Below are 1,153,433 nucleotides of genomic sequence, written 5' to 3'. Positions count from 1 at the left end.
TACCACCATGCTGAGATTCAAGATGTCAAGCCAAGGTAAGGACTTCTAAACGGAGTATTCATGCATATACAATGATCAACTACGTGGCAATCAAACAAAGTCCAACTTGCTTCTGATCTGTTTGCTAGTCAATGCTTAGTGTTGCCAGCTAATGCTGTTTTACCTGTTGATGGTCAGATTAATTAAATCCATTTCTGGTTTTGTTGTATTAAATTCATTTTTGCCTTGACATTAATGGTTAGCTGAATGTCCTTTGGCAATATATTCTCATAAGTTAGCTGCTGTTGTTACCTCGATATGTTACCTCCCTGGCTATCTACAACAGTCATAAATTAAGGGATTTTGGCTGGTAAAAGCTTGTATAGATGGATTAAAAAGCTAAAATATACAAAAATGTTCATGCTTATTATTTCCATACTGTTGATCACCTACTCCTGTAAACCTTTCAATCATAAGACTAAATTGTTCATTTAAATGGCCTGGAAATTAATCAGTGTTATTGCATGATTATTGAATTATATTCACATGATGTTCTTTTGCATTCTGTTTAAAAATAGGCTAATGACAGCATGCAAATGACAGAGGGGAAGGTTGCATGTGCAATGATACGTGATAATTTATAGGCATTCATGTACTTTCAAATTAATTCAAAGTATGATTAAACTGTTTCATAGCCAGCACAGATAGAGAAATGATAGTCATAATCCTTATTAATGTAGTACCATTGCCCTGATTCATATTTAAATAGGGGATTAAAAAGAAATCAGGTCTTCTGACTCTTTGAGCCACGCCACGCTGTAGTCCTCCAATTTAAAGCTCACCTAATCACGGGACAGCTTGTAATGACGAATTAACCTACCAATGGGTGCATCTTTGGAATGTGGGACGAAACTGGAGCACTCAGAGGAAACCCACACAGTTACAGGAAGAACGTACGGTAAAGCTTTGTGCTAACCACTACACTACCATGGGAATAAGTCACTGGTGGGTGGACAACAGTCTAACGCAAAAATTTATCAAATGACATATGCTGTATCAGGAATTCCTACTCTGTGGTGATATACCTTTATTTAAGTTAAATAGTTACAACAACTGACAGGTTAATGGTCAATATCTTCTCTCACTAAGGACTCATTATGTTCTTAACCCTCTGCAACCACTGCCATTTTGATGGTCAGTGCTCTGACATCACTTCTCCTCATCTGCCCATTACCACCCTCTGGTGCCCTTCCTCCATCCTTTACTCCCACGGTTCACTTTCCTCTCCTACCCTTCTTCTTCCGCCCTTTACTTTTTCCACCTATCACCTCCCAGCATCACACTTCATTCTTCCTCACCCATTCGTCTAGCTTCCCCCACACTGGTTTTCACCTATTACCTGCCAGCTTGTACTCCTTCCCCTCTCCCCCCAGTCTTCTTATTCTCATCTTTATCCCCTTTCCAGTCCTGATGAAGGGTCTCAGTCTGAAATATTAACTCTTTACTCCCTTCCGTAGGTGCTGCCTGACCTGTTGCGTGTTGCTCAAGATTTCCAGAATTGGCAGAATCTCTTGTGTTTATGATTAGTAAGTGAGTAATGTCCACCTTCAGGTGACTTGTTGGATGACTTTTCCTGACTGCAAACTCTGCCTTAGTGATTAATCTGCAAGTCTTCTAGTGACTGACCAGGTTCCCCTTTCCTGACTGCAGTGTCTTTTTAGCTCAGAGGCAATTCTTTTGAGGCCAAACTCTGCGGACCATTGTCTGTTGTCTCCACAGTGTCTCTTTGTCGTTCACTCTTATTTCTACGTACCAGTAGTTGAAGTTTTTGCTACACACTCTAAACCACATCTTCTCAATCACAGCTATTTACTTGTTGTTCCTGCTGTCAGGCTGAGACTACCAAGGAGGAATACAAGGTGTTGTTCTCTAACTCATGGTACTATCTCCCCTTTGTCCTTTTCCCCTGTTTCTTTCCTCCTGATCCAACCGGTCCTCATCGTACTATCTCTTTCCCCTCCCACCCTCTCCATCTGTCCACTATCCACATATTCCTCCCTTTGGCTCCCATCCCCATCTCCTTCCTCTGTCCTCTCCAATCAGACTGCATCTTCAATCTTTTTTCATATCCTCCTATCACATCCCAGTTTCTTACATCATTCCGTCTCACCCTTCAGTCATTACCTTCCTACCAATCACCCACCAGTTATTGCTCCATCCCTCCTCCCCACAATTTTATACTGACTATCTCCCTCTCTTTCCACTCCAGATGAAAGTGTACAATGAGAAATATTGAATATCCACTTCACTCCACAGATGTTGCCCGACCCACTGAATTCCTTCATTTCTTTGTGTGTTGCTTAAGCAATCAGTAGCTTTGTTTTCTGGCTGCTTTCATGCTAGAATGACAGTTGAAGTAAAAAAATTCACAGCAATATAACTTACACTAGACACAAACCCTTATAATTTTTCACAAGACCAAGGAATATAACCCATATCATGTTCCGTTGACTAGCTTGTTTATATTATGAAGCTGATTTAGTGTGACGAGTTGGCATATAGGAGGGATATTGAAAATCTGGCTGAGCAGTGCCACAATAACAACCTCTCACTCAAGATCAGCAAAACCAAAGAGCTTATTATTGACGAGAGAAGGAAGAAATTGGGGGTCCATGAACCAGCCCTTATGCGGGTATCAGAAGTGGAGAGTGTCAGTACCTTCAAATTTTGGGATCTGTTCTGGGAACAGCAAGTAAATGCCATTTCAAAGAAATTACAGCAGCACCTCGACTTTATATAAGTTTGTATGGATTTAGCTTGAAACTTCTAAGATGCAGAGTGGAAAGTATCCTGATTGGTGGCATCATGGCCTGGTATGGAACCACCAGTGCCCTAGAATGGTAAAGAATGGCAAAACCCTCTCCACCATCGAGCACATCTAAAAAGAGTGCTGGCACACAAACTCAACGTCTTTCAGCAAGGACCCGCACCATTCAGGCCATGATCCTCTCTCTGCTACCAGCAGGAACTTCAGGTCCATAGCACCAGCTCCAGGAAGAGTTATTACCCTTCAACCATCAGGATCCTGAAGCAGCATGGACATTTTCAGTCATGGTAGCTGACCGCTACAGCTGGAGACAGACCATTAAGGCAGGTGTAAAGAGAAGCTAGCAGAAGAGAAAGAGCAGTGGAAATCAGAGGGAGAACTAAGGTAAGCATCAACATCAGCACCTGACACAACATTCACTTGCAGAAACTGCAGAAAGGCCTGCTGCTCCAAAATTGGACTGTACAGCCATAGCAGGTGTTGCAACTCTACAATGGACGGACCCATAGAGCAACCTCCATTATCCTTCAAGACAGACGGATGCCATCATCATTATCATAGCACTAAACTGATCATTGGACACAACCTTTGGATACACTTTCAAGGACCCTACAATTCATGTTCTCAGTATTCATTCATATTATTATTTGTTTCTTTTTTTCTGCTTGCACAGTTTGCCTTTTTTTGCACGTTGGTTGCTTGTCAGTTTTTCAGAGATTCTATTGTACCTCCTTGTTCTATTGTGAATGCCTGCAAAGAAATGAAGCTCGGGGTAGTATTTGGCAACACATGGTATACGTACTTAGAAAATAAATCTACTTTGAACTTCGAACTTTGAGATATAATGTGGGGATGATCATCTGAGGAATTATTATTCTTGTAGTTCTGTTAGGTAATCACAGTATAGCTGCACCTTTTTATTTTATATGAAGATATAGTGCACAACAGGCCCTTCTGGTCCAATGTGCTGCACTGACAAGCAACCCACCTATTTAACCCAGGACAATTTACAATGACCAATTAACCTACTAACCAGTACACCTTTTGACTGTGGGAGGAAACGGGAGCACCCAGAGGAAACCCATGTGGTTCACAGGGAGAAAGGAACTCCTTACAGACTGCATCGGAACTGAACTCCAAACTCCAACGCCCCGAGCATTAATGGCGTTGCACCCACTGCTATGCTATCGAGGCACACATCTAAGAACTGAGAGAAACACAATTCCATTCTGCAGTTTGAGAAGAACGTATCTGTAAAACTGTACCAGGATATCGAATATCCTAGTGGAAATATAGATCTATGAGTTAGATATAGCTCAGTTAATATCTCTGAATCATGATGGAGGGATCAATTCACACTTGAAAGACATGAGGTCAAGAATCTAGGCTGTTGCTTTTTCCATTAAGAAGCCGGAGGATATCTTCACCTCTGGAATATTGCCTTTCTGATTAAATTTATAGTCTATACACTCAGGTGGATATTATAAGGCACAAGGCATATTTTGAAAAATACTAATTTATTCCTCAACATTTATCCAATATTTATTATGTGCCCCAAATTGATTATCTGGTCATTCGTGCTTTATGGGAGCATTCAATGCTCAACTAACTCATATTAATGTAGTTACTACATTTCCTGGAGTCATGTCTCTTCAAGAAAAGTTACAAAATACTTTAGCACATCAAAGGCTGCAAAAGTGCTTCATAAATGACTTCATAAATTCCTTTCATGTTATACTATCATTTTCAAATATTTCACATTTCATAAAATATTACCACTTATTACCAAAAAAAAGTATTTGGATTAGGAATGCACTTGAAATATTTGTGATAGTGATTTTTTATTTGCATATCAAAATGTTTAATGCTACCTACAAGTATAATTAAATGCTTCATCGATAATTTCCAACTGTGACAATGCTATTTCCTGAATAATGTGACTGTGTGCTTGAAACAAAATATTATATGCAGTTATTAAGCAGTGAATATATTTTAGTACTCATTATCCTAAATGGTATAAAACACTTCAGGAAACACAATAGGGAAGACAGGTCATAAAACAGAGAGTAAATGAACGACCAGCAACGCTTAATGAACTGTTTCCCTGATCAATCAGCCTTGAACCAACTGTCCTTTTTCAACAGCTAGTGCGAGGATTTCAATGTGAAACGTTCTATCTGTCTGTAAGATTGAGATTACCTTTATTTGTCACATGTACATTGAAATATTGAAAAATACAGTGAAATGTGCCATGTTGTGTCAAAACAAATCAGTGAGGATTATATAGGGCAGCTCACCAGTGTCAGCACTGATATTTCATATGCACAACTCACTAACTCTAACCATATGTCTTTGGAATGTGGGAGGAAACCGAAGCAAATGGAATAAAACCCGTGGGGTTATGGGGAGAACACAGAAACTCCCGACAGCCAGTGGTGGGAATTGAAACCTGCTCAGTGATCGTTGGCTCTGTAAGGCGAGGTGCGAACCCCTGCGCTAGCACACCCAAACCGTGTAAGAAATAAAATGCTACTTAATTCAATTCACATTTGTTTTAGTAATGTACTTGCCTGTAGATCCTCGCATGGAAAATAACTATCATGGTTAATTGTAATAAAAATAGTGCCTTAATATTCAGCCCACCTATTAAAGATTGAGTATGCGTTCTATAAAGCATGATCTGGTAGTGCTTGACCTGTCAGCCTAGTTCCTGCACATCATAAATTATTCACAGTCTGGACTAACTGAGTTCAGAACATCCTGTAGGACAACAGAACAATCTATTTATTTGTTCCTAAATGGCATCATGTGAATACAAATCTTACATCAGCATCTCCAAGCAGAGAATAATCAGGCAACTGGTGTCTTCAAGGGGACCCTCAACAATGAACAATACAGTACCAGCAAGAGTGGGCTTAAGATAAAGTGCAGTGCAAGAGAACAATAGGGTGCAAGATCAAAACAAAGTAGATTGTAGACCGTGAGGTCAAGGATCCATCTAAACATACCAGGGAACCATTTCATAGTATTATAAGAATTCTCACAGAACTCTGAGTTATTAGAGTCAAAATCTTCAAACTTAGTTTTGCTGGTAACAGTAACTTATCAGGCCTCCAAGAGGACCATAACCTTGTCGTATTGGTTACATACTGGTTGTTACTTGTCCCGTGAGTATCTCGTGAATATGATGTAATTGCCTTGTGATAGTGAGGTGATGTGATGGCATGTTCTAACTGGTATATAAGAATGAGATAGAAGCTATCCTTGAGCCTAGTGGCTTTCAGGCTTTAGTATCTTCTGCTTAGTGGAAGAGGGAAATAGACAGAATGTCCGAGATGGGTGGGGCATTTAATTTTGTTGGCTGCTTTACTAAGGCAGTGAGAAGTGTAGATAGAGACCATGGAGGGGAGGATGATTTCTGTGTGCATGCATGAACAAGTGCTGTGGAAAAATTACTTGCAGCAGCACCACAGGCACATGGCAACAGAGACACATCATTCACAAGTATAAACTTTGCAAAATTATATAGAAAGAATACAGTTAGAACAAAACAAAACAAAGACCATTGTAGTACAAAGAGGTCAAAGTGGTCATAGTGTTGCTATACCGAGGTAGTGATTAGGGTTGTTCGGGTGCTTCAAGAACTGACCAGTTGAAGGGAAGTAGCTGGCCTTGAACCTGGCAGTGTGGAACTTCAGGTTTCTACAGCCCCTGCAAACAGGTGTCATGGCCCAGATGGTGCAGATCTTTGATGACAGATGTTGCCCTCTTGAGGCAGCGCCTCATGAAGATACCTCAGATGGCGCGGAAGGATTTACCAGTGGCATATTGAGCTGGGGGCACTACTCTCTGCAGCCTCTCGCATTGCTGCACAATCATATTGATGCATCAGGTCGCAATACTACTCCCTTCCTTACAAATGCACAATCTACCAAGAGGTGGGCAATTGTCTCATCTTCATCGTAGCAGTCTTGAGTGCACCGTGTGTTGGGAGTGAGAACGAAACCGTACAGAAAGGGTCCGATGGAGGGCCTCTCTGACTGCCAGCCAGACAACGTCTTGGTGCTTGTTCGTGATTTATGATGATCAGACTTCATGACAAATGGTGTTGACAGTCTGCTCACGATACCATCTCACAGGTTCCTTCTTGTACTTTCTACAGAAACCATCTGAACCTTTCCTGGTCTGCCTCTTAATCTGCACCACGTCCCATTCACCATTCACATCTTTACTTAATTGTGTGTGCATTGTTACACTTCAGTACTAAAACATTCATTTTCAGATTCAGCATCTTAGACAGATACAAAATCAGGTGGTTAAATCTGTTTATTCTCACTTTCATTTAGCACTCCTTACCAACTATCCCTGTTTCTTTTTTATTCATAGATTGTCATCAGTGACTTCACTGAGCCAGATTAACAAAAAAAAGCCAATTAAGTTAGCATCAATTTGCTCTTTCACTTGCAACGCACATTTACCATATTATTGGAAACAGCTCATTAGCTCCTCCAGTAACACAATGAAAATATCTATAAATAACAGTGAACAACTCTTAGCACACTGACATGCATTTTTCTACATAATCAAAAGCTGCTACTCTGACTTAGGTAGCTTTTATTCATAAGAAAGAGTGCCTATCTCAACATGTGTACAAGAAACCAAGGGGCTGAAATAGGTTCTTGTCGCATATAAAACAGGGACAATCTCCTGATTCACAAGAACCTTTGCAGATTGCCTGATCCTAAAATGTGCAGGCTGTTTAACAGCTGCTAAATCAGCCGCACAAGCAAGCATTAGGCCACATTATGTTAAGGAGAAAGTAAGGTCCCTATTTAGGACTCAAAACGGTTTCCTACACTGAGTGCAGCGGATATCAAGTTGGCACATTGAATCCATCTGCATTATTTATTGCTTCCACTGCTCCTGGTGCAGCCTCCTCTAAAAAAAATCTGTCTGCTGTAACAGCCGGGAACTCCCAGTGGCTGACCATTTTAATTCCGCTTCCCATTCCCATAACAACATATCCGTAGTTGGCCCCTTCTACTGCCAAATTGAGTCCAGACGCTGATTAGAGGAACAGTTCCCCATGTTGGTAATCTCCAATCTAACTTCTGTGTATCAGATTGAGCTATAGCATTCTGATTTTGGAGACCTATATGTGACCTACCTATTGGTCGCTGCTGAAAAGATGAAGTCTCAACTGCAGTTTAAAATTAATGTGGAATCACACAATATGAGCAGCCCATTATCTCACTGTGATCTTTCCCTTCCCTTCACACACACCACCACATGGTCTTTTCATACTTTCCTATGGACTGCTGTGTTGCTTATTTAGTATTTCAGTAATATTTGAGTAATCTTGTAAATACATTACTTGATAAAGCATCACACATCAAAGTTGCTGGTGAACGCAGCAGGCCAGGCAGCATCTCTAGGAAGAGGTGCAGTCGACGTTTCAGGCCGAGACCCTTCGTCAGGACTAGCATCTGCAGAATTCCTGTTGTTTGCGTTGATAAAGCATTGTTTGTTTATATCATTTATTATGGTTATATGCAAAAATACATGAATTCCATATCTTATGGTCTTACTGTCATCACACTACCACGTGATATGTGGCGCCTGGCTTAAAGCAGATTCGAAGCTAGACTAACATTTCAGAGTCCCATCTCTTTGTTTTAATTAATTTAATGTTTTGGAGTTACAGCGGTGGCGAGGTATTTTTAAAACAAGCCGGAATTGACTACCTACCTGTGGAAGTGCAGTGAGATGTTCAAGACTTAAAAAAAAGCAGCACAGCATTTTTTTTAGATTATGAGGACTCGTCCTCTTTTATTGTCATTTAGTAATGCATGCTTTAAGAAATGATACAATATTCCTCCAGTGTGATATCACAAAAACACAGGACAGACGAGACTGAAAAACTAACAAAACCACATAATTATAACATATAGTTACAACAGTGCAACAATACCATAACTTGATGAAGAACAGGCCATGGTACAGTAAAAAAAGTTCAAAGTTTCTCGAAAGTCCCACATCTCACACAGACGGGAGAAGGAAGAAAACTCTCCCTGCCATGCCCGACCACAGACCGACTCTGAGTCGTCCGAAAACTTCGAGCTCTGATCAGCCCTCTGACACCGATTACTGAGCACCATCTCTATCCGAGCGTTTCAACCTCAGCCTCGGTCGCCAGCAGCAGGCAAAGCCAGGGATTTTGGGGCCTACCCTTTGGAGATTCTCGATCGCACAGTAACAACAGCAGCGAACCAGGCATTTCAGAAATTTCTCCAGATGTTCCTCTGCTTCTCACGTCTGTCTCCATCAAATCAGAATTGTCCACGGCCCCTATTTAACAGATATGATATCATTTCACAGAAGAGCTGCGCGCACTGCATCGTGCTGCCATCTTCTCCTCCCACCTTCCAGCATGGAAGGAAAGTCACGATAGAGATTAAAAAAGAAGGCAGAAACCAAAAAAATTTGTGGGTTCATAAACAGTGGGTACTGGGTGATGATAATCATAAGAAAAGAGCAGAAATAGCTGTCTACATCAGAAAGACTAGCATGTTCTATTACACAACAGGTAGCTTGACTTTGTATACAGAATGGATGGAGCAGTATTTTAAAGGAAATGGAATAGCCAATGAGAAATAAGTACCAATTTTGTTGAGTGCATTGGGTTTAAAGGCATACAGTTTGCTTTGAAGTTTAACTGCTTCAAACAAACCAGCCAAAATTAGCTTTGCTGATATCTTGAAAGTAATGCAAGAACATTTAGAACCAAAACTTTTGGGGAAGGTATGACTTGTACAAAAAAGATGGATTACACCTGAACTCAAAAGGTACTAATATCCTAGCGGGATTGTTTAATATAGCTGTTAGGGAGGGTTTAAACAAAGTTGGCAAGGGGAAGGAAACCAAGGTGTTAGGATCGAGGAAGAGGAAAATAGAAATAAGTCAAAAATACTGTGCAGCAAAAATGGTAAGGAGGACAGGCCGGTGAATATACAGGATAATTTGCTGCAAAATATAGCACAAGTGGCAACAGGTACCGATCTAAATGTACTGTACTTAAATGCACGCAACATTAGAAATAAAGTGGATGACCTTGCTGTACAGCTGCAGGTTAAAAGGTATGACATTGTGGCCATCACCGAGTCATGGCTAAATGATGGATATGATTGGGAGCTGAATATCCCAGGATACACAGTGTACAGGAAGGATAGGAAGGTAGGTAAAGGGGGTGGCGTGGCCCTGATGGTAAGTAACGATATCAAATCAATAGAAAGAAGGGACATAGGATCAGAAGAGGTAGAATCCTTATGGGTAGAATTAGGAAATAGCAAGGGTAAAAAGACACTAATAGCAGTTACATACGGGCCTCCAAACAGCAGCCGGGATGTGGACTACAAGTTGCAGCTGGAAATAGAAAAAGCGTGTCAGAAGGACAATGTCAAGATAATTATGGGGGATTTTAATATGAAGGTGGATTGGGAAAGTCGGGAAGGTAATGGATCTCAGGAGAGGAGTTTGTACAATGCCTACAGGATGGCTTTTTGGAGCAACTTGTCCAGAAGCCCACCAGGGGACCGGCTGTTTTGGATTGGGTGCTGTGTACTGAACCTGAGGCGATTAGGGAGCTGGAAGTAAAGGAATCTCTTGGAAGTAGTGATCATAATATGATTGAGTTCAGTTTCAAATTTGAAAAGGAGAAGCTGGTATCAGGTGTATCGATATTTCAGTGGAACAGGGGAAATTACAGTGGTATGAGAGAGGAACTGGCCCAAGTCAATTGGAAAAGTAAACTAAATGGAGGGACGGCAGAGCAGAATTGGATGAAATTCCTACAAGAAATAAGGAAAATGCAGGAAAAATATATTCCAAGAAAAAAGAAAATCATGAATGGAAAAATGGCACAAATGTGGCTAACGAGAGAGGTTAAGGCAGAAATAAAAGCAAAAGAAACGGCGTACAAGGAAGCAAAAATTAGTGGGAAAAATGAGGACTGGAAGACCTTTAAAAACTTACAGAAAGAAACTAAGAAAGTTATTAGGAAAGAAAAGATGAATTATGAAAGGAAGTTGGCGATTAACATAAAAAAGGATACTAAGAGTTTTTTAAATATATGAAGAGTAAAAGAGTGACAAGGGTAGATATGGGACCGATTGAAAATGATGCTGGAGTAATTATAATGGATAACAAAGAGATGGCGGAGGAACTGAATGAGTATTTTGCATCAGTCTTCACAGTGGAAGACATGAGCAATATACCTGATAGCCAGAGGTATCAGGGAATAGAATTAGGTACAGTCAAGATAACTAGAGAGAAAGTGCTTGGGAAGCTAAGTGGACTAAGAATAGATAAGTCTCCCGGCCCGGATGAGGTGCACCCAAGGGTTCTGAAGGAGGTGGCTTTGGAGATTGTGGAAGCATTGGAAATGATCTTCCAGGAATCAATAGACTCCGGCATGGTTCCGGAGGACTGGAAGGTCGCAAATGTAGTTCCGCTATTTAAGAAAGGAAGGAGGCAGCAAAAAGAAAATTACAGACCTATTAGCCTGACATTGGTGGTTGGAAAGATATTGGAGTCAATCCTCAAGGACAAGGTTATGAAATACCTCGAGGTGCATGACAAGATAGGCCGAAGCCAGCATGGTTTCATGAAGGGAAGATCCTGCCTTACCAACTTATTGGAATTTTTTGAGGTAATCTCGAATAAGATTGACAAGGGAGAGGCTGTGGATGTTGTGTATTTGGATTTTCAAAAGGTCTTCGATAAGGTGCCGCATATGAGGCTGCTTAATAAGATGAGAGCCCATGGAATTATAGGAAAGGTATTGAAATGGGTGGAGCATTGGCTGATAGGCAGAAAGTAAAGGGTGGGAATAAAGGGATCCTATTCTGATTGGTTGCCGGTTACTAGTGGTGTTCCGCAGGGGTCGGTGTTGGGGCCGCTGCTTTTTACGATGTATATCGATGATTTGGATTATGGATTAAATGGTTTTGTGGCCAAGTTTGCGGATGACACCAAGATAGGTGGAGGAGCAGGAAATGTTGAAGAACCGGAAAGGTTGCAGAGAGACTCAGTCAGTTTAGGAGAGTGGGCAAAGAAATGGCAGATGAGATACAACGTTGACAAATGTACGGTTGTACATTTTGGAAGAAGAAATAATCGGGCAGATTATTATTTAGATGGGGAGAAAATTCAAAAATCGGAAGTGCAAAGGGACTTGGGGGTCCTCATGCAGGGTACCCTAAAGGTTAACCACCAAGCTGGATTGGCGGTAAGGAAAGCAAATGCTATGTTGGCATTCATTTCACCAAGGAATAGTGTATAAGAGTAAGGAGGTGTTGATGAGGCTCTATGGGGCATTAGTGAGACCTCATTTGGAATACTGTGTGCAGTTTTGGGCCCCCTATCTTAGAAAGGATATACTGATGTTGGAGAGAGTTCAGAGAAGATTTACGAGGATGATTCCTGGAATGCAGGGGCTAACATATGAGGAGCGTCTGTCGGCTCTTGGATTGTATTCATTAGAGAATAGAAGAATGAGAGGGGATCTCATAGAAACGTTTCGAATGTTGAAAGGGTTGGACAGAGTAGATGTGGAAAGGTTGTTCCCCTTGGTGGGTGAGTCCAGGACAAGAGGCCATAGTCTTAGAATTAGAGGGTACCCAGTTAAAACAGAGATGAGGAGAAATTTTTTTAGCCAGAGGGTCGTGGATTTGTGGAATTCGTTTCCACATATGGCTGTGGAGGCCCGATCATTGAGGGTGTTTAAGGAGGAGATTGACAGGTATCTAATTAATCAGGGTATCAAGGGATATGGGGAAAAAGCCAGAAATTGGAACTAGATGGGTGAATAGTTTAGCTCATGGGGGAGCTGCAGAGCAGACTCGATGGGCCGAATGGCCTACTTCTGCTCCTTTGTCTTGTGATCTTGTGAAAACTTATGTTGATTTCAGAACACTTTAGGCTTCATAAGCAGAATCAAAAAGAAGGGAATTCTTTTCAGCATACATGGCTGAGTTAAAGAGATTAAGCATTCTCAGTTCAATGATGGACATAATGATGCACTGAGAGATCATTTAGTTTGTGGAATCTTACAAGAAAGCATTCAAAAATGACTCCCAACTGAAACAGAACTCACATTTAAAAGAGGAGTTGAAATGGCTGTATTAATGGAAACAGCAGACAGAAACTCAGCTGAGTTGCAGTCAGTAATGAAATTGAGTGTGAACAAAATCGCAATGTGTAAATAAAACCGGCATGGCTGAAACAAATTGTGTAACAGAGTCAACTGAATATAAATTTAAAAAGGTACTGGATGATGCCACAACTGTCTCTATGATGTACACCATGAACCGTTGCCCAACAGAGGGCAAACTAATGTTGGTGTCAACCTCTGTGCCACTGGTTGAAAAGCATATTGGACCAAAGAAGGACCATGCTGCTCAGAGGAATTGTGAGCGATGAAAGCAGTGGTCCAGCTACAACAGCTTTTGTTAGCAACATATCTGAAAAAGCTTCTGCTATGTTAACTAGGCAGTTAGTTGTGAAACGTGGCGTGATTCTAAGTTGGAAAAAAGTTCAAGTAGCTTTAGAAAAGTTGCAAGCATTCAGCTTTTCTGAGTATAAAGAACCAGAATGTACGCAGCATGCATTAAGGTTATTGTGTGAACTTCAAGTGGGAGACAAAACGCTGCTTGTAAAAGTAGACACAAAGACCAAACCCAGCTGGATGAATGGAAGGCCAAGAAGAAAGGAGTCAATGGAGATATGAAAACAGAGAATTCGTCAGATGATGTTGTGAATGAGGAAACCAAGAGGACAGATCAGATTGTAAAGTGAACAATAGAAGGATTAATAAGAGAATACTCCAGTGAACTAAATGGTCCTTCCCACGATCAAGATGCACATCCTGGAAAGAAGATAAAGGAAAAGAAAGAGGAGGATAGCATAAGTTCTATAGAAATGGAAGAGGATAAAAGAGACCTAATTTCTCAAGAAATTAGCAAATTCAGAAATGTTCACAAGAAACTAGCAGAAGAAAAAGAAAGGCCAGGAAAAGAAAGACAGGAAGTTAAAAAGGAGAGAAGCTAGATCCAGAGTGAGAAAAGCCGAGAAAAGTGGAAGAAAGATGTCCAGAGCTATTGGAACCACTTCCTACAGTCTCAGAGTCAACTCTGATGACTACCAGCACCCAGGACATGCCCTTTTCTCACTGTTACCATCAAGTAGGAGGTACAGACCCCGAAAGCATACACTCGGTGTTTCAGGAACAGCTTCCTCCCCTCTGCTGTCTGACTCCTAAATGGACACTGAACCCGTGAACACTACCTTACTTTTTAAATATATATAATTTCTGTTTTTGCACAATTTTTAATCTATTCAATATGTATACTGTAATTGATTAATTAATTTATTATTCTTCTTATTATTTTCTTCTTCTATATTATGTATTGCATTGAACTGCTGCTGCTGTTAACAAATTTCATGACACTTGACATGGTGATAATAAACCTGATTTTGATTCTGATACCATGAGGGAGACCCCAGAACCTGAGATAGTTTCAGAGACACAAGTCTCACCTGCAAAGCAGAATGATCCCCCTTGTCAGGAAAGACATTATCCTGCAAGAGTAAGAAATCCTCCACAGTGACTAAATTTTTAGTCCTAAATGAGACAATTTAAAATTTACTATACTGTGGATGTCTGTATAGTAGTCGTATTATTTAGTATATTGTATATATGTATACTATACTTTGAGATGCATTCTATATTGGGATGGTGTTTATACCTAAGCATGGAGGAGTATTGTGCATTTAATATTTTAGTAATGTTTGTGTATATTGTATATATGTTGTTTGATTAATCATTCTTTGTTGTTTATTTATTCATTATGGTTATATGTAAAAATATGTGAAATACATAAATCATCACGCCACCATGTGATACGGGTCGCTTAAAGTAAACATGATGTTAGACTTGCATTCCCAGCTCCTTGTTTCTTTGAGTTGGTTAGTACTTTGAAGTTACAAAACATATCAGCAGCCAGTAGAAACAGGCTTTGGCTCCCTGTTTCTGGAATCCCGAAGTCTTCATCCTTTATTGCAAAAATAAGAAGAGCAAGAATGAAAAAGACAGAATTTTAATTTACCATGTGCCATTCACGTCATCCCACAGTGCCCAATATCCAATGCCAGAGATATTGAAATATAATCACTATTGCACTGTTGGAAATGCAGCGATCAAATTGTCACTGACTGCAATGTGCTACTGAACAGATAAATGACTGTGGTGATGGCTGAGCAATTGCTATAAACCAGAAATGAGGGCTAATTCGCCTTTTCTACTCAGAATCAGAATCAGAATCAGGTTTATTATCACCGGCATGTGATGTGAAATTTGTTAACTTAGCAGCAGCTGTTCAATGCAATGCATAGTCTAGCAGAAAGAGAAAAAAAATAATAAATAAAATAAACATAATAATAAATAAACAAATGAATCAATTACATATATTGAATAGATTTAAGTGAATCTATTCAATATAAATCTATTATTCAATAGATTTAAATGAATCGAATAGCAGAGGGGAAGAAGCTGTTCCTGAATCACTGAGTTTGTGCCTTCAAGCTTCAGTACCTCCTACCTGATGGTAACAGTGAGAAAAGTGCATGCCCTGGGCGCTGGGGGTCCTTAATAATGGATGCTGCCTTTCTGCGACACCGCTCCCTAAAGATGTCCTGGGTACTTTGTAGGCTAGTACCCAAGATGGAGCTGACTAGATTTACAACCCTCTGCAGCATCTTTTGGTCCTGTGCAGTAGCCCCTCCATACCAGACAGTGATGCAGCCTGTCAGAATGCTCTCCACGATACAACTACAGAAGTTTTTGAGTGTATTTGTTGACATGCCAAATTGCTTCAAATTCCTAATAAAGTATAGCCGCTGTCTTGCCTTCTTTATAACTACATCGATATGTTGGGACCAGGTTAGATCCTCAGAGATCTTGACACCGAGGAACTTGAAGCTGCTCACTCTCTCCACTTCTGATACCTCTATGAGGATTGGTATGTGTTCCTTCATCTTACTCTTCCTGAAGTCCACAATCAGTTCTTTTGTCTTACTAATGTTGAGTGCCAGGTTGTTGCTGCGGCACCATTCCACTAGTTGGCATATCTCACTCCTGTATGCCCTCTCGTCACCACCTGAGATTCTACCAACAATGGTTGTATCGTCAGCAAATTTGTAGATGGTATTTGAGCTATGCCTAGCCACACAGTCATTTGTATACGGGGAGTAGAGCAGTGGGCTAAGCACACACCCCTGAGGTGCGCCAGTGTTGATAGTCAGTGCAGAGGATGTGTTATCACCAATCCGCACAGATTGTGGTCTTCCGGTTAGGAAGTTGAGGATCCAATTGCAGAGGGAGCTACAGAGGTCCAGGTTCTGCAACTTCTCAATCAGGATTGTGGGAGTGATGGTATTAAATACTGAGCTATAGTCGATGAACAGCATCCTGACGTATGTGTTTGTATTGTCTATGTGGTCTAAAGCCATGTGGAGAGCCATTGAGATTACGTCTGCCGTTGACCTATTGTAGCGGTAGGCAAATTGCAATCGGTCCAGGTCTTTGCTGAGGCAGGAGTTCATTCTTGTAATAACCAACCTCTCAAAGCATTACCAAGTACTACCAAGGAATCTTTCACCCTCTCCTGAAAGGACAATGTCAGGAACAGCAGGCTCAGCTTTGATCCCATCCTCTGGTCACGAGACTGAGAATTAACCCTAAACCTATGACTAAGAATGATAACTAAAAACTAATTTGAAAGACTTCCAGGTTCAAGAGTGGATGAAATTCAACGTCAAAGCTGAAGATGCTCAGAAGAGCAAAGTTGTTCGGGAGCTGTCATTATCTTGTAATTTAGTGATAAATGAAATAAACTTAGGTTTTCAAACACAATTTTTGGGCTAACTGTTGGTAGCTACTCACGGAAGTAGACTCAATGCTTCTTTGATGTATGTGTTAACACACACTGTGTTACTGAGTACTTATAATGCTACTAAGGACTAGGTTAATGAAAGCCTGAAATGTGTTTCTTTGATAGCTCGTTGGTAGATTTGATTAAACTAAGTGAGTTTAAGCATTGTTTAAAACATGTACATGCTTTAACCTGTAGGAAGGTGAAACCATTTTTGGAGAGTGGCCTAGTCAATCAACATGATTTATTATTTCGTAATTATAAACATGAGGAATACACAACGTTACCCTTGGTCTGGTGAGTTATATGTCAGTTATGATATGTATATTTTTAGTTCAGTATCCATGTTTATTTTTTCTTTGCTGGACCCTGTCTTTGCAACTTCCCTGCAAACTTTACTATCTCCATGCTAGACAATAATAAACGAGATGAACACCAGCAACTCTGACTGAAGCATCTGTGGTTTGTTTTATATGTCTATGCTCTGCACATCAGTTAACTGTACAAGTGATCTCTAAGGAAGGAGATGATACCAGAAACATTTGAGTTTGCGGGTAACTTCAGTGTCACAACCCCTTCTGTTTTTATAATCAATAGGTTTCAATAGGTACTTTAAATGTCAGAGAAATGTATACAATATACATCCTGAAATTCTTTTTCTTCGCAAACATCCATGACAACAGAGCAGCGCCCAAAGAATGAATGACAGTTAAATGTTAGAACCCTAAAGCCCCCTCCAACTCCCCCCTCCCATGCATAAGCAACAACAAAACAATGACCCCACCGCCCTCCCCCACCAGCAGAAAAGCATCGGCACCCCCAACCGAGCACTCAAACATGCAGCAAAGCATCAACGAAGACACAGACTTGCAGTACCCCAAAGTCTACTCGTTCACCCAGTATTCGACATACCACAGGCTCTCCCTCTCCCTAATAAGGGAAAAAGAGGTGTCCCTGTTTCACAGCGAAAGCGGAGACATAACAAATCAACTCGCTGATTTATGGTATTAAAAGTCTGTTGCATTGCTTTTTCCGAGCCCCGTGTCCAAAGAAGTTGGGTCCCTGGGCACGCAGCCAGCAGCCAGCTTGTTGCTTTCGATCTTCTGTGTACTCCCACAACACACCAGGCGGCAGAGCCGGCCTCGAATCAGCACATCCTCAGAGCCACGAAAATCCGGCACCCTGAAAGCATGCTAGTCTTCCAGGCCACATCTTTGGCAAATCAAAAAGCGGCCGGTCCCATGAGAGTGAGTCCCATTTCCGCAAAGAACTGAAGCCAATGTGTAACTCCAGGTCAGGGTTTTCAGAAGAACCTTGAAAGGGAAAAAAGAGATATCAAAGATAGAAAAGATGTTTCTGAAGATGCCAGCAAAGGAGTCACTGTTAGGCACCATTATCCTCCTAAGCTCTAACCATGCTAATGCACATTGGGTTAGGTTTGTCTGTTTCTCTATTGAAAAGCCAACATAGAGTGGGGGTGAAGAGATTTTTTCCAATAGGGAGAGAGTTCAGGATTAGAGGTCACAGCCTAAGGATGTCCCTTTAGAACGAAAGATAGCAAATTCATTGTCATAGACGGCTGTGGAATCCAAGTAATTGGGTATATTTAAAATAGAGGTTGATACGTAATTCATTATTAAAGGCATCAAAAGTTATGGTGAGAAGGCAGAAGAATGGGGTTGAGAGGGAAAGTAAATCTGCCATGGTTAAAAGGCAAAGCAGACCTAGTGGACCAATTGGCCTAAACTGCACCAATGTCTGTTTTATGGTCTTATTGTTTTTGATAGAGCAAAACCACAATCCACCAAAGGGAAATCAACTTTATCTAAAGATACTCCTTAGGTTCTTTATCACATAGAATGTAGAACACAGAACGTAGAAATCTACAGCACATTACAGGCCCTTCAGCCTACAATGTTGTGCTGACCACGTACCTACTCTAGAAGCTGCCTACAATTTCCCTAGCGCATAGCCCTCTATTTTTCTAAGCTCCAGGTACCTATCTAAGAGGCTCTTGAAAGACCCTATTGTATCCATTTCCACCACCGCCGCTGGCATGTAGCCACCACTCTATGTGTGAAAAACCTATCCCTGACTTCCCCTCAGTACCTATTTCCAAGCACCTTAAAACTATGCCCCTTCTTGTTAGCTACTTCAGCCCTGGGAAAAATCCTCTGGCTATCCACATGATCAATGCCCTTCATCTATCAGTCTCCTCTCATCCTCCATCGCTCCAAGGAGAAAAGGCTAAGTTCACTCAACCCATTCTTATAAAACATGCCCTCTAATCCAGACAACATCCTTGTAAATCTCCTCTGTACTCTGTCTTTAGTAGCCACATCCTTCCTGTAGTGAGGTGACCAAAACTGAACACAGTACTCTGTGAAGTCTGACCAAGATCTATATAGTTGTAACATTACCTCATGGTTCTTAATCTCAATCCATGATTCATAAATGCCAACACACCATACACCTTCTTAACAACACAGTTAATCTGCACAGCAGCTTTGTGTGTCCTATGGACACGGACCACAAGATCTCTCAGATCCTCCACACTGCCAGGTGTCTTACCATTAATATTATATTCTGTCTTCAAATTGACCTACCAAAATGAACCACTTCACATTTATCTAGATTGGTGTCCATCTGCCACTTCTCAGCCCAGTTCTGCATCCTAACGATGACCCACTGTAATCTCTGACAACCCTCCAGACTATCCACAACACCTCCAACTTCTGTGTCATCAGCAAACTTACTGATCCACCCTTTTACTTCTTCATCCAGGTCATTTATAAAAATCACAAAGGGGAGGAAACCCAGAACAGATCCCTGTGGACCACCACCGGTCACCAACCTTCATATAGAATATGACCCATCTACATCCACCCTTTGCCTTCTGTGGGCAAGCCAATTCTGGATCCACAAAGCAAGGTCTCCTTGGATTGTATGCCTCCTTACTTTCTGAAGGAGCCTGGCATGGGGAACCTTATCAAATGCCTTACTGAAATTTAAGTACACTACATCCATTGCTCTACCTTCATCAATGCGTTTTGTTACATCCTCAAAGAATTCAATCAGGCTTATAAGGAACGACCTACCCTTGACAAGGCCATGCTGACTATCCCTAATCAGAATCTGTCTCTCCAAATGCTCATAAATCCTGCCTCTCAGGATCTCCTCCAACATCTTGCCCACCACTGAATTCAGACTCACTGGTCTATAATTTCCTGGGTTAACTCCACTCCCTTTCTTGAACAAGGGAACAACATTTGCAACCCTCCAATCTTCCGGTACTTCTGCCGCCCCTATTGCTGACACAAAGATCATCACAAGAGTCCCAGCATTCTCCTCCCTCACTTCCCACAGTAGCCTGGAGTATATCTCATCCAGTCCCGGTGACTTACCTAGCTTAATGTTTTTCAGAAGATCCAGCACATCCTCTTTCTTAATGTCTATAAGCTCAAACTTTTCAGTCCCCTGTAGGTCATCCCCACAATTTCCAAGGCCTTTTTCCCTGGTGAATACTGAATCAAAGTATTCATTAAGTACCTCCGCTACCTCCTCCAACTCCATGCACACATTTCCACTATTGTACGTGATTGGTCCTATTTTCACATGGCTCATCGTCTTGCTCTTCACATACTTGTAGAATGCCTTGGGGTTTTCCTTAATCCTGCTCACCAAGGCCTTCTCATGTCCCCTTCTTGTTCTCCTAATTCCATTCTTAAGCTCCTTCCTAGCAACCTTGTAATTTTCTAGAGCTCTAACAGTACCTAGTTTCTTGAACCTTTTGTAAGCTTTTCTTTTCTTATCAACTAGATTTTCTACATCCTTTGCACACCATCGTTCTTTAACCCTACCATCCTTTCCCTGTCTCAGTGGAATATACCTATGCAGATCTCCATACAAGTACTCCCTGAACATTTGCCGCATTTCTGCCGTGCATTTCCATGAGAACATCTGCTCCCGATTTATGCTTCAATGTTCCTGCCTAATAGCATCATATTTCCCCTTACCCCAATTAAATGCTTTCCCAAATTGTCTGCTCCTATCCCTCTCCAGCACTATGGAAAAGGAGATAGAGTTGTAGTCCATACCTCCAAAATGCTCTCCCTCCGAGAGATCTGACAGCTGACCAGGTTCATTTCCCAATACCAGATCAAGTACAGCCTCTCCTCTAGTTGGCTTAACTACATATTGTGTCAGGAAACCTTCCTGAACGCACCTAACAAACTCCACCCCATCTAAACCTCTTGCGCTAAGGAGATGCCAGTAAATATTAGGAAAGTTAAAATCTCCCCTCTCAACAACCTTACTTTTATTGGTCCATTCCAGAATCTGCCTCCCTATCTGCTCCTTGATATTCCTGTTGCTATTGAGGGTCTATAAAAACACCCAATAGAGTTATTGGCCCTTTCCTGTTTCTGACTTCCACCCACACTGACCCAGTAGACCATCCCTCCACAACTTCCTCCTTTTCTGCAGCCGTGATATTATCCCTAACTGGCAATGACACTCCCCCACCTCTTTTGCTTCCCTCTTTGATCTGATAAAGACAATAATGCCAGTTAAAGAGATAGAAAAAAGGAACAACCATGATTGAATGGCAGAGCAGACTCATTGGGCCAGATGGCCTAATTCTGCTCTTATGTTTTATGGTCTTATGGTCTTTTTGAAACATCTAAAGCCTGGCACATTCAGCAGCCATTCCTGCTCCTGAGACATCCAAGCCTCTGTAATGGCCACAATGTCATGGTTCCAGGTATTGATCCACGCTCTACGTCCATCCACCTTGTTTATGATACTTTTTGCATTGAAATAGACACATCTCAAACCATCAGGCTGAGTGCATCTTTTCTCTAACACCTGCCTATCCTTCCTCCAAAACTCCCTACAAGCTATCTCTACTTGTGTGCCAACCTCCCCATTCTCTGTTTCTTCACCGGTTCCCACTCCCCTGAAAATTTAGTTTAAACTCTCCCCAATAGCATTTGCAAACCTCCCCACCAGGATATTGGTCCCCCTAGGATTGAAGTACTACCTGTCCTTTTGGTACAGGTCACATCTGCCCCAGAAGAGGTCCCAATGATCCAGAAATCTGCATCCCTGCCCTCTGCCGCAATCTCTCAGCCATGCATTTATCCTCCACCTCATTCTATTCCTATACTCACTGTCGCGTGGCACAGGCAATAATCCCGAGATTACTACCTTTGAGGTCTTGCTTCTCAGCTTTCTTCCTAGCTCCCTGTAGTCTGCTTTCAGGACCTCCACCCTTTTTGTATCTGTGTCATTGGTACCAATATGTATCATGACCTCTGGCTGCTCACCCTCCCATTTCAGGATATTGTGGGCGCACTGAGAAACTTCACAAACCCTGGCACCTGGGAGGCAAGCGACCATCCTTGTTTCTTTTCACGCCCACAGAATCGCCTATCTGTCCCCCTAACTGTAGACTCCCAGCAATTATTACATTGCTGATAATATCAGAAAATAACATGAGTAATTGATTTCCGAAAAGTCAAATTGTCAGTTTTATGATACATTAAAAAAATAGCATTCAGCATTATTTTATAGCTACTCTTGTCAAAGTAGTTATGGGGAAAGGCCAAAACTAAACACTTATAAATGATAATTCTTCCCCCTAAGGCACTGTACATTTTATGTTAAATATTAAATGTACATTTGGACAGTTATGGCCATGAAAAATTACATGCATAGCTCATCAAGGAAAATTAGTCTACTGGTACAACTAAACAATTATTAACTTTTGATAAAGACAATAATGCCAGTTAAAGAGGGATAGTTTGACTGACATGCTTAAATGCAACAATATCAGATACTAAATATGTTTTCACAACTTTATTGTAATATTGAAAATGAGATCATAACTGGTTTTATGCTTGCTTTTGTTGATGGATTTTATGATATATCACATTTCAGAAATATGAAGGTGATATTTAGGGTCTTGTCTTGAAATTAATTTATTAGGTTATTGATGAGTCAACGTAATGACTCAGTGCAGATGGTTAGATAACAGCTGAAAATTTAAATGCATCTAATGGTTTGTCAAAATGATCAACAATCCCATTAGGATTTCTTTGCTTCCCTTCAACTGTAGTATCTAACTTTTTAGAAATATAAGTGCAATTCAGTGACCAAATTGATTGTAGACTTCAGAAAGGGTAAGTCGAGGGAACACACACCATTCCCCATTGAGGGATCAGCAGTGGAAAAGGTGAGCAGTTTCATGTTCCCAGGTGTCAACGCCTTTGAAGATCTATCCTGGGCCCAACATATTGATGCAGTTACAAAGAAGGCATGACATAGGCCTTATTTTATTAGGAATTTGAGGGGAGTTTGTATGTCAGCAAAAACACTCGCAAATTTCTGCAGGTGTACCATGGAGAGCATTTAAACTGGATGCATCACCATCTGGTATGGAAAGGCCATTGTACGGGATCAGAAAAAACTGCAGAAATTAGTAAACTCAGCCAGCTCCATCAGGGGTACCTTCAAAAGGTGATGTCTTAAAAAAGTAGCATGCATCATTATGGACCCCCATCACCCAGGACATGCCCTTTTCTCATTGCTATCATCAAGGGTGAGATACAGGAGCCTGAAGGCACATGCTGAACATTTCAGGAACAGCTTCTTCCCATTCTCCATCAGACTTCCAAATGGACAATGAAGCCACGAACACTACTTCACTGCGTTTTTCTTCTCTTTTTGCACTACTTCTTTAATTTAATTTACATATATACTTCCTATTTTAATTTGCAGCTTTATTATTTTTATGTTTTGCAATGTATTGTTGCTGCAAAGCAACAAATTTCACAACATATGTCAGTGATGTTAAACCTGATTCTGATTCTGATTCTGAGAACCTCTGATTCCACCTTGATCATATGCAACCTAACCAAAAATAAGCCTAAATTTTGCATATCAGTGTAGGTATCATGCTAGTTTCACTACAATATTACCAATAACTAATCCCTAGTTTATATATACTTCATGCTGTAAAAGTCACAACTTTTACAAGACTTTTGGATAGGTACATGGAGCTTAGGAAAATAGAGGGCAATGGGTAAACTTAGTAATTTCTAAGGTAGGGACATGTTTGGCAGAACTTTGTGGGCTGAAGGGCCTGTATTGTGTTGTAGGTTTTCTACGTTTTCTATGATTATAGTTACTAATTTTGGAACTTCTCTAACACCATCAGTTTCCATTATCTTTGCTTTTGGAATTCCCTCTTGAAGGCCATTACAGAGCCTTTCTCCACCATACTTGCTGGCAGTGTATTCCAGTTTCTACCCAAGCTCCCTCTCAAATTTCTCTCCAAAGAAAGCAGCCCTTGCCTTTCTAGTCTATCATTTCAACTGTAGTCCTTCTACGGGATTGAAGAACAAACTTCAACCCTAATCCTAATACAAAAACTGTCCTGCCTTAGTCGAAATGCAGAATTTTGTTCAGGTCAAGGTTCAGCATAGGGTTTAAGATATTTCACATATTAGTATTGTTTCCCACCTGGGATCAAAGATGATATGAGCGTAATATAGTCCTCTGCTGTCATGCACCACAACAGTGCTCTGCCAAATAGGAGCCAAGGCTTCATTGACACCTAAGGCTCAATGGATGAAATTTATACTCAGGCATTGAACGTTTTGCCTATCTCCTGTTTTAGACCACTTACATTATAATATTAGGATCATATATTCTTTCTAAGATCCCATTTTCAGCTTCCTAATGCAAACAGAAATTTAGTCTTGAGAGTGACTGCTAGTAAATGCTCTCAAGAGCTCCTGAAATATTTTGGGGAGAATTTTTGCAGAGAAAGGAGTAGCCAGTAACAACTAATGGGCTTTGCTCCATTTTCCCAATGCCTCCATTAGCCCACCCATTCGCCAGCCTTGTTCTGAGCTGCTTCATTCCCCACCTCCTTACAGCTTACCTGTAGCACTCAAACAAGGCTCATAGTGAAAAGTCACTGAATGTCATCCATATCAAAATCAGAACACGGTTATCAGCTTTAATATCAAATTGTAATAATTAATATTTCATATGTCATGAAATTTATTGTCCTTGCGGCAGCAGTACAATGCAATACAAAATAATAGAAAAATGTGAATTATAGTCAGTATGTATGTACAGTACATATACAGTATATACTGTATACTAAATAGCTAAATTAAATAAGTAGTGCAAAAATAAAAATTAAGAAGTAGTGAGGTAGATTTCGTGGGTTCAATGTCCATTCAGATATCGGATGGCAGAGGGGAAAAAGCTGTTCCTGAATTGTTGAGTGTGTGCCTTCAGGCCTCTGTACCTCCTTCCAACTTTGCACTTACTTCCTGCATGAATTAGATCTCCCCAGTGTTTGTTTTTATTTTCCAACAGAAAGGATCATGCAAAGTAAAACGAGGTCAGCAGTGAACATAATTAATCTTCAGCCTAACCAGGCATGTGCAGCAATTGATTTCAACAAAAAGGCCTTCTCAGTATCGTTTATAAACCTACGGATTCCTTTGGCTATCGTGACAATACCTCTTCCCTCCCTCTCTATTCTCTATTCCCTTTTCATAGTTCTTTTGTCTCTATCACATCTGTTTCCAGGATATCAAAGCCATTCTCCTTCTTCAAAGAAAGGGGTTTCCCTTCCTCCACCATTGATGCTGCCCTCAGCTGCATCTCCTCCATTTCCTGGACACCTGCACTCACCCAATGTTCCAGGAGACTTAACAGTGATAGGGTTCCTATCATCTTCACCTACCACCCCACGAGCCTCCGCACCAAACACATCACTCTCCACAACTTCCGCCAGCTTCAATGGGATCCTACCACCAAACACATCTTTACCTCCCCACCCTCTGCTTTCCACTGGGATTATTCACTCCGCAATTCCTTTGTCCACTTATCCCTCCCCACTTATCTTCCTCCTGGCACATATCCTTGCAAGTGATAGAAATACTACAAACACGAGGAAATCTGCAGATGCTGGAAATTCAAGCAACTCACACAAAATGCTGGTGGAACGCAGCAGGCCAGGCAGCATCTATAGGAAGAGGTACAGTCGACGTTTTGGGCTGAGACCCTTCGTCAGGACTAACTGAAAGAAGAGATAGTAAGAGATTTGAAAGTGGGAGGGGGAGGGGGAGATCCAAAATGGTAGGAGAAGACAGGAGGGGGAGGGATGGAGCCAAGAGCTGGACAGGTGATTGGCAAAAGGGATACAAGGCTGGAGAAGGGAGAGGATCATGGGGCGGGAGGCCTAGGGAGAGAGAAAGTGGGAGGGTAGCACCAGAGGAAGATATAGTGAGAGGGACAGAGGGAGAAAAAAAGAGAGAGAAAGAAAGGGGAAAATAAATAAATAGATAGATAGATAGATAAGGGATGGGGTAAGAAGGGGAGGAGGGGCATTAACGAAAGTTAGAGAAGTCAAAGTTCATGCCATCAGGTTGGAGACTACTCAGTCCAGCCAATTCACCTCCTCCCTCATCTCCAGTCAGGGTCCCAAGCAGACCTTCCAGGTGAGGCAATATTTCATATACCAATTTGTTGGAGTTGTCTATTATATCCAGTACCCCAATATAGCCTCCTCTACATTGGTGAGATCCAATATAAATTGTGTGACCGCTTTGTCGACCACCTCTGCTCCATCTGACAAAAGCGGAACTTCCCTGTGATGAACAATTTTAATTTCTATCTCCATTCCCATTCTGACATATTGGTCCACGGTCTCCTCTTTTCCCACGGTGAAGTCACTCTCAGTTTGGAGGAGCAACACCTCATATTCCATCTGGGTAGCCTCCAACCTGATGGCATGAACATCAATTTCCCCAGCTGGTATTTTTTCCATCCTCCTTCCTTCTTCTATTCTCCATTCTGGCATCTTACCTCTTCTCCTCACCTGACTATCACCTCTCCCTAGTGCCCCTCCTTCATCCCTTTCTCCCATGGTCCACACTCCTCTCCAGTCAGATTTTTTCTTCTCCAGCTTTTATCTTTCTCACCCACTTGGCTTCACCTATCACCTTCTAGCTAGTCGTCCTTCCTCTCCCTCCACCTTTTTTATTCTGGTGTCTTCTCCCTTCATAGAAACATAGAAACCCTACAGCACAATACAGGCCCTTTGGACCACAATGCTGTGCCAAACATGTCCTTACCTTAGAAATTACCTAGGGTTACATATAGCTCTCTATTTTTCTAAGCTCCATGTATCTATCCAGGAGTCTCTTAAAAGACCCTATCGTTTCTGCCTCCACCACTGCCACTGGCAGCCCATTCCACACTTTCACCACTCTCTGTGTAAAAAACTTACACCTGACATCTCCTCTGTACCTACTTCCGAGCACCTTTAAACTGTACCGTCTGGTGCTAGCCATTTCAGCCCTGGGAAAAAGCCTCTGACTATCCACACGATCCAGTGGTGAAGAAAGGTCTCAGCCTGAATACTGCCCGACCTGCTGAGTTCCTCCAGCATTTTGTGAGTGTTGCTGTTTGCAGATGTGTTTTACTTTATTCCACACAGTCATTGTGTGGTCCCGTCAATATGAGACTAATAATATCTGTAGTAGCACCTGCAAAAGGCAGTCAAACAGAAGTAGTCTCTTCTGCTCTTTTCCTCTTCCATCTTCCATCTTGTTGCAAATGTTAAACGGCTGGAAATGTTACCTTTTCTTCAAACACTATTACAGAATTTTGATTATGCATTTTGGATTGGTGAAAGAAATTGCATTTAGACTTCAGTTTGCATCTGAGTAACTTGCATTACTTAAACTGAATGGTATGCTGAATACTCACACCACACATTCCGTTGTCTGTGATGACTGAACATTTTGTATGATGATGAAAGAAATTGTGCTGAACTTTAAGTAGCCAGACTAGGTAATTCCACAGTTATGACTATCAGAGTTTTATTATCTTTTTCTAATCACCACTCCATAAGAACACAAGAGAACAGGAGCAGGAATAGATCATTCCCCATCCAGCCTGCCTTGCCATTCAATAATGTCATGGCGGAACTACCCCAAGTGCCGGCCTGTGGCATTGTGGCATCCATACTGGACTTCACGGAGAGTGCTTCGAGTTCAGATCCAGCCAGCTCATTGCACACTTTCCATCCGTGCTGGGTTGAGCGTCAAGCTAGCAACTCGCCTCGTAAAAAACAGTTAAATGCTAAAGAAACAGCAAGGTTACTGCCCGATGCGCCACAAGGCGCAGAGAGGAACAAAAAACTCTACCCCACCCCTCATTTCTTCTGTTTCAGCTCCCTATAGCCCTTGGTTCCCTCCTCTTTCAAAAAACATGCTGGCTTCCTGTGCATGTACTGTTTGCCCTCCATGTTCCAGGCTCCACGATCCTTCAGAGACACTGTGATCACAATTGTCAGAACACGGTTCAATTTCATTCAAATCAGTGCCGTTAAAAGCAGATGAATGGAAGGCATAAATTAACTTTCTGAATTCTTCATTCATCCCCGTTAGATCTGGTGGACTGCCAGAAGGGAAATGAATTAGTCAGAATACGGTTTAGTGGAAAGGTGATTAACAAATGGAATGCAGAGGACAGAGAATATTTCAAAGAACTGTTACCATCAGCTCATTCCACCAACGCAACCTAACTCAATTCATCTTTTTTTGATCTCTATTTTTAATATAATGTAGGTTATAATACTCCAGAGATATATTGACCATTTATGTTGGGCAAGTTCTATTGCCAAAGTGTTAGTCAACGTGATCAGTCTTTCTGTGGTGATATATTTATGCTGGCAAGGTTTAACCTGCTGTTAACATTTTAGGGCTCAGTGACTGCCTTACTGTAATAACTATTGATAATGGCTAACAGCCTTACGTTATCCACTGTACTACTAATTCAGTCAATCTTGGGAAGAAATAAATGTTTCTATTCCTTTTCTGCTCCTCCTTCTCCTCTCAGCCAGTGTCTCAATAATAACAATATTGCCGAGAGTCATTGCCATCTCCTGCTTTAGCCTTGGCAGCACAAACAGTCCCAAGCCCAGCTGCAAAAGGAGGGTTGGGCATAGAATTAAGTACTCAATCCCGTAAAAACCCTGTGCTACAGAAACGCCAACAGAAGCTCCAAAGATCCTGGGAGAAGAAGGATCTTTGAAGATGTCTGCGCCTGGGGGCAACTTGAACAACTGGCCCAGGATAGGGGATTCCAGTAAGCTACTGTTAGCAGCTAATGCTCCACAAGGGGTGATAGGCTTAAGAAATAGAAGAAGAAGAAGACATTTATCCTTTGCTAACACGAGAAAATCTGCAGATGCTGGAAATTCAAGCAACACACACAAAATGCTGGTAGAACACAGCAGGCCAGGCAGCATCTACAGGAAGAAGTACAGTCGTGAAAACTAAACTCAGGCGTTTGGTACAGTGGTCCTGCCAGCTGCATTGGTGTTGGTGTGGTCAACCTTCTGCCTAAAGTCCTCTTGCTGTTTAACTGAATAAGACAAACATTTGCCTCTCAGGTGATCTCTGCTCTTCTATCCTAGATCACCTCCATAATGATTGGCATTTTCTATTTTTGCTCACCTGAATTGCTTTAGCATGCTTAAAATAAAAAAGTGTATTTCATGAATAGCATAATACTTCATTTTGATTGGCACCTTTTAGTGAGACTATTGCATTCACATTCAACAGCATCTGTCAGTAATGCGGTGAAGTGGTGACTGATTCTTTGGCAGGCATTTTAATGAGGTAGCCACATATCTGAGGAACCAGCATCAAAATAGGTTTCTTTCAACCATGCCATGCCACTCATTCACACGTGAAGGTGTCAGCAGTAACGCTGTCGAGGAAAGCTAGCTATGAACCATGATTCAAAATCGCTGAATTATATTTTAATTCATTTTAATTAATGAAGGCCTTTTTAATTCAGAAGCACCATATTTCTATGTTATCTCCTGATCAAATATTGCTTTGTGTTGTCATTTATCCAGAATATATTGATTTAATGTTAATTTTCCTTCACATTATATTGAATGTTTAAATACTAAAAGGAAAATTGGAATCGGTGTACTCCAATTAAATCGGAGGTGTTGAGAGAATAAAGCAAAACATAATATTGATAACAATCGCTCTGAGCTGAAGAACTTGGGAGTTAGGATTAAAAATGTTTCAATCATTTCTCAAATTACATACATGGGTCTCCATTTGATTGATATAAAGCAGAACAATCTGAAATTGAACCATTCAGACCAGGATAGCCCTCCCACTGGCCTCAGAGATAAGCCTGGTTTATACTTCTGCGTTAACTGGACGCCGTAACCTACGCAAGTGGCCTACGCGCGTTGTGAGCATTTACACTTGTGCGTTGGTGTGTCTGCGTCGCTTGGCAATTCGCACACGTCACGCATGCGCACTCACCTGCCCACGCAAGGTTTCATGGTCATGGTAGTCTTTGGGTAAACAAGACGCGAGCGTCTTTTTTCGTGCGAAATGTGTCCTCCATAATTTCGGAGGTCTGTAAAGCTTTATGGAAAGCATTGCAGCTAGAGTTCCTTCCCTGCCCTTCAGTCGCCCAATGGGAAGCTATTGCAGTGTAGAATAACATGCGATGCTACCAAGCGGATAAATCACAGTTGTTGCATCCTGCATTGCCGCGACACGTGGTTACATTTTGAGAGAGGTGCGCATCGCAGCAACTCAAGCTCTCGCGTAGGGTTCCGTGTCGGCTTTGTGTAGGGTTTGGGGCAACGCATTGACGCAGAGGTATAAACCAGGCTATAGGCCCAGCTAAATGTCTAATTGACAGGGACTTTAAAAATGTCCACCTTTCAAGCTGGACTGAGGTATGATATGTGCTAAATCTCCAAATTGTAATTAATCTGAGGTGAGAAGTGCGGATATTAGCAGCATGAAGTTTTGCGATGATACTCCTTTTAATAGAATGCCCCTTGACCCGGATGACACTCAAATGTTTGTGTCAGCTAACGGATCTGGGGAATGTGGGATGAATGGGAGCTTCTGCTGGTTCCTGCAACTATTGAAAATTGGAGCTATCGCAACAGTCGAAAATATTTGAGTCATTTCCAATAAACTTTTTAATTAAAATGCTGTGGATGTCTAGAAGTATTCAAAAGCAAATTGAGGCTGTCTAGAGTTATGTAGAATGATGTAGAAGCACACAACAGTGGACCAGGTCCCTCCTAAAGCATTTATCCTCTACACTAGCATCCTTCACTGTTCACACCCATCCTCCTTTCCTCCTGATGATCTTAGCAAATTTAAATTTTAAAGTATTGAATTGATTACCTCATCCACTCCTCGTTGGTAGAGAATTCAACAGACTCATAATTCCTTGGATAAAAAAGTAGCTCCTAAGTTTGCACAGAATATAGAAGAGTCTAACTTCTACAGTATTTATGACAGCACAACGGTGTCCTAATATTGTTCTACTCATTTTCTTCTAGAACCTTGGAAAACAAGGAGATTGGTCCTTATGTTATCATGTCAGTTCATGCCGCAGAGTTTCAGAGCCCTGCTGAGTCTTTATGGCATGAACACTTGACAACCTATCAGTTCAGGCCATAACATATTTGTATTTCTCTTAGTCTACACAGAAAGGAACAGGGTACATACCTCGTTCAGTCTTTACTGTATCGAATCCAAAGCTCAGGCCCACTGCCTGAATTACTACAAAGAAAAAAATATAAGCACTGTTCTGGAAGTGATGTGCAGTGCCAGTACAGGTCTGTTCAAAGTTCAAAGTAAATTTATCAAAGTATATAAACATTACCATATACAACCCTGAGATTCATTTTCTCACAGCCATTTACAGTAAATGCATAGAAACAGAATAGTCAATGAAAGACCGCACAAAACAGGACAAACAAACAACAGACAACAATAGGCAGAGAGAATCGGAGGAGCAAATCTGTAGAGAGATAGCAGACCGATGTAAGAAACAGAAAGTTGTAATAGTAGAGGATTTTAACTTTCCATATGATGACTGGGACTCCCACACTGTGAAAGGGCTGGATGGCTTGGAGTTTGTCAAATGTGTTCAGGAAAGTGTTTTAAATCAATATATAGAGGTACCAACGAGAGAGGATGCAATACTTGATCTCCTATTAGGAACCAGACAAGTCAGATGACAGAAGTATGTGTAGGCGAACATTCTGGGCCCAGGGACCATAATGTCATTAGTTTCAAGTTAATTATGGATAAGGATAGGTCTGGTCTTTGAGCTGAGATTCTAAATTGGAGAAGAGCCAATTTTGTGGATTGGGATAAGTTGTTTTCTGGCAAGGATATGTTCAGTAGGTGGAAGGGCTTCAAGGGCGAAATTTTGAGAGTGCAGAGTTTGCATATTTCTGCCAGGATTAAAGGCAAAGTCAACAGGCATAGGGAACTTTGGTTTTCAAGGGATATTGGCGATCTGGTTAAGAAAAAGAGAGCAGTGTAGGCAGGTATAGACAACAAGGAACAAATGAGGTATTGAAGAGTATAGAAAATGTAAGAAAATCATAGTCATAGTCATACTTTATTGATCCCTAAAGAAATAAATCAGGAAGGCAAAAAGAAGACATGAGGTTGCTTTGGTAGATAATGTGAAGGTAAACCCAAAGGGTTTCTACAAGTATATTAAGAGTAAAAGGATAGTAAGGGACAAAGTTGGTCCCCTAGAAGATCAGAGTGGTCGTCTATGTGTGGAGCCTCATGAGATGGGGGAGATCTTAAACAGTTTTTTTGCATCAGTATTTACTCAGGAAGCTGGCATAGCGTATATCGAAGGAAGGGAAACAAGCAGTAGTGTCATGGAACATATAGAGATTAAGGAGGAGGAGATGCTTGCTGCCTTACAGTGAATAAAGGTAGGTAAATCCCCCGGCCCTAACATGATATTTCCTCGGACCATGAGAGAGACTAGTATAGAAATTGCAGGAGCCCTGGCAGAAATATTTAAAGCGTCCTTAGCCACAGGTGCGGTGCCAGAGGATTGGAGGGTAGCTCATGTTGTTCCGTTGTTTAAAAAAGGCTCCAAAAGTAAACCAGGTAATTACAGGCCGGTAAGCCTGACATCAGTAGTAGGTAAACCATTGGAAGGTGTTCTGAGAGATCGGATATACAAGTATTTGGACAGCCAAGTGGTATACAAGAATAGTCAGCATGACTTTGTGCATGGTAGATTGTGTTTAACAAAACTTGTAGAGTTTTTTGAGGAGGTTACCAAGAAAGTAGATGAAGGAAAGGCTGTGGATGTTGTCTACATGTACTTTAGTAAGGCCTTTGACAAGGTCCCACATGAGAGGTTAGTTCAGAAGGTTCAGACACTAGGTATCCATGGAGAGGGTGTAAACTGGATTTGAAATTGGCTGTATGGGAGAAGACAGAGAGTGGTAGTGGATGATTGCTTCTCAGATTGGAGGCCTGTGACTAGTGGTGTGCCTCAGGGATCTGTGCTGGGACCATTATTGTTTGTTGTCTATATCAATGATCTAAATGGTAATGTGGTAAATTGGATCAGCAAGTTTGCTGATGATAGTAAGATTGGAGGTGTTGTGGACAGTGAGGAAGGCTTTCAAAGCTTGCAAAGAGATCTGGACCAACTGGAAAAATGGGCCAGAAAATGGCAGATGGAATTTAATGCATTAAGGTGTTGCATTTTGGAAGGACAAATCAAGGTAGGACATACACAGTAAATGGTAGGGCACTGAGGAGTGTGGAGGAACAAAGGGATCTGGGAGTTCAGATACATAATTCCCTGAAAGTGGTGTCACAGGTAGTCAGGGCTGTAAAGAAGGCTTTTGGCATCCTGGCATTCATAAATCAAAGTACTGAGTATAGGAGTTGGGATCTTACGGTGAGGTTGTATAAGACATTGGTGAGGCCAAATTTGGAGTATTGTGTGCAGTTCTGGTCACCTAACTATAGGAAGGATATCAGTAAGATTGAAAGAGTGCAGAGAAGATTTACTAGGATGTTGCCGGGTCTTCAGGAGTTGAGTTACAGGGAAAGGTTGAACAGGTTAGGACTTTATTCCTTGGAGAGTAGAAGAATGAGGGGAGATTTGATAGAGGTTTACAAAATTATGAGGGGTATAGACAGAATAAATGTGAAAAGGCTCTTTTCACTTAGATTAGGGGAGATAAATATGAGAGGAAATAGCTTTAGGGTGAAAGGGGAAAGGTTTAGGGAGAATATTAGGTGGAACTTCTTCACTCAGAGAGTGGTGGGAGTGTGGAACGAGCTGCCATCTGACATGGTAAACGTGGGCTCACTCTTAAGTTTTAAGAATAAATTTGATAGATACATGGATGGGAGCGGTCTGGAGGGTTATGGACTGGATGCAGGTCAATGGGACTAGCATAATAAAGTTTCAGCACAGATTAGAAGGGCTGAATGGCCTGTTTTCTGTGCTGTAGTGTTCATGGTTCTATGGTTCTAAATATCAAGAACATCAGACAAAGAGTCCTTGATAGTGAGTCCATAGTTTGTGGGAACATTTCTGTGTTAGGGTGAGTGAAGTTGGATGGAATTCGTAGCACAGTTGCAGATTGGCATATATAATATTGTGGGCATCACTAAATCATTGCTGGAAAGAGATTATATCTGGGAGCTTAACGTCCAAGGATATACTTTGTGTTGAAATGACAGGCAGGTAGACAGAGGGGCTGGTGTGACTCTATTGGTAAAAAATGAAATCAAATCATTAGAAAGAGGTGATATAGGATTGAAAGCATTATGGTTAGAGCTAAGGAACTGCTAGGGTAAAAAGAACCTTATTGGGGCTATATACATGTACGGGGTCTTTCTTTTGTTACATTTAAAATGGCGATTTTGTTATGTTAATCTGGGGAATGCGGCTTTGTTGTGTTTTAATGCTGCAGAGAGTTTGCGCTAACAGTTTGTTTTACTTTAAAATGAGATACAAAGGTTCTATTAGCCAATGGGTCGTTTGAAGAATGTATCGTTTTGTTTTCGGATGCCATGCTGTATGATATGACTGTGGACTGAGTTTTGGCGGGGAGTCGGAGGAGAGACGAGGAGGACGGCGGACGTGCGGAGAGGCTCCGGTCGATCACTCAGGGTAGTCCCAAGCCGTGAGTCAACGGAATTCGGGTGGTCGTCTGACGTCGAATTGAGCTCCAACGGTAGCGCGCGAAGAACTTGGACTTTGATAAGTGGTGGCGCCTTTTTTTTCCATTGCTTTCCTCTCTGTATCAAATGCATATTAATGTCATAGAATTAGTAATATCTATAAAGTGTATGTGTTAAAATTTACCGGGTGTGCTGGCTGATGATTGATGTTTCTGATTGATTTGGGTGGCGACTGACCCTGAGGGGAGTGTTGAAGCAGGTGCTGGGCGGGATTTCCCCTAGACATACACGAGCCAATATAACGGAACGTTACATACAGATTGCCAGATAGTGGCAAGGATGAGGTCTCATTTTGGTGGGTCAAATATGATGGCAAAAATTAGTATTAATGGTAAGACTCTTGGCAGTGTGGAGGATCAGAGGGATCTTGGGGTCTGAGTCCATAGGATGCTCAAAGCAGCTGCGCAGGTTGACTCTGTGGTTAAGAAGGCATACGGTGTATTGGCCTTCATGAATCGTGGAATTGAATTTAGGAGCTGAGAGGTAATGTTGCAGCTATATAGGACCCTGGTCAGACCCCACTTGGAGTACTGTGCTCAGTTCTGATCGCCTCACTACAGGAAGGATGTGGGAACCATAGAAAGGGTGCAGAGGAGATTTACAAGGATGTTGCCTGGATTGGGGAGCATGCATTGTGAAAACAGATTGAGTGAACTCGGTCTTTTCTCCTTGGAGTGACGAAGCATTAGAGGTGACCTGACAGAGGTATATAAGAGATGAGAGGCATTGATCGTGTGGATAGTCAGAGGCTTTTTCCCAGGGCTGATGGCTAGCACGAGAGGGCCACAGGTTTAAGGTGCTTGGGAGTAGGTACAGAGAAGATGTCAGGGGTAAGTTTTTTATGCAAAGAGTGGTGAATGCGTGGAATGGGCTGCCGGCAACAGTGGTTGAGACAAATATGATAGGGTCTTTTGAGAGACTTTTGGATAGATACATGGAGCTTGGAAAAATAGAGGGCTATGGGTAGCCCTAGTAATTTCTAAGGTAGGGACATGTTCGGCACAACTTTGTGGGCCAAAGGGCCTGTATTGTGCTGTAGGTTTTCTATGTTTCTATGTTTCTATGGTCTACAAATTTCAAAGAGAGATAGAAAATGCATGCCAAGAGGGTAATGTTACCCTAGTCATGGGTGATTTCAATATGTAGGTAGATTGGGAATATCAGGTTGGTGCTGGATCCCAAGAAGAGGAACTTCTAGAATGCCTATGAGATGGCTTTTTATAGCAGTTTGTAGTTGAGCCAACTTGGGTCAGCTATTCTAGATTGGGTGCTGTGCAATGAACCAAAATTGACTGGAAAGCTTAAGGGAAAAGAACCCTTAGGGTCAAGTGATCATAACATGATCGAATTCACTGTGAAATTTGAGAGGGAGGAGGGGGTTACAGAAACATGAGAGAGAAGTTGATCAAAATGGTTTGGAAAAGAACACTGGCAAGGATGACGGCAGAGCAGCAATGTCTGCAATTTCTGGAAGCAATTCAGAAGGCACAGGATATATACATCCCAAAAAGCAATAAGTATTCTAAATGCAAGATGACACAACTGTGGCTAACAAGAGAAGTCAAAGCCAACATAAAAGCCAAAGAGAGGGCATATAATAGAGCAAAAGATTAGTGGGAAGTTAGAGGATTGGCAAGCTTTTAAAAACCAACAGAAGGTAACAAAAATAGACATTAAGAAGGAAAAGATGGAATACAAAAGTAAGATAATCGGTAACATTAAAAAGGATACCAAAAGTTTGTTCAGATACATAAAATGTAAAAGAAAGGCGAGAGTGGATATCAGATAACTGGAAAATGATGCTGGAGAGGTAGTAATATGGGACAAGGAAATATGAGATGAACTGAATAAGTATTTTGCATCATTCTCTCCCTATGGAAGACACGAGCAGTATGCCAGAAGTTCAGGGTCAGAAGTATAAGAAGTGGCTATTACTAGGGAGAAGATTTTTGGGAAACTGAAAGTTCTGAAGGTAGATAAGTCACCTGGACCAGATGATAAACATGCCAGGGTTCTGAAAGAGGTGGCTGAGAAGATTGTGTAAGCACTAGTAATGAGCTTTCAAGAATCACTAGATTCTGCAATCATTCCTGAAAACTGGAAAATTGCAAATGTCACTCCACTCTTCAAAAAGGGAGAGAGGCAGAAGAAGGGAAACTATAGGCCAGTCAGTCTGACCTCAGTGGTTGTGAAAACTTTGGAGTCGATTGTTAAGGATGTGGATTTGGTGTACTTGGAGGCACGTGATAAAATAGGCTGTAGTGAGCATGTTTTGCTCAAGGGATAATCGATCTACCACACATCTATAGCAGTTATTCTTCTGTTTTTATATGTAAGTAGAATAGTCTCACCAATTTAATATCCAATACAGTATGTAAAGGAGGGGAATATAAGCTAAATGTCCTAGAGGTGGGGAAGTTTTGAGTGTTGGCACATGGTTCATTGACAGCTAATGCAGGGAATCAGAGAAATACCACAGGCGCTATAATGCATGGCTAGAACTGTGGAAGATGTGAGAGAGATTGAAAATCTGGCTGAGTGGAGCCACACAACACTTCTCAACTCAATGTCAGCAAGACCAAGGAGCTGATTATTGACTTCAGGAGGAGAAAACCAGAGGTCTACGAGCCAGTCCTCATCGGGGGATCAGAGGTGGAGAGGATCAGCAACTTTAAATTCCTCAGTGCTAACATTATAGATGTTCTAATACTTCATCAGGCTACTACAGATGTGTGGTGGAGAGTATATTGACTGGTTGCATCCCGGCCTGGTGTGGAAACACCAATGTTTGTGAATGCAAAATCTGACAAAAAGTAGTGGACACAGGCCAGTCCATCACAGGTAACTCTTTCTCCATCTTTGAGCACATCTAGACAGAGTGCTGTCTCAGGAAAGCAGCACCCCCGCCAGCTAGGCCATGCTCTCTTCTCAATGCCTCCATCAGGAAGAAGGATTCATCTCTACCAAAGGAGATGTAAGTCACTCCTCCCCCTTGCTAGCCGGCAGGTCACCCTTCGGCACAGTGTAGTACCTGCTTAGCCCCCATTCAGGGTCACACGAAGCCATGGGGGCAGGTGGTGGATGGTCATATGAGCAGCTGGTGCATATCACATGTCCTGGTTATGTGACCACTGATGCCAGGCAGACGATCTCTGAAGGGTATTGATAATGGGGTCACCCGTCTTATAAAGACCATGATCACCCATGTCACACGGCCCGGCACATAATGAATGAATGAAGTTGTATCACAGAAGTGGCTGCAGCTTTTCTTGACGGGCTAAAATAAGTTCACCCAATTCCCAATCCTCAACACCGCTACTGAGCTCCCCCAGCTTCAGATACTTATGGTATTCCGTGTAACCGTTCGGATCCCTTTGATTTTCGCAGTAACTTAAAATGAGCTTGCAGAGTTAGGTCTAGATATTCACCATGACCTGACTGGAAATTTTCAGGAGATTGACCATGCTTGAATTGGGGCACACAGCAGAGTGACTTGGCTGAATTCACTGCTGACCTGTGGGCTCTATCCAGTGAAGCACAGCATCAACTCCTTCAGCCGACTTCAAAAGCTCAGTCTACAGGTACTGTTCTTGCTCAAAGAAACAAAACATGGAATAGAAATTATTTTCAAGCATAATTACCTTTGTGGTCTGCACCCGTTCAAATCTATAGTTTTGCTTCTGCTCGGGGAGAAACTTTTAAGTTACAATGCCACGAAGCAGACTGTTGGGTTTTCTGCCCTACGGCTCCCGTGCATTGATCAAATGTTGAGGCCTGAAACTGAAATTGCCCTGTGAAATGGACACTGGCAATTATAGTCCCTTAGCCAATTTCACTGAGAAATTAAACATTTGTGACGGTATTCACAACATTCTTTGGATGCAATGTGCTTACTGATCACAGGTTTTGAAGCTACGTTAATATTATTGGTAATAGAGGCAGAGAAAATAACTTGCATCTTTCATCCTCAGTAGTGATTATGCAGTCACATTCTAATTATTATAACAGTGTCAATTCAAGTAAATACTTGAGTGTATAAAATACCTGGAGATAAAAATTGCAATTTTAAAACTGGTGCAACCAGCATTCTTTCTTGCTGGGGTTTATCTTACTTACTGGGGCTATTGCATGACTGTCCGAATAGTAAAAATTTTGTCTCAGTAGCAATGCAGAGTTACTGTAATCAGCTTCTTATCATTCTATCTTGGTGCAATGCAGAGAAGAGGTTATCTTCCATGTTACCGAGATAATTACTATGAAAAGCTCAAAATTAGCTAAGTTATTAGGTTAATTACAGTGATGGCTTTTCATCCAGATCAATTCCTCTTCAGACCTATTCATCTGCCGAGTGCCTGAAGAGTGTGCTTTGTTCCAGAAATGTCATCACATCACATTTGAGGATTAGACAGCCAGCTTTGAGCAAATCTAAATTATATAATGATGATGACTGTGGGCATTAATCACTTCTATCTGTTGATCTCTCACAGAATATTCAAATAATTCTAAATTTAGTGAGTCAGAAAGGAAGCTCATTAAATTATTCAAGAACAATAGGATATAGAATTTACCGCTACCCACACATTCCACCCATGTTCATCTGAAATCTGGAGCTATTATTGAGAATTTCCAGACTATACATTCCTGCATATATGTGTGGGCACATGGCCAAGTGGTTAAATCATTGGACCAGCGATCTGAAGATCGTGAGTTCGATCCCCTGCCGAGGCAGCGTGTTGTGTCTTTGAGCAAGGCACTTAACCACACAGTGCTCTGCGACAACACTGGTGCCAAGCTGTATCGGCCCTTGCCCTACCCTTGGACAACATCAGTGTCGTGGCGAGAGGAAACTTGCAGCACGGTCAACTGCCGGTCTTCCATACAACCTTGCCCAGGCCTGCGCCCTGGAGAGTGAAGACTTTCCAGATGCAGATCCATGGTCTCGCAAGACTAGTGGATGCCTATTAAATATCCATGCAAAGTGCCAGACAGATCAACAGTACTGAAACCCCTTACCCCAATAGGCCTTTCTAGAACAAGAACAAGCTCCACAGATGAAAAGGTGGGGGAAAAAAGTGATAGCTAGCTAACCCAGCCTTCCTACTTCACCGACTGCCAAACCCGTCAAAAGCATTGAACATGAATGATATTGGCATTCAGTAGCATTCAAAAAATTACAAAATTTAATCAAGAAATTAATGAAATAAAATTACCACAAACTGAAATACCATCCCAAGAGAAACATCTAAAAGTGCTGAAGAGCACACAAGCAATTAAAAATGTTTCACTACACCCAATTATTTCCAAAGTGTGTAAAGTAATAAAAACCTACAACACACAACTGTTCTTTTCCATTCACGATATTGCTTAGGTGCTAGGTTTTCTGGGCAGGTTCCCCAACAAAAGCTCAAGAGGAGTCCAAAGTCAGAACACAGCTGGGAAAAGCAGGCATGCAGCTACCACCCAATTCAAATGCCCATCCTTTACCCCGCTCCCCAAAAAGTTTCAATGTGTTTTCTGGAATGCATGAGACAAACACATGCAAAGTTAGTTAGTTAGTTACTGCCTGTAACACCGCTGGCATTCATGGCAGCAATTTTTTCTATTGCTGGTTCTGGAACAATTTTTTTTGACCAATCAGTCAGGGTTTGACCCGAGCTGAACCCCTGAACCTGGAGGATCAGAAGACTGTCCTTAGACTGGCCTCTACTCTTTGACCTGTTTGGCAAGGGTGACCCTACTAGGAGTCAAAGGTCCGACTCCAGCCAACATAGCTCTGTGGGTCATTGAGGCACGCAAGCCTCCAAACCCTAAGACAAGATTGTGGTCCTCTTGGAGGAATCATGTGCAAAGTTTCCTGCAAAAATATGAAAAAAGATCATTGATTGAGCTTAAGGATTTAAGAGTCACTTGAGTGGATAGAAAATGTTTAGAATGTTATGGGCCAAATGCCTAGTTATAGAACTAGCTTGAATGGCACCTTGCTTGGCATGGACAAGTTAGGCCAGAAGAGCCTGTTTTCCTGATATATAAATCTAGGATTTTAACACCGTATGATTGAAGCACCTTCGTATGTGGAGTTCTGTAATATTTCCAGTACCACTGGGGCAACAATTGAGAATGTACACAGAAGCCTGGCCAAATGGGGCATTGTGGGTGAGTAGGCATCAGAGAGGACTGAATGGTAATCAAGTGAGGGTCAGAACTTGGTGGGGTTCAGTAGTTGTTCAGCTATTGAGCAGTTCTCTAATATTGGTGGAGATGGTAGTCAATAAGAATGGAGGGGTTTGTCATCGCTAGGGAAACATGAGGCAGTAAATGATTGAGGAAGGATGCAACATTGTGAGAGAGTTCGGTTATCCCATGGACTGATCAGGAATGATAGGATCTGATTTCGGTCTGAAAGAAAGATAGGTTGAAGGGCTGAGGTGAAGCACTTTAAACCAGAGATGGGTGAGGTGGGTTGTGCCATATTTAAGATTTTTGTTTTGTTTTCAATCCTACCTGCTCCAAATGATTAATTTTATGGAAAGGATAAAATTTCCATTAGGCATTTACACATTTGAATCAGACTTCAAAGTTGTTGCTGTTTAATTCAACCTTTCCCGATATTGTAATTCTTGCTCTTATCTTGCTACTCCTTTCATTTTGTGTCAGGCTATTCATTTGATTTTATGAATCAGTAGGTCGCACTGACAATTCTGCATTCACGCTCCTATCAGTTGACAGACAAATACTGGGGGTTGCTATTCCCATTTAGTACCTCTGACATGGAGCCTACCTGTCACTCACACACTGCACCTATACTCACTTGTGATGCATAGCTTCCTGAGCGTTGATCTGAATGGCATTAAATTCAAATACGCCTGTAGTTCCAAAATGCCTTGCCATAAGTGAAGCTTCATGCTGCGGATTTGAAGGTGGAAGGTTTGTCTCTTAGGGACTAAGATGCTGAGTGAATCCAGACATGAATATCAGAAGAGGATATAAAATCTTCAAACAGAGTGATCTGTGCATGGGTAGATACAGGTCAAGTCACAGAATTTATTCAGCAAGTGTAGAACGTATGAAAACTGGGAGAGAGGATACAAAATCTGTAGTGTGCCCTTTGCTAATATTGCAGATCCCTCAACATTGTTGTTCAAATATAGAAGTTCAGTAATTTCATCAAAAAAGATTTATCAGCTTTATCAGCTGGGTGCAACGAAAGCATAGTGGGTTGTGCAATGCTATTACAGTTCAGGGTGTTTCAGAGTTCAGAGTTTAATTCCAGTGCCGTTCTGTTAGGAATCTCTGTACAACCACCCATGGAATGCCTGGGTTTTCTCCGGGTCTCTGGTTCCCTCCCACAGTCCAAAAACACACTGGCTAGGTTAATAAGTCATTGTAAATTGTCCCGTGATTAGCTTAGGGTTAATTGCGGTTTGGGGGTTGCTGGGGCAACGTGGCTCGAAGGGCCAGAAGGGCCTACTCCATGCTGTATTACTAAAAAAAAAGTAAAGATAATCTATGATATCTTATTGGAAGGAATACCAAAATTTCCCTGTTTCAAAATTACTATGCTTTCCATGTAAAACATAGTGCAAGAAAATTAATTTGAACATTTTTATATTCCGGATATTTTCCCACACAAGTGCTGGCAGTTTCACTATTTCTAAGCACCTGAGTTAATGCACAAGATGTGAACTTGTTGGCAGTGACAAGCTGATATCAAACCTCATCACTGAACTCTTCATGAACATACTTTGGAAAATTTGCTGATTGAAGCAGTGCCAGGTTAAGCTTGACATAACGACAATAGACCCTGCCATCTGAAGTAAAAACGGGGACTGATGGGAATACTCAGCAGGTCAGGCAGTATCTGTGGAGAGAGAAAAAGAGCTAACATACCTGGGCAATGACCTTTCATCAGAACCAGAGATTTAGAAGTGAAACTTGTTCTAAATTGCAGAGATTGACAACTCTTTACACCTCACGTTCTCAGTATTTTTTATTCACAGTTTAAGCTTTGTTCACTTATGAATAGTTTTTCATAAATTTGCTAAAGATGGCGCCAGGAGAGAGAGAGGAAGAGAGGGAGGGGGGAGAAAGATAAAAAAACACTGTAATTGCAGGAAATCTGAAATAAAAGAGAATGCTAGAAATAACAAATCAGACAGCAACAATTGTGTGAGAAAACAGAGTTAATTGCACAGGGTGACAACATTCCAACAGAACTGGCCAGTTTACACTTCCCATGTGGATTCCAACTGAAATTCCCACCTTCACAATTCAGACCCTTCTTGTTCAAACAACCTTGTGTTTCTCGAGATGGTGTTCTCAACACATCCTTTAAGTCTAAAATTAATGACATCCTGATCTCTCTTTGCAACAACACTTTCTCAAAGCTACAGTTCCACTTTATTGTTCTCCACATTCAGTGCCAAAACAAAGACCTTTTCCCTCCAATATTAAAAAAAAATGCTGGGAATACTCAGCAGGTCAAACTACATTTGTAAGAAAATTACTGAGTTCATGTTCTAGGTCAAAGACATTTTGCTAAATTATTTTAGATTTCCACAGATTTTTGTTTCTTTTTTTTTATTTTCCTTCTTTCAGATGTCAAAGATCTCAAGAACCAATTGGCCTTGAATTCCATTATTCCAGATCTTACTTTCACCTGGCCACGTCTCCCCACCAGTACAACCCCCTATGTTTTCACTATCCTTTCTGACCTTCTCTTCTCTGATCCGAAATCATTAGCCCTCAACTTCATCCCCAAATTGCCTCAGAATATGAAATCTGAGCTCTACATGTTGTTGACCCCTTCAGCTACCATGTCTGTCTCTATGCCCATTTGTTGGGCCAGGACTCCTTGCCCTCGACTGAAAACCCTTTATCCTATCTCTATCCTTCTCAATGGAGCTGAGCCTCTCTCTCTGGGCTCTGACTTTCTCTCACTGTCAATTGGATATTGGCCGCCCAGATTTTTCTACTGCCCTTTTCTCAGCACACTTCTGAACTCGCAACATCCTGTTCAGTAAGAACCAATTCTGACATTGTCATCAAACCTGGCAATGAGGGGAGCACTGTTGTAGTCTGGTGTATAGACCTCAGTCTCACAGGGTCTAAGGTCTTCCCTTCACAAAGTCCAGCTTCGCATAACCCACTTCTACCTCCCACTCAGATTAATGATCAGGAATACCTTGGCAGACCCATTATTTCATCCTATTTTCACTCCATTCTTTCTGTGCTGGTCCAGTTCCTTCCTACGTACATCCTCAACACTTTAGAAGCCCTCTGCTGCATTGAGACTTTTTTCAGTTGCCTCATAACAATCAGCTCATCTTCACCAGGAAAGTCCAAACCGTCTACACTCCGTCACACAACAGAATATTCAAAGGGCCCACCAATTCTTCCTTCACTAACGTATTCAGTTGCCTTGTTGAACTTATTCTCCATGTGAACTACTTCTTCATCAACTCAATCACGTTCTCCAGACCAAAGACGGGTGCTGCAATGGAACTATGTCTGTCACTTTGTGGAACACAAGGAGAAGCCTCTGTTTCGGTCATACTCAGCACCACACCCCCAATTCCTTTTCTCATTACATTGATGACTGAATTTTGGTACTTCCTAAATTCACACCGAACTCAGAAGTTACATCACTTTTTCAGCTCATTTCCAAACTCTCACTTTCACAGTGTCCATCTCCAACTTCACCCTTCCATTTCTCTACTGCTCTCTTGACTACTCTTCATCCTATTCTGCTGCTGTCTTCATTTCTCCACCTGTAGCTGTCATATTTGCTTCAGCAATATGACTTTCCACACAGGCACCTCTGAAATGCCTTCCTTCTTCATTAACCATGGGTTCTCCTCCACCATTATTAACACATTGTCTCTTCTTTCAGTGTTTTGAAGGGACCATTCCCTTTCTGAATCTTTCTTCCACTTTTCCATTTCCACCAAATGTTTCCTGGTCTATGGCACTTTTCCACGCAGCTGCATGAGATACTATGCCTGTCCTTTCACCTTTTCCATTTCCCATCCCAGGAAATCAATCAGTCTTTCCAGGTGAGGCAGCAATTTACTTTCACTCCTTTCTATCTAGTCCATTACATTTAGTGTTCACAATGCAATCACCTCGATATTAGGGAATTCAAATACAGGTTGGGCAATGGCTTTGTAAAGCACTTGATTTGATCCAATGGAATGATCTTGAGATTTGCATATGCATTTTAATTTTCCATGCTCCTCTCTACAAGCTCTTGCTCTGTAAACTCCTGTGTTGTTATATTGAGACCCAACGTTGGCTTGAGGAACAGAAGGTCATCTTCCAACTGGGCATTATGCAGCCTTCTAAACTCGGGTAACTTTCCTTTCCTGTTGAGTCTTCCATCTGTGATAATGCCTCAGATTTTACCCTCCTCTCCACTGGGGCAGTCTGACCTACTGGACATGTCCTGAATTCTCTGTTTAGATTTCATTTTTTAAGACTCTGTACTTCTTTGATTCTCATTTATAGTACCATACCTATTCAGAAGATGAAATGCCACTGCTCAACCTTACACTTGTGTTTGTTAGATTAACATAGGAAAGAATGAACTGAGAAATCATAGCAGGATTGAGCTGAGGCAATATAGATTCTTTATGAAGATCGGTGTGGGAGCTTAAAGTAATGGTGAACTGTGGCAAGATCAAACACCCTGCACCCTGCACAAAGCTGGATCCAGTTGGGCAATTCTCTTTCATTGGTTTCAGTAGAAGACAGCAGATATAAAGGATGAAGGGAAGTGTTAATATTTTATCGTCTTAATAATTTAGCTGTTTTTATTATTTATACATTTTATTTTAAAAGTTTTTACTAACAACTTTAATGGTTTGATTAACTTCTGATGGTTCCTGAATGGCTGAGCTTCAGCAACTTTCAATGTTTTATTTCTCTCCGCAGTTGTGGCTTTTCTGAGCCCTTCCTCATCCCACACACCAGATTTACAAGCAGAACCCCATGCCACTGAGGATAGACCAAGCAATTGCCTTGGGAGGTCCAAAGAGGAAAAGTCAATCATTTTCTGTGGAAGCCTGAGGTAAGAGTGAACTCTACCTCATTATGGTAAGGTATCAATGTAAGAAAGCACCAGCATTCGATTTCTGTAAAGTTCATTGATCTTTGTAATATTGGGCCAGTCATTCCACTGCATGAACTGTTAATTACCTAGAGTCTCCATCTACAGGAGGTCTGAGATACTGGTACAAGTATTGAAATCACAAACTTGCATCACAAACTTGCAATTCCTAATTGCACTTCAGCACTGGACTCAACAAGAAAAATATTTCTGTAGAACAGACCATGAAATATAATTATGCATTTTAACAGAAACATGAAAATGTGAAAACAGATGTATTGAAACTATAAATTCAATATCAAATGCAACGTGGAATATATCAATGCATTTTGCTATGTTATAATTCAGAAACCACGTCCTACTTCACTATGCAAAAAAACACACACACGTGGGTTTGAATTGTTCAGTCTCCTGTGCCTTCTGTCTAGATTTTCTATGTTTTATTATTTTCAAGCAGAAAATACGAAGCCAGTTATTAAAATATTAGAATCTTAGTATTACGATCAGGACAGATTATAATATAGATTAATTTAGCTAAGAGTAATACAAAGAAAGTGTTTTAAGAGAAAACTAGAATTGTAAGTGGCAGAGAATGTGGGAAAATTAGAATAATAAGGTGGTCTAAATTGAAGTTTATTTTTAATTTTGCACTATAGGTATTTAAACCTGTAGCTTAGGCAAGCATTATTTTGTGTGGTGTTAGCATCAGCACCATGCACAAGAATTTCCTTTGTTTTTATCTTCCAACATTCAAAGGGTCAATTGCATCATCTGTTGAAGGGTCAGGGCATCTTCCACTCCCAGTCAATCTAATTACTTTAAGGTGCTGATCCAAGCAGCCTCCTGATTGAAGTATGACATTCCTTGCCAAATTACTTCTGCACTTAACAAAATTTAATAGACTATATTTCTTTTTAAAGTTGGAAATATTTTGATTTTTTTTGAGGCATGCATTAAATAGCCTTTCTCCTGGCAATTTTCTTATACGAATCCTGGGTTCTCATTATTAGCTGGCAGCATTTAAGCATACAGGTGCAAAATGACTCATTAATAAACATCTACCAAGTCATAGTTTGCAATTCAGCAAAAAAAAGGTTGCTTGCTAGATACTTGGTTATGAGAAGTGAAAATGAAGGAAAGGTGTGCAGCTGCATAGTATATTTTAAACCTGAAGGGACATCAAAGCTCTTTACAGCTAAACAAGTACTTATCAAGTATAGATGTATCATTATATATAGACAATGTTGAACATAACAGTCCCACATATACTACTGAAATGAATCAGCAGGTGATAAAATGTTTTAGAAATACTAAGCAGAAGATGTAAGATTTTAACGGGGTGTAACCACGGTTGCAGCTCCCTTGAAAGGGAGAGGGGAAAAAACGTATTACCCCATTCCCACTGTGATCCTCAGGATGAAATCTTTAGAATGAAACTTCAATCAGTTTAGTCATCAGATTCACCTTATAGGTGTGATCCAGCAGAAGAAGAGTCACAAAGGTAAGTTTTAAATTATAACCAGAGTTCCTCAAATGACACCATCTCCCTGGCATTCTGCAATCCATACTAACACCTCCACCAAGACCTACTGTGGGCTGCTCAATGCTTCTTCAGCTTTGAGTCACTCTGCTGCAGTGAGAATAGATTTACTGCCTACAGCTCATCCGTTTCCCAGGCTTTCAAAACAAACTAGTTCCTGATTAGCTTGTGGCTGAATCTTGTCTTCCGGCAAATGACCGGCTCTGAAACAGTGCTTATTGTTTGATTCCCAACAGCTGCAGGTACAGGCTCCTCCATATTATGAACTGTTGACTTGTGTTCTGCCTGTACATGTGAGTGGGTGTTTCAGAGACTGGGGGACAGATTTGTCAGTGGCTTCAGGGCATCTTCTGACACGTGAGAACTCAATTCACAGCAATATCATTGCAGCTTGCAGAGAAATCAGAATGGTTCAGTTAAACACCCTGGTTTAACAATACATTGACCTTAGATGGCCACATTTCTGTCTTGCAAGACGTTGGATTACAGAATCAGAATCAGGATCAGGTTTATTGTCACTGTCTTATATGATACAGAATTTGTTGTTTATGCAGCAGCAGTACAGTGCAAAGATATAAAATTAGTACAAAATAAATAAATAGTAACAAAAAGGAATAACAAGGTAAAGTTTCTGGATGTGTGGACTATTCAGAAGCCTGATGGTGGGGAAGAAGATGCTGTTTCTGAATTGTTGAGTACTTCCTCCTCAATGGTAGTAATGAGAAGAGGGCATGTCCTGGATGGTGAGAATCCTTTGTGAGGCACTACCTCTTGAAGATCTCCTTCCTGGTGGGGAGGGTTATATAGAACATCATCATACAAGTAAGGCCCTTTGGTCTACAACGTGCCAACCTTTTAATCTCCTCTAAGATCAATCTAACCCCTCCTTCCTACATAACCCTTCATTTTTTTTTATTATCAATGTTCCTATCTAAGAGTTTCTTAAATGCTTCTATCACCACCCCAACAGGGTGTTCCACGCACCCACCATTCTCGGTGTAAAAAACTTACTTCTGACATCCCCCCCCCCATACTTTTCTCCAATCACCTTAAAATTAGGCCCCTTGTATTAGCCATATCCACCCTGGGATAAAAGTCTCCGGCTATCCACTCGTTCTATGCCTCCTTTTATCTTGTACACCTCTGTCATCACCTTTCATCCTCCTTCACGCCAAAGAGAAAAGCCCGAGCTCACTCAACTCTTCTTCGTATGACATGCCTTCTAGTCCAAGCAGCGTCCTGGTAAATCTCCTCTGCACCCTCTCTAAAGCTTCCACATTCTTCTAATAATGAGGAGACCAGAACTGACCACAACACTCAAAGTGTGGTCAAACCAACCAGGGTTACACCATTACCTTATGGCCGTGCCAGTGATGGAGCTGAGTCTGCAAACCTCCGCATTGTCGTGTAATACTATACAGTGGAGCCCCTGTACCAGGCCGCGATGCAATTAGTCAGAATATTCATCATCTTACATCAATATAAACTTGCAAGAGTGTCCGGTGACTTAGTAAATCTCATCAAACTTTTAACAGATAGTTCTGAGGAACTGACCCCTGTCATAACCTGAGGAGTATGTGGAATATGGAACATATGAAGAATACATCACAGGAACAAGAGCTTTGGCCATTGACCTGCTAAATTAATTAAACTAATACTTTATACTTATACTTTATTGTCGCCAAACAATTGATACTGGAACGTACAATCATCACAGCGATATTTGATTCTGCACTTCCCGCTCCCTGGAGTACAAATCGATAGTAAATATTAAAAAATTAAATTATAAATCATAAATATAAAATAGAAAATGGAAAGTAAGGTCGTGCAAAAAAAACGATTACACTAATGATGCCTGTTTACACTAACTCCTTCTGCCTGCACATGGCCCATACCCTCCATTCTCTGTATATTCGTCTAACAATCCTAGAGCCTCTTAAATATCTCTGTTGTACTGACCTTCACTGCCACCCATTGCAGTGCATCTGAGCACTTTCCAGTCTCTGTGTAATTAAACTTGTCCTACACACCTGCTTTGAACTTCTTCCCTCTCACCTTATGTGTATTCCCTCTATATGAGACATGACAACTCTGGGAAAATTATAACTGCTGCCCACTCTATCTATGCGTTTATAAAGTCATATAAACTTCTATCAGATCTCCCCCAACCTCCACCATTCCAGAGAAAACAACTCAGTTTATCTAACCTCTACAGGTAGCATCCTGTTAAAACTCTTCTGGACCCTCTCGATAGCTTCTCATCCTTCCTATAATGCAGAACCAGAATTGAATGCAATAATTCAGACGCAACCGACACAGTTTTATAAAACTGCAACTTTTCTCCTTGAGTCTTAAAATACAGTACCTTGACTAATAGAGACTGTCATGTCATATGCATTCTTTGCCTCTATATCAGTGTGTGCAGCCTCTTTTAAGGAGCTATGGACTTGGAACCAAGATCCCATTTGCACATTAGTATGTTAAAAGGTCCTGCGTATTTTTCCTTTACATTTGATCTCCCAAGTGCAACATCTTACAATTGCCTAGAATGAATTCCATCTGCCATTTCTCCAACCATTTCTGCAACTGATCTGTATCCCACTGTATCCTTTAGCAGTTTTCTAAGCTTCCAGATGAGCCTATCATAAGGGTCTTGTAGAGTGGCTTTGAACTGCTTGTTCATTGAGAAGGGCTATGTATTCAGAGCTTCACCTTACGGTGTTTACCTCATGTCTTCTTCTGCGTCAAGTATCACAAAAATGTAAATTGAATTATCAAATTTCCGGTCAATTTTTGCACCATTACAGGTGGCTGACTGAGAAAATCTTACATGTTACAGTGTCCAAACTATTTGATTCTTGGAGCTTCTGAAGAGTTCTATTTTTAAGAGTATTATAAATAAAGTGGATGAGCTTAGAGTGTGGATTGGCACCTGGAGCTATGATGTTGTGGCCATTACAGAGACTTGGATGGTGCAGGGGCAGGAATGGTTACTTCAAGTGCCAGGCTTTAGATGTTTCAGAAAGGACAAGGAGGGAGGCAAAAGAGGTGGGGGCGTGGCACTGTTGATCAGAGATAGTGTCACGGCTGCAGAAAAGGAAGAAGTCATGGAGGGGATGTCTACGGAGTCTCTGTGAGTGGAAGTGAGGAGTAGGAAGGGGTCAATAACTCTACTGGGTGTTTTATATAGACCACCCAATAGTAACAGGGACATCGAGGAGCAGATAGGGAGACAGATTCTGGAAAGGAGTAATAATAACAGGGTTGTCATGGTGGAAGATCTTAATTTCCCAAATATTGATTGGCATCTCCATGGAGATTTACTAGAATGTTACCTGGGTTTTATCTCCTAAGTTACAGAGAAAGGTTGAACAAGTTGGGTCTTTATTCTTTGGAGTGTAGAAGGTTGAGGGGGGACTTGATAGAGGTATTTAAAATTATGAGGGGGATAGACAGAGTTGACGTGGATAGGATTTTTCCATTGAGAGTGGGGGAGATTCAAACAAGAGGACATGAGTTGCCAGTTAAAGGGCAAAAGTTTAGGGGTAACATGAGGGGGAACTTCTTTACTCAGAGAGTGGTAGCTGTGTGGAATGAGCTTCCAGCAGAAGTGGTTGAGGCAGGTTCGATGTTGTCATTTAAAGTTAAATTGGATAGCTATATGGACAGGAAAGGAATGGAGGGTTATGAGTTGAGTGCAGGTCGATGGGACTAGGTGAGAGTAAGAGTTTGGCACGGTCTAGAAGTGCCGAGGTGGCCTGTTTCCATGCTGTAATTGTTATATGGTTATAGAGTGAGGGGTTTCGATGGAGTAGAGTTTGTTAGGTGTGTTCAGGAACGTTTCTTGACACAATATGTAGATAAGCCTACAAGAGCAAAGGCTGTACTTGATCTGGCATTGGGAATTGAACCTGGTTAGGTGTCAAGTCTCTCAGTGGGAGAGCATTTTGGAGGTAGTGATGACAATTCTATCTCCTTTACCAAAGCATTGGAGAGGGGTAGGAACAGACAAGTTAGGGAAACGTTTAATTGGAGTAAGGGGAAATATGAGGCTATCAGGCAAGAACTTGGAAAAATAAATTGGAAATAGATGATTCTCAGGGAAATGTATGGAAGAAATGTGGCAAATATTCAGGGGATATTCGCATGGGGTTCTGCGTAGATACGTTCCAATGAGACAGGGAAAGGAACTGTGGTGTACAAAGGTGTTGTAAATCTAGTCAAAAAGAAGAGATTACAGAAGGTTCAAAAAACTAGGTAATGATAGAGATCTAGAAGATTATAAGGCGAGCAAGAAGGAACTTAAGAATGAAATTAGGAGAGCCAGAAGGGGCCATGAGAAGGTCTTGGCAGACAGGATTAAGGAAAACCCAAGGCATTCTACAAGTATGTAAAGAGCAAGAGGATAAGATGTGAGAGAATAGGACCAATCAAGTGTGACAGTGGAAAAGTGTGTATGGAACCGGAGGAGATAGCAGAGGTATTTTGCTTCAGTATTCACTATGGAAAAGGACCCTGGTGATTGTAGGGATGACTTGCAGTGGACTGAAAAGCTTGAGCATGTAGATATTAAGGAAGATATGCTGGAAGTTTTGGAAAGTATGAAGTTGGGTAAGTCACTGGGACCGGATGGGATATACCCAGGCTACTGTGGGAAGCGAGGGAGGAGATTGCTGAGCCTCTGGCGATGACAATTGCACCATCAATGAGGACGGGAGAGATTCTGGAGGATTGGAGGGTTGCAGATGTTGTTCCCTTATTCAAGAAAGGGAGTAGGGATAGCCCAGGAAATTATAAACCAGTGAGTCTTACTTCAGTGATTGGTAAGCTGATGGAGAAGATCCTGAGAGGAATGATTTATGAACATTTGGAGAGGCATAATATGATTAGGAATAGTCAGCATGGCTTAGTGAAATGCAGGTCGTGCCTTACGAGCCTGATTGAAGTTTTTGAGGATGTGACTAAATACATTGATGAAGGTAAAGCCGTAGATGTAGTGTATATGGATTTTATCAAGGCTTTTGATAAGGTACCCCATGCAAGGTTTATTGAGAAAGTAAGGAGGCATGGGATCCAAGAGGACATAGCTTTGTGGATCCAGAACTGGCTTGCCCACAGAAAGCAAAGACTGGTCATATTCTGCATGGAGGCCGGTGACCAGTGGTATGCCTCAGGGATCTGTTCTGGGACCGCTACTCTTTGTGATTTTTATAAATGAACTGGATGAGGAAGTTAAGGGTGGGTTAGTAAATTTGTTGATGACACAAAAATTGGAGATATTGTGGATAGTGTGGAGGGCTGTCAGAGGTTACAGTGAGACATTGATAGGATGCAAAACTGGGCTGAGAAGTGGCAGATGGAGTTCAACCCAATTAAGTGTGAGGTGGTTCATTTTGGTAGGTCAAATATGAGGGCAGAATATAGCATTAATGGTAAGACTCTTGGCAGTGTGGAGGATCAGAGGGATCTTGGGGTCTGATTCCATAAGACACTCAAATCTGCTACGCAAGTTGACTGTGTGGTTTAGAAGGCATACGGTACATTGGCCTTCATCAATCGTGGGATTGAGTTCAAGAGCCGAGAGGTAATGTCGCAGCTATATAGGATCCTGGTCAGACCCCACTTGGAGTACTGTGCTTAATTCTGGTTGCCTCACTACAGGAAGGACATGGAAACCATAGAAGGGGTGCAGAGGAGATTTACAAGGATGTTGCCTGGATTGGGGAGCATGCCTTATGAGAATAGGTTGAGTGAACTCTGCCTTTTCTCCTTGGAGCAACGGAGGATGAGAGGTGACCTGATAGAGGTGTTTAAGATAATGAGAGGCATTGATTGTGTGGATAGTCAGAGGCTTTTTCCCAGGGCTGAAATTGCTAGCACAAGAGGGCATAGTTTTAAGGTGCTTGGAAGCAGGTACAGAGGAGATGTCAGGGGTAAGTTTTTTACGCAGAGAGTGGTGAGTGCGTGGAATGGGCTGCCGGTGGTGGTGGTGAAGGTGGAAACTATAGGGTCTTTTAAGATACTCCTGGATGGGTACATGGAGCTTTGAAAAATAGAGGGCTATTGGTAAGCCTAGATAGTTCTAAGGTAAGGATATGTTTGGCACAGCTTTGTGGGCCTAAGGGTCTGTATTGTGCTGTCGGTTTTCTATGTTTCTATGTTAAGGTCCATGTCATGCTACATCCAGACACCTTGTATGCTTGACTCCTAAATTGTCTCTATTTATAATGCCACTTCTCATTGCAATCTTCCCAATTTTGTGAGAAACTAAACATAAAGCTAGTCTCCTGCTGACCGAGCACTTCTTATAGACTGGTTGCTGATCATTTCCTCTGACCGCCAAAGTTTTCAATTTATTTGTTGTTGTTGAACTTTTCCAGTTACAAGTACATAAATGAAACTTGTTGCACCTAACATTTTGTTTAATAAAATGTAATTGCATTTATATGTAATATCTAGCTGAACATGATATTTGTGAAATCAACACTTATATTTTACCACTATAGGTGATTTTTGGCTTGGTATTGTAGCGGTGTTGAAGTAGTTGCTGGTTAAATCAATAAATCTCTAAATAGAATCTTCATCCGCTGCTGCAGCAACCAGAAATTAATAGATTTCACCTTAAAGTTAATCCTGTTCATTCAACAGAGATATCAGGAAGCTTTTCTTCACAGAAAGAGTGATAGTGTTGTGGAATATTCTCCAATGAAAAGCAGTATATTCTGGGGCAATCGAAACTTTATTATCTTAGTTGAGCTTTTGTTAGCCAAGGGCAATAAGAGATATGAGTCCAGAGGAGGTTCATGAAAATGATTCTGGTTATGAAAGTGTTAAGGTATGAGGTGCATTTGTTGGTTCTGTGTCAGTACTCACCGGAGTTTAGAAGATTTAGTGGGGAGATCTCATTGAAACCTATCAAGGCCTTGATAGCATAGACGTAGAGAGGTTGTTTCCTATAGTGGGGCAGCTGAGGACCAGAGGGCACAGCATCCGAACACAAGGATGTCCCTTTAGAACAGAGATGAGGACAAATTTCTATAACCGGACAGTTGTAAATCTGTGGAATTCATTGCTACACACAGCTGTGGAGGCCAAGCCATTGGGTATGTTTAAAGTAGAGGTTGATAGGTTCTTGATTAGTAAGGATATTGAAGGTTACAGGGAGAAGGGTTGAGAGGGATAATAAATCAGCCATGATGGAATGGCAGAGGAAACTCAAGAGGCCGATTGGCCTAATTCTGCTCCGATGTCTTATGGTCGTACACGGAAGATGGTGTGAGATACAGTGCCAAGCAACCGTAATGTGACTGAATACAGAGCAGGCTTGAAAGGATAAATTGCCCACAGCTTTTCCTCACCTTGCTTTAGGAATACTGACTGATCCAATGTAAATCCCCAATGTATATTGTTCTAATCACCATTTTATTATTTGCAAGAATTCTTTTCCTTCTCTTATTATGCTGCATAGGTCAAAGATGAAACACCAATGAGAAGACAGCAAAAATAAAAGGACAAATACACGATGGAAAGATGGATAGTAGATTGGCTACAATATTACACTATGTCACAGGAAGTTACAGGTAGGAAAAATAGTAATAGCTTCACCAATTAACTGGATGAGGACACCTTGGGAGCATCTTCCAGTTTCATTGGAATTTTAATGATGCAATTCATCAAATTTAGCATGATTTAGTACTTAACAATCACAAGGGGAAGGAAAGTTGTTTACAGCTTTCTTTATTTTGTCCGTATTACTCAATCATCATTAGTAGTTCATCCAAATGCCTGCTTTGGGGCTTAAAGTTTGTTCCCCTTCTCTGCATACAAGTCAGGAGTTTAACGGTCAGTGAGCATAAAATAGCCCAAATCACTTTAATGACATTTAAAAAGAAGCAAAAGGCTTTGTGATTGGATGAGTAGGATGATACAGAGTAGTCTTTAAATAGCCTGTTCGGGCTGAGCACTGCAGCAACAGGATATGTAAACAGTGGGTGAGTGTCAGAGAGGCTCGCAGCTGTCAGCTCACTTAACTACATGTCTCACCACTTCTCCCGTGCCACTTTCAACAGCATCTAAAGCAGTGAGTGGCAGCTGGTGCACGCAGCCAGCAAGGCATCAAACATTGGCAGCCGCCAGTGTTCAGGCAGATTGACTAGCAAACATTCCTTGATGATTTGAGCTCAGTCATCCCAGGCTTCTGGATGTCAGTGACATCTGCAAAATGCCAGGATCGATATCCAAGCGAAATGGAAGGAGCTGGTCTCGCAAAAGTGCCACATCTCTCCCCAAGGATGGCAACCTGTCCTTCAAAGTAATCTGTGAGTTTACCAGTTCGAGAAGGAATCCTGACATGCTCCTTTTACTCTGTGAGAGGCCTGGATGCTAAAAAAATCACTATTGTGTGAGTGATGGACATTTTACATTTAATGCTGGTAAATAAAGTCACTAAATCAGGCAGCACGGTAGCAAAGCACAATTCCTGTACTCACTGGAATGCAAAAGAATGAGGAGTAATCTCATTGACACATATTGAATGTTGAAAGGCCTTGATATAGTGGATATGGAGAGGATGTTTCCCAAGGTGGGAGAGTTTAAGGCCAGATAACACAGCCTCAGAATAAGACCATAAGACATAAGAGCAGAATTAAGCCTTTCAGCCCATCGAGTCCTCTCCACACTTCAATCATGGCTGATCCTGGATCCCATTCAACCCCATACACCTAGCCGTTCACCATATTCTTCGATGCCCCACCCAATCAGGAATCTATCAACTTCCACTTTAAATATACCCATGGACTTGGCCTCTGCCACAGTCTGGGGCAGCCGCAATAGATGGGCATCCTTTTAGTACGGAGATGAGAAGGAATTTCCTTAACCAGAGAGTGGTGAATCTGTAGAATTTGCTGCCACAGGTGGCTGTGGAAGCCAAGTCATTGGGTATATTTAAGGCTGAGATTGATATATTCTTGGTGAGTCAGGGCATGAAGGGATAGGGGGAGAAGGCAAGAGATTGGGGCTGAGAGGAAAATTGGATCAGCCATGATGAAATGGCGGAGCAGACTCGAAGGGCCAAATGCCTAATTCTGCTCCTATATCTTATGGTCTTATGATTTTACAGTTCCAGCAATCATTAATCAGAGGTCATTCTCACTGCTGTCTATAAGCAGTTTGGATGTTCTCCTCGTGAACACATGGTTTCCTTCGGGTGCTCTGGTTTCCTCCCACGTTCCAAAGCGATATGGTTAGAGTTAGGGTTAATGAGTTGTGGGCACACTATGTTGGTACTGACAGTGTTATGGCATGTACAGGCTGCCCCAGCACAATTCTCCAACTGTTGGTCGATGCAAACGACACATTTCACCTTATGTTCCAATATACATGTGAAAAATAATAACAATTATACCTTTCTTTAAAATCCCTCAAAACAAGCATTTCCATTCACTTTTTCCACTAAATTTATTAATTCAACTCTTCTGTCTGATTTGTAAGATCCTCCTCAGCCATTCACCTTGTCCCCTTTCATTTATTCTTGTTACAAGAGAAATTGCCACATGAAACCTGTGAGAAGGGGCCACTAGATGGGAATCACAGGCTAAACACCTCATCATGAAATTGCATGGGGAGACATTTGGATCTCTTCATCTAAGTGAAAATATCAGGGACATTTCGCCAGCAATAAGTTGGTGAACATTAGTATTATCACTGTGGCATTCCAACAAAGCACCATCCGGGCATAAGAATCCATCCATTTCCTCTCCTTAATCCCAAATCCAACCCAATCTGTATGTTTACTCCTTTGGTGCACATGCTCTGCAGTAGAGGGACAGGAGAAGCAAGTTGCTAAGTACAATGAGAGAGAACAAAATCACTGCTACTTGAGTCATAATCATGAGGAGATTCACATGGAGGAAGCAGATGTGTTTGGACTTTCACAAACAAGAGAAAATCTGCAGATGCTGGAAATCTGAGCAACACACAAAATGCTGGAGGAACTCAGCAGGCCTTTCGGCAGGTTTTGTCTTTTCCCAGCCCCTGCTAGTTCATCCTTCCAGGTTGTTCCCTTCTAGGTGCTGCTCAGGTTCTGGAATTAGGCTCCTGTTGAGTATATGGCATTGGATGATTCAAAGCTCAAAGTAAATTTTATGTGGGCATACTCATTAAATCTGTCAGATAATAACCATAACAGAGTCAATGAAAGGTCACCCATCTAAGCAGAGAGAGAGGTTGTGGGAATGAGAAAATGAAAAGGCGGTAACATTTTCCTAGCACAAGCTGCAGAGCTGAAAGGTACTGACCTGAAGTAAAACGAAGCACTGTTGTTCTCTCAGTGTCTGGCCATTCATTATTGTTCCTGTGTACTTGCTCCACCGCAAGCTCAGATCCACCTGTGATGCCTTAGACATAGCCAAGCCTATCGCTTTCACTCACTCTGAATGAATCCTCTTCTCTGCTCCCTTGATTTGGATCAATATAGTAGTCAACCGATTTAAACATTCACCACGGAGATCTGGCTGGACCTTGAAGTATTTATTGAGTTCTTTCCATATTTTCAGTCAACAAAGAAGGACTCCACTATGAAAGTTCACTAAGCAGTCCCAGTTGATTCCTTCTGCAGTCAGCTCTCCTCACATCTGCTCACAATTCCAGGATAATCATAAAGTGCAAAAGTAATCCCCAGCTCTTCTCCACCTTTAAGGACCAGCTGACACTCAAAGGAACTATACATTAATCTGCCTCTCTCAGTCCTTGAGCCAAGGCCATTGCATTCAACAGTGGACATCTCAATTTCCCTCACTTGACAACCGTACTACTAGCTGAAGTTTGTCTTTGAGTCAAATGTTTTAATTTCCTTAATTTTTAAATATGAATAATCAAAGATAATTTATTTTATGTTGGTAAACAGCATCAAGAGAGATATGTTGATTAATTAATTTATGAATTCATAAAAGGTTTGTTATTAGTAACAAGGCTATCGTTGAATAAGGCAAGAGACAGGAAGATCAAAAGAAAATTACCGTGTGCCTTATTAGTGAATATACTACATTTCTCATTTCATTTCATTTTTGAATCTTTTTATTGATATATAATATTCTACAGCTATAAAATACAGAAATTCAACAAATTAGTATATAATTAATAAAGCTGAAGAAAAAAATACTTATATACACTAATGAAAATTTTTTTTTATATAAGAAGAAAAAAGGGTAAAAAGAGAACCCCAACTAACTAAAAAAACCCACTAACTACAAAACAAAAAAAAGAGAAAAAAAAGCTTTAGGAACCAACTCCCGGAGCAATACGTCTTACAATCTTTTATATATATATATATAAAAGAAGAAAAAGAAAACAACAACCGCCAAATCACATCTATATAATATAAAATTGGAAGGAAACCATGTAAATTAATTCATATTAAATGATAATATTTAGCAAAAGAGCCCTACCTTCTCTCAAAGTTAAATCGGGGATCAAAAGTTCTTCTTCTAATTTTTTCCAAACTAGGACATACCATTACTTGGGGAAACCATAGAATTAATGTAGGAGCAGAGGTATCTTTCCACTTCAATAAAATAGCTCTTCTTGCCAACAATGTAACGAATGCAATTACATGTTGGTTTGAAAATGAAATACCCTGAATATGATGCGGAACTATTCCAAATAGAACAGTCAATGTATTAGGTTGTAAATTTATCTTCAAAGCTTTAGAAATTGTAGAAAATAAGGATTTCCAAAAAGATTTTGATGAGAGACATGACCAGAACATATATGACAAAGTAGCTACTTCATTTTTGCACCTATCACAATAATTATCTATATTAGGAAATATTTTGGATAGCCTCTCCTTTGTTAAATAATAACGGTGAACAATTTTAAACTGAATTAAACAATGATTGGCACATATCGAAGAAGAATTAACCATTTTCAGAACTCACAACCAATCTTCATTAACAAAAGTCATATTAAGTTCTCTCTCCCAATCTTGTTTAACCTTTAGTGAGAGGTTATCTTTTTGTAGTAAAAATAGATTAAATTTCCTCAAATTACTGCTGAAGATCAACAGACCCTTGATGGTCCAATTGTTGAGCATGAAATTCAGAAAGCTATATGGTCAATGCAATCAGGTAAAGCTCCTGGACAGGATGGTTATTCGGTAGGATTTTGCAAAAAATTTGAAAAATTACTTTCTCCATACCTTTTGGAAATAATTCATGAATCTTTTGAGAAAGATAATTTACCACCTTCTTTTTATGAAGCTTCTGTTTCTTTAATCCCTAAGAAAGATGAAGATCGTTCTGAATGCTCATTTAAATATGGATGCTAAAATTCTTTCCAAGATAATGGCTAACCACTTGGAAAACATTTTATCTAAAATTATCTCTATGGATCAAATAGGCTTTAATAGAGCCATTACTTTTTTTCTAAAGTTCAGAGATTGATGAACGTTATATACTCACCATTATCCAAAACACCCCAATGTGTTACTTCTCTGGATGCAGAAAAGGCATTTGATAGAGTTGAATGGACATATTTGTTTAATGTATTAGAGAAATTTGGCTTTGGTAATAATTTTAATGTGGATTCAAATGATATACAAGAACCCTATCGCTACCGTTATTACTAACAATCTTAGGTCTCCCTTTTTTTCACTTTCGCAAGGTACTCACAGAGGAGCCTTTGGCTATAACAATTCGCAAAGCTAAAAATATTCATGGTATTTCTATAAATGGGACCATACATAAGATTCATCTGTATGCAGATGATCTTTTAGTTTATATCTCGAATCCTGAAGAATCTATTCCTAATCTTTTGGAATTATTAAATGATTTTGGAAAACTTTCAGGATATAAACTTACTTTAAGTAAAAGTGAATTGTTCCCTTTAAATGTTTCTGTTTTTATACATGAGAATATTCCATTTAGAATTGTGAATTCTTTTAAATATTTGGGTATTATCATTGCAAAAAAATATAAAGATCTTTATAAAGCTAATGTAGTTCCTTTATTAGACTCTATGAAACAATTATTTTCTAGATGGAATCCTTTTACACTTTCTTTAATAGGTCGTATTCATGCCGTGAAAATGATCATTTTACCTAGATTTTTATATAGTTTTCAAAATATACATATCTTTCTAACCAAAAAATGTTTTGATCAAATTGATTCTACTATTTCATCCTTTATTTGGAATAATAAAAAACCAGGAGTTAATAAGTTTCATTTACAAAAACCTAAAAAAGATGGTGGACTTGCGCTACCTAATTTAAGATTGTATTATTGGGCTGTTAATATTCGACAATTATGTTTTTGGTTATATTGGCTCGACAAGAACCAAAAACCAGCTTGGATTGATTTGGAATTTAAAGCTATTAATCAATTTTATTTAACTTCACTATTAGGAGCTCCATCACTTTTACAACTTGCTAAAATTTCCAATTTAAATTTCTACCCTGTTATTAAACAGTCCTTACGGATTTGGTTTCAGTTTCGCAACTCTTTTAATTTTAAACAATTTAAATTGTCTAGTCCTGTATTTTGAAATTTGCTATTTAAACCTTCAATTACTGATCCCATCTTTCTTTTCTGGAGAAATAAGGGGATTTGTTCTTTTGCAGATTTATTTAGTAATGGTCGATTGATCTCTTTTGAAGAGTTAATTAGCAAATATGCTCTCTCATACACACTTCTTGCAATATTTACAGGTTAGGCATTTATTACAAAAATATGTTTCTACATTTCCATATATGCAAGAATCTGACTTGTTGGATACTATTTTGAATATGAATCCTTTAGTGAGAGGTTCCATTAGTAGAATTTATAATTTATTTTTACTAAGTAATTACTGTGGGTGAGTTTTAAAGATTTTTGATGTTAGTGCGCTTTCTTATTAAGTAGATACAGAACATAGAAATCTACAGCACATTACAGGCCCTTCGGCCCACAATGCTGTGCTGACCTTGTCACCTGGTTTGGATATGGCCCATGTGCGGAGTGAGAGACACTGAAGTGGGTCGATATTTCACAGACATTAATGCGAACAGTGTTAAAGAGCAAAGAAAACAATAAATGCTAGGCCAAACAGGGCCGTTAGCCAAAACTCTCAAATGGTAGACAAAACCTACACTGCGGCTGAAAAGAACAACTAAGAATAAAACGAATACCGCTAGCCTTCAGAGTCAGTTGACCCAATAGTCCAGTTTCTCAGTCAAGGTGGAATGCAAGCAGGCAGCGAAGCGTTGTTGTATCCATGTCCAAGTCTCGACAAATACTATGACAGAATGAATGAAGTTAAATACTATCACAGTAAAATAATATTTAGTTGACACATGTATATTCACAAGTGCAATTGCCGTATCTGCTGTGCTGCCGAATCCGTGGTTGTGACAGGGCCCCCCTCTCTGGGCGCAGCCCCTGAGGCACCACAGACCTGTGTCTGCTGGAAGTCCTGAATGCGGGACTTGTCCAAAATGTCCTTCAGTGATGCTGGTAGGTAAGTGCCATGGTGTGCACTGTCAATATCGGAGCCAAAGACTCCCATGTAGAGACAGAAACAAGAGCTTATACAGAGGTAGCTCGACCAAGTGACACCGTGAGACAAATCATTCTCAAAATGGGGACCCTCCAACTGGAGCTAATTAGGCATCTGTTTCAAGAATAGAACTAACAGAGAATCTCTGAGCCTATCAAAATAAATTTAAATTTAAACACAAAGCACCAGGGAACCGCGTTATAAAGAGTGAGTCGCTCGAGAAAAACACAAGGGACTCTTAAACCATTAATAACTGTTGCTTAAGCAACAATTAACTAATTCAGGTGCTCTAAAATCCTCAGAGCCCAATGCACTGATACCCTGCTAAGGCCTGAAGAAGTCACTACAGGACCCCACTCCCTATAGCTGGCACCTGATGGCCCAGGAAGAGCCGAAAACTCGAGATCCAGGGATGTCTCGAGAGACCTGAGGAACTTCAGAGGAAGGCATGGGGAACTCAAGAGGGAGGGAGATTTGGGGATCCAGAGAGACAGAGAGACCAGAGAACCTCGAGTGAGATCAAGAATCCTCGAGCGGAGCTGAGAGGGAGACTTGGAAGTCCTCGAGATGGGCAGGACATTGAAAAACCCTAAACACATTGAATAAGCCTTGGAAACAATTGGAAAAAGAAAACCTTGGGAATATAGAGAAAAGTCCTTGGGAAACCATGAAACCTGAAACCTAGAAAAGGAACCTTTTCAAATCTTGCTCAGTTTTTTTTTTATCTTTCACAATTTTTCCAGAGGCAGTTAGGAGATTTTACAGATCAAGAGAGCATAGACAGGTTTATTTCATTGCTAACCTAGCTGGCTCTCTGTAGATCTGTTTAATTTTCCACATGGAAGTTCAATTTTCTCAGTCTATACCATGACCTTCATCAAGGGGTTAAAAATACTCTTGATAGGGTTACTTTACTTGTGTATTTGCACACTCCGGCCAGGGATCAGCTTTTGGAGTAGGGCGCTTCCAGAATTTACACTTGACTTGAATGATGATTTGTTGAATCAATTGATAAGCTTGCTTGAAGCGCTCATTTGTTATGCAGACCTGAGTCACGTGACTACAAAGCTGGGAATCTGGGTACTTGTGACTTGAAAAGCCTGGAATGGATACCGGGGAGACTCAACATAGATTAGAGGAGCTCGGCATGTAGACTCAGGACTCTCAGAACGTAGAGTCAGGACATGCACTGAGAATAGAAGGCACCCTCTCCTCAAGCCACCAATGTCAAAATGTCACTGTTCAAACTTTGCTACGTCCATTACTTGGCAAGATCCTTCTGTCACTATGGAGACAGAAACAAGTTCATACATAGGAATTCCAACGGAACACTGTTGCCTTGACGAATCACTCTGACCAATAAATCTCATGGCCAAGGTCAGCTGCTCTCTCTCTCTGCTGGGTCCATCTTTATGTGGTCAAGACTTGCTGCCGTCACCCAGTTCGGATATGGCCCACGTGCGGAGTGAGTGACACTGATGCGGGTCGGTATTTCACAGACTTCAATGCGAACAGTTTTAAAGGGAAAAGAAAACAATATATGCTAGACCAAACAGGGCTGTTAACTAAAACTCTCAAATAGTAAATGAAGCCTACGCTGCAGCTGAAAAGAACAACAAAGAATAAAACAAATACCGCTGGTCTTCAGAGTCCGTTGACTCGACAGTCCCAATTTCTCAGGCAGGCAGCGAAGCGTTGTTGTGTCCATGTCCAAGTCTCGACAAATACTATCACAGAATGAATGGAGTTAAATACTATCACAATAAAGTAATAACTAGCTGACACGTGAATATTCACGAGCACAATTGCTGTATCCACTGCGCTGCCAAATCCGTGGTTGTGACAAACCTACTCTAGAAAATGCCTAGAATTTCTCTACCACATAGCCCTCTACTTTTCTAAGCTCCATGAGTCTAAGAGTCTCTTAAAAGACCCTATTGCATTTGCCTCTACCACTGTCGGTGGCAGTGCATTCCACACACCCACCACCCTCTGTGTGAAAAACTTACCTCCGACATCCCCCTTGTACCTATTTCCAAGCACCTTAAAAATACGCCTCCTCATTTCAGCCCTGGGAAAAAGCCTCTGACTATCCACACAATCAATGCCTCTCATCATCTTATACACCTCTATCAGGCCACCTCTCATCCTCCGTCACTCCAAGGAGAAAAGGCCATGTTCACTCAACCTATTCTCATAAGGCATGCTCCCCAATCCAGGCAACATCCTTGTAAATCTCCTCTGCACTCTCTCTATAGTATCCACATCCTTCCTGTAGTGAGGTGACCAGAACTGAACACAGTACTCCAAGAGGGGTCTGATCAAGGTTTATATAACTTTAACATTACCTCACGGCTCTTGAACTCGATCCCATGGTTGATGAATGCCAACACACCATTGTGACAAGAATACACATAGATTAAGATGTTAGCTGTCCTGTGTGATCAGCAGTTGGTCTGCCACCTGTCTTCAGGAGAGAGAGAGATATGGAAAACAATGGCACAGCATTTGGAGATGTGTAATGAAGGGACGGGGGAGAGAGAGTAACAGAAGGCGGGAGCTGTCAAGAGCGGCTCCCCCTTTGAACACTGAACTGTTTGAAGTGATGGTCAGGCGATACCCCAGCAGGGGGATAAAAAGAGACAGGTTCGCTAAGGCAGGACACATACGACACCCGAGGTAACGAGACCCTGGAAGCGGTGCGCCTCTCACAAGTCGGTGGGAAGCTTTTGGACGGCTGATCGCGGGATCAAGCCATAGACGCTCAGGGTGGAAAGGCACGATCGGCGGGAACCTGGTGTGTGTCCACCCTTGCCTGGGTGCCAGGTTCACCGCAGGGAAATGATTCGTATCGGGAAACGGAGGGGTCACGGTCGGTGACCTCAGATGACATCACAAAGGGCTCGCACGAAAGCTGACTGCGAAGGTCTGTGTGTGGAAGCCGTTTGAATATTCATTCGTTTTGCCCTCTCTCTCCTTCCCCCCACTGTCTGCGAACTGAACTGAACTAAATTGAACTGAACTTTGCGTCACTTTGAAATTGGTCATTTACCCCTAGACAACGATAGAGCTTGATTGATCCTGTTATCTTAATTCTGTGTACATGTGTGTTTATCATTGCTGAACTGTTGCATTTATTATCCTTTTGATTAGAGTACTGTGTTGCTTGTTTCTTTAATAAAACTTTCTTAGTTCTAGTAATCCAGACTCCAACTGAGTGATCCATTTCTGCTGGTTTGGCAACCCAGTTACGGGATACGTAACACCATACACCTTCATAACAACACTGTCGACCTGTGCAGAAGTTTTGAATGTCCTTTCAATACAGATTCCAAGATCTCTCAGATCCTCCACACTGCCAAGAGTCCTACCATTAATGTTACATTCTCTCTTCAAATTTGACCTACCAAAATGAACCACTTCACACTTATCTGGGTTGAAGTCCATCTGCCACTTCTCAGCCTAATTCTGCATCCTATTGATGTCCCACTGTAAACTCTGACAAGCCTCCAGGCTATCCACAACACCCTCAACTCTAGTGTCATCAGCAAACTTACTAAACCACCCCTCTACTTCCTCATCCAGGTCATTTATATAAATCACCAAAGGAGGGGACCCAGAACAGATCCCTGTGGAACAGCACCAGTTACTGACCTCCATGCTCTAATATATAATATCTTTCTGGAGCTTTTTGCATTAACTTCTGTGATTGTGAGAAATTTCACAACTGTTACACAAATGTCTGCAAACATAAAGCGTAGAGCACAGGAACAGTCCACTCATTCCTCAATGGCTATGCCAGACATGGTGCCAGATTAAACTAATCCCTTCTGCCTGTATTCTCCACATGAATTAATACAAATTCAAGTGCTATTTAGAAGCCTTTTACATGCCACCATCATATCTGGCCAATTGAGCGACCTGGTGCTTTGCTGTATCTGGGAAGGCTCCGTAGGGCTTCGAGCGAAATGTGCAGCCTGGAAGCCAAGAAGCCCGGAGATGGAGTGTGAGTCTAGGATTGACTCCATTTCTCACCGGTCTTGCTGATTAAAGTGCCTAGGAACATTGAAATCATCGAGGTGAATATGGAAGGTGCGCAGACGTTCAGCGCTGTCTACCAGCCTCTTGCTCGCTGCTGCCAGAGGAAGGTGGCTGCACTAGACGGTTTCTTTCCATCTCACTTGCTGTTCCTGAGGGAAGCTCCCTGTGCTTGAATGATCTCGCTCTCCCTCAATGCTGTTGCTGTTGGAGGATGGTGCCAGAGTTCAGGGTCATGGGAAAGTTTAATTAACCCAGTTTGTGGATTGGACTCTCTAGTTCACATTATGATGTGTTTCTGGTTTCTGGTTGCTCCTTTTTTTTATTGCTATTTTGGGTGTTTTTGATTGGGGCAGCCTGCAAATAACTAATTGAGCTGAACTGAATACATCTGGACTCTTTCCAGTTTGTTTTATATTCTCTGTTTTCTCGCTCATTTTTTGTTGCCATTTGCGTGACTTGTTTCTTGTTAATGTGGGGGAGCGTTGATGTTTTTCTTTGAACTGGTTCCATGGTTTTCTTTGTTCTGTAGTTGTCAGTGGGAAGATGAATCTGAGGGTTGTATACTGCATGCATACTTTGAGAATAAATGTACTTTGAACATTTAAATCTGTTTCCAAAACCATCACTGGCAGCATATTCAAGGCACCTACTATTCTCTGTATAAAAAAAAGACTTGCATCATTCATTTCCTTTAAACCTTCCCCCCTCACCTTAAAACTATACCTTCTGCTATTTGACATTACTATAAGGCCAGTTATTATAAGATGAATTGCAAGCTTGGATTGAGAACTGACTTGCCACAGAAAGAGGGTGAAAGGCTATTATTCTCGCTGGAGGTCTGTTACCATTGGTGTTCCACAAGGATCAGTGTTGTTTGTGATATATATCAATGATTTGGATTAAGATGTAGGTTTGTCAATGACACAAAGATTGGTGACAGCATAAATGACTATTGATGAATATGTGCAATATACACTCAGTGGCCACTTTATTCGGTACACCGCTACACCTGCTCATTAATGCAGATATCTGATCAGCCAATCAACTCGATGCATAAAAGCATGCAGACATGGTCAAGAGGTTCAGACCAAATGTCAGATTGGGGAAGAATTGTGATCTAAGTGACTTTGACTGAGGTATGATTGTTGGTGCCATGAAGGGGTGGTTAGATTACCTCCGAAACGGCTGACCTCCTGAGATTTTCACACTCAACAGTCGCTAGCATTTACAGAAAATTTGGAAAAACAGCCAGTGAGCGGCAGTCTGTGAGCAAAAATGCCTTGTTAATGAGAGAGATCAAAGGAGAATGGCAAGACTGGTTCAAGCTGACAGGAAGGCAACAGTAACTCGAATAACCACATGCCCCAAGAGTGGTGTACAGAAGAACATCTCTGATTGCACAACACATCAAACTTTGAAATGGACGGGCTACAGCAGCAGAAGACCATGAACATACACTTCAGTGGCCACTTTATTAGATAGAGGAGGTCCCTCATAAAGTGGCCACTGTGTTAGATTAATTACAGATATTGCCAGAGAGATGGCAGATGTAGTTTAATCCAGGGAAATATGAGGCGTTACATCTTGAGAGGTCAAATGGAAGGAGGACAGTTAATACAGTTAATGGTAGGCCCTTTCGTAACATTGAGATACAGAGGGATCTTGGGGTCCACGTCCACAGTCCAGTGCAAGTGGCTACACAAGTGGATAGAGTGGTGAAGAAGATATTTGGAATGTTTACCTTCATTATAGGAGTGTTGAATATAAGAGTAAAAAAGTCATACTGGAGCTATATAAAACTTTAGTCAGACTGCACTTGGAGTATTGTGTCCAGTTCTGGTCACCTCATTACAGGAAGATGTAGAGATTGTGGGAAAGGTGCAGAAGGAGTTTACCAGGATTAGAGGATATGCCCTTTAAGGCCAGGTTGCTGTTCTCCCAAGACCATCAGAGGCTGAGGGGAGATCTGACAGAAGTTTTAAAAATTATGAATGGCATACATAGGGTGAACAGTCACAATCTGTTCTGCAGGGTAGAAATATCAGACACCAGAGGGTGAACCTTTAAGGTCGGGGGTGGGAGGGATGAGTTTAAGGGCGATGCAGGGGTCAAGTTTTTTATGCAGAGGGTGGTAGTTGCCTGGATTAGTTTATTGGGGGAGTTGTGGAATCAGGCAGTCTGTTGGAGTTAAAGAGGCTTTTAGACAGACATGAAAATATGAAGAGAAGAGAAGGATATGTTTGATACACAGGAGGAAAACATTTAGTATACATAAATCAGCATCAAGATCAGCATATTGTCTATCCAGTGCTATACTGTTCTATGTTCTATATTATATTAATTTTATAATTAATTTGATCATATTAATTTTAAATTATCAGTGTCAACCAGGTCAAATTTCAAATTATTTTATGCTCTAATGATCAGAGATTATGTATGTCCAAACTTCAAGGAGTTGGTTTGATACCCAATATTTCACTGGCTCTGAGAAAAGTGTTTTTATGAGTTGATTGCTATCTTTTCTTCTAGGTTTATGTTTGGTTTTACTTTGAGTTACCAATTAATGTATCTGCATTTTTCAAAGGAATTCATAGTGGTTTTATATTAGCTGTAGAATTTGTATGTTCTATTCAGTTCAAAAATATCAGAGAAAACTCTCAGATGTGCATCAAGTGTGAGATGATGTCTATTTTATACTCTGTTGTATTGAATGTAAGAGACCAAGATATATCTTTTTTCTGAAGAGTCAGGATATTATACAATTTTTTTTCATTTCCACTAGTAATTATAAAACTATTTAATCAGATCTTTCATTTTCAATTTGAGGACAGAATGGGAAATTGCTTGCTAATTCTAGCATTTAACATATCCCTAGTATGGAAATCAGAACCCATTTGTCACCTATTACTTAATTAGCCATAACTGTATGGCTCTGAATAGCACCATTAGGAGTATAGAAGATTTCCCTCAAGGCTGTGGGTGTGTTAAGTTTATCAGATTCTGGATGATGAATGTAACGAAAACATTTTTAAGCAGATTTGCAGCTCATCTATGTATGATCATCATGGCAAACACATTCAATTAGTTTTCAAATGGAAATTCGAAGGCATTTGAGAGAAAATAATTTGTATGGGTATGTTAAAAAAAGCAGGAGAAAAAATTGCTCCACAGGGAACTATCATGAACTCAATAAGCAGAATGGCCTCATTCTGTGAAATCTCAATTTGATGATTCCAAGCATAATGTTTTCACTTCCATTTTTTAGCATTACCTGCTTTCACTCACTGAATCTTTTGCATGCTAGTATTAGATTTCTGTATATTGTCAAAAACTGCCAGATTATTAAATGATTTCTTCTGACATTATTATGTTTTTCTAGTAATACAGTCAAATGTTAGAAATATCCCTCTAACATGATAAAGAGATATTTCTCTATCACGGATTATATGAACTTGATTTTGTTTTCATTGAGATGTTATGAGTTATATTGGCAGATTAGAGCCATAGAAAACTACAGCACAAAGAAATGTATCCCATTATACATTGGCCTGTCTACATCATCTGGGAAAATGGACCAAGAAATGACAATAGAATTTAACTTGGTCACGCGATGCCTGGGGAAGATAGCCAAGGCAGGACACACACAGTGAATGACAGGATCTTGGGAAGTATTGGAGAACAGTCATCTTGGGGTACAAGTATATAGCTCCCCAAAAGTGGCAAAACTGATAGGTAACCTGATGAAGGTGGAGTATGGCACACCTGCCTTCATTGGACAGAGCACTGAAAGCCAGTTTTGGGTTGTCATTTCTCTGTAGTATGAGCGGCACCTGATACTATGTGCAGTTCTGGTTATCATTCTGAACATTTAAGCTCGAGGGGGTGCAGTAGAGATTCACAAGGAACTGTAATAGTTTGAATGTCTCTGTGCTATAAATTTCTATGACGATAATCTGCCAACATAACAACTCAATGAAAATATTGGAGGTCTTGTTTGAGAAAGCAACCACATCATTTGTGTTACCTTGATTTCCTGTCCTCCCGCTTATTGTAGATACTTCCTCTGTTCTTTCCACCAGTCCCCGTATCTGCTATTTAAAACATGCTTGCCTTCATATGTCACTGGTTTTAAAGAAGGACGATCGACCTGAAACTGCGTTTCTCACTCCACGTATGCTGCTTGACCTGTTGAGCATTTTCTGTTTTTATCTCAAATTGTGAAATTACGGACTCACTTCCCAGTTTCCTATTCAAAGAATATGCTGTTTTTTTTGGTCTCAATTACACTTCTTTCTCTTCAGCAACCCCTGCAGATACTACCAGTGGTGGAGCGGGATGTACCCACAATGCACTGGGCAGAGACCACCACTCTCTGCAGCTTCTTACATCCCCGCACATACAAGCTGCTGTTCCAGATCAGCATGTACCAGTTGACAGCAGTCCACTTTCAGCTCTCCAGCTGAAGAAGTTGATCAGAGGGTTCAGTAATAAGCTGAACCGCCTCAGCTTCCCAAGAAAGTGAAGATGCTGGCATGCTTTCCTTATGGTTGCGTCTATGTCTGCCGAGACCAAGAAGTAGATTCAATGCTAAGAGATGTAAGGCACTGGGGAAGATCAAAACAACTCACAAAAAGCAGTGCAGTATATGTGACATAAAAGTATGGTGTCTGCATATGTGCCCAGTGCAGTTGGAGAGATGCAGCTGTTCAAGCAGCTTAATTTCTTTTCTCTTTGTTGCTTGTGATCAAAGGAAGGAAGGCATGCATTCTCACATGCATTAGAGTATGACAAGACCAAATGGGTGATTGTGGTTAATCAGCCCATTCCACATCTCTCCAGGTGTTGAGTTTCATTATCTTCACTGGAAATAGGAACATAAAATTGGCAATTTTACATTTCAATTGTTTAACTATCAAACTAATTCAAAAGCATGAAGTTCTGAAAATTGCAGTGCTTAAACTCCTTAATCACTCTAATCCTACACACTTTAAGGGTTTTATAGTTTGGTGTATATTTGTCTCCTTATTCGCAAAGTGAGTCATCGCCTACTTATCATCATTTAATTTAACCTGGAATTTATCAGTGAAGCTACGAGTCTCTCTCTGAGAGGAAAGAAAAAGCATTAATGTAATTCAATCACAAACAAGAGAAAATTTGCAGATGCTGGAAATCCAAGCACAAAATGCTGGAGGAACTCAGCAGGCCAGGCAGCACCCATGGAAAGAAGTAAACAGTCAACGCTTCAGGCCGAGACCCTTCCTCAGAACTGGAGAAAAAAAGATGAGAAGTCAGAGTAAGAAGGTGGGGGGAGGGGAGGAAGACATACAAGGTAGTAGGTGATAGGTGAAACCAGGAGAAGAGGTGGAGTGAAGTAAAGTGAAGGACTGTTTGGAGCCCTGAATGGAAATGATGGAGCAGAGGTAGGGGCAAAGCAAAACTCACAACACTCTGGAGGAACTCAGCAGGTCGGGCAGCATCAGTGGAAAAGATTGGTCGACGTTTCGGGCCGGAACCCTTCAGGCAGATGTAGCACTTGTTCCACTTGCAAGGATAAGTGCCAGGAAGGAGATCAGTGGGGAGGGATGAATGAACAAGGGAGTTGCAAAGGGAGTGATCACTGTGGAAAGTACAATGTGGGGGGGAGGAAAAGATGTGCTCGGTGCTGGGATCCCGTTGGACGGGTGAAAAGTTAGGGAGAATCCCGTTGGAGATGGTGGCCATCCATTTTAATTCTACATCCCACTTCCATTCCAACATATCAGTCCATGGCCTCCTCTACTGCAGTGATGAGACCACACTCAGGCTGGAGGAGTAACACCTTATATTCTGTTTGGGTGGTCTCCAACCTAATTGTGTGAACATCAATTTCTCAAACTTATGGTAATAGCCCCCACCCCTTCACCATTCCCCATTCCCCTCTCTCATCTTATCTCCTCAGCTACCCATCACTTCCTTCTGATGTTCCTCCCCTTCCCTTTCTTCCACTGTCTTCTGTCCTCTCCTATTAGATCCCCCCTTCTCCAGTCCTTTATCTCTTTCACCAATCGACTTCTCAGCTCTTTACCTCACCCCTCCCCCTCTCCCAGTTTTACCTATCACCAACTCGTACTTCTTCCTCCCCTCCTCCCACCTTCTTGCTCTGACTTTTAATTTTTTTCCCTCCAGTCCTGTTGAAGGGTCTCGGCCCGAAATGTCGACTGTTGACTCTTTTCCATAGATGCTGCCTGGCCTGCTGAGTTCCTCCTGCATTTTGTGTGTGTTGCATCCATGTAATGGTCTTCTGCCATTACCACAATGTCATTTTTAGCCAAGAGCAAGATATTTAATTTGAGAAGAGTGGTAGTCTAGATACTTGGAGAGTTATTCATGTTTCCCCAAACTAAACCTATCCAAAGACTAGTTTTCCTACTTCTTATCCCTCAATCAGAATCCAAGTCTGGTGCCTCATTTCCTCACCTCGATAAGGGCCACTCATTGATGTTTTTAGTTGGAAACCTAGAAACCACACCATTGCATTTCCTTTATTTACTTGTTCAAAGAACTCAGTTTAATTTGCTATTCAAAATTTGTATTTTACACATCTGTTCTGGTTGCCCTTAATTAACCTACATCCTTCCAAGTAGTTAATTGTCTTATTCTACTCCTGGATACCTTTCCACTACATTCATAAGATCTCTATGTATTCTTCCATTCACAAGGTAAAGCAATTTAGCACACATATATCAAACCATTCAGGAAAAAACTGATGTAATGCAGTTGTTTCTTCAATTGTTTTTATAACCATTGCTCTACCTGATAGCTCGAAGCTCTAATCACTCATTGTGAAACAAGCGAAAATCTGTAGATGCTGGAAACCCAATCAACACACGCAAAATGCTGGAGGATGTCAGCAGGCCAGGCAGCATCAGTGGAAAAGAGTACAGTCGACGTTTCGGGCTGAGACCCTTCATCAGGACTGGAGTTTTCTGACATCAGCACATAACTTACTTTTTTACTGTTTAATCATATTCAATCAGTGCATTCAAAGAAATAATTATTTATTTATCTACTTTATTTAGAGATACAGCATGGTAACAGAACCTTCTGGCCTAATGAGCCTGGGTCGCCCGATTACACCCATGTGACCAATTCCCCTACTAACCCGTGTGTCTTTGGGAGACAGGAGGAAAACTCATGTTTCTATTCATTTAACTAGTTCTATAAAATCACCTGCTTAATCTCTTTCAAACTCTAAAGAGCAAATGAATGTTTGTAAAGTCATTTGTTAAACATCAATGCTGCTTCTTTGATCATATTCTGGCAGCTGTGTGGTGTCTAAGCTATTTGGAGGAGGTTCTGAAGATCTTGGTGGTAATCTTGGTGATTTTGTTGATATAGAGTCTCATCCCAAAAAATCGACTAGTTATTTCCCTTAATAGATGCTGCCTTACCTGCTGAGTTCCTCCAGCATTTTGTGTCTGTTTCTCCAGCTGTTTGGATATCCAGGTCCAATCAATACTTGTCCATTAGACTGCAGGTGGAGGATGCTTTGCTGTAGCTTGTTCATTCTGGGATGATACAAAATCATCTGCCTTCCAGAGGTCAGGCCTGGGATGGCATATGAGGAGACAGTCCTCTGGGTGGCTACAACTAAACCAGTGGGCCAGAAGTCTTTTGGGAACTGTGCCTGCCATCTGTAGTTATCTCTCAGCCTCACAAGAAGTTACAATCTAAATAAAAATTCCAGCAATCACCTACCCCATTTTGACCACGAAAGCACGTAACAGCTTCAGCAAGAACTTAGCAGTGTCAATTTCAGATAACTGACCAAAATCTGCACCTCCTCAGGAGAGCTTACTCATTGAAAAGGATAACTTCTAACCTTCCATGGAAGGCAATCTGTAAGCACTCCCCTTGCACTAACCATCAGTCACCAGCCTTTCAGCAAATTATTTTGTAAAAGGTGTTTTTGCCGTTTAAATCGCACACTGTTCTCCTTTAGTGAGGACAATCAGACTATGAGAATGTCACATCACAAGTCCATTTTGTCCTCTGAGCCTGTTCTGTCTAGTGTGTTATTAAAGTTGGACCTTTGATCCTTTTCTAGAGGTAATTGAGAAGGATGAATAAATAACTGAAAAAGAAAATGTTAACAGACATGTCTGGAGAAAGAAACAAGGGAATGTGACAATGAAAAGCTCTTCAGAGAGCTGGTTCAGACAATGAGATGAATGGCTACTTCAATGTCATAAAATTACATGGTTCTATAAATAGCCAGCCATATTTTTCCTCCAGCAATATCTTACTGTGTGTTTTACCTTCATGCAGTGGTGTTTTAGATCAGTAACTAAATCAAAGTTCCAGTGTTCCTGGAAGCTCAGTGGGTTGGTGCTTTGCCTTGACTGATTTTTGAGCAAGAAAAGACTCAAAATTCATTCCTGCGGTGAACTTTAATTGTTTTTTCTCTCAGGGTAGAAATTTGTTTCTGCCTTTATTTGGGCAAGAGTTGGGTGGAAGAGCTAAGCACTCAGTGAAATCAGAATTCATCCTGACTTTTTAGGTAAACAAAAACTGCAGCACGTTCTGAAAAAGTGCTCTAAAGCCTGGAGAAGTGAAGCCCTAGCACCTGTTCCACAATCTGTCCATTGTGGGCAGAGTCCCAAAACCAGGAATTAAACCCTACACTTCCCCAGGTAAAGGAGCCGATATAATTGGCCACCATTGACTGGAACTCCTGACAAAAGATACAACCCCATATCATCATACATCAGATTTAGCACTTCATTCCCTCAAATTAGTGCTGAAGTTAATTTATTTTAATAACATTTGACATAAGTAGCCAACTCTACTTAATATTCAAGTGGGTTTGTTGGAAGCAATATTATATACCAGGGTGCAGGATGAAGCATTGTCTTTTTTTAAAATTCAGGTTCAACACTGTCTCTCATTCAGTTTCACATGTCCTTACCATAGAACCTTTCTCTATACTGAACAATCACAATGTCAGAAGCTGCCTGCCAGGCACAGCAACTGAATTTTTTTGCACAAACACACCACTGAAGTGGCCCCTCTGATGATTTTCTGTTTTTCTACTGAAATTCCCGAGATTTATTTAATTTCACCCCTGTGTATTACACTTGACATTGGTGGGGTGAGGAGCTATGAGTCAGACTGAGAGGGAGTTGATGACCCTGTTCCTATGTCTCTCCAAACAGTGATAGTGCAGCCAATCGGAAATAAACGTAAATAGCTTGGATGAATGCAGTACCTTTACCATCAGTATGTCTGCCTGATGCATTGTTGAATTTGGGAGTTATACATGCAATCTAATGCTTTAGCATTTTGCAGCAGTTTGCTTCACAGCAGTTTCATATATAACACTTACCCTCAAAGTTTGCCATTTCAATTTTACTTTCAATAAGTTTTAAGGTTCAAAGGTTCATTTTATTGTTAAGTATCTATGCAGAGTGCAACTCTAAGATTTGTCTTCTCCAGATAGCCATAAAATATAGAAAACCATAGAAGTAGTTGAAAGAAAGGCATCAATCCTCCCCCCACCCCACATGAAAAGAAAACTAAACACACACTCACAAACCCCAAACTCCCCGCCCGAACCCTTCTCTTGCACAAAACTAACAGATCACCCACTTGGAAAAATGATAGCAAGAACATCAAACCCCAAACCCCCAGCCCACCAATCGGCAACAGAATGGGCAAGAACATGAAAAAAACATAGAAATGTAGTGTCAATATAAGCATGATAAACATTCAGATTAGAAGTTACACCTTTGATACTAAAAGATATACACAGGGCTTCTTGATAACATAACAGTTTTTCATAGAAAACAAAAAAATCATTTAAATTATCTGGAAGAATTTATAGTCTGCAAGTTTCCAATGGTATGAGATGCTATGTACATCTTTATTCCATTCCATTGTCTTTGACCCCACACTGCAGCTCATAGTGATGTAACAGGAGCCAGTCAGACCCAGGCACCGCACAATATTTGAACAATAAGGTCACACAGGACAGGCTCACCAGGTGTTATCAGCAAAATGATTGAATGCTATGGGACTGTGGGACTGCAGGTTAGTGTTCCTTTAGACAAAATTACTGTCTGCCTTTTAGTTTCACAGACTTAAGGCACTGCATGACAGATTGCTGCATCCAGTCAATGCAGGCATCATTTCTTCATAGCTTGGTTTACCATTAAAATCTGCCAAATGTTTCTTAGAATGAAATTCTACAAAGCAGGCAAAGCCTTCAGAAAATTAGTTTTCAACATCCTTACATTATTTTTTTCTTTGGTTTAAGGTCACTTTTTTAATCTTGAAATGCTGCAGGAGAGTTCCTGTAGTGACTGTCTAAACTGAGCCCCATAGAAACCGTAACTGGGATATATAAAAGGCTTTATTAAGCACAGCAGCTCCTCTGGAGAGAATCTAGTATTACCTCCCGACACAATATTTTATACTTCTTAAGTAAGCAGATAACATAAACGAGATTGAATGACTATAATCACTAACTTTATCATTTGGAATATAGACAGGTAAATTTGCAGAATTACATACTTATAATGACAGCACGTCCCAACTAACAGAACGCCTTTGAATATTGCTCACTGGTATCCTGTCCAAAAGCTTCAGAACACAAATGCCAGAAACTTGAAGTGTACGTCTTTTGTTGCCACAAGAGAGGCTGCAGATGCTGGTTGTCTGGATCAACACACGCAAAATGCTGACAGCATCTATGTCATAGAGTCATAGGGAAGTACAGTCTTTGCCGAGCCATTTAAACTGCCTACTCCCATCAGCTTGCACCCAGATCGTAGCCCTCCATACCCCTACCATCCATGTAGACCCATAAGACCATTAGACATGGGAGCAGAATTAGGCCATTCAGCCCATCAAGTCTGCTCTGACATTCCATCATGGCTGACCCCAAATCCCACTCATCTCCATTCACCTGCCTTCTCGCCATATCCTTTGATGCCCTGACCGACCACGAAACAATCTATCAACTTCCAGCTTAAATATACCCACAGACTTGGCCCCCACTGCAGTCTGTGGCACAGCATTCCACAGATTTACTACTCTCTGGCTAAAAAAAATTCCTCCTGACCTCTCTGTTCTAAAAAGTCACCCCTCAATTCTGAGGCTGGGCCCTCTAGTTCTGGATACCACCACCATAGGAAACATCCTCTCCATATCTAGTCCTTTCAACTTTCGGTGGGCTTCAGTGAGATTCCCGCCCCCCCCATTCTTCTGTATTCTAGTGAATACAGGCCCAAGGCTGCCAAACACACCTCACATGCTAACCCTTTCATTCCCAGAATCATCCTCAATAACCTCCTCGAGACTGTATCCAATGACAATACATCCTTTCTGAGATATGGAGCCCAAAACCATTGACAAAACTCTAGGTGCGGCCTGACTAGTGTCTTAGAAATCTTCAGCATTATCTCCTTGCTTATATATTCTATTCCCCTGGAAATAAATGCCAATATTGCATTTGCCTTCTTTACCACAGTTTCAACCTATAAATTAACCTTCTGGGAGTCTTGAACAAAGACTCTTAAGTCCCTTTGCACCTCTGATGTTTGAACCTTCCCCCATTTAGATAATGGTCTAACTATTGTTACTTTTACCAAAATTCATTATCATACATCTTCCAACACTATGTTCTATCTGCCACTCCTTTGCCCATTCTTCCAATTTGTCTAAGTCCTGCTGCAATTGCATTGCTTCATCAGCACTATCTTCTGCTCCACCTATCTTCATATCATCTGGAAACTTTGCCACAAAGCCATCAATTCTATTATCTAAATCACTGACAAATTATGTGAAAAGTAGTGGTCCCAATTCTGACCCCTGAGGACACCACTAGTCACCAGCAGCCAACCAGAAAAGGTCCCTTTTACTCCCACTCGCTGCCTCCTGCCTGTCAGCCATTCCACTATTCATGCCAGTATTTTCCTGTAGCGCCAGAGGATTTTATCTTGTTAAGCAGCCTCATGTATGGCACCTTATCAAATGCCTTCTGAAAATCCAAATAAATGACATCCACTGCCTCTCCTTTGCCTACCCAGCTTGTTACTTCCTCAACGAATTCTAACAGGTTTGTCAGGCAAGATATCCCTTTACAGAAACCATGCTGACTTTGACTTATTTTATCATTAGTCTCCAAGTACCTCAAAACCTCATCCTTAATAATAGACTCCAACATCTTCCCAACCACTGAGGTCAGACTAACTGGCCTATAATTTCCTTTCTTCTGCCTCTCTCCCTTATTGAAGTGTGGAGAGACACTTGAAATTTTCCAACGTTCCAGAAACACTCCAAAATCATGTGATTCTTGAAAGATCATTACTAGTGCCTCCACAATCTCTTCAGTCACCTCTTTCAGAACCCTAGGGTGTACACCATCTGGTCCAGGAGATTTATCTACCTTCAAACTTTTCAGTTTCCCAATAACCTTCTATCTAATATTGATAACTTCACACACTTGAAGATCCCTGACACCTGGAACATCCAACATACTGCTTGTCTTCCACAGTGAAGACTGATGCTAAATACTTATTCAGTTCACCCGCTATTTTCTTGTTTCCCATTACTGTCTCTCCAGCATCATTTCCCAGCGATCCAATATCCACTCTTGCCTCTTTTTTACACATTAAGTATCTGAAGGAACTTTTGGTATCCTCCTTAATGCTATTGGCCAACTTACTTTCACATTCCACCTTTATCTTCTTAATGACTACTTAGCTGCCTTCTGCTGGTATTTAAAAGCTTCCCAATCCTCTGACCCCACTAATTGTATGCCCCCTCTTTGGCTTTTATGTTGGCTTCAACTTAGCCATAGTTGTGTCATTTTGCCTTTAGAATACTTCTTCCTCTTTGAGATGTATATATCCTGTGCCTTCCAAATTGCATCCAGAAATTCCAGCCATTGCTGCTCTGCCATCATCCCTGCCAGTGTTCTTTTCCAATCAATTTTGGCCATCTCCTCTCTCATGCCTTTGTAATTTCCTTTACTCCACTTTAATACTGATAAGTCTGACTTTAGCTTCTCCTTCTCTAATTTCAGGGTGAATTCGATCATATTATGATCACTTACCTCTAAGTGTTCTTTTACCTTAAGCTCTCTATTCAATTCCGATTCATTGCACAACATCCTACCCAGAATATTTGATCCTCTCATAGGTTCAACCATGATCTGCTCGAAAATGCCATCTGAATCAGAGTTGGAATCAGGTTTATTATCACCAACATGTGTTGTGAAATTTGTTAACTTAGCAGCAGCAGTTCAATACAATACACAATATAGAGAATAAGAAGAAAAAATAAATAAATCAGTTATAGTATACATATATTGAATAGATTAAAAATCATGCAAAAAAAATAGAAATAATATATATTTAAAAAGTGAGGTAGTATTCGTGGGTTCAATGTCCATTTAGGAATCGGGTGGCAGAGGGGAAGTAGCAGTTCCTGAATTGCTGAGTGTGTGCCTTCAGGCTTCTGTACCTCCTACCTGATGGTAATGGTGAGAAAAGTGCATACCCTGGGTGCTGGAGATCCTTAATAATGGACACTGCCTTTCTGAGACAGCGCTCCTTGAAGATGGCCTGGGTACTTTGTAGGCTAGTACTCAAGATGGAGCCGACTAAATTTACAACCCTCTGCAGCTTCTTTTGGTCCTGTGCAGTAGCCACACCGCCCCCCCCCCCCCCATACCAGACAGTGATGCAGCCTGTCAGAATGCTCTCCACAGTACATCTATAGAAGTATTTGAGTACATTTGTTAACATGCCAAATCTCTTCAAACTAATGAAGCATAGTTGCTGTCTTGCCTTCTTTATAACTGCATTGATAGGTTGATATTAGGTTAAGTCCTCAGAGATCTTGACACCCAGGAACTTGTAACTGCTCACTCTCTCCACTTCTGATCCCTCTTTGAGGATTGGTATGTGTTCCTTCGTCTTACCCTTCCTGAAGTCCACAATCAGCTCTTTCATCTTACTGATGTTCAGTGCCAGGTTGTTGCTGCAGCACCACTCCACTGGTTCGCATATCTCACTCCTGTATGCCCTCTGATCACCCCCTGAGATTCTACCAACAATGGTTGTATAATTAGCAAATTTATAGATGGTATTTGAGCTATGCCTAGCCTCACAATCATGGGTATAGAGAGAGTAGAGCAGTGGGCTAAGCACACACCTCTGAGGTGCACCAGTGTTGATCGTCAGTGAGGAGGTGGTATTATCATCAAACCGCACAGAATGTGGTCTTCCATTGAGGAAGTCAAAGATCCAATTGCAGAGAGAGGTACAGAGGCCCAGGTTCTGTAACTTCGCAATCATTTTGTGGGAACAATGATGTTAAATGCTGAGCTATAGTCAATGAACAGCATCCTGACATAGGTGCTTGCAACGTCCAGGTGGTGTAAGGCCATGTGAAGAGCCATTGAGATTGCATTTGCCGTTGTCCTATTGTGGCGATAGGCAAATTGCAATGGGTCCAGGTCCTTGCTGAAGAAGGAGTTCAGTCTAGTCATAACGAACCTCTCAAAGCATTTCATCACTGTAGATGTGAGTGCTACCAGGCGATAGTCATTAATGCAGCTTACATTATTCTTCTTAGGCACTGTTATAATTGTTGCATTTTTGAAGCAAGTTGGAACTTCAGCCCATAACAGTGAGAGGTTGAAAATGTCCTTGAATACTCCCACCTGTTGGTTGGCACAGGCTTTCAGAGCCTTACCAGGTACTCCATCTGGACGTTCCACCTTGGAAGAGTTCACTCTCTTTAAAGACAGCCTAACATCGACCTCTGAGACAGAGATCACAGAGTCACTAGGTGCAGCAGGGATCCTCACAGCTGTAGTTATATTCTCCCTTTCAAAGCGGGCATAGAAGGTGTTGAGTTCATCTGGTAGTGAAGCATCGCTGCCATTCATGCTATTGGGTTTTGCTTTGTACGAAGTAATGTCTTGCAAACCCTGTCAGAGTTGTTGTACATTCAATGTCGCCTCTAACCTCGATTGAAATAGTCTCTTTGCCCTTGAAGTAGTCCTCCACAAATTATCCCTGGCTTTCTGGTACAGACCTGGGTTGCCAGACTTGAATGCCACAGACTAGCCTTCGGCAGACAACGTAACTCCTGACGGTGTATAGTAAACCTGTCAATCTGAATCACTGCATCCAATACAGAAGGGTTTTTTTTTATACTTTATTTTCAAAATTTTCAAAAAAGAACAATGAAATCAACAAGAACATACCAGCTCAGACATGTATAAAAATGAAATAAGCAAAAAAAAGAAAGAGACATAACATTAGAGGGATGCCTATTGTACAAAGTGCTCAAAAATCCTAAACATTAAATCTCAAATGAGGGCCGTGAGAAATCAGCTGGGGGGAAATTGCTCATCCGCCCCCAGCCTCATCCAGGTGGGAAAGAAATGGATCCCAGATAGCCGAAAATTTTTAATTGAATTGGTTCTCAAGAACCTAAGTTTCTCCATCCGTATGACTGAGATCATATCAGCCATCCATCTCCGAAAGGAAGGGGCAGAAGGGGTTAACCAGTATTCTGTGAAACAAAGAACACACGAGGTCCTGATGTCCTGTCAATTCAGCACCCCAACTCTGAGATCATTGATTTTATTCACCAGAGACTGCACGTTTGCCAGCAAGATAGTTAGTATTGGGAGTTTAAAACCCCGTTTCCTTAAACGCATGTGTATCCCCAACCTATAGCCACGCTTCCTGCGTGGAATCCGGCGAGGAATCTGTCCACAATCAACATTGTTTCCATCAGTTTTAAGCAGCAATAGTTCATTTAAATGCATTAAGACATTTTTGTTGACTGTACTGACCTTGGAACCAGTTGTGTTTTTTAAACTGTATCAGGCTGAAACAAGAATATTTAATCGTATCCATTGAGAGTTCTGCTGCCACACGAGTCACCTCGAGGCATCCTGGACGTGGAAGTGGAGTCTCGTAGCCATTGTAGAAACTCCCCCTTTTGGAATCCAGCACCAACCTGATTTTCCCAATCCAGCTGAATATTGAAATCCCCCATGACTATTGTAACATTGCCCTTTTGGCACTAATTTCCCATCTCCTGTTGTAACTTGTACACCTCATCCTTTCTTCTGTTAGGGACCTGTATATAACTCCCATCAGGGTCCTTTTACCCATGTGGTTCCTTGGCTCTATCCATAATGATTCACACCTTCTGACTCTATGTTACCTCTTTTTAACGATTTAATTTCATTTTTCACCAACAGAGCTACACCAACCTTTTGCCTTTCTGCCTGCCCTTTTGATATAATACGTACCCTTGAATGTTAAGCTCCCAGCTCTAATCTTCCTTCAGCCACGATTCAGTGATGCCTACATCATCATACTTGCCAACATGTAACTGTGCTACTTCATTGACCTTATTCCGTATGTTGCGTGCATTCAGATATAACATCCTTAGTTCTTTATTCACCCTTTTTGATTTTGTCTGCCTTTTACATTTCAACTCATCCTGTTGACTGCAATTTTGCCCCATCATCAGCCTCTCCTTGTAGGAGTCTCGCTATACATTGCCTCTGTTTGTAACCCAACTACCTCATCTTCTGCACTATCACTCCAGTTCCCATTGCCCTGCCAAATTAGTTTAAACCCACCTGAACAGCTCTAGCTAACCTGCCGGCAAGGATATTGGACTCCCTCAGGTTCAGGTGTAGAGGTCATACCTTCCCCAGAAAGATCCCAATGATCCATAAATCTGAACTCCTATCCCCTGCACCAGTTCCTCAGTTCCTGCCAAATCATCCAATCCTTACTTTCACTGGCATGCGACACAGGTAGAAACCAGAGATTGCTACCTTGGAGGTCCTGTTTCTCAGCTTTCTATTTAGCTTCCTAAAATCTCTCTTCAGGACCTCCCCACCTTATCTATCTAAGTCATTCATGCCAATATGTACCAAGACTTCTGGCTGCTCACCCTCACTTTTGAGAATGCCATGGACATGATTCCAGATATCCCTGATCCTGGCACCAGGGAAGCAACATACCATCCCTGTATCTCTATTGTGCCCACAGAACCTTGTCTCTGTAACTCTAACCGAAGTATCTTTTATCAACACTGCAGTCCTCTTCAACTCTTTTCTCTTCTGAGGCACAGCACCAGGCTCAGAGCCAGAGAATCAATCACTGTGGCTTCCCCTGGTAGTTTGTTCTCCTTAATAGTATCCAAAGTTATATACTTACTATTGAGGGGAATAGCCACAGGTGTACTCTGCACTGGCTGTGCATTTCCCCCTCTTGCACCTGACAGTCACCCAGTTACCTGTCTCCTGCAACCTAGGGATGACCACCTCCTTGTAGCTCCTGTCCATCACGTCCTCATTCTTCTGAGTCAAAGGTCATCGAGCTGCAGCTCCAGTTCCTTAATACATTCTCTCAGGAACTGTAGCACAGTGCACTTAGTGCAGATGCATTTATCTGGGAGACCTCCAGTCTCCCAGACTTCCCACATCCCACACACAGTACAAAATACTGCCGCTGGAGCCACTTTCACTACACTATGCACTAATAGATTAGGGAGGGAGAGAGGGAGAGAGGGAGAGAGGGAGAGAGGGAGAGAGGGAGAGAGGGAGAGAGGGAGAGAGGGAGAGAGGGAGAGAGGGAGAGAGGGAGAGAGGGAGAAAAAAAAAGCCCGATGGGCAAAGCTATTCTAAAGACTGGCACACTCAAAAAGAATGGCCACCCAACAAATGGCTGCTCCACTTGCAAATAAATTATCCTTATTGGCTGTTTATAATGAATCCCTCTTGCTGATTGGTCGCTCCTCAAATCAGAAAAACTGCCACCAAACTCTGCTTTGGAAATCTCAGTCGCCACCCTGTTAAAAAGTAGCTCTTTTCACACACATCTGCTGTGGATTGTCCAACTCAGAGAAAACTGGATCAAAGTTCTGCTTTTTTAATCTTGAATGTGGACCTGACTGAAAGGTAACGCTTTTTACACACTGCTGCTTGCTGAGTGGTTGCCCCTCATAACCGAAAAACTGCCACGATCTCCGCTTTTGAAATCTCAGTCACTGCCCTAATCAAAAAGTAGATCTTTTCATGCATCCCTGGTGTGGACTGTCCATATCTATTCAAAATTGATGAAGGGTTTCAGCCTGAACCATTAACTGTTCATTTTCCTCCATAGCTGCTGCCTGACCAGTTGGGTTCCTCTAGTATGTTGTGTTCATGTTGTTACATTGTTTGTTAGACTGTTGAGGGATGCGTCTCTGAATACACAACTGACTAGAATGTTTGGTGACAAAGCGGGCCTGTCTTGAACTATGCACTAACTGGCAGGGACCCACCTTTCATGAGGCTTTTATACAGGAGATTACCACTAAATGCTTTCCCTGATCTCGTCCTGAGGTTTTCAATGACCACCAATTAATGTGAATATTTATCTATTGTCTTCACCTGCAAAAATTTCAGTGGGACAGAGTCAGAAAAGGCACAACACCCAATACTTAGTTTAAATAACCTAAAAGTATCAGTTGAAGCTGAATTGCAAACAGGTTTTATTTCCTGGAAATTGTTCTGCAGTCCTTCTGTGTCCTCATTTTAATTAAAATCCACTATCCATCATTTCCCAAGTCCAGAATAATCACTGACAATTCCCAGAGTGCCTGCTCACATGTAATATTTCCCATCAGTTGCACTGCCTGAGGCCAGGCCATACTTAGGTACAGACTGATGCTTTGGGCCAGTGTAGAGCAAGAGTATAGTTTAATATGATGCCTAATAGTTTAATATTTATGTCTTAAAGATCATCAGAAAAATATGCATTCTGGTCACTATCCTATTCTGGCTTGGTTGTAGTATTCTCAAATTCAGTCAGATGATTCAACGTACAAGTTGTAGTTTAGAGATTTAAGCTCATAATTCTAGTGCAGCACCATCATGGATACAGTCTTTCAGGTTTTACATCAAAGTTCTGTCTGCTCTCTTTGGTGAACATAAAGGTTTCTCTGGGACATTAAAGGCCTTTCGAAGCTGGAGATCTTCATCTGCAAGCTTTGGATTTGCTCTGTGCTTTTTCCCTCTCCCTTCTCCATCCCCTTTTCCTTTTCTTTCGTTTTCTCTCTCTGCCTCTATGACACTTCTTTCCTCAATCACCTCACCTTCCAGCAGGCTGTGCCTGGAATGTAAGCAGTGCTGTCAGGCGTGGTGTTGCCTCACTTCTTCAGCCTGCCCTGGGTGGCACTATACTTCTGCTACTGATTTGAGGATTGACGTGTGCTTTGCGCTGACATGGAAATGGAAACTTCATCTCAAAGTTTTAAGAAGGTTACTGACGTGTAGGAGTCAAGTGAACTGCAACAAACATCTTCATCATTACTTAAACTGACACAACCTGACTGATATAAGGCTCTGCTCAACAGATTTCAGCTGATTTTTTTCTGTTCTCATTCAACAATTCAGGAATAGTTTCCTTCCCTCCTTCATCAGATTTCTGGATGGTACGTGAACACTACCTCATTACCTTCAGGTCCTGAAGAAGGGTCTCAGCCTGAAATGTTGACTGTTTGTTCATTTCCATAGAAGCTGCCTGGGTTCCTCCAGCATTTTGTATGTGTTGCATTACTTCATTGTTCTTTTATTTTGCACTATTTGTTTATTTGTCCTTTTATAATAATTTTATAGTAAATATAGTACTTTTATACTAATTTTTTTGTCTTTGCACTGTATTGCTGTCATAAAACAACTTTCATGTCCTATAAGACAGTGATAATAAAACTGATTTGATACAGAGGGAATTAACTAGAGTCTGGTGAAAGAAGATTTGCTTAACCCGATAGGCAATTTCCAAGAAAAGGTGACAGACATGAAAGATTTTATCAGTGGTAGAGCAGAAGGAGAAACCAAATGAACACTGAGTACAATCAACCGACTGCTAGGGAAAATCGGCAGGTCAAGAGGCATCTTGATATAGTCAGACTCCTGCATTAGGACTGAGAGTATAGGAGGAGGTTGACAGTATATAGAAGTGAGATGGAAGGGCAAGACAGAAGATGGGAGGTGATGGGTGGAATGAGATGTGGTGGGGAAGAGGCAGGAGGAGGAGAGGTGACAGGTAAGTATACTGGTAGGTGATAGGTGGAACCAGATAAGAGACGAATGGTGGGCAGAGGAAACAAAATAGGAGATGGGATAGGAAATATTAACCAAGGGAGAAGAAGCCTAGTTAGATAGATATGTGGGTGATTTGCAAGTGGAACCAGATGAGGGAGGGTGATGAGACAAGGTAACAAGGTGGTGGTAGAGGTGGGTTAAATGGAAGAGGTGAAGAGAAAGAGAACTGTGTGGGCTGGTGGGAAGGGGAAGAGAGCACATGAAGTGTGGGTGACCTGAAATTGGAGAATTTAGTGTTCATACATTTGGACAATAGGCCACCTAGTTTGTGCTTGACCTCACCAGGGCAGTGGAGAAGGCCGAGTACAGACAAGAAAACGTGGAAATAGGAAGGGGCGTTGGAGTGGCATTCAAATGGAAGGTCAGAGTCGTCATTGCAGATAGAGTGGAGATTCTTCAAAATGGTTGCCTGTTCTGCATTTGGTCTCACTGATGTAGGGGAGGCCATTTTGTGAGCAGTACATGCAGTAGACCAGGTTGAAGATGTATGTGAATATCTACCCCAGCTAGAAAGACTGTTTAAATCCATGGATGGTGCATAGGGAGAGGGTATAAAAAAAACTCCGACAGTCACAGGGGAGAGTGCCTAAGGGTAGGGAGTCATGGTCCTTGCAGAAATCAGAAAGGGTGAGATGTGGAAGGTGTGGAATCTTATTAGAACTGTCAGAAGTGCTGGATAATGTGCTGGATGCAAAGGCTAATGAGGTGACAGCTGAGGATCAAAGGAACACTATTTCTGTTCTGTCCAAGGAGTTGGTGGTTGACAACAGATGTATGGGAAATGAAGTGAATGTTGTGAGGCCTCCACTAACGATGGCAGATGGGAATCCATGTTTTAGAATTCCTAGATTGGAAAGGCTCATTTTGAGAACAGGTTCAACAAAGATGGAGAATGTGAGAGAAGGAGATGATGTCCTTACAAGACAGAGGGTGGGATGAGGTGTAGTCAGAGTAGCTGTGGGAGTCCAGAGATTTATATTAGATATTGTTGGATAACTTGTCTACTGAAAAGGAGACAGGCAAATCAAGAAAAGTAATAGAGGTTTCAGAAATGGTAAAGTTGTTGACAAAATGACAGTTAGTACAAAAGGCAATAGACCCTGCTGCATAACACCACAAAATGTTGGAGGGACTCTGCGGGTCAGACGGCATCTATGAAGAGGGATGAAAAATAGATTTTTTATACCGACTCCCTTCATCAAGTCTGGAAAGAAAGGGGGAAGGAGCCAGAATGAGAAGGAGAAGGGGAGGTGTACAATCTGGAAGGTGATAGGTCAAGTCAAGTGAGGGGGAAGGTAGCTGGGGGTTGGGGTAGGGGCAAAAGAGAGAAGCTGGAAGGTGATAGGTGGAAAAGGTAAAGAGCTGAAGAAGAAGGAAATTGATAGGAGAGAAAGGTGCGGGGCCTATCTGCGGTGTCAATGGAGCTCTATGCAGAGGTGCTTCTCGCAGGTCGACGGTGATTATTTAAAAAGAGAGCTTTGTGGGCTCTTTGGTCCATTGTACGGGGCCTATCAGCGGTGTCAACAGAGCTCTGCAAACTAAATAAAAATACAAAAGGGATAAGCGGAGCAGCAATTGTCAGGAGTAGGCCTGTGACGAGAGTAGGAGCGACAGGCTTTGGCTCAAACCAAGCTTTGGCTCGGAAGAGGCATCGGTTCTGTGTAAAGCATCTGTTAAGGTTTCCTTTTTTTTCTCTCCCTCTTCCTGTACCATTTAAATGGCTGTAGTGTGTTGTTCATGCCAGATGTTGGAGTCCTGGGAGACCCAGAGTCTCCCGGGGAGCTACATCTGTGTGAAGTGCATCCGGCTGCAGCTCCTTGAAGACCGTGCTAGGGTTCTGGAGCAGCAACTGGATGACCTTCGGTTTGTACAGGAGAGTAAGGATATAATTGATCAAAGTTACTGGTAAGTAGTCACCCGCAGGAGACAAGTAGCTGGGTGACCGTCAGGAGAAATGGAAATAGGCAGTTAGAGCAGAGCACCCCTGTGGCCATTCCCCTCAAAAACAAGTATATCGCTTTGGATACTTTCGTGGAGGATGACGTCCCAGGAGAATGCCATGCCAACCCGGTTACAGGCACTGAGCATGGGTCCGTGGTGCAGAAGGGAAAGAGAGAGAAGAAAGAGAGAGAGAGTAGTGATAGGAGAATCAATAGTGAGGGGAACAGACAGGAAATTCTGTGGACACGAATAGGACACCCGGATGGTATGTTGCCTCTGAGGTGCCAGGGTCAGGGACGTCTCAGATCACGTCCACAACATCTTGGAGAAGGAAAGGGAGCAGTCAAATGTCTTGCTACATATTGGTACTAATGACATAGGAAGGAAAAACAAACAGGTCCTGAAAAGAGATTTTAGAGAGCTCGGCAGAAAGCAGGACCTCTCGGGTAGTAATTTCTGGATTGCTGCCTGTGGCACATGCCAGTGAGGGTAAAAACAGGATGATTTGGCAGATAAATGCGTGGCTGAGAAGCTGGCACAGGGGGCAGGGCTTCAGGTTCTTGGATCATGGGGATCTCTTCTGGGGGAGGCACGACCTGTTCAAAAGTGACGGGTTGCATCTGAACCCGAGGGGAACCAATAATCTCACGGGCAGGTTTGTTAGAGCTGTTGGGGAGGGTTTAAACTAACTTGGCAGCGGGGTGGGAACTGGAGTGAAGGGATTCAGGATAGGACAGATGGTAAAAAAGAAAAGATAGTGTGCAGTCAGACTGTCAGGAAGGGCAGGCAGGTGATGGGACATGGTCGCAGACAACAGGGTGAGTATCAGTATATTAGGGATGCAAAATCAGAAAGGGTAGCAAATACAGTACTCAAAGTATTTTATCTAAATGCCTGTAATATAAGAAATAAGGTGGATGATCTTGTTGCCATATTATAATAGGTAGGTATAATGTTGTAGTCATCACTGTATCGTGACTGAACGTTGGTTGTAATTGGGAGCTGAATGTCCAAGGTTGTACATTATATCGGAGGGATAGGAACATGTCGACAATACAACAGAGCAAAAATTAGTAGGAAAATACAGGATTGGGAATTTTTTAAAAATCTGCAGAGAGCAGCTAAAAAAAGTCATTAGAAGAGGAAAGGTGAAATATGAAAGCAAGCTAGCAAATAATATCAAAGTGGATAGTAAATGTTTTCAATTATGTTAAAAATACAACAGAAATGAGAGTAGATATTGGACCGCTAGAAAATGAAGTAGGAGAAATAATAACAAGGGACAAGGAGATGGCTGATGAACTAAATGAGTATCTTACACCATTCTTCACTGTGGAAGACACTAGCAATATCCCTGATGTTGTAATGTGTGAAGGAAGAGAAGTGGGTGCAGTAACTATTTCAAGAAAGTGCTCAAAAAGTTGAAAGACCTAAAGGTACATAAGTCACCTGGACCAGATGAACTGCACCCTCGGGTTCTGAAAGAGGTAGCGTTAGAGATTGTGGTGGCATTAGAAATGATTGGACTCTGGCATGGTGCAGAAAGGAGGAAGGCAGCAGAAAGGGAATTATAGACCAGTTAGCCTGACCTCAGTGGTTGGGAAGATGTTGGAGTCAATTGTTAAGGATGAGGTGATGGAGTACTTGGTGACACAGGACAAGATAGGACAAAACCAGCATGGTTTCCTTCAGGGAAAATCCTGTCTGGCAAACCTGTTGGAATTCTTTGAGGAGATTACAAGCAGGATAGATAAAGGGAATGCAGTAGATGTTGAATGGGGATGGGGTGTAGAATTAAAAGGGATGGCCACTGAGAAATTCTTCCTGTTGCAGGCAGAGCGAGGGTGCTCGACAAAGTGGTCCCCCAATCTACATCACGTCTCAAAGAGGAAGATGAGACCACACTGGGATCACCGTATACAGTAATTGACCATGAGAGTACTGCAGCTGGAGTGTTGTCTCATCTGAAAGGACTATTTGGGGTTTTGAATGGTGGTGAGGGAGGAAGTGCAAAGGCAGGTGCAGCACTTGTGCTGCTTACGGGGATAGGTACCAAGAGGGGGTTTGGTGGGGAGGGACGAGTGGACAAGGAAATCACAGAATGTGATCTCTGAAGAAAGCAGACAGGGAGAAGGAGGTAAAGGTGTGTTTGATGGTAAACTTAGCCTGAAATATCATCTCTTTCATCCTCTCAATATATGATGCCTGATCTGATGGGCTTTTCTAGCATTTTATGTGTGTTACTTTGGATTTCCAGCATCTGCAGAATCTCCTGTGTAGGAGTGACTCAAATGTTGTCATCAACATAAGACCATAAGATTCAGGAGCAGACTTAGGCCATTTAGTCCATCAAGTCAACTCTGCCATTTCATCAGATTCCTCCTCATCTCTGTTCCAAAAGGGCACCCCTCTATTCTGAGGCTGTGTCCTCTGGTCTTAGACTCTTCCATCATCAGAAACGTCCTATATAGTGGAGAAGGAGTTGGCGAATGTACTAGGCAACACACACAAAATGCTGGAGGTATTCAGCAGGCCCGGCAGCATCTATGGAAAAAAAGTACTGTCATCGTTTCGGGCTGAGACATCGACTATACTCTTTTCCATAGATGCTGCCTGGCCTGCTGAGTTCCTTCAGCATTCTGTGTGTGCTGCTTGGATTTCCAGCATCTGCAGATTCTCTCTTGTTGGCGAAAGAACCAGACTAGGTTTAGAACAAGGACTGTTCCACATTGTTGAGAAACAAACGTGTAGCTAGGGTTCATGTAAGTGGTGACACTTCTGTAGTAAGTGGGAGGAATCGAGAGAGAAGTTGTTGATGGACTTGTTAAAGAACATGTTCCACCAATAGGTGGGAGTGTTGGAGGAGTGACACTGGTTGGGTCCTTGTTCATGAAAAGTACAGAAGTCACTTTTCTGGCCTGAGGATAAGAACTAACCATTTGAAATCAGTTTCATAGCTCTTTTATCTCTTGAGGCATATTATATTAAATAATAGAATCCATTAAGGCTTCAATTAAATTGATGTTTGGTTCTGAGAAATGGTAGGATTCATTAGGTAGCAAATGCCATATTTTATCATTTTTAAAAATGTCTTCATGCATTATGTTTTTTTAATTAAAATATTTTTTATTCATCAAAATGTCATGGATTTTGACATTCTCACTGAGTGGAATACAAAGGAAAGCAGCTGAATTGAACTGTTATTCTGTTCCTACTGATCTCCAACAATAAAGCTGTTGGTTTTGGCCCTGGGTTTAAGTGGGAGCTTTATACTACAATAATTTTCAGTGTCCTGTCAGCAGGATGGCAAGAGCATGGAAGACTGCCATTGTTGGAAGTGACCAGCGTTAGAATGGTCAGGAACTGGCTCAACAGGGTTCAGTGAGAACAGGCAGAGGTTGTAGGTCACAAACACGAGGAATTCTGCAGATGCTGGAATTTCAAGCAACACACACAAAAATTGCTGGTGCACGCAGCAGGCCGGGCAGCGTCTCTAGGAAGAGGTACAGTCGACGTCAGGACGAAGGGTCTCGGCCTGAAACGTCGACTGTACCTCTTCCTAGAGATGTTGCCTGGCCTGCTGCGTTCACCAGCAATTTTTATGTGTGTTGCGAGAGGTTGTAGGTGCTGAGACTTTTGGAGTCATTTGGTTGATTGTAGAATGTAAGTTTAAGAAGTTAGGGACGGACAAGCATATTAAAATTAAAGTAGACGTTAAAGTGCAGGAAGGATGGTAGTTAAGGCAATGGAATGTTCCTTCTGTAAAATGTGGGATAACGATCTCCCTGATGACTACATTTACAGGAAGTGCACCCAACTTCAGCTCCTGACTGACAAGGTCAATGAAGTGGAGCTGGAGCTGGGTGTATGCAGGACCATCCAGAAGGCTGAAAGCCTCATAAATGAAGCTTTTACTGAGGGATCACACCGAGAGTACAGGTTTCATTTGGTATATGGGTGACCAGCAGGAGAAGTGAAGGAAGTAAGCTGTTAGTGCTGGGCTTCTCCTGTGCTCATTCTCCTCTGCAACAAGTATACACCCTTGTATACTGCTGGACGGGGGGAGGTGGTTCTGGCTGGCTCTGAGGTTCAGCAGGGAAGGGTAAAGACAAGTAGTGTGATAATGGCAGGAGATTCGATAGTCAGGGGGATGGACAGACATTTCTGTGGCCACTAAAAAGATGCCAGGATGGTGTCTTGCCTCCCAGGTGCTCGGGTCAAGTATGTCTCAGGGTGGCTGCAGCATATCCTGAAAAGGGAGGGTAAGCCAGTGGTTCTGGTGCATATTTGCATTGAGTATAGGGTGTTAGGGAAGAGGCTGAAGAGTGGGACTTCCAAGGTAGTAATCCCTCAATTACTACCAGTGCCACAAGCTAGTCAGGGCAGGAACAGAATGAAAGCACAGATGAATGAGTGGTTAGGATCTGGTGCAGGGGCCAGGATTTCAGATTTCTGGATCATAGAGATCGTTTCTGAGGAAGATATGACCTGTACAAAAAGGACAGGTTACATCTGAACCCGAAGGGGACTGTTACCCTTACGGGCAGGTTTGCTTGAGCTGTTGTTGGAGGATTAACCTAATTTGGCAGGGGAATGGGAGCCAGAGTGATAGTGGTGAGGATGGGGCACTCTGTGTACAAGCAGAAGCAGTGTGAGGAAGGACAGGCAGATGATGGGGCAAAATTACAGTCAGTGAGATGAATTGAAGTGCAATATAAGGGCAAAATCAAAAAGGGTGAATACAGGACCAGAAGTGTTATATTTGAATGCACGCAGAATACAGAATAAGGGAAATGATCTTGTAGATTGGCAGGTATGATGATGTAGGCATCACTGAGTTATGGCTGAAAGAAGATCATAGTTGGAAGCTTAACATCCAAGAATACGCATTGTATCAAAAGGACAGGCAGGTAGGCAGAGGAGGAAGGGGTTCCCGGAATGAAAGGGTTAAAGTATGAGGAGTGTTTTATGTCTCTGGGCCTGTACTCACTGGCTTTTAGAAGACTGAGGAGCATCTCACTGAAAACTATCGAATATTGAAAAGCAGATGGAGTGGATGTTTCCTATAGTGGGTGAGACTAGGACCAGAGGGCATAGACTCAGAATGGAGGGACATCCACTTAGAACAGAGATGAGGAGGAATTTCTTCAGCAGAGACTAATGAATCTGTGGAAGTCATTGCCATGGATGGCTGTGGAGGCCACGTCATTGAGCATATTTACAACGGAAGTTGATAGGTTCTTGATTATTCAGTGTCAAAGGTTATGGAGAGAAAGAAGGAGAGTGGGTTTGAGAGGGATAATAAGTCAGCCATGATTGAATGGCAGAGCAGACTCCATGGACCGAATAGCCTAATCCTGCTCCTTTGTCTTATGGCTTTATAACATTTCACTGGTCCCAGGGCAGAAACACTAGTGAGTGGGATGAAGCAGTTTGCCAGGTTAAGGGGACAGACAGAAGAGATGTTCTACTCCAGACCTCATAGAGAAATGTGTAACCTCCTCTGTCCTGAAGTTCTCCCCAGCATGAGAATCATGTCCTTCCCACTTTTCTGCAACAGGAGAATAGCAATGGCAATCTGACCTTTCTCAGCTGACACGTTCTGGTAAGAAAGGAACAAATAACATTTAAACATTATAACAATCAAGCCTGGCGACTTAGACCAGCGAAAACTATTTCACATCACTTATCTCTCTCAGCAGAGGCATGTGAGCATCTCACCAATTATCCTCTGACACATTCACAAATCATTAAAACCTATGAACTCCTATTGTAAACTGTTAGAAGTTTCAATAATCAAGTGGAATCTTTGAAATGAAACTATTTAGTCCCCCAAGAGTGATAGAATCACAGAGAAAATAAACTGGGCTAACTTTATAAATAAACATGCCTTAGAATCTTGGGGTGGCAAGGTGGTGTAGTGGTTAGCACAATGCTTTACAGTTTCAGTGACCTGGGTTCAAATCCTGCTGCTGTCTGTAAGGAGTTTGTACATTCTCCCCGTGACCATGTGGGTTTCCTCCGGGTGCTCCAGTTTCCTCCCACAGTCCAAAGACAGTTAGTAAGTTAATTGGTTACTGTAAGTTTTCCTCTGACTTAGGCTGGTGTTAAATAGGTGGGTTGATGGGCAGAACTGCTCAAAGGGCCAAAAGGGCCTATTCATAACTGTAGCTACCTCCACACTAGACCGGATAAATCTGTAACCGAAGCTTTTTCCCTTCGTTTTGACCCTCCGTCCACACTGAAATGGTGTTTTCCTCCCCCAAAAACGGAGCTTTTCTAAAACGCCCTCCAGAGTGTGTACATTTGAAAACGCCGATTGTGCAGAGCAGTGTGTACGGGGTAACCAGAGATTTCTAAAAACGCTGTCATGACGTGCCGGAACAGGTAGTGGCGGCAGCGCGGCATTTCATTGTTTTCTTGAACACAACTCCCCACACAACCTAATAATTTCAGAACAGACGGCAACGAGACTGAAGTCAGAAGAGTTAGAAATGTACTCACCAAATACTTTGACCCATAACTTACTGAATAAATAAGTATACTCACTCTGCCCTATTTTCTGTCCTTGCTTGTATGAAGGTGGTTTACCTATTTATGCAAGTACTTCTCTGACAATAGATGTGTAACAGACTGATGTAACATTGTATGGAAATACAAGATAACACTGATGCAGCCATGTTTTATACATTTAACAAGGTGCTTTACTAATGCAACAGAGTTAGTCAGTTTTTCAATGTTTGTCATCAGCCGGGTCATATTGTCATGAACTCCCTGTCAGTTGCCTCCATACGCTCCAATATTTGTTGTTTTTTAGTTTTAAGTCCTCCTGCGCGAGAGCCAACAGCTGTCCCTCATTTGGCAATTTCCTTTTAAGTTTTTCTAGCCGGTAACTGCACAAACGCGCACTTTCACAGCGAGATTCGACACCAAACATGTCGCTTGTTTTCTGTAGATGTGTCCTGTGCATTTGGGAGGAGATACGCCCAAATACCCGTTCTAATGTAGACGGAGGTATTTTCAAAAACACTTGGCGTGGACGCCTATCGTTTTTACGCAAAACCGGCGTTTTCAAAATTATCCGGTCTAGTGTGGACGTAGCCTGTATCTCAATAAAGAAAGAAAAAAAGAAAGAATCAATGAATTGAACAATACACAAGGAGGCCATCTGGCCCAACATGCCTGTGCTGTCCTTTGATAAAGATTTAAATTACCTATTACACATTTTATTGAACAAGATTACACATGCAACTCCACACTGAAGTAACTTCTTCTGCCAGGTTTTCCAGTTATCCCAGACGCTGCTTGGCGGTGCGTCCGTTACAGATGTCAATCATTACCATGCAAGTGAAGTGACTCTCTCTCTGTGGTCCTACATCATTTATCTCTTTTAATTATTCATCAAATTCTCTTCTTTCAGAATAATTTGAGATAGCGCATTGCAAATAATGATAACACATCACAAGAAAATATTACACACAAGATGCTGGAGGAACTCAGCAAGCCAGGCAGCATCTGTGGAAAAGAGCAGGCAGTCAATGTTTCGGGCCAAGACCCTTCATCAGGACTGGAAAAAAAAGAGATGAGAAGTCAAAGTAAAGATGGAAAAAAGAGGTGACTTCCTCCAGTATTTTATGTGTATTAAGCTATTGATCACTTTAAAGGTCTTCTATTCATTAGCAGGCATACTTGAAATGTCCTTTTGCTGTGCAAATTACACTCATTTAGCAGATTTTCTCTTGTTGGTGACACGAAAATATTCTCTTCATTTTATTAATGATTCTATTATCATTTATCTTGACTCTATACCCTCTGTTTACCAACTCATCTACACTGCATCCTCCTTTTCTTTATCAGAATCCTCATGATCTTGAACTCATTGATCAAAAAAGTACTTAGCCTTCCAAGCTCCAAAGAAATCACGCTTGTCTGGGGTTTTCTATAACATCCGGTTACTTTCCCATAAACCCTTTCTTAAACCTTATTATAGCTTTGACTTCCTACTAAAAGTAGAGTTTACACTGCAGGGCTCAGATAGTGGTTTGCATCATAGATTTTACCATTCTTGCACCTTCTTTTGAATGTAGTTTATATTTTCTCTCCTCATCCTTCTGACTGAATGCATCAATTCACACTTCTCTGTCTTAAATTTATTAGCCTATAACTATAAACTGCATTATACAGTTAAACATTCATTGAAAGCCTGGAAATGGAATGCTAATGAGTGCAATTTGCACAGCAAAAGGATATTTCAAGTATGCCTGCTAATAAATCAGAAGATCTTTAAAGTGACCAATATCTTAGTGCCATTATAATTAATTTATAGTTTGGGAAAGATTGCAAGGACAGAACTAATCTAATCCATCTCTTTTACCTTCTCATTAGCAGGCCACTAATTTTACATTTTCCCACTAATGACTTCTAAAATTGAGGTACACAAATGATCATGTTCTGCATAAATTAATGTAGGTTACACTAAGGCTACCTTATCTGAACATTTGCAATCAGTACGTTGATTTTGAATGTCAAAAGGCTTGAACCTTTTCTTTCTCTTTCTTTCATTAATTCATCTCATCAACTGTGTAGATTTAGTGCAAATTAATTAAAATTAATCTTCATTTGCGCAGAGATTCAAAGAAATCATATAGGACCATATTTCTGTCTTTTCCCGTAATGTCAAACTGATCACGAAAGTTTATAATGTCAGGAGGAATTGCTTACGGATTATTTGCCTAATAATGTCTGTCCTAAAGTCTCAGGCTGGGTTTTGGGTTTTAGTTAATGTCATTAGTGATTAACTGATATAACATTCAGCTGCAATGCAGTCAAATGGAAAGTCAATATACATATTATTCTCAGGCAGAATTTCAAATTAGTACATGCAAATGACATTTGCCTGGAGTCATGCTTAAATCTCTCTTTAAAATACCATTTTATAAAATGGAGAAACAAGATTACACATGCAACTCCACACTGAAGTAACTTCTGCCAGGTTTTCCAGTTATCCCAGATGCTGCTTGGCAATGCATCCATTACAGATGTCAATCATTACCATTGGAATGAAGTGGCCAATTTCAGAATTGGCCCAATACTCCAATTAAGTCTGATAAGTATTTAAGAGGTAACCAAAAAGTATACAAAGTCAGGACAGTGATTTAGTGGGAACTGTGACAAGGTCCCACATGGTAGATTGGCCAAGAAAGTTAGGTCCCAAGGAATCCATAGATAGCCATCTGGGTGAATTCCAAATTGCCTTAAGGGTAGAGAGCAGAATGTAGTGCTAGAAGGTTATTTCTTGGAATAGAGATTGATGACTAATGATGACTGGGTGTTGAGACCCCTGTTATTCATTATTAACATAAATGATTTGGATGAAAAAGCACAATGGGTCTGACTAATAGGTGATATCTCAGATTTTCCTGCTCCTGCACCCTCTCTGAAGTTGTACCACATTTCAACTTTGGTAAAATAATTCTTCTTAAATCCTCTCTAACCTTTCTTCCCTCTCTTTCTCTTAGGAGAGAAATCAGGAGGGCAAAGAGAGGGTATTTGGTGGATCTGGCAGGTAAGGTTGAAGAAGGTTGAGGAAATTACCAGTAGGCTAGACAAGGGAGATGCAGTGGATGCTGTATATTTGGATTTTCAGAAGGCCTTTGACAAGGTGCCGCACATGAGGCTGCTTAACAAGATAAGAGCCCATGGAATTACAGGAAAGTTACATACGTGGATAGAGCATTGGCTGATTGGCAGGAAACAGAGAGTGGGAATAAAGGGATCCTATTCTGGTTGGCTGCCGGTTACCAGTGGTGTTCCACAGGGATCAGTGTTGGGGCCGCTTCTTTTTACATTGTACATCAACGATTTGGATTATGGAATAGAGGGCTTTGTGGCTAAGTTTGCTGACGATACGAAGATAGGTGGAGGGGCCGGTAGTGCTGAGGAAACGGAGAGTCTGCAGAGAGACTTGGATAGATTGGAAGAATGGGCAGAGAAGTGGCAAATGAAGTACAATGTTGGAAAGTGTATGGTTATGCACTTTGGCAGAAAAAATAAACAGGCAGACTATTATTTAAATGGGGAAAGAATTCAAAGTTCTGAGATGCAACGGGACTTGGGAGTCCTCGTACAGGATTCCCTTAAAGTTAACCTCCAGGTTGAGTCGGTAGTGAAGAAGGCGAATGCAATGTTGGCATTCATTTCTAGAGGAATAGAGTATAGGAGCAGGGATGTGATGTTGAGGCTCTATAAGGCGCTGGTGAGACCTCACTTGGAGTACCGTGGGCAGTTTTGGTCTCCTTATTTAAGAAAGGATGTGCTGACGTTGGAGAGGGTACAGAGAAGATTCACTAGAATGATTCCGGGAATGAGAGGGTTAACATATGAGGAACATTTGTCCGCTCTTGGACTATATTCCTTGGAGTTTAGAAGAATGAGGGGGGACCTTATAGAAACATTTTGAATGTTAAAAGGCATGGACAGAGTGGATGTGGCAAAGTTGTTTCCCATGATGGGGGAGTCTAGTACAAGAGGGCATGACTTAAGGATTGGAGGGCGCCCTTTCAGAACAGAAATGCAAAGAAATTTTTTTAGTCAGAGGGTGGTGAATCTATGGAATTTGTTGCCACGGGCAGCAGTGGAGGCCAAGTCATTGGGTGTCTTTAAGGCAGAGATTGATAGGTATCTAAGTAGCCAGGGCATCAAAGGTTATGGTGAGAAGGCGGGGCAGTGGGACTAAATAGGATAAAATGGATCAGCTCATGATAAAATGGCGGAGCAGACTCGATGGGTCGAATGGCCTACTTCTGCTCCTTTGTCTTATGGTCTTATGGTCTAAGAATGGAAGGCAGCTAATGTTGTCTCACTGTTTAAGAAGGATAGCAAGGACAAGCCAGGAACTACAGACCTGATATCAATAGTCGGTAAATTACCTGAGGGATAGAATATACCAGCATTTGGATAGACAGAGTCTAAATAGGAGGAGACAGCATGGCTTTGTGAGTGGAAAATTGTGCTTAATGAATACTTCAAGATATTTTTGAAAAGGTAACCAAATAAGTGAATGAAAATGGGGCAGTGATGTTGTCTATTTGAACCTCAGCAAGACCTCAAATATGGTAAACTGGCCTGGAAAATTAGATCACATGAAATTAAAGGCAAGCTGGTTAGGTAACACTCACAACACGCCAGAGGAACTGAGCAGGTTGGGCAGCATCCATGGAAACGATGATTCAAAATTGGCTCAGGAGCAGTAAACAGAGGTGCTGGAAGGCTGTGGGTGCTGGGACCCTTGGTTATTTGTTATTTATAAAAATGATTTGGATGCAAATGCACAAGGCTTGATCAATAAGTTTGCGGATGACACTGTGTTAAGATGTGTTGGTAGTGAAGGTTATCATAGAATACAGGGGGATCTTAATCAGTTCGGGAAGTGGGCCAAGGAGTGATAATAAAAGGCATTTTGCATGCTGGCATTCATCTGTCAGGAGATTAAGTATAAGAGATTGGGAAGTGTTTGTGAGGACACACTGGAGTACTATGAACAGTTTGGTTGACTTTATTATAGGAAAGACATGGAAAAGCACAAACAAGAAAAAATCTGCAGTTGCTGGAAATGTGAGCAACACACACATTCCTGCCCGAAATGTTGAATGTACTTTTTTCCACAGATGCTGCCTGGCCTACTGAGTTCCTCCAGCATTCTGTGTGTGTTGCTCGGAGTGCAGATAAGGAGGTTGCCAGAACTAGATGGGCTGAGTTATAGGGAGAAGTTGGCCATACTAGGCCCTTATTCCTTGGAGCACAGGAAAATGAGGGATAACCAGTAGGACATTTATGAAGTCATGAGGGGCATAGATAATGTGGATGGTAGCAGTCTTCTCTCCATGGTAGGTGTGTCAACAACTAGAGGAGGGGCATGGATGTAGCATGAGAGGGGAAAGATTTAAAAGGGGATGGAGGGGCATGTTTTTCATGCAGAGTGTGGTGAATATATAGAACAAGCCATCAGGGAGTTGCTTGAAGCAGGTACAATGCTATCATTTAACAAAAACATGCATAGCTACATGTAAGGGTGGGGTAAGAGGGGGATATATTAAACACAGGAAATTGGGCACTAGATGGGTGGACACCGAGGTCAGCATGGACTTGATGGGTTGAAGGGCCTGTATCTGTGTTGTATTTCTCTAGATTCTATGACTCTAGAACCTTTTTGTCAATGAACAAATCTGGTTTCTGGCCTCTCTGTCTAAGCGATATAGGCCCTTACTGTTTACTCTATGTAGATATTTGTAACATCAGCTGCCACTAATCTCTCCTTAACGTTGCAAGGAAAACAATTGTATCTCGACAATTGCATCATCTCCTCAAAACTAATCAATAAGTTTCAAGACCTTGGCCTCAATACCTCCTTGAGCAATGTGATCTTCGATTTCCTCGCTTGCAGACTCCCATCAGTTCAGCTCAGCAATTGCATCTGCTCCACAATCTCCATCAGCACAGGTGCACCACAGGATTGTGTGCTTAGCTCCTGCCCTACTCACTTTACACTTGCGACTGTGTGGCTAAGCGCAGTTCTAATGCAATATTCAAATTCACTGTAGGCTGAGTCAAAGGTCGTGATGAATCAGCATATAGGAGGGAGATTGAAAATCCAGTTGAGTGGTGCCACACAACAGCCTCTCTCTCAATGTCAGCAAAACCTAGGAGTTGATTATTGACTTCAGGAGGAGCAAACATGAGCCAGTCCTCATTGGCAATCAGAGGTGGAGAGGGTCAGCAACCTTAAATTCCTCGGTGTTATCATTTTAGAAAACTATCCTGAGTTCAGCACATAAGTGCAATTACTAAGCACTCTTCATCTCATTTCTCGATATTTATTGCTTATATATTATTATATTTGTTTTGTATTTGTACAGCTTGTTCTCTTTTGGATATTGCATATTGGTTATTTGTCCACCCTGCAGAGTATGGTCTTTCATTGAATTTATTATGTTTCGTGGATTTACTGAGCATGCCTGCAAGAAAACGAATCTCAGGGCTGTATATGGTGACATATGTGCACATTGGTAATACATTTATTTAGAACTTTGATCTTTTGGACTTTGACTCACAGCAACATTATCCGAAATCTTCTCCACACACTTTATTACTAACAGATCCGTGCTGCCATGTGCTGACCAGAACTGCATTCTGTAGTTTTGCAAAGTTCAAATGACTTTGCTACACTTGTGCTCTGTGGTTCTTATATGCCGCCTTAATCTCCTTATCTAAGTCCAGTGGAAGTAAACATACGCACACAAATTGGGACAGGCAGCTAAGGCAGGCAGGCATGTTTATGACCGATGCTTTGGAGAGCCAGGTGAACTCAATGCACAGAAAATAAATGAAACTAAGTACGTACTAAGTGTAGCTGATTCCCCCGATGAATAGATGTTGAGGTGCTGAAGCAGATGTCACTGGGAATCAGTGCTGTTAACTCTAAATATGGGAAAGAGCAAACCGTTACTTAATCAGAACAACAAGAAATCAAATGGAGAGTCGGGAAACAGTAGAGGCAATGATTCTGCTGGATAATGTTCCTGAGCAATAGGGCATGTTTCATTTATAAGTCTGGTTTGGAATGTTTATTTTGGCATTGGTTTTAACTTGATGGCTGCCACATGTGAAAGAGGGACCTATTGGTGAATAGTGTTGTTTTGAGGTGTCTTTTTTATCTACACTCAAAAGGCATGGTCACGGACAATCAGCCTGGAAAGGTACTTGTTACTTAACTCCAACTCTCTTCTCTTTCCTCTTCCTCCTCCTGTCTAACCCCATCCTATGCCGTAGTGATCACTGTGATGCTACTGGCAAGGGTTATGCCCTTACATCTAAGATGTTATGCTGCATAGAACATACTGCCAAAGAGCTTGGATCTTCTTTTGCAAGTACTGCAGGATTCTCCAAAGGTGCCTTGAAAAATCATGGACCAAACGAATAATCTCTGTCAGGATGAATACATTTCCTGTCACAACTTCACTTGCAGCCTTCAAAAAGTTGAAAGTAAATTTATTATCAAAATACATACAGTATATTCACCACAGGTCACCTGAGATTCATTTTCTTGCAAGCATTCACAGAAAGTACAAAAGGATCAATGAAAACACGCACAATGAAAATGGAAAGGACAACAGAATTGAAATATGAAAAAGAGAAAAAATAATAAATAAATAAGCAATAAATATCGAGGACATGAGTTGTCCTTAAAAGTTAGTCCACGGCTGTGGAATCACTTCAGTGTTGGGGTGAGTGTAATTATCCCCTCTGGATCAAGAGTCTTATGATTGAGGGAAATTAATTGCTCCTTGATTCTGATGGGAGGACGTTTTCAAAAATCTCAGATTTATGGACTGTAGCTAGTAATGTTCTCCTTCAGTTTTCTGTGTTTTCTTTCTTATTGCCAATTGACAGGTTGGATTTCCGGGTGGGGGATCTGTTAGCTTTTGTGCGAGGGAGGGGTTGGGGATTTGGGGTTTGATGCTCTTCCTGTTTTTTTCTGTGTGGGAGATCTGTTAATTTTTGTGTGTGAGGGTGGGGGGGGGGTTGGTGTTTGATGTTAATGTCACTGTTCTTTATTGCAAGGGATGGGGTTGGGATTTGATGTTATTGTCACTCTTTCTTTGCAAGGGAGGGGGTTGGGGGTTTAGGGTTTCTGATGTTCAAGCTGCTGTTTTCCGGGTGGGTGATCTGTTAATTTTTGTGCAATGGAGGGATTCGGGAGTTCGGAATTTAATGTTCCAGCTGCTGGTTTTAGTGTAGACGATCTGTTAGTTTTTTGTGTGAGGGAGGGGCTGGGGGTTTGGGGTTTGTGAATTTTGTTTCTTTTTACTTTACATGCTGGTGGGGGGTGGTTGATGTCTTTTCTTTCAATTACCCCATGGTTTTTCCATATTTCATGGCTATCTGGAGAAGACGAATATCAGAGTTGTATTGTACATGAATACTTTGACAATAAAATGAACCTTTGAACCTTTGAGCCTGGTGGTGTGGAATTTGAGGCTCCAGTACCTTCTTTCTGATGGAAGCAGCGAGAAGACAGTATGACCTTGATGGTGAGGGTCCTTGATGATGGACGCTGCTTTCCTGCCACAGTGCTCTGTGTAGATGTGCTCAATGTTGGGGAAGGCTTCACCTGTGATGGACTTGACTGTACACACTACTTTTAGTAGGCTTTTCCATTCTTGGACCTTGCTGTTCCCATAGCAGTCCATAAAGCCTCCTCCATAGCAGGCCATAAAGCCTCCTCGCGCTGCCACTTCGGTGGTGATGCCTGTTATTTGTCAAGTAGGGTACCGTGCACAATTCTGATTTGATGGAGACAGACATGAGAGTACGGAGGAACATCTAGAGAAACTTCTGAAATGCCCGCTTCGTTGCTGCTGTTACTGTGTGGTAACCAGAATCTCCAGAGCAGAAGACCCCGAGTCCTCGGCTTTGCTTGTTACAGCGGCCGGGACGAGGTCGAAGGCGCTCGGCAGAGGATGGCACTTGGGAGGCTGTATTGGAGGGGCTGGTTGGAGGCTCGAATTTTTCGGACGGACGGTCTCAGTGTCGGCTGTGTTTGGGTGCTTCCAATGCATCGGCAGTTGTCGGTGCCTGGAGGTTTATGGCAGGGAGTTTCTCCCTTTGCCACCTGCTATCGGGGACTTGGGAGTCAATCAACTCGGGACTTTAAAACTTTTTTTTTACCATGCCCATGGTCTGTTCTTTATCAAATTATGGTATTGCTTTGCACTGCTGTAACTATATGTTATAATTATGTGGTTCTGTCAGTGTTAGTCTTTGGTTTGTCCTGTTCTTCTGTGATATCACTCTGGAGGAACATTGTATCATTTCTTAATGCATGCATGCATTTCTAAATGACAATAAAGAAGGACTGAGTGTTCTCATAATCTAAAAAACAGCAACCACTCAGTGTACTCCCCTCTGCACGTCTATAAAAGTTTGTCAAAGTTTTTGATGACATGCTGAATCTGTGCAAATTTCTAAGAAAGTAGAGGCCCTTGTTGCTGATCTGAGGGCATTGGATCTTTTTCATTTTCCAGTGAATGCAGTTCTGCATGAGGCACATTCTCTTGGTGAGATTGTTGGAATACATTTCACATCAAGATTCATCCAACTGACCTAAGCTAGATTTGACCGTGGAATGGGAATGCAGTGTGCCAACCAGTGATACCATCCAGCACCCACATTTGCTTTGATGTAATTGCTTTCACCTGTAATACTTATCCCTTCATTCCTTTGTCTCAGTTGACTGAACCCACCTGGAATTTTCACTCAATTGCCTCATCTCTCACCTACTGTGCAATCAATCATCTATTGCAAATTGAAGCTTCACGTAAAACAGATATCTGGGCTACACTGATGAAAGCACAACTTGATATCCATAAACCCATTAACTAATCCTTATTCAATAATTCCCTCATGTGAAGACTGGTGTTCTACCACACTGGCACCATTTCAATGCATAAAAATTAACCTGGAAACTAAATGTGACAGCAGTTTGTCAACTTTACCTGATGCCCTTCTCAGGGTCCTGTTGTCAGAGGTCAAATTCTGCTCAAAATATCACTGTCCAGCTGCCTCGTCGGCTCTTGCCTCTGAAATGGGATCCAGATACTGCATTGGATTTGAGTGGATTAAACAAGTATTAACACAGTGAAACTGAGCACTCAAAACAAAACAGATTCATCACCCTCTGGCTAAAGAAATTCCTTTTCATCTCTGTTTTAAAGGAAAATCCTTTTATTCAGAGGCTGTGCCCTCTGTTCCTAGATTCTCTCACTACTGGAAATATCCTCTCCATATCCACTCCATCCAGGCTAATCACAAGACAATTTACAATGACCAACTAACCTGCCAAACAGTATGTCTTTGGATTGTGGGAGGAAACCGGAGCACCCAGAGGAAACCCATGCAGTCACAGAGAGAACATACAAACTCTGTACAGGCAGTGGCGGGAATTAAACCAGTCATTCCAGATCTAAATTCAACATGTTGCATGGACTTTTTTCCATACGTTCCACTGGAGAGATTATGAGTTCAGATCATAGGCCAATGAGCATTGTTTGCAGGTGAGAGAGACTCTCACTGGAGTGGGGTACAGTAATGGAGTGGGTTATGATACTAGAGGAGGGTATGGTACTGGAAGTGGGTATGGTACTGGAGTATCAGATCAAAAACAAGGGTAATCAGGACTTAACCTCATGGTCAAACTGGGACTTGAGAATCACAAATCAGGAGGTTGAGAGCTTGCCAAAGTTGGCAAAATAATTTCAAAACCTTTCAGGGTCTAGCTGAAAATCAGACGTTGAAATAGCTTCACTACTATTTGCAGTTTCATCCAAAATGAAATCAACGTTTTCTAGAACTTTATGAATGCTTTTAAAACCTCTCACTTGGCAAAGTCAAAATAGATCAGCAAACATTTTCCAGACTCTTCACAGATTCACTTCCCTTCTCTGAACGGATTGTACCTTTAGGTAAATACATTAAACCATTTAATTTACAACTGCAGAGATGAGTGACGAGCTGCGCCAATACCTACTGGCTAGGGGAATTGCAACCAGTAGGACCACGAACTATAATCCCCGGGGAATGGACAGGTAGAGAAGGAGAATGGCACAGTGTGGAAAGCCACACTTTTAGCCCTCAGGTCAAAGGGACTGCCGGTCTCCCGCTGGCAGGAGGTCCTTCCCGAGGCACTCCACTCCATCCGCTCCCTGTTATGCACATCCACCAATGCCACCCCTCATGAGCGACTCTTTTCTTTTCCCAGAAAGTCGACCACCGGGACCACCCTACCAACTTGGCTGACAACCCCGGGGCCAGTGCTGCTCCGGAGGCATGCGAGGAGCAATAAATACTTCCCGATTGTCGAGAGGGTTCACTTCATGCGAACCCGCAGTATGCCTACATAGTTTTATCTGATGGGCGGGAGGACACAATCTCCATCCGCGACCTGCCACCCGCAGGAGCACCAGGCCCATACCCTGAACACTCCATGGTGACTATTAACCCCGTACCCACCGATATATGTACCCACCAGACACCGCACACTCCAAGCCCTGCACAGACACCACACGACACTCCCATACCGGGTGCAACGCACACGCACAAGGGATTAACAACGCCTAACGTGCTGGCACCTCAAGTCAGGCTGGAGCCAGCACAACCACCGTCGCCGGTGCAATCACCACCGGTGCTACATAGATCACAGCGACGGACTCGACCGCCTGATAGGCTTAACCTGTAAATATACTTGTTTTTAAATATTGTCTTCTGAGGTCGCCCATCGTGCCATCGTAGCTCGGCTGGTCTCTAATCATTGAGTAGACCCGTGGACTGACCCTGGAGAGGAGAACTCTGTGCTTCGCAGCAGACTCGGTCACTTCAATCTCCTCCAGGTATGACTCGAAGCAGGCTAGCCAGCATTCGAAAGCGTTTCCGGCTTCAGGTGTTTGCGGGTCGAGGTCTAACTTGTCGGGTCTCAGGACATGTTCCATGCCATAAAATTACTGTTAATGAAATTGATGCACTATCAATTATTCCAAAAGACTGGAAGTAGAGTAAGTACTGAAAGGCTTTTATTAACAGTAAAAGGATCCACGTCCACGCTGTATGTCTGTCCAGGACTGTGGGAGGAGCAGTGACACAATCGCCTTTATTCAGCAGTCTGTGGGAGGAGCCACAGGAGCAGTCAGCAGAGGGGCATGTCCAGGTATGTCCAGACAGGTAACCCAGTTACATGATTATATACATGGTATATACATGGTTTACCACACCCAGCCCTTATTTGTTTGTTTGTTTATTTATTTATTTCCCCTTTCTTTCTCTCTTTTTTTCTCCCTCTGTCCCTCTCACTATATCTTGCTCTGGTGCTCCCCTCCCCTTTTCCCTCTCCCTAGGCCTCCTGTCCCAAGATCCTCTCATATCCCTTTTGCCAATCAACTTTCCAGCTCTTGGCTCCATCCCTCTCCCTCCTGAATTCTCCTATCATTTCAGATCTCCCCCTCCCCCTCCCACTTTCAAATTTCTGACTACCTCTTCTTTCAGTTAGTCCTGACAAACGGTCTCGCCGGAAACGTCAGCTGTACCTCTTCCTAGAGATGCTGCCTGGCCTGCTGTGTTCCACCAGCACTTTGTGTGTGTTCCTATTCTCCAGATGCAATTTCCATTATGCAGTGTACCAAAGGGCTTTCTCTGAACAAAGTGATCATAAAAGTGTAAAGGCCTTTCACTGCCTTTATTGGTACAGAGGGTAAAGGTGTCACTCTGGTTCAATTTGTAGCAATCTCATCGCTGAGTCAGAGGTTAAGTTCCGCGGATGGGGTGTGTTCTCAGAGTTGTTAATCTGTCAGATGACAGTATAATTAAGGCCCTCACTGCTTGCACAGGTGGATGTAAATGATTTCATTCCAATACTTCAAGCATTATCACAGATTTCTTGCTCAATATTTATCTCTTAACCAACGGCACCGACAGACAGATTCTCTCAACATTATCCCCTTGTTGGCTGTAGGAGTTTGCTCTGCACAAATGACTGCACGTTGCTTATATTACTGCAACTACTATGCGTCAGGGGTTTTACTCCAACAGGAAGCTGCTTTAGGATATCCCGAAGCCACAAAGAGTATTCTGATACTGTAATGCAATTCTTCCGCCTTCATCAGAAAAAGGATATGGCAGCAGAATTCCCCATCTAGTTTGACAGAGGAGGACAGATTTTTACCTACTATGCTTTTTGAACTTAATCAGCAGGTAGAGAATTTTAATGTTAAAACATCAATACTTAGGCAGCATAATTTCCAGCTCGAGTATTCTAACTTTGTTTTTATGAGGGGATTTTATCACCCAGTTTTCGAAACCGCTTCTCATGTTTACTGCCTAACAATAAAGTCAAATACCTGAACTTTGAACTTAAATAACTCTAATTACATCTCATTACCAAATATTTCAGGCACCTAAATCTGGCTTGACGTTAAGCCAGTAATAAACTGTTCACTCCTTACGGGTTCCTACTGTAGGAAACACACACAAACTCAGAAGGCCAGGTAGCATCTGTGGAAGAGTAAACAGTGAGACTCTTCATCAGGACTGTATCCATTTACAACTATCTTCACTATGCACAACTCCACCAATTCAGAATTATTCGGCTCTAATTATCTGCACTGGAGTGTGCTGAGTGCCTAGAGTGAACTTCCAGCCTCCACACTAAACTTGTGAAGGAGCTGCTACCCAGCATTATCCTGCATCTTGAGAAGTCATCAGTCTATTTCTGATTTCTGTGCTTTGTCATCAAAGGAACATACATTGAGAATAAACAGGATAATGAGCTGCTTTCAGGTAAGTTCTATGGGCCCAGAGCTTCTGGAAGTAAAGAGAGTGAGATTGCATTCACTGTCCATACATAATAAAAATAAGAGCAATTTTGAGGTTTCACTCTGTTTTTACATGAAAATCCCAAAATTGCTGTTAGCGATGCCACGTACCATCACCATGTTTAGCCTTGCCCTTTACGTAAACACTGAAATTAATTCCAGATGTTCATGAACCACTGTAAAGCATCTTGTGAATCTCATCCATACTGAAATGACGTCCAGCTGAGTTTTAAGGCATGCTGAGCTAAAATTGCTGCAGCAAATTATTTGTCCTAAAAATTATGTTATGTATGATAACTTTTTATATAAATATTTTTAAACATTTCTTTATTTACAATACTTATTTGGGATTTTCCAGCCTTTAATATAACCATATGTGTTTGCCCCTTAATTTAGCAATCTCTATAACCTAAAGTGTAAAATTAAAAATCAAAAATTGGATATATATTTTGTCTGTGATGACACCACAAGTGCTGGGCTCCACACAGATCGCAAGAGCAAAGCGGTCTTTGAGATTTCAGGGTGTTATCATTTTTCCCAACAAATATCGATTGCTATGTTTAACTATTAAATATTTAATAAAGAAACATTTACCTGATAAAATGTTTATTAGAGTGGTTTGGAAGTTTAAACTTTCTTCAAAACAATTATTTATTTTGGCCAGCAATACTTCCAGTGGATCTTGGAGGAAACACGGTCCTTACTGGAATGTTACTCCTCGAGTCACTGAAGACCCTGGATTTGCAGTGTGTCCTGTGCAATTGTTGGTGCTAATTACTTGTGTGGAAACAGTTCAAGATCTTACTCTACTGCCAAATAAGACAAATTATGATCAGGATTTGTTTTTAACAATATTGCATTAAACTCAATACTCCAGAGATTCAAAGGAAAAATTAGAATGGCCATGCAATATTGCAGGCTCTTTTTAAAGAAGAGGTTACTTCTATTTTCTATTTTTCAAATTTATTGTTCTACAAATTTATTTTGGTTCAGAATCAAAGCAATAGACAGTGTAAAATGAACACCAATCTGACCTATTCTGTTTTATACTGGATGTATTAGACTTGGAAAACATTAGGTTAGGATGGGAAGGAAAAAAGATCAAAAAACTTAACATTGGCCACTTGATTGCCTAGTCTGCCCCTTGCTTATTTTTTCAAATCATCAGAATAATTAGACGGGCACTCTGTTTAGCCATTGGATGCAATTTTAAACAGTATCACACCCTAGCAACACTTGGAACTATAATGGTATATAACCAGGTCTATGGGAGTATGTCATCTAACTTGAAAGGTAATAATGTCAATGTGAACTAGCAATGGTTTGGATTTGCAGTGTGTTCTGTGCAATGCACTTCCCACATTCAACTTCATTGATGCAAATCTACAGGATGTGTATTCTCTGTATTAAGACCTTAAGACATAAGAGCAGAATTAGGCCATTCAGCCCATCGAGTCTGCTCTGCCATTCCATCATGGCTGATTCCGGATCCCACACAACCCCAAACACCTGCCTTCCTGCCATATCCTTTAATGCCCTGACTGATCAGGAAACCACCAACTTCTGCCTTAAATATACCCATGGATTTGGCCTCCACCGCAGTCTGTGGCAGAGCTTTCCACAGATTCATGCTCTGTGGCTAACAAAATTCCTTCTTACCTCTATTCTAAAGGGTTGCCCCTCAATTTTGAGGTTGTGCTCTCCAGTTTAGATTACCCCCACCATATGAAACATCCTTTCCATTTCCACCCTGTCTAGTCCTTTCAACACGGTAGCTTTCAATGAAATTCTCCCACCAACATTTTTCTAAATTCCAGTGAGAACAGGCCCAAAGCTGCCGAACGCTCCTCATACGTTAATTCCTTCATTCCTGGAATCATTCTCGTGAACCTATATCTCTTTAATGGGAACTGGAGGGCAGATGAGGCATTACTGAAGTCCAACACAACAAGCAGGGGCAGATTCAATTCCCTTATGGTGTTTTCTAAATTTTTCTGTAATAATGAGAGCTGGAAACTTGTAAAATCATTGAGAATTTAACAAAATGTGGACATATGATTGAACTGTCCAGACATTCACATCTGGAAGATTCGTCAGTGGTGACTGGCATATGCTTAATTGCTGGGAAGAAATGAATGGTTTATGACAGGGGTGGCCAACCTTTTACATTCTATGCGTCAATTTTTTCACTCACGAGTTCAGATGTGCCATACAACTCTTGTACCCCCATTCAATTCTTGCAAAAATATGTTAATATAGAACTCGTGTGAAAAAAATCACATCTAAAATCGTGCGTGAAAAAATTGATGCATTAAATGTAAAAGGTTGGCACCCCTGGTTTATGATGTTCACATGTACTGAACACAGTGAAAAGCTTTTATTTGCATAATCCAGACTGATCATTTCATCCATAAGTACATCGAGATGGTAAAAAGGAAAGCATAATGCGGAACATAGTGTTCCATTTACAGAGAAAGTGCAGTGCAAATAGACAAATACCGTGCAGTGGGAAATCAAGAGTTCACCTTTTACCCTATGAGAGATCCATTTCAGAGTCTGCTGGTAACAGCAGGACAGAAACTGTCCTTCAGCCCGGTGGTATGTACTGTCGTGTTTTTGATTCCTCTGCCCGATGGGAGGGGATGCAAAGAGAGAATAACTGTACTGAGAGGGGCCATTGATTATGTTAGCTGCTTTTCCGAGGCAATGACCGGAAAGCTTACTGATTTTATACTCAAACAGTTCTAAAACTAAATGCTGGCTTTATTTTAAATGCATACTTTCCACCTCGTAAGGGAACTATGCAATATAAAGATGATGAGCTCTGTTCCTTTCTCTGCCACTTGCAGGATGTGAAACCACTCTCCCCATCCAGAGAGGTCCAACACAATTACACAGAGTATAGACCAATCAGATTTAATTCAGATTGTCCAACTGTTGAAAAGGTGTGATGGAGAAATATTTCGGAAGGAGGACAGCACAGCTACAAACTATAAGCTATGAAGTTTCCATGCTAACTACCAGCATAAATTGTGTTATCCATGTGAAGATTCAAAGGCTAATATATATACACCTGACATACACACTGAGTAAACTTTATCAGTGTCCTTGTTTCCAGTGGATTTGTAATGGGTGTCAGAGATTGAGGTTCAGGAAATTATCTGAAGACTAGAGGACATCAAACTGGAAACTACTCAGAGAAATGAGGAGTGATTTTGGTCTCAAGGTGCTTCTATATTTTGTTAGAATCAGATAGAAACCATAGAAACTACAGCACAGAAACAGGCCCTTTGGCCCTTCTTGGCTGTGCCGAACCATTTTCTGCCTAGTCCCACTGACCTGCACACGGACTATATCCCTCTATACACCTCCCATCCATGTATCTGTCCAATTTATTCTTAAATGTTAAAAAAGAACCCGCATTTACCACCTCGTCTGGCAGCTCATTCCATACTCCCACCACTCTCTGTGTGAAGAAGCCCCCCTTAATGTTCCCTTTAAACTTTTCCCCCCTCACCCTTAACCCATGTCCTCTGGTTTTTTTCTCCCCTTGCCTCAGTGGAAAAAGCCTGCTTGCATTCACTCTATCTCTACCCATCATAATTTTATATACCTCTATCAAATCTCCCCTCATTCTTCTACGCTCCAGGGAATAAAGTCCTAACCTATTCAACCTTTCTCTGTAACTGAGTTTCTCAAGTCCCGGCAACATCCTTGTAAACCTTCTCTGCACTCTTTCAACCTTATTTATATCCTTCCTGTAATTTGGTGACCAAAACGGAACACAATACTCCAGATTCGGCCTCACCAATGCCTTATACAACCTCATCATAACCTTCCAGCTCTTATACTCAATACTTTGATTAATAAAGGCCAATGTATCAAAAGCTATCTTTACGACCCTATCTACCTGTGACGACACTTTTAGGGAATTTTGTATCTGTATTCCCAGATCCCTCTGTTCCACTGCACTCCTCAGTGCCTTACCATTAATCCTGTATGTTCTACGTTGGTTTGTCCTTCCAACGTGCAATACCTCATACTTGTCAGTATTAAACTCCATCTGCCATTTTTCAGCCCATTTTTCCAGCTGGTCCAAGTCCCTCTGCAGACTCTGAAAACCTTCCTCACTGTCTACTACACCTCCAATCTTCGTATCATCAGCAAACTTGCTGATCCAATTTACCACATTATCATCCAGATCATTGATATAGATGACAAATAACAATGGACCCAGCACTGATCCCTGTGGCACACCACTAGTCACAGGCTTCCACTCAGAGAAGCAATTCTCTACCACCACTCTCTGGCTTCTTCCATCGAGCCAATGTCTAATCCAATTTACCACCTCTCCATGTATACCCAGCGACTGAATTTTCCTAACTAACCTCCCATGCGGGACCTTGTCAAAGGCCTTACTGAAGTCCATGTAGACAATATCCACTGCCTTCCCTTCATCCACTTTCCTGGTAACCTCCTCGAAAAACTCCAACAGATTGGTCAAACATGACCTACCACGCACAAAGCCATGTTGACTCTCCCTAATAAGCCCCTGTCTATCCAAATGCTTGTAGATTCTGTCTCTTAGTACTCCCTCCAATAACTTACCTACTACTGACGTTAAACTCACTGGCCTATAATTTCCCGGATTACTTTTCGATCCTTTTTTAAACAACGGAACAACATGAGCCACTCTCCAATCCTCCGGCACTTCACCCGTAGACAGCAACATTTTAAATATTTCTGGCAGGGCCCCCGCAATTTCAACACTAGTCTCCTTCAAGGTCCGAGGGAACACCCTGTCAGGTCCCGGGGATTTATCCACTTTAATTTTCCTTAAGACAGCAAGCACCTCCTCCTTTTCAATCTGTACAGTTTTCATGGTCTCACTACTTGATTCCCTCAATTCCATAGATTTCATGCCAGTTTCCTTAGTAAATACAGACGCAAAAAACCTATTTAAGATCTCCCCCATTTCCTTTGGTTCCGCACAAAGCCGACCACTCTGATCTTCAAGAGGACCAATTTTATCCCTTACAATCCTTTTGCTCTTAATATGCTTGTAAAAGCTCTTTGGATTATCCTTCACTTTGACTGCCAAGGCAACCTCATGTCTTTTAGCCCTCCTGATTTCTTTCTTAAGTATTTTCCTGTACTTCTTATAATCCTCAAGCACCTGATTTACCCCCTGTTTCCTATACATTTCATACAACTCCCTCTTCTTCTTTATCAGAGCTGCAATATCCCTTGAGAACCAAGGTTCCTTATTCCTATTCAATTTGCCTTTAATCCTGACAGGAACATACAAACTCTGCACTCTCAAAATTTCCCCTTTGAAGGCTTCCCACCTACCAATCACATCTTTGCCAGAGAACGACCTGTCCCAATCCACGCTTTTTAGATCCTTTCTTATTTCTTCAAATTTGGCCTTCTTCCAGTTCAGAACCTCAACCCTAGGACCAGATCTATCCTTGTCCATGATCAAATTGAAACTAATGGTGTTATGATCACTGGAACCAAAGTGCTCCCCTACACAGACTTCCGTCACTTGCCCTAATTCGTTTCCTAACAGGAGATCCAATATTGCATCCCCTCTAGTTGGTTCCTCTATATACTGATTTAGAAAACTTTCCTGAACACATTTTACAAACTCTAAACCATCTAGACCCCTAACAGTATGGGAGTCCCAATCAATGTATGGAAAATTAAAATCCCCTACTACCACAACTTTATGTTTCCTGCAGTTGCCTGCAGATGCTGAAACATAAAATACAGGATTAGAGTCATAGAGCACTAAAGCACGGAAACAGGCCCTTCGGCCCATCTAGTCTGTGCTGAACTGCATAGACCCATTGACTGGCACCTGGGCCATGGCCCTGCATGCCCCTTGAATCCACGTACTTACCAACATCTTAAATTTTCAAATCGAACCCCCCCATCCACCATTTCCATTGGCAGCTCATTCCACACGCACACTCTGAGTGATGAACTTCCCCCTCAGATTCCCCTTAAATATTACACTGTTAGTAATTTTGGAATCAATAAGAGCAAAATTGCATATATTTAGCTTCTTTTACATCCATTTTGGATGCATCACTAAGTACTTTAAGACAACTCACGCGTTCTTACAAAATAATTGCTGGAATGTTATGATGAGGTTGTATAAGGCATTGGTGAGGCCAAATCTGGAGTATTGTGTTCAGTTTTGGTCACCAAGTTACAGGAAGGATATAAATAAGGTTGAAAGAGTGCAGAGAAGGTTTACAAGGATGTTGCCAGGACTTGAGAAACTCAGTTACAGAGAAAGGTTGAATAGGTTAGGACTTTACTCCCTGGAGCGTAGAAGAATGAGGGGAGATTTGATAGAGGTATATAAAATATGATGGGTATAGATAGAGTGAATGCAAGCAGGCTTTTTCCACTGAGGCAAGGGGAGAAAAAAACCAGAGGACATGGGTTAAGGGTGAGGGGGGAAAAGTTTAAAGGAAACATTAAGGGAGGCTTCTTCACACAGAGAGTGGTGGGAGTATGGAATGAGCTGAAGACGAGATGGTAAATGCGGGTTCTTTTTTAACATTTAAGAATAAATCGGACAGATATATGGATGGGAGGTGTATGGAGGGATATGGTCCGTGTGCAGGTCAGTGGGACTAGGCAGAAAATGGTTCGGCACAGCCAAGAAGGGCCAAAAGGCCTGTTTCTGTGCTGTAGTTTCTATGGTTCTATGGTTGTGATGATTGAAATATAGCCAACAACTGTGCAAACCTTTGGAGCAGTTTTATATGAAATCTATGAAACTATGACATCCTTGACATCCAAGCTGGAACTTCTGCTTCCCTATAATTCCCATTTCCGCTTTCTAGTTGGTCCAGATTTCTCCTATAATTTTGAGATTACAGCTCATTTCAATAGAGCATCAGATTTCTCTCCACAATAACTATGGGTAACCATTACTATCAACAAGTTCCCTGCTATGTTAAAAGGCTTGTCGATGAAACTCTTCAACTCTTTAACACTTTCCATTACTGTATCCACTCAACCCTATTGCTCAACTAATATGAAAATCAAAGCTCAAAGTAAAGTTATTACTAAAATACATATATGTCACCATATACATCTCTGAGATTCATTTTCTTGCAGTAATCACAGTAATTACAAAAAGCAAAATAGAATCAATGAAAGACCGCATCCAACAGGACAGGCAACAGCCCATGTGCAAAAAAACAAACTGTCCAAGTACAAAAATAAAGAGAAAGAAAGAAATAATAATGATTAATAAATATCGAGAACATGAGATGAAGAGTCCTTGAAAGTTAGTCCTGTTCAGTGGGAATAGTTTAGTGATAGGCAAGTGAAGTTGAGTGAAGTTATTCCCTCTGGTTCAAGAGACTGAATCATACTGGTGGCCAGTCAGATGTTCTGGACTTCTGTGACTGCACCTGTTGTCTCACGGTGCTCTGGGTCTCAGCAGTAGATCCAAAGAAAGCTCCATAGTACACCCTATTGAGGGCTGGACAAACTATGGAATAAAGTCCTGCAGCTTTATAAAAGCAAAGCAAGCACACCTAACACTGAATCAAATATTGCTGCAGAACTTCAATAATTCTGTCTATTTTTCTTTATTTCATTTATTTATGTTTTCAATTAGCATTTATGTTTTAAATATATTTATTCAGTTTTAAATAATTTTTGATTTCAATAATGTTATCTTCTTTAGAATTGTCTCTGAAATTGCCTTTGATTGGGCAAGCTCTCTAAGGACTAGGGTGGTACTGGGGGCAGGCCACTGGGATGAGACCTGGCCAGTACCTTTGGTGGTTTCTGCTCATGGAACAGCCACAGAACCAAGGCTCTTATGTCAGTGAAGCAACATGCTGTAAGCCATTAGTGTCGCGAAGGGGTGACCGTGAGTTGAGCTGAACTTAGATGACTCTAGTAGTCAGTACAGTTGGTTAATCAGTTGGTATATCCAATCAGCAGCGCTGATGGTTACCTGACAGCTCCATTACTGTAGAACAGCTGCAGAAGAGCCCAATGTGTTCCAGCAAAACTACATAATGGTTCGCAGAGCTTAAAGTAAGCTCAAAGCTTGCTGTGCAGGCTGTTCCAAAATAATGCACTCCATTATTATATGGTTCCTCTTTCCACAGATGCTGCTTGACTGGCTGAGTTCTTCCAGCATTTCCGTTCTTGTTGTCAGTGACTCCTGACCTTCTCAAATTAAAATTTGCTGCAATGGTCCAATATGTCTTCAGTGTCTCCTGACTGACTCTGTACAGTGAGTCTATCTTAAAGAGCAATGAGGGACACTGCCAAACAAGTTCAAGAGCTCCAGAGAGTAGGTGACAAAACAGTGTTTATTGAATTTATTACAAATGCTGACAAAGAAAAAGCTATTCAGTGTATGGGGAGAATAACCGAGGCTTCCTAAATAAGCAGTTTTTGAGCTAACACTCCTGGTTCTGAATTTTGCACAAAAAAGTAGCAACCCTGAAGGCAATTTGTATAATTCACAGCTCATTTGATTTGCTGTCAAATAACTTTGAGCAGATTATGAATGACCTGTGCAGTGAACCATCTGAAATTACTTGTATATTCATATTTCCAATCCATGCTTCTGTAACACTCCATGCTAGAAACATCAAATCATAAAATAAAGCCCTTGAAAATTACACATTTAAATTATGTCACAAGGGAAAAGGAATTTATATGTTTTGAAGCAAGAAAGGAAGAAATAAAAGTGGATCACCCTATTTCAACAAAATGTCACAGAGATTTTATTTAAACTGGATTACTACATCCAATTAATTTGTTCACATATTGATGGTGTACTTTTAGATTTCCATTACAGATCCTTTATTCTAATGGTGTCCATAGATTTGTCCTGTTGCCATGGACACTGACACCAAATAGCACAAAATGGAAATGGCTCAACCCCACATACCGAAGCCCTCTTCATTCATTGACTGAGATCTACATTCTACTTGTGATATTGTTGGGGACTCTGGCCTCACAACCAACCACCTTCTTTTGATGATCTCAACCCTCCTCGGAACATCTTCTTTACCAAACAGTTCCCCAACATCCTCTAATCCTCTCTCGGGCAAATCTTGCTGAAAATTTCACCAGTCCTTTCCTCACTGACCAGCACCTGACAATCTAACCAATCCAAAAAAAACCTCCTACTCCTTCTTTCCCAACCATACACTCTACCAAACTGTCATTACAGCTCCTTGCAGTTATCTCCCTAGTGCATTAATCAGCCACCTGTCTTCCGCATTCCAATGCCCTCTCGGACCATAGCCCTGACCAACTTCACTATATTCCTCTCACCCACATTACCACCCCTTCTGATTGTGTTACTGGCTAGATCCTCTTTCCTCCCCTCATAATTGTTTCTATCTCTGTCCCCAATCTACCCACACCATAAACCCATCTTCTTCTATTATTATATCCTCACACCTAAAATTACTCTCCCTACACACTTCTTCTTCAATCCCTACTCTCCTGATGGCAGAAGCACAAAGAGAAAGGGTTAACACATACTTTAGCTCCATTATATTTTCTTGGAAATGTGTCAGGGTGTATTCTGGAGTTGGGGTAGATAGCAAGTATTAATTTCACCAGCAACCGATCTTCAGATTTGAATTTGGATGGTAGGTTGAATTTAAAATGCAGCTCTGAACATAGGGTCTCCTTGGGGTTGCAGTTTGGGGTTGATTACAAACCAGGGAACACCCATTCACTTGATGTCTGCATATGCACGGATCCAGAAAGAGAGTCATGGGGATTAATATTCATTTTGGGCTGTCTGGAGTGTGGGTGTGAAGAAGGATATGCTTGAAAACTATATGTAATTCAAAAGAAGCATTGAAGGTATATTGTAACTATAGAATTGTCCTGCAGTTAACTTTGATCGTTAGCATATGAAAATATCATGTAAAATTGGATCAAGCAGGCCTCTTCAACCAACAGTGTCTCAATATAATGCCTGTTGCTTGTTTTTGCTGAATCAAACACTTCAAACACGGAGAGTCTGCAGAGAGACTTGGATAGATTGGAAGAATGGGCAGAGAAGTGGCAAATGAAGTACAATGTTGGAAAGTGTATGGTTATGCACTTTGGCAGAAAAAATAAACGGGCAGACTATTATTTAAATTGGGAAAGAATTCAAAGTTCTGAGATGCAACGGGACTTGGGAGTCCTCGTACAGGATACCCTTAAAGTTAACCTTCAGGTTGAGTCAGTAGTGAAGAAGGCGAATGCAATGTTGGCATTCATTTCTAGAGGAATAGAGTATAGGAGCAGGGATGTGATGTTGAGGCTCTATAAGGTGCTGGTGAAACCTCACTTGGAGTACTGTGTGCAGTTTTGGTCTCCTTATTTAAGAAAGGATGTGCTGACGTTGGAGAGGGTACAGAGAAGATTCACTAGAATGATTCCGGGAATGAGAGGGTTAACATATGAGGAACGTTTGTCCGCTCTTGGACTGTATTCCTTGGAGTTTAGAAGAATGAGGGGAGACCTCATAGAAACATTTCGAATGTTAAAAGACATGGACAGAGTGGATGTGGCAAAGTTGTTTTCCATGATGGGGGAGTCTAGTACGAGAGGGCATGACTGAAGGATTGAAGGGCGCCCTTTAAGAACAGAAATGTGAAGAAATTTTTTTAGTTAGAGGGTGGTGAATCTATGGAATTTGTTGCCACGGACAGCAGTGGAGGCCAAGTCATTGGGTGTATTTAAGGCAGAGATTGATAGGTATCTGAGTAGCCAGGGCATCAAAGGTTATGGTGAGAAGGCAGGGGAGTGGGACTAGATAGGAGAAAATGGATCAGCTCTTGATAAAATGGCCGAGCAGACTCGATGGGCCAAATGGCCTACTTCTGCTCCTTTGTCTTATGGTCTTATGGTCTTATATCCAGTAGCTTCAGAGTCTCTCCGGTGACTTCGTTCACATTAAAAAAAAACTGCATTAGACTATTGCATAGATTTGCCCAGTATAAGCTGTTAATTTGAAAAAAAAGAAACATTATTAAAATGATTTTTTCCTTAAGTTGAGCTATGTCTCAACTTATTAGAAAAATAATTACACATTATATTTAAGAATGTAATAACAAAGAGTGCTTCTCAGAATGATATTAGTAAATTGGAGAGCTAATTACAGAACTACAAGTCTCATTGGAATTTGTAACTGCTACACAATTGTAGTTTTAATCTCGTGTGATGTGAATTGAAGGTCTGAAGAGGTATATGAAATACCCAATAAAAGTTTATTACTGCTAAATATATATTTATCATATCATATATATTATTATTATGTTTTATACAAATTGTTGACAAATATTTTCATAATGATGACCTGATTGTATGGAACATCAAGGAGATTATCATTCCTGCCTGCTGTATGTATGCTTTACCTTTTCTAATCATATTATTAATAATTTATCTAGTAATATCCTTCATATTCTCCTTTCTTCAACACCTAACATTTCTCACTCTGGCAGACTGTTCTTTATTTTGAGAGTCATGGCAGCATGCAGGATGGAAACAGATCCTTAGGCCCAAATGGTCAACACTGACCAAAATGCCTATCTAAGCTAGTCCAATTTACCCAAGTTTGGCCCATATCCCTTTAACCCTTTCCACATTGCAGCGGCAATACAAAATCAAATGCAAAACAACGCAATTACTGCTCCCTGCGACCCTGTGGATATGTCACACTTGCATGATGTGCCCCCAGCTCCAATGATTCCTCCCAAAGTTGAATCCTTTATTAACAATGAGTAAACTTACAATCTTGAAGTGATGAAACTTAAGCATACTCAAGTGTAAGCTAAGCATCATTCAGTGTTATCTCAGTGGTTGGCAAAGGATACAGCTTCTGCCAGTCCCAAGCTACAAACTGCCATGGAATAAGCAAGAATATGCAACTTATTCCCTTTGCTTTTACCACACCCTAATTACCATGATTAACATAATAAACGCACAACATAGAATACAAAGCAGATAGAGAACAGGCATATGGCTCCTACACACATACATGTCCAAGATATTGTTAATGTACTCTGTGGGTGAAAAAGTTGACCTTCAGGTACCTATTAAATCATATCCCTTTCCTCTTTAAACTCTACCTCTAGTTCTCAATTCCCCAGCCCTGGAAAAAAACGATGTGCATTCACCCATCATGATTTCACACACCTCTCTATAAGATCACCCTTCATTCTCCAGTGATACAATGAATGAAGTCATAGCCTGCTCAACCTCTCTCTCTCGAGTTCTGTCTCTTGTGTCATGTCAACACCCCCATAAGTCTCCTCTGCACTCTTTCCAGCCTAATTGTGTCTTTTCTATAACAGTGAAAAAAAAATTGAATGCCATATTCAGAATACTGTCTCACGGACATCCTGTACAACTGCAAGATAAACTACTCAACTACTGTACTCCATGCCTTCACTGTCAGTTTGCCTAAAGCCTTCTTCACCACTCTGTCTACTTGTGATGCCACATTCAGGAAACCATTTACACTCAAAAGTCTCTGTTCTACAACACCACCCAGGCCCTTAGTATTCACTGTGAAGGTTCTACCCCAATTTGGCTTCCCAAAATGCAACACCACATATTTATATGAATTAAAATTCCATTTGCCATTCCTCAGCCCACTTACCCAACTAATCAACATCCCACTGTAACTTTTAATAATCTTCTTCACTGTCCTTGACATCTCTTATTTTAGCGTCAACTGCATACTTACTAACCATGCCTTGTGCATTCTCATCCAAATTCTTCATTCATCTGTCTCTGGCATTATCCGCCTGTGTCTCATTTTTAGTTCCTTTTTATTTCACCTCCTTTTTGCCAAGTATATTTGTTACATCTTCATACACCTATAGGTTGTTTCTCACTTTCTCTGTTCTGTTATCTTCTCTTTTTTTTGTTTTTTGTAACTTTCAGACCAAGGCATAAAAGCTGGACTAGGCCATTCAGCCCATTTATTCTGCTCCGCCATTCCATCACGGCTGATATATTCTACTGCCTTCTCCGTGTAGTTTTTGATGCCATTACTAATTATGAATCTGTCATCCACTGCTTTAAGTATACCCACTCACTTGGCAACCACAGCCGTCTGTGGCAATATATTCCACAAATTCACCACCCTCTGGCTAATGGAGTTCTTCATGATCTCTATTGCAAAGGGATGTCCTTCTATGCTGAAGCTGTTCCCTCTGGTCCTAGACTCCCCAACTATAGAAAGCAGTCTCTCCATATCCACTCTATCTAGGCCTTTCAATATTCGATAGGCTTCAATGAGATCACCCCCCCCCCCCCCACCGCCACCTTCCTTCTAAACTCCAGTGAGTACAGGTCCAGAGCCATCAAATGCTTGTCATATGTTAAACCTTTCATCCCTGGGATAATTCCTGTGAATCTCCTCTGGACTCTCTCCAATGCCGACACATCCTTTCTTTGATAAGGTGCCCAAAACTGCTCACAATACTCCAAGTGTGGTCTTACAAAATCTCAGCATTACATTCTTGCTTATATGTTCTTCCACATTTGAACTTTCTTCTTGACTCAACCTGGTAGACCAGTCAACGCTATTCCAATATTCATGGCAAGATGATTGCACAAGTATACCCATCAAATCTATGACCTTAACAATAAGGCATAGACTTTAACTTTCATTACTGTTAGAGACTAAACATAACAATTCAGCTGTCTATTCCATTAAAGTCAATGGGAAGTAAAATTCAGCAGGGCATACAAAGGACGGTTGAGCCATCAGCTCAAGGACTTCACTCAGAAGCATCAACTTGGCAGGAAAATCATCAAAATATTTTTACTTCTAATGTATATTTTGAAGTGAAACACACCTCAGTGTGGTATGGCAATTGTCCCGTATCGGACCGCAAAGCACTCCAGCCGGTGGTGAAAACTGCCCAGTGGATTATTGGCATCCAATTGCCCACCATTGAGAACATCTGCCATAAATGCTGCCTGGGCAGGGCGAAAAGCATTATCAAGGATGCATCTCCCCCTAAGCATAGACTTTTTACTCTCCTCCCATCCAGTAGGCACTACAGGAGCCTCCGCTCCCGCTCCAGCAGGCTCAGGAAGAGCTTCTTCCCTGAGGCTGTGACGCTGCTGAACCTCACATCACAGCGCTAAGCAGTATTGCACCCATATTGTACTGTCTCAGTACTTTCATATTTGTGTGCTGTAGCACTTACTTTTTATTCGCAGTTATTTTGTAAATTATACTACTCTTTTTTGCACTTCTGGTCAGATGCTAATTGTATTTCATTGGCTTTGTATCTGTACTCGGCACAATGACAATAAAGTTAAATCTAATCTAATCTAATCTAATTTACCAAAACAAGTTAATATCCTAAGGAAAGACCTTTTTCCCATCCCAAAGGAAACCTTTGAAACTTATAAATTATATCATATTTATTGATATTGTTTTATCTAGTTTTGTATACTTTAGGTTATAACCAACTAGATATTCAGCCTATTCCACACCAAGCACTAATTGCTGCAGTTAAGAATTGCATTCTACTTTCTGTTATTCCAGGAGAAGAAATTATAAAATCTATCGAAGGCTCATTCTGACTGTTTTGTGCACACAATCGAAATGAATCTGCCACAATGTCCCTGTCAGTATTGTAAATACCTGGATTATGCCTCTGTTTGTGTGAATAATTGAAGTGAATGGGTAAACGTTGGTAGGGCCAGACACTTTATGATATGGTGTCACTTCTGCATATCCCCATTCCTCCTCCCTTACCCACAGAGGAACAATGTAATCTCCTGACAGAGATAAACCACAAAGAAGTGTCATATAAGAACAACATAAGAAGGAGTAGTCTGTCGCCAGATCTGATTCTGCCGTTGGTTCCTGAACGTAATGATCTGGAGAGCCATACGAGTTTTAGTAAATGATGACCGTTGCATATTAAACATTTCAATGTGGTTTCACAATCTACAATATCCTATTCACACCTCATACCTTTGCAATTTTCCTTGTTAGATTGGAGACTTATTTTCATATTGAACCATACCTCTTTCTATCTTTGCATATCATTCCTTAATAATAACATTATTAATAGATTCTTTTTCCTTCCAATTACTAGTACAGAAAGCTATCCTATACACCCTACCAGTCTGTCCTCCACACTATTATTACTAATAGTCTTTGCCTGGTCACTACATAGATTTTTGTTTTACCTTTGTTGCAAAAAAATTCGTTTCGGCTTAGATGCAAATAAAAGCTTTTCTGCTTTATTCTACTTCCAAGATTTGTTCTAATTTAAGTGACTTAATCCACTTCTAATGCTTTTGGTCTTCTTTCAACAATTTATCCAAAACAAAAAGCAAAGACTACATCATTGCAAGAGGAGATGTGTAACTATAAAGAATGGTTTAAATTTAAAAAATAAACTACCACCATTACAAATTTTCTCTCTAGTTTTATTTCAATCTATGGAGCTCTAATGACTTCTCTAGAACTTCCTGAGAATAATCCATTGACAGGAGTTAGTGTTAAAAGCAGTAAATTATATTATTGTTGGATTGTATTTACATACATTTTCATCCAGCTATGTCGTAGATGGATCATTTTGCTGTGAACGTGAGTGACTAACACAGAGCTGTAGTTGTAAAAGTCTTAATTCAGCACAAGCAGGTATTCTGGAGGATCTGTCTCACTCTTATCCTCTTGGAGAAACTAAGGAAACTCAGGAGAATCTCTCTGAACTCAATGTATATTGTTTTTATATTCTTAAGACTAAAAGTAACCACAAGTGTTTGAATGCAATTTCAATACTTAAAATGGCATAGTTTGGTTCAGTATCTTAGATGCAAACAAATTATTTGGTTGAGTTACATATTTACATTGGAAGCACAACACAACTTAAAAGAAATCTCTGAGAATTCAAAACACCTTTATGGGACAAAATTATCTACAAAGTAATCCATCTATAAGCTTCTGAGGACAGAAGCACCTAACACCCAAAATTAGTGTTATAAAAGTAACTCCCTGGGCACACAAATATCTCAAATATTGACTGACAGACCACGTAGACCACTGATAGAGTTTGATGCGCTGAGGGACGAAATAATCATTCTAGTCTGGAGCCTTCCCTGATCTCTGTACCAATAATGCAAAATAACTTTAGTCGAAGATGTCTGATACCTGGTTTGATGTAAGCCAATTAACATAGCCCCATTACTTTGTGTTATATACAAGATTATCTCATGGTCATGTCAATTGACAAAGCATATCTCTCGAGTGAACTCATGCTGTCAGCTGGGAGTCTGTACTAAGTGAACAATACTGTTTGATTACATCCTTTTAATTTCAAAACTAATTGCTGCTTGAGGTTTTAATTTGAGCAGGTTTTCTTTTGAAGACTGAATATTGTTTGTATTACTGTCTGCTGTCCAGAGAATCCCTAAAGGGTATTCCATGTCTAATAATCCCTCATAATTTAATGCTTGCTTATGCTTCTTTTTGCTGTGCAATTTTCTTATCATTTAAGATGAAATTCCAAATTAATAAAGTGATCTTCTACTGCAAATATTGGTAACAATGATCTTTTGTGATTTAATACTTTGAAAATTATTTTTGACCAGTTACAAAACATTAGGGAATTTTTTACAAATAAAATGAAGATCACATAGAGAAAGAAGGAAAAAAAAACAACTGTAATTCTCAACCAGGCATACAGTTTGATTTTTTTTTAATATATTTTTTCTCTCGGTGCAGTAAGGTAGATTTTAAATTTGTGTAATAATATATATCTTTTGGAAAATCAGTGGCAAGTGTATGGCTCTCATGTCATCTCCATGATTATTTTAAATAATATTCTGAAATCTTGCTGCTTAAATTATTTTTTAAACTGTTTATATTTTGAAGATAATTTCCTGATTTTTAATTCTTATCATAAAGAGGACCAAGAAAGTTCCTCTTACTTGTCATATATGTTAATGATTTGGATGTGAGTGTAGGTGGCATGATTGGTAGGTTTGCAGATTACAGCAGGAATGGTGGTATAGTGGGCCATAAGGAAGGTGGTTTTAGACCACAAAAGAATATACATCAACCAGAGAAGTGGGTGGAGAAATGGAAAATGGAATTTAACTCTGACAAGTGCAAAGTTAAATCGAGGAAGGGCATCTGCTGTGAAATGACAGGGCCTTAGGGCGTGCTGCATAACATAGAGATCTTGGGCCACAAGCACATAGTTTCCTGAAAGCAGCCGCACTGATAAACCAGGTGGTGAAGACAGCATGTGACATGTGTGACTTCATTGTCCAGGCACCGAACTGGGACATCATGTTATTAAGTGATACTTGGAGTATTACTGTATGTGCAGTTTTGGCCCCACACTTTAGGAAACATGTTATTAAGCTAGAGAAGGTACAAAAGAACTTAATTTTGCTCAGATTGGGGGCTCAAGTTATATAGAGAGATTGGATAGGCTAGTTAATACAACAAAATGCTGGAGGAACTCAATAGGCCAAGCAGCATTCCCAGCATCCGCAGACTTTCTCTTGTTTGGATAGGCTGAAGCCAAGGAGTCTGAGAGTTGGCATGATAAGTTTAAGAGAGACATAGATAGGATAGAGAACCAAAGTGTGTTTCCCATGGCAGGGGTGTCTAAAACTAAGGGTTCAAAGTGAGAAGAAGTTGTTTAAAGGAGATATGAGGAGGTAAACTTTTCACATGAGGTGTAGCTGGTATCTGGAGTGAGGTGCCGGGGAGGTGGAAGGTGGCAGTGGCAGGAACAGGAGCAACATTTAAGATACCTTAGCAAAGGTTAGAGGATTATGGAATTAAATTCAGGAAGTGAGCTCAGTATAAAGAGACATAGATGCAGATTCTATGCTGTAAACTCGATGTCTATGACACTAAGATGTAATAGAATGGGTAATTTATTATTCACATCTATGAACTGTTGCTGATTTCAGAAAGGAAGACGAAAATATTGTTCACTGGGATTTCATGTGGATTGTCAGTAAGTAGTTTGAATTTCAAACAATTTTCCAAACAAGATTTTGTTGTCAGTATCATATATTCTCAGTACCAATTTTTCCAGGCTTATTGCAAGTACTTTCCTTAACACAATGGCAATGCTGTAAATGAAATCAATTCAATGAACATTAGATTCATTTTTTGGATATTCATTTGATATTTCTCTCACATAAAGGGATTTCACCCACATACTTCTAGCTTGATTAACTGCCTTCATAAATAGTTTAATATCTGATGCTGTAGTCCATGTTTACGTTTATGAGAGCTGTAGATGTTGTTGCATTTGAGGCAAAATGTAGCATGTTTATTTCAACTTATTTCTCGATATTTAATGATATCCTGTTGACGTGCAAGTACAAATGATTACAGAATATAAAGCACAAGAACAAGCTTTTCAGCCCAATAAATCAGTTCACATTCCATATTCTTTACCAGCTTTTGGTGAAAAAAGTTCTTTCTGTATTTTCCAATTGAGCATTTGACATTGATGATTTCATATTGATATTCCTTATGAAAGTGGAAGCATTTTTCTGTTTCAAGTCTATCAAAACATTTCAGAGTATTAAAGTTCTCTTTTACCTTCTCGTTCTCTTTTCAACTTAATTGAGGCCCAACCAATCCATTCTTTTCTAATAGATGCATTTCCACCACCATTCTTTTCAATCTTGCTGGTGGATCATATAACCATATAACCATATAACAATTACAGCATGGAAACAGGCCATCTTGGCCTTTCTGGTCCCTGCCCAACTCTTACTCTCACCTAGTCCCACCGACCTGCACTCAGCCCATAACCCTCCATTCCTTTCCTGTCCATATAACTATCCAATTTTACTTTAAATGACAATATCAAACCTGCCTCAACCACTTCTGCTGGAAGCTTGTTCTACACAGCTACCACTCTCTGAGTAAAGAAGTTCCCCCTCATGTTACCCCTAAACTTTTGCACCCTAACTCTCAACTCATGTCCTCTTGTTTGAATCTCTCCTACTCTCAATGGAAAAAGCCTATCCATGTCAACTCTATCTATCCCCCTCATAATTTTAAATACCTCTATTAAGTCCCCCCTCAACCTTCTACGCTCCAAAGAATAGAAACCCAACTTGTTCAACCTTTCTCTGTAACTTAGGTGCTGAAATCCAGGTAACATTCTAGTAAATGGGACTAGGCAGAAAGTGGTTCGGCGCAGCCAAGAAGGGCCAAGGGGCCTGTTTCTGTGCTGTAGTTTCTATGGTTCTATGGTTCTAAATCTTCTCTGTACTCTCTCTAATTTGTTGACATCTTTCCTATAATTAGTGACCAGAAGTGTACACAATACTCCAAATTTGGCCTTACCAATGCCTTGTACAATTTTAACATTACATCCCAACTCCTATACTCAATGCTCTGATTTATAAAGGCCAGCATACCAAATGCACTCTTCACCACGCTATCCACATGAGATTCCACCTTCAGGGAACTATGCACCATTATTCCTAGATCCCTCTGTTCTACTGCATTCTCCAATGCCCTACCATTTACCATGTATGTCCTATTTTGATTATTCCAACCAAAATGTAGCACCTCACATTTATCAGCATTAAACTCTATTTGCCATCTTTCAGCCCACTCTTCTAACTGGCCTAAATCTCTCTGCAAGCTTTGAAAACCTACTTCATTATCCACAGCACCATCTATCTTAGTATCATCTGCATACTTACTAATCCAATTTACCACCCCGTCATCCAGATCATTAATGTATATGACAAACAACATTGGACCCAGTACAGATCCCTGAGGCACACCATTAGTCACCAGCCTCCAATCTGACACACAGTTATCCACCACTACTCTCTGGCGTCTCCCATCCAGCCACTGCTGAATCCATTTTACTACTTCGATATTAATACCTAACAATTGAACCTTCCTAACTAATCTTCCATGCGGAACCTTGTCAAAGGCCTTACTGAAGTCCATATAGACAACATCCACCGCTTTACCCTCGTCAACTTTCCTAGTAACCTCTTCAAAAAGTTCGATAAGATTTGTCAAACATGACCTTCCACGCACAAATCCATGTTGACTGCTCCTAATCAGACCCTGTCTATCCAGATAATTATATATACCATCTCTAAGAATACTTTCCATCAATTTACCCACCACTGATGTCAAGCTCACAGGCCGATAATTGCTAGGTTTACTCTTAGAACCCTTTTTAAACAATGGAACAACATGAGCAATACGCCAATCCTCCGGCACCATCCCTGTTTCTAATGACATTTGAAATATTTCTGTCAGAACCCCTGCTATTTCTAGACTAACTTCCCTCAAGGTCCTAGGCAATATCCTGTCAGGACCCGGAGACTTATCCACTTTTATATTCCTTAAAAGTGCCAGTACTTCCTCTTCTTTAATCATCATAGTTTCCATAACTTCACTACCTGTTTCCCTTACCTTACACAATCCAATATCTTTCTCCTTAGTGAATGCCAAAGAAAAGAAATTGTTCAAAATCTCCCTCATCTCTTTTGGTTCCACACATAGCTGTCCACTCTGATTCTCTAAGGGATTGATTTTATCCCTCACTATCCTATTGCTATTAATATAACTGTAGAAACCCTTTGGATTTATTTTCACCTTACTTGCCAAAGCAACTTTGTATCTTCTTTTAGCTTTACTAATTTCTTTCTTAAGATTCTTTTTACATTCTTTATGTTCCTCGAGCACCTCATTTACTCCATGCTGCCTAAATTTATTGTAGATATCTCCCTTTTTCCAAACCAAGTTTCCAATATCCCTTGAAAACCATGGCTCTCTCAAACTTTTAACTTTTCCTTTCAATCTAACAGGAACATAAAGATTCTGTACCCTCAAAATTTCACCTTTAAATGACCTCCATTTCTCTATTACATCCTTCCCATAAAGCAACTTGTCACAATCCACTCCTTCTAAATCCTTTCGCATCTCCTCAAAGCTAGCCTTTCTCCAATCAAAAATCACAGCCCTGGGTCCAGACCTATCCTTCTCCATAATTATATTGAAACTAATGACATTGTGATCACTTGACCCGAAGTTCTCCCCAGCACATACCACCATCACCTTACCTATCTCATTCCCTAACAGGAGATCCAACACTGCCCCTTCTCTAGATGGCAGCTCTATGTATTGCTGCAAAAAACTATCCTGCACACATTTTACCAAGTCCAAACCATCTGGCCCTTTTACAGTGTGGGCTTCCCAGTCTATGTGTGGAAAATTTAAATCTCCCACAATCACAACCTTGTGCTTACTACAAATATCTGCTATCTCCTTACAAATTTGCTCCTCCAATTCTCGCTTACCATTAGGTGGTCTATAATACACCCCTATAAGTGTTACTACACCTTTCTCACTCCTCTATTCCACCCAAATAGCCTCCCTAGATGAGCCCTCTAATCAATCCTGCCAGACCACTGCTGTAATATTTTCTCTGACAAGCAATGCAACACCTCCCCCTCTTCTCCCTCTGATTCTATCATACCTGAAGCAACGAAATCCGGGAATACTTAGTTGCCAATCACGCCCCTCCTGCAACCATGTTTCACTAATAGCTACCACATCATACTTCCAGGTATCAATCCATGCTTTAAGCTCATCCACCTTCCTTATAATGCTCCTAGAATTAAAATAAATGCATTTAAGAAATTTTCCACCTCTTACTGTCTGTTTATCACTAATGGTGCAAACAACTTTATTATTTTCTTTTTCTTCCTTCTCCCCTACATCTGTTCCTACACTCTAGTTCCTCTCCGCCCCCCCCTTGTATCAAGTTTAAATCCACTGGAGCCTCTCTAGCAAACCTACCTTCAAGAATAATTTTCCCCCTCTGGTTCAGATGTAAACCGTCCTGCCGGAACAGGTCCCACCTTCCCTGGAAAACTGCCCAATTATCTATAAATCTGAAGCCCTCCCTCCTGCACCATGTCTTCAGCCATATGTTGATCTGCGCGATCTTACTATTTCTAAACCCGCCTGCACGTGGCATTGGTAGCAATCCTTCAGTGCAGTAACTTGAATTTTTACAAAAATTCCATGTGGTCTAACCAAAGTACAGTATAAGCTGAAGGTGCTTTCAGGCATAAATTGTAGTGCGTATTAGCTTTATTTAGGGGATTTGTTAATCTGTGTAGTTATTATCGGTGTCTCTGAAAGCATACTTATTCTACTATTGTTCTTAGGTTAATATTTTCCACATAGCTTTTAACCTCCTTACTTTTCTTACCATGACTTAAGAACTTCCCTTTGTCAAATTCATTTTCCAATTACTCTATATAACTATTTTGCAGTTTTATTTATATGTTATAATTTGTTACAGTTCTCAACTGCAGTTTTGGAACTACATTTTTGCTTTCAATATGTACATCATTGCTATAAATTGTGAATGATAACAACCCCAGCTTATCCTTATGTGATCACCCTTCCACTTCTTTCCACTCTATCAGTTGCCTGCACCCTCTGCTCTGTCTGACAGCCAACAAACTTTCTATTCCAATTTTTGTCCCCCAACTCTACTTTCTCACATTTTAGTCATTAATCCTTGTCGATATGTTTTTGAAAATTAGTTCTATTACATCAATTACCAGAACATTGTCTACTCTCTGTTCCACTTTCACAGATTTCATCGCTGTTTGTCAAGCAAGACTATCCTTTTGAAGTCCATTAATTGATCTATATTATTATTTCATGCTCTTATTTTTGATTCTAGGTTTTTTTTTATTTCTCTTTTCTTTTACTGAGATTGCTCTGGCATTTTGTGAGTGCATTCTCGTTATCATTTTCCAAAGTGAATCACCTTACATTTAAACCAATTAGCACCTATAGGATTAGAAATTATATAAAATAGCTTGATTATGTATTGCCATGGGTATTTATTTTCAAACTAAACTATTTCAAAATAAAAACAACTTTATGTCCGGGTGACACATAATAGAAGCACAGGCAGATAATGAAAAAAATGATGCTTGTCAACTCATTATGGAGGCATTTTATTTTCATTTATCAAGTTGAAAAGGGAGTCCTAGAGTCCAATAGTTAAAAGAATACCATAATGTATTTGTATTTTGTACTGTTGGGGTTTACATATGGTATCATAGCCATATTATGGAGTTCCCTTTCCTGCTTGCAGGCTCCATTTTTTGCTGGTCAGCCTGACTTCTGCATGAAAAACATGGACAAATTTATTCCTGTGGTAGCGTGGTCAACCCAGTTAATATGGCAAGGTACAAAACATATGCCAGCTGCATTACATTTAGTCATCCATTGCGATACATTCAGCCTTTCATTGTTCTAGCTCTTCAGTGTATGTTCTTCTTCCAAGATCAGAGATTTCTCTTGTACAAGATGGTAGTTATGCAGCTATGATTATTATACTTCTTGAATATGAATTTTGATCATTGCGGTCTTCAATGCTCTCAGAAATATACTTCTGCTGACTGAGTTCAGGAAGTTCTTCTGCCAGGCAGTCAGGGTGCTATAGAGGAGAGCTGACAGCTGGCATGAAAGATGTGGGTGACCTGGGGAATAAAGGTAGGGAAAAAAAGTAGGGAGGTATCGTCGTGCCGATCCCTCGAGGTTGAGGATGATGGTCTTCGTTCTGAAGAAGTGGCCCACAGAGTGAAGACGCCTGTGCGTGTACTTGTTTAATGTGTACTTGATGTTGCACTCCAAGAAGCACACAATCACAAATCAACCAACTGATTCCAGTGGCATGGAAACCACGACGATTGGAGCTGATGGATTTGTTGCAGCCTTCATCTGCTTTCACAGCCATTGAGTTTGAAGTAACTTCATCCGTCTGTTCCACTGTTGAGGTCTTGGTTGGATTGTTCTTTGTCAGGGACCTCACCCTCAACCTTACCGCCATGGATGACCCTACCAGGAGCATAGCTCCAGACGGCATTGCTCTCAGGATCACAGGACAACACAAGCTTCTCCACCACGACAAGGTGACAATCCACGGAGAAGTAGAGAGATACAGTGAAGTCATGAATGCAAAGGTTGGTTTAGCGGAAGCTGATGGAGTGTTTTGAGAAAGGAATTCTAAAGTCCAGGCATAGGAGGGCATCATGATTGTGTAGTGGTCAAGTGGCAGAACAACCAGAGGCTACACAATGTTCACAAGACATTTATCATCAACCCTGCTGCTGAGATAAGTGTGGTCCTCCAATTATTTTCTGCCAGAAAACCTACAAAAATTATTCAACAAGAACAAAGCAACAATGGGATCTATCTTCAATTCCAAGGTCAATTTTGTAACATGGCAACTGGACAAGGGATAGTCCTGAATAAAGGAAGATTCATTGGAAGTGAAGAAGTGTACTCAACTTCAGAGTTTGCTTGATAACAATGAATTTTACAGGGATCTATCACAACATTTTCTAACTTCATTAAAGATGAGACTACTACCTTTTAAATCAAGTATGACATCAAAATTAAAATTTCAAAACGATCTTCTCCTATCACCTCTCCTACACTGTCCAGCTAGGAAGGATTGTTCACACCTCATTTCATTGTTCAAGTCCAAGTTTAATTATCATTTAACCATACATGATTATAGCCAAACAAAGCAATGTTCCTCCGGGCCAATGTGCAAAACACATTACCTACAGCACACAACACAATGCACATAGCACATAGCACAAATAGCACCAACGGTTACAATTTCAGAATAAACACATACAGTCACAGAGAGAAAAAAAAAAATATAGCCCAATTCCCCATGTGGCAGGAGTAGGCTGATGGTAAATTGTCCTGGTCCAGCTTGTTCTTCCACCAAGCAAACACTGAAGGGATTATAGTCCCATGCATGACCACACGGACTCAGCTTAGGCCTTGCCATAAATGAGGCAATGAAGCTCCCCACCGTCATTCTCGCCAATGAACCAGTGAACCAGACTTGCAGTTTTCTACATTATCAATATCCAGCATGCTCTTGCAATCATGATAAAAACGTCTAAGTCAATCACTCGCACTGCGCACTTTCTCAGCATAACAGTACAGAACAAGTCCAGGTGACCACACGAAAATGGTATGCAATTAGACCAGCTCCATCGCTATCGAGCAACGCGTTGATGGGAATGTCCTGCAGTACTTGATCTTCTTCGTATCCAGCAGTGACTTGCGATCATGAAAAAGATGTACAAGGTGAACGAAAGCACCTTTGATTGGATCCAAAATGTCCGCTGCATCTGAGCGCAGCACCATCTTACTCCCTACCACTCAAAGCCACAGGATTTAAGACCATTTAAGGGGAGGGTTGGGATGATTAAAGGGGATTTGTAAAGCAAGACTGCCTGGGGAGGTGGTAGATATGATAACAACATTTAAGAGGCATTTAAGAAGATATGAGTGGCCAGGGACTGAGGGATACAGACCATGTGCAAGCAGATTATAAAACCATAAGACATAGGAGCAGAATTAGGTCATTTGGCCCATCGACTTTGCTCCACCATTCAATCATGGCTGATCCTTTATTGTTCTCTTCCTCAACCCTATTTCCCAGCTTTCTTCCCGAAACCTTTGATACCATGTCTAATCGAGAACCTATCAATCTCTGCCTTAAGTACCCCCAACAACCTGGCCTCCACAGCTGCCTGTGGCAACAAATTCCACAAATTCACCACCCTCTGACTAAAGAAATTTCTCCGCATCTCTGTCTTCAATGGACACCCCTCTATCCTGAGGCTGTGTCCTCTTCTCCTAGACTGCCTCACCGTGGGAAACATCCTTACAACATCTACTTGTCTAGGCCTTCAACATTTGAAAAGTTTCAATGATATCCGCCCCCCCATCCTTCTGAATTCCAGTGAGTACAGACCCAGAGCCATCAAACGTTCCTCATATGATAACCCTTTCATTCCCGGAATCATCCCTGTGAACCTCCTCTGGACCCTCTCCAATGCCAGCACATCTCTTCTAAGATAAGAAGCCCAAAACTGTTCACAACACTCAAGGTAAGGAATCGCTAGTCCCTTATAAAGCCTCAGCATCACATCCATGCTCTTGTAATCTAGACCTCTTGAAATGAATGCTAACATGGCATTTGCCTTCCTCACCACCGACTCTACCTGCAAGTTAACCTTCAGGATGTTCTGCACAAGTCCCTTTGCATCTCAGATTTTTCGATTTCCTTTCCATTTAGAAAATAGTCAGCACATTTATTTCTACTACCAAAGTGCAAGACCATGCACTTTCCAACATTATATTTCATTTGCCACTTTCTTGCCCATTCTCCTAATCTGTCTAAGTCCTTCTGCATCCTACCTGTTGCCTCAATACTACCTGTCCCTCCACCAAACTTCGAGTCATCTGCAAACTTGGCAACAAAGCCATTTATTTCATCATCTAAATCATTAATATACAGCATAAAAAGAAGAGGTCCCAACAACGACCCCTGCGGAACACTACTAGTGTTCCAACCAGACAAGAATCCTTTTATTCTCACTCTCTGTCTCTTTCCAATCAGCCAATGCTCTAACCATGTTAGTAACTTTCCTGTAATACCATGGGCTTTTAACTTGGTAAGCAGCCTCATGTATGGCACCTTGTCAAAAGCCTTATGAAAGTCCAAATATACAACATCCACTGCATCCCCTTTATCTTTATAATCTCCTCAAAGTGTTCCAACAGGTTCGTCAGGCAGGATTTTCCCTTAAGTCTGGGGTGGCCAACCTTTTACATTCCATGCGTCAATTTTTTCACTCATGAGTTCAGATGCGCCACACAACTCTTGTACCCCCATTCAATTCTTGTAAAAATATGTTAATATAGAACTCGTGCGTGAAAAAATTGACACACAGAATGTAAAAGGTTGGCCACCCCTGCCTTAAGGAAACTATGCTGACTTTGTCCTATCTCATCCTGTGTCACCAAGTAATCAGTTACCTCATCCTTAACAATTGACTCTAACATCTTCCCAACCACTGAGGTCAGGCTAACTGGTATATAATTTCCTTTCTACTTTCTTAAGGAGTGGAGTGACATTTGCAGTTTTCCAGTCCTATGGCACCATTGCCAGAGTCCAATGATTTTTGAAAGATTATTGCTAATGCCACCACAATCTCTAATGCTACCTCTTTCAGGACCCTAGGGTGCAGTTCATCTGGTCTTATGTACCTTTAGGTCTTTCAGTTTTTTGAGCACCTTCTCCCTTGTAATAGTAACTTCACCCACTTCTCTTCCTTCATACACTATAACATCTGGCACACTGCTAGTGTCTTCCACAGTGAAGACTGATGCAAAATACTCATTTAGTTTATCTGCCATCTCCTTGTTCCCTGTTATTATTTCTCCTGCCTCATTTTCTAGTGGTCCTATATCCACTCTCATCTCTCTTTTATTTTTAACATACTTGAAAAAGCTTTTACTATCCACTTTGATATTATTTGCTAGCTGCTGTCATATTTCATATTTTTCCTTCTAATGATTGCTCTCTGTAGGTTTTTTAAAAACTTCCCAATCCTCTACCTTCCCACTAATCTTTGTTTTGTTGTATGCCCTCTGTTTGTTTTTACATTAGTTTTGACTTCCCTTGTCAGCCACAATTGTACTATTTTACCATTTGGGTATTTCTTCATTTTTGGAATACACATGTCCTGCACCTTGCTCATTTTTCCCAGAAACGCATGCCATTACTGCTCTGCTGACATCCCTGCCAGCAGCTCCTTCCAATTTATTTTGGCCAAGTCGCACTCATACCACTGTAATTTCTCTTACTCCACTGAAATACTGCTACATCAGACGTTACTTTCTTCCATATCAAATTTCAAGTTGAACACAATCATATTGTGATCACTGGCTCCTAAGGGTTCTTTTACCTTAAGCTCCCTAATCGCCTCTGGTTCGTTAAACACACCCAATCCAACACAGATGATCCCCAAGTAGGCTCAATGACAAACTGCTCTAAAAAGCCATCTCTTAGGCATGTTCTGGTGGGGAAATCAGCAGCTGATATCCCAGCAATACACGTCAAAGTTGCTGGTGAACACAGCAGGGCAGGCAGCATCCCTAGGAAGAGGTACAGTCGACGTTTCGGGCCGAGACCCTTCGTCAGGACTAACTGAAGGAAGAGCTAGTAAGCGATTTGAAAGTGGGAGGGGGAGGGAGAGATCCAAAATGATAGGAGAAGACAGGAGGGGGAGGGATGGAGCCAAGAGCTGGACAGGTGATTGGCTAAAGGGATATGAGAGGATCATGGGACAGGAGGCCCAGGGAGAAGGAAAAGGGGGAGGGGAGGAAAACCCAGAGGATGGGCAAGGGGTATAGTGAGAGGGACAGAGGGAGAAAAAGGAGAGAGAGAGAAAGAACGTGTATATATAAGTAAAAAACGGATGGGGTAAGAGGGGGAGGTTGGGGCATTAGCAGAAGTTAGAGAAGTCAATGTTCATGCCATCAGGTTGGGGGATACCCAGACGGAATATAAGCTGATATCCCAATTTTTATTGCATCTTCCTGTGTAAAATGTACACAGTACTCCCCAGGGAAAATTCTACATATTCTCTGGGAAGGAGAGTGTGAGTGATAGGGGACCTTCAACACACACAGTGGGGAACCGTTGTTCGCTGTGAATATCTAAGTCAGTGCTGGTTGGAAGGGCAGCTTTCCAGCAGCAGGCACCAGCTTGGTTTTAGATTGTACCTATTTACCCGATGCCAAGCATGTTTCCTTACACCATCTGGGCGGACTGACCACTGAAAGGAAGAAGTGGGTCTATTTCTAGTGTAACTTTCACAGGACTGCATATTGAAAGATTCTGCAACCCAGATCTTTGCCCCATTATCTGTTGGATTTGTGGCAAGGAAGAAAGATGGTTATTTAAAGTTGTTGGTTTAAAAAAAACAAAGACTCTTCCCTCAAAAAAAATTGAAAACATCATTGATGAAGGTTTCCCTGAAACTAGAGTATGGCTGTGTAACAGAAACATAGAGAAAAAAAATGTTTCAAATAGAGAGAGACAGATTATATCCTAGAACTATGTAAATGTGCATAAAGTAGCTTGTTATTTCCATAGGAAGTGATCATTAATGTAAACCTATGTGATTTTAATCTCCCAGCCTGAAGGGATCACTGGATCATCCTGAATTAAAGATGAAAGTGCTACCAAAATTCTTCTGAAGGCGGTGCTCCTGTCTGCAAACAAGGCTTCAGGAAACGACAATGACATCACAGAAAGACAAGTCTGAGAGCATTTTCTCCAATAAATTATTGAATTGCTTCCTATTAATAACTTCAGTTCTTCTGTCTCAGGTCATGTGTTCCTTGCAGCCGTAAAATCTAAAAATGAAGAGAAAATGCACAGCAGTTTGATTGAGAATGAGATAACATATTGCAGTATTTCTCCAAATACATTAATGAAGAATCTCTCTCCAATGTGTAAAGGTGCAGCATTCCCAAGTTTAATTGGCAAGCAGAGGGTCTTATCAGATGAAAGTCTAGGAAACAGCAAAATATGACAGTTGCTGAAAACCTGCAACAAGATCTCAGATCCTGCAACATCACACAGTAGCACAACGCTTTACAGTACCAGCAATCCAGGGTCAATTCTCACCACTGTCTGTAGGGAGTTTGTGCATTCTCCCCATGACCGCGTGGGTTTCCTCTGGATGTTCCAGTTTCCTCCCACAGTCCAAAGACATAATGGTTGGTAGGTTAATTGGTCATTGTAAATTGTCATGGCTAGGGTTAAATCAGGGAACTGCTGGCTGGCGCGTCTTGAAAGGCCGGAATGGGCCTATTCCATGTTGTACCTCAATAAATAATATTTTTTAATTTGCAGAAAAAAAGTTTAGACTTCAAACTGATGATCCTTAATCACAAACGTTTCCTGTTGTACTGTATGCTTCCAAAACTTGTTTTAATTTTATGATCTTTATGTTGTCCGTGAATCTGTGGGGAACAGTGGGAAATCGTAAGTATATATTAAGTAATAAAGCAACTAATAAAGCTTGCCTTCTCTAAGGTTATTTATGGAGGAGGAACCCCTCTTGGACCCCACTGCACTTCCAAAGTAACATGCTCCAAACGCAATTGAGAAAACTACTGCAGATCTGAATGTAAACCAAAATATACTGAATATATGCCATTTATATTTGGAAGTAATGGTGGAATTTCTAATGCATATGTTTGATGGAAAGGCACTGTGAAAACCAGTTTACTAAGGTATCCCTAAAAGTCTGGATGGTTGATGAGATGCACTGATTCAGTCTCAATACATTTTAGACACAATAATATATGGTCACATGATCACAGAAACAACACTGGTCTGAAAGGATATCATTTTCCCATTATTTTTGTGCTACATATTTTTATTGCTTTTGAATTTTAGTTATAATTCTGACAGTATACTGATTGAGTAGAATTCAAAATGAGATTCAGCATCTTTACGGCTCACATCTACCGTATATGTGGAAGGCTAGAATTTCCTGCGGCACTGCTAATTTCACTTTAACTGTATCTAAGGTTAGAGCTCAAAAATTGATACAAGGGAGTGGACTGGGGTGGCATTGCATAACTGTGAGATTGGCAGGAACAGTCCTTGCTGCAAGCGGTTCTAAAGAAAGTAACTGAAATTAAGGAGGGTCATTGTTTAAAAACAAATCAGACCCGCGGCCCAATAAGATGTTGTGGATGGGAGGTTCTTTTAAACATCTATGGAACTGAACAGAATGGCAGTTGAAAGTTTGGGAATTTGGGAGAGTTAACCTCCCAAGATTCTGTAAATCTACTGCCACTACCATGGACACTGCTGTGGAATTGGGGCGCTCTCACAGGCGGGCAGCAGGAAGAGGTTGGGAATCACTCACGTGAGAATGCATATTCTGGCCAATTTGGGTTTCTTGGTAATTGTACTGAACTGTCTTCCTTTCATTTCAATCTTGTCAAGTCTTGATCAAAGCACAGATATGGCAACACTCCCTGCTTACCTCAGTCCGTGTTGTGGAAAATGAAGACTAATCCTTTTGGTAGACGTGGTAAAGGAGCTGTGCTAATTTAATATTAAGTTACTGCTTGCGAGCTGCAGAGGCAGCGTTAATTTTTAGTTTGAGACTTTTTAGTTAGCTAGCATTACTGGCTGGCCTATCATTTATTATTTTTTTGTTCTGTGCAGTTCTTATTAAAACTCAGTGAACTGTTCATTCCCCTTCTGTGTTTCCCTCTGCACTTGGGCCATCACCCAACCTGTGTTCGTAAGACTTGACCAATCAAAATGGACCCAGCAGAAAGACAAAAGCTGTAATTGGCCCTGAACTTTGTTGGTCAGGTAGGGGTAAAGCTAAAATCAGTGGGGGCTGGGCTGACAATAATGGCTCGTGAAGTACAACTACTCTCAGAGCAGCAAGCCCAGTCCAAGTTGAAAGTCCGCACTCCGCTCTCTCAAAAATGGTTTGGCGCCTCACGAATGTCAGTCAGAATCAGGTGGCAGCTATTACTGCTCTCACTGCCACTAATCAGCAGCTCTCTGCCTGTGCAGGCCCACTTCCAGCACTGGTACCTCTTCAAACCCCTCTATTGCAGTATCATCAGCCTCAGCCAATAATGCCTGAATTCCCTTGGTTGCTTCCGTACTTGAATCGAGCATTCCTCCATCAGGCAGATAGTCTGGTGACCCTGATGGCTGCAGAAACTTTATTACCCAATGTGACTGACGTTCCAAGCCCAACCAGGTCAGTTCAGCGTAGATGTACGTAAACTGGCTTACACGGTGAATCTCTTAAACAGACCCTGCTCCCCCCAATCAGCCTGATCAATGCTTTATGAGAACAAGGTTTCCCCGCAGTCCAGTCTTTCCAGCACTCTGTAGTCGAGTTCAAGATAGTGTTTGACCTTCCAGTATGGGGTCAGGAGGCTTTCCACTGACCTTTGGACCTGCACGAAGGGAGAAGGTCAGTGGGGGACTATGCAGTAAGGTTCCACACTCTTGCAGTTGAGATGAGGTGGATTGAGGAATCTGTCATTACTGCTTTCCAACATAGGCTGAGCACAGAGGTCCGCCATGAGACTGCAGAGCATGATGAGCAGAACAGCCTGGATGACCCGATAAATCTGGCCAATCGAACTGACAACCAGGCTGCTGAGTGGCACAAAGGGAGAAATGTCTCAAGTTTCCCACTCATCAGATTACCGCCAGCCTACACCTCTCCTCTCGTTACCCAGCACACGGTAGGAGAAGGAACCCATGCATATGAGGGGCTTGCACCCGTCTCTGGAGGAACATGATCAGCACAGAAGAACAGGTTGCTACCTCTACTGTGGCTCCCCGTGATACTTCTGGACATTATTTCCCAAGCATTCAGTAAAAGAGGAGATTCTCAGCAAGAAATGGAGTTCTGATGGGTCGATTTTCTCAGCAAGCATCTTTCCCTAACTGAGTAACCTGAATCAGAATCAGGTTTAATAACACCAGCATATGTTGTGAAATTTGTTGTTTTTGCAGCAACAGTACAATGCAATACATAATAATAGAGAAAAAATATAGATTACAGTAAATATGATGAATAAACTTTTCTCGGGCTTCCATGGAAATACAGGGAAGACAGGTGGTGGCTTTGGGTCCCTCCTCATTGTTAGATTTCCTGTTTTTTCTGTTGACCCTTTTAAGGATCTGATTGGTTTCCTTTTCCCTGTAGCCATTCCACAGGAATGTCATACGTAACCTTCTTATTTCCTCGTGGAGACTCTCTGGGTCCAAGATAGTTTTCACACAGCTAATCAAAGTAGACAGAATTGCTCTAGGTTGGGAGGCATGATGGTGGCTGTTATTGTTGAGGTGTAAGCCTGCTTGAGTGGGTTTCAGATAGACGCCATGTCTGAGACTACCATCTGGTTTCCGTCAAATTAGAATGACCAAGAACCGGAAGCAACAGGAGTGCTTCATCCCCATCATTTAGATATTAAATATGCTGTTCTGGTGGACATGGAAATGTTGGAGTAGCTGGAGTCAAACAACGAGGAGGAACCAGATTAATACCATCCATAAACCCACAAGGAACATAAAGATCTTGCTCTAAGTAAGAACTGAAATTCGATTATAAACAAGGTGGGAAAGTGGAAACCTGTGTAGCCGCCCCCGGCACACCTCAAGGTCACTCAACTCTCTGTCGTCTAGGGAAACAGCCCTCGGCCCCGCCAAACTGGGCAATTAAGATGTTGTGGATGCTGTGTGATGTACCCACCCCGCCCAGTAACAGACAATACACCATATTCGATTAAATGAATTACAGTTTATAGATATTACTGGAACTATATATTTAATAGAGATAAAATATAAAAGGAAAATAAAAGGCGCCACACTTATCAAAGTTCAATCTCTTCATGCACAACAGTTGGAGCTCAGGTAACGATCCTCTCTTCACCATTCAATCCCCTCTGACCAGCCGCTCCACAGGAGTCTGTCTCCGTCTCCTCTCCTCGCCGAACACCCTGGACCTCGGACTCCTGCTCAAGGTCCGACCCCGTTAACCGGTTCACAGCACCTTGTCCATTCTCTCACTCTCCATCGCGCCTTCTGCCTAAAAACCCGCGCATCACAATAACTTACAGACACACTAGAAAGAATGACATCTATCCAATTGGTTTATTCGCTCTCTTATTAATAACATAATCCAAACAAGCTGCTAACGGGAGACCTTTCTCAGCAGTTAACATAACAAAGAAGACACTTGAGTTAGCCTACACGGTAACATAAAAGAAGAAACTCCAACACCTGATTGGATGAGGACTAACCAATCAGGAGGGACGGACAATGGAGGTATAAATACCACCGGACTAAACCTGCCCAGGCATCATCCCTGAAGAAGGTAGCAGAGCTTGTCATTGAAACATCGGTTAAAATTGATACCTGTACCCTGCTGGAAGCCTGAGAAGAGTTTATTCATCATATACGCTGGGAAAGCACTAGAACTTTTTTTTACAATATATATATATTAAATCATTAGGGCAAAAATAAAAATTAAAAAATAGTGAGGTAGTCAAAAATTGAATGGCCGAGGGGAAGAAGCTGTTCCTGAATCACTGAGTGTGTGCCTTCAGACTCCTGTACCTCCATCCTGATGGTAGCAATGAGAAGAGGGCATGTCCTGGGTGGTGGGGTCCTTTACTGATGGACGCTGCCTTTTTGAGTCATCACTCCTTGAAATTGGCCTGGATACTACAGAGGCATGAAGAATCCATGAAGGAGCTGACTAATGCTCCCAGCTTCCCTATTGTAGGTGTCTCAGACCCATGAGCTTCTAGCATTTCTTCAGTCTGGGGCAGCCAGGAACCTCATGGATATCTTTCAGGCTCAAAGAAGTGGGGGTTCCCACCCAACAATTGAGAGAGAATTTTGATATCAAAACTCTAAGTGATCCATCTCTAGGCACCAGCAAGATCCACCTCTCCACAACACCCCTCCAACGTGTGATAGAGAGCAACCAGGGAAAACAGCTCTCCTTCTATCTTATTGATTTACATACCTGAATTGCCATCGGTGCTTAGCCTTCCCTGGCTCTCTCGACCCAACCCATGGATCAATTAGTTACTAAAGGCGCTCCAAAGTGGGGACCGGCATGCCTGCCTTCCTTTCTAGGTTCAGCTCAAGCTCCTGTCAGCTTATCCCCTTCAGAGCCAACTACTACTGTGAACCTGTCTGGTGTTCCATCAGAGGTCTTCAGTAGGCCACCTCACTGCCCCCACACTGGCCATATCACTGTGCTATTGATTTCAACAGCTTGTTCTCCATATCGTACTGCCTTGGCTTGCATACTACTTGCTTATCATGTATAGAGCTGGATCGCAGCAGCAGTGGTCAATCCCTACTAACGGAGGGCCCAATTGACTTCCTACTGGGTTTTAGATTTCCTCAGAGCAACCTCTTTTCCCTCTCTCATCCTGAAAGGGTGGCCATGGAGAATACATCAAGAAGGCATTGGCTTAGGATTTATCTGTCGATCTGCCCCACCAGCAGGGGTGAGCATCATTTTTGTGAGCAAGAAGGATGGCAAGATCCATCGCTGCATTGATTATTGGCCCCTCTTCAACACCATGGTGAAGAACCGCTCACCTGTTCCCCTGCTTGCTTTTGCATTTGAACATCTCCAAGGAGCAACTATATTCTCTAAGGTAGATCTGTGCAAAGCGTACAGCCTGGTTCGCATCTGAGAAGGCGATGGGTGAACGACAGCATTCAATACTTCCCATGGCCACTACGAGTACCTCATGATGCCATTTGGTCTGGCTAATGCCGTGCTCTTTATCAGACCCTGGGCAACGATGTGCTCCGGTACATGTAGAATAAGAAACGCAAACAGGAGGAAATCTGCAGATGCTGGAAATTCAAGCAACCCACACAAAAAATGCTGATGAACACAGCAGGCCAGGCAGCATCTCTAGGAAGAGGTACAGTCGACGTTTCGGGCTGAGACCCTGCGTCAGGACTAACTGAAAGAAGAGATAGGAAGAAATTTTTTGAAAGTGGGAGGGGGTCTCTTAGCTCTATCCTTCCCCCTCCTGTCTTCTCCTATCATTTCGGATCTCCCTTCCCCCTCCCACTTTCAACTTATTTAAATCCTTATGCATAGAACACTATTATGTGATGTAATTTTTTTTAGCAATTCTCAGGCAACTGGATGACCGCACAGTAACTGCAGATGAAGATTATAAAGCCTGCTGATACTGGAAATTTGAATGCAGGGAACACTACAGATCAGGTAGCAGTTGAGGAAAGAGAAATTATGTTTTAGGTCTCAGATCCTCTTTCAAAACGGGAAAGAAAAGGAAGTTAGTTTTTAGTTGCAGAGAAAGTAGATAGGGAATATCCAATTTGAGACTAATTAAGTTAATATGGCAGTTAGAAACAGATTGTGCTCTTTATCTGTGTCATGTGTTGCAAGTTCACAGCAGACCAGCCTATACTAATGGAGAAAGAAAAACTGAGTCAAAATCATAGATGGATGGCTGACAGAGCTAGTCATTTCTGATACACACAGAAAGAAAGACTGAGTTACCTAAAGTTTGAGAATTCAGTGCAGAACCCAGAAGGTTGCAACCTGCCAGGCAGAAGATAAGCTGTTGTTTCTCAAGCTTGCAATGGACTTTGTGATAACAATTGTAACAAATGCAATTAGTTATTTCAATTTCTTCTCGTTTCAGGAGTTTTGCTATTAAGTTTGAATTGAAGTTAGTAATATTGTTTTTATATTGAATAAATAAAGTCCAATATAATCCCATAAAATCCTCGTTGTAAGAATTCAGCCATTTCTAATCATTCAGGTGCCTATGAGAGTACCTGAGAAGTTAAGAAGCAATTTTTGCAATCATACATCCTCACAGGGAAAATATTCCTGCTTTGGTGAAGCAGGCTGGTGCAAGGCTCTTGAAAATAAATAAATTCCCTGTCACATATCAATGCTTATAGAGTGTCAACAATCTCCCCCACAGGTTAATCTGTGGAGTATTCAGAGGACAGATTTTATGACCAGCTGCAGTGGCCCTGTTTCTAAGGATGAAACATTCAGTACAGACGTAATTAAATGCTAAGCCTGCAAATAAGCTAAACCTTCAGTTCGAGACCGCAATGTTTTTTGTTATTAAACACCCAGTGTTTCAATGAATATGTGCGATGCAGTCCTGACTATGAAGATTTGGTGGAGCATGTTCAATCATTAATGAGATGCTGCTGTTCTGGGTCATGATAACTATGTTGCAAGAAGTACAAGCTTTCACAGAAAAGCATCTTCTGCCATCCAGTGTCTGGTATGAGGTTATATATTTTTGAAGTTAACCTTGTGAAAAATGTTGTGTATTTAATATTTCAGTAATATTTGAGTAATATTGTAAATATATTTTAGATTATGAAGACACGTAGTCCTCTTTTATTGTCATTTAGTAATGCATGCATTAAGAAATGATACAATATTTCCTCCGGTGTGATATCACAAAACACAGGACAGACCAAGACTGAAAAAAAACTGACAAAACCACATAATTATAACATATAGTTACAACCGTGCAACAATACCATAACTTGATGAAAAGGTCCATGAGCACAGTAAAAGTTCAAAGTCTCTCAAATGTCCCACATCTCACGCAGACGGGAGAAGGAAGAACTCTCCCTGCCATGCTGACCACAGTCCGACTCCGAGTCATCCGAAAACTTCGAGCTCTGATCAGCTCTCCGACACCCGGGTACTGAGCACCACCTCTGTCCGAATGATTTGACCTCAACCTCGGTCGCCAGCAGCAGGCAAAGCCGGGGATTTTGAGGCCTACCCTCTGGAAGATTCCCGACCGCGCAGTAATGACAGCAGCGAACGAGCGTTTCAGAAATTTCTCCAGATGTTCCTCTGTGCTTTCATGTCCATTCTCCATCAAATCAAGATTGTCCACGGCCCCTATTTAACAGATACAATATCATTTGATGAAACATTGTTGTTTGTTTACATGATTGATTTTGGGTTATATGTAAGAAGTACATGAATACCACATCATAAGTGCACGCCTCACGAAAGTAAAAGCAAAGTAGACAGGTTATCCCAGCTCCATGTTTTTCTTTTGATTTGTTTTATGTTTTGGAGTTACTAAACGTAACAGTGGAGAAGAGTAAATTTTAAAGCAAACCTGAGATGATTACATACCTGCTGAAGCTATTTCTTCACAAGAAGGAGAGAGAGAGATGATACAGTTTTAAAAAAGTACAGCACATTTTTTCCCTTTGGAAGCACAAAGAGATGTTTGAATTAAAAAATAGGGCTGGTAATGGAAGATTTAACAGATTTATAAACAATGAGTACCAGGTGAAAATAAATTTAAAAAGGGAGGAATGGCTGGCTATCTCGAAAAGATAAACATGTTTGATTGCACAAGAGATAACTAGATTTTACATACTGAATGAATTGAGCACTATTTTTAAGCAAGTGAAATAGCCAATGAGAAACACGTGCCAGTGACAAGGAACATCTTGACAACGAGGCATGTCACAGTTGTGGTCCTTTTTAGGATTTGTCAATAACTATAACAGGTTCCTGCCAAACAAGGCTACTGTACTCCACCCTTGATCTCATTATTACAGATCCTATGTCTAATGGTCTTATGTTCTCATTTAATCTGCCTCCATTTCAGACCCTGATCAATTGTTTATTAAAGAGTTTTTCTTTGTGACACTTTTGGTTCATTTGCAAATCACTTTCTAAGTCCCTAGCTCTTGAACACTTCACTTGAGCAGTTCCACTCCATCTGCTCTCCATGTACCATTCATGGTCTTATGTATCAGACACATTGTACATTTCTCTGTTCCAAGGAGAACTCTTCAATCTACTCACATAATTGAAGTCCCTTATCCCTGGACTCATCTTAGTAAATCTTTTCTGTACCCATTCTAAATCCTTCCTGTTTATCATGAACTGTGCAGTGCAGAGCTGGACAATATAGTTTAATGGTAGTCAAAGCAGTGAATTGTAAATGCTCATTACAATCTCCTCAGTCTTATACTCTATGCCTTTTTTCATTATACTCAATATCCCATATGCTTTATTTGAAACTTCCCTGGTACATTGAAGGACCCCTGGATGTACACTCCCTGATTTCACTATAACCGTTTCCCATTAACAGTTATGCCACTTGTGAACACTGCTTCTCTCATTCTTTGCATGTTTCTCAATCACATATCCCAGAATAGTCCTAGTTCCTTAATCTCTTTAACATAGTGGTTAGATCAATGCTTTCCTGCACCAGTTGTAAGATCGAGGTTCAATCCCCATCATTTTCTGCAAGTATGTCCTCCTCCTGACCATGTGGTTTCCTCCTGGTGTTCCGGTTCCTTCCCCATTCCAAAGACATACAGGTTGGGGTTATTGCGTTGTGGGTATGCAATGCTGGTGCCAGATGCTTGTCAATACTTGCAAGCTCCCCAGCACAATCCTCGCTGACTACTTAGTTTGAGGCAGCAATGCACTTGACTCTATGTTTCAATGCTCATATGACAAATGAAGCTAATTTTTACTGTCCTCTTTATGGTTCACAGCAGTTCCAATCCCTTATCAGAGGTTGGCGGGTAGATGATAGGAAAAGGGGACTGAAGAACACTGGAGGGAGATAGAAGTTCAACTGCAGGAGCTCATGGGGGGGTTATCAATAGTGGGAGGTGAAGGCTGAGGGCGACGGTGGAGGCAGAGGATGATGATAGAGTCGGGGATCACATGGTGGGAGATGGGGATCAGAGGATAGATGGTGGGGGTCACAGGTGGTGCGGAGTGGGTGAAAAAAGCCAGGAGCCAGAGGACATAGAATTAATGAGAACAGCAAAACATGAAAGCTGATGTCTTTTGCATCACAATGAGTTGTGTCTTGGAGTGTGCTGTCTCCATTCAGAGAAGGAACAAACTGATTGCCCTTACAGAACTTGGGTTCGCGGTGAAACAGCCAAAGACCCTCTTCCAGTACTGAAGCATTTCTGAGGTTAGGTTCTACTTAGATGCTTGATCCAATTTAGTAAGTGTGATGCAAGGAAGATATCAGACAATAATCAAATTCATTTAGTAGGAGGTCATTCATGAATAGTTAATACTTATAAAAGTAACAACACAAGTAAAAATGCTATTCACAATGACAGCAAATAATAAAAATAAAATAAGATTAATATTTTAAATAATGGATGTGTCCAGGAAGGTGTGCAGAAGGATGCACAAGCTCAACAGTCAAGTAGACTCAATTCCACTGGAGTACTGTGAGCAGTTTTGGGCCCTTTATCTAAGAAAAACTGTGCTAGCATTGGAGAGGGTTCAGATAAGGTTCACGAGAATGATCCCGGGAATGAAATGGTTAATGTATGAGAAGTGTTTGATGGCTCAGGGTCTATACTCAGTGAAGTTTAGATGAATGGGGGGGGAAGGCATCTCACTGAAACCCTTTGAATTTTTAAAGGCCTGGATAGAGTGCACATGGAGAGGTGTTTCCTATAGTGGGGGAGCCTCGGACCCGAGGACACAACCTCAAACCAGAGGGATGACCATTTGGATCACAGATGAAGAGGAATTTCTTTTGACCAATGGTGGTGAATCCATGGAATTTATTGCCACAGGAGGTTGTGGAAGCCAGATCATTGGTTATGTTTAAAGTGGAGGTCGTTCGATACTTCATTAGTAAGGGTGTCAAAGGTTAGGGGGAGAATCCAGGAAAATGGATTTGAGAGGGAAGTAAATCGGTCATGATTGAATGCTGGAACAAACTCAATGGGCCGAATAGCCTAATTCAGTTCTTATACCTTATGGTTCCATGGCATAAAAGAAGATTTACAACTCCAACAATTTCCATCTATATAGAGGCCTTCAATGCCAAAATGCTCTGAGACATTTTACAGGAGCGTTAAAAAGGGATGGAAATCTAAAACTGCATCTAATCTAATCTGAAATAAAAATAGAAAATGCTTCAGAGGCTCAGTAGGTCAGACAACTAGACTCCTGATTCATAAAAGTGCCAAAGGTTATGGGGAAAGGCAGGAGAGTTGGGTTTAGAGGGAATGCCAGAGCAGTCTCAACAGACTGAATGACCTAATTATGCTCTTATGTCTTATGGTCTATTCTTGTTGTCACCGGACATAGCAACTATTGTGTTTTAGCAGACCGCTGAAAATAGCTTCTGTTTCAGGGCATCCATGATCACCTTACAGGCCATGAAGTTGTATTTGAAGTATAATAACAGTGTTATGCAAGAAATGTGACAGTCAATCTGCGTATAGTAAGCTCCTCTCGACCACCAATGTTTCTTTAGTAATGATACTTGTGGTGTTAATATTAAATTGAGAATTCGGCTTAACTCTGAAATCAAAACAAGAAATATTGGAAATTCTCATCAGCTCAGTTCAATGAACGTTAGTAGAGAGAAATACAATAATTCATCTAAAATGTTAATTCTTTTCCTCACTTCACACGTGCATCCTAATGACACTGAGTATTTCCAGCATTTTCTGTTTTTTTTTACATTTCCACAACCCCATTTCATTTTTCCATATCTTTTACATCCACCTCTGTGTGCAGAGAGGGTTTTTACTTCCTGTTAAAGGCAGACCCTACCAACAATGCAGCTTCCCCAAATGCCCGTAAACAACACATATAAAAGATGCTAGTGAACACAGCAGGCCAGGCAGCATCTCTCGGAAGAGGTACAGTCGACGTTTCGGGCCGAGACCCTTCGTCAGGACTAACTGAAGGAAGAGTTAGTAAGAGATTTGAAAGTGGGAGGGGGAGGGGGAGATCCAAAATGATAGGAGAAGACAGGAGGGGGAGGGATGGAGCCAAGAACTGGACAGTTGATTGGCAAAAGGGATATGAGAGGATCATGGGACAGGAGGTCCGGGAGAAAGACAAGGAGGAGGGGGGGAAACCCAGAGGATGGGCAAAGGGTATAGTCAGAGGGACAGAGAGAGAAAAAGAATGTGTGTATATAAATAAATAATGGATGGGGTGTGAGGGGGAGGTGGGGCATTAGCGGAAGTTAGATAAGTCAATGTTCATGCCATCAGGTTGGAGGCTACCCAGGCGGAATATAAGGTGTTGTTCCTCCAACCTGAGTGTGGCTTCATCTTTACAGTAGAGGAGGCCGTGGATAGACATATCGGAATGGGAATGGGACGTGGAATTAAAATGTGTGGCCACTGGGAGATCATCCCTCCCCCTCCTGTCTTCTCCTATCATTTCAGATCTCCCCCTCCCCCTCCCACTTTCAAATCTCTTACTAGTTCTTCTTTCAGTTAGTCCTGACGAAGGATCTCGGCCTGAAACGTCGACTGTACCTCTTCCTAGAGATGCTGCCTGGCCTGCTGCGTTCACCAGCAACTTTTATGTGTGTTGCTTGAAATTCCAGCATCTGCAGATTTCCTCGTGTTTGCGCCCGTAAACAACTTAGATTTTAATTTTCAAGACACTGGAGAGGGTCCTGAGTCGAAGATGGTCTGATTCACAGGCGGGAATGTGACCATCTGAGCCACAGTTGAGAAGAGGTGACTGTTAGAAGCTCTAGAGTCGTGAGTTCTAAGGCAAAGTTAGGCAATCCACAGCTCTACAAATTGTAGGCAGAATGTCTGCAGTAGGATTGAAATTCATCATATTCTTAACCAAATCTAGTTTGCATTCTTTTCCACCCACTGGTATTGCCACAAAACTAAAGTTGATTCTCAGCAGCACAGCACCAAGTATTTTAATCATGATCTGAAACCAAAACCAAAGCTTGAATGGTTTCGCTTGAGAATGCAATTATAAAACATGATCTGATAAACAGGAAAATCTGGTTGTAACTTGCACTGCCTTCATTGTTTTTTGTTAGCATAACAAGTGGTTCAATGAAGCGTGCAGGAGAGCATGCCAAGAACAACACCAGGCCTCCCTCAATAGGAGGCGTCACCCTGGTGAAGCCACAATGTGGGACTACGTGCATGTCAACCACCATAAGCAGCAAGTAATAGACAGAGTTAAGTGGTCCCACAACCAGTGGTCCAATCTAAGCTCTGTAGTTCTGCCATATCCGGCCGTGGATGGTGGTGGACAATTAAGCAACTCACTGGAGGAGGAGACTCCACAAATATCCCCATTTTCAATGTTCGAGGAGCCCAGCAAACCTCTGAAAAAGATGAGGCTGAGGCACTTGCAACAATCTTCAGTCAGAAGTGCCGAGGAGATGATCCAGCTCGGCCTCCTCCAGAAGTCCCTAATATCCCAGATGTCAGTATGCAACCAATCCGATTCACTCCATGTGATATCAAGAAAAGGCTGAAAGCACTGGATACTGTGAAGGCTATGGGCCCAGACAAAATCCTGGCAACAGTCCTGAAGACTTGTGCTCCAGAACTTGCCACACCACTAACCAAGCTGTTCCAGTACAGATACAACACTGGCATCTACCTGACAATGTGGAACATTGGCCAGGTGTGTCCTGTACACAGGGAACAGGACACGTCCAACCTAGCTAATTACCACCCTATCAGCCTACTCTCAATCATCAGCAAAGTAAAGGAAGGGGTTATCAACAGTGCTATCATGCAGCACCTACTCGGGAATGTCCAGCTTATGGATGCCCAGTTTGGGTTCCATCAGGGCCACTCAGCTCCTGACCGCATCACCTCCTTGGTCCAAACATGGAGGAAAGAGCTAAATACCAGGGGTGAGGTGAGAGTGATAGCTCTCGACATCAAGTTAGCATTTGACGGAGTATGGCATCAAGGTGCCCTAGCTAAAGTAGTCAATGGGAATTAGGGGGAAAACCCTCCACTGGTTGGAATCATACCTGACACAAAGGAAGATGGTTGTGGTGGTTGGAAGTCAATCATCCCATCCTCAGGACATCACTGCACGAGTTCCGCAGGGAAGTGTCCTAGGACCAACCATCTTCAACTGGTTCATCAAAGACTGTCTTTCCGTCATAAGGTCAGAAGTGGGGATGCTTGAGGAAGTCTCTTTCCATTTGAGCAATTGTCAGCTGAGTATAGCTTACCAAAAACTCACTTTTTCGATATCTACAAATTAGAGACTTTCTGCGATCTCAATTATATACGTTTCCTAAAAGTCCCGATAAGAACTTATCAGATGAAATTTTTAATTTGAAACTTTTTCATAATAGTTCAATATCTAATATTTACAGTATGTTGCTGGGAATGAGAAATGCTCCTTTAGATAAAATTAAAAACCTTTGGGAACAAGATTTACAGTCTTCAATTTCTGAGGAAACTTGGAATGAAATTTTTAAATTGGATAACATTTTATCATTATGTGCCCGCCACTCCCTCTTACAATTTAAAGTGGTCATAGGGCCCACATGACCAAGGATAAATATCTTGTTTTTATTCGGATATATCTCCCTTTTGTGATAGATGTAGTAATGGAGAAGCTTCACTAATTCATATGTTTTGGACATGTCTGCGTCTCGGGAAATAGTGGAGGGAAGTATTTCAAACTTCCTTTGTACTTTTCAAAGTAAATTTTAAGCCTAACCCTTTGACTGCCTTATTCGGTATTGTTGGAGAAAAAGATATTATTCTGGAGACACCTGATTTGCACATTTTGGCGTTTATTTCTCTTATAGCCAGGAGGATGCTCTTGCTTAAATGGAAGGACGTCGTTCCACCTACTCACACTCAATGGTTACATGATGTTATGTCATGTTTAAATTTAGAAAAGATACGTTGTTCAATTTCTGAATTTAGCCAAGACTTTCACACATTATGGGGGCCTTTTTTGAACTATTTTCAAAATCTTTGATTTGTTGTTAAAGTACAGATGTTGGCTAGTAACATATTTCACTACATGATAAGGATTTTTTTCCTTCTTTCTTTTTTACCAAGCAGCTTCCATTTTGGTAGTGGGTTTAGATTTTTTTTTGTATAATAATAAAATTATCATATTTCAATATTATGATTTAATATAATTTACATGAATATAGAGTAATGAGGTTGCAGGTGTGATTCAAATATGTATTGGTATTTTATCTTTTTTACTTATAATATATACTTCTTGTACTCTATATTCCTTATGTAGAAATTAATAAAAATATTGAAAAAGCAAGAAGTGGGGATGTTTGCTGATGGCTGCACAATGTTCTGCACCAATCGTGACTCCTCAGATAGTAAAGCAGTTCAAACCCAAACACAGCAGGACCTGGACACTATCCAGGTTTGGGCTGACAAGTGGCAAGTAACATTTGAGCCACGTAAGTGCCAGGCAATGACCATCTCCAATAAGACAGGCTCTAACCATCATCCCTTGACATTCAGTGGCATCACCATCACTGAATCCCCTACTATCAGCATCCTGGGGGTTGCCATTGATAGGACACTGAACTGGTCTAGCCATATAGACACTGTGGCTACCAGAGCAGATCAAAGCTAGGAATCTTGCAGTGTGTAACTCACCTCCTGACTCCCAAACCTTGTCCACCATCTACAAGGCTCAGGTCAGGAGTGTAATGGAATACTTGCCACTCACCTGGATGAGTGCAGCTCCATCAACGCTCAAGAAGCTCAACACCATCCAGTACAAGGCAGCCCACTTGATTGGCACCCCTTCCACAAGCATCCAAACCCTCCACTATCGACAAACAGTTGTAGCAGTGTGTACTGTCTACAAACGTACAAGTGCACTGCAACAACACACCAAAGTTCCTTAGGCAGCACCTTCCAGACCCACGACCACTACCATCTAGAAGGACGGGAACAGCAGATACCTGGAAATCTCCCTGCAAGTCACTCACCATCCTGACTTGGAAACTTATCGTCGCTCCTTTATTGTCACTGGGTCAAAATCATGGAGTTCCCTCCCTAACAGCACAGTGGGTGTACCTGCACCTCAGGGACTGCAGCCGTTCAAGAAGGCAGCTCGTCACCACCTTCTCAAGGGCAACTAGGGATGGGCAATAAATGCTGACTTAGCTGGCGACATCCACATCCCGTAAATGAATAAATTTTTTAAAACTGTAACATCGGACGCTCCCAAGGCAATTTAGGGGGAATGAAAAATATAAAATGGCATGACAATTGTTATGATAGTGATTAGTTAGGCTAAATGTCAACTGGCACAAAGGTAGGTTTTGAGAAGGCTTACAAAACAAATTAAAGAATCAAAGAAAAATATGTCTTTGGGGAAGTTGCTTCAAGCAGTGAAGTCAAGAGCTCTGTTTCTGTTTGTGGTCTGGAAATCACAGAACAGAGGGATACAGGAATGCCCAGAGTTGGACAGCTAAAGGGGGCTGCAAAGGTTTTAAGGATAGAGAGCTGCTTTGACAGTAAGAACGTGCTTTCTGGAAAACTTTATTTCATTTGTATCCAACTAGCGACCGATTATAAACAACAATAAAGTTCATTGTTCAAGTGGATGAAATATTGACTGGACATGGTTTTATTTAGTTCTTGAAAATATCTGAGCTGAGAATGTTCACCCGGTATGATAGTTTCTTTTAATGGTTGTGGTAATCTCAGGCTAATACAAGTTATATATTTGTAATTCCAGCCACTACAATTTCCAACAGTCACATCAGCATTAAACTCAGCATCCCTACAGCTACAAGGAAGGAGAAGAAAACAAAAGTCCACAGAAAGTAATTTATAAAATGGCTGCTTAACATGTTGGTAAGCACTTGCTCCACACATAAGCAGATTGTTACCTAAATTATAAACATTGTACCAGAACAAGTTGCATAAGGAGATTATGGACCTTTGAAAGAAAAATTGACTATAACGAAAGCCCAAGGACTTAAAAGCAAAAACAGCAGGGAAAAACAAAATGTATAAGAAATCAGAAATGGGGTGTAATTGTGAAAGTTTCTTAAGTTGTACTGGAGGAAGGCTATAATTGTCGATGTAACTTGTCAAGTTATCTGCATTTATCTTCTTGATGAGTCTTAATGTTCCCTGAATTTATTTGCCCTGATTACATTGGCAATCTGAATTCAACTGCTAAGATGCTAAACTCTGGAATTGACCCCAGAACTCTCCAGCTCTCTTTTCTACTTTAAAATTCTTCTAAAAACTCTGACAAACATTTGGTAATTTATATTAACATGTCCATTTCTGGTTTATTGTTGAATTTCAGCTAGAATATAGATCATAAAACATTACTGGGCTTCAATTATCACAAGCAGTTTTGGGAAGGCAATGCAAGATTTAAAAAGCTCAGGACTTTTTGGTGGGCTTCGATCACCATGTTGGTGTTGCAGTTAGCGCAACGCTATTACAGTTCAGGGAATTCCAGAGATCAGAGTTCAACTCCAGCGCCATTCTGTAAGGAGTCTCTGCACGTCCTCCCTGCACGTCCTCCCTGTGGAATGCAGGGGTTTTCCCTGGGTGCCCTGGTTTCCTCCCACAGTCCAATGACGTACCAGATAGGGTGATTGGTCATTGTACATTGTCCCATGATTAGGTTAGGGCTAATCGAGGTTGTGAGATTGCGGGGTGGTGTGGCTCGAAGGCCCAGAAGAGCCTACTCCACGCAGTATCAATAAATGCATTTTATTGATTCATTGGGATCTCTTCTGGGGAAGGTACAACATGGACAAGAAGGACAGCTTCACCTGAACTCAAGTGGGACCGATATCCTTGTGAGCAAGTTTGCCAGAGCTGTAGGGGAGAGTTTAAACTGATTTGGAAGAAGGATGAGAACCAGGGTGACAAGGCAGAGGATGGGGCATTGGTATACAAGTAGACACAGTGTATAGTCAGACTGTGAGGAAGGATAGGCAGTTGGTAGGGCAGAATTGTTGTCAGTGGGATGGGTTGAAGTGTGCCTTTAACTTGAATAGTAGGTTCAACATTTCAACAGTTTTGAACAGTGAGGATAAAGTAAAAGGAAAGGGAAGTGCTGGAGAGATTATAAAAATCTCCAGAATAAATAATAAAACAGAAAGATTAGAATGGGATAAGAATATAACTTCCAGTAAAATCTAAGTAAACAACATCACTGAATCTCCTTTTTCTATCCTGCCTGTACTTCCTCAAAGAATTCCAACAGATTTACCACGAAAGATCTTACCTTAAGGAAACCATTTTATCATGTGACTCCAAGTACCCTGAAACCTCATCTTTAATGAAGGACTCCAACATCTTCCCAATCACTGAAGTCAGGCTAACCAGCTTTCTTCTGCCTCCCTCCCTTCTTAAAGAGTGGGGTGACATTTGCAATTTTCCAGTCCTCTGGAACCATCCCTGAATCTGGTGATTCTTTAAAGATCAATGCTACTGCCTCCACAATCTCCTCAGCTACCTCTTTCAGTATCAGGGGTATACATCACCTGGTGCAGGTGACTTATCTACCTTCGGACCATTCAGATTCCCAAGCACCTTCTCCTTAGCAAAAGCAACTATACTCACTTCTGTTCCCTGACTCTCTAGAATTTCTGGTACGTTGCTGGTTTCTTCCACAGTGAAGACTGACACAAAATGCACATTGAGCTCATCCACTATTTCTGTGGTCAACATTACTACTTCTCCAGCATCATTTTCCAGTGTTCCAATATCCACTCGTGTCTCTCTTTATATAGCTGAAAAAAATTTGGTATCCTGATTTATAATATTGACTAGCTGACCTTCATATTTCATCTTTTCTCTCATTGCTTTTTTATTTGCCTTCTGTTGGTTGCTTAAAGCTCTCCACTAACTTTTTCTATATTATATGTTCTCTCTTTTGCTTTGATGCTGTCTTTCACTTCCTTGTAATTGCCCCATCCTCCCTATAAATTGCTGCTGCTTCTTTGGGATGAACTGATCCTGCGAATCCTGAATTACTCCCAGACACTCCAGTCATTGTTGTTCCGACATCATCCCTGCTACAGTCCCCTTCCACTCAACTTTGGCCAGCTCCTCTCATGCCTTTGTAGTTACTTTTACTTAACTATGAGATTTATGCATCCGATTTTAGCTTCACCCTGTCAAACTGCAAGGTAAATTCTATCAAAATATGATCACTGACTCCTAAGGATTCCTTTACCTTAAACTCTCTAATTAGATCTGGTTCACTGCACAACATCCAATGCAGAATAGTTTTTTTTCTAGTGGCCTACACCAGAAGCTGCGCTACAACACCATCTCACAAGCATTTTACAAAATCCTTCTCTTGGGATCCAGCACCAACCTGATTTTCCCAATCTATCTGCATATTGAAATACCCCATGACTATCATAACATTGTCCTTTATACACGCTGTTGTTATCTCCCATTATAGTTTATACCCTACACCCTGACTGCTATTCAGACTCCTGCACATACCTCCCATCTAGGTATTTTTATTCTTGCAGATCCTTAAATCTAAGCATTGCTGCCACCTGTTTGTGTGATTGCAGATGCCAGTCACATGTATGGATTTATATACCATGGCTTCAAAGAAATGGCAAACAAAGAAGATCTGCCAGCTCTGGCAGGGAACTTAGCATAATATCATTTTCCAACTGAAGAGTCTGGGATAACTTTAAACTTGGTCATACAAGTGTTAACAATGTGAAACCGACTCAGGAGATAGTATTCTGTGATGTCACTCCCACCTTTTTTAACACTAGAGTGACCAAGTTAAAAATTTATTCCAGATTCTTCAATGCCCTACTGTTGCAATTGTGTTAATTTTCAAAAGGGACCTACACCTACACCATTTAACTATCGATGCTTTTACTAATTTATTTTACCAATACTCTAATTTCTAAAACACAGTCATACACTAGAGACAGAGGTGACTGAGAAGTCATGAATTTCACTTGCAACAGCCCAGTCTTTATAAAGATCTATGATTCTCAAGCACAAATGAGCAGAAAATAATATTAGTCTCCTTGAAGTGAAGCAGAAATAGATCAATTGGAGTGAATTATGTCTTTTTTTAAGAAAATGTTTACTATATCATGGAATTTTGTATTTATTTGAGGACAGGGGAACTGTGGTTTTGAGTGACTCAAAAATGTGTCTTTTATTCCTATCAGCCAACATGACAGTAGGAAATGCACTGCCCCTTGCCCAGTTATCCCAAACAGATCAGAGATGAAGCATCTCCGTCCTCTTTTCTTTAGTGAAAGGAAGACCTTTTCCTCTTGGAATGGTAGAAAGCCTTTACATTTCCTATAACCACAATCAAGCTCAGGGTAGGATATCTCCTGATTCAACCACACCACAAAATGTTGAATCAGGAATTTTAACTCTTATCTAGATGACATTTTGTTTTCTTGTATCTTTTCTACACCATGTGCTAATTTATTGAGAGGACAAAGGTATTGCTCGAAGGACCAGCATTTATTGCTCTTACCTAATTAATTGCTTTAGAATAGAATAGCTCTTCAGGGAGCAGTGAAAAGACAAGCATAGTAATGTGGGGCTAAAGTTTTTTTTTAATTGAGAGGCATTGATCAAGTGGACAGTCAGAGGCTTTTTCCCAGGGCTGAAATGGCTAGCACGAGAGGGTATAGCTTTAAGGTGCTTGGAAGTAGGTACAGAGGAGATATCAGGGGTAAGTTTTTTATGCAGAGAGTGGTGAGTGCGTGGAATGGGCTGCCAGTGGCGGTGGTGGAGGCGGAAATGATAGGGTCTTTTAAGAGACTCCTGGATGGATACATGGAGCTTCGAAAAATAGGATAGTTCTAAGGTAAGGACATGTTCGGCACAGCTTTGTGGGCCAAAGGGCCTGTACTGTGCTGTAGATTTTCTATATTTCTATGTTTGTATGTATTCATTCAAGGGCTGGGGGCTTTGCAGGCTGATCTGTTAAATCTGATTTAACTGTCTCATCCCCTTGTGCTGCTGCCGTGTGCATTCCTGTGCCTTGTCCTGGTCCATCATTGTGCTGCTGCCTGCGTTTCCCCTTTTTTAATTAGTTAACCTTGAAGATGGTGGTGGTGAACTGCTGCAATACTTGTCATGTGAGCACACACAAAACATTGTTAAGGAGATAGTTTCAGAATTTTGACTCAGTGATGGAGAAGAAACAGTAATCTATTTCCTAGTTAGGACAGCATGTGACTTGGAGGGTAACTTCAACGTGGTGGTGCTCTCATGCTTTTGTATAGATTGTGGGATTGGGAGATGCCGTCTCAGGAGTCGTGTTGATCTACTGAAATGCCTGCTGTACGTGGCACAAAGTGGTGTTGCATCGCATCAGTGGTGGAGTGGCTGAATGGTTGCTGATGGAGTGCCTGTCGCAGTGGGCTGCTAACTCTTGTAAGGTGTTGGGTTTCTTTAATATTGTTGTAGTTGCTCCCATTCACCCTGACTTGCGCGTTCTGGGCAGTGGATCAAGCTTTCGGGAGTTAGGAGGTGCAGGACCCCTAGCTCCTGAACTGATCTTGTATCCACATTAATTCTGGACAATTGAAGGACCCAGGATATTGATTGTGTGGGGACTTAGTGATGTTAATGCCATTGAATGTCAAAGGTGAAAATTGTTTGCTCAAAGTCACTGGTAAGGGGGCTGATTTTCCTCCCTCACAAGTGAACTAGATTTACTATTCTAGTCTAATGGTTACATGATCAACTTTACAAATTCTTGCTTTCATTCTAGCATTATTTTAAGTGCTTAAGGAGGTGGCTTTAGAAATCGTGGACGCATTGGTAATCATTTTCCAATGTTCCATAGTTTCAGGATCAGTTCCTGTGGATTGGAGGGTGGCTAATGTTGTCCCTTTCTTCAAGAAGGGAGGAAGAGAGAAAACAGGGAATTATAGACTGGTTCCCTGATGTCGGTGGGGGGAAAGATGCTGGAGTCAATCATAAAAGTTGAAATTACGACACACCTGGATAGCAGTAACAGGATTGGTCCCAGTCAGCATGGATTTACGAAGGGGAAATCGTGCTTGACTAATCTTCTGGAATTTTTTGAGGATGTAACTATGAAAATGGACAAGAGAGAGCCAGTGGATGTAGTGTACCTGGACTTTCAGAAAGCATTTGATAAAGTCCCACATAGGAGATTAGTGGGCAAAATTAGGGTGCATGGTATTGGGGGCAGAGTACTGACATGGATTGAAAATTGGCTGGCTGACAGAAAACAAAGAGTAGCAATTAACGGGTCCCTTTCGGAATGGCAGGTGGTGACCAGTGGGGTACTGCAGGGTTCAGTGCTGGGACCGCAGCTGTTTACAATATATATTAATGTTTTAGATGAGGTAATTAAAAGTAACATTAGCAAATTTGCCGATGACACAAAGCTGGGTGGCAGTGTGAAATGTGAGGAGGATGTTATGAGAATGCAGGGTGATTTGGACAGGCTGGGTGAGTGGGCAGATGCATGGCAGATGCAGTTTAATGTGGATAAATGTGAGGTTATCCACTTTGGTGGTAAGAACGGGAAGGCAGATTATTATCTAAATGGAGTCAAGTTAGGAAAAGGGGAAGCACAATGAGATCTTGGTGTTCTTGTACATCAGTCACTGAAAGCAAGCATGCAAGTACAGCAGGCAGTGAAGAAAGCTAATGGCATGCTGGCCTTCATAACAAGGGGAATTGAGTATAAGAGCAAGGAGGTCCTTCTGCAGCTGTGCAGGGCTCTGGTGAGACTACATCTGGCGTACTGTGTGCAGTTTTGGTCACCAAATTTGAGGAAGGACATTCTTGCTATTGAGGGAGTGCAGCGTAGGTTCACAAGGTTGATTCCGGGGATGGCGGGGCTGTCATATGTCAAAAGATTAGAGCAACTGGGCTTGTATACTCTGGAATTTAGAAGGCTGAGAGGGGATCTTATTGAAACATATAAGATTATTAAGGGATTGGACACGCTGCAGGCAGGAAGCATGTTCCTGCTGATGGGTGAGTCCAGAACCAGAGGCCACAGTTTAAGAACTAGGGGTAGGCCATTTAGAACGGAGTTGAGGAAAAACTTTTTCACCCAGAGAGTGGTGGATATATGGAATGCTCTGCCCCAGAAGGCTGTGGAGGCCAAGTCTCTGGATGCTTTCAAAAAAGAGATGGATAGAGCTCTTAAAGATAGCGGAATCAAAGGTTATGGGGATAAGGAAGGAACTGGATACTGATAGTGGATGATCAGCCATGATTACAGTGAATGGCGGTGCTGGCTCGAAGGGCCAAATGGCCTACTCCTGCACCTATTGTCTATTGTCTATTGTCTATTGTCTATTGTATAATTCATGTTAATTTCTCCATTTGCCACAGTGGGATGAGAATTCATGTCTCTGGACCAAGGACATGGGGCACAGGATAGGCTTACTTAAAGCCATGATACAGCAGCGTCCGTTTTCCTGGTGGGACAGTAAAGAGTCATCAGTCATGTACAAATGTATGAGTGGTCTTCCTTCATTTACTCTGATAGAACTTTCTGCTGAGCAGTGCGGGCATCCTGACTTAAGTTTGAGACTGGGTTATAGATGCTATTACATCCGTTAAGGATGAAAGGGGTGGTTTCAGTCATTGTAGATTAAAAGAAGAAAATGTTGATAAATCTGATGGAGCTTTCAAATATAGATGAGATTAATTCCACCCTGTATTATTTCAGATTTCTAGTGTTTACAGTTTTTTGCTGTTTACTCTTTTGAAAGGTTCAATAAACAAAACTATAAAATTGTTGCTTTCACAGCCAATGAAAAACCTTCAGTCCTGGTGGAGAAAGGCTTGCAGCCCAGGATCTAACAGGTGTCTCTCTCAGTTACTGTATTCACATTTCCTTGATGCCAGGTACAGACAATTTACTCTGAATTGTTGATTATGTGTGTGTTGACATTGGAATGGCGACTATTGTTGTTGTGCAACAGCCTGGCTTCCACCTTCTACATCAACATTCTCCTCATACACAAAGACAATCCATGAAGAAAATTCAAGTTTTCCCTTAAAGACACTGCTGTGAATTGCTTGCAAATTTCAGCAAATTCCTTTCAGTGCAGAATTTTTACATTTTATACCTTGTAGGTCATTTTCATTTTACTGAAAATTTTAAAACAGGATTGCTGTCTTTCTTGACTGTATTGATCTTGAAAGTCAATGTTCTGGAACAATGCTGTCCACCTTCATTGTTAATTCTGGCCAGTAAACACATTGATAGTATTTTGTCATTGCTGAGTCCCAAGTGTGGAACTCCTTGTCTAAAAACTAAGGGAACACTTTCATCAAGGGCATTTCAGCAGTACATGAAGGCTCTCTATTTCTCCTTGGAGTGTACTTAAGGAGGACAATTAATTACTATCCTTAAAGATGCCAACATCCTGTGAATGAATAAAAGGGAAATATTGTGGAGGATGCCCCACATCTCATCTCATCTAGATATTTCAGAATCGGCTACCTATGAGTAATTCAGGCTCTTCATAGTTGACCTCCATCTAGAAGAATCTATTTATTGCAAGCATTCTTCCTTGTACCAGCCATCAGACATTGATGCTCATTTTGATATAAGATTAGTGTTGCCAAAGAAAGGCACGACAAAACAAAGCACTGCTTTGGATTGTGAACTTGCACTGTAATCACCAGGGCCATCTTTATTAACACTGGCATACACGTGAAATATGTTGTTTTGTGGAAGTAAAACAATGCAAAACATTTTAAAAATCGCCAGTTACAATAAAAACTAAATAGTGCAAAAGAGGGAAGCAGTGTTCATGGGTTCGTGGACCATTCTAATGGGAAGAAGCAGCTCCTAAAACATTGTATGTAACTCTTCAATCTCCCGTTTCTCCTCTCTAATGAGAAGAGCACGCGTCCCAGTGGACAGGGTCCTTAATGATGGATGTCGTTTGAAATGTAGTAGAAGTTGCATTTCATGTTTTCCAGTATGTCAGCATTATAACTGAATATCAAGTCAGGAATACCCTACTCCACTGCCTCCTAATATTGCCGCACTCCTGGTTTCGTTGTCGTCGTGGCTATCCCTCGAGGTCGAGGATGATGGTCTTCATTCTGTTGATCTACGTATGGGCTCTCAAGTGGCTTATGATTCCAATCTTGGCTTTGAAAGTTCTTCTGCATTCCGGACAGGTAGTTCCAGATGGCAGATCAGCCTTTGGTTGTTGCTGCCTCTCTTTCTGTTTTCTTCCCTTTTCTTCTAATTCTACACATCTATTGGCTTGGAAAGTTGCTGTTCCTTCTTGGATGATGGCTTGCCAGAATTTCCTGTTCTTGGCATTAGTTTCCCAGTTGTTGATGTCGATGTTACATTTCTTCATGTTGGCTTTTAGGGCGTCTTTGAATCTCTTCTGTTGTCTGCCTCTTTTACATTTGCCTTCTTTAAGCTGGGAATAGAAGATTTGTTTCAGCAGACATTCGTCTTTCATGCAAACAACATGACCGCTCCGTCTTAGTTGGTTCTTGATGACGTAGGCTTCAATGCTTGCTGTTTTTGCTTCATTTAGCATGCTGATGTTGGTTCTTCTATCTTCCCAGCTGATATTTAAGATCGTTCGAAGATAGCATTGATGGGACTTTTCAAGTGCCTTCAGATGTTGTCAGTATGTTGTCCAGGTTTCTGATGCATACAGAAGCGTTGGGATTACCACTGCTTTGTACACTAACATTTTGGTGTCTGTTCGGATGTCACGATCATGAAAGACTCTTGTTCGGAGACGTCCAAAAGCTGTTCCAGCGCATTTAAGATGATGTTGGATCTCGTCATACGAGATGACGAATGACTCCTGGTTTACTGTGTTATTGATTAATGTACAAAGAGAATTTACGACATATGCCATATACCAGTGATATTAATCCTTATTCTGATTCTGATTCAGACTTTCAAGTTTAACTAAATGTATCAACAGATCTTTGTCTATTTGTCTGATTTTTTCCCCCTGCATTTGCTGACTCACTAGAACCGTAATTTTTTTATACTGATTCCTTTTGTGTTGGTTGCCGGCTCTACTTTTTGAATGGTAAGATTTAAGGAGTGTGTCAGTTATTTATGGATGCTCTTTATAGATACGTTTCAGGACCATAGATATAAATACACTGCTTTTCTTCAGTTGGCTGGAAACATGCTACAGACTTGGTCATATACAGCTTAAAACAGAATGGTCGTAGATATCCAATGTGGATGGAAGTCAATAGTTCAATAGTTCCATTTAATATCAGAGAAATGTATACAATATACAACCTGAAACTTTTGTTCTTCACAGGCATCCTTGAAAACAGAAGAGTTCAGCAAAGAGCGAGTGATAGTAAAAGCGTTAGAACTCCAAAGCCCCCTAATCTCCCTTCTCATGCACAAGCAGCAGTAAACTAATGACTCTCCCAGTCCTTCACTTACTTCAGCAAAAAGAGCACCCTCCACCCACCAAGCAAGCAATAGAAAAGTCCCCATACACCTCTCTCTCTCTCCCTCTCTCTCTCTCTCTCCCTCCCTCCCCCCCCCAATAAAGGGGTAGAGAGATGAGGGGAGGGGAGACATAACAAAACAACTCACTGATTTGCGATGATTAAGTCTGCCGGGTTGCTTTTTTCAAGTTAGCCAACTTGATAGTTGTCAACAGACTCTCCCCCACCAATGAGAAAGAGAGAGAGAGCATGTGATTTGCCGAGTACAGTACCCCTGACAGTCAATCTGCCATTCCCAGTGGTCTGTTTCCTCCCATGATGCTTCTGTCAGTGACACCAGCATTCAGTCAGCTTGTTTACAGGGCCACAAAGCCTCGGAACCCCGAAGGTGCACTCATCTTCTACGCTATGTCCTTGGGATATCGAAAAGTGGCTGGTTGTGAGCCCTAGGGAGCACAAAGAACTGGAGTCTGAGTGTAACTGTAGGTCAAGCTCTCCAACAGAACCCCATCCACCTTGAAAAGGAAAAAGAGAGACTTCAATAGTAGAAATTAAATTGTTTCTGCAGATGAGCTCAAAGGAGTCACTGTTAAGTTCCATCATTGCTCCACTGCATCACTTGGCATTATAGGAATCATTGATACAAGTAAATGTACACCAACATTTGGAGCAGGTACTTTGACCTCTGCTATGGTTTTATCTGAACATTATTTCAAAAAGAATTAGTAGTGTTGGAAGAAAAGTCAATATTTACCCTTCGATATGTGATTGCCTTCGGAGACAATGGAAGAAAAGATGTTATAGTGGAGGACCGATGTCATATAGCTTCTCTCTCCAAGAAAGGCATAACTCATGCAATTAATAGCAGTTGTTGTTCTTGAAGGGAAATACATTAAACTCAATATAAATTCTCTTTGTACATTAATTAATAATACTGTAAACTAGGAGTGTGGCAATATTAAGAGGCAGTGGAGTAGACTATTCTTGACTTGATATTCAGTTACAATGCTGCCATACTGGAAAATATGCAATGCAACAATACTACATGTCCAACGACATCCATCATTAAGGACCCCCTCCACTCCTTCTCATTATGACCATCAGGGGGAGAAACAGGAGACTGAAGACTAACACTCAACATTTTAGGAACTGTGTCTTCCCCTCTGCCATCAGATTTCTGCGCAGTTTTTGAACCCATGAACACTACCTCAGTATTCATCTTTTGCACTATTTATTTTTTATTGTAACTTACAGTAATATTTTTGTGTTCCACCTTGTATTACTGCTACAAAACAATATACTTCACACATATGACAGTGTTATTAAACCTGATTCTGATGATTAAAGTTCAAAGTATATTATCAAAGTACATATATGTCACCATATACAATACTGAGATTCATTTATTCATTTTCTTACAGGCATACCCAATATATCCATAATAGCATTGATGAAAGACCACACCAACTTGGGCATTCAACCAGTATGCAAAAGACAATAAACTGTGCAAATATAAAAGGAAAGAAATAATAATAATAAATTAAAAAAACAATAAATATTGAAGGATGAGCTGGAGTCCTTGAAAGTGAGTCCATAGGTTGTGGGTACATTTTAATGATGGGGCAAGTGAAGTTGAGTGAAGCTTGGTTCAAGGGCCTGATGGTTGAGGGGTAACAACTGATCTTGGTGGTGCGAGTCCTCAGGCTCCTGTACCTTCTTCCTGATGGCAACAGTGAGAACAGAGCATGACCTGGGTGGTGGAGCTCACTGATTATGGATGCTGTTTTCCTGCAACAAACGTTACATGTAGATGTGCTCAGTGATGTGGAGGGCTTTACCTGTGATGTAAAGGATCATATCCACTACTTTTTATAGGATTCTTCATTCAAGGGCATTGGTGTTTCTATATCAGGCTGTGATGCAGTCAGTCAATATACTCTACACTGCTCATCTATAGAAGTTCGTCGAAGTTTTAGATGTCATGCCAAATCTTCACAAACTCCTCAGGAAGTAGAGGTACTGCAGTACAAGGCATTCTACAAGTATGTGAAGAGCAAAAGGATAAGACATGAGAGAATAGGATCAATGAAGTGGAAGGGATAGCAGAGGTACTTAATGAGTACTTTGCTTCAGTATTCACTATGGAAAAGGATTTTGGTGATTGTAGGGATGACTTACAGCAGACTGAAAAGCTTGAACATGTAGACATTAAGAAAGAGGATGTGCTGGAACTTTTGGAAAGCATCAGGTTGGGTAGGTCATCAGGACCAGACAAGATGTACCCCAGGCTACTGTGGGAGGTGAGGGAGGAGATTGCTGAGCCTCTGGCGATGATCTTTGCATCATCAGTGGAGATGGGAAAGGTTCCGGAGGATTGAAGGGTTTTGGATGTTGTTCCCTTATTCAAGAAAGGGAGTAGGCCCAGGAAATTATAGACCAGTGAGTCTTACTGTAGTGATTGGTAAGATGATGGAGAAGATCCTGAGAGGCAGGATTTATGAACATTTGGAGAGGCATAATATGATTTGGAATAGTCAGCGTGAGGATGAGAGGTGACCTGATAGAGGTGTTTAAGCTGATGAGAGGCATTGATCATGTGGATAGTCAGAGGCTTTTTTCCAGGGCTGAAATGGCTAACATAAGAGGGCACAGTTTTAAGGTGCTTGGAAATAGGTACAGAAGATGTCAGGGGTAAGTTTTCTACGCAGAGTGGTGAGTGCATGGAATGGGCTGCCAGCGATGGTGGTGGGAGTAGATACAATAGGGTCTTTTAAGAGACTCCCGGACAGGTACATGGAGCTCAGAAAAATAGAGGGCTATGGGTAACACTGGGTAATTTCTAAGTTTCGGCACAGCTTTGTGGGCCAAAGGGCCTGTATTGTGCTGTAGGTTTTCCATGTTTCTATGCTTAGTACTTTCTTTGTAATTGCTCTTACACGCTGGGCTCAGGACAGGTCTTCTAAAGGGACAACACCGAGGAGTTTAAAGTTGCTGACCTTCTCCATCTCTGATCCTCTGATGAAGACTGGCTCATGGACTTTTGGTTTCCTCTTCCTGAAGTCAATGATTTGTTCCTTGGTCTTGCTGACATTGAGTGAGAGGTTGTTGCTGTGGCACCACTCAGCCGGATTTTCAATTCCCTCCTATATGCTGATTCATCACCACCTTTGATTTGGCATAAGACAGTGGGGTCATCAGCAAATTTGAATACGGCATTGGAGCTGCACTTAGCCACACAGTCATAAGTGTAAAGTGAATGGTGCATGGGGCTAAGCACACAACCTTGTGGTGCAACTGTGCTGATGGAGATTGTGGAGGAGATGTTGTTGCCAGTCCAAACTGCCCGGGGTCTATAAGTGAGGAAATCAAGGATCCAATTGGAAAGGAGATATTGAGGCCAAGGTCTTGTAGCTTGTTGATTTGTTTTGAGGGATTGATGGTATTAAGTGCAGAGCTGTCATCAATAAAGAACATTCTGATTTATGCATATTTGCTGTCCAGATGTTGCAGGGTTGAATGAAGACCCAATGAGATGGCATCCACTGTGGACCTGTTGCTCTAGTAGGCAAAATGGATCAGATCCAAGTCAGTTCTCAGGCAGGAGTTATTATGTTTCATCACCAACCCCTCAAAGCACTCTCCACTGTGGCTGATATTCATTGAGGCAGGTTACCATGTTTGTCTACTAGGCACCAGTACAATCGAAGCCTGCTCGAAGTAGGTGGGTATCTCAGACTGCTGAAGCAAGAGGTTAAAGATCTCAGTGAACACCCCAGCCAGTTGATCAGCACAGGTCTTTAGCACCTGGTCAGGTACCTCACCTGGGCCCGATGTTTCTTGTGGGTTCACCCACCCACGAAAGCTGCTTGCACTTTGACCTCATAGATTGAAATCACAATCACAAGGGGCTGTGAGAGTTTGTGATTGTTGCTCCATGTTTTGATGGTCAAAGTGAGCATACAAGTGTAGCCTGCTGGCCAGCCTCAGGGTCGCTCAGCTCGTTATCGTCTAGGGAAACCACCCTCGGCCCCGCCAAACTGGGTAATAGATTATGTGGATGCTGTGTGATGTACCCTGCCCCGCCCAAATAACAGACAATACACCAGATACAATTAAATGAGTTACAGTTTATAGATATTGCTGGAACTATATAATTATCTTTGCTGGAACTATATAATTAATAGATAATAAAATATAAAAGGGAAATAAAAGGCGCCACACTTATCAAAGTTCAATCTCTTCGTGCACAAACAGTTGGAGCTCAGGACCCTCCTTCTTCAACCTGCGTTTCCCCTCGGACCACCTCGATCCGCCGCCTGGGACCAACAACAGTGGTCGACCAGACTCTCCACATGAGTCCATCTCCATCACCTCTCCTCGCCGAACACCCTGGACTCCTGCGCGGGGACCGACCCTGTTAGCGGACTCACAGCACCTGGTCCATCCTCTGTCTCTCTCTCCCGCCTTCTGCCCAAAAACCCCCGCATCACACTAACTTACAGACACACAGAAAGAGTAACATCTATCCCGATTGGTTTGTTCATCCTCTTATCAATAACATGATTCAAACAAACTGCTAGCGGGAGGACTTTCTCAGCAGTTAACAAACCCCTTACACAAGGCATTGAACTCATCTGGAACAGAAGCTCTGTTGTTGCCTATGTCGCTTGATTTTCCTTTATAAGAGAAAATAACCCAGAGTAAGACAGTACCGTTGAAAACCATAACAGGCGAGACCATCAATGACAAAGACAAGCAGACAGAGAAATGGGTGGAGCATTACTCTGAACTCTTCTCCAGAGAAAACAGCATCTCAGACAGTGCGCTAGACATTGTGGAATGCCTGCCTGTCATGGAGGAACTGGATGCATTGCCGACTGCTGAAGAGCTGAGTAAAGTCATCGACAGCCTGCCCACTGGGAAGGCACCAGGATTGGATGACATTCCACCAGAGGCCATAAAATGCACAAAGGGTGTCCTGCTAAACCACCTGCACGAACTACAGTGCCAGTGCTGGATAGAGGGAGCAGAGCCACAGGATATGAGAGACTGCAACATTGTCACTATATATAAGAACAAAGGGGACAGAAGCGATTGTAACAACGACAGGGGAATCTCCTTGCTGAGCATCGTTGGGAAGGTCTTCACCCACGTGGTCCTGAACAGATGGCAGGAAATAGCCGAAAGGGTATATCCCGAGTCTCAGTGCGGTTTCAGGTCAGAACACTCCACAATCGACATGATCTTCTCCCTTTAACAGCTACAAGAGAAATGCAGAGAGCAAAGACAACCACTCTACGTTGCTTTCATTGACCTCACAAAGGCCTTCGACCTTGTGAGCAGAGACGGCCTGTTCAAAATCCTCGCCAGGATTGGTCGTCCCCCGAAGCTCCTCAGGATAGTTCAGTCATACCACACAGACATGAAGGGCGTCGTTCACACAAAATAACCTGCAGATGCTGGGGTCAAAGCAACACTCACAGCACACTGGAGGAAATCAACAGGTCGGGCAGCATCCGTGGAAAAGATCGGTCGACATTTTGGGCCGGAACCCTTCATCAGGACTCTAGAGGGAAGGGGCAGAGGCCCTATAAAGAAGGTGGGGGGAGGGTGGGAAGGAGAAGGCTGGTAGGTTCCAGGTGAAAAACCAGTAAGGGGAAAGATAAAGGGGTGGGGGAAGGGAAGCAGGGAGGTGCTAGGCAGGAAAGGTGAAGAAAGAATAGGGGAAAACACAATGGGTAGCAGAAGGAGGCTGAACCATTAGGTAGGTGATAGGCAGCTGGGGGAGGGGGCAGAGTGACATAGGGATAGGGGAAGGGAGGGGGAGGGAATTACCCGAAGTTGGAGAAGTCTATGTTCATACCAAGGGGCTGGAGACTACCTAGACGGTATATGAGGTGTTGCTCCTCCAACCTGAGTTTAGCCTCATCATGGCAGTAGAGGAGGCCATGTATGGACATATCTGAATGGGAGTGGGAAGCAGAGTTGAAGTGGGTGGCTACTGGGAGATCCTGCCTGTTATGGCAGACGGAGCCGAGGTGCTCGACAAAGTGGTCCCCCAATCTGCGTCAGGTTTCACTGATGTAGAGGAGGCCGCACCGGGAGCACCGGATGCAATAGATGACCCCAACAGACTCACAAGTGAAGTGTTGCCTCACTTGGAAGGACTGTTTGGGGCCCTGAATGGTGGCAAGAGAGGAGGTGTAGGGACAGGTGTAGCACTTTCGCTTACAGGGATAAGTGCTAGGTGGGAGATCTGTGGGGAGGGACGTGTGGACCAGGGAGTCGTGGAGGGACCAATCCCTGCGGAAAGCGGAGAGGGGTGGAGAGGGAAAGATGTGCTTAGTGGTGGGGTCCTGTTGAACGTGACGGAAGTTGCGGAGGATAATGTGCTAGATCCGGAGGCTGGTGTGGTGGTAGGTGAGGACAAGGGGAACTCTGTCCCTGTTGTGGTGGCAGGAGGATGGGGTGAGAGCCGAAGTGCGGGAAATGGAGGAGATACGGGTGAGGGCATCATTGATGACAGCAGAAGGGAAACCATGATCCTTAAAGAAAGAGGACATTTGAGATGTCCTGGAACAGAAAACCTCATGGCAGCCTCTATTCCAGACAAGAGTGGCATCTCAACACCTTCCACCTTCACAGCCTGAGACGCATCATGGACATCAAATGGATTGACGAAGTTACCAACAATGAGGTCCTGGCCCGCGCCCAGCTACCCAGTCTCTTCACCCTGCACCAACAACACCGTCTCCAGTGGCTGGGCCACGTACACCGCATGTCAGACGGGAGGATCCCGAAAGACCTGCTGTACAGGGAACTGGTCTCCGGCAAGATGGCACAAGGGCGGCCCCATCTTCATTTCAAAGATGTCTGCAAGAGAGACATGAGGTCACTGAACATGAACGTCAAGAGATGGGAGGACATTGCAAGCCATCGCTCTCACTGGAGGCTGGAACTACGCAGAGGTCTAAAAAGAGGAGAAGGGAAGCTGAGGCTTGCTGCTGAAGAAAAGCGCACTCGCCAATAAAACAGCACCAAGACAACACTGGAGGCCAGCGCCTTCAAGTGCAGTCGCTGCAGCCGAGACTGTCACTCCCGTGTGGGCCTCCACAGCCACAACAGACGCTGCTCTACCAACACAGACTGAAGCAAGACTTTCCAGGCACAGATCCATGGTCTCGCGAGACTAACAAATGCCATCAGAGCATTCCAACTCTGCCACAACTGTCGAGCATCCTTCATTTTTATCATGTTTTGTCCGGAATTACCACTTCGCCTGTGAGGTGGTTTTCCAGAGATCATACCTGGATCTCTCGTAACTTTCTTGGACATCGGACTTGAGTGACTCTGAACTGGCCCTCAGCAGATTGTGAATCTCATGGTTCATCCAGGGCTTCTGGTTGGGTGAGACTCCGAATGATTTTGTGGGACACGCTTGTCTACAACTGTTTTTATAAAATCCATGACAACTATGGTGTATTCGTTCAGCTCCACAGGTGAATCCTTGAACATGGCCCAGTCCACCGACTTGAAGTAATCCGGTAGCTGCGCCTCAGCCTCCTGCAACCATCTCTTTATTGTCCTAGTCTCTGGAGCTTTGCTCTTTAACCTCTGCCTGTAGGCAGGTAGGAGAACAGGTGATCATATTTACCAAAATGCAGTCAGTGTATGAAACGATAGGTATTCCTTATCTTAGTTTAACAGTGGTCTAATATGTTGGGAATACCCTAGGTAAATAGAACAGTAGGGATTTGACTGTTAGATGTACAAGGTCAGGAAAACACAGTGCAAGTGTACAATCCAAAGCAGTTCTTTGGTTGTGGTACATTTCATTGGCAATACTAGTCTTTTATCAAAATGAGCATCAACGCCTGATTGCTTGTACAAGGAAAAATACTCGCAATAAATAGATTCTTCTAGGTGAAGTTTAAACTATGAAAAGCCTGAATTAACCATATAACCATATAACAACTACAACACGGAAACAGGCCATCTCGGCCCTTCTAGTCCGTGCCGAACTCTTACTCTCACTTAGTCCCACCGACCTGCACTCAGCCCATAACCCTCCATTCCTTTCCTGTCCACATATCTATCCAGTTTAACTTTAAATGACAACATCAAACCTGCCATAGGCAGCCCATTCTGAAATATCTAGATGGGATGAGATGAGAGGCATCTACTACAGTATTTCCCTTTTATTCATTCACTGATTGTGAGCAAATGTAAGGATAGTATTTAAATGTCCTCCTTAAGCACCCTCCAAAGAGTAATAGAGAGCTTTCATGGACTGCTGAAATGCTTTTGATGGAAGTACTCCCACAGTTATTAGACAAGGAGTTCCAAACTTTTGAACCAGCAGTGAAAATTACTACGACAATATATTTACTGGCTAGAATTAGCAATGAAGGAGGACGACATTGCTCCAGAACATTCAGAACATTGTCCTTGGCTACTGAGTAGGCCAAAAGTACAGAAAGTGAGCAATCTTGTTATAAAATTCTGAGTAAAAGGAAAATGACCTGCAAGGTACAAAATTTTAAAATTCTGCATTAAAAGGAATTTGCTAAAATTTGCAAACAATTCACGGAAATGTCTTTAAGGGAAAACTTGAATTTTCTTCATGCATTGTCTTTGTGTATGAGGAGAATGTTGATGTAGAAGGTGGAAGCCAGGCTGTTGCACAACAACAATAGTCGACATTTCAATGTCAACACACACATAATCAACAAAATCAGAGTAAATTATCTGTACCTGGCATCAAGGAAATGTGGATACAGTAACTGTCAGAGACACCTGTTAGATGCTGGTCTGTAAGCCTCTTTCCACCAGGACTGAAGGTTTTTCATTTGCTTTGTTTTGTCGTGCCTTTCTTTAGCAACACTAATCTTTCATCAAAACAAACATCAAAGTTTGATGGCTGGTACAAGGAAAATTACTTGTAATAAATAGATTCTTCTAGGTGGAGGTTAACTATGAAGAGCCTGAATTACTCATAGGTAGCCGATTCCAAAATATCTAGATGAGATGAGATGAGGGGCATCCTCCACAATATTTCCCTTTCATTCATTCATAGGATGTTAGCATCTTTAAGGATAGTATTTAATTGTTCTCCTTAAGCACAGTCCAAAGAGAAATAAGGAGCCTTTATGTACTGCTGAAATGCTTTTACTGAAAGTGTTCCCTCAGTTATGAGACAAGGAGTTCCAAACTTTTGACCCAGTAATGACAAAATACTATCAATGCATTTACTGGCCAGAATTAACAATGAAGGTGGACAGCATTCTTCCAGAACATTGTCTTTCAAGACCAAAAAGGTCAAGAAAGACTGCAATATGGTTTTAAAATTCTGAGTAAAATGAAAGTGACCCGCAAGGTGTTAAAATTCAAAAATTCTGCATTGAAAGGAATTTGCTGAAAATTGTAAGCAATTCACAGAAGTGTTTTTAGGGGAAATATTGAATTTTCAGCAATAGTCGCCATTCCAATGCCAACACACACATAATCAACAATTCAGGGTAAACCCATCTGTACCTGGCATCAAGGAAATGTGGATACAGTAACTGAGAGAGACACCTGTTAGATGCTGGGCTGCAAGCCTCTCTCCACCAGGACTGAAGGTTTTTCATTGGCTGTGAAAGCAACAATTCTATAGTTTTGTTTATTGAACCTTTCAAGAGTGGACAGCAAAAAACTGTAAACAATAGAAATCTGAAATAATACAGGGTGGAATTAATCTCATCTATATTTGAAAGCTCCATCAGATTTATCAACATTTTATTCATTTAATCTACAATGACTGAAACCACCCCTTTCATCCTTAACAGATGTAATAGCATCTATGACTCAGTCTCAAACTTAAGTCAGGATACCCGCACTGCTCAGCAGAAAGTTCTATCAGAGTAAATGAAGGAAGACCACTCATACATTTGTACATGACTGATGACTCTTTACTGTTCCACCAGGAAAAGGGATGTTGCTGTATCATGGATTTATCTAAGCCTATCTTGTGGTCAATGACCTTTGTCCAGAGACATGAACTCTCATCCCACAGTGGCAAACGGAGAACTTAACATCAATTACTTAAAAAAATGCTAGAATGAAAAGCAAGTTTATGTACTTTGATAATACCATGAACTTTGAACTTTAATCATCAGAATCAGGTTTAATAACACTGTCATATGTGTGAAGTATGTTGTTTTGTAGCAGTAATACAAGGTGAAACATAAAAATATTACTGTAAGCTACAGTAAAAAATAAATAGTGCAAAAGATGAATACTGAGGTAGTGTTCATGGGTTCAAAAACTGCGCAGAAATCTGATGGCAGAGGGGAAGACACAGTTTCTAAAATGTTGAGTGTGAGTCTTCAGTCTCCTGTTTCTCCCCCTGATGGTCATAATGAGAAGGAGTGGAGAGGGTCCTTAATGATGGATGTCGTTGGACATGTAGTATTGTTGCATTGCATATTTTCCAGTATGGCAGCATTGTAACTGAATATCAAGTCAGGAATAGCCTACTCCACTGCCTCTTAATATTGCCACACTCCTAGTTTACAGTATTATTGATTAATGTACAAAGAGAATTTATATTGAGTTTAATGTATTTCCCTTCAAGAACAACAACTGCTATTACTTGCATGAGTTATCCCTTCCTTGGAGAGAGAAGTTATATGACATCTGTCCTCCACTATAACATCTTTTCTTCCATTGCCTCCGAAGGCAATCACATATCGAAGGGTAAATATTGACTTTCCTTCCAACACTACTAATTCTTTTTGAAATAATGTTCAGATAAAACCATAGCAGAGGTCAAAGTACCTGCTCCAAATGTTGGTGTACATTTACTTGTATCAATGATTCCTATAATGCCAAGTGATGCAGTGGAGCAATGATGGAACTTAACAGTGACTCCTTTGAGCTCATCTGCAGAAACAATTTAATTTCTACTATTGAAGTCTCTCTTTTTCCTTTTCAAGGTGGATGGGGTTCTGTTGGAGACCTTGACCTACAGTTACACTCAGACTCAGTTCTTTGTGCTCTCTAGGGCTCACAACCGGCCACTTTTCGATATCCCAAGGACGTAGCGTAGAAGATGAGTGCACCTTCGGGGTTCCGAGGCTTCGTGGCCCTGTGAACAAGCTAACTGAATGCTGGTGTCACCGACAGAAGCATCATGGGAGGAAACAGACCACTGGGAATGGCAGATTGACTGTCAGGGGTACTGTACTCGGCAAATCACGCACTCTCTCTCTCTTTCTCATTGGTGGGGGAGAGTCTGTTGACAACTATCAAGTTGGCTAACTTGAAAAATAGTAACCCAGCAGACTTTATCACCATAAATCAGTGAGTTGTTTTGTTATGTCTCCCCTCCCCTCCTGAGAGGGTGACACCTCTCTGCCCCTTTATTGGGGAGAGGGAGAGGGAGAGAGGTGGGGAGAGGGGGGAGAAGGGGGAGAGGGAGAGGGAGAGGGAGAGGGAGAGGGAGAAGGAAAGGGAGAAGGAGAGGGAGAGAGAGAGAGAGAGAGCACCTGTGGTATGTTGAATTCTTGGGTGAACAATTAGTTTTTGTTGTACAGCAGATTTGGGGACTTTTCTATTGCTTGCTTGGTGGGTGGAGGGTGCTTTTTTTGCTGAAGTAAGTGAGGGACTGGGAGAGTCATTAGTTTACTGCTGCTTGTGCATGAGAAGGGAGATTAGGGGGCTTTGGAATTCTAATGCTTTTACTATCACTCGCTCTTTGTGGAACTGTTCTGTTTTCAAGGATGCCTGTGAAAAACAAGAATTTCAGGTTGTATATTGTATACATTTCTCTGATATTAAATGGAGCTATTGAACTATTGACTTCCATCCACATTGGATATCTATGACCATTCTGTTTTAAGCTGTATATGACCAAGTCTGTAGCATGTTTCCAGCCAACTGAAGAAAAGCAGTGTATTTATATCTGTGGTCCTCAAACATATTTATAAAGAGCATCCATGGATAATTGGCACACTCTTTAAATTTTACCCTTCAAAAGGTAAGGCCAGCAACCAACACAAAAGGAATCAGTGTAAAAAGATAAAGGTTCTAGTGAGTCAGCAAATGCAGGGGGGAAAAAATCAGATAACTAGACAAAGATCTGTTGATACATTTAGTTAAACTTGAAAGTCAGTATCAGAATCAGAATAAGGATTAATATCACTGGTATATGGCATACGTCGTAAATTCTCTTTGTACATTAACCAGGAGTGTGGCAATATTAAGAGGCAGTGGAGTAGGGTATTCCTGACTTGATATTCAGTTATAATGCTGCATACTGGAAAACATGAAATGCAACTTCTACTACATTTCAAACGACATCCATCATTAAGGACCCTGTCCACTGGGACGTGTGCTCTTCTCATTAGAGAGGAGAAACAGGAGATTGAAGAGTCACATACAACGTTTTAGGAGCTGCTTCTTCCCATTAGAATGGTCCACGAACCCATGAGCACTGCTTCAATCTTTTGCACTATTTAGTTTTTATTGTAACTTGCAATTTTTTAAATGTTTTGCATTGTTTTACTTCCACAAAACAACATATTTCACGTGTATGTCAGTGTTAATAAAGATGGCCCTGGTGATTACAGTGCAAGTTTACAATCCAAAGCAGTGCTTTGTTTTGTCGTGCCTTTCTTCCGCAACACTAATCTTTCATCAAAATGAGCATCAATGTCTGATGGCTGGTACAAGGAAAGATACTTGCAATAAATAACACTCACAACACGCTGGAGGAACTCAGCAGAGCGGGCAGTATCCGTGGAAAAGATAGGTCGACATTTCGGGCCGGAACCCTTCGTCAGGACTGTAGAGGGAAGGGGCAGAGGCCCTATAAAGAAGGTGGGGGGAGGGTGGGAAGGAGAAGGCTGGTAGGTTCCAGGTGAAAAACCAGTAAGGGGAAAGATAAAGGGGTGGGGGAAGGGAGGCAGGGAGGTGATAGGCAGGAAAGGTGAAGAAAGAATACGGGAAAACACAATGAGTAGTAGAAGGAGGCGGAAGCAAGATGCAGGTGGTAGGCAGCTGGGAGAGGGGGCAGAATGACATAGGGATAGGGGAAGGGAGGGGGAGGGAATTACCAGAAGTTGGAGAATACTATGCTCATACCAAGGGGCTGGAGACTACCTAGACGGTATATGAGGTGTTGCTCCTCCAACCTGAGTTTAGCCTCATCATGGCAGTAGAGGAGGCCATGTATGGACATATCTGAATGGGAGTGGGAAGCAGAGTTGAAGTGAGTGGCTACTGGGAGAACCTACCAGCCTTCTCCTTCCCACCCTCCCCCCACCTTCTTTATAGGGCCTCTGCCCTTTCCCCCTACAGTCCTGACGAAGGGTTCCGGCCCGAAACGTCGACCGATCTTTTCCACGGATGCTGCCTGACCTGCTGAGTTCCTCCAGTGTGTTGTGAGTGTTGCTTTGACCCCAGCATCTGCAGAGTATTTTGTGTTTACTTGCAATAAATAGATTCTTCTAGGTGGAGGTTAACTATGAAGAGCCTGAATTGCTCATAGGTAGCTGATTCCAAAATATCTAGATGAGATGAGATTCCGGGCATCCTCCACAATATTTCCCTTTCATTCATTCACAGGATGTTGGCATCTTTAAGGATAGTACTTAATTGTCCTCCTTAAGCACACCCCAAGGAGAAATAGAAAGCCTTCCTGTACTGCTGAAATGCTTTTGATGAAAGTGTTCCCTCAGTTATGAGACAAGGAGTTCCAAACTTTTGACCCAGCAATGATGAAATACCATCAATGCATTTACTGGCCAGAATTAACAATGAAGGTGGACAGCATTGTTCCAGAACATTGTCTTTTGAGATCAACAAGGTCAAGAAAGACAGAAGTCCTGTCTTAAAATTTTGAGTGAAATGAAAATGACCAGCAAGGTGCTAAAATTCAAAAATTCTGCATTGAAACGAATTTGCTGAAATTTGTAAGCAGTTCACGGAAGTGTCTTTAAGGGAAATATTGAATTTTCTTCATGCATTGTCTTTGTGTATGAGGAGAATGTTGATGTAGAAGGTGGAAGCCAGGCTGTTGCACAACAACAATAGTCGCCATTCCAATGTCAACACACACATAATCAACAACTCAGAGTAAATTATCTGTACCTGGCATCAAGGAAATGTGAATACAGTAACTGAGAGAGACACCTGTTAGATGCTGGGCTGCAAGTCTCTCTCCACCAGGACTGAAGGTTTTTCATTGGCTGTGAAATCAATAATTCTAAAGTTTTGTTTATTGAACCTTTCAAAAGAGTGGACAGCAAAAAAACTGTAAACACTAGAAATCTGAAATAATACAGGGTGGAATTAATCTCATCTATATTTGAAAGCTCCATCAGATTTATCAACATTTTATTCATTTAATCTACAATGACTGAAACTACCCCTTTCATCCTTAACAGATGTAATAGCATCTATGACTGAGTCTCAAACTTAAGTCAGGATGCCCGCACTGCTCAGCAGAAAGTTCTATCAGAGTAAGTGAAGGAAGACCACTCATACATTTGTACATGACTGATGACTCTTTACTGTTCCACCAGGAAAAGGGACGCTGCTGTATCATGGCTTTAAGTAAGCCTATCCTGTACCCCATGTCCTTGGTCCAGAGACATGAATTCTCATCCCACTGTGGCAAATGGAGAAATTAATGCTGAGATGAAAAGCAAGAATTTGTAAGGTTGATCATGGCACCATTAGACTATTTGAAAAAAAATTATCTTGTTGACTTGTGACTTCGAGCAAACAATTTTCACCTTTGACATTCAATGGCACTACTATCACTAAATCCTCCCGCTATCAATATTCTGGGTGTTACAATTGTCCAGAATCAATGTGGATACAAGATCAGTTCAGAAGCTAGGAATCCTGCAGTGAGTAATTCACATCCTTACTCCCCAGAGCTTGATCTAATGTCTACAAGTCACGATGAATGGGTCACTATGTGCGCCAATAGACAACTGAAATCATGAGCTGGGGAACAGCAGATTCACAGGTAGAGATAGAAGCAAAAGATTATTCATAGGAATTCCTACCAAACATCAGAGTAGATGTAGATGAAGAGGAGCTGGCTATCCACTCTATCTATTCTTCCTATTATCTTGTACACCCCTATCATGTCTCCTCTCATCCTCCATCTCTTCAAAGAGTAAAGCCCTAGATCCCTTAATCTCTGATCATAATGCATAATCTATAACACTCCATAAGCTTTCTTAATACCCTATCTAACTGTGAGGCAACTTTCATGGATCTGTGGACATGTACCCCGAGATCCCTCTGCTCTTTCACACTACCAAGTATCCTGTGTTACGTACCCTGTAACTGGGTTGCCAAACTAGCAGAAATGGATCACTCAGTTGGAGTCTGGATTACTAGAACTAAGAAAGTTTTATTAAAGAAACAAGCAACACAGTAATCGAAAGGATAATAAATGCAACAGTTCAGCAATAACAAACACACATGTGCACAGAATTAAGATAACAGGATCAATCAAGCTCTATCGTTGTCTAGGGGTAAATGACCAATTTCAAAGTGACACAAAGTCCAGTTCAATTTAGTTCAGTTCGCAGTAATCGTTGCCATGGCGATGGACAACGTGGGGGGAGGGAGAGAGAGAACGAGAACGACTGATCATTCAGAACGGCTTCCACTCACAGACCTGCGATATTGCTCACAAGCAGCTTTCGGGCGAGTCCTTTGTGATGTCACCTGGGGTCACCGACTGTGACCCCTCCTCCAGATGCGGTCGATCCTCTGCAGTGAACCCGGCACCCAAGCGAGGGTGGACACACACCGGGTTCCCGCTGATCATACCTTTCCACCCTGTGCTTTTATGGCCCGGTACTTCCCACCAACTTGTGAGAGGCGCACCGCTTCCAGGGTCTCGTTACCTCCGGTGTCGTGTGTCCTGCCTTAGCAAACCTGTCCCTTTTTATTCCCCTGCTGGGGTATCGCCTGTCCATTACTTCAAACAGTTTAGGGTTCAAAGGGGGAGCCGATCTTGACAATACCCAGACTGATGGCTCCTTCATTAACATCTCCAAATGCTGTTTCATTGTGTTCCTTATCTCTCCTTCTCCTGAGGACAGGTGGCAGACCGACTGCTGATGCCACTGATGCTAGCCCAGGCCAGAAAACATCTTAATTTATGTGTATTCTCGTCACACCTGCTACTTACTTTGTACTGTGCCTTGGAGTTTGTCCTTCCAAAGTGTACCACCTCACACTTCTCCAGGTTGAACTCCATCTGCCACTTCTCAGCCCACTTCTGCATCCTATTAATGTCTGTCTGCAATCTTCGACAATCCTCTACACTATCTACAACACCACCAACCTTTGTGTCATTTGCAAACTTGCGAACCCACCCTTCTATCCCCACATCCAGGTCGTTAATAAAAATCACAAAAAGTAGAGGTCCCAGAACAGATCCTTGTGGGACACCACTAGTCACGATCCTCCAATCTGAATGTACTCCCTCCACCATGACCCTCTGCCTTCTGCAGGCAAGCCAATTCTGAATCCACCTAGCCAAACTTCCCTGGGTCCCATGCCTTCTGATTTTCTGAATAAGCCTACCGTGTGGAACCTTGTCAAATGCCTTACTAAAATCCATGTAGATCACATCCACTGCACTACCCTCATCTATATGCCTGGCCACCTCCTCAAGGAACTCTATTAGGCTTGTCAGACGCAATCTGCCCTTCACAAAGCCATGCTGACTGTCCCTGATCAGACCATGATTCTCTAATTGCCCAGAGATCCTATCTCTAAGAATCTTTTCCAACAGCTTTCCCACCACAGACGTAAGGCTCACTGGTCTATAATTACTTAGACTATCCCTACTACCTTTTTTGAACAAGGGGACAACGTTCGCCTCCCTCCAATCCTCTCGTACCATTCCTGTAGACAACGAGGACATAAAGATCCTACCCAGAGGCTCAGCAATCTCTTCCCTCGCCTCATGGAGCAGTCTGGGGAATATTCCGTCAGGCCCCGGGGACTTATCCATCCTTATGTATTTTAACAACTCCAACACCTCCTCTCCCTTGATATCAACATGCTCCAGAACATCAACCTCACTCATATTGTCCTCATCATCATCAAGTTCCCTCTCATTGGTGACTACTGAAAAGAAGTATTCATTGAGGACCTCGCTCACTTCCACAGCCTCCAGGTACATCTTCCCACCTTTATCTCTAATCGGTCCTACCTTCACTCCTGTCATCCTTTTGTTCTTCACATAATTGAAGAATGCCTTGGGGTTTTCCTTTACCCTACTCGCCAAGGCCTTCTCATGCCCCCTTCTTGCTCTTCTCAGCCCCTTCTTAAGCTCCTTTCTTGCTTCCCTATATTCCTCAATTGACCCTTCTGATCCTTGCTTCCTAAACCTCATGTATGCTGCCTTCTTCCACCTGACTAGATTTTCCATCTCACTTGTCACCCATGGTTCCTTCACCCTACCATTCTTTATCTTCCTCACCGGGACAAATTTATCCCTAACATTCTGCAAGAGATCGCTAAACATTGATCACGTGCCCATAGTACATTTCCCTGCAAAAACGTCATCCCAATTCACACCCAGAAGTTCTAGCCTTATAGCCTCATAATTTGCCCTTCCCCAATTAAAAATTTTCTTGTCCTCTCTGATTCTATCCTTTTCCATGATAATACTAAAGGCCAGGGAGTGATAGTCACTGTTCCGCAGATGTTCACCCACTGAGAGATCTGTGACCTGACCTGGTTCATTACCTGGTACTAGATCTAGTATGGCATTCCCCCTAGTCGGCCTGTCCACATACTGTGACAGGAATCTGTCCTGGACACACTTAACAAACTCTGCCCCATCTAAACCCTTGGAACTAATCAGGTGTCAATCAATATTAGGGAAGTTAAAGTCAGCCATGATAACAACACTGTTATTTTTGCACCTTTCCAAAATCTGCCTCCCAATCTGCTCCTCTGTATCTCTGCTGCTACCAAGGGGCCTATAGAATACCCCCAATAGAGTAACTGCTCCCTTCCTGTTCCTGACTTCCACCCATACTGACTCAAAAGAGATCCTGCTACATTACCCACCCTTTCTGTAGCTGTAATAGTATCCCTGACCAGTAATGTCAACCCTCCTCTCCTTCCCCCCGTCTCTATCCCTTTTAAAGCACTGAAATCCAGGAATATTGGGAATCTATTCCTGCCCTGGTGCCAGCCAAGACTCTGTAATGGCCACTACATCATAATTCCATGTATGTATCCAAGCTCTCAGTTCATCACCTTTGCTTCTTGCATTGAGGTACACACACTTCAGCCCTTCTGCCTTACTATCTTTACACCATTTATTCCGCTTCTCTTTCCTCAAAGCCTCTCTATATGTTAGATCTGGCTTTACTCCATGCACTTCTTTCACTGCTCTATCGGTCTGGGTCCCATCCCCCTTGCAAATTAGTTTAAACCCTCCCTAACCATGCTAGCAAACCTACCTGCAAGGATATTGCTCCCCCTCGGGTTCAGGTGCAACCCATCCAATCTGTACAGGTCCCACCTTCCCCAGAAGAGATCCCAGTGATCCAAAAATCTAAAACCCTGCCCCCTGCACCAACTCCTCAGCCACGCATTCAACCATCATCTCCTCCAGTTCTTACCATCACTGTCACGTAGCACTGGCAGCAATCCTGAGAACGCCACCCTTGAGGTCCTGTTCTTCAGCCTTCTGCCTAGTTCCCGAAACTTGCACTTCAGGACCTCATCCCTCTTCCTGCCTATGTCATTGATACAAACATGTATCATGACCTCTGGATGCTTTCCCTCTCATACCAGGACGTCGTGCACCCAGTGAGAGACATCCCGGACCCTGGCACCCGGGAGGCAATAAACCATGCGGGTGTCCTTCTCACGTCCACAAAATCTCCTGTCTACTCCCCTGACTATAGAGTCTCCAATGACGACAGCTCTTCTCTTCTCCGTCCCACCCTTCTTCACCACCGGGTCAGACTCAGTGCCAGAGGCCTTGCCACCGTGTCTCATACCTGGTCGGTCGTCCCTGCCAACAGTATCCAGGACAGTAAACTTATTATTCAGGGGAATGGCTACAGGGGTGCTCTGCACTACCTGTCTGCTCACCTTCGCTTTCCCCCCTCTGACTGTCACCCAACGACCTGCTTCTGCAGTCTAGGTGTGACTACCTCCCTGTAGATCTCACTACCTCCCTGTAGCTCTCTACCTCCCTTAAGGTTTGGCTTTCCTGGTACAAATTTATCTTTGTCCAGGAGGGCTGAGGAGGGACTGTTAGACCATATTTTGAGGTTAGCACATACAACAAATAACATCAGCAACTGACTTCAGCCACCAGTCTTCGGATGTGAATATGAACTGTGGATTAAATCTAAAATGCAGCTCTGAAGCATAGATTCCTAAGAACCATGAATCACAGTTAACTGGAGGACCAGACAATACTGCTTAAAATTCATTCAGATGTCAGTAATGTGGGTGCAAAGCAGGATGTGTGAAGTTTGTATGCAGTTCAAAGAAAGCATTCTGGATGTATTATAAATATGAAATTGTCCTTTGAAATATAGCACATAAAATATCGTGTAGCATAGGGTCAAGCAGACTTTTTGCCCAGAAAGGATCTCAGTATGATGCCTGCTGTATCTCAACTTGTACATTAAAAAGACTACTTCATGTCTACTACTACTTCTCCCTGGTGACTTTGTACATGCGGCAACTGGCTTTTGTTATAAATATTCAATTTTTTTGGAGAAAAAGGTTCATAATATCCTTATACAACTTGCTCTGGTACAATGTTTGTAATTTAGGTAACAACCTGCTTATGTCTGGAACAAGTGTTTCCCAACATGTTAAGGAACCATTTTATGATTTACTTTTGTAAACTTTTGTTTTCTTCTCCTTCCTTGTAACTGCAGGGATGCTGCGTTTAACGAGGGCGTGACTCCGTTAGAAATTGTAGTTGCTGGTATTACAAATAATTAACTTGTATAAGCCTGAGATTACCACAACCGCTAAAAGAAACTATCATACCAGGTGAACATTCTCAGCTTGTATATTTTTAAGAATTGAATAAAACCATGTCCATGAATATTTCATCCACTTGAACAATGAACTTTATCGTTGTTTATTATCAGTCGCTTGTTGGAAACAAATGACATTCAGTTTTCCGAAAAACACACACCTGTTGGAAAAGCGTTCTCCATCCTTAAAACTTTTTCAGCACCCTTTAGCTATCCAACTCCGGGCATTCCTGTATCCCTCTGCTCTGTGATTTCCACACCATAAACAGAGGCAGACCGTTTGACTTCACTGCCTGAAACAACTTCTCCAAAGACATATGTTTCTTTGATTCTTTAATTCATTTTGTAAGCCTTCTCAAAACCTACCTTTGTACCCGTTGACATTTAGTTGACATCACAATCATGACAATTGCCAGGCTATTTTATATTTTTCATTCTCTCTAAATTGCCTTGGGAATGCCTGATGTTACAGTTACGCTAACAAAAGACGTTGAAGGAAGTGCATGTCATCAACCAGGTTTTCTCGTTTATCAGATCATGTTTTATAATTGCATTCTTAGGCAAAACCATTCAAGTTTTGGTTTTGTTTTCAGATCATGATTAAAATATTTGGTGCTGTGCTGCTGGGAATCAACTTTAGCTTTGTGGCAATACCAGTAGGTGAAAAAGAATGCAAACTAGATTTGGGTAAGGATATGATGAATTTCAATCCCACTGCAGACATTCTGCCTACAATTTGTAGAGCTGTGGATGCACTAACTTTGCCTTAGAACTCACGACTCTAGAGCTTCTAACAGTCACCTCTTCTCAACTGTGGCTCAGATGGTCACATTCCCGCCTGTGAATCAGACCATCTTTGACTCAGGACCCTCTCCAGTGTCTTGAAAATAAAAATCCAAGTTGTTTATGGGGGTTTGGGGAAGCTGCATTGTTGGTAGTGTTCGCCTTTAACAGGAAGTAGGTACCCTCTCTGCTCACAGAGGTGGATTTAAAAGATATGATGGCATCATTTGGAAAAATAAGATGGGATTGTGGAAATCTGAAAAAAATAGAAAATGCTGGAAATACTCAGTGTCATTAGGATGCGCATGTGAAGTGAGGAAAAGAATTAACATTTTAGGTGAATGATTGTATTTCCCTCTACTAATGTTCACTGAGCTGAGCTGATGAGAATTTCCAATATTTCCTGTTTTGATTTTAGCATTAAGCCGAATTCTCAATTTAATATTAACACAAGTATCATTACTAAAGAAACATTGGGGGTCTATAGGAGCTTACTATACGCAAATTGACTACCACATTTCTTGCATAACACTGTGATTACACTTCAAATACAACTTCATGGCCCGTAAGGTGATCAGGGATGCCCTGAAATAGAAGCTATTTTCAGCGGTCTGCTAAAACACAATAGTGTCCAGTGACAACAGGAATAGACCATAAGACCATTATACATAGAAACAGAATTAGAGCATTCAGCTCAACACGACTCTTCCACCATTCCATCAAGGCTGATTTATTATCCCTCTTAATCCAATTCTCCTGCCTTCTCCCCATAAATTTTTCTAATCAAGAACCTAGTTGTCTGACCTGCTGAACATCTTAACCATCTTCTTATTTTTATTTCTAATTAGATTAGATGCAGTATTAGATCTTCATTCCTTTTTTAATGCCCCTGTAAAATGTCTCACAACATTTTGCTATTGAAGGCCTCTGTATAGATGAAAAATGCTGGAGTTGTAAATCTTCTTTTATACCATAAGACCATAAGGTATAAGAGCTGAATTAGGCTATTCAGCCCATTGAGTCTGTTCCACCATTCAATCATGACTGATTTACTTCCCTCTCAACTCCATTTTCCTGGCTTCTCCCCGTAACCGTTGATGCCCTTACTAATAAAGAACCTATTGACCTCCACTTTAAATATTCCCCATGACTTGGCCTCCATAGTCATGAATGGCAATGAATTCCATAGATTCGCAACCCTCTCCCTTAAGAAATTCCTTCTCATCTCTGTCCTAAATAGACACTTATTCTGAGGCTGTGCTGTCTGGTCCTGGACCCCCCCAATATAGGAAACATCTCCATGTCCACTCTATCTAGGCCTTTCAATATTTGATAGGTTTCAATGAGGTCATCCCCACATTCTTCTAAATTCAAGCAAGTGTAGACCCTGGTCATCAAATACTCATTGCTGTGGAACACCACTATCACTGGCAGCCAACAGGAATAAGCATCCTTTATTCTGTCTATTTGCCTCCTGTCAATCAGACAATCTTCCATCCATACTAGAATCTTTTGTATTATACTGTAGGCTCTTACCTTCCTAAAGATGGTTATGTGCAGTAACATGTCAAAGGCTTTTTGAAAATCCAAGTAAACAATATCCAATGACTCTAATGGCTATGCTGCCTGTTATTTCCTTAAAGCATTCCAACAGATTAGTCAAGCAAGATTTCCCCTTAAGGAAACCACGATGAATTTGGCCAATTTTATCATGTGCCTCCAAATACTCCAAAACCACATCCTTCATAATGGACTCCAATATCTTCCCAACCACTGAGGTCAGGCTAACTGGCCTATAATTTCCTTTCTTCTCCCTCCCTCTCTTCTGAAAGAATGGAGTGACATTTGCAATTTTCCAGTCCCGAGGAACCTTTCTGGATCTAGCGATTCTTGAGACCCACAATCTCTTCAGCTAACTCTTTTAGAATCCTAGTGCATAGTCCATCTGGTCCAGATGGCTTAACTACCTTCAGCCTTTCAGCTTCTCGAGCACTCTCTCCTTCGTAATCACAACTATTTTCCTGCCCCCTGACACTCTCAAGTTTCTGGCACTTTGCTGGTGTCTTCCACAGTGAAGACTGATGCAAGATACTTATTAAGTTCATGTGACATTTTTTGACCCCATTACTACCTCTCCAGCAACATTTTCCAATGGTCCAATATCCACCCTTGCCTTTTTTTTTTACTTTATATATCTGAAAAAAAATTGGTATCCTCTTTGATATTTTTTGGCTAGCTTATCTTCACATTTCATCTTTTCTCTCCTTATATTGTTTAGTTGCCTTCTGTTGGTTTTTAAAAGCTCCCCAATCCTCTAACATTCTAGTTCTTGCTATGTTATATGCCCTTTCTTTTGCTTTTATGCTGCCTTGGACTTCCCTTGTCACCCATCCTTCCTTTAGAACACTTCCTCATCTTTGGGCCTTCTGAATTGCCTCCAAAAACTCCAGCCATTGCTGCTCTGCCATCATCCTTGCTAGTGTCCACTTCAAATCAACTTCGGCCAGCAACTCTCTCATGCCTCTGTAATTCCCTTTACTTCACTGTAATAGCAATACATCTGACTTTAGCTTCTCCTTCTGATAATGCAGGGTGAATTTTATCATATTATGATCACTGCCTCCCAAGGGTTCCTTTATCTTAAGCTCTCTAATCAAATCTTGTTCATTACAGGGCACCCAATCCAGAATTGCCTTTCCCCCCAATGGGTTCAACCACAAGCTGCTCTAGAAAGCAATCTTATAGGCATTCTACAAATTCCCCCTCTTGGGATCCAGTACAAACCTGATTTTCCCAATCTATCTGCATATTGAAATACCGTCATGACAATTGTAACATTGCCCTTTTGACATGCCTTTTCTATTTCCTGTTGAAATTTATATCCCACATCATGGCCGATATTCAGGGGCCTGAAAATAACTCCCACCAGGATCTCTTTACCCTCGCAGTTAACTCTACTCACAAGGATTCTACATCTTCTGATCCTATGTCATCTTTTTCTAAGGATTTATTTTCCCAACAGAACTACCCACCTCCTCTACCTACATGCCTGTCCTTTCGGTACAATGTGTATCCTTGTATGTTAAGCTCTTTACTACGATCTTCTTTCAGCCATGTCTCAGCGATGCCCACATCACCATACCTGCCCATCTCTACCTGTGCTATAAAGTCATCAAATTGTCAAAAGGAATTTGGAAAAAATATTAAGTGAGGGCAGGAAGTGATTCCATCTGGATTACTCTTACTTTGAACCTACATGAACTCAATCAGACAAATGGGCTCTTTCTGTGCTGTAAACATTCTGTGATTCTGTGAAAACTCAACAATAAAGCAGTTTTTTTTTCCTGCATCAAAAAAAGAGACAGATTTCAATCTGGGTACGAGTAAGATAAACCAATATTCTTTAGCTTCTTTAATTGAGATGGTAACAATGTAAAATTAGTAAGACATAATTTTAGTGCAAACTGAGCTGGAACTACCTAGAACTGAGAAGAGATAAATAAAAAGTAGGACAAGTTACAACTTGTGATCTTTGCAACTTCACTCAGAGAATCGCAAACAGCTGTGCAAAACTTTCCATTGTGAGTCAGATGGGATTAATTCCATTGTACATCATGCACATAAAGAACACCTGATTGACCCTTTCTAGATTCATACTTTCTAATAGTTTCCTCTTTCATGTTCATTACTAGCAACAGCTCAGAAAATTATTCTCCATTATAATCAGCTTTGTTTTCCCTGTGATATTGTTTAAGCACAAAGAGCACTATGTCCAGGTAATATATTTTGTCACTCCCATCCATCTAAACAAGTGTGAATATTGCTGATATGTAACAAATTTTAATGCTGCCATTTGTCACAGATGTTTCCACGTGAACTGAGTACAAATGGATGCTAAATACAATTAGCACTAGTGTAGATATTTTAAAAGGAGAAGTATCAATATTTCATGATTGATCTCAAAGTCAGAAACTCCAAATTTTTTGGACAGGCACACCACATCTTCCAGGTAAGCTGAAAATGCAATGCAAGTGATTTTTAATAATTATCATGAATAGTTCATAAACTGAAATAGTAGTTGGAATATTACAATAAAAATATGAAATATGAAGGTAAGCTAGCAATAATATTAAAGAGGATACCAAACATTTTTGTTGATATATAAAGATAAAAGAGGTGAGTATGGATATCAGACCACTGGAAAATGATGCTGGAGAGGTAGTAATGAGGATAAGGAAATGATGGATGAATTAAGTAAGTTTTTCACATCCATCTTTATTGTGGAAGACACCAGCATTATGCCAGAAGTTCGAGAGTGTCAGGGGGCAGAAGAGAGTACAGTTGCTACTACGAGGGAGAAAGTGCTTGAGAAACTGGAAGATCTGTAAGTCACCTCCACCAGATGGACAACACCCAGGGTTCTGAAAGAGGTGGCAGAGGAGATTGTGGAGCGATTGGTAATCATCTTTCAAGACCTGACAGAGGAGGACCACAGTGAACGAGACTCTAGCATTCTGCCCAGTGCCAAAATCAAGAGAGCAAGAAGAAATGCGGTAGTTATAGGAGACTCCATTATAAGGGGGACGGACAAGAGATTCTGCGAGCCGGACAAGGATACCCGGATGGTGTGTTACCTCCCTGGTGCCAAGGTATGGGATGTCTCAGATTGAGTCCAGAGTATTCTGAGGAGAGAGGACAAGCAGCCGGAAGTCTTGGTACATGTTGGTACCAATGACATAGTCAGAAAAAGAGAGGAAGTCCTGAAAAAAGATTACTGGGAGCTAGGAAGAAAATTGAAAAGCCGGACCTCCAGAGTAATAATATCAGAATTGCTGCCTGAGCTGCATGCTAATGATGGTAAGAATAGCAAAATTAAGCGGATGAATGTGTGGCTAAGTAACTGGTGCAGGGGGCAGGGTTTCAAATTCTTGAATCATTGGGATCTATTTTGGAGAAGGTATGACTTGTACAAAAAAGATGGATTACACCTGAACTCAAAAGGTAATAATATCCTAGCGGGATTGCTTAATATAGCTGTTAGGGAGGGTTTAAACTAAGTTGGCAAGGGGAAGGAAACCAAGGTGTTAGGATCGAGGAAGAGGAATATAGAAATAAGTCAAAAATACTGTGCAGCAAAGATGGTAAGAAGGACAGGCCGGTGAATATACAGGATAATTTGCTGCAAAATATAGCACAAGTGGCAACAGGTACCGATCTAAATGTACTGTACTTAAATGCACGCAGCATTAGAAATAAAGTGGATGACCTTGCTGCACAGCTGCAGGTTAAAAGGTATGACATTGTGGCCATCACCGAGTCATGGCTAAATGATGGATGTGATTGGGAGCTGAATATCCCAGGATACACAGTGTACAGGAAGGATAGGAAGGTAGGTAAAGGGGGTGGCGTGGCCCTGATGGTAAGTAACGATATCAAATCAATAGAAAGAAGGGACATAGGATCAGAAGAGGTAGAATCCTTATGGGTAGAATTAAGAAATGGCAAGGGTAAAAAGACACTAGTAGCAGTTATATACAGGCCTCCAAACAGCAACCGGGATGTGGACTACAAGTTGCAGCTGGAAATAGAAAAAGCGTGTCAGAAGGAAAATGTCAAGATAATTATGGGAGATTTTAATATGAAAGTGGATTGGGAAAGTCAGGAAGGTAATGGATCTCAGGAGAGGGAGTTTGTAGAATGCCTACAGGATGGCTTTTTGGAGCAGCTTGTCCAGAAGCCCACCAGGGGATCGGCTGTTTTGGATTGGGTGCTGTGTAACGAACCTGAGGCGATTAGGGAGCTGGAGGTAAAGGAACCTCTTGGAAGTAGTGATCATAATATGATTGAGTTCAGTTTCAAGTTTGAAAAGGAGAAGCTGGTATCAGGTGTATCGATATTTCAGTGGAACAGGGGAAATTACAGTGGAATGAGAGAGGAACTGGCCCAAGTCGATTGGAAAAGTAAACTAAATGGAGGGACGGCAGAGCAGAATTGGATGAAATTCCTACAAGAAATAAGGAAAATGCAGGAAAAATATATTCCAAGATAAAAGAAAATCATGAATGGAAAAATGGCACAAATGTGGCTAACGAGAGAGGTTAAGGCAGAAATAAAAGCAAAAGAAACGGCGTACAAGGAAGCAAAAATTAGTGAGAAAAATGAGGACTGGAAGACCTTTAAAAACTTACTGAAAGAAACTAAGAAAGTCATTAGGAAAGAAAAGATGAATTATGAAAGGAAGTTGGCGATTAACATAAAAAAGGATACTAAGAGTTTTTTTTAAATATATGAAGAGTAAAAGAGTGACAAGGGTAGATATGGGACCGATTGAAAATGATGCTGGAGTAATTATAATGGATAACAAAGAGATGGCGGAGGAACTGAATGAGTATTTTGCATCAGTCTTCACAGTGGAAGACATGAGCAATATACCTGATAGCCAGAGGTATCAAGGAATAGAATTAGGTACAGTCAAGATAACTAGAGAGAAAGTGCTTGGGAAGCTAAGTGGACTAAGAATAGATAAGTCTCCCGGCCCAGATGAGGTGCACCCAAGGGTTCTGAAGGAGGTGGTTTTGGAGATTGTGGAAGCATTGGAAATGATCTTCCAAGAATCAATAGACTCTAGCATGGTTCCGAAGGACTGGAAGGTCACAAATGTAGTTCCACTATTTAAGAAAGGAAGGAGGCAGCAAAAAGAAAATTACAGATCTATTAGTCTGACATCAGTGGTTGGAAAGATATTGGAGTCAATCCTCAAGGACGAGGTTATGAAATACCTCGAGGTGCATGACAAGATAGGCCGAAGCCAGCATGGTTTCATGAAGGGAAGATCCTGCCTTACCAACTTATTGGAATTTTTTGAGGTAATCTCGAATAAGATTGACAAGGGAGAGGCTGTGGATGTTGTGTATTTGGAATTTCAAAAGGCCTTCGATAAGGCGCCACATATGAGGCTGCTTAATAAGATGAGAGCCCATGGAATTATAGGAAAGATATTGAAATGGGTGGAGCATTGGCTGATAGGCAGAAAGCAAGGGTGGGAATAAAGGGATCCTAGTCTGATTGGTTGCCGGTTACTAGTGGTGTTTCGCAGGGGTCGGTGTTGGGGCCGCTTCTTTTTACGATGTATATCGATGATTTGGATTATGGATTAAATGGTTTTGTGGCCAAGTTTGCGGATGACACCAAGATAGGTGGAGGAGCAGGAAATGTTGAAGAAACGGAAAGGTTGCAGAGAGACTTAGTCAGTTTAGGAGACTGGGCAAAGAAATGGCAGATGAGATACAACGTTGACAAATGTACGGTTGTACATTTCGGAAGAAGAAATAATCAGGCAGATTATTATTTAGATGGGGAGAAAATTCAAAAATCGGAAGTGCAAAGGGACTTGGGGGTCCTCATGCGGGGTACCCTAAAGGTTAACCACCAAGTTGGATTGGCGGTAAGGAAAGCAAATGCTATGTTGGCATTCATTTCACCAAGGAATAGTGTATAAGAGTAAGGAGGTGTTGATGAGGCTCTATGGGGCATTAGCGAGACCTCATTTGGAATACTGTGTGCAATTCTGGGCCCCCTATCTTAGAAAGGATATACTGATGTTGGAGAGAGTTCAGAGAAGATTTACAAGGATGATTCCTGGAATGCAGGGGCTAACATATGAGGAGCGTCTGTCGGCTCTTGAATTGTATTCATTAGAGAATAGAAGAATGAGAGGGGATCTCATAGAAACGTTTCGAATGTTGAAAGGGTTGGACAGAGTAGATGTGGAAAGGTTGTTCCCCTTGGTGGGTGAGTCCAGGACAAGAGGCCATAGTCTTAGAATTAGAGGGTACCCAGTTAAAACAGAGATGAGGAGAAATTTTTTTAGCCAGAGGGTCGTGGATTTGTGGAATTCGTTGCCACATATGGCTGTGGAGGCCCGATTATTGAGGGTGTTTAAGGAGGAGATTGACAGGTATCTAATTAGTCAGGGTATCAAGGGATATGAGGAAAAAGCCGGAAATTGGAACTAGATGGGTGAATAGTTTAGCTAATGGGGGAGCTGCGGAGCAGACTTGATGGGCCAAATGGCCTACTTCTGCTCCTTTGTCTTGTGGTCTTGTGAATCATTGGGTTCTGGCATGGTTCCAAAGGACTGGAAAATTTCAAATGTCACTCCACTTTTCAAGAAGGGAAGAAGGCAGGAGAAAGGAAATTAGTCTGACATTAGTGGTCGGGAAGATGTTGGAGTCGATGGTTAAGAATGAGGTCTCAGGGTGTTTGGAGGCACATGATAAAATATGCCAAAGTCAGCATGGTTCACTTATGGGAAAATCTTGCCTGACAAATCTGTCGTAAATCTTTGAGGAAATAACAAGCAGGATAGGCGAAGGAGAATCAGTGGATGCTGTATACTTGGATCTTTAAAAGGCCTTTGACAAAGTACATGAGGCTGCTTAACCAGATAAAAGCCCATGGTATTACAGGAGAAGTACTAGAGTGGATAGAGCAATGGTTGATTGGCAGGAGACAAAGAGTGGGAACAAAGGGAGCCTTTTCTGGTTGGCTGCCGGTGACTAGCAGTATTCTGCAGAGGTTAGTTTGTGACCACTTCATTTTCCATTATATATCAATGATTTGGATGACAGAATTGATTCCTCTGTAGTCAAGTTTACAGATGATACAAAGGTAGTTGGAGGGACAAGTAGCGTTGTGGAAGAAGGAAGGCTGCAGAAGGACTTAAGACAGAGTAGAAAAGTGGGGAAAGAAGTGGGAGATGGAATAGAGTGTCAGGAAGAGCATGGTCATGCATTTTGGTAGAAGAAATTAAAGTGTTGACTATTTTCTAAATGGAGAGAAAATACAAAAGTCTGAGGAACAAAAGGATTTTTGAAGTCCTTATGCAGGATTCCCTGAAGGTTAATTTGTAAGTTGAGTCTGTGGTGAGGAAGGCAAATGTGATGTTAAGAGGACGAGAATATAAAAGCAAGGAGGTAACGTTGAGACTTCATAAGGCACTGATGAAGCCTCACTTGGAGTATTGTGAGCAGTTTGGGGCCCCTTATTTCAGAACGGATGCGCTGACATTGGAGAGAGTTCAGAGGAGGCTCACAAGAATGAGCCCAGAAATGCAGGGGTTATTGTATGAGGAGTGTGTAATAGCTCTAGTCCACTACTCCCTGGAATTTAGAAGAATGAGGGGGATCTCATAGAAACTTATTGAATATTGAATGGCCTATATTAGAGTGGATGTGGGGAGGATGTTTCCGATAGTGGGGAGTCTAGGACCAGAGGGTACAACTTCAGAATGGAAGGATGTCCCTTTAGAACAGAGATGAGGAGGAATTTCTTTTGCCGGAGGGTGGTGAATCTGTGGAATTCATTGTTACAGATGGCCGTGAAGGGCAAGCTATATTTTAAGCCGAATTTAGTAGGTTCTTAATTAGTAAGAACATCAAAGGTTATGAGGAGAAGACAGAAGACAGGGGTTGAGAAGGATAAGCTATAATTGAATGGTGGAACAGACTCAATGGGCCAAATGGCCTAATTCTGTTCCTGTGTCTTATGTCATTATGACAAAAGTCCGCAATAAAACCCATGGAAAACATGTTCATTTCAAGGCAGCTCTCTGTCACTGAAGATAAACATTGGTATTTAATTTATCTTTGGCTGCCTGAGGATCAAGATCTCAATCTGACAACCAAGCCTATGGTCCATCAGACTGCAGTGATCCCTTGTGTTAGCTTCTCAGGAATAAACTACTGACAGCAAATATTTTGAGAACTGGAGGGGTTCAAAGGTTCTCCACAGGTTCTCCAACTCTACTGGCAGTATAAGCCAAATAACCTCAGGGACTGTCTTTCAGGCCAATATCTTTAACACCGATGCCCCTAATTGCCCTTGGCTCTGAAGAGCAAGCAAGTAAACCCACTATTGAGACCTCCATCACTGCCAGCAATTCTGTTTTGGAAATGTAGTTTTCAACCATATATGTATGTGTTGCAATGAGCGAATGAAGCGAACCCAAATGCAGGACACAGGCAGGGAGATTGAGTTAGGATGCTTATGCGGACGTGAATGTCGAGCAGCAAACAGGAAGGATCTTGACACGGAGCCATGACACAGAGAGACGGAGTTTCAAGTGTAAACCTTGAAATTTTATACTTCATACTTTGTCAGCAAACAATTGGTACTAGTATGTACAATCATCACAGCGATATTTAATTCTGCGCTTCACACTCCCTGGATTACAAATAGTTAAAATTAGTAAATATTAAAAATTTAAATTATAAATCATAAATAGAAAATAGAAAAATGGGAAGTAAGGTAGTGCAAAAAAAACAGAGAGGCAGGTCCAGATATTTGAAGGGTATGGCCCAGATCTGGGTCAGGATCCGTTCAGCAGTCTTATCACAGTTGGAAAGAAGCTGTTCCCAAATCTGGCTGTACGAGTCTTCAAGCTCCTGAACCTTCTCCTGGAGGGAAGAGGGATAAAAAGTGTGTTGGCTGGGTGGGTCGTGTCCTTGATTATCCTGGCAGCACTGCTCCGACAGCATACGGTGTAAAGTGAGCCCACGGACAGAAGATTGGTTTGTGTGATGTGCTGCGCCATGTTCACGATCTTCTGCAGCTTCTTTTGGCCTTGGACAGGACAACTTCCATACCAGGTTGTGATGCACCCTAGAAGAATGCTTTCTACGGTGCACCTATAAAAATTAGTGAGGGTTTTAGAGGACAGGCCAAATTTCTTTAGTTTTCTCAGGAAGTAAAGGCACTGGTGGACCTTCTTGTCAGTGAACTCTGCTTGGCTGGACCAAGTCAGGTCATTTGTGATATTGACTCCAAGGAACTTAAAGCTCTGGACCTGTTCCACTTGCGCCCCACCGATGTAAATTGGGTTGTGTGGTCCACTACTCCTTCTGAAGTCAACAACCAATTCCTTCGCCTTGCTGATGTTGAGGGATAGGTTATTGTCTTCGCACCATGGCACCAGGTTCTTAATTTCCTCTCTATACTCAAACTCATCATTTCTGGAGCAAGACTTAGAACACATGGTCCAAAGTGGCTGGGAAATGTTAATTACCACACAGGCAAAACCAATGATCTGGTGACTAGAAACATAGAAACATAGAAAATAGGTGCAGGAGTAGGCCGTTCGGCCTCTTGAGCCTGCACCGCCATTCAGTATGATCATGGCTGATCATCCAACTCAAAACCCTGTACCAGCCTTCCCTCCATACCCCCGATCCCTTTAGCCACAAGGGCCATATCTAACTCCCTCTTAAATATAGCCAATGAACTGGCCTCAACTGTTTCCTGTGGCAGAGAATTCCACAGATTCACCACTCTCTGTGTGAAGAAATTTTTCCTAATCTCGGTGCTAAAAGGCTTCCCCTTTATCCTCAAACTGTGACCCCTCGTTCTGGACTTACCCAACATCGGGAACAATCTTCCTGCATCTAGCCTGTCCAATCCCTTTAGGATTTTATACGTTTCAATCAGATCCCCCCTCAATCTTCTGAATTCCAACGAGTATAAGCCTAGTTCATCCAGTCTTTCATCATATGAAAGTCCTGCCATCCCAGGAATCAATCTGGTGAACCTTCTTTGTACTCCCTCTATGGCAAGGATGTCTTTTCCCAGATTAGGGGACCAAAACTACACACAATACTCCAGGTGTGGTCTCACCAAGGCCTTGTACAACTGCAGTAGTACCTCTCTGCTCCTGTACTCGAATCCTCTTGCTATGAATGCCAGCATACCATTTGCCTTTTTCACCGCCTGCTGTACCTGCATGCCCACTTTCAATGACTGGTGTATAATGACACCTAGGTCTCTTTGCACCTCCCCTTTTCCTAATCGGCCACCATTCAGATAATTATCTGTTTTCCTGTTTTTGCCACCAAAGTGGATAACTTCACATTTATCCACATTAAATTACATCTGCCATGAATTTGCCCACTCACCTAACCTATCCAAGTCACCCTGCATCCTCCTCACAGCTAACACTGCCGCCCAGCTTCATGTCATCCGCAAACTTGGAGATGCTGCATTTAATTCCCTCATCCAAGTCATTAATATATATTGTAAACAACTGGGGTCCCAGCACTGAGCCTTGCGGTACCCCACTAGTCACTTTCCGCCATTCTGAAAAGGTCCCGTTTATTCCCATTCTTTGCTTCCTGTCTGCCAACCAATTCCCTATCCACATCACTACCGTACCCCCAATACAGTGTGCTTTAAGTTTGCACACTAATCTCCTGTGTGGGACCTTGTCAAAAGCCTTTTGAAAATCCAAATATACCACATCCACTGGTTCTCCCCTATCCACTCTACTAGTTACATCCTCAAAAAATTCTATGAGATTCGTCAGACATGATTTTCCTTTCACAAATCCATGCTGACTTTGTCCGATCATTTCACCACTTTCCAAAGGTGCTGTTATTACATCTTTGATAACTGGCTCTAGCAGTTTCCCCACCACCGTCGTTAGGCTAACCGGTCTATAATTCCCCGGTTTCTCTCTCCCTCCTTTTTTAAAAAGTGGGGTTACATTAGCCACCCTCCAATCCTCAGGAACTAGTCCAGGATCTAAAGAGTTTTGAAAAATTATCACTAATGCCTCCACTATTTCTTGGGCTACTTTCTTAAGCACTCTGAGATGCAGACCATCTGGCCCTGGGGATTTATCTGCCTTCAATCCCTTCAATTTACCTAACACCACTTCCCTACTAACATATATTTCCCTCAGTTCCTCCATCTCACTGGACCCTCTGTCCCCTACTATTTCCGGAAGATTATTTATGTCCTCCTTAGTGAAGACAGAACCAAAGTAATTATTCAATTGGTCTGCCATGTCCTTGCTCCCCATAATCAATTCACCTGTTTCTGTCTGTAGGGGACCTACATTTGTCTTAACCAATCTTTTTCTTTTCACATATCTATAAAAGCTTTTACAGTCAGTTTTTATGTTCCCTGCCAGTTTTCTCTCATAATCTTTTTTCCCCTTCCTAATTAAGCCTTTTGTCCTCTGCTGGACTCTGAATTTCTCCCAGTCCTCAGGTGAGCCACTTTTTCTGGCTGATCTGTATGTTTCTTCTTTGGAATTGATACTATCCCTAATTTCCCTTGTCAGCCACGGGTGCACTACCTTCCTTGATTTATTCCTTTGCCAAACTGGGATGAACAATTGTTGTAGTTCATCCATGCAATCTTTAAATGCTTGCCATTGCTTATCCACCGTCAACCCAGTAATGCCAGTCTATTTTAGCTAATTCACATCTCATACTTTCAAAGTTACCCTTCTTTAAGTTCAGAACCTTTATTTCTGAATTAACTATGACACTCTCCATCTTAATGAAGAATTCCACCATATTATGGTCACTCTTACCCAAGGGGCCTCTCATGACAAGATTGCTAATTAACCCTTCCTCATTGCTCAATACCCAGTCTAGAATAACCTGCTCTCTAGTTGGTTCCTCGACATGTTGGTTCAAAAAACCATCCCGCATACATTCCAAGAAATCCTCTTCCTCAGCACTCTTACCAATTTGGTTCACCCAATCTACATGTAGATTGAAGTCACCCATCATAACTGCTGTTCCTTTATTGCACGCATTTCTAATTTCCTGTTTAATACCATCCCCAACCTCACTACTACTGTTAGGTGGCCTGTACACAACTCCCACCAGCGTTTTCTGCCCCTTACACAGCTCTACCCATATCGATTCCACATCCTCCGGGCTAATGTCCTTCCTTTCTATTGTGTTAATCTCCTCTCTAACCAGCAATGCCACCCCACCTCCTTTTCTTTCATGTCTATCCCTCCTGAATATTGAATAACCCTCAATGTTGAGCTCCCATCCTTGGTCACCCTGGAGCCATGTCTCTGTGATCCCAACTATATCATATTCATTAATAACAATCTGCACTTTTAATTCATCCACCTTGTTACGAATGCTCCTTGGTGTGTTACAACTAGTGGTTGTAATGCCGGGGTTCTTATGCTGCAGGTCTTGATGGAAACCAGGTGTGCCGTCTTCAAAGAGAATTAGACGCAAAAGGGAAATTAACGGGCAGAACCATGGCACAATCAAAGCAAATTAGGAGAAAGATAGGGAATTAACGATGGGGACCACGTATGGGGGGGGGGTGTATATTCCTATATACAGTATATAATAAACAGGAATATATATATATATATACACACACACACTAGATCAACCTTCTTGCTAAACAATTTCAAAACTGCGCATACACATGAGGCGGCGAATCTTAAAGCAGGAAGAACTAATTCACACAAGGTTTAACATATTTGCTACTCTGCTTCCTGGATTGACGTTGACGACTTTATGGGATTTAACATTCAATGAAAACGAAGTCGATCGGAGACAGTCATGGGCACAGCACTGTGTAAACATTACTGTGCTTTCTGCCCTTGCCGCTACTGTCGATCCAATTCTAATGACAGCAATGAAGAGACTTCAAAACGAACAGACAGTTTATTTTATACAAACCCAGATAATCCTCCGTCGCGTTATGTCACGCTCTACAATTACAAACCCCGCACTTCAGAGGACCTCCTCGTCAAAGAAGGGGAAAAGGTTGAAATTGTAAGCAAAGAAGGCGAGTGGACATTGGTCAAAAAAATAGAAGGTCAAGGTGTAGCGCAGCGAGTGAAGGAGGGTTACGTGCCTTCAAGCTTCGTCGCCGAAGTGGGGAGCCTGGCTGCTGCACGGTAAGACGACAGCTGCTGAATGATACCGCTCACCTCCTCGTCAGTTTCCGAAATCTGCGCGTTAAGGGTCTGCAGAAGCAAGGGTTCCCTCACACAGAGGTGGTGCCTGTATGTAACAAACTGCACGGGGGCATAGTTGAGGCAGGTATTGTATAGTTCGGCAATATAAAGCCGGATAAGAAAGATAGAGAGAGATACGGGTCAAATCAGACTAACTCAGCAAGGCAATTTGCTTTGCATGGGCGAGTTGGGCAGGAGAGTCTGCCTGCGCGAAGTTTTGCTCTTTTATGCTATTACATAGATAGTGACGGTCAGAAAATTGTGCTCCGTCTGCCTCTTTCCTTCCCTACTTTGTAAACTAACCAGTGTTGATAAATACATGGGAAGCAGTATAGAGAATGGCAGCCGACTGGCGTCTGGCAATAATTTGTGGTTTGACGGGGGAGGGGGGGGATGTCTGCAGAGCAGAGATGGCTTAAGTTTCTAGGAATAGTTCACAAGACACGGGATAGACGAGGGAAGTTAAGGACTGCATGGAAAAAAAAGGAAAGGGCATATAATAAGACCATAAAACAAAGGAGCAGAAGTCGGCCATTCGGCCCATCGAGTCTGCTCCGCCATTCTATCATGAGCTGACCCAATTTCCCATTTAGTCCCACTCCCCGGCCTTTTCACCATAACCTTTGATGCCCTGGCTACTCAGATACCTATCAATCTCTGCCTTAAATACACCCAATGACTTGACCTCCACTGCTGCCCATGGCAACAAATTCCATAGATTCACCACCCTCTGGCTAAAAAAATTTTTTCGCATTTCTGTTCTAAAAGGGCGCCCTTCAATCCTGAAGTCATGCCCTCTCATACTAGACTCCCCCATCATGGGAAACGACTTTGCCACATCCACTCTGTCCATGCCTTTCAACATTTGAAATGTTTCTATAAGGTCTCCCCTCATTCTTCTAAACTCCAAGGAATACAGCCCAAGAGCGGACAAACGTTCCTCACATGTTAACCCTCTCATTCCCGGAATCATTCTAGTGAATCTTCTCTGTACCCTCTCCAACGTCAGCACATCCTTTCTTAAATAAGGAGCCAAAAACTGCACACAGTACTCCAAGTGAGGTCTCACCAGCGCCTTATAGAGCCTCAACATCACATCCCTGCTTCTATACTCTATTCCTCTAGAAATGAATGCCAACATTGCATTCACCTTCCTCACCACCGACTCAACCTGGAGGTTAACTTTAAGGGTATCCTGTACAAGGACTCCCAAGTCCCATTGCATCTCAGAACTTGGAATTCTTTCCCCATTTAAATAATAGTCTGCCTGTTTATTACTTCTGCCAAAGTGCATAACCATACACTTTCCAACATTGTACTCATTTGCCACTTCTTTGCCCATTCTTCCAGTTTATCCAAGTCTCTCTGCAGACTCTCCGTTTCCTCAGCACTACCGGCCCCTCCACCTATCTGCGTATCATCAGCAAACAGCCACAAAGCCATCTATTTCATAATCCAAATCGTTGATGTACAATGTAAAAAGAAGTGGCCCCAACACGGTTTTAAAAACTTCCCAATCCACTGTCTTCCCACTAATTTTTGCTTCCTGGTATGCCCCCTCCTTTGCTTTAACTTTGGCTTTGACTTCTCTTGTCAACCACGGTTGCATCCTTTTTCCATTCGAAAATTTCTTCTTTTCTGGAATATACCTGTCTTGCACCTTCCTCACTTCTCGCATAAACTCCAGCCACTGCTGCTCTGCTGACTTTCCCGCCAGTGTCCCTTTCCAGTCAACAGTAATGTAGCAAAAGTGAGTGGGAAGTTGGATAACTGGGAAGCTTTTAAAATCCAAAAAAAGGCATGTTAGGTATCGACAGATGAGACACTTACTGCGATCTCAATTACATATGAGTCCTGATAAGTACTTAATAGATGTAATTTTTAACTTGAAACCTTTTCATAATGGCTCAATATCCAATATTTATGGCATTAGATTAGATTAAATTAGATGCTGTTGGGAATGAGAGAGGCTCCTTTAGACAAAATTAAAAAAAGCCTGGGAACAGGATTTACAGATTTCAATTTCTGAAGAGACCTGAAATGCAATTTTTAAATTGGTTAATACCTCATCACTATGTGCTCGTCACTCCCGTCTACAATTTAAAGTGGTCCACAGGGCTTACATGTCCAAAGACAAGCTATCTCGTTTTTATGCGGATATATCTCCCTGTTGTGACAGATGTGACAATGGAGAGGCTTCATTAATTCATATGTTTTGGACATGTCCAAGTCTTGAAAAATACTGGAAGGAAGTATTCCAAACTTTTTCTGTACTTTTTAAAGTAAATTTTAAGTGTAATCCTTTGACTGCCATGTTTGGTATTGTTGGAGAAAGAGGCATAACTTTGGAGACATCTGATTTGCCTGTATTGGCCTTTACTTCTTTCATGGCTAGGAGGGCAGTGTTGCTTAGATGGAAGGACATTGATTCACCTACTCACGCTCAATGGTTACGTGATGTTATGTCATGCTTAAATTTAGAGAAGATCCGTTGTTGAATTCCTGATTCTAACCAAGACTTTCAAACACTGTGGGGACCTTTACTGAAATATTTTCAAAACCTTTGATCTGGCGTAAAAGTACAGATGTTGGCTAATAACATAAATCACTATATGATAAGGATTTTTTTGTGTCTTTCTTTTCTTTACCAAACAGCTTTGATCTTGGTAGTGGGTTTAGATTTTTTTTAATAAAACTATTATAATTCAATTTAATTCATTTGTTTGATTATGAATATGGGGTACTGTGATTGCAATAGTATGATTTAAATATAGTTCATTCTGTACTATTCTATTTTTTGATTCATAATATGTATCGTCATGAATTCTGTACTCTTCTATATGAAATTTAATAAAAATATTGAAAGAGAAAATCCAACAAAAGGCAACTAAAAAAGCTATTGGAAGAAAAAAGATGAAATATGAACTAGCCAATAGTATAAAGCAGGATACCAAAAGTTTTTTTTTCAGTTATATAAAGAGTAATAGGAAGGAGACGGTTGATTCTGGACCACTGGAAAATGATGCTGGTGAGGTAGTAATCGGGGACAAAGAAATGGCCGATGAAGGTAATGGATACTTTGCATCTGTCTTCACTGTGGAAGAAAATAGCAGTGTGCCAGAGGTCCATGAGTGTCAGGGAGCAGGTGTGAGTACCATTGCTATTACAAAGGAAAAAGTGCTAGGCAAACTGAAAGGTCTTAATGTGGATAAGTCATCTGGACCAGATGGACTACACCCTAGAGTCCTGAGAGAGATAACGGATCATGGTCCTTCAAGAATCACTTGATTTTGGCATAGCCCCAGAGGACTGGAATATTGCAAATGTCACTCCACTCTTGAGGGAGGCAGGTAAAAGAAAAGAAATTAGCCTAGCCTCAGAGGTTGGACAAGTGTTGGAGTCTATTATTAGGGATGAGGTTTCTGGGTACTTGGAGACTAATGATAAAGTAAGTCAAAGTCAGCATGACTTCTGTAAAGGAACATCTTGCCTGACAAATCTGTTGGAGTTCTTCGAGGAAGTAACAAGCAGGGTGGACAAAGGAGAGGCAGTGAATGTCACTTACTTGAATTTTCAGAAGGTCTTTGATAAGGTGCCTCCAAGAATGCTTAACAAGGTAAAATCCTATGGCATCACAGGAAAGGTAATGTCATGGATAGTGGAATGGAATGGCTGAGGGGCAGGAGGCAGAAGTGGGAATAAATGGAGCCTTTTTTGGTTGGTTGCCAGTGACTAGTTGTGCTTCTCAGAGGTCAGTATGGGACTGCTAATTTTCATATTGTTTGTCATTGATTTGGATAATGGAATTGATGGCTTTGTGGCAAAGTTTGCGGATGATATGAGGATAGGTGGAGGGGTAGGTAGTGCTGAGGAAGCAATGTGATTGCAGCAGGACTTAGACAAATTGGAAGAATAGGCAAAAAAGTGGCAGATGGAATACAGTGTTGGAAAATGTATGATAATGCATTTTGGTAAAAGGAACAATAGTGTGGACTATTACCTAAATGGGGAGTTTCAAACACTGGAGGTGCAGAGGGTCTTAAGAGTTCTCGTACAAGACTCCCAGAAGTTTAATTTACAGACTGAGTCTATGGTAAAGAAGGCAAATGCAATGTTGGTATTTATTTTAAGGGGAATAGAATATAAAGGCAAGAGATAATGGTGGTGCCTTATAAGACACTAGTCAGGCCGCACCTGGACTATTGTCAACAGTTTTGGGCCCCATATCTCAAAAAGGATGTGATGTCATTGGAGGGAGTTTAGAGGAGGTTCACAAGGATGATTTCAGGAATGAAGGCAGTTAACCTATGAGGAGCATTTGGCAGCTTTGGGCCTGTACTCACTGGAAGTTAGAGGAATGCAGAGGGATCTGATTGAAACCTACCGAATGATGAAAGGACTAGATAGGGTGGATGTGGAGAGGATGTTTCCTATGGTGAGGATATCCAGAACTAGAGGGCATAGACTCAAAACAGAGGGCCAACCTTTTAGAACAGAGGTAAGGAGGACTTTTTTTTTAAGCTAGACAGTAGTGAATCTGTGGAATGCTCTGCCACAGACGGTCTATGGGTATATTTAAGCCGGAAGTTGATCCTTTCCTGATCGGTCAGGGCATCAAAGGTTATGGTGAGAAGGCAGGTGTATGGGGTTGTGTGGGATCTGGGATCAGCCATGATGGAGTGTCAGAGCAGACTTGATGGGCTGAATGGCCTAATTCTGCTCCTATGTCTTATGGCATTATGGTCTTATGGGCCATCTGTATTATGGGGATTAGAAGCAATGAAACATGCAGTCCCCCTGCACCAGTCGTGTTTAGGCTTTCCACACTTTGTCTGTGCAATACCATCTCCCACTGCAAGAACAGAGGATGCCAGAGTTCGAAATACAATCACTCAGTGGCCTCCTTGTTAGATACATCCTTTACCTAATATGTTAGTAGCCTTTTGTTACTGTATTCCAGTTAGTTCAAGGTTGGATATGCTATGCATTGAGATGCTCTTCTGCACACCACTGTTGCAACTCATGGTTAGTTGAGTTGCTGTCACCTTCCTGCCATCTCGAACCTATCTGCCATTCTCCTCTGATCTGTGTCATTAACAAGGCAATTTCACCCACAGAACGGCCACTCACTGGATTTTTTTTTTTGTTTTACACGTAATTTTCTGTAAACTCTAGAGACTGTTATGCATGAAAATCCCAGAAGATCAGCAGTTTCTGAGATACTCAAATCACCCTCAATCATTCCATAATCAAAGTAACAGATCACATTTCTACCCCATTCTGATGTTTAGTCTGAACAACTGGACCTCTTGACAATGTCTTTATGCTTTTACACATCGACATGATTGGCTTACTAGATATTTGCATTAATGAGCAGGTGTATAGGCCACTAAGTGTTGGTGATGAGAAAGTTTAGAGCCACTTTTCATGCAAGAAGAGGGAGCAAAAAAATGAATTTGGATCAGTCACTGATACTACCCTCTGGGAATAATAAGACCATAAGATCATAAAATATGGGAGCAGAATTGGGCCATTTTGCCCATTGAGTCTGCTCCACCATTTCTTCAAGGCTGATCCATTTTTCCTCTTAGTCGCAATTTCCTGCCTTCTCCCTGCATCCCTTCATGCCTCAACCAATTGTCAGAGAAAGGCTGGAAGCAACACTTGCATACACACATACAAATTAGGACCAGAGGTAGATCGCTGGTATCGCTGGTGCCTTTGAGCCTGCTGCTGTCGGGAATATATTGATTGGCTGTATCATAGCCTGGTATGGAAGCAGCAATGCCCTTGAATGGAATATCCTACAAAAATTAAGGGATATGGCCCAGTTCATCATGAGTAAAGCCCTCCAAACCATTGAGCACATCTATATGAAACACTGTCTCAGGAAATCAGCATCCATCATCAGGGATCCCCACCACCTAGATCATGTTCTCCTTTGACTGTTGCTCTCAGGACAAGGCACAAGAGCCACCAACACCACTAGGTTTAATAATAGTTACTACCCCTCAGCCATCAGATATAACTTCACTCACCTCACTGGCCCCATCACTGAAATGTTCCCACAACCTATGGACTCACTTTGAAGGACTCTTCACCTCATGTTCTTGATATTTGTTGCTTATTTATTTATTTATTATTATTGTTTCTTCTTTTGCATTTGCACAGTTTGCTGTCTTCGACAGTCTGGTCGAACGTCCTGGTTGGGTGGACTTTCATTGATTTGTTATAGTAATTATTCTATACATTTATTCAGTATGCACACAGGAAAATGATTCTCAGGGTTGTATATGGTGACATATATGTACTTCGGTAATAAAATTTACTTTGAGCTTTGGACTTGGAACCATTCCATACAATCACACCTGATATGATGTCAACCTCAATTTCACATTGCATCTAACCCTGGAAACATTTAAATTCCTGGCTTATCAAGTGCTTATCTACATTCAAGGTTTTAATTCCCCTGTACTTAGAGGAAGAAATTTCCAAAAACTCAGGCCCTCTCAGAGAAACATTGCAGTCTTAAACAATAGCTTCTCATTTTAGAAACACTAACAATGAAACACTGTCTTCACAACCCATATGCCAACCTCTTACTGTTCTTGTATGTTTCAATCAAGTCATCTCTCACTTTTCTGAACTTGAGTGAGTACAACCCCAGCCTGCCCAACCTGAACTCACTTGAGGTCGTGCGAGACCAATGGTCATTTGAAGAAAAGTAAACTATTGGTTGCCTTAGAAACTGGATGAGGAATCTTTGATGTTACTGTACTTAGAGCAACTTAAATTAATATGTTTGAAGTCATATAAACAGTTACTTGGAAGGCAGCTAATTTAGAAAGGTGAAGTAAAATTTTACTTGCTAAATAATTTGCTGGTTTAGGAAGAAAAGTATATATTAGTAATTAATTGCTAAAATTGCCAGCTAGGGAATAATTTCTGTAAAACTGAACAATTTCTCTATTGCTCTGTGAGAAGACAATGTACTAATATGCACAGTCATTTCCAAAGCAAGTGCTATAAAATGATGGCCCAGAACTTGCAGTCAGGGTTGGTGGTTTATACAGGTCCTGTAAAGAGTTCCCCACTGGGTTGGCCACCTTTCTAGTAGAATCTTTCCCAATGTCTGCTGAAGTCAATTTAACAGGGTTCCTGAAATTTAGCAGCTGCGAAGTCACCAAATTAGCTGATCTGCCAACTGGAGTTAAAAATGATTATAAGTAGCCCAGCACAAACAATTTTAGTTAAACGTTTAGGCATATATAAAGTTCTTTAAAAGCTGGGACATGCAGAAATGATTCTGATTAAAATATTCCAAATATCTTTAAAATTTTAAAAATGTTAAATATTGAAATAAGGATATTTTCAAGCAAAGGAATAATAATTTCCATATTAAAACTAGGAAAAGTCCCAAATGTAAAGTCACTTTAGGGTGAAATAGTAATGAGCAGTGATATTTTCATTATCATTCCCTCCACAGAACCTGGGCCTGTGGTACCTCAGTGTTTTATGAGTGGTTCCCAGACATCTCCCCACATTTTGTCAGCCTCCCCAACTAATAAAAAAATCTATTCAGTTACCTTTCATCAATATATTCATTTATTTGAAAGAACATTACATCTTCAAGCTTGTTTACTGTTGTGCAGTTTCATTTCAACCCGTTACCCTGTGCTGTTATCAGTAAAACTCAAATAATTCAGCACTCGGCATTTTACTTGTGCTGGGCTGACAGATAGGTCTACACTAATGGATATTACTCTTAATAATCCCATCATCAACCGAAACCCCTTCCCCCCACCACCAATTGTCTTTTCGTAAGATGTTATATTGTAGTTTACTAAATTCTCCAGTGAACCAGGAGACTCTGTTAGGAGCATGGGAGCTACTGTAGGTGAGGCAGCTGCCAAGCCATTCGGTTTCCCAGATTGTTAGAGTTTTACTGGATCAGCCATTCTTTGAATCCATTGCCAACCCTTTACTAATTACATAGACACGGGGTTCCTTGGGGTGGATATGCTTCTTTTGAGTCATACAATATATTTGCTCAAAAGTAGATGCTAAGCAAAAGTTAATGGGCTCAAATGGCACAGTCTCTGAGTCATGAAAAATGCAAAGCTATTTACTTAGAGAGCAATCAGTGGCTTGAACATACTGTAGTAGAGAAGAGTGGTTGAGGTCCAGGCACTGAATTAGAGGATAAAACAGATGGAAGGTGTTGCATCATTATGGTGGAAAGTCAATGAGATTTACAGGAAGGGAGTTGTTTCCTATTGGCATTGCTGCCTGCCACACCTCCAGCAGTGCCCTTAAGAGTGCTGAGAAATAGAGAGCTACTGTACCTTTTCAGATCCTTTTCATTCTTTGTTTTATGGAAGCATTCAAGTAAGCAGGCAAAAATAATCCCCATACTCTCTTTATCTTCACACCGAAGTTCCCCTCCACACAACCCTGAGGAATAGGATGGTATAAGTACAGACTGAACTTGGTACCAATGAGGCCTTCCTATTGACAACAACAGAACTGCATGCCCCAACAATTCACAATCAATGTGCGTGGCATGTTCCTCAGTTATGATGTTTCCGATAGGCGACAGCATTGAATGTAAGGAAGGATGTGGACTCCTGAATGGGTGGGGATATTTCCCTTTACACTGGTTCTGACTTTAGGATGCCCATCATCACATTTTTGTGTATTGCAACGATAGTGCTTCAAAACAGGAGTACCTGACACACAACTATCTTCAATTGCTTTGTCTAGTCTTTACTCTATTATAAGGGACAAGTTTGTATCTGGTGTATGCACAGAGTTTAGTTCAGTTCCATCTCATCAGATAATGAAACAGTGCTTTCAGCATAATCTGCAGAACATTTAGACATGGTCTGATGAGTGGCAAATAGCCCCTCTCACATGGGTGTACCATGTCAGGCTAAAGGCATCTTGGAAAAGGAAAGAAAGCTATAAACTTTCACTTCACATTATCTAGCAATTTTATATTTGGGTCTGTACTTGCTGGAATTCAGAAGGATGAGGGGAGATCTCACTGAAACCTTTCGAACATTGAAAGGCCTAGACAGAGCAGGTGTGGAAAGGTCATTTCCCATGGTGGAAGAGTCTAGGACAAGAGGGCACAGCCTCAGGATAGAGGAGCACCCTTTCAAAACAGATGCGGAGAAATTTCTTTAGGCAAAGGGTGGTGAATTTGTGGAATTTGTTAACATGCATCTGTGGAGGCCAGGTCATTGGGTGTATTTAAGGCAGAGATTGATAAGTTCTTGATTTGATGTGGCATCAAAGGTGGATAAAATAGAGTCTTTTAAGAGACTCTTAGATTGGTTCATGGAGCATAGAAAAATGGAGGGCTATGTAGTAGGATAATTATACACACAAAACACTGGAGGAACTCAGAAGCTCAGGCAGCATCCGTGGAAATGAACAGTCAATGTTTTGGGCTGAGACCTTTCATCAGGAATGAAAAGGGAGGGGGCAGGGGGCCCCCGTCCTCCCCCCACCTTCTTTATAGGGCCCCTGCCCCCTCCCTCTTCAGTACTGACGAAGGGTTCTGGCCCGAAATGTTGACTGTTCATTTCCACGGATGCTGCCCGACCTGCTGAGTTCCTCCAGCGTGTTGTGAGTGTTGCTTTGACCCTAGCATCTGCAGAATATTTCGTGAGTAGGGTAATTATAGACAGTTTCTAGAGTAGGCTACATGGTCAGCACGACATTTTGGGTTGAAGGGCCTGTAATGTGCTGTAGATTTCTATGTTCTATGTTACGGGAAGAAGGCTGGGAACTGGGGTTGAGTAGGAGAAAGAAAAAGGATCAGCCATGATTGAATGGCAGAGCAGACTCAATGAGCCAGATGGCCTAATTCTGCTCCTATGTCTTGTGGTCTTACGGTCTTCTACTGTTGTATTTACAGCCATCAGCAAAAAGGATCACCAATGAGCAGACATTTAGCTGGACCACCGCATGTTGTGGATCTATTGAGTCAGGTCAGGGGACTGATGCCTAGCAAAGGCTAGTTTCAATATAATGAGGTGGAAGGGGAAGTCAGTGAAGAGTTAAAGGTTAGCTGGTGAGAGGGTGTGGGGATAAGATCTGAAGGAGCTGGGTACGTGAATTAATTCAAGGCAAGCTACCCCCACTGGTGTCTCATGAAGATGCAAAATTCTCCATCAGGCCCCAGCTACTCCTTCCTTGCTCCCCATAGAATCTGGGATAGATTTCATTGGCTCTAGGTACTCATCAACCCTTAAGTTCCCTGTGCTATCTGACACCTCCTTCCTCTGCTCCAGATTATCCATGCAGCCCTCCCTGAGTTAGGCTATTGCAACAGCAGTTTTAAATTAGAGATTAAAAGTTTGCCAAGGGGACTGCTGGCTCACGAAGGATGTGTAATCTTCAGCTCTATCAGGAGCACACACGCCTCTAAATCAGATTGAGATTTTAGAAACTTAAGCAAAGTTTGAGATAAGACCCCAAATCAGTACCAAAGGATGGCATTGAACTAGGTAATTAGAGGTAATTAGAGCTGATTGTGGATGACAGGAAGAATGGAGACAGGCTAGCCCCTATTGACATCAATGGATCTGGGGTTGAGAGGTTGAACAGCTTTAAGTTCCTCGGCATAAACATAACTGAGGGTCTCATGTGGTCTGTAAATACCGGCTGTGTGATGAGAAAGGCACAACAGTATCTCTTTCACCTCAGACAGATGAAGAATTTGGTATGGGCCCTCAAATCCTAAGAAACTTTCTACAGGGACACAATTGAAAGCATCCTGACTGGCTGCATCACTGCCTGGTATGGGAATTGTACTTCCCTCAATTGCAGGACTCTGCAGAGAGTGGTGTGGACAGCCCAGCACATCTGTAGATGTGAACTTCCCACTATTCAGGACATTTACAAAGACAGGTGTGTAAAATGGGCCCGAAGGATCATTGGAGACCTGAGTCACCCCAACCACAAACTGTTCCAGCTGCTACAATTTGGGAAACCATGGAGATGCAGCTCGATGACTTTCATCTGGTCAGGGAGAGTGAGGTGGTGATAGAGAGGAGCTATAGACAAGTAGTCACACTGGGGCCTTGGGAGACAGATAAGTGGGTAACAGTTAGGAGAAGGAAGGACAAGAGTCAGATACTAGAGAGTACCCCTGTGACTGTCCCCCATAACAACAAGTACTCCTGTTTGAGTACTGTTGAGGGGGACGACCTACCTGGTGGAAGCAACAGTGGCTGTGCCTCTGGCACAGAGTCTGGCCCTGTGGCTCAGAAGGGTAGGGAAAGGAAGAGGATGGCAGCAGTGATAGGGGACTCGATACTTACAGGTCAAACAGGTGATTCTGTGGATGCAGGAAAGAAACACGGATGGTAGTTTGCCTTCCAGGTGCCAGGATCCAGAATGTTTCTGATTGTGTCCACGATATCCTGAAGTGGGAAGGTAACAGCCAGAGGTCATGGTACATATTGGTACCAACACATAGGAAGGAAAAGGGAGGAGGTCCTGAAAACACACTACAAGGAGTTAGGAAGGAAGTTGAGAAGCAGGATCTCAAAAGGTAGTAATCTCAGGGATTACTGCCTGTGCCACACGATAGTAAATAAAGGAACAGAGTGAGGTGGAGGATAAATGCTTGGCTGAGGGATTGCAGCAGGGGACAGAGAAGTTAGGAACAGGAAGGGGTCAATAACTCTACTGGGTGTTTTTTATAGACCACCCATTAGTAACAGGGACATCGAGGAGCAGATAGGGAGACAGATTCTGGAGAGGTGCTATAAATACAGGGTTGACATGGCGGGAGATTTTAATTTCCCCAATATTGATTGGCATCTCCCTAGCAAGGGGTTTAGATAGGGTGGAGTTTGTTAAGTATGTTCAGGAAGCATTCAGATCTCTCAGTGGGATAGCATTTTGGAGACAGTGATCACAATTTTATCTCCTTTACCATAGCAATAGAGAGGGATAGGAACAGACAAGTTAGGAAAGTATTTAATCGGAGTAAGGGAAAATATGAGGCTATCAGGCAGGAACTTGGAAGCATAAATTGGGAACAGATGTTCTCAGGGAAACGTACGGCAGAAATGTGGCAAATGTTCAGGGGATATTTGCGTGGTGTGCTGCATAGGTACGTTCCATGAGACAGGGAAAGGATGGTAGGGTACAGGAACCGTGGTGTACAAACGCTGTTGTAAATCTAGTCAAGCTGAAAAGAAGAGCTTACGAAAGGTTTAATAAACTAGGTAATGATAGAGATCTAGAAGATTATAAGGCTAGCAGGAAGGAGCTTAAGAAAGAAATCAGGAGAGCCAGAAGGGGCCATGAGAAGGACTTGGCAGACAGGATTAAAGAAAACCCCAAAGCATTCTACAAGTATGTGAAGAGCAAGAGGATAAGACATGAGAGAATAGAAACAGTCAAGTACGATAGTGGAAAAGTGTGTATGAAACCGGAGGAGATAGCAGAGTATTTTGCTTCAGTATTCACTACGTAAAAGGATCTTGTCGATTGTAGGGATGACATTCAGCAGACTGAAAAGCTTGAACATGTACAGGTAGATATTAAGAAAGAGGATGTGCTGGAGCTTTTGGAAAGCATCAAGCTGGATAAGTCACTGGGACCGGATGAGATGTACCCCAGGCTACTGTGGGAGGTGAGGGAGGAGATTGCTGAGCATCTGGTGATGATCTTTGCATCATCAGTGGAGATGGGAGAGTTTCTGGAGAATTGGATATCGATAGGATGCAAAACTGGGCTGAGAAGTGGCAGATAGAGTTCAACCCAGATAAGTGTGAGGTGGTTCATTTTGGTAGGTCAAATATGTTGACAGAATATAGGATTAATGGTAAGACTCTGGCAGTGTGGAGGATCAGAAGGATCTTGGTGTCCGAATCCATAGGACACTCAAAGCTGCTGCGCAGATTGACTCTGTGGTTAAGAAGGCATACGGTGCATTGGCCTTCATCAACCATGGGATTAAGTTCAAGGGCTGAGAGGTAATGTTACAGCTATATAGGACACTGGTCAGATCCCTATTGGTGTACTGTGCTCATTTCTGGTCACCTCACTACGGGAAGGATGTGGAAACTATAGAAAGGGTGCAGAGGAGATTTACAAGGATGTTGCCTGAATTGGGGAGCATGCCTTACGAGAATAGGTTGAGTGAACTTGGCCTTTTCTCCTTGGAGCAACAGAGGATGAGATGTGACCTAATAGATGTGTATAAGATGATGAGAGGCATTAATCATGTGGATAGTCAGAGGCTTTTTCCCAGGGCTGAAATGGCTTACACGAGAGGGCACAGGTTTAAGGTGCTTGGAAGTAGGGGGATGTCAGAGATAAGTTTTTTACGCAGAGAGTGGTGAGTGCGTGGAATGGGCTGCCGGCGACAGTGGTGGAGGCAGATACGATCTGGTCTTTTAAGAGAGTCCTGAATAGGTACTTAGGGCTTAGAAAAATAGAGGGTTATGGGTAATCCTAGGTAATTTCTAAAGTAAGTACATGTTTGGCAGAGCATTGTGGGCCGAAGGGCCTGTGTTGTGCTGTAGGTTTTCTGTTTCTATGAAAAGGTACCGCAGCATAAAAGCCAGGACCAACAGGCTCCGGGATAACTTCCTCCACCAGGCCATCGGACTGCATAACTCATGCTGACACAATTGTATTTCTATGTTTTATTGGCTATCCTTTTGTACATACTATTTATTATAAATTACTGTAAATTGCACATTGTACATTTAGATGGAGACATTACGTAAATATTTTTACTCCTTATGTATATGAAGGATGTAAATAATAAAGTCAATTCAATTCAATAATCGGGAAAGATCAAATGCAGTAATTTATTGAAATTCAAGAGAAAATTGATACTGAAGTTGTGTTTTTATAAAAACTGAGAGGAACAACAAATTGTCCAATAATATGTAACAAATGCTAAAACTCTTCCCCACCACAAATGGCAGGGATATATTGACACTGATAATAATCTGAACATTAAGCATTGTTATTGTACAGCAACAATATTGAAAATATTTCAAATGGATTTTACACATCTTCCCTAAAACGATATTACAATGCACAGACAATATTTTCATAATATTATTATATTAGGTGTGAGTTGCCTTTGTACAATGGGTATCAGGAACACATGCAGGGTATATGTTTTTCCTGGATATGAAAATACCCTGCTTCTGGACTGCTTGTCCAACTCCCATCAGGGAAGAGGCTACACAGCATCCGCACCAGACTCAAAAAAAAAAAAAAAAAAAGTAGCTGCTTCCCCCAAGTCGTCAGGCTGATCAACATCTCCACTCATTAACCCACCCCACCACCACTCTATGCATATCAGCTATTCCTCTTCACAGCCCCTCAACACCTTTCATTCCCCTGTGCACTGCTGCTTTGCACTTACACTCCACACTTCATACCCACATTGACACAGTCACAGACCTACTGTGTTTTGATATGACCTGCTGCCTCTTCTTGCCAAGAGTCATATTGTCATTTTATCATTTCCTGTCAGAATCACCTTCAAACACTTAGCGTCACTTTATGTACAGTACATACACATTCAACCAGTCTATGTATATAAGCTAATCTAATGTACATACAACCACACTCAATAGTTGCTTGTACATTGCGTTACTCAGGATTGCATTTATATTTATATTTGTTGTGCTTATCATGTTTTTATATTGTATTAGATCCAGAATCATTTTGTTCTCCTTTACACTTATATATTGAAGAATGACAATAAACAATGTTGAATCTTGAATACCAGGAGCAACATATCTCATGTCAAACGGTATGGAAAAATATCAAAGTTCCCTTCTCAAGACTCCTGTCATATTCTTTATCCATTAGTAAGAACTACAAAGGAGATTTCCTCTGTATTGTAATAATCCTGGTTGTAGAAGTCACTGAATAAAATTTTGTTCATCCTTCAGATGGTTCTTTGGCAGAATGACCCATGTAGATGTAAAGAGGTGTCTGCTGCGAGATGAAAACCAAAATGGTTCCTTCCTAGTTTGGCAGAATAAGGAAATGGATGACCTTTATTTCCTGTCAGGTATTTTGATAAAATTCATCACATATATTTTAAGATAATCAGCCTTCCATGATGAAAGGTTACTTCATCATTTCTTGATAAGGAGAGGATGAAATTTGGGAATTGGACCTGTGCCAGAGACAGTATTGGTGCTGTCAGAATAAAGACACATCCTTTGGGTCTCAACCTGGTGCATCTGTGCTACTGAGTCTCCCCAGCTTGCTTAAGAAGATAAAGAGTTCAGAAATATACTTTTGTCCTTAGTGTTCAGTTGCACTTCTTAATAGATCTATTAACAGATGATAATATCCATGATGAATAGATTACTGGGTATCACCCAATATTAGGAAGGAGTATGCACAACTTTCCTCAGATATCCATGTTAATCCCTTTTATACCTGGGATTTGGAAACGAATGTGGACCAGATTTATCGTTTTTTAATTCAGCACAATGCTTTACTGACTTAACTTTCCACTTTCACAGTAAAACCCTGGTAATTAAATTGTTTATTTGAAGCTTAAAACCAAACACCCGTTAGATTTCTGATATTGATATAAGCTTGAATCAACTTGTCTACACTCCTCCTGCAGTGCCCTCTGGTGTACTGGCCTGAAATAGTAGGTGTTATTTATTTCATTATTATTAAGCTCATCTCTGCTGATTCCATGTATTACCAGACTTAGTGAAAAGTTACAGTCACTGGTGTTATTGCCCATCTTTTCTTGACAAGAAGACTCCTGCAGCCCTGCCGACATATATTATATCTCCATCCACGTCTGGTTGCTCTTTGATTAATTACCACTGACCTAAGTTGTCTTCATCACTGATTTAACAATATAATCTACATCATGGAACACTAATTTCTTTTCTGACACCCAAAGGAGTGCATCATAGAAATACCCTGAAACAAGAGAAAATATGCAGATGCTGCAAATCCAAGCAAAACACACAAAATGCTGGAGGAACACACATCAAAGTTGCTGGTGAACGCAGCAGGCCAGGCAGCATCTGTAGGAAGAGGTGCAGTCGACGTTTCGTGAAGGGTCTCGGCCTGAAACATCGACTGCACCTCTTCCTACAGATGCTGCCTGGCCTGCTGCGTTCACCAGCAACTTTGATGTGTGTTGTTTGAATTTCCAGCATCTGCAGAATTCCTGTTAAAATGCTGGAGGAACTCAGCAGGCCAGACAGCATCTATAGAAAAGAGTACAGTCGACGTTTCAGGCTGAGACCCTTCAGCAGGACTGGAGGAAAAACGGATGAGGAGTAGATTTAAAAGGTGTGGGAGAGACACACAGTAATAAGTGAAACCGGGAGGGGGAGGAGAGAAGTAAAGAGCTGGGAAATTGATTGGTGAAAGAGATACAGGACTGGAGAAGGGGGGAGTCTGATAGAAGAGGTAAGAAGGCCGTGGAGGACAGAAAAGGGGGAGGAGCACCAGAGGGAGGTGATGGGCAGTCAAGGAGATAAGGTGAGAGGGAAAAGGGGATGGAGAATGGTATGGGGGGGGAGCATTATTGGAAGTTCAAGAAATTGATATCAATGCCATCAGGTTGGAGGCTAGCCAAATGGAATATAAGCTGTTGTTCCTCTAACCATAGTGTGGCCTCAACACGGCAGAGGAGGTGGCTATGGATTGACACAGCGGACTGGGAATGGGAAGTGGAATTAAAATGGGTAGTCACTGGGAGATCCCACTTTTTCTGGTCAGGAAAATGATCTTCCAATCTGCGTCGTGACACACTGATATATAGGAGGCCACACCGTGAACACTAGGCACAGTATATGACTCCAGTAGACTTACAGGTGAAGTATCACTTCGCCTGGAAGGACCGTTTGGGGCCCTGAGGGAGGAGGGGCCCATGTAGCACTTGTTCCACTTGGAAGGATAAGTACCAGGAGGGAGATCAATGGGGAGGGACAAATGGACAAGGGAATTGCATAGGGAGTGATCCCTGCAGAAAGCAGAAAGTGGAGGAGAGGGAAAGATGTGCTTAGTGGTGGGATCCCATTGGAGATGGCAGAAGTTTTGGAGAATTATGTGCTGGATGCAGAGGCTGGTGAGGTGGTAGGTAAGGACAAGAGGAACCCTATCCCTGGTAGGGTGGTGGGAGGATGAGGTGTGAGCAGACATGCGTGAAATGGAAGAGATGCATTTGAGGATGGTGTTGGTGGAGAAAAGGAAGCTCTTTGAAAAAGGAGGACATCTTCTTCATTCTGGAATGAAAAGTCTCATCCTGAGAACAGATGCGGTGGACACAGAGGAATTGAAAAAAGGGGATAGTGTTTTCACAACTAACAGGGTGGGAAGAGGTATAGTCCAGGTAGCTGTGAGAATCTGCGGAATTATAATAGACATCAGTAAATAAGCTGTCTCCAGAGACTGAGACAGTGAGATCAAAAAAGGGGAGGGAGGTGTTAGAAATGGACCAGGTAAATCTGAGGGCAGGGTGGAAGTTGGAGGAAAGGTGGATGAAGTTGATGAGTTCAGCATGGGTGCAGGAAGCAGCACCTATGCAGTCATCGATGTAGCATAGGAAAAGTGTGGAACAATCACTAGTGTAAGCTTGAAACATAGACTGTTCCATGTAGCTGACAAAAAGGCAGGCGTAGCTGGGACCCGTGTGAGTGCCCATGGCTACATATTTTGTTTGAAGGAAGTGGGAGGAGCCAGAGGAGAAATTATTAAGAATGAGGACAAGTTCTGCTAGATGGAGGAGAGTGGTGGTGGAGTGAAACTGTTGGGTCCAGTGTCCAGAAAGAAATGGAGAGCTTTGAGGCCTTCCTGGTGGAGGGTGGAGGTGTATAGGGACTGGACATCCATAGTGAAAATAAGGGCCAGGGAACTTGAAATCATTGTAAAGATCCAGAGTCTGTGAAGTGTCACGGATGTAGGTAGGAAGGGACTGAACTGGGGGATAAGACAGATATGAGTTCAGTGGGGCAGGAGCAAGCTGAAAGAAGGGTCTATCTGGACAAGCAGGTTTGTGGATCTTGTGTAGGAGATAGAAACAGGAGGTGCAGGGTGCAGGAACTATGAGTTTGGTGGCAGTGCATGGGAGATCCCCAGAGCTAATAAGGTCAGTGATGGTGAGGGGGTCAGTGGCCTGGTGCTCCCTAGTGGGGTCCTGTTTGAGCAGTAAGAGGAGGTGTCTGAGAGTTGTCACTGACCCTCAGCAAGGTAGAGGTCAGTATGCCAGACTACTACAGCACTCCCCACCCCCATTATCTGCGGTTTTGATGGTGAGGTTAGGATCAGTGCGGAGGGAGTGGAGAGCAGAACGTTCAGAAGGAGTGAGGATGGAATTGGAGAGAGGAGTGTTGAAGTTGAGATGGTTGATGTCTCATCGGCAGTTGCCAATGAAAAGATTCTGAGCAGGCAGACAACCAGAGTGGGGTGTTCAGGCAGAGGAGGAGGGTTGAAGATGGGAGAAGGTGCAGGGTGGAGAGTTCTTGCCAGCGAAGTAGGCTCAGAGACAGAGGCAGCAGAAGAAAAGCTCAGTGCGGAACTCACTAAGGTGTGAGCGCAGGAGGACAAAGGTGAGGCCTCTTACTGAGGACAGAATATTCTGCCTCAGAGAGGGGAAGGTTGGAGGGATTAGTGAAGACCTGGCATGGATAAGATCTAGGATCAGAAGGGGGAAATGGGTCGGAGATGTTTGAGGCGAAGGGTGGTTTGGGGTGTTCAGGGATGGTGGGGTGAGAGGAAGATGGAGTCTCCAAGGACCCAAGAGCTGGTGGTGGGACCAGAGAGAAATCTCCTGCCTTAGTTATCAATTTATTCCCCTACCCGAAATGGGATCACACTCATTCCACTTTATGTAGCCTCTAGTCATGCCTGTGGTTTGATCTTGTTTCCCCTTGCTTTATTTTATGCAACTCCAAAATGGCGCTTTCTTTGTGAAACAGCTATGATACCTTCCAAAAGTGCCAGGACCTCTCCAGGGCATGGGAACTTACAAAATAAAATTTCAATTAAAGTCGTTCAAACCTTCACAGTGGACAAGATACACATGCAAATACAGAAACATACAAGAAATATCTGGAGTGATATAAACTCAATTTCCTGACCAATGAAAACCAACACACTATATGCTTTCTTAACAACCCTATCAACTTGCATAGTAACTTTGCGGGATCTATGGACGTGGACCCCAAGGTCCCTCTGTTCTTCCACACTGCCAAAAATCTCGCCATTGACCAGGTATTCTGCCTTCAAATTCAATCTCCCAAAATGAATCACTTCACATTTTTCCAGGTTGAAATCCATCTGTCACTTCTCAGCCCAGCTCTGCATCCCATAAGTGTCAGATTGCAATCTACAACAACACTCCAGACAACCCACAACTCCATCAACCTTGATGCCATCTGCATTAGATATGCGGTAATTGCAAATATAACCTGCTGTACTTTAACTTAGAATTAACATTTATCCTGCAATGCTCTGGACATCTCCACTGTGCTTAGTTTGGCTTTCCTTTGCAGTGCGTTATGGTGACATAGTGAAACACTACAAAATCAATGAAGAGGCAGATTATCAGAACTTGTCCCGGCTAATCAATCAGTGCTCAGAAGAGGCAGGTTATTTGTGCACACGGTTAACTGAACCATGTGTGAAGGTATGTAAAGTCAAATCTCAGTTGCATTTTAATTCAACACATATTTTCTTTATAATTTCTAGGAGAAATTTAACAGATTTGCCTAGTAGTATTCTTTTATATTTTATCTACATAATTCATATTTTACTGAACTCTGTTCGGCTTGAAATAGATGGATTTTTAGCAGTTCATATAGCAGTCTGTATTATTTGATAATTCAGCAATAGAAACTCATACTCATCAACTGAGAATTTCTGGGTGACATTTGGTGTAGAAAATGTGCTCTGGGGTATCAAAGTTTGATGGCAGGATACTTGGTAGTGTGGAGGAGCAGAGGGATCTGGGGGTACATGTCCACAGATCCCTGAAAGTTGCTTCACAGATAGATAGGGTATTTAAGAAAGCTTATGGGGTGTTAGCTTTCATAAGTCGAGGGAGAGAGTTCAAGAGTCGCGGGATAATGATGCAGCTCGATAAAACTCTGGTTAGGCCACACTTGGAGTACCGTGTCCAGTTCTGGTCACCTCGCTATAGGAAGGATGTGGAAGCATTGGAAAGGTACAGAAGAGATTTACCAGGATGCTGCCTGCTTTAGAGAGTATGCATTATGATCAGAGATTAAGGGAGCTAGGGCTTTACTCTTTGGAGAGAAGGAGGATGAGAGGAGACATGATAGGGGTACACAAGATATCAAGAGGAATAGATAGAGTGGATAGCCGGCACCTCTTCCCCAGGGCACCACTGCTCAATACAAGAGGACATGGCTTTAAGGTAAGGGGTGGGAAGTTCAAGGGGGATATTAGAGGAAGGTTTTTTTACTCAGAGTGGTTGGTGTGTGGAATGCACTGCCTGAGTCAGTGGTGGAGGCAGATACACTAGAGGAATTTAAGGTGGGGGGTTATATGGCAGGTAGGCTTTGAGGGTTGGCACAACATTCTGGGCCAAAGGACCTGTACTGTGCTGTACTATTCTATGTTCTATGAGGGTGCAAGTTGGGGGTTATGGATAGGTTGGGGCTAGTGACTGCTTCTTGAGTATGACTAAGGTCCAGTAAATGAACAGGTAATAGTTAGCACAAACAAGAGAAAATCTGCAGATGCTGGAAATCCAAGCAACACCCACAAAGTCAGAAGACCTGCCATTTTGTTTATTCCTTTCTCTAGACGCTGCCTGACCAGCTGAGTTCCACCAGTATTTTTGCATGTCGCTCTAGATTTCCAGTAGCTGCAGAAACTATTTTGTGTATGCCCCCCGCCCCCGTAATCATCTGGTCCTACTCACAACTTTGCTCATTAACATCCAAAAGTTTAAGAGTTTAAATATCTCCTTGGACAAGAGTTCATGCCCTCTCACTGCTCCCCTTCTGTGACCTCTGCTGCTCTCGACTCTTTGCTTCTTTTCTTCTCCAGTAATAGTCATGGTCGTGTCCAAGCAAGATAAGGGCAGAAGTTGGAATTAGATGTTAATGAGCAAGGCTGGGAGTAGGAGCAGATGATTACGGGGGTGGGGGGCATAAACACAAGAGCTTCTGCAGATACTGGAAATCTAGAGCAACACACAAAAATCTCCCCGTGGCCACACATTTTAATTCCACATCCCATTCCCATTCTGACATGTCTATCCACGGCCTCCTCTACTGTAAAGATGAAGCCACACTCAGGTTGGAGGAACAACACCTTATATTCCGTCTGGGTAGCCTCCAACCTGATGGCATGAACATCGACTTCTCTAACTTCCGCTAATGCCCCACCTCTCCCTCGTACCCCATCTGTTATTTATTTTTATACACACATTCTTTCTCCCTCTCTCTCCTTTTTCTCCCTCTGTCCCTTGCCCATCCTCTGGGATCCCACCACCTTGTCTTTCTTCCCAGACCTCCTGTCCCATGATCCTCTCGTATCCCCCTTGCCAATCACCTGTCCAGCTCTTGGCTCTAACCCTCCCCCTCCTGTCTTCTCCTATCATTTTGGAACTCCCCGTCCCCCTCCCACTTTCAAATCTCTTACTAACTCTTCCTTCAGTTAGTCCTGACAAAGGGTCTCGGCCTGAAACGTCGACTGTGCCTCTTCCTAGAGATGCTGCCTGGCCTGCTGCGTTCACCAGCAACTTTGATGTGTTGCTTGAATTTCCAGCATCTGCAGAATTCCTGTTGTTTATGCAAAAATGCTGTAGGAACTCAGCAGGTCAGGCAGCACCTAGAGTGATTTATAATCAGTTGATACTTTGGGCCAAGACACTTCAGCAGAACTGGAAAGGAAGGGGAAAGAAGTCAAAATAAGAAGGTGGCAGGAGGGGAAGGAGTACAAGTCAGCAGGTGAATCAGAATCAGGTTTATTATCACTAGCATGTGACGTGAAATTTGTTAACTTAGCAGCAGCAGTTCAATGCAATACATAAGCTGGCAGAGAGAGAAAAAATAATAACTAAAATAAAACATAATAAATACACAAGCAAATCAATTACATATATTGAATAGATTATTAAAAATTGTGCAAAAGCAGAAATACTGTATATTTAAAAAAAGTGAGGTAGTATCCAAAGCTTCGAAGTCCATTTAGGAATCGGATGGCAGAGGGGAAGAAGCTGTTCCTGAATCGCTGAGTGTGTGCCTTCAGGCTTCTGTATCTCCAACCTGATGGTCACAGTGAGAAAAGGGCATGCCCTGGGTGCTGGGGGTCCCTAATAATGGATGCTGCCTTTCTGAGACACCGCTCCCTAAAGATGTCCTGGGTACTTTGTAGGCTAGTGCCCAAGATGGAGCTGACCAGATTTACAACCTTCTGCAGCTTCTTTCGGTCCTGTGCAGTAGCCCCTCCATACCAGATAGTGATGCAGCCTGTCAGAATGCTCTCCACGGTACAACTATAGAAGTTCTAGAGTGTATTTGTTGACATGCCAAATCTCTTCAAACTCCTAAAAAGTATAGCCGCTGTCCTGCCTTCTTTAAGACTACATCAATATGTTGGAACCAGGTTAGCTCCTCAGAGATTGTGACATCCAGAAACTTGAAGCTGCTCACTCTCTCCACTTCTGATCCCTCTATGAGGATTGGCATGTGTTCCTTCGTCTTACACAATCAGCTCTTTCGTCCTACTGACATTGAGTGCCAGCTTGTTGCTGTGGCACCATTCCACTAGGTGAGACTAGGTGACGGGGAAGTGGGGAAGGGGGTAAAGTGAGAATCTGGGAGGGGTTAGGAGGAAGAAGTAAAGGGCTGAAGAAGTCTGATAGAAGAGGACAGTGGACCATGGAAGAAAGAGAAGGAGGAGGGGCAGGAGAATAGAAGAGAAGGGATAAAGAGGGAAGCCAGAATGGGGAATGGAAAAAAAGACAAGGAGAAGGGTGAGGAGGATGTTAGCAAAAATGGAAGGAATTGGGGTCAGTTGACTATCTAGGATCAGGGTTCTATTGTGAACTGTGGAAGGTCTTGTGTGTCAGACAGTCAGGGAGATGGTGGACCTCAAGCAGTCAATGGGAGTAAACCAGTTGCCTGTCAAACGCCTCATCATTCTTGGGGCCTGTGGGACAAGTTGAAACCTATACCAGTTTACTGATCTACTCTAGGCCAAGTGTTACTAAGTTGTCCTAGTGTAGATGCTACAGAGAGGTGTCATTGGTACCTGGACAGCAAATGTGGCAAAAACCCCTATTTTTGTTCTGATTAAAATTAATGTATTTCAAAATTCGTCTGCAGCTTGATCGCCCATCCATTTGCACTCTAGCTCACATTGCTGAATGGGAAATCCAACACGACTCGCTTCAGAAAAAAAAGCTCATAGGGAGCGGTCACTTCGGAGAGGTGTGGGAAGGCACCTGGAATGGCACCACTGAGGTGGCGATCAAAGAACTGAATGGAGGTCAGTCTCAAGTCAATACTTTAAAGGTTATATGGGGATGAGCACAACAGGGATTTCATAGAACTCTTAATCTCCCACTCTACCTTGTTGTGGTCTTTGCACTTTGACAACCTTCAGTAGATGCATAATAGAGAGTATCCTAACTGGTTGCATCAGGGCCTGGTATGGAAATGCCAATGCCCAGAAAAAGGCTACAGAAGATAGTGGACACAGCGCAGTCCATCACAGGAAAAGCACTCCCCACCATTAAATGGAGCACTGCCACAAGACACCAGCATCCATCATCTAAGACCTCCACCATCTTGGCTATGCGTTCTTCTCTCTACTACCATTGGGTAGGTGGTACTGAAGCCTTAGGTCCCACACCATCAAGTTCAGGAATAGTTATTACCCTACAACCATCAGGCTCCTTAAAAGCAGCATTGATAACTGCATTCACCACTTCTGAATTGATTCTACAACCTTTAGACTCACTTTCAAGGATTCTTTGCATCTCATGTTCTCAGTATGATTTTTTTATTTGCACTATTTGTCTTCTTTTGCACATTGGTTACTTGTCAGTCTTTGTTTTTAATAAATTTTATTGCATTTCTTTTTCCCTGTAAATGTCTGCAGGCAAATGAATCTCATGGTATATATGGTAACATATACATGCTTTGATAATGTCTTTTTTGAACTTCAAACTTTTGAACTTTATTTATCTACTTTCACTACACCTTCTCTGAGACTGTAACATTGTATTCTGTGTTCTGTTTTACTTTTATACTACGTTAGTATGGAACAATCTGTCTGGATGGCACACAAACAAGAGTTTCACTTTATCTCGGTCCATGTGACATCAATAAACAAATTCCAATTCCATTTATATGTATTATTTAAAAAATATTTTAAGATAAGTTCTATATTCAGTTCTTGTGAAAATCTTAAATTGAATGCCATCGCAGATAATAAAATAACTAAAATAACTGGGCCCAGAACACAAGCACTCAAACATTCTTTGTATTTTACTTGTGCGCAAGGAGAACAGCATGGCCCCTGTCACCCACACTGTTCTGAAGTCTGAACAGAAAACTGATATTTTTGTACAAAATTAGTTTCTCAGTTATGGATAGTGACCATCTGGTAAATTGCATGTTTGAATTCCTACCCACAGGATCAATCAGCATTCACAATGTGGGTGTTAAAAGTCTACCGAAACTTTAAGCTGACAACTGACAATATTTTGAAGTTAGTAAAGCAATTGTCCCTTAGTTGCTGGGTGTGTTCCACATTCTTCTGTTATTCCTATCTCGTCTGTCTCCAGCAATTTCCTGTTGTGCAAAGGGATGCTATGTTTTAGGGAAATATTTCAAGAAAAGTCTCACTGCAGAGGTCTCACTTGAGTACATAGTGCTGCAGTTATCCCCACCCTCCTATCTCATCTGTAGTAAGCTGAGATGTCTCTGGCGGTCTCACTTGACCACAACTACCTCAGGTTATTCTTACCTGGACGTCGTCTTTAACCCTTGCCTCGCCACAACTTCCACATTACAAGCCCATCTTGGGAAAACAGCTGATGCCCTAACATTACAGAAGAACAAAATGAAAATACATATCCACATGCACCAGGAATTGCTTAAAGCTCCTCAAAGAAAGTAATTTGGTAAAGATATCTCTCTGTGAAAGGGTATGTGATGAGAAACAACAAAAATAAGAACATCACCCAAAACAGACCTATGAAATGTAAGCAACACACATCAAAGTTGCTGGTCTAATGAAGGGTCTCGGCCTGAAATGTCGACTGTACCTCTTCCTAAAGATGCTGCCTGGCCTGCTGCATTCACCAGCAACTTTGATGTGTGTTGCTTGAATTTCCAGCATCTGCAGAATTCCTGTTGTTTGCTCTATAAAATGTATTTTCATATTATCCAGTAGATGGTGCTAAACCCCCAGCAGACTGGCCAGCTGCAGCTTGTGGGTTGATGGTGACTTTCCTGCACTCCAGTTCAGTTATTTCAGATCCATGTATTAAAAGAGGCAATGTGGTGTCAACAAGTGGACTGGGGTGACGCACAAGTGAATTACTTGGTGAATTAGTCTATTCCTTCTGCAGCTAGTGAATAACCCCCACATGCTCCTGCATAGAGATCTCACACAATAAAAACCCCTCTCCATTCCTGGCAATCACAGGTCAAGTCAAGTCAATTCGCTTTTATTGTCATTTCAACCATAACTGCTGGTACAGTTCACGGTAAAAACAAAACAGTGTTCCTCCAGGACCATGGTGCTACATGAAACAACAGAAAACTACACTGAACTACGTAAAACAACACAAAACTGCACTAGACTATATGAAACAACACAAAACTACATTAGACTTCAGACCTACATGGGACTACATAAAGTGCACAAAACAGTGCAAGACGGTACAATAATTAATAAACAAGACAATAGGCACAGTATAGGACAAATTACAATATAATGACAAATTACAATGTTTCACAACAGGGGGATGGGAGCAAGGGCAGAGAGACAGAGGGGTGTAAAATGAGGGTAGAAGCAAAAAGTAGTAAGGTGAAAAGTAAAAGTGGCAGCCCGGCAAATCCAGGGCAAAAATCAAAAAGGGCCACTTTTCAACATAATTGTATAAGGGCCAAAAGTGTTGTAAAAGCAAGCCTGAAGGCTTTGTGTGTCATTGTAAGGAGCATTCGTAATAAGGTAGATGAATTAAAAGTGAAGATTGTTATTAATGAATATGATATAGTTGGGATCACAGAGACATGGCTCCAGGGTGACCAAGGATGGGAGCTCAACATTCAGGGATATTCAATATTCAGGAGGGATAGACATGAAAGAAAAGGAGGTGGGGTAGCATTGCTGGTTAGAGAAGAGACTAATGCAATAGAAAGGAAGGACATTAGCTGGGAGGATGTGGGATCGATATGCGTAGAGCTGCATAACACTAAGGGGCAGAAAATGCTGGTGGGAGTTGCATACAGGCCACCTAACAGTAGTAGTGAGGTTGGGGATGGCATTAAACAGGAAATTAGAAATGCATGCAATAAAGGAACAGCAGTTATAATGGGTGACTTCAACCTACATATAGATTGGGTGAACCAAATTGGTAAGGGTGCTGAAGAAGAGGATTTCTTGGAATGTATGCAGGATGGTTTTTTGAACCAACATGTCGAGGAACCAACTAGAGAGCAGCCCACTCTAGATTGGGTATCGAGCAAGGAGGAAGGGTTAGTTAGCAATCTTATCGTGAGAGGCCCCTTGGGTAAGAGTGACCATAATATGGTGGAATTCTTCATTAAGATGGAGAATGACATAGTTAATTCAGAAACAAAGGTTCTGAACTTAAAAAAGGGTAACTTTGAAGGTATGAGACGTGAATTAGCTAAGATAGACTGGCAAATGATACTTAAAGGGTTGATGGTGGATATGCAATGGCAAGCATTTAAAGATCGCATGGATGAACTACAACAATTGTTCATCCCAGTTTGGCAAAAGAATAAATCAGGGAAGGTAGTGCACCCTTGGCTGACAAGGGAAAGTAGAGATAGTATCAATTCCAAAGAAGGTGCATACAAATTAGCCAGAAAAAGCGGCTCACATGAGGACTGGGAGAAATTCAGAGTCCAGCAGAGGAGGACAAAGGGCTTAATTAGGAAAGGGAAAAGAGATTATGAGAGAAAACTGGCAGGGAACATAAAAACTGATTGTAAAAGCTTTTATAGACATGTGAAAAGAAAAAGATTGGTTAAGTCAAATGCAGGTCCCTTACAGACAGAAACAGGTGAATTGATTATGGGGAACAAGGACATGGCAGACCAATTGAATAACTACTTTGGCTCTGCCTTCACTAAGGAGGACATAAATAATCTTCCGGAAATAGTAGGGGACAGAAGGTCCAGTGAGATGGAGGAACTGAGGGAAATACATGTTAGTAGGGAAGTGGTGTTAGGTAAATTGAAGGGATTGAAGGCAGATAAATCCCCAGGGCCAGATGATCTGCATCCCAGAGTGCTTAAGGAAGTAGCCCAAGAAATAGTGGATGCATTAGTGATAATTTTTCAAAACTCTTTAGATTCTGGACTAGTTCCTGAGGATTGGAGGGTGGCTAATGTAACCCTGCTTTTTAAAAAAGGAGGGAGAGAGAAACCGGGGAATTATAGACCAGTTAGCCTAACATCAAGGGTGGGGAAAATGCTAGAGCCAGTTATCAAAGATGTGATAACAGCACATTTGGAAAGCGTTGAAATCATCGGACAAAGTCAGCATGGATTTGTGAAAGGAAAATCATGCTTGACGAACCTCATAGAATTTTTTGAGGATGTAACTAGCAGAGTGGATAGGGGAGAACCAGTGGATGTGGTATATTTGGATTTTCAAAAGGCTTTTGACAAGGTCCCACACAGGAGATTAGTGTGCAAATGTAAAGCACACGGTATTGGGGGTAAGGTATTGATGTGGTTAGAGAATTGGTTGGCAGACAGGAAGCAAAGAGTGGAAATAAACGGGACCTTTTCAGAATGGCAGGCAGTGACTAGTGGGTACCGCAAGGCTCAGTGCTGGGACCCCAGTTGTTTACAATATATATTAATGACTTAGACGAGGGAATTAAATGCAGCATCTCCAAGTTTGCGGATGACACGAAGCTGGGCAGCAGTGTTAGCTGTGAGGAGGATGCTAAGAGGATGCAGGGTGACTTGGATAGGTTAGGTGAGTGGGCAAATTCATGGCAGATACAACTTAATGTGGATAAATGTGAGGTTATCCACTTTAGTGGCAAGAACAGAAAAACAGATTATTATCTGAATGGTGGCTGATTAGGAAAAGGGGAGGTGCAACGAGACCTGGGTGTCATTGTACACCAGTCATTGAAAGTGGGCATGCAGGTACAGCAGGTGGTGAAAAAGGCAAATGGTATGCTGGCATTCATAGCAAGAGGATTCGAGTACAGGAGCAGGGAGGTACTACTGCGGTTGTACAAGGCCTTGGTGAGACCACACCTGGAGTATTGTGTGCAGTTTTGGTCCCCTAATGTGAGGAAAGACATTCTTGCCATAGAGGGAGTACAAAGAAGGTTCACCAGATTGATTCCTGGGATGGCAGGACTTTCACAGGATGAAAGACTAGATCGGCTAGGCTTATACTCGTTGGAATTTAGAAGATTGAGGGGGGATCTTATTGAAACGTATAAAATCCTAAAGGGATTGGACAAGCTATATGCAGGAAGATTGTTCCCGATGTTGGGGAAGTCCAGAACGAGGGTTCACAGTTTGAGGATAAAGGGGAAGCCTTTTAGCACCGAGATTAGGAATAACTTCTTCACACAGAGAGTGGTGAATCTGTGGAATTCTCTGCCACAGGAAACAGTTGAGGCCAGTTCATTGGCTATATTTAAGGGGGAGTTAGATATGGCCCTTGTGGCTAAAGGGATCAGGGGGTATGGAGAGAAGGCAGGTACAGGGTTCTGAGTTGGATGATCAGCCATGATCATACTGAATGGTGGTTCAGGCTTGAAGGGCCGAATGGCCTACTCCACCTATTTTCTATGTTTCTATGATGTAAATGTTAGCAATGTAAACAATATTTTACAGGAATTGAGAAAGAAATGAGCAAAAATTGCAAAGGGAGTGGAGTGTTGTTCAGTTGAGTGTGTGTGTGTGTGTGTGTGTAGGTTGGTGTCAAACTAGACTCTGAGTATTGAGGAGTCTGATGGCTTGGGGGAAGAAATTGTTACACAGTCTGGTTGTGAGAGCCCGAATGCTTCGGTACCTTTTGCCAGATGGCAGGAGGGAGACGAGTTTGTGTGAGGGGTGCGTAGGGCCCTTCATAATGCTGTTAGCTTTGCGGATGCAGCATGTGGTGTAAATGTCTGTAATGGCGGGAAAAGAGACCGCGATGATCCCTTCAGCTGACCTCACTATCTGCTGCAGGGTCTTGCAATCCGAGACGGTGAGACCTGCCATGAGTGCAGGGCGATACTTCATTAGTTCAATGAGATCTTGAGACGGAAGTGTTTCTCTGTCCTATTGGCAATTGTTGTGAGGGCAGAGGAGAGAGTTTATTTCATGGCAATACACACAAAATGCTGGAGGATCTCAGCAACTCAAGCAGCATCTATAGAGGGGAATAAACAGTCGACATTGTAGACTGAGACACTTGCTCCTGATGATCCTGATGAAGTATATTGGCCCAAAATGTTGATTGTTTATTCCCTTCCATAAACGCTTCCTGATTCATTGAGTTTCTCGAGCATGTTATGTGCATTGCTCAAGATTCCAGTGTCTGCAGAACCTCCTGTGTTTACCTTAGGGCTCTGGTATCTGGCATGTACTCACCCAGCAGAGTGGATTGAATATAACCAGAGATGTTGGTCTGAGAGAGGATGCAGACTTGGTTTATCTTGATCTGGAAGAGGGGACCAAGTGTAGTATATCTAAGTTTGCTGATGATACTAAATTGAGTGGAAAAGCAAATTGTGCAGAAGATATGGAGAGTCTGCAGAGAGATATAGATAGGTTAAGTGAGCGGGCACGGGTCTGGCAGATGGAATACAATGTTGGTAAATGTGAGGTCATCCACTTTGGAAGGAAAAATGAAAGGGCAGATTATTATTTAAATGGTAAAAAATTGCAGCATGCTGCTGTGCAGAGGGGCTTGGGAGTGCTTGTGCATGAATCACAAAAGGTTGGTTTGCAGGTGCAGCAGCCTATCAAGAAGGCCAATGCCTTCATTGATAGAGGGATTGAATTAAAGAGCAGGGAGGTTATGCTGCAACAGTACAGGGTACTGGTGAGGCTGCACGTGGAGTACTGCGTGCAGTTCTGGTCTCCTTACTTGAGGGAGGATATACTGGCTTTGGAGGCAGTGCAGAGGAGGTTCACCAGGTTGATTCCAGAGATGAGGGGATTAGACTATGAGGAGAGATTAATTCGCCTGGGACTGTATTCATTGGAATTCAGAAGGATGAAAGGAGATCTTATAGAAACATATAAAATTATGAAAGGGGTAGATAAAATAGAGGCTGGAAAGTTGTTTCCACTGGTCAGTGAGACTAGAACTAGGGGACATAGTCTCAAGATTCAGGGCAGTAAATTTAGGATGGAGATGAGGAGGAACTGCTTTTCCCAGAGAGTGGTGAATCTGTGGAATTCTCTGCCCAATGAAGCAGTGGAAACTACCTCAGTAAATATTTTTAAGACAAGGTTGGATCGATTTTTGAATAGTAAGGGAATTAAGGGTTAGGGGAAAAGACAAATAAGTGGAAAAGAGTCCATAGTCAGATCAGCCATGAACTTATCAAATGGCAGAGCAGGCTCGACGGGCCAGATGGCCTACTCCTGCTCCTATTTCTTATATTCTTATGTTTACCTATGCTGATAACAGTTTGCAGAGACAGATGGTGATGCAGCCAGTCGTAATACTCTCCATGGAACATCTGTAGAAATTTGCTAGAGTCTTTGGTGAGATACCAAATCTCCTAAATTCCTACTGAAATATAGTGTGCAATCTTTGTAATTGCATCAATATGTTAGACCTATGATAGATGTTCAGAGATGTATACAACCAGGAACTTGAAGCTTCTTACCTATTCCACTGCTGACCCCTGGATCAGGACTGGTGTGTGTTCTACCAAGCACCCCCCTCTTAATTCCACAATCCTGACACTCAATACGAGGTTGTTACTGTGACATCACTCACTCCTGAACTCCTTTCAGGCAAGCACAATCTGCCTACTGCAGTTCAGTGGCTGACGCTGTGGTGATTTTGGCTCTGAAGTAGATCTGACAGAAGTTGAGAGCTTCCTGCTTATCCTGCAGATTAACTCCTCTTTAAGTTGGAAGCCCGTTGAAGGCAAGGTGCCATGCTATAAGGCAGAAGACTGAGGAGGGCCAGAACAATGACTCAGCTTGGCTTTATCTCGGTTTACAATAGAATTGAATCTGTAACCAACCATCAGTCTTATCATCATCAGCAGGGAATTTGTCTGCTATAGAAGCCTTTTTGCATCTCAGATAGAATGCTGTGGGAAGGTCAATAAGAGTAGGTCAAATATAAGCACTTACTGTTTCTCTGTCCTTCTCTAGTCTTGGCTTCTAGCTGTTTAGAACCAGAGATGGTATTGACAGCGTTAAAGAATCCACAAATGCTTGGATGTTGGTGAGTTGCCAGATTATGGTATATTTTTTCCTCCCATCATCTGTTCTTCAGGTTAAAAGGTTTTGACTTTCAAATGCTTGTAGTACTGTTTATTTTCTCAAAGTGTGTTGAAGGATCAGAACACTGGAAGTTTTGAGAGGAGAGGATTTTAATCAGGTCCACTGCCTGAGTAGAAAAGGCAGCAGTGGATCGCTAGAGTGAAATAGAGCTTTGAGCAGTGACTAATCCAGACATCGGAAGTTTTGAGAGAAGGGGATTTCACTCAAGTCCACTGCCTGAGTAGAAAAGGCAACAGTGGGTCGCTAGAGTGAAATAGAGATTTGACCAGCGACCAATCGGCATTTGGGATTGATTAGCAAGAGCAAATTAAAGGAAAGCAGGGCCAGTCGTCATTTGAGTGGACAGAGTCAGAGTGGCGATCTTGAGGGTTTAGCTCTTCGAAGCTTCATCAAAGTGATCATAAATTGTGATTAGAGATTTGTCAGTATGACCTTGTGAACATCACTGAGTCGTGGCTGAAAGAAGGCTATAGTTGGTAGCTTAACATCAAAGGATATATTTTGTACTGAAAGGACAGGCAGGAAGGCATAGGAGGTGGTGTGGCTCTGTGATAGGAGATCTTGGTAAGGCTCTTTAGGAAGGGGAGAATGTTGAATCTTTGTGGGTGGAGCTAAGAAACTGCAAGGGTTAAAAAAACATTATGGAAGTCACGTATAGGCCTCCAAATAGTAGCCAAGATGTGGGCTTGAGATTGCAAAGGGATCTGGGAAAGGCATGTTTTGATAGGGTAATGACACAATTGTAATGGAGGACCTCAATATGCAAGGGGATTGAGAATATCAGGTTGGTGTTGGATCACAAGAGAGGGAATTTGTTGAATGCCTAAGGGATGGCTGTTTAGAGCAGATTGTGCTTGAGCTTACTCAGGGAAAGGCGATCTTAGATTGGGTGTTGTGTAATAACCCAGAGTTAATGTAAAGGAACCCTTAGGAGGCAGTGATCATAGTATGATTGGATTCATTCTGCAAGTTGAGAGGGAGAAGCATAACTCAAATGTGTTAGTACTGCAATGGAATAAAGGCAAATACAGAAGAACAAGAGAGGAGCTTGCCCAGGTGGATTGGAGGATGATACTGCCGAGAATGACAGCTGAGCAGAGATGGCTGAGGCTTCTGGGAATAGTTCACAAGGCGCAGAATAGATGTGTCCCACAGAGGAAGATGTTCCCAAATGGCAGGGCTAGAACCATGGCTGACAAAGAAAGGAAAGGACTGCATAAAGCCAAGGAAAGGACATATAAGGTAGCAAAAGTGAGTGGGAAGTTGGATGATTGGGAAGCTTTTAAAATCCAACAAAAGGCAACTAAAAAAGCTATAAAGGAAAAAGATAAAATATGAGGGCAAACTAGCCAATAATATAAAGCAGGTTACTAAAAGTTTTTTCAGTTATATAAAGAATAAAAGGCAGGTGAGAGTTGATATTGGACCACTGATAAATGATGCTGGTAAGGTAGTAATGAGGGACAAAGAAATGGCAGATGAACTTAATGGGTACTTTGCATTTGTCTTCACTGTGAAAAGCACTAGCAGTGTACCAGAGGTCCATGAGTGTCAGGGAGCAGGAGTGAGTGACATTTGAATTACAAAGGAAAAAGTGCAAGGCAAGCTCAAACGTCTTAAGGTGGATAAGTCACCTGGACCAGCTGAACGACATCCCAGAGTCCTGAGAGTGGTTACTAAAGAGATAACGGATGCATTGGTCATGATCTTCCAAGAATCACTTACGTCTGGCATCATCCAGAAGGACTGGAAGATCGCAAATGTCACTCCACTCTTTAAGGAGGGAGGAAGGCAAAGGAAATGCAATTAGTGGGCCGGCTGGTGGCGCAATGACATCAGCGCCGGACTCCAGAACGAAGGTTCCCAGGTTCGAAGGCATGAAAAAGACATCGCCCTGCCAACATCGCACACACACGCATGCACACGCCAAAAAAAAAAAAATGAAATTAGCCTAGCCTCAGTGGTTGGCCTAACCAGTTAGCCTAATCTCAGTGGTTGGGAAAGAGTTGGAGTCTATTATTAAGGATGAGGTTTCGGGGTACTTGGAGACTAATGATAAAATAAGTCAAAGTCAGCATGGCTTCTGTCAAGGGAAATCTTGCCTGACAAATATTTGAGTTCTTTGAGAAAGTAACAAGCAGGTGGACAAAGGAGAGGTATTGGATGTCATTTACTTGGATTTTCCGAAGGCGCCTGATAAGATGCCACTCATGAGTCTGCTTAACAAGATAAAATCCTATGGCGTTACAGAAAATATACTGGCACTGATAGAGAAGTGGCTGACAGGCAGGAGAAGCAAGTGTGAATTAAAAGGGCCTTTTCTGGTTGGCTGCCAGTGACTAGCGGTGTTCCTCAGGGGTCAGTATTGGGACCATGAGTTTTCACATTGTGTGTCAATGATTTGGATAATAGAACTGATGGCTTTGTGGCAGACTTTGCGGATGATAAGTAGATAGCTAGAAGGGTAGATAATGCTAAGGATGCAATGCAATTGCAGCAGACTTAGACGAGTTGGAAGAATTGGCAAAAAAAGTGGCAGATGGTATACAATATTGGGAAAAGTTTGATAATGCATTTTGGTAAAAGAAACAATAATGCAAATTATTATCTAAATGACGAGAAGGTTCGAACATCAGTGGTGCAGAGGGACTTAGGAATCCTCATGCCAGACTCCCGGAAGGATAGTTTACAGGTTGAGTCTATGGTAAAGAAGGAAAATGAAATGCTGGTATTTATTTCAAGGGAACTAGAATATAAAAGCAAAGAGATAAAAGCTGACTGTAAAAGCTTTTATAGATATGTAAAAAGGAAAAGACTGGTAAAGACAAATGTAGGTCCCCTACAGACAGAAACAGGTGAATTGATTATGGGGAGCAAGGACATGTCAGACCAATTGAATAATTACTTTGGTTCTGTCTTCACTAAGGAGGACATAAATAATCTTCCAGAAATAGTAGGGGACAGAGGGTCCAGTGAGATGGAGGAACTAAGCGAAATACATGTTAGTAGGGAAGTGGTGTTAGGTAAATTGAAGGGATTGAAGGCAGATAAATCCCCAGGGCCAGATGGTCTGCATCCTAGAGTGCTTAAGGAAGTAGCCCAAGAAATAGTGGATGCATTAGTGATAATTTTTCAAAACTCGTTAGATTCTGGACTAGTTCCTGAGGATTGGAGGGTGGCTAATGTAACTCCACTTTTTAAAAAAGGAGGGAGAGAGAAACCGGGGAATTATAGACCGGTTAGCCTGACGTCGGTGGTGGGGAAACTGCTGGAGTCAGTAATCAAAGATGTGATAACAGCACATTTGGAAAGCGGTGAAATCATCGGACAAAGTCAGCATGGATTTGTGAAAGGAAAATCATGTCTGACGAATCTCATAGAATTTTTTGAGGATGTAACTAGTAGAGTGGATAGGGGAGAACCAGTGGATGTGGTATATTTGGATTTTCAAAAGGCTTTTGACAAGGTCCCACACAGGAGATTAGTGTGCAAACTTAAAGCACACGGTATTGGGGGTAAGGTATTGATGTGGATGGAGAATTGGTTAGCAGACAGGAAGCAAAGAGTGGGAATAAACGAGACCTTTTCAGAATGGCAGGCGGTGACTAGTGGGGTACCGCAAGACTCAGTGCTGGGACCCCAGTTGTTTACAATATATATTAATGACTTGGATGAGGGAATTAAATGCAGCATCTCCAAGTTTGTGGATGACGTGAAGCTGGGTGGCAGTGTTAGCTGTGAGGAGGATGCTGAGAGGATGCAGAGTGACTTGGATAGGTTGGGTGAGTGGGCAAATTCATGGCAGATGCAATTTAATGTGGATAAATGTGAAGTTATCCACTTTGGTGGCAAAAATAGGAAAACAGATTATTATCTGAATGGTGGCCGATTAGGAAAAGGGGAGGTGCAACGAGACCTGGGTGTCATTATACACCAGTCATTGAAAGTGGGCATGCAGGTACAGCAGGCGGTGAAAAAGGTGAATGGTATGCTGGCATTTATAGCGAGAGGATTTGAGTACAGGAGCAGGGAGGTACTACTGCAGTTGTACAAGGCCTTGGTGAGACCACACCCGGAGTATTGTGTGCAGTTTTGGTCCCCTAATCTGAGGAAAGACATCCTTGCCATAGAGGGAGTACAAAGAAGGTTCACCAGATTGATTCCTGGGATGGCAGGACTTTCATATGAAGAAAGACTGGATGAACTGGGCTTGTACTCGTTGGAATTTAGAAGATTGAGGGGGGATCTGATTGAAACGTATAAAATCCTAAAGGGATTGGACAGGCTAGATGCAGGAAGATTGTTCCCAATGTTGGGGAAGTCCAGAACAAGGGGTCACAGTTTGAGGATAAAAGGGAAGCCTTTTAGGACCGAGGTTAGGAAAAACTTCTTCACACAGAGAGTGGTGAATCTGTGGAATTCTCTGCCACAGGAAACAGTTGAGGCCAGTTCATTGGCTATATTTAAGAGGGAGTTAGATATGGCCCTTATGGCTACGGGGATCAGGGGGTATGGAGGGAAGGCTGGGGCGGGGTTCTGAGTTGGATGATCAGCCATGATCATAATAAATGGCGGTGCAGGCTCGAAGGGCCGAATGGCCTACTCCTGCACCTATTTTCTATGTTTCTATGTTTCTATAATGCTGAGCCTTTATAAGAGACTTGTCAGGCTGTACTTGGAGTATCGTCAACAGTTTTGGGCCCCATATCACAGAAAAGATGTGGTGTCATTGGAGAGAGTTCAGAGGAGGTTCATGAGGATGTTTCCAGGAATGAAAGGGTTAACATGTGAGGAGCATTTGGCAGTTTTAGGCCTATGTTTGATGGAATTTAGAAGAATGCTTGGGGATCTCATTGAAACTTACCGAATGTTGAAAGGACTGGATAGGGTGGATGTGGAGAGGATCTTTTCACTAGTGGCGGTATTCAGAACTAGAGGGCACAACCTCAAAATTGAGAGGTGACCTTTAGTTCAGAATTAAGGAGGAATTTTTTTAGCCAGAGAGTAGTGAAACTGTGGAATGCTCTGCCGCAGACTGCGGTGGAGGACAAGTCCATGAGTATACTTAAGGCGGAATTTGATCATTTCCTGATCGGTCAGGGCATCAAAGGATATGGTGAGAAGGCATAATTGTATGGGGTTGAGTGGGATCTAGGATCAGCCATGATGGAATGGCAGAGCAGACTCGATGGGCTGAATGGCCTAATTCTGCTCCTATACCTTATAGTCTTATGTGATCGAATTCAACCTGAAATTTGAGAAAGAGAAGCTAAAGTCGGATGTATCAATATTACAGAGGCATGGGACAGGAGTTGGCCGGAATTGACTGAACAAGAACATTGGTAGGGATGACAGCCGAGCGGCAATGGCTGGAACTTCTGGAAGCAATTCAGAAGGCACAGGATATCCCAAAGAAGAAGAAGTATTTTAAAGGAAAGATGACACAACCATGGCTAACAAGAGAAGTCAAGGACAACATAAAAGCCAAAGAGAGGGAATCTATTAGAGGAAAAATTAGTGAGAAGTAGAGGATTGGGAAGCTTTAAAAAACCAACAGAAGGCAACTGAAAAAGTCATAAGGAGGCAAAGATGGAACATAAAAGTAAGCTAGCCAATAATATTAAAGAGAATACCAAAAGTTTCTTCAGATACATAAGTTGTAAAAGTGAGGCAAGAGTGACGCCGTTGGGAAGCAATGCTTGGAGTTGGTAATGGGAGACAAGGAAATGGCGGACGGACTGAATTTTGTATCAGTCTTCATTGTGGAAGATATTAGCAGTATGGTGGACATTCCTGCTGTCAGAGATCATGGTTGGTCTGAAGGTAGGTAAGTCACCTGGACCAGATGGTGTACACCTCAGGGTTCTGAAAGAGGTTGCTGAACAGATTGTGGCGACATTAGAATTAATCTTTCAAGAGTCACTAGATTCTGGAATGGTTCTGGATGACTGGAAACTTACAGATGTTGCTCTACTCTTCAAGAAGGCAGAGAGGCAGAAGAAAGGAAATTACAGGCCAGTTGGTCTGACCTCGGTGCCTGGAAGATGTTGGAGTTGATTGTAAAGGACGAGGTCTCAGGGTACTTGAAGCCAGATGATAAAATAGGATATAGCTGGCATGGTTTCCTCAAGGGAAAAATTTGCCTGACAAATCTGTTGGAATACTTTGAAGAAATAACAAGCAGGACAGACAAAGGAGAATTGGTTGATGTTGTGTACTTGGGTTTTCAGAAGGCCTCTGAGAAGCTGCCACAAATGAGGCTGCTTAACAAGCTATGACCCCATGGTATTACAGGAAAGATTCTAGCATGGATAAAGCAGTGGCTGATTTCAGGAGGCAAAGAGCGGTAATAAAGGGAGAATTTTCTGGTTGGCTGTCGGTGACTAGTGGTGTTCCACAGGGGTCTGTGTTGGGACTGATTCTTTTTATGTGATATAACAGTGATTTGGATGATGGAATTGATGGCTTTGTTGCAAAGTTTGCAAATGATATGAAGGTAAGTGGAGAGGCAGATATTTTTGAGGAAGTAGAGTGGCTACAGAATGACTTAGACAGATTAGGAGAATGACAAAGAAATGGCAGATGGAATACAGTGTTGGGAAGTGTTTGGTCGTGCACTTTGGTAGAAGAAATGAAAGGGTTGACTATTTTCTAAGTGGAGAGAAACCACAAAAAACTGTTGTGTGGGTCTTGGGAGTCCTTGTGCAGGATTCCCTAAAAGCTAATTCGCAGGTTGAGCCTTTGGTGAGGAAGGCAAATGCAATGTTAGCATTCATTTTAAGAGGACTAGAATATAAAGCAAGGATGTAATGTTTAGACTTCGTAACACACTGTTGAGGCCTCAAGTGGAGTATTGTCAGCAGTTTGAGTCCCTTATCATAGAAAGGATGTGCTGAAACTGGAGAGAGTTCAAAGGAAGTTCATGAAAATGATTCCAGGATTGAATGGCTCATCATATAAAGAGCACTTGATGGCTCATGGCCTGTATTCACTATAATTCTGAAGAATGAGGGGTGATCTCATTGAAACCTATCAAATGGTGAAAGACATTGATAGAGTGGATGTGGAGAGGACCTTCGCTGTGTTAAGAGTCTAAACCAGAGGACACAGCTTCAGAATAGAAAGCATCCTTTTAAAACGGAGATGAGGAGGAATTTCTTTAGCCAGAGAGTGGTAAATCTGTGGAATTCTTTGCCACAGGCAGCTGTGGAGACCAAGTCTATTTAAGGCAGAGGTTAATAGATTCTTGTTTGGTCAGGGCATGAATGAATACAGGAAGAAGGCACGAGATTGGGGCTGAGAGGAAAATTGGATCAGGCATGATGAAATAGCGGAGCAGACTCGATGGGCCAAATGGCTTAATGCTGCTCCTATATCTTATGGTCTATTGCCACCCTAAATTATGCCCTTTAACCATATGAGTCGCATGAGACCAACAAAACCACTAGGTAAAAACACATATCTTTGCGTTTGAGGGGGACCTTCTTTACTCAGAGAGTGGTAGCTGTGTGGAACGAGCTTCCAGCAGAAGTGGTTGAGGCAGGTTCGATGTTGTCATTTAAAGTTAAATTGGATAGCTATATGGACAGGAAAGGAATGGAGGGTAATGGGCTGAGTGCAGGTCAGTGGGACTAGGTGAGAGTAAGAGTTCGGCATGGACTAGAAGGGCCGAGATGGCCTGTTTCTGTGCTGTAATTGTTATATGGTTAAACATGGTTTTATATATGAGCAAGATATGAGGGGACAGCAGCCAAAAACAAAAGAAAGCATCATTTAACAATGGTCTTCCAGAGAAGATCTACAAGTAAACCCACTTGGTCTCAAAATATCGTCTCTATTGTTGCTGCTTCACCTTACTCCTTCTAGCTTAGTTGATCTATTACTAAGTGCCAGCACCATTATGTAATTAAACACATTGTATTCAATAAAAGTTGATTTCTTGTTTCTCCAAATTCCTACATGACACAAGTAGTCTGAAATCATGTTGGTGTTCAGATTCAAGTGGTCCATCGTAAACAAAAAAAAATTCTGAGGAAGCAACACTTTCAAATCAATTTGTTGTCCAGTGTAAATGCAACAACTTTTCTTCTAACTTACTTGGCATGAGGTTTTATCTGTTTGCTCTGTTCTAATGAATTATCTTTGCAGCTCAGAAGTAGGCAGATTTGAAGTAAGTTAATGTTCTCAGTCTCTTTACTCCATGTTCAAAGCTATCCGAACGTGCTGCAGTACAGTTCTCTGGTAAGAAAGTAGCTGACAAAATTAGTACTAATGGGTTATGACCATACTGATAAAAAAGTTACTTTCATATCCTGGCGACCACACGTCAATTGGAATGTGATAAATAGCCTGAGTCAGTGAGACCCATGCCTATTTATGATTTTGCCCCATTTTATGGGGAAGGATGCAGAAGGTAGAAACAGAATTAGGGTGCAGAGAATATCTAAAGCTGCTCTGGTAGTGTACTACCAGCTGGCGTGATACCCATCCCGACTCAACCCTATCAGGAGCAAGGCCCATTGTTACCTGTGCAGTACCTCTGTTGTAAAGCTTCTAGCTGAGCCCTTGCTCCCTGCAATCTATGACCACACCAGGGTGGAGTTTTTACTTTGACCATTCAGCACTGAAGTAGGAGCTGACTGGACTGGGAAACAGGGCTGAGCGGGATCTGTAATTTTCACTGTGAGGTGCAGATTTTGATGTACAGGTGAATTTGGGGAAGAAATTTGTTGCCTGACATCCAACATGTCATTTTACAAAAAAAAAGGTTATTAAGTACAAAATAGATCATAATAAGAAGAACAAATGGCTCATTATTCTCTTTCGTTCTGGCAGTGGGTGTACAGTTGAAGAAACTCTTGGAAGAAGTTGAGATCATGAAGCAATTACGGCATGAAAGGTTGATCAAACTTTTAGCTGTGTGCACAGAAAGGGAACCATTTTGTATAGTGACAGAGTTAATGACAAAAGGAAATCTCCACAATTACCTCAAGTGTAAGTAAATTACTGTCTTTTATCCTTTCTTTCCTTTATATGTAGCCATGACAATTGATGGGCCAATCCACAGTTATCACTAATCCTAATCACTGTATGAGCTGGATAAAACATGATTTACAGAAAAAAAAATGCTGTGAAAGTGTTAAAATGGATTTTACAGAACGGAAATCTGTGTCCGTAACCCCGAAGTTTAGCAATTTGTACTTTCAGCTCAGGTCAAGTTAGCATGCATCATGATTATACTTTAATTTTCTACATTTAAGCTACCAAAAGCAGTGCCCTTGTGGGGCTAGTTGCTTCATCATGAGCCACTGGTAATGTTCCTGAAGACTGGAAGGTGGTATTGTTCCTTTATTTAAGAAGGGTAGCAAAGACAAGCCAGGGAACTACAGGCTTGTCAGTCTGACATCTGTTGTGGTGAAATTACTGGAGGGAGTATTGAAGGATAGGATCCACCACTATCTGAATGGACAAAGTCTGATTAGGAGGAGCCAGCATGGAATCTCTAAGTGTTTTTTTTTTTTTGAAGAGGTAACCAAAAGGGAAGATGAGCATAGGAGTAGTGAACGTTGCCTGCTCGGACATTAGCATGGCTTGTGATAAGATCCCCCATGGCAGACTGGCCTAGAAGGTTAGGATCAGTGGAATCCAGGGAGAGCTGGTTCGGTGGATTCAAAATCGGCTCTGAGGTAGGAAGCAGAGGGTGGTAATTGAGGTTGCTTCTCGGAGTAGAGACCAGTGACTAGTTGTGTGCCACAGTGGGTGTTGTTGGAACCCTCGTTTTTTGAAATCCTATGGATGCAACAAAGATGGCACAAAATTAGGAGGTGTAGAAATTGAAGAAGGTTATTATAAATTGCAGGGGTCTTATCAGTTGGAGAAATGGACCATGGAGTGGCAAATGGATTTCAATACAGGTAAGTATGAGGTGATGCATTTTGTAAAGTCAGACCAGCGTAGGACATAGTGAATGGTAGGGTATTAGAGAATGAAGTGGAACAGAGACATCCAGGAGTACAAATACATACTTGGCTGAAATCTGCATAACAGGCAGACGGGTTGATGAGAAAGGCATTTTAGTGTGCTGGTCTTCATCACTCAAGGCATTGAGTTAGCAGCTCTACAAGTCATTGACACTCAGAGCACAGTGGGCTGCTGTGATCATCCTGTTATAGGCAAGATGTGGTTAAACTGGAAAAAGTGCAGAAGAAATTTACAAGAATATTACTAGGACTAGAGGGCATGAGAGACATAGACCAGGGCTAAGTTTTTATTTCTTGGATTGCAGGAGAGTTAGGGGCATCCTTATAGAAATACTTTAAATTATGAAGAACATCAATTATAAGGTTGATGGTAATAGTATTTCCCCAGAGTAGTGGGCACAGTACTTAGATGGATATGGGCTGAATGCAGGAAATTGGTACTAGATGGGACAGCACTGTAGCCAGCATGAAGAGCCTGTATTTGTGTCGTACCGCTCTGTCTCCATGCTATTCCTGATTTGAGACATTATGCTGATGATAGTTGGGAGGGATGATCCAGATTAGAGAACGTGTCTTACGAGGAAAGAATGCATGAGCTTCAGCTTTTCTCTTTGAATCAACTGAAGATAAGAGGCAACTTGATGGAGGTGTACAAGAGAGGAAAAAGGGGGACCTGGTTTCAGTTCACTGGTGTGATTTAAGCACAACTGAAGCACGAGTTTTTAGTCTGACATTTGGAGACGAAGTGATGTGTTTGGTGGAAGTGCTCCTCAGTTCAGGGGCAGTGTTCATGGACGGAGTTTGATTGGAGATACTGTTCCCTTCGGATTCCCAAGTTCTCATCCCTAGGCAGGCTTTGGGGAGGTTGCCTTGATATCCATTTGGCTCTACTGTGTCATAGCAAGGTTAGGCAGAGACATTAGGAAGAGAAGTAAAACCCAGCCTCTGTGATAGTTTGATTGTTCTGTAAGAAGGATCTGAGGGCATCGCAGTGCAAAGAGAGATTGGTTATCAATCATTCCAAGATGTTCAGGCAAGGTATTTTTACAGACACCATCAAGGAACATCTGTTACACCTCACAACACGCTGGAGGAACTCAGCAGGTCGGGCAGCATCCGTAGAAAAGATCGGTCGACGTTTTGGGCCCTAAAGGTTCCGGCCCGAAACGTCGACTGATCTTTTCCACGGATGCTGCCCGACCTGCTGAGTTCCTCCAGCATATTGTGAGTGTTGCTTTGACCCCAGCATCTGCAGATTATCTTGTGTTTATGATCTGTTACACCTGTTGTGGGCAGCGTATGAAACAGCAAGAATAAACAAGCCAGCTGCAAACTATCTGCAGCCTTGGACATACAGTATGGGTATACAGGTCTAGTGGCAGAGGAAAGTGGCAAGCTAAAGTGTGATGGAGCACCAGTACCCAGTAATCACTTGCTTTATGAGATACTTGCAAGTCCAGACAATTTAAACCTGTTTCTAATACGAAATCTCCTGATTCATTTTACAGCTCATTCAGAAACAAGGAATCTGGAATTTTCTTTGCTCAATGGCTTTGCCATTCAGGTCTGAAGATTTACCTCCTCGCTCAGAATAAAATAAAGAGGCTATGAGGAAAAATAACATCTGTATACAGATGTGTTGGAGAAAGGAGGAAGGGAGTTCTTTTTACATTATATGTTAATGATTTGGATGATGCAATTGATGGCTTTGTTGCAAAATTTGCAAATGTTACGAAGTTAGGTGGAGAGGCACCTCAGAGTTGAACTGCATGTGCCTGTAACAAGAGCTGTATAACTCATCTCCTTTTACCTTAGGCCACGAACTAATCAATCACCCTTGCTGTGGACCACCTGGAGGTCCAAGCTGCTCTTGTTACACCACATGCAGTACAACTCTTTGAGTGATATTACAGAAAGTTTGAAGTTAATAACTCATCTCCTTCTACCTTAGGCCACAAACCTATCAATCACCTCTGCTGTGGACCACTTCTACAAAGAAGGGATCCGTATGCTCCACAACCACTGGACTAAGTGTGTAAATGTAGGAGGGGACTAAGTTGAAAAATAAATGTGCTAGGTTTTCTAAAATTGACTCCTTCTACCTTAGGCCACAAACTTATCAATCACTCCTCATAGAATATAAAAAGCAAGGATGTAATGCTGAGACTTTATAAAGCACTGGTGAGGCCTCACTTAGAGTATTGTGAACAGTTTTGAGCCCCTTATCTGAGAAAGGATATGCTGAAACTGGAGAGGATTCAAAGGACATTCACAAAAACGATTCCAGATTTAAACAGCTCGTCATATAAAGACCTTTGGTTGGCTCTGGTCCTGTGTTCAGTAGAATGCAGGAGAATGAGGGGGGACTTCATGAGTGGATGTGGAGAGGATGTTTCCTGTGGTGACAGAGTCAAAGACCAGAGGACCCAAGCCTCAGATAAAGGAGTGTCCTTTTAGAGTGGAGATGGAGAGGAATTTCTTTAGCCAGAGAGTGATGAATCTGTGGAATTCTTTGCCACGGGCAGCTGTGGAGGCCAAGTCTATATGTATATTTAAGGTAGAGATTGATAGATTCTTGATCAGTCAGGGCATGAAGGGATATAGGGAGAAGGCAGGAGATTGGCCTGAGAGGGAAAAAATGGATCAGCCAAGATAAATTGGCAGAGCAGACTCGATGGGCCAAATGGCCTAATTCTGCTCCTATGTCTTATAGTATCCTTCTAAATAATATTTTGTACACATCAAATGAAGAAGTTCTCAGAAGAGCCCAAGCAGTTCCATCACTCATACCAACAATAAGAGAAAGACAACTCAGATTCCTAGAACACATCATGCGGAAAGATGAACAAGAAAAACACATACTCTCTGGAAAGATTGAGGGAAGCAAACCTAGAGGAAGACCTTGGCTTATGTACATCAAAAGCATAGCCAGGAGGCTACACATCGAGGAAATGGAAGTCATCCAAAAAACGAAGGATAGATCTATATGGAAAACCATGGTCACCATAGTCCGCATCGGATGTGGTACCTAGACAGACACAGAATAGAATTTTACTAATATACAGGATGCTCCTAATTAGTAGAAAGCTTATTTAAGCATTGGACAACTTCAAATTTACTTGGAAGAGTATAAATTTGATTGCCACAGTAAAATACAGACAGGAAATAAAACACTAAAGGTGCTATAAGGCTGAAACAGTGCTAGCAATCACCAATTGAGTTTCAATTACTGTCACTGTCTGAAAGTTTTGTACAATCTCCCTGCACGGATTTCCTCTGGGTGCTCGGGTTTCCTCCATATTCCAAAGATGTATGCAGCTAGATTCAGTGTTAGTGAGTTGTGGGTATGCTATATTTGTGCCAGAAGCATGGTGACACTTGTGGGCTGCCCCCAGCATAATCCACAGACTGTGTTGGTCATTGATGCAAAACAATGCACTTCAGTGTACCTTTTGACATACCCGTGACGAATCGGGACAAATTTTATCTCAATATTTAAAACAAAAACACTCCTGCCAGAGTGTTATAGTAAGTAGGGAGAGTCCATCTACAGGTTTGGAAGACATTACAGTGAAAAAAGACATGGCGAAGAGCTGGGTGGGAATAGTCAAATGGGAACACACAACAGCTCTGCACAAGAACAGCCCAAGGTTAACAATATTATCTTCTTCACTTGTGCTGGACGTGCATGAGAAGCAGCATCTACATGTTGTTCTGTGCTTTGGAAGACTGGCTCCATTGTCTTCAGTTTAGCATAAGTGACTGGAAGTGTACGTATCTCTCTTGAAGCTTTTGGGTAGAAAATGTGAAATGGTTAACTGTTATGTTCATGGAATAAAAGAAGATGAAAATAAAAGGAAATAAATAATGCCCTCCCTATCTCCCTCTCTCCCTGTAACTCTGTATAAAGAAGGCTCTCAGGAAGTTATAGCAAGTTTCAACTGATGATTTCAATTTATAATTGAATAGTTTTGAATAGTAGGATTATGATGTAAAACAGTGTAGATCAATAGCTCAATGGCAATATTTCCAATATTATAGATTGCAGAAGGAATGGTCTACCTTGAAGAGAAACGTTGCATTCACAGAGACCTACGGACTGAAAATGTCCTCCTTACAGAAATGCTCTGTTGTAAGATCTGTGACTTTGGCCTTGCACGACTGCTTGAGAGTGATCGGTGCAGGATGACAGATGGTAAGAATAGCTTTAACTTCCGACACAAATAGATCGACTGCAGCTTTTAACCAGTCAGCATTTGGTGCAGAATGTGCTTTTCTTGATCTTGCTCGTTAATCAATCATCAAACTATAAATGGGAATTGGCTGCCATCAGAACAGAGGCCATCCAATTTTTGCATCCATTCAAAACAAAATGAAAAAAAGATGAGGGCATAAGAAATAGAACAAGGGCATAAGAAGGGATGGCCATTTGGGCCCTCAAACTGGTTCCACCATTCCTCAGGATCTTTGACAACCCTTTGATTCTATTACATCCAGGAATTTTCTAAATCTGTTGCAAATTTCATTGAGATCTCCTCATGAGCTCAAATACAGCTTCTATTCTATTTATATAAGACAATTGAATGGGCCTATTGTACAATAAAGATGAAGTCCTTATCTCTCAACCTAACTTGTCATAGCCTTTGTATTTTATTTGTCTACTCGTACTGCATTTTCTCTGTAAGTATAATACTCTGTTTCTGTATTATGCCATTGCTTTTCCTTTAATACTAGCTATATGAGCTTATGATCTGTCTGAATGGCAAGCAAACAAAGCTTTTCACTGTATCATGGTACATGTGACAACAACAAACCAGTTATCATTTGCCTTTCTACCATCCTCCAGAAATTGCAGGTCCTCACACACCAAATTCACTCTCCCCAGAACCAGTCCAGTGTGCTCCCCTCATGGCAAGTGTCTCTTCTTAGGCAACACATCAGGGCCCTGGTCCCCATGCTTCTCTGAAATTTACCAGCTTCACTTAATTTATTATGCTACCTTACTGTGTAATATCAAAAATAAAAATGAGTTACAAATGTGCCAGAGTATTAATTGGATGACATACCATAGTCTGGAAAATCCGCTGGTCCAGCATCGCCAAAGTCCTGCATATGCAGGATTAATGGAGTTTTACTGGACTTTGCCCCAGAACTTTATCCTGTCCAAAGAATCTCAGCCTTCAAAGGTTAATTTAATATCAGAGAATGTATACAGTATACAACCTGAAACTTGCACTCTTCACAGGCATCCAAGGAACAAGAAACCCCATAGAATGAAAGACAGAAACTTCAAAGCCCTGAAGTCTCCCTTCCCCCATCCTTCACACCAGCAGCAGCAAAAAGCATCAACCCACCTCCCCACTTGTGCCAGCAGCATTACCAACCTCACCACTGCCCACCATGCAAGCACCAGCAAAAGCCCCCCCAAAGAGGTCTTGATCCAGATTCCATCAAAACTACAGTTTGTAACCTGTCACTTTGGTATCTCCGACAGCCTCTCTCTCTCCAGCCTTGGAAGTACTGTTGTAAGATAAATAATGAGTGTTTCCTGTGTATTTTTCCTCCAAAATCTAATGAATCAAAGAATATTTTGCATACCTTAAAATTCTGCCATATTAAAATTTTATTATATGTTTCCAATAGGTTGTAAAGTTCCAATTAAGTGGATGGCACCAGAAATTTTCCTTGAACAGAATTATACCATAAAGTCTGATGTGTGGTCTTTTGGTGTCCTGCTGACAGAAATTGTGTCATATGGTGAGACTCCATTTCCAGGTATGACATTCACGTCACCAGTAGAGTTTTGGAGATAACTAGCTGGTGTTATGAATTCATGGACATTTGTTGTGCCCTTGTAAAAGTGTATGGCACTTTTCAGCTCTTTTTATTTGAAACAGATAAAAGCGCACAAAAATTTGCAATTGATTTATTGAATGGAATAGACGTCTCTCCTCCTGCCTGCTGCCCAGACAGTCTTAATGATATCGTGCTTCAGTGCTGGAATCGGAATTCAGAAGAAAGGCCAACGTTTAAAGACCTTCAAGCCATGCTAATGAAATGTAGCCCAATGCTAAAAACAGAAGTATTACTTTCTGTCAACACTGGAATGCACCAGTAAGCAGAATAAAATTCTTTTTACTCAGCCACACAATAATTTGCACTAAATTATAAAGTAGTTCTGAAAACTGCAGCAATAATCCTGTTTCTTCATTCTATCTGTAGTCTGCACTTCCGGAAAACAAGTTAATGCTTTTGTCTTGTTTTGTGACAGGTAAAAAATTGGGAAGATCGCACAGCATCTAACACACTTGGAAAACAAATCAAATTACATCAGCTAACAAGAAGAGTAGGATGGGGATCCTGGATGAACTTTCATACTGCGTGTTCAAACAGTATAAATACAGCTTTGTAAATTTGATAGCACTTTACTGAAAATAGCAATGTCAAAAATCATTGAAGGATTCATGCCCTTCAATAATAAGACCATAGGTATTTAAGATATGGGAGTAAAATTAGGCCATTTGGCACATTGAGTCTGCTCTGCCCTTTCATCATGGCTGATCCAATTTACCTCTCAGCCCCAGTCTCCTACCTTCTCCTCATATCCCTTCATGCCCTGACCAATCAAGAATCTTTCAACCTCTGCCTTAAATGTCTAAAGCCTTGGCCTCCACAGCTGCCTATGGCAAAGAATCCCACAGATTCACCTCTCATTGTCTCATCTCCATTCTAAAAGGTTGCCCTTCTATTCTGAGGTTGCATGCTCTAAGATTCTAATGTCATTCGACACTAATCCCATATGCTACAGTAAAAATAACCCCAAGGATTATTGTGACACTTTTTAACCACAAAACTCTGGACAACTCTTTTTTTCATATACAACTCTCCAGTATATCATGAGCTCTATTGTTTATAGGGAAGAACTTGCCATTTTAATGAGTTATGTGGTATTTCACTGTACAAGCATCCAAGTAAATGGCAGTGTTTTAAGCAGACTCCCTAGATCCCTGGAAACTATCTAGTCATCATCCCTTTCAGCAATTACAATCTAATACAGTATGTACAGTGTTTACCAAATGCAATCCTGCCTAGTTCCTTTACAATTGCAAGAAGACACAAGAATAAAGGCCAATATACAATTTGTCTTATAAAGAACTACTCATTTCATTGAACAATTAGGCAAGTCTAATCAGGTAGGTACTGAATACACAAATGATAGAAACTCTGTAGATGCTGGAAATCTGAGCAACACACACAAAATGCTGGAGGAACTCAGCAAGCCGTACCTATGGAAAAAAGTACGGTCAATGTTTTGGGCTGAAACCCTTTGGAAGGACTGGAGAAAAAATGCTGAGGAGTTAGATTGGAAAGGTGGTGGGGAGACAGAGAAACACCAGGCAGTACCTGAAGCTTGGAGGGGAAGGGATGAAGCAAAGAGCTAGGAAGTTAGAACCATAGAACCATAGAAACTACAGCACAGAAACAGGCCCTTTGGCCCTTCTTGGCTGTGCCGAACCATTTTCTGCCTAGTCCCACTGACCTGCACACGGACCATATCCCTCCATACACCTCCCATCCATGTATCTGTCCAATTTATTCTTAAATGTTAAAAAAGAACCCGCATTTACCACCTTGTCTGGCAGCTCATTCCATACTCCCACCACTCTCTGTGTGAAGAAGCCCCCCCTAATGTTCCCTTTAAACTTTTCCCTCCTCACCCTTAACCCATGTCCTCTGGTTTTTTTCTCCCCTTGCCTCAGTGGAAAAAGCCTGCTTGCATTCATTCTATCTATATCCATCATAATTTTATATACCAGATTCTTCTACGCTCCAGGGAATAAAGTCCTAACCTATTCAACCTTTCTCTGTAACTGAGTTTCTCAAGTCCCGGCAACATCCTTGTAAACCTCATCTGCACTCTTTCAACCTGATTTATATCCTTCCTGTAATTTGGTGACCAAAACTGAACACAATACTCCAGATTCGGCCTCACCAATGCCTTATACAACCTCATCATAACATTCCAGCTCTTATACTCAATACTTCGATTAATAAAGGCCAATGTACCAAAAGCTCTCTTTACGACGCTATCTACCTGTGACGACACTTTTAGGGAATTTTGTATCTGTATTCCCAGATCCCTCTGTTCCACTGCACTCCTCAGTGCCTTACCATTAACCCTGTATGTTCTACGTTGGTTTGTCCTTCCAACGTGCAATACCTCACACTTGTCAGTATTAAACTCCATCTGCCATTTTTCAGCCCATTTTTCCAGCTGGTCCAAGTCCCTCTGCAGGCTCTGAAAACCTTCCTCACTGTCTACTACACCTCCAATCTTTGTATCATCAGCAAACTTGCTGATCCAATTTACCACATTATCATCCAGATCGTTGATATAGATGACAAATAACAATGGACCCAGCACTGATCCCTGTGGCACACCACTAGTTGATTGGTGAAAGAGAGAAGGCCATGGAAGAAAGAAGAAAGTTGGGGGGAGAGGAGCGCCAGAGGGACTGACTATAAAGTTAGCATGAATTTGTTAAGACATTCGTCAAGGAAACAAACAACACGGCTATTAGGAAGAAATCCATTTGACCAGAGCACCAGCCATGGGAGCTGTGCATTGTGAGATTATGATGACATCTTGTCTATTCCATTCACTGCCTACCCATTCTCGCCAACTTTTCACTGCCAACTTTCAGGAAGATGGAGAAAACCAAGCAAACTGGGTTAAGTTTCAAAACAAGATGTCACAGTCCTGACCGTTAATTCCCCATTTTCTCCCAATCCCAATTCCCTTTGATAGTGGCACACCTGGTTCTCATCAAGACCTGCAGCATAAAAACCCCGGCTTTGCATCCACTCATTGCCAGATCATTGTTTAGCCAGTGTTGTAATTAATGTTCCTGGCCACTTAGCATTGTGTATTTTAAGTTTTACTTCAGTACCGAGGATTACCTGTGTAACTCTGTCTCTCCGTATCAAGATAAGTATTCTAAGTTTTACTTCAGTACTGAGGTTTACCTGTGTAAATCCGTCTCTCTGTGTCAAGAAAAGTATTGTCTACCACTTGCCTTTCTACGCTCCGTGTGAAGATAAGGGTTGCCTGCCGCCTGCCTTTCTGTTTGCCGTTCAACTCCAGCAACACTTCGTGTCAGGTTCCAGCTACGGTCATGCCCTCGTCTGCATCCTAACCCTATCTCCGTGCCAGTGGGTTCGCCCTGTTCCTTGCAACACAAGGTACAGTAGCTTTTATTTTGTGATTAACATACTTTAATTATCAACAGAGAAGCAAAGGTGTGTTAGTCATTTAAGTATGTTAATTGCACGATAAATGTCACTGTACCTACCTGTTTGGATCTGCCTGTTTGATAATTGCAATCAGTAGGTCAGGATGAGGGTTTTACCAGCAATGTGAACATTTACAAGCCATCCCTAACTGCCCTTGAAAAAGCGATGATTCATCACCTTTGAGAACCAAAGCAATCTTTCCGGTGAAGACTTCCACTTGATGTCCTGCCATCAGCCAATCTACCACCATACCTTTGGTGTCTTCTTGCAAGTCAAGTATGTAATCGGCCACTGCAGCAGTCCTGGTAGTACACTATTCATTACGTGCCACCATCCAGACAAACACCCATTTATGCCTGCTCTCTATTTCCTGTTATCTAGCCAATCTTCTACCCTCTCAAATGGGTTACCTCCACGGCTCGGCCTTTTATTTTCTACAATAGTATTTCATGAAATATCCTTTCAAGTGCCCTCTTGACATTTTTTTTAAAAAATATATTATTTTATTGAGTCCCCCTCCCCAGCCTCGCCCTCTTGACATCTAATGATTCAATTGATCTACCTTCATCCACAGCACACTTCTTGGAAGAAGACTGATAAATTGGTTAATCATAGTTCCTTTTCAACAAACTGTTCATTTTGCCTGAGTAATTTAAATTTTGCTGTGGACTGCTATTATGTAAATAATTACACGTCCTGTTTCCAAAAACTTCCCTCTAAGACATGTTAAGACATTTAATCTGCAGTTCCCCGTCTTCTGTCTCTTTAAAAAAGGAGTTGCAATCCAGAACAAATTTCTCTTAATCTAGCAAATTCTGGAGAATTAAAACCAATGACTCGACTATCTTACTAGCCATTTCTTTAAGATCCTATGACGAAATCCTTGGGGAACCAGAGACTTGCCAGCCTGGATCTCCATCAATTTGCTCAGTGCCACTTTCTTGGGGATAGTAATTTTCCTGAGTTCCAGTTTTGATTTACAGCTATTTTTGGGTGTTTCTTCCTATAGTGAAGACTGATGCAAAATAATTTTTAACTCTTCTGCCTTCTTTTACTTTATATGTCAATGAATTGGATGATACAAAAGCAAAGACGTAACGTTGAAACTTTATAAAGCACTGGTGAGGCTTCACTTGGAGTATTGTGAGCAGGTTTGGGCCCCTTATAAGACCATAAGACATAGGAGCAAATTAGACCATCTGGCCTATCGAGTCTGCTCCGCCATTCAATCATGGCTGATCCTTTTTTTTCCTATCTTCTCCTCAGCCCCAGTTCCCGGCCTTCTCCCTGTAACCTTTGATGAGATGTCCAATCAAGAACCTATCAATCTTTGCCTTAAATACACCCAACAACCTGGCCTCTACAGCTGCCATGTGGCAACAAATTCCACAAATTTACCACCCTTTGGCTAAAGAAATTCCTCAGCATCTCTGTTTTGAAAGGGCACCCCTCTATCCTGAGGCTGTGCCCTCTTGTCTGAGACTCTCCCACCATGGAAACATCCTTTCCACATCTACTCTGTCTAGGCCTTTCAACATTCGAAAGGTTTCAATGAGATCCCCCCTCAGCCTTCTGAATTCCAGCGAGTACAAACCCAGAGCCATCAAACGTTCATAGAAACATAGAAAGCCTTCAGCACAATACAAGCCCTTCGGCCCACAATGCTGTTCCTTGTATGATAATCCTTAGAAAGGATGTACTGAAACTAGGGAGGGTACATAGGTTTATGAAAATGATTCTAGGATTGAATAACTTGTCATATGAAGAATGTATGATGGCTCTTGGCCTGTATTCTGAGAATTCAGAAGAATGAGGGATGACCTCATTAAAATCTATCAAATGCTGAAAAGCCTTGATAAGAGTGGATGGGCCAACTGGCCTAACTCTGCTCCTGTATCTTATGGTCTTATAGTCTTCTCCTTGTTTACCATTGTATGAACTACATTAACTCATTACCTGTATTTACTGTATATTGCCAAATATTTATAGCTTGTGCTCTAATTTTGCCTTTATTAACCTTTTGAACATATATTTTATATCATGTTTTTTTTCTGACCTGCCACCCTTCTCTGTGTTTTTGCTTTAAGTGACTAACTATATTTAAGTTCTTGGAATTTAACTTCCCCTGGAATTTTTATTTCTCTTTGGATTGTACCTGTACAGTGTATTATGGAGGATTCCCTTGTCTGCCATTTTATTGCCATGAATGGAGCCTTTAATCTAATCTACCGGTTCGCCTTGGCACACATTCCTTTCATGCCCTTATTTGACATGAAAATGCTAGTTTTGCACATATTCTTCACTCTTTAACTTCTTGATCTTAAAATTAAATCTTTTCTAAGAAACTATTCCCACAATATTCTGTCGGCTCCGATATTATTTTACCCATCTATTTTTCCTGTCTATATAGATTTTAACTTCAGGTAATTTTCCCCCGCCCCCTTTACTCTATTTCCTTTCCCCATTCTGGCTCCCCTCTCACCCATTCTTTTCACCTCACCTGCCCATCACCTCCCACCAATGCTCCTCCTCCTTCCCCTTCTCCCATGGTCTATTGACCTCTCCGATTAGATTCCTTCTTCTTCAGCCTTTTACCTCTTCCACCTATCACCTCCCAGCTTCTCACTTCTTTCCCCCTTCCTCCACCCACCCACCTGGTTTCACCTGTCACCTGCCAGCTTGTGCTCCTTCCTCTCCCCCTACCCTTACTCTGGCTTCATTCCCTCTTCCTAATGAAGGCTCCCAGCCTGAAGCATCAACTGTTTAATCCTCTCCTTATTGCTGCCTGACCTGCCGAGTTCCTCCAGCATTTAGCGCTTGTTGCTCTGAATTTCCAGCATCTGCAGAATCTCTCGTTTTGGTCTGGCAAACTTAGACTCCTGCTGTATCATTTTGGTCGGCGTTACAGCCAGGATCCAGAAACTACTTTAACTGGCATTTCTTGCGATGTCACTTCTCACCACTGGCATTGTGTAATTTGCCAAGGCACAGATGAATCATTGTATTGGAATAAAACTACCCTTTTCCTATTCATGTACTCAGTTAATATCACCATGATACCATTCAAAAATGTAAGCTCTTGTCTTCATCTCAGCTCTACAATAGTGTTCATTGAGGTGCAGGCTACTTTTAAATGGTGATAATCTCACTGAACTTCCCATCTTCTGAACAGGTAACATGAGTAAGTGTGCAACTAGCAATGGTACCTCCTACAGATTAGTAAAGCCAGATCACAACAGTAGATTGGTTCTTCCAAAGTTGTCAGACAGACATAGAGCATGACCTGTAGATTTGCAGCACCTGCAAAAGTCACCCCAATGATTTAAAAATTAAAAAACTATATATTAAGAAAGCTATATTCTTTAGTTTTGCCATAAGTGATTGGTACATAGTCCAGTAACAGGTAAAATTATCTGGTACAACTCAAGCCACTCAGTTTATATATAAACATAGTTTATAAAAATAATGAATTGGTAATTATGATCACAAAACTGATGATGATTTTGCAGTGAAAATACACAGCAATTTGATTAACTGGGGACTTCCAACTAACTGAGGCATGAAGTCCAAATGAGACAAACTTCAGCAAATCACAACCACAATGCAAATGCAGCTCACTTGTTTTGGGTCTGTATTAGAAAAATATAGTGCAAAGTGGACAACACAATGCAGAAAAAGCATCGCAGTGAAACCAAATTTCTAATTATTTTGTTATGTAAGGGTTTTTAAACCATTGAACACATCTACACAGAGCGCTGACACAAGAAAGCAGCATCCATCATCAGGGACCCTTACCACCCAGCTCATGCTCTCTTCTCACTGCTGGCATCAAGAAGGTGGTACAGGAACATCAGGACACACCTCCAGGTTCAGGGACACTTATTACCCCTCAACCACCAGGCTTTTGAACCAAACGTTCGAAACATTGTGGGCTGAAGGGCTTGTATTGTGCTGAAGGCTTTCTATGTTTCTATGAACGTTTGATGGCTCTGGGTCTGTACTCGCTGGAATTCAGAAAAATAGCCCCATTACTGAAATGTTCCCACAAACAATGGACTCACTTTCAAGGACTCAATGTCTCATGTTCTTGATATTTATTGTTTACTTTATTTATTATTATTAATTCCTTTTTTCATACTTGCACAATTTGTTACCCTTTGCACACTGGTTGTCTGTCTTGTTGGGTACAGTCTTTCATTCATTCTATTATGGTTATTGAATTTATTGAGTATGCCCAAAAGAAGATGAATCTATGGTGACACATATGTACTTTGATAATACATAGATGGTTAAAGAAATTTTAAAAATAAATATCTCATGCATTTTATAAATCTCTTTTGTATCTCTATGTCAATAAAGTCTTTGTAAATATGTATACCATTATAATGAAATAAATGCCGAATAACTTAAGAAGTCCACCTTGTCACTAATTTCTGTAGTTCCATCTCTCGATGAATCTAAAAAATAGAACACAATGGCATAGTACAGGCCGTATGGGCCACGATATCGTGCCAATGTTTTAACCTACTCTTAAATCAATCTATCCCTTCCTTTGACATAGCCCTCCATTTTTATAGAACACAGAACACTAACAATTTTGTTTCAGGGCTTGGTAGAAATGGATAGTCCCAGAAGAGTCTTGAAATAATCTATATATAAAATTGATATAATCTAGTAATACATTATTTAGCTTCAAAGGATAAGGACTTGTTGACAATTAACAGTGGTGCACCTCAGGGAAGTGTGCTTAGCCCACTGCTCTACTCTCTCTAAATCCATGACTGTGTGGCTAGGCACAGCTCAAGTGCAATCTATAACTTTGCTGATGATTGTTGGCAGAATCTCAGATGGTGATGAGAGGTCGTACAAGAGCAAGATATACCAGCTAGTGGAGTGGAGACATAGCATCAACCTTGCACTCAACATCAGTAAGACTACAGAGCTGATTGCAGACTTCAGAAAGGGTAAGATGGGGGAACACACACCGGTCCTCATAGAAGGATCAGTGAGCAATGTCAAGTTCCTGGGTATTCAAAACTTAAGCCTGGTCCCAAAATAGCAATGCAGCTATAAAGAAGGTAAGCCAGTGACTATATTTCATTAGGACCTTGAAGAGATTTAGTATGTAACCTAAACCACTGACTAATTTCTACAGATGTACCATGGAGAACATTCTAACTGGCTGCATCACCGTCTGGTATGGGGTGGGGGTGGGAATGGAGGAGAGGAAGGACCAAAGATGCTTTTTTTTTTAAAGCAGTTGGATACATCTGAATGGCTTGCTAGGCCACTTCAGAGGGCATTTAAGAATTAACCACATCTGGAGTAACACATAGGTAAGGATGGCAGGATTCCTCCCCTAAAGAACATTAGTGAACCAGATGGGTTTTTACGACAATCGACATGGTTTCATACTCATCAGATATTTTTATAGAATTCAAATTCACCATTTGCCATGGTGGGATTCAAACTCATATCCCTGGCATATAATTGGGTCTCTGGATTATTGAGCCAGTGGTAATCACCACTATGCCAAATCAGGACCTTGATAATATCCAGATCTGGGTGACAAGTGGCAAATATCATTCAAGCCATGCAAGTGACAGGCACTGACCATCTCCAACAAGAGAGGCTTTAACCATCATCCCTTGACATTCAGTGGCATCACTATCACCGTATACCCTACTATCAACCTGGGGTTTAACATTGGCAGGAAACAGAACTGGTCTAGCCATATAAACACCGTGGCTACCAGAGCAGGTCAAAGTCTAGGAATCCTGAGGCATGTAATTTACCTCCTGCCTCCCCAAAACCTGTCCACCATCTACAAGGCTCAGGTCAGGAGTGTAATGGAATGCTTGCCACTCGCCTGGATGAGTTCAGCTCCATCAACACTCAAGAAGCTTGATACCATCCAGTGCAAGGCAGCCCACTTGATTAGAACCCCTTCCACAAGCATCCAATCCCTCCACCGTTCATGAACAGTTGCAGCAGTGTACTATCTACGAGATGTACTGCAACAACACACCAAAATTCCTAAGGTAGCATCTTTCAGATCCACGACTACCGCCATCTAGAAGGACAAGAACAACGGGTACCTGGGAACACCACCACTTGGAAATCCCCCTCCAAGTTACTGCCCATCCTGACTTGGAAACAAATCACTGTTCCTTCATTGTCACTGAGTCAAAACCATGGAATTCCCTCCCTAACAGCACTGTGGGTGTACCTACACCTCAGGGACTACAGCGGTTCAAGAAGGCAGCTCATCACCACCTTCTCAAGGGCAACTAGGGATGGGCAATAAATGCTGGCTTAGCTGGCGATGCCCACATCCCGTAAAAGAATACATTGAAAAAGAGCTGCAGGGAGTTGTAAAGTAAGTCCTCTCCACCATGGGCACTGGACTCCGTAGTATCCCAGACATCTTAGGAAGGTGGCATTCATCATTGAGGACTCCAATATCCAGAACATGCCCTCTTCTCATTGTTACCATCAGGATGGAGGTACACATTCAATTATTCAGGAACAGCTTCTTCCCCTCTGCCATACGATTTCTTGTCATTGAACCATGAAAACTACCTCACTATTTTTTTTATTTCTGTTTTTGCACTCGTTATTTAATATGATTATTATATATTTTTCTATATTGTAAAGTATTGCATTGTACTGCTGCCACAAAGTTAACAAATTTCATGACATTATATCAAACCTGATTCTGTATGTGAACTTACATTTGATCATATTTGAAGGAACCCTTTAAAGAAAGGTGTATCATACATAAATTCTGATTCACCTACAAATGAGGAAATACGGAGCTCCAGGCTGCTACCCTTCCCTGACAAAGAAACCTCCTTGCCACTATCCTTGGATTCACCATCCAATTGTCTTCCATCAGTACTGGCTTTAACTGTCAGCAAAGAGGAGTACTGACATCAAATCTGGAAAAGAGAGACTTTATTTCATCAACCAACAACATTTATTTGAAGTAATGAAAAATGCCTCTGATGAACAAGGTACAATCTGACACCACATGATTTAACTTCATACTTCTTGCAGCAAGCATATTTAGCCAATCAGTAACTTCGAACACATGACACATTGGAATGTGCAAAATACCTTGCAAAGATTGCAAGCCTCAGATTTAAATGGAAAGAGTGCCCAGCTCAGGCAAGTGCATCACTGTATTTCTCAGTCCTAAATGTGTTGGTTCCACTGATCTTCTGTCAAGTGAAGAAATGCAGACACTGGAAATCTGAAATAAAAATAGAAAATGCTGGGAAAAAAACAGCAGATCCGACAGTATCTGTGGAAAAAGGAACAGTTAATGTTGAAGTTTGAAGACACTTCTTCAATAAATTCTTTATTTATAGCAGGACAATAATTCCAAATCATGTGGTTCCATGAACTGCAAGATACAAAACCACAAGTCTTTTAAAAGGATGAATTCTCAACCCTTTCTGCATATCATATTTTGGTCCGGTGTTCAGTAGAAGTTCTTAAATAAACTTCTACCTCTGTAAATTGATGGTAATCAGAGAGCTTGAGCTAGAGTCAAGGTTAAGATCTCATGATCTGCATCACTCAACAGTTGGAAAATCAGCAAACCACTTAATTGGAATTGCACTGTACAGTCTCTAAGCAATGTGTTTAGATGTGAACAATTGTGCATATTCAAGTAAAAAGCAAGATTATTTTAACATGAGTTCAATGGTGCTTTAAACTTCAGAAAAATCTGTAGCTTTGAAAAATTTTGGCTTACACCTTGTGATACATTAACAAGCCAGAACAGTCAATATAGCTTCAGGAAAACTTCCAGCATAAGCAATTATAGTTTCATATGAAATTGTTTGGATACTCTCACAACAATATAGAACATAATGAAAATGAAATGAAAAACTCTCAATGTTTCTAGCATTGTCAGTGAACTGACACAGCTAGACAGCTACAAGTTATAATGTGAAGGTTTCAAGATGACAAGCTTGGAATGAGTTTCCCAAGTCAGCATGAAAAGTGCACACAAATTTTATCTAAACCAGCCAAAGATCCCAAGGAGAAACAGCCGTCAAAAATGCTGGCGGGGTACTTAATCAAGAACGAGATTTTTCTATGCTCACAAGAGCTTGTGGAAGGCACTTCCAATGAAACTATCCCAACAGTTTCTTCTGCAGGCACATGTTTCTATTAACAACGAGTCTTCAGAACATCAGCCCAAAATGTGGCTTGGTTAGGGTTAAAACCAAACAATTATGGCAAACCAATTAGGACAAAACACACAAGAAGCTGGTTTTCTTTGAACTGTTTTCAACAACACTGGAGTGAAAACACAGTGTTTAATTAGAGGTCCGGTGACAAAGCATCTGCTTCTTTCACTAGGTAGTTTCCTGAAGCTAAGCAGATTGATAGAGCCCTTCTGTGGCTGTGAAGAAGTCCTCCAGAATACTCTGTAAGTATTCAAATGTGGGTCTATCTTCTGGAGCAGTTTTCCAGCAGTTCAACATGATATCATAGAGTTCATTTGAGCAGCTGTCGGGGCGAGGCATTCGATAGCCGCGTTCTAAACTCCGGATTACTTCAGGGTTGCTCATCCCTGCAGAACACAAGTGGTAACCAACAAATAATCAGCAAAGTAACTCTTCTAGGATTTCACATGAGGAATAGTCAATTACATGAAACTCACATACACCTACAGGAGAAATCAGTGTGGGGGTTTCCAGCCTCTACCTGCCTACTTAACGTCATGTTAATTCTTACTCTTGCCACTGCATCAAGTTACTTGAATATCAGCAGCTAATACCTTGCTGAGCCAAATAGGCTCAAGACAATGCCCAAGGATCATCAAGGGTCAGGGGATTTTTTTCTTGAGTGGCGGCAGGGGATACCGGAACATGAGGGAGGCAGCCATGCCAAATTGCCCTAGGTCTCTGACCTCACATCTCTGAAGTTCAATACAAACAAGTCTCCAGAAGTGTCAATTAGGATAACTGAAACCTCGGTAATGTAGAAGTCGTAATTCAAGATGTTAAAGCCTCTTATCCAATCATATTTTGTGTGAATCATGAACCACCTGGTAGTTCTTTTTCCCCTCCTCCCACCTTTGAAATCAACTCCTCAGCTTCTTTTCTCCAGTCCTGCCAAAGGTTTTCGGCCCGAAACGTCGGCTGTACTTTCTTCCACTGATGATGCCTGGCCTGCTGAGTCCCTCCAGCACTTTGTGTGTATTACTCAGAGCTCCATCAGGCTTGATGTGTTGCAAAATGTTATATGCATTCAGTAATGCCCTACATCGAGTACTATTTACTTGGCATTTTGAATTTGCCAATATATCCAGAGGATATAATCCAGTTCCCACTTTGGCCCGTGGCCTAAGGGATCATGGTAAGATGACCGTCATATCAAATCATGCACGTATTCTAAGGGAGGAGTGGGGTCATGTTAAATTAAATACATCACTGCTACAACCTTGTCTCACTGATTTAATGGATCTTTCTTGGAGTGGCATGGACTGCCTTTTATATTGTCTATATGAAATTATTCTACAGACTATGAGTAAAAGAGGATAAATTTTTCAAGATCCATATTACCTGGATATGGTACTCTCCCATACGTTGTAATTTCCGTTAAAAGTACACCAAAGGACCAGACATCAGACTTGATTGTGAAGGTGCCATAATTAATGGCCTCTGGTGCTGTCCATTTGATAGGGAATTTGGCACCTGCAAAGAAAAATAACAAAAAAAACTGTGATTTTCCTTCCAATTTCTCCACTTTCTCCTTCTGAATGCCTTGATTTATTAGTTATTCAATACCTGTAGGTCCGGAAAGCTAGTTCTGAGAGCTTGCAGTGTGCAAATATTGTGGTGCTGTGCAGGGAGTGAGGGTCATTGACTCTTTATCACGTTGCCCAATGTAGTTTAGTGTAATTAATACAGCACCAACCTGGAACAGGGAACCCAGCTGGTCTATACAGATCCATAGATAAACAGAGCCACTGAAACATTGAGCAGCCAAATAATAATCTGCTTTTAGGAATGTAAAATAGCAATCTTCTTTTTAACAATACATACCTTTCTTTGATTAGAATTAGAATCCAAAAACCCTGTTGACTCATTACCCAGTGCAATGCATTAAAACAATTGAGGATTTATCTATATTAAGAACAGCCTACATTTTTCACATCTGTCCCAATCCTAGAATGATTATGTGGTTAATTATTTATAATAATTATACAGTAATCTTCTGAAAATAGTTATTATGTCTTTTAAGCTTCATTTCAGAGGATAAATTTTAGGAAAGTGCTCTTTCAATGAGAGGCTCTGCTCCGTGATTGAAGGATTGAAAATTTTCACCAAACACAGTTGTATTTATCATTCATTTAACGTGACACAGGAGCCCATTCAGACATGTCAACTCCAAGAAAAGTAGTCTCATCAATTCAAATCTCCTTCCTGTCATTGCTCAGTGCTCAGCAATATTCCCTAATATGCTCACCAACTTGGCTTTTTAGTGTCAACACAAAATACTCCGCAGATACTGGGGTCAAAACAACACTCACAACACACTGGAGGAACTCAGCAGGTCAGGCAGCATCCGTGGAAACGATCAGTCAATGTTTCGGGCCAGAACCCTTCGTCAAGACTGAAGAGGGAAGGGGCAGAGGCCCCATAAAGAAGGTGGGGGGAGGGTGGGAAGGAGAAGGCTGGTAGGTGCCAGCTGGTATGAACATTGAATTCTCCAACTTCCAGTAATTCCCTCCCCCTCCCGTCCCCCATCCCAGTTTCATTCTGCCCCCTCCCCCAGCTGCCTATCACCTCCCTCATGGTTCCGCCTCCTTCTACTACCCAGTGTACTTTCCCCTATTCCTTCTTCACCTTTCCTGCCTATCCTCTCCCCCACCCCTTACTGGTTTTTCACCTGGAACCTACCAGCCTTCTCCTTCCCACCCTCCCCCCACCTTCTTTATAGGGCCTCTGCCCCCTCCCCCTACAGTCCTGACGAAGGGTTCCGGCCCGAAACGTCAACCGATCTTTCCCACGGATGCTGCCCGACCCGCTGAGTTCCTCCAGCGTGTTGTGAATGTGTTTTATACAGTATTTTTTGTTAGATGGGGTAGGATTTCTAAAGATTAATTCAAACTGTTGGTCTTTAATACATCTTGAATCTGAAGGAAAGTTGTACTGTATTCAGCTGAACTATTCCTGACCATTTTCCTACTGAAAAATACAATTAACCCCCAGGCCTGAACAACGTCACTTCTCCCTACAGTAGATGTATTTATACCCTCTCAGTGCATTATGAATTGCCTTTCAAATTCATTTATAACCATCAAGAAATCATTCTTATCTACCTTTACCAATGTTTAAAAAATGTCATCATGCTACTCAATGTTCTGAAGAAGGGCCTCAGCCTAAAATATAGACTGTTAATTCATTTCCATAGATGCTGCCTGATTTGCTGTTGCGTTCCTCCAGCAATTTGTGTGCATTGTTCTGGACTTGCAGCATCCGCAGGATTTCTCGTGTTTATAATGCTGTATTCCCACTGTTGTAACAATCAGAGCTTATGCTTTCACTTAAGAACAAGTGACCAGTGCTGGGCAATTTTGTGCCCAAATCCAGAACCAAATGATGACTTTCGCCATATAGGACCCTCAATGACCATTAATGATTATATATTCAACCATGATGTTGTAAAGGAAATAGCACTATTTTTCCCTGCATTATGCAGGCATATAGATGAATGCATCCCTTCCTCACATTAAACCCCTAAATCTGAGCCACAACCTCAAAAGAGCCAGCTAAGGTCCACGCCATCTTGGAATGCAGGTGAAGATTACTGCAGAGTCTAATGCATCCTTTCTTACATCAGGTGGGTACTTTGGTGATTTCCGTCCCTTAAATTTCCTTCCATTATCCCTGTCCAATCAATTAAATACCATTCAACAGCACCCGTCCCAGGTTCACCATGAAGCTTTGAACATGATTCAAATGTCTTCTCCTTAATCTGCCCCTCAGAGTTGAGGATGACTCACTTCCGCTCCAGGTTCATAGGTTCTGAGAGGTCTGATGAGACCAATATAGCTTTCCCAGACTCCCTCACAGCTGGAAAGGAGCTGCTTGACAGAACTGTTGGGTGTGTTAGTTGGAACGTTTAGGACTACTGCTATTTTTCACTGCAAGACTTTCCCAGATACTCCTTTTCCATATTGACCAGCCACAGGCAAAATATTCCCATGAGTTGATATGGATGGTACCCTTTAACCAAATAGGTTTTGAGAAGAAGCATTTTTTTGTGTGTTCCAGGGAATTCTCTGTGTGACAGGGTACCTATCTCATGAGTCTGGTGTTGAGAAAAATAACCTGTGGCTCACCCGGCAGTAAAAATTAGTTTTATTTGCCACGCTTCTTGTGCCCACAACTGAATAGCACATGAATTGAATAAGTATTTTGCATCAGTCTTCACTGTGGAAGACACCAGCATTATAGTGAAAGTTTCAGAGTGTCAGGGGCATAAAGTTTGTTAAGTTACCGTAACAAGAGAGAAGGCTACTGGGAAATTAGAAGGTCTGAAGATGGATAAGTCACCTGGATCAGATGGTATACACCCCAGAGTTCTGAAAGTGGTAGCTGAAGAGATTGTGGAGGCATTAGCAATGATCTTTCAAGAATCGTTAGATTCTGGAATGGTTCCAGAAGACTGGAAATTTGCAAATGTCACTCCACTCTTCAAGAAGAGAGAAAGATAGGTGAAAGAAAATTATGGCCAGTTAGTCTCACCTCAGTGGTTGGGAAGATGTTGGAGTCGATTATTATGGAACAGGTCTCAGGGTACTTGGAGGCCCATGATAAAATAGACTATAGTCAGCATGGTTTCCTCAAGGGAAAATCTTGCCTGACAAATCTGTCGGAATTCTTTGAAGAAATAACAAACAGGATAGACAAAGGAGAACCAGGTGATGTTGTATACTTGGATTTTCAGAAGGCCTTTGACAAGGTGCCACACATGAGGCTGCTTAACAAGCTACAAGCCGATAATATTACAGGAAATATTCTAGTATGAATAAAGCAGTGACTGACTGGCAGAGGGCAAAGAATGGGAATAAAGGGAGTTTTTCCTGCTTTGCTGCTGGTGACTAGTGGTGATCCACAGGGGTCTGTGTTGGGACCGATCCTTTTTACATTATATGTCAATGATTTGGATGATGAAATTGATGGCTTTGTTGCAAAGTTTGCAGATGATATGAAGATAGGTGGAGGGGCAGGTAGAGAGGCCACAGAATGACTTAGATAATAGGAGAATGGGAAAAGAATTAGCGGATGGGAAGTATATGGCACTGTTGGGAAGTGTATGGTCAAGCACTTTGGTAGAAAAAAATGAAAGGGTTGACTATTTTCTAAATGGAGAGAAAATACAAAAAACTGAGATGCAAAGGAATTTGGGAGTCCTTGTGCAGGATTCCCTAAAGGTTAGTTTGCAGGTTGAGTCTGTGGTGAGGAAGGCAAATGCAATGTTAGTATTTCATTTCAACAGGACTAGAATACTGTACAAAAGCAAGGGTGTAATGTTGGGACTTCATAAAGCACTGATGATGTCTCACTTGGTGTATTGTGTGCAGTTTTGTGACCTTTATCTTAGAAAGGATGTGCTGAAACTGGAGAAGCTTCAAAGGAGGTTCACAAAAAATGATTCCAGGATTGAACGGCTTGTCAAATGAAGAGTGCTTGATGGCTCTAGGGCTGTATACACCAGAATTCAGAAGAATGAGGGGTGACCTCATTGAAACGTTTTGAATGGTGAAAGGCCTTGATAGACTGGATGTGGAGAGAATATTTCCTAAGGTGGGAGAGTCTAAGACCAGAGGACACAGCCTCAGAATTTCTTTGGCCAGAGAGTGGTGAACCTGTAGTTCTTTGCCACAGGCAACTGTGAATGCCAAGTGTTATTAAGGCAGAGATTGATATATTCTTGATTGATCAGAGAATGAAGGAATACGGAGAGAAGGCAGGAGACTGGGGTTGAGAGGAAAATTGGATCATGATGAAATGGCAGAGCAGACTCAATGGGCCAAATGGCCTAATTTTGCTCCTGTAATTTTATGGCCTTATGGGCTAGCTCAGTGACAACAACCCGTACGTCCTTGGAATGCAGAGGAGACTGGAGAAGCAGTGGGAAACCCACTTCATAATGGGGAGAATGGTACAAATTCCATACAGACATCGGTAGGAATCGAAATCCATCAGTGATAGTTGGTGCTGTAATAGTGTTATGCTGTTATGCTACCGTGTACAATTACAGCCTCAGTATGGAGGATGTTGGGCTAGGAGTCCAGCAGTTTGGTTACACTGCTAGTGTATGTGGAGGATTTTGTGAATACAATCTCTATTGCTCTGATGTGCCTACGCTAGCTAGTCAAAATCTCAGAAGCATACAAGAAGTTGGTAATCACTATTGTCTATTGACTATGACTTTTGCTCCAGGCCTGAGGTCTGTCGTCATAGGATGGCAGTGTGCACAGTCACAGTGGCCTCTCCAGGTCCAATGGACGGTGAAATTTCTTGTCCTGTTCACCTTTTCTGTGATTATAAAACACTGCTGACCATGAAGAATACTAAAATCTGCAAGTCTACCGCACTAGGCAGTGGGATAACGAAAGTGTTGCACAGTTACAGCCTAGCGTGTGCAGCAGGCTCTTGCTCCACATCGGGGCCTACTACAGCTACTCAGGGAAGCAGACATCAGAAGCGGTGCGCAGGTACACAGAAACACAGTAAGCGTACCGGTATTCGAGTGAGACTTAGAGGATCCCTGCATTTCCATTCTCCTGACAAGCGTGCAACACTCATCTTTGCACAGTGAGTCAATGCCTGACGTAGGACTGACCACATTTCTGGAACAAGCTTCCTGCTTATCCTGTAGATTAGCTCCCCCAGCATTGCGACATTATGCTGACACTGCAATGCACCCATTGTCTAGAAATATAATTTGCTTGCTTGTTTGTTATCATGTAGAAGCCACAGAAATGGAGATGATTGTCTCAGGGTGCAGAGAAATTCATAATATCTCTAGTGACAGAATCAAAGGCTTCTGTGGGATAGTGTGTTGATATTGCTCCTCATCATTCTACGCTCAGGTCTCATTCTGATGCAGTCTGCGTGGAACTTGCCTGTTCTCCCACAAACACATGGGTTTTCTCCCACATCCCAAGCACTTTCTAATTTTGTTCATTGACTACTGCAAATCATGACTTTGTGTAGGCAAGTGCCCAAAGAAGCAAAGGGAAGTAGATCATTGTGTGAGATATAATCAACTTCAGGGTTAAGGCAGAAAAGAGAGGGAAGAGAGTGATAGATTATTTTGTTGGGAGCATGCGGAAGTCCACAGTGCTGAATGGTTTTCTCTTGAGCCATAATAATAACTAATGAAAATGATTTCTCCTGGATTTATATCATAATGAAGAATGTGCTCATTATCACTCTAGACTAGGGGTTCCCAAACTGGGGCCCATTGATCCCTTGCTTAATGGTATTGTTCCATGGCATAAAAAAGTTGGGAACCCCTGCTCTAGACCAGCGGTCCCCAACCACCAGGCCGCGGACCGGTACCGGGCCGCAAAGCATGCGATATGATTTGGTGATATGAGTCAGCTGCACCTTTCCTCATTCCCTGTCACAGCCACTGTTGAGCCATTAGGCACGCGAGGTCATTACCCGCATGTCATCCATGTCAGCGCAGGAAGGAGATCAACTCCTCGAGCTTGCAAATGATGGTGGGCTGGAAAGTCTGTTTGACATAACATCTCTGCTGGCATTCTGGATCAAAGTCAAGGCTAAAAATCCTGAGATAGCCATGAAAGCACTGAAAACATTGCTTCCATTTCCAACATATCTCTGTAATGAATGCAACGAAAACTAAATTGCTGAGTAGACTGTACATAAGGAACCCCCTTCGACTATTGCTGTCTCCCATCACCCCTCGATAGGACCGTCTTGTTGCAGGGAAACAAGCCCAGGGCTCCCACTGATTCAGCGATATTGGTGTGTTGCAATGATTTTATATGTTCATACGGGGAAAATATGTGCTGTGCGTTTAATATCCAAACGTTACTTAAAATGTTATGATGTTATTGACTTATATAATATAACAATTACAGCATGGAAATAGGCAACCCCTGCCCTTCTAGTCCATCCCGAACGCTACTCTCACCTAGTCCCACCGACCTGCACTCAGCCCATAACCCTCCATCCCTTTTCTGTCTATATACCTATCCAATTTTTCTTTAAATGATAATATCGAACCTGCCTCTACCACTTCTACTGGAAGTTCGTTCAATACTTATTTCAAGCTCCCCTGTCCTCCCCTGATAATTGACTTATCACTATATTCATGCGAGGAAAATATGCACTGTGTGTTTAATATTAAGTTTGTTAGAGAAACCCTTTTAGAAAGAAAATTGAATGTATTAGCCACTTATCACCAATATTCCGGTCGTGATTAACAACCCGCCCCCGCCGAACAGAATCGCCCAAAACAATTTGTAGAAAAAAATCTCATACGCATGCGCACTGGTGCCCGCACAAGGCTTCATGGTCATTGTAGTCCTTATCGAGGTAAACCCAACGTATTTGACTGCTACTCTAGTCCATTGGCAACCCTACCCCCCGCCCCCCCCCCCCCACCCGGTGGCCGGTCCGCAAGAATATTGTCAATACGAAACCAGTCCGCAGTGCAGAAAAGGTTGGGGACCCCTGCTCCAGACAATGTGAATCCATAGAGTGATTCTGGCTACACCCCTTCAGTCACTGCCAGGAAGCAGTCCAGGGCATTTGGAAAGGAGAGACTCTTCCATTTTTATAGCCATCAGATTTGTCTCCTTTGTTGATGATAGTCGCAATTACAGAATCTTTCAGGATCCCGGAATGGTCCCTCTTCCCAGAGAAGTGAAATGAGAAATACATTTGCTCTATCGGAAAGTAGCATATGGTTCAGCATCAAACTGAAACAGCTTGGTCATCTTTGCACAGCCTTTTGACTTAATGGAACTGGGGCCACAGAGCTAAAGTATTTCCAAAATAAAAATATGTGTCAAGTATGTTTTGGCACTCAAAGCAAGAGCTTAACAAAGGCTTACCTTCACGTGCTGTGTATTCATGATCTATAAGTCGGGCAAGACCAAAATCTGCAATCTTGCAGACCAATGCTTCTGATACTAATATATTGGCAGCTCGCAGATCCCTGTGGATGTATTTTTTCTGTTCAATATATGCCATGCCCTCTGCTACCTGAAAAAAATATACATTCTATATATAAAATTTGCCAGTATATGGTTATTTAAATAATTTGCCCTCCATTTTTTTCATGATAAACTGTTAGACTTGCATATGCAGTTGATTCCTTTCTCTGAGCCAGACACATCCTTGTCCCATTTCACTCAGTATTTAGAAACGAGAACCACATCAGTATGCTAAATTTACATTCCAATTCTATTAAAGCTCACAGAGAAGTCAGATCAAAATTCAGTTCTCAACATTACTCAAGGACAATTCCTGCTGCACATGTGAGATGTTATTGGAAATATTCTTACTCTTGCAGAAATGTGGCTATGGGACAACATCACCTGCACTATCAACCTTCAGGCTTTGCCGCTCACGGACCTGTGGCAACACACACACAGAATGCTGGAGGAACTCAGCAGGCCAGGCAGCATCTATGGAAAAAAGTACAGTCGATGTTTCGGGCCGAAAACCTTCCGCAGTCCTGCCTGGCCTGCTGAATTCCTCCAGCATTTTGTGTGTGTGCTGCTCAGATTTCCAACATCTGTAGATTTTCTTTTGATTGTGACTTGTGGTAACTTTATTTTTGTGACTGTATGAGCTGTGTTTTGCATATTGGCCCTGGAGGAGCGTTATTTTGTTTGGCTGTGTGTATGTGAATGGTTGAATGACAATTAAACTTAAATATAATAAAGGTGTTTTTATTCTACAAATTCTTCTGTATAAATTTGTAAAATCTTTCTTTAACTTCTTCCAGAGATTTTCATACAAGTTGATTTAGGTGGTCAATTCTACAGTCTCCCACTGTGCTTTGCTGATCCTGACCACTTCCTCCACTACAAAATTCTGTTTCATCAGCTTTTAACTAATTATTAATAATAACTTCAGTATGGCATGTACAGCCCTTTCAAGGGCAACTTTCTTCCTTGGAACTAGCCTGGACAAGCTACAGGAATTCCAACAGACCTTTCTCCTCTTTCAACTTCATTGATGGCCACCTTTCTGCAGGGTTTGTCCTAGCATGAAGACTCAGCTCTGTATCTCTGCAAATGCTATGCAAGTATATAATTATCCCAACCTCCACAAATAAGCAAAATAACTTTAAATAGAATAATTAGGTCTAGATGTTGCTGTAAAGGGGCTGCTTTAAAATCTTTTCTTCTCAAGGGGGAGATGTCTAGCTGCCACTCAACATCACGAAGCCAATACATCAAAGAATAATGTTCAAAAGAACAGGACACCATAGGGGTTTAAAGAGAGGATGCTGGACAGCAAGTTCTTAAGCTTTGGTAATGACCGATGAAAGGGGAAAAAAAAGAGAGTAAGTATAAAAGGCCGGTGTTAATAAAAAAAAAAGAGGATCCCAGGATAAGATTCACTGAACTTATCAGGTTATAGACTTCTGGATGAAGATGAGTACAGTTATGGCCAGCCAGGAAAACAAATAACTCAAAGATAGACAAAGGGTTCAGTGGAAAATTACCAAAAGCAACAAAAAAGAAGTCAGCAATACAAGGGGTGTGCAGTTAGAGGCTTCCAATGAAGGCTGAATGGTATACCTGAGCCAAGTACGTCAGACTGAGGTCACTCTATATTGACACAAACTGTTTTTTCCCCTTGGTGAGGGGATTTCAAAACCACCAGAATCAAATCAACTGGACCTCTACTTCACCATTGTTTGTGAAAATGGACCGCTGTGGTATCTTTGCCTAGATGTTATTTTTCCTTCTAATTAAAGCTTTGTTGTTGTTGTTCAAGCCTCACTGTGGTCTTTTCTAGCAGCATACTGTAAGACTGGCTGCCTTTTAACTTCTTTCTGTAGACTTGGTGCAAACATTACATTTGCCAGTTAAGTCCAAAATTTGCAGTAACTCATAACATTTTCCTGTCTCCCATAGGCCCACTCTCTTCTTCTATCAGATTCCTTCTTCAAAGTTGAAAGCTTTAAGTAAATTTACTGTCAATGTACATATATGTCACTATATACAACCTTGGGATTCTTTTCCATCAGCCCTTTGCCCTTTTCACCTATTATCTCTCTGCTTCTCACTTCATCCCCCCTTCCCCACCTACCTTCCCCTTTTCATAACTTCACCTACTTCTTCACCTCATCCCACCTTCTTATTCTGGCTTCTTCCCCCTTGCTTTCCATGCCAGATGAAGAATCTCATCCCAAAAAGGTTGACTCTTTGTTCCTCTCCATAGATGCTTCCTGACCTGCGGATTTTGTCCAGCATTTTGTGTGTGTTACTTTGCAGTAACTCTTCTTGGATTGTACAATCTCGGCCTGAGCTCACCAGATTTTGTTTTGTTGTCATAGTACACAATTTGGACAGCACAATAGAGCTACACTTTTTGAACTGTCATCACTCAGAAGTCTCCACTCAACACAAATAAAACAAACTATTCCAATCTATAACAGACAGATGTCTGTTATATTTCATTTCCTCAATTCGGGTCATTTTTTTAAAAAAAACCTGTTTATCACAGTGGAAAATAGAGGCAGTGAAATCATTTCCTCTACTGATCACAAAGCTGATAAGAGGTAAAAGTAAAGCAACAACAGCCTTCTCTGATATGCCACCTATCTTCTTAAATTAGCATTTTCTCCTGCCGAGAGCATGCGTTTAATTTTAGCAACATTGAAGTTAACATAGGTTAACTCTCCTTTTGTATCTGTTTCATAAAAAGATTGAAATTAATCAACTTTGTATTTTGCAGGCCAGGCAGCATCTGTGGAAAAGTGTACACTCAACGTTTCAGGCCAAGAGCCCTCAACAGCACTCAAAAACAAAAGATGAGGAGTTACTCTGACTGCTCATCTTTTTTCCCCAGTCCTGATGAAGGATCTCGGTCCGAAACGTAGATTCTACGCTTCTCCATAGATGCAGCCTGGTCTGCTGAGTTCCTCCAGCATTTTGTGTGTGTTGCTCAGATTTCCAGCATCTGCAGATTTTCTCTTGTCTGTCATTCAGCTTTGTAGTTTAGTAGATTCAGGGGGGAAAAAAAAACAGTAGAAATGTTTTTCTTTAAGATTTCAAACTGTTATCTTGTTTGATTCCATCGATTGTAGAGGTCTACCATACTCTGAGCCTCCATCCTCTGAGATTACTGACAGCTGTAAAAGATCATTGATACAAACAGACTCTCACCTCAACCCACCACCCCCAGAAACTGACAACAGCCGTAACATATTGCATATGGGAGCTGTATTCAATGTGTTGAGTTAAAGGTATGGCTAATTTATAGCTGCAGCAAATGTTTACAAATGCAAATTAAGTGTTTTATCACAGATTACACCTGTGAATCAGGAGAGCAGCCATGAAAAAAAATAGGCTAGGAGACTAACCTAAATTTTAAAATCTATCAAAAACCATCTCTAAACCCTGTCAAAACATTTCCTTCTAGTTTTTCTGTTATTTGTACTTTGTTGAAATGGCTATTTGACACTCGGCCACATTGATTTTAACTTATCATCTTCTGAACACAAGTTCCCCTTCATGTTTAGTTGCATTTACTTCACATTTAGTGGGATATTGGACCCAGTACCACAACCTAACCATCTAATTGCTTTTCTTGCAATCACCCCATACTTTATATGCACTTTCATTGGTAGCAAACTATTCCAGTTACTGTTTCCATTACATCAACACACAGGACTAGAGAACACATGCAGCATCTGGCCACATGAAAAGATCTGGGTTTATTCTTTTAACTGGTCTCCATATGGAGATCTGTATAATTTTTGTCAAAAACTGAGTTTTTAAACTAACTTCAACAAAATTCAACAACTCCCATAACTTACATGCCAGACTCGTGTCTACCCAGGTGCTGCCTGACCTGCTGAGTAGTTTCCCACCCATTTGGTATTTCTTTCAGGATTCCAGGAATTGAACAGTTGCACATTTGGATTTTAATTTATTAATTTTTAAGTATAATTTCAGTCACAGGGCACAGGTGTCGCTCATAAATAGTAAAAACCAATTCTTCTGTGCACAAGTTATCTGGAAAATGGATGAAGACAAGACAATGGATGTTGTCTACATGGACCTTCACAAGGCATCTGACGAGGTCCCACATGGGAGGCTGGTCAAGAAGGTTCAGTCGCTCGGCATTCAGGATGAGGTAGTAAATTGGATTAGACATTGGCTTTGTGGGAGAAGCCAGAGAGTGGTGGTACTCTCTGACTGGAGCCCTGTGACTAGCGGTGTGCCACAGGGATTGCTGCTATTGTTGTTTGTCAACTATATTAATGATCTGGATAATGTGTTTAACTGGATCAACAAATTTGTGGATGACAACAAGACTGGAGGAGTAGTGAACAGCGAGGAAGACTATCATGGCTTGCTGAGAGATCTGCATCAGCCAGAAAAGTGGGCTGAAAAATGGCAGATGGAATTTAAGGCAGACGGGTGCGAGGTTTTGCACTTCTGTAGAAGGGTAAATCTTACACAGTGAATGGTAAGGCACTGAGGAGTACGGTAGAACAAAGGGATCTGGGAATGCAAGTCCATAATTCATTGAAAGTGGTGTCACAGGTAGGTAGGATCATAAAGAAAGCTTCTGGCACATTGGCCTTCATAAATCAATGCATTGAGTATAGAAGATGGGATGTTATGTTTAAGTTGTATGAGACATTGCAGTTTTGGTCACCTCCCTCCAGGAAAAATGTAAATAAGATTGAAAGTGCAAAGAAAATGTACATTGAATAGATGCAAGCAGGCTTTTTTCCACTAAGGTTGGGTAGCACTACAACCAGAGGTCATGGCTTAAGATGAAAGGTGAAAAGTTTAAGGGAAACATGAGGGAAACTTCTTCAATCAGAGGGCTGTTGAGAGTGTGGAATGAGCTGCCAGCATAAGTGGTGCATGCAAACTCGATTTCAGCATTTAAGAGAATTTTGGATAGGTGTTTGGATGGCAGTTTAAATGTTTTTGGCATGGACTAGATGGGCTGGAGGGCCTGTTTCTGTGCTGTACTTCTCTATGACTCTCTGACACCTCAGCTTTAAGCCAACCTGTCCCACAATTAGGCCCCACTTCTGCCAAGGGTCAGAGTGCCACTGCTTGTTAGATGAACCAACCGAAAAGCAGGAGGAAATGAAAGGTAATTAGCAGATGCTGGAAATGTGAAACAAAAAGAGGAAATGCTGGGAACTCTCAGCAGATCAGGCAGCATCTACAGAAAGAGACCTGAAACATTGATTCTGTTTCTATTTGGCCAAGAAGTGGCAATTCCAACCAACACAGGTTGCATCATAGACTATAACTTTCCAGACAATAAAATTGCTTAATCTCTCCTCTACAGAATAAGTAACTTCATACTTACCTTGATGTATCTAGTCACACCTCAAGTTCATGAAATGCTCACCTGAAAGGTTATGGATTGTTCACCCTTGTCTGTTTTACTTCCTTTTAACACTTGGTCATTATCATGACTCTGGCTGCCCTCAGTGGTTATCATTACAGGCAAAAGATTACTGGTTTGTAAAGAAGCACAGCTGTTGTGCAAGAAATAAAAATAATAAGAATGGCCACAAGACCATGTGGCTTATTTGGAATTTCTGCCATAGAATCTGCGCAGAAATCCAAAAGAAATGGCAGGAATTTGTATTTTTTTGCCCCAGTGGAGGATCAGTGTGAACTCTGTTTCCTAGTTTGGGATTTGTGTCAACAATGTAATTAGAGATGCCATTTAGGAGAGCACCAATTAAGAATGAAATGGTACAGTCGACCCTCCTTATCTGCGAGGGATTGGTTCCGGGATCCCTCGCGGATACCAAAAAACGCGGATGCTCAAATCCTTTATTCAACCTGTCTAAATCTGGTGGACCTTAGGACCCAGCGGAACCCCGGTCCTTATTTAACCTGTCTCAGTGCGGTAGACATTAGGACCCGGCGGCGCAACTCTGAATCCGCAGTTTTTCTGTTCACAAAAATAATCACGATCACGATTGAAAATAAAGTGGAAATAATAAAGCGATCGGAAAGAGGTGAAATGCCATCGGTCATTGGAAAAGCGTTAGGCTACAGTCGGTCAACGATCCAAACAATTTTAAAGGATAAAGTGAGAAAGGCCCTGCCCCGATTAAAGCTACAATTATTACTAAGCAACGCAGTGGTTTAATTATTGGGTTTTGGCGTTTGGGGTTTTTGATCCTCCACATCAACCCAGCACGGATGGAGAGCGTGCTCGGGAGCAGTCTGTCACTGGATCGCACTTGGGAATATCCGTTCCCGAGCCTGGCACTGAAACATACATTTCTCAAGTATTTTATATGCATAGAAAGGTCAAATATATACTATATACTAAGACAAACGTTTGGCTAACTGACGCTAAATATTACCGGATGTACCTGTTCCGATTTACTTAGTAAGAGAATTTCTTGTTTTTTTTTCAATCCTGATCCACGATTAGCTACACACATCCTCCCGTATACTTTAAATCATCTCTAGATTACTTACAATACCTAATTCAATGTAAATGCTATGTAAAATAGTTGTTATACTGCATTGTTAGGGAATAATGCCAAGAAAAAAAAAGTCTGTACATGCTCGAACAGCAAGTGCTGGAAGAGCATTTCCGGGTTTTCTTGATTCGCGGTTGGTTGAATTCGCGCATGCGGAACTCGCTGATAAGGAGGGCTGACTATTTATTTCACTCAGATCCATTTCCGGTGATATTGATATGAGAAGGAATGAAATTTTGTCAGAGCTCTGGGGAAGGACAAGGGCACTCATTCCAGGGAGTTCAACAGCCTCTTTCAGTCTGTATAATTTTAACCAAATCATTCCTCCTAAAACCTAGTTTCCTTGAGAGTCATTCCAAGCAACACACTGAAATGTCAGCAAAAACTTAAAGCATCCTGGTACAGTCCGAGGGAGTCATTTCCCTGGAGTGCCATTCACAGTGAACTGAAGGAAACAGGCAAAAGAATGTAAATCACTTCCAGAAGACCAACCTGAGCCGACATGTCAATTAATTTTGTCATCTGTAACTTCGCTCCTTCGCTAGTCTTTAGAAAATCCAGCAAACTACCTGAAAAAAGATGAAATGAACAGTCAAATCACATTAAACCCACCAATGAAAAGTAAAAAGCAACGAGAGAAGTGTAGCACTGTACAGGCTGTTCAGCCCACAATATTGTGCTGACCTATATAAACCACTATCAATCTAACCCCTCCCTCCTACACAACTCACAATCCTCCATTTTTCTTTCAGCCACATGCCTATCTAAGAACTTGCTAAAGGCCTGATTGTATCAGCCTCGACCATCACTCCCAGCAGTGCACCCTAGGCACCTACCACTTCCTGTGTAAAAGTACTCTTTCTGACATCTCCCCTAAACTTCTGTCCACTTGCCTTAAATGCTTGTTTTCTGGTATTTGCCATTGCCACCATATGATAAAGATGCTGGCTATCCACTCTATTTATGTCTCTCATCATCTTATACACCTCTATCAAGTCACCTCTCATCCTCCTTTACTCCATAGAGAAAAGCCATAACTTGCTCAACCTTTCCACACAAGGCATGTCCACGCAGCATCCTGGTAAATCTCCCCTACAGCCTCCGTAAAACTTCTATGTCCTTCCCATAATGAGGCAACTAGAACTGAACACAATACTCTAAGTGTGGCCTCATGGGAGGTTTATAGAGCTGCAACTGCAACTCACAGCTCTAGAACTCAATTCCCCTGACTAATGAAGGCCATTATGTAAACCCAACCCACAAACAATCTAACCCGTCCCTCCTACACAACCCATAATCCTCCATGTCTTCTTAACCACCCTAAGAACTTACGCAGCAACTTGAGAGATTAGTGGACTTGGACTCCAAGATCCATTTGTTCCTCCATGGTGCTAAGAATCCTGTTATTAATCTTGTATTCTGTCTTCAAGTTCAATCTTCCAAAGTGTATCACCTCATACTTTTCTGGACTGAACTCCATCTGCCACTCCTCTGCCCAGCTTTGCATCCTGTCTGTAACTCTTTGTAACTTACGACTACCCTCTACACTACAACACCACCAACGTTCATGTCATCTGCAAACTTACAATCCACACCTTAATTACTGTACCTTTTGCCATAAATTCAGTCACTATATATATGGGCTCCTTTGTCACAACTGCATACAGCTGCACCAACTTGTCATGTTGAAGTGTCTTCATAAGGTTGGCTTCTTCCAGAAAAGCCTGTGGAGACATGCTACCCTCCTTCAACATTTTAATGGCAACTTTGGTATTGTTCTTATAGTAACCTGCATGCAGAATTAAATGAAACAGCACTGAAAATCAAATCCCACATTGCAAAACTATTTATTTCATCCCCAAAGGGTTTGCAAATCATCTCCTTTAAACATTACACAAACAGAAACAGATCTTGTCAAAATAGTGCACAGCATTGGTGATGGAGTTAAAGCAGTACAGCGTCACCACTAGATCCCAGGTTTGAATGTGATCCCAACCAGATGGAATATTGGTGCCGCAAGCTACTGCAAGAGATTCAGGCAAAACAGGAGCGCAGTCCCAATATGCTCCAACTCACTGGAAGTCCAGAGATTGTTCAGAGATTATACAGAGGTTTAGAAAACCTTTGGGGTTGTTCAAGTTCAAAGTAAATTTATTATCAACATACACGTATGTCACCATGTGTACTCCTGAGATTCATTTTCTTCTGGGCATACTCGATAAATCCATAATTGAGTACTAACTATAGTAAATCAACAATGAAAGACTGCACCAGTTAGGTGTTCAACTGGTGGGCAAAAGACAACAAACGATGCAAATACAAAACAGGAAGAAATAATAGGAATAAATAAATAAACAAGCAATAAATATTCAGAGCACAAGATTAAGAGTCTTTGAAAGTGAGCCCATAGGTTGTGGGAACATTTCAGTAATAGGACAAGTGAAGTTAAATGAAGTTATCCCCTTTGGTTCAAGAGCCTGATGGTTGAGGGGTAATAATGCTTCCTGAACCTGGTGGTCTGAGTCATAAGGCTCCTGTACCACCTTCCTGGTGGCAGCAGCAAGAACAGAGCATGACCTGAATGGTGGGGGTCCTTGATGATGGATGCTGCTTTCCTGCGACAGCGCTCAATGCTGAGGAGAGTTTTACCCATGGTGGACTGGGCTGTTTCCATTACTTTTTGATGTAAAATATGAAGTAGGAGATTGTAAGGTTTGTGAAAAGCAAGGAGTTCATTGTATAGATTAGAATAGAGCATAGAGTGGTTCAACAAGAAAAATGTAGAGCTCTGTAAGAGGGAAGGATTAGATTGATCTCAGAGTACATTCGTAAGGCTACATCGTGGGCCAAATGGCCTGTACTCAGCTGTAATGTTCAATGTCCTATGTTCTTAAGTCTAATCAATACTAAATTTAATCTGGGACAACAGAGCATTTTCATGAGACAGAAAGAGCTAACACACTAATGACAAGTGAAACTTATAACTATTTAAAGTTACATAGAATATCCAGCACATTACATGCTATTGGTATCCTCTTGTTTTACCTCCATTTCAGCTTTTCAACAGTTTTTTCCATTTCTTTGTCTCTCAAACAATTACAGGAACATCTTTCTCAAAGCATCAATATATCTGAAACTTTTCATGACAGTACCAAGGTCCATAACTTAGCAGCAATTGAAAATCAAAAACTATGATGTCAGAAGTATGAAATAAAAGACCAAAAATGTTGGAAAGATTCAGTATGCCAGGCAGCATCTATGCAAAGAGAAACAGACTTAATGTTTCAGTTCCATCACTCGGCACCTAAAGCATCCAGGCAGATTAAAGCATTGAGTCCTGAGAATGGAAAACAAGCCAATGTTCAGCTCTGTCTGCCTGTAGTTTGATCCATCTCCCTCTCTTCTCTCTACTATCATTGGGCGGGAGGTGCAGGAGTCTTGGGTCCCAAACCTGGTTTCCCTTGCTTCAGTGCTGAACTGACTTTGCAGCTCATGTTCTATGTGTTATTTGCTTACCTTTTCTTCACTCCACCATTGATGGTGCCCTTCCTGCAAACCTCCGGAGACAAAATGTTAAACAACGTTGTTTATAAACCTATCAATTCCCATGGCTATCTTGACAATTCCTCTTCCCATACGGTCTCCTGCAAACATGTGTTCCATTTTCTCAGTTCCTTCATCCCTGCCACAAATATTGATTGGCATCTCCCAAGGAGTTTAGATGGGGTGGAGTTTGTTAGGTTTCCTGACACAATATGTAGATAAGACTACAAGAGGCGAGGCTACACTTGACCTGGTATTGGGAAATTAACCTGGTCAGGTGCTAGGTCTCCCAGTGGGAGAGCATTTTGGAGATAGTGATCACAATTCTATTTCCTTTACCATAGCACTGGAGAAGGATAGGAACAGACGAGTTAGGAAAGTGTTTAAGTGGTGTAAGGGGAATATGAAGCTATCAGGCAGGAACTTGGAAGCATAAATTGGGAACAAATATTCTCAGGGAAATGTACAGCAGAAATGTGGCAAATGTTCAGGGGATATTTTCATGGCGTTCTACATAGGTACGTGCCAATGAGACAGGGAAAGGATGGTAGGGTACAGGAACCATGGTGCACAAAGGCTGTTGAAAATCTAGTCAAGAAGAAAAGAAATGCTTACGAAAGTTTCAAAAAACTAGGTAATGATAGAGATCGAGAAAATTATAAGGATAGCAGGAAGGAGCTTAAGAATGAAATTAGGAGAGCCAGAAGGGACCATGAGAAAGCCTTGGTGAGCAGGATTAAGGATTACTCCAAGGCATTCTGCAAGTATGTGAAGAGCAAAAGGATAAGACGTGACAGTGGAAAAGTGTGTATGGAACCGGAGGAGAGAGTGGAAGTACTTAATGAAATCTTTGCTTCAGTTTTCACTATGGAAAAGGATCTTGGTGATTGTGGGGATGACTTACAGTGGACAAAAAGCTTGAGCATGTAGATATTAAAAAAGAACCCACCTCACACTTATCTGGGTTGAACTCCATCTGCTACTTCTCAGCCCAGTTTTGCATCCTATTGATATCCCGCTGTAACCTCTGACAACCCTCCACACTATCCACAACACTCCCAACCTTTGTGTCATCAGCAAATTTACAAACCCATCCCTCCACTTCCTCATCCAGGTCATTTATAAAAATCACAAAGAGAAGGGGTCCCAGAACAGATCCCTGAGGCACACTATTGGTCACTGACCTCCATGCAGAATATGGCCCTTCTACAACCACTCTTTGCCTTCTGTGAGCAAGCCAATTCTGGATCCACATAGCAAGGTCCCCTTGGATCCCATGCCTCCTTACTTTCTCAATAAGCCTTGCATGGGGTACCTTTTCAAATGCCTTGCTGAAATCCATATACACTACATCTGCTGCTCTACCTTCATCAATGTGTTTAGTCACATCCTCAAGAAATTCAATCAGGCTCGTAAGGCATGACCTGCCTTTGACAAAGCCATGCTGACTATTACTAATCATTTTATGCCTCTCCAAATGTTCATAAATCCTGCCTCTCAGGATCTTTTCCATCAACTTACCAACCACTGAAGTAAGACTCACTGGTCTATAATTTCCTGGGCTATCTCTACTCCCTTTCTTGAATAAGGGAACAACGTCTGCAACCCTGCAATCCTCTGGAACCTCTCCCGTCCCCATTGATGATGTAAAGTTCATTACCAGAGGCTCAGCAATCCCCTCCCTCGCCTTCCACAGTAGCCTGGGGTACATCCCGTCCGGTCCCAGAGACTTATCCAATTTGATGCTTTCCAAAATTCCAGCACATCCTCTTTCTTGATGCCTATATGTTCAAGCTTTTCAATCCGCTGTAAATCATCCCTACAATCGCCAAGATCCTTTTCTGTAGTGAATACTGAAGCAAAGCATCTCTGCTATCTCAAAAATCTAGTCCTGACGAAGGGTCTCGGCCTGAAACGTCGACTGCACCTCTTCCTACAGATGCTGCCTGGCCTGCTGCGTTCACCAGCAACTTTGATGTGTGTTGTCTGCTATCTCAAAGTATCATTCTCAGCTCTTTATTTAGTTTGCTTAGTATTTGTACATTTGTACCCCAAAATAAACTGAAATATTGGAATTAAATCTGCTCGCCAGTTTTGACTCCCAGAAGAACCCCAAGGATTAATAAATAAACAGAGGAAACACTGTCTATTGCTTAAGCTTGGTTTTCCCCACATAGTTAAAAGGGTTAAATTCACAGGCATGGTGAGAAAGTTAAAACGTTCATAAAAATTGTTTACAATCACCAAAGAGATTTTAAAAAAGATATTAATCTCTGGACTCAACCATTTCAAGTCCACCTTTGCGAACCCAGCTGAGTAAACCTTTCATTCTAACTGTCACTCTCTGGTGATCACAACAAACTTTGTGCTGCATCCTGTCCATCAGAAGTGCCAGGCAGTCCAGCACTTCCTTTGCTTCCCATCATGGGAATACTTGAATCAACCACCACATAGGCAAGGCAAATATCTGGCATTCAGGTCAAGCCACCACAAATGATACTCATTCATTTGTGACAGAGATGTGGTTTTTGAGATCTTGAATTTCCAGGTACGTGCTTAAAAAAAGACACACCACACTGTTGAGCACAGGAAATAATACCAAACAAACACAAAATGAATAAGGGTAGTATTTGATCTTAAAAATGGCCAAAGCTATAACTACCTAAGTAGTTGTTTACTAGCTGGTTATAATGTCCCCCTCCAGTGATGACAACAGCAGCAGCCTAAAAGTATTTATGTCACAAGAAGTGTTACAGACAATAGGCAATAGGTGCAGGAGTAGGCCATTCAGCCCTTCGAGCCAGCACCACCATTCACTGTGATCATGGCTGATCATTCACAATCAGTACCCTTTTCCTTCCTTCTCCCCATATCCCTTCACTCCGCTATCTTTCAGAGCTCTATCTAACTCTTTTTTGAAAGAATCCAGAGAATTGGCCTCCACTGCCTTGAGGCAGAGAATTCCACAGAACCACAACCCTCTGTGTGAAAAAGTTTTTCCCTGAACTCCGTTCTAAATTGTCTACCCCTTATTCTTAAACTTTGGCCTCCGGTTCTGGACTCCCCCAACATCGGGAACATGTTTCCTGCCTCTAGCTTGTCCAATCCCCTAATAATCTTATATGTTTCAATCAGAAGTGTTGTAAGGTAAGTATGAAGTGCATCTTGATCTTTCCTTACTGCAACCAAATCAGCTTGAAATTTCTTAATATGGCCATTAGCTATGTGTATGGTTTCCTCTGTTTGGTGTTACAGACGATCATCGCTTAGGCAGCAAGATTTGGTATTGGGCTCTTCAGATCATCCACCTTAGCCCTGACAGAGTCCAAAGCAAAGCCTTCAAAGGCCACTTACACTGGGTGAAATGAGGCTGGCAGTTTTAAAAGGAATTAGCAGAATTCAGTGTGCTCCCCAGCAGGTACTGGACTAAGGTGTACTTCCGTAAATCCAGGATAAACAGAGCGACAGGCGTATGTGCCACTTCATCTGGTATTTTACTCCCTCACTTGTTCCACACAATGATCAACAACAGAACCTGAACATACTTGGATTCTCAGGCCCGGAGTAGAGTGAAATAGCGATTGGAAGTATAATTCCCAGCATGGAAATCAGGAAGACCAGGTGAGTGTACAGGTGGGAGCCACAGGTGGTGAGTCCAGGCAACATGTCAATTCAGTCCTTTGGCCTTTGCTGACCTAGTGCACCCTGTTTTTTCTTATTTCTGATTTCCAGTATCTGTGTTATTTTGCATTGAGACCAGATGAATTTCTGCAATGGTGGGGAGGGCATTTCCTGTGATGGACTAGGCTGTGCCCACCATCTTTTGTAGGCTTTTCCATTTTTGGGCATTGGTGTTTCCATACTAGGCTGTGATGCAACCAGTTGATATACTCTCCACAGTGCACCTTTGTCAAAATTCCAGATGAGGACGAATCTATGCAAACTTCTAAGAAAGTAGAGTTCATTTGACTTCTCCATTTTGCCCTTCAGTGTCTTTTATCATCACTCTGTCATGCAGGTTATTCTGATATCTGCCCCTTGTTTTTTGCCCTCTCTGCCATAGAAACATAGAAAAACAAAGAAAACATACAGCACAATACAGGCCCTTCGGCCCACAAAGCTATACCGAACATGTCCTTACCTTAGAACTACCTAGGCATTACCCATAGCCCTCTATTTTTCTAAGCTCCATGTAGCCATCCAGGAGTCTCTTAAAAGACCCTATTGTATCTATCGCCACCACTGTCGCCGGCTCTCTGAGTAAAAAACTTACCCCTGACATCTCCTCTGTACCTTCTTCCAAGCACCTTAAAACTATGCCCTTTCATGCTAGCCATTTCAGCCCTGGGGAAAAGCCTCTGACTATCCACATGATCAATGCCTCTCATTATCTTGTACTTGTCTATCAGTTCACCTCTCATCCTCCGTCGCTCCAAGGAGAAAAGGCCAGGTTCACTCGACCTATTCTCATAAGGCATGCTCCCCAATCCAGGCAACATCCTTGTAAATCTGCTCTGCACCCTTTCTATGGTTTCCACGTCTTTCCTGTAGTGAGGCAACCAGAGTTGAGCACAGTACTCCAAGTGGGGTCTGACCAGGGTCCTATATAGCTGCAACATTACCTCTCAGCTCTTAAACTCAATCCCACGGTTGATAAAAGCCAATGCACCATATGCCTTCTTAACCACAGAGTCAACCTGCTTAGCAGCATTGAGTGTCCTATGGACTCAGACCCCAAGATCCCTTTGATCCTCCACACTGCCAAGAGTCCTACCATTAATGCTATATTCTGCTATCCTACCATTAATGTTATATTCTGGTATCTTGCAAATTAAAACTTACGTATCTTATTTTCCAGATCTGATGAAAAATTCACCAGCCCAAAAATTTATTCTGTTTCTTTTTCCACAGATTCTACCTAACCTACAAAGTATATTCAACATTTTCTTTTATTGACAGTAGTTTCTTGATCTGAAAAAGACAATTCCAATCTTTCTACTAAGGTCTAGTGTATAAATGAGGAATGCAGACTTCTCTTTCAATATCCATGAAATGGAGCTTTTATCAAATGTACCAATTATACTTAATTGCTAGATTTGATGATCCCTCTGGACAAATAATTTTAAATATTCATTATCCTTTTTGAAAACCTAGTTACAATACATCGAACTCATCATTAATCAAACTAATTGCAGAATGTGATTATTGTTAGGTAAATTAATAATTTTAAAACACCTCCTATGGGCTAAAGGAAAAAAAATTGGAAACTTTAATATAGAATGTCCATGTAAGCATAGATTCATCAAAATCTGTGCTCTAGTTTATTTTTTCATAGTACACTGCAAAACTAACCCGCTTGTGTATATACTGTCCGTGGCAATGTTAAAGTGGCAAATCGTCCCAAGGTACATCAACAGTACATTGTGCAACGAAATGTGATATTAAACCACAAAAAAATACCGGAATGAGTAAAAGTATTTGGGTTTTAAAAGTATCTAGTGTGAAACAGAGTAGCAAGGGGTGAGGTTCAGAAGGGAATTGCAAAACTCCTAATTGTTATCAGCTAACCTCAGCCACCAGTGATGGAGAAATGAAAACTGGGCAGGTGCAAAAGGTAGTGTTGGAAGAGTGTACAGATCCTTGGGGGTTATATTACTGAGGAGATTCCCGATTTAGAGAGGGACAAGGACTTGAAGGAGCTCACAAATAAAGATGAGGATCTTAATATTGAGACAATACTAGGTTTGGTGGTGAGGGCAGATGAGCACGAAATGGAAGAGGTGCGGGTGAGGGCAGTGTTGATGGTGGAGGAAGCGAAGCCCTTTTCTTTAAAGTAGGACATCTCAGGTGTTCTGGAATGAAAAGCTTCAAACAGAGAACAGATGTAGCAGAGACGGAGGGACTGAGAAAAGGGAATGGCACTTTTGCAAATGACCGGGTGGGAGGAGGTATATTCAAGACAACTTTGAGAGTCAGTGGGTTTTTCAAAGATGTCAGTAGATAGACTGTCTCCAAAGATGGAGCCAGAGAGATTGAGAGAGGAAACTTTATCAGTTTGCAGATCACACAAGTGGGTGTCTGTTACCAATATATCACCTATTAGATGTGGCTGAAAGTCGTTAGCCAACAGCATCAAATATTGTGAGATTGTTTGTGAAGCATCTGCAACTCTCAGCCATTGTCAAAGACAATCTGATTTCTTCCTGGACTGCAGTTTTCAGTGTGTAACAACTGCTGCATTCAAACTCCGCCTCTATAATTTAGTCCAGTGACTATGGAACGAATTCGAAAGTTGGACTGCAATGTGATAATGAAATTCTGTGGTCCTTAACACTAATGACTTTGTATGAGTTTATAGATAATTTTATTTTAAACACTCCTTGCAGTTATAAGCCTACTGTTACCTCATTCCGTCATGACGGAATATTCCCCAGGCTGCTCCATGAGGCGAGGGAAGAGATCGCTGAGCGTCTGGCTAGGATCTTCATATCCTCGTTGTTCACGGGAATGGTACCAGACAATTGGAGGGAGGTGAATGTTGTCCCCTTGTTCAAAAAAGGTAGTAGGGATAGTCCGGGTAATTATAGACCAGTGAGCTTTACGTCTGTGGTGGGAAAGCTGTTGGAAAAGATTCTTAGAGATAGGATCTATGGGCATTTAGAGAATAATGGCCTGATCAGAGACAGTCAGCATGGCTTTGTGAAGGGCAGATCATGTCTAACAAGCCTGATAGAGTTCTTTGAGGAGGTGACCAGGCATATAGATGAGGGTAGTGCAGTGGATGTGATCTACAGGGATTTTAGTAAGGCATTTGACAAGCTTCCACACGGTAGGCTTATTCAGAAAGTCAGAAGGCATGGGATCCGGGGAAGTTTGGCCAGGTGGATTCAGAATTGGCTTGCCTGCAGAAAGCAGAGGGTTGTGGTGGAGGGAGTACATTTGGATTGGAGAGTTGTGACTAGTGGTGTCCCACAAGGATCAGTTCTGGGACCCCTGTTTTTTGTGATTTTTATTAACGACTTAGATGTGGGGATAGAAGGGTGGGTTGGCAAGTTTGCAGATGACACAAAGGTTGGTGGTGTTGTAGATAGTGTAGAGGATTGTCGAAGATTGCAGACAGACATTGATAGGATGCAGAAGTGGGCTGAGAAATGGCAGATGGAGTTCAACCCAGAGAAATGTGAGGTGGTACACTTTGGAAGGACAAATTCCAAGGCAGAGTACAAAGTAAACGGCAGGATACTTGGTAGTGTGGAGGGGCAGAGGGATCTGGGGGTACATGTCCATATATCCATGAAAGTTGCCTCACAGGTGGATAGGATAGTTAGGAAAGCTTATGGGGTCTTAGCTTTCATAAGTCGAGGGATAGAGTTTAAGAGTCGCGGTGTAATGATGCAGCTCTATAAAACTGGTTAGGCCACACTTGGAGTACTGTGTCCAGTTCTGGTCACCTCACTATAGGAAGGATGTGGAAGCATTGGAAAGGGTACAGAGGAGATTTACCAGGACGCTGCCTGGTTTAGAAAGTCTGCATTATGATGAGAGATTAAGGGAGCTAGGGCTTTACTCTTTGGAGAGAAGGAGGATGAGAGGAGACATGATAGAGGTGTACAAGATATTAAGAGGAATAGATAGAGTGGATAGCCAGCGCCTCTTCCCCAGGGCACCACTGCTCAATACAAGAGGACATGGTTTTAAGGTAAGGGGTGGGAAGTTCAAGGGGGATATTAGAGGAAGGTTTTTTACTGAGAGAGTAATTGCTGTGTGGAATGCACTGCCTGAGTCAGTGGTGGAGGCAGATACACGAGTGAAATTTAAGAGTCTGCTAGACAGGTATATGGAGGAATTTAAGTTGGGGGGGTTATATGGGAGGTAGGGTTTAAGGGTCGGCACAACATTGTGGGCCGAAGGGCCTAAACTGTGCTGTACTATTCTACTTTTTACTTTCTACGTTCCCTTGCTGGTCAGTATCCAATACCATGCTCCTTTTTAGGAAGCCTCTTGGAGCACTGAGATCACAAGGGAGCATTCAGGGACAAGCAGTCCACAGCCCCAGTGAGTTCTCCCAGGAGCTGCAACTTCCCAGCCACAAACGCAGTTTAATGAGACCATCTCCATTACATGACCTATCATTAATCTGAACGTTTAATCAAAACTATTATCTGCTGCCTACAATTATCATTACTACCCTTGTCAATTATTCCACAAGTTGACCAGAATCAGAATCAGGTTTATTCTCAGATAGACGTCGTGAAATTTCTTGTTTAGTGGCTGTGGTACAGCGCAGTTCATAAAAAAAATTACTGCAAGTTACAGTAAGAGAGACATAAATTTAAAAACTGATTAATAGTACAACAAGAAAACAAAACAGTGAGGCAGCATTCATGGACCTTTCACAATCAGGTAGCAGAGGGGAAGAAGTTGTTCCAGCTTAATGATGTATCAATTTATCTATTTGCTCTTCCTAAAACTTTGAGTGTGGGCCTTCAAGCTCCTGTACCTCCTTCCTGATGGGTAGTGATGAGAAAAGGACAAGACCCAAATGGTGAGGGTCCGTAATGACGGCTGCCACCTGCTGGAGACACCAGTTTTTGAAGATGTTCTTAATGGTGGGGATGCTGGTGCTTATGGTGGAGTTGTCCAAGTCTACAACCCTCTGCAGCTTTTCTTTATATATAAACATAAGTAAATAAATATATATAATGAAAATGTATTTAGATGACTGTTTCTGTCTGGTTAGAGAAACAGCAAGGTTCCATTCCCAGTGGATTTGGTATGCTGAGGCATTCTTCAGATCGAATGGGTTGCAAAGTATCGGAGACAAATCACTCCTCGTGTGATCTGCACCATTCATTGTCGCTAGCCAACATCAAAAAGAACAATTCAATTTGAAGAGAGGCCGAGGCTGTAGGCCTGCTCCGGTCTTCATGTCTGAGGATGAGAAAATCTGCAGATGCAGGAAATCCAAGCGACACACACAAAATGCTGGAAGAACACAGCAGGCCAGGCAGCATCTATGCAAAAGAGTAAACGGTCGACATTTTGGGCTGAGACCCTTCATCAGTCCTGCAGTGCAGGATAGAGGTGTTTCTCTTCATAGGATTCTGGAACCATTTTGATGCAGGAAACAAGTGAGTCTTAATCTTAGTGGAAATGGCCAAGGATGTAAAATGGGAAGATGCAAGTCTGAGTAAAATGAAACTTCTACAAGTAAATGCAAGAGAATATAGAACAGATAAAACTAAGGGAAAACGTAAGTAGTATAAGTAACCAGAGAATAAAAAAGACTTGGAGCAGTAGTGAAAATAGTTTGTGAAGGGTCGGCTGGTGGTGCAACGACATCAGTGCCAGACCCGGGAGCGGAGGTTCCCAGGTTCGAAACTAGCCGGGTCCGCTCCTGAGTACGCTTCCCATCCGTGCCGGGTTGAGTGTCGGGATCGCAACTCGACCTCGTAAAATAAAGGGAAAATACTGCGAAAAAATGTCTGTGTGAGGAGTGGTGCGCCACACAGTCTCTCTCTCACTTCGCGCCTTGTAAAAGCCATGAAAAAGACATCATCACGGATGCACGGACACGCACAGACTCGCATGTACGCAGGCACACGCCAAAAAAAAAAGTAGTTTGTGAAAACTGCAGTGATTTTACATTTTTTTTCATCAGGTAACTTAATGGTGGCAGAAAAGCATATGCAGTTGCTGACACAATAGAAATAGGCTTGATGTTGACAGGATAAAAGCTAACGATGGATCAGTCACATAGCAGGAGCTGAATATGGGCTGTTGAATAGTGGAAGGAAAATGAAGGAACGGTCACATTGGAGAAGTGAGTGAATAATATCAAAAATGATAATGGAAATTTCAAATGCCCCAAAATTAATTGACCAGCAGAGATGGTTAAACAGAATAACAGAATTCAGTTCCTACATTATGGACTAGACTCTTTTATAACTCAGACATCTTTGTTATGGGTTGGTTCCTTAGAATCGAGGATGATTAGCTTCCACTCTGGTTTAATGATTTCCAAGGTGACTGATGAAACTAATGTGGGACCTGCAGATTTTGCCACAGGTGGTGTAAGATGTACTTGGAAAGGTGAGCAGATTTTGGTGGTTTTGGTAGTAGTGTGCTCCTTGTGCAACTTATGCAGGGCTTCAGTCTAATGTGATGAATGGATGAGATTCTCATTACCGTCTTAAGTGCTCCTTTGAGCAGTCATGGCAGGGAGTTGCCAGGATTGAGTGGAGACATTGCAAATATTCAGGAAGGTTTCAAGACCATGCTTGAGTCCTTGTCTATGACTATCTGGTAAATCGTTTCAGTGATAAAACCTGGTGGCTGTTTCGAAAGTCTGGTGTCAGGCAAGACTGTCCAACAGGGTTGAGAGTAACTAAAGCCTCGGTCACGCAACATTGGCCTGAGAGCAATTGGTAATATTGGCTTCCTTATCCTGAGAGTGTACTTGGAGAATTTTATCCAGCCAGCTTTGGTGATAGCTCTCCAATGATCTGGGATTCCACTGGGGCTAGCAGATAATGGGGCTTCTACTCGATTGAACATGGACATAGACTAGTACAGCATGGGAACAGGCCATTCAGCCCACAGTGTTGTGGCAAACCAGATAAAGAGCAAAGCAAAAACACCCAAACTCAAACCTACTACCTACACAACGTCCATATGCCTTCATCTTCCTCGCATCCATGAGTCTAACCAAATGTCTCTTAAAACCCTCTGAAGTATTTACCTCTACCACCATACTAGGCAGCACATTCCAGCCATCCATGACTCTCTGAATAAAAACCATACCACTCACATCCCCCTTCAACCTACACCCCTCACCTTCCATGATATTAGACATTTCATCCCAAGGAAACAGATACTCCCTGTCTACTCTTATAAACCTCTGTCGGATCTCCCCTCAGCCTCAGCAGCTCCAGAGAAAACAACCCAAGTTTATCCAGTCTCTCGTGATAGCACAAACCCTCTAAACCAGACAGCCTCTCCAATGGGTGCAGGAAAATAATCATGTTCGGGTGCTAATTCCCTCAGCAGGCTCAAGGCTCAGGTGGTTTTCTGCAGCTGATATGATTATATCAAGGTGTGATCCTAAACACCGTTTCCACAATACATCCAGTCTCAATGCAGATTAGTGTCCAGCACAACAATCTGGCACCAGTCAGGCTCTGCTCTCTTCTCGTGGCCACCATCAAGAAGGCCCCACACCACCAGGTTCAGGCACAGTTATTACCCCTCAACCATCAGGTTCATGAACCAGAGAGGATAACTTCACTGGCTTCAACTCTGACCTGATTCCACATCCAATGGACTCACTTTCAAAGACTCTACAACTCATTTTCTCAATATGAATTACTTTTTTTTTGCATTTGCATAATTTTTCACATTGGTTGTTTGTCCGTTTTTGTTGTGCACAGTTTTTCATTGATTCTATTGTGTTTCTTCGCAGTTAATGCAAGAAAATGAGTCTCAGGGTTGTATACAGTGACATATATTTAATTTGATAATAAATTTACTTTGAATTTTGTCCCAATACTTGTATCAATCTTTGCCATCGCATTGCTGCAAGCCACTGATAGCTGTTGGCAGAATGTGAGCAGCCCTGAGGGACTTCTACCCACTGAATCTGAAAACAGCATTCTTCAACACTAGAAACCAGGGAGGAATTGAAGTTTTGTCACCAACAAATCTTGCTGATTTCAGTACTCACCCATCCAAACTTCCCCAAACTGCCCAGCTCCAAGTTTAGCTCCAAGCTTCAGGGCTTCTCTTGGAATTTCCCATTCATCGGGCCACCAGGGCTTTCGAGGAGCCATCATGGGGCATGGCTTAGTGAGACGTTGGCACAGTCCATCTGAACTTTCTGAAGACATAATGTAAAATAGCAAACATGTAAGGCAATCAAACATGACTAGAATGGAATTCTTTCATTAATGCTGCTCATACTTACTTGAATAATGATGAACCAATTTCTGTAAACTGGAGAATGTGGCTCTCGGGGTGATATAATGACCACCATCATCAAGTAGTCTTATCTTGTAGTGCTTCACTATATCACCATACTTAGAGTCATGGTCCTTCACAGACAGTGAAAAGGCACCTCAACAAAAGAGTAAAAGAAACTGTTAAAGGTCACAGTTAGGCAGCAAAGCTTTAGAAGCTAAAGGAGCTAAAGCTTGCTCATACTGTAAACAGTAATCCACTTTCTGTCAGCTGAGGACACCCAGACATCCTTGGTGGGGGAGACCCTGCCTGAGCTGTCGAAGTGTTGGGGATGGACAGCAGTTTTTTGATGGATTCTAGATCATGTTCCCCTTGGGGGCTTTGCTATTGCTTGCGTGGTGGTGTGGTGGGGGTTCGGTGCTTTTACTGGAGCAAGTGGGTGGAGGGCTGGTGCCTTTGCTGCTGCTTGTGTGTGGAGGGAGAGGGGGAGGGGTGGGGCTTTGGGATTCTAACATTTCTGTCATTCATTCTTCGAGGTTTTTTTCTGCTTCGTGGATGTCTGTGAAGATCAAGAATTTCAGGTTGTATACGATATACATTCTCTGATATTAAATTGAACCATTTGTACCACAGCATTTGAAACTACTTTTCAACTATATTAACATTGAAATTTTGCACCTAGTCATGCCACCACAAGCAACCTGAATTACAAACTCAACTCACTGGAATGTTTCAAACCAACAAGCCACCCATTTTAGTTTTACAACTTAAATAAGGCTGACTGTGCACAACTATGGTTAACAGACATTCTTAAAAACTTCTGGGACTATTTGTTTCCATCCATGAGGAAGACTCAGTAAATTGCTTAGTTTCCCGTAATCTCTTTAACAATTCTAATTCAAGAGGTTTGAAAAGATTCCTTTTTAATAATCATAAAAAAAAATCTCCAGGTAGTTTAATTTTATAATAGAAGAGAAAAAAAAATCTGTATTTCTGTAAAGATAGAATGGCAGAAAGGTAAAAGATCCCAACCAAAACAATTGCATATCTTTTACTCTCAAGGAGTTAAACCTTTTTCATTTTATAATTCAGCATCTAATCAGCATAATCCTGTATGGCCGAATTCATAAACTACCTTTTTCAGTTGCATCCTCTAAAAAGACATTCACTCTGTGACACTCTTTCTTAAGTAAATCTCACTGCTGATCTCCAAAGTCAGATTCACACATAACAAACCTTTATTAGTTTCACTCTCTCGGATTAGAAATGTCCCCAATTTATTGCCTGAAGCCAGCAACTGCCTCTCAGCATCCTTCCGGCTTATTCCTCTGAAGAACCAACTGCAAGTTTGTAAATAATAAAAAATATTAGTAGATGTTTAATTTGCCTCATCTGGGCCAGGACCTACATTCTGCAATGGAAAATATTGAGCTTGATCACCAGTGTTCATACAGGTAATTGCTTGCATTAACACTCTTTGGAGACAACAGGAGTTTTCACAAAGATTATGATCAGCCTGAGCTTGACATTTGCCAGAAGGCATATGAAAAGGTGCCACATCAAAGATCACTACAGAAAATAAAATTCCATGTTGTAGGAGGTAAAATGTTGGTATGGATAGATCAGGGGTGGCCAACCCTTTACATTCCATACGTCAATTTTCTCACACACGAGTTCAGATGCGATATTTTCGCACGAGTTCTATATTAACATATTTTTTACAGGAATTGAATGGGGGTACAAGAGTTGTATAGCGCGTCTGAACTTGTGTGTGAAAAAATTGACACATGGAATGAAAAATGTTGACCACCCCTGGGATAGATGTTTGTCTGGCTAGCAGGAGAAGAGAGTAGACGCAAACCAAGCTTTTTTAGTGGCCAAGGTATAATGAGAGGTGTGCTAAAACAATCAGTGTTAGTTCCTCAGCTATTTACAATGTGTATAAATAAACTTGAATAAAAGCAGGTAGGAAAGCAAATTGCAAAGTCATAAAGTGGTTATAAAGGGACGTAGAAAGTGGGAGAAGTTCGGGTGAAAGGAGAATGACTTGGGAAATGTGGAACAGTCCATTTTGGTGTAAAAGTTAAAAAAGACCATATTGCCCAAGTGATGAGCGACTGCAGAGACCTGATGTGCAGAGAGCTCCGTGTGACCCAGAACACATTTTACAAAAGGCTCGTTCGTGTACATGTGCAGCAAGAAGTTAGAAAAGGGTGAAAGGAGATCTTATAGAAACATAAAATTATGAAAGGGATAGACAAGATAGAGGCAGGAAAGTTGTTTCCACTGGTAGGTGAGAGTAGAACTAGAGGACATAGCCTCAGGGCTCGGGGGAGTAAATTTAGGATGGAGTTGAAGAGGAACTGCTTTTCCCAAAGAGTGGTGAATCTGTGGAATTCTCTGCCCAATGAAGCACTGGAGACTACCTCAGTATATATATTTAAGGCAAGGTTGGATAGATTTTTGCACAGTAGGGTTATGGGGGAAAGCAGGTAGGTGGAGATAAGTCCATGGTCAGATCAGCCATGATATTATTGAATGGCAGAGCAGGCTCAATGGGTCAGATGGCCCACTCCTGCTCCTATTTCTTATGTTCTTATGTTAAAGAATGATGCTACTGATTTCTGGGGGAATGCAAAAGGACCACTTCTTGTCAGTGACTATAACTGAGGTATAACCTCAGTTGAAAAGATTATGGAGGCATTAATAGTCATCTTTCAAGAAGCACTATGATTCAGGAGAACTGGAAAATTGCAAATATCACTCCACTCTTTAAGAAGGGAGGGAGGAAAAAGATTGAAAATTATAGGCAATTAGCCCGACTTCTATAGTGAGAAGCTGATAGGGTCCATTATTAAGGATGAGGTTTTGGGGTACTTGGAGGCAATTGAAAAAATAAGCCAAAGTCAGCATGGTTTCCTTAAAGGGATATCATGCCTGACATATCTGTTGGAATTCTCTGAGGAAATAGACAATGGGGAGTCTGTGGATGTTGTTTACTTGGATTTTCAGAAAGCCTTTGATAAGATGCTGCACATGAGGCTACTAAGCAAGATAAGAACCTATGGCATTACAGTAAAGATACTAGCATAGCCAGAAGATTGGCTGACTGACAGGAGGCAAAGAGTGGGAATAAAGGAGGCCTTTTCTGGTTGGCTGCTGGTAATAAGTGGTGTTCTGCTGGGGTTGGTGTTGGGACGGCTTCTTTATAAATTATATATCAGTGACCTGGATCATAGAATTGATGGTTTTATGGCCAAGCCTATGGACAACATGAAAATAGGTGGAGGGTCAGGTAGTTTTGTGAAAGCAGGGAATAAGCATAAAGAACTAAAGGTCTAGAATGTGAATATTAATAAAATTTGAATTATTTACTTTTCAACTTCTATTGTGTCCACTCTTGCCATGAAGTTACTGGGAACAAAACCTTCTTTGCCAGAGACCAAGGACTTCGCCTTCCACCATTCTCCTTTTCTAGAAATTAAATGTTATAAAACTGGTCAGTTATCAAGCAACTGTAAAAATACGGACATAGTTATTACTAGATTATCTATCAATGTATAATCACTGTGCTTTTACTGCTCCTCCAATTGTTACAGATGAACTTTCTGTAGATGGCTGTGTTTGTGTGAAAATAACCCAGCAGCATCATTTTCAAACACTTTAAGTGTCTGACGCAGGCTCTCTTTGGAGCATTAAATCGACTCTGTTGTACAAAATTCTCCTTATAAGGCAATTTTCTCTTCCGCTGGACTGAGTTTTGAGCTGCTCTGTAAACTGCTAGTTTGTAAAAATTTCTCACGCAAGCCAAATCCATGCTCATGTAAATTTCAAGCTAGGCGTGAAATTTCATGTCGTTCTTTATTTGAGTCCAGTCGCAGTTTAGAATTTTATATCTATTATCTCAGAAGTTTGGTTTTCTTTGTACTTATTCTACGTAAGGAAATAATGTATTAAAGTACAGCAAAATGAGACATCATTGGTTTACATTTTCACATCAGCCGTTACTATTTGGTTTGGTACAGCATCCTTTCACAATATATGAAAACTACAGCAATCTGTCAAGTCAGCAGAAAAGGATATTAGTGTAGTTTAACCATCACTGCAGGACTTTTGTGTGTCCAGGACAAAGAACCGGTGGGAAAAATCATTGCAGATACCGGTGGTGATGATGATGACTGGTTCGTTGCTTGCGAAGATCAGGAGGAAAGAAGAGTACTCAGGAGCGATGGCACGATTGTTGGTGACTATTGAGGCACCCCTTCTCCAATGCTGTAAGATTTTTGTTTCTTCCCGCCTGCGCTGCGTAGGTTTATAGTGAGGATTAGTGTGCCGGGACCAATTCCACTCTTTAAGCCGGAGGACATTCCACAATGGCACAGTGAGCTGTGACGAACACAAGGCTGTATTGGAGTTTTGTTTCTCCTAGACGGACTGTCTGGCAAGGCTAACAAGTCCCATCTAACCAGGTTTGGAATCGGAGTTGTCCTTCTCCTAGGCTGACTGCCAGCCAAGGCTGATGAGCCCAGCCTGGCCGCCCAGTTATACTGCTGGACACTCGGTCACGCCATGGCATAGCGAACTCAGTAAGAACAGGGACGCTGCGTGAAGGTGTTGCTATGGGCACAGTAGTGTAGGAGAGGCCATATGCAAGTGACTTCCTGAAAGGCAAGCCAAACAGTGGTCTTGTGGCGATCACTACACGTGGAAAGGAGAGGCTATGGGAGAAGCTTCACCTTCCTTAAGTGAGCAGGGTGTCCAGCCCAGGATACTACATTAAGTTTTCCAAAAGCTCTCTTCTGGGAAGTGCTATAGAGGTTTAAAAACAAAACAAAAAACTTAATGCCGTCTTAAGAATTTCTACCCCCAGCTAGTTAATCTGATCAACCATTCCAGTTAGCAACCCCACCCCCCAAATCCTGTCTACACTGCACTGTAAACACTTTAAACCACTCTTTATGATGCTGTTTACATTGCAAATGTGTGCTGGTATTTCTATATTTGGTTCCTTGAGGTTGTTATAGCTGGGGGTAGTAATGCGGAGAAGCTCCCACTGCCTATTAAATGCTCCCAATGCCGTGCATCTTGAATTGCCTCTGACAACCAAGTTGAGCTCCTGGTCTTTATGTGTGGCTTAGCTACTAAGCCCAGCGGAACCATTTCTACTGACAGGTCAAGGGTGGGTTACTGTCTACTTCAAAACTAGTCGCTTTAGGTCACTATCAGCTGTGGTTGGCAGCTCATCTAGGAGAAGGAAAACTCTGATTTCAAACCTCCACTGCCTTGCGGCTATACCCACTCATGAGGAAGGCTTAAGGAGTAAACCCAAGGGAAAATTCTGGAGCTGGAGCCCTTAAGATAGTCCGATGTTGACTAGCAACTCCTGCAACGCCGCTGGTACCAAACTGTATCGGTCTCTGCCGTTCCTTTGGGTTCATCAGATGTGTGGAGAGGGGAGAGCTAGCTACATGGCCACAACTTGCTCTCTGTATTGTACTGCCCAGGCTTGTGTATCTAGACAGCTAGGACGCAATAACCATGACCAATGGAAGCCTCGCACTCAGGCATTTCTATATTTGTGTATATTTTATTCCACCTGTACTTTAGCCTCTAACTTTATTTTTATGTAAGTTTTTATTCTTTATAATTGTTGACTGTTGGTGCTTCTGTTGCTTGTTCCACCCTGACCAACACACCACAGCAAATACTTCACATATACAGTATAGCAATTCTGTGTATTTCCTCCATATATCGTGAATATATGTAGGAACAAACTACAAGTATTCAACTTTTTAAAGTTTTACTGACTACAGCTTGATGGTTACAGTAGTATGGGATTAAGCTACTAGTCCGGTGGTTCGGTCCACAGGTCTAGACCAGAGACGTGAGAGCACTTAAATTCAAGTACAGGTAATTAAATAGAACCGGAATTAAAGTAATGATCAGCTTGACACTGCAGGATCTTCTAGTTCACTGATGACGTGGTCTTCCTTTCATGAGGTTTCAGACTCACCAATCTGATTGACTTGAATCTGCTTTTTAAGTGGATAGATAATAAGTGATTGTATCGCTAGCAATGTCCACATCCCAAAGATAAATAAATAAAAACAGAACACCATCTGTTGACAAAGTGAATTAAAGCAGCATCAAACATGTGTATATGAGGCAAGGGTTCCCAACTGGGGTTCACAGACCCCTTGCCTAATGGTATTGGTCCATGGCATATAAAAAAATTGGGAACCCCTGACATAAGGTGACCACTATGAAATAAACCCACATCAGGTTTCATGAACAATGTTGCAACTGAGTTTGAGGGCATTATCACAGGTGTCAATTTTCTGTAACTAAGTCTACTTAGCTAATGTCAATAAAAGCGAATAAGAAATATAATTTTAGAACCGAGTGCACATCTGGAAGCAGATGCTTCTAGCTAATGTAAAAGAGCAATTGGTATTTACTTACTCTGATACCACAATAAGGCGTTCGCCTTTCTTAAATCCCAGATCACGTTCACTTGTTGGTTCATAGTCGTATAATCCAACAAACGTCTTTGCTGCTGGAAGAAAAGGCATTACATAATGAGTTAAAATAAGTATTTTGAAAATTAGTCCACCATGTGGATAGCAGCTCTAGTTTACTAAAAAGGCAGTCTCATCTTTGTTGCATATGGAGCCAGCACCACAGCCAGCCAGAGAGAGATCATTGGTTATTGTCACTCATGTTTGGTATCCACACCGCTAAATGTCACTGAGGCAGGGTTTTGGAAAGTAATTTATAACTATCCTTCATTCACTGCAAGTTTTCTCGAAGTTTGGCCATGTTTCAATGGGGAAAACTTTAATTTCAGCTTCTTTTGCTTACCAAAACAGAACTTTTAATTGTGCGAATTGACTTTATTTGGTAAACATTAATGTGACTCATTCATCCTCATGAAACAACCAGTCCATTGGTTGAAACAAGTGTTGACAATAAATTCTCTGTTAGACTAGATTGTCCCGGGTTTAGGCCCCTGCAGTGCCGGCCCACTTGTCTGCACTCTGTTCTGGATGTGGGAAGTTGTGCAAGAGGTGTCCTGTAAGGCAGAATAGGCCACTAAAAGAAACTAGGCCACAGACCCCAGATTCTAAGCCCCCACTTCAGAATGACTCAAAGGCCTTTGACAGCTCAGAGCTATTAAAGGCTGATGGAACTATTTTTAACAATCACAAATGATCAGAGAGAAATAAAATACTGTTCAAATAGATTCAAATCTATGTTTAGTACAGAACTCTTAAAAACATCACAATACTTCATTTGTGACCAAATACTAAAATAATGTTAAAACAAAGATGTGGTCACCTCACTATAGGAAGAATGTGGAGACTTTAGAGAGGTACACAGGAGACTTAACAGGATTGGAAAGCATGTCTTATGAGGATAGGCTGGGTTTTTCTCTTTGGAGCGAAGGAGGTTTAGCAAAACCTGATAGAGCTGTACAAGATTATAAGAGACATAGATTGAGTGGACAGCCACAGGCTTTTTCCCAGGGCAGGAATTAGGTTTAAAATCCTAATAGTCATATGTCATGTAATTCGTTGTTTTTCAACATCTGTACATTGTAACACCTGATAATAAAAACCATAAATTACAATAAATATATAAAAATATTAAATTATATAAGTCATGCAAAAAGAGAGGAAAAAACAGTGAGGCAGCGTTCATGGATTCATTGTCCATTCAGAATCTGATGGCAGAGGGGAAGACATTGTTCTTGTGTTTCTTCAGGCTCCAGTACCTCCTCCTTGATGGTATAACCGTATAACCATGTAACAATTACAGCACGGAAACAGGCCATCTCGGCCCTTCTAGTCCGTGCCAAATTCTTACTCTTACCTAGTCCCACCGACCTGCACTCAGCCCATAACCCTCCATTCCTTTCTTGTCCATATAGCTATCCAATTTAACTTTAAATGACAACACCGAACCTGCCTCAACCACTTCTGCTGGAAGCTCATTCCACACAGCTACCACTCTCTGAGAAAAGAAGTTCCCCCTCATGTTACCCCTAAAATTTTGCCCTTTAACTCTCAACTTATGTCCTCTTGTTTGAATCTCCCCCACTCTCAATGGAAAAAGCCTATCCACATCAACTCTATCTATCCCCCTCATAATTTTAAATACCTCTATCAAGTCCCCCCTCAATCTTCTACGTTTCAAAGAATAAAGACCTAACTTGTTCAACTTTTCTCTGTGACCTAGGAGATGAAACCCAGGCAACATTCTAGTAAATCTTCTCTGTACTCACTCAATTTTGTTGACATCTTTCCTATAATTTGGTGACCAGAACTGTACACAATACTCCAAATTTGGCCTTACCAATGCCTTGTACAATTTCAACATTACATCCCAACTCCTATACTCAATGCTCTGATTTATAAAGGCCAGCATAACAAAAGCTTTCTTCACCACCCTATCCACGAGATTCCACCTTCAGGGAACTATGCACCATTATTCCTAGATCCCTCTGTTCTACAGCATTCTTCATCAAAAAACCTCATCAAAAAATTCAATAAGGTTTGTCAAACATGTCCTTCCACGCACAAATCCATGTTGACTGTTCCTAATCAGACCCTGTCTATCCAGATAATTATATCTCAAAGAATACTTTCCATCAATTCACCCACCACTGACATCAAACTCACAGGCCGATAATTGTTAGGTTTACTCTTAGAACCCTTTTTAAACAATGGAACCACATGAGCAATACGCCAATCCTCCGGCACCATCCCCGTTTCTAATGACATTTGAAATATTTCTGTCAGAGCCCCTGCTATTTCCACACTAACATCCCTCAAGGTCCTAGGGAATATCCTGTCAGGACCCAGAGACTTATCCACTTTTATATTCCTTAAAAGCACCAGTACTTCCTCTTCTTTAATCATCATAGTTTCCATAACTACCCTACTTGTTTCCCTTACCTTACACAATTCAATATCCTTCTCCTTAGTGAATACCGAAGAAAAGAAATTGTTCAAAATCTCCCCCATCTCTTTTGGCTCCGCATGTAGCTGTCCACTCTGATTCTCTAAGGGACCAATTTTATCCCTCACTATCCTTTTGCTATTAATATAACTGTAGAAACCCTTTGGATTTATTTTCACCTTACTTGCCAAAGCAACCTCATATCTTTTTTCAGCTTTCCTAATTTCTTTCTTAAGATTCTTTTTACATTCTTTATATCCTTCGAGCACCTCATTTACTCCAAGCTGCTTATATTTATTGTAGATCCCTCTCTTTTTCTGAACCAAGTTTCCAATATCCCTTGAAAACCATGGCTCTCTCAAACTCTTAACCTTTCCTTTCAACCTAACAGGAACATAAATATTCTGTACCCTCAAAATTTCACATTTAAATGACCTCCATTTCTCTATTACATCCTTCCCATAAAACAACTTGTCCCACTCTACTCCTTCTAAATCCTTTCACATCTCCTCAAAGTTAGCCTTTCTCCATGATGGGGGTCCTTAATGATGGATGCGCCTTTTTGAGGCATCACCTTTTGAAGGTGTCTTCAATACTGGGGAGGTTAGTGGCCATGATGGGGCTGGCTGAGTTTACAACTTTCTGATCCTGTGCAGTGGCCCTTCCAAACTAGATGGTGATAACCAGATAAAACGCTCTCCATGGTACACCTGTAGAAATTTGCACTTGTCTTCGATTCTCCCCAAACTCCTAATGAAATAAAGCTGCTGTCATGTCTTCTTTGTAATTGCATCAATATGTTTGACTCAGGATGGATCCTTAATGAGGTGGACACCCAGGAACCTGAAACTGCTCACTCTTTCCACTGCTGATTGCTTGATGAAGACTGGTATGTGTTCCCTCGACTTCCCCAACCTGACGACCAGAGTTAATTCCTTGGTCTTACTGATGTTGAGTGCAAGTTTGTTGTTGCAATATCACTCAGTTAGCTGATCTACCTTGCTCCTGTACATCTCCTCATCACCAGCTGAAATTCTGCCAACAATAGTTGTGTCATTGGCATTTATTCATTTATGGTCCTGTGCAAAAGTCTTAGACACATATATATAGCTAAGGCACCTACAACTTCTGCATAGTACTGTAGTAATTCTATGTATTGCACTGTACTGCTGCCATAAAAAAAACTTCATGACATGTGAGTGATGATAAACTTGAATGTGATATGTCTCTATTGAGGGCTGAGAGCGAGAAGGGGGCAGGGAGAGGGGAATCATGGTTGGGAAAAGGGGAAGGGAGTGGGAAGCACCAGAGACATTCTGCAATGATCAATACACCAATTGTTTGGAATCAAATGACGTTGCCTGGTGTCTCAGGGCTGTGTGTGTCTGCCACTGCGCCACCCCCCATCCCCCACTCCTGGCACTCCTTCTCTGCCACGGCCACTTGTCCCACACCCCTCCCGCAGCGCTCCACGCTCCCTGTTCCCAATATCCCATCAGATTTACAAACTCACTCTCTGCTCCACATTGACAAGTAAAGTACTGTGCAGAATTCTTAGCTACCTCTCTACCTATGACCTTTGCACAGTACTGTACTTACTTAGCAATACAGTGCGGAGAAGGTCCTTCAGGCCCTTTGAGCCGCGTTGCCACAGTAACCCCATAACACCGATTAACCCCAGCTAATCCACAGGACAATTAACCTACCCATTAGGACTGTGAGGGGAAATTGGAGCACCCGGGGAAAACACATGCATTCCACGGGGAGCATGTACAGAGACTCCCTCCAGAACGGTGCTGGAATTGAACTCCAAACTCTGGAACGCCCGAACTGTCATGGCATCACTCTGACTGCCACACTATCATGGCAATGTCAGTATCATAGCAGCTATAGATGGTGTTCGAACTGGGTCTAACCACAGAATCATGGGTGTAAAGAGAGTAGAGCACTGGGCTAAGCATGCTTCCTTGAAGTGTGCCGGACTTAATTGTCAGCGAGGAGGGGATGTTATTTCCAATCTGCGTAATTTAAAAGTGATTGTAGGAAAGTATAGGTGGATACTGTATAAGAGGTAAGTTTTTTCTTGCTCAGAGCAGGTTTAATATCACTGGCATATGTTGTGAAATTTGTTGTTTCATGGCATAATAATAAAAAACTATATATAGAGAGAGCAAGTAACAGTGAGGTAGTGTTCATGGGTACATTGTCCATTCAGAAATCTCATAGCGGAGAGGAAGAAGCTGTTCCTGAAATGTTGAGTGTGTCTCTTCAGGCTCCTGTACCTCCTCCTAGATGGCAGCAATGAGAAGAGGGAATGTCCTGGGTGAATGGGTCCTTAATGATGGATGCCATCTTTCTGAGGCATCACCTTGTGAAGGTGTCCTGCATTCTGGGGAGTCTAGCTCCCATGATGGGGCTGGCTGAGTTTACAACTTTCTGCAGCTTTTTCCAATTCTGTGCAGTGGCCCCTGCATACTAGATGGTGATGCAACCAGATAGAATGCTCTCCAATGTATATTTGTAGTGATTTGCAAATGTCCTTGATATTATACAAATTCTTCTCAAACTCCTCATGAAATATAGCTGCTGTCAGGCCTTCTTTGTAATTGCAACAACATATTCGGCATAGGATAGAAGTTCAGAGATGATCACACCCAGGAACTTAAAACTGCTCACCCTTTTTAACACCTTTTAATATGTTCAGTCTTCCTCCTGTAAATACTTTACTGTATATCACTGAAAATGACTTTTAAAATAGCCACATCAAATTATTTCTTAGCCCAACTTATTTCATAATATATTAACATTACATTAACAAGAATGAATTTTGAAAATATTTACCTAATAAATTAGTTCATGTTGAAAAGCTTGCCAAAAAAAATCTTTAAGTAGTAGATTCATCTAACCTCAATCTGCCTGTGTACTCAGTTTTGTGAAGGGCACGACTTGAGCAAACTGTGAATGCCTTGAACTATAAATGCACAGGTGGCTTTGCCCACGTTTTAAATACCACAATCATTTGCAAACTTCGTCTAGTTATGATTGATAGGAACCTGAGAAAAGTGAATTCTATAATCTGTAACACTGCCAGTCAATTGACACACTTCAAACGAATTCAAACATCTCTAGCCACAAGTGTCTGTGTTTATCACCTTGTCCCTCTGTATCTATCTCCACCCTCCACCCTCCACAACCACTAGCTCCATAGAGCCCATTTTTTAATGTTTTTTTTTCACTCCTTATCTATTTCTATCACCCCCAATCTCCCACGTTCACCCCTCCCCATCATACACCTGGTTCCATCTGTCCATCGTGCCCCTCCTCACCTGGTTCCACCTGTCACCTGCCAGCCACAGCCCTCTCACCCTCTCATACTGGCTTTCTTTCCTCTGCACTCTCAGTCTTGACCTAAAATATCCACCTTCCCTTTGCCTCCACAGATGCGGCCTGAGCATTCCTCCGGCAGTTTATATTTTTGCAAAGGAATTCTATTAGTTGGAACTCAGGTAAGCTGGATTCTAGCATCCTGTAGGAGATCACTCATAGTATAGTAGATAAGATGGATGTGGGTCACCAACATCTCAATTATGGCATTACCCAATAGGCTGCTAAGTGAGAAAGGGAACCCAGTTGAAAGTATTGCATGTACTCTTGTTTTAACAGAAGCCCCTAGGAGTTGCTTCCAGATATTTCAGTATCTGATTCCTTGCACTGTCACTCCTTGTTCAATATGGACTCACAGACAATAACTTCTGGCAGAATCAGAAATGTGGGTTCCAGGTTTTCACCCTAGGACTTACATTTTACATCCCACAGATATGAATATTTTATGTCACATTTCAATTTTCATTAAGGGTAGATCAGACAAAAAGTAACAAACCAGATAAAGCCAAAGGCTGGCAAAATAAACATGGAAGGAAGAACCTGTGACCAAATGATGGAGCCTCACATCAACCAACAATACCGTCCCACCTTATTTCTAAGCATTTAATTGGCAGATAAAAATCCAAAAGCTTTAACATAACAGTATCAATGGTTATTACATACTAAACATTTCGGCATTCTATAATGTCCCTCTATTTTTACAGTGTTGGTAAAATTGATTTTATTGTTAAATTTCTTCACAGACCATTAATAAATGTCCTCACTTTGACAACTTATTTGTAAAGTTTGCATGGTTTGATTCATAGAAACAGAAACCCTACAGTACAATATAGGCCTTTCGGCCCACAATGCTGTGCTGAACATGTACTTACTTCAGAAATTACTTCGGGTTACCCATAGCCCTCTATTTTTCTAAGCTCCATGTGCCTATCCAGGAGCCTCTTAAAAGACCCTGTTGTATGTTGTGGTAGTGGATTCTGAGGGCATGCTCTCTCTGGCAATATCAAAGTTAAACCGGACACGGTGATTGCACACGTTTTTGCAAAGGGTTTATTACAAAATATTATGCATTTTAAATGTTTTGTCCTCCACCTGAACATTAATTTTAATTCACTGAAGATTACTTTTAAAATAGCCATTTTGTTGATTTCACTCATTAACCTTCTCTAATGAAAACTCACCAATTGCTTCGGGAACAAAGTACTCTTCTGAGATGGGTCTTTGCCAGGGTTGCCGTGAGTTCCCACTGAGGCCACATACTACCAACATCATCAGCAAACACAAGCCCAACACTTATGTTAGCCCACAAAGTTAAAAAGTCAGAAAAAAAAGAGCAATAGATATAGGAAATTATCTAACACGTGTGTAAGGTGTATTTATAGAATTAAGTTCAATATGTTTGGATGGGAAAACAGTGACAATTAATTTAAACCATAATCTTAAAAGCAATGCTTATTTGTCAAGGTTAGAGTTCACTATTGTGAAGTACTTGGGAATGCAGGGGCTATGGTAAGAAAGAAAACATAAGAACTGCTTACCCTGGGAGTGTTCAAATGATGCCGCTTGATCTTCAAAATGAACCTACAAAATAAGGGAAAGTAGTTTTATGGTAAACTAATTTCATAACTAACAGATGAGCCTGGCTATTCCCTCTGAGAAGTTGAAATATGAGGACTGGTGCTTTAAAGATTTTGGGCAATGCATAATAATCTAGAAGCAGCCATCAGAGTTGAAATCTAACAACTAATGCTGAAGAGTGTACGTGTAGGGAATAACCTAGCTATCAGAAGGAAAAGGAACTTACACTTATAAAGTATTTTTGTAGCATTAAAATAACATGCTAAGTCCTTTACACCTCACGAAGAACTATTGACACTTAACTCTTCATCACAACTATCCAAGTGAAACTTTAGTTTGTTTTTCGAACATTTGTTGGCCAGGCTATTAATTACTTCCAGGATATCATGGGTTAGTATTATTTTTTTAATTCAGTCATCAGTATTAAGTGCCCAGATAAAAGGAAAACAAGATTAACCTTCAGCTGTACTCACTAGGCATGGGAAAAGACTAACCTGTCTCCCAGCTTCAAAGCCATTGGCCCGGTCCCGATGGACGAAACTGTTTACTCTCCGTTTGGTGCTTACCGCACAGCCCATCCTTGCTGAAAAAGGAAAAAACTAATTAATTCAGAAAGGAATGTTTGATATCTGCCTCAAATCACCATGGAACTCAGCAGTTCTGGCAGCATCTTTGGAGGGAAATGGACAGTCAATGTTTCAGGCCAAGACCCTTCATCTGGATTCATGAAGCATTTTGTGTGTGTTGCTCCAGATTTCCAGCACCTGCAGTCTTTCTCTTGTGCCTCTAATCATGGGTCAGATTCTTTAATTTAACAAAATTATCTATTTTCTGCAAGCACATTGCGTGCAAACTTCTGTGGGCAACATCCCTTCTGCCCGCAGTGAACGTGACGAGTGAAAAATCAACCAAATCAAACTACATTCTGAATACCGCACCAACACTGAATTAATCTGGTACCAGATCGGTGAGTGTCTCATTTGTCATAGTGGCTAAACTGAGTCACAATCCAGCAGAGGATGTTACCCATTAACTGCACTCTTGGTATGAGACAGACCAGATCTGCACAGGTCAGCATGCACTATTTTTAGTGAATGTAATGTAGCCTCATGTCTTCTTTCTTCACCTCAGTTTCTCCTCACTTCTCGTGTCTGATTCTTCACTTGATTAAGTTAACTCCATGAATGAGCATTATCATAGAACAGCGCAGTGCAGGGAGTAGCGCACGATGTCTGTACTGATCATGATGCTAATCCAAACTAATCTCATCTACCTACACTTGCTGTATATTCCTTCATTCCTTGCCTGTTCACAAGCCTGTTTAAATTCCTGTTGAACACTGATAATGTCTCTTCTCCAACCACTTCCCTGGCAGTATGTTCTAGCCCAACCACACTCTGCATCGACCATGACCCTTGCCTAGCTGGCTTTTATCAGCTGAAGTCAACACCCAGAGCCAGGACTAAATGAGAGAAATCAAACAGGAAAACTGCTCATATATCACCAAACAGGCTGCTGAGGCCATCTTACAGCATCAATTTGACTTCAGCATAGTCCACTGTTTACCAATAGGATTTTCCTAGACTATAAAACAGAGTTATTCCTGGATGGCACGATAGTATAAGTGGTTAGCACAATGCGTTATGGTACCAGCGAGCCGGGTTCAATTCCCGCCACCATTGTAAGAAGTGGTGACCGCATGGACTTCCTTCAGACGGTCCAGTTTTCTCTCAAAGGTGCACCAGTTGGTAGGTTAATTGCTCATTGTAAAATTGTCCCATATTTAGGCTAGGGTTAACTCAGGAGCTGCTGGGTGGCACGTCTCAAAGGGCCAGAAGGGCCTATTCTGTGCTGTAACTCAATGAATGGATAGATAGATAGATAGATAGATAGAAGTGACGGTGCTGTAACTCAATAGATAGGCAGATTGACAGGACTGCACAGTGAGCCTCCGGATTCACTTTCACACCCTTATTGTCCAAATATTGTGGATTCCTATATTCACTGACTGAAATCTGGAGGAAAAATTGCCTCACTGAAAAGGTGGAGAATCTTTGGGATTTCCTACCCTGAAGGGTAGTGAAGGCTCAGTCATGGATGAAATCAAAGATCATTCGTTGTCCGGACACAAGTAGAATCCAGGAATAGTGTGGGGAAACAATGTTGAGGTGAAAGGTCAGCCGTGAAGTTGAAGAATAGCCTATCTGGCTCGGGTAGAATGGTCCCTTTTCCTTGTGTTTTTATTAATGTTGTCATTTTCTGAAAGTTACGCAGATAGGAGTCAGGGCTACAAAACTGTGAACGCTGAATTTATGTTTGTATCCAAACCTGTCGGGTAATTGGTCTCAAGTAAAGGTATATGGTCTCTAAAATTACAATACCGAGAGCTCACCAAGAGCTGGAACTCACCACCTACAAGGGGGGAGAAGGCAAAGACAACGAGTGATTTCAAAAGGAAGGTAGTCAGTCCCCTTGATAGAAGTTTGTAGGGTTACTGAAACAGAATGGAAGAGTGAAACAACCTAGGCTTTTCAAGAATGTGTGGAAAATGGCCTCTTTCTAAGCTGTAATAAAACTTTAACATATAGGTTTTCATTTTACAACAAACTACACCAGACCAAACAAATTCTTGCACTAAACCAAGCACCAGTCTGTGCTATGATAGCTAATCTCAGGCACTGTGGTATAAGAGATGCTATAACATACATCGAGAAGCCTAGTGACAGAAGAGAAATTCAACCAAACTTGTTGCTCATAAACAACATTCATTGGAACTGGCCTTGCAAAATGGACGATAGGTCAACCTCAGGCACTAGTCCTCGTCCCACTGCTGCTGGATGATTATAAAACATGTTCATTCAGAAAATGTGGCAAGGTGTTCATAGTCCACTGTAAACCCAAGGAAGTCATAAATTAGAGGAAACCTACAGATGCTGGAAATCTGAGCAACACACACAAAATGCTGGAGAAACTCAGCAGGCTGGGCACTCATCTATGGAAAAGACTACAGTCGACACTTCAGGCTGAGCCCCTTCATCAGAAACGGCAGGGTAGAAGGAAAATTGGAATGGAAAAAGACTGAGACTGAATTGGTAAGTAATCTGCTTTCCATTCAAGTACTCATTTCTTGACTTCTGATTCCACTGTAGTCCATCATGTCTACAGAATTGCACTACACATCTGAAGGTGGTTACAACACCAGACACCTACACATTGAGTGTTACCAGTGATGATAAACTTCATGCATCATGGCATGAACATCGACTTCTCTAACTTCCGCTAGGCCCCACCTCCCCCTCGTACCCCATCTGTTACTTATTTTTATACACACATTCTTTCTCTCACTCTCCTTTTTCTCCCTCTGTCCCTCTGAATATACCTCTTGCCCATCCTCTGGGTCCCCCCCTCCTTGTCTTTCTTCCCGGACCTCCTGTCCCATGATCCTCTCATATCCCTTTTGCCTATCACCTGTCCAGCTCTTGGCTCCATCCCTCCCCCTCCTGTCTTCTCCTATCACTTTGGATCTCCCCCTCCCCCTCCAACTTTCAAATCCCTTACTCACTCTTCCTTCAGTTAGTCCTGACGAAGGGTCTCGGCCTGAAACGTCGACTGCACCTCTTCCTACAGGTGCTGCTTGGCCTGCTGCGTTCACCAGCAACTTTGATGTGTGTTGACCAAATATTACATTTTTGTTTTTACAGAACTGAGCTGTGCATAAATTATTTGCCATATTTCCCTACATTATGTTGATTGTGAAGTGTGTTGGGTGTGTTGTGAATGGAAAAAAAGCTATTGGACTATTGAATACTTCAAGGCAAAGCTGCTCCAGGTTCTTCTCTCAGCCTTTGACACAGTGGGCCATGATGCAAAGTAGACACTCTGCTGGTCATCAGATCATAAGACAAAGAAGCAGAATTAGACTATTTGGCCAATCAAAATCTGCTCCACCTTTCCATCATGGCTGATTTATCATCCCGTTCCAACCCATTCTCCTGCCTTTTCCCCGTAACCGTTGACACCCTGACAAACCAAGAACCTATCAACTTCTGCTTTAATATAGTCAATAACTTGGCTTTCACAGCCATCTATGGCAATGAATTCCTATAGAGTTCACCACTCTCTAGCTAGGGAAATTCCTCAAAATCTCTGTTCTAAATGGACGACCCTCTATTCTGATGCTGTGCCCGCTATAGGAAACATCCTCTTCACGTCCACTCTATCTAGGCCTTTCAATATTCGATAGGATTCAATGAGATATCTAATCGTTCTTCTAAACTCCAGTGAGTACAGGCACAGAGCTATTAAACATTCCTCATACATCAACTCTTTCAGTCCCAGAATAATTCTTGTGAATCTCCTCTGGACCCTCTCTAATGCTAGCACTTCATTTCTCGAGATAAGGGGCTCAAAACTGCTCACAATACTCCAAGTGTGGTCTAATCAAAGACTTATAAATCCTTGTTCTTATATTCTAGTCCTCTCAAAATGAATGCTAACATTGCATTTGCTTTCCTTACCATCAATTCAAACTGCAAGTTAGCCTTTAGGAAACCCTGCACAAGGACTCCCAAGTCTCTTTGTACCTCAGTTTTTTTCTTTCTACTAAAGTGCATGAACATACAATTCCCTACACTAAGTTCCATTTGCCACTACTTTGCCCATTCTCACAATCTGTCTAAGTTTTTCTGCAGACTCCTTGCGTCCACAAGACCACATGCCCCTCTACCTATCTTCACATTGTCTGCAAAACTGGCCACAAGGTCACCAATTCCATCATCCAAATCATTGGCATATATTGGAACACCACTAGTCATCAACAGTCAACCAGAAAAGGCTCCTTTTATTCCCATTCTTTGACTCCTGCCAGTCAGTTAATCTTATATTTATACTACTATCTTTACAGTAACACCTTGGGCTTTTATCTTGTTAAGCAGCTTCATGTGCGGTATTTTGTCAAAGACCACCTGAAAGTCCAAGTAAACAACATCCACTGACTCTCCTGAAACATCATCTGTATTTTTTCCCATAGATGCTCCCTGGCCTGCTAAGTTCCTCCAGCATTTTGTGTGTGTCACTCAGATTTCCAGCATCTGCAGATTTTCTCTTGTTTGTATCCACTGACGCTCCTATATCTCGTCTGCTTGTTATTTCCTCAAAGAATTTCAACAGAAACCATGATAACTTTGGCATATCTTATCATCTGCCTCCAAGTACCCCAAAACCTCATCCTTAATAATGGACTCCAACATCTTCCCAATGACTGAAGTCAGGCTAACTGGTCTATAATTTCCTTCCTGATCTATCTCTCCCTTCTTAAATTGTGAAGTGAAATTTGCTATTTTCTAGTCCTCCAGAACCATTCCAGAATCTAGTATAACTACAAAGATCATTACAAGTGTCTGCACAATCTCTTCGGCTCCTGTTTCAGAAAACTGCAGTGAAGTCCATCTGGTCCAGATGACTTACTGTATCTACTTTCAGACCTTTCAGCTTCATAAGCATCTTCTCCTTTGTAATAGCAACTACACTCACTTCTGCCACCAGCACCACCTGCACCCCGACACTCTGGAATTTCTGGCATTCTGCTAGTGCTTTCCACAGTGAAGACTTACAAAAAAACAACACACATCAAAGTTGCTGGTGAATGCAGCAGGCCAGGCAGCATCTGTAGGAAGAGGTGCAGTCGACATTTCAGGCCGAGACCCTTCGTCAGGACTAACTGAAGGAAGAGTGAGTAAGGGATTTGAAAGTTGGAGGGGGAGGGGGAGATCCAAAATGATAGGAGAAGACAGGAGGGGGAGGGATGGAGCCAAGAGCTGGACAGGTGATAGGCAAAAGGAATACGAGAGGATCATGGGACAGGAGGCCCGGGGAGAAAGACGGGGGGGGAGGACCCAGAGGATGGGCAAGAGGTATATTCAGAGGGACAGAGGGAGAAAAAGGAGAGTGAGAGAAAGAATGTGTGCATAAAAATGAGTAACAGATGGGATACGAGGGGGAGGTGGGGCCTTAGCGGAAGTTAGAGAAGTCGATGTTCATGCCATCAGGTTGGAGGCTACCCAGATGGAATATAAGGTGTTGTTCCTCCAACCTGAGTGTGGCTTCATCTTTACAGCAGAGGAGGTCGTGGATGGACATGTCAGAATGGGAATGGGATGTGGAATTAAAATGTGTGGCCACTGGGAGATCCTGCTTTCTCTGGCGGACAGAGCATAGATGTTCAGCAAAGCGGTCTCCCAGTCTGCGTCGGGTCTCGCCAATATATAAAAGGCCACATCGGGAGCACCAGACGCAGTATATCACCCCAGTCGACTCACAGGTGAAGTGTTGCCTCACCTGGAAGGACTGTTGGGGTCCCCACCACTACCTCTCTGGCATCATTTTCCAGCAGCCTAATATTCACTCTCATCTCTATTGTTATATATACACATACACACACACACACACACACACACACACACACACACACACACGCAAACACACATCAGAAAAAATCTTTTGGTATCCTCTTTTATATTGTTGGCTAGCTTGTTCTCATATTTCATCTGTTCTCTCCTTATGGCTTTTTAGTCACCTTCCATTATTTCTAAAAGCTTCTAGATCCTTCAACTTCCCACTAAGTTTTGTTATATTATATGCCCTCTCTTTTCCTTTTCTGCTATCTTTGACTTCCCTTGTCAGCCACGGTTGCCTCATCCTCCCTTACAATATTTCTTCATCTTTGGGATGTACCTATGCTGCACCTTCCAAATTGCCCCCAGAAATTCAGCTGTTGTCATTCTGCCGTCAGCACTGCTAGTGTCCCCATTCCAATCAACTTTAGCCAGCTCTTCTCTCAGTCTTCTGCAGTTCCCCTTACTCCATTCTAATATTGATGGATCTGTCTTCATCTTCTCCCTCTCAAAATGCTGGGTGAACGCTATCATATTAGGGTCACTGTCTCCTAAGGGTTCTGGTTCACTAAACAACACCCAATGCAGAATTGCTTTTTCCATAGTAGACTCAACCAAAAGCTGCCCAAAGAAGCAAATTTCCTCTCTTGGGATCTAGCACCAACCTGATTTCCCCTAACTACCTACATATTGAATCCCCCATGAATATTGTAACATTGTCCTTTATACATGCCTTTTCACTCTCCTGTCCTAATATGTATCTCACAACATAACTACTGTTTGGAGGCTAGTATATAACTTCCATTAGGGTCTTTTTACCCCTGCAGTTTCTTAACTCTACCCACAAAGATACAACATCTTCCGATCCTACATCACCTCTTAAGGATTTGATTTCATTTTTTAACAACAGAGCCACTCCACCCAATCTATCTACCTGCATGTCTTTTCTACACAACGTGTATCCTTGGATTTTAAGCTCCCAATTATGATCTTCTTTCAGCCATGACTCAGTGATGCCCACAACGTCATACCTGCCAATCTCTAACAACGCTACAATGTGGATAAATGTGAAGTTATCCACTTTGGTGCCAAAAATAGGAAAGCAGATTATTATTTGAATGGTGGCCGATTAGGAAAAGGGGAGGTGCAACGAGACCTGGGTGTCATTATACACCAGTCATTGAAAGTGGGCATGCAGGTACAGCGGGCGGTGAAAAAGGCGAATGGTATGCTGGCATTTATAGCGAGAGGATTTGAGTACAGGAGCAGGGAGGTACTACTGCAGTTGTACAAGGTCTTGGTGAGACCACACCTGGAGTATTGTGTGCAGTTTTGGTCCCCTAATCTGAGGAAAGACATCCTTGCCATAGAGGGAGTACAAAGAAGGTTCACCAGATTGATTCCTGGGATGGCAGGACTTTCATATGAAGAAAGACTGGATGAACTGGGCTTGTACTCGTTGGAATTTAGAAGATTGAGGGGGGATCTGATTGAAACGTATAAAATCCTAAAGGGATTGGACAGGCTAGATGCAGGAAGATTGTTCCCAATGTTGGGGACGTCCAGAATGAGGGGTCACAGTTTGAGGATAAAGGGGAAGCCTTTTAGTACCGAGATTAGGAAAAACTTCTTCACACAGAGAGTGGTGAATCTGTGGAATTCTCTGCCACAGGAAACAGTTGAGGCCAGTTCATTGGCTATATTTAAGAGGGAGTTAGATATGGCCCTTGTGGCTACGGGGATCAGGGGGTATGGAGGGAAGGCTGGTGCAGGGTTCTGAGTTGGATGATCAGCCATGATCATAATAAATGGTGGTGCAGGCTCGAAGGGCCGAATGGCCTACTCCTGCACCTATTTTCTATGTTTCTATGTTTCTAAGATCATTACCTTATTCTGTATACTGAGTGCATTCAAATATAACACCTTCAGTCCTCTCTTCATCACCTTTTTCAATTTTTCTCTCACGTTACACTTCAACTCATCCCACTGACTGCGATTTTTCTCTATCATCTGCCTGTCCTTCCTCGCAGTCTCACTATCAACTGCCCCATCCTCAGCCCTATCACTCTGGTTCCCATTCCCCTACTATATTACTTTAAACCTTTGCCAACAGCTCTAGCAGACTTGCCCACCAGGATCGTAGTCCAGCTCAGGATCAGGTGCAACTCATCCATTTTATATGGCCATACCTTCCCTTGAAGAGATCCCAATGATCCAGAAATCCAAAACCCTACCCCCTGCACCAATTCATCTGCTAAATCATCAATCCTGGAGGTCCTGTTTTTCAGCTTTCTACCTAACTCCCTATAGTCTCTTTTAAGGACAACCTCTCTGGCTAAAGAAATTCCTCCTCATCTCCTTTCTAAATGAACATCCGTCATTCTGAAGCTGTGTCCTCTCGTCATCGACTCCCCCAGCAGAGGAAACCTCCTCTCCACATCCATTCCATTGAGACCTTGCAACATTCAAAAGGTTTCAGTGAGATCCACACCCATCATTCTTCTGCATTCCAGTGAGTACAGGCCCAGAGCCAACAAATATTTCTCATTCAATAAAGCCTTTCAATCCTGGAATCATTTTCGTGAACTTCCTTCTAATACTCTTCAATGTCAGCACATCCTTTTTTGGATTATTTCTATCCCATTCCAAATGTACTTCATAACATACTTTAAAATATGACTCACTTTACACCGCACGCTGTCGGAGCAGTGCTGCCAGGATAATCACGTCACAACCCACCCAAGCCAACACACTTTTCGTCCCTCTTCCGTCCGGGAGAAGGCTCAGGAGCTTGAAGACTCGTATGGCCAGATTTGGGAACAGCTTCTTTCCAAATGTGATGAGACTGCTGAACGGATCCTGACCCGGATCTGGGCCAAACCCTCCAAATATTCGGACCTGCCTCTCAGTTTTTTTTTCGCACGACCTTACTTTCCATTTTTCTATTTTCTATTTATGATTTATAATTTAAATTTTTAATATTTACTATCAATGTGTAATCCGGGGAGCGGGAAGCGCAGAATCAAATATCACTGTGATGATTGTATGTTCTAGTATCAATTGTTTGGCGACAATAAAGTATAAAGTATCACGATCAAGTGTGAACTCATGTAGCCTAAGTATATCCTGAATATTGAATGACTAACAAGGTGGTCTAAGTTGCCTTTTTTACCACTCAGGGCACTTCCTTCCTGTCCCAAAGTGTTTACTGCTCTAAATCCTCTTGTCCTATCCATCTTAACTGACAGATAGTGTTGTAACATGAATTTATCATCAGACTAAAACTCTGAAACTATTGAATATTTAAATTTGCCTTGAATTGTTTCTTTACAATTGGAATACAGAAGAGACTAAGAAAACAGAAACCAACTCAATAACAAACTACTGCAACTCAATTCACAATTAACCCTGTAAATTAAATCACTTGAGGATCTGAAATGGCTTGGGCACAGGCAGTCATGATTATCAATTATCCACATTTCAGAGGTATGCCTTTGTTTAAAGTTTTTTTTTCACTTTCAGCCACTGGCCAACAAGCTGAAGACGCATTTTTTTTTTGAGGTTGGTTTCCTGTTTTGTTCTTAATATTTATAAAATGCTTGCTGTGCTCTGCATGACAGACCCTTGCCTGAAAGAAAGTTTCCATTTCAGTGACTATTTTTATCAAATGACATTAGTGAAAAGTTTACACCAAGTAAACTTTTTCTCCTGTTCTTTAGGAAACCGAGCATCCCTTGCAGTAAGGTGGACTGATGTAATTTCTCAGTTGAGGAGTTTTCAGTCAATATGTCATGTTTTAAGGAGAAATAACTAAAAGAAAACATTCATGAAAATAGTCGTTTGTTGAGCATCTAAAATTCACATTAAAGGAACAGCTTCACTACAGCAAAATGGGCTAACCTTCCAGTACAACCTTTCCTCAGATCGTTTCAAACCAAAACTAAGCAAGTTTCACTGCTAAAAAGTTCATCCTCAGTACAGTAAGTGGAGAATATCTCCCTCACACATTCCACAACAACAATGTGCTCTCGGCCATTTTGATGAAAGCCTGTGCATTGAGGTCTACGGCCCAACCCTGAAATTATGTGAAACTAGGACACCCGTGACTGTGAGTACTCCCTCAGTAACATACTGAATATACAGCCTCATTCACATGCTCCTTTTTCTGGGGAAGCCACCAATTACTTCCCCAACCACAGTAGTAATATCCCCACACACCCTAGGATTATTAATAAAGGCAAAATTATTTCATTTAATTATTCTTTATAACAATTGACAAGTTTATTAATATCCCACACAACTCAAAATATTTCAAAATGAGAGAAGAACTCAAGCAAATAAAATAACACTAAATCAATCAGAAAGTATCAGGCTCTCTCCCTTCCCCCATAAGTTAAGGGTGCAAAGGGGATCTAAAAAGCAGTTCAACCATTTTTTTCACAGACCTGAAGTTTTGCTTTAGCATAGTGAAGAAAGGAGAGTCACGGCATGGTGGCCTTAAATGATATATTTCTACATAATTGGAGGAGTTGCAGACAGTGAAGAAGGTCAAGAACAATACAGCAGGGCAGAGATAAGTTACAGATATGCATGTAGGAATGACAAATAAAATTTAATCTGGGCAAGTGTGAAGTGCTGCACCTTCGGAGATTAAACGCAAGGCAAAGTATACAGTTCACGGCAGGACTGATGTACAGAGGGTTCTTGGGATCCAAGTCAATACTTCGCTGAAAGTGGTAATGCAAGCAGTTAGAGTAGTAAAGACGACATATGGCACTGCTACGTGAATCAGACCGTCATGACAGAGTTATATAAAGCTTTGGTTATGCCACACGAAGAACCACATGCAATTCTGGTCACCCTGTTACAGGAAGGAAGTGAAGGTTTCAGAGAGGGTCCAGATTAAAGATAATGAGATTCTTTTTCTCAGGGTAGAAACGCCGAGGTAAGGGAAAATATGTAAAAAGGAGGGTCAGGGCAAGAGCTTTACACAGAGAGCGGTGGGTGCTTGGAACACACTACCGGGGTGGAAGTGGAAGCAGATACAATTGTGGTACTCAAGATACTTTTAGACAGGCACCTGAATACACAGGGAATAGAGTGATATAGATCATGCTCAGGCAAAAGGGATTAGTTTAGTTTGTATCATGCTCAACACGGAAATCCAGGGCCAAAGAGCCCTCAATGTGCTGATTTTTGTAGATTTACAGAGGTTTTGAATACAAATTAAAGAAGGGCAGATGTACAACCTTGACAACAGAGATGAGTAAGATTTTGTCTTTGCAGGTGTGTCAGAAGAGTGCAGAGCAAACAAAAATTAAAACCAGAAGCAGAATGATTTCTATCAAGTACAAGAGCAGATGGCATGATCAGTGCCTACAGGATAAGCTTAAGGCACTGAAGAGAATCTCAATAATAAAGTCCAACAGAATAAATATCATCATTGAACCTATAATTTTCTCTGATGGTATTTGGTTATAAGTTGTGTGCTAAGAATATTCAATGACTAAAGGACTGATAATCCTCTGGGTTGTCTCAATACAGTGACACTGATACTCAGAGACAACTCATTGTATACTGTTTGATGTTCAGTGGTTGAAAATTCCTACACTACAAGAATGACTACACAGCAACAACAATTCATTAAATATTAAGTGAATATTGTGTTAAAGGCACCATGTTTGGTAAGCCTTTGTTATATATACAGTGGATTCCGGTTAATTGGGACACTTTGAGACCAATACATTTTGGCCCAGTTGTGCAATTGCCCTAATTAAATGAAGTTTCATGAAAATTGTCAAAAAGATATATAAAAAAAACAAACTACCGTTTAAACTGAGCAACAGATTAAATACATGTATTTATATGAAATATAGAACAAACTGTGTATTAGTTCCCAATAGTTATCAACAGAGGAATTCACCACTGCTGTGTTCTGTTGAGTGAATGCAAACAAATATCAGCACAGACACCTAGTGCAAATAATGGACTGCTTTCATACAATGCTTTCGACAATTGCAACTGCATCCTCCAAATCTTCATTTTCATTGTAACATTCAAGATGTTTGCCAACTCCTTCAAATATTTTGTGGTTCCTAACCTGTGAAGTAGTGAAATCATTTCATTTTCATGTGAGTGCCACAGTGGTGTAGCAGTTAGAGCAAAGCTATTACATCTTGGGACATCAGAGTTCAGAGTTCAACCCCAGCATCCTCTGGGGTCTACTCCATGCTGTATCTCAGAGTAAATAAATAAAATAAAATTTTCACTCCCAGACATTCCTGGCACTTCCAAGCCTCAGTGCTTGAAACCACAGTGAGCAAAAGCAGTTCTGAAATGTGTTACTGCTCATTTCTCACCAACTGCCAATGTCAACATTGCTTATTGAAAAAAACACACACAACTGACGCTATCTTAAAAACTGTTTGCTCCAAGCACAGTGTGATGTCTAAAGGCCACACAAGTATGCACAAATGACTCAAGTTAGAAACTGTTTGGCAACAGTCTCCTATCCCAATTAAGCGGCATAGTATCCCAAACAAACGACAGAAATTCCAGCTGTTTTGTCGACTAGTTTTTGTTCTTTATAAGTTGTCCCAAATAAGGGGCTGCCCCAAGTAACCAATGGCCCAGTTAACCAGAATCTACTATTTCATAAAATATTAAACTCACTCTTACAATACAAACATCTACAGTATGTCAGGATGCTGTTTATTGACCGTAACTCAGCATTTAACACCATCATTCCTACAGTCCTGATTGAAAAGCTGCAGAAGCTAGGCCTCCGTACTTCCCTCTGCAACTGGATGCTGGACTTCTCAACCAGAAGACCACAATCCATGCAGGTTGGAAATAACATCTCCACTTCACTGACAATCAACACTGGTGCACCACAGGGATGTGTGCTTAGCCCACTGCTCTACTCTCCACATCTGCGTGGCTAGGTGCAGCTCAAACACCATCTATAAATTTGCTGATGATACAACCATTGTTGGCAGAATTTCAGATGGTGACAGAAGGGCATGCAGGAGCGAGATAGACCAGTTATTTGAGTGCTGTCGCAACAACTTTGCACTCAACATCAGCAGGACTTCAGGAAGGGTTAAATGAGGGAACTCACACCAATCATCGTAGAGGGATCAGAAGTGGAGAGACTGAGCAATATCAAGTTCCTGGGTGTCAATATCTCTGAGGACCTAACCTGGGCGCAACATATTGATGCAGTTATAAAGAAAGAATTTGAGGAGTTTGAGGAGATTTGGTTTGTCAATGAAAACACTCAAAAACTTCTACAAATGTACCGTGGAGAGTATTCTGACTGGATGCATCACTGTCTGGTATGGAGGGTTGGGGGGTGGGGGGGGCTACTGCACAAGACTGAAAAGATTTGCAGAAACCTGTAAAATTAGTCAGATCCATCATGGATACTAGCCTCCGTAGTAACCCAGACATCTTCAAGGAGCGGTGCCTAAGGAAGGCGGCGTCCATCATTCAGGATCCCCACCACCCAGGACATGCCCTCTTCACACTGACACGTTTGGGAAGGAGGTTCAAAAGCCTAAAGGCACACACTCAACAACTCAGGAGCAGCTTCTTCCCCTCTGCCATCCGATTTCTAAATAGACAATGAACCCATGACCACTACCTCACTACTTTTTTAATTTCTTTTTTTTTTGCACTACTTCGTTTAACTTAACAATCTAATAAACATTTATAAACTTAATGTAACTCAGCTTTTCTGTATATTTATTAAGTATTTCATTGTACTGCTTCTGTAAAGTTAACAAATTTCACAACAGATGCCCATGATATTAAGTCTGATTCCGATTCTGAAATAGAAACAGAGAAACTGTTCAATACTTACCACTTTTCACATTTTAGCACTAATTACTTTTCAAAGAACACAAGTAATATCTGAGCAATAACTAATGAATTCTGTCTCCAGTGTATGGGTAGATTAGATGCCCATTTGTGGGATGTCCAGATGTTGTGGTACAGATGGAACTGAGCAGCTAAATCAATCAATAATTTAAAAACTAGTTCTACAAAGCATTACTGACACATGCTTCGTGTTATTAAGCACTAGTTATCATCTCAAGATCTGCGTAATGCTTGAAAAGAAATAGTTTTTAGGATTACTTTGCAGACAAGTCAGCTGCAGTAGACTAACACGCTATAAATATTAAATTACCATGGAAAAGTAAGTTCCCTTAAAAAGATTTATATTTAAAACAGCGCTTACATTTATGTTGCTCAAGAAAAGCTAAGTCAGTTCTATTCATATCAGATGCAAAAATATCCTTTCCATGCAATGCCTAGTGGATCAAATTCTTTTTTTAAACAAAGTTTGAATTGATCATCACATTAATTAATGCACGGCTACCTCTCAATAATCTCATGCTTTTTTCTATATCCAATATAGTGGACATAGAGGTTAAAATCAACTATCCCAGAATAGAAGAATGGACAGTGTTTGCAGTTTGAGTCAACATTTGGAGGTTGCCACATACAAGGATGCTTAATGGTTCGTGATGCTCTCTGAGAAAGTTAAAGTAGATATTAGCAAGGAGATTGATAACAATATAACTGAAGGAGTGAACTTCCAGGACAAATTAACCTAGCTTCACACTAGGTAAGGGACTATAGTCAGTTTCACTAAGCTGCGGTGATGAGTCTGCAAGTAATTTGCTTTACTAAGATTCAAGGTCTCAGAGGATAATTGGATGGGAAATGGTCAGATGTTTGAAGTGGAATAAGAAACAATACATCCACCTCAAGATATTTATCCAAGGCCTCAAGGTGGGCAGAAGAGCTGGCAGTTACTATGATAGTGAGAGATAATTAGATGCCTCAAGAAAATAAAATCCCTGTTTGGTGAGACATGGTCATGAGTTCCACATGGTGAATGAAGGAAAAACAGACAGTAGATGCTGGAATCCAAACAAAATACAGACCTCCGGAAAAATTCAGTGGGTCAAGCAGCCACCGTAGAAAGAAGAGCAAAAGCTAGTGTTTCACATCAGGACACAGTCCTATTTTATTGTCATTTAGAAATGCATACATGCATTAAAAAATGATACAATGACTTGAGAAGAAACAGGATTGATTGCTAATGTATAACAGTATGAAAGGGTTGTGGTGTTTGGAATGAAAGCTAGTAGTTGAAAGGTAGAACCAGAAACATATACTTAAACCAACACAAGAGATTCTGCAGGTACTTTCACCAATGGTCAATAGTTTGTCTCTAACATAACTACAAGTTCAGGACAACATCAAAGATATGAAGTGCATTTTCTCCACTGACATTTTTTTAATTAATGTCAACCTCGGCTGTAATTTTGATATTAGAAGTAATCAATCTTTAATCATTAACTTTAAATCATAAAATTTACAAAAACAAATGATGGGAAAACAATGCCAACTTTCAGAATGTACAACAACCTCCACCCTCTGATAGCTCTTCCAAAATCTTATAAAAATTATCTTCCACACTGCTGTAAATCTCCACAACTAATTGATGTCAGAAAACAGCAACTATAGTGAAAAATTCATTGTGACCTTGGAATCCTGAAATAGGGAGTAAAAAAAGATACAGTTAGATACCCTTCCTTCTCCCTGAGTCTTCTCCTTTAACTTAATAGACTTTTAAGTTGTAGGCTTGGTTCACTGTTTTTTGATTTACTTTGTGAGTTGCTCAATTTCACAAAGGCAAAATGGCACAAACCCCACAAGAAAATGGAACATGGCAGATATTCAAAGCTGTTATTCCGTATTTTAATTCATTGTGACTGACAATCTGGTGCATTTAATTTCCCATTTTTTCACATCAGCAAGCCTTGAAGAATGGCCTAGCTGTTGCACGTCATTTAAATAGAGAAAAAAAATTGTTTATGATGTAATAGGTATCACAGGAATAAATTTTAAGGATTAAAATTGACTCTTTTATTGCTCACTTTGAATCACTCAATTGCTTATCTCTGAGCATGCCCTTCATGTACCTACCAATTGCTTCTTAAGTGATACTACAATAACTGCCTCAACAACTTCCGCTGGTAGCTCATTCCATATACTCACCACCCTCTGTGTGAAAATGTTGCCCCAATGGTCCCTTCTAAATCTTTCCCTTATCACCCTAAATCTGTATCTCCTAGTTTTGGACTCCCCTACCTTGGGGAAAAGACAGCTACCATCCACTTCATCTATGCCTCTCATAGTTTGAAACATCTTTATTAAGGTCATCCCTCATTCTTCAAGGTATAAACACCTAGCCTGGCCAACCTCTCCCTATAACTCAGACCCTCTAGTCCTGGCAACATTCTCATAAATTTTCTCTGCACCGTTTCCAGTTTAATCACTTTTTCCCTAGAAAGGAGTGACCAAAACTGCATGCAGTACCCTGTGCAGCCTCACCAATGAGTTATACTGTCTATCTGAATGTACTGTCCCAGCTACAACACTCAGTACTCTGATTAAGGCCAGCATGCTAAGTGCCTTATTCACCACCTTGTCTACCTGTGATGCTGTTTCAAGAACTATGCACTTGGATTCCTTGGCTCCTCTGTTTCATTACACTTCCCCGTGCCTTGCTATCTATTGTACAAGTCCTACACTGGCTGAACTGTATAAAGTTCATCACCTCGTATGTAACTGTATTGAAACCCATTTTCCTCTCTTTGATCCCCTGTAACCAATGATAAACTTCTTCACTATCAACATCTCTTAATTTTCTGTCATCCACAAAATTACTGATCAAGCCTTATACATTTTTAACTAAATCATTTCTATAAATAAATAATAACAAAGATCCCAACACTGACCTCTGCAGCACACCACTACTCACCAGCCTCCTTTCTGAGAAACAGCTTTCGACCAGTACCTTCTGCTTCTGTCTATGTAAATGCTGGTAGTTTTCCTGTTCCTCAGAATTCCCCCCAGTAACTTCTCCACTACAAATATCAGGCTGACCAGTCTGTAGTTCCTCAGCTTGTCCTTGCTACCCTTCTTAAACTAGATAATAATTTAGCCACCTTCCAGTCTTAGGGAACTTCACCCATAGCTAATGATGAAGCAGTATCTCGACAAGAGCATCCAGAATTGTCTCCCTTAGCCTCCCACAAAGTCTGAGGACGCAGTCAGTCAGTCCTAGATATTTATCTATCTAATACACTGCAAGACTGCAAATGCCTCCCACTGAGTAAAATGAATGTTATCCAAAATAATTCCACTTGTTTCCCTTATCTCTTCCTCAGTAAAAAAAAACAGAATTAATATTTTTGAAAAATCCCACCCATGGCCTTTGGCTCAAGAATAGACAGCCCTACTGATCTTTACGAGCAGGGGTCCCCAACCCTTTTTTTTGCAAGGCGGACCGGTTTCTTATTGACAATATTCTTGCGGACGTGGGGGCGGGGGGGACGGTCGCCAACGGCCAAGAGTAGTCAAATACGTTGGGTTTACCCCGAGAATGACTACAATGACCAAGAAACCATGCGCGGGCACCAGTGCGCAGGCGTAATTTGCGTTTGCGTTTACCTGCTGATTTTTTTCTACAATTCACTTTTGGCGACTCTGTTCGGGTCGAGGGGGTAATCATGACCAGAATATAGGTGATAAATGGCTAATACACTCAATTTCGTTTCTAAAAGTGTTTATCTGACGAATTTAATATTAAACACACAGCGCATATTTTCCTCGCATGAATATAGTGATAAGTCAATTATCAGGGGAGTTTGAAATTTGAGTTATCAGGGAAGTGTTGAACGAACTTCCAGTAGAAGTGGTAGAGGCAGGTTTGATATTATCATTTAAAAGAAAAATTGGATAGGTATATGGACAGGAAAGGAATGGAGGGTTATGGGCTGAGTGCAGGTCGGTGGGACGAGGTGTGAGTAGCGTTCGGCACAGACTAGAAGGGCAGAGATGGCCTGTTTCCGTGCTGTAATTGTTATATGATTATATAAGTCAATAGCATCATAACATTTTAAGTAATGTTTGGATATTAAACACACAGCACATATTTTCCCCGTATGAACATATAAAATCATTGCAACACACCAATATCGCTGAATCGGTGGGAGCCCTGGGCTTGTTTCCCTGCAACATCGAGGGGTGATGGGAGACAGCGATACTCGAAGGGGGTTCCTTATGTCCAGTCTATTCCGCAATTTAGTTTTTGTTGCATTCATTGCAGAGATATGTTGGAAATGGAAGCAATGTTTTCAGTGCTTTCGTGGCTATCTCAGGATATTCAGCCTTGACTTTGATCCAGAATGCCGGCAGAGAAGTTATGTCAAACATACTTTTCAGCCCGCCGTCATTTACAAGATCTTCTTCCCGCGCTGACATGGATGACACGCAGGTAATGACCTCGCATACGTTAATGGTTCAATAGTGCGTGACAGGGAATGAGGAAAGGTGCAGCTGCCTCCTATCGCCAAATCATATCGCTTCCTCGCGGCCCGGTGGTTGGGGACCCCTGTTCACTCTTTCCCTAGGCACCCTTTAACCCTACAACTATAGAACCTTTTGGGATTTTCCTTAGCCTTACCTGCCACATCCATCTCATACCCTTTCTTTGCCCTCCTAATTTCCCTCCTAAGGGTATTCATCATCTTATAGTCATCTCCAATCTTATAAGCCCAATGTATGCTTCCTTCTATTTCTTTACCAGAACATCAATATCTCTCATCAGCTAAGGTTCTCTAAACTTGCCAGGTTTACCCTTCACTCTTACAGGAACATGCTGCTGCTGGAATCTTGATATCATACCCTTAAAAGCCTTCAGTCAGGTCTGCCCAATTGACATCTGTTGGACCCTCCTAATTTCCCCAAAACAAACTCAGCTCCAGTGTAGAAACCTAACCTGTGGACATGTCCTATCCTTTTCAATCACTATGTACGCAGGTGTTTCCAGCAAGTGGACAGTCGCAAGGCTGTGGGACCGGACGGCATCCCAGAGAGTATGTGCGGCACAACTAGCAGGTGTGTTTACATATATCTTTAACCTCTCCCTCTCCCAGTGTAAAGTGCCCTCCTGCTTCAAAACATCCACCTTTGTTCCTGTACCTAAAAAGACCAAGGTAACATGTCTGAACGACTGGCGTCCTGTCGCATTCACTTCAATAATAAGCAAAACGTCAAGACTTTGTCTTGACAGTATGACAAATACAATAAATGTTCGACTTAGATTAGTACAATATAATTTTTTACACCAATTATATATTACACCGCAAAAAATAAATAGATTAAATTCAAATCTATCTGATAAATGTTTTCGGTGTAATCAAGAAATTGGTACTTTTTTACATTCTACTTGGTCTTGTTTTAAAATTCAACCCTTTTGGATAAATTTAAGAATCTTATTGGAACAAATTACTGGAACTCAACTTCTACATAACCCTGTATTATTTCTATTAGGTGATATTGAAGGGATAAAACCGAAACTTAAATTGAATAAATATCAGAAAGAATTTATAAAAATTGCATTGGCAGTAGCTAAGAAGACTATAGCAGTTACTTGGAAATCTGATTCATATTTAAGTATGGATCGTTGGAATAATGAAATGGCTAGTTCTATTCCACTCGAAAAAATTACTTATAATTTAAGAGACAAATATGTAACATTTTTGAATATTTGGCGCCCTTATTTACAAAAGATAGGATGGCATATTTAAGTGCTCCGATAAAGACTTTGGTCACTTGGGGAAAGTAACGAATAATTATACCAAATTTATTTTGAATCCCATGGAGCATGTGGAAACCTTCCAATACCCAGGCGGCTCTTTTCTTCCTTTCTTTCTTTTTAGGTAGGACTTTATATGGGGGGGGAGGGTTAAGGAGAGGGGGGAGGGTAGATTCTATTTTTTCATGTATTCCTTTTGAAAATTCAATAAAAATTATATTACCAAAAAAAAAAAATAATAAGCAAATGCTTTCAGAGGCTGGTCAAGGACTACATCTGAAGCATGCTGCCACCCACACTGGACCCACTACAATTCACCTATCGACACAACTGATCGACTGACAATGCAATAGCCACACCATTCTCACACATCTGGAGAAGAAGGATGCTTATATGAAAATGCTGTCAGAAACAGAGAAAATCTACAGCACAATACAAGCCCTTCAGCCCACAAAGCTGTGCCGAACATGTCCTTACCTTAGAACTACCTAGGCTTACCCATAGCCATCTATTTTTCTAAGCTCCATGTACCTGTCCAGGAGTCTCTTAAAAGACCCTATCGTATCCGCCTCCACCACCGTCACCGGCTCTCTGAGTAAAAAACTTACCCCTGACGTCTCTGTGTCCTGACGAAGGGTTCTGGCCCGAAATGACTGATCATTTCCACGGATGCTGCCCGACCTGCTGCGTTCCTCCAGCGTGTTGTGAGTGTTACCCCTGACATCCCCTCTGTACTTGCTTCCAAGCACCTTAAAACTGTGCCCTCTTGTGCTAGCCATTCCAGCCCAGGGAAAAAACCTTTGACTATCCACATGATCAATGCCTCTCATCATCTTATACACCTCTATCAGGTCACCTCTCATCCTCCGTCGCTCCAAGCAAAAAAGGCCAAGTTCATTCAACCTATTCTCATAACACATGCTCCCCAATCCAGGCAACGTCCTTGTAAACCTCCTCTGCACCCTTTCTATGGCTTCCACATCCTTCCTATAGTGAGGCAACCAGAACTGAGCACAGTACTCCAAGAGGGGTCTGACCAGGGTCCTATATAGCTGCAACATTACCTCTCGGCTCCTAAACTCAATCCCATGATTGATGAAGGCTAATGAACCGTATGCTATCTTAACCATGGAGTCAATCTGCGTAGCAGCTTTGAGTGTCCTAAGGACTCAGACCCCAAGATCCCTCTGATCTTCCACACCACCAAGAGTCTTACCATTAATACTATATTCTGCCATCATATTTGACCTACCAAAATGAATCACCTCTCACTCATCTGGGTTGAACTCCATCTGCCACTTATCAGCCCAGTTTTGCATCCTACTAATGTCCCACTGTAACCTCTGACAGCCCTCCACACTATCCACAATACCTCCAACCTTTGCGTCTTCAGCAAATTTGCTAACCTATCCCTCCACTTCTTCACCCAGGTCATTTATAGAAAATCACAAAGAGCAGGGATCCCAGAACAGATCCCTGAGGCACATCACTGGTGACCAACCTCCATGCAGAATATGGCCCTTCTACAACCACTCTTTGCCTTCTGTGGGCAAGTCAGTTCTGGATGCACAAAGCAATGTCTCCTTGGATCCCATGCCTCCTTACTTTCTCAGTAAGCCTTGCTGAATATTTATTGGACTACAGTTCAGCATTCAACACCCTAATTCCCCTCAGGCTTGACAAGAAACTCAGAAACCTTGGCCTTCACCTGCTTTGTGTAGCTGGATCCTGGACTTCCTGTCAGATCACCAGCAGGTGGTAAGAGTGGGCTCCCTTACCTCTGTCCCTCAACACAGGTGCCCCTCAGGGCTGTGATCTAAGCCCCCTCCTTTACTCTCTGTATACCCATCACTGTATCATAACCCACAGCTCCAATCTGCTAATTAAATTTGCTGATGACACTACACTGATTGGCCTAATCTCAAATAATAATGAGGCAGCCTTTAGAGAAGTAGTCATCACCCTGACACAGGGATGTCAAGAAAACAACTTCTCCCTCAATGTTGCAAACACAAAGGAGCTGGTTGTGGACTACAGGAGGAATGGAGACAGGCTAACCCCTATTGACATCAATGGATCTGGGGTTGAGAGAGTGAACAGCTTTAAGTTCCTTGGCAAGAACATCACCGAAGATCTCACGTGGTCCGTACATACCGGCTGTGTAATGAAGAAGGCACAACAGCGCCTCTTTCACCTCAGACTGTTGAAGAATTTGGGCCCCCAAATCCTAAGACCTTTCTATAGGGGCACAATTGAGAGCAGCCTGACTGGCCGCATCACTGCCTGGTATGGGAACTAGATTCTGCAGAGAGTGGTGCGGACAGTCCAGCGCATCTGTAGATGTGAACTTCCCACTATTCAGGACATTTACAAAGACAGGTATGTAAAAAGGGCCCAAAGGATCATTGGGGACACGAGTCACCCCAACCACAAACTTTTCCAGCTGCGACCATCCAGGAAATGGTACCTCAGCATAAAAGCCAGGACCAACAGGCTCTGGGACAGCTTCTTCCACCAGGCCATCAGACTGATGAATTCATGCTGATACAATTGTATTTCTATGTTATATTGGCTGTCCTGTTGTACATACTATTTTTTATAAATTACTATAAATTGCACATTTAGAGGGAGACATAGTGTAAAGATTTTTACTCAAATTCAATTCAAATTCAAAAAACTTTATTGTCATTCTAACCATACATCAGCTCTGCAGGGCAGAATGAGACAGCGTTTCCCAGGAGCAGTGCAATCATAACATAACAAACGTAACACTAAATAATAAACATAACAATAAGTAGTAAAACACAACAGCCACGTCAGTTAAAATCAAGTTATAAGTGTCCAGTGCAAGTTAAAAGTGTCCAAAGCAGAGTCAGGTAGAGCAGCTATTTAGCAGTCTGACTGCCTGTGGGAGGAAACTATCTAGTAGCCTTGTGGTTTTAGTTTTGATGCTCCTGTAATGTTTGCCTGATGGCAGAAGCACAAACAGTTCATGGAGAGGGTGTGAGGGGTCTTTAATGATGTACCGTGTCTTCTGGAGGCATCGACTCTGAAAGAGGTCTTGGACAGAAGGTAGGGAGACCCCAATAACCTTCTCTGCTCCCCTAACCACCCTCTGCAAGGCTTTTTTGTCGACAGCACTGCAGCTGGAGTACCAGGTTGTGATGCAAAAGGTCAGCACACTCTCAACCATGCCTCTGTAGAATGTAGTTAAGATGTTAGTGGGGAGTGATGCTTGTTTAAACTACCTCAGAAAGTGCAATCTCTGCTGGGCCCGTTTCACAACCCCAGTGGTGTTCCTGGACCAGGTGAGATTGTCCGAGATCTGCACCCCAAGGAACTTGATGTTTTCCACTCTCTCCACTGTGGAGCCACTGATGCTGAGGGGTGTGTGCTCAGGCTGAGACCGTCAGAAATCGACGATCATCTCCTTGGTTTTGGTGACATTAAGCATCAAGTTGTTATCACTGCACCAGTTCTCTAGGTGTTTGACCTCCTCCCTGTACATTGTTTCATCATTTTTGCTGATGAGCCCCACAACTGTGGTATCATCAGCAAATTTAATGATCAGGTTCTCCTTGAATCTGGCTGCACAGTCATGTGTTAGCAGTGTAAACAGCAATGGGCTGAGCACACAGCCTTGTGGGGATCCAGTACTCAGTGTGATGGAGTCAGAGAGGTTCCTGCCAACACGGACTGACTGTGGTCTCTCTGTCAAGAAATCCAGAATCCACCAACACATGGTAGTGTTAAGGGCAAGCAGAGACAGTTCCTCCACTAGTCTCTGCGGGACTCCTCACATATATGGAAGATGTAAGTAATAAAGTCAATTTAATTCAATGTAAAAACTAATAGAATTATAGCCGTCAGAGCCAAAGTGCATGGTGTCTGCACCTTCAGTTACTTGTCCTGCCTCATTCTCTAAAAGAAGGTCACTCTCATACCCTCCTGAGTAGGACTCTCTATATATTGAATCCGGAAACTTTCCTGGCCACATTTCATAAATTCCACCCAGTCAATACCAGGGAAGTTAACATGAAGCAGCTGTATCCTGCCTGTCCCGCCCTTCACTGGGTCAGGGTTGTAGCATCCCAGTCCACCTTAGCTGCTAAACACTGTTCATTAAAGTAAGTACAGTTTAACCGAGTATCCCTTTCCTGTGTCCTTTACTATTCCAATTACTCAACATGCCCTCATTGGCTGCTGCTTTATCCCATGATTTGCTCCTGCTCGGTCCCTGCCAATCTAGTTTAAATCTAGCGTTAGCAAATTTCCTTGCAAGGATATTTGTCTCTCCCTGGTTCAAGCAGAACCTGGCCCTCTTGTACAGCTTGCCTCTTCCCCAGAAGAGATCCCCAGTCATCCAAGAACCCAAGTCCCTGCCCTTTGTACCAGCTCCTTAGCCACAAATTCATTTGGCCTTTCTACTTCTGACCTTGTTTACACATAGCACTACTCCAGAGGTCCAGTTGCTTAATTTTTCACCTCACTCCCTATATTCATACTGCAAGGCCTCATCCCTTCTTCTACCCAAGTCATAATTTCCTCCCCACTCACTCATCTCCTTCAGCCACTCAAAGAGATCCTTGACCCTAGCACCTGGGAGGCAACGCACTATCCTGGCTTCTCTTCCACAGTCACAGCATCTCCTGAGACTGATATTCTAAGTAGGATGGATTAAATTTGTGATACGAGTGCAGGTTGCTTTGACATTGTTTATTGCAGATTTCTGGCCATCATGTTGCACTTTTAAGAGGTCAGACAACAAATTTGGAAATGGCAGTGAAAACTACAGTGAACAGAGCAGAGTAACAACAGATTCAGAAAATAATAATTATTTCTCCAATTTGAAATCTGATTTATAAAATTAGAAATGTTATATTTAGCTGACATCTAGAAGCAACCACTGAAACTTGAAATCAGAATTTATTGTCAGAATGCTAACTAAATATTACAATTAGCGACCATGATGTTTTCGTGGAGTTTAAGTTAAAAATGGTGTCGGTTAGTTGCAACCCTGATTTTTATGCACAGTGTTTTGAAGAAACAAACCAGCGATCTTTGATTTATTGAGAAAAAAAAATGAGACAGGCAGCTGTGAAGAATCTTGGTAAATCAGCAATTCACTGATCTAAATGTCTAATTTTCCATGACAGGAGGTCTTTTATGTAAATTAAAAGTAAGCTGTTCAAATGCTCTAGTGATTGGTTAAATTGGTATTTAGTCCCAGATTCTAGACAGCACATCCAATACATCATGAAGCAGTGTTGTGATGAACGGAAACAGGTTTAGGATTTTTTTTCCCCACACGGGGAGAGAAACTTCACATGGTAGGTGCTTCTTGCTTCTCATTGCTTCAAGGGCCATTTGTTGCAAAGTTCTATCACATGTACAATAGAGCAGTCTGTTCATGTTTGATTTGCACTAAGACCTTGAATCCACTCATTCCACTACTACAGAGTAGAGCCATTGTCAGAAAGATAGACAAAGGCTCCTCTATCACACATCACAGTGGAGTGGGACGTGGTGGAAGCAGGTATCGGTGCTGCGAGCCTCATGTGGTGGGTGGGGTCATAATACATCAGTTGGCGAGAAGTGCAAGCCAGTGAAGCTGAGACACCTGCGGAAAGCAGCATGTTTTACCAAAAAAGGCAGCAAATTGTAACCAGTCCTAACCAAGAGACTCCGTGATTTGGGATCTGCTCGGGCAAGACCCCTTTCAGTGTCACCAAGATGTACTTCAAATTCAAGTTTATTGTTAAAGTTCTATCCTGAACCACACAGGAATGTTGTACTACATGAGAAATTTCTAGGGTATGCAGTTTAGATTGTCCGTCATTGAGTTAACTCCATTTTACTAGACCAATTCCAGTCCAATGAGTTTTATCTCCTTTTGAAAAACTGACAAATATCTTCATAATTGGAAAAAATAATTCCCCAGTTTTCTCCCACGTGCTCTGGATTTGTCTCAGCTAGAATTCAGTTAGGAATTTCACACCCAGATAGTATATTGCACAGTTGCGGCAGACAAACATAAGCAGGAAGAGCGAACGGTTTACATTTAAAGTTAGACCAGTACAAGCCTTACACTGCGAATGGAGGGGCACGGGGAGTGTAGGAACAAAGGGACTGATGAGTACAAGCGCATAGTTCATTGAAAGCAGTCAGGAGAGGTCATTAGAAATGGAAGTTCAAGTTCAATTGTCATTCAACTATTCATGAATACAGCCGAACGAAATAGCATTCCTGGGGCAAAAGTGCAAACATGCACAGCACATGGCACTCATAACACATTCAAGATAGCAAACAAATATACAATGGTGCAAAAATAATATATATACATACATATACACACACACACACACACATACATACATATAAACACATACCTTCGGCTTGCCCTCAAGAGGCTGCTGTGTACGAGCATGCTGCCATGTTACTGCAAGTCTTAGGTGACTTGACAATACCAGTTTCAAATTAAAACTATTTTTATTGCAATTTACCGTTTTATGTGTCTGATGTTCAATAAATTCTTCGAGTCTGTTTCTTTAAGTAGATAATGCAACATTTTGTTAAATAGCCAACAGGTTATAGTTTTCCCTGACTTGATAGAAAACATGATAGAAGCCAATAAAAATACTCCACAAACTATTTCAGAACTCCTGAGGGATTCATTTAAGAAATCAGAGTTTTATTGTTGCTTCTCATTATGTGAGAGGTTGGTGATGCTAAGGCATCTCTTAATACAAAACTTCACAAGTACAGATGCTTCACAAACTGGAAACTCTCAAGACCAATGCTATCAAATTAATTGGAAGCACCTTCGTACATCTCTTGTCTGTCTGCATTTCAGATGAGTAACTAATTCATTGAAATTTACAGACTTTATTTCATAATTCTCTAAATGTTCAAGATTATTTTTTTTTAAAAGGAAAATCTAGTAGGCTCATCATTCTTCTAAAATATTTCATGGATTCCAAAATTACTTCCTGTAATTATTCAAATACATGTGCAAAAATGTATTTCATTGGTATGGCAAACTTGGAAATTTTAATTAAAATTAAGTAGCCAATATATTAATTTGCTTGTTTCACTTCTTGTCCATGTTCCTGGTCATTGATAACTCATGGACAATTTTTGGAGGACCTCAAAATATCATTAGCTGTTATCTATTTGTTCCTGATAGTTTTTACCTTGTTATCTAATGATGAAACACATTCAGCATCTACAATATGTGGCTGGGTATTTCTAGTAATAACAATTTCTAAATATTTTGTATTTTCATCAAACCACTAAACTTGATGGTAACTATCATTGCATAGTGGAGACTTGCAAACTGTTCTGTTTACGAGCAGCTCTCAAGAATGGAGCCCTGTTATAACGTGGGAAAGGCCCATATATACCCACACATGATAAAATGGTTTCCTCAATGGAAAATCTTGCCTGACAAACCTGTTGGAATTCTTTGAAGAAATAATAAGCAGGATAGACAAAGGAGAATCAGTTGATGTTGTGTATTTGGATTTTCAGAAGGCCTTTGACAAGATGCCACACATGAGGTCCATGGTATTACAGGAAATATTCTGGCATGGATAAAGCAGTGGCTGATTGGCAGGAGGCAAAGTGTGGGAATAAAGGGAGCCTTTTCTGGTTGGCCGCTGGTGACTAGTGGTTTTCCATAGGGGTCTGTGTTGGGACCGATTCCTTTTACATTATATGTCAATGATTTGGATGATGGAATTGATGGCTTTATTGCAAAGTTTGCAGACAATATGAAGATAGTTGGAGGGGCAGGTAGTTTTGAGGAAGTAGAGAGGCTAAAGATGGACAGACATATTAGGAGAATGGGCAAAGAAATGGCAGGTGGAATATAGTGTCAGGATGTGTATGATCATGCAGATTGGTAGAAGAAATGAAAAGGTTGACTATTTTCTAAATGGAGACAAATTACAAAAAACTGAGGCACAAAGGGACTGGGAGTCCTTGTGCAGGATTCCCTGAAGGTTATTTTGCAGGTTGAATCTGTGGTGAAGGCAGTAAATGCAATGTTGGCATAAATCTCAAGAGGATAGAATAAAAAGCAAGGGTGTAATGTTGAGACTTCATAAAACACTGGTGAGGCCACACTCAGAGTACTGTGAGCAGCTTTGTGCCATTTATCTTAGAAAGGATGTGCTGATACTGTTGAGGGTTCAAAGGAGGTTCATGAAAATGATTCCAGGTTTGAACGTCTTGTCATATGAAGAGTGTTTGATGGTTCTTGGCCTGTATTGGTTGTATTGCAGAAGAATGAGGGGTGACCTCATTGAAACCTGTCAATGGTGAAAGGCCTTGATAGACTGAATGTGGAGTGGATGTTTCCTATGGTGGGAGAATCTAAGACCAGAGGACACAGTCTCAAAATAGAGGGGTGTCCTTTTAGAACGGAGATGTGGTGGAATTTCATGAGCTGGAGAATGGTGAATCTGTGGAATTCTTTGCCCCAGGCAGCTGTGGAGGCCGAGTCTGTATGTTTACCTAAGACAGAGGTTGATTCTTGATTGGTAAGGGCATGAAGGGATATGGGGAGAAGGTAGGAGATTGGGGCTGAGAAGAAAAATGAGTCAGCCATGATGAAATGGTGGAGCAGACTGGATGGGCCAAATGGCCTAATTCTGCTCCTATATCTTATGGTCTTATCCAACATACAAATTAGGAAAGTAGTAAGCCATTGAACCTCTTAAGCCTGCCTCTCCGTTCAACAATGGATTCAAAGATCAAAGCTAATCTAACAATACATCTACTCTTCATTCCAATCTACCCCGGTAACCTTTCGTTCCTTCACTTAACAACATTTCATCTAATTGAGCTAGAAGACTTTAAGAAGAAAATTCCAAACAGTTGCAAGTATCTGAGAGGGAAAAAAAATCTCATCTCTATCAAAATGGGCAACCATTTATTGTAAAACTGTGACCTTTAGTTCTAGGTCCCCACATAGGAAAGCATTCTCTCAAACATTCATGAAGAAACCTCTCAGAATCTTTTATATTTTAATCCAATCCCCTTTCACTCTTCTAAACTCCAAAAGAGATACAATCGTAAATGAAAGTCAGAAAGATTGCAGGTGCTGGAAATCTGACATAAAAACAGAAAATTTTGGAAACAAGAGTTCTGATGAAGAGTCGTCTACATAAACGTCATATATGTCTCCCTCCACAGATGCTTCCTGAGCCTGGTGAGAGTTTCCGACATTTTACGTTTTCACTTCAGTGACATTAACCGATCCTTACAGCTAAGATAACCCACTTATTCCAAATGCAGGTTCAGTAAAGCTTCTCTAAAATGCCTCCAACATGTTAGCATACTTACTTAAATAAGAAAACCAATACTCTGCTCAATACTCTAAATGTGGTTTTACCATAGCCCAATACAATGGAAGTACAACCTCTCTACTTTTATACCCATAACATTTAAGTACTTTAAAAATCAGATTGATTAATACTTTAACTGAAAGTTGACAAGGCCCCACAATGGGATCATGCAAACCAAGTATAATCTCTTTTATAATTTTTAAAACATACAACTCAGAGAAGGGGAATCTGCAGATAACAGCAGTTGCTATTAGTAGTGATCTCCCAGATTAGATGGCTAGGTTCACAATTTCCTCACTTCTAAAGGAAAAGCTGAAATTAATAGAAACTGCATCGAATTCCACAACATTCTACCCATATTGTGAATATTCTGTATTATTTTATCAGGTCAAAACAAAGAATATGTTTAAACCAAACTTTCATGAAGTCATTCTTTGCTCATAAACAGAGAAAAAAATAAAACTCCCAGATGCACCACAGCTTGGTATGGCAAGTGTTCTGCGCAAGACCGCAAGAAATGACAGAGTTGTAAACACAGCCCATTTTATCATGCAGATCAGCCTTCCCATTATTAACTCTGTCTACATTTCCTGCTGCCTCAGGAAAGCGGCCAACATTATCAAGGATCGTTCACAGCCTGGTCATTCTCTCTTCACCACCCACCACACACACCCACACACACCCAATCAGGCAGAGGATGCAAAAGCTTGAACACATGTGCCACCAGGCTCAGGGACAGTTTAGCCTGCTATTATAAGACTCTGGAATGGCTGTGATCTCTCAATCAGCTTCATCCTGGCCCTTGCACTTTATTTGCCTACTTGCACCCTTTTTGGGACTCTTAACGATATATTCAGTCCTCTATTTTGTCTTCCTTAGGTACTGCCTCGATGCACCTATGTATAGAATAATCTCTCTGGATGGTACACAAACAAAGCTTTTCATTTTAACTCAGTACATCTGACAATAATAAACCGATGATCAATTACCAATGCGTTTCAAAATATGAGGCATTCATTTTGGCGTTCACCTTGAATCTATTAAGGTGTTTTAAGAGCAAAGTTTGAAAAAGTTAACGCTTATTAAGTTGTTAGACTGCCTATTTTAAAACAAATAAACTTTATTCATAATTTTTAAATTATTTACAAGAATAACCATTCAATGCCTTTTCATTCTTTACATTCCTTTCTGTACTCTTCTATTACATTGATATATATCTCTGCTGCCACTCATGTGGGACCCTGGGGTAGTATACTATCTACTAAAATAATTGAGAGGCTTCTTTCCCCCAACCAGACCCCTTCCTCCCTGGGAGGAGAAATCTCCACTGTGGTCCTTCCTCACCGAGCCCTTGCGGTGACTACAGTGCATTCTGCAGCAGGTACGGCTGCAGTCTGGAATATGCCAGTTGGCAGCATTCCTCCGTGGGCATCTGAATGCGCTGGCAGATCAACAACCTTTGGTAGGCAAAAGAGTTGATGATCTACCAACAGCATTTGATGTTCGTCTCCACGTGCGTCCCCGTGAACCGCCCACAGATAATATAACCAACTAGTAGATGTTTCCTCAGACATTAAAATGGAGCGTGCTCACCAAAAAGTTCAATAAAAGGAACACAACATAAATCAGTCTAGGAGGCCAAGCCAAAATGAAAAAATTAGTTTGCAGGTGAGTGGTCAAGAAACTAAAAGAGATAAAAGCTATAAATGGATTTACCACAGTCTACACAATAAACAGATCTTCAATATTGTGTTTATCTTCTAGCCACTGACATATTCTCTAGCTTTTCTACAATTATTTGTGATTTCCCATACTCTGAATTTGTTCCCTCATCTCCATGAGAAAATATATTTTCCTTTACACAAAAATTAAATGCCAGTGCAACTAATGTAAGTATGCACTTAGCAATGGACTTGGCCACTGTGACATTTTCAGCAAAACCCTGAGCACGGCTATTAATGAAATGGAGAGGTGATAAATGGCTGCACATAAAATACAAAATGCATTTGCTTTTATCTCTCACAGTTTTGGTCTGAGGCCTAATGAAACTGACGTTCTTATTAAGATGTTATGCTTACCGACTGTTGTCAGCTGCTCATTAATCTGAAAGGCCAAATCAGTATTTCAGTGAGTTGCAGTATTTTTTATTGAGCTACCTGCCCAAGAGAAATAAAATATATCATGTCAGAAGTGTGATCAAATGGTAAGTAAATTGCAGCTTGAAAAAATTTATAACAATGAAAGATTGAGTTTATTTGTGCCACATGTGACACTGGTGTGAGGTTTTTATTGTCCACATCTAGTCACCTCAAACTTACTAACAGACAAATTGTTAAGAGATTCTGTGGTGTCACACAGATCATACCAGAAATGAAGGAGGATTTCTTCCTCAAGTGTTATTAAAACATATATGACAGTTACTCATAGGGTGTAAATGGAAAGGGCAATTCTTCTCGAGGCCACCATTTGAAAATAAAATGCTCTCCATTTCACAAACAGTTGAAGATTTTTGTTATTTTCGCTCGGAGGGCCATGAGTCTTTGCACCTCACAATCTCAAAGGATACCGGAAGCAGTCTCTTTAAATATGTTTAAGGCAGGGTGGATTAATTTTTGATAAGCAAGGGGGTAGAAAGAAATACAAAACTAAGGTTACTATTTGTGTTCCGATACACCAAGGGCTTATTGGCTGGTGAAGCAGGTCTGAAGGGCTGGGCAACCAGCTCCAGTTTCTAATTTTAATGCTCCTGAAGGAAGTTATTGAGCAAATAGGGTTTTTGTGAGAATATGACAAAATCCATAGTCGTTTTTATTTGCTGCAAAAATCAGCACATAAATTTTGATATTACTTAATGAATGTTCACACAGAGGATTGCATTTCATTTAGATTGCAGATTTGATAAATATTACTAACAATAATAATGTTTTATTAATAAAACACATTTACAGCCCAAATTCCAAATTATTCTTAAAGAATTCTGCTCCTAAACTCAGTTCAAACAGCTGCCCAAAAGCAACTCTGTGGAATACCGAGATTTCTAATGATAAATTACAAACAAAAGACATTTTCCTTTTCTTCTTGAGATATCACAGCATTCTTTTCTACATTAGATAGATAGATATACTTTATTGATCCTGAGGGAAATTGGGTTTCATTACAGCCGCACCAACCAAGAATAGAGCGTAAATATAGCAATACAAACACCACAAACAATCAAACAACAAAGTGCAAACTATGCCAGATGGAAATAAGTCCAGGACCAGCCTACTGGCTCAGGATGTCTGACGCTCCACGGGAGGAGCTGCAAAGTTCGATGGCCACAGGCAGGAACAACCTCCCGTGACGCCCAGTGTTGTATCTCGGTAGAATATGGCCGGGGTCCAAAAGCAAGTATTTCTAGTATTTGCAGAATTTAATATTATATCTTGTCCTCTAAAACTCCCAATTACTTACACTATATGTCATCAGCATTCTTTAGTTTAAATATATTTATTTTAATTGCTCAAATTTAAATGGTCAGCCATCCCAAATACCCTGCAAAGTCATTTGCAATCTTTGCTTCTTATCACTAAAGATAAATATTGGACATTTAAAGCCTCAATGTGAGTTCAGGAACAGATTTTAGTTCTAGAAATAGGTTTAGAAACAAACTATGCAAAGCTGTTCTTCAAAGCTTCACTGACTTTAAAACCTTCTGTTATTCTGAAGACAATGTTAAATGAATCAATCTTCTAGAATATTACTTTGAGAAAAATTCCACATAAATTGGCGAGAGCTTATTTACCGCTGAATAGTATAACTCCATAGCACAGATCAAGGCTTGGGCGCTCTTGTATCTGCATCACTTGAAGCTAATATGCAAGCATAACAATCAATTAGGAAGGCACATAGTATATTGCCGTTTATTTCAAGAAGATTTGAAGACGTGAATAAAGATGTCTTAATACAGATTCATTGGGCCCAGGGTGATTGCTCCTTCAATATTGTGTACAGTTCTGTGTTTGATACTTAGCAAGAACGTATGTGTAATGGAGGGAATGCTGCACAGATTCACTGGATTAATTCCTGTGATAATACATTAATTATATGAGGAGAGATTATATAATCTGTGGCTGTACGCTCTACAGTATAGAAGAATGAGAAATAATCTCAATGAAATATACAAATTTGTTACGGGATTTGAAAAGGCAGGCATGATCACCTATTGGCTGGGATATCTAGAAAAAGGGGAGGCGATTACACAATAAAGCATCAGCCACTCAGGGACTTCTTCACCCAGAATATAAAGAATGTTTAGTTATAGTGTTAGTACAGGAAAGTGATGCTAAGATAAAAGTAACATGTCAGTACCTTGTTGCTGGTTTGGGGCATTGAATGATCTGATCTTGTCCTACTTCAGCCTCAGAATAGAAGGATGTCTCTTTAGAACAGAGATAAGAAGGAAGTTCTTTAGCCAGAGGGTGGTGAATCTGTGGAATTCATTGCCACAGATGGCCATGGAGGCCAAGTTGTCGGGTATATTTAAAGCGGAGATGGATAGGTTCCTGATTAGTAAAGGCATCAAAGGTGACAGGAAGAGGGCAGGAGATGAGCTTGAGAAGGAAAATAAATCAGACGAAGGAGACTTAACAAGCCAATTGGTTTAATTCTGCTCCTATGTCTTATCTTCAAAAGGCTCATCGTGCCTGTGTTTCCTGTTGGATGAGCAATCCAATTAACCCTGTAACCTTGTCCCCTTCATGGGGCCCTGCAAAGTTCTCTTCCGTGAGTAGTTGCCCAATTTCTTGGTAACATGAATTTGATAGAAAATACTGTGTAAAAACAAATCATACATCTCAATTCATTTATACCTAGGTACCACCTCTCTAATATCCCCTCTATATATATTTTTTACAGATGGGAGAAAAACCAACCATTACTCTGAGCAGGAATTATTTTTTTTATTACACAGCCTGAAAACTGCGTAGCAATTTGAATTTTTTTTGTAATTTGCATACTATTAATATTTAGAATGAAAAGTTAAAAATCACATAGACTTGATTTTATTTATTAATTGAAGGGTGGAATGAATTACAGTGCAACAAAGAAAATCTTTTATGTTTCATAAACTTTTTCTAGCTGCATCCAATTTCAGCTGCGTAGTTACAAAGGCAATGTGCTCGGGAGCATTTCAGTTACTGCGTGTACCTCCCTGTCCTTCTCTAATGCTTTCATCAAAACTTCTGTATTCCTTTCTCTCATGTGTTTGTCCAGCCCAGTTCTGTGATAATATACTGGTAGATTACACTTATCACACACATTGTTTCCAGTACTAATGGAATGCTAAGCAACATAAAAAAATGTGATTTTGCTATTTTGACCCTATAATTAAATATATAAATAGGACCAAGGCACAGGATTCCACTATGGACTAAGAATGACCAGTGCCCGGGTACATTCACATAGAAACATAGAAAACGTACAGCACAATACAGGCCCTTCAGCCCACAAAGCTGCGCCGAACATGTCCCTACCTTAGAACTACCTAGGCTTTACCCATAGCCCTCTATTTTTCTGAGCTCCATGTAGCCATCCAGGAGTCTCTTAAAAGACCCTATTGTATCCATCTCCACCATTGTCCCCGGCTCTCTGAGTAAAAAACTTACCACTGACATCTCCTCTGTACCTGTTTCCAAGCACCTTAAAACTGTGCCCTCTCGTGTTAGCCATTCCAGCCCTGGGAAAAAGCCTCTGACTATCCACACGATCAATGCCTCTCATCATCTTATACACCTCTATCAGGTCACCTCTCATCCTCTGTCACTCCAAGGAGAAAAAGCTGAGTTCACTCAACCTAATTTCATAAGGCATGCTCCCCAATCCAGGCAACATCCTTGTAGATCTCCTCTGCACCCTTTCTATGGTTTCCACGTCCTTCCTGTAGTGAGGCGACCAGAACTGAGCACAGTACTCCAAGTGGGGCCTAACTAGGGTCCGACATAGCTGCAACATTACCTCTCGGCTCTTAAGCTCAATCCCACGATTGATGAAGGCCAATGAACCGTACGCCTTCTAAACCACAGAGTCAATCTGCGTAGCAGCTTTGAGCGTCCTATGGACTCGGACCCCAAGATCCCTCTGATCCTCCGCACTACCAAGAGTCTAACCATTAAAACTATATTCTGCCATCATATTTGACCTACCAAAATGAACCACCTCACACTTATCTGGGTTGAACTCCATCTACCATTATCCACAAACTTACTTCCAGGCTTTGCAATGCAAGTTGCACAATGCTGCAGCCTCTGCAGGACATCTGTGGCAAGAAGGCAAAACCACTGGGTACTACTTTACGGAATGAACTTCGGAATCCCTGTTGAATACCAGTCAAAAGCAGGAAGTGCCTGTGAGAATACCGTCTTAATTTCAGAGGAGGAATAGAAAGTGAAATAAAGGCCAAAAGGTCCAAGTAGGAGTAAAAAAGGAAAATAAATAAAAAAATTTTTTAATTTAAAGTCACTTATCATAAATGAAACCTGAAAGAGTAGGAATCTGCAATTGCTGTTGCTAATTTTCAGTACCAACGAGATTGTTCGGAAGTAATTACTAATTATTATGTCTTTAAGGTCAATTTCAAATTAATTGACTTTGTGCCGACGTAATCCAGCGCTTCATGATGTTCCGTGTATTTGAAAAGGGAGCCAGGCGCTTTGGTTGAATTTAAAAGTGAGGGACAGGGGATTCGGGGTTTTCGCTGTTGGCAATATCCCATCTAACAGTAATAATAAACGACAGTTGTAAATCCCGGCGAGCGATCTCAGAAAGTTCACCTCACTTAAGTACAAAGTTAATTTTATCATGGCAAGATCAAGTGATATCCCGTCCCCTTACTGATGTTAAACGGTATTATCATTCTGTCACCCTCGGAAAGATTTGACTTGCTCCTGTTTGGATTCCATTCATTTTCTGAAAGACTGTACCCCTCACTTTAAATATTGGCGAATAAAAATAGACAACCTTTATTGTACAGATACACCTCACTGATTGCCTTAATCTTTTCCTTTGAAAAGAACAAATTTACTTAACGGAATCTTTATACAAAAGTTCAACTTTATTGGATATTTACCTGAATTGTAGTCTATTTACATTAAGTCTCAATCCGTGAAAATGGCAACGGCTTCGTCTGATTCTGCGGAAGGTAACATGAGGGGACGTCCTTTACAACCCGGTTGAGAGGTGCAAGTTTGTTTTTTTCCTGGCTGTCTAACTAAGTTGGACATCGAGAATAATCGGAAACCATCGAAAATGGCCACAACACACCTTGTTTTTTTTTTGGTCTAGTTTCCACAGAAAATGATCAGCGGTAATACAGCCCTTCGACCACGCTGGCCCGGCACCAGAGAGGATACAGGCGAAGAATAAGGGTGCCTTTGAGCGAGTGATCAGCGCTGCGGGGAACTCAGGTCAGTCACACCAGCCGCATGAAAGGCGTGCATTGTGCGCCGCTTCCTCGGGGCAGTGGTTTCGGCAGCAGGTACGACCTTCCTTCAGCTTGCGTCCACTCCAGTCTGTCACTCCCGTCCACTCTACGCCACAGGTTGAACGGACTTCTCAGTTGGACTAGACACACTTTGCTGAGATGCCGTCACGGGTGGAGTCAAGCCTCGGGTCTTCCGTGCCATTTGGTTTATTTACTTCTACTCCTCCAACAAACAGAAAGCGTCGCTCTGAGATGCCGGGAGCAAATTTTCTGAACCAAGGGGTGTTGTTATACCGCATGTGAGCGGCTAAATGGGAACTGCCTTCTGGACTCACCATGGTCCCATGCTGTCGGTAAAATTTAACCCTTCGTAAACCCATGTGACATTGAAGTCCGGCCGCGGTAGATAGGTAATGTTCCCATCAACCGTTGCCCATCCAGGCGATATTTTTCAATTCCCTTTTCGCTTACCGAAGAAGTAATGTCCGAGCATATCTATACAGAGAGTTGTCGCGGAAAGCGGTATTATCAAGGACCCGCGCTGGGAAAACCATGCTCTCTTCTCGCTGCTTCCATCAGGAAGAACTTACAGAAACCTCAAGACCCACATCATCAGCCTCTTGAACCAGAGGCAATAACTTCCCTCGCCCCATCTCTGAACTGTTCCACATTCAAGAACTCTTCATCTCACGTTCTGGATATTTATTACATTATTAGTGTTATATTTTTCTCCGGTAAAACTGAGGTCCGAGCATAGCCATGCATACACATTTCTCAATTGCTAGGAACTTTGGAACTATTCTAGTCGTGTTTATTATCATATAACCATATAACATATAACAATTACAGCACGGAAACAAGCCATCTCGGCCCTTCTAGTCCGTGCCGAACTCTTACTCTCACCTAGTCCCACCGATCTGCACTCAGCCCATAACCCTCCATTCCTTTCCTGTCCATATATCTATCCAATTTAACTTTAAATGACAACATCGAACCTGCCTCACCACTTCTGCTGGAAGCTCGTTCCACACAGCTACCACTCTCCGAGTAAAGAAGTTCCCCCTCATGTTACCCTTAAACTTTTGCCCTTTAACTCTCAACTTCATGGCTTTCCGGAGATTTATGTAAATATTGCTGTGTAGGCTTAATCGGTTAATACTATTGTGTAGTGACTGGAGGTGATACCAGTCGTAGACATTGCTATTGGGACAATGGTCATGTTCCATAGTCTTTCAATTTCATCTTTTAATTCAAAATACGTCTGTTGTTTTCCCACTTATTTATATCTGTATGTTACGTTTGTTTGGAATCTATTAAGTAAATTGTTCTTGCTTGTTTGGAGTCATAGAAAAATACAGCACAGAAACAGGCCCTTCAGCCCATCTAGTCTGTGCTGAGCCAATTAAACTGCCTACTCCCATTGACCTGCATTGGGATCATAGCCCTCCATACCTGTACCATTAACGTACCTATGCAAACTTCTCTTAAGCGTTCAAATGGAGCTCCCATGCACCACTTGCGCTGGCAGTTCATTGCACACTCTCACGACCCTCTGAGTGAAGATGTTTCCCCTATGTTCTCCTTAAATGTTTCACCTTTCACCCTTAACCCATGACCACTAGTTGTAGTCCCACCAAACCTCAATGGGAAAAGCCTACTTGTATCTATACCCCTCATAATTTTGTATACCTCTGTCTAATCTCCTCTAAATCTTCAGCATTTCAAGGAATAAAGTCCTAAACTATTTAATCTTTCCTTCTGTTCTGGCAACATCCTGGTAAATTTTCTCTGTATGCTGTCAACCTTATTTACATCTTTCCTGTAGGGAGGTGACCAAAACTGCACACAATACTCCAAACTAGGCCTCACCAATGTCTTATACAACTTCAACATAACATCCCATCTCCTGTACTCAATACTTTGATTTATGAAGGCCAATGTGACAAAAACTTTCTTTATGACCCTATCTATCTTTGACCCCATTTTTAATAAATTATGGACCTGCATTCCCAGATCCCTTTGTTCTACCACACTCCTCAGTGCCTTACATATTTAATGTATAAGGCCTATCCTAGTTGGCCCTACCAAGGTGCAACATCTCACATTTCTCTGCATTAAATTCCATCTGCCATTTTTAGCCTATTTTTCCAGCTGGTTCAGATCCTGCTGCAAGTCATGTTAGTTTTGCACTACACCTCCAATCTTGGTGTCATCTGCAAATTTGCTGATCCAGTTAACCACATTATAATCCAGATTGATGATATAGATGACGATCAATAACAAACCCAGCACTGATCTCTGAGGCACACCACTAGTCACGGGCCTCCAATCAGAGAGCCAGCTGCCTTCTGCTACTACTTTCTGGCTTCTCTCACAAAACCGATGTCTAATCCAATTTACCATCTCATCTTGAATGCTGAGTGACTGAACCTTCTTGATCAACTTCCCATATGGGGCCTTGTCAAATGTCTTGCAAAAGTCCATGTAGTCAACATCCACTGCCTTGCCTTTATCAACTTTCCTGGTAACTTCCTTGAAAAACTCTATGATAGGTTAGACATGACCTATCACGCACGAAGCCATACTGACCACCCTTCATCAGTCCATGTCTCTCCAAATACTTATATATCCAGTCCCTTAGATCCCATCCAATAAATTTCCTACTACAGATGTCAGGCTCACCAGCCTATAATTTCCTGGGTTATCTTTAGAACTTTTATTAAACAGTGGAACAACATGAGCTTTCATCCAATCCTCTGGTACCTCTCTTGTCACTAAGGATGATTTAAATATCTCTGCTAGGGTTCTGGCAATTACTGTTCTTGCCTCCCCCAGTGTCGGAGGGAACACCATGTCAGGCCCTAGCAATTTATCCACACTAATTTGCCTCAAGACGTGAAACAGCTCCTCCTCTGTAATCTGTGTAGGGTTCACGAAGTTGCTGCCTCTTTGCCTCACTTCAATACACTCTATGCCCTGTAATATTATATATGGATCGTTATTATGGATTGAAGTAATATAATTTGTGGGTCTCTAAAACTGGATCAGGCTTGTACTTATAGTAAGGTATGGAGTTTGTATTTTAAAGCAAGATTTTGATGAATGATGTTTGCCATTTGATTGTGCCTGTGTAAGTAATCAGAGTTAAACTGCTGTGCAATTCTTTAATATGTTGGATTGTTTCTGGCATTTTCTGCATTTATTGTCTTGAATCTGTTGGTCTTTTATTTTTGATATTTTTGTATTAACCACCTGGTCCTGTATTGCCACAAGGAATCCCTCTGTTTCTGGAAAGAGGACTCCAAATCTGAGCCAGGCGTTTCACACTTCCTTGTCAACATCTAGTCTGCTCAGATTGTGGGGATGTCTTCCTTTGGTCAGATTCTTCCATTGGTTAACTTTTTCTTCTGCAGTGATAATTTCTTCATTTTGGGGGGTTGTAGTTTCATTTAAGTTTACTGGTGTGTACCACTAAGGATTGCTGATCAGAATTGCATATGCTTGTGTGAGGTACTGAATCCTGTTTTTGTTGATGAAAATATGTTTTTATATGACTGTTGTATAATTATTTCTGTCTGTTTTTTTCTCTTCCTCTTTCTGTCCCAGGTAGTGTTATTCTAAGTGCTTTCTAAAATTTGTCATTTCAGTTCTTATTTTTCTTTGTAAATTTTCCAGGTCAGTTTCAGACCAAGATACTATGCCAAAAGTATACGTTAATATGGGTATAGCGAAAGTATTTGTTGCCTTTGTTATATTTTTACTATTGGGCTCCGTTCGGCAGATCTTCTTAAGCCTTGAAGTAAATCCCTTTATTGCACTATGATCTATGTAGTTTATCTGGGATAAGCATCCAAGATATTTATGTTTCGTATTCTATCTTGTATACATAGTATACTGCTGCTCTATTTTATACTCTACTAGCTCTATTGCACCTTTCCTTATGTTTAATGTTTTGCACTTATCCAATCCAAAGTTCATATTTTCATCTTTAGAAGATAGTTCTACTATTTGAATTTGTCTTAGCTTTACCGATTAATATTTATTACGTTTTTTTTTCTTTTTCTATTTGCATCGTTTGTTGTCTTTTGTTTGACAAAGACGAGAAAATCTGCAGATGCTGGAAATCCGAGCAACACACACAAAATACTGGAGGAACTCAGCAGGCCAGGCAGTATCAGTGGAAAAGAGTAAACAGTCGACGATTCGGGCTGAGACCCTTCATCACGAAGTCCTGATGAAAAGCCTCGGCTCGAAATGTCGACTGTTCACTCTTTTCTCCCGCACGTAAAGTTGCTGTGTGACATCTCCCGACTGTTCCTCCCGCATTTTGTGTGCGTTGTCTTTTGTTTGTCCGTTTTCATTGCTTCTATTCTGTTTCTTTGTATTTACTGTGCATCCTCGCAATAAAATGCCTCTCAGGTGACATATGGATGTATGTACTTTGATAATAAATTTAGTTTCAACTTTCTGAAGGCTGCAGGTGAAACTGTGATATTTTTCCATGAAATTGTGTCAAATAAAACCTGCCGTTTAACCTACAATAACGAAATGATAATATTACATAGTGACTTTCCCAGAGAGGGAGACACTGAACAAATGAATCGTAAAGAGTAATCATAGAAGAACACCAAGTAAATAAGTCTATTTTAATGAGTAAATATTTTCCGCAGAGCCGATCGACTGTATTCCCAGTTACTGGGTTTGTTAGACTGTCTCCAGATTTGATGGGAAGAAATTCTACATTATTCAAAAGTGTTTTTTTTTTGGATTACTCAACTCGCTGTTTATCTGGCTTTTTAGCAGCCCATGGGGCTGTAACTCCAATCATTATGGCGCTACACGACCTCCACGTCCGAATTCCGCTGGGTGAGCGTCAGAAGTATCTCCCGCCAGAACTGTCCGGGTTTCTGTGAAGGCTTTCAGCCCAGCTACACCTCAGTATTTCGACATCCACACCCGAACCCGGCGTTTCTTGGAATTCACTGCCATCAAAGACTTGGCAAAATACAAGCAGCGCAAAATAAAAACATTCCAATTTTGCTGATGCCGATAAAACTTGCCTGCATTAAATATAGTAAAAATAAGACATTAAAATCAATGCGATGAATCGTTTGCTTCCGGATACTTGGTGTTATTTATAATAGTGCACATACTTCAATATTAAGTATAAGTAAAGATATCGGGGCATCCTCGCCTTCTGATTAACGGCAAACAAACAGACAGATCCAATTATAAGCAAACATGTGCAGCCGAGTGTAGCATACACCTGAGATATGAACCATCTGCAAAAACAGAACTGAACACTGAAAAACCGAATCAGAATGAAGTTTGTTATCACTGATATATGGAGGGACATCTTGGGGTGGCAGCACAGTGTACGACATAAACTTATTACTATAAGTTGTTATAATTAACACATGAATAAAACTTTCAAAAGAAGTGCGAGGTCGTATTCATGGGCTCGCGGACTATTCGGAAATCTGATGGCAGAGGGGACAAATCTGATCCTAAAAGGTAAAGTGTGGGTTTTCGGGCTCCTGTACCTCCTCCCCTCTACTGAGAAGAGGGCAAGTACAGCACCAGTTCAGCTATGAAGATCGTAGTATGCACTTTTTCTCATGCTGACCGCTGTTATTTAAGGCACAATACTGTTACAATGGTAATTTATTGACAACGAACTACACATTTCATTGTACAGATATTCCCTACAGAAAAGAATGGCAATTTACGGGACATCGTGATGTCACTCAGCAATTCATTATTCTCAGTGCGGTTACAGAAGTAGGATTCTTTCTACAGTTTTTAATAAAAGCAAACTGCTGGAGAAACTCAGCGGGTCAGGCAGCATCCCTGGAGGCATGTGGACAGTCGATGTTCTGCGGACTGTTCCTGACGCACTCAGTTGCTCTGATAAATTGCGTTTCTTTTGCTTCAGATTCCAGCATCAGCAGCCTTCTGTGTATCCTCTTAACGTGTCGGGCTTTTCATTTTGTCGTGACTGTGGATTTGAATTCAGACTTAATGGATCGCAGATAGGACACATTCAACTGAGCCACGTTATGATCAAACTCCCTGGCTAACTTCGGGCCATATCCATTACATTTTCCACCGCACACTGACCCTGTAGTTATGCCACTGAATGTTTTACGGGTGTCTGTGATGATAGGTATTTTTATACAGCACTGTATTTTGTTGAAATGAAGTAAAGACGATTTGTTCAATTTCTTCTCCTGCTTGGTTCCAGCTTGCTACCCACCACCCATTTACGTGATGGAAAGGCGTCCTTGTGATGATGCATCTATTCCCGGTGGTGGTGATGCCTGTTTCACCGGACGCCGCGGCCGTCCACCAACGTAAAGACTTGGAGCCGGTAACGCCAGTGGAACACCGGACTTTCTACAGACAGGCATCCTCCGACGTGATGAGTCAACCGGTGCAGGAGGGTACTGCCAGTGCTGCCTCTTGCCTCATGCCACATGCCTTAAGGCTTTTTTACATCTCAACACGCCTACACAAAGGCCCTGTTTTATGCCACGACTGGCGTGTTCAGCAGGGCCCCCTCCCCCATAATAACATACCCACTGCAGTAATGCGTGGCTTTGGAAACAAGGGGTTTATTCCATCAATCCAAATTTAACATCTAGGAAAGGCGGAATGCTCCATGGAGGGAAACGGTCAGCAGGTGAATTGAATAAGTCGCCTTACCGGGGTAGGCAGGTTCTGCGAGGACATTCACAACACTCACAATACTGCAGAGCCTCTAATACTGGGGATAGGAAAAACAAGGCCCAGGGCTCAGAATTCGGGATTGCTTTAAAAACTGAACAGAAATGTACTAGGAAGCTGGTATTTTGAATTCTTAACAGGTGCTTGCAATTTTTATGCAGGCAGACGTAATTTCTGTCAGTAATTACGGTACCTGGAAATAGTGAGCAAGGAAATTTAAATCTGAAAACATAGAGAACTTTCCCGTATGTCATGAGCTGTTTTGTTTCGGTTTCCATCGTTGAAGAGCAGATTGTCCCAAGAGCTGACTTTTCCTACTGATTTCCTGAGATGCTCCTGAGTTGTCTAGGTTCTGCCCAGCGGCATCCCCAGATGTGCGGACTACGTCGTGCTTTAACCTTTGATGAGGTATATAGATATTCATTTTTGGTTTAGTACAGTATTGGCAGTGAAGAAGCGAAATGAATCTATGTGGTTCATCCATTTGTAATTATTCAATATACCTTATACAATTTGAATATACCGCTTGATGCCTTGTTTTTTTTTTCCCAGCCGATTTGAAGCTCTTGGCGTTGGGACACTTGGGGTAGACGGATATCAGAGTAGTCAGGATCAGCATTTGCTTGGGGTGAATTGACCAGAAGACATAGAAAAACTCGGGAAGCAGCTTTGGATATGGACTGGCTGAAAAACCCAACAGATATGGTGAGGATTCAGGGGATGTAATTCGGGGGGAGGGGCTAATGTGAGGAATTGAGATCGTCTGTATTAATATAATCGCTTGGTTTTGGGAAACATTCGGGGCGAGTAATTTGATCCTTTTTTTTATTTACTTCTGAGGATCTGTGGGACACTGACTGGAATTCATTGCTGATGCCAAATTGAGTCAATCATTCTGCTAGGAGACTCACACCTAATGTCAGATTTCCTCCCTTAGGGGGCATCAGTGAACAGAATCCAGTAGTCAGGAGAGTTTGATTCCTGAGAGTTAGTCGCTCTTTTTTTTAAACCGCTGATTGCTGAATTTAATTTCCATCACGGCCGCGGTGGAATTTGAATTTCTAGATGAGTCGCTTGACAAAGAAGGGCACACAGATTGTAGGTAATTTAACACGGTAAAATAGCAAGAACCTTGCAGCTCTTTTAACTTGCTCGGCCGAAGGCAAAACCGTGATACCGCAGCAGAGCGTTTGAATTGGGACACACCAGTGAAGGTGCTGGGGATGAACTAGGACGCCCGGAGTGGTCGTTTGTCGGGACTGGCTCCTACTTCCTGTTCCGAGGGTGAGCAGAGTTAAGTGCCGCAGGATTCCGGGCTGCAGCAGGTTCTGCTGGAAATGGCATGGAGGAGAAGGGGGCTGGCGCACGCCGCAAGCCCAGGGAGGCGTGGGCCATCCAGCGGACTGCAGGCGGCTGCTGAGGACGGCGCGGTCGCGGAGACCCTGCAGGATGGCGCGGCCTGCACCGAGCAACTTCCCGCTGGCTTGTCACACCCCGGCCGGCTCCTGTGGGACTTCTTCAGCCGGCCGTGCGTGGCTTTGGCCCGGGAGTTCCTGGGTCAGGTGATGGTGCGGAAGTTGGCCGACGGCACCGAGCTGAGGGGCAGGATTGTGGAGACCGAGGCTTACCTGGGCGGGGAGGACCAGGCCTCGCACTCCCGCGGCGGCAGGCGGAGCTTCCGGAATGAGGCGATGTTCATGAGCCCGGGCACGCTGTATGTTTACCAGATCTACGGCGTGTACTTCTGCCTCAACGTGTCGAGCCAGGGCGACGGAGCGGCCGTGCTGGTGCGCTCGCTGGAGCCTCTGCAGGGACTCGATGCCATGAGGGGGCTCCGCGGCCAGCGGAGGAGGGCGGGGGGCAAGCCCCTCAAAGACCACCAGTTGTGTAACGGCCCCTCCAAACTGTGCCAAGCGCTGGACATCACCAAGAGCTTTAACAAGGAGCACTTGGCCACGGGCACGGGTCTCTGGATGGAACGAGGTCCCGAAGCCATTGTTGAAACTGATATAATCTCTACGAGCCGAATTGGTATAGGTTATGCAGGGGAGTGGGTTAGCAAACCTCTCCGGTTTTACATCAAAGGCAACAAGTGTGTGAGCGTTATAGATAGGAAAGCAGAGACGATGAACGACTGATCGTACTGGGTTGTGTCAGTAAAATCTCACCCTTTTCGATGCCCTCGTTGCACTGTTAGTGGTTCTATAATGTAATTTTGTGTACTGACGCCGATAACGGTTTTAATGCTGAGCCTTTTAAAGCAGTCACTTAATGATGTGACATTCCAAGAATCGTGTTCTGATTCCGTCCTTATAATGGCCATATTGAAATAGTACATATATATGGCTTGACAAAAAGAAAGGAAACACAATTTTAAATCTCTGAAGTAATGTAAAACGATTATTTACTAAAATACAGGAAAATTAATATTAAGGTGTAATAGATGTAAGATGGACTCAGCGTTTTAAAAATGCACAGGTACTGGTAGATAAGTACCTTAAATACACCATAAACATGTTTGTATAATGTACATTTCAATTAACTGTTCACAATTTTTTAAATATTTGTTACAGTAGGTTATAAATACCATATTAATACAGAACCCAATCAGTCATTGGGTCTGGACCAGCTGTTTATTGAGCATTTTACAAAACTCCCACAGTGCTAGTCCACTACAAAACTTTGCATTCTCCTTGGTTTATAGTCATAATTGCATTTGAGATGTGTGCTTCTGGCTAAAGATGAGTGATTGTAATCTATGTCATTATACATATTTCTCCCAACTTTTCTCCTCATTCCCTGCGTGGTAATTTTAACATTTTAGTTGCTGACTTCTCCAAATGAGAAACATTTCCTCCCTCACTATCAAAATACTTAATCATTTTAAACATCTCTCAGTTTATCCGTTGCAGTATCTCAACTCTCTTCACGTAATCAGAACCATCCACCTCTAGAGATATCCTATATGTACGTGCCATAGAGAACGTATCCAAAAGAGGTAGAGAAACATAGGGTTCAGAGGCATAGGTACATTGTGTTAATGGTGTATTGTAATATGACATATCCTGTGACTTGGACCATAAGACATAGAAGCAGAATTGGGGCATTTGGCGCATCAAGTCTGCTTCACCAGTCCATCATGGCTGCTTTATTATTCTTCTCAAACCCCATTCTCCTGCTTTCTTCCTGTAGCCTTTACGCCTTGACAAATCAAGGACCTATCATCCTCAGCTTTAAATAGACTCAATTCCACAAATTCACTAACATATGGCTAAATAAATTCACCTTAGTGTTTGTGCTAAATGGAGGTTCCTTTAATCTGAGACAATACCCTTTGGGCCTAGACTCACTCACTATAGGAAATATCCTCTCCTCTTCCAGTTTATGTCTGGCTTTACAATATTCAGTAGGTTTCAATAAGATCCCCTGTCATTCTTCTAAATTCCAGTGAGTGCAGGCCCTGAACCATCAAATGCTCCTCATACATTAACCATTTCACCCCCAAAATAATTCTCGTGAACCTCCTCTTGATCCTATCCAATTCCAGCACACATTTTCTTAAATAAGGGGCCCAAAACTGCTCACGATATTTAAAGTGCGGTCTGACCAATACCTTATAAAGCCTCAGCATTACATCATTGCTCTCATATTCTAGTCCTCTCAAAATGAATGCTAACATTCCATTTGCCTTCCTTACCACCAACTCAATCTGCAAGTTAACCTTTAAGGAATCCCACACAAGAACTCCCAAGTCCCTTTCACCTCTAATTTTTGAATTTTCTCCCTGTTTAGAAAATAGTCTACACCTTTATTCTTTCTAACAAACTTCATGACCATGCACTTCGCTACACTATATTCCATCTACCACTCTTTGCCCATTCTCCCAATCTGTCTCAAGTCCTTCTGCAAACTCTCTGCTTATTCAACACTACCTACCCCTCCACCTATCTTTGTGTCATCCAAAAAGCCATCAATTCTGTCATCCAAATCATTGACATGACGTGAAAAGAAGCAGTCCCAACACCGACCCTTGTAGAACACTGATTACTAATAGCTAGTATCTTCCCTGTAACATCGTGGGCTCTTACCTTGCTAAGCTGCCAAAGGCCTTCTGAAAATCCAAGTAAACAAGATTACTGACTCTCCTTTGTTTATCCTGCCTGTTATTTCCTCAAAGAATTCAACAGGCAAGATTTCCCTTTAAGGAAACCATTCTGATTTTGGCCTATTTTATCATGTACTTCCAAGTACCCTGAAACCTCATACATAATGGACTCAACATTTTCCCACCCACTGAAGTCAGACTAACACAAAATAATCTGCAGATGCTGGGATCAAAGCAACACTCACAGCACGCTGAGTTCGGTCGGGCAGCATCAGTGGAAACGATGAGTCAACGTTTCGGGCCGGAACCCTTTGTCAGGACGTTCCAGCCCGAAAAGTTGACTCATCGTTTCCACTGATGCTACCCGACCTGCTGAGTTCCTCCAGCGTGCTGCGACTATAATTTTCTTTCTTCTGTCTCCTTCCTTTTTTGAAGAGGGGAGTGACATTTACAATTTTCCAGTCCTCAAGGAGCCATTCTGGAATCCAGTGATTCTTGAAAGATAATCACTAACGCCTGCACAATTTCTCCTGCTATCTCTTTCAGAACTCTGGGGTGTAGTCCATCTGATCCAGGTGACTTACCTACTTTCAGACCTTTCAGCTTCCCAAGCATTTTCTTTGTTACAGCAAGTACACTCACTTCTGCCCCGATGCACTCAAATTTCTGGCATACTGCTAGTCTCTTTCACAGTAAAGACAGATACAAAATATAAAGTTCATTCTCCATTTTTTTGCCGCCCATTACCACCTCTCCAGTGGCCCAATATCTACTCATGTCTCTTACTGTATATCTGCAAAACAATTTTTGTATCCTCTTTGATATTACTGGCTTGCTAACCATACTTCATCTTTTCTCTCCTTATAAATTTTTATTTAGTTGCCTTCTATTTGTTTTTAAAAGCTTCCAGATCCTCTAACTTCCCACCAAATTTTGCTCTAATATATGCTCTCTCTTTTCCTTTTAATGCCGTCTTTGACTTCCCTTGTCAGCTACAGTTAACTCATCCTCTCTTTAGAATACCTCTTCATGTTTGGGATGGATCTATCCTGCATTTTCCAAATTTCCCCAAGAAACTCCAGCCATTGCTGTTCTGCCATCATCTCTGCTAGTGTCCCCTTCCAAATCAACTTTGACCAGCTCCTCTGTCACACCTCTAATTCTCTTTACTACACTGTAGTACTGATACACCTGACTTTATCTTCTCTATCTCAAACTGCAGGGTGATTTCTATCATATTATGATCACTGCTACCTAAGAGTTTGTTTATGTCAAGCTCCTTTATTAAATCTGGTTCATTACACAACACCCAAACCAGAATTACCTTTCCCCTAGTGGGCTCAACCAAATGCCATCTCGTATGCATTCTACAAACCCCGTCTCTTGGAATTCAGCACCAACCTAATTTTCCCAATCTATTTACATATGGGAATCCCCCCCCCCCCATGACTTTTGTAATATTGCCCTTTTTACATGCCTTTTCTATTTCCTTTACAAATTGGATTCCACATCCTGGCTACTGTTCGGAGGCCTGTATATAATACCCATTTGGGTCTTTTTACCCTTGCAGTTTCTTAACTCTACCCAGAAGTATTCTATATCTTCCAATTCTATGTCAACTCTTTCTATGAATTTGATTTCATGTTTTTTTTTAACCAACAGAGCCACCCCCCCCCCCCACCTTTGCCTACCTGCCTGTCTTTTCAATACAATGTTTATCCTTGGCTCCCAATTATGATCTTCTTTCAGCCACAACTCAGTGATGCCCACAACATCATCCCTGCAATTCTATAATTGCGCTACAAGATCATCTGTCTTAGTCCGTATACTGTGTGCATTCACATATAGCACCTACAGTCAAGTATTCATCACCCTTTTCAATTTTGCCCTCATGTTTCAATTCAACTCATCCCACTGACTGCAATTGTGCCTGTCATCTGCCTGTCCGTCCTCACAGTCTCACTACACATTGCATTGACTTGGAAAGTAACTGCCCCATCCTCAGCTTTATCACCCTGGTTCCCATCCCCATGCCAAGTTAGTCTAAACCCTGCAAACAGTGCTAGGAAATTGCCCGTGAGGATATTGGTTCCCTGTCGGGTTCAGCTGCAACTCGTTCATACCTTACCTGAAAGAGGTCCCAATGATCTAGAAATCTGAAACCCTACTCCCTGCACCAATTCCTCAGCCACGCACTCACATGCCAGATCACCCACTTCTTACCCTCTCTGGCAGCAATCCAGTGATTACTACCCTACAGGTCCTGCTTTTCAGCTTTCTACCTAACTCCCTATACTCTCTCTTCAGCACTATCCCCTTTTCCTACCTATGTCTTTTGAACCAATGTGTACCACAACTTCTGGCTGCTCTCCATTCCTCTTTAGAATGCCCCTAGAGAGTCGGTTGCTGCAGTTTCCTTCTGAGAGGTTGTCTTTCCCATAAAAGTATCAAATCAGATCAAGTTTAATGATCATTCAAACTATACAGCTGAATGAGACAGGGTTACTCTGGAGCCAAGGTGCAAAGCATTCAAAATAGCAAGCAAACATTAAAAAAGAACAAGTAACGTAATTAAAAATATCAAGCAAAGAAGTATATTCACTTGAAAAATAACATATATGGTCCAAGACCTAGGTGACAATGCCCAGCAATCAATGGTACGGTCTCCCAGCTGTGCGAAGACGCACGGAATCCAGCCTGTCATTCCACCGCTCGAACATAGGAGGACACCCCCCAATGGGAGAGGCCAGGCCCCAGCTGAACTCACCAGGCTGTAGCATTTTTGTGTCACTCACCTGGTCTGTAACTGCAAGCAAGCTTGAGGCTTGAAGTGTGGTTTTCACTACAACTGAGGCTACACAGCTCCCATGTCACTCCAACAGATGAAGGTAAAATGCCTTGGGTAACTTACATTATCACTGTCCACTGTCCAGAGTCTCGGCATTGCAAGTGCAATATCTGAGACAATCTCCCAGTATCCAAAGCAGTATACCTGTTGAACAGCCACAAAAGTACTCCGCATTTGCTGCCTATTCAGTTTCTCTCTCCTGAATTATCCAGTACTTGCCTCCTGCAAATTATTGGTGACTACCTCCCTGTAACACCTCATTCTCCTGTAGGACCCAAAGGTCAATGACCTGCAGCTCTTGTTAACACACAAGAGATTTTGCATTTGTCAGAAATCTTTGCCAACACATACAAAATGCTGGAGGAACTCAGCAAGTCAGGGAGCATCTATGGGCCAAGACGAAAAGGAGTGACAGAATAACCAGAGTGGAGAATATAAAAGAGGGAAGGGGGAGAGGTTTCCAGAAGTTGGAGAAATCGAAGTTAACAGGCTGGAGGAGCAACATCTCGTATTCTATCTGGGTGATCTCCAACCTGATGGAATGAACATCGATTTCTTCAATTTATGGTAATCTCTCCTCTCCCTCCCGTCTCTTTCTAATTTCCATTCTGATTCTCTCACCCTTCTTCCTCTTCTCTGGTGTCCATTACCTCTATATGGTTTCACTGCTCGTTATCTTTCTTCCATGGTCCACTGTCTTCTATCAGATTCCTTCTTCTTCAGGCCTTTATCTTTTCCACCTATCTTCTCCCAGTATCTTACAACATCTCATCCCCCATCTTCCACCCAGCTACCTTTCCCCTCACCTAGTCCCATCTATTACCAGCCAGCTTGTACTCCTCCTCCTCACCACCACCCCCCCCCCCCAAACTTTTATTCTGGATTCTGATCTCTTTTTAGTTCTGATGAAGGATCTCAGTCTAAAATGCCAACTGTGTATTCTTCTCTGTAGAAGCTGCCTGACTTGCTGAGTTCCTTCAGCATTTTGTGTGTGTTGCACCAATTATTCATTTATTGAGAACATAACTGATGGTAACACTGCCTATCAATCCTTCTCCCAATTCAATGTATACTTGGTACATGAATGTATGCAGCACTAACTAACTCTAATTTGTTTCTGATTAGTGATCCAAATTTTTACTGGGGGTGTTATATTTAATTTTGATCATACCAAACCACCTACAACATTTCAAATAATTTATCAACCCTTATTATATCCTCTTCACATAATTATTTATCATCTCTCTGAAATGATGACTAACTTGACAAATGCCAATGCCAGACATGTACTCTAATTTTTCTTTTGAGAGCTTTTGCTGTAACTGCTCTGTTTAATTTCTCTTTTCATCTGTAATTTTCTGGAAATGCAGCACAATTACTCTGTAAACTTATACTTAATTGTATCGATCTGGGAAGACCTCGAATTTCCTGCTGTGGAACTCAGCAGTCCTGCTGAAGGGTTTCAGCCTGAAATGTCGACTGTACTTTTTTCCATGGATGCTACCTGGCCTGCTGAGTTGCTCTAGCATTTTGTGTGTTTGTTGCTCAGATTTCCAGCATCTGCAGATTTTTTCTTGTTAGTCATTTAATCTGCTCTGTTAGTGCCTCAGGGTGTGAATGAAGGGCACTAAGCCAAGAAAATCACAGGCTGCAAAGGAATTTGACCTACTATCCACGCTCATATTCAGTGGCAAAGTAGACTAGCGTTAAATATCAAGGCTGCTGCCAAGGAATTAGCCATTCACCTGCAATATTGCATGTATTAAGCTCAATGTAAAATGAACTTCAATGAAATGAAAACTTATGTTTTTGAAGAATGACCACAAAGCCATAAAACATGGAGCAGAATTAGGCCATTCAGCCCATCAAGCCTGCTCTGCCATACCATCATGGCTGAATCCTTCAGTTCATGGCTGAATCCTTCAGTTAGGTTTCAATGAGATGCCCTCATTCTCCTAAAGCTCAGCGAGTACAGGCCCAGAGCCATCAAATGATCCTCATGCATTAACCCTTTCATTGCCAGGATCATTATCCTGAACCTCCTCTGGACCCTCTCCAATGGGGTATTCCCATGTGTAAGACCACATAGTGACACATTGGAAATATTGCTATTTTATAACATTATAGGATTTCATTTTGCTCTCTTGCTCACAGGATAGATGATACTTCTGCTTCTATAAACGAGGCACAGCTAAGTGCATTATTTGCAAATATAATAGTGCTGAAAAATGGATGTTGTCAGTTGCCTGACTTTGGCAAAGCTTCCCTGAGTCAGGCTGGGATCCTCTTACTGCAGCTTACTCTATTTGCCCTACATCTCTTGTGAATCAGAGTTTGATGAGATGGGTAGTGGAATTCTGCTTCACTGAGTTGCTCTCTAAGCAATAGTCAATTTGTGGGACACTGGAGCAGGAATATTGCCCTCCCTAAATACATGCAGAGATTCTGACAATATTTATTCTATTCAAGAGCTCAAGGACAAAAGAAATGTCGTCTGTTAGGGGAAGGGGAGGATGAAAGAGAGCAAACATAGAAACATAGAAAACATACAGCACAGTACAGGCCCTTCAGCCCACAAAGCTGTGCTGAACATGTCCTTTCTTGAGAAATTACCTAGGGTTACCCATAGCCCTCTATTTTTCTAAGCTCCATGTACCTATCCAGGAGTCTCTCAAAAGACCCTATCATTTCCGCCTCCACCACCATCGCCGGCAGCCCATTCCATGCTTTCACCACTCTGCGTAAAAAAACTTACCCCTGACATCTCCTCTGTACCTTCTAAGCACCTTAAAACTGTGCCCTCTCATGTTAGCCATTTCAGCCCTGGGAAAAAGCCCCTGACTATCCATACAATCAATGCTTCTCAACATATATAAGAGAAAATAACAAATCAAGAGTAAACTGTTCGGTCCCACCCACCTGCCTAATCAATTACTGACTAGATGCGGAGAATGTGAGTGAGGTACTTAATGAGTACTTTGCTTCAGGATTTACCAAGGGAAAGGACATGGAGGACCAGGAGATCAGTGCTGAGTGTATAAATATGATGGGGCATTTTGAGGTCAAGGAGGGGGAAGTGTTGGACTTCCTAATGAGTATTAAGATGGATAATTCCTCAGGGCCGGATGGAATTTACTCCAGGTTATGGAGGGAGGTAAGAGGTGAGATTGCTGGAGCCTTGACCAGTATCTTCATGTCCCCTGTTAAGCACAGGCGAGGCCCTGGAGAACTGGCAAGTGGCTAATGTTGAACCTCTATTTAAGAAGGGAACAAGGGAAAATCCTGGGAACTATGGGCCGATGAGTCTCACGTCAGTTGAAGGGAAATTGCTGGGGAAAATTCATAGGGATAGGATATTAGACCATTTGGAAATCTATGGTCTAATTAGGAAGGACTAACATGGCTTAATGCAGGCCAGGTCATGTCTTATCAATGTGATTAAGTTTTTTTGAAAAGGTGATGAGAGAGATTGATAAAGGTAAGGCAGTGGATGTTGTCCACATGGATTTTAGTAAGGCATTTAACAAAGTCCCTCATGGGAGACCAATCCAGAAGATTAGGATGCATTGAGTCTGCAGTGAATTGACTGCTTGGATTCTGAACTGGCCTGCGCATAGAAGATCGAGGGTAGTGGCCGAAGGAACTTAGTCAAGCTGGAGATCTGTAATTAGTGGAGTTCCGCAGGGATCCGTGCTGGGACCTTTGCTGTTTTGATGTATATAAATGACCTGAATGAAAATGTAGATGGGTGGGTTAGTAAGTTTGGAAATGATACCACAATTGTTGGAGTTGTGGATAGTGTAGAAGACTGACAAAGAATAAAGCATAATAAAGATCAGTTACAGATATGGGCAGAGAAAAGGCAGATGGAAATAAGTGTGAGGTGTTGCACTTTGGTAGGGCAAATGTTGCTGAGCAGAGAGACTTTGGGGTCCAAGTTCATAGCTCCTTGAAAGTGGGCACACAAGTCAATAGGGTGGTTAAGAAGTCTTATAGAATGCTTGCTTTTATTAAACAAAGCACTGAGGTCAAAAGTCAAGAGGTTATGTTGCAACCTTATAAAAATCTGGTGAGGCCACGTCTGGAGTATTGCATACAGTTCTGGTCACCACACTACAGGAAGGATGTTGAGGCTTTGGAGAGGCTGCAGAAGAGATTTACCAGTCTGGTTTAGAGGGCATGTGCTATCATGAGAGGCCAGACAAACTTGGTCTGTTTTCTTTGGAGTGGCGGAGGCGGAGGGGACATCTGACAGGGGTTTATAAGATTAAGAGAGGCATAGATAGAGTAGGCAGGGAGTATCTTCTTCCTGGGATAGAAATGTCTAATACCAGAGAGCATGCATTGAAGGTTAGACGGGGTGGAATGTGCTGCCTGGTACGTTGGTACAGGCAAATACATTAGAGGCTTTTAAGAGACATGTAGATAGGCACATGAATGTGAAGAGGATGGAGGGATATGGACATTGTGCAGTTGGAAGATATTAGTTTTAGATTTTTTAGTTTGTTCAGCACAACATTGTGGGCCGAAGGGCTTGTGCCTGTGCAGTACTGTTCTACGTTCTATGTTCTCTGAAAGTGGGCCTCTTGTATCTCAGTGCCACTTTCCTGCACTAATTCTTCATCCTCTGATTCCCCTAATATCTAGGTCTATAACTATCAGCTGCAGCCTCCAGCTCACTCAGGTAAAGAATTTTAAGGGCATGTCTAAGAAACTTCATCTCAGTTCTGCCATGAATGGTCAGTTTACTCATTCTGAAACACTGATTTCTGGTTCTAAACACCCCAACCAAGGTAAGCGTCAACTCTATCTACGTCTGTCCTTTCTAATGTTGTACATTTCTGATAGATGAGATCACTTCCCATTCTTCTAAACTTTTGAAAGAATCAATGTCTCGTCATTCAACAAACCTAACATTGGAGGAATCAATCTAGCAAACCGTTCTTGGGTATTGAGAGCAGCAGACCAGTACACAATCTTCCATTTGCAAACTCTGCACAGCCAAATGCTTGGAGCCAAGTATCCTTGATTATCAAATTCTCTGCGTAAAGGTCAGCATACCATTTGCCTGCCTGATTGCTTGCAGAACCTGCATGATAATTTTCAATACTTCCTATGCAAAGGCACCTGGTTACATCTGAATACCTTTCAATATCTCACCATTTTTCCTTTCCTCTGTCTTCCTTTTTTTCCCAAAAATTCATGATCTTATATTTTTTTACATATTTAATTACATCTTGGAGCATCAGTAGAACCAAAGACAAAAAACATAAGGGTGCAGAATAAACTTCACACAGGCTGATGATAGTACATTCTCTAAGAGTTCATGCCTTTGTAGTTTGCTTTATGCAAGTTTATGATGATAGAATCAGATTGAATGAAAAATTTTCCAATATTTATATACATGTTATGATCAATATTCCCTTAAAGGCTTCATAACTACCAGATTATTGATTAAGCATTTCTCTTTACTCAAGATCTAAAATAGCCCATTCTCTGCTTGGTCCCTTGTTAGATTTATCCAGAGAGCCAGCATATAGAAATTAATCATTGAGATTATTCATGCTTATTTGTCCATCAAACAGATAGGATTACCCGAATAACTTCTTTTATCCTTCATTTAATATATTTGTATATTAGTTTTGTCACCATAGTGCCATACTACTGTAGAATCTCATTAACCAATCATATCCAGAACTTCCAAATACAACAGGCAGTGGTAACCAACCTACTTAAAACCATAAGCAATAATATGAAATGCCAATTAGCACAATTTAACTAACTCAGGTATTTTAGACAGTCAACATTAATTAACAAGTTAGTTGACATTTACAAAAATTAATGTTGCAATCTGAATAAACTTGTTTTTTCTCCAGCAAGAATCTATTGGCATAGAAATTAATGTTGAAAATATCAACACAGAGTATATATTTATGTTGAATCTTATTCAATAGATTGTGAAGTAAAATGCATTCATTAGTGATGTTATAGTGATGTCGTAAGCAGATGGCCCAAGATAAAAAAATTCCAGTATATAGAAATGCTGGCACCCTGAAGACTGTTGAGTATATTTTTCTAACACAGTTAAATGCTTTCAACGAATCAGTCGTGTAACACTGAGCTTTTTCTGCAAATGTGATAATCAGCAGTTTAGATACGTAACACCCAACTTCACAGCAATCTTACTCTGTATTTGCTTAGTTAGTTATAAATCACTGTGAACAAAATGACAAATCAAAACCAGTGGGGTCATTTATTCAGTGTACATTTGATTGGCCCATTAACTGAATGTGCGGAGCATTTGCAAGGAGGTCCTTCTCATCACTGAGTTGGTTCAAACCTGAAGGAACTCATCAGAGATAAGCAGCATAACATTGCTCCTGGAAAACAGATTCATAACCAATGAAATTGTGAGTCAATCTTCCACATGATTCAAAAGTAGAGTGTTCTGTTGTGATTGGACTCACTGGCAAAAAACAAGGTCAAGGCAGCTCTCTAAGTAGGCTAACAGGAGCAAATTCCACTTCTGCCCATCTGCAATGATATGAGTCTGGAATTAGAATATTGTTAAATGAATTGAATTTTCACAGCTATCCAACGTTGTCCTGGATCTGTATATGGATATTGGCTCTTTATTTCAGATTCAGATTTACAAACTGCTATGATGCAAATTGAATGTCTTTGTGGCTGCTTCAAGATTACTAGACCAACAATATAACCAACCCACTACCTTTATCCAAAATATAAGTTATTGATCCTAAGTCATGGTAGCTGGCTGGCAAGTCACCTGGAACTTTCAGCAGCGTACTCATATCTCCTTCAGCTTGCATCAGTGACCTGCTTGTGCAAAGGTAGCTCAAAGTATGGATGAAGGTGGTATCCAATATGCCAAAGGCAATTTCTACCAGCAGCCTGGTAAAACCCTGGGAGTGCTTTGGGGACATTGAGGGTGATAGGTTCTTGAATCTATTTTGAAACAATAAATTATTATTTTTTAAGGAAAATTATGTTCTACTCCAATGGCTTCTACAGAATAAAACTTGCGCTGCAGATGTTAGTGTGATCCTACCATAGGACTTGTTGTCATAAATTGGCAAGTTACCCTCCTGGAAGAGGAAGACGTCACATTAGTCAAGTTTTAGGATCTGTTGGGTCATTGTTAACCATACCACTTTAGTGATAGTTCCACGGGCCTCCAGAGGAGGGTGTTTAATCCATATTGCAGTATATTTACTGCTTTTGCAATTGACGTTCTTAAACCACCACTAGGTGGCAGTAGGATTAACTGGGTTTCCCATGTGAGGTCAGGTTGTTTGACTGGTCATTTTCACCAAGTGGCAGTCTCTTCTATTTAAACATTTAGAAAGCAAACTATTGGCTTTGTCCCTCACCAAAAGTTTTCTAGTCAGAGAGTCGTAGAGCACAAACCATGCCCTCCATCTCAACTTTTTCATGCCAACCAAGCTTCCTGAGCTAATCACATCTGCCTACATTTGGCCCACATCCCTCTAAGCCTTTCCTATCCACGAACCTGTCCAACTTTCTTTCAAACACTGTAACTATAACCAACTCTACCACTTGCACTGGCTCTCTCCAACCTTACCAGTACTTATTTCAGTTCGAAGCTGGTTATACAAAACCTCAACATCCCATCCAGCCATCAAGTTCATATTCTCATACTGTTATAAAAACTTACAGTGGTGTTCAGCTGTTCGTGTCCTTGGCTATCAAAGCAGATTATGTTCATTGTCCAGCCTTTGGTCCTTGGTCCTGTGCTCATCCATGAACTTTGAAAATGTGGGGCAGGATTTCTGTCTCCATCAGTGGTTTTCCATTGCACTGCCACTCATGTAGCTTCCCTCCCCACTTCTAATTTTGCAACACTGCCCATCTCCTTCCATGGCTCAGCCCTTCAGTTTCTTTGAGCACCCCCAGATTCTAGCAGTCTCCTGATTATCCTTTATAAGCCACACTGCCAATGTGATTGCCCATTTCCATCAGCTCATCTGGACTGAACTGACCAGATGTACAACGTAAGTTTTCCAACATGTGAAGCTTTCAGTTATAATGTTTTGTTCAGTTCTCTGGCCCTTAATCTTTATACTCATTCTTCAGATGAGAACAATAGTCTTGCAGCTCTTATCTGGACTACCTCCAGTGTGTGAGAATATTTCTTGCATTTGATGGTTAATAGTAGGCATCATACTTACACTTGTAAGATATGATGTAGCCAAAACAGTTTGCAATTTGATCAAGACTTCCTATAACTTTTATTGTTTTGAGATGAACTTGCAGGCCAGAAACGTTTGCTCCTAATCCGGGCCATTATTTAGTGCTGCACTTCAAAGCTGCTATCTTGCAGATGTATCAGAAAACCGAGATCTTGTTCCCTTAACATGAAAAAAGACATTGGGTAGGTTGAAAGAATGTCAGGAAGTTTTCCTCATTTTGTAGCATTAACCACCAAATCTTGAACAGAATATCTGCTGATATATTGTTGGATCCTTAAAGTTGTCATAGCTGGGTTGGGGGGGGGGGGGAGTGCAGTTGGTGGTAGTGAGGATAAGCTCCCTCTACCTATTAAATGCTCCCAATGGCGTGCATCTCAAATACCCTCCAAGTCCAGCTCCTGGCCTTCACATGTGGCTTAGCTACTGAGGACGGCAGAACTATTTCTATTGACAGAAAAAGAGACTAAGGCGAGTTACTGTAGCCTTAAAACCAATCACTTCAGGCAGATGAAGCTTGTCAGCCATGGTTGGCAGCTTATCTAGAAGAAGTACAACTCTGACCTCAAACCTTCTTTGCCTTGCGATTCTACTCACTCGTGGGGAAGGCCTCGGGAGTAAACAACGAGGAAAGATGCAAAGCTGGGGTTCCTAAAGGTGTCCAACGTTGTTTAACCCTGACTGGCAACTTCTGCGATGCTGCTGGTGCCAAAATGTATCAGTCTTGGAAGATCCTTTAGATTCATCAGCTGCGTGGAGGGGGGAGCCTCCTCCATAGGCAACAGATGCTCTCCATTTCATACTGCCCTGGTTTGAGCATGACAGCTAGGACACAGCATCCGTGGTTGACCCTGACCAACAGAGGCCTCAAACTGCATTATTTGCAGAATCTTCCTATGTGAAAATTGATTGAAGATTTTCATACATTACAACAGTGTCTGCAATTAGAAATCAGATATTCTGTGTTAACATTGATGGCTAAATATCTGAATCCATAGGTACCTTATTGCTGGAAAAAGAAAGCTTTAGAAATTTCAGACATCATGTAGAATATCAAATGAAAACAAGACTTATCTTCCCAAATCATTTTATGGTTGAATGGGAGCCAGTCAGCATCAGGGTGGAGACACTAGCTACAGACCTTAATGCTCGGCCCAGAAGCCAGCAGAAATTTTGCAGGTTCAGAATGCTGGCCATCTCTGTTACTAGGCAAACACCCAACGGGAGCACAACAATGGAAGGAACATGGAGAATTGTCTAGGGAAAATGCTGGCACCTAGAAGATCTGGACATGTTTTCTAGATATAAATTGAGCTTGTACAGGAGGTAGGATTGGAACCAGGGACTGGATGATTCTGTTTGCACAAATGAACAACCTGTTTAATGATTTGGTAAAGAGTGGATTAAATAATGTTGCTATGTACCAGGTGACACACATCAAAGTTGCTGGTGAACGCAGCAGGCCAGGCAGCATCTCTAGGAAGAGGTACAGTCGACATTTCAGGCCAAGACCCTTCGTCAGGACTAACTGAAGGAAGAGTTAGTAAGAGATTTGAAAGTGGGAGGGGAAGGGGGAGATCCAAAATGATAGGAGAAGACAGGAGGAGGAGGGATGGAGCCAGGAGCTGGACAGGTGATTGGCAAAGGGGATATGAGAGGATCATGGGACAGGCAAAGGGGATATGAGAGGATCATGGTTCCTCCCCCTCCTGTTTTCTCCTATCATTTTGGATCTCCCCCTCCCACTTTCAAATCTCTTACTAACTCTTCCTTCAGTTAGTCCTGATGAAGGATCTCGGCCTGAAGCGTCGACTGTACCTCTTCCTAGAGATGCTGCCTCGCCTGCTGCATTCACCAGCAACTTTGATATGTGTTGCTTGAATTTCCAGCATCTGCAGAATTCCTGTTGTTATGTACCAGGTGATAAGCTTTATGTAGATAAATATCTGACAATGGCAGTATCATTCCTATTACAGAACGTTTTAACCTTCTGTTCGCATCTAGTCATGGGGCATATCAATTACTGCCATCTTGCTGACCTGGAATCTCTTCAATAACTTCCTCACCTGGATGTACCTGGATTTACAGAAGTGATTAGATAGATAAAGGCAGGTGCAGGCTTTTCCCTCTGTTGCAATTAAACCTCTTCACAATACTTTTAATTTTGTTCTCCCCAGAATGACACAAACTGAACTAATCCCTATTTGAATTTCCACCTGCACTGAGGATATTCCTGGAAAACACCAAAAATATTAATAAGAAGCATAATATTAAAAAACTGACTGGTTTCAGTTTTTATGTGTTTATGCTTCAAATTAATTCTGCTTCTTTGAACAGTGACTACCTCAGAGATAAAACATGGGCAGCAGCAAATGGCTTAAGATGGAGTTTATTTAATAAAAAGATTATAACACTTCCCAGGAGAGCATTGTAATAGTCAAATTTTGAGTGACAGGACTCAGGATGATACTTCTAGTGGCTAATGAGCTGACATAAAGTGGAGTTGTAACATACATGAAAGTAAAAGGGTTTGCTGTGATGGAAAATGCATAATACTGGAAGTTCACCTTATGTTTTAAAAATAAGACGCTAAGAATGCAAATATGCCAAGCAGAGTAATGAAACTGTTGCAAGAGATTAATGAAGGATTTCATCAAAGAAACTGCTACGGCCCATTTGAGACTCAATATCCAGAATCACATACAAAATGCTGGAGGAACTCAGCATGTGAGGTTGCATCTATGGAAATGAATAAATAGTTGGCACTTTGGGCCGGGTCCCTTCATCAGGGCAAAACTGGAAAGGGGAAGAAGCCAGAATAAGAAGGAGTATAAGCTCGAAGGCGATAGGTGAAGCCAGCTGGGTGGGGGGAGGGACGGGAGGACTGAGGTAAGGTGATAGGTGGAAAAGGCAAAGGGCTGGAGAAGAAGGAACCTGATAGAAGGGGAGAGTGAACCATGGGAGAAAGGGAAGGGGATGGACTCCGGGGTAGATGATAGGCAGGTGAGGAGAAGAGAAGAGGTAAGAGTGGGGAATTTGCCACTGGGATCCAAGAGGGGTGTCAGAGAAAATGAGCCAAATATTTTCAGCATACATTCAGCTCAAGCCAGGGCTTCCCAACCTTTCTTTTCATGCTGTGGATGAATACCCTTAAGCAAGGTGTCTGTGGTTCCCAGCTTGGAAACCCCTGATGAAGCAGATGACCCCCATGGCTGCAGATGATGCCTGGTTTTGCACTGCAACCTTGTCATTAAACAGCAAATTTGGTAACAATCTCCGTAGTACATTTTGCACCGTTAATTATGGTAATCTGGATATTACTAATACCGATTTGCTGCTTCTCAATAGGAAATGCTATTTTGCAATCTATACAACTTCGATTTTCCAAATTCCAGAATCTGATGAAAATCGAAGGCATTTATTGCTACTGTAAAAGTATTAAACTTTGTTGCATGAGGTATAAATGGGGTTTTAATAGTATACTGGTTATAATAGTTTTCTGGTGCTCAAATATTAGTTTTATATTTGTGGATTTTTATTCCGTCACAGTAAATATTAACAGCATTCAACAGATTCTTCTGAACTTAAATGGTTTATTTAAAAAGTATCGCAGTATCGCTTTAACCTTGTAATTATGAATCAGTTGTCATTCCCTTTAATTTTTCTACGTTCAAAGTGTTTCTCAAAAATTGTGCCTTTTACTTCCTGGTCTACAGCTTGTGAGAATATTTCCACGTGATGTCATCACAGCAGTTTGACACAAAGAATACAATGGGTGATGGAGCCCACTGACAGAGAAGAGAAAAATCCAAACCTAGCTGATTCCATATTTATGGGTGGCTGCTTTCGTGGTTCAGCCCAGGGAAGTACTGTTACTTTGCAACTAACTGCAGGGTCTAAGCCAGGGTCACCAATGGGAAATGTGAAATAGAAAGCAAGGAGAGAGAGAGAGAGAGAGATCGTCTGGCTGCAGTGTTCACTGAGGTACCCTTCTGCTTCAAGCAGGCTTCAATTATATTGGTGCCCAAGAAGAATGTGATAACTTGCCTCAATTAATATCATCCAGTGGCACTTACATCCAGAGTGATGAAGTGTTTTGAGAGGTTGGCGAGGAAACATATCAACTCCTGCCCGAGAAGTAACTTGGATCTGCTCCAATTTGCCTACCGGAGCAACAGGTCCATAGCAGATGTCATCTTACTGGTTCTCTACTCAAACCTAGAACATGTAGACAGCCAAGATGAATACATCAGGATGATCTTTATTGACTATAGCTCAGCATTCAAGTTGCTGGTGAACGCAGCAGGCCAGGCAGCATCTCTAGGAAGAGGTACAGTCGACGTTTCAGGCCGAGACCCTTCGTCAGGACTAACTGAAGGAAGAGTGAGTAAGAGATTTGAAAGTGGGAGGGGGAGGGGGAGATCCAAAATGATAGGAGAAGACGGGGGGGGGGGGGATGGAGCCAAGAGCTGAACAGGTGATTGGCAAAGGGGATATGAGAGGATCATGGGACAGGAGGCCTGGGGATCCCAGAGGATGGGCAAGGGGTATAGTCAGAGGGGCAGAGGGAGAAAAAGGAGAGTGAGAGAAAGAATGTGTGTATAAAAATAAATAACAGATGGGGTACGAGAGGGAGGTGGGGTATTAGCTGAAGTTAGAGAAGTCGATGTTCATGCCATCAGGTTGGAGGCTACCCAGACGGAATATAAGGTGTTGTTCCTCCAACCTGAGTGTGGCTTCATCTTTACAGTAGAGGAGGCCGTGGATAGACATGTCAGAATGGGAATGGGATGTGGAATTAAAATGTGTGGCCACTGGGAGATCCTGATTTCTCTGGCGGACAGAGCGTAGGCGTTCAGCAAAGCGGTCTCCCAGTCTGCGTCGGGTCTCGCCAATATATAGAAGGCCACATCGGGAGCACCGGACGCAGTATATCACCCCAGCCGACTCACAGGTGAAGTGTCGCCTCACCTGGAAGGACTGCCTGGGGCCCTAAATGGTGAAGAGGGAGGAAGTGTAAGGAATAGGGTTCTCCTGGTCCTCACCTACCACCCCACCAGCCTCTGGGTCCAACATATTATTCTCCGTAACTTCCGCCACCTCCAACGGGATCCCACCACTAAGCACATCTTTCCCTCCCCCCCCCCGCTTTCCACAGGGATCGCTCCCTACGCGACACCCTTGTCCATTCGTCCCCCCCATCCCTCCCCACTGATCTCCCTCCTGGCACTTATCCTTCTAAGCGGAACAAGTGCTACACATGCCCTTACACTTCCGACGCAGACTGGGAGACCGCTTTGCTGAACACCTACGCTCTGTCCGCCAGAGAAAGCAGGATCTCCCAGTGGCCACACATTTTAATTCCACACCCCATTCCCATTCTGACATGTCTATCCACGGCCTCCTCTACTGTAAAGATGAAGCCACACTCAGGTTGGAGGAACAACACCTTATATTCCATCTGGGTAGCCTCCAACCTGATGGCATGAACATCGACTTCCCTAACTTCCGCTAATGCCCCACCTCCCCCTCGTAGCCCATCCATTTTTTATTTATATACACACATTCTTTCTCTCACTCTCCTTTTTCTCCCTCTGTCCCTCTGACTATACCCCTTGCCCATCCTCTGGGTTCTCCCCCCTTGCCTTTCTCCCCGGGCCTCCTGTCCCATGATCCTCTCATATCCCCTTTGCCAATCACCTGTCCAGCTCTTGGCTCCATCCCTCCCCCTCCTGTCTTCTATCATTTTGGATCTCCCCCTCCCCCTCCCACTTTCAAATCTCTTACTCACTCTTCCTTCAGTTAGTCCTGACGAAGGGTCTCGGCCTGAAACGTTGACTGTACCTCTTCCTAGAGATGCTGCCTGGCCTGCTGCGTTCACCAGCAACTTTGATGTGTTGCTTGAATTTCCAGTATCTGCAGAATTCCTGTTGTCTCAGCATTCAATACTGTCATCCCCTCAAAACTAATCAATAAGCTTCAAGATCTTGGCCTCAACACATCCTTGCACAATTCGAGCCTAAATTTTCTCACCTGCAGAGCCCAGTCAGTTTGGATTAGCAACAACATCTCCTGCACAATCTCCATCAACACAGGTGCACCACAAGGCTGTGTGCTTAGACCTCTGCTCACTTTACACTATGACTGTGTGGCTAAGCACAGCTCCAATGCCATATTCAAATTTTCCGATGACACTACTGTCATAGGCTGACTCAAAGGTGGTGACAAATCAGCATATAGGAAGGAGGTTGAAAATCCAGCTGAGTGGTGCCATTACAACAATCTCTTCCTCCTTGTCAACAAGACCAAGGAGCTGATTACTGTCTTCAGGAGGAGGAAACCAGAGATCTATTATTAATTGCAACTTTAAGTTCCTCAGTGTTATTATTTCAGAGGACCTGTCCTGGGCCCAGTATGTAAGTGCAATTATGAAGAAAACACCTCAGTGTCTCTACTTCCTTAGGAGTGTGCAAAGATTTGCCATGAGATCTAAAACTCTGACAAACGTCTATAGATGTGTAATAGAGAGTATATTGACTGGCTGCCTCACAGCCTGGTAGGAAACACCAATGCCCTTGAATGGAAAATCCTACAAAAAGTGGTGGATATGGTACAGTCCATCACAGGTAAAGCCCTCCCCACCATTGAGCACATCTACATGAAACGTTTTCACAAAAAAAAACAGCATCTATCATTAGGGACACCCTCACTCCCATCACCCAGGACATATTCTCTTCTCATTGTGCCACCTGGAAGAAGGTACAGGAGCCTCAGGAGTCACACCACTGGGTTTGGGAATAGTTATTACCCCTCAACCATCAGACTCTTGATTCTATTGATTTTATTATGGTCATTATTCTATTGTGGATTTATTCAGTATTCCTGCAAGAAAATGAACCTCAGGGTCGTATATAGTGAGATATATGAACTAAAGTAATAAATTTACTTTGTACTTCAGAATAGTTGAAAATAGGAATCAAGCAAACTGATCCCCAGGCAGCTGCAGAGATACAACATGTGTAATGCTACGTCAAGCATCCAAGAGCAAGGTTCAATTTTAACGAAACATTCATTACTTTGAGCAACAAATTCAGTTTATTTCCAGGTGTGTAGCTATCCCTTCAATTGTCAGCTTCATCCACTGGTAAATTAGTGCTTTCTGCAGGATGGTGTTGAATTACATTACAGAATATATTCCATCCATTAAAAACGTGTTATTTAGGAAAAAAGATAAAACATTCCCACTACTTTTAAGCGAATGACTCAGCCACTTGGACTGGACTCTTAGGCTTATTCTCTGAAAGTACGGTATTAGTTAATGTCAGGCAGAGCAGCAATTCGGGAACTTCATCAGATTCAGATTCAGATCCATCTTCGGATAAGGTCAGGGCCACGGTTCCACCTCCTTCTGTTAAATTTGTGAAAGTGAGGAATGGGAAGTGATTGTAAAAATTGTTACCTACTCAATATCGTCCATTTCACTCTTCCGCCATGCCGCTTATAAAGGACGAAAACATGGCAAAATTTCAAAGCAGAAACGAATAGAAGTTTGTATGGAAATATATTGGTCCAAGTGAATAGAATCTTCAGGAAGATAAAAAAAATCGGGAACTAAATTTAACTAATAGTCAACAAGGCATTAAAATCAAGAATCTAAATGTTCTTTATTGCGTGCCGAGACCTGCCCTGAAAACGGTTTTTGTGTGCACTGACTCACCACAACTGGAACAGGCAGTAACATGAAGGCGCTAGGACCCGGGCAGCTAGTGCTGCATTCCCTGTCGGAGTGAGACAGATAGGAGTCTGCACCGCACACACACACAGACGAGGAGCTGAGGAATAACTGGAGCTAAATACCCTCTGCGGTCTCCCAGCAACGGCCCTGACGCAGAAATCCCAGCTTTTTCCCAGGGACTCGTGCTGAGAAGAAGCTCTCGCCGCCGGCTGCAGGTGGTCGGTGCAATCCGAAAGCTGCAGCATGGACCCTGGGCATAGCTCCTTCCCCCAGTAAAAGCAGGTGAGCACACCTTCTCTCTCAGTGCATTCGGAGGGACGCCTGCTTTCTGGGTCTTGTGAACAGAATGGTAAATGTAAGAAATGAAGGGGCAGTCCGATTTATTTCCATATGCTTTTATACCTGCCTAAACAAGACCTTTCCAGTTTTATAGGATCTAAAGGATGGGGGAGACTGAAGGAGTGAGAATTGGCGGGCAGTACTTCACCCATGAAACTGTCATTTGCCACACCACCCGAATGTGTCTGTCATTTCTGATCTATGCCATGTGGGGGCTCACTACAAAGGATTGCCTCCCGCTTTTGCAATAATAGAATCTTAATACTGTATCAACCAGCACTCAGAACGAAATATATCTTTGCCAACCGTTTAAAACAGTATTATTATCTAAAGCACGTGAGTACAAATATTTCCATGTTAAAGAAAACGAACAAGGGCGATTCATGCCAGTCCTAAATCTTAATAATCTATTTGTAACTAGTTATAGATCTCTCATTGTAAAATTAGGTTTAAGTGTACCATTCACTGGGAGTAGAACATTCTGTATCTTAAGATTAGAAGGAAATGGCTAAAACGTTAAACAAATATTTTGTTTTGCTTCATGGTAGAAGAAACAGTACAACAAACCAAAAATAGCGAGAAGCCAATGAACTTAATTGAGGAACTTGAAGTAATTAACATTAGCGAAATGCAAATAAAATGCCCTGTAACTGATGATTTCTAAAATTCGCTGTATAAATTGGTGATGATCTTCAGAGAGAAAAAAATTCTGGGATTCTTGAATGATTCTAATAGAATGAAAATCAGTGAACATAATGATGCTTTTCCGGAAAGAAAGAAAATGCAAACCCGAGAGCCTGACATCGGTTATCGGAAAGTGCTAGAAATCGTTATTCACAAGTGGTCACGGTGGTTTTAGAGCAATTTACTGTGTTTGGGTGGAGTAGGCATATTTCATAAAATGAAAATGTTTTCATGCTTTGCTGCATCTGACGCCTTTAACAAGGAGACCAATTAAGTGCTGGGTATTGTTCAAAAGTATTTTGCTGTGATAGCTTATGTTATGAAATAAGGCTTGTGATTTGGAGTAGTAAGACCAGTAGACTGATTGATAGAAAGAAAACAAAAGTATGAATAATGCATCATCCTTTGGTTGGCCCATTTTTGCCATATGAATCAGTATACATTGAATTGTCCATAGTAAAGATCTGAAAAATGGGGGATAAGTAAGTTTGAGATGAACAGAGCTGTGAGAAGGATGTACTGTAGAGTTTGACCAAGAATCTGGACAGAAATTTCTGTAGGAAGAAGATGGCATTGAATATATAGTGTGATGAAAATTAAGATTGTTCCTTTTAGAAAGAAGATTAGAGTAAACATGTTTTAGAAATGATGACAAACTGTTAAACTGTTTAAAGAGGGATCTGAATGTGTTTACATAGAAAACGGTAAATATATAGATATATAGGTGCCACTACAGCTGGGAAGGATTGTGGAACTCTGTTGCAGTAAGGTTAGAATCTTGCTGTTTTTGTACAAGTTTTTTTTGTACATGTTTTCTTGTGTGCAGTTTCACCTCTTACCCATGGAAAGATGTTGCTCCTTGTTGATGATACAGTATAGATTAATTACTGAGATGAAAAGGTTGTCCTGAGGGGAACAGAAGAGTGGGAAAGCCCTTCACTCACTGGGATATAGACAAATAAGTAAAGATCTCTGTAAAAAAATTTCAGTAAGTGGAATACAGAGAGATTTATAAGCAGGAAATTGTTTTCATATACTGTATACATTTTGAAAACAATCAGTGTTAGTGACTCAACCAGAAAATATTTAAAATGATTACTTCAGAAGTGTATAAAACCTCATAGAGGTCATTCAGTCCTTCTTACTTGTATTAACCCCCCAACTGGAACAATTTGACCATTTTCCTGCTTTTTCACTCTTTCTTTTCATACTATTTAAATCTAAATCCTTGTCTAATGACCTTTTGAGAGTCATTCTACTTTACCATTTGTGAAAATGGAATTAAAAATGTTCCAGGGTCTTTTTCTCTCTGTTATATATGAGGTTGATTGAAGAGCCTGGCTAATTCAGGTCTAGACACACGTTATGAATGAAGGTGAGGAACTGGAGCAATGTGAGCCACAGATTGCAGATCCTTTCAGGAAACAAATTGGCAAGAAACCTCACTTATTTTATCATCTGAGAGCAAAATTGACAAATGTTGGAATTCTGAAATAAAAGCAACAAGTGCTGGAAATACTCAGGAGAGTTTCTGTCCGCACATATGGCATACTTGCCTTCATTGGTTAGGGTTTTGAGTGTAAGATTAATAAAGTTATTCTGTGGTTAGGGTTTTGAGTGTAAGAGTAATAAAGTTATTCTGCAGCTATATAAAACTTTATACACTTGGAGTCCTGTGTTAATTCTGGTCACCCCATTATAGGAAAAATGTGGAGAGGGTGCAGAAGAGGTTTACCAGGATACTGCCTGGTATAACTGGTAGGAGCTACAGGTATAAGGAATGATAGGACAGACTCCCTAGAACTTCAGAGGTTGATGGGAGACCTAACAGAGATTTTTTATAAGTTACAAAAAGCATGAATAATGCAGACAGAATTTTTCTCCCAGGATGGAAATGGCAAAACTAGAGGGCATACTTTTAATGTTAGAGGAGGGAAGTTTAAGTGTGATGTGCGGGGAAAGTTTTTAAGCAGAGGATGGTAGATGTTTAGAGTGGGTTTCCAAGTTTAGGAGTGAAATTGGGAAGTTCTGGTGGAATCTAAGAGGCTTTTAGGTAGCCATATGAACTTGAAGGGGTTGGAGGAATATGAATGATACACAGGAAGAGGATCTGTAATATAAATTGGCATCAAGATTGGCTCTTGATAGTTTGAAAAAGGGGGTAAAGGAGAAATTTTTGTCTAGCTGGAAAACCCATCCCTGGACAGAGGGGGTGGGTACAACACCACCTGTCAACTACTTGCAGTGCAGTCCTAACATCTCTACCCCAACGTCGCCACAACAGTTCACACCTCTGTTCATGCAAAGGTGAGACTAATGGCCCTCTCATTACCTCTATGACTCTTAACAACCCCCATGTGATTGCTATACCATTAAACTCACCGAGTTTATAAACCAGAAAACTACCCACCATGGATCAGAACTAAAGAAGCGTCTCAGATGAGTGGCAAGTCCAGTTACCTTGATTTACTACTGCTTGATATGCAGTGACTTGGATTACGAGAACCTTCATAGACAAATGAGGACATAATTAGTGCATTAGACTGTTAGGAGTTGGATGCCATTCAGCATGTAGAAGTATGAAATAACATTTTTCAGATAGAGAATAACAAAAATTATACTGTAAAGGGTAATACCCCCAAAAGAGGACGCACTAAATAAATCAAAGATAAATGTTTACAAATTTTAAATTGATTAAGCCATTAAAATTCAACAAACCAAGGTCTACCAGCAAATCATAAACACAAGAAGGTATGCAGATGCTGGAAATCCTGAATAACACACAAAATGCTGGAGGAACTCAGCAGGTCAGGCAGCATCTATGGAAATAAATAAGCAGTTTCGGGCCGAGACCCCTCTTCAGGACTGAGAAGGAAGGGGGAAGATGCCAGAATAAAAGGTTGGGGGTGGTGGGGGAGGAGAAAGAGGCTAGAAGGTGTTGGGTGAAGGCAGATATAATCAACCTCTTAATCAGTGTCCTCCAATCCTAACCTGAGCACCTCTGCTTTCGGTGGACTAGTGGACGCCTACTAACAGCCTATTTAAAACTGAGCCTGTGCTAAGTACGGGAGTATCTGAAGCAGAGGGGCTTTCTTCAGCCGATTTCAGGCTTGGGTTGACAGCGGACTCTCCCACAAGACTCATTCCTGATAACGGATAATATTTAATTGTAAAATAAAGAATTATATGGCAGGTAAACTAAATACTCAAATAGTGGCCATCTGTTCGAAAAGTAAACAAAAGTGAATGATGCTTGTGTTCTCCAAAGAGCTTGGCCGTCGCAACACCCAATTCTGCAGTTCTGACTATTCCTCCAATCGCTAACAGGATTCTGGGAGCTATTGCCAACGGAAAGCTAATATTGAAGCAGCATTATCAGGCAGCACCAGAACAGGTTTGAAAGATAATTCGGCTGCCCTAGAAAATATGGGATTCCACTTTAGGGAGAGGCTCATGACCTACCCCACCACAACCACTGAAAACTGATGCTGAATCTGCCAGTCATTCACAAATCATTCCTCACCCTCAAATTTATTGAAGCTGTGCTCAAGAGATTCAGTGGCAGATTAATTATCTATGCACGCTAAGCAGTTAAAACTTTCTCTGTACTTTGTCACCTTGCCTTAAGCTACCAGGTGAGTGCATTGTTCACAAACTTACAGGTGGAATATTATTACAAATCACTGTTCTGCAAGAAGGAAATCTAGAAGATGTTGGCCACCTTTAGTTGTTGAGTATTAAATCTGCTTTATGCTTCCTTGAGAGTTTTCTTGCTAACAGGTAAACGATGAAAAACCCCAGCTGAGATAAAAGGTTCGTTTATCAATCCTACACTGAAGTTACATCAGCCAATTAACAAAACACCCCAATAAGTCCCAGTGATGATATTGATAATTTATTCTTCTCTTTACTTATTTAAAATAAAACTTCATTTATTTCTAAATTCTGTCTACTTGTTCTCTTTTAAGTATTCCTACATTTGTCACTAGAAATTTCCTTGGCGACTCTCAATTGACCAGCAAGTCCAGATAGTCATTAATCTGAGTTTCTATTGATCTTTAGATAAAGTCAGTGTGCTTAATGGGAGAGCGCTCAAGTAGATTCCTGGCATCCATAAACATCCTGGTGTTTTTTATTCCAATGTAATGGCATGGCAGCTTTCTGGCAGGAATACTCAGCCACATGGAAGACGTTTGCCACCTGCAAGTTTAGAGTCCAAATTTGCTATTGCAATCGCACCAACCATGACAGGTGGTAAACAACTGTACTGAGTCAAACAACAGAATATCCAGTGATGCTGTTTACTGTTGGGACTACTACAATGATGAATGAATTCTGTCCACGGTAGATTTTGTTGTTCAGTTAAGACAGGCAACCTGCAGCTGAGTGTTTGTGTACTGAGTCTGTGGCCTGCTGGGCACTAAAGGAAGCAGGCAAAAACGACAGCCATCTGTGTGTAGGTTCAAAAATTTGAATGTGTTTCCATTACTCATGACTACCAGGATCATCAGAATTTTATGTCAGTAAACAATCTTCATAAACGTAAAGGTGTCACTATAAAAAAGATTACGTTATTTACCATCTTTAGCTTTTTTGAGTTTATATTGAGCATTATAAAATATATAATAATATTTGTACACTGAATGATCATTATTAATGCTGTATTTTATGATTCTTTACAATCCAAATAATATTAGTTCTTAAGGTAATCTTGTTTACTTTAATAATAATCTCATAAATTGAGGAATTTTAATGTTGGAACTTCTGAAATGTCTTAATGAATTAGTTTTTTAAAAAAGTGAGGTTCTGTTCTCTATTACAGATAACAGCTACGCTGTAAGTAAGGCAGAATGGCCTCCTGGTCTGTGCCAAAACTTGAAGTAAGTCTTTTCAAAGATGAACAGGACAACCCAGAGAGTCAGACTGATGATCACCTGAGGAGTTTAAAAGCACTGACCCAGAAACTGAGACTTGAAACCAGAAGGCCTTCTTACCTAGAGTGGAAAGCCAATCTGGAAAGGAAAGACTGGAAAAGCACAAAGCCATTGGATGACCAAGAGCCTGCAGTTACAAAGAAACCCAGTGAGGACCCCAGCAACCTCAAGAAAGCACAAAAGCAACTCAGTGAGAATTCTGACAAGGATAGGAGCTTGACTCCAGGGAAATTTAGTGGCTTTGAAAATATCGACCAGGCATTGAACTGGCTCAGGAAGGAATTGGTAAGCTTAAATACATTCTCTTTCATTTTCCTTTTCTGTTTCTCCTCAAGGTTATTTATTGCTGAAATTTGAATAATACTTGGGCAAATTGATTTTCTTTCCCTTTTTTGTAAATGGCAAATTTCAAATCTTGGCGGTTTAAATTTTTACTTAAACCACTTGTTTACTGTGAGATCAACTGTAAAGCAGGCTTGTGTGTCTTGAGCATAATGCATTTGCCTTAAGCCAGCTCAGGATTCAATCCCCTCTTTAAAATAAAGCTCACTTTGCCCAGGAGATATCACATCAAAGGTGCTTATCCCATGGCATCATGGAAGGGATGATAGTTTTAACAGAGTGTCACCACACACTCTCAAACACCTTGTGATCAAGAGCAGTTCTTTTCACAGCAATTGATTGCTGCTGGCAATAGCCATTTCTTTAAAGCACAATACTGTCATTTACCAAAAGCTGAAGTGGATAAAGTTTTAACCCACAGGGAAATAGAGTTACAGGATTCGGATAAGGAAGTCAACATGAGGCCAGTGATGAGAACAGCTGTGATCTTATTGAATGGTAGAAGACTCTAGGGCCATCTAACCTGATCTTCCTTTTTTTTACCTGAAAATTTACACAATGAATGCAAACCATTTAGTAGAAAGAAGGTGTCTTTCTCCCAGACAGAACTGTAATCTTTCATTTGCAGATATTAGCCATCTTATTTTGTTGCAGTTGTGGGGGCTGAATTATCTTTATATTCAGTTTTTTGTCACCTTCATTTTCTCCACCCGCCCCTTGGCTTCACTTCATATCCTTGACTGGTGCTAGAGAAAGTTGAGTGAAGAGCTGCAATTATGAAGGGAAAAAGATGAATAATATTTGAGAGCTAGAACTTGGAGCGGCGCAGTCACATAGCGGTTAGCATAACGCTCTACAGCGCCACTGTCCCTGCGTCATTTCATCCTGCGGTCTGTAAGCAGTTTGCACATTCTCACTGACTGTGTGGGTTTCGTCCCACATCCCAAAGACATATGGGGTTAGTAGGTTAATTGTTCATGGAGGCGTAATTGGGCAGCGGGGGCTCGTTGAACTGCAAGGGCCTGCTATTGTGCTGTATCGTTGAATGAAAATAAATAAATAATCTTAAAAGCTGGTGGTAGATGACAAGAGTAGCAACAGGTAACCCTGACAAGTGAAGAATCAAGGAAGAATCAAGTGAAGAAAGGAAAAAGTATTGAGAGCAAAGGAAGTATCTGTAAAGCACATGTACACCATTAAGAACTGCAGCCTTCTGTATACTGAGGCATTGACAATTAACATTACGTTAGCCAGTTGCAATCGGATATCAACAGATGACTGAAATGGGTAGCAATGCAATTGAGTTTGCATATTATATTGATGCAAATTTTAGTCTAAAGTATTACATCCTATTTAATGACATTGTTAATTTGACATTGTAATTAGTTTCTGTGGAATTCTTTGCCACAGGCAGCTGTGGAAGCCAAGTCTTTGTGAATATTTAAGGGAGAGGTTAATAGATTCTTGATTGGTTGGGACATGATAGGACACGGGGAGAAGGTAGGAGATTGGGACTGAGAGGGAAAATGGATTGGCCACGATGAAATGGCAGAGCAGACTCGATGGGCCAAATGGCCTAATTTTGCTCCACCATCTTATAGCTTACGGTCTTATTTGATTACATTTTTGGTAATAGACAGTAAGTTATAATTGCAATTCAGTTACATTCCAAAAGTTAAATATCTAAAAAAATAAGTTGCTGATCTGTGAAACATGGATATCTTCACCAACAAGTCGGCTAGACAGAAAGGCATGGAACAAGAAATCAATGCTTTTAAGAAGGTATTTGCTAAGAAGCAATTGTTTGCTGAGTGAATGATATCGGTGGGCTAGGCAGCAAGGTTTCTGGTTGTTATAATTACTCTGGCTTCAATTCCACCTGTCCTTAAATTTGACATAAGAAGATATAGAAAGGCCATCAACCTTTTTTGATGGCATATTTATTGAAGGTGAAAAGTTAAATTATTTCTGGGGATACTTCCCAATTTTTTTCTCAGTTACTGCATGTAAACTAGAATTTACTGTATAAGTTATGGAAAACCTTCAAAACTCCTCAGACCTGTCTTCAGTGATGTAGTGTAACTACGCTACTAACATTGTAATGGCTGTTTTGCCAACTACAGCAAGCCAGAAAATGTGCCTGTTTGCTAATGCGGTATTGATGTGTTTTTGCTGCTTGTTATTATAATAATCCACAGAGTTTTTGTTTAAAATATAAAAAAACAGACAGAAATGCGTCTGCAAGACCAACAGCTGGCCAGGCAACTGATGCGCCTTCGCAACGAAATCAGCAAGCTGAAGATTGAGCAGACCTGCCACTTGCACCAGCGGATGCTTAACGATGCCACCTATGAGCTGGAGGAGCGGGATGAACTGTCGGATTTGCTCTGTGACTTCCCAGTGACCAATGCCTTCTCTCTGTCGGCTCCTCTCAAGCTCATTGGCGTGACTAAAATGAACATCAATTCTAGACGGTTTTCTTTGTGCTAAGAGCATCGTGTGTTGTTTAACTGCATTTAACAGCTGAATAAGGCTGAATAGTTTTCTCTTTTCTGATTTTTTCCCCAATGTTTTGCTTTCCCCTTTACTTTATTTCCCCGTTTCCTCCAAGCTTCTCCCGATGACAGCAATTCTTGGTGTGGTATTTCTCCATGAGTAACAGGAATGACCCTTGCAGGGTGAGTATCAGCAGGTTACATGGTTCAGTCCTCTCCTTGTGATCGAGGTGCAGATCAGAAACATGGGAAACTCAAAAAGGTTATCACACTCTTTTTATCCAGGCATGCTACAGAAAGTCACTTTGCCTTATCTGGGGATCCCTTGATCAAACACAGCACTCTGTGGTCATCAGACCCGAAGAATGTCAAAGAGAGTTTCCCAACCTAAGGTTCATGGACCCCTTGCTTAATGGTATTGGTCAATGGCATAAAAAAAGGTTGGGAACTCCTGGTCCAAATGCACTTTGATTTCAAAAGGGCACTACTGAGGATTCTTTTCAACTTTAGCAACTTTGGAAATCAGGAGTTGTGGAGAGGTGTTATACTCCCTCCCTTTAGTTTTTACGAATTCCTGTCAGCAGGAAAGGTTACCTGCCATGACCACTGCGGTGCCACTACCACTGGAAGATAATTCACCCAACCTGAGACTGTCAATCCAGTTATAAAAACAGAAAATTCTGGAGCCACTCAGTGCATCAGGCAGCATCTGCGGAAAGAGGAAGTGAGTTAATACCCTTCATATTAGAACTGGGAAAGAGGGAAAAACAAGTTTGCTTTAATTTGCAGAGAAGAGCGGGAGTGAATATCTGTGATAGGTTGACAGTGGAAAACCCAAATGCAGATTTGGTGAACATTCTGTGGAGTACCTGCATTCAGTCTGCAGTAGTAATCCTCAGTTTCCTGTTGTGTGGCACTATTGCCTATGGTCTCCTACACCGTTTGGAGTAAGGCCCACTGGAAACTTAGAACAACACCTCAGCTTTGGAACTGGCACACTGGGTAGCCTTTCACACTCAGTATCGAATTGCGTAGTTTGAGGTAGCTTGCTTTCTCTGTCTGCATCAGAACTGCTATTTCTCTTCTAAGTCTCTTCTAGGTGACATTGGCTCCATTTCTCCTCTCTCCATGGTCACCTCCCGACTTGCTGAACATGTCCAACAAACCTGCAACATTTTATTCTCCATTGCTTGTCCCGTCACAGTCTGACTGCTGCCATTAACCTACCGACCATTACTCATCCCCATGGCAACCCTGACCTCACCCTTTCACAATTATTCTCTTGCTTCTATCTATTCCCCACCCCCATGTGCCCACCACTTCGTTGCAACTTCAGACTTGTGTTTCTCTATTTCCAGGTCCTCGTGTAGGGCGTTGGACCTGTAATTCTAACTGTTTATCATTTCACCGATGCTGCCTGACCTCTCTTGAGTGATTCAGCAGTTTCTGTTTTTATTTTAGATTCCCCATATTTGCATTTTTCCATTATCCAGTTTGTTGAGGAATTACCATATTGCTTCCACTACATTTGCCTCTTAATTAAGGTATCAGACACCTAAAGGCAACTGAGGCCTCACCAGTGTCTTACAAAGCCTCACTTTTATAGGGCCTCACCAGTGCTGGAGCTTTATAACGTACTGGTGAGGCCTCACGGAGTGTTGTCAGCAGTTTTGGGCCCCTTATTTAAGAAAGGATGTGCTGACAGTGGAGATGGTTTAGAGGAGGTCACGGGAATGATTCTGGTAAGGAAAGGCTTATGAGGAGACATTCATGGCTCTGGACCTTTACTTGCTGGAATTGAGAAGAATGAAGGGGGTTCTCACTGAATCCTATCAAATGCTGAAAAGTCTAGATAGAGTGGATGTGGAGAGGATGTTTCCTATGGTGGGGAGTCAAGGACCAGAGGGCACAGCCTCAGCATAGAGAGGGGCATCCATTTAGAACAGAGTGAGGAGGAATTTCTATAGCCAGAAGATGGAGAATCTGTACGATTTGTTGCCTCAGGTGGCTGTGGAGGCTAGGTCATTGGGTGTACTTAAGACAGAGGTTGATAGGTTCTTGATTATTCATGATGTGAAAGGTTACGGGGAGAAGGCAGGAGAATAGGGTTGAGAGAGAAATGGATCAGCCATGATGAATAGAGGAGCAGACTCAGTGGGCGGAATGGCCTAATTTTGCTCCAATGTCTTATGATCCTGATATCCTTGAAGAGTTAGGCTTTTAGTTAGCATGTAGCCAATGGGACAAATCCTAATGAATTGGTGCATTTTGAAGATTCTGATGCCCCATCCCATATGAGTCTCCTTTGAAATTCATGCAGAGTTGTTCATATCTTTCCCCCACTGACAGGAGAAACACAGCTTGGAAACTGGGTAACGTGATGCTTTATTTTCCACTGGTATCTGACCGGGGTTTGAATCAGCTCAAAGTTCCAAACATCTCCAGGTTAAGTTATGGCAGTTCATGAATATGGATTCAACACTTCCTGGTGTTAAGTCAACCTTGCAACCCCAATGCAAGTTCCACACCATGTCTCCATGAGCTATTGAAATAGCAGGCAAACCCCAGACTTCTTGTCCTGAATGAGCTTGTCATAGGGGTACACAGACCTTGGGGGGGGGGGGGTCTTGAGTTAAAATATATAACCCACTCTTCAGGTTACTCTCAAAGTCTTCAATGCTAGCCTAGTGGTTAGTGTAATGATTTACAGCCTCCGCCAGGTTCAGTACCGCTACAGTCTGCACATTCTCCTCATGACTGCGTGCGTTTCCTCTGGGTGTTCTGGCTTCCTTCGGCATTCCAAAGATGTACAGGTTAGTGGTTTAATTGGTCATATGTGTGCAATTGAGCAGAGTGAGCTCATTGCCATATCTCTAAGTAAAAACTCCTCCAAATGCTGCCTTCGCAGCCTACTCCCTGAACCCTACATCTCTACCCAAACCTTTGCTGAACTCCCTCCTTTCTTTTCCCCACTCCTCCTACTACTGCTATCAATCCCTCTCCAAGAACATGTAGTCTCCGTGGTCTCACCAGACCCTCCCAAACGCCAGGCCGACCTCCCTCCCCCCACCCCCATCCAGTCCCCATGAACAGACGAAAGAGGCAATGGAGCACCATTAGCAGTGGAGAACGCCAGCCTCCCTGCCCCTCCTTCCTGTGTGCCTGTAGCCAACCTCCAAAGAACAGACTCATTCTCAACTATCAGCTTGCACAAATTCAAATTCAGTCCAAAATAGTCAATAGTAATTTGCATGGTGAACAAGGGTAAAGTCCCTTGACAGATCACTGAAAATCCCCCACACGATTTTAAAAGCCTGGGAAGAAAAAGCACCATGACGTCCAACACTTTGGACCAATCGTGTTATAGGTCACTGCTCCGTTCTGTATCACAGCTACCACAGTCCTGCACAGTAAGTTCCTGATCGCCAATATGGCAAGCCTGGGAAGAGTGCAAGCTGAGATTTTTTTTTTCATTATTCATCTTTTGTGATGTGGGGAATCACTGACAAAGCCAGCATTTATCGCCCATCGTTCATTGCTCTGGAGAAGGTGGTGGACCGCAGTCCTGAGGAAAATGCTGTTGTGGAGGGAATTCTGGGATTTAGACCCAGCGATGACATAGGAACTCCTATGTTTCCAAGTCAGAATGGTGTGTAAATTGGAGAGGGAAGTAGATTTGCTGCCGTTTCTATGTGGTTGATGTTCCTATCCTTGGTGGTAGGGGTCAGAGAAAACCATGGGAAATCTTGGGATGTAGTCATGTGACTGCTGGTATGTTATTTAAGACCATGTTTAATCAATAACTACAAATCATTTGCTTATCCTAAAGTAATCTCTAATTACACATAGTAAAACTGTCATGGGGAGTCCAATAATGGGGCAACTACTTTTATACATGTCCCATCCCCAACAACCTTATTAGCTTTAACCCTTTAAAGACAATCACATTCAATTTTAAAGCAAACATTTTTTAAAAATTGAAATTTAATAAAGTCGATGCACTGCAATTATTTAAAAAGGAATACTGTACACATAAACTTCTGAGCTGCTGGAAAATGATCCCAGGATGTGTGCAGTCAGGAAGAGGTTAAAACCTAAATACAGCACTATGAAGTAGTGAGTGAGTTCATGCTCCCAATTCCCCAGAGAGAGAGTTCCTCAAACTGATCACATCTTTGATATGAGGTGGAAGGAAGACATACAACTATCTGAATAGAGTGAAAATCAGAGGTGGATTATTCAACAATTGCATTTGTTTTAATTAATAATTCTGCTTCTCTCACTGTCCCCACGTCTGCTGATTGAAAAAAATGCCCCCAGCAGTCTGAGGGAACTTCAGTGTGCTGAAAGCTATGGCCACTGTCTCTAAATGTAAATATTAAAGCTATTGTTGTGGGACATCATAAAACCACGACAACTAAAGTACTTATTTATAGTTTTAATATTGCTGCAAAACAAGATGGGGAGCGAATTGTGCACTGTTCTTGTGACAATCACCTTCCCCGAGTCAGAAGGCAAAGCCCAAAACGATAGCTGGAGACAAGACAACATCGGACCAGGCTAAGAGGGTTTATGTGATACTTTAAATCACCTGTAGAATGGGATTTATATTTGATATGAAGGTGGAAAGGAAACATGAAGTACTTTAAGACCAAACATTGGTCATTTGACTTAGTTGGAACTCTGTGAACTGTTAAAGGACGTCAATGTGGTTGGAATTTTCTCTCTCACCTGCCGGGGTTAGGGAAATAAATTTGCCTAGGAAAAAATGGCCCATTGTTCTGAAATCTATCTTGAAGATATTGTGATCAGATATGGGAACAGTGTTTGTCAGTAACACCAAAAGAAAACAGCCCTCACAGATCCTTCAGTGGGTCTCCTCTGTTTGATACCATTTGGCAACAAGGAAGACATCAGATAAGCTGATTAACCAGTTATATAGTGGGTTTCTCAGATGCAATGAAGCAAGGTCATTGTTGCAGACACAAACGAAAGAATACAATGCCTATCTGAATGGAGGAGTGGGAAAACTGACCAAAGTTTTACAAGGCCAAGGAGAATGGAAGTCAGACTCTTCAATAGCCAAAACAGAAAAATGAGATTTGTAAGATAATTAGAGTATTTGCATATCAATTCTGAAAGAACAAATCACCACTTTAATCAATCACCATTGTTTTGTTGTTTTGCTGGTAGGGCCATCTGTAACTTCTCTACCTGGGATATTGAAGATGCTGTTGTAAAATTTAGGGAAGTATGTTTAATTCCATTTAGGATCCACCCCTCACTCCACCTTTAGTTTTCTCCCTGCTTCTAACAACAGCCGTTTATCCCAGAAGTGGTTCCATTGCTGCCAACTATCATCCTTTCCCTTACAACCAGCTTTGCATCGTCCATTGGCCTTGGCAGACTGCTGAGCAATCTACGCAAGTCCAATCCTCTTGTGCAATATCAATCAGAACTTCCAGCAGCGGCATTTAAAGCTTATCAGTAATTAATTAGAGATTTTGAAAAGAATTTTGTCTTTCCTGGAGATTATGGCTTGGTACCACGCCACTGAACCCTGGCAGAAAGAACACGCACATAGAATTCTGGAGAAACTCAGCAGAGCAGGCAATGGAGAGAAATGAGAATTCAATGTTCTTGGGCTGAGACCCTTCATCAGGTCTGATGAAAGGTCTCAGCCTGCAACGTTAACTGCTCTTTTCCCTCTGTAGATGCTGCTTGACCTGCTCAGTTCCTCCGGCATTTTGTGAGAGTGTGTTGCCCCAGAATTCCAGTACTTGCAGAATCTCTTGTGTCTCCATGCTAGAAACAAAACTGAATAGGTGCTGATTAATGCTTGCCTCTGCTGTCAATCTAGTTTTGTGCCTTTGCATTCTTTTATTGTCAGGATGAAAGTGGACAGAAGCACAGATGGTCTTTTTCCAAGTTGGAAGAAGCTGATGCCAGCCTTATCTGTCACTGCCAAAGAGGAGAATGTGTGAGTGAATGAAGCCAACTAGATTTCTCCCACTCCTTTGGAAGTGATGCCTTGTGTATATAACTATTCCTGGAACTAGACCGGGGTGGGAGGGGCTTACTCTGAATTACAGATAAATAAAGAAAATCCAAAGGAACTCAGCAAGCTAGTGCAGGTATTACAGAAATAACATGTAATTCAGAGAAATTCAAAGGACTGGTGTTGTTTTGACAGAAAAATGTCAAGAAGTGCACAATTGCAAATAGAATCTGACTGATCATGCTGTAACATCATAACAAGCTGCTGGGTGTGTGCAGCCGCAGTATTATATCAGAGATTGTGTTTGTTTGCTTGAAGACTGAAAAGTAGATGCCCAGAAGCATTGGCTCACAGCTGCTTTTGTTCTTCTGATGATAGTTATAACTATTGGCTCTATGTCAGAAGAATCTGAATGGGAGCAGATACTGCCCTTGACAGTAGCTATTGCTTTGTCGTGGCAGTTTCAAAATTAATAAAAATGTAAAAAGGGAAAACCGAGGAGTTGTCTTCATTGACTTAAAACCGCTGGTTATTGTGCTCTTCATCAATGGGGAAAGATGTGTGGCGATGTCAGCGAACTGCTGTCCCTTGTTGGAGGCTTCACAAGATCCAGGGTCGAATTAGCAGTTGCTCTTGCACACCATGTTGGTTCTGCTGGAGTTATCAGAGGAACATCGGCAGTACTCCTGGTTCACTCAGCCGGCACCTTCAACATGTTCCCCAATCTGTAGAGTGATCTTCCTGAATGCAAGTTCTTCAGGATCTCTCAATGTGATGGAGATTTTGTGGATTCAGGTGCCCACCTGAATTTTCATTATTCAGGTATTGAGATTGTTCAAAGGTTCATTTATTATCAAAGTATACAACTCTGAAGTTCTTCTTCTCCAGATAGCCATGAAACCAAGAAAGAAAAGAACAGCGGCACAATCATCAACCCCCAAATTCCTCCTCCCTGCACAAAAAAACAAACAAAAATGGAACAGGCACATCAATCCCCAAATCCCTCCCCCCCCCCACACACACACACACAAAATCCCTCCTTCCCGCAGGTGAAAAAATACAGAATTAAAAAAAACTATAAGACTGGGAAAAAAAAGTCTATAGTCCAAGTCCACATCCAAAACACAGAAAACCTGGGTAACATTCTCTGGGCACAGCAGCAGGCCTTTCCCTCTCCAGTAGCGATTGATCCCAACAGCAATCAAAAGGCAGTCTCCCCTCTCTGTAGCAGAGTGATCCCAGCAGACATCGAAAGGCCGTCTCCTCTCTCTGTAGCAGAGTGATCCCAGCAGAAATCAAGAGGCAGTCTCCCCTCTCAGTAGTAGAGCAACCTCTCCCCTCTCTGCAACTTCTGAGCTGTGTTCCATAAGAAAAAGAGGCAGCAATAGGTCATTGTACTAATTGTTTCCCTCATCACCACACTCCCACACTCAGACCATACTTGCATTAATATTTTAAAAAATCTATCAGTTCCAAAGATTTCACTACTCTCCGGGTGAAGAAACTTCTTTGTCCTGAATGCCCAACCCTTATTTTAACTTCATGACCCCATGCCCTTGGTTCTTAGATCCTCAGCCAAAGGAAATATCATTTGTGTATCTACATCCTCGCCAATAACAATTTATTTGTTTCACTATGCTACGTTTCATGTCATAGATTAACAGCGATTCACTGAAAACAATGCCAAAAGCATAAACTAAAGTCTTTTGTGAGAGGTTTTAAGGAAGGTTCTGGGAGAGAAAGAAGTTGCCGGAGGGACAGAAACTTAGTGAGAACATTTTGGAACTCAGGCCCAGGGCCTAGTTGCCATAGCTACAGTGGTCACTAATGAAATGAAGGGCTTGCAGGATAGCAATAGGAAGAAAGAAATTGTTTAGCAACCTTTTCAATCTGCCAAAATGTCGTGCAAAATTGACCCCAAATCAGGCCACCCCCATCACCCTCCCCAAAACACATAAAATGACTCAAGTAGTTGAAGTCAGAGTGTAATAGCCCTAGTGTGGCTTCTACCTAAAGAGATGGTTTCAGGCAGCAGCGCTTCCAGTTTATTGTAAGAAACTCATTTAATTCAGTGCATGTAATCCATAAGCAGGAAGGATATCCTCGGTGACAGGCTGTTGAGGTGCTGACCCGGAGAGAACAACCAGCCAGGCCAGGTTCATCCCTCCACCACCAGTTCACAGCAATATGAGAAAGACACCCACCCTTAAAAATAGACTCCCCATGACAGATTTATAAAATTTCTTCCTCGGGGAACAAAAACCTCCACTCTTAGCAGGGAAGTTCAAAAGCTTTTCAAAAGGTTCTCTTCCACCTTCCAGTCTCACACCAGTTGTTTACGTCTGTCGAAGCAAGGGAATACCAGAATGGACATGGGGAAAGCATTAAATTTCTCGAGGTGAATAAAATAAATCCCAGAAGGGGGAAACCATCAATGCCAGAAAAAAATGTTATATTTTTGCAAGGTAACTCAAGATAACCTGTCCATAATGATAAATATCAACTCCTCAATGCTGATACACATCCCCCTACATTCACACCTTCCACAACCCCACTGACGGTTACCAGCCCCATCCTCCAACAGCACCCCCACAGATCAAGCCTAAAACCTTTTTATTACACACAATTCACTTCATCTCCTCTAGTGGACTGGAGACTGTCAGGGAGATCATCTGGGCTGTCAAGGTGCCCTCTCGGGGTCAGGCTGAAGCTGAGGATATCCTTCCTGCTTATGGATAACGTACACTGAATTAAATGAGTTATACTTGTTAAATTCTCCAAAAAGCACACTACTGGTCTAAGCACTTTGGTAGATGGGTTGACAGCCTCCTGTGAGCCTAGACTGTCAGGTACAGAGTGAGATGGTGCCCTCAGTGGCCACACAAGTGACACCTATCTGTTGGACTCTGGGTGATGCTCCTCATTTTGTATGATTGCCCCATGGCAACCATCCTCTGCAGGTTTGCTCTGGGAAGGGCTTAAATTACAGTTCAGGCTGAGTTAATCATTAGATACACATCTGGCAAGGAAGGAAGTGTCTGGCCCATTAGTGCGGATCCCCACCAGAACTGTTTGATCTGGTTTGGAGATTGGTGCAAATTCACATGGAAATGATTGTTAATATGATTTAATCCAGATTACAACTCTTAGATTGCACAGCTCTGAAAAGACTAGAAGTATGTGAGAAAGAAGACCATGCATTCCCAAGGTGATATACACAAAAATTTTGTTGGCATGTGGTATGTAGTCCTATCCCTCAATTCTTAAAACCACTCCCATAATAACAAGATACATAATCACTGCTAAATAAAACCGCATTTTGCTTTACAAACTGGGAGCAGTGAGTTGGATGATACATATTAAAATTCTCACAGACCTGGAGTGCACATTGGTATCTGCAGAGTAAGCAGTTACAATAACAATACTATTTAGAGATTATGTTTATTGTTCATTTGTTCTTTTAAAAGATTGATATTAATATTTTTTGAAAATGCTTAATTTATTTCCAATCTGTCTCTATTATACCTTAATTAATAGGTAAAACAATGAATATGCACAAATATGCAACATGACTCAACCTTTTTCCTTAAAGTCCATAATTATTGTTACTAGTTCATTAATCAATGATAATCTCTGCTCAAAACTACAATGGCAGGCGAGAGAATATTTTTAGAAGATGATTAGACCATAAGACAAAGGAGCAGAAGTCGGCCATTTGGCCCATCGAGCCTGCTCCACCATTTTATCATGAGCTGATCCATTCTCCCATTTAGTCCCACTCCCCCGCCTTCTCACCATAACCTTTGATGCCCTGGTTACTCAGATATCTATCAATCTCTGCCTTAAATACACCCAATAACTTGGCCTCCACTGCCGCCCGTGGCAACAAATTCCATAGATTCACCACCCTCTGGCTAAAAAAATTTCTTCGCGTCTCTGTTCTGAATGGACGCCCTTCAATCCTTAAATCATGCCCTCTCGTACTAGACTCCCCCATCATGGGAAATAACTTTGCCACATCCACTCTGTCCATGCCTTTCAACATTCGAAATGTTTCTATGAGGTCTCCCCTCACTCTTCTAAACTCCAAGGAATACAGTCCAAGAGCGGACAAACATTCCTCATATGTTAACCCTCTCATTTCCAGAAACATTCTAGTGAATCTTCTCTGTACCCTCGTCAACGTCAGCACATCCTTTCTTAAGTAAGGAGACCAAAACTGCCCACAATACTCCAAGTGAGGTCTCACCCGCGCCTTATAGAGCCTCAACATCACATCCCTGCTCCTATACTCTATTCCTCTAGAAATGAATGCCAACATTGCATTCGCCTTTTTCACCACCAACTCAACCTGGAGGTTAACCTTAAGGGTATCCTGTACGAGGACTCCAAAGTTCCGTTGCATCTCAGAACTTTGAAATCTTTCCCCATTTAAATAATAGTCTGCCCGTTTATTTCTTCTGCCAAAGTGCATAACCATACACTTTCCAACATTGTATTTCATTTGCCACTTCTCTGCCCATTCTTCCAATCTATCCAAGTCTCTCTGCAGACTCTCTGTTTCCTCAGCACAACCAGTCCCTCCATCTATCTTCGTATCGTCAGCAAACTTAGCCACAAAGCCATCTATTCCATAATCCAAATCATCGATGTACAATGTAAAAAGAAGCGGCCCCAACACGGACCCCCGTGGAACACCACTGGTAACCGGCAGCCAACCAGAATAGGATCCCTTTACTCCCACTCTGTTTCCTGCCAATTAGCAAATGCTCTATTGACGTATGTAACTTTCCCGTAATTCCATGGGCTCTTATCTTGTTAAGTAGCCTCATGTGTGGCACCTTGTCAAAGGCCTTCTGAAACTCCAAATATACAACATCCACTGCATCTCCCTTGTCTAGACTGCTTGTAATTTCCTCAAAAAATTGTAATAGGTTTGTCAGGCAGGATTTTCCTTTAAGGAATCCATGCCTGAGTTCTGCCTATCTTGTCATATGCCTCCAGGTACTCTGTAACCTCATCCTTGACGATCGACTCCAACAACTTCCCAACCACCAATGTCAAGCTAACAGGTCTATAATTTCCTTTTTTCTTCCTTGCCCCCTTCTTAAATAGCGGAGTGACATTTGCAATCTTCCAGTCCTCCGGAACCATGCCAGAATCTATCGACTTTTGAAAGATCATCGCTAATGCCTCCACAATCTCCACAGCTACTTCCTTCAGAACACGAGGGTGCATTCCATCTGGTCCGGGAGATTTATCTACCTTTAGACTATTCAGCTTCCTGAGTACTTTCTCTGTTGTAATTGTGACTGCGCACACTTCTCTTCCCTGCCACCCTTGAGTATCCGGTATACTGCTGATGTCTTCCTCAGTGAAGACTGATGCAAAGTACTCGTTCAGTTCCTCCATCATCTCCTTATCTCCCATTACAATTTCTCCAGCATCATTTTCTATTGGTCCTATATCTACTCTCACCTGTCTTTTACTCTTTATATACTTGAAAAAGCTTTTAGTATCCTCTTTGATATTATTTGCTAGCTTCCTTTCATAGTTCAACTTTTCCCTCTTAATGACCTTCTTAGTTTCCTTTTGTAAGCTTTTAAAAACTTCCCAATCCTCTGTCTTCCCATTAATTTTTGCTTCCTTGTGCCCTCTCCTTTGCTTTAACTTTGGCTTTGACTTCTCTTGTCAACCACGGTTACATCCTTTTTCCATTCGAAAATTTCTTCTTCTTTGGAATATACCTGTCTTGCACCTTCCTCACTTCTCGCATAAACGTCAACCACTGCTGCTCTGCCGTCTTTCCCACCAGTGTTACTTTCCAGTCAACTTTGGCCAGTTCCTCTCCCATGCCACTGTAATTTCCTTTACTCCACTGAAATACCGACACATCAGATTTCGGCTTCTCTTTTTCAAATTTCACAGTGAACTCAATCATGTTATGATCACTGCCTCCTAAGGGTTCCTTCACCTCAATCTCACTAATCACCTCCGGTTCATTACATAATACCCAATCCAGTACAGCCGATCCCCTAGTGGGCTCAACAACACGCTGTTCTTAAAAAGCCATCTCGCAGACACTCTACAAATTCTCTCTCTTGAGATCCAGTGCCGACCTGATTTTCCCATCCACTCGCATGTTAAAATCCCCCACAATTATCATAACACTGCCCTTCTGACAAGCCTTTTCTATTTCCAGTTGTAATTTGTAGTCCACATCACTGCAGCTGTTTGGAGGCCTATAAATAACTGCCATCAGGGTCCTTTTACCCCTGTGATTTCTTAGCTCAACCCATAAGGATTCTGCACCTTCCGATCCTGTATCACCTCTTTCTAATGATTTAATATCATTTCTTACCAATAAAGCCATGCCTCCCCCTCTGCCTACCTTCCTATCCTTCCGATATACCGTGTATCCTTGGACGTTCAGCTCCCAGAGACATGCATCCTTTAGCCACGTCTCAGTGATGGTCACAATATCTACCTGCCAATCTGTAGCTGTACGACAAGATCATCCACCTTATTCCTTATGCTGCGTGCATTTAAGTATAACACCATAAGACCAGTATTTGATACTTTTCACTTTGATTTCACTGCAACTTTATTGCACTGCAACTCATCCCAATGGCTACAAATTTGCCCCATCACCTGCCTGTCTTTCCTGACATCTTTGCTGCTCACTATCTTAGAATTATTTCTGTTTTTCCCTTCCTCCACTCTATCATTCCAGTTCCCATACCCCTGCCAAATTAGTTTAAACCCTCCCTAACAACTCTATTAAACTTTCCTGCCAGGATATTGGTCCCCTTCAGGTTCAGGTGTAACCTGTCCTTTTTGAACAGGTCATACTTCCCCCAGAAGAGATCTCAATTATCCAAGAATCTGAAGCCGTGCCCCCTGCACCAGTCTCTCAGCCACGCATTCATCTGCCTGATCCTACCATTCTTGCCCTCGCTAGCACGTGGCACAGGGAGCAATCCCAAGATTACTACCCTGGAGTTCCTGCTTCTCAGCTTCCTTCCTAACTCCCAGAAATCTCTCTTCAGGACCTCCTCCTTTGTCCTATCTATGTCATTGGTACCAACATGTACCAAGACAACTGGCTGCTCACCCTCTCCCTTCAGAATATTCTGGACCGGATCCAAGACATCCTGTACCCTGGCACCTGGGAGGCAACACACCATGTGGGTATCTCTATCAGGCTCACAGAATCTCCTGTCCGTTCCCCCGACTATGGAATCCCCTATGACTACCGCATTCCTCTTCTCCCTCCTGCACAACAGCACCAGGCTCAGTGCCAGAGACCCAGTCACCGTGGGCGTCCCCTGTCAGGTCATCCCCCTCAACAGTATCCAGAACAAGATATTTGTTGCTGAGGGGGACAGCCACAGGTGTGCTCTCCACTATCCGGGCATTTCCCTTCCCTCTCTTGACAGTGACCCAGTGTTCTGACTCCTGTAGCCTAGGGATGACTACCTCCCTGTAGCTCCTGTCTATCACCTCTTCACTTTCCCTGATAAACAGTAGGTCATCAAGCTGCAGCTCCAGATCCCTAACACGGTCTCTGAGGAGCTGCATCTCGGTGCACCTGGCACAGATGTGGCCGTCAGGGAGGCTGGAAGTCTCCCAGGATTCCCACATCTGACACCCTGAACAAAGCATGAACGCTGCAGGCATGCTACCTAATTCTACAGGAATGAAACAGGAAAAATAAGTCTATTCACCCACTTACCTCGCCAAACAGACGAACTTTTTAAACTGTTAGCTGTGTGAGCCTTGCTGTTCCTGTCTGTCGGGGGGGGGGGGGGGCAAAGAGTTGGTGCCTCACTCTCGTCTCTTCCCGTTTACCACTGAAGCCCGTTCAAGCCAAAGCCCTGCACTCTGCTACCACTCACTCCGCTGCCTGCTCCGACAGCTGCCCGCTGTGTAGGGTTGTCTCCTTTTTAAACTCTCCGCGCTGTCCTGTTACGTCACGCGCCTGCGCAGTCTCGTCCTTCTTCCACTCGAAGAAGTTTTTTTTAAAAAAAACTGCCTTCCTTCAGAATTCAGCTCCCACGCCACTCTGTAGTCCCGATCCAAAAGTCCCAATCCCTACAAAAGTTGTCAATCTGGGCACATGCTCTCTAAAAGGTTTGCCACCCCTGTATCTAGGCAATAGTGTAACATTTCTTCGTGCCACAAGCATTAATACAAAATGTAAATGCAAACACAATGCTTGCCCTCCTGAAGGTCGATGTGTGCCCATGACAATGAATGGGGTGGAAATGTGAGCACTGATCTTCCACGGCATGTTTACATGGAGTCATTACTTTGCTCTCTATGCTTTGTCAATCTTTAAGACGCGAGTTCTGTAGGGGTAATGTCAAGCATCACTAATTTAGTGCAGATTACACTGATTTTGGATTACATGGTATTAAAATAAGATGTGTGCATTTTATTCATAGACAACAATTCTTTGGGGGGGTGAGGTTTAAAACTTTTGTAAGGAAGGATTGAGCAAAGGAGGAATTTCAAAACCATAACACATAGGACTTTAGGCCACTCAGTCCGTTGAGTCTGCTCCATCGTTTCATCATGGCTGATTTATTATCCCTCTCAACCCTATTCTCTAGCCTTCTCTCTGCAATCCTTGGATGCCCTGACCAATCAAGATCTTATCAACCTCAGTTTTAAATATATTCAATGATGTGGCCTCCTCAGCCACCTATGGCAACGAATTCCACAAAATCATTAGTCTCTGGCTGAAGAAATTCCTCATCTCTGTTTTAAATAGACCTTCCTATATTCTGAGTCTGTGCCCTCTGGTCCTAGACTCCTGCACTATAGGAAACGTCCTCTTCACATTCACCCTGTCTGAACCTTTCAATATTCGATGGGTTTCAATGAGATTCCACTCACCCTCCCTCCAGCGAGTACAAGCCCAGAGCCATCAAATGCACCTCATATGTTAACCCTTTCATTCCCAGAATCATTCCTGTGAAACTCCTCTGGGCCCTCTCCAATGCCAGCACATCTTTTCTTAAATAGGGGCCCACAACTGCTCACAATTCTCCAAGTGTAGTCTGACCAATGCTTTAAAAAGCTTCAACATCTCATACTTACTCTTATATTTTAGTCCTCTTGAAATGAATGCTAACATTGCATTTGCTTCCCTTACCATCGACTCAACTTGCAAGATAACCTGTAGGGAATCCTGCACAAGGACTCCTAAGTCCCTTTGCATCTCTAATTTTTGAATTATCTCCTCATTTAGAAAATAGTCCAAGCCTTTACTCCTGAAAAAACTGCATGATCAAATACTTCCCTATACTATAGTCTATCTGCCACCTCTTTGCCCATTCTCACATGTCCAAGTCCTTCTGCAGACTCCCTGCTTCCTCAACACTGCCTGCCCCTCCACCTATCTTAATATTGTCTGAAAACTTAGCCACAGTCATTAATTCTGTTATCCAAATCGTTGACATACAGCCTCTTCCTTTCCCCTAAAGGAAACAATGTTGGCTTTGGCCTACTTTATCATCTGCCTCCAAGTACTCCGTAACCTCATCCTTAATAACGGACTTCCCATTAACTGAAGCCAGGCTAACCAGCTTACAATTTCCTTTCCTCTGTCTCCTTCCCTTCTCTCAGTTACAAAGAAGGCACGGCAGCATTATATTTGATTAGGAGTTTGAGGAGGCTTGGTATGTCACTTGCAAATTTCTACAGATGTACCGTGGAATGGATGGTACCGTTGGAATAAGCTGCAGAGAGTTGTAAACTCAGTCAGCTCCATCATGGCACTTACCTCCCCAGCATCCAGGACATCTTCATGTAGCAATGCCACAAAAAGGCAGCATCCATCATTAAGGACCCTCACCACCCAGGACATACCCTCTTCTCACTGTTACCATCAGGAAGGAGGTACAGGAGCCTGAAGGCACACACTCAGTGATTCAGGATCAGCTTCTTTCCCTCTGCCAACAGATTTCTGAATGGACATTGAACCCATGAACATTACCTTATTACATCTTTTTCTCTTTTTTGTACTACTTACTTAATTTAACTTCTTTAAAATATATATGCTTCTTACTGTAATTTAGTTTTATTATTACGTATTGCAATGTACTGCTACTGCATAACATTAAATTTCATGACATATGTCAGTGATATTAAACCTGAATCTGATTCTAGTCCTCCAGAACCATACCAGGATCTAGGGATTCCTGAAAGGTCAATACTAATGCCTCCACAATCTCTTCAGCTACCTCTTGGACTGTATTCCTTGGAGTTTAGAAGAATGAGGGGAGACCTCATAGAAACATTTCGAATGTTAAAAGGCATGGACAGAGTGGATGTGGCAAAGTTGTTTCTCATGATGGGGGAGTCTAGTACGAGAGGGCATGACTTCAGGATTGAAGGGCGCCCTTTCAGAACAGAAATGTGAAAAATTTTTTTTAGTCAGAGGGTGGTGAATCTATGGAATTTGTTGCCACGGGTGTATTTAAGGCAGAGATTGATAGGTATCTGAGTAGCCAGGGCATCAAAGGTTATGGTGTGAAGGCGAGGCAGTGGGACTAAATAGGATAAAATGGATCAACTCATGATAAAATGGCGGAGCAGACTCGATGGGCCGAATGGCCTACTTCTGCTCCTTTGTCTCATGGTCTCTTTCAGAACCCTGGGGTGTACATCATCTGATCCAGGTGACTTATCTACCTTCAGACTTTTCAACTTCTCAAGCACCTTCTCCTTATCAATGACAACTACACTCACTTCAGCCCCCCTGACGTTCTCAGTGATGGATATTTTAAATAGGAGCCAGAAGTCAATGTATTTCTCTATGCACAGAATTATCATTTGAGCATAGTGGGATATGTAGAGAAGGCTGGATAAGATTATGTGTAACCCTCTCAACGTGGCTCATAACAAACTAGGCTCGTTAGCTAACTCGGTCTAACAGCCACGTGACTCAGCATTGCATGGGTAATGGTGGGAAGCCACCTTCAATAAGCAACACACAGCTTGGGTCGGAATGATTCTGGTTCAAACAGGAGGATTGGAACATTCCAATAAGGGAACGGAAATTATGGTGAATCCTGTATAAGTGCTGCCCCATGCAGTTATCGTTCATCAGGAACGAACAGACCTTACAGCAGCAGAAACTTAAAGTGAAAGTATAGTTGCAGATACTGCAACTTTAACAGTTATTAGAAAAATAAAAGGGCCCATTACAGTTAAACCAGATTAAATGTGCACATAAGCATTGGAGCTCATTTCTGCATAGTCAGGTGCTTCACTTTAATTACTCACCACTGAACCCATGTCACCAACCCAGTTTGTACTGCCTTCAAAGACCATTACGAACAAAATGGCTGACTCAGGAGTGTTGGCAGTTCCTCCTTGGAACCATTCGGCTGCACAGAGCAGTCCTAACAACAGGGTGTCTCCTTCGGGCAGGATACTGTGAGCATCTTCCCTCGTGCTCTTCTCTGCATCTCCCACCTGCCAACAAAAGATCCACTGTCTCCTAGAAATCTGATGCCGCCAAGCTCTCTCAAATGTTGCACGGCATCCCACTGGACAGAACGTTATCAAGACAAACCCGATTGGCCGACACAGCATTCCTAAACTGAGCAAACGACTCCTCATTTTAGCAGAAGCCAAAATACTGAACTGTGATGCCTAATTAACAGAACACACTGTGTTTTACAGAAAAGCTGCAGAAAATAAAACAGGGTAACAGCATGACAGTAGTAATAGTAATAGTAACCGGGCATTACGTACGGTTCAATTCTAAACATCAGGCAAGCAATCCACCTGCACCCAGAGTAAGCATATTTTAGCAAACATTACTGGATTGGTGCCAGGAGTGGAACTCCTCACCTGGCTTAAAATAGTCAGCAATACCAGTGGATCCCACATTGCTATGACTGAATTGGCAATGTTACCCGTTCCCTTTTGCCAACGATGTGCATCCCATATGCTGGATAAAACTGTTGTTTATACTTCTGCAAGTGATACACTAGGATAAATCACAAGCGGCAAGCGTAGAGAGTGCAATCTCTGCATTTCATTGTAATGGTATTCACTCTGGTGCTTAATCCAGAAATTAAACAGCTCAAACACAAGGAAATCTGCAGATGCTGGAATTTCAAGCAACACACATAAAAGTTGCTGATAAATGCAGCAGGCTAGGCAGTATCTCTAGGAAGAGGTACAGTCGACAATTCGGGCCGAGACCCTTCGTCACGACTAACTGAAGAGCTAGTAAGAGATTTGAAAGTGGGAGGGGGACGGGGAGATCCAAAATGATAGGAGAAGACAGGAGGGGGAGGGATGGAGCCAAGAGCTGGACAGGTGATTGGCAAAAGGGATATGAGAGGATCACGGCACAGGAGGCCCAGGGAGAAAGACAAGGGGGGCGGGGGGGGTGGGGGAGCCCAAAGGATGGGCAAGGGATATAGTGAGAGGGACAGAGGGAGAAAAAGGAGAGAGAGAAAGAATGTGTGTGTATATATAAGTAACAGATGGGGTACGAGGGGGAGGTGGGGCATTAGTGGAAGTTAGAGAAGTCGATGTTCATGCCATTAGGTTGGAGGCTACCCAGACGGAATATAAGATGTTGTTCCTCCAACCTGAGTGTGGCTTCATCTTTACAGTCGAGGAGGCCGTGGATAGACATATCAGAATGGGAATGGGACGTGGAATTAAAATGTGTGGCCACTGGGAGATCCTGCTTTCTCTGGCGAACAGAGCGTAGGTGTTCAGTGAAACAATCTCCCATTCTGTGTCGGGTCTCGCCAATGTATAGAAGGCCACATCTGGAACACCGGATGCAGTATATCACCCCAGCCGACTCACAGGTGAAGTCTCACCTCACCTGGAAGAACTGCCTGGGTCCCTGAATGGTGGTGAGGGAGGAAGTGTCAACCTCACTCCTTCCGAATGCTCTTTGGCAAGGACTCGCCCATCCCTACCAATGACCCCTTCTCCCGTCTTCAACCCTCCTCCTATGCATGGACACCCCGCTCTGGTCTTTTGCCTGCTCTGTATCTCTTTATTACTAACTGTCGATGGGACATCAATCATCTCGACTTCACCGCACCTTGTCCCCATTCTAACCTTACTCCTTTGGAACGCTCTGCTCTCCACTCCCTCCGCACTAATCCTAACCTTACTATTAAACCCGCTGATAAGGGGGGTGCTGTTGTAGTCTGGCGTACTGACCTCTACCTTGCCGAGGCTCAGTGACAACTCGCGGATACCTCCTCTTATTTACACCTCCATCGTGACCCCACTAAGGAGCATCAAACCATTGTCTCCCACACCATCACCGACTTTATCCACTCAGGGATCTCCCATCCACTGCTACCAACTTTATAGTTCCCACACCCCGCACTTCCCGTTTCTACCTCCTATCCAAGATCCACAAACCTGCCTGTCCTGGCCGACCTATTGTCTCAGCTTGCTCCTGCCCCACCGAACTCATTTCTGCATACCTCGACACAGTTTTATCCCCCCCTGTTCAATCCCTTCCTACCTATGTTCGTGACACTTCTCACACTCTGAAACTTTTCGATGATTTTAAGTTCCCTGGCCCCCACCACTTTATTTTCACCATGGATGTCCAGTCCCTATATACTTCCACCCCCCCTCAGGAAGGTCTCAAAGCTCTCTGCTTCTTTTTGGATTCCAGACCTAACCAGTTCTCCTCTACCACCACTCTGCTCCGTCTAGCGGAATTAGTCCTCACTCTTAATAATTTCTCCTTTGGCTCCTCCCACTTCCTCCAAACTAAAGGTGTAGCCATGGGCACCCGTATGGGTCCCAGCTATGCCTGCCTTTTTGTTGGCTTTGTGGAACAATCTATGTTCCAAACCTATTCTGGTATCTGTCCCCCACTTTTCCTTCGCTACATCGATGACTGCATTGGCGCTGCTTCCTGCACGCATGCTGAGCTCGTTGACTTCATCAACTTTGCCTCCAACTTTCACCCTGCCCTCAAGTTTACCTGGTCCATTTCCGACACCTCCCTCCCCTTTCTAGATCTTTCTGTCTCTGTCTCTGGAGACAGCTCATCCGCTGATGTCTACTATAAGCCTACTGACTCTCACAGCTATCTGGACTATTCCTCTTCTCACCCTGTCTCTTGCAAAAATTCAATCCCCTTCTCGCAATTCCTCCATCTCCGCCGTATCTGCTCTCAGGATGAGGCTTTTCATTCCAGGTTGAGGGAGATGTCCTCCTTTTTTAAAGAAAGGGGCTTCCCTTCCTCCACCATCAACTCTGCTCTCAAACACATTTTCCCCATTTCACACACATCTGCTCTCACTCCATCCTCCCGCCACCCCACTAGGAATAGGGTTTCCCTTGTCCTCACCTACCATCCCACCAGCCTCCAGGTCCAACATATTATTCTCTGTAACTTCCACCACCTCCAACAGGATCCCACCACTAAGCATATCTTTCCCTCCCCCACTCTGCTTTCTGCAGGGATCGCTCCCTACGCAACTCCCTTGTCCATTCGTTCCCCCCATCCCTCCCCACCAATCTCCCTCCTGGCACTTATCCTTGTAAGCGGAACAAGTGCTACACATGCCCTTACACTTCCTCCCTTACCACCATTCAGGGCCACAGACAGTCCTTCCAGGTGAGGCGACACTTCACCTGTGAGTCGGCTGGGGTGATATACTGCATCCGGTACTCCCGATGTGGCCTTTTATATATTGGCGAGACCCGACGCAGACTGGGAGACCGCTCTGCTGAACATCTACGCTCTGTCCGCCAGCGAAAGCAGGATCTCCCAGTGGCCACACATTTTAATTCCACATTCCATTCCCATTCTGGTATGTCTATCCACGGTCTCCTCTACTGTAAAGATGAAGCCACACTCAGGTTGGAGGAACAACATCTTATATTCCGTCTGGGTAGCCTCCAACCTGATGGCATGAATATTGACTTCTCAAACTTCCGCTAATGCCCCACCTCCCCCTCATACTCCATCCGTTATTTATTTATATACACATTCTTTTTCTCTCTCTCTCCTTTTTCTCCCTCTGTCCCTCTCACTATATCCCTTGCCCATCCTCTGGGCTTTTCCGCCCCCTCCCTCTTTTCCTTCTCCCTGGGCCTCCTGTCCCATGATCCTCTCGTATCCCCTTTTGCCAATCACCTGTCCAGCTCTTGGCTCCATCCCTCCCCCTCCTGTCTTCTCCTATCATTTTGGATCTCCCCCTCCCCCTTTCAAATCTTTTACTAGCTCTTCTTTCAGTTAGTCCTGACGAAGGATCTTGGCCCGAAACGTCAACTGTACCTCTTCCTAGAGATGCTGCCTGGCCTGCTGCGTTCACCAGCAATTTTTATTTGTGTTAATTAAACAGCTCCTCAATTTAAATTGAGAATTCAGTTCAAGTTCATACAATTATCCTCAAGTGACAATGTCCTTTCTGTTAAAAACTAAAGTACACGTGAATAGTAATCCTGTTGGTTGGTCATTCAAGTGCCCCAGCTCTCAAAGTTTTTCTTGTTAAGGGATGTTACCATGCATTCCTAAAGATCCCACTACAAAGCTTGCTTCTGCCTTCCTCTTTCACTCAGACTGCAGCAGTTATGCCTTTTGGGTGTGGATCTAAATCAGAAGGATTTGAAAGCAGGGATAGGAAACTGTCTGCACTTGCTTTATCAAATCTTCACCCTATCTCAGTGCAGTAAGCATAGGCATTTATCATTTTAAAGAAAACTACTGTACCTCATTATCAAGACAAAACATGCTGGAAATACTTTGCAAGCCATGCCACTTTTGTGGGAAGAGAGAAACTTTACAGGTTGAAGACCTTTCATTACAATCAGGAAGCTCGTGGAACTCCTGGGAGGGGTGGGGAGGGAATGTATGACTGGTAGGGTAAAACTGGGGTGACTATGGGAATAAGGTGGAAGCAATGTTACCAGGTCAGAGAGTCAAGGGGAACAGTTAGGGAGTGAGAACTTCGACAACAATGGAGGGGTTGCCGAATGTAAAGCAGGACAATCCCAGTGTATCAGGCAGGGTATATCCTCCACTCCCAGAGGGAAGAAAGGAAAAAAAACAAGTTGCGCTAATAAACTATCACTTTGCTTCTTCCATCTATTTTCACCTTTTCTTTCCACCCAATTTCCAGCCTTCCTCCCCTAAATGCGTCACGTAATCCAGCTATATAAATTCTGGTAACTCTCCAGCGGTTGTTCCATGCCTGGGAATTTACTTTCAGGTTCCATTCATAGAACATACAAGATAGAAATTACAGCACATTACAGGCCCTTCAGCCCACAATGTTGTGCCGACCATGTAACCTACTATAGAGACTGCCTGGAATTTCCCCAGTGTACAGTCCTCTATTTTTCTAAACTCCATGTACCTCTCTAAGAAGTTGTTAACAGACCCTATAGTATCCACTTCCACCACTGCCGCTGGCAGTGCATTATAAGCACCTACCAATCTCTGCGTGGAAAACTTAACCCGACATCCCCTCCGTACCTATTTCCAAGCACCTTAAAACTATACCTCCTCGTGTTAGCCATTTCAGCCCTGGGAAAAAGCCTCGGGCTATCCACACGATTCACTGGCATCAACAGGTTTCCACAGCTGCACTCCCTGTGTTAAAGGAAGGGAACAGAGACAGCCTGATGGAAATTTCTTGCAACGCCATGATTATCAGCACAATGTCTGTCTGTGACAGTGCTTGGGCTAAAACTGTAACTGGAAACCGGCAAGAAAATCTGCTGATTACCAGGATTTATTTCAGTATTCTTCGTACACTGAAATATTGCGCAAAGCGCAGAATCAAATATCACTGTGATGATTGTACGCTCTAGTATCAATTGTTTGGCAACAATAAAGTACACTGCGCTTGTAGCAGGTCTGTTGTTGTAAAGAATTGTACATAAGCGTATTCCTTAATGCTAAGAATTGAAGCTGAAAATCAAATAAAGAGGAATATGCTATAAAACTAAAATAAAAACAGAAAATACTGGAAATGCTCAGTAGGTCAGACTGCATCTTATAGAGTCAGAATGGCAAAGAGTTAAAAAGCACAGAGCCAGGCCATTCAACCGCACTTGTTCACGCTGAGCAAGCTTCCCAAGTTTGTCACACTTGTCTATATTTGTCCGTTTTCCCTCTTAACCTATCCTGTCCATGAACCTGTCCAGCTTTAGGTACACTAAACATTAAGAATTAGTGGAGAACAAATGGACCAACTCAAATGAGGAAATAAAACATATGGTTATTAATAAAGTAAGAGAAGTCAATAAGCTAAACAACTGATAAATCCCTGATGATCTAAAGCAGGCATTCCCAAACTTCTTATCTGCCATGGACCAATACCAATAAACGAGGAGCCTGTGGACACCTGAAATACCTTAATTTTTTTTTAATGGCTAGAGATAATGAATTCTCCTGCAAAATTCAATAAATTCTAGAATGGCTTCCTGCAGTTTGGAGAGTACTTACCTGGGGAGAGAGAAAGCAAAGAAGAGAATTACTGACCTGCAAACCTGGCATATGCAGAAGGAAAATGGCTGGAATCTATAATAAAAGATGTGATATCAAGACATAGAAAAATAATATGGTTGAGCAGAGGCAATGTTGATTTATGAAAGGGTACGTTCATCTAGTTTAGTAGAGTTGCCTGAAGTTCTAGAGGAGTAAGTGACGGGGAAATGGTGGATATGATGTATTTGGATTTCTGGAAGAATGATGTTAGAGCAAATGGCCTAGGAATAATATATCAATGTAGATTGAAAGTAGGTTGGAGATAATAAAACACTGTGGAAATCAAAGCGTCCTTCTCAGCTGGTAGGAAGTGACCCGTGGAATCATGCAGGGATCGCTGCTTGGGCCACAATTATTCACAATCTATTTCAATGATTTTCCTGAGAGAACCAAGCAGAATGTTTCTAAGTTTGCAGGTGACATGAAACTATGTGGGAATGCGAACAGCGATGAGAATGTGAGGAGGTTGCCAGGGGATACAGACCAGCCCAGTGAGCAACAGCACTGGAGTACCATATGGAGTACGGTGAGACAATCTACTTCAGTAACAAAAGACAGGAATAGGGAGTATTGTTTAGATGATGAAAGACTGAGAACCTCTACTGCTCAAAGGGACCAGAACCCTTATACACAAGCCACTGAAAGCTAACATGCAAATTTAGCAGTCTAGTTAGGAGAGAAGTAGTATATTGCCATTCACTACAAGAGGATTTGATACAAGGGTAAAATTTTTTTTACCTCATTTAGACTTGTATTCTAGAGAGTTTAATCCTCATTGAAATGTACAAGATTCCATTCAAGCTTGACAGAGTGGATGGAGGAAGGATATTTCTGACCAAGGAGTCTGAAACCAGTGTCACAGTCTCAGGCTACTTCCACACTACGCCGGATAATTTTGAAAACAAAGCTTTTTCTCTTCATTTTGACTCTCTGCCCACACTAAAACGGTGTTTTCATCCCCGGAAAATGGAGATTTTCAGAAACGGTCTCCAGAGTGAATAAATGTGAAAATGCCTAATATCCGTTGCAGTGTGTACGGGGTACCTGGAGCTTTTTAAAACCGCTGTCATGATGTGTCGGAACCGATGGCGGCAGCCCAGCATTTCATTGTTTTCTTCTTATTATTATTATTACTACTTTACTGTCACCAAACAATTGATCCTAGAGCGTACAATCATCACAGCGATATTTGATTCTGCGCTTCACAGAACCTAACAATTTCAGAACAGACGCCGAGACTGAAGCCAGAAGAGTTAGAAATATACTCACCAAATACTTTAACCCATAGCTTATTGAATAAATATACTCACTTTGCCCTGTTTTCTGTCCTTGCTTGTATGAAGGTGGTTTACCTATTTATGCAAGTACTTTTCTGACAATAGATGTGTAACAGCCTAATGTAACATTGTATGGAAATACGAGATAACACTGATGCAGACATGTTTTATACATTTAACAAGGTGCTTTATTAATGCAACAGAGTTAGTCAGTTTTTCAATGTTCGTTGTCAGCTGGGTCATACTGTCCGTGAACTCCCTGTCGGTTGCCTCCATACGCTCCAGTATTTGTATTTTTTTTGGTTTAAGTCCTCCTGCGCGAGAGCCAAGAGCAATTCCTTTTAAGTTCTTCTACTCTGTAACTGGACAAAAGCACACTAAGTATACCGTTTCCTCTTCACTTGTTTTCTGTGTGTCCTGCGCGTGCCCAGTAGAGGAGAATTGCCCAAATATCTGTGTTAGTGTGGACAGAAATATTTTGAATAACGCTTAGTGTGTATGCCTGTCGTTTTTACTCGAAACTGGCGTTTTCAAAATTATCCGGCGTAGTGTGGACGTAGCCTCAGATTAAAGGGTAGATCATTTAGGATTGAAGTGGGGAGAAATTTCTTCATTCAGATGCAGATAGTTTTGTTTCCTGGAAAGGCGAGAAGCTCAGTCATCAATTGTATTCAAAGCAGAGACTGCATATTTAGAGAAACAAACAATGCTTTGACCCCAGCATCTGCAGAGTACTTTGAGTTTAATGGAACAGGTAAATGGTGTTTAAACTGGAAGATCAGCCATGATATTGTGAAGAGGCCAAGAGGCTTCAGGCCTATTCCTGCTTCTGTTTCTTACTCCCTCATGTTCCATTACTTCAGTTAGCCAGGGCTGGATCACTTGTTGAATTTTTATTCTTCAAGGGAATGCATAATCATTAAAAATTATGCATTAGTTATCATATTGACTAGATTAAACTGACCTGTTTTAAATCATACTATTATTTACTACTATTTGCTATTTAACTAGTAGTAAAAATTACTACTATAATTTGCTTTGTTTAGATTCACTACCCTAGAATTAGAAAGACGACAGCCACCATGTTTTCAAATTTAGGAAATTATATTACATTATAAAAATGATATATGCTGGAAATTCTCAGGAGTTTAGGCAACATCTGTAGAGAAAGAAACGAGAGTTAATGTTTTCAGGTCACCAGTACATTCTTTGCCACATCAAAAATTTTAGTGTAAGACTTTTTACCCTTTCTTTTCAAATGTCAAAAAATAACAGCCTAATTGTAGTCATTGACCTAGATTGTTGACAGTAGTTCAGTAGTTAAGTTACTGGCAAGGCTATTGGATCAATGATCGAGAGAAGCAAGTTCAAATCATACAGTAGTAACTGGGATATTTTAATTCAAGTGATTCAATAAATCTGGAGTTGAAAAATAAAAAAAACTGGATTCATTAATTATAAACATGAAACTACAAGATGGCGATTAGTTCTCCTTTATCCTTCAAGGAAGGACTGCTGTCATTCTGGCTTGGCTGACTCCAGACCAATGAATGTGCTGGACCCATAATTACCCTCTCAGTTCAGAGGCAAGTATGGCTTTACCAGGAATGTCCAAATCAGGAAGATAAAACAAAATTTTAAAAAAAGATGCTTGCTGAGTATTTCCAGTATTTTGTTTCAAATTCCCCACATTTGTACTATTTTCTTTTTGGATCACTATTAAATTACTGCCTCTTCTTTTCCAGGAATTCCCACATGAAAGAAACATTGTTCCTCTATCGCATGCAATTTGCATTTCTCTCTTATTAATGCTCACTTTTCATTGCTTTCTGTTTTCTCCTTTGTTGTTGATAAGGTATTTACTAAACTTAACTCCACAGATGCATCTCTTTTCTTACTGAATGCATCACTGAATTTTTCCACTTAGATTCCAGCTGAAGTTGCAGCCTCATGAAACCCACACTCAGAGTCATGCATCAGTACACACAGGCTGTTGTACTCTCTCTCCAGCAGCAGCGACATGGTCCATCTCAAAGCTAAATCCTCAGAGCCTTTCATCCTTGATCACATCCATCATTTCAACAAAAGACCATTTCCTCAGCGTTCATCTGTCAAAAAATATGAAAGGTCATTTAAGACCATAAAAACATAGAAGCAGAATTAGGCCATCCTATAAATCTGGAGTTAGCAATAAAAATCAACTGAGTTCATTAATTATAAACATGAAACTACAAAAAGGCTAGTAGTTCACGTTTATCCTTCAAGGAAGGAATGCTGTCTTTCTGGCCTGTCTGACTCCAGACCAATCAATGTGTTGGACCCATAATCACCCTCTCAGGACAAATAATAAATGCAGGCTCTAGCAGGAATGTCCAAATCAGAAGGATAAAAGAAAATTTAAAAAAGGATGCTTGCTGAATATTTCCAGGTTCGTCCCTCCCCCTCCCAGTTTCACCTCCTATCAGCTTGTGTTTCTCTCTCCCCTCCCCACACCTTTTAAATCTACTCCTCATCTCTTTTTCTCTAGTCCTGCCGAAGGTTCTCAGCCCGAAACGTCGACTGTACTTTTTTCCATAGATGCTGCCTGGCCTGCTGAGTTCCTCCAGCATTTTCTGTGCATTGTTTGAGTAGTTCCAGCATTTTATTTCAAATTCCCAAGCCTGCTCTGTATCCCACCATGGCTGACTTATTATCCCTCTCAATGCCATTCTTCACCCTTCTCCCCACAACCTTTGATGCCCTGACTAATCAAGAACCCATCAACCTCCGCTTTAAATATACCAAGTGACCTGGCCTCCACAGATGTCTGTTGCAATGAATTCCACAGATACACCACCCTCTAGCTAAAGAAATCCCTCCTCATCTCTGCTCTAAATTGATGTCCCTCTACTCTGAGTATGTGCATTCTGGTCCCAGGTTCCCCCACTATATGAAACTTCCTCCCCACATCCACTCTATTCAGGCCTTTCAAATTTCGATAGGTTTCAATGAGACCTCATTCTTCTCAACTCCAGCGTGTACAGCCCTGGAGCCATCAAACACTGCACATATGTAAACCTTTTCACTCTCAGAATCATTCTCATGAATCTCTGCACAAGGACTCCCAAGTCCCTTTGCACCTCTCATTTCTGATATTTTTCATATATAAATATATTCCATTTGCCACTTTTTTCCCCATTCTCCCAACTGGTCTACAGCCTTTTGCAGACTCCCTGCTTTCTCAACACTACCTACCCCTCCACCTATCCCAGTATCATCTGCAAACTTGGCCGCAAAGTTATCAAATCCATCATTGAATCATTAACCTACTGTACAATATGAAAAGCAGTCCCAACACTGACTTTCTCCTTTGTCCATCTTGCCTGTTATTTCCTCAAAGATTTCCAGCTGATTTGTCAGGCAAAATTTCCTTTTAAGGCCCATTTTATTATGTGCCTCCAAGTATCCTGAGACTTTGTCCTTAATAATGGATTCCACTACCTTCCCTACCACTGAAGTCAGGCTAACTGGCCTATAATTTCCTTTTTTTCTGTCTCTCACCCTTCTTAAAGAGCGGAGTGACATTCACAATTTTCCAGTCCTCTCATATTATGGTTTCTGCCTCTTAAGGGTTCATTTACCTTAAGCTTCCGAATCAAAACTGGGTTATTACATAAGACACATTGCCATTCCCCCAGTGGGCTCAACCACAAGCTGCTCTGAAAAGCTATTTTGTAGGCATTCTACAAATTGCATCTCTGGGGATCCAGCACCAATATGATTTTCCCCAATTTACCTGCACATTGAAATCGCCCATGACTGTCATAACATTGCCCTTTTTATATGCCTTTTCTATGTCCCATTGTAATTTGTATTCCACATCCTGGCTACTGCTTGGAGGCCTGTATATAATCCCATCAGGGTCATTTTACTTTTGCAGTTTCTTAACTCTACTCACAGGGATTCGACATCTTCTGATCCTATGTAACATCTTTCTAAGGATTTGATTTCATTTCTTAACCAACAAAGCCACCCCACTCCCTTTGTCCTACTGCCTGTCCTTTTGATACAATGTGAACAGATCTCAACTAGGATCTTTCAGCCATCACTCAGTCATACTTGCCAATCTCTAATAGCACTACAAGATCATCTACCTTATTTTGTATACTGTGTGCATTCAAATATAACACCTTCAGTCCTGTACTTGTCACCCTTTTCAATTTTGCCCCCAAGTTACACTTCAACTGATTCCACTGACTGCAATTTTGATCTGTCCTTCCTCACAGTCTCACGACACACTACATCTACTTTTACCTATATCAACTACCCCCACAGCCCTATCATTCCAGTTCCCATTCTCCTGCCAGATTAATTTAAACTCTCCCCAACAGTTCTAACAAATCTGCCCATGAGGATATTGGTCTCCACACCCCAACCCCCAGTTCAGGTGTAACCCATCCTTATTGCACAGGTCATACCTTCCTCGGAAGAGATCCTAATGATCCCAAAATTTGAAACCCTGCACACACCCCCCCCCCCCCGAACCAGTTCCTCAACCACACATTCATCTTCCAAATCATCCTCTTCTTCCCTCACTGCGGTATGCACAAACAGCAATCCAGAGATTACTACCCTGGAGCACCTGATTTTCAGCTTTCTACCTAACTCCCTATATTCTCTTTTCAGGACTTCCTCCCTGAAGAGGTAATCTCGGTTTCTCTCCCCACAGAGACCAATTTCCCTGATGAGTTTTCGCAACATTTACAGTTTTTATATCTAATTTCCAGCACCTCCCGTACTTTGACTTTAAATTATATTATGTTTTGATTTCCACAAAAAAAAGTATAAAATTACTCATCGTCGTCATGGCTATCCCTCGAGGTCGAGGATGATAGTCTTTGTTCTGAAGAAGTGGCCCACAGAGCGAAGATGACTGTATGTGTATGTGTTTAACATGTACTTGATGTTGCACTCCAAGATGCACACGATACTTCACAAGTCAACCAACTGATTCCAATGGCATGGAAACCACGACGATTGGAGCTGATGGATTTGTTGCAGCCTTCATCTGCCTTCACAGCCGTTGAGTTCGAAGTAACTTCGTCCACCTGTTTCACCGTTGAGGTCTTGGTTGGATTGTTCTTTGTCAGGGAACTCACCCTCGACCTTACCGCCATGGGTGACCTTACCAGGAGCATAGCTCCAGACGGCATTGCTCTCGGGATCACAGGACCACACAAGCTTCTCCACCACGACAAGGTGACAATCCACAGAATAAAATTGCTAACCAACCCTGGTATTGCATAATACTACATTCAGTGGCCATCTTATTAGCTATACCTGTACACCTGCTTATTAATACAAATATCTAGTCAGCCAATCATGTAGCAGCAACTAATACATAAAAGCATGCAGACATGGTCAAGAGATTGAGTTGTTGTTAAGACCAAACATCAGAATGGGGAAGAAATATGATCTAAGTGATTTTGACCATTGAATGATTGTTGGTGCCAAGCAGGGTTGTCTGAGGATCTCAGAAGCTGTAGACCTAGCACTACCTTCCACTTAATCTCAAAATGTCCTTTCACATTAGCATGCCCCAGTTTGACTTCACTGTCCTCCAAATCCTTCTTCAATACACACACAAAGTAGTCGTTTAGTACCTCGGCCGTTAGCTCTGACCCAAAGTATAAATTCCCTCCATTATCCTTGAGTAAACCTATCCTCTCTTTCTTAATAAGTGCAAAATGCCTTGGTATTCTCTTTGACCCTGCTTGCCAAGAACATCTCTTGACCTACTTTGACATTCCTAATTGCCTGTTTGAGTACCTTACTGCTAAATTTATATTCCACAAGAGCCCAATCTGACTTTAGCTTACTTTTCTCTTTAGGATGTTCCTGATCATGAAAGGTTTCATTACCTTCCCGTCCTTGCCCTTCCTTCTCACCGGAATCCTTAACTCTGATTTTTAAACAACTCTCACATGTCATATATGGACTTGCCGGACAGCAGCTCTGCCAATCAATACCCCTTAGCTCCTGTGTTATCCTGTCATAATTTGTTCCACCCCAATTTAGTACCTTCCCTCAAGTTCCAATTTTATCCTTACTCATAACGGTTTGTCTTATTTGTATTTCACCAATCAATCAACATATTAAGGAACTCAATGCACATAAAAACTACAGGGTTTAATCATTATTCACTGTGTAGAACTAAACCAAATGAATCACTGAATGTGAAAACTGTGGTACGTCATGGTAGCGTTGTGGTTAGCACAACGCTATTACAGCGCAGGGTGTCGGAGTTCAGAATTCATTTCTGGCGCTGTCTGTACACAGTTTGTACTTTCTCACCGTGACCACACAGGTTTCCTCCAGCTACTCTGGTTTCCTCCCCCAGTCCAAGGATGGAGCGACTGGTTGGCTAATTGGTCATTGTAAATTGCCTTGTGATTATCCCAGGGTTAAATAGGTGGATCGCTGCATGTCGTGGCTTGTTGGGCCTGTTCCACGCCTTATCTCTAAATAAATAAAAAGAGATAAATAGAACAGCTTGTGGTCATTTCCAGTAGTCGTTATGAAGCTGCTGATCATGCACAGTGATAATGCAGGATCTAAGACCAATCTGATAGCCCTCCGTTGTCTAGAATAACAGGCTTGGTTATTGGATATTCCCAGCTTCATTTTCTCATTTTATTTACTCACACCAATCGTTAAGGCTACACTATTACCCTGAAACCCAATCCTAAGTATCCCTGTTTAATAATGTTGCTGGCATAGACGATGATAGCACAATTGCTGACAGTTAACTTTGATTAATGACTTTTCAAACTCTATTATTAATAATTAATTAATTAATTATAGAACTTAAAGGGGTCAAATGATCAGAAATACTGCAGTAATGCCTTCAATGAAGGTTTCACAAGAAGATTTTAGGGAATAAGAGCAGATGAGTCTCAAATTTACAAAGGAATATTGATCAAAAGATTTTATGTTGAGATTTTTGTCTGCAACATTAATTATTAAAAATAATGGCAAATATTTTCGACTAAAGGTATCAGAAACAAGAACCCTTGCATTATTTTTATCAAGATCCCACCTGTTTCTAACATCTTTTATCAAAAAATTTCAATGAAAATTCACCAATATGAAATATTATCTTTGCTTCCTGAGCTGCTGAATGTTCCGTTATTTTCTAAATTAAATCCAACAGGTTTAAGGTTGATTTTGTACAATATACAACTGTGGACAAAATGTGGCTAGTTTGATAATCCTGTCTTGGCTGTTCCAAAGTCTCTGATGCAGATTAGGCAGTAGCACATTAGGCTAACTTAATTATTCACCCATCAAACCCCAACAGGCCAATATTACTGAACTCTTCACTGGATTTTATCCAGAAATTCTTACTGGGGGTCGAGCTGCACAGTGTAGAGGATGAGGCTTCATGGGTTATGAAAAATTGCCAGACTTCATTTTATGGCAAGTCATGGTTATTTATTATCACTTAATAAGGGACATAACTTAGAAATTAAGTCTGGCAAGTTTTTGATAACCCAATCCTGCACACCAGCAGGTTTGTGAGTTCTGCTGTTGTCTGTTAGATCTATGGGTCTTGGCAATGACACTGACTCCTTTACTCTTCCTCAACATCTTTTAATTCCTCTTGAGTGGCCAGACAAAGTACAGGTAATGCTTTCCATCTCCACTCATGCGTAAGTGTATGAGTCCTGCATAGGTATATGAGATTACAAAAATGATTCCTGGATTGAAAGGCTTGGCATATGAAGAGTGCTTGATGGCTCTGGGCCTGTACTCACCGGAATTCAGAAGAATGAGGGATGATCTTATTGAGACCTATCGAATATTGAAAGGCCTCGATAAAGTGGATGTGGTGAAGGTGTTTCCTATGGTGGGAGAGTCTATGGTGGGACACAGTCTCAGAATAGAGGGGTGTCCTTTTAGAATGGAGATGAGGAGGAATTTCCTTAGCCAGAGAGTGATGAATCTGTGGAATTCATTGCCACAGGCAGCCGTGGAGGCCAAGTCTTTACGTATATTTAAGGCAGAGGTTGATAGATTCTTGGTCAGCCAGGGCATGAAGAGATACAGGGATAAGGTAAGAGACTGGGGCTGGGAGGAATATAGCATCAGCCATGATGAAATGCCAGAGCAGACTCGATGGGTCAAATGGCCTCATTTTTCTCCTGTATCTTATGTCTTATGGTCTATGGTCTTATTGATGTTCTCTAGACTAAGGAATACAACTTGAAACTGTATCCTTCTGATTCAGAAGCAAGCGTCTCCAACAGATTGATAAAATAAAATTAATACATAGGAAAAAAGTTTTGTTAATGTCTCCCACATTGGTTGAAGATTTAAATAACCAAGCATAACCAAAGAAGCTAGGTTAATTAACCACACTATGTCCAAGCTGGTTATCACTCAGGTAGTAGAATGTGCAATAACTAGTAATCTTATATCACAAGAACACAAGACATAGGTCATTTGGCCCATTGAGTCTGTTCTGCCATTTCAGCATCGCTGATCTTTTTTTTTTCCTCTCAGCCCCAATCTCCTTTCTTCTCCCCATATCTCTTCATGGCCTGACTGATCAAGAATCTATCAACCTCTGCCCTCCATAGCTGCCTGTGGCAAAGATTTCCACAGATTCATCACTCTTGCAAGTAGAAAGTGATCATTTCCAAATGCTGTACCTCTTTGACCATACCTGCAATCTTGTCTTATAGAGCAAGAAGGACAAGGGCAACAGCTGTATGGGAGCACCACCATCACTACCGCCAGGGACACCTCTTACTTAACCTCCATCCTGAATCGGAGTATATATTGCTATGCCCTCACTGGGTCCGAGTCCTGAGCTAGCACTCCAGCAGCACTATGTGAGTACCTTCACCAGAGGGAATGCAGGTGATTCAACAAGATGGCTCATTACCACCAAGGTTAAATAGGCAAGGGAAATTAATACCAGCCTGGTCAACAAAGTCCATATTCCCCAAATGAACAAATAAAGATAGTTGCTTTCTACAAAAGAATGGACCTACTGTATATATCAGGGCTGTGACAATCAGACTTTAATAAACTGTTGTGTGGACTATGGCTCGTTGGCTTTGGAGGAGGTAGATGGGTTAGAGGAAGAATCAGAAGTGACTGCACACATGCTATAGATACAGTGCCTGTAAAAATACTCCCCCCCAGAAGTTTTCATGTTTCAACACATCTGCGGTAATGAATTCCACAAATTCGCTGTCCTTTAGCTTAAGAAATTCTTCATCTCTGTTCTAAATGGACATCCCTATATTCTGAGGCTGTGCTCTCTGATCCTAAACTCTCTCACTATAGGAAACATCCTCTCCACATCCACTCTATCTGGGTCTTTAATACTGATACATCTGCTTTAGCTTCCCCCTCTCAAATTGAAGGGTGAATTCTATCATATTATGATCACTGTCTCCTAAGTGTTCCTTTCCCTTAAACCCGCTAATCAAATCTGGTTCATTACGCAACACTCAATCCAGAACTGCCTTTCCTCCAGTAGGCTCAACCAAAAGCTGCTCTAAAAAGCCTTCTCATTGGCACTCTATAAATTGCATCTCTCAGGATCCAGCACCAACCTGATTAACCCAATCTACCTGTGCATTGATATCCCTATCACCATCGTAACATTGCCCTTTCTACATGTGTTTTCTATCTCCCGTTGTAATTTGTACCCCACATTCTGGCTACTGTTCAGAAGCCTGTATGTAATTCCCATCATGGTCTTTTTTTCCTTTGCTGTTTCTTAACTCAACCCACAAAGATCCTACATCTTCTGATTTTGTGTCACCTCTTTCTAAGGATTTAATTTCATTTTTTTTTACCAACAGAGACACCTTACCTCACTGTCTACTTCCTGTTCCCTTTTCTCAGTTGCTTCATCTCCGCTACATCTATTCCCAGGATGTGGCTTTCCTTTCAGGACATCAAAGATGTTGTCCTCTTTCAAAAAATGGAGTTTCCTTTCCTCTGCACTGATGCTGCCCTCACCCGCATCTCCTACATTTTCCGGACATCCACTCTTACTCCATCTTCCCTCTGCCTTAACATGGATAGAGTTCCTCTTGTCCTTACCAGCCAGCCCATGAGACTGCACATCCAACACATCATTCACCGCAACTTCCACCATCTCCAAAGGGATCCTCCCACCAAACACATCTTTACCTCCCTCCAACTCTCCATTTTCCACAGGGATCACCCCCTCCATGATTCCCTTGTCCATTCATTCCTCCCAGCACTTATCCCTGCAAGCAGCCAAACAGTTATTCCTGCCCCTACACCTCCTCCCTCAGCTCCATTCAGGGCCCTAAACAGTCCTTCCAAGTGAGGCAATACTTCACCTGTGAATCTGCAGGGGTTGTCTACTGTATCCGGTGCTCCCGATGAAGCGACCTCTACATTGCTGAGACCCTTTGTAAATTAAGGGACCATTTCATCAAGCACCACCGCTCCATCTGTCAAAAGCAAAACTTCCTGTGGCTCAACATTTTAATTCTCATTCCTGTTCTGACATGTCAGTCCGTGGCCTCCTCTTGTGCTACAATGAGACAACCCTCAGGGTGGAGGAGTGACACCTTATATTCTGCCTGGGAAGCCTCCATCCTGATGGCATGAACACCGATTTCTCCTTCCAGTAAAAAAAAATTCTCTCACCATCCCCTCTTCTTCTATTCCCAACTTGTGCCTCTTACCTCTTACCTATGTGCCTATCATGTCTCCCATGACTTGTCTCCTCCTTCCCTTTCTTCTATGGTCCACTCTCATAGAATCATACAGAAGAACAGCACAGAAACAGGCCCTTCAACCCTTCTAGACACATGTCAAAAACATTTATATTGCCTGCTCCCATCAACCTGCACTGGGACCATAGCCCTCCGTACCCCTATAATCCATGTACCGATCCAAAGTTCTCTTCAATGATGAAATCGAGCTTGCATTTACTACTTGTGCTGACAGCTCATTCCACACTCTCACAACCCTCTGAGTGAAGAAGATTCCCCTAATGTCCCCCCTTAAACCTCTCACCTTTCATGCTTATCCCATGACCTCTGGTTGTAGTCCCACCCAACATCAGTGGAAAAAGCCTGCTTGCATTTATTCTTTCTATACCCCTTGCAATCCCTTTGCTCTCAACATATCTGTAGAATCCCATAGGATTCTCCCTTACCTTGACTGCTAGAGCAACCTCATGCCTTCTTTTAGCCTTCCTGATTTCTTTCTTAAGTATTCTCTTGCATTTCTTATACTCCATAAGCATCTCCTATGTTCCTTCCTGCCTATACCTGCTATGCACCTCCTTTTTTCACTTAAGCAGGGCTTCAATATCTCTTGAAAACCAAGGTTCCTACATTAGTTATCTTTACCTTTTATTCTAACAGACACATACAAGCTCTGTACTCTCAAAATTTCATTTTTGAAGGCCTCCCACTTACCAAGCACACCTTTGCCAGAAAACAGCCTGTCCCAATCCACACCTGCCAGATCATTACTGGATACCATCTAATTTGGAATATCAACCCATAGACCAGACCTATCTCTTTGCAGAGTGACTTTGAAACTAATGGCATTGTGGTCACTGGATCAAAGTTTTCCCTACACAAACTTCTGTCACCTGGCCTGTCTCATTCCCAAATAGCAGATTCCAGTATCACAATCTCCCATTGGGACTTCTACAAACTGATGAAGTAAACTTTCCTGAACACATTTGACAAACTCTATCCCATCTAGACCTTTCACAGTATGGGATTCCCAATCAATATGTGGCAAGTTAAAATCATCTACTATACCTACAAATTTGTTCCTCTAAATCCCACGGACTGTTGGGTGGTCTGTAACAGAGCTCCATTAACATGGTCATACCTTTCTTATTTCTCAATTCCACCCATAATGTGTCACTAAGCAATTTCTAGTGTCCTGTCCCTCCTGCAACCAAGTCTCACTAATGGCTACTAATGGGTCGATTCGAGCTGTTGATCCAGGCTCTGAGCCCGTCAACATTTCCTGCAATACTTCTTGTGTTGAAATATATGCAGTTCAGGACACTAGTCACACCATGCCCAACCCTTTGATTCCTGAGTTTGTGTAGGGTCTTACAAACATCTGCCTGCACAACATTTCCAGTAACCATTCCTGCACTCTCCCCCCGCAACTCTGGTTTAATCCCCACTGTACAGCATTAACCAACCTTCCTGTGAGGATGTTGGTCTCTCTCCAGTTCAGGTGCAATCCATTCCTTCTGTACAGCCCCAATCTTCCCTGAAAGCGAGCCTAATTATCCACAAATCTTATGCCCTCCCTCCTACAGCAACTCCTTTGCCATGTGTTAAACTGTGTAATCATCTTATTTCTGGCCTCACCAGCACATGGCACAGGAAGAAATCCTGTGATCACAACCCTGGAGGTCCTACCCTTTAACTTAGCACCTAACTCCCTGAACTCCCTGTGCAGAACCTTGTCACACATCCTACCCATGTCATTGGTACCTACATGGACCACACCCTGTAGCTGTTCAGACATCCACTTAAGAACTCCGAGGGCCCTGGCACCCAGGAGGCAACATACCATCCAGGTATCTCATTCTTGCCCACAGAACCTCCTGTCCATTCCCCTATCACCACAGCTCGCCCCTTCTTCCTCCTTCCTTTCTGAGTCACAGTGCCAGAGACCCAGCTCGTGACTTTCCTCTGCTTGGTCATTCCTCCCCCCCAACCATATCCAAACCCCTGTCATTGAGGGGGTGGCCACAGGGGTACTCTGCACTGGCTCCTTAACTCCTTTCCCCTTCCTGACTGTTATCCAGTTTCCTGTGTCCTGCACCTTGTGTATAACTACTTCTCTATATATCCTATCTATCACCTTCTCAGAGTCCACCAATCCTAAATCAAACTCCTTAACATGGAGTGTTAGAAGTTGCAGCTAGATGAGCTTCCTGCGGCTGTAGTTGTCAGGGACACTGGACGTCTCCCTGCTTCCCCACATCCCGTACATGGAGCATTCCACTTTCCTGCCTGGCATGTCTACTGCCCTAACTGAGCAAATGCAAAGAAAGAGGAGGGGGGAGGGGAACCTCCACATGAAGCTTTGGGCTTTTCTTTTCTCTGAATGAAGCCTCTACTCACTGAACTGTTGAAGAGCTAAGGTCTCAAAATCTCCACTCTGGCTCTGTCCACTCCATAAATGGCCACTCCACTTGCCCCTTCCTTACTTTAATTTCTTTATGCCAATCACTCCCAAATGTGAATTGGTCACTAGTCAAACCTCTAAAAAATTACTATGGGTGGCTGCCTTTAATACTCAGTCAGCAAACCTGAGTGAAATTCCATAAGACCCTAAGATCATAAGACATGGGAGCAGAACTGGGCCATTTGGCCCATCTAGTCTACTCCACCAATCAGTCATGACAGATCCTCTTTTCATCCCTCCTCAGCCTTACTCCCTGGACTTCTCCCCATAACCTTTGATGCCGTGGCCAATCAAGAACTTATCAATCTGCGCCTTAAATACATCCAACGACCTGGCCTCCACAGCTGTCTGTGATAACAAATTCCACAAATTCAACACCCTCTGGTTAAAGAAATTTCCCTGCATCTCTGTTCTAAATGGACACCTCTCTATCCTGAGGCTGTGCCCTCTTGTCCTAGACTCCCCCACCATGGGAAACATCCTTTCCATATCTGCTCTGTCTAGGCCTTTCAACATTCGAAAGGTTTCAATGAAATCCCCCCATTATCCTTCCGAATTCCAGCAAGTATAGTCCAGAGCCATCAAACATTCCTGGAATCATCCTTGTGAACCTCCCCTGGACCCTCTCCAATACCAGCACATCTTTTCTGAGATGAGGAGCCCAAAACAGTTCACAATACTTAAGGTGAAGCCTCACCAGTGCCTTATAAAGCCTCAGCATCACATCCCTGTTCTTGTATTCTAGAAATAAATGCAAAATTGCTTTTGCCTTGCTCACCAATCACTCTACCTGCAAGTTAACCTTTAGGGTATTCTGCACAAGGACTCCCAGGTCCCTTTGCATCTTATATTTTTGGAATTTCTCCATGTTTAGAAAATAATCTGCACATTTATTTCTTCTAACAAAGTGCATTTTCCAACGTTGTATTTCATTTGCCAATTTATTTTCCATTCTCCTAATCTGTCTAAGTTCTTCTGCAGCCTTCATGTTTTCTTAGCACTACCTACCCCTCCACCAATCTTCGTATCATCTGCAAACTTGGCAACAAAGTTAACTATTCCAGCATCTAAATCATTGAAAAACGGTATAAAAAGAAGTGGTCCCAACACCAACCCCAGCGGAACACCATTAGTCAGTGGCAGCCAACCAAAAAAATATCCTTTTATTCCCACTCGCTGCCTCCTACCATTCAGCCAATGCTCTAACCATGCCAGTAGCTTCCTGTTATATGATGAGCTCTTAACTTGGTAAGCAGCCTCATGTGTGGCACCTTGTCAAATGCCTTCTGAAAATCCAAATACACAACATCCACTGCATCCTCTTTATCTATCCTACTTGTAATCTCCTCAAAGAATTCCAACAGGTTCGTCAGGCAGGATTTTCCCTTAAGGAAACCATGCTGATTTTGTCCTATCTTGGCCTGTGTCACCAAGTACTCCATCACCTCATCCTTAACAATTGACTCCAACATCTTCCCAACCTCTGTGGTCAGGCTAATTGATCTATAATTTCCCTTCTGCTGCCTCCCTCCTTTCTTAAAGAGTGGAGTGACATTTGTAATGTTCCCGTCCTCCAAAATCATGCCAGAGTCCAATGATTCTTGAAAGATCATTTCTAACGTCTCCACAATCTCTACTGCTGCTTCTTTCAGAACTCTAGGGTGCAGTTCATCTGGTCCGGGTGACTTGCGTACCCTTAGGTCTTTCAGCTTTTTGAGCACCTTCTCCCTTGTAATAGTAACTGTACTCACACATCTTCCCTCACACCCTTCCACATCTGACCCACTGCTAGTGTATTCCATAGTGAGGACTGATGCAAAATACTTATTTAGTTCATCTGCCATCTCTTTGCCCCCCATTATTATTTCTCTAGCCTCAATTTCTAGCGGAAATACACCTACTCTCATTTTTCTTTTATATAATTGAATAAGATTTTTTTAATCCATCTTGATATTGTTTGCTAGCTTGCTTTCATATTTCATCTTTTCCCTCCTAATGAATCTTATAGTTGCTTTCTGTAGGTTTTTACAAGCTACCTAATCCTCTATCTTCCCACTAATTTTTGTTTTGTTGTATGCCTTCTCTTTTGCTTTTACATTGGCTTTGACTTCCTTTGTACTATTTTTCCATTTGACTTCCCTTATACTATTTTTCTATTTGAGTATTTCTTCATTTTTGGAATACATCTATCCTATACCTTCCTCATTTATCCCAGAAACTCAAGCTATTGCTGCTCTGCTCTCATTCTTGCCAGCATCTCCTTCCAATTTACTTTGACCAACTCCTCTCTCATACTACTGTAATATCCTTTACTCCACTGAAATACTGCTTCATCAGACTTTACTTTCTCCCCGTCAAATTTCAAGTTGAACTCAATCATATTGTGATCACTGTCTCCTAATGGTTCCTTTACCTTAAGCTCCCTATTCGCCTCCAGTTCATTATATAACACTCAATCCAGTATAGCTGATTCCCTAGTGGGCTCAATGACAAGCTGCTCTAAAAAGCTATCTCATAGGCATTCAACAAATTCACTGTCTTGAGATCCATTACAGGCATGATTTTCCCCAATCGATCTGCATGTTGAAAACTCTCATGGCTATCATAGCATTGCCTACTTGACATGCCTTTTCTATTTCCCATTGTAATCTCTGGTCCACATCCCAGGTACTGTTGGGAGGTTTGTAAGGTTCCTTACTCAACCCAGGAGTCAACATCTTCCGATCCTATGTAAAACCTTTCTGATGATTTGATGCCAGTCTTTACCAGTAGAGCCATACTACTCCCTCTGCCTACTTTCCTATACCTCTGATATAATGTGAAACCTTGAACATTCAGCTCCCAACTACAACCATCCTTCAGCCATGATTCAGTGATGGCCACCTGACAATCTTTAAAAGCACAACAAGATCATCCACCTTATTTCTTATACTCCCTGCTCTATAAAACTCTGAGTATTGTATTTGCTACCCTTTTTGATTCTGCATCGCAAATAACATACTCATGCTGCTGGTTGCAACTTTTGTCCTATCATCTGCTTGCCCTTCCTGACAGTGTGACTGAACCCTATCTTTGCTTTTTTGCCGTTCTTTCCTGAGTCCCTTTACTCCAGTTTCCATCCCCCTGCTGAATTAGCTTAAACACTCCCCAACAACCCTAACAAACCTGCCTTCAAGAATATTGGTCCCCCTCGGGTTCAGGTGCAACCCATCGCTTTTGTACAGGTCATACCTCCCCCAGAAGAGATTCCAATGGTCCAAGAACCTGAAGCCCTGCTCCCTGCACCAGCTTCTCAGCATGCATTTATCTGCCAAATCATCCTGTTTCTACTCTCACTAGCATGTGGCACAGGCAACAATCCAGAAATTCTGCCCTCTCAAGCTTCTGTTCTCCCACTTGGTTGCTGGTCAAAACTCCTCTCGGAACAGATTCCTTCATCTCCAGCTCTTTATCTTTCCCACTCACCCTGGCTTCACCTGTCATCTTCCAGCTATCCTTTTTCCCCTCCCCCCACCTTTTTATTCTGGTCCTCCCCTCATTTTCCAGTCCCGAAGAAGGATCTCAGCCCGAAATATCTTTTTGCTCATTTCCATGGATGCTACCTCACCAGCATTTTGTGTATGATGCTGTCTGCCTATCCGACTGTACTTTCAATTAAGCTTCCAACTCTGATCCTCTTTCAGCCATGACTCAGTAATACCCACAACATCATACCTCTAAAATTGCAAGATCGTCGACCTTATTCTGTATACTGAGTGCATTCAAATAGAGCACTTGCAGTCCCATATTCATCACCCTTTTTGATTTTGCTTCCATGTTACACTTCAACTCATCCCACTACCTTCAATTTTGCCCTAACATCTGCCTGTCCTTCCTCAGTCTCACTACATACTGCATCTACTTGTATACAGAGAAATTTCCAGCACATTACAGGCCCTTCAGCCCACAATGTTGTGCCGACCATGTAACCTACTCTGGAAACTGCCTAGAATTTCCCTAGTGCATAGCCCTCCATTTTTCTCAGCTCCATGTACCTACCTAAGTCTCTTAAAAGACCCTATTGTATCCACTTCCACCACCACTGCCGGCAGTGCATTCCACACACCCACCACTCTCCGTGTGAAAAACACCCCTGACGTCCCCTCGGTTCCTATTTCCAAGCACCTTAAAACTATGCCCCCTTGTGTTAGCCACTTCAGCCCTAGGTAAAAGCTTCTGGCTATCCAGATGATCAATGCCTCTCATCATCTTATACACCTCCATCAGGTCACCTCTCATCCTCTGTCTCTCCAAGAAAAGGCCAAGTTCACTCAACCTATTCTCATAAGGTACGCCCTCCAATCCAGGCAACATCCTTGTAAGTCTCCTCTGCACTCGCTCTATAGTATCCACATCCTTCCTGTAGTGAGGTGACCAGAACTGAACACAGTACTCCAAGAGGGGTCTGACCAAGGTCTTGTATAGCTGTAACATTACCTCTCGGCTCTTGAACTCAATCCCATGGATGATAGATTTCAACACACCACACACCTTCTTAACAACACTGCCAACCTGTGCAGCAGCTTTGAGTTTCCTATGGACACCGACCCCAAGATCTCTCAGATACTCCACACTGCCAAGAGTCTTACCATTTATATTGCATTCTGTCTTCAAATTATACCTACCAAAATGAACCACTTCACACTCATCTGTGTTGAAGTCCTTCTGCCACTTCTCAGCCCAGTTTTATCAATGTCCTGCTGTAACCTCTGACAATCCTCCAGACTATCCACAATGACCCTAACCTTTGTGTCATCAGCAAACTTACTAACCCATCCTTCTACTTCCTCATCCAGGTCATTTATAAAAATCACAAAGAGGAAGGGTCCCAGAACAGATCCCTGTGGAACATCAGAGGTCACTGACCTCCAGGCAGAATACAAACCATACCTACTGCCCCATCCTCAGCCCTATCCTGCACTTCCTATTCCCTTGCCAAGTTAGTTTAAACCATTTCCAACAGCCCTAGCAAACCTGCCCGCAAAGATATTAACCTCTCTTTTTTGTTCAGGTCATACCTACCCCAGAAAAGATCCCAATAATCCAGAAATCTCAAATGCTTCCCCCTGCACCAATTCTTCATCTACACATTCATCTTCCAAATCATTCTATTCTTACCCCTACTGGTGTGTGGCACAGGCAGGAATCCAGGGATTGATATGCTAGAGCACTTGCATTTCAGCTTTCTACACAACTTCCTATATTTTGTCTTCAGGACCTTCTCCATTTTCCTACCTATGGAATTGGTACCAATATAGACCATGACTTCCAGCTGCTCACTCTCCCCCTTTTAGCATGCTGTGGATTCAATCTGAGACATCCTTGACCCTGGTATCTGGGAGGAAACGTACCATCCACGTGTCTCTTTATGTGCACAGTATCTCCTTTCTGCTCCTCTAACTATGAAATCCATCATCACTAATCACTATGAAATCCGTCATTTCTAAAGCTTGGCACAGCATTGCAGGCCAAAGGGCCTGCATTGTGCTGTAGTTTTTCTGTTTCTACTACTGCAGTCCTCTTCTCTCCCCCGCCCCCCCCCCCCCCTTTTGAGCCACAGAGACCTGACCACTGTAGCTTTGTTCTGCTAGGTCATACCTTCAACCGTATTCAAACCTGTTGTTGAGGGGAAGAGCCACAGGGGTTCTCTGCCTATCCCCTTACCCCTCCTGATGGTCACACAGTTACCTGTGTCCTGCACTGAGGGTGAAACTACCTTCCTACATGTCCTGATAATCAGTCTCCCAAATGATCAGGAGTTCATCCAGTTCTAGCTCCAACTCCTGGACACGGTCTGAAAGAAGCTGCAGCTGCACTCACTTCGTGCAGGTGTAGTCATTAGGGACCCTGGAGGTCTTCCTTCCCTCCTAAATCCCACAAGAGGACCATTCTACTATCCTGCCTGGTATCCCCACTGCTCTAAAAAAAAAAAAAAGGAAAGAAAAATAAAATGAAAGCTCCACCTACAGCCTTTGTCTTTCCTTGCCAAAGCCTCTGTTGGGATCCAACAAAGCCTAAGCTCCCCTGCTGGGACATTCACATAATGGCTGCTCCACTTAAACCCAATTTCTTTTTATTGGTCCTTGCCAAGTGCCAAATTATGCACATTCCAATGTCTCCTCGGGAACTCTGATGCACAGAATGTCCCGAGTGCCCCCACTCGCTTCTTTTGAACTCACTCTTCTGCTATGCAATCCAACGTTTCCTTGGGAACTGTGGTGTGCAGAACGTGAAGCTGGGAGGTGCCCCCACCCCCACCCCGACATGCATTCAATTATCACCCGCCAGCTTCCACTCTTTCCTCTTCTCCCTACTTCTTATTTGGACTTCTGCCCCCTTCCTTTCCAATCCTATGAAGGGCCTTGGGCCCAAAACATCAGCTGTTTATTCACCTCCATAGTTGCTGCCTGCCCTGCTCAGTTCCTCCAGATTTTATGTGCGTTGCTCTGGATTTGGAGCATCTGCAGAATCTTTTGTGTTTACCAACTCATTTTTGTGAGACCTTGCAAATGAAGTATCGTCTACAGGTCTAAGTTAACAACTTTCATGACACTTGCTGGTGATAATAAACCTGATTCTGTTTCTGAGCCTCCATACATAGAGAAAGATATACTTGTGATAGAGGGAATGCAATGAATGCTTACTGTATTATAATAATAATAATGTCAAACAGGTCCTCCAGCCCAACTGGTCAATGCCAATCACTTTGTGGTGGGTTTTGTTGTAAATTGAGCAAACTGACTCTAAACTCTCAATAGTTCAGAAGAATGAGAGGTGGAGGCATAACATTTTTAAGGAATTGGACATGCTGATGTTTTCTCAAGATGTTTAGATAATGCTAAAATAGGTGGTGGTGTCAATATTGTGGAAGGTTCAAAGTTCACATTTGTTATCAAAGTATGTACCTTGAGATATGTCTTCCAGCAGGCAGCCACAAAACAAAGAAACACAATAGGGTCCATTAAAAAACACCATCCAACAAAGACCATCAAACATCTAATATGCAAAAAAAAACTCATGCAATCAATGAAAAAAAGTAAACAAATAAAACATAGAACATTAACAGCAGAGCCCCTGAAAGTGAGTCTACAGCTACGGAGCCAGTTCAGCGCTGAGATGAGCACAGCTGGTTCAGGACGCTGACGGTCGCGAGTGCCAGTGGTTGCAAGCCACAGCTGCAGAGTCAGTTCAGCTCTGAAGCCAGCAAACCTCATGGAGTAGTCAGCTGAATGCTGGTTCACTCTTTTCCCTTGGCCTTGATGCCTTTACCAAGTTGCATAGATAGTAAAAAAAAGTAAACAAAAACGTACGGAGCATGAACAGTAGAGGGAAGCCGCTCCAGAAGCCCCATGGCTGCCGGGCAACAACTACTCCTGAACCTGGCAGCGTGGGACACAAGACAGCTGCACCTCCCACTCAACAGTAGTAGTGACAAGAGAGGGAGACTGGTCAAACGCAGGCATGTTTAGTTTCACACTTTAATCCTCGGCGCTTTAACTGGCACGGAGCTGACCACAGGCTTGTCTTCTGCCATCAGGTCTCGACGTAGTATTCACCCCCAGCAATGGCCGCTGGGCCGTACCTGTGCTCGCAAGAGTCTAGTTCACCAAATCCCCTGGAAGATTGCAAAAGCAGTTCAAAAGAACATCCTTAAAAGGGAAATTATAGATGACAGACTGCAGTGATCGCAGTCCAGAGGAAAAATATCTAATTGAGTATCTAGTCGTTTTGTGAGCTGTCTGCAAAATGGCACCTTTGATCGCTGGCACCATCTTGGTATGAAAAATTTACAGGGGGTCATTGATCAACTAAGTATGTGGGCTGAGGATTGGCAAATGGCTTTCAATCAAGATAAATGTATTATGGGAGATCAAACCAGGGGACAGGGAATGGTAGGGATCCTGGGAGCATTATGGAACGGGTGAATTTAGGAGTTCAAGTGCAGAGTTGGCTGAATTCAGCTTCACAGGTAGATGGGGAGTGGAGAGGGCATGCGGCACACTGGCCTTCATTAGTCAGAGCTTTGAGTGTAGGAGTTGGGAGCTATGTTGCAGTTATACAAGACATTGGTGAGGCTACTGTTGGAGTATTATGAATAGTTTTGGTCACCCAGTTATAAGAAAGATCTTATTAACTTAGGAAAAAAATTGCAGAAAAGATTTACCAAGATGTTGCCTGGACATGGGGGCTGAATTACAGGGAGAGGTTGTGTAAACTAGAACTTTATTCCCTACATGTGTTAAGCACGTGGACAAGTGGTTAAGGCGTTCGTCTAGTGATCACTAGTTCGAGCCTCAGCTGTGGCAGCGTGTTTGTGTCCTTGAGCAAGGCACTTAACCACACATTGCTCTAGTGTCTGTGTGAGGAGTGGCGCCCCACACAGACTTCCAATCTGCGCCTTGTAAGGCATGAAAATGCCCGACACAGGCCTCTCATGGTCTAAGTCAACTTTCCCTCTTATTCCATGGATCATAGGGGATTGAAAAGTGATCTGACAGAGGTTGATAAGAGGTCTATGAGGGTGTAGACAGGATGAAAGCACATAATCTTTTTCCACGGAGGTGGTGCTAGAAACACGAGGGCTTAGATTTAAGATCAGAGTCATGGGTTTTAAAAGGACATCAGGGACATGCAAAAGGTGTGGTGTATTTGGAATAACCAGCCAGAAATAGTAGCTGAAGCAGATACATTAGCAACATTGAAAAGCCATCTGGATAAGTACATGGATCGGAATCAGAATCAGGATCTGGTTTAATATCACAGATGTTGTGAAATCTGTTGTCTTTGCAGCAGCGGTACAATGCAATACATAATAATAGAAAAAAGTGAATTATGGTAAATATATATAATAGTTAAATTAAATAAGTAGTGCAAAAATAGAAATTTAAAAAGTAGCGTGGTAATGTTCTTGGGTTCAACGTCCATTCAGAAATTGGATGGCAGAGGGAAAGAAGCTGTTCCTGAATCACTAAGTGTGTGACTTCAGGCTTCTGTACCTCCTTCCTGGTGGTAGCAATGAGAACAGGGTATGACCTGGGCGATGGGGGTCCTTAATGTTGGTTGTTGACTTTTTGAGACATCGCTCTTTGAAAGGGTCCTGGTGCCCATGATGGAGCTAAGTTTACAACTCTCTGCAGCTTATTTCGATCTTCTACAGTAACCATGCCCCACCATACCAGAGGGTGTTGCAGCCATTAGAATGCTCTCCATGGTACATCTGTAGAAATTTGCGAGTGTCTTTGGTGATATAACAAGTCTCTTCAAACGCCTAATGAAATATAGCCACTATTATGCCCTCTTTGTAGCTGCATCAATACATTCGGTACAGTTTCGATCTTCAGAGATATTGACACCCAGGAACTTGAAATTCCTCTCTTTCCACTTCTGATCCATCAGTGAGGACTGGTATGTGTTCCCTTATCTTACCCTTTCTGAAGTCCACAATCAGTTTGTACTTTGGTCTCACTAATGTTGAGTACAAGGTTGTTGCTGCGTCACCACTCAGCCAGCTGATCTATCTCACTCCAGTATGCCTTCTTGTCACCATCGGAAATTCTGCCATAAATAGTTGTGTCATCAGCAAATTTATAGATGGCATTTGAGCTGTGCCTAGCCACACAGTCATGGGTGTAGAGGGAGTAGAGCAGTGGGCTAAGCACACCTCCCCGAGGTGTGGCAAAGTTCATTGTCAGCAAGGTGGAGCTGTTATTTCCAATCTGCACAGATTGTGGTCTTCCAGTGAAGAAGTTGAAGATCCAGCTGCAGAGGGAGGTACGGAAGCCCAGGTTCTGGAGCTTTTTGATCAGAACTGGTAGAATGATTGTGTTAAACACTGAGCTGTAGTCAACGGACAGTATCCTCAAGTCACTTTTTATTGTCATTTCAACCATAACTGCTGGTACAGAACACAGTAAAAATGAGACGTTTTTCAGACGTTGATGAGATAGGCATTTGTATTGTCCAGGTGATCCAAAGCTGCATGAAGAGCCAATGAGATCATGTCTGCTGTAGACCTATTGTAGCGATAGGCAAACTGCAGTGGTTCCAGGTCCTTGCCGAGTCAGGAGTTAATTCAAGCCATATCTACCCCAAAATCTTGGTGTCATCCACAAATTTGCTGATCCTGTTCACCACATTATGATCCAGATCATTAATGTAGATGATATATCAATAACAGACCCAGCACCAATCCCTGAGGCACACCATGAGTCACAGGCCTCCAGCCAGAAAGGCAACCATCTCCCAACACTCCCTGGCTTCCTCTGTGAAGCCAGTGTCAAATACAATTTACTACCTCATCTTGAAAAACTCTAAGATTAGTTAGATGCAATTTACCACACACACAGCCTTGATGGCTGCCTAATCTGTCCCTGTCTATCCAAGTACTTATATATCCAGTCAGCACCTCCTCTGTAATCTGTATGGGTCCATGAACTCACTGCTGCATTGCCTAACTTCTATAAAATGTGTCCATCTCCCGAATCAATACAAAAAATATATTTAAGTTCCTCCACATCACTTCCAGCTTCACACATAGATTACCAATCTGATCTTCCAGAGGATCTATTTTGTCCCTTGATATCTGTAGAAGCCCTTAGGATTCTCCATCACCTTGACTACTAGAGCAACCACGTGTCTTCTTTTAATTCTCCTGATTTCCTTCTTAAGTGTTTCCTGGCTTTTGTTATACTCCTCAAGTATTCCTACCTATGTATACCTACTATGCACCTCCTTCATTTTCTTAACCAGGGACTCAATATCTCTCAAAACCAAGGTTCCCTAATCCTGTTGTCCTTGTCTTTTATTCTCACAGGCACATGCAAACTCTGTACTTTGAAAATTTCACTTTTGAAGGCCTCCCACTTAGCTTCGCCAGAAAACAACCTGTCCAAACCTGTACTTGCCAGCTCCTTGCTGATACTATCAAAATTGGCCTTTGTCCAATTAGGAATCTCACCCAAGGACCAGACCTAACCTTTTCTATAATTATCTTGAATCTAATGGCATTATGATCACCAGGTGCAAAGCATGCCCCTACACAAACATCTGTCACACGCCCTGTCCCATTCCATAATAGGAGATCTAGTATTGAGCTCTCTCTAGTTCGAACTTCTATGTACTTAATAAGGAAACTTTCTTGAACACATTTAACAAACTCTTTTCCATCCAGCCCTTTTTACAGTATGGGAGTCTCAGTCAATATGTGGAAAGATAAAATGAACTACTATTACAACCTTCTGTTTCTTGCAACAGTCTGCGATCTTTGTACAAATTTGCTCCTCTAAAGCCCGTGGGCTATTGGGTGGTTTATAGTATAATCTCTGTAACATGGTCATACCTTTCTTATTCCTCAGTTCTACCCACAAAGCCTCACTAAACGAGCTCTCCAGTCTGTCCTGTCTGAGCACTGCCGTGACATTTTCCCTGTCTAGTAATGCTACCTCTCCCCCTTTAATCCCTCTTGCGTCTAAAACAACATCTAAAACAACAGAACCTCGGAATACTGAACTGCCAATCCTGCCCTTCCCATAACCAAGTCTCACTAACGGCTACAATGTTATAACTCCACATGCTGATCCACCTTTTCCTTGCATTGAAATATACGCATCTCAGAACATGCAAGTTGCACCATGCTCAACCTTACGATTTCTGACTTTGTATGTAGGCCTAACAACATCTTTCTCTAGAACCACTCCACTATCTGTTCTGACATTCTGGTTCCCATTCCCCTACAAATCTAGTTTAAACACTCCAGTGCAGCATTTGCAAACCTTCCCGCTCGGATATTAGTCCCCCTCTAGTTCAGGAGCAAACCATCCCTTCTGTACAGAATCCCCTCTTCTCTCCCTTCCCTTCTGAGCCACAGAGCCAGACTCAGTGCCAGAAAGCTGACCGCTGTGGTTATCCTCTGCTAGATCTTCCCCCACTCCCAACAGTATCTACACCAGTAAACCTGTTGCTGAGAGGAGCAGCCACAGGGGTACTCTGTGCAGCCTGCTCATCATCTTTCAACTCCTGACGGTTGCCAAATTAACTGTGTCCTGTACATTTTGTTTATCAACCCCTCAGCCTTCTGAATGATCGGGTGTTCTTCCAGTTCCAGCTCCAACTCCTTAACTGCTTAGAAACTTCAGCTGCATGCACTTCGTGATTGTGTATTTGTCAGGGACACTGGAGGTCTCCCAATCTTCCCACATCCCACAAGAGGAGCATTCCAGTATCCTGTCTGGCATTCCTGCTGTTCTAAATGTCCAGTAAAGAATAAGTAATGAAAAAACCTACTTACAGCGTATGCCTCTCCTTGGAGAAGCCTCGATGAACTCCCCATTCTAGAACTGGGCCACTCACACAAGTCATTAGACATAAATTCATCAAAGTTGCTGGTGAACGCAGCAGGCCAGGCAGCATCTGTAGGAAGAGGTGCAGTCGACATTTCAGGCCGAGAGCTGAGTCCTGACGAAGGGTCTCAGCCTGAAACGTCGACTGCACCTCTTCCTACAGATGCTGCCTGGCCTGCTGCGTTCACCAGCAACTTTGATGTGTGTTGCTTGAATTTCCAGCATCTGCAGAATTCCTGTTGGTTGAGATATAAATTCACATGTCTGTACATTGCAACAGATTTTTACTCCTTCACATCGTGGGATGGATGTAAGATTTAAATAAATTGAATGGCCACTCTCACACTGGCTGCTTTGCTCAATTCTAACTTCTTTTTATTGGACCTCGCCAAGTGCCTAATCACATTCTGGCAAGTTGACAGGACCAGGCAGGATAATAGCTCAGCATGGACTAGATGGGCCAAAGAGCTTGCTTCTGTACTCTCATGCTCCATGACTCTTTGAGCTCTTGTACCCAATCACTCCTCGGGAACTGTGGTGCACAAAATGTGCCAACTACTCCTTCTCACTTCTTTTAAACTGTCTTCCCTTCTACACAATCCAGGGCCTCCTCGGAACTGCGGCATGCAAAATGTACCCACTACCCTGCATGCTTCTTTTCAACTCTCTCTGCCTCTACATAGTCCTCTGCCAAGTCCCTGAACATGGCCCAGTCCAAAGACTCAAAATGATCCTGTGGTCATTCCTCTGCCTCTCGCAACCACCCCTTTGTTGTCCTTACCTCTGATCGTGATCACTTCTATTTCCCACGGGTGAATTATAATTATAAATATTTTACTCTGCATAATCGGTTCTTAAAGAATTAGGAATGACTCCTCAAAAACCATCTTCAGCTGGACATAATAAATGAAACCATATCTGTGAATATACAAATTACTCTTTCGATGGAGATTGCCAGACAGAAAGCTGAAACAGCAACATTGCAAGTTCCTGATCACCATGTAGAGAACGGCACCCAGGAGAAATTATACTGCCATAACACTCTACATGTTGAACTAATCCAACATTCTCAAATGCACCAATGTGCCATATACAAAATACCTTGAAGTGTAGACTACAAAAATACTGGATAAACAGGAAATCAGAGCATATTGTTCCACACAATATAGCATTTATGTGTTGAACTGAATTTTCTCTTACCCATTACTGGTGAAATGGATGCCAGCTGGAAGTCCACATTATATTGCTCAAAACTGATTAGCCCATAAAGAAAGATTGCTTTCCTGGAACTTTTGACTTACTGCAGTGCTGCAGAGAGAAATCACAAATTAGCTGGTTGCTCAGTGAGCAGAATGGACGCACATTTTCCCAATGTAGGATGGTTGGCCTGTGACATACAATCTTCTGTAATTACCAAGGATTATGAAGTTAAACTCAAGAATGTTGCTATGACTTGAGGACCTGATGTCACAATGTACACTGGCAATATTGGAACCCAAGTGCAGAGCAAAGACAGATTCTGAAGCAGAAATGATGAAGAGAGTTCATTCATAATAATTCCAAAAGAACATTCATGCCTTGGGCAAGCAACACCAGGACCCTACAATTAGTGTGAATCGACATCCACTTAAATAATACAAGCAACACAGAATCCCTGAGCCTATCAAAATAAAGTTAACAAGCTTCAACAGAAGGCACCAGGAGACCTCATTACAAAGGGTGAGTCACTCCAGAAAAACACAAGGAACTACGAACAATTAACAACTCTCATTAAAAAACAATCAAACCAGTTCAGGTGCTCTAAAAACCTTGGAGTCCATTGCTCTCTCGTGCCCTGCACAAGTTTGAAAACTCATTACACCTGAGTTATAGGGAAAGTTTGATTAGGTTCGGACTCTATTCCCTGGAGTGTAGGAGAATGAGGGAGATTTGTGAGGGATAGAGATAAATAAATGCAAGCAGGCTTTTTCCATTGAGACTGGGTGAGACTAGAACTAGAGGTCATGGGGTTAAGGGTGAAAGGTGAAAAGTATAAGGGGAATATGACGTGGAACCTCTTTACGCAGAAGGTGATGAGAGTGCGGAAGTGGTAGATGCAGGTTCAATTCCAAAATTTAAGAGAAGTTTGGATAAGTACAGGGATGGGACTAGTGTGGAGGGCTATGGTCCAGGCGCAGGTTGATGGGAGCAAGCAGAACAACAGTACGGCATGGACTAGATGGGCCAAAGGGCCTGCTTCTGTGCTCCCAAACTCTATGACTTCTTGAGCTCTTGTTCACAATAATATTAATTTGTAAAATAATTCATTAAAAGTCATAAAAACAATAGACGGACTTTTTAATGAATTGTGTTATAAATCAATAAATTCGGGAGCAAGAGCTCTGTGATTATAGAAGACTCTGTTTTCTAGGTCAACAATCCTACTTTGGGAAAGTCTGTGACCACTTTGTTCATCGAGGCTCTCTGTGATGGCTGAGGTGTTTGTCAGGATTTCTGAAAGTGCCATTCAATAACTGGCTTGACAGAGCAACTAATGCCACGACCTGATATTAACCTTTGAAGCAGTTCTCCCATGAACAGTTCAGAAAGTGATTTTCGCATCAATATGGATAGTTACTATATAATGGGCACTCTCTTCTCCAGTCTATCCATTCCGTAGAATCAGAAACAGCCTATTACTCTCATGAATAAATGGTGGATTACAGTACTGAATTGTTGACATTCATAAATAAGTTTTACCAAATGGTCATAAAAAATTGCTAGATTTGTGCAATAATCAGGCTTTGATTATTGGCTTAAGATTTGATATAGCTGTCTGCATTTCTTTCCAATCAGCCAATTCCACTTAAATACTTTAGAAGTGATTTTTTATGAAAAGAGAACAGAAATTAGTATTGTGGTCCTTGCAGATAATAGATGTAGTTCATTTTTTAGCATGTTACACATTTTTATTTCTCTTTTGAATCCCCATGCCATGCTGTTGCAATTGATCCTGCATTAGGTTCAAGTATGACTTGATATATAAATCATAACCTGGCTAAAATTATCCTTCCGTAAATGTGTATCATAGGTTTTAAGATCTTCCAGTAATTGTCAATGGAAATCATTGGCATATCAATAGAAACACTAAAATCACAGTTCCAGAAACGTGAAACAGGCAGATTTAGCAGAGCAGGATTTCACTTACTTTGCTGCACTCCATGTGGTGCCATTGCTCTGGGTAACTGCACAGTTTTCTAGGCTGTTGGCACACAACTCAATCAAAATTTCAAACAAGTGGAAAGAAAATCTGCCTCTTTTCTCAAAGCATTGTGTAGTTCTCTGGCAAAGTTTGACTTTACAAGGATGTAAGATTGTACAGTACTTTTCAAGATGTAGTTGCTGACTTGAAGTGTGCAACAGGATATCAGATACCTTGGTGCCCTGCTGAAAATGTCACATTATGAGGTCTTTTCAGGGGTTTCTGGTGCAGTAAAATACTAATTTCAACACAATCATGTCACTATATTTTAAACTACCACAAAAGTAACTCAGCACAATTTTCCCAGGGCACTCTGACAGAAATAAGAATAGTACTGTCAGCATGAATGACTGATTGAAGCTAATTTAAGAGCTGATTGACTGAATGGGCGAAAGGGTGGCAAATGTAACATTGGAGTCTTGACCTAATGTCGCTCTCCACTTTATCCTCAGCTTGTGGTGAATCATTCTCATTGTGAATGCCTTCCATTCTCTGCGATGTTCCTGTTTACCACCCCAACCCCTCCCCCAACACTACATTTGCTCTCATTTATATGTGTTGCTGACTCCGTTTCTTCCTATTGACTGTCCTCCAACATCAAAAGCAAAATAGCGTAGAGAGCGGAAAGTGCATGAATTGCTAATGGTCTTGTTGCTTGTTTCCAGCGTTTTCTGTTTCAGATTTCTACAATGCTGAAATGCATTCGGTTGGCACTGCATCAAATTGTTTTTGTTTCGCTTTTCACGGCACAAGCCTTTTGCAGTAAAGACCTGGAGGGATTTACTACATTGCATTGGTTTTATGAAGACAGATAAGACTTTGGTTCTTTGAAGGCTTTGTTAATAATGTTTAACATGTCAACACTTTTCCCAGTGACATGGATCATTATTGGCTAACACCTTAAAAGAAAAATAATGCTCTAAAAACAGTATGTGACATTAATCTTATATTACTGAAGGTTATTGGCTCAATTTGGTCTTGCTATTTATTCTACAAAAATATAGGAATGAAGATTGCAGAAATCAAATTGCAGAGCTCTAGAAACTATTTAAGAACTCTTGTAAGTTATTTTATTCCGCAATAAGGTGCAGAATAAGCTCTGGTCACCACGTGCATTGAAACTTACTTAATGTCATTGTACAATAATAAGGATGATCTCACTCACTCTCCCTGGTGCTATTATCCACAAAGTGTCCTCAGCTAAGAGAAAGAGCTTCAATCTTCCACCACTAACCAATATTTGCAGGAACGCCGCTGAGAGTGTCCTGACCAGCTGCATCACTGTCAGGGACAGGACTTGCAAGACATCTGACCGACAAAGGATTGTGAAGACTGCTGGGAGGATCATCGTTCCTCCCATTAGAGTTAATTATCAGGAGCGCTGTATTCACAGGGCCCTTAGCATTGTGAGTGATGCCTCCCATCCACTCAACAATCTCTTTGACACCCTATTATAAGGCAAGAGGCACTGTAGCAATAGACAAGAACTGTTAGGACGGGAAATAGCTTTTGTCGCCAGGCCGTAAGACTACTGAACTCCCTGCCACCACGTATGAAACTCATTGTACAGTCTCATCATGTATGAAGTGCCAGTAGCATGAAACAGTATTGTTACTTTTTAATTTGTATCATATATTCACATTATTTGTTAATTTATTTGTGGTAATATTATTTTATGTGCTATGTGTGTGAGTTGTGAGTTATATGTACCGTGTTGTGCACCTTGGTCCGGAGGAATGTTGTTTCATTTGGTGGTATACATGTGCACAGTTGAATGACAATGAATTTGAACTTGTGTAACCAATCACCCAGCTCTCCAACTTCAGCAAACACATAGAGCAAAAATCAGCAAAAAAGAAATCGATACATTGATTTTAAAAGAAAATTCACTGATTAAGCTACACACATCAAAGTTGCTGGTGAACGCAGCAGACCAGGCAGCATCTCTAGGAAGAGGTGCAGTCGACGTTTCAGGCCGAGACCCTTTAGGCTACAATAGGTTTAGGGCAACACAACATTCTAATGAATTACGAAGGTTAATAGCTCTTAAATCAAAATTCAGGATAAGAAAATCAATCTTACAAATAATGTTAAATATTTAAAACAACCACATAAAATCTCTTGACATCCATCTCATTAACAATATGTTCAACAGGCTAAAAACTACAGCAAAAACGATAGCTAACAAATGCCTAATAAAGAGTACTGGACAAAAATGATAATTATATTCATCGCTGGATGCATACCACATCTCTATGATATCCATATTATGGATTCTGTTACCTAAGAGATATAATTCATCAACAGATAAAATTGAAAATTGTAGAAGCAAGCAGGAAGTGAAATATCCCTGGATAGAAATGGCCACAGTAACTCTTCCACAAAACACAACTAACATGGAAAATTCTGAACAATTTGATGAGTGAAATGAATAAATGGGTTAAAAGCAATTTGCGTTTCTACACTCACTTACTTCAATTTAACCAATTCCGCGTACATGCGCTTACTAAATGCAAACATCAGACTCAGAGAAACAAAGAGCCTGGACTTCAAATATGCTGGATTTCCCTAAGCATACCACCTACTACACAACTTGGTTCTGTCCCTCAGAGTGGGATAACCTGCTATCTGACAGCTGTAGGAGTGCTTATTCCAGTTACAAAAGAAGAAGGGAAGAAAAATCAGGGACGATTTGAAAATCATAATGGTGTTATCTTCTGTAGAATCTCAAGGAAAAAAGACAAATGTCCATCAAAAATTGCAGATGGTGTAAATCTGAATTCAGATTGAACACAACTTCATCAAATCAACATCTTGCATCCTGCTTAATGCTTGGTGGACATCATACAAAGGGTGTATGAAGGTTCTGATATAAAATAATTTTGAGTCAATTCATCAAAAGGAGTTGACATTGATTTTTTTTACTCTGAGAGTTTATTAATGAGATGCAAACCTTTAATAGGTATAACTATAACCACTATTAGAAATAAATCCAGACTATAAGTAGCCAGCAGATGTGATACAGAACAAATTTCCTTCAATCTTGATGACATATAATTTGATACTAAAAATCTCCTCACCGAGTGTCTACCAATGTTACAAAAGATGTAGAGTGAATGCAACTATAGCTTCAAAATTTAAATAAGCAGCCTACAATGTCGGTCTGCAAGGGTGGGGCAGGGGATGATTCCACACATGCTATAGGAGAAATCTGAACCATTACTCCCTTGATAGTCATTATTCCTCATGTAGAGGTGAAGTAATAGCAAACATGTGGGGTGAATGATTTGAAGTGCCGTGAGGTAATGTTGCAGTTTGATAAAACCCTTGTTAGACCACGCTTGGAATATTGTGTTTGGTTCTGGTCGCCTCATTATAGGAAGGGTGTAGAAGTTTTAGGGAGGATACAGAAGAGATTTACCAGGATGCTGTCTGAATTAGAGAGCATAACTTATGAGGATAGGTTGAGTGAGCTGGGGCTTTTCTCTTTGGAGAGAAGGAGGATGAGAGGTGACTTACTAGAGATGTACAAGATGGTAAGAAGCATACAGTAGATCAAGTAGATAGCGAGGGACTTCTGCCCAGTGCAGAAATACCCAATATGAGGGAGCATAATTTTAAGGTGATTGCAGGAAAGTGTAAAAGAGCACTCAGTGGTAAGTTTTCTACATGGAGAGTGGTGAGCACGTGGAGTATCCTGGTGGTAGAGGCAGGTATATTTGGGGCATTTTATAAACCCTCAGATAAGCACAAGGAGGGCTATGTAGGAGGCAAAGGTCAGATTGATCTTAGAGTAGGTCAGCACAACGTCACAGGAAAAGGTGCATGTATTGTTTTATGTCTATGTTCTAGTAAGTCTGTAGCTCACTTTTGGTCATATTGGCAGATTTGTTCAACGTAACCCCTAGAATGATAGGCAAGAATAAAATACATGGACGTCATGGTACCTAATATACTCAGCTTAATGCTGCAGAATGTTTCTAGCATTTTCTCTTTTTATTTCAGATTTACAACATCAGCAGTATTTTTCTTCACATGGCAAGAACACAGTAATACCAATTAAAACGGAAGGGATACTTGACTGTAAAAGGGTAAATGACTGGGGAGAAGGAAGGCTTACAGGATGTAGTAAAACCAAGCTGGGTGGAACATGTCACCTTGCTCTATCATCCCCTTGGTCATTTAATTTCTCATCCTTGCCACCATCTCGGATCTTTCCCTCTTCTATATCTTTCCTTCTCTTCCTTATTTATTTATTTATTATTTCCCTTCCATCTTATAAATTGTTTTATTCTAACTTGTCGCTTCAGATCATTGACCTGAACCATCAACTCTATTTCCTTGTCTACAGGTGCAACCTGGCCAATTAGGTATCTTTAGTATTTGCTGCTTTATTTGATAATGAACACAATTTCAGATTTCATTAATGGTGTAAAACTCCAGTGTACCAGTGAGAATACAGAAGGCTGTAGATCGACTTGTGGAATGAGCAGCTGTATGTTAAATTAAGCCTTAGGAGAATTAATAATTAATAAAACAAGAAACAGTAATCTAAATTGTACAATTTTAATTGTGATTGAGATAGAGGAACCAGTGTGCACATATGAGGACAAGTTGAGAAAAGGCTTTATTTCATTTCAAGAAACAACGAGTACAAGAGCAAGTCAGTTGTAGAAATATTTATAAGACACTTGGTGAGTATTACATTCAACTCTGGGCACTACATTTTATTAAAGATAAAAAGGATATGAAAAGAATGAAGAAGAGAATTGGGAGAATGAGGGGCTTTAGATGTCAGAATCAGATTTAATATCACTGTCACTAAATTGGTGGCTTTGCGACAATGCAGTTTAAAAACATAAAAATTACTATAAGTTACAAAATAAGTATTGCAAAAATCGGAATAATAAGGTAGTGTTCATGGACCATTTGGAAATCTGATAGCAGAGGGGAAAAAGTTGTTCCTAAGTCATTGATGAGGGTCTTCAGGCTTCTCGAAGTCCTCCGCTAATGTAGCAACAAGAAGATGGTATGATGGTGAGCGTCCTTAATGATAGCTGCTGCCTTCTTGAGGCACTGAGACTTGAAGATATCCTCAATAGTGGGGAGGAATGTGCCTTTTCTGGAGCTGGTTGTCTACAACCCTCTGTAGCCTCTTTAAATCCTGTGCATTGGAGGCTCCATACCGAGCAGTGATGCAACCAGTAAGAGCACTCTCCACCATACATCCATTGAAATTTTCTAGGCTCTTTGGCGACATACCAAATCACCTCAAAATCTTAATGAGGTGGAGCAATTGGATGCTTTCTTTGTGATTGCATCAATATGTTGGGCTCGGGATAGACCTTCCGAGATGTTGATGCTCGGGACCTTGAAGCTGCTCACCCTTTCCGCTGCTGAGCCCTCAGTGAGGACTGGTGTGTTTTCTCCTGCCTTCCCCTTCCTGAAGTCCACAATACATTTATTGGTCTTGCTGATGTTGAGGGCAAGGTTGTTATTGTGACTCCATTCAACCAGCTGATCTACCTCACTCTTGTATGCCTCCTTTCGCCATCACCAACAGTGGTGTCATCTGCAAAACAGGGAGGGGAAGAGACCAAAGAAACTGCAACTTAGAATTTTAAAAAGCTGTTCAAAATCAGGAATGGAATTGCTAAATATTCACCCAGTGTATACATAAGGAAAATTTTCTTAACCCCATTCTCCTGCCTTCTCCCCATAATCTGTGACATCCTTTCTAATCAAGAACCTATCAATCTTGGTTTTAATTATACCCAATGGCCTGGCTTCCACGGTGAATTCCCCACATTGATGACTTCTTTTCCCATCTTCAACCCTCCTCCTCTTCCAGGACACCCCACCCTGGTCTCTGTCTGCTCTGGACCTTTTCATTGCAAACTGCCAATGGGACATCAACCGTCTCGACATCAACACTCCTCTCTCTAATTCCAACGCCACTCCTTCCGAATGCTCTGCTCTCTACTCCCTAGGTACTAATCCTAACCTCACCATCAAACCCACAGATAAGGGGGATGTTGTAGTAGTCTGGCATACTGACCTCTACCTTGCTGAGGGTCAGCGACAACTCTCAGACACCTCCTCTTAATTACTCCTCGAACAGGACCCCACTAAAGAGCACCAGGTCATTGTCTCCCACACCATCACTGACCTTATTAGCTCTGGGGATCTCCCATCCACTGCCACCAACCTCACAGTTGCTGCACCCCACACCTCCCGTTTCTACCTCCTACCTAAGATGCACAGACCTGCTTATCGGGATAGACCTATTGTTTCAGCTTGTTCCTGCCCCACTGAACTCATATCTGCATACCTCAACTCTGTCTTACCGCCCCGCCCCCCCAGTTCAGTCCCTTCCAACCTACATCCGTGACACTTCACACACTCTTGATCTTTCAATGATTTCAAGTTCCCTGGCCCCTATCATCTTATTTTCACCATGGATGGCCAGTCCCAATATACCTCCATCCCCCACCAGGAAGGCCTTAAAGCTCTTCATTCCTTTTTGGACACCAGACCCAACCAGCTCCCCTCTACCACCACTCTCTCCCATCTTGCAGAACTTGGCCTCACTCCTGATAATTTCACCATTGACTCCTCCCACTTCCTTCAAACAAAAGGTGCAGCCATGGACACTCACATGGGTCCCAGCTATGCCAGCCTGTTTGTTGGCTATGAGGAACAGTCTATGTTCCAAGACTACCCTGGTGTCTGAACCCCACTTTTCCTATGCTACATCAACTACTGCTTTCTGCACCCATGTGGAGCTCGTCGACTTCATCCACTTTGCCTCCAACTTCCACCCTGCCCTCAAATTCACCTGGTCCATTTCCGACACCTTCCCTCCCTTTTTTTGATCTCATTGTCACAGTCCTAGAGAAAGTTTATCTATTGATGTCTATTATAAACCCAGGGACTCTCAGAGCTACCTGAAATCTACCTCTTCCCACCCTGTTACTTGTAAAAACACTATCCCCTTCTGTCAGTTCCTCCATCTCCACTGCATCTGCTCTCAGGATGAGGCTTTTCATTCCAGAACAAAGGAGGTGTCCTCCTTTTTCAAAGAAAGGGGCTTCCCTTCTGCCACCATCAACGCTGTCCTCAACTGCATCTCTTCCATTTCACACACATCTGCGCTCACCCCATCCTCCCACCACCCTACCAAGTGTAGGGTTCCTCATCCTCACCTATCACCCCACCACCCTCCATGTCCAGCACATAATTCTCCGGAACTTCCGCCATCTCCAACGGGATCCCACCACCAAGCACATCTTTCCTTCCCCCCATTTTCTGCTTTCCACAAGGATCACTCCCTACGCGACTCCCTTGTACATTCATCCCTCCCCACTGATCATCCTCCTGGCACTTATCCTTGCAAGCAGGACAAATATCACACCTGCCCCTACACCTCCTCCCTCACTAACGTTCAGGGCCCCAAACAGTCCTTCCAGGTGAGGTGACACTTCACCTGTGAGTCTGTTGGGGTCATATACTATGTGTGGTGCTCCTGGTGTGGCCTCCTGTATATTGGTGAGACCCAACTAGAGTCATCAGACATTCGTCCACCAGAAAAAGTGGGATTTCCTAGTGGGCACCCATTCCAATTCCACTTTCCATTCCCATTGCAATTTCACTTTCCATTCCAATTTCACTTTCCAATTCCACTTTCCATTCCCATTCCACTTTCCATTCCCATTCCAATATGTTAATCTATGGCCTCCTCTATATCATGATGAGGCTACAGTCAGGTTGGAGGGACAACACCTTATATTCCGTCTGGGTAGCCTCTAACCTGATGGCATGAACATTGATTTCTTGAACTTCCGGTAATGTTTCCCCCACTCCACCATACCCCATCACCTTTTCCCTCTCTCACCTTATTTCCTTGCCTGCCTACCACCTTCCTCTGGTGCTCCTCCCCCCTTTTCTTTCTTCCATGGCCTTCTGTTCCTTCCTATCAGATTCCCCCTTCTCCAGCCCTGTATCTCTTCCACCAATCAACTTCCCATATTTCTCTCTCCTCTCCCCCCACCTTTTAAATCTACTCCTCATTTTTTTTTCTCCAGTCTTGCTGAAGGGTCTCGGCCCAAAACGTCGACTGTATTCTTTTTCATAGATGCTGCCTGGCCTGCTGAGTTCCTCTAGCATTTTGTGTGTGTTCCACAGATTTACCACCCTCTTGCTAAAGAAATTCCTCCTCAGCTGTATTCTAAAAGGGTGTCCCTCTATTCTGAGGCTGTGCCATCTGGTCCTAGACTCCCCCACTATGGGAAACATCCTCTCGATATCCACTCTATCCAGGCCTTTAGTATTTAATAGGCTTCTGTCACTATAATAATCTTCATTGTTACCTAAATCAAAATGTTAGGAGTTTTACATATTAGTCCAAGTGTAAAATTTACATGTGATCACTGTTGGAAATAAACTTTAAATGTTTGCATATTATATAAAAATGTTCATGTATCTGCGTCCTTAGTGCGGTTAATTATTATTGGGGAGAGAATTCGACTCGAGTGCATACACACTGACCTTTTTATCTTATCTTTATTTGGAGATACTGTGTAGAAGGCCCTTACAGCTCAACAAGCCATGCCAGCCAGCAACCCATCTACTTAAACCTCGCCTGATCACAGAACAATTTGCAATGACTAATTAACCTTCTAACTAGTACATGTTTGGACTGTGGGAGGAAGCAAGGAAAAGTAGGTGAGAGAATGCACAAGCTCCTTACAGATGGCGCCAGAATTGAACTCTGAACTCTGACCCGTGATAGCGTCACTCTAACGCTACTATGGAGCCTTATCTGTCTCATTCCAAACCTAAGTATGTGATCAAGCTAGACAGGGCTGCATTGCTTTGCATTAAAAAGAAGCCTTTGTTATTTACTGACCTGTTCTATAAAATCTTTTATGTGGCCTCTCTGTAAAGATAAGACTCCTTTCCTGAAGTCTAGGCCAATTTGTCTTTCAAAGTCAACAAATATGATAAGTTCCATTTATTTGAGAGCCCTGTGCATGTAAATTAATTAGCACGCTTAACAATGGTGTCTTTTATGCCATGAGAAATACTCTAATTGACAAAGAAATTCAGACCTGTAAAAGCACCCAGCCCTGTCAAATAGCCATCTAGTGTTCAGTTTAAGGATTTCCAAATCCCTCAATTATGACTGTATTTCAGAAAATCCTTTAATATATAAAAATGCTTAATAGATTTGTTATTAAATGTGAATTTTCAATTAAGATCAGAACTCCAATAAATCTAGAAATAATATGGAATATATACAGGAGTTTTCGCTCTTGAAGATTATGGAATTGAAAAACTTACTGATAATCAATGACATTTATGAGTCTGGAATAATACCAAAAGAGATGAAAAAATCAGTGTTTATCACTCTTCCTAAGAAACCTGGAGCAATAGAATGTGAATTACATAGGACCATAAGTTTAATGAGTTATATCACTAAAATACTTCTAAGAATTTTGATGACAAGAGCTAAAAGTAAGATACAAGCTGAAGTAGGCAAAGAACAATGTGGTTTTGTGAAAGACAAAGGTACAAGAAACACGATATTGATGTTTAAGGATACTATCAGAACGAGGTATTCAAGTGCAAAAAGATTTGTTTGTTTTATCGACTACACAAAAGCATTTGATAAAGTGAAGCACAATAAGTTATTTGAAATATTACAGGAAACTCTAGATCTAGATTTGAAAGACCTCTGCCTAATCAGAAAACTGTACTGCGAACAAACTGCCGCTGTAAGAATAGATGGAGAAGTGAGTCAGTTTACAAAAATCAAGAGAGGCGTTAGACAAGGGTGTGTTTTCTCCCCTGATTTATTTAATAGAAACATAGAAAATAGGTGCAGGAGTAGGCCATTCGGCCCTTCGAGCCTGCACCACCATTTATTATGATCATGGCTGATCATCCAACTCAGAACCCCGCCCCAGCCTTCCCTCCATACCCCCTGACCCCCGTAGCCACAAGGGCCATATCTAACTCCCTCTTAAATATAGCCAATGAACTGGCCTCAACTGTTTCCTGTGGCAGAGAATTCCACAGATTCACCACTCTCTGTGTGAAGAAGTTTTTCCTAATCTCGGTCCTAAAAGGCTTCCCCTCTATCCTCAAACTGTGGCCCCTCGTTCTGGACTTCCCCAACATCGGGAACAATCTTCCTGCATCTAGCCTGTGCAATCCCTTTAGGATCTTATACATTTCAATCAGATCCCCCCTCAATCTTCTAAATTCCAACGAGTACAAGCCCAGTTCATCCAGTCTTTCTTCATATGAAAGTCCTGCCATCCCAGGAATCAATCTGGTGAACCTTCTTTGTACTCCTTCTATGGCAAGGATGTCTTTCCTCAGATTAGGGGACCAAAACTGCACACAATACTCCAGGTGTGGTCTCACCAAGGCCTTGTACAACTGCAGTAGTACCTCCCTGCTCCTGTACTCGAATCCTCTCGCTATAAATGCCAGCATACCATTCGTCTTTTTCACTGCCTGCTGTACCTGCATGCCCACTTTCAATGACTGGTGTATAATGACACCCAGGTCTCGTTGCACCTCCCCTTTTCCTAATCGGCCACCATTCAGATAATAATCTGTTTTCCTATTTTTGCCACCAAAGTGGATAACTTCACATTTATCCACATTAAATTGCATCTGCCATGAATTTGCCCACTCACCCAACCTATCCAAGTCACCCTGCATCCTCTTAGCATCCTCCTCACAGCTAACACTGCTGCCCAGCTTCGTGTCATCCACAAACTTGGAGATGCTGCATTTAATTCCCTCATCCAAGTCATTAATATATATTGTAAACAACTGAGGTCCCAGCACTGAGCCTTGCGGTACCCCACTAGTCACCGCCTGCCATTCTGAAAAGGTCCCGTTTATTCCCACTCTTTGCTTCCTGTCTGCTAACCAACTCTCCACCCACACCAATACCTTACCTGCAATACCGTGTGCTTTAAGTTTGCACACTAATCTCCTGTGTGGGACCTTGTCAAAAGCCTTCTGAAAATCCAAATATACCACATCCACTGGTTCTCCCCTATCCACTCTACTAGTTACATCCTCAAAAAATTCTATGAGATTCGTCAGACATGATTTTCCTTTCACAAATCCATGCTGACTTTGTCCGATGATTTCACCGCTTTCCAAATGTGCTGTTATCACATCCTTGATAACTGACTCCAGCAGTTTCCCCACCACTGACATTAGGTTAACCGGTCTATAATTCCCCGGTTTCTCCCTCTCTCCTTTTTTAAAAAGTGGAGTTACATTAGCCACCCTCCAATCCTCAGAAACTAGTCCAGAATCTAACGAGTTTTGAAAAATTATCATTATTGCATCCACTATTTCTTGGGCTACTTCCTTAAGCACCCTGGGATGCAGACCATCTGGCCCTAGGGATTTATCTGCCTTCAATCCCTTCAATTTACCTAACACCACTTCCCTACTAACATGTATTTCGCTCAGTTCCTCCATCTCACTGGACCCTCTGTTCCCTACTATTTCTGGAAGATTATTTATGTCCTCCTTAGTGAAGACAGAACCAAAGTAATTATTCAATTGGTCTGCCATGTCCTTGCTCCCCATAATCAATTCACCTGTTTCTGTCTGCAGGGGACCTACATTTGTCTTTACCAGTCTTTTCCTTTTCACATATCTATAAAAGCTTTTACAGTCCGTTTTTATGTTTTCTGCCAGTTTTCTCTCATAATCTTTTTTCCCCTTCCTAATTAAGCCCTTTGTCCTCCTCTGCTGAACTCTGAATTTCTCCCAGTCCTCAGGTGATCCACTTCCTCTGACTAATTTGTATGCTTCTTCTTTGGAATTGATACTATCCCTAATTTCTCTTGTCAGCCACGGGTGCACTACCTTCCTTGATTTATTCTTTTGCCAAACTGGGATGAACAATTGTTGTAGTTCATCCATGCAACCTTTAAATGCTTGCCATTGCATATCCACCGTCAATCCTTTAAGTGTCATTTGCCAGTCTATCTTAGCTAATTCACGTCTCATACCTTCAAAGTTACCCCTCTTAAAGTTCAGAACCTTTGTTTCTGAATTAACTATGTCACTCTCCATCTTAATGAAGAATTCCACCATATTATGGTCACTCTTACCCAAGGGGCCTCTCACGACAAGATCGCTAATTAACCCTTCCTCATTGCTCAAAACCCAGTCCAGAATAGCCTGCTCTCTAGTTGGTTCCTCGACATGTTGGTTCAAAAAACCATCCCGCATACATTCCAAGAAATCCTCTTCCTCAGCACCTTTACCAATTTGGTTCACCCAATCTACATGTAGATTGAAGTCACCTATTATAACTGCTGTTCCTTTATTGCACAGAGTCAATGTGTAGAGTGAAACAATATTATAAAAAATAAGAGACATCTTGGGAATCAAGGTTGGCGGTGAGAACATCAATCATTTTAGATATGCGGATGACACTGTGTTAATTGCAATTACAGAGGAAGAACTACAAAACTTAATTGATATAGTTGTTGAAGAAAGGGCAAAAATGGGTCTATCTATCAATTGCAAAAAGATAGAATGTATGGTGATATCCAAAAAGAAGGAGAATCCTATCTGCAGGCTGAGAATAAACGGGGAAGACATAAAACAAGTACAGAGCTTTTGCTACTTAGGAAGCTGGGTGACATCAGGTGGCAGGTGTGACATGGACATCTAAAGAAGAATAAGGATGGCAAAAGACACCTTTACGAGAATGAAGAGTATACTGACCAACACTAAACTAGGCATGACAACCCGCCTCAGAGTACTGAAATGTTACGTTTATCCAGTTATGTTATATGGCTCAGAATGTTGGACAATATCTAGTAACATGAGGAAACGAATTGAAGCAGCAGAGATGTTGTTTTTGAGGAGACTGCAAAGAATAGCATGGACAAAATGAATACCTAATAAGGATGTCATGAACAGAGCAAGCACAAAAAGAGAAATAATGTATGAGATCGTGAAAAGGCAACGTGACTTCATTGGACATGTGATTAGGAAAGAGGAGTTAGAATGCACAGTAATTATGGGAAAGATTGAAGGGAAGAAAGCAAGAGGAAGGCAAAGACAAATGATGATGGAGACAGCAGCCAGAGAACTGGAAATGAATACCAGTGAATTGATCCACTTGACCGGAAACCGGAGTGTGTGGGCCATGGCAGTCAAAGCTCAAACTGGGCACGGCACCTGATGATGACGATAATGATGACAGGATTTTTGAAGTGTACAAATACATGAAAACCTCTTGCAATTTCCATTTACAGTTTTAGCTTGACTGAAAATAATTAAATCCATGTAAAATTCTACATTTTAAAATAAATAGAGGCAATTCACCTGAATTTACAGCAATTGAAATAAGAAAAATATCAGAAACAAAATTTTACATTGATCTAGAATTTCAAAAATTTTAAATGAAAAGCTAAGAAAAACCTTCTTAGACAAAGAGAACCTCTGTTTGACCCCTCTTTAGTTTGACTTTTCCAAAATTACCTCGATTTAAGGAAAATTCTATTAGATTGGGAAAAAAAGGTGACTGCAACTCCTTTATCCAAAAATGAGAGAGAATAGAAGGCATGAAACAATAGGACAGTTAGCCTTACATCTGACATGGGGAATATTAGTCCATTATTTGAGAGGTGATGGCAGAGTTCAAAAATTCAAGGTGATAATGCAAAGTCAGCATGTCTTTATATTTGACCAATTTATTGAGGTTCTTTGCAGAAGTAACATGAAGAAGTTAAAGGGGAATATTTGGATGTACTTTCTTTTCAAACCTTTTTTATTATTATTATATTATTCAAAAAATAACATGAGTACATTGACGCAAGCAACACTTACAATGTCTCAAGGAAAAAAAATATTATTTTTAAAGATTGAAAAATTTTTGTGATTATAAAAAAACCCTACTAAGCAGAAAAAGTGGGAAAAAACCCCGTTAGGTGTACAACCCTGGAGCCATGCGTCATACAAAAAGCTTCTAAAGGTAAACATCAAACCGCCAGCAAGAAAAAATATATACCAGAAATTTACAATTAGATCGTGGAGGAAATCTATCAATTAACTCAAATGATAATAACGAGCAAATGAACCCCATCTTTTCTCAAAATCAAATAAAGGTTCAAAGGTTTGACTTCTAATTTTCTCCAAACTAAGACATAGCATCACTTGAGAGAGCCATTGTGACAAAGTGGGAGCTGATTTCTCCTTCCACTTCAACAAAATGGCCCTCCTGGCTATCAAAGTAACAAATGCAATAACATGTTGGTCAGGCACAGAGATACCACAGATATTTTGAGGAATTATTCCAAAAAGCACAGTTAATTTGTTAGGTTGTAAACTAATATACAGTGCTTTAGAGATTGATGAAAAAAATGACTTACAGAACTGTTCCAGTATAGAACAGGACCAAAACATGTGTGTCAGTGTAGCTGTCTCAGTTTTACATCTATCACAATAACTATCAACATTAGGAAATATTTTAGACAGTCTCTCCTTTGTCAAATGGTAACGATGTACAATTTTAAATTGAATCAGTGAATGACTAGCACAGATCGAAGAAGAGTTAACCAGCTTCAGAATCTGTGTCAAATCCTCTGTCATAAAAGTCAAAGGATGCTTATCCCATTGTAATAATAAATCATAAATTCTTCCAATAGAACCCTTCATTGAAGGGTTCATACTCATAATAGTATCTAACAGGTCAGCCTCCAATATATAAGGAAAATAACTTAAATATTTTTGTAAGAAGTGTCTAATTTGAAGGTATTGTAAAAAGTGTGAGTATGAAAGAGAATATTTGTCAACTAATTGTTCAAAAGACATCAATCTATCTTCTTTAAATAATTCCAAAAAAGAATTAATACCTCTATTTTTCCAAAGTAAAAAAATTGGATCACTCAAGGCTTAAAAAAGTAATTTCGATAAATTAAACTACAAAGTTTAAATTTTTTAAGATTAAAAAAATTGTGGAACTGGAGCCAAATTTGTAAAGAATGCTTAATCACAGGTTTAGATTAGCAACTTTAGCTAATTGTATAGGTGAAGCAACTCCCAATAACAAGGTTAAATAAAACTGTTTCACAGCTTTCAATTCCAGGTCTACCCAAATTGGCCGATTGCTCTTATCAACCCAATATAACCAAAAGGACATGTATTGCACATTAACAGCCCAGTAATGCATTCTTAAATTAGGCAAAGCAAGGCCTCCATCCTTTTTCAACTTTTGTAAATGATATTTACTAATTCTTGGTCTTTTATTATTCCAAATAAAAGATAAAATAATAGAATCCATCCGATCAAAAAACTACTCGGTGAAAAAAAACAGGGATATTCTGAAATAAATATAAAAATTTTGGTAAAATCATCATTTTAACTATATGGATACAACCAACAAGTGAAAATGTAAGTTGACTCCGTCTATTAAATAAATACTTCATAGAGTCTACCAAGGGAACAAAATTTGGATGTATTTTATTCAGATTTACAGAGGGCATTTGACAAGATGCCACATTAAAGGTTATTGCAGAACAAATCAGTATCAATAGTAATCAAAGAATAGGCATTAGTAGGTCTTTTTCTGCTTGGCAAGGTGTAATGAGGAGTGTGCTAACAGGATCATCAAAGGAAAACATGCCAGATTTGCTGATCACACAAAATTAGGTTGGAAAGTAAGATGTGTAGAGGACAAAAGAATATGACAATGGAATACAGATAGGTTAGTTGGCAGAGATCTGGTAAGCAGAAAATAATGCACAAAAATGTGAAATTTTCCCTGTAGGAAGTGAAAACAAAAAATGCATACATACTATTTCAGTGGGAAGAACCTGAGATGCAGAGGGATCTCTGAGTTCCATTACATACCTTGCAAGTGTCTGGCAATTAATTAAGAAATCTACAGGGGATGTGCAGTGGCACTAAATGACATCACATACTACAATGTCATTAGCACAAAATGTATTTCTTCATTCAATGCCTCTGAGAGATTTTGCCAACTAGCAATGAAGCTGGTTCTAAACGAGAGGACTGTTGGCTACTCCACCACTGGTGAAAGTGACTCTGCTCATCTGCCCACTGTTAGCAAATAGGTTTACCTTTCATTTATTATAGAAGTTACACCTCCCATCTCCTCAGCTCACTGCTGAACTATGCGTTGACTACATTTGGGTGCTGGGAAGTAAGGCATATAATTGGGTTTTGTGGAGATAAATCAGACACTCTAGTGGGTTTTAGTGGCATTTGGACAGAGGCAGTGAAGTCAGAGCCAAAGTAAAAGCAAAAGAGAGGGCATACAAGGAAGCCAAAGCTAGTGGGAAGATAGAGGATTGGGGAGCTTTTAAAAATGCAGAAGGAAACTAAGAAGATCATTAGATTAGATTAGATTAGATTAGATTATGAGGACATGCTGTCCTCTTTTATTGTCATTTAGTAATGCATGCATTAAGAAATGATACGTTTTTCCAGAATGATATCACGAAAACACATGACAAACCGACTTAAAAACTAACAGAAACCACATAATTATAACATATAGTTACAATAGTGCAAAGCAATACCGTAATTTGATAAGAACAGACCATGGTACGGTAAAAGGAAGGAAAAGATGAATTATGTAAAGAAGCTGGTGACTAATATCAAAGAAGATATGAAAAGCTTTTTTAAGTATATAAAGAGTAAAAGAGAGTTGAGGGCAGATATAGGACCAATAGAAAATGACACTGGAGATATTGTAATGAGAGACGCAGAGACGGCAGAGGAACTGAATGCGTATTTTGCATCAGTCTTCACAGTGGAGGACGTCTGCAGTATACTGGACATTCACGAGTGTCATGGAAGTGAAGTATGAGCAGTGAAAATTATGACTGAGAAGGTACTCAGGAAGCTTAATGGTCTGAGTGTGGACCTGATGGAATGCACCCTCGGGCTCTGAAGGAAGTAGCTGGAGAGATTGCGGAGGCATTAACAATGATCTTTCAAGAATCAATAGATTCTGGCATTGTACCAGATGACTGGAAAATTGTAAATGTTACTCCGCTATTTAAGAAGGGTGGGAGGCAGCAGAAAGGAAACCATAGACCTGTTAGCCTGACATTAGTGGTTGGGAAGTTGTTGGAATCGATTGTTAGAGATGAGATTACAGAGCACCTGGAGGCACATGACAAAATAGGCCAAAGCCAGCATGGTTTTCTGAAAGGAAGATCCTGCCTGACTAACCTATCGCAATTTTTTGAGGAAATTACAAGCAGAGTAGACAAAGGAGATGCAGTAGACATGGTGTACTTGAATTTTCAGAAGGCCTTTGACAAGGTACCGTACATGAGGCTGCTTAGCAAGATAAGAGCCCATGGAGTTACTGGGAAGTTACTAGCATGGGTGGAGCATCAGCTGATTGGCAGAAAACAGAGAGTGGGAATAAAGGGATCCTATTCTGGCTGGCTGCTGCTTCCCACTGGAGTTCCACAGGGGTCGGTGTTGGGACCGTTGCATTTTACAATGTTTGTCAATGATATGGACTATGGGATTAATGGATTTGTGGCTAAATTTGCTGATGATACAAAGATAGGTGGAGGAGTGGGTAGTGTTGAGGAAACAGAGAGCCTGCAGAGAGACTTAGATAGTTTAGGAGAATGGGCAAAGAAGTGGCAATTGAAATACAATGTTGGAAAGTTTATGGTCATGCACTTTGGTGGAAGAAATAAACGGGCAGACTATTATTTAAATGGGGAGAGAATTCAAAATGCAGAGATGCAAAGGGACTTGGGAGTCCTTGTGCAAGATGCCCTGAAGGTTAATCTCCAGTTTGAGTTAGTGGTGAAGAAGGTGAATGCAATGTTGGCATTCATTTCTAGAGGTATAGAAATTAAGAGCAGGGATGTGATGTTGAGGTTCTATAAGGCACTCGTGAGACCACACTTGGAGTATTATGTGCAGTTTTGGGCTCCTTATTTTAGAAAGGACATACGGTACTGACATTGGAGAGGGTTCAGAGAAGATTCACAAGAATGGTTCCAGGAATGAAAGGGTTATCATATGAGGAATATCTGGCAGCTCTTGGGCTGTATTCCCTGGAGTTTAGGAGAATGAGGGGGGATACCATAGAAACATTCCGAATATTAAAAGGCCTGAATAGATTAGATATGGCAAAGTTATTTCCTATAGTAAGGGAGTCTAGGACAAGAGGGCACAACTTCAGCATTGAAGGATGTCTATTTAAAACAGAGATGAGGAGAAATTACTTTAGTCAGAGGGTGGTAAATCTGTGGAATTTGTTGCCATGAGCGGCTGTGGAGGCCAAGTTATTGGGTGTATTTAAGGAAGAGATAGATAGGTTTTTGATTAGCCAGGGCATCAAAGGGTATGGGGAGAAGACAGGCGAGTGGGGATGACTGGAAGAATTGGATCAGCCCATGATTGAATGGCGGAGCAGACTCGGTTGGCTGAATGGCCTACTTCTGCTCCTATATCTAATGGAAACTTGAGAAGGAGAAGCTAAAGTCGGGTGTATCAATAGTACAGTGGAGTAAAGAGAATTACAGAGGCAGGAGAGAGGAGTTGGCCAGAATTGATTGGAAAAGAACACTGGCAGGGATGATGGCAGAGCAGTAATGGCTTGAATTTCTGGAAGCAATTCGGAAGACAGAGGATATATACATCCCATAGAGAGAGAAGTATGACTGGAAGAATTGGATCAGCCCATGATTGAATGGTGGAGCAGACTCGATAGGCCGAATGGCCTGCTTCTGCTCTTATATTGGGCATTCTAGGGAGAATAGGTTATAATTTCAATGTACTCTAGCATTGAGCAGATGGGCCAAATGGGTCCTACTATGTTGTATTAAAATACAGAAAACGCTGTTTGGGTCAGACCCTCAAATAGGTGTTATACACAATTCTGTTTTGGAGTTTATAAGACTCTCAGTTGGGGTTTGGAGGTCAGATATCCACTTAGGCCTTAGGAACTAATAGACATGTGATTCTGTGTTGTAGTAAATGGCAGCCTGAAGCATTGCACACAAACTTGAATATTGTGAGAGTTGGATACACAGTTGAGTGTTGAGGGCTGGAGTATTGAACATAACACTGAGCCTTTCAGGGAATCAGAATGCAACTGGATGCCAAAAGGAAGGATTTGACCTGTGATTGGGCATTGACACGGACAAACATGATGGGGTGGGAAGGTCACACACTCAATCAGGTCAAGGTCACGAGCAGATATCAGCAGTGTAGTATGTAATGTGAAGCATTGTGTTTCAGACAAGAGGCCACGTAGGTTTAACACATGAAATGTTTTAAATTGTTCAAATAATTGTGGAAGAGAATTGCTGGTTGCTTTAATTATCTTTATCACTTTTAAATTTTAATTTAATTCATTGATTCTTGGGCTGTAGATGTGATGGATACATGTGGAACAGTATTCACTAAAAATTCTATGGATTATCTTTGAAATCCAGTTCTAATGTATGATTTGTTTGTCCTTCCGTATAATTCAGGCATTGCTTTATCGTAGAAACATGAAAGCAGCTGCTGCCAGTGCTGAATACTAATGGCCAGTGCGTCTTACTGTTCCTCACATGGGTTAAGTTGACATAGTAACCTATTCATTCTGAATGAACACCCAGTGAAACAGAGTGACAACTAAACCAGTAGGAAGTTCCTCTTCGCAGCCCTCTCTGAAAGGAGATAATCTGGATAAAATAAGATATGCTTTGGTTTACATATTAGAAAGATACTCGACATCATGGGTACTCAAGCTTCCGTTGAACTTGCAGTACTTCATCTGCGAAACTCGTACACTTGAGTTCCCTTCACTCAATGTTCAATCATTTACAATCAGTACAACCTGAAATAAAATTGCAATTTCCTTTCTCTTTAGGTTAAGAACTTATTTTCTACTCGTCAATATTCTTATGAATATTGCACCTCCAATTTTTAAATTTTGTCCCCTTTAGAAAATAGTCTATGATTTTATTCCTTCTACCAAAGTGCATGACCATACACTTCCCGACACTGCATTCCATCTGCCTCTTCTTGCCATCTCCTAATCATTGTAAGTTCTTCCACAGCCTTTCTGCTTCTTCAACACTACCTGCTCCTCTACCAATCTTTGCATCATCCTCTAACTTAGCCATAAAGCCAAGTTGTCTCAACATTGACGCCTGTGTACAACACCAGTTACCGACAGCCAATCAGTAAGGGCTCCCTTTATTCTCACTCTTTGCTCCCCTGCCAATCAGCCAGTGCTCTATCCATCCTGTAATACCACGCGCTCTTATCTTGCTAAGTAGCCTCGTGTACCACCTTGTCAAAGGCCTTCTGAAAATCCAAGTAAGCAACATCCACCGATACTCCCTTATCATTCCTACTTGTTATTTCCTCAAAAATACCAAAACTCCAGCTATTGCTGTCATCTCAGCTAGTGTTGCCTTCCAATCAACTTTGGCCAGCTCCTCGCTCTGCCTCTCTGATTTCCCTTTACTGATAAAGAAGACTCTATCTTCTCTCTCTCAAACTGCAGAGTGAATTCTATCATATTATTGTCATGCCCTGGTAAAGACTTTACTGCTAATGTTGTAGGGTATTTCGTGGAATGGTTTTCTGTAGAAGCAGTGTGTTGTGCTGACCGTGTTTGGGTTACTGTTAAAGATAAGGGATACTTAGGAATGTTGTGTCATCCAATCAGGATGGTGGAACTGGGAGAAGGTTCTAGACAATGCTGAGGGAGAGATTTTTTGACAGACACTGTGGTGGGTCGAGGTCTTTTTCAGCAGGAGGTGGAGTGAGAAGGAGGTTGAGAGAACTGGCAGAAAATAGAATTCGATCCGGCGGGAATGCACAATTTGATAGTGCCCAAAGGGCGGAAATCTAGTGGAGATTTGTAAATATGGAGTTGGCGCTGTGAGTACATCGGACTCATCGGCTTTTGGAAGGTTTGAGCTCCACCCTGTACAGATTTGACTGTTTTAATTATAATGGGCCCTTTTGTTTTTTTTTTCTTTCTTTTCTTTAATAACTGTTTGGTTAAGTTAACATTCATAAATGTACTTTCTTTATAATTATATGCAGTGTACAGTTTGTTATTCCTTTCAGATGGGTAATTGCATGGGACAGAAATTACACAGTACTCACTCAGATCTGGGTTCGGGTGGGTAAGATATCCCAACCTCCTGGGTTTGGTGGGACCCAAATCATATATACCCTAGACACACGGAGTCTGGGGAAGATAGTTTTCACACCACTGAGTCCGGTAGCAGTTAGTGAGAGGCTAAAAGGCACATCTCTGGAAATACCCAGTAAAAAGGGAGTTCATTATGATCACTGTCTCCTAAGAGTCTTTTACCTTAAACTCCCTAAGCAAAACTCGTTCATTACACCACACCCAATCCAGAATTGCTTTTCTCCAAGTGAGATCAACCACAAGCTGCTCTAAAAATCCATCTCAGACTTTGTACAAATTCCCTCCCTTGGGACCCAGCACTGGTGTGAGTTTCTAGGAAAAATAAGGAAGTTGCAGGATAGATGTATTTGAAAAAACAAAGAAATTCTCAAACAGTAAAATATTACAAGGGAAGTCAAAGCTAAAGTAAAAGCAAAACAGAGGGCATACAACAAGACAAAAACTAGTGGGAAAATAGAGGGTTGGGAAGCTTTTAAAAACCTACAGAGAGCAACTAAAAGAGTCATTATGGGGGATAGGATGAAATATGAAAGCAAGCCGGCAAACAATATGAAAGCAAGCCGGCAAACAATATGAAAGCAGATAGTAAAAGCTTTTTCTAGTATGTAAAAAAAAAGAGCTGAGAGTGGATATAGGACCGCTAGAAAATGAGGATGGATAAATAATAATAATGGGGGACAAGGGGCAAAGAGATGGCAGATGAATGAAATAAGTATTTTGCATCAGTCTTCACTGTGGAGGACATTAGCAGTGCGCCAGGTGTTGAAGAGTGTGAGGCAAGAGAACTGAGTGCAGTTACTATTACAAGGGAGCAGATGCTCAAAAAGCTGAAAGACCTAAGGGTACATAAGTCATCTGGACCAGATGAACAGCACCCTAGGGTTCTGAAAGTGGTAGCAGTTGCTATTGTAGAGGCACTTGTAATGATATTTCAAGAAACATTACACACTGGCATGGTGCCAGAGGACTGGAAAATTGCAAATGTCACTCCATTGTTTAAGAAAGGAGGAAGGCAGCAGAAAGGAAATTATAGAACCTGTTGGAATTCTTTGAAGAGATTGCTAGTAGAATAGAAAAAAGGGGATGCAGTGGAAGCTGTATATTTGGACTTTCAGAAGGCCTTTGACAAGGTGCCACACATGAGGCTGCTTACAAAGTTAAGTATTACAGGGAAGTTACTGGCATGGTTAGAGCATTGGCTGATTGGTAGGAGGCAGCGAGTTGGAACAAAAGGATCCTTTTCTGGTTGGCTGCCAGTGACCTGTGATGTTCCGAAGGGGTCAGTGTTGGGACCGCTTCTTTTTATGCTGTATATCAAAGATTTAGATGATGGAATAGATGGCTTTGTTGCCAAGTTTGCAGGTGATATGAAGGTTGGTGGAGGGGCAGGTACTGCTGAGGAAACAGGTAGGCTGCAGAAGAACTTAGAAAGATTATGAGAACGGGCAAGAAATTGGCAAATGAAACACAGTGTTGGAAATTGCATGGTCATTTACTTTGGTAGTAGAAATAAATGTGCAGACTATTTTTTAAACAGGGAGAAAATCCAAAAATCTGAGGTGCAAAGGAACTTGGGAGTCCTTGTGTAGAACACCCTAAAGGTTAACTTGCAGTTTGAGTCAGTTGTGAGGAAGGCAAATGCAATGTTAGCAATCACTTCAAGAGGTCTAGAATACAAGAGCAGGGATGTGATAATGCTTTATAAGGCACTGGTGAGACCACACCTTGAGTATTGTGAACAGTTTTGGGCTCCTTATCTCAGAAAAGATGTGTTGGCGTTGGAGAGTGTTCAGAGGTTGACAAGGATGATTCCAGGAATGAAAGGGTTATCATATGAGGAACGTCTGATGGCTCTGGGTCTGTACTAGATGGAATTTAGAAGTGTGCGGGGGTGCGGGATCTGATTGAAATCTTTCGAATGTTGAAAGGCCTAGACAGAGTAGATGTGGAAAGGATGTTTCCCATGATGGGGGAGTCTAGAACAAATGGGCACAGCCTCAGGAGAGAGGAGCATCCATTTAAAACAGAGATGCAGGGAAATTTCTTAAACCAGAGGGTAGAGAATTTGTGGAATTTGGTACCACAGGTAGCTGTGGAGGCCAGGTCATTGGGTATATTTTATGCAGATTGATAGGTTCTTGATTGAACATGGCATCAAAGGTTACAGGGAGTGGGGATGAAAAGGGGACAAAGGGATCAGTCATGGCTGAATGGCAGAGCGGACTCGATGGGCCAAATGGCCTAATTCTGCTCTTCTGTCTTATGGTGTAATGGTCTAAACCAACCCCATGTGTAGCACCTTGTCAAAGGCCTTCTGAAAACGTAAGCAGACAATATCCACCGATACTCCCTTATCTATCCTGCTTGTTATTTCCTCAAAAATAACAAACCTCCAGCTATTGCTACACTGTTGTCATCTCTGCTAGCGTCCCCTTCTGATCAACTCTGGCCAGCTCCTTGCTCTGCCTCTCTGATTCCTTTTAATAATCACTGTAATACTGATAAATTTGACTTTATCTTCTCGCTCTCAAACTGCAGGTTGAATTCTATCACATTATGATCACTGCCTCCTCAGAGTTTTTTACCATAAGCTCCCTAAGCAAATCTGGTACATTACAGCACACTCAGTCCAAGATTGCTTTTCCCCAGGTGAGCTCTACCACAAGTTGCTCTAAAAGTCCATCACAGACATTCTATAAATTTCTTCTCTTAGGATCCAGCACCAAACCAACCTGATTTTTCCAATCTACCTGCTTATCGAAATCCCCCATGACGATTGTAAATGTTGCCCTTTTTACATGCTGTTCTTATCTCCTGTTGTAATTTATATCCCACATCCTGACTATTGTTTGGATGCCTGAATATAACTCCAATCACGTTTTTTTTACCCTTGCAGTTTCTTAACTCCACCCACAAGGACTCTACATCTTCCAATCCCATGTCACTTCTAAGGATTTGATGTCATTTTTTTACCATTGGAGCCATCCCACCTCCTCTGCCTACCAGCATGTCTTTTCGATGCAATATGCATCCTTGGATGTTATGATCTTCTTTCTGGCTAAACTCTGATGCCCACAATGTCACACCTGCCAATCTCTAACTACACTACAAGATCACCCACTATATTCTATATACTGTGCGCTTGCAATATATCACATTCAATCCAGTATTCATCACCCTTTTTGATTTTGCCTCCATGTTACACTTCAACTGACTGTAATTTTGTCCTGTCATCTGCTTGCCTTCCCTCCATCTCACTTCACACTACATCTACTTGTATATCAACTGCCCATCATCAGCCCTTTTACACCAGTTCCCGACCCCCTGCCAAATTAGTTTAAGTCCTCCCCATCAGCTCGAGCAAACCTACCCACAAGGATTTTGGTCCCCCTTGGGTTCAGGTGTAAGCTAACCTTTCAGTACAGGTCAAACCTTCCCCAGAAGAGATCCAATGATCCAGAAATCTGCCCCCGCACCAACTTCTCAACCACATATCCACCTGCCAAATTACCCCCTTTCTACCCTCACTGGTGCATGGCACAGGAAGCAGTTCAGAGTTTACTACCCTGGAGGTCCTGCTTTTCAGCTTTCTACCTGACTCTCTGTATTCTCTCTTCAGGACCCCCTCCATTTTCCTACCTATGTTGTTGGTACCTATTTATACCACGACTTCTGGCTACTCTCCCTCCCCCTTTAGAATGCTATGGATCCAATGCAAGACATCCCTGATCCTGGCACCTGCGAGGCAACAGAGTTCCTGTTCCAGAGAGTCTCCTGTCTGCTCCACTAACTGTGGAATCCCCTATCACTACCGCACTCCTCTTCTCGTCCCTTCCCTTCTGAGTCACAGAGCTGGTTAACTAGCGGAATAAAGTTTCGGCACAGACTAGAAGGGCCGAATAGCCTGTTTTCTGTGCTGTAGTGTTCTATGGTTCTATGGTTGCTGCAGCTTTTGCTTGGTAGGTCATCCTCCACAATCCCTTCCAACAGTATCCAAAGCGGTATGCTTATTATTGAGCAGAATGGCCACAGGGGTACTCTGCACTGGCTGCCTATTCCCTTACCCTCTCCTGTCAGTCACCCAGGTACCTACCTCCTGCAGCTTAGGGGTGACTACGTCCCTGTAGCTCTTATCTACCACCTGCTCATTCTCCTATATGAGCCAAAGGTTCCAGTTCCTTAACACAGTCTTTAAGGAGCTGCAGTTCGATGCACTTCGTGCGGATGTAATTATCAGGGGACTGGAGGTCTCCCAGAGTTCCCACTTCGCACACGAAGAACACACCACTAACTCTAGACCCATACATAGTGCACAAACTATGTACTAATAGACAAAGAAAGAGGAAAATAAATCTTATTAACAAGAGAAAATCTGCAGATGCTGGAAAACCAAGTAACACACATAAAATGCTGGAGGAACTCAGCAGGCCAGGCAGCATCTATGGAAAAGAGTACAGTCGACGTTTTGGGCCGAGACCCTTCAGCAGGACAAATCTTACTAGAAACTTAGTTAGACGTCCGCCTGTTCCTGTCTAAGCCTGTTTTTGCAGAAGCTTGATGAGTCAAAGTCTGACCACTCTACCAACAGGGCTCACAACCATTTTTGTGCCATGGACCAATACCATTAAGCAAGGGGTCCATAGACCCCAGATTAGGAACCCTGGTCTAGAGCTTACAGAGAATGGTGCAGAAAACCAAAGACATGAAGCGAGTGACAGTTCAGTGGGCCAGAGTGCTTTGTTAATGAGAGAGGCCAGGCAGGAAGGTGACAATAACTCAGATAATCACATGTTACAACAGTGGTGTGCAGAAGAGCATCTCTGAACTCACACACGTTGAAGCTTGAAGTGAAAGGAGCAGAAGACCATGCTGGGTTCCACTCCTCTACCTTATAAAGTGGTGACTCAGTGTAGGTTCAAGCCAATTTCTAAGCAGACGTGAGAGCAGCCAATGGAAGGAGAAGCAGGCCTAGATTTTCAACTCACTGCTCCTGTATTAAATCGAGATTCAGAAGCCACTGACTCTAGCGATCTTGTTTTCAAACCCATTGAATTTTAATGACATGCTTAAACAAGGTGATTTGGAATTTGACTTTAGCACCCTCACAGTGCTCAATGCCCAAACAGGACTGAGTACAGAATGAGACAGCCAGAGTGCTTGAGGCAAAATGATGCTTTCTTAGGGCAGAGTAATTTCTGATGGGAAGTAATGACAATAGTTTATTGTTTTCCCCAAAATTTACGTTGAATGAGACTGTAGTTGATTGAAAACAGAATATCATGACAGAAAATTCTCTAAGGGAGGTGGAGGTTAGTGTCAACAGAAAGGCAGAGAACTTGTACTCTAGTCCATAAATTATATCACAAGGCGTGACAGTCTGCTGCAGTTTATTTTCAGATTGAAGTACTACACAGCCCGCAGAGTGCCCAGTTAGTCCAGATCGAGACAACACAAAAGTACATTACCGTGCAGACGTATAAACCGCATAAACAAGTGTTTGCATCCTCTCTAATCAGGATCTTCATCTTTCTGATAAACTCAGTCCTGTTCTGATCCACTATGTCATTACTTTCTGGATGTCCATTATCCTAAACCTGGAACACGTAAAGATGATGCAGATTGTTACTCCCAACCACAACCATCCCGGCTGACTTCAAGCCTGCAAACTCAATCAATTAGCTAACAGGATCTGTGGACACCACAACAAACTGCAACTGCCCTTCAAATCCTTGGAGGAAGAATTCAAGGTAACAAGAGCCAGAGAAGTGCTACAGTATAGGAACTCAAGTGACCCGAAGGTGGCTAGAGCAGGGATCCAAGTAAGTACTGACAGGAAGTGGAGGGCAGAGGAAGCTGTTCAGGAGGCAGAGTCAAGGCTGCGTCACAGGAGGCTGGTGGGAGTGGTCACACGAGGCCAAGCTGGGCGAGGATCCTTTCCAACTCCCCGAATGGACACCAGAGGGAAGGAAAGGCGTCGTCTAGTTCAGGAGGAGGTGAGAGCAGTAGTGGAGGAGATGAGAGCCTGCAAGGCGGTGGTAATGAAGCAACAGGGAGCTTGGACAAGATGGGAGAATACGGTTGAGAGGAAAGTGACCTGGGCTGATCTTTGGAAAGCTGAACCACACCGCATCCAATTTCTCATCCAGGAAGTGTACAATGTGCTTCCAAGCCCATCAAACCTGCACACATGGGGCAAGGCAGAGTCATCCGCGTGCCCACTGTGCTCCAAGTGAGGAACCCTGGAGCACATCCTCAGCGGCTGCACAAGGGCACTTGGTGAGGGACGGTACTGATGGAGGCATGATCAGGTCCTGAAGACCATTGCTGAAGCCGTCAGCGCAGGAGTTGAGTGGGCGAAGTGGTCCTGACCCTCCAAGCAGACCATTGCCTTTGTCAGAGCTGGGGAGCAGCCAATACCTGCCAAAAGAACATCTGCAGGCATCCTGACCTCTGCAAGGGACTGGCAGCTGTTGGTGGACCTCAAAGGGCAGCTGAAGTTCCCCAAACATATTGCAGCCACCACCCTGCGACCAGACATTGTCCTAGTGTCTGAGTCTACTAAGCAAGTGGTGCTACTGGAGCTGACAGTCCCATGGGAAGATCGCTTGGAGGAGGCCTTTGAAAGGAAGCTCTCCAAGTACGCAGGACTGGTCAGCAACTGTCAGCAGGCTGGATGGAGAGCGAGGTGTCTCCCAGTGGAGGTTGGTTGTAGGGGATTCGTAGCCTGTTCTTTAGTTAGAGCCTTCAGCATTTTGGGCATCGAGGGAGAGAGGAAGAGGAGAGCGATCCGCAGTACCACCGATGCGGCAGAGAGGGCCTCAAGATGGCTGTGGCTCAAAAGAGGGGAGCCATGGAGTCATAAGTAGCTAGCCATCTGGACACAAGCTGGGGTCTGATCAGCCCCAGCTGGGTCACCTGGAGGAGGTTGTATGATGTTGAAAGACCCGAAACACCCGATGATTCCAGGAACATCACTGAAGATGTGTCCAGAAGCATCAATAGATGTATGTACACAGCTGAAATTGGATTTTAAATGACAACATAGAGGATTGAAAAATTCATTACAAAGGATACAGGGGCAAGCAATGGAGCTTTGAGCAGTGGCAAATCTGGACATTGGAAGTTTGGACAGGAGGAGACTTCAATCAGGTCCTCCACACGAGGATAAGAGAGAAGAATGGTTTGCGGCAGTGCCATAGAGCTTTGGCCAGCTGCCAATCCGGACATCAGAAGTTTGGAGAGGAGGTGGCTTCAATCACGAGGATAAAAAGCAAAGCGAGTCGGCAGGGTAATAGAGATGACCAACAGCAAATTGGTGTTTGGGATTGAGTCTTCAACGAAGAGAGGCTTCACTCAGAGAAAGCAAGGGAAAGAAAAGCTTTTCTTTCTGTCCTCTTCTTTATATCTACTCAGCCAGGACAGTAAGGATGCCAGGCAGGATAGTGAAATGCTCCTCTTGCGTGATGTAGAAAGGCAGGGAGAACTCCAGTGTCCCTGACCACTACAGCTGTGAGAGGTGCATCCAGCTGCAGTTTCTAACAAATCCAGTTAAGGAGTTGGAGCTGGAACTGGACGAACTCCGGGTCATTTGGGAGGCTGACAGGCTGATAGATAGGACATATAGAGAGGTAGTTACACCCAAGGTGCAAGACACAGGGAACTGGGTGACAGTCAGAAAGTGGAAAGAGCCAGTGCAATGTACCCTTATGGCCATCCCCCTCAATAAAGGTACATTATCACTTTACATACTGTCAGGGGGTGGGGGGAATGACGTAACAGAGGAAGATCACAATGCTCGGGTCTCTGGCACTGAGCCTGCCTCTGTGACTCAGAAGGGAAGTGGGGTATAGAGGCACGCTGTGGTGATATGGGTTTCATTAGTTAGGGGAACAGATAAGTGGTTCTGTAGGGGAGAAGGGTATTCCAGGAAGGTAGGTTGCTTCCTGGATGTCAGGGTCCAGGATATCTTGGACTGAATCCTCAGCATTCTTAAGTGGGAGGGTGAACAGCCAGAAGTTGTGGTCCATATAGGTATCAGTGACATAGGTAGGACAAGTGACGAAATTCTGCATAGGGAATTCAGGGAGTTAGGTGCAAAATTAAAGGGCAGGACCTCCAGGGTTGTGATCTCAGGGTTGTTACCTGTGACATGTGCTAGTGAGGCTAGAAAGGGACGACATAGGGTCAGAAAGTGTTGAATCATTGTAGATAGAGCTAAGAAACTGCAAGGTTAGAAAGACCCTGATGAGAGTTGTATACAGACCTCCAAACAGTAGTAAGGAGGCTATCTATGACTTACAATGGGAGATAGAAAATGCATGCCAAAAAGACAATGTTACAATTGTCATGGGGAACTTCAATATACAGGTCGATTGGGAAAATCAGGTTAGTGCTGGATTACAGGAGGGATAATTTCCAGAGTGCCTACCAGATGGCTTTTTAGAGCAGCTTGTGGTTGAGCCCACAAGAGGATCAGCTATTCTGGATTGGGTGTTGTCCAATGAACCAGAATTGATTAGTGAGTTTAAGGTAAAAGAACCCTTAGGGGGGAGTGATTGTTATATGATCAATTCACTGTGAAATTTGAGAAAGAGAAGCTAAAGTCAGATATATCAGTATTGAAGTGGAGTAAATGGAATTACAGAGGCATGAGAGAAGAGTTCGCCAAAATTGATTGGAAAAGAACATTGGTAGGGATGAGAGCAGCAATGGCTGGAATTTCTGGAAGCAATTCAGAAGGCACAGGGTATATACATCCCAAACAGGAAGAAGTACGGTATTCTAAAGGCAAGATGATACAACAAGAGAAGTCAGAGCCAACATAAAAGCCAAAGAAAGAGCATATAATAGAACAAATATTAGTGGGAAGTTAGAGGATTGGGAAGCTTTTAAAAACCAACAGAAGGCAACCAAAAAAGCCATTAAGATGGTAAAGATGGAATATGAAAGTAAGCTAGCCAATACTATTAAAGAGGATACCAAATGTTTCTTCAGATATATACAGTGTAAAAGAAAGGCGAGAGTGGATATTGGACTGCTGGAAGACAATACTGGAGAGGTAGTAATGGTGGACAATGAAATAGCAGACAAACTGCATAGGTATTTTGCATCAGTCTTCACTGTGGAAGACACAGTGTGGTGGAAGTTCCAGGTGTTAAGGGGCATGAAGTGTTTGAAGTTACCATAACTAGAGAGAAGGTTTTTGGAAAAATAAAGGTCTGAAGGAAGATAAGTCACCTGGACCAGGTGATGTACACCCCAGATTTCTGAAAGAGGTGCCTGAAGAGATTGTTAAGGCATTAATAATAATCATTCAAGAATCGCTATTTTCTGGAGTGGTTCAGGAAGACTGGAAAATTGCAAATGTCACGCCACTCCAAGATGGGAGAGGCAAAAGAAAGGAAATTGTACGCCAGTTAGTCTGATCTCAATGGTTGGGAAAATGTTGGAGTTGATCATTAAGGATGAGATCTCAAGGTACTTGGAGGCACATGATAGAACAGCCTGTAATCAGCATGGTTTCCTCACGGGAAAGTCTTGCCTGACAAATTGGTTGTAATTCTTTGAAGAAGTAACAAGCAGGGTGGACAAAGGAGAATCAGTTGAAGTTATGTACTTGGATTTTCAGAAGGTCTTTGACAAGGTGCCACACAAGGCTGATTAACAAGTTATGAGCCCTAGGTATTACAGGAAAGATTCTAGCATGGATAAAACAATGGCTGATTAGCAGGAGGTAAAGAGTGGGAATAAAGGGAGCCTTTTCTGACTGGTTGCCAGTGACTACTGGTGTTCCACAGGGGTCTGTATTGGGACCAATTCGTTTTACGTTATATGAGGGATGATTGATAAGTTTGTGGCCTAAGGTAGAACGAGTCCGTTTTAGAAAACCTAGCACATTTATTTTTCAACATAGTCTCCTCTTACATTTACACACCTAGTCCAGCGACGATGGAGCATGCGGATCTTGGACCTCCAGAAAGTGTCCACAGATGGGTGAATGATAAGTTCGTGGCCTTAAGGTAGAAGGAGATGAGTTATACAGTTCTCATTACACGTACATGCAGGTCAACTCTTTGAGTGATTATGCAGAAAGTTTGAAGTTAATAACTCATCTCCTCCTACCTTAGGCTACAAACTTATCAATCACCCCTCGTATGTCAATAATTGTATGATGAACTTGATGGCTTTGTTGCAAAGTTTGCAGACGATATGAAGATAGGTGGAGAGGCAGGTAGTTTTGAGGAAGTAGAGAGGCTACAGAAGGACAGACAGATTAGGAGAATGAACAAGGAATGGCATATGGAATACAGTGTTGGGAAGTGTATGGTTATGCACTTTGGGTAGAAGAAATAAAAGGGTTGACTGTTTTCTAAACAGAGAGAAAATGAGATGAAAAGGGTCTTGGGAGTCCTTGTGCAGGATTCCCTAAAGGTTAATTTGCAGGTTGAGTCTGTGATGAGGAAGGCAAATGCAAAGTTAGCATTCATTTTAAGAGGACTAAAATATAAAAGTAAGAATGTAATGTTAAAACTCTTGAGGCCTCGCTTGGAGTATTGTGAACAGGTTAGTAACTTTATCTTAGAAAGGATGTGCAGAAACTGGACAGGGTTCAAAGGAGGTTCATGAAAATGATTCTAGAATTGAGTGTTTGATGGCGCTGAGACTGTATTCACTAGAATTCAGAAGAATCAGAGGTGACCTCAATGAAACCTATCAAATAGTGAAAGGCCTTGATAGAGTGGATGTGTAGAGGATGTTTCCTATGGTAGGAGAGTCTAAGACCAGAGGACACAACATCAGAATAGAGGGGCGTCTTTTTAAAAAGGAGATGAGGAGGAATTTTTTTTAGACAGAGGATGGTGAATCTGTGGAATTCTTTGCCACAGACAGCTGTAGAAGCTAAGTTTTTATCTATATTTAAGGCAGAGGTTGACAGGTTATTGGTTGTACAGGGCATGAAGGGATACAGTGAAATGGCAGGAGATTGGGGCTGAGATGAGAATTGGATAGAAACAAAGAAAACTTACAGCACAATTCAGGCCCTTTGGCCCACAATTCTGTGCCAAACGTAGTTACTTTAGAAATTACCTAGGGTTACCCATAGCCCTCTATTTTTCTAAGGATCAGCCATGATGAAATGGAGGAGCAGACCTGGTGGGCCAAATGGCCTACACCTGATCCTACATCCTATGGTCTAAGTGATTATTACTTAAAAAGTTGTTTTTTAAAAAATTTTTGACTGTGAGTCATTGTCCTTTAGTTCCTTCGCACTTCACTCCTTGAGCTGCTACAAATTGTTTTAATCCCCAAGATGGAAAAACATCCTATTATTCTCCTTCTAAACATATTTTCAGATTTAAATTTAATACTGTCTGTAACTTAACAATAAACCATGTCTAAGGATGAGTTACAAACCTCACAGGTCACTTTCAGGGATTTCATTAAAACGGACACCCACCATTTCCACCACATAGCCCCTCTCCTGTTAACTCTGTTTCTCTTCACACTGATGTTGCTTGTACTGCTGAGTGCTTCCAGTATTTACTGGAACAAGAGACTGCAGATTCTTGAAATCTGGAGCAACACACAAAGGAGCTTGATGAACTCAACGGGTCAGACAGCATCCTTGCAGGGAACACTGTCAATATATTGAGTTGAGACATTTTATCAGGACTCAGAAGTATGATCAAAAGTTTCACAGACTGCCCCATTTCCTGGTGCCAAATGTTGAATTAGGTGTAATAAAACCATTTTTAGGATTACTGATGCTGCATAACATCCACAGGATTAATAATGAAGTTTGCAAATCAAAAGCACGATTCAATACCCATTGTACAAACTTATTTTTCAAGCTTTCTATGTAAATGACCTGTGGTGCTGTAAATCTGAAATAAACCAAGGTGCTGGAAATATCAGCTGGTCAGGTAGTCATCTGCGGAAACAAAAACAATTAACCTGCCAGATCCGAGATCTTTTGCGAGAACCAGGAAAGAGAGAAAACAAGTTAGTTTTCAGTTGCCAAGAACTTGAGTGCATGGAACAAAAGGCATCTCTGATTATGGGACAGGGCAAACAAAAACCTCAGGTCTATACAACAGTGCTGCACAGAAATTATCCAATCTATATACATTTGGAGTCTTCAATGCAGAGGAGACCGGACTTGTGAACACAATGTGGTACGCTAGACGGAAAGTGCAAGAAAATTGTTGCTTAACCCTGAAAGACTGTTAGGGTCCCTGGATGGTAGGAAGAGATGAAGATGTAGGTACTGTAAGTCCTATGCCTATTTTCCAAATAAATCCCAGGTAAATTTCTTCCAGCCCAGTGAGCCTACGGCCACCAATTACACCTATGTGACCAATTAACCTACTAACCAGTATGTCTTTGGAATGTAGGAGGAAACCAGAGCACCCAAAGGAAGTCCACGTGGTCACAGGGAGAACACACAAATTCCTTACAGACAGCGGCACGAGGTGAACCCTAGTGGCTGGGGGTATAAAGCAATGTTCTGAACACTATTCTGCCATGCCAGAAGTTTTCAGTTAAGTAAGCTTCCCCTATGACAACCTTAACTGGGATCAATTCACTAACCCCAAAGTTAGTTTTGGGGACCGTCACACAAGATGTTGCACGTCTCTACTAAACTACAGTGGTGGAGTTGTATTAGGTCTAGAGAATCATAAACTCTAATTTACATATTGCACAACTAATATACAGTAGAACATAGTTTTTACTGTATGTATATTTTTTCTTTGAAGGAGAGGATAAAGAAATTTGAGTAGATTTTAAGTATATGGATCTTCAGAATACTACAAGAATACTATTAATAAAAAAAGAGACATAGAGATAATGGTAGATATAATTCTACCACAACTGTTGAGGTTAAATATTCTACTTCAGCACCCTTACCTATGTTTTTTTTAAAACAACTCATAGTGGAGATCTGATCACACCCTGGCCACAATTAGAATCAGAATCAGCTTTATTATCACCGGGATGTGACGTGAAATTTGTTAACTTAGCAGCAGCAGTTCAATGCAATACATAATCTAGCAGAGAGAGAAAAAAATAATAATGAACAAAATAAAACATAATAACAAATAAACAAGTAAATTAATTACGTATATTGAATAGATTTTTTAAAATGTGCAAAAACAGAAATACTGTATATTATAAAAAAGAGTGAGGTAGTGTCCAGAGCTTCAATGTCCATTTAGGAATTGGATGGCAGAGGGGAAGAAGCTGTTCCTGAATCACTGAATGTGTGCCTTCAGGCTTCTGTATCTCCTTCCTGATGGTAACAGTGAGAAAAGGGCATGCCCTGGGTGCTGGAGGTCCCTAATAATGGATGCTGCCTTTCTGAGACACTGCTCCCTATAGATGTCCTGGGTATTTTGTAGCCCCAAGATGGAGCTGACTAGATTTACAACCTTCTGCAGCTTCTTTCAGTCCTATGCAGTAGCCCCTCCATACCAGACAGTGATGCAGCCTGTCAGAATACTCTCCATGATACAACTATAGAAGATTTTGACTGTATTTGTTGATATGCCAAATCTCTTCAAACTCCTAATGAAATATAGCTGCTGTCTTGTCTTCTTCATAACAACATCGATATGTTGGGACCAGGTTAGATCCTCAAAGATCTTGACGTCCAGGAACACAAATGACAATAGTTACTGTTATTCAATAGCGGCATAGGCCACTGATACTGGGACATGGTGATATTTGAATGTTTTGATTTTTCAGAAATATAAAGCATGCACCAGCAATTAAAAAGCATTTTTAGGCTATTCTTCCTTACAAAACTGCTTCAACTCTGGGATGTTGGGTGGGCTTCCTTACATGAACTGCTTGCTTCAGGTCCCTCCACAATACTTCTATAGGATTAAGGACTTAGCCATTCCAAAACACAAATTTTCTTCTTTTTAAACCATTCTGTTGTTGATTTACTCTTGTTTTTTCTGATCATTGTCTTGTTGCATTATCCAACTTCTATTAAGCTTCGGGAGACAGACTGCTATCCTGACATTTTCCTGTAAAATGACTTAATACATTTTTGAATTAATTGTTTCCTTAATGAGTGCAAGCTGTCCAGGCCCTGAGGCAGTAAAGCAGCCACAAACTATGCTTCCACTATGCTTCACAGTTGGGATGAGGTTTTGGTGTTGGTGTGCAGGGCCCTTTTTCCTCCAAACATAGCAGCGTGCATTTCTGCCAGTAAGTTCAACTTTTGTCTCACCTGTCCACAGAACATTGTCCCAGAAATACTGTAGAACATCAGGTGGTCTTTTGCAAACTTGAGACCTGCAGCAACAGATTTTCTTGGAGGCAGTGGTTTCCTCCAAGGTGTCCTTCCATGAACACCATTCTTGTTCAGTGTTTTTCATATAGTGGACACATCAACAGAGACTTTAGCAAGTTCTAGAGATTTCTGCAGGTCTTTTGCTATTACCCTACAGCTCTTTTTCACCTCCTTCAACACTGCACGTTGTGCTCTTGGCATGATCTCTGCAGGATGCCCATTCGTAGGGAGAGTAGTAACAGTACTGAGTTTCCTCCATTTGTAGACAGTTTCTCTTACTGTGGACTGAGGAACACTCAGGTCTTTAGAACTGTTCTTGTAACCTTTTCCAGCTTCATGCACCTCTACAATTCTTCTAAAGTCTTATGAAAGTTGTTTTGATCAAGGCAAGGTGCACATAAACAGATCTTTCTTGAGAAGAGCAGGCTGTGTCAATAACCTGACTTTGTGTGCCTTTTTTTAATAGGGCAGGGCACCTCTACAACCCACAACTCCAATCTCGTCTCATTGATTGGTACAGCTGACTCTAAATAACTTTTGTAGAGGGCATTATCCGAGGTCCACATACTTTTTCCAAAAATATTGGATCATTTTTCTCAATAAATAAATGAACAAGTATAATGTTTTTTGTGTTATTTATTTAATTGAATTCTCTTTATCTAGCTTTAGGACTTACAGGAAGATCTGATCACATTTTATGTCATATTTATGCAGAAATAGAGAAAATTCTTCAGGGTTCACAAACTTTCTAGCACCACTGTCTACGACCTTTAAACATACAAACTTGCCAATAAGGTTAAAAAACATTAACTTCCTGTTCTTGTATATATCTACAGAAGATGATTATTGGTTTCAACTTTACTGGATAGGAATATTTTAAACGCATATTGCAGAGAATGCCTAATTTTCAATTGTTATACCACTGAATATTATAAATTTCCAGCCTATAATCACAGTTCAGCTTCTTCTCTGTTGCACTCAACTGGATGCGTCCTTACACTGCAACCTAATCCTAAAGTCTGCTGACCAGCCTTTGTACAATTCCCTCAAAAGGAAAATATTCAAAGTTCATAGTTTTACAACAAAAATGTTCTAGTTCTTGTCATAATGGAAATGCTCAGATCATAAATTATTCTTCTAAAGATCTCAAAAATATCTTTGAATTCCATGGAAATTGTCATTTTTTGGGGAATTGTGAAATTTGTGGCATGGTCATATACTCATCAAGCCTTTGCTAACGATTGAAGTCGTGCCTATCCAATTTCCAGTTCTGTTCATAAACATAGCACATGGTTGCACACTTCAAATTATGAAAGAGCAATGGAACCTTAGGATGTATAGCTGAAATATATGATTTAAGCTAAGATGATGCAGAGTGGGAGGTTGGGATGCAGAAAGATAAATTAACTGGGAAAGCTCGAGGTCGTGCAAGTAGTGTATAAAACCCAAACATCAGCCACACTGCAGGAAAAAGTATAAATCAAGAAAAAAATATGGCATGCAAAAAAGTGAAGTGTTTCAATCAGAAACAATTTAAATCTTCAAACATATTGTGTTAATCAAACTGGAAATGAGATCCACGAGCATGCATTTGAAATAGTTGCCTGGAGAAATTCAAGGTTTAAAGTTCAAAGTAAGTTTATTATCAAAGTATATATATGTCACCATATACAACCCTGAGATTCTTTTTCTTGTGGGCATACTCAATAAATCCACAATAGATAACTGTAATAGAATGAATGAAAGACTGCACCAATTTGGGTGTTCAACCAGTGTGCAAATACAAAAAGTAATAATAATAATAATACAAATAAATAAATCAACAATAAATATTGAGAATGATGAAGAGTCCTTGAAAGTGAGTCCAAAGGTTATGGGAACAGTTCAGTGCTGGGGCAAGTGAAGTTATCCCCTTTGATTCAAGAACTTGATGTTTGAGGGGTAATAACTGAGTTCTGGGACTTTTATACTTTCTTCCTTATGGTGCAGCAAGAAGAGAGCATGTCCTGGGAGGTGGGGGTCCTTGATGATGGATGCTGCTTATCTGCAACAACGTTTGGTGTAGATGTTATGGTGGAGAGGGCTTTAGCTGTGATGGACTGGACCGTATCTACTACTTTTTGTAAGATTTTCCATTCAAGGGCAATGGTGTTTCCATACCAGACTGTGATGCAGCCAGTCAATATACTCTGCACTACTGTCAAAGTTTTGTATATCATGTTGATCTTCATAAACTCCCAAGGAAGTAGAGGTGCTGCTATGCTTTCTTGGTAACTATAGTTACATTCTGGGCCCAGGGCAGGTGCTCTGAAATAGCAACACTGAGGACTTCAAAGCTCTTCACCTCTGATGAACACTGGCTCATGGACCTCTGCTTTCCTCCACACAAAGTCAATAATCAGCTCCTTGGTCTTGCTGAGATTGAAAAAGAGGTTGTTGTTATGGCACCACTCAAGCAGATTTTCAAACTCCCTCCTATATGCTGATTCGTTACCATTTTTGATTCAGCCTACAACAGTGGTGGTGTCAGCCCACTTGAATCTGCCATTGGATCTGTGCTTAGCCACACAGTCGTAAGTGTAAAGCAAGTAGAGCGGGGGCTAAGCACACAGCCTTGTGGTGCACCTGTGCTGATGGAGACCATGGAGGAAATGTTGTTACCAATCCTAACTGATGGGTTTGCAAGTTAAGAAATCGAGGATCCAAATTGCACAAGAAGGTATTGAGGCCAAGGTCTTAAAGCTTGTTGACTAGCTTTCAGAAGATGATGGTATTGAATGCTGAGTTTTGGTCAATAGAGAGCATCCTGATATATGCATTTTTGCTGTGCAGATGTTCCATGATTGAGTGAACAGCCAGTGAGATGGCATCTACTGTGAACCTGTTGCTCCAGTTGGCAAATCGGAGCAGATCAAAGTCACTTCTCAAGCAGGTGTTGATATGTTTCATCACCAACCTCTCAAAGCACTTTATCAATGTGGATGTAAGTACTACTGGATGATAGGCATTGAGGCAGGTCCCCACATTCTTCTTAGGCAGTGGTATAATTGAAGCCCGCTTGAAGCAGGTAGGAAACTCAGACTGCTCAAAGGAGAGGTTAAGGATCTCCGTGAGCACTCCAGCAGTTGATCAACAGCACAGACTTTTAGTACTTGGCCAGGTACCCAGTCTGGGTCGGATGCTTTCCGTGGTTTCACCCTCCTGAAGGCTGCTCATATGCCGGCCTCAGAGACTAAAATCACAGGATTATCAGCGGCTGTTGGAGTTCCTGATGGTTCCACCATGTTTTGACGGTCAAAGCAAGCATAATACAGCCAAGCGGAGAACAGGTTATTTTGTAATGTGCAACCAGCAGGTTTAGTAAATGATCTCCAAGTTAAAATATACCTGAAGTAGTGACCACAGTGTGATATAATTTAGCATTCAGACTGAGTGTCAAAATCTTGGATATAAAACAATTGCATTAAGGGAAACTTCAAAAATAAAGAGAGGGTAGTGTAAAGTGAGTTGACCAAGCAGAGCATCAGGTAGCTAGCAGAAAACAGATAGGGATAAGAGGCTAATGTTCAAGCCGGAAACCTGTTGCCAGAAACAACATAATACAGCAAGGAAACAAACTAATGTAAAAGTAAGAGAGAGGACATACAACAAAGCAAAAATTTGCGGAAAGATAGAATATTGGGAAGCTTTCAAAACCTACAGAGAGCAATTAAAAGAATCATTAGGAGGGAAAAGATGAAATATGAAAACAAGCTAGCAATCAATATCAAAGTGGATAGTAAAAGTTTTTTCAAGTATGTAAAAAATAAAAGAGATGAGAGTGGATATTGAACCACTAGAAAATGAGGCTGGGGAAAAAATAACAGGAGACAAGGAGATGGCAGATGAACTAAGTTAGTATTTTGCATCAGTCTTCACTGTGGAAGACACTAGCAGTGTGCCAGATGTTGAAGCATGTGAGGGAAGAGAAATGAGTGCAGTTACTATTATAGGGGAGGTGCACACAAGTCTCCCTGACCAGATGAACTGCACCCTAGGGTTCTGAAAGAGGTAGTGGTAGAGATTAGTAATGATCTTTCAAAATTCATTGGACTCTGGCATGGTGCCAGAGGACTGGAAAATTGCAAATGTCACTCCACTCTTTAAGAAAGGTGAGAGGCAGCAGAAAGGAAATTATAGACCAGTTAGCCTGACCTCAGTGGTTGGGAAGTGTTGGAGTCAATTGTTAAGGAGGTGGTTATGGAGTATTTAGTGACATAGAACAAGCTAGGACAAGTTCAGCATAGTTTCCTTAAGGGAAAATCTTACCTGACAAATCTGTTCGAATTCTTTGAGGAGATTAGAAGTAGGATAGATAAGGGGGATGCAGTGGATGCTGTAATTTGGACTTCAGAAGGCCTTTGACAAGGTGCCACACATGAGGCTGCTTAACAAGTTAAGAGCCCATGGTATTACAGGAAAGTTACTGCTATGGTTAGGGCAATGGCGATTGGTAGGAGGCAGCAAGTGGGAATAAAAGGACCCTTTTCTAGTTGGCTGCCAGTGACTAGTGGCGTTCCGCAGGGGTCGATGTTGGGACCACTTGCTTCTATGCCGTCTATAAATGGTTTAGATAATACAAAGATTGGTGGAGGGGTAGGGAGTGTTGAGGAAATAGGTAGGATGCAGAAGGACTTAAGGCAGATTAGGAGAATGGGCAAGAACATGGTAAGTGAAATACAATGTTGGAAAAGTATGGTCATACACTTTGGTGGTAGAATTAAATGTGGACTATTTTCTAAATGGGGAAAAAATCCAAAAGTCTGAGGTGCAAAGGGACTTTAGGAATCCTTGTGCAGAACACCCTAAAGGTTAACTTGCAGGTTGAGTTGGTGGTGAAGAAGGCAAATGCAATGTTAGCATTCATTTCAAGAGTTCTAGAATACAAGAGCAGGAATGTGATGCTGAGGTTTTGTAAGGCACTGGTGATGCCTCACCATGAGTATTGTGAACAGTTTGGGCTCCTCATCTAAGAACAGGTGTGCTGGCATTGGACAGGGTCCAGAGTAGGTTCACAAGGATGATTCTAGAAATGAAAGGGTTATCACACGAGGAACATCTGATGGTTCTGGGTCCATACTCCTCGAAATTTAGAAGGATGAGGAGGAATCTCATTGAAAGCTTTTGAATGTTTTAAGGCCTGAACAGAGTAGATGTGGAAAGGATGTTTCCCATGGTGGGAGAGTCTAGGGCAAGAGCGCACAGCCTCAGGATTGAGGGGTGTCCATTTAAAACAGAGATGCGGAGAAATTTCTTTAGCCAGAGGGTGGTGAATTGGTTACTACAGGCTGCTCTGGAGGCCAGGTCCTTGGGTGTACTGAAAGGTTCTTGACATGGCCTCAAAGGTTAAGGGGAGGTGGCCAGGGAGTGAGGCTGAGGCATTTGATTGACTGATAGCATAATCCTTGGGTGTGCTGGTTGTTAACACAACGGCGCATTTTACTGTATGAATCTAAATCTATAGTCACCAAGTTTGCAAAAAGATTCAAAAAGTAGACAGAAAGGCAGACTGTGAGTAGTATATAAAATTTATGGAGAGAGATAATAGGTTGAACTAGTCATAAAGTTGGCAAATAGAGTACACTGGAAAAAGTACAGTTGATTACTTTGGAAAGAATGAGAAACATTGATATTTAAATAGGCAAGGACAGTATGAAATTAAAACAATGATTTGGGATATCTTTGTATTGTACATGAAAGTCTTCGCAGAAGTGTAGCAGGTAATCAGGAACTGTAATGGAATGCTAGCCTTTAGTTCACGGATACTTGGGAGAATAAAAGTAAGGAAGTCTTAGTGTAATTGTATAAGGAACTAGTGAGACATCTACTGTTCTAGTCTCTTTCTTACATGATCAGAGTCAGTTCACTCAGACAATCCTAGTTATGGAATGAGCTCTCTTGAATAAGTATTAACGACCTAGACTAAACGTTCAAAGGATGTTTCCAGAATCACAAAGACAGCGCCCATTTCAGAATGAAATGAAGAATTTCTTCTCTAAATCCTTAGAAACATTTGACATATCAAATGCAACACACAAAATGCTGGAGGAACTCAGCAGGCCAGGCAGCATCTATGGAAAAGAGAATAGTCGACATTTTGGGCTGAAACCCTTCAGCAGGAGGGTTGGTTCCTCCAGCATTTTGTACGTTGCTTAGATTTTCAGCATCTGCAGGTTTTCTCTTGATTGTGACATATCAAATGATTTCCTGAAGTGAAAAAAATAATTTTGAAACTATCTAGGCCACACACACAAAATGCTGGTGGAATGCAGCAGGTCAAGCAGCATCTATAGGAAGAAGTACAGTCGACGTTTCAGGCCAAGACCCTTCATTAGGACTAACTGAAAGAAGAGATAGTGAGAGATTTAACAAGGATGTTTCTCATTACTTTCTTGCTGATGAAATTCATAATTTGGTAACTTTCCATTTTCCCTTCCCAATTTATTTATTTATTTATTTATTTATTTTGCGGTATTACAGATTTTCCAATAGAACCATGGAAGATTTTCACTACCAGTTCTATCATGAGAACTATATGATTTGATCTACCAGGTCAATTCGTCTGCTTATAATCCCTTTAATGTCTTCAGTACTTCTCCATTATTAAAAATGATGGAAACATTTCTACCACCATTGTGTTCTCAGTTCCCTTCCATTTCTGCTATATTGAGTCTTCTGGAATAAAGGCAAGCAATATCATGCCCAATATTTCTTTACTGAATTAACATTCCAGGATTGCTCTGAAAACTACCTTAAAATCTGCAAAATATTTCAAACAAGTAGTGAAAAGGTACAGAATAATGGCAATTTCTAGCTTTTAATTTGTCAAAGAGGAGCAAGGCAAAGGTAATGGAATAAGTAAAAGATCCGTCTGGATAAAATACTGGAAACACTAAAATCAGGAAACATCCACATAAATGAAAGATCGTTGGTCGAAAATATTAATGCAAAATCGTTACCAGCAGCTACCACCCAAAAAAACTTGGACTAATGGTTGATCGAAATTTAAATTACATCCCATTAATTCACTTTCAAGGATTCTTCATCTCATGTTTACCATATTTATTGCTTATTTATTTATTATTTCTTTATTTTTCTTTTTTATTTGCACTTTTTTTTTACATACATAGCTATTGTCCGTCCTGTTGGTTGCGGTCTTTCATCGATTCTATTGTTTCTTGTATTTACTGTGTATTCCTACAAGGAAATGAATATCAGGATTGCATACAGTGACATACATGTACTTTGATAATAAATTTACTTTGAAGACATTCTGCAGATCTTGAATAACAGTAAAGATGAAAACCTGTTCCAAAAACGTCTATTCAGTTTTCATGAAGTGACAGAGAAAGGACACATCAGACTAGGATGTGGATGAAACAAAATGATTTTCAATTGACAGCTCAGAGCTACAGTATGCCTGCATTATGAACATTCATTCAAAAGGCTGGACATGCATTTCCTGCTCTTGCAATGGGAAGGCGGGTGGGTATTGGGTGATCTGAGCACAGGCCCTTCAAGAATATTGAGAAGGGGTGAGTGAAGGTTTGATGTTAGTGTTACACAAACCAAAATAAATATAATGTGAAGACAAGCATACCCTCAGTAACCTGACACAAGGAAAGCAGTGAGCATCCAGGAGGAACAGTTGAATGCCTCATCAATTGAAGGGAATCCTTGGCTAATCACAGTAGAAACCACTTCAAAGACCGCTATAAATATTGCTGACAATATGATAATGCCAGAGAAGCCAGAAGTTGAAAATTGGTCTTAAGAAGCTGAAGATATTTGAAGCTAGTCAATGTGTATGCTCTAGCCAGAAAGTAGTAGCACAGATAATGTATTTGAAAACATAATTAGAGCAGGACTGAGGCCAAATGTTCCATGCATTCCATGAAAAAAGAAACAGGTATAGGAGGGGCCACAACTTGTTTGCATAGAAATATCTTCATTTGGAAACCGGGAATGGAGTTAAGACAATTTATCCAACTGTCATGATGGACTTTGTTTAGCTGCAGATATTTTTTGGACAGCTTAGATGCAGAATAACTATTCTCATAAAATTGCATATCACAAATTGCAAAGTGAAATCTTTTTAATCTTTGTCAGTGTACATGATATATTTATGACAACCTTCATCTCAGTTGTGAATGTGTGCAATTAATATCTGAACTGAAATGTAAAGCAATTACTGCAAAAACATCACACCAAAAACTATGCTACGGATGTACAGTACACATCAATACTGACCATTAACACAAACTAAATCATGAGACAGAAAACTTAGAAGTAAGAATTCTTCTTTTAAATGGAGCAACGTTAACATGGATTAAAAATGTTTTAATAAAAGGCAAAATATGCAGCTGAAATAATTCCTATACAGGAATACTGCAAAGATGCAAAATTTATTAAAATAATTTGACATAAATAGACCCCAAAATAAATATGCATTTGACCTAATCTAGAATATAGCATTGCTATACGCTGAAAAGAATTATGCTCTTCATGGTCAGATAATTATTTTTTTTTACCAGAATATTGTGCTAAGTGAATAATGGATGTTGCAGCTAAGTGTGTAGGAAATATAAGTTTGAATTCGGACACATTTGTAGGTATCACTGACCAAAGTGTACATCTCAAAACAACCGCAAAACACAGTTCATTTCTGGTGTCTTCCAAAGGACATACTTGCAATGACTGCAACTATAATACTGCTAATCTTGGAAACATCAAGAAAACTCAACTTCAGTTGCCAAGTCATCATACTTCTCTACAGTGGTTCCATTTCTAACTGGTAAAGAGTAAAATTACATGTAAAGCATCGCTTTGTAGCGCATATTTCAAAACAAAAATTTGTGACATGGCTTCTATTTCTTCCTTACTCACCAATCAATTGAATCAGGACATATATAGCAGATGTTTGCTGGAAAAATAAAAGAAAGCAAGTGAGTTACTGTAGCCCATGCAAAAGGACTAAAACTGGCATGGAAGTAGATGTATGACAAAGCTATAATACAAATACCATGAGTGACTACAGAAAGGAGGTTTTGGTGCATGCTATTATACTGCATTTCCATGATACATATCTAGGTTAGGATCCTGAACTTAACTTTAAATTTCAGTACGATCAGACAATTCAGCTGACAGTGCACAAATAGACCGAATGTTTGATCCATTAACTAATAGCAGATTGCAGCACCATTCAGTCAGATGGCCAATCATTCCCTCTATCATAGCTCAGTCTACAGATTGAAAACAATGGCTAAAACTTCATAAAACTACATGGGATTTTTTTTTAGTGCCTCATCAAGCTTAAAATTTAAACATAATGTATAAAAGACCATAACTTTTTAAGTACAGTTCTTATACATAAAGGGCCAGTTTTTGTGATAGCAAATGATGGGTCAACTCTTCAGAACTGGCATTTTGGAATTTCTACCTATTTTTGATTGAAAACGCAAACCTCCAATGCTGCTGCCAATAATTCAATACAGTTTTACAGGCTGCAATAATGTATCTATGAGATAATTTGGCTGCTTACTTGTCAGAAGGTATTAGATCAGGCCTTGCTGCAAATTAAGTATTGTGCAAATTTAAGATTACAAGTGATTTCAACCTCAATGTAGTAGAACAAATAGCCAAAGTAGTATCTCAATGTCATTTGATGAGGACAAAAATGAATTCTAATATTCTTAGAGTGGGCTATGTGCTTGATTACTCCTATCACATCCCTCAACATTCCCTACATTTCCCTATATTTGATGTTTTTCACTAAGACATGGCTGTACTTCCCCAAATCCTTTGCAAAATTTAACAGAAGGTGATTGCTGCAATTATACTGTACCCCCACCCCCCCCGCCACACACACACAGACATTCACTATCTTGGGTATATGCAATTAATGTTTAACATCTAGACTGGGAACCAACAATGCAGTTTACCAGAACCAATGTCACTGGCATTGAACTCAAAATGTTAAACATGACATTAATTATAGGACAATAACTCCAAAAACAATTATACTGATATAGTAGCATATTGCAATTGAGCTTACAACTCAAGAATACAATTAAAATACTACTAAATGACTTCATGCCAAAACAATAGATGGGCTATTGAAACATCCACATCCAGTCCTTACAAGAAAGCAAGTGGCTCCAAGGACCATTATACTGGTTTTACTTGTAAAACCCATTAATTCAGATTGAGGTTTACTAGGATTACATGCTACACAAAAATTTCACACAGTCTGTCCACTGCACATTGTCACATACAAATAACAATACAATACATGCAATGGTATAAAATCCTGGAGGATTCCAATAAATAAATTTGTAGAATTAAAATGGGTGAAGGCATCATTCATATGCAGTCTATATACAGCACCCAAAAGGACAATTATCCAAGTTTTAAAGTTACTATTTGCTGTAGTTTCATGACAAATTTATTCTTCACTTCAGTTTTCCATAGATGACAACAAAGCAGCATGTAACAGCAAAAATATTCAATTAAATGGGTCATGATTGAATAGTCTTTTTTAGAATGTCATTTTGACTTTGAAAAATATTTGCATTGGGTGTGCATAAATATACAGGACAGTTTAAAAAAGTATCAATATGCAGACACACCACTGTGGTGTACCCTATTATTTATTTCACTACAACAGTAACCCTTTGTGTTGAAGAAAATGAATCTTAATGTAATATCACAATAACAATTTCCTTTTAAAAAACTGGGAGATAAATATTGAAGGAAAATACACTTTTGCAGAAATTCTTAAAGCACCTGGCTAGCAGTAGAATGCCAAGTCTACTGCAACATCCTGGCATCTCCCAAATAAAAATTAGCTAATTGAAGATTTTTAAAAAGTCATATGAACTAATGATAATGCATTGCAGCAGTGTGCAAGTACAAATTATTTTTCCCTTAATAGTATGCCAACTCTCCTGCATCTTCCCCAAACAAATAATACATTACCTATTTTGGTCACATTCAGACAAACTTATAGTTACGTTTTATGTGCAGCCATATGCAGATGAAGTGTACAGTTTAAATGCTGACACAGGGAGCATCTATCAAGCTGCATATATGCTACAGAGTAGGGACATTCAAATCATTGGAGTGACAGGAGAAAAACTGAAATTCTGTCCAGAATGGTATTAAATCATCCCTGACATCACAGTATACTGTACTATGTAACCTTGTGCAGATGGGATACAAAACCATGTGATAGGACCAGGAAAGTCTTGTCCACTAGTGGAACAATCAAGCCTAACAACTACTGTTACAAAAAGGTTTGAATACAAATACGCAATATTATCTACAATAAAAAAAGTTATATGGCATGATTTCATGTTCTTCATTTTGTAGAAATGTTTTAACAATTCATTTAAATATTCACATTGTAGTAAACTTCATGAAAGAACACATCTGTATAAGAAAGAAGTCTTGAAGGCCATTAACAGGATGTGCAAATATTTCATTTTTCAAGATGAATCATGATCCATACTGCAACCAAGGGCCTCAATATCATGGCTGATGTCGGAGATCATTTTGTCCCACTCATCACCTTCTGAAGGCACTGACTGATCATCTGAGCCTGCAGTTGCTCCATTCCCATTGGTGGTTGAATTGGATGCATTACTTAAAGTCCTTCTGCATCGGCCAAAACTGTCTGTAATAATGCCCCGGCCATCCTTGACACCAATGGTTTCTAGAAAGTTTTCAAAGTGTAAGCTGTCTTTTTCTGGAATGAAAGGTCGGAGTCCTAGAAAACATAACGTGAGCATTTAAATTGTTTTAATTTCTGATGGCAGCATTTTAATTATTTTTAGAGTAAGTCAGAGCCCAGTAACCAGCTGCTTGGTTATTCTAATTTATGGGAATTGATGGATGTTCATAGTTCTTCAGAAATATTCCATGAGCACACTCTATTGTAGCAAATCAGATTTTGATAAATTAAACAACCTTAACACCACTTCAATCCAAATCCAATTACCAGCTCGAAGTTCAAAGAAAATGTATGTTACCATATACAACCTTGAGATTAATTTTCTTGTAGACATACTCAATAAATCTATAGAATAATAGATAAGAAAATGAATGAAAGACCCCACCAACTTGGGTGAAGAACCAGTGTGCAAAAAACAAACTGCAAATACAGAAAGAAATAAATAATAATAATAAACGAATAAGCAATAAATATTGAGAACATGAGATGAAGAGTCCTTGAAAGTGAGTCCATAGGTTTTGGGAACATTTCAATGATGGGGCACATGAAATTGAGTAATGTTATCCCTTTTGGTTCAAGAACCTGATGATCAAAGGGGTAAGAACTGTTCCTGAACCTGGTGGTGGGGGTCCTGAGGCTCCAGGACCGTCTTACTGAGGGCAGCAGTGAGAAGAGATCATGTCCTGGGTGGTGGGGGTCACTGATGATGTAAGCTGCTTTCCTGCAACAACATTTCATGTAGATGTGCTCAAAGGTGGGGAGGGCTTTACTTGTAATGGACTGGGCTGTATCCACTACGTTTTGTAGAATTTTCTGTTCAAGGGCAATGGTGTTTCCCTACCAGGCTGCAATGCAGTCAGTCAGTATACATAGAAACATAGAAAATAGGTGCAGGAGTAGGCCATTCGGCCCTTAGAGCTTGCACCGCCATTTATTATGATCATGGCTGATCATCCAACTCAGAACCCCGCCCCAGCCTTCCCTCCATACCCCCTGACCCCCGTAGCCACAAGGGCCATATCTAACTCCCTCTTAAATATCGCCAATGAACTGGCCTCAACTGTTTCCTGCGGCAGAGAATTCCACAGATTCACCACTCTCTGTGTGAAGAAGTTTTTCCTAATCTCGGTCCTAAAAGGATTCCCCTCTATCCTCAAACTGTGGCCCCTCATTCTGGACTTCCCCAACATCGGGAACAATCTTCCTGCATCTAGCCTGTCCAATCCCTTTAGGATCTTATACGTTTCCTTCAGATCCCCCCTCAACCTTCTAAATTCCAACGAGTACAAGCCCAGTTCATCCAGTCTTCCTTCATATGAAAGTCCTGCCATCCCAGGAATCAATCTGGTGAACCTTCTTCGTACTCCCTCTATGGCAAGGATGTCTTTCCTCAGATTAGGGGACCAAAACTACACACAATACTCCAGGTGTGGTCTCACCAAGGCCTTGCACAACTGCAGTAGTACCTCCCTGCTCCTGTACTCGAATCCTCTCGCTATAAATGCCAGCATACCATTCGCCTTTTTCACTACCTGCTGCACCTGCATGCCCACTTTCAATGACTGGTGTATAATGACACCCAGGTCTCGTTGCACCTCCCCTTTTCCTAATCGGCCACCATTCAGATAATAATCTGTTTTCCTATTTTTGCCACCAAAGTGGATAACTTCACATTTATCCACATTAAATTGCATCTGCCATGAATTTGCCCACTCATCCAACCTATCCAAGTCACCCTGCATCCTCTTAGCATCCTCCTCACAGCTAACACTGCCGCCCAGCTTCGTGTCATCCGCAAACTTGGAGATGCTGCATTTAATTCCCTCATCCAAGTCATTAATATATATTGTAAACAACTGAGGTCCCAGCACTGAGCCTTGCGGTACCCCATTAGTCACCGCCTGCCATTCTGAAAAGGTCCCGTTTATTCCCACTCTTTGCTTCCTGTCTGCTAACCAACTCTCCACCCACACCAATACCTTACCTGCAATACCGTGTGCTTTAAGTTTGCACACTAATCTCCTGTGTGGGACCTTGTCAAAAGCCTTCTGAAAATCCAAATATACCACATCCACTGGTTCTCCCCTATCCACTCTACTAGTTACATCCTCAAAAAATTCTATGAGATTCGTCAGACATGATTTTCCTTTCACAAATCCATGCTGACTTTGTCCGATGATTTCACCGCTTTCCAAATGTGCTGTTATCACATCCTTGATAACTGACTCCAGCAGTTTCCCCACCACCGACATTAGGTTAACCGGTCTATAATTCCCCGGTTTCTCCCTCCCTCCTTTTTTAAAAAGTGGAGTTACATTAGCCACCCTCCAATCCTCAGGAACTAGTCCAGAATCTAACGAGTTTTGAAAAATTATCACTAATGCATCCACTATTTCTTGGGCTACTTCCTTAAGCACCCTGGGATGCAGACCATCTGGCCCTAGGGATTTATCTGCCTTCAATCCCTTCAATTTACCTAACACCACTTCCCTACTAACACGTATTTCGCTCAGTTCCTCCATCTCACTGGACCCTCTGTTCCCTACTATTTCTGGAAGATTATTTATGTCCTCCTTAGTGAAGACAGAACCAAAGTAATTATTCACTTGGTCTGCCATGTCCTTGCTCCCCATAATCAATTCACCTGTTTCTGTCTGCAGGGGACCTACATTTGTCTTTACCAGTCTTTTCCTTTTCACATATCTATAAAAGCTTTTACAGTCCGTTTTTATGTTTCCTGCCAGTTTTCTCTCATAATCTTTTTTCCCCTTCCTAATTAAGCCCTTTGTCCTCCTCTGCTGAACTCTGAATTTCTCCCAGTCCTCAGGTGATCCACTTTCTCTGGCTAATTTGTATGCTTCTTCTTTGGAATTGATACTATCCCTAATTTCTCTTGTCAGCCACGGGTGCACTACCTTCCTTGATTTATTCTTTTGCCAAACTGGGATGAACAATTGTTGTAGTTCATCCATGCAACCTTTAAATGCTTGCCATTGCATATCCACCGTCAATCCTTTAAGTGTCATTTGCCAGTCTTCACTACACATCTACAGAAGTTTATCAAAGTTTTAGTTATCATGCCGAATCTTCACAAACGTCTAAGGAAGTAGAAGCACTGCTGTGCTTTCTTCATAACTGCACTTACACAGTAGGCCCAGGACTGGTCCTCCAAAATAATAACACCAAGGTATCTGAAGTGCTGACTTCCTTCACTCCTGATCTTCTGATGAGGACTGTCTCATGGACTCCTGGTTTCTTCCTCCTGAAGTCAATAATCAGCTCCTTGGTCTTACTGATATTGAGTAAGAGGTTGTTTTTAAAATGGTACCACAGCCAGATTTTCAATCTCCTTCCTATATTCCTGATTTGTCACCACCTTTGTTTCAGCCTGCAACAGTGGGGTCATCAGCAAATTTGAATATGGCATTGGAGCTATGCTTAGCCACACAGTCTTAAGTGTAAAGCAAGGGTCTAAGCACGCAGCTTTGTGGTGCACATTTGTGCTGATGGGAGATCGTGGAGATGTTGTTAATCCAAACTGATTAGGGTCTGCAAGTGAGGAAATCAAGGATCCAATTGCACAGGAAAATATTGAGGCCAAGGTCTTGGAGCCTATTGATTAGTTTTGAGGGGACGATGGTATTAAATTCTAAACTGTGGTGGATAAAGAGTATCCTGATGCATCTTGGCTGTACAAATGTTCCAGAGTTGAGTGAAGAGCCAATAAGATGGACCTGTTGCTCTGGTAGGCAAGTTGGAGCAGATCTAAGTCGCTTCTCAGGCAGGAATTGATATCTTTCATAACTGTGGATTTAAGTGCTACTGGACAATAATCATTGGGGCAGGTTCCCACATTCTTCTTAGGTGCTGGTATAATTGAAGCCTGCTTGAAGCAGGTGGGTATCCCAAGACAGCTGAACCGAGAGGTTAAAGATCTCAGTACACTCCAGCGAATTCATGTATAATTTTTAATTTTCCACAAATATCAAGACACTGCTGAAAATTATCCCAAAACAAAGCAAATTATCCTACCATCAAGTAGAAAAAATATGCATGATGGTAAAAATCCAACAACCCTGAATGACAGATGCTAATTAATAGGAGTAAGGGTACTGGATTGCTTTTCCAGGCTTTGTTACAGTGCAGGCACAAAAGGACTCTGCCTGAGATGCATATGACCGAAAGATATGGGAGCGGAATTAGACAATTATACCTATGCATTTCATCATGGCTGATCCATTTCTCTCTCAGCCAAAATCTTCTGCCTTCTCCCCATAAAACTTCATGCCCTGACTAATCAAGAATCTATCCTTGAATATATCCAATGATTTGGACTCCAATTGTCTAAGGCAAGAGATTCCACAGATTCCTCCTCTCTGGCTAAAATATTCCTCCTCATCTCTGTACTAAATGGACATTCCTCTATTGTGCCCTGGTCCTAGACTTCCCCCCACCATAGGAAACATCCTCTCCACATCCACTCTATCAAGGCCTTTCACCATTCGATAGGTTTCAATGAGACCCCCCCCTTCATTCTTCTAAGTTCTAGCCCAAAGCAATCAATCTGTCCTCATGTGGTAACCCTTTCATTCCCAGAATCATTCTTGTGAACCTCTTCTGAACCCTCTCCAATGTCAGCACATCCTTTCATAGACAAGGGGCTCAAAACTGCTCTCAATACTCCAAGTGAAGCCTTACCAGTGCCTTATAAAGCCTTAACATTACATCCTTGAAATAAAGACTCACCACTCACTCAGCCAGCACCGATATGCTGTTTTACAGTTGAGAAAACCTTCAGATGCTAGAAATCAAAAGTAATGCACACACAATACTGGAGGAACTCAGCAGGGCAGGCAACATCTATGGAAAAGAGCAAACAGTCGATGTTTCAGGTCTGATGAAGGATCTCGGACCAAAACGTCCTGGCCTTCTGAGTTCTTCCAGAATTTTGTGTGTATTACCATTTTACAATTGCTTGGTCTCCACTTTACCTCAGACATTTTACTTCTCACCACCTTTCCTCCAATGCAAGTTAAAACATGATTCATTTCTAACTTTTCACAATGCTAAAAAAGGTTCATCAACCCAAAGTAACAGCATGTTTCTGGAGGTTCTACAATTTGCCTATTGCCAGAATAGGTCTACAGCAGATGCAATCTTACTGGCTCTCGACTTGGTCTTGGATAACCAGTACAATAGGAATACCAAAGTCAGCCTGCTGTTTATTGACTACAGCTCAGCATTCAACCCTCAAGTTCTAATCAACAAGCTCCAAAAATCTGGACCTCTGTTCTTCCCTCTGCAATTGGATCCTTGACTTTCTCACTGGGAGACCACAGTCTGTGCCAATCGAAAATAATATCTCTTCATGATAATCAACACTGGCACACCTCATGGAATTGTGCTTAGCCCACTGCTCTACTCTATCTACACCCATGATTGTGTAGGTAGGTACAGCTCAAATGCCATCTATAAATTTGCAGCAACACAACTACTGTTGGCAGAATTTCACATGGTGACCATGAGGCTTACAGGAGTGAGATAGATCAACTGGTTGAGTGGTGTCACAGCAACAAACTTGCATTCAATGTCAGTAAGACTAAGGAATTGATTGTGGACTTTAGGAAGGGGTTGAGAACAACACACACTAGTCCTCATCAAGGGATGACATGTGCATAGGAGAGCAGTTTCAAGTTCTTGGGTGTCAACATCTAAGGATCTATTCTGGGACTAACACATCCATGTAATTACGAAAAGGGTATGGCAGTGGCTATATTTCATTAGAGAATTAGTATGCCATCGAAGACTCTCAAATTTCTACACGTGTACTGTGGAGAGCATTCTAACTGGTTGCATCAAAGTCTGTTATGGAGGGGCAATGACACAGGATCAGAAAAAAAGCTGCAGAAAGTTATAAACTCAGCTAGCTCCATTATGGGCAGCCTCCCCAGAACCAGGGCACCTTCAAAAGGTAACACACACAAAATGCTGGAGGAACTCAGGTCAGGCAGCAACTATGTAAAAGAGTGAACAGTCGATATTTTAAGCCAAGACTCTTCTTCAGGACTGAGAGGGCAGGGGAGAGGGAAAAGAAGCTAGTTTGAAGGTGATAGGTGAAGCCAGGTGGATGGGAAAGGTCAAGGGCTGAAGAAAGAATCTGATAGGAGAGGAGAGTGGACAATAGGAGAAAGGGAAGGAGGAGTGGACCCAGGGGGAAGTAATAGGCAGGTGAGAAATAGTGAAAGGTCAGAGTGGGGAATGGGGGGGAGGGGGGGAGAGAGAAGAGAATTGTGTTCACTGGAAGGAGAAATCGATTTTTATACCATCAGATGGAATATAAAGTGTAGCTCCTCCACTCTGAGGGTGGCCTTGTCTTGGCACAAGAGGAGGCCATGGAATCAACACACTGGAGCAGGAATGGGAATCGGAATTAAAATATTTTGCCATAATCTGCTTGTGGCAGATGGTGCAGAAGTGTTTGACGAGGCAGTCACTCAATTTACGGCACGTCTCACCTATGTAAAAGAGGCAGCCATGGGAGCACCAGACAGAATAGACGACCCCAACAGTTTCACAGGTGAGGTGTAGCCTCATCTGGAAGGACCATTTGGGGTCTTGAAAGGAGGTGAGGGAGATTGTGTATGGGTAGGTGTAGAACTTTGGCTGCTTGCAGGGATAAGTGCCTGAGGGAGATTAGTGGAGAGGGACGAATGGACACAGTAATCGTGGAGGGAGCGATCCCTGCAGGAAGCAGAGGGTGGGGGGAGAGGTAAAGATAAGTTTAGTGGTAGGGTCCCTTTGGAGATGGAACATCTCTATGGGAAATTTATGGGAAATGGAGGCGAGGGCAGCATCAATAACTCCGTTCTTTAAAGGTGGGGGACTTCTCTGATGTCCTGAAGTGGAAAGCCACGTCCTGAGAACAGATGCAATGGAGACGAAGAAACTGGGAAAGGGGAATATCATTTTAACAGGAGATAGGGTGGGAAGAGGTAGAGTCCAGATAACTATGGTAATCAGTAGGTTTATAAAAGATGTCGGTTGACAGTTTGTCTCCAGAGATAGAAACAGAGAGATCAAAGGGGAGGGAGACACCCTAGTGAATTTAAGGGCAGGGTAGAAGTTAAAGGCAAAATTGATGAAATTGACGAGCTCAGCATGGGTGCATGAAGCAGTACCAATGCAGTTGTCAATGTAGCGGAGGAAGAGGTGGGTAACATACCCAGGGAAGTCTTTGAACACAGACCGCTCTACAGAGCCGAACAGGCAGGTATAGCTGGGGCCCATGTGAGTACTCATGAACTCCTCAGGTTTGGAGGAGGTGGAAGGAGCCAAAGGAAAAATTGTTCAGGGTGATCACCTTCACAAGGCGATGCTTCAAAAAGGTAGCATCCATCAAGAACCCCCAGCACCCAGAACATGCCATCTTCTCAATGCTCAAGGTGGTGGTACGGGAGTCTGAAGACACACATTCAATGTTTCAGGAACAGCTTCTTTTGCTCCACCATCAGATTTCTAAATGAACAATGAACCCATATGCACTACCTCACCTTTCCTTCTCTTTTTGTGCTACTTATTTTATATTGCAATTTATAGTTTTTTTTATCATGTGTTGTAATACCAGTGCTGCAAAATGACAAATTTCACATTTGCCAGTGATATTAGTTGGGCACGTGGCCAAGTGGTTAAGGCATTCGTCTAGTGATCTCAAGGTCGCTGGTTTGAGCCTCAGTTGTGGCAGCGTGTTTGTGCCCTTGAGCAAGCCACTTAACCACACATTGCTCTAGTATCTGTGCGAGGAGTGGCGCCCCACACAGACTTCCAATCTGTGCCTTGTAAGGCATGAAAATGCCCGACGCAGGCCTCTCATGGTCTGAGTCGATGTTCCCTCCCTCCCTGCCAGTGATATTAAACCTGATTCTGATCCTGTTCCAATCGTAAAAAATACTAATGCCAGTCTTCGGTAGATAATGCAAACCAAAGGGAAAGCATACTACCAGTTGTATGATGGTGACTAACCCCTTTACTTAGCACTGGAAGTAACAGAGAAAAGTGGATACATTTTCCAGCAACAGAGGGCCCAAAATCAAAATAAGACAAATCAATAAATAAGCAGAGCTAACAGATAATATGGCAGTTCTAAGTTAAGAAATGTAGTGCATGGTTAAAATCATGAAGTAAAGATGCAATTTATGAAAATTTAAAGGCATAGAAATTAGTTAATCTTCATAATCAAGCAACATATTCAGTATCAGTTTAAAGGTTAGTTTTGCAGAAAAGCTGCCGGAACAAAGTTCCTTCATAGACCAAAAACAATATACCCACCAAAAGCAAATATATTTGCAATATCTAATCATAGTCTAAACCCCTCATCTCTGGAATCAACCTGGTGAACCTCCTCTGCAAGGCCCTTTAAGAGCTGCATCAGAAAACTACTGACAAAGGGCTGTGGAAATTTGTAACATAATAGATGCTACAAGAACTGAAACCTTCAAACTTTAAAAAACTTGTTGCTTGTTAAATTGAGCCAAGGGTGACAACTTGAACTGGAATTTAGATCTAAAATTGATAAAACAATCTCTACAGATTGAAAATCATGCTGTTATGCTGAGCGGTGAAATTACTTGCAGGGATGAGGGGAGGAAGAGGGTGAGATCAGCTTTGCTGAAGTGAAGTCAAAAACTGACTTTATGGTATAATAAACCATAAATGAAAATTTCAAAACTGTATTTGAAATTCTTTGTGGATATAATGAGCGCAGTGGATAGAGGGGAACAGATGGATGTTATTTACTTGGATTTCCAGAAGGCATTCGATAAGGTGCCACATAAAAGACTTATCCATAAGAAGAGGATACATAGAGTTGGGTTGATGTATTAACATGGATAGAGGATTGGTTAACTAACAGAAAGCAGAGAGTTGGGATACACGAGTGTTACTCTGGTTGGCAATCAGTGGTGACCGGTGTGCTGCAGGGGTCGATGCTGGGCCTAATAATTGTTCACGATATACATTAACGATCTGGAAGAGGGGACCAAGTGAAGTGTATCTAGCTTTGCTGATGATACCAAGTTGAATGGAAAAGCAAACTGGGCAGAAGATATGGAAAGCCTGCAGAGAGATATAGAAAGGTTAAGTGAGTGGGCAAGAGTTTGGCAGATGGAGTACAATACTGGTAAATGTGAGGTCATCCACTTTGGGAGGAAAAATGAAAGAGTTTATTTTTTAAATGGTAAAAAACTGCAGCATGCTGCTGTGCAGAGGAACTTGGGAGTATTTGTGCATGAATCACAAAAAGTTGCTTTGCAGGTGCAGCAGGCTATTAAGAAGGCAATTGGAATGTTGGCCTTGTCACTAGAGGGATTGAATTTAAGAGCAGGGAGGTTATGCTGCAACTATACAGGGTACTGGTGAGGCCGCACTTGGAGTACTGTGTGCAGTTCTGATCTCCTCACTTGAAGGAGGATATACTGGCTTTGGAGGCGGTGCAGAGGTTGATTCCAGAGATGAGGGGGTTAGACTATGAGGAGAGATTGAGTCACCTGGGACTGTACTCGCTGGAATTCAGAAGAATGACAGGAGTTCTTATAGAAATGTATAAAATTATGAAAGGGATAGATAAGATGGAGGCAGAAAAGTTGTTTCCACTGGTAGGTGAGACTAGAACTAGGGGACATTACCTCAAGATTCGGGGGAGTATATTTAGGACAGAGATGAGGAGAAACTTCTTTTCTCAGAGGGTGGTGAATCTGTGGAATTCTCTGCTCAATGAAGCAGTGGAGGCTACCTCAGTAAATATATTGAAGACAAGGTTGGATAGATTTTTGCATACTAGGGAAATTAAGGGTTAGGGGAAAAGGCAGTTAGGTTGAGATGAGTCTACAGCTAGATCAGCCATGATCTTATTGAATGGCAGAGCAGGCTCGACGGGCCAGATAGCCTACTCCTGCTCCTATTTCTTATGTTCTTATGTATTGGCAAGACAAAATTCAGGCAGAGGTATATTTAAAGCACGATAGGTGTGTTAAAGGAATTTCTGTGAAACTATATATTGGTTGGGGGGAAAAATATGTATGTCAATAGTTTAAATGAATGTAAGTTTGCAGTGCTTTGATGAGGTGATTATGAAAAATGTAATAAGCAATTATGGTTTAAGTTCATAATAATTAGACGTTGCATTGCTCAATTTTTGAAACTGAGCTTGAAATAAGCAAGTTTCAAAGTTAGCTTCTCTCACCCATTCCCAAAAGATTAAAAATCTGCCTGAATCTCAAAAAAATGATATTCAAGTTGCACGATTTACCACTCTTAGGTTAAAAGGAGGATAGACAAAAGGTTTTATTAAGTGCTGTGACTTTGTTAACACAGCAAATACAATTCTTAGCAATACTGAGCAGTATTGGTAACTAGTCATCCAAATAATCTTGGAAATTAATCGGTAACCTACCAAGTAATAGAAATTTTCTACCATCACCGTACAATTGTCGAAGACTGATGCAAAATTCATGAATTGAAGCACCATTTCGATATTCATGCAGAAGCATAGCAAACTTTTGGATTTCTTCAGAAGTCAGCTTTGTTCTCAACTACAAAAACATAGTTCACAATTAATACAGTAATGGATCAGTGTTAACAATCAGAAGCAATCTGAGTAAATGCTATTCTAATACTATTCAATACATCTTCACAAAAATTGGGCAACAAAGAGGTTTTACATAATTCACAGCAACTTAATTTTCAAGTCCATAATCATATATGCAGGTAACTATCAGGTTGTTCCTGAATAGGTTACTTGAACCTACTGTATTTCTTACCAGCTGTCAAATTTTTATTGACAGAATTTAAATAAAAGGATGACAGCTGATCTCGTGTCACCCTTGAACATTCACCAGATCATTTGTTTCCCCTCTACTGCAAAATTGTGCAGCTAACAGTTTGGGATAGCAACAGAAATGAAATCCGGACTGCACTGTGCTGTTGGAGCTACAATTAAAACTCTGTACATTTACTTACGTTCATATTATTTAAACGTTTGTAAATTCCACACGATGTTAAATATTTCAGGTAAATTTTACAAAATAGTATTCTGGGTAGTGAATAAAACTATGAATGGCTTTCAACCTAGAGTTTACAGAATGAAGATCTGCTATCAAATATTACTTTCTTATAACTATAAAATTGGAGAAAATATGGGGGTGGGTAGTGATATTTTTCAATCTAGAAAACTAAGGACTTTAAGACTTATAATTTGCTTCAATGTTGATTGAAAGAACAATCAAACCTCAGAGCTACTGCCAAAAGTTAAATTTATCAATTAGCAGCAGCATAAATCTGGAACATCTGTGGCTGTTTGGTCACTATTTCAAAAGGTTCTGTATTTCCAATCTTTCTGCTTTCCTACCCTCAAACTACCACCACCCTATGCACATCAACCCAAAAGAAAATTAGCGTATATGGAAATCAAACCAATTGATCAATTGATACACTATGTTGAGAAGCAATGAGAAACACTAATCTTTAAATTAAATGTCACCATGTTTTGCAAGTGCAATAGCAGAACATGTAACATAATTTTTGAAACATTTGTACATAGCTACAGCCATTTGGTCAACATATCAAGAAAATTAATAATTCAAAAATTTTGCTTTGTCAATGAAATTGCATTTTCAGTACATTTATGTGTACCCAATTGATAATTACAAATTGAGAGCTGTGGTTATACTCGTGCTGTCAATAAAATGATTGGTAAAAAACTAAAAGGCGTTTTAAAGGGCTCAGATCACTAATGATTCATATCAATTTCTAGGATTATAGAGCCAACGTCTGGACAGCACTAGAAGTCAGAATTGAACCCAGACTGCAGGAGCTAAGCCAGCAACTCAAATAGCTATGGCACTTTTCTTCACCCTGCTTACCTATACCTATTCAAGACAAGCATTCCACGTTTATTTCTGTCAGGTATATTCCAAGGATGATATTCAATTTTAAGCATTTCTATTGGCCTTAACAGACGACAAACATGAATAGAATAGAACTTCATTATCATCGCTGAAGACAACAAGATTATGGATTACAAAACATGAGATCACTCTGAGAAAAGTACCATCATAAAAGCCTGTGTTCTGATGCTTCCAACAGTAACTTACTGTCATCATATAATCCTGCAGGAGTTCAGCTGCAGAAGCGCTCAGTTCACTTTCACTGACATTTTTTATCTGAGGAGATGGTAGAGTTGAAGATGGTGAATTTCCTCCAGTATCAGATCCCTGAAAAGACCTGCAGGAACAAAAGAAAATAGTTTAACTATATGCGAGTTGCAATAGCCAAAAGTAATCAACTCAGAAATTAATTTATATATTGAATATTGCATTTGATAATGCAAAGCGAAAGCGAATGTTATCAATTTCTTCATTAATTTTCAACAGGATGCATACAATTGCATGGCTAGTACTTATTGCCTGTTCTTAATTGCACAGAGGACCCCAAGACAGGAGCAGAATCAGGTCATTCGGCCCACCAAAACTGCTCTGCACTTGATCATGGTTGATTTAGTTACTTTCTCAATTTCATTTCTCTCCATAACCTTTGATATTCTTAACAAGAACCTATCAAACTCCACCTTAAATATACGCAATGATTTGGCCTCAACAGCCATTTATAGCAATGAATTCCACAGACTTGCTACTCTTTAGCAAGAAATTCCTTATCCGTTCTACAGTGATGTTCTTCCATTCTAAGGCTGTGCCCTCTGGTGCTTTTACAAGGTAATGTAATGGGTGACAGATAACGCATATTGTTCATAGAAACTGTTCTACATAGTTCACAAACACCTACACTGAGTTGTTGTGTTTACTTTAAGAAACTGTGTCTGATGTAATAACTGTGTCTGATTATACCGATAAAGATAACTGCTTTTGGCTTGTTCGTAATGGAAGGAAAGGGCTGCAGTTTTTGTTGCGCACATAAGATGACTCTCACATGTTTTATTCACAAAACATTGTTAAGAAGGCGTATGGTGTGTTGGCCTTCATTAACCGTGGGATTGAGTTCGGGAGCTGTGAGGTAATGTTACAAGGCCTTCTTTAGACCCCATTTGGAGTACTGTGTCCCGTTCTGGTCAGCTCATTACAGGGAGGATGTGGATATATAGAGAGAGTGCAGAGGAGGTTTACAAGGATGTTGCCTGGATTGGAGAGCATACCTTATGAAAACAGGTTGAGTGAACTTCGCCTTTTCTCCTTGGATTGACGGAGGATGAGAGGTGACCTGATAGAGGTGTACAAGATGATGAGGGGCATTGATAGTGTAGATAGCCAGAGGCTTTTTCTCAGGGCTGAAATGGCTAACATGAGGGGGCACAGTTTTAAGATGCTTGGAAGTAAGTACAAGGGGGATGTCAGAGGTAAGTTTTCCCCCACAGAGAGTGGTGGGTGGGTGGAATGCACGTTAAGAGACTCTTAGATCATTACATGAAGCTTAGAAAAATAGAGGGCTATGCTGTAGGGAAATTCTAGGAAGTTTCTAGAGTAGGTTACATGGTCGGCACAACATTGTGGGCTGAAGGGCCTGTAATGTGCTGTATTTCTATGTTTCTAAAAGTGTACACCAGACTCTCCTAAAATTGGAAACATCTTCTCCACATGTACTCTAGTCCTTTCAATATTCGGCAGGGATCAACGAGATCCCCCTCATTCTTCTAAACTCCAGCAAGTACAGGCCAAGAGCCATCAAATGCATGTTATTCTTTCATTCTCGGGACCATTCTTGTGAACCTCCTCTGGACTTTCCCCACTGCCAGCATATCTTTCTTAGACGTGGGGCCAAAAACTGCTCAATGCTCCAATTCTGGTGTGACAATTGCTTCATAAAGATTGAGCATTATTACATCTTCGCTCTTATAGTATAATACTCTTGAAATGCATGCCAACATTGCATTTGCCTTCCTGACTACCGACTTAACCTGCAAGTAAACCTTTAGGAAATCTTGCACTGGGACTCCCATGTCTCTTTGTACCTCTGATTTCAGAATTTACTCCCCACTTAGAAAATAGTCTATGCATTCTTTCTAGAAAAGTGCACAACCATACTCTTCCCTACAAAGCATTCCATTTGCCACTTCTTTGCCCATTCTCCTAATCTATACAATGCCCTCTGCAGACTCAGTTTCCTCACCACAGCCTGCCTCTCCACCTATCTTTGTATCGTCCACAAATTCAGCCAGACATTAGTTAGATTATTAACCAATAATGTGAAAAGTAGTACAACTAAATCAAGCCCTGCGGAACACCATTAGTCACTGGTAACCAAACAGAAACAGGCCCCTATATTCTTACTCTTTGCTTTCTGTCAGTCAGAAAATCTTCTATCTATGCTAGGATCCTTCCTGAAATACCATGAGCTCTTATCCTGTTTAGCAGACTCATGATCAGCACCTTGTCAAAAGCCTTCTGAAAATCCAAGTAAATCCACTGATTCACCTTTGACTATCCTGCCTGTTATTTCCTCAAATGGAAACCATGCTGACTTCAGCCTATTTTATTGTTTGACTCCAAGTACCCCAAAACCCCATCCTTAATAATCAACTCTAAGATCTTGGCAACCACTGAGGTCAGGATGACTGATCTATAATTTCCTGCCTTTTTCCTCCCTCCCTTCTTAAGACTGGAGTGTCATTTGCAATTTTCCAATCCTCTGGAACCATTCCAGGATCTAGTGATTTTTGAAAGATCACTACTAATGTCTCCACAATCTTTACAGCTACCTCTTTCAGAACCCTGGGGTGCCGGCCATCTGTTCTCAGCACAAGGAGCTGGAGCTGAGCTGTCAAGGTAATCTGCTGTGGTCCTTTCTGTGAAGGAGCTCCCACAGAACTGCTAAGGAATTCCAGGTATTAGCAAAAATATTTTAACACTTTGCTAGATTTAAGTTATGGTGTGTGGAAAGCAGCAGGTGGCAGTATTTTCATACTCCTCCACTTCTCATTTTTAACAGAAGTAAATGATTTGAGAGTCTGTTTGATAATTTAGTATATTTTATGAATGTACAGATTATAGCCAACGGTGTAACAATACAGGAAGAAACAAATGAGGCGCGAATCAGCACGCCTCATTTATGACTATGTTAGTTTTCAGTCATCGCATTTTATACCATAAGACATAGGAGCAGAATTAGGCCATTCAACCTGTTGAATCTGCTCCGCCATTCCATCATGGCTGATTTATTATCCCTGTCAACCCCATTCTCCTGCCTTCTCTCTGTAACCTTTGATGCCCTGACTAATCAAGAACCTATCAAAGTCTATATTAAATATACTCAATGATTTTGCCTCCACAGTCATCCATGACAATAAATTCCACAGATTCACTACTCTCTGGCTAAAAAAATTCCTAATCTCTGTTCTAAATGGATGTCTCTCTATTCAGAGGCTGGACACTCTGGTCCTAGACTCACCCACTACAGGAAATATCCACTCTATTTAGGCTGTTCAATATTTGATTGAGATCCCACCTCAACCTTCTAAACTCCAGCAAGTAGAGGCCCAGAGCCAAACACTTCTCATACATTAACCCTTTCATTCTCAGAACCATTCTTGTGAACCTCCCCTGGACCCTCTGCAATGCCAGCATATCTTTTCGTGGATAAAGGGCCTAAAACTGCTCACAATACTACCATTGCCTTTTATAAAGCCTCAGCATTATGTCCTTGTTCTTATATTCTAACCAAGTGACATAGGTGACAACAAGGTTTCGCTCCCAGATGAGCTCATTGCCTTCTATGCTTGTTTTAACTGTCAAAACATGGCGGAACCTTCACGAACTCTCACAGTCCCCGATGACCCTGTGACTTCAGTCTCCGAGGCCGACCTGAGAGCATCCTTCAGGAGGGTGAACCCACAGAAAGTACCAGGCCCAGATGGGATACCTGGTAGAGTACTAAAGACCTGTGCTGATCAACTGGCTGGACTGTTCAGCGATGTCTTTAACCTCTCACTTTGGCTGTCTGAGGCATGCACCCACCTGCTTCAAGCAGGTTTCAAATATTTCAGTGCCAAAGAAAATGGTAATCTGCCTGACTGACTATCGTCCAGTAGCATTTACATCCACTGTGATGAAGTGAAAGTGAGAGGTTGGTGATGAAACGTATCAGCTCTTGCCCGAGAAGTGATTTGGATCCGATCCATTTTGACTACTGTCATAACAGTCCCACAGGAGATGCCAGTTCCTTGGCTCTTAACTCAACCCTTAAACATCGAGAACATCTGGACAGCGAAGGTGCATACATCACCATGCTCTTCATTGATTATATCTCAGCATTTAATACTATCACCCTCTCAAAGCTAATCAATAAGTTTCAAGACCTTGGCCTCAATACCTCCTTGTGCAATTGGATCCTCAATTTCCTGACTGGCTGATCCTGGTCAGTCTGGCCTGGCAAAAGTATCTCCTCCACAATCTCCATCAGCACAGATGCATCCCAAGGCTGTGTGCTTAGCCCTCTGCTCTACTCACTTTACACTTCTAAGACCGTTGACTAAGCACAGCCCCAATACCATATTTAAGTTTGCTCACAACACCACTGTTGCTGTCTGATTCAAAGGTGGTGATTCATGGGGGGGGGGGGGGGGGGGGCAGGGCAGGGGGGAGAGATTGAAAATCTGGCTGAGTGGTGCCACAACAACAACCTCTCACTCAATGTCAGCAAGACTAAGGAGCTGATTATTGAGTTCAGGAGGAGGAAACCGGAGGTCCATGAGCCAGTCCTCATCGGGGTATCAGAGCTTTAAACTCCTCAGGTTTATAATCTCAGAGGGTCTGTCCTGGGCCCAGCAAGTGCCATTTCTAAGAAAGCAATGCAGGACCTCTACTTTGTTAGGTTTGCAAAGATTCAGCATAATATTTAACACTTTGAAATATTTCTGTAGATGTGTGATGGAGAGAATATTGATTGGTTGAATGGGAAATCATACAAATAGCAGTAGATACAGCCCAGTTCATCACAGGTAAAGCCATCCCTACTACTGAGCCCATCTAAACATAGTGCTGTTGTAGGAAAGCAGCATTCATTATCAAGGACCCCCACCATCCAGGCTATGCTCTCTTCTTCTCTGCTGCCATCAGAAAGGTTATCCTGGATCCTCAGGACCCACACCAGGTTCAGGAATAGCTAATAACTCAATTTTTGAAACTATGGGGATAACTTCACAGACCTACAACCTATAGAATCCCTTTTAAGGACGTGTTCTTGATATCTCATGTTCTTGATATTTATTGCTTATTATTATTGTTGTATTTTTATTTTTTTTCTCAGGGCAAGCTGTTAAAACCTGAGGTACAAGCTTAGTCAAGCACATTCATTTAAAAATTGCTAGGAACCTTTGGACTATTTAGTGGTATTTAGTATCTCTTTCACACAAGACTGGAGGAACTCAACAGGTCAGGCAGCATCGATGGAAAAGCGTAAACAATTGACCTAATGAGCCGAGATCATTCATCAGGACTGTAGAGTGGTAAGTTGACTGTTTACTCTTTTCCACAGATGCTGCCTGGCCTGCTGAGTTCCTCCAGCATTGTGTGCATATTGCTTTGGATTCCAGTATCTGTAGATTTTCTCATGTCTGTGGTGTTTAGCATTATGGCTTTCTGGAGATTTACATATATATTTCTCTGTAGGCCTAGTTGTTAACATTATTGTGTAGTGACTTTGGGGTGATACCAGTGGTAGATATTACTATTGGAAGATATTTATGTCTATAATCTTTCAAACTCCTCTTAATTCAGCATATTTCTGGTGATTTCACTTATTGATTTTTGTATGTAATGTGCATTTGGATGGTTATATCTATCAAGTAAGTTGTCTTGCTTGCTTATCATGTAATATTATATCTAGGTAGTGATTACAGATCATCTTATCTATAATCATGAGATCGGTTGTAGTCTAATTTGTGGGACTCTGACTCTAAAACTAGATCAGGCTTGTATTTATAGTAAGGTATGGCGTATTTTAAAGCAAGATTTTGGTGAATGATGTTTGCCACTTCATTGTGCCCATGTAAATAATCAGATTGAGTTAAACTGCTGCAGAATCCTGCAATGTGTTGGACTGTTTCTGGTTTCTCTCAGCATTTTCTGCATTTATTGTCTTGATTTTGTTGATCTTATTATCATATATTTCTGATTTTTTTGTGTTAACCACCTGGTCCTGTATTGCCACAAGACCACAAATACTTATGTTTCATATTTATCCACTGCTTGTAGTACCCTGCTGCTCTGTTTTATATTCTACTAGCTCTATTGCACTTCCATGTTTAATGTTCTACACTTATCCTGTCCAAAGTTATTATTTTCTTTAGTAATTGCAGTTTGTCATCTTTCGTACATTGGTTGTTTATCCATCCTGCTGAGTGCAGCTTTTCACGGATTCTATTGTGTTACTTGGATTTACTATGTATGCCCGCAAAAAAAATCAGAAGGTCGTATATACCGACATATGTACTTTGATAATAAATTTACTTTGAATATTGTACTTGCTTCCCTTATCACCAACTCAACCTGCAAGTTAACTTGTAGAGAATCCTGCATGAGTACTCCCAAGTACCTTTGCAGATCTGATTTTGAGTTTTCGCCCTGTCTACACAGTTCTTGCTTCTACCAAAGTACATGACTATACATTTCCCTACACTATATTCCATCTGCCACTTCTTTGCCCATTCTCCCAATCCAGTCCTTCTGCCATCTACCCTTCCCTCCATCCATCTTCATATCATCCACAAAATTGGCCACAAAGCCATCAATTCTGTCATTCAGGTCAAATATACAAGGTGAAAAGAAGCTGTCCCAACATCGACCCCTGTGGAACACCATTAGTCACTGGCAGCCAACCACAAAAGTACCCCCTTTATTCCCACTCTGCCTCCTGCCAGTCAGCCAATCTTCTATACATGCCAGTATTTTTTCTGTAATACCATGGGCTCTCGTTAAGCAGCCTTATGTTTAGCGCTTTGTCAAAGGCCTTCTGAAAATACAAGTAAAAACATCCAATGACTTAATCTAACCTGCCTGTTATTTCCCAATGGAATTCCAACAGTTTATCAGTCAAGACTTCCCCTTAAGGAAACCATGCTGACTTTGGCTTATTTTATTATGTGCCTCCAATTACCCCAAAACCTAATCCTTAATTATGGACTCCAACATCTTCCCAACCACTGAATTCAGACTAACTGGCCTACAACTTCCATTCTTCTACCTCTCACCCTTCTTAATGAGTAGCGAGATATTTGCAATTCGCCAGTACTCCAGAAGCACTCCAGAATCTAGAGGTTCTCGAAAGATCATTACTAATACCTCCAGAATTTCTTCAGCTAAACCTTTCAGAACAATGGGGAGTAGTCTATCTGGGCCAGGTGATTTATCTATCTTCAGACCTTTCAGCTTCCCAAACGCCTTGTCCGAAGTAACAGCAACTACACTCACTTCGGCTTCCTGACACTCTTGAATTTCTGGCATACTAGAGTCTTCCACAGTGATACTGATGAAAAACAAGTTCATCCGCCATCTCTTTGTCCTCTCCAGCATCAATTTCCAGTGGTCCAATATCGACTCTTACCTCTTTTACTCTTCATATATCTGAAAAAACTTTTGGCATCCTCTTATTTTCCTATTCCTGTTGGGACACCATCCTATTTCATATTTTCTCTCCTTATGGCCTTTTCAGCTGCCATCTGTTGGTTTTTAAAAGCTTCCCAATCTTCTAAGTTCCCAACTTATTTTGCTACATTGTATGCCTTCTCTTCTGCTTTTATGTTGTCTTTGACTTCCCTTGTGAGCCACAGTTGCCTCATCCTTCCATGAGAATACTTCATCTTTGGGATGCGCCTATCCCGTGCCTTCCAAAATGCCCCCAGAAGCTTCAACCACTGCAGTTCTGCCATCATCCCTGCTAGTGTCCCTTCCAATCAACTTTGACTAGCTTCTCTCTCATGCCTCTAATTCCATTTACCCCTCTGTATTATTGATACACCTGACTAGCTTTTCACTTTTAAACTCCAGGGTGAATTCTATCATATGATCATTGCCACCCAAGGGTTTTTTTTACTTAAACGCCCTAATTAAATCTTGTTCATTACAGAACATCCAATCCAGAATAGCCTTTCCCCTAGTGAGCTCAATCAAAATCTGTTCTCAAAAGCCATCTCACAGGCATTCTGCAAATTCCTTCTCTTGGGATCCATCAACCTGATTTTCCCATCATATTCCCATCTACCTTCATATTGAAATCCCCACAACTGTTCCTTAACTCTACTTATAAGGATCTTCCAATCCTTAAACCTATTTCTAAGGATTTGATTGCATTTTTAAACCAACAGAGCCACCCCACCTCCTCTGCCTTCCTGCTTGTCCTTTTGATACAAGGCATATCCTTGGATATTAAGGTCCCAACTACGATCATCTTTCAACCACGACTCAGTGACGCCCACATTATACTTGCCAATCTCTAACTGCACAGCAAGATCATCTATCTTATTCTGTATACTGTGTACAGTCAAATGTAACACCTTCAGTCCTGTATTCACCCTTTTCAATTTTGTCCCCATATTACACTTCAATTCATCCCACTGACTGCAAATTTCACCAAACATCTGCCTGTCCTTCCTTATAGTCTCACTACACACTGCATCTACTTGTAAACCAACTGGACACTTTCAGCCCCATCACTCCAGCTCCCTCCTCCCTGCCAAATTAGTTTAAATACTCCCCAACAGCTCTAACTAACCTGCTCGCAACGATGTTGGTCCCCTCAGGTTGAAGTGTAACTCGTCATTTTCGCACAGGTCATACCTTCCCCAGAAGAGATCCCAATAATCCAGAAATCCTGCTACTCAGCTTCCTTCCTAACTCCCTGTATTCTACTTTCAGGACCTCCTCCTTTTTCTATGTCTGTCGTACCACAACCTCTGGCTGCTGATCCTCCCATTTCAGGATAATGTGGATATTATCAGAAACATCACAAACTCTGGCAACTGGGAGACGAACTACCATCTGTGTTTCTTTCCTGGCTTTATTATCAGGACGTGAAGATCTAATATACAAATCCTTTATTTCTCACATCAGCAAAACCACACTTATAGGACTGATCAATATTTTTAGGTCATTTTATTGACTCTTGATATGCTTTTAGTGTTATTTTAGATGTGCTTAGTTTTATTTGTTTATATTGTTTTAATATTTTAATAAAGGATATGTTTTAAGTTTTTATGCTCCACCTACCAAATGACAATAGTCATGAGAACTAACTGCGCATCCTAATCAGTTTCGTCAACCCAATTTCATCCAAATCTATCTTGTTGCAGTCTTGAAGCTAATTTATAGTAACCTTACCAATCTTACTTGTACAACAACTGAACCAAGGCTCTTTTGGACAAGGATAGTTCAATTACAGTTTTTAACAGAACCTCTGGGGGAAGGGGGAGCCGGCAGGGCACTAGCAACAGCAGCAATGCAATGTTCATCGTGGCCAGTCACTTGAACTTCTTTTCCAGAGTTTGCACAAAATCCACATACAATTATAAACACAAAATAACCTGCAGATGCTTTTTTCACCTGGCACCTACCAGCCTTCTCCTTCCCACCCTCCCCCCACCTTCTTTATAGGGCCTCTGCCCCTTCCCTCTTCAGTCCTGACGAAGGGTTCCAGCCCGAAACTTTGACTGATCGTTTCCACGGATGCTGCCCGACCTGCTGAGTTCCTCCAGCGAGTTGTGAGTGTTCCACATACAATTATGAATGGTGGTAAGTTAATGGAGGGAGATTCTACAATTAAGCATGAAAGTGTCTAAGTACCGCATGTGAAGTGCAGAAGGCTGATGTGTTGCCATTTATGCGCATGCGCCAGTCGTGCATGCAGCCTGGTACAGCCGTTCCCATCTATTCTTACTTTCTTCTTCTTACGTTTTAATTTACGTTACTTTTTGTTACTTTTTGTTTTTTTTTCTCACGGTAACACATCGAAGCTGCACCCTCTCTAACATGCTGGTAGAGAGAGTTTTATTTGGGTTTTCTTTAGCACTGGAAATGGTTACATCCTGACACGTGGGACAGAAGCAAGGTTGCATTGTGTATTCCATGGACCAGCAAATACCGGCCGGTTTAGCAAGCAGAGCGGCGGACACTCCCGCGGAAATCCGGAGGAAAACACACAGAGGATGCAGAGGGGGATCACAAAGCCGAGGAAAGAGGACCGGGTCGAGACAACAGAGATTTTTGGAGAAGAGGAGTTCGGTGGGTAATATCGTTCTGGCTGACCAGAAGTGCACTGAGAGCGGTAAGCGTAAAGGAGTTGGGTGCTTACTGATCTGGTTAATCCGGGGCATATTACGATCAAGGAACGTGTTTGCAGACTGGATATTGATCTTTTTACTGTTGGACTTCGGCCACATTCCACCGTGATATAACACTTGGCGGCACGGGAGGTTGTTCCCGCCTGTGGCCATCGAACAGGTGGCTCCTCCTGTGGAGGGTCAGACACCCTGAGCCAATAGACTTGTCCTGGACTTATTTTCCATCTGACATAGTTTGCATTTTGTTGTTTGATTGTTGGGGGTTTTTGTATTGCTATATTTACGCTCTATTCTTGGTTGGTGCAGCTGTAACAAAACCAAATTTCCCTCGGGATTAATAAAGTACATCTATCTATCTATCTTATGTTCAGCCAAAAATGCTGAATAGCCAATTTGTTTCTGCTTCAAGGGCTCAACATTACAGAAGGCAGTCTGGCAAAATGGAACTAAGCATCAAGTCAAAAAATATTTTTGTGGCTGTAATGAGAAGTTGCACCAAAGAAGGTTCAAATTTTTGGGCAATAATTATTTCACTTTCAGATCAGAAATTCTTCATAGTTATGTCTTAGCCCCATCTTGTGGGAGAGAAAGTGGGGATAATTCACAGTCAACTACAGAATGGCTGATTTCTTTCTCAACTCAGACGGTGAGGCACTCCAATAACCACATACAGCTAAGATCTGAGAAAGAATTCAGACATAGATTGATGTGGAACAATTTGACACCAGATAAATGCAGGACAATGACCATTTCCAATAAGAGTTCACACACCCGTCACTAATATTCAAAGGGATTTCTATCAATTAACCCTCCACTACTATTATCTAACAGGTTGCCGAAAACTCCAGAAACTTAGAGGGTTACAGTAATTAGCTTGGCCACAAGAACTGGTCAAAGAATGAGCATTGTCCACCTAGTGATGATCTGCCCACATCCCAAAGGCTTCCAAAAATCTGCATGGGATAGAATAGTAGCAAAGCCATCACCTACTTCACATGCAAATCATCTACCATCCCAGCTAAGAAATATTAAGTCAAAATCCTAAAATTGCTTGAATCATAAATAATGGGGGTGGATTGTTTCTCAAGATAGCTTCTCACTAATCCATTGAAAATGCAGATACAAGCAGATATTTGATCACAGCCTATACTGCGATGCCACAGAATTTAAAAAGTGCAGAAATCATCAGTTAATTTGAAATCCGAAGCAAAACAGCTGAGGATCTTATTACCTTATTCCTGAAAGTACAAGCAGCACAATTTTCTTTTAAAATTGTCAGAGTGACAAACACATTATTCAGGATAAAACAACTTGACAATTTAAATAATTAATCTGATTTTAATGTGATAGCAGCATCCATTATCAAGGACCCACACCATCCAGGACATGCTCTCCTCTCGCTGCTATCAGAAAAATGGTACAAGAGCCTTAGGACTTGCACCATCAGGTTCAGCAAGAGTTACCCTCAACCATCAGGCTCTTGAACAAAGAGGATAACTTCACTTGTCTCATCATTGAAATGTTCCCACAACCAAGGGACTCAATTTCAAGGACTCTTCTTCTCATGCTCTTGATATTTATTGCTTATTTATATTATTGTTTTTCTTTTTGTATTTGCAGTTTATCTTCTGCGCTCTGGCTAAAAGCCCTAGTTTGACGATCATTCATTATGTTATAGTTACTATTTTATAGATTTGTTGAGTCTGTCCACAAAAAAAATCTCAGGGACGTATATAATGATATGTATGTAGTTTGATAATAAAATTTACTTCGAACTTTTGATTTTAAATGCAGAAACACGGAATTACACTTATTTCTCATGTTATTAAAAAGCTGAAAGCCAAAGCAAATACTTACAAATTACTAATTTCTGCATCATACGGCTCTTTAACATCTGCTTTACTTGAATCATCTGTTCCAAAAGAAATATTAAACTGAATGCAAGGAAGTTGAAAATTTTACATTAGAGCTTTGTAAACTGCAGTTATGAGAATACTAAAACAAATCTTATGACTGACAAAAGTAGCAATTTTACAAATGATAAAATACAAAATTGAAAAAAGTAACATCCTTACAAAATAACAAAATTTGGTTTCATCTGCCAGATAAGACAAAGATATTTGAAGTACAGCTGCGATTTGCATGGCGAAAATGTGAATTATAGCTAGTAGCAAGTTACTTTTCTCTCTGTCATTGCAGTGATCTTTCTGCTTTGCTTTACAAAGTGGCCCTATGAAGGCTCTCCAAGGGTTAGGAGATTAATTTTTGTCTCATTGTTGATTTTTTTCCAGGTTCAGATCTGGTCCACAGAATACATAAGCTATCAATCAAGGGGAATACTTCTCAGCTGTAGGACAAACTGGCAAGCAGAGATGAAAGAAATAGGGATAGATTCAAAGAGCATTGAACTAGTCAGTAACTACTTACTTTGAAAACTAGGAGAAAACAAAGGTTTAGTTTCAAGACGTTGGAGAGACCTGACTTCACTATAAAGGTAAGAGATGATAGAACAGACTGAATGTTAATGAAATGGGAAGGAACCATTTTGCAAGGATGTCAAGTCAACCAGATAGTAATCAGTTGAGAATAAAGGCAGAGTTGGCAGACATCATACCTAAAATGACCAGCTTCTCTATTTGTTACACAGCAGTTCCCAAAAATTATGCACCAGTAAGCATTAAGGCTTTTAGAAACTGATTCTAAAAAGTGACTCTACACACGTCAAAACATTTCAGCTTTCATCATCCAATTACATTTGCTTTCAATGGACTAAGCGTGGGTAAAAATCAAAATTTCAATCAAGCAAGTAGAATTACATTGAGAAAGATCAGAATAAAAAGCCTGAAGTTACTACCACCTCCCCCCAATGAAGCAACGATACCTACCACTGTATATGGACATGGGCTTAGTTGGCGTAGAAGCACCATCGAATATTGCTCTATCCAAAAAGTCTATTGTGGACTCTGTGTAAACGACTTGGAAGACTTGACTAAGAAGAGAACAGAGTTCTTCGGCAGCTGCCTACAAGAAAAATTTTCAGTTAGTTCAAAAGCAGGAGTGTTGAAAAGTTGTAGAATATTACTCTCCCCTCACATCCCATGATGATGCAAACTTATTCTTTATTCTAGCGTGGAGGAAATTAACCTGTGCTGACAGAATGATTTTATCTAAAATTCTAGGAGTGAGTAGATATAAAAGATGTTTTGCTTCATCATCAAAAGGAGACTATTCAGCTAACAGAAACTAGATTCAGGCTTCCAAGTTTAATTTCATACAAAATTCTTCAGCAAAATTTAAGTGTTGCATACAGTTATTGGATTTAAACCCAAATTCCAAGATAATGGCAAAATCTAGTAAGGGTTTATGGGTAGAACTGAGGAATAAGAAAGATATGACCACCTTAATGAGATATTATAGACCACTCAATAGTTTGTGGGATTTAGAGGAGCAAATTTGTAGAGATTGCATACTGTTGCAAGAAACATAAGGTTGTAATAGTGGGCGATTTTAACTTTCCACATATTGACTAGAATTCCCATACTGTAAAGGGACTGGATGGGAAAGAGTTTGTCAAACATGTTCAGGAAGTCTGAAATAGAGAAAGAGTGTGATACCAGATCTCCTATTAGGGAATGAGAAAGGGCAAGTGACAGAAGGCTGTGTAGGGGAACACCTTGTATCTAGTGATCGTAACGTCATTAGTTTCAAAGTATTTATAGAAAAGGATCTAGCAGTATGGATTGAGATAGGTTGTTTTCTGGCAAAGGGAGGCCTTGAAAAGTGACATTTTGAGAGTACAGTGTTTGTATGTTACTGTCAGAATAACAGTCAGGGATAACAGGTTTAAAAACCTTGGTTTTCAAAGATATTGAGATCCTGGTTAAGAAAAAGGAGGTGCATAGCAGGTATAAGCAGGTTGGAACAAATGAGGTACTTAAGTACAAGAAATGCAAGAGAACACTTGAGGAGAAAATCAGGAGAGCTGAAATAAGACGAGGTTGGTCTAGCAGACAAGGTGAAGGAGAATCCGAAGGTCTTCTAGAAACATATTAAGAGCAAAAGTATAGCAAGGGCCAAAACTGATCCTGTGGAAGATCAGTGGTAATGTATGCATAGAACCAAAAGAGATGTGGGAGATCTTAAATGGATTTTTTGCATCTGTATTTACTCAGGAGATGGACACTGTCTATAGAAGTGAGGCAAAGCAGCAACAGGGTCACGGACCCTATACAGATTACAGAGGTGGTAGTGTTTGGTGTCTTGCAAAGTAGGGTGGATAAAATCCACTGGGCCTGACAAGGTTCTCTCCAACCCTGTGAGAGGCTAGTACAGAAATTGCAGGGGCCCTAACAGAGATATTAAAAACATCTTTAGCCATGGGTGAGTTGCCAGAAGACTGGAGGATAGTTAATGTTGTTTCATTGTTTAGGGATGCTAAGAATAGGCCAGGAAATTATAGGCTGATGAGCCTGACATCAGTAGGGGGAAACTTACTGGAAGGTATTCTAAGGGAATATATATATATATATATATATATGTATGTATGTATGAGAGACAGAGACTGATTAGGGGCAGTCAACCTGGCTCGGTAAGTCGTATTTATCGAATCTTACTGAGTTTTTCGTGGAAGTTACCAGGAAAGTTGATGTAGGCGAGGATGTTGTCTATATGGACTTTAGCAAGGCCTTTGACTTTAATAAGATCCAGCAAGGGAGGTTGGTCAAAAAGGTTCAGTCATTTGGCATTAAGGATGAAGTAGCTTCTGGGGAGAAGCCAGAAAGTGGTAGTAAATGCTCTCTGACTGGAAGTCTGTAAACCAGAGGTGTGCCGCAGGGATTAGTGCTAAATCCGTTGTGTTTGTCATCTATAACAATCTGGATGATAATGTCATAAACTGGAATAGCAAATTTGGGGATGACACCAAGAATGGGGATGTGGTGGACAGCGAGGAAGACCAAAGACTGCAGTGGGATCTGGATCAGCTGGAAAAGTGGGCTGAGAAGAAAAAAATAGCAGATGGAAGCTAATATAGGTAAGTGTGAAGTGCTGCACTTGGGTGCACCAGCCAGGGTGGGTCTTACACAGTGAGCAGTAGGGTACTGAGGAATGTAGTAGGGAATACAGATCCATAATTCCTTGTAAGTGGTGTCCCAGGTAGACAGAGTAATAAAATTGGCCTTCATAATACAATGTATAAAGTACAGGACTTGGGATGTTATGTTGAAATTGTACAATATCCTGGTGAGGTCTAATCTGGAATACAGTGTCCACTTCAGGTCACCTACCTAAGGAAAGATTTAAATCATTGACTTGAGGACCTGAGTTATAGGGAAATGTTGAATAGGTTAAGAGTTTATTCCCTAGAATGTAGATGTCTAAGGGGAGATTTGATAGAGGTATACAAAATTGTGAAGGGTATAGATAGGATAAATACAAGCAGGTTTTTTCCACTGAAGTTGGATGGGACTCTGAAAGGTGGAATGCTTAAGAGGAACATGAGGGGTAATGTCTTCAGAAAGTTGTGACAGTGTGGAACAAGCTGCCAGCACGTGGTGGATTCAGTGTCGATTTCAACTTTTAAGAGAACTTTGGATAGGTAATGTGGATGGTAGGGTTATGGCTGGCTATGGCCTGGGTGCAGTTTGATGGGCAGGTTTGTGCTATGGTGTCCTATGACTCTGTACAACAATGTTATAGTCATGGCAGATTTATTAGGGACATCTAAAAAAACTTAGATATGCACATGGACGATAGAAATAATGAGAACTATGTAGGAAGTTAAGTGTTAGATTAATCATATAGTTACAAGTTTGGTACAACATTGTGGGCCGAAAGGACTGTGCTGTGCTGTAATATTCTATGTTATAAATCAAAAACTTCAATTAACAAGGGAAAATATAGTTTTCAAGGCCTGATGAACCAGATCCAAATCAGCAGTTTTTTTAGGACTAGCCAAGTACCGAATGGGCTTACAACCTTCAAATGATTGAGCAAGTGTCCACGAAATAATCTCCCAATTGTGAGATGCAAACCTCTTCAGGAAACTGCTATAGCTGATCTTTCTGCTTTCTATGGACTGCTGGTCAGAATGCATGCAGCCTTTTAAACAAGGAGAAACTTTACAAATAAAAAAATAAATGTCCCCTTTTCTCCTCTCTTTGAGATGGGTATGTTTGTAAAGACTGAATAAAATAAATAATTATAATTTGAGAAAACATCAAATAGTTGGCCATAGAACAAAACTGAATTACCAACAACTGTGAACCAAAATTGTACCAGCCATCTCTTTTGAAGAATGTATTGCTGCAGAGTCTAAGTGTTATTTAATCATTAACTCATTTTCATGCAATTCGTCAGGTTCATTAAACTGAAAACTTCTTACTTTGTTCTCTACGACAACAATGATTAGACTACATGCTTCCATGGTTCCAGCTCTAGTTTCTGATGCCTGTATTTTAGTGAAACCTTCAGTGCTCTGATTGGTTGAATTTCCGGAGTCGCTGGCTGAAAGAGAGCACCAACAATGAAATAGTTTTATGTCTGTCCCAGCCTTAAGATGTTGGAATGCAACTGAAATGCAGTATATATTGCACAGGATCACTGTTATTTTTAAGACAAGGAATTCACAGCTTGGACTAATGATACAGAGACTGGAGTATAAATCTTTCTATGGCATTTGAAATTTAAATTCATGACCTTGAGAGAAAAATCAACGTTCGGTATTGGCGACCATGAAACTACATTTCATTAAATATTCTTCAAGGTATAAATCCTGCTACCTTTACTTAAAGTGTCTACAATGACCTCAAACCCACAGCAAAAAGGTCAGCTCTTAACTGCACTACAAAATAGCCCAGCAAGTTCCTCTAGTTCAAGATAATTAAGATGAATGCTGTCCTTGCCAGAAACATGCAATTAATTTGCAAAGGCAGTATGCTGACAAAGGTTTGATATAGCTTTCCTTTAAAAATTACACTGGAAGAGAAATGTTGACAAAGTCACCAGAACTTTTAGAGTTTTTGAAAAGTGCAAGAGAATGTAAAAGATGAGAAGGTAGAAAGAATCTCAGTTCAACACTTGGATCTGAAAAGTAGATCTTTTGATTCAACACTGCAGAATCATCTGGATTTTTGACTCAAGTCCCTGCGTAGAGTCGAAATCCATACTGCTGCTAAACCATGAGGTTACGAATGCTAATATCTTGCCTCCAAATCAGGTGGCTTTATTTTTGGAGGGTCAGGGTGGGAATGTGAGCTCACCTGGAGTGCACAAGTCCAGGCTGGCACTCTATTACAGTACCCAGTGAACATTTTGCTTGCTCACTATGTGCCATGTCATACGATATGGGCCATCATGGTCCTTCCATGATTCTTGGCAAATTTTCCTACAGAAACAGCTTGCCTTTGCATTCTTCTGGGCAGTATCTTTACAAGACAGGCGACCCCAGCCATTATCAATACTCTTCAGAGATTGTCTGTCTGGGGTCAGTGGACACATAACCAGGACTTTGATATGCACCAGCCGCTCATACAACCATCCACCACCTGCTCCCGCGGCTTCACATGACCCTGATTTGGGGGGGGGGGGGGCAAACAGGTGCTACATCTTGCCTCAGGGTGATCTGTAAGCTAGTGGAGGGAAGGACCGCCTTACACCTCCTTAGGTAGAGACGCATCTCTACCCCACCCTCCGTGAACGTTAGACTTGAGTAAAACCAGATCAGACAGTATCTGTGGAAACAGTAGCAATTCAAGACAATGACCCTTGTACAGGCATTGTATCCAGATATATAGACAAAATTTCAGAGCTTAAAAGGAGAAAGCATCAATGGACACAAATCAATATCTGAGCTGTTTATGCTTTGTTAGAACCAAGTATGAAATCAGCATTTTTAAGGCTTACTTATTAATTTTCTATTCACAGACAGAGTTTCAATTAAAGCCTGCCTAAATGGTGGAATATATTCTGTCCACTTATTCATATTCTATTCAAGATCCAATGCTCATTTCATCTATAATAAACATGTCATTTATCACCAATTAATTAATACACAGTAGTTTGATTATTTCTATTAAAGTCTTGGAGACTGAGATGAGTACACAACTAAGTGCCCCTCTCCAAACTAGTGCCACTTAACCCTCTCTGCACCCATTGACTACCACCAAAAGCAACCTTTGGTGAACGATCAGACAAATCTAATGCTCTGAAGAATATCTACCCTAATTAAAAGTTCTTGTCTTTTAGAAAATGTGTGAAGTTTCAAGTATTTCTTATTCCAAAAGAAAAAAATCAAACCTATTCATTTGCACATATCAATAACTTGTTTACTGATGCTTTTGTTTAATCCGTACCATTACAGACAAAAAGGTGAGAATATCTTGACAAATGCTGCCTTGATGCCAGTATCAGAAAGTGGCTCTTTAAAATCTCATTCAGGTCTGGTAGAAAACTTTGTTGATGGAATTAAACAAGCAGGAAAAAAGAACCAGAAATTTCTTTCAGCATATACAGTACTGAATTAGGTCAAAAATTATTAACGAGAAAGCTAAGTGATGTTTCCTTAAAATGCTCATTCCATTTACTTGTATTATCTGACTCACAAGAAACCTTAAACTACATGAAAAAACACAACAAATCTTGGCATTTTATTATGTTTATGCTACAAAAGCTGTAACCAAGCTACTTGAATTGAGGATTTAATCCAAAAACATAGGACTTACCAGTTTTAAAAATAACCAGATGAAGGGAATCATCTCGAATATAAGAGACTGCTGCAATATCATGGATTGGAACTCTAAGGATGATATCTTCTCCATCCCGCCATACCAATTTAATATTGTATGCAGACACAGTAATTACTGCATCTTGTTCTTGTGTTAGTGGTCCTGGGATTTGATGTGCCCTCTAAATGAAATTGTAAATGAGTTTTTTTTAAAAACTTTCAGCTATTTTCTTAGTAGATATACAAAAACTTGAGTGATTTTTCACAGTAAAGCAGAGACATTTGTAAAATATGACTTTAACAAATTCAAGCCAGCCTAATTTTAAAACCACATAACATTGAAACTCCAATAAATGGCTTAATTGTGAATTTCAATGGATAGCCACAATAAAAATTAATCAGTGCCTAAAACAGCTAACTGGCAATGAAGTGCTATTCATAGAAAGTAATATACTGAGGTGAAATACATGAACAGTGCTCATTAAGGCCTTGAAAGTAGCTGAAAGAAACAAGAGGAAATCCAGTGGAAACTCTACAGATATAAGGAATATGGAAAGATAAAAACTTCTGACAGAGCTGCAGTCTATAGTATTGCAAGACTGGAAGGGCTCAGTCAGTCCGGATTGGAAGCAGCATCTCCAACACCATCATACTGAGCACAAGGGCCCCCCAGGGCTGTGTGCTCAGTCCACTGTTGTTCACTCTGCTGACCCATGACTGTGCTGCGACACACAGCTCGAACCACGCCATCGTTCGCCGATGACACGACCGTGGTGGGTCTCATCAGTAAGAACGATGAGTCAGCATACAGAGAGGAGATGCAGCAGCTAACCTGTCTCTGAATGTGAACAAAACAAAAGAGATGGTTGTTGACTTCAGGAGGACACGGAGCGACCACTCTTTGCTGAACATCGACGACTCCTCTGTAGAGATCGTTAAGAGCATCAAATTTCTTGGTGTTCACCTGGCGGAGAATATCACCTGGTCCCTCAACACCAGTTCCATAGCAAAGAAAGCCCAGCAGCGTCTCTTCTTTCTGCAAAGGCTTAGAAAAGTCCATCTCCCACTCCCCATCCTCACCACATTCTACAGAGGTTGTATTGAGAGCATCCTGAGCAGCTGCATCACTGCCCGGTTCGGAAATCGCACCATCTTGGATCGCAAGACCCTGCAGCGGGTAGTGAGGTCAGCTGAGAAGATCATCGGGGTCTCTCTTCCCGCCATTACAGATATTTACACCACACACTGCATCCGCAAAGCAAACAGCATTATGAAGGACCCCACGCACCCCTCATACAAACTCTTCTCCTTCCTGCCATCTGGAAAAAAGCACCGAAGCATTCGGGCTCTCACGACCAGGCTATGTAACAGTTTCTTCCCCCAAGCCATCAGACTCCTCAATACCCAGAGCCTGGACTGACATCAGCCTTCTACTGTGCTTATTGTCTTGTTTATTATTTATTGTAATGCCTGCACTGTTCTGTGTACTTTATGTAGTCCTGGGTAGGTCTGTAGTCTAGTGTAGTTTTTGTGTTGTTTTACGTCATTCAGTGTAGTTTTTGTATTGTTTCATGTAGCACCATGGTCCTGAAAAACGCTGTCTCGTTTTTACTGTGTACTGTACCAGCAGTTATGGTCGAAATGACAATAAAAAGTGACTTGATTTGAGAATGCATGTACAGGAATCAAAGCATGCATCAGAAATAGTACTGGAAGGTTTCATTTTCATAATGGAAACAGAATTGACCAGTGTAAAGAAACATTTTAAATCTTCACAACATAATTTTGTCATCTTAATGCACAAGTAATTTTTTTTTTAAATGGCTGCTCTCCTTCTGAAGAAAAAAACTTGGACAGCAGGTAATTTTCACAACCTTAGGATGTTTCATAATCTTCCTTAATTCACTATACCATTTAAAAAAAAAATCATCATTCTATCTGCTATTTAAAGAATTTTTACTACTTTTACAACATCCCTGCTCATATGTTACTTCTGGATTGTATTAGTTTTGATTACTTGATAGAAAACTTGTAAACTCGACCATTAGCTCACTCAGCATTAAATATTCCAAGTCTCAGTTTTATGAAAAAAAGATTTAATTTTAAAATAAAAACCTCCTCAACCATATCATGAAAACAGCATTACTCACCCTTGCATTATCTAACAAGTGCAATATTTCCGTTCGACTGGATGGATTCAGATACCCAGGCACTGATGTGAGCTGTCCCAAATACTACAATTTAAAGCATGTAACTGTTAGGATATTGAACTAGCCAAGAATTACAAAATAAATACATTTTATAGATGTTAAAGGTTTTACACTAAAATCTAATATGTTTTCAATTAATTACAAGATATTCATCAAAAACAAAATCTTAACAAATTTTCTACATGACAAAAACACTTAGAAGACCCTGCTTTGACAAAATAACTTCTGATGCAGCAAACCAAAGCAGCAAACTTGTTGAATATGGATCATGAAAATTAGAGCTGCAGATGCTGAACAGTCCAGAATCTGAAACTTTCCACAATTGCTACCTGACTAGTTGACTGTTCCGGCATTCTGTTTTCACTTCTGCTGAACACAGACATAAACATGCTGGGTATCTACCATTCATAAATTGCCCTTGGATCCTTCTGCACTAACACTAAGCCTCTGAAATTGCAAGCTGATGACCAGGAACTGAAAACACAAAGGGAAAATGGAACAACATAGTAATTTTTTATTTGTAAAATACAGAGATTGCAAAGTAATGTGGGAATCTGAGGTAGATGATTTGGAGGTTAAATGGCATATCAGCTAGAACAGACAGAGGTAAAGAGATTTGATTCAGACACGACAAACAAAATATCCAGATACTAGAACAACTTAAAACTAGTAGTGGAACTCCATACTGGTTACAGTCAACTACAACCCCTGGAATTCAGGTGAGCAATTGAAAATAGTTGGTAAAAGGAGCCCTATATCCATATTACTGGCCTTCAAATGCAGAGCAGAGGCCTAGACTTTAGCATGACTTCCAATTCATCCACATTCCCATCCCCGAACCTTAACCTGATCCCCAACTCCTGTCTGCCCCCAAATCCATCCCTATGAACCTAAACAACAACTAAGACTATAAGATCATAACACAGACTCTTCCAATTTGTCCAAGGCCTGCTGCAATCACACTCCTTCCTCAGCACTACCAATCCCTCCACCTATCTTTGTATCATCCACAAACTTTGCCACAGAACCATCAATTCTATTATCTAAATCACTGACGAACAATGTGAAAAGCAGCAGCCCTAATACTGACCCCTAGTCACCACTAGTCACTGGCAGCCAACCAGAAAAGGCTCCCTTTATTCCCACTCACTGACTCCTGTCCGTCAGCCATTCCTCCATCCATGTTAGTACATTTCCCGTAATGCCATAGGATTTTATTTTGTTAATAAGCCTCATGTAAGGCAGTTTATCAAATGCTTTCTAAAAATCCAAGAGAATGACATCCACTGCCTCTCTTTTGTCTATCCTCCTTATTCCTTCCTTAAAGAATTCTAACAGATTTGTCACACAAGATTTCCTTTCACAGAAACTTTGACTTATTTTATCATTAGTCTCCAAGTATCCCAAAACCTCATCCTTAATAATGGACTCCAACACTTTCCCAACCACTAAGGTTAGGCTAACTGGCCAGCGCCTCTTCCCCAGGGCACCACTGCTCAATACAAGAGGACATGGCTTTAAGGTAAGGGGTGGGAAGTTCGAAGGGGATATTAGAGGAAGGTTTTTCACTCAGAGAGTGATTGGTGCGTGGAATGCACTGCCTGAGTCAGTGGTGGAGGCAGATACACTAGTGAAGTTTAAGAGACTACTAGACAGGTATATGGAGGAATCTAAGGTGGGGGCTTATATGGAAGGCAGGGTTTGAGGGTCAGCATAACATTGTGGGCCGAAGGGCCTGTACTGTGCTGTACTATTCTATGTTCTATAATTTCCTTTCTTTTGTCTTCCTCCTTTCTTAAAGAGTGGAGTGACATTTGCAATTTTCCAGTCCTTCAGGACCATGCCAGAATCAAGTGATTCTTGAAAGATCATGACCAATGCATGTATTATCTTTTCAGCAACCTCTCTTAGGACTTTGGGATGTAATCCATTAGGTCCAGTGACTTATCCACCTTAAGATCTTTGAGTTTGCTTAGTATTTTCCTTGGTAATAGCAATGGCACTCATTCATGCTCCCTGACACTCATAGACTTCTGGCATGCAGCTAGTGTCTTCCACAGTAAAGACTGAAGCAAAGTTATTAAGTTCATCCGCCATTTCTATGTCTGAGCCATGACCTCTGAGACCACAGCTCAGCTTTAAGCTCACCGGAAGTGCAGATATATAGATTATTTCTCTACTGCTGCCACAAAACAACATGTTTCATGACTAGTCAGTGATAATAAACACGATTCTGACATAGGACGCAGTTCTGGAAATGCGATTAGAGTAGCTTCTGCAACTAACAGCTGTGCATGTTGTAAACATACATGCTACAACTACCAGATGTTAGCTTCTATAGATGTGTGGTGGAGAGCATATTGACTGGTTGCATCACAGCTTGGTATGGAAACACCAATGTCCTTGAACAGAAAATCCTACAAAAAGTAATGGATAGGGCTCAGTCCATCATGGGTAAAGCCCTCCCACCATCAAGCAAATCTATATGGAGTGTTGTTGCAGGAAAACAGCATCCATCATGAGAAACTCCCACCACCTGGGTCATGCTCTCTTTTTGCTGCTGCCATCAGGACGAAGGTACGGGAGTCTAAGGACTCACACCACTAGATTCAGGAATAGTTATTACCCCTCAACCATCAGACTCTTGAACTAAAGAGGATAACTTCATGCAACTTCTTTTGCACCATCACTGAAATGTTCCCACAACCTACGGACTCACTTTTAAGGACTTTTCATCTCATGTTCTCGATATTTATTATTGTTTCTTTTTGTATTTTTAGTTTGTCTTTTGCACATTGATTGAATGCCCAAATTGATGCAGTCTTCCTTTCTATTATGGATTTACTGAATATGCCTGCAAGAAAATGAATATCAGGGTTGTAAATGGTGACGTATAAGTACTTAGATAATAAATTTATTCCAAAAATTTGTAAGGAACAAACTTTATGTTTAAAGTAGTGCATGAGGTACCAATCAAGCCTGGAAACTGACAAGATTTTTATTTTAAATATAAAGTTGTTGGAGTTGCAATCAAATGGATCTTTAATTGTGCCTTGTAGAGGCTGGAAAGGGATGGGGCATCATTAGCAAAACACAGGCCTCTCACTTGCACTTCCAAAATATTTCATTCAGCCTCTTGAACAAGTTGTTATACAAGTGTTAAGTTTTTCCATCATTTTATTTCCTTTCATTCAATTCCATCTTTGTAGTAAATCTTCAGGGCATGAAAATTCAGCAGTCACTCTTAGTACAACTTAATTCCATATTCAAGAAAAATGCCAACTAAAGAGCATCTCCACTGCCCAATGTACATGGATTGGCGATTTGTATTCATGAAATATCTGCCTGCTGACCCACGATTTTCATTAAAAATAAAAGTAGCTAATGAGATTGTCCCCCACAAACAAGAGAAAATCTGCAGATGCTGGAAATCCAAGCAACACACAAAATGCTGGAGGAGAGTAGGCAGTCTATATTTTTCGGCCAAGACCCTTCCTCAGGACTCATGAATGGTCTTGGCCCAAAATGCCGACCATTAACTCTTTTCCACAGACATTGCCTGGCCTGCTGAGTTCCTCCAACATTTTTGTGTGTTGTTACCCATAAGTTGAATTTATAAAGAGCCAGGATCACAAAGGATCAACATTTTTAATACAAACTCAGCCGAAGAATCAAACATTCAAAATTCTCCATACTTTCAATCTTCCCGTGTTAACACTGCTGTGTAGGGAGTATATTTATCCCATAACTACGCATCACAATGTAGTATTAAATATCGTTTAGAAACCAGAATTAGCAGAAGGGCACAGCTAAGAACGTGTCAACATCTTCAAAGTCACTGATGCTCATTAAACATATTAAAATAAAATATTAATCTGAAAATAATCCATATTCACATAGTTCCATTCCCTGGAACAATAAAAGATCCACAAGCAGTAGAAAAAGAGCAAAGACACTAAAAAAAATTCTCAGTTAAGTTACACAAGCTGAAAACTATTTAAGAGACAGCATATACCCCAATAAGCTGTTCTCTAGTTCCCAAAGCTAAATAAAAAGGGGAAACCCACAAGACTATGTGATTTATTGTGCCCTCTCTTAGGGATATCACACACTTTTCCAAGCTTCATCCCTGCTTCCAACTTACTATGTCTACAGGGTTGTTGCTCAGTCAATTGCACTTGTCTCCTCAAAGTTTACAGATGTCACCTTATCTGAACGTTTCCAACTTATGACCCACAGATCATCTGTGATCAGATCTCATCAATGCAGACAAAAAGATGCCATCAAAGAAAAATATTTTTAAGTGGTTATCCATACAGTTAAAAACTGCAATTAGTTGAATTATACTGTGTACAAATGGGATCTACAATTTAATGCAGAGTTTGATCCTGCTGTAGAGGTTTTCGTTTTGAGAATCCTACAATTTGCTTCGAGTGCCCAGGTCATGGAGGGGAGAAACTGAAAACCATCCAAAGTCAAATCTCCATTCACTGTAGTAATCCGTTCCAGGCAATGAACAAAAACATAGTTCTGCTGAAAATGGCCACCTATACTGGACAACAAATATGCTACTATAATAAGGATTCAAACATGTAGACACTCAAAAAAGGCAAGAAAAATTACCTTGAAAGGTCAGCAAATTCAAAAATCTATACAGTTAGTGGTTACAGTAGTTCTAAAACAAACATCAAAACTATTGATTATGAAAAGATCCACCATCGTTATACGTTAGAATAACAAGTTATTACATCCTTTAAATGCATATGCATCAAATGCAATTTCAACTAATGCAAAAATGACAAATACAAATCCATAAAAATTATAGTAAAAATAAAAATACCTTTACTTCCTTTTCAATGTAATCATTCAACAGAATCTCTGGGTCAACTCTATGATCTGGCAAGGCCAGTGTAACTGTATGCAAAGGTCTTCGCTCAGTGACCTTTTCTTGTGCCTTCTTATCACGCCCTTTCTCTCCTTTCAGGAATACCCGCTTAAATGGTGACACGATTCCAGGCTACAAATAAAATACAGATTTAGATAAATACGACTTTTGAAAAAAAAACAATACTCTGCTAACCATGTAAAAATTTTATTGACAACTTAGTAAAAAGCAAATTAAATAAGACCAGTAGACAGCAACTAGATTATTTTGGCTCATTATGCAATTGTGTGATGTTGATCTAACACTAGTTTTAAAATGATAAAGAATCAACATCAATGATAAATGATAAAATGATAAAGAATCAAAATACTGGTAGAACTCAGAAGGCCAGGTAGCATCTATGGAAAGGAGCAAAAAATCAATGTTTCAGGCAGAGACTCTTCATCAGGACCTAGTACCCTGATGAAGGATCTCAGCCCGAAATGTCGACTGTTTACTCTTTTCCATGGATGCTCCCTGGCTTACTGAGCTCCTCCAGCATTGTGTGAGTATGTTGCTTGGATTTCCAGCATCTGCAGATTTTCTCATCTAAAGAATCAACATGCTTGAACATGTACAGAGCACCTATTGATCAAGTCTGAGATTAAAAAAAAGCTATTTTTCCAAGCTTCTTGCCTTATCATTATTAATCTAATAATTCGTTTTTTTTTCTTACACTTTGGCACACATCCAAAAGAAATACTTCCAATAACCCGGCTGTAAATTAAATCACTATCACAAAATGGAATCCGTAGCCAGAAATCTGAGTAATATGCCTTGTCAAACGAAGCACTAAACACCAGATGACATCCATCTGTTGTATGCATTGGAAAATAGAGCTTCAAATTGCCAAAGCAAGGGGAAAACAATTAAAACAAGCAGCTATGCAGGATTTCTTGTACTAGTCAGGCAGATTCTTCAAGCAAGACAGAGCCTACAGCTGGAAGAAAAGGTAAAGATTAATAATCAGTCAATCCACATTAATAGATGCATGCATTTTCATAAGGAAACTACCTTCAAAGCACGGGTCTAGACCCAAAACTAATCTCCAAGTATGGCAACATGGGAAGAAAAACAAGTCCATTGGACAACCAGAGAAGTCAATGTTCAAAAGCAAGCTGGAATGCAATGATCCTGTTGGCAGACTTAAACAGCAAATAACTTCCAGAGCAGAGCACGCTCGCGAATGTGAAGGAGCCCATTTGGTGGTAACATTGAGAGGAAGGGCAACACAATGTAATGGACATTACCAGTAGCAAAGTTTAAACCATATAGATCAATAAACTGAATACTGTGAAGGGGCATCAAGATGATATTGGAAGTAATAATGGATACTGGACAGGAAAAATACGTGGCAAAACTGGCTTCAACTTGAGGATTTAAGTGGAACCTGCATGAGTTGCAGGCCTAGCCTTTAACTGGAGAGAGAATAGCATCCAGTTTATATACGGAGACACAAAAAAGTTTGTAACATCTTTGCCAATGTCTTTCTGCTTACCATATCCAGAAAATTGATTAAGGTCAACAGCTCAAGTTGGCAGACCCTTTATTCTTGCAATATCAGTGTATTTTGTTTCCTCCTTCAACTGTTCTTTCAGATATCTTTTCCTACTCTCTAAACATCTGTCTAGTTGCATTGTTCTCAATTGAAGACTATTTCCCAATTATGCACTCCACCCACTAACTTGTTTTTCAGCGAAGTACAAATGTATATTGAACGGCAATGTTATTTAAATGATTCATTTCAAAAGGACTATCTTCTAAGTTGACCAAGGGGGAAATAGGAATTAATCAACAAAAATCATTCATGCACTTGTCAGAATAGTTCTTCAGTAGACTAACTTCATTAACAGATAAAAAAAAACAATGTAAGTGTTTCCCTTAAACTTGCGAGTCATACTAACATGAACACAAAACAGGCTGCACAATAAAATGTAAAAACTCCTTGGTTTCGAGTTAATTGTCCTGCACTGTAGATTAAATGAGAATCAGGAATACCATGGCAGTAAAGAACAAGAAATTTTGCCACCAGTTTCAAGCATCTCACGTTTTGATATAATATGCACTTCACACGTAAGCAAAACCAGCATGATCATCCAGAGAAAGGAATGCATTTTTATATTGTTAAAGCCCCATGTTCAAGGTGTGAAAACACTTCCTAAACGTTTGGATAATTTTAGCGCTGTTGAATTTATTTCAGTGAAAGAATAAAGTGAAATACTTTATTACAGTTGACTAGTAAACTTTTCATAGTTCATTTGTCTATCATATTGTTGAATCAATTTTTTAAAAACTGCTATAAACTTTCAACTGTATCAACTGAATTATGCTACTGATGACAGTGAATAATTTATGCTCAAATATTCAATGTGCAAGTCATTAAGTTTAAAATGTGTGTTCCATTCCACATCACACGTTACAGGTGGTTCAATTAACTGGCAGAAACATCAGGTTTTATCACTAATACAAAAGATTCTGCAGATGCTAGGAATATTTATTTACAGATACAGCACAGAATAGGCCCTTCGAGCCACACTGCCCAGCAATCCCCCAATTTAATCCTTGCCTAATCACAGGACAATTTACAATAACCAATTAACCTACCAACCAGTACATCTTTGGACTGTGGAAGGAAACTGGAGCACACAGAGGAAACACACACGGTCACAGGGAGAAAGTAGAAACTCCTTACAGCGATGGGAAATGAAGCCAGATCCCCTGTACTGTGAAGCATTATGCTAACCACTATGCTACCACAGCATCCTATCTTGAGAAACACAAAGTACTGGAGGAACTCAGGTCAGGAAGCATACATATATGCAGGGGAATGAACAATCAGCATTTTGGGCCAAGACCCTTCATCAGGACTAGGGAGAAGAGAAAAGAAACCAGGATAAGAAGGTGGGGGAGAGGAAGGAGTATAAGCTGCCAGGTGATAGGTGAAACCAGGTGAAGGGGGTGTGGCAGCATAGAAGTTACTGAACTGATATCCAGACACTTAGTTCACAGACATAAACAACACAATGACAGCTGCTCATATAAAAGAGGTTAATTTCTGTAACACACACAAAATTAAGAAGCTCAGCAGGTCAGGCAGCATCTTTGGAAATGAATAAACAGGCAACATTTTGGGCAGAGACCCTTCATCTGTGCTTATTTTCCAGTAGAGATGCCAGAACAAAAAGGTGGGGAAGGACAGCTAGAAAGTAATAGAGGAAGCCCGGTGAACAGTTAAGATAAAAGGGCTGGAAATGAAGGAATCTGATTGGAGAGGAGAGTGGATCACAGACGAAAGGGAAGGAGGGGCAGACCCAGGGGAGGTAATAAGCAGGTGAGAAGATGTGAAAGGCCAGAGTGGGGAATAGAAGAGGGGAGGGGAAGAGTATTTTTTTTAAAACCGGAAGGAGAAATCGCTATCTGTACCATCAGGTTAGTGGCTACCCAAACACAAGAAAAGGTGTTGCTCCTTCACCCTGAAGGGTGAAAAAGAATTAAAATTTTTCCACCGGGAAGTTCCACTTTTGGTGGATGGTGCAGAGGTACTGGACGAAGCTGTCTTAATTTACGACAGGTCTCACCAATATAGAGGAGGTCACATCGGGAGCACTGGAAACAATTGATGACCCTGGCAGATTCTCAGGTTAGGTGTTGTCTCACCTGGAAGGACAGTCTGGGCCTTGAATGGAGGTGAGGGAAGAGATCAATAAGCAGGGATAAGTGCCGGGAAGGAGATTAGTAAGGAAGGACAAATAGATATGGGAATTGCAGAGGAAGCGATCCCTGCCTGCAGAAAGCGAAAGTGGGAAGGAGGAATTAAAGATATATTTGATGGTAGGATCCCTTTGGAGATGGCAGAAGTTGCGGAGGCTGTTGAATTGTTGCGGAGGTTCATTGGAAGCATCACTGTTAAGGCAGCAGGAAGATGGGACCATCAATATGGTGACTATTGGCTCAATTCAAGGCTAATTAGAGATAAATGTATACCAGCCACCAGTGACATCACACAAACAAATTTCCTTAAGATAAAAGGCCATTAATTCAACTACATAGTGGTAAGAGACCACTCTCTCAGAGATCCATTCCTTTGTTCATAGTCTTAAGCACACTTAATGATTCTATCAGCACTGTACAGATAATGAAGCCCTCAATGTGTAATCACTGGCAATGCAAGAAATTGAAGCAACTCCATTCAGCAAGCTCCCCAAGGTGGAATTTTGGTCAAGACACCAAGAACAATACCCTGGTGTTTCCAAAAGAAAAAAAACTAGATGGGATCTTTTTACAACTCCCAGAGCACCAGTTAAGCCATTTATTTTGTTCCATCCAAATCAAGTCAGACCACAAGAGAAACCAGATTGGGTTCAGAAGAGCTGATCTGGCTGCAGACTATGGCGCTGCCTGCTACTCGAACGTACCGGAGTTGGTACCTTCCTGTTGGCGCGAAGGCCCCGTTTACTGAAACCATGAGTGACTATCTCAGATATTTCTTTTGCAATTGCACAACCCTGTTGGACACCTATTGCCACAGGTCTGCTTCCCTTGTCTGGTGGTGAGAGACAGACAGGGAGGCAGCAGTGTCGCCTCGGTTAGGGGGTGGCTTCTCCCATCGGTGCTGACCCAGTGTTGGATCAGTAGAATTTACAGGCTGGACTCTCAGGAACCAACAATTTGCGGGACTTGCCGCTCAGGTCTTGGATTAAAGATGTGTTTCCTTACATGACCATGTTCTTTTGATTTCTTTTTCCTTTTTTATTATTTTGAGTGCATGTATATATTTCTGCATCTTGGCACAGAGGAACATCATCTCATTCAGCTGTATCCATGTATGGTTTGAATGACAATTAAACTTTATTTGATTTTATTCTATCCAAAACCCATAGGTCTACATGAGAATGCCAACTGAAATAATTCACAAAATTTCTTATCCTAATGCAAGTGCTAAAACCGAGCCACCTTGGATTACAACTTATACACTCTAGGTACAATGAGAGAAAATTGTTTCCAAGCAACAATTTGAAAGACTGTCTTCAGTGTTGGAACTGACCAAGAACCATATATGAAAACAGTGTAAAATCAAAAATGCATACGATGCAAATCCAAAAGCAGAATACACTGGAAGCACAAGATCAGGCAGCATCGGTGAAGAGAAACAATGCCTAGGTTAACAGCCTTTCATTGGAATTAGAAAAGTTAGTGAACAGTCCCCCCCTCCCCCATGTAATGTGTCCTTACATAGTCACAGGGAAAACGTACTAAATTCCTTACAGACAGTGTGAGAATTAAAGCCTGTCCTTACAGCAGAGCTCTGTAAAGCAGTACTCTAACCACTATGCTACCATGCTTTTACACAAGTAACAAAAATAAGAATGATTATTTTCTAACAGTAGATCAACAGTTTATTTGAAAAAGTACCAGAAAGGAAAAATACAAATTTTCCTGAAGAGTACAAGTTCAGACCTGAGTTCTAAGGAAGGTCTTCTAGGATACAGAGCCAAAAGGAAAATCTTCTACTTTTTCTTCAAAATTCTTTAGCTTTTGGGAATTTTAGACAAACAATTAATCCCTACTAATTTTACATTTCACTTACCTTATGCTTTGTGGTAGCCCTCTCCCAAATACTCAAAATACTAAAATATGGATGGGAAGGATCGGAATTCAAGAAATTTACTACATGCTAACACAATCTGAAGTAGGTTCTGTGTTCCCAGATCTAGAGGAATCTCTTTCCCAAATATTTTTTCAACCATTCTCACTGAAGGTCTCTTGCAATATTCAGTGCAAATACAATTAATGACATAACACAAGGTATATGTTGTTTAGGATTTTTTGTGCACTTTTAATCAATGGATAGGCACACTTCTTGGAACCAATGCAATATTAAAGTGTGTTATGCAACATTTTAGATAAGTGCTTTAGAATAAAGCCAAAGAGATTTTCATACTTCTACTAAAGTAGTAATTCAGATTTTTTTTTTGATTGGCATACAAGTTGAGTGCTGGAATACAAAAGATAGATTAGGGGAATGGCAAAATCACACACGATCTATATCAAGGAAATAACATAGTTAATAAGATTATACCAATTAGTGAAAAATTAAGAGCCTTCATTTTAGATACTGGGAAGGATTTAAAGCACATTAAATGTAATCTATTCGAGAGACTGAGAATGCTTATAATAATCCTGCACTAAACCATGAGAAAATCCCATTTTCAACTTCTGTATTAGATTTATGTTTGTAACCAATGAAAAGTAGGACATTTTGGAAAAACAGTTCAGCTGCACAATTACCAATTCTGATCTTAGCATTCCGCACTGACCAAAACCTAAGCTAATGTATAATGTAATGAAAACAAATGTAAGCAAAAATAACAGTTTTCTTACAATGAAATTGGAAGCGTATACTTTCAACTTAAGTGAAACTAATCATAGCTGAAAAAACTCTAGGCTGGTATATTTTCATATCCAATCTGCAGTATTGAAATAACATCTAAAGCTGCACCACTAAAGTGATGCAAGACTTCTCAGAGAAACCCATTCACCCATTACATTTGAAATGAACATCTGCAGAAATTCAAACTGTATTCAATTCTTTCCACGTGGGCTGCAGAAGGAATAGGCCTTTACTTTGCATGACTCATCATTTACAGTGGATTAACCTTCTTAAATCTGATTAGATTTCAAGAATAAGTTTAGCAAGTGGATAAGTGAAGCTATCCAAAGCTCTCACTCAATAACATGTCAGTGTTCCTATTGATAGTTTCCCAATAGATGCTAATAAATGGGTATCAAACATGTTGTGGAATGCATCTGACTGGCTGCTGGTAACTGGTGGTGTTTCACAGGGGTTGGTATTGGAACTCCTTTTCACGCACAACAATGTTCTGGATGATGGAATTGGTGGCTTTGTGGCTAAGCTTGCAGACAATACGAAGACAGGTGAGGGAAAGATAGTGTTGAGAAATCAGGGAGTCTGCAGGATTTAGAGATTAAGAGAATGGGTAAAGAAGTGGGAGATGGAATATAGTGTTGGGAAGCATATGGTCATGCACTTTGGTAGTAGGAATAAAGGAATAGATGAGGAGAAAGTTTAAAATTCAGATGTGCAAATGCACTTAGGAGACCTCGTGTAGGATTCCCTAAAAGTTAACATGTTGATTGAGTTGGTGGTAAGCAAGGCACAGCAAAAAAAAAAAGCATGATCTTCATGGTAGGTAGGGGTCCTTGATGATACTGCATTCCTGTGACAGTGCTCCATCTAGATGTGCTCAATGGCAGGGATGGCTTTATCTGTGGTGGATTGGGCAATATCCACTATTTTTTGTAGTGCAGAAGGGTTGAAAGGAAATAATAAATCAGCCAAAATTAAATGGTAGACTAGACATAATGGGCCAAAAAGCCCAATTTTGATCCTATACCTTATGACCTTATAGGCACAAATGGCTTTCCTATAGGAGTTAGATTCAAGCATTAAAAAAAATTCTATTGACTTTCATCATACTGTCTTCTCAAATCTTTTTATTGCATTATAATCAGTTAAATGAACATATCCATAATAACAATACCAAGAGAACAGGATTACAACAATAATATACAAACATAAGTTCCCAGTATCATATCCAGACAAGTCCACCCGATCTCTTGATAATTGAAACAGGAAAAAGTTCAAAAGATTTGGTCAAGAAAGAAAACAAAAAAAAAGAAAAATCCCCTAAACTAAACAGAAAGCAAAACAAAACAAAAAACTGGGCTGCCATAATTTGTCAATTATAATTATTCTGTCCTTGACTTCGTTCCTCCTTCTATATATGATTAAGTATTAGGAAAAAGGATTCAAAAAAAAAAATCAACTTAAGTCATATCTATGGAAATATTGAATAAAAGACTCCAAAGTTCCTTCGAACTTAATCCAGGAATTAACCGTACCACTTTCATCATACTGTATTCTAAAAAACATACACAGGTTAATATGTACTCCAAGTCAATATATACCTAGGATAACATGAGACCCTCTGCTAGTCAGAGGTCGACCATAGATGTTGCGTCCCAGTTGTCCAAATGATATCCAAACCAGTATGCAGGCCAGGACAGTATGATAAGGAGAGCAAGCTGTTGCCCATGTAACACACACAAAATGCTGGAGGAAATCAGCCGGCCAGGCAACATCTATAGAAAGGGGTGAATAACCGATGGTTCAGGCAGAGACCCTTCATCATAACTAGATAAAAAGATCAAGGTGGGGGAGGGGAAGAAGTAATACAAGGTGATAGGTAAAACCGGGAGAGGGGCAGGGGTGAAGTAAAGAGATGGGAAGTTGATAGGTGAAAGAGATAAAGGGCTGAAAAGACAATCTGATAGGAGAGGGTAGAAGACTATGGAAGAAAAGGAAGGGGGAGGAGCACCAGAAGGAGGTGATGGGAGGTGTTGCCCACATAGCTGCCCCCCCCCCACCACCCAGCTGATGAATCTAAGAGACTAGCTCCTCTCTTGCCACCATTCAGGGCCCCAAACAGTCCTTCCAGGTGAGGCAACACTTCACTTCTGCGTCTGTTGGGGTCACCTATTGCATCCGGTGCTCCCAGTGCGGCCTCCTCTACATCAGTGAAACCCGACGCAGATTGGGGGACCACTTCATCGAGCACCTCCACTCTGTCCGCCACAACAGACAGGATCTCCCGGCAGCCACCCACTTCAACTCTGCTTCCCACTCCCATTCAGATATGTCCATACATGGCCTCCTCTACTGCCATGATGAGGCTAAACTCAGGTTGGAGGAGCAACACCTCATACACTGTCTAGGTAGTCTCCAGCCCCTTGGTATGAACATAGAATTCTCCAACTTCCGGTAATTCCCTCCCCCTCCCTTCCCCTATCCCTATGTCCCTAATATTTGAGCTACTGTCACCTTCCTGTCAGCTTGAACCACTCTGGCCATTCTCCTCTGACCCCTCTCATTAGAAAGGCATTTTTGCCTCAGTGGATTTTTGTTTTGTTTTTCGCACCCTTCTTGGTGAGTGGTGAGTGAAAATCTCAGACCAGCAGTTTCTGAGATACTCAAACCACCCCACCTAGCACAAACAATTATTCCACGTTCAGTCACATAGATCACATTTTTTTCCCCAATTTTGATGCTTAGTCTGAATAATTACTGAATCTTTTGACCATGATTGCATGCTTTCACACATTGATTTGTGGCCTACATGACTGGCTGATTAGATATATGCATTATTGAGTAGGCGTACAGATGTAACTAAAAGTGGACAAATGTATAGGGGCAGAGATAACATTCGGAGGTGGAATAAGCACTGTCACACAATTTGAAGCACAAGGTCAAATATGATACCAAGGTCGAACAGTCTGACTCTCCCTGGATCAGCTAGCAGACAAAGGTTTAGAAGTGGGAAAACATTTACAAGTGAGAAAGCATTTGGAAGAAATTTCTGATTTTCACTAATTTGAAGTAGTCTAATTACAGACATTGCAAAGTTTAAATAATGTTACCTAAATGAAAAATTGGTAATCACAGACAGCTGAAGAGGCAATGTTCAGATACAAGAGAAGCTATTGCTGACACTTCTCTAGCTGTACTAGACAAATACAAAGCCAATCAATGGTGGTATCACTCAACCAGCAAATTTTTTGAGGGCTTTCAAAGATTGCAGTAATCAGAACTTTGTCACCTTTAATTAGTTTGGATGAATAACGTTGTCAATTTCAAAGACCCCTTGAAATGGCTCAGATAGCCAGTTGTATCAGACCACTGGCATTTAAACTCATATCAAAAGATCACACATTACACCTAGATAAGGAAAAAGATACTCCCAGCTCATTGAAATTCTCACAGACACCTGTGGCTGATCCCAGAATGTTCCAAACGATAGTCAAGCAAAAGCCCAATAGTTGTACTCATAAAAATCACCCGTACCCTAATCACACAACTGACATTGAACACACTATCAGAAGAGGATGGCCTGGGAGTCCTCAACCTTGACTTCTGAGTCCTTGAAGCCTCATGGTATCAGAGCTAAAAGATACAAGGAAAAACTAGTCATTAATCTTCATGCTCCACATTGGAAGAGAACAGCAAGGGCACCATGTGCATTACAAACACAAGGGATTCTGCAGATGCTCAGAATCCAAGGTAACACAGAAATGCTGAAGGAACTCAGCGAGGCAAGCAGCACCGAAGGAGGAGAATAAACAGTCAATATTTTGGACTGAGACACTTCATCAAGTCCCAATTTGTATTGTGTTTTCATGATTGGCAAGGAGAGGAAATGAAAATTCAAAATTCATGAATGGCTCAGTAGCACCAGCACCCATCCAAAAAAAAAGGTTGATACTGAAGGTGATACCCGCCAGATTCTTTCACCAGAGCCAAATTCCTTGTTCAAGAAAGGGAGCAGAGATAACCCAGGAAATTATAGACCAGTGAGTCTGACTTCAATGGTGGGTAAGTTATTGGAGAAGATCCTGAGAGGCAGGATTTATGAGCATTTGGAGAGAAATATTCTGATTAGGGATAGTCAGCATGGCTTTGTCAAGGGTAGGTCATGCCTTACGAGCCTGATTGAATCTTTGAGGATGTAAAAATCACATTGAAGACATAGCAGTGGTTGCAGTGTAGATGGATTTCAGTAAGGCACTTGATAAGGTTCCCCATCCAAGGCCCCTCAGAAAGTAAGGAGGCATGGGATCCAACAGAAGGCAAAGGGTGGTTGTAGATGGTTCGTATTCTGCATAGAGGTCAGTGACCAGTGGTGTTCCGCAGGGATCTCTTCTAGGACATCTCCTCTTTGTGATTTTCATAAGTGACCTGGATGAAGTAGAAGGGTGGGTTAGTAAGTTTGCTGATGACACAAAGGTTGGGGGTGTTGTGAATAGTCTGGAGGGTTGTCAGAGGTTACAGCAGGACATCAATAGCAGGGGTCCCCAACCTTTTTTGCATTGCGGACCGGTTTAATATTGACAATATTCTTGCAGACTGGCCGACCGGGGAGTGGGGGGTAGGGTTGCCAACGGACAAGAGTAACAGTCAAACGCGTTGTTTACCCAAAAGACTACAATGACCATGAAGCCTTGCGCGGGCACCAATGCACATGCGCGTCGTGACCTGACGATCCCCGCCCCCCAGCAAATCTGTTTTGGCGATTCTGTTCGTGGGGGTGGGTGTTAATCACTACATCACGACCGGAATATAGGTGATAAGTGGGTAATACATTCAATTTCGTTTCTAAAAGGGTTTATCCAACGAATTTAATATTAAACACAGCGCATATTTTCCTTGCATGAATATAATGATAAGTCAATTATCAGGGGAGCTTAAAGTAAGTGTTGAATGAACTTCCAGTAGAAGTGACGGAAGCAAGTTCGATATGATCATTTAAAGAAAAATTGGATAGGTATATGGACAGGAAAGGAATGGAAGGTTATGGGCTGAGCACAGGTCGGCGGGACTAGGTGAGAGTAGCGTTCAGCACGGACTAGAAGGGCCGAGATGGCCTGTTTCTGCGCTGTAATTGTTATATGGCTATATAAGTAAGCAAATAGCATCATAACATTTTAAGTAACGTTTGGATATTAAACATACAGCACATACTTTCCCTGTATGAATATATAAAATCATTGCAACACACCAATATCGCTGAATCAGTGGGAGCCCTGGGCTTGTTTCCCTGCAACAACACCGTCTTATCAAGGGATGATGAGAGACAGCGATACTCGAAGGGGGTTCCTGATGTCCAGTCTATTCCGCAGTTTAGTTTTCGTTGCATTCATTGCAGAAAACTCCGCTTTGCAGAAAAATGTTGGAAATGGAAGCAACGTTTTCAGTGCCTTCGTGGCTATCTCAGGATATTTAGCCTTGACTTTGATCCAAAATGCTGACAGAGATATTATGTCAAACATACTTTTCAGCCTGTCGTCATTTGCAAGCTCGAGGAGTTAATCGCCTTCCCTTCCTGACACGGATGACGCGCGGGTCATGACCTCACATGCGTAATGGCTGATCAGTGGCCATGACAGGGAATGAGGAAAGGTGCAGCTGACTCATATCGCCAAATCATATTGCTTCCTCGCGGCCTGGTAGCGCATGCTGTGCGGCCCAGTGGTTGGGGACCGCTGATCAATAGGATGCAGAACTGGGCCGAGAAGTGGCAGATGAACTTCAACCCAGATTAAGTGTGAAGTGGTTCATTTTGGTAGGTCAAATTTGAAGACAAAATATAACGGTAAGACTCTTGGCAGTGTGGAGGATCTGAGCGATCTTGGGGTCCATATCCACAGGATACTCAAAGCTGCTGCACAGGTTGACAGTGTTGTTGAGAAGGTATATAGTGTGTTGGCATTTATCAACCATGGGACTGAGTTCAAGAATCATGAGCTAATGTTACAGCTAAACAAGGCCTTGGTCAAGACAGTATGATAATTAATAAACAAGACAATAGGCACAGTAAAGGCCAAATTACAATATAAAAATAAATGATGTAGATGTTAACAATGTTTCAGCAGGAATTGAGAAAGAAATGAGCACCAATTGGTGCCCCTCTCTCTCCCTCCCCCTCCCTCTCGACTCTAGAAATTGAGGAGTCTAATGGCTTGGGGGAAGAAACTGTTACACAGTCTGGTAGTGACAGCCCCAATACTTCAATACCTTTTGCCAGATGACAGGAGGGAGAAGAGTTTGTATGACGGGTGCGTGGGGTCCTTCACAATGCTGTTAGCTTTGCGGATGCAGCGTGTGGTGTAAATGTCTGTAATGGTGGAAAAGAGACCCTGAGGATGCCTTCAGTTGACCTCACTATCTGCTGCAGGGTCTTGTGATCCGAGACGGTGCAATTTCCGAAACAGGCAGTAATGCAGCCGCACAGGATACTCTCGATACATCCTCTATAGAATGTGGTGAGGATGGGGGGTGGAAGATAAGACTTTTTCAGCCTTCACAGAAAGTAGAGACGCTGTTGGGCTTTCCTGGCTATGGAGCTGGTGTTGAGGGACCAGGTGAGATTCTCCGTCAGGTGAACACCAAGAAATTTGGTGCTTTTAATGATCTCTACGGACAAGTCGATGTTCAGCGGACAGTGGTTGCTCCGTGTTCTCCTGAAGTCAACAACCATCTCATTTGTTTTGTTCACATTCAGATACAGATTGTTGGCTCTGCACCAGTCCGTTAGCCACTGCACCACTTCTCTGTATGCTGACTCGTTGTTCTTACAGATCAGACCCACCACAGTCGTGTCATCGGCGAACCTGATGATGTGATTCGAGCTGTGTGTTGCAGCACAGTCGTGGGTCAGCAGAGTGAACAGCAGTGGACTAAGCACACAGCCCTGGAGGGGCCCCTGTGCTCAGTGTGATGGTGTTGGAGTTGCTACTCCTGATCCGGACTGACTGAGGCCTCCCAGTCAGGAAGTCTAGAATCCAGTTGCAGAGGGAGGTGTTCAGGCCCAGCAGGCTCAGCTTTCCCATCAAATGCTGAGGAATGATTGTGTTGAATGCTGAACTGAAATCTATGAACAGCATTCAAACATACGTGTCTTTTTTGTCCAGGTGGGTGAGGGCCAGATGGAGAGTGGTGGCAATGGCGTCGTCTGTTGAGCAGTTGGGACGATATGCAAACTGCAGGGGGTCTAGTGAGGGGGGCAGCAGGATCTTTATGTGCCTCATGACGAGCCTCTCGAAACACTTCCTGATGATGGATGTGAGTGTAATGGGATGATAGTCGTTAAGGCATGACACTGAAGACTTCTTCAGCACGGGGATGATGGTGGTGGCCTTGAAGCATGTTGGAATGACGGCGCTGCTCAGAAAGATGTTGAAGATGTCAGTGAGAACATCTGCCAGCTGGTCTGCACATCCTCTGAGCACTCTGCCAGGAATATTGTCTGGTCCAGCAGCCTTCCGTGGGTTGACCCTGCATGGAGTTTTCCTCACATCAGCCACGGTAAGACACAGCACCTGGTCATTGGCAGAAGGGGTGGTCTTCCTCGCCACCACATCATTTTCCACCTCAAAATGAGCATAGAAGTTGTTCAGCGCATCTGGGAGGGAGGCATCACCAGCACAGGCAGGTGGTGTTGTCTTGTAGTTGGTGATGTCCTGAATGCCCTTCCACATGCACTGCGTGTCGCCGCTGTCCTGGAAATAACTCTGGATTCGCTGGGCGTGCGCACGCTTTGCCTCTGTGATGGCCCGGGACAGTTTGGCCCTTGCTGTTGTTAGGGCTGCCTTGTCGCCTGTTCTGATGGCAGAGTCTCAGGTCCTCAGCAGTGCACGCACCTCCGCGGTCATCCATGGCTTCTGGTTGGAGCGTATAGTGATGGTCTTAGACACAGTGATGACATCAATGCACTTGCTGATGTAGCTAGTCACTGATGCCGTGCACTCCTCTAAGTTGGTAGAGTCGCCATCGGTTGCAGCCTCCCTGAACATTTGCCAGTCAATGTGCTCAAAGCAGTCTTGAAGCGCAAAGATGGCTCCCGCTGGCCAGGTTTTCAACTGCTTCAGAACTGGTCCGGAGCGCCTGACGAGCGGTCTGTATGCTGGGATTAGCATAACAGAGATGTGGCCTGAGTAGCCGAGGTGGGGGCGGGACTCCGCCCGGTACACGTCGGGGATGTTTGTATAAACAAGGTCTAACGCGTTCGCCCCTCTCGTTGCAGAGTCCACATGCTGATGGAATTTGGGGAGCACTGACTTGAGATTCGCATGGTTGAAATCACCGGCAACAATAAACAGTCCATCAGGGTGTGCACTCTGCAGTTCACTAATAGCCCTATAGAGTTCACAGAGCACCACCTTAGCATTAGTGCTGGGGGAATATACACAACGACTATAAGGACAATGGTGAAGTCCTGTGGTAAATACAATGGTCTGCATCTAACAGTCACAAACTCCACTAGCGATGAGCAGTAACAAGAAACTAGCACAGAGTTCTTGCACCATTCCATGTTGATGTATACGCACAAGCCACAACCGCGAGCCTTACCGCACAGAGCTGCATCACTGTCGGTCCGAAACAAAGTGAGCCGGTCTAGCTGAACAGCGGCGTCCAGAACTCTGTTGCTGAACCACGTTTCTGTGAAAACAAAAACGCAGCAGACTCTAAACTTACGCCGAGTAGTCTGCTGGAGTCGAATGTAGTCCAATTTATTGTCCAAGGAGCAAACATTGGAGAGCAGAATGGACGGGAGAGCCGGCCAGCTAGGGTTTGTTTTCAACCTAGCATAAACCCCCGCCCGCTTGCCACGCTTCCCCTTCCTCGCACACTGCTTACGACGTCCCCAACCCCGGCCGTGCCAAGCACTGGAGGCCTGGTCCCCGCAGCAAGCCGAGATCGCGTAGCTTCTCCAGTAGATCATGAAGGTTTGTTGTTGAGCGATTTCTGTACTGTAGCAGTGTCTGGTGATGGTAGATATGAACACTGGTTGCTCTGTTGTCCATGTGCCCTACTTATATAAAAAAAATTGTACCCTAGTGCCCTAGTAAAAAAAATTTTTTTTTAAAAATATTTTATACTTTGTCGCCAAACAATTGATACTAAAACATACAATCATCACAGCGATATTTGATTCTGCACTTCCCGCTCCCTGGATTACAAATATTAAAAATAGTAAAAATTAGTAAATATTAAAAATTTAAATTATAAATCATAAATAGAAAATAGAAAAATGGGAAGTAAGGTAGTGCAAAAACACGGAGACGCAGGTCCGGATATTTGGAGGGTATGGCCCAGATCCGGGTCAGGATCCGTTCAGCAGTCTTATCACAGTTGGAAAAAAAACTGTTCCCAAATCTGGCCGTACGAGTCTTCAAGCTCCTTAACCTTCTCCCGGAGGGAAGAGAGACGAAAAGTGTGTTGGCTGGGTGGGTCGTGTCCTTGATTATCCTGGCAGCACTGCTCCGACAGACTGCGGTGTAAAGTGAATCCAAGGACAGGCACAAGATTGGTTTGTGTAATTTTTTAATTTAATTTTAAAAATAATTAAAGTAACACCAGGTCCAGAGAGGCTGCTGTGTGCTGCTACCGCACCACCCAGCCAGACCCCACTTGGAGTACTGTGTTCAGTTCTGGTCACCTCACTACAGGAAGGATGTGGATACTATAGAGAGTGCAGAGGAGATTCACAAGGATGTTGCATGGATTGGAGGAAGTACCTTATGAGAATAGGTTGAGTGTACCTGGCCTTTTCTCCTTGGAGCGATGGAGGATGAGAGGTGACCTGACAAGAGGTGTATAATATGATGAGGGGCACTGATCGTGTATATGGCCAGAGGCGGTTTCCCAGAACTGAAATGGGTAACACGAGGGGCATAGTTTTAAGGTGCTTGGAAATGGGTACCGAGGGTGTCATGGGTAAGCTTTTCACAGAGTGATGGGTGCATGGAATGCACTGCCAGCGATGGTGGTGGTGGATATGAGAGGGTCTTTTAAGAGACTTAGATAGATACATGGAGCTTAGAAAAATAGAGGGCTACATGCTAGGGAAATTCTAGGCAGCTTCTAGAGTAGGTTACATGGCCAGTACAACATTGTGGGCCGAAGGACCTTCATATGCTGTAGATTTCTATGTTCCAAGTTCTCAGAAGGCCCAACATTTCCCTTGCCATTGTCAAGCTGGAGTCCAATAAGTGTAATGAGAATTGGGAGTCACAACAAGCTTTGCTAAAAATCTAACAGTCAGGCCAAGTGGCAGAAGGCTACATGTTTACATAGTAAAGCAACATAAAATGTAGAGCAAGAAAATCACATGACCAGCAGGACAGAAAAAAGTTTGGGCACCCCTGGTCAAAGTTTCTGTTACTATGAAGAGTTGAGTAGAAGATTAACTGATCTCCAAACGTCATAAAGTTAAAAGATGAAACTGTGGCAACCAACTTTCTACACAAGCGAACTGGCTCACAAAATAGCCCGCATGCGGGGAGAGACTTCTGTAATGCACCTCTGACGTCATTTCTGCCCGGAGAGGGCTGGAAGGGAACTGCTTAAAAGCCAGTGCCGTGAAGTTTGAATAAACGAGTCTCAAGTGCAACTCACAGACTGCGCGTCGTTATTTATAGCTCTGTGTGTAGCACATCACTATATTGGTGACCCCAACGGTCCAAACGGGATTTGGACCAAATATGATCGATTCTTCATCTGTTCACGCAGTTTTACTGAAACTGCCAACTTTCTGGACGCTGCGACCACGCGTGTGGTTTGACCAAGCAGAAGCCCAGTTCCAGATTCGGCAGATATCCACACGTTACTATTACGTGGTGAGCTCCCTTGACCAGGGGACAGCCGCAAGGATTGGAGATTTCATACAGTCACCCCCCGAAGGCGGCAAATATGCAGCACTCAAAGTGCTGCACATAGAGACCTTGAGCGAGGTGCCCGTTTGCTGCACCTGGACGGTTTGGGAGACAGGCCACCGTCAGCATTAATGAACGAGGTGCTGGCCCTGGCTGAAGGACACAAGCCCTGCCTCATGTTTGAGCAGGCGTTCCTAGAACAACTGCCCGAGGACATACATCTGCTGCTGGCCAACGCAGATTTCAGTGACCTCCAGAAGGTGGCGGCCCGGGCAGACATGCTGTGGAAAGCCAAGAGGGAGAGCAGGGCGTCTGTCAGACAGATTACCAAGCCACGCGCCCAACAGCAGGCCAGACCAGGCCCAGCAACGCAGTGCACACAACCCAGAGGCAGGAGTGAGGAGGCCAATGAACAGTGGTGTTTCTACCACCAACGGTAGGGCACAGAAGCCCGCCGTTGTCACCTGCCCTGCAAGTTCCTGGGAAACGCCAGGGCCAGCCGCCGCTAATGGCTACGGCAGCTGGCCACCAGGACAGCCTCCTGTACATCTGGGACAAACAGTCAGGATGCTACTTCTTGGTCGACACCGGAGCAGAGATCAGCATCTTACCCCCGACGGGGTATGACACCCGCAACAGGGAGGCGGGACCCACCCTGAGGGCCGCAAACGGCAGCACGATTCGGACCTACGGCACCAGCACAGTGCAGCTACAGTTCGGCACCAGCCGGTTCACGTGGGACTTCACACTGGCCGCCGTGGCCCAACTACTCCTGGGGGCGGACTTCTTGCGAGCCCACAGCCTGCTGGTCGACTTGCAAGGGAAAAGACTGGTCCATGCCAAATTTCCAGACGTTCTCCCTGGGTGAAGCCAAGTTGCCGGCCCCACACCTGGACTCCATCACGCTGTCTGACAACGAATTCACCAGAATCCTGGCGGACTTTCCATCGATTCTGGCACCACAGTTCATGGCAGCCATGCCCAGACACGGAGTACAGCACCACATTCCGACCCAGGGACCACCCCTCCATGCCCGCGCACCAAGGCTCCCCCCCCGGACAAGCTCTGCCTGGCGAAGGAGGAGTTCAAGAGGATGGAGGAATTGGGGATCGTACGGCAGTCCGACAGCCCATGGGCCTCCCCTTGCACATGGTGCCCAAAGCAGCCAGGCGCTGGAGACCATGCGGCGACTACCGCAGACTGGACGAGGCTACAACTCCAGACCGCTACCCCATGCCGCACATACAGGACTTCACAGCAAACCTACATGGGGCAAGGATCTTTTCCCAAAGTAGACCTCGGCCGGGGGTACCATCAAATCCCGGTACACCCTGAAGACATCCCCAAAACAGCACTCATCACCCCGTTCGGCCTGCCCGAATTTCTCTGAACGCTGTTCGGCCTGAAGAATGCCGCACAGACGTTCCAGCAGCTAATGAATGTGGTGGGACGCGACCTGGACTTCGCATTCATCTATTTGGACGACATCCTCATAGCCGGCAGTAGTCGCCAGGAGCATCTGTCCCACCTCCGCCAGCTCTACTCCTGCCGGAGTGATTTCGGCCTCATGATCAATCTGGCCAAATGTCAGTTCGGACTCAACACCATCGACTTCCTGAGCCACAGGATTACCAAAGACGGGGCATCATGTCTGCCCGCCAAGGTAGACGCGATCCGCCACTTCACCCGGCCGAACACAGTCAAAAGCCTGCAGGAGTTTGTTGGTATGGTGAACTTCTACCACCACTTCCTCCCCTCAGCAGCCCGTATCATGCGCCCTTTGTTCACCCTTATGTCAGGTAAAGGCAAGGACATTACTTGGGACGAAGAGGCCGCGGCCGCTTTCGTTAAAACCAAGGAAGCTTTGGCAGACGCAGCGATGCTGGTGCACCCCAGAACGGACGTTCCAACCGCCGTCCCAGTGGACGCATTCAACACTGCAGTCAGTGGGGTGCTGGAGCAACTCATCGAGGGGCGCTGACAACCCTTGGCGTCCTTCAGCAGGCACCTACGGCCACCCAAACTCAAGTACAGTGCCTTCCACCGGGAGCTGTTGGCACTATATCTGGCAATCCGGCATTTCAGGTACTTCTTAGAAGGCAGGCCGTTCACCACGTTCACGGACCACAAACCGTTGACCTTCGCATTCACGAAGGTGTCCGATCCCTGGTCGGCCCAACGGCAGCAACATCTGTCCTACACCTCCGAGTACATGACGGACATCCAGCATGTCTCAGGAAAGAACAACGTCATGGCGGACGCACTCTCCAGACCAACTATCCAGGCCCTGTCCCAGGGGGTGGACTATGCAGCACTGGCAGAGGCACAGCAGGCAGACGACGAGATGCCCAGCTACAGGACCACAGTCTCGGGTTTGCAGCTGCTAGACTTCCTCGTAGGCCCAGGTGAGAGGACCCTCCTGTATGACGTGGCTGCCGGTCAACCTCGCCTCATCGTCCCGGCAGCCTGGCGGCGGCGAGTTTTCAACTCCATACACGGCTTGGCGCACCCATCTATCAGGACAACCGCCAGGATGGTCTCCAGCAAGTTCGTGTGGCACAGACTTCGCAAACAGGTCAGCCAATGGGCCAAAACTTGCACGCAGTGCCAAACAACCAAGGTGCAGCGGCACACTAAAGCTCCGCCGCAGCAGTTCGAACCCACATTCGACCACATTCATGTGGATATCGTGGGACCCCTGCCAGTGTTGCGAGGGGCGCTGTACCTCCTAACTATGGTAGACCAGTTCACGAGATGGCCAGAAGCGGTCCCGCTCAACGACACCACTGCCGAGTCCTGCGCCCGAGTGCTGATTGCAATCTGGGTAGCACGCTTCGGGATAGCGGCCCACATTACCTCCGACAGGGGTACCCAGTTCACCTCCAGCCTGTGGTCGGCTATGGCCAGCCTGTTGGGAACACAGCTACACCACACAACTGCCTACTACCCACAGTCGAACGGACTAGTGGAACACTTCCACTGTCACTTAAAGTCAGCTCTTATGGCCCGACTGTAAGGGCCGAACTGGGTGGACAAGCTTCCCTGGGTCCTGCTCGGAATCCGCACAGCACCCAAAGAGGATCTGCACACCTCGTCGGTCGAGCTGGTGTGCGGCACACCCCTGGTCGCCCCAGGAGAGTTCACACCAGCCTCAAGGGGACAAGAAGAAGAGCCCGCAGCAGTCCTGGACAGACTACGCGAAAGGCTCGGCAAACTGGTCCCTGTATCGACATCACAGCATGGACAGATCCTGACCTGTGTACCCAAAGACCTGCAGAACTGTAAGTTTGCATTCGTACGAAGGGGCGCACACCGGGCACCGCTACAGCGGCCGTACGAGGGGCCGTTCAAGGTGATCAGTAACAATGGGTCCACGTACATTCTGGACACTGGGGGGGGAAAGAGGAGGTTTTCATGGTGGACCCACTCAAACCAGCCCATGTGGACTTGGCGCAGCCGGTAGAGGTTCAGGCACCGCGGCGTTGAGGCAGACCGCCCAAACAGAGACTGATCCAGACTGTGGACATTGGGGGTGTATCGCCAGTTCTTGGGGGGGGGGGGGTTAAGTGGCAATCCACTTTCTATATAAGCGAACCGGCTCACAAAATAGCCTGTATGCAGGGAGAGACTTTTGTAATGCACCTCTGATGTTATTCCTGCCCGGAGGGGGCTGGAGGGGAACTGCTTAAAAGCCAGTGCCGCGAAGTTTTAATAAACGAGTTTCGAGTGCGACTTACAGACTGTGTCGTTATTTCTAGCTCTGTGTGTAGCACATCGCTACAAAACATTCTTTTCAACATTTTAAGATTTGTGTATTATATTAGTTTTGTACAATTTTAGAGTGAAAAAAAGGAAAGGAGCACCATGCAGAAGTTTGGGCACCCCAAGAGATTTGAGCTCTCAAATAAGTTTTACCAAGGTCTCAGACCTTAAGTAGCTTGTTAGGGCTATGGCTCGTTCACAATCATCGTTAGGAAAGGCCAGGTGATGCAAATTTCAAAGCTTTCTAAATACTCTGACTCCTCAAACCTTGTCTCAACAAACAACAGCCATGGGCTCCTCTAAGCAGCTGCCTAGCACTCTGAAAATGAAAATAAATGGCGCCCACAAAGCAGGAGAAGGCTATAAGAAGATAGCAAAGTGTGATGTTTCCTCAGTTCGTAATGTAATTAAAAAATGGCAGTTAACAGGAACGGTGGAGGTCAAGTTGCGGTCTGGAAGACCAAGAAAACTTTGAGAGAACTATTCGTAGGATGCCTGGAAAGGCAAATCAAAACCCCCCATTTGACTGCAAAAGACCTTCAGGAAGTTTTAGCAGACTCTGGTTGTGGTGCACTGTTCTACTATGCAGCGATACCTGCACAAATATGACCATCATGGAACAGTCATCAAAAGAAAACCTTTCCTGTGTCCTCACCACAAAATTCAGCGTCAGAAGTTTGCAAAGGAACATCTAAACAAGCCTGATGCATTTTGGAAACGAGTCCTGTGGACTGAAGCTAAAATAGAACTTTCTGGCCACAATGAGCAAAGGTATGTTTGGAGAAAAAAAGGTGCAGAATTTCATGAAAAAAAACCTCTCCAACTGTTAAGCAAGGGGGTGGATCAATCATGCTTTGGGCTTGTGTGGCAGCCAGAGGCATGGGGAAAATTTCACTGGTAGTGGGAAGAATGAATTCAATTAAATACCAGCAAATTCTGGAAGCAAACATCACACAGTCTGTAAAACAGCTGAAGATGAAAAGAGGATGGCTTCTACAACAGGATAATCGTCCTAAACACACCTCAAAACCCACAATGGACTACCTCAAGAGGCGCAAGCTGAAGGTTTTGCCATGGCCCTCACAGCCCCACCTAAACATCATCAAAGAGCGGTGCATGCAAGATGGCCCAAGAATCTCACAGAACTAGAAGCCTTTTGCAAGGAAGAATGGGTGAAAATCCCCCAAACAAGAATTGAAAGACTCTTAGCTGGCTACAGAAAGCATTTACAAGCTGTGATACTTGCCAAAGGGGATGTTACTAAGTACTGACCATGCAGGGTGCCCAAATTTTTGCTTCGTGCCCTTTTCCTTTTTTTGTTATTTTGAAACCGTAAAAGAGGGAAATAAAAAAGTAATCTTGCTTAAAATAAAGAAACGTGCCATCTTTAACTTTATGCCTTTTGGAAATCAGTTCATCTTTTACTTGTTTAGCTATTCACAGTAACAGAAATTTTGACCAGGTGTGCCCAAACTTTTGCATGCTACTGTATAGTCTTGAACTGCAGTGGATAATTAACCAAATAGAAAGCAGGCACTTTCCAGTCTTCCACAGGAAAGCCTAGCATGAGCCAAAGATAAATGAAAAGAATTTGTAACCATCCTTAACCATCCTAAGTAGTGGGGGGAGGAGAGGAAATACAAGGATGGAGTTAAAGGGAAAGAGAGAATAAGGAAAGTTAAGAAAGACAACAGAATTAATGGGCAGAAAGCTCAGGAAGGGATCACAGAGTATGGCCAAGTGCAATAGGAATCGATGTGAAAGGTGAGGGGAGTAATGGATTAAAAGTATTATATATGAATGCACGGAGTATAAGAAATAAAGTGGATGAGCTTGAGGCTGAGTTGGAAATTGGCATGTATGATGTTGTAGGACTAACAGAGACATGGCCGCAAGAGGACCAGGGCTGGGAAATGAATATTCAAGGATATACGTCCTATCGAAAGGACAGACAGGTGGGCAGAGGGGGTGGAGTGGCTCTGTTGGTGAGGAATGAAATTCAGTCCCTTGTGAGGGGTGACATAGAATCAGGAGATGTAGAGTCAGTATTGTTAGAACTGAGAAATTGTATGGGCAAAAAGACCCTAATGGGAGTTATCTACAGGCCCCCAAACAGTAGCCTGGATATAGGGTGCAAGTTGAATCAAGAGTTAAAATTGGCATGTCGCAAAGGTAATGCTACGGTTGTTATGGGGGATTTTAACATGCAGGTAGACTGGGAAAAATTAGGTTGGTACTGGACCCCAATAAAGGGAGTTTGTGGAGTGCCTCTCAGATGGATTCTTAGAGCAGCTTGTACTGGAACCTACCAGGGAGAAGGCAATTCTGGATTAATGTGTAATGAACCGGATTTAATAAGGAAACTCGAGGTAAAGGAGCCACTAAGAGGTATTGACCATAATATAAGTTTTAAACGAGAATTTGAGAGGGAGAAGGGAAAATTGGAAGTGTCAGTATTACAGTTGAACAAAGGGGACTATGGACCCATGAGGGAGGAGCTGGCCAAAGTTGACTGGAAAGATACCCTAGCAGGGATGACAGTGGAACAACAATGGCAGGTATTTCTGGGAATAATACAGAATGTGCAGGATCAGTTCATTCCAAAGAGGAAGAAACATCCTAAGGGGAGTAAGGGGTGATCATGGCTGACAAGAGAAATAATGGACAGTATAAAAATAAAAGAGAAGTATAACATAGCAAAGATGAGCGGGAAGCCAGAGGATTGGGAAACTTTTAAAGAGCAACAAAGGATAACTAAAAAGGCAATACGGGGAGAAAAGATGAGATATGAAGGAAAGCTAGCCAAGAATATAAAAGAGGATAGTAAAAGCTTCTTTAGGTATGTGAAAAGGAAAAAATTAGTTAAGACCAAAGTTGGGCCCTTGAAGACAGAAAAGGGTAAATTATTATGGGGAACAAAGAAATGGCAGACGAGTTGAACTTTGGATCTGTCTTCACTAGAGAAAACACAAACAATCTCCCAGATGCAATAGTGGCCGGAGGACCTAGGGTAACGGAGGAACTGAAGGAGATTCACATTAGGCAGAAAATGGTGGTGGATAGACTGATGGGACTGAAGGCTGATAAATCCCCAGGGCCTGATAGTCTGCACCCCAGGGTACTTAAGGAGGTGGCTCTAGACATCGTGGACACATTTGTAATTATTTTCCAATGTTGTATAGGTTCAGGAACAGTTACTGAGGACTGGAGGGTAGCTAATGTTATCCCACTTTTTAAGAAAGGAGGGAGAGAGAAAACAGGGAATTATAGACCAGTTAGCCTGACATCAGTGGTCAGTTATAAAGGATGAAATAGCGGCATATTTGGATAGCAGTAACAAGATCTGTCCAAGTTAGCATGGATTTACGAAGGAGAAATCATGCTTGACTAATCTTCTGGAATTTTTTGAGGATGTAACTATGAACATGGACAAGGGAGAGCCAGTGAATGTAGTGTACCTGGACTTTCAGAAAGCCTTTGATAAGGTCCCACATAGGAGATTAGTGGGCAAAATTAGAGCCCATGGTATTGGGGGTAGGGAACTGACATGGATAGAAAATTGGTTGGCAGACAGGAAACAAAGAGTGAGGATTAACAGGTCCCTTTCAGAATGGCAGGCGGTGACTAGTGGGATACCGCAAGGCTCGGTGCTGGGATCGCAGCTATTTACAATATACATTAATGATTTAGATGAAAGGATTAAAAGTAACATTAGTAAATTTGCAGATGACACAAAGCTGGGTGGCAGTGCGAAATGTGTGGAGGATGTTGAGATAATGCAGGATGACTTGGACAGGTTGGGTGAGTGGGCAGATGCAGTTTAATGTGGATAAATGTGAGGTTATCCACTTTGGTGGCAAGAACAGGAAGACAGATTACTCCCTGAATGGTGTCAAGTTAGGAAAAGGGGAAGTACAATGAGATCTTGGTGTCCTTGTTCATCAGTCACTGAAAGTAAGCAAACAGGTACAGCAGGCAGTGAAGAAAGCTAATGGCATGTTGGCCTTCATAACAAGGGGAGTAGAGTATAGGAGCAAAGAGGTCCTTCTGCAGTTGTACAGGGCCCTGATGAGACCACACCTGGAGTATTGTGTACAGTTTTGGTCTCCAAATTTGAGGAAGGAGATCCTTGCTATTGAGGGAGTGCAGCAGCGGTTCACAAGGTTAATTCCCCGGATGGCAGGGCTGTCATACGTTGAAAGACTGGAGCAACTGGGCTTGTATACACTGGAATTTAGAAGGATGAGAGGGGATCTGATTGAAACATATAAGATTATTAAAGGATTGGACACGCTAGAGGCAGGAAACATGTTCCCGATGTTGGGAGAGTCCAGAACCAGAGGCCACAATTTGAGAATAAAGGGGTAAGCCATTTAGAATGGAGTTGAGGAAAAACGTCTTCACCCAGAGAGTTGTGGATCTGTGGAATGCTCTGCTTCAGAAGGCAGTGGAGGTCAACTCTCTGGATGCTTTCAAGAAAGAGTTAGATAGAACTCTTAATGATAGCGGAGTCAAGGGATATGGGGAGAAGGCAGGAACGGGGTACTGATTGTGGATGATCAGCCATGATCACAATGAATGGTGGTGCTGGCTCGAAGGGCCGAACGGCCAACTCCTGCACCTATTGTCTATTAACCAGAGATTTCAAGCCAATAATGCATATTTCATCATGACATCTCTACTATCACAAAAATTGGTCTGCAGCCAATTTGATTCATGCCACTTTGTAAGGACTGAGAAATCCATTCTAACGGCTCAGCACCTTCAAGTGCAATATATAGCAGCCTTGCTAGCAATGTCTAAACCCCAATAACATGAGCATTTTGTTAAACAAGTTTGGTATATTTTCACACTGATTCCACACCACTGCTCTTCCGAATACAAAGAGTGTGTGTATAAGTGGAACTTGGGATATGTTGTTTCATTGAAATTGATGTTCAGTTGCTGACAGAGGTTCTAATAGTTCTTTTCTGCAAAAAGGGGTAGATTCAATGGCTTATTAATCTTTCACAAAATTGAAGGTGGAAGCAGGGAAAAAGGAGGAGGATATATCAGCTTCACTTACCAGCAGTTTGAGGTAAATGCAAAGTAATGGGAACAGACTTCTAAAGAGTAGTCAAAAAGCTGCCTATAAGATGAATCTCAAAAATTGTATATAGTATACATTCTTGGATAATAAATGTACTTTAAACTCTGAAATACCCGAACATATTCTAAAGAATGCTTAGAATCAGCCAATAAAACTCATCAGCTTCAAATTACTCTACTAGAATAAGGCCAGTTGAAATCTAGATTCAAAAGGGAAGCTTCTCCGTGTATCAATGTAAGAAACACTTCTAACAATAGTCATATGCGTGTGACCCACAGTACATGACAGTGCACAATTCAATAACATTCACAATACCTGCATTTACTCATGCAAGGCTTCACAAGGCATGGACATCATTTCAAACATCTTATAACCATAAAAGTCTATGACGAACCCTCGAAAATACAAATAATTTCCCCAATCTCAGCATCTGTCTGTCAGAGGCAGACATGATCATGAAGTTGACCATTGGCTCCACCAGCACAACCTCCAGCCATCTGACAGAGAGGATGTTTGAAGATCACCATCTCAAAATGGGCACAAAACTCATGATAGACAGCAATGACCCCCTTCCACCTGGACAATTGAGTCAAGATGGTGACAGCAAGCACCAGTGATATCAATTTTATCTCTGCAAAATTTTCCAAACCTGACACTCTTTTGTGGCAAGGTTACCAGCTGGACAGATGAAAAGGTTTGTATAATCACAAAGCCTCCTTTTGAAAAGCTAACATTCCCATCAATTCCTGGGAACTGTTGGCATGACTGCTCAAAATATATAACATCTGGGTTGGCACTGCATAAGCTCATCAGGAATATACAGAAGCCCAGCATAGTTGGAAAGAATACTGGAGAACTACCCAAATGCCTGACCCTTTAATTACATCCTGCCTCTCATGACATAATGTGTCAGCCTGCAAACTGCTTCCAGCTACCACAAGAAGAGAAACAAATCACCCAGTCCCGAAGTACTACTTTTAGAAAGAAATCAAAGGCTTCATTTGCTGAGAAGATGCTAATCGACCATAACAGCATGTAACCAACAGGCATCTCCATTTTGGGATGGTGGACTTCTAATAATCACAACCACTTAACTTTGTGCACAACTGATCACTGAAGTACTTTCACTTTGGACAACCACTTATTTTTATGAGGCTACAAAAAGCTGAATAATATGTGATGTCATTTTAATTTTTGTTTAGGATCTTTGGAAAAGTTTGAAAGGCCAAACATGCCCAAGCTTGGCCAAATAAAGAATTTGAGAAAAGAACAAACGTCAGATAGAACAGCAATCTATTCTGTGATCAGTCTGTACAAAGCAGAGCCACAGCACTAAACAGGAAATGAGCTGGGGATTTATCTCTGGCAATATGCATTTTTCCTTGTGGAATCAGATTGGAAGGTTACTGCAAATTACTGCAAAGGTTGGCTGTCTTGTCTCCCTTTCTCTTCACTATTTACACCTTGGACTTCAACTACTGCACAGAGTCTTGTCATCTTCAGAAGTTTTCGGATGACTCTGCCATAGTTGGATGCATCAGCAAGGGAGATGAGGCTGAGTACAGGGCTACGGTAGGAAACTTTGTCACAGAGTGTGAGCAGAATTATCTGCAGCTTAATGTGAAAAAGATTAAGGAGCTGGTGGTAGACCTGAGGAGGGCTAAGGCACCGGTGACCCCTGTTTCCATCCAGGGGGTCAGTGTGGACATGGTGGAGGATTACAAATACCTGGGGATATGAATTGACAATAAACTGGACTGCTCAAAGAACACTGAGGCTGTCTACAAGAAGGGTCAGAGCCGTCTCTATTTCCTGAGGAGACAGGTCCTTTAACATCTGTCGGACGATGCTGAGGATGTTCTACGAGTCTGTGGTAGCCAGTGCAATCATGTTTGCTGTTGTGTGCTGGGGCAGCAGGCTGAGGGTAGCAGACACCAACAGAATCAACAAACTCATTCGTAAGGCCAGTGATGCTGTGGGGATGGAACTGGACTCTCTGACAGTGGTATCTGAAAAGAGGATGCTGTCCAAGTTGCATGCCATCTTGGCCAATATCTCCCATCCACTACATAATGTACTGGGTGGGCACAGGAGTACATTCAACCAGAAACTCATTCCACCGAGATGCAGCACAGAGTGTCATAGGAAGTCATTCCTGCCTGTGGCCATCAAACTTTACAACTCCTCCCTTGGAGGGTCAGACACCCTGAGCCAATAGACTGGTCCTGGACCTATTTCCTAGCATAATTTACATATTACTATTTAATTATTTATGGTTTATTACCATTTAATTATTTATGGTGCAACTGTAACAAAAACCAATTTCCCTCGGGATCAATAAAGTATGACTATGACTAAATGGACCAACCATGATCAAGGGGAGTCTTGATTAAAGGTTGAGGAATTAAGTTTGTAATAGAAAAACAAAAACAGCAAATACTGAAAGAAACAACATATCAAACAAAATACTCAGCATTTATGAAGGGGAAAATAGTTAATGTTTCAGATCAATAACTTATCAACAGAAATAGAAAAGTGTAAAAGTACATGTTTTAAGGTGTAGAGGGAAGAGTAGAGGCAAGAACATAGGGAATATCTATGAAAGGATGGAGAAAACGATTACCCAGATGACAAATGTAGTTAATCATTTGGAGATGAGGTTAGTAACACAAGAAAGAAATCTGGAAATCCTCATAAATCATTGAAATTGTTGAGTATGTACATAGCATAGTTAAATTTACCAATGACTGTAAACTAACTGGCATTAACAGTGAAGTTCAAAGCAAATTTATTACCAAAGTACGTTCAAGTCACCATATACAACCTAAGATTCATTTTCTTGCAGGCATACTCAATAAAACGATAATAGAACCAATGAAAAGACCGCACCAGATTGGGCATTCCACCAAGGTGCAAAAAACAACAGACTGTGTGAATACAGAAAGAAAAATAATAATAAATAAATGTCAAGAACAGGAGATCATAGAGGCCTTGAAATTGAGTTCATAAGTTGTGGGAACCTTTCATTGATGGGGCAAGTGAAGTAGAGTGAGATTATCCCCTTTGGTTCTAGAGCACGATGGGAGGGGTAGCAGCTGTTCCTAAACCTGGTGGTACGAGTCCTGAGGCTCCTGTCCCACCTTTTTGACGGCAGCAGCAGCAAGAAGAGAGCATGTCCTGGGTGATGGGAGTCCCTGATGATGGATGCTGCTCTGATAACAGTAAAGTTTATCAAAAATTACGAGTGCACTTTGATCAGCCAGACAAGTGGTGTGAGCAATGACAAAAAAAAAGTTCAGATAATTTTGAAAAGTCAAATCAAAGTAGCAATAGCAAGATCCTGAGGTGTACTGTAGATCAGAGGGACCTTGGAGTTCAGGTACACGGTTCCCTGATATTGGAGTCATCAGTAGACTCCAATTTCAGGAAACATTTTGTTCTCATCATCTCTCCAATTTAAACGATGCACATACTCTAACCTTTCTAATTCTAAGTATTATTGACCTGATACATTAACTCTCCATCACCTGGCATTTTACCTTCACCATTTCTCATTTTAATGTTCTTTACCTGGATGCAAGCAGATAGAAATTTCAGTCTAGGGATAGGACGCAGGTATGCACAGCCAGAGATTTGTCAGGTTTTTCATATAACTTGCACTGCAATGAATCATACCACTGAGCTGGGATAGTGAGTTTAAAAAAAAATCACTTTAATGCAAGTATAAAGTAGCTCCTGTAAAGTACTATATAAAGTAGTAGCTCCAAATGGCAAAATAAAGGGATACTAACATTCTTGCAGGAAAGTTTGCTAGTGCTGCTCGGGGGGGGTTTAAACTAAATTTGCAGGGGGCAGGGATCCAGAATGTGAGAGAGGATAGCAAGATGAAGTATAAAGGACAGGTGGGGATAACACGGTTCCGGAATATTAAGTGTGAAGTAGAGAAAGGTGAGGCGGAATGAGTGATAAGGAGGATACATGTGCAGAGGGATGGTCTGACAGAGCATGGAGTTAAATGTGCAGAAAGAGTAAGTAAATTTAAGAAGGACAATAAAATTCAAGGGGCATATAGCCCGGTGAGAGTTCAGGGAGCTGGGTTATGCACAATAGGCAGCGATTTAAACAGAGAGAGGAGAAATGGGTTAAAAATTCTATATCTGAATGCACAAAGTGTCAGAAATAAGGCGGATGAGCTTGAAGCTCAGGTGTGAATGGGTAACTATGATGTTGTTGGGATAACAGAGACATGGCTGCAGGGGGATCAGACCTGGAAATTGAATGTACAAGGGTATACGTGCTATCGAAGGGACAGAAAGGTGGGCAGAGGGGGTGGGGTGGCCCTGTTGGTGAGGAATGAGATTCAGTCCCTTGCAAGGGGGGACATAGAATCAGGGGAAGTAGAGTCAGTGTGGATAGAACTGAGGAACAGTAAGGGCAAAAAGACCCTAATAGGTGTTATCTACAGGCCCGCAAACAGTAGCATGGATATTGGGTGCAAGTTGAATAGGGAGTTAACAATGGCATGTGGCAAAGGAAATGTCACAGTAGTTATGGGGGATTTCAACATGCAGGTGAACTGGGAAAATCAGGCTGGTACTGGACCCCAGGATAGGGAGTTTGTAGAGTGCCTACAGGATGCATTTTTGGAGCAGCTTGTACAAGAACCAACCAGGGATAAGGCTATTCTGGATTTAGTGTTGTGCAATGAACAGGATTTGATAAGTGATCTTTAAGTAAAGGAGCCATTAGGAGGTAGTGACCATAATATGATAAGTTTTTATCTGCAAGTTGAGAGGGATAAGGGCAGATCAGAAGTGTCAGTATTGCAGTTGTACAAAGGAGACTATGGAGCCATGAGGGAGGAGCTGGCCAAAGTTGACTGGTCGGATATCCTAGCAGAAAAGACAGTGGAACAGCAATGGCAGGTATTCTTGGGAATAATGCACAAGGTGCAAAATCAGTTCATACCTCGGAGAAGGAAGGATTCAAAGGGGGGGGGGGAAGTGGCCACAGTGGTTGACAAAGGAAGTCAGAGATAGCATAGCATTAAAAAAGTATAACAGAGCTAAGGTGAGTGGGAAGACGGATGATTGGGAAATTTTTAAGGAGCAACAGAACTTAACTAAAAAGGCAATACGGGGAGAAAAAATGAGGTATGAACGCAAACTAGCTAGGAATATAAAGGAGGATAGCAAAAGTTTTTTTTAGGTATGTGAAGAGAAGGAAGATAGTTAAGAACAATGTTGGGCCCTTGAAGAATGAATTGGGAGAAATTGTTATGGGAAACAGAGAAATGGCAGACGAATTTAATAAGTACTTTGGATCTGCCTTCATTAGGGAAGACACAAGCAATCTCCCAGATGTATGGATGGGCCAAGAACATAGGGTAACAGAGGAACTGAAACAGATTGACATTAGGAAGGAAACGGTGATGAATAGATTGGTGGGACTGAAGGTTAACAAATCCCCAGGTCCAGATGGTCTGCATCCTAGGGTACTAAAGGTGGCGGCTCTGGGAATTGCGGATGCATTGGTGATCATTTTCCAATGTTCCTTAGATTCAGGATCAGTTCCTGAGGATTGGTGAATGGCTAATGTTATCCCACTTAAGAAAGGAGGGAGGGAGAAAACAGAGAACTATCGCCCTGTTAGCCTAACATCAGCAATGGGGAAGATGCTAGAGTCCATTATTAAAGATGAAATAGCGGCATATCTTGATAGCAGTGATAGGATTGGGCCGAGCCAGCATGGATTTACCAAGGGCAAATCATGCTTGACTAATCTATTGGAGTTTTGCGAGGATGTAACCAGGAAGATAGACGCAGGAGATCCAGTGGATGTGGTGTACCTTGACTTTCAGAAGGCATTTGATAAGGTACCACATAGGAGATTGGTGGGTAAAATCAGAGCTCATGGCACTGGGGGGAGAATATTGACATGGATAGAAAACTGGTCGGCAGATAGAAAGCAAAGGGTAGCAGTGAATGGGTGTTTCTCGGAATGGCAGATGGTGAATAGTGGGGTGCCACAGGGCTCGGTATTGAGACAGCTGTTTACGATTTACGTCAATGATTTAGAGGAAGGCATTGTGAATAACATCAGCAAGTTTGCTGACGATACTAAGCTGGGTGGCAGTGTGACATGTGATGAGGATGTTAGGAGAATTCAAGGTGACTTGGATAGGCTGGGTGAATGGGCAGAAACTTGGCAGATGGCGTTTAATGTGAATAAGTGTGAGGTTATTCACTTTGGGAGCAAGAACAAGAAGGCAGATTATTATCTGAACCGTGTGGAGTTAAGTAAGGGAGAAATACAAAGAGATCTAGGAGTACTTGTTCATCAGTCTCTGAAGGTGAATGAGCAAGTGCAGCAGGCAGTGAAGAAGGCTAATGGAATGTTGGCCTTTATTACAAAGGGAATTGAGTACAAGAGCAAGGAAATCCTTTTGCATTTGTACAGGGCCCTGGTGAGACCACACCTGGAGTATTGTGTGCAGTTTTGGTCTCAAGGGTTAAGGAAGGACATCCTGGCTGTGGAGGAGGTGCAGCGTAGGTTCACTAGGTTAATTCCTGGGATGTCCGGATTGTCTTACGCAGAGGTTAGAGAGACTGGGCTTGTACACACCGGAATTAAGGAGATTGAGGGGGGATCTGATTGAGACATATAAAATTATTAAGGGATTGGACAAGATAGAGGCAGGAAATATGTTCCAGATGCTGGGAGAGTCCAGTACCAGAGGGCACGGTTTAAGAATAAGGGGTAGGTCACTTAGGACAGAGTTGAGGAGGAACTTCTTTTCCCATAGAGTTGTGGAGGTGTGGAATGCGCTGCCTCAGAAGGCAGTGGAGGCCAATTCTCTGGATGCTTTCAAGAAGGAGCAAGATAGGTATCTTATGGATAGGGGGATCAAGGGTTTATGGGGACAAGGCAGGAACCTGTATTGATAGTAGATGATCAGCCATGATCTCAGAATGGTGGTGCAGGTTCGAAGGGCCTATTTCTGCACCTATTGTCTATAAAGGCTGGATGGAAGTGTACGGAATTTAGCCTTGAAAGTCTTATTTTAGTTACCATTTTTATACATGAAAGGCTTTAGAGAGCATTGCACAAAAATGACAAGTGAGCCCTAACAAATTCACCCAGACTGAAGACAACTTGAAAGAAAATGAATGGCGATCAGAACCTTAGAAACAAATAATTAGGGCGAGTAGATCATATCACCCTTCCAGAAAGAAGCCTGTGAATCTTTCATGTGAAGCTTTTCAAACTTTCATGAATTTAGGTAGAACAAATAAACAATAGAAAACTGTATATGATCAAGACTGAGACAAGGAAGAATGAGTACATTCATACATGTATGATTCTTGCTCCAGGGCCCTTATAGAAAGGAAAAAACTTCCTAAATATTTTTGTGCTCAACACTAAAAACAACAGCATGAACCTTCTACTAATCTGCAGACTATATAAAATTGCTTACACCTCATCCCCAAAAACCACACTACCATGGAATAAGATTTTGAGCTTTTAATTTGAATCAACCTGATCTACAAAAATGACAAGCTCTGCACCAAAGTTATTTTGAGAGTCAGGCAAGTCTTCTTTAACCACTCAACGAGGTCAAAATTTGATCAGTCGCAAGCAATCAAGACTGAAACTAAAGATACTAAAACAATGCCTCTCACCTCCTGCAGGCATTTCTTTCCATTAAAATGACTGGGCCCACTCCATTTCAAATTGAAATAGAGCCAATGTTAACTGACATTTCTAGCCTTTTATCTGAATTTCATTACAAGTTAATTTACTACTGAAAATTTTACTAATAGGAACTAAACAATAAAAAGTCAAAAACACCCCGAGGATTAAAACCAATCTTTCCTGTTAACAATGCAACCTCAAATAAAGCTGTGAACATCCGTTTTTTTTTATGCCCTACAGATCTGATGCACTTACATATGGTCACCATGTCACTTTCTCTTACATAACCTAATGCTCATTAAGGCAGCAGCTATACTACTGCTTTCAATCTGGTTGTAAAAAGTCTACATCCAGACAAGGGGGGAAACAACGACATGATGGTGTTCACCAAATTTGCTGCATATCCAAAAGGGGAGTACATTTATAAAAAGGTTATATAAAAACTAGAAAACATCAGTTTTCTGCTCAGATCAAAATTCAATGTAATACAGAAGTGTATAAATATGAAAAAAAAACTTGACAGTATTTTCCTAGAGCAATAAAACTCAAATGATCCACTATCAGACTATTTGGAAATTGCAGGTAGGTATGCTATATCCCTTTCAACAGGCTTCTGATTCTCGTGCTCCTTTAAAATTTACCCTATTCACTAGAAAAAATACACCACCTATTACACAGAAAAAGAGGAATTTAAAATAGAACATAAAATAGTCCAGGAAATCTGCTAATACAGCAAAGTTTAGAATTTACATGACTATGTTTTCCTGTGGCTCCCCAATACATACTATTTTGACAGAGTACCATAATATTGTTACCTTCTAAATTATTAGAAAATAATTTGCAGTATTTAGATTCAGAATTCAGCAGGGAAACCAACATCCATTATCAGGGAAGATAGATTTGCAGAACCAAATCAGTTCTTACTATTTTGTTCTTACTATTTTATGCTCCATGCCCAAATAGATTTAAAGATTTTACTACCAGTATGAATACTGCTTACAAAGAGAGGACTCTTGCTTAAACACAACCAAGGTCCATTGACTAGACTCTGACTAGAGCTGAAAGCTCAAACAATAAACGCAAGAATAATTTCAGGTATTCATCACAGCTTTCCTTTCAGTTACTACAAATTGAATTCTCCCAGATCCCCCACCTGCATTGCATTCAGCTTGATGATGAGAAGTCACTGATATATGCCTCTAAAATACCTTCTGGTTCCTGAATTGTACCTTCAGAGCCTCGTGTCACAGCTCATCTGAAGTCCCACACCACAGTGTCTATCATTGTGGACAGGGCACGAACAGAGTTCCCCTGCTCCTCACCTTCCATCCCTCCAGTCTCCACGTACAACAGATCATCTTTAGCAATATTGCCAGGTCCACCAAGATATAACTTCCAGGCACATAGCCTCTTCCCTTTTGGATTTTGATGGGATCAAACATCATACCTTCCTGCCCTCAATCATTCCCCATCTTACGGCACTTTCCAATGAAATTTCTCCCATCCTTTTAACTCTTCCCTTTATCATACAGGAAGCTAAACAATCCTTCAGGTGAATTTCCAATCTATATGCACTTCTCCCAATCTACTGTCGAAGTTGCTCCAAGCTACAAGGGTACAATCCAGTGAACAGTTTGGAAATGTGGTCATGAATTGAGTTCGCATGCAGCAGACATCTGCAGTCTCAACAGCCAGAAGATCCATCCTGCCAATCTCCCAAACACTTGCGTGTTATGTACAGTCTGTACACAAGTCAAGCTTTTGCAAGCTGGAGTTGGGGGGGAAAGAACCTGTACTGCATTCGGCATTTATTTGTGATCTCCTCTTTAACAATAGTTTGGGTCATTACTTTGCTGAGTATTTCCATTCAACCCACCTGACTAATCAAACACACTTTCACACTTGGCACCGGTTCCCAAGAAATCAAGGCATGACTGCGCAAGCGCGTGGATGTCAGCAAGTAAGAACAGCGGGAAGAGTTTAAGAAGAAGACAGCTTTATAGATCGGGTGAGAGAGCAGATGTAGGCAGAGTAGGAGGGCTTTGGCTCAAAGGGGCTTAGGCGATAGCAGGTCGAGGTGAGGTCAGTTATTTATGAAGAATAGAAACAGGAAGTATGTACTCGGTGTCACGTGTGAAGTCAGGGAAACTCCCAGCCTTCAGGACAGCCAGATCTGCGCCAGATGTGTCGAGCTGCAGCTCCTTAGGGTGAGGACTGGAGATGCAGCTCAGTGACCTTTGTCTGGTCAGGGAGAGTGAGGTGGTGATAGAGAGGAGCTATAGACAAGTAGTCACAACGGGGCCTCGGGAGACAGATAAGTGGGTAGCAGTCAGGAGAGGGAAGGGCAAGAGCCAGATATTGAGAGTACCCCTGTGACTATCCCCCTTAACAATAAGGACTCCTGTTTGAGTACTGTTTGGGGAGAGGGGGGAAGAGAGATGGGGGGGAACCGCCTACCTGGGGGAAGCAACAGTGGCTGCGCCTCTGGCCCTGTGGCTCAGAAGGGTAGGGAAAGGAAGAGAATGGCAGCAGTGATAGGGGACTCTATAGCTAGGGGGTCAGACAGGCGATTCTGTGGACACAGGAAAGAAGAACAGATGGTAGTTTGCCTCCCAGGTGCCAGGGTCTGGAATGTTTCTGATCACGACAGACTGAAGTGGGAAGGAGAACAGCCAGGGGTCATGGTTAATACTGGTATCAATGACACAGGTAGGAAAAGGGAGGAGATTCTGAAAACACACTACAGGGAGTTAGGAAGGAAGTTGAGAAACAGGACCTCAAAGGTAGTAACCTTAGGATTATTGCCTGTGCCACGTGACAGTGAGTATAGGACTAGAATGAGGTGGAGGATAAATGCTTGGCTGAGGGATTGGAGCAGGGGGCAGGGATTCAGATTTCTGGATTATTGGGACCTCTTCTGGGGCAGGCATGACCTGTACAAAAAGGACAGGTTGCACTTGAATCCAAGGGGACCAATATCCTGGCGGGGAGGTTTGCTAAGGCTGTTGGGGAGAGTTTAAACTGCAATTGCTGGGGGGTGAGAACCAAACTGAAGAGACGGAGGAAGGGCTGGTTGGTTGACAAATACAGAAAGCTTGGAGATAGTGCAAGAGGGAGGATAGGCAGGTAATAGAGACAGGATGCGCTCAGACTGACGGTTTGAGATGTGTATTTTAATGCAAGGAGTATTGTGAACAAAGTGGATGAGCTTAGAGTGTGGATCAGTACTTGGAGTTATGATGTTGCGGCCATTACAGAGACTTGAATGGCTCGGGTTCAGGAATGGTTACTTTGAGTGCAAGGCTTTAGATGTTTCAGAAAGGACAGGGAGGGAGGCAGAGGTGGGGGCATGTCACAGCTGCAGAAAGGGAGGAAGTCATGGAGGGATTGTCTATGGAGTGTCTGTGGGTAGAAGTTAGAAACAGGAAGGGGTCAATAACTCTACTGGGTGTTTTTTTTTAAATATATTGACCACCCAATAGTAACAAGGACATCAAGGAGCAGATAGGGAGACAGATTCTGGAAATATGTAATAATAACAGGGTTGTCATAGTGGGTGATTTTAATTTCCTACATATTGATTGGCATCTCCCTAGAGATGAGGTTTAGATGAGGTGGAGTTTGTTAGGTGTGTTCAGGAAAGTTTCTTGACACAATATGTAGATAAGCCTACAAGAGGAGAGGCTGTACTTGATCTAGTATTGGGAAATAAACCTGATCAGGTGTCAGATCTTTCAGTGGGAGAGCATTTTGGAGATAGTGATCACAATTCTATCGCCTTTACCACAGCATTGGCGAGGGATAGGAACAGACAAGTTAGGAAAGCGTTTAATCGGAGTAAGGGAAAATATGAGGCTATCAGCCAGGAACTTGGAAGCATAAATTGGGAACAGATGTACTCAGGGAAATATACGGCAGAAATGTGGCAAATGTTCAGGGGATATTTGCGTGGAGTTCTGTATAGGTACGTCCCAATGAGACAGGGAAAGGATGGTCGGGTACAGGAACTGTGGTGTATAAAGGCTGTTGAAAACCTAGTCAAGAAGAAGAAGAGAAAAGCTTACGAAAGGTTCAAAAAACTAGGTAATGATAGAGATCTAGAAGATTATAAGGCTAGCAGTAAGGAGCTTAAGAATGAGATTACGAGAGCCAGAAGGGGCCATGAGAAGGCCTTGGCAGACAGGATTAAAGAAAACCCCAAGACATTCTACAAGTATGTGAAGAGCAAGAGGATAAGATGTGAGAGAATAGGACCAATCGAATGTGACAGTGGAAAGGTGTATATGGAACCGGAGGAGATAGCAGAGGTACTTAATAAATACTTGGCTTCAGTATTGACTACGGAAAAGTTTCTTGGCGATTATAGGGATGACTTACAGCGGACTGAAAAGCTTGAGCATGTACAGGTAGATATTAAGAAAGAGGATGTGCTGGAGTTTTTGGAAAGCATCAAGTTGGATAAGTCACCGGGACCAGACAAGATGTACCCCAGGCTACTGTGGGAGGTAAGGGAGGAGATTACTGAGTCTCTGGTGATGATCTTTGCATCATCAATGGGGACGGGAGAGGTTCCGGAGGATTGCGGATGTTGTTCTCTTATTTAAGAAAGGAAGTAGAGATAGCCCAGGAAATTAAAGATCAGTGAGTCTTACTTCAGTGATTGGTAAGTTGATGAGAAAGATCCTGAGAGGAAGGATTTATGAACATTTGGAGAGGCATGAGAGGCATAATATGATTAGGAATAGTCAGCATGGCTTTGTCAAAGGCAGGTCATGCCTTACAAGCCTGAGTGAATTTTTTTGAGGACGTGACTAAACAAATTGATGAAGGTAGAGCAGTAGATGTAATGTATATGGATTTCAGAAAGGCATTTGATAAGGTACTCCATGCAAGGCTTATTGAGAAAGTGAGGCGGCATAGGATCCAAAGGGACATTGCTTTGTGGATACAGAATTGGCTTGCCCACAGAAGGCAAAGAGTGGTTGTAGACGGGTCATATTCTACATGGAGGTCGGTGACCAGTGGTGTGCCTCAAGGATCTGTTCCGGGACTCTTACTCTTCATGATTTTTATAAGTTTCCTGGATGAGGTAGTGGATGGATGGGTTAGTAAATTTGCTGATGACACAAAGGTTGGAGGTGTTGTGGATAGTGTGGAGGGCTGTCAGAGGTTACAGTGGGACATCGATAGGATGCAAAACTGGGTGGAGAAATAGCAGATGGAGTTCAACCCAGGTAAGTGTGAGGTGGTTCACTTTGGTAGGTTAAATATGATGGCAGAATATAGTATTGATGGTAAGACTCTTGGCAGTGTGGAAGATCAGAGGGATCTTGGGGTCCGAGTCCATAGGACACTCAAAGCTGCTGCGCAGGTCAACTGTGGTTAAGAAGTCATACAGTGCATTGGCCTTCATCAACGGTAAGATTGAGTTTAGGAGCCGAGAGGTAATGCTGCAGCTATATACAACCCTGGTCAGACCCCATTTGGAGTACTGTGCTCAGCTCTGGTCGCCTCACTACAGGAAGGATGTGGAAACCACAAAGGGTGCAGAGGAGATTTACAAGGATGTTGTCTGGACTGGGGAGCATGCCTTACAAAAACAGGTTGAGTGAACTCAGCCTTTTCTCCTTGGAGCGACAGAGGATGAGAGGTGACCTGGTAGAAGTGTATAACATGATGAGAGGCATTGATCATGTGGATGGTCAGAGGCTTTTTCCCAGGGTTGAAATGGCTAGCACGAGAGGGCACAGTTTTAAGGTGCTTGGAAGTAGGTACACAGATGATGTCAGGGGCAAGTTTTTTTTTAAAAATGCAGAGAGTGGTGAGTGCGTGGAATGGGCTGCCAGCGATGGTGGTGGAGGTGGATACGATAGGGTCTTTTAAGAGACTCCTGGATAGGTACATGGAGCTTAGAAAAATTGAGGGCTATGGGCAACCTTAGGTAATTTTTGAAGTATATGTTTGGCACAGCATTGTGGGCCGAAAAGCCTGTATTGTGCTGTAGGTTTTCTGTTTCTACGTTCTATGTTAAAACAAATAACAAAACATTTATTATGCTAAATGCGGTGGACTTTACTTGGTTATTAACATATTTTTAAGATAGTTTACCTGTAAACATCTGATGCACTCAGATCTACAGCTTATCACAGGTTACCCTTAACAATTAGCTTCAGACAGTTAATAGGAGGAATTAGTACCATCTTTTAAAATGGTTACTATTACCTTGTAACCTGCATGTCTCTGATGGATTTCTGCTTTAAAGCAATGAACAAGATTAGCACTGCCAATTTCTTTGCCATGCAGATTATTACAGCTGTATGGTCCAAATTTTGCAATAGTACTAATACAAAATAATGAAACAGTGAATATTTTGTATTGCAATCCTGTTGTCATATAGCACTGTCACAAAATGCACTGTTTGCAGACTTCTCCGTAGCACCGAAGGAAACCACAAACTGACCTGAATTTCCTGCACTTATTATCACCTTAAGATATCTTCGAAACACAAGAACTGAGTATTTAGATGGCACATAATACTCATTCACCGCTTACTAAATAATTAAATTTTACCAATCCAATAACACCCTTCATCATACCTTTATGTTCTGAGCTTTATTCCACTTCAGTGTTTGGAAAAGTGATTAAGAACTGCTAACACTTCATGGCAAGTGATAACTCCTGCTCTTCGCTGCTAACCAATTTTGACCCAGTATTCACTAACTGCATTACCATGCTGAAGCAAACACTGGAAGATGGTAGAGTGCAACTTATTCCAAAAGCACTTCCCTACTTTGGTCTCCTCCAGAGTGGCAGCAACATGAACAGTAGAGCTCTAGACAATAGACAATAGGTGCAGCAGTAGGCCATTCAGCCCTTTCAGCCAGCACCACCATTCACTGTGATCATGGCTGACCATCCACAATCAGTATCCAGTTCCTGCCTTATCCCCATAACCTTCGATTCTGCTATCTGTAAGAGCTCTATCCATCTCTTTTTTGAAAGCATCCAGAGACTTGGCCTCCACAGCCTTCTGGGGCAGAGCATTCCATATATCCACCACTCTCTGGGTGAAAAAGATTTTCCTCAACTCCGTTCTAAATGGCCTACCCCTCATTCTTAAACTGTGGCCTCTGGCTTTGGACTCACCCATCAGCAGGAACATGCTTCCTGCCTCCAGCATGTCCAATCCCTTAATAATTTTATATGTTTCAATAAGTTCCTCTCTCAGCCTTCTAAATTCCAGAGTATACAAGCCCAGTCGCTCCAAACTTTCAACATATGACAGTCCCGCCATCCCGGGAATTAACCTTGTGAACCTACGCTGCACTCCCTCAATAGCAAGAATGTCCTTCCTCAAATTTGGAGACCAAAACTGCACACAGTACTCCAGATGTGGTCTCACCAGGGCCCTGTACAGCTGCAGAAGGACCTCCTTGCTCTAAGACTCAATTCCCCTTGTTATGAAGGCCAGCATGCCATTAGCTTTCTTCACTGCCTGCTGTACTTGCATGCTTGCTTTCAGTGACTGATGTACAAGGACACCTAGATCTTGTTGTGCTTCCCCTTTACCTAACTTGACTCCATTTAGATAATAATCTGCCTTCCCGTTCTTACCACCAAAGTGGATAACCTCACATTTAGCCACATTAAACTGCATCTGTCATGCATCTGCCCAATCACCCAGCCTGTCCAAGTCACACTGCATTCTCTCAACATCCTCCTCACATTTCACACTGCCACCCAGCTTTGTGTCATCGGCAAATTTGCTAATGTTACTTTTAATTCCCTCATCAGTATATATTGTAAACAGCTGCAGTCCCAGCACTGAACCCTGCAGTACCCCACTGGTCACCACCTGCCATTCTGAAAGGGACCCGTTAAACTCCTTGTTTTCTGTCAGCAGGCCAATTTTCAATCCATGTCAGTACTCTGCCCCCAATACCATGTGCCCTAATTTTGCCCACTAATCTATCAAATTTATCTAATTTATCAAAGGCTTTCTGAAAGTCCAGGTACACTACATCCACTGGCTCTCCCTTGTCCATTTTCATAGTTACATCCTCAAAAAATTCCAGAAGATTAGTCAAGCACGATTTCTGCTTCGTAAATCCATGCTGACTCGGACCAATCCTGTTACTACTATCCAGATGTGTCGTAATTTCATCTTCTATAATTGACTCTAGCATCTTTCCCACCACCGACGTCAGGCTGACCAGTCTATAATTCTCTGTTTTCTTTTCCTCCCTTAAGAGTGGGACAACATTAGCCACCCTCCAATCCACAGGAGCTGATCCTGAATCTATAGAACATTGGAAAATGATTACCAATGCGTCCACGATTTCTAAAGCCACCTCAAGTACCCTGGGATGCAGACCATCAGGTCCCGGGGACTTATCAGCCTTCAGACCCAACAGTCTATCCAACATTTCCTGCCTAATATAAATTTCCTTCAATTCATCCATTACCCTAGGTCCTTTGGCCACTATTACATCTGGAAGATTGTTTGTGTCTTCCCTAGTGAAGACAGATCCAAAGTACCTGTTCAACTCGTCTGCCATTTCCTTGTTCCCCATAATAAATTCACCCGCTTCTGTCTTCAAGGGCAAATTTTGGTCTTAACTATTTTTTTCCTTTTCACATACCTAAAGAAGCTTTTACTATCCTCCTTTATATTCTTGGCTAGTTTACCTTCATACCTCATTTTTTCTCCGTGTATTGCCTTTTTAGTTACCTTCTGTTGCTCTTTAAAAGTTTCCCAATCCTCCGGCTTCCCATTCATCTTTGCTATGTTATACTTCTCTTTTATTTTCATACTGTCCATTACTTCCCTTGTCAGCCACTGCCTCCCCTTACTCCCCTTCCTCTTTGGAACGAACTGATCCTGCACCTTCCACATTATTCCCAGAAACACTTGCCATTGCTGTTCCACTGTCATCCCTGCTAGGGTATTGTTCCATTGAACTTTGGCCAGCTCCTCCCTCATAGCACCATAGTTCCCTTTGTTCAACTGTAATACTGACACTTCCGAGTTTCCCTTCTCCCTCTCAAATCGTAGATTAAAACTTATCATATTATGGTCACTACCTCTTAATGGTTCCTTGACCTCGAGGTCCCTGATCAAATCCGGTTCACTGCACAACACTAAATCTAGAATTGCGCTCTCTCTGGTGGGCTCCAGTACAAGCTGTTCTAAGAATCTATCTCGGAGGGACTTCACAAACTCCCTTTCTTGAGGTCCAGTACCAACCTGATTCCTCCAGTCTACCTGCATGTTGAAATCCCATTACCACCTAGGACCATCGTCAGCATAAAACAACAAGCACAGCCTTGCCAGCATTGTTCATATGCTTGAAAAAGATCACCAAGCTGATTTACGGCATTGAGCAATACTGTCCCAAAACAAGTGACTGACCCACAGCTTTGTGTATACCAAACTAGTTGGAGAGTGGGGGTGGGGGGGGGGGGGGAGCTTTAAAGTGGACTGGCCAACAATGACAAAGACCAAAGAATGATGAAGCAAAAATACACTCGTCAAAAATGCAACTTGATGTGGTCTTAAGACAGAGGTTGGACATGGGCAGACTACTTGATGAAAATGCTTTAATATTGAGACTATACAGAAAACAAATATAGAAATTAAGCATTGAAATTATGCAAGGACAGGAGAGATGTGGGATAAGATTGAGGGAATAACCTGGGATTACAGTTTTTGGAGCAAGGAAGAGCAAATTGCTGTTAAAATCCTTCACAACGTCAATAGAATTGCACTTTCAGACTCTCCAAGTGATTCCTGGACAAAAAGGGTTAAATTGTGTTACTGCAAAGTAAAAATCAGAGCTTAAAGGAAATGAGGGGAAATAAGGAGTTTCAAGTCATACACTTTCTACTCCCATTGGTCTGACTGTGCTGATAGCTCTCTCAAGGCATCAGAACCTGATGATGTACCTGGTAGGGTTCTGCCAACTACCTGGGCGGAGTGTTCAGGGATATCTTCAATCTCTCACCACTGAGATAGAGGTTCCCACCTGCTTCAAAAGGCTGCCAATCATATCAGTGCAAGGTAAGCTGCCTCAATGACTATCACCCAGTAGCACTCATATTCACAGTGAAGTGCTTTGAGAGGTTGGTCATAGATAGAATTAACTTCTGCCTAAGGATCTAGACCGCTACAATTTGTCTATTGCCATATTAGCTCTACAGCGGATGAAATCTCACTGGCTCTCCTCTCAGCCTTGGATCACCCAGACAATAGTGAGCCTGCTGTTTATTGACCACAGCTCAACATTCAACACAATCATACCTTCAGTTCCAATAAACTAGCTCAAAACCTGGGCCTCTGTACCTTCCCTTGCAACTGGATTCCTGACGTCCTCACCTGGAGACCAGAGTCAGTGTGGATCGGAAATAACTTCTCTGCCTGACAATCAATACTGATGCACCTCAAGTATGCATACTTAGCCCACTGCTCTACCTTCTCTACACCCACAATTGTGTGGCTAGGCACAGCTCAAACACAATCTATAAATTTGACAGTGACACAACTATTATTGGCAGAATTCCAGATGGTGATGATAAGATGCACGGGAGCAGGATAGATCAGCTAGTTGAGTGTTATCATAGTAACAATCTGGCACTCATCATCAGTAAGACCAAGGAACTGATTGTGGACTTCAGGAAGGGGAAGTCTTGGGAACACACACCAGTCCTCGAGAGATCAGAAATGGAAAGGCTGAGCAGTTTTAAGTTCCTGGGTGTCAACATATGAGGCTCTATCCTGGGCCCAACATATTGATGCAGTTACAAAGAAAGCACAACAGCTGCTAGATTTCATTGAGTTTAAGAAATAGTACGTCACCAAAGACACTTATAAATTTCCAGATATACCATGAAGAGCATCATCATCCGGTATGGAAGGGCCACTGCACAGGATGGAAAAAGCTGCAGAAAAGTTGTAAGCTCATCCAGCTTCATTATGGGCACTAGCCTCCTCAAAAAGGTAACATCCATCATTAAGGACCCATTCACCCTCATCATCTAGGATGTTATGCAGAAGCATGAAGACATGTATTCATTTCAGGAACAGTTTTTTTCTGAATGGACAATGAACCCATGAACACGACCTCAGTTTTGTCCACTCTTTTTCTGAAATACTAACTTTATCTCTATATAGCTATACACACACTTATTGTAATTTACAGTATAGATTTAATTATTGTTTTCCAATGCACTGCTGTTGCAAAACAACAAATTTCACGAAATGCTATTGATATTAAACCCGATTCTATGAGACAGCATTCTCATATGAATTAATTTGCATTCATGCATAAATTATTTCAGTTTAGGGCTACCACAGTACTGCAGCTTCTCATTCTAAATGTTTCTGGTCACCAAGCCAATCTAAATTGGCTACTTTGTGCTTTTCTGAAAGTATCTGTCATTTGCTATTCCTTGGTAATAAGTGATAACATTGTGAGGACCAGAAATGTTGATGCGTACCACACCATATACTACAGTCCTGAAGCAAGGTATAGCTATTAAGATTTCTTGCTTAATACTGTGGAAGTGATTTCTCCGTCCTATTCCAGCCAGACCCCACATAGATTCAATGGGCATTCCTAACGCTACAACATAACAAATTGCCTGACTTGCTGAGTTCTTCCCGCATCGACCATGGAGGGGACTAAACAGTTGACATTTTGGGCTGAGACCCTTCTTCAGGACTGGAAAACAAGGGGCAGCAGCCAGAATGGGGGGGGGGGGGGGGGCAGAAAGGAGTGCAACCTGGTAGGTGATAGGTGAGGAGGAAGGTGGAGGGTGGGAAAGATGATTGAGAGACAGAGGTGATAGGTGGAAGAAGAGTGCTGAAGAAGGAATTTAACAGGAAAGGACAGCGGAGAAGGGAAGGTGGGAAACTGGAGCTAGGTGATGGGACAGAGGGCCACAGGAATGGTGGGAGAAAACAAAATGGTAGGGGATGAAAACAGAGGAGAGTTGTTACGGGAAATTAGCCTAATCAACAGTAATCACCAGGTTGGAGACTAACCCCCAGACGGAAGGAGGTGGTGCTCCTCCAAAATGTCCTTTGCTTCCAGATGACAATAGAGGCTATGGACAGACAAATCAATGCGGGAATACAAAGTCGAATTGAAATGATCCTCTCTTTTATGGTGCACAGAGTAACAAAGCAGTTCCTCAATCTATGTCAGGTCTCACTGGGAGCACTGGGTACATTAGAGCAGTGGTCCCCAACCACCGGGCCACAAAGCATGCGCTGCCAGCCCGTGAGGAAACGATATGATTTGGCAATACCAGTCGGCTGCACCTTTCCTCATTCCCTGTCACGCACACGAGGTCATTACCCGCGCATCATACATGTCAGCGCAGGAAGGAGATTAACTCCTCGAGCTTGCAAATGACGGCAGGCTGAAAAGTATGTTCGACATAACATCTCTGCTGGCATTCTGGATCAAAGTCAAGGCTAAATATCCTGACATAGTCAGGAAAGCACTGAAAACGTGGCTTCCATTTCCAACATCATATCACTGTCAAGCAGAGTTTTCTGCAATGAAAACTAAATTGCGGAATAGACTGGACATAAGGAACCCCCTTCCAGTAGTATCACTGTCTCCCGTCACCCCTCGATAGGAGAGTCTTGTTGCAGGGAAACAAGCCCAGGGCTCCCACTGATTTAGCGATATTGGTGTGTTGCAATGATTTTATATGTTCATATGGGGAAAAAAAACATGCTGTGTTTAATATCCAAACGTTACTTAAAATGTTATGATGCTATTGACTTATAAGTGACATATCTAACCATATAACAATTGCAGCACAGAAACAGGCGATCTCTGCCCTTCTAGTCCATGCTGAACTCTTACTCTCACCTAGTCCCACCGACCTGCACTCAGCCCATAACCCTCCATTCCTTTCTTGCCCATATACCAGTCGATTTTTTCTTTAAATGATAATATCCAACCTGCCTCTACCACTTCTACTGGAAGTTCGTTCAACACTTACTTCAAGCTCCCCTGTCCTCCCCTGATAATTGACTTATCACTATATTCATGCGAGGAAAATATGTGCAGTGTGTTTAATATTAAATGTGTTAGATAAACCCTTTTAGAAACAAAATTGAGTGCATCAGCCACTTATCACCTATATTGTGGTCGTGATTAACACCACACCCCGCCCCCGAACAGAATCGCCAAAAACGATTTGTAGAGAAAAATCGGCAGGTACACGCACGCACAAGTCGCGCAAGGCTTCATGATCATTGTAGTCTTTCTCGGGGTAAACCCAACAAATTTGACTGCTACTCTTGTCCATTGGCAATCCTACCCCTCCTCCCCCCCCACCGGCCCGGTCGGCCGGTCCACAAGAATATTGTCAATATTAAACCGGTCCGCAGTGCAAAAAAGGTTGGGAACCCCTGCAATAGAAGACCCTGACAGATCCACATGCGCTGTGCCATCTCACCTGGAAAGACTGTTTAGGACACTAATTTGGTGAGGGAAGAGGTGTAGGCCTCCCTCAGACCTCAACTGCATTTTATCAACCTTGCTTCAGTCCCTTCCCACCTATATCCGTGATGGTTCACGTGCTCTCTATCCCTTCAACAACTTCCAGTTCCCTGGTCCTGACTTTCTTATTTTCACTATCAATGCCCAGTCCCTGTATACTGTCATCCCCCAAAGGCGGCCTTAAGGCTCTCAGCTGCTTCCTGGACAACAGACATAACCAGTTCCCCTCCACCACCACCCTCCTCCTCTGTCTAGTGGAACTGGTACTTACCCTCAACAATTTCTCTTTTGGCTCCTCCCACCTTCTCCAAACCAAAGGTGTTGCCATGGGCATGTACATGGGCATCAGATAAGTTTGCCTACGTGGTATGGTCCATGCTCCAAGCCCACACTGGTATTGCTCTCAACTCTTCCTTCCTACACTGAAAAAATGTATTGAGCTGTATTCTTGCACCATGTTGAGCTTATCAATTTCATCAACTTTGCCTCCAACTTCCACGCCACCCTCAAATTTAAACTGGCCCATTTCTTGACACCCCTCACCCCCTTTCTTGATCTGTCTCCATCTCCAAAGACAGATTATCTACAGACATTTTTTTAAACAAACCCCCCCCCCCCCCCCACGGACTCTCAAGTATCTTGTCATATAAAATTGCTATTTCCTTCTGTTACACCAGCTCCACTATATCGGTTCTCAGGATGAGGCTTTTCAGTCTAGAACATTCAAGGTGCCATCTTCCTTCAGAAAACAGGGTTTCCTTTCAACTACTATTAATATTGCCCTCACCCCATCTCCTCTATTTCCTGTATGGCTGCATGATGCATACTTCAGGGTGCTCTATCAACTACAGCTCAGCATTCAATACTATCATCCCCCTCAAAACTAATCAATAAGCTTCCAAGGTCTTGACCTCAAAACCTCCTTGTACAAAATTGGAGTCTTGATTTCTTCACCTGAAGACCTCCGTCCATTTGGATTGGCAACAGCATCTCCTCCATGATCTCCATCAGCACGGGTGTACAAGGCTGTGTGCTTAGTCCCCTGCCCTACTCTCTTTGTACTAATGACTGCTAAACTAAACACAGCTCCAATACCATATTTAAGTTTGCTGATGACACCACTGCTTTTAGCCAAATCAAAAGTGCAGATGAATCAGGATATAGGAGGGAGACTGAAAATCTGGCTGACAACTGAGGTCATGCTCTCTTCTCACTGCTGCCATCAGAAAGGTGGTACAAGAGCCTCAGGACTCACACCACCAGGTTCAGGAACAGTTATTACTCCTCAGCCATCAGGCTCTTGAACCAGTGGGGATAGCTTCACTCAACTTCAATAGCACTCACTTTCAAGGACTCTTCACCTCATGTTCCTGATATTTATTGCTTATTATCTTTCCTTTGTATTGCACTGTTTGTCCTCATTTGCACATCTGCTATTTAACTGCCCTGTTGGGTGCAGTCTTTCATTAATTCTATTATATTTCTTGGATTTACTGAGCATGCCTGCAAGAAAACAAATCTTAGGGTTGCATATGATGATATATGTACTTTGATTAAAAAGAATTACTTTGAACTTGCCCCTTCCCCACCTCGTCATAACAGGGATAGGATTCCCCCGAACCTCACCTAACACCCCCCTCGCCTCCATATCCAGCTCATCATTCGCTGCAACTTCTGCCATACCCAAATGGATCCTACCACCATGTACATCTCTCCCAGCCCCCACCCCCCAAACTTTCCACAGGGATCAGTCTCTACTGACTCCTTGTTCACTCATTTCTTCCCACAGATCTTCCTCCAGCACTTACGCCTGCAACCAAGACAAGTCCTACACCTGCCCCTACATGCATATTGGGGGACCACTCAATCGAGCACTTTCACTCTACTGTGCCGAGTAAAGGAAGCATTGTCTAGTGGCCTCCCATTCAATTTGACCTCTCTCTTCTTCTCTACTGTCACGACGAGGCCAAAAGCAAGTTGGGGGAGAAGCACCTCATATCATCTGGATAATTTCCAGGCTGATGGCATGAACATCAACTTTGCTAACTTCCTGTCACAACCCCTTTTTATCTGCCTCTTCTGGGGGATTTTTCACTCCCTTTCTCCTCCTCTGCCCTCATCTCCATCCCTTTACTCCACTGTCCTCTCCCATCACATCCCTCCTCCTTTAGCCCTCTTCTCTCACCTCTGGCTCCTCACATCATTCTAACCCCCGCCCCACCCACTTTAGCCCACATTTATACCTGACACCTTGTACTACTCTCCCTCCCATTAAGGGGACAAGGAGATGGCAGATGAACTAAATGAGTATTTTGCATTAGTCTTCACTGTGGAAGACACTAGCAGTGTGCCAGATGCTGAAGGGTGTGAGGAAAGAGGAGTACAGTAACTATTACAAGGGAGAAGGTGCTCAAGAAGCTGAAAGACCCAAGGGTACACAAGTCACCCTGACCAGATGAACTGCATCTGGTCAGGGTGCAGTTCTGAAAGAGTTAGTGGTAGAGATTGTGGAGACATTAGTAATCTTTCAAAAATCATTGGACTCTGGCATGGTGCCAGAGGACTGGAAAATTGCAAATGTCACTCCACTCTTTGAGAAAGGAAGAAGGCAGCAGAAAGGAAATTATAGCCTGACCTCAGTGGTTGGGAAGATGTTGGAGTCAATTGTTAAAGATGAGGTGATGGAGTATTTGGTGACGCAGGAGAAGATAGAACAAGGTCAGCATTGTTTTCCTAAGGGAAAATCTTGCTTGACAAACCTGTTGGAAAATGGAATACAATATTGGAAAATACATGGGCATGCACTTTGGTAGTAGAAATGAATGTGCTAAATGGGGAGAAAATCCAAGAGTCTGAGATGCAAAGGGACTCTGGAATCCTTGTGCAGAACACCCTGAAGGTTAACTTGTAGGTAGAGTTGGTGGCGAGGAAGGCAAATACAATGTTAGCATTCATTTCAAGAGGTCTAGAATGCAAGAGCAGGGATGTGATGCTGAGGCTTTATAAGGCACTGGTAAGGCCTCACCTTGAGTATTGTAAACAGTTTTGGGCTCCTCATCGAAGGTGCTCAAAAAACTGGCTTTGAAGAGGGTTCAGAAGAGGTTCACAAGGATGATTCTGGGAGCAAAACGGTTATCATACGAGGAACATTTGATAGCCTAGAACTTAGAATGATAAGTGAGGATCTCATTGAAACCTTTCGAATGTTGAAAGAGCTAGACAGAGTAGTGGTGGGAAGGATGTTTCCCATGATGGCGGAGTCTAAGACAAGAGGGCCCAGCCTCAGGATAGAGGGGTGTCCATTTAAAACAGATGTGGAGAAATTTATTTCGCCAAAGGACGGTAAAGTTGTGGAATTTGTTACCACAGGCACTTGTGGAGGTCAGGTCATTGGGTGTATTTAAGGCAGAGCTTAACAGGTTTTTGATTGAACATGGCATCAAAAGTTATGGGAAGAAGGTTGGGGAGTGGGGTTGAGGAGGGGGAAAAAAAGGATCAGTCATGATTGAATGTGGTGTCAATGGGCTAAATGGCCTAATTCTGCTCCTACATCTTATGGTCTCCCCATGTTCTTATTCTGGCTTCTGCCCCCTTCCTTTCCATTTCTGATGAAGGGTCTTGGCCTGAAATGTTGACTGTTTATTCCCTTCCATGGAAGCTTCCACATCTGCTGAGTTCTAGCATTTTCTTAAGGTGCTCAGCTTTCAGCACCTGCAGAATCTCATGCCGCCACCCTACAAGCTAGCATGGGGAAAAGTAACCGAACTAGATTTTGAATATCAAACATTTAAACAGTCTTGCAAAGCTTTTGCAGATTTAGTTAGACAAGGATCCAAACTTAATACGCAGAGGCCTATTCACTAAGCTCGGGTACATCGGGGAACAGAGTTTAAGCGTACCTAGGCTTGAGTCTTTGAAGTCTCATAAAGGACGGAAAAAGGGGCTTTCAATTTAATAGGGGATTGAAAACATTAGAAGTACAGTTAGGATGAGGAGCAGCTTAAAGTGCAGTCAAATATAATAATAAAACCAAGCAAGTCCAGTCATTTCTACAGATGCTGGAGAACATTCTGACTGGTTGAATCACTGCCTGATTGAGGCTCAAATGAGCCCGACTGAAACCCCACTGTCGAGGACATCTTCCAGTATGCCTCAAAGTAGTGGCATCCATTATTAAAGAGTTTCATCATCTGGGAAATGTCCTCTCCATTACTTTCATAAGGGAGGAGGTACAAGAACCTGCAGACTCACACATTTATCCCCCTCTCTGCCATCAGATTCCTGAATGGCCCATGAACACTACCTTATTATTCCTTATTTACACTATTTTGTAACTTATATTGATTTTGTTTCTCTGCACTTTGCTGCTGCAAAACAACAAATTTCACAGGGGTCAGCAATAAACTGACTCTGAAGCAAAGCAGACATGGACACGAGGCATATGGGAATGTACGGTTAAACTGTATATGTTTTAATACAAGGAGCCCAAATGATGACGCACTATTCCTTAGACAGCACGCTCTAAACTCCCAGCTTCTAACAGCTAGAAGGATAAGGGCAGAAGCAGAGGAACACCATTATCTGGAAGTTGCCCTCCAAGCCACACATTTTCCTGAGTTGTAAAATCCTGCTGTTGCTTCACCACTAGGTCAAAATCTCAGAACTGCCTTCATAACATACACACATCTCAAGGACTGTAGTAGTTGAAAACAATTCATCACTATTTTCTCGATAGCTCAGCTTGTGAAGCCCAGATCCCTTGAATGAACTTGTAAATGATGAACTCTAATCTCCACATGGAAAGATATTATTGACAAACAAGAGAAAACCTGCAGATGCTGGAAATCCAAGCAATACACACAAAAGCCTAGAGGAACTCAGCAAGCCACACAGCATCTATGGGGAAAAAAGTACAGCCGATGTTTTGGGCTGAGACGTTTTACTTATCAACAACACTCCAAGTGTGACCTAACTAGTGTCTTATAAAGCTTCAGCATCACCTCCTTGCTTTTATATTCTAGTCCTCTTGAAATAAATGCCAACATTGCATTTGCCTTCTTTACCACAGACGCAACCTGTGAATTAACCTTCTTGGAGTCCTGCACCTCTGATATCAGAATTTTCTCATTTAGATAATAGTCTGTACTATTGTTCCTTTTACCAAAATGCATCATACATTCCCCAACACTATTCTTACAATCTGTCTAAGCCTTGCTCCAATCACATTGCTTCCTCAGCACTACTTATCCTTTCACCTATCTTCATCCGCAAAATTTGCCACAAAGCCATCAATTCCATAATTGAAATCACTGATAAACAATGTGAAAAGTAGTGGCCCCAATACTTACCCGAGGAACATCACTTACCCGAGGAACATCACTCGTCACCAGCAGCCAGCCAGAAAAGGCTCCCTTTATTCCCACTCACTGACTCCTGCCTGTCAGCCATTCCTCTATCCAATCCAGTATATTTCCCATAATGCCATAGGACTTTATTTTGTTAATAAGCCTCATGTGAGGCATCTTATCAAATGCCTTCTGAAGATCTTAGCAAATGACATCCACTGCCTCTCCCTTGCCCACCCTCCTTGTTACTTCTTCAAAGAATTCTAACAGATTTGTCAGGCAAGATTTCCTTTTACAGAAACCATGCTGACTTTGACTTATTTTATCATTAGTCTCCAAGTACTCTGAAACCTCATCCTTAATAATGGACTCCAATACATTCCCAACCACTAAGATTAGGCTAACTGGCCTATAATTTCCTGTCTTTTTTTCTTCCTCACTTCTGAAAGAGTGTATAATTTCCTGTTTTTTCTTCCTCCTTTCTTAAAGAATGGAGTGGTATCTGCAATTTTCCAGTCCTCCGGGACCATGCCAGAATCAAGAGATTCTTGAAAGATAATGACCAATGCATCCAATATTTCTTCAGCAAACTCTCTCAGGACTCTGGAATGTCATCCATCTGGTCCAGGTGACTTGTCCACCTTAAGACCTTTCAGTTTGCCTAGCACTTTTTCCTTTAGATAGGTATAGATATAGAATAGTACAGCACAGTACAGGCCCTTTGGCCCACAATGTTGTGCCGACCCTCAAATCCTGCCTCCCATATAACCCCCTACCTTAAATTCCTCCATGTACCTGTCTAGTAGTCTTAAATTTCACTAGTGTATCTGCCTCCACCACTGACTCAGGCAGTGCATTCCATGCACCAACCACTCTCTGAGGAAAAAACCTTCCTCTAATATCCCCCTTGAACTTCCCACCCCTTACCTTAAAGCCATGTCCTCTTGTATTGAGCAGTGGTGCCCTGGGGAAGAGGCGATGGCTATCCACTATCTATTCCTCTTAATATCTTGTACACCTCTATCATGTCTCCTCTCATCCTCCTTCTCTCCAAAGAGTAAAGTCCCAGCTCCCTTAATCTCTGATTATAATCCATACTCTCTAAACCAGGCAGCATCCTGGTAAATCGCCTCTGTACCCTTTCCAATGCTTCCACATCCTTCCTATTGTGAGGCGACCAGAACTAGACACAGTACTCCAAGTGTGGCCTAACCAGAGTTTTCTACAGCTGCATCATTACCCCGCGACTCTTTGTAATAGCAATGGCACTCACTCCTGCTCCCTGACACTCAGACATCTGGCACACTGCTAGTATCTTCCACGGTAAAGACTGAAACAAAGTACTTAAGTTCATCTGCCATTTCTTTCTCCCATTACTACTTCACCAGCATCATTTTCCAGTGGTCCAAAATCAACTCTTACCTCCTTTTCACTCTTTACATAACTAAAAAAAAACTTTTAGTATCCTACTTAACATCATCAGCTAGTTTGCCCTCAAATTTGATCTTTTCCCTTCTTATAGCTTTTTTAGTTGCCTTTTGTCGGATTTTCAAAGCCTCCCAATCATCCAATAGGGAATTACAACTTTCTGAATATTAACTGGGATCCCTTCAGTGTGGAAAGGATAGGGGGAGTACAAATTTTTAAAAAAGTATATCAGAGGACCTTTGTGAGCCAGCATAGTTAGCCCTGGAGGGAAAGGACAATACCAAACGCAATTTTAGGAAACAAAGCCAGGCACATGTTTGAAACGTTAGTGGCAGAAAGGTTTTGGATATAACCAAGTTTCCAAGTAAATGATCATTTTAATCTGTAGAAGTTGGAATTTTGAAACATGCTGAAAAACTCAAATCAGGTAAATCTGTGAAGGTAAAACATTCAATGATTCAGATCCAAAACTCTGTCAGAACTAGGAAAGAGAAATCAAGTTAATTTTTAATTGCAAAAGGATGGAAGAAGAATGGGTAGAACAAAGAGACCATCTCAGAGCAAGATCAAATGAGATAAGCGTAGAAGTATAGCAGTCACAGTAACAATCAGAAGCAGTTAATACCCGTTTGCTAATGCGATGCATTAACAGCGAGGCTGAAACTTGTGCAACAGGTCAAGTAGAGAAAGAAAAAAAATCTTAAAATTATGACAAGTGAAATGTCCAGCCTGAAACAAAGAAATAATGTTCAGAGTACACTTATATTCAAAGTGTGTATACTTTGTACAACCTTGAGATTAGTCTCTTTAAAGGCAGTCACAAAACAAAACCCCAATAGAGCCCATTAAAAAAACCGTCAAATACCCAAAGTGAGCAAGTAACATTCAGAACTGAAGCTCATCGAAGTGAGTCGACAACCATGAAGCCAGTTATCCCTGCAGCCGATTCAGGAGCCACAGACTCATTTCAGAGCAGAGATGAGTATACCTTGCAGAGCAGTGAGCTGTACATCATCTGTCCCTCTCCTCTGGCCCTGACACCTCTGACCTTTTCAATCTGGCCTGGCACTTGAAAGTCAGTCAATACTCATTCTCACTGCTTTGATATGCTCTCGGGCCCAGACCCCACTGGCATGATTCAGCCCATAGTCAACCTTTCCAGTTTGGCCTGGTGTTTAAATTGGTCAAACCTCAGGCCGTTTCTCACTCTCAGGTCCAAGCCCTGTCACCCAAACTGCTCTAACGCATCGAATCACCTCCAGGTCTTAGAAACATAGAAAATAGGTGCAGGAGTAGGCCATTCGGCCCTTCGAGCCTGCACTGCCATTCAGTATGATCATGGCTGATCATCCAATTCAGAACCCTGTACCAGCCTTCCCTCCATACCCCCGATCCCTTTAGCCACAAGGGCCAGCCTGTCCAATCCCTTTAGGATTTTATACGTTTCAATAAGATCCCCCTTCAATCTTCTAAATTCCAACGAGTATAAGCCTAGTTCATCCAGTCTTTCTTCATATGAAAGTCCTGCCATCCCAGGAATCAATCTGGTGAACATTCTTTGTACTCCCTCTATGGCAAGAATATCTTTCCTCAGATTAGAGGACCAAAACTGCACACAATACTCCAGGTGTGGTCTCACCAAGGCTTTGTACAACTGCAGTAGTACCTCCTTGCTCCTGTACTCGAATCCTCTTGCTATGAATGCCAGCATACCATTCACCTTTTTCACCGCCTGCTGTATCTGCATGCCCACTTTCAATGACTGGTGTATAATGACAGCCAGGTCTCATTGCACCTCCCTTTTTCCTAATCGGCCACCATTCAGATTATAATCTGTTTTCCTGTTTTTTCCACCAAAGTGGATAATCTCACATTTATCCACATTAAATTGCATCTGCCATGAATTTGCCCACTCACCTAACCTATCCAAGTCACCGTGCATCCTCTTAGCATCCTCCTCACAGCTAACACTGCCACCCAGCTTCGTGTCATCCGCAAACTTGGAGATGCTGCATTTAATTCCCTCATCCAAGTCATTAATATATATTGTAAACAACTCGGGTCCCAGCACTGAGCCTTGCGGTACCCCACTAGTCACTGCCTGCCATTCTGAAAAGCTCCCGTTTATTCCCACTCTTTGCTTCCTGTCTGCCAACCAATTCTCTATCTACATCAATACCTTACCCCCAGTACCGTGTGCTTTAAGTTTGCACACTAATCTCCTGTGTGGGACCTTGTCAAAAGCGTTTTGAAGATCCAAATATACCACATCCGCTGGTTCTCCCCTATCCATTCTACTAGTTACATCCTCAAAAAATTCTATGAGATTCGTCAGACATGATTTTCCTTTCACAAATCCAAGTGGACTTTGTCTGATGATTTCACCGCTTTCCAAATGTGTTGTCATGACATTCTTTCACCGTAAGTTATTAATGGTAACACACCAGCAATGGCCGGGCACTGGCTCATTCCCCACTCTCGGGGGCCTGAGCCCCACCACTTCGATTCTACCCGTACGTGCTACACCACAACCATCCTGCACCTTTCAGACTTTGGTTCACACCACAAAAATGCCAGGTCGTAAAGCCAGTTCAAAAGCTCAACTCCAAAAGGGAAGTTACAGGCTACTGACTGCAGTGATAGTTTCCGAGAAAAAGTCTGATTAATACAGTAACACACATCAAAGTTGCTGGTGAACGCAGCAGGCCAGGCAGCATCTCTAGGAAGAGGTACAGTCGACGTTTCAGGCCGAGACCTTTCGTCAGGACTAACTGAAGGAAGAGTTAGTAAGAGATTTGAAAGTGGGAGGGGGAGATCCAAAATGATAGGAGAAGACAGGAGGGGGAGGGATGGAGCCAAGAGCTGGACAGGTAATTGGCAAAGGGGTATGAGAGGATCATGGGACAGGAGGTCCGGGGAGAAAGACGGGGGGGGGGGGGGAACCAGAGGATGGGCAAGAGGTATATTCAGAGGGACAGAGGGAGAAAAAGGAGAGTGAGAGAAAGAATGTGTGTATAAAAATAAATAACAGATGGGGTACGAGGGGGAGGTGGGGCATTAGCGGAAGTTAGAGAAGTCAATGTTCATTCCATCAGGTTGGAGGCTACCCAGACGGAATATAAGATGTTGTTCCTCCAACCTGAGTGTGGCTTCATCTTTACAGTAGAGAAGGCCGTGGATAGACATATCAGAATGGGATGGGGAATTAAAATGTGTGGCCACTGGGAGATTCTGCTTTCTCTGGCAGACAGAGCGTAGGTGTTCAGCAAAGCGGTCTCCCAGTCAGCATTGGGTCTCGCCAATATATAGAAGGCCACATCGGGAGCACCGGACGCAATATATCACCCCAGCCGACTCATAAGTGTTGCCTCACCTGGAAGGACTGTCTGGGGCCCTGAATGGTGGTAAGGGAGGAAGTGTAAGGGCATGTGTAGCACTTGTTCCACTTACAAGGATAAGTGCCAGGAGGAAGATCAGTGGGGAGGGATGGGGGGGACAAATGGACAAGGGAGTTGCGTAGGGAGCGATCCCTGCGGAAAGCAGGGGGGGGAGGGAGGGAAAGATGTGCTTAGTGGTGGGATCCTGTTGGAGGTGGCAGAAGTTACGGAGAATAATATGTTCGACCCACAGGCTGGTGGGGTGGTAGGTGAGGACCAGGGGAACCCTATTCCTGGTGGGGTGGCGGGAGGATGGAGTGAAAGCAGATGTGCGTGAAATGGGGGAGATGCGTTTGAGAGCAGAGTTGATAGTTTTTACAGTAACATAGTTTTGCGACCAGCAAGACACCACTGTACTTCACCAGTGCCATTTAAACCTGCAAGTGATGAATTACCTAAACTGAAAATTCAATTTAGAATTCTGAAGAGTGTAGCTTGCTTCAGGCAGACAAGGCGTTGTTCAAGCTGGCACTGGACCTCGTAGCAGTGCACTTGTTACAGGCATAGGTGTAGGATGGGAAATTAAAGCAGTAGGCAAATGAGAGCTACTGTGGGAAAAAAAAGCAAGCAAGCTCTAATCTGCATTCGGCTCCACCAGTGCAGAAAAGAGATGGTGTGCACTGAATGCAATCACCAGAATGGAAGTGCAGATGAATTGTGGCTTCACCAGGAATGTTTGGATCCCTGGATGGCAGAGAGGGAAGAAATGAATAAGTTGCATGGGAAAACACAAAGTGAATGGTTGCTGGGGACAGAAGAGCGAGTCAGGAAGTCTTGACGACAGCAATCTCTTCAAAATACTACAATGGCGGGGGGGGGGAAGAGACGGAATGTAAAGTGGTGGAATCTTAAAACAGCTGGCAAAAACTGCAAAGCTTGATCTGTTGACATGAAAATTGTTGGTGCTATTCATGCTGAAAAGGACAGTTTGCTGTAGGATATTGATCAATGGGCAAGAGTGGCAGGTGGAATTTAATCTTGATAAGTATGAGGTAATACACTTTAAGAGCTGCCAAGTGTAGGACATGCAATTAATGGTAGGATCCTAGACTGCTGTGGAAGAGAGATCTTGGTGGGTCAAGTCCAAAGATCACAGAAGGTAGCCGCACAGGTAGACAAGGTCCTTGCTTTTGTCAGCCAGTGCACACAATAAAAGAGCTGGCAGTTTATATTACAACTTGACAGAACAGTAATTGGGCTATGCTATGCAGTTCATTCAGATCATTACATTATAGGAATGTGAGAGCACAGTAGATGCCTGCAGTGGAGTGTTTTCAGATGAGGAGAACATGGAGAGAATGTTTGTTTGCCGTGGGGGCAAAGCTAGTAGGCATACCTTGCAGGATAAAGGATGGGAGATTTCCTCCCTCCCAAACTTAAGAGGCTGGTTGGAATCTGCATCACACTGAAAGAACGGCAAACACAAGGCAAGCACTTGAATCAGAAATGCCATCAACCAAATGCTGATAAGTGGAATAAGAACAGAAGACTAGATAGAGGTATACTTAATATTTGTTCTGTGATAGGATTTTGATTTAAAGAAAGGGGAAAAGCAAAATTATGCATAGACTGAATCGCTACAAGAATTCTGACAACTGGGAGGATATTGCTGTAGTTTTAGGCACCCAACTATAGCAAGTAGGGCAAAAATTTGTAGATTGAAACTGATTAGAGGGCATTCAAAGATATATTGACATCATTAAATTAGAAGATCACATTTTTGTTAATCACCTGGAGTTCAACACCAAAGATTTATGAGAAGTAACATTATCGGCAGGACTATAAAAGTAGAAATAAAAGGATACAAGAAAAGCTTTAAAAAGGGTGTGGTTAGAATTAACTTCTTTGTCAACGCCAGAATTCCCAACACTGTTAAACAGGAATTTAAGAAGTGGCCAAAACTAGGCCTTATAAAACTAACCAGCAAACAGAATTGTTAAGATTGAACCGTGGAACAAACCTGTTATAGTAGTCTATGTGTATACTGAATATTACAGAAATTCGCTGAAACTGAAACCTATTTACCGTTTGTACACTATGCCACGCTTCATGAAACAGCAGTTAAAATTTGAAAACTGGAGATTACTAAATATCGGGTATGTGCCTAACCAAGCTGCCTGTAAAAGAAGATTAAAGTGCCTTTTATAAGAATCCTAATTTTAAATAACCACGAACAAATCATTTCCGAGCAAAACATCTCATGATTAGATTTATGCGCCGTATCTACATTAATGGACCGACGAGATGCCAAATATGAAGCAAAACACTGCAGCCTCTGGAAATAATGCAGAATGTACTGGAAACTACACGTTTACATTTCGAATACGAACCCTTCCTTCACTAGGATGACAGCATAAGGGTCAGAAGACCTCGAGTAAACCCACCGAAGTACCCACCGAAGTACCAACGCCTAAAGCTCCTGAACGGACGTTAGTTAAAAAAGTCTCAATTGAAAACAACTCAACCCAAAACAAGCGACAGGAACGCCCTTCAGTGCACAGCACGTTTTAAGTTTACCCAACTGTGTCTGGTACTTAAAAAATATCTCAAGTTTCTATTTTCGGTACACCCTCTCAGCTCCAAACAATCTACATTACAGCCGCGCACATCGTCCCCTCCGAAGTGAACATTCATTTTCGGTGCAAACACAAGTTTCGAAAAACAGGTTTAACCTTTTCCCGTTTTTTAAAAGAACCCAACCTGCCCTCCCCCTCCCCTCCCCTCCCACCACCACTCCCCGGACAGTAACTACACATCACCCACCTTCCCCAATCCCTACACACTCCTTCGGCCCGCCCGAGCTCCCTATAGTCAGGCCAGAGGGAGGGTAAAGGTACCCACGGAGACAGACACAGACACCCAGCGGTCGGGGGTGAGGATAGGGGGGGGGGGAGGGCGATAGTTACTGAACAATCATCACTTGCTCACAGTAGATTGCGCCCAGCCCAGAGCTCACCTTTTTACCTTTCTTCGCATCATCCTCCATCTCTAGCGACAACTCCTCGCAACCCGGGCAACGACAGCGACAGACCCCTCGACTCCTGCCCACAATGACATTACTGCAACGACAGCCGACGGATGCAACACGCGGCTGCGAGAGCGGGCGACGGCAGCCGCCAGCCAGCCGGTCGGTCGGCCACTCCCCAACGTACGGGCGGACAGACAGATGGTCGGTCGGTTACCTACCCACCCACCGGCCAGCCGCTCACAGCACTCTCCTCCGGGCGCAACTTTTCAATCCTGCCGCCATCTTGGGCGTGTCTTCCCAACTCGCACCGGGCTGGCTGCTGAAACCTCCTCCCAGCCGACAGGGGGCAGCGCCTGCAGGAGCCATCGGGTTGCTGCAGCTGCCACTGCATCTCCCCAGCAGCAGTAGGCGACTGCAGCAGCAGCAGCAGGTGGGAGGACCTCCCGGCACACTTACTGCTCTTGAGCGCCATCTCCAGGAAGACCGCTACTTCCATTCATTCCGCCCGCAGACCGAAGCCACTAATCGCGAAAGCCAGTCCTAGATAGCAGTAACCCGCACTGCTTGTACTGTTTGACAAGTATGGGAACAAAATATCGCCGAGAAGAGGCTGAAAAAGACGCAGACAATAGCCAAAGTACAAACATTTAGAGTAAATTTTAAGTTTTATATTTTTCATCTGTCTAAAAAGACAAATATTTGAATGTTTAATATACTGTATCTTCAGTTTCTCAGTCTTAATGAGTAACCTCCAAGAGCCCTCTACTTTTCTCGTCACAACTCTGATCCCCTGACGTGCTGATGCTCAGAATATAATACCTTCCCTCATTAACGAGAAAGCTCTTAAAGTGATAGCAACCCTGCCAAAGTGAACATATCTTCGCAGCTTTTGGGCATATACCAACCACACTGCTTCCCCTTTTAATAAAGAAAAAAAAGTTAACAAGGCTGTATAAGCAGATAATATGATCATATAGGAGATGTGGTAAATTAAACAGACCATTGGAAACTTGTACTTCAAAGACATCAATTTGGAAATCCATTCACTTTCCAGAAAATAAGTGCATGGTAACAACTCTCAAACACAAGCAACATTTCAAGAAGTTATGTTGCTGATTACAGTAACCCGCATCTCTAAATGGACACTGCATATGTGGCTCTCATCTCTTAGGCCACATCTGGAGAAATCAGCTTTCCCAAGGCAGTTACTGCACTCTATCAGCTTACCGATATGCTCAGTTTGGCATGAACTAGATGGGTCTGTTTCTGTGTTGCATTGCTCTATGACTCTACTCCAACTGTCTACTCCTTTTTCTATTCTTCCACCCCTGTGCTCTCACTGTTTCCTGTTTGAAGCTTTCATTTGCAATCTACATTGCTTTTTGTTTCGGTGATCTTCCACTGAGTTGGCGTAAAAAAATAAAGAAAGCCAATTGGGTCATTGGCAAACAACAGGAATTCTGCAGATGCTGGAAATTCAAGCAACACACATCAAAGTTGCTGGTAAACGCAGCAGGCCAGGCAGCATCTGTAGGAAGAGGTGCAGTCGACGTTTCAGGCCGAGACCCTTTGTCAGGACTAACTGAAGGAAGAGTGAGTTGGCAGATGGAGCAGAGATTATCAGTGTTCAACCATCTTCCAACTCATTGTAATGATACTGCTTGTATCCCAGTGCTGTTGTTATGGTGCTGCATATTCTTCTTTAATTTGATCCCTGCACCACCTGCAACCGGTTAACCCATATTGGAAGGTTCATTATTAATTAATTAATTACACTGTCTGAGATCAATTCTCTTTCAATAGTGACTGTACATGTTTCAGGACTTACTCAGACTTTGCTGTCACTTCAGGCTTCAGGAATGCTTTCAGTCAGTCACAGAATTTAAATTCACATAGACGATGCAGGAAATCTCCATCTATTCAGCATTTCAGGCAATATCGATGGAGAGCATAACAGAACTAATATTTCAATCGAGCACCCTTTCTTCAGAACTGAGCTCAGTTCAGGTAAAGCTTCTCCTAATGATACAGTTTCTCAGAGTTGGTTCTGACGCCAATGTTCATAAAATAAAATCTATATTTTCCGTATCACTACTTCAGCAACATGTTTACCATTTCCCTTGGTCAGTGGTGCACAATATTTTGTAAGGAGGACCAGAACAAGGACAAATTGATTTCTCAGGTCCACTCATATGAACTTAGAAGATGCAAATATTCTAGCAGCTCCATTCAGATTGCCCTTCTATTTATTCTAGTGGACTGGATTGGCTAGGAGGATGTGTGGCAAGTTTCAGATAATTTACAACTTTTGGAATTATTTGAATGACTGTGGTTAACTTACTGTATTTGTATTTAACAAATTAAAATGCTTTTCAACATCTCGGTACTTTAGAATGAATACTTTTTAACATTACTTGTCATTTTCAGATTGAGTTAATGGTTGATACATTTTTAATAGTTTTTTGAATATTTTTCAATGCGTCTGAGACAAGGACTTTGACAATTTCAAAAAGCAGTAAGATTTAGACTATTGTATAGCAGGGTGACAAAGTATTTCTGGGGCCAATCAGGAGCTTGCTTCGGTTGCGATAGAAAACCCACTTCCAATAAGTGGTTTGGGAAACAACAAGCATATCTGGTTTGCCATTCGCTGAGGTAAGCTTCTAGTCCATTAGTATCTTGTGCTGATTTGCACTTGGGGCAGGTGGTAATCCAGAGATTATGGTCTAGAAGTTCAGTCTCAAAGCTCATGTTCTTTATGACTGGTTCATTCTGTAAAATGAACTGTTAAACACAATTTTCTGGTGGAACGCAGCAGGCCAGGCAGCATCTATAGGAAGAAGTACAGTTAGTCCTGACCCATATTGGAAGGTTCATTATTATATTATTCATATGACGAAGGGTCTCAGCCTGAAACGTTGACTGTACCTCTTCCTATAGATGCTGCCTGGCCTGCTGCATTCCACCAGCATTTTGTGTGTGTTGCTTGAATTTCTAGCATCTGCAGATTTCCTCATGTTTGCGTTGTTAAACACAATTGATAGCTCGTAGGATGCTAAGCATATGTTGAAACTTATTTGCATGGTTCCATGTGCATTACATGCAGAAACCTGAGGCAAACTGCACATGTGTTCATAGAATCATACAACTTAGAAACAGAGCCTATAGCCCACTATGTCCATGCCCAATGTCAAGCACCTGATCCACATACTTCTCTCTCGTGACCCCATCAACTCCTGCCATTTCCATCCTGATCCTCCTGCCATTCACTGACAATTCACGTAGCCAATCAATCTGCAAGCCAGCATGGGTATGGCTTGTGAGAGGAAACCAGAGCACACAGAGGAAGGCCACATCTTCACAGGGAGAACATGCAAACTCCCCATAAACTGCATCCGAGGTCAAGATCAAGCCCAAGTGTCTGGAACTAAGGCACCATTATTAACCACTGTGCCATTGTGCCGCAGTAAGGACAATTGTCACAAAGTGTTCTCTTAAAGTGCTTCTAACATTAGAAGGCCTGCACTTAATGTGAGAGGGGGCAAGATTTATTTTTGCACTGAGTGGTAGGTGTCTGCAATGCCAGTGGAGGCAAACATGACAGGGACATTTAAAAGGCCCTTAAATAGGCATGTGAATGTGCAGAGAACGGAGGGATATGGGCATTGTGTAGCTTATGTATGTGCTTAATTAGTTTGGGCCAAAGTGATCTTCTATGTAGTGCTCACACAACACACACACACACACACACACACACACACAGAGTTTCTGTGGACGTACAGTAAAGCATGTTTGGTCTTGACAGAAAAGTTTTGTTACAGTTGGTAACTCCAAAACATAAAAACTAATTGAAAGCAAAAAAAAAGCTGGGAACAACATGATCTAGTTTTAATTTTACTTTGAGCAAGGCGGATGCTCTTATCACGTAATGGTGTAATAACATATACTATTCACATACTTTTATATATAACCCATAATGAATCATGTAAACAACAAAGAATGCTTCATCAAACAATATATTTACAATATTACTAAAATATTATTGAAATATTAAATACTAACGGAACAAAGCAATACCACTCGGATATCTACGGCATCATTACATGCATCACCTATGCAAATGAAACCTTGTTGGAAAGTTCTTTAGACTGACAAAGATAGAGTCAATTGAGCTGCAAAGATAAAAGGATTTCTGCTCATTAATGAGTTTTGGCCTTCAGCCTGCTCTCTGTGTCTTTGCCATTACATTCTCAAAGTCATTGTCGGAAAACAGGGAAGTTCGTTCTTTGTTTGTCTTGGCACTCTTCCAACTAGTACACCCAAAACTGCCTGGTTATTTAGATGGTAACTAAGGTTGGACACATCTGCTTTAAGAGATTTGGGGTTTATTTCAAATCGGAACTGTCCGTTGTATTGTGCATAATATGATTAATGAACTGAATCATGCCATTCACCTAGCTGATGGCTCTGTAGGTTTTCACAAATAAAACAAAGTGAGATGTTTTATGCTTAAGGAAAACCATAAAACATTTTATTGAACTGCAAGACCTGAACACAAAAGCATGTTAAAAACCCTTTGTGTAATTACGTCATCATGTCAGACCAGCCTCTTAAAGTGAAACCCCATCTCACTGTCAGTGACTGCGAGTTACCACCAACTGCGTTACCCTGCAGCCCTATAAAGAAGCACTGGCTAACTGCAGTGCATTGCTTGGTTTGTTTTTTGGTTTCTTTACTCATTATTGAAATACGGGAACAAAGACTGAGCTGGGCCAGACAATCTCTTGCTTTTCTGTGGGCTCCGCATTTTATTGTAGGGGCAGAGTTCACCAGTACAGGTCAGATGCTAGGGCTCATAATTGTAACATCATGGTTGGCAAGTGGGTGTTTTCATAATAATTTTTGCTTAAATTAATTTTATTTATTACAGGCATTTTTAAGTAATTTTGTTATTTTTGTTTAACTTTTGAACTATTTAAATGTATTTAACTGCCTTTGAATGTCTCTGATCAATAGAGTTAAAAACTGTTAAAGACCTTTGAAGCAGGGAGCTCCAGGATTCATTGGTGCTCTGATATGCTCCACTTTGCAGGGAAGGCTCAACAGTCACTTCTGGAGTTCAGTTGGACCCACAGGACCACAATAAGTAAATACAGCTGCAGAAATGTTGGGCTTAAGCCCAAGGGGCACATTGGATTGAGCATGACCTAATGTAAAATATACAGATGCAGAGAGCCTCAGGAATTACACCAGTTGTTTCAGATTGAGAACAGTTTATGGAGTGTAGTGAACTTCCTTTCTTGTGTGAAGTTCATAGAGTAACTTGTCGACATGGCCATAATAAGTGCAGCCACAAATGCAAAACAATGGTCTGGTGCAAAGCAACGCACACACACAGAGTGCTGGAGGAACTCAGCAGGTCAGGCAGCATCTATGGAAATGAATAAAGAGTTGATGTTTTTGGCCGGGGCCCTTCCTCAGGTCCAGAAGGGGAGGGGGGAAATGCCAGAATGCAGTTGGAGGAGGGGAAAGAGGCTAGCTGGGAGGTGATAGGTGAAGCCAGGTGGGTGGGAAAGGTCAAAGGCCAGAGAGGAAGGAATCTGATAGGAGGGGAGAGTGGACAATTAGAGAATGGGAAGGAGGAGGGGACCCGGGGGGAAGTAATAGGCTGGTGAGAAGAACTGAAAGGTCAGAGTGGGGAATAGAGGAAAGGGGAGATGGGGTGAGTGGAATTGGTTTAGCAGAACGAGAAACTGATGTTCATGCCATCAGTTTGGAGAGTACCCAGACAGACTATAAGGTGTTGCTCCTCCACCCTGAGGGTTGCCTCATCTTGGCACAAGAGGAGGCCATGGATTGACATGTCTTAGTGGGAATTAAACTGTTTGGTCACTGGGAAGTCACGCTTGGTATAGTAGTGCAAATTAAAGTAATGCCAAGTGACAGTATTAGTTAGAATTAAGGGTTCGAGAACATGGCAGCAACTGTGAAGGAAGTTCAAGGTTCGAAGTCAATTATTATAAAACTTTACATGGTTGGTTGTTCGTCCATCGTCGACGTCGATGAGGACCTCGACACCATTATGATGGTGTCGAGACTAGCGCGTCATTTGGATTTAAGTGAGGGAGAGTTGCGCAGCGTCAGCCTCACTCTCTCTTCCCAATTCCCATCTGGATCCAGTGGCAAGACAGAGTCGAGACGGCTGGAAATGGGACTAGGCGCAGTGGATGACCAGAACGTCTTCTGTGTCTTGTCCTGCTCTACACGTTCCACGACGCTTGCAGAGACCGCCTTCTTGACCGTTGGACCTTCCATAGGTCTCATCCGCTCAATCCGCCGGAGTCTGTCTTCACATGCTGGGATAGACAACTCCCTATCACGCCGAGGGTTTGAGACCCATCGGCTACCCTCACCTGGTTTAGCCGGCTTGTCGAAGCCGTTGCCCAGGGTGTGGCCTCTGTCGCATGCAACCAGCTACAGGGAGCCACAGGTGAGAGCTGAGTGCCAGGTGGGGACTAAAGGTGGACTAACCGCCCTGAAAAGGACGCGACATGTTCCCCTACCAGAGGTGCTACCCCTCCCTGACACCCCATACACCAAACTTTGCATATGTTACCATATACTACCATGATTCATTTTATTTCAAGCATTTAAAGGAAAAAGGAAATGGAATAGATTTTTTTTTGAAAATGATACATAAACAAAGACTGACAAATGCCAATGTTCAATGTGTAAAAAGAAGACAAATAAAAATAAGACTGAGAACATGAGTTGTAAAGAGTCCTTGAAGCTGTATCTGTGGGTTGTAGACTCCGCCCTGAGTTGTGGTGAATGAAGCTTCCACACCTGATCAGGGGTTGATGGTTGTAATGTAATAACTGTTAATAGGTGAATGTGAAATAGGTATTTGGTTCAGAAGGTTGATCGCAGTGGGGAAGAAGCTGTACTTGAGCCTGGTCCTCCAGGCTTTTTCCTGTATCTTCTGCTGGAAGTTAGAAGAGAGAAAAGGTAATGGCCAAGATGGCGGTCATCCGTGATGATCCCGTCACCGTTCCTAAATCAGCACGCCTGGAGGATGGATTGGTTGGATCGGCCACTGCATGGGATCAGAAAAAAGCTGCAGAAAGTTGGAAACTTAGTCAACTCTATCATGGGTACTAGCCTCGTTATCGATCTTCAAAAGGTGATGCCTCAAAAAGGCAACAAATCATGAAGGACTCCCATGCCTTCTTCTCATTACTACCATCAGGGAGGAGGTACAGGAGACTGAAGGCACACACTCAACACTTCAGGAGCAGATCTCTGAATGGACTGTGAATCCATGAACACTACCTCACTATTTTTCCCTCTTTTTGCATTACTTATTTAATTTAATTGATTTATATACTTCTTATCGTAATTTGTATTACTGCCGCTGCAAATTTCTCCACATATCCCAGTGAAATTAAACCTGATTCTGCGGATGTAATGAGACTGTGATGGATTGGGCAATGACTTCCACTCTCTGCGGGTTCTGCTGGTCCGGAGCAGAAGTGTTGCCAACCCAGACTCGCCAAGATACTTTATGTAGCAATGCACACAAAATGCTAGAAGAACGCAGCAGGTCAGGCAGCATCTATAGAAAAGAATACAGTTGACGTTTCGGGCCGAGACCCTTCGCCAGGACTGCTGAAGGTTCTCGGCCCAAAACAGCAACGGTGCTCTTTTCTATAGATGTTGCCTGGCCTGCTCAGTTCCTCCAACATTTTGAGTGTGTTGCGTGGATTTCCAGCATCTGCAGATCTTCTCTATATAGTGTACCCATTTGAGAGAATCCCCCTGGATAGGCTGATTCTTCCCAGCTGCCAAAGAAAGTACATTAACTGATGTACTTCCTTGATCACCATATCAATATGGAGGGTCCAGGAGAGGTTGCTGGCAGTATAGATGCTGAGAAACTTGAAGCTGCCAACCATACCTAAAGCAGCTTCATTGATGAGGATTGAGTTGTGTTCACTCCCACCAGTGTTTCTTCAGGACAACAGCCTGTTCTCTGTTGTTCAGGGCTAGGTTGTTGTTCTAGCACCATGGCACAAGGTTCACAAACTCTTTTCTGTACTCTATCTCATCATTATTGGTGATCTGGTCTACAACTGTGGTATCATTAGCGAACGAGCATCAGGTTACCACAATATTTGGCTATATAGTCAAGAGGATGCAGGATGTAGAGGCAGGGTCTGAGCACACAGAATCTGAAGAACAACAGAGTTGAGGGTCTAGGTGAGTGAAATGATATGACCAACTATAACTGACTGACATCTACTGACCAGAAAGACTATAAGATAGAGGGCTGCAAAGCTAGGTACCAAGAGCTTATTGATGAGCTTATTAAGTATTATGGTATTGAAGGCTGAGCTGTAACCAATTAATAATATCCAAACAACATTTGTGATCTTATCATCTATGTGATCCAGAGCTGAATAGTTATCATACGGATGAAACCTTGGACCCAGCGGGCTGATAAAAATCTTTTTGCCTGTACATCAGGGGAAATCAGTGCTGATCCCTGCTCAGTGCCATTTTAATGCATGTTCTCATAAATTTCTGTCTATGATACTCCTAGTGCCCTGCTCCATAGATTCCAGCAGCTGATATTCTTCATAGAAGCTACTGTCTCCTCCTCTTCATTGCTTGCAATATGCACCATGATGGACTCCAGCTCTCCCTCTACAATAAGTCTCTTGTGTCTGGCATCAGGAATGAAATGTACCGTGTAAGAATATTGATTTTGTTGTGTATTTAATATTTCAGTAATATTTGAGTAATATTGTAAATATATTGTTTGGTTAGGCATTCTGTGTTGTTCATATAATTCATTATGGGTTATATGTAAAAGTACATGAATGGCATACAGCATTACATCACCATATCATATGTACGTGCCTCACTGAAGAAAATATAAGCAAAGAACAAGATAGACACATGATTGCTATATTTTATAACTCCAAAATATGAAACTAATTGGAAGAAAAATAAGGGAGTCCAAAATGTGGGTCTAACCTCATTTCTACTTTAAGTGAGACATGCACGTATCACATGGTAACGTGGAATGCCATTTACATACACTTACGTATAATGAGTAATGAATTATGTAAGAACAAAGAATGCTTAATCAAACAATGTAATTGCAATATTACTTAAATATTACTGACATACAGTTAAATAGACAACACTCTTCCCTGCTTGCCTATAAACAACTTAATATAGAGTGCATCTCAACATACATACAGTACAATATATAATACAACTACTATGTAGATATCCACAGCATAGTAAATATTAAATTGACCCACTCAGGCCTAAAGATTTAATTGCTGTGGAGAATTTCTTATTTCAGCAAGCAGGAGCATGACAAGAAGGTAAATTTTCACTTAGATTCGCAGCTGAGGATAAAAAAAGGCAGTGCTTTGTAGCAGTTTTTCGGAGTTTGACTGCAAACAGAATTCATTAGAAAGAGTGAATAAAAGTAATGCAGGGGCAAGCAGGGTGCTCATTGTTGGAGTGGATTTGGCTCATCAGGCTTCAGCTGGGTAAGTATCTGGTAAGTTTCCTCTTCATCTTCTTTATTCTTCATTCCTCGGCTGTTAGGGCATAGTTGGTGCAGTGAGAATGGCTCCAGGGCAGAGTTTTGCTCTGTATGTGAATTCTGGGAGACCTCTAGCCTCCCAGATAACCACATCTGCACCAGGTCACCAAGCCGCAGCTCCTCAGAGAATGCGTTGAGGAACTGGAGCTGCAGCCTGATGACCTTCAGCTCATACAGGGGGGAATTCAACCCTAAGTTGCAGGAGGCAGGTAACTGGGTGACTCTTAGGAGAAGGAAGGGGAATGCACAGCCTGTGCAGTGTACCCCAGTGGCCGCACCCCTCAATAATAAGCATACCACGTTGGATACTGTTGGGGGAGGAAGACGTAGCTGGGCGGGGGGGGGGGGGAGCCACAGTGATCAAGTCTCTGGCACTGAGTCTGGTGCTGTGGCTCAGGAGGGAAGAGAGGTGAAGAAGACTGTGGTGGTGATAGGAGATTCCATAGTCAGAAGAACAGAGACAAGATTCTGTAGGCGTGATAGACACCCAGATGGTATGTTGCCTCCCAGGTGCTAGGGTCAGGGATGTTTTTGTAACCCAGGTTAACTAAACCCAAAATTGTAATGTTAGAAACCTGCAGAGGGATGAAAGCGAGGTTTACAGATTTAAAAAAAAAGAATTTGAAAAAAATGCAATGCGAGAGAGGGGTGTGCTGGACACAGGACAAACAAGGAGAGAAATGCAGCAACGATTAGAAGCTGAAGTCATGAACTGTTAAGAATGGAATTAGTAGTGAGTTTCTTTACACTACTAACTTGAAAACCTCAGGGTGAAACCTCTGGAGGAGAGACAATAACGATAAAAGTTTTATTGAAGCTAGAGCTATAACGAGACAATATCGGCAGAGACCAGTGTCCAAACTCCATACTGTGTAGTCAGGAATCAGTTCTGCAAAATCATACCAAGGCATTTGGTCAAGTTTGTGAATTAACTTACTGTGGATGATCAACTATTTCATCCAACGAACCAAGATGGTGAGCCACCCAGATGAAGAACTAGCGCGGGACTGAAATGTGTAATGACGCAGAGGATTTAAGATGGTTGGATGTATAAGTTTATTTTCATACAAAGAATCCGAATTTGATTTTCTGCGAGAACCAATTCTTTTTGCACAGACATTGATAAGTTACTGAATGAGATTTACTTTGTATAAGGGTTGTGTTGTTGGAGAATTGTCGTTAAAAATGTTAAACTGTGTGTATATAATTTTTGAATTTGAATTTAAACCTGTAGATATACTGCCTGGAACTGAAACTGAAGTTAACCATAATACTTGAGAATGGGAATTATATTTGGGTTTCTAACTAACTAGGGATAAGTAAAAAGGAAAGTTTAGTCTGTAAACTTTTAAATAGGGAATAACACTAGATCTAATTAGAGAAATTGGAGTAACAAAGGTTATTCTAATGAATATCACTGATTCTAACTAAACAGGAATTTGGCTTTTGTTGAAATCTAAGATTTGGAATGTAAACAGAATGTTTGAATTTTGAATTGTCCTTGCTCATGTAAATATTTTGTACATGTTCATTTTTTTAATAAACAAAACCTTCTTTCCAGAAGTGTGTGGTTTCTATTCACTGCCTCCTTCCCATACCTAGAACTTTCTGATGGTCTATTAGCACGGAGTGTGATTTGATTTTCTCTGAAGAGGGGGACAATTAGTCACACACGGTAAGACTGGTGCTACGCAGGTGTGACATCTTGCATTGGGTCCATAGCGTTCTCAAGGGGGAGGGTGAGCAGCCAGAAGACTTGGTACATATTGGAACCAATGACATAGGTAGGAACGGTAAGGAAGTCCTGAAGAAAGATTTTAGGAAGCTAGGTAGAAACAGGACCTCTAGGGTAGTCATTTCTGGGCTGCTGCCTGTGCGATGCGCCAGTGGGGGCGAGAATAGGATGATTTGGCAGATGAATGTGCAGCTGAGGAACTGGTGCAGGGTGCAGGGTTTCAGATTTATGGATCACTGGGATCACTTCTGGGGAAGTTACAACCGATACAAATGAGACAATATCCTTGTGGGCAGATTTGCTAGAGCTGTTCAGGAGGGTTTAAACTAATTTGGCAGGGGAATGGGAACCAGAGTGATAGTGCTGAGGACAGGGTAGTTAGTTTACAAACAGAGGCAGTGTGAAATGAGACCGCTGGCAAGAAGAGGCTGCTGATAGGGCAAAATTGCAGTCAACAGGATGAGTTGCAAAGTAAAAAGCAGACCAAATTGAAATGGGTAAATGCAGGACTGAAGGTTTTATATTTGAATGCGTACAGTATAAGCAATAAAGTAGATGAATTTGTAGCATTGTTATAGATTAGCATTTATGATTTTGTGGACATCACTGAATCATGGCGGAAAGAAGATTATAGCTGGGAACATTGTACAGAGATACATATTGTATTGAAAGCACAGGCAGGTGTGGGGGGGATGTGGCTCTGTTGGTAAAAACTGAAATCAAATCATGAGAAAAAGGTAACATAGGATTGGAAGGTGTAAAATCATTGTGGGTAGAGCAAAGGAACTGCAAGGATAAAAAGACTCTGATGGGAGTTATATACAGACCCCCAAACAGTAGTAATGATGTTGTGTACAAATTACAATGGGAGATAGAAAATGCATGTCAAAAGGGCAATGCCTGGTGTAAACTAATTGCTTGTTAATTTTTGTATGGTTAATCTCAAGGCTACCTCCTGCATCTTTCTCATCATTATCAGATTTCTCATCAGCAGCATTCAGACCTCCCAAATCTCAAGACAGTGTTAAAAAGTTTAGAAGGTTATGGGCTCAGAGCACGACGCCACAAGTGTGAATTCTTTAAATCAAGCATCACTTACTGTAGTCACACCCATTACACAAGTGCACTGAGAAAAGTCAAGCAGTGGTGGATGCTCCAAGGTCATTAGATGTGTCACAGTTTTGGTCCTTCTTAGGATTTGTCAATTAATATAACAGGTTCCTGACAAACACTGGGTACCCTTGAACTGATTACTACATATCGGGAAGGAGTGTAGTTGTGGTACTTTTAGCTACCAATAACATGGGTAGGCTGAGGGACGAGGTTCTGCAGAGGACGTTCAGGGAGTTAGATGCTAAGTTAAAGGGCAGGACCTCCAGGGTTGTGATCTCAGGATTGCTACTTGTGCCACATGCTAGTGAGGCCAGAACTAAGAAGATTATACAGTTTAACACGTGGCAAAGGAGTTGGTGTTGGAGGGAGGGCATAAGATTTTCGGATCATTGGGCTCTCTTCCAGGGAAGGCGGACCTCTGCAGAAGGAATGGTTTGCACCTGAACTGAAGGGGGACTAATATCCTAACGGGAAGATTTGTTAATGCTGCATAACGGGGTTTAAACGAGAGTTGCAGGGGGATGGGAACCAGAGTGCCAGAACAGCTAGTGGAGAGGTTGTGGAGGCAGATTTTGGTAAGACCTCAGACGAAGTTAGGAATCAAAAGGTTGAGCATGGTGCGACTAGTGTCCTGTACTTCAATGCAAGAAGTATCGTAGAAAAGGAGGATAATATTGCTGAAGATGTGGGAGCTGGTTTACAAACAGAGGTATTGTGTAGTGAGGAGAGGCTGCTGATAGGGCAAGGATACACACTGTATTGAAAGGATAGGCAGGACGGCAGAGGGGGCAGTGTTGCTCTGTTGGTAAAAGATGAAATCAAATCATTAGAAAGAGGTGACAAAGGGTCTGAAGGTGTTGAAACATTGTGGATAGAGCTAAGGAATTGCAAGGGTAAAAAGACCCTGTTGGGAGTTGTACACAGACCCTTAAACAGTAGTAAGGATGTGGCCTACAAATTACAATGGGAGATAAAAAATGCATGCCGAAAGGGCAATGTTACAATAGTCAACGAGGGCTTCAATATGCAGGTAGATTGGGAAAACTGAGTTGGTGCTGGATTACAGGAGGGGCAATTTCTAGAGTGCTTACAAGATGGCTTTTTAGAGCAGCTCGTGGTTGAGCCCCTAGAGGATTAGCTATTCTGGATTGGGTGTTGTCCAATGAACCAGAATTAATAAGTGAGCTTAAGGTAAAAGAACCCTTAGGGGAAATGATCATAGACAATAGACAATAGATGCAGGAGTAGGCCATTCAGCCTTTCGAGCCAGCACCACAATCAGTATCCATTTCCTGCCTTATTCCCATATCCTTTGATTCCACTATCTTTAAGAGCTCTATCCATCTCTTTCTTGAAAGCATCCAGAGACTTGGCCTCCACAGCCTTCTGGGGCAGAGCATTCCATACATCCACCACTCTCTGGGTGAAAAATATGATCATAATATGATCAATTTCATCCTGAAATTCATCCTGTTGCAAAGGGACTTAGGAGTCCTTGTGCAGGATATCCTAAAGGTTAACCTCCACGTTGAGCCGGTGGTGAAGAAGGTGAATCCAATGTTGGCATTCATTTCTAGAGGTATAGTATATAAGAGCAGGGATGTGATGTTGAGGCTATATAATGATTTTGTGGTGACAGACTCGTCCATGACTGACCTTATAAAGTCTGTGACAGACGTTCAGATATACTGATGAGTCCCAGTGATGGGCAGCCCTAATGGTAGTGTAGCAGTGGTCAAGCGTGTTGGGATCCCTGGTGCAGCAGGTCATATTTTGATGATAATTGGACAGAGATTTCTTCAAGCTAGTTTGATTGAAGTTTTTGGCAGACTTGAAAGGCATTGGGTTAAGTTTTTTTTTAGTTTGCTAATGGTGGCGATCAATACATCAGGTGCTTGCTTACCATCTGCCTTTGGTCCAATTCGGGAGAATAAGAGTGTGACAAGACCGTGACATCCAAGCATCTCTTGTCTTGCTTGAATATTCCGTGGATCGATCCATCTGGAAGATAGAGACCCCCTTGGACATAATCACTATATCCAGCATGTCTTGAGTGAGCCAAGTCACAGTGAAACAGAAACTGCAGCAATTCCTCATTTCTTTTTGATCCAGCAATCTTGCCCTTGGATCCTCTATCCTGTTCTCCAGTGCCTGTACACTTGCAAACAAGATACTGGGTATAGGAAGTTTTACACCCCACCATTTTGGCTTGGATTGGAGTTCTCCTCGCCAAACTCTCTTCCGGCTATGGTGATGTACCTTCATGCACTTAAATCTGCTGTACCTACCTAATTCCTGAGAGTTGAGTCCACTGAGTCCATCAGAAGGTTGTAAAATCACCACTTCATTTAGCCGGTTTAAAATTACGTTACTTAAAAAGAAATTACATGCTTTAGATCGCAACAGTAGTCGTTCAGAAGAATCATATCTAGAAATTTTGTTAGCTGCCCGCAAACCAGCGCCATGTAACTCCTGTGCCATCTTGGAGAGCAGCAAGCCATTTGGAGATAACAAAGTGAAGCGACAAAGTACATTCTGGCTTTCTGTTGTTCATCCACATACAGATAAACAGAGAAAAAGAGAAACAGGCTTTTAATAAAATTTGCTGCGAATATGGGATATAACCAGGATATAAGTGAAAGGCATCCAACCTAATTCACCAGAATGCTTTGGGAATAACAGATGTATTTTAATATAGTGTAAGTATTTTATTGAACTCGAATATGTGTGGGGGTCAGAAAGCAGCAATATGCACAAGATGATTTGACGAACAGTAAAGCTGGACAGGGAAAATAACTTAAGTATGATGAATGTTCAATCACTGTACATTTTCAATCAGTGTAAAGCAGTTGTGAACAGAGCCAATTAAATCATACAATGTACATCATGTATTTTTACGATAAGATGAAGAATGCTATCGTGGATGTCAATAGATCAGCAAGCAATATCAATATGTCGCCTGGTTTCGTGATGGATTGCTCAGAGAGGGCACATACCACACACGTACACACTTCCTTAAGGATTCTGGGAGAGGTGGGTAGCGTGGATTGATAGTTAGAGTCTGAACACAAAAAATAGAAAGGGTTGTTACTCTTGTTAGCTTTTTTTTCTCTTTCTCCCCAAAACACTTCTCCTTAAAGCTTGAGACTTTGGAATTGTTATGTATTTGGTTGTTTGACTCTGTTTATTGTTGGTTCTATATAACTAGTTCTACATTACATTCATTTCTCTTTAACTGGTGTATTTTCAACAAGGTGATCATTCAGCACAGAACTGACCCAAGATGGTTTCTGGCAACAACTGCAAAGCATGAGCACTCCATTGTGTATACACATGCTTTCTGCGTATCTTAATTAAATCAACTTAAATGAATTATTTACCTTTCTACAGGCAGCTGATTTCCCACATTCTTTGCAATGGGCTTCCTGTAACTGTGCCAAGTGAACTGAGGTCTGGGAGATCCATGGAAGTTGATGTTGCTCTCTAAGACTCCACGAAGAGCCTAGGGCATCCTGTGGCTAGCTCTCTGTGATCTTATTTACTTAGAGAAACAGTGCAGTAGTAGGCCCTTTTGAACCAATTACACACATGTGGTCAATTAACCAACTAACCCATCAGTACGTCTTTTGGAATTCTCCCTCCAGAATAATGAAAACAGAGTCTATTAGTAAGTTATAAGCTGCGCAACAGAGAAATGGATGCTTTGGCCTAAATCATGTAAGCCAACCACGATATCTATCTATCTCCCCAAATCCCAATTACCTGCATTAGCCCACAACTTTCTTCTCCTTTCATATCCCAGTACCTGTCCAATTGGCTTTTGAACATCATAAATGTACAAATACAAAACAAAAAGGAAGAAATAATAATACTAAATAAATAAGCAATAAATCCTGAGAAAATGAGATGAAGAGTCCTTCAAAGGGATTGTGGGAACATTTCAATGATGAAGCAATTGAAGTTGAGCGAAGTTATCCCCTTTGGTTCAAGAGCCTGAAGGTTGAGGGATAGTAACTGTTCCTGACCCTGGTGGTATGAATCCTTCATCCTGGTGGCAGGAGCAAGAAGGGAACATGATCTGGATGGTGGGGGACCCTGACGGTGGATACCGCTTTCCTGAGACAACACTCTGTATAGATGTGCTCAATGGTGGGGAGGGCTTTACCCGTGATGGTCTGAGCCCTATCCATTTCTTTTTGCATAATTTTCCATTCAAGGGCATTGGTGTTTCCAAACCAGACTGTGATGCAGCCAGTCAATACACTCTCCACCACATATCTATTGAAGTTTATCAAAGTTTTACATTCTTGGACCTCCAGTTTCCTTCGCCTGTTGGCAATAATCAGCTGCTTGGTCTTGCTGACATTGAATAAGAGGTTATTGTTATGGCACCACTTAGCCGGATTTTCAGTCTCCCTCCTAAATGCTGATCCGTCACCACCTTTGATTCTGCCTACAATAGTGGTGTCATCAGCAAATGTGAATGTGGCATTGGAGCTGTGCTTAGCCACACAGTTATAAGTGTCAAGTGTAGCCAGAGTTGCCTCTTTGCCCATGAGATGGCTTTCCGGAGATTGTACCTGGACCACTTGTAACTTTCTTGGTCAGCAGACTTGAATGCCTCTGATCTAGCTCTCAGCAGACTGCGGATCTCATGGTTTTATCCAGTGCTTTCAGTTGGAGAAGACTGGATGATTTTGTGGGTCACAGTCATCTACAACTGTTTTAATAAAGTCTGTTGCAACCATGGTGTATTCATTCAGATCCACAGATGTGTCTTTAAACACAGCCCAGTTCACCGACTTGAAGCAATACCATAGCCTCTCCTCTGCCCCCAGCAACCACATCTTTGTTGTTCTAATCTATAGAGCTTTGCTCTTTAGCCTCTGCCTGTATGCAGGTAGGAGATAGACAACCAAATGATCTGATTTACCGAAAGTGGTCTTGGCATGGAACGGCAGGCATTCCTTACCAGTACAGAAGACCAGGAAATGCAGTTAATAAATATATTTTATGTGAGCTGGATATAGCAATGTAACATTGCAATGTTGAGAAGAATATCTATATAACAGAAATTATTACAAACCCTCTTTCTCTCATATATTCTTGGTTGAAATCCTCTGCCAAAGTCTTCAAGAGAGTTTCTCAGTCACAGAACACAAAACAATATGCTGTTTACTGAAAGGGAGGGGGCAGGCAACAGTTGACAAAGGGAAGTGCTTTCAATGCTAACTTCCACCTCTCCTTTTGTCTCTCCTGTAGTTCGCTTACAGCGATGAGCTGCAGAGTACTTCACGGCAGATCAATGGACTACTCAAAGCCTAAAACTCCAGGATATCAAACAGCATAATCAAGGTAGTACTGACGGTGTGCAAACCTTGGTGAGTCTGCATGCACTTACTTAATTGTCATTTTTAAGGCTGTTGTCACAAATTTTATGGATCAAGGCCTGGAATATCAGGGCTAACATGCTTAAGACACATTCTCCAATTGTAAGCAATACAGTGCAATTAGCAAGTCCATTAATACATCCATTGACTCTTCTTGCTGCTCCCAAAATAACCCGCTCATTGATTACCTCAATGTCATCTGCAGTATTCTAACTGCTGCACATCTGGGAGTTTTTTGTAACTTCAGAAGCCTTATTTCATGCCAATGTCTTTTTTTCCCCATTTACGAATAGACTATTTTAAGAGAGTAAGACACTAGGCGAAAACCCAACCATTTATCCGAGTATATGTACAGTAAGTATGATGGTATATGGTCCGATAAAGAGTCCAAAAGAAGATGATGCCAGCAAACAGCGCTACTGAAGGCGACATTTTCAAGGAAGGTCATGAAGCAATTCCTTTCACTTCTTTTCCATCATTTTATTTCAGATGTGGTTCTGCTACTGTAAAAGCCTGTATTCTGGCAGTGTGATTGTGGGCCGATCAGGCAATTTGGTGCTTTGCTGTCTCCGAGAGGGTGAAACGTCGACTGTACCTCTTCCTAGAGATGCTGCCTGGCCTGCTGCATTCACCAGCAACTTTGATGTGTGTTGCTTGAATTTCCAGCATCTGTAGAATTCCTATTGTTTGCGTTTTTAAAATGTGGGGGCCAATTTTTTTTTTGCCGGGGAGGAGGAGTCGTGGGCCAACGTTCTTGTTGCATTTCATGTGAGGGGAAGTGGGTTGGGGGGGTGGGGTTGATGATCGTGTTGCCGTTCTTCATTTGTGCAGTGCGAGGGGGTGGGTTTTTTCTGTTTCTCTCTGAACTGACTTCGAAGGTTTTTCTTTGTTTTGTGGCTATCTGGAGAAGAAGAATCTCAGAGTTGTATACTGCATACATACTTTGGTGATAAATGAACCTTTGAACCTTTAAAGGACCAGGGAAGATTGAAATCCTTGAGCAGGGTGTGGAAGCGAGTGAGTGTTCAGCGGCGTCTACCAGCCTCCCCCTCGCTGCTGCTGGAGAAGGTATCTGCGTGTGGCAGTGTCTTGCTCGCTGCTCCCGAGGGAAGGAACTTGCATTCGAATTATCTCTCTCTCCCTCCCCTCGACACTGTTGGCAGGTGGTGCTGGGGCAAGGTTCACTCGATGCAGATTGTAGATTTTATGATGTATTCTAGTTCCAGTTCTAGTTATGGTTGCTCTTTTTTGGGCGAGTTTTGAATCGATTAATCAAGAGAGCCTGCAGATAATGAACACTGAGCTGAACTGTACTGAAATGTGATGGTTCCTTTCTGCAGCTTGTGGCTCATTGGGCAGCAACCTTGCCATTTCTCTAGCGATTTTTTTTGTCTGTTTTTTACAAGTCAGAATTGTTAGCTCAATGCTCAACCGAGCATGGATGGAGGGCGTGCAAGGAGCCGGCCAGATTTGAACCCAGGGCCACTCGCCTCGAAGCCTAGTGCAGATGCTGCTACGCTACTGCCTAGCTATGCTGAACTACGCCTTTTGATTCGGTGTTTTTATATTCTGTGCCTCAAGCTGATTACTGCTTGCCACTTACATTTTAAGAACTGCAGATGACACTAAGTCATCCACATGAGTTGTGGATAATGAAGTAGGTTTTGAAAACTTGCAGAGAGATTTAGGACAGTTAGAAGAGTGGGCTGAAAGATGTCAGATGGAGTTTAATGCTGATAAATGTCAGGTGCTACATTTTGGCAGGACTAATCAAAATAGGACATACATGGTAAATGGTAGGGCATAGAAGAATGCAGTAGAACAGAGGGATCTAGGAATAATGGTGCACAGTTCCCTGAAGGTGGAATCTCATGTGGATAGGGTGGTGAAGAAAGCTTTTGGTATGCTGGCCTTTATAAATCAGAGCATTGAGTATAAGAGTTCAGATGTAATGTTGAAATTGTACAAGGCATTGGTGAGCCAAATTTGGATTATTGTGTACAATTTTGGTCACTGAATTTTAGGAAAGATACAACAAAATGAAAGAGTACAGAGAAGGTTTACTAGAATGTTACCTGGGTTTCATCAGCTAAGTTACAGAGAAAGGTTGAACAAGTTAGGTTTTTATTCTTTGGAATGTAGGAGGTTGAGGGGGGACTTGATAGAGTTGTTTAAAATTATGAGGGGGATAGATAGAGTTGACGTAGATAGGCTTTTTCCATTGAGAGTGGGGGAGATTCAAACAAGAGGACATGAGTTGAGAGTTAAAGGGCAAAAATTTAGGGGTAACATGAGGGGGAACTTCTTTACTCAGAGAGTGGTAGCTGTGTAGAACAAGCTTCCAGCAGAAGAGGTTGAGGGGGTTTGATGTTGTCGTTTAAAGTTAAATTGGATAGATATATGGACAGGAAAGGAATGGAAGGTTATGGGCTGAGTGCAGGTCGGTGGGACTAGGTGAGAGTAAGATTTTGGCACGGACTAGAAGGGCCGAGATGGCCTGTTTCTGTGCTGTAATTGTTATATGGTTATATGGTTATATAACTGATGACTGACTCCCATTTACAGCCAGAAGCTAAGCAAAGAAATATTAATTGGAAGATTTCTTACAACTCTTTGTGATCTTACATGTAGCAGCTGCTGTGTTTAGAGAGCAAGTTCAGCAAACAACTAAGAGAAAGAGCCCACTGGCCTAGGAAGTGAATAGCCATCACACCCCTCCCCTTGCTAAGTGAAGGTTTCTAACCCAACTTCTTCCTACAGACATCAGCTTCGAGATGAAGGCTCCTCTTGGGAAAAGAATATTACTCCTCCAATTGTTTCAGTAGGTTATCAGTGCTAGAAAGGCTCTCTTCACTCCAAAGCTCAGAGAACTCAGCAAGTACTTCTCAATGTAAGAGTTTCTATGTGATTTTCTCTTTAATCTCAGCTGCACACATTTCCCAAATCTCAAAGGAATATCTCCATTATAATTTTCCATAAACACACAACAATGACACATCAATCTCCATATTATATGTCCATTTTAGTCCATTTTTTAAATCTTCTCACAAACCATTCTCGCCATTTCTTGGTGCAAGTTTGAATCACTGTCTCTGTCGTCATTAGTTCATTAGGTCAGCTGGCAATGCCTCTCACTAAGCTGGAAATAATTTATGTCTTTCACAGGGTTTTGGCATCGATTTTGATGTGACGCATGACTCAGATTTTTTGAAAACGAGTCTTGTAAACAAGTTACTGATTGTGCATTGCTGCCTCCTTTCATCGAAGGATTAGTAATCTCACATCTTAGTTATAGAAAATTATATTCATAAGCTACATGATTTCGCCTTCTGTTAGTTGGGGTCAACTGTGGATGTTGTGTCCCAGCTGTGTACACGATACGCAAGCCGGGGCAGTATGATATGGAGAGCAAGCTGTTGCCCATGTAGCAAGCTCCTGCTCTCTGTGCTGCTGCTGAATCCAAAGGAATGGCAGAGTCCACTACAGTTTAGCACCAGCACCATCACAGGAGTTGCCAGTCAGTGTTGAACTCAGTGTAGACTGCCTTAGGAAATCCAGCTTCAGATTTTTCCTCAGAGTTTACTCCCGAAGCCTCCCCCATGAGTAGGTACAGCCACAAGGGAGCGAAGGTTTGAGGTCAGAATTTTGTTCATCTTGACGAGCTGCCAACTGTGCCTGATGAGCTCCGTCTGCATGAAGAGACTGGTTTTAAGGCACCAGTAGCCCATCTTTGCCCCGTCTCCTGTCAATAAAAATGGTTATCCTGGGCTTAGTAGCAAAGCCATACATGAAGGCCAGGAGCTGGACTTGGCTGTCAGAGCTATTTGAGACACACGACATTGGGGGCATTTAATAGGGTGTGGGAGCTTATCCCCACAACCACCCCTAGTTATAACAATCTTATAGAATCAGTATTTCACAATATAATAATATTCATAAAAGATGAAACATTTTTAAATAAGTAAGGAAGAGTACAGTTCTCTTGCTGAGGATTCTGCCTATACCTTTAATTCTTGGCTCTCAGAAAAAAAGATGTTGGAACATAGGGATTAGTTATTTCCCTCCATGGGAGTAAATACCCATTGTAACCTTCTTTTGATTATGAGAACACTCAGTCCTCTTTTATTGTCATTTAGAAATGCATACATGCATTAAAAAATGATACAATGTTTCTTCAGAGTGATATCACAGAAAACAAGATAGGCCAAAGACTAATACTGACAAAACCACATAATTATAACATATAGTTACAGCAGTGCAAAGCAATACCATAATTTGATGAAGAACAGTCCATAGGCACAGTAAAAAAAAAAGTCTCAAAGTCCCAAGTCGATCGACTCCCGAGTCCCTGATAGCAGGAGGCAAAAGGGAGAAACTCCCTGCCATAAACCTCCAGGCACCGTCAACTTGCCGATACCTTGGAAGCAGCCGACCCCAGCCGACACTGAGTCCATCTGTCCGAAAACTCCGAGCTTCCGAGCAGCCTCTCCGATACAGCCTCCCGAGCGCCATCCTCTGCCGAGCGCCTTCAACCTCTCCCCAGCTGCTGAAACACGCAAAGCCAAGGATTTTGAGGCCTTCAGCTCCGGAGATTCCGATTACCACACTTCTGATACCAAGCATACTATCTGCTTAAGTTTCTTCCCTTTTTAGTGGCTCTGGACTCTGGGTATAAAAGTCTTCTCACTTCACTTTGTTCAGGATTGGACTTGACTGAGGAGAATTGACACATCTTCCCAATTTTTGATTTTTTCCTAGAAAACTGCGCAATACTACTCAAACTATTCTGTCAAATCATGGGATTTTATAAATCTAATATAGAAATTATTTGAATAACATCAAATATAACATGATTAACTGTTAATAGACCTAATGATCCTACTTGTTGCATTGTTGGAGCACCAGATACGTTGGTGATGAATCACCCGAGAAGTGACTTGGATCCACTACAATTTGCCAACTGGTGCACCGAGTCCATAGCAGATGCTCTTCACTCAGCTCTGAAACATCTGGACAGCAAAGCTGCATACATCAGGATGCTCTTTATCAACTACAGCTCAGAACTTAAGACCATTATCCCCTCAAGAACTAATCCATAAGCTTTAAGACCTTGGCCTCAATACCAATAGAATCTTCAAATTCCTCATTTGCAGACCATAGTCATTTTGGATAGGCAACAACATCTCCTCCACAATCTCCTTCAGCACAGATGCACCTCAAATCTGTGAGTTTAGCCTCCAGCTCTACTCACTTTACACTTATGACCGTGAGGTTAAGCACAGCTCCAATGCCATATTCAAGTTTGCTGATGACACTCCTGTTGTAGGCCAAATCAAAAGTGGTAACAAATCAGTGTACAGGAGGGAGATTGAAAACAGCAACACATTCTTACTCAATGTCAGCAAGACCAAGGAGCAAATCATTGACTTCAGGAGGAGGAAACCAGAAGTCCATGAGCCAGTCCTCATCAGATCAGAGGCGGAGAGCATCAGTAACTTTAAATTCCTCGATGTTATCATTTTGGAAGACCTGTCCTGGGCTCAACATGTGAGTATAATTATGAAGAAAGCACGGCAGTGCCTCTACCTCCTTAGGAGTTTGCAAAGATTTGGTATGACATCTAAAACTTTGACAAACTTCTATAGATGTGTGGTGGAGACTATATTGACTGGCTATATCACAGCCTGGTATGGAAACATCAATGACCTTGAACGGAAAATCCTGCAAAAGTAGTGGATACTGCCCAGTCCATCACAGGAATGCCCTCCCCACCACTGAGCACATCTACATGGAACGTTGTCGCAGGAAAGCAGCATCCATCATCAGAAACTCCCACTACCCAGGTCATGCTCTCTTCTCCCTGCTGCCATCAGGAAGAGGTACAGGAGCCTCAGGATCCACACCGCCAGGTTCGGGAACAGTTATTACCCCTCAACCATTAGGCTCTCAAACCAAAGGGGATAACTTCACTTACCCCATCATTGAAATGTTCCCACAATCTATGGACTCACTTTCAAAGACTCTTCATCTCATGTTTTCGATACTTATTGCTTATTTCTTTATTATTATTATTTCTTTCCTTTTGTATTTGCACAGTTTGTGTCTTCTGCAACACTGGTTGAATGTCCAAGTTAGTGCAGTCTTTAATTGATTCTATTATAGTTATTATTCTATTATGGATTTATTGAGTATGTCTGCAAGAAAATGAACCCCAGGGTTGTATGTGGTGACATATGAAGTGTACAGATTTATTTCTTTTAGTGCAATGGGTCCCCTTAGTGCTAATTATTGACCAATAACTTGCTCATGCACATCAATTTGTTGCCCTCTCTGCAAAGTGAATATACAAGTTAACTTCATCTCTGAGTGTGTGCCTTTATTTGACATGTAGTTGTACAGACACAACAATATAAATGTACTTCGATAATTCATTTATTTTGAACTATGAGCATTCCCCAAGGGAGCTAGTTTTCTCCTCCTGATAAGTCTCTTACCATTTTACAATATAACACACAAGATATAGTAAGACAGGTGGTTTTAAAGTCAAAGGCGTAAATCATGATCGTATAATGCCATCATTAGCAGTAAACAACACATTTACAAAATTAATTATATAAAATCTTAAGAACCACATCTGTAAAAAGTTACACATGTTTAAAAGTAAATATTTAATGCAGACAAGTGTGAGATTTTGCGCATCAGTAGGACCAACCAGGGTAGGTCTTACACAGTGAACAGTAGGGCACTAAGGAGTCTGGTAGAACAAAGGGAATTGGGAACACAGGTCCATAATTCACTGAAAGTGGTGTCACAGTAGATGGGGCGATAAAGAAAACTTTTGGCACACTGGTCTTCATAAATCAATGTATTGAGTACAGAAGATGGGATGTTATGTTGAAGTTGTATAAGATTTGGGTGAAACCTAATTTGAAGTATTGTGTGCAGTTTTGGTCACCTCCCTACAGAAAAGACGTAAGTAAGGTTGAAAGGGTGCAGAGGAAATTCACAAGAATGTTGCCAGGTTTGGTGGATCTGAGTTATAAGGAAAGATTGAATAGGTTAGGGTTGTATTCCTTAGAACATAGATGATTGAGAGGAGATTTGATAGAGGTATGCAAAATTATGAGAGGTATAGATAGGGTTAATGTAAGTAGGCTTTTTCCACTGAGGTTGGGTGGGACTACTAACAGAGGTCATGGCTTAAGGATGGAAGGTGAAAAGCTTAAGGGGAACATGAGTGGAAATTTCTTCATGAGCACGTGGAATGAGCTGCTAGTACAAGTAGTGCATGCGAGCTCGATTTCAACGTTAATGAGAAGTTTGGATAGGTACGTGGATGGTAGGGTTATGGAGGGCAATGACCCCTATGCAGGTCAATGGGAGCAGGCAGCTTAAATGGCTCTGACGTGGACTAGATGGGCCAAGGGGCCTGTTTCTGTGCTGTACTTCTCTATAACTCCATGTAATATCCAAATAGTTAAGTAAAAAATTATGTTTGTCAACTTATCTTTCCGTGGGATTGTGTTATTAGACCAATTATTTGCGAAGGACACATCCCAACCCTCATCAAGGTGAGGCGGGAAACATGCATACCCGCATGTTATGTTAGTGATCAAGACTAGGAAAAGGAGAGGACAAGGATAACATGATCAGCACAGCCCCTGCTCTTCACTCATCCAGGGTTGAGGACGAACCAGAGGAATAGGTAAAGAGGCAAAGTATAGCAAAACAATTATGCAAAAGATTACCCATACTAGTACAAGTCAGGTATTGGAATTAACAAATTCTTAGGAGTGGAGCCATCATACAAAAAGTAGAAGTCACCAAAGTTCCATCCCTGCAGACTTCAACATCTCAAGAAAAAGAGCACTACAAAAACAATAATTCCAATGGTTAGGGGAATTATCCATTGGAAAACTACAAAAAGATTTGTAACCCAATTTAAAATAGCTCCAATTCACCCAGAAACTGTATTTGCTGCTGTGGAAGCTAAATTTGCAACAGGTGGAAAGTTTTTTGTCTATTGTTTCTGTCAGATTGTTAAGCCAGTCAGGGGAAACTTGTGAAGGAAGATGCCTCGCTTATCTGTTTATATCAGATCAGTTACCTTCGTAATAGATAGAGAAATATTTTTAAATTTGATTAAGTTTCTTCTAGTCATTGTTGATGAATACCAAGTCCTTCTAGAACATAAACACGAGGAAAACTGCAGATGCTGGAATTTCAAGCAACACACATAAAAGTTGCTGGTGAACACAGCAGGCCAGGGTGCACCTCTAGGAAGAGGTACAGTCGACGTTTCGGGCCGAGACTCTTCATCAGGACTAACTGAAAGAAGAGCTAGTAAGAGATTTGAAAGTGGGAGGAGGAGAGGGAGATCTGAAATGATAGGAGAAGATGGGAGGGGGACGGAAGGAGCCAAGAGCTGGACAGTTGATTGGCAAAAGGGATATGAGAGGATTATGGGACAGGAGGCCTAGGGAGAAAGACAAGTGGGAGAGTCGGGGGGGGGGGGGAACCAGAGGATGGGCAAGGGATATAATGAGGGGGATAGAGGGAGAAAAAGGAGACAGAGAAAAATAATGTGCGTATATAAATAAATAACAGATAGGGTACGAGGGGGAAGTGGGGCGTTAGCGGAAGTTAGAGAAGTCAATGTTCATGCCATCAGGTTGGAGGCTACCCAGACGGCATATGAGGTGTTGTTCCTCCAATCTGAGTGTGGCTTCATCTTTACTGTAGAGGAGGCCGTGGATAGACATATCAGAATGGGAATGGGACGTGGAATTAAAATGTGTGGCCACTGGGAGATCCTGCTTTCTCTGGCGGACAGTGGCCACACATTTTAATTCCACGTCCCATTCTTTCTTGAATTTAAGTGATATTATTGATGCTGAGCTAAATTTCAAATCACATTTTAACCATATTACTAAGATTACATTGTTTCATTTAAGGAACACTGCAAGAGTTCAATTTCTTATAACATATCTAGATGCAAAAAAAAGATACACACTATTGTTTTTAGCCAATTAGGCTACTGTAATGCACTCTTTTCAGGACTGCCTAAGAAAGATATAAACTGGCTGCAGCTTGTTCAAAATGCAGCAACACGAATTTCAATCAAATAGAGAAAATCTGTACATATTTCACCGGTTTTGTTATCATTATGCTGGCTGGCTGTGTCCTTCAGGATAAATTTTAAAATACTTTTAATTGAATATTGGTTTGCATAGTGTTCCTAGAGCCAAGCATGCAGGAACTGGTGATGTGGCCTTTTGCTCTCATGCCCCAAAAATCTGGAATACTCTACCGACTGAGATACCCCAGGCGAGTTCTGTAGAACTTTTCTTTCTTTCTTTTTAAATCTTTTTATTGAATAAGTATACAAAAAGGTGATCCATATAAGCACTAATACACTGTTAGAATATAATAAAATTACAGGAGATATTAATACAAAAAATAATACAAACAATGTAATTTAAACATAACCTACTAAGGTAACATAATAGTATATTAATTTTTATATATATATATCAATAGAGAAAAAGAAAAAAAAAACCCAAAAAAACCCACCGTGCAGCTAACTAAAAGCAAAGCAAAGCAATGGGCTAACTTGGAACCAAGCAGAGTTAAAAAAAACTTAAAATCACGTCCTCAATCCCGACCTCCATTAAAAACAGTAAAAAGAAACAAGAAGGGTATATAAATATGGAGCAAAAAAAAGAGGAAAAAAAAAGTACATTAAATGAAAATATTGAATAAAAGATCTCCAGGTCTGTTGTAGAACTTTTCAAAACACTTTGTAAACCTACTTTTTAAATCTGGCCTACTTATGGGGTTACTTAATACCTAATGCCTGTTGATGTTGAATATATTTATATAATTTAGCATATTTGATTACACTGTTTGTCTTTATTTATGATTTTTAATTTTGTCTTGTAATTTTATGACTATATTGACAACACTTTAAGCATACATCTTAATGTATGAAAGGTGCTATATAAATAGTTATTATTATTAACAATATTATTATTAGCATTAATATTATTATCAGCAGAAGTTTCTACCTTTCGAGTGAGCTAAGGGATCACGTCAGAGCTATTACGAGAGTGTGCACTGTCAAAGCATGGCTGTACAGGCAGCTTTACTCCAATATATTTCTACTAAAAACCATGAAAATTGTTTAGGGTCGAAAGGTTTTTTTTCTCTTCCAGTTGATGACAACACCAGGTGACTGAATATGCAGTAATAACACTGGACAAAGAAGATTTTGCTTCCTGAATACTTTTGGGTGTATCTTATAGATTTTGAACTGCTGATCGTGAAAATCACCGTGAAATTTCTCAATCAGGCACTATTTTTTTAATCGACTATATTCATTATTTCAATTTGTAATTCAAGGCAATAAAAATGTTGTCCACAATGTAAGCTGAAACCATGAAGTGCAACATGTCACTAAAAATTCATTTTCTGCATTCCCATTTTGAATTGTTTCCTGTAATTCTTGGCGCTGTCAGTGACAAGCATGGTGAAAGGTTTCACCAGGACATTGTGGTCATGGAGAACCAGTGTCAGGGCAACTGGAATCCTTCAATGCTGGCTGATTATTGTTGGACACTTAAGCGAGAAGCCTCAGACACTGAGGACAAATGAAAATCATCAACAAAGCATTTTTAACTTAGCTGAACTATTGCAAAAAGTCAGCACCATTATGCAGCTAAATGTATTATATTCAAGAAAAGTTAATTTCTTGTTTCTACAAATTCCTACGTGATACAAGTAGTCTGAAATTATATTTTTGTTCAGCTTCAAGCAGTCTATCACAAACAAAAAAAAATTCTGAGGAAGCAAAACTTTTGAAAAAAATTGTTGCCCAGTGTAATTGGAGACTTGTCTATGTATGTAACATTGTCTATTTGGGAAGTAATGTTGTCAGTTTAAGACCAAAATTTAACATTATCGATTGATCTCCAACAGTAAAATTTAGTACAGGCTTGTTTTCCCATTTTGCAGCTCGTAACAATTGAAATATAATTGAATTCATAAGGACACCAGTAATTCTGAACCAATTTTCATTGTAAGATATTATTCACACCACAGAATCAACTATTCATGACTGCGTACTGCTTGATCAAGGGAAAATAGAAAATCTGGGTAGATACTCTAGTCTATGGGACCGAAATCTCTAAAAATCTGATTGGATTTATCAGTTTCAGTTGATCGTGGTGGAAAACACCTTGTTTTATCTTAACTTCTGCTTCAGTGCAGTTTTCCATCTTATCTCCCCATGCAAAAACCTAAATCAAGGGCTTCACTGAACAAATTAAGAACATGACCCAGAAGTGCAGAAAATTGTCTTGTTACTTTGATGTTTAACAATGGAGTGGAACAGTAGCCATAATTGGAGATATGTAAACTTTTATTTTTTTTTAGTATAATTTTTATTGAATTTTCAAAATGAATACATGAAAAGATAGTGCCTACCCTCCCCCTCCCCTTAACCCTCTCCCCCCCATATATAGTCCTACCTAAAAGGAAGAAGAAAAAAAAAGAAGAAAGAAGAACCGCCTGGGTGTTGGAAGGTTTCCACATGCTCCATGGAGTTCAAAATAAATTTGGTATACTTATTCGTTACTTTCCCCAAGGGACGAAGATCTTTATCGGAGCATGTAAACTTTTAAAATCTTTGTAGTAGGTATGTTCATATACTTGTTGGCCATAAAGGGCAAGTGTAATAAGATAGCTGTCTAATGGAGAAGCCTTCATTAAAAACATTGGGTTTCTCACAAAATTCTAGTCTAATGGTTTCAATATCATATTCCCATGAGTGGAAGCATTCAATGACATAACAATGTCTACTTTTCTTTAAGTGTAGAGGGATCCATGTTAAGGGATCGCTCTATTAGTTTACCTTCAATATCTGGGCTGGATATATCTATGTTCATTTCATCTGCAATGCATCCTGAGTGAATGTTTATGTGAATGGGAGCAATCACTTTACCAGAGGCAAGAATTAAGGGTTCTAGTGTCTTAGTCCACTTTGCTTTTCAGATCTCAACATATGTTTTATCTTTTCAATACATCTCATCCCTTTCTTGTTGGTGTAGGAGTTTTATGGCAGACTATGTACCAGTGTAAAATAAGGGTTTCAATAATTCTAGTGGAATAAATCCTGCTGCAGCAGATTTCATGTCATCTATGGAGTCAGGTTTACTTACTGTCTTGTTTTCCCTCCTGGTCTCGATTACCACAGTCCTATCATTGATAAACTGGGTAATGAGATAAGAATGTTCCATCTAGGACAGAAACTAGGGTCGAAATTATTTTTATGGAATTTATTTTCCTGGACCCCCACCCCCCAGTCCTCCTTTTGTGATTGCCAAATTGTCTTGTCAGGTTATTTTGCTCTTTCTTGAATTCCTATAAATCTCTCCATTCCTTGAGGACAGTTGTATCGGGTGGAGGTGATGGTTGGCCTCTGTTAGTGATCAGTGGTAGATTTAGGTGGACATGAGTGGTACCACAACAACAAATTCCTACTCAATGTCAGCAACACCAAGGAGCTGATTATTGACTTTAGGAGGAGGAAGCCAAAGGTCCATGAACCTCTCTTCAATAAGGGATCAGAACTGGAGAGGATCAGCAACTTTAAATTCCTTGGTGTTTTTATTTCAGAAGACCTGTCCTTGGACCAGCAAGTGCAATTATGAAGAAAGCACAGCGGCACCTCTACTTCCTTAGAAGTTTGTGAAGATTCGGCATGACATCTAAAACTATGACAAACTTCTATAGATGTGTGATGGAGTATATTTTGGCTGGCTGCATAACAGCCTGGCATGGAAATGCTTTTGAATGGAAAATCTTGCAAAAAGTAGTCAATTTGGCCCAGGTCATCACAGGTAAAGCCCTCCCCACCATTGAATACATCTACAGGAACCGTAATTGCAGGAAAGCTGCATTCATCATCAGGGACCCCACCACCCAGATCATCCGCTCTTCTCACTGCTGCTATCAGGAAGAAGGTACAGAAGCTTCAGAACTCACACCACCAGGTTCCGGAACACTTGTTACGCCTCAACGATCAGGCTCTTGAACCAGAGGGGATAACTCCACTCAACTTCATTTGACTCATCGCTGAACTGTTCCCACAACCAATGGACTTCAAGAACTTTTCATCTCATGTTCTTGACACATGTTGCTTATTTGTTTATTATTATTATTATCATTTTTTTTTTGCTTGATTTTTGTACTTACAGTTTGCTTTGTGCACATTGGTTGTCCACCCTGTTGGTGTGGTCTTTCTTGATTCTGTTATGATTATCGTATTTATTGAGTATGCCCGCAAGAAAATGAATCTCAGGGTTGTGTGTGGTGACATAAGTGTACTTTGACAATAAAATTATTTTGAACTTTTAAATCTGATTTATACTTCAGAGACAAATGTAGCCTGTTTTGCTTCTAGATTAGACCAGTTTGCCAGACCTCTTTAACCTCTCAGTTCCTTCACTCCACCAAGCTACACGATTGCAGCTGGAATGGAGTGCTGTACTCCACTTGTGTACCTGCTTGGAAAGCCTTTTTACTGAAGGAAAACCCTCAGCCAATATATGAGAATATGGAGTTTTGGGGTGTTGTGGGAGTTGTGATAAACCGCATGTATCCTGTACAAACATCATTTATCACAAGGTTTCCAATAATGTGAGTTGCCTTGGGATGTCAGAAGTAGGCCTATATAACCAATGTCCCACACCTGCATTGGTGCAGTTAGTTTTGTTTGTCTTATAACAGGTGGTCTTGTGACTGCTCCTTTATTATAGGCCAGACATTCTTTACTATTTGCAATGAATTGCTTACGTTCACTCAACATGTAAGGCCACCGATGTAATATGGCTAATTCTGCTTGGGTTGCTTGTCTGCCACCATGACTGTATCCGAGTTTTTCTTGGGCTTCATGAATCAGTGCATCACGTAGGGGGCTGGTGGTATTTGCTTCTTATCTTTTTACTTAGGATGGCATACCCAAACCTTACCTTCATCATCAACTTCATATTTGTACTGCTTTGGAATTGGTTTTAGTATTGTAGGAGAATTTTCCAAACATCACCTGGTTATTTTTATTTGTTGCTTAGTTACTACCAAGACCCCGGCCTTTCTTAATCGTAGTTAGGTCCATCCCAACAACTTGTTTGCTTATTTATTACCATTGCTGTGTAAGAGGCTTGCAGTGTATCCTGCGATGTGCAACACCTGTACTAATAGTCTGGTCAAGAATAATTCTTAAATATTCCTCCACATGGATATATGTGGAAGAGTGATCTACCAGTGATGTGTGTTTCAGAGAGAGATGAACCTTCTATTTTACTCCAGGTCCCTGATCCTATGGACTTGTTAAATCGCATACAGCATTAAGGGGCAGACTTCTCTTGTTCATTTCCAATCTTCATAGTCTTGTAGAGGGTCTTTTGTTCTTCATTTTCTCTACTCTGGTGGCTTTGATAAAAGTAACTCCATAGTGCATCATTTGTTCCACACAGTGGAAATGAAATTGAATCATACACAATGTATCTATTTGGTTGGGAACCCAGGAGTGGTGAGCGCCAATGCTGACCATGTCTTTAGCTACTACGTTCAGCAACATCAGTTCAGAATTGTTGAGTGCAATAGTATATTCACCCACGTCCCACATGTAAAAAAGGCCCACCAGCTCCTGTGCTTCATTGGGAGTTTGAGGAGATGTCACTAAAGATTAGCAATTTTCTATTAGATGTACAGTGGAGAACTTTCTACCTGGTTTCATCACTGTCTAAAACGGAGGCTCCAGAAGCCACAGAGGGTTGTAAATTCAGCAAGCTCCGTCATGGGCCAAATCCTTACCACCATTGCAGACATCTTCAAAAGGTGGCTTCCCCCCATCCGGGGCATGTCCTCTTCTCATCACTACCATCAGGAGACTGAAGACCCTCACTCACTGCTTGAAGAATAACTTCTTCCCCTCTGCCATCAGATGTATGAACAGTCCGTGAACCCACTCGTTCTTCCTCTTTCACACTATTATTTATGTGAATGTATTTACTTCCTTACAGTAACTTGTAGCGATTTTTATGTGTGGCCATGTGTTACCATGAAACAAACAAATTTCATGATATATGTCAGTTATAATAAATGATTCTAAAGCTGTAAACATATTTCAAAACAAAATCTTAAAATGTCATTAAAAATTTAAAAAAGTCAGAGAAGTTAGATGCTGGCATTTCTCAGAATAGTCTGTCATTAAATTAATGCACTTGCTGGTTTAAAAAGACCTCTGATAAAATGTGTTTTCACACGCATTACTAATGTTCTTATGGCCCTCAGTTTGCTGAAATATTAGAAATTGCCCCTCCCTCTGCCCAGCACCAGCACATCAGTTCTGCTGGTCCTGAAGATATCTGATTTGGCTGAATTTGCTTTATGAGCGAGGCTAACATTGAAAATCCAGCTAGTGATGAGATTTTATGTTAATGATTATAGTAAATGTCATCACTGCATTGAACTTCCAGATAATTATATAATTTAATGCAACCATTAGTGACATTTGCAACAATTGTCAATCAATATCCTACAGTGCTTCAAGGAGTAGCCCTGTTATTCAAGGAAATAGGATTTGTGAAAGGGGAAGCCTAGTTACTCTTTTCTATAGATGCTGCCTGACCTGCTGAGTTCCTCCAGCATTTTGTGTGTGTTGCTTGGATTTCCAATATCTGCAGATTTTCTCTTATTTGTGACAAATCATTGGAGTTCTTTTTTAAATTTCAACTACGTGAACAATTTCAGGGGGAATCAGTGATTGTGCCTTTGATAAAGTACTGCACAAAAGGTATCAAACAAAAGTCAAGCACATGAGATTGGGTTTAGTATACTAGTATGGATTGAGGATTGATTAACTGACAGAAAATCGAGAGTAAGAATAAAACATCCATTTTGGGATTGAGATTCCGTGACTAGTGAGCTGCTACTTCCTAGATCCTAGTCAATCATAATCTATATCAATCGCTTGATGGGAGAAAAACAAGTTTGTTATAACCAATTTTGCTGTTAATATTAAGTTAGGTGACAATTCAACATGTCAGAAGGGTGCAATGAGCCTTTAAGATTATAAAAGTAGGCTAGGTGAATGAGCAAGGGCATAGTAGATGGAATATAATGTAGAGAAAAAGTGAGGTTGTCCATATAAGGACGGAGATATAGGAGGGAGATTGAAAATCTGACTGAGCGGTGCCATGACCACAACCTCTCACTCAATGTCAGCAAGGTCCATGGGCTGATTATTGACTTCAGGAGGAGGAAACCAGAGGTCCGTGAGTTGGTCCTCATCAGAGGATCAGAGGTGGAGAGGGTCAGCGACCTTAAATTCCTCAGTGTTATTATTTCAGAGGCCCTGTCCTGGGCCCAGCATGTAAGTGTAATTACAAAGAAAATCACGACACCACCTATACTTCCGAAGAAATTGGAATATATTACTGGCTGCATTACAGCCTTGTGTGGAAACACAAAAGCTCCTGAATGGAAAGCCCTACAAAAAGTAGTGGATATGGCCCAGTCTATCATGGGTAAAGCCCTCTCCACCACTGAGCACATCTACATGGTGCATTGTTGCAGGAAAGCAGCATCCATCATCAGAAACCCCCACCACCTAGGTCATGCTCTCTTCTCACTGCTACCACCAGGACAAAGATACAGCAGTCTAAGGACTCACACCACCAGGTTCAGGAACGGTTAATACCCCTCAGCCATTAGGCTCTTGAACCAAAGGGGATAACTTCATTCAACTTCGCTCACCCCATCACTGAACTGTTCCCACATCCTATGGATTCACTTTCAAGGACTCTTCATCTCATGTTCTCAATATTTATTGTTATTATTATTATTATTATTATTATTTCTTTTTGTATTTGCACAGTTTGTTGTCTTTTACACACCAGTTGAACACACAAGTTGGACAGTCTTTCATTGATTCTGTTATGGTTATTAATCTATAGATTTATTGAGTATGCCTGCAAGAAAATGAAACTCAGAGTTATCTATGATGATATATGCATACTTTGATAATAAGCTTACATTTGAACTACTTTGAACTTTTTTTCAGTAGAGAAAACGGGAAGTCAATGTCTTTAATATGTTGGGAGATTGAGTCATTGGAGATTGACCAAGGGGAAATGAATTTAATATGTTGGTCAGCAAGAAGAGGATTTCAGTATAGGATTAAAAACACATCATTGCAATTATAAGCCAAAATATTGTGCAAGGGTCTGGACTTGTGATTAAGGGAGTGCAACAGATGTTCTCTTTGATTCTTAGACTAGAAAATTAGTTACGGGTGAAGTAATTAACTCGGAGTGGACCTGTAGTATCTTGAATTTAGAAAAACTAGAAGTGATCTCACTATTAGTTTCACAGGATCTAATGAGGTAGACGCAGACATGATGCTTCCCTAGCTCAGGTGTCAAGAACTGGGATGGTGGTGGCGGCAGTCATACATTTCGCATTCTGACCAACATTGCACAATAATCCTATGAAAATGCCTCAAGTATGCATAAAGTCCTCAAATCCTGCTACATAAGTCCAGCTGCACAGAAAAAAATATGAATAAAACCTAGCTCGTTATTTTTTAGAGATACAGCATGCTAACAGGGCCTTCTGTCCTAATGAGTGTGTGGTGCCCATTTACACCATGTGACTAATTAACTTACTAACAACTACATCTTTGGAGAGTGCGAGGAAACTGGTGCATCCCGAGGAAACCCTCACATAGGGAGAACATGCAGACTCCTTGGTGACAATACTGCAATATAACCCAGCTCACTGGTTCAGTCATAGCAGTGCATTAACCACTACCCTGCCATGCTTCCATATAGTAGAAATGACCCTTCAAGTTTGACGACTTGAAGCATCAGTTCTATATCCTAATGAATAGCACCTTGCTAAAAGAACTCAGACCTCCTTACACTAATCAGTGTGCTCAATAGTGAGCAGATCATTTGATGAGATATTGAAATTTCTCTCAGCATTGGTCTATTGCATGAGAATTCCTAGAGGAGACTCTTATAACCATGTCTTTATAGTCATGTATATAACTATGTGTTTATAGTAAGTCTCCAGGTCCCTCGGCACAGAGGGCCTTCCTACTGGCATGTTACTGACTAGGATTTATATGAATAAATCTATTGAGTTGATATCTGAGCTGGCTGTCTCTTTCCTTTCGTCTCTGCATTCTACAAGGCAGCCACAGTGCATGTGTTCAATGGAGGGTGATGCTCTTTTATGAATTCTGCACGTTGTCTGAAGGTGCACAATATTGGATGAAATCCTGTCAAGAAATGCATTGGGAGCTAACCACCATAATGTTGGCATAATTTTCTTTGCAAGGAGTCCGATTAAATGTTTTTGCCAAACAAAGCCATGTTTTAAAGTTGGTGCAATTTCGCTTCTGCACAACAAAACACTGGATTACATCAGGACGTTGAGGGTTATGAGAATTAACTTCTTTCCTTCATAATTTGAGAAGGAAGGATAGAGCCAAGAATCGCTTTGGCCTTCCAATGTCATTGCAAGTAAAAGTAAAAGAATATCTTCAATAAGTCAAAGTAATGGCTGTGAGAGAGTTATCAGTTGTTGAATGAGGAAGAATTACATCATTTGCTTGTTCATATTTCATTCAATTTTGTGGGGGGTTTTCTGATGACATTTTCTGTTATAAATCTTGTCTATTGTTGAATTAGCAAACTTTAATATCAAAAAGTAGACAACAGGGCATCTCAAATGAGCCCCCGATCTAAGGTTTATGATAGAGAACTAAGCAAACCGTACAAATACTGAAGAGGAAGAGCTCTTTGTGCACTCTTTTAGTACCCACTCAGACTTTGCAGGCCTTCTTGGTCAGATTTCAGCACGATAAGCAAGCCTACTTCCAGAGGGTGCTGTAAATTTACATCCAGGGACATTTTTCCGGTGGTCAAATGTATAATAGTAACAGTAGAAGCATTTTACCATGGTGAGTGGTGGAGGAATGTGGACAGAGTACTTACTCGCATGTAGCCCCCCTGGCCACCCTCAGGGTCACTGTGGATGCTGTGTGAGGTACCCCACCCAGCCCAAATAACAGACAATACACCAGATGCAATTAAATGATTTACAGTTTATAGATATTACTAATTCTATGACATTAATATGCATTTGATACAGAGAGGAAAGTAATGGGAAAAAAAAGGTGCCACACTTATCAAAGTCCAATCTCTTCGTGTACAAAAACCGTTGGAGCTCAAGGACCTTCTTCTTCACCCTGCGACCCCCTCGGACCACCTCAACCAGGCGCCTGGGACCAACAACGGTGGTCAACCAGACACTCCACACGAGTCCGTCTCCGTCTCCTCGCCGAACGTCCTGCTCGGGGTCCAACCCCGTTAGCGGACTCACAGCACCTGGTCCATCCTCTGTCTCGCTCTCCTGCCTTCTGCCCCAAAACCCCGTGCATACAGTATCTTCAAATACACCAAAACCATAACAACTATCCCAATTGGTTAATAGCACCCTCTTATCACCCTCTAAACCACAATAAGCTGCTAGCGCAAACTTTCTCAGCGTTAAAGCACAACAAAGCCGCATTCCCCAGATTAACATAACAAAAACGCCATTTTAATTAGCCTCTGCAGTAACATAAAAGTCGAAACCCCCTTACACGCAAATGGAAGAAAACAGAAATCTCTGTTGCCCGTCCTTTCAAAGGCTTTTAACCCAACCATATGTTCACCAATTAACGTCTTATTTTTGTACATACTGGACCAATTTGTTTCTGTAGACATGATGATGATCTTTGAGGTTAAAGATCTACCAGTAAACAACTTTTGATGGATAATGCAACATAAGCCAAAAGATATAGGAGCAGAATTAAGCCATTTGGCCCATCGAGTCTGCTTTGTCATTTCATCATGACTGATTTAATTTTCCTCTCAGCCCCAATCTCCTGCCTTCTCCCCGTATCCCTTCATGCCCTGACCAATCAAGAATCTATCAACCTCTGTCTTAAGGATACTTGGTAGTGTGGAGGAGCAGAGGGATCTCGGGGTACATGTCCACAGATCCCTGGAAGTTGCCTCACAGGTGGATAGGGTAGTTAAGAAAGCTTATGGGGTGTTAGCTTTCATAAGTCGAGGGATAGAGTTTGAGTCGCGATGTAATGATGCAGCTCTATAAAACTCTGGTTAGGCCACACTTGGAGTATTGTGTCCATTTTTGGTCACCTCACTATAGGAAGGATGTGGAAGCATTGGAAAGGGTACAGAGGAGATTTACCAGGATGCTGCCTGGTTTAGAAAGTATGCATTATGATGAGAGATTAAGGGAGCTAGGGCTTTACTCTTTGGAGAGAAGGAGGATGAGAGGAGACATGATAGAGGTGTACAAGATAATAAGAGGAATAGATAGAGTGGATAGCCAGCGCCTCTTCCCCAGGGCATCACTGCTCGATACAAGAGGACATGGCTTTAAGGTAAGGGGTGGGAAGTTCAAGGGGGATATTAGAGGAAGGTTTTTTACTCAGAGAGTGGTTGGTGCGTGGAATACACTGCCTGAGTCAGTGGTGGAGGCAGATACACTAGTGAAGTTTAAGAGACTACTAGACAAGTATATGGAGGAATCTAAGGTGAGGGCTTATATGGGAGGTAGGGTTTGAGGGTCAGCACAACATTGTGGGCCAAAGGGCCTGTACTGTGCTGTACTATTCTATGTTCTATGTTCTATGTTAAATACATATAAAGATTTGACCTCCACAGCTCCCTGTGGCAAAGAATTCCACAGATTCACCACTGTCTAGCTGAAGAAATTCCTCTCATCTACGTTGTAAAAGGACACCCCTCTATTCTGAGGCTGTGTCCTCTGGTCTTAGACTCTCCCAGCAAAGGAAACATCCTCTCCACATTCACTCTACCTAGGCCTTTCACGATTCAATAGATTTCAATGAGGTCACTCCTCATTCTTCTGAATTCCAGTGAATACAGGCTCAGAGACATCGAACACTCTTCATATGACAAGCCATTCGATCCTGGAATCATTTTCCTGAACCTCCTTTGACCCCTCTCCAGTTTCATAGAAACATAGAAAATAGGTGCAGGAGTAGGCCATTCGGCCCTTCGAGCCTGCACCGCCATTTATTATGATCATGGCTGATCATCCAACTCAGAACCCCGCCCCAGCCTTCCCTCCATACCCCCTGATCCCCGTAGCCACAAGGGCCATATCTAACTCCCTCTTAAATATAGCCAATGAACTGGCCTCAACTGTTTCCTGTGGAAGAGAATTCCATAGATTCACCACTCTCTGTGTGAAGAAGTTTTTCCTAATCTCGGTCCTAAAAGGCTTCCCCTTTATCCTCAAACTGTGGCCCCTTGTTCTGGACTTCCCCAACATTGGGAACAATCTTCCTGCATCCAGCCTGTCCAATCCCTTTAGGATTTTATACGTTTCAATCAGATCCCCCCTCAATCTTCTAAATTCCAATGAGTACAAGCCCAGTTCATCCAGTCTTTCTTCATATGAAAGTCCTGCCATCCCAGGAATCAATCTGGTGAACACTCTTTGTAGTCCCTCTATGGCAAGGATGTCTTTCCTCAGATTAGGGGACCAAAACTGCACACAATACTCCAGGTGTGGTCTCACCAAGGCCTTGTACAACTGCAGTAGTACCTCCCTGCTCCTGTACTCGAATCCTCTCGCTATAAATGCCAGCATACCATTCGCCTTTTTCACCGCCTGCTGTACCTGCATGCCCACTTTCAATGACTGGTGTATAATGACACCCAGGTCTCGCTGCACCTCCCCTTTTCCCAATCGGCCACCATTCAGATAATAATCTGCTTTCCTATTTTTGCCACCAAAGTGGATAACTTCACATTTATCCACATTAAATTGCATCTGTCGTGAATTTGCCCACTCACCCAACCTATCCAAGTCACTCTGCATCCTCTTAGCATCCTCCTCACAGCTAACATTACCACCCAGCTTCGTGTCATCCGCAAACTTGGAGATGCTGCACTTAATTCCCTCATCCAAGTCATTAATATATATTGTAAACAACTGGGGTCCCAGCACTGAGCCTTGCGGTACCCCACTAGTCACCGCCTGCCATTCTGAAAAGGTCCCGTTTATTCCCACTCTTTGCTTCCTGTCTGCTAACCAATTCTCCATCCACATCAATACCTTACCCCCAATACCGTGTGCTTTAAGTTTGCACACTATTCTCCTGTGTGGGACCTTGTCAAAAGCCTTTTGAAAATCCAAATATACCACATCTACTGGTTCTCCCCTATCCACTCTACTTGTTACATCCTCAAAAAATTCTATGAGATTCGTCAGACATGATTTTCCTTTCACAAATCCATGCTGACTTTGTCTGATGATTTCACCGCTTTCCAAATGTGCTGTTATCACATCTTTGATAACTGACTCCAGCAGTTTCCCCACCACCGACGTTAGGCTAACCGGTCTATAATTCCCTGGTTTCTCTCTCCTTCTTTTTTAAAAAGTGGGGTTACATTAGCCACCCTCCAATCCTCAGGAACTAGTCCAGAATCTAACGAGCTTTGAAAAATTATCACTAATGCATCCACTATTTCTTGGGCTACTTCCTTAAGCACTCTAGGATGCAGACGACCTGGCCCTAGGGATTTATCTGCCTTCAATCCCTTCAATTTACCTAACACCACTTCCCTACTAACACGTATTTTGCTCAGTTCCTCCATCTCACTGGACCCTCTGTCCCCTATTATTTCTGGAAGATTATTTATGTCCTCCTTAGTGAAGACAGAACCAAAGTAATTATTCAATTGGTCTGCCATGTCCTTGCTCCCCATAATCAATTCATCTGTTTCTGTCTGTAGGGGACCTACATTTGTCTTTACCAGTCTTTTCCTTTTTACATATCTATAAAAGCTTTTACAGTCAGTTTTTATGTTCCCTGCCAGTTTTCTCTCATAATCTTTTTCCCCTTCCTAATTAAGCCCTTTGTCCTCCTCTGCTGAACTCTGAATTTCTCCCAGTCCTCAGGTGAGCCACTTTCTCTGGCTAATTTGTATGCTTCTTCTTTGGAATTGATACTATCCCTAATTTCTCTTGTCAGCCACGGGTGCACTACCTTCCTTGATTTATTCTTTTGCCAAACTGGGATGAACAATTGTTGTAGTTCATCCATGCAACCTTTAAATGCTTGCCATTGCATATCCACCGTCAATCCTTTAAGTGTCCTTTGCCAGTCTATCTTAGCTAATTCACGTCTCATACCTTCAAAGTTATCCCTCTTTAAGTTCAGAACCTTTGTTTCTGAATTAACTATGTCACTCTCCATCTTAATGAAGAATTCCACCATATTATGGTCACTCTTACCCAAGGGGCCTCTCACGACAAGATTGCTAATTAACCCTTCCTCATTGCTCAAAACCCAGTCCAGAATAGCCCGCTCTCTAGTTGGTTCCTCGACATGTTGGTTCAAAAAACCATCCCGCATATATTCCAAGAAATCCTCTTCCTCAGCACCTTTACCAATTTGGTTCACCCAATCTACATGTAGATTGAAGTCACCCATTATAACTGCTGTTCCTTTATTGCACACATTTCTAGTTTCCTGTTTAATACCATCTCCGACCTCACTACTACTGTTAGGTGGCCTGTACACAACTCCCACCAGCGTCTTCTGCCCCTTAGTGTTACGCAGCTCTTCCCATATCGATTCCACATCTTCCCGGCTTATGTCCTTCCTTTCTATTGCGTTAATCTCTTCTTTAACCAGCAACGCCACCCCGCCTCCCCTTCCTTCAAGTCTATCCCTCCTGAATATTGAATATCCCTGAACGTTGAGCTCCCATCCTTGGTCACCCTGGAGCCATGTCTCTGTGATCCCAACTATATCATAATCATTAATAACAATTTGCACTTTCAATTCATCCACCTTATTACGAATGTTCCTTGCATTGACACACAAAGCCATCCTTTCAGCACATCCTTTCAAAGAAAAGGGGCCCAAAACTTCTTACAGTGCTCACCTGTGCTTTATAAAGTCTCAACATTACATTCTTGCTTTTATATTCTAGTTCGCTTGAAATGAATGACAACATTGCATTTGCTTTCCTCACCACAGACACAACCAACAAATTATCCTTTAGGGAATCCTGCACAAGGACTCCCAAGTCCCTTTGCACCTCAGTTTTTTTTTGTATCTTCTCCCTATTTAGAAAATAGTCAATCCTTTCATTTCTTCTACCAAAGTGCATGACTTTCCTCGACACTGTATTCCATCTGCCATTTCTTTGTCCATTCTCCATGTAATGCCCCAATTAAGATTTCTACTGCTATACTGTGAGGTATTTCATTTTAATATTTTTCTGTAAAAGCAGTGTGTCCTGCTGGAAAAATGTTTTAGTTTTGGCTTTGGCTAAAGATAAGGAGCCACGTTGTTCTACTTAGGAGTGTTGTGTCGGCCAATCAGAATGGTGGGATTGGGAGAAGTTTCCAGAGAGAGCTCAGCAGAGAGAGATTTATGACAGACAGTTTCAGGTTCATCTTCTCTTGGCGGGAGAAGCAGGGAGGAGAGGGTCCGAGAGGATGCCTGGAGGATTCAATCCAAATCGGAGACTCTAATACAAGCAGTGCTTCACGAGATGATGGAGTTAAGCAGGGAAGCTCTACCTGTGATTGGTGATGAGTGTTCAACACCGTGAGTGAGTGGTATAACCGACCATTACAGACACGACATGTTTTTGTGTACATATAGACTGGTTTAACTGTGATGGGCCCTTTTATTATTTTTCATTTATTTTTCCTATTAACTGTTTGATGCAGCTAAAATTGGTAAATACATTTTCTTTATAATTTTATACAGTGTACGATCTGTTATTCTGTGCCAATCAATGTTCTGTGTATAGGCAGTACTTAGACAGAACTCGCTCAATTAGACGTTTCTGTAATCGGAATTCCCAATGTTCCTGTTGGTTGAACCCCAAACCTTACTGACGCTAGACATATCTTGTTAGTGAAAAGTGCCCTTCTCTCCGTTAAGTTACGTGGCTGTTAGCATAGTTAGCTACTGAGCCGAGTTTGTATACGAGCCCCAGTGAGAGGGTTACATTTTGTGGGGGGGGTTCGTCTGGGTTTTGCGATGCTTTGTGAATGCTGTTTTAGGATTGATTAAGTGGTTTGTATGTTTAAGCCAGTGCTTAAACTACTGTTGGGGAAAGTGACTAAGGTACTTTATTATGGATGCCACATCGATTAACGTTTGGCGCGATTCAAAGCAGTTATCCACAGATATTGGTATTCAAAGTTCTGATGAACTGTTACTCGGAGTGCTGAGTTCTGTATTGGGGAAAGTTACACTGGTCAAGCAGTGTTTTGATCAATCAGATGGTAAGGATGTCATGTTAGTACAGACTAGCAATAATGTAAGTGCAGCTGCACGGCCATGTGCAGTCTATATTTTGAGAGAAGTGGGAAATGTAGCTGAGAGTGAAGTCTTTAAAGATGAGTTGCTTGTAACTGAGGGCAACAAGCTTAAGGCAAGTTGTTCTCGTTCCTGCGAAGTGAGGGAAAGGAGCTGTCTGATGTGAAAAGTGGAATGCATCCTTCAGCGGCTGATGGAAATTCTGAGCTGGTTCAGAATGCCAAAGTGTGCCGGTGGACAGCCAAAGTTACCGTAGGCTGAGAATGTTCTCTGGCGTCAAGTCCACCCCTGAAGGGGAAGAAGAATACGAGGCTCGGGCAGAGCAGACAGCTCAGTTACTGGATGAGTGGCGGAGCTCAGATAATATGAAAAAGTCTAAAAGGTCTGGCTGCTGAGGTGGTGAGGTCTTTAAAGGCAGAGAGCCCATTGGTCACATTCAGGAACTACATGCAAACATTAGAAAACGTTTTTGGCTCGATAGACAGCCCAGCCAAACTCACGCTGAGGTTTAGGCACACATCCCAGTAGAAAGGGGAGGCACCCTCTGCCAACGTTTTCAGGCTAGGGAGACAGCTGCATTGCTTGTGGCGTAAAGGGGCCACTCAGCTGGCTGAGATAAACCGGTAAGGATAGGGGCAAGTTGTGAAGGGCAAGCTGTCACCGACGTGATTGCCCTAAGCCTTTGAATGATTGAAAAGACATGCCCCCTCCCTCGTTTGTTGAGCTGATCAGAGCAGTGAGAGAGGAGTGGGAGGCCTACACCAGTAGGGCAAAGTCCTCTGTAGTAGCCTCTTGATGAAGCAAGCCCTGATGCCACACATGTGGGGATTTTGCAGGATGCAGCAAAAGACCTGCAAGACGAGGTGTCTCAGTTGGTGTCGGCTACTGCTGCCACCAAGCGTGACAAGTCTGATAGGACACCGGACCCGTTGGTAGGCTGCTGCTAACAGGGGTCTTTTGACAAGGGAAGGGACTGGTATCTTCTGTTGCAGCTGTGGTAAGGCTGGACATTTCGAGCGGGAGTGTGGAGGACAGTAAAACCTTCGGGAAGCAACCCAACAGTCAGTTGAACAAAGAAGGAAGTCGGAAAACTTTGGAGGGAGTCAGTAAGGGAACTGCTTGGCTTCTCAGAAAGAACATGGAAAACACTAAAGTGCAAAACCCCATTTCTGAAGGCTTTTTGGGACCGTTCCGGTGTATCCATATGGACTGAAGGTACTTATGCTAGAGGCATACTTGACACAGGTTCTCAGGTTACTCTACTCTACAGATCCTTTTATAACTGGTATTTGATGCATTTACCATTGATGCCACTCAATGCCCTCGACATTTGGTGCTTGATACCATAATAAGACCATAAGACCATAAGACATAGGAATAGAATTAGGCTATCTGGCCCATCAAGTCTGCTCCACCGTTCAATCAAGGCTGATCCTTTTTTTCTCTCCTCCTCAACCCCAGTTCCCGGCCTTCTCCCCATAACCTTTAATGTCACGAACAATCAAGAACCTATCAATCTCTGCCTTAGATAAACCCAGTGACCTGGCCTCCACAGCTGAACGTGGCAATAAATTCCACAAATTCACCACCCTTTGGCTGAAGAAATTTCTCCGCATCTCTGTTTTGAAAAGGCGCCCCCCTATCCTGATACTATGCCCTCTTGTCCTAAACTCTCCCACCAAGAGAAATATCCTTTCTACATCTACTCTGTCTAGGCCTTTCAACATTCGAAAGGTTTCAATGAGATCTCCCCTCATCCTTCTGAATTCCAGCAAGTACAGACCCAGAGCCATCAAATGTCCCTCATTATGATAACCTTTTCATTCCTGGAATCATCCTTGTGAACCTCCTCTGGACCCTCTCCAATGCCAGCACATCTTTTCTAAAATGAGGGGCCCAAAACTGTTCACAATACTCATGGTGAGGCCTCACCAGTGCCTTATAAAGCCTCAGTAACACATCCTTGCTCTTATATTCTAGACCTCTTGAAATGAATGCTAACATGGCACTTGCCTTTCTCAACACCGACTCAACCTGCAAGTTAACCTTCAGGGTGTTCTGCACAAGGATCTGCATCACAGATTTTTGGATTTATTTCCCTGTTTAGAAAATAGTCTGCACATTTATTTCTACTACCAAAGTTCATGACCATGCATTTTCCAATTTGTATTTCATTTGCCACTTTCTTGCACATTCTCCTAATCTGTCTAAATCCTTCTGCATCCTACCTGTTTCCTCAACGCTACCTACCTCACTGGTATGACTACCAGAGTGATGGTTGCTTGTCATTGAAGTTGGAGTTCTCAGAAGCAGACGTTGGAGTAGCTGAGACCCTTGATAACCAGTGTTGGTCTGTCTGGATCCATTTGAAAGAGGTGAAGCTTCCGTTATTGAGGGAACAAATACTCCCATTGTGAGAAGGCTCGTGGGAGAATGCAAGGAGAGAATTGGAGAGAATTTTCTGAAAACCTTGTCCATTCACCCAGTGTTTCAGAGCTAATTTTGAGAAGGTGTAAATTCCTCCTAAGCAGGATGATGAGCTGAAATGAGGAACTGTGTGGTACATCCAGTCCAAACATCTTGTTTTACATCCCGGAGAGGTAGCTAGAGTGACTGGAAACTCCAAATGGTGAATGCTGTGGAGGATCTTGACGAAGAGTCATGCTCACCTGCTGGAGTGCTGGTGAGACCTGAACTGCAGAAATTTTCAGCTATACGCGTAAACAGGATGACAGTGATTGTGAGGAACACCTTGGAGAGAGATGTCACTCTCAGATGTGGGATGCCAAAGGCACATCCTTTCCCAGTGACCATAATGTCTAGTTTCCTTGTGAAAAAACTGAGAGAGAGACAATTTCCTGGATCGAGAGAGTTAACAGTAGAGCCATTCAACTTTGGTGATTCCCCAGTAGCTGAGGAATAGAAAAGGAGACCAACTGAGAAGATTTTGAATATCGAAGATGTCTTTTCAACTGCTAAGTTTGATGTGGGTTGCTCCAGGAGTACTCGCCACACTATTCAAGTGACAGAGGACATCCCTTTCAGAGAGAGGAATCGACGATTACCACCACTGAAGACGGAAGACGTTCCTGCTATAAGTGAAGAAACTGGAATTATCACTGAGTCAAGGAGTCCCAATGCGTCACCCATAGTGGTGGCAAAGAAGAAGAATGGGAAGATACAAATGTGTGTTGATTATCGGATACTGAACAGGAGTACAGTCCCAACAAATATACTGTTCCATGGATTGAGGGTGCTCTGGCCTGTCTGCATGGAGCAAAATGGTTCAGTGTGTTGGATCTTAGGAGTAGGTATTATCAGATACCCATGAGCGAAGCTGATAAAGAGAAGACAGCATTTATATGTCCACTTGGATTCTTTTGGTTAGAAAGAATGCCCCAGGGCATATCAGAGCACCGGCTACTTTTTAACGTGTCATGGAGAAGATTGTTGGTGTCACGAACTTGCTTGAGTTACTGATGTACTTGGATGATCTCATAGTGTTTTGGTCTACAGAAAGGCCACAGAAGGTGCTAGACCACCTGAAAGCTAAAGGGTTAAAATTGTCACTGGACAACTGCCAGTTCTGTAAGACGTCAGTCAACTATGTTGGACACATGGTCTCACAATTGGGGTAGCTACCGATACATCCAAGATAGAGGCAGTGACCACATGGCCAAGGTAGAGTCTGATTTCAGCAACACTGCAAATGTCTTGGTCATTATTGATCACTACTCCAGATATGCTCAAGCCTTCCCCACGAAGGATTGGAGAGCGTCCACAGTTGTCAAAGTGTTATGGGAGAAGTATTTTATTCATTATGGCCTCCTAAGAAGAATACACAGTGATCAAGGAGGGGATTTTGAGAGTCGACTCACACGAGTTACTGGACATGCTTGGAGTCGAGAAGTCAAGGGCTACGCCATGTCCCCCTCTGGGTGATCCTCAGCCTGTAGAGTTCAACCAGACATTGCCAGACATGCTTGGAGCCCTGGGTGCCAACAAGACGAACAAATGGACTTGGCAAAATGAGCATTTGGTCCACTGTACAAGAATGAATCTACTAGATATTCGCCATACTATTTGAGATTCAGATGCAAAGTGAAATTACCTGTAGATCTGTGTTTTCGAGATGGCGTTGACGACTTGCCACAGAAGACATATCTCAAGTCTGACATGAGAAAAGAACAGCAAAAAGCTTCTGAATGAGCAGTGGTTTCTGCTACCAAGCAAGACCAAGGAAACAAGAGGAGATACAATATGATCAGAAGACTAGGTTTTCTCAACTGATGTCTGGAGACAGAGTTTTAATAAGAAAATTTTGCAGGGAGACATAACTTGGCTGCACACTGAGTGTCTGCACCCTACATAGTAGAGAGCCAGATGTCATATATGCCAGTCTGGTGAATAGTCCTGTCAACATTCTCCATCTGAATCACCTTCTACCTCAAGGGCAGGAAGTACAAGTTGACCCAGAGCCTGACACAGAACCTACACCTAGTAGGAGAACTCTGCGCAGAAGGAGGAGAACAGAGAGGCAACCAGTGTGATTTCGGTGGAAAGACCTGAAGAGGGATTAGCCCACTGAGTAGTGTACAGACTCTGAGGATGAGGAAATAGGAGCATAGTATGGTTTACCTTATGTGAACTCCCCAAGAATTGATGAAGAGCTTTCTGAATCTCCGAGCCCTGACTCAGATGTAACAGGGAGGACTACCAGTGGACAGGCAGATGTGATAATAGACAGTGAGGGGAAACTGGGCTCCAATATAATTGGGGATGAAGCTGTGTACAGTCAGGTGGCCAGGGGATCTGAGTCACCGGCAGGCACGAGTGATTTACAGAGGGTGGCATCCCCAAGTGAACAGGAACAGAAGAAGTGCCTGAGGCTGAAGAAGGTGGCAATGAGATAAGAAGGTCTCAGAGAGTCAGGAGACCCCAGAAAGGCTGGCATATGAAGCAACAGGGAAACAGAGTGTTATGTCTATCCCAATAGTGAGATATGTCACTGCCATTTACAAATGGACTGGGGGGGGGCGCGGTCCTGAAATCACAAAGTTCCTTTTAATATGGTGTCATGAAAATTGGTTTAATAAGTTCCAAGGTCATGAGGACATGACTATTTTTGGTGGGGAGAAAATGTAATGCTCTGCTATGCTGTGAGGTATTTCGTTTTAACAGTTTTCTGCGTGTCCTGCTGGTAGAATGTTTTGGTTTTGAGTAAGGATAAAGAGCCATGTTGTTCAACTTAGGAACGTATTGTCAGCCAATCAGGATGATGGAATTGGGAGAAGGTTCCGTAGATAGCTGGGTAAAGAGAGATTTGTGACGGACAGTGGTCAGATCTGTGGTCTTTTGCCGGGAGATGCAGAGAGGAGAGGACCCGGGAGGATTCGATCCAAAGGGCAGACTCCAATGCAAGGAGTGCTTTACAAGACAACAGAGGCCAAGAAGGGAAACTCCGCCTGTGATTGATGATGAGAATTCAACACTGTGAGTAAGTGGTATAATTGACCATTACAGACACGATACGTTTTTGTGTACATATAGACTGGTTTAACTGTAGTGGGCCCTTTTATTATCTTTCATTTATTTTTCCTAATAACTGTTTGATACAGCTGAAATTGGTAAATATATTTTCTTTATAATTTTATACTGTGTACGATCTGTTATTTCTTGCCAATTGATAATTGCATATGGACAGTATTTACACAGCATTTACTCAATTCAAGGTTTCTGTAATCGGAGTCCCCAATGTTCCTTTTGGTTGAACCCCAGATCATACTGACCCTAGATGCATATTGTTTATGAAAGGTGGCCTTCTCACCTCTGAATCATGTGACATTAGTAGAATTAGCTAACGAGCCAAGTTTGTATATGAGCCCCTGTGAGGGGGTTACATCCTAATCTGTCTGTCCTTCTGTAGGCTCTCTACTTCCCCAAGACTACCTGCCCCTCCACCCATCTTCATATCATCTCCAAACTTTGCAACAAAGCCATCAATTCCATCATCCAAATCATTGACATTAAAAGAATTGGTGTCAACACAGCCGACCCCTGTGGAACACCACTAGTCAACTATAAAAGGCTCCCTTTATTCCCACTCTTTGCCTGCTGCCAATCAGCACTGTTTTATCCATGCTAGAACCTTTCCCGTAACACTGTGGGCTCATAGGTTGTTAAGCAGCCTCATGTGTGGCACTTTGTCAAAGGCCTTCTGAAAATCCAAGTATATAACATCAACTGATTCTCCTTTGTCTATCCTGCTTGTTATTTCTTCAAAGAATTCCAACAGATTTGTTAGGCAAGATATTTCCTTGAGGAAACCAGGCTGACTACAGCCTATTATGTCATGTGCCTCCAAGTACCCTGAGACCTCATCTTTAATAATAAACTCCAATGTTTTCCCAACCACTGAGGTCAGAGTAACTGGCCTATGGTTTCCTTTCTTCTGTCTTTCTCCCTTCTTGAAGAGTGGAGTGACATTTGCAATTTTCCAGTCTTCTGGAACTATTCCAGAAACCAGTGATTCTTGAAAGATCATTACTGATGCTTTCATGATCTTTTCATCCGCCTCTTTCAGAACCCTGGGGTGCACCATCTGGTCCAGGTGACCTATTTACCTTCAGACTGTTCAGTTTGCCAAGAACCTTCTCTTTAGTTATGATAACTTTACACACATCATGACGCCTGACACCTGGAACTTCCACCACACTGCTAGTGTCTTCCACAATGAAGACTGATGCAAAATATTTATTCAATTCATCCACCATTTCCTTGTCCCCCATTACTACCTCTCCAGCATTGTTTTCCAGCAGTCCGATATCCACTCTCACCTCTCTTTTATACTTTATGTATCTGAAGAAACTTTTGGTATCCTCTTTAATATTATTGGTTAGCTTGCTTTCGTATTCCATCTTTACCCTAATGACTTTCTTAGTTGCCTTCCCAATCCTCTAATTTCCCACTAATTTTTGTTCTGTTATATGCACTTCCTTTGGTTTTTATGTTGGCTTTGACTTCTCTTGTTAGCCATGGTTGTATTATCTTTTCTTTAGAATACTTCTTCCTCTTTGGGATGTATATATCCTGTGCCTTCCAAATTGCTCCCAGAAATTCCAGCCATTGCTGCTCTGCCATCATCCCTGCCAGCGTTCTTTTCCAGTCAATTCTGCGGCACTACACAACACAGGAGGAAAACTATGCTGCACAGATGACCAGTGACTGCTGCTCATTTTAGTGATTCATCACTGGAAATCATGCTAGGGGGTGTTAAGACCTGCAAGAGATATTATTGTCTGCTGACATGTGAAAGGGACCTGTCAGTAATATAAATAAAAATGGCCGTAGATATCGGTAAAAGTTACTAGAAAGAGCCTTGTGTTAATTTCTTGGATTCACCACTAAATTGACTTCCAGCATCTGCAAACTTTCTTCTGTTTGTAAAACGATGAAATCTTACCATAACTAGAGAGAAGGTGAGAAAGTGGCATGTTTTTATATTCCAATTTTCTCCCACTTAGCATCGTATGCAAACTTACCTTAAGATGTTGTTTCACCTCTTATTGTTATTAAACTTCATCATCGTCCATCCTCAATCTAATCTTCTTGCAATGTTATATCTTTTCCTTTTAGTCAATAGCGAGACAGAAGTGGTTGTTCCAGATATCAGTTCTTCTACAGAGGAGGGATCTTAGAGATAACTGAAATGTCTGAATGCAAAGTCAGTATGGTGGAGATATGGCCGTACAGTTACCTGGTGACAAATTTCAATATCATCCAGCTGCACTGCATTGCCACATTCAATCAAGGAGTTGAAGCCAGTTGTTGAAAATGAATAAATACATAATGACAAATAATGCTGCTGCTCAAACGAGGTCATTCACTGTGAAGATGGTCTGTCACAGGAATTATCCAGACCATGCACCACATCAGACACCTACACTTCAGAGGGACTAGTGGAATCATTGATTTTCTTCTGGTGACTTGCACGTCACAGTTGATCTAGAACTGAAAGTAGAGGAAGGAATAGTGGTGGAGGGTTAATATCAGAGAGCGCAGCAGTATAGGTATAGCTGATAAAGCCAATCCATCACAGTGTACAGTGCCAGAGATCTAAGCCTCTGGAATTTGTGCTCTCTTCCTGTGGCCACGTGGGTTTCCTCCAAGTGCTCTGGTTTATTTCCTGAAGACCTAGGGATTGGTAAATTGATCGGCCACTGTCAATCCCCCCCAGTATGTCAGTAAGTGACAGAATCTGGGGAGAACTGATGTTAATTAAGAAAGCATAAACATGGGATTAATGTAAAAGGGGTGGCTGATACATCTGTTTCTGTGCTGTATGAATCTATGAGTCCCAGGCTCAGCTCAGCTTTAAACAAATATTGTAATGTGGGACTATTGACAAACAGGATCAGTCCGGCTGTTGGATGGACTGACAGGTATCCCAGCTGTACGGGAAGAAGTTATTGCAAGCATGAATGGAATATGGTCATCTTCCTTCAGGGAATGAGTTACCAATTACATGGGCATCAAGCATGAAAGCAAGCTTTCACTGCCAAAGTGAATATGATACACAGTGTTCCTCCACCAATCCGTGGTGAAATCCTCACTGACTCATTGCTGTCAAGGGCTGGCTTGTGACTAAAATGTGGAAATGTGGTCTCTTATTGAATTATTCTTACTCTTACCCTCCTACCTTGGTCAATACTCCACATACTGTGCTGTGACTCTTTAGCTCAGTCTGTCTCTGCAGGGGCGTAGAAGAAGCAGTCTATTGGACTAGCTTCACAAGCTCTAGAACCCAGAGCATTTCTGTAGAAAACTCAATAGATTACCACTGTCTTTTCTGGTGACAGAGAAGTTGCAACACAAGAAGTTCTATATAGAGATAGGGGTATACAAAATTACGAGGGGTATAGATAGAGTAAATACAAGCAGGCTTTTTCTACTAAGCTTCGGTGGGACTACAACTCAAGGTCATGGGTTAAGGGTGCAAAGTGAAAAGTTTAAGAGGAACATAAGAGACAACTTCTTCATGATCGGGAATCATCTTTTCATTTTTTTTGTCTCTTTCATCTCTTGTATTCAAAAAGTCAGTCAACAAGCCTGTTCCAGTATGTACACAAGATAGGCGAGGCTTACATAGCACCAGAGGAAGACATCATGCCAAGTCCCTGGGATTCTTGTGTACATCTGCATGACGATTTTTCGTAACCTGCACTCCAGTCACACGTCGAGAGAATGGAAATATTTGCAGCTGATAAATATTTCTGGGTGAATTAAAGGTGTTTTTATTGCCTGACTCACCTTACATCTGTGGGAAACTGGTGAAACCTGCAGATCGAATTACCTGCCAGTACTGGCTAGCTTCATAGATGTCAAAGTTGATTCAATTTCCAGCTTTGTCAAGAAGCCCATCAGACTTTTGCATTCATGTGAGACTAATTGGAAGACGCCGCAAATGTCTTCAGCAGAACTTTGGAAGGGGTAATGATCTTGCAAGCCACCAGCAAACAACGGCAATCAAATTGCTGATTAGCCTTGAGTTCTTGGCTGTTTCCTAAAATGAATCAGCTGGGCATTAGCATTTATAACTTTGGGAGTTACTAGAGTGCAAAGAATTGTGCCTAGAAATTGGAGCCATTACGCCTGTTTTTTTTCAATAACTCTCTCACATCCTCTTTCCCTCTCCTGCTGAAGGTGAATCAAATGGGTTAGCTTCTATCACTTTTAAAGGGAGCCAGCAAAATAATTTCTTGAAGCAGGTACGCTACATTTTGTGACTTTGGACAAGGTGTTAAATCCACATGCCACATTTATTTAATGTGCCAAAATGCCTAAATTCCAGTTTCTGGACATGAAGGGAGGCACAAGAGACTGCAGATGCTGGATCTGCCCATTACCCACACACTCCCCCCACTGGTTCCTTTCTCCCACCAATCCCTCATTTCCTGCTCCACCTTCCCATCCCATCAGAATACATTATTGTCAACTGTGTCACTTCCACCTCCCAGCTTCTGACCTTCCCACTCTGCCCTCCCCGTCAGCCTGTCAACCTTCCTCACCTGCATCCGTATAATGCCTGCCAGCACTTGCTCCACCCCCTGTCCAGGTAAAGGATTTTGGCTTGAGATGTTAACTGTCAACTCTCCTCCACCGATACTGCCTGACCTGCTGAGTTTTCCCACATTTGCGCATTGCTGCTCAGCACTGATGTTCACTTTGAGGAGGAGCTTAGGAGAATCAATGGTGCCTGATGGCGAATCCTTTGCTTGCATCTTTGGAAACAGCTCTATTTCTATTTTACATATCTCTATTTTTTTCCTTTCAGGGTTCTTTTGAAGACCCTGATCTGGAGTTACACTCTGACTACAGGAATGGGACCCGCACTTGGGGTTTCACGACTGGCCATTATTCAGCACGGCAAGGGCGCAGCCTACGAGCTCAGCTCGCCTTCGGAGGACGGAGATTTCATGGCTCTGATAACAGGGGGATCGGAGGTCGGTGCCTCCGCAGGAGATCAGTGTGTCATTGGAGACGGAAGATCCCTGGCTGTGTGCCCAGAGACCTGAGATCTTTGGGCACAGAGCTGGGGAAAAACGACGCAACGGACTTTTAACATCGTAAACCAGCGAGTTGTTTGTTATGTCTCCGCTCTCGCTGTGAAATGGAGACATCTCTTTCTCCCTTATCCTGGGGAGAGAGAGAGCCTGTGGTATGTTGAATGCTGCGTGAACAAGTGGTCTTTGGAGTACTACAAGTCTGTGTCTTTGCTGTTGTTTTGCTCACGCTTGAGTGCTCGGAGGCGGATGCTGATGCTTTTTTTTGCCATTACGGGGAGGAGTGGTTGTTGCTTGCTGCCACTTAGGTGCAGGAGGGAGGGAAGCTGGGGAGGACTTTGGGGTTCTAACATTTAACTGTCATTCATTCTTTGGGGGCACTCCTCTGTTTTCATGGATTTTTGTGAAGAAAAAGCATTTCAGAATGTACGAGGGGTGATTGATAAGTTCGTGGCCTAAAGTAGAAGGAGTCCGTTTTAGAAAACCTAGCACATTTATTTTTCAACATAGTCCCCTCCTACATTTACACACTTAGTCCAGCGGTCGTGGAGCATACGGATCTTGGACCTCCAGAAAGTGCCCACAGCAGGGGTGATTGATATGTTTGTGGCCTAAGGTAGAAGGAGATGAGTTATACAGCTCTCGTTACACGCACATGCAGTTCAACTCTTTGAGTGATTATGCAGAAAGTTTGAAGTTAATAACTCATCTCCTTCTACCTTAGGCCACGAACTTATCCATCACCCCTGCTGTGGACTCTTTCTGGAGGTCCAAGATCCGTATGCTCCACGACTGCTGGACTAAGTGTGTAAATGTAGGAGGGGACTATGTTGAAAAATAAATGTGACTCCTTCTATCTTAAGCCACGAACTTATTAATCACCCCTCGTATATTAACATAGAAACATAGAAAATAGGTGCAGGAGTAGGCCATTCGGCCCTTCGAGCCTGCACCGCCATTTATTATGATCATGGCTGATCATCCAACTCAGAACCCCGCCCCAGCCTTCCCTCCATACCCCCTGACCCCCGTAGCCACAAGGGCCATATCTAACTCCCTCTTAAATATAGCCAATGAACTGGCCTCAACTGTTTCCTGTGGCAGAGAATTCCACAGATTCACCACTCTCTGTGTGAAGAAGTTTTTCCTGAACTCGGTCCTAAAAGGCTTCCCCTCTATCCTCAAACTGTGACCCCTCGTTCTGGACTTCCCCAACATCGGGAACAATCTTCCTGCATCTAGCCTGTCCAATCCCTTTAGGATCTTATACGTTTCAATCAGATCCCCACTCAATCTTCTAAATTCCAACGAGTACAAGCCCAGTTCATCCATTCTTTCTTCATATGAAAGTCCTGCCATCCCAGGAATCAATCTGGTGAACCTTCTCTGTACTCCCTCTATGGCAAGGATGTCTTTCCTCAGATTAGGGGACCAAAACTGCACACAATACTCCAGGTGCGGTCTCACCAAGGCCTTGTACAACTGCAGTAGTACCTCCCTGCTCCTGTACTCAAATCTTCTCGCTATAAATGCCAGCATACCATTCGCCTTTTTCACCGCCTGCTGTACCTGCATGCCCACTTTCAATGACTGGTGTATAATGACACCCAGGTCACGTTGCACCTCCCCTTTTCCTAATCGGCCACCATTCAGATAATAATCTGTTTTCCTATTTTTGCCACCAAAGTGGATAACTTCACATTAATCCACATTAAATTGCATCTGCCATGAATTTGCCCACTCACCCAACCTATCCAAGTCACTTTGCATCCTCTTAGCATCCTCCTCACAGCTAACACTGCCATCCAGCTTCGTGTCATCCGCAAACTTGGAGATGCTGCATTTAATTCCCTCATCCAAGTCATTAATATATATTGTAAACAACTGGGGTCCCAGCACTGAGCCTTGCGGTACCCCACTAGTCACCGCCTGCCATTCTGAAAAGGTCCCGTTTATTCCCACTCTTTGCTTCCTGTCTGTTAACCAACTCTCCACCCACACCAATACCTTACCCCCAATACCGTGTGCTTTAAGTTTGCACACTAATCTCCTGTGTGGGACCTTGTCAAAAGCCTTCTGAAAATCCAAATATACCACATCCACTGGTTCTCCCCTATCCACTCTACTAGTTACATCCTCAAAAAATTCTATGAGATTCGTCAGACATGATTTTCCTTTCACAAATCCATGCTGACTTTGTCCGATCATTTCACCACTTTCCAAATGTGCTGTTATCACATCCTTGATAACTAACTCCAGCAGTTTCCCCACCACCAACGTTAGGCTAACCGGTCTATAATTCCCCGGTTTCTCTCTCCCTCCTTTTTTAAAAAGTGGAGTTACATTAGCCACCCTCCAATCCTCAGGAACTAGTCCAGAATCTAACGAGTTTTGAAAAATTATCACTATTGCATCCACTATTTCTTGGGCTACTTCCTTAAGCACCCTGGGATGCAGACCATCTGGCCCTGGGGATTTATCTGCCTTCAATCCCTTCAATTTACCTAACACCACTTCCCTACTAACATGTATTTCGCTCAGTTCCTCCATCTCACTGGACCCTCTGTCCCCTACTATTTCTGGAAGATTATTTATGTCCTCCTTAGTGAAGACAGAACCAAAGTAATTATTCAATTGGTCTGCCATGTCCTTGCTCCCCATAATCAATTCACCTGTTTCTGTCTGCAGGGGACCTACATTTGTCTTTACCAGTCTTTTCCTTTTTACATATCTATAAAAGCTTTTACAGTCCGTTTTTATGTTGCCTGCCAGTTTTCTCTCATAATCTTTTTTCCCCTTCCTAATTAAGCCCTTTGTCCTCCTCTGCTGAACTCTGAATTTCTCCCAGTCCTCAGGTGAGCCACTTTCTCTGGCTAATTTGTATGCTGCTTCTTTGGAATTGATACTATCCCTAATTTCTCTTGTCAGCCACGGGTGCACTACCTTCCTTGATTTATTCTTTTGCCAAACTGGGATGAACATTTGTTGCAGTTCATCCATGCAACCTTTAAATGCTTGCCATTGCATATCCACCGTCAATCCTTTAAGTGTCATTTGCCAGTCTATCTTAGCTAATTCACATCTCATACCTTCAAAGTTACCCCTCTTTAAGTTCAGAACCTTTGTTTCTGAATTAACTATGTCAGTCTCCATCTTAATGAAGAATTCCACCATATTATGGTCACCCTTACCCAAGGGGCCTCTCACGACATGATTGCTAATTAACCCTTCCTCATTGCTCAAAACCCAGTCCAGAATAGCCTGCTCTCTAGTCGGTTCCTCGACATGTTGGTTCAAAAAACCATCCCGCATACATTCCAAGAAATCCTCTTCCTCAGCACCTTTACCAATTTGGTTCACCCAATCTACATGTAGATTGAAGTCACCCATTATAACTGCTGTTCCTTTATTGCACACATTTCTAATTTCCTGTTTAATACCATCTCCGACCTCACTACTACTGTTAGGTGGCCTGTACACAACTCCCACCAGCGTTTTCTGCCCCTTAGTGTTACGCAGCTCTACCCATATCGATTCCACATCTTCCCGGCTTATGTCCTTCCTTTCTATTGCGTTAATCTCTTCTTTAACCAGCAACGCCACCCCACCTCCCCTTCCTTCATGTCTATCCCTCCTGAATATTGAATATCCCTGAATGTTGAGCTCCCATCCCTGGTCACCCTGGAGCCATGTCTCTGTGATCCCAACTATATCATAATCATTAATAACAATCTGCACTTTCAATTCATCCACCTTATTACGAATGCTCCTTGCATTGACACACAAAGCCTTCAGGCGCTCTTTTACAACTCTCTTAGCCCTTATACAATTATGCTGAAAAGTGGCTCTCTTTAATGCTTGCCCTGGATTTGTCGGCCTGCCACTTTTACTTTTCTCCATAGTACTTTTTGTATACATTTCTCTGACATTAATTGTATCTTTGAAACCTTTGAAATTTTGATCATTGGCTACAGGTGCTTGAATTTGCTTGATTGAGAATGGCATTGTTAGATAAACCTCCACTTTACACTGATTTTTTGCTTGTATGTGACCATTGAGGAAAAGCAAGTTTTTGTGAAAACGAAGGGTTTCAGCCCAAAACATCGACTGTGCTTTTTTCCATAGATGCAGCCTGGCCTGCTGAGTTCCTCCAGCATTTCGTGTGTGTTTATGGAAATGCTTGCTCTGTCTATGTCTGGCTACCTTTCTTGTTTACCGGACAAATTTGCCTGATGTAACTTCGAATTTGGTGCTTCATTCTCTGATACAGTATTCTCAATATTGCTTCTTGCGTATCATTTAAGGAAGTCTGATAGAAGGTATAATAGCTAATTGTGTTTGTATTTATTATTGCCAGAGTTACTGGCCCATTGTGCCTGAAGAATACCATTTTGGGCTGTTAAATCTATGTTTACTGTTTTGCACACCATAAAAGTGTGTTCATTGTGACAACATTCTTAACATTTCCAGGCTTAGGGTAGTTACATCAATCGTGAAAAAAACATGCTTGCAAAACATAAGTTAGTAAAGCCAATTTTAATGTTGATTCCTCATCACAGGTCAATAACCTGTTGTGCCTGTCAGGGCCATTACAATCGACATGGTCATTGTTGTTCCAAAGGTAAAACTATGAATCCAGTTGCTGACTCATATGTTAGGTCGTTTCCAACAGAAGACTAAGTGAATTCAGAACTTCCTAACCGGTTTATTGGGAAAGTTACACTGATGCCCTTTCAAAGATGGAAGTTGACTTTTCATACCATTAATACTCAATTAGTAGATAATAGAGCTACTCGGACTTGATGTTTCAATCCCTATGGTAAATTGGCACTCTCGATGTTGGTAGTGGGCTTGGAGTGGTGACGAGGAGGGAGGGTGAATATAGATTGTGTTTTGGAATGGATAAAGCTAGAACATAGCAGACATCTATAATGTAAATTAAGTTTTTGTGCAGTTTCTATTCCAGATAATGACAAAATAACAGTATGAATCGAACGCACCCTTGTGTTTCACCACACCACACCCTCCTGTATATAAACTGATACTTGAATGCAAAAGCAGAGTGATGAAGGGACAATATCTAAGTACTTGATTATTACTTAGGAAGCAACTAATTTTCTAAATATTCCAAGGGAAGTAATATTGTATCAGGGACAAAGACTGAACAACCTTAGTGTATATAAAATATCAGCAACAAAAAACTGAGACTATCATGGTTGTCATTTTGTAATTTTTCAGGGGTCTCTTGTTTTGGATATCTTTGGATTGGAAAGCAGTATGTGTCAGTTTGCTATGAAGAAGGTAAGAGGGATAAATCAGGTGTAGAAGAACTAGTTAGCCTTATAACTGCTGACAAATTGCAAGAGTTTGAACAGTGTGACTAAGTGTGTTAAACACTTGATGTAGCAGAATTAATATGGATTTGTAAAGATTGGATGGTTTCCTAATCTGTTTTTGTGTATTTTGAAGATGTGACTAAAGTAATTAATTTCTATGAGGCTTTCAATGAAAAACCTTATCAAAATCTGTTAGCTAAAGTTAGAGCTCATGCAACTTGTGGCTTTTTTAAACTTTATTAACAAATATTTGGTTGCAAAGTAAGTCAGAAGCTCATGCCGCCGTGAGCCAGCCATACTCAATATAGATGTACATTGGATATACATACCTTTCATTCTGCAGATGTAATCATGACACTTGCAGTCCTCAGCCAGGCCTTGGCCACATTATGTTGCCAAATGTTTGTTTTTCAGTTTGTGGTTGTGGGTCTGAGTGGTGGGGAGTGAGGTTTGGAGGCTGGTCCAGAAGAAGCCCCACTCATGTAAATATCTTTGGCATTCCACTAAACCATGACCCTGGCTGAGTTGATTGTCAAATTTGCTAGAAACACGGGGCTTATGAGCCCTCTGAAGTGACAAAGAAGTGAAACATTAAGATGCAACTCTTAAAACATATAATGAATAATTGTTGGTTCGGCACAGGTTACACGGGAAGACTGCCCTCTGCAACAGAACTGCACTAGCAGTTTGATGTCAGAGCACAATTGGAAAATGACAGGCATGAAGTGGCACTACGAGTCTGTGGTGGCCAGTGCAATCATGTTTGCTGTTGTGTGCTGGGGCAGCAGGCTGAGGGTGGCAGACACCAACAGAATCAACAAACTCATTCGTAAGGCCAGTGATGTTGTGGGGATGGAACTGGACTCTCTGATGGTGGTGTCTGAAAAGAGGATGCTGTCCAAGTTGCATGCCATCTTGGACAATGTCTCCCATCCACTACATAATTTACTGGGTGGGCACAGGAGTATATTCAGCCAGAGACTCATTTCACCGAGATGCAACACAAAGCATCATAGGAAGTCATTCCTGCCCGTGGCTATCAAACTTTACAACTCCTCCCTTGGAAGGTCAGACACCCTGAGCCAATAGGCTGGTCCTGGACTTATTTACATCTGGCATAATTTACATTTTATTATTTGATTATTTATGGTTTTATTTTGCTATATTTATACTCTATTCTTGGTTGGTGCAACTGCAACGAAACCCAATTTCCCTCGGGATCAATAAAGTATGTCTATCTATCTATCTAAATATGGGACTTAGATGTTAACAGAAGTGTCCTGTACTTGGTGATTCTGCCACAAAATATGCAGATAGTTTGGTGCAGAATTGCTGGTAATTCATTTCAAGAAACAGCCAAATATAAGATAAAGTCAAAGGGTAAAATTGTACACATGGATTCCCACATGAGCAAATGTGGGGCTAGAAAAGATAGAACTGTAACTTCTGTGTTCCGGGAGGATCATTAAAATGTCACTGATGGGCAATTAAATTAGTCATTGGAATCATGGATCCAGTATATCTCAAGGACTTTAACCTGTGGGGATAGAATTTGTGCAGCAGCCTCCTGATCTCTGCTGAGATCAAACCATGTATCCCAGGAGCCATTGTCGATGCCACCTCTGAGGAGAGATGCATATTGGCCTTGAAGTGAATACAGAACATGTTTGATGGAATGATATGCATATTCCAAAGGGCAGGTCACAAATAGAGATTACATAAACAGAGGTTTTATTCCATTGAATTTAGAAGATTGGGTATGGGACATTCAATCAAAGCTGGAGGGCCTGTACTGAGCTGTACTGCTCTATATAGTAGTCACGTTGCTCAATCAAAAGGTCAAGCAGCAACAAAGGATGTAAATAACCTCTTGCTAGCCACATGTTTCCATAATCAGCGCACTTGTTAAAGCATTGAAGTTCCAAGGTTGTTATATTTGTATAGGAAAAGGCACAAGAACAAGTTGATATAAAATGAAAACTGTTTATATATATTTTTCATTTCAATCAATACATCATATAATGTATTAAAATGGAAAGGTACAAAATTTGAAATAAATATTTTCTGATTCATGTATAAACCTTTTGTCCCGATGATTTTATCTGTTCATGTTACAATAAAACATTTTAAATGGCATTTCACTTTTTGTTTTAAATGTGCTCTGTGAAAACAGAACATTAACAAATACAACAAAAAAAATTGTTTTGGCGTGATGTCTTGACACACTACGTTCCCCAAAACCATGTAAATAGTGGTGAAAACAGTAGAATTTGAATTTGTTAAATAAATATATTTTTAAAACTGCAATTTCCAATCAGTCTAAATAAGCAAGCCATGTTCTGCACTTAGGATACATACATTCATTAATGTCCAAGGGAAGACAGCCACAGAGATTGAAAGTGTTGGTGAAGGTCAAAAGACTTTTTGTTATGGCTGCAGTAACTTTACACACAAAGAAGAACATTTTTAAGGTGAATAATTAAAAAAAACAGGTTAAAAATATTGAATTAAACCAAATCTGAAAGGTCACTTGCCTACTTATTTGTTTAGACTGATACTTTGGCTTGATCAGAATACAGGTTGCACTAGGGGTGACTGGGAATTTAGATGATGGCATTCTCAATTCTGGTTATTAAAAATATAAACTTGTATATTGGCATACTTAATTACATGTACTCATACCACTGCTAAATTTGAGGGGTTTTTTTTGGTTGGCAGCACAGACATTAGATCCTATTTATTGCGGTTACCAAAAGACTGCAAATTTAATTTAATTTTAAACTGTTTATATAAGACCAGTAGGAGCAGAGGTACTTCTCTACTGGAACTGCAGTAGCTCATACCTCCACCTTTCCCTACAGCCAATTCCAATCTATACACCTGGCTGTACAAGGCAAGTTAAATATTAATCTTTTGGCTAGTTTTGATGATGAGGCCCAATCAGTTTGGAGCACATTGATTGGGCAGTGTTAAATATTGATCTTAGAATTGCTTCAGAACAATGTTATCCACTGATTATTGTGTTCTAAGAACAACAGGTGAACACGGAGTCCAAAAAGTTGTAATATGGATAAGAAATTGTTTCTAATGATATTAGGGGACAAATACTGAACACATTCAAATAATACTCTTCTGCCCACTATTTGTAGCACATCATTAACAGTTTATTTTAAATAAGTTAACATCTCCAGTGGAATAATGTAAGAAAAATGGAATCGGAACATGTTAAGTGTTTATCCACTAATATTGGCAACAGTAATTTTAAGGTTTAGAAGACTAGGATACAGGATATGGAGTGATCAAATGATTAGTAAAACACCCCTCAAATAAAAAAGCTTGTGATGTCAGAACACGATACATGAAGAGTATTATCACACTACATAATTTTATAACATTATATTAATTATTACCTCATTTTGTAAAATTATACTATAGAAATGTGATGCCATGCAAAAGAAATAGACAGCAATTTATCAAAACTTTTTTAAAGAAGGCCATTTTAAAATGCAATTCTTACTTTAGCAAACCATTTCTCCAAAACGAAACTCTTTACAGATCTGCATGGTCTGCTGAATGACTACAATGATCTCTATTCCAAGATGACCCTTGTATGCTTGATTAGAATTATCTTTAAATAATTCACCATCTTCCTAGGGGTAATCCAGTGATGTTTTTTTTAGTCAAAATATCCTATAGGATAGTGTGGAAATTTATCCTTGGGCACCTGTGTTAATTGTAAACAGTATTTTGGAAAATGTGTGTAATGTGGAGTCATTACCGTAAATGAACTTGTGAAATCAAGGAATTAATTCTAATTCAATAACTTCTCTGTGTATTATACACGTGTCTCCTTTTTGCTTTATACAGTGTGGTACCTTTACATTTCAATTAAATAAAAGACCTTTTTAAAATTTGGTTTAACTCAGTTTACCAGTCATTAAAAAATGTTGCTATTGAACACAACAGAAAAAAATACTGTGGTTCTTGGACAATAATTTGCCAAAGACCGCTTTAATTTCCACAACCTGGTTTTAAGGAACAGTATTAAAGTACAGTGAACTTAAGAAAAATCCTAGTTGGAAACAAGATGCAATTAAACGATAAAAGAGTTATTTTCTGATCAACAACCAATCACCATTATAGTCAAAATGAAACCGTCCTGTGCACTGAAGACCTCAACAACATTTCTCAACATTTCACTAAGTACATCTGACCATGCAAGATTACACAAACATCTTAACTAGTTTTAAACTTTTAAACACTGACATTATGCAATTCTTCATAATTATACTGGTTAAAGTAACAGCCAACAGCTGTCAAATATCAGATACATCATATACATATATTTTTTGTTTTTTGTATATAGAATCTGGACAACACAACATTACATATATTATAGAAAACACTTCTTTCTCAAAGAATAGGAAAAGTATTTACTATCAACTTAAGTTTACATGAAATTATACAAAATACAGTACAATAAGGATCAACTTGCTCAAAACAATATACATCCACATTGCTTAGTGGCCTTTAAAAAGCTAATAAAGGACTGGACAATGACACAGCACATATAAGGCATATTCTCAAAATATAGAAGCATTAACATCATGCTGTCTGATTCCTATTAACATTTCTGACTTTTGAGGGCAAGTTGTTAACATGGATCCTATTCATCATGATGCATTGTGCACTAATATCACCCTGGGCAATACCAATCAGCACAGTACAAAACACTATTAGTACTTTTAAGTATTTGGACATTTTATTTAGATTTACTTTTCCCACATCGCAAGATTTGGAGAGAACAAATTGTATAACATGACAGTCAGTAAACTCTGGAATATTTTCTAAAAGGATTTCCTTTTTGTGTTTTAAGTTTAAAGTTTTCAATTTGATCTCAGTAAATCCTGAGATTGGTATAAGTTTGGTTCATATTCATTAACTGACAACCTTATAGTTGGTTTGCTCCAGATGTCTTCCTGAAACTATTACCAAACCAAACTGAATCAGAGCTGCATGCCACTGTTTGAAGCTGAGATAAAACCATTGCCAAAGTGGATGCCAGTCATAAATTTGTAAATCAGGTTAATTTTGGTAGGATTTTGAAAAGCAGATATAATTTTTATAACAAGACTGAAATATGAATTCATTTTTCTACAATATTAATATTTTCAATTAACCTTAAGAGAAATAATTAAATGGATTAAATGGAGCTTGCAGTCAAAATAAAAGCCATGTTAATTCTTTTATATTAGTAGCCCAATTTAATAGATTACTTTTGAACTTCATGGTCAACATTCATACACATAACCCAATGTTGTCTCAGTTTGTTTTACATATTATTATTAAACATGAGTATTGCCCAGACTGACAATACTTGAAACAATGCTCATGGTTATTGTGAATATAAAATCCTTTCAAATGTATTATTCATTTATTTAAACAGGGTCTGTTCCCACTGTTTCCAAAGCTGTAGATATTGGGGTCAAATTACTGTACACCATATAAATATTTTCTTTGAAGATTATTGAAAAGTAACTTTACAGTCAATAGACAGGCTTTACATTTTAACCATTATTATGCAGTTACCATCGTATTAGATTGAAGGAAAGTTTCACATAATCCGTCTGCTTTTGTAAATGTTATACAGAATATTTCTAACATATGCACCAATTATTGAGAAATTCAGCACAATAAAGGTTTGAAGAACAAATGCATTGTTTTACATTTATAAAATGATACATTACAATTACTTTTTACAAACATCTTGTTAATTAATATAGTAATTTCTAAATACAAAGAAAGAAGATAAAAAAATCACATATTAGTCAAATATCCCATTTAATTAAAGCTTTGTATTATTCCATTGTGCGCCACTACTTTAAATCATTGATCTAGAACCTTCTTTAAATCTTACTAAGAGTTTATTAAATTATGGGACAGCTTACAATAAATTAAAAATAGATAGTGTACTTTTTAATGACGATTAGTTTCTACCAGAATAATCAACAAACAATAAACAGAAAATCCAGATAACCAAATCACCTACCCTTGGATACAGCTGCGTTAATATACTTAACACATTGAATGCAATTTCAGATAACGTTTGATATTAATGTTCAAATAATTAGGATACACTGCTTCCCTTTTTTCTCTATAACTCCTGTTTAGTTGGAAAGAACAGATGCACTAATTAGTATTGCCAGATGATGCACAGTGCTTCTAATAGAAACTAGGAATGGTATCATTCCATCTTCATTGTGCTATTATCAATAAATCAAAAGCTTTTAAGTAAGTCAATTAAAAGGTTTTTGTTACAACCAGTTTGGTTTTATGCATACTTTCACATTTATTTTTACTCACAGGTTAGTATTCTGAAATTGCAGATAATTAGGGCTACAAATTGGTATATGTATCATCAGTATATATTTTTCTTTGAATTATTGGAAACAAAAATGCTCTTTTAAGTTTGCAATTTCCATTCTAAATTCCACTCTAAATTTTCACGATTTATAAATAATAGAACATTAACCTCTTTGCAGGCACATTTTAAATATGAAAGCTATTAAAAGGGAAATGGATATGACAAAGCATATATTCTGTTTTATTTGTGATTAGGAAACTATCGAGTCCTTTTGCAGTTGTCATTACAAACACATTTCCCTTTTGCAATTTGAGTATATCCTAGACTATTTTATTAAAACAGCAGACTTAGAAAATTGAACAATTCCTTAAGGAAGTTCAAATAATTGCAGGTGGTTGGCATCTTTTAAAAACTAGCCCATACCATTTGGAGTAGTTATCAGGAGTAAAACAGCAACAATTAACAGTTTTGAAGCACTAGCCCTTGTTAAAATAGCACTTTAACCTAAAGAAAAGTATATCCAGGGATAGCTCTGTGGATATTTTCTCACACGTTAAAATACGCGTACAGCATTTGCCTGATAACTGGTTGTACCTGAGTAAGTCCAACTCATCATCCTCACTATCGTGGAACTGCATAACTTCGAGTAAGTAGAAGCTACTTTGGAGGATGTACATATCTCTGTGCATGTGACCTAGCAATCTCAATGAAACATTTGCAATTTATTATCTCGAATGAGCTCCTTCCTAGCATCGATAGCATATCTTTATCTTCATCGAAGTCTAAATATAGACATGCAGATTGAACTCTAATTTAGCTCTGTTGTTTTTTTTTGTGATGCTGCTAATGTAGTTGACTTCACAACTGATTTCAGTAAGTTGGTTACTGCTGGTTTGCAGAGTACGCTTCGGTTAGATTCTGATTTAAACTGCAACCATTTCAGAAGACAGTAAAAATAGGGTAAATGTTTCTGGATCATATGGGAAGTTCAATAGATTTATGAACACTCCAGCCCAGAAGACATGGCTACAAAGCCCTTCACTGTTTTAAATACCCTGGTGAACTGCACATGACTGAAGGAATAATATTTTCATGTTATGCACAGTAGGCAGTCCAGGTAAATGTAATTAGAAAGATGAGTCGCAAATTAGCTGGACAAAAAAGTATCTTTGAGTATTTTGTTCATATGCATTTCTATGATCGCCTTAATCACACTTGTGAAAAATGTAATTTAAATTTAATTCACTTTTCAGGTATGAAAATGTTATAAATCAAAAGAGAATCCTTTGGGTGTCCAACTTTGCTTGTGGAGTCAGCAGCACCAGTGGCTAGGTCAAAGTGATTCAAGCTTTCTTAGGAAAATCCATTCATTTTGTGGCTTACATGCAAGAGCATCGTTCAACGAGAATCAAAGAGCTAAAAAATACTTCTCATCTTTTCTTTGTGATAAATCTTTATCATAATCTTTCTTCCTTTTGGAAAAGAAAGGGCAGAATGAGCTGAGAATATCTTCACAATTTCTAATGACATTAATTGATATGATTATAGATAATTTTAGCAAACTAAAACATTTAATAGAGCATCATACTGCTGGATTCAATGAACTCCACAGCTGGTCCCTATTCAAATTGTTATTTAAACAGGGTCTGTTTAGTGACATTTGGTTTGCAGAATGAAATAAAAAACAACATCAAAACCAACAATTCAGAACGATGTTGAAGGAATCCAAAAAATGTCTATGCTGGTAAATTAATTGTTGCTTGTATAATTATCCTAATGTGTAACTGAATTGTGGAGTCTGAGAAGTGTTGAGAAGAATATGGGGAAAATAAAATGAGATTAGGATTATTTTATTTTATTTAGAGACACAGTGCAGGCTCGGCCTTTCCAGCCCGTTGAGCCACACTGACCAACAAGAGCCCGATTTATCTCTAGCCTAATTACAGGAATGATCAATTAGCCTGCTAATTGAACTGTGTCTTTGGACTGTGAGAGGAAACCTGTGGACCTAGAGAAAACCCAACCATTCCATGGGAAGGACGAGGAGACTCCTAACAGATGACATTGGAGTTGATCTCTGAACTCCGACCCCGGAGCTGTAATAACGTTGCGCTAAACGTTATGCTACTATAGCACCCTCCGTTAGTGTAAATAGTGCTTGACAGTTTGCAAGGAGTCAATGGGCCAAGGAGTCTGGATGACTTTGTGACTTTATGAATGCAATAACATCTGTTATGCCACCTTCTGTTCCTCTACCTTATGGTCTTTTGTCAAAACCTGGTCTGCTTTTTCTTGTATGACATTACTTTGGAGAGAAGGGAGTTACTTCCGTACTAATCCAAAATTTGCTTTCTCCAGTGACATGACAAAACAAATGATCAGGACATTTTTATATCACTGAGATTTTGATGGGCAGAAATTGGCTGATTTGCTCTCAACAACAGCCATTACAATTCATTAGCTGTCAAATGATTTGAAGTCATGAAAAAAACAAACACATATAATTGTATAAGTCTCCTTTTTAGAATACGTTGGAAGCAAGATCAGGTAAAGTACTATCATATCGTGGAGCTCTGTTTGTCAACTAGGTCTCATTGATCTGTATTAATATGCAAGCAGGATGTGACCAAATCATAGTCTATGATATTCGTTATTTTAATAAGAGTGAAGTGCAAACTGCAGTGAGCATTAAAAACATCATCATTATTAGTTAAATTGTCCTTTCAAATGATTGTTTTGGAAAGTAGTTTTAAAGTTTTATTTACTTCTTTTGAAAGCTTATGAATAATCAATTGAAAGTTAAATAAATTTCCACACAAGGTAATTGGTAAGGAAAAGAAGTGGGGGAAGGAATCGCTCTGAGAGTCGATGAGCCAAATGTCTGTTTTCTATGTTACAATATTAAATGTCAGGAATTTCTTTACATTATCAAGAAAACATTGGGAATTTTATGAATTTCTCAGATTAATTTTCAGACAGCTGTAAAGGTATTATATAAAAGGTCATAACATGCTCATCTGCCTTGTCAAAGATTTCTGTTTCTCTGCAGCTGAACAAGAATCCACGTAAGTTGAGGGACTCAGTAAATAAAGTGAAGTTAAGCCTTGATTTCCAGGCCTGAATTATATATTCTGTTGCTCATTATTCCAAAAACAATAACAATTAAAAAGGGGTTGGATTTTGAATATACTTTAATGATTATCTATATTTGGCCATTTTTCTAAATTATTTTAAACACAGAGATATATAAGCAGTCACGTGCTGGTGGTGCAATGGTTAAATCACCAAACTGATAATTCTGAGATTTGAGCTCAAATCCCACCAGGGATACAATGGTGGAATTTAAATATAGTTAATAATATGGAATCTTTAAAAAAATGACAAAAAAACTACCGGATTGTTGCAAAAACCCACTGGTTCATTAATCCCTACAGGAAAGAAAATCTACAAACTTTAAGCAGTCTGGCCGATAAGTGACTACAAATCCATCAGTCTAGTTGGCTTTTAAACAGAGCAAGCCAGTCAGCTGAAGAACAATTAGGAACTGACAATAAATGTTGTCCTTACCATTGATGCCCAATTTACCCAAAAAGTGAATAGTTTACGTTTCGCTTAATTCATAATAACTAGGTTTCCCAGCATTTCTATTTTGATATACAGTGATCTATATTATTTGCATATGTATCATGATTGGATTGTAGCAGACTGAAGTTTGTGTTATTTTGGTTATAATAGTTCTCACCCTATTGTTGAAAACATACAGACAAATGCTCCTTAACTAAAATTTCTTCAAGGAATGATCAGTAAAGTTAATTTTGAGCACAACAGGAATTCATTAAAATAAGAAGCCAACTCAGTTGTAAAGATGCCAATCTCAGACGTAAGCACCTGAAAGAGATTAAACCTTAGCAGTTCAAGTTTGTTATCTCAATTAGAAAATGACCTAGTATAAAAATGTATTTTACTTTTATGATGTTTAGCATTAAAGTTATTTGTCATGTATCAGTTATAATAAAGCAATGATAGAAAAGTGTATATTTTATCAGCATTGTTCCTTGTACTAAAAGGGAGCGTATTAAATTAATCATCTCATTAAACATTACAAAAATTAAAAATTTCTACTATTAATTTAATCCTGTAGGTAGTGCACAAGGGAGTGATATTGCTTCAATTAAATGAAATACTTGGAAGTTTATTTTCAAGTATTCACAACTTTTTCAGATATCTTTTTGATTCCAGGTTCCATCTACAATCTACTACCTGATTCACAATTCTACCTTCTGCAGACAGTTAATGTAATACACAAGAAGAACTGACAAAAAAACTTCATTTGTCCACAGTAATAGAGATCACTTACTTAATTTATTGATACCACATCCCAATACAAGTTCTTTGTGAAAAACACTAACATTGCTTAACTTTGTTTTGGATTTTACTCTATACGCTATTATAGTTATATATTACTGTATATACTGATTGGATTGTTGAGTTTAAGGACATGAAATATGACATTCCAAAAGACATTTCAAAATTATTTAACACTATAATGTACTGTTAGTAATGTAATTTCTTATAGAACATACTGGACAATGTGCTTCAAGAAAAAATAAAGTAGGCAAAACGGTTTCAGCATATATAATGTAAAGGACGCCACAGAAGAAAATGTGGTATAGGCTACAGGATTTTTTTTCTATATAGCAAGTATCTAGGTGATTGGAGCTGCCTACACTAAACAGCCCATCAAAACATGAATAACTGGTGCAGTTACTTGGCGCCATTTGTCTTTTCCTAGCACACACTAGAAAACTGATGCAAAATTGCAGTTATTTAAAGCAGGAAAATAATTTCTTGTTTCTAATACTAATAGTTCTGGTCACCTTTTCTATACAGAGCTGTAATATTCATATAATTGATTATAATTATAGCAGGGACTAGTCAAGGCTGTGATCAGTGATTATTAAACAAAAAGCAATTTTATTTGCCTACTATCTACCATTGAACAAATTTAGAAATATAAAGTAAATGCTAAATCCACAGGAAATCAGAGAAATTATAATGAGGTAGATACTACTACAGTAAGATAAAACTGAAGCAATATTAATTTGGAAAGAAATCTGGTATTGTTAGAAGATGCCATTTTATTTTTCAAGATCACATTAGTTCACCGTAACTATGTATTTAAAGAAGTGTTTTCACCTTGTTGATACGAAGTATTGTAAGAAAAACTGCTTGAGAATGGGAAAAACTATTCTGAATTTGGAAATTGGAGTAGCTGGAAGTTTGCATAGTTGGGATCTGTGCTTCGTATCAAGGTGAAAAGAGCACTGCCAGAAAAAAAAATCCTTTGAAAATCATTTCTGTTTATTTTTTCTTTGATTAATTTTAACTGTATGTCTCACACAGGAAATGTATGTACAGTACACACATGCTCACAAACTCCTAACATTTATAGCCTTATAAATATCCTTTCTTAATTACTTCATGCACATCTTTTAAATAAATTTGTTATCATTTTAAGTCTATGAATTGAACTCACAGACACATCTCTTGCTCAGAAAGAAGGGGAAAAGCACCTGGGCAAAGTTCAGCTTCAAATGGATTGCTGCAACTTGAAAAAGGAAACAAAATAACTACAAATTTCTCAACTGTCTTGAGGTAAGAGTAGTTCACTAACCAAACATACATTTGAACATATACATTACATTATAGGAGATAGCAAAGTTTTTCTTCGGTACATTATTTACAGTTTCTTTGTGTTGTTTTTGGATAAACAGCTATATCATTCTACAGTAAGGCTTCACAGGAAGTATTCGGTTTATTTTTTGTTTTCTTAAAAACCACACTATAAAACTGAGGTTCGATGTTAGCACCTTTGATTATTGATGTTGCTCCCATTAACACAGTAACTATTTCCTGTTAAGAACCTTATCTTTTGAAACAATTTTGTTACTACAGGAGATAATTTCTCCATGCAGCTGAATGAGAACCTCACAAGTTGTATATATTATATACATTATACTATATATAATATATTATATATATTTATATATAATATATATATACATACATATAATATATATAATACAGTGATTATTTTGTATTTTACTGCACTGGCACATAAATGTAAAGGTACTGGCATTGTTGTTTGCTGTGTGGCTGCCTTGATAGGAGTACCATAAGCACCTAGAAAAAAGGCACCACAAGGTTGAGAAGCAGTGTTTTTCTTTCATTCATTTACAATTTCCTTCTAAGCTAAGATCATTTAAGAATATAGGGCTTTCACGGTCAGCAGAATAAATAATAGTTTACTTTCATCGACATAGATATGACTTCCAAAGATTTCAACACTCAGTGGTGAATCAACAGTCTGAAAGAGGGAGTTTTAAGGTCAGGGCTTTTTCAAAACAATGGGATTTTAGTTTCAACCATTTTCATGGTAATCTCCTTAATAAGAAATACTTCACTCAGGGTTTCCCCAGTAGAATGAAAGAGGTAAAAATGATGAAGAGGGTAGAGAGGATTGAAAATTGTTATATTTTAGTTCATACAAGATGAATATATTTGCTTAAAAATGTATTTTATAATGATTAATTAAAGTAAGATCATGCTTTTTACTGAACTTAAACTCTTAGCCCAAATTGATTGATTGAAACTACCGTTCCTTTCAGATAATGACACAAAAGTTCTAGGATTCCTTTCTCTTTTATTATTGTTAATTCTTGATATTTATTACACTTGCATTAAAACACACTGGTCCAAATTTGATTGGAAGAAGACCAGCCAGTGTAACTTTAATTACCACATAATCTATGTCATTAACTGATATACAAAGGCAGCTACCCGTCCGAAGGATTTTGATCTGTCTATAAAGGAGACAGTGTTATTGAATGCTATCAGTACTACTGAAGATATATATTTTATTTAGAGATACAGGTGACCCCAGTTTTATGGGGAAAGGTTTTTCCTGTATTCTTAGAAAACACTGCAATTCTCTGTAATATGAAGCTATTCATCTGCACGCAAGTTGAAACTAAAATTGTGTTTATTTATTTGCCTTTTTTCACATAAAGTTGATGAGAGCAAATTGAATTTCCAATCTTAGACTTTTGGGTAATGAATTGTAAACTCCGTAAGGATGAATTTCCGTTACCCAAAAGGACGTGACACAGTGGCTGCCTGTAAAAGGAACTTGCTAAACTATAAATGCCGCATAAACATAAGCTTCAACTGTACTTTCTGTTAGTCGTGTAGTAATCAATGACTTATTTAAAGGAACAAAATAACTGGTGGGCATCTTGTACCTTTCCAATTCAGATTTTCACATTGACGGTTGAACACATTAGTTTATCTGATGACAAGGTCTTGTTACCATAGATTGTAAAATACAACCTGCAAATTTGCAAGTCGCTAGCACCAGTGTGAAATGTTTTGCTTTGGCCCACTGCTGTTAAAAAGATTTCCAGCTTGTTGTCATTGAAAAACTTAAAACCTGATTGACCGTGTCTACTTTAACAAATCACTCTCAAATGCTTATTTCCTGGGAAGAACAACTTAAGCAATTACTATCTGTATGTCGATTAAAATAGCAAATATATTTATTAATATTTTATGATGAATATAGTCCGGAGAGTTAAACTAGAAAACTAGCTAACCTTGAAAGCCCTTTGGATGATTCATGGTTTACTAACTAGGTCCTCTCAGTGGTGTAAAATTACAATTGCTTGCGTCTTTTACATCATGCAAATGCTGCAGCACATTTTCTTATGTGTATAAAGGTACAATGGTATTACATATGATGAAATACAATGACACAAAATACTAATTTGCTTCAGTGATAAGGAACAGAAATCTGATGGTAATGTGATTATCAGATGGTAATGTGTGCCAGAGTCAGATTATCTTAAAGTGCAAATTACCAACCAATAATACATACCATATTGTTCATTACCACTATTATATAATGCCTCAAAGCATTAAACGTCAGTTTATAAAAATAAATCATACTATTTCTGTTATTAAAAAAGTACATCAATTTAGTGTGTTTGGAAATTTAGCACCCTTACAATTTGTTGTTTCAGGGAAGGTATGCCTTTTTATGTTTGCTAATACATACCTATCAGCCAATCACACTAGGCGACATAGACATTGGCATTATATAATGAAATTAAATTATTGTAACCCTTTGAGTGCTGAAGAGACATTTACTGTATCATCTAACTGATAGATTACTTTCAATATGGGCTTTTTTTACAGTCACTTGAGATACCACAGTCTTTTGTGGCACGTGGTCTAACAAGAAGTGAAACTATCTTCTCAGTACACAAAGGGTTCATTGACTAACATTGAGTAAAGATATAATACTAAGTATTCTAGTATAACAAATAATGACTATTGTGCTAGGCAGTCCAGAAATTAAAAGGCAGATTTTTTTTTCATTGTTAGCAATAAGCTTCATCTAGCTTGAGCTCATTAGACTCCCCAGCAAACAACAGTGCACCACAGTCTGAATTAAAAAAATATTCCTTAGTAATGTGGATAGGTATTTCACTATACTTACAAATGATGTTTAGAAATTCCTATATGCTATGCCTTCTATAATGGATATTTCCTACCAGAAGAGAAGATACAGCTTATCTGAGACAGAAGAGTTGTTGAGTATTATTGTTCTGGCATGCTAGCACCTTTTATTGGCTGGAACAATGATTCTATTTTAAAAGCAAATACAGAAGGCTTATTGACTTAATCTGTCTCATTTCATGTGCTTTTATAAGGATTGTAGCTGTGGTCAATGACCCCAGAATTACTGCAATTTGAAAAATATATTTTTTCAATATGTAACGATTACACAATTAAAGTACTCTGTGTTTTACTGATTCTTGCATTCTCTTATAAGGATGAAATGACACAAAGCTCTTGAATCAACATCCAAAATTGCATTCGTCACTGAATCCGAGAATACATGGAACAGAAACAGGTTACTTAACACGAACGGTCAATACAGCTTCTCTTCCAAACTTCTCCGATTCGTCCTCATCTAACTTCAGCATGAATAGTTTATAACTGAAAATATGCATCTGCAGGGTGGAGATAAACAGATTTCTACTCAGAATGGGAATCAAGAGTTATAGGGATAGGGTGAAAAGTGGACGTGAGGAAAGTCACATCATTCGTGATCTTATTGAATACTGGAGCACAGTTGAAGAGCTAAATAGCTACACCTGCTCGGAATTTCTATGGTTATGGTCTTATACGATTGTCTAATTTGCTAAGGAAAAATACACTCTCTGATACGACTTCATGGGCTTCTAGTCATCACATTGGTTTGGAATAAACCTTATCATTCAAAACATTTTGAACTCTTTCGGGTAAAGGTCCAATGATATAAAAGTGAATGTGAAGATTGATCATACTTAGATACCTAACCCCTTTTCTATTTGCAACTATGAAAGGGAAAAAATAAAGAGCTGGGAATAAATAGATAATTGCACAGATTAGTAAGATATGAGAAGCTGTTTCCCCAAGGATCAATGCTGGACCATCTGTTGCTTAAATAATTTGTATGCAGGCATGAGTGAGTAGACATGAGGCCTAAGCTTGAGGAGTTTTTCTAATTTCCAGCATGCTCAGCATTCCCATGCAAATACAGGTCCTGTACTTTGTGTTGTTTTTAGCTTTTTACCAGCTTCAGATTGACATCAGGCTCTTCAATGAGCACCTACCAGATAAAGAACAGTGCCTTCAGCGTGCTGTTGAAAAGGACCACGAAAACATAAATGGAACCGAGTTGTTGTATATTATGTTGCATGCATTGATTAGAGGGTATTTGAGGTATGAGAAGCAGATCATTGGAATAATATCAGGTGGGAAAGGCTCATAAAACAGAGAGTGAAAAGGTTTAATTACAGAAGAGATTTAAAATAGTGAAAGACAATGTGTTTATGACTCTGTAACATTGAATGGTGAAAGACAGCATCTACTTGTAGGTAGGTCAGTAATGACAACAAACTTTCATTATCGGAATGATGCAGGTCAAACAATTGCTTATTCCAGACAAATGGTTATTAGTACTGAGAATTATATACTACAATTGGCTGTACGAGCAGACCATATCAAAATTTAAAATTAACTGGGAAATATTTAGCATAAAGGGGTTGCATTAATGTAGGCAGATGTCGATTGAAGAGCTTATGTTAAGAAAGGCCAGAGGGCAAATTGATTTCTTCAAAGTTGCAACATTTTTTTTATTGTGCACAGCAGTTGATTACAAAGAGTCTTCCCATGCCAACTTACATGAAAAAAAGAAGAATCTTTCAGGAATAGAACTGCAAGTATTTTTTACTTTTGTATAACAAGAGTAGCTCATTATTAATGGTCTCTTAGAATGCTGGGTGAGAAAATGAGGTGTCTCCTTCTTGGAATCAATAGGAACTGCAATAGATGTACTAAAATAGAAGTTTAGGTCATCAGGTGAACCTTCTTATTGAATTACATTTCTTTCTTGCTAAACATCACTAACTATTTCATCTGATATGTGCAATGCCAAGATGACCGCCAAGAACTACAAACAATGCCAGGAGAAATAGGAAGTGATGGCCTTGCATAAAATAATCTCTGGAAAATGTATTGTGCAATAATAGGTGTGCTGTGCAATCGATATATGAAGCACCAACAATCATTTCAGTCAAAGCCCAAGGCCTTACCCTGAACTATCAAAGGCATTTTCCTATGAGGGCCAAAGAGGTGATGAAGCTTATATTCTGGCATGCTAGCCAGTTTTATTTGCTATAACAATGAATCTGTTTTAAAAGCCTATACCGGAGGTTTATTGACTTAATCTGTCTCATTTAATGAGTTCAAAAATGGCCATAGCTATGGTCGATGAGTGTCAGGGCTGGTGGTGTTTAAAGCATGTCATTGGGGGTAGGTGATGAAGCAGTCAGCCTTTGCAGAATCAGTATCTTACTGGAGAGTGTGTCAGTTGGAGAATGTAAAGGCTTAGATCCATCAGGTAGTTAGAGGTTGGAGCAAATGGCACATGGGAATCATGTTATGAGATTAGTGTTGATGAGAGTTCAAAGAACCCTAGGGATAATTGAGACTTACCTTAGTGATGAGTGAAAACAGTCAGTAAGCTTGTAATGGCTGGTTACTTGATTTTATTTATTGTTTATTTATTTTATTTGTGTTTTATAGCATTGAGTATGAGAGTTGCAAACTCATTTTCGCTGTATTGGTGCATGACAAATTGTACTATGCAATAACAATAAAGATATTTCATTTAATTTCATTTCATTTCCACAGAACAAGTGGTCTCATTGCCCAAGCAATGTTCCACCAAAAATAGCATAACTGGGGAGAGCATGACATGGAAATCGAAATGGTGATTCACACAGGAGAGTTGCATGTAAAATGTTTAATGTGAGAGGAAACAACCCAGGAATGGTTGTTCAATCACAGACAAGAGAAAATCTGCAGATGCTGGAAATCTGGTTGAAATCTGGAAATGGCTGTTAACCCATTTCCCTCTGAGAAGATGAATAGCTATGTGAGTTCTTGGCCAATTAATTTATTTTTGGCTACCTATATTCAAATTGATTACCTAACTGCTGCACTAGTGGATTGGGAATGTAGATAAATATAATTGTCCCATAGAATCTGCTAAAACATTCCTTGTAACAAATACAAAATAATTTACTTGGTCATTAATTGATTTGGCTTCTTAAATGACAAAGCAAAGAGCAGGCATTTGAAGTTACCTATAACTTAAAGCAATGCAACCCATTAAGTATTCCTCACTTTTACATAATGCTGTAGACTTATTAAAAAGTTTTGTACCATTGATCATCTGTGGTTGAGTCTGCATATTATTTCTCAGTAGGTGATTACTGCCTGACTCATGGATAAGGACATTGTTTGATTTTGAAGGAGGGCAGGAAAATTATTTGCAGGTTACTGACAGGTCAGTAGATTATAAGGCATAAAACATCATCTGCATGATAAAAGCATAAATAGTGGATGAATTGTGTTGGAAGAAAGTTACAGACCTGTTGTTAAGACCTAGGAGTTTCAGCTATGTGGAAAGAATGGAAGAGCAGGTGGCATTGATGCTTTTGGAGTAGTGATGACTGAAATTAAATTTAGTTGAGGTGTTAGAACAATGAGACACCTGGATGGAGAAGATTGGAAGAATCAATTATTCTTAGTAATGGATTTTAGGTAAAAATATTAGCAGGGAAACCAAGAAGGGCCAAAAGGCCTGTTTCTGTGCTGTAGTTTCTATGGTTTCTATTGCAGGTCAGTGGGACTAGGCAGAAAATGGTTCAGCACAGCCAAGAAGGGCCAAAAGGCCTGTTTCTGTGCTGTAGTTTCTATGGTTTCTATGGAAGTGTTGTGGGAACTCACTGCCTGAAAGTCTGGAAGACAAATAGACAATCATCATATTTTTAAAAAGGACAATGTGTTTAATGATTGGATAATTATGATTTAATGTGCAGTTTCAAATAGGTTGGAGATTTACAATGTCTGACAATATGAACATACTTTTACTGAATGTTCACACTAAGATTAAACAAATTTGCCTTATGGATAAGTTAACCTATTTTGATATATACAACTTGAGTTACACTTGGGATACGAATCGTAAAAAAATCAAATACCCAAGTTGTATCTTTCCTGCACAGTGAAAAATATTAGCAATAATTAGATAACTGATCATTGTCTCCTAACAGTAAAATCTCTATCCACATTATTCAAGGAAGCCTTTAGTCTCCTAACTCAAAGCTTTTCTGGAAATCTCTGCACCAGAATACACCTGAGCTGCACAAGGAAGTCAAAAGATTAACCCTTTTTTCAGTGGTCTGCACGTGTTTGTCATGCAAAGGCCTGATTAGGCACACAAGTGCTAAAAAGAAAGCTATTCTGTGGGTAGGTTGTAAATTGGCTTATTGAATTGCACCAGATGGCTTTGACCAGAGTACTTTGGCCTCTCCCTGTATGGCAGACAGATTTGATGGATCTATCATGGATACAAACCTCCTGTATAACACCATTATTATAACCACTTAAAATTCAGGTATATTCAGGTAAAGAAAAACTCCAGTTTTTTTCCCAAGCTGCAAGTTATAAAATTGATACTTTTTCTGCAACTATTTAAATTAAAAAAGAACTCTGTAAATTACAAAATCAAACAGTAATATTCCATTTAAAAAAAACTATATGTCAAGGATCTGATGTGGTGTGCTTGACATATGGTTGCACCTTGAACTGTAATAACAGATCGTTATTACTTGAATAAAAAGCTCACACAGACAAAGAAACACACAGTATATACTTAGAAATATTTTTTTTTTGCCAAGGATGGGATTGTGGAACTGAAAAAACCCCACATATGCTCACAAAACCCTGAAAGGGATTTAAAATTGCACCACTAAAGTTTTCTAGTTAATTAATGTTGTATGACTTGCTTTTTCAGTCCCACTTATCATCTGTCCTTTAATGCTCTGCATACAGATAAACTGAGTGAATGTATATGTGTATTTTGTCTGTGATATCTGTGTCTGCATGTGAATGAATATGCACCTCTATTTGTGATTCCTTGTAATAACAATTGGAAATTCTCCATGAAATTTTCCGCCATTTAATATACAGTATAAGCACTGTATTTTGCTGTGTAAAAAGATTTTTTTTCACTTTTTTGTTACGTACAAAACATATAGAATATCTTTATATACAGACAGCTACCAGGAAAACAAAAACATATCTGTGAGTTTTGTGTTTTGAGAGTTGCATGACAGTGTCTGAGTGCCTGACGTAAACATAATTACTTCTTTTGTCAGTGTCAATGGGTGAAGCTTTAAAGTGAAGATTCATATTGTAGCAGCTCATATACAAGTGGTCCATCTCTATACCTTATACCGACAGATGTGGGAGTTACATACTGTAATATATTAACAGTTCTCCTCAGCCTTCTGTCTACAAAGTGGGCATCCCAGGCAGGATATCGTTTCCTTGGCATGTCAATCTTGATGAATGGTCCCTCTGGTACGTAGGGCCGGCCAGATGGTGTAAGTGGCACTGTGGATCGCACTTGGAAAACAGGCAGGCAGGTCTCGGCTGCATCCTCCTCCTCCTGGTCGCCTGCCACTCTGGTCGGGGTAGTCTGGGATCCTCTAGGTGCCGCTGGCGTGGCTGCCATGGCCTCTAGCTCTGGGGGCAGAGGGATTCCCCAGAGCAGTTCAGCACAGCAAGAACTGGCAAGGATCTTTGTCCTCGGTCCCATCGGATGAAATAAACCATAATACAAGAACATAAACGCTGCCCCAGCAATAAAACAAATAAAAACTGTACATAGTGCTGTAATGGCATAAAAGTCAGTGGTTGTGGGATCTCTGTAAAGATACCAAAGAAAAGTCAAGGCAGCATTTTCTGTCAAAATTACAGTATAATAGGCAAACATTCGATATCGTGTCCGTCCTTCTTTGACATTAAACCAGCAGAATATGTACACGATTCCTATCACCATATTGAACAGAATTTCCTCCCACTTGGACATGCAGAAATCTGTTCCTCCATGAATAATCCAAAATGCCATGGCACACCAGTGCACAACCACAAATATTCCAAAATATAACTGAAAAATAGATGCAAATAATGCAAACGAAATGACTCTGGATGATATGGTAAACAAACGCCAAAAGATGTGGATTAGGGCACCTCTGTAGCTCATGCTTTTTTTGTCATCCCTGGAGTCCCGCAGCAGTTTGTGATATGAGGCTAGCACCCAGGCAAGGGACATCAGAGAGGCCACAGAAGACAAACCTGGCGTGACAGAGAGAAAAATACAGTGAGCGTAGTAATTGCAATATTACATTACACTAGTTCAGGCAGGCCTCAGGACAAAGGAAGGAACTATAATAAGAATCTGTATTCAGATAGTAGCATTGCCCATCGCTGGTCAATGTGTTGTGCTTTTGGTTAATGCAGATTCTCGATGTGAAATAATTTCAGGATTACATTATGAACCTACTTGTTTCTCAGTAGATTCAAGGTTTCTTAACAAGAAAATGCACTACTTCGAAGTTTTGTTGAATTAAGTTCTAAGATTTGCTTTTCCTATCCCAACTAACTTCAGTCCTTAATACAGAAAGAATGCTTATCTGCATATCAGCTACATCCGTGGTACCAATTTAATATTTTGATGAGTAGTTATGTCTTATTTGCCTTCCACAGCAATTGGACAACAATAGTAAAGTGGATAAATATAAACATCATTTATAAGACAATTTTTTCATTGAAATATATTTATTTCTATAATTTATAAGACATAGGGGCAGAATTAGGCCATTCAGCCCATCGACTCTGCTCCAGCATTCCATCATGGCTGATCCCGGATCCCACTCAACCCCCTACACTTTCCTTCTCACCATACTCTTTGATGCCCTGGTCATGTGAACTTCTTGCTAAATTGACTTGGGAAAAGTTATTATAAGGTAATGACATATATAAAACAGCATAATGAATCCATATTTTGTAACTCAGATACTTTTTATACCTTATATAAGTTTATTAGATAAATGATTAAAAATAAACAAACATCTTCTTTACTGTCCTGAGCAAAGCAAGGGTGAAAACTATAAACCATTTTAAGAAATGTAGAGAAGGTGTTGCCAGTATAAAAGATATTAAATTTCAAAAGATTAGGATTAGTTCAACAAAGTTTAAGAAAGCTAGTAATTACTGGAAAACTTCATTGTCCTTGAAGTCTTAAAACGTTTCATACTGTAACCATTTAAATTCCTTTCTTGTTAGCCATCTAGTTATAAATCTTATCAGAAAGCTCCTATAGTCCATTTTTTCCTCAAAGGCTTGCTCACCCATCGAAGTATTTAACAATAATAGCCTTGATGGGTAATCATTAAAAAACAAACTTGCTCAAACAAGCACACGCTGGTTACTTACAGAAACCACAACTAAAGAATTGACAAGACATCCACCCAGTGTTTTGCTCACACAATGTTCTTTTAACTAGGTGACCTGAACAGAGAGCACATTATGTTTTTCACAAAAGAAAAAATGCAGCAGGGATGTGGATTTGTGCAAATAAGGGTACAAAACTATTTGTTTAAAAACTTTTTTTTATAAGTCCAGAAGAAGCAGGATTGACACGTGGAAAGTTTTGTGTTTCTGAAATAGTCTACAGGTGGGATGTATATGAGGCTGTGCGATTAAAATAATCATTTTGGATATGATTTCACTGACTCTGAGTGGATATTTGATTTTGTGGGTTTGAAATCAGTGGTGTGAAAGATTCATGTTTAAGCTCATAGGACTAAATGTTTCAATCCCTTTGATAAGCAGATCCTAACTCAGGTCATAGCATAAAGATCTTGAGGTGGGGATTGATGGGTGGCAGATGCTTTCCAAGGGTCATCGGGGGGCACCCCCATCTTAGATGTTTCGTCAGTTTAAGCCCACTTCATTTCCTGAGGGCTCAACGATATGACCCGGCATCCCAAGTGCACCCCTCTTCACATCTGGCCACTCATGGGTCATTTTAGGGGCCCAGCTGTCATCACTCCTCTTCATCCATAACCAGTGGCTGCTTCGTTCGGCTGCCTCCGAGAGTTCTTTTATAGCTTGCCGCTGGCCCTAGCCTTGGACTTCCAATCCCTTCAGCAATCTGCCATGGAAATAGCCACAAATCCTCTAGAGCCAACCTCTGCTGGGAAAATCTGCACCTTCCATCTGTGGCCAGCTCGGCATATCCTGCATGTTTCCATTCCTATGTCTCTCAGACGGCATCTTCCCAGGGCACTGTGAGCTCGGAGATTACCACAGCCTTCAGACTGCTGGACCACAGGACCAAGTCTGGTCTGAGGGTGGTAGTGGCTATCTCCGGGGGAAATATTAGCCCATTGTCAAGGTCGACAGCCATGTTCCAGTCACGAACATGCCTGACACCAAGCATGTCACTGAGGGTAGCACTGACTATCCTTGCTGGACGCAGGGGATGGTGGTCCTTTCAGTCACATGGGGCTTAAGTTGTTATTCAGCCTTTGCAAGATGAGAGGACATGCTTGAAGTCTGCTGTTCTTCCACAGAGTGGACAAGCTGCGTCTTGACCAAGCCACAGGTTCAGATTTTTGGGTGTTGGGAGAACATCGTGAACTGCTCTTATAAGGAAACTAATCTTTCTTCCTTCCTTTTCCCAAGTCTTTCCAGTTGAATTTTCTTTTCTCAATGTTTTCCCACCTTGTCCACTGCCCCTGTTTTGCCTGAGACACAGCTCTTGCATACCTCATCTGCTCCTCCTGTCGCTGTGCTTCCTGCACCACCGTAGCTCGCCTTTGCTTTTGTGTTGTGCCAAGGCCCCCCTCTTCCAGATTGCACCTGGCCCACCATGTCTGCGAACCCGAGTGCTGCTTTTGCCTGTTTTACTGACTCTGCTGGACACCACTTTCTCCATGTTAAGGTCCTGGGCACAGTATCCTGGACAACGCTGTCACGAGATTCTGATAGAGTCATCTCAAGCCACACCTTGGCACACTTGAACTCTTCAGTCAGCCCCGTGACTATCAACGCCAGAGTTCCTTTGCCATACAAGTAGATGTTACTTAGCGATCTTGGTAGGCCCATCCACTGCTTAACGAAGGAACTAACTGTCCTCTCCATCTTTTCAACATGGGTGATCGGGACTTCATACAGAGTCAGTGGCCCCAAAACACAAGGGGGCAATCCAAACTGAAGGCACCAGAGCTTGTTTTCCTGTCAGCAAGGTTTTATCGATGGCTTTAAGCTCTTTTATGATTTCTTCTTTCAGCAGTTTCACTTGCTTTGTATCACTGAGATTTACATCGTACCAATGCCCCAAGCTTTTAACATGCATTTCTGACATGGAACTTGTAGTCCACCAGCCTTCCCCTGACTATAAAAATGCTCCTAAATTTCTTTGTTTTAATCATCATTCGGGCCCATTAGATGTTCGAATGGAGCTCCTCAAGCAACCGTTTGGTACATGGGATGGTAGTTGTCAGGATAGTCAAATCACCCATAAATGCCTAGATTGGTGGTAGATGTAGTCCTGACTTCAGTGGTTCTCTTCCTCTACTCAGTTAGAAGCTCTAATGATTACTTCCATTGCCATAGTAAAGGCCAGCGGGGAGGGAGATGGTGCAACCTTTCCATTATGCCCATCTCCACAGGCTGCCATGTTAACATATCCATTCTCTTGCCCGTTCCTTGTGAATTAGACCAACTCCAAAACCATTACATGAAATAATCATCAAGAGAGCATGAGAACATGCAACTTTGGTACAGTTTTTATTGTACTTTAAAAGGTTACAATTAACTTTAAAATTCAAATCGACTAAGAAAGAAATTGTGTAAAGTTCCAAATGATTTCAAATTGTTGATAGGGATACTGATAAAACCTCATAGGCAAATATTCTGTATTGATGCGTAAATAATAGTTCATTCACAATAGTAATAAATGGCAAGCTTTTTCATGGAGTGTGTTAGTCTGTCATTGTGTAATGCTGAACCCCGGTTTATCGCAGTTGGGGCCGGATCTGTGGGGAGCACAGGTTAGTAAATAAATCAAAGGGGACGTAGCCCAGTCACATTTGTGCCAGATTGTGATCTGTTCAGGCAGACTCCCTTTAATACAAGGGAATGTTTCATAACAAAACAAAAGAAAGGAGACTCTCCATTTAACACTAGTTCACAAAGTCTAGTGTCCTTGGTCCTACAGACTGAATATTCAGTGATATGTCCTGCCAGATTTCAGAAGAGAAACATCAGCCTTAGCTGTGTGTTCTGCACTGCCACACCAGAGAGTTAAAATCCAAGTTGAATTTATTATCATGTGTACAAGCACATGTCTGCACAGGTGAAATGAGAAACATATTTGCAGTAGCAGTACAGGCACATAGCATCAGGTAAGCAGCATTCACAAGAAAAACATAAGCCAAGCACAGATTATGCACAATTTTTTCACGTAAACACAATTAAAACTAAATATAAAGTCTGCTTTGTTAGGAAGTTGTAATCCTTGCCTTCTACTGGTGCTCTCATGAAACTGAATCTCTTTGTGACTTTGGTGTGAAGAAGATTTGTGATCGTTAGTCTGGCCAGGTTAGGGCCAGCGGTGCAGTGTCTCAGGGCTACGTCCTGAATGAGGCCATTGGTGTGGACTGACAGCACCGGGACACGTGTTGACGGGCCATCTGCCTTCAATGGCTTCTCTCTGCAGCTCCAATTGGATGTAATGGAAGTTGCTGTCTGCTGCTTTGTGAGTTCATGCCCCCAGTCTGGGCATTTATTTTTGACAACAAGGTTAATGGTGGTCACATCCAACAGGAGATGGTGAGATCACAGGGTTCAGGCGGTCTCTTACTACCTAGAACAGCTGTTGACAATTGCCTGTGCTGACCAACACTCGCATTCCAGCCACGCTATTGTTCTGAATCCTATACCTCTCACCCTTAAGCATCCACATCGCTAATCCCTGACCTGTCTCTCACAGTCAACCTCTCCACACTGAGCCACAATAGTCCATAATTGCAGGAGTGCAAGTGGAGGGCAGAGAATTGCACCTGCTTTGCATCACATCATTGCTGCCAGTAACAAATCATTATAGTTTATGCTGTAATAATTTTATTAGTGCTGGTTCCATCAGAGCTCTCACACCTGTGTAATGATTTTGGGACCTTGTAATAGGAGGCAATACCCTTATGAAAAAATTATGTTAAAACTAATTAAATTAGTCATAATAAACTAAAATATAAAAACAGTGTGTGAAATACAAAAATCATAATTAAAGTTTCCTTTTAAATAATGAAGATTCACTACTGGTTGAAGCTGGTGTGGAACTGATGAATCTGACATTACAGAACTTTGAAATGTCTGCAGTCATTTGACACCCAGCGCATTATGTGCCTTGGCACTGCAGAAGACAGGCTGAGAGGTCTACAATGCACTGATTACACATCGCAGCTAGCTGATGGCGGCTCCTCATTGTCACAGCCTTGTCTGTTAGTGTTCTTTCTCATCAGTAGTATCTAGCCCATTAACTCTCCTTTGATCATGTCAGGTGCTGCCAGAGCTGCAGATTTTTTCTGATATTTATCACACTATTAAATCCTTCCTGTCCTGAGAATGCCCAGAAAAGCATGACAAAAGTTGCCAACGATGCTCAGGCAACATTGCAAAGATAATAATGCCATTAGATATGGAAAATATATATATATTGCCAGCTCAAACGCAATCCAGGACTATAAGCACCAGGTCAAATTTCTGAATTGAGTTGTTCATCCTTAAAACAGTACAAAACTTATTACACTCTTCAAAAAAGGTTCAGCAGAAGATAGTAATAGTGGTTGTTCAGCAAGACCAATAATGCAAAACATTTTAACATCTAAATACCTTGAAACAATATTCAACAGAGTGCATCAGAAACATAAATGAAATTCTGACATCTATCCTTGGTCCTATCAGATATTTTCATGAGTTCTATCAGTTATTTTGGAGGCAGGCACCTGAGAAATAACCCTTATGATTGCTGAGATTCTCTGCTATTCTAGTGTCAAACTGACATTGCTATTATTGGATAGGTTATTCTTGTCCATTGAGCCAGATGAGTTATTTTTATCGGATGTACAATAAGGATTAACCAACATAGCACTGATTGATTCTGCTCCTATTGGTTCTATCTCAATATATCCAATAAGACACATGTTGCCTCATTGTACTAAAAATAGACTCCCCCACCACAGGAAACATCCTCTCCCCATCCACTCGACCCCTTTCAATATTCAATCGGTTCCAATGAGAAACCCTCTCATTCTTTTAAACTGCAGTGAGTATAGGCCCTGAGGCCTCAAACGCTCCACATACCTTAACTATTTCATTCCTGTACTCATTCTCATGAACCTCCTCTGGACCCTCTCCATATCAGCGCATCTTTTCTTAGATAAGAGCTCACAATACCCCAAGTGCAGACTGACCAATGTGTTAACACGTCTCAGCATTACATCCTTGCTTTTATATTCTAGTCCTCGTAAAATGAATGCTAGTATTGTATTTGCCTTCCTTACCACACACTCAAACTACAAGTTAACCTTTAGGGACTCACAAGTTCCCTTCCTTTGACTTCTGAAAATGCTCCATATTTAGAAGATAGTCTACACCTTCATTCATTCTACCAAAGTGTACGACCATACACTTCGCTATACTATATTTCATCTGCCACTTCTTTACTCATTCTCCCAATCAATCTCAGTGCTTCTGCAGTCTCCCTGTTTCTTAAACACGACCTGCCCCTCCACCTATACTTGCATTGTCTGCCAACTTTGCCACAAAGGCGTCAATTCCACCCAGCCATCAAATTCACTTGGTCTATCTCGGACACTTCTCTTCCCTTTCTCGATGTCTCGGTCTCCATCTCTGGAGACAGACCGTCCACCGACATCTTCTACAAGCCCACTGACTCTCATAACTACCTCGACTATACCTCTTCCCACCCCGCCACATGCAAAAATGCCATTCCCTATTCCCAGTTCCTCTGTCTCCGCCGCATCTGCTCCCAGGATGAGGCTTTCCATCCCAGGACATCTCAAATGTCCTCTTTCTTTAAGGATCATTGTTTCCCTTCTGCTGTCATCAATGATGCCCTCACCCGCATCTCCTCCATTTCCTGTACTTCGGCCCTCACCCCGTCCTCCCGCAACCACAACGGGGACAGAGTTCCCCTTGTCCTCATCTACCACCGAGCGAGCCTCCGGATCCAGCATATTATCCTCCGCAACTTCCGCCACCTTCAACAGGACCCCACCACTAAGCATATCTTTCCCCCTCCACCTCTCTCCACTTTCCGCAGGGATCGGTCCCTCCGCGACTCCCTTATCCGCATGTCCATCCCCACGGATCTCCCATCCGCCACTTATTCCTGTAAGCGCAAGTGCTACGCCTGTCCCTACACCTCCTCTCTTGCCACCATTCAGGGCCCCAAACAGTCCTTCGAGGTGAGGCAACACTTCACTTGTGAGTCTGTTGGGGTCATCTATTGCATCTGGTGCGGCCTCCTCTACATCGGTGAAACCCGACGCAGATTGGGGGACCGCTTCGTCGAGCACCTCCACTCCATCCACCAAAACAGACAGGATCTCCCAGTAGCCACCCACTTCAGCTCTGCTTCCCATTCCCATTCAGATATGTCCATACATGGCCTCCTCTACTGCCATGATGAGGCTAAACTCAGGTTGGAGGAGCAACACCTCATATACCGTCTAGGTAGTCTCCAGCCCCTTGGTATGAACATAGAATTCTCCAACTTCTGGTATTTCCCTCCCCCTCCCTTCCTCTATCCCTATTTCACTCTGCCCCCTCCCCCAGCTGCCTATCACCTCCCTCATGGTTCCGCCTCCTTCTTCTACTACCCATTGTTTTCCTGCCTATGACGTCCCTGCTTCCCCTCCCCCACCCCTTTGTCTTTCAAATTACTGGTTTTTCAACTGAAACTACGAGCCTTCTTCCAACCCTCCCCCACCTTCTTTCTTCAGTCCTGATGAAGGGTTCCGGCCCAAAACGTCGATTCATCGTTTCCACTGATGCTGCCCGACCTGCTGAGTTCCTCCAGTGTGTTGTGAGTGTTGCTTTGATCCCAGCATCTACAGATTATTTTGTGTCATCAATTCCATCATCCAGGTCAACCAAGTGGTTCAAACAAGCTCCTGCAGAACACCACTAGTCACCAGCAGTTCCCTCATTCTGCATCCTGCCAGTCAGCCAATCCTCTATCCATGCTAGTAAATTTCCTTTAATACCACGGGTTCTTATCTTGTTAAGCAGCCTCATGTGCCGCACCTTGTCAAAAGCCTTCTGATAATCTAAGTAAACAACATCCTTTGACTCTCCTTTGTCCATCATGCTTGTTACTTTCTCAAAGAATTCCAACAAATTTGTCAAGCAAGATTTTCCCTTAAGGAAATATGCTGACTTTGGCTTACTTTTATCATGTGCCTCCAAGTATCCCAAAACCTCATCCTTAATAATGGACTTCAACATCTTCCCAACCACTGAGGTCTTGATAACTGGCCTATAATTTCCTTCCTTCTGCGTCCCTCCTGTCTTAAAGAGTGGAGTGACATTTGCAATTTTCCAGTCTTCCGGAACAATTCTGGAATCTAGTGATTCTTGAAAGGTCATTACTAATGCTTCAATAATCCCTTCAGCTACCTCTTTCAGAACCCTGGTAGGTAGTCGATCTGGTCCAGGTGACTTTTCTACCTTCAGACCTTTCAGCTTCCCAAGTACTTATTCTTTAGTAACAGCAACTACACTCACTTCTGCCTCATGGCACACTTGAATATATAGCTTACTGTAGTGCCCTAAAGTGAAGATTCATCCAAAATACTCATTAAATTCATCCAATGTTCCTTTGCCCTCCATTACTACTTCTCCAATATCATCTTCCAGTGATCTGATATTCACTCTCACCTCTCTTCTTACTCTTCATATACAGTATTGGAAAAAATATGTTGGTATCCTCTTTTTTATTAAGGGCTACCTTACCTTCATATTTCATCTTTTCTCTTCTTATGACTTTTTTAGTTGCTTCTGTTGGTTTTTAAAGGCTTCTGAATCCTCTAACCTCCCACAAATTTTTGCTCCATCATATGCCCTCTCTTTCCTTTTATGGTGTTTTTGACTTCCCTTGACAGCCACACTTAGATTATTCTCCCTTTAGAATAATTCTTCATCTTTGGGATGAATCTATCCTGTGCCTCTGAATTGCTTCCAGAGGCTTCTGCCATTTTTTCTGTTCTGTCATCAGCACTGCTAGCGTCCCCTTCCAATCAACTTAGGCAAGCCCCTCTCTCATGCCTCTGTAATTCCCTTTACCCCACTGTAATACTGAAACATCTGACTTTAGCTTCTCCCTCTCAAACTGCAGGGTGAACTCTACCGTATTATAATCAAGGGTTCCATAGCTCCCTAATCAAATCTGGCTCGGTACACAACACCTAATCCAGAATTGCTATTCCCCTAGTGGGCTCAACCCGACATATTACATTTCAGATGTATTGAAGTGAATTCTCTGGTAAGTCTCAAATCTTTCTAACTAGTTAGATCCGGGCCAATGGGCTTTGTCAACAAGTAGCTAACAACATTGTTGTTACACTTTCATTGCACATCCATTATGTCATCTAGATTCCTTTTACAAAATGTAAACCCCTTGGCTATAGGAAATATATAGGGTCAGGTGTTGAGTTAGCCTGTTTAATTTAACCTGACAGAATTTGATAGCCACTACCAAGGATTGTTGATTATATCCCAAGTTTTTTAATGTAGTTGTTAAACTATTTGCGCCAATTGGGTTTCTGGCAGAAGCAAAGTAGTTGTTAAATGCTGGAAATCCAAGCAACACACACAAAATGCTGGAGGAAGTCAGCAGGCCAGGCAACTCTTTTCAATAGATGCTGCTCGGCCTGCTGACTTCTTCCAGCATTTTGTGTGTGGTGCTTGTTATACATTGAATCTGGATGCTTTCAGGAATGCAGATAGATTGAATGGCTGAGCTGACAGATCACATTTAGTTCTTGTGGAAGTAATGGAAGGCAAGTACGCAGTTCCTGGCACCAGAAGACAAAGCTTTAGCTCTAGATCACCTCCATCTGGCCAAGAAGCTTATTGCAGTCAGACAGAAGCGGTGACCTTAAAGCTGGCATCAATCAAATTGGTATAAGTTCATGTTTTTCAAGTCAGGTGGGTGACTCTGTCATCCAGCTTGAAAATGACCACAGGACAGCAAAACACCAGCACTTGGACTGCTTTGCTTTTAGTATAGGAGATTTCTCTAGGATAACGGGAACTAAAGATTCACAATCCTAGTTCCAATATTAACTCACAATCTTCTCTGAAAAATATCTGTTGATCTTGTTATGTCACATTATGCTAGTAACAAAAAGTTCCTGAATTATTTATAAAGTTAAAGAATTTCAGATTTCCAGCAGCTCCATTATTTTCTTTTTGTGTCAGTTGATGAGCTTTGTGCATAAAATGACTTGACAAAAATATGACTTGGAAATTGAAACAAATGTGTGGTAGCTTTTACTTCACTTAATTATAAGCTCACCTCTGGCTTTCTTTTTACCTCACATTTGACTTACATACTAACCTTTTGCTGGTGATTTGCAGTAATTGCAAAGATATATGCTAAGATTTTCTCAGATGTTATTAGAATTGAAAAGCATGAATATACCCAATCTACAAAACCACTGAGGCCACAATTGTATAATATAAGAAAATAATTACTTTGCATTCTAATCCTTTCTTTTGACTGATCATTTTGTTTCTACAACAACAAATATAAAAGACGGCATTTCCAATGGGATGAAATCTTGCATCAATTTCATTGGTTGTAGGGAATAAGCTAAATAAAAATAATATTTTTATAATAGCAGATAGATAACCTGTAACTGCTAGTACAGACGGTAATAGGAAAAGGTCTATTAAAGAGCTTTTTAAAATAACGAAGTATCCATTTTTGTTACAAAAAAAGAATCTTCTGGTAAGATGGCTGAGCGTTCAATCGCAGTGCCTTCTATAGAGTCAACGAAGATTGCTACTGTCATTTTTAAATGTATTTTTTAAGATCACAAGATCCTGCTAGACATTATGAACTTAAAGTACTGCAGGTCTACCTCATCAGCGAGTTGCTGACTGGTAGAGATAGTGAAGGTGCTGGACTTGGTGCAGATCGTGCTGCTGCTTGCATCAGAGAGGCTTCGGAGGAGTCGCAGAGCGAAGGAGGCATGCAGCCTAATGGCGAGTCGTAGTCACTTTTCTTGTGATTGCGAGGCCCTTTCGGACATTGTTAATGAGGAATGCTGCATGTCCGATGCTCTGATTGATTGGTGGACAGCGGGGGAACAGCATGGCCTCAGTCATAGCGAGGAATAGGCCTCAAGCCACGGTGTCACTTGTTTATAGCCGCCAGGAGAGAGGCATCAGAGCTGGTGTGCTCCACCAGGAGTAAGGTGGTGCAGCATCCATGCTGGAGTCAGTGCTGCCCCCCAGTGTTCACTTGGCAGAAGATATTGTGGTTGACGGCAGATTTCTGTGGCATTCATGCACTCAGGGTCTGGGCTTTTCTGTATGACTGTACTTTACTTACATGTGCTTTCTACCTTGTACTTACTACGTGTGCTTTGTGCTGTGTGAGTGTTGGTACTGTGATTTACAGCTTGGCCCCGGAATAACGCTGTCCAGTTTGGCTGTCTTCACGGGTACTCATGTATGATTGATTGACAATTAAACTTGAATTAGTAGAATTGAATCTTTTAGTCCTGAAGAAGAATCTCGGCCTGAAACATTGACTGATTATTCATTTCCATGGATGCTCAGTTCCTCCAGCTTTTTTGAGTGTGTTGCTTTGGATTTCCAGCCTCTGCAGAATTTCTTGTGCTTGGAATCTTCTTGTAGCAGATTTTCATAAGATTCATGGCAGATGAAAAGTAACTGTTCTGCTACAGAATTCAACAACTGAAATGTGAAACATCTTACAGCATTCACGTCATCATACAGGTTGAGTAAATCTAAAAGTTTAAGAACTAAAAGCATGAGAGGCATAATATGAATAGAAATAGTCAACATGGCTTTGACAAAGGCAGGTCGTGCCTTACGAGCCTGATTAAATTTTTTGAGGATGCGACTAAACACATTGATGAAGGTAGAGCAGTAGATGTAGTGTATATGGATTTCAGCAAGGCATTTGATAAGGTACCCCATGCAAGGTTTATTGAGAAAGTAAGGAACCATGGGATCCAAGGGGCCATTGCTTTGTGGATCCAGAACTGGCTTGCCAACAGAAGGCAAAGAGTGGTTGTAGATGGGTCATATTCTGCACAGAGGTCAGTGACCAGTGGTGTGCCTCAAGGATCTGTTCTGGGAACCCTTCTCTTCATGATTTTTATAAATGACCTGGATGAGGAAGTGGAGGGATGGGTTAGTAAATGTGCAGTTGACACAAAGGTTGGGGGTGTTGTGGATAGCGTGAAGGGCTGTCAGAAGTTGTCCAGAATGAGGGGTCACAGTTTGAGGATAAAGGGGAAGCCTTTTAGGACTGAGATTAGGAAAAACTTCTTCACACAGAGAGTGGTGAATCTGTGGAATTCTCTGCCACAGGAAACAGTTGAGGCCAGTTCATTGGCTATATTTAAGAGGGAGTTAGATATGTCCCTTGTGGCTACGGGGATCAGGGAGTATGGAGGGAAGGCTGGTGCAGGGTTCTGAGTTGGATGATCAGCCATGATCATAATAAATGGCAGTGCAGGCTCGAAGGGCCGAATGGCCTACTCCTGCACCTATTTTCTATGTTTCTATGTTTCTATGTAAGTTACAGCGGGACATTGATAGGATGCAAAACTGGGCTGAGAAGTGGCAGATGGCGTTCAACCAGATAAGTGTGAGGTGGTTCATTTTGGTAGGTCAAATATGATGGCAGAATATAGTATTAATGGTAAGACTCTTGGCAGTATGGAGGATCGGAGAGATCTTGGGGTCCAAATCCATAGGACACTCAAAGCTGCTGTGCAGGTTGACTCTGTGGTTGAGAAGGCATATGGTGCATTGGCCTTCATCAACTGTGGGATTGAGTTTAGGAGCCGAGAGGTGATGTTGCAGCTATATAACACCCTGATCAGACCCCACTTGGAGTACTGTGCTCAGTTCTGGTTGCCTCACTGCAGGAATGATGTGGAAACCATAGAAAGGGTGCAGAGGAGATTTACAAGGACGTTGTCTGGATTGGGGAGCATGCCTTACAAAAATAGGTTGAGTGAACTTGGCCTTTTCTGCTTGAAGCGACGGAGCATGAGAGATGACCTGATAGAGGTGTATAAGATGATGAGAGGCATTGATCATGTGGATAGTCAGAGGCTTTTTCCTAGGGCTGAAATAGCTAACATGAGAGGGCACAGTTTTAAGGTGCTTGGAAGTAGATGTCAGGGGTAAGTTTTTTATGCAGAGAGTGGTGAGAGTGTGGAATGGGCTGCCGGCGGCGGCGGTGGAGGTGGGTGTGATAGGGTATTTAAAGAGACAAGTCCATGGAGCTTAGAAAAATAGAGGGCTATGGATAACCCTAGGTAATTTCTAAGGTAAGGACATGTTCGGCACAGCATTGTGGGCTGAAGGGCCTGTATTGTGCTGTAGGTTTTCTATGTTTCTATGTAACTTCACAGCTAAAAATCTCTATGTGATAAATGAAATTCAATATGAAGGGATGAATTTTGGAAAGTCAAACCAGCGTAGGACTTTCATTATAAATGGTATGGTACCATGGAGTGTAATAGAACAGAGGGATGGAAGATTACCAAACGCATAGTTTATTAGAAGCTTCATTACTGGTGAAAATATTGTTTAGCATGCTGGTACCTATCTCTCACACATTGAGTATAAGAGATGGGACATTATATTGCTGTTGTATACTCCTGGAAAGATACAAGCAGTGGTCTCTCAGGAGCCAACCAAAGGTGCTTTTTAACTTGTTAAATGTGTTTTTATACAGAGTAAGACTATGCTTGACTTCAATAACTACCTGTACAGTAGGTCCATCGCTGCTCATTGTTCAGAATAGCTCGCCGGCAGTTCGGAGAAGGCGAGTCGGCGCTTTGGGCCGGGGATGCCGAGTCAGCCCATTGGGCTGGGGATCACGAGGCAAGCAGTCAAGCTGGGGATGATAAGATGAGCTGTTGGGCCAATGATGACATGATGGGCCGTCGGGCCTTGGGATTCGTGCCGAGTTGTGGGGCCTGGGTATTCAATCCTGGAAATTCGAGTTGTCTCATGGGGCTGGGGGATTCAAGTGGGCTGTCGGGCCGCAGGAGAAGCCGGATTGGGTTCAGATAAGTTGTCCTGGGTGCAGACCATGCTGCTGCCCGCTACTCAGAGTCACTGAAGTTGGTGCCTTCAAATTAGTGTGAAGGCGGCGTGCGGTGAAACTGTGAGTGACTTTCTTGGACACTTCTTTTGCGATTGCAAGACTCTGTTGGACATTGATTGCTGCAGGCCTGCTTCCCTTGCTTGGTGGCAAGGCAGCAGTATCACCTCAGTTGTAGCTAGGATTAGGACTAGGCCTCAATCCTCGAGCTCGCGTTGTAATGTAGCATCGGGCTCTGTTACAGTGGCCTCTCCTGTTGGTTCTGCCCTCCAGTGTTGAATCGGTGGAATTACAGGCTGGACTGCCAGGAACCACCAATTTGCAGAACTTGTCGCTTACGGAATTGGACCAAACTTTGTTTTCTGTCTTCTTTTCTCCGTTCTCATTACTTTGAATGCACGTGTATATTTTTGCACCTTGGCCTCAGTGGAATGCTGTCTCATTTGGCTGTGTCCATCTATGGTTTGAATAACAATTAAACTTGATTTGATTTGATTTGGTAAATCAATAGTGAGTCTGCACTTAGAGTGCTATGTAGAGTTTTGGTCACCCTGTTATACGAAAGATGTGGTTAAACTGGAAAGGGTGCAAAAATGATGTTACCGGGACAAGATGGCTTGTGTAACAGTTTGGTTGGCGAGGCTAGGTCCTAATTCCTTGGAGCATAGGAGAATGAGGGGCAACCTTATAGAAATATTCAAAAAAATGAAAGGCCTAGATAAGCCTGGTAAAGATGGTAACAATCTTTTCCTCAGGGTAGGGGAGTCCAAAATTAGGGGACATGGATTATGGGTGACAAGGGAATGATTTAAAAGGGACCTGAGGGGCAATCTTTTCACACAGAAGATAGTGAGTATATGGAATGAGCTGCTAGAAGAAATGGTTGAGGCAGGTACAATATTATCATCTAAGAAGCAATTAGATAGATAGATGAAGGATGGGGCTTGGGGAGATATGGGCTGAGTGTGGGAGCTTGGGACTAGCTGGGTGAGTACAGTGGTGGGCATGGACTCCTTGGACCGAAGAATCTTTATCCGCGCTGTATTGCTCATGTATGCGATGGCAGCAGCTCCAATTTATTGACAACAATAAATACTGCAATTCATATTTAAAGCATGAACAGCAGGCTCATTCGCTTACATGTCTTTGATTCACGTTTTAGATTGAGGTATCCAAGGGTGGAATGGATGGAACTTAGGACCATTCTGAAGTGGTCCACTCATTTTATAGGGTAAGGACAAGAAAGTGGAGTCCATTATTAAACCTGAATCAGGCATTAGGCTCCTGCCCATTCCATTCAGATGAGTAATCCCACTTACAGGGCTCTGCTGAAACAAAGGCTTCCCCGAATGTAACTAATGCAACAAATATTGTTCGCATTAAAATATTATATTCCTTACCATATTCGCCATTTTGAGTACTGTTACCATTGGACATAAAATCCTGTTTTTAAATGTTTTTTCTTATTACGCAATATTTCTAATTTTACATCAGTGAATGTGCTTTAAATATATTTAATTGGCCTTAAAGAGGCTAGGCGTTATTTGATAGTAATAATAATGGCATAACAATATGACTTTTTTTCAAGAAGTGCGATTTTGGTAGATTTTGTTGTAGACAGAAGATGTTAAAATAAGTAATGTGAGAGCAAACAAAGCCACTGATGCAGAAATTTCAAAATTCTTAATCAGAATTATATTTGATAAAGCTGCTTTTTCAGAAGATATAGGTAAATGAAATGTGTAACTCATTCACAAACTTCATAAGATGCAAACTTTGGGTGAAACAGCAGTTCTCAGGCATGCAAAGTTCTTTTTTGCCTCAAACTGCTGCAAGAGAAATTTGAAAAGATTAATGCTGGGAATCTGAAATAAAAACAGAAAATGCCACGGCTCCTGAGGGAGTGTGGCGGTATCTGCGCAGCAGAAGAGGAAGTTGATGTTTCAGGATTGATGGATTTTGAGATCTAGCATTTAACAGCTGCCTCCTTGGCTCACAGACTGCACCCCATTACATAAAAACTATTAAAAATTTTGATTTACAATGTACAGCGAAAGAAAATAGGAGCTACAGATTTAAAGCAGTGACAAATAATAGCAAAATTATTCAAATCTATTTAAGCTACAAATAAAATTATTCCTTTATTTAATTACAGTAAAAACAATTTTCATCAACAATCTTAGAGCGTACATAAGTAGTCCAACTATTCACCATGTCATTGCTTTTTCACCTTTCAATGAGATGGGTGGGCTTGGTGCAGTGAAATCAGCTTCTCAACATCAGGCTGATTGTCACTCAGAAGGAGTCTCAGATCCCCACGTTCAGTTATTTGCAGTCTGTATAATTCCTTTGAAGAAAGTTAGGCGACTGCACTGAAGCCACCCGTCACTAAATATGATGTTGGAAAGGCAAGAAAGAACATAAAACCAAAGGACATAGGAGTAGAATTAGGCCATTCAGTCCATCGAGTCTACTCCACCATTCCATCATTGCTGATTCATTATCCCTCGCAATCCCTTTCTCCTGCCTTCTCACTGTAATTTTTGATAACCCGACGAACCACGGACGTATCAACCTCCACTTTAACTATACTGAATGTCTATGGCAATGAATTCCAGAGATTCATCACACTCTGGCCAAAGAAATTCCTCCATATCTCTGTTGTAAGTTTATGTCGCTCTATTCTGAGGCTGTGCCCTCTGGTCCATGACTCACCCACTGCAGGAGATATCCTCACCATACCCACTCTATCTAGACCTTTCAATATTTGATAAGTTTAGTGAAATCCCACTCATTCTTCCGAACTCCAGTGAGTACAGGCCCCGAGCCATCAAACAGGGCTCATATGTTAACCCTTTCTTTCCTGGAACCATTATTGAAAACCTCCCTGGACTCTCTCCAACACTAGCACATCTTTTCTTAGGTAAGGGGCCCAAACCTACCCACAAGACCCCAAGTGCAGTCTGACCAATGCCTTACAAAGCCTCAGCATTACATTCCTGCTGTTGTATTCTAGTCCTCTTGAAATGAATGCTAACATTGCATTTGCCTTGCTTACCATTGACTCAACCTACAAGTTATTCTTTAGGAAATCCTGCAGAAGGAGTTTTGTTATTAAGTTTCTGTAACTGGAAGAACAAAAAGAATGGGACAAATATCGAGCATGTAATTATTGTTTGGGATCATGAGTTCTGACCTGTTCCTGGGAGCAAAGTGCAGTGTTTATTACAATGAACCTTGCAAAGTTCAAAGTTGAAAGTAAAATAAATATCAAAGTACATGTATGTCACGACATTCAACCCTGAGATTAATTTTCTTGTGGACAATCACAGTAAATATAAGAAATACAACAGAACCATTGAAGGAACACACCTGACAGGATGGGCAAACAACCAGCGTGCAAAAAAAAACCACAACACAGTGTGCAAGTACAAAGAGAAAGAGAAAAAAGAAATAGTAATCATAATACATAAATATCGAGAACAAGAGATGAACAGCCCATAGGTTACGGGAACAGTTCAGTGATGGGGTGAGTAAAGTTGAGTAAAGTTATCCACTTTTCTTCTTGAACTTCTTCCACAGTGCAGGATAGCAATCAGAAATTTCTTTCTGCAGTCAAGTCTTGATATGATTTTTTTGATCCTTGGTTTTAGCTCAAAGGTATTTTGTAGCGAAATCAGTTCTTCTTCCATCCTTCCTGTTAATTCCTCATCACAAATGTTCAAGAATGGATTTATTACCCAATCTGGAATTTGGATCAAATGAAGAAAGTGAAATCTCTCTGGCATATCTTTATGCAGCTCACCCAGTTGGACAAAGTAAACTTAAAGATCAACATGCTTTCTCTTCCAACTTAGAGAGGCTCGGAAATTGGAAAGAGTTGAGATGGTCAATGTTATGCTTAAATAGGGACAACTTGGACAGAAGTGTGTAAGTTTTGTTTATTGCTTATTCATTTATTTAGTATTACTATTATTATTACTATACTTGCACAGTTTGTTGTCATTTGCATTCTGGTTGTTTGCCCTGTTGGGTCCAGTCTTTCATTAATTCTATCATGGTGATTTGATTTATTGACTGTGCCCCCAAGAAAACAAATCTCAGGGTTGTATATGGTGACATATATGTACCCTGAACTTTGATAAGATTCACATCATTTCCCTGCAATTAAAGACTGATTTCATTGAACTTTGCAAATAATTATGACAAATAAGCAATGTCATTCCTAACATTCTTGAGTTGATTACAGAATGAAGCATTCGAGTCCTTAAAGAATTTTATCACAGTTTCAGAAAGTGCATAAACGCATCTCAAGCAGTTTCCTTTTGAGGACCATCTGACTTCTGTATGAACAGCAATCATTCAAATTGTTCATCATTCTCAGTACAAAGCTCTCAAAATAGTCAAGAATTGAGAGCATGGAACTTTATTTTATTTTCTGCTGTTATAAAAGTACAACCAATCTCTTAGGTTTTTCGTGACAAGATGTTGCCTGTGAATTGCACAATGATGGTAAATATGTTAGGAATAGTTTTTTTTTCAAGAAAGCAACAACCCCCATGATGCCTTCCTGTCATTGATGGTGCTCCATCTGTTGCACAAGCAAGAATGTTCCTGAAAATAATGTCCTTCTCTTTGAAAAATTGCTCAATAACCTGAAATATTAACTCTCCCATCGTATGTTTCTAGTCCCCTTGCAGCCAGCAACTCTTAAACCATGCGTTCATCTTTTATGAAGTGTACATAATCAAGCAAAGATTCATTGCCTGATTCAGTGACTCATCCAAATCCAGAGTAAATTCTATTGTCTTAAGTTTGTTGCAAAATGTGTCTTCCACATTCATAGAAATTTCATCTATTCATCTTTGAACAGAGTTGTTGTCGGCGGAATCACTTTAATTATTTGGTCTGAAGACTAATGCAAAACCTTACTCAGAACCTCCCTTACTGCTGGCAGAATCAGTCCAATTGTAAGGAGAGGACAGAAAGTAGATGTCATTCCAGATTACATAAGGCTGGGAACAAAGCCAACAAAGTTCCTGAACATTTTAATGAACCAAACAAACCTTGAGTCAAAAGTGCTGCATGTAGCAAATGTCTTGGATGGGATGATCCTTAAAATATTTACCAAAAGGGGACTGTGATTTTTGGTATTATTCTACATGGAAGGAATATTACCTCATATAACTAATGCTTCTAAGATTTTTTTTTTTACCATTTAAATCATCCATTTCACTAATTAGCTCTAGAGTTAACTCAACAGATGGATGTTTATCATGCAACCTTTGCAACAGCCTATTCTTTATAAAGTAGATCGTGAAATTAACTTCAGATAATTGTTTCAGTTAGTGGCAAGTCTAACCATAGTGTGCAACAATCTTTTGTTTAACTGCACAGTCCATGCAATGATTACGCTTCTCAAATCAATCAGGAGAGCCCAATTTTCTGAAATTGCTATGTCCTAAGGGGTGAAACGTACCAAGTGGGAAGATGAGATGTTCTTCCTTAAACTTCCATTGGGCTTCTTCAGAGCAGTGTAGCAGACAAATCACACTGACTCTACCCTCCAATGAAGAGCTGGTGTGACTTGCAGAAATAAATTGGTCGGAGTTGCCCTTGTGTATTGAACAGAGGTCCAATGCAAAGCAGACATGTAATCTGCATTTAGTTTCCTTAATGGGGACGAGAATATATCACAAGCGTCAAATATGGTACTCTAAATTGGAAGAGTTATAAGTGTGTTTTGACTTTATCTTCTTCACCCAGCTTCCTGTAGAGCCTCCCAATCTCCCAGTTTCACTGGCTTCGCCACTTCTAATTATGAAACATTCCACCCTGGAGTCTTGCAAGATACTCGCAATTTTTCTTAATCATGCTTCCCCCCGGCTGGAAGACTGGAGGATGGCCAATGCTGTGCCTTTATTTGAGAAGGACTGCAAAGAAATACCTGGGAAATATAGACAAGCAGGCTTAACTTCTGTGGTAGGTAAGTTACTAGTAGAGATTCTGAGAGTTAAGATGCACAGTCATTTGGAAAGACAAGGGTTGATTGGGGACAGTCAGCTTGTCATTGTGCACAGAAGATCATGTCTCAAGGATTTGACTGAGTTTTTTGAAGAAGTAACCAGAAACATCAAAGAGGGTGGGGTGGTAGACATGGTCTATATGGACTTCAGTAGGATCTTTGATCAGGTTCTGCATGGTAAGCTGTGTAACCCTTACGTTCAGCCGAAGGTGTTAGTCCAGGGAAGACAGTCTCTGGCCCCACCAAACTGAGGTGCACAACCTCTTGTTTGTGTGGATGCTGCATGATGTGTTTCCCTGTCACAAGTCAGTACCAGGAAATAACAGACAGTTGCAATTAAATGATATAGCTTTACAATTCTTAATTTGACCAGAGGGTTAGTAAAGAAAAACAAAAAGAAAAGGGCCCATTTTAATGAAACAGTCTAACGTGCACGTTGGAGCTCACGGTTTCCCTTATGTTGGTCCTCCATCGATTTCCCCCCGGGTGCCGTTGACTCCCAGCCCCACTCCAAGTCCACTCCTGTCAGGCATCTTCTCTCTTCATCTTCCACCGAACAAAAGACCCAGATCGCCTTAGTCTCAGGCACACAACAAGGAAAAAACACTCCCTTTATTGGACGATGCACATTCCAAAGCCCCCGTTATCTCCAACTTTACCCAAACACTACTGCTACAGAACAACCGTTACATTACCAGTGAAACCTTTCCCAGAGTGTTACACTCTCCCCCCCACCAAATTTAGTCATGTCCTCATGGCTTTGAGATAATTTGCCAACCCTTCCTGCAAAGCATAAAGTCCAACCCAGATGTAAAAGGCAGTGACATTGCTTCCCAAAGTGGTAGGGGCCACACTCTGTTCCCTTGGTGCCATATAGGCCAGCCTATCTGGTTGTTTCCTGATTCTTTGAGACCTCCGTACCCCCAATCTACCTCTTCATGTTCCGACACTACTGGAGATAGTTACGGTCTACTTGTCGAGGCCTCCCCCGGTCTATCACTCGTGCTCACCTACAACTTGGACCCCTCTGTCCCTTGGCCAAGCCCCGCTTCATCATGTGCAGGGTCCCGCTGCAACCCAGGCTGTTCACAGATAGCCCCCCAACCCCACCCCGACTTCACCTGACTCAGCATGAGAAAGGTTGGGAGTCTCCTTCTCAATCTGTTGGGAGTTAGAACAAGGCAGCATATACCACACCCCCATTTCCTCATCCTCCGAATCAGTATCCCACTCAGGGGCGGAGGCCAGTCTAATCTCTCCTGCTGTTGGTCCTTCAGTCACACCACATCGCTACAGAGTCCTCTTACTAGGTGTAGGCTCCAGCCTGGGCTCTGGGTCAACCCACACCTCTTGTCCCAGAAGCAGAAGGTGGTTCCATTGCAGAATCTTTACAGGCCCATTCCCATCCTCTGGTTTCACCCAGAAAAGTAGTACGTTTGGCATCTGGCTCTCCACCACATAGGGCGTAGCCACCCAGTGGTTGGCCAACTTATGCTTCCCTGGTAGCCCCAAATTCCTACTCTCGAAATTCCATCCCTGATCACTATGTATCCGCCTGGGGAGCCCGTAATTAATGAAATACACCTTGGCCACCATGGATGCCCTCTGATCTTCGGTAGGGAAAGCCTGCGCATATCTGGTGTAGTGATCCGTGATGACTAGGACATTCTCCATGTTGCTGGCATCTGGCTCTATTGACAGGAAATCCATACACACCAGGTCAAGGGGCCCTGCACTCTGCAAGTGGGATGAGGAGCTGCCCTCATAGGCAGAATCTTCCACCGTATGCATCAAATGCACAACTTGCAGTATTCCTTAACGTCCGGCTTCATTCGGGGCCAGTAGAACTGATCTCTGAGCAATCCATAGGTCTTTTCAACCCCCAAAAGTCCAGAATCATCATGAAGTGAGTTCAACACTATCCTCCGACACTTCTCAGGCAGAACCAGCTGGGAATGCTGAGGTCGGTCCGGAGGTGACGTGACCCGGTACACGATCTGGTTCCTCAACTCCAACCTGGGCCATTCTCTCAGTAATGGAGGCACCGCAGCGTGCCTCATCTTCTCCACCTGAGCCATGTCTCCCTTTTCGACCACTGACCAAATGGTACCGATGCCTGGGTCATGTCGCTGAGCAGCTGCCACTTCCCCAGAACTCAATTCCGGTAACTGGTTTGCCTTCAGAGCAGTCAGGTTACAGTAAACTTGTGGAATGGCGTCATCAGAAGCCCCCAATTGATCTGCTGCTCAATCCTGCCCTTGAGTTCCATCTGCCTTCATCGTGATGGCAAACTGACACATGGCTTTTACCCCCGGGGCAGAAACACTCTTCCACTCTTCATCTCCTTCATGTGCACGTCGGGACAAAGCATCAGCATCAACGTTCCTACTTCCCAACCAGTACTTCAGGCTGAAATCATAGGCAGACAACGCTGCCAACCACAGATGGCCTGTGGCATCCAGTTTCACCAAGATCAGGACATAACTTAGGGGATTGTTGTCCCCCCACACCTCAAACTTGGCCCCGTAGAGGTAGTCACTCAATTTATCCACCACCACCCATTTCAATGCCGGAAATTCCAACTTGTGCGTGGGGTAGTTTCTCCCAGAGCGACAGACTCCGGCTGACAAACACAACGGGTCTCAACCTGGTGCCCTGTTCCTGATACAGGACACCTCCTAAGCCTTCTCGGCTGGCATCCATATGCAGTACGTATGGCACTCAGGGGACTGCAAAAGCCAGCACAGACTCCTGGGTCAGCAGCTCCTTCAACGACTGAAAGGCCTCTTCACAGTTTGCATCCCACTTCAGTCCAAAAAGCTCCGAAGGGCTAAGATACTCTTTACCTTTCTCTCCTTTTGTCCCCCTCCCTTTCTTCCCCAAGGGAGGGTAACCACACAGAAGCCGATCAAAAGTGTCCCACTGTTGCGTAGCCCTTCATGAACCTCCGATAGTACCCACAGAACCCAAGGAACAGGTGCAAAGCACTGACAATCTGGGGCCTTGGCCATGTGGTCACCGCCTCTATCTTAGACAGATCGGATACTACTCCAATCCGCGAGACCATGTGCCCAACATAGTTGACAAATGTCTTGCAGAACTGGCACTTGTGCAAGGGAAGTTTTAACCCTTCAGCTTTCAGGCAGCCCAGCACCTTCAGCAGCCTCGCTTCATGTTCTTCCAAGGTGGATCCAAATACTATGAGGTCATCCAGATACACCAATACCTCAAATAAGTTCATATCCCCCACCATCTTCTCCATGACCTGCTGGAAGTTTGCAGGCACTCCTGAGATGCCCTAGGGCATCCTTTCAAACTGGAAGAATCCCAGTAGACATATAAATGCCATCTTCTCTTTGTCAGCCTCACCCATGGGGATCTGATAATATCCACTCCTCACGTCCAGCACACTGAACCACTTTGCACCACTCAGACAGGTCAGCGCGTCTTCGATCCTTGGGACCGTATACTGGTCTGGGATGGTGCGCCTGTTCAGAATCCTGTAGTCCACACATCTGTATCTTCCCATTCTTCTTTCTGGCTACTACTACTAGGGTCGTATATGGGCTTCTGGCCTCAGTGATAATCTCAGTGATGATCTTCAACTTGCATAAATGCCGCCGATCGTCCTCCACCTCTGCAAGGACCAGTTGCCACGACCTCTCTCTGAACAGGGTACCCTCAGTCACCCGGATAGTGTGACGAGTGCTCGTGGAACAACCCACATCAAACTCGTCAGTGGAAAAGACACTTTCCAGCTTCAACATCTTCTCAATCAACTTACTCTTACAACCCCCAGGTACCAGGGAGTCAACTACAGTCAACTGGATTCAATGGACTCAGTGATCAATTTTCCCCCTTTTTCAGATAGTTTCTCCCTGGCTTGTCTCACAGGGACACTAGACATTACCGTCACCGGGGCACCCCCACTTGAAGGAGACCTTCCTCTTTCTAGTGTTCTGGACAATAACTGCCATCCTGTTTGCCTGTACAACTGAGGGCTTCTGCAGTTCGGGCCTCACCAGTACCCCAGCAGGCACTCCTGACTCCTCTTCGTTGTCTTCTGGCACATACCCTCAAGGCATTCTGGGAAATTTGAGGGTCCCTGTCACTCTCGTTACTTCCCCAGACCATAACACAGTTGGCTTTGACTGGATAAACCACACAGTCCTTCATCTAAACTCGGTATCCGGCCCAATGCAGCCATGCACTTCCTCAAAAGCCGCTCGAAACACCGGGTGAATGGACAATGTTCTCAGAAAGCTCTCTCCAGCTGTCTCCTTGTAGGCTCCCATCATACGGGGTGAGGGGAGGGGGTCACAGACACTGATAACAACCGGGATATCTCAGTTCTCAACTCTGTCATAATCTCCTCTACTGCTCCCCGGGGCAGGCTATCGGTGGTCACTTCACCACAGGGGACCACTACTGAGGACTGTACCCTGACACACCTCCGATGCATTCTCCTCCTCTCATACTCCTCTGATCAGTTCAACAAACGAGGGAGGGAGGCACGTCTTGCAAGACAGTCGGAGACCCCAAGTGATCAGGTCATGGGACTGGGCGCCCTTTGTTATCTAGTCCATTCTTAACTGATCCACCTCAGCCACCTCAGTGGCCCCTCTGAGCCGCAAGAAATTTAGCTGCCTCTCTAGCTGAAAGATGTAGGCAGAAGGCTTCTCCCCCTGCTCCTGCCACATGTTCTGAAACCCCATCATGAGCTCCATTGGGCTTCCTGTCACGCCAAATGCATTTTCCAGTGCTCGCACATAAGCGGCAGTAGTGGTAAGGGGTACAGTGACTTTACAGCTCTCACAACGTCAGCAGCCCACCCACTCAAACTTTCAACCAATTGCTGTGATTTTACGTCATCGGGGCACTGTCACTCATCTAACAACTGAGAAGTCTGCTCTGCCCAAGTCTCCCAGACTGATACCCCCATAACTGTAACCCTCAGGTTTGACGCATGGTGTTAGTCTAGGGAAGACAGTCTCTGGCTCCACCAAACCTGTGAAATCTGAGGTGCACAACCTCTTGTTTGTGTGGATGCTGCGTGACGTGTTCCCCTGTTACAAGTCAGTACCACGAAAGAGCAGACAGTACACCATATGCAATTAAACAATTTAGCTTTTTATAATTCTTAATTTGACAGGAGGGTTAGTAAGGCAAAACAAAAAGAAAAGGGACCATTTTAATGAAACAGTCTAACGTGCACGTTGGAGCTCACGGTTTTCCTGTCCGTTTGTTCTCCATCGATTTCCCCCGGGTGTCGTCGACTCCCGGCCCCGTTCTATGTCCACTCTGTCCTGCGGTCTACGACCTCTCCCTTCTGGCATCTTCTCTCTCCATCTTCCGCCAAACAAAAGCCCGTGAATCACTCGCTCTTCAACACACAAGAAAGACAAACACGCCCCTCATTGGCCAGCGCACATTCCAAAGCCCCCGTTATCTCTAGTCATAACCCAAACACTGCTGCTACAGAAAAAACATTACATTAGCAGTGAAACCTTTCCCAGGGCGTTACAGTGTTACAGAAAATTAGATCGCATCAGATTCAGGGAGAACTGGCTAACTGACTATATAGAATCGGCATGATGGTAGGAAACTGAAAGGTTATTTTTTGGACTGGAGGCCTGTCACCTGGGTTTGGTGCTAAGTCCATTGCTATTTGTCATCTATGCCAATGATTTAGATGAGAATGCACAAGGCCTGGTTTAAAGTAGATGGGAGAGACTTAATTGTACCCTGATGTCAACTTATTCACCCAGAGAGTGGTCAGTACATGGAATGGGCTGCCAGAGGAAGTGTTTTAAGCAGATATGTTAACATTTAAAATATACTTGAACAAGTTGAGAGAGATATGAGCCAAATATGGGCAAATGGGATCAGTTTAGATGGGGTCTTGGTCAGAATGGACTAGTTGGGTTGTTTCCATGCTGTATGACCTTGCGATCTATGGCAGACAATGGAAAGCTGAGGGGCGCCCAGGTCAACTGAACGCAACTGCTCTGCAAAGCTGTTTGATTTCTCAAAATCTAGGGGAGGCCATGGTCTAAATACCAAGTGCAATATACTAGATCGGAAGAAGTGTGAGTGAACCTGAAAAGACTAATTTGGAAAGAAGAAACAAAAGAGCAGATATTATTACATCTCCTGGGGTTGCATTGGAAAATACAATGTGGAGCAGTAGTTGCAGACTAAACAGGTAAATCTGTTTGAAATTCTTAAGGGGGAAAGGGAGTGGAATCTTGTTTTGACTGATGGAGACCATCCTTTGATTGCAGAGGTTGGTGGGGAAGAAGGTGAGGACAAGGGAAACTCAAGGAGGAGAAGGGGTGAGAGTAGAGTTGCAGGAGTGGGATGACCGAAGATGCCGGAAAGCTAAAATATAAATGGAAAATTCTGGAAATATTAATAGGTCAGGTTGCATCAGTGGGAAATCAAACAGAGTTACTATTTCGGAGTGGGAGCCCTGTACACTGTGATAGAGAGGAACACCACAGTTAAGAAAGAAGGAAGACATTTCAGAAGCACCTATGTGGAATATCTCATCATCAAAGCAAATATGATGGAGATAGAGGAATCGAAAGAATACAATAAAGTACTACACATAGTTTTGTTTGCCTTAAGTTAAATTTGTACTATAGTATTGGAGGCAGTCTAAAAAACTGGAATGAGGGTATTGTCCTACCAAGAGAGGATAAATATGTTGGGTCTATATTCTTTTGAGTTTTGTAAAATAAAAAAAAATCTTATTGAGACATGTAACTTTCTAAAGTGATGTGATAGATTGGTCATCCTCTTCCCCTCTATAACTGGATGTTCACAGCCATAAGGTGGTGTGCTAACAGATCCTTCCGCAGCAGTCACAGGGATTAATGAAATAAATCATTGGTTGAGAAAAGATCAATGACATAAATTCCCTCTGCAGTGCACAATACATTTAAGTTACAATGCTATATTCCACAGTTGCACTTTCATTCAGTAACTTGACAAAAACATACGGAAGACCAAATTCCAGCTCCTGGAAGCATATTTAAAATCCTAATGGTTAGGAAAATAGCATTTCATACAAAAGATACACAAGTTTCTCCCTCAGAACCTGCAAGAGAAATATAGAGGGAATCTTTCCTGTGTTTGTACATAGCCACATTGGGTCCTCTAAATATTGGAACTTTGAGTAGTTCGCAATGTGATTCTGATTTCTCTTCTACTTCCTGCACTGATCTTAGTTCAGTTTTCCTCAAGCAATGGTGTTTAAGGAATTAAGAAATGGTTTTTGTTTCTGTGCAAATAGGCTGCTATATTTTTCAGAGTTTCATGAGCTGATTCTTTCCTATTGGCAGCCCTTCGTGGCTGAAGATTGACTGCTGCTCCAGTAGTATGGGTTCTAAGTTGGCTGATGAAGCCAATGTAGAATCTGCAGAATTTGGGTCAGGAGGTGCTTGAATGGGATGCACACCTTCCAGCAATCTCACTCAGTTTTTTCTTTCTCCTATAAAGAGACTGCATGCTTCTTCTCTATCTTAGGCATCCATGGTCCACAGATTTCCATCAGTTAGTGGGGATATTACAGTTTTTTTCAGAAGCAATTTCTTAGGAAGAAACTTGTAGAGGGATTGCAGACTGTTGCAAGAAACATAAGGTTGTTGATTTCAAATTTCCGCATATTGACTAGGAATCCCATACTATAAAAGGACCAGATGGGAAAGAGTTTGTTAAATGTGTTTGGGCAAGTTTCCATAATCAGTACATAGAAGTCCCAAGGAGAGAGTGTGCGACACTTGATCTTCTTTTAGAGAATGAGACCAGGAAGGTGACAGAAGTTTGTGTAGGGGAACACTTTGAATCAAGTGATCATAATGCCAATAGTTTCAAAGTAAATATGGAAAAAGATATGTCTGGCACATGGGTTGAGATTCTAAATTGGAGAAAGGCCAAATCTGATGGTATCATAGAAACACAGAAACATAGAAAACTTACAGCACAATACAGGCCCTTTGGCCCACAAAGCTATGCCAAACATGTCCTTACCTTAGAAATTACCTAGGGGTACCCATAGCCCTCTATTTTTCTGAGCTCCATGTACCTGTCCAGGAGTCTTTTAAAAGACCCTATCATACCTGCCTCCACCACCGTCGCTGGCAGCCCATTCCACACACTCACCACTCTCTATGTAAAAATCTTACCCCTGACATCTCCTCTGTACCTGCTTCCAAGCACCTTAAAATTGTGCCCGTCTCATGCTAGCCATTTCAGCCCTAGGAAAAAGCCACTGATTATCTGTACGATCAATGCCTCTCATCATCTTATACACCTCTATCAGGTCACCTCTCTTCCTCCATCACTCCAAGGGAAAACGGCCAAGTTCATTCAACCTATTCTCATAATACATGCTCCCAAATCCAGGCAACATCCCTGTAAATCTCGTCTGCACCCTTTCTATGGTTTCCACATCCTTCCTGTAGTGAGGCGATCAGAACTGAGCACAGTACTCCAAGTGGGGTCTGACCAGTGTCCTATATAACTGCAACATTACCTCTCGGCACTTAAACTCAATCCCATGATGGATGCAGGTCAATGCACCGTTTGCCTTCTTAACCACAGAGTCAACCTGCACAGCAACCTTGTGCGTCCTATGGACCCGGACGCCAAGATCCCTCTGATCCTCCACACTGCCAAGAGTCTTACCATTAATACTATATTCTGCCATCATATTTGACCTACCAAAATGAACCACCTCACACTTATTTGGGTTGAACTCCATCTGCCAATCAGAAAGGATCAAGTGTGGATTCGGACAGGCTGTTTTCTGGCAAAGGTGTACTTGGTAAGTGGGAGGACTTCAAAAGTGAAACTTTGAGAGTACGAAGCTTGTATGTGCCTGTCTTTATAAAAGGTAAAAACAACAGGTGTAGGGAACATTGGTTTTCAAGAGATACTGAGACCCTGGTTCAGAAAACGTCAATGCAGGTATAGGCAGGTTGGAACAAATGAGGTGCTTATGGAGTATATGAAATGCAAGAGAACACTTAAGAAAGAAATCAGGAGAGATAAAAGAAGACATAAAGTTGTAGCAGACATCTCTGGCAGGGCCCCAGCAATTTCTGCAATTGTTTCCGACAGGGTCCGAGGGAACACCTTGTGAGGCCCTGGGTATTTATCCACCCTAATTGGTCTCAAGATAGTAAACATCTCCTCTCCTGTAATCTAAATAGAGACCATGAAGTTGATGCCATTTTGCCTTACTTCTATAGACACTATGTCCATCTCCTGAGTAAATGCAGATGCAAAAAATGCACTTAAGATCTCCCCCATCTCTTTTTGCTCCATAAATTGACTACCATTCTGATTTTCCAGAGGACCAATTTTGTCACTTGCAATCCTTTTGCTCTTAGGACTCTCTTTCACCTTCTCTGCTAAGGCATTCTCGTGCCTTCTTTTAGCTCTCCTGGTTCCTTTCTTACTGTTGTCTTGCATTTCTTATACTCCACAAGCACCTCACTTCTTCCTGCAATGCACCTCCTATTCGTCCCTAAGCCAGGGCTTCAATACCTCTTGAAAAGCAAGGTTCCCTACGCCTCTTACCTTTACCTTTTATTCTGACAGGCTTAAGCTTTTTTTATATATATTGATACATCTGTTTCTAGATTGCCCTCACCTTCCAAAAGATTTGTAATACCTGGATTTTTTGAAGTCTTCATTCATACTGGCATTTAGCATTGGTTCATTGACACCTTGCCAAAAAGCTGGGAGAACATTGAGTTCTCAAAGTTCTCAAAGAGCAATGTCTATCATGAACCTCAGGAAACTGAATAAGAATGCAGTTTTGATGTAGTTTAGGCTAGTTATTCGATTGAACAATTGCATAAAATGCCACGGTTCTGAAACACAACTCAACACACATTGTTAATATGTTTTTGAAGACTCCAGCTGATTGGTGGCAGAATACTGTCACATTGTATAAATGATTGACAGTCAATTAACCATCTATGGTTATTTTGTTACATCAATGATGAAATCCAATGCTTCAAAGCGGTTGTTAATTACCTTAGTTTTAGTAATATTGTAGTCATGTGATTTGTTTTCATAAACATGGAAAATTCACAAAGAAATTCTAAATGATTATACCAAACTTCAAATTTTTCTAGCAATGAAAGTAGAAAATTCCACATCAGTATAAAATCTCACACATTTCTGACCACTTCATATTAAGCCAATTTCAGAGCATTGACTCTATCACAGGTTGAATTAATGTTCCAAACATTAAAGTCCTGAGTGTTCAATGGTAGCTTGTAGCCCGGAAGGTACAGACAACTGGTGAAGATCAAGACATAATATTCATAGTTGGTTCCATAACTTCTTCTTAGGCTAAGTTCTAATTACAACTTCAAGATTTATATTTTCCAAAATATTCTTCAGTGCCAGGCTTTAGATGTTTCAGAAAGGACGGGGGCGGAGGAGGAGGCAAAAGAGGTGGGATGTGGCACTGCTGATCAGAGATAGTGTCACGGCTGTAGAAAAGGAGGAAGACATGGAGGGATCGTCTACCGAGTCTCTGTGGGTGGAAGTTATGAACTCTACTGGGTGTTTTTTTATAGATCACCCAATAGTAACAGGGACATTGAGGAGCACATGGGGAGACAGATTCTGGAAAGGTGTAATAGTAACAGTTGTCGTGGTAGGAGATTTTAATTTCCCAAATATCGGTTGGCATGTCTCCAGAGCAAGGGGTTTAGATGGGATGGAGTTTGTTAGGTGTGTTCAGGAAGGTTTCTTGACACAATATGTAGATAAGCCTACAAGAGGAGAGGCTGTACTTGATCTGGTACTGGGAAATGAACCTGGTCAGGTGTCAGATCTTTCAGTGGGAGAGCATTTTGGAGATAGTGATCACAATTCCAACTACTTTCCCATAGCATTGGAGAGGGATAGGAACAGACAACTTAGGAAAGCATTTAGTTGGAGTAAGGGGAAATATGAGGCTATCAGGTAGGAACTTGGAAGCATACGGAAGAAATGTGGCAAATGTTCAGGGGATATTTGTGTGGAGTTCTGCATAGGTACATTTCAATGAGACAGGTTTCAATGGTAGGGTACAGGAACCGTGGTGTACAAAGGCTGTTGTAAATCTAGTCAAGAAGAAAAGAACAGCTTCTGAAAGGTTCAATAAAATAGGTAATGATAGAGATCTAGAAGATTATAAGGCTAGCAGGAAGGAGTTTAAGTAAGAAATTAGGAGAGCCAGAAGGAGCCATGAGAAGGCCTTAGTGGACAGGATTAAGGAAAACCCCAAGGCATTCTGCAAATATGTGAGGAGCAAGAGGATAAGAAGTGAGAAAACAGGACCAATCAAGTGTGACAGTGGAAAAATGTGTATGGAACTGGAGGAGATAGTAGAGTACTTTGCTTCAGTATTCACTACGGAAAAGGATCTTGGCGATTGTAGGGATGACTTACGCGGACTGAAAATCTTGAGCATGTAGATATTAAGAAAGAGGATGTGCTGGAGCTTTTGGAAAGCATCAAGCTGGATAAGTCACTGGGACCGGATGAGATGTACCCCAGGCTGCTGTGGGAAGCGAGAGAGGAGATTCTTGAGCCTCTGGCGATGATCTTTGCATCATCAATGGGGATGGGAGAGGTTCCAGAGGATTGGGGGGTGTGGATATTGTTCCATTACTCAAGAAAGGGAGTGGAGATAGCCCAGGAAATTATAGACCAGTGAGTCTTATTTTAGTCAACACACATCAAAGTTGCTGGTGAACGCAACAGGCCAGGCAGCATCTCTAGGAAGAGGTACAGTCGACGTGCTGGTTGGTAAGTTGATGGAGAAGATCCTGAGAGGAAGGATTTATGAACATTCGGAAAAGCATAATATGATTAGGAATAGTCAGTATGGCTTTATGAAAGGCAGGTCGTGCCTTATGAGCCTGATTGAAATCTTCATGATTTTTATAAATGATCTGGATGAGGAAGTGGAGGGATGGGTTAGTAAATCTGCTAATGACACAAAGGTTGGGGGTTTTGTGGATGGTGTGGAGGGCTGTCAGACATTACAGCGGGACATTGATACTGGGCTGAGAAGTAACAGATGGAGTTCAACCCAGATAAGTATGAGGTGGTTCATTTTGGTAGGTCAAATATTAATAGTATTAATGGTAAGACTCTTGGCAGTCTGGAGGATCAGAGGGATCTTGGGGTCCGAATCCATAGGACACTTAAAGCAGGTTGACTCTGCGGTTAAGAAAGCATACAGTGCTTTGGCCTTCATCAATGGTTGGATTGAGTTTAGGAGCCAAGAGGTAATGCTGCAGTTATATAGGACCCTGGTCACGCCCCATTTGGAGTACTGTGCTCAGTTCTGGTCGCCTCACTACAGGAATGATGTGGAAACCATAGAAAGGGTGCAGTGGAGATTTACAAAGATGTTGCCTGGATTGGGGAACATGCCTTATGAAAATAGGTTGAGTGAACTCGGCCTTTATTCTTTGGAACGACGGAGGATGAGAGGTGACCTGATAGAGGTGTATAAGATGATGAGAGGCATTGATCGTGTGGACAGTCAGAGGCTTTTTCCCAGGGCTGAAATGGCTAGCATGAGAGGGCACAGTTTTAAGGTGCTTGGAAGTAGGTACAGAGGAGATGTCGGGGTAAGTTTTTACGTAGAGAGTGGTGAGTGTGTGGAATGGGCTGCCAGCGACAGTGGTGGAGGCAGATACGATAGGGTCTTTTAAGAGACTCCTGGACAGGTGCATGGAGCTCAGAAAAATAGAGGACTATGGGTAACCCGAGGTAATTTCTAAGGTAAGGACATGTCCGGCTTTGTGGGTCGAAGGGCTTGTATTATATTGTAGGTTTTCTATGTTTTTTACTTCAATAAGTAAACTATTCTGCTTCCAAAAATAATGATGGTCTGAAAATTTCAGCCTCAGCCGTAAACTTCACTCCATATGATATTGTATCAAATAAGCTGAACTTGTGAGACAATGATCTTTTAGCTTCTTTATACTGTCTTGCCATTGCAACGGACCAGAAGAACAGACCTCTGATGTAACACTAAATACTGGTTAACACCTCTTGTAAAATAAATCTGTCACTGATTTAACATTTACGTACATATCAATATGGCTGGAAGTTCCAATTTCTACTTGTTTATAATGTAGACAAGTGTCCTAATTTCATTCCTGAGTCTATGCTTGAAGTGAGCCAACCACCAGAAAAGATTTCTCTCTAATACCTTGACAATTCCCCTTAATACTTTGAAAACCAGTTAATCACAAACCAGAGAAAGTCTGCAAATGCTGGAAATCCAAAGTTACACACACAAAATGCTGGAGGTGCTCAGCAGGTCAAGCAGCATCTATGGAAATGAATAAACAGCTGAGACCCTTCTTCTGGACTACCCCTTAATCTTTTAAACTTCATTGAATTTTATGGAACAGTTATTCCCCCTCAACCATCAGGCTCCTGAACCAGAGGAGATAATTTGCCCATCACTGAACTGTTCCCACAACTGGACTCACTTTCAAGGACTCATCATCTCATGTTCTCCATGTTTATTGCTTATTTATTTCTTTATTATTATTAATATCTCTTTCTTTTTCTCTCTTATTGTATTTGCACAGATGGTTGTCTTTTGTACACTGGCTGTGTGTCCTGTTGGCATGGTCTTTCATTGATTCTAATATTGAGAATACCATAAGAAGATGAACCTCAGGATTGTATATGGTGACATATACGTAGGTACTTTGATAATACATTTACTTTGAACTTTGAATAAACCCTACCTAGTGTAATTTATCTTTTTAATTTGTCCTGTGAATCACAAATTATATTCAGAAAAAATTCTTTCTTATCTTCTTCCAAAAGCAGTATACCTATGTGGTGCTGAGAATTCTACAATGAATTCAGTTTGTGGTCAGACTGTGGTTGGACTGTTTTCTCTATGTCCCAACTTATGCAGTAATTTCACCTGCTACTCTGGCAACAAATGCACAGAAATCCAAAATGCTGGAGGAACTCAGCAGGCCAGGCAGCATCTACGGAAAAGAGTACAGTCGACGTTTTGGGCCAGGGCTGGAGAAAAAAAGCTGTGGCGTAGATTTTAAAGGTGGGCGGAGGAGAAAGAGAAATACAAGATGGTAGATGAAACCTGGAGAGTGGAGGGATGAAGTAAGGAGCTGGGAAGTTGATTAGTGAAAGAGACAGAAGGCCATGGAAGAAAGGAAAATGGGGAAGGAGCACCAGAGGGAGGTGATGGGTGGGCAAGGAGATAAGGTGAGAGAGGGAAAAGGGGATGGGAAATAGTGAAGGGGAGGGCGGTATTGAGAAATCAATGTTCATGCCATTAGGTTGGAAGCTACCCAAACGGAATATAAGGTGTTGTTCCTCCAACCTAAGTGTGGCTTCATCACGACAGTGGAGGAGGTCATGGGTGGACATATCGGAATGGGAATGGGAAGTATAACTAAAGTGGGTGGCCACTGGGAGAATCTGCTTTTTTGGTGGACAGAGCATAGGTGCTCAATGAAGCGGTCTTCCGATCTACATCAGGTCTTACCAATATATAGGAGGCCACACTGGGAGCACCAGATACAACAGATTTACGGGTGAATTGTTGCCTCACCTGGAAGGACTGTTCAGGATCCTGAATGGTAGTGAGGCAGGAGATGTAGAGGCAGGTGTAGCACTTGTTCTGCTTGCAAGGATAAGTGCCAGGTGGGAGATCAGTGGGGCAGGATGGATTGACAAGGGAATCGCGTAGGGAGAGATCCCTGCGGAAAGCAGAAAGTGAGAGGGAAAGGTAAAGATATGCTTGGTTGTGGAATCCCTTTGGAGGTGGCAGTAGTTTTGGAGAATTATGTGCTAGACACAAAGGCTGGTGGGGTGGTAGGTGAAGTCAAGAGCAACCATATCCCCGGTGGGGTGGTAGGAGGACGGGGTAAGAGCAGACGCGTGTGAAATGGAAGAGATGCGGTTGAGGGCAGCGTTGATGGTGGAGAAAGGGAAGCCCCTTTCTTTGAAAAAGGAGCACATCTCCTTCATTCTAGAATGAAAAGCCTCATCCTGAGAGCAGATGTGGCGGAGACAAAGGAATTAAGAGAAGAGGATGGGACGGAGGAATTGAGGGAAGGGGATGGGATATCCAGTGCAATATTGAGGAGACGATACATTCCAGTGAATGTTGTCTTTCCAATGGGACATTGATTGATAGCCTGTTCTGGTTATCAATTAAAATCTTTATTATGTTTCTGCATAAGTTTTTGTGATCTCAGGTTATCCCAGCTATTAGCTACTTTACATCTATTGAGTACCTCATGGCTGGGATGTTCTGAGATCATGAAAAGTGATACAGAAGCACAATAAAGATGTTTAAAGATTAGCTTTTATTTGTTGCATGTCCATCAAAACATTTTGTGTGCGTGCGAGTGTCTATTCTCATTCATATTCTTGCAAATTACTAGGCAAAGAAGAACATTTATTTTTGGAAATGATTGGCTCTTTGTACTGGCGTACTTTTTTCACCAGTTTTCTATAGGAAATGGTTGTCACAAAATGTGATCGCATCATGAAAAGTTTCTTTATATTCAGCAACTCAATTTAAATACAGTTAGGATTTTAAACAGAAACTGTGAAAAATATTTAGCAAATGAGCAGTAGAGTGCCAGCAAGCAGTATTTTGTATCTCCCAATTCTATGCTGTACATTTTTAATTCACTTTCCTGTGTGTTCAATTACCCTCTATTTTCATTTCTTCCAGACAGATCAGTGGGATTCATCAGCATCAACACTGGAATCATTAAATCTCCTCTGTCCTCCACAGACATCATCTTTTCTCAACCCTATTGCTATTTCCTGCAAATTATAACATCTTTGATATCTGATTTGTCCTGGTTCTCATGAATGGTCACTGACCTAAAACAATTGCAACTTGAAAAACTGCACTTAATGAAAATCTGAAATGAAATAAAAAGTGCTGGTAACACTGATTTCTGATGAAGGGTCACAAGCTTCAAATATTAGTTGTATCTATTTCTCCAGATGCTGCCTGACCAGCTGAGTGTTTCAGCATTTTTGGTTTTTATTTTATACCTGAAGAATAACTTTCTTTCTCTCTCCACAGATGCTGTCTGACCTGCTGGGTATTATCAGCGTTTTCTATCTAGATTTCAGATTTCCAGCTTCTGGCATTTTTTGCATTTTGATTAAAGTGAAGATTTGCTGCAATGATATCTGGGGAATGCCAGAATTCATTTATCAGAATGTACAGAGAACCTCCCCTGCTGAATGACTTTGTTTTCCTACAGCATAAGGTTCGAGAGGAGATTTGAGAGTGGTATAGGGAGCAATTGTTTGCATTGGTGAAAAGGTCAAAGAGCAGTTCACAAAGATTTGAAAGGATTGCCAAATAATCTCGGAGTAATATACTGAAAATCTTTTATGTGCAGTGAGTGGTTATGATCTAGAATGCATGGTCAGATGCCGCATAAATTCAACTTTTGAAAAGGAATTGAATAAATATTTGATGCCCTGGAGAGTGGAACCATCTAGATTGCCTTCCACCTGTCAATTCTATGATTCCTTCCAAGAGGAGAGGAGAAGATGGCGGCACGAAGCAGCGTGCGCGCCACTCCAGTGATGAATACCTATTATTTGTCAAGTAGGAGGTCGTGCACAATTCTGACTTGATGGAGGCAGACGTGAGAGCACGGAGGAACATCTGGTGAAACTTCTGAAATGCCTGTTCAGCTGCCTCTGCTACTGTGTGATCCAGATCTCCTGAGGGGAAGGCCCCGAATACTTGGCTTTGCTTGTTGCTCGGCAGCCGGGGTGGGATCGAAGCGCTCGGCAGAGATGGTGCTCGGTGTCGGAAGGCTGGTCGGAGGCTCAAAGTTTTCAGACAGAGTCGGCTGTGGACGGGTGCTTCCAGGATGCTGCATCGGCAAGTTTGCGGCACTGGAGGCTCATGGCAGGGAGAGTTTCTCCCTTCTACCGTCTGCGTGAGATGTTGGGACCATACAGACTTTGAGACTTGGTCTGTCTTGTGTTTCTGTGATATCATACTGGAGGAACATTTTATCATTTTTTAATGCATGCATTTCTAAATGACAATAAACGAGGACTGAGTGTCCTCATAATCTAATCTAATCTAAAAGTTCTCTGCATGCCTCAAGGCCACCTCTGTGATGTCATTTGACTCCTTTGCGGTCCATGAAAGATTGAAAACTTGCTTCACCATAACCAAAAAGAGATCAGCTTGAACAGGTACCAGAAAGGTCTTGGGAGACCAACCTGTTTCAGTAGGTCTTTTAAATAAAATCCATTATTATTGTGGTATCTTTCCTTGGTGCCACCAACAAACTTCAACCCTCAACATTCACACTCTTCTATTTATCTCCAAAAATGAACCCTACTCCCCACAAATCCAACTACCAATTCCACTTGCTCACTCAACCCTCTACCAATCTCTGACCCCAGAATGCCAATCAAAATTCAACCCCAGTACCCAAATATTTTTGCAGCTCCCAACACCCATACCAACATAATCTAAGCATTGCATCCTTCTGAGAATCTAGAGCCTGTTTACCATTTCTTCTGAAAAATGTCTTTTCAAACAACATTCTGAACATTTTTTGTATATAGTGTAACATGCTGTGTGACATGCTGTAAGGCAGGGTTCCCCAATTAGTTTTCCACAAGGGCCTAATTATGTCAAGCATGCCAAGCCAAGGGCCAAAACGTCCAGGGTTTTTCTTCATTGCGCCAGTAAGTTGTTTTATGGGCAGATGTTATTGTTGCTGCTATTACCATTATTATTATCATTATTATTATTATTATTATTATTAGTAATAGTAGTAGTAGTAGTAGTAGTAGTGGTAGTAGTAATAATTTAGGCCTGGAATTCTCAAAGCCTGTGTTGTGGGTCACACAAGAAAAAAATGCACCCTTGAAACAAAATAAGTCCAAAACCAACCGTTTAATTATGACTCTAGCTATCACAACTGTCTGCTGACACATTGAGAACTCATCTGGGACTTAATACACACACACACACACACACACACACACACACACTGTAAACATGGTAGCCTTCACCACTTCTCTTCCACACAAAGAACACTTCTCTTCCACACAGAGTTTTAGTAGTACTGCCTTTTCCACTGTTTCTGTTCTCTCATTTAATCTATTTGTTCTTTTTAATTAAGCTATGTAGCATTTGAAGTATGAAGTGTAGCAATAAATGAAATTATCAGTATTATTGTTGTTGTAATATTATTATACCACAATAAGATTGACAAATGGACAAAAATAAATTGATTCACTCACCAATCAGCGAGAGAAGTGACAGCGACGGGATGAGGCAATCGTTCTGATGTCGGGCTCCTCCAACCATCCTCCAATAAAACTTCTACTCTTCTTGTTGCCGTGTTAGCCGACAATGGCACCGTCTTTAACAGCTCCACAACCGTCTTCTTGGTTTTCTCATCATGACTTAAAACTTCGCCAACCATATCAATTGCACAGGTTTTAATCAACTCGGCATCAGCAAATAGCTTCTTAGCTTTGGCAAGATTCCATGACAGATACAATGATGCAGCTGACGCACTCTCTTGTGCAGGTGTTGACTTACAGATAGTAGAAACGGAGTGCTTGTATGATGTTATCATATTTGCAATTTTTTGTTTGCGTTGATCTGATTTTGCAGGGTAGTTGGCGTTAAAACTGCCAGGATGCATAGTGTTGAAGTGCCACTTTAGATTTTCTGATTTGCAGACAGCTACAGACTGCATGCATATTAAGCATGTCGGTTTAGCATTGGTATGGTCCAGTAAAATAAAACAAAACTGATCAGTCCAGTTAGATTTGAACTGACCGTTTTCCTGGTCGACTTTGTGCTTTTTCGCACAGGCCATGGTGTTCTTGGTTTGGGGTCCGTGACTTACTGCTGGTAACAATACACTTAGATGATAGGCGGGTAGCTGGTGTGTGCCGCTGTCTAGTCGAGGACTTTAGCGCGCAGTAGGTCGCGCTCTTTACAGGGGCACAGGTCAAGTGTACGATGTGGGATGAGGCTAAAATAAATTAGAGCAGCGTGAGCTTTATTTACATGTTATGACAGGTGCGTTCACGTAAGTGTCAATGGGTCGGCACAGTCCAGACATTTGGTTCTCGCAGTCCAGACCTGGCCTACGGTCCACCTATGGGGATTGTCTGCTGTAAGGCTTCACTGACAACGTAATAGTTTCTCTGTAGCAGCAATGTTTGGTTTATGACTAGAGATAACAGGGTTTGGAACGCTCTTGTTCTTTCTTGTGAGCTGGAAGAGAGATTTTTGTGGTCTTTTGCCGGGGAGAGATGAAGAGAGAAGACATAATGGAGAGAGTTGGTAGACCGCCAGACGAGATGGACTTGGATCGAGGGTCTGAAGGGCAGCAGCGATCGGAAGAGGTCGATGGTTGACAACTGGCTTATCAGTGAGCTCCAACATTGCGCAACAGACTGTTTCATAAGATTTTCATTTCTTTACTAACCATATAGTCAAAGTAAGAATTATAAAGCTTAATCATTTAATCACATATTGTATACTATTTGTTGTAAGACCATAAGACAAAGGAGCAGAAGTCAGCCAATCAGCCCATCGAGTCTGCTCCACCATTTTATCATGAGCTGATCCATTCTCCCATTTAGTCCCACTCCCCCGCCTTCTCACCATAACCTTTGATGCCCTGGCTACTCAGATACCTATCAATCTCTGCCTTAAATACACCCAATGACTTGGCCTCCACTGCCACCCATGGCAACAAATTTCATAGATTCACCACCCTCTGGCTAAAAAAATTTCTTCGCATTTCTGTTCTGAATGGGCGCCCTTCAATCCTTAAGTCATGCCCTCTCGTACTAGACTCCCCCATTGTGGGAAACAACTTTGCCACATCCACTCTGTCCATGCCTTTCAACATTCGAAATGTTTCTATGAGGTCTCCCCTCATTCTTCTAAACTCCAAGAGCAGACAAACGTTCCTCATATGTTAACCCTCTCATTCCCGGAATCATTCTAGTGAATCTTCTCTGTACCCTCTCCAACATCAGCACATCCTTTCTTAAATAAGGGGACCAAAACCGCCCACAGTACTCCAAGTGATGTCTCACCAGCGCCTTATAGAGCCTCAACATCACATCCCTGCTCCTATACTCTATTCCTCTAGAAATGAATGCCAACATTGTATTCGCCTTCTTCACCACCGACTCAACCTGGAGGTTAACCTTAAGGGAATCCTGTACGAGGACTCCCAAGTCCCGTTGCATCTCAGAACTTTGAATTCTTTCCCCATTTAAATAATAGTCTGCCGTTTATTTCTTCTGCCAAAGTACATAACTTTCCAACATTGTATTTCATTTGCCACTTCTCTGCCCATTCTTCCAATCTATTCAAGTCTCTCCGCAGACTCTCCGTTTCCTCAGCACTACCGGCCCCTCCACCTATCTTCGTATCGTCAGCAAACTTAGCCACAAAGCCATCTATTCCATAATCCAAATCGTTGATGTACAATGTTAAAAGAAGCGGTCCCAACACAGACCCCTGTGGAACACCACCGGTAACCGGCAGCCAAACAGAATGGGATCCCTTTATTCTGTTTCCTGCCAATCAGCCAATGCTCAATCCACGTATGTAACTTTCCTGTAATTCCATGGGCTCTTATCTTGTTAAGTAGCCTCATGTGTGGCACCTTGTCAAAGGCCTTCTGAAAATCCAAATATACGACATCCACTGCATCTCCCTTGTCTAGCCTACTGGTAATTTCCTCAAAAAATTGTAATAGGTTTGTCAGGCAGGATTTTCCTTTAAGAAATCCATGCTGAGTTCTGCCTATCTTGTCATATGCCTCCAGGTACTCTGTAACCTCATCCTTGACAATCGACTCCAACAACTTCTCAACCACCGATGTCAAGCTAACAGGTCTATAATTTCCTTTTTGCTTCCTTGCCCCCTTCTTAAATAGCGGAGTGACAATTGCAATCTTCCAGTCCTCCGGAACCATGCCAGAATCTATCGACTTTTGAAAGATCATCGCTAATGCATCCGCAATCTCCACAGCTACTTCCTTCAGAACACGAGGGTGCATTCCATCTGGTCCAGGAGATTTATCTACCTTTAGACTATTCAGCTTCCTGAGCACTTTCTCTGTCGTAATTGTGACTGCGCACACTTCTCTTCCCTGCCACCCTTGAGTATACTGCTGATGAAGTCCTTAGTGAAGACTGATGCAAAATACTCGTTCAGTTCCTCCGCCATCTCCTTATCTCCCATTACAATTTCTCCAGCATCATTTTCTATCAGTCCTATATCTACTCTCACCTGTCTTTTACTCTTTATATACTTGAAAAAGCTTTTAGTATCCTCTTTGATATTATTTGCTAGCTTCCTTTCATAGTTAATCTTTTCCCTCTTCATGACCTTCTTAGTTTCCTTTTGTAAGCTTTTAAAAACTTCCCAATCCTCTGTCTTCCCACTAATTTTTGCTTCCTTGTATGCCCTCTGCTTTGCTTTAACTTTGGCTTTGACTTCTCTTGTCAACCACGGTTGCATCCTTTTTCCATTCGAAAATTTCTTCTTTTTTGGAATATACCTGTCTTGCAGCTTCCTCACTTCTCGCATAAACTCCAGCCACTGCTGCTCTGCCGTCTTTCCCGCCAGTGTCCCTTTCCAGTCAACTTTAGCCAGTTCCTCTCCCATGCCACTGTAGTTTCCTTTACTCCACTGAAACACCGACACATCAGATTTCGGCTTCTCTTTTTCAAATTTCACAGTGAACTCAATCATGTTATGATCGCTGCCTCCTAAGGGTTCCTTCACCTCAATCTCTCTAATCACCTCCGGTTCATTATACAATACCCAATCCAGTACAGCCGATCCCCTAGTGGGCTGAACAACAAGCTGTTCTAAAAAGCCATCTCACAGACATTCTACAAATTCTCTCTCTTGAGATCCAGTGCCGACCTGATTTTCCCAATCTATTCGCATGTTAAAATCCCCCACAATTATCATAACATAGCCCTTCCGACAAGCCTTTCCTATTTCCTGTTGTAATTTGTAGTGCACATCACTGCAGCTGTTTGGAGGTCTATAAATAACTGCCATCAGGGTCCTTTTACTCCTGCGATTTCTTAGGTCAACCCATAAAGATTCTGCACCTTCTAATCCTATATCACCTCTTTCTAATGATTTAATATCATTTCTTACCAGTAAAGCCACACCTCCCCCTCTGCCTACCTTCCCATCCTTCCTATATACCGTGTATCCTTGGATGTTCAGCTCCCAGAGACATGCATCCTTTAGCCAGGTCTCAGTGATGGCCACAATATCATACCTGCCAATCTGTAGCTGTACAACAAGATCATCCACCTTATTCCTTATGCTGCGTGCATTTAAGTATAACACCTTAAGACCAGTATTTGGTACTTTCCGCTTTGGTTTCACTGCAACTTTATTGCACTGCAACTCATCCCAATGGCTACACATTTGCCCCATCAACTGCCTGTCTTTCCTGACATCTTTACTGCTCACTATCTTAGATTTATTTCTGTTTTCCCTTCCTCCACTCTATCATTCCCGTTATGTCAGGGTACTGATTTATAACAGGAGACACATCGCGCAGCATCCACCCAAATGAGATTTATTAAGTTTGGTCAGGCCGGGGGCTATCACCCCCTATATTAAGCCACTAGCCGAAGTGAGAGTTACAATAGAGTATGTTATTATACATTACTTTTATTTTTTGGTGTTTTTTAATTTACTACGTGTTCATAAATAAAATTGCCAAGAACAGTAACAGCCATCAATTCAAAAAAAAATCAAGAAATAAAGTGAATTAAATCTAACTGGTGGGCCAGAGAAAGCAAAGTATTTGCTAGTACTTTGGGTTCTTATACTATCAGGAAAAGGCTTCCAGAAGCTACTAATTCTAGTTATTAGAAGAAAAAGATTTCCTTACAGAGGTCGCTGCTGAGAAATGGGAAGAAAATCTCCAAAACTGCAACAGGCTTTATGTGACCTGAAATTCTGTATTTGGCTTTACACGACAAGCCTTCCAGCTTAGTGTCTGAATACCCCTACATGGGGCATAAGGACTAAGCAGTAGAAAATGGGGTCTCATATGCCAGACTACTATTTATAGACTTCAGTTTGGTGTCCAACACCATCATACCCCCCAAAATGGCGGGGAAACTGTCCTTGCTGGGTCTTAACACCTCTCTCTGAAATTGGATGCTGGATTCTTAACAGCCAGTCTATACGGCCAGCAACATCTCTCATCCCATTATGCTGAGCTCTAGTGCTCCCCAGGCTTGTGTGCTCAGCCCACTGCTGTTCACACTGCGGATGCATGACTGTGTTGTAGGATCCAGCTCAAACCATGTCACTGAGTTTGCAGATGACAATAGTGGGTGACCTCATCAAGAAGGATGTCAAGACAGAGTATAGAGAGGAAGTGGAGCGTCTGGTGGATTGGTGTGAGAAGAACAACCCTAGCCTGAACGTGGAGAAGGCAAAGGAAATGACTTGTGGACTTCAGGAAGGTGCAGATGAACCATCCCCCTCTGCGAATACGTGACTCCTCTGTAGAGAGAGTTAAGTGCACCAAGTTCCTGAGAGTTCACATCACGTATGACCTCACCTGGTCCCTTAATATCACCTCCCTGAACAAGAAGGCACAGCAGCACGTCCACTTCCTAAGATTGAGGCAAGCAAGCTTCCCCCATCCCACCAACTTCACTGCATTTTACAGGAGCACCATTGAGAGCATCCTGACAAGCTGCATGTCCATCTGGTATGGGAGCAGCCGAGCATCGGACCAGAAGTCCCTACAAAGGACTGTGAGAACAGCTGAGAGGATCATAGAGGTCTCCCTACCATCCATAGGGGACATCTATCAGGAGCACTGCGTATGCAGGGCCCTTAATATTATTAAGTATCCCACCCATCCATCCAGCATCCTCTTTGACTTTCTACCATCAGGCTTAATAAAAGAACGGTCGGATGGGAAACAGTTTCTTCCCGCAGGCTTCTGAACTCCCAGCCACATCGTATTCGAAACATCACTGGTTAATTTGTTCTGTAGCTTACAATACTTAATATTAGTGCACTTTAGTTTGCAATTTATGTGTGATTCATCTAAAGATTTATCCTTACTTTCATAAGTTATCCTGCGTTATGTGTGTTATGTGCTTTACAGCCTGGTTTGAAGAAACATTGTCACATTATATACATTATTTACATGTATGTAGTTAAATGACAATAAACTTCACTTGAGTCCGAGACCACATCCAAAAATTCATGCCCTAAAGTCCTGTGTGAACTCAAAGTGATATATGAAATCATCATTCCATCTTCCCTTCACCATGTTAGTCTGAAATGAAACACAGTTTGAAATCATGTGGATGTGAGGACAGCTCTCTGTTACTATGCAGTCTAAATTCAAAATGACAGAATCTGAATATCTACTCAGCTTTCTAGATAAAGCTTTGGGTAAACTTGCTATCAAATAAAGAATGTTTATTTTGTAGAATGAATTCCACCCTGCACCTAGATAACAGAGAGCTTTTTTTCTGCCTGAACAAAGTAATTCTCCAGATAAGATACCACCTTGTTTTAAGTGTGCTCATTTTAACTGTGCTAGTTTTAAGTGTGCTAGTGTTAAGTGTGTTCCTTGAGAATGAGCAACCATTACTATGAACAACCATTATCATTACAATTGGCTATGAAAAATAGACAAGCAATCTGCAGAGTTAAATTTATCTTTGCTTTTTATTCTGAAACAACATCTCCTGCCAAAAAGATATTGCTTCAGGAAAATGGCCCTTGCAAATAGAAATCTGGAAAAATGTAAATAGCTTCATGGATTAATCTTCTTTATTTGCAATATTTCTTTTTCTTCGAATGGTTATCCTCCATTAAACAAATTTAATACCTGTATCGCATCTGAATGCAGCCAAAATTCAAACTTGTTTCCAGTTTTTATTTCTACATTATGATTAAATGCTCATGCCACTTACTAAAAATGTGAGAATTCTGATCACGCCAATGTTACTGCATTCTTTAAAACTTCCATTAGACCATAGGTAAAGTTGAAGTGTTACATACTATGTTAGAAAGTCAGAACATAATGCCAGTATTTTCCCAACAGATAAAAGCAGGATGGATTAAAAACAGGACCTCAAAGGTAATAAATTCTTGATTAATCCAGGTCAGGGCGGAAGTCAAAAGACAGAACATGCACGTTTGTGGCTGAGGAGTTGGTGCATGGGGTAAGGTTTCAGGTTCTTTGATCATTGGAACTTCTTCTGGGGCACAGGCAACCTTCACAAGAGGGACAGGTCACACATTAACAGGAGGGGAATGAATATCCTGGCCCAAAAGTTCGCTAGTGCTACTCAGGAGGATTTAAACTTGCTTGGCAGGGGAGCAAGGACCAGAACACCAGGGCAGAAAGAGGAAGGATTCGGAGGAAGGCGGATGTCATGACCGGTAGGTCCGTAAGGAAGGATGAGTAGGAGCATTGTAGTAGACACAATGGGATGGACAGTTGAAGTGTAATGGATGAGCTTAGAGTATAGATCACTATGTGGAACTGTGACAGAGACTTGGTGTGGAGAGGGACAGGACTAATTGCTTAATATTCCAGTGCTTTGATATTTTGGTAGGGATAAAAAGGGAGTTAAGGGGGGGTGGTGGTGAATGAGTTACACTATTATTCAGAAACAATATCAAAGCTGCACTCAGAGGTGATGTAATGGAGAGCTCCTCCTCTGAGTTTATATGGGTAAAACTCTAAACCGAGAAAGATGAAATTACTCTGATGGTGTTATAGTACAAACCCCCTAATAGCCACCAGGACATTCAGCAACGGGTGATGAAGATTGAAGACCTTTGTCTGGTTAGGGAGAGTAAGGAGCTAACAGAGAGGAGCTATAGGCAGGTAGCCACTCTGGGGCCTTGGGAGACAGATAAGTGGGTAACAATCAGGAGAGGGAAGGGCAAGAGACAGATGCTAAAGAGTAACCCTGTGGCTGTCCCCCTTGACAATAAGTACTCCTGTTTAAGTACTGTTGGGGGGGGGTGAACGGCCTTCATAGGGGAAGCAACTGTGGCTCAGAAGGGTAGGGAAGGGAAGAGGTTGGCAGCACTGATAGGGGACTCTACAGTTAGGGGGTCAGACAGGCAATTCTGTGGATGCAGGAAAGAAACACGGATGGTAGTTTGCCTCCCAGGTGCCAGGGTCTGGAATGTTTCCGATCACGTCCACAATATACTGAAGTGGGAAGGTGAACAGCCAGAGGTTGTGGTACATATTGGTACCAACGACATAGATAGGAAAAGGGAGGAGGTCCTGAAAACAGACTACAGGGATTTAGGAAGGAAGTTGAGAAGCAGGACCTCAAAGGTAGTAATCTCGGGATTACTGCCTGTGCCACGTGACAGTAAGTATAGGAATAGAATGAGATGGAGGATAAATGCGTGGCTGAGAGATTGGGGCCGAGGGTAGGGATTCAGATTTCTGGATCATTAGGACCTCTTTTGGGGCAGGAGTGACCTGTACAAAAAGGACGGGTTGCTCTTGAACCCCAGGGGGACCAATATCCTGGCAGGGAGGTTTGCTAAGGCTGTTGGGGAGAGTTTAAACCAGAACTGCTGGGGGGTGGGAACCAAACTGAAGAGATGGAGGAAGAGGCAGTTGGCTCACAAATACAGAAAGCTTGGAGACAGTGCGAGAGGAAGCATAGGCAGGTGATAGAGAAGGTACGCCCTCAGACCGATAGTTTGAGATGTGTCTATTTAAATTGCAAGGAGTATTATGAACAAAGCGGATGAGCTTAAAGAGTGGATCAGTACTTGTGGCCATTACAGAGACTTAGATGGCTCAGGGGCAGGAATGGTTATTTCAAGTGCCAGGCTTTAGCTGTTTCAGAAAGGACAGGGAGGGAGGCAAAAGAGGTGGGGCATGGCACTGTTGATCAGAGATAGTGTCACAGCTGCAGAAAAGGAGGAAGTCATGGAGGGATTGTCTGCGGAGCCTCTGTGGGTGGAAGTTAGGAACAGGAAGGGGTCAATAACTCTACTGGCTGTTTTTTGTTGACCACCCAATGGTAGCAGGGATATCGAGGAGCAGATAGGGAGACAGATTCTGGAAAGGTGTAATAACAACAGGGTTGTTGTAGTGGGAGATTTTAGTTTCCCAAATATCGATTAGCATGTCCCTAGAGCGAGGGGTTTAGATGGGGTGGAGTTTATTAGGTGTGTTCAGGAAGGTTTCTTGACACAATATGTAGATAAGCCTACAAGAGAAGAGGCTGTACTTGATCTGGTATTGGGAAATGAATCTGGTCAGGTGTCAGATCTCTAAGTGGGAGAGCATTTTGGAGATGGTGATCACAATTCTATCTCCTTTACCATAGCATTGGAGAGGGATAGGAACAGACAAGTTAGGAAAGCGTTCAACTGGAGTAAGGGAAAATATGAGGCTATCAGGCAGGAACTTGGAAGCATAAACTGGAAACAGATATTCTCAGGGAAACATACGGAAGAAATGTAGCTAATGTTCAGGGGATATTCGCGTGGAGTTCTGCATAGATACGTTCCAATGAGACGGAAAGGATGGTAAGGTACAGGAACTGTGGTGTACAGAGGCTGTTGTAAATCTAGTCGAGAAGAAAAGAACAGCTTACGAAAGGTTCAAAAAACTAGGTAATGACGGAGATCTAGAAGATTATAAGGCGAGCAGGAAGAAACTTAAGAAAGAATTTAGGAGAGCCAGAAGGGGCCATGAGAAGGCCCTGGCGGACAGGATTAAGATAAACCCCAAGGCATTCTACAAGTACATGAAGAGCAAGAGGACAAGATGTGAGACAATAGGACCAATCAAGTGTGACAGTGGAAAATTGTGTATGGAACCGATGGAGGTAGTACAGGTACTTAATGAATACTTTGCTTCAGTATTCACTATGGAAAAGGATCTTGGCGATTGTAGGGATGACTTACAGCGGACTGAAAAGCTTGAGTGTTGAGGAAGAGGATGCTTTTGGAAAGCATCTAGTTGGAAAAGTCACTGGGACCAGATGAGATGTTCCCTAGGCTACTGTGAGAGGTGAGGGAGGAGATTGCTGAGTCTCTGGCGATGACCTTTGCATCATCAATGGGGACAGGAGAGGGTTATTTGGAGGGTTGCGGATGTCATTCCCTTACTCAAGAAAGGGAGTAGAGGTAGCCCAGGAAATTATAGACCAGTGAGTCTTACTTCAGTGGTTGGTAAGTTCAAGGAGAAGATACTGACAGGCAGGATCTATGAATATTTGGAGAGGCATAATATGATTAGGAATAGTCAGCATGGCTTTGTCAAAGGCAGGTCATGCCTTATGAGCCTGATTGAATTTTCTGGGGATGTGACTAAACTCATTGATGAAGGTAGAGCAGTAGATGTGGTGTATATGGATTTCAGCAAGGCCATGATAAGGTACCCCATGCAAGGCTTATTGAGAAAGTAAGGAGGCATTGGATCCAAGTGGACTTTGCTTTGTGGATCCAGTATTGGCTTGCACACAGAAGGCAAAGAGTGGTTCTAGATGGATCATATTCTGCACGGAGGTAGGTGACCAGTGGTGTGCCTTAGGGATCTGTTCTGGGACCCCTACTCTTTGTGATTTTTATAAATGACCTGGATGAGGAAGTGCAGGGATGGGTTAGTAAATTTGCTGATGACACAAACGTTGGGTGTGTTGTGGATAGTGTGGAGGGTTGTGAGAGGTTACAGCGGGACAGTGATAGGATGCAAAACCTGGCTGAGAAGTGGCAGATGGAGTTCAACACAGATAAGTGTGAGATAGTTCATTTTCGTAGGTCAAATATGATGGCAGAATATAGTATTAATGGTAATCCATTGTGTTGAGGATGAGAGGGATCTTGGGATCTGAGTCCATAGGGCACTCAAAGCTGCTGCGCAGATTGACTCTGTGGTTAAGAAAGTATACAGTGCATTGGCCTTCATCAATCGTGGGATTGAGTTTAGGAGTCAAGAGGTAATGTTGCAGCTATAAAGGACCCTGGTCAGACCCCACTTGGAGTACTGTGCTCATTTCAGGTCGCCACACTACAGAAAGGATGTGGAAACCATAGAAAAGGTGCAGAGGAGATTAACATGGATGTTACCTGGATTGGGGGAGCATGCCTTATGAGAATCGGTTGAGTGAACTCGGCCTTTTTTCCTTGGAGCGACGGAGGATGAGATATGACCTGATAGAGGTGTACAAGATGGTGAGAGGCATTGACCGTGTGGATAATCAGAGGCTTTTTCCCAGGGCTGAAGTGGCTACACAAGAGGGCACAGTTTTAAGGTGCTTGGAAGTAGGTACAGAGGAGATGTCAGGGGTAAGTTTTTTTACGCAGAGAGTGGTGAGTGCATGGAATGGGCTGCCAGCAATGGTAACGGAGGCAGATACAAAAGGGTCTTTTAAGAAACTTTTGGATAGGTACATGGAGCTTAGAAAAATAGAGGGCTGTGGGTAACCCTAGGTAATTTCTAAGGTAAGGACATGTTTGGCACAGCTTTGTGGGTTGAAGGGCCTGTATTGTGCTGTAGGTTTTCTATGTTTCTATATTTCTATAACGTGTAACCTTGGACATTCATCTCCCAACTACAACCATCCTTCAGCCACCTTCTACTACCATCTACTATTTGACATTTCCACCCTGGGAGCAGGATTCTATCAGAATCAGCATTAGGTTTGTTATCACTGACAAACAGCATGTCACAATATTTGTTTTGCAGCAGCAGTGCGGTCCATTACCCAAAAAAAATTACTGCAGCTTACAATAAGAAATATAAATGTACGTATATATGTATCGGGTTACATCCCGACACGCGGGACAGAAGCGAGGTTGCTTAGCGAACAGAGTGGCAGACACCCCTGCTGAAATCCAGAGGAAAGCACACAGAGGGGGATCACAAAGCCGAGGAAAGAGGACCGGGTTGAGACAACAGAGACTTTTGGAGAAGAGGAGTTCGGTGGGTAATACTGTTCCGCCTGACCGGAAGTGCACTGAGAGCGGTAAGCGGCGTGAAGGAGTGGGGTGCTTACTGATCTGGCTAACAACGGATGGTGCAATCCGGGGTATATTACGATCGAGGAACGTGCTTGCAGACTGGATATTGAACTTTTTACTGTTGGAATTCGGCCACATTCCACCGTGATACAACATTTGGCGGCATGGGAAGTCGTTCCAGCCTATGGCCATCGAACGTGCAGCTCCTCCTGTGGAGGGTCAGACACCCTGAGCCAATAGACTGGTCCTGGACTTATTTTCCATCTGGCATAGTTTGCATTTTGTTGTTTGATTGTTGGGTTTTTTTGTATTGCTATATTTACACTCTATTCTTGGTTGGTGCGGCTGTAATGAAACCAAATTTCCCTCGGGATTAATAAAGTATATCTATCTATCTATCTATCTATGAATAAATCGTGCAAAAAACAGCAAAATAGTGAGGTAGTGTTCATGGGTCATGGATCATGATACTAGAGGGGACGAAACTGCTCTGGAAACATTGAGTGCACATCTTCAGGCCCTCGTTCCTCTGCCCTGATGGTAGTAATAAGAAGAGCACATGTCCGGGATGATGATGGTCCTTAATGACAGATGCCGCCTTCCGAAGCCAATGCTTTTTGAAGATGTCCTCAGCTGTGGGGAGGATAGTGCCCATGATGGAGCTGGTTGTGTCTACAATTCTCTGTAGCTTTTTTCAATCCTGTTAATTAGAGCCTCAGACAGTGATGCAACCAGTCAGAATGCTCTCCGTGATACCTCTGTAGAAATTTGCAAGAGACTTTGATGACATACCAACTCTCCTCAAACTCTTAATAAAGTATAGACACTGGAGAGCCTTCTTCATGATTCCATCAATAGGCTGGGTCTAGGATTGAACCCCTGAGATGTTGACATCCAGGAACTTGAAGCTGCTCGCCCTTTCCACTGCTAACCCATCGATGAAGATCATATGTGTTCTCATGACTCTCGCTTCCTAAAGTCCACAGTCAATTCCTTGGTCTTACCTATGCTGGATGTAAGGTTGTTCAAAGTTCAAACTTGAAAGTAAATTTATTATCAAAGTACAGATATGTCACCATATACAACCCTGAGATTCATTTTCTTGCAAACATTCACCGTAAATACAGAAACACAATAGAATCAATGAAATATCACCACCCAGCCAATGTCTGAAAGACAACAAACTGTGCAAGTACAAAAAAGAGAAAAAGATGAAATAATAATGATAGTAATTAATAAATAAGCAATAAATATTGAGAACCCAAGATGTAGAGTCCTCGAAAGTGAGTCCATAGGTTGTGGGAACAGTTCAATGGTGAGGTGAGTGAAGTTGATTCTCTCTGGTTTAAGGACCTGGTGGTTGAAGGGTAATAATGGTTGCTGAACCTGATGGTATGGGTCCTGAATCTCCTTTACCTTCTTCTCAGCTGTGAGAAGACAGCATAGCCTGCATGTTGGGGGTCCTTGATTACAGATGGGCATTCCTATTATAGCACTACATTTGAATTCTGCTGGAGTTCTTTGAGGAAATAACAGGCAAGAAAGACAAAGGAGAGTCAGTTCATGTTGTTTATTTGGATTTTCAGAAGGCCGTTGACAAGGTGCTGCACATGAGGCTACTTAACAAGATAAGAGCCTATGGTGTTACAGAAGATACTAGCACGGATAGGAAATTAGCTGACTGTTGGAATAAAGGGGACCTATTCTAGTTGGCTGCTAGTGACTAATGGTATTGCACAGGCGTTGGGACTTTGTATGTTATATTTCTATGTTTTGGATGATGGAATTAATGGCTTTGTGGCCAAGTTTGCAGATGATATGAAGATAGGTGTAGGGGCAGGTAGTGTTGAGGAAGCAGGGAATCTGCAGAAAGACCTGGACAGATAAAGAGAATGTCAAATAAGTAGCAAATGGAATACAGTGCAGGTAAGTGTATTGTCATGCACTTTGGTAGAAGGAAGAAAGACATAGACTATTTTCTAAATGGGGAGAAAATTCAAAAATTAGAAGTACAAAGGTTCTTGGGTGACTTGTGTAGGATATCCTGAGGGTTAACTTGTAGATTGGGGAGGTGGTAAGGAAGACAAATGGAAGACTAGCATTCATTTTGAAAGAGCCATATTTCTACTTTTTGTAGGCTTTTCTTTGCAGGGGCATTGGTGTTTCGTCATAGTCATACTTTATTGATCCCGGGGGAAACTGGTTTTCATTACAGTTGCACCATAAATAATTAAATAGTAATAAAACCATAAATAGTTAAATAGTAATATGTAAATTATGCCAAGAAATAAGTCCAGGACCAGCCTATTGGCTCAGGGTGTCTGACCCTCCAAGGGAGGAGTTGTAAAGTTTGATGGCCACAGGCAAGAATGACTTCCTATGACGCTCTGTGTTGCATCTCGGTGGAATGAGTCTCTGGCTGAATGTACTCCTATACCCACCCAGTACATTATGTAGTGGATGGGAGACATTGTCCAAGATGGCATGCAACTTGGACAGCATCCTCTTTTCAGACACCACTGTGAGAGAGTCCGGTTCCATCCCCACAACATCACTGGCCTTACGAATGAGTTTGTTGATTCTGTTGGTGTCTGCTACCCTCAGCCTGCTGCCCCAGCACACAACAGCAAACGTGATAGCACTGGCCACCACAGACTCGTAGAACATCCTCAGCATCGTCCGGCAGATGTTAAAGAACCTCAGTCTCCTCAGGAAATAGAGATGGCTCTGACCCTTTTTGTAGACAACCTCAGTGTTCTTTGACCAGTCCAGTTTATTGTCAATTTGTATCCCCAGGTATTTGTAATCCTCCACCATGTCCACACTGACCCCCTGGATGGAAACAGGGGTCACCGGTACCTTAGCTCTCCTCAGGTCTACCACCAGCTCCTTAGTCTTTTTCACATTAAGCTGCAGATTATTCTGCTCACATCATGTGACAAAGTTTCCTACCGTAGCCCTGTACTCAGCCTCATATCCCTTGCTGATGCATCCAACTATGGCAGAGTCATCCCAAAACTTCTGAAGATGACAAGACTCCTGTGCAGTAGTTGAAGTCCGAGGTGTAAATGGTGAAGAGAAAGGGAGACAAGACAGTCCCCTGTTTCCATACCAGGCTGTGATGCAACGAGTCAATAAGCTCTCCACCAAGCATCTATTGAGGTTTGTCAAAGTTTTTGATGACAGGTTGAATCTTTCTAAACTTCTAAGAAAATAGAGGCACTGCTGTGCTCTCTTCATAATGACACTTACGTGTTGGACCCAGGACGGGTACTCCAAAATGATAATATTGAGGAATGCAAAGTTGCTGATCATCTCCACCTCTGATTGCCCAATGAGGACTGGCTCATGGAACTCCAGTTTCCTTCTCCTTAAATCAATAGTCAGCTCCTTTGTCTTGTTGACATTGAATGATAGGTTGTTGTTATGGCATCACTCTGCCAGATTTTCAATCTCTCTCTCCTACTTACTGATTCGTCACTACCTTTGATTCAACCAATGGCAGTGGTGTCATCAGCAAACTTAAATATGGCATTGGAATTGCCTCACAGTCATAAGTATAAAGTGAGTAGAACAGGGGTCTAAGCACACAGCCTTGTGGTGCACCTGTGCTAATAGAGATTGTGGAGGAGATGTTGTTGCCAAACTGAACTGACTGGGTTCTGCAAGTGAGGAAATTGACGATTCAGTTGTACAAGGAGTTATTGAGGCTTATTGATTAGTTTTGAGGGATTATAGTATTAAAATGGTATCTCTTGTTGACCTGTTGTGGCAGTAGGCAAATTGGAGTGGGATCACAGGGAGGAATTGATAAGTTTCATTACCAGCTTCTCAAAGCACTTCATCACAGCGAACAACAGGAATTCTGCAGATGCTGGAAATTCAAGCAACACACATCAAAGTTGCTGGTGAACGCAGCAGGCCAGGCAGCATCTCTAGGAAGAGGTACAGTCGACGTTTCAGGCTGAGACCCTTCGTCAGGACTAACTGAAGGAAGAGTTAGTAAGAGATTTGAAAGTGGGAGGGGGAGGGGGAGATCCAAAATGATAGGAGAAGACCAGGAAGGGGAGGGATGGAGCCAAGAGCTGGACAGGTGATTGGCAAAGGGGATATGAGAGGGTCATGGGACAGGAGGTCCAGGAAAAAAGACAATGGGGGGGGAGAGAACCCAGAGGATGGGCAAGGGGTATAGTCCGAGGGACAGAGGGAGAAAAAGGAGAGTGAGAGAAAGAATGTGTGTATAAAAATAAATAACAGATGGGATATGAGGGGGAGGTGGGGCATTAGCAGAAGTTAGAGAAGTCAATGTTCATGCCATCAGGTTGGAGGCTACCCAGACGGAATATAAGGTGTTGTTCCTCCAACTTGAGTGTGGCTTCATCTTTACAGTAGAGAGGGCCGTGGATAGACATGTCAGAATTGGAATGGGATGTGGAATTAAAATGTGTGGCCACTGGGAGATCTTGCTTTCTCTGGCGGACAGAGCGTAGGTGTTCAGCAAAGCGGTCTCCCAGTCTGCATCGGGTCTCGCCAATATATAGAAGGCCACATCGGGAGCACCAGACGCAGTATATTACCCCAGCCGTCTCACAGGTGAAGTCTCGCCTCACCTGGAAGGACTGTCTGGGGCCCTGAATGGTGGTAAGGGAGGAAGTGTAAGGGCATGTGTAGCACTTGTTCCGCTTACAAGGATAAGTGCCAGGAGGGAGATCAGTGGGGAGGGATGGGGGGGACGAATAGACAAGGGAGTCACGTAGGGAGCGATCCTTGCGGAAAGCGGGGGGGGGGGGGAAGATGTGCTTAGTGGTGGGATCCTGTTGGAGGTGGCGGAAGTTATGGAGAATAATATGTTGGACCCGGAGGCTGGTGGGATGGTAGGTGAGGACCAGGGGAACCCTATTCCTAGTGGGGTGGCGGGAGGATGGAGTGAGAGCAAATGTGCGTGAAATGGGGGAGATGCGTTTGAGAGCAGAGTTGATGGTAGAGGAAGGGAAGCCCCTTTCTTTAAAAAAGGAGGACATCTCCCTCGTCCTGGAATGAAAAGCCTCATCCTGAGAGCAGATGCGCGGAGATGGAGGAATTGCGAGATGGGGATGGCATTTTTGCAAGAGACAGGGTGAGAAGAGGAATAGTCCAGATAGCTGTGAGAGTCAGTAGGCTTATAGTAGACATCAGTGGATAAGCTGTCTCCAGAGACAGAGACAGAAAGATCTAAAAGGGGGAGGGAGGTGTCGGAAATGGACCAGGTAAATTTGAGGGCAGGGTGAAAGTTGGAGGCAAAGTTAATAAAGTCAACGAGCTCAGCATGCATGCAGGAAGCAGCACCAATGCAGTTGTCGATGTAGCGAAGAAAAAGTGGGGGACAGATACCAGAATAGGCACGGAACATAGATTGTTCCACAAAGCCAACAAAAAGGCAGGCATAGCTAGGACCCATATGGGTGCCCATAGCTACACCTTTAGTTTGGAGGAAGTGGGAGGAGCTAAAGCAGAAATTATTAAGAGTAAGGACTAATTCCGCTAGACGGAGCAGAGTGGTGGTAGAGGGGAACTGATTAGGTCTGGAATCCAAAAAGAAGCGTAGAGCTTTAAGACCTTCCTGATGGGGGATGGAAGTATATAGGGACTGGACATCTATGGTGAAATTAAAGCGGTGGGGGCCAGGGAACTTAAAATCATTGAAAAGTTTAAGAGCGTGAGAAGTGTCACGAACATAGGTAGGAAGGTATTGAACAAGGGGGGATAAAACCGTGTCGAGGTATGCAGAAATGAGTTCGGTGGGGCAGGAGCAAGCTGAGATAATAGGTCTGCCAGGACAGGCAGGTTTGTGGATCTTGGGTAGGAGGTAGAAATGGGAAGTGCGAGGTGTGGGAACTATAAGGTTGGTAGCAGTGGATGGGAGTGATGTAAGTGCTACTGGACAATAGTCATTGAGGCATGTCACCATCTTCTTCTTAGGCATTGATATAATTGAATCCTGCTTCAAGTGGGTGGTTATCTCAAACTGCCAAAGGAACAGGTTAAAGATATTGGTGAGTACTCCAGCCAGTCGATCCTTATCAGTTTTTAGTACTAGGGCATGTACCCGGTCTGGGCCGGATTTCCATGGTTTCACCCTCCTGAAGGATGCTCTCATGCCAGCCTCAAAGACTGAAATCACAGGGTCATTGTAGAGTGTGGGAGCTTGTGAAAGTTCCACCATGTTTTGACAGTCAAAGTGAGCATAAAAGGCATTGAGCTCTCTGGAAGTGAAGCTTTGTTGTCACATATCTTGCTTGGTTTTACTTTATATCAGGTGTTAGCACTCAAGCCTGGTCACAGCTGTGGAGCATCCTTCCGTGATTCAAGTTTGGTCCAGCATGTGAGATGGCTTTCAGGGGATGGTACATAGACTTCTTGTATTTTATTTGGTTGCCAGCCCTGAAAGCCACAGATCTTATGGTTGTGGATTGGGGATCTTATGGTTTAACCAGGGCTTCTGGTTGAAGACACCAGGAACACACTCATCTATGATTGTCTTTATGAAGTCTGTGACCACTGTGATGTTTTTGTTCAGATCCTCTGATGAGTCCTTGAAAGTGGTCCAGTTCACCGGCTCGAAGCAATCCCATAGCCACTCCTCTGCCTCCTGCAACCAGCTCTTTGTTGTCCTTGTCTCTGCAGCTTTGCTCTTTAGCCCCTGCCTGTATGCAGGTAGGAGGAGAACAGCCAAGTGATCAGATTTTCCAAAATGTGGTCAAGGCATGGCATAGTAGCATTCCTCATCATAGTTAACAGTGGTCAAGTGTGTTGGGACCCCTGGTGCTGCAGGAAATATGTTGATAATTGGGCAGCGATTTCTGTGAACAGGTCTGATTGAAGTCCCCGACAATGATTTGAATGGTGTCCGGGTTGGCTGTTCCTTGTTTGCTGATGGCAGCAATCAGTACTTCGAGTGTCCACTTAATGTCTGCCTTTAACAGTATGTAAGCTGCAGTCAGGATCACAGAGGACAACTTTCTTGGTAGGTAGATTGATCGGCACTTTATCATTAGATGTTCCAGGTTAGAGGAGCAAGAGTGTGACCAAACCACAGCATCTGAGCACCACAAAGAGTTTATCATGAAACACAGACGCCCACCTTTCACTTCATCCGAATCAGTAGCTCAGTCCATCCTGTGCATTGAGAAGCCCTCAGATTTTACCAGCTGATCCAGCATATCTGGAGTGAGCCATGTTTCCATGAAACAGAGAATGCAGCAAAGTTCCCTCTAATACAGCAAGCTTTGCCTTAGGTAGCCAGTCTTGTTCTCTAGCAAATAACAAGATACTGGGCAGAGGAATGTACCTTTGTCTACATAAGGGTGCTGTATCTGCATACTGAAGAGTTAAATCCACTGAGTCCTTCAGAAGATCATGAAATCGCTACTTCATTAATACAGTTCAAAATTGTGTTACTTAAAAGGAAATTACAAGCTGCAGATGGCAGTGAGAGTCATTCAGAAGTATATTTAGAAGTTTTGTATGATGCCTGCAACACGTCGCCCTGGTTCACTAGTGTCATTTTGTGACACCACTCAACCAGCTGATCTATCTCACTCCTGTATGCTTCCTCATTACCATCCGAGATTCTGCCAACAACAGTTGTATCATCAGCCAAATGTACAGATGGTATTTGAGCTTGCCTGGCCACAGTCAGTGGGGTAGAGAGAGCAGAGTCATGAGCTTAAGCACACGTTGCTGAGGTGCTCTGGTGTTGACTGTCAGTGAGGTGGAGGCAAGGAAAACAAAGAAAATGGTTGGTGTCTTGTTTGATCCTATCTTCACTGAGACCAGCTGGTGAGAATCACAGCTTGCATACGTCATGAAGCAGAGAGAGAGAGTGTAACAAATTTGTGGGACAGCTAAAAAAAGCAGTCTTTGGAAAGGATACTCAATAAACCTTCTTGGCTTATCGAACTGAACACTTTTGAGAGGTTAAAAAAGACAACCTCCAATGGTTGATGCTATTCCCTGCACACCTCTTTGTGGATTGTCCTAAGATGAAAATCATCTCTATTGAACCTCTTTATTTGTGTAATGCTCAGTGAAGCTATGAGAAGGTTCTTTATTATTATAAGGAAGAGGTTCTGGATTCTCCTGAGGCAGACAAAGTGGATCTCACATCTAATAGATTGGCTTGTCCTCACAGGGGCTCTACCCTGCTAATTTAGGCGGTCAACATAACTTCCAATAACTTGGAAGCAACCCTGTTAGCAAGAGAAAACACCAAAGAAAAAAAATCCATTTCCACCTACAGTGCACTATCAAAGTCTTTGGCCACCTGCAGGAAAAAACATTGAAAGATCAAGACCTTAAAGCTGGCACCACACTCATGATTTACTGAGCAGCAGAGATCCATTTCTTGCTGTAAGCATCAGAGCTATGAGTATATTACAACAGACATCTCAAAGCATTTGAAAAATATCACCAGTTCTGCCTCAGCAGAACATTCCAATACTTCTGGCAGCTTATGCAACTAAAAGTCAGCATCCTCTCCCAAGTTTGAGTCAAAAATAAGTCTCAAAGAGTTTGGTTACATCATGCATTTGTCTGACTTTAAACTACTGAAGAAAGTGCTAAGAAAGTACTTTACTCTAACGTTAGTCATGAAAATGATGCTCAGGAACTGAGGGAGACTTAGAAAATTCTCCTCGGTCTCTGGCTGCCAGGGTGTGGGTGGGAAACGGCTTCCAATTTTCGTTGTGGGAAGTAAGAGGATGTAACTGCAGAGAAGTCAAAGAACTCCTTCAGTGACTTGAAAGAAGCCATTTTGATCTTCCCAGTTAAAACAAAGTTTTCAATTGCACACAGGCCTCTCTTTACAGCTGCGTGACAACAGATATCAAGGGATGCCCTTTTCATGGACTTTATAAATAGGTGTGATCACTGCTGTTATCATCAGGATGTAAATTTGGCGTCTTAAACTGACACTCATCAATTTTAAAGGGTAACTTTCTCAAAAGTCCAAATCAATTTTCTAAATACTACAAAGGCCAGAATTGAGTCAACTTGCTATGATATCTTGATTTTTAGTGTTTGACTTCTTGCTTGACCCTTTATTGGTATTGGGGTGGATATTAAAATTGAGACTGTAGATTAAGTATATTGCAAATAATGAACACTTGACAGTGTGATGTCGTCCACAATTATCCATCATTAGCTTCTTAGCAGTATTGGGTACAAGAGGTAAAGCATACATGAGGTAGCCAGCGATGCTAAAGAGAAAGAACAGCTCTTAAGCATGATGAAAGAACTTAGAAAACATAGAAACATAGAAAACCTGCAGCACAATACAGGCCCTTCGGCCCACAAAGTTGCGTGGAACATGTCCCTACCTTAGAAGTTACTAGGGTTACCCATAGCTCTCTATTTTTCTAACTTGCTCATGAAATATAATGAAACAGGAATATCATATGTGAACACATTGCCACGCTCCAGAAACATTAATGACTAATATCACACAAAATGCTGGAGGAACTCAGCAGGCCAGACAGCATCTGTAGAAAAAGTACAGTCAAAGTTTCAGGCCAAAACTCTTCAGCAGGAATAAGGGTTTCAGCCCAAAACATCGACTGTACTTTTTTCTATAGATGCTGCCTGGCCTGCTGAGTTCCTCCAGCATTTTGTTTCTCAGATTTCCGGCATCTGCAGATTTTCTCCGGTTAATGACTAAGCGCATCGATTTTTTGATATTTGGTTTTATTTATCTCAAACAGTTTTCCCAAACTTAATTTTGTATTTGAATAAATTATTCAGAACACATAATTATTCTCATTTGAGAATTAAAAGGCCAGTGCTTGTCATCAGAAATTTCATGTCTTAAGATATGAGAGTGGTCAATTTTGAAGCTCAGTTAAAAATAGAAAAGGTCCCAAATCTTCAAAGAAGGTTTCTTGCCTTCCTAAACACAAGAAATTCTGCTGAAAATCCAGAGCAGCATGCAAAAAATGCTGGTTAGGCAGCATTTAAGGAGAGGAATAAACTGTTGGTGTTTTGGGTTGAGAGCCTTGATCAGGAATCAGACCCTTCTTGCCTTCTGATTATATTCACAATTATCTCCTGAAATATATCTGGTTATTTACAAACCCTACTTAATTTTCTCCTGACAACCATTCTAGAGGAACGTTCCTTGTTGTATAAAGGAATATTCATGATTTCTCTCTCAACATGTGTTCATGAATATTTGACTCCCTAATCAGAGAAACTTATTTGCCTTCATTAACGACCACAATACCATTTATCGTTAAGAAAATTTTGTTAAGTTAACTCCATCACCTTTTCCAATGATCACTTTATGCATAGAATTCTGTTACTTTAATTATTTTCTCTGTTTCTCCACATATCAAGGTCAACATTATTCTTTCTAGCTGAAAAGAGCTTCAAACTGTATTCACTACTTTTTGATCATTGTCTCATACATGAATAGCATAACATTTTTGATTTACAATTTCAGTGTTGGAATCCTATACACGAAAGGGTTGAGTACCATATTTTACCAGCACAGCAGGTATAAGGTGACAAATTTTTTAAAAAATTGCCTTTCAACTGTGTGAATCACAACCTACAACTTTGAATATATCATTCAAACAAAAATCCAAGGTTCATCTAAAAAATATCCTAAACATTTTCAGAGTTCATAAGATACTTCAACTGCATCAAAGTTCTTGTCAATACCTTTTTACAGAAGAAAGTTAAACACACCCAAGTTGATACAATATATAACATTTATTTTGCAGTTAGCATGCACAGTTTCTAATTTGGAATTATTATGTCAAATGCTTCCAACTAAATTGAACAAAAGCCTCAATTAGCTTGCAGATTAAACCGCAATTTCTGCAAAAAATTACTGAATTTGCCAAATATATTTGCATGTTAAGGTGGGAATACATTTCATAACATTGTCATTATGCACAAAACACAAATGCTTTAACACTGTACAAGTACTTCTACTATAACATGAAAGTTAAGTTCCTAAGAAACTAATCACGCTATAATCAATGCATCTTGCATGATGTAAATATCGTTCCCTAATCCATCAATTGCATTATAAGCAATTCACATAATGGAAGCATGGATTATAGCCGAACTACCTGTCTGTGATTGTGTCATGGGATTTGCTACAAATAAGGAAACTTCATAAAATGGGTATCAAAATAAGCACATGCATGCAACATTGGGACTTACATGGTAAAGTTTCTGCCCGGTTTTTCTGGATCATTATGCAGAGTTGTAGCACCAGTTGTGGCGCACTCTCCAGGAAGGTTTCCAGAAGGCGCAGCATATTCACATCTGCATACTCATACATCATGGCCCAGTAAAATCGGCGCTGGTGTTCATTCTTCCTCCTGCTCTGAATGCCCAAGTACATTGTACGAATATACCTGAAATAAACACAAGATTGAAACATTTCAGAAATATTACTATTCCAAATTAAGCTAATTGATATATTTGGAATATGTTGGCTTTGGACAGTTACCAAACTTCAATCAGTTATTGATCATGAACACTGTTGTAAGTTAGTGGCAGGAATTTGGGAGAGCGATGGGTGGAATTCCAGTCATTTTTCCTGCCCTGAATGGTTGAGCAACACCGGAAAGCCCCGGCTAACCATGGTGCCCGTACAAAGTGTAGGCTACTTAAATATTAAATTTAATAGTACTGTGGTTGTGAACCCACATTTGCAATTTTAACACAGGGGAAAGAACAGACTTCTTATGTTAGCCCCAGACACTGAGCAGTCCAATCAGTCCTCGTAGGGACCTCCAGTGACCACTTAGATAAGATGCATTCATCCTATAACGTCTACAGGCAGAGCCTCTCAACTCTCCCAACTTAAGTCAAGTCAAGTCACTTTTTATTGTAATTTCGACCATAACTGCTGGTACAGTACACAGTAAAAATGAGACAACGTTTTTCAGGACCATGGTGCTACATGAAACAATACAAAAACTGCACTGAACTACGTAAAACAACACAAAAACTACACTAGACTACAGACCTACCCAGGACTGCATAAAGTACACAGAACAGTGCAGGCATTACAATAAATGATAAACAAAGCAATAGGCACAGCGGAGGGCAGTAGGTTGGTAGTCCGATGGCTTGAGGGAAAAACTGTTACATAAATAAACAGCTGTACTCCCGCCGAGTATTTCGTTGGAGTCGGATGTAGTCCAATTTAATGTCCATTGGGGAGCAGAATGGATGGGAGAGCCAGTTGGCTAGGGCGTGCTTTTTTCCTGGCACAGACTCCTGCCCGCTTGCCTCGCTTCTGCTTCCTCACACACCGCTTACGACATCCCCACCTCCAGCCACTGGCATCAGGCGACTCCGAGGACTCTCTCCAAAACAATTCAATGTAGAAAGCACTAAGAATCTCAGACACCAAAGTTAACGAACTGCAGAAGAGCTTCTGTTTGGAATTGCATTGTCCAGCAATATTCACATGATTGTTGTTTAAATATTATGGGTGAATTCTCCATTCTGAACCAAAGTTGAATATTTCTAATGCAAGATTAATCATGCAAGTCTTTCTGTGATTAACCAGTGTTCACTTCTGCCCTATGAAAAAGCATCACATAATTAACTAGTACCCATCCTCACCACCACTTAGACTGCCTACATCTTTGTGGAAAATAATTTACATCGGGCAATTTCTCATCATCATTTACCATCTCCTAATCAATTATGAAGGTGTTATTTACAAAATGCTGATTGCAGGTATTTCATTAGGTTTCTTGCATCTCATTAGGGTGTGATTATCTTAATGACTCTGCACTTAGCATTTTCAAAGCTTTGTTGAATTCAGATAAATTGAAGTATTTATTAAATGTATTTTAGGAGCAAAGGAACATAAGAGTCAGGAATAGGTCCTTCATCCCTTTGATTTCCTCCGTTCTCCTGTTGCATTGGACATAAACTGCACATCAGCTTTACTGAGTAGATTTGGCTCAAAGTCTTATACAGCAAACTGTCAGTCAAGAAAGTATTAATTGTCTCAGGATCCAATGCATTTTCTGGAAATGATTTTTCCTCTGCTTTACTTGAAAAAAGTACTTTTGTTCCTAAATGGCTGAGCAATAATTTTTAAGAATACATTCCTCATTCCTGATTTCTCCATCAAAGATAAATTCTTTGCATCTACCCTGCCAAATCCTGTAACAGTTTAAACATATGTCAAATAAGCCATCACTCTTATCTACATATAAAGTCTTTGTTAAGAAAGTATGACAGACAACTTATGCAATATTTTCAGTTGATTTGTGCCTGCTCGAGATGGCCTCAGGAAAGTTCTGCATCTTGTCATGAGGAAGTAATGGGGGACAAAGAAATGGCAGATGAACTTAATGAGTACTTTGCATCAGTCTTCACTGTGGAAGACACTAGCAGTGTGCCAGAGGACCGTGAGTGTCAGGGAACAGGAGTGAATACTGTTGCTATTACAAAGGAAAAAGTGCTATGCAAACTAAAAGGTCTTAAGGTGGATAAGTCACCTGGACCAGATAGACTACATGCAGGGACCCGAGAGAAGTTGCTGAAGAGATAACGGATGCATTGGTCATGATCTTTCAAGAATCACTTGATTCTGGTGTGGTCCCGGAGGACTGGAAGATTGCAAATGTCACTCCACTCTTTAAGAGCAGAGGAAGGCAAAAGAAAGGAAATTACAGGCCAGTTAGCAATGGTTGGGAAAGAGATGGAGTCCATTATTAAGGATGAGGTTTCGGGGTACCTGGAGACTAATGATAAAATAAGTCAGCATGGTTTCTGTAAAGGGAAATCTTGCCTGACAAATCTGTTGGAGTTCTTTGAGGAAGTAACAAGCAGGTGGACAAAGGAGAGGCAGTGGATGACATTTACTTGGATTTTCAGAAGGCATTTGATAAGGTGCCGTTCATGAGGCTGCTTAACAAGATAAAATCCTACGCCGTGACAGGAAAGATACTGGCGTGGATTGAGGAATGGCTGACAGGCAGGTGGCAGCAAGTGGGAATAAAAGGGGCCTCTTCTGTTTGGCTGCCAGTGACTAGCACCTCAGGGGTCAGTATTGGGACCACTGCTTTTTGCATTATTTGTCAATGATTTGGATAATGGAATTGATGGCTTTTAGCAAAGTTAGCAGATGATACAAAGATAGCGCAGGGGTAGGTAGTGCTGAGGAAGCAATGCGATTGCAGTGGGACTTAGACAAATTAGAAGAATGGGCAAAAAAGTGGCAGATGGAATACTGTATGATAACGCATTTTGGTAAAAGGAACATTAGTGCCGGTTATTAACTAAATGGGAAAAGTTTCCAACATCAGAGGTGCAGAGGGACTTAGGAGGCCTCATGCAAGACTGCCAGAAAGTTAATTTACAGGTTGAGTCTGTGGTAAAGAAGGCAAATGCAATGTTGGCATTTATTTCAAGGGGAATAGAATATAAAAGCAAAGAGATAATGCTGAGCCTTTATAAGACACTAGTCAGGCCACACCTGGAATATTGTCAACAGTTTTGGACCCCATAACTCAGAAATAATGTGTTGTCATTGGAGAGAGTGCTGAGGAGGTTCACAAAGATGATTCCAGGAATGAAGGGGTTAACATATGAGGAGAGTTTGGCTGCTTTGGGCCTGTACCCACTGGAACTTAGGAGAATGCAGGGGGATCTCACTGAATCCTACTGAATGTTCAAAGGACTTGACAGAGTGGATGTGGAGAGGATGTTTCCTCTGGTGGGGGTATCCAGAACTAGAGGGCACAGACTCAAAATTGAGGGGTGACCTTTTAGAACAGAGGTAAGGAGGATTTTTTTTAGCCGAAGAGTGGTGAATCTGTAGGATTTCCTGCCACAGACTGTAGTGGAGTCCAAGTCCATGGGTATATTTAAGGCAGAAGTTCATCGTTTCCTGATCGGTCAGGGGATCAAAGGATATGGCGAGAGGGCAGGTGTATGGGGTTTAGTGGGATCTGGGATCAGCCATGATGGAATAGCGGATCTGACTCGGGTTGAAATGCCTAATTCTGCTCCTATATCTCATGATTTTATGGTCTTATGGTCATACGTTGTACAAATGTTTGTACATTAAACATGTGAAATTACACCAAAATCTCATGGAATGGAAGTGTAAAGACATCTGAGCTGTTGACACATTGGATCTTAAAGCTGTTCACCTTTTGCACTGCAGACCTATCAATGAGGACTGGTGCATGCTCACCGACTTCCCCTTTAAACTCCAGAGTCAATTCCTTATTTCTGCTCGTGTTATGCACAAGGTTATTGCTATAACACCACTCAACCAACTGACCTACCCACTCCTGTATGTCTCCTCATCATCATCTGTGATTCTGCTAACAACAGTACCGTCAGTAACATTTGCATAGAGTGATAACAATGCCATTAACTTCAAAGTAAATATGGAAGAAGATAGGTCTCATCCCACAGGTCGAGATCTTAAATTGGAGAAAGACTATTTTGGATGGTATCAGAAAGGATCCGGCTAGTGTATATTGGGACAGGCTGACTTTTGGCAAAGATTTACTTGGTAATTGGAAGGCCAAAAGTGAAATTTTGAGAGTACAAAGCTTATATGTGCCTGTCATAATAAAAGATAAAGATAATAGGTTTAGCGAACCTTGGTTTTCAGGAGGTACTGGTGCCCTGGTTAAGAAATTAAAGGAGGTGCATAGCAGGTATGGGCAGATAAGAACAAATGAGATATTTATGGAGTATAAGAAATGCAAAAGAGATGGGTGGGATCTCAAATGGATCTTCCATTGATTTTTTGCATCTGTGCTTGCTCAGGAGATGGACACAGAGTCTATTGAAGTGAGGCAAAGCAGTATCAACTTCATGGACCTTATGCAGATTACATAGGAGGTGTTTGCTGTCTTGAGGCAAACTAGGGTAGGTAAGCTCCCAGGGCCTGACAAGGTTTCCCTCGGAAACAAGTGCAGAATTTGCAGGGACCTGAGAAGAGATATTTAAATCATACTTAGCAACAGGTGAGGTACTGGAGGATTGGAGAATAGTTAATGTTGTTCTGCTGTTTAAGAAACAATCTGAAAATAAACCAGGAAATTATAGGCTGGTGAGCCTGACATCAGTATTGGGAAAGTTATTGGAAGGTATTCTGAGGGACCAGATATTTGAGTATTTGGTTAGACATGGACTAATTAGGGATAGTCAGCATGTGTGGTAGGTAGTGTCTAACCAATCTTATAAAGTTTTTTGAGGAAGTTACCAGGCAAATTGATGAAGGCAAGGCAGTGGATGCTGTCTACATGGACTTTAGCAAGGCATTTGACAAGGTCCCACATGGGATGTTGTTGAAGAAGGTTCAGTTGTTCGGCATTCAAGAAGAGGTAGTAAATTGGATTAGACATTGGCCTTGTTGGTGAAGCCACAGAGTGGTAGTAGATGGTTGCCTCTCTGACTGGAGGCCAGTAACTAGTGGAGGGCCACAGGGTTCAGTGCTGGGTGTGTTGTTGTTTGACATCGATATCAATGATATAGATGATAATGGGGTTAACTTGATCAGCAAATTTGCAGATGACACCAAGATTAGGGGTGTATTGGAGTAGTGGACAGCGAAGACTATCAGAGCCTGCAGTGGGATTTGGACCATCTGGAAAAATAGGCTAGAAAATGGCAGATGGAATTTAATGCAGAGAAGTGTGAAGTGTTGCACTTTGGGAGGACCAGCTAGGGTAGGTCTTACATGGTGAGAGCTAGGGCACAGAGGAGTGTGGTAGAAAAAACAGATCTGGGAATACAGGACCATAATTTATTAAAAGTGGTAGCACAGGTAGACAGGGGTCATAAAGAAAGCTTCGGGCACATTGGCTTCATAAACCAAAGTATTGAGTACAGGAGATGGGATGTTATGTTGAAGTTGTTTAAGACGTTGGTGAGGCCTAGTTTGGAGTATTGTGTGCAGTTTTGGTCACCAACCTACAGGAAAAATGTAAATAAGGTTGAAAGAGTACGGAGAAAATTTATAAGGATTTTGCCGGGTCCGGAGGATCTGAGTCATAAAGAAAGACTGAATAGCTTAGGGCTTTATTCCTTGGAATGTAGAAGATTGAAGGGAGATTTGATAGAGATATACAAAATTATGAAGGGTATAGGTAGGGTAAGTGCAAGCAGGTTTTTCTACTGTGGTTGGGTGGGACTACAATGAGAGGTGATAGGTTAAGGGTGAAAGGTGAAAAGCTTAAGGGGAACATGGGGGAGTTGTGAGAGTGTAGAATGAGCCGTCAGCACAAGTGCGAGCTCGATTTCAATGTTTAAGAGAAGTTTCAATAGGTACATGGATGGCAGGGGTATGGAAAGTTATGGGTTCCCTGTGCAGGTTGATGGGAGTAGGCAGTTTAAATGGTTCAGCATGAACTAGATGGGCTGAATGGCCTGTTTCCCTGCTGTACTTTTCTATAATTCTATGACCCATTGGAAAATTTGTAGATGCTGTTGGAGATATGCTGTGTCATGTAGTCATAGCAACAGAAAGTGTAGGGCAGGATGTTAAACACACACCCAAAGGTGTGCCTATGTTGGTGGTCATTGAGGAGGAGTTTCCTCTACCTGATGATCAGCCCTGACACTTCTGATCCCAGAGCACTAATCCACCCTGCCAATTTCTGATCTACCACAGTTCAGGTATCTACATCACAGGGCAACCAGCACCCACACTCACTGTTCTGAATGACAGGATTTTCATAGGGCAATGCCTACTCATTAGTACACCAAAAATATGTTTTACTGAATTTCCAAACATTGGGCGTCAAGGAAAATGCCTGTTGGTCTGCTGATTAGAGTCGAGAACAATGGTGGACTATTAAACTACTAAAAGGAAGAGCAATCACCAAGAAAATCCCTGCCTTAGTAACGCTGGCCCAGCGTGTAAAAGTACTAAGGTAAGGTTGTTGGTGGCTGAGTGTTTTGGGTTCTCGGTGTCTCCTTTCGCAGCTGCCATTTGTTCTCTGCGGCACAGCAGAGGTCACTTTCATGTAGCACAGCTCCCTCTTGAACAGATTTCCTCCAGGTCTACCTGCTGAGTGCAATGTCTTCCTAGTTTTTAGACGTAATGTTGAATTTCTTCAGGTTGATTTTAATGTTGTCCTTTGGCCATCAGGGGCTCGCAGACCTTCCTTCAACTGGGAGAAGAGGACCTGTTTGGGGAGATGTGTGTTAGACATCTGAATGACATGACCTATCCATCGGAGTTGTTATTGTAGTGGAGATGCTGCTCGTGTTGGCCTCCTCCAGTACACTGGTGTTAGTGCGTCTGTCCTTCCAGCTGACCCTCAAACCTTTCGTAAAACTCTTTGGTGGTATTGTTCCAGGGCTTTCAGGTGTCTACTGTAGGTGATTTATAAGTCTGCTCCATACCATACTGTAGGAAGGCTGGCTGCTCTATAGACCAAAAGTTTTGTTTGGACTCAAAGGTCGTGGTCTTCAAAGCCTTTTTTCCTTAATCCTGCATAGGTTCCACTAACACTACTCAGCCAGTGGGTTGATCTCTTGGTCCATGTCTGCTTTTCAGCAGAGAATGCTGCCAAGATTAGACATAAGACCATAAGACAAAGGAGCAGAAGTCGGCCATTCGGCCCATCAAGTCTGCTCCGCCATTTTATCATGAGCTGATCCATTCTCCCATTTAGTTCCACTCCCCCACCTTCTCACCATAACCTTTGATGCCCTGGCTACCTAGATACCTATCAATCTCTGCCTTAAATACACCCAGTGACTTGGCCTCCACTGCCGCCCAGGACAACAAATTCCATAGATTCACCACCCTCTGACTAAAAAAATCTCTTTGCACCTCTGTTCTGAATGGGCGCCCTTCAATCCTTCAGTCACACCCTCTCATACTATACTCCCCCATCATGGGAAACAACTTTGCCACATCCACTCTGTCCATGCCTTTCAACATTCGAAATGTTTCTATGAGGTCTCCCCTCATTCTTCTAAACTCCAAGGAATACAGTCCAAGAGCGGACAAATGTTCCTCATATGTTAACCCTCTCATACCCGGAATCATTCTAGTGAATCTTCTCTGTATCCTTTCCAACGTCAGCACATCCTTTCTTAAATAAGGAGACCAAAAGCTGCCCACAGTACTCCAAGTGAGGCCTTACCAGCACCTTATAGAGCCTCAACATCACATCCCTGCTCCTATACTCTATTCCTCTAGAAATGAATGCCAACATTGCATTCGCCTTCTTCACCACTGACTCAACCTGGAGGTTAACCTTAAGGGTATCCTGCACGAGGACTTCCAAGTCCCGTTGCATCTCAGAACTTTGTATTCTCTCCCCATTTAAATAATAGTCTGCCCATTTATTTCTTCTGCCAAAATGCATACCCATACACTTTCCAAAATTGTATTTTGTTGAAAATGCTTTACATTTTCAAGGGGGCCATCGTCAACCTTTATGGGTGGCTGGATAAAGGGCTGGTTGGGCAGTTGCTGATATAGGTCCCGTCTTTTTTAATATTCAAAACAAAACCCAGTGCTCTATGTGTCTTGGCAAAGGCATTCAGGATACAATGAAGGTCTTCTTCAGAGTTGCACCATGTCATTTGCATACTGAAGCTCCACGATAGTGGTGGTGCTGACCTTGTTCTTGGTCTTGAACCAGATGGGTTTGAAAAGCCTGTCGTCCATTCTATCCACAATTGGGATTTCTTGTAGAAGGTCTTGGCCACTGAGGTGAAACATGTCAGCAATAAAAATGGCAAATCGGGTGAGCGCAATAATACAGTCCCGTTTGAGTCCTGTCTTCACGGTGAAGGGTTCGGATTCAGCATCGCTGTTGCTAAGGACTGCGGCTGACATTCCATCATGCAGTTGTCTCAGTATTTATAAATACTTGTCAGAACAGTCATCCCTTGATAGCATATGCCAGAGAGCTTGGCAGCCTACTGTACCGAATGCTGTTGTCAAATCTATGAAGCCCAAGTACAAGGGTTGCCTTTGTTACCAGGAGATTGTACAGGAGCCTGAAGACCCACACACAATGTTTTAGGAACAGCTTATTCCCCTCTGCCACCAGATTTCTGAATGGTCCATGATCCCATGAACAGTACCTCACTATTCCTCTTAAGCACTATTTAGTTTTTTTTAATTGTAGTGTTTCTATGTCTTGCACTGTATTGCTTGCCACAAAACAACAAATTTCATGACATATGGCAGTGATAATAAATCTGATTCTGCTCTGATTTGTATTCGATAGCTTGTCCAGGTCCACATAGATAACCCAGCCAAGAAAGCACACCAGCATCCTTACTTCATCAGGAGACTAAAAACATTTTGCATGTCCCCATTGAAAGCATCCTCTCTGTATGGCAACTGCTTCAAAAACGGTAGCAATCATACGAGTGCCTCAGCGACTGTCACCCATTAGCACTCACATTTACTGTAATGAGGTGCTATGAGAAGTTTGTCATGGACAGTGTAAACTTCTGCCTGAGCAAGAACCTGAACCTATTGCAATTCAAAGATCTACGGCAGGCACAATCTCACACGGTCTTCAGTCTGTTTCAGAGCACCTAGACAAGCACAAATCTGTCACGCTGCTGTTTATCAACTACAGTTCGATATTCAGTACCATCACCCGCTCCCCACCCCCAGTTCTAATCACCAAGCTTCAAACCCTGGGCCTCTGTACCTCTCTCTGCAAGTAGATCCTCAATTTCCTTACTGGAAGACCACAGTCAGTGTGTATCAGTCATAACATCTCCACTTCGCTGACAATCAACAGAAGTGCATCTGAAGGATGTATAATTAGCCCATTGTCTTACTCTACATCGTGGCAGTGTGGCTAAGCACAGCTCAAGTGCCATCTATGAGTTCACAGATGACATCTCTGTTGTTGTAGGATCTCAGATGACAATGGGAGTGAAAGAGATTGATTGGTTAAGTAGTGTTATGACAACCTTGCATTCAATGTCAGAACAACCAAGGGGTTGTTTGTGGAAAGCAAAGTTGGGAGAACACACTCCAGTCTTCACTGAAGGATCAGCAGTGGAAAGGGTGAGCAGCTTGAAGCTCCAGAGCACCAGCAATTCAGGGGATCTATCTTGGGCCCCGATCACAAAGGCGGCAGTCCAGTGGTTCTACTTCATTAGAAGCTTGGGGAGATCTAGTGTGTAACCAAAGACTCTTTACAAATTTCTATAGCTGTAGAGTGGAGAGCATTTTGACTGGCTGGATCACAATCTGGCATAGAGGATCCAATGCACAGGACTGCTAAAAGCTGCAAAGAGTTGTAGATTCAACAGCTTCACAGACACAACCCCCTCCCCTACTGCACCACTGAGCACATCTTCAAGAGGTAGACTATCTTCAAGAAGTAGACTATCACTAAGAACCTTCACCATCCAGGACATGCCCTCATCTCATCACTACTGTCAGGGAGGAGGTACAGCCGCCTGAAGACCTTCCCCAGTGATTCAAAAATAGCTCCTTCCTTTCAGAGTTTTCAATGATCCATGAACCCATGAACAATACCTTATTATCAGCTTTTGCTTGCACCATATTTATTTTTGAAATTCATAGTAATTTTATAACTTTACACTGCACTGATGCTGCAAACCAACACATTCCATGTCTTGCAAGACTGCAATAATTTATCCGACTCTGATTTTGATTCGGATCTGCCCAAGGATGCAAGAACCTGCGGAGAACTGTGGACACAATGTTCAGTGACAACAGGTTTGGCGCATGTCACCTCATTCTCGGATGCTTCATTTTCAACATTTATCCCACAGCCCCACATGACCAACCTCTCATTTGAATTGCCATTTGAAACATGCATTGCATTTACTTGCCTAGGCTACTCCAGCAGCAACTCAGATTTTCAGCCGCTACTGCAAAGAAAGACAAGGACTGCAAGTGAGGTGCCCAGCACAGCGTTGCTTGCAGATTCCCCTCCCATTTACACATCATCCCAATTTAGAAAAGTATCCTTCACCGGGGGAGGGTATGTCTCCAGTGTTCAAATTTTCCCAAGGGCAAGTAGTTCGGGCTGCCCACTTCCACAAGATGCATGAATGAGTTCACATTGACAAACTAGCCTCACTTGTCTGCAGTCTTCGGTTTCAATAAAATTGAACATAGAACATAGAACATAGAACAATACAGCACAGTACAGGCCCTTCGACCCACAATGTTGTGCCGACCCTCAAACCCTGCCTCCCATACAACCCCCCACCTTAAATTCCTACATATACCTGTCTAGTAGTCTCTTAAACTTCACTAGTGTATCTGCCTCCACCACTGACTCAGGCAGTGCATTCCACGCACTAACCACTCTCTGAGTAAAGAACCTTCCTATAATATCCCCCTTGAACTTCCCACCCCTTACTTTAAAGCCATGTCCTCTTGTATTGAGCAGTGGTGCCCTGAGGAAGAGGCGCTGACTATCCACTCTATCTATTCCTCTTATTATCTTGTACAACTCTATCATGTCTCCTCTCATCCTCCTTTTCTCCAAAGAGTAAAGCCCTAGCTCCCTTAATCTCTGATCATAATGCATACTCTAAACCAGTCAGAATCCTGGTAAATCTCCTCTGTACCCTTTCCAATACTTCCACATCCTTCCTAAAGTGAGGCGACCAGAACAGGACGCAGTACTCCAAGTGTGGCCTAACCAGAGTTTTATAGAGCTGCACCATTACCCCACAACTCTTAAACTCCATCCCTCAACTTATGAAAACTAACGCCCCATAAGCTTTCTTAACTACCCTATCTACCTGTGAGGCAACTTTCAGGGATATATGGACATGTACCCCCAGATCCCTCTGCTCCTCCACACTATCAAGTATCCTGATATTTACTTTGTACTCTGCCTTGGAGTTTGTCCTTCCAAAGTGTACCACCTCACACTTCTCCGGGTTGAACTCCATCTGCCGTTTCTCAGCCCACTTCTGCATTTTATCGACGTCTCTCTGCAATCTTTGACAATCCTCTACACTATCCACAACTCCACCAACCTTTGTGTCATCTGCAAACTTGCCAACCCACCCTTCTACCCCAACATCCAGGTCGTTAATAAAAATCACGAAAAGTAGAGGTCCCAGAACAGATCCTTGTGAGACACCACTAGTCACAACCCTCCAGTCCGAATGTACTCCCTCCACCACGACCCTCTGCTTTCTGCAGGCAAGCCAATTCTGAATCTATCTGGCCAAACTTCCCTGGATATTATGCCTTCTGACTTTCTGAATAAGCCTACCGTGTGGAACCTTGTCAAATGCCTTACTAAAATCCATGTAGATCACATCCACTGCATTACCCTCATCTATATGCCTGGTCACCTCCTCAAAGAACTCTATCAGGCTTGTTAGACACGATCTGCCCTTCACAAAGCAATGCTGACTGTCCCTGATCAGACCATGATTCTCTAAATGCCCGTAGATCCTACCTCAAAGAATCTTTTCCAACAGCTTTCCCACCACAGACGTAAGACTTACTGGTCTATAATTACCCAGACTATCCCTACTGCCTTTTTTCAAAAAGGGGACAACATTCACCTCCATCCAATCCTCCGGTACCATTCCCGTGGACAACGAGGACATAAAGATCCTAGCCAGAAGCTCAGCAATCTCTTCCCTGGCCTCGTGGAGCAGCCTGGGGAATATTCTGTCAGGCCCCGGGAACTTATCCGTCCTAATATACGTAGCCCCCTGGTAAGCCTCAGGCTCGTTCAGCTCGCTGTCATCTAGGGGGAGCAGTCTTCGGCCCCGCCAAACTGGGTAATCAAGTTTGTGTAGATGCTGTGTGATGTACCCCACCACACCAAATACCAGACAATACATCATATGTGATTTACAGAATACAGTTTATAGATCTTACTGGAACTATGTAATTAATAGAGATACCATACAAAAGGAAAAGTAAAAGGCGCCAAACTTATCAGAGTTCAACCACTTCGTGCACAACGTTGGAGTTCAATTAACGGAGTCTTCTTTCCACCATGCGATCTCTTCCAACCTCTTCAACCCGCCGGCTGGGACCAACCACGGTGGGCAACCAGATGCTCTACACGAGTCTGTCCTTGTCTCCTCTCCTCGCCGAAGACCCTGGACCTTGGACTCCTGCTCAGGGTCCGTTCCGTCGCCCAGCTTACAGCATCGCGTCTCCTCTCTCTGTCCCCATTGTGCCTTCTGCCCCAAAGCCCGTGAAAACAATAGCTTACAGCCACGCAAGAAAGAATAACATCTATCCCAATTGGTTAGCAAATGAATACAATTCTCGCCATCAGTAATTATAACCCAAAACAAGCTGCTACAGAGAGAACCACTGTCTCAGCAGTTAACATCACAGAGAAGCCATTTTATTTTAACATAACAAAGAAGTCAATTTATTCACCTTAGCAGTAACATAAAAGAAGAAATCCCTTACATGTATTTTAACAACTCCAACACCTCCCCTCCCTTAATATCAACATGCTCCAGAATATCAACCTCACTCATATTATCCTCACCGTCATCAAGTTCCCCCTCATTGGTGAATACCGAAGAGAAGTATTCATTGAGGACCTCGCTCACTTCCACAGCCTCCAGGCACATCTTCCCACCTTTATCTCTAATCGATCCTACCTTTACTCCTGTCATCCTTTTGTTCGTCACATAATTGAAGAATGCTTTGGGGTTTTCCTTTACCCTACTCCCCAAGGCCTTCTCATGCCCCCTTCTTGCTCTTCTCAGCCCCTTCTTAAGCTCCTTTCTTGCTTCCCTATATTCCTCAATAGACCCATCTGATCCTTGCTTCCTAAACCTCATGTATGCTGCGTTCTTCCACCTAACTAGCTTCTCCATCTCATTTGTCACCCACAGTTCCTTCACCCTACCATTCTTTACCTTCCTCACGGGGACAAATTTATCCCTAACATCCTGCAAGAGATCCCTAAACATCGACCGCATGTCCATAGTACATTTCCCTGCAAAAACATCATCCCAATTCACACCCGCAAGTTCTAGCCTTATAGCCTCATAATTTGCCTTTCCCTAAATAAAAATTTTCCTGTCCTCTCTGATTCTATCCTTTCCCATGATAATGTTAAAGGCCAGGGAGTGGTGGTCACTGTCCCCCAGATGCTCACCCACTGAGAGAATTGTGACCTGACCCAGTTCGTTACCTAATACTAGATCTAGTATGGCATTCCCCATAGTCGGCTTGTCAACATTCTGTGACAGGAATCCGTCCTGGACACACTTAACAAACTCTGCCCCGTCTAAGCCATTGGAACTAAAGTAATCAGGTGTCAATCAATATTAGGGAAGTTAAAGTCACCCATGATAACAACCCTGTTATTTTTGCACCTTTCCAAAATCTGCCTCCCAATCTGCTCCTCGGTATCTCTGCTGCTACCAGGGGACCTATAGAATACGCTTAATAGAGTAACTGTTCCCTTCTTGTTTCTGACTTCCACCCATACTGACTCAAAAGAGGAACCTGCTACATTACCCACCCTTTCTGTAGCTGTAATAGTATCCCTGACCAGTAATGCCACCCCTCCGCCCCTTTCCCCCCCACCTCTCAATCCTTTTTAAAGCACTGAAATCCAGGAATATTGAGAATCCCTTCCTGCCCTGGTGCCAGCCAAGTCTCTGTTATGGCCACTACATCATAATTCCATGTATGTATCCAAGCTGTCAGTTCATCACCTTTGTTCCTGATGCTTCTTGCATTAAAGTACATGCACTTTAGCCTTTCTACCTTACTACCTTTACACCCTTCATTCTGCTTCTCTTTCCTCAAAGCCTCTTTATATGTTAGATCTGGCTTTACTCCGTGCACTATATTTGCAGTTCTCGCATGACCTTTATCCTCGTCCACCTCACTATCTGCTCCAACACTCTGGTTCCCCTCCCCCTGCAAATCTAATTTAACCCCCTGGAGCAGCACTAGCAAACCTTCCCGCAAGGATGTTAGCCCCCTCCAGTTCAGGGGCAACCCGTCCCGTCGGAACAGGTCCCACCTTCTCTGGGACAAGGCCCAATTGTCTAGAAACATGAAGCCCTCCCTCCCTCCTGCACCAACTCCTTAGCCATGTATTTAGATGCATTATCTTCCTATTTCTAGCCTCACTAGCATGTAGCACGGGTAGCAATCCTGAGATTGCAACCCTGGATGCCCTGTCCTTGAACTTTGCACCTAATTCCCTAAATTCTCTTTGCAGGACCTCCTCCTTCCTCCTATTCATGTCATTGGTCCCTACATGGACCACGACATCTGGCTGCTCACCCTCCCTCTTGAGAATACTGAGAACTCGATCTGAGATATCACGGACCCTGGCACCAAGGAGGCAACAGACCATCCGGGATTCTCCATCTTTTCCAAAGAACCTCTTATCTGTCCCCCTAACTAACAAATTCCCTATCACTACTGCTCTCCTCTTTTCCCTCCTTCCCTTCTGAGCTGAGGGTCCAGTCTCGGTGCCAGAGACACGACCACTACAACTTGTCCCTGGTAGGTCATCCCCACCAACAGTATCCAAAATGGTATACTTATTATTGATGGGAACGGCCACAGGAGTGCTCTGCTCATTCTGTCTATTCCCCTTCCCTGTCTCCTGACTTTTAGGGGTGACTATCTCCCTGTAACTTCTGTCTATTTTTGCCTCTGCCTCACAAATGATCTGAGGTTCATCCAGCTCTAGCTCCAGTTCCCTAACTCGGTTTGTCATTTGAGCATGTAATCAATTGAAATACCACTTCAATATATTTTGCATTTACTTGTATTTTGGTGATTGAAGTAATTAGATTCATTCAAACCCTATTCAGTTGGTAGTTTCTGCTCCAGGATACTGAGACAGGTCTTTGTATTAATGATAGGTTTTTGTTAATGATTGACAATTTTCTTTCACACGTGAGTTTACACACTGTTCCACGTGTGAAAGGTGTAACGCGTTACTAACAATAGAATAAATTTGACATACCATTACTTAAATGGAACCAATGACACTGGTGGGCTGAGATGACGTGGTGTGATGGTGGAACCTAGCATTCCTTCTGGCATTTAGAGCATCTTAACAACCAATCAGCTGATTGAGTGTCTACAGGAATCTACTTGGAGTACACAAACTGCTTTCTCCATGAATGTGCAAAGGCAGATGGAGTTCTCATTGGGGATAATTGAAGGGTGTAATCCTATTTGTTGGCTTACTAGCCAAAGCTTTTCAGTTGCCAAATATCCAAGTGAGGCCGATGATAGCATACCTTTCATTGGTATAGACACACATATTTTCTAAATGTAGCGCTCTATCAAAAGAAAAGGGAAGAAAACTAAAATATAACAAAACATGACACATTTCAATTCTCTTGTGATTTTTAAAATGCATTTTATCAACTGAGTATTTTCAGTTAATTAATAAATATTCCTATTTATTCTGGTGCATGCATAGTCCTTTTAGAGTAATTAAAATGGCATGCATTGCAAAAGTAATTACTACATGGAAATCCCTCCAATTACATCTGCTGATCTCATTGGGATAACTAAAGCCACTTTCAGTCTCTTTGCTCTGTGATCTTTGCCACAGTGCAGCAACGGAAAATAAATTATGTCCCACATCTGGAAGACAGGTTGATGGCTAATTGCCATACTTACTTCAGCAGCTAATGTCAATAGCCTTATTAATAGGTCTTTATCAAACTGCTCATAGAGATATTCTATTTACTTCCATTGGGACACGCAGCCCTAGAAAATGGCATGTTAATCTCTATCTCAGGAATTCCTTCTCCTCCAGTACTAATGAATGGAACAGAGGTGCCCATAGTCCGACTGCCCTCTAGCTTAACAAAAAAGTAGGAGTAAATTCATTAGACCAATAAATTCATCTGTACGTCAACAGCATTAAACCTGCAAGTCATGGGGATCCAATGTGTGTTCATGCAGTGCACTTGGGAAGTGGCATTCAGTTTTGATTGTAAACAATATCTTTCTGTATGCAGTCTTCGTTTTTTAAGTTTGGCGCGGATTAAGTAGTGATTATTAATACTACAGCACCTTCTGACTCACTCATTAAACGTCATGACACGAGCCCTCAGAGGGTACCCAACAGTAGAACCAGAAGTCTGGGGTGCATTCTGGACAGATGGCTGCAAAACAAGCTCAGCTGTGTATGTGTGTGGATGCTACCCATGCCTCTCTCCCTCCCCCCGCACCCTCAGCCTTTCACTGGACACAGCAGGTGGGAAGGTGGAAGCCTGTTCTCTGCACCAGGATCAAAGTGTAGCTCCACTGACACGGCAGCAACAGAAATCATAGTCAGCAGTGAGCCATGTAAGCTAGGAAAGGCGGAGGAAAAATATTCCGTTTTCTCACATGTTCAGTCAAGGTGAATGTTATAACTCTACCTGTCAACTGCAGCCTTGCAAAACATGCATCATTCTCCTCGTAGCTGTTCTTAGCTCACAAAGATCGCAGTTCGCAACTCACAGACACGCACTCACACCATGTACCTGGCCACAAATAAAACACAAGCAAATTATACAGGCATACACACATTATGTTGACTGAGGCAGGCATGTCAATTAGGAGCAGGAAGTGGTCAGCTGTTGTCTATTTTTACTATTCAATACTACTCTCATTGTAACCTCAACTCTCCATTCCTCACTACCTCTGCTAATCCCCTTGCTTATCAAGGATGTACCTCTGCTTTACAAATATTCTGAGATTCTTATTCCATCTTTCTAAGAGAAAGTGAGGTCCAAAGAGTTACACAACATTAGAGAGAAAAAAACATGCCTCATCTGTTGTTAACAGATAACCGCTTTCTTTAAACAGAAGATTTTTCTTGTAGGAGAACCTAGATGTGGTCCTAGATTCTCATTCGAGAAAGCATCCTCTTAATGTCCACATCATATCATGTGTTTCAATCAAGTTCTCTCTTTCTTTTCTAAATTTCAACGGATAAGAGACTGGCCTATCCAACCTTTCATCAAGGACAACACATCTTTCAAGGCAATCTCTAAACTGCTTCCAATGCATTATCTTTCATCCTTAAACAGGGAGACCAGTCTGTGCACAGTACTTTGCATGAATTCTCATTAGTATCCCACTTAACTGAATTGTCGCTTCCTTACTTTTATTTTCAATTTCTCTCACAATAAACAACATTCTGAAAGCTTTCTTGATTACTTACTTTACCCACATTATTGTTTTTACTGAATTGTGGATCCCTCTGTACCTCTGAGATCTGCATTCTCACACTATTTAAATAAGACAAATTATCCAGCCAAGATGGGCCATTGGCAACAACTCTGCCATAGTTGGATGCATCAGCAAGGGAGATGAGGCTGAGTACAGGGCTACGGTAGGAAACTTTGTCACATGATGTGAGCAGAATAATCTGCAGCTTAACGTGAAAAAGCCTAAGGAGCTGGTGGTAGACCTGAGGAGAGCTAAGGCACCGGTGACCCCTGTTTCCATCCAGGGGGTCAGTGTGGACATGGTGGAGGATTACAAATACCTGGGGATACAAATTGACAATAAACTGGACTGGTCAAAGAACACTGAGGCTGTCTACAAGAAGAGTCAGAGCTGTCTCTATTTCCTGAGGAGACTGAGGTCCTTTAATATCTGCCGGACGATGCTGAGGATGTTCTACGAGTCTGTGGTGGCCAGTGCGATCATGTTTGCTGTTGTGTGCTGGGGCAGCAGGCTGAGGGTAGCAGACACCAACAGAATCAACAAACTCATTCGTAAGGCCAGTGATGTTGTGGGGATGGAACTGGACTCTCTGATGGTGGTGTCTGAAAAGAGGATGCTGTCCAAGTTGCATGCCATCTTGGACAATGTCTCCCATCCACTACATAATGGACTGGTTGGGCACAGGAGTACATTCAGCCAGATACTCATTCCACCGAGATGCAAGACAGAGTGTCATAGGAAGTCATTCCTGCCTGTGGCCATCAAACTTTACAACTCCTCCCTTACGAAAACCAATTTCCCTCGAGACCAATAAAGTATGACTAAAAGGTTTTATTTTCAACCCCATCCTCATGTAGAGGATTTTAGCAAGATGGGCTGGTGTGCTTCAATCTTTGCTAACCATAATTGAGGAGTAGATATTGTCTCCTTCCAAACTCTCTGACAATTTTCCAGTCAACGTTGTTCACTTCATAAGAGACGGCTATGTATATAAAGCACAGAAAAGTCTATTAGCCTTGTAAACATTCCTTTTGAAGTACTAAAAAGACTCAGACAAACTGTTGCATGGTCCATGGAAGAAAGAGAAGGAGGAGAGAGAGTATCCAGAGAGACATGATGGCCAGGTGATAGGATAACCTGCATGAGAAATGGAAAATAGAGAAAGTGGGGCAGGTGGGGGGGGGGGGGGTGGAATGAAAGAAATTGATGTCCATGCTCTCACATTAGAATATTGGAGGCTACCCAGACAGAATATCAGAATATGAGGAGTTGCTCTTTCAACCCGAGTTTGGCTTCATCACAGCAGTAGAACAGGCCATGGACAGACATGTCAGTATGGGAATTGGAAGTATCACCTGTATGAATCAGATGTTAATGCAGAAGTTAAATACCTGAGGATAGTTGTACTTGTCCTTAAAAGTTTCATATTAAGTGTCATATGAAAAAGTAACTACATATATTCCCATGCTGACGTCAATGGGTAATCAAAGCTAAACCTATTAAATGGATGATACTTTCAGAATCCCAACAATGAAATTCTTTATAGAGTGCAAGAGCACTCAGTATCAGGTACCTGCTGTACCTAATAAAGTGGCCACTGAGTTAATGTTCCTGGCCTTCTGCTGCTGTAGCCCATCCACTTCAAGGTTCAACTATTGTATACTTAAATGCTCTTCCGCACATCACTGTTGTAACGTGTGGTTATTTGAGTTACTGTCACCTTCCTGTCAGCTTGAATCAGTTTGGCCTCTGACTTCTCTCATTAACAATTCATTTTCAAGCACAGAACCACCACTCACTAAGTGACTTTTCTGTTTTTCGCACCAATGACTGTTATGCAGTCTCAGGAGATCAGCGGTTTCTGAGATACTCAGGCCACCCCGTCTGGCACCAACAGTCATTTCTTAGCAGGATGGGGAATTCTGCCAAAGAAGCGGGCTCAGAGACGGAGGCAGCGAAAGGAGAGAACAGCATTGTGGCGTGCTTGGACCTCACTGAGGTTCAGGTGAAGGGGTACAAAGGTAAAGGCCTTGCTGAGGACAGTATGTTCCGGCTCAAAGAAAGGGAAGTTCAGAGGGAAAGGTAAAGCCATGGTAGGGATTAGAGCTGAGATGAGAGGGGGGAAGGAAGTTGGTGGTATCAGAGGAGAAGGGAGTTTTGGGGTGTTCAGGGGAGGTAGGGTGGGAGGAAAATGGAGGCTACTAGCACCCAAGTGGTGAGGGGGGGAGCATGAGAGACCTGGGGTTAAGGAAAGTGGAACCCAGAACCTCAGCAGCAGTGGGAAAAGTCTCTGCCTGGAGGTGGGTAGCTGAGATCAGTACTGGAGGGTGGATAATTTGGGGTCTGAAAGTCGTTGGTGAAGGTGGGATCTGCAGTCTGGAGTCGCCTGAGGTCATTGGAGCTGGAGTTGGCAATGGTGGAACCTGTGTCTAGAGGTGTCCAGAGCTGTAGAAGTCAGTGGGCTGGAGCCGTCCGATCGAATCGAGTTCTGAGCGGGAGGCAGCAGGTTTGCAGTCTGGAGACATGTGATCTTCTGGTCGTGCCGGATGCAAGGAAGGAGAAGAACCGACAGTTTAAGACGTGGATCTGGTGGAGGATGAAATGTCAGACAGATCCGTGGCAGGCGATGGAGCGTGAGGCCTGGAGCAGAGAGGGTGTTGTGTAGAATACAGAGGGAGATGCAGATATCCGGGATCCTCAGAGGGTCCAAAGAAGGAGGCCTGTAAACAGAGCTGGAAGCCATATGGAACAAGACAACAGCAAAGACGGTCTCCCGTGAAAGACATGTGGCTACGGTAGTGAGTCTGGGTGAGCACATAGTTGAAGAATTGGAGAGCAACTGAGATCTCAGAGGGGGCGCAGTGAGAAAAGGGTTTCATGGAACTCCAGCTGAAGAGAGATTTAAACCTCTTCAAGGTAGGCATCGCTTAAAGGGACCGCAGTGGAGTAGCAAATCAAAAACACAAGAGATCCTGCAAACATTGGAAATCTGGAGCAACACACACAAAATGCAGGAGGAACTCAGCAGGTCAGGCAGCGCCTACAGGAATGAATGTTTCAGGACAAGACCTTGAATTAGATCTGGAAAAGAAGGGGATAGATGCCAGAAGGTGAAGGTGGGGGAAGGAGGACAAGATGGAAGGTGATAGGTGAAGCCAGGTGGGTGGGGGAGGGGGGATAAAGTCATAAACTTGTAGGTTATGTGGAAAAGGCAAAGGACTGGAGAAGGAATCTGATAGGAGAGAATAATGGACCATGGGAGGTGATAGGCAGGTGAGAAGCAGAGGTAAGTCGCCAGAGTGGGGAAATGAAGAGAAGGGAAGGGGAAGGGAAACATTTACCGGAAGTTGGATAAATTGATGTTCATGCCATCAGGATGGAGGCTACCTATACAGAATATGAGGTGTTGCTCCTCCAACATGAATTGGGCAGAAGAGCAGACATACACCAAATATCCACATCTGCAGTTTCACTCATATCTACAGTATGCCCAAAGCATGAACAATTTCTGACTGCTTCTTCCCTTGTGTGTCTGGATTCATGCTGAGGCAAAACTCTGGATCTTGACAAACCCTGCTGTGCATCACTGCAGCTGGCCACTTTTCCAAGAATGTCACAGATTAATTTAGCATTTACAGTGAAATCACAACAGTTTATAGAGTTTATCTAATCTTTTGTAGTGTTTATAATTCAAAAAAGGATCCCACTTCAGTTATATCTTCCCACTTTGCCTCAGTTGCCTTTTCCCTTGACTACAGATGAAGCTTTTCCTTAACAATGTACTGTATCTTTTGCACACTTGAATATAGATGAACTGAATCTCCATGAAGAAAGCAGTCATGGCAAACTTGTGAAATTGTGTTTGAGGTTGCAGGAGGTCACAGATTTCAAAGAAGTCAAAGCATACAGTTTTAATGACAGTCCTACAATGCCACAGAATCAAGATTAGTGAAGCCTGTCAGCACGTAAGAATGGTTCTCTTTACAAGGCTGTGACATTGAAATTATGCTGGAGATAAATATTGCATTTTGTGTTACTGTGGACATAATGTTGGGAGCTTACTGTGGAAAAGCCTTGCTCCGGGAAATGAAAATCCCCACCAGAGTGCCTGAGCCAAATTTCCTGATGGGTGCCAAGAAATCCAGAAATGAGCACAATATTGCTGTAATGTGACTTAAACCAATTTTCACTAGCACCGCCCAGTGTACATACAATGCAAGGAGGGAAGAGAGAAAATTTTGAGTGTTGTATCCGAGTGTTGTTTGGCGTCCTGGGGCTTGACATCTTTGTATCAAGTGTAAATACCATAATGCCTCTCAATTTTCATAGAATAGGCAACGGAAGAGATCCATCAGTCGCTGTTGACCATAAACAACGTTTACAATTGAATCACCACCTTTCTTATTGTCATTCAAATGGCTCCATTTATTGCCAGAGAATACATACGGTATACAACCCGAAATACTTAATCTTTGCACTTATAAAGAAATATTAATATGTTTGCCATGGAACTAAATAAATGATTTAGTGGAATAAAATTTGGATGTTACAATTCTGCATGGCTGTTTGAGTACAATCATTATAAATCATTTTCTTTCACCCACTAGAGGGTGCACATGTATTTCAAATTCTGTTTTAATCTTGTGCTGTAATATTGGCTAATTTAATTAGCTAAGGAACAACTATTCCCAAGTTCTTTCCTCATGCTTTGATAAATCAGCCCAGTATAGAAGCTCCAATGCACAGGATCGAAACAATCCACAGAGGGTGGTAGGTTCAGCCATGGGCACTAACCATTGTGGACATCTTCAAAAGGCCATGTCTCAGGAAGGTGGTATCCATCTTCAAGGACCTTCATCATCCAGGACATGCCCTCTTCGCATTGCTGTCATCAAGGAAGAGGCACAGGAGCCTGAAGATTCACACTCAACATTTCGGCAACAGCATCCTCCCCACCGCCATCAGATCTCTGAACAGTCCATGTACCTCTGAACACTACCCTACTATTCTGCTCACTTTTTGTATTATTTATTTATTTAATATTTCTTATTGTAGCTTAACGTAATTTTATGTGTCACACTGCTGCTGCAAAACAACAAATTTCATGACATAATCTACCTGACCACTTTATCAGCTACACCTGTACACCTGCTCATTAATGCAAATATTTAATCAGCCAAACACGTGGCAGCAACTCAATGCATAAAGCATGCAGACATAGTCAAGACATTCATTTATTGTTCAGACCAAGCATCAGAATGGGGAACAAAGGTGACCTAAGTGACTTCGCGGAATATTTGTTGGTGCCACATTGGGTGGTTTAAATATCTCAGAAACTGCTGATCTCCAAGGATTTTCACACAAAATAGTTTACAGAGAATGGTGCGAAAAATAAAAAACATCCAGTGAGCAGCAGTTCTTTGGGCAAAAATGTCTTGTTAATGAAAGACGTCAGAGGAGAATATCCAGACAGGTTCCAACTAACAGAAAGGCGACAGTAACATAAATAACCACATACTTAAGTTAGTAGTGTGCAGAAGAACATCTTTGAACACATAACACGTCGAACCCTGAAGGGGATGGTCTCCAATAGCAGAAGACCACAAACATACAGAAATACACAGTATGAACATAGAATTCTCCAGCTTCCGGTAATTCCCTCCCCTTCCCCCATCCCTATGTCACCCTGTCCCCTCCCCCAGCTGGTACCACCTCCCTCTTGGTTCCGTCTCTTTCTACCACCCGTTGTGTTTTCCCCTATTCCTTCTTCACCTTCCCTGCCTATCACCTCCCAGCTTCCCCTCCCCCATCCCTTTATCTTTCCCCTTACTGGTTTTTCACCTGGAACCTACCAGCCTTCTCCTTCCCACCCTCCCCCCACCTTCTTTATAGGGCCTCTGCCCCTTCCCTTACAGTCCTGACGAAGGGTTCCGGCCCGAAGCATCGACCGATCTTTTCCACGGATGCTGCCCGACCTGCTGAGTTCCTCCAGCGTGTTGTGAGTGTTGCAGAAATACACTCACTGGCCACTTTATTAGGTACCTCTTGTACCAAGTAAAGTGCCACTAAGTATATGTTAGTGATAATAAACCTGATTCTGATACCGTTTTATTTTTCATCTTATTTTTATCGTGACTGAATTGCCTTTCTCATCCTCATGCTCCCTCCACTTCTGAGCTCTTTAAACGTGTTTCATTACACAATTTTCCTTTCCTCCACTGTTCATCTCCCTGACACAGTCCTTTTAGTGTTTCATTACTAACTATTTAAATTATAGCAAGCATCCCCGCCAGTTGCTTTCCTCTCCCATAAAAGCTGCACAAGGGCCTTCCATGAATCCGTCATCAATATACAGCACTTCACCTTTATAACATCATCCAGAGGCATCGGTGAGGCATCACCAGTTCTCTTCATCGTTCAACCATTTATTCAGCATCCAGGCTCAAATGAGGATTAACTTCCTCCTTGTGGAGAGTGGGAAGAGTATTGCCCCCAACAAAACTTCTCATGGGTGCTCCACAGTTTTCAGCTAATTGAGATGTTCTTATTCTCACTGACATTTGATTCCCAGTTCTTCTCATCATCTCCACCACAAGCAACTGCCCCCGTAACAACACACATCTTCACTGCTACCTTGACCTCATCTTCCTTTTCAATCCAATCTTCAGAATCAAAATCAGGTTTATTATTATTGACATATGTCGGGAAATTTGCTCTTTTGCGATAGCAGTACAATGCAATACCTAAAAAAGCTAATGCAAGTTATAATAAAAAGTATAAAACTCGAAGATAAAACTTGAGGCTCAAAGTTTTTGGACGGACTCAAGAGTCGGCTGTGGTCCGGTGCTGTATCGGCAAGTTTGCGGCGCTGGAAGCTCATGGCAGGGAGAGTTTTCTTCCTTCAACCGTCTGCGTGAGATGATGGGACTTTCGAGAGACTTTGAGACTTTTTTTTACCGTGCCCATGGTCTGTTCTTTATCAAATTACGGTATTGCTTTGCACTGTTGTAATTATATGTTATAATTATGCGGTTTTTGTCAGTTTTTTTTAGTCTTGGTTTGTCTTTTGTTTCTGTGATATCATTCTGGAGGAACATTGTATCATTTCTTAATGCATGCATTACTAAATGACAATAAAAGAGGAATGCGTGTCTTTATAATCTAATCTAATCTAATCTAAAATAATAAATAAATAGTGAAAAAAGAAAGGAAAATTGAGGTAGAGTTAATGGATTCATGTTCCATTCAGAAATCTGGTGGTGGAGGGGAATAAATTGTTCCTATAATGTTGAATGTGTGTCTCCAGTCTCTTGTACCTCTTATCTGATGACAGCATTGAGAAGGCTTGTCTGAGAATGTGAGGGTCCTTAATGATGGATGCCACCTTCTTGAGGCATTGCCTATTGAAAATGTCCGTGATGGTGGGGAGGCTGGTATCCACGAAGGAGCTGGCTGAGTTTACAACCCTCTGTAGATTTTTCTGATCCTGTGCATTGGTGCCTCCATACCTGATGGTGATGCAGACCATCAGAATGCTCTCCAGGTATCTGTAGAAATTTGCTATTCTTCGTTGAGCTATCAAATCATCAGTCTTAGTTTACCAATCCTTCTTCTCCCATCCTCCATGAACCTTTATTCCAAATTCCTCCGAGCCACTCCATTCTATTCTTTTCTATGGTCCTGCGATCATTAAACACGTATTGCCTCCCAATTCTGCAGCTGATTAAATTTTAATTTTTGGTTTCTGAATTCTTTCATGGTTTCTGTAAAGATCCCCAACATTATGACCTTCATCTGATCTGTTGCACTTCCTCTTTGTCCCAGCATTGATTCAGCTGCATTCCCTCCCTGAATCTTCCTACCTGCCTGCCACTCCCTCCTTGTACAAGACCCTTTCTGAAATAAACATTTTGGCCCAAAATTTTTGTTTTTTTCCCCTTTTTATCATTCTTTTAAAAGGTGGTGAGGATATTTTATATGCAAAAAACCCTGTGTTAATGCAGATGGTTTCTCTTTCCATCAAGCTAACTCCTACAGCATGTCTTTTTGTTGATTCTGTCATGTCCCTGCAGTTTTTGATTGCCTGACAGCCAGAGCTGACAAATTCAAGTAGAACATTGTGTTAGCTCTTTATTTCCCTAAAAGTAATACATGTATAAATTACTGTATTTTGAAAACAATGTGAAATATGAATCCCTTTTTGGCACATTCACAGATTCACTCCAACTCTCAAAAATGTTTAATTAGCTGGAAAGAAAACATTGAAAGAAAGAAGTCTAATAATGTTTCTCTTACCTGCTGCACTTTAGTTTGAATAGGTGCTTATATAGGGTATAATAGAAGCCTTAGTTAAAAGTTGTCAGATTGTTAGGGCTAACTAGCAAAGTGTTGTGGAGCTTCTGTGGTTTCTGGTGTGAATTTGCACACTCTAATCAAATAATTTAGCACGGAAGAGTGACGGGCTGCCTACAACATTTAGAAAATCCAGTAATTTGCATCAAAATCATCTAACCTTCCCAATTTATTTCCTTATTCTACTTACTTATTTCTGTTCCCTGATATACTTCAACTCTGAAGGTAAAGTAACTCCTTAAGTAAGAAAGCTGAGAATCAACCTTGCACGTCCTCTTGACTACGTTCCATTTATACTCAAGCTGAATGTTGTGGAAGCACTGCATTGTCAGTGGTACCATTCTTACTATCACATCAAGGACTGCACCTGAAAAGACTAAGAAAAAAATGCTATTGATTTGATGGCAGAACTTGAAGAATATAGGAATATTGGAATGCAGAATCTGAATGTTTTTCTATCAGACCTTAATGACATTGAAGAGTCCAATGCAGCCCAATACAAGGCTACATGATGTCATGTAATATATCTCACTCAAATGGATCAATATTCTCTTCTACTGCAAGTGTACTATTGCACACACTGCCCAGGATAACGTAACACCCAAGTAGTATTTTTAACAGATATAAACAGATAATATTAAGTTGTTTAAACAGATCAAAGAGGAAATAGCAAAGATTCTGGCAGTTTCCCATTTCTTGCTAAATCTGTAGTCAAGAAGAAAGTAGCAACCTGCCTCATTGACTTTTGTCCAGTAGCACTAACATCCATTGTGATGAAGTGTTTTGATAGGATGGTCATGAAGCATATCAATTCCTGCCTGAGGACTGACCTGGATCTGCTCCAATTTGCCAAATGTCACAACAGATTAGGAGCAGATGCCACTTCATTAGCTCTTCACTCTACCCTGGAATGTTTGCACAATGAAGATGCATACATCTAGATGCTCCTCATTGACTACAGCCCAGTATTCAACGCTATCATTCCCTCAAAGTGAATCACTAAGCTCAAAGACCTGGGCCTTGATACCCTCAGTTTCCTCACTTGCAGATTCCAGTTAGTTCAGATTGGCAACAACATCTCCTCCCCTATCACCATCAGCACAGGTGCACCACAAGGCTGTGAGCTGACACCCTGCTCTACTTGCTATATATATATATCCATGATTATGTCATAGTCATAGAAAAGTACAGAACAGAAACAGGCATTTACTCTATCTATACCCCTTCTAATTTTTTTATACCACTGTCAATCCCTCAGTCTTTTACATTTCAAGGAATAGAAAGTCCTAACCTATTCAATCTTTCCTTATAACTCAGGTCCTCCAGTCCCGGCAACATCCGTGTAAACTTTCCCTGTACTCTTTCAATCTTGTTTACATCTTTCCTGTAGGTAGGTGACCAAAACTGCACATGTTACTCCCTATTAGGTCTCACTAATGTCTTACACAACATCAATATAACATCCCATCTCCTCTATTCAATATTGGATTTATGAAGGCCTATGTACAAAAGCTTTCTTTATGACCTTATCTGTCTGTGACAGCACTTTCAATGAATTATAGTCCTGTATTCCTAGATACTTTTGTTTTACCACACTCTTCAGTGCCTTACCATTCACTGTTAGACCTACTCTGGTTGGTAATACCAAAGTGCAAAACCTCACGCTTGTTTGCATTAAATTCCATCTGCCATTTTTCCTGCTGATTGAGATCCAACTGCAAGCTATAATAGTCTTCCTCTCTGTCTACTACATCCCCAATCTTGTGTCATCTGCAAACTTACTGATCCAGATAACCATATTATCACTCAGATCATCGATATAGATGACAAACAATAATGGACCCAGCACCGATGCCTTTGGCACTTCACTAGTTGAAGGCTTCCAGTCAGAGAGGCGACCATCTACTACCACTCTCTGGGCTTCTCCCACAAAGCCATTGTCGAATAAATTTACATCCACATCTTGAATGCTGAATGACTGAACTTTCTTGACCAACCTCCCATGCAGGACTTTGTCAGATGCCTTGCTAAAGTCCATTTGGACCAACCTCCACTGCATTGCCTTCATCCACATTCCTGGCAACTTCCTCAAAAAACTCTAAGATTGGTTAGACACGACCTACCACACATGAAGCCATGCTGACTATCCCTAATCAGTCCACGTCTATCCAAATACTCATATATCCAGTCCCTTAGAATATTTTCCAATAACTTTCCCACTACTGTTGTCAGACTCACCAGCCTGGTTTATTTTTAGAGCCTTTCTTAAACAGTTGAACTACTTTGGCTATTCTCCAGTCCTCTGGTCCTTCACCCGTCACTAAGGATGATTTAAATATCCCTGCTAGGGCCCTGGCAATTTCTGCAGTTGCCTCCTATAGGGTCCAAGGGAATATCTTGTCAGGCCCCGGGGATTTATCCACCTTAATTTACCTCAAGGCAGCAGCTAAATACAGCTTCAATGCCATATCTAAGTTTGCTGATGACAGAAATCAGTAGTGACAAATTGGCATAAAGGACAGAGGTTGAAAATCTGGTTCATTGGTTGCCACAACAACTTCTAACTCAGCATCAACAAAACCAAAGAGCTGATTATCAACTACAGGAGGAAGAAGTCAAAGATGCATGAACCAGTCCTTATTAGGTGATCGGAGATGCAGAGAGTCAATGAATTTAAATTACTTTGTGTTATCATATCAGAGGATCTGTCCTGGGACCAGCATGTAAGTACCATCACAAAAAAAGGCACAACAGCACTTCTATTTTCTTCGAAGTTTGCGTAGGTTCCTCATGTCCCCCAAAACTTTGACAAACTTTGATAAACACACAGTGGAGAGTATCTTGACTGGTTGCATCACAGCCTGGTATAGAAATACCAATGCCTAGGAATGGAAAAGTCTACAGAGAGTGGTGGACACAACTCAGTCCATTGTAGGCAAAGCCCTCCACACCAGTGGGTACATTTACAAGAAGTGCTGCTACAAGAAACAAGCATCCATCTTCAAGGACCACCCAGGCCATGATATCTTCTTGCTACTCCCATCAGGTAGGAGGTACAGGAGTCTTCAGTTGCACACCACAAGGGTTAGGGACGGTTACTACCCTACAACTATCAGGCTTCCAAACCAATGTGGATAACTTCACTCATCTCAACCTGAGCTGACTCCACAACCTACAAACTCTCTTTCAAGGACTTGAAAACTTTTTTTTGCACAATTTGAGTCTGTTGCACATTGGACATTTGTCAGTCATTATTTATCTATAGTTTTCACAAATACTATTGTATTTCTTTATTTTCCAGTAAATGCCTAAGAAAATGAATCTTAAGATAGCATATGGTGATATATGTACAGTATAGGTACCTCGATAATGAACTTACTTTGACTCCAACTTTGACTGGTCTTTGTTCAGAGTCAGAGCATAGTTTAACTGACAGCTGTGTGAAATCCTACTAAATCCACAATTCAAGATGAACTTTTAAAAATCAATAGGTTAATCAAAGATAGCCTGTGTTAATTTGACAAAGGCATATTGTACTTCCAATTTACTCTTAAAGAGGTATTATGAAAAAATTCTGAATAGATATGCAAAAAACACAGCAGATTATATATATAAAACGTGTGTGTGTGTGTGTGTGTGTGTGTGTGTGTGTGTGTGTGTGTGTGTGTATATATAGATAGATAGATTTTTAGAGTTTTCTTACAGAGAATCCATAAGCAAACTTACAGAAAGAAGACAAATTGTAAGAGGACCACAAACACGAGAAAATCTGCAGATGCTGGAAATCCAAGCAACACACACAAAATGCTCGTCCTGATGAAGGGTCTCAGCCCGAAAATTCAACTGTTTACTCTTTTCCATAGATACCACCTGGCCTGCTGAGGTCCTCCGGCATTTTGTGTGTGTTGTTACATTGTAAGAGGAATTATAATAACATAAATTGGAAGTTGGTTGGTTGACAGAATTTGGATAAATATTCGCTCATCAGGTGCAGAATGGTGTTAGAGTTGCCTTTATACTAGAAAGCACATGGACAATTTGCACTTGGGCAGTCTGGTATTTTCCAAATTTGCTGATAGCACAGTTTTTGATAAACTGTGAAAAATGCTTCAGAAAGATATGCAAATTAATGAATGAGAAAAAACATGGCAAACACAACTCAATATTGCTAGGTGTGAAGTAATGATACTATTTCCTTTCAACAGAACGATGGCAATTTGAGAGGATGAAAGTACGGCTTATAGATTCAATTATCAACCCCTCCTGAAATCATTGGTAGATGAAGATAACACCATCAAATAGGCTATGAGCTTTGACCGAATTATCCCTCATGCCTCTGATTAATTACAAGGATTTGTTTCAGCTATCGCTTCACCTGAGATACATCAGTATGTTCTATGTCCTATGGCCTGTGTTCCATAATTATACGCAGCATTCTCAACAACAGAATTCGCATAGTGTTCTTAAAGAGGGAATACATAAAAATAAAATAACAATACCATAGCAACACTACATGGGCAATTGTCAGTACCTTTTAAATGGAGGCTAGAGTGTAAGATTAAAGTATTAAATTTGAATACTACATATAGGCCTGACCAGCAAATTAGGGACAAGAATAGTAAAGCTGAACAGTATACAACATAGTAATGGTGAAAAATAACGGATAGGCAGAAGTAATTGGGTTGCTGAAGCCACTTTTGCTGAAGTAAAGGAGATAATATTAAGATGTTAAGGAATGCAATGCATTTACCTCTACCCATAGTCTCATAAAGGACTGCCAGCTATATCCTCCTCATAAGTCAGGCTATCTTATTTTGTGCCTGCACATTGAAATGTGGAAGTCAGAGACAAACTGGAGGGCAGATATTGATGTATCTGAACTCCCAAACCATGTCAGTGCTCAACAAAGCTGAGGGGCTAGAATGAACATACGGTCTGATCCCTCGGCTTCACACCAGCTAGGATTAAAAACATAGAAGCATAGAAAACCTACAGCACAATACAGGCCCTTCAGCCCACAAAGCTGTACCAAACACATACTTACTTGAGAAATTACCTAGGGTTACCCATAGCCCTCTATTTTTTTAAGTTCCATGTAGCCATCCAGGAATCTCTTAAAAGACCCTATCGTTTCCGCCTCCACCACCACTGCCTGCAGCCCATTGCACACTCTCAGCACTCTCTGCATAAAAAATTTACCCCTGACATCTCCTCTCTACCTCCTTCCAAGCACCTTAAAACTGTGCCCTCTCGTGCTAGCCATTTCAGCCCTGGGAAAAAAGCCTCTGACTATCCACACGAACAATGTCTTTCATTATCTTGTACACCTCTATTAGGTCACCTCTCATTCTCCGTCGCTCCAAGGAGAAAAGGCCAAGTTCACTCAACCTGTTTTCACAAGGCATGCTCTCCAATCCAGGCAACGTCCTTGTAATTCTCCTCTGCACCCTTTCTATGGTTTCCACATCCTTCCTGTAGTGACACAACCAGAACTGAGCACAGTACTCCAAGTGGGGTCTGACCAGGGTCCTATAAAGCTATAACATTACCTCTCTGCTCTTAAACTCAATCCCACGATCGATGAAGGCCAATGCACTGTATGCCTTCTTAACCTTAGTAACATTGAACAGAATAGGAAGTACAAATAAGTGAGTTGTTTAGTTCTCTTTTATTTTACCTTTGGTTTTAGTTCATATTTAGTCTTGTCATATAATTTCAAAGCATGTCTTCCATTTATAAATATTATGCCTTTTTTCTTTGTGTAGAGTTAACACGTATCTGAGTTATTTGAGGTATGTGATATAGCCAAAGGGTTTTTGATCACAGTAAGCTGTCAGAAAGCCATCAGGCTGACCTGGTGTCAGGTGCAAAGGATCCAGCTCCACTCTCCTCTGGGCACAGCTACAGAATCGAAGGTGGCGGATGACTGATAGTGCAAACCTATCAAAATTAAATATAATTGGGAGAGGCAAGTCCATGTATCACAAATAATTAAACCTAATCAGCTTTCTAAACAGTGAAGAATTTTGATTGTGAATCGAGAAATACTATTTTCTGTAATTGTGGAATCAGTGACAAGGGATCATCAATTTGCAGTTAACACCATCAAGAATGGGAAGGTAATTTAGCATTTTTTATCAATAAAAGATTATTGTAATGAGATACACTTTGTTACAAAGAGATGGAGCCAAGTACATCTTTTAAGGGAAAAGTTGGGTAAATCTTTAAAGCACAGAAAATGTAGGACTTAGAGACAGAGGGTCATTTTGAATCCTGTTGCTTGTATACATTGTAAGCAAGTGGTTATTATCCTTTTAGGGCATTTGTTAATGCAAAGTATTGTTGGCTTCTTCACTCATTTGGTTTGCAGACTGGTTGGTGCAGGGCTCCTTGATAATACTCGATCTATCTAAGGTATTAACAATTGAACCTGCAGCCAATGTGGTTGTCATTATCACATTGCTAACTGCTTTTTGGAAGTAGGTCAGTTCTCCTGCGGCAGGACAGCGTTATGGTCCTCCAGCTTGCCCTTCAGAAAAATATCCACCCTTATGACTTTACTATTTTTGGGTTTCACCAGATGGTACCCGAATCTGTAAGTAGTCCCAAATCTTCATCAGGCACAGCAAAATTAATTATAAATAGCAAGGTCATTTAAATATAATGTTTCCATAAACATATACTGTATACCTAGAAAGTGGATTTCACCTTCTTTTCGGGAGTTAAACATGTGCTGCTTTCCTCAATTTACAGATCTCCTATCTTACCAATTCTCACCGTAATGCATTTGAATCTTTGCGTTACTTTCTACTATTTATGGATCTAATTTTCACTCCAAGAAACAGTCCACCACTCTCCACCATAGGGATGGAGATCAAAACATTCTTCATGCATTTCACCCAGCCTTTTTAATTCACAAAAAAATTGCTCAACAAAATGCGTCCAAGTACACCTCCAATTTATAAATCAAGGGATAGTCGTAGCATTAATGTTTAGTAAAAAAAATGAAAGAAAATGGGTATGGATCAGCAGAAGCTTCAGGGGCAACACGGTGGTGACTGGTTAGGTTACCGCCATTGCCTGTAAGGAGTTCATATGTTTTCCCTGTGACCGCGTGGGTTTCCTCTGGGAGCTTCCAAAGACATACGGGTTAGTAGGTTAATTGGTCACATTGAATTGACTTCATTTCTTACATCCTTCATATACATGAGGAGTAAAAATCTTCATGTTATGTCTCCGTCTAAATGTGCAATGTGCATTCATAGTAATTTATAATAATTTATAATAAATAGAACAGTCAATGTGACATAGAAATACACTCAAATCAGGGTGAGTTAATCAGTCTGATGGCCTGGTGGAAGAACCTGTCCTGGAGCCTGTTGGCCCTGGCTTTTATGCTACAGTACCGTTTCCCGGATGGTAGAAGCTGGAATAGATTGTGGTTGGGTGACCCTGGTCCCCACTGATCCTACGGGCCTTTTTTACATACCTGTCTTTGTAAATGTCCTGAATCATGGGAAGTTCACATCTACAGATGCGCTGGGCTGTCCGCACCACTTTCTGCAGAGTCCTGCGATTGAGGGAAGTACAGTTCCCATACCAGGTGGTGATGCAGCCAGTCAGGATGCTCTCAATTGTGCTCCTGTAAAAAGTTTTTAGGACTTGGGGGCCCGTACCAAATTTCCTCAACCGTCTGAGGTAAAAGGGGCGCTGTTGTGCCTTGCCTTTTTTACCACACGGCTGGTATGTACAGACTACGTGAGGTCCTCGGTGATGTGGATGCCAAGGAACTTAAAAGCTGTTCACCGTCTCCACGCCAGATCCATTGATGTCTATAGGGGTTAGCCCGTCTCCATTCCTCCTGTAAACAACAACCAGCTCCTTTGTTTTTGCGACATTGAGGGTTGTTCTCTGGACACCACTGTGACTTGTTGGAGGGCCTGTCACTGTGCTGTATCTCTGGAAAAACAGCAGTTCTTTGGTCTTTAGCACACAGAATCTAGTTTTCTGCATTCTGCACAGAACTGGCAGCTGCTGGGTTACTACAGCACTCATCACTGGGTTTAATGCAGTCGTGCCATGACACAAGACCACTCATGACACAGAACTACAGCAGGTCAGGGCAGAACATTGAGTGAGAGGTCGAAGGCCACGAAGAGGAGAGAGAAAACACAATGGGAGAAAGAACACCACGACCTCTTGTGTGGCCGGAACTCACCCCACAATAGTCAGCTCCAATCTAGTGTCATTCCATCAGGAGCCTTGTGCCACACTGAGATGCAGGCATACGTATCAGTAGGCAGTGATCACAAAACAGGGCAGTATATAAAGGCTGTGAACAATGAGGCAGTTTCTATAAACCTGACTATTTAAAACTGAGACAGGCAGATGCTGTGTGTGAGAGGTTAATGCCTCTGTGATGACCTCCCATTACCAATCTCTGCACCCTGATCATTTAAGGTCGCAGAATGCACTGTAAAGCCAGAAGTCACGGAATTGCTTTGGTCAATTTCCTGATTGGCACAATTACACCCGGAAATGATTATTGGTGTTCCTGTCACTCATTCAGTGCAACACAAACCATATTACCATCTACACACACTCACACATCACAACACAGGCCTTCCTCCAGTCACACTCACTACAACGCAGGCCTTCATCAGTCACATTCATTACAACGCAGGCCTTCACCCGGTCACACTCACTACAACGCAGGCCTTTATCCAGTCACAATCACTACAACGCAAGCCTTCCTCCAGTCACAATCACTACAACTCAGGCCTTCACCCAGTCACACTCACTACAATGCAGGCCTTCCTCCAGTACCACTCACTACAATGCAGGCCTTCATCCAGTCACACTCACTACAACTCAGGCCTTTATCCAGTCACAATCACTACAACGCAAGCCTTCCTCCAGTCACACTCACTACAACTCAGGCCTTCACCCAGTCACACTCACTACAATGCAGGCCTTCCTCCAGTACCACTCACTACAATGCAGGCCTTCATCCAGTCACACTCACTACAACTCAGGCCTTTATCCAGTCACAATCACTACAACGCAAGCCTTCCTCCAGTCACACTCACTACAACTCAGGCCTTCACCCAGTCACACTCACTACAATGCAGGCCTTTATCCAGTCACAATCACTACAACGCAAGCCTTCCTCCAGTCACACTCACTACAACTCAGGCCTTCACCCAGTCACACTCACTACAATGCAGGCCTTCCTCCAGTACCACTCACTACAATGCAGGCCTTCATCCAGTCACACTCACTACAACGCAGGCCTTCACCCAGTCATACTCACTATGACGCAGGCCTTCACTCAGTCACATTCACTACAACACAGGCCTTCATCCTGTAAGGTACAGCTTCATCTAAATAGTATGAGCATGATCTTTGATGACAAGCTGTTTGTCATGTGCTTGCGTGGGAGCTGGTCCAATTATCAGTGGATACACCGCTGAGTGCCACAAAGAATGATGGCCATTAATTTACCGAGACAAGCAAATATGAATCTAGGCCATTTAACAATGTAAATTATTTCCACAGACCTCTGAGGATAGTACTGCATGCCTTTAAGTAAAAGAGCTGCAAATCAGAGGTCTTTTACTTTACAAGCTTTCACATAAATTTTTGGTACACCAGTAAAAAAAAAGGGTTATAGACCAATAAACACAATGATAATTTATCACTTGTGTTGAGATCTGTGCACTCAATGAAATAAGTGGAGCTTGATATTTCTTTAGCTTGTATATTTACTTCACAGTTTATCTGTTGTCCACTAAAACCACTCAGCTCACTGAATGTCAGCGACTAGGTCCCACCTGAAGTTGTCAGGCAAACTCCTCATTTGTACAAAAGATAATAAAACTGAAACCAGATACATTATCTGTCAGTAACCAAGATATCACATTCAGGTACCCAGTCCAGCAAGCCACCTGACTGTCTCCCTGTAGCTTTGTGCCAAAATTCAACGAGCTACCCCACAGATTAACCAGGCAACAGTCTGATATTGCCATTCACATAGATTCATAGTTTTCATCCAATGCCCCACACTCGTCTTTCACTCCCCCTCCCTCTGCCCTAACCTTTCGACAGGGCCACATCTCTAGCGGTGGCCGTACGATGCTATCCAGTCAGGAAACCATAGCTCTTGGAGCCCACAACAGTGACTCTGACCTACATGAAATCTCATGTTGTCCGGTCAAATGTCCACCTACTGTCCATCCTCAACGGATGCATTTCACTCAACAGTGAATAGCACCCAGAAGTACAAAGGGAAGCACCCAGAATGTACTCTGGCTGAGAAAGGTTGATAACCAATACCATAAGTGGAGCTGGACATTGCTGATTAATGCTATTTCCCGAATGAGTTTGTAACAGGTGGTGGGAGAACAGACATCAAGAGAACTATTTTACCTCGTCTTTGCCACATCACTACATGTGCTCTGTCTTCGGCAACAAGGGTCGCAGTGTCCACAACACACGCCCAGAGGTGACAATGTCTTTAAATTAGGCGTACGTTCCCTATTGTTGTGTGGCACTTCCAGACCACGGGCCCCAACAATGTCTTCACCATGCACTGAACACATGTTCCAGAACTTGTCACGGGACCCAACAGGCTAACTCAGCAGAGCTCCTAATACATATAGAAAGCCACAGAGTGTGACCCTGTTAAAAAAAAGCAAGTCAAATTCAATATAGCTCATTACCACATATTAATCTGCTCTCAATCATTAGCACATTGAAGGAAGATGTTTCTGGCAGTCCTTTCAAGCAAGTCTTAGTTATGAATAATTCTGCTTATTGGTACCTAGATTGGTTCCAGAGTTTAGCACAACATGGTCCAAACATTGAAACAGGGGCAAATTCCTGAGGTGATAGTAACAGCCCTGGGCATCAAGGCAAAATTTGACCAAGTGTGGCTTCAAACAGTCTAAGTGATTTTGAAGTCAATGCAGGTGAAGGACTCCACTAGTTGGAGTTTGCCAAGCACCGAAGGTGATGGTTGAAGTTTAATCCTGTCCAATATTGGCGATTTCCTCAAAATAGTTCCACAACCCTTTTCAGCTGCTTTAACAATGACCTTCCAAGCACCTAAAGGTCAGAAATGGGGACATCCGTTGAGGATTCCAGTACTCAGTTCCATCAGTAACTTTAGATAAAGCTATAATAGTCCTTGATCTCATGAGGTAAGACTGGAGCAATAGTGAAGCTTTAGGTATTTTGTGTGACATACCATCTGTGTGCCAAGTAATGACTATTGTCAAGAAGGGAAATAAACCAACTTCCTTAGCCATGTGACGGAATGACCACCATCAGTACTCTGAAGGTCAGGTTCAGAATCAGGTTTAATATCACCGGCATATGTGGTGAAATTTGCTAACTTTGTGGCAGCGGAACAATGCAATACTTGATAATATAGAAAAAAACTGAATTACAGTATATATATATAAGAAAGTATTGAGGTAGTGTTCATGGGTTCAATGTCCATCCAGAAATCAGATGGCAGAGGGGAAGAAGCTGTTCCTGAATTGTTGAGTGTGTGCCTTCAGGCTTCTGTACTTCCTTCCTGGTGGTAACAATGAAAAGAGGGCATGCCCTGGGTGACGGGCGCCACCTTCTCGAAGATGTCTTGGATTCCACGGAGGCTAGTGCCCATGATGGAGTCGACTAACTTTACAACTCTTCTGCAGATCACTTCAATCCTGTGCAGTAGCCTCCCCCCCCCCGCACCCCACCAATACCAGACGGTGATATGGCCAGTTAGAATGCTCTCCACAGTACATCTGCAGACATTTGCAAGTGTTTTAGATGACAAATCTTCTCAAACTCCAAATGAAATATAGCCAACTGTCTTGCTGTCTTTACCGCTGATATGTTGGGACCAGGTTAGGTCCTCAGAGATGTTAACCGCAGGAACTTGTCACGCAGGTGGTCACCATTCCTATAAACTTTACTGAGCCAGCCACATGATTGCAGCTGGGTTTGTGAATGAACTCCTCCAACAACACAGACATTGCAATGCCATCCATGACTTTCATTAACAAGACACTAAAAGCACTCAGCCATATACCAGTATATAGCTGTAGCTGCTGTGAGCTGTACTTGTAAAATGCACTCCTCTGAGGGGCTTCTAGATTTAAAGTGAGAGGAAGGAGTTTTAAGGTGGATTTAAGGGGAAAGTTTTTACACAGAAAATGGTTGAAATCTGGATCTCACTGCTAGCGGTGTTGGTGGAGTCAGAGACAATCACTATGCTTCTGAGACATTTAAACAGGCATTTAAATCAGCAAGATATAGAAGGATATTGACCTAGTGCTACAACAACGAGGGCAGCTAGCACATAAGGTAACAAGTTCACCTCCTAGTCAATTAAAATTAGTATTTTTGCACAATCAGGTATAAGGATTCCATGTTCAAAGTTCAAAGTTCAAACTAAATGTTATTATCAAAGTACTTGTATGTCACCACATCAACCCTGAGTTAATTTTCCTGTGGAATCCTCAGCAAATCCATCAAATAGTATCTATAACAGGATCAATGAAAGATCAACTGCAGTGCAAAAGACAGCAAACTATGTAAATACAAATATAAATAAATAATGAGAACATGAGATAAAGAATCCTGGAAAGTGAGATTATAGGTTGTGGGAGCATTTCAATGATGGGGCGAGTGAGTGTAGTTATCCTTTTTTAATCAAGAGCCTGATGGCTGAGGAGTAGAAACTGTTCTTGAATCTAGTGGTGTGAGTCCTAAGTACTATAGAAATAAAAGTTGAAATAATTTGTTCTATGTCAAAACTTGTAGTCAAAATACTCTCAGGCCACTTACTCTCTTTGACTGTAGGTGAAGTTAATATAAAGTTCCTGCAGTATTTAACCCAAAGCCTTTCCACACAGCAATAAATGCACTGTGATTATACATTTTTCTTGTGACCAAATTTCCTTCCTTCGTCACAGCAGTACACAGTTCTACAGGCAACAGTTGCAAATCTCAGACTCCTCACAAGCAGCCCATCCTCATGTGTGCCCAGTGACAAGGAGTGTCAGCAGATTGCACACTGAGTAAGTAAAAGGACATCATCTAATTGAATTCAGTATTGGTGAAAATAAAAGGGTTAAGCTCTGTATTCAGATACAGGATAGTGAAATGTCATACAGATGTGTTAAGTGTTCATATGCTAATATTGTCGCAAATGATTTCTAGGTTAATGGGTTCTCTGCTGCTGGGACCATGCACATGATGTCTGTGGAAGTAAGCTTGCCAGCCTTGAATAATGAGGTATACATTTTGTAGAGCTTTGCTTAGCTACATTTAGAGATTAGGGAAATTTATGTGCAGATTTTTCCCTTAAGAGTTTAAGCAGAATGGTCGGAGATTGTGATGGAATGGAGTGCACGTGAATGGTGGAACATATGTATTTGATGGCTTTTGTACATATGGTCTCTCTCATTCCATACATCCCTATACAGGTGGCTAAACCTCTTCTACTCTTTGCTCTTTACAAAGAAAGTTTTAAAGAAAATCCTGTTATTTTTAATTTTAGATGTATGACACTTACCTTTTGATAGCTGGTTAGGATATAGTGGATGCAGAATAGTACAAGGTGCAGCCTGTCCATCCATTGCTTTGCTCTTCCAGCTCACCGTCTCCCAAAGGGACCTCAAAATAGCACTCCTTCTTTTTCAGGCTGTAAGCTAGGTATCTAAACACTGGCCCAGTACAATATCCAGTCAAACTACATTCAGTAGCCACTTTATTCAATCCCTCCTGTATCTCATAAAGTGACCACTGAGTGTATGCCCGTTGTATTCTGCTCTGTAGCCCATCCACTTCAATATGTTGCCTGGCCAGAGATGCTCTTCTGCACACCACTGTTATAACACGTGCTTATTTGAGTTACTACCACTTGAACTGGTCTGGCCATTCTCCTCTGAGCTCTCTCATTAACAAAGCATTTTCACCCACAGAAATGCTGCTCACTGGATGTTCTTCTTTTGCATTGGCGCCATTCTCTGAAAGCTCTAAATCAGGGGTTCCCAACCTTTTTTTTATGCCATGGGTGCCTACCATTAACCGAGGGGTTATTGGACCCCAGGTTGGGAACCCCTGCTGGAGGCTGTTGTGTGTGAAAATCCCAGGAGTTCAGCAATTTCTGGGGTAAACAAATCACCACGCCTGGCAGCAACATTCATTCCACAGTCAAGTCACTTAGATTACATTTCCTCCCTATTCTGATGTTTTGGTCTGAACAACAACTGAACCTCTTAACCATGTCTGCGTGCTTTTACGCATTAAGCTGCTACCACATAATTGGTTGATTAGACCAATCAAGTGTACAGGAGCACCCAATAAAGTGACCACGGAGTGTATGTTTTTCTGCCAATGTTAGAAAAGCGGAACAGATAAAACTGAAGAAATTAGCAAATTGGTTTTATTGTAGGATGTTTGTGGGCTTGTATCTCTGAACATGCAGGCAGATTTTCTTGTGCATTTGCTTGTGGTTATTGAAAAACCGGGGTTTCACAGAAACAAATATTAAAATGAGGTGGATGGTGGAGATCTGAAACAGAAACAGAAAATATAGCGAATGCTCAGAAGGTCAGGCTAAATCTATAGGGACTCAGAGTGTTAGCATTTCAGATCAATAAGCTATCTCCAGGCAATCCTAAAATTTATGGAAGTTAATTGATAGAGTTAACATTAGTTGCTAGCTTGACTCTGAGTCATGGAACCAATTGGAGATCTTGCAGTTAGCCCTCTTCCTTCAGTTAGTCCTGACGAAGGGTCTCGGCCTGAAACGTCGACTGCACCTCTTCCTAGAGATGCTGCCTGGCCTGCTGCATTCACCAGCAACTTTTATGTGTGTTGCTTGGAGATCTTGTAGTATTGATCTCGTCACAAGGAGCAAGCCAGAGTGCAGAAGTGAGTTGGGGGCTCAGCTACATGCAAACACAAGACACTGAAAACCAAACAAAGATGGTTCACAGACATGCCACAAAAGAGTTGAACAATCAATGAATCAGGCCAACATGCTTTATCAGGGGGCGGCAGTGCCTAAAAGAGTCCTGATGCAGAGTCTCAGATTGAAACGTGAACTGTTTATTTCACTCCATCGATGCTGCCTGACCTGTTGATTTCCTTCAGCATTTTGTGCGTGTTGCTCAAGATTTTCAGCATCTGCAAAATTCCTATTGTCTTCATTCTTTGTTGTTATACTTTTTTTTTGAGTAAGTAACACTTGGAAATATCTAAGTGTAACTACACTGTTCGGTGCAGAATAAAACGTTTGAAATTTCTACCACTGGACTCTGGCTGTCTGTATAAAAGCAGACCTAATATTAACATGGGTAGAACTACTGGCAGGCTTAGTTGAGGTCAATTACTCTTGGCATCACTTGAGTGATCCAATAATTCCAAGTACAAGAATAGGCAAATTAATGCAAATGAGTGCCTCCTTAACTAAGGGGAAGTCTGCTGGCAAAAAAAAATCCAACAGTCTATTATCAGTAGCTGCCCATTTCAATTCTACTTCTCATTCCCATTCGGACATGTCAGTCCATGGCCTCATCTACTGCTGTGATGAGGTCACACTTAGGTTGGAGGAGCAACACCTTATATTCTGTCTGGGTAGCCGCCAACCTGATGGCATGAACATCAATCTCTTGAACGTCTGGTAATTGCCCCTCACCTCTACTTCACCATTTCCAGTTCCTGCTTCCCTCCTTCACCTATCTCTGTACCTGCCCATCACCTCCCTCTGGTGTTCTTCCTTCTTCCCTTTCTTCCATGGTTTTCTACCCTCTCCTGTCAGATTCCCCTTTCTCCAGCCCTTTATCTCTCTCTCCAATCGACTTCCCAGCTCTTTACTTCACACCCTCCCCCCCCATTTCCACCTATCACCTACTGTCTTGTACTTTTTCCTACCCTCCCCCCACATTCTGACTTCTCATCTTTATTTCCAGTCCTGATTAAGGGTCTCGGCCCAAAGCGACAACTGTTTACGCTTTTCCATAGATGCTGCCTGGTTTGCTGAGTTCCTCCGGCATTGTGTGTGTGTTGCTTCGGATTTTCAGCATCGGCAGATTCCCTCATGTTTGTTAATCTACTATCTGGGTAAATTACCTCCATGAAATTTCTCTCCCATAAATTGCTTGTCTATATTAATGTGTCAATGTGTAACAGATAACACTGCTTAAGTAGGGATGTAAATGAAGATCCAAGAAATCCAAGTAACAAATTGGAAAGCACGCAATTTGTTTTCATATGAGCAGACGATGCCAGATGGCACAAGCGTTCGAAGAACTCTTGACTACGTTTGAGCATTCAGGTAAACACAATGCAAATTTAGACCAATTTAGATTATTTAGAACTTGGCTGTGTTTCAGATGGTCTGTCTCTTTAAAAGGGCATTCACATGCAGAGAAAAGCTTCACTCTGCCAAATGTTTCTGTGCCACCGGCACGGCAAGCATCTGTGCCTGGCAATGCCATCCAAATATAGATAATGAGAGTGGGTCTAAAATGTGGGTACAGATTTGATATTTACACTCAATATCACCATTGGTCAGAACACAAATATTTAACTTTTTAATTTAATAACAAGATTATTCAATAAAAGATCATTCGCTAACAATATCAATGCATAGTGTTTTACAAGCTGAAACCTTAAAGGAAAATACTTTGGAGGCTGGACATCTGAAATAACAGAGAGACCCTGGAAATTCCTTACAAGTTAAGCAGCATCTCGGGAGCAACAAAGTCAATGTTTCAGCTGGATGACCTTTCAGAATTCCAGCCAAGTGGTTTCCATCTCTATAGCTGCTGAAATTTCCAGTACTTTCCTTCTATAGTGTAATTTCCCAGCATCCACGTTCGTTGCATTTACAGTTGCCTTGAAACTCCACCCTAGTAAATGAGGCATAGCAATTTAACTTAATTGTTCCTTTGAAGGAATACTCTTGCAAGTTTACTTATCTCCCATTTGTGATTTTCCAAAACTTTGTGTTCTCATTAATTACAAACTTGCAAAGAAGTGGATTAAAACTAAATTAACATTTAAAACTGATTGAATTTTAAAGATTGGAATGCTGTTGAAATAATTCTTGTTTGTATTGGCCCAGATATAGAACCAGAAGGCTTTTGTTTAAGCTTCACTATGAATATGAAATGAGATAATATAGTCATCATGACAATGCACTTTGCAGGGTGCGGCTGCATACAAATCTGATTTCCACAATAGCGTTCACCAGGTGTGAAACAGCACATTATGAAATCCCGAGGCTCTATTTTGTAATATAAATACAAAATCTACTAGGATTTTTAGACATGTATGTCTTTAGATTGTTGCTTTGGACATCTTAACTAATCGTTCATAACAAAGTTATGAACAAGAAATTGTGCAATTTGTGCAATGCAATCCCAGCAGTTGAATCAGAATCAGATTTAATATCACCAGCATACGTCACGGAATTTGTTAACTTTGCGGCAGCAGTACAATACATGATAATAGTAAGTTTGGGTGGTGGGGGTACTTAATGATATACATTGCCTTTCTGAGGCATCGCTCCTTGAAGATGTCCTGGATACTACAGAGGCTAGTGCCCATGATGGCGCTGATTAATTTTACAGCCCTCTGCAGCTTACTTCGTAACCTCCCCATAACAGACGATAATGAAGTTAGAATGCTCTCTACGGTACATCTATAGAAATTTGTGAGTATTTTTGGAGACATGCCAATTCTCCTCTAACTCCTATCGAAATATAACTGCTGTCTTGCCTTCTTTCTAGCTGCATCGATATGCTGGGTCCAGGTGAGGTCCTCTGAGGTACTGACATCCAGGAACTTGAAATTGCTCACTCTCTCCACTTCTGATCTCTCTATGGGGGTTGGTGTGTGCTCCCTCAACTTACCCTTCCTGAAGTCCACAGTCAGTCCTTTGGTCTTACTGACGTTGAGCGCAACATTGTTGAATACACAATGTAACAATACTAAGCTGCCATCAAGATATTTTCCACGCACTTATCCAGTGATTATGAAGAAGAAATCCTGGAAGTGAGATTTTCAAAAGTTTAAAGTCAGTCCAGATCAAAAACCTAAACAATAGTCGAAAAAGGCATAGCCCATTTGTGAAATGGGATGGAAAGGAAGGCTGAATAGCTTATATTATTTTTGTTCCCTCCATCCAAAGCTTCATACCCCACCTTATTATTCCTTTATTTCTATATCCTTTGCCTTTTTCTTTACAGACTACAGCTGCAGAATTTCTAAGATTCTGTCTTAATTTCACATACGGAAGGGCAAATGAAGGCCACAAGATGTAAAGTATGGGTATCCCGATATCTAGTGATGAAAGTTTTCCCTATCACTGTGAATACTATGTACACACTGGCTCCATTGTATTTTCTTTTCATTCATCTTTCAACCAAAAAAAGTCAGCATTTAATGTGAGGAACATAAAGCCCAGCCAAAATATCCTGTTGAGATTACAAAGTTTAAGTGAGAGGGCAGGAGATCACAACTTTCATATGTAACTCATGTCAAAAAGAAGGAATGATTGCTTTTGGACTCAGTATCACTTTTCCTGCTGCAAAATCTGTACATTCCCCATTGGTTCCATTCCTCCAGTCTTTTACCAGCTTCACTCAGCTTTTGGCAGTCACTTAACATCAGAGTATCCATTATAAAAAGTAACTGTTCCAGCTCCATAACGTCAAAGCCTTCAGTCCTGAAATCTGCCTCCATACACATTTTATCTGACATAAGTTATATGCTCATAGCTGGCTTCCATAAACTTCAGCACTAAACACGCCAAGGTTCCACCACCATATTGATTGACTGCTCCTTGATATTAGTTCCTAAGCTCCTGGTTTCTCAAATTCAAGATTTTTTGTGAAATAGTGTAGTCCAGAGTTTAATGGCTAGGTAAGATAAACGGTAGACCACAATTCTAGGAGATATTCGTGGCACCAAGCTTGAAATAAAATCCTGAACTTGAGCCAAATGTCACAATAATAATCTTAAAACAATGGAAAAGAATTAAAAATCAGAGTGAAAATTATAATTCTTCCTCTTGTGAGCTATTACTGTATTAAAAAGTTTATATCATTACAACATATGGAGCGACTTCTATAAATCATGATCATAAATTCAGTAGTGAAAATACATGCAACAATAAAGAAATTGTGTGTGATTCTCTTGTTAAGATATCACAAAGAAAATATGAATTCAAAATAACAATTTAATAATGTTCCAAAATAAATTAGACCTCACATACTTGAAAGCTTGGCTATGTTACAAATATGGTATGATATTGAATGGAGTCCTGCCTTTTCTAAGAGAGACCTTTTAGAGTGTCAGCAGCTCACAGCACTTAGCTGCCATGCAGTAAAATGCCATCCCAAGTGTAAATGACACCATCTGCAGTGTGTTCTGGCTGCAGATGCATCCATTTTAGTTTTCAGATTTGTTGCTGAAATTGTCCCCTCCGTGAATGCAAAGGAGATGCAGAATACTGACAGCAGACGTCAAATGAAAACAAATATCAAAACTCCAACGATGGTTTCATTATCCACATGACCTTTACTCTTGATGAGCACCTTAAACTATCCCAAGCATCATGTGACTTTTACCTTGATCTCTGTATTTGTTTTAGATATATTTTACTTTGTCCATTGCTGCTCAGGTAGATTATAATTTGTAATGCTGCACTTAGTAAAATCAAACAGAAGTTGCAAAAGTTGGAAATCAGAAACAATAAAGAGCGTTGGAAACACACAGCAGATCAGGCAGCATCTGTAGGAAGATGAACAGAGTTTATTTGTTTATTTATTTATTGTTTAGGTAACAAGGCGCAGTAAAAGGCCCTTCTAGCCCAATGACCCTACACCACCCAATTACACCATGCAACCAATTAATCTACTAACGCATATGTTCAAAGTTGAAGATTATTTGACCATCCTCATACCTGTTCCTCCCTACACAAGAGCTGCCTGACATGCTGTGACCAGTATTCCATTTTAACCCTTACTCTGCTTATGTGGGTTGTAATAATAATGCTTATAGAAGCTGTATTAGTTTGTTTATATCTTCCACCATTATAAAATTATAAATGTATACAACAAATCCTGTTTATAAGTCTGCAACTTACTCGCTATTGCTATTCTGAATTCATGTTTTCTTTGTGGCGCCTTAACATGATAATCACATATAATCTCTTTATTACTGTGGGTATTTTCACATCTTCACTTTCCAAAGGGGGAATTTTGCATGCCAAATCTGTTGGACTTCAGAAGAATTAACAGGAGAATCAATGAATTCTGTTTATTTAAATTCCTAAGGCCTTTGACAAGGTCTCTCACATGAAGCTGGTTAACAAAGTAAGAGCCCATGGTATATGGGAAAGATACTAGAAGGAATAAAGATTGGCTGACTGGCAGAAGGTAAAGAGTGGAAATAAAGTGGACCTTTTCTGTGTTTGATGGCTCTGGGCCTGTACTCCCTGGAGTTTAGAAGAAGGGGGAGGGGGATCTGATTGAAACCTATAAAATATTGAAAGGTCTGGATAGAGTGGATGAGGAGAGTACGTATAATGGAGGATTCTAGGACCAGAGAGCACAGCCTCAGAATTGAGGGGCATTTATTTAGAACAGAGAGGAGGGTTTTTTTTTAGCCAGAGGGTGGTGAATCTATGGAATTCTTTGCCACATTTAAGAGAGGTTGATAGTTTCGTGATTAATTAGGGTATCAAAGGTTATGGGGAGAAGGCAGGAGAATGGGGTTGAGAAGCATAATAAATCATATATGACCGAATGGTGGAACAGACTAAATGGGTTGAATGGCCTAATTCTGTTCCTGGTCTTATTATGAAACTATGATTATGATTATAGATTTAATCCGTGGTGTTTTTCCAGGAACAATGACCTGATCAATAAAGGAGTTTAGTAGAACTAGATCTGGCACAGTGATTTTATGTCTGCGGTAGAAGGTCAAGGCTTGGCGTATTGGAGCGTTTGTACATTCAATACTAAGTAATTGTGGGAGTGCTGTCTGATAATTTGAAAAGCCAGTCTTAAATGGAGGTCTGGGAAACTATGTTTAATGAGTCTTTCAGGAAGTCCATAGAACCTCAAGACATAGGAGCAGAATTAGGCCTCTCAGCACAGCAAGCCTGCTCCGCCATTCCCTCATGGCTAATTTATTATCTTTCTTAACTCCATTTCCTGCCTTCTCCCTGACTAATCAAGAACCTATCAACCTCCGCTTTAAATATACTCAAACACTTTGCCTCCACAGCCGTCCATGGCATAAAGATCTTCCTCCCCATCCCTGTTCTAAATGTTGAATTTGTAGAATGGTACGTCCAGACCCAAAATGCACAGTGGCAGCGTCTTGCTTGATTTACTTTGGCGGTTATGTGGGTGTTCAGAACATGCCTTACTCTCACAAATAGCCCAAAAGACTCTGACAGGTAGCAAAAGCCATCTGTCAAAGCAGTCAGGGTTTCTCAGTAACCAAAGATGCCCAGCAAGTTCTAAGTAACTCGACAAGTTCATGCATTACCACTGCACTCCACACGGAACCAGTTCAGAAATCGTCAGCAGAACTTGGAATGTCATCCGGAATTCCCAAATTTGCAACTACAAGGGTGAATACTGGCAGTCTAGCAAGGAACATCTGGAATTTCCATCAAGTCGTAGGTCCCTGCTTTGGTTTTCACAGATGCTGCCTGACCTCTAGCATATTCCTGGCATTTCTGTTTCTATCTCAGAGATTCATCCCCGGTTTCTTGACAAGTAGTGTGCAGTATAGGAGCCTCTACACATCGTACTGAGCTTCCTGAACTCAAGTTTCTCGAGCAGACCTGCAGGGGATGATGACGTTAGCATTTCAGAATGAGTCAGCCTCTCTGACAACGAGTTAATAGACGATTCACGCAGAGGCGCTGCAGTTAAGATACTCACGTACTGGTGCAACATACGTTAAAGGTAACGAGGATTGTACCTAGGTGACTCATACATTTCATCGTACTAGGTGAGCTAAAGCAGATGGCAAAAATAGACGGCAGTAGAGAGAACACATTAATGGGTGCGGGGCTGTTCAGCTGCTGCAAATGCACTTCCGGGATCGTCAATTATCAGGATACCTCTGAGCGACAGGATGAAATGTACAAGAGGCTGGCAAGCTTCCCAACCTCGCTGGGCGTTCCTGCAGAGATGAGAGGACCCTCTCAAGCATGGCACTGATGGTTTTATCCATGGGAAAAATGCCTGCATGCAGCATCAAAAGACAAGCGAATGCATAAAGGCTTTAACAGGAGTTTGCTCATTGAGAATTTGACGAAAGATAACATGCATAATACCAAAGCCTCATGAGGGACTGGATGTCAGAGGAATGGACTGGTGAAACCTAACTGAACTTCACAATACTGAGGATGTCTCAGGCAGTGTTTGCTGTTCCAGTGGCATTGGCTGCATTATATTCTTCAGTATCCACCCCCATATGAGGTTTCTAAGCAGCACACACAAAATGCTGGAGGAACTCAGCAGACCAGGCAGCATCTATTGCAAAGGATAAACAGTCAACGTTTCAGGCTGAGGCCCTTCATCAAGATGTTTCGGGCCGAGACCCTTCACCAGGAGTCACCAAGGGTCTCGGCTCGAGACATCGATTGTTTACTCTTTTCCATGGATGCCGCCTGGCCTGCTGAGTTCCTCCAGCCTTTTGTGCGTGTTGCTCGCATTTCCAGAATCTGCAGATTTTCTCTCGTTTCTTCACCATTCCTCTTGCTTCTTCTCTGATCCACAAGAAGACAGGATCAGCAGCACCCTACTGATGCGGCAGTTTAGAGCTTCAATGTGCAAGTCACACAGTCTCAAGTAAACAGCAACTCGTAGGGTTTACTGTTAGCTCTCATTATCAGTTCAGTGAACAGCCCTTAACAAATTATTCAAGGAAAGCAGCTGTGATGTTACAATATTGTTAATAGTCTTGCCTGTCCTTTCTGAAGAAGCAGCCAATGATACTGCGTGCTCACTTTGCTTTCAGCGGCGAGTGTCCAGGAAGCCAATCCTACAAACCTGCATTAATATCACTTGAACGGAATGATTAACATTGAAAGTGACATCCTGCCTCTCTCAGGGGCATTTGCTCAACTGGACATGCTCAGGTTAATTGAAAAATTGTCGGGTTGGAGATAACTTCCTAAAACAGTGACGTTGTCAACCGTTTTAATCTCACTCATGCCCCAAAGCCTATTTACTCACATAAGCTAAAGTCTAGCCCGAAGTTCCCAAAGTTTCGCAATGTTGAGTCAACAATGAAGTGATTATTTAGGACCGAAATACAGACTTATAGAATTACAAACCCGGATGATAATGTTGGATCTGGTGATATTGATCCTGAGGTTGTTCAGAAGTCAAGAATGAGACAAGAGTGGCCATTTTATGAAGTGTTACAAGAACAAAGAAGAAACAAAGAAAAGAAGTTGTGGTCATTTCATACACAGACCAGAGATAATAACATTTCATAGAAACATAGAATAACCTACGGCACGATACAGGCCCTTCGGCCCACAAAGTTGTCCCATAGCCCTCTATTTTTCTAAACTCCATGTACCTTTCCAAAGGTCTCTTAAAAGACCCTATCATATCCGCCTCCACCACTATTGCCGGCAGCCCATTCCACGCGCTTACCACTCTCTACATAGAAAACGTACACCTGGCGTCTCCTCTGTACCTACTCCCCAGCAACTTAAACCTGTGTCCTCTTGTAGCAGCCATTTCAGTCCTGGGAAAAAGACTCTGACTATCCAGCCTTAAAATATCCAGATTCAAGTGACATTACACCTGCTGCAGAAAAACTGAGAAGCTTCTGGAAAATACAGAATTAGCAAAACTGCAGTTACTGGAAAGCTAACTGAACAATTACACATAGAAAATTGATGATATAAATATAAAATTAAGCATAGAAAAAGTACAGGAAAAATGCAAGAAAAATAACAATTCTGCACCCTAATCCAACATGACTATCACCTTGATGCCTGTCTGATCATTCCTTTCTGCTTAATTGTGCATGGTTTACTCAGGGCCACCATTTGGGCCTGCTGACACACAGTGAGGATTAAACTGAATTCCCTTGACATTGCAATATCCTGGCTTCTGTGTTAGTTTTGCTAAATCACAACATGTATCCAGAAAGTAGTATGGGACAATAAGTTTCTAATAAGAAGCTGCAGAAGATCGTGAACACGGCGCAGCACATCACACAAACCAATCTTCCATCCTTGGACTCACTTTACGCCGCACGCTGTCGGAGCAGTGCTGCCAGGATAATCAAGGACACGACCCACCCAGCCAACACACTTTTCATCCCTCTTCCCTCCGGGAGAAGGGTCAGGAGCTTGAAGACTCGTCCGGTCTGATTTGGGAACAGCTTCTATCCAACTGCGATAAGACTGCTGAACGGATTCTGACCCGGATCTGGGCCGTACCCGCCAAATATCTGGACCTGCATCTCAGTTTTTTTGCACTACCTTACTTTCCATTTTTCTATTTTCTATTTATGATTTATAATTTAAATTTTTAGTATTTACTATCGATTTGTAATACAGGGAGTAGGAAGCGCAGAATCAAATATCACTATGATGATTGCATGTTCTAGTATCAATTGTTTGGCGACAATAAAGTATAAAGTATAAAGTAAACTCTTAAGGAGAATTTCAGGAAGTTGAGGTTTTGAAAACCTAGCAAGGAATGAGTTAGGGGGCAGAAAATCAGAAATTAGACTGTAGAGGAGAGAATACTAAACCCTGACTGGAGAGACTCTGCCAATTGGACCGATATCTTTTCCTTGTAGATTGTTCAGATTTTTGTGAAAAGGTGGAGGCTGTCCTCACTAACAATGTTTCCTTTCCCATGTCCTCCAAAATTAATCTGTTCCTTTGAGCAGGAAGTGAACAGGCCTTGCTGTAAGTTGCAGACTGGGCCTACGGATATCATTAGGACCAATTGGTAATTTAAGGTTGGGAAAGTCGGTGGTATCGGTGGCTGCTGTGCTGGTTCCACATCAGATCAAACTGTTGGAATCTGACCAGAGAAAGCACAGATTGTCAAGCTTCATTTTTTAGGTTTCTGTGCAGACAGGACAAGGGGATCATGAGTTATAGCCATGGTCTGATCACACAAGACTTTCCTTTTCCCAGCCTGTGTCATAGACCAATGTCATCCCATTCCTTAATCTACCAGCTACCCACCCCTTGACTATAGACTGCTGATGATAGTTTATACTCCAGTCTGTTGGCCAGACTGTCAATCTAATCAGCAAGAGATCACAACGTTTTACTTAAATGCCTTCCCTGCAACAGCTCCAAACAGTTTTAGCACCACTTCAGAAAGAAGACGGACACTGAAACTATGAATGTTGACAATTGAAGAACTAATCATGAAATTACCAGTTGTATTAGGAGGTGTGGTTGGTTGGACAATGAAAAGAATAAATTCATAAAAGGGGAGGGGGTGCCAAACTGATTCCTGGGATCGCAGGACTGATGTGTAAAGAGAGATCAGAATCAGAATCAGGTTTATTATCACCGGCATGTAATGTGAAATTTGGTAACTTAGTAGTAGCAGTTCAATGCAATGCATAATATAGAAGAGAAAAAAATGAATAAAATAAAAATAATAATAATAAATAAATAAGTAAATCAATTACAGTATACATATATTGAGTAGATTAAAAACGTGCAAAAAACAGAAATACTATATATTAAAAAAAGTGAGGTAGTGTCCAAGGGTTCAATGTTGATTTAGGAATCGGATTGGATCAGTAAGTATACAGATGATACTAAGATAGGTGGTGTTGTGGATAATGAAGTAGGTTTTCAAAACTTGCAGAGAGATTTAGGACAGTTAGAAGAGTGGGCTGAAAGACGGCAGATGGAGATTCCTGCTGAAAAATGTGAGGTGCTACATTTTGGTAGGACTAATCAAAATAGGACATACATGGTAAATGGTAGGGCATTAAAGAATGCTGTAGAACAGAGGGATCTAGGAATAATGGTGCACAGTTCCCTGAAGGTGGAATCTCATGTGGATAGGGTGGTGAAGAAAACTTTTGGTTTGTTGGCCTTTATTAATCAGAGCATTGAGTATAGGAGTTGGGATGTAATGTTGAAATTGTATAAGGCATTGGTAAGGCCAAATCTGGAGTATTGTGTACAGTTCTGGTCACCGTATTATAGGAAAGATGTCAATAAGATTGAGAGAGTACAGAGGAGGTTTACTAAAATGTTGCCTGGGTTTCATATCCTAAGTTACAGAGAATAGTTGAACAAGTTAGGTCTTTATTCTTTAGAGTGTAGAAGGTTGACGGGGGACTTGATAGAGGTGTTTAAAATTATGAGGGGGATTGATAGAGTTGACGTGGTTAGGCTTTTTCCATTGAGAGTGGGGAAGATTCAAACAAGAGGACATGGATTGAGAATTAGAGGACAAAAGTTTAGGGGTAACATGAGGGGGAACTTCTTTACTCAGAGAGTGGTAGCTCTGTTGAATGAGCTTCCAGCAGAAGTGGTTGAGGCAGGTTCTATGTTGTCATTTAAAGTTAAATTGGATAGATATATGGACAGGAATGGAATAGAGGTTTATGGGCTGAATGCAGGTCAGTGGGACTAGGATATGGTAAGAGTTCGACATGGACTAGAAGGGCCGAGATGGCCTGTTTCCATGCTGTAATTGTTATATGGTTATATGGCAGAGGGTAGAAGGTGTTCCTGAATCACTGAATGTGTGCTTTCAGGCTTCTATACCTCCTACCTGATGGTAACAGTGAGAAAAGGGCATGCCCTGGGTGCTGGAGGTCCTTAATAATGGACACTGCCTTTCTGAGACACCACTCCCTGAAGATGTCCTGGGTACTTTGTAGGCTAGTGCCCAAGATGGAGTCAACTAAATTTACAACCTTCTGCAGCTTCTTTCGGTCCTGTGCAGCACCCCCCACCCCAACAACCAGACAGTGATGCAACCTGTCAGAATGCTCTCCACAGTACATCTATAGAAGTTTTTGAGTGTATTTGTTGACATGCCAAATCTCTTCAAACTCCTAATGAAGTATAGCCACTGTCTTCTTTATAACTACATCGATATATTGGGACCAGGTTAGATCCTCAGAGATCGTGACAGCCAGGAGCTTGAAACTGCTCACTCTCTCCACTTCTGATCCCTCTATGAGGATTGGTACATGTTCCTTTGTCTTACCCTTCCTGAATTTCACAATCAGCTCTTTTGTCTTACTGACATTGAGTGCCAGGTTGTTGCTGCAACACCACTCCACTAGTTGGCATATCTCACTTCTGTACGCCCTCTTGTCACCACCTGAGATTCTACCAACAATGGTTGTATCATCAGAGCACAGGGTCAATATGGACCAGAGCACCGTAAGAAATAGGAACAGAATTAGGCCATTTGGCCCATTGAGTCTGCTCTGCCATTTGATCACGGATGATCTATTTCCCCCTCAATCCCATTCTCCTGCCTTCTTACCATAACCTTTCACACCCTGACTTATCAAGAATCTATCAACCTCTGCCTTAAATACACCCAATGATTTGGCCTCCACAGCTGCCTATGGCAACGAATTTCACAGATGCACCACCCTCTGGCTGAATAAATTTCTTCTCATCTCTGTTCTGAGGTTGCGCCCTCTGGTCCTAGACTCCCCCACTGTAGGAACCATCCTCTCCACATCTACTTTAAACATTGAAACATTCAATAGACTTGAATAGGTTCCCACTCATTCTTCTAAATTCCAGTGAGTACAGGCCCAGAGCCATTGAATGCTCCTCTTATGATAAGCTTTTCATTCTCATGAATATCCTCTGAACCCTTCCATTGTAAGCATGCCCTTTGCTCTATTATATGCCTTCACTTTTGCTTTTATGTTGGCTTTGACTTCTCACGTCAGCCACAATTGTGTCATCCTGCCTTTAGACTTCTTCTTCTTTGTGATGATTATATCCTGTCCCTTCTAAATTGCCCCCAGAAACTTCAGCAATTGCTGTGCTGGTGATTTCCTTTCCAATCAGCTGTGGCCAGCTCCTCTCTCATGCCTCTGTAATTCCCTTTACTCCACTGTAACACTGATACCTTTGACTTTAGCTTCTCCATCTCAAAATGCATGGTGAATTCTATCATACTATGATCACTGTCTCCTAACGGTTCCTTTACCTTAAGATCCCTAGTCAAATCTGGTTCATTGGAGCTATAGGCAGGTAGTCACTCCAGGGTCTGGGTAACAATCAGGAGAGGGAAGGGCAAGAGTCAGATACTAGAGAGTACCCCAATGGCTGTCCCCCTTGACAACAAGTACTCCTGTTTGAGTCTGGCCCTGTGGCTCAGAAGGGTAGGGAAAGGAAGAGGATGGCAGCAGTGATAGGGGACTCTATAATTAGGGGGTCAGACAGGCGATTCTGTGGACGCAGGAAAGAAACGCAGATGGTAGTTTGCCTCCCAGGTGCCAGGGTCTGGGATGTTTCTGGTCGCATCCATGATATCTTGAAGTGGGAAGGATAACAGCCAGAGGACGTGGTACATATTGGTACCAGCGACATAGGTAGGAAAAAGGAGGAGGTCCTGAAAGCAGACTACAGGGAGTTGGGAAGGAAGCTGAGAAGCAAGACCTCAAAGGTAATAATCTCGGGATTACCGCCTGTGCCACGCGACAGTGAGAATAGGAATAGAATGAGGTGGAGGGTAAATGCATGGCTGAGGGATTGAAGCAGGGGGTAGGGATGCAGATTTCTGGATCATTGGGACCACTTTTGGAGCGGGTACGAACTGTACAAAAAGGACGGGTTGCACTTGAATCCCAGGGGGACCAATATCCTGACAGGGAGGTTTGCAAAGGCTGCTGGGGAGAGTTTAAACCAGAATTGCTGGGGAGTGGGAACCAAACTGAAGTGACAGAGGAAAGGGAGGTTGGCTACAAAGAGAGAAAGCTTGGAGACAGTGTGAGAGGGAGGATAGGCAGGTGATAGAGAAGGGATGTGCTCAGACCGATGGTTTGAGATATGTCTATTTTAATGCGAGGAGTATTATGAACAAAGCAGATGAGCTTAGAGCGTGGATCAGCACTTGGAGCTATGATGTTGTGGCCATTACAGAGACTTGGACAGTGCAGGGGCAGGAATGGCAACTTCAAGTGCCAGGCTTTAGATGTTTCAGAAAGGACAGGGAGGGAGGCAAAAGAGGCGGGGTATGGCACTGTTGATCAGAGATAGTGCCACGGCTGCAGAAAAGGAGGATGTCCCTGAGGGATTGTCTGCAGAGTCTCTGTGGTTGGAAGTTAGGAACAGGAAAGGCTCAATAACTCTACTGGGTTTTTTTTATAGACCACCCAATAGTAACAGGGACATCAAGGAGCAGGGTAGAGAGACAGATTCTGGAAAGGAGTAATAATAACAGGGTTGTTGTGGTGGGAGATTTTAATTTCCCAAATATTGATTGGCACCTCCCTAGAGTGAGGGGTTTAGATGGGGTGGAGTTTGTTAGGTGTGTTCAGGAAGGTTTCTTGACACAATATGTAGATAAGCCTACAAGAGGAGAGGCTGTACTTGATTTGGTATTGGGAAATGAACCTGATCAGGTGTCAGATCTCTCAGTGGGGGAGCATTTTGGAGATAGTGATCAGAATTCTATCTCCTTTAGGAACAGACAAGTTAGGGGAAATATGAGGCTATCAGGCAGGAACTTGGAAGCATAAATTGGAAACAGATGTTCTCAGGGAAACGAATGGAAGAAATGTGGCAAATGTTCAGGGGCTATTTGTGTGGAGTTCTGCTTAGGTATGTTTCAATGAGACAGGGAAAGGATGGTAGGGTACAGGAACCGTGGTGTACAAAGGCTGTTGTAAATCTAGTCAAGAAGAAAAGAAGAACTTATGAAAGGTTCAAAAAACTAGGTAATGATAGAGATCTAGCAAGAAGGAGCTTAAGAATGAAAATAGGAAAGCCAGAAGGGGCCATGAGAAGATCTTGGCAGACAAGATTAAGGAAAACCCCAAGGCATTCTACAAGTATGTGAACAGCAAGAGGATAAGGCGTGGGAGAATAGGACCAGTGTGACAGTGGAAGCATATGTATGGAACCGGACGAGATAGCAGAAGTACCTAATGAATACTTTGCTTCAGTATTCACTACAGAACAGGATTTTGGTGATTGTAGGGATGACTTGCACTGGACCAAAAAGCTTGAGCATGTAGATATTAAGGAAGAGGATATACTGGAGTTTTTGGAAAGCATTAATTTGGATAAGTCACCAGGACCGGACAGGACGTACCCCAGGCTACTGTGGGAAATGAGGGAGGAGATTTCTGAGCCTCTGGTGATGATCTTTGCATCATCAATGAGTTCGGGAGAGGTTCCGGAGGATTGGAGGGTTGTAGATGTTGTTCCCTTATTCAAGAAAGGGAGTAGAGATAGCCCAGGAAATTATAGACCAGTGAGTCTTACTTCAATCATTGGTAAGTTGATGGAGAAGATCCTGAGAGGCAGGATTTATGAACATTTGGAGAGGCATAATATGATTAGGAATAGTCAGCATGGCTTTGTCAAAGGCAGATCATGCCTTACGAGCTTGATTGAATTTTTTGAGGATGTAACTAAACACATTGATGAAGGTAGAGCCAGAGATGTAGTGTATATGGATTTCATTAAGGCATTTGATAAGATACCCCATGCAAGATTTATTGAGAAAGTAAGGAGGCATGGGATCCAAGGGGATATTGCTTTGTGGATCCAGAACTGGCTTGACCACAGAAGGCAAAGAGTGGTTATAGATGGGTCATATTCTGCATGGAGGCCGGTGACCAGTGGTGTGCCTCAGGGATCTGTTCTGGGACTCCTACTCTTTGTGATTTTTATAAATGACCTGGATGAGGAAGTGAAGGGATGGGTTAGTAAATTTGCCAATGACACCAAGGTGGGAGGTGTTGTGGATAGTGTGGAGGGCTGTCAGAGGTTACAGTGGGACATTGATAGGATGCAAAACTGGGCTGAGAAGTGGCAGATGGAGTTTAACCCAGATAAGTGTGAGGTGGTTCAGTTTGGTAGGACAAATATGATGGCAGAACATAGCATTAATGGTAAGATTCTTGGCAGTGTGGAGGATCAGATCGATCTTGGATCCGAGTCCACAGGACACTCAAAGTTACTACGCAGGTTGATTCTGTGGTTAAGAAGGCATACGGTGCTTTGGCCTTCATCAAACGTGGGATTGAGTTTAAGAGCCGAGAGGTAATGTTGCAGCTATATAGGACCCTGGTCAGACCCCACTTGGAGTACTGTGCTCAGTTCTGGTCACCTCATACAGGAAGGACGTGGAAACCATAGGAAGGGTGCAAGGGAGATTTACAAGGATGTTGCCTGGATTGGGGAGCATGCCTTATGATAATAGGTTGAGTGAACTCGGCCTTTTCTCCTTGGAGCGACGGAGGATGATAGGTGACCTGATAGAGGTGTATAAGATGATGAGAGGCCCTGATCGTGTGGATAGTCAGAGGCTTTTTCCCAGGGCTGAAATGTCTAGTATGAGAGAGCGTAGTTTTAAGGTGCTTGGAAGTAGGACAGGGGAGATGTCAGGGGTAAGTTTTTTACGCAGAAAGTGGTGAGTGGGTGGAACGGGCTGCCGGCGGCGGTGGTGGAGGCGGATACGACAGGGTCTTTTAAGAGACTCCTGATTAGGTACATGGAGCTCAGAAAAACAGAGGGCTATGTGTAACCCTAGGTAATTTCTAAGGTAAGGACATGTTCGGCACAGCTTTGCAGGCCGAAGGGCCTGTATTTTGTTGTAGGTTTTCTGTGTTTCTATGTTTCTATTGCACAACACCCAATCCAGAATCAACTTTCCCCAAGAGAGCTCAGGCACAAGGTACTCTAAAAGCCATCTTGTAGGCATTCTATTAATTCTCACTCTTGGTATCCAAAATCAGCACCAACCTAGTTTTCCCAATCTGCTTGCATATTGAAATCCCCCACGACTACTGCCCATTCATTTTCTATCTCCCATTATAACTTGTAGCTCACCTTCTGTCTATTGTTTGGAGACCCATATATAACTCCCATCAGAGTCATTTTAACCTTGCAGTTTCTTAACTCTGCCTACAATGATTCAACATCTTTGATCCTATGTCACCTCTTTCTAAGGATTTGATTTCATTTTTTACCAACAGAGCCTCATCACCCCCTCTGCCTTCTCTCCCGTCCTCTCAATACAATGTGTATCCTTGGATGTTAAGGCCACAACTATAATCTTTCAGCCACGACTCATTGATGTCCACAACAACATACCTGCTAATTTCTAACTATGCTACAAGATCAATTACTTTATTCCATATACTGTGTGCATTCAAACATAACACCTTCAGTTCTGTATTCATCACCTATTTTGATTTTGTCTCCCTGTTACGCTGCAACTCGTCTCACTGACTGTAACTTTGCCCTATCATCTACCTGTCCTTCCTCACAGTCTCACTGCACACGTCCTCTTTTTGTATACCAACTGCCCTATCTTCAGCCCTAACACTCAGTTTCCCATCCCCCTGGCAAATTAGCTTAAACCCTCCCAACAGTTCTCGCAAGGATGTTTGTCCCCCTCGGGTTCAGGTGTAACCTGCCCCTTTTGTACAGGTCGTACCTTCCTCAGAGGAGATCCCACTGATCCAGAAATCTGAAACGCTGCCCTCTCACCAGTTCCTCAGCCATGCATTCATCTGCAGTATCACCCTGTCATGTGCCACAAGCCGCGAACCAGAGATTACTACCCTGGAAGTCCTGTTTTTCAGCTTTCCACCTGGCTCCCTAAATTCTTTCTTCAGGACTTCCTCCCTTTTCCTACCTTTATCATTGGTGCCAATATGTCCCAAGCTTTCTGGCTGCTCACCATCCCCCCTTTCGAAAATACTTATTACTATCTAAAAGATCAGGGATACAAACAAAAGCAGGAACGGGGTACTGAATTAGATGACCGCGTTGACTAGAGGGAGCAGGCCAAAAGGGCTGGATGTTTGCTTCTGCTCCTGTATTCTGTGTTTCCACGTCACTGCTATTTCAGCAATTAACGCATACGGCTTGCTTCCCAATCTGCTGCTCCTCCTTCCCACTGCCTCCACAATTGGCATTAGCTGGTGCCTTGGCACCAGACTGCTACAGTACTTCAGCTCACAGAGCTCTAGAACCTGCTCTGGCGCCTCACGTAATGTCTACAGAGAATACCGTTCGAGAAGAAACATACAGTTTTCATCATCCAGACGAGGATAAACACTATGGCACAACAGACATTAGCTCAAATCAGCCAAGTGAACAGAACAGAATTATGAAGTTAGTATTTTGAACTATGCATAGATAAAATATTGATCCCCAGTAGGGTTGCCAACTGTCCCGTATTAGCCAGGACATCCTGTATACTGGGCTAAATTGGTTTGTCCCATACATGACCACCCTTGTCCCATATTTCCCCTGCTCAGGTAGAGCATTCCTATGAAACCGTTCATAAGCTGAAATGGCGTAAAGCGCAGAAGCAATTACCATTAATTTATATGGGAAAAATTTTTGAACGTTCCCAGACCCAAGAAATAACCTACAAAATCCTATCAATAATGCATAAAACCTAAAATAACACTAACATATAGTAAAAGCAGGAATGGTATGATAAATACACAGCCTATATAAAGTAGAAATAATGTATGTACAGTGTACCAGAATCGGGAAGATTAAGCCAAAACTGATTTATAGAAAAAAATCAGCACGAACACGCATGCACACATCATGTATGCGCACATCACGCATGCGCACACAGGTGCCCGTGCAAGGCTTCATGGTCATGGTAGTCTTTCTCAGGGTAAACACGTGTCCTATACTTGACTGCTACTTTTGTCCCTTATTTGGGAGTGAGAAAGTTGGCTCAGCTATGCCTGCATATAGAATCTGGACTCTTTATTCAGGTAATTATAATACATTATTTGGGCTGCATTCTTCATGGTTTCTATATTCATTTGCACCTCTGACCAGGATTGCTGCATTGTTTTCCCACAATTCTGTAATAATTAAATTGACAGACTATGATGACATGAAACTGCAAAGGAGAGTCTGAAGTTTGAGGCCTAGTGTTTGGGGTCCTCGTCCAGGGTTTTCATTCATCAACACCGGTGAGTTCCTGGTTGATTCTGAAGATCGAAGCCTGAAGGTCTGGATGTCTGCAGAAGCCTTGGCCTATGACCCTCTATGAGTTTGCTAGGGATGTTGATGCCCAATGTCTGAGTCCCCTGGAGGCTGAAGACGGCCTGCATGGGGTTGGAGGTCTGTGTTTGTGCGTGGTGGGTGGGAGGTAGAACAAGGATTGTTTTCCTGTTGTTGTTTCGTTGCTTGTTGTGTTCTATGTTCCAACACTTGCGGACTCCCCATCACATTGTTCGGTTTCGTTCGTGGCATTTCATTGTATGCTTCAATATACATGAGATAAATAAACAAATCTAAATCTGAGAGGTGTGACTCATAGTGTAGAACAATCTGTTCAAGAACGTATTTGGGGAATGAGGTTGAAGTAGTCATTAACCAACACCTTCTCAACCTCAACCTCAACCTCAGTGTAGTATTGCTGCCTATACCATGCGACAGTGAGGATAGGAATAGAATGAGGTGGCAGATAAATGCATGGCTGAAAAATTGGAGCAGGAGGCAGGAATTCAGTTTTCTGGATCATTGGGACCACTTCTGGGGCAGGTGGGACCTGTACAAAAGGGACAGGTTGCACTTAAATCTGAGTGGGACCAATATCCTTGCAGGTCAGTTTGCTCAAGCTTTAGGGAGTGGTTTAACCTATTATGGCAGGAGGATGGGAACCAGGATGATAGAGCTGAGGATGAGCCAGCAGGTTTACAAGTAGATGCTAGGTGCTACATGAATGTAAGGAAGGACAAGCCAATGATTAGGTACAAAGACAGACAGTACAAAGAGTTAAATTGTAACACAGAGGCAAAATTCAAGAGGGTGAAGAATGCAGAACTGAAGGTGCTGTATTTAAATCCATGTAGTATTCCGAATAAGGTGGATGAACTCGTGACACAATTAGAGATTGGTCGGTGTGACGTTGTAGGCAACACAGAGTCATGGTTGAAAGAAAGTCATAGTTGGGATCCTAATATCAAAGGATATATTTTGTATCGAAAGGACAGGCAGGAAGGCATAGGTGGTGGTGTGGCTCTATTAGTAAGAGATGGAATTACATCTTTAGAAAGAGGTGACATATGGTCAGAGAATGTTGAATCTTTGTTGCTGGAGTTAGAAACTGCAAGGGTAAAAAAAATTATGGGAATCATATCTAGACCTCCAAATAGTAGCCAAGACATAGGGTTGAGAGTGCAAAGGGAGCTGGAAAAGGCAAGTAATAAGGGTACTGTAACAATTGTAATGGGGGACGTCAATATGCAAGGGGGTTGGGAAAATAAGATTGGAGTTGGATCGCATGAGACAGAATTTGGTGAATTCCTACCAGGTAGCTTTTTAGAGCGGCTTGTGTTTCATCCTACTCAGGGGAAGGCTATCTTAGATTGGGTGTTCTGTAATAACCTGGATCTTATTAGGGAGTTAATGTAAAGGAACCCTGAGGAGGCAGTGATCCTTATATGATTGAATTCGTACTGCAGTTTGAAAGGGAGAAGCACAAGTCAGATGTACTAGTATCACAATGGCATAAAGAAATTACAGAGGCATGAGAGAGGAGCTTGCCCAGGTGGATTGGAGGAGGATATTGGCAGGGATGACAGCAGAGCAGAAATGGCTGAAGTTTCTGGGAATAGTTCACAAGGCGAAGGATAAATATATCCCACAGAGAAGTTGTTCTCAAGTAGCGGGGGTAAACAACCATGGCTGACAAGGGAAGTTAAAGACTGCATAAAAACCAAGGAAAGTGCATATAATGTAGGAAAAGTGAGTGGGAAGTTGGATGATTGGTAAGTTTATAAAATCCAACAAAAGGCAGCTAAAAAGCCATAGGAAGAAAAAAAAATTAAATATGAGGGCAAACTAGCCAATAGGATAAAGCAGGATACTAAAAGTTTTTTCAGTTATATGAAGAATAAAAGGGAGGTGAGAGTTGATATTGGACCACTGGAAAATGATGCTGGTGAGGTTGTAATGGGGGACAAAGAAATAGCAGATGAACTTCATAGGTACTTTGCATCAGTCTTCACTGTGGAAGACATGAGCACTGTGCCAGAGGTCCATGAGTGTCAGGTAGCAGGAGTGAGTGACATTGCTATTACAAAGGAAAAAACGCTAGGCAAACTGAACGGTCTTAAGGTGGATAAGTCACCTGGGCCAGATGGGCTACATCCCAGAGTTCTGAAACTGGATGGTGAAGAGATAGCAGATGCATTGGTTATGATCTTTCAAGTATCACTCGATTCTGGCATGGTTCCGGAGGACGGGAATGTTGCAAATGCCACTCTGCTCTTTAAGAAGGGAGAAAGGCAAAAGAAAGGAAATTATAGGCCAGTTAGCCTAACCTCAGTGGTTGGGAAAGTGTTGGAGTCCATTATTAAGGATGAGGTTTCGGGGTACTTGGAGACTAATGATAAAATAAGTCAAAGTCAGCATGGTTTCTGTCAAGAGAAATCTTGCCTGACAAATTGATTAGAGTTCTTTGAGGAAGTAACAAGCAGGTGGACAAAGGAGAGGCAGTGGATGTCATTTACTTGGATTGTCAGAAGGTATTTGATAAGTTGCCACACATGAGGCTGCTTAACAAAATAAAATCCTATGGCATTTTAGGAAAGATACTGGCGTGGACAGAGGAATGACTGACAGGCAGGAGGCAGCAAGTGTGAATTAAAAGGGCCTTTTCTGGTCGGCTGCCAGTGACTAGTGGTGTTCCTCAGGGGTCTGTATTGGGACTGCTACTTTTCACAATGCTTGTTGATGATTTGGATAGTGGAATTGATGGTTTTGTGGCAAAGATTGCGGATGATATAAAGATAGGCAGAGGGGTAGATAATGCTGAGGAAGCCATGTGATTGCAGAAGGACTTAGACAAATTGGAAGAATGGGCAAAAAAGTGGCAGATGGAATACAGTGTTGGTAAATGTAAGATAATGCATTTTGGTAAAAGGAACAAAAGTGCAGACTTATTTAAATGGAGAGAAAATACAAGTATCAGGGGTGCAAAGGGACTTAGGAGTCCTTGTGCAAGACTCCCAGAAGGTTAATCTGCAGGTTGAGTCTGTGGTAAAGAAGGCAAATGCAAAGTTGGCATTTATTTCAAGGGGAATAGAATATAAAAGCAAGGAGATATTGCTGAGCCTTTATAAGACACTAGTTAGGCCTCACTTGGAGTAACAGTCAACAGTTTTGGACCCCATATCTCAGAAAGTTTGTGCTGTCATTGAAGAGAGTCCAGAGGAGGTTCACGAAGATGATTCCAGGAATGAAGGGGTTAACACTTGAGGAGCGTTTGGCAACTTTGGGCCTGAACTCACTGGAATGTAGAAGAATGCAGGGAATCTCTTTGAAGCCTACTTTGAAAGGACTAGGTACGGTGGATGTAGAGAGCATGTTTACTATGGTGGGGGAACTAGAGGGTACAGCCTCAAAACTGAGGAGTGGCCCTTTAGAACAGAGGTAAGGAGGAACTTTTGTAGCCAGAGAGCAGTAAATCTGTGGAATGCTCTGCCACAGACAGCTGTGGAGGCCAAGACTACGGGTATATTTAAAGTGAAAATTGATAGTTTCCTGATTGGTCAGGGTATCAAAGATTATGGCGAGAAGGCAGATGTCTGGGAGTTAGTGGAATCCAGGATCAACCGTGACGGAATGGTGGAGCAGACTCGATGGGCTGAATTCTGATCCTTTGTCTTATTGTCTTATGGTCTAACCCTTCCTTCATGCACCTTCTGCTTTACATATCACAGTTCCTGAAATAGTTTTAGTTCATGGTTTCAATGATTCAGATAGCAATTGCACATCTTTGCTCTAGAGAACTGGGAAGTGATTGACGGCTTATCACAATCTTAATTACTCCAAAGGTTGTCATCATTAATTGCACAAGCTACGTAGTGTTAATGTATTTGCACAATTTATCAATAGGTGTAAACAGAGAATTTAAAACAGATGTCAGCAAATGTTAGATATAGTGCGTGTTATATCATCTTTTTTGTACTCATTACTATTTTGAAGGATAATGGAATTAAATGTTTTTTTAAATGACAATTTTAGCCCTTCCAACTGTGAACCAATTTATGTTGAGTTCGTATTGAACATTTTTCATTAATAATCAGAATCTGTAAAATCATGCTTTTCAGCTCACTTATTCACACACACAATACTTCTGATATTTATTGGTGCACTAAAATTAATTTTATTCTAAAGGTACGCAAGTGTAGACAACTAATTTGAAGTGTACAATTATAAATTTTATAAATCATTCATAAAAACGAAGATGCCTGAATTTAAAAATTATGTTTATTTCATTTTAGAACCCCAAGTAACCCCAATTCCAATACTTGCCTTTCACACACAACTCTTCAGGAGCAACTCTTTAGTTCATCCATAGTTGATAACAACTATATTTCCGGACATGGGACCATTGATTTATGGGTAATGGATTCCAAGTCTGTGCCACAAAATGCCCTAGTGATAAACATTTGACATAACAATTCTTGAGGCAACCTATGAGTAAGGATGAAATGTTAGTCCTTTCCGATTAGTAACCATGCATGGACACCCCCTGAGGGTGCCTGGAAAGTGCCCTAGCCCCTTTGGTTGAAGGTCCCAGCTGAGGATAGCTGAAGGATGAAGGTCATCACCTGAAAGGTGGTTCTGAAACCTCAGTTCATTGAGGTACAGCCAGATCGCAATATGGATGGCCATCCAGCAGTGGGAGAGGGTGTCTGGACAGGATATCTCGTGAAACATGGTGATGATGTGAAGTCACACCACAACAGCCTTCTACCTTTGTCTCATACAGTTTTACATTGATTATAACATATTAGCTAATTTGTATTCGACATAGAACTGGAAATGGAAATGAGATAAATAACCAGATAACTATTTCAATGAGTTAGGCATATTGGTACAGAAGTAAGCCAATCAGTTCTTCACAACTATTTCCCATTCCATTAGTTCATGGCTGGCCTGAACTTAACCACTTCAAACTCTCGCCTATGAGAATCTATCAGCCTCAGGGTTGGTTCATATTCAGCAGAGTTTAGATGGGAGCTGCAGATCTCTACCTGGTGTAAAGAAATGCTCCCAAGCATCATTCTTTGAAGGGTTTGGCTCCAGTTTTAAGAATGTTGCTTCCTGTTCCAGACTGTTCAACAGAGGAAATAGATCCTCTTATCTACACCATTAAAACATCAATTTAGGTAATTCAGTTACATCACTCTTAATCATCCATGCTCAATGGAATATAACCTTTCAGTGAAAGATAATATTGGCTCTGCTGAATTTCCACCCAAATAGTGAAGGTAGAAATTTACTCCATTGTAAAAATTTTACGGGGTCTTCCTCCCCCAGGCAGTTAATCTGATCGACCATTCTAGTTAGCCACTCCCACCCCTTCTTTCTATCACCCTAGTCACATTGTAAACACTTTAAAACACTTTTCATAATGCTCTTTACATTGTAAATACATTATGGTATTTATGCATTTATTCCATATTTGTACTTTAACCTCTAAGTTATTTTTTAATACAATTCTTTTTTCTTATAACACCAGATAACAATTTTTTTTGAAAGTGTTGCTCCCTCAGAAGTTTTTTTGTTTATGATAGACCACTTGAAGCTGAATGCAAATATAATTTCAGAATACTTGTATCACGTAGGAATTGGAGAACAAGAAATTAACTTTTTTTGAATATAATGGGTTTAATCGCATAGCGGTGCTGATGCTTTACAATAGTTCAAATAAGCTAAGAATGTTTTGTTGATTTTCATTTGTACAGTGACTGAGAATTCTTGCGGAAGTGTCCAACAATAACCAGCCAGCACTGATGGGTTCCAGATGTGCTGATACCATTTCTCCATGACTGCAATGTGCTGGCGAAACCTTTCACCATGCTTGTCACTGACAGCGCCAAGATTTGCGAGGAAGAAGTCTAAATGGGAATGCAGAAAATGAATCTTTCATGAGATGTTGCAATTCATGGTTTTGTACGCTTGAAGCATGTTGTCAACCAACTGCACAGAGTTGAGTGCTCTGAAGTTGCCAAGACAATTTTCAGCAAAATCCTTGAATTCCTTCCACGCAGTTTCCTGCAGTCCCACTATAACTTCTTTATATTGCCTGTCATTGATGACCTGTTTGATTCGCGGACAAACAAAAATGCCTTCCTTAATCTTGGTATCAGTTATTCTGACTTGAATTCTGAATTGAAATAACAAATATAGGTGATTTTCAAAAAAATGGTGCATGAGAGGGAAATTTCATGGTGATTTTCATGATCAGCAGCCCAAAATCCATAAGATACACCCAAAAGTATTCAGGAAGCAAAATCTTTGCTGTCTTGTGTAATTGTTGAATGCTGTTGTTTTTTGTTGCATATTACACTAACACACCACAGCAAATTCCCAACAAATGTAAATGTATATGGTGAATAAAATTGATCCCTAATCCTATAAGCTACCCTGAAACCTCTGTTTTCCACTAACTTAAGAGATTTAAAATCATTTTCCTTTTTCTGCAACATGACAGTAACATTGGTACACTGGATATCAGGGATTTGTAGTTTGTTTTCAGCATCCATGGTAAACCAGCCCGTACACCACACAGAAGTACTCATCACAAAGTCAGCCCGACAGGCGTGAAACTGAAACCACAACTGTTCAAGGGGAATAAAATTCATAAATCAAAACATTCTGCCTCTTCAAATCAAATCCAGTCACCTGTTACTGTGTGAAATAAAATCATGTCAAATCAATATTAACAAAAAGCTTTAGTAGCAGTTTTGGTGCAGAAGCAATGAGGCAGGTATGCCCGAATAACAGTAGCAAGCCATTTCTGCCTGCTATATCCACACTGCACACTGCACAGACACGACATGCACTGCTAATGACAATGGACAAAATCACCGAGCGGCTTATTCTACACTTCCTAACAGGGATGCATATTGATTTGGGTACCTGAGCTCCGAGTAAAATGGTTTTATTTCCTCACTAACGCTCAAGTGCATCAAGTTATGAAACTAGATTGCCTGAAGCTTCAGGGTATTAAAACATATTTATTAGAGTGAGGATACACTGTGTCTTCTGTGATTTGTGAACTTTCTTTGAGCACAGTACAACAGCTGGTTTGGATAGTAAATCTGATCATCTACCATTACCGTATTCTCAAGATGCTGGAACCTGAAGCAAAAGCAAACTGATGGACAATCTCAGTGGGTCAAGCAGATTGGTGAATGGTCAATATATTAGGCTGAGGCCCTGGATCAGGACTAAGAGTGAATGTGATGGGCAGATGGTGCCAGGTAGGGGAGAAAGAGTTGTTTTGTACAGAGGCTGGGGTGATAGGTGGAAGCAGATAGGGACACTAAAACAATGAACTCCGTCCATCCATCATCCCCTGCCTCACCTGGTTCCATCTATTACCTACCAGCCTCTGCCTTACCCCTCCCGCTCACCTCTCTGTACGAGTTACCTTCCCTGATGTGGGGTCTTGACCAGAAATATTGACCATCCCTTCATCTCCATGGCGCACTGAGTTCAACCAGCAGTTTTTGTTTTTATTTTTGCTCCATAAATTGATTAGTTTTTACAGGAGGTTCAAGAATCATGACTATCATTTACATAGAACATAGAAAATAGGTGTGGGAGTAGGCCATTCCGCCCTTTGAGCCTGCACTGCTATTCAGTATGATCATGGCTGATCAATCAACTCAGAACCCTGTACCAGCCTTCCCTCCATACCGCCTGATCCCCGTAGCCACAAGGGCCATACCTAACTCCCTCTTAAATATAGTCAATGAACTGGCCTCAACTGTTTCCTGTGGCAGAGAATTCCACAGATTCACCACTCTCTGTGTGAAGAAGTTTTTCCTAATCTCGGTCCTAAGAGGCTTCCCCTTTATCCTCAAACTGTGACCCCTCATTCTGAACTTCCCCAACATCGGGAACAATCTTCCCGCATCCAGCCTGTCCAATCCCTTTAGAATTTTATACGTTTCAATAAGATCCCCTCCAATTTTCTAAATTCAAATGAGTATAAGCCTAGTTGATCCAGTCTTTCATCATATGAAAGTCCTGCCATCCCAGGAATCAATCTGGTGAACCTTCTTTGTACTCCCTCTATGGCAAGGATGTCTTTCCTCAGATTAGGGGACCAAAACTGCACATAATACTCCAGGTGTGGTCTCACCAAGGCCTTGTACAACCGCAGTAGTACCTCCCTGCTCCTGTACTCAAATCCTCTTGCTATGAATGCCAGCATACCATTTGCCTTTTTCACCGCCTGCTGTACCTGCATGCCCACTTTCAATGACTGGTATATAATGACACCCAGGTCTCGTTGCACCTCCCCTTTTCCTAATCGGCCACCATTCAGATAATAATCTGCTTTCCTGTTCTTGCCACCAAAGTGGATAACCTCACACTTATCCACATTAAATTGCACCTGCCATGAATTTGCCCACTCACCTTACCTATCCAAGTCACCCTGCACCCTCTTAGCATCCTCCTCACAGCTAACACTGCCGCCCAGCTTCATGTCATCCGCAAACTTGGAAATGCTGCATTTAATTCCCTCATCTAAGTCATTAATATATATTGTAAACAACTGGGGTCCCAGCACTGAGCCTTGCGGTACCCCACTAGTCACTGCCTGCCATTCTGAAAAGTTCCCGTTTATTCCGTTTATTTACATGGCCATTAGTTTCATATATTTTCCCTCTTCATTCATTCTCTAATTTTAACTTGACAACCAGTAATCTCCAGTCAAGAGTGGTTTTCAGACTCTAGAGAGATTCTTTGCACAAGAGCTATTAGTCAGTGTTCCACAATGTCAAAGGAAAGGAGAATATCAGGTTTTTGCCAAGGTGAGTTGATCCATCTAACTAAACAGTTGGAGCCTTGGAGAATATGACAAGCAGGAAGATAAAGAGAAACTAATGGATGAGGTAGACTTAAATTTAGGAAAGGCTACTGATAAAGTTGCACATGGGAATTTGATTAACAAGCTTGGACCATGTGCAATTCTGGATAATATTCTGTCTTAAATTGAGGATTCATTATTAAGCAAATATAGAAAGTGGGAATAAACAGGTCCTTCTCAGGTTACCAGGCTGAGATGAATGGAGTACCACAATTATCAGTGCTTTAGATCCCACTTTTCTCCATTTATATTAATCATTAGCTATAAACAAGCGATTGAGACCCTGCATGATGCTGACTGCAAACAAGAAACAGTCCATCCCAATTCATTTCAAACCAGGCTTCAGCCAGCCACCTCTGAACAAAACTCTGCCCAATTTCCATAAGCATATAACCTGTAGCTCCAGAGGACCCACTGTTATACTAAAATAAGGAATGTCTACTGTTCTGTGCCCAGACCTCATTTCGGTAACTCTTATCACTTGGCTGCCCTTCTCCTGCCTACACACAGGCAGCGGCCAAAGAGCAAAGCTCCAGTGACTAGACAACAAGGAGATGGTCATGGGAGGCAAAAGAGTGGCTACCGGATGGATTCAAGTTGGTGGACTGTGCAGTGTTGAAGGACTCATCTGTGGATCTGAATGAAAACACCACAGTTGTTGCAGACTTTATTAAGAGAGTTGTAGAAGATTATATTCCACAAAATCTTTCAGAGTTTTCCCCAACCAAAAGCCCTGGATGAACCATGAGATCTGTAATCGGCTGAGGGCCGGATCAGAGGCATTCAAGTCCAGTGACCAAGAAAGTTACAAGAGGTCTAGGTATGATCTCTGGAAAGCCATCTCACAGGAGAAGTGGCAATTCCCGACTCAACTTGGATCAACGAAGGACGCTCAACAGTTGTGGCAGGGGATGAACACTACCTCTTATACAATAAATTCAAGCTACATAGGTGACAACAGGGTTTGACTTCCAGATGTGCTCAATGTTATCTCTTCTCACTTTGACTGTCAAAACACGAAAAACTATCATAAACTACCGCAGTCCCCGATGACCATGTGATTTCAGTCTCTGAAGCCAACATGTGAGCAGCCATCACGAGGGTGAACCCATGAAAAGCTTTCAACCCAGACAGGATACCTGGCCAAGTACTAAACACCTGTGCTGATCAATTGGCTGGAGTGTTCACTAAGAACTTTAACCTCTCACTTTGGCAGTCTGAGGTACCCAGCTGCTTCCAGCAGACTTCATTTATATCGATGCCGAAGAAGAACGTGGTAACCTGCCTCAATGACTATTGTCCAGTAGCACTTACATCCACAGCGACAAAGTGTTTTGAAAGGTTGGTGATGAAATATATAAGTTCCTGCCTGAGGAGCAACTTAAATCCACTCCAGTTTGCCTACTGGAACAACAGGTCCACAGCAAGTACCATTTCACTCACCCCTGGAACACCCGGACTGCAAACACCAGGATCCCCTTTATCGACTACAGCTCGGCATTCTATACCACCATCCCCTCAAAACTAATCAATAAAATTCAAGGCCTTGGCCTCAATCCCTCATTGTGCAATTAGATCCTCAATTTCCTCACTTGCAAATCCCAGTCATTTCAGATTGGCAACAATATCCTCTCCATAATTTACAGGTTGAGTCTGTGGTAAAGAAGGTAAATGCAATGTTGGCATTTATTTCACGGGGAATAGAATATAAAAGTAAGCTGATAATCCTGAGCCTTTATAAGACACTAGTCTGGCCACACTTGTATTATTGGGCCCATATCTCAGAAAGGATGTGTTGTCATTGGAGAGAGTCCAGAGAAGGTTCAAGAGGATGATTCTGGGAATGAAGGGGTTAACATATGAGTTGCATTTGGCAGCTTTGGACCTGTACTCACTGGAATTCAGAAGAATGTGGGGGGGATCTCATTGAAATCTACCAAATGTTGAAAGGACTGGACAGGGTGGATATGGAGAGGATGTTTCCTGTGGTTGAGGTATACGGAACTAGAGGGCATAGCCTCAAAATTTAGAACAGAGGTAAGGAAGAATTTTTTTAGCCAGAGAGTAGTAAATTTGTGGAATGCTCTGCCACAGACAGCAGTGGAGACCAAGGCTGTGGGTATATTTAAGGCAGAAGTTGATCGTTTCCGGATCGGTCAGGGCATCAAAGGATATGGCAAGGCAGATGTATGGGGTTAAGTGGGATTTGAGATCAGCCGTGATGGGATGGCAGAGCAGACTTGATGGGATGAATGGCCTAATTCTGCTCGTATGTCTTATGGTCTAATGGTTTTATAATCTCCATCAGCACATGTGCACCACAAGACTGTGTGGTTAGCCTTCTGCTCTACCCACTTTACATATACGCCTGTGTAGCTAAGTATAGCCCCAATGCCATATTCAAGTTTGCTGATGACACAATGCTGAATCATAGGTGCTAATGAATCAGCGTATATAGAGGGAGATTGAAAATCTGGCAGAGTTGTGCCGCGGCAACAACCTCTCACTCAATGTCAGCAAGACCAAGGAGCTGATTGTTGATTACAGGAGAAGGAAACCAGAGGGCCATGAGCCAGTCCTTATCGGAGGGTCAGAGGTGGAGACTGTCAGCAACTCCAAACTCCTCAATGTTATCATTGTGGAGAACTTGTTCTGGGCCCAGTACATGTGCAATTATGAAGAAAGCACGGCAGTGCCTATACTTCCTTAGGAGTTTGAAGAGATTCAGCAATGACATCCAAAACCTCGGCAAACATCAATAGATATGTGGTGGAGAGTACATTGAGTGGCTGCCTCACAGCCTAGTATGGATACACCAATGTCCTTGAATGGAAAATCCTTCAAAATGTAATCAACATCATTATAGCTTGACACACCAGACAGCCAGCCACTCTAGTGTTGTTTGGTTGATGTTGAGCAGGTCAGTGTCAGCTAAATCAGGTGAGAGTGGGCAGTCGCGCAGAACGTCTTCAATGTTCTGCACCCTTTCGCCACACTCACAGGATTCGCTGGTCTCTAAACCCCACTTCACCATATTGTCTCCCGTCCTATAAACCCCGCTCTCGCTCTGTTGAGAGTGCACCACCTCCATCTGTCAAGCAGTGCCCCGTCTGGTAACATTTCTCTGGGGTCTTGCACTGTATTGTTTGGTGGGGTTCTGGCTTCTGTTTGTTGCCAGAGGTCAATCCTGTATGTTGGGGAGGATGTTCCGTGCAGTAGTTCCTCCAGTGTAGCCAAGCTTTTCCTCAATTTTAGGTGGTTGGAAAGTGGCATGTGATGATGTAGTGGGTGCTATGGATCCGAGTTCTGTTTACCTTTTTCAATTTTTGTTGTAGGGTGTCTTCGGATCTCTGGGGAAGCAATGCCTGCAAGTCTGTAAATGATGTTAGTGGGCGTGGGGCGCAGTGTGCCCGTGATTATTCAGCAGGCTTCGTTAAGCAATGGGTCTATTTTCTTCGCATGGGCTGATCTGCCCCACACAGGTGCACAGTATTCTGCAGGTGCATAGCAGAGTGCTAGGGTAGTTGATCTAAGTGTTTGAGCATTAGCTCTCCATTTCGTGCCTGCTAATATTTTCAAGACAGAATTGCGAGAGCTAACTTTCCCTCGGAGTTTTTGGATGTGGGTGGCAAATGAGAGCGTCCTATCCAGTGTCACGCCCAGGTAAATTAGAGTCCGATGGTGTTCAAGCTGGAAGATCTTGAGTTTCCGAGCTGCTTCTCGATTCCTCAGGTGGAATGCACACACTTGAGTTTTTGATGGACTTGGGTTCAGAGGTCATTTTTCATAATACTGCTTCATTGCTTCGAGGACTGCTGTGAGTCGTACTTCAACTTCTTGGAAGGAGTTAGCTTGTGTTGCTATGCATAGGTCGTCTGCATAGATAAACCTGCGTGTGTTAGGAAAGATTGGTTGGTCATTTGTGTAAGCATTAAATAGTAGAGGTGCCAGGACTGATCCCTGTGGTAGTCCGTTCTTTTGTGGACATCACCCACTCTTAATTCCATTCATTTCTACATAAAATCTACGATTTTCTAGAAGACTTCTCATTACTTTGACTGTGGTTTCATTCTTTAACATTTTAGATAATTTCAGTAGAAAGCCTCTGTAATTCACAGTGTTGTATGCTGCTGTTAAGTCAACGACTACTGCCCCTGTAATTTGTCGCGTTTCAAAGCCATTCTCAATATACTGGGTTAAGTTCAGGACTTGAGCGCAGCAAGAGCGGCCTGGCCTGAACCCAGCTTGGTCTGGTGTTAGAAGATCTTCGACTAAGGGGGATATACTTTTCAGTATGAGTCTCTCGTAGAGTTTATAGAGGGTGCAGAGCAAGGAAGTCGGTCTGTAGTTTTTAGGAACGTTGGGGTCTTTATTGGTTTTTTTTGCCCTTTTTGTCCTGGTAAAAGGACAAAACGTAATGGATATGGTCCATCCATCACAGGTAAAGCCCTCCCCATCATTGACAACACCTACATGAAGCATTTTAGCAGCATCCATCATTAGGGACCCCCACTACCCGAGTCATGCCTCCTTCTTGCTGTTGTCATCAAGAAGGTGGTTCAGGAACCTCAGGACTCATGCCACCAGGTTCATGAACAGTTATTACCCCTCAACCATCAGTCTTTAAACAAAGGAGATAACTTCACTCAACTTCATTTGCTCCTTCACTTGGTTGTTCTCACAACCTATGGACTTACTTCAAGAACTCTCCATCTCATGTTCTTGATATTTATTGCTTATTTATTCATTGTTACTATTTCTTTCTTTTTGTACTTGTACAGTGTGTTGTCTTTTGTACATTGGTTGAACACCCAAATTGGTATGGTCTTTCATTAATTCTATTATGGTTATGTTTCTATTATTGAGTACGTTAAATTAATATTAGAGTTGTATATGGTGCATATATGTACTTTGATCATAAATTTACTTTGAACTTTGAACTTTGAATAGAGGAAAAGTCATACCTACTTCCAGACTTACTAGTGACACCAAACAACAGTAAGTGGGGTTCTGAGTACACAGGAAAATGTAGATGTGGGCAACGCAGAGGTCTAAATCAGGCATCTCCAGCAGCTTGGGTTCAGTCTTCACCTTCAGTGCTGTCTATAGCCAATTAGCATGTTCGCCCAATTGTTTCTTCCAGATGCTCTGGTTTCCTCCTTCACCTTAGTCACAAGGTTAATTAGGTTAATTAACAGTAGGTTAATTAATCTAACAGTTGGGCCGGCTGGTGACATCTGCGCCGGACTCCAGAGCGAAGGTTCCCAAGATCGAACCCAGTCGGGCCGCTCCTGGGCACGCCTTTCCATCCGTGCCAGGTTGAGTGTCGAGTTTGCAACTCGGCCTCATAAAAAAAAAGACTGCACTGTGAGAAGGAGGTGGGGGACCACTCACAGAATCCTTCCTCCAAGACAACCACTTGAAAAGTGGTTGCCGAGGCTCTGGCAGAGTATGGCACACACACACACACACAAAAACAGTATGTTAATTAGCCACTGAAGATTCTCCCTAGTTTCAATTGATGGGTTGAGATGATGGAGGAATGTGGAGAAAAATGTGAAACATTTGTGAAGTACGTAACCTTCAGGTTCGGGCTGCGTTTGTCTAGAGGAAGACAACCCCTGGCCCAGCCAAACTGAGAAATCTCATTTGAGTGGGTGCTGCATGATGTGTTGCCCAGTTGCAAATCTGATCTGCAAAATATCAGACAGTACACCGTATGCAATTAAACGATTGAACTTTATAAATCTTAATCTAACTATAGGGTTAGGAAAGAAGATAAAAAGAAAAAGGGCCCATCTTAATGAAACAGTCTAAAATGCATGTTGGAGCTCATGGATTTGTTCACTTGTCCCTCATCGACCTCCTCCGAGCATGGCTGACCTTCAGACCCTCGCCCCAAGTCCACTCTGTCCACCGGTCTACCAGCTCTTTCCAGTTGTGTCTTCTCTCTTCATCTCTCACCAACAAAAAACCACGAAATCCCTGCTCCCAGCCCCACAAGAAAGAACAACATCCCTCTCATTGAATAGCACACATTCCAAAGCCTCCGTTATCTCTAGTCAAAATCCAAACATTGCTGCTACAGAGAAACCATTACCTTAGCAGTAACACATTACAGAGTGGCCATTACATTAGCACTAAAACCTTACAGTGCATTACATTCTCCCCCCCCCCACCAAACTTAGACATATCCTCATGACATTGAGATAATTCGCCAACCATTCCCGCAAAACACAAAGCCCAACCCGCGTGTAAAAGGCAGTGACATAGCTCCCCAAAATAGTAGAGGTCACACTCTATTCCCCCGGTGCTACGTAGGCCAGACTATCCGGTGGTCTTCTAATACTCTAAGACCTCCGCACCCCCTCACCTAACCCTTCAGATTCAGACACTACCGGGGATACTTCTGGTCTACCTGGTGATGCCTCCCCGACCAATCACTCATGCCTACCTGCAACTCGGACCCCTCTGTCCTGTGGACAAGCCCCGCTTCATCCCTTGCGGGTCCCACTGCAACCCAGGCTGTCCCCCCACTTCACCTGACTCAGCGGGAGAAGGGCTGGAAGTTTCTTCTTCAGTCAATGGGGAGTTAGCAAAAGGCAGCATATACCTCACCTCCAGGTCCTCATCCTCCGAATCAGTATCCCTCTCGGGGTGGGGGCCAGCCTAACCTTTCCTGCTGCGGGCCCTGCAGTCGCCCTGTGTTTCCACAGAGTCCTCTGACTAGGTGTAGGCTCCAAGTCAACTCTGGGCCTACCTGCATCTCTTGTCCCAGGGGCAGCAGGTGGTTCTGATGGAGAATCTTGACAGGTCCATTCCCATCCTCTGGTTTCACCCGGAAAACTGGAAGCTTGGGCATCTGACTCTCCACCACATAGGACTTAGCCACCCAGCAGTCTGACAACTTATGCTTCCCAGGTAGCCCCAAATTCCTTATGAGGACCCGGTTTCCCAGCAGAGTTGGGAGAACCTCACCTTTTGATCATACCTCCTTTTATTCCCTTGATTCTGCTTGGCAGCCGCGACCCCAGCTAATTCATAAGCCCTTTTCAGCTCTCATCTGAAGTATGTGTCTGACATGAGAAGAGAGCTTATCTGAAGTCTTTGACGTTAAGTCACCCTCGTCAGTCCCAAAACAAAGGTCAATGGGCAACCTCTCCTTGCACCCAAACATCAGATAATATGACAAGTATCCAGTAGCTTCATTTCCAGTACAGTTGTAACTGTGAACCAGATGTCCAATAGTTGACTCCACCTGCTCTTCTTGCTGATTTCCAGGGTCCCGAGCATGGCCAGCAAAGTCCGATTAAACCTCACGGGCTGGGGATCACCCTGTGGGTGATAGGGTGTGATCCTCGACTTCTTGACTCCAAGCATGCCCGGTATCTCATGGATGAGTCTGCTCTTGAAATCCAGTCCCTGATCACTCTGTGAAGGCCATAATAAATGAAATACTTCTCCCATAACACTTTGGCCACTGTCGACGCCCTCTGATCCTTGGTAGGAAAAGCCTGAGCATATCTGGTGTAGTGGTCCGTGATGACTAAGACATTCGCCGTGTTGCTGGTATTGGGTTCTATTGACAGGAAATCCATACACACCAGATCCAGGGGCCCTGCACTCTGCGAGTGGGTCAAGGGAGCTGATTGTTTAGGCAGTGTCTTCCGCCATATGCATCAAATGCACAAATTGCAATATGCTTCAACCTCCGACTTCATCTGGGACCAGTAAAACCGGTCTCTGAGCAATCCATAGGTATTTTTCACCCCAAATGTCCAGAATCATCATGAAGTGACTTTAATGCAGTCCTCCATCACTTCTCTGGCAGAACCAGCTGGCAACGCCAAAGATAGTCCGGGGGTGACGTGACCCGGTATAGGATCTGGTTCCGCAACTCCAACTGAGGCCATTCTCTCAGTAATGGAAGCACCGACACGTGTTTCCGCTTCTCCACCTGAGCTGCATCTCCCTTTCGACTGCTGACCAAATGGTACCGATGCCCAGATCATTTCACTGAGCAGCTGCCACTTCCTCAGAATTCAATTCCGGCAGCTGATTTGCCTTCAGAGCAGTCAGGTTACAGTAAACTTGGGGGATAGCGTCATCAAAGTTCCCAATTGACCCACCACTCAATCCTGACCCTCCTTTTCCTCTACCTTCACGGTGATGGCAAACTGACACATGTCCTTCACCCTCGGGGCAGGAACGCTCTCCCACTCCTCGTCCCTGTCCAGCCCCTCATGCACCTGTTGGGACAAAGCATCAGCATCAATGTTCTGGCTTCCCGGCCAGTACTTCACGTTGAATTTATAGGCAGACAACACCGCCAACCACTGTGGCATCCAGTTTCGCTGAGGTCAGGATATGATTTAGGGGGTTGTTGTCCTCACCTCAGACTTGGCTCCATAGAGGTAGTCCACTACCGCCCATTTCAATGCCAGAAATTCCAACTTGTGCATGGGATAGTTTTTCTCAGAGAATGACAGACTCCGGCTGACAAACACAACGGTCTCAACACGGTGCCCTGATCCTGATAGAGGACACTCCCCAAGTCCTCTCGGCTGGCATCCGTGTGCAGTACATGCAGCAATCGGGGGCCCACAAAAGCCAGCACCAGCGCCTGGGTCAGCAGCTCCTTTAGCGACTGAAAGGCCTCTTCACATTTCACATCCTACCTCGGTCCAAAGAACTCCGACAGGCTAAGATACTCTTCACCCTCCTGCCCTTTCCTCCCCCTCCCTTTCTTCCAAAAGACTGGAAGAAGAGTAAATACTGAAAGGCTTTTACTAGCAGTAAAATGTGACCTCGATCATGCTGAGTATCTGCCTCTGGACTGAAAGGAGGAGCAATGGCGCAGTCGCCTTTATTCAGGAGTCTGTGGGAGGAGCCACAGGAGCAGTCAGCAGAGGGGTGTGTCCAGACAGGTAACCCAGTTACAACATATATATATATATATATATATATATATATATATGGTTTACCACACACTTACATACTGGGTCCTGGACAGATCCTCTGAAATAGTGACACCCAGGAATTTAAAGTTGCTAACCCTCTCCGTCTCTGATCCTCCAATGAGGACTGGCTCATGGACAATTGGCTTCCCTCTCCTGGTCTACAATCAGTTCCTTAGCCTTTCTGACATTGAGTAAGAGGATGTTGTTATGGCAGCACTCAGCCAAGTTTTCAATCTTCCTCCTGTTTGCTGATTCATCACCCCATTTGATTCAGTTCACAATGGTGGTGTCATCAGCAAACTTATGAAGAAAGTTAGCATTTTTTGCGGAAGAACCAGGAGTTAGCAGGGAGCTACATGTCCATCAGCACATTATGTGGCTCAGACTCTCCCAGGGTTTGATTCTGTTATAAAAATGCACAAATCCCAAACCTCACAAGGGTTTAGCCTCAGGAAAATGACTTTCAGATGGATATCTGTGAAGCCCCAGCTAGTCTGTGGACTCTAACTTTCACTCATTTCCAAGCTATTCACAGCCTTCACAGTGAAAGTTTAGCTATAACAGATCACCATCTTTATACTTCTGGTTGCTTCTGTTCCTTAACTGGGTCTTTGCTGACAAAAGATACGCCTGAGATCACGAGGAGCCATTGGATAGTGCATTGTGGGAGCGAGGTTTGAAAAAGTGATCGGTACCATTTGGGACATTCTGCATGCCTGAAATCACAGGTAATTAGGCACTTGAAAAGGACCGATAAAAAGTAGTTAGCTTTAAATGGAGCGGCCATTGTGAATGTGGGCCTGTGTTAGAGTGGAAAGCTTGAAGCTCAAGTGGCTTTGCAAGGAGAGGTGGCAGCTGCTAACATAGGTTTCTGGTAAGTTCCCTTCTTTCTTTCTCTATTACTCCTTAGCAAGTGTAGTGAGAATGGGTTCAAGGTCAGTGGTCTGTTCTTCATGTTTGATGTAGTAGATCTGGGAGACCTCTAGTCTAGTTCAACAAGGAGGGGAGGAGAAGATGGCAATGTGATGCAGCGCACGCGGCTGCTCCGAAATGATATCGTATGTGTGAAGTAGGTACCGTGCACAATCCTGGTTTGATGGAGACATTCGTGAGAAGCACAGAGGAACATCTGGAGAAACTTCTGAAATGCCTACTTCGCTGCAGCTGCTACTGTGCGATCGAGAATCTCCAGAGGGGAAGGCCCCAAATCCTCGGCTTTGCCTATTGCCTGTTGCCGGGGTCGGGGTCGAAGTGCTCGGCAGAGATGTTGCTCGGTGCTCGGTGTCGGAGGGCTGGTCGGAGGCTCGAGTTTTCAGACGGACTCAAGAGACGGCTGTGGTCGGGTGCTTCTAGGATGCTGCATCGGCAAGTTTGCAGCGCTGGAGCTTCATGGCAGGGAGAGTTTTTCTTCCTTCTACCGTCTGCGTGAAATGATGGGACTTTCGAGAGACTTTGAGACTTTTTTTTATGGTTAGGCTGAGCATGCTAGGGCTTTTCTCCTTGAAGTGAAGGAGGATGAAGACTTGATAGAGGTGTACAAAATGATAAGAGGCATAGATCAAGACTTTTTACCATGGCTAATACCAAAGGGCATAGTTTTAAGGTGATTGGAGGAAAGTATAGGGTGAATGTATAGGGTGTAAGTTTTTTTACACAGAGTGTAGTTAGTGCATGGAACATCCTGCAAAGGGTGGTGTTAGAAGCAGATACATTATGGGCACTTAAGAAACTTTTTGATAGGCGCATAGATGATAAAAAAAATGGAGGGTTATGTAGGCGGGAAGGGCTAAGTTGAAGGTTGGCACAACATCAACCATGTGAAAGGAGGAGGGTTACACTATAACCCCCTCCCATAAAACCCAGAGTTACAGAAACTCCAAAGACCTCATCCCTGGGAGGGGAATGATCTTCGCCTGGAGGTGGTGTGGTGAAAGCAGATGCCACACGACCAATCAAACTTCGGCCCGGGACAGAGGACTCAGGAAGTTGCTGTCATCGGCCCATGCACCAGTAGGCTTAGGAAGAAGAAATAAGACAATGTCATGGGCTGAAGGACTTGTACTGTCCTGTAATGTTCTATGTCCTATAACCCTGATAACTGTTTATTTTTTTGGAGAAATCAAAAGGAGGCTGATGCAACTAAGAAAATGCCTATAGTCCAGATTGATAGAATCTTTTAACAGCATCATAGCTGAATAAACTGTGTGAGATAAATTTGATTTGATGGTTTAGAGCCCGAGGGTTCAACAGACCTAGGAAAGAGTAGGTCTCTTCCAATTAAGGGAATAACCTGTATTCTCTGTGAAGAACAGAATATTTGAAACTGAACATTTTTAGCTATTTATACTGTTTCTCCTGGGGCTTCAGCAATCTTCCACTGGATAATCCATGCAGAAATTCCTGGCACAGGTTTTATAGTACAGTTTTCCCTTCATAAAAAATGTGCAGTGATTTCCATAAATAAACATTTTAGATGGAGTAAAAATTCTGAAATCTGCCTTTGCTGACGAGCATGATGGAAGGACTAACAACTGCCTTACCTGCATTGATCTGCTTCCTGCAGGTTAGTTCCTATCAAACACAGTTTTAATTCCATGGGTTAAAATAAACAACGCATTGAGTTGTAAGTAAACAGAATGATGAAGCACAATAAATACAAGGGTGTATGAAAATAATGCATAAGTAAAAAGAAGCTGAAATAAAATGATGGCACTTAGGAAACATATATGAATAAATCTGGTGAGTCTTTAAATAGTATTTCCAGCTTATTTCTCTATACCTGTGTTGACAGTAGGATGTTTTCAATTATACCATGATGGCCACAACACTGCGAATATCATCATCCCTACAAGTGTCCCCATCAAATCAACTCTGGCCAGCTCTGCTCTCATGCCTCTGTAGTCACCTTTACTCAACTGTAATACCAATGCATCCAATTTTAGCTTATCCCTGTCAAACCGCAGGGTGAATTCTATCATATTATGATCAATGCCTCCCAAGGGCTCCTTTCCCTCAAGCTCCCTAATAAAATCAGATTCATTACACAACACCCAATCCAGAATTGCCTTTTTCCTAGTGGACTCGATCACCATCTACTCTAAAAAGCCATCTGGTAGGCATTCTACAAATTTCTTTCCTTGTACTCCAGCACTTTAGATTAGATGAGATATATATTGATTAATCACATGCGCATCAAAACATTCAGTGAAGTGCATTTACATCAGCACAACCTGATTTTCCCAATCTACCTGCATATTGAAATACCCCATAACCATCATAATATTGCCCCTTTTACATGCCTTTTCCATTATAATCTGTACCCCATATCCTGGCTACCAGCAGCATGCCCAGAGTCAGGGAGATGAAGTGTGTGTAATGGCTATTACTAAGGAGAAGTTGTTTGGAAAGCTAAAAGGTCTGAAGTAAATAAGTCAGCTGGACCAGATGGACTGCACACCAGTGTTCTGAAAGAGGTAGCCGAAGAGATTGTGAAGGCATAGATAGTAATCTTTCAGAAATGTCTAGATTCTAGAGTAGTTCCAGACAATTGGAAAATCACAAATGTCACTCCACTCTTTAAGAAATAAGAGAGATAATAAAGAAGAAATTATAGGCCAGTTAACGACTTCAGTGATTGGCAAGATATTAGAGTCCATTATTAAGAATGAGGTTTCAAGGTACTTTGAGACAAAACGTAAAATAGGTCAAAGTCAGCATTGTTTCCTTAAGGCAAAATCTTGCCTGACAAATCTTTATGGAAATAACAGGCAGGATTGACAAAGGAGAGTCACTAAATATTGTTTACTTGGATTTTCAAGATGTCTTTGACAAGGTGCCACTCATGAGACTGTTAAACAAGGCTAGAGCCCATGATATTACAGGAGAGATACTAGCATGGATAGATGAGGAGGGATTTCTTTAGCTAGAAAGTGGTGAATCTGTGGAATTAATTGCCACAGAGGACCTTGGAGCCCAAGTCATTGTCTGTATTTAAAGATGAAGTTGATAAGCTCTCGATTAGTAAGGTTGTCAAAGGTTACATCAAGAGGTCAGGAGAGGGAAAATAAATCAGCCATGATCGAATGATGGAGCAGACTCAATGGGCTAAATGGCCTAATTCTGTTCCTATGGCTTATGCTTTAATGATCTCTACATAGAAAAGGAAATATACTCAAAGACCAGGTATTTCTATTCATTGTCATGTTATTAACTATTCAATCTATTTATAGTCAGATTAGAGATACATTTAGTAATATTACAACACATAAATAAATTGAATTAATTGAAATCCTTTAAATTGTGCAACCAAAGACCTAATAGTATTCATCCCATTTTATAAGGAAAACCAATATTAGTCTATGAGGAATAAATACATGCTCCACATACATATCCTTATACCAGGAAAACAGAGGGCAAATTATCCCCAATTATAGACAACTTCAGTGATGGAAGCATTATCAATATAAGTCAATTGGGTCAGTCATGATAAGAAGGTAAAGACTGTCAGAAACAACATAGACTGGCAAAATTGCAAACTTCTGGCAGTAATAAGTCATGATAATAGCATCTCATCATCAATATAAGACCATAAGTTATAGAAGAAGAAGTAGGCCATGTTGTCTACTCTGCTATTTCATCATGGCTGATCCATTTTCCTTCTCAGCTCCAATCTCCTGCCTTTTCCCAGTATCCCTTTATGCTCTGACTAATCAAGAATCTATTAAGCTCTGCCTTAACATACCAAATGACTCGGCCTCCACAGTTGCCTGTGACAAAGAATTTCACAGATTCACCACTCTCTGGCTAAAGAATTCACAAGATCACAAGACAAAGGAGCAGAAGTAGGCCATTTGGCCCATCGAGTCTGCTCCGCCACTCCACCATGAGCTAAACTATTCTCCCATCTAGTTCCAAATTCCAGCTTTTTCCCCATATCCCTTGATACCCTGACTAATTAGATACCTATCAATCTCCTCCTTAAACACCCTCAATGATCGGGCCTCCTCAACTGTATATGGCAACAAATTCCATAAATCCACGACCCTCTGGCTAAAAAAATTTCTCCTCATCTCTGTTTTAAATGGGTACCTTCTAGTTCTAAGACTGTGGCCTCTTGTCCTGGACTCTTCCACCAAGGGAAACAGCCTTTCCACATCTACTCTGTCCAACCCTTTCAACATTCGAAATGTTTCTATAAGATCCCCTCTCATTCTTCTATACTCCAATGAATACAGTCCAAGAGCCGACAAACGCTCCTCATATGTTAGCCCCTGCGTTCCAGGAATCATCCTTGTAAATCTTCTCTGAACTCTCTCCAACATCAGTACATCCCTTCTAAGATAGGAGGCCCAAAACTGCACACAGTATTCCAAATGAGGTCTCACCAGTGCCCCATAGAGCCTCATCAACACCTCCTTACTCTTATACACTATTCCTCTTAAAATGAATGCCAACATAGCATTCGCTTTCCTTACTGCCGATCCAGCCTGGCGGTTAACCTTTATGGTATCCTGCATGAGGATCCCCAAGTCCCTGTGCACTTCCAATTTTTGAATTTTCTCCCCATCTAAATAATAACCTGTCCTCAGCTCCACTCTAAAAGGATGGCCCTCTATCCTGAGGCTGTGTCCTCTGGTCATAGACTCCCCCTATTATAGGAAACATCCGCTCCACATCCACTCTGTCGAGGCCTTTCAACATTTGATAGGTTTCAAAGAAGTCGCCCCTCAGTTTTCTGAATTCCAGCGAGTACAGGCCCAGAGCCACCAAATACCCTTCATATAACAAACCTTTCAATCTCAGAAACATTTTCGTAAACTTCCTTTGAACCCTCTCCAATGTCAGTACATCCTTTCTTAGATAAGGGGCCCTAAATTACTCGCAATACTCCAAGTGCGGCCTCACCAGTGCTTTATAAAGCCTCAACATTACATCCTTGCTTTTATACTCTAGTCCTTGGCGTACTTGTTAAACTTTTGACCTATGTAAAATAAGATATTTACCAACTCCAATTCATGAGTCACTTTAAGAACAAAGTATTCAGCATAAGGAATTTGTATAGGAAAGGCCTTTGGTTGAGAGTACCTAGCTTCTTAGAATACCGATGGAAGCAGTGACCGCCTTTACCCACATGGAGAAGGTATATTTATTGACTGATCTATTAACATCAAAAACAAAATTGATGAAGAGAATAAAGCAGGAATATTCAATCATATACTGTATTTTTTAATTGATAATTGTTTGAATATATACTCATGACAGAACTTTTCTTTGTAACATCATACAACATAATTAATTTTTGAACTTCAATAAGTTCTATCCTTATGATATGCAGTGCTTCAAACTTGCAGTCATAATTCCATTATTTAGATCCTGGGAATAATGCTATTCCTAGGAACCCTCCAGCATCGTGTTGAGACAGCCATTCTTCATGGAACGGTGGCAGAGCATTCTATTTACCACATCTGACATATGAAATAACAGGCTTTCTGGTAAGAGGAATGGATTCAGTTAGGAGCTGTAACTTTGCCTTATTCTGTTTCTGAAGGTTCTCTGAGTGAGATGTGATACCATGAATGACATAATCAAGTTCAATATTGTACACAGACCCAACTCTGAGTTTTATTGTACAGTCTGTCAGTCCATTCACAACTTGAACATCAGTGGAAAGGCAAAAATAAAGAACAGGGACTATAAAACAATTGCTGGGACTAATGGTCCATTCCTCCTCCCCTCTCTCTCTCTCTGCTGCTTATATGCATTTTGACTTTATTGGCTTCTTAATGAATTATTTTACATTTTTGCAAGTTTCTCCGACTTAACTTCTTAAACCCAACTTGCTAAATTCCCTTGTATTTTAGTTTTGAGTTATGAGATACGGAGAAAAGTTGAAATATACTTGACAACACATTTTAAAAGAAGATTATAAGTTCAATATAGTTGTCAATATACGAATTATGCATTCCATGATAAATCCATGTTATGAAAATGGTCAAACACACCTTGAAAACAAATATTGTTAGTGGCATACTATCTGATAATATATAAGCATTGAACAGTAATTCTTCGTAAATATTATATGACCTTAAAATGTTGATAATAGAACAGAGAAAGGAAGACAACATTTGTAAAATCCACAACTCAAAAATGAAAATAGAAGTATGCAACAGAATAGGTGCCCCCTTAGGACAGAAGGTCGGATAAAACTTTAGATTTTCTACCAGAAATTCAGCCCTAGTCCTTATTGATAAATATAGCAGTGGCTTTATCTCTTGCTCTGATTCCAAAGTTCAATGACATAGAGTTTTGGATATGCAGTTGAATTAACTGCCACTGCAATGAATGCATTTAGCGATAGGGAGGAATTACTAGTCACTTTTTGTTGAAATTGGCATAGTTAAAATTAAGAACCCCTTTTTTAGGAGACTCAATATTCACAAAGAATAACTAAAGTCAAAATCATAAATACCAAGGTAGAGATTTACCTCTCCATTACTTGTACAGAAAGCATTGTCTTCAGAATACAAATTTGAAAAGTGTATGCAGGGAATTTCATCTCTTGAGCAGAATGTCTACCTTTTTATCTAACCGATGTACAATTTTCCCTACTCAATTTCTTCTTTTGCCTTGAGCCTAGGCATGTTTTGTGTCCAAAACTTAAAGAAGAAAACTTACCTTGAGATGTAAAGTGCTAAAGCCTATACTGAATTCAGCCCGGATAGATACTTAGCTTCATTTTAATGAACTGCATTTCCTTCTGGGCATCTGAGCTGATTTCCCTTTGAGACATCCAAAACTAGATAGCTGAATTAATATCTTGCATGAATACACATTAACGCTGGAGCCAAACATCTCCTCAATTAAGCAATGATACAACCCAGGTCATCTCCATTTCTTTCACTGAAAATAAAGCAGTGGCAGTAGTTCTTCAGCTGATTTGCAGTGAAAATGACCAAGTTTCCTCAAGCGAGAAACATTAATAAACTTGGCTCCAAACTCAGTAACAGCCACTAAAAATATCTTTATTACAAACTGAGTTCAAGATTATAGCATGAAGGAAGGTAGCAGTTGATGACACAGATCTGGCACAGGTTTCCTATTCCTCGTTAAATGAATGTTTATTTATATAAACAAAATTAACAATTGAAGGAGTAGCTAGGAAACTAAGGAAGCAGGGTGAAATGAGGGAGAAGACATTGCCACCATTACCTTCAGGTTCTCATTAGCATATTGTGCAAATTTTGGTGAGCTGGACCCCAAGTCTGCAAGAGCACTGGTAAATAACATGGTTAAGCTAAGAAGCTTTTTGAATATATGACTGTGACAAGGCTATCAAATGAACACTGCTTCTTGACTCGGGGACAGGAAACCACATGTAAGCACAACAACTTGTGAATCTTCAGCGCTGTTACACATGGTAACCACAGGCAACTTGCGAAAACATGCAAGATGCCCAAACTCCCACAATGGACAGAGCTGTTAAGTGTTAGAACAACCACTTCAGACGGAGGGATTGATTAGTTACTGTGGGAGTACTGGGATAGAATTGGACTGAGCATCCAGCTTTCCAATGGGATGCTGAACACCACCGGAATCACGGACACCCCTTTGAGAGCAACATCAGAGATATTTAATCTATCAGTGAAGATCCAATGTCTGACTTTGGCGATAAACTATCCAGCGGTGGCACAACAAGGACTGCCTTTTTAACTTACAAATAAATTTTTTTCTTTCAGAATTTTTTTACCTTCTTTTTTCCCATCAGGTTCCATAAGACATAGGAGCAGAATTAGGCCATTCAGCCCATTGGGTCTGCTCTTCCATTCAGTAATGGTTGATTTATTTCCTCTCAACTCCATTCTCCTGGTTCCTCCCCTTAACTTTTGACACCCCTGCTAATGAAATACCTATCAACCTTCACTCTAAAAATACCCAATGACCTGGCTTCCACAACCTCCTGTGGCAATGAATTCCATGGATTCACCATTCTCTAGCTAAAGAAATTCCACCTCATCTCTATTCTAAAAGGGTGTCCTTCAATTCTGAGGCTGTGCCTTCTGGTCCTAGACTCTCCCACTATTGGAAACATCCTCTGCATGTCCCCTCCATCTAGGCCTTTCAATATTCAATAGGTTTCAATAAGATTCTCTCTCATTCGTCAGCACATATTCAAGGTTGGAAAAGTCACATTAAACTTGCGCAGTGTTTCTGTACACCAGTCATCTTGATGTGCTGGTGTGTCTCATTTAATGTTTAATGAATTTAGAATAATATTTTTGCTTTTGCTTTATACTTTTAGTTGGATCCTATATGCACTGAAATGAGTCAGAGACTACACAGTGGTGTGGGATATCCTCTTCCTGAGAGTTACCTTTTGAGAGAAAACTTTTCACCTGTGCCTTCTTGTGAGGGTTGGGAGTTGTATAATTTTATAAGGGAATCAAAGTACAGAAGTGAGATAGATCAGCTGGTTGAGCGATCAACCTTACACTCAAAGTAAGACCAAGGGATTGATTGTGGACTTCAGGAAGGAGAAGTCGAGGCAACGTACACCAGTCCTCATTAAGGGATCACCAGTGGAAAGGGCGAGCAGTTTCAAGTTCCTGGGTGTCAACATCTCTGAAGTTCTATCCTGGACCCAACATATTGATGCAATTACCAAGAGGCATACCAGTGGCAATATTTCACTAAGGTTTTGAGGAGATTTCTAATTTCGAAGATGTACCGTGAGGAGCATTCTAATGGATTGCATCACCATCTGGCTTGGAGGGGCTACTGCACAGGATTGGAAAAAGCTGCAAAGCATTGCAAACTCAGGCAGCTCTCTCACTAGTCACCCCAGCAAAAGACCGTAAGACCATAATTTATAGGAGCAAAATTATGCCATTTGGCCAGTCGGGTCTGCTCTGCCATTTCATCATGGCTAAAACATTTCCCTCTCATCGCCAGTTTCCTGCCTTCTCCCCATATCCCTTCATGCCCTGACTAATCAAGAATCTATTAAACTTGGCCTCAAATATACATGATGACTCAGCCTCCACCACCACCTGTGGCAATGAATTCCACAGCATCAAGGACATCTTCAAAAGTTGATACCTCAAAAGGGTGGCATACATAATTAAGGACCCCCATTACCCAGGACATTCTCTTTTGTTACTACCATCAAGGAGGAGGCACAGGAGCCTGAAGATACACACTCAACATTGTAGGAACAGCTTCTTCCCCTCTGCCATCAGATTCCTTAATGGACAATGAACCAACCCATGAACACGACATCACTACTTTTATTCTCTTTTTCCACTACTTATTTAGTTTAACTTTTTATATTGTATATATGTCTTGTAAATTGTAGTTACTTTGTGTATTGCACTGTTGTTGTTGTTCGTCCTTCGTAGTCGAAGATGACCATGGCTTCAAAGTCAAATGGGAGATTGGTGGCTGTGGGTCCGGAGGTGACTGATGAGGCCAATCCGGGCCCTGAAGGCTCGCCCACATGTGGGACATGTGGGTGGGTGCTGTCGTGGCAGTGGATGATGCTTGGGCCTTGCGCACAGCACGCTTTCGTTGCGCCTTGATGATGCGCCTGACTTCAGCTGCACGGGCTTCTGTGGTGATCTTGCTGTGCCAAGCTGGACGGTCCAGGGCAAGCGTCTCCCACGTGTTGATGTCAACACCCAGGCCTTTGAGGGACACTTTGAGGCAGTCTTTATAATGTTTCTTCTGCCCCCCGACTGAGCGCTTGCCCTGACACAGTTCTCCGTACAGCAGCTGCTTAGGCAATCGGCTGTCTGGCATTCTGACCACATGTCCAGCCCACCTGGCTTGGGCTTTCAGCAGGAGGGTGTAGACGCTGCACAGCCCAGCTCGTTCCAGAATTTCCGTGTCGGGGACCTTGTCCTGCCACCTGATGTGGAGGAGTCTGCGGAGGCAGTTCAGGTGAAAGTGGTGGAGCTGTTTGGCGTGTCTGCTGTAGACAGTCCAGGTCTCTGTGGCATAAAGGAGGGTGGTAAGGACCACTGCACAGTAGACCTTCAGCTTGGTGGTAAGGCTGAGTCCTCTCCGCTCCCAGACATTCTCGCGGAGTCTCCCAAAGGTGGTGCTGGCTTTGGCAATCCTGTTGTTGACCTCAGCGTCTACGTTCACTGTGCGAGAGAGTATGCTGCCCAGGTAGGTGAAGTTGTCAACTGCCTGGAGACTGCACTGTACTGCTGCTGCTAACAGCAAATTTCACAACATAGGGCAGTAGTATTAAACCTGATTCTGATTCTGAAGACTGGGAGCATCTGAACAACAACAAAAACGTGCTGCCAGACACAAACTCTGTTCTTCCACAAAATTCTAAACTTTTCCTGATTGTATGACTCCTTGGAGCAGAATGACTTCTGCTGTTCAAAACTACCAAGGTTGAAATGAGGCAACACTACAGATAAATTTGCTCTTAAACTTAACAAAACAGAAGGTAGAATTTCTAGCTCATAAAAGTTGCTGGTGAATGCAGCAGGCCAGGCAGCATCTCTAGGAAGAGGTGCAGTCGACGTTTCAGGCTGAGACCCTACGTCAGGACTAACTGAAGGAAGAGTGACTTACCCACACTTCCTTCAGTTAGTCCTAACGAAGGGTCTCGGCCTGAAACGTTGACTGTACCTCTTCCTAGAGATGCTGCCTGGCCTGCTGCGTTCACCAGCAACTTTTATGTGTGTTGCTTGAATTTCCAGCATCTGTAGAATTCCTGTTGCTTGAATTTCTAGCTGAAATTGTTTTTCCAAGTGAATGACAATGGCAAAAGGCATCACTGACAGTGAAGTGTAGGGAGTGGGACATAGACTGTGGAGGGTGTCGTCTTGAATTTAGCTTCTTCCTGAGCCGTCAGGACAAGAATTCACATGTAAGCAGCACAAGTCGTGAACCTTCAGCATAGCTACATACGAACAGAATTGTCCAGTAGGGTCACAAAGCTGCAGTGGGATTTGAAAACAATAACAAAGCCATTCTGGTACTAGAAATCAAATCTCTTTTCCGTGTCAGAGTAAACGCAGAAAGAAATATTCTGTAATTTCACATTACTAGGTATGAGTTTGATTTTGCCTTTGAGTGCTTGTAGTCATCTGTAGAGAAGCTACCTAAAAAATATTAGCCCTCAACTATGCTGGTTTTTATTCCAAATCCAGTGGGAATGCCAGTGTCAAAAGCACAACCAAGGTTGTGAGAGATTATTTCATTTACTACTTATGTACAGCCAATTCCCATAAAATTACATAATTTATGAAGAGCGCATGGGAGATAATTAAGAATGTGAAAATGGTAGAAAATGGAGGGTAAATGCAAGTAATTAATCACCCACAAACATCTGCGGCCATTTCCTTCCTCCTTGATCATAGACATTACTCTGCATTTTACAACGTACAGTGTGAAAACTTCCAAGTGGGAAAGGCAGCTGCCACACATATTGTAATACTTTGCCAGTCAGCATATAAAATCTTACCTCCAAAAAATGGTTTTTAACATGCTTGTATTTTAATGATTAAAAAAATAGGTTTAACAGCAAGCTTCATCCAGAGGTATATGGTGGTTACAATGTACATTTTCTTGTGTCTGGAAACAACTTCCCATTTGGAGGACTAGTTTGCCTACTACAGCAAAAAAATGTTACAGAATACAGCAAAGAATTCCTGATATCACTAGACACAGTCTGCATGAGTGACTCAGTCAAATTTAACTGTACACAAATGTTAGTGTAGAAGGAAAGGGCACCTGCTTGTATAGAGGAATGTTTTTTTCTCTGTTGCAGAACTTACACATTTCTACTAAAATCCCACATCCTGGTACCATGTGAAATTTCGTTCTAAGTAGCAGTCAGTATCCTTACTCGGTAAACAGTTCAATTATTGCAGTTTGACGTTATTGAGGCAACCCCACATTCATGCGAGTTTGCTCCTATAAGCTGAGAGTTTTTTGCATCATGCTGCGTCTAAAGTGCCTGGTGACAAAAGTCATCAATTAGGACATTATTCTGTGGCACCTAAAGTTGGAATCTAAAGAGCACTTCCCAGGGACGACTGGCAATTCCTCTGGAATGAAAGCCACCATAGTCCCAGTGTTATGGAAGTTCTTAATTGGAAAGGCAACAGCAACGGGGCTTTGATGCAACTCGCATCTATTTTTCTGTGAAGTTGCATGAGGCATGGTATTATCAAACTGTTGCTCTAGGCAAGTGGAAAATGGCCCTAACCTTGGAGAACAAGCAAGAATCTCAATTACTGCTGAGTATAGACTGGTAAATACATATCCTCAATCTTCCAGAGTTCAATAAGTAATTTCGATCTGGAGAGTTGACAATTGCAGCAAGCCTGAAGGCTACATGAAATCTCACAATCAGTGGCCTGTAAAGGTTTCTCTGGGTCATCGTACCATGAATATCAGCTGCTTTGAAGGCTCATTAGATAGAAATTGGCTGTGTTTTCTCTCACAGGGAACAAGTGAGTGGATTGAGAGTTTATACAAATATTCTGCAGTGTCATGCAGCTCAGGAAACTCTATTTCACACCCCTCACTGACTCCTGATACATAAATTACTTTAGCCCAAGATCCTGAAAGAGTTGTTGAAAGCAATAGAATATTGGATTTAATCCAAAACGTGTCCTCAATCTTAAGCAGAAAGCTTAAATTCTGATGGTACATAGTCCAGAAGGTTTGTTCAAAAGTCTTGGGGGGTTTTCTAATATATTTAATTGGAATGAAATCATGATACTAAATCAATTTCATCTTTTGCTGCATGAACAGCGATTTAGCTTTGAATGCAAATAACTTGATAGTCATAGTTTGATGCAACAAGGCTCGGAACAAGATGACCAAGGGCGATGTCCTCCAGACGGTTCATAAAACTACTTCTTTCACTTCTTTTACATCTTCATTTTCTTTAAGATGTGGCTCTGCTACTATTGGAGCCTGTGATCTACATCTTGGAGGTGCGTTTTTGGGCTGATTGAGCGACCTGTCACTTTGCTGTCTCTGAGGGTGTTCTGTGAGGCCAAGAAGCTTGGAGACAGGGCACGAGCCCAGGAGCGACTCAATTTCTCGCCGATTAAAGCACCAAGGAAGATTGAAATTATCAAGGCAAGGGAGTGCTCAGTGCCGTCTACCAGCCTCTTGCTCACTACTGCCAAAGGACGGTGTCTGCATGTGACTGTCTCTCTCTCTCTCAAGGATGATGCTAGAGTTGTTCTGGGTCCTGAGCAAGGTTTCATCGACGTAGTTTGTGGGTTGGACTCTGTAGTTCACGTTATGATATGTTTCTGGTTGCTCCCTTTTATGTGCTGTCTTGTGAGATTTTAATCCAGGGCAGCTTGCAGATAATGAATAATGAGCTGAACTGAATATGCCTGGACTCTTTTGATTTTGTGTTTTATATTCTGTGTTTTTTGTTCATTTTTTTGTTGCTGCTTGTGTGATTTCTTTTTGCGCGTGAGGGGTTGATGTTTTTCTTTGAACAGGTTCCACGGTTTTCTTTGTTCATGGCTGTCTGGGGGGGAGACTAATCTCAGGGTTCTGTACTGCAAACATACTTCGATAATAAACTTATTTCGAATCTTTGAATTTCTGAATCTATTGAAAGAAATAGTGTAAATAAATTTCCTAATTAGAATAGTATTAACCACTGTTCTAACATTTCTATTCCTACTGTCTATAACATAAATTTTTATTGAAATAGAATTTCAATTGTACAAGACAGTAAAAGATTTTTGGCCAACTGATTCCATACTGACTAGTTCTGCTCTATTCTCCACATCAATTCCAGTCAGATCGCACCAATCGCCTGCACACACAGGAGAACAATTTACAATTAAAGTAAGTTAAGATATGTCACATGTACGTCAAAACATTGAAACATATAGTGAAATGTGTCGTTTGCATCAATGACCAACATAGCCTGGGGATGTGCTGGGGGTGCAGTCCTCAAGTGTCACCATGCTTCCAGTGCCAACATGGCCATAAGACCATAAGATATAGGAGCAGAATTAGGCCATTTGGTTCATTGAGTCTGCTACACCACTTCATCTTTGCTTTTATATTCTAGTACACCTCCTTTCTCCTGCCTCTAATTCCTTTTCCTCCTCAATAATATTGATACATCTGACTTTAGCTTCTCCTTTTCAAATTTCAGGGTGAATTTCATCATATTATGATTACTTACCTTAAGTGGTTCTTTTACCTTAAGCTCTCTAATCATCTCCGGTTCACTGCACAACTCCCAATCCAGAATAGCCTATCACCTAGTGGGTTCATCCATGAGCTGCTCTAAAAAGCCATCTCATCGGCATTCTAGAAATTCCTTCTCTTGGGATCCACCGTCAACCTGATTTTCCCAACCTACCCACATATTGCAGTCTCCCATGACTCTTGTAACGTTGCCCTTTTAGCATGCATTTTCTATCTCCTGTTGTAACTTGAAGACCATATCATTATTACTGTTTGGGGGCTCTGTATATAACTCTCATCTGTGTCTTTTTACCCTTGCATTTACTTAGCTCTACCCACAATAATTCAATACCTTCTGACCCTATGTCACCTCTTTCCAATGATTTGATTTCATTTTTTACCAACAGGATCACGCCACCCCTTCTGCCTTCCTGCCTGTCCTTTTGATACAATGTGTATCCTGGATGTTCAGTTCCCAGATATAATCTTCCTTCAGCCATGATGCCCACAACATCATACATGCCAGTCTGTAACTGTGCTATATGTCCATTTACCCTATTCCGTATACTGTGCGCATTCAAATATAACACCTTCAGTCCTGTTTTCACACTTCTCAATTTTGTCCACCTTTTACATTGCAACTCATTCCATTGCCCCATCACCAGCCTCTCCCTGCTCGGTGTCTCACTACACATTTCCATTGCTTGTAAACCAACTACCTCATCCTCAGCCTATCCCTACGTTCCCATTCCCCTGCCAAATTAGTTCAAAGCTTCCCGAACAACCATAGCAAACCTGCCTGCAAGGGCATTGGCCCGCCTCGGGTTCCGATGTAACCTGACCTTTTTGTACAGGTCATACCTTCCTCAGAAGAGATCCCAGTGATTTATAAATCTGAACCCCCCGGCCCCTGCACCAGTTCCTCGGCCACGCATTCACCTGACAAATCATCTTATTCTTACCCTCACTGGTGCATGGCACAGGCAGCAACCCAGAGATGACTGCCCTGGAGGTCCCATGTCTCAGCTTTTTACCTAGCTCCTTAAAATCCAGAGTCACTTCAAACACTGGCACTTTCAGAAGAATGGCCGCTCTGCTTGCACTTTGTGTTGTTTTTATTCGTCCTTTCTAATGAATCCCTCTCCGTGACTGGTCACAGCCCAACTCCAAGAAACTGCCGCAAAGCTCTGCCTTTTAAATCTGGATTGCGGAAGCGCTTACTGACCCTTTGGAATGTGGGAGGAAACTAGGACGTCCAGAGGAAATCCACAAGCTCACAGAGAGAACGTACAAGCTCCTTACAGACGGTAGAGAAATTAAAGCTGGGCCACTGGTGTTGTAATAGCGTTACACTAATGACTGTGCTACCTACAGTAGCCAATTAGCCTACTGAAACACTTGGAAGCAACTCAGGGAGTCACTGACGGAACAAGCAAACTCTACACTGGAGGTCAGGAGTGGACCTGGGTCACAGGAGCTGACAAACAGATCTACCAGCTGCACGATACTGTCACCCATAAAAGACCCCATAATACTACACAAATGAGGGAGCTTTAAATAATAGCAAAATCCACTTTAATAACATGGCCAAAAAGTAATTCGAATGGTGGTCTTTGTAAAGTTTTATGTGGGTTTTTGTGAATTCTCAATTTATCATCTCTGCTTCATGATAAACCATAGCATTGCATGAGCTTTTTATGAGTACTTTATTCATTTGCATTGCTCCGTTCAAGGCCAGATCCCCACCAACACCTGGCTGAGTTCTTCTATTTTAGATTGCCTTTTGCCATTCACTGTGGCTATCTAAATATTATGATACTGTAATCACTGTTCCTAAGGTGCCCTTTGTAACAGCGCCTGGAGAAACAGGGACACCTCTTTTTCCCCTTATTAGGGAGAGAGAAAGAGAGCCTGTGGTATGTCGAATTACCGGGTGAATGAGTAGTTCCTGGGGTCCTGCAAGTCTGTGTCTTTATTGGTGCTTGCTGCACGTTTGTATGCTCGATGGAGGGTGCTAATGCTTTGTTGCTGGTGAGCGTGGGGGGGTCGTTGCCTTGCTACTGCTTGTGCAAAGGAGGGGCAGCTGGGGGAGGGCTTTGGGGGTTCTAATGCTTTAACTGTCATTCATTCTTTGCAAAGAAAAAGAATTTCAGAATGTATTTTGTATACATTTCTCTGACATTAAATGTACCTTTTGAAACCTATGGAAATCGCAAGTGAACGCCCATGTGTTTGAAGCAAAATGGTTTGGAAAGAATGAGGAGAGCCAATCTGAGAATAGAGATGTGTGAATTAATTCAGAGTGTAGCACAAGCTGCTGAGAAAACTATTAAAGTGCATATGGAATCTGATCGTTTATTAATAAGAACATTGAATAAGATTAGGCTAAACTTTTACTAACCATTAGATAGGCCTCAGCTGGGGTATCTTGCATTCAGGGAACAGGGAATAAAACGGTACCTGGAGTATGGAGAGACAAGTAAACTGAGTGTTGCTCTCCCGGCAAATAACAAGAGCTCTGACAGAGCTGCTCAAAGCTAAAAACATTCCCAATAGAATTCCGTTGGAATCATCTACAGTACCAGGTGCTTCCGATGCAGCCTCCTCTGCATTGGTGAGACCCAACATAGATTGGGGACCACTTTGTCAAGCACCTTCGCTCCTTCTGCAAAAAGCAGGGAGCCTCAGTGCCAACTATTTTAATTCCCATCCCCACTCCCATTCCGACATGTTGGTCCGTGGCTTCCTCTTCTGCTGTGAAGAGGCCACACTCAAGTTTGAGGAGCAACACTTCACATTTTGTCTAACCTGATGTTCCAATCTGATGCCTGAACATCTTCAGCATCTCCAACTCCAGATAACTTTTCCCCCTCCCCTCTTCTTCAATTTTCCATTCGGGCCTCTCCTCTTCTTCCTGCTTATCACCTCCCCTGGTGCCCCTCCTCCTCCCCTTTCTCCAATGGTCCACACATCTCTCCTATCTGATTTCTTCTTCTCCATTCCTTTACCTTTTCTACCTATCACCTCTCAGCTTCTTACTTCATCCCTCTTCTTCCACCCACCTGGATTCACCTATCACCTTCTAGTTCCCCTCCCCCCACCTTTTTATTCTGGTATCTTCTCCTTTACTTTCCAGTCCTGATGACCGAACTCAGCCTGAAATGTTGACTGTTCACTTCCATGGATGCTGCCTGACCTGCTGAGTTCCTCCAGCATTTTGTATGTGTTGCTCCCAATTGACTAAATAAGAATATCTTTCAATGATAAACAGATTGGTAACCATAGGGCACCGAGGTCTACCAAAGATCTGCCACAGGTACAAGGTCCATTTCTGCATCATATCTTTCCATGATTCAATTATTTCTGCCCAGCATTAATAAGGCAGACATGAATTGGGATATGTCATGTATGTTGCAACACAAACAAAATGCTGGAGGAACTCAGCAGGCCAGATAGCATCTAGGGAAAAGAGTAATCAGCCATCATTTTGGGCTGAGACCCTTCATCAGGACTGATGAAGGATCTCGGCCCAAAACGTCAACTGTTTACTCTTTTAGCATCTGCAGATTTTCTCTTTTAAAACTGCATTTTTTTTTTACTAGTTCATATAGTTCACCTTAATCCAAGATGGGATCACCCTTTCTCAGCCCTACCCCAAATCCTGCTCCAACCATGCAGATAAGGGCCCCGGAGAAACCAGTGCAACTCCCACCATGTGTATGACAAATAAGCATCCAAGGTTGCAAGCTCTGGAGGGCTCTATAATGGCTTGTAAGGTAAATTGGAAGCTGCCCTGCAAGCTTTCAGGCCAGTGTGCACTTTAGTAAAACTGACAAGAGGCTGGCGTTCAATCTGCTCAGCATGTATGTCCGGCTGACATTAGAATGAAGACCCCACACTGTCTGAAGAATTGATGGGAATTGAGTATTATCCTTTGGTTGTCTGCCAACTAAATTAGGAACTGTAGGTTCCCTGAACTACAGTTCCATTAGGATAGGTACACCTGTTTTTAAATGAGGACAATCTAGTCAAAATTGAGCTTGTTGCAATAGCAACTTCACTAAAAAAAATCCTTTGAAGTGACAAAAAAGCAAGTCAGTCTCCCACGAGAAGCAGAAGGCCTCAGGATCTCTGAGGTAAAACTAGTGGCATAGTTGGTGGTACTAGGCTATCTGCCACCTCCAGTACACAAGCTCTCACCACGGAATTGGACACAACAGATCCAACCCCAAGACAATTTCCCCTTGTAGTACAAAAAGATCAAAGTGAAACCAACTCAGCGCAAAGAAAGGCAGGAAGAACTCTCAAGTACAAACACAAAGCCCAAAATGCAAACATCTATTTTAACCAAGTAGTTTGTAGCTTTCATTACATTGATATTGTTTTTTCGTGACTATACTACTGACTTGATATTATACATCACTACTGTTCTGATTTTTAGATCAATTGTGACAAAGCAGCAATGATCTCAAAGAAAATTATCAAGCAGGGAGAGGTTCAGCCCAGGGTTTCCCTTTCCCTGGCATGAGTTAAAGTTTGGCAGCTTCTATGTGGGATCAAAGGATCAAGATATAGTGATGTACAAGGACATCCCTTTAGAACAGGTCAGGCAGAATTTCTCCTGCCAGAGGGCAGTGAATCTGTGGAATTCGTTGCCACAGATGGCTGTGGAGGCCAAGTCACTGGGTATATTTAAAGTGGAGGTTGATGGGTTCTTGATTAGTCATGGCATCAAAGGTTCTGGGGAAAAGGTAAGAGAATGGGGTTGAGAGGGATAATAAATTAGCCATGATTGAATGACGGACAGGCTTGACGGGCAAAATGGCCTAATTCTGCTCCTATGTCTATGGTCTTATGTCATTAAGTTAGCTGATCTGCTCTGCTCCCAATTGGAATGAAGGTTTTGAATGAATGCAAATCAAGAAAAAACACGATCAGATGTTTTTAATGTTGAAATTATTTTTCAGAAAGCAAATTAAGATTGGGCATAAATACTAATGGCTTATTGCAGAATTTTAAAAATATAAGGAACATGTCATTATGTAGCAACCCAATGATTTTTACAGCAAAAATAAATTGTCATGTTGATGTTCTCATCAAATCAATGGCTGTGTGATAATAATAGGTGGGAAATAAAACATGATGTCATAGAACACTACGCCACAGAAATAGGCCCTTCCCCTCATGTTCCCCTGAAACATTTCACCTTTCACTCTTAACCCATAACCTCAACTTGTTGCTTCACCGAACCTCGGTGATAAAAGCCTGCTTACATTTATCCTATCTATACCCCTCATAATTTTGTATACAGTATGCCCATCAACCTCCTCTCAATCTTCTACATTCTAGGGAGTAAAGTACTAACCTATTCAACCTTTCCCTATAACTCATGTCCTCAAGTACCGGCAACATCCTTGTAAACTTTCTCTGTGGTCTTTCAAGCTTAATTTCATCTTTCCTGTAGTGACCAAAATTGGGCACAATACTCCAAATTAGGCCTCACCAACATATTGCACAATTCCACCATAGCAGCCCAACTCCTGTAGTCAATACATTGATTTATGAAGGCCAATGTACCAAAAGCTTTCTTCATGCTCCTATCTACAGCAGCTGCAATGCCACTTTCAAGGAATTATGGATGCCTCTGTTCTACCACACTTCTCGGTGCCCTACCACTCACTGTATGAGACCTATCCTGGCTGGTTCTCACAAAGGGCGACATCTCATACCTTTCTGCATTAAATTCCATCTGCCTTTTTTCAGCCCATTTTTCCTGCTGGCCCAAATCTTGCTGCACGCTTTGATAGTCTTCCTCGCTATCCACTATGCCTCCAATCTTGGCGTCATCTGCAAATTTGCTGATCCAGTTCATCTCATTATCATCTATATCATTGATATAGATGACAAACAACAACAAACACAGCATCGATCCCTGCGGCACAGCACCTGTCACTGGCCTCCTGCCAGAGAGGCAACCAGTCATCTACTACCACTCTCTGGCTTTTCCCACTAAGCCAATGTCTAATTCAAGGGAGAGGGAGATTTTGATTTACATGTTTCAATGTGCACTTTTGTTTGCCAGTAGCTATCAGTTTCATCTAGTAATGGCAGAAAATGCTTGTGGTTTCAATGTCAATACAATTAAAAACACTGGGCAATGAATTTTGCTTTAGGTTTTCTGTTTCATACTGGCTGGACATGTTGCAAATACATGCCTTCTCCATACAGAGAGTTAAGTGCACCAAATTTCTGGGAGTTCACATAGCTGATGACCTCACCTGGTCCCTTAATATCACCTCCCTGACCAAGAAGGCACAGCAGTGCCTCCACTTCCTTAGAAAATTAAGGCAAGTAAGGCTCCCACGCCCCCCATCTTACCTGCATTTTACAGGAGCACCACAGGGAGCATCCTGACAAGTTGCATCTCCATCTGGTATGGGAGCAGTCGGGCATCGGACCAGAAGTCCCTACAAAGGACTGTGAGAACAGCTGAGAGGATCATAGAGGCCTCCCTAAGATCCATAAAGGATATTTATCAGGAATGCTCTGTACATAGAGACCTTAATATTAATAAGGATCCCACCCATCCATCCAGCATCCTCTTTGACTTTTTACCATCAGACCGGAGGCTATGATGCATAAAAACAAGAATGGTCAGGATGAGAAATAGTTTCTTCCCTCAGGCTGTTAGCTTTCTGAACTCCCTGCCGCATCGTATTTGAAATGTCACTGGTTATTATGTTCTGTACCTTACAATAGTTAATTTATGCACTTTAGTTTGTTATTTATGCATGTTTTAGCTGTAGATTTTACCCTTACTTTCATAAGTTATCATGTGTAATGTGTGTTATGTGTACTACTGTGCTTTGCACCCTCGTTCAGAGAAATGCTATCTCATTTCTATATACATTATATGTTTATATGCATTATTTATGTGTCTATAGTTAAATGACAATAAATGTGACATGCTGGTTGCTAAATTAAGCATTTACACATTCTCCCTGTGACAAACTACCCAGGTTCTCCAACCTCCTCCCACATCCCAACGACATCCTGCTTGTTTGGTTACTTGGATACTGTAACCAGCCCCTAGTGCGATTCAGAGAATTAGAGTGAATTTGATTGGTGTATGGTAGAGAATGAGTTATAGAAAATAAGAAGGGGAATGAGATTAATGTGTTCACTCTGAAAGTCAGCAAAGACTTAATGGGCCAAATGGAATCCTGAATCATGGAAAGTATAAAATATCATAAAGACAGAGATATAAACAAGCCATGACCCTTACCCAGGCAGTATGGTTGACAATTGTATTCTCTCTGCATATGTTTTCTCCATTCTCAAATCACCCTAATATGGAATTTAATTGATTCTCTGCTCTCCACCCTCACCCCACCCTCTCCATTAATGCTCCTCATGGCTCCCAGTAATTACTTCTGGAGTTCATGCAGTTTCCAAGTTTCAATAAGTGAACACTATCTCCAATTTTTTTTTTGTTTGTAATAGTAACAAGAAGACTGGGAATAAAACAGGACACAAGGAATTCTGCAGATGCTGGAAATTCAAGCAACACACATCAAAGTTGCTGGTGAACGCAGCAGGCCAGGCAGCATCTCTAGGAAGAGGTACAGTTGACGTTTCGGGCCGAGACAGGTATAGGTTACATGGAACTTTTGACACTGCTCCAACTTCAAAAAGAACTTGGTCAATCCTGCAGTTCACCTCCATTCCAAAACTTCAGTATCCAAACTTCTTTTGACCTTGGACTTCAATATGTTCAATGTCTGAACATCTGCAAAACTCCGAGATAGGTAATTCCAAAGATCTGCAACCTCTCAAAATATAAATTCCTTCTCGTAGCAGTCCTTCTCCTAAGCCTCTGCATTCTTGTCGGGACTGTCCATCAAGAGAAGCCAACTTCATGCAAATACCCTATTAATGTCTTGAAGAATCTTATTCCTTTCAATTAGATAATCTTCCATTCTTATAATGAACATCAAACAAGCTTCACAATCACTCTTTGCAGGGTAACATTTTCAATGATGAATCATGTTATAAATATGTGCCACACAAGCTCCCAGAGCAGAATATCCTATATACAGTGCAGTGAACAAAGTGACAGATACTCTTCCAAATCTGGTCAAATTGGGTACTGTAAAATCTCAGCAAGATTTCTAACTATCCTTTTACCAGTCTGTGTCAATTATTGTTGATAAACTCATCTGCTTTACACTGAGCATTGCATTGAGGCTGCCGACGATTAGCATCATACTCGGAACTCTGTTGTGTTCTTTCCATGTTCCCTACCCTGCGTGGAAAGTTTCTTCTCTTCCTTACTTCAATTTCTTTTCTAATCTGCTAGAGCCTACTACCAAGACCAGAACTCCAAACTGCAGCAATAAAACTGCAGCAATAGTTCACCTCATGGTATTGATTTATCTCATCAATGAATTCCATACTCTCACCATTTATGTCAGTACCACTGCATCTTCTTCACTGTCGAGTTCATAAACTGATTTGTTCCTACATTGGGGATCTAATCCAGTCCATATGTTAAACTTGAACTGTTGCAATTAAATTAGATGAAGGTATCAGCACAATATACACATCGCTTTAGGCTTCTTCAGTCTTCTGGCATGGGATCAGTATTTTACTTTTTGAGTAATTGCTCTAGAAACTTGCATTGACTTTTCCCTACTTTAAACCATCCAATGTCACTAACTTTGTATTTTTCCAATATATTATTGAATGGTAAACCCGTGAATGCCACATATAGATCCCAACCCAGAAGACCTGGATCCATAGTCTGTGAACTCGGTAAAAGTTGGGCAATCGGTGTCATTCTTCTTCTTTTCCATTTCTCTAGCTAGCAATTATGCCCAAAGCGAACATTTAATTCATGTGAAAAACTACTTAACTCCATAGAAGAACATAAGCAATAAGTCAGATACTTAAATTTGGTTCCATTGCATCTTTTAACACAAAGATAGTCTAAACTTAATGCAAAGAATTATCCTTCCAAGTTTGTATCAAGAGTGCACTGATCCAGAATGGATTTACTTAATTGCATACATGCAGATATTAAAGACTATGGGCAACTGTGGCAACATTAGGGATAGCACCAAATAGTTTCATCATAATTGGTTAATTGCCAGTCACGTTTCCAGATGTAATAATTCCTAGTTAGACCATTTATAATGTAATCTTTCTTAATGGAAATTTCCTTCATGAAACTTCTTTGTTGGGAGGGGAGAGGTATCTGCTTAATGGCACCCATTGAGTTCCTGCAGCTTTTAATTGTGTGTTTCTAAAAAAAATGTTTTAGAGGATGCGAGTCTGTGGTAGGAGGAAATATGTTCAAATATTTAAACAAAATTTTAAGCTGGTTGTGATGACTCATAAATTAAAACAGACTCTTCTTGTTCCAAAGGTAGTCAAACTGAAGAAAACACAATCACACAGATAAAAGCAGATATCAGTTGTCATTAACCTGTTCCCACGTAGTGACTTCTTCAAAGACCTCCCAGGACTTACAGCGAGCTCACTGCAGTTCATATCTGCCAGCGTCAAGCAAAAAAAAACCTCACTTTTGTTATCGTAATTGCCAGCACTTAAAATAGCTATATATATATGTATATTTTAAAATTCAATAAAACATTGAAACTGCATAGTAATTATTTTTAAAAATGCATTTTGCTGTTTTAAACCCCATCAATCAACTCGGAAGAATCATTTCATGGTCTTGTTCAGCTATTCTTAGTGGAACAAAGATAAAATGGAAACATTGGCTCAAATGAGAAAGTTGTCATCGCAGGACTAGTATTTTCAATATAAGATACCAACTAGTCCAATGAGCTAAATTCTATTGCAAAATGCCTGAAGCAATTATACTTTGCGAGCTATGCACTTTGTATTATATTTAATGTATTGTTATAGACTGTGAGTACTTTGCCAACATGCATTTCCTTTGCAATAGACAGGTTTTATATCTGTGCAATTTAGATGTTTTAGAAGGTTTGTGATCCAAATCAGTTTAAAAAAAAGACCCTGGATATTAATGTTCACACAGCATTTACTTCAATCTTCATGGTATAAATGATACCACATGGTGTAAATGCTAGATTCTAGTATGATGAGTTAAAATTGGATTTTGGTTTGGTTAATATTTGTCAAGCCTTCCTATTGCCAGTGAAGGCAGTAGCCATAACAATCTTTGATGTCAACTCAGCATGTTTCATTAAAATAAGCAAGGGCATCCAGGCAATCATACTTTCGTCACAATACTCCTGCTTTCTCAGGAGGACGCCTCGCTTCAGCGGCTTCTCCAGATTATTTACTGCTTCTTCTGGGACTCCTGGGGTTTATCAGCAGCTGAACCAGAAACCTACATTTGCATTTAACGAGGATGCACATTTTCTCTGTAAGGAAGAAAATGGTAAAAGGCTAACTATATTTTCATAGGTATGTACATGAATCAACCTAACCACACAAATTATTCATAAATACTTTGGCTGAAAGCATGAAGATCAATAATCTCCATTAAAGTATGCAGAACTGTCATGCCTGAAGTTCCAGATCTTGCTGAGTGTTACGGGCTGCCCCCAGCACATCTTTAAGTGTAAGTTGTTAACACATTTGCATATTTGGCTGTGCTCGATTAGGTATTGTGCAATGATCTGGAAGTGACAAACGAGCTGAAGGTTAAGGAACCCTTACAGAACAGTGATCACAATATGATGGAGTTCACATTGAAATTGGAGAGGGAAAAAATAAAATCCAATGTGTCAGTATTTCAGTGGAATAAAGAAAATTACAATGGCATGAGAGGGGACACAAAATACTCTGCAGATGTTGGGGTCAAAGCAACACTCACAGCACGCTGGAGGAACTCAGCAGGTCGGGCAGCATCCGTGGAAACGATCAGTCAACGTTTCAGGCCGGAACCCTTCATCAGAACTGAAGAGGGAAGGGGCAGAGGCCCTATAAAGAAGGTGGGGGGAAGGTGGGAAGGTGGGTAGGTTCACCTGGATTTATGGCTTCATTTGCCGCTGATACATAGATAGTCGGAGGAGCCAGTAGTGCTGAGGAAACAGAGAGCCTGCAGAGAGACTTAGATAGTTTAGGAGAATGAGCAAAGAAGTGGCAAATGAAATAAACTGTTGGAAAGTATATAGTCATGCACTTTGGTGGGAGAAATAAACAGGCAGACTATTATTTAGATGGGGAGAGAATTCAAAATGCAGAGATGCAAAGGGACTTGGGAGTCCATATGCAGGATTCCCTAAAAGTTAACCTCCAAGTTGAGTCAGTGGTGAAGAAGGCAAATGCAACGCTGGCATTCATTTCTAGAGGTACAGAATATAAGAGCAGGGATGTGATGTTGAGGCTCTATAAGGCACTCGTGAGACCACACTTGGAGTATTGTGTGCAGTTTTGGGCTCCTTATCTTAGAAAGGATATACTGACATTGGAGAGGGTTCAGAGAATATTTACAAGAATGATTCCAGGAATGAAAGGGTTACTGTATGAGGAACGTCTGGCAGCTCTTGGGCTGTATTCCCTGGAGTTCAGGAGAATGAGGGAGGATCTCATAGAAACATTCCGAATGTTAAAGGTCCTGAACAGATTAGATATGGCAATGTTATTTCCCATGGTAGGGGATTCTAGGACAAGAGGAAACGACTTCAGGATTGAAGGACGTCGATTTAGAACAGAGATGCGGAGAAATTACTTTAGTCAGAGGTGGTAAATCTGTGGAATTTGTTGCACTGAGCGGCTGTGGAGGCCAAGTCATTGGGTGTATTTAAGGCAGAGAGAGATAGGTTCTTAATTAGCCAGGGCATCAAAAGGTATGGGGAGAAGGCAGGGGAGTGAGGATGACTGGAAGAATGGATCAACCCATGAGCAGACTTGATAGGCCAAATGGCCTACTTCTGCTCCTATGTCTTATGGTCTTATTTTATCATGTGTTTCCATGTACATGTGACGAATAAATGAACCTGAATCCGAATTGACTGTCTTTGCTTACTTCTGGAGAATGTCTGTTTATTTGTTTACTTATTTAAAGATACAGCATGGTAACGGGCCCTCCCAGCCCAACAAGCTCACAGCACCCTATCAGACCCTTGTGGCGAATTAAACTATTATCGCATACGCCTTTGGAATGTGGGAGGAAACCCACGCAGTCACGGGGAGAATGTACAAACTCCTTGCAGACCCCGACAGGGACTGAACCCGGATTGCTGCTGCTTTAATGATGATGTTGTGCTAACCACTACGCTACCATGCCATGCTGCCAGTTACCTTATTACAAATACCTCATGCATAGTGTGACAGGAACACCCTTCTGTGATTTGTGATCTTTTATCCTTTGCATATGTCTGCAGGGATACTTCAGTAAATGGACTGAAAACAATTAATTGAGAAGTCAGATACAGATCGTTAAATTACTCTGGTATTTGTATGTGAATATGATTATTAGATTAGATTATGAGGACACACAGTCCTCTTTTATTGTCATTTAGTAATGCATGCATTAAGAAATTATACAATGTTCCTCCAGTATGATATCACAGAAACACAAGACAGACCAAGACTGAAAAACTGACAAAAACCACATAATTATAAAATATCGTTACACCAGGTCAAAGCAATACCATAATTTGATAAAGAACAGACCATGGGCACGGTAAAAAAAAGTCTCAAAGTCTCTCGAAAGTCCCATCATCTCACGCAGACGGTAGAAGGGAGAACCTCTCCCTGCCATGAACCTCCAGCGCTGCAAACTTGCCGATGCAGCATCCTGGAAGCACCCGACCACAGCCGACTCTTGAGTCTGTCCGAAAACTTCGCGCCTCCGACCAGTCCTCCGACACTGAGCACCGAGCAACATCTCTGCCGAACGCTTCAACCCCGGACCCGGCCGCCAAGCACCAGGCAAAGCCGAGGATTCGGGGCCTTCCCCTCCGGAGATTCTCGATTGAACAGTAGCAGCAGCAGCGAAGCAGGCATTTCAGAAGTTTCTCCAGATGTTCCTCCGTGCTTCTCACGTCCATCAAATCAGGATTGTGCACGGTATCCTACTTAACAAATACAGATATCATTCCGGAGCAGCCCCGTGCGTGCTGCGTCGCGCCGCCATTTTCTCCCCCCCCCCCAGAATATGCAGAGGAAATGTCCAAAATCAAAAGTCAATCAGTTGTTTTGATATCCAACGATTGCTAATGAATGAGAGCAATGATAAACCACTAGAATTTTCTATATTGAAGGTCTCCTTTATGTTAGCCTCTCATTTCTGTGCAAATTCTGTCTTAAACTTCTCTCGTGCTAATGCGGATTGCTAAGGACTAAGATTTTCATGGAATGATAGACCTCAAGCATTTTTTTTTGTTTTATACCTATTGAAAGAATGGCTTCTCTCCTCCATCCCTGTTGAGTAATTCACCGGTAAGTCTGTCAATACAGCTTTCTCCCTATGAGTTTGGATTCTGGCCAGACAGCTTTATTTGTGTTCAAAATAAATACATACCTTTAGACAGCTTGCAATGAAATAATTGACTACTTTTCTTTATTAAGTTAAACACATGACATTAAGAACTGAAAGAACTGAGAAAATTGGCATTCATCACATTTGGGTTTATTTATGCTATTAGTGTGCTAAGCACATGCACCTTCGATCTTTTAACAGAACAAATATTACTCCGATTTGACAGATGCCTTGCAAATTTCCGAAGATTTGTGTCGCTCCTACACCAGTCCAGTTAAAATGTAAAAGAGGAGCAGTTAAGCTGCGAAGTGACCGTTGTCACTCACTGATTACTGGAGATTACTGGAGAGCCAGTTGTGTTTCTTTTCTGGCAATTGTCCTAGAGTGTGGGTCTGTGAGTTTCAAAGGGGGCACCAAAGTAAGAATGAAGGTGGCATTCTGAGCAGATGCTATGGATGAGACATTCCACCCTGCTGTTTGGTAAAAACTTCCATGGAATCTGCCCCCTTCTCTTTCACTATTCCCCACTCCCATTTCCCTCGCTCACCTATCTACTTACATGCCCATCACCTCCCTCTGGTGCTCCTCCCCCTTCCCTTTCTTCCATGGTCTTCTGTCCTCTCCTATGAGATCCCCTCTTCTCCAGCCCTTTATCTCTTTCAACAATCAAATTCCCAGATCTTTACTTCATCCCTCTCCCTCTCTTGGTTTCACCTATCACCTACTACCCTGTACTTCTTCCTCTCCTCCCCCACCTTCTTACTCTGACTTCTCATCTCTTTTTTTCCCAGTCCTGATGAAGTCTTTTCCATAGATGCTGCCTGGCCTGAGGAGTTCCTCCAGTATTTTGTGAGTATTACCTTGATTTCCAGCATCTGCAGATTTTCTCTTGTTTATGGAATCTGCTTGCTTTGTACTCTGCAGTCAGTTCTGAATTACCAGGCTGCTTCTGCAAGGCTTTAGAGTGCTCGTGTTGCTCTTGTATATGAGGGATGGGAGGATTTGCAGAGTTTCACTGTGAAATGATACAGCTTATTTCCAAGCATAGATGATCACTATATACCCCAGTTACTCCTTACACCCCTGTAGACCATGAAGAGCTCTCCAGCCACAAATGGATGTTAACAGAAGGGGAAAGCCAATCTAAAAACAGCCTCTCTTTGAAGCAATGCATTAATGAATACACACCCTATTAACTTAACTGTGAGTGATGCTGAGGGTATGGAGAGAGACAAGCAGCTACTAGAACACATTCATCTCTAATTCCAGCATGCACATACATCATACATCAGGCATTTTGACTTCCCTTTTTGACTCTAGCATTCAAGTTATTTATAAATTTAACCTTTTCACAGATTCTCTGAGCTACTTGGATCTTCTCAAATGAACTTGTGTTGTATCCACTTCCTGACTTAATAATATGATTTCTTGAGTCAATTCAGTCAGTTATTTTCGATTCTTCCAGCATCTCCACTGAATTCACTCTTGAAAAATGCTCATGATCAATAACTCTGATATTCCCTTGTGTACTTCTTACTGGAATTAAGTGTAAAACCAGTCTGACAATCAGAAAGGGATGTTTGAGTGATGATCAAGTATGATCATCACTTCTGATTTCAGCTCTTATTTTCACAAAGCATCTCATTGTATCTCATACTTTGATCATCACTCCAGAATACCTTTCTGAGTGTCAGACTGATTGGGTGATATTAACAGAACTATCATAAACACAAGAGATTTCTTGTGTTCATAATTGAGGCAACTATCATGAACAAATGAACGCAGTGTTCCTCTCCCTGACTTGAATCAAAATTTCACCTGTCTTTTCTTCTTTCAGGGCTTGACTAAATTAAGGTATATATTAAACAATATAAGGAACTTCTTATTAGACTTTTTGTGACATTTTCTGAAATTCGACAAGTTTGCTAATCAAATGTCTCATCATTAAACTTGAACACACAAGTAATAGCTGTCTGTTCCAAGGCACTTTAGCTTTTGTCACTGATCCCTGTACTACGGATGCCAGTGAAATTACATTTTGTCTCATAAAGCACTCACATACAAAGAACAAACTGGGTAATCTGACTCTAGTTGGAAATAACTCCAAAAATGCGTAGCTCGGATGGTTGAGGTGTTCTCCGATCTTGGCAATCCACTTGCAAACGTTTCATCACGATATGAGGAGACATCATCAGTGCGCTGTTCACTTGTGGTGTGTCCTCTGAATGCCTTTATGTACTTATCAACCCATTGATTGGTTGAAACTCAATTGTCACATAGGGAGTGAGTCTCATTGCTGATTGGTTGTGTGGTGAACTCTGTACACTGTGGTCTGGAATTTTGCCAGCATTGGCTTATAAATAGTTTCAAGGTCTGCATGTCTGTTTACAGAATTTTTCGCGGAAAACCATCCCGCTAGGAATTCTCTTGCCTGCCGCTTGTTTGCTACATCACATTTGAGTTTCCACAATGACAAGCCATCAGCTGATTGATAAGTATATAAAGGGCAAGCATTCACAGAAATGCCACAAATGAACAGCGCATTGATTATGTATCCCCGTATGGTGACAAAATGTTTGTAAGTGTATCGCCAAGATCAGAGAACAACTCAACCCAACCCGACCGTAGTTCTTCTACCAAGCCCTAGTATCAGACATGGATCTCATCTTTTCGATAGCATAAACAACAGGAATTCTGCAGATGCTGGAAATTCAAGCAACACACATCAAAGTTGCTGGTGAACGTAGCAGGCCAGGCAGCGACTGTAGGAAGAGGTACAGTTGACGTTTCAGGCCGAGACCCTTCGTCAGGACTTTCGATAGCATGTTCAGTTGTAATACTGGACCAAGTTGTGGCATCTCAATCTACTTCAAGCAGCAACATGTTATCAATCTCCACATAATAATCAGTGTGGACTCTGAAAAGATTTCGTTTGTCATTGACTTACAACAGTCTTTCAGTTCTTCAGTAGCTAATCCCAGACAATATAAAATCTCCCGTAATTAAACTTATTATCAAAGCACATCTATGCCACCATATACTACCCTGAGATTCACTTTCTTACAGGTATTCACAGTAAAGCAAAGAAATACAATAGAATCAAGGAAAAGTTATGCACAAAGTCTTGATAAACAGCCAATATACAAAAGCAAGCTCCCTATTCCAAAATATTCAGTATCAAACTTTGATAAAATTTCTCTTTGCAATGCACTTGGCATGAAACCCCGTATCCATATTTAATATAATATTCATCCGTCAGCAGCTGACAATGGCATCTGCTCTAATCCAAGATAAACCACTGCTATGCTGTACAAATGCACAAACATATCTTAACATTGTACTTGCCTAGCCATTCAAATTTTCCTCATATCCACATTAGTGTCACACTGAACATATATTCAGTGGCCAGTTTGTCAAGTACACGGTAAAGCAAATATCTAATCAGCCAGTCATGTGGCAGCAACTCAGTGCATAAGAGCACGCAGACATGGTCAAGAGGTTCAGTTGTTGTTCAGACTAAACATCAGAATGGGGAAGAAATGTGACCTAAGTGACTTTGACCATAGAAAGATCATTGGTGCCAGACAGGGTGGCTTGACTATCTCAGAAACTGCTGATCACCTGGGATTGAATTCAATTAACTTTATTGTTTACATCCTTTATATATATGAGGAGTAAAAATCTTCACGTTATGTCACCGTCTAAATATACAATGTGGAATTCATAGTAATTTATAATAAATCGTATGTACAACAGGATCGTCAATATAATATAGAAATACAGTTGTGTCAGAATGAGTTTATCAGTCTGATGGCCTAGTGGACGAAGCTGTCCTGGAGCCTGTTGGTCCTGGCTCTTATGCTTTGGTACCATTTCTCAGATGGTAGCAGCTGGAACAGTTTGTGGTTGGGGTGACTCAGGTCCCCAATGATCCTTTGGGCATTTTTTACACACCTGTCCTTGTAAATATCCTGAATAGTGGAAGTTCACATCTACTGATGTGCTGGGCTGTCTGCACCACTCTCTGCAGAGTCCTGCGATTGAGGGAGGTACAGTTCCCATACCAGGCAGTGATGCAGCCAGTCAGGATGTTCTCAAATGTGCCCCTATAGAAAGTTCTTCGGATCTGGGGGCTCACACCAAGCTTCTTCAACCATCTGAGGTAAAAGAGGTGCTGTTGTGCCTTTTTCCCCACACAGCCGCTACGTGACTACGTGAGATCCTCGGTGATGTTTATGCTGAGGAACTTAAAGTTGTTCACCCTCTCAACCCCAGATCCAGTGATGTCAATTGGGGCTAGTCTGTCTCCATTCCTCCTGCAGTCCACAGCCAGCTTCTTTGTTTTTGCAACATTGAGGGAGAGATAGTTTTCTTGACACCACTGTGTCAGGGTGATGACTACTTCTCTGTAGGCTGCCTCATTATTATTTGAAATTAGGCCAATCAGTGTAGTGTTGTCAGCAAATTTAACTAGCAGATTGGAGCTGTGGGTGATGACACAGTCATTGGTATACAGGGAGTAAAGGGATTTTCACACACAACATTGTCTAGAATTTGTAGAGAAAGGTGCAAAAAACAAAAAAGGCATTCAGTGAGCGGCAGTTCTGTGGATGAAAACACCCTGTTAATGAGGGAGGCTGGAGGAAAATGGCCAGACCAGTTCAAGCTGACAGGAAGGTGACAATAACTCAAATAACCACCTGTTACAACAGTGCTGCGTAAAAGAGCATTTCTGAATGCACAACATATTAGCCTTTGAAGCGAACAGCTACAGCAGAAGACCAGAAACATACTCTCTGGCCATTTTATTAGGTACAGGAGGTATTTTGAAACAAATTATTTTGTTAAACAAGAAATTCTGCTGAAAGATGCTGAAAATCCAAATCAAAATATACAAAATGCTGGAAGAACTCAGCAGGTCAGTCAGCAAAGTTTTCAGGACCTGAGAAGGGTCTTGGCCTGAAATGTTGACTGTTCATTTCCATGGATGCTGCCTTACCTGCTGAGTTCCTCCAGGATTTTGTGTAAATCATTCTGTGGTCTCCATTGCTGTACGTGGAATATCACATTTTCAGTGTGAAGATCTGCTTTCATTCCTGAAATCTGTTTAAGGAAATGGCCCACTGCTGCATTCAGTATTGTCAGTTTAGGACTAAGAACAGCTAATGGGATAAAAGGCTATCGAATAGGAATCAATTAAACCTTTTCACTCAGAGCAGATTTTCTCTCTCTTTGTCAATGTATACGTTGTGAACATGAATGGCTTTTCCTTGACCATCTCTGTAAGTAATTTACGAGATCCCTTTCTGCATTGTTTGAAGTATTACACCTAAATTCCCATGTACATATTGCAAAGTAGCAAACGCTCATTTTTCAGAGCTTCTGGCCTAAGTCATATGGTCGTCTTTCATTGCCAGAAATCAATTTATTGCCTTTTTAGAATAACTACTACAATAACATCAAACTATTGTAAGATCAGGAAAACCTGAGACATCAACTGGACCATCCTAGAAACAACCAGCAATAATATCTCCAGCTCTCTTGTCATCACAATTACTTACACCTTTTCTATGTTGCAATCTGCTTTGCATCTGCTGAACCCACAACTGTCCATGCACAATTGGAACAGGCATTTCTTTAGCCAGAGGGTGGGGAATCTATCGAATCCATTGTTACAGACAGTTGCAGAGGCCAAGTCGTTGGGTATATACATAGCAGAGTTTCATAGGTTCTTGATTCGTAAGGTTAAAAAGTTACGGAGAAAAGCAGAAGGATGGGGTTCAGCGGAATAATAAATCAGCCATGGTGGAACGGCAGAGCAGACTTGATGGGCCAAATAGCCTAATTCTGCTTCTATGTCTTATGGTCTTTTTTCTTTACAAATGGACACTTATACCTCAACATTGTAGTTGCATATCCACTCAAACATTTCTAATATTCAAATATATTTTTCTTTGGTAACTGTGGCTTCTGGTACACATTACTTACTGCATTGGCAATGATCCATAGCTGTAGTATCTTGTCTATTTTCATTTGAAAGTTTAAAAAATTGATTTTGCGCTGGATTAAAACCTTCTATGTGTGTTAATTACTGAATGTCGTTGACTCTCCTTAGCCTACATGCACAATGTGATGATCTAATTTGCTCAAAGCGTTGTCTCCTGCCAACTTTATTGGGGTCCCTCAAAGTCCAACCTTACATCCCTGTTGTGAGAGATGGAGATGGGTAATCCATACAATAGATTACAGAAATATTGATAAACTGCAATCATACCATCGACTTTGGACTGTGGAGTTGGGAGGTTATCAAAGGCCTATGCTCCACTGGAAGCTAAAAGCCCAAGAAGAAGACGAACTCTACTGTGAAGCAGGCAATGAATACCAAATAGAATCAATGGCAGAAGAACAGAGTAGCTAACATTGCTCATCAGTTGCCCATTAGGGGCTTGAGTTATTTTGGTACCAACACTAAGGATGCAAACTCAGCCATTGCAGTTATGATATCATAGGTCATGATGCACATTAATACTGTTGATAGCTTGGTCTCATCAAAAGCAGAACACCAGAACCCAAAGGGAGTGTCAATCTACACAGAAACAATTTCTTCACAACAGAACACTCTCTCCGATAAGACTAGGTAATCTAATCCAGGTTCTTTATATGTATTGCATTAGTGACTGAATTTTTTCAGCACCGTTGACCTCTGTGAAGTAGCTGAAGCCAAAAATAGAAACATACTGTTCATCTGATGGTATTTAATTAATGGGCCACAAATGGGCTATATTAATATTTAAAAGGAAACTCAACATCACTGCAGAAATCATTGTCAGAAAGTAGACATAATGGACATATTGAATGGCAGTTCTTTATCATGAGCTCTGAATAAAAACTGTACAGTCAACTCTAACAGTCAACCAGGGACATATCACTGAATGACTATTACAGTCAATGAGATTAGAGTTGTAACCTTCAAGGATCACAAAGCAAGGCAGGTCTTTGTACAACAGCCTGGGTTTCTTCAACACCATTATTGCCATGGACCTGGTCCAACTACTTCCACAGTGATTTACTTTGTAATTTAGTATATTTGCACTTTAAATTCCTCCCCACCACCACCCCCCCCCCCCAAATTATGTGCAGCCCGTGCATGCAAGTTAGCATTTTTGAGTCTGGCGGGATGAATTTACCAACTAATACAGGGGTGAACGGATCTTCTGCCATGAGATAACACAGTTTTCAGCTGCATTTCCATTTGGCAATGGACAGTTCACAGGAAATGGGGAGGGCCTGTAAAGCCACACTTCACAGGTACGGCTTGCCACAAGAACAAGATAAGAAGAATTGTGGCTGTACTAGTTGTACATAAAAGGCAGCAATCACCAAAAGTAAATTGGTACTGTGAGAAAGTCTTCTTCCTCCTCCTTCCCTCTTATCTTCAATACAACGTCCTTCCTGATGACCTCTCCACCACCAAGGGAATGCACACTTACATGGTTCCATCCTTATCTATCAGATCACCAGCAGCTGCCTCTCTTCCAGCTTCAGCATCATTATCTTTGCTGTTTCCCCACAGATTTATTCTTGGGCCCTCATTCTCATACACTTGTTATCTCTCAGCAACAGCATCTGAAAGCATCTTGACCCTTGCATTATGTCAGCAAAACAAAAGAGCTGGACATTGACTTCAGGAAGTGGGGCAAAATACGTGCCCCTCTATGGTGCTATGGTGGAGATGGTTGAGAGCTTCAGGTTCCGCAGTGTAAACATCACCAATATACTCTCCTAATCCAACCACATGGACGATATGGCCAAGAAAGCTCACCAATGCCTGTGCTTCCTCAGAACGCTAGGGAAATTCGACACGTCCCCATTTCCTGTCATTAAATTATATTCACTATTACAGGTTTTGCCAAAAACTCCAGAAATTTGCAGTAGGATCTGGACTCAGCTTGATTAATCAGGAAAACCAACTTCCACTCTATGGATTCGAGAGGACTAGAATATAAAAGCAAGGATGTAATGTTGAGACTTTATAAAGCACTGGTGAGGCCTCACTTGGAGTATTGTGAGCAGTTTTGGGCCCCTTATGTTAGAAAGGATATGCTGAAACTGGTGAGGGTTCAAAGGAGGTTCACAAAAGTGAATCTAGAATTGAATGGCTTGTCGTATGAAGACCACTTGATGGCTCTGGGCCTGTATTCACTGGAATTCAGAAGAATGAGGGATTACCTAATTGAATGGTGAAAGTCCTTTATAGAGTGGATGTAGAGGGGATGTTTCCTATGGTGGGGTTGTCTAAGACCACAGGACACAACCTCAAAATAGAGGGATGTCCTTTTAGAATGGAGAAATTGCTTTAGCCAGACTGGTGAAACAGCAGAATTCTTTGCCACAGGCAGCTATGGAGGCCAAGTCTTTATGTATATTTAATGCAGAGGTTGATAGATTCTTGATTGGTCAGGGCATGAAGGGATATGGGGGGGAAGGCAGGAGATTGGGGCTGAGAGGAAAACTGGATCAGCCATGATGAAATGGTGAAGTGGACTCAATGGGCCAAATGGCCTAATTCTGCTCCTTTATCTTATGGTCTTTCCATTGGACAGAAGATACAAAAGTCTGAAAATACGCACTGCCCATGATCAAGAACAGTTTCTGTCCCCGATACAAGATTCTTGAATGTAAATCTTGTACAATAAAGCCGAACTCTTGATCTCACAAGAGTGAGATCTTCATGCTAACTGTACTTTTAACATTATTATTCTGTATTATTGTTTTTCCCTTTGTAATAACTCAATAACTTTAAGTTTGAATGTCGTCTATATGAATAGCTTGCAAAACAAAGTTTTTCACTGCATCGATACAGGTGTCAATAATAAATTAATAACCAATAAATTGTCAGTCTGATTAATCAATATACAATTAATCAATAATCAACATTTCTTTCATCCAAATACAGGAAGACACTTTTTGGTTAACATTAAATGGTACCTTATTTCCTTGTAGTATTTAATTCAAAATCACTTATAAATTAGCTGAGAATTTCACATATTTCTTTGATTGTGTGTAATTGCTCTCTTAGTGTCGTGCTTTTCCCTAATCCAACTTATCCAGCTCTCTTCATTCCTCTTTAATCGGCTTTATTTAAGTTTTGGACTTTAATTATGGATTTTCGAATGCAGTACCAAACTCAACATGGAACTCAAGGATATTATGATCACATTTTTCCCCGGAGGACCTTTCTTAAGAGATTACTAATTAACACCAATCGTTTTATGCACAATAAGATCTAAACTAACCTGTTCCTTGCTTGGTTAAATTCTAGGAAACTGTCTCATATACATCCTATGAATTTATCCTCTTGACTGCCTCATTACTTCAGATTAAAGTGCCCTAATGTCCCCTTTGTTACAAGCTTTTCTTATTTCTTAATTAATTCTCTGTCCAATGTTACATGAGCAGTCACTGTATAAAGCCGATGAAGTACCCCAACTCATGTCACCTTCTTTACCTTTCCTGTTTCTGTTCATTGTGATTCTACTTTCTGATCTCTGAGTTTGTTTATTATTGACCTATGTCCCTACTTTATCTTACATTTTTCAGGGCTATCCACCACACCCCTCCCAAAAGTGCTCCCCCCCACCCCCGTTTTTCCAAGCAGTAAGCATTGTCTTCAGACCAGATGATCACATCCACCGCTGAAATTTTGCTGTTTTTCTGGAATATAATCTCGGGAATAAACCTCTTTACCATCTCGTTCCCAAATTCTAAGTTGCTTAAAAGCCCTCCAGCATTATCTTATTACAAAAGAGGTCCACAATGTGGTTGTGATGCTTGATCCCAGCATTTCAAATTGAGGGGAACGTTTAGCTCCTATTCAAATCCACTTATCTCTTTTTATGGTATGAATTCAGTCATCTTGTTACAAAGGCTTTTTGCATTGAGAAATGCTGCCCTTAATTTAGACCTCTCACTCTTCCCAACTTGGACCCTTTTTTATCGACACACTATTGAATTCTCTCCCTCTGAAACAGTTTGCTTATTCTTACCGAAGTCACTCTTTTGAATGCTCATGCAGGCAACATTTCTCATTTGCTGTCCTATCAAAAAACTCAAATTAATAAGACACAATATGTCTTTAATAAATCCATAATGACTTTTTTTTAATTCACCTATTCTTGGTCAGTTGAACTTGTTCTGACTCATTTCCTGTGAAAGTGAATCAGCATTCTCATTCTATCTTGTGCAACCTCTGGTTACTGAGCTAAATCAGAAATTCTCAATACTTCCCATGACATGACATGAATATAACAGGTTCCTTCCTACCAGCAATTGACCACAACCTGCTGAAATGTTGGAAATTCAAAAATCTATAGAGAATTCATGTGAATGTTTTCTGAAACAATATCTCCACTTAAAGCAGACTGTGTCAAATAATTACACTAAATTCAACTGGATGTACCAGTCCTCATTGGTGTTAATTAGATGTCAACATACTGCGGTATGATATCTGCAGAAAAATAATTAAGTAAAAAGATTGTAATTAACAGCCAGTGTATTTTTTGGGGGACGTGGATATTGTTGGCAAGGCCACCATTTATCGCCCATCCCTCATCACCCCCAAGCAGAAGATTTGCTAGGACTTTTCAAAAGACATTTTTGGAGCTAATTGCAGTGCTAGAGTCCCACATAAGATAATGGCAGCAGATTTCCTTCCTTGAAGGATATGAGTGAACCAGGCCTGACACCAAAGATCTGGCCCAGAAGTTCAGGAAGAGGGTTGTGTGATTTGCATTTGGGTCCCAGGGTTCAGGAAGTGAGCAGGCCTGTAGTCAGACTGATAGACCTGGAGAGAATATAACTGAAAAATCAGATCCAATGTCTGGATTGAGAGTCAAGTGTGGAGGAGATCGAACAAGTATGACACATGGAGAGTTTGCACAGAGACTTGACATTAGGACAAGTGGTCAGAAGTTGAGTTTGAGCCTTGGGAGCTTGGGGCATCTGGAGTAGAGTGTCAGGAGGGTCAGGGGTTATGGCGTAAGAGTTCTTGCTATGTAAATTAAAATAGTTGTGGACGAGTGTGTCCCCCATAAAACCATTCAGAGTCTTCCCCAAACAGAAGCCCTGGAAAAACCATGAGATCCATAATCTGCTGAAGGCCAGATCAGTAGCACTCACGTCTGGTGACCAAGTAAGATACAAGGGTCCAGGGACGATTTCTGGAAAGCCATCCCACATGTGAAATGGCAATTCTAGACCAAACTTGAGTCACTGAGGGATGTTCAGCAGCTGTGACAGGGCTTGAATGAATTACCTCTTACAAAGTGAAACCAAGCAACATGGGTGACACGCAAACACGAGGGACACGCAAACACGAGGAATTCTGCAGATACTGGAAATTCAAGCAACACACATCAAAGTTGCAAAGTTCCGCTCCCGATGAGCTCAATGGCTTTAATATTCGCTTTGGCCTTCAAAACGGAGGAAACTTCATGCACTCCCACAACCCCCCAATGACCCTGTGATGTCAGTCTCTGAGACTGAAGTGAGAGCATCCTTCAGGAGGGAACCCATGGAAAGCATCCGGCCCAGATGGGGCACCTGGTTGAGCACTAAAGATCTGTGCCGATCAATTGGCTGGAGTGTTTACCAGTATCTTTTTTTTTCTGGGGAAGGGAGAGAGAAACACCAGGTGGTAGGTGAAATTTGGGGGGAGGTGGCATTTGATCCTCCACAATACTCCACGTGGGAATTTAAACTGGAGGTGGCAGTGTTTTTTTTTACGAGGTCGAGTTGCGAGCTCGACATCAACCCGGCGTGGATGGAGAGTGCACACGGGGGAGGTCTGTCACTGGATCGAACTCGGGAACCTCCGTTCTCAAGCCCAGCACCGATCTCACTGCGCCACCAGCCACTTCGGCGATCTGAGGTAAGCACCGGCTTCAAGCAGGCTTTAATTACACCAGTGCCTAAGAAGAGTGTGGTAACCTGCCTCAATGACTATTGTCCAGTAGCGTTTACATCCACTGTGTTTTTAGGGGTTGGTGATAAAACATATTAACTCCTGCCCGAGTAATGATTTGGATCAGGTCTGCAGCAGATACCAGTTCATTGGCTGTTCACTCAACCTTGGAACATCTGGACAGCAAAGGCGCATACATCAGGATGCTCCTTATTGACAACAGTCTTCAAGGCTAAGCACAGCTCCAATGCAATATTTAAGTTTGCTGAGGACGCCGTTGACGTTGGCCAAGTCAAAGGTGGTGACAAATCAGCATATAGAAGGTAGATTGAAACCTGGCTGAGTGGTGCCGCAACAACAAACTCTCACTCAAGGTCAGCAAGACCAAGGAGCTGATTGCTGGCTTTGGGAGGAGGAAGCCTGAGGTCCATGAGCCAGGAGGATCAGAGGTGGAGAGGGTCAGCAACTTTGAACCCTTGGCATTATCATATCAGTGGATCTGTCTTTAAATTTCTTAAATCATTTCAGAGAACCGTCCTGGGCCCAGCACATATTTGCAATTACAACAAATGCACGGCAACATCTCAACTTCCTTGGAAGTTTGCGAAGATTCAGCATGACATCTAAAACAAGCTTCTACAGATGTGCGTTCGAGAGTCTATTGACTGGTTGCATCGCACCTGGTATGGAAACACCAGTTCTCTTGAACAGAAAAGCCAGTATACAGTCCAGTCCATCATGGGTAAAGCCTCCCCACCATTGAGCACATCTACAATATATGAAGTGCTGTCGCAAGAAAGCAGCATCCATTATCAGGGACATCCACCACCCAGGCCATGATCTCTTCTCACTGCAGCCACCGGGAAGAGGTACTGGAGCTTCAAGACCACACCACCAGGTTCATGAACAGTTATTAGGCTCTTGAGCCAGACGGGATAACTTCACTTGCCCATCACTGAATTGTTCCCACAACATATGGAGTCACATTCAAAGACTTTTCATCTCACGTTCTTGATATTTATTGCTTATTTATGCCATCTTCTATTTCATATTTGCATATTTAGGTGTCCTTTGCACACTGGTTGTTTGTCCATCCTGTTGGCATTGTGTTTCGTTGACTTACCATATATGCCCAGAAGAAAACAAATCTCAAGTTTGTGTATGATGACATATATGTACGCTGAAGTTTGATCTTTGAAATCAGGGGTAAGATAACGCTAAGAGGTAAATTTCGGACATATATTACAGGGATATCAGTCCAGTGCTGCACTGTGAAACCTAGTCATCCTGGTAGTGTTCAGCAGGGGTGGGTCCTGGGACAACTTGCTCTAGGATCCCTACAATCTCCGAAAGGAGTAGTTCATCATCCCATGCATGTCTTACATGGAATTCACAACAGGTAGATCAGATCTAAAGTATCCAGCCTCATTTCCAAAATGAAATGAATATCACAGAAATAGTCGTAATGGCATTTCACTTGGGGAAAATTCAATTCTCTGTCGTAGTGCTAAGAATAATTTGAAGCCACCATTTCAAACAGAACTGAAAAAAGAAAATGCTGGAAACACCCACTAACTTTAGGTCTACCTATGAAGAAAGAAACAGATTGATTCTTTCATATTAAAGAACGTCTCGGTGCTCTGAAAGGGAACCATTGTCTGTTAGCCATCAGTGTACTGGCTGATGGAATAGTCCATCCTTCACTGATCTCCTTGTCTTTCCTCATCCTCCAACTCATGGGCTACTCCTCTTCTATACCAAAATTTCCATGTTCCCACTCATTGTAAGTCAGCTATGGTCACTGATAGCCACATTGGCCTCATATTTCCATGGTTTATAAGCCTATTGCCATTCTTGTACCAACATCCCTTTTGCCTTTTAATTTCTCAGCACTTCCACCCAATTGTAGGCTTTTCATTTCCCTTTTGTCCTCTTCAATGTTTCCAGCTTTGCACCAATTTAAAGGCGTTTCACCTTTAACAACTTCCAGCTCTAATGAAAGGTCATTGAACCGAAACATTAACTTCTGACAAGAAAGCTGGGAGTTTTCCAACATTTTCCATTTCTGTTGCACTGGAAATAATACATAGCTGAAACTCCCATTATTTGATCAAATGGCACCGAACAAGATCAAAATAATTACAGGTTCAAGTTCCCTGGCATTGAATATGAAGAGTGATTTTATGTTTCCAAGATTCAAGTTTATTTATCACTTGTACATCGAAACATACAGTGAAATGAGTTGCTTTCAATAACAACCATCACACCAGCAGACTTGGATTCTGACTCGTACATGCAGACATTGAACCTGTGACTACCTCAGAGGTTCACAGATCCTAGTGCTGCCACCAAAGGGCCTTCCAGACCTTCAATTCAACCCTCAGGCCTCGATTCTCAGCATCAGCCCCAGGAACCACCAATTTCTGAACGCCAAGCCTTGAACTCCAGACTCACTGATGATGGCACCCCGATCACTAGGCCTGGAACTCCAATCCCACCCAATTCATGAACCCAGAGGTCATCTAACCTCATTCCTCCTACCGCACGGAACTCCATCTCTGGAACACACGGACAGCTCGCTGAGCCTGGGAGGGTCCACCCGCCTTTGCCCACACTGGTGTGCCAGCCCGACGTCCAATGAGGAGTGACACTCAAAGGGTCGGTGATGAGTCAGTGATTGTGTGTTTGTAGTTTCCCAGACTGTGCTGCTTGTGACAGCAATGGCCAGTTGAAAAATAATCTGTGTTACTTTTATGTTATATTACCAACAGTGATGGACATTGGGGTATGGTTCAACATCTTAATTTAATGCATTATAATGTAAGAAGTATTTCCAATGGGTGGACAGTCGCAAGGCTGCGGGATGGGACAGCATCCCAGGGGGGATCTCAGAGTGTGCGCAGCACAATGGGCAGGTGTGTTTACAGACATTTTTAATCTCTCCCTCTCCCAGTGTAGAGTGCCCTCCAGCTTCAAAACATCCACCATTGTTCCTGTACTCAAAAAGACCAAGGAAATATGTCTGAACAAGTGTACTGTCACACTCACCTTTGGACCGCAAAGCACTCCAGCGGGTGGTGAAAACTGCCCAGCGGATTATTGGCACCCAATTGCCCACCATTGAGAACATCTACCATAAGCGCTGCCTGGGAAGGGTGAAAAACATTATCAGGTATGCATCTCACCCTAACCATGGACTTTTTACTCTCCTCCCGTCTGGTAGGCGTTACAGGAGCCTCCGCTCCCGCACCAGCAAGCACAGGAAGAGCTTCTTCCCTGAGGCTGTGACCCTGCTGAACTTCACATCACAGCGCTAAGCAGTAATGCACTCATATTGGACTGTCTCAAGGCTGCTTTTATATTATATCTCAAGGCATACTTTTATATTTGTATGCTGTAGCACTTACTTTTTATTCGCAGTTATTTTGTAAATAGTACTATTCTTTTGCACTTCCTGGTCAGATGCTAATTGCATTTCGTTGGCTTTGTATCTGCACTCAGCACAATGACAATAAAGTTGAATCTAATCTAATAAGCAAATGCTTTGAGAGGCTGGTCAAGGACTACATCTGCAGCATGATACCACCCAAACTGGACCCCCTACAATTAACCTACCGACACAACCCATCGACAGAAGACACAATAGCCACTGCTCTACACACTGTCCTTACACGTCTGGAGAAGAAGGATGCTTATGTGAACATGCTGTTCTTGCACTACAGTTCAGCATTCAACACCATAGTTCCCCCCAGGCTTGACAAGAAGCTCAGAGACCTCAGCCTTCACCCTGCCTCGTGCAGCTGGATCCTGGACTTCCTGTCAGATCACCAGCAGGTGGTAAGAGTGGACTCCCTCACCTCTGCCCCTCTGACCCTCAACACAGGAGCCCCGCAGGGCTGTGTTTTAAGCCCCCTCCTTTACTCTCTATATACCCATGACTGTGTCGTCACCCACAGCTCCAATCCGCTAATTAAATTTGCTAATAATACTACATCGATTGGCCTAATCTCAAATAATAACGAGGCAGCCTACAGAGAAGTCATCACCCTGACACAGTGATGTCAAGAAAACAACCTTTCACTCAATGTTACAAAAACAAAGGAGCTGGTTATGGACTACAGAAGGAATGGAGACAGGCTAACCCCTATTGACATCAATGGATCTGGGGTTGAGAGGGTGAACAGCTTTAAGTTCCTCGGCAAAAACATCACTGAGGATCTCACTTGGTCTGTACATACCGGCTGTGTAATGAAAAAAGGCACAACAGCACCTCTTTCACCTCAGACGGTTTGGTATGGGCCCCCAAATCCTAAGAACTTCCTACAGGAGCATAATTGAGAGCATACTGACTGGCTGCATCACTGCCCGGTATGGGAACTGTACTTCTCTCAATGACAGGACTCTGCAGAGAGTGGTGCGGACAGCCCAGCACATCTGTAGTTGTGAACTTCCCACTATTCGGGACATTTACAAAGACAGGTGTGTAAAAAGGGCCCAAAGGATCATTGGGGACTCAAGTCACCCCAACCACAAACTGTTCCAGCTGCTACCAGCCGGGAAATGGTACCGCAGTGTAAAAGCCAGGACCAACAGGCTCCTCCTGAACAGCTTTTTCCACCAGGCCATCAGATTGATTAAGTCATGCTGATACAAATGTATTTCTATGTTATATTGACCGTCCTGCTGTACATACTATTTATTATAATTTACTATAAATTGCACATTGCACATTTGCTAAGTTAACAAATTTCACGTCACATGCCGGTGATACTAAACCCGTTTCTGATTTAGACAGAGATGTAACATAAAGATGTTTACTCCTCATGTATAATTAAGGATGTAAGTAATAAAGTTAATTCAGTTTTGTTTTTCTCCTCCATAAGCTTCTTGCACCTGTGAATTTATGGCGTTTAAAGTACATGTTCAGTTTTGGAGACTACAGTTCAGGAAAGCAAAACTGACCTTGGAACAGCACAGATTCCCAGTCATAATATTAGGGCAGCTGACCCAGACTAACACTGATTTTATGAAACATCAACATTTTACACTTATGCAATACCTTTATGTAGTAAAACACCTCAAGGCACTTCACTGCATGGTATCAGACACTGAGCCATGTAAGAAGGTATGACATACAGTATGATCAAAATTGTGTTCAAAGAGATTTTAAAGAAGGAAAGGGTGGCAGAGAAGTAACTAAGTTTGGAGAGGGAATCCTAAGCCAAGTGCCTTGGGTGATGAAGGTACAACTAAGCATGGAGCAATCAAGACCAGGGATGGTTAAGAGGCAAAAACTGGAAGAACACAATTGCATGGACTGTGGGAAAGAATGGAAGAGCGATGGGTGTGTGGCAATGCTAAGGAGGGATTTTAAATCACAATGGAGAACTTTAAAATCAAGCCTTTCCTCAATCGGGCTTATGTTGGCTCTTAGCAAAGCAATCCTATTGATCACATTCCACTGCTCTTTTCCCTAAGTTCTTCAAGTTATACTGCATGCAGGTTACAGACGTTGAATTCTATTTCAAAAAATGTTTCAGAGTAAGAAAGTTTCTCTTTACATACCCCTTGCATCCTTGAGCCACTCAGTAAATGGAATGGATGACCTGCCTTTACCCTATAATGAGCATGTGCACCTCCAGCCAAGGAAACAAAAATATCCTGTCCTCAGTTGGGAATTGAAATTTCTCATCCCTAAAACCATTCTGGCAAATCTTTTCTGCACTCCCTCTAGCCTGCATATTCTTCTCAAAGTCTAGCGATCAGAATGAGATTCTTTCCTTCGGTTGTCCATCGATTTCGATGTTGACTGTGCTGAGAGTTTAGTCTCTGCAGGCACGTTTATGGGCCACAAGACCAGCATTGGATCAGCGCTGTCTCCCACATTGGTTGTATTTGTGATTTGACTGGTCTAGCACCGAATGTCTGCGTTCATGACCTGCTTCATATTTATTCTGCCTTTTCTCCTCGATAGCTGGGATTGACTTCTTGACAATGCAGTGCCAACTTCTTCTGTCCAGAGCAACTTCCTCCCAGGTGTTGGCATTCACATCAGTGTTTTTCATATGGTGCTTGAGCACGTCTCTGTAGCACAGATTCTGACCTCTGTGCTTCCTCTTTCCTTCATGTAGCTCACCAGAGAAAACAGCTTTGGGTAAATCATCACTCATTCTTGTGACATGACCAGTCCAACGCAGCTGAGAAGTTGTAATGAGCAATTCTACGCTGACTGTCCCAGCATGTTTGAGCACCTCCACGTCTGGTACCCTCTCTTGCCACTTGATGTGTAATATTTGGCGTAAATGCCTGAGTTGTGTCTTGGTCAATTTCTTGATGTGCTTCCAATACAGTGTCATTGTTTCAGCTGAATAAAGCAGAGATGGTAAAACAGCTGTGTTATACACTTTGACCTGGGTTCAATACTTTAATTGTGGCCCAACAAGACTGTTCGACAAAAAATTACTCACTCTGTTTATGAATTCCAGGATCCCAAAAGGCCGTAAGATATAGGAGCAGAATTAGGCCATTTGGCCCATCGCGTCTACTCCACCATTTCATGATGGCTGATCCATTTCCCTCTCAGCCCCAGTCTCCTGCCTTCTCCCCATATCCCATCATGGCCTGACTAATCAAGAATCTAAAGTTCAAAGCTCAAAGTAAAATTTATTATCAGAGTACATACATGTACTCTGAGCAATGGTACACAGAGGAGCTGAGAGACACCAAGAGGGCTCAAGAGACAGGAGGACAGATCAGCAGAGGTCTGATGTCTGTTGACAAGTGTGACTTGTCTGGCAAGTTGAAGTTGTGGTGCTTGCAATACGGACTGATGCCATGGATAATGTGGCCACTAACTGTCTATGAAGTGGCAATGTCCCATGTTGAGGCAATGGAATGGAAGATCAACAAGTATGTGAAGAAGTGGCTTGGAGTACCGAGCAGCCTCACCAATGTTGCAATCCACAGTAGCCAGACAAAGCTTACTATCCCAGTGCAATCCTTTGTTGAAGAGGTCAAGGTTGCCAAGGTAAGATCATTCTTGATACTTCGAGACTCAAAAGACCCTGTCATAGAACATAGAGAACATAGAATACTACAGCACAGTACAGGCCCTTCGGCCCACAATGTTGTGCCGACCCTCAAACCCTGCCTCCCATATAAGCTCCCACCTTAGATTCCTCCATATACCTGTCATCAAGAACATCCAGCCGGATGTGAGATCAGGCAGGAAGTGGTCAGCCCATGTGGCAGTTAATAAGGCAGAGTCTAGATTGAAGCACAAGGAGACAGTTGGGGCTATCCAGCTAGGCCACTAGGGACTTGGGTGGACAACCCACAAGTGGTGGTCATCTTCTATAGGTAAGGAGCGCTGTGAGCTTGTAACACAAGAAGTATGAGAGGTAGAAGAGGAGGTTAGCTAAAACAGCTGGCCTAGCCAAACAAGGGGCCTGGACCTGGTGGGAAAGTGTAGAACAACGACATCTATCTTGGAATGCTCTGTGGCAGATGGAACCGCTCCGCATTTCTTTTCTATGCAGAGCAGTGTACAATCTGCTCCCAACACCTGCCAACCTCAGCACCTGGTATGAAGATAAGACAGACAGGTGTGCTGCTTGTGGTGAGAAGGGAACACTTCGACATATTTTGAGTGTATGCAGAGTCAATCTTTCCAGTGGCATGTACACTTGGAGACATAACAACGTTCTCAAAGTTGTAACAGAAGCGGTTGAGCAGAGAGTACTGCAGCACAACTTATCTCATGCCCCATGCTGCACAGAACATCGCAGATCGTTTGTGAAAGAAGGCTCCAAGTCAAGGGTGTACAGCACAGGCCCGCAATCAAGCATACTTTCTTCAGCCAATGATTGGTGTGTCAAGGCTGACCTGGACGGGAAAGGCAGTTTCCCGAAGCAAATAGCTTTCACCACATTGCGTCCAGATATAATCATATGGTCTGACACCAGTAGAGAAGTGGTTGTTGGTGAATTCACAGTCCCCTGGGAAGACAACATCGATGAAGCCCATGAGCGCAAGTTAACCAAGTATGCAGAATTAAGATCAGAGTGCAGAGACAGAGGGTGGAAGGTCTCATGCTATCAATTTGAAGTAGGCTGCCGTGGGTTTATTGTGTTCCCTTTCCAGAAGTGGCTGCGTGACCTTGGCTTCACTAGAAGAGAGATCAAGTCAACCAGCAGGGCTGTAGCTGAGGCAGCAGAGAAAGGATCAGCACGGGTGTGGACCAAGTATGTCCAGAGAGGCAGATAGTCAGACAGTGTATACAGTGCAAACCCTTCAGTAGTTGCATAGACACCTGAAGAGCAGACTATCTGTTGGATGGAAGTGACTGATAGAGGCAGATGCCAAGTTTTTAAGCTCACCAGTGGGAGGTGGTGCTTTAGCACTGCTGGCCCACCACCTCGAGGGAGTCTTGATCATAAGTAGGCCGAAACTCCTGAAGACAGGTGGCAGATCAACTGATGATCCCACTGGTGATAGCACAGGACAGTTAACATCTTAGTCCAAGTGTATTTTTAACATTCTGTCACCACATACAACCCTAAGATTCTTTTACTACGTGCATACTTAGCAAATCTATAGAACAGTAACTGTAAACAGGAACTGTTAACTGTAAACAAACTATGCAAATACAGCTATAAATAAATAGCAATGAGCATTAAACAACAATTTAATGGAGTCCTTAAATGAGTGTAGCTATTCACCTTTCTTCAAGAGCCTGATGATTGAAGGGTAGTAACTGTCCTTGAACCCGGTTGTGTGGGTCCTGAGACACTTCTACCTTCTACCTGGTGGCAGCAGAGAGAAAAGAGCATGGCCTGGGTGCTGAGAATCTTTGATGATGGATGCTGCTTTTCCACGGCAACATTTCATGTAGATGTGCTCAATAGTTGGGAGGGTTTTACCCATGGTGTACTGGGCTAAATCCACTACCTTTTGTAGGATTTTCTGCTCAGAGGCATTGGTGTTCCCGTACCAGGCCGTAACGCAGCCAGTCAGCACACTTTCCACCACACATCTATAGAAGTTTGCCAAGGTTTTTGATGACATGCCAAATCTCCACAGACTCCCAAGGAAGTAGACGTGCTGTCGTGCTTTCTTTGCGATAATATTTATATGATGGGTCCAGTAAAGATCATCTGAAATAGCAACACCCAGGAGTTTAAAGTTATTGACCCTCTCCACATTGGATCCTCCAACAATTACTGGCTCATGGACCTCTGGGCTTTCCATCTTCTGAAGTCTACAATCAGTTCCTTGGTCTTATTAACATTGAATGAGAATTTGCTGTTATTACACCACTCAGCCAAGTATTCAATCTCCCTCCTGTATGCTGATTCATCACCAACTTTGATACAGCCCACGACAGTGGTGTCATCAGCAAACTTGTATATGGTGTTGCAGCTGTACGTAGCCACACAGTCGTAGGTGTAAAGTGAGTAGAGCAGGAGGCTAAGTACACATTCCTGCGATGCTCCTGTGCTGATAGAGATTGTGGAGGAGATTTTATTTGCTATCAGAACTGACTGGGGTTTACAAGTGAGGAAATCCAGGATCCAATTGCACAAGGGGTATTGGAGTCCAGTTCTTCAAGTTTACTGATTAGTTTTGAGGGGATAATGGTGTTAAATACCGAGCTGCAATCAATAAAGAGCATCCTGATGTATGCATCTTTGCTGTCCAGATGTTCCAGGGTTTTGTGAAGGATCAACAAGATGGCATCTGCTGTAGACCTGTTGTTTCGGTAGGCAAATTGGAACGGATCCAAATCAACAATCAGACAGGAGCTGAGATGCTTCAACACTAAAACACTTTATCACTGATAGTAAGTGCCACTGGGCGTTAGTCATTTAGACAGGTTACCACACTCTTCTTGGGCACTAGTACAACTGAAGGCTGCTTGAAGCAGGTGGGCAACACACACTGCTGAAGCGAGACGTTGAAGATCTCCATGAACACACTAGCCACTTGGTTGGCACAGGTTTTCAGTACTCAGCCGGTCCTGGATGCATTCCTTGGATTCAATCTCTTGAAGACAGTCCACACGTCATCTTCAGATATTGAGACCAAAGTGTCATTGGGAGACATGGGGGTGCACAATAGTTCCTCCCTATTCTGGTGGTCAAAGGGAGCATAGAAGGCATTGAGCTCATCTGGAAGTGAAGCTCTGCCATCCTCTATGTCACAAGATTTAGCTTTGTAGGCTATCAACCTCTGCCTTAAACATATCCCACATGCCTCATTAATGTACCTCTCAACACACCCTTCCTCTTTCAAGAATTCATTTGTACAGGCTCCAAATCTCTAGTTCCTCAACACTCTTTAAAACTATGCCATCTAATCATTTGTCTCAATGCGTTTCTTCTGCCAAAATGTATCTCTTCCTCTTTCTTTGCGTTTCATCAATAGCTTTTCCCTAGCAACACACAGAAAATGCTGGAGGAACTCAGCAGGTAAGGCAACATCATGGAGAAGAACAGTCAATGTTTTGGGCTGAGACCCTTCTTCAGGACTGGAAAGGAAGGGCAAAGACAAACTACAAAAATTACTCTGTTGTGTAGCTTCTTTCCCTACCTCACTCTTTTTCTCTTTTTGTACTATTTACTTATTTTGTATATATTTATTTCTGTAACTTATAGCAGTTTTTTTACATGTTGGACTGTTCTGCTGTCTCAAAACAACAAAAATCACAACGTATGTCAGTCTGATTATAATTCTGATTAAATCTCAACTTCCACTCACCTAGACCATAGGACCATAAGATATAGGAGAAGTAGGCCATTCAGCCCGTCGAGTCTGCTCCACCATTCAATCATGGGCTGATCCAGTTCTTCCAGTCATCCCCACTCGCCTGTCTTCACCCCATACTCTTTGATGCCCTAGCTAATCAAGAACTTATCTATCTCTCCCTTAAATACACCCAATGACTTGGCCTCCACGGCATCTTGTAGCAACAAATTCCACAGATTTACCACCCTCTGACTAAAGTAATTTCTCTGCATCTCAGTTCTCAATGGACGTCCTTCAATCCTGAAGGCATGCCCTCTTGTTCTAGACTCCCCTACCATGGGAAATAACTTTGCCAGATCTAATCTGTTCAGGCCTTTTAACATTCGGAATGTTTCTATGAGATCCCCCCTCATAGCAAACCTACAGCACAATACAGGCCCTTCGGCCCACAAAACTGTGCTGAACAGATCCTTACCTTAGAAATTACCCAGGGTTACCCATAGCCCTCTATTTTTCAAAGCTCCGTGTACCTATCCAGGAGTCTCTTAAAAGACCCTGTTGTATCCGCCTCCACCACCGCTACACCAGCCCATTCCACACACTCACCACTCTCTGCATAAAAATCTTACCCCGACATCTCCTCTGTACCTACTTCCAAGCACCTTAAAACTATGCCCTCTCATGTTTGCCATTTCAGCCCTGGGAAAAAGCCTCTGACTATCCACACGATCAACGCCTCTCATCATCTTATACATCTCTATCAGGTCACCTCTCATCCTCCGTCGCTCCAAGGAGAAAAGGCCGAGTTCACTCAACCTATTCTCATAAGGCATGCTCCCCAAACCAGGCAACATCCTTGTAAATCTCCTCTGCACCCTTTCTATTGTTTCTACATCCTTCTTATAGTGAGGCGACCAGAACTGAGCACAGTACTCCAAGTGGGGTCTGACCAGGGTCTTATATAGCTGCAGCATTACCTCTCGTCTCTTAAACTAAATCCCACGATTGATGAAAGCTAATGCACTGTTTGCTTTCCTAACCACAGTCAACCTGTGCAGCAGCTCTCAGTGTCCTATGGACTCGGACCCCAAGATCCCTCTGATCCTCCACACTGCCAAGAGTCTTACCATTAATACTATATTCTGCTATCCTATTTGATCTACCAAAATGAACCACTTCACATTTATCCGGGTTGAACTCCATCTTCCACTTCTCAGCCCAGTTTTGCATCCTATCAATGTCCCACTGTAACCTCTGACAGCCCTCCACACTACCCACAACACTCCTAACCTTTGTGTCAGCAGCAAATTTACTAACCCATCCCTCCACTTCCTCAGCCAGGTCAGTTATAAAAATGACTGATAGTTAGGGCCCCAGAACAGATCCCTGAGGCACACCACTGGTCACCAACCTCCATGCAGAATATAACTGGTCCACAACCATTCTTTACCCGCAGCAGGAAAGCCAGCTCTGGATCCACAAAGCAATGTCTCCTTGGATACCATGCCTCCTTACTTTCTCAATAAGCCTTATATGGGGTACCTTGTCAAATGCCTTGCTGAAATCCATATACACTACATCTACTACTCTACCTTCATCAATGTGCTTAGTCACATCCTCAAAAAATTAAATCAAGCTCCAAAGGCATAACCTGCCTTTGACAAAGCCATGCTGACTATTCCTAATGATATTATTTCTCTCCAAATGTTCATAAATCCTGCCTCTCAGGATCCTCTCCATCAACTTACCAACCACTGAAGTAAGACTCACTGGTCTATAATTTCCTGGGCTATCTCTACTCCCTTTCTTGAATAAGGGAACAACATCTGCAACCCTCTAATCCTCAGGAACCTCTCCTGTCCCCATTGATGATGCAAGGATCATTGCCAGAGGCTCAGCAATCTCCTCCCTTGCCTCCCACAGTAGCCTGGGGTACATCTTGTCCAGATCCAGTGACTTATGCAACTTGATGCTTTCCAAAAGCTCCAGCACATCCTCTTTCTTAATATCTTCATGCTTAAGCTTTTCTGTCCTCTGTAAGTCATCCCTACAATCGCAAAATCCTTCTTCGTAGTGGACACTGAAGCAAAGTTCTCATTAAGTACCTCTGCTATCTCCTCCGGTTCCATACACACTTTTCCACTGTCACACTTGATTGGTCCTATTCTCTCACGTCTTATCCTCTTGCTCTTCACATACTTGTAGAATGCCTTGGGGTTTTCCTTAATCCTGTCCACCAAGGCTTTCTCATGGCCCCTTCTGGCTGTCCTAATTTCTTTCTCATGAACTCCAGGGAATACAGCCCAAGAGCTGCCAGACGTTCCTCATACAGTAACACTTTCATTCCAGGAATCATTCTTCACCACCAGGCAAAAAAATCTTCAAGGTTGCAGGATAACGCAGTGTAAATTGATAACCATGATCCCAAAGGGCTTTTTTCACTGGATTAAATTTCTTCCTTCTCTTCAAAAGTTCGTAACTTATATCAGGGTAGAAAAAAACTTTGTTCCCTTTAATTATCAATGGCCCTTTTCTATCTTTGGCAGCTCAAGCAGCTGCCTGTAGAATCCTTTCCTTGTCTTGAAATCTTAAGAATTTTATTAAAATCGATCGTGGATATTGGCCATCTTTTGGTTTTGGTCTTAAAGCTCTATGTGCCCGCTCAATTTCAATTGGTCGAACCTCCTCTTCCATTTGCAAAACATCCGGGATCCATTTTTGAAAAAATTCTATTGGTTTATCTCCCTCCGTACCTTCTTTAAGACCAACAATTTTAATATTATTACGTCTACTAAAATTTTCCAACATGTCCACTTTCTCCAAAAGTCCGTTTCTTTCCGAATTCCAGACAAGCAGATCATTTTCTGTTTTTTCCACTCTATTATTCATATGCCCCATTGCTCTTTCCATCTTCTGAAGCTTCTTATCCATTTTGTCCTGTCTTGCCATAACTTTATCATAGCACATCTTCGTATCTCTAAGCTCTTATCTTACTTTTCTTAATTCAGCCGTTAATTGCAATATAGCCTCTCTCATGTCTCTATCATCTCCTTTACTTCCAATCGCTTCCAATTCTTCCTCCTCTTCTTCATCTGCGTTCTCTGCAGAATCCAATTCTGACTCTGAGTCATTTTCAATTGCAGTGGCTGTCGGTTCTTGTAGTTTGCGTTGTGTCAATTTGCGCATGCGCATTTCCGGTGTCTTCTTCGAAGAAGCCATTACCACCGCCATTGCTCCCTGTTCTACCGAAGGAGATCCAACCTGAGTCCGAGGCTCCATCGTTGCAGTAGGCCCTTTTTTCTTCCCGTCTCGCAGCTGCTTCGCAACAGCAGACTTCTTTTGCTGCGGTTTAGGAGGCATATCGTAAAGCAGTCGTACAAAGTTTATAATTAGTTTTCAGAAAATATTTACTAACTTTGTTTTATTTAAACGGTACTTTACTGATTTGTTGCAGGAGAGCTGGATTTACACATCTCAATCCCACGTCATCACGTGACACCCCCCCCCAGGAATCATTCTTGTAGATCTTCTCTGAACCCTCTCTGTCAGTATATCCTTTCTAAAATAAGGAGCCCAAAACTACACACACTGCAAGTGTGGTCTCATGAGTGCCTTATAGAACCTCTACATCACATTCCTGCTCTTATATTCTATACCTCCAAAAATGAATGCCAACATTGCATTCGCCTTCTTCACAACCGACTCAACCTGGTGATTAATCTTTAGGGTATCTTGCACAAGGACTCTCAAGTCCCTTTGCATCTCTGCATTTTGAATTCTCTCACCATCTAAATAATAGTCTGCCCATTTATTTCTTCCACCAAAGTGCATGACCATAGACTTTCCAACATTATATTTCATTTGTCACTTCTTTGCCCATTCCCCTAAACTATCGAAGTCTCTCTTCAGGCTCTCTGTTGCCTCAACACTACCCGCTCCTCCAATTATCTTTGTATCATCGGCAAATTTAGCCACAAATCCATTAATACGTAGTCCAAATCATTGACATACATTGTAAAAAGCAGCGGTCCCAACACCGACCCCTGTGGAACTCCACTGGTAACCGGCAACCAGCCAGAATAGAATCCCTTTATTCCCACTCTGTTTTCTTCTGATCAGCCAATGTTCCACCCATGCTAGTAACTTCCCTGTAATTTCATGAGCTCTTAACTTGCTGAGCAACCTCATGTGCGACACCTTGTCAAAGGCCTTCTGAAGATTCAAGTACACCATGTCTACTGCATCTCCTTTGTCTACCCTGCTAGTAATTTCCTCAAAGAATTGCAGTAGGTTTGTCAAGTAGTACTTTTCTTTCAGGAAACCATGCTGGCTTTGGCCTATCTTGTCATGTGCCTCCAGGTACTCCGTAACTTCATCCCTAACAATCAATTCCAACAACTTCCCAACCACTGATGTCAGGGTACCAGGTCTATAGTTTCCTTTCTGTGCCTCCCACCCTTCTTAAATAGCAGAGTAACATTTTCAATTTTCATCCGGTACAATGCCAGAATCTATCGATTCTTGAAAAATCATTGTTAATGCCTCTGCAATCTCTCCAGCTACTTCCTTCAGAACCTGAGTGTGCATTCCTTCTGGTCCAGGAGATTTATCCACCCTCAGACCATTAAGCTTCTTGAGCACCTTCTCGGTCATAATTTTCTTTTTTTTTGTAATTTATTTTTTATTGAATTTCATCATCAAACATTTCCATAAGATGTATTTCAGATACTTACATATATATCATAGAATTATATTTGTCACAAATCTCCACGTAACATTTATCTGAGGTATACACTTATAGAAAGGAGAGGAAAGAAATAACAATCGAAAGAAGAAAACTATGTACAGAGTAGGGAGTGATCTTTTTTTTTTAACAACATATTCATTGACTTGTGAGAATAAAAACAGGCCTATGAGGTGTTGTGTAGTTAAACCATTTTTTCCAGTATGAATAAAATTGTTCCAACTTATGATTAACAGATGCTGTTATCTTCTCCATTTTGTAAATTTCCGTTGTAACTTCCATCCATACATTTAAAGTTGGGCTCTCCTGTGATAACCATTTCCTCGTAAGGGTCTTTTTACCAGCCACCAGCAGTACATTCATTAAATATTTATCTCTTTTCAACCATTCTTGAGGTTTATACCCAAAATATATGGTCTTACTCTCTAAGGGTATTTCACATTTAAAGATGTCTTGTAGGGCATTATGTATCCCACTCCAATAGTCTTTGATAATGGGGAATTCCCAGAAAATATGATAATGGTTTGCATTTTGATTTCCACAATTTCTCCAGCAAGCAGGGGATTTACTATTATAATGGGATTTCTGAGCAGGTGTAATAAAACATCTTATCAAGTTTTTTCCACCTGAACTCCCTCCATTTCTGTGAACTGGTACACTTCCATTGACAGACATCCCTCCCTGCAAAAACTCATTTCAGGGAGGTAGCACCATCAATTTGCGGGAGACTCCCAGAACTTCCGGGAGAGGTGGGATGTCTGCAATAGAGTAGCTCCTTAGCAGCTAGCCAGCTAGTCTAAATAACGTTAGCTATGCTAATGAACGAATGACACCTGTCAAACTCACCTCAACGTGACTTTTACAGTCTTAACCCACCATGGGCAATAGAAAATTCACTGTTGCAAACAGTGCAGCCAGCAACACTGTCATTATTTTGACCCCTATTAGGCAGGGGTACACTTTAGTGTAGTCTGGGGTGATGTACGTTTTATATTTTCTTTTTTTGGAACACTGCCATGGCGCACTCTCGCTCTCTCTCTCTCATGGTCGCTCTCGCTTGCTTTCTCTCTCGCTCTCGCTTGCTTGCTCTCACTCTCTCTCATGTGCTCTCTCTCTCTTGTGGTCGCTCTCGCGCTCTCTCTTACTTTCTGTCTCTCACTCTCAAAAAAATTGATTTCCGGGATATTGTATATAATTAGCAGGCATCAGGGAGCCACTATTAATATGTGGGAGACTCCCGGAACTTCCCAGAGAGGTGGGATGTCTGCATTGATACCTCTATATTATTGTCCAGTCTTCCTCAAATATTATTATCCCTCCTTCCTTCTCCCATTTTGTTTTAATGTATGAAGTCGAATGTATTTTAAGATTTGACAAACCCTTATAAACATTTGAAATTATTCTACTACCGTTGTCTGAATTATATGCTTTTCTAAATAGCTCTATCAGACATATACTTGCCTTGGTTACATTTTTAACCGTCCTATTAACATACTGTCGCATCTGCAAATACTGATAAAAGTCTTGTTTTTCTAGTAAGTGTTTCTCTTTGAGCATTTCAAAACTGAACAGTGTTCTTTCTTTCATTATATTGTAAATAGCTGTTATTCCTTTAGCTGTCCAGTCCTTAAATCTAGCATCCAGTTTATTCGGTGTAAAATCCGAGTCATATGCACACCATTTCAGAATTGCAATGTCTCTCTCTAGTTTATGTTCTTTTATAATAGTTTTCCATATTTTAAGAGTCTATTTCACCCACGGGTTGTCAATATTATTTATGTAACTTTGTAGGTTGTTATCAGCCAAAATTGTCTGTATGGGGATGGAAAGAATCCTCTCCTCAATGTTCTTCCATTGAGCGTCATATGATGGGTTGCACCAGCATATCACGGTTCTCAACTGTGCTGAAAAATAATAATCTCTAAGAGAAGGTAGGCCCCATCCCCCCTGTTCCTTGGCTAATTGCAAAGTTTTGAGACGAACCCTAGGCCTTTTACCTTGCCATATATGACTTGTTCCATTCATTGAATTGATTTTGGTTAATCTCTATTGGTAAGGTCTGAAAGAGATATAGTAGTTTGGGGAGTATATTCATTTTAACAGATTCAATCCTTGAACTGAGACCAAGAAAAGAAATTAGGTTCCATCTTGTTATATCTTCCTTAATTTTTTATATATAGGCTGATAATTGCATTCTGATAATTTTGCCAAATCTTTTGGATATCTACTTTCAATTTCTCTTGGTGGGCTATAGTTATATGAAAGTAGTTGTGTTTTATCTATGTTGAACTTGTATCCTGATGATGAGATTAGATTAGATTAGATTATGAGGACACGCAGTCCTCTGTTATTGTCATTTAGTAATGCATGCATTAAGAAATGATACAATGTTCCTCCAGAAAGTAATCACAGAAACACAAGACAAACCAAGACTAAAAAAACTGACAAAAACCACATATTTATAACATATAGTTACAACAGTGCAAAGCAATACCGTAATTTGATAAAGAACAGACCACGAGCATGGTAAAAACAAAGTCTCAAAGTCTCTCGAAAGTCCCATCATCTCACGCAGATGGTAGAAGGAAGAGAAGCTCTTTTCCTGCCATGAGCTTCCAGCGCCGCAAACTTGCCGATGCAGCATCCTGGAAGCACCTGACCACCGCCGAATCTTGAGTCCGTCCGAAAACTTCAAGCCTCCGACCAGCCCTCTGATGCCGAGCACCATCTCTGCCGAGCGCTTCGACGCCGGCCCCGGCAACAGGCAATAGGCAAAGCCAAGGATTTGGGGCCTTCCCCTCTGGAGATTCTCGATCGCACAGTAGCAGCGGCAGCGAAGCAGGTATTTCAGAAGCTTCACACATCAAAGTTGCTGGTGAACGCAGCAGGCCAGGCAGCATCTCTAGGAAGAGGTACAGTCGACATTTCAGGCCGAGACCCTTCGTCAGGACTAACTGAAGGAAGAGTGAGTAAGGGATTTGAAAGTTGGAGGGGGAGGGGGAGATCCAAAATGATAGGAGAAGACAGGAGGGGGAGGGATGGAGCCAAGAGCTGGACAGGTGATTTCAGAAGCTTCCCCAGATGTTCCTCCGTGCTTCTCACGTCCGTCTCCATCAAATCAGGATTGTGCACGGCATCCTACTTCACAAATACGATATCATTTTGGAGTGGCCGTAACTTGCTTAATTTAAGCCTACTAATTGTAGTTTTTAGTTCAGCTTCAGTTATGTCAGCAGTCATCGTTCTATTTTGTTCTTCGCTTAAAGTGGGTAACTCTAGAGAATTCAAGAAGGTGTCAATTTGGGTTATGCTTCCCCCTGGAACTTTGGAATATAGAGTTTTGTAAAGCATTTCAAAAGCTTCTTGAATTTTACTTAGTTTATTTTTTATCACTTTTGTTCTTGGATCCCTTATTCTATGAATTGTATTTTCTGCTATCTTTATTTTCAGTTTCCACGCCAGTATTTTCATAAATTTAGATCCACTTTCATAGTGTCTCTGTTTCAGAAACATTAAATTTTTTCTAATTTCTTGTGTAGCTAAACTATCAATTTCATTCCTAATTTTTTAAGTTTCCTCCAGTGTATCCTGTGCCAAACTCAATTTGTGTTTTTTTTCTAGTTCCTTCAGCTTATTTTGTAATTCCCCTAATATTCTATTCTTTATTTTTTTCTTATATGAAGATATCGCTATAATTTTCCCTCTTAAGACAGCCTTCAGAGTATCCCATAGAATGGGTGAAACCTCTCCATTATCATTGAATTTTAAGCAAAGACCAATTTCTTTTTTAATTTGTTCCTTAAAATTGAGTAGACTTGAATTTAGTTTCCAAATAGTATTCTTTGGTTGTAGGTCAAAATCAACAGATAAATATATAGGTGCATGGTCACTTACATCTATTGTCCCAATTCCAAAGGTGATTATTTTGTCTCTATCTTTTCCAAATGTTATGAAATAGTCTATTCTTGTATATACGGAATGGGGGGCAGAATAATGAGTGTAATCCCTTCTGTCAGGGTAAAGGTCTCTCCATATGTCAATTAGACCAACATCCTCAAAAAGAGTGTTAACTTTCTTATGTAAGGACTTTGTTTCATAAGTTTTTCTATTGGAAGAGTCTAACTTTGGTTGTACTTGTAAATTTAATTCTTCCCCACATATCAAGAGACCTTCTGTTTCCGTTACCATAATATTAGTAATTTTCTCGAAGAAACTAATATCACTTCCTGGGGGTGCATATATATTCAATAAAGTAACTGGATTTCCATCTGTATTCCCCCTTACCAGAATATATCTGCCCTCCTTATCTCCCATTTTGAATACTTTTTCAAAATTTAACTTACTTGAGATGAGAATAGCAACTCCTCTTCTATGTCCTGATTTATATGAGGAGAAAAACATATTAGTGAAGCCCATTCTCTTTAATTTTCCATGCTCATTATCACTTAAGTGAGTTTCCTGTAAATATACTACATGGGCTTGTTCTTTTTTCATTTTCGATAGAATTTTACTGTACTTGACTGGATTCAACAGCCCATTGACATTAAAAGAAATGAATTTTACTTTGTCGTTAGCCATGTGTATTTATCTGTTAGTATATCATTGAAATTTGCAGAATATAACTTAATCGATCTACTCCCTGAACAAATAAGAGCCAAGAAACGTGAATAATAATAAAAGGTAATGAAGGTGTGATTCCAAGGCTGGGGTCTCTAGATGACCTTGGGTTCGGCTAGAAGAAACATCTAGCCGTGGGGGATAGCCCTTCCTACCTATGGGTTGAGGGCCCCCATTGCAGTACCTATAAAAGTAAGTGAAAAAAACTATGTCCATTACACAGAAATGATTTCCCTGTGTATACCTCCCATGTATATATTCTCATTTAGGTGGGGAAAAAGGAATGAATACATGAATTTAAAAAAAATTAAGTAATATAAAATCCACATTATAACACGTATTTTTCAAGACAGGTATATCACCGTCTATTTTTGCTTCCGTTTTGTTTATCAGCACTTTTTAAGTTAGCCAAACCTTATGGCTTTTCTGGAGGAGGTGAGAGCTGCCCTCAGAGAACTGACAGTCGCTTCCTAATAACCTTCTCTCATCCTGCTCCTGTCCCATTTTCTAGGTTCTCTTACTGTTTCCCAAGCAGCTCAGGATAAACTGCTCAGCCAGATTTTCCCTTGGTTTGACCACGCTAATGGACAGTCCTCTGTTCTTCATGTCTGTAGTCGCCTCCTCCACAGTCTGGTACAGTCACATCCCTTCTTGGTAAAATACCCTCAGTTTAGCAGGGTACAGGGTTTGGAATTTAATCTTTTCTTGCTTTAATATTTGTTTTGCTTCGGAATATTCCTTCCGTTTCTGTAGGACTGCCGGGGGGGGGGGGGGTAATCATGATTGAAGTATATTAACTTCCCGTTCGTAAAAAACCTCTTCTTACTCCAGGCCCTTCGTAGAATCTCCGCCTTGCTCTTGAATTGAACGAATTTAAGTACTATTGAGCGCGGTTTACTTTCTCTGTCTCTGGGAGGCCACTGGACGAGCGAACATTGTGCCCTCTCTGTTTCAATCCCCATAGTCTGGGGAATCTCCAGCTCTTCCCGCAGCAGCTTTTCTACGAAGTCCATCATCGACAATCCCTCTGCTCCTTCGGGAACATTATAAATCCTGATATTTTCCCGTCACAATCTTCCCTCCTGGTCAAGCAATTTACTTTCCTGTTGATTTAATATTTTTATCGTCTTACTTAGTATCTGTTCCCCGTTTTGCACGCGATCTTCCACCTTCTCAATTCGAGTCTCTGCCACCGCTATTTTCTGATTGACGTTGGCGAGCTCTGACTTTATATCATTGAGTTGTTGCTTTATATCTTTTTGGACTTCCCTTATCTCTTCCAGAATCTTTATCATATTTGCCGCTTCGCCTGCACGAGGCCCGTTGTCAGCCTCGCCGCCGCGCGCACGAGGCCCAGCGTCAGCCTCACCACCACGCGCATGTGCAGGAGAGCCGCGCGCTATACCTCTCTCTTCCATAGGCTCCGCAGTGATTTTTTTAATCTCCATTCTTTCTCCCCGTTCTTGCCCTCCTTATCAATTCAGATATTTTCTAAAGATCTTATACTTGATGGATTAACGGGGCAAAATATGCGTTTTTCCAGAGGAGCTGTTGACTTAAGCTGCCATTCTGAACGATGACATCACCGGAACCCCTCTCAGTCGTAATTTTCACTGCACAAATTTCACTTCCCTAACACTCTTGAATGTCCGGTATACTGCAGACATCTTCCACTGTGAAGACTAATGCAAAATACGCATTCAGTTCCTCTGCCATCTCTGCATCTGTCATTACAATATCTCCAGCGTTATTTTGTATTGGTCCTATATCTACTCTTGACCCTTTATATACTTAAAGGCTTTTAGTATCTTCTCTGATATTCATTGCCAGCTTCCTTTCATAATTCATCTTCTCCTTCCTAATGAATCTTCTTAGTTTCCTTCTGCAGGTTTTTAAAAGCTTCCCAATCCTCTATCTTCCCACTAGCTCTGGCTTCCTTGTATGCCCTCTCTTTTGCTTTTACTTTGGCTCTGACTTCAGTTGTCAGCCACGATAGTGTCCTTCTTCCCTTTGAAAATTTCCTCTTATTTGGAATCTATCTGTCCATCCAGCCAGAATATCTAATTTTCTTGCAGTTTAACACTACTCTCCTCAATGTTTATTGTACTTCCACCAGTGGTATCATTCACCATTTGGAAATTTTATCCTAAATCCTAATACCACTCTCATGATGCAAGTTAGACAAGCAGCAGCAGACCTCAAATCTACAGGTTGTAGAATGAGGAACAGGAATGTGATGGTCTAGAATGGAGAGGAATCTGAATGTGATCCCTTGACATTCAGTGGCATCACCATCACTGAATCCCCTACTATCAACATCTAGGGGGTTATCATTGACAGGAAACTGCACTGGTCTAGCCATATAAACACCATGGCTACCCAAGGCGTGTAACTCACCTCCTGACTCCCTAAAGCCTGTCCACCATCTACAAGGCTCAGGTTAGGAATGTAATGGAATACTCGCCACTCACCTGGATGATTGAAGCTTCATCAACACTCAAGAAACTCGACACCATCCAGTACAAGGCATCCAACTTGATTGGTACCCTTTCCACAAGCATCCAAACCCTCCACCATTGACGAACAGTTGTAGCAGTGTTTACTGTCTACAAGATGCACTGCAACGACACACCGAAGTTCTTAAGGCTGCACCTTCCAGACCCGCGACCACTACCATCTAGAAGGATAAGAACAGCAGATACCTGGGAACACCACCACTTGGAAATCCACCTCCAAGTCATTCACCATCCTGACGTGGAAATATATCGCCCTCCTTCATTATTGCTGGGTCAAAATCATGGAATTCCCTCCCTAACAGCACTGTGGGTGTACCTCCACCTCACGGACTGCAGCGGTTCAAGAAGGCAGCTCATCGCCACCTCCTGAAGGGCAACTAGGGATGGGCAATAAATGCTGGCTTAGCTGGCGACACCACGTCCCGTAAATAAATAAATAAATAAATAAAATTACAAAAAAAGTCAAGCTCAGTGCTTGTAGCCATGGCTGAGAGTTCTATCAGTACAATCAATGAACTTGGCAGCAATTCATATAGTGCACGTGGACAATACATTTTTTCTTAACAGTCTTGTGTGCTTTGATGCCATTCATTACAATAATGTGGAAAGTGTGGTTACCATGTTCACTTAATTTTATGAACCCAATCGATAGGAAAGAGATGCAGTCCAAAACTCATCATGGAGTCAAGTATAACAAACACCAAGGCTGCAAGCAGTGTGGTTGAAAGTTGGGCAGGTGCCAGAGAAAAGAGTAGATCTGAGAGCTGGGAAAGAGTGGCCAGATAAAGATACGAAACAAAGGGAGGCCACAGTGAAATAGTGGTTATCTCGATGCCATTACAGCGACAGAGTTTGGAGTTCAACCCCAGCGTCCTCTGTAAGGAGTTTGTACGTCCTCCCCCTGGAATGTACGGGTTTCCTCCAGGTGCTCCAGTTTCCTCCCACAATCCAAAGATGTACCAGTTACTAGGTTATCTGGCCATTGTAAGTTAGCGCTAAATTGGGGTTGCTGCCAGTGTAGCTTGAAAGGCTTAATCCGTGCTGTACCACTACATAAACAAATAAATGATCTACTGAGTAGTCAGAAGGAAGAATTCTGACCTGTGTCAAGCTGAGCATCGAGACTGCAATTAGGGAGAATAGTCATTAACACTCTCTCAGTTTATTAGTAAGGCCACGTAATCTCCAACAGTAATAGTGATAGTAATCACCAGTTGTGGGTGGCAAAGTACAAGCCAAGGAACTCCATGAAGGGTGAAATGGAGGTAGAGGAGCCTGCAAATTTACTCCTTGGTGTCGCCCACGAGGAAGTTCAGGTCAAGAAGAAGGATGATTGGTTGAGTTTGTTGTTCCTATGGAAACAACAAAAAGGCTACAAGCCTATTGAAAATACAGTAAAATTGGGAGAGCTTTAGAAAGATTGGTCAGCGAGTATTGAACGGACATAAAGAATACCACACCAAAATGTAGAAATGAAAGAAAGCATAATAATAGATAATTGATAAGAACAGAATGAAAGGTTGAGATAATAAAGTGGCAATAAAAGTTGTGGACTCAGCACTGAGGACGCAGATAAAACACACACCTGAACAAGCAAAGCTGCAGCTACTCTCGCCCCATCGCATAGAAATGATCAGAATACTTACAGATCATTCCTGGGGTTTGAACTTGACTTATGGACACCCTACATATAATCAAACTCCCATACTATTATTAAATTCAAAAGTCAAATGTACAGATATAAATTTATTTCTTTGAGCTACAGAACTAGTTTTCTCTCTCTGTCTCTCTCTCTCCACTTTTCAAAGATATTCTTTCTCAACAGTCTTGTGTGCTTTGATGCCATTCATTACAATAATGTGGAACGTGTGGCTACCATGTTCAGTTAATTTTGTGACATTTCAGAATTATGAACAAAATCAATTTAAGGACATGTGTGAAGGGAGGTTCATTACCTTGGACCATCTGTAGAGTCAAGGAATGATGGAGTACGGACTCAGGTGCTTCAGCCCACAGGCCAAGCAGCTTGACTGGCTGCTTCGCTGTTTCACCCATATACTGTAAGGAGCAAGATGTCTTGGTAGGGAATGGTAAATAATGAGGGATAACAGCATCCGTTAGTCCTGCGAGACCATGGATCTGCGCCTGGAAAGTCTTCACTCTCCAGGGCGCAGGCCTGGCCAAGGTTGTATGGAAGACCAGCAGTTGCCCATGCTGCAAGTCTCCCCTCTCCACGACTCCGATGTTGTCCAAGGGAAGGGCATTAGGACCCATACAGCTTGGCATCAGTGTCATCGCAGAGCAATGTGTGATTAAGTGCCTTGCTCTAGGACACAACACGTTGGGGCTCAGCACCTCGGCTGGGGCTCAAACTCACAACCTTCAGGTCACTAGTCCAATGCCTCAACCACTTGGCCACGTGCCCACACAGCATGGAGTGAAAACAGCATGGAGTGAAAAATTCAGTAGTTGGGTAAAGTTGACATGTTCAGGATGCAGTGTGCAGGAGTAAAGCTTTTCAATGGGGTACATGCAGGGATGTTTGCTTCATTTGGAATCGCAAGCCAAAAGAGGAGGTTAGAATCTTAAACTAGAATTAGGTCACTTGAGGGAAAAATCAAGACTGGATATTGTCTCAACCAAAATTTCAAGATTGAGATTGGAAGAGTTTAATTAGGCAATAGTGTCAAGGGATATGGATCAAAGGAGGGTAAGGAGAGGTGCCGTTCGGATCCAACTGAAATACAGAACAGGCTCGAAGTGTTGACTGCTTCTGTTCTCATCTTGCCTCTGATGTTTTTAAGTAATTCACCCTCTTTGATGCTCATAAATAGACATGCCTTGGTGCTTTTTTTATCTGGATCTCCTGATTGACTTACACACTTGTAATCTGCTTTTAGATAGTTAATAATTATCTATATGGGGGACAAATAAGTGGTAATGGAGAACACAAAAATAAACTATGAGCACCTGCTGCCTTCTGAATGATTGTAAAGCTGTGCTAAATTCAATTGGCAGTACAACTTCGTTAATTCATAGAATTAAAGAGAAGTACAGGACAGATAGGCCCTTCAGCCTATCTAATCCATGCCAAAACCATTTAAATTGCCTACTCCCATTGACCTGAACCGGGACCATAGCCCTCCATACCCCTACTATCTATGTACCTATCCAAACTTCTCCTAAATATTGAAATTGAGCTTGAATGGACCATTTGTGCTGGCACCTCATGCCACACTCTCACAACCCTCTGAGTGTAACCCTCATGTTCCTCTTAACCTTCTCACCTTTCACCCTTAAGCCATGACCTCTGTAGTCCTGCCCAACCTCAGTGGAAAAAGCCTGTCATGGTCCGGATCAGGGTATCTTTAAACTTACTTTGTTTATGTTACGATCCGGACCGTTGACTCTCTGTTTCCCTTTGGTTCCCTGTTTTCCCGTGTCCCTCGGCCTTGGTAATTAAAGGCAATTTACTCTCGGCTGAACCGGTAGTTTATAGTCTCCTGCTTTCAGCTGTTCGGGTGAGAGCATCTGCAAAGTCACCAAAGGTACACCGAGCCAATGTCATCTGGCCAGAGCAAGCCTAGTCTCTGCCGAAACGAGTGCCGGTAATTTGCCTTTCCTCACTGGAGCAACCCTGTCCAGTTGCCTCACCAAAGCAAGCCTGCAAAGTTTCCTCACCGAGGTTAGCTAACCCGCTGGAGGGAATCAAGAACCGCTGTCTACTGTTCCCGGGCTGAGTCAAGAGCTCGCCACTATCTGCCGGCATCCAAGTTCCAAGTCGAGTCCCGGTCCTGGCAGCTTCCAAGTACCGAGTCGAGTCCTGGTCCTGGCAGCTTCCAAGTTCCGAGTCGAGTCCCGGTCCTGGCAGCTTCCAAGTTCCGAGTCGAGTCCCAGCCCTGGCGGCATCCAAGTACCGAGTTGAGTCCCAGTCCTGGCAGCTTCCAAGTTCTGAGTCGAGTCCCGGTCCTGGCAGCTTCCAAGTTCCGAGTCCCGGCCCTGGCAGCATCCAAGTACCGAGTCGAGTCCCGGCCCTGGCGGCTTCCAAGTTCCGAGTCGAGTCCCGGCCCTGGCGGCTTCCAAGTACCGAGTCGAGTCCCGGCTCTGGCGGCTTCCAAGTTCCGAGTCGAGTCCCGGCCCTGGCGGCTTCCAAGTTCCGAGTCAAGTCCCGGCTCTGGTGGCTTCCAAGTTCCGAATCGAGTCCCGGCCCTGGCGGTCTGTGATTCCTGTCCTACCCCCCTGTCTGAATCCCTTCTCTGCCCCTCTCGCCTCTAGCCCTCATCTGCACTTTGGTCTAGTTCCATCGCTGGAGCTAGGTAGGTACTGTCTGGTGTTCATTCGTGTTGGTCTTGTTTTGTCTTGTCCTCACCTCCGTGGGGGTAAGTCTGGCCGTCTTGCCGTTGCCCCACGGGGGGTCATGTCTTGTCTTGTCTTGTCTCCGCCTCCATGGGGGTAAGTCAGGCCGTCTTGCCACTGTCCCACAGGGGGTTATGTTTTGTCTCGTCTTGTCCTCACCTCCGTGGGGTAAGTCAGGCCGACTTGCCGTTGCCCCGCGAGGGGTCATGAGTCCCGGCCCTATGTCCTGTACCCAAGGAGGGGTCCCGGCTCTCTGTTCTGTGTATGTGTTCATGGTTCCATGCTCTCCCGAGACCGAGGCTCTGTTTTTCCATGTTCCTCCTCTCCCTAGCCCATGCCATGTCCATGCCTGGTTCTGGGGTCCGAGCCCGAGACGAGACCCAGGTACTGGGTCCTTGCCCAGTCCCTGGCTCAGAGTCCATACCGTAGCCTCTTCATTTCGCCCCTAGTTCTGGGATCCTATTCTGAGTCCTAGCCCAGACCCTTGTCCCAGCCTAGTCGTAGTCCTGAGTCCTTGTCCAGTTCGCTATTCTTGCTCCTGCCTTGCTCTCCTGGTTTTGAACAATAAACTAAATTTAATTAACCTCACAAGATGTGTCTTGCATTTGGGTCCACCCTTGCCACCAATGCTCCCATTGTGACAAAGCCTGCTTGCATTTCCCCTATCTATACCCCTCATAATTTTGTATACCTCTATCAAATCTCCTCTCAATCTTCTACATGCTAAAGAATACAGTCCTAACTTATTCGATCTTTCTTTATAACTTAGGTCCTCCAGACACGGCAACATCCTTGTGAATTTCCTCTGCACTCTTTCAACCTTGTTTACATCTTCTTTGTAGGGTAAGTTCAAATGAAAACAAATTCCAGTTGGTTTCTTACCCGAAAAGGAAAGCCTTTGAGATTCACCATTGCCTTCAGTATTTGATGCTTATAGATGCGAAGTCACACTGGGAACCAATTGTGGCACTATGGTAATCATTTGCATATTCTTACAAATGTATATTCTCAGCAATATATCATATTATCAATACACATTGTTCTAATTGCATATCTGACTGTACATGGATGTATACAAAACAATGATGTATACAATCTTAGTGTTTGAGAAATATCCTCCCACATTACCCTTCCTCATGGTTTGTACATAGTGATGGAGACACAATACGAAGATTTTTACTCCCTCATGCTGTGAGATGGATGTAAGAAATAAAATTCTGATTCTAATATGTTTACCATAAATTACCTCCTGTACCCCTATTCCACTTCTATTTGGGAAAATGTCTTTCCAATTGCGAGCTCATCCTTACCAAAATGAGAGATTCTTAACCTGTGACTTTAGGACAAGCAGCATCTCCACCATGACTGGCTTATATAGTCAACACGATCCTGTTTGCACAAACAGCTTTACTTCCTGAGTTTGTCCAATCTGAAAGTTGAGAGTCTAGAATCATAGAGAAGTTTTGCTGCCTCATTGTTTGATAAATTCTTAGCAGAGCAGCAATGTGCTTGCATTAGCAAGTTAACATTTACGTCAGTTTGTTGAACCTTCACTTAAACATTACATGTGGGTCCTGGTTTCTATGATGCACAACCACTAGGCTGAGAAATTTGAAACCGCTTGCTTCAGATGCTCAGCTATCTGGGATAGTCTAATCGTGGGGAATCTTACGATACTTATCTACAGTTAAAATATGATAGAAATGAAAATTTTCAATACCATACACATTTTTCAAGTTCACTCTCAAAATTCTTTTTCATATGACTATTAATAATAAGTAAAAAATAAACAATTGAAACAATCTTCAGAATTAAGAATCAATTATCAGCCTTCTTCACCAATATGTCATGATGTTAAACATCAAGGGTGAATATGGATGGAAAATCAAGATTGTGAATGTATAAATGAAACAAAACAGGCAGTCCGGAGAGAGAAATAGATATATATTTTTGTTGATGAACTTTCACCGCAGCTATTTCAACAGGAAGTTAATTTTCTTCCTCTGCCTGTCCTGCCGAGTAATTTGTAGCATTTTATTCCTTATTTGATATTGTGCTGGAAGTTATCATAGAGAGTTGTGAGACATTTGATAAATACATGCCTAATGACCGTCAACAAAATCTAGAGAGGTAACAGCAGTGGTTGGCCTCAACAGAGGATGTAGAGTGGTTGGTAGTACGGTGCAAGCACAACAACTTGAGTCTCAATGTGGACAAGACTAAAGACATGATTGTGGACTTTTGGAAAGTGCCGGCTCACCGTCGTCACTGCACATAAATGGCCTCCCTGTGGAGAGAGTTAGGAGCAAGAAGTTTCTGGAAGTGTGCATAATAGATGGCGTCACCTGGTCCTTCAACACCACCTCTTTAGCCAAGAAAGCACAGCAGTTCCAACTTTCCCCCCCCCCCCCACCGCCCCACTCTAATCAATTTTTAACGGAGCACTAATAAGAGTGCCCTGACCAGCTGCATCACCATCTGGCAAGGCATCCAACTACAAGGCCCTACAAAGGATTGTAAGAACTGCTGAGAGCATCATTGGGGTTCTCTTCCACCCATTCAAGATATTTATCGGGAGTACTGCAAACACAGTGCCCTTAGTATTGTTAAGGATCACTCCAATCCGTCCCACTATCTCTTTGACCGCCTACTATCAGGCTGGAGGTACCACAACATTAGAACAAGAACAAGGATTGAAAACAGCTTCTTCCCCCAGGCTGTAAGACTACTGAACCCCCTGCCACCAGTCAGGTCTCATCACTTATGAATCCCAGTCACATTACACTGTTTACTTTTTTACTTGTGTCCTAAATGAACCTTATGATATTTCTGGAATGTATTGTACTGTGTTGTGCACCTTAGAGTGGAGGGACTTGTTTCATTTGGTAATATACATGTATACAGTTGAATGACAATAAAATTGAACTTGATTTGACTTGAAAAGCCTCACCCGCTTAACCAGGTAACTTTATGGGACCATTTCCCCAACTGGGTGATCTGGAAGAAGCTGCAATAATGGAAGCCACACAATTCAGAAATTGGAAGGAAAGTGCAAGTGTCAGTTTCTTACGAGGCTGCCATTTTTGAATTATATATTACCATATAACAATATAACCATATAACAATTACAGCACGGAAACAGGCCATCTCGGCCCTTCTAGTCCGTGCCGAACTCTTACTCTCACCTAGTCTCACCGACCTGCACTCAGCCCATAACCCTCCATTCCTTTCCTGTCCATATATCTATCCAATTTAACTTTAAACGACAACGTCAAACCTGCCTCAGCCACTTCTGCTGGAAGCTCGTTCCACACAGCTACCACTCTCTGAGTAAAGAAGTTCTCCCTCATGTTACCCATAAACTTTTGCCCTTTAACTTCTTATTCTTATTGTGTTATTCTTAATTTAATTGTGCCTACCTGGGATCCTGAATCTGATGCAAAATATTGAACTAAATATTACTCATAACTCCTAGGGAGTCATGCCAAATGTAGTGTGAGGAGACAACAGTGAAACTGAAAGTAAAATGGACTGTCCAATCAGAGACAAAACTGGCCTAGTGCAAACGTACTCAGCATATTTTAATCAAAAAGTCTTATGCCATTGAAGATTTTGAATATTGCATTACCAGGGATGTTGGCAAACTTGATGCCAGAAATGCATAAAGAAGTATGAAGCTTGATGAGCAAACTTCAAAGCATTAATAATGACTTGCTGTTAATTATAGGATAAGACCAGGATATGTTGCAGCAGAAATTGAAGAGCCTCAGAGAGGATAACATCCAGACCTTTAGAGTAAATGACAATGCACAAGACTATTATCTCCATGAAGCCAAAGAACAAAGCAGAACAGTTGGATTCATGCAACGATTAATGCAACATAGAGCATCTCCTAATCCCACAACCACAGCGAGCAAAACAGTCAAAGAAAGTAGCTCTGTCAGAAGATTCCCCTCCTCGCCACACACCTCCCTGATTTTGAAATATGTATGTGTTCTTTCAGCATGATTGGATTCCATCCTGGAACACCCCACCAACAACGCCATGGGGATAAATTCGTCAGCAGGACTTCAATGGTTCAATAAGCGGACTTACCACCTCCTTCTCAGGAGCAAATGCAGTGAAGGAATAAATACTGGCCTTACAGCAAAGCCCACATCATAAAAGTAAATAAAGAAACAAAAAATGAATACAATTAATATCCACACCTATGCAGTAGATGACCATTATCTGCACCAGGTAAAAGAATGAAACAAAGAATGCAAAGAAGATCAAAGAACACAAGGCAGAGTGAAGTCAATCCCAAATATCGTCAAAGCAATGGTTAAGATGGAATCATCAAGCGGTAAGAAAGAACTGACACACAAATTCTTCTGCCCCTTACTGTTCGGAACAAGTGACACACGTGGGAGAACGGATGAAAGAAAATGCAGAATACAAATAGACACTATACAGTGAAGTGAGTTTCAATAAACTCACAGAAATGGTGTGCACAGAGACAAGCCTGTCACATTATAACACAGAAAAAGATACTCCTATTACAGGTCAGGTAGCAACTCCGGTACAAAATAGCAAGCTGATCGCATTTGCAGCGAGAGCACCAACATCAGCAGAAATGAGATTTGCAAACGGCATAACAGCAGCATTGGCAGTCTGACAATTAGTAGGCACATTTCTGTGGAGCAAATCTCTCATATTTCCTTACGATGTAGAAGAAAATCACTCAGCCCATCAAGTCTTGGATCAATATTGTCTGTCCTAATATGCCAGTTAGGAGGGAGGAAACTGGAATACGCTGGAACACACATCATCAGAGATCCTCACCACCCAGGCCACGCTCTTTTCCTCTTTTCCCACCGCTGAAATCATGTAGCAGACACAAGAGCCTCAGCACTTGCACCATCAGGTTCAAGAACAGTTACTACCCTTCAACCATCAGGCTCTTGAACAAAGGGGATAACTACACTCACCTGCTCAATTATTGATATGCTCCCACAGCCATTATCTCATTTTAAGGACTCTTTGTCTTGTTATTTCATGTTCTCGCTGTTTATTGCTATTTATTTATATCTGCTTTTGCGCAATTTGTTGTCTTCTGCACTCTGCTTGATCTTTCATTGAACCTGTTATAGCGACCATGCTAAAGAGTTGCTGAGTATGCCTGCAGGAAAATGAATCCCGGGGCTGTATGTGGTGACATACATGTACCCTGATAATAAAATTTACTTTGACTTTGACTTTGGTCAATGAAAGAATGAAAAATTTCCATTCAGGCGGTAATGGAGCTCAGGATTAAACCTGTGTCAGTGCAGCCCTAAGGCCGGCTGCAATTCTAACTACTGTACCACCCAAAATCTACAAGAACAACCAATGTAGATGCCAGCAAGATATGCAGAGATCACACTCGAGGCTTCACTTTGCTCTCAGATACAAATGAGGGAGAGAAATGTTGCTAGCAGAAGCAATATCTCGACTGCTGCACAAGAGGGGAAATTAGATCTGACAAATTCACGACTGAATAAATGTGACACCTATGAAGTTAAGTAAGATCCAAGAAAATCTGCATGTGATTTCTTAACAACCGTTTCAGGGATGACCTGTAAAGGTGATACAAAGCCAGAAACGAGATGCTATTGGTCAAACAGGGACAGTAATTCACTACAGGTTAACGTCATGCTAGCTAGGTAGGAATCATCATACCCAAAGCAAGGTGCAAGAAGGAACACTTCAGAAGATGTACAAAAGCCATATGGGTTTGGAGAATGACAGCAACTGCATACTGGCTTGCTATCTGCACAGATGTACGTACAAAATGGTGTTATGATGCACAATATACCAGAAGTACAGAAATGGAATGGAAAAAGAAGAGATAATGACCCCAGCATATGGCCAAGATCACAGCATGCCATAGGGCTGTTTGTTCAAATATAATCCAGAACAACCTCTCATTGTTGTAGATTAGTACCTCATTTCCATTCTTCAGAAAGGCAAGAAACTTAAGAGCTACAACAATAAACCATATAAGAGTAAAGGTATTCAAACATTGTGACCTATGCTCACATTATCTAAGAGGACATCATTCTATGGAGAGATATCTTCAAGTAGTCAAAAAAATCCTAATCCATCACAGTGAGACAAAGAAAGAGCTAGAACTTGCCTTGCTGTCAGCCCAAGCCACACCTCTTAAGCAGACATCCCACCCTGTAAAAACTCATTTCAGGGAGGTAGCACCCCCCCCCCCCGTCGACCTCCAAGGGTGTATGTAATACTGTAGCGGCGTGCTACACACAGCGCTAGAATAACCACACGGAGTCGGTGAGTTAGAGTTGCGATGAAAGGGATTTATTCAAACTTCGTGGCCTGCTTTAAAGCCTTCCCGTTCCTGCCCTCCCTGGGGCGGGATTGCTGTGGGGAATGCATATTGCCAGACCCTTTCCGCGCACGGGATTTTCCCCCTGCTGGTGAAGATGGCCTGGCGCCCTTTTTGGGGCCGGCCCTCTGCCTGTGCGCGCTGTTGTGAGCCAGTTCGTGTGTGCCAGAAAGTGGGTCGCCACATAACCCCCCCCCCCAGAACCGGCGGTACCTCCCCCAATGTCCACAGTCTGGATCGGCCTCTGTTTGGGAGGTCTGCCCCTGCGCCGCGGTGCCTGAGCCCGGACCGGCTGCGCCAAGTCCACATGGGCCGGTTTGAGTCGGTCCACCGTGAAAACCTCCTCTCTCCCCCCAATGTCCAGCACGAACGTGGACCCGTTGTTCCTGATCACTTTAAACGGCCCCTCGTAGGGCCGCTGTAGCGGTGCCCAGTGTCCGCCCCGTCGTACAAAAAGAAACTTACAGTTCTGCAGGTCTTTGGGTACGCAGGTCGGGCTCTGTCCGTGCTGTGAAGTGGGTATGGGGGCCAGGTTACCGAGCCTCTCCCGTAGTCTGTCCAGGACTGCTGTGGGTTCTTCCTCTTGCCCCCTTGGGGCTGGTATGAACTCTCCTGGGACGACCAGGGGTGCGCCGTTCACCAACTCGGCCGACAAGGTGTGCAGATCCTCTTTGGGTGCCGTGCGGATTCCGAGCAGGACCCAGGGAAGTTCCTCCACCCAGTTAGGCCCCTCCAGGCCGGCCATGAGAGCCGACTTCAGGTGACGGTGGAAACGCTCCACTAGTCAGTTCGACTGTGGGTGGTAGGCAGTTGTGTGGTGTAGCTGTGATCCTAAAAGGTTGGCCATAGCTGACCACAGGCTGGAGGTGAACTGGGCGCCCCTGTCGGAGGTAATGTGGGCCGGTACCCCGAAGCGGGCTACCCAGGTTGTGATCAGTGCTCGGGTGCAGGATTCGGAGGTGGTGTCGGTGAGCGGGACTGCCTCTGGCCATCTGGTGAACCGGTCTATCATAATTAGGAGGTACCGCGCTCCTCACGACACTGGCAGGGGCCCCACGATATCCACATGAATGTGGTCGAACCTCTGGCGGGTGGGTTCGAACTGCTGCGGCGGAGCCTTGGTGTGCCGGTGCACCTTGGCCGTTTGGCACTGCATGCACGTTTTGGCCCATTCACTGACCTGTTTATGCAGCCCATGCCACATGGACCTGTTGGCGACCAGTCGGACGGTTGTCCTGATGGAGGAGTGCGCTAAGTTGTGAATGGACTCGAAAACCCGCCGGCACCAGGCTGCTGGGACGACGGGGCGGGGTTGGCCAGTAGCTACATCACATAGTAGAGTCCTCGCACCTGGGCCTACGGGGAGGTCTTGGAGCTGCAAACCGGAGACCGCAGTCCTGTAACTGGGGATCTCAGCGTCTGCCTGCTGTGCCTCTGCCAGCGCTGCATAGTCCACCCCCTGGGACAGGGCCTGTATGGTAGGTCTGGATAGTGCGTCCGCCACGATGTTGTCCTTTCCAGAGACATGCCGGATGTCCGTCGTGTACTCGGAGATGTAGGACAGATGCCGCTGCTGGCGGGACGACCAGGGGTCGGACACCTTCGTGAACGCAAAGGTAAGTGGTTTGTGGTCGTGAACGCGGTGAAGGGCCTACCTTCTAAGAAGTACCTGAAATGCCGGATTGCCAGGTATAGTGCCAATAGCTCCCGGTCGAAAGCACTGTATTTGAGTTCGGGTGGCCGTAGGTGTTTGCTGAGGAACGCCAGGGGTTGCCAGCGACCCTCAATGAGTTGTTCCAGCACTCCACCGACTGCAGTGTTGGATGCGTCCACCGTGAGGGCAGTAGGAACGTCCATTCTGGGGTGCACTAGCATCGCAGTGTTTGCCAAGGCTTCTTTGGTTTTAACGAAAGCGGCTGCGGCCTCTTCATCCCAGGTAATGTCCTTGCCCTTACCCGACATCAGAGTGAACAGGGGGCGCATGGTTCAGGCTGCTGAGGGGAGGAAACAGTGGTAGAAATTCACCATACCCACGAATTCCTGCAAGCCTTTGATTGTGTTGGGTCGGGGGAAGTGGCAGACCGCGTCTACCTTGGCGGGCAGCAGGGTTGCCCCGTCTTTAGTAATCCTGTTGCTCAGGAAGTCGATGGTGTCAAGTCCAAACTGGCATTTGGCCGGGTTGATTGTAAGGCCGAATTTGCTCAGGTGGGAGTAGAGCTGGCGGAGGTGGGACAGATGCTCTTGACGACTACTACTGGCTATGAGGATGTCATCCAAATAGATGAATGCAAAGTCCAGGTCGCGTCCCACCGCGTCCATTAGCCACTGGAACGTCTGTGCGGCATTCTTTAGACCAAACGGCATTCGGAGGAATTTGAAAAGTCCAAACGGGGTGATGAGTGCTGTTTTGGGGATGTCGTCTGGATGTACCGGGATTTGATGGTATCCCCGGATGAGGTCTACCTTGGAAAAGATCCTTGCGCCATGTAGGTTTGCTGCGAAGTCTTGAATGTGTGGCACAGGGTAGCGGTCTGGCGTTGTAGCCTCGTTCAGTCTGCAGTAGTCACCGCGTGGTCTCCAGCCCGGGGGAGGCCCATGGGCTGTCGGACCGTCATATGATCCCCAATTCCTCCATCTTCTTGAACTCCTCCTTCACCAGTCGGAGCTTGTCCAGGGGAAGCCTTTGAGCACAGGCGTGGAGGGGTGGTCCCTGGGTCGGGATGTGGTGCTGTACTCCATGTCTGGGCATGGCTGCCGTGAACTGCGGTGTCAGTACTGATGGGAAATCCGCCAGGACCCTGGTGAATTCATCGTCGGATAGCGTGATGGATTCCAGGTGTGGGGCTGGCAACTTTGCTTCACCCAGGGAGAACGTTTGAAAAGTCTTGGCGTGGACTAATCGCTTCCCTTGCAGGTCGACCAGCAGGCTGTGGGCTCACAGAAAATCCGCCCCCAGGAGTAGTTGGGCCACGGCGGCCAGTGTGAAGTCCCACGTGAACCTGCTGGAGCTGAACTGTAGCCGCACCGTGCGGGTGCCGTAGGTTCGTATTGTGCTGCCATTTGCGGCCCTCAGGGTGGGTCCGGGTTGTCTGTTGCGGGTGTTGTAACTCGTTGGAGGTAAGACGCTGATCTCCGCTCCGGTGTCGAGCAAAAATCGGCGTCCCGACTGCTTGTCCCAGACGTACAGGAGGCTGTCCTGATGGCCAGCAGCTGTAGCCATCAGCGGCGGCTGGCCCTGGCATTTCCCGGGAATTTGCAGGGTGGTCTACAGCGGCGGGCCTCTGTGCCCCACCGCTGGTGGTAGAAACACCATTGTTCATTGGGCTCCTCACTCCCGTCGCCGGGTTTTGTAGGCTCTGCTGCTGGGCCTGGTCTGGTCTGTCGTTGGGCACGCGGTTTGGTGATCTGTGCGACGGACGCCCCCCTCTCCTTCTTGGCATTCCACAGCACATCTGCCTGGGCTGCCACCTCCCAGGGAATTGCTGAAATCTGTGTCGGACAGCAGCAGGCATGTGTCTTCAAGCAGTTCCTCTAGGAACGCCTGCTCAAACATGAGGCAGGGTTTGTGTCCTTCAGCCAGGGCCAGCATTTCGTTCATTAATGCCAACGGCGGCCTGTCTCCCAAACCATCCAGATGCATTACGCGGTGTGCTCGTTCACGCCGTGACAGTTGAATGCTGTGTATTTGCTGTTCTCCGGGGGCGACTGTATAAACTCCTCAACTTGTGCAGCTGTCTCCTGGTCGAAGGAGCTCAGCACGTAGTAGTAATGAGTGGACTCCGAGGTTATCTGCCGAATGTGGAATTGTGCTTCTGCCTGTTCAAACCACAGATGGGGTCTCAGCGGCCAAAAGCTTGGCAGTTGTAACGAAACTGCGTGAACAGATGCGGCGTCAGTCATCTCTGGCCCAAATATCGTTTGGGCCGTCGGGGTCACCAAATGTAGCGGTGTGCTACACACAGCACTAGAATAACCACACGGAGTCGGTGAGTTGGAGTTGTGATAAAGAGATTTATTCAAACATCGCGGCCTGCTTTAAAGCCTTCCCGTTCCCGCCCTCCCTGGGGCGGGACTGCTGTGGGGAATGCATATTCCCAGACCCTTTCCGCGCGCGGGATTTTCCCCCTGCTGGTGAAGATGGCCTGGCGCCCTTTTTGGGGCCGGCCCTCTGCCTGCGTGCGCTGTTGTGAGCCGGTTCGTGTGTGCTAGAAAGTGGGTCGCCACAATACTTTGTTTAGTGATTTTGTCTAATCTTTAGAACAAGTTGGGTATATGCAGCAAATGTAACATTAAAATATGTACTTATATTATCATGTTTATTCTATTACAACTTTAAGCAAGTCTACAGGGAGTTTGGCCTCATCATGTAGGACATCAATAGCGTAGCTCCTTGGCAGCTAGCCAGCTGGGTTAAATCAGGGTCCCCAACCTTTTTTGCACCGTGGACCGGTTTAATACTGACAATATTCTTGTGGACCGGCCGACGGGGGGAGGGGGGGGTGTTAAATGGTGCCGGAATATAGGTGATAACTATAAGTCACTTGTAAGTGGCTAATACACTCAATTTTGTTTCTAAAGGGGTTTATCTAATGAATTTAATATTAAACGCACAGCGCATATTTTCCTCGTATGAACATATAAAATCATTGCAACACACCAATATCGCTGAATCAGTGGGAGTCCTGGGCTTGTTTTCCTGCAACAACACGGTCCTATCGAGGGGTGGTGGGAGACAGCAATACTCGAAGGGGGTTTCTTATGTCCAGTCTATTCCGCAGTTTAGTTTTCGTTGCATTCTTTGCAGAAAACTCCGCTTTGCAGAAATATGTTGGAAATGGAAGCAACATTTTCAGTGCTTTCGTGGCTATCTCAGGATATTCAGCCTTGACTTTGATCCAGAATGCCGGCAGAGATGTTATGTCAAATATACTTTTCAGCCCACCATCATTTGCAAGCTGGAGGAGTTGATCTTTTTCCCGCGCTGACATGGATGATTCACTGGGGACATTCACAAATGGGTCACGGACCCGTTCCTTTGCACGTCTTGGGTCACTGATGACCTCGCGTCTGTTAAAATTCAATAGTGCGTGACGGAATGAGGAAAGGTGCAGCTGACTCATATAGTTTCATATTGCCAAATCATATCGTTTCCTCGTGGCCCGGTGGTTGGGAACCACTCTTAGCATGAAGAGAGACCAATCAGGATGCTCGCTCTCCCTCTCCCTCTCAAAAAAATCTATTTCTGGGATATTGTATATAATTTCCGGGCGTCAAGGAGCCACTATCAATATGCGGGAGACTCCCAGAACTTCCGGGAGAGGTGGGATGTCTGTCTCAAGACCGACATAGAATCATCAGCCAAGCTACTGAATTACAGAAGTTCAAAGTAAACACCAATTATAATACATTCTCCTTAAGACCGAGAAGAAATAAGCAAATGATTGACCGATACACACGTAAGAAGAAGCTAACTGACCAACAACCGTGTTAAATCATTATTGGACTGTGAAGACGATCAGCAGCACATGTTTAAAGTCCATTTATGGAAATATGGATCAGGCTAATGTTACTGATAAAGTCAATATGCAAGGATCATGCATCATCAAGATTACAATTGATCAACAGATGAGAAAGAATGAAACTAATCTTCAACCTGGACCTGAGGTGATGGAGGAGCAAGTATCAGTAATAATCAAAAAGCAAAGACACCCTGGACCTTAAGCTAAAACAGATAATGCAGACACCCCACTTCTCCCGGAAGGTCCGGGAGTCTCCCGCATATTAATAGTGGCTCCCTGATGCCCGCAAATTATATACAATATCACGGAAATCAATTTTTTGAGAGTGAGCAAGCGAGAGCAGGAGAGAGAAAGCGAGCAAGAGAACGAGAGAGAAAGCGAGCGAGAGCGCGCCATGGCAGAGTGTTTCAAAAAAAGAAAATATAAAACGTACGTCACCCCAGACTACACTAAAGTGTATCCCTGCCTAATGGGGGTCAGAAATAATGAGTGTTGCTCGCTGCACTGTTTGCAACAGTGACTTTTCTATTGCCCATGGTGGGTTAAGACTGTAAAAGACATGTTGAGGTGAGTTTAACAGGTGTCATTCGTTCATTAGCATAGCTAACGTTATTTAAACTAGCTGGCCAGCTGCTAAGGAGCTACTCTATTGCAGACATCCCACCTCTTCCGGAAGTCTCCCGCAAATTGATGGTGCTACCTCCCTGAAATGAGTTTTTACAGGGTGGGATGTCTGGATAATGCTTGAAATGCTTAGAGGATCAGACAACATCTGTGAAGAGAGAAACAGACCTGAATTTAATTGTTTCTTCTCCAACTGGTCTTGGGTACTTCCACCATTTTCCATGGTTTTTATCTTCCACAGTAACACCAGGAACATCAGCAGCTTTGCAACGCCGTTAAACGTTACTTCAGCAGCAGCAGGAATAGCTGAAATCAGATCAGCAAAACTATGCACCAACTCAGCACAGGAAGAAATAGCATCCAACTAAAAAAAAACTAGAGATATAATACGTATTTAACTTCCTAAGCAATAGCGAGAAATTTTGTGGCAGGAATGAACAAGGATATTTTTCATCAATATAAAACTCAATGTTTTATAAGAATAAATAAAGAACAATATCGTTAAGTGCAAGTATGCTGTTTTGTACTTGTACCACATTACTGTCTATGGCAGTATATTCTGTATGAAGAAAATACATTGATTCACTTACTAGAGTACATGGCATGAATCTGCAAGGATAAGCACATCGTTGAGCCAACCATTCTGTCAACACCTACTCTGAACTGCTGCTCACTGGATGTTTTTTTTTGCTTTTTGCTCCATTCTTTGTCAACTCTAGTCTGGAGACTGGTGTGCATGAAAATCCCAGGAGATCAGCAATTTCTAAGATACTCAAAGCACCTTGTCTGGTTCAAACAGTCATTCCACTGTCAGAAGCTAGACAGGTAGCTGTCCAGGATTATTCTGGGAATCACTGTGGTGCTTGGGAGAGTGTCAGTTCTTTTCCAGTCCTATTCATTTGAATATATCTGGAAGACATCAATTTACCAATTTGTGGTTTTTTTTTGGGGGGGGTGGAATTATAGAGTATTTTTCACTTTCTCTGTGGTTTTTTTCTACGATCCTTCACAGAGTACTTTGGGCAGGAAGCTGGCTATCCAACATTGTTATTTGAAAGATTCCAATTTTCCTGAGTTGGGCTGGGGACACCTCTGGTATAGTATGGTGTCAGAAAACCAGCTGCTTTGCTTCCTTGAAATTTCAGGCCTATTTTTAATATCTGAATCAGAGTGTTCAATAATTGGTTATAAATCTTCTCTGCAGCTGTAGCCTCCAATGAGGTACAGGCTGTGACGCTGATTTAAATGCATAGTTGCGTAACCAATATAGCTTATAGGAAAGTACTCACCTCAACAACTCAACCACTTAACATGAGATCCAGGGCAGAAGCTAATACATTTTAAACACATCAGAAAGCACTTTAATCTAGAATAGAGCACTATCCTAGTCAGAGTTATCAACCTATCATTATTACCCCTCACAGTTTCAGTTACCATCACCTTCCCACTGTTTCTATTTACTTTGAGTCTGGTGTGTTCTATAAGCACTGAAGTACTGTCATTAGCAGTGTTACAGCAGCATTGTGAGAAGCGTCTGAAGTAGGCTGTTATCAGTAAACTCACACCACAGGCATAAAATCTGTTGAGTTTGGAGTGCCTTTGTAGACCTGGGTAGTTGTGAAACAAATTTACAATATATGTGCACTGTTTAACTATTAGCTGACAGACTCCCCACCACAGTAAACATCCTCTCCATATCCACTCTGCCGAAGCCTTTCAACCTATCGAATGTTGAAAGGCCTCGATAGAGTGGATGTGGAGAGGGTGTTTCCTGCAGTGGGGGAAGTCTAAGACCAGAGGACACAGCCTCAGAATAGAGGGATGCCCATTTAGAACAGAGATGAGGAAGAATTTCTTTAGCCAGAGAGTGGTGACTCTGTGGAATTCATTGCCACAGGCAGCTGTGGAGGCCAAGTCTTGGGGTATACTTAAGGCAGAGGTTGATAGATTATTGATTAGTCAGGGATTTAGGCAGGGATATGGGGAGAAGGCAGGAGACTGGGGCTGAAAGGAAAATGAATCAGCTATGAGGAAATGGCGAAGCAGACTCGATGGGCCAAATGGCCTAATTCTGCTCGGATATCCTATACCCCGGACTGCCTCTGCCAGAACAGGTTCTAACAGCTGTCTCTTAACAATGGCAACAGGCGTCCAGGTGTTTGGCAGACTTAGCTCTTCCTTCTACTTGTTAAAATTCCTTATGACCAAAGGTAGTAAGGAAACTAGCCTCTAATTTTAACAGCAGTTCACATTGTTGGAAAGTGTTCCTTTACCAGTAACAGCAGCAGTATCTCAGTTTATTCTCTGTGGACTGGTAACTCAGGAGGAATTTGGAGGAAATTACGTCTTATGTCTGCTTCTCACATCAGTATAAACTTATTTACTGACAACGTGGCTGCAAAAATCTGACCTACTGAAAGAGCAGTGCCACAACATGGGGGAGTTATGTCAAAGTTAGAGTGGTTTTGTAAGATTGTGCATCACAGCAAAAAGGACAATGAGTGAAAGTCCTTGGATAAACCAGTGGGAAGATATTGAAGTGAAAATGCCATGTAGGACCAGTATTACATATGATATACAGGTTGGAAACACACCATTCAGCCCATCAAGGCTATGACAGCATTTATGCTCACTGCTTTTCCTCATCTAAATCTACAGCATAACCCTCTGTTCTGCTCTTCCTCACATTCCCCATCTATACTATTTGCTTCTACCACTCTCTCTGGCAATGAGTTCCACATTCTCACCCTTTCGGATTCTGATTATGCTCTTCATTACACATTTAAACATTCAGTCAGCTTCCACTCTGACTACTACTACTACGTCGACTCAGGCCTAGGGGGCCGGCGTCGGGCACGATGACGGACTCTCCACTTCTCCCTCTCCCTCATCAGTGTGTTCAGTTCATCTACATTCCACTCTGATGGTCCCTCATAATATTTAAAGACCCTTAATAAGTCACACCTCAACCCTCTATCCTCAAGAAAGAATGTTTATGCTATCCTGATATTTATCTCCTGTCCCTTCTGGTGTCCGTTCCTTGCACTATCTCTTAAGCTTCTTATCCTTCTTGTAACATGGTGACTTGTACTGCATGCAGTTCTGTAAATATAGCGTATCAGGATTCATTCCAGTTCAGCTCAACTGCCTTACTTTTCAATTCTATCCCTCTAGATATAAACCTAGAGTTTGGTTTGCTTTCATTACAGTCTTGCCAATCTTTGGTGAACTTGTTGTCTAAGTTCCCTTTGTTCCTCCACCCTTTCTGAACCCATCTTCCAAATAATAAATGACCTCTCTAGCCTTTTTGATTAAAATATACTACCTTGCATTTAAAAATGCAGACACGAGGAAATCTGCAGATGCTGGAAATTCAAGCAACGCACACAAAAAATGCTGGTGAACACAGCAGGCCAGGCAGCATCTATAGGAAGAGGTACAGTCGACACTTTGGGCCGGGACCAGTCCTGACGAAGGGTCTCGGCCCAAAACGTCGACTGTACCTGTTCCTATAGATGCTGCCTGGCCTGCTGCGTTCACCAGCATTTTTTGTGTGTGTTGCTACCTTGCATTTAGCTGTGTTGCACTACATTTACCAATTTACACTCAGAGGCCACTTTATTAGGTACACTTGTACACCAGCTTGTTAATGCAAATATCTATTCAGTCAATCATGTGGCGTCAACTCAATGCATAAAAGCATGCAGGCATAGTCAAGAGGTTCAGTGTGTTGTTCAGACCAAACATCAGAAAGGGGAAGAAATAAGATCTAAGTGAATGATTGTTGGCATCAGATGGGGTGCTAGAGTAACACAGAAACTGCAGATCTCCTGAGATTTTCACGCACAACAGTGTCGAGAGTTTACAGGGAATGGTGCGAGGAACAAAAAAAAACAGTGAGCAGTAGTTCTGTGGGCAAAAAATGCCTTTTTAATGAGAGAGGTCAGAGGAGAATGGTGAGACTGGTTAAAGCTGACAGGAAGGCAACAGTAACTCAAATCATTACAACAGTGGTGTGTAGAAAAGCATCTCTGAACACACAAAACCTCGAAACTTGAATCAGATGGGCTAGAGCAACAGAAGAACACAAACATACACTCAGTGAGCACGTGATTAGGTACAGGAGCTACCTAATACACAGGCCCATGAGTGTATATTCTGCATTCTGCTTTTGCTTTCCTTGGTTACTACCTTGATGTACTTATGAATGGCATAATTCGTCTAAACAGCGCGTCAACGAAGCTTTTTAGTATATTTCGGTACATGCAACAATAATATACCAATAACTAATTAACAAAAGTAATTTTTGTCAGCCCAAGAAATTTGGGCCTGAGGAGCTTTGAATTCACATGCCTACTTCTTTTACCTGAACTTTGACCTGTGCTGCCATGTACTAGACACGGACCACAGAAATCTACAGCATAGAGAAGGCCTCTCCATCCATTGTGTCCATGCTAGTTCAAAGAGCTGTTTGGACTAATCGCACGTTCCAATTCCAAGCATGTACAGCTGTAGGGAATGCCCATCAAAGGCTCATCTCGCTGCCTTTTAGGTGATTTAAGGGCTTCAACTGTGACTGCCTTTTCAGGCTGTGAATCCAAGAATTCCACCAACCACTGAATACAAAATTTTGCCTTCATTCCCATGAAACCTGTTGCTCATTTACCTGAGTCCACATGCTTTTGTTACAACCTCTTTACTGAGCGAAAAAGAAACTTCCTATTCAACCTTGGAACTTAGAAACTGTTCACTGCAGAGTCTGTATAACCACAATGATTAACTGGGCTCATCAATAATGGCAGTGTAACAGAGCCCCTTTTTCTTGAGCATGCAAATGGCATTTTCCAGCAAGAACCACGAAGTTCCTGAAGAAAAGTTCAGATAAGAAAGGTCAATCAGTTGATCCCCTACAGAAATCTAATCCTTAACGTTACTCAATCTGTCTACAGACACCTAAAATATGCTATATTTCTAGAGGCAACAGTACCAATATGCAGTATCATAAGACGTACGAGCAGAATTAGGCCATTAGGCCCATCAAGCCTGCCGTATCATTCGATCATGGTTGATTTACTTTCCCTCGCAACGCGATTCAACTGACTTCTCCGCATAACGGTGATGGCCCTGCTAATCAAGAACTTAACAATTCCACAGATTTACCACCCCCTGGCTAAAGAAATTTCTCTTCACCTCTGTTCTAAAGGCCGTCTATCTATGCCTTCTGGTCCTAGACTCTCCCACTATTGGAACCGTCCTCTCCATGTCTACTCTGTCTTGGCCTTTCAATATTTGGTAGAGTTCAATGAGATACCCTCTCATCCCTCCAAACTCTGGTGATTACAGACCCAGAGCTATTATTCCAGGGATCATTGTCACAAACCTCTTCTGGACCCTCTCCAATGCCAGAACATCCGGGCCCAAATCAGCTCTCATTCTCTGAAGGTGGTCTGACGAATTCTTTAGAAAGCCTCAGTATTACATCCTAGCTTTTACAGAACATTGAACAGCACAGCAAAGGAACAGGCCATTTGGCTCACAATTTTGTGACAAACCAATTAAATTAGAAATCAAGTGGCTCACTAAATTAATCTGTCCTGCCTACATAATGTCCATATCATTCCATTTTCCTCACACCCATGTCCCAATCTAAATGTCTCTTAAAAGTCCCCAGTGTATCTGCCTCTATCACCACCCAGGCAGTACCTTTCAGGCACTTACCACTCCCCGTGTAAAAAATGTGCCCCTCACATCTCCTTTAAAATTACCCCCTCTCATCTTAGATGCACGTCCTCATGGTATTAGACATTTCAACCCTGGGAAAAAAGATACTGGCTGTCTACTCTGATAATCTTATAAGCCTCTGTCAGGTCTTGCCTTGGTGTCTGCCGCTCAAAAGAAAACAACCCAAGTTTGTCCTGGTTATAGCACATACCTTCATCCTGGTCAACCACTTCTGTACCCTCTCCAAAGCCTCGATATCCTTCTGATAATGGGGCAACCAAGGCTGCATGCAATAGTAAACATGAGAAAATCTGCAGATGCTGGAAATATATGCAATGCTCCAAATGCAGCCTAACTAGAGTTTTACAAAGCTGCAACATAATTTTTGAACTCAATGCCTCGACCAATAAAGGCAAGCATGCCATGTGCCTTTTAACCTGTGTAGCCACTTTCAGGGAACTATGAATTATGAACTTAGAACTTAGATCCAACTGTGTTCAGTTCAGGCCACCTCACTACAGGAAGGATGTGGAAACCATAGAAAGGGTGCAGAGGAGATTTACAAGGATGTTGCCTGGATTGGGGAGCATGCCTTATGAGAATAGGTTGAGTGAACTCAGCCTTTTTTCCTTGGAGTGATGGAGGATGAGACGTGACCTAATAGAGGTGTATAAGATGATGAGAGGCATTGATCATGTGGATAGTCAGAGGCTTTTCCCCAGGGCTGAAATGGCTAGCACAAGAGGGCATAGTTTTAAGGTGCTTGGAAGTAGGTACAGAGGAGATGTCAGGGGTAAGTTTTTTTTACACAGAGAGTGGTGAGTGCGTGGAATGGGCTGCCAGCGACGGTGGTGGAGGTGGAAACGATAGGGTCTTTTAAGAGACTCCAGGGTGGCTACATGGAGCTTAGAAAAATAGAGGTCTATGGGTAAAGCCTAGATAGTTCTAAGGTAGGGACATGTTCAGCACAGCTTTGTGGGCTGAAGGGCCTGTATTACGCTGTATGTTTTCTATGTTTCTATGTTTTTATCCCTCTGCTATTCAGTACTATCAAGGGTTTTTTCCCTTAACAGTGTATTCTTTCTTTCTGCCTGAGCTTATATGCTAGTTCTCTTGAAATGAATGTTCCTTACTACCAACTCAACCTGCAAGTTTACCTTCAGGGAATGTTGTACCAGGACTCCCAATTTCTGATTTCATCTTCCTTACTTTTCTGTCTCCAAAACTGGCAGCCTTCATGTTCCTGCTTATCACTTTCCAGTAGGTTCATCCTCCTCTCCCCCCATCCCCCCCCCCACCAACCTGGTTCCATCTACTTTTGTTTTTGCCTGCCTCCGTCTAACACCCATTGGCTCTGTCTCCCAACTCCACCTTTCACCCTCACCCTCCCCTACCTGGCCCCACCTGCCGTCATCCTTCACCCACCCTCAGTCCATCCACCAATCAGTTCTGACCCCTGTCACACCACTGCCTCTCTCCTCTCTGTACTGGCTATCTCCGCTATCCATTCTTTGCCCTTATGCAGGATTTCAAGACATTTCCAGTGATATTAAAGCTGATTATGATTTTTCAATCCAAAATATCAGCAATTCCTTCCCCCCCACCCCACAAATGCTCCTTGACTCAATGAGTTCCTTTAACATTTCGTTTGTTAACACTGACAGACAGATCTTTATGGGCAGGAATGTTATAGAAAAAAAACTGTAATAAAAATTCATACAATTTATATCATATAATATATAATACTGAATTTGAAAAGGACACATTAATGTTAACTATTACAAAACACCGGCTATAAAAGGCTACAAGAACTGAATGCAATTTTGGCCTGTCCATTCAATGAAGCATGGGAAAACTATGGGGGTGATAGAGCATGCGTTACGAGGGGATAAGAACTAATAATTATGATTAAAACCTTTCATTCAGCAAAAAATTAGCTATTTGTTAGAACAGAGACAGATAATACGAATCCAACGGAATATTTTTCAGTTTTGAAAGGATATGAGAGTGCAATTATTGAAATATTATTACCACTGGCAGGAGTTCTAATATAACAAACATAAATTTAGGATCAATATTTAAAATGCAGAAGATGAGATGAGAAGGCTTTTTTTTTCCGGAACAGACTTACTGAAACGTGGGGAAGTAATGACTGTTGAAGCTGAGTCAAGTACACTGGAGTCAGCACTTCCACAACAGGTTTAATTGCCTCCTTCTGCGCTCAAATCCCTAACAGCAATCAGATAACAGTAATTGAACTACAGTATTAATGGAGCTAACATCACATTTCCCCTGCCACCATGATATCTGGAAGACTGAAGTGTCAGGCTGCCTTCAGTTCTAATCCATACCCTGCCAACTGTAAAGTGAGCATTAATATGACTGCCGTTGGAATTCCAGTCCCAATGTCAACTTTTATTTAATAGGCATTTGATTTCAACAGTCATAGTACCATAGAGCACTACCGCACAGAAACAAGCCCTTCGGCCCATCTAGTCCATGCTAGACTATTATTCTGCCTAGTTCCATCAACTTGGACCTGGACCATATTCTTTCATACCTCTCCCATCCACGTATTTATCCAACTTTCTCTTGACTGTTGGAATCAAACCCACACTAAATGTTGTCATCCACCACTTCCATTGACACTCTCTCACCACCATCTGAGTGAAGGAGTTGCTCCTCACGTTCCCCTCAAATATTTCACCTTTCTCATTTAACCCATGTCCTCACCCCAGCTCAGTGAGAAAAGCCTGCTTGCATTTACCCTTCTATACCCCTCATAATTTTGTATTCCTCTATCAGATCTCCCTTCATTCTCCCACACCCCAGCGAATAAAGTACTAACCTATTCAACCTTTCCCTATAACTCAGGTCCTCAATTACCGACACAATCCTGGACTAAGGGGTGGAATTTACTTTATTCGTCTGAAAAGCCACTCTGTTCATGGACACAGAAGCCATAACAGTATGATTATAAATATTCTCCACATGATGTTTGTGATGTGCATTATGCTACAGAAACAATGTCTGAGTCATTGTAACCTACATGGAGTTTTCTGCATGAGTCTAAAGCCCAAGATTTACCCTTGTGTTCAGTTCGCCAATGGCACCACTCTAGCAAATGAAAGAAGGAACTGCTCCAGCCTTCTGCCATTTCTAAGGCTTTCCACTGCAAATCTTCAGTTACAAGAAATCACCTGAGACCCTAGTTGGATGACTGCACATGACAGTAACAAAAGATTTTGGATATTTCACAATGACGATGCTGGCCATTAGGAGGTGCCTGGAGATGTCCACACTGGACTTTGCCCTATTTCCCAAGGGACAACATTTGTAAAGGCCAAGGGGCTTGTGCAACTGAATGCAGCCAATGGAGGAATGGAGCAGAACAACATCAGTAGGTCGCCTTTGATCTCCTCAAGCTTTGGCTACCATTCAATGGCATTACAAGGGGCCTGTGACCTAGCTCCACGTGCCTGCTCTTGCAGCTGTAGGAGCAATTCACGGCTTTGGCTAAAACTGCCTTTAATTTAACTCAAAAGGTACCAATGAGGGCACAAAGGTTGTTGCCCATACCACATGATGTACTCTTTAGCAAATCCCCTACTACAGGAGGGCTACCTCAGCAAACAGTGAGGAGCACAACTTGACAAAGACCACAACTTCAGGAAAGCCTCAGTGTTGAGAGAAACCACCCTTCAGCTGAGCAGAGGAGACATGAAACTGAGCATCTGCCACCTTCCCAGTACAGTGGAAAACCCACACCTTGGTGCCACACACATCTTCCAACCTAAACCATGTTGAATTTAATGCAGGAAGCCTCATAGATAAGACAAGTAAAAGCAAAGCATAAATCAACACATGTAACTATTATGGAAACAGGTTTAAGAGACACTGGGACAGATATATGGATAGGAACGATTTGCAGGGAGATGAGACAAACTCAGGCAAATGGACCTGATCAGATAGGCAAGTTCTCAGCGTAGATGCATTGGGCCAAAGGGCCTGCTTCTGAATTGCATGACTTTATAACTAACCTGAAGAAGATTTTCAGTTTAGACCTGGCGAAGTCTGAAAAGAAAGCCTGTAACTGAATGAGCCATAGATATGAGAACTGTAGATATAAGGACTGCCCGGGTTCTGGGACACCATGGAGCATTATAAGTACTTAACAAATACTTAGCTCATTTTGTCTGTCATAAGTTACACCAAAAAACTCAAGCAATGACTACATGCTGTGGACAAAGTGGGGATGAGTTCAGAGGCATGTTTGTGGACTGACTCAAGGCCTCGAAGAGCCATGATGCAATGTTTTTTTTCTTATTTACTTTTGTCAATGGGAAGGATTTTGTTTTACACTCTGGGAACTGTAATTTCACAGGTGGAATAACACTTAACAACTTGCAACGGCAATCAGTATTCACTTCTGTGTTGACTTGATAAGGTGCTGATGGCATTGTACAAACTGAGCCAACATCATCTTTTTCAGTCTCCCTTTGTTTCCAGGTATCCTTTCACATATGCAGCAGAGTGTCATAACTCACTTGTAGAGTGTTACTTGGATCTCCCAGACTCAAGCAAGCACAAAGGTAACCCATAAGATTCCTTGAAACCCTTGCAATAGAAATATTTCACAGAACAGCGCCAGCTTAGCAGTTATAGTGCTCTCTCCTAGTCATATTCCACTTCATCTCAAAGGCTGCTTTCAGAATAACAATGATGATTCAGCTCAGGTTCCAGAATCTGCCTGGTCCCAGTGGCAGGAAGATGGATGATATGCGCAATTATAGTGCCTTTTAAGAAAGGGTATCCACTCAAGGATAAAGGGGGGAACGTTTGCTTGGATGCGCAGGATGTGGATGAGGTCCTTAATGAGTACTTTACATCAGTATTTACCAAAGAGAAGGATGTGGAGAATAAAGAGATCTGTGTGAGTGTACTGATATGCTAGGTAAAGGAGGAAGTAGTGTTGGATCTCTTCAAGAGCATTAAGATGGATAGGTCCCCAGGGCCTGATGTGATAAAACCCAGGTTATTGAGAGAGGCAAGAGAAGAGGTTGCTGGGATATCTTCTTATTGTTCCTAGTTCCCAGAGGACTGGTAAGTAGCTAATGTTGTTCCTTTATTCAAGAAGGAAGCCAGAGATAATTATGTAAACTATAGTTCGGTGAGTCTCACAAGAGTGGTAGGGAAGTTACTGGAGAGAATTCTTAGGAATAGGGTTTACAAGCATTTGGAAAACCATGGCCTAATTAGGAAGAGTCAGTACGGCTTTATGCAGGGTAAGTCGTGTCTTACTAACTTGATTGAGTTTTCTGACAAGGTGACAAGGGTGATTGGTGAAGAAAGAGCTGTGAATGTTATCTACATGGACCATAGTAAGGTGTTTGACAAGGACCCTCACGAAAGGCTCATCCAGAAGGTGAAAATGAATAGGTTCTATGGTGAATTCACCATTTGCATTCAGAACAGGCTTGCTTATAGGAAATAGAAGGTAGTGGTTGAAGTGACTTGTTCTAGCTGGAGGTCTGTGATTAGTGGTGTTCTTCAAGGATCAATATTTGGACCTCTGCTGTTTGTCATGTATATAAATGACATGGATGAAAATGTAGATGGGTGGGTTATTAAGTTTGGAGATGATACAAAGATTGATGGTATTGTGGATAGCATAGACGACTGTTAATGAATACAGTGGGATATAGGACATTTGCAGATATGGGTAGAGAAATGGCACATGAAGTTTAACCCAGCCAAATGTGAAGTGTTGCATCTTGGTAGGTCAATGCAAAGAGATAGTACACCGTTAAGAGTAGGATCTTTAACAGTGTTCAATCACAAACAAAAAAATCTGCAGATGCTGGAAATCCAAGCAACACGCACAAAATGCTGGAGGAACTCAGCAGGCCAGGCAGCATCTATGGAAAAGAGTAAACTGTCAACATTTTGGGCCAATCTTAACAGTGTTGACATGCAGAGAGATCTTTGGGTCTAAGCTCAAAGCTCCCTGAAAATGGCTACACAGGTTGATAGGATAGTTAAAAGGCATACGCATGCTTGCCTTTATTACTCAAGGCATTGAGATCCAGAATTGGGACATTATCTTGCAGCTTTATAAAACTCTAGTTAGGCTGTATCTGGAGTATTGCACACAGTTCTAGTCGTCCTATTATAGGAAGGAGGCTTTGAGAAGATGCAGAAGAGGTTTACCAGGATGCTGCCTGGATAAGAGGTTGGACAAACTTGGGTTTTTTTTGTCTGGAGCGGCAGAAGCTGAGGGGAGGTTTTATAGATTATGAGAGGCACAGGTAGAAAAGACAGAAAAAATAGCTTTTTCCAAGGATCGTAATGTCTACTACCAGAGGGCATATATTTAAGGTGAGGGGGGGTAATTTCAAGGGAGATGCAAGGGGCACATTTTCCTCACAGAGAGTGGTGGGTGTTGGGATGGTGGTGGAGGCAGAAACATTAGGCACACTTGGATATGAACGTGAATGTGATGCAAATGGAAGGATATGGACATTGTGTAGGCAGAAGAGATTAATTATCCACTTAATCATGAATTTCGGAAGAACACTGTGGGTCGAAGGACCTGTTCTTGAGCTGTGCTGTTCTATGTTTTATAGAACTCAGATCTGTTCCTTTACAAGCATTGCTGACAAGATCAACATTAATTATTAATCACTAACTGTCACACAGATGTTGATGGAGAGCCGTCTGCAGCACAAACCTTTTTAAGTACATTTGCTTAATCAGTTATACTGTACTTCGTGATGGCACGTGGCCAAGCGGTTAAGGCATCAGTCTAGTGATCTGAAGGTCGCTAGTTCGAGCCTCAGCTGAGGCAGCGTGTTGTGTCCTTGGACAAGGCACTTAACCACACATTGCTCTGCGAAGGCACCGGTGCCAAGCTGTATTGGCCCTAGTGCCCTTCCCTTGGACAACATCGGTGTCGTGGAGAGGGGAGACTTGCAGCATGGGCAACTGCCGGTCTTCCATACAACCTTGCCCAGGCCTGCGCCCTGGAAACCTTCCAAGGCGTAAATCCATGGTCTCACGAGACTAGCGGATGCCTATTATTATACTGTACTTCAGAATGTTTTACCATTAGCTGCTCTTGGGCCTTCCTAAGGTTGTGAAAGAAACAAACTTATTTTGTTTCATAATACTTTTTACAATATTGAGATCATTTTCAAAAGTAGATTTTTATTCCAAAAAGGGTGATAGATTCTTCAAAGAGAAATCTTCAAATAAAAAAGAGCCTAAGAAATGACAGCATGTCATTATAACAGCAACATACACATGCCATACTGGGGGATCTCAGCAGGTCAGGTAGCACCAGTGGTGGGACATGACCAGTGAGTGTTCCAGGCAGGAATCCGTCATCAGGACTGGAAAGGTAGGGGGCCAAAGCCAGAATATAAAGGTGGGGCAGTGGAAGGAGGAGGAGGAGCTGGCAGGTGAGGAGAAAAGCAGGTAGGTTAGGGAGGGGATGAAAGAGGATGATGTGAGAAGCTAGGAGATGACAGATAAAGGGCTGAAGAAGGAATCTGATAGGAAACGTTTCAATGCCTCTAAGATGAGTTAACGAAAGTATTCAGAAAGTGGAGCACAAGGTTTGTTTGCAGAGATGATAAATTCTCAGCATTTCAGTCAGATGGGCCTGTTTCATTCTTGCACACAACTATACATGGATTCAGAAAGTCAGAGCAACCAGACCATAGAAATATATGTGACGTTATCTGCAGCAGGTTAGCCAGGAATATTTTTCAGTTTGTAATGGACAAAATGTTGTACAGTATTGCTCAATATCTGTACAGCAAAGGTGACATTCTCTTTGACAAGGAGACCTAACAGGAGCATTTTAAATATTGATGGAGGTGCGTGCCACACTGCATCACCATAATGTACAACTGATGGAGAGCAAAGGTGCTTTCCTGCAGCCTGGAGTTGTTAGTTTGGCCTTCAGAATTGACCAGAATGGGCAGAGACCCATCCAGGAGATGGTAGTGATGGTATTAGCCCCGATAGAGCCAGTTAATGCAACTGAGGTCTTTCTTTTCCCACATTCCTTGCTGGTTTTGACCACCACATTGAGTTCCCTTCACAAATACTTAGGCAAACAGCAGCCCTGGCTCTAAGTGAGGAAAGATGACAGGGGCATGAACTACGTACTGTATGTTGAGCAAAGTTTAGAAGTTAATCATTCCTGGTTCATCGTGACTTATGTTATCTATTACAGAACTGAGTGATACCTCCAGCTGTCTTCACATTATGCGAGGACGGTATGAGTAGCCAAATAGCTCCACTTCTCCCGCCAAAGAGAAAATTTGCTTCACACAATGGAAAGGAAATGTTGACCATTATTTCTGGGGTCACTCAATTTTCGATTGGCAGCATGCACGCACACACACACACGCATGCACACACACGCACACACACACTCACTCGATAAACCTTCCATAAGCTATAGTTTTTCTTTAATCCAGCCCTCAACATCCTTTGACTTGTTAATCTTGCCCTTCTCCTTGAGGAAGTATTTTGACCTTGAACGCTTTCATTTTTGACTGCTTCTCATTTGTCACCCAGAGAGTTACTGTACCTACACCAACCATCAAACTGCTGTGTAGTTCCTTGGCATTAGTCCACAAGATGATTTGGCATTTCTTCTCAAATAAAAGAAGATGGTCTGAATCACCTGAATGGCCACAAGATAAAGAATGTGATTCACCGCTCACAAACACAAGGTTGCCTGACTACCCCCTAACCACAGCGGACTTGTCAAGTTGTACTTACTCCATCCATAGAATAGAACAGAACTTTATTGTCATTGCTCAAGATAATGAGATTCCAGTGCTTCTCCACTCCGTGCAAAACAGATATTTACAATGCACATGGTACAGCTTAAATTAAAGATGCAACAAGTGCCTTGATAGTCCATGACACTCAAAGGCCATTGGCAAGCCGGGTGTAGCATTATTCAGCTGCACGATAGCCCTCTGAAAGAAGCTGTTTTCATCCTCATTGTCTTGGCTGAGATGTTTCTGTATCTCCGACCAAATGGCAGGATATTGAATAGACAGTGTCCAGGATGGGATGGGTCTTCAAATTACGAGTGTGCCATAGGCTTCAAGGGTTGTTGATTGTTGTCTCCGGGTCTGGTAGTTGAGTCCCAATGGTGTGCAGAGCCATCCTAATCACCCGTTGGGGTGCTTTGTAATCTGTCTTGCTGCAGCTAGAATACCATACTGTCAGTATGCTCTCTATCGCACATCACTAAAAGTTGGCCAGCAATTTTTAGAGCAGATTAGTTCTCTTTAAGCACCTCAGGCTATATAGTCACGGTTGTGCCTTCCCTACTATCAAGGTTGTGTTGACGGACCAAGGGAGCTCCAAGGCAACGTTCATCCCCAAAAACTTGAAACTGGAGACCCTTTCCACTTCCTCACCATTTATGAATAGTTGGATTTGTTCGGGACCTTTTGCCTTCCTGAAGTCAATTATCATTTCTCTTCTCTTCTTGACGTTGAGTGATAGGTTGTGGTTCCTGCACCAATCAGACAGTTTCAGCAACTCCTCTCTATAAGCAGGTTAATTATTGCTTGTGATTAGGCCAAGTTGTGTCATCTTCAAATCTGATGATTAAGTACATACCCCTAGGGGGCACCAGTATTCAGGAAGGTGGGGGAGTGTGGGGGGGGGGGGGTTGATGTACACTTCCCTAGTGTGACCATCTAAGTATGATTAGTGGGGAATTCCAAGATAAAATTACAGGTAAACAATCCATAAAGCATATTGAAGAGTTCAGGCAAAGCAAGATTTGGGCAACTTAGTAAACAATAGTAAAGACGCAAATTCTTAAGATTAAGATAGCTCTCTTTGTCACATGTATATGACAAAGTGCATCATTTGCACAAAATCAAATGATCAAGGGTTGTGCTGAGCCTCCCGCAAGTGTTGCTTCACCTCTAGCGCCAACGTGACATGCCCACAATTCTCTAAACATAACCATACATCTTTGGAATCTGGGAGGAAACTGGAGTACCTGGAGGAAACCCACTCAATTCAAAGTTCAAAGTAAATTTATTATCAGAGTACATAGAGGTCACCATTTACAACCCTGAGATTCATTTTCCTGTGGGCATACTCAGTAAGGCTATAGAACGGTAATTATAACAGGATCAATGAAAGATCAACCAGAGTGCAGAAGACAACAAACTGTGAAAATTCAAATATAAATAAATAGAAATAAACAATGAAAACATGAAATAAATAGATGAAGAGTCCATAGAGTGAGATTATTGGCTGTGAGAACGTTTCAATGGATGGGCACGTGAGTGCAGTTACCCCACCCCCCACCCCGTTGTTCAAAAGCCTGATAGTTGTTAGGTAGGAATCACTTTTGAACCTGGTGGTGTGAGTCCTGAGGCACTTACCTTCTGCCTGATGGCAGCATGGCCTGGGTGGTGGGGATCTCTGATGACGGGTGCTGCTTGCCCACAACAGCGTTTCATGTAGATGTGTTCAGTGGTTGGGGGGACTTTACCAGTGATGTTCTGGAACAAATTCACTTCCTTTTGTAGGATTTTCCGTTCAAAGGCATTGGTGTTTCAATACCAGACAGTGATGCAGCCAGTCAACAGACTTTCCACTACACATCTATGGAAGCTGGTCAAAGTTTGTGATATTACGCCAAATCTCCAGAGACTCCTAAGGAAGCAGAATGCCGTTGTGTTTTCTTCGCAATTGTATTTACATGCCGGGTCCTGAACAGATCCTTTGAAATAGTAGCACAGAGGAATTTAAAGTTGCTAACCCTCTCCATCTCCATCTCTGATCCTCCGATGAGGACTGGCTCATCGACCTCTAGTTTCCCTCTCCTGAAGTCTACAATCAATTCCATGGCCTTGCCGACATTGAGTGAGAGGTTCTTGTTATGACATCACTCAGCCGAATTTTCACTCTCCCTCTTGTATGCTGATTCATCACACCCTTTGACACAGCCCACAACAGTGGTGTCATCAGCAGCCTTCAACACGCTGTTGGAGCTGTGCTTAGTCACACTGTCGTAGGTGTAAAGTGAGTAGAGCAGGGGGCTAAGCACACAGTCTTGTGGTGCACCTGTGCTGATGGAGATTGTAGAAGAGATGTCGGTGTCGATCTCAACTGATTGGGGTCTACAAATGAGGAAAGCCAGAGTCCAATTGCACAAGGAGGTATTGAGGTCAAGGTCTTGGAGCTTATTGATTCTTTTTGAAAGGATGATGGTATTAAATGCTGAGCTGTAATCCTCATGTATGCAGCTTTACAGTCCAGATGTTCCAAGGTTTTGGGAAGAGCCAATAAGATGGCACCTACTGTGGACCTGCTGTTCCGGTAGGCAAATTGGAGCAAATCCAAATCGCCTCTCAGGCAGGAACTGATCTGCTTCATCACCAGCCTCTCAAAACACTTCACCACTGTGGATGTAAGTGCAACTGGCGGATAATCACTGAGGCAGTTTACCACACTCTTCTTGGGCACCAGTACAATTGAAGCCTGATTGAAGCAAGTGGTACCCCAGACGGCCGAACCGAGAGGTTAAAGATATCAGTGAACACGCCAGCCAGTTGATCAGCACAGGTCTTTAGAACACGGTCAGGTACCCCATCCGGTCCGATGCTTTCCTTGGATTCACCCTCCTGAAGGTAGCTACAAGGAAAGTGTACAAACGCCTCACAGACAATGGTGGGAATCGAACCCCGATCTTACAGCTAGCGCTGTAAAGCATTGCACTAACTGCTGTGTCATCGAGCCACCATATTCCATCCCTTGAGGAAATACAACTCACCCATTTTTCTCAAGCCTTGATTTAACCAATCACAAATGCAATTGCAGGTAGATCATCTATATACATGTAATCTGACTGATCAACTTCTGGATCGGATAATGAAAGCATTTATTAAAATATATTTATATATATATATATATATCGACAATTATTGGAGTATTGTGAGCAGTTCTGCACCCCTTATCTTAGAAAGGATGTGCTGAAACTGGAGAAGGTTCAAAGGAGGTTCACAAAAGTGATTCCAGGCTTTAATGGTTTGTCATATGAAGAGCATTTGATGGCTCTGGGCCTGTATTCACTGGAATTCAGAAGAATAAGGGATGACCTAATTAAAACCTATCAAATAGTGAAAGGTCTTGATAGAGTGGATGTGGAAAGGATGTTTCCTTTGGTGAGAGAGTCTAAGACCAGAGGACACAGCTTCAGAATAGAGGGGTGTCTTTTTATAACAGAGAGTAGGAGAAACTTCTTTGGCCAGAGAGTGGTGAATCTGTGGAATTCTTTGCCACAGGTAGCTGTAGAGGCCAAGTCTGTATGTATATTTAAGGGAGAGATTGATTGATTCTTGATTGGTCAGGGCATGAAGGGATATAGGGAGAAGGTAGGAGATTGGGTCTGAGAGGAAAATAGGATCAGCCATGATGAAATGGTGGAGCAGACTCGATGGGCCAAATGGCCTCATTCTGCTCTTATGTATTATGGTCTAATGGTATGGCTCGAAGTCTGAATGCCTGAGGACTTGGATGTTTCCCTCAGCTGAACATGTGACACAACAGACAGCAGAAACTAGGTGGAATTGTGTCATTTAAACTGAAGTACTGATATATATCATGGTAGTACTCAGTTTTATTTCACTCCAGATTACAGGGAAATTGCTTGTTCTGTGAGTGAAGATGGATTGATAGCACTTGAAAGAACTGAATTCAGAGGAAAGGCCTTTACTGCAAGGAGCTCAAAAGTAGGGAGATTTTGATATACATTGCAACAGTGCTGGCGAATTTGTATTTAGAGGACTATGTACAGTTTTGGTCTCTATAGTTAAGAGTGATGTACCTGTATTGGAGACCATGCAGAGGACACTAATAGGTATGAAGGGAGGTTGAACACATTGGGCCAATGCTCATTGAAAACAGAGAGGTCTTATAGAAAGAAACAAGAGTCTGGAGGTTGTTTTTGCAATTAGGAGCATCTGGAACAAGGGGGAATAGTTGCAGGATAAGTCATTATCCATTTCAGCCAGAGATGAAAAGGAATATTTTCTCTCAAAGGTCATGTATTTTCTGGAATGTTTTAAGCTGGAAGACTGTGATGATGATCATTGGTTTGCAAAGAAAAGCATTACAGGGAAATCAAGTAGCATTGAGTATGGAGGGAGGGCAGGAAAGTGATGTTAGGCTATTATTGGATCAGCCTTATTTAATAATAGAGCAGGTTACTGCTGTTCCTCTTTCTTACAAAAAGTCATCCTGGACAGCAGCTTCTAATATAATGGGAAGAAAGGGAGAAAGAAGATGAGAAATACTGTCAGTGAAGGTATCATCAACTGTGACAGCAAATCATGCCCTCTGTGGTTGATTTATCATTCAGAGGAGTGTGTCCTCCATAGCATGCTAAAGAAGTGACATTGTGTTGGGTAATTATAGTTGCTTGTTTGCATACAACTAAACAGCAAGTAATGACAAAATTGCAGTCTTGTCACTTCACTTTGTGCTAGGCTCATCACATAATTAGAACACTTACTGCCTCCATAGGATCCCACAAAGACTGCGTAAATTATCTTAATTAAGCGTTTGGTTCTTCAGCAGCCTGTATTTCATACAGCTGATGGAACGAAAAGTAAAAGATATACAGAACTTAAATTCCTCGGATTGTTCAATTGAAGTGAACAACATCAGTTTTTAGCGTCCTTCATATGAGGATTCAAATTCATAGTTCTTGCTTTCCTTTTGTTTCTGTTCCTCTCCACAAAAGGCAGAGTTGCCAAAAACATGTCAGTAAAAACCCAGGGTATTCTCAACACGGAGCTTGTGATACATTGCCGATCCCACCAGGAAAACTTGACTGCAAATGAGAGCAAACCCAGGAGAGAAGTCAGAAACAATTTTCTTCAGTGTCTGGTTTAGAAAGTATGCATTATGATCAGAGATTAAGGGAGCTAGAGCTTTACTCTTTGGAGAGAAGGAGGATGAGAGGAGACATGATAGAGGTGTACAAGATAATAAGAGGAATAGATAGAGTGGATAGCCAGCGCCTCTTCCCCAGGGCACCACTGCTCAATACAAGAGAACTTGGCTTTAAGGTAAGGGGTAGGAAGTTCAAGGGGGATATTAGAGGAAGGCTTTTTACTCAGAGAGTGGTTGGTGCGTGGAATGCACTGCCTGAGTCAGATACACTAGTGAAGTTTAAGAGACTACTAGACAGGTATTTAGAGGAATCTAAGGTGGGGGCTTATATGGGAGGCAGGGTTTGAGGGTCGGCACAACATTGTGGGCCGAAGGGCCTGTACTGTGCTGTACTATTCTATGTTCTATGTCTCAGGCATTCCTGTGGGCCGGGAAGAGGAAAACCATTCACGGTGGGTTTATACCACCTGCTGCGGTCAACATTGACTCCAGGACACTTCCTGATCACTCCTCGTGAGCCATCACAATCAGGAGTGCCCTCCCAATGTCTCTCAAAGAAGCCTAGGGTGCACCAACCACCAACCACAGCTGTGCAATCTCCAACCAACTCCACTACCCCGCTCCCCCCGCTCAGTCTCTGGCCCACACTGATCCTGACCCCCAACTTTTCTTGCTCCACACTCCACAGAGCCGCTGATCCATCACTAAGATGCCTTGGCTACAGTATTTTGTCATTGGTCAGCCTCTAGCTAAGTTATCAGTTTGAAAAGAGTTTGCCTGGAAAAGCACAACAAAAGAAACAAATAAGGTGCTCCTGTTCATTTCAGCAGGACTTCCCTGTCCACCAATTTACTATGCTTTTTAACCCTTTTCAGCCTTGCCCGATGTTTTCCCATTTCATGGCTTTATTGGCCTCTGTTAGCCTTTTCTTTCTGAAGAGAATGTAGACCCAGTCTATTTATCCTTACCCTGATGATTGTATCTTTTCTGTTCTGGTATGATCCTTGTAAATTTTCACTGGACCCTCCCCATCACCTTTGTAAGTATATGTGGCAACCAGAACAGTAAGCAGCACTCTAAATGCAGAATAAGCATGGAGCCCATTCAGTTTACCATCCCTACTGGTCAATTCTGGAACTTTAGAAGTCCCAAAGGCTTAGTCAGCCTTGTCAACCTGCGGCACAAATTTTGGTGAATTGTATTTAGACTCTGAGATCACTTTGTACTTCACCTGGTTTCACATCTTCCAAGTAATAAGTGATCACCCTTTTCTTCTTACTAAATCTCACATCCTCCAGCTCCTTGTCCACTCCCTAGAACATAGGTGAAAACAATTAGGATGCTCCAATAGTGTAGCGGTTAGCTCAGGGCATACTGGAGTTCAGAGTTCAATTGCAGAGCCGCCTGTAAGGGGTTTCTATGTTCCCCCGATGAGCGCGTGAGTTTCCTTCAGTTTCCTCTGTAGTCCAAAGACATATCGGTTAGGAAGTTAATTGGTCATGGTAAATTGTGCTGTGATTAGGCTAGTAGTAAATATGTAGGTTGCTAGGCAACACAGCCCGTTGAGCTGGAAGGGTTGGTTCCATGCTGTACAGGTTTCCCCGCCATCCGAAGGTAGAGCGTTCCTATGAAATGGTTTGTAAGCCGGAATGTCATAAAGCGAAGAAGCAATTACCATTTACTTATATGGGAAACTTTCGTGAGCGTTCGCAGACCCAAAAATAACCTACCAAATCATGCCAAATAACACATAAAACCTAAAATAACAGTAACATATAGTAAAAGCAGGAATGATGTGATAAATACACAGCCTATATAAAGTAGAAATACTTTTCCACAATCATTGCCTGCACTGTCCACCGTAGCGAAAATCTCACGCAAGCGCTCTCAGCAAAAAAACAGCGCAGGCGCTCTCGGCAGAAAATTCACGCAAGCGCTGTTGGCAAAAAATACTCTCTCCAGTAAACTATAAGCTATGAAGCTGCCAAATCATACCAAATAACACGTAAAAATACACAGCCTATATAAAGTAGAAATAATGTATGTACAGTGTGCTATCACTTACGGGAATCGGGAAGACAGCGCAGAGCACACAGCTGGTGTGTTAGGCTGAGTTGTCACAGGTTGGGGTGGTGCAGTGGCCCCTACCCTCCAGGCAGCGAACCAATACCGATCCGCAAAGCATGCAGGGGTACAGCGGTAGCCGGGAGGCACACAGCACATCTTTAAGAAAAAAGCCGAAATAAGCATGCTAATTAACTAGGTGCCGCCCGGCACGTAATTGTCGGCACCTAATTAATTAGCATGTTTATTTCGGCTTATTTCTTAAAGATGTGCTGTGTGCCTCCTGGCCACCGCTGCATTCTCCGCGAATCGGTATCTGTCTGCGGCCTGGGGGTTGGGGTGGTAGAACACTGGGGTGTCATCTCATCGTCGTCTGTTTCCATTAGGGCAGGCAGCTCATCTTCTCCTATGACTGCCCACCTCAATGTCTAAGGTCAAGGTTGGTTGTCTGCTGTGGCTGATGTGGAAGGCTTGAAAAAAGACAGTATGCTTGACTGCTAGCCTCGCGCATTTTTCTATCATACAGTTCTTTGTAAGCACTCAAACCATCTTACAAATATGCCCTAAACTGACGTACCCTTTCAAAATTAAAGTCGTACTTCATCATTGCAGTGAAAATCTCACGCAGTCACTTTCGGTCCGTTCGCTACTGCATTCGGTTTCGATTGTTATCCTTTCCTCTTCCAATTGCATCAGCTCTTCATCTATCAGTTCTTGGTCATGGGATGCCAAACCTCTTCAACATCATCTTCGTCAACTTCCACAAGCCAAACTTACTTTGTCCTTCCTTCGTTCACCACGATCGAACCACTTAATCATGTCTAGTTTTATGCTAAGTGTAACACCCTTACGAGCTCTTTTAGGCTTTTCCGATACCTTAGAACTCATCTGGCTAATGGCTGTTCACTGGCACGCAATTAAGCAATGCCAGAGAGAATGCTGTTCCGAATCCGGGGGAGAGCGGCTGCTCGGGGCGCGCGCTGCTTTTTTTGCGCGCTGCCTTTTCTCGTAACAGTGAAAACACCTTCTGTTAACGAAAACAAGGAACTAATGCAGGTCTTTCGTAACAGTGAGGTTTCGTAAAGCGAACGTTCGAAAAGCGGGGGACACCTGTATCTCCAAATAAATAGTATAGAATAAAGAAAGTGCTCCAGCATCTTTACTTTCTTCGGAAATCAAAGGCATCAAGAGCTTGTCACGGAGCACTCAAACTTCTATGTAAATCCTGTCGAAAGTATCCTGACTGGTTGCATTGTGGTCTGGTACAGCAAGTGGAATGCACAAGAATGGAAGAAACCACAGCGAGAGGCAGACTGTGTCCAATACATCGCAGGCACATCCCTCCCTATTACAGACAGTATCAACATGAGGCACTGCCTCAAAAAAGGCAACATCTATCATTAAAGATTCCCACCATCCGGGCCATGTCACCCTCCCACACCTACCAGCGGCCACGAGGTAGAGAAGCCTTAAGGTCCAACACCAGCAGGTTCAGGAACAGCTACTTCCCTTCAACCATTCGGTTCTGAAACCAACCAGCAAAAGCCTAATTATTCGAGTTTAGCAAAACAATGATAATTGTGATCACTTCACACCAAAATGGACTTTGTTGCCATTTTGTTCTAAATGCATTCTTTCCTATAAAAATTGTGTATAAATCATCTTTAACTTATGTTTTTCTTGTAAATGCTGCATATGTCCCTGTGATACTGCTGCAAGTAAATTTTTCATTGCACCTGTCATACATATGAAACCCCTTTCTCCTGGGCGTCCCTGGAAATGCGGCTCATTAGCCCCTCAATAACAGCCACTGGACTCCCCGGCGAGAAACACACCTTTCTCAGGCTACGTCCACACTACACCGGATAATTTTGAAAACAAAGCTTTTTCTCTTCATTTTGATCCTCCGTCCACATTGAAACAGCGTTTTCATCCCCCGAAAACAGAGCTTTTCTAAAACGCTCTCCAGAGTGTGTAAATTTGAAAACGATTGTTGCGCGTTGTAATGCGGATGGGGTAAATGGAGGTATTTAAAAATGCTGTCCTGACAACACCACAACAACAATGCTTTTCCTGCTTCTGCTTGGTACTGCGCAAGCACTGCCGTACAGCTGTTATAACGCGCAGTCGGTGTGAACGGTGTGAGAGTTAAATTGTAAAGTGAGCTTTTTTGACTAGATCCTCTAAATTGATTTGATTGAGTCTATCTTTAAAAATATTAATGTCAGAAATACTGCGCAGGTCTGGCGGCAGAAGATTTCACTCACTTGTTGATCTTGGGTAGAGGACGGCTTCATGCGTGTGTTGTTTACTTTATTGTCTACGTTAATAGCTTGTTTGGAATTAAACATCTCCACGTTCTCCACTGCTTTGCTGACTTTGTAGTCGTTTGTAACTCGCAGAAACAGCTCGACTTCATTGTCTGTCTAAATGAAGAAGTCTGGTCTGCTTTTTCCAGCGGAGGTTTCCTTTGTATTCCTTGAAGACATTGTTGAAAACTTTCTTTCGCTGTTGTTGGTGGTACTCTAGTTTTTGACCAATGGAAATAGCATAACGCCGCTGTGGAAACGTAAATATAATACTGTTTCCTCTTCACTTGTTTTCTGTAGATGTGTCTGCACATGCCCAGTAGGAGTAGAATCGTTCAAATATCCATTTTAGTGTGGACAGAGATATTCTGAAAAACGCCTAGTGTGGACGCCTGTCGTTTTTACTCGAAACCAGCATTTTCAAAATTATCCTGTCTAGTGTGGACGTAGCTTCAGGCTCTGTACGTCTAGGGTGTATACTACTTCGGTCCCGCCAAACCTGTGAGGTTGGGTTGTCTCACCCACCCAAACCCTGGTTTGTGTGAATGCTATGCATTCGCCCATTGGCAAGAAATAACAGATCGTAGGCTGCATTCAATTATAAAGAAAGTATATTTGTGAACATTAACTTAACCAAATTATTGTTAAATAAAGGAAGAAAAAACAAGAAGGGTGCATTATAAATAAACAGTCAAACGCACACATAAGCTGGAGTTCATTGTGAAGTTGTCTATAACTCACATGCTGGACCCTTGGTCTGCGTGAAAGCACACACCACATTCTGAAAGTCGCTCGCAATTCACCTCAACAAACGGGCTCCCCCACTGGAGGTCCTTCCTTCTTGAAGCCATTCATCTGATCAAAGCACCAGCATCCTCAGACATCTTCCCTCCGGTCTTCTCCCAGCTCCCGCCAAAAAGACCGCAACCCACAGCAGTGCCCATCACAAAAATCTCTCCCAATTCCACCGTCCTAATTGACTGACACCACATTCCTAAATTGAACAACAAAGCCCCTTACCTCAGCTCAAACCCAAACAGGCTGAAAGCAGAACAGACTGCCCTTACAGAACTGCTAAAATCAAATACCTACAGCATAGCAGTAAAAATCTTAACCAGGACATTACACATGTACTTATACATATGACAATAAGCTCAAACTTGACTTCAAAACAACATGTTCTTCAACTTATTGAAACCTTGCGACTACGATCCCAGACCCTGCAGCATCCCTAATAATTTTGTATCATTTACGAAATTAGAAACTGGATTCTGGGTTCTAGAGTCAAATTAGTTAATAAAAGTTTTGAACAGCAATATACCTGCATTGATGCTTGTTAATAAGCACCAGTACCTGCCTTTTTCCATTGTAAAGAGCAACCCTCTACTGCCATTCTCTCCTTTCAGTACTGAGTCCATTCTACTTCTTGTCCTCCGACCCTGCATCCTCTGAACTAACTCTTTAGTTAATTTTGGATTGTCTCTTCAGAGGCCTTTTGAATATTTGATAAATTATATCTACTGCATTACCAATATCTATTACTGTTGTTATCTTTTCCAGAAATATCAATGAAAGGCTGATCGGGCAATATTTCTCCGTTTAACTCTATTATGTTTTTATGATTTAGTAATACATTTTATTTTGCTTCTGAGTATTTATTTTTATTCTCATTTTTTTAGGGATGCCTTTATTTTCCTGACAATGAAGTTAACTGAATTGTCTATAAGTGTTTTATCTACCTTCTTAACTTTGACACAGTCTCTTTTTTAACTAAGCAACTTTTCGAAATGTGTAATTGCATCCAAGCTGGAAGATCTATCTTCTTTGAACTTGATTAGTTTATTTAAAGATTCAAAGTATATTTATTATCAAATAATGTGTAAGTTATACACCTAGAGATTTGCTTGGTTGCAGGCAGCCACTAAGCAAGAAACTCGAAGAACCCAATTTAAAAAAAGGAAGACATTAACCACTGCACTGAGAAAGGAAAAAAAACACACATACATCATGCAACAGGAGCAAACAACACATTCCCAACCAGATTGGGTCCTTAGATCCGTTACCCTGTCTCCTTGCTCATCTCACCATCTTATACCATGCCCACCTTGACATAGGACCTTGGCAGCTGTTGACATAGTCATCAGAAGTGGAGCAATTACATTCGGGAATGATTGCTGAAAAAGCCAGAAACAGAACAGCAGAGAACAAAAAAGCTCAACAGGAGTGGTAGGGATCAAGAAGCGCTGGGATATTTGTTCCAAGCCAAGGAAAGCTGTGCAGAGATATCTAAAATTATAACAGGAGTTATTAAGGTAGACCAGACAACACACCTGCTCGGGAGAGACCAAACCATAGTTTCATAAAAATAACCGTCACCAAGAAACCCAAAAGGGAATTCAGAACAGCCTCTCTTCTCAAAGAATGGCTGGAATGTGAAAGCTGCTTCCACTGAGAATAGCTGAAAACAGTGCAGATGCATGTGCGAGAAAGCTAAATAAAGCAGAAGAAGAAAGGAAGAGATTTATATGCTGAGAAAGACAAGGAGTGTGCACTGACATAGGCCAGTTGTGCTAAATGATATGAATATGTGCTGTAGCCTCTATGTAGTTCTATATCAAGTGACTGAATCAAGTTGCACTTTAGAGTTATCATGAATCTAGCTGAACCAGGACATCACTGGAATGAATTTAACATGGATATGTTGCTTACAAAACTAATGGAACATGAAAATTGCCTGAAGTTTTAAAAATGGTGAGTCTGAGTGGAATAAAGTAGATGTGAGTATTAGGGAAGCTGTTTGTGAGGGAAGTGAATTGCTTTCTCATAGACTTACCTTCACCATGACCTCATTTTGATCCAGTGTTTTCAAACACATTTAAATCCATAAACATATTTTCTAGTGTTTATCTTTGAGTGCATGGACATATTGTGACCATGTTTACAGGAACGTCATATGGTGTTCCTGCTTTGTGACAGATTGGGACACATTCTGTTACAGGAGTTCCAAGACTTCACTAGCATATAGGTCATGTTCTTTTTTACTGGTAAACCTCGACCTCTTTTATATATGATATGATGATGAACTTACGAAGATGTTTGGAGTGACGATGAGAATGCCGAGGATGGGAACAGCTGAGGATTCTCATGTATTTTTCCATTTGGGATTATTGAACAACATTGGATGACGCGCACGAAACAGTTTTTAATGAGCTTATAGCACCAAAACTGGCATGTTTTCCTGCATCCATTTGCACAGGATCTCAGTTTGTCTATGGTCTTTCTGCTTTCCTGTTAAAGTACATACCACAGCTGAACCTTCATAAAACAATGCCTTGGCCTCGGCTGGAATATTGTGTTCAATTCTGGTTGTGATATTACACAGGAGATGGAAAGCATTACAGGGGTACCAGAAAAGATTATTGAAATGAGTTCCAAAGTTGATGGACTATAGTTAGAAGGATATATTAGAAAGACTAGGACTGTTTTCTTTGGAGAAGAGGAGGCCAAGGGGAGATTTTATAGAGGTATATAAAATGATCAGATGTCAGGACAAAGTGGTGAATGGAAAGCTGTTGCCTTTGATGCAGCTGTTGAGGAGTACAAGCCATACATACAAACTACTGGGGAAGTGAATTAACTGAGAAGTATTCACAGAGTCAGATAGAAAAGAAAGAGGCCCTTTGACCCACCATGCCCCCGCTGACCATCGTGTACTTATTATAAGGAAATACTTTTCTTCAGGTACGTGCAGAGCAGGGGTCACCAAGTCAAAGGTTGGGAACACCTAGTGTAGAAGGTGGTCACTTGGTGGCTTCGTAGGGGAAATTGGTAAGGACACGATGAAGGAAAATTTGATAGGCTACAAAGAGCTGATGGGTGCAACTAGAGAGTTGCAATGGTAGAAAGATGGAATGGCCTCCTGTGTAGTAACCATTCTATGATCTAGTTTGGTAACAAGCTCAAAGTTGTTGAACATGCAAATCCAAACAATCCAACTAGGTGTAAGATATACACAAGGAATTCTGCAGATGCAACACAGGAAGTAGCTGTTCCTGAACCTGCTGGTGTTGGACCTTAAGGCTTCTCTACCTCGTGGCCGCTGGTAGGTGTGGGAGGGTGACATGGCCCGGATGGTGGGGATCTTTAATGATAGATGTTGCCTTTTTTGAGGCAGTGCCTCATGTTGATACTGTCTATGAGACAGGAAAGTTGCTAATATGGTTACAGCATCGGCTGATTGGTAGGAGACAGTGAGAGGGAATAAAAGGGTCCTTGTCTGGTTGGCTGCCAGTGACTAGTGTTCCACAGGGGTTGGTGTTGGGACTACTTCTTTTTATGCCGTAGATCAATGATTTAGATGATGGAATACATCTTTTTGATGGCCGAGTTTGCAGCTGAATATTGGTGGAGGGACAGGTATTGTTGAGGAAACAGGTAGGCTGCAGAAGGACTTAGACAGATTAGGAGAATGGGCAAGAAAGTGACAAATGAAATACAATGTTGGAACATGCATGGTCATGCACTTTGGTAGTAGAAATAAATGTTTGGACTATTTTCTAAACAGGGAGAAAATCCAAAAATCTGAAGTGCAACGGTACTTGGGAGTGCTTCTGCAGAGCACCCTAAAGGTTAACTTGCAGGTTGAGTCGGTGGTGATGAAGGCAGACGCAATGTTACCATTCATTTCAAGTGGCTTTATAATGCACTGGTGACATCTCACCTTGAGTAGTGTGAACAGTTTTGGGCTCCTCATCTAAGAAAAGATGTGCTGGCACTGGAGAGGGTCCAGAGGTGGTTCACAAGGATGATTCGGGGAAAAAAAGGGTAATCATATGAGAAACATTTGACAGCTCTGGGACGTTACTCGCTGGAATTTAGAAGGATTAGAGGGTGGGGGGAGATCTCATTGAAACATTTCAAATGCTGGAAGACCTAGACAGAGTAGATGTGGAAAGGATGTTTCCCATGGTGGTGGAGTCTAGGACAAGAGGGCACAGCCACAGGATAGAGGGGTGTGTATTTAAAACTGATACTGAGAAATTTCTTTAGCCAGAAGGTGGTGAATGTGTGGGATTTGTTTCCACATGCAGCTGTGGAGGCCAGGTTGTTGGGTGTATTTAAAGCAGAGATTGATAAGTTCTTGATTGGACACGACATCAAAGGTAATGGGGAGAAGGCCTGGGTATGGGGTTGAGTAGGGGATAAAAGGACCGGCCATGATTGAATGGCGGAGTAGACTCGATGGGCCAAATGGCCTAATTACGCTCTTATATCTTATTGTCTTATGGTCTAAAACGCTGCCTGGCCTGCTGAATTCCTCCAGCATTTTGAAGATGTAAGAATCTTGCACTGTTGGAACTGGCATCCAGGAATGCTAGAGATTTCAATCTATAACAGGGAACGGGTACAGTTGCAGTTCACAATTAGGGAGCAGTAACAGAGTAGACTTCAGGAGAACTCGCACCACTCACACCTTTCTTTACATCGGCGGCACAGCGGTGGAAACTGTGAGCAGTGTCAAATTCCTGGGACTGCACATCTCGCACAACCTCTCATGGCCCCAGAACACATTCTACGCAATCAGGAAAGGTCATGAATGCCTCTACTTTCTGAAGAGACTATGCACATCAGTACTCATGTCATGCTACAGGTGCCCAGTAGAAAGTGTCCCAACATGCTGTATCACTACATGGTACAGAAACTGCACTGCGACAGGTGGGAAGGGTCAACAAGGAGTTGTCAAAACTGCCCAACGCATTACCAGTGCCACCCTACCCGCAGTCAAAGACCTAGATACAGAAAGGAGCCAGAAAGAGACCAGTAAAATCAAGAAGGATCCTACTCATCCTGCTCATGGACTATTTGTCCCGTTCCCATCAGGGAGGAAGCTACATAGCATCTATGCCAGGGACCACCAGATTCAAAAACAGTTACTTTTCTCAAGCAGTAAGGCTGATCGACACCTCCACCCACTAACCCAGCCCTCCACAACCCCAGCCACCATTACTTTATCATTTCCTGTCAGATAGCCCTGCCTAGCGTTACTTTATGGACACACAATCAATCTATATATAGAAGCATTGTCAGGAAGGCACCAGCGAACCATGCAACCAAGGGCGACATCCTGCAGATGGTTTATGAAGCTACTTCTATTCTTATTTCAAATAAAATTCTACTACTAAGCTGTGTGTGATTGGATCCTGTGATTTACATTTTGATGGTGTGTTTTAGGACAATTGAGCAAACTGGCACTTTGCTATCTCCAAGGAAGTTCTAAAAGACCATAGATATAGGAGCAGAATTAGGCCATGTGGCCTATCGAGTCTGCTCCACCATTTCATCATGGCTGATCCAATTTTCCTTTCAGCACCAATCCCCTGCCTTCTCCCCGTATCCCTTCATGCCCTGACCAATTAAGAATCTATCAACCTCTGCCTTAAATGTACATAAAGACTCGGCCTCCACAGCTGCCTATGGCAAAGAATTCCACAGATTCACCACCCTCTGGCTAAAGAAATTCCTCCTCATCTCCATTCTAAAAGGACACCTTCTATTTTGAGGTCATATCCTCTGATTTAGACTCTCTCAACACAGGAGAAATCCTCTCCACATCCACTCTATCAAGGTCTTTCACCATTTGATAGGTTTTACCACTCATTCTTCTGAGTTCTAGTGAATACAGGCCCAGAGCCATCAAACGCTCTTCATATGACAAGCCATTCAATCCTGGAATCATTTTTGTCAACCTCCTTTGAACGCTCTCCAGTTTCAGCACATCCTTTCTACGATAATGCCCAAAATTTCTAACATTACTCCAAGTGAGGCCTCACCAGTGCTTTTTAAAGTCTCAACGTTACATTCTTGCTTTTATATTCTAGTCCTCTTGAAATGAATGCTAACATTCTATTTGCCTTCCTCACCACAGATCAACTTTTAGGGAATCCTACACAAGGAATCCAAAGTCCCTTTGGACCTCATTTTTTTTGTGTTTTCTCTCCACTTAGAAAATAGTCAATCCTTTCATTTCTACTACCAAAGTGCAGGACCATACATTTCCCAACAGGGTATTCCATCTGCTATTTCTCTCCCCATTCTCCAAATCTGTCTACGTCCTTCAGTAGCCTCTCTACTTCCTCAAAACTACATGCCTCTCCACCTATTTTCATACCATCTGCAAACTTTGCAGCAAAACCATCAATTTCGTCATTCAAATCATTGACATATAACCTAAAAAGAAGCGGTCCCAACACAGCCCCCAACACTAGACTCTGGCTGCCAATCAGAAAAAAACTCCCTTTATTCCTACAATTTGCCTCCTGCCAATTAGCCACCGCTTTATCCATGCTAGAATCTTTCCTGTAATACCATGGGCTCGTAGGTTGTTAAGCAGCCTCATGTGTGTCACCTTGTCAAAGGCCTTCTGAAATTCCAAGTACACAACATCAACGATTTTCCTTTGTCTATCCTGCTTGGTATTTCTTCAAAGAATTCCAACAGATTTATCAGGCAAGATTTTCTCTTGAGGAAACCATGCTGACTATTGTCTATTTTATCATGTACCTCCAAGTACCCTGAGACCTCATCCTTACTAATCGACTCCAACATCTTCCCAACCACTGAGTTCAGACTAACTGACCTAAAGTTTCCTTTTGTTTGCCTTTCTCCCTTCTTGAATAGTGGAGTGACATTTCCAATTTTCCAGTCTTCCAGAACTATTCCAGAATCTAGTGATTCTTGAAAAATCATTACTAATGCCTCCACAATCTCTTCAGCCACCTCTTTCAGAACTCTGGGTGTACACAATCTGGTCCAAGCAACTTATCTACCTACAGTGATGTGTGGTATATTTGGATTTTCAAAAGGCTTTTGACAAGGTCCCACACAGGAGATTAGTGTGCAAACTTAAAGCACACGGTATTGGGCGTATAGTATTGATGTGGATAGAGAAGACAGTTGGCAGACAGGAAGCAAAGAGTGGGAACAAATGGGACCTTTTCAGAATGGCAGGCAGTGACTAGTGGGGTACCGCAAGGCTCAGTGCTGGGACCCCAGTTGTTTACAATATATATTAATGACTTAGACGAGGGAATTAAATGCAACATCTCCAAGATTGCGGATGACACGAAGCTGGGCGGCAGTGTTACCTGTGAGGAAGATGCTAAGAGGATGCAAGGTGACTTGGATAGATTAGGTGAGTGGGAAAATTCATGGAAGATGCAATTTAATGTGGATAAATGTGAGGTTATCCACTTTGGTGGCAAGAGCAGGAAAACAGATTATTACCTGAATAGTGGCCGATTAGGAAAAGAGGAGGTGCAACGAGACCTGGGTATCATTGTACACCAGTCATTGAAAGTGGGCATGCAGGTACAGCAGACGGTGAAAAAGGCGAATGGTATGCTGGCATTCATAGCAAGAGGATTCGAGTACAGGAGCAGGGGGGGTACTACTGCAGTTGTACAAGGCCTTGGTGAGACCACACCTGGAGTATTGTGTGCAGTTTTGATACCCTAATCTGAGGAAAGACATTCTTGCCATAGAGGGAGTACAAAGAAGGTTCACCAGATTGATTCCTGGGATGGCAGGACTTTCATATGATGAAAGACTGGATCGACTAGGCTTATACTCACTGGAATTTAGAAGATTGAGGGGGGATCTTATTGAAACGTATAAAATTCTAAAGGGATTGGACAGGCTAGATGCAGGAAGATTGTTCCCGATGTTGGGGATGTCCAGAACGAGGGGTCATAGTTTAAGGATAAAGGGGAAGCCTTTTAGGACCGAGATTAGGAAAAACTTCTTCACACAGAGAGTGGTGAATCTGTGGAATTCTCTGCTACAGGAAACAGTTGAGGCCAGTTCATTGGCTATATTTAAGAGGGAGTTAGATATGGCCCTTGTGGCTGAAGGGATCAGGAGGTATGGAGAGAAGACAGGTACAGGGTTCTGAGTTGGATGATCAGCCACGATCATACTGAATGGCGGTGCAGGCTCGAAGGGCCGAATGCCTACTCATGCACCTCTCTGGCTATATTAATTTAACACACTTCATGTCCCCTGACACCTGGAAAGTCTATCATACAGCTGGTGTCATCCACAGTGAAAACTGATGCAAAATATTTATTCAGTTCCTCCACAATTTCATTGTCCCCCATTACTACCTCTCCAGCATCGTTTTCCAGCAGTCTGATATCCACTGTCTTTTACAATTTACGTATCTGAAAAAACTTTAGGCATCCTCTTTAATATTTTTGGCTAGCTTACTTTTGTATTCCTTCTTAATGACTTTTTCAGTTGCCTTCAATTGGTATTTGAAAGCTTCCCCTTATCCTTTACCTTCCCACTAATTTTTCTCAATTATATACCCTCTCTTTGGCTTTTATTTTGGCTTTGAATTCTCTTGTTAGCCACAATTGTGTCATCTTTCCTTTAGAATCCTTCTTCCCCTTTGGGATGTATATAACCTGTGCCTTTTGAATTGCTTCCAGAAATTCCAGCCATTGCTGCTCTGCCGTCATCCCTGCCAGTGTTCTTTTCCAATCAATTCTGGTCAGCTCCTCTCTCATGCCTCTATAATTCCCTTTACTCACACATCTGACTTTAGCTTCTCCTCAGATTTCAAGGTGAATTCAATTATATTATGATCACTTACCTTTAAGGGTTCTTTTACCTTAGGCTCCATAGTTCATTGCACAACACCCAATCCAGAATAGCTGATCTCCTAGTGAGCTCAACCACAAGATGCTCTAAAAAAACTCATCTCATAGGCCCTCTGGGAACTCCCCTGCCTGGAATCCTGCACCACTCAGATTTTCCCAATCTACCTGCATATTGAAGTCCCCCGTGCCTATTGTAACATTGCCCTTTTGAAATGTACCTTCTATCTCCCATTGTAATTTGTAGGCCATATCCTTACTACTGTTAGGGGTCTGTATACAACTCCCATCAGGGTCTTTTTACCCCTGCAATTCCTTGGCTCTATCCAACACAGCAATGCCGATCTCTCTGCCTTCCTGCCTACCCTTTCGATTCTGTGTGTACCCTTGGATATTAAGCTCCCAGTTATAATCTTCTTTCAGCCATGATTCAGTGATGTCTAAAACATCATACCTGCCAAACTACAACTCTGCTGCGAGTTTATCTACCTTATTCCTTACTCAGTGAGGTTTGGAGCTCGGTGCACGGCCTGGAGACAGGGCACAAGCCCGTGATCGACTTCGTTGCTTCTCTGCAACTGAGGTTTCAAGTAAGGTTGAAGTCGACAAGAATGAGAGCAGAGGATGGGTGCTTGTTCAGCGCCGTCTGCCTGCGTTTGATCGGTCTTCCTCTCCCTCTCACTAATGTCTGTTGGAGGGAAGTGCACGAGTCTTGGGATTCATGTTGCAAGGATAAATTGGCAAGGTTGTGGACTCATTTTGGCAGACTTTGAGGGTCATGCTGCATGTGTTCCTAGATTCTGGGGACTCAGCTTTTTTGCTGCTTTTGAGCAGTTTGATCAGGGCGATCGATGCCAACTGGGGCGCTTCCACGAAGCACGGTCCTGCGGCCGGCAATGGGTGAAAGGCATAGTTCCGAACTGGACTAAACCGAGTACTACTCCTAGTTTGATATTCTCTATGTCGACCGCTCACGTTTTCCCGTTTGCTCAATCTGTTCATTTTTTGCGTATTGAGTGTCTGATGTTTTCTTGAACGGGTTCCATGGTGTTTCTTTGTTTTGTAGCTGCCTGCGGAAGAATGAATCTCAGAGTTGTATTCTGTACACACACTTTGATAATAAATGTACTTTAAATCTATAAGCTATCTTACATGTAAGATGAGACACCAGGCAAGGTCATTTCATTCCAAACAATTGGTTTATTGATCATTACAAAATGTCCCTCTGGTGCTTCCCGCTCCCTTCCCTCTCCCTTCTGCTTTTCCCAATCATGATTCCCTTCTCTCTGCCCCCTTCCCATTCCCAGTCCACATTAGGGACCCATAGCAGAATCAAGTTTATCTTCAAGCACATACGTCATGAATTTTGGATTTTTTTGCAGCAGCAGTACAGTGCAATGCATAAAATTACTACAGCGCTGTGCAAAAGTCTTAGACTGACCAGCAGATTGGCCACTGGAATTGTTGTGTCTACAGTAATCAAAACAGTAGGACAGTGTGAATAATATCTACCACCCAGTTCACAAGACTCTCATATAATGTTAGAGAGAATGTGGAGAGGATGCTTCCTACGCTGGAAGAGTCTAAGACTAGAGGGCATAGCCTCAGAATAGAAGGGTGTCCATTTAGAGCAGAGACAATGAGGAATTCCTTTAGCTAGAGAGTGGTGAATCTGTGAGATTCATTGCCACAGGCAGCTGTGGAGGCCAAGTCTTTAAGTATATTTAAGGCAGAGGTTCATAGATTCTTGATTAGTCAGGGCATGAAGAGATACAAGGGGAAGGAAAAGAGATTGGGACTGAGAGAAAAAATGGATCAGCTGTGGAGAAGGCTCAATGGCCCAAATGGCCTAATTCTGCTCCTATATCTTACAGTTACAAGATGAAATGTATTCACAGAACTGGACCTCTCACATGGCTAAGCACAATTTAATGTTAACAGAGATAATCTGCTGTACCTGAGTGTTCAGATGGACAAAGAAGTTCAATTCGTAAACAAGGATAACCTTTGGAGTCAAATCTTGACCCACATTGCAAGACCTGGATTGTTGTGTATATAACCAAGATGGTCTGTTGAATGCCTTCATTAAAAACAAAGAAAATGTCATTTGAAGGATAAGTTCATGTAATTACATGGGACTATTCTGAAGTTGAAGCAAAGCAAATAAGCACTTATATCACAAGAAGTAGTGGAGCTTGATCTGAAGATTGAAGCCAGGCCTGGAACCTGTGAAGATAAAATATACTGGCCACTTCCTATGAACCAAAGGCTGAAAAAGTGGCACATTTGGGGTCTTTGTGAAGGATGGTGCGGTCTTGTGTGTGACTCCTTCTAGATCTGGCAATCCTCCCTCTGTCATTGCTTCACTTGGGGAAAGAGGATGTGAAATCAGTGCAGACCAAGGAACAACAAAATATACACAGGCTGGCTAGCAAAGCTCTCCTTTTTCATGTGAGTTGAAGTTAGTGTGAGATGAGTTAAGTAATGGGGTAGGTATTGTAATAATTCAGTGATGGTGAAAAGAACCAAATCGCTTTCACTTCAAAGGATGTACAAAGGATTCACTTCAATGTGCAAATTGAGAATAAATTTCCTGGAGTAGTATCGATCAAAAAAAAAATCCATCAGTTTTTACTTTGCCAGTCCTCTACTATAACAGATCATTAACCATAATTAAGTATAGCAGGATATAAGCTAGTTAAGGCATAAACTAGTTAATGGGCCTTCTACTACAGAACAACTAAAAAGCCAAGTACAGAAATTTCAAGTATAATGTCATTGCTCCATCACTGCCACTGCTTGTGAAATCTGATGTTGGAAGTAAAAATATGATATACATGTTTAAAAGCAGTCAATGAGGACTTTATAGTGATTGCATCTGAAATTCCAGACAGATTAAAAGTGTCAAAAAAGACTCCACTGAAAGAATGGACAAAATTAGACCAATGTATAAGTGAGGAATTAAACCTGCTCCACACTTGTTACAATGAGAGTTCATTTGCCCTGAAGTATACTAAGTGGGTGATGGCATATGAGACTTTTCTTAGTGAATACTGTAGATGTGAAAAAGGAATTGATAGTTTCCTGGTATTGAATGATAGTCCCTCAAAGTGGAGTGAAGTGACACTTGTGGGCTCATCTTTAGATGAGCTGAGCTCAATATCTCCATCTCATGGCTTACCTGAAAGGTTTATGATAACGGCCACTGATTTGATAGACTCTTTTCACAAACACTGGAAATGGCATCAAGCATACTTTTATTCCTTCACATCACCTAGCTTCAAACAGAACAGCCAAGAGGTCAGTCAGAATAGTTACAAAGATCTTCATGAAGTAAGTGAAATTGCAGAATGTCTGGATGCTATGTCGGGTTTAAGAAAACAAAAGAGAAGATTGAGAAGTTAAGCTTCATTCTACCTGTTAGAGCAGAAGTAAAAGTCACTACCACTCTCATTAAAAGGAATGCATTTTCAAGCTAAACAAGTGCAGTCTTGTTCTTAGCGCAACTAGCATTTTGACCTCACACAAATTGGAGGAGGGAACCAATTAAGATGAAATTGGTGACAAAATACAAGGTGATCCTTTTGCTCAAGTGACCTCATCAAAGCTGAGCCAAGTCTGGATGTTAAACCCCTTGATCTTGCAGTTATATCCAAGTTGGATCCCATTGCAGACTTCTGGAAGTGAAGTCCTAAATCCAAGCAAAACCTTTTTTAAGTTCAAATCCAGAATCAAACAGTCCAAAAGTTAAATCAACTTCCAGGATAACAGGATGACTCCAGAAACAAGATACTAGGCCAGGTTTGTTTATTTAAAATGGAACACAATTTGTAATTATGTGAAGGAGGTATACTGATATTATTGATATCACGGGTAACCTCAACATACTATAGAAAGTAGAAAAATAATTGTCATAAAAATATCTTTAGTTTCATAAGAAGGGATGAGCAATATAGTGTACCTATATATATGGACTTACGTAACTCTCTCTCTATATATATATCTGTATTTGGACATACCATGATCCTGTTGAACAGCAGACCTTTGTAACGATGAAACACTGAGTGAAACACTGGTTTCAGCAGGAGCTTGGAAACAACTTGTACATTGGTAAGATGTTCTGCTTTGCAAATAAACCTCCCTTTCTTGTTCTACCAAGACGCCATGTCGTAAAGCATGGTGGAGGTCCTCCGTAATACTCGGGAGGAAACTGGCATATCTAGAGACATGGATAATCTTGCTATCTGCAGACAGGCCAAAGGTTTTGGAACAGCACTGGACACACAGGTTTAGAGGTTGGAAACTTGTCAGCAGGTGTTCAGTTCCTGCTCACAACCCAGTCACAGGCTGCATGTAATGGGTAGCTTATCCTCTCTTGAGTTATGAGAGAAGACAAAGGCTTAACGAATGGAGCTTCCTGTGTTGGGCTTGGTCTATAGCAGACAAATATTAATCTAGGGTTAAAGTGCCTCTGCACCACAGTTGCCACACCATGTTACGTTCTTTCACAAGAACCTGGAGATGCCACCTCATGGAAAGGAGCAGAACACTTGGCCTGAAACACTGGGGAACATTTGAGTGCATGACTCTAATAGCCCATAGCCGAGATCATTTTCAGCAGAGATACCAGGCCAGCACCAGGGAGTTCTGGAGAAAGAATGCTTTAATTTTGACCACTCACTGCAGTGACAGACTGGCACTCTTGAATGAATTGGGCAAAACAAGAGCAAAAAAAAAATCCTGTATAAAATAGCCAACCCGGTTTGTTTGATAATTGCACTGTAACGTTTACTGTGAAGATTAGAGATGCCTGGAGAGAGGAGTTGGGCATTGAATTATCTGAAGCTGCCTGGGATAAGCATTTGTCTATGATACAGGCTTGCTCTGTTAACAGCAGGCACCAACTGATCCAGTTTAAAGTTGACCACCGTCTCCATTACTCTAAACTTAGATTGCACAGGATTTACCCTTCTGTCTCACCAGTGTGTGATAGATGCCAAGGGACGGAAGCCACATTGTCACACACCTTTTGGTTTTGCCCATTACTGACTGGATTTTGGTCCAAAATATTCGACTGGTACTCAAAGGCCTATAAAAGATCCTTCCCCTTGGAAGCTGGTCTCACTATACTTGGCTACTCGCAATCTACTATTTGTTTCCCTGCAGCCATACAACAGTCTCTGACGCTGGGGATGATTGTTGCCAAAAGATTTATCTTGTTTTATTTTCATTTTTAAATTCTTTTCATTGATATATAATCTTCTACAGCTATAAAATACGAAAGTTCAACAAGTTAGTATACATATAATTAATATAGCTGAAGAAAAAAAACTTGTCTATGCTAATAAAAAAACCTTTTTTTATATAAGAAAAAGAAGGAAAAAAGAGAACCCCAACTAACTGAAAAAAAAACCCACTAACTACAAAAAGAAACATTAGGAACCAACTCCCGGAGCAATACGTCTTACAATTATCTATATAAAAGAGAAAAAAAACAACAACAACCAAATCACATTATATAACTAAAATTGGAAGGAAACTATATAAATTAATTCAAATTAAATGATAATATTTGGCAAAAGAGCCCCACCTTCTCTCAAAATCGAATTGGGGATCAAAAGTACTACTTCTAATTTTTTCCAAACTAAGACATAACATTACTTGGGAAAACCATTGAATGAGTGTCAGAGCAGAGGTATCTTTCCACTTCAATAAAATAGCCCTTCTTGCCAACAATGTAACAAATGCAATGACATGTTGGTTTGAAAATGAAATACCCTGAATATGATGTGGAACTATTCCAAATAGAACTGTCAATGTACAAACGTTTGTATTAGGTTGTAAATTAATTTTCAAAGCTTTAGAAATTGTAGAGAATAAAGATTTCCAAAAAGATTTCAATGAGGAACATGACCAGGACCTATGTTACAAAGTAGCTACTTCATTTTTACACCTATCACAATAATTGTCTATATTAGGAAATATTTTGGATAGCCTTTCCTTTGTTAAATAATAACAGTGAACAATTGTAAATTGAATTAAACAATGATTGGCACATATCGAAGAAGAATTAACCATTTTCAGAACTCGCAACCAATCTTCGTTAACAAAAGTCATATTAAGTTCTCTCTCCCAACCTTGCTTAATCTTTAGTGAGAGGTTATCTTTTTGTAGTAAAAATGACATCTTGAGGGAATGGAAATCACCTTCTCCCCCTTCCTTTCGGAGATGGATGGTTGATAAGATCTCAGTCATACAGATGGAGAAACTTAGGTTCTTGAGAACCAATTCAATTAAAATTTTTCAGCTATCTGGGATCCATTTCTTGCCCACCTGGATGAGGCCGGGGACAGATGAGCAACTTCCTCCCAGATGATTTCTCACGGCCTTCATTTGAGATTTAATGTTTAGTATTTTTGAGCACTTTGTACAATAGGCATCCCTCTAATGTTATGTCTCTTTTTTTTTTTTGCTTATTTCATTTTTATGCATGTCTGAGCCAGTATGTTTTTGTTGATTTCATTGGGTTTTATTTTGAAAATAAAGTATTTTAAAAAATGGCCAACCTGAAGATTTTCATTTTAGTCAACAGAAGGCAGTCAAAGTGCAGTGCTAAGTATGTTCTTCCCACCTCTAGTTGACCATTCATGCCTGCCTTCTTTGCTCTTATATCACAGCAAGTTCGAAGATGCTCTTTTTCCCCATAAACCCTGGTTAGCACTGGGTCATCCCCTCTTTCCACCAGCCCATGTCCCCTCTCCTTCTCCCCTCTCAATCCATTATGGATCACATGTCTACCTCTGTCCCTTCCAGTTGATACTTCCATAGAATCACAATCCATTCATTCACTGAGTTTCTGTCAGCTCTAGGTAATGTTTTGTAACTCTGAAACATAAAACAAATCAAAAAGCACAGAGCTAGGGATAGCCTGTCTACTTTGTTCTTAATTTAGTGAGGCGACCGCATGTGACGTGATGTAAGGACATGAGCCATTCACGTACTTCATACATATAACTCGTTATGAATTATGTAATCAAAGTATGCTTAATCAAACAATACAGTATATTTACAATATTACTAAAATATTATTGTAATATTAAATACGCAACACTCCTCCCATTAGCTATAAACTCCAACTCAATATAGAATGCATCTCAACTATATACACTGTATACTGTACAATACAGCTACCACATCCATATCATAGTAAATTTAAAGTTGTCCCATTCAGGCTTAAATATTTAATCACTGTGGAGGATTTCTTACTCTTGTGGGATGATGTCATTCCTGACAAAGTGGGGGTCGGGAGATCACTCTGCTTGGCAGGTGACAATCATGGCTGTGAAACAATCTCAAGTTCTTGGGCCTCCTCTGGAGCGGTGGTAGGAGTTGACTCTGGGAGTGCAGGAAGAGGTTCTGACAGCTCTGCACACCTTTCTTCTCCAACAATTGTCTACGTTCTACTCAACTGGTTGATGTGTTATCTCCAGGTGACATCAGAGACACAATCTCCACTGTGCAGGAGAGTGGTCCAGTTCTGACCTCAATCTTGCCAAGTACCCACTTGTGACCAACTCTGAAGTCCCCCTCTAGGACTGCTTGTCCAAGAGTGGAACATCAAAACTGCTTGTTTGAGGAGCCCTCAATCTGTCGCAGCTGTTTCTCCTGCACACTCCTTCTGTGGTTGGGTCTGAGGAGATTCAAGCGGGAATGCAAGGGATGACTCAGGAACAGCACATCTAGTGACTTTTTAGCTGTGGAGTGTGCTGCATTGGGATATGAAAGGAGGAAATTGGTGACCTTCTGATTCATTGCCAGTGTAGTGTATTCTGCTGACATTGTGTACTTTAGACTTTGGACAAAACTTTCCGCCAAACCGTTTGCAGCAGGATGGCACGGTGCAGATGTAAAATATCTTTTTCTTTTTTTATGTAATTTATTTTTTATTGAATTTCATCATCAGACAAACATTTCCATAAGATGTATTTCAGATACTGTACATAAATATCATATAATCATATTTGTCACAAATCTCCACATAATATTTATCTGAGGTATACACTTACAGAAAGGAGAGGAAAGAAAGAACAATCGAAAGAAGAAAACTATGTACAGAGTAGGGAGTGATCTTTTTTTTTACAACATATTCATTGACTTGTGAGAATAAAATCAGACGTATGAGGTGTTATGTATTTAATCCATTTTTTCCAGTATGAATAAAATTGTTCCAACTTATGATTAACAGATGCTGTTATCTTCTCCATTTTTTCTATTCAGCTTTCAGGAATTATGGAAACTGTTTCCCAACAAATTGTGGTCCATTGTTACTGACGAAGTGTCCTGGAACACCAGTCCCTGAGAAGAGGTTTCTCAATTCATCAGCGCTGTGCAAGGCTGTAGTGGAGGCTGTTGGGAACACTTCTAACCATCTTGTAACTGCATCCACTACTACCAATAAATTTGAACCATGAATGGCCTGAAAAAATCCACATGAATCATTTGCAATACAAAAGTGGGCCTTCCCAGGGATAGAGCGGTGCTGTTCTTGGCAATTTCAGAAGATGTTGGCATTCCAAACATTGCACAGCAAGCTGCTCAATCCGCTGATCTATCCCAAGCCACCAGACAAAGCTTCAAGCCAATGCTTTCATTTTGACCACACCAACATCAACAACATGTAGTTCCTGTAACACTTTCGTCCTCAACTCGGATAGTACAACAACTCTCAATCCCCACATAAGGCAACCCCCATCAAGGGCAGGTTCATCCCAGTGCTGGTAAAAATGGGGAATTGGGAGTTCTGCTGCACATTCCAGCCATTTTGGGTGGCCATGTAGACCTGAGGCAGTGTGGGGTCCTTTCTGATTTCTCTCTGGATCACCTCAGCTGTAACAGGGAGATTTTCAATTTTGCATTAAGAAGAATATGACAAGAGGAGTGTCTTTTGTAAATTTTTCAGGTATTTCCTTTCCCAAGGGTAAACAAGACAATCCATCAAAATTTCCATGATTCATCATACTCGAGTTCGATCATGTAATCGTGTCCCCCAAGAAACAGAGCCCATATCTGTACTCATGCTGCTGCTGTTAGTGGAACAACCTTCTGTGATTGAAAATGAACACTCATGGTTGATGATCAGTGATGAGAGTAAACTCTCTCCCTTACAAGTTCTAGTTGAATCATTTTACACCTCAACCCAGAATCAAGACCTCTCTGTCAATCAGTGTGTAATGTTTCTCTACAGCAGTAAGGGAACGTGATGCAAAGGCCATGGGGCACTCACCTCCATCGCTCATAACATGTGAAATTCACCTATACCATACAGCCAGGCATCACAGGTAAGCTTTACTGGACAAAGTGGATCATAATGTACAAGTACAGGGTCTGACGTCACCACTTCACACTGCTTTGTCCATTGCCAGTTCTGTAGTAATGAGTTCAAGGAGGGGAACATGGTAGCCACATTTGTAATTGACAAATCCTAAAAAGAACCACAACTGTGACACATCCTTTGGCCTTGGGGCATCCAGCACTGCCTGAGTTTTCTCAGCACACTTATGTAAATCTTGTGCGTCAATGGTGTGACCACAGTAAGTGATGCTTGATTTAAAGAATTCACACTTATGTCATGCTCTGAACCCATAATCTTCTCATGTTTTTAACACTGTCTTGAGATTTTGGAGATGTTCGTTGTGATCCTAACCAGTAACAATGATGTCATCCGGGTAACACTGAGTAGCTGGACAGTCTTGCAGTACCTCATCTATAGCTTTCTGCAAGAGTGCAGGTGTAGATGCTGCTCCAAAAATAAGCCTATTTAAGTGATAAAGCCCTTTGTGAGTGTTTATGGTGAGAAACACTCTGGTCTCTTCTCACTTTGCTGAAGTGTTTTCCTCCAAAAAAGGTTTGCAAAGATATCCTCTTTCCTAGGCAGTGGGTATTGATCTACTTTCAGTAATGAGTCGATGAAGTCCTTAAAATCACCACAAATCCCGAGGACCCATCCTTCTTGGCCACTGGGACCAATGGCATTGCCCATGGGTTCCACTCAACCTTGGAAAAAATTCTTGAGCTTCCATGCAACTTAGTTCACTGACTACTTTATCATGGATAATATAAGGAACTAGTCAGGCTTTGTAAAGCTTGGGTGAGGCATTTTCATATAACACTATTTTACCCTTGATATGTTTGAGTTTTCTAATGCCATCTTCGAACACTGGTGTGGCATCATCCAGTACCTTTCTTAATCTCCTTTCAGTTGACTCTATTGCAGGGGATGTGGCATGCAAATGTCAAATCTATCTCCAGTCAAGTTGTAGTTGTCTTGGCCAGTCATGGCCCCACATTGGGCCTCATGTCTTTACCACATAAAATCTTAATGTGGCTTGTTGGCTGTTGTATCCCACTTTTTTGAATGCCATTCTCACAGAAGTTTTTTCCTTTCCAGTATAAGTTCTTAGCTGGAAACCAGCAGGCTTCAGTTCATTATCTTTAAAATACCATTCAAACTCATTTTGTGGAATGACTGAAACAGCCAAGCCAGAGTCCAATTCCATTTTAATTAATTTGACATTCACTTCCAGTTTAAGCCATATTACTTGTCCCCACAACACACATCAAAGTTGCTGGTGAACACAGCAGGCCAGGCAGCATCTCTAGGAAGAGGTGCAGTCGACGTTTCAGGCCGAGACCCTTCGTCAGGACTAACTGAAGGAAGAGTGAGTAAGGGATTTGAAAGTTGGAGAGGGAGGGGGAGATACAAAATGATAGGAGAAGACAGGAGGGGGAGGGATGGAGCCAAGAGCTGGACAGGTGATAGGCAGAAGGGATACGAGAGGATCATGGGACAGGAGGTCCAGGAAGAAAGACAAGGGGGGGAACCCAGAGGATGGGCAAGGGGTATATTCAGAGGGACAGAGGGAGAAAAAGGAGAGTGAGAGAAAGAATATGTGTATAAAAATAAGCAACAGATGGGGTACGAGGGGGAGGTGGGGCATTAGCGGAAGTTAGAGAAGTCGATGTTCATGCCATCAGGTTGGAGGCTACCCAGACAGAATATAAGGTGTTGTTCCTCCAACCTGAGTGTCCCATGATCCTCTCGTATCCCTTTTGCCAATCACCTGTCCAGCTCTTGGCTCCATCCCTCCCCCTCCTGTCTTCTCCTATCATTTTGGATCTCCCCCCTCCCCCTCCAACTTTCAAATCTCTTACTCACTCTTCCTTCAGTTAGTCCTGACGAAGGGTCTCGGCCTGAAACGTCGACTGCACCTCTTCCTAGAGATGCTGCCTGGCCTGCTGCGTTCACTAGCAACTTTGATGTGTGTTGCTTGAATTTCCAGCATCTGCAGAATTCCTGTTGTTTACTTGTCCCCGGTTAGTTTTCACATTATAAGTCTCAAGGCCACTCAGTGTCACTCCCATCTTCATCAGATTTTTCACCAAAGTGTGCAGATTAGTGCTCTTCTTGAATCTGCAGCTTGTCTTTTTATCTTTCTCCCTTCTCTGTGCAGACCATTTATTTTTGTCTGTCCAACCTACTCTACTTTGTCCTACTTTGTTGCATTTTCTGCAAGTTTTACCCTTAAACCTGCATTAGTCTGGTGTATATGAGCCCCCGCCATAATGGTAACGCAATTTGCCTGGCCAAAGAGGTTTCTTTTTAGGGGTTGCAATTGTGTTCACACTCACTTTCATTCCTGACTGCAACTTAATTGTATCTCTGGCTACGCTTTCCATTCATATGCTGATTTCAACTGCTTTTCTAAATGTGAGTTGTGCCTCAGTTAGGAGCCATTTTTGTATGTTTTCTTGTAAGATTCCACAAACTATATTACCTCTCAGTGCATCATTAAGCCCATCAGTGAATGCTCAAACAACCTCTTCAATTCAGTCACATATGCTGAAATAGACTCCCTTTCCATTTGATTCCACCTATGAAACCTGCAATTAACAATGGTTTTGGTTCTAAATCTTTCTGCATTACTTTCATAGTAAAGCTTATTTTGACTGGTTTGGTTGGAGCAGTCAAACTTCTAAGCAAGCTGTACTCTTTTCCACCTATTACACTCAGCAAAGTTGGCACTGTCTTTGCATTGGCTGTTTCATTTGCTTTAAAATTCTGCTCAATTCGTTCAGTATACAATAACCAGTTACCTGTAGTGCAATCAAATGCATCTATCTTCTTGATGCAGCCAGCCATTTCTGTTTTGTTAAATTTATTAGTATCACCGGATACTCACTGTTTATGGAACCATGAATTTCACCCATTTTCTACCTTTTTCTAGCTCAAACATCTTGCTGCGCATCCAAAAATATCTTGCATTTTTCTTGTTAACTGAGAAGTATTTCGCTCCCCCTTCCATAGAAAAAACTTGCTGCATTTCAACAGGTAGGTAATCATTTTGGATTCATTTTAAAACTACCTAATCACCACTTTTATGATTTGTAACTCCAAAACATGAAAATAATCAAAAGAAAAACACGGAGCCAGGGATGACGTGTCTACTTCATTCTTACTTTAGTGAGGTGTACACATATGACATGGTGGCGTAATAACGTGTGCCATTCACTTACTTCTTTCATATAACCCATAATGAATTATGTACACGACAAAGAATGCTTAATCAAGCAATATATTTACAATATTACTCAAGTATTACTGAACTATTAAATACACAACAACCTACAGCTTGAAAAGGATAGACTTGTTGACAACAATTTAAAATATAGACACCATCCACCTATCTCCCCCATTTCTGGCCTCCAGCCCTGTTCTTCACCCTCTGCTCTGTCAGCCCTGAGTGCCATTTTCAGTTTCTGTCTCCTGGTGTCCAGGACAGGGAGTAGTGCCTCAAACTATGGATTGTAATTCTTCACTGCATTTGAATTCCTACCCAGTGTGTGCTCTGTGGTATTTAATCCTTGGAGCAGTGGCAGGAGGGGGAGAGATGGGTGCTGAGGTGAAGAACTGGAGGATTGGAAACAAAACCAGTTCTGCGGGCAGAGAAAGCCTGATTTGACAAACAGGCACTGACTTGCTGCTAGCCAAATGCCTGTGCTGAATTATTGTACCACTATGCAGTGTCCAGTTGCCATAGCAACATTAATGTAATTTCATGGTGTGCTACACTTAGACTTTAAATACCCCCTTTAAAAGCCAATCAACACTGTTACTATAAGATGACAGTTGGGAAAGGAGACTATGCTATAGAGAGTTTAGGAACAGTCATGAACGAAGGTCAGATGGATTCTTAAAATAATTTTTTGAAATTACTATATCAAAAACAGAACATTGTTGTCAATAATGACATGCTAAGAAAATACAATTCATTATCTCCAGCATTTGCTATAGCAAAGTGGGAGATTTAGATGATTTTGTGGTTTTGCTCCCTCCTATTCATAGGCAAAAGAAAAACACAGCAAATAAATTTACATTGAGGAAATATTATTTTGATGACACTGTCTTCTGTAAATATCTTTCAGCAAAACACAGCTAAAAATTGTGCTTAATTGAAACATAAAAATTAAAATTTAGCCAAAGGTTTTTAGCTGGAGTAAAATGATATCACTACATACTGTAACACACCATGGCATGACATTTAACTGATGTTCTTCAACGTGATTTTTCATTAAGCATAATTGCCACACAGGCTTGCCTTCCCAGTTTCACTGCAGGCAATTAGCTTGTTCCAGCATTATGAAATTATCTCTAAGAGCCACAACTCACAGAATGGCCATGGTCACGTGCAATGTTTCAGATTTGCTAAAGGTTCCCGATGCAAATGCAGAGACCGCCATGAAAAGGCGGTCAATGTCATGATTTTGTATTATTGTTGGCTGTGCCTTTTTCAAACTGGAGCTTCGATTACTCCAGGGTTTCCGTGGCTGTGACCGCTGTTGAAGCAGTTGAGCAGCAGCCAGTGAGAGCATTACAATTACAGGAGGCAATCTGAAGAAATCATGGCAAAAAAAATAGCAACAGTGTCAAAGACAGGAACAAGGAGAGAAGAGAAAAAATAAGAAGCACCCCAGGAAAAGGAAATATATGACACAACACAGGAGGGGAGAGAAATCCCAGAACATTAGAGGCCAAGAGAATTAATCATCACCACTGAAGTTAGTGTTATGCTCGTATTCTCTCAGTTCTTCCCTGGAGATACAGCTTTGGTCAACTTTACTGATCACAAATGAATGAAACAAAAATAAATACAAAATATAGAAAAGGAAATTCTAGTCTACAGGAAATGCAATCATGATCTGGAAGCAATGAGAGCAACCTTGAGAGATTTCACATCTGCAACTTAATCTTTATTGCAACCTTGCCCAGACTGTATGGAGCTTGAGGCCACCTCTGCAGTGCTCACAAGGTGGTGCCTATAACTCTTATTAAATACTACCTGGGTCTGAGATGCATCAAGATCAATTGTGGACATCGCATATTGGCAAGAGTGTTATAGACACAGTGATGGTTCAAAGACTGCAGTGGCTCAGAGGCAGAATTTCGGTTAAGCGGAGTGAATGGATTTGACAAACTTCTTCTCCTTGGAGCAGAGGAAGTTGAGAGAAAACTTGTTATTTGTATTCAAAACCATAAATGGGCATCAGTCAGTTGAAAGAAGAATTAGCTTCCACTCCTTCCATCCATGCCAAGAGTTAGTGACCAGAAATACCAATTTAAGATAATTGACAATCAGGTTACACCAGGAAATGGATTAAAGACTATAGATTGGATTTACTTGTCACCTGTACATCAAAACATTGAAACCTATAAGTGAAATGTGATATTTATGTCAATGACCAACATAGTCGAAGGTGCTCTGGGGGCAGCCTGCAAGTGTTGCCATGGTCCCAGTGCCAATATAGCATCTCTACAACTTACTAACCCATAAGTCTTTCGAAAATGGGAGGAAACCAGAGCACCCGGAGAAACCCATACGGTTATGGGGAGAACACTTTACAGCCAGTGACGGGAATAGAACCCTGATCACCAGCAACATAAAGAATTACACTAACTGCTACACTATCATGACTCTACCATGCTACCATCCTGAAATCATGGTCGAAAAGGAGAATGAAACAGATAATGTAGCTGTAACATTCAAATGGGAATTAGATAAGTGATTGATGGAAATTGTTATCAGGGCTGTGGGGAAAGAGGACAGGATTGACTGGATGGATGGAATGAAGAAATGACACAAACACACAGGTAGCATCTTTCAATAGTGTATCGTGTTGACTCAAATAGCTCTGCTTGCACCAATACAACCAAATGATTAGCCTGGAGCAGCTGTTTTTAAAATCATTATGATCTTCTTCACCTTGCTTAGTTACCTCTGGTTATTACAAGGGAACTTTGTACAGCTCTTTCCTATATTGGTTTAAAAAGTTCTACCTCTTTACTTTGTACCAGGACTGTGATGATTCAGCTTGCAATTTGAATGACTGGGATCGGTTTGATTAATCAGTTACTTTGAACATTTGTTCATATGTATTTTCTTCAGCACAATCTCCTTTCATTTGAACTTGTGGTTTAGAAATCCCAGCTCCCAGTTCCCATTGTCCATGACCTAAACAGCAGCAAAGCACTAATCACTTGGGCCTCAACAACTTTTGATTCTGTATATGCTTGGACAATTGCTGGTATCTGGGACAAGTTGTCCTGGTGAATCTGACTACTTGCCCTACTCTGAACTGTCCACTGAGCCCAGTGTTGGAGCACAAAGGAAAGAGGTTAGACACAAAGTTCAGCCTAACCCCAGGACTGGTGGGAAAGCAAATGGGAACTTGGTTGCTGATATTGTAGAGTACAGTAAGTTTTTAATTATTTTGTTTAATATTAATTATTTATTAATATTTTAAGATATTTCAATAAATATTTTTAAATAATATTTTCTAATTTTTTTAGATATCTGTAAATAGCTTTTAATAGTCTATGACTGAAAGACGTTTGAAATCAGTTTGAAAGCCTTTGTCATAAACTGAAGCAAAAAAAAAACTGCTGGAGAAACACAGCAAGTCAGGCAGCATCTGTGGGCAAAGAGCATTGTCAACATTATGTGAAAAGGACTATGCATCAGGACAGGGAATATTTAGAGATATAACTCCACCAAAGTGCTGATGGCAGAGTGGGGAAAAAGCAAGAGGAAGCTCACCGGCTAATTCTTTTTAGCTTATTTTGCATTACAAATATCCAATTTGGTAAAAGGTGATTGTGTACGTACCCAAGGAAATGAAACTTCCCAACAGGAGTTTACCAAACTGAAAACTCTCAGAAAATGTGTCAACCGTGGCTCCAAAACTAACTCTAGTTTTTCATTGACTCTGTTCTATTTCTTTGTTTGTGTATCTACAAGGAAATGAATCTCAGGGTAGTATATGGTGACATATATACTTTGATGATAAATTTACTTTGAACATTGAACTCCATGGCTAGGAAGGTGCAACTTCCATCTTAGAGATATGAGCTCTTGAAGCTAGCTGAGAAACTTCAGCTGCAACCTTTCAAGTAAGTTGTTGCACCAAAGCTCTCTCTGGATCAGGTCCAAGTTATTCACCTCAAGGTTCTCCCCCCACTCATCTAAATTAATGCTGATCCTTAAGTGTGCTCTTTTATCCACCTGTGTTGCTTATGGCAGGACGTTATTTGAGAAACTCTGGAAGCTTTCCCTGAGATCATCAATATTTATCTCCCAAGCAATATTGGTAAATCAGATTATCTTGCATTATGTCATTGTTGTTTGTGGGATCTTATTCAACTCATAGTAGTTACAGTAGACCAGGTACTGCTCAAAACTATGGCAAACAGAGTTCAATGAGGCCAATGTAACTTTCAACCTGACTAAAATAATTCAAATTATTTACCTAATGAAGGAGCTGTGAAGGATTTAGATTCTGAGTATACAGCTTTGGTACTCATTCATGAGATGTGTTTCTGGTGAGGTTCATTCCATTTTGCCTCCATCTTGCTAGTTATTTTCAGAAGGCAGTTTAGACTGAACAATATTTTTGTAGGACTGGATTACATGCAGGACTAATTCAGAGAAGGATGACACTTTTTATGGATATTAGTGAATTAGATTGTCACAATGGCGGGGGCATTGGGAGCAAGGGTGGACCCAAATGCAAGATACATCGTGTGAGATTACTTAGGTTTAGTTTATTGTACAATCCAGGAGAGCAAGAGAGAAGCAGGAATAGCTAACAGGATAAGGACTCAGGACTACGTCTAGTCTGGGACCAAGGGTCTGGGCTTGGACTCAGAATCGGCTCCCAGAACTAGAGGAGACATGAAGAGGCTAGGGTATGTACTCCGAGCCCGAGACTGGGCAAGGACCCAGTATCTGGGTCTTGCCTTGGGCTCGGACCCCAGAACCAGGCATGGACATGACATGGGCTAGGGAGAGGAGGAACATGGAAACACAGAGCCTCGGTCTAGGGGAGCAGGTACATAAAACCATGGACACATACACAGAACACAGAGTCGGGACCCCTCCTTGGGGACAGGACATAGGGCCGGGACTCGTGACCCTCCGCGGGGCAATGGCAAGATGGCCTGACTTGCCCCACAGAGGCAAGGACGAGACAAGACCAACACGAATGAACACCAGACAGTACCTATCTAGCTCCGGCGATACAACTAGACCGAAGGGCAGGCGGGGGCTGCAGACGAGGGCTAGAGGCGAGAGGGGCAGAGAAGGGATTCAGACAAGGGGGTAGGACAGGAATCACAGACCACCAGGGCCAGGACTAGACTCAGAACTGGAAGCCGCCGGGACCAGGACTTGACAAGGTACTTGAACACCGCCAGGGCCAGGATGTGGATGTGGATGTGGTACTTGGATACCACCGGAGCCGGGATGTGGACGTGGTACTTGGATGCCGCCAGAGCCAGGACATGGTGCTTGGAACCTCTGGGTAGTGCTGAGCTCTCGACTCAGCCCGGGTACAGCAGACAGCGGCTCTTGATTCCCTCTGGCAGGTTAACTGACGGACCCACCTTGATGAGGAAACTTTGCAGGCTCGCTTCGGCGAGGTAACTGGACAGGGTTACTCCGGTGAGGAGAGGCAAATTACTGGCACTCACTTCGGCAGAGACAATGCTTGCTCCGGCCAGATGACATTGGCACGCCGTGACTTTACAGACGCTCCCACGCTGAATGGCTGAAAGCCGGAGACTATAAACTACCGGTTCAGCCGAGCATTAATTGCCTCCAATCACCAAAGTCGAGGGACACGGGAAAACAGGGAATCAATGGTCTGGATCATAACATAAACAAGGTAAATTTAAAGGGACCCCAATCCGGACCATGACATAGATAGGCAATGGTGGTGATACATCTGCCAATAATTTTGTGGTCACCATTACTGATTGAAGCTTTTTATTCCTGATGTACTTGATCACTTGAGTTTAAACTCCTCAGCTACTCAAATGGGATTCAAATTCTAGATCGGTAGTGTAGGCCTCTGGGTGTGTTCCGTTAGCTGAGTCTGTACTATAGCAGTCAGCCCACAGGTACAAAATGTTGGCTTTTTCTCGGGAGATGGAAGTAAAACATGGGAAAGTAGTGCTTCAGTAGAACAGACTCCACCTGCGGCATTTCATTCAGAGCGGTGCCAACTCTGTGCTGACTGAACTGCCAAGCTCTTGTGAACTTCAGGTTTTCAGCATCTGCTTGATTTGCATTCTCTCGTTGAAGTCATATCGACTTTAGCAAAATAATAATAATATTAATAATAAATACTTCATTGATCCTGAGTTGAAAATTTTTTCAACACAGCAGCAAAATTTAAAAACACACTGAGCAGTGTGCAGACTTAACTAATAATAAAATACAGATTAATAATATACGCAATAATGTACCAATGTGCAATAATGTACAATAATGCACAATAGTAACATATGAAATAATAAAACTGAGACTATTGTTCTATGATGCATGTTCTCCTGTCACACAGAGATGAACTGTTGTATATGCTTATTGCATTTGGTAGGAAAGATTTTCTGTAACGATCCGTGTGCTGGAGGAGCTGAACGAGTCTGTTTGTAAGGGTGCTCCATTGCTTATTCCCTAGATCATGAAGGGGATGTGCCTGATTGTCCATAATGGACAACAGTTTGTTTAGTGACCTCCTGCTGCTTCTGGAAGGCTTATAGCATTGCGAAGGATGCCTGTCATCCTGACCATCCCCTTTTTACTCTTCTATCTCTAGGAGAAGATAGAGGAAAAAGTCACAGGACCAGACTCAAGCACAGTCTCTTCCCCACTATTATCAGAAATCCAGTCACTTCTTTCACATTCCCTTTTCAATGGTGCTGCCATGGTCTTGAACTGTTAATCCTATCTCTTCCATTATTGTCACTACTTCTTTCACTACTTCAGGTCCTCTGCTGAACGTTGCTCTAATCCATTGTTTTTGTGCTCAGCTCTGTATTCATTGATATGCTTGTTATTACCATATATACTGTTTACTCTCTGAACTTCATGCATACAGGAGATTTCATTGCACTCTGGTGTGCATGGCAATAATCTAATCTTCACCAAGTAAACTGGCCTTAAACAGTTCTGGTAACAAGATTATTTAGGCCTAGTTTTACATTCCATAAAGTTTAACAAGTTGGGAGAGGGAAGAAGGCAGATGCAAGATATTGATACAGATTAATGGAATGAACAACATAAATCCATAGAAACTACTTCCTCTGCTGAGGGCATTCAGAATAAAGAGGCACAATGTCAATTTTAAAGACACCTGTATTAGAGTAAGGTCAGGAAGGACTTTTACATACAAAGAGAAATCCAATTTTGCAACTTATTCTCGAGAACACTGTGGCTGTTGGCTCAAATAAGACTTTCAAGATCCAGACTGATCAGTTTGGAGTATCAATGGTTAAGGAACAAGAAACAGCTTGAGGTACAGATGTTCTTTCAGAATATTGGACCACGCTTGAGAAACAGAATGGTTCCTAAATAAATGTACTCCCGAGCCCTTATGGTAGTTGTGTTTCACCAGCTGGGACAATGACAACCCTTTCAGTGTGAACACGACCTGGAACATCTAGTGATTATGTCTGGTTCATTTTATCTGCTGTGGGAGTTTTCAGCCATGGTAGCAGTGTACGTTCCACCTCAGCCCAGTGTCAAACGGGCTCTGGACAAACTGAGCAATATAATCAACAGACATAAAACAGCACACCTGATGCCTCTCCCATAATTTTGGAGGGTTTTAACCAGGCCAGATTGAAAAAGTCCCTAAATAATTAACACCAACATATCACTTGTAGAACCAGAGCAGCCAACACAGTGGAATACTGCTCATCAAGAACGCTTACTGTGCCATCCAACGCCCACACTTTGGAAGGTCTGATCACTTGGCTGTACTTCTACTCCCTGAGTATTGGCAGAAACTGAGGACTGCAGCACCAGTAGAGAAAACCAAGAGGGTAGGGCCAAGGGAGGCAGAGGAGTGCTTACAGGACTGCTTGAGTTGGTGGACTGGACATCTTCAGGTCTGAATGAATACACCACAGTTGTCACTAACTTCATTAAAACCTGTGTGGATGTGTGTGTGGATGAGTGTGTGCCTAAGAGAACGTACCATACATACCCAAATCAAAAGCTGTGGATGACCCAGGAGACTCATACTCTGCTGAAGGCCAGATCTATAGCATTCAGGTCCGATGATCCAGATCTGTACAAGAAAGCCAGGTATGACCTATGGAGGGCTACCTCATGAGCAAAGGAACAATTCCAATTGAGGTTGGAGGTGGAATTGGATGCATGTCAACTCTGGCAGGGTTTGCAGACCGTTACATCCTACAAGGTGAAACCTAACATCATGAATAGCTGTGATGCTTCACTCCCAGATGAACTCAAAGTCTTTTATGTACTGTTTGAAAGGAAGAATAATACTAAGGCTATGAAGATCCGTTCAGCATCCAGTGACCCTGTGATCTCTGTCTCAGAATGCCTTTCAAGAGGGTGAACCCTTGAAAGACAGACCCCGATAGTGACCTGATAACTTCATAGGCCACAAGATAACCTCATAGTTCCCACACCCTGCACCTCCCATTTCTACCTCCTACCCAAGATCCACAAACCTGCTTGTCTAGGTAGACCCATTGTTGCAACTTCTTCCTGCCCCACTGAACACATATCTGCAGACCTCAACTTTGTTTTATCCCCCCTGGTTCAGTCCCTTCCTACCTACATCTGTGACACTTCTCATGCTCTGGATCTTTTCAATGATTTCAAGTTCCCTGCCCCATCATCATATTTTCACTGTGGATGTCCAGTCCCTATAGGCCTCTATCCCCAATCAGGAAGGCCTCAAAGCTCTCCGTTTCCTTCTGGACACTGGACCCAACCAATTCCCCTCCACCACTCTCTTCCATCACTCTTATTAATTTACTCTTCACTTTGTCCTCACTCTTAATAATTTCTCCTTTAGCTCCTCCCACCTCCTTCAAACAAAAGGTTAGCTATGGGCACTCTCATGGATCCCAGCTATGCCTGTCTTTTTGTTGGCTATGTGGAACAGACTATGTCCCAAGCCTATACTGGTATCATTCCCCAACTTCTCCTACACTACATCAATATCTGCATTGGTGCTGCTTCCTGCACCCATATGGAACTCGTCAACTTCATCAACTTTGCCTCCAACTTCCACCCTGCCCTCAGATTTACCTGGACCATTTCCAACATCTCCCTCCCCTTTCTAGATCTCTCTATCTCTATCTTTGGAGACACCTTATGTACTGATGTTTATTATAAACCCACGGACTCTCACAGCTGCCTGGACTACACCTCCTACCACCCTGTTACTTGTAAAAATCCATCCCCTTCTCTCAATTCCTCTGTCTCCATCGCATCTGCTCTCAGGATGAGGCTTTTCATTCCAGAACAAAGGAGATATCCTCTATTTTCAAAGAAAAGGACTTCCTTTCCTCCACCACCAACACTGCCCTCAATCACATCTCTTCCATTTCACACACATCTGTTCTCACCCCATCCTCCCTCCACCCTACCAGGGATAGGGTTCCTCTTGTCCTCACCTACCACCCCAACAGTCTCTGCATCCAGCACGTAATTCTCCATAACTTTTGCCATCTCCAGTGGGATCCCACCACCAAGTACAACTTTCCCTACCCCCACTTTCTGCTTTTCACAGTGATCGCTCCCTACATGACTCCCCTGTCCTTTCATCCATCCCCACTGATCTCCCTCCTGGAAAACGGAATAAGTGCCACACCTGCCCTAACTTCCACCCTATCCCTCACTACCATTCAGGGCCCCAAACACTCCTTTCAGATGAGGCAACACTTCACCTGTGAGTCTATGGGGTCAGATACTGTGTCCAGTGCTCCCGGTGTGGCCTCCTGTATACCAGTGAGACCCAACGAAGATTGGGAGACCGCTTCACCAAGCACCTACTCTCCATCCACCAGAAAAAGTGGGATCTTCCAGTGGCCACCCAGTTTAATTCCACTTCCCATTCCCATTGCGATATGTCCATCCATGGCCTCCTCCACTGTCACGATGAGGCCACTCTCAGGTTAGAGGAACAACACCTTATATTCCATATGGATAGCTCCAACCTGATGGCATGAACATCGATTTCTCTAACTTCCAGTAATGCACCCCCTTCACCGTTCTCCATCCCCTTTTCTCTCTCTCACTTTATCTCCTTGCCGGCCCATCGCCTCCCTCTGGTGCTCCTTCCCCGTTTTCTTTCTTCCAAGGCCTTCTGTCGTCTCCTATTAGATTCCCCCTTTTCCAACCCTGTATCTCTTTCATCAATCAACTTCCCAGCTTTTTACTTCACCCCTTGCCCTCCTGGTCTCACCTATCACCTTTTATTTCTCCCTCCCCTGCCTCCCCCAACCTTTTAACTCTAATCTTTAACCCTCATCTTTTTTTTCCCTCCAGTCCTGCTGAAAGGCCTCAGCCTGAAATGCTGACTGTCCTCTTCAATAGATGCTGCCTGGCCTGCTGAGTTGCCCCAGTAGCATACCTGGCAGGGTTCTGAAAACCTGTGCCAACCAACTGTGTTCATAGACATTTTCAATCTCTCATTGCTACTGTAGGAAGCTCCCACCTGCTTCAGATCGATGACAATCATACCAATTCCCACAAGGACCAGGGTGAGCTGCCTAAATGACTATAACCCAGTAGCACTCACATCTATGGTGAAGTGCCCTGAGAGGCTGGTTATGGTTAGAATCAACTCCTGCCGAGGCAAGAACCTGGACACACTGCAATTTGCCTATCACCACTATAGGGTCTACAGTGGATATGACTGAACTGGATTTTCACATAGACTTGGATCACCTAGACAATACTAACACTTACGCCAGGCTGCTGCTTACTGACTACAGCTCAGTGCTTAACACAATCACTTCTACAGTTCTGATCAAAAAGCTTCAAAACCTGGCTCTCAGCAACAGGATCCTCGGCTTCCTCACTGCAGTCCGTGAGGATCAGAAATGACGTCTCCACCTCCGTGATAATCAACACTGGCGCACCTCAGGGATGTGTGCTTAGCCCACTGCTCTCCTCTCCCTGCACTTGGGACTGTGTGCCGAGACACAGCTCAAATGCACCTATAAATTCGCTGAATATACAACAGTTATCGGCAGAATTTCAGATGGCAACAAGACGACGTACAGGAGTGAGACAGATCAGCTGGTTGAGTGGTGTCACAGCAACCACCTTGCACTCAAAGTCAGATGGGACCCAAAGAATTGACTGTGAACTTCAGAAAGGACAAGGTGAGGGAAAACACACCTCTCCTCATTGGGAGATCAGAAGTGGAGAGAGCGAGCAATTTCAAGTTCCTGGGTGTTAAAGTCTCTAAGGATTTATACTTGGCCCAACATATCAATGCAGTTACAAAGAAGGCATGACAGCAGCTATATCTCTTCAGGAGTTTCAGGAGATTTGATATGTCACCAAAGACACTCACAAATTTCTATAGATGTACCGTGGAAAGCAATCTAACTGGCTGCATCACTGTTTGGCATTGGGGCGGGGGGGGGGGCGGGGTTAAAATAAGCTACAGAAAATTGTGAATTCAATCAGCTCCGTCATGGGCACTGGCCTCCCCAGCATCCAGCACATCCTCAAAGTGTGATGCCTCAAAAGGCAGCATCCATCATTAAGGACCCCAATCACTCAGAACATTCCCTCTTCTCATTGCTGCCATCAGGGAGGAGGTACAGGAGCCTGAAGGCACACACTCAACTTTTCAGGAACAGCTTCCTCCCCTCTGCCATCAGATTTCTGAACGGACACTGAATCCATGAATACTACCTCACTACAGGTAGTGAGGAAGGAAGTTGAGAAGCAGGACCACAAAGGTAGTCATCTCAGGATTACTGCCTATGACACATGACAGTGAGAATAGGAATAGAATGAGGTGGAGGATAAATGCGTGGCTGATGGATCGGAGCAGGGGTCAGGGATTCAGATTTCTGGATCATTGGGACCTCTTTTGGGGCAGGGGTGATCTGTTCAAAAAGAACAGGTTCCACCTCAATCCCAGTGGGACCAATAACCTGGCGGGGAGGTTTGCTAAGGCTATTGGGGAGAGTTTAAACTAGAATTGCTGGGGGGGTAGGAACCAAACTGAAGAGATGGAGGAAAAGGCGCTTGTCTCACAAATAGAGAAAGCTTGGAGACAGTGCGAGAGGGAGGATAGGCAGGTGATAGAAAAGGGACGCGCTCAGACTGATAGTTTGAGATGTGTCTACTTTAATGCAAGGAGTATTATAAACAAAGTGGATGAGCTTAGATCGTGGATCAGTACTTGGAGCTATGATGTTGTGGCCATTACAGAGACTTGGATGGCTCAGGGGCAGGAATGGTTACTTAGAGTACCAGACTTCAGATGTTTCGGAAAGGATAGGGAGGGAGGCAAAAGAGGTGGGGGCGTGGCACTGTTGATCAGAGATAGTGTCAAGGCTGCAGAAAAGGAGGAAGACATGGAGGGATTGTCTACGGAGTCTCTGTGAGTGGAAGTTAGGAACAGGAAGGGGTCAATAACTCTACTGGGTGTTTTTTATAGTCAACCCATTAGTAACAGGGACATCGAGAAGCAGATAGGGAGACAGATTCTGGAAATGACGGGTTTGTCATGGTGGGAGATTTTAATTTCCCAAATATCGATTGGCATCTCCCTAGAGTGAGGGGTTTAGATGGGGTGGAGTTTGTTAGGTGTGTTCAGGAAGGTTTCTTGACACAATATGTAGATAAGCCTACAAGAAGTGAGGCTGTACTTGATCTGGTATTGAGAAATGAACCTGGTCAGGTGTCAGATCTCTCAGTGGGAGAGCATTATGGAGATAGTGATCACAATTCTATCTCCTTTACCATAGCATTGGAGAGGGATAGGAACAGACAAGTTAGGAAAGTGTTTAATTGAAGTTAGAGGAAATATGAGGCTATCAGGCAGGAACTTGGAAGTATAAATTTGGAACAGACGTTCTCGGGGAAATGTATGGCAGAAATGTTCAGGGGATATTTGCCTAGAGTTCTGCATAGGTACGTTCCAATGAGAAAGGATGCTGGAGTACAGGAACCATGGTGTACAAAGGCTGTTGTAAATCTAGTCAAGAAGAAAAGAAGAGCTTCAGCTAGCAGGAAGGAGTTTAAGAATGAAATTAGGAGAGCCAGAAGGGGCCATGAGAAGGTCTTGGTGGACAGGATTAAGGAAAACCCCAAGGAATTCTAAAACTATGTGAAGAGCAAGAGGATAAGACATGAGAGAATAGGACCAATCAAGTGTGACAGTGGAAAAGTGTGTATGGAACCGGAGGAGATAGCAGAGGTACTTAATGAGTACTTTGTTTCAGTATTCACTACGGAAAAGGATCTTGGTGATTGTAGGGATGACTTACAGCTGACTGAAAAGCTTGAGCATGTAGATATTAGATCTTGGATGTGCTGGAGCTTTTGGAAAGCATCAAGTTGGATAAGTCACTGGGACTGGACGGGATGTACTCCACGAGGAATTCTGCAGATGCTGGAAATTCAAGCAACACACATCAAAGTTGCTGGTGAACGCAGCAGGCCAGGCAGCATCTCTAGGAAGAGGTACAGTCAACATTTCGGGCCGGGACCCTTCGTCAGGACTAACTGAAGGAAGAGCTAGTAAGAGATATGAAAATATCATATCTCTTACTAGCTCTTCCTTCAGTTAGTCCTGACGAAGGGTCCCAGCCCAAAACGTCGACTGTACCTCTTCCTAGGGATGTACTCCAAGCTACTGTGGAAGGCGAGGGAGGAGATTGCTGAGCCACTGGTGATGATCTTTGCATCATCAATGGGGACGGGAGAGGTTCTGGAGGATTGGACAGTTGCAGATGCTGTTCTATTATTCAAGAAAGGGAGTAGAGATAGCCCAGGAAATTATAGACCAGTGAGTCTTACTTCAATCATTGGTAAGTTGATGGAGAAGATCCTGAGAGGTCGGATTTATGAACATTTGGAGAGGCAGAATATGATTAGGAATAGTCAGCATGGCTTTGTCAAAGGCAGGTTGTGCCTTATGAGCCTGTTTGAATTTTTTGAGGATGTGACTGAACACATCGATGAAGGAAGAGCAGTAGATGTAGTGTATATAGATTTCATTAAGGCATTTGACAAGGTACCCCATGCAAGGCTTATTGAGAAAGTAGGAGGCATGGGATGCAAGGGGACATTGCTTTGTGGATGCAGAGCTGGCTTGCCCACAGAAGGCAAAGAGTGGTTGTAGACGGGTCATATTCTGCATGGAGGTCAGTGACCAGTGGTGTGCCTCAGGGATCTGTTCTGGGACCCCCTTCTCTTTGTGATTTTTATAATTGACCTGGGTGAGGAAGTGGAGGGATGGGTTAGTAAATTTGCTAATGACACAAAGGTGGGAGGTGTTGTGGATAGTGTGGAGGGCTGTCAGAGGTTACAGCAGGACATTGATAGGATGCAAAACTGGGCTGAGAAGTGGCAGATGGAGTTCAACCCCGATAAGTGTGAGATGGTTCATTTTGGTAGTTCAAGTATGATGGCAGAATATAGTACTAATGGTAAGACTCTTGGCAGTGTGGCGGATCAGAGGGATCTTGGGTCCGAGTCCACAGGACGCTCACTACTCAGGTTGACTCTGTGGTTAAGAAAGCATACGGTGAATTGGCTCTCATCAATCGTGGGATTGAGTTTAGTAGCTGAGAGGTAATGTTGCAGCTATATAGGACCCTGGTCAGACCCCACTTGGAGTATAGTGCTCAGTTCTGGTCGTCTCACTATAGGAAGGATGTGGAAACCATAGAAAAGGTGCAAAGGAGATTTACAAGGATGTTGCCTGGATTGGGGAGCATGATTTATGAGAATAGGCTGAGTGAACTCAGCCTTTTTCCTTGGAGCGACAGAGGATGAGAGGTGATCTGATAGAGGTGTATAAGATAATGAGAGGCATTAATCATGTGGATAGTCAGAGGCTTTTTCCCAGGGCTGAAATGGCTAGCACGAGAGGACACAGTCTTAAGGTGCTTGGAAGTAGGTAGAGAGGAGATGTCAGAGGTAATTTTTTTACGCAGAGAGTGGTGAGTGTGTGGAATAGGCTGCCAGCAATGGTGGTGGAGGCGGAAACGCTAGGGTCTTTTAAGAGACTCTTGGAGAGGTACGTGGAGCTAAGAATAGAGGGCAATGGGTAAACTTAGGTAATTTCTGAGGTAAGGACACATTTGGCACAGCTTTGTGGGCCGAAGGGCCTGTATTGTGCTGTAGGTTTTCTATGTAACCACTATGCTATGCAAAGATTTATCTATGCAAAGAAAAATCAAGTCTTCATTATTCATTCAGGACACACATTTTTCCTGGCTCCCTGCAAAGACATATCTTTTGGTCCCTGTGGGAAAATCTTTCCTTTGCTACCCTTTTGCTTCTAATATAGTTTTGGAATTCTCTGTAGTTCTGTTGACCGGGGCTCTTTCATGTCCTTTTTTTATGCCTTCATAACAGTTTTCTTAAAATCTCTCCTTCATCCTTTATAAACTTCAAAGCACTTACTTAATAATAATTCCCTACTCCTGGCATGTGCTTCATTCCTTTTCCTGTTCAAAGACTCAATTTCCCTTGTTAACTAAGGTTATAAACATTGGCAGAGTAGTGTAGAGCGAGAACGGTTGTCAAAGGACACAGCAGAGTGTGGATCAGTTGGAAATATGGGCAGACAAGTGGCCGGTGGAGTTGGCTGGAGATGTTTCACTTAGTACGATGAACATGTACATTAAATAGCAGGACCCTTGGGAGCATTGACATACAGAAGTTAGAAGGTTAAGTATAACCTCCTAAAAACTTAAAAACTTATTGAACTTTGAAAGATCTCCAGAGCTGATGCTGAGGCCCACTCATGACAGTCTTTCTGAGGGAAAGATTATTGCAGAGGGCTTTGTGATGGATATTCACTTACCAGGGCCCAAAAGGCTTACTGCTAACCTCAGCTGTCTAACACAGTGGCATGGCCTCCTTTCCAAAGGGTCAGATATTGTTGGTGATAAAGTTTTAACAAGTACTCTTTGCTCAGCTTTTTATGATAAACAAGAACAAGAACCAGCCTTCAATGTAAATTACAAGTAGCAATCAGTTTGAAATTGGAGGCACAACTGGCTTCTAAGAGATGTGGTTTGCAATGTGGAGTGACCAGGAGACTTCTTGTCTACATTAACGAAACACAAGAAAATGGAATACTGTCACTTAGCACATCAAACATCATTACAAGTTAGAATGTTTCTGTACTCAGAGGGTTAGCCCCAACAGTAATTGTGGATACTTGAGATCTCGGTCATCAGGAGCTTTTAAGATTACCTGTGTGAGTTACTTTGTCCCAGTAGAAGTATCTGGAAAATACCACATGCAGATAATGTCATCTAGTAGCAAAAACTCTATAAATATTAGAATGTATTGAGGATCATTAGGAATGACAAGGAGAATGACAGAAAGACGGGGTGACAGAAAGCAAAACTGAAATTCCTTCAGTTTCTGTGATGGACAACTTGTTCAGCTGCAAATCATTGGTACGTTCTTTTAGTTGGTAAAAATTGTACCCGTGTTTGAAAACCCTTTGTAGTTTGTAAATCTCTTGTAATTTGGAAATCATTCTATAAATCAGAATTCATCTGTGAGCATTAACTGTGTGTCAAGAAATATTTGTCTAAATTTAAACGAGTATCATTAAAAATAAAATAGCTGCGTTTAAACTACTTTGTTATCTGGAAGCATCTCCACTACTCAAGCAGTGGTTATTGGTAGTTAGAATTCACCACAGAGGCTAGTGAGGGAAGTAAACTAGTCTTAGAAGAGTCAGTGGACCCTGTGTCCTGATGAAGGATCTCGGCCCGAAACATCGACTGTATTTCATCCTATAGATGCTGCCTGGCCTGCTGCATTCCACCAGCATTTTTTATGTGTGTTGTATAAATTTTCAGCCCTGCTCACTGTGTATTACCAGACTTCTCCAGGGATGTCTTGGCAGTGGATGCAACACGTTAATGGCGTGCAGTGTTGCTTTCCTTGTTGCAGAGTGGCTCCATGCATGTCGTGTAGGGTTAATAAGTGGTGTAATGAAGTTTAAAAGCAAACCAGGCCAGCAAGTAGGGAATGTAGCGAAGTCAGTAAACTAGCAAGAATGATTGTATAAATACAGAGTACAGAGGCAACCTGAGTAAATGTGCACTAGGAAAGAAGAGCTTAAACTTTAGCACATGATGTAAACTGTGGCTTGTGAAAGGTACAAATGGATGAAACTGAACACATTTAATGGATCTTTTAAATAATCCTATCTAAATTTAAGAAATTTCTAATTTAGGAAGACAAATATGTTACATGACACTGATGGCTCAGATGTGATAGATGACATCCTGAGAGAATATTAAACAGTCAGTAAAAGTAATGTGAAACTGAATATGAACGTGTGCAAGGTCAAGAGGTCAGAGTGCAAGATGTTGGTTTCACACTTTATGGCTGCAGAACAAAAATCTAACAGAATATGGGTGACTCAATTAAAAACAGAAATAGTGGCATCAGAAGAGAAATGCAGTATCGTGGCATTTAAACTTGCGCAAAACTGATAAGAAAGCTATTTGGACTGATGATTTTTATGGAAAAATACCATAAAAAGCAACAGAACCCAAATTCTGAAATACTATGATTTGAAGCTACAGCAAGGCACTGCATGAAATCACATTAAGAGCACATTGCATCTATGATTTGACAGAAATTAAATGAATGGCGCGGAGCTGAATTGGATGTTGTACCAAAATAAGTATCTAACTCAAACTAACAGGAGAGATGGCATAGGTGACCAAGTAACTGCATGAAACAAATCCATCCTCTCACCTATCATGTGAGACAACAGAAACCGAGTAAAATTTAAATTACTGTCCTTAGGGAGATTTCTGGAAGCTGATTCTGAGAGCCATTTGTACTAGTATTTCTGATTATTGTAGTGGGTTTAAGACCAAATGCTGCAAATATTCCCAGACTAAACTTTGTAGTGTTCTGGTGGAAACGCATAATGTGCTTGTTGTGTGCCATCCCAATGCTTTAGGCCTTGGGCACTACAGAACTGTTGCACTCTTTCCTGCCTTGCTGATTTACAATACTGGCCAACCATTTTGGCAATTTGCGCTGACACATTGGAACAATATGGCCACCCTTATGGATTTTCAGTTTCTTTAAGTTTTTTTTTAAAAAAGCAAATTTCGTCCCACTGACAGGCCTGAAAATTACATCATGCACCGCTATTTATTTCAGCTCCATGCATTTAAGAATAAAACCTACCAGAATAGAATATAAACTAATATTTGTCAGTTTCCTAGAATGGGAATCACACATAAAGTTACTTCAGAGGAAGATCTTCATTTTTTGATCATGGAGTTCAGAAATTTAGCAAAGCCTTGAAATCAAACAATGTCTCATTTTCAAAATATTCACAGTACAGTGAGAAGACTCTTTAAATTGCACAGCAATAAGTAGTTGTCGGCAGTAAAAGGTCAAACCAGCTTGATTACCATACGCTGCTGGAAGCTGCTAGAGCAGTACCAATCCAATTACTGATAGGCTGTGGGCACTTCGTTCCTCAATGACTGCTGAAACTATAAATAATCGAAGGATTTACACACTGACCTACGCAAGAACAAGCAGATGCTGCTTGGCCAAAGATTGCATCCTTTCAATCACCGTCACTGAAAAATTCAGTGAGAATCCACGCAATTACAGAAAATAAATGCAAATCAGTGACTGTTTCTGCATAAGAGATGAGCCGAGTGCCTATGTCATGAGAGCAGGTAATCTTCCATCAAGGCAGTACAGAACAAATCTCATCAAATGTACAAAAAGCTGGAACCAAAACAAGAGAAGGTGACTGAGGTAAACAAAATATTGGCCCAGCAAGCTAAATCAAACTGAGCAAGTGAGCCAGAACAGAGCCATCCAATCACAGTCCAAAAGCCAAATATTTAGAATAGAAAGGTCAAGTTTTTTTCTATCACAATGCCGATGAGAGGGTAGAAAATATAAGCAATATTTAAAGCCGTTACTTTATTGAGCACAGGAGGACCCTAGTAAAGTGTGGGCTACTAATGACGCAACCCATCCACTTCACATTTCAACATGTTGTGCGTTCAGAGACGCTCTTCAGCAGACCACTGTTGTAACCTGGCTATCCAAGTTACTGTTTCCCTCCTGTCAACTTTTCCAGTCTGACCATTGTCCTCTGACTTCCGTCATTAACAAGGCACTTTCGCTCACAAACTGCCACTCACTGGATGTCCTTTTTTTGTTTTTCGCACCATTCTCTGTAAACTCTAGAGGCTGTTGTGTGTGAAAGTTCCAGGCAGTCAGCAGTTTCTGAGATACTCAAACCACCTCGTCTGGCACCAACAATTATTTCACAGTCAAAAGCACTTAGCTTACTTTTCTTCCTCATTTTCATGTTTAGTCTGAACAACAACTGAACCTCTTGACCATGTCTGCATGCTTTTATGTATTGAGTTGCTGCAACATGATTGGCTATTTAGATATTGCATTAACAGGCAGCGTACGGGTGTACCTAATAAATTGGCCAATGAGTGCATATTACCACTCTGGTGATGAAGAAAATGACTGATTCCCAGGGCTGAAATGGCTAACATGAGGGGGCAAAATTTTAAGGAAATAGGAAATAGGTACTGAAGGGATGTAAGTTTTTCCACATAGAGTGTGGTGGGTGCACGGACTGCACTGCTGGTGGTAGTGGAAGCGGATACAATAGGGTCTCTTAAGAGCCTCTTAGATAGGTACATGAAGCTTAGAAAAGTAGAGGGCAATGCACTAGGGAAATTCTAGGCAGTCCATAGAGTAGGTCACGTGGTTGGCCCAACATTGTGGGCGGAAGGGCCTGTAATATGCTGTAAATTTCTATGCTCTATGTTCTATTCCTAATGAAGTTCCACATTGGATCACCGGGTTTCCCACATGAAATTGAGAAGTTCCTCTGCTGTCACTGTTCTCCCAATGAAGTAACAGCGGGACAGAGGACGACTTCTCACAATACTTCAGAGCCAGAGTAATCCAAGAGATCAAGTGATATTTTTAAAAGATGTGTGAGAAGGAGCCCCAGAGTTATTAAAATGGACAAAGTATCGTGACAAACCTGATGCAAAGCATGAGAAAACATAACATCTTAAAATGACAAAATATTTCCACGATTCTGTTTTCTCATGTAATAAATAGAACAACATAAAATTGTGGATTAGAAATTCTTCCACATTTTGTGCAGTGCACAAAGGAACTTAGCGAAGAACAGTCATTGAACATGGCTGAGTTCTTGGTGTGCAGGCTGTGCAGTTTCGGAGATTTGTTCCTAGTTTTCTATCAAGCACCTACCCTGTACATACATGATCACTGATGGACAAGGAGGACATATGAGCTAACACCAAATCAACAAAGTGGGATTTGCATACTTGTGCAAACTACTTAAGAGATTTCAAGGTCATAAGAAACTGGTCCTCCCACAAAACACACCTGAGATGGAGAGATGGGACTTCTTGCTGCACCCCTGAAAGGGTGTAGCATCACCAATTTCACTATCATGTCAACCAAGCCATTGATTATCCAGCAGTTTAGACCACTTTAAGAATTTTGCATCACAATTTTTCTGAACTTCTACTCTCTCCCCAACCCGCACTACCAGTTCACTGATTGTGTTGTCTCTAATCTTGTCCCAAACCATTCCCAGAAGCCAAACATTCATCAAGACACCCCTGTATCCAGTATCTCTTCCTTTAATTTCCCACCTCACAATGTCATTGTGTCCTGTGCTGCCAACCCTTCCCCTGAAGCCAGCTCTAACCCTCTCCACCATCTCCCTCACCCACACAACAAGCCAACACCAGACTGGCATCCCCAACTTCAGAAAAACCCAAAGAAGGGTCTTTTTGAAAAAACCTATTATTGCCTTCTGAACCTTTATCTTCAGCTTTTTTCATATGAGAAAATAGAAAACTCTGCAAATAGGTCTCACTATTTACATAATATACTGCTTTACCACTCCTCCTCTCTAAGTGCGAAACATTTTTATAACTATAAAGCAACCTTGGAACTGTACAGCTTTTACCAAAGCAACTGAATTCCAGAGCAAAGTATACTTGATTTTTTTATCTGCTCACTATTCTGTTTTTTATTTATTGACATGTCTTTATTTAGAATGCTGTTATCATTTGAAACCTTAGAAATAGCTTGTTATTTTAGCTGGTTTCTCAATAGTACATAATCTTCCTGAAATGATATATGAGTGGCTTTATTCAACACTTATGAGGTAACCGTAGATATAAAAAATGGGCATTGTAAATTCCATTCCTTTTATATTATCAGTACTTCACAGAACTTGAGACTCTGTACAATAAAACGATCAAAAGCAGATAAAGTTTTTACAAAAGTTGAAAGGGATCTTCGAAGTCAGTTTGCCAAATACTGTTTAAAGCATCAAGGGACAGAATGAGGAATGAATATATGCTGTAGACACAGATGATTATCTTTCTGATCGCAAAGCCTTCCGCATGCCAATTTTTGGTGCATTAGCATTAAGTTCCACTGCACGCAGGTCAGCACACTTGGTAAAGTCACATCCCCATATGAAGCATGCTCTACACTCAGTGCCATTACTTATGTAGCTCCTGTACCTTATAAAGTGGCCACTCAGTGTATGTTCGTGATCTTCTGCGGCTGTAGTCCATCCACTTCAAAGTTCAACATGTTGTGCATTCACAGATGCTCTTTTGCACACCACTTATTTGAGTTACTGTCACCTTCCTATCAGTTTGAACCAACCTGGCCATTCCCCTGTGACCTCTCTCATTAACAAGACATTTTTGCCCACAGAACTGCTGCTTACAGAATGTTATTTTTGTGCGCCATTCCCTGCAAACTCCAGAGACTGTTGTGCTTGAAAATCCCTGGAGATCAGCAGTTTCTGAGGTACTGAAACCACCCTGTCTGAAACCAATGATCATTCCACAATCAAAGTCACTAAGGTCACATTTCTTCCCCATTCTGATGTTTGGTCGAACAACAACTGAACCACTTGACTATGTCTGCATGCTTTTATGCATTCAGTTACTGCCATGTGATTGGCTGATTAGATTTTTGTATTAATGAGCAGGTGTAAAGTGTACCCAATAAAGTAGCCACCGAGTGTCTACTCATCATTATCATTACGTACTGTGTCATATAATGTGGTCTCCATGACCATGATTGTTCTTGGCAAATCTTTCTGCAGAAGTGGTTTGCCATTGGCTTCTTCTGGGCAGGTGTCTTCTGGGATAGGTGACCCCAGCCACTACCAATACTCTTCAAGACATTGTCTACCTGACGTCAGTGGTCGCACAACCAGGACTTGTGAAATGCACCACATGCTCACACAACTATCCACCATCTACTCCCTTGGCTTCACATGACCCTGATCGGAAGTCTAAGCAGGTACCACACTTTGCCCAAGGTGACCTGCAGGCTTGTGGAGGGAAGGAGAGCCTTACACCTCCTTTGGTAGAGACCCATCTCCACCCCACCACCCAAGAGCATCTATTAGGTTTTTTAAATGTTACTGTCGCAGCAGTTGGACATGTCAGGAATCTTTTCCTGTAATTATAAAAGGAATAAGAAAGAAATATCATTCAGGGTGTGATGTTTACCTTTTCTTGCAAGTACAGATAGTGCCTCTTGGTGTTTCTTGATGTCTCAGCATTCATCGGGAAAATCTGATTTCTGCTTTTTCAATGGGATTTTTGTTCTCGGTTTCTTTTCTTCTCCAGGGTAAATCTCTCCCAAATGATGTCAAAAATAATGCAATGCGTAAAATATGTTTCCAGTGAAAATTTCAACTTCACAGTCCAAGAAATGACAGTTTGCAGGTTCTGGCAGAACAACTGGATTATATTAACCTACTTCCATTGAAAGTGTGCTATGTGACACCATATTCAACCATGCTCTTTGTTTTCAGTGAGTTCCCGCAATCTCAAACACAGCCTCGCATTCGTGCCTGGTCTGCTTTGACTTGGCTATCAGGATGCTGGTCCCTCTAATCTTTCTAGGTTCATTGCTGTCGATCTCTGCCATATTCTACAGTTTGCTGCTCACTTTTTGTTTCATAAGTGAACTCTCCCTAACTCCATATCTCAAGAACAGGTGACTTTATCGATATTTCCTTCTGCCAACATGAACATTCAGAGGAGGCACATGTGTCTGCACTGATACCATTACAGAGACCTCGCTGTTAATGTCCTGATAGAAACAACTATCTATACCTATGTCTCACAAACACTCCAGCACCAAGCGATTGCGTCCTGCACACACTAAGTTTCCCTGCCTTATGGAGCTTTCTCTGCCCGCGTGGAAGCATTCTCACAAACTCTCCTGACATTGCTGAAGGAGTCTGCCCGCACTGTGGGACGAACCTTTCAAACAGATGGCAGAGAGAACCTGCAATGAGCAGAATCAGGTTTAATACATCATGAAATTTGCTGTCTATGCAGCAGCGGTACAATGCAATACCTAGTAATAGAAAAAAATATGAATTACAGTATGTATTTATTATTTACTGAGACACAGCATGGAGTAGGCCTTTCAGCCCTTTGGATCCCTGCCCAGCAATCCCCCAATTTAGCCTTAGCCTAATCACAAGAACAATTTACAATGTCCAATTAACCTTACCAACTGGTACATCTTTTGGACTGTGGGAGGAAACCAGAGCACCCGGAGGAAACCCACGCGGTCGCAGGGAGAACGTTCACACTCCTCACAGGCAGAGGCGGGAATTGAACCCTGGTCACTGGTACTGTAAAGCGTATGTGCTAACCACTACACTACAGTGCCGCCCCAGGAAGTATACATATATCAAGTAGCTAAATTAAATAAGTAGTTCAAAAATGGAAATTAGGAAAGTAGTGAAGTAGTGTTCACGGGTTCAATTTCCATTCGGTAATCAGATGGGAGAGGGAAAGAAACTGTTCCTGAATTGCGGAGCGTGTGCCTCCAGGCTTCTGCAGCTCCTCTTTGATGGTAGCAATGAGACAAGGCAAGACCTAGGTGATGGGGGTCCTTAATGATGAATGCCGCCTTTTTGAAGCATCGCTCCTTAAAGATCCGAGCAAGGCTAGTGTCCATGGTGGAGCTGATTAAATCTACAACTCTCTGCAGCTTATTTCATTACTGTACAATACCCCCACCCACCCACCTCAACCCCCACCCATCATCCCAGATGGTGATGCAGTCAGTTAGAATGATCTCCATGGTACATCTGCAGAAATTTGCAAGACCACTGTTGCCAGTTTCAGTTGAATAACAACAGTGAAGATCGTTGTTTTTGTGCAAGGTTACTACGTCTTAGTGCCAACAACAGATGGAAGAGCAATTTCTACTCAAAAATATCCTTGGCCCATCAAAGGCATGCTCCAGGGAAATTGCTTGTGTCTCCATCTATTGATAATGATTTAAGTGTGTGGACCCAGGAAATGTACGCGATGTCTCCATGGTCATTAACAAAACCCTTGGTAGCAGCGGAGCAGAATCGTTCATGCAACATCCAATATAGGCATTGTATGAACTCACAGGCAGTTCTGCAATGACTAATATTTTGACATATGTGAGCCTAGATGATGGATTTCACCCTAATTGGCATGCTAAAGAATTGCTGTATTTATCATTAACATTCAGTTGAGGGACCCAAAAAAATATAGAAATTGGGAAAATCAAGCATTGAAAGAAAAGTCAGAGGATGGTATTCAAATGCAATTGCTGCCAGGGATCATGGGAAATGTCTCAAACTTAAAGACTTCTCTTCGTGGCAGTCCCATTGTAACAGCATGAAAAGCTACCATGAAAGCGAAGGGAGGGTGAAGATATGTGTGTCCACTCTCCTGTAACCTCAACCTCTCCCCCATCACCCACCTCTCCATACAGTCCGGACAGATCTCCTCTAATGCCATGGGTGGCCTATGCCAGCTTTACTCACGGCCTGATCATCCTGCAGGGATATGGCAGGTGTTGCTTCTGGGCACAGCTGCAGTAACTGATGTCAGACCCAGCGCTGCTATGAGAAATATGTGGAACAATAAAATCTCCAGCGGATAGATGCAGGCAGCCAAACATTTGGTGCCCTGGGGGGTACATTTTAACTCTTGTCTCCTCACTGCAGGGCTTGCCTCTTGTTTATTAGGAATGAAAGAAAAACAAAGGTCATAAATTGCAGGCTATTGCTCCAATTTCTGTTGTTAAGGCGAAATGGAGCATTGCACTAATTGTTGATGTCATTAATTGTGCCCAGATTCACAGTGCGCAAGATTTCAACAGGAAATAGTTGCAATTGCATTAAGGACAAATGAAATAATTTTTTTTACATAAAATATGAGCACAAATGGGCCTAATTTCTGGATGTTATTTCTTGAGTATTAAATTGCCGCAAGCAGCATATGAAATAGTTAGACCCGTGTGTATGTGTTTAATGCAGAAGACTAGCTCCTGAGTCATTCAATCTCATTTTCATTTAACACTTGGACTTATATATAACATTTTGTCAAAATGTAGAGCAGCTTGGGAAGTGGAGAAAGAAAGCAAGTCAGGGCATTTGAGTTGGTTACAAGTGCAGCCTATGAGGTGCACAAGTGAGATGTCACGACATCATGTGTGACAGTAAAATGCAATTACACTGTGACAAGTTTACACAGGAGTTTAGAATCAGAAAAGGATGACATATTTGCATCAACAATTGGAAGTCATTGTTATATACAAATAATTAATTCTGTTATTATAGAGATAAAAATTAAATTAAAACTACAACCCTGATCAACTTAACTTTGCCAGTTTAAGCGTTCAAGGGCTGGAAGCTCAGTTATATTTTTATATTATGTAAATAATTTGATACAATATTAGATACTTATTGGTTGGATATTGGTTCAGGGTGATAAATGAAATGTTTAAGGAGGACATGAGGAGGAAGGTCTTCACTCAGAGGGTCATGAGAGTGTGAACATGACAACATAAGAAATAGGAGCAGGAGTAGGCCATCTGGCCCATTGAGCCTGCTCCACCATTTGATAAATTCATGGCTGATCTGACCATGGACTCATCTCCACCTACCTGCCTTATCCCCTAACCTGCTATGCAAAAATCTATCCGACCTTGTCTTAAATATATTACTGAGTAGCCTCCACTGCTTCATTGGGCAGAGAATTCCACAGATTCACCACTCTGAGAATAGCAGTTCCTCTCCATCTCTGTCCTAAACCTATTCCCTCAAATCTTGAGGATATGTCCCCTAGTTTCTCACCTACCAGTGAAAACAATTTCCCTGTCTGTCTTATCTATCCCTTTCATAATTTTATATGTTTCTATAAGATCTCCTCTCATTCTTCTGAATTCCAGTGAGTACAGTCCCAGGTGACTCAATCTCTCCTCATAGTCTAACCCCCTCATCTCTGGAATCAACCTGGTGAACCTCCTCTGCATCACCTCTAAAAGCCAGTATATCCTTCCTCAAGTAAGGAGACCAGAACTGCACGTAGTACTCCAGGTGCGGCCTCACCAGTAACCTGTACTGTTGCAGCATAACCTCCCTGCTCTTAAATTCAATCCCTCTAGCAATGAAGGCATTGGCCTTCTTGATAGGCTGCTGCACCTGCAAGCCAACCTTTTGTGATTCATGCACAAGCACTCCCAAGTCCCTCCGCACAGCAGCATGCTGCAATTTTTTACCATTTAATTAGTACGGCTCTTTCATTGTTCCTTCCAAAGTGGATGACCTCACATTGTACTCCATCTGCCAGATCCTTGCCCACTCACTTAACCTCACTATATCTCTCTGTATAACGAGCGAGTGGTGGATGTCGGCTTGATTTCAGCATTCCAGAGAAATTTGGATAGGTACGTTGATGGGAGGGGTATGGAGGACTATCGTCCCACTGCAGGTTGATGGGACTTGGCAGGATAATAGTTTGGCATGGACTAGATGGGCCAAATGGCCTGTTTGTGTGCTGTAGTGTTCCATGACTCTATGACTCTAAAAATAGTTTTATTTTCTAAAACTTCTTAACTCCTTATAAATGTTTATGAATATCAGACATTTGATTCCTGTGACATCTTTGACAACCAGTGAGCTTGGGGGACAGGACCTCATTATCGCATGGGGCCCTGTCAGTCACTTGGGGCTATGCTCTTTTCACACCCTAGAGTGCAACAAAGAAAATCAGGTGACTAGCAATGTGGTAACCGATTTCCCTTCTCTGCTTTCATAAATTGTGCAAGTTTATGTTAAAAAAAAAAATCATTGGCCAGAAATATCAGCACTATCTCCCACCACGGATGCTGCCTGATTTGTGCATTTTCGGGATTTCTATTCAGATTTCCAACATTCACCATTCAGACTTCAATTTAGTTGAACAAGAGCTTGGATTTCCATCAAAAATACTGTTGATTCTTTTCCGAGCCACCGACTTCTACCTGTTTAAATGTCGGCATCTCCAGTATGTCCATGCGGACACTGTCAAAAAGGAAAATCCCAGCTGTATGCTGGCGGCATATGCTTCGCGTCCTTTGTAGTCACACTCCCTGTGGAATTCAGAGACAGAGCTCTGTCTTAGCGAGATTACCCATAATTACACTGGGGAGCTGACTCTCACATCTTGTACTACGTTAGACCTGCCCAGCATCTGTGACTTGGTTTCGCTTGGGGATTGTTGGTCTGCTGGGAAGACAAGTATTGAGAAGGCAAGTTCCTTTGTGAAAATTATTTGTGTTTCGTTTAATTTTTTTAATTATTTGAAAACCTTGAGAGCTTCGGTTGATTTCAATCCATTTAAAAATAGAAGCTACAGCACAGCACAGCACAGCAGCAGCCCATTCAGCCCATGATGACCATGCTGTGAATGGAACATACCCCTCCACGACTGTTCACCTGCCTGCCTAAATGCCTCAACTGTCACTTTCGTGCCTCCTTTCACCACCGCCTCTGGCAGCAATCTCCAAGTCAAAGCTACCTGCGCAAAAAACTTGTTCCACAAAAATCCTTTTTTAAATTTTCTCCTTCTCACCAGAAAGCCAAACCCTATACTATTTGAAATTCATACCCTGAGAGAAAGACTCTGACCATCTACCCTACCTAAACTTCTATCAAGTCTTTCCCTCCACCTCCTACACTCCAGGCAGAACAATCCAATCTTTCCTTGTAGCTGGTTCCCTCTGACCCAGGCAGCATCCTACTAAGTCTCTACTGAACCCTCTCCTTCCTAAAATGGAGTGACCAGAATGGCACACAACATTCTAAATCCAACATTCAAGGTTCAAGATTGTTTAATGTCATTTCCTGTAGACAAGTGTGAGGAGAACAGAATAATCGTTACTCTGGATACGGTGCAGAACAAAAAAAAAGGACACAAAATATAAAGAACGTAATTAGATTAAATTCAACTTTATTGTCATTGTGCTGAGTACAAATACAAAGCCAATGAAATGCATTTAGCATCTGACCAGAAATGCAAAGAATAGTGTTATTTACAAAATAACTGTGAATAAAAAGTGCTACAGCACACAAATATAAAAATACTGAGACAGTACAATACTACTACTAATAATAATACTAAACAAACACTCAATAAATACATAAGACAGTTTAGAAAAACACAGACTGGTTGTATGTCCATGAAATGACACTGGGCTGTACATAAAGTGACTAATGGGATGTAATTAAGTAGTGGTGGAGGTATTGGTCAGACTTATAGCTTGGGGAAAGTAACCTTGTTTGAGTCTAGTGGTCCTGGCGTGGATGTTACGTAGGCTCTTTCCTAATGGGAGCGGGACAAACAGTCCATGAGCAGGTTGGGCAGGATCCTTCATGACATTACTGGCTCTCTTTTATGTCCTTGATTGCGAGTAGGCTGCTGTGGAAGCATTGGAAAGGGTACAGAGGAGATTTACCAGGATGCTGCCTGGTTTAGAGGGTATGCATTATGATTAGAGATTAAGGGAGCTAGGGCTTTACTCTTTGGAGAGGAGGAGGATGAGAGGAGACATGATAGAGGTGTACAAGATAATAAGAGGAAGGGATAGAGTGGATAGCCAGCACCTTTTCCCCAGGGCACCACTGCTCAATACAAGAGGACATGGCTTTAAGGTAAGGGGTGGGAAGTTCAAGGGGAATATTAGAGGAAGGTTTTTTACTCAGAGAGTGGTTGGTGCATGGAATGCACTGCCTAAATCAGTGGTAGAGGCAGATACACTAGTGAAGTTTAAGAGACTACCAGACAGGTAGACTACCAGAGGAATTTAAGGTGGGGGCTTATATGGGAGGCAGGGTTTGAGGGTCGGCACAACATTGTGGGCCGAAGGGCCTATACTGTGCTGTACTATTCTATGTTCTATGTTAAATGCAGCCTAACCAAGGTTCATATAAATGTAATTCTTTAAAAAAAGGCTAAATATATATTTTCATTTTGCTGTTAAATAACATTTAAATGTTTCTGAAGTTTTGACAAAAAAATTAAAAGATCATGTCAACTTTGAAAGTCAAAAATGCTGTAAGTGAGGCTTTGCAGTTTTCAGTGCTGCTCGAGAGTTTGGAAACAAGTCTTCTTCAGTGGGACTTTTAGATTCTCCTATCTCTAGAGTTCAGGACACCCAGACTAGTAAGATTATCTGCACCAGGCAAACACAAATACAGCAGTGAGGGTAAGAGAGATGAGCTTTGGCCCACGTGCAAGCCCTGTGTCAATTTTATTTCTTTGGTTACCCCAGATTTAAAATTGTGCAAGTAATACTATACTTGGTTCCTTAGCATTGTTACAGCCAGGGATGGTAATAGAGACAAGTTCCCTCTACCTATTAAATGCTCCCAATGGCATGCACCTCAAATAGCCTCTGACAACCAAATCGAGTTCCTGGCCTTCACACATGGCTTCGCTACTAAGCCCAGCAGAACCATTTCTACTGACAGGAGAAGGGGCAAAGGTGAGTTACCACCACCTTAAAACCAGTCACTTCAGGCAAGTGAGGTTTGTCAGTAGTGGTTGGCAGCTCATCTAGGAGAAGGAAAACTCTAATCTCAACCGTCCACTGCCTTGTGGCTATACCCACTCATGGATAAGTTCTTTGGAAGTAAAGTCCAAGGGAAAAATCCAGAGCTGGAATCCTTCAGGTAGTCCTACATTGAGTTCAATGCTGACCAGCAACTCCCACAATGCCACTGGTGTCAAACAGTATTGGCCTCTGCTGCTCCATTGCATGGAAAGGGGGAGCTTCCTATATGGGCAATAGTTTGTTCTCCATATTGTACTGATTAGGCTTGAATATCTAGACAGCTAGGATGCAGCATACACATTTGATCCTGACTGACAGATTCCTCACTCTATACAATGCCTATAGTAGAATTAGCATTAATCCCAATAGCTTTCAGTTTTTAGCATTTATTTGTTCTCAACACAGTTTAAAGTGTTCATAAATTCAGTTCTGCTTCTGTTCTACTTCCTTAATCCAGTAGGAAAGTTCAGAAAACTTTCTTAAGTTAGAGTAACCACATTAAATAATTCACAGTTTTGGAGAAGAGTTTGTTATTATTAAAGATGCTTAAGAAGTTTGCCACACAGAAGTTTATCAAACAATTAAGTACTCTGAACTGATAAAGGGTCTCAGCCCAAAACATTGACTGTACCTCTTCCTATAGATGGTGCCTGACCTGTTGCATTCCACCAGCATTTTGTGTGTGCTGCTTGAATTTCCAGCATCTGCCAATTTCTTCATGTTTAAGTACTCTCAATGGTCACTTTATCAGATGCACCTGAACACCTACTCATCCATGCAAATATCTAATCAGCCAATCATGTGGTAGCAACTCAATGTATGAAAGAATGTAAATGATGGTCAACAGGTTCTGTTATTGTTCAAAACAAACATCAGAATAGGGGGAGAAACGTGATCGAAGTGACTTTGACCGTGGAATGACTTGGTGCCAGACAGGCTGGTTTGAGTATCTCAGAAACTGCTGATTTCCTGGGATTTTCACGCACAACAGTCTCTCGAGTTTACAGAGAATGGTACGAAAAACAAAAACATCCAGTGAGTGGCAGTTCTGTGGGCAAAAATGCCTTGTTAATGACAGAGGTCAGAGGAGAACGCCCAGACTGATTCCAGCTGACAGAAAGGCAATAGTAGCTGTAACCACGCATTACAAAAGTGGTGTGCAGGAGAGCACAACATGTCAAAACTTGAAGTGGATGGGCTACAGCAGCAGAAGATCATGAACGTACACCTAGTGGCCAGTTTATTAAGTACAGGAAGTACCTAATAAGGTGGCCACTGAGAGTATAACCAGATACTGTGACTGAATATAACAGTGCAAAATATTTCTGCATGATAAATTTCTTAGCAATCTAACACTCTCCAAAATGTGAACTCTTTAAATTTACACCTTTACACTATACAAATGCAAGTTATATCTTTGAATGGATGGCACTGATTATTTGTAAGTTTCTATAGTAGATCCTTCAAGATATTTTGAAAAATTGCATATTCTTGGTACAAGATAACAAAGACTTCCAAACAAGAGAAAATCTGCAGATGCTGGCAATCCAAGCAACAGACACAAAATGCTGGAGGAACTCAGCAGACCAGGCAGCACCTATGGAAAAGAGTAACAGTCGACCTTTTGGTCTGAGACGACCTGATGAAGGGTCTCAGCCCAAGACGTCGACTATACTCTTTTCCATAGATGCTGCCTGGCTGGCTGAGCTCCCCCCAGCATTTTGTGTGTGTTGCTTGAACAACCAAAGACTGCTGTGTTGTAGAACAAAATGCTTTTTTCTCTGGCTTCATGCCCACGTCGGCATACAAATTGCTGATGTTCTCTATTCCGGTCACGGCTCACACTCCTTGCCAATATATCCATCAGAGGCAGAACGTACCATCGTATTGACAAAACAGTACGTTGTAGGAAGCGTTGCTTAAAACAAGTACAGAAATTAATAAATAGCAGCAGATAAGGGCATCTTTAATATAATCACAGCAGGTCCAGCAGCTTCAGTGGGCTTATATTGTTCAGCCAATGAAGATGCTGTGGTCGCACACACCGTGGTGCATAATTTCTCACTTTGGCACACTTTATCGAAAGCTGTATCCGCCTGAAGGAGCCATTCGCACAGCTAATACCATCCGCTTTTTCACATTTCATCCAAATCTTTGAAACATTGATGAGTAATCACTTTCAATATATTCACAGTTCAATCATTCCTCACCCCGCCTCCCACAACCCCACACTGAGCCAAATAAAAGAGCAGTTTATTTTATTGCTTGGGTGTATTGTAAAATATTTGATCTTCATACGGCAAAAAAAATCATTAGCTCGAAACACCTTGCAGGGGTACAAATCTATCAGAGCAAAACAAGGAGAATTATAATTCTGAAATTAGCTGGTCCCTCAAGTCCATCGTTTTACAGCAAAATGCGATTTCCTTGTCATCTCTGTGATCACAGTCCTAAAGCTGAATACCCATTTTGGGGACTGAGCAACACTGAATTGTTGAAAACATCAACAAACACCATAGTAAAATTTCTAACATGATTCAGCATTTTAAAGTGGTACTGACATTCCTATAGTGAACAATATCATAATATAATTAATTGCTCTTTGCCTCTCATATAGTAGCACTCAGATTTTGTTATGTGACCAGATCTTCCTCAACCTTAGAATGTCAGAGACGCGCTGTAAAAATTAATCAGATTGGCTTGGTTAATGCAATAATAGGTGATTTTAAACAATATTAAACCTAGAACAAGAGGGCACGACTTCAGGATTGAAGGACGTCCATTAAGAACAGAGATACCGTGAGTCAGAGGGTGGTTAATCTGTGAATTTGTTGCCGTGAGTGGCTGTGGAGGCCAAGTCACTGGGTGCATTTAAGGCAGAGATAGACAGGTTCTTGATTAGCCAGGGCATCAAAGGGTATGGGGAGGAGGCAGGGGAGTGTGGATGACTGGAAGAATTGGATCAGCCCATGGTTGAATGGCTCCAATATCTTACGGTCTTATGGTTTAAATTATTTATGTTCTTATAAAATGGTAGCAATGTCCTCAATATTTCCTTCTAATTATCTTAATGTACCTGTCAGATAGTCCAGCTTTTTATTTGGAAGAGCTGAGGCTATATAAATGCCTCATGGTTCGTTGCTTAAACGATCATTCTGTGAGAGTTTTGAAGTTGCACAATGGTAGCATAAGGTTATTTCATTGACAGGCACCATATTAGAGCTCAGTCCTATTATCACTTAGCACCCTTACGAAAAGATGGAAACATAGAAACGTAGAAAACCTACAGCACAGTACAGGCCCTTTGGCCCACAAATCTGTACCGAACATGTCCTTACCTTAGAACTACCTAGGCTTTACCCATAGCCCTCTATTTTTCTAAGCTCCATGTAACTATCCAGGAGTCTCTTAAAAGACCCTATCGTTTCCGCCTCCACCACCGCTGCCAGCAGCCCATTCCACGTACTCACCACTCTCTGAGTAAAAAACTTACCCCTGACATCTCCTTCCACCTGCTTCCAAGCACCTTAAAACTATGCCCTCTCGTGCTAGCCATTTCAGCCCTGGGAAAAAGCCTCTGACTGTCCACACAAACAATGCCTCTCATCATCTTATACACCTCTATCAGGTCACCTCTCATCCTCCGTCACTCCAAGGAAAAAAGGCGGAGTTCACTCAACCTATTCTCATAAGGCATGCTCCCTGATCCAGGCAACATCCTTGTAAATCTCCTCTGCACCCTTTCTATGGTTTCCACGTCCTTCCTGTATGAGGTGACCAGAACTGAGCACAGTACTCCAAGTGGGGTCTGACCAGAGTCCTACATAGCTGCAACATTACCTCTCTGCTCTTAAACTCAATCCCATGGTTGACGAAGGCCAATGCTGTGTATGCTTTCTTAACCACAGAGTCAACCTGCACAGCAGCTTTGAGTGTCCTATGGACTCGGACCCCAAGATCCCTCTGATCCTCCACACTGCCAAGAGTCTTACCATTAATCCTATATTCTGCCATCATACTTGACCTACCAGAATGAAGCACCTCACACTTATCTGGGTTGAACTCCATCTGCCACTTCTCAGCCCAATTTTGTATTCTATCAATGTCCCGCTGTAACCTCTCACAGCCCTCCACACTATCCACAACACCCCCAACCTTTGTGTCATCAGCAAATTTACTAACCCATCCCTCCACTTCCTCATCCAGGTAATAACGAGTTTTCAGGAATGGCGGAGCTCCAGGTAGTTCTCCTCATTATAACCCAGAAGGTAGAGAGTCCTTTTCTACACTCCTAGCTGTGATGAGTTACATGATAGCCAAGAACCTCCAAGTCTAAGTTCACTATCTCTCTGAGTCATGTACTGAACAACTGAGTAATACATGCTGGCATGCTAACTTCTTGCCAGGATATATTTTTAAACAGAATGCCAGCCGGTGCTGCATAGCAAGAAAAAAAAATACCCATTTCAAAAGTGCTGCTCTGAAATAGCCTGACAAATTAACAGAATACAGCAGCATTGCGTGCTAATTACTACTGTTGCACTGTTTTCACATTTTTGCATTGCGTTGGAATATCACTGCATTCATGAACATGAATAAATTCTCCCTGAAACAGTCTAAATTAATAATATTTGTTTTATCAATGTTGCACCAGAATCCAATTAATTATGCGATGGCATGACAGATTGAGTTCATGTTAAAAGGTGGTCCATTTGGACTGTAAAATAGTTTTGAAAGCCTCAGGTGTTGTTACTTCCCTGGAGATTCCCATATTAAGGTTTGCCTTTGCTAGTCTTCCGACCTACTTCTTTATTCTGAACTAGTATTCCCCACCTACAATTTTGACTCCCAAGAGTATTCAATTTTGACTTATGTTAACAGCAATTGATACAAACCATCTTTCATCAGTACGAAGTTTTGTCTCCTGTGATCATATTTACTTCAGCTGTTCCATGAGGTTATTTTGAAGGATCTGCATTTTTCTTGGTGCAGATACGAAGATTCGGAATTTCACGCCAATGGTGAGCCACCTGCGATTGCAGCTGGCTGGTGTGCCAAACCCACAGTGGTCTTTAACAGATTCCTCTGCGTTAACTTCCTTCAGTGTCAGCCAGCTCTTCACTGGCAAGGACCTCTCTGACAGCAGGACTTTGCACAGATATATTCCCAGGAAAAGGCTTAAAGCAGCTTTGAAAGCTGGCTGAGCCATGGCCTCCAGCTAAGGAGACTGTCAAACTGATGATTATTTTTAATGATCCTGAATGTCTCTGACACTCTATAAATTACAAAAGCATTCAAAAGTTATTAAAAATTTCATCAATTTTTGAAAACTGCCAAATTATTAAAAACAAAATCTATAAAGTAATTACCACTTAAGAACCATAAAAATTTAAAAGCTATCTAAAGTCAATTTATTAAAAAAATAAATGTGAACTTAAACAGCCTCTCCTCTCCATTTGAATTCAAATAAAAGGTAATGCTGTTTCTGCACCAGGCTAACTACTGGAGAATTATCGCAACCTGGATGCAGTAGTGGCGAGTTATTCTTCATCTGGATGATGTCTTATATCTTAAACATTGCTGTAAGTGAGTGGTGAGTTTTCCATTATCTTCCTGGGTCAAGTCTGCGATGTAGTGGAACGACCTTGGGGACGTGAACCATTTATTGGCACGTACTCAACCTCCACACGACACAATGTCAGAGGAGATAGTGGGAAGCACCATAGGGCGATTCTTTTGATGTTTACTCACTTGAAGATAATACTGCTGCAGAGTGCATAATTACCTGATTTGCAATCTTAAATTGGGAGCTGAGAAGGCTCAATCTGAGATAAGTATACAGCATATACAGCAGAAGGTTACATTTTTAAACCTTACAAGCAAGGAAGATAAAAATAGGATAACAGAAATAGCATGGGATATGTTCTAGGGAATGCACCTTATAGACAGCAGTTTTAATAAATGGGTATTAGTGGAAAGATTAATATACAGTTCCACTGAGATTATATGACACAGCTCCAATGGAAGGACGGTATTGTTTTACAACCTATATCAGATGTCCTTACCTATGTAGCAAATGTGAGATGGATAACATCACTGGGCTTTAACTAGGTTACTAGGCCAGACAGCCCCATTATGAGGAGAAATTCACTGACAGTGTACTGATCTCAGCGAGGCTATAGTATCATCACTGCAGTCAGTATCAATGAAAATGAGAGCAAAGAAAGTGAGGAAGACATAGTAACCTTCAATACCTTTCAGCCAAAGGCAGAAGATATCAACTATCTTTAGTACAATCTTTAAAACTCGGGGAAGTAAGACCATGGAGTGCCTCCAGGAGACTCAGACTACATGCTGAAGATGACTAATAGTGCTTGAAAGCTTATTCACAGAAAGGAGTGGTTGAAAAGTCATCGAATTGAACATTGGTTGGATCTATGATTAAAAAGATCACTGATACTCAAAAATGGACTCGGTGATTGGCACTGGAAAAATGTTGCAACTAGTGAAGATGTCAATGGATTAATTCTATTGGGAAGAAAGTGCCAAGAGGAAGTCAGAGAGGAAAAGTACTAACAGTGTATGTCATTTCCTTGCAGGCATTTACAGTAAATAAAGAAACACAAAGAATTAATGAAAGACTGCATGCAACAGGATGGACAAGCAATCAACATGCAAAAGGCAACAAACTGTGCAAATACAAAAAGAAAAAGAAAATAAATAATAATAGATGAGGAGTCCTTGAAAGTGATTCCATAGGTTGTGGAGAAGTTCAGTGATGGGGCGAGTGAAGTTATCCCCTCTGCTACAAGAGCCTGATGATTGAGGGATAATAACTGTTCCTGAACCTAGTGGTGTGTGTCCTGAGGCTCCTGTACCTCTTCCTTATGGTTACCCTGAGTTGGAAAGATGGTAGTTGAAAAGGCATATAAATTCTTCATTAGCCAATTCATACTTTATACTTTATACTTTATTGTCACCAAACAATTGATACTAGAACATACAATCATCACAGCGATATTTGATTCTGCGCTTCCCACTCCCTGGATTACAAATATTAAATATTAAAAATAGTCAAAATTAGTAAATATTAAGAATTTAAATTATAAATCATAAATAGAAAATAGAAAAATGGAAAGTAAGGTAGTGCAAAAAAAACCGAGAAGCAGGTCCGGATATTTGAAGGGTATGGCCCAGATCTGGGTCAGGATCAGTTCAGCAGTCTTATCACAGTTGGAAAGAAGCTGGTCCCAAATCTGGCCGTACGAGTCTTCAAGCTCCTGAGCCTTCTCCCAGAGGGAAGAGGGACGAAAAGTGTGTTGGTTGGGTGGGTCGTGTCCTTGATTATCCTGGCAGCACTGCTCCGACAGCGTGCAGTGTAAAATGAGTCTAAGGATGGAAGATCGGTTTGTGTGATGTACTGTGCCGTGTTCACGATCTTCTGCAGCTTCTTTTGGTCTTGGACGGGACAGCTTCCATACCAGGTTGTGATGCACCCTAGAAGAATGCTTTCTACGGTGCATCTATAAAAATTAGTGAGGGTTTTAGGGGACAGGCCAAATTTCTTTAGTTTTCTCAGGAAGTAAAGGCGCTGGTGGGCCTTCTTGGCAGTGAACTCTGCTTGGCTGGATCAAGTCAGGTCATTTGTGATATTGACCCCAAGGAACTTAAAGCGTTTGACCTGTTCCACTTGCGCACCACCGATGTAAATTGGGTCGTGTGGTCCGCTGCTCCTTCTGAAGTCAACAACCAATTCCTTCATCTTGCTGACGTTGAGGGATAGGTTATTGTCTTCGCACCATGCCACCAGGTTCTTAAATTCCTCTCTGTACTCAAACTCATCATTACCCGAGATAAGGCCTATAATTGTTGTGTCATCAGCAAACTTATATATTGAGTTTGATGGAAACTTGGCTACACAATCATGGGTGTACAGTGAGTACAGCAGGGGGCTGAGTGCACAGCCTTGCGGGGCATCGGTGCTCAGAGTGATTGTAGAGGAGAGCTTGTCCCCTATCTTTACAGCCTGGGTCCTGTCTGTGAAGAAGTTGAAGATCCAGTTGCAGATCTGAGTGCCAAGGCCCAGGTTCTGGAGCTTAGGAATCAGTTTATTTGGAATGATGGTATTAAAGGCAGAGCTGTAGTCAATGAAAAGGAGCTCTTACGTATGCGTCTTTATTCTCCAGGTGTTCTAAGGAGGAACGTAGGGCCGGAGAGATGGCATCTGCCATTGACCTGTTGCTCCGGTAGGCGAATTGCAAAGCATCGAGGTTGACCAGTAGGCTGTGGTTGATGTGTGCCATAACCAATCGCTCGAGGCACTTCATAGCAATTGATGTTAGAGCCATAGGTCAATAGTCATTCAGGCATGCCACCTTGCTCTTCTTCGGCACTGGGATTATCGTTGCCTTCTTAAAACACAAGGGGATCTTAGACTGAAGCAAAGAGCAGTTGAAGATGTCAGCAAACACTCCAGCTAGCTCGCTTGGCCGGGCCCGGAGAACCCATCCCACGACGCCATCTGGGCCCGTCGCCTTCCTTGGATTTATCTTCAGGAAGGCTCTTCTAACGTCCTCCTCGGTGACAATGAACCTCGATGCCACCAGGTCCGGTTCATCCGGAGGGAGCAGGACGCTCCTCTTCTGTTCGAATCTTGCGTAGAATACGTTAAGTTCATCAGGAAGAGAAGCGTCACAGTTATTGATATTCCCAGCCTTTTCTTTGCACCCAGTGATCTCATTTAGACCCTGCCATAGTCTACTGGCATCCCTTTGGTTAGCCTGGGCTTCCAACTCGGCTCGATATTGCCTCTTGGCACCCTTAATGGCTTTCCGGAGTTCACGCCTGGATTCCGTGTAGCGACTGGTATCCCCAGACCTAAAAGCCGCAGCTCTAGCCTTTAAAAAGGACTTGAGCTCATAATTCATCCAAAGTTTCCGGTTAGGGAATACCCGGATCGTCTTGCGAAACACACAATCTTCTGTACATTTCCAAATAAAGTCCGTGACAGCTGAAGCATACTCATCAAGGTTAGCTGCCGAGTCCTTGAATACGGTTAACAGCAAACAAGTTGGAACTGTGTAAGACTCATGTAAAACCTGAGATTCAGTCTCCTGTGGGCAATCACAGTAAATATGAAGAAACAAAAAAAAGCAAAATAATAATAATAGTAAGTAAAATAAGAAATAAATATTAAGGACATGTAATGAGGAGTCCTTGAAATTGAGTAGCTGTGGGAACAGTTCAGTATTGGGGTGCATAAAGCTGAGCAAAGTCATCCCTTTTGGTTCAAGAACCTGATAATTGAGGGGTAAAAACTGTTCCTGAAGCTGGTGGTGTGGGTCCTGAGGCTCCTGTACCTCCTACCTAATGGTAGCAGCAAGAAGAGAGCGTACCCAGAATAGTGAGGGTCTCTGGTGATGGATGCTGCTTTCCTGTGATAGCACTCCATGTAGATGTGCTCATACCCTTTTCTCATTGCCACCGTCAAGGCTGAGTACAGGAGCCTGAAGACATTTGAGGAACAGCTTCTTCCCTTCTGCCATCAAATTTCAGGATGGACAATGAACTCAAGAAGACTACCTCAGCATTTTTCCCTCTCTTTTTGAACTACTTATTTAATATTTTTTTTCTTTTTTCACATATACTTATAGTTTTTGCAATGTACTGCTTTTCCAATCTAGTGCATTGGTGTTTCCATACTAGTTAATATACTCTCCACCACACATCTATAAAAATTTGTCAAAGTTTTAGATGACATGCCAAATCTCCTCAAACTTAAAGTAAGAAAGTGTCTAAAACTGCTTTCCAACGTACATGACACATAAACTCTTCTCAGGCTTTCAGCCGGGTCTAGGTATCGATTTTAACCAAAGTTTCAACGACAAACTCCACCATCTTCATCAGGGATGATGCCTAGGCATGTCTAGTCCAGTGGTATATGTACTCATTTCCCATCGTCCATCCCTTCTGACTGGTTAGTCCTCAACCAATCAAGTTTCCATTTGCGGCCTTGTTTAAAGTCATATAACAGTTCTTACTCAGAGCAAGACCTTCATCATTGTTGAAATTCTTATTCTCTAGTCTTACTTCAATGGCTTCCCTCACTAGGTGATCCCAAAAGCCATTGGCGCGGCACAGTAGTTCTGAGAATATATACCGCCTATATACAGCAGTTAAAATCGACACCTGGACATGGCGGCTGGAAGCCTGAGAAGAGTGTATGCGTTCTAGGAAAGTAGTAGTACTGCCATGCCTTCTTTGTAATAGCACTTTTGAGCTGAACGAGGATAGATTCTATGAAATGATAACACCAAAGAATATAAAGTTGCTGACCCTCTTCGTCCCTGATCAAGCCTGGCACATGGACCACCGGTTTCTTCCTCCTGTAGTCAATAATCAGCTCCTTGGTCTTGTTGACACTGAGTGTGAGGTCTCATTCCTCAAAGAAGCAGAAGACCATGGTTACTTGCCTTTAACTTTTTGGAACCTCACCGTATGTGTCAGGTGCAGATCATGCCAGTTTTATTTTCTGATAAGCGCTCAAATTGGGTCATCGCTGTGTGTGTCCTCTGTTATTGATCAACAACAATATATCGACAGCAAAGAAAATCTTCTTGTTTTGCTTTATTTTGCGAGTCATCTCCAGCTCATGTCAGAATTGCAAGTACTCAGCTGTGCGTGAGGTTCAGAGGGAGTTTTAGCTTTATACCCACACAGACCTCTATAATGGAGGATGTTCTCTCTGAATTGCAAGACTCTCTGATGTGACGGTGCTCCCACATTGGCGTTAGCTCAGCGTGTTAATACAACCTGAGAATTCATTGAGAATACAACAAGGATATTAGAGTGAGGATGGTGTGTTGGTTAAAGGAGAGCTTTGAACTGGTAATGGTTCCATGATACTCTTGTCCTTTAGAGTAAGAGGAACTGACAGCAAATTAGTCTTGGCAAATTGCTGCAATAGCAAATCTTCCCTAAATGATAACCAGAACCAGTTTTCAGAGCAGCTCAGAGGTATTTTCATTTTTGGATTATTCTATTAGAACAGATGGCAGTCTACTATAGAACAAGTATTTAAAGTATTTAATCATTTCAAACAAGAGCATACATATACACTTTTCTCATGATTCACATTCTGATGAAAAGTCATCTCTGTACAGATGTTGTCTGATCAGAGAATTTACTGTTTTTATTTGGGATACATACACACACACACACACACACACACACACACACACACACACACACACACCTGCTAGAAAGGAAGGGCAATTGTTTTCAGTAGCAAATTTCCAGTGACATAATTTCTCTAAGTTATCCCCAATTTTGTATTTATCTTTCTATTTATGTTGACAGTGATATTCAACAGCAACAAAGACCTTTGACAATAGCTTTAGACTCTATAAAATTCAGTTTAACAGAATTTGTAGCCTGAGAAATGAAAACATGAATGGTTCTCCATCCACTGCAAAGTTTCAACACTGGCAACTAATCACTGTATATCCTTGGAATGAAAGGTGTGACATAACATTTTCAACATCAGAGATTGTAAGTTAAAGGCCACTGGGATCATAAAGGGAAAGACAACAATGCTAAGAATAGTGACTGCTACTCTAATAGCTTAGCAGAACTATATATATATTGTTTAGCCCTTAAGAAACTGTTTAAAAATCTACTTCTGGCTAATATGAAGGATTAAGTTGCTGAAACCAAAATGATTTTACTATCAGTTGGGAAGTCCTACTTGGACCTCGGTAGACAGAGTCAGGATGAAGTAAAAGAGTAGAAGAGGGTGGGAGAATTAAATTCACTCAAAGCACTGCCCTGATTTCAGCAATCAATTCAGTGTGGGTATGTCAAATTTCATTGCTTTGATCCTGGACTTCCTTATGGAAAATGTGTTTAGATTTATTTGAAGAAATAAAACAGAAAACGGGGAAGCTATCACAAGTTTATTAATGGATTATTTCAGTCTGCTGTAATGTGCACACTGCAACAACAGTAAAATATAACCCACCATATCCTTACGCAGAACTGACGTTCTGAGTCAAGTGTGATTGACTAGCAAGAAAGCAAGATATAATATTTTACAGTGGCATTCACATCACTGTATGGATCTCCCAGCACACTACATCCCATGACCTTCATCTGAAATGCATTCATTCCTTTAAGGTAGAAAACATAACATCTAACTTGGTGCACAGCAAACATCCACAAACAGCTACATGATAATGGCCATGCAACCTGTTTTAGAAATGTTCATGATGGGAGAACTGCCAGCTGAAATGCCAGAGTTAACTCTCCTTCACTGATGGAGGCAATGGAGCCTCGGACTGATGTCCCTGTGCCAGACTCCCCCAGTGCTGCACTGCAGTGCCAGCCTAGATTTCTCTGCTCGTCTCCTGGGTGAGACTTGCCATTGTGAATGAATGGAAATCAGGCCAATTCCCAAAGTCACATTTCAATTTACTGATGAATAGAAATTAAATTTGAAGCATTCAAAGCAGCATTTCTACATATTTAGCTGGAATGTTTAAGAAATGACAATTGTGGAAGTTTGTTCTTTAATCTGATGGGCTCTGGCATCACAAAAAAAAGAACGTTTAAAGAAACAGTGTAGATCTCAGTAAGCATTTTGCAAACATGACAGAAAAATTCTACCAAACCCCAGTAATTGTCAGAACAGGTCCTATAACAACTAAAATTTTGAAACAAAGGATGTCCAATTAGAAACATGGGTCCCTAGATATTTTGCCAAGGTTGAGAAGTGTAAGCAAGCTAAAGAAGGGATTAGAACACCATTAATGACTGGGAACCTTTACATGTAAAAGTATCTGAATAAATTATTTACATGTGAGTTTATTGGAGATAAAGGTGCCATCTTCCCCCATGATGTTCCTAAAGATTTTGGGCCACTGAACAAAACAAATTGATAATGAGAGTAACATGATGTACATCTGCAATCAATTCCTTCAGAGGAAAGGGAATAGTTTTAATTTTTTTTAAAAAAACAATGCTGATGGTTTAAAAGCCACCGTTTATTGTCCTGCCCTAATTGCCTCGCGAATGCTGTGGTACAAGTGAATGATTCGCTGATAAGCGGAATTTAATGTTCACACAGAGGCCAAACTGGGAAACAGCAGAAAGGTTAATTTCCCTAAAGGACAAAGAATATCTTTTTTCTTCCTCGGATTCCAGCAATTCACAGCCTTTCTTAAAAACAATTCAAATTCTCCGTCTGGTGGAATCTAAACTCCAGACGTTTAGAATAGTTGAATAATGTGATCAATGCATCACAGCTCAGCCAAGACAGCTGAACAACTAAGAGATCTGGAGTCAGCGAAGTTGAAAAATGCTGCTCTGCTGAGCAAAAAGTCACGCAGCTGGTGCTGAGGACTTGGACTCTCTCATGGCTTCCATGGGGACAACACACAGCATTTTAAAACTCAGCATTTTAATAGTCTAAAGTATAGATGGCAGTTCATTAACCCACCCACTGAAGCCGCATTTCTATATAGCACCAAGTATGCCATGACAATATCTTTATATAGGTGATTCCAACTAAGTGAATAGCTTTCAACCTATCTGTGTGGGATATGTGAACAAAAATTAAAATGCCAATAAAATTTCCCTCACAACACGCCGGAGGAACTCAGCAGGCCGGGCAGCATCCGTGGAAAAGATCGGTCGACGTTTCGGGCCGGAACCCTTCGGGACTGACGAAGGGTTCCGGCCCGAAACGTCGACTGATCTTTTCCACGGATGCTGCCCGGCCTGCTGAGTTCCTCCAGCATGTTGTGAGTGTTGCTTTGACCCCAGCCTCTGCAGATTATTTTGTGAATAAAATTTCCCACAGCCTCTGAAGTCATCCGATGCTATCTACGGGTTCGTAAGGTGGTGCTGAAGACGCTTCCTTACAAGTGACTCTGATCCCACAGAGTATCATGTTATGACAACTGGAACAGATCATGTGGCACGTGTTTGATGATATCGTACAGTGAACACAAGGAGGGGAGAAAAAGCGAGTTGGTTTATTTTAAAAGCCGAATGCTGTAGGGCACATTTTCACCGAGCACAGGAGCAGAATGCAGAATAGTTGAGAGGATTTAAGTTGTTTAATTTAAGCAATGTGAGACACTAAATGTGGAAAGCATGGCATGTTACGTTTGTACAGCACTTTGGTCAACATGGGTTGTTTTTAAATGTGCTTTATAAATAAATTTGACTTGACTTCTCTTGACTTGATGTTTTTTAAGAGATTGTTACACTATTGTATAGAATCAGAATCAGATTGAATATCACTGACACGCTGTATGTCATGTGACAGTACAGTGTAATACATTTAAAAACTATAAATCACACTGAGATGTATACAGAAACAAAATTAAATTAAATCATTAGTGCAAAACGAGAATGAAAGTAGTGATGTATTGTTTATAGGTTGGTTCTTTGTTGGCTTAGAAATCTGGTGGCAGAGGGGAAGAAGCTGTTCCTCAAACTTTGAGTGTGTGTCTTCGGGCTCCAGTGCCTTCTCTCTGACAGCAGTCATAAGAAGAGAGCATGTCCTGGGTGATGACGGGTGCAGTCTATTTGAGACATCAGCTTTTGAAGATGTTCTCGATGCTGGGGATGTTCGTGCCCATGATGGAGCTGGCAAAGTTTGCAACCTACTGCAGCTTTTTCTGTTCCTGTGCAGTGACCCCTCCATACCAGGTGGTGATGCAACCTAGCATGATAATGTGTTAGCATATTGGATCATTACAGCTGCCCTGCAGTGTTTTAGAAAGGCTGTGATTAAGGATTAGGAGGGCCCATTGGACCAAAAGATATGTGTACAGATAGATTATCAGGGGAAACTCTTTCATCCATGAAACAGACTGCTTCAATATTAATTGGGCAGTTTGTACTGGCTCTGATGAGTTAGGGTTGTGGAGTCCATTTATAAGAACAAAGAGCTGAACAAGGAATTATTCGCAGTCCCACGTGAAACAAGGTCATTATCTAACCTTTGGCAAATATAAGTACTAAGCACCACTTTCATTTTTTAAAATGAGAAGCCTCTATTTTTAATAAACTCTTACAATAAAAGCAATGCTTTTCCTCCTGGCGTTTCAATGCTTAAACCTGAAGCCTAAGGAGATGGGTGAGAGAATCAGGACCACTCCAACCTTACAATCTCTTTATTTGACACTTCCTTTCAGAGACTATTGGGTTTTTTTTTGTGAAGAAAGCTCAGCAGTTTCCTCTACTTCCTCAGGAGTCTGCAGAGATTCAGAATGACATTTAAAACTTCAACACACTTCTCTAGATGTGTAGTGGAGAGTGTACTGCCTGACTGCATCACAGCCTGGTATGGAAACACCAATGCCTTTGAACAGCAAATCCTACCGAAGTCAGTGGATTCGGCCCAGTACTTCATGGGTAAAGCCCTCCCAACCATTGAGCACATCTACAGGGGACGCTGTCACAGGAAAGCATCATCAGGGACCTCCACCACCCAGGTTATGCTCTCTTCTTGCTGCTGCCATCAGGTTGAAGGGACAAGAGCCTCAGGACTTACACCACCAGGTTCAAGAAAGTCTTCTACCCCTCAGCTAGCAGGCTCTGGAATAAAAGGGGGATAATTACACTCACTTGCACCACCCTTGAAATGCTCCCATGACCAATGATCTCACTTTCAGGACTCTTTACTCATTATCTCATGTTGTCGTTATATATTGCTATTTATTTATAGTCACATTTTCACAGTTTGTTGTCTTCTGCACACTGGTTTCTGTTTCATTGATCCTGTTATAGTTACTGCTCTATAGATTGGCTGAGAATACCCACAGGAAAATAAATCTTAGATTCCTATATGGTGACAAATAAAAAACTGCGCTATTTGCTTACTTGTATTGTTTGCACGTTTTTTTTCTCTGCACATTGAGTGTTTGACGGTCTTCTTTTGTTTCAATGGGTTCTATTGGGTTTCTTAGTTTTGTGGCTGCCTCTAAAGAGACGAATCTCAAGGTTGTATAAAGTATACATACTTTGATAATAAATGTACTTTGATAATAAATTTACTTTGAACTTTACTATATAACCTTATGAATTCATCATTTTCAATTCATAATTTCTGTGGCATTCCTAGTCCAACTTTAAAACTGTAGGAAGCAAGAGAATTTTTTGTTTTAAAGATAGAAGATCCTGGAAATCTGTGGTCAGGCAGCATCTGTGAAGAATGAAACAATGTAAATGTTTCAGGTTGCCAACTTCTTCGGAGCTAGAAAAATGTCAAAAATTTTCATCTGGAAACATTAAGAGAGAAGCAGGGAGGTGGAAAGAACGAATTGAATACCAATGATAAGGTGGAGACCAAGAAAGGGCACAGATTGTTGTCTGCATTAAGAGGATGTAACGGCAGCTGACCTGGCTGGAGAGCATGGAAGGTAGAACTGTACAGCAGAGTACAAGCCCGTCAGAAGATGGAAAGGGATGGCAGAGAAGGGCAAGAGCACATCTGCTGAAGCTGGGAGATACAGCAACCTGAAATAAAGGAAATGGGAAACCTCAGTAGTCAGGCAGCATCTCTGGAGAGAAAAACTAAGTTACATCCAAAATGACAAAGTTGGGGTCGAGGAAGTGGTTGGGGAAGGGACAGTTCAAACCTAAAACAGAACCAAATGCTAGAAATATTTAACAGGTCAGACATCCTCTATAAAAAGATAAAAAGGTTCTCTGAGGCGGGCATCGTGAGACATTATTAACCCAAAACGCCACTCCCATCCCTTTCCGCAGAGACACAGCTCAACCCATGGAGTATCCCCAGTATTCCCAGCTCTAATACCAGGTGTGTTTGGATCTGACATAAACTTGGAAGGATAGTTAAATAAGATTGTTGACTTTGATGATGCGCCCCAAGGGGGAAGTGAGCGGCAATGGCTGATGAGACTTTGAACATAGAATACTGAAGGTTACGGCATACCGCAGGCTCTTTGGCCCATGATGATGTGCCAACCTTTTAACCTATTCTAAGATTAATCTAACCCTTCCCTTATACAAACCCCTCCAATTTTCTATCATCCGTGTGCCTACCTAACAGTTTCTTAAAATGCTCCTATGTATCTGCCTCTTCACCACCCCTGGCAGGGTGTTCCATGCACTCACTGCTCCTTACGTGTGAAAAACATACATCTGACATTCCCCCTCCCCATACTTTCCTCCAGTCCTCTTAAAATTACAACCCCCTCATATTAGCCATTTCCACCCTGGGAAGAAGCTTCTGGCTATCCACTGTCTATGCCTCTTAACAGCTTGTGCATCTCTATCAGGTCACCTCTCATCCTCCTTCTCACCAAAGAGCTCACAAAACCTCTCCTCGTAAGACATGCCCTAAAATCCAGGCAGCATCCTGGTAAGTCTCCTCTGCACCCTCGCTAAAGCTTCATTTGATCCCCGCAAGAGGCCAAAGGCAGAAGGGTTAGAGTAAGAATGAGATGAAGAATTAAAATGAAGTTCACGGTCTTCTTTTGGACTGTACGGAGATATTCCACAAGGCAGCCAGTGGTCTGTAGCTTCTCCATTGTAGGGTGCACACCTGCACTTTCTTTCACTCCATCCAAAGCCCCAAGCACTCTTGTGTGAACCAGTTTATTTTCAGTTTTTTCCAATTCAGTGTACTGCATTGTGTGCTTCTGAAGGGGCGTCCAGCATCTTACGTTATTTCTTACTGAAACTTCACTCACCCCATCACTGAACTGTTCCCACAACCTATGGACTCACTTTCAAGGACTCTTCATCTCATGTTCTCAATATTTATTGCTTATTAATTTATTATTATTACCATTTCTTTTTTCTCTTTCTTTCTGTCTATGCACATTTTGTTGTTTTTTTCACATTGGTTTTGCCCACCCTGTTGGGTACAATTTTTCATTGATTCTATTGTACTTCTTGTATTTACTGTGCTTGCCTGCAAGAAAATGAATCTAGGGTTGTATATGGTGACATATATGTTCTTTAATAATAAACTTACATTGAACGTTGTATTTTGAAAATATGATTATGTTACTTTAGATCCTAGTCCCCAGAAATCTCTTACTTTTCCAATAATAAGTGAATCAAAATGCTAAGCTTTTGAGTATCAATGTTTTTCTAAGCAAATCTCAGTAGCTAGTAAATAAAATCAAGCCCACAATAAGACTTTGCATGAAGAGGCACGTATGAAATTGATATATTAAAGTTGGTATATAGCTTCATTTTCCAGGTGCCTGGAGAATTTTATCTGTGAAACTTGTTGACCAAAGGAAACACAATGGAAAATTTTGCCCTGAAGATAATCTCATCAAGTTTCATTTTCACTGACATTTTCTGAATTTAATACAATGAAAAAGAATCAGGTCTTATCAACAGACCTTTCCTTATCTTTAAACTCTGAAGCCAAGTAAAGGAAAAGGACATTGTAAAATTGAAGTAACACACACAAAATACTGGAGGAACTCAGCAGGCCAGTCAGCATCTATGGAAAGGATACAGTTGACATTTCGGGCTGAGACCCTTCAACAGGACCTTATCCACAGATGCTGCCTGGCCTGCTGAGTTCCTCTGGCATTTTGTGTGTGTTACTTAAATTTCCAGCATCTGCAGATTTTCTCAAGTTTGTGATTGTAAAATTGAAGCTTATTTTCAGTACATGTCAATGTGGAAGCAAAAGGGAAAGATATTCTGCCAGATTGAGTGAGTAATCAATACTCGTCTGCAGTACAAAGGAGATAAAAGACTTGAACAACATGGTTTTGTGTGATAACTTTAGCACAGATGCGTAAAACAGGTTACACAAATAAATGCAACCATTGATAATGTACTGTATGAGGAGGGGGACGTTCAGCTCCCATTGGAAACAAGATTAGGGATTGGAAGGCAGGCATAGTGAAAAATAATTCCAGTGAATTTCTTTTAAACAATTGGGATACAAAATGGACACTGTTCTCTTTTCAAAATGGAAGACAGAAGACACTCAGTCAACAAGTAAGACTTGTGTTTCATTCAAAAATCAATTGCAAGAAAGATACATGAATAACTAACCAGAACAGGCAGAATGTATTGTTCAATTACTGTTAGGTATCAAAACAGGAAAGCCATTATGCATTAGGAAGCCAGCAGTTACAAGACATTATGACTTCTGTCTTTCAGGGAATAAAGAGTGCTCACAATTTGCTAGCTTACCTTGTGCAAAACAAATATTTGTAACATTGAAAAATCAACACAAGATAAATATTATCCCGAGTTATCCTAAGAAGTTTTGGCAGTTCCATGTGAAATTATTACATCTTATCGCAGTAATCATCAAAAAATTCAAAACACCCACACAATTGTGCACACACACAAATCTCAAATTTCCAGGAAGGTGTTGGCTAGAAAATTCTCAGTTGTACTCCTGTGTAATTCAATGGTATAACAACATTGGAATCCAATACAACATCCAATGGGAAAGCTTCTGAACCAGCATGGAAAATTTCACTCACATCAACTAGTTCTACAACCCACAGACTCACTTTCAAGAACTCCACAACTCACGCTCTCAGTGCTATTTATTTACTGATTTTATTATTTTTATTAGTTGTTTGTGTACTCACATAGTTTGTCTTCTTTTGCACATTGGTTGTTTGTAGTTTTTCATTGATTTAATTGTATTTTTTGATCTACTATGAATGTCTGCGAGAAAGTGAATTCCAGGATAACACACATCAAAGTTGCTGGTGAACACAGCAGGCCAGGCAGCATCTCTAGGAAGAGGTACAGTCGACGTTTCAGGCCGAGACCCTTCATCAGGACTAACTGAAAGAAGAGCTAGTAAGAGATTTGAAAGTGGGAGGGGGAGGGGAGATCCAAAATGATAGGAGAAGACAGGAGGGGGAGGGATGGAGCCAAGAGCTGGACAGTTGATTGGCAAAAGGGATATGAGAGGATTATGGGACAGGAGGTCCGGGAAGAAAGACGGGGGGGCGGGGGGGAACCCAGAGGATGGGCAAGGGGTATAGTCAGAGGGACAGAGGGAGAAAAAGGAGAGAGAGAGAAAGAATGTGTGTATATAAATAAATAACGGATGGGGTACGAGGGGGAGGTGGGGCATTAGTGGAAGTTAACTATTACCCTCGTACCCCATCCGTTATTTATTTATATACACACATTCTTTCTCTCTCTCTCCTTCTTCTCCCTCTGTCCCTCTGACTATACCCCTTGCCCATCCTCTGGGTTCCCTCCTCTCCCTCCCCCTTTGGCTTTCTTCCCAGACCTCCTGTCCCATGATCCTCTCGTATCCCTTTTGCCAATCACCTGTCCAGCTCTTGGCTCCACCCCTCCCCCTTCTGTCTTCTCCTATCATTTTGGATCTCCCCCTCCCCCTCCCACTTTCAAATCTCTTACTAGCTCTTCCTTCAGTTAGTCCTGACGAAGGGTCTCGGCCTGAAACGTCGACTGTACCTCTTCCTAGAGATGCTGCCTGGCCTGCTGCGTTCACCAGCAACTTTGATGTGTGTTGCTTGAAACTCCAGCATCTGCAGAATTCCTCGTGTTTGCGAATTCCAGGATAATATACGTATGGCAACATATATATGTACTTCGATAATAAATTTACTTTGAAATTTGAACAATGTCCTTCTGTATCCAGCATTTAAGACAAAAGTATTATTGGTAAAATTGCAGCAAGGAGCAGTGTCTCGGAAAGGCAGCATCCATTATTAAGAACCCCCAGCACCCAGGGCATGCCCTTTTCTCACTGTTACCATCAGTTAGTAGGTACAGAAGCCTGAAGGCACACACACAGTGATTCAGGAACAGCTTCTTCCCCTGTGCCATCAGTTTTCAAACTGGACATTGAACCCGTGAACACTACCTCACTGTTTTAATATACAAGTATTTCTGTTTTTTGCACGATTTTAATCTATTCAATATATGTATACTCTAAATCGATCTTCTTCTTCTTCTTCCTCTTCTTCTTCCTCTTCTTCTTCCTCTTCTTCTTCTTCTTCTTCTTCTTCTTCTTCTTCTTCTTCTTCTTCCTCATTATGCATTGCATTGAACTGCTAAGTTAGTAAACTTCCCGACACATGCCGGTGATAATAAACCTGATTCTGATTCCGATTCAGATTAGACTTGGCCCACAACTAGTGAGCCTATTATCTGAATAGAGGGGAAGAGCTGCAAGTGGGAGAAGCATTTAGGTAAGTTACATTTCTTTTAAGTAACTAAATTTACATATATGTTTATGTGTTACAAATAATTTGAATATTGATTCACTTGTGCTGAATACATTTGAATCTAAGACATACTCTCAAATATTAGAAATGCTTTAGTTTTAAGAGTTGGTTCATGCTGGTGGCACAACTTAGTAAGCTATCAAATCATACAGATGGGGAGTTTGTTTAGATGCCAATATGTGGTGTCAAAGCTGGTTTTGTGCATGATGTTATGACCTAAAATTACACACAAGGTTAAGGACAGTCCTACTGGGCAGGAGAATACTGCACACGGGCAACTGGCTACTCCCAGGAAGTTATAAGCCAATACAAGCAAATATCCCTCATATTAAAAACTCTGTCAATGGGCGTTATCCTTCCATGCACAACCTCTGTGTTGCTCCAACCCCGTCCTTTAGCCCATCCCTTAATTTAATCATTCCACTAATGGCATCCTTGCCTCTAGCTAGAAAGAACTTGAACTCTGGAATGCCTGTCTTAACCCTTGCCACCACAGTCCCAGGCCTTTCCATTTCAGAATGGACTTTTAAACACTCTCTGTGACCAAATTTGGGGTTACCTGTCCTAATTTTTCATGTTACTCAGGGTCATAATTCATTTGAAAATACAGGCTGTTTCTCTGAGTAAATAGTGGGGCCCTATGGAGTCTTGTGGAACAGAGAGAAAGAGGCGAACCAGGAAGAGGCAGGAAGAAGGCATTTGGCACGCTTGTCACCTTTGGTCAGAATATTGAGTGTAGGTGATGGGACATCATGTTACAGCTGCAGAAGATGTTGGTAAGGCCACATTTGGAGTGCTCTGGACAATTCTAGTCACCCTGCTATAGCAAGAATATTATTAGACTAAAGAGGTACAAAAATGATTCACATGTTAGTAGGACAAGAGGAATTGGGTTATCAGGAAAGCTACAGAAGCTAGACCTTTTTTGCCCTGGAGCTTAGGAAGCTGAAAGGTAATCTTATAGAAAGTTACAAGATCCTGAGAGGCATACAACTGTGAATACGCAAACTCCTTCCCCAGGGTAGAGGAAAAACCAAAGGACAGAGGTTTAAAGTGAGAGGGAAACTTTTTAAAAGGAACATGAGGGGTAATTTTTTCACACAGAGGTGGTGGGTGTATGGAATGAGCTGCCAGAGGAAGAGGTAGAGACGGATACAATTACAGCAAAAGAAGATATTTGGACTGTTACTTAGAAGGGAAATTTTTAGAAGCATATAGTCAAGCATAGGCAAGCAGGACCAGCTCAGTTAGACAACCTGGTTGACACAGCCATAGGATCTGTTACTCTGCAGTATAGTTTTGTGACTACAAATATTGAATATTCATATCTACATTTGCAACATTTCATTCTGGACTCTTGAAAAGATACCTTTTCATTCGTGCAGGTGTCTCTACTGATGGAGCTTACCATATAACTATATAACCATTACAGCACGGAAACAGGCCATCTCGGCCCTTCTGGTCCGTGCCGAACTCTTACTCTTACCCAGTCCCACTGACCTGCACTCAGCCCATAACCCTCCATTCCCTTCCTGTCCATATAGCTATCCAATTTAACTTTAAATGACAACATCGAACCTGCCTCAACCACTTCTGCTGGAAGCTCATTCCACACAGCTATCACTCTCTGAGTAAAGAAGTTCCCCCTCATATTACCCCTAAACTTTTGTCCTTTAACTCTCAACTCATGTCCTCTTGTTTGAATCTCCCCTACTCTCAACTTAAAAAGCCTATCCATGTCAACTCTATCTATCCCCCTCATAATTTTAAATACCTCTATCAAGTCCCCACTCAACCTTCTACGTTCCAAAGAATAAAGACCCAACTTGTTCATCCCTTCTCTGTAACTTAGGAGATGAAACCCAGGCAACATTCTTGTAAATCTTCTCTGTACTCTCTCAATTTTGTTGACATCTTTCCTATAATTCGGTGACCAGAACTGTACACAATACAGGTCCTGACGAAGGGTCTCGGCCTGAAACGTCACCTGTACCTCTTCCTAGGGATGCTGCCTGGCCTGCTGCATTCACCAGCAACTTTGATGTGTGTTGCTTGAATTTCCAGCATCTGCAGAATTCTTCTTGTTTGCACAATACAGGAACAGCTTTTGGGGAAAAGACACATTAACTCTTCAGGGACTTGAGCATTTGTGGAGGACAGTTGATTGCTGGTTTTCCTAACTCAGCACATTGTCACGTCTATGAAAAGAATCTGGTGCTGTGCCCTTTTTCCATAATTTAAGAAATAACAAAAGATCATGAACGAGTGTGGATGTGAAGGTCAGCCCAAAGAGGCACATGGCAGGGTCCTGGCAAGATTGCCATAAGATGGGAGCCACACTGATTCCCCTGCATTTGCTGTTTAGTGACATGATGTGAGCTTATTTATTAATGAGCTAAAGAAAGCAAAAAAAAAAACACTTAACAATCAATTCTGGGAAACATAGATAAAAGTGAATTTCTAATGGGTGATAGGGAAATGGCTGGGGAATACAGAAAATAAATATTTTGTGTCTGTCTTCACAAAACCAATACCTCCCACAGATACTGGAGAACCAAGTGCTCCAAGCAAATGAAGGAAAGATACCTCAAGGGAATTATTATCTGAAATCAGAGAATTCCCAATGTCTGATGATGTAATCCCAGAATTCTAAAAAGTTGTGACTATGGGGACTCATGTTATCAGCTTCTAGGATTCTACAAACGTATAAACTTGGCAAAGGTTCCTGCAAGGATACTGAATGAGTTATTCCTAAATCAGTAATTAGTAAACTATAGGAATTTATACAGATCAAAGTTCAAAATAAATTTAATATCAAAGTGCATATATATTTATTTTCCTTTTCTTGAACGCATTCACAGTAAATACAAATAAGCACAATAAAATCAATGAAGAACACAAACAACTAAAGTGCAAAAGACTACAAATTGTGCAAATACAAAAAAAGAAAAAAAGAGAGAAAATAAGATTAAATAAATAAATAATGTTGAGAACATGAGTTGTAGAGTCCTTGAATGTGAGTTCATAGATTGTGGAATTCAGTTCTGTGTTGTGGTGAGTGAAGTTATCCACTCTGGTTCGGGAGCCTGATGGTTGAGGAGTAGTAACTGTTCCTGAACTAGTTGGTGTGGGTTCCGAGGGTCATGTGCCTCCTTCCTGGTGGTAGCAGTGAGAAGAGAGCATGGCCTGGGTGGCAGAGATCCTTCATGATGGAGTTGGGAGCAAAGATGGATATAATAACAGGTAATTTAGAAAAGAATAATAGGTTTGAGCTGAATCAGCATAGATTCATGTACAGGAAATCAGATTTTAATAATCTATTGGTATTCTTTAAGGTCATGGCTGGTTAAGAAAGAGCTGGAACCTGTAATTAAGGATATAATATCAAAACACAAGAGCAGATTCAACATGGATTTCTGAAAGATAAATCATGTTTGACTAATCTATTGGCTTTTTTTTTGAGTATGTACCTTGTTAAGTAGGTGAGAGAGAGCCAGTAAATGTGGTGTGCTTGCATTTACAGAAGGTTTTCGGTGAGGCCCCACTCAGAATGACATATTTGAATTGTGAAGCTCAGTGTGTGGGAGGCTCATTAGTGTATGTTCATTCCCTGGAGCACCAAGTTGTCCATTATTTCTGTTTTATCAAGAGGTCTTTGTGAAAATCCTTGAAAGCTTTTGTGACTAACACTTCGAAAGTTTCCCATTCCATTATAACCAGTGGAAGTATAGAAGTTTTTTTCCACCCCCTCAAAAACAGTGTCATTGTTGGACAGATTTTGTAAAACAAGTAATGTTTGGCCAGTAGATTCATTATGACAGGGAAATCATATTTTACTTATGTATTGAGGCTTCAGAATGTAATTAGTAGGGTAGATAAGAGGAAAGCAATGTTTCAAAGAATGAGTGGGATCTGATTGAAATCGACTGAATATTGAAAGGCTTAGATACAGTGGGTCTGGAGAGGATGTTTCCTATAGAGGGGCAGTCTATGACCAGTAGGCTCAGTCTCAGAATACAAGGACATCCCTTTAGAACAAAGATGAAGAAGAATTTCTTTAGCAAGGGGGTGGTGAATCTGTGGAATTCATTGCCACAGACAGCTGTGGAGGACAAGGCACTGGGTATACTCAAAGTGGAAGTTGATAGGTCCTGGATTAGTAAGGGTGTCAAGGGGTATGGGGAAAAGACAGAAGAATGGGGTTGAGAGGGATTAAAAAAACACCCATGGAAGAGCAGACTTGATGGACCAAATGGCCTAATTATGCTCCAAAGTCTTATGTCCAAAGAGACTGTATGTCACTGAAAGCTAATATGCAGACACAAAAGATAGGTTGGCCTAGACTGCACGAGATTATGAGTACCAAAGTAAAGATCCCTGAATAGAATTCTTTGGACCTTACTGAGACCACATTTGGAGTGCTGAATTTTATTTACTTCAGGTGAAATAGAATATACTTGTCAAGTAAGGAGCACAGCAATGATTCAGCAGACCAATGGCTCTGGCATTAAGGAATAGATTGAGTCGGCTACGCCTCTATCCCTCGAATTTAGAAGAATGAGAGATGACCTCACTGAAATGTACAGGATTCTTCGACAGCTTAACTGTGTAGATTCAGGGAAAGGTCTTTCCCTTGGCAAGGAGTATGTGCCATTCAGAACCTAATTAGTACACACTCCCTGCCAAAGCTGTAGAAGGCACTGGTGAGTCCTCACTTGTGAGCACCTTTGAGCCCCTTATTTAAGAAAATATGTCCTAACAATGGAGAGAGTTCAGAGGAGGTTTATGAGAATCATTCCGGGAATGAAAGGGTTATCATATGAACAGCGATTGAAGGGGGCCTGCACTGGCTTGAATTTAGAAGAATGAGGGGGAATCACATTGAAGCATATCGAATGCTGAAAGGACTAGATAGAGTGGATGCGAAGAGGATGATTCCTTTGGTGGGGGAGTCCAGGACCAGAGGGCACAGCCTCAGAACAGAGGAGAGTGCTTTTACAATGGAGATGAGGAGGAAATTCTTTAGCAAGAGAGTGGAGAATCTGTGGAATTCATTGCCACAGGTGGCTGTGGAGACAAGGTCACTGGGTGCATTTAAGGTGGAGGATGATAGGTTCTTGATTTGTCAGGGCTTGAAAGGTTACACAGAGAAGGCAGGATAGTAAGGATGAGAGGGAAACGCATCAGCCATAATGAAGTGGTGGAGCAGACTCAATGGACCAAATGGGTCTAAATGAGGAGAAGTATCTTCATTCAGAAGGCAAACAAATCTTTAAAAGTCTATATTCTTTAGATTTGTGAAGGCTTGGTCATTCATTGTATTCACAAGAGAAATCTTTTTGAATGGCAGAGGACAGTCAAGAGGATACCTAGCCTCTGTTCCTTATTCACCAGTTTTTAGGTAGGCATAATCTGAGTATTTTAATAGTCCTCAAAGGGTTCTCCAGAACCACTGGGCAAGCTGTTTGCTGTACACTCCTCTGATACCTGTGTAGAAAGGCTTCTTCTTCCTCCTATCTTACCACCCACACAGATTCAAAAAGACTGTGTGTCTTGCGGGGCCGAAAGAGGAGCAAACAATCTTCACCATCAGGTTCTAATAACCATCGCAAGCTTTCAATTAAAAGCAAGGACATAACCTCCCGTGGCCCATGTACAACGTCTTTATGCAACTAATATCATTACTGTCAAACTATGATTTTGATCACACTATTGGTAACAGTCTTAATCTGACTATTTTGCACAGTTAGAAGTTTGGAATTACGTAGCTAATTGTTTACTTAATGGAACACAGCAGTGGAGATCCATGTTTAGATGTCATTGATGCAGCTTTATATGGGTACGCTGAACTTGTAAGCTGCTTTAATCTCTGATTTATAGGCTTACATTAAACTCCATGAATTACTGACTTATCAAAGTCCATTAGTCTGAGTTTATAAGGATTTGCATTTCTTTCATAAGTCTGTATACTTTTACATACTTCGGCAAAATATCGACGGAGTGGTGTGCTGTTCTATGTCTGTGGTGTGCTGTTCTGTGTTCTAAGCACAATTTTCAATGTTGGTGCCTCTTCGGTAAGATAAAGTATTATGCATTTGGTAGCATTTTCTGGTTTTTGTCCTCTGCAAATCTGCCTGAAACAAAACATCTCCATCATGGACTTGTATGTTTCTCTAACTTTGGCCATCCTGCTAACAGATTGCTTTTTAAAGATTGCTCATTGTCTGCCTTTGTCTCACTACAAGTCCTAATATTATCCAGTGGAAGAAAACACATTTATATTTCTTTAGCATTTCTACAGACATGCCTGAATAAAGTCATCAGTTTGAAACAATGACTCTTTCTCTCTCTCTCTCTCTATCTCTATCTCTATCTCTCTCCAGAGCTGCCTGACCTGTTGTATATTGGTACCATTTTCTGTTTTCATTCCTCTGCAAACCTGCCTGAAATAAAACATCTTCATAGTGTAAATGGGTAGAAAACTCCCACCTTTTTTTTAATGAGGTAACAGAAAAGTTTGATAAAGGAAAAAGATGTGGATTTTCAGAAAGCATTTGATTAAGTCTCAGATAAAATAAAGCTGGGAGTGTGAAGCAAAGTTCTTCTCATTGCAGGGAATGGTTTTGATTTTGAATTCTCAGCATTTAGGGATGATAGATACAGAAACAATCAGTAGCTTCACAGAGAAATGGATAAGTATTGGAAAGGAGATGACTATTTGTAAAGAGTGAGGGAACGGACTGATTAATTTGCTCGATAAGGAGCTGGCATAGATTTCAAGAGCCATCTTGAGTCAGGGAGTCATAGATAACTACAGTACAGAAAAAGGCACTTCACATTGGCCCATCTAGTGGTTTCCTTCAGTGAACCAATTGAACAATCACACCAACCAACGACACTAACGGCGACGTCCTGCGGGTGGTTCACAAGAGCACTTATTTTAAATATATTTCTACTACTAATCTGCGTGCGATTAGAGCTTGTAATTTACATTTTGATAATGTGTTTTTGGGTCAAATAAGCGATCCTTTGCTGTCTCTGAGGGAATTCGGTGTGGTTGAGAGCAAGGTTGAGAATGGAATGTGTGGCCCTAATGGTGGAGCAAGAACCCTTAATCGGTTCCAATTCTCCACCACCTCGCCAATTAATGTGTTGAGCAAGATTGAAATCAACGAGGACAGGAACAAAAGGTGAGCAGACATTCAGTGCCAACTACCTGCATTTGACCAGTTTCCTTCTCCCTCTTGGTCACTGCGGCGGGAGGAAGGTGCAGGAGTCTTGGGACTTGGACAAGGTTTGTGCGGTGAAGTTTGTGGATTGGACTTGTTTTTAGAGGACTTTGCAGTTCACGTTGTGATGTGTTTCTGGTTTCAGGTTACTCCTTTGTTATTGCTATTTTCTGCGATTTTGATCGGATTAGACAGCCTCTGCAGCCTGCACTCAACGAAAAACGAACAACTGAACTGAATTAAGCTGATGGTTTTTATTTGCATCCTGTGTTTATCGCCCAATCTTTCTCATTTTTTTGTGTGTGTGGAGGATTGGAGGATTTGGGGGTCAATGTGCCTGTTCCAGTTTTGTTTGTTTTTTGTGTAAGCAGGAGGGATTTGGGGGATGATGACCATACTGCCTTTCTCTTCTTTCTTGGTTTCATGGCTATCTGGAGAAGAAGAATTTCTGAGTTGTACACTTCGATAATAAATGAACCTTTGAACCTTTGATTTGTTCTTTTTTTGCACGTTGGGTATTTCATATTTTCTTTGAATGGGTTCCATGGTGTTTCTTTGTTTCATGGCCATCTGTAGGAAAACATATCTCAAGGTTGTATACTGCTAATAAATGTATTCGAATCTCTGAATCTTTGAATCTTTGGCTTCCATCAGTGTACCAAAAATTCTATGATTATGTACAGGTGTCCCCCGCTTTTCGAACGTTCACTTTACGAAACCTCACTGTTACGAAAGACCTACATTAGTTCCCTGTTTTCGCTAAGTGAAGATGTTTTCACTGTTATGAAAAAAGGCAGTGCACGAAAAAAAAGCGTGCACCCCGAGCAGCCGCTCTCCCCGGGAACGGCATTCTCGCCGGCATTGCTTAAACACGTGCCTGTGAGCAGCCGTTAGCAAGATGAGTTCTAAGGTATCGGAAAAGCCTAAAAGAGCTCATAAGGCTGTTACACTTAGTGTAAAACTAGACATAATTAAGCATTTTGATCGTGGGGAAAGAAGTAAGGACAAAGTGAGTTTGGCTTATGGAAGTTAACGAAGATGATGTTGAAGAGGTTTTGGCATCCCATGACCAAGAACTGATAGATGGAAGAGCTAATGCAATTGGAAGAGGAAAGAATAACAATCGAAACCAAATGAGTAATGATAAAGTACAACTTTAATTTTGAAAGGGTACGTTGGTTTAGAGCATATTTGCAAGATGGTTTGAGTCCTTACAAATAACTGTATGATAGAAAAATGTGCGAGACTCAGCAGTCAAGCATACTGTTGTTTTTCAAGCCTTCCACATCAGCCACAGCAGACGATGTACCTCAACCTTCGACGTCAAGGCAGGCAGACATAGAAGAAGATGACTTGCTTGCCCTGATGGAAACAGACGACACCCCAGTGTCCAACCACCCCAACCCCCAGGCCATGGACAGATACCGATTCACGGAGAATGCAGCGGTAGCCGGGAGGCACACAGCACATCTTTAAGAAAAAAGCCGAAATAAACAAGCTAATTAATTAGGTGCCGCCCGGCACCTAATTAATTAGCTTGTTTATTTCGGCTTTTTTCTTAAAGATGTGCTGTGTGCGTCCCGGCTACCGCTGTACCACTGCATGCTTCGAGGATCGGTGTCGGTTCGCTGCCTGGAGGGCGGGGGCCACTGCACCACCCCAAACTCTGACGAATGAGCTTAACGCACCATCATCAGTGTGCTCGATGTCTTCCCAATTCCCATAAGTGATACTACACTGTACATACATTATTTCTACTTTATATCGGCTGTGAATTTTACGTGTTATTTGGTATGATTTGGCAGCTTCATAGCTTAAAGGTTACTGGAGAGCGCTTGCACCGTGTTTTTGCCGACGGCGCTTGCGTGAGATTTTCTGCCGACGGCGCTTGCGTGAGATTTTCACTAGGGAGAACAGTTCAGGCAATGATTGTGGAAAAGTATTTTTACTTTATATAGGCTGTGTATTTATCATATCATTCCTGATTTTACTATATGTTACTGTTATTTTAGGTTTTATGTGTTATTTGGCATGATTTTGTAGGTTATTTTTTGGGTCTGCGAATGCTCACAAAATTTTCCCATATAAATAAATGGTAATTGCTTCTTCACTTTACGACATTTCAGTTTATGAACCGTTTCATAGGACCGCTCTACCTTCGGATGACGGGGGAAACCTGTAATGCCCTGGTAAGGGTTTCACTGCTAACATAATGGTCTTTTTGTAGAAGTACTGTTTGGGTTATGGTTAGAAATAGCGGGTGCTTTGGAATGTGAGCCATCCAATCAGGGGGTGGCTTTTTCTGTTGTGTGCCTGACACCGGTGTGATTGGAGTCTTTGTTCAGCGGGAGATGAAGAGAGAAGACACTGGAGAGAACCAGTTGTAGGATTCGACTCGGTGGGGGACTGTGATTCAATGGAGCAAGGTGCCAGGGCCTACTGAGGATCGGCAAATCTGTGTGACTTTTGGAAGAGTTGAGCTCCAACTTGTGCACATTTGACTGTTTAACTATAACGGGCCCTTTTTGTTTTTTTCTTTCTTTTCTTTACTAGCCCATTAGTTAAAATTCATAAATATAATTCCGTTAATTGTCTGCAGTGTGCTGTCTGTTATTTCTTGGCCTTGAGTCGTAACAGGGTAGCAAATTACACAGCATCCACACAAACCGGGGTGCGGGGTGGGAGGGCTGTCCGAATCTCACGAATTTAGCAGAACCCGAGTATGTATTTCCTAGACTTAAGCAGCCCAAGGAAAACGGGGTTTCAATTATATGATCAAGCATACCCACCACCTCATCACCCCTTTTTATCCTCACTTTTGACTCTTCCATTAATTGAAAACTTAACTTTATCAATCCCATCCATAACATGGGGGCAAGAGCAGGAGCAAGTCCTGGTGCTCTGCGAGGAGCTGTTCACCTCATCATCCCCAAAGTCATTCTATCATCAATGAGGTTCAAGTGTGAAATATAACTGTAAATTAACCATTTACTGTAGTTGGTAAGGTGCATTAACAGTATCCCAGCTTGCAACCTTGATGAAAGAATAGGATAAGATCAGCAAATGATGAAGCCAATCACTCACAACTTCCTGTTCAAATCATAGAATCATAAGATAGATGTGCTTTGATGGACTGACTTTATAAAGACGCTCATTGATGAGTGTGTAGGACAAAGTCATTCAAAGTGTTACCCAATCATAGTCCCTGGTTGAACTAAGAGATCCACCGTCTGATGAGGGCTACATCGGTGGCATTCAGGACCGGCAATCCAGGATAGTACAAGAGATCCAGGTACAACCACCGGAAAGCCATCTCACGTGCAAAGTGGCAATTCTGGACCAAACGTGAATCACAGAGGGATGCTTGACAACTGAGACAGGGCTTGAATGCCATCACAACCTGCAAAGCAAAGCCAAGGATCATAATTGACAATAAGCTTTCTCTCCCAGATGAGCTCAATGCCTTTTATGCTCACTTTGACCAGCAGAACATGGAGGCACCTGGAGAAGCCCCAGATGACCCCCTGATTTCAGTTCAGTCTCTGAGGCCGATGTGAGAGCCCAAGAAAAGCACCTGGCCCACACTGTGCATTTGGGTGGGTACTGAATTTCTGTGCTAATCAACCGGCTGGAGTGTTCACTCACATCTTCAACCTCTCACTTTGGCAACCTGAGGTAACTCCTTGCTTCAAGGAGGCTTCAAGCATAACAGTGCCAAAGAAGAACGAGGTAACCTGCCTCAACAACTATCGTCCAGTACCACTTACGTTCACTGTGATGAGGTACTTTGAGAGGTTGGTTATCAAGCATATCAACTCCTGCCTGAGAAGTGACTTGGATCCCTCCAATTTATTACCATCACAACAGGCCAGACTCAGAAGCAGGTTTAATTTCACCGGCATATGCTGTGAAATTTGTTAACTTTGCAGCAGCAGTACAATGAAATACATGATAAAAAATATAGAAAAAATATGTCTATTAAATAGTTAAGTTAAAAAATAATTAGTACAAAAAAAACAGAAATAAAAAAAAGTAGTTCGGCACAACCAAGAAGGGCCAAAAGGCTTGTTTCTGTGCCGTAGTTTTTCTATGGTTTCTATGGTTTCTAGTGAGGTCCTTCCAAAGAATTTCGGCCCGAAACGTCAACTGTACTTTTTTTCTATAAATGCTGCCTGGCCTGCTGAGTTCCTCCATCATTTTGTGCGTTCTGGTTGGACTTCCAGCATCTGCAGATTTTCTCTTGTTTGTGAGTTAGTGTTCATGGGTTCAATATCCGTTTAGAAATTGGATGGCAGAGAGGAAGAAGCCGTTCCTAATTTGCTGAGTGTGTGCCTTCAGGCTTCTGTACCTCCTTCCTGGGTGGTGGGGGTCCTTAATGATGGACGCCACCTTCCTAAGCCACCACTCCACAGCAGGTGCCATTTTGTTGGGTCTTCACTCAGCTCGGGAACATCAGGGCAATGAAGTTGCATATATCAGGATGGTCTTCAACGAATACAGCTCAGCATTCAACACTATCATCCCCTCAAAACTAACCACTAAGCTTATAGGAAACTAATCACTAAGCTTATAGGAAACTAATCACTAAGCTTATAGACCTAGTGCTTGGTACCACCCTGTGCAGCTGGATCCTTGACTTCCTCACTTGCAGACCCCAGGTAGTACCGACTGGCAGAAACCCGAGCTCCACAATAAGCATCGGTACAGTTACACCACAAGACTGCGTGCTTCCCCGACCAACACCGCCCCCCCCCCACCCCCCGGCTCTATTCACTTTATACCTATGATTGTGTGGCTACTGTGAGTACAACCCAATGTCACGCCACTGGCCGAATCAAAGTTGATGACAAATCAACATATAGGAGGGAGGTCAAAAATCTGGTTGAATGGTGCCATAATGATACTCTCTCACTCAACATCAGCAAAATCAAAGAGCTGATTATTGACTACAGAAGGAAGAAGTCTGAGCTAGTCCTCATTCAGAGATCGGAGATGGAGATGGTCAGTAAGTTTAAATTGCTTGGTATTGCTCTCTCAGGTTATCTATCCTGGGCCCAGCACAAAGTGCCATCACACAGAAGGCTTGACAGCGTCTCTACTTTCTTCAGCATAACACCTAAAACTTTGACAGACACAGTGGAGAGCATCCTGACTGATTGTTCCATGGACCGGTATGGAAACAGCAATGCCAAGGAGTGGAAAAGTCTAGAAAAAGTGGTGGAGACACACCAGTCCATCACAGGCAAAGCCTTCCACATCATTGTGAACATTTACAAGAAGCACTGCCACAAGAAAGCAGCATCCTTCAACAAGGACCCCCACCATCCAGGTCATGCCTTCTCCTCACTGCTGCCATCAGAAAGGAAGTACGGGAGCCTTAGGTCCCACACCACCAGTTCAGGAACAGTTATTACCCAACAACCATCAGGCTTCTAAACCAGCGTGGGCAACCGCACCTAACTCCACTCCGAACGGATTCCACAACCTGCAGACTCACTATCAGGACCTCTACATTACTGATTTACGTTTTTTTATTTGCACAGTCAGTCTTCTTTTGCACACTGCTTTTTTTTGTCCGCCTTTGTTATTCATGGTTTTTCATAAATTCTAATGTATTTCTTTATTTTCCTGTAAATGCCTGCAAGAAAATGAATCTTAAGGTAGTACGGCATATGATGACATACACGTAGGTGCTTTGATGATAAATTTATTTTGAACTTTGATGTATCATAGTTCTTCCATTCTTTATAGGCAGAAGTTCTGGGAAACCTTTCTCAGCATCATTGTGGAATCACCATCAACGTGAGGACACCATAGTCTAGGCAACTAAAGATGGGTAGTAAGTATGACTTTACCAACAATACCCCCAGTTTCTGAATAAAACTATACCATATGCATATCTGGAAGTGGATTTACTGTAACAATAACTTAATCAATACTAAAAACACGTCCTTGAAACAGAAACCATTAGCATTGCTTCCATAAATAACTGTCACTGCCAAATTTCAGGCTTCATTTTGAAGTCAGTGTTATACTGAGCGCTGAGTTACACTCAAACCAGACCCAGACACTGACTCTGTGATTTGCCTGGATCTCTGTCCTGCCTTGGTAGATTTGAATACAGATACCAGACCTCAATATGAAAATAGGAGTGGTAAATTGATTGCATAAATATTAACATATTAAAGACATACATGCACATATTCAACAAAAAGAGAAAATACCATTAGACCATTCAGAAACTATCACTATCACGATCACTTCTCAAACTTCAAAACAGATCAATTGCTCTCACTGCTGACAAAGTTACGTCAATACTCTTCACCGAACTGCTGACACCAGACACACAAGTTAATTTGGGGAGCAAATTCTGAAATGAAAAGCAATAAAGTGAATGATCCGGAGATTTCCGTAAGGTTTATGTGCTAATTAAATTTATTGAGGTTGGAAATAATATTAGTGCAGAATGAGAAGTGCTTTGCTCTTTGCAGTCAATGACAACTTCCATATTGTTCGGCACAGGTCCATAAGACCATATGACATAAGAGCAGAACTAGGCCATCCAACCCAGTGAGCCTGCTCCACCATCCCATCCTGGCTAAGTTATCCCTCTCAACCTATTCTCCTGCCTTCTCCCTGTAACCTTTGACTAATCAAGGCCTATCAACCTCTGCTTTAGGTATACCCAATGAATTGGCCTCCACAGCTATCTGTAGCAATGAATTTCATAGATTCACCACCCTCTTAAAGAAATTCCTCCTCATATCTGGTCTAAGTGGACATCTCTCTATTCTGAGGCTGTGTCCTCTTGTCCTAGAATCCCCTACTGTAGGAAACATCCTTTCTACTCCACTCTATCTAGGCCTTTCAATATTCGCTCAGTTTCAATGAGATCACCCCCCCCCCCACCATTCTTCTAAACTCCAATAAGTACAGGCCCAGAGCCAAGACGTGCTCCTCATACATTAACCCTTTATTTCCTGGGAACTCATTCTCATGAATCTCCCTAGACCCTCTACAATGCCAGCACATCCTTTGCCAGATAAGGGGCCCATAACTGCTCATAATGCTCCAAGTGTGGTCTGACCAAGTTTCAACATGATTGCTTTTATACTCTAGTGCTCTTGAAACGGATGTTAACAATGCATCTGCCTTCCTTACCACCGACTCAGTCTGCAAGTTAACCTTCAGGGAATCCTGCATGAGAACTCCCAAGTCAGATCTAGACCTGGAGTAAGAGTACATCTGTATCACTTTAGCAAGCCAAACATGAAATGTAAACTTGTGTATTGAGAAGTTAAATAAAGTTATTTTGTTGTTTATTTGTTCACAAGAGGTGAACATCACATGTGGCCAGTATGTACAGTCCTTCACTGATTGCCTTCAAATTGCTGGGCCAATTTTCAGGAAAGTAGGTGGGTCTGGAGTCACAGATAGGTCAAGCTCTGAAGATGGCAGATTTTCTTCCCAAAAGGCACTGGTGATCTAGAGTGCTCTTACTTCTAACCAGTATGTTCAAGGTTATAATTACCCATACAACCCACATTTTTTAATTGCTAGAATTTAAACTTCCCAGCAGATTTGAAACTCTGATTCCTGAATCAATACAAATACCTCTGTCAGGATGCTGTTTATTGACTATGCTCAGCATTTAACACCATCAGTCCTACAGTCCTGATTGAAAAGCTACAGAGCCTAGGCCCCTGTACCTCCCTCTTCAACTGGATCCTCGACTTCCTAACCAGTAAACCACAATCTGAGGGGATTGGTAATAACATCTCCACCTCACTGACGACCAACACTAGCACACTTCAGGGTGTGTGCTTAGCACACTGCTCTACTCTCATTACACCCATAACTGTGTGGCTAGGTGCAGCTCAAATGCTATCTATACGTTTGCCGATGAAAAGATCATTGTTGACAGATTCTCAGATGGTGACGAGAAGGCGTTCAGGAGCAAGATATACCAGCTAGTTGAGTGATGTCACAGTAACAACCTTGCACTCAATGTCAGTAAGACCAAGGAGCTGATTACGGATTTCAGGAAGGGTAAGATCAGGGAACACACACCAGTCCTCATAGAGGGACCAGAAATGGAGAGAGTGAGCAATTTAAAGTTCCCGAATATGGTGTTAATATCTCTGAGGACCTAACTTTGTCCCAACATAATGATGCAGCTATAAAAAAGGGACGACAGAAGATAGATTTCATTAGTAGTTTGAGGAGACTCAGTATGTCACCTAAAACACTTACAGATTTCTACAGATGTACTACAGCGAGCATTCTAACTGGCTATATCACCGCTGGTATGGGGGGTGGGGAGCTACTGCACGGGATTGAAGTAAACTGCAGAAACTTGTAAAATTAGTCAACTCCATCATGGTCTCCAGCCTCCATAGTACCCAAGACATCTTCAAGGAACGATATCCCTGATAGGATTACCACAAGGACGATTCCAGGAATGAAAGAGTTATCATACGAGGAACATTTGATGGCTCTGGGTCTGTACTCGATGGAATTTAGAAGGATAAGGAGGAATCTCATTGAAACCTTTCAAATGTTAAAAGGCCGAGACAGAGCAAATGTGGAAAGGATGCTTCCCATGTTGGGGGAGTCTAGTCCGTGTAAAACTGAGATGCGGAGAAATTTCTTTAGCCAGAGGGTGGTGAATTTGTGGAATTTGTTAATACAGACAGCTGTGGAGGCCAGGTCGTTGGGTGTATTTAAGGCGGAGATAGATAGTTTCTTGATTGGACATGGCATTAAAGGTTATGGGGAGAAGGCCGGGAATAGGGTTGAGGAGGAGAAAATGGATCAGCCATGTTTGAATGGTGGAGCAGAAGCAGACCCGATGGGCCAAATGGCCTAATTCTGCTGCTATGTCTTATGGGAAAAAAAATCCTTAGCGACAGGTAGGGTACCAAAGGATTGGATGATAGCACCAATGTTGCTCAGCTGTTTAGAAAAGGCTCTAAAAATAAACCAGGAAATTATAGGCCAGTGAGCCTTTCATCAATAGTAGGAAAGTTATTGGAAGGTATTCTAAGGGACTGAGACATGAACTTTTTAAGCATAGTCAGCATGGCTTTGTGAATGGTAGGTCATGTCTAACCTATCCTAGAGTTTTTTGTGGGAAGTTACTAGTAAAGTGGATGAAGGCAAGGCAGTAGACGTTGTCTACATGGATTTTAGCAAGGCATTTGACAAAGTCCTGCATGGCAGGTTGGCCAAGAAGGTTTAGTCTCTCAGCATTCAAGTTGAGGTAATAAATTGGATTAGACATTGGCTTTGTGCGAGAAGCCAAAGAGTGGTTGTAGATGGTTGCCCCTCTGACTGGAGGCCTGTGACTAGTGAAGTAACTTGTTTGTCATCTATATCAACAATCTGGATGATAATGTGGTAAACGGGATTAGCAAATCTGTGGATGACACCATGACTGAGGGTTGCAGCAGGATCTGGACCAAGCTAGAAAAATGGGCTGAAAAATGGCAGATGGAATTTAATGCGGCAAGTGTGAGGTTATGCACTTCGGTCAGACCTATTATGTTAGAGAAATTATGCAGAGAACGGTAGGGCACTGAGGAGTGCGGTAAAACAAAGGGATCTGGGAATATGCATTCATCGTTTACTGAAAGTGGCATCACAGCTAGATAGGGTCATAAAGAAATTGGCCTTCATAAATCAATTTACTGAGTACAGGAGATGTGACGTTATGTTGACGTTATATAAGACATTGGTGAGGCCTAATTTGGATTTGGATTTGGTGTGTGGTTTTGGTCACCTACCTACAAAAAAGAAGTAAATAAGGTTGAAAGAGTACAGGGAAAATTTACAAGGATGTTGCCGGGTCTGGAGGACCTGAATTATAAGGAAAGATTGATTAGGTTAGTACTTTATTCCTTGAAACATAGATTGATAAGAGATTTGATAGAGGTGTACAAAATTATAAGGGGTATACATAGGGTAAATGCAAGCAGGCTTTTTCCACTGAGGTTGAGTGGGACCACAACTAGAGGTAATGGGTTAAGGGAGAAAAGTGAAAAGTTTAAGGGGAACATGAGGAGAAACTTCTTCACTTCACTCAGTGGTTCGTGAGAGTGTGGAAAGAGCTACCAGCACAACTGGTGCATGCGAGCTCGATTTCAACGTTTAAAAGAAGTTTGGATAGGTACATGGATGGTAGGGATATGGAGGGCTATGGTGCAGATCGATGGGTGTAGGCAGCTTAAATGGTTTGGCATGGGCTAGAAGGGCTGAAAGGCCTGTCTTTGTGCTGTACTTCACAGAAAACTCCAGACTGCGTAATGAGGACTGGAGAAGCCGAACACTATTTGTTCGAGCTGAGGTCAGAAAAAATCAACCCCACAAATCCCACCACACCCTGGAAGTAAGTCTTGACTACAATGTGTAAAAACCTGGACTGCATATTATACTGCCCATAACTTTCCATAATCGTGTTGAAGAGCTTTGGGATTTTTGGTGCGTTTTCGGCAAGACTCCCAGAACTACATGATAAAAATCACTCCTCGGATATTATGGTTATCTTGAATTTGCATTTAATTCATTTTGAATCACTATGAAATTTATTTCAAAAACAAACAATGTTTTTTGTATCCATTTTATTGGCAATTCATAAAATCTAAATTTTGTACAATAACTTGTACAGAATCTAAATTTTGTACAATAACAATGATCAGTTGATTGCATGCCAAAAAACCATCCTTTAAATTTTTTATATGAACTTATTAAATGTGAATTTGTAACACAGGAACAGCTGACTGTTCAAAATCAGAATCAAAATCAAGTTTATTATCACTGACATATGACATGAAATGTGTTGTTTTGTGGCAGCAGTACAGTGCAATACATAACATACTATAAATTACAATAAAATATATATAAATTAAGTAGTGCAAAAAGAAAGGAAGCTGGACAGAAAGTGTTGAGCATGTAGGCTCCTGCTCAAGACCAATGTAGTCATTAATATTGCAGAAAGTGTGAGCAGAAGTTGCCACTAAAATAGTTGAAGCTCTTAAGATAGACTGTTCCACGATACAGTGACTTCAGAGATTCTATGTGGCAGTAAAATGTTTTGGAGTGCCAAAGTCATGAAGGACGCAACATAAAAACACGGTTTCCTGCAAGGTGTGTACAGTATTCCAGAGTTTGCCTGATTGAGAAGTGGCTCACTTCCTTCTACTGTATAAGATATGAGCAGTGGGACACAAAGTTATTATTCAGATTCTGTCAGTTTCAATCGCACAAGCATTCATTAACCACATTTCTTTATTGTTACTTGGATCCGTGCAGCAAATTTGGATGAGCTCAACGTGGTAAGATAGCCAAAAAGTAAACCTAATTCCATAAAACCATAATACAATTGCATGCAATAAGGGATTATAGTTTCAGGAAGTCTGAGTCTTTCCAAAGTAATTGAAAAGCAAATGAGTATAGATGCTGGAAATCTGAAGTAAAACAGGAAATGGTGGGGTTACTCAGTGCATCAGGCAGCATATGCCACCCCCTTTGCCGACCTGCATGTCCTTTCAATACAATGTGTATCCTTGGATGTTCAGCTCCTAGCTGCAATCTTCTTTCAGCCATGATTCCGTGATGACAACAACATCACGCATGCCAGTCTGCAACTGTGCTGCAAGTTCATCTGCCTTATTCCGTATACTGCGTGCATTCAGATACAACACCTTCAGTCCTGTATTCACCCTTGTCGATTTTGTCCACCTTTCACATTGCAACTCATCCTGTCGACTGTAATTTTGCCCAATCATCGGCCTCTCCTTGTAGAAATCTCACTACACAATGCATCTGTTTGTAAACCAAGTACCTCATCTTCAGCCCTATCATTCTGGTTTCCATCCCTTTGCCAAATTAGTTTAAACTCTCCCGAACAAATCTAGCAAACCTGCCCCCAAGGATATTGGACCCCCTCGGGTTCGCGTGTAATATAAGAAAATTAATGCGGAATATAAGAAAAAAAGCAAAGGTTACAATAAAAGTAGTTTGGGAATGGTTGCAGGACAGAGATATCAATGTGTCTTAAGTAAAGAATTACCTTTGCAATATCCTGAAAGAGCAGAAAAATCCATAAGTGCAAGACTCCATCTCAGATGACATATCTCTGACAGTACTACACAATGGAGTCAGTCTTATTTTCATTGCTGAACTGGACTTGAACCTGCAACCTCCCTCCTCAGAGGTACAGTACAATCAACTGAGCCTGCACCATTGTCAGATAAGTGCTGGGCCTAACTTGATCAGATAGCAAGCAGCTGTCTCCACTGGAACAATACTCGTCCTAGGTTCAATGAACACTTTCTAGTTATGGAGCTATGGAAGCTATGACAAATGTAGTGAACTTGACAGAGACAAGAAAAAGTTGACTCTGCTCCCAACCTGTAATGGCACCTGGCTGTGGCGATGTAGTGAGAAAAACCAAAGGATTGTCTCAGTGTGCAAAGAGCAGAAGCAAAATGCCTTGTGCCCAATTTTCTTTTCTACTTCTAGGATCCTTCACCAAGATCGAAGAGGAAATTTTGCCTGTAGAAATAAATACATTAAAGGATGATTTTCTTATGAGTCAATACAGGATTACTCAGTGATAAATAACCATTAATTACTCTGGACTAATGGGTAAAGAGGCTTTTCATCATAAAACTTCAGTAAATTAATATTAGTTGGATAAGAGCTCCCAAGTGAATTAACAGAGCACTGCAGCCACTGTCCACGTTACAAGGACTGATATTCACAGCAAGGCAGTGGGTTAAGAGGTACAGTATGTTTAGACATGTTAGTGAAACATCACCTTACTTGATCCATGAGTCTCTAAAAGAGAATTCTCAGTAGCATAAGAAAAATAACATTTTTGAGTATCCACATACATTGTTGTTTAAGAATCTGATGACTTCTGAATCTATTCTTGCTATAAGCAAAAAATATAAGATAATGTGATATCAATTGTGAAAGGATAAATAAATTTAAAAAATTAAAAACAGAAAGGTTACAACTGGAAATACTCAACAAATCAAGCAGCATCTGTGAAGAGAGGAGAAGCGATAGCCTTTTGACCTTTCATCAGGGCCAGGAAAGGTTGGAAGTGAAGTAAATTTTAAATTGCAGAGGAAGAGGAAGAGGCACAAAGATCAAAAAATTGTGGTGAGACCAGGAGAGATTGAATGAGACACGCAAGGATCATATAAACAGGAGAACATGGTCAATGAAATGCAAAATTACAAGATGATGTGAAAATTTCCAACACCTGCAATATTTTCCTTTCCAATTTAACAAATACAACCAAAAGTGATCCATTGCCAAAATTCCAGCACTCACAGTATAACTTGTTGACCATTAATGTTTGAAAAAAATATATACAAGTAAGTCAATGTAAACTCCATTGCAAGCTCAGCAAAAAATGCTCCCCACTGAGAATACAAAACTGGATGGTAATTTGCAGAAACAGAAACTTGGTTGTGCCTTGCATTCACTTCAGTCAGTAGCATTAAAACTTAAGAATATAAGAATTAGGGGCCCTATGAAACTTCTCCATTGTTTGTCAAGATCTCCTGCCTCATTTCCACTTTAGTTCACTAAGCCAAGCTCCTTTGTTACCCAAAATATCCAGAAATCCGTAAATCTCTGTTCCAAATGAATTCAATGGCTGATCCTCCACAATACTCAGGGTTACAGAACTCTAAGCATTCACTGCTCTCTGGGTGAAGTGCTTTCTCCACTGCGATGGTATTGAGTTTGCTGACTGTGAAGTTCTAAACTCAAATCTTAAGCCCTATCTGACAAAAGAGAGGTTATACAGTTGAGGCCAGTTCATTGGCTATATTTAAGAGAGAGTTAGATATGGCCCTTGTGGCTAAAGGGATCAGGAGGTATGGAGAGAAGGCAGCTACAGGGTTCTGAGTTGGATGATCAGCCATGATCATACTGAATGGCGGTGCAGGCTCGAAGGGCCAAATGGCCTACTCCTGCACCTATTTTCTATGTTTCTATATTGTAACTACTAAACCTGCAAAGCTCACTTTCCTGGTTACCCTCCACAGTGGGATTAGCTACCAATACCTTTTATTTGAGTGGTGGGTATGCCCCCACTGTGGAAGTTGCAGTAATGCAAGGGTTAAAGTCAGCATCTGGACAAGTATAGCCTGAGGCATTTGTAGTCAATTAAGACCTTTGAAGTTTAACCACTGGAGATACCTGTGCTTACTACAGATGAGGCAAGCGGTGTGTACTCAACCAGCTGAGTGAGACCTCTGTAGTGAGACTTTTCCAAGGAGGTCTTCTGAAAACATAGCATCCCTTTACACAATAGGGGGTGCCGGAGACAGACAAGATAGGAATAACAGAAGGATGTGAAGCACACCCAAGGATTAAGCGACACTGAAAGATATCATTGGTTGTCAGATTGAAGTTTTGATTGACTTTTAACACCCTACTGTGAATGACGATTAATCTTGCAAGTAAGGAATTCAAACAAATGCCCGTAACTGATCAGCCCATTCTGTGTAAAAATAATAGTTTTCTGTCCTGGCTTCAGAACGGTGTGGGTGACAGGGGCCAATGCTGTTCTGCTCATGCACAAGTAAAAAATAAGAATATTTGAGGCGTAAGAGTGTGTGTGTCTTCTGGGCCCAGTTACTCAGTTATTTTACGTTTGTAGTTATTTTATTTTATTATCAGTGACAAAACTGCCAAGGAGGAGACACCTCCAGTTAACAAAGTAGTTTAAACATAGTTCATCTATTTTAGTGATAAACATTTAAATCCAGACAAAATTCTTAAAACACATCTAAAACTCACAGAGGATTTCTATCTTGTAAAATATCTCCAAATTACAACTGATTTCTAAAACACAAAGGAATTCCAAACCACAGATACAATTCCCATCAGCAAAAAAGACATACCAACAAGTTGCAAATGAACAAATCATCCATCGTAGAAATCAAAGGTAGAGGAATTGGTTCTAGTCACCCCATCTTTCTGTCATTCTTCTTGCTGTTCTTTACCATTTCTAACAAGCCTGATTGCTCTCTCCACTTGGATGATTCCACACGCATGATATTTTTCAGATACCTTTTTACACAAATGGCCTAAAATCTTCTGGAGTCAGAGCACCCAGAGTACACAAACCTTCCAACTATTAACAGATCAGGGAAGTGCAAGGTAGATATATTCCAAATAAGAAGAAACTTTCAAAGGGAAGAAGAACACTATCGTAGCTGACAAGTGAAGTCAGGCCCAAAGTAAAAGGAAAGAGAGGGCATGCAAGGAAGCCAGAGCTAGTGAGGATTGGGGAGCTTTTAACTTTTAACTTGCAGAAGGAAACTAAGAAGGTCAGTAGGAAGGAAAAGATTAATTATGAAAGGAAGCTGGCGACTAATATCAAAGAAGATACTAAAAGTTTTTTTAAGTATATAAAGGGTAAAAGAGAGTCGAGGGTAGGTATAGGACCAATAGAAAATGATGCTGGAGATATTGTAATGAGAGACACAGAGATGGCAGAGGAACTGAATGCGTATTTTGCATCAGTCTTCACAGTGGAAGACATCTGCAGTATACTGGACATTCATGAGTGTCATGGAAGTGAAGTATGTGCAGTGAAAATTACGACTGAGAAGGTACTCAGGAAGCTTAATGGTCTGAGAGTGGATAAATCTCTTGAACCTGATGGAATGTACCCTCATGATGGAATGGCATTAACAATGATCTTTCAAGAATCGATAGATTCTGGCATTGTACTGGATGACTGAAAAATTGCAAATGTTACTCCACTATTTAAGAACAGTGGGAGGCAGCAGAAAAGAAATTATAGATCTATTAGCCTGACATCAGTGGTTGGGAAGTTGTTGGAATTGATTGTTAGAGATGAGATTACGGAGTACCTAGAGACACATGACAAAATAGGCCAAAGCCAGCATGGTTTCCTGAAAGGAAAACCCTGCCTGACTAACCTACTGCAATTTTTTGAGGAAATTACAAACAGGGTAGACAAAGGAGATGCAGTAGATGTGGTGTACTTGGATTTTCAGAAGGTCTTTGATAAGGTGCCACACATGAGGCTGCTTAGCAAGATAAGAGCCCATGGAATTACAGGGAAGTTACTAGCCTGGGTTGAGCATTGGCTGATCGGCAGAAAGCAGAGAGTGGGAATAAAGGGATCCTATTCTGGTCGGCTGCTGGTTATCAATGGAGCTCCACAGGGGTCGGTGCTGGGACCGCTGCTTTTTACGATGTACAGTATATCAATGATTTGGACTATGGGATTAATGGATTTGTGACTAAATTTGTCGATGATCTGAAGATAGGTCGAGGAGCAGGTAGTGTTGAGGAAACAGAACTTGCAGAGAGACAGATAGTTTAGGGAAATGGGCAAAGAAGTGGCAAATGAAATACAATGTTGGAAAGTGTAAGGTCATGCACTTTGGTGGAAGAAATGAACAGACATACTATTATTTAGATGGGGAGAGAATTCAAAATGCAGAGATGCAAAGTGATTTGGGAGTCCTTGTGCAGGATACCCTGAAGGTTAACCTCCAAGTTGAGTTGGTGGTGAGGAAGGTGAATGCAATGTTGGCATTCATTTGCAGAGGTATAGAATATAAGAGCAGGGATATGATGTTGAGGCTCTATAAGGCACTCGTGAGAGCACACTTGGAGTATTGTGTGCAGTTTTGGGCTCCTTATTTTAGAAAGGATATACTGACTTTGGAGAGAGTTCAGAGAAGATTCATGAGAATGATTCCAGGAATGAAAGGGTTACCATATGAGGGACATCTGGCAACTCTTGGGCTGTATTCCCTGGAGTTCAGGAGAATGAGGGGAGATCGCATAGAAACATCCTGAATGTTAGAAGGCCTGAACAGATTAGATATGGCAAACTTATTTCCCATGGTAGGGGATTCTAGCACAAGAGGGCACAACTTCAGGATTGAAGGCAGAGATAGATATGTTCTTGATTAGCCAGGGTATCAAAGGGTATGGGGTGCAGGCAGAGGAGTGGGGATGACTGGAAGAATTGGATCAGCCCATGATTGAATGGTGGAGCAGACTCAATGGGCCGAATGGCCTACTTCTGCTCCTATATCTTATGGTCTTATGGTCTATTTGCTGTGCTAAATAATAGTATCTATCTGGTATGCAAGCTTCCTTGAACTAAATAACTTATGCAGTGTTGTCAGGTTTTAAACAAGCCAATTAAAATAACCCATTGTCTTACACAGCATCTCTTGAGCAGTCATTCCAGGTGGCTGTGAGCCAGCATCCTGTGTTCTAAAGACAGTGCTGTTTGTTTAGCTTCTTGGTGTGAATGGGAGCCGGTCTTCAGTTCTTAATGTAAATGGCATGCAAAGTTAAAAACTTTGTGAACAAACAGCACTATCTTTAGAAGGCAAGATATTAGCTAGAAGTTTAACTTTTTCAAAAGCAACTCTTTGATTGCTAGAAGTTTCAGCTGCTGTGTTGGAAGACTGAGCTTGGAAGGTAAAAAAGGGCCCGGCTTTGGACAATGAGTATCAATAACACCACATCTCAGTCCAAAAACAGCCTCTTCTCCTTTCTGAGCTGTGACCCACGATTCTAGCCTCCACGTCCAGGGAAGACATTTTCCTTGCATTCAATTGCTTGACATTTGCAAGGATTTTCATTAAGCTTGCCTGTCATTCTTCTTCTGAACTCCAGCGAAGGCATATCGAGTTCAATCAGTCACTCCACATGAAACCCCCCTATGCACTGCAATGCTGACTAATATTTCTCAAATACAAAAGCACAAGCACGCACTTGCTTTCTGTAAAGGAAATCAAGAATGAATGTTCTCAGAGATTTCAGTAGAAATACAGTACTCTCCTAAGAAGGTCCCAGAGGCACTTAGGAAGGAGAATTTCACAGTGTCAAACGACACTGGCTCGGGTTGAAGAGTTGAGAGCATTGATGAATTCCAGGATGATTTCTTTGATAAATTACATTAACCAAAAGCAATCTGATCTTTCAGCAACTGCATCAAACAATCAACTTAAAAACAACTGGGCCAATTGATAAAAGCTCAGAGACACCATAGTATCTGGCAAACAGCCAATCGTTTCATTCCATTGAGAAAACAGGGATACAGTAGGCGCCTAGCCAAATCCTGGTATCCACTCAGAATATATCGTTTTCACAATCATCCAGATAACAATCAAGAAACTAAGTTTAAGATATTCAGTTGCACATAAACAACTTATGGAAATCTAATCCCAATTAATTTAGGAAAGGAATATTAAAATGAGCTAAGTTCATTGAAAATTTAATTTCTTTTGATGTAATGGATTTATGCTCTAAACTTAACATAATAAAACATCCCATGGTGTTTCACAAGTTTCAGCAAATGTAATTGGTCACTGGGTCACACAAGGATGTATCAGGGCAAATGACCAAACGTTAGATCAAAGAGATAGGTATTGATGTGTCTACAATGAGGGAATAGGGAACTTAAGTTTGGAGAAGACATTCCAGAAACTACAGCCTTGGCAACTGAGAAACACAGTGTCTAATGCTGCAGCTGTTACAATCTGGATAATTGTGAGGTTATAAGTGGCAGGGCATCACTTGGAGAAGATTACAGAAACCGAGTGAAATGTGGCCATAGACAGATTAGAAAAATGAGCATTAAGGAATGCTTTGAGAGACTGGCCAAGGATGACAACTGCAGCTTGCTACCACCCAAACTGGACCCCCTACAATTTGCCTACCGACACAACCAATCAACAGACGACGCAAGAGCCACTGCTCTACACACTGTCCTTACACATCTGGAGAAGAAGGATGCTTATGTGAGAATGCTGTTCTTGAACTACAGTTCAGCATTCAACACCATAATTCCATCCAAGCTCGACAAGAAGCTCAGAGACCCCGGCCTTGACCCTGCCTTGTGTAGCAGGATCCTGGAAATCATTAGGTATTGGATTAATGGGAGAACAAGACTGTGGGTAATCTAGGACATGGAAAGAGTGGTAGACGAGAAGTAAGAAAGGGCAACAAAGTTAACAATATGAGAGTAGGAACCAAAACTAGTCCATGCGATTCTCTGACTACATGTCAATCAGTAAGAGTGGAACAGCAAAAGACATCAGATGTTTGAATTCTGAAATATAGGCAACAGCTCAGGCAGCATTATTGGACAGAGAAAACAGCTAGTTCTTCAGATCAATAACCTTTCACTCAAATTATTCACAAGAATGGAACCAGGTGAGTACACTGGCATGAAGAAGAGGAAGTGGATGGTTTGGTCAGTCAAGTTGAAGGCGGCTGAAAAGGTCAAAGCAAATGAGAGAAGATAGATTGATAAATTTGTTGCATTCATAAACAATGCCATTTGTAACCTTGACGACAACAATCAAACGTTTGTGAAAGGCAATTTACCAGAAGCATTGGACTCAAACAGGAAGGAAAAGTGGTCAGAAACTTAGTGGGAAGGAGGGGAAGGATTGTATCTTCAAGGTCAAAGCAGGAGTGGTGATGGAGTTGGAGGATCAGGTGTTAAGAAGACAGTTTGAGAGTTAAGACATTTTTGCAGAATGATGAAGAAACACTTACCAGAGGAGAACAATCATGCTTGATGTGGTCCAGATCTAACAGTAATGGATAAACCCAATTGTATTCAAGACTGCTTATGTTTTAAGATTCATAGAACATAGAAACATAGAAAACCTACAGCACAATACAGTCCCTTCAGCCCACAGTGCTGTGCCAAACATGTACTTACTTGAGAAATTACCTAGGGTTACACATAGCCCTCTATTTCTCTCAGCTCCATGTACCTGTCCAGGAGTCTCTTAAAAGACCCTATTGCATCCGCCTCCATCACAGTTGCCAGCAGCCCATTCCACACACTCACCACTCTCTGTGTAAAAAACTTGCCCCTGGCATCTCCTCTGTACCTGCTTCCAAGCACATTAAAACTGTGCCCTTTCATGTCAGCCACTTCAGCCCTGGGAAAAAGCCTCTGACTATCCACACGATCAATGTGTGGATCACTTTATACACATCTATCAGGTCACTTCTCATCCCCCACTCATCCAAGGAGAAAAGGCCGAGTTCACTCAACCTATTCTCATAAGGCATGCTCCCCAATCCAGGCAACATCCTTGTAAATCTCCTCTGCACCCTTTCTATGGTTTCCACATCCTTCCTGTAGTGAGGCGACCAGAATTGAGCACAGTACTCCAAGTGGGGTCTGACCAGGGTCCTATATAGCAGTAACATTACCTCTCAGCTCTTGAACTCAATCCCACGGTTCATGATGGCCAATGCACTGTATGCCTTCTTAACCACAGAGTTAACCTGTGCAGCAGCTTTGATTGTCCTACGGACACGGACTCCAAGATCCCTCTGATCCTCCGCACTGCCAAGAGTCTTACCATTAATGCTATATTCTGCCATCATATTTGACCTACCAAAATGAACCACCTCACACTTACCTGGGTTGAACTCCATCTGCCACTTCTCAGCCCAGTTTTGCATCCTATCACTGTCCCGCTGTAACCTCTGACAGTCCTCCACACTATCCACAAAACCCCCAACCTTTGTGTCATCAGCAAATTTACTAACCCATCCCTCCACTTCCTCATCCAGGTCATTTATAAAAATCACAAAGAGAAGGGGTCCCAGAACAGATCCCTGAGGCACACCACTGGTCACCAACCTCCATGCACAATATGACCTGTCTATAACCACTCTTTGCCTTCTGTGGGCAAGCTATTTCTTGATCCACAAAGCAAGGTCCCCTTGGATCCCATGCCTCCTTACTTTCTCAATAAGCCTTGCATGGGGTACCTTATCAAATGCCTTGCTGAAATCCACATACACTACATCTACTGCTCTACCTTCATCAATGTGTTCAGTCACATCCTCAAAAAATTCAGTCAGGCTCATAAGGAATGACCTACCTTTGACAAAGCCACGCTGACTATTCCTAATCGTATTGTGCCTCTCCAAATGTTCATAAATCCTGCCTCTCAGGATCTTCTCCATCAATTTACCAAACACTGAGGGAAGACTCATTGGTCTATAATTTCCTGGGCTATCTCTACTCCCTTTCCTGAATAAGGGAATAACATCTACAACCTTCCAATGCTCTGGAACCTCTCTCATCCCCACTGAGGATGCAAAGATCATCGCCAGAGGCTGAGCAATCTCCTCCCTCACCTCCCACAGTAGCCTGGCGTATATCTCGTCTAGTTCCGGTGACTTATCCAACTTGATGCATTCCAAAAGCTCCAGCCCAATCTCTTTCTTAATGTCTATATGCTCAATCCACTGTAAGTCATCCCTCTTCTCCGTGGATTGTCACCTTGTTGTGGTGGAGAATCTTGTGTGGTCCTGTGATCCCGAGAGAGATGCCATCTGGAGCTAAGCTCCTGGTAGGGTCACCAATGGCGGTAAGGTCAAGGGTAGGTTCCCTGACAAAGAACAATTCAACCAAGACCTCAACAGTGGAACAGGCGGATGAAGTTACTTCGAGCTCAAAGGCTGTGAAGGCGGATGAAGGCTGCAACAAATCTATCAGCTCCAATCGTCGTGGTTTCCATGCCATTGGAATCAGTTGGTTTATTTGTGAAGTATCGTTTGCTTCTTGGAGTGCAACATCAAGTACACGTTAAACAAATACACACACAGGCATCTTCACTCTGTGGGCCACTTCTTCAGAACGAAGACCATCATCCTCGACCTCGAGGGATAGCCACAACAAAGTCATCCCTACAATTGCCAAGGTCCTTTTCAGTTGTGAATACTGAAGCACAGTATTCATTAAGTACCTCTGCTATCTCCTCCTGTTCCATACACACTTTTCCACCGTCACACTTGCTTGGTCCTATTCTTTCACGTCTTATCCTCTTGCTCTTCACATACTTGTAGAGTGCCTTGGGGTTTTCCTTAATCCTGCTCATCAAGGCCTTCTCATGGCCCCTTCTGGATTTCCTAATTTCTTTCTTAAGCTCTTTCCTATTAGCCTTATAATTTCCTAGATCTGTCATTACCTAGATTTTTGAACCTTTTGTAAGCTTTTCTCTTCTTCTTGACTAGATTTACAAAAGCCTTTATACACCACAGTTCCTGTACCCTACCATCCTTTCCCTGTCTCATGGAACGTACCTATGCAGAACTCCACACAAATATCCCCTGAACATTTGCCACATTTCTGCCGTATATTTCCCTGAGTACATCTGTTCCCAATTTATGCTTCCAAGTTCCTGCCTGATAGCTTCACATTTCCCCTACTCCAATTAAACACTTTCCTAACTTGTCTGTTCCTACCCCTCTCCAATGCTATGGTAAAGGAGATAGAATTGTGATCACTATCTCCAAAATGCTCTCCCACTGAGAGACCTGACACATGACCAGGTTCTTTTCTCAATACCAGATCAAGTACAGCCTCTCCTCTTGTAGGCTTATCTACATAATGTGTCAGGAAACTTTTCTGAAAACACTTAACAAACTCTACCCCGTCTAAACCCCTCACTCTAGGGAGATGCTAATCGATATTTGGGGAATTATAATCTCCCACCATTGCAACCCTGTTATTATTGCACCTTTCCAGAATCTGTCTCCCCCTCTGCCTTTCAATGTCCCTGTTACTATTGGGTGGTCTATAAAAAACACTCGATAGAGTTATTGACCCCTTTCTGTTCCTAACTTCCACCCACAGAGACTCCGTAGACAATTCCTCCATGACTTCCTCCTTTTCTGCAGCCGTGACACTATCTCTGATCAGCAGTGCCATGCCCCCACCTCGTTTGCCTCCCTCCCTGTCCTTTCTGAAACATCTAAGGCCTGGCACTCTAAGTAGCCATTCCTGCCCCTGAGCCATCCAAGTCTCTGTAATGGCCACAACATCACAGCTCCAAGTACTGATCCATGATCTAAGCTCGTCCGCTTTGTTCATGATACTCCTTGCATTAAAATAGACACATCTCAAACCATCAGTCTTAGCGCATCCCTTCTCTATCACCTGCCTATCCTCCCTCTCACACTGTCTACAACCTTTCTTGATTTGTGAGCCAACCGCCCCTTCCTCCGTCTCTTCAGTTTGGTTCCCAGCCCCAGCAATTCCAGTTTAAACTCTCCGCAATAGCCTTAGCAAACCTCCCTGCCAGGATATTGGTCCCACTTAGATTCAAGTGCAACCCATCCTTTTTGTACAGGTCACTCCTGCCCCAAAAGAGGTCCCAATGATTCAGAAATCTGAATCCCTGACCCCTGCTCCAATCCCTCAACTACACATTTATCCTCCACCTCACTCTATTCCTATACCCACTGTCGCGTGGCACAGGCAATCCCGAGAATACTACCTTTGTGGTCCTGCTTCTCAACTTCCTTCTTAACTCCCTGTAGTCTGTTTTTAGACCTCCTCCCTTTTCCTACCTATGTTGTTGGTATCAATATGTACCACAACCTCTGGCTGTTCACCTTCCCACTTCAGGATATCATGGACGCGATCAGAAGCATCCCGGACCCTGGCACCTGGGAGGCAAACTACCATCCATGCTTCTTTCCTGCATCCACAGAATCGCCTGTCTGACCCCCTAACTATAGAGTCCCCTATCACTGCTGCCATCCTCTTCCTTTCTCTACCCTTCTGAGCCACAAGGCCAGACTCTGTGCCAGAGGCATGACCACCGTTACTTTCCCCAGGTAGGTTGTCCCCCGCCCAACAGTACTGTTAAGTGGGACAGCCACAGGGGTACTCTCTAGTATCTGACTTTTGCCCTTCCCTTTCCTGACTGCTACTCATTTATCTGTCTCCTGAGGCCCCGGTTTGACTACTTACCTATAGCTCCTCTCTATCATCTCCTCACTTTCCCTGACCAGACGAAGGCCATCAACCTGCAGCTCCAGTTCCCTAACCCGATCCCTGAGGAGCTGCAGCTCAATGCACCTTGTGCAGATTTGGCTGTCCGAGAGGCTGGGATTCTCCCGGACATCCCACATCCGACAGCTAGTACAGAACACCAGCCTCACAGACGTACTTCCTATTCCTATTCTTCTCAAGTAACTTACCTCACCTCAACCCGTTATCGCCGAAGCCCTGTTGAGCCAAAGCCCTCCTACTCTGACACCCGCTTTATAAAGCTGTCCTCCTTTTAAACTCTTCCCACCGGTCTAACTTGCTGACATCCATGCACCTGCATAGTCGTGGCTCGATCAAACAGCCGAAGAAAAAATTGTTAGTTGTCACTTCAAGATTGTTTAATGTCCTTTCAAGTACAAAGAGTAAAGGGGAGTGAAATAATTGTTGCTCTGGATCTGATGCAGCACAAAGATACAACAAATAAAGAACACAGTTAAATTTTTAAAAACATGATAAATATAAATACATAAGATGGCATGTTTTCTTGCTTTCTAGATGTGTCATGGCCAAGTGCATGACAGATGATCTGTCATAAAGCATTTCTGTCCGTAAGCTTATTGGTGAACGTCCGATGTGGCAAGAATGGAATTTTTGCTATGTGCCATTACCAGCCCTTCAAAGCACTTCATGATAATTGGTGTTAGTGCCATCAGACAGCAGTTGTTTCGTTCTGAAGGTGTAGAGGTCTTCAGTACAGCGATGATGGTGGCTGATTAGAAGGATGTGTGGACAGCAGCCGGGATAAGTGATGTGTTGAAGATGTCCATCGAGATGTCAGTGAACTGGCGTGCACGCTCCCTGCGTATTTGGCCTGGGACATTGTCTGGCCTGGCTGCCTTATGGAGGCTGAACCCCTGCCGAGCCCTTCTCATCTCTGCTGCTGTTACATACGGTGGCTGCTCACCTGGGAAAGGGAAGGTGTTGCATTGCAATCCTCAAAGCGTGCATAGAAGTTGTTGAGAGTATCAGGGAGGGAGGTGTCACTGGTACAATCGATGCAGTTTTTTCTTGCAATATTACCCTTGATGCCCAGCCACATATGCCAGAGAAAATTATCAGGCAGGTATTCCTGAATATCTTGAACGTAAGTGGTCTTAGCCCTCTTGATGTCTAAGGTGAGTTTTCTCCGAGCTTCTGAGAGCTGTTCTGTCACTACAGGCTTGAAGGCAGCATCCTGGGCATTTAGCAGGGAGGGAAGCTCAGCGTTCAGCCAGGGCTTCTGGTTGGACTGTGATGTGACCATTCCTGAGATACCAACGTCACGTGAACACTAACCGATGTAGGCCATGACAAAGGAGGCGTATTCCTCGAGGTCTGTGTCTTCTCTGTTTGTGGCAGCTACCTTGAATATCTGCCAGTTAGTCCATGCAAAGCAGTCCTGAAGCATAGAGATTGCCTCATTAGGCCACACAGTGATGGTCCTCTTGACTGGTTTCTCCGTTTTTAGCAGTGATCAATATGCTGAGATTAATATTATGGAGATATGGTCATAGAGGCCAAGATGAGGGCATGGGAAGGCTTTGTAAGTACTGCATCTGTTTGTATAAACATAGTTGAGTCTATTTGTTCCCCAGTAGCCACAGTGATGTGTTGGTGGAATTTGGGTAAAATGCCCTGTATGTTAACATGACCGAAGTTCCTTGCAATTATGAAGCGACCATTCGTTTGCACTAGGGGGGATGTAGACAGTGATGATGAACACAACAGTAACCTCCTTGAGCAGGTAATGGATTTACAAACGTAAGTGGAAGATGTTCAATTGCCCCAGAACAGTCATTACTACTAACAGATGAGTTTGTGCACCAGCCTTTGTTAATGTACACGCAGAATCCTCCTCCTTTAGATTTCCCCAACAGGGAGTTTCCATCTGCACGGAACCGAGTCATTCCATTGAGTTGAAATGCCGAGTTTGGCATGTTGTTGTTTAGCCACGTTTCAGTGAAAACCAGAAGCCAGCAGTTTCTCACATCTTTCCGTGTGTTCATTCTCACTCTCAGTGAGTCCATTTTATGTTCCAGCGAGCGGACGTTGGCCAGAAAAACTGACGGTACCACTGGTCTGGTTAGGTTAGCTCCCATCCTCGCTCGTGCCCTGGCTCTCTTGCCACATTACTGCTTCCTCTCACACCGCCTACATCTGCCACTTCCTCGGGTGAGCCACCTAGGCAAAGTTGCTGTTGCCAGGTCATTGGGTTGTTTGACTCAGAGATGAGCGGAGGAAAGACCAGTGTGACAGAGACTACTGATATTAATGGAGACTGGACCTTCAAAAATAGAGGTGTGTTTCTGATTCCAAACAGTTGCTATGGAAATGTTATGGCAAATGGCTGAAAACAGGGATTTTGAAAGTGCGGCTGGAATGTGTTGCAAGAGAGCTTTTTTCCAGCGATAATTTGAGAAGGAAGAATAAAGTTGGAAGGGGATATGGAGGAAGAGGGATACAAAAGAACTGATCGGAGTTGGCCTTTTATTGATTGAGGTGATAAGGACAGTAGGGCCAATTGAGATAGTGAGGTCAGGGATGCATAATTATGGATTGGAGACTTTATAAAGGAGTAAAGATTAAGATGGTCTAGGATGGTTATGAATTCCCCAACAATGTGGAAAACTGCCTGTTCACAAAATGCAGCACTAATTCATTCCAACTAATTATCATCCAATCAGTCTGCTCTCAGTAATTAGCAAAGTGATCAACAGTTGAGTCTAGCAGCATTAATATCCAGTTTTGGTTTCACCAGGATTATATAGCTGGAAATCTCATTTGAGACTTGGCCCAAACAATGACTGAGGAGATGAATTCCTAAAGTGAGGCTGGTGTGAATGCCCACATCTGTGACTGAGTTGCATCAACTGTGTAGACCGGTGATATTGTGAGAAGGGCCACTCTGCCATCTTGGGCGGGACAGCTGCAGAAAGGCATGGGCAAGCAGAGAGGCTTTACCGATGGTCAAAGACGCACCTCCAGCCTCGAGTTCGCAATCATCCACAATAAGCTCATACCGCCCAGCAGCCTGTTCATGTGAGGAGACATGCTGAGGGGAAGTGAGGGAAAGGGTAATGGTAGGAGAAAGGCAAGAGTAGTGAGGATGAACTATGCAATTATTTAGAGTTTAATGCATGTAAGATCAGAACGTCTTACATTTATTTATTATTTATTTTGCGATACAGCATGACCATAGGCCCTTCCAGTCCAACGAGCCTGCACTGCCCAATTGTAGTCAATTAACCTGCTAACCTGGACATTTTTGGAATGTAGGAGGAAACCGGATCATCCGAAGGAAACGTGGTCACGGGGAGAAAGTAAGCAAAATTGAAGAGAACTTCCGTAGTGACAACCCAATCTGCCAGGAACAAACTAGAAGTATAATTCCAGTGATGCCAATATATTATCCCGTGCTATGAAGGAAAAATGTGGTCGGCCTATCAGTGGCCCTTGGTTTATCCCTAGTCATCTATTGTACACTACAGAACTACTGACTGGAAGCATTCTGCAAGAGACTGATGTTTTGTTAATCATGGAAGTTCTCCTTATTTAATGTCACAAGGTTCCTGATGGAATGTTGCCAACCTGAATTAGTCCCTCACTAGGTTTCTCTATCCACCTGCCCTGTTATTTCCTGCAAACCCCACTCATTGCTTTAGGAGATCTGCCAAAGGCAAAGTCAGAGTAAATTTATTATCAAAGTATCAATTTGTCACCATGTATTCCCTTGGGATTCATTGTCTTGTAAGCATTTACAGGAAAATAAAGAAATACAAAAACTTCAAGAAAAACTGTACATAAAGAGAGACTTATGTGCAAAAGAAGATAAATTGTGTATAAAAACATACACGTATTCAATATAAAATATTCCAAGGATAATACAGCCTAAGCTTCACTGAACATATGGTGATCGTCAAAGTCTGCATCATTAAAATGAGGGATTCCATTGTGACTTTGGTCTACAGAAGCTCTGATATTGTGAAACTTAGAGCTTTTGGAAAGCTATAAAAAAATTGTCATTTTATCATGCATATGCAATGACAGTAATATTTTATTCCGTGTCTACAAACTGCAAAACTAAATAAAACTTCATCAAACAGGTTTAAAGTCAGCCACTTGTAATACTTAGCTAACAAATAGAAGCGAGGTTTCGTCCTAGTTTTTAAGATCTGAATTTAGACTTGACGAATACTCTCTCCTGCACGGATGGATTTCATTCATAGAAACAATCTTCATGAATAATTTATGAACATTCGATATTACACTTAGCAGAAAGCAGACAGGCAGCTGCTCAGACAGTGGTGTGAAAGATATCCGGTAAAGTCATATGTTCCTGTCAGAGAATCCAACTATTTTAAAAGCAACATAAGTCTATAGTGCCATTAGGGAGGATTTTTTAACAAGTATTTGGCAAAGATCCTTTTCCCATTCATTTGCAAGCGTGGCCAGATATTTCAGCTCATGCTTATGAGATGCCTTCCCATTTATATGTAAAGTAGTAACTTCTTATGCAATTCATGATGTATCATTCTGTCTTAAGATTAAACCAAGTATAATTAAATGAATAGTAAGTGGCAGACATCTTCATTTCTCATAGACATTCACATATATATGCACAGGTAATGATGGTTGAGATTTTGCACTAGTTAATGACAGCAAGTATTCACTAGATCAAATATTATAATGTGCCTTTCGTCTCTCTGTGTTATGGTGCACATATGGTCACATATCCAGAAACAGACGTGATCCCACTCATCTCTGGAGGATCTGGTCTGCAAAGCCATCTTCACTCACAAAATGATGGAGGATCTCAGCAGGTCAGGCAGCATCTACAGTATTGTGCAAAAGTCTTCAGCACATATATAGATAGATAGCTAGGGTGCCTCAGACACTTGCACAGTACTGTAGTAATTTTCTGAATTGCGCTGTACTGTTGCCACAAAATAAACACATTTCATGACATATGAAAGATGATAAACTTGATTCTGGTATGAGTTACTATTGTGGACTGAGAGTGGGAAGGGGGCAGGGAGAGGGGAATCATGGTTGGGAAAAGGGGAAGAGAGAGGGGAGGGAGCAGGAAGCACCAGAGAGACATTCTGTAATGATCAATAAACCAATTGTTTGGAGTCAAATGACCCTGCCTGGTGTCTCAGGGCTGGGTGTGTCTGCACCCACGCCATCCCTGCCCCTGGCACCCTTTCTCTGACAACTGTCGTACACCCTTGCCATTCCCAACATCCTTTGCTCCCACCAGATTTACAAACTTGCTCGCTACTCTACATTGACAAATACAGTGCAAAAGTCTTAGGCACCCTAGCTATAAATACTGAATGTGCCTAAGACAGAGGTGACGCAATCGGCAATCTGGGCCAACATTTACGTGCCGGGCGGCACCTAATTAATTAGCTTGTTTATTTCGGCTTTTTTCTTAAAGATGTGCTGGGTGCGTCCCGGCCACCACTGCACACTGCATACTTCGCAGCAATGTATCGGTCCGCAGCCAGGAGGTTGGGGACCACTGAGTTAAGGTAATGGTTTCTCTGTAGCAGCAATGTTTGGGTTATGATTAGAGATAATGGGACTTTGGAATTCAGTGACTATGCAACAGGAGAAATGTGTTCTTTCTTGTGTGTCTGGGAGCTGGGTTTCTTGTGGTCTTTTGTCGAGGAGAGATGAAGAGGGAAGACGCGTGTGGAGAGAGCTGGTAGATCACCGGACGGAGTGGACTGGGATCTGAGGGCCCGAAGGTCGGAGACGTTCGAAGGAGACCAATGGTGGAAGAATGACTACTGAGTGAGCTTCAACTTGACTTTGGCTTTGACTTGGGCCCTTCTTTTTGTTTTGTTTATTTTCATTACTAACCCTATATTCAGATTAAGATTAATTAAGTCTATCATCTAATTGCTTATGGTGTACTGTCTGATATTTTGCGTTGTGGGTTTGTAACTGGGGGTACATTACACAGCATCCACACAAATGTGATTACTCAGTTTGGCGGGGCCAAAGGCTGACTTACCTGGTTATAACATTGCACCTTATTGTCTAACTGAACTGCACTTTCTCAACAACTGTAACACTTTATTATGCAGTCTATTGTGGCTTAACCTTGTACCACCTCAGTGAAATGACTTGTATGAACAGTATACATGTTTTCCACTGTGCCTTGGTACATGTGTCAATGATAAACTTGCCAAAGCATTCTGACACTGGCAGATCTCTCTCAAACTCCCTTTCAGATTTCTTCTGCATGCACCTATGCTGTTGGATTTTCATCTCCCTTCTTGCTAACTGCAGCCCAAGACATGTTTTGTAACATCTCTGGTAGGCGATGAGCATGTCCACATTCACTGCCCAGACTAACACATAAGCAGTGGGCGTTCTGGCAAAGTACCAAAGACCAACCAGCACAGAAGGAATCATGAGGCAGGAAGCACTAAGATATAACAGCAGAGAGAAAGAGAAAAGCAGATGAATAAAATAAGCAAGGATATCTCAGAAGTATACAAATATATACTTGCCCACTTCCTTGTTTGCAATTTCTGCTGCCATTAGGAATCAGTCGCCTGGCCCTTGGCTTCTCAAGGGTTTGTCATTTTCTCCATAAAGAAAAAAGGGGCAGTGTTCCATCTGAATTCCATCGGCTATTCACTCTAACTTCAATGGACGCCTACTAGAAGCTCTCAAGCCAAGCTTCTATCTCACTGGCTGAGCTTTTGCCACCCCTACTCCAGGCTGTAACGGAGCAGAAAAGAGAACCTGCACTGCAAGGCCCCCAAATCCCCTTAGGTTACTTTGAGAGGAACCAAATTTAAAATTAATCTAATAAATGCAATGTTGCTTCTGTGAATAAAAGCACTCCACGGAAAGATAAAGATCTTCAAATTTATTTTTGCCGAAGAATTCATCTGCAGCCTTGAGCAAAATATAATGCTCTTTTTCATTTTGTTCCCATCTCAAAGACAAATGGTTCTTTTTTTTATACATATTGAAATTTTGCTCCACAACATATGGCAATGTATGACTGACTTGGTTTCACTTTCATAGGCATATTTGCTTTTTTCCCCACCTTCAGCAAGTTAAAGACTCACAGACATACGGCAATCTATTGGATTCCAGACAACCACACGTGATGATGATTTTTATGTGGTTTCCTTAAACGTTGCTGCTGCCCTTCTTTAGCACTGCATACACATTCCTTCTTTACACTGAACTTATTAATCCTAATTTTCCCAACCATGTGCACTTGTGTACAAAATGACAGAAGTTCAGCGTGAATGCATGGTTTCACTTCACGGCAAGGCGCATAATGTGCACTTACTTATCGGGCATATCAAGAAAGCCACTGTGGGTAGCCCATGGCAGGCACATGGAAAACAATCATAAAGGTCGGGTGTGTTAACACAGAGAGAGCATGTAGGGAAACAGGCAGGAGAAAATCAACAAGTTGAACCAAAAGCAAATCATGGTTCACATTTTAGAAGACCCATTGGGAAAGTTTAATTTGGTTTGAAAGGGGCTGGGCAAGTGCCCAGAGAAGTCTGACTCAGACAGTGAAGCTTTATTCATTAATTGATTCTTGAGCTCAGGGGCTTGAGCTATGTATATTGTTTTTGTGTGTGACTGTACATTTATATATATGTGCTATATGTGTCTTGTGCTGTGTATGACTATTGGTACCTTGGCTCCAAAGGAACACTGTTTCATTTGGCTATATTCATGGGTAGTCATGTACAGTTGAATATTAATCAACCTTGAACTTGGAATGCATTTCTAATATCCAAACCTGTCCTCACTGGTTGAACTAATTAGCAAATAGATATACTAGAACGAATTAGGGCCCCATCACAAATGTGAGCTAAATGATGTTGAGAATGATTGTTGGTGCCAGACAGGGTGGTTTGACTATCTCAGAATCTGCTGATCTCCCGGGATTTTCAAACACAGCAGTTATCTAGAGATTATAGAAAATGATTTATAGAAAAGCAAAAACAAAACATCCAGTAAGCAGCATTTCTGTGGGAGAAAACAACCTGTTAACAAGAGATGTCAGAGTTTAATGGTCATACTGGTTCAAGCTGACCAGAAGGCAACAGCAACTCAAGTAACCACGTGTCACGACAGGGGTGCACAGAAGAGCATCTGTAAACGCACATCATTTAAACCTTGAGATGGATGGGCTACAGCCGCAGAAGGCCAGGAACAAACAGGAATACTGTACACTCAGTGGCCACTTTATTAGGTACTTACAAAGTGGCTACAGAGCGTATTTGATCTGGGAATAAAGAACAGGAACATCAGCAATTTTGCATCACAAACCTTTGTAATCAATAATTTTGACCTCAACTTTAAATTGACTTTTGTTCTTCCTTTGCCTTAAAAGAGCGCAATTGTTGTTGCACTGGTCAAATCAATGAGAAACTGGTATTGGCTGCTTAACAGAGAAAATTACAAAAAGATACATAATTGGATTGTAGAGGATCAATCTTACTCTAAATCTGTTTACTGTAAAGTAAACCACATTCTTCAAAATAACATTCTTCATAGACGTTTGGTAAAATAGAATGGAATGTCACAGAAAAGACAGCAGCAATATGTTAAGCTATTAAAATTGTCAGGGGATGTATCACTTTGATTTGTGTATATCCATTTTTTGTCTGGTATATTATATCTAAATCACCCAAAGGCATAAAACTACAGTACATAATTGTTTAAATATAACCAAGTCATGTATAAATACCTCAAATAAATAGCTTTATTTTTCTTGGTTTAACTTGAGTAGATTATCAGAGCTTCTTATTCAACATTTCTAAAACAGTGCTATTTCAATGGAATATTTATTTGCAATATATTGAGTGTTGAATATCCAAATCCATTTTGAACTAAAATAAACTTAAATGTTTTTAATGCTTAAACAGCTATATGTTATTTGTAACTGAACTGTATAGATCAGATCATCATCTGTGCTGAGTTATTTTGAGTCTGATAGAGGCATCACAATTGGTTTTGACATTATCAGCTGGATGGGAGTGAAGATCTTTTGTTGCAGTTGCTGATCCCAAATGTTGTGCAGTAATGTCCACTTGAAAATAACAGCCAAGAAAACACCACATTTACCGCATTTACTATCCATATTCATATTTAATTATATTTAATTAACCCTGCCATTGTAAAGGCCTCACAAGGGTAAGGTCAAGACTGATCACTGTCGAAGTTACATTCATTTTTCCCTCCACACATATAAAGAGCATTTGGTTAAACAAAGTACAAAGGGCAGTCAACATGCATGAAATTAAATTCCCGATAGAAGTGCAGATCTAATATTTTATTCCTACTATCTATTATGCAAATGCAGACTGGCAATATTCTTGATAGACATTTATATACAACCTTCTACTTCATTCAGAACTAGATATGAATTTATTCCCAATGCAAAGGAGATAAATTATATTTATTGATGTAAATGGAAGTTTACTCAGCCTGATAGCTCTGACGTCCGCCATTATTAAGTGCTTCGAGAGGCTGGTCATGGCATACATTAACTGCAGCCTCCCAGGCTACTTTAAACCACTGCAATTTGCTTACCACCCAAACAAATCTACAGCCCATACCATCTTCCTAAATCTACACTCCTCACTGAAGCATCTGAAAGTGAAGACACTTATACTAGAATATGGTTTATTGACTATGGCTCCATCTCCCATACTATGGGTGGCACGGTCATGTAGTGGTTTACAGTACAGCCGATCAGGTTTCAAGTCCCGCCACTGCGTTCTTCCATGACCGCGTGGGTTTCCTCCGGGTGCACCGATTTCCTCCCACAGTCCAAAGGTGTATCATTGGTAGGTTAATTGGTCATTATAAATTGTCTCATGATTAGGCTATGATCAAATCAGGTGATTGCTGGGCTGTGGGGCTCGGAGGGCTGGGCCTATTTGACACTACATCTCAATAACTAAAAACAATAAATAATTCCAAGTGAACTCAACTTCAAACTCCAAGACCTGGGACTCAACATCTCCCTTTGCAGCTAGATACATGAATTCCTAACCAACAGACTGCAATGCAGGCAGCATCAGCACCAGAGGAAACATCCTCTCCACATCCACTCAATCAAGGCCTTTCAATATTCAATAGATTACAATGAGATCCCCACTGATTCTTCGAAATTCCAGTGAGTACAGAACCAGCGCTATCAAGCACCCCTCGTATGATAAGCCTTTCAATCCTGGAATCATATTCGTGAACCTCATTTAAACCCTCTCCAGTGTCAGCACATCATTGCTTTGATAAGGGCTTCAAAACTGCTGACAATACAAGTGAGGCTTCACCAGTGCCTTATAAAGCCTCAGCATTATATCCTTGCATTTAAATTCTAGTCCTCTCGAAATGAATGCTAACGTTGCATTTGCCTTCCTCACCACCAACTCAACCTGCAAATTAACCTTTAGAAAATCCTGCATGAGGACTCCCAAGTCCCTTTGCACCTCAGATTTTTGAATTTCCTTTCCCTTTACAAAATAGTCTACACTTTTATTTCTTCAAAGTGCATGACCAAACACTTCCCAACATTGTATTCCATCTTCTGATCTGTGTAAGTTCTTCTGTATCCTCACTGCTTCCTCAAAACGTAAAAAGAAATGGTCCCAACATAGAACCCTGTGGAACACACTAGTCACTTATAGCCAACCAGAAAAGTCTCCCTTTACTCCCATCCTTTGCTTCCTACAAATCAGCCAATGTTCTGTCCTTTCTAGTATCTTTCTGGTAATACCGTAGGTCTTAACTAGTTACGCAGCCTCACGTGTGGCACTTTGTCAAAGACCTTCTAAAAATCCAAGTACACAACATCCACCGATTCTCCTTTCTCTATCCTGCTTGTTATTTCTTCAAAGAATTCCAACAGGTTTGTCAGGCAAGATTTTCCCTTAAGGAAACCATGCTGGCTATCGCCTATTTTATCATGTGCCTCCAAGTAACCCAAAACCACATCCTTAAAAATCAACTCCAACATCTTCCCAACCACTGAGGTCAGGCTAACTGGCCTATAATTTCCTTTCTTAGCCAGGGGGTGGTGAATCTATGGAATTTGTTGCCACAGGCGGCGGTGGAGGCCAAGTCATTGGGTGTATTTAAGGCAGAGATTGATAGGTATCTGAGTAGCCAGGGCATCAAAGGTTATAGTGAGAAGGCGAGGGAGTGGGACTAAATGGGAGAATGGATCAGCTCATGATAAAATGGTGGAGCATACTTAATGGGCCGAATGGCCAACTTCTGCTCCTTTGTCTTATGGTCTTTCTTCTGCCTCTCTTCCTTCTTGAAGAGTGGAGTGACATTTGCACTAGTCCTCCAGAACCATGCAAAAACCATTAATTCTTGAAAGGTAATTACTAAGGCCACCACAATCTCTTCAGCCACATCTTTCAGAACCCTGAGGTGTAGACCATCTTGTCCAGGTGAATTATCTACTTTGAGATCTTTCAGTTTCCCAAGCCCCTTCTCCCTAGTAATAGCAACATCATATACTTGTGACCCTTGACACTCCCAAACTTCCAACATACTGCTCATGTCTTCAACAGTGATACAAAATACTTATTCAGCTCATCCATCATTTCCTTGTCCCCCATTTCTACCTCTCCAGCATCATTTTCCAGTGGCCTGATATCTACTCTCACCTCTCTTTATATATCTGAAGAAACTTTTGGTATCTCTTTAATATTATTGGCTAGCTTATCTTCGTATTCCTGGAATAATAAATGGCAGTTGTGTATTCTTCATGCCGGATATTGCTGGACTCTGTAATTCCCAGAGTCACCCAGGGAACCACATCTGTGTGAAGTGCATCCGGCTGCAGCTCCTTGAAGACCGTGTTAGGGATCTGGAGCAGCAGCTGGATGACCTTTGGCTTGTACACGAGAGTGAGGAGATGATCAATCAGAGTTACAGGGAAGTAATCACCCCAAAGTTGCAGGAGACATCTAGCTGGGTGGCTGCCAAGAGGAATGGAAATATAAAAAGGCAGTTACAGCAGAGCACACTTGAGGCCATTCTCCTCAAACATAAGTATACTGCTTTGGATAATTGTGTGGGGGAATGACCTCCCGGGCGAATGCCATGGTGACCAGGTTACAGGCACTGAGCATATGTCCATGGGGCAGAAGACAAAAAGAGAAAAGAAAGGGGCTGTAGTGATAGGGGACTCAATAGTGAGGGGAACAGACAGGAGATTCTGTGGACATGAACGGGACAGCGGATGGTATGTTGCCTCCCAGATGCCAGGGTCAGGGACGTCTCAGATCACGTCCACAACATTTTGGAGAGGGAGAGGGAGCAGTCAGATATCTCAGTACATATTGGTACTAACCACATAGGAAGGAAAAACAAACAGGTCCTGAAAAGAGAATTTAGAGAGCTCGGTAGAAAGCTGAGAAGCAGGACCTCTCGGGTAGTAATTTCCGGATTGCTGCCTGTGCTACATGCCAGTGAGGGTAGAAACAGGATCACTTGGCAGGTAAATGCGTGGCTGAGAAGCTGGCACAGGGGGCAGGGCTTCAGGTTCTTGGATCATTGGGATCTCTTCTGGGGGAGGTATGACCTGTTGAAAAGAGATAGGTTGCACCTGAACCCGAGGGGAACCAATAATCTCATGGGCAGGTCTGTTAGAGCTGTTGGAGAGGGTTTAAATTAATTTGGCAGGGGGGTGGGAACCGGAGTGAAGGGACTCAGGATAGGATGGATGGTAAAAATGTAAAGATAGCGTGCAGTCTGACTGTCAGGAAGGACAGGCAGGTGATGGGACATGGTCACAGCCAACAGGGTGAGTATCAGTACATTAGGCATGCAAAATCAAAAAGGGTAGCAAATATGGTACTCTGCTAATATCCATGTTCCCTTCCAATCAATTTTGGCCAGCTTCTGTAATTCCCTTTACTGGACTGTAACACTCATACAACTGACTTTAGCTTCTCCTTCTCAAGTTGCAGGGTGAATTCTATCATATTATGATCAATATCCCCTAAAGGTTCCTGTACCTTAAGCCCTCAGTTCCAGATCATTGCACAACACCCAGTCCTGAATAGTTGATCCCCTCGTGGGCTCAACCACAAGATGTTCTAAAAAGCCATCTCGCAAGTATCCTACAAACTCCTCCTCGTTGGATCCAACACCAACTTGACTTTCCCAATCCGCGTGCATATTGAAAGCCCCCATGACAATCGTAACATTGCCCTTTTGAGATGTATTTTCTCTCTCCTGTTGTAATTTGTAGACCACATCTTTACTACTGTTTGGAGGTCCATATATAACTCCCATCAGGGTCTTTTTATGCCTGCAGTTTCCTAGCTCTACCCACAACAATTCTACACCTTCCAATCCTACGTCACCTCTTTCTAAGGTTTTGATTTCATTTTTTACCAGCTGAGCCACCCTACCCTCTCGGTCTACCTGCCTGTCCTTTCAATCCTTGGACGTTAAGCTCCCAACTATAATATTCTTTCAGCCACAATTCTGCGATGCCCATACATGCCAGTCTCTAACTGTGCTACAAGTTCATCTACCTTATTCTGTACACAGCATGCATTCAAATATATCACCTTCAGTCCTGTATTCATCACCCTTTTCAATTTTGTCCCTTTTTTGCATTACAACTCATCTCATTCACTGCAATTCTGCCCTAGCATCAGCCTCTCCTTGCTCGCAGTCTCACTACACACTGCCTCTGTACATCAACTACCTCACCCTTGGTCCTATCATTCCCATCCCTATCCCCTGCCAATTTAGCTTAAACCCCCCCCCAAAAAACCCCTAGCAGCCTGGCCACAAGGATATTGTTCTCTTTGGGTTCAGATGTAATCTGTCCCTTTTGTACAGGTCATACCTTCCCCAGAAGAAATCCCAATGATCCAGAAGTCTGAAACCCTGCCCCCTGCAATGGTTCCTCAGCCACGCATTCATCTGCCGAATCATCCTATTCTTATCCTCACCAGTGCGTGGCACAGGCAGCAATCTGGAGATTACTACCCTGGAGGTCCTTATTTTCAGCTTTCTACCTAGCTCCCTAAAATCTCTCTTCAGGGCTTCCTCACCTTTCCTACCATTGGTGCCAATTTGCACCAAGATTTCTGGCTGCTCACCTTGAGAGTGCCGTGGATCCCATCTGAGACATCCCTGCCCCTAGCACCTGGGAGGCAACATACCATCCAGGTGTCTCTATCGCGTCCACAGAATCTCGCCTCTATTCCTCAAACTATGGAATCCACTATCACTACTGCAGCTCCCTTCACCTCTCTTCTCTTCTAAGCCACAGCACCAGAGACCCAGTCACTGCAGCTACCTGGTAGGTCATCCCCCTGCCCTCAACAAAGTGGTAATACTTACTATTGAGGGAACAGCCACAGGGGTACTCTGCACTGGGTGCCTGTTCCCTTTCAGGCAGTCACCCAGTTATCTGCCTCCTGCAGTATATGTTAAAGTCTGTCCCGACCCTTGTGGCCCATTGGGCCAGTGCTTATGCCGGTTTCTGTGGCGTGAAGTCACATCCAGATGGGTCGCCAGTCAATCTCGAGGTTAACCCCCAGCATTTGCCAGTACCCATTTTCAGCTGGGTGGACGGGAGCAGTGCCTTGCTCAAAGACACAACACGCTGCCCTGGCCGAGACTCGAACCCATGACCTTCAGATCATGAGCCCAACGCCCTAACCACTTGGCCACCCTGCAGTATATGTAACCATATGTTATCTTGACATCTGTTTCCTTGCAGGCATTCACAGGAGTACAAAGAAATACAAAAGAATTTATGGAAAAAAACATAAATAACCGAGACTGACAAACAACCAATATACAAAAAAAGGCAAATCATGCAAATAATTAAAATATGTAAATAACACTGAGCTGTAGAGTAATTGAAGTAGAGCCTGTAGGTTGTAGAGTTAGTTCAGAGTTGTGGTGAGTGATGTTATCAACACTGGTTCAGGAACCTGATGGCTGTAAGGTAATAACTGCTCCTGAACCTGGTGGTGTGGGATGTAAGGCTCCAGTACCTCCTGACTGATGGTAGTAGCAAGAAGAGAGCATAATCAGTGTGATGGTGATCCTTGATGATGGGGAGGGCTTTCCCTGTGATGGACTGAGCTGCATCCACCAAGTCTGTCAAAGTTTGAGATAACATTCTACGCAAATTTCTAAGAGAGTAGAGGCGCTGTGATTTATGATGGCACTCACATGTTGGTCCCTTGTCAGGAAACTAAAAGAGCTGTTTATTGGCTTCAGAAAGAGAAACAGCAGACATGCTCCTGCATGTCAATGGTGCTGAGGTCATGAGGGTTGGGAGATTCAGCTTCCCAGGAGGAAACATCATCAATAGTCTATTGTGGTCCAAACAACTTGCCTTCATGACCAAGAAAGTTCAGCAACACCTCTACTTCCTCAGCAGGATAAATAAAATTGGCATATTTCCTTTGACCATAACCAATTTTTATTAATGCACCTCAGAAATAGTCCTATCTAGCTGCATCACCGCTCGGCATGGCAACTGGTCTGCAAGAACCTTGTGCACAAGAAGTTGAAAGTAAAATTAATTATCTGAGTACATGTCACCACCTACAACCCTGAAATTCTCTTTCCTGCTTAGCAAATCTATAGAACCATAACTGTAAACTGTAAGCAGGATCTATAAACAACAAACTGTGCAAATGCAAATAAAGATAAATAACGAGTGCGTGAAATAACAGGATAAAGAGTCCTTAAAGTAAGACCATTGGTTGTGGGAACACCAGAAGTAGAATGAGTGTAGTTATCCCCTTTTGTTCACGAGCCTGATGGTTGAGGGGTAGTACCTGGTGGTGCAAGTCTGGAGGCTCTTGTAGCTTCTACCTGATGGCAGTAGTGAGAAAAAAGTATGGTGAGGATCTTTGATGATGGATGCTGCTTTTCTATGACAATGTTTCATGTAGATGTTCTCAATGGTTGTGAGGGATTTACCCGTGTTGTACTGGGACAAATTCACTACCTTTTGTAGAACTTTCTACTCAAAGGCATTGGCGTTCCCATACCAGGCCATAACGCAGCCAGTCGATACCCTTTCAACCACACATCTACAGAAGCTTGTCAAGATTCTTGATGACATGTCGAATCTCCTCAGTCTCCTAAGTAAGCAGAAGCGCTGTCATGCTTTCTTTTCGACTACACAGCTCAGCACATCACAGAAAGTAGCTAGCCCTCCACAAGTTCTGTCTGTACTTCTCAGTGCCTCAGTAAAGCAGACAGTATAATCAAAGACCCCACCCACCCCGGACATTCTCTCTTCTCCTCTCCAGACATCCCACCTCTCCCGGAAGTTCCGGGATTCTCCCGCATATTAATAGTGACTCCCTGATGCCCGCAAATTATATACAATGTCACGGAAATCAATTTTTTTGAGAGCGAGTGAGAGAGAGAGAGAAAGCAAGAGAGAACACGAGAGCAACCACAAGAGAGAGCATGAGAGAGCACCATGGCAAAGTGTTCCAAAAAAAGAAAATATAAAACGTATATCACCCCAGACTACCCTAAAGTGTACCCCTGCCTAATAGGGGTCAAAAATAATGACAGTGTTGCTCGCTGCACTGTTTGCAACAGTGACTTTTCTATTGCCCATGGTGGGTTAAGACTGTAAAAGACGTGTTGAGGTGAGTTTAACAGGTGTCATTCATTCATTAGCATAGCTAACATTATTTAAACTAGCTGGCTAGCTGCTAAGAAGCTACTCTATTGCTGACATCCCACCTCTCCCAGAAGTTCCGGGAGTCTCCCGCAAATTGATGGTGTTACCTCCCTGAAATGAGTTTTTGCAGGGTGGGATGTCTGCCTCTCCCCTCCAGAAAACACTGGGCACTGGGGTCAAGGACAGCTTCTACCCTGCTGTTATAAGACTAATGAATGGTTCCCAAGTACGATAAGATGGACCCTTGACCTCACAATTTACTTCACTGTGATATTGCACCTTACTTTCTACCTGCACTGCACTTTCTCCACAACTATAACACTTTTACTCTGCACAGTGTTATTGTTTTATCTTGGACTACCGAGCTGGAATGCACATACCACCAGCCACAGACGAGAGACAGAGAGAGAGAGAAACAACTGGGGGTGAGGGTGACCTGCAAATGGAAAATTCAGCATTCATACCATTGGGTTGTAGGCAGAATATGAGGTGTTGTTCCTCTAGCCTGCACTGGGCCTCACCCTGGCAGTGGAGAACTCTGAGGAGGAATAATGGGAATGGAAACAGTAAAGGGAATTGAAGTGGCATGCAGTTGGGAATTCAGGGTGATAGTTACGGACAGAGCACAGGTGGTCTGCCGATTGGTCACTTTGTCTCCGCTTTGTCTCACCAAGATAGAGGTGACCCTGTCAGGAGCCACCAAATGCAGTAGACAAGGTTTTAACAAAATGCCAAGATTCTGTTTTCTGTAAGTTCTCTGATGCAGCTTTGGTATATTGAAACTATTAAATTAATAATTTGATTTAAACATAAATGTAGAAAAGGCTGTTCAGAGATTTATTAAATGAAATGTGACCCCAGACCACTTAAAGATTTTCAGGCAGATGACAGAAAACTTGTTCAAATCGTTTGGTTTTAAGGAATGTCTTAAGGAAGAAAAAGCAAGAAAGAGGTGAAGCGAGGGAATTCCACATCGCAGGGTTTTGGCTACCGAATGCACGGCTGCTCAAGGTGGAGCCATGATGACTGAGGATGCACGTAATAGCATATTTGGTGCAGCAGAACATTTAAAACTAGGCAGCAGTTGTTTAGTTATGAACATAACCTTGCACCCTGCAATTAATGGGATGATTTTGAGATAAAAGGGATCACTTCATTTAAATCAAGGCGAGTTCAATTTTGCTTATCACAAAACTTTCAGTCACTTATGAGGTAAAAAGTATAATTTAAAAAAAGGCTAAAATCATATTTATTTATTCAGTTAGCAGGGGAGCAGAGTTAAGGTGTGTGGGCACGTGGCCAAGTGGTTAAGGCGTTGAACTAGCGACCTGAAGGTCATGAGTTCGAGCCCCAGCTGAGGCAACGTGTTGTGACCTTGAGCAAGGCACTTAATCAGACATTGCTCTGCGGCAACACTGGTGCCAGACCGTATGGGTCCTAATGCCTTTCCCTTGGACAACATTGGTGTCGTGGAGAGGAGAGACTTGCAACATGGGAAACTGCTGGTCTTCCATACAACCTCGCCCAGGCCTGCGCCCTGGAGAGTGAAGACTTTCCAGGCACAGATCCATGGTCTCACAAGACTAACTGATGCCTTTACTTTACTTTTAGAGTTAAGATGTCACCAGATGGTGGATTCTTCAAGCTCATCTGCGAAAACTGCTTAAATTCTTCTCTTTAATGTCTCTTTTTACCTTTTCAGGGTGGCTGTGATCTGCAGCTGCACTCAAACTGCAGTTTTTCACAGTGAATGCGTTCCCGCCCCAGGAGCTCAGCGATCAGCCGTTTTCAACATATCCAGGAGCAGCCTGGAAGACGCACACCTTTGGAGTGCAACCTTGTGCAGCGCTGTGGGACGACCAACTCCATGCCAGCGTCACCGACTGAGGCATCGCGGGAGAATCGGAACATCGCAATGGCTGATGTGGCCGTCGAAGGCCTCTGTACTCTGGCAATCATTCACTCCCCCTCCCGTTCTCTTGATGGTATGGGAGTACTTGCTGCCGATTCATGAGTTGGAGGATCTCGAAATAAGAGGCGACGCAGCAGGCTGTAACATCATAACAGCGACTGTTTGTTGGCCTCCCTCTTGCTGTGGAATGGATGACACTTCTCTGTTCCTTGTTAGTGAGAAAGAGAGGAGAGAGAGGAGAGAGGAGAAAGGAGAGAGGAGAGAGACAGAGAGAGAGAGACAGAGAACGAGAACCTGCAGCAGGTCGAATTATTGGGTAAACAATGCTTTTTGCTGGACTACAGATCATGGTCTTTCTTTGGGGGGTTTTCTTTTGCTTGGTGGTGGTGGGCGCTGAAGCTTCCTGCTGAAATGGGTGAGAGAGGGGGAGGGAGGAATGTTGATGCTTTGCTGCTCCTCGTGCATGGGAGGGGGGAGAGGGGGCTGCAGGGTTCTCATGTTCATTCTTTGGGGTTCTCATCTGTTTTTGTGCCTGTCTGTGAAGAGTAAGAATTTCAGGTTGTGTATTGCATACATGCTGTGATATTAAATGAAACCATTGAACCATTTTCTCGTTATATTTTTGGAATACAAATACTAGTCAAAGGCTAAAAGCTCTTAAGTTGGATGTGCTTGGTGAACAGGTCCAGATTCCAAAAGTTATTCCTTTTGCATTTCAGGATCAAATGGCGCAGGAGCCTGAAAGGCCAACACAAGGTGATTTAAGAGCAGCTTCTTCACCTCTGCCATCATATTTCTGAATGGACCATGCACCCATTAATACAAACTCACTATTTCCTTTTTGCACTATGTATCTATTAATTATAACATATTCTATTTTTTTTATATCTTGCACTGTACTGCTGCCTCAAAACAACAAATTTCACAACAGCTCTGTGATAATAACCCTGATTTTCATTCTGAGAGCCTACTATAACAAGACCACTTGAGTTAGAATATTTTCTAGACATACACAATAAATGAAAGGTCATCAACCTGAAATGTTAACTTTACTTCTCTCTCCACAGAAGTTGCCTGCTGAACATTTCCAACATTTGCTGCTTTTGTATAAATAGTGCGGAATTTATTCTATATCTGCAATGATCAGAAATATTTCTCAGTCACCAGCACTTTGAAAGTGAAACAGCTGTGCGCCCATTCTCACCACGTTGCACAACGAGTGCCAGCTGTAACCATGGCAACTTCCTTGCTATGATTGCCCCTGAGCACATTGAACTGTCAATACCCATAGATCCTACACGGCTGTTGCAGAGGTGAAACAACGCACAAACACACCTAATGAAAGAAAAGCAGACATCCCAAAAAGGTAATGTACACTCTCCATCACTGCATTCTCCCAACGGCTGAATGGAAAATAATATGAGAACAGTCGAGTCTGCCATGCCACATGACACTTTTTATTGAGCACAACACCAGCGAACTACTCTATTGTACTTTGTACATAACATTTCTGTTCAATATTTGTATTTCTTATCCTCCAGCCTTTCATTTTAATCCTCCTAGTATAAAGCAGATGATTCATTTATCCACGGGAATAACAGCCCGTAGAAAATCACCCAAAGATCAAATCTTCAAGGAGGTCCCAGATTTTGACCTGACTACCCAGTATATTTGTATCTTCAGTTAGCACTTTGATAGACGTATTGATAGAGTGCAGACGGTGGTGAATATACCCTCAGTGGCAGGAGTGGAATGCGGTGTGACCTTCTGCAGCCGTAGCCCATCCACTTCAAGGTCCAATGTGATGTACATACAGAGATGCTCTTCTGCACACCACTGCTGTTAGGTTATCTGAGTTACTGTCACCTTCTTGTCAGTTTGCACGAGTCTGGCCATTCTCCCCTAACCTCTCTCATTAATGAGGCATTTTCACCTACAGAACTGCCTCTGACTGGATCTTTTTCTTTGCACCGGTCTCTGCAAGCTCTAGAGTCTATTGTGTGTGAAAATTGCAGGAGATCAGCTGTTTCTGAGGTGCTTAAACCACTCCATCTGGCACCAGTGATCATTCCACGCTCAAAGTCACTTAGATCACAGTCCCCCATTTCACGAACATCTGCTCTCACTCCATCCTCCCGCCACCCCACTAGGAATAGGGTTCCCCTGGTCCTCACCTACCACCCCACCAGCCTCCGGGTCCAACATATTGTTCTCCGTAACTTCCGCCACCTCCAACGGGATCCCACCACTAAGCACATCTTTCCCTTCCCCTCCTCTCTGCATTCCACAGGGATCGCTCCCTACACAACTCCCTTGTCCATTCATCCCCCCCATCCCTCCCCACTGATCTCCCTCCTGGCACTTATCCTTGTAAGCGGAACAAGTGCTACACGTGCCCTTACACTTCCTCCCTTACCACCATTCAGGGCCCCAAGCAGTCCTTCCAGGTGAGGCAACACTTCACCTGTGAGTCGACTGGGGTGATATACTGCATCCGGTGCTCCCGATGTGGCCTTTTATATATTGGCGAGACCCGACGCAGACTGGGAGACCGCTTTGCAGAACATCTACGCTCTGTCCGCCAGAGAAAGCAGGATCTCCCAGTGGCCACACATTTTAATTCCATATCCCATTCCCATTCTGACATGTCTATCCACGGCCTCCTCTACTGTAAAGATGAAGCCACACTCAGGTTGAAGGAACAACACCTTATATTCCGTCTGGGTAGCCTCCAACCTGATGGCATGAACATCGACTTCGCTAAGGCCCCACCTCCCCCTCGTACCCCATCTGTTACTTATTTTTATGCACACATTCTTTCTCTCACTCTCCTTTTTCTCCCTCTGTCCCTCTGAATATACCTCTTGCCCATCCTCTGGGTCCCCCCCCTTGTCTTTCTTCCCAGACCTCCTGTCCCATGATCCTCTGATATCCCGTTTGCCAATCACCCGTCCAGCTCTTGGCTCTATCCCTCCCCCTCCTGTCTTCTCCTATCATTTTGGATCTCCCCCTCCCCCTCCAACTTTCAAATCCCTTACTCACTCTTCCTTCAGTTAGTCCTGACGAAGGGTCTCGGCCTGAAACGTCGACTGCACCTCTTCCTACAGATGCTGCCTGGCCTGCTGCATTCACCAGCAACTTTGATGTGTGTTGTTCCCCATAATGCTGCAAGGTTTGAAGTGGGCTCGAGATTTCAGAGCCAAGAACACTTAACTGCCAAAAACACCAATTTGTGCCAACAAAAAATAGTTATTGAATCTGCTGGCTGCATCTGACATCGGAAAATGCTGGCAAAATAGAATATGACTACATATGCACATAATTTGTAAGAATTTTTTCCCTTGGTTTATAAATTGCATGGATAAAGACATATACGTGCATCTGACAGATGAGCATGAGCAAGTTTATGGGCTTGTTAACATTTATAATTATGCCCAAGCGAATAATTTGCTAATTCTGTTTCCATAAGACATAGTACCAGATTTAGGCCATCTGTCCCATCAAGTCTGCTGTGCCATTTCATCATGACTGATCCATTTTGCCTCTCAACCCCAATCTCCTGCCTTCTCCCCACATCCCTTCTTGCCCTGACCAGTCAAGAATCTATCAATCTCGGCCTTAAATATACATACAGAGGTGGCCTCCACAGCTGCCTGTGGCAAAGAATTCCACAGATTCACCACCCTCTGGCTAAAGAAATACCCCCATTCTAAAATGACACCCCTCTATTTTGAGGCACTGTCCTCTGGTCCTAGGCTCTCTCAGCACTGGAACCATCCTCTCCACATCCACTCTGTCAAGACCCTTCACCATTCAACACACATCAAAGTTGCTGGTGAATGCAGCAGGCCAGGCAGCATCTGTAGGAAGAGGTGCAGTCGACGTTTCAGGCCGAGACCCTTCGTCAGGACTAACGAAGGGTCTCGGCCTGCAACGTCGACTGCACCTCTTCCTACAGATGCTGCCTGGCTTGCTGTGTTCACCAGCAACTTTGATGTGTGTTGCTTGAATTTCCAGCATCTGCAGAATTCTTGTTGTTTGCGTTCCTTTCACCATTCAATAGGTTTCATTGAAGTCACCCTCATTCTTCTGAATTCTGGAGAATACAGGCCCAGAGCCAAAAAACAACACTCTTCATATGACAAGCCATTCAAACCAGGAATCATTTTCATGAACCTCCTTTGAATCCTCTCCAATTTCAGCACATACTTTCTATGATAAGGGGCCCAGACCTGTTCAAAATACTCCAAGTGAGGCCTCACCAGTGCCTTATAAAGTTTCAACATTACACCGTTGCTTTTATATTCTAGTTTATATTTATATTTTATATTCTAGTTTTCAAATGAATGCTAAATCTCATTGGAGAAGGTTCAGAGAAGATTCACGAGAATGATTCCAGGAATGAAAGGGTTACCAATGAGGAATGTCTGGCAACTCTTGGGCTGTATTCCCTGGAGTTCAGGAGAATGGGAGGGATCTCATAGAAACATTCAGAATGTTAAAAGGCTTGAACAGATTAGATATGGCAAAGTTATTTCCCATGATAGGGGATTCTAGGACAAGAGGGCATGACTTCAGGATTGAAGGACGTCCTTTTAGAACTGAGATGCAGAGAAATTACTTTAGTCAGAGGGTGGTAAATCTGTGGAATTTGTTGCCACGAGTGGCTGAGGAGGACAAGTCATTGGGTGTATTTAAGGCAGAGATAGATAGGTTCTTGATTAGCCAGGGCATCAAAGGGTATGGGGAGCAGGTAGGGGAGTGGGGATGACTGGAAGAATTGGATCAGCCCATGATTGAATGGCAGAGCAGACTTGATGGGCCGAATAGCCTACTTCTATACCTATATCTTATGGTCTTAAAGTCTAAAATTAATTTCCAAACTATTTTGAAATTAGTTTCCAAGACAAAGGGTGCTTTTATGTATGTTTCAACCACATATTTTGTGTGTTATCTGATAATTTGGCCATATTCTTCAGGTAGATAACACTAATGGAAATCAAAACAAATGCAGATGCTGGAAATCTGAAATTTTAAAAAAAAGAAAATGCTGGAAACACTCAGCAGATCAGGCTGTATCTATGGAAAGAGAAGCAGTAAATGTTTCAGATTAACTTTACTTCCTTTAGCAAACTAGGATCCAGATGATTTATCACCTTAAGTGTGAGTAACCTGCCAACACTTCTTCATCAGGCCATCAAGAATCTTAATCACATTTTCCTTTGCCAGGCATCCAAAAGCATTTCCTTTTGATGAAGACTGATGTGAAATATTCATTTTGAACCTCAACCATGCCCTCTGCCTCCATAAATAGATTTCTTTTTTGGTCTTTGTCAGGCTCCATCATTTGCCTCCCATTTCAAACTTCTCTAATTCACATGCTTATGGAGTATTTTTGTATTTTCTTTTCAGTTTGCTGCCACGTATGTTCATGATCTTTCTTTGCCTTCTGTTTGATGTTGCCCCACTGATACCACTCCACTTGACCTGGCTCATTTCCTGAAAACAAGTCCAGCAATGTCTCCTTCCACAATGGGGCAGAAACAAACTGATCAGGAAAGGTTCTTCTAGGCAACCAAAAGAAACTGTTCTCTTTCTTTGCATCTAACATTACTGCTATCCTTCATTTCCTGTCTATATTTGGTTAACTGAATATATACTGTATCTCTCTCTCTCTCCCCCCACCTCTAATGCATGCAGTCTTTGCCCTCTTACCTCCTGCTTTGAGGGGGCGACCTTTACAGCCGAGGTAAGGAGGAATTTTTTTAGCCAGAGAGTAGTGAATCTGTGGAATGCTCTGCCACAGACTGCAGTGGAGGCCAAGTCCGTGGGTATATTTAAGGCAGAAATTGATCATTTCCTGATTGGTCAGGGCATCAAAGCATATGGCGAGAAGACAGGTGCATGGGGTTGAGTGGGCTCCAGGATCAGCCATGATGGAATGGCGGAGCAGACTCGATGGGCTGAATGGCCTAATTCTGTTTCTATGTCTTATGGTCTTATGTTTCTGCACATCTCTGCAATTTCCATGCCACTTTAGTCCTCTGTATCTTCCCTTGGTTGGCAGCCAAGACAGCTGCCCCAGCACTGTAACTGCATCCCTGTTGTTTCTTGACTTGAAACAGATAAATTTGTCCTTGACTTTTCAAGGCATCTTGTCTCTTCAGCAGTGCGATATTCTTTGAAATCAAAATTGCCCCTCCACCTCCTTTTTGCCTTTCTCTATTTCCCCCACTGTACAGTCAAATAAAACACTTCCTTGTTGTTTTTTCAGCCACAGCATCACAATTCCAGGAGTGTGTTCCAGCAGCTCAACAAGCTTGTAACATGCACTTTTAGAAACTCTCCTTAGATATTCTTGTCCTCTCACTTCAGCTGGTTCTGTCTCAAAACTTTCTAACACTAGGGTTGATGCTATTTATCTCTCTGAATCCTTTCTTCATCTTTTTTTATTTTCACTGATAGCCGTGACTTTGCACAATCCCACTAACGTCATCAGCAGCTTTTAAACCTTCCCATCAGGTGATGCGCTTCCAGTCCATATAGCAACCTATTGGACCTGTACAGATCTCACTTCCTGAGGAACTGATTACAGCAGCCCAAGAATCTTAGACCCTCCCTGCTTCACTGTCTCTTCGGTCAGTCAGTTGTCTGAGCTTCCTTGCTGTTTCTATATTCACTGGCACATGTAACATTGAGTAATCTGGAGATTATACAACGGAGGTTCTGATTTTTAAATTTCTTTAACTCCTTAAAATCTGCTCGAACAATTTCTTCTCTGTTCCTTTCTCAGCCATGACCTGTCCCATAGAGTCTGCAGCAGCTGTTCAGCAATATTCTTCACTCTAGCACCAGGGAGTCAATATTCAATTCTGTAATCACCTCTGCAATTGCAAAAATGACCATTTGCCCCCCTTTGGAATCTAAATTTATAATCCTCAATAACTATTCGCATTGTGTTACTGTTTTCATTTCTCCTGCCTCAATGCACTGTATATGATTTGATCTGTATGAACAGTATGCATGACAATTTTTTCACTGTACATGTGACAATAATAAACCAATTCCATAACGTTAGCATTTTGGCTCTGTGGAAAAGGGTCCCTCTGCAATACTCAGAACTCCAATACATTCAGGGCTTTTCCTTGAGCCATTTGCCTCTCATTCCTCTTCTGCTCACAATCCTTTGATCCTTTTCTGAGACACGCAGATCATGAAACACTCCACCCTGTGTTCTCATCATCTGCTGTATGAACACTTAGTGCGTGTTATTACAGTCGCCTCTCTCCAGTTCTCTTCAGGTTGAGAATGTCAGCTCCTAGAACCTTTCCAATAACTGTAAGGTTTTGAATCCTAGTTCTCATTTGCACTAGCAGAGGCAACAGCTGTCAGAATCAGAATCAGAATAAGGTTTGCTACCACTGACATATGTCGTGATATTTGTTGTTTTGATGCAGCAGTACAGTGCGTGACATAAAAATTACTATAAGTTACAAATAAATAAATAGTGTAAAAGACGAACAGTGATGCAGTTTTCCAGGACTGTTCAGAAATCTGAATGGAGAAGAAGAAGAAGCTGTTCCTAAAATGCTGAGTGTGGGTCATCAGGCTCCTGACCTGCTCCCCCACGGTAGGAATGAAAAGAGGACATGTCCCAGACAGTAAGGTCCTTAATGATGGATTCTGCCTGTGTGAGGCACTGCTCTTTGAAAATGTCCGTGATGAAGGGGAGGCTTGTACCCATGGTGGAGCTGGTCGAGACTACACCTCCCTGCAGCCCTATTCAATCTTGCACATCGGAGCCTCCACGCCAGACGGTAACGCAGCCAGTCAGAATACTCTCCACAGTACACCTGTTGAAACTTGCTGGAGTCTTTGTTGACGTACTAAATCTCAGACTCTTAATGAAATATAGCTATTGTGGCAGGCCTTCTTCAATATTGCATCAACGTACTGGGCCCAGGATAGATCCTCTGAGGTGTTGATGTCCAGAAAACTGAAGCTGCTTATCCTTTCCAATGCTGACCCCTTAGTGGGGACTCGTGTGTGTGTTCTCTGAACTTGAAAGTACTTGCAGAAAGATTACCTAACACTGTGCCGTAAAATGCTTCTTTCAAGGAAATCACAATGTGTAGGTTAATGTGACAGTAATTGGGGAGAAGGAGCAAAGAGGTAGATGAAGGAAATAAAGAAGGAAAAATGTGTTATTGTGGAATGTCCTGCTTAACATCACTTGGGAGTGAGAGTAGAATGCCATAAAGAATTGTTCCATTAGTAGTTCTGTGTTAATCTCATGGATTTTTTTCCCTCTGGGATAGTTATGGCATAATTGTTTCAGGGGGCAATTTTGTCCAATTGGTCAGGATAGCTTTTCCAATGAGTATCACAAAAGTTGAATGAGTACACACTCAGGAATACAGAGGCGTTGAAATGTAACTTTGTTGTTTGGACTAAATACGTATATATAGACAGCAGTGTCTGTACAGCATACTCTACTTTCTTGGTTTCGTTCTACTTAAATAAATGGCATGAATTTCAGAAGTGGAGTACCACATGCTGTGGCACTGTATTCCCTTAGCAGGATCTCAAAACAAAGAGGAATTTAGTGCTAATGTGCAACATTTTTAAAATAAATGTGCTAATTTAAGAGAGCATATATAAAGATATGCAATCTGTTTAACACACTAACTATTTACAACTATGACAATAAAGTCATGTAGCGTGTGGGCATGAAAGAGGAAATCAATTTGTCATTTCTTCAATTGGAAAGAAGGATTCTTCTATTATAATTACACATCAATACAACATGTTGATTATTCAAGGAACCAAAAAAAATGAAATCACTTCAGATTATTTTTAGAATAATTTTAAGAAAATACACCCAATAAAGGCTACCACAGCTAATTCAAAGCGTGAAAAGAAAGTTATTCATATAAGACAATAAGACCATGTCACATAGGAACAGAATTAGGCTACCTGGCCCATCAAATTCACACCAATAGTCAATCATGAGTGATCTACTTTTCCCTCTCAACCCCATTGTACTGCCTCCCCTCCCCTCCCGTAACCTTTGACACTCTTACTACCAAGAACCCATCAACTTCTGCTCTCAAAATACCTGCATCTTCTCCATAGATGTTGCCTGACCTACTGAATCCCTCCAACACATACCCAATAACCTGGCTTCCACAGCTGACTGTGGAAATGAATTCCACAGATTCACCACCTTCTGGTTAAAGAAAATCCTCTTCAAAGAGATTCCCAGCTTCATTCTTCTAAATCTCCAGCAAGTACGTACTCAGAACCATCAACATGCTCCTCAAGCATTGCACCCCTAAAATCATTCTTGTGAACCTCCTCTGAACCCTCTCCACATCCGTTCATGTATATTCTAGTCCTCTCAAAATGAATGCTAACATTGTATTTGCCTTCCTTATTTCTGACTCAGCGTGCAAGTTAACCTTTAGAGAATCCTGCATTAGGATTCCCAAGACCCCTTGCACCTCTGACTTCTGAATCTTCTTTCCATTTAGAAAGTAGTCTATGCCTTTATTCATTCCACACTCTTCCCTATGCTGTAATTCCATCTGCCAGTTCTTTGCTCAGTTTCCCAACTAGTCCATCTGTAGACTCCCTTCTTCCAACACCACTTGCCCCTCCACCTATCTTTGGATCATCTGCAAATACGGCCACAAAGCCATCAACTACACCATCCAGATTATTAACTATACTGTTACATGAAAGATTGTTGACCAAACACCAACTCCTATGGAAAACTAATAGTCACTGGTAGTCAACCAGATAATGCCCCCTTTACTTGCGTTCTTTGCCTTCTGCCAGTCAACCAATCTTTTATCAATACTACTATGTTCCTCTAATAATATGGGCTCCTATCTTAGTTAGCATCCTCATGTGCAGCAACTTGCTACAGGCCTTCTGAAAGTCCAAGTGAGCAACATCCATTGCCTCCCCTTTGTCTATCTGCTCATTATTTCAAAAGTTCATTTATTATCAAAGCATGTATCCATATACAGTTCTGAAATCTGTATTTCTCCAGATAGCCACGAAACAAAGAAAGAGCATGAAAGTCATTCAGAGAAATCCATCAACCCCACCCCCCATACAAAAAAGAATGGCATCCCGATCATCAAACCCACACAAAAACGGAACAAGAACATTGACTCCCTAAAAACAACCACTCCTCCGCACAAAAAAAGTAACAGAACATCAAATCCCAAAGACCTCTCCTCTTGCACAATAAAATGGAAAAGGAACGGGTGATAAAAACACAGAATATAAAAGCGATAATTTGAAAAAAGTCTACAGTCCAGAAACGCAATAGTCCAATCCATAAACACAGAACCTCGCTACCATCCTCTGATATCACCAACATTCATCGAAAGAGGGGGACTCCACACAAGGCAGAGGGGCCTACCCGCCAGCCACAGGGAGCCACCCAGCGATAGGCCACTCTCAGATTCATTCTCCAGCAGCAGTACTGAACTCACGCTCGCCATCCACATTCGCCTCAATGTTCTCAATCTCCCTCGATGCTTTAATCGGCGATTAATGGACACTTTAACTTCTTCAAAGAATTCCAACATTTTTGCCAAGCAAGATTCCGCCCCCCAAGGAAACTATGCTAACTTTGTCCTATGTTAACGTGTGCTTTCAAGTACCTCAAAACTTCATTCTTAATTATGAACTCAAAAACCCTACCAACCGTTGAGGTCGGACTAGTCAGCCTGAAATTTTCTGCCTTTTCCTCCTTCCATTCTTAAAGAATCGAGTGGCATTTGCAATTTTCAAATCCTATGGAACTATTCCTGACTCTAGTGATCTTGAAAGGTGCCTTCACAATCTTTTCAGCTTCCTCTTTCAGAATCCTCTGATGTAGTCCATCTGGTCCATGTGACTTATCCACCTTCGGATCTTTCAACTCCCCAAGCATCACCTCCTTGATAATAGTGACTACACTTAGTTCCTCCCCGTCCCGCAATATATTCCTAAACCAAATGGAATGATACATTATACCTCACTGTTATTCAAACTTTTCTCTCTATATATATGGTACATCTTCCTAATCTATCCCTAGACTTAGTGCATCATATCTGATCATTTTAGACTAAATCTATCATTCAAATATTTACCTCACTTTTTTAAAAGCTGACAGAACCAATTACTCTCGCAAGAATACAATACTCAATTTACAGCCAAGTACATGTCAGCATTTAACTAATTCTTTGATAAAAGCTGTACATTGACCTTAAACATAGAAACATAGAAATATAGAAAATAGGTGCAGGAGTAGGCCATTCGGCCCTTCAAGCCTGCACCGCCATTCAGTATGATCATGGCCGATCATCCAACTCAGATCCCTGTACCAGCCTTCCCCCCAAACCCCCTGATCCCTTTAGCCACAAGGGCCATATCTAATTCCCTCTTAAATATAGCCAATGAACTGGCCTCAGCTGTTTCCTGTGGCAGAGAATTCCACAGATTCACCACTCTCTGTGTGAAGAAGTTTTTCCTAATCTCGGTCCGAAAAGGATTCCCCTTTATCCTCAAACTGTGACCCCTTGTTCTGGACTTCCCCAACATTGGGAACAATCTTCCTGCATCTAGCCTGTCCAATCCCTTTAGGGTTTTATATGTTTCAATAAGATCCCCCCTCAATCTTCTAAATTCCAACGAGTATAAGCCTAGTCGATCCTAGTCCTAGTCAATATGAAAGTCCTGCCATCCCAGGAATCAATCTGGTGAACCTTCTTTGTACCCCCTCTATGGCAAGGATGTCTTTCCTCAGATTAGGGGACCAAAACTGCACACAATACTCCAGGTGTGGTCTCACCAAGGCCTTGTACAACTGCAGTAGTACCTCCCTGCTCCTGTACTCAAATCCTCTTGCTATGAATGCCAGCATACCATTCGCCTTTTTCACTGCCTGCTGTACCTGCATGCCCACTTTCAATGACTGGTGTATAATGACACCCAGGTCTTGTTGCACCTCCCCTTTTCCTAATCGGCCACCATTCAGATAATAATCTGTTTTCCTGTTTTTGCCACCAAAGTGGATAACCTCACATTTATCCACATTAAATTGCATCTGCCATGAATTTGCCCACTCACCTAACCTATCCAAGTCACCCTGCATCCTCTTAGCATCCTCCTCACAGCTAACACTGCCACCCAGCTTCGTGTCATCCGCAAACTTGGAGATGCTGCATTTAATTCCCTCATCTAAGTCATTAATATATATTGTAAACAACTGGGTTCCCAGCACTGAGCCTTGCGGTACCCCACTAGTCACTGCCTGCCATTCTAAAAAGGTCCCGTTTATTCCCACTCTTTGCTTCCTGTCTGCCAACCAATTCTCTATCCACATCAATACCATACCCCCAATACCGTGTGCTTTAAGTTTGCACACTAATCTCCTGTGTGGGACCTTGTCAAAAGCCTTTTGAAAATCCAAATATACCACATCCACTGGTTCTCCCCTATCCACTCTACTAGTTACATCCTTAAAAAAATTCTATGAGATTCATCAGACATGATTTTCCTTTCACAAATCCATGCTGACTTTGTCCAATGATTTCACCGCTTTCCAAATGTGCTGTTATCACATCTTTGATAACTGACTCTGGCATTTTCTCCACCACCGACGTTAGGCTAACCGGTCTATAATTCCCCGGTTTCTCTCTCCCTCCTTTTTTAAAAAGTGGGGTTACATTAGCCACCCTCCAATCCTCAGGAACTAGTCCAGAATCTAAAGAGTTTTGAAAAATTATCACTAACGCATCCATTATTTCTTGGGCTACTTCCTTAAGCGCTCTGGGATGCAGACCATCTGGCCCTGGGGATTTATCTGCCTTTAATCCCTTCGATTTACCTAACACCACTTCCCTACTAACATGTATGTCCCTCAGTTCCTCCATCTCACTGGACTCTCTGTCCCCTACTATTTCCGGAAGATTATTTATGTCCTCCTTAGTGAAGACAGAACCAAAGTGGTTATTAAATTGGTCTGCCATGTCCTTGCTCCCCATAATCAATTCACCGTTTCTGTCTGTAGGGGACCTACATTTGTCTTAACCAATCTCTTTCTTTTTACATATCTATAAAAGCTTTTACAGTCAGTTTTTTATGTTCCCTGCCAAGTTTTCTCTCATAATCCTTTTTCCCCTTCCTAATTAAGCCCTTTGTCCTCCTCTGCTGGACTCTGAATTTCTCCCAGTCCTCAGGTGAGCCACTTTTTCTGGCTAATTTGTATGCATCTTCTTTGGAATTGATACTATCCCTAATTTCCCTTGTCAGCCATGGGTGCACTACCTTCCTTGATTTATTCTTTTGCCAAACTGGGATGAACAATTGTTGTAGTTCATCCATGCGATCTTTAAATGCTTGCCATTGCATATCCACCATCAACCCTTTAAGTGTCATTTGCCAGTATATCTTAGATAATTCACACCTCATACCTTCAAAGTTATCCTTCTTTTAAGTTCAGAACCTTTGTTTCTGAATTAACTATGTCACTCTCCATCTTAATAAAGAATTTCACCATATTATGGTCACTCTTACCCAAGGGGCCTCTCACAACCTCACAATCTCACAAGATTGCTAATTAACCCTTCCTCATTGCTCAATACCCAGTCTAGAATAGCCTGCTGTCTAGTTGGTTCCTCGACATGTTGGTTCAAAAAACCATCCTGCATACATTCCAAGAAATCCTCTTCCTCAGCACCCTTACCAATTTGGTTTACCCAATCTATATGTAGATTGAAGTCACCCATTATAACTGCTGTTCCTTTATTGCACACATTTCTAATTTCCTGTTTAATACCATCCCCAACCTCACTACTACTGTTAGATGGCCTATACACAACTCCCACCAGCGTTTTCTGCCCCTTAGTGTTATGCAGCTCTACCCATATCGATTCCACATCCTCCCGGCTAATGTCCTTCCTTTCTATTGCGTTAATCTCCTCTCTAACCAGCAATGCTACCCCACCTCCTTTTCTTTCATGTCTATCCCTCCTGAATATTGAATATCCCTGAACGTTGAGCTCCCATCGCTGGTCACCCTGGAGCCATGTCTCTGTGATCCCAACTATATCATATTCATTAATAACAATCTGCACTTTTAATTCATCCACCTTGTTATGAATGCTCCTTGCATTGACACACAAAGCCTTCAGGCTTGCTTTTACAACACTCTTAGCCCTTATACAATTATGTTGAAAAGTGGCCCTTTTTGATTTTTGCCCTGGATTTGCCGGCCTGCCACTTTTACTTTTCACCTTACTACTTTTTGCTTCTACCCTCATTTTACACCCCTCTGTCTCTCTGCACTTGTTCCCATCCCCCTGTTGTGAACTAACCTCCTCTCTCCTAGTCTCTTTAATTTGATTCCCACCCCCCAACCATTCTAGTTTAAAGTCACCTCAGTAGCCCTCGCAAATCTCCCCGCCAGGATATTGGTCCCCCTAGGATTCAAGTGTAACCCGTCCTTTTTGAACAGGTCATACCTGCGCCAAAAGAGGTCCCAATGATCCAAAATCTTGAATCCCTGCCCCCTGCTCCAATCCCTCAGCCACACATTTATCCTCCACCTCATTGCATTCCTATTCTCACTGTCACATGGCACAGGCAGTAATCCCAAGATTACTACCTTTGCGGTCCTTTTTCTCAACTCTCTTCCTAACTCCCTATATTCTCCTTTCAGGACCGTATCGTATGTACATATCGTACATGGATCCATAATTATATTCAAGTCCTTTCTCATTTCTGCTAATGCACTCTGCTTTATCATGTGCACACTTCCTGTTCCAAAGTGCAGTTTCCTATATGTAGCAAACATTAAAATCTATTTGCGTTCTTAGCCTATCTTCCTAATTGTACCAGATGCTTCTGAATGCTGGTTATTTTTCTCTGTGTCTATCACAGGCCAAAGCACATTTTGAAACAGCACATTGCAATTAAACATAATGTACTTCCTTTACAATACAGCTGTTACTAACTTTTTTCTAAGGTAACCAATGAGTAAAATATCAAAGATAAAAAGGTTTCTACAAAAAATATTCATTTGCTTAAACTAATCATTTTGTGACTTTTCTCTCTCAGTCTGATTATGTATTTTGATTTCTCTTTAACCTTATCAATTTGTTTTACTTTAATTTTTACATTGCGATGTTTTCTTACTTATTTTCAAAATGTAGATGCTGTAGAAAGAGCTATTATCTACTGTCCATCGCCAGCTGTTCATATTGAGCAATGGGTTTGGTACACCCAGGGATGAGCCGGAAGTACTTCAGCCTGTTATAATGAGGAAATGGCAGTGAATTGGAAGCGTGGATGCCATGGCTCAGAACAGAACGATGGAAATGCTATGCCCACATCCAGTCATGGATCCAGGAGATGAAATCAAAAAGAGTAGAGACTATCAAGTCAGGGGAGCAAATAATCATTTCTGTGGTTGCTAAATTGATGCGGCTGCCCTACTCTTTTCCGTTGTGGAAATGTATTTACTCTGAAGTCTTTGAACTCCCATTGCACTGACACTGATTAATCAGCAATCCACCTTCACTAAATCACATCTCAGTCTAAAGTTGTCCTACCCACAATTCTGAGTTTTAACACCTATATTTCACATTTTCCACCACAATGCTTAATTGAGCAGAGTTATGGGTCACTCCCTCAAGTTACTAGATACACTGGTCACCTCCTCCCCCTTGTGCTAATTTCAACCAGTCACTCACTTCTTTGCCTTCTTGTGATGACACAGCTCAATTTTATTCTTTAAATTCTGTTTTCTTTCTTTGTTTATTTTTCTGTTTACATCAGCTCTCAATCGCCACGCACCGTCTCCTGCAAGAAACCAGCAAAAGTGGTGGCACTGAGGAGAAATTCACTGACCCTCAACCTGCAATCAGCATTCACATCAGGCTGGAATCAATCCATGCAAAATTCGTTCTTGGGTCACAGTGCTATCAAAATGATTCTAATTTCATTGTCTTACTCAGAAATTACATTGGCAACTTTGAAGACTAGAAGAAAAATGGGTAAAGGGCAAAGGGTAGGGTAACTTGTTATACTCTACATTCTTTACCTCAATGAACATTTCAGCTGGCCAAATACTTGATCAGGACACCAAAATAATTGCTTCTTTGGCAGCTTTGTTTTGGCAATATATGAATGAGAAAAACATTTAAAAGGGCCTCAATGCAAAAGGAAATTGTTTTTCAAGCTACTAGTAAGAATCCCGGATTGTATGCCGTCTCCCACTTACTGGGGAAAAATTTAAATGTGTCAATCTTAAAGATCGGGAGGGAAGGGGAACAGCAGAAACTACGATTAAGGTTGAAACTGATAACATTATAAGGTATTGAATTGAAATCTTACAAAATTTTTTTTTTAGTTTGGAAGAGATAGATTGAAGGGCAGGGCAGTAATTTAGGAATCAGCTATCAACTAGAATCATTGGCTCTTCACTCAACCCTGGAACATCTGGACAGCAAAGATGTACACACGAGGATGCTCTTTAATGGCTACAGCTCAGCATTCAATACCAACATCCCCTCAAAACTAATCAATAAAGCTTCAAGACCTTGGCCTCAACACCTCCTTGTGCAATTGAATCCTTGATTTCCTCACTTGCAGTCCCCAGTCGGTTCAGATTGGCAACTCCACAATCTCCATCAGCACAGGTGCATCACAAAGCTGTGTGCTTAGACTCCTGCTCTACTCACTTTATACTTATGACTGAGTGGCTAAGCACAGCTCCAATGCCATATTTAAGTTTTCTGATGATACCACTGCCACTGGCCAACTCAAAGGTGGTGACAAATCAGCATGAAGGAGGGAGATTGAAAATCTAGCTGAGTAGTGCCACAGCAACAACCTCTTACTCAGTGTCAGCAAAACCAAGGAGTAGATTAATAACTAGCGCTAAAGTTTGTTAATGCTGCACAATGGAGTTTAAACTAGAGATGCAGGGGGATAGGAACCTAATTGCCAGAACAGTTAGTGGAGGGGTTGTGGGGGCAGATGTTGGAAAGACCTCAGACAAAGTTCGGAATCAAAAGGTTGACCATGAAGCGACTAGTATCCTGAGATGCATATACTTCAATGCAAGAAGTATCGCAGGAAAGGTGGATGAGCTCAGGCCTGGATCAACACCTGGAATTACAATGTTGTGGCCACTAGTGAGACTTGGTTGCAAGAGGGGCCGGACTGGCAGGAGGGATTAAAAAAGAAAGGATGGGATTACCACTCGGGAAATATGTCACAGCAGGGCAGACTGGAGAACTTGATTCGTGAGGTGTTATGGGTGGATTTGAGAAATAAGAAAGGTATGACCATGTTAATGGAACTATATTTCAGAACCACCCAACAGTCCAAGGGATTTAGGGGAACAAATTTGTAGAGAGTCTGCAAACTATTGAAAGAAACATAAGGTTGTTATGGTAGGTGATTTTAACTTTCCATATATTCACTGGGAATCCCATACAGGAAAAGGACTAGATGGGATAGAGTTTGTTAAATGTGGTCAGGAAAGTTTCCCTCATCAGTACGTAGAAGTCCCAACAAAAGAGCATGTGATAATGGATCTGCTATTAGGGAATGAGACAGGGCAGGTGACAGAAGCTTTTGTAGGGCAACACTTTACAACAAGACAGCACAATGCCATTAGTTTCAAAGTAAATATGTTAAGAGATAGGCCTGGTCCATGGGTTGAGATTCTAAATTGGAGAAAGGCCACTCTTGATGGTATCAGAAATGATCTGGCGCGTGGATTGGGACAGGCTGTTTTTTGGCAAAGGTGTACTTGGAAAGTGGGAGGCCTTCAAAGGTGAATTTTTGAGAGTACAAAGCTTGTATGTGCCTATCAGAATAAAAGGTAAAGATAACAAATGCAGAGAACCTTAGTTTTCAAGAGATGTTGAGGCCCTGGTTAAGAGAAAAAAAGAGGTGCATAGCAGGTATAGGCAACTAGGAACAAATGAGGTGCTTATAGAGTACAAGAAATGTAAGAGAACATTTAAGAAAGAAAACAGGAGGGCTTAAAGAAGGCATGAAGTTGCTCTAGCAGATAAGATGAAGGAAATCCTAAGGGATACTACAGATATATTAAGACCAAGGGACAAAATTGGTCCTCTGGAAGACCAGAATGTGTAGAGCTAAAACAGATGGAGGAGATCTTAAATTAATTCTTTGTGTCTGTATTTACTCGGGACACAGATAAAGAGTAAAGGCAAAGTGGCATCATCATGGATTACACTAGAGAAGGTGTTTGTTCCCCTGAGGCAAATCAGGGTGGATAAATCCACAGGGCCTGACAAGGACTTCCCTCAGACCCCACGGGAGGCAAGTGCAGAAATTGCTGGGGCCCTAGCAAAGATATTTAAAACATCCTTAGCAACAGGAGGGATACCAGAGGATTGGAGGATAGCCAATGTTGCTCTGCTGTTTAAAAAAGGCTCTAAACCTAAACCAGGAAATTATGGGCTGGTAAATCTGACACCAATTATGAAAAAGTTATTGGAAGATATTCTAGGGGACCAGATGTATAAGTATTTGAATAGAAATGGACGGATTAAAGATAATCAGCATGGCTTTGTGCATGGTAGGTTATGTCTAATCAATTTTCATCAGTTTTTTGAGGAAGTTACCAGGAAAGTGGATGAAGACAAGGCAATTGATGCTATCTACATGAACCTTAGTGAGACATTTGACAAGGTCCCGATTGGAGGCTGGTCAAGAAGGTTCAGTCACCCAACATTCAGGATGAGGTAGTAAATTGGATTAGGTATTAGCTTTATGGGAGAAGTCAGAGAGTGGTAATAGAGGAGTGCCACAGGATTGGTGCTGGGTTCTTTGTTGTTTATCACCTATGTATATCAGTGATCTGGATGATTAACTGGATCGGCAAATTTATGGATGACACCAAGATTGGGGGTGTAATGGATGGTGAGGAAGGCTTGCAGTGGGATCTGCATCAGCTGGAAAAATGGGTTGAGAAATGCCAGATGGAATTTAATGCAGACAAGTGCAAGGTTTTGACTTTGCACTTCAGTAGGACCAACCAGGGTAGGTCTTACACAGAGAATGGTAGGGCATTGAGGAGTGTGGTAGAACAAAGGGATCTGGGAATACAGGTCCATAATTCATTGAAAGTGGCATTACAGGTAGATAGCAACTTTTATGTGTGTTGCTTGAATTTCCAGCATCTGCAGAATTCCTGTGTTTACAGGTTCATAGGGTTGTAAAGAAAGCTTTTAGCACATTGGCTTCATAAATCAATGTATTGAGTTTAGAAGATAAGATGTTATGTTGAAGTTGTATATGATGTTGGTCAGATCTAATCTGGAGTATTGTGTGCAGTTTTGGTCACCAACCTATAGGAGAGATGCAAACAAGGTTGAAAAAGTACAGAGAAAAATTACAAGGATGTTGCTGGGTCTGGAGGATCTGAGTTATAAGCAAAGATTGAATGGGTTAGGACTGTATTGTTTAGAACATAGAAGATTGAGAGGAGATTTGATAGAGGTATACAAAATTATGAGGGGTATAGATAGGGTAAATGCAGGCAGGCTTTTTCCACTGAGGTTAGGTGGGACTGTCAGAGAATATCAGTTAAGGGTGAAAGGTGAGAAGTTTAAGGGGAACATGAGGGGAAACTTCTTCACTCAGAGGGTTGTGAGAGTGTGGAATGAGCTGCCAGCACAAGTGGTGCATAACAGCTCAACTTCAAACTTTAAGAGAAGTTTGGATAGGTACGTGGATAGTAGGGATATGGGGGGGCTATGGTCCTGGTGCAGGTCAATGGGAGTAGGCAGTTTTAAATAGTTTCGGCATGGAGTAGATCAGGGGTCCCCAACTTTTTTGCACCGTGGACCAGTTTAATATTGACAATATACTTGCGGACCGGCCGACCGGGGAGGGCGGTGGTTGGGGGTGTTCAAGTAGGGTTAAACTTACCTCAACATGCCTCTTACAGTTAGGGTTGCCAACTTTCTCACTCCCAAATAAGGGACAAAAGTAGCAGTCAAATCCCGGGACACTTTACCCCAGGAAAGACTACCATGACCATGAATCCCTGTGTGGGCACCTGTGTGCGCATGCGCATACGTGCCGATTTTTCCTCCACAAATCGGTTTTGCCTTCATCTTCCCGACTATACTGTACATAAATTATTCCTACTTTATATAGGCTGTGTATTTATCATATCATTCCTGCTTTTACTATACGTTAGTGTTATTTATTTTTGGTTTCATGTGTTATTTGGTATGATTTGTTCGGTTATTTTTTGGGTCTGGGAATGCTCAAAAATTTTTCCCATATAAATTATTGGTAATTGCTTCTTCTCTTCACGCCATTTTGGTACGAAAGGTTTCATAGGAATGCTCTACCTTAGCAGGGGAAATACAGGACAAACTAATTTAGCCCAATATACAGGATGTCCTGGCAAATTCGGGACAGTTGGCAACCCTATGTTCAAGTTCAACAGTGCGTGACAGGGAATGAGGAAAGATGCAGCTGACTCATTGTTTCCTCACGGCCCGGTGGTTGGGGACCGCTGGACTAGATGTGCTGAAGAGACTGTTTCTGTGTTGTACTTCGCAATGATTCTATGACTTCAGGAGGAAGAAACTGGAGGCTCATGAGGCAGTCCTTTATCGGGGATCAGAGGTGGAGAGGGTTAGCAACTTGTGCATTTAACAAAGCATGTTGGCGCCTCCACTTCTTTCGAAGTTTGCAAAGATTCAGCATGACACCTAAAACTCTGACGAACTCGTGTAGATGTGAGGTGGAGAGAACATTGACTGGCTGCATCACAGCCTGGTATGGAAACACCAATGCCCTTGAATGGAAAATCCTACAAAAGGAAGTGGATGCAGCCCAGTCTATCACAGATAAACACATTGAGCACATCCACACGGAGCGTTGTTGCAGGAAGACAGCATCCATTATCAGGGACCCTCACTACCCAGCTCATGCCCTCTTCTCAATGCTGCCATCATGAAGAAGGTACAGGAGTCTCGGGGCTCACACCACCAGATTCAGGATCAGTTATTACTCTCCAACAATCAGGCTCTTGAACCAGAGGTTATAACTTTACTCAACTTCACCTGCTGCACTTCAGAACTCCTCCCATAACCTATGGACTCACTTTCAATGACTCTTCATCCCATGCTCTCAATACTTATTGTTTATTTATTTATTATTATTATTTAATTTTTTCTTTTGTATTTTGGTCTTTCATTGATTCTATTATGGTTATTGGATTTATTGAGTATGCCTGCAAGAAAATTAATCTCAGGGTTTAATATGGTGACGTATATGTACTTTGATAATAAATTTACTGTGAACTTTGAACTTTTGAAACGGTGTCTGCACGGTTGAATATGTGGTAGGAAAGAAATTCCTGAAATGTTTGGTTCTCTTCAGGGCAGTAGGCTATGTCTGAGCAGTATGTATATTAGTAAAACATAATGTATAAAATTAAAGGGCAGGTGGAACAACTACTCGTGGAAAAGTTTGATCTACAGCAAAAATACAGCTCAGGTTAGTGGAGCAGTGAATGTGCTTTGCAACAAAGTAAAGCAGGAAGAGGAGAGCAACAATGAGAATGAACACTCCTGTACTCAAAGATAAAGGTCATGTATATTGGATGGTAAAAAGATGTCCAATAGTCAACAACCTTCCTGTCACTAGAATGCAGTTTCTTCTGAGTAATTCCAGCAAGCCCCTCATGCCTTCAAAACTTCCTTGCTCCAAGGAGAACAAGCACAACTTCTCCAGTCTCTTCTCAATAAATGAAGTAATCCATGTCTGGTTTAATTGCAGTAAATTTCTTTCTCATCCTGTAGAAGACCTGATATCTTTCCCGAAATCTGGTACCCAAAATTGACACAGTTCCCCTAATACATGTTTTTAAAATAGTGGCATAATCTCCTCAGTTTTGGACTCCACATATATCAATAAAGACAACAGTTTCTCTTTTCCACTTGCCCTATCACTTTCAATGATTTGTGTGCATTCGCTCTCATTAAAGTTTGACTATTTACTTTTTATAGATTCCATTACCTCCATCAAAATTAATTGCTAGCTGTGTGCCAAATGACATCTCCCTAGTGTCTGCCTATTGCATTAGCCTGTCAAAATCCTCCCATAGACTGCTGTTATCCACCTCTGCCTACAATTTCATAAGCTTTAAGATTCAGGATTGTTTAATGTCATCTCCTGGACACAAGTGTAAAGGAGAACAAAATAATTTTTACTCCAGATCTGATGAAGCACAAAAAAGCTCAAAAGATAAAGAATAATAATAATAATAAATACAATTAATATAAATACAAAAGATAGCTTATGTACTGTGCATAGATTGATTGCATGCCTATAAATTACATAGAACATAGAACATAGAATAGTACAGCACAGTACAGGCCCTTCGGCCCACAATGTTGTGCCGACCTTCAAACCCTGCCTCCCATATAAGCCCCCACCTTAGATTCCTCCATATACCTGTCTAGTAGTCTCTTAAATTTCACTGGTGTATCTGCCTCCACCACTGACTCAGGCAGTGCATTCCATGCACCAACCACTCTCTGAGTAAAAAACCTTCCTCTAATATCCCCCTTGAACTTCCCACCCCTTACCTTAAAGCCGTGTCCTCTTGTATTGAGCAGTGGTGTCCTGGGGAAGAGGCGCTGGCTATCCACTCTATCTATTCCTCTTATTATCTTGTACACCTCTATCATGTCTCCTCTCATCCTCCTTCTCTCCAAAGAGTAAAGCCCTAGCTCCCTTAATCTCTGATCATAATGCATACTTTCTAAACCAGGCAGCATCCTGGTAAATCTCCTCTGTACCCTTTCCAATGCTTCCACATCCTTCCTATAGTGAGGTGACCAGAACTGGACACAGTACTCCAAGTGTGGCCTAACCAGAGTTTTATAGAGCTGCATCATTACATCGCGACTCTTAAACTCTATCCCTCAACTTATGAAAGCTAACACCCCATAAGCTTTCTTAACTACCCTATCCACCTGTGAGGCAACTTTCAGGGATCTGTGGAGGAGCAGAGGGATCTGTACCCCGAGATCCCTCTGCTCCTCCACACTACTAAGTATCCTGCCATTTACTTTGTACTCTGCCTTGGAGTTTGTCCTTCCAAAGTGTACCACCTCACACTTCTCCGGGTTGAACTCCATCTGCCACTTCTCAGCCCACTTCTGCATCCTATCAATGTCTCTCTGCAATCTTCGACAATCCTCTACACTATCTACAACACTACTAACCTTTGTGTCGTCAGCAAACTTGCCAACCCACCCTTCTACCCCCACATCCAGGTCGTTAATAAAAATCATGAAAAGTAGAGGTCCCAGAACAGATCCTTGTGGGACACCACTAGTCACAATCCTCCAATCTGAATGTACTCCCTCCACCACCACCCTCTGCCTTCTGCAGGCAAGCTAATTCTGAATCTACCTGGCCAAACTTCCCTGGATCCCATGCCTTCTAACTTTCTGAATAAGCCTACCGTGTGGAACCTTGTCAAATGCCTTACTAAAATCCATATAGATCACATCCACTGCACTACCCTCATCTATATGCCTGGTCACCTCCTCAAAGAACTCTATCAGGCTTGTTAGACATGATCTGCCCTTCACAAAGCCATGCTGACTGTCCCTGATCAGACCATGATTCTCTAAATGTCTATAGATCCTATCTCCAAGAATCTTTTCCAACAGCTTTCCCACCACAGACATAAGGCTCACTGGTCTATAATTACCCAGACTATCCCTACTACCTTTTTTGAACAAGGGAACAACATTTGCCTCCCTCTAATCCTCTGGTACCATTCCCATGGACAACGAGGACATAAAGATCCTAGCCAGAGGCTCAGCAATCTCTTCTCTCGCCTTGTGGAGCAGCCTGGGGAATATTCCATCAGGGCCCAGGGACTTATCTGTCCTAATGTATTTTAACAACTCCAACACCTCCTCTCCCTTAATATCAACATGCTCCAGAACATCAAACTCACTCATATTGTCCTCACCATCATCAAGTTCCCTCTCATTGGTGAATACCGAAGAGAAGTATTCGTTGAGGACCTCGTTCACTTCCACAGCCTCCAGACACATCTTCCCACCTTTATCTCTAACCAGTCCTATCTTCACTCCTGTCATCCTTTTTTTCTTCACATAATTGAAGAATGCCTTGGGGTTTTCCTTTACCCTACTCGCCAAGGCCTTCTCATGCCCCCTTCTTGCTCTTCTCAGCCCCTTCTTAAGCTCCTTTCTCGCTTCCCTATATTCCTCAATAGACCCATCTGATCCTTGCTTCCTAAACCTCATGTATGCTGCCTTCTCCCACCTGACTAGATCTTCCACCTCACTTGTCACCCATGGTTCCTTCACCCTACCATTCTTTATCTACCTCACGGGGACAAATTTATCCCTTACATCCCGCAAGAGATCTCTAAACATCTACCACATGTCCATAGTACATTTCCCTGCAAAAACATCATCCCAATTCACACCCGCAAGTTCTAGCCTTATAGCCTCATAATTTGCCTTTCCTCAATTAAAAATTTTCCTGTCCTCTTTGATTCTATCCTTTTCCATGATAATTATAAAGGCCAGGGAGCGGTGGTCACTGTCCCCCAGATGCTCACCCACTGAGAGATCTGTGACCTGACTCGGTTCATTACCTAGTACTAGATCTAGTATGGCGTTCCCCCTGGTCGGCCTGTCCACATACTGTGATAGGAATCCATCCTGGACACACTTAACAAACTCTGCCCCATCTAAACCCTTGGAACTAATCAGGTGCCAATCAATATTAGGGAAGTTAAAGTCACCCATGATAACAGCCTTGTTATTTTTGCACCTTTCCAAAATCTGCCTCCCAATCTGCTCCTCTGTATCTCTGCTGCTACCAGGAGGCCTATAGAATACCCCCAGTAGAGTAACTGCTCCCTTCCTGTTCCTAACTTCCACCCATACTGACTCAAAAGAGGATCCTGCTACTTTACCCACCCTTTCTGTAGCTGTAATAGTATCCTTGACCAGTAATGCCACCCCTCCTCCCCTTTTTCCGCCCTCTCTATCCCTTTTAAAGCACTGAAATCCAGGAATATTGAGAATCCATTCCTGCCCTGGTGCCAGCCAAGTCTCTGTAATGGCCACTACATCAAAATTCCATGTATGTATCCAAGCTCTCAGTTCATCACCTTTGTTCCTGATGCTTCTTGCATTGAGGTACACACATTTCAGCCCTTCTGCCTTACTACCCTTACACCGTTTATTCTGCTTCTTTTCCTCAAAGCCTCTCTGTATGTTAGATCTGGCTTTACTCCATGCACTTCTTTCACTGCTCTATCGCTCTGGGTCCCATCCCCCTTGCAAATTAGTTTAAACCCTCCCGAACCATGCTAGCAAACCTACCTGCAAGGATATTGCTCCCTCTCGAGTTCAGGTGCAACCCATCCAATCTGTACAGGTCCCACCTTCCCCAGAAGAGATCCCAATGATCCAAAAATCTAAAATCCTGCTCCCTGCACCAACTCCTCAGCCACGCATTCAACCATCATCTCCTCCAATTCTTACCATCACTGTCATCTCTTATCATCTTACCATCATTACACTGGGCTGTACATAAGGTGACTGACAGGAAATAATAAAGAGTTGGTAGAATGAGTGGGTGGAGGTGTTGATCAGCCTTACTGCTTGGGGAAAGTAACTGTTTCGGAGTCTGGTGGTCCTGCTGTGAATGCTGCGTAGCCTCCTTCCTGATGGGAGTGGGACATACATTCCATGAGCAGGGTGGGTGGGATTCTTCATCACGTCACTAGCCCTTTATCGGCACTTTTCTGTATATATGTCCTTGCTGGTGGGTAGGCTGCTGCTGGTGATGTGCCGGGGAGTTTTAACTACCCCTTGTAGAGCGTTCCTACCCTGTGCAGTGGCATTTCTGCAACAAGCAGTGATGCATCTTGTTAGGATGCTAACTACTGTGCATCTGCAGAATGATGTGAGTATGGAAACAAAGTCCAGCTCTCTTCAACCTGCTCAGAATGTAGAGGCATTGTCGAGCTTTTCTGACTGTGCAGGATGTGTTCTAGGTCCATGAGAGGCTGTGTGTGAGATGTGCACTCTCAGGAGTCGTGAAACTGCTTGCAGTTTCCACTGCTCATCTGGCAGTGTAAAGGGGGGAGTTGTAGGTGGTGGAAGTTCTCCTGAAGTCGATAACCATCTCCTTTGTCTTGTTGACATGAAGGAAGAGGTCATTTGCCTGGCACTCTCCCAGCTCCTCTCTGCGGGCAGTTTCATTACTGTTGGTGATGAGCCCCACCACTGTTATATCACTGGCAAATTTGACAATGTGTTGCTTGGGTCTTTGGTTGTGCAGTCGTCTGTGAGCAGAGTGTACAGCGGAGGTACAGCACACAGCCCTGGGACACCCTGGGAGGAGCAGTTGTGCATCCTCACTATATGAGGTTTGTTGGTTAGGAAGTCCAACACCTAGTTGCACTGTGGTATCTTTAGACCAAGGAGCAGGGTTTGTTCACTGAGGTCTGTGGGATAAGAGTGTAGAATGCTGAAATGAAATCCAGAAACAGCATTCCAGCATTCTGTTTCTCCAGGGCCAGTCATCGAAATTATATCAGAAATATGGCTCCAGCCTGTACTCACCGGAATTCAGAAGAATGAGGGGGAATCTCATTGTGTTCATTGTGTTTCCACTGCGTGTGGGGAGGAGGGATTTGAGGGCCGATGTGCCTGTTCCATTATTGTTCGCTTTTTTTGTGTCTGGGGAAGTGGGATTTGGGGGTTAATGATTGTGCTGCCTTTCTTTACTTTCTTGGTGTCATGGTTATGTGGAGAGGAAGAATTTCAGATCTGTATACACCGATAATAAATGAACCTTGGAACTTTGAACCTATGAATGTTGTAAGGCTTCCACGGAGTGGATGTGGAGAGGATGTTTCCGATGGTGGGGGAGTCTAGGACCAGAGGGAACAGCCTCAAAATAGAGGGGCGTCCACTTAGAATGGAGATGAGGAGGAATTTCTTAAGCCAGAGAGTGGTGAATCAATGGAATTTGTTGCTTCAGGCAGCTATGGGGGCCAAGTCATTGGGTTGATAAAGCAGAGGTTGATAGATTCTTGATTAGTCAGGGTATGAAATATTACAGGGGGAAGGCAGGAGACTGGGGCTGAGAGGTAAATGGATCAGACATGATGAAGTGGCAGAGCAGACTCCTTGGGTAAAATGGTCTAATTCTGCCCCTATATCTTATGGTTTTACTAACACTACTCCCTTTAATCACTTGATTTAGCTGATATGTGATACTTCGTTAAACATCTTCTGAAAATCCAAAACATCAAAATTACCACAACAAACTCATTAACTCTTCCCATTACTTCTTCGAAGAACTATGATGAGAGATATCAATCTGGGTTGGTTTTGACATCTGTATAATGCATGTGCATAAAGTGATCCCAAGATAGATCAATATTATATTTAATGTTCCCTTCATTTTTCCACTTGTGACAAAAATAAATTTAATTTATTGAGGTATAATAAGGAAGAATATTAGAAAAAGACTTTAATAAAGTCTTGAATATTTTTATAAACCTGTAAGGAGAAGAATATTTGATGGAAAAAATAAGTTAAGGATAGAAAATGAAATGTTCTCATTAAAACATAGAAGTCAGTCTTTTATCTTAGAGTTTAGTAAAGTGATAATGGTATAAAGATAGAGAAGTAGCTGGAGAATTAGGATAGTCACGTCTAATGTAGAATTACAAAAATACTAGTGCATCCAAAGAAGAAAATGCTCTCAACTCTAGTGTATTTACAGTACTGAGAAAGAACAAAGAAAAGAGCAGAAGTTAACCACAACCTTTCAAATTGATTTTGCTGTGGGACTTGTACTATTTCAACACTACAGTTCAGAAAAAAGGGAAAAATACAAGTAACCATGAACCAGTCACCTAGTATCAGTACATTATACAAATAAAAACACTTCCTTAAAACTGTGGCTTTAGGTCAGTCATTATTTTAGGGAAGGGAGGACCTGGTTGATTTAGGAAATATAGTCGTTCATAGCCAAAACTATCATTGAAATCTTACAGATATTGTCACCAACAGTAAAAAACCTAAGTATGTTAGGACTGGCTCTTCAAGTAAGAGGAAGACAGGTGGCAGAGACCCAGTTAACAGAGCATGGGAATATGATGACATTGGATAACAAAGATTTTGGTTCCTGAATACTTTTGGGTGTATCTTATAGACTTTCAGCTGCTGATCATGAAAATCACCATGAAATTTCCCTATCATGCACCATTATTTTAGAAATCACCTATGTTTTTTATTTCAATTCAAGTCAATTAAAATGTTGCTCAAATGTAAGCTGAAAAGTTTTCTATCTTGTCCAGGCATACCTGGGTATGCTTAGGCAAGGTGGAAGCTGCATGGCAGGACAGGTTTTAGAAAACTATAAATTTCTGTAAAGGACTTCAATATTTGATTCTGATGTTTCCAGAATAACTGAAGCCAAGATTAAGGAAGACACTTTTGTTGGTTCACAAATCAAACAGGTCATCAATGACAGGCAATTCAAAAAGCCTCTAGTGAGACCAGAGAAAATCACACGGAAGTCATTCAAGGAAGCTGTTGTAAATGTTCTTGGCAACTAGGGCACCAGATTACATGCAGCTGGTTGACAACATGCTTCAAGCATTCAAAACCATGAAGTACAACATGTCACTGAATATTCATTTTCTGCATTCTCATTTAGACTTCTTCCCTACAAATCTTAGCGCTGTCAGTAATGAGCATGGTGGAAGGTCTCACCAGGACATTGTGGTCATGGAGAATCGGTATCAGCGCAACTGGAATCCATCAATGCTGACTGATTATTGTTGGACACTTAAGTGAGAAGCCTCAGACACTGAGCACAAATGAAAATCATCAACAAAACCTTTTTAGCTTAGTTGAAATATCACACCATCATGCAATTACACACATTATATTAAATAAAAGATAATTTCTTGTTTCTCCAAATTCCTATGTGATACAAGTGGTCTGAAATTATATTGTTGTTCAGTTTCAAGTGATATTGGCCTTCATCAACCATGAAATTGAGTTCAAGAGCCAAGAGGAAATGTTAAAGCTATATAAGACCTTAGTTAGATTCCACTTGGAGTACTGTGTTCAGTTCTGGTCACTTCACTACAGGAAAGAAGTGGATACTATAGAGAGAGTGCAAAGGAGATTTACAAGGATGTTGCCTTGATTGGAGAGCATGCCTTACGAAAATAGGTTGAGTGTTCTTGGTCTTTTCTCCTTGGAGCGACAGAGGATGAGAGGTGACCTGACAGAGGTGTATAATTATGATGAGAGGCATTGATCGTGTGGATAGCCAGAGGCTTTTTCCCATGGCTCAAATGGCTAACATGAGGGGGCATAGTTTTAAGGTATGCACTGCCAGCGACAGTGGTAGAGGAGGATACGATAGTGTCTTTTAAGAGACTCTTAGGTAGGTACATAGAGCTTAGAAAAATAGAGGGCCATGCAGTAGGGAAATTCTAAGCAGTTTCTAGAGTAGGTTACATGGTCAGCACAACATTGTGGGCCGAAGAGCCTGTAATGTGCTGTAGATTTCTATGTTCTATGTTCTATGTTTTATCATAAAGAAATAAAGATTGAGGAAGCAAGACTTTCGAAAAAACTTGTTGTCCAGTGTGATTAGAAATACAGTAATTATTAAACTATTTTGAATAGATTCGCAGAAAGGGAACCCTGTTGATGCATTCCTCTTATGCTGTAAAGTTTCAACAGTAATGTCCCTCATGTGTCACCATTAGGGTCATTGCTTATAAAATACAGGAACGGCCAGAACTCAGATAAAAGCAGCACATTAGTCATGTAGGCAGACGGACTAAAAATTGTCAACTTTGAGAAAACCGCAATCAAATTCAGAAAAGAAACAAGTTACTAGATTAGCAGATAGTAGATTAAACTTTATTGAAAGAAATGCAGCACGATATACTTTAGCAAGAACAAAGTGGGTGTATACTAAATTACCAGCTGGAATGCGCTATCGGGCACTTTGGCAGAGGATGAAGAAAATCAATGCCTGAAACAGGGATTAGAATCCGGTTTATTATCATTGACATATGTTCTGAAATTTAGTGGTTTTGTGACAGCAGTATATTGCAAGACATAAAAAAAAAGTTACAATTAAGAATAAAATAAATGTTGCAAAAGAGGAATAGTGAGGTAGTGTTCATGGGTTCGTGGACAACTCAGAGATGTGGTGGAGGGGAAGAAGCTGTTCCTAAAATGTTGAGGGTGCACTCTACCCCCTGTATGTCTTCCTTGATGATGGTAATGAGAAGAGAGATGTTCTGGGTAGTGAGGGTTCTTAATCATGGATGTCTCCTTCTTGAGGCACTGCCTTTTGAAGATGCCCTCGATGATGGGGAGGGTTGGACCCATGGTGGAACTGGTTGTATTGGAGCCTCCACACCAGACGGTGATGCACCCAGTCAGAATTGGCTCCATGGTACATCTGTAGAAATTTGCTGGAGTCTTTGGTGACATTCCAAGTCTCCTCACATTCCTAATGAAGTATAGCCACTGACAAACCTTCTTTGCAATGTATTTGGCCAGGACTGATCCTCTGAGATGTTGACACCCACAAACTTGAAACTGCTCACCCTTTCTACTGCTGGCCTCTCGATGAGGACTGGCATGTGTTCCTTCAACTTCCCTGACCTGCAGACCACAATCAATTCCTTGGTCTTACTAATGATGAGACACCACTCAACCAGCTGATCTATCTCACTCCTCCACACCTCCGTGTCGCCATCTGAGATTCTGCCAACAGTTGTGTCATCAGCAAATGTATAGATGGTGTTTGAGCTGTTCCTAGCCACATGGTCATGAGTGTAGAAGAGAGAGTGGAGCAGTGGGCTAAGCACGCATCCTTTAGACCCTTTAACAAGCAAGTAAGATGCTCAATGTCCCTAAGAATTCTTTCCAAAAATGGTTTGCCTTAAGGGAGTCCTCGGGACTCTGGGATTCTGGGATACCCTACATTTGATGGAAATGACTGAAGTTTGGCAAAGTGTTGGCCAGATGAAACAATATCTTCTTCAACACCAAGAAGTATTCAGAAGTTGGAATTTAAGTAGTCTCAAAAGATGAACCAATAGTACCTGCTGAAACTTTAAAATATGACAGTTGTTGAGGAAAATGCTAATTCACGTTTACTTATTTTAATGCAATGCATATTGCAAGATCCAGCAAGCTTTTCAGTTGTGTTTTGTATAAATATACACAGATTTATAATAAACATTTTGATCATTTTAAATTTGTTACGAAATTATTAAATGCATGCTGTCTTGCAGTGGATTGTTCAGTTTGTGCTACAGAAGAGCCACAACAAGAAAGTACATTATTATTCAAAATCATGTTTTCTTTCCCTTCTCAGACCATCATTTCTAGGAAGATTTCATATAGAGTCTGCTTGTCATGAGAAGCCGAGTGTACACTAACATTCAAAAGCTCACAACTGAATTCATTGAATATCACTGATGAATAAGTGTTAAGTGTTACAAGAGAAAGATTTATAGAACAAAATCTAGGCATCAATGCCACATACGTACAGTATATGCCTTTTATTCTGAACTTAGATTTGCTGTTTCTCCTGAGAGTCTCTTAAAGTCAAGAGCAATCATTTTAGTTGAAATTTTAGAGTTATCTTAAGTGTCAAAGCCATTGCTGAAATCTTAAAGGCACCTCCAGAAGTAATAAAAAATGAGATATTCATCTACTTAAACCATAAGATCATAAAACATCGGAGCAGAACAAAGCCGCTTGGCCCATCGAGTCTGCTGATATGGCTGATTTATTTTCCCTTTCAACCCTGTCTCCTGCCTCCGACCAGTAACCTTTGATGCCTTAATTTAGGATTAAGCTTTCAAGTAAAAGGAATACAGGAGGCAGAGACGTGGAGAGCAAGGGAAACAGAGACCGGAGAGCAAGGGAAACAGAGACCAGAGAGCAAGGAAATCAAGGGCCTGATAAGTTAAAGAACAATGAAGCAACCTGAGTGAGTAAGAATAGCACAAGAATCGAAGTGTGCAGAAACCAGGGCCCAGCAAGGCAAAGAGATGTGCACTAAAAGAGCTCTAGTGATGTAACAAGCCAGAAAGCTTAAAAAAACTCCTTCAATGTATGTACAAGTAAGTAATTTAATTGTGGTATTATTGGAAGCACTGATCAATGAGTTCAGTTAATCTATGGGCATGCCATGGTGTGACACAAGGAGTACATTCCCTGTCCTACACAGCAGCATGTGCAGGAGGTGTTTATACCGATTTGCATTTTTTTTTTGGAGTTTGATTGGCAACTGACTCTACTGTGGTCCATTCAGCGCTGAGGGATTCACAAAAGGAAGTTTAAGGAAAAAGCCCACCAGCAGCTCCAAAGGAAGCAGGCACGAAGGGAGTGGGTGGCTGTAAGACAGACCAAATGAAACAGGCAAGTGATTCAACAGGCCTCTGAAGGTCCGTTCTGAGCACTGATGAAGCAGAGATATCTACTGAAGAGTACAGTCAGAGTAACATGACAGACTCAGTGGCAACTTCGGGGAAAGAAGGTGAAAATAGCAATGCATAGAGATGATTTTATAGTTGAGAAAACATACCAATGTCTACGTGGTTAGATGTTATTCCAGATTGATAGATTGTCTACCCGGTCAATATTGGCATCAATGACATAGAACATAACAGCACAGTACAGTCCCTTCAGCCCACAATGTTGTGTCAACCTTTTAACATACTCCAATGTCAATCTAATGCTTCCCTCCGGCACAGCCTTCCATTTTTCTTTCATCAATGTTCCCAGAGTCTCTTAAGTGCCCCAATACCATTACACACCCCTAGCAGTATATTGCAGATACATATCACTCCTTGAGTGTAAAAAAAATTACCTCTGATATCTGCCCAATACTTAATCACCTTAAAATTATACCCTGTCATTGTAGCCCTGGGAAACAAGCACTGGCTGTCCACTCTATCTATGATTTTTATCATCTTGTACACCTCCATCAAGTCGCCTCTTATCCTCCTTCACTCCAAAGAGCAAAGCTCCAGCTCATTTAATCTTTCCCCATAATCCTGGTAACGCTCCTCTACACCCTCTCGAAAGTTTCCACAATGAGGCAACTACAACACGATACTCCCAGTGTGGTCTAATCAGAGTTTTATAGAGCTGCATTATTGCATATATTTAATATAATAGATGGAAAAAATAATTGTCCTGCAGGAACACTTTAAGGGATTAATGAAGATAACTTACAAGCAGGATCTCAAAATGTTGATCTCCAAAATATTACCTGTGCGAAGAAAATAGGAGGATAGGCAGATACAGTGGCTGATACGATGCAGGAGGGAGGGCCCAGATTCCTGAAACATTGCTACTATGGGTGGTAGGACCTGCACATTCCATTTGCATTTCGATACAGCTGAGACCAATGTCCTCATGGGTAAGTTCACAATTACTGTGCTGGTAAGAGGATAAGCAGAGGAAAATTGTAATGAAAAAGGCACAAAAATTAGGAAACTAAGAACAACCCTCTCCACCATTGAAAACATCTTCAAAAGGTGGTGCCTTAAGTGAAACATCCATCACTAAGGATGCTCACCAGCCAGGATATAATTCAGGAAGTAGCCCAAAGACCCACAAGTCAATGATTCAGAAGCAGCTTCTTCCCCTCTGCCATCAGCTTTCTGAAGTCCATAGAACCCTGAATAATACCTCATTGTACAAAAAAAAGTGCAAAAAAAAGAATAATGTATAGTGATGTTTTTACATTGAACTACAGCTGCAAAACAACAAATTTCATGTCAGAGATAATTCTGATAAGAGAAAAAAAAATCAGACAGACCAGAATAAGCAAAGGAATAAAGTCTAGAATGAGCTTACAATGTATGTTCAAAGAAATTTGAGAAGTGCATTACAGAAGACTACCGGGTGCAATTATGAACAGGGAATTATGATTTTATGCTAATAATAGACACAAGGCTATGTGCGGAACCAAAGGAAATGGAGGAGAGCCTAAATAGGTTTTTTGCATCTGTATTTACTAAGGAAACTGGCATGAAGTCTATGGAATTAAGGGAAACAAGTAGTGAGATCATGGAAACTGTACAGATTGAAAAGGAGGAGGTCCTTGCTGCCTTGAAGAAAATTAAAGTGGATAAATCCCTGGGACCTGACAGGGTGTTCCCTCGGACCTCGAAGGAGACTAGTGTTGAAATTGCAGGGGCCCTGGCAGAAATATTTAAAATGTCGCTGTCTACAGGTGAGGTGCTGGAGGATTGGAGAGTGGCTCATGTTGTTCCATTGTTTAAAAAAGGATCGAAAAGTAATCTGGGAAATTATAGGCTGGTAAATTTAACATCGGTAGTAGGTAAGTTATTGGAGGGAGTACTAAGAGACAGAATCTACAAGCATTTGGATAGACAGGGACTTATTAGGGAGAGTCAACATGGCTTTGTGCGTGGTAGGTCATGTTTGACCAATCTATTGGAGTTTTTCGAGGAGGTTACCAGAAAAGTGGATGAAGGGAAGGCAGTGGATATTGTCTACATGGACTACAGTAAGGCCTTTGACAAGGTCCCACAGGGGAGGTTAGTTAGGAAATTTCAGTCGCTAGGTATACATGGAGAGGTGGTAAATTGGATTAGACATTGGCTCAATGGAAGAAGCCAAAGAGTGGTAGTAGAGAATTGCTTCTCCGAGTGGAGGCCTGTGACTAGTGGTGTGCCACAGGGATCAGTGCTGGGTCCATTGTTATTTGTCATCTATATCAATGATCTGGATGATAATGTGGTAAATTGGATCAGCAAAATTTGCTGATGATACAAAGATTGGAGGTGTAGTAGACAGTGAGGAAGGTTTTCAAAGCCTGCAGAGGGACTTGGACCAGCTGGAAAAATGGGCTGAAAAATGGCAGATGGAGTTTAATACTGACAAGTGTGAGGTATTGCACGTTGGAAGGACAAACCAAGGTAGAACATACAGGGTTAATGGTAAGGCACTGAGGAGTGCAGTAGAACAGAGGGATCTGGGAATACAGATACAAAATTCCCTAAAAGTGGCGTCACAGGTAGATAGGGTCGTAAAGAGAGCTTTTGGTACATTGGCCTTTATTAATCAAAGTATTGAGTATTAGAGCTGGAATGTTATGATGAGGTTGTATAAGGCATTGGTGAGGCCGAATCTGGAGTATTGTGTTCAGTTTTGGTCACCAAATTACAGGAAGGATATAAATAAGGTTGAAAGAGTGCAGAGAAGGTTTACAAGGATGTTGCCGGGACTTGAGAAACTCAGTTACAGAGAAAGGTTGAATAGGTTCGGACTTTATTCCCTGGAGCGTAGAAGAATGAGGGGAGATTTGATAGAGGTATATAAAATTATGATGGGTATAGATAGAGTGAATGCAAGCAGGCTTTTTCCACTGAGGCAAGGGGAGAAAAAAACCAGAGGACGTGAGTTGAGGGTGAGGGGGGGAAAGTTTAAAGGGAACATTGGGGGGGCTTCTTCACACAGAGAGTGGTGGGAGTATGGAATGAGCTGCCAGACGAGGTGGTAAATGGGGGTTCTTTTTTAACATTTAAGAATAAATTGGATAGATACATGGATGGGAGGTGTATGGAGGGATATGGTCTGTGTGCAGGTCAGTGGGACTGGGCAGAAAATGGTTCGGCAGGGCCAAAAGGCCTGTTTCTGTGCTGTAGTTTTTCTATGGTTTCTATGGTTTCTAAGGCTAAAAAAAAGGCAGAAATGGTTTCTAAATGCTCCAAGTAGGAGCAAAAGTGGCAATATTGATTCAGGAAAATACTGCAGTGCTGGAGAGACAGGATCTTCTGGAAGAATTAAGGACAGAATCTATACATTTTAAGTTAAGAAACCAGAGATCAATTACATCACTGACTATTCTCTTGGCTGCCAATGTGTGAAAAGGAATATATTGCAGGAAATGTGTGCAAAAGCAATTGAACATTGATAATCATGCCTTCTATTATTCAAATATAAACTGGAATGAAGGGATAGGAATGGGAGACAGACAGGGAGAAAAGCTTCTTTCATGTAACAACTTTTCTGATCCATAGGTTTCCGTCCAGTGAGGAAGGAGGATTTGCTGGAGGTTAAGTGGGGAACTGGAGAGAAAGGAGTGGGTTTTAGAGTCGCTATGTGAGAGAATACGGAACACTCTATGTAAAATTATTCAATCAAAGAAGGGCCAGTTTCGGTGTGATGGGAACAGATTTGGCCTGGTTCAATTGGAATGAACCTGGCTCAGTAAACATGGAAACAATTATTTATATTGGAGGCCAAAACTAATGCATACATTAATTCAATGAACTGCTTCTTGTACCAATCTGAATACTCACACGGCAGAAGAATACAGAGACAGTGGATGTGTTAAGGAAAGTTACGCATAAGTAAAGTCAGATGTTGAGAGGCTAGTGAAAAAGTGGAGCCTGGTTCCCAAGCTTACTGCTAATATTATGAGGGGCAACAGGTAGAAAATAAGGAATACAGGGCCAAAAACAAGCTATTCTGAAATATATAAAGCAATGTGCAGAAAGGGGAACATCCATTTCTGGTGATGCTGTAGAGAAATGGATATGTTAGAGTGGAATCAAGGAAAAGCTTTGCCACTGGGCAGTAAACCATTGAATGATAATGGTTTTGTCTCTGTGGCTAAGAATAAGAAACAAAAAAAAATCATATCGAAACAAGTTTTAAGAACTGTCTACAGGCATTATAGAAATTGGATCCAAATTAAGGCAACAGGAGCAGAAGTGATGAATGACTGACAATTCTCTAGCTACGGAGAATGATAAGGGAAAGTCATGGCACACTCTGAAACATACTCTGTTACCTTGATTAAGCCAGTTTCTTTGCTACAGCAGGATTCAAACATGGGATCCAAGCAATGAATTTGGAAGCAGCACATGGAAGGGCTTTGACCAAACGAGTAAGAAAAATGGGGAAACAACAGTGGTATCTCAGTAGATGGTCTCAGTGACAAGGAAACATACAAGCCCTTCACATTTGTTGAAGGAAATGAGAGGGAGAAAGACAATTAAGGAGTCAGTTGGTGACTGAGAAATAAAGCTTGAATAAGTGAGTCTTAAAACAAGAAGACTTTAATAGGTTTTAGTGTTCTCTTCACCTCCAGTATAACATTTACTTCTCAAAATTGAAAACTGCAAAATTAATTCGTATATCACTATAATTATGCATTTGAAAACTGTAATGTTCAATGAAGCACTGGGCAAGTGATTTTAACCATGGGAATGAACTAATTTTTGATCCTCTGTTATATTTACTGAAGCCATATAATTTGAAATGAAATATATTAGAAGTGTGGTAAAACCTGCATTCTTAATATTCATATTTAATTGAATTTTACCAATCTTTGCACTCACTGAGAGGTTATTTACTAAACTCAACATCTTTTCATAAATTTTCACTTGTATGAAGTGAAAGTACCATGTTGTTACCCAGTCACTGCGTTGTTTGAACATGCAGTAATTAAGCATTTGCACCAAGGGATAATTAAATCTTAAATTAGTTGAGATGATATGGATAATTTCAGTGCAGGAAATCCTCCCCTCTAATCCTACTTTTCATGTGTTCCCATTATTAAACAATTGCCTGCTTATTTTGCCTCCACTTGGAAAGAGAACAAGGATGAGAATTAAGGTGCCATTGAACTGGTAATTCAGAAGTTGCTCCATGAAGCACAGTTGTTCCATGAAGCAATCATTCAATCTGGGTTTGGTTTCTCCAAGTCATACTGTGAACACGAAATGCAGTACACTAGTCTGGATGACGTGCCAGTCAGTTGCTGCCTGACCTGAGATGATTGGGCTGATGAGTAGGGACGAGGTGACTTGACAGATCTGGTTGCGTGGGATAATGCCACAGCATGGGATAGGGACAGAAGAAAGGACGAGAGATTCACAAGGTGAGAAGTCCCTGCACAAATGCAGAAAGGGAAGGCAAGGGCAAGTGTGTCTGGTAATGGGACCATGTTGAAGCTGATGAAAAGTGCAAAGGCTAATAGGTTGAATGCAAAAGCCTGTAGGATGGAAGGCAAATAATTGGTTTAACATATCAAGTGCTAGAGGTGGTCAGGCAACATCTCTGGAGAGAAATGGACCAACGACGTTTTGGATTGTGGTATTGGAAATTGATTTATTTATCAGTTTATTATTATTGTTTGTCATTTCATCACAACATTACATCAAGGTAATACAAGGGGCAACTAATAACAGAATGCAGAACATAACGTTACTCTATTTTTCTTCTGCCCTGGGGCAGAGGTTTGAAAGCAGATGTGCAGGAAATAGATATAATTTGGATGAGAACTCCATCTACTATTACAGAGAAGCCACAGTCAAGGAAGGAGGAGAATGCAACACAACAACCTGAATGGAAAGACTCATCATGAAAACAAATGCAGTGGTGTCAAAGAAAATAGGAAAAGGAATGGTGTATAGTCAAGGTTGCTGTAGAACTCTATGAGATTGTTAAAGATGTTCATCTTGAGGCAGAGATGGAGAGATGCAGAAACGGAAGAGAACCGTCAGAGACAGACCAGATAAATGTAAGAGCAGGGCAGAAATTGTCAGTAAACGTGATGAAATTTGGGATATGGCAGTAACACAGTTGACAATGTATTGGAGAAGGAGTTGGTCCACATTAGCCTGGAACAAGACCTGTTCCACATATCCAGCAAAAAGACCAGTATAATTGGGATCCAATCAAATTCTCATAGCTACTTTCTGGAGAAAGAGAATGAAATCAAAGTAGAAGTTGTTCCACCAGTTGAATAAACATATTGGCAGAGGGGAACTAGTTGGGACTCCGTTCGAGGAAAAAGAAAAGAGGGCATTCAGACCTTCCTGATGTGGATGGAGGTGTAAAGGGAATGACCATCCATTGTGAAGATGAGCCAAGGAAATGGAAATCGTCACAATGGCAGACAGCATCAGAATTGTCACAGCAGCAAGTAGAACGCAACTGGATTGAGTTAAAATCGGGAGAAATTAATTCACTAGAACAACAGTATCTCCCCTTATCAGTGGGTTCTGTGTGTAGATCTTTGATAGGAGGCAGAAGCAGGCAGTACAAAGTTGGGGCATAACCAGCTTGGAGGCTATGAAAGGAAAATCCCCTGATGAAATGAGATCTGTGACAATCTGGGAGACAATAGGCTAATATCAGTGGTTCAGAGGGAGCTACGAGGATGTGCCTGTTACACCACATGAGCATAGCAGTTAACGCAACATTATCACAGCCCAGGCCTTGCCTTGTTGAGGTCGGAGTTTAATTCCAGCACCATTCTGTAAGGAGTCCCTGTATGTCCTCTCTGTGGAATGCGGGGGCTTTCCCTAGGGGCCCTGCTTTCCTCCCACAGTCCAAAGACGTAGCAGGTAGGTCAATTGGTCATTGTAAATTGCCCCATGATTAGGTTCAGATTAATCGGGGTTGTGGGCTTGGCTGGGGTGGTGCAGATCGAAGGGCAGGAAGGCCCTACTCTGCGTTGTATCGCTAAATAAATAGATAATATTTGGTTTCTGCGAGGCAGAGATCGTTTCATCAGAAAAACAATAGTATCTCCCCCTATCAGTGGGTTTAACAATGAAATCAGCATTGGCTTGCAGTGAGCAGGCTGCTATTCAGTTAGAGGAGGTGAGGAGTGAAGAAATCAAGATGCTCTCTGTCAAGCTGGATTCAGGGGATTCTTGAACAGTTAGGGAAGTAGACCATGGATTGGAAAATCAATTTCAATAAAGAAAAGTGCAAGGTGATACATTTTGGAAAACAAAATCGGGTAGGATTTGTACCGTGAATAGGGAGTGGAAAGAAACAAAGGGCCCAAGGAGCACAAGTTTGCTTTATGTGCAGTGTGTGATATATGTATTGTGCGTGCACTGTGGTCCAAAGGAACGTTGTTTCATTTGGTTGTATACATGTACATCAGACGACAATAAAGTTGAAGACATCACTGGTAGGGCAGTGAAAACAGTGTCAGGGCACTGAGTATGGGAGATGAGACATTATGTTGCAGTTGTATAAGTCATTCATTAGGCCTCACTTGGATAACCATACAGTTTTGGTCACCCTGTTATTGTGAAGAAGTGATTAAACTGGAAAGGGTGCAGAAAAGGTTTACAAGGATGTTGCCGGGACTGGAGGGCTGGAGTAATAAGGAGAGGTTGGGCAACCTGGGTCTTTATTCCTTGAAACATAATAGAATGAAGGGAGACCTTATGGAAATGTTTGTAATTATGAGAGGCATTGATAAGGTGGATGGCAACAGTATTCTCTACACAGTAGGGGAGTCCAAAACTAGAGGAGCATAGACCTAGGAAAGAGGAAAGATTTAAAAGGGACAACTATTTCATGTAAATGGTGGTGAGTATGTGAAATAAGCCGCAGTGCAAGCTGTTGCACAGCTACAGAGGTATTATTTAAGAAGCACTTGGATGGGCAGATGGAAGGGCAGGGGCCTGGAGAGATATGAGTGGAATGCAGGATATTTGGGACTAGCTGAACAGGCATGGACTTGTTAGACTGAATGGCTTTTATGTGATGTGTTGCTCTATGACTCTAAATGGACAAGCTAGATCATGTGTTTCTAAGCTGCACATTCATTGGATAATATAAACATTAGTGCTGTATGACAAAAAGCACAAAACAAGATTGAAAGTATAACCAATATTTCATTTTAGGTTCACAAACTGCTCTAAAGATCGAGTCAAGTGAGGGGAATGATTGCTGGACATTGTCCAATTCCACTTCACTTTGCTGCCTGGAGCCTTTCTCGAAAGACAAATCATTCCCTTTTAGGAACGCTGGTCTACAGTGATTTCAAACCAACATCATCCTGTATATGAACTTGTTTGGTCGACTCCATCCCAGAAATATGACATTTTCAAAATGGAATAACTTTGAAATTCAAAAGCAAGTCAACAACATCATGTTGAGTAACAGGTTCAGGTCCAATGACAGAGCTTAAAGGCATAACATTCAGCTTGAAATTAATAAAATGCCATTTTTAAAAAGTCATTTCTGATTTAAAAGATGAACTCCAATTGAGATTTAAGATCATTTGGTTTAGTAGTCTGTTTCAAAGAGAAGGCAATAAAATGTTCATATTTTGTTTGTGCATAGATGTAATTATAGTGATGCTGCCTTATTTCATATTCAAAACTGTAAATAGAGATGTAAAAATCTTACATCAGTAAATATTAATATAATTCATGAATTGCACCAGGAAATACTGTTGATAACCTAGCACATGTGATTTCACTCATAGTTTCTAACTTGTAGATGATGAAAGAAGTATGGATATCAATATGAAGATTATCCAAATAAATTGTAAAAGAAAGCATATAGGATATAGTAGTCATCGTCATAGTCATAGTCAGACTTTATTAATCCCGGGGGAAATTGATTTTCGTTACAGTTGCTCCATAAATAATAAATAGTCATAGAACCATAAATAGTTAAATAGTAATATGTAAATTATGCCAGTAAATTATGAAATAAGTCCAAGACCAGCCTATTGGCTCAGGGTGTCTGACCCTCCAAGGGAGGAGTTGTAAAGTTTGATGGCCACAGGCAGGAATGACTTCCTATGACGCTCTGTGCTGCATCTCGGTGGAATGAGTCTCTGGCTGAATGTACTCATGTGTCCAACCAGTACATTATGTAGTGGATGGGGAACATTGACCAAGACGGCATGCAACTTGGACAGCATCCTCTTTTCAGACACCACCGTCAGTGAGTCCAGTTCCATCCCCACAACATCACTAGCCTTACGAATGAGTTTGTTGATTCTGTTGGTGTCTGCCACCCTCAGCCTGCTGCCCCAGCACACAACAGCAAACATGATAGCACTGGCCAACACAGACTCATAGAACATCCTCAGCATCATCCGGCAGATGTTAAAGGACCTCAGTCTCCTCAGGAAATAGAGACGGCTCTGACCCTTCTTGTAGACAGCCTCAGTGTTCTTTGACCAGTCCAGTTTATTGTCAATTCATATCCCCAGGTATTTGTAATCCTCCACCACGTCCACACTGACCCCCCGGACGGAAACAGGGGTCACCGGTACCTTAGCTCTCCTCAGGTCTACCACCAGCTCCTTACTCTTTTTCACATTAAGCTGTAGATAATTCTGCTCACACCATGTGACAAAGTTTCCGACCGTAGCCCTGTACTCAGCCTCATCTCCCTTGCTGATGCATCCAACTATGGCAGAGTCATCAGAAAACTTCTGAAGATGACGACTCTGTGCAGTAGTTGATCCGAGGTGTAAATGGTGAAGAGAAAGGGAGACAAGACAGTCCCCCGTGGAGCCCCAGTGCTGCTGATCACTCTGTCGGACACACAGTGTTGCAAGAACACATACTGTGGTCTGCCAGTCAGGTAATCAAGAATCCATGACACCAGGAAAGCATCCACCTGCATCGCTGTCTGCTTCTCCCCCAGCAGAGCAGGGCGGATGGTGTTGAACGCACTGGAGAAGTCAAAAAACATGACCCTCACAGTGCTCGTTGGCTTGTCCAGGTGGGCGTAGACATGGTTCAGCAGGAAGACGATGACATCCTCAACTCCTAGTTGGGACTGGTAGGCAAACTGGAGGGGATCTAAGTGTGGCCTGACCAGCTCCAGAACAAGTCTCTCCAGGGTCTTCATGATGTGGGAGGTCAATGCCTCCGGTCTGTAGTCATTGAGGCCGCTGGGGCGTGGCGTCTTCGGCACAGGGACGAGGCAGGACTTCTTCCACAATACAGGAACCCTCCAGGGCCTCAGGCTCAGGTTGAATACATGGCGAAGTACTCCACATAGCAGAGAGGCACAGGCTTTGAGCACCCTGGTACTGACACCATCCGGTCCTGCAGCCTTGCTTGGGTTGAGGTGTTTCAGCTGTCTTCTCACCTGTAGAACCGTGGTGGTTTCGTGTTGGGAAGGGGTATAGTCATGAGAGCAGGGTGGGGGACTGTGAGGAGGGGTAGGAGGGGAGAGTGGAATATGTGTTGGTTGGGGGCAGTACATCACTCATAACAGCCCACATCAACACCATATCAAGGGAATTTACTACATTTTGCTTTTTGTGGGAGGGCAAATCTGGGCCATTTTCCACATTCTCCAATAGATGCCAGTATTTTAGTTATACTGAAACATCTAGTTTTAAGCCACAAATAGATCTGAGGTACGTGCTTTCAGCTTCATACTGGATTGTCATTAGCTTCTGTAGTCTTCACTCTACTTGGCCTTCTTTGACTGTAGAATGTGAATGAAATTGGTTGAAGATGGACTTCTGTGATGGAGACATTCAGGAAGTGGCCAAAAGACCTATTACTTTAGAATGTTTTGGATATTTGTATCAGGACTTTACATTAGGCACGCTCCATCCCCAACTTCAACATGCTCCATCACAGAATCCTCCTCACCCTTCAGTCCTTAACTGTGAATCTCCAAGAGGATCTTTGATACATTGGCCATGGGATCGCCTAGCACTATTTTTGCATGCACAAAACAAACTACTGGGAGAATTCAGCTGTTGAAGCAATATCTGTGGAGACAAATGGATGGTTGACATTTTCAGTTAAGACCTCGCACTTGGACCGAGTGTGTAGAAGATGAACTGAGAGGGAAACAGCTACACTCAATGGCAGCGCAATCTATTGTATGCTCCTTTTGAAAGTTAATACAAGTAACTCTATTTTGTAACCACATATGCATGATTGGTACCTCATTTTAAGGTAGACTTCGTGCTGCTCCCAGCATATGCTTGCAAACACCCTGTTGAATTAGGGTTGGTTCCCTGCGCTCAGGGTAATTGATAGAATTAGGGGTATTCTGGACAATAGAATGCGGTGCAATAAAATTCTGATGCTGCTGATGGCAGAGTAACCAGATTTGAACCGCTGAATGTGTCCTGAACCAACCTCAATTAACACAAGGGCACTGCTACACTTGATGGAGATAGCACTCTATGAAGATAAAATCCCATCCTCACAACACGCTGAAGGAACTCAGCAGGTCGGGCAGCATCCGTGGAAAAGATCGGTCGACGTTTCGGGCCGGAACCCTTCATCAGGACTGTAGGGGGAAGGGGCAGAGGCCCTATAAAGAAGGTGGGGGGAGGGTGGGAAGGAGAAGGCCGGTAGGTTCCAGGTGAAAAACCAGTAAGGGGAAAGATAAAGGGGTTGGGGAAGGGAGGCAGGGAGGTGATAGGCAGGAAAGGTGAAGAAAGAATAGGAGAAAACACAACGGTAGTAGAAGGAGGCAGAACCAAGAGGGAGGAGGTAGGCAGCTGGGGGAGGAGGCAGAGTGACATAGGGATAGGGGAAGGGAATTACCGAAAGTTGGAGAATTCTATGTTCATACCAAGGGGCTGGAGACTACTTAGACGGTGTATGAGGTGTTGCTCCTCCAACCTGAGTTTAGCCTCATCATGGCAGTAGAAGAGGCCATCCTGCCTGCGAAGTCCTACAGAAATAGCTGCAACAGGTAGATTGGTGAGGATCAGGTCAAGTTGGCCTAGCTATCATATTGATTATTGTGCCACTTGTCACAGATTCCTTGTGGAAACCATACCCTTTAGAACTCAGCTGCCTTAGCAATTGCAATACAGATGTGACAGCTTTTAGTAATGAGGACGAAATATATTGTTCCCTTTCTACATTCTACTTTTCCAAAATGTTATTCAATTGGTGTGGACTGATTCACCTGATTGCCACAGGTAGTAATCGGTGGGTTGCCCTGCCTTTGTTTTCATGAATGTCTTGAAATTTCATACACTTTGGGCTTGACATTAAGGTGAAATGCTGAAGGAAGACCCATCTCAAAGACAAGCATGATGCAGCACTGATAAGATTGGTGACCCTGAATCTTCAACTTCAACTTCCAAACAGATATTCATGGAGAAAACAGTTTGGAGGTGAATGCAGGCTTGTGATTTATTTAAGCTACAAATGGGATTGTCAAAAGAAAATATTACGCCATTAAATATACAATCAAGTTTAAGTGACTACTTAAACTTGGGTAGGAAAACAAATTACAAAAGGATAACATAACGATGAGAGAATAGAACAAAGGCTGAATGCTTGGGAGTTCCTCGCCCTCACTGCCATACAGGACAGATCACAGGTTTGCAAGGCTTGTATTCCACTTATTGCACCACGGCGTGCTATTCTGTAACCAATTACTCAATTATAGCAAATAAACCCAGTTAGTTCATTTGGAATTTGAACCCAGCTGAAGTGCTTTGTGCAAAAATCGCTTCAGAAGTGTCTTGTACAGATGCAGACGACAGTGGATGTGAGCAGGCTGAGATGACGCAAGTCCTGAAGGGTACAAAGACTGCAACACGAGTAGAAAATCATTGCACTGCAGCTTTGAGTTTGTGGCAGAAACAAAATCTGCTGACATGAAGTGAGCCAAGACTTTTGTAAAAGGAAACTCATTAAAGTATTCCACAATGCCAGCACACCAAAGACAGCTAGATGTGAATGATAAGCTGCTGCTTTGGAGGTTATGGTAACATGGCAGACACTGTATCTACTGCAGCAGGTTCTAGAAGTTCAACAATTATCTTTCAAAATGTGGAGGAATCTCAAAACACTGAACATCCTGCAAGCTATATTATGAAGTTAAACTTCATACAAAGGCAAGAAATTAATGGCATTATTTCCTTCAAAGTTATAAGCATTACCCGTGTGACGAAGGCCCGTCACTGACTACGGACAGCACATGGTGCACTCGGTAAAACACTCATCCTCAGCAGTAATAGTGACTGCGTCTGAACCAGAGCTGCTGCATGGAGCTGTCTCATATAGAGGCAGCAGCAACCTGCACAGCTGTGCCGATGGTGGAGGATACCATCTTGAATTGGATAATTGAGTTAATTAGCTTTTGGTTGGTCTAGGGGGAGGGGCTTGGCAGTTATAAGCCTCAGGTTACCAAGGCTTTGGGGTTAGTTTTCTTTTGTGTTTAGTCTGAGGGTGGCTATATTTTTTCCCCAGTTTTTGTCTTGTTTTGAGGTAAATAAAAGCACCTCGATTTATTTTTGTGACTCAAGCCGTCTGGTTATTTTTCTTAAACAATTGACCCACAGTTTTTTGTGACAACCAGAAATGTATATGATGTTATGAAATAATACAATGAGAATTTTATGAAGTACGCCCCAGACAACTGTGTACAAAAACATACACTGTAGTGTACAAAACATATACAAGAAATTATGAAGACATATTATACAGAAATATCAATTTGGGAACAAAATTGGCCTTCATAATAAGGGGAATTGAGTATAAGAGCAAAGAGGTCCTTCTGCAGCTGTACAGGGCCCTGGTGAGACCACACCTGGAGTACTGTGTGCAGTTTTGGTCTCCAAATTTGAGGAAGGACATTCTTGCTATTGAGGTAGTGCAGCGTAGGTTCACAAGGTTAATTCCCGGGATGGTGGGACTGTCGTATGTCGAAAGATTGGAGCGCCCGTGCGTGTATACTCTGGAATTTAGAAGGCTGAGAGGGGATCTTATTGAAACATATAAGATTATTAAGGGATTGGACACGCTGCAGGCAGGAAGCATGTTCCCGCTGATGGGTGAGTCCAGAACCAGAGGCCACAGTTTAAGAATAAGGGGTAGACCATTTAGAACGGAGTTGAGGAAAAACTTTTTCACCCAGAGAGTGGTGGATATATGGAATGCTCTGCCCCAGAAGGCTGTGGAGTCCAAGTCTCTGGATGCTTTCAAGAAAGAGATGGATAGAGCTCTTAAGGATAGCGGAATTAAAGGTTATGGGGATAAGGCAGGAACTGGATACTGATTGTGGATGATCAGCCACGATCACAGTGAATGGCGGTGCTGGCTCGAAGGGCCGAATGACCTACTCCTGCACCTATTGTCTATTGTCTATAAAATTTTTAAAAATACAAAACAGAAGAGACCACTAGAAGGAAGTAAACATTGAAGAAAAACAGAATCAAACACAGATAAAGTTAAGGAAGAAACTCAATGAATTTCTTAATAGAGGAGTTAGTAGGAATCAGAATAAGGTTTATTATCACTGGCATGTGATGTGAAATTTGTTACCTTAGCAGCAACAGTTCAATGCAATGCATAATATAGAAGAAAAAATAAATAAGTAAATTACAGGCAACACACATAAAAGTTGCTGGTGAACTCAGCAGGCCAGACAGCATCTCTAGGAAGAGGTACAGTCGACGTTTCCAGCCGAGACCCTTCATCCTGACGAAGGGTCTCGGCCCAAAACTTTAACCATACCTCTTCCTAGAGATGCTGCCCGGCCTGCTGCATTCACCAGCAACTTTTATGTGTGTTGCTTGAAATTCCAGTATCTGCAGATTTCCTTGTGTTTGCGAAGGAAATTACAGTATATGTATATTGAATAGATTAAAAATCGTGCAAAAACAAATACTGTATATTAAAAAAAGTGAGGTAGTGTTCATGGGTTTAATGTCCATTTAGGAATCAGATGTCAGAGGGAAAGAAGCTGTTCCTGAATCCCTGCGTGTGTGCCTTCAGACTACTGTACCTCCTACCTGATGCTGATAATGAGAAAATGGCATGCCCTGGATGCTGGGGGTCCTTAATAATGGACACTGCCTTTCTGAGACACCACTCACTGAAGATATCCTGGGTACTTTGTAGGATAGTACCCAAGATGGAGCCGACTAGACTTACAACCCTCTGCAGCTTCTTTCAGTCCTATGTAGTAGCCCCCCCTCCCCATTCAAATATGCTGGCAGAATATAGTATTAATGGTAAGACTCTTAGCAGTGTGGAGGATCAGAGGGATCTTGGAGTCCAAGTCCATAGGACGCTCAAAGCAGCTGAGCGGGTTGACTCTGTGGTTAAGAAGACGTACGGTGTATTGGCCTTCATCAACCGTGGAATTGAATTTAGGAGCCCAGAGGTAATGTTGCAGCTATATAGCACCCTGATCAGACCCCACTTGGAGTAATGTGCTCAGTTTTGGTCGCCTCATTACAGGAAGGACGTGGAAGCCATAGAAAGGGTGAAAAGGAGATTTACAAGGATGTTGCCTAGATTGGGGAGCATGCCTTATGAGAATAGGTTGAGTGAACTCGGCCTTTTCTCCTTGGAGTGACGAAGGATGAGAGGTGACCTGATAGAGGTGTACAAGATAATGAGAGGCATTGATCGTGTGGATAGTCTGAAGCTTTTTTCCAGGGCTGAAGTGGTTGCCACAAGAGGGCATAGTTTTAAGGTGCTTGGAAGTAGGTACAGAGGAGATATCAGGGGTAGGTTCTTTTATGCAGAGAGTGGTGAGTGCGTGGAATGGGCTGCTGGCGACGGTGGTGGAGGGTCTTTTAAGAGACTTTTGGATAGGTACATGGAGCTTAGAAAAATAAAGGACTATGGATAAGTCTAGTAATTTCTAAGGTAGGCACATGTTTGGCACAACTTTGTGGGCTGAAGGGCCTGTATTGTGCTGTAGGTTTTCTGTGTTTCTATGCCAAACAGTGATGCAGCCTGTCAGAATGCTCTCCACTGTACATCTGTAGAAGTTTTTAAGTGTTTTTGTTGACATACCAAATCTCTTCAAACTTCTAATGAAGTGTAGGCGCTGTCTTGCCTTCTTTATAGTTGCATCGATATGTTGAGAACAGGTTAGACCCTCAGAGATCTTGACACCCAGGAACTTGAAACTGCTCACTCTCTCCACTTCTGATCCCTCTATGAGGATTGGTATGTGTTCCTTCGTCTAACCCTTCCTGAAGTCCACAATCAGCCCTTTGGTCTTACTGACGTTGAGTGCCAGGTTGTTGCTGCGACTCCACTCCACTAGTTGGCATATCCTGCTCCTGTACCCCTCTCATCTCTATCTGAGATTCTACTAACAATGGTTGTGCCATCAGCAAATTTATAGATGGTATTTGAGCTATGGCTGGCCACACAGCCATGAGTATAGAGAGAGTAGAGCAGTGGGCTAAGCACACACCCCTGAGGTGCACTAGTGTTGATCGTCAGCGAGGAAGAGATATTATCACCAATCGGCATAGACTGTGGTCTTCCGGTTAGGAAATCAAGGATCTAATGCCTGGCAATGAATAAATTGAGGACTCCTGTAAGGCAAAGGTGTTCATATTTCTTGAGAACCATAATACACTCCTCTTCTCAATAGATAGTATTGAGAAAGGGAGAGAAAGAGAGAAGAGATGTGTTAATGTCCCAATCCCACATGACAGGGATACTTGTAGCCACACAATTCCTTCCTATCCAACATGCTAACCTTCCAAATGCTTGTTCCTATTAGGTTCGTTTTAGCTCAGGGGACAATGCAAAACATTCCTACTGAAGACCAAGGTCTTAAAAGGTCCATGCATAAATATGGCATAATGAATGGGATTACCCGAAAGTTTTTTGTTTCACATGGATTATGGTCAGCAAGTTTTCTTCTCCATTATTTTAGACAATAGAGTCTTTGGACATGCTATCATTCAGAAGCCTATTTAGATACAAGGTCTGGGACGAACGAAGTAAGTTCAGTTGTGTTGTCAACTATTTTTTATTTTAAATTTTGCATTTTAACTACTTAATCTTTCATTTCTATTTTGCTTTTCACTGACTTTCGGTTTAGTTCTTGGTTTATTTTTAAACATAAAACCAAGAGTTTTCAAAGGCAATAAAACAAAACAAACAAACAATGTGTCGGGAACATTTTATTTCTAAAGTATTCAGCATAATAATCCATCTCAAAATTTATTTAAACAGCCTAATAATGAAAAATTTCTGTTTTTTCCCTCTAATATCTTTCCCTGAATAAGATGATGGTGTACAAGGTGTATAAGATAATGAGAGGCATTGGTTGTGTGGATAGCCAAAGGCTTTTTCCTGGGGCTGAAATGGCTAACATGAGGGGGCATAGTTTTAAGATACTTGGAAGTAGGTACAGAGGCGATGACAGGGGTGAGTCCTTCACACAGAGTGATGGGTCCATGGAATGCACTGCCAGCGACAGTGGTGCAGGTGGTTTTTTAAGAGACCCTTAGATAGGTACATGGAGTTTAGAAATGTAGAGGGCTATGCGGCTGGGTAACTCTAGGCAGTTTATAGAGTAGGTTATACTTGGTCAGCACAACATTGTGGGCTGAGAGGTGTGTGTGGTAGATCTCTATGTTCTATGAATGAGAATTTATTGAATTCTTGATAAACAATTCTGATCTGAAAATAACAATTTTTTATGCAAGTTACTTATACATCTGGAATTTTGGTCAAGTAGCTTTATATTTTCCACATAGCTCCATCTACATAGACCTACCTCCTTGTTTTGCATTTGTTGAGCGAAGCTTCATCCTCGAAAACCAAATATGTTTAGACAAAGGATTTAGAATAATCCAATTTTAATCTCCCTTGTTCCCATTTCATATCTTGATTCCAAAACTTCTCAAAAATAACACTAGAATTAATAATTGAGCATTTCTCATCTATTAGATTATCTCTAAGTTTACAATTTTATTTGCTCCTACTTACTCTCATCTAATCTACTGGCAAGATCCATCTGAAATTCCCCAATTTTGTTTTAACTGAGCACCACTGGTGAGAGAAATAAGAGCAGTAAGGTAAAATCAACAGTCGATGGCTTATACAAAACAGTTAAGGCCCTAAGACGATAAGACATAGTGTAGAAGCAGAATTAAGCTATTCAGCCTATCGAGTCTGCTCCCCATTCCATCATGGCTGATTTTTTACCCTCTCAACCTCATTCTCCTGCCTTCTCGCCATAACCTTTCATGCCATCAACCTTCACCTTAAGGATACCAAGTGACTTGGCCTCCACAGCTGTCTGTGCAATGAATTCCACAGATTCACCACCCTCTGGTTAAAGAAACTCCTCATCACTGTTCTAAAGGGATGTTTTTTATACTCTGAGGATATGCCCTCTGGTCCTAGACTCCCCCACTACAAGAAACATCCTCTCCACGTCCACTCTATCTAAGCCTTTCAATATCCAAGAGGTTTCAATGAGATCCCCTCTCATTCTTCTAAACTCCAGGGAGTGCAAGCCCAGAGCCATCAAACATTCCTCATAATTTAACCCCTTCTTTCCTGGGTTCATTCTTGTGAACATCCTCTGGACCTTCTCCAACGCCAACACATCCTTTCTTAGATAAAGGGCCCAAAACTGCTCACGATACACAAGATAAAGTATCTTACAATAATTTAGATAAAGTATACTGAGCTTAAACAATCTTCACAAATTGATGGCTGGAAACATACAGCAAACCCAGGAAAAAGTAAGTCAGAGTGAGCACTATATTTAAAGAAGATGAAACGATGTCCATTGAATTTTAAAGAGGTAAAGGAACAGACACTGATGTGGATAAATCTTTAGAGGTAGCAAAGTATATTTTATCCTGGGCAGAGTGCAGAACCAAAAAGGTTAGGTTGAATCATTTGTAATTTTAGTTTGAAATATTAGTTGACCATTTGAAATATTAGTTGATGTTACAGCTTCAGTGCTAAATACTATTCTCTTGACTAGACTTTGGGAAAGTCATAGTGGCTGTAGAGAGGGTAAAAAAATGATATACTAGAACGGTTCTAGAGATGAGTAGTTTCACTTGCCATGATAAATTAAAACAAAACTGGGGCATTTGGCATTGGAGCAGAGAATATTGAGAATGGATTTAAGAGGTACAAAAAATCTGATAAATAGAAAGAATGTTCCCATTCGCACAGCAGTGCAGAGTAAATGCTCGAAGTGATTAGTACAAGAATTAGTGGTAACAAGAGGAAATACAGCAGTTACTTTTTTAATGCTTCCAAATGTGAGGTGTATTCAAACCCAATCAGATCCAACACTCATTTGAACACCAGACAATGTAGTTTGCTCCAGTGACAAGGAAAGAGTGGACCCTATTGTAAGCATGACCAAAACTTAGAGAAAAGGAGTATAACATCCTCCCGGTCCTGATGAAAGGTCTTGACCCAAAACATCAACTGTTCCATAGATCTTTTCCATAGATGTTGCCCGGCCTGCTGAATTCCTCTCGCATTCTGTGTGTGTTGCTTTGGATTTCCAGCATCTGCAGATTTTCTCTTCTTTGTGGAGGCAGTTAAATGGGTTGTCTGTTGAGCACCTGCCACAATGAAACCTTGATAATATAAGCAGAATTCCGCCATTCAGCCCAATGAATCTGCTCCGCTATGCAACTGCGGCTGATTAATTTTTCAATCCTATTATCCTGCCCTCTCCCCATAACCCTTAACAAGTTCACAAATCAAGAACCTATTAATTTCTCTCTTAGATACATCCAATGATGTGGCCTCCAAACTGGCAACAAATTCACGACTTTCTGGCTGAAGCAATTCTTCCTCATCTTGGTTTTAAAGAGAAGTCCTTTTTTTATGAAGCTGTATTCTCACAACCTGGATTCTCCCACAAATGGAAATACCCTCTCCATCTCCACTCTATCCAAACCCTTCAGTATTTGATAGGTTTCAATGAGATCCCCCACTCATCTTTCTACACTCTACGGAGTACAGGCCAAGAAAAATCAAACACTCTTCATCTATTAAGAATTTCATTCCTGTGAACCTCCTGCAGACTCTCACCAGGACTGGACCATCTTTTGTTAGATACAGAGCCCAAAAGTCAGCTGCTCAAATCTACCCTGAGGGGTGCCAAAGTCAACATTTTGTTATGTAACTGTGATTTTTCACTGAAATTTTAAGGATGAGACAGTATCAGAGCTGTGATTAAGGAGGGAAAAAGGCAGCTCAAAGGAAGTTATCAGAGCTGAGGAATTTAAACTGAGGCAAGGACTTGGATAGAGCATGATACTCAAAGTGCAACTTGGAAATGAGGACCACATTTTTTCTGGTGCAATTTTGCAGCAAAAAGTGTCATCAAACTCAAGACTTCTTTTTGAAAAAAATATTGGCTTTGGATCAGTGCCAATATCATTGTACAAACTGACCAAATTATATAACAATATACTATGGTTATTATTTCTTTTTTTATTCAGAGATACAGTGCAGAATAGGGCATTCTGGCCAAACAAGCAACACACTCCAACAACATACCTATTTAACACTAGCCTAATCACATGACAATTTACAATGACCACTTAACCTGCTAACGAGTACATCATTGGACTGTGGGAGGAAACCCATGCAGTCATGGGGAGAATGTACAAGCTCCTTGCAGAAGGTGCCGGAATTGAACTGCAACACGCAGAACACCCCAAGCTGTAATAACGTCATACTAAACACTCTTATGCATCACCATAATCTTGTGCTTCAGTGCTCTTACTCATGTGAGAAATAATTAATGTTAATTAGTAATTGAGTTGCAACAATGTTGCTCAAAAAGAGCCAGAAAGTAGAAGAGCAGAGTTAATAGATAAACTACACAAAATTTAAAAAGACAAAACCTTTCTAACTGCATACATAAAAGTAAACTGGAGAAATGATAACACAGTCAATATCGCAGAAGTACCCACCCAACAGAGCTCCAAGGCATTTTCAACAAAGGACTGCAGCAATTCATTTCCTTAATAAGGACAATAAATGCTGGTATAGTCCAGATCCAGAAAAAACAATGGAGAGTCCAGTAAAGGATTTGGTGTCATAGATGTGGTACACATTATAGGTTATTTAAAAATAGAGATAAAGCAAAAGATAAAAAATGAAATAAATGGAATAAAAAAGGAAAGAAATTAATTAAATCCTAATTTAGAAAGTTATCAGAAAAAACAGAAATCTAATAAAGAAATTTCAACAGACTTGAAAAGGTCCAATTTGACCATTCCTAGTTAATTGTGGCTAAAGGGATCAGGGGGTATGGAGAGAAGGCAGGTATAGGGTTCTGAGTTGGATGATCAGCCATGATCGTACTGAATGGCGGTGCAGGCTCGAAAGGCCGAATGACCTACTCCTGCACCTATTTTCTATGTTTCTAATTCCCGGGATTAGGTAATTCCTAGTAATTCCCGGCCAAGACAGCAAATTGCAGGAAATACAAGACATCCGGATTTTCAAATAATCCTGAATAAATGCCACACAGTAGATGCACGTGCAGTCAGGGAACAAGTAAAACAGAATTAGAATGAAGGTCTTAAGAGTACGTGGATGCTGAGAATGAAAAAGCCAGAAATGGTGATGCCACCCTGATTGATGCTGGGATTTTATATTTACAATTTAAATATACAACAAATTCAGAAATGCAATTTTATAATCATCCAAATTGGGTTGGTGGAGAGAAGTCTAGTTAAAAACCAAAGAAAGAATATTTTCAAGTTTATAGAACTGGGAGTGTTGTTGGCAATTTACACTCAGCAGCCACTTTATTTACCTGCTTGTTAATGCAAATATCTAATCAGACAATCATGTGGTAGCAACTCAATGTATAAAAGCATGCAGACATGACCAAGAGGTTCATTTATTGATCATATTGAACATCAGAATGGGGAAGAAATGTGAACCAAGTGACTTTGATTGCGGAATGAATGCTGGTGCCAGACAGGATGGTTTGTGTATCCCAGAAACGGCTGATCTCCTGGGATTTTCATGCAGTTTTTTTCCAAAGAATGCTGTGAAAAGCAAACAAAAAAAATCCAGTGAGCAGCAGTTCTGTTGCCAAAAATGTCTTGTTAATGAGAGAGGTCAGAGAATAGCCAGACTGATTCAAGCTGACAGCAAGGTAACAGAAACTCCGATAACCACGTTACAAGTGCCATGCAGGAAAGCATCTCTGAACACACAACACATCAAACCTTGAAGCGAATGGGCTAAGCCAACAAGAGTCCATGTACACTCAATTACCACCTTATTAGGTAGAGGATGTACCTAATAAAATGGTCACTGAATATAGATTAGTGGTGGAAAAATAAGCAAATAGATGAAATAGAAAATGCAAGGATATAGGGACCTGCAAAATAGTGATAAAAGTTAACATAAGCCACGAATGCAAAGCATGGTAGTCCTTAAGGGAGAGAACCGAAGAGAAAATCAGTTACATTGAACTACCAGGAATAACTAAACAGACTGGCTCCTTCCCAGAATGCAAGGCAGAGGCTGAATTAATAAAGATTTTGAAAATGCAAATCGCTCGACAGGGAAGACAGAAAATATTCCTGTATGTTGTCAAACAGAGCAATACTAGATGTCAAAGTGTACAAATAAATTCAGGATGAGAAAATTCAGAACTCCTTTTATTGAGGCAAATTAACTGAATATATTTTAGTAGATGGTAGATAATGGCATAAAAATAAGAGATATGCTAATGTCTCACTATGAAGAGGGAAGAGAGTATGTTTAAATACAGACGTTGACCAGTCAGGCTGAAGTGTCTGCTGGTTCTGATTATTCTACATCATAGAGAAGGCTGAGGAAGGAACAAAAGCAATCTGCACATTTATCATGATGAATTTGAATGGGCCCAAAGCAGGAAGCATCTAAAGAATAACAAAGGAACGAAGATTGAAAAGAAGTTTATTTGGTGAAAGTGAAAAATGGTACAGACACAAGAAGGAGTGCCTACCATTGCTTGCCAAGGCCGCATTTTGATAAATCTGATTAGTTAGCGGTCTTCCTCCTCGAATATTGGGAAAACCTAAAGAGCAAGGCTCCAGAGATTACAACAACTAAGAGGTGGTCACGGAGGCACAGGAACGATTACAGGATCGCACTGATTTAGTGGGACTGGGCTGTGTTCAAGCACTCATCTGTGGATCTGAATGAATACACCAGGTTTATAACAGACTTTATTTACAGCTGTAGCTGAGTGTGTCCCCATTAAATCACTGAGTCTTCCCCAATCAGAAGCCCAGGATGAACCATGAGTTCCAAAATTTGTTGAGGGCCGGATCAGAGGCATTCAAGTCTGGAGACCAAGAATGCTACATGATTTGCAGGTATTATCTCCATCTCACAGGCAAAGTTGAGATTCCAGACCAAATTGGAATCAACGAAGGATGCTTGAAAGCTGTGGCAGGGTTTGAATGCCATCACCTCCTACAAATAAACTGACTAGGGAGGCCCCAGGCATCATCCCTGAAGATGATGGCAGAGTTTGTCATTGAAATGTCAGTTATAATCGATATCTGTACCTGGCTTGAAGCCTGAGAAGAGTTTATTCATCATATACATCGGAAAGCTCCAAATTCTTTTTCTAACCTCTAACGAGCTTAAATCAAGTGAATGGGGTACAGCAGGCCTTCACTTCACTTCTGAAGCTGACATGAGGGCTGTCTTCGAAAGAGTGAATCCAAGGAAAGCATCCAGACTAGACAAGGCACCTGGCCATGTACTGGACACCTGTGCTGACCAACTGGCTGGTGTGTTCACTGATGTCTTTACCCTTTCACTTGGGCAGTGTATGGTACCCAGCTGCTTCAAACAGGCTTCATTTATACCGGTGCCCAAGAAGAGTTTGTCGACTTGCCTCAATGACTACTGCCCAGTCGCACTTACATCCACAGTGATGAAGTACATCAGCTCCTGTCTGATATGTTTGCCTACCGGAGCAAGAGGTACACGCAGCAGATGCCATGGCATTGGCTCGTCACACAACACTGAAATATCTGGACCGCAAAGATGCAAACATCAGGATGCTCTTTATTGATAATAGCTCGGCATTTAATATCATCATCCCCTCAAAACTAATCAATAAGTTTATGCCTCAATACCCCTTGTGCAACTGGATCCTGGATTTCCTCACTTGCAGAACCCCGTCAGCCAGGATTGGCAAAAACATCTCCTCCACCATTTCCATCAGCACAGGTGCACCACAGGGTTGTGTGCTTCGCTCCCTGCTCTACTCACTTTACAGTTATGACTGTGTGGCTAAATACAGCTCAAACACCATTTACAAGTTTGCTGATGTTATGGGTATAACAAAGGTGTTGATGAATCAGCATACAGGAGGAACATAGAAAATTTGGCTAAGTGGTGTCATAACAATCTCTCACTCAATTTCAGCAAGACCAAGAAAGTTATTGTAGACTTCAGGAGAGGGAAACAAGAGGATCAGAGGTGGAGAGGGTCAGTAACTTTAAATTCCTGGGTGTTATTATCCCAGAGGAACTGTCTTGGGCCCATTATATAAATGCAATTGCAAAGAAAGCACATCAGCGCCTCTACGTCCTTAGGAGTCTGTGGAGATTCAACATGACATCAAAAACTTTAACAAACTACTATTGATGTGTAGTGACTGCCTGCATCACACCAGTGCCTTTGAATGGGAAAACCCTACAAAAGGTAATGGATTCAGCCCAGTACATCACAGGTAAAGCCTTCCCATCCATTGAGCATATCTACATTAAACAATGTTGTAGGAAAGCAGCATCCATCATCAGAGATCCCCAACACCCAGACCATACTCTATTCTTGCTGCTGCCATCAGGTAGAAGGTATAAGAGCTTCAGGAGTTGCACCATCAGGTTCAAGAACAATTACTGCCCCTCCATTAGGCTATTGAATAAAAGGGGATAACTACAACTACACTCAGAAATGGTCCCACGACCAATGGTCTCACTTTAAGGACCCTTTATTTTGTTATTTCATGTTCTCATTTTTTACTGCTATTTATTTAGATTTGCATTTGCACAGTTTGTTGTCTTCTGCACTCTTTTTGATCTTGATCTCTCACTCTCCCTGTTATAGTTACTATTCTATAGATTAGCTATGTATGCTCACAGGAAAATGAATCTCAGGTTTGTATGTGGTGACATTTTATGTACTCTGATAATAAAATTTACTTTGAACTTTGAGTTTGAGTAAACTACAAAAATGAAGAAATTAGAAATACTGGAGTCAGAGTCACTGAAAAATAAGCACAGAAACAGGCCCTTTGGCCCTTCTAGTCTAAGCCGAACCATTTAAACTGTCTACTCCATCAACCTGCACCTGGACCAAAGCCCTCCATACAATCCATGTACCTATCCAAACTTTTCTTAAACATTGAAATCAAGCTTACATGCACTGGCAGTACGTTCCACACTCTCATGACCCTTTGAATGAAGAAGTTCCCCCTCATGTTCCCCTTAAACTTTTCATCTTTCAGCATTAATCCATGACCTCTAGTTGTGGTCCCACCCAACCTCAGTAGAAAAAGCCTGCTTGCATTTACCCTATCCATACCCCTCATAATTTTATGTACCTGTATCAAATCTCCCCTCGATCTTCCCTACCCTCAATCAGTATGGTTATACAGAGCCACTAAAAGGAAGAACATAGGGGAAAGCCAGAGCTGCATGAACCTATCAAAAGATTCAAGCAAAATAATTGAGGGTGTTAAAAGGTAGATTAACACTATCGTGAAGTGCAATTGTGTACAAAGCTAAAACAACATTGCATTCATATTGTCAACTACATAATGCATCAGATAATGTGAAAATTAACCTTGAAAACTTGAACTCTTGATATTAGATGTGTGAAATTGCAATTCTAATATTTTTGCCATCAGGTCAGCACCCTAATAGTTTAAAGAGAATTATAATCTTTATTGATGTATTTTTAATATACACAAAACAATTGTGTAGATGCAACAAATGTGAAATGCCTCTAAAACAGTGCAAATGTTCATAAAATATTTTTAACCAAAAATCAGAGAAACATACGTACAAGTTAAAATTTAGCTGAAGAAATACATCTCCCAATTAACCATTGTAATAGATGACAAAAACCAAATGTATAATCAACTAACCAAAATAGAGACCTGTACATTCAAGATTCACTATAAGCATTCTGATGGACCAGTTGAGAAGCAATGGAAAGGATATACCCAGAAGCATTCCACTTATTTTTAAATTAACAAAACTGTCCAAGAGGAGGACAGCAGGTGGTTTTTCAGGAAGAAAGTAAATTAAATTACTTTAAAATGCAAGTCATATAGAAAAACAGCATCCAGTTAAGTTTCTTCATTTATGGACATCTGTCTCTGCTATCACTGACAAAAATATAGTCGATATCAGCAAGCATCTTATCTGATTCACTTTAATTCCTTTCGTCATTTTTCTTGTGATTGCCAACAACTTATTAACGAAAGCCAAGTTTTACATTTCTCCACTGGACAGAAAACATCTCTTCAGATGTGATTAACTGGCTGTTATTAAAGTTAAATGCCTGCAGTACTTCATATTTCTCATTGAACATGGCAATTTTGATCATGTTTAGGACTAATTCTGCATATTACAATGTCTTTCAGAACTAGTGATTCAATTGAAGGGCATTTTTTTAATGTATGAAGTCACTTCAAAATCACCTGGTATACCCTATGCCCTTGTCTATAAAGCCCAGGATCTTTTCAACCACTTTCTCAACCTGCCCTGCCACTTTAAGTGAACAATAATCTCTCCAATCTTAAACCTTTTTGGAGTTATGATCTCCTTTTAAAATTGTTTCTGTTCATTCTTTCTATCAAAATATAAAACCTTAATTAAAGCATTAAATTTGATTTATCATTTAACTGCCATACTACCCATATCTACTTAAAGTCTTTTTCAGTATAGCTAATTTCGTGTTATCTGCATATTTGGAAACTGTGGTCCATATACTGCATTCAACTTTGATCTTTCACAACTACCTGTTACTTAACAAATGTTCTACAGACCCTCTTATTCCATTGCCTTCAATCTTGGTGACAAGTCCACTATGTTGCACCTTATTGAAGCCTTTCAGCAGTCAATATATACCACACCAAATTCCATCATTGACCTTCTCTGTCAAAGCACAATCACATTAGTTAGACGCATTTGCCTTTTTAAAAAAATCCATGCTTATTTTCTCAAATCAATCTAGTTGTCCAAGTAACTGTTTATACAGTCTCCAGTTATTGTTTCTGGAACTTTCCTCACCACTGGTTTATTCTGACTGGTCTCTATGTATTGGGTATATCTTTACACACTTTTTGAACAAGGTGTGAGGAACATTTGCAATTTTCAATCCTCAGACAGCCTGAATCTATCAACATTTAGAAGATTATGACCAGGATCTCTGCAATTTCTTCTCTAATTTTCATTATATGTTTCCCTATAAACAAGGATACAGACCCATCAAGTGCAGTTAGTCTATTCATAATCTCAGTTATAATGAGCAACACCATCTTCTTCAATGAAGACATGCAAAACACTTATTTACCACGTCACCCATGCAATATGCCTCCATTAACAAAATTCTTTTTTGATCTTTGATCAATCTCACCTCTCCACCTACAACCCTTTTATTTTTAAATATCTATAGAGAATTGTCGGATTCCCTTTTATGTTTGCTACTGTAGTCGCGCGCAAACACGCTACTAAAGAAACACACGGAGGCAGAGACAGCTGAACTCAGAATTCCTTTACTGATTCAAAATCGCATGCTTAAATCTCCCGTCCCATGGGCCCCTGCGACCCACAGGGCAGACGTGACGTCAGACTATCCCCGGAAGGTCCGCCCTGAGCGGGTATTTCCAAACGCGCTACTGCGTGTCTGCCCGCGGCTCCCGATGGCGGTTCGAGTCCCGCGTGTGCGGGCCGCCACACCACCCCTCTCCCAGAAACGTCCGTCGGGGGAGTGGAGCCCCCAGTCTGTGTGACGTGCCTGGGTGGCCGGCCTCGCCGGCACGGTGTGGGTACCCTCACTGCTTGCTCAATGTCCAAGTGTGCCGGTTTGAGGCGGTCCACTGTAGAAGTTTCTTCCCGGCCACCCACCTCCACGACACATGTGGTTCCATTGTGCCGCATCACCTTGAAAGGTCCCTCGTACGGCCGCTGTAAAGGTGACCTGTGCATGCCCCGCGAATAAAAACATACTCACTGTCTCGGAGGTCCTTAGGGGTGAAGGATGGCATGGGACCATGCCTGGAGGTTGGGACCGGTGCCAGGGTCCCTACCTTGTCCCGCAGCCTTGTTAGCACCGCTGCTGGAGTTTCTCCCGAACCTCGGGCCTCTGGTACAAACTCGCCTGGGACTGTCAGGGGGGCGCCGTAGACCAGTTCCACCGAGGAGTTGTCCAGGTCCTCCTTGGGGGCTGTGCGGATGTCCAGTAGGACCCAGGGAAGCTCATCTGTCCAGCTGGGGCCCCTGAGATGTGCCATCAGGGCCAACCTAAGATGCCGGTGGAATCGCTCTACCAAACCGTTGGACTGGGGATGGTACGCTGTGGTGTGATGCAGCTGGGTGCCCAGGAGCTGCGCCAGTGCTGTCCACAAACCAGACTTGAACTGCGCCCTTCTGTCGGAGGTGATGTCAGTTGGGAGGCCGAACCTGGCGATCCAGTTTGCAATGAGCGTCCTGGCGCAGGACTCAATGGACGTATCTGCGAGTGGTACGGCTTCCGGCCATTTGGAGAACCTGCCTACCATGGTAAGGATATACCTGGCGCCCCGGGAGACTGGCAGGGGGCCGACGATGTCCACGTGGATGTGATGGAACCTCCTGTGCGTCGGCTGGAACTGCTGGAGGGGAGCCTTCATGTGCCGCTGGACTTCAGCAGTCTGGCAGTGTACGCAGGTCCTGGCCCAGTGTCTGAACTGTTTGCGCAAACCGTGCCAGATGAATCTGTCCGCTACCAGTTTGATGGATGCCCGGATGGACGGGTAGGCCAGGTCGTGCAGCATGTCGAACACCCGGCACCTCCATGCTGCTGGTACCACAGGTCGGGGTTTGCCGGTAGACACATCGCACAGGAGTCGATCCGCTGCCAGGCCGATGGAGATGTCCTCCAACTGGAGCCCTGAAACAGCGGTGCAGTAAGCCGGGATCTTGGTGTCCGACCGTTGTGCATCCGCCAGTGCTGCGTAGTCTATTCCTGAGGACGATATGCCTACTGAGTAGAGGCAGGGGCGAGACAGTGTGTCAGCGATGACGTTCCCTGCGATGTGGCAGACGTCCGTGAATTCTGAAATAAAGGACAGGTGCCTCTGCTGCTGAGCTGACCATGGGTCCGATACCTTGGCCAGTGCGAAGGTGAGGGGCTTGTGGTCTGTATACACGGTGAACTCCCTTCCCTCGAGGAAGTACCGGAAATGCCGGTCAGCCAGGTAGAGCGCTAGCAACTCTCTGTTGAAAGCACTGTACTTCACCTCTGGTGCCGGCTGAAGAAAGCGAGTGGTCGCCACTGGTCCTCGACAAGCTGCTCCAGGACTCCACCGACTGCCGTGTCGGAAGCGTCGACTGTGAGTGCTGTGGGTACATCAATTCTCGGGTGCACTAGGAGGGCCACCTTTGCCAGCGCCTCCTTGGCCTGCTCGAACGCCTCCGTGGACTCCGCGTCCCGTGCCACTTCTTTGGCCTTGCCGGCCATTAAGCTGAACAAGGGTCTCATGATGCTTGCTGCCGCCGGCACGAACTGATGATAAAAGTTGACCATCCCTACGAACTCCTGCAGGCCCGTGACCGTGCTGGGCTTGGGGAATTGGCGGATGGCCTGGACCTTGTCCGGTAGGGGAACTGCGCCATGTCGGTTGACTCTGTGGCCCAAGAAGTCGACCTCCGTCAGCCCAAACTGGCACTTCGCCGGATTGATTACCAGTCCGTGGTCGCTCAGGCATTGGCAGAGCTGGCACAAATGTGCCACGTGCTCTTGGTGTGAACTGCTGGCCACCAGGGTATCATCCAAGTAAATGAAAACGAAATCCAGGCCACGTCCCACCGAGTCCATGAGCCTTTGGAAAGTTTGGGCTGCATTCTTGAGACTGAAAGGCATCCTCAGGAATTCGAACAAGCCGAACGGGGTGATGAGGGCTGTCTTGGGCACGTCGTCGGGGTGCACTGGGATCTGATGGTACCTCCCGACCAGGTTGATTTTCAAGAAGATGGTCGCTCCGTGCAAGTTCACCATGAAGTCCTGGATGTGGGGTACCAGGTATCTGTCGGCGGTTGTGGCATCGTTGAGCCTTCTGTAGTCTCCACAGGGCCTCCATCTTCCTGTGGACTTGGGCACCATGTGCAGCGGGGATGCCCACGGGCTGTCTGAGCGGCGTACGATTCCCATCTCTTCCATCTTATAGAACTCCTCCTTGGCGAGGTGGAACTTGTCGAGTGGGAGCCTGCGAGCTCGGGCGTGCAGCAGCGGTCCTTGCGTGGGGATGTGATGCTGCACACCATGCTTGAGGTCAGCCGTGGAGAACTGCGGGATGACTATGGAGGAGAATTCCACCAACACCCTGGCGAATTCATTACCCGAGAGGGTCATGGAATCCAGGTGGAGGGCCGGATGCTTGGATTCTCCCAGCTGGAAAATCTGGAATATCTCGGCATGGACCAAACGTCGGCCTTTTAGGTCGACCAGGAGGCAGTTGGCTCGTAGGAAATCTGCCCCTAGTAGTGGCTGTGACACCACTGCCAACGTGAAAGTCCAAGTGAAACAGCTGGACCCGAATTGCAGTGAGATAGTTCACGGGCCGTACGTCCGAATACTGGTGCCATTTGCAGCGATGAGTTCGGGGCCTGGGACCGTGTTACAAGTGTCCATGTTCGAGGGGAGGGGAGTACGCTGACTTCAGGCCCAGTGTCTACCAGGAAGTGCCGCCCGGAGTGTCAGTCCCAGAGGTACAGGAGGCAGTGTTGGTCCCAGAGGTACAGGAGGATGTCTCGGTGGCCAGCCATCATAGCCATTAGCGACAGCTGGCCCTGGCGTCTCCCGGAAAAGCACATGGTGGACGGCAGTGGCGCGCACCTGAGCCCCATCTTTGGTGATAGAAACACCATTGTTCCGAACTTTCGTCTTTCTCCCCCATGAGTCTCGACGGCTTCGGTTGTGGGACCTGGGCTTTGGGGCGCGCGATCGTGGCTAGGCCAATGGAGGCTGCTCCACGTTGCTTGCTCTGCCAAAGGACGTCTGCTTTAGCCATGACCCTGCGTGGGTAGCTGAAATCCTCACTCGCGAGGAGGCGGCGAATGTCCTCTGGCATTTGCTCGAGGAACAACTGTTCAAATAAAAGGCACGGCTTATGGCCGTCTGTGAGCGCCAGCATATCATTCATGAGCTCGGATGGCGCGCGGTCGTCCAGGCCGTCCATGTGTAGGAGCCACGCGGCCTGTTCGCGGCGGGAGAGTCCGAAGGTACGGATCAGGAGCGCCTTTAAGCTTAGTGTACCTGTCCTCCGTTGGTGGCTGGCGTAGGAAGTCGATGATCTGGCCTGCCGTCTCCTGGTTGAGCGTGCTGACCACGTAGTAGTACCGCGTGGCGTCCACTGTAATATTTCTGATATTGAACTGGGCCTCAGCCTGCTCAAACCAAACATGGGGCTGAGTGGCCCAGAAAGTCGGGAGCTTCAGAGAGACAGCGCTGTGCAAGTTGCTCAAACTCATGGCTGGTCACTGAGTCGCCGGCTCCAGATGCCATCTTGAATGTCGGGGTCACCAACGTAGTCGCGCGCAAATGCGCTACTAAAGAAACACACGGAGGCAGAGAGAGCTGAACTCAGAATGCCTTTACTGATTCAAAATTGCGTGCTTAAATCTCCCCTCCACGGGCCCCTGCGACCCGGGGGGCGGACGTGACGTCAGACTGTCCCCGGAAGGTCTGCCCCAAGCGGGTAGTTCCAAACGCGCTACCGCGTGTCTGCCCACGGCTCCCGATGGCAGCTCGAGTCCCACGTGTGCGGGCCGCCACACCACTATTCTAGTACAGTACTCTACTTTTGCTTTCAAATCTTTTTTAAACTTTGCCTCTGAACCTTTTGTTATAAACCTGATTCTACTTTGCATTAACAACTTGTCCTCTGTCACATGCTTTAGACTGTTCTATTCTACTCTCTTACTTTTTGGCCATCCAGTATTTTAACCTGCATTTTATGCTCACTCTTTATAAGACTGCCTTGTGAAAATTAGCAATGAGAATGAACCCAAGGCAATTTCTTTCAAACCAGTCCTTGCACACTTTAACCAATCAAATTTTCTTTACCGCAGACTGAAAACCTGTACAAAACTGTCTGAATTTTCAATATGGAGATTCTGAGCAATGGGAAAAAAATCCACATAATCATCTCATTTCAAGTTAAAAGATGCCACCCAAATAATTTCCAAAGAGGAAAGAAAATTATGAATCAATTGACCTTCAATGTTCAATCATAGAATCTATTCATTGGTCGCCACATGTCCCTATTTTGTTGTTTTAGTAACATGCAAAATCAGTGCACTCCAACCCAAAGAACTGATTCACAAGGTCTTGGAATTATACACCATGGAAACAGGCTCTTCACCTTACTGTTCTGCCCATCTATACTATACTAATCCCAGTAATGCTCACATTAGGTCCATATCCTTTATGCCTAAACTTCTAAGCTTGCATCCATTTCCATTGCCCCTTCCGGCTGTGAGCATTCGCTATATATAAAAAACTGTCCCCTCAAATCTCAATTAAAAACACCTACTTTAAAATCTGCCCGCTTGTTTTAAAGACCATCCTACCCTCAGACTATGCGTAAATACATAAAAGATTCTCACTATTCCCATATCTATGCCTCTTATAATTTTATATACCTCAATCGGATCACATCTTCGCTCCAGGGAAAATAAGCCCAGCCTATGCAATCTCTCCCCATAACGAAAGTCTTCCAATCCAAGCAGCAACCTTCCTTGAATGTAACCAAAACTAAACACAATTCGTTAAATATACTCCAACCAGTGTTTTGTAAAGTTGCGACACGTGCCAACTTTTATATTCTCTCCTCCAACCCATGAAGACAAGCATGCCTTTACCATCTATCTACCTACTCACATCACCACTATCAAGGAACTATAGATTGAACCCCAAAATACCTCTTCTAATCAACATTCCTTAGAACCCTCACCTTTAATGCACTTGACTTCTCAAAATACATCAACTTGCACCAATCAGGAATATATTCCAACTGGCAACAATCTGTCCAACTTTCTATCTGCTTGACATCTGCTGTGTCATCTTAGACAACCTATCATGCTATCCACAAAACCATCAATTTTTGAGTCATTTACAAGCATATTATTTATTCCTCCTATGATCAATCAAAGTCTTTAACATACTGTATATCACAAGCAACAAGAGATGCATGGATCCCTACAATGCACCACTGGTTACAGATTTCTAACCAGAAAAGTATCCCTCCACCACTATCCTCTACCTCCTGTCACCACGCCATTTTTTGATCAAATTAACCAGTTTGCCTTGGATTCATTGTGACTTAACTTTCTAGACAAGCACACCAGCTGGGACCACATCAAGCATCTTTCTAAAGTTCCTATCGACAATGTCTTCTATCCTACCTTCATCAATATTCTTAGTTACCTGCTCAAAAATCTCTATCAAATTAGTGAGACAAGACTTTCACCACATAAAGCCTGGTGACTATCCCCGCTCAGTCCCTGCCTTTCTAAATGTACGTAAATTCTATCCCTTAATTTCTCCACCATTAACATAATATGCACCAGCCTGTAAGTTATTTTTCCTACATCATTTATGGTTCTTTAGCTATTGTCTTCATTCTAAACACCCTCATTCTTCTTGTCTCCACAACTAGGAACAATTTCTCCCAATCTACTCTGTTCATACATTTAATTTTTTTAAATGGAAGAGGAAGAATCAAAATTCAGAGCATGTGGTGGGGGATTGTGGGGAAGACAGGGGACAGCAATCATAATCCGTATTGAAATAACAAACTGGTAGGGTTTTGAATTTATATTTTGAACACTTAATTGGTAATGCCATGCTGGTGCTATCATTCTTAACGATGTTGAAAGCTAGGATAGTTTTGTACATACATCATATTTCCAGCTGATAGTAAAAAAAAATGATTGGTGCCAACACTCTTAAAATGCTTGGGTACGGTGAAAAAGCGAAATTAAATTAATAATGTTGACAAACTGAAATAAGTAGCTGAATCATGAAGTTATTTATACCTCTGAACTAATAGACTGAAACTCATTAGGGATTGTTACATTATTTTGTTGGTGGAATGTAAAAGAATACAATTTCTGATTGTTCAGTATTTATGTTGCTTTTGTTACAGATCACACAAGCACTAAATGTTCATGTTACAGAGAAACATTACTATAATTTTTAATCAGAGTCAATAATACTTGTACTTTTAAAATAAATATAGCCATCATGTTCTTATGAGTGGACATCACTGAAATTCTGCAAAACCTACAAGGAGATAAAAGGAAAAACAAAAACATTAATTAAAATGAATTCAGTACAGAAAAACAAAACAAAGATGAATTTAATAAAATTAATCAAATTAATGTTAAAATTAAGATTTACGGATGTATATACTTAAGTCATAAAATGTTTCTAATGGAATCAGTTGCCATTTCTTAAAAATGAAACAATTTATGAACTCTTAAATTAGAATTTTTATCTTTGGTGCCAAATCAAACCTACAATATTTTGTCTTGAAAGAAGCAAGCAAGACCAGTGCCTTCAGCTTTGACTCCTTGGTCTGTTCCTCTGGATCCAAGGACCCCATCATAAATGGCTTAATGACCAACTTAAAATGGATAACAAAAAAAAGCTTTATATTGTTATTAAGTCAATTATTTACACAAATATCCCAAATAAATACTTAGGACGCTAAGACTATCTAGTTATAAAACTCTCAATCAATTTTTTAATCCACCAAATATACCCATCCCCTCTATACCACATTCTAAGTAATCTAGCTGAGCAAAACATGCAAGTTCTGAAGTTTTACACATAAGTCACATTACAATCAGCCAAGTTAAGGCATGCTACCTCTGAAACAAATCTGTTTACTTTTAAGTCCTCTCTCTCCATCCCACTCTCACTCCCCAAACCCACTTCTCACACCCAATCAATGCAGGATGTGACACTCTGCTACCAACAAAGCATGGCACCCAACAAGAACAGAATCCAAAATCCAGTTTATGTAAAAAAAAAACTGAACTTTCCACCAGAGGGGTGAATTCTGTATTTTAATTTAATGAACTATAGTGGGGGTTAAATCTCAAGATAGTATTGACATGAGAAACTGGAAAAACCAGGCACACTGGTGTGAGGTAGTCAGGGGATGAGAAAAATGCCACAAGTTGATCTGGACTCTTTAGTATTTTCTCCATTACCATTCATATTGTAGACTTCATCTCCCACTTCTGGGCATCTCAGAGACTGCTAGACTTCAGCTTCTTTTAGACTACAGACACTGACCATTATATCGCTGCCATCACTCCTCTGATGAGCTACTGTAGAAAAACAAATGGATGAATTATGACACCACTTAATAACACCTCCAAATAACACAAGCCTCTCGCTATAACATTCAACATTATATAGCTTCTTTATAACACACATGCCTTAAAAGGTCTGCCATACTATATTCTCAAAAGCTAACAATGCAGAGCTTACTATCTATATATTCTGTAGCTTTGAATGGATACAATCTGAAAAACCTTACAGCATCTTGTGAGTAAACATTATATTCAATGGGAAAACAGATTTTATAAGAGTTTTAGTCTTTAATCAATTATATCTCAGGAGAGGTTTATTATTATAAATTCACCAGAATATTGGATAAATATATGAAATATCTGAAATAACAAAAGGTAATCATATCAAAAACATCTTTGCCACATTAACAACTTGCACCTACGACATTAAAACGACTCCATGGAGATCTGAAGAAATATAGATGCGGTAACAGATAAAAATTTCATTAAAATTAAAATATGGCAAAAATGTGAGATAGGACAAGGAGAATTTCAAGCAGCAATATTTCAGTAGAAGTTTAAACAGAACTTGGAGCACTCCCCCTTAGGAAAAAGTATTCTAAAAGCAAAGAAGCTTGCAAAGGCTGAAATTAAAACAAAAATGCAGAAATACTGAGTAGGTCAAGCAGTAATGGTGGAGAGAGAAACTGTTAATAGTCAACAACCCATTTCCCTCTCCATAGATGCTGCACAACCCACTGAGCTTTCCTTACTTTTTTTTTAACTTGAAAACATATTATATGTTCAACCTACTAGCCAAAATCAAATCCATTAGCTGACAAATGCTACATTTTTTTCAGGGATGGGAAAAACTGTAAGATTCATTCCTTTATATATAAAGTCTTATTGGAAAGTCTGAGCGAGAATAGGAATAGTGCAGTTGGGGTATTGAAAACAGCACAATTGTAGAACACCCAGCATAAACTACAAGTGATAACTAACCAGCAAGATTAACAAAAATAACAGACAGCTACAGCCATCCATCAAACACAATACTAGCAATCTTCCTTCTCCACCCTTAGACCGAATGCAGGGCGTCAACCCAAAACATCGACAATTGTTTTCCTCACATAACACTGCTCAACCCCCTGAATTCCTCCAGGAGATTGTTTGAAACCATTATAAATAGCTGTTAGCCAGCTGCATGGCGAAATAAGTCAAAAGCACAAAATACATTTGATGACCTGGAATACATAGAAAATGTAGCTCTTGATTTTGTTCTTCATTTAAGATCTCAGCCAGCTATAAATTATCTCTCACTACCCCAGGTCATCAAGTGGAAATTGATACCATTAGACCAAAGCTTAAAATGGTGTGTGTGAGGCTCATCCAGCTTCTCTACGGAAAAGTTAAAAGGGACAAACTGACAGATCGCTTTACTCCCTACAGACAAGACGACTAATATTCCTGCAGCCACGAAATTCCACGAAAAGTCAAATTCAACTGCAATGATAGACAATCAAAATCACGGTTCAAATCATGCGTTACTTTATGAATTAAGAATAACATTTCCTCAATATTTCTTAAGTTCCATCGGTCCTAAGTAATTAAAGTATGTTGCCAGTAAGAAAGTGTCTTAGACTCTACTTCCTGATTACATTTTTGAGGTTTTCTATTATTCATCTTGAGAATTGAGGTGGGAAAGAGTATTTGAGTTGAAGTGAGTTGAAAACAAGAGGTGGTTGGATCTGTGTTGATCAAACAGCTGTTACGTACCCCGTAACTGGGTTGTCAAACCAGCAGAAATGGAACACTCGTTGGAGTCTGTGATTACTAGGAACTAATAAAGTTTTACTAAAGAAATAAGTAATACAGTACACTAACCGCAAGGATATAAATGTAACAGGTTAGTAATGATAGTATTCACATATACACAGAAATAGGGTAATAGGAATCAACCAAGCTCTATCGCAGTCTAGGGCTAAAATGATCAGTCTTAAGGTGAAGCAGAGTTCAGTTCAGTCTAGTGTAGTTCAAAGTAATCGCTGTTGTTGTACCATTGGAGAGAGTGAGTGAGAGATACAGTTGGCTTCAGGCAAACCTTTCAATGCGTTCCGATCCCGCTGTGGTCACCGACTGTGACCCCTCCATTCCGGATGCGATCGTTCTCCTGTGGTGAACCCGGTACCCAGGCAAGGGCGGACACACACCAGGTTCCCACCCATCGTACCTTTACACCCTGTGAGCCTTTGACCGATTCCCACGAATCAGTCCTCCAAACTCCCACCAACTCGTGGGGCACAATGCTCTTTCCAGGGTCTCGTGGTGTGTGTCCCATGCCTTAGCAAACCCACTATTTTTATCCCCCTGATGGGGTATCACCTGTCCATCAAACTTCACACTTCCTATTGTCTCAGCAGGATTTGTTAGTGAACAGTTCAGGTTCAAAGCAAACTGTCTGTGGCAGACGCCACATACTGAATTATGTGTCTCTCTCTCTCGTTAATCTCTCTCTTCTCTCTTATTAGCATTTTGAATGGTTCTCCGTTGTCTCTCGTTATCTCTCTCATTAGCATCATCCATTCTGCAGCTCTGCTTGGCTTCACACATGACACAGCAAATACCAGTAATTTCTGATGATACTGAAAAAATGCTCATCATGCTTTAACATAACTTAAGAGTCTGTTAATAATTATTAAAAACTCACAAACCAAACTGGGTTATGAAAGACTTATTTTCAACAGTGGTGGTAAATATCCAGACGGGAAGGAAGCAATATTCTTCAAATTTGTAGTAATGTTTATCATTCTGTCCCTCAAGCAAACCACAGAAAAGGGGCAGCCCCAAGGCGAACAGATATTTTCATTTTCTTCCCAAATATTTGTTATCTATTCAATGAGCTGTTAGGAATTAGTACACCAAGATCTGAAATGTTGTTAATAAAATTGCCGCACACCAGAATCTGAAAATGACATCCTGCAAAGTCAATTTGCACCAGAATTAAATGTTAGTGTCAATGGGTAAACAAAAAATGTGTATGTATTAGCAAAAGTGCATTTCTTATCCTGGTTCAAAGCTTTAACATACAAGAATTTCAAAATCTTGGCACCTTCAAGCATCTTTACAACCCAACAGCCAAACTCATCTCTTCTTGATCAACAAAAATAACTGATCAAGAATTGAAAACACTAAACGCTGCAAGCACTCAAGGTTAGGCAGCATCTCTGGAGAAAGTAAATGCTTCAGGTTAATTACCTTTCATCAGTATGTCCAGCACTTTGTTATTTTAGGTTTTCAGTATCCATAGCCTTTTTGCTTTGAGTGTTCAGCAAAATGCCAGGCACTACAGACCTCATTGTTTTTAAAATGGCTTGAAGCCTTCATAAAATGGAAGACAGAAATCTTTTGAATATGTTAATGTACACTCAACCATGCTGACAGATGGTTGTGAACGTAGGTTTTGCACTTCAGTCCTAAAGACTTAAATCATTATAGGCTCTTGCTATTCATCCCAGCACAATTGTCAAACTGATGAACTAAACTGTTACTGAAAATTAGATCCTAACATAATGTCTCATCAAAAAGTTAAAGATATCTCAGTGACCCAAAACATGTCCAAGCTTCACTAATGAGTAAGAAGAAATCATAGCTTGGATTCCAGAATATTGTTTACTGAATTAGACTGGCAGAATTATAGCAAACATTTGTGCATGTGTGCAAAGTAACATTTAAGAACACAAATATAACTACCAGCAGAGTATCGATGCACATCAGGTGTCTTTCAGATGACTTAGGGATTAAGCTCATTTAATTGTGTCTTCCACAATTTTGAGCCATCTGGAATTATCAACCAGAGAGAAGTGAAACACACTGCAACGAGACTGGCAACATAGAACAGAAGAATTTGCTTTTATTCAGAAATAATAAAAATGACTTAATTTTCAATCTACCTATACTGCACCTCTCAGAGGGGGAAGAGTGAAGCCTTCCACAAGTCCAATACTACTACAACTATTATGATAACTGATGTACAGAAGACTAGATCATACATTTTCATACCAACGCATTAGTTGAATGTCCCCAAAATTCAGCAGCTATGTCACTCTGTGCAACAAACCTCAAAGGTGGAGCAGAATCTGGAGTGATACCACCTCTTCTTATGCAACAGCAATCTAACCCAAATCAGGTCTAAATTTCAAGTGATGCAAATCTACACGGAAATTGACCACACTTGTGTAATATGTCCACAAATCAGGTGCAACTAACAAAATAGCTGAAAACAGACTGTCATCAAAACACTGAATTTTAGATTATACTTCAAGGAGAAAAAAAACATTTGCTGAATTTCTCCCTTCATCAGTAAATGGTGAATGACAGGGTGCAGGCTAATTGAATACTTAGAAACTACAAATACTAAGAGCTTGATATTAATTTGAAATATGACTAAATACTTTATTAATAACACATTTTCTGTGGTAAGTTATCACCGCAAACAAAGAGGCGAACGAAGGTGAGGTTGACGCGAGGGTTGAGCCATATGGGTGCAAAGTTGGAATGTGGCATGTTCCAGGGAGAAGCATGGTCGAGGCAGTGTTGGAGCTGCAGCAAGAGAATCGGGGAGGAGTTGGTACAGAGGAGTACAGGCCCAGAGTATATCGATGCAGCGGGACCCAAATCCTAGTGCTTGGACAACTTTAATGCTGGCCCAGATAGGCTGAAAAGGCAGGATGTCAGTACAGGAGGCGAGGTTTGGATTAATACCACTCGCTCTTCCACGACATTTACTCCTCTGTCCATTACACTAAGGCTGTGAGACTGCTCCAGCTGGTACTCACTTCGTATCTGTCAGCTTTGAGGTGATTTGCTCCGCTGTGTGATGAACTGAGGCTATGGGCCTACTTGGGCTGCTCCAGGCTCCGGGTCTATGGACTCAATTTGGTTTTGAATACTGTTGCCTGCTTCTGTTGTTTGCATTATGTGTTTTTCCCTCTTTCTCTGCACATTGGGAGTTGGCTTTTTTAAATTGGGGTTCTTTTGGGTTTCTTGCTTTATGGCACCCTGTAAGTAGATGAATCTCAATGTTGTAAAATCTATACATTATTTGATAATAAAAGTACTTTGAATCCTTAATATTGCAACAATAGGCTATCTGATGCATAATCACTCTGTCTTGTTGAGCAAACTATCAAGCTTAAATTTTATAAGATCCCATTATTTTGGAAGTAACCTTTGAAATTACCTGTTGACAATAGTTTGCACAAAGACCATTACAGATCAAAGAGAAGATGTTGGAATATGACCTCTTATTCCCAAACTGGATGAAGACAATAAATTATTGCCTTCCTGACACAAAAAAAATGTGGGAAATGAGTCAGCAGTACAGGCAGCATCTCAAGGAAAGATGTTAAACATTAACATTATCAGCATTAATTCCCAACATCGTGTCTACTACTGAAATTAAGCCACCAATTTCATCCCTTTTGAAATAATAAATCAACTTCAATCCACCATTTCAACCATGGGAACAAATACAGAAAGAAAAAAAGTATAAAAAACATTGCTGTTTATTGGTGTCATTTCATGTTGTTACATGCCAGCAATAGACCACAGACACAGATTTTAATGTTAAACAAATATATTTTCAATATCTACTCATAATGTAGACAATTAAAACAATTACTCCCCTAACCAAAAATTAACCGTGCAATGCATCTTAGCTCACAAACTGTGGCGCTCTGGAAACAGTTCTTCCCAAGTCTTACTCAAACAGAGTCCTAGGGTGGCAATCCAGAAGATTCCGGAATCCACGGGAACCAGCACAGGTGTCTGTGAGGAAGGGTTGATAAATCCACATTAAGATGACACAAGGTGACGATCACGGAAAATTCCAGAGGACAAGTGATCATCACGTAACACACTGGATCCATGCAAGGATAATGAGGTGACAGTCACAGAAGATTCCAGAAGTCGAGTGGTCGTCACTTAAATACTAGTGTCCATGCAGGGATAAGAAAGTGACACCGAAGTTCCAAAATCCACGTAGGGATATCACAAGGTGATGGTCACGGAATATTCCTTAACACAAGTGGTCGCCACATAACACACCCGGATCCATGTATGGATTAACAAGAAGTGGTCGCCACAGAATACTCCAGAACTCCAAGTATGGATCATACAAAGTCACGTATCCAATATGCACTGCGTGCCGCAAATTATCACAATCTTCTGGACACGGAAGAATATTGGGAATGCCCACTGCTGTAGTGAACTCTTCAACTAACTCAACTCAACTCACTCTTTCGCTGGTAGCTCACAGTCTGTTGTATCGCTTAGCTGCCAAAATTTCCAGAAACCTCCCCAACTGAATAGGAAAAAAAAGCCTTTACTTGCTTGTTATACGACGCCCTCCACACGCCTTGTCCAGGTGCACCTAAATGACCCCCCCCCCAACGACCCCTCCAGGTGCACCTAAATGACGCTTATGGTTAATCAAAACAACGCTGACATATAACAATGTGCTTGTCCAAGACTGGAAAGTTCCGTTGGTCATGTTACCAATTTTTACCCTTCCCTCATCTTCAGATGGCCCACTTCTGACTCTCCCAATCCCAAGTCAATGATCTGATGAATCTCCAGAATACTACCAGATCTGATGAATATTTCCAGTATCTGGCATTTCTGATTTTCTGCATACATGGGGGTTTGCTTTAGCACTTTAATCTTTCTAACAGTTTATCTGACCTGCAAATAAACATGCAACAAAGGAAAATAGACCATGCTCCAATAGCCACTGCCAAACTGGTATGGCATGACATTTCCATAACTTTGTCTATATTTACATTATTTCCCCTCCACTAGACAGAAAACAATGTCTTGAAATACAAGGGGAAAAAATATTTTGGCAATTTTTTTTTGAATGTAGTACAAGAGTTCCACTAATACGCAGGTTGTCACCAAATATGATTATACTGTTTTGGAAATGTTGGCATTTGAATATCCAGTGAATCTGCCTTCACTGCTCAAAGTAAAATTTTGTTCTACAAAATATCAACAATATCCAAAGTAAATTCACACGTTCCTTCTACACAGATCAAACAGAATCCTTTATTTTCATGATTACGATAAAATCAAAGTCCAAACTTTTCCATTTGTTCCTCTCCACCCCTTCCTTATACTTTCTTCACTCTACTCACTATGGTTTGTCTATTTATTGAAACAGGATATGTTGTAATCTACATTTTTCGGTGAAAACTCTAAAGTCATAAATCTAGAAACTTGAAAATTGTTCCTTGACATCTGTATCAGAATTAAATTCTAAATCCACCATCAAAAAGATTTACATTCTCAAGACCTCAAGGGTTTGGTGAATTCATTTGTCCATACTAAGAGTTTTCTGATAGAGAGGATTGCTCATCAAGGATCCTCTTTTAAAAAAGAAAATAAATGAACAGTGAAATTTTGAAAAAATATCTAAAAATTTAGAAATATTCTGCTAATCGGGCAACACCTGCAAGGAGCAAGAAACACATTTTTTAAAATGACATTTCTTTATAAATGAGGAATTTAATGGATTTCTAGCAATAGTCACACGATGTGACAAAACAGAAGACATGGTGATTATACAGCAAAGGGGATAATGACAGAAGACCAAAGGAGGAAATACTGGAGCAATAATTAAAACTTGCATAGGAGGAAGAAAAATTGAAAAAGCAGAATCATTATCTGGAATTATTAAACTCAATATAGAATTCAGTAGAATCAAGTAACACCTTGTATGAAGTATCATTTATCAGCACAGCCGAGTAAAATGAGGACAGAGGGTTAAAATGAGACTGAAGCAGAGAATTATTGGAAACCTTAATCATATGCCATCTGAAATGAAATGTTCTGTAAAGCAACCACCCAGTTTGTACTTGTTCTCCGCAATGAAAATACAATAACATTGTGAGAAATGAACACAATTAAATAAATTAACAGGAGTCTTTGTCCCCTTCAGAGGAACAAGAGGAATAAAACATATTGTTCTAATGAACTGGCATGTGATAATGGAGTGAAAAAGGAAAAGGATACCAAAGAATCCCCAAAATTTCACAGCAGGAATGGTCCTGTCATGCAGGTGGGGGTGGGGGCATGTGAGATTTGTGGACATGAGGTCTGAGGTATGTTTGGTAACGGATTCATACAAATGTGAGAAACAGCACAGCACAGCACTACCAGTTGAATGTGGAAATTGATTTGCTGCTGAGGCAAATCCTGTCATTGTTGAGGGCAAGAGGAGAGAAAGCATGAATAAAGAAGTTAGTTCAAACACAAAGAAGGCCCTCTAACCACAGTGGAAAAGAATCTTCAGTTGAACAAAAAAAAGGGGAGATAAATCAAATCCACTCGTGTGGATATGCTAACACTGAAAAATATGCCACTGTTGTAAGCTATTTGAACACTGAGGATATTCCGAAAGAGGGCAATAAATGCTCCTGCTGAAAGCAGGAAAAGAGCAAGTACAACAGAGGTAGCAATGGCAGCATGCTTCCACAAAATATTAGTCATTTGTCTGTTCCCAAAAATGGAAATAAAAATAAAAATAAAAAATAGAAGGGATTGGAAGAGTCAGAGATGGACCATCTGATGATGAAGGATGCTTAGAAACTGGAAGCATGCTGGATGAAACTTTATAGTCCTGGACAAGTACAGGAAATTACTTCAATAACATCAATATTTTTACACTTCCTTGTTTCTGGATTTGTTCTCATGAGGAGAATAGTAGGTTCAAGGTACCCTATTATTTCAGGAAAGTTTGAAATCAGTGGCTGGAAATTTAACCCGCGTTTAATTTTAGACATAGATAGGTAGCTGGCAAGCAACATACTGATGATGCTTAAGGAAGCATAGCCACCAGGCTGAGCTGTGGATAAAACTGAAACACAGAGCCTTCACTCCTTATCATCCTCCTGGCTAATGTACAGTCTCTGGAAAATAAAACTGAAGACCTCAGAGCAAGATTGCAGCTCCAGAGGGACATCAAGGACTGTTGCATATTTTGCTTCACACAGACAGGGCCCACTCCCAGCATTCTGGACATGCACTCCAGCCTAAGGGCTTCATCTTCCACCACATGGTCCAGACAGCGATGTCGGGTAAAGACAAAGGCAGTGGTGTTTACTTCATGATTAACTTAGTGAGGTGCACAGACGTGGCAGTTCCGTCTCAGTCCTACTCCCCTGTACTGGAACATCTGGTGGTTAAGTGTCTCTGTTCTATCTGCAGTGAGAGTTTTCCACTGTCATCCTGGTTGCAGTGTACATTCCACCCTGATCAATATCACGCTGGCACTGGTGGAGCTGAGCAGTCACAAGACAGCACATCCTAATGCCATCCTGGTCATTGAGGGGTACTTCAACCAGGCCAGCTTGAAGAAGTCTCTGCCAAAGTACCACCAACATGTCATCTGTGGAACAGGAGGCATCAGCACCACCATAAGAACGCAAACCGTGCTATTCCACACCTGCACTTCAGCAAGTGTGACCACATAGCTGTACCTCTACCCCCAGTGTAAAAGTAGGCAGAGACTGAGGGCTGCAGCACCACTGGTGAGGAACCACAAAGGAAAGGCCAAGGGAGCAGGAGGATTGCTTACTGGACCATATTCAAGGATTTATCTTCTGATGTGAATGAATATGCCACAATCGTCACTGGCTTCATCAAGATCTGTGTGCCTTTGAGAACATACCGGACTTACCAAAACCTGAAGCGTGGATGAATTGGAGATTCGCAGTTTGTTGAGGGCTAGATCTGTGGCATACAAGATTAGTGATCCAGAGCTCTGCAAGTCCAGCTATGACCTACAGAGGGCTATTGTAACAGCAAAAAGCAATTACGAATGAAGCTCCAGACACAATTGGATTCATGGCAGCTGTATCAGGGTTTGCATGCCATTGCTTCTCAAAAGGCAAAACCTAACATCATAAATGACCACCTGCTTCCCATTGCTTCCACAGGGATAGAGTTGAATTGACTTTATTACTTCCATCTTTCATATACATGAGGAGTATAAATTTTGACGTTACGTCTCCATCTAAATGTGCAATTTATAGTAATTTATAATAAATAGTATGTACAACAGGATAGTCATTATAACATAGAAATACAGTTGTGTCAGCATGAATTAAGCAGTATGGCCTGGTGGAAGAAGCTATCCCAGAGCCTGTTGGTCCTGGCTTTTAAGCTGTGGTACCGTTTCCCGAATGGTAGCAGTTGGAACAGTTGGAGGTTGGGGTGACTCGGGTCCCCAATGATCCTTCGGGCCCTTTTTACACACCTATATTTGTAAATGTCCAGAATAGTGGGAAGTTCACATCTACAGATTCGCTGGGCTGTCTGCACCACTCTCTGCAGAGTCCTGCAATTGAGGGAAGTACAGTGCCTGTACCAGGCAGTGATGCAGCCAGTCAGGATGCTCTCAATTGTACCCCTGTAGAAAGTTCTTGGGATCTGGGGGCCCCACACCAAACTTCTTCAACCGTCTGAAGTGAAAGAGTCGCTGTTGTGTCTTTTTCACCACACAGCCAGTATGTACAGACCATGTGAGATTCTCAGTGAAGAACTTAAAGCTGTTCATCCTCTCAACCCCAGATCCATTGATCTCAACAGAGGTGTAGTTCACAACCAGCCCCTTTGTTTTTGCAACACTGAGGGAGAGGTTGTTTACTTGACACCACTGTATCAGCATGATGACTTCTTCTCTGTAGGCTTCTTGTCCTCACCTAACACACCATGAGCTTACGCATCCAACACATCATTCTCCACAATTTCCACCAACTTCAATGGGCCTCTAACATTAAGCACATCTTTACCTCTTCCCCCTACTCTCTGCCTTCCACAGGGATCCTCCCCCCATGATCCCATTATCCATTCATCACTCCCCACTAATCTCCCTCCTTGCACTTCTCCCTGCAAGCAGCAGAAGTGCTACACCTGCCCATTCACCTCCTCCCTCACCTGCAAATCTGTTGAAGTCATCTAGATGTGGCCTCCTCCACACTGATGAGACCCGGCGTAGACTGTGGGACTGCTCTGCCAAGACCCTCCACTCCATCTGCAAAAAAAAAAATTGCCCGGTGGCCAGCCACTTTAATTTCTATCCCCATTCCCATTCCAACATCTTGGTCCACAGCTTCCTCCTTTGTCACAGTGAGGCCACCCTCAAGTTGGCGGAGCAACACCTCATATTCTGTCTAGTTAGCCTCCAACCTAATGGCATGAACATTGATTTCTCCAACTTCTGGTAGTTCTTCCCCCATCTCCCCCTGCCCTTGTCTTCAATTCCCTACTCTGGCCTCTTACCACTTCTTCTAACCTGCCTAACACCTTCCCCTGGTGGCCCTCCTCCTTCTCTCCTCTCCTATCGGATTCCTTCTTCTCCAGCCCTTTGCATTTTCCACCTATCACCTTCCAATTTCTTCCTGTCCACCTGGTATGGAGTCCTTAATCATGTGGTCAAAAAAAATAGCTCCACAGGGTTGTAGACTCAGCCAGTTTCATTATGGACACTGGACTCTCCAATATCAAGGACATCTTCAAAAGGAGATACATTGCGTCAAGGCAGCAGCATCCAATATCAAGGACCCTCACCATCCAGGACATGCTCTCTTCTCATTACTACCATCAGGGAGGAGGTACAGGAGCCTGATGATGCACACTCAATGCTTTAGAAACAGCTTCTTCTATTCCACCATCATGAACACTACCTCACTATTTTGATCTCTTCTGGCATTTTTTTAAATATTTCTAATTGTAATTTATAGTATTTTTTTAATATATTACAAGGTACTACTGCCCCAAAACAACAAATTTCATGTCTGTGATAATAAATGTGATCCTGATTCTGATGTTATTGATCACTTTGTGCTTCTGGTGTTAATGAAGATCATCCAGTATTCCTAAAGATACACAAGTTCTACTTCACTGGATTTTTCAAGCAAATCATGGATGACGATGGTTGATCTGGTACACTGACATCTTAGAATTCTTCCACAAAATGCTGCATAAACATTCATTAGAAGCAATTAGACCATATGCAGATTACAGAGCAGCTGTTGTGGTTAATAATTAGCTGGATGAAAGCACATAAGCAGAAACCCGTTACTAATGGGAATGCAAGAGACTGGAGTCTGGTTACAAGTCGAATTCCATTCGGCTCTGTTCTGGGTACTGATCATTGTTTGCATGAAAGATTTAAACAGATCTATGTGAAATAAACATGCACAATACATACATGCATGCTATGAATACTTCTAAACTGTAAACTGCTGACCAACTTAGATAGATTGGGTCAATAGACCCAGGGTATAAGATGACAACTCATGTTAACAAGTGTAGTATTGTGCATTTAAAATCATAAATCTCCAAGTACATTTACACCTGCATGGGAACCTGTTAGTAGTAACAGATCAAAATTTAATTAACAATTATTGTTAAACGTGCCTGAGAGTAAAGCAAATTAGATCTAGGCTGCCAAGCCAACATCGAATATATAAAGAATTTAACCGTCAGCCATGAAGCATAGTGCTATGCTTGTATTTGCTATATTTGGAGTCATTCTACAAGGCCTTCTTCTGAGAGACTGAATACTTTGCTGCACAAATGCAGATTTACAATGCATGACTTGACATTTGGCTCTCAGTCCTGCTCCAACATTCAATCAATCATGGCTGATCTTCTACTTCTTCACAATTTTCCTGCCCTATGCACTTCCTCTGATATCCAGAAATTCAAGACCATTAGATTTAGGAGCAGAATTAGGCCATTTGGCCCATCAAGTCTGTTCTGCCATTTCAATCTGGCTGATCCATTTTCCCTCTCAGCCCAATCTTCTGCCTTCTCCCTGTATCCCTTCATGCCTTGACCAATCAAGAACCTATCAACCTCTGCCTTAAATATATGTAAAGACTTGGCCTCCATGCTTGAGTCGGTAGTGAAGAAGGCGAATGCAATGTTGGCATTCATTTCTAGAGGAATAGAGTATAGGAGCAGGGATGTGATGTTGAGGCTCTATAAGACGCTGGTGAAACCTCACTTGGAGTACTGTGGGCAGTTTTGGTCTCCTTATTTAAGAAAGGATGTGCTGACGTTGGAGAGGGTACAGAGAGGATTCACTAGAATGATTCCGGGAATGAGAGGGTTAACATATGAGGAATGTTTGTCCGCTCTTGGACTGTATTCCTTGGAGTTTAGAAGAATGAGGGGAGACCTCATAGAAACATTTTGAATGTTAAAAGGCATGGACAGAGTGGATGTGGCAAAGTTGTTTCCCATGATGGGGGAGTCTAGTACGAGAGGGCATGACTTAAGGATTGAAGGGCGCCCATTCAGAACAGAAATGCGAAGAAATTTTTTTAGTCAGAGGGTGGTGAATCTATGGAATTTGTTGTCACGGGCGGCAGTGGAGGCCAAGTCATTGGGTGTCTTTAAGGCAGAGATTGATAGGTATCTAAGTAGCCAGGGCATCAAAGGTTATGGTGAGAAGGCGGGGCAGTGGGACTAAATAGGATAAAATGGATCAGCTCTTGATAAAATGGCGGAACAGACTCGATGGGCCGAATGGCCTACTTCTGCTCCTTTGTCTTATGGTCACCTGCAGCAACAGATTCCACAGATTCACCACTAACAAAAATGTATCAATTTCTGTCCTCAGCACAGTCACTCACTGCACTTCCAGAACTGAAAACACCAAAAGTATTTCAGACTTAAGTGAAGGAATTACTCATTTCAATCCTAGATTATTGACCCCTTTATTTCAGGATAAATCAGGAAAAACATTCTCCTAGTATCTAACCTACCAAGACCTCATTATGGCAAAAATTCTTGAAACTTTTAAAGGATTAGCTATAATTCAATTTACACGTTTATTTGAGAAAGATGGCAAGAAACATCATACATATGACATCAGTAGGTAAATTATTAAATAATTATATATCTAAAAGAAAATCAACTCTGGAAGAAGTCCTTGTCTGACAGGAAGGTAGCCTGGAATATATACAGAAATCAATATATTTTTTTCAATTAAGGTGGTAGACTAGTCACTATACAGAAATTTTATGCTATCATGCTTCCCCCAGAACTTACTTGCTTGCTTGGTTTACACCAAGGAAACTCCCACAGGCAACACAATATATTCAAATTTGTTTGATCAACTGATTTTTGGAAATCACAGCACACACTTACATGCAAAAGTCTCAGAATGAATATGGGAAACAAAACCTTTCACTCTTTCAAGTGAATTTAATACTTAAAAAACAAACCCTCAAATTATTTCCCTAATTATAAATAATCATAACCCAAACTGAAAATTTACATTGGGATTAATATGCTCCACTACAGCTCCCACCCAAGAGTATTCAAAATATTGAGTGAAACAACATAATGGATTCAATAAGCCTTACTCTCATTACTAAAAATCTGTATTTTATCCAAAATGCCTTTCAGTAGATGCTCCTTTCCCAACAGGTTGGTAACTTTGCTTAAGTCATCTACCAAAGTGTGTCATATATACCTCTGATACATGTTTTTCTTTTCCTTTTAAAACTGGTTCCACACAGTTAACCGAGTTTATTGCCATTTGTTTGGCAATAAGCTGCTCCAAGCTGATAGGTGTATGGCAAGGAAATGGACATCAATCTGTCAATTAAAAGAAAGAGAACACTCAGACATAATTAGGGCTTTTTTTTTTATTTACAGTGTGAGAATTTTCTTTCTTTTTTATTAGTGTTTGGTGAAATCAGATATTTGTCATTATTAAAATAGATCATTAAAATTCATACAGCACAAATTAATTGAAATCTGTAATAATAACAATTACAGACTAGTTCAAGCTTTACCTTAATTAGTTTCTAGATAACATCTTTTTCTTTCACCTAATCATGAATACTTTTGTTTGCAATTATTTTTCCTTATTGCATCACCATTAACCAGTCCCACAAAAGATGTAATTGCTCAGTAGTTTATATCAACACTGAAAACCCCAGACTATTATTAAATTACGTGTTAGAAAGACAGATAGTTAAGTATTGAGAAACTTACTATTCCAAAGCTTTGTTGACTAAAGTTACATTATTTGTGCTCGCTTAGTTCTTGAACAGAATTATACTGCATTAGCAAATATCAGACTACTGACATCACTTGATATCCAAGGACACTTAAAACATCAGAGCTCCTGTCATCTCCTTTCAAACATCTTTTATTCCTGAATCCATGCAACCAATTTTTGCTTTCCACTAAATTCCTGATCATAAGTTATTCTACTTGAGCATCTCTATTCCCTTGTCATCCCTATCTATAAAAATCAAAATTGAGGTTTTCCTGTTGCAATATTCAGCTGGTTTGGTGGTCACCATGGAGAAAGAAACAGAATTTATCCTTTGAGATGATGACTTTTGTCTGATTTTTATTTCAAATTTCCAGTATCTCAGAGCTTTGCTTTTGGTTGTATTATTTAGAATCCCTACCAAAGCTACATTCTCCCTGCAAAACAAGGTGAAATATAAATACTGAGTGTGAAATGAGAGAAATTAGAAGTTTTGTCAATTTATTAGGAGATTTCATTATATCTGTTCTTGTGGAATAAACTATTAAAATAAATGCAAAGACACATTAGTATAGATACTATAAATTACACATCTGACATCACAATATAGTAAACAAAAGATGATCATCTTACAAGGAAAGATGATTATAAAGATATACAACAAAACAGAAATAGCACAGAGCAGTGAACTAGAGCAAATATTTATCAAATATCCTTGCTCTCAAAGAAACTTGTCACAATAGTTTATCCCAAACATTTCACAAGACTGATAACTTAAGTACAAATGATGAAAAGTTACTGTAATCCAAAATTCTGATAATCACTGAAGAGAATCTCACCAGTAGACTTAACATTACAACTCAGATCAAGCCTGCTAGTGAGCACAGTGGCTATGACCTACGTTAACTTTTTTTTTATTTTATGCCTTGTTCACATAGAACCTACTGACCCACTGCCCCAAATGTGTCATATGTTTCCCCTGAAGTGCCAGTATAAAACATTCTGTTGAGGACTTCCGAGCTCATACCGGTTTGCAGTATATCATTAGGCAGCTGTAACTTCAAAGTACCAGCATCTTATTTCCATTGGCCTTTGGTTCTCTGGTGCTCAATTCACCTTGCTTCAAATATTACAGTTACATATCCACTTGCAGGAATAAAATGCACCCTATACAACAAAACAGTTGGTTTAGCTTCCTTGAAGACTGCAAAACCAACAGATATCATTTTGCAACAATTTGATACAGTGCATGAAGTAAATTTCAGTGGCAATTTTTATCTCTGACATCCAAAGTCCACAATATCACATGCTTCTGATCTTCCAAATGTGGAGGTTAGACATATTTGATTCACAACCTATACTTTAAAAGAATAAATAAAGTAATATCACCTTAGCATGATTGGCCCCATATCAACAGCCACTTTAATGATTGTTTGGAACCACCACAAACAATCTAGTCAAATGCACCCAATACACACAGCAATCTGCCCATTCAAATAAGGGCCAGAAATAAGACTTGAAAGATTTCCTCTTTGTATATATAAAACAATACTGCCACAGCATAATCCATATTTCGCAATACACAAAAATCATACTCACAAAAAATACATAGCACTGGAGGAAAACATATACAGGCAGTCCCCAGGTTACAAACGAGTTCCGTTCCTGAGTCCGTCTTTAAGTCGGATTTGTACGCAAGTCGGAACAGGTACATCCGGTATTATTTAGCGTCAGTTAGTCAAACGTTTGTCTTAGTATATAGTACATATTTTACCTTTCTATGCATATAAAACACTTAAGAAACGTATGTATTTCAATAATTAAATCAGTGCGTTGCTTAGTAATAATTGTAGCTTTCATCAGGGCAGGGCCTTTCACATGCTCCATTATTCTCACTTTATCGTTTATCCTTTAAAATTGTTCTAATCGTTGACCGACTGTAGCTTAACGCTTTTCCAATACCTGATGGCGTTTCACCTCTTTCCAATTGCTTTATTATTTCCACTTTATTTTCAATCGTGATTATTTTGCGTCAAGCGGTGGGTCCTGACCTGAGCTCCCCCAGGTCCTAAAGTCCACCCACACTGAGACAGGTTAAATGGGACAAGTGGGAGTGGTGCTGACTGGAAAAGGGGAGGGGGGGGTCAGGGTGAATCTTGCTAAGAAAAATTTAAGCCAAATACAAAGTGACACACTCAACGCAGTGTTAACAGCAACGACTTAACATGGCAGACGGCATTCTCCTTCCTCCGTTCATAAGTACGAGTTGTTCGTAAGTCCAATGTTTGTAACTCGGGGACTGCCTGTATCCCACCATACATGCTGGTCAAAAAGATCTTATTCTTTTGAACAAGAGAATTCATTAGTAACATTTCAAAAGTAGTATAAAGCTTGGATTACACCTTAAAAGAACAAGAGGTCACAGAGCTTGAATTGCCTACAGTAGCAAAAAAAATCCTTCTGTACCAGGGGTCCCCTACCTTTTTTGCACTGCGGACCAGTTTCATATTGACAATATTCTTGCGGAGCGGCTGACCATGAAGCCTTGCGCAGGCACCAGTGCGCATGAGTGCACGTGCCGATTTTCTTTCTGCAAATTGTTTTTGGCGATTCTGTTCGGGGGGGGGTGTTAATCACGACCGCAATATAGGTGATAAGTGGCTAATACACTCAATTTAGTTTCTAAGAGGGTTTATCTAACGAATTTAATATTAAACACACAGCGCATATTTTCCTCGCATGAATACAACGATAAGTCAATTATCAGGGGAAGACAGGGGAGCCTGAAGTAAGTGTTGAACGAACTTCCAGTAGAAGTGATAGAGGCAGGTTCAATATTATCATTTAAAGTTAAACTGGACAGCTATATGGACAGGAAAGGAATGGAGGGTTACGGGCTGAGTGCAGGTCAGTGGGACTAGGTGAGAGTAGCGTTCGGCACGGACTAAAAGGGCTGAGATGGCCTGTTTCCGTGCTGTAATTGTTATATGGTTATACAAGTCGCTTATAAGTCAATAGCATCATAACATTTTAAGTAATGTTTGGATATTAAACACACAGCGCATATTTTCCTCATATGAACATATAAAATCATTGCAACACACCAACATCGCTGAATCAGTGGGAGCCCTGGGCTGAATACTTGCTTTCCTGCAACAAGACGGTCCTATCGAGGGGTGATGGGAGACAGCGATATTCAAATGGGTTCCTTATGTCCGGTCTATTCCGCAATTTAGTTTTCGTTGCATTCTCTGCAGAGATGTGTTGGAAATGGAAGCAATGTTTTCAGTGCTTCCTTGTCTATCTCAGGATATTTAGCCTTGACTTTGATCGGGAATGCCGGCAGAGATGTTATGTCAAACATACTTTTCAGCCCGCCGTCATTTGCAAGCTCGAGGAGTTGATCTGCTTCCCACTCTGACATGGATGACGCATGCGTAATGAGCTCGCGTGCGTTCGAGCTCAACAATGGGCATGACAGGGAATGAGGAAAGGTGCCGCTGACTCATATCGCCAAATCATATCGTTTCCTCGCAGCCCGGTAGCGCATGCCTTGCGGCCCAGTGGTTGGGGACCGCTGATCTATACCCCCCAGGCTTTGCACATACTTTCCCCTGCAATGTTACCCAAAGGTACCAATCACTAAATAAATGTAATTATATTAGTAACACACACAAAATGCTGGAGGAACTCAGCAGGCCAGGCAGCATCTACGGAAAAAGTACAGTCGACATATCAGGCCAAGACCCTTAGGCAGGACGCATAGATGCTGCCTGGCCTGCTGAGTTCCTCCAGCATTGTGTGTGTGTTACTTGGATTTCCAGCATCTGCAGACTTTCTCTTAAATGTAATTATATAGTGGTTTTCAACTCTTGAAGAAGCACTTAAGTACTTTTGGAAGATGTAGAAACATTTCAAATCAGCGATACCCAGCTGTTTTTAATAAATTGCCAATGAGAGATAAATTACTTTCACCTACAAGTGTAACTTCCTTATAAACATCATGTTTGGTTACTTGATACTGCAACTATAATTTAACAACATGAAGCATATCAAAATACCTTCTATATTGCATCAACATCAAATAGTATTCTACAAAAACCAATAACATGGCCCAAAACAAATGAGAAACTTGGATCACAAATAGCATTGGAATAATGTTGTCTACTTATTCTTTGAAAAGAGATCTGACTGCTATAATTGCAGAAGAAGATAATGCCAGGCCTCTTGTACAGCAGTAGCTGTGTCTCAGAAGGATTCATCTTTATATGTTAAATTGCATAGTGCTGGATTACAATTAGACAGCATGATTAATGCATGAAAAAGTTGAAAATCCTCAACAGGTCAAGGCAGCATCATGGAGAGGGAGACACAGGGATAACTTTTTAATTGATTGTCTCTCCTCAGAAAATTTATGACACAGGAGGCAGCCATCATGACTGAGCCAGTCAAAAAACAGCTGCCCAACCAAATCCCAACGTCCAGCATTTGGCTACTCTGCTGGTCACAGCTCTTGCAGAACATTGAACTAAAGGATTAACTGTGTCCTTTCTTCAAGATATTGCATGACATAAGAACATAAGAAATAGAATTTGCTTAGAACTGTTTTTGTGATGGTGGGAATTTCAAAAGGAATTCAAGATAGATTATCTACTTCATACTGGTGCCTGAACACAGTTGCCAATGTTTCAGCCTTGAATGTAGTGCAAACATTCCACTGATGATGAGGATGTTCTTGGAGAAATTTAGAAAAGTGAACACTTGAATGATTGGAGGCTACAGTGAACTCAACCCATACAAAATGAGCAGCTAAGCTTCATCATTACCAGAATCAGTGTTAGCAGAAAAACATATCACAGAAACTCACCAAGCAACAGAAAAATCTTCACAGGGGTCTTGTGTCACAAGCAAAGATGTTCAGGGAAGTACCTGCTGAGAGTAACTGCTAAGAAACAGTCACAACTCAATAGGATTACACAGACATGCTGGTTTCTGTGACATTGCCTAAAGAGCTGAGAATCAGATAAAGATCATACAAGGATGTCCAGATCTACTAACACATCTTTAATCCATTGAAATAGAATTACTTTCTCCATCCGGGCACTTTACAACAATGTTTGCATAAGTGATCTGAATCATATATTCTTTCAGTCATATGTCACTCTAAACCTCAGCTCAAAGTGACCTTTCCAATAAGGAGGGTAGGTAGAGATGACACTATCTTACAAAAGATACCTACTTAAGATTAGAATGGTCATCCACAGATAATAATGATTACAGAAAAAGAATCACTTCAATGTTACTCCAATTTGACACAATCATTCACTAAACTCATAAACAGTATTCAGGTATAATAAATTTATTAAGCATCATTACATGAGCAGACCAAAGCAAGCATGTGATTAAAATTCCTTGGAAAGTGGGAAATTATTGCCTTGCATTACTGACCATTTCTCATCTTACAATACTTCAGTAGAAAGTCAGCAGCACAGATGGAATTAAACTCAGTTTATAATCAGTCATAAGAAATAAGTCACAACTCTGTAACTTATCGATACTTCCTTCCAAGTTGAAAAATCTACATTATGTGCATTTTGTATTAAGAAGCAATTACACTGAGAAAACATTATTCTATAATGTACTTGCAACATCACTATCATAGCTTTCTTTTCTCTATTTATATTTACCATTACTTTCAGAATTTCCCAGATGTATGACAACTATGAAAATGTACTGAAAGCATAAACTTTGTTTACCGAAAGGGTATATGGTAAGAAATGTAATATTCAATCATGGAATTAAAGTGTAAATTGACCCGCCTACCATGCCAACGGTAAAAAGATGAATAGGCTCCAATTTTAACAACAGATTTTCCCAAGTGTAGATATGATGCTGCCAGATAACTAACATGGTTGATGAAGGGGTTTATCTACACTATTTAACTATTTTGTACAGGTGTCCCCCACTTTTCGAACGTTCGCTTTACGAAACCTCACTGTTACAAAAGACCTACATTAGTTACCTGTTTTCACTGTTACGAAAAAAAGCAGCGCACGGAAGAAAAAGGCAGCGCGCACCCCAAGCAGCCGCTCTCCCCCAGATTCGGAACGGCATTCTCGCCAGCGTTGTTTAAACACGTGCCTGTGAGCAGCCGTTTGCAAGATGAGTTCTAAGGTATTGGAAAAGCCTGAAAGAGCTCGTAAGGGGGTTACACTTAGCGTAAAACTAGACAGAATTAAGCGTTTCGATCATGGTGAACGAAGCAAGGACACAGTGAGTTTGGCTTGTGGAAGCTGACGAAGATGATGTTGAAGAGGTTTTGGCATCTCATGACCAAGAACTGATAGATGAAGAGCTGATGCAATTGGAAGAGGAAAGAATAACAATCGAAACCGAATGCAGTAGCGAACGGACGGAAAGTGAAGTCGTCCAGGAACTGAACGTGAAGCACCTGCGTGAGATTTTCGCTGCAATGATAAAGTACGACTTTAATTTTGAAAAGGTACGTCGGTTTAGGGCATATTTGCAGGATGGTTTGAGTGCTTACAAAGAACTGTATGATAGAAAAATGCGCGAGGCTCAGCAGTCAAGCAAGCCTTCCACATCAGCCACAGCAGGTGACGAACCTCGACCTTCGACATCAAGGCAGGCAGTCATAGGAGCAGATGAGCTGCCTGCCCTGATGGAAACAGACGACGAGATGACACCCTAGTGTCCCACCACCCCCCAATTCGCGGAGAATGCAGCGGTCGCCGGGAGGTACCCAGCACATCTTTAAGAAAAAAAAGCCGAAATAAACAAGCTAATTAATTAGGTGCCGCCCGGCACGTAAATGTCGGCTCAGATCAGAGACGAATGCCAATTGCATCGCCTCTGATCTGGGCCGACATTTACATGCCGGGCAGCACCTAATTAATTAGCTTGTTTATTTCGGCTTTTCTCTTAAAGATGTGTTGGGTGCGTCCCGGGCACCACTGGACTGCTGCATGTTTCGCGGATTGGTATCGGTCAGCAGCCCGAGGGTGGGGGCCACTGCACCACCCCAACCTCCGACAACTCAGCCTAACACACCATCATCAGTGTGCTCAGCACTGTCCCAATTCTGGTAAGTGATACTACACTGTACATACATTATTTCTACTTTATATCAGCTGTGTATTTTTACATGTTATTTGGTATGATTTGGCAGCTTCATAACTTAAAGGTTACTGGAGAGCGCTTGCGCCGAGTTTTTGCAGAGAGCGCTTGCGAGATTTTTGCTACGGAGAACAGTGCAGGCAATTATTGTGGAAAAGTATTTCTACTTTATATAGGCTGTGTATGCATCATATCATTCCTGCTTTTACTATATGTTACTGTTATTTTAGGTTTTATGTGTTATTTGACATGATTTGGTAGGTTATTTTTGGGTTTGCGAATGCTCACAAATTTTTCCCATATAAATAAATGGTAATTGCTTCTTCACTTTACAACATTCCGGCTTACAAACCGTTTCAGAGGAACGCTCTACCTTCGAATGGCAGGGGAAACCTATATATGTGTGTGTGTTATTGTAATTCACAGTTGTTATTATGTATTGCAATGTACCACTGCCGCACAAGAAAGTTCACATCATACACCAGTGATATTAAACCTGATTCTGGTTCTGAATATGGTCTGAATTTAGTAGGAAGTTAGAAGAAAGCAACTTCAATCCTCCTTCCTTCATTACGTGCAGATGGTCAAAGAGGATGTTAAACTGTACACAACAGCAAAAAAACAAGGCACAGTAGTAAATAAAACAGTTCAGAACATACTTCAGGTGCTCCTAGCTGTAAGAAAGTGATCCAAATACAAAAGGTATCATGTAAAACTAAAAGCACTGGAGAATAATAGGAATAAAAGACGATGTCCAGGCAATAACATCCCTTTTTATCAGGCAAAAAATAAACAAGCACAATGAACTTCAAAGCAACACCAAGGAAGAAAGAGTAGAACCAAAAAAAATCTGCGACAGGAAGATGGCAACTAAGAAAATCACTTCAAACTTAATGATGAGCAATACCATATTATACAATATTCATATACATACTGCACATTATCTTGAATCACACTTCATTAAGCACTTTCATTGCAAAACTCAAGTAATTTAAAGAAAATTAGACAAGTTGTCATATATCAGTGTTCCTGAAAATTGCCTATTGCATAAACTAACACCTATATAATGTAGAATCCCTAACTTCATGATATCCTGAAGCAATATGCAGCCAGTGAAGTCTCAGCAACACATATATCATTCCCTTGTAATGCAAGTTTACCTGCAAATATTACGCTTGCTACCTGTACACTTCCATTGCACTTAAGCAAATGAGTGTATCTACAAGTAATTTAGCCCCGTGATTCACAGCAGCATATTTGCTACATCTTCACTTTTCCCAAACTTAATTTCTACCATATCCATGGCTTATCCATCCAGATCTGACCAATCCTTATCAGCAGTTCCTGCCTTCAAATATGATCTTCACTTAGAACTTCTGCTACCGAAATTCCACACATCTTCTGCATCCTCCTCCACTACCACAAAAAAATACATGGTCCAAGTCTGCACACAAGCACTTTCATAGCTATTTCAGTGCAGCTACATTACCAGCATTATCTTTCCAATGAAGTAATGAACAGATATATACAGGTATAAAATTGATTTGACTGATTACAGAGGATCCCACCATAGGCTGGGAATTCCTTCAGTCTGTCAGCCAAATTTTTTCTCATTCAACCTTCCCCAAACAGGAATAAATGTTTTTCATTTTCATTGTTTATTTTTTAAAGACATTCTTTGGAAAACTGGTTGCAACAGTAAGTGCAGAGCAAAATTCACTGGTCATAAAATGCTTCGAAACACCCTAGTGAGTGAGACCTTTGCTTTTAATCATCCAGCTTGAAGTATTTTATTTTTAAGGTCACCATACAACCTTGCAACATTCAAACCTCAAATAACCCCCTTACCACACAACATTACCAGACTATACTTCTCCACTCTATCCAACACCATGACACTAATTGACACAACACTCTAAAATACTTTGAACCTAAACCCTAAAACACTTGTACCTGCACTCCTGTTCTGGAAGGAGATAGTATTTGGATATGTTATACTTGGGAGTCAAATATAAGCCCCAACATATCTGCAAGCAGAGTAGTATTCCGGACCCCAACCTCTTGGTGGATAATAAAAGTTATCTATATAACCTTCAGGTTCAGCCTAGGGGAAGACAGCCTCTGGCCTGGCCAAACTTGAGAAATCTTGTTTGGGTGGATACTGCCTGATATGTGCTCCGCCACAACCACACAAACAGTACATGATATGCAATTAAACAATTGAGCTTTATAATTCTTAATTTGACTATAGGGTTAGTAAAGGAAACAAAAAGAAAAAGGCCCATTCTCATGAAACAGTCTAATGCTCAACGTCGGAGCTCACTGTTTTCCCGTCTGTTCATTCTCCACCGATTTCCCCTAAGCATCATTAACTGCCGACCCCACTCCGAGTCCGCTCAGTCCTGTAGTCTACCACTTCCCCGTTCTGGCATCTTTTCTCTGCAACAAAAGCCCGCAAATTCCTCGCTCTCAGGCACACAAGAAAGAAAACCACTCCCCTCATAGGACGCCGCACATTCCAAAGTCCCCATTATCTCTAGTTATAACCCAAACAGGCTGCTGCTGCAGAAAAACCATTACATTAATAGTGAAACCTTTCCCCAGGGTGTTACATCTTCATGTCATTCTTAATTCTTTTCCTAGGTAATAATTATGGCCAGCTCAACCAAAGGGACTAGATTGCTACTATCCATTCTATTCAGACCCCTCTATTTCTATCAAATCTCCTTTCAGCCCTCTCTCTCCAAAGAAAACAGCCTCAAAATCTCTATACTTTTAACTGCAGACCCTCATTCCAGAAGCCTTTCTTATAAATCTTTTTTGATCTCACTAATGAGTTCACATTCCTCCAAAAATGTGGCAACTATAAATTGAACATAATATTCCAGCTAATGCCAGAACCCTAATTTATAAAGGTTCATGATAACTTTATATACCCTATCCTCGTTATATACGGGGGATATGTTCCTCGAAGTTGACGCAAAATGTAAATTGCATAATGTGAATAATTATTTAAATGGAGAAAACAGGGATGCGTTCCAGAGGGCTTCCTAAATATGTTTTATCTGTAATTTATTCACAATTTCATACCAATACGACACAAAAGCAGTACTATAAGACAACATTTGTATTATATTTCATCAATTTAAGGTAATATTCAATATAATAAATCATAAAAAGTTAACATCCAAGGGTGTACAGTACTCACCAACAGTGGCAGGTGTGTTCGCTCCAGGAAATAAATGGTTGTTGTGGTGTCGAGCAGCTTTACATAGATAAGGTGGATGGTTGTGGTTGTCAGGATCATATCAAGCACAGCAAGGGGTGAAGGAAGACTCACAGAACTCTTAGAACTGCTGGCAGAAGGTGTTACCAATTTGAATAAAGTGGTGAGGGTTGTTTGCTTGGCATCATTTTGTTTTAAATTTGCTTGTAGGGAAAAAGGGTTGATGGCAGGGAACAACTGAAATGCTGTCTCCATTCTAAATGTGGGTCCATGTCCATCACCATTTGTGTTCCGACTTCCATCATTCCCTCACCGTTGGTAAACTCCCGGGATTTTCAAAACTGTCTGTTGCTTGCGGCATCTGAGAGATAGTCAGCGGTAAAAAAATACGCACGCCTTGAATGTGGATTACACTTTGATCGAGTGGTTGAATTAGCAATGGTGTGTTAGGCGGCAGGAAACGCACTGTTATGTTAGGATGAATGCTGTCCAAATGTTCAGGATGGGCTGGCACATTGTCAGGCAACAAAAGAATTTTAAAGACCCTGTTCCCGGCAGTAGCGTCCCAGAGCTGTGTTACCTTCAGCTGATACCGCGCTGTTTATAACCTCCAACTTTTTTTCAAGTGTTAAAGTGGTTCTCTGCCGCTCGGCTGACGGCCCAGGACATGACATCGGACGCTTAGGAGGCATAGTTAAATATTTCAAGCACAAAATCACTACACCGTAGGTAAAACCAACAGAAGTTTAAGATCGCACATCCACACCTTGCCAAAACCAATGCGAGAGTGGCGGGAGAGAGATTGTGAGGTGCGTGCACCTGACTTGTATTGGCGGGAAAACGGTTCTTCTCATCCCAACAGTAAGACTGTGAGGTATGCACACGTGACTTATATTGGCGGGAAAGCGGTGCTCCTCGCATAACTGAGAGTTTTGGACACATATAATGAGACGTTGGTAGAAATAGGTTCCTCGCGTAACTGTGAATCCGCATTGTCTGAAGACGCATATAACGAGGATAGGGGGTACCATATTTTTTTCCTTTTTTCTTACAGAATGAATTGCCTCACATTTCTCTGTGTTGTACCACGTACCAGTCATTCCAATGGCCCATTTATATTCTGCTGCAATCACTATCTTCTTTGAAATTCCAATACTGCCAATTTTTGTTTCATTCAAATTAGAGATTACAAATTTAGAAATTCTGACTTGTATTCCCAAATTCAGATTAATATAGTACCAAATAAAACAATGGCCCTATCATCAACCACTGGAGAAAACCTTACTCCAGTCCAAAACAGTAGCCATTTACTAAAATTCTTTGTTAGCCATTTTAAGGTTTTATGATTTATTTTTAATGTTTTTCTTAATACCTTAGTACTTAAAGTATCCATTGCCTTAATTATTTCCGCTTTCAATATTCCCTGAGAAGTACCCTCTTCTTGATGAAAACAAATACAATGTATTCATTTACTATCTTTCAGGATCCCTCAGCAATATGTGCACATTCACTTTTGGCCTTAACAGGTCAACACCTCTTTGTCTGTCTACAGAACATTATTCTTCAGAACTAATATCTGTGCTATATAAAGTGACATGTTTATAATGGTCAAGATATTATAAATGAATCCGTGGTGATGTTATGCAGTGCATTTTATCACTTCTGGAAATATATCTAATGCCAGTGAAAGTAAATAATCCTACAACATCCTGTCCTACATCTGCATAGACTACAATGGTTGGATGTCATGGTTCATAATCACCTTCTTTAAGATAGTTTTACCAACTTATGGATAAAATTGCCAATATTCTCCTCAATAAACAGCTAAAACTGTTCATTAAGCACTTTGCTGTCGTGAAATAATGTGGTCTGCAGATGGTGACTGAGTTGATGAGATGGTTACATTACAACAATGATTACACTTCAAAAGTTAACAAGTGCTTTGGGATGACTTGACGTCACAAAAAGAATTAAATGTTAATCTGCCTCACTGTATATACCCTCTTGAACTGCAGAAATCTCATTAAAGCACAAAGATCTTTGATTCTTTGAAATCTAGCTTGTTCCTACATTTTGACAATATAACATCAGGTTAACACGCTGACAGTTAAATTTCCATTGTGTATGGGGAAGCAGAAGGTGTGATTTGAAGCCATTGCCAATCAAGTCTGAATGCATTGACAAAGCAATAAGGTACACTGGCTGCAGTGCAATTTATTGTGCAATATATTGTACATTAGAAGTGCTAACAGTCAATTGTTTTGCTGCTGTTGAATCCTGTGCAAACCAAAACTGCAATATATATCATTTAGTTTCTAAAAGGCCTACAACAATATGACAAAAGGAATTCTCGAATATCAGACAATATAAAAGGATATTGACCTGATCAAACGGTTAATTTCTAGTGGTGCACAGTGAAGCTTCTGTCCAGGTGTATGTTAATACAGATCACAAGTACAAGGTAGCAGATCACCAAAGCTTCTACAATATCATCTCCAAAAGCTCAATGTTTACAACCCAAATGGACAAAAGAGATTGGTGCATAGGAAAATGATGATCTCCAACTTCCCCACAAAGCAACACAACATTTTAACATAAAGGTACATTATTCTCTCATCCTCGCCATTATTATTATTTATTATAATGCCTGCACTGTTTTGTGCACTTTATGCAGTCCTGGGTAGATCTGTAGTCTAGTGTAGTTTTTGTGTTGTTTTACATAGTTCAGTGTAGTTATTGTATCGTTTCATGTAGCACCATGGTCCTGAAAAACAATGTCTCATTTTTACTGTGTACTGTACCAGCAGTTATGGTCGAAATGACAATAAAAAGTGACTTGACTTGGCATCAAAAGGGCCTTCAGTGCATGGACTACAGTAGTTCAACATGTTGGACTATAGCAATCTAGAACAATAGTGATCTTCCGCAAAATAACATTCTGATCTACATCACTCCAGAGGCAACTTACAGAATGCAAATTCAAGTACTGAGACTACATTGCTTTGTGCAGTACAGAGCACATCAGCAATTCTAACCCAGCAGCTAATGCCAGAGGAAAAGCAATACACATATCCAAAGACCAAAGCCAGAAAGCACCGGCTAAAAAAGTAGCAAGAGCAAGATTAAGGAGAATCCACAGATTTTTTTAAAAGTGCATTAAGGGGGAAAGCACATTGAGAAAGAGGCCTCTCAAGGGCCAAACTGGACAGGAAACTAGCAAGGTCCTCAACGTTTTTATCATGGAGGAAGATATGAGCACTTGGAAACCAGGGGAGTTAATGGGAGTTAATTTCTTGGAGATAGTCCACATTACAGTAGGGTAGGTGCTGGATGTCTTAAGATGTATGAAGGTAGAGAAATCACTATGACCTGACCAAGCACATCCAAGAACACCATGGAAGCCTAGTGAAACATCTGCATTAGAGTGTGAGGTGCCAGAAATCTGGAAGTTAGCAAATATTGAGCATTTAATTGAGAAGCACTGCAAAGAAAATCCTGGCAATGACAGACTAATAAGCCTGACATCTGTGATAGGCAAGGTACTGAAGAGGATCTTGAGAGATAAGAAATATTTAGTTCTGGAAAGACAGGTTGATTGGGAGTAGTTAGCATGGCTTTGAGCAGAAGAGATCACATCTTATGAATTTGATTGCATTTTTTGATGAAATGACCAAAAAGATCGCTGAGGACAGGGCATGATCTATATGAACCAGCAACATTTTTGATTAAAATGCTTGTTAGGCTACTCTAGAAGGCTGGATCTCAGAGAATCCAAGGAAAGCTGGCTGAATGGATAGTGATAAGTAGAAGGATGTTTCTCAGACTGGAGGCCCATGACAGTGAAGAAGGTTACCAATTATTATACTGGGTTCTTGATCAGCTAGATAAATGGGCTGAGGAATGGAAAATGTAGTTTATTCAAAGTGTAGCATTTTGGGAAGTCAAATCAAGATTGAAATTTCACAGTAAACAATAGGCCCCTGGTGAATGTTGTAGAACAGAGAGACCTTGGAAATTGGGCATATGGTTCCCTGAATGTGAAGTCAAAAGTAGACAGGGTGGTGAAAAAGGCTTCCTGCACACTGGCATTTGTTAATCAGTGCATTGTTCACAGGCTACAATGGAGTTGTAGAAAATGGTGGTGAGATGACACTTGGAGTATTGTGCTCAGTTTTGGTAATTCTGCCACAGAAAAGATGTTATTAAACACAATGGACAAACATGAACAGTCTTCTCTGGACCGGTGGCTGAACTGGAAGTTTATAAAATTATGAGAGGCATAGATCAGGTAGTCAGCCAAAATCTTTTTTCCGGTGTTAGAATGCCAAATACTATAGGGAATGCAGTTGCTTTAAGGTGAGGGGGAAGTTGAAAGGGGAGATATTGGTGCTTTTTCTTTTGTGTTTTTTTTAAACAAAGTGGTAGGAGCTGGGGCCTGGAACACACTCCTAGGGGTGGTTGTGGGAGCAGACAGAATACTGGCGTTCAAAAAGCTTTTAGACAGGCACATGAAAATACATGAAATGGAGTGGGGGGGGGAATATGAATCACACACAGGCATAAGGGTTACTTCAATTTGGCATCATGGGCCAAAGAACCAGTTCATGTGCTATACTATTCTATGTTCTATAAACTGGGAAAAGTGCAGAAAAGATATACAACAATGTCGTCAAGGTTCAAGGTACTGCGATACAGGGGGAAGATGGTCAGGCTAGGACTTTTTCCTTGGAATGTAGAAGACGGAGAAATGATCTTACTAAGGTGTATAAAATCATATGAGGCATGGATAGGGCAAATGCACGTAGTCTTTTTCCTTCGATTAGAATTCAAGAACTAAGGGGCATAGGTTTAAGGTGAGAGGAAAGATTTATTAGGAACTTGAGGAACAAACTTAAAAAGAAATGCAGAGGGTGGTACGTATATAGATTGAGCTGCCAGAGAGAGTGGACAAGGCAGGTACTATACCAACTTTTAAAAGGCAGTTGGACATGTACATGGGTAGGAAAGGCTTAGAAGGTGTGACACCAAATGCAGGCACATGGGATTAGCTGGGATGGACATCTTGATCAGCGTGGACCAGTTGGGTCAAAGGGGCTGTTTCTGTGCTGTAGAAGTCTTTAATAAATGGATCAATGCAATTGGGCTACAAGGATAATTCTAGAAGATGATCAGCTTCAACTCCCAGCACATTCTTCCAAATTTATTAGTTCACAGATTGTATATTTTGTTACCGATCCTTAATTGCACACAAATTGAGAGATACAGAAAAGACAATCAAATTGTGTATGAAAAGCACTAAATAGTTAAAACCCTACTACACTGGTGGATCAGAATCATATTTATGTCAGACCAAATAAGGTTAGGAGATTTCCTTCTCTGGAGGACATTAGTAAAGCAGATTGCATTTTAAAATAATCTGGTAGTCTCATGGTTACCACACAAGCGCCAGCTTTCAATTCCACAATTTTTAAAATTTAATTATTTCAATTTAAATTCCTGAGCTACCATAGTGGGATTCAAACATGCCAATTGATTAATGATCTGGGTCTGGCTGTTAGTCCAGTAATTTATCTCCTAAACCACCATATCCATTCCCTGGCTCGGAACTCCCACATAAGAACCAACTTCACTACATCTTCTCTATCAAATCCCCTAATCATCTTTAGCACTTCAATTAGACACTCAAAAGAAACATAATCATAGGCAAGAACTGGCATGATAGTTACCAGGAAGCAACTAGCTAATTACTCCTTTGTAATTACAACCCCAGGAAAACCCAATATGCATTTGACCGGGCTTTTGCAGCTTCCACTACACAAGAAGATTCTTAACCATCCTTTAAATGGAACCTACTGGGAAATGCAGCCAGGCATTCTCTTTGCATATGCCACTGCACTGAAACCATATGAAGGACAAGTAGCTGAGGCAACGTAATATTATTTCAAGTGCCAACCCCTCGGTCTTAATAACAGTAGCTCGGTAAGTTTGTAATAGACTATTACTGGGGTTGACTGCAAAAGACTTTTACTGATGCAAAATGCATACTCAGTATGCTAAAATTAGAAACACCTCTAATACAAAAAGTATTTCATATATGGATCAATGCAATTAGAACTATCAGTATGTTTGTTTTGCACTGTGTTTGAAAACTGGCAGTCCTATTTGACTACTACTCATCTCATGAAGGGTTGTTAAATGCATAAGTCCTAGAGCAATTAAAGTAACTAATATGAACACCTTTTATCAGCAGTGAGTTTATTTTCCCTCTGAAGAAAATATTGAACAGAACAAGTTTAAAGGCAACAAAGCAAAACAAAGCTAATACGTACTATTATAGAGTTCCCCAGTACAGTAAGTTGGACTCTTGACCTCACAATCTACCTTATTATGATCTTACACCTTATTGTTACCTCCATGGCACTTTCTTAGTAGCCGTTACACTTTACTCTACACTGTTATTGTTCTACCTTGTTCTACCTCAATGCACTATATCATGATCTAATCTGTATGAAGAGTATACAAGCCAAGCTTTTCACTGTATCTATGTGTGTATTTATTTATCTAATTTATTGAAATAGTGTGGAATAGAACATTAGAACATTAAAAATAGGAGGAGTAGGCCATCTGGCCCGTCGAGGCTGCTCCACCATTCAATAAGATCATGGTTGATAATTTTATATGTTTCTATAAGATCTCCTCTCATTCTTCTGAATTCCAGCGAGTACAGTCCCAGGCAACTCAATCTCTCCTCATAGCCTAACCCCCTCATCTCTGGAATCAACCTGGTGAACCTCCCCTGCACTGTCTCCAAAGCCAGTATATCCTTCCTCAAGTAAGGAGACCAGAACTGCATGCAATACTCCGGATGTGGCCTCACCAGTACCCTGCATAGTTGCAGCCTAACCTCCCTGCTCTTTAATTCAATTCCTCTAGCAATGAAGGCCAACATCTCATTTGCCTTCTTGATAGCCTGCTGCACCTACAAACCAACCTTTTGTGATTCGTTCCCAAGTCCATCTGTATAGCAGCATGTTGCAATTTATTACCATTTAAATAATAAAAAGGCGGAGCTTAGGAGGGTTACTGGCACTAACGGTGATTCATTTGCTTGCATCTTTGGAAACAGCTCTATTTCCATCTTTAAAATCTCTATTTTTCCCTTTCAGGGTTCTTTAGAAGACCCTGACCTGGAGTTACAAGCTGACTACGGTTCTTTGCAGGAATTGCTGGCACTTAAAGGCCACTATGCCTCTGTGCCGCCCAGTACAGTCGACAACTATAAACTAATTCCAATTCACTATCTTACTGCTGGTCCAAATAATTCATCACTAATACCATTTCCCTGAAAATTAAAATGTTAGCAGAAAAAGAAAAATATACGTCATAAACACAACAAACTGGAATAAAATAATTTGCTAATTTTATTGATAAGTATCTTGATTATTTGCAACACACACAATACTGGATGAACTCAGCAGGCCCAGGCAGCATCTATGGAAAAGAGCATGGTTTACACTTCGGGGGGAGACCGTTCGAAAGTTTGTAATGTACATAGAGTCATAGAGCACTACAGCACAGAAACAGGCCCTTCAGCTCATCTAGTCCATGCCAAACCATTATTCTGCCTTGTCCCATTGATCTACACCCGGACCATAGCCCTCCATACATCTCCCATCCATGTACTTACCCAAATTTCTCTTAAGTGCTGGAATCGAACCCACACTTTCACCATCCTCTGAGTGAAGAAGTTCCCCCACATGTTCCCCTTAAACATTTCACCTTTCACTGCTAACCGATGACCTCTAGTCTCAACCAACCTCAGTGGAAACAGCCTGCATGCATTTTCTCTATCTATACCCCCCATAGTTTTGTATTCCTCTATCCAATCTCCTGTCAACTTTCTATACTCCAGAGAATAAAGTCCTAACCTATTCAACTTCTCTCTACAACTAAGGTCCTCCAGTCCCAGAAAACATACTTGAAAACTTTCTCTGCACTCTTTCAATCTTATTTATACCTTTTCTGTAGGAAAGTGACCAAAACTGCACACAATACTCCAACTTAGACATCAATAATGTCTTATACAATTTCACCATAACATTCCATCTCCTGTACTCAGTACTTTGATTGATGAAGGCTAACGTGCCAAAAGCTTTTTTTATGACCCTATCTACCTGGCCCACCACTATTCAATGAATTATAGACCTGTATTCTCAGATCCCACTGTTCTACCAAACTCCTCAGTGCCCTGCTCCTCACCGTATAGGACCTATCCTTGTTGGTCTTCCCAAAGAGCAATACCTCACACTTGTCTACATTAAATTCTATCTGGCAATTTTCAGCTCATGCCACAAGCTGGTCCAAATCCCACTATAAGCTTTGATAGTGGTCCTTGCTGTCCATGAAATCCCGAATCCTGGTATCATCCAAAAATTTACCACATTATCATCCAGTTCATTGATATAGATAACTAACACCAACAGACCCAGCACCGATCCCTGTGGCGCATGACTTGTCACAGGCCTCCAGTAAGAGATTTAACAAAACACTACCACCATCTGAGTTCTTCTACAAAGACAATGTTTAATCCAATTTGTTACCTCATCTTGTATGCCAAGCAATTGAACCTTTTTGACAAATCTCCCATGCAGGACCTTGTCAATGGATGGCCTTGCTAAAGTCCATGCAGAGACAACATCCACTGCCTTGCCTTCATCAACTTTCCTGGTAAGTTCCTCAAAAAACTCGATAAAATTGGTTAGACAAGACTTACCACGCGCAAAGCCATATTGACTATCCCTATCAGTCCCTGTCTATCCAAATACTAATATATCTGGTGCCTTAGAACAGGGGTTCCCAACATTTTTTGCACTGCGGACTGGTTTAATATTGACAATACTCTTGTGGACCGGCCGACCGGTGGGAGGGGGGGGCACGGTGGTAGGCTTGCCAACGGACAAGAGTAGCAGTCAAATATGTTGTTTACCCGAGAAAGACTACCATGACTATGAAGCCTTGTGCGGGCACCTGTGTGCGCACGCGTGTGCCTGCCGATTTTTTTCTACAAATCATTTTTGGCGATTCTGTTCCAGAGGGGGAATGTTAATCACGACAGGAATATAGGTGATAAGTGGCTAATACACTCGATTTCGTTTCTAAAAGGGTTTATCTATCGAATTTAATATTAAACACACAGCGCATATTTTCCTAGCATGAATATAGTGATAAGTCAATTATCAGGGGAGGATAGGGGAGCTTGAAGTAAGTGTTGACCGAACTTCCAGTAGAAGTGGTTGAGGCAGGTTCGATATTATCATTTAAAGAAAAATTGGAAAGATATATGAACAGGAAAGGAATGGAGGGTTATGGGCTGAGTGCAGGTTGGTGGGACTAGGTGACAGTAAGTGTTCGGCACGGACTAGAAGGGCAGAGGTGGCCTGTTTCTATGCTGTAATTGTTATATGGTTATATAAGTCACTTATAACTCAATTGCATCATAACATTTTAAGTAGCGTTTGGATCATTGCAATACACTAATATTGCTGAATCAGTGGGAGCCCTGGGCTTGTTTCTCTGCAACGAGGTGGTGCCATCGAGGAGTGATGGGAGACAGCGATACTCGAAGGGGGTTCCATATGTCCAGTCTATTCCGCAAATTAGTTTTCGCTGCATTCATTACAGAAATACGTTAGAAATGGAAGCAACGTTTTCAGTGCTTTCGTGGCTATCTCAGGATATTTAGCCTTGACTTTGATCCAGAATGCCGGCAGAGATGTTATGTCAAACATACTTTCAGCCCACTGTCATTTGCAAGCTCGAAGAGTTGATCTTCTTCCCGCGCTGACACGGATGACACGTGCGTTTTGACCTCACGTGCACAATGACCTCGCGTGCGTTCAAGCTCAACAGTGAGTGTGACAGGGAATGAGAAAAGGTGCAGCTGACTCCTATCGCCAAATCATATCATTTCCTCGTGGCCTGGTAGCACATGCTTTGCGGCCCGGTACCGGTCTACGACCCAGTGGTTGGGGACCGGTGCCTTAGAATGCCTTCCAATAACGTTCCCATGACTGATATCAGGCTCACTGGCCTATAATTTCCTGACATCCTTAAAGCCTTTCTTAAAAGATGGAACTTTAGCTATCCTCTAATCCTCCAGTACCTCACCTGTGGCAAAGGATGTTTTAAATATCTCTGCACTAGCCTCCCACAGGGTTCAAGGGAACACACTGACAAGCCAAGGGAATTTATCCACCCTAATTTGCCTAAAGACACTAAACACCTCCTCCTCTGTAACTAGTGTAGGGTCCACGACCTCGCTGGTGTATCGCCCCACATCTACGAGTTAATAGTTCGTCTCATGAGTTAATACCGATGCCAAAAATCTATTCTGCCCTATCTCTTTCAGCTCCATGCCTAGATTACCACTCTGAATTTCCAGGGCCAATTTTGCTCTTAATATATCTGTAGAAGCCCTTAGGATTCTCCTTCACCTTGTCTGCTAGAGCAACCTCATGTCTTCTTTTAGCTCTCCTGATTTCCTTGTGTTCTCATGCATTTCTTATACTCTTCAAACACCTCACTTGTTCCTACCTACCTAAACCTGCTATGCACCCCTTTGCCAGAAAACAACCTGTCAATCCACACTTGACAGATCCTGAAACCATCAAAATTGGCCTTTCTCCAACACACAATCTCAAACCGAGGACCAAACCTATCCTTTTCCTTAGTTTCCTGGAAACTAATGGCATTATGATCACTAGATGTAAAGTGTTCCCTTACACAAACTTCTGTCATCTACCCTTTCTCATTCCTTAATAGCAGATCTAGTATCGCACTCTCTCTTTGGAACTTCTATGATTAAAGAGATTTTCCTGAACACATGTAACAAACTCTTTCCCATCCTGCCCTTTTACAGTATGGGAGCCCCAGTTAATACATGGAAAGTTAAAATCACCTACTATTACAGCCTCATGTCTCTTGCAACAGTCTACGATCTCTCACAAATTTGCTTCTCTAAGTCCCGCGAATTGCTGGGTGGTCTATAACATAATCAGATAAATCTGATCATATCTTCAGTTCTACCCATAAAGCCTCAGTCGAGTTCTCCAGACTGTCCTGAGTATTGCCTCGCAAACACAAGGAATTCTGCAGATGCTGTAAATTCAAGCGACACACAAAAGTTGCTGGTAAATGCAGCAGGCCAGGCAGCATCTCTAGGAAGAGGTACAGTTGACGTTTCGGGCCCAGACCCTTCGTCAGGACTAACTGAATGAAGAGCTAGTAAGAGATTTGAAAGTGGGAGGGGGAGGGGGAGGGGGAGATCCAAAATGATAGGAGAAGACAGGAGGGGGAGGGATGGAGCCAAGAGCTGGACAGGTGATTGGCAAAAGGGATATGAGAGGAGGCCCAGGGAGAAAAAGGGGGAGGGGGGTAAAAAACCAGAGGATGGGCAAGGGGTATTTTCCCTGACTAGTAATGCCACCCCTGCCCCTTTAATCCCTCCCACTCTATCACATCTAAAACAAAACCCCAGAATACTGAGCTGCCAGTCCTGCAACAAAATCACACAGATGGCTAAAATGTCATAATTCTACATGCTGATCCATGCCCTAAGCTCATCCGCCTTTCCTACAATAACCATTGCAATAATCCACGCAGCCCAGAACATTGGTCCCACCACGCTCGATCTTTCGAGTCCTGATACGTATGTAAGCTTAACAACAACTTTCTCTACAACATTCCATTATCTGTTCGGGTGCTCTAGTTCTATCCCCCTTCATCTCTAGCTTAAACCCACTTCCAACCCCACACCCGTGCAGCACAGCACTAGCAAACCTTCCTACTAGGATATCACTCCCCTTCCAGTTTAAGTGCAAACCATCCCTTCTGTCCAGGTCCCACCTTCCATAGTAGAGAGCCCAATGATCCAAAAATCTGAAATCCTCCTTCCTGCACCAACTTCTTAGCCATGTATTAAACCCTGTGATCTTCCTATTTCTGACCTCACTAGCATGAGGCATGGGTAGCAATCCTGTGATCACAACCCTGAAGGTCCTGTCCTTTAACTTAGTACAGACATAGACCACAACCTCTGGCTGCTCACCCTCCCACTTAAGAATGCTGAGGACTCGATCCCAGATGTCCCGGACCCTGGCACCTGGGATGCAACAAACCATCCAGGAATCATGTTCTCATCCACAGAACCTCCTTTCTATTCCCCTAACAAACAAATCCCCTACTACTATAGCTCGCTTCTTCTCTCCCCTTTCCCTTTTGAGTCACAGAGCCAGACACCTGATCGCTATGGCTTTCCTCTGCTCGGTCATTCCCCCAAAAAGTATTCAAAGTATTCAAAGCAGAGCACCTGCTGTTGAGAGGAACAGCCACAGGTACTGTGTATTGGCTGCCTATCCCCTTCTCCCCTCCTGACGGTCATCTTGCATCCTGCACCTTGGGTGTATCTACCTCACTGTATATCCTGTCTATCAACCCCTCAGCCTCCTGAATGATCTGGTGTTCATCCAGTTCCAGCTCCAACTCCTTATCATAGTCTGTAAGAAACTGGATGTAGTTCTTGCAGGTGTAGTTGTCATGGACAGTGGAGGTCTCCTTGCCTTCCCACAGCCCGAAAGAAGAACATTCCACCATCCTGCCTGGCATCCCCACTGCTCTAGATGTGCAATAAGAAATACGAAGTAAAGAAAGAATAAATAAACGAAAAAAAAAAATCTACCTGCAGCTTAGTCTCTCCTCACTAAAGCCTCAATTCCCCACTCACAATGGTTGCTCCACTTAAACATAACTTCTTTTATTGGACCTTGCCACGTGCCTAATTATGCACAATCCGATGTCTTCTGGGGATTCTGAAATCCAAAATGTGCCAAATGTCCCTGCTCACTTCTTTTAAATTCTCTCTCCCTCCAAGCAATCTGGTGTCTCCTCGGGATGGTGGCTTGCAATATGTACAGAAAACAATCACAATTCTATGCATGGAAAAAACAAAAAGAATCATTTATGTCATAAAAAACAATGCTGTATATGTTATTTACCACAGTAACAATGTTTGTCACAGTGGAATATCATGAGCAACCTAATTCACATAATTACTGTAATTAAAACTAATTGCAGTAACACTAACAAACTCTTTCAGCATTTACATACAAGAATAACCTTTGTTGACATGACCCCCATATAACATGACACTGGATTGTTACAAAACATACTGTGGAAGTAATTGCTTACCTTGGAATATAAAAATGCCTTGCATTTACTTAAAATATAATATATCTAATTGTGATCAGTTCCCAATTCAGAAGTGCAAAACCCTAATTCATGCTAATCTTTGATCTTTCTGCTTTCCCTAATTATGTCCAGTAGCACCAATGAAATGAACATTAAAGGTGCACATGGAGATTCAGGCTGACTTTAAACATTTCTGGTAAGCAGAGTCCGAAACCATAAATGCTATGCAATTTTTCCACAGAATAATGGATTATTTTGAGATTATCCAAAAAATGTCATAATCTGTAAAATTCCATGATCAGTAACAAATCAGTCAAAATTAATTGTTAGAATTCCCTCTGCAAGGGAATAAACATTTGACCTTTTGGGCCAAGACCCTTCATCAAGACTAGAAAGGAAGGGGGCAGAAGCCAGAAAAAGGTGGTGGGGAGGAGAGGAAGGTGCACAAGCTAGTAGGTGATAGGTGTAAGTAGATAAGGAGGAAGGTGGGTGGGTAGAGGAGAAGAGATGAAGTAAGAAGCTGGGAGGTGATAGATGGAAGGAGTCTAACTGGAAAAGATTGTGGACCATGGAAGAATGAGAAGGAGAAGAGGCACCAAAAGGGAGAAGGTGGGCAGGTGAGGTGAAAAGAAGAGGTGAGAGGGGGAACCAGAATGGGGAATGAAAAAAGAGAGAAGGGGGAAGAATTTACTAGAAGTTAGAGAAACTATTGCTTATGCCATCAGGTTGGAATTTACTCAGACAGAATATAAGGTGTTGCTCCTCCAACTTCAGTATGGGCTCATCATGGCAGTAGAGGAGTCCATGAACAGACGTGTTGGAATGGGTCCTCCAATCTGAGTATGGTCTCACTTTGTTATTCTGGCTTCTGCCCACTTCTTTTCCAGTCCTGATGAAGGATCTGTCGGAAACATTGACTGTTTATTCCCAACCATAGATAGTGCCTGACTTGCTGAGTTCCTCCAGCATTTTGTATGCGTTACTCAAGATTTCCAGCATCTGCAGAATCTCGTGTTTCTAATCAACATTAATGGCACTTCAGTATCAATTAATGATAACAACTTCAAGGAACAGTCAAATCATGGGCACAGGAGAAGAATCCAAGTACCTAATCAGTAAAACAGAATCACTCAAGATTATGTTGATGCAAGAGACTTTTCAACAAAAAACAATTATAGCCCTAGAAATGGCCCAGTGCACTGATACACCCAGTGGCCACTTTATTAGGTACACCTGCTCGTTTTAAGGAACTATCTAACCAGCCAATCATGTGGCTGCAACTCAATGCATAAAAATATCCAAACATGGTCAAGAAGTTCAGCTGTTGTCCAGACCAAGCATCAGAATGGGAGAAGAAATGTGATCTAAGTGACTTTGACCACGGAATGATGGTTGGTGCCAAATGGGGTGGTTTGAGTATCTCCAAAACTGCTGATCTCCTGGGATTCTCATGCACAACAGTCTCTAGAGTTTACAGAGAATGGTGCGAGAAACAAAAAATATTCGGTGAGTGGCAGGTCTGTGGGCGAAAATGCCTTGCTAATAAGAGAGAGTTCAGAGGAGAATGGCCAGACTAGTTTGAGCTGAAACAAAAGGCAACAGTAACTCGAATAACCACACATTACAACAGTGGTGTGCAGAAGCACAACATGTTGAACCATGGCTACAGCAGCAGAAGACCATGAACATACACTTTATTAGGTACAGGAGGTACCTTTGAGAAACATTGTGTTCTGTACAGAAAAATGCTACCATTGTAACTGAACATTGCAGCACAGCCTGTCACCACATACATGACCTTAGACAGATTTAGTTTCAAAATTTAACAGAATGTCCTTTAAACATATTTTCCAAAGTAACATCTTCAGCACTACTATTTGGCTTCAATGTCAACATAATATGTGACTGCATAAGAGTTTCAATACACACTATTTGTCAGTGCGTTGACAGCAAAACCCCAAGACATGCTCTATAGTCTTCAAAGTTAAGCTTGGAGAAAAGTTAACAACTACAGAAAGGTGATAGTGATTCATAAGATCCTGTAATGGAACATGTACAATTTTAAGCCCAAGGCAAGAATAGACTGCAGAAGGCTGTTACAAGCAGAATACTTGTGACAAAAAAAAGTTACAATGACATAGAAGCCTCATCATTTCAATGTTATATGCTAATAAAAGAAGAACAATACAGCCACTGGCATTCCTTAAATGAGATATCCAATGATTTAAAGGAACGTTTTTGTGCGAATCAAACCAAGCCACAAAATAAGCTATTACAAGAAAAACCACTAGCTTAGTAAAATTGGTAGGTTTTAAGAAACAGTATAAAAGGGGGGAAAAAAAGACCGACAGAGAGAAAATTCCAGCGTTTAGAGTCATGCCAATTCAAGACGCAACTGCATAAGGTAAATCAGCGAGCACAGGAGATGTGCTTGAGATCACTGATGGCAAAAACATTACTACATGTAAGTTATGACACAAGCACCTCAAAATGGAAAATTTACAACATATTCAAAAGGGTGCACCTTCTATTTTTGTCCCTTAATATGAAAAATTAACTTCACTTGATATCTACTTTCTTCAACATAGCACAACTGTGACCATGTCCTTAGCTATAAATAATAGTAAGGACAAACATACTCCCTAGAATGGCATAGGAAAGTGAACTTCCATAAGCAAAGAATTCTAATTGCTGCATCAACTGTATCAAAAATCTGTACATTAAGCCACAAAACTACAGAGGAGGGCATCAACAGTCTCTGACTCACCATAAAACACCAGTCCAAAATATCTTGGATGTAATTGTTGCCTCCCAAATTAGTGCCCATCTTTTATTCAATGTTTAAAACTCTCCAACAAAGCTTCACTCCTGCCACAGTAGTCAAGCATCCTGATCAAAGTTATTCTTGCTGATGTAATCTTCATCGTTGACTCTCCAAGTCTACATCATCCTCATTCATTGAGGTCCCCATTGAGTTCGATGATCCTCACTAGGTTCCGTTCTTATTTCTCCGAACTGATGAGAGTTCCTTCAATTACATACTGAGAAAACCAAAAAGGTTTGAATTTAAAATTTTCTTCCTCTTTAGCCAAAACATATATCCTTGTTTATAGTCCATCTTACTGCAAAATCTTCCTCCAAATTCTACAGCTATACATTTCATCAACATTGACTATCAGTAATTTCCCCCATCAATGCCTTTACTTCTACAACTAACCTCCAGATAACCTCAGCTGAACTTTCCAGCCCTCAACCCCTTCATCTTCAGAACATCTTATTAGCCATGTTTTAGTCACCCAAATACAGTACTGTGCAAAACTCTTAGGCACCCTGGATTTTTTATATAAATTTTGTTTTAGATGTTTATTTTTTGTCTTCTACATTGGTACGTCAGTAGAAAATAGCACATTTTAGATTTCCAAATTAAGTGTTAGAGAAATTTTTGTATTTCATTAAAGAAAGTACATATTAAGTAACAGACCACTTTTCAAATAAAAATTTGATTACTTTGTAGGTACATGATTAAACAAAGATAACAAACAGGATGCTAATGGCCAATGACATAACGAGTTGAATAAACTAAGCTGATTAAGTGAAAAAGAAACAGGTGTAGAAGGAATAAAACTGGGCGAAGGACAACCAAACTAAAAGGTGAGTGTGTGTTGCAGATGTGACAGTTTAACCTTCAAATCATCAGTTCTTACACCATGGCAAGAGTGAGCATAGCAACAAGGCACAAGGACCTGCATCAGCAAGGTCTCTCCCAAGCAGAAATTTTGTGGCAGACAGGAGTTTCAAGATGTGCTGTCCAAGCTCTCCTGAAGAAGCACAAAGATATGGGCAAAGTTAAGGACGAGAAACGCAGAAGTTGGACATGGAAACTGAGTGCAGCAGATGAGAGATACATCAAACTGACTTCCATCTAAATCGGAAGTCGTCCAGCACCACTCTCAGCTCTGAACTCACAGAAACCACTGGAACCCAAGTACACACCCCTCTACTGTCCAGAGAAGTCTTGTCAGAAGTGATCTTCATGGAAGAATTACTGCCAAAAAGCCATTCCTCCAAAGTGGAAACAAAGCCAAGAGACTCGCCGACATAGAAAAAAACACAAGGACTGTGGTGCTGAACTAGTGGCAGCAAGTGCTCTGAATTGATGAGCAAAAATTTGAAATTTTTGCCTCAAACAGGAAGCAGTTTGTCTGCAGAACAGCTGGAGAGTGCAATGTAGTTGAGTGTCTGCAGCCAACAGTGAAACACAGCGGACATTCCCTGCAGGTTTGTGGCTACATTTCTGCAAATGGAGTTGGTGATCTACTCAGAATTAATGGAATCCTCAATGCTGAGAAGTACAAGCAGATTCTCATCCATCACATAATACCATCAGGGAGGTAACTGATCAGTCCCAACTTCATTCTGCAACAGGACAATCACCCCAAACATACGGTCAAGGTTATAAAGAACTACCTTCAACAAAAAGAAAAACAAGGATTCTGCAACAGATGGTATGGCCTCCACAGAGCCCTGATCTCAACATCATTAAAGCTGTCTGGGATTACCTGGAGAGACAGATGAAAGCAAGGCAGCCAAAGTTTACAGAAGAACTGTGGCAAGTTCTCCAAGATATTTGGAACAACCGATCAGCCGATTTTCTTATAAAACAGCCTGACACTGTACCTAACAGAATTGATGCAGTTTTAAAGGCAAAGGGTGGTTACACCAAATATTGATTTGATATAGATTTTTACTGTTTACTTCTCTTTACAGTAAATATTTTGATATTTAGACACTTCATTTCATTATTTAAGCATTTTTGCTTCATAGAATTTTTTCACATGTGCCTAAAACTTTTGCACAGAATGTATATCCTTCAGCCTAGAGTCAATTTTCATGTGATTGAGTCATTAAAAAGTTATTCAATCACATTTAAAATACTGAAAGTAACACTAGAACTGATTTAAGTTTGAAGAAAATGCATATACAACTTTACTTTGTAGACGTAGAGATACCAAGCCAAAACGAGTTTGTAGTTAAGACTAGTGTGGACAAACAAAATGAATATCAGATTTGTACAGAAACCAAAATGTGGCATGAAGAACATTATATACACAACCATTTCTCTGCATTTTCTCACCAAGATGGTACTTTAAAAATATTTTAGCAGATTGTAATATAAAACCATTAAGATATTACATAATCGTTCTGTACAGAGAAGATGGGTTCTACTTCCTAATTTTCAATAACTCTAAGTGAAGACAGCGAGTAAATTTGCAAGTCAAGTCAGTAAATTGCAAATTTTGGGGGGACATGGGGATGGTTGCCTGATGAGAAAAATGTCAATTCATCCTTTGAATTAGAGCACTATCATAGGGATTTTCCCCTTCATAAGGCACTCCAAAAATAAAATGTTACACTGAAACTTATGATGATTATCGATAGTTCTCTATCTAGTGTCATGACAATAACCTTTCCTCAATGTCAGCAAAACAGAAGACCTGGTCATTGACTTCAAAGTGGGGACAGTATATGTGCTTCTGTTTATGTCAAAGGTACTGAGATCAAGAGGGTTAAGAGTTTCAAGTTCCAAGGAATAAACACCATTCGTAGCCTGTCCCGGTCCAGTCACGTAGCCGCTGCAGCCAATGAGGCTCACCCGCACCTCTGTTCCGCAGTAGGCTAAAAAAAATTGGCATGTCCCCTTTGACCCTCACCAATTTTTATTGATGCCTCATAGAAAGCATCCTATCCAATGCATCACACCTTGTTACAGCAGTTGCTCTGTACATGAGCACAGGAAACTACAGAGTTATGGACACAGCTCAGCACATCATGGAAACCAACTGGTTGCTTCACTCAGGCAACAAACAGTGTAGTCAGAATCTATGGAGGGGTGATCCCACGAACCCTAGACATTTTTTCTCCCCCACCCCATCAGACAGAAGATATAAAAGCCTGAAAGCACATACCACCAGGCTCAAGAAAAGTGTCTATCCTGTTATGAGACTACTGAATGGTTCCTTAGTATGATAAAATGGACTTGTGACTACATAATCTATGCTGTTGCTACCTTGCACCTTACCATCTGCCCGCACTGCACTCTGTACTTTATTCCGCACTCTTATTACTTTACCTTGCACTTCCTCAAAGCATCGCTGTCGTGAATAGATCTGTATAACACCATGCAAAACTGATGTGTCACTGTAACTCAGTATATGTGACAAACAAACTACCAATTTAAAAGAAACTGAAACTACTCAAAGGAATTAAAAGGGTTGGGAAGTAGGAAAGACCTAAAATGACTAAGCAAAGTTTTAATCTCTGAAGGAGTGGAAAGTTGACAGCTTGAGGCAGCTTCTTACTTGGAACAACTTCTAAAGAACAAAAACTAATTCAGGAAATAGCCGCAATTCCCTCTGTTTATTTGGGACACTCTGCCGCTTAATTAGGCCAGCAGAGTGTTGCCACATGGTTTCTAACTACTGACAGTTGAATGCACTTGTGAGGTCGTTGGACACTACGCCATGCTTAGAGTAAACAGTTTTTAAATACTATCAGTTATGTGTGTTTGTGTTCAAAAAGCAGTGATTTTTGTTACTGATAGTTGCCAAGAAATAAGCAGTAAGACAATTCAGAACTGTTTTACTCACTGTGGTTTCAAGCATCCAGGCTTGGAAATGTCAAAACCAACAAAAATGAAACTATTTCACTACTTCAACAAGTTAGGCACTACGAAGAATTTGAAGATATTGACAATCATCTTGAATATTACAAAGAAAATTAAGGTTTGGAGGATGCAGTCATTGTATGAAGGCAGTCCATAATCTGCACTAAGTGTCTGTGTTGATTTTGTTCACTTACAGTCAATCAAAAGGACACAGCAGTGTCCACTGGATGAACTCCCCCGTCAATAACTAATACAGTTTTTTAGCACTGTAGTAGTATTCTAATTCGTTCTGTATTTCATTTAAATACATAATTTGTTACTCAGTTAAACGGTAGTTTGTCTTCTTTATACCTTTTCAGCAATTTCCATGAAACCTTGTCTAATTGGGCGAAAATGTACTGGTTGTGGTGTGTCCCAATTAACTGGAATCCACTGTATATCGGCAGCTTTGTTAAAAGTTTTGCAGAACTATCAGCATGGGGCAGAGATTGCTAATAACACCAAGCAAAGGGAACCTGATTGTCACATTAAATCAGAACACAATACATTCACTAAAACTCATCAACAATGAAAGGAGAAGAAGGAGAAAAGCCTAAGAGGAATTCCCTTGAAGAACAAGGGTCTTGATCACACAAGAGATAACAAAGATCATTCTAGCAACCCAACTTTCAATATCATTCAAGATGATATTATTATCTATCAACTTGAAAACAATATGCTGCTACAAGAGGTTAAATTATGAAAAAGATACTAGATTGAAAATACTTTACTGGAAAGTGATATATTTTATGTAATCTCAACTGTACTAGAAAATCTACAAACAATAACATGAGTGAATGTATAAACAATCATTAAACCCACATCCAGTAGGCCTACAATCAAAGAGAAATGACAAAAATTATGATGCACATTATCAGACTCAAGCAGCTCTTAGCAGTGTTTGTCGGACATTAGAGAATAGCGTCCTCCATGTCTATCTCCAATGCCAATGGAAATTACAGAATATTTCACAAAATTGTATACTTTAATTTGTATTTTAAGACAATCAAAGAAAACTCTTCTGCAAGTGGCCAAAGGAACAATGATTGGTCCACCCTAATGGAGAAAAGGAGCAAATATGCTGCCCACCCAGCCAAAAGAAATTGCCTTACCAACAGCATTGTTTTATTAATGTGCAGTTGTTAAAATGCTGAGAAAATATGCAGATTCTCAAAAAAAATCATGATTATTCTTTCTCCAGACATGGAGCACAATGCAACTTTTGATTTTAGCACAAATTGACTGACAATATCACTCAATGAAAGCAGCTTCATTTCTGAAATATACGTGAGAAATGCAACATTTTCACTAAACTTAGCAATATACAGGACATTCGGCCATTAATGTTCAATACACTTTCAATTAGGAAGTTAGATGTCCTGCCTAGATACTATGTAAATGATATAGCTGTTTTACACCATCAATTACACCAAGTAAGATTGCCTTACACCATTCGTTTGATAAAAATGACCATTACTTCTAGAAGAAGTTTGACAACTTAAGCATTTATACCAGAGTCTTCCTATTCACTATACAACATAAACGTAACTTGACAAGTGGATATCACAACTCTCCTTCAAAGAGGTGACCTTGATTTTTTTCAAATATTATGTGCTACTACATTTTGTCAGATTTACCGAAATCTTCCCACACACTTATTCTGCAAATATGATGAATTTTTCAAAGGACATAACAACAGTGCTCTTTCGTTTAGTCTAAATGGCTGTGCTACCCACACTTTCAAGAAGATCAACCAGAATTAATACATTCGCACACTTTCATAAAAGCGTAATAACTCTGATATAATTTCTGTGCACAGTGATTACCTTTGATGCAAATTTCAATATTATGCGTTATGCTTCTCCAAATATGCAGCAAGCAATTCTATTCTTCAAAGTTATTCTTGCTCTATTAGTATGCTGTCAACCACCACTGCAATTATGACAGTAAATACGTTAACATAATCACTGACTTTTTTTAGTCTACCTGTCCAACTCGTGTTTCAAATGAATGTATCCAAAAGGGCCATTTGAAATATAGACGCTCCATTTTCTAAAAGACAGACTGTATTACACATTTGCAATTTTCCATGTTTATCACACCTGCAGAATTAATTAAAATCCACCTACAGTAAAGTCAATTAATATTGCATGGATCAATGAGCATTTCTCAATGGAGGTCACCCCCACACTACTCCAAAAGCTGATACGGGAGCCACGAAATCATCTTCTGTGATTCATTCTCACCGCTGCGCCATTTTTCCGCTATCCGCAGACCGTACAACACCTGTAGTGATAACTGATCAACTACAAACTCGAATACCAATTCTGATGCCCAAGGAATTCGCAGACCGACTCCCTAAAACACATCTTTGAATGGGGGGGGGGGAGATATCTTAAAATCTGTCATTTTTCACTGGACCTTACACTTGCTCCAACTGCAGGACACGAATGCCTAAAGATCCTGCCAGACAACCTTACATTTTCTTGACTCCGATTTCGATGGAGATGACCCTCCAACGAAAATTTTAACCCTAAGGATTAGCCAGGGAGAGGGAAGGGGGACACTTAGCATCGCCCTCGCCCGCCGGTGCGCACACACGCTCTCTCTCTCTCTCTCTCTCACACACACACACACACACACACATATACACACACACACACACACACACACTAAATACCTCCACACTTGTCCCAGCTGCAAGATGTGAATGACCGACTGCCAGATCCATACCGAGATCCTGCAGCAGCGGTTGTAGCCGGTGACGCCGGGCCGCCTGCTGCTGAGACCCTCCACACCCCCGAGCCCCCCGCCGGCGTAATCCTGCATGAACCACCTGAAGCTGAGAATCTGCACCAGCACGGACGGCACTAGCACGAAGAAGAGCGTTAAGCCGAACCACCAGTAGTCCTGCTTCAGATAGTAGTCGGCCGCCAGCCAGAGGTCGGTACCCACGTCCGAGAAGAAGATGAGCAGCGCGATCACGATCCAGAGGCAATCGAGCACCGGATGGTCGCCCCCCTTCAGGCTGCACAGCGATCTCCTCAGGCAGGCACTCCGGCAGCCCCAGTAACATGAGGAGGTGTTGCAGCAGTGGCAGATGTGGAAAGAGCTGCTTGCCTCCGGTCCCCCGTCCAGCTGCTGCTGCTCGTCGCCCCCTTCGGTCACCGACTCGTCCAGATTGTGGAGCTGGGCGAAACCGGTAACCCCAACGCCGTCAGATTTCGCGGCCATCTTGGCGGGTGCCTGGCACGCTCAGCTTCCGGGGTTACGGCGGCCGCGCGGAACTGTTGAGGGGGGCGGGGCGGGGGTGGTTGGAGAAGAGATGGGGGGGTATGGAGCGGAGCGGAGGGGGGACGACGCGGAGAGCGGGAGACGATGACCTCACTTCCTGGATGCCGCAGGGAGGAGGCGGGGCAGGGCACAGAGGGGTGTGGCCAGTGACGCCCCGCCCCCCCCACAACGCCACGCCCCTCCACCCACCCGCCCTGGTGACTCTGCCCCGGCATGTGCACCCGCTCGGATGGGGCGCAACATCGGGGTGAGAGCCGGGGGCACAGCCCCTTGGTCAGCGGGCACACCTGCAGAGAGCACGGCCGTGCCCGGCTGCCTGCCCCGGCACCGTTCAAAGCAATCCAGTCCAAGTCAAATTGCCAATTGCCCTGGCAAGTCTGAACGCTGACAGATCGCCTGCCGCAGCAGATCGTTTGCTGCTGTTCAAAGAGTGCCAGGGCAACTTAACTTAAAGCATTTCCGTCACGACACCCGGGAAAATGCGGACTTTTAACGCAAAGACAACTCCGAACCCCTTTAGTGGAAGGTGCTCTGCTAAAAATTGCAAGTAGTGCTCATTTTACACCTAAATAAAACAACAAGACTTGACTGGTATAGTCGTGACCATTATGTTGCAGTCACAAATTCCCAAGTAGTGACAGTTCAAATTCTTAATTTGAAGTAATAATTAACCCCTGTTAACCGTACCACATATAGTTAGTGATAGAATCACACTAGAAAAGCGGGAAGTGGCGCAGAAGTCAAGTGCCATCGGGTTCAGCTGAGAAAAATAAGTGCCGACGAACGCTCGGGGATTTTCACGCATTTTTTTCTGATCTCAGCTTCCATATCTCGCAATTGGTTAGATGATAACTATGAGAGGCCATTGATTTCTTGGCAGCTTTGATGGGAACAGTGAAGAGTAAAGAACAAGGATATGAAATAAAACATCTCTGTGATTGTTCCCACTGTTGTAGTGCTTTACATTGAAACATTTCAGAATTTTCTGCACTTTCACAGTGGTCTCCAGACGTTATACTTGAAATATCCAACAACGCAATTGCCACCCAAATTGTTATTTTACCAATTACATGAAAATATTTTGCAAGAAATATTGCAAAATACTGCAAGTGCTGGAAATCCAAAATAAAACCAGATAATGCCAGATACCATGCCTTCTGTATTGAGAAAATAAATATCTGCTTACAGAATCGCTTTATTAACACTAAATAATTCTTCGATCAATGAAAGTGGATATTGACATCTCTTTTTTTTTCATTTCAGAGGGTATCTGATCTGTTAAGTATTTCCAACATTTACTGTTATCTTCCAAATGGCTCTTCATCATTTAGATAAACAGAATAAATTTCAGCTGGTTTGAGACTAGATGATACAATCATAACTGAAAGAACACAAAGATCATTTGATTCCACATCTGTGAGATCACCGGCCATTTTCCAACCCAGTGAAACTATTAGCTTGTCTTTGATAATGTGGTTTGACTTTGCCTAAAGTATGCAGGTCAGCTTCCCTATCCCTATCTTGTCCCTCCACAGCTCATTCCAAACTCTGTTGTCTAGATTTTACACAACAGTTACTTGTCTTCCCCGCATTCCCGAAGTCAAAGCTTCAAAGCCTTAGCCATGTATTTAGATTTGTTCATGATCTTGGTCTTCCATGTCACAATTATCTCTTCCAGCCCTGCACTTTATGATTTCTCTACATCGATTTGTGCAGCTCCGTTATCTTTTGATCTATGTTTGCCCATGCTCTGAATTTCTTGCCTAAACTTGCTCCTTGCATTTGGGTACCTTTCATGATTTAATATCCAACTATTTTCCTATGTTACATTTGCAGTATAAATGCAATTTGTTGTTAAATCTGACATCATGATCTTAGTTCCATCACTAAGATCATAAGAAATGTATTATCACTGCTCTCTCAACGCACACTGTACTCATTTACCGCTGAATTCACAGGTACCTCTGTCCACAATTGGTTGTGAAACTGTTCACAAAACAATAAACTGTGCCTGTAAAGAATCAATAAATAGACTAGCAATACTTCTTTTAATTAAAAACATCAGGGAAAAACTTGTAATCCCCTTAGTTCTAAGGGGGAATAGGAACTGAGACTGTGAGACATTGTATCTACAGAATTTGATCAGAAAACACTGCTTTTGTTTAACATAGATAGAAAGTGGCTGAGAAAAGGGAAAATGAAGCTTAGCCACAGACAGATAAACAAATCAAAGAGTGAGGCAAAAGCTGAGAATACAAACACAAAACTGTTCCAAGGAAAAGGCATATAAGTGAGAAACAGGAGCAGATGGATCACCATGGAAGCTTACTAATCTGGAGGCTGACTTTTGAGAATAATTTGGCACTGACATTTTTTTCGTGAATATAATTATTGAATATATTCACAAATTGTCACTTGACAGTGACAATTCTAATTTAATAGCTATGTCTTCCATTTCAAAATACTGGAGACACCAGCTACTGAACAGAAATACTCTTACTCTTTCATTGCTGGGAATGACACTGAAACAACTTATTTTAAAGAATACATGTACTGATAAGCAACAAGTATTATTCATCCCAAAGAAGTACTAGGCATTGGCAATCTCCAGCAAAAGAACACAAGAACATAATAGAGAAAAAAGTGAATTACTGTAAATGTATATAATAGCTAAATGAAATAACTAATGCAAAAATAGAACGAAAGAAGTAGTGAGGTAGGGTTCATGGGTTCAATGCCCATTTGGAAATCAGATGGCAAAGCGGAAGGAGTTGAGCGTGTGCCTTCAGGCTTCTATACCTCCTTCCTGACGGTAGCAATAGGAAGAGGCATGACTGGGGTGTGGGGGGTCCTTAATGATGGATGCTGCCTTTTTGATGCATCACTCCTTGAAGACGTCCTGGATACTACAGAGGCTAGTGCCCATGATGGAGCCGACTAAGTTTACAACTCTCTGCAGTTTATTTCCCTTGGACATATATTTCCTATCTGATTTCAGCATTGGGAAAAATGTTGGAATCTGTTAAGAAAGTGGAAATAACAGAGTGTTATAATAACAGGACTGGGCGATATCAATATAGATTTATAAGAAGGAAATCAAGTTTGGCAAATCATTCTTCTCATTGCTACCATTAAGAAGGAGGTACAGGAGCCTGAAGACACACACTCAATGTTTCAGGAACATTTCCTTCCCCTCCACCATCAGGTTTCTAAATGGAAAATGAACCCATGTACATTACCTCACTTTATTTTTGCTCTCTTCTTACATTAACTATTCAATTTAATAGTTAATGGGCTGAACAACACAGTGGGAATAAAAAGGAAATTTAAAGGTAATGAACAGTGACTACCACAGGCATTGGTGCTGAGACTCCAACTTTTCACAAATTGTATTAATGATTTAGATAAAGAAACCATAGGGTGGAGGGGTGGAGATAAGTCTCTACCAAAGGAGGTGGAAGGCACCCCTTCTCTCCACTAGCCTATAGATCACCCTTAGGCCAGGTGTAGCACCTGCCTAGTCCTCCCCACACCACCACCCCCCTAACCCCCAACAATCAGGGTCACTTGAGCCATGGGAGCAGGTAATGGATGGTCGTAGGAGCAGCTGATGCAGATCACAAGTCCTGGTTGTGCAACCACTGATGCCAGGCAGACAACCTCTGAAGAGATGGGGGTCACCCATCTTGTAAAGTCACTGCCCAGAAGAAGGCAATGGCAAACAAATTCTGTAGGAAAATTTGTCTAGAACCGTTAAGGTCATGGATAGAGCAACAGCGTGAAAGGTGTCTTCCTCGCCGGCAACCATCTCTCGCACGGTGGACAGATGGAAGACCATGATTGCCCATGTCATACAACATGGCATATCCTGATGATGATGATGATGAATGGAACCACACATGATATATCCAAGTTCCAGTGTGAGGAGGGGGCTAAGTGATGGAAAATAGCCAATTAAATACAATGTGGAAAAATATGAAGTTACGTATTTTGACTGAGAAACATTGAGATTTTTTTTCAGTGAATCTTTGGAATTCTTTACCCAAAGAGCAGTGGAGGCTCAGTCACTGAATGCAGTTGGCATAGAGAACAGTTTTTAGATATTAATAGATATCTGGGTTAGTGCTGGTAAAGATCAGGTGAAAGGTCAGCCATGATCTTGAGTGCTGGGGAACAAGGGGCTAATAGTCTGCTGTTATTTCTGTTTGTCATGTTCTAAACTTGCCTCGGAAATGCAATCACCTAGGTGACTGGGATTAGTTTTAAGCACATAAATTATTAATCACTTTGTATTATTTGATTCTCCTCCATTTACTGCTCTTGTGATTGTCTTTCTTTCCATCAGCATCGTAGCTGGTGCTTTATTGGTCAATGCTCTCAACTGAATAGGCTTCATTAAAGTTTGTTCCTATACTGGCTGATCAGATAGACTCGGTTTGCTAAGTAAATAAATATGCTTCACTATGGAAAGGAAACCCTCGCTTCCAATTCATTGGCCGAGCAAGTAGTGACAATTCTGGATTTGATTGGCCACAAAACCAGTTTACCACTTGTTGAATCAATAAACTCTTACCAAATGAATGACAATGCTGCTTTTATCAATGGGATTAATACTTCAGTACCAGACTCAGTATCAAGCGTAGAATCAAATTCATGCGATAGCAAATAAATGAAATGGTATAGATTTTGGGGTATTAAAATTCTTCAGAAATTTCCATTTGTTAACTGGCTTTTCTGACCCTGTGTGTTTATTTCCCTGGATAATTCTTTTAAACCAACCCTATGTTTAATACAATATCAATAGGACAAAGCATAAACTATTGTGCTGTAAGTAGTATCTCCAGCAATTAATTTTGAATCGGCAAACTGAAGCTGACAGAATGTGAATCAGTGTCATGCCTTACCAAGTAAACTGATGTATGACTTGAAATATTTAAAAAATAACATGCATTGTTAAACATGTATTTGCTCTTCACAAATTTCCCAGGAATTTCCTTATGGGAATAGCATTTCCAATGGCTGCCCAATTGAAGGAACTGTATGAAAGTTCCCTAAAGCAGTATGTACTGAGACCTAAATAACATTATAATATGCAGTAATGATGTCAAGTACCATCAAGTCTTATGATCTTAATGCTGATAAGAGCTTTAAAGTGGGCTAACAACATTGTATATCTTTTAAATATTAATATGTTTTCATTAAGAAATATTTTTGAATAATGCCTTTTGGATTGGAGACAACTGAGACTTTACTAGTACGTGTAGCCCATATGAGCAACTACTATAATAAATTCCAAAAATGCAACAATCTTTTGTAATCAGACAGCATGCATTGTCACAGCATCAGTACCTACAACAAAGATTCTTTCCATAATTTAGAAGATCCTCAGAGTTATTGTAATGCTTATGACTAATACATTAATCTTGAATATTCAGTATTCAAGGACATTTTGGTATACATGTTTAACTTCTAACATTTGAGGTAACAAAAGGAATAATCCCAATGATACCAAAGCTGGTATGAAGTCTGTTCTTCAACTGATTGACTTCTTGCATAAGTGGAAGTAAAATAAATACTAGAATAAAACACATATTTGCTCATTTTGTTTGTTAAAAGAGCAGACCCCAAGCTGGAATTCTCTATTTAAAGTGTTGGCATTGTGACTGGCAGCAGATATGGCTGTACCAACATTAAGGGATTTATCCCAATATTTTCTACAGCAATGAACTGGAACGTACCAATGTAACATTAGAAATACTTACCAAAAATGCAATGTCACTTAACTCTTGTTCATGCAAGATTTTTCTGCATAAAATGGATTATTGAGAGCTAAATTGACAGACTTGATGATTGTGTTATTAAGACTGCTTCCGAACTTTGGTTATTGCATGTAGCATTCCTAGATTCTGCATTATATTTTCCAAGGCAAATAATATTTAAATTTAAAACAAATCTTGTTGAACCGTATAATTCATTACCTTTTAGTTAAAGCAAATCATTTGTTTGACTGCCGTGGCTGCAGTGGTAGGTTTTTGTTAATGATGACATTACCAAAACAATTTCACAGTTGGCAATTTTATCAACTGTAATTGAAATTGTGTCAAACATTAGATATCTGCATCCTATCTAATCCCTGTTTCTCCATGTCAGGCAAATACACCCAGTGGCCACTTTATTAGGTATACCTGTACACCTGCTCATTAATGCAAATATCTACTCTGCCAATCGTGTGGCAGCAACTTAATGCATAAAAACCTGCAGACATGGTCAAGCAGTTCAGCTGTCATTCAGACCAAACATCAGAATGCGGAAGAGGTGTGTTCTAAGTGACTTTAACCATAAAACGATTGTTCAATGTTCAAAATTCAAAATAAATTTATTTTTAAAGTACAAATATGTCACCATATACAGTGCAACCCCGAGATCTGTTTCCTTGCGGGCATACACGGTGAATTTAAGATACACAACAGAATCGATGAAAAGCCAATAGGAAAGACAAACAATCAATTTGGAAAAGGTACAAACTGTGCAAATACAGAAAGAAAATAATAATAAGCAATAAATATAGAGAACATGAAGAGTCCCTAAAAATGAATGCATAGGTTATGGGAACATTTCAATGATTGGGCAGATGATGCTGAGTGAAGTTATCCCCTTTGGTTCAAGAGCCTGATGGTTGACGGTAATAAATGTTCCTGAAGCTGGTGGTGTGGGTCCTGAGGCTGCAGCACCTTCTTCCTGATGGTAGCAGTGAGAAGCGAGCTTGGTGCGGGGTGGGGGGAGGGGTCGTTGATGACGGACGCTGCTTTCTTGGGATTGTGTTCACTGTGGATGTGCTCAACGGTGGGGAGGGTCTCACTGTGATGGACCGGGCTATATCCACCATTTTCTGCAGGGGGCTTTTGCGTTCAAGAGCTTTGGTGTTTGCATACCAGGTTGTCATGAATCCAGTCAATATCCTTTCCACCACTCTTCTTATAAGTTTGCCAAAGTTTTAGATTCATGCCGGACTTTCGCCAACTCTTAAGGAAGTAGAGTCGCTCTCGTGCTCTCTTCGTAACTGCGTTTGCGTGCCGTGCCTAGGACCGGTCCTCTGAGATGATAGCATGGGGGACATTAAAGCGGCGGACCTTCCCCACCTCTGATCCCCCGACGAGGACTGCCTCGTGAACCTCCAGCTTCCTCCTCCTGGAGTCAATTATCGGCCCCTTGGTCTTGCTGACACTGAGTGAAAGACGGGGTGGTTTGGGTAGCTCAGAAATTCTCCCAGGATTTTCACGCACAGTAGTCCCTAGAGTTTACAAAGGCTGTTCCGAAAAACAAAAAAAAAATCCGGTCAGCGGCAGTCCAGAGGGTGAAAACGCTTCTGTAAAGAGAGAGGTCAGAGGTCAGTGGAACAGCGGGATCTGGGAATACAGATACAAAATTCCCTAAAAGTGGCGTCACAGGTAGATAGGGTCGTAAAGAGAGCTTTTGGTACATTGGCCTTTATTAATTGAAGTATTGAGTATAAGAGCTGGAAGGTTACCAGGAAAGTGGATGAAGGGAAGGCAGTGGATATTGTCTACATGGACTTCAGTAAGGCCTTTGACAAGGTCCCACATGGGAGGTTAGTTGGGAAAATTCAGTCGCTAGGTATACATGGAGAGGTGGTAAATCGGATTGGACATTGGCTCGATGGAAGAAGCCAGAGAATGGTGGTAGAGAATTGCTTCTCTGAGTGGAGGCCTGTGACTAGTGGTGTGCCACAGGGATCAGTGCTGGGTCCATTGTTATTTGTCATCTATATCAATGATCTGGATGATAATGTGGTAAATTGGATCAGCAAGTTTGCTGATGATACAAAGATTGGAGGTGTAGTAGACAGTGAGGAAGGTTTTCAGAGCCTGCAGAGGGACTTGGACCAGCTGGAAGAATGGGCTGAAAAATGGCAGATGGAGTTTAATACTGACAAGTGTGAGGTATTGCACGTTGGAAGGACAAACCAACGTAGAACATATAGGGTTAATGGTAAGGCACTGAAGAGTGCAGTGGAACAGAGGGATCTGGGAATACAGATACAAAATTCCCTAAAAATGTCATCACAGGTAGATAGGGTTGTAAAGAGAGCTTTTGGTACATTGGCCTTTATTAATCGAAGTATTGAGTATAAGAGCTGGAATGTTATGATGAGGTTGTATAAGGCATTGGTGAGGCCGAATCTGGAGTATTGTGTTCAGTTTTGGTCACCAAATTACAGGAAGGATATAAATCAGGTTGAAAGAGTGCAGAGAAGGTTTACAAGGATGTTGCCAGGACTTGAGAAACTCAGTTACAGAGAAAGGTTGAATAGGTTAGGACTTTATTCCCTGGAGCGTAGAAGAATGAGGGGAGATTTGATAGAGGTATATAAAATTATGATGGGTATAGATAGAGTGAATGCAAGCAGGCTTTTTCCACTGAGGCAAGGGGAGAAAAAAACCAGAGGGCATGGGAAAAGTTTAAAGGGAACATTAGGGGGGGCTTCTTCACACAGAGAGTGGTGGGAGTATGGAATGAGCTGCCAGACGAGGTGGTAAATGCGGGTTCTTTTTTAACATTTAAGAATAAATTGGACAGATACATGGATGGGAGGTGTATGGAGGGATATGGTCCGTGTGCAGGTCAGTGGGACTAGGCAGAAAATGGTTCGGCACGGCCAAGAAGGGCCAAAGGGCCTGTTTCTGTGCTGTAGTTTCTATGGTTCTATGGAGAAACTTGTAAACTTGGCCAGCCTGTTTCGAGCTTACAGGAAGGCAATATTAACTCAAATAACCACGCAGTGGTGAGTAGAAGCGCGTCTCTGAACGCACGGCACTTCGAAAGTTGAAGTGGATGTACTAGGGCAGCAGAAGACTACACCAGGTTCCACTCGTGTACCCATCAAACTGGGCACCGAGTATCAACGACCAACAGCCCTATGATGACAACGCATAATTACTCTTTATATTAAACACTTTTGACTTTACTTGAACGGATTTCACAAAGCTTCTACTTCACCAAATGATTTGAGTTGGATCACAAAGTCATTTCGCTTGATTAATTTCCCAGTGTCCTCAGAATTTTACATTGTACTTCTTACTGCGTTAAATCAATATTGGGTCAACTGGCAAAGGAATTACAGCGAGTACGTACTTTGTACTAACAACGTTTATCCCGTACGTACAACATTTGGGGAAAAAACTTAATCGAAGAGCGAGTATACCGATTGTGTGCAGTCCACAAAATTTATGAAGCTAATGAGAATGAAATATTATTTGTCCTAAGTAATTCAAAACATAAGGAATTTTGGAAGACAGACACATACGAATGAACAGCATTCCCTTAAATAATCCTACGCTGATGCGTAACAGTACAAATTTTGTTCAATCTTTACCTGGTCGCATAATTGATTACAAAGAAGTCTTCCCTCTTGTGGCAGTGCTCGGTGCAACATTAAAGAGCCCGATTTTTCTCAAGTTTGCTAATAGCTCCATGTAGAACTGCTAACATTTTTTTCCTGTCAAATACAAGTAAATTCAGGAATTCTCCCACTATCGCGGATGTCTCGAACCTACCGAATAAGTTCTGCTTGTGATTTGCTGGCTGCCTGTATACCAGGAGTTTCCAGAAATTCGCTTATACCTTTCGTTCGAGATTAGACCCATCGCGGGATCCGCTAAATCAATTCAGTTAAATGGAGATTTTATCCGAGTTAATTGCTATACTGTATTTTAAATATATTTGGTTTGCAAATGTGCTTTATATTTTTCAAAATATTTATACGT

The 1,153,433-nt window shown here is 41.9% G+C and overlaps 6 protein-coding genes across 17 annotated transcripts; 3 read left to right on the top strand and 3 right to left on the bottom strand.

Annotated features, from left to right (window-relative positions):
* Window positions 1-199,585: 199,585 nt before the first annotated feature.
* On the top strand, window positions 199,586-247,956 carry LOC140210135 (tyrosine-protein kinase fyna). The gene is made up of 11 exons (XM_072279015.1): window positions 199,586-199,926; window positions 214,935-215,056; window positions 219,522-219,655; window positions 223,329-223,491; window positions 231,262-231,275; window positions 240,548-240,695; window positions 243,190-243,245; window positions 245,723-245,876; window positions 247,325-247,456; window positions 247,579-247,795; window positions 247,953-247,956. Exons 1-11 carry the CDS (start codon window positions 199,586-199,588, stop codon window positions 247,954-247,956), a joined length of 1,485 nt encoding a protein of 494 aa, XP_072135116.1.
* Window positions 247,957-257,941: 9,985 nt separating this feature from the next.
* Window positions 257,942-341,287, bottom strand: blk (BLK proto-oncogene, Src family tyrosine kinase). Of its 7 annotated transcripts, none has more exons than XM_072251441.1 (14): window positions 340,664-341,286; window positions 335,637-335,714; window positions 304,630-304,718; window positions 304,096-304,138; window positions 296,675-296,768; window positions 293,588-293,686; window positions 291,449-291,552; window positions 290,220-290,369; window positions 289,980-290,132; window positions 276,324-276,503; window positions 275,207-275,283; window positions 268,104-268,254; window positions 260,560-260,691; window positions 257,942-259,565 (listed from the first exon to the last, which is right to left on the bottom strand). In XM_072251441.1, exons 3-14 carry the CDS (start codon window positions 304,711-304,713, stop codon window positions 259,366-259,368), a joined length of 1,467 nt encoding a protein of 488 aa, XP_072107542.1. In that variant the 5' UTR covers window positions 304,714-304,718; window positions 335,637-335,714; window positions 340,664-341,286; the 3' UTR covers window positions 257,942-259,365. The 7 variants fall into 7 exon arrangements, with proteins under 7 accessions (XP_072107542.1, XP_072107548.1, XP_072107544.1 ...); XM_072251447.1 differs by having other exon boundaries at window positions 296,675-296,765; XM_072251443.1 differs by lacking the exon at window positions 340,664-341,286 and adding an exon at window positions 339,803-339,827.
* Window positions 341,288-348,433: 7,146 nt separating this feature from the next.
* On the top strand, window positions 348,434-382,046 carry LOC140194060 (protein FAM167A-like). Of its 3 annotated transcripts, none has more exons than XM_072251440.1 (3): window positions 348,434-348,448; window positions 376,505-376,901; window positions 379,185-382,046. In XM_072251440.1, exons 2-3 carry the CDS (start codon window positions 376,533-376,535, stop codon window positions 379,446-379,448), a joined length of 633 nt encoding a protein of 210 aa, XP_072107541.1. In that variant the 5' UTR covers window positions 348,434-348,448; window positions 376,505-376,532; the 3' UTR covers window positions 379,449-382,046. The 3 variants fall into 3 exon arrangements, with proteins under 3 accessions (XP_072107541.1, XP_072107539.1, XP_072107540.1); XM_072251438.1 differs by lacking the exon at window positions 348,434-348,448 and adding an exon at window positions 370,819-370,941; XM_072251439.1 differs by lacking the exon at window positions 348,434-348,448 and adding an exon at window positions 371,263-371,334.
* mpg (N-methylpurine DNA glycosylase) lies at window positions 348,567-350,602 on the top strand. Its single transcript, XM_072251436.1, has one exon. It carries the CDS (start codon window positions 349,081-349,083, stop codon window positions 349,879-349,881), a length of 801 nt encoding a protein of 266 aa, XP_072107537.1. The 5' UTR covers window positions 348,567-349,080; the 3' UTR covers window positions 349,882-350,602.
* A 93,580-nt stretch (window positions 382,047-475,626) lies between the features above and the next one.
* Window positions 475,627-579,381, bottom strand: ccm2 (CCM2 scaffold protein). 2 transcript variants are annotated; one of them, XM_072251435.1, is made up of 10 exons: window positions 579,084-579,381; window positions 518,471-518,647; window positions 513,571-513,654; window positions 511,419-511,602; window positions 509,081-509,202; window positions 505,584-505,719; window positions 504,556-504,610; window positions 492,512-492,641; window positions 490,813-490,951; window positions 475,627-480,401 (listed from the first exon to the last, which is right to left on the bottom strand). In XM_072251435.1, exons 1-10 carry the CDS (start codon window positions 579,096-579,098, stop codon window positions 480,121-480,123), a joined length of 1,323 nt encoding a protein of 440 aa, XP_072107536.1. In that variant the 5' UTR covers window positions 579,099-579,381; the 3' UTR covers window positions 475,627-480,120. The 2 variants fall into 2 exon arrangements, with proteins under 2 accessions (XP_072107536.1, XP_072107535.1); XM_072251434.1 differs by having other exon boundaries at window positions 475,628-480,401; window positions 579,076-579,381.
* Window positions 579,382-658,526: 79,145 nt separating this feature from the next.
* Window positions 658,527-1,143,673, bottom strand: xkr6b (XK, Kell blood group complex subunit-related family, member 6b). 3 transcript variants are annotated; one of them, XM_072251433.1, is made up of 14 exons: window positions 1,143,168-1,143,673; window positions 1,018,166-1,018,200; window positions 1,009,434-1,009,463; window positions 964,385-964,416; window positions 958,198-958,207; window positions 952,243-952,261; window positions 873,598-873,628; window positions 840,552-840,570; window positions 839,934-839,939; window positions 772,975-773,014; window positions 763,012-763,015; window positions 720,938-721,134; window positions 670,861-670,866; window positions 658,527-659,491 (listed from the first exon to the last, which is right to left on the bottom strand). In XM_072251433.1, the coding sequence occupies exons 1-14, from the start codon at window positions 1,143,586-1,143,588 to the stop codon at window positions 658,527-658,529; spliced, it is 1,815 nt and encodes a 604-aa protein (XP_072107534.1). In that variant the 5' UTR covers window positions 1,143,589-1,143,673. The 3 variants fall into 3 exon arrangements, with proteins under 3 accessions (XP_072107534.1, XP_072107533.1, XP_072107532.1); XM_072251432.1 differs by lacking the exons at window positions 763,012-763,015; window positions 772,975-773,014; window positions 839,934-839,939; ... (5 more) ...; window positions 1,009,434-1,009,463; window positions 1,018,166-1,018,200 and having other exon boundaries at window positions 1,143,035-1,143,673; XM_072251431.1 differs by lacking the exons at window positions 670,861-670,866; window positions 763,012-763,015; window positions 772,975-773,014; ... (6 more) ...; window positions 1,009,434-1,009,463; window positions 1,018,166-1,018,200 and having other exon boundaries at window positions 1,143,035-1,143,673.
* Between the last annotated feature and the right edge of the window lie 9,760 nt (window positions 1,143,674-1,153,433).

The sequence above is a fragment of the Mobula birostris genome, chromosome 2 (assembly GCF_030028105.1).
Source record: "Mobula birostris isolate sMobBir1 chromosome 2, sMobBir1.hap1, whole genome shotgun sequence".
Taxonomy (NCBI): domain Eukaryota; kingdom Metazoa; phylum Chordata; class Chondrichthyes; order Myliobatiformes; family Myliobatidae; genus Mobula; species Mobula birostris.
This window is presented reverse-complemented; position numbering and strand designations above follow the sequence as displayed.

Excerpts from the sequence above, each read along its gene's own strand:
- LOC140210135 (XM_072279015.1), top strand. The coding sequence starts at position 199,586 with ATGGGCACAGCACTGTGTAAACATTACTGTGCTTTCTGCCCTTGCCGC. Across the intron at positions 199,927-214,934 it reads GGGAGCCTGGCTGCTGCACG|ATGGTTCTTTGGCAGAATGA; the intron begins GTAAGACGACAG and ends TTCATCCTTCAG. Across the intron at positions 240,696-243,189 it reads TCTCCACAATTACCTCAAGT|CTCATTCAGAAACAAGGAAT; the intron begins GTAAGTAAATTA and ends TTCATTTTACAG.
- blk (XM_072251445.1), bottom strand. The coding sequence starts at position 304,713 with ATGGGCTGTGCGGTAAGCACCAAACGGAGAGTAAACAGTTTCGTCCAT. Across the intron at positions 304,139-304,629 it reads GCTTTGAAGCTGGGAGACAG|GTTCATTTTGAAGATCAAGC; the intron begins GTTAGTCTTTTC and ends CTTATTTTGTAG. Across the intron at positions 259,566-260,559 it reads TGGGAGAGTACCATATCCAG|GGATGAGCAACCCTGAAGTA; the intron begins GTAATATGGATC and ends TGTGTTCTGCAG.
- mpg (XM_072251436.1), top strand. The coding sequence starts at position 349,081 with ATGGCATGGAGGAGAAGGGGGCTGGCGCACGCCGCAAGCCCAGGGAGG.
- LOC140194060 (XM_072251440.1), top strand. The coding sequence starts at position 376,533 with ATGGCCTCCTGGTCTGTGCCAAAACTTGAAGTAAGTCTTTTCAAAGAT. Across the intron at positions 376,902-379,184 it reads ACTGGCTCAGGAAGGAATTG|ACAGAAATGCGTCTGCAAGA; the intron begins GTAAGCTTAAAT and ends ATAAAAAAACAG.
- ccm2 (XM_072251434.1), bottom strand. The coding sequence starts at position 579,105 with ATGGAGGATGATGCGAAGAAAGGTAAAAAG. Across the intron at positions 518,648-579,075 it reads ATGCGAAGAAAGGTAAAAAG|CCTGGAATCGTGTCACCATT; the intron begins GTGAGCTCTGGG and ends TTTTATTTGTAG. Across the intron at positions 509,203-511,418 it reads TCTGGTTATTTTTAAAACTG|CCAGCGACTCCGGAAATTCA; the intron begins GTAAGTCCTATG and ends GCTCTCTTTCAG.
- xkr6b (XM_072251433.1), bottom strand. The coding sequence starts at position 1,143,588 with ATGGCCGCGAAATCTGACGGCGTTGGGGTTACCGGTTTCGCCCAGCTC. Across the intron at positions 1,018,201-1,143,167 it reads GTTCATGCAGGATTACGCCG|AGGATGTTTCCTCTGGTGCT; the intron begins GCGGGGGGCTCG and ends GTGGATGTGGAG. Across the intron at positions 964,417-1,009,433 it reads CAAACAGAGAAGACACAGAC|TATTCTACGCAAGATTCGAA; the intron begins CTCGAGGAATAC and ends ATGAACTTAACG.